Raw genomic sequence first — 975,175 nt, 5'->3', positions numbered from 1 at the left:
CTGTAATTTCAGTTTTAAAGTGATTCCTGGGCTTGAAATGTGGACATTCTTCATTGCTTTGGGATAACAGTTTCCCGCATGCCTGCTGTCTCAGACAGCTTAAGTGTGATTGAGTAACTAGAGCCAGTTGAAACATGTTGTCGCCTTCCAGCCTTGTTCTTAGTTTCTGAATTTCCTCTTTTTCCTTCTGAATCCCAGAAGGCTTTATTAAGACAGCTTTGTGTGAACCATTAACTCTAAGCTGCATAATTATGTTACTGTGAGCTTTGACTTAGTTTATAGTAGGAAAAAAAAAGCATGCATCTGTAGAATATGTTCCTCAATGACAGAATTTTAACTTAGTAAATTAAAAGGTTTGCTCAATTTACTTAGGAAGTTATAGTAATTAAGAGTTTACCAGCAGAACTATTGAATGCTTTAAAATAAGTTCTGTGAAAACATGACACACTAATGAGCTGCCATGTTATTATGCTTGTTCCTCACCTTCCAAATTGCACATAATACAGGGATACTGTTGTTTAGCTTGTTTTGTTTAGAAGTGGGGAACAATATTTAGCATATTTATCTTTATTTAGGGATGGATTTTATGCCATCCTTGAGCAGCTTAGAATTGCATTGCATTGATGCTAGAAATTGGGCCAGGGTATTTTTTTTACTCTCCAAATTTATTTTAAGGCATGTATACAAAGACTAGTACAGTTAAGATAATCCTCATGCCAGTATTAGTGTGGTGAAGGTGTGACTTCACTCCCACTGTTGCATTTTAGACCACCTAATGACAGGCTATCTCCCTCTCCCTCCATCCCCAGCACGTGCCGTTACTAAAGCAGGGCAGGCTGCCCGAGTGTTCTTGTCCTCTGTCATCCTTACAGTAGCAGCTGCAATATCCAGTATTGTAGCCTGTTACGAAGTGGCACAAGAAACAAACCTTTCCACTCTTTTCACCCTGATGGGCTTAAGACATATTTAGTGATCTGCAGCAAGTACTCTGCTTTCTGAGATGGATGAACCGCATATTCTTCACATTTTGGTGCTGGCATCCTTATTTACATTACTCTTAAAGTTGAAAAATGGGCTGGGGGAGCAGTGAGGCTCTATCTGTTATTAGTGTTTTGACTTCTTTTATAGGTATAGCCGAGATAGATACTCACAGAGTTAAATTTGCCTCATATGGTACAAAGCTAGAAACTTCAGAGGAAACATTGTAGTCTTAAGCTCTGTCCATCAGCATGAAAGCTATAGACCATGCATATCTTCGTTTCCTGGGGGAAAAAAGTAGCACCTAAACATCAATTAACTGGTTTTCATTTTGGCTTTTTTTTGGATCACTGAGCCCCAGCAACTTCTATGCAGTCAAAGATGAATTTATTTTTATAAGCACCTTATGTTTAGTTCTTAGCACTAATTGGCTATAGGTGGGAAGCTGATCAGTCTGGTTGGTTTGGATGTGGCTTTGCAGGTAGGGTTTTGATTTCACTGTGCCTGCGCTGTGTTCAGTTTATGCTGTACGGTGTGCTGCTATGGCTTATTTTTAATCCTGGCAGCTTCTAATATGTGTCAAATAAACAGCTTCTAATAAGCTGTTTAGAAGCTGTTTCTAATAAGTGTATTTGCTTTGTGTTTCCTATTGCCAAAGAATTACAACACTAGTCTCTTCCTCTTTTTCTTAAAGTTTCTCAAGCTGGCCCTGTGTATAGCAGTAGCTTGCCATTCTGGAGGTAGCAGTAAACCAAGGTATTAACACTTTTAGAAGATTTTTCTCTCTTTTTTTCTTTCCTAAAACTAGAATTCAAACATTGTGTTGTCTCAGATTCTCTGCGAATGCAGCCAATTCTCTCATAGACAATCTTTTTAAACTGTTATGTTACGTAGTGTGTTACTTTAAACGTGCCTCTGAAGAGTGGCAGTGGTAAGGGCATTTTTTTTTTTTCTTGTCAAATGCAAATCTCTCACCTCCCAAGTGTGAGCACAGAAAGCTCTCTTACTGTTTTGGTTTTTCTGTTGTTTTTTTTTTAATAACAAAATTAGGCCACAGTTAGCTAAGCAGAGTGACCCGATTCGTGCTGGATCAACATGTTATCAACTCCAGGTTGTCACTACAAAGTTAAGTGTGGTGAAGTCTGCCTGTTCCAACTAAAATCAAAGCAGTCTCTTGACATATAGCAGTGCTGAAGTCAGCGGTTTCTGCAAACTGGGTCTAAAAGCAGACAGAAAGATCTCTTCTGTGTATATACGTAACTACCAGTGCCAACCTAATTATTTATAATCAAATACTTTTTGTCATGTTTTTACTCAGGAGGACATTAGAGAAAAGAGTTCTAAGTGATTTTTTTGTTCTTCTGGCTTTTCCTTATCTATAAAGATTTGGCTTTGTGAGGTATATTTAATGTTTTCTTTAAAGTAGGCCACCTGAGAGATCCCATGGAGTAATTCACTTTGCTGAGTTAGCAGACAAGGCTGTTGGACAGAGTCAAAAAGATACTGCCAACTGTGAAGCAAATGAATCGATACCAGTGCAGCTGGATCAGTTTGCTTCTTCCGATGCAACAAGAAAAGCAACAGCAGAGATGCAATATCTGACATACAGATAAAAAACCAAATATAAACACACACACACGCACACACACATTGGGTTGGCTTTTATTGGAAAGCCTAGATGCAATCTATAGTTATCAATTTGTGGAAAATTCAGGACACATATAAAGTTAAGAAGGCAAATTAAAAGAACAATACAAATCAGATGAAATATACATCTCAAAATATCAGGATAGCATTTTGACTGGCATTGCCTAAAATACTTAGAATCTCCTTTCTTTTTCTTTTTGTAATATGCTTCTTTTAATTATACATATTTTTTTCTTTAAAAAGATCTTTTGTTTATATATTCCCCAAGGTCACTATTTCCTGCAGGAGCATGTCCAGATCACAAGTCTTTTTTAGCAAGAAATAGGCTCATTATACCTACTAACAAGGCCACTAATTGGCTTGATTTGACTTTATCTAGAATGATTACCAACAGATACTATAATTTGTTGTTTATTGGTGCCAGAACAAAGGAGAAGGAGCTGGTATGCGTCAAGTAGAAGATATATTTCATTGTTGACATGTTATACAAGCTTTTCATATTCAAACAGAACAGAAACATTTGACATAATTTAGAATATGAGCCTATTTCAACAGAGAGCACTTACAGCATGCTAAATACAGTGCTGTGGAAGAGCCACCCAACAGAACTGCAAACACCTAGCATTTTACATCTTTAAAAAGAAAACGTAGATCAATGACACGTCTCTGGGGTCTGACATATCCTCCTCTCTAAATTTAGGGCCCTCAAGACTTCAAGGGTAAAAATACTAAAACTAATCTGTGCTTTCATTCTAATAGATGATTAGCATTCATTATATGTGTAATTAGTTCTGTATGCTCTACCAAATACACACATACAGTACTAGCACTGATACTGTAGATTCGGTAGCGACTTGGCTGGGAGAAATTAAAATCTGTTTATCAAACAATCCTAATGTGCAATTTGGAGTATGTAATACCATAGACTCTCAGAATACAAAGCAGTTAGAAAACTATTTTTATTACATCCACTTGAACCATTCATAGTTAAGACACGTTCACTTACTATGTTTCGTCATTATAATACATGGATAGAAATACTGTGTATATTTCAATGAACATCAAAAACCCCCAATTTTGTCTCATCTTAAAAATATTTATTTTTGTGGCTGAATTTAGTGCTCATGACAGTAAAGCTCTAAGAATGACTTCAGCCAAGATGTAGAACAGATGCCATAGATGCCACTACAGGCTTCCTATAAGGAACCAGCTGCACACTTCAGTTCTGTCCTGCAGCAAATATACTGGGCCTTGGAGCAGAGCATGCCAAATATATGCAGTGGTGTGGAGATGCAGACTAGGCACTAGAATTGGACCTTCCTCTCCATCCCCAGGTTCAGTGCTCACAGTAATGGGATTTGATCTGCCAGCTCAAGGCCAGGAGATGAAGCTACTGAAGAGTCTGCCTGCCTAAAGAGCAATTCTGTAGCATCAGGTCAGAGATACGCTTCTTCTATCTGGAGTTCTAACATCTAAAAGAGCTGTATTATACAGAAGACAAAGTTGACATAACTGGATGAAACTACATCATTTCTTCTTCTTCTACATACAATTTGCCAAGCACCTGAGACACTATTCTCTCCATTGTGAAACAAAGCTTCTAAAAAAACAACAGAAACCCCACCTGGTACGAATAAATGTCCATTTATTACGTTAGGGCTTGAAAAAGACAAGGAAAACCCAACCTATTAAAGTCTTCCATCATAATAAATGAGACTTATTTGGTTACTGTGCCTTCTAACAATGACTGATGAAGTGGCACTGGCCTGGGTGACAGGAGAGGTACAGGAGGGGAAGGAGCTGCGGTCTGATTCAGCCAGCCACTTTGGAGTGTCCCATCCTATCAGCAGAGTGATAGATGCACAGCTTCAAACCTAATACAAAAATATTAACACTTTTGGACATTAGTCATCACTGTTATATCTCTACAATATAATCCTTTATACTGTACAGCTATAACATAAAAGGTGCAATTCCTTTTTTTTAAAAAAATCACACACAGCACATGTTTTTGTCATTTTATTTTTAAGTATAAACTTTTTTAAACACTTTACATAAATTAACTCCTCTGAGACTAATATTTGATGTACAGTAAATTGTAATTCATATAAAAATCCATAAACAACTTGTCTCACATAATTTACAAAAAAATCAGGGTTTCCTTTGCTTATCTGCAACAAGGATTCTACTTGCCGTTTTCCCCCCAAGGCAAACCATGTTAGCATTGTAAAATCCATTATTAAATTCCCATGGTAGCATAAGTCACTTGTGCCAATGTCCTTTTAGAAAGCAGCACAGTTTAAAGCAGTTGGGTTGTCTATAAACAGTAATTTTTGCCCCACGTTTTAAAATTAACAGATATATACCACATCCTATGTAGTGAGAAAGAGAGAGAGAGAGGGAGAGGGAGAGAAAAAGAGAGACTACTTCTCATAAGCAAAGGTCAACAATTCAGTAACATTTGGAAACACTGTATGGGTCTGTGTCTTAATTAAATACAGTGCCTCAAAGGAACAGCCAGCCTGTTGCAAAATCTGTAGGCCTTTTTCTTTTCTTTTTTTCTTCTTTTTTTTTTTTTCTTTTTAACTTCTCAGTCCAACTTGAGTGCAGCGATATGCATATGTAAACATATTCTTTAAAGCAGATCACCTTTAAGGTCATTGAGAAAAACAAAAAGTTTTGTCATTAGCAGTATCATTCTTCTGGAAGGCGCTCTTTTCATTACAGAGTCTGTTTGGATTGTGCTACAGAAAAATCTGAGCAAAGATGTAAGCTTAGGCTCAAGTAGTAATGCAGCAAAACAGTTTGGTCTCCTTTTTCTGAAGACATTGATACACAGTCTCTTTGGCAGCCTGAGCTAAGCCAGTGTGTTACCTCTTTCCTATTTCACTTTGTCTGAGGAACTGTATATTGTTAGCGCTGTCTGCTAATTCTGGATATTGCTCCACAGAGAGTACATAGTACCCATCATATCCTTGTACCTTTCCAGCACTTAGCAACTGCCTCTTTTCTCCTTCTGTCCACAACCTGGCACCTTCCTCTCCATCTCTTACTCTCTGTTGTTCTCTGGCCCAGGCACTGGAAAGAGCTCTTTGCCTGGCTTGCTCCAGTATTCGGGCTTTTTCCTCATCAAGCGTCATGCCATAGCGGACATGAAGTGCTAAAGCACCGTACTGCATTTCAACATCAGCAAACCTACGAGTCCTGCCGTTTACCACAGTGGTGGACTGGGAAACAGTGACATTGATGCCATTCTCCAGGGCCTTCCGCCCACTTGTCAGCCTCAGTGTCCCAAGGTCAGTCTCGGGGGAGGTGGTCTTGATAAAATAGTGTGTGTCCTTCCCCTCAACAGTGAAATGCAAGTTTTCTAGGTAGTAGGCGTTGTTCAGGACAGCTGCCACTTTTATGCAGTCCTCATTTGCAATGTTGAGCACATTAGTTTGCACTTTGCCTTGATTGACAGCGAGCATCACCCCTTTCCCAATCAGAGACTTCACTGTAGCAAACCACAGCCATGACTTCTCTCCACTGGATTTCCGTCTGCTGACCTGCACTTCTGCCATCTTTCCGAGGGAAAGGAAAGCCTTTGCTTGTCTCGCCACTTGTTGTTGCACTCCAGAAATTGGCTGTAAACAAGAACAGATAGAAGTTTTACCAGCCATCTGTAGACCTGTAGATGCCAAACAGCCACACTTTCTTGGTGTGCTGCCCATGGACAACAACAGGATATGCCACCACTGACAGTGCCAAGGAGTTAATTAAATCTACATACTGCTTGTTCTGCTGAGTTACAAGACTATTCTGTTTGATAATGTTCAGTGTTTTTTCTCTTTGTCTCCTTGAGAACCTGCACCAAAATAAGATTCAGACTCAGAGGCTACCTACAGGGCTGCACAGGGCACACCTTTGCACTACGAATACTTGATATGGGTAAGAGCTATTTTACTGCAGTGTCATCTCATCTCAGAGCTTGTTCAGCTATAATTCATGTCTACCATGGGTCCATCCAAAATGAGAAGATTTTTGTAGGTCATGATGCTGCACTTTAAAACAGGACTAAGCCTTTCTTTACTCTGAGTCTGGAGATAGTCTCTTGGGTATCTGCAGCCTGAGACCATACTGCAGGGAGGCTCTCATAACCCCACAAGTTGCTAAAGGAAGGTGGTGTGTGGGAATCTGTAATGATATTCTTTACAGTAAAAAAGAAGGAAGAAGACACAGAGCAGAGAGGTGGAATATTGAGGGCCGATGCCCTTTCTAGCAAACCACTGCAGAAAATGATAAAAGGGAATGTGTGAGAAAGCTGTGGCCAATTCAGTTGTATGAGCTTCCATGCTGCCTAAAAGAGATGAGTAACTTCTCCCTCCAGAACTTCAAAGAGGTGCAGTTCTGAATACAGCAGAGTGTTTTGTTGACAGGTAGCAAAGAGAAGGGCCAATGAATGAAAAGAACCAATAGGCAAGTCTAGAATATGCTTGCTTGGTATTTCATGTTTTACTGCATCTGGGATGTTCTTGTTCAACAGGTAGGTGTGCTATAAAGGGGAGTAAATAAAGAGGTGCAGTTGTAAGGTGCAAAAGCACAAGACAGAAAAGCTGACTGAGAGTAGCCTAGTATGCCTGATGGCCTCTTGATAAAGAGAGAGGATAGCCAGGGAATGGGACATGACAACATAACTGCTGTGGTTAGCCAAAGCAGAGAGAAGAACAGGAGTAGCTAGCAGGAATGGTTAGATAGTGCAGCTAAGTAGTGGGGCAGCTCGCATTCCAGGGTCAGCCGTGGTTGGGGTGAAGCCTTACAACTGCACAGCATAGACACATCTTATCTGTCTAACCCTGGGTCTTAACAGCTACAAGCTGTAAATGTGCTAGTATTGACAGGGGTGGAGAGCAGACAGCTGCCCTAGCAGTTGTCTCAGCAGGAAATAGAGAGAAAGATTTAAATAGCTTTGGCTGCACTTTTGAAAAGCAGTACTTAGTTTCTGTAGATGATCCAGTTTATCTTCCAAATGACCCTTTCTCCCTTCAGTAAAATACTGCTTAAACCATTTGATTCATTGCTGACAAGCGAGGCAAAAGCCTGTTTAGCTTTCCCAAATTTCTGGGTGGGAGACCAAGCAGGACTCATTTAATAGAGTCCTACAACCTTAATTCAGCCTTGCTGCTAATCAAAGCCTGGCAAAAGGCTTGCAAAGGCTTCTATGCTCTGTCATGAGGGCGGCTCTCGGGATGGGACAGTTCCTGATGGAATTATGAATTGACTTGGACTCTCAGCTCTTTAATGTTGCAGATTCCTGTCTGCACTTGCTAACAAGTACACATTTCAGCTGTTGTAAACCCTACATGAAAGCTCTTGAGCACAAAATATATTCTCGACAGCGCTCTCATCAGTGAGAACAGCAAGATGCTATAGCAGCTTCATAATGACAAAGTTTGTTTATTTTTAACATGCATCCTCAGAGGTCTGAAGCAAAACCTCAGAGGCTGGTAAAGCTCACTCAGTCCAGAATGTTTAAAAATACTAAGTGGTTTGTGTGTTTACTTCTGGCTCCTGGTGTCTTTGCTTGTTTGACAGTGAATATCATAGTCACGGCTTCTTCCTACATGAGAATTTTGAATCTTTGTGTTCCCCCCACTTCTCTCTTTCTCTCTATGTCGGGTACCCCTGGTACTCCTGAGGTGCTGAGGGGCATGGTTTAGTGGTTGATAGGAATGGTTGGACTCAATGATCCTGTGGGTCTTTTCCAACCTAGTGATTCTGTGATTCCTCACATTGTTGAGCCATTTTGTGAAGACTTTTGACCAGACCTGTTCTTTTCCTGATGCACCTTTACTGGTGTTAGTGGATAATTGCATTCTTTAGCCTTTGAGATCTAAATTAACTACTTCTGATAGTTCTTCACAGCCATGCCTGATGACAGGTCTCTTATGTCCTGATACAACCCCCTTGCCTGAAGTACTTGCAAGTACTCCTCCTTCATTGCTTCTGCTGTTCATGGGAGACGCTATTCACATGCTGTACTCTAAGGACTTTACCTATGACTCAAGCCCTAGCTATGAAAATATACACATAGCAAGTCATTTCATGCATGAAAAGTTAATTTTCATATACTCCCTTCTGCTGGGCCGGGCTTCTAATGATCTTTTTGTCTAAATTAAGTTGTAAGGTTCTTCAAGATCATATCCTCTTTTAATCTTGTAAAGTTCTCTTGTAAAAAGAGATCTGGTTTTGACTCCTCACAATGGGATTACCCATCTACTGTCTCTTAAAACTTACTTCTTAACTGAGGATTGTAGGATTTTTGAGGGCAAAGGTCTTTGAGTAAGTTTGATTTGTAAATATAATTTCTTCAATAGCAGATTTAGATTTTAACTTCCACGTTTACTTCTTCCATCATTTAAAACTGTAGCAGATTTTCAGGACTGAAGTTCATTTTTTTCCTCCCAAAGAACTTCATAAGCACCTGGAGTTTTGGTTTTACCTCCGGTAATTTAATTTTCAATATTTTATCTTTACATATAAAACATGGTTAATATTAAAGAGAAGTAAAATTGTAGTGGTGCCTGGTATGCATAATTCATATCACCTGTTCTTCTGTTTATTTCACAGTCTATTTTTTACTACAGTGTTCAGTTTCTGCCTTCAGGCAGAGTGTTAGTACAAATCTAATCTCTGTCATTTCTGCTACGGAACTTAAACAGCTTTAAGGGATCTTAGATGTCTTTTCATTGATTATTGTCTTTCTCAATTTTTATTATTGCTGATAGCAAAAGCTTATTTAAAATGGAACCTAACTTAGCAAATCTGTAAGAAAAAACACCATCTGTAATTTCTTCTTCTTTTCAAAGTAGATAGAAGTTGAAAAGCACTGTTTAGATTTAACTTAGCAAGTAACCCTGTCAGGATTATCCACACCTAATAAGATCTAAATAGAAGGGAACATTCTATGCTTGGTTTTGTTTCTTACTGGTATGTCCTCCCATTGCTGGCTCTTCACAAGTTCATAAGAAGGTTCTGTTAAATCAAATTTCGGAACAGGGAAACCAGGAATGGCATTGTGCAGATGGAAGCCAAACGTCACCAGCCAGCTGTTAACATCTGGAAGAGAATTATTTAAAAAAAGAGAAAAATCTTAGAATTTTTATATATTTTGCAATCATCCATTTTTACACAGAATAGTTTTTGGAATAGTCAATTTCCTTCTGTAACATGAAAATTATTCAACAGTATTCTTTTTGATATGGATGGATTTAGGTTTGTACTACAGCTAGAATAGCAAGCCTATGCAGTAATCTTGAAGTTCTACACTTAGAAGAAAACTTCTCTGTAAGAATTGCACTATGCCCGATTGAAAGGCATTGCAGGTTTCATCAATTGTGAAGGCCTCAGCAACTTTCAGAACAACTACAGGAGCACAATAGAAGTGAGATTTCCTTCTAGTATAGGTTAATCTAGTATAGGCTAAGCTACTTGGGATTTCATGGTCAGGCTGAACATGCTCTGTGTCACACCTTCATCATCACGAGTTTAAAACAAAATAAAAAAGGGAAAGTACTGCAGAGCACTTTCTGTACTTTTGTTATATCACAGAATCATAGAATAGTTTGAGTTGGAAGGGACCTTAGAGATCATTTAATTCCAGCCCCCCTGACATGGGCAGGGACATGTCCCACTAGATCAGGCTGCGCAAGGCCCCATCCAGTCTGACCTTGTGTTATTGTAACGTCTTCAAACTACCCCTGAAATAACACCTATATGGTCAATTACTTTTTAAATGATTTGGCCGATATTTTATGTTGACTCAAGTGAAATCTCCCCCTCTTCAAGATGAAGTTAGACCAATCAAATTAAAAGCTAACGAAATGTATTATAGTTGCATGAGTAAGCAGACAGGATACTAAACTAGCATTAGATAACATTATTTATGATACATTTTATGTTCTGTAAAAAATAAATCAGAGATGCCAGCAATTAATTAACAATTGTTGCGCAAGAATGGGTGCTCTGCCCCATTTCTGTCTTACTACCCTAGCTTTTACAATACTAAGCTTAGCAGAAATTGGCAGAGTGGTCCTTACCAAGTCTAGCAGTTTTAATTTAAGAAACCCCCAAGTAAGTGGAACAAGGAACCAAATTCTTCCAAATGTTGAAAGAATAAAAAATACTTACCTTAAAATAATTTCTAGCCTTTCCAGATAAATGATATGCCTCATGAGGCTCTGCATCTAAAACTGCCAGTCAGCCAGATTGCTCACTGTAATGATAACCTTACATGAGCAGCTGTGTGTCTACGTAGTCCGTATATTGCAGATGTTAAGAAAAAAACTGGAACTGTATTTTGAGGGCAATTTTTGATCTATGTGCATAACTTCCAGTGCCACGAAGAATATGATTGCAACCTCATCTCCAACAGCACATGCTGTTAGAAGAGGACAGATTCAAAAGATCTGTTATCATCGTTGCTCCTAGGCAGCCTATTATCAATCAACCCTGTTAATAGCTGCTGCTTGGTAAATTAATGCAAACCCACTTGATTTCCAGGATGCTTTTCTGAGGGGCAGTCTCACAGCCTCTAAGTAAGTAAGTGGGGCTGAGCCCTTGCTGTAGCCTGACACAGTCTGTGTAAACTATTGTGGATTAATTACTTCGGTTCAAATATGAAACTTCAAAGCTATTTGACCCATGAATTTTCAGAAACTTCCAGTGACATGCAATCAGATTTTTTGGTATGCAGAATAATGCAGAGCACTGCACATCGCTAACTCTAGACCCAGGAAAGGCATACAGATTCCCTGAGAATTCAGTTACACGAGAAGTGGCACATTAGCAGCTTTTTGTTGCCAAAATTGAAATTCACGCTCAATTTTCTATATCCCTAGTCCTTCCCTGCTCGTGGCTGCATACTCATTGGTTTGTGCTGGTCTTGGAGCTTATTGAACGTCTCTTTCTTAGCCAAATTATATTAGTAGCCTTGCAGAAAACCTACACTGGAAAATATCAACCAACTTCCAATGAATATTTGCTGCCATATTAATGGGTTGAATTGGTCACAGTTAGACTCTTACTGCCCTTGCTACCTTACAGTCTTACTCCCTCATCTTTGGTCTTTTTTGGCCCATGAATATGCACTTTTTTGCTCCTCAGTAGCCCAGAACCACAAAGAAGACTAACTCTAATCCACATGTAAGAAGATTCTCATGAACGGTCTTTGGGGGTTCTTATTCTTGTACTTGCACAAGGAATCTATTTTTTTCATTATAAGAGCAATGGCTAATGTGTTAACTGTATTGGAAGAAGAACCTATGGCTCCTCTTTCCTCTCCCAAAGCAGACATCTCTAGCTGAGGCACCTTGTGTTACAGTACACCCAGTGGGAGAGAAAGAGCTGTATTTCATTGCTTGTCTAAAAGGTACTTTAGAAAACTCAACCCCTTTACATGCTGAGATGCTCTGAATGATCTTTTTGGGTGAACAGTCCAACATTAAAGCACCATAAGGACTGTGTAGGGCATAAGGTTTAGACTGAGTTCCCTAAACCTGAAAGGTCTGTGGATCCGTGCCCTGGGGATCTTAATCTCTTATGCAGATACCTAAATGAATGTCTAAAGCTAGATAAGGTATTTTGAAGATCTCCTATTTGCTATTTCACTATTCCTGACAAGCATTTTTGCTGTAATTATTCTCATTGTTAAGTGCTTAATGCATCCTCATAAAGAACTTCTCCAAACAGGACATATTTAGGAACTTGACCAAAATTGTGAATTCCATTCTAAACTGGATGTCTGTAATTAAGTCCAGCACCACCAAACTAAAATCACTTTGGTGATCTGGTTCTAAATGCCATGTACTTTTCTGAAGAATTATCATCCCTCAGAGTTTCTTTACTAACCTTCCCCAGACAATATCCTCAGCCTATAACCCAGGTAATCAGATTACAGATTAAGAGAAAACAGAAATGTAAATTTTTGAGCGAGTGGGAGACAGTCTTGCAATTAAGTAACCGTCTTTTACCTGTGATATAATCCTTCACATCATGTATTTTACTGGCTGGGTTGTTATTTCTAAACATGTACAAATTAAAAGGAGCTGGATCTTTCCCAATTCTCTTCCAGATTTCAATATCAGGTGTTGTCCACCGGCCTGCCAGTATGTCATAATCTCTTTCTCCAAAGTGGACTAGCTTGGTCAGTGGGTCATATAAGCCTCCATGGAATCCAATTACCAGCTGGAAGTCAAGGTTAGAGTCAAAATATATCTCTCCATAAGCAGTGTATTGAATTTGTTTAAGCATGAGACCATTGCTACTGAAAACAGCCAGTGGTGTCCCTGTATTGTCTGACGCAATGTAAAACTCATCTCCGCTACTAATTTCCATGGCAAAAAGGTGTCCTTGCAGATCATAGTAAAGAGATGTGATTTCAGAACTTGAGTGGTTATATACGTGAGTTATCCTGGTTGGGTAAGTAAGGTCTGCGTAAAAAAACTGGAGATGCTGTCCAAGGCTTGTTTTACTGGAAACTCGTCGTCCAAGTCCATCATAACGGTAAATCACCGTCCACCCGCTGCCTTTGCTATAAACTCGAGTAAGAAGGCCCTTTGAACTGTATTCAAAGATTTCAGTACCCCTCTGACGCAGAAATCCATCTTCATCTAATCGGTACTGAACATCACCTAGTCGAGTTATTCTGTCTCTGAGGTCATAGCGAAGTGGAGTCAAACGGGCGCTGCTACTGGGGTTGAGCAAGTGGAGGTTGCCATTCAGGTCATAGTTGTATCGCCACATTATTTTTTCATTTAGATATACTGTCTGGAGCTGACCATCTACATCATATTCATAAGCATATTTTGTGGTGTTGGCAAATGGCCCGATCTTAATTTCTCTTTTTGTCACTCGTCCCATGTTATCGTACTGAATTGTAATCCAATACATTAATGACCGAAATATTTCATATTGAATTTCCTTGATGCGGCCATGTGCATCAAAGTGTTTTGTGTAGGTCATTACAGCTGTCGAAATGATCTGGTTAATATCATAATATATAACTCCAAATTTTCCAAACTGTTCAACTTTGCCAGAGATATCATCAAACTGGTAGAGATCAATAGGCAATGGGGTTTCATTGATGACACCTTGCATGCTAGTCACTCTGAAACTGTTGTCATAGCTGTAGTCAAATCGGGCATTTACCATTCCGTCTTCACTAAAGCGGAAAATCTGTCTGTCAACCAATGGGCCAATTTGCCTGTATCTAATGGTGCAGATAAAACCATCGCTTTGGAGGTTTACTGTTTTCAGCACTCCTGCTGTCTCATCATAAGTAAAACTAACTCTTGTACTATCATAGAGAATTTCTGAGAGCTTGGTCTGCCGTCTGTACTTGAATAATACTCTTCGGCTTGTCCCCAGGAAAGCAGTTTGAAGGAGCTGCCCTTCTTCATTGTAGTCCATTATAACAGAAGCATTACTTTCTGGGGGGTTGTATATATTCCGGTAGTAGCCAATGGAGCGGATAGTCTGCATGGTATGACGAGCAACACTGGGCATGGTGACAGCAGAAAGCCGATCCAACAAATCATATTCGAAGATATACTGCCGTTGGCTATGAAGCAGAAGAACCATTGACTGAAAATGAAGAACAGATTTTTACCACGTGACAAATGGTGGAGCATCCCCCCCATATACCAATGCTATTTCTTCACAAAAATGTGACATTCCCACTTGAGAAAATTATCTCCTCTTTAATTGAGTTATCCTTGACCTTACGTGTTGTTAACATCTCCCTGCCTAATTTACTTGGATGCTTAATTGTAAGGGGTTCTGTAATTAGTAGTTCCACATTCATAATTTGTTACTTGTTATGACTGTATCACTCTTTTATCAAGCACTTGCAGCTAAACAGCAAATTGTCAATGGATTCAGATAAGTCATGTTTAATATGGGAAGAAGTAAAACTGTATTAGAGCCATTAACTCACAAGGAGAACAACATATGGGAGATGCAATTTCTTCCCTACAAATAGAGATGATTTTGAAGAATTTGAATAGCCTGAGATCCCAGAATACTCTGTTCTTGTTCTGTAAGCTTTTAAGACATAGGCAAAAAACGTGGTTGGTTATTTACAGCAAAAGGAGCTACCCAGAATTATTCTGACATCTTTCTGATGCTTGGCTATTATGTATCATAGGTCTTGATTAAATTACGCCTGCAATGACTAGTAAACAGTATTTGCTGAGCAACAGCTTCAATAGAAATATATTAAAACCCCAGAAATAGATACTCTTTTTGCATAGCTGGCATGAGATCTCACAAGGGGCATTTTCACACATATTTCTAGAGGGAGAGCTTATCATTCAGCAATCATGATATATAACGAAGATTCCTGATTTTTTTGCCTATCATTTATTTTGAAGCCATAAGATATAGCAAGTACAAATTGACATTCTAACTATTTAGACATGAGAGCTTTTCTTGGTAGTGGAGAATTTACAAACAAATCATTTTCAAATGAATTACACTGCAGAGCTCTAGTCCCCATACCGTATTTTAAATGTTGCAATAAAAGGTAAATACAGATGCTTCTTGCTAGTCTGTGGCCTAAATAATTTAAAAAGACATCAATTCCTAGCAATTAGCTGCAGCCTGATTACATATCTATTGTATAAAACATTCCCACAGGAATCACATGTTGATACTTTGAATAATTGAAATATGCTTCTACTACCTGTTCTTGCTTTGTATGCAGCACTTGGATGCTGCAGAATTTCAGCACATTCAAAGCATATTTTAAAACCCGAGTGTTCTTTACCTTTTCCAAATAGGTGTAACTCCAAGTTTTCCCATCAGCAAACACTCTAGACACTATCCTTCCCTGTCCATCATACTCTACTTTTTCACTAGTCGTCCCTCGCTGTATGCTGCCTATTTGACCTGTGGATGAATAGGTAACATTGACAGCCATCAGCTTGCTGCTGGGTAGCCACAGGGTGGGGTGCCCTGACGAGTCGTAGGCAATCCTCAGCAGAAATTTACGGTGGTCATCGTAGATCTTTTCTGTCTTTGTGGTTCGATCAAAGTCAACTGAAAGGAGGTTTCTGCCATTAACCTTTTAAAAGCAAACAAAATGACACAATAAATCATGCTGTTTGGACCCTAGCCACTTATTATTTCCACAAAGCTAGCTATTCTTTAAATACCATTTACAGTGATTGATTTGCTGCGTGTGTAAATTATTTTAGCAACTTCTTGATATAAATGTAAGGCACTACATTAGCATCTACTTTAGAAGGTCTCATCATATGAAGAGATGGCCCAGAATTTGTTGCAATGTGGATGTGCACTGAAAACTTCTGTAATAAATGGAGCCATTTCAGTGAACAAACTACTTCTTTTGTAGGCAGTTGAAAGTATTTCTGCAAATTATTGTCAAAACATAATCCAGCAACCACTTGTCCAGTTCATAAAAATCACACTAAAAAAGAACTGAATCCTAATGCTCTATAGCAAGCATTTTTCAAAATGGTAAATACAAAATTAACATCTTCAAAAGCACATTCGATATTCAAATTAAGATTAAACAGTGTTTAAAACATAGGCTTTTCCCTTCTGCATCAAATGGAAGTTTAACTCAGTATACCACCACAGCTGTAATATGCTTATGAGGCTGAAATCCTTAGTAGAGGATTATGTCTTTTGCCTAGTTAACTGACCACTTAAAGCCATAAATGACTGGAAGACTACTGAACCACTGAAAAACAGTTATAAATGCTTTGAAGCTTATAACTGTTTTAATTTGAAATGAAAGCCTTAGCCTTGATATTTCTATGTTGAAAATTATAAGATTTATACATGTAAACTATAGTAGTGGATAGCGATTTCTATGTTCTACTTTTACACTGAAGTCCCTCATCCCTTCCTAGTGTTCTAAATATCCTAACTTTCAGTTTTGTTGAATCAGCTCTCATTTTTGTATTTATGAAAGAAAAATGTCTATTTTTCCTTTCCCACATTGGTATCGTTGCTATTCTCTGTTCCCCCTCCTCATTGAACTGCTTTTTACTGTTCTCAACAGGCCTCTAGGATTTCTTTGTTCATCTCTAAACCATTTCTGTATCTGCCGTGTCCTTTTAAAGTTATTCCAGGTGAGGGTGAAACACTGATAACTAAGATTTTTCAACATTCTATTTTGCTAACATGTGGGAAGTAGGGGACAAATGGGCATACAGCTATGTGTATTAAGGTGGTTTTTAAGTTCCTTTTCAAGTACTTGATGCATACATTACAAAGAGATGAAGAAAGATGGCTAAATAATATTCAGAAAATAACAAGAAAATAGATAATCCTGACCAAAGAAACGACTGGAGGATCTTTGCATTTTCCAGTGCTGCATGTTCAAAAATCCATATATCACGGATGTTGGTACTTATACCTAAGGCTGATAAGCTTCTCAAAGATCAATCTAAATTAGATACTTTATTATTGGCATAAAAGGTATTAAAGTGCTGGTGATGGATTATAAGCAAATATGAAAAAAAATCGAGAAATGCTCAGTTTTGCTTTTATCGGTTGGTCGGTCTCTGCCTATGTTATCTTTCTCTTTTTCAATATGAAATCACTGGCATGAGAACAATCTGCACTATCAGTTTCAGAACAAAAATAATGTCTTCATGTAAATCTTCTAAATAAGGCACACAAAGTCTATCAGATATAGAATATTTTATGTATTTAATGAGTCATTCAATGCTATTTAAAAATACTTTGAAAAATTAATGAGTGATTCTAGAGGCAGGTTAAACTTAGCTATGAAGCATTTCCATTCACTTCACTTCTGTCATTTTTTTGAGACGTTTTCATTTTCAGGTAGCTTGTGTTTAAATTTTCCAACATTTAATATTCAATCATTTGCCTAAAATCACCTTAAATCTTGTTTATCTCTGGCTGTTATTTCCCAGCCTCTCCCACATGTGCCTGCACTCATCTCTGAATCTCCCTGCCTGTTTTACTTCTCTGATTTTTTCCCCCCTCCTTTTCTCTCCATCTTCCCTTCCGTATTTTACATTGAATTATGATTTTTATTAATTTTCCTGTCTACCTCTCAGTCTTAGACACTCAAGTGAGGATGGGCACTTCTGATTTCTGAGTTGGCAAAGAGGGAAGGGTAGTTTTATGGTTAAGGCAGATGTCCAAGCAATGGTGGTTAATTTCTTGGCTAAGCACATCCTTCCGGTGTAAATTGCAGCAAAGCACTTAATCTGACTGTCTCACTGCCTTATCTGCTAAATGGGATAACATCCCTTGCCTTCTCACTTTCCATCTGTCTAGTCTGTGTAAGGGCAGGATAAAAGGGGAAAGAAAAGAAATACCTCTTTTTCCAGCCAGATACACACTTCCAGATTCTGCTGACAGAGCTCTTGCTTTCAGATGTGAGCTTTTGGTGACATTTTGGCTGTAATTTCATAATTTCATAATACAGATGGCAATTACAATAACAAGTTTTGGTGATACCTTCTTGCAGAATGGGGCTGGAATAACCTGTCAGCTAAAGTACTGCCTTCAACTGAAGTGTTTCTTAACTGTTAGGTAACTCTGCTGCCAAAATGCTTTTACAGCAACACCTGAACATTTTTATTGTGCCGAGGGCAGAAATGCTCCAAATACATTTGAGACCTCTAGGTTTTGTTATGATAAAAACGTGGGGTGGGTTGACCCTGGCTCTGGACACCAGGTGCCCACCAAAGCTGCTTTGTCACCCTGCCTCCTCAGCTGGATAGGAGAGATAAAATAGTAGTAAGAGGCTCATGGGTCAAGATAAGTACAGGGAGAGATCATTCACCAATTACCATCTTCACTCCTGATTTCTCTACCTCCTCCCTGCAGCAGCACAGGAGGATAGGGAATAGGGGTTGTGGTCTGTCCACCATGCGTTGTTTCTGCTGTTTCTTCCTCCGTAGATGGAAGAATCCTCACCCTCCTTCCCCTGCTCCAGTGTGAGGTTCCTCACATGGGAGACAGTCCTCCATGAACTTCTCCAGCATGAGTCCTTCCTGCAGGCTACATTTCTTCATGAACTGCTCCAGTGCAGGTTCTTTCTACGAGGTGCAGTCCTTCAGGAACAGATTGCTCCAGCATGGGCGTCCCACAGGGTCACAAGAGCTGCCAGCAAACCTGCTCCAGTGTGCCCCTGCACAGTTCCCCCCCCCCCTTCCTTAAATACGTTATTACAGAGGCACTGCCACCATCGCTGATGGGCTTGGCCTTGGCAGAAGCAGGTCCGTCTTGGAGCTGGTTGATATTTCCTCGATCAGACATAAGGGAAGCTTCTAGCAGCTTCTCACAGAAGCCACTCCTGTAGTACCCCCTACTACCAAAACCTTGCCATGCAAACCTAATAGAAAACAGTAATTCAGGGAATTTTCAATGAAGAAACACTTAATGACACAAAACTGAGTCTCTTGACAGTCCCTATGTACTGTCCTGCTACATTTCAGTAACTTAGGTGTCTATTTGTCCTGCTCTGCATTAACTCTGGTGTTTTTTTTCCAGTGAGAAGCATGAAATTTGATGGTGAATCCCCCATTAGGAGTATATTGCTGTGCCTTACAAGAGATTCAAGAGGTAATGTGAAAACTGGGGACCTCTGCAGAACTTGGAGCTTGTCTACATTACCTGTCTGCAGAGCTTGTCTTTGTTACCTGTTTACTCTGGGTGCACTCCTTGAGACACAGCTCATACCAGTTCCTTTATTTGAGAGCCTTGTGAGTGAGGCTCTGTGTGGCTTCAATACAAATGCCCTAAAAACGCTCTTGCAGAAGACTGTCAGGCCAGGCTACAGACCAAGCATACAGGGCCAGGGACAAAACTAGCCTATACAACAAATACAGAACAGGTCTTAACAAAAGTAAGGTTGACAGAGGATTGTTTAGTTAAGGGATGGTGATATAATTCCTAATTAATTTCTTTGAAAGACTACTAGTAGTGCGTAGAACTCATACAAGATGAAAACTAAGAGAGTACCTGAGAGTGTACTTGGTAACGTTAGGTAGTGCATATATATAATGCAGTAAAAGTGTCATATATATGAGTACATCTACTGGCAATACATTTTGTCACTTTTTTTTGTTTACATTCATCTTTGCAGCAAAATGTTACTGACATATCTGTAGATGGAAATGATGAGCTCCCTACGTTACTCCTGTTCTTCTTTCTGTTGTTTTCTTTCTCTACTTTCCTATATCACCACCACCCTCAAGTGGCATTTCTGTAATACCTTCCCATGAAAATAAATTTAAATGATGTTCCTTTTTATTCTTTGCGGACAAGTTTCTTCTTTTTTTTTTTTTTGGAGGCACTCCTCTCTTATAAGCCCATATTCTCCACCTGCCCTACTTCTCCCATACACTTCTAATTACTGCTCTTTTATCCTTATCTATAATATTTCACTTTCCCCTCCACCTTGTTAAATATTTCCCTCTTCTCTGCTATTCCTTTTTTCCTGTTAGTTTTTCCAAGTTGCCTGTGACATTTCTTATACCTCCTCTGCACCTGAACGCCAAAATGTTGTTTCACTTTTGAGAACTGGACTCATGGCAATTTATTTCACTGCCAAAACCAAATGTCATTGGCAGGGTTATTTCATTTTTCTTGGGCTTCTTTCACAAATGAACTGGCAGGTGTATTACCCCACTGTGCTATTTAATGATATACCTATGTGCCCGAACTACAAGGACGAGCTCCAGAAGCACAGCTTCCTTTTCCTCTTCCTTCTCCATGTAAGAGGCTGCCATAGCTAGGTACAAGTCTGTTGTTTTTAGGCAGCAGCTACTGTGCATAATGATTTTGTTCTTGGAAAAAATCCATTATTCTTGCAGAGCCAGTGGCAGAGAGGAATACGAGATGCATGACAGCATTCCCTCCCTTCTCTTTGTCCCAAAGGAATATATAAAATATTTTAAGATTTGAAAGAAGTCGAGTGATCTGAAGTTATTTACCTTCATTTGATATACTGCCTAGGCCTTGTTTTAAAAAACTGAGTTCAATTCTAATAGTAAGTTAGACCTCTGATACGGTCTTGAAATGGTCTCCTGGCAACCCAATTTTAAATGCTTAATCTGTGTTGTCTTTACCAAATGGCTGTCATAAATCATAGTTTGCTTCCTACTTATATTTCACTCACTATATAGAAAGAAGAAATGCCAGCAAAATGGTAAAGACATATGTTAGAGGAATATGTTATACACATGCAGACAGAGTTTAATCCTTTCTACCAGAAATAAGTATTAATACAATTTTTATTTAAAATAGAAAAGAAAGAAAACCCTAGAACTGTGCTACCTTATAGTAGAATAATTTAAAAGAAGATTCAAAATCAGGTGTGTGACTTTAGTATCAGAAACAAAAACAATGAAGGAAAGGAGAAAATTATATTTTTATCCCAATTAATTCCAATGCATTCTAGGCTAATACTCAACAGTCCATAGAAAAGAGCAATTAATAAGGAAAATCAGCCAATAAATGAAAGGAATACTTCCAGCTCTAGAGTAATCTTGTCTATGTTAAATATTCTGTGTTGTTGGATGTCAATACCTACAGCAATGTATTTGCATTTCCTCTCAATGAGAATGCAGTAGATACCATGCGTGCTTGTGTGCTCACCCGAAGCTTTCGGCCAAATACGTTGACTTTTCCCTGCGCTTGCTCTTTCCGGAATCGCCACTCCACCAGGTTCTGCCCATTCTCTCCAGGTAGGGTCATGTTTCTCTTTGCCACCGTTGGGTTGGCAGTGCCAGCCAGCACGTGTGGCTCTGTCTGATAGTGTGAGTCCAGACCACTGGCATACAGGATCCTCAGTGAGCCATCATAGCCAATCTGGTAGCTATTTCTTAACTGATCTGAAAAGGCAAAAAATAGAACCACAGGTTACCTACATGGGTTAAAAGTCTGCTTTTGTCCTGCACACTTTATGCAATATGTGCTTGTAATGTCTTGACTTCACGTAACTGAGCCAACGGTAACATGCAGGGTGAAATTGGTAAGAATATCTGTATGACAAGAGCACAAATGCCTTTGGGACCCATCTTCAAAGTTGCTTAAACACTTAAGAAAATCCCACCCTTGGAGGATATTCTTTGGACTGGCACAAAGCACATTTTCTACTGTTTCATTAGGCATTTTTGGCCTAATCCTGAGCATACTATGACTACTGACTTTTGCAAGGATGTGGCTGATGGGATGTCACACACTATTTTAAAGTTAAAAAATCTCACCTCACGCTATTTCTGCACCTGTTTCCATTTCAAGCCATTTCTCTCTCTTCTCTAAGATTCCCTTTTAACGCAAAGCAGGTATTCCGACTACTTCCCACAGCTGTTTACAAGAGCTATTTGGTTAGAAAACATTCACTGCAACTCTTTCTTTCCCCAACAGTTCCTTCTATTTATGTATAAAAAACATGTATGTTTCACCCCTTCCTCCAAACACTATGCCTCTGTAGTTCCCCTTTAACACATCCAGTTGGAGCTGTTTGTACTACAAGAAAACAGTTTCCAGGTCAGTATCTGCTGAGAAATCTTTTTTTTCACATTACCTTGAACCATGGTGTAGAAAGAATCAATTGATGATAAGTTGGAAGTGATGCTGACATCTTCCTCTCTGCTGGATGACTCTATGTCCACTGTAATGGCCCTTTCCATTTCCCCATGAAGGTTAGTGACAACACCAGTTGGGAACGTAACGTTTGTTAGACGGCCCTCGCTATCATAGCTAAAAAAAAGAGAAAAGAGAAAAAGAGTTTGGAAGTGATACATAGCAAGAACAAATTGTTTTCATTTACAAGTAAAATGAACAAAAATACCAGCTACTCATATTTTTAAGGCACGTTTGCTTTTTTGTGCATGGGGTAGGCACAGCGAAGACTTCAAACGTGCTTTGAAGTAGTCAAAAGACTGCTTAACATACAGGAGCCTCAATGGTGATAGCAAGAGCAAACAGATGGATCTTCAGCTCTGCATATTATTCTTTGAAGTGTGACCAGATCCTGCTGCACATCTAATTCACCATTTCACAGGGAGCGTATTTACTGGTGCTAAATTCCATAGCATTCTGTACTCACTCCCTATTATCTGACTAGATTTTGCTGTTGTAGCAATCCTCAACATTTTTCATAAAAAAGGTATTGTAATAAGGGCCTTTCCTATTCAATGGTTATGCAGACCACCTGCCCTCTTGTTCCTGTGTGTTCAACATCCCTTGTATTATTAGAAGAAAGAATCTGGGGTAATATTTAATCTACTTAAGCTGCTTGTAGCTGGAAATCAGAATAGCTAGCAAATATAACTCGTTAACTGCTTATGGATCGTAGTCTGAGAACTGTGGCGTAAGCCACTATTTATTCTGGCTTTTTTTTTTTCCCAGACTCTACCGACATTTCTTTAAACCAAGGGCTATAAACCCATTCTCTGGGAATAGGTAGATACAATTTCTGCAACTGAAGTAGACCTATGATGACTAAACCGTATCTTTTCCTGTGCTCTATTAGCTATACTCCATTGTTACAAGACCTAGGAGCATGCTCACATCTAAGCATGCATTGTGGTCACAGTATAGAGAAGTAAAGCATTATGTGAGCTTCAGGTCATAAAACTGCCTTTCAGATTAACTCTTCCAGTACAACAGCCTAGATTTATCAGCCTAGGTGTTCAGCAGAGGCTCCTCATTCCAAAGTACAGCCTGCCTGTACCCGCACTGGAGAGAAACAGGGTGATCCAGCCCACATCTGACCTGTTTGCTTTCAGGAGTTTTCCATCCTTCTTCTGTGACCATGTAGTAGGAAGCTGGAGGAAGTCTCTTTAAATTAACTAGAACGTGACCCTGCACATCCTCACAGTGCACTAGACATTTCATGCTTACAATTATTATGAAAATTGCTCCTTTGGGGAAAGAAAGGCAAAACCAAAAAAATAAAGCCCACCAAAAGCCCCAAGCATATCACTGAGGCTACAGGAACTCTTTTTCTTAAATTGAGAGAATTAATTTCAAACAGTTTTAACCCACAACATGCTACCTTTCTCTGAACAGCATGAATATTGCACAGCATTGCTGTAACTGAAAGGATTAGGTTAAGAAATGTTTTTGGTTTTTTTTCCAATTTGCTTACTCTGTAGATTTGACAGCTTTTTGCATACAGTCATTTCCATCCTTTTAACACAGTTGATTTCCTTTGTTTATATAAGACTTTCACTTAGCAACAGCAAAAAAAGAGAAAAGAACCCTTAAAAATCAGAACCTATACTGCAAGCCAGGGAAATCAAGTGGGGAAACTTATTTTCTGAAGTTAAGTACATTTCAAGATGATGGGGTTTTGTCCAGCAAGCTTCTAGCCCTAATTTTGCCTCTTTTTCCCCATACTGCATTTGGCAAGCCAAAACACTACATTTATGTGGGAAACTGAAACAGACATACCAACATTCCTTGGGCATGAATGTGACTGCTAGTTTATTCATGACCTTCAGTTTCATTCCTCAGTTCCACAAACTTATTTTCTTTTCATGCACAACTTCCCTTTTCAACTCCCAGGAGAATGTGTATTGTCCTTTTCTATTTTCCGCTTTGTGTTTGAGAATGGTATCAAATTATTTTGTTGGGAATTACTTGTGTCCTTTGATTACAGTAGCCAAGTGCTGCTCTTTATTTCAAACAATGCTTACTAAAGCCACAGAAGGTAAGATTTCTCTGTAAGAAGAACTTTTCAGCCTTTGAATCACAGTGTTTGTGGGGAGTTAATTATCATATTTCTGAGTATACCACTTGAGCTGGAAAATACTACACATCAGTAGTATTCAGTACAGTGTGTGGCTTCACTGCAGTATGCAGCTCTGAACATCGCCGTTCTTGTTTTATGCATTCTTGCTTCCACATTATTATTTTTTGACCCCATGCCTATAGTTCCTGAACCGGTGTCTTCTTTCACAAATACACATCATAAGCGCGAGATAAGCAGCTATTATTATTACAGTGGGGGAGAGTTCAAAGATCAGCAAAAAATCATGCTACACATTCATGTTCTTAAAAACATGACTTTAAAGCTGAAAGAATCTTAAAAGCCCTGATTGCTTGGTTCAGGCATCCTAGTGCAAAAAGAAAATGTGACTGAGATGTGAAAGGTAAGAACAGGATTTCTTATACTTCTGTAGCTGGGAACAAAAATTCACTACATATTCTATTTTATGACAGATTGTAATGCACGCCCTTCGTTTTGTTCACAGCACACTGAATACTAAACTTACTTTATGTTTGATATCGTTTTGCTCACAATGAAAGCCTTATCAATGCTCAGCATAGCAACATCACTCATACCTTTGGGCATTCCTCTCCTATTTTTCTTATTACATCCAAATATCCTTGCATTCTGCTGCCAAGGTGAATTTATTCATCCAAGATTGTCAGTTATAGACAGAGAGATTTCTTTTATCTGCCTAGTATTTTAATATTGAAATTTCCCTAAAAGGAGTGAGATCTAAAGTCCAGAGGGTGAGCACCTGGATTTGGCATTTCACAGCCTCTTTGATCTTTCAATCCAAACACAAACTCGGGCACATGTGTTACTGCAGAACCCTCTGATATTTCTCTTATGCCAGGCTCGACAGCAAAGCCATTCAACCAACCTCTTCAGTTCCTTAAGAGCAGGTAACATATAAGCTATTCAAGAATCTAAAATGTGTATTAATCCCAGCAACGAATTTCCACTTGCATTAATGTAGCAATCTTCATATTTGGGCAACTACTACAGAAGACAGCAGCAGGGGCAGCTGCTACTGCTGCTAGCTCAAGTTCCCCTTAGATCAAATTCTTTTTCTTCTTTAGGATGATCTGCCACTGCCAGATAGTTTTCCCCTTCTAAAGTAAGGATTTCTCAGAGATAATGATTATCAGCTTCCCAGACTCTTGACCTTTTGCTCTTCACCTGCTGGAAGTCTCTCTTCCATTGTTCATCACCTTTAGTTTTAATTACATTCCTTCCCAGACCATTTTCTGTTCTGGTCTATGTAGGACACTTCACTTTGCAGTGATAACTTCCTGGTAAGCCTTGCCGCAGATGGAAATGCCCCACTTTCTTTACTTCTGACTTGTTTCCCATGTGCATTGTATCTTACTTTGGAGCATATTTAGCTAAACCCCAACTTGCAGAGTGTTATTGCTGTTTTATATTAGAAGTTACTTCATCAGAAGAAAAAAGTAAAAATCAGCAAAAGTTACTACATCAGGAGCTGTAGAAATGAATGTACAGTAAAGGCTGCTGCTAAAGCCAATTGCTAAGCTATGACTGTTTTTCCACAGACCTCTGCAGCACACTCCCTTAACAAAATCAATTATGTAATTTTGGAGTTTTTTTGCTATTGTAAACATGTCAGGCTGAAAAGCAAGGCACGCTGGTTCCTGCACATTTCAGATAACAAGATATACAGTGCAAATGTGTGTTATATATTTCTTTAAAGAATGGTTGCAGATTATACTAATAGTTGAGATACTGTAATAGAGAAATGAGGCATGACTTCATTTCATAATATAGACATGTATAATTTTGACAGTAAAATGAAAAGTACTGTTACATTCTCACTCAACACACATCAGGCATTTCCTTTATGCATCTAAAATTATCAAGAGTGGCTAAAAAAAATATGGAACATTACCCTGGTTGTTTCAAAGTATTCATCAGAAGCCTTATATACCAAGGTGCTGCTTCTTGGCAGGTGAGAACAGGGGGTTCAAAGTTGGCTTTCAGAAGTGCAGCCTGCTGTTGTTTTAAGTGCCTACTCACCATGTTGACACAAAGTAAAAATTCTGTCTTAACCTGGCAATGAAAGGTCTCCTTCAGCTTGTCTCCTTATTTACATAGAAGACTGTTGTCTTTAACAACCTTAACAACCTTGATAGGATATAACTGCATTGCTAAACCAGTAACAAAATAATTATCTTGTTGATCAAAAGGAAACAAACTCATAGTTTATAAATCATCACTTTTATTATTCTTTTAACACCCACATGGAGTGCTCTTGTACTCTCCTGGTTTAAAATACGGCATGGCAACTTACTGGGAGCCTGAGTTCTGACTTTCTTTAACCATCATGCGGATTGTTGAAAGACATGAAAAGACTCTCAACTTCAACACCAGAAAATTTGTTATTTTTTCCCCTTTACTTCATTTCTGAGTTGCTTTCCTCATTTTGATATGCACTTTTGCTTTTTATTTGTCTGAAGAGTGACTAAATGAGCTTGCTAAGAATGAAACCAGTGAAAACAAGCTACAGATGCTTAGATGGACAAATGATATCTTTTTTTTTTGGGGCACTTCTTTAGTCTCATTGAAATACACACTTCAGTGGATCCACACCTACTCATTTATAACATGCTTTTTAAAAATAATAAGAATTGAAATAACATATGCACAGTGTATTTGACATCTTAAAAGGCTTCGCATCTTCCTTGTGAATTCACGGTACAAATATTTTAGGAAACCCAAAATATTAAATGATTACTTCTTTATGAGATAAACATTTATTTTTTAAAGTGGAACCATAAACACTAAGATAGCCATATGTCTTGCTAATATTCTTTTGTTTTGCTTAAGAAGAAAGAGGCAGATGAGTCATAAATGACAATGATGTAGGTTAGTAGGCTTGTAAATTATGACAAGAAGATTGATTTTTTTCTTTTTTTTTAAACTTGACTATTGTCTAAGAAAAGCTACATTTTCCCTTTGTTCTTATCTGGAACATTGTTAAGCATGAGAAGAAAATTCAATGTTATCTGTAGTCTTACTGACTTTTAAATATATGGAAAAAAACTTCCTTCCCTTTCTTTCTCTTTCCTTCCTGCTCTACTCCTTTTCCTTTTTCCTTTTCCTTTCTGCAGTGCCTAGGTCAAAGAAAATAGTGGAATTACAGAAAATCGGTCCAGGAAAGATTCCAGCAAGGACTTTAAGTAAACTGCAGCCCAAAGTACAGTTCTGGACAGGAATTTATCTACTTGTTTTCTAATGGATTTTGGGCAGAAGATGGAAACTCATGAAATCAGAGGCTGGGAGGGCACTGGAAGTGTTAGCATCAGCTAAATTTCTCGGTCCTGCTCAACCAACAACTCAAACTTAAACTTGAGCAGCTGATCTGCTTTTCCTGTCCTTTTGTCTGATGGCTGCCTTCCATAAGAAGAGGACCTTTATCTCATTTTCATCTGGTAACGTTGCATGCAACTCTTTGCACAAATAGTTAAACAATTCGAGTAATGGTCTTTTATCTTAGCATCACAGTCAGAATGAATTTTCAGTCCAGGTTGAACGAAGAAATTTCCTCAGCTTGAAAGTGATTGATAATTTCTCTTTTAACTTTCTCCTGTTACAACTGCAGCTTTTGAGGCTTTTTTAAATATGTATCTATTTTGTCATAATGTTAAAAGGATAGTTTTCAGCTGTTTTTTTATAAACTGGCATTCGGCACCCCAGACATAAACAATTCACCTAAACAGGCCATTCTTGACAGCTGTAACTCATCTGCAAAATAACAGGCACACTAAATGAAAATCACTGCAGAAAATATGCCTGTTGGAAAGGGAACTCAAAGAAATGGATCAACAACTTCCTTCATGATAGCTTGCTCACTTCCTTATGGAAAAGCTTATGATGCTCGTTTTTGACTCCATCACACAACCAAGCAAACAAGAGTTCAGTGCTTGTGCTGCATGAAGATTGACCAGCCTAATCCAAAATGACTCCCAGACACAAGTATTTATTTGCGGAGAGTGGTGCTTTGCAGTGAAATAAGCAATAAATGAATTTATTATGCTGGGGACTGCCAAACTTTTCACTCATTGCTGTACAGTTTTGCAGTCCTCCCACACTGTGCTGTTTGCTGCAATAAAGTACCTGCCATGTATATTCGCATAAGGATTCATAAACCCAAGAATTCTTCATACCTTGTGTTTCTGACACACAGCTAACATGCACAAGAACCTGCACAAATAACCGGCATTAATGATGATGGTGCTTTTTGAAGAACAGGAAGAACAACTCCAGCGTGAGCGCGAGGGTGACGGGGTGCACTGGGAGCCATACTACTGAGACAGTGTGGCTTAAATGAGAGGCGTTACTGGGGATGGAGCAGCTTCCCAGGGCTGGGGGTGCTCCTCAGAAGCGTATACCCTTCTGAACCAAGGGCAGACAATTCAGGGCTGTTTCCTTCAAAGGGGGTTTTTCCTTACAAAGATGAGACTAAATTACAGTAGTCAGGCTTTTATCTACAAGACCTCAACACTCATCCCCTGCTTTTCAACTTCCCTCTAATGGGAATTTGCTGCCCCCGAGCCCTGCAGGGTCTGCAGGGGCCAGACTTTGGTTTTCACCTGGGTGTTGAGAGCCAGCTCCTGCCCTGCAGCAGCTTCCTGCGCAGTGTCTTTAATCTCGGGGCTCCCTGAGGCTGCTGGTTTGTTTCTGTGTCGTTTCCCCTCCACCTTCTTAGCTCATCTATTACTGTATAAATAAACTGTGTGCCTTGTCGATATAAATACCAGAGTAAGACCTTTCAAATAGAAGAAATGTTGGTGTACATATACTTTGTATGACAGATGGTCCCTAGCTCTAAGGTCTGCTTACACTACCACAGCTGAGTGCATAGGCCTTCAGAGAAAAAAAGGAGAGAAGGCTGAGACATTCTGTCTGGACAGATATTCTGTTCACAAAACAAGCTGTATTGCTGCCTTTCCCCCCATAATTTTTTTTTTCCTTTTTTCATTTCAAAAGGTAAAAACTCTATAAGGATGTTTTTACAGGGTCAGAGAAAATGGACATATGGAACTTATTAAACTGCATTATGTTTGAAAAGAATTTAGCAATAGGAAAGCAAAATTATATGGGTGTATTTTTTTACACTGGAATACCAAGATGGTAAAAAAAAATATTGCTAGATTCAGGTTCTACGTTTCATTTAGAATAACATACTTATTCCTCACACACCTTTCTCCTTCCAAATACCCCTTGTCATGAAAACTGAAGCAACTTGATTACTATACTAAGTTGAAATTAGTTCAAGTTAATAAACGTTAAGTTCAGATTAATAATTCAGAACTGTTTCTGACTGTGGAAATACAGCCTCCTTTGGAAACCAGGCTAAAATCCCTCAATCAATTACTCTCTGTTCTAGCAGAACTGAGTGTTCTCAGAGGTTTTGTGGTAGTGGCTACTAAAGGTTTCTCGGTTCTGCTTTTAAAACGAATTTCTTCACCAGGAGAGTGGTGAGGCACTGGCACAGGTTGCCCAGGGAAGCTGTGGCTGCCCCATCCCTGGAGGTGTTCAAGGCCAGGCTGGATGGGGCCTTGGGCAGCCTGGTCTAGTGAGAGGTGTCCATACCCATGTCAGGGGGTTGGAACTCGATGATTTTTAAGGTCCCTTCCAACCCAAACTATTCTGTGATTCTAAGGACAAGGAACAGTAAGCATTCAACAATCAAGAAATAAGTAAATGCCTATTGATGAAATATACTATTGATATCAGAGCAATCGGGACATACTACACATGTCTAAAAAATATCACATTGATATCTAATGGTATCTAGTAACGGATTATTTTTAACATGTCTGCTTTGTTATTAAGCAGGGTGAGTCTGCAAATGCAAGTGTGTGTGCTCCACTGTCAGCACAGGTCTTACAAGACTAACTTGCATGGCAGCATGTTGTATTATAGTTATGAAATTTACTGTAAAGTTGAGTTACAGCTCCAGTATAGAAAATCGGGAGATCACAACCTCTATTCTTGGTACAAGAAAATCAGAAGAAAAAAAAAATCTTTAACAATTTGTCTAAAGAAGAAACATGCTAAGTACAGACAGCAAGTGTAAATGTCGCAAACATCTCTTTGGGCAGGGGCAATACTTAGCTTGTTTGAATAGATTTTAGAGTTCTGATTGCTTTTTGGCCAGCCTTGCCTCCACAGGTCTACATGAAATGGTGAGAGAGGAGAAGCACCAAATCTTGACTAACAGAGAATCATCTAGTCCCAGAAATGAACTTTAAGAGAGAAATACATGTATTGTGTGCTGCTTTGAGGCTGGTGATGTGGACAAACAGCCACTTATGAAAGGCCTGGATATCTCAAAAATATTCCCAAAAAGACTGTTCAGAGACAGCTGAGAATGAAAAGAACATGTCTTTTGTTGCTTGAGTAAATGTAATACGGGAAGATTAAAGACACTACATTTGTAGACGATTTGCAATGAAGGGCTCATGTGATGCCACAGAAGTCAATGCAAGACTATGAAAATCAGCTGAACAAAACCGTTCTAATGAGTATGGTTAATTACTTTATAGCCACTATATTTCAGACTGATGAAGCAAGGAGGAGCAGCAGAAAAAGTAGAAGGTATAAAGGCTGTTGATGCAAAAGAATAAAAATACCTAAAAAGCACTAAGATACCAAGGACATGCAGAGAATGCTGTTCAGAGGTAACAAAAGAGCCAGATTACAATTTTGTACAAAGTTCTGGTATTTTTAAGAGAACAGAATCAAATCAGAAAGAAAGCCCTAAAATTGCAAGAAAAAAGACAAGGCATTTTTTTTATATTTATACTACTGAAACATAAATGTGATAGAAAAATGAACACAAATACAAGCACAAATATTATAGGAAAATAAAGCCCCACACGTGTATACAGGGAATGGCATAGCCATACTAATTACGAAAAACACCAAATTGTGAACATGTTGATATATAGTAGAAGTGCAAGTGGATTTCTTGCCAAACTAACCTGATCTCCTTCTATGACCAAGTGACTAGACTCTTGGATGAGGGAAAGGCTGTGGATGTAGTCTTCTTGGACTTTAGTAAAGCCTTTGATACAGTTTCTCACAGCATTCTGCTTCGGAAACTGTCAGCCTCTGGCCTGGACAGGCGCACACTCTCCTGGGTGGAAAACTGGTTGGATGGCCGGGCCCAGAGAGTGGTGGGAAATGGTGTGAAATCCAGCTGGAGGCCAGTGACAAGTGGGGTTCCCCAGGGCTCAGTGCTGGGTCCAGCCCTGTTCAATGTCTTTATCAATGACCTGGATGAAGGCATTGAGTGCACCCTTAGCAAGTTTGCAGATGACACTAAGCTGGGTGGAAGTGTCGATCTGCTGGAGGGTAGGGAGGCTCTGCAAAGGGATCTGAACAGGCTGGACCGCTGGGCTGAGTCCAATGGCATGAGGTTTAACAAGGCCAAGTGCCGGGTCCTGCACTTGGGGCACAACAACCCTATGCAGAGCTACAGACTAGGAGAAGTCTGTCTAGAAAGCTGCCTGGAGGAGAGGGACCTGGGCGTGTTGGTTGGCAGCCGACTGAACATGAGCCAGCAGTGTGCCCAGGTGGCCAAGAAGGCCAATGGCATCTTGGCTTGGATCAGAAATGGCGTGACCAGCAGGTCCAGGGAGGTTATTCTCCCTCTGTACTCGGCACTGGTGAGACCACTCCTTGAATCCTGTGTTCAGTTCTGGGCTCCTCACCACAAGAAGGATGTTGAGGCTCTGGAAAGAGTCCAGAGAAGAGCAACAAAGCTGGTGAAGGGGCTGGAGAACAGGCCTTATGAGGAGTGGCTGAGAGAGCTGGGGTTGTTTAGCCTGGAGAAGAGGAGGCTGAGGGGAGACCTCATTGCTCTTTACAACTACCTGAAAGGAGGTTGTAGAGAGGAGGGAGCTGGCCTCTTCTCCCAAGTGACAGGGCACAGGACAAGAGGGAATGGCCTCAAGCTCTGCCAGGGGAGGTTCAGGCTCGACATAAGGAAAAAATTCTTGACTGGAAGGGTCATTAGGCAGTGGAACGGTCTGCCCAGGGAGGTGGTTGAGTCGCCTTCCCTGGAGGTGTTTAAGGTGCGGGTGGATGAGGCACTGAGGGGCATGGTTTAGAGATTGGTGGGAATGGTTGGACTCGATGATCCGGTGGGTCTCTTCCAACCTGGTGATTCTATGATTCTATGGATTAACATCTAGTATTGGGTGATAATTTTTATCTGATCAAAATTAAATATTTGCTTTTATATAAATGAAACCTTTCAGTAGAAGTTCCACAGACTTTTTTTAGAAGCCAAATCTCAGTATTTCCAAGTCAGACTCCAAAAGCAATGCATTAAGATGAAGTAAGAGGAAAACTGCAAAATATCATCTGTTCCCTGTTGCCAAATGCCGACAGTTATAGATGATGTGCCTGCTATGTGGGGAAACTAAACAAGTCTAAGCCAGAGGCAGTATCTTTCTTTGCATCACAGAGTTTTAAGAAAAACCATTGCACTGAATGCATTAATAAAAGCCTAATGTGTAAAGGGTGATACTCTCCAGCACACAGTGAAAATAGATTTTTACCTGTGATTCTTTTTAGTCTGTAAAATTATTATAAAGGTTTCACACTCTGCATGATTTCACCACCCTTCCAGAATGGCTGGAAAGCTTGTTAATTTAACTCTAGGAACAAAGTAAACTTGTAAGGGCTCTGCTTGCTAACGTCACTCTCTCTGATTCTGTTGCATCCCCTTGGAGACAAGAATTGAGTGGGAGAGGGAGAATGGGAAGGAAAAGACAAATGAGCTCAGGGCATGAACCGCTCAGGGAAACGTTGGATGGACTGTCAAGAGATACAAGAGGGGATTGAGTAGAAATGCACCACTGGGAAAGGAAAAGGCAGGGAAGCCAAACCCTCCTTAGGGAAATGATGGGAGATACAGCAAGGAGCAAGATAAAAGGTAAGATAGTAAGGAAACATAGTAGGAGGGCAAGGTCTGCAGAGGAAAAAAGAGACACAGAAAAAAGGCAGTGAATTTGAGGCAGCAGCATCTTAGTCTGGATCAGATCTCTGCCTGCTGATATTGCTCCTAAAAGGAGAGAAAGGCAAGAGGAAAGAAGGCAGGAAAGAGATAAGAAGTGGCTATAGGCATTAATTCGTGGCTAAGGGAGAAAAGTTATCTGAGTTTAACCAAAGGGGTTAGAGGAGGCCAAAGGACAGCGCGTGCAGCCTGCACCTTCCAGGGTGCTGTGAGATGAAGGAACAGTTGCCTTTTTACAGAGCAGCCTGCAGGAGCACCTGCGCTGGGACCACAGAGGGACAGATCCCAAACGCCCGACACTGGACTGACCACACTAACTCAAAGGACTATGTGGCTCAGATACTACCTGAGTGCCAAGTGGACCAGGCTGCAACCTTGGCAGCACAGCCCAGCGTCAGCAGGGGCTGCCCAGACATCTAAGGCTGTCATCTTGCCCTGAAGGGATCCTCCTTTGCAGAGCAGCCTCTACCAGTTCCTTGAGCAACCTGAAGAGCACAATGCAGCCAGAGGCTGGTGGGGCAGCATAACAAAAATTCAACCAAAAGGCTTCTCTGTGACATCCTGGCTGAGGTTACACAAAATAGTTGTGCAGCAAGGTAAATGAGAGTGGTGCAGTTGTGACAGCCTCTCAAGCATGTGCTCAGCTTCCAGCGACTCCCAGGGAGTGTCTGGGGATAGTAAAATGATTCAGAAGAAGTGGGGCTGAACAGTACGCTTGGGACCTTCTCAGAGGGCTGCCTTATGCTTCCGCTCAGATTAAGTCTCATGAGTAATTGCAGTTTTTTTCTCTGGGATAATTTGCCTTCTTGAGTATCATCAAACCTTCAATTAATAGGGAGCTATTTTTTACATTTTCAGCTGAATTTAAACCCTGGCCGGCAACTGTTAGCATGCCAGGGCTTTGATGGAGACCTGAGGTTGCAGACTAGGGGCAGGTCTGTACCTTCTACATGACTGAGTGATTGCACCGGGGCACTTCAAGGCTTTTTAGGAGTTCACTTCTGGTACTTCAGAAACCTAGGTCCAGGGAAAATACTCCTTCTATGCACCTGGCTTAGCTCCCTGTATGTAAAAGCTGAGTGGAAACTGCAGCATAAAAATAATGTCATGTAGGCAAGCTAGGAAGTGTCACTTCCAGAAGGTTAATAGGCATATAATTAGTTCAACTTTTAAGATTTATCTGTTTAAATGTTCATATTATGCATACATAATATGCAGTTACAGTTAACAGTTTGCAGCTCGGATATCTCCCAATTTTACGACAACAGAATTTGATGAGATTGATTACACTTACACCTTGTTTAATATTATAATTTCATTATAAGACCTAATTTGGAGGACCTTCAGCTTCATATAGCTCCACTGGTTTTTGAGTATACATGTATTTTCAGTCCTCTGAATGCTCTGTTAATCTTTTTTGTTCAGCAAGGTTTTAGACCTTTGATAACAGGTAACAGTTACTATGAATTCTATTAGCAGTACTATACAAAAGTACTCATTCTTGAAATATTAAGTGTCAATTTTCTAGCAGCAGACTATAACCTTTAACAAAATAGGAATTTAGAAATCCATTTTGCCTTAAAGATATAAGAAAAAAAACAAAGTGTAAAAAAAATAAATTCCTATCTGGCAGTCCCTCCCTTCTTCAGGCAAAAAAGAGACTAACTCTAGATTAATTAGTGTCCAGACTAAATGAAATTAAAAAGTAAACTTCTTTTGGATCTGATAATTGTGTGAATTAAGACTGTGGAAAAAAGCCATGAAAAGAAACAAGTCCAAATGCAGTGACTGCCAGTTTTTGGGATGCAGTGTTTTTTCAAAGATTTCCTCTTTTCACTGAAAAGTTGTTATGAAAAAAAGGAAAAAAAAAAGATTAAAATGTTTCCATAAATCTGTTCTCAAATCACTGAGAACTCAATGGAAATGATCTAAGTTCTTTGGATCCATTCTCCAGTTATACAGACAGATTTGAACAAGAGAATTGTTAACAAATCTATTATGGAATTTGCTCCAAAGACTGACCTTTTTATTACTAAACCCACAATATTTTTACTGCAGTATAACTTCTGCCATTTAAACAGATATGTGACAACCAAAGGGTGAAACAACCCAGCCACACACAAAGCAAGTTAAAAAATGACATTTCTTGTCCACTGCACTTTCTAACAGTTGAAAAGTTTTAACTCAGACTGGGAAAAAGTCTAAATTCGCCATGGAATATAAATTCTATCCTCTTCCCAAAATATTTTGAGACTCTGACTAATACAACAGAGTAAATAAAATATAGAAATAAGTCTAATATTAAAAGAAAGCACATATAGCAATGAAAGTGAAATATTTTGCTTTTTTAGTAAAACAGAAAAAGGAGGTCAGAATGATTTCTTCTAATTTCTTATTCCTCGCCTGACATTTGAGGGAAGCCTGTCCGTTTCAACGAGACTTTATCTTTTTCAACAGAAAACTCTTCAGCTGAAGATTTTTAGCCCACACTAGCTACAAACATGAATATACAAGAGCTGGAAAAGAGAGACACACACATATACTATGACACCCCCACCCAAGCCCTTAAATGATACACATGGTTTCCATCTATTTTGGCAATAGTAGTAGAAGCCTCTGGAAACCCAGCCTAGTTAGATTTAATGTTACAAATCATCAGCAATGAAAAGCAAAGTCACAATAATATTTGCTGATCTTAGAATAAAAAATGGCAAAACAGTTGTGTTTATATCTATTTTTTTCTTCAAAAGGGAAATATACAGACACAAATTTGGTGCATGGGGATTTTATGTTAGAAAGAAGTAAGCAGCTAAGATGCCCGATGGATGTTTTTAAGAATGCTGCTTTGGCAGGAAAAATAACGCACTGCTTTTTTTTTTTCTTCACTTATTCCCTGTAGCTTTACATAATCAGTGCAATTTTTTATTTTTGGTATTAACTTGTACAGAGCATCACAGAAAACATGACTGGAAGGGACTGTGAGAGGTCGTATGGTCCAACCCCTACCCCAAGGCAGGATCTGCTCTTCCTGAAAGATGTCTAAACTGTTCTTAAAGACAGTCTGTGAAGGGCAAGGGTTCACTATCATTGTACGTCTGCTCTAGGGCTCCAAAATCTTCACCGTGAAGTTATTCCAAATGTCTAATCTGAATCTTCCTTGTTGCAATTACACAGATTACTGCTTCACCATGGCTACAGGGAGGAGATTAATATCTGCTTCCGCAAAAGCCTCATACACTTGCAGATTTAGGGTGAGTGAAATTGCCTAGCTTTATCTGTAATTATTTCAGCTTGGGAATTCTAAGAGACATTGGTCTGAGGTAAATGTTTAGGAAGTGTATAAACAGCAGCTTGAAAATAATAGTAATACTTATTGAGGGGAAGAATCTGCCCTTTGGGTTCTCCGTAAGCCAGCTGGACATAACCTAACTCAGACCAGAAAGTGTGCATGAAAACAGATCAGGTATGAAAAGTGGCTATTTGCAGACTCAGTAAATAAGAATGTGCTTCATGACACACAGTACCCTAAATTCTCCTATGATGAAAAATATAGACCTATCAACCACTTAATAGTGAATATAATATTCAATTTTTTGTGAACAGGCAGACGTCATTAAGATGCGTTCCGGAGCCATCAGCTACTCCTGCCATACACCACAGTAGGCAAAAAATACAGGCAACATGGTGAGAAACTACTGCCCTGATTAAAACTCTAGATCTTCAATTAGCCACTATGAACAGCAGCATGACTGAAAGTGCCTGTTGTATCCAGCAGATGCCTTAATTTCAGTAAGGGACTTCACTATCCCCCAAATTGACTGCTTTGCCCAACTCGCCTGCTGGAAACAAGTAGTTGTATGTGTCACAGTTAAACACTGAATTTACTCTCGGTGGAAATGAATGACTGTTCCCAGCCCATCCAAAGCTGCGCTTTGGTCTCTCGGCACACAGGACACTAACTCAGGAGAAGGAGAACACATGCCCTCCTGATGGAACAGATTCTCGCTCCTCTGTGTATCCTCACTGTGTTTCTGTGTCCTCTTCACAGGACCTAAAAAGATACACAGCGGATGCACCAATGCACAATTAAATATTACAGACGTGCGCTAATGCTTTGGGAATGTGCCTGCTGCCAAAGCCTTGCCAATTGACAGATTACTGTAAGAATACCTTAAAACTGGCAGCAGCGCCATTCCACCTGCTGTCTTTGTTAGGGATCAGCATTTCTAGCCCTGTCTCCACTTCAGGACACAATATGCAGTGAAGCAGCACCTGCTGCTCTTGTGTCTCTGACGGGCATATGTAAAGGCTGGAGAGTAGATACAGGTGCTCAGAGTCCTCCGGCACGCTGCCTCAGCCAAATGTACACTGACAGAAATGTGAAGTTATCTCAAAACACAGATGTTTGGCTTTGCTGCCACTGCCTGACACTGGCACTTTATTTTCTTTATCATTTGTGTTGAATTGAAAGCTTTTTTTTAGGCCCTGACCTTGGCAGCAGTTGCTGCTGCATTTCATCATAAAGATAGGAGAAAAGAAGAGGCAAAAAAAAAGTAAAAGAAGGACTTACTAGATTTTCACGATGCCCTTTGTAATCCTGAATACTTAGCTGAGAGCCTTCTAACACTTTTACTTCTCATGCTAACTCTGCGTCTTCCACTCCTTCGTAGACACAGTTTTACCCAGCCTCAACAGGTCTTTCGTGTGACTTAAAAATACACATATTTTTCCAGTTGAAAGAGATGACTGGAAAAAAGTCTGTGGTAATGCTACACTGAACTTTTTTGAAATAAATAGTTTGTGGTTTAGGCTGCATTTTTTTTTTTAAGTTTTGTTTGGTGCACCAGTTTACAGTTCAGCTTGTTTGGGGATGAAGTTGCCTATAAATCTTGTATGTGATCTCTTAGGTTCTACTAGTTTATCTATGAATTGTCATGACCTTCCTTAGTCAATATAATTGAGGATTCTGTAAAATGGCTTGCTAATCTGTCTGTTATGAACAAGCATTGATGAATTAATGACTGCAACACAGGGTAATGCAATTCATTGAAAAGATTTTTCTTCTGAGGCTGGAAAAATGACAAGTCCTACTCTTCCACTAATACCTCTCGCTGTTATGCTTGTACCTGTAAAGCACACATTGCAGGTGGTCTCTGTGTTTTCCGTTTATTCCTACAGGAATGATGTTTCCCCTTACATCCCATATTTCGTTTCTCAGCTACTTCTGCCCAGGTCCACCTGTGTGAAAGCCTGCCCTGTCATCCAGGAGATTGTTCCTGCATATTCGCCACTCCATACAACACAAACTTTTACAACTTCAGCCTTTCTTTGGATGTAAAACACTATGCAGACATGCTTTTACTTAGAAAAAAAAAGGAAGAAAAAAATATTGAGGAGTGAAGACAAATTTCTTGTCAGCATTTGCTGCAGTACAATGTCAATCTGATGAGTAAATGGGATGAAAATCTGGGTTTGGATGCTAATCTACAGAACTGTGGTTGTCTGAGTTACAGCTTTCTTGACAAGAGTGAGATGTCTCACTATTACTTCAATATATAAGACAGAAATTCAAAATAATGAATTTAAAATTATTCAGATCCAATGTTTAGAAGAAGTCAATCAAAGGAAGACAGCATGGGAAGCAAAGTATCTGTTATCAAGGGCCACCTTTACAGTTACTTCATCAGTCTCCAGAAATACTTCAAACGGTACTGAGTAACTCAGTAAAACTATAAGGCATCGAATTTTATTTTATGTACTTACTCAAAAAAAGTGGTCCATCCAGTCTCATCGCTTTTAGTTGCCAGAAGTCCACTGTTGCCATGGTAGGTAAATAAAACAAGCTCCTGCCCTTGTGCAGTCATGCTTTTCAAACATCCATTAGTACCTATCGTCAACCAGATGACTTGGTTATCAGGAGAGACCACTCTTACTGGCATTCGGTTGGGATCCCGTCTGATGCGAAGAGTGTTCCCATTGCTGTCCGTTACTGCAGTAATATCATTATCGTTACTGTAGCTAAAATTGTACAGATAGTCTCCGGTGACTAGACTCACAGTGTACTGGTGAGTACCATTGACATCAAAGATATAAAGCTCTTGGTCAGTTGGAGAAGCAACTTCATAAAAGTTCATTGAATTCAATAAGGGTTTGTTCTTTGACACAGCCCGTATCCTAATATTTCCCAGATCAGCAATATACAGTGTGCCATCCGGAGACACAGCTAAGGAGGAAGGGGCATTAAGTTTGGCATCTTTAGCATAACCATCTCCATTTTGGTAACAGTCACAGTTGACATCATTTTTGCAATCACACTCTGAGGGTATTCCAGCTACTAATGAGATCTCTCCATCAGTTGTGACCTGTCTTATCCTATTAATCTTTTTTTCATCGGTTTCTGTAATGTAAAGTACCCCACTGTAGGACACTGCGATGGCAGTTGCTGACTCAAGCGTGGTCTGTACTGCGTGCTTCCCCACCGTGTACTCCACCCCAGGAACCTGGCAGTGCATTGGCCTCCCAGCAGCAATGCGAACCTGACGGTTTTCAGTGATTTGCAAAACTACGTTGTTATCCAAAACATAAATGGAGTTATCCATTGGGTTGATAGCCAAATCTGTAGGCCATTCCAGACGAACCTTAACAAAGAGAAGTGTTTGGTTAAACAGTTAACCAGTGCAGATTAAATGAATTAATTCATCTTCAGCTTTAGGCACAGCTGTAAGGATATTTTTTATCTGCTGTGAGTTATCATGGCAAAAAGACTTTTATGACAATACATGCAGCAAACTAAAGCTTTTCAGGAAGGCAAGAAGAACAATGTTCAAACATGCACTTTACTGAAAAAAAGCCAGTTGCATTGGAACTGTAACACAGGTTGAATTTCTCCTCCAATAAATGCAATACTTTTCTGTGTCACAAATACATAAAAATAGAGAGCCATATCAAAGTACAGAGTTTAAGGAGACTACTCATCCTTCATTCTTCTAGTAGCAAAAATAACTTACTCCCTTCCAGACTATGAAACATCGTACTGTAATCCACTTTTAAACATACCACTAATAATGTCCCATCTTACCTACACAAGCTTCTTGAGACAAACAGAAAAATATGTTTCTTTTGTACGTATACTCTCATTCACTGTAGTAGGCTGTTAGGGATTCAGAAAACATCAACATGCCTAGATAGTTCTAAGAGACCTGCCATTCTCCTAGTATTTACTACCAGACTTAATGTTTCCTGCTGATAGCTTTGCTGTTCTAAACTAAACTGAAATTTATGGGCAGAAAAATTGAATACAGCAGCATTTATAGCTAGGAGAACACACTGTTATTCATGCCCTTGGAAAAGGTTTCTGTCTCCCCAGAATCTGCTGTTAAATTCCTATTATGTGCTCCACCCAGTTTTACTTCAAGGGGCAAGAAAGCTGCATTTGCATTTCTAGCCCCAGTTTGGCTTCCAAATTGGCAGCAGCTAAAAGTACCTGGCTGATGTGCATGCTGGTATCACAGGTGAGAGGTCGTGCTGATGTCAGGTCGTTGGAGCCAAGCAAAGTGGATATTATTCCATTCTGATCCACTTTTCTGATCATGGTCCCATCAACAAAGTAGATTAACCCATTCTTGTCAATTGCTATTCCTTTAGTGAAGAGAATAAAAATGAGGTTTTTGTACTAGCAGTGAATAGATTATCCATTACTAAGGGCATAAGTAGATACAATATGGTCTTAAGGCAGTAGGTAGTAAACCAGCTTGTAAGCATATTTTGCAAAATAAACCAAAGTTCAGTATGAAATCTATTCCTGTTGATTGCATTTGCTGTTCATTGGACAGTATGCTGACAAAGGCCTAGATTTTAAGTTAACTTGGAAAAATAAGCGAGACCAAAAGCAACACTGTTTTTGAATCTTCACTGTTGCCTGCTGAACACATAATCTAAATGAGCATTTAAAAATGCTCAATAACAATGAAAGCCAAATATATCCTAAAAAATCAACCTTGTAGCTCTCTTACTTAATGGTCTTTCCAGTTGGAAACAATTACTCAAATCCATGTTTCTGAGACAGCTGCTGGGTTCAGTAATTAAAAACGATCGCGCGTCTGGGTCTGGACTTCCATATTATTTTGAAAATTACAGAGGGATAACACTTTTTACCTTTAGGGCTCATGAGAGTTGCCTCCACCGCCTTGCCTCCATCACCACACCTTGCCTCATCAAATGGGAGGCACTGCTCCCCTGTTCCTCCTATTACCTCAGCGTTTTTGGTCAGGTCTTTTGCACCCATGAGAGACTTGGGCCGATAAATCCTACGGGTGTTTGTGTCGGAAACATACAAATCTCCTGTCACAGGGTCAGTTGCGAGGTAGTATCTGTGAGCTGGGTTGTTGCTGTAGAATGGAACAGTACATTGCATACGCTGTAATTAATTGTGACTAGCATCGGATTCAGTTAATACGCGGCGTGCAGAAATTCATAAATAGTTAAAATCAACAGTGATGCCCTAGGTATAGGTAGCTTGGGTCATGGCCCCAGGACCTCTCTTGGTTCACGTCCAATGTAGACTACTCTTCTTTTTGGGACAGAAGACTCATTTTGTTCGTGATGCTTAGATGTGCTCTGTAATGCTCTGTAATGCTCTGTAATTAGAGCCAGCTCCTGTCTCTGTAATAGGCCAAATCAAAATACTGGAGTCTAAAACCTCCCAGGCTTTCTGGGAACCCTGAAACAGTCCCAAACTTTGCAGCAGGCCCCTAGCCCTCACTTACACTTTGTTGCTGTTATCATCCTATCTGTTCTATTATAGTTTATAAAAGGTTGCTGGAGTGCATGGTTTATATAACTCATAAACAGATAAGGCAGAGTCTGCATTACTAGTTCACAGGCAAGAGATAAGACATCCTTCATAAGTATTTGTTTAATTCACTGCTTTCAAAGACATGATACGCATGATTTAACACATTAGGAAATGTCATCTTTTCCACCAGAAGACTGAGCGGAGCTTTTCTGTTCTTCCTAACACAAAGTCATAGTTCAAGTAACTGTACACATTGGCACAAAACCGCTAACCATGCCAACACAGTCTTTATTACAGTGAAAATATATATTGCTAACCATTTTCCCAGAAACGTGCATTTTGCTTCTCCGCTGGTGCCACATAATTGAGAATTACTGTCTTTTCTCCCCTGCTGGTGAAAAAAACAGCCCTGGAGAATACCTTTTGGGTTGAAATATTATGAAGTAGAAACGTAACCCACTGCAGTTGGGATTCCTGACCTAATTTATGGCACAAAGAGCTGAAATAAGGTCATGTAAATACAGGAGGTAATTTCAGATGCTCCCCTAAAGGATTGAAGCAGAGTGTCAGAACAGTCAGTCCCACTTCTGATGTTTGCAAAAGCTCTGCTTAAACAAGATCTACCAGTCTTGGTGATAGCCAAACATCTGCTCGCAGAACACTATACTTCACGTTTTCTAAATACATAACTGTGCTAATGTAACACGTTTTTATGTACTGCCACTTGGAAAAAGCAACAAGAGACCAACAGGAACAAGTTGTGAAGAAATTACATCTTTTAGCAGGGACAGATTTTTATAGCTAGCCAATTACAAACCCACAGAATAAAAGTGTTGCATAAATAGGATTTTCTTTGGGTTTTAAGACTTTTAAAGTGTTGGTTCAGAATGAAGAAACCAAGTGAAGCAGACTAAAGAAATCAAATACACAGTGATTAGCACCTCTTAAAAAGCTCTGCTACAGAGCCGAGTGTTGTACAGCATGTCTAAAAACAATTAAATGTAGGCTTACTTTAAATTTCCATGTTAGAAATCTATTATCGCCAATGTGCTAAATAGTTGAAAGGTATTTTTGAAACCTTAATTTACGCAGAGATCACTTAATATGATGACTATGTAATGTACGAATTATTTATACCTCTATAAACTGCAAATTAAATTGTACCCATTTACATTATTACTTTGCTCTTTAAGCAACTTTGGAGACACTTCAAATATAAACATTGCAAAATGTGAACCTAAATTATATTTCATCTTCATTTAAAATAAAGTCCTTTCTTATACTACTAAATTCTAAATTAAAGTACTTCTCTTCAACTCATATAATATTGCTTCAATCATATTTTTCAATTGTTGGAATAAAAAGTCATCAAATCGATAACTAAATTATGCCTAACAGATTTATTTCTAAAAAGAACTTTTAAAGCTGTTTTCTTCATTTCTATGTTTTAATTAATTCCAACAAAAATGACAATGCTCTTTTTATTTGTTGTCACAGTGAGCAGTGTATTCTCACCAAAACAACAAAAAAAACCCAGCTGAAAATTTAAGTTAATTTTCTCATTTTATAAAAAACCCTCCCAAGTTTTGAAGCACTTAGGATATTATTATGGAATTAATATAAAGTCTCCACTTTGTCATACACAGACGTCTAACGGCTCCTTTCTAATGCAACAGGCTTAACTTCAACGTTTCTTTCCAAGTGAAGATTAAAAAGCTGAGGTAGCTTTAATTGTCAGAAAAAAACCCCATTAAATTTCACAAAACCAAGATGCAGTCTGAGGAACTGAATAACTGTCCAGTGAAAATCACTTATATTTTCTAGCCAGAAAATATATGCATACTATGAAGATCTTAAAAATAGCACAGGGGTAAGCAGCCAGAAGCTGGAAAGCTGCAGAGAGTTTATTCTATTTCATTGTAGCTTGAAATAATATTAAGCTTCTGCTTTCTACCAACAGCAACAAATGCAAAGAAGTAAAATCCACAGTCAGTGACTTCTTGACTCATTCAGTATGAATCACTGTCAGTAGCTCTGAAAACCATGCAGTTACATACCAACATAGGCTCCTACAGAGACAAATGACTACAAATAAGCTTGTTCTGTCTATGCCAAATAATAGTAACAGTGCTTCAGATCTGAAGCGCACACACACATGTGCAAATACACACGCTCAGAGCTGTATTTCCAATTGCATAATTTTATCTTGCTTACACCAATCTAATTCTTCAGCTGTCAGATTACTTCCATTACTTCCCACGCACAATATTTTTCAAAAAATACTCTTCCTGCCTCAGTCCCCCTCCTTCTCCCGTTCACTCTGTGCCTTCTAAACTATATACCCTCAAAGCTGGTTTTATGTGTTGCTGATTTTTTTTTCTGGCTCTCTACAAACCTGGGACATTGTCATAGCCTACAAATGACCTCCCTGTCTTCAAAGTCCTTCTAAAAATTCTTCCATGAATGCCTATCAGCATTAATCACCCATAGGCAGCAGTGTGTATAAAGACATCAATTCAGCTTTGAGACTGAAAAAATGTTAGGTCATTGGTACATGGGAGAATAAATTTCATCTGCATTGTCTCTCTAATTTAGAGTACAGACTCCTTGAAGTGGGAGGCACACCACTCTCTGTGCTGAAGCACTGCGTTTGCATGCAAGGAAAGTCGAATGTTTGAATAGATAATAGATCTGAACTAGTAAGTAGCCCACTCCATTAGTTTTACCTGCGGAATGCACATCTTAGTGCACTTTCTTAGTTTTGATATCTAGTAATCCCATCTACAAGAAGGGTCGCAGGAAGGATACAGGAAACTACAGGCCTGTCAGTCTGACCTCAGTGCCAGGGAAAGTCATGGAGCAGGTGATCTTGGGTGCTATCATGAAGCACATGCAAGAGAACCAGGTGACCAGGCCCAGTCAACATGGGTTCACAAAAGGCAGGTCTTGCCAGACTAACCTGATCCCCTTCTATGATAAAGTGACTCTGCTGCTGGATGAGGGAAAGGCTGTGGATGTGGTCTTCCTGGACTTCAGTAAAGCCTTTGACACAGTTTCTCACAACATTCTGCTTGGGAAACTGTCAGCCTCTGGCCTGGACAGGCGCACACTCTCCTGGGTGGAAAACTGGTTGGATGGCCGGGCCCAGAGAGTGGTGGGAAATGGTGTGAAATCCAACTGGAGGCCAGTGACAAGTGGGGTTCCCCAGGGCTCAGTGCTGGGTCCAGCCCTGTTCAATGTCTTCATCAATGACCTGGATGAAGGCATCGAGTGCACCCTTAGCAAGTTTGCGGACGACACTAAGCTGGGTGGAAGTGTCGATCTGATGGAGGGTAGAGAAGCTCTGCAAAGGGATCTGGACAGGCTGGACCACTGGGCTGAGTCAAATGGCATGAGGTTTAACAAGGCCAAGTGCCGGGTCCTGCACTTGGGGCACAACAACCCTATGCAGTGCTACAGACTGGGAGAAGCCTGGCTGGAAAGCTGCCAGGAGGAGAAGGACCTGGGAGTGTTGGTTGACAGCCGACTGAACATGAGCCAGCAGTGTGCCCAGGTGGCCAAGAAGGCCAATGGCATCTTGGCTTGTATCAGAAACGGCGTGACCAGCAGGTCCAGGGAGGTTATTCTCCCTCTGTACTCGGCACTGGTGAGACCGCTCCTTGAATCCTGTGTTCAGTTCTGGGCCTCTCACCACAAGAAGGATGTTGAGGCTCTGGAAAGAGTCCAGAGAAGAGCAACAAAGCTGGTGAAGGGGCTGGAGAACAGGCCTTATGAGGAGCGCCTGAGAGAGCTGGGGTTGTTTAGCCTGGAGAAGAGGAGGCTGAGGGGAGACCTCATTGCTCTCTACAACTACCTGAAAGGAGGTTGTAGAGAGGAGGGTGCTGGCCTCTTCTCCCAAGTGACAGGGTACAGGACAAGAGGGAATGGCCTCAAGCTCCACCAGGGGAGATTTAGGCTGGACATTAGGAAAAAATTCTTTACAGAAAGGGTCATTGGGCACTGGAACAGGCTGCCCAGGGAGGTGGTTGAGTCACCTTCCCTGGAGGTGTTTAAGGCACAGGTGGACGAGGTGCTGAGGTATATGGTTTAGTGTTTGATAGGAACGGTTGGACTCGATGATCCGGTGGGTCTCTTCCAGCCTGGTTATTCTGTGATTCTGTGATCATATATTGCAAAGGGGTCTGTTGAGGGCTGTTTTCCAAACTGCAGTTTAAACAAAAACCTCCTCAGCATTTCACACGGCTCTGCACGACTTCATGCAGGCAAAAGAAGCTGTTTGGTCTCACGTTATGTCCTTAAGCTGGGGAACCCACTGCCACAGGATTTGGTGGATCCTAGAAGTTTGTATGTTAAATAAAAATCTGCTAAATTAACAGAATAAAAAGTTGTCAGGGGATACTACACACAGAGATGCCCCTCTTGGCTTAGGAAGCCCCTGAGCAGCAAGGGCTAATTCCCCTAATTCCCAGTGGACATCGGGAAAATGCTGTATGCTGGTAGAGAAAATGCAACCTCACAGTGGACTGTGTTCAGGCTGCACAGAACACTCTGCACCTTCTTCCCTACTGGGGCACAACTGCTCCTGCAGAACCAGTTCTCCGTGGTCCTCTACGTCTCCTTCTGCCTGAGGAGAAACCCCACTTCACAGCTGCTACGTGGGCCCATGAAAATGCTGTTACACTAATTTGTTCAGCGTGATTGCAGTTTTGCTACCTGGAGCTTCTGCAGGTGCAGGCATGAATAAAGGAGAAAAGCTTCAATGTTCTCCTTCACCAACTTTTCTTTCATGCAGGGATCCAGTTTCTGGAACACCGCAGTTAAGCCTGCAACCACAGTTCTGTCAGAGGCAGAAGAGGGCACGGCTACTAATCACAGCAAAACAAACCGCATTACACATCCACCCTTTCATCCTGTTTGTCCATTCCGAATTCTCACTTTGAGCATTACTCTATATTCCATGCATTTACCAAGACAATGTCTGCAATCACTACTTTGTAATGCCACAGGAGAGAGAATTCTTTTAGAAGTAGTGGAACAAATGCAAATAAAATATAGTAGTGAAAAACTAAACTCACTAAATAGAAAAGACTGCTTCTGAGTCACACTTGGAAAATAACATAAAACCAGCTGAACTGTGCATCAACTCCCAAGTCTGATCATTATCACTGATGCAAATACCTTATTTAGTTGTGGAATTTTTAGCCTAAGACATTTGAAACATAACCCATCCTCACAAAGAAGTATGTCCAAAGAAAAGTGAATTTACACTGAGATATGACTCTCTGGGATTTGTTTGAAAACAAGGAAGGAAAACAGTTGGCAGCAAAAAGGGAGAGAAAGAGACCAGTGGAGCTGCTAAGCCTTCTACTTAGCAGTTTCGCCACAAAGCCTTGCAGGGTTTCATGTATCCAACAAGATTTTAGCATAACCTTTTCTGTCTCCTTATCAGCACCATGGCAAAGCAATCCCAAGCAAACCTTCTTCTCTGCTGTTCTTGTCACTACTGTAGCAATGCCAGGAAGGATGAATGTTGCACTGCAGTCCTTCTGATTGCTACTGTTTTTATGACCAGTCTCATGAATCTTGACATACTTTAAAATCTTAAGTCTTGGTATTGTGTTATTATGGGACAATTTCAACTTTCATTGTTAAGGCAAATTCACCTTCAAAGAAACAAATCTGTTAAATATAAGCCTGAGAAGATTCAACATCAAAAGGCCAATGAAATTAATTTGCTTGATACTTCTATAATTTTATTACTTATATGCCATTCCCATCGTATTTGGGGTATCTGATTTATGAGTGAGTTTTGACAGGATCAGCAAAAGTGCTGCCAGCAAGGAATAGGAGTGAGCAGAGACTAAAGAACAGCAAAGGAGGGCACACACAAGCATAAAAAGAAACCAGACAGTGGACAGAGAGTGATGAGAAAAGAGGAATTCGTATCCGAAAGGACGATACAGCCTGACAGCTGACATAACTAAAACATATGAACTCGTTATTTTTGAAAAATACTTCTCTTTTCTAATAATACATCTCAGAAATGACTTCTCCATTATGAGCATTCATTTGTTAAAAATGAAAAAAGAACAGTTAGAAAAATAAATCTTCTTTAAGGAATGCTTACCTATGTCTAAAATCTTTATTTCTTGGTGGGAGCAAGTAAAAAAGAACAGAAAACCATTATTAGAAAAACATTCAGACAGGATGTTAAAAGATGAAAAGAAGGTAACATTTACATCTGTCATTAGTGAAGTGGTGAATGATAGTCTTTTGTCTACTCATGTTGACTATATAGGTTAACTTTTAAAATCCACAGAATAATTACTTTGGGTAGATTAAATTCTCACAGTTTAGATTTGCATAGTTGAAATATTTTATCTGGGTAAATTTTTTTTCACTTAAATTTTAAATACTTTTATTAAAATGTATTAGTTTGAGGGTTTTTTTGTTGTTCTTAAAGGCATCTGGAAACTCTAACTTACAAAATATCAGAGGTCTATTTCATACTTTAGTTTGTAACAGTATTTCACAATTCCAAAAGTCCAAGATGAGAGGAAAACATACCTTAGCTCTAGAACACTAGTTACATTTCCAGATGGGAATATCCGCCGAACGTAGTTGAAATCCCCCACGTAAAGACTGCCATCTATCCCACAAGCTAAGGCAACTGGAGCCAATAATTTATTACCATCAGCTTGACCGTTACAGCTTGGACAGGAGATGCTTCGTCGTCTCCCATTGCCCATAATGCTACTAACAACTGGAGGTTGCTGAGATATAAATTGATTTTCTCCATTTCCTTTGTAGAGGATTCCTGTAGATAATATAAAAACCACAGAAAAAATCTGTCATAAAAACTTTGAATGTATGTACATAAAATGACTTATCATTTATTCTCTTTTAGTTCATTAATAGAATATAATGGTCTCTTAATTGTTTCTCCACCAAATTTTTCTCACTACAAGTAACAGAACTTTAATAAAGCATTTGTAGTTATATTTAAGTCACGGACACATTAAAGCATGCACAAAGCATTAAATTATCTAGTCCACAAGATATAGCAGAAGCACTAAATACACTAGCACTTAAAACCCAAACAAGTTTTCAGTTGTTCTTATATTTGATGTGTTAGTAATTTTAACGGTTGTAATTCAGAATAAAAATTGTCCTGTTGAAGGAAATGCAAGGCGTACTGAATGAAATCAAGGCCTGTGTTCCTAAATCCTTTCAGTTTTCTAACTATGAAATTCTAACTATGCATGAATGCCAAAAAAAGAAAAAAATCGTATTTGCAAGTTGTATTCCTGAAGTCCTACTATAACTAATTATGAATATGATGTCAAATGTAATCTAAAGTGGATTACTGCTGCAAATCGTAAATATTAAAGAGCTACTTCAAAAAGTTGGAAATTGCCTCAATTTTACATCATAAAAGACTCTTCACTCAGCTCAGAATAAAAATGTACCTCTGGCAACAAAGTCTGCCTCAATACCACGTCTGCAGTTATAGGCAGTTATTAAAAATGTCAAAACAACAAAAAAAATGTGGTGCCAGGCCAACCTGCCTCTTAAACTTAATTCTGCTTTGAGGCATGAAAGGAACAATAATTTTGTGAAGACAAAGCAATGTGCCAGCAGTATTTTTCTTCCTTATGGCCTCCATAGGAAATCCAAGAAGAAAAATGCATGCTTTATGTTAAGCCTTCAGTCTTAGGGAAAAAAAGTGTGACTTTACAGTGCATTAAAATTTTGCTGGGATCCTCATTATTTTATCCCTCAATGAATCCATGGAGGTGAACTCCACAAATGGTCAGCTATTATGGCTGGACTTATAAGTCACAATATGTCTTTCTGTGGTACAATCCATGTAAACCACATGACACTTTGTACTTTAAAGTGATAGATATTTTATTGATTGTGTGCCCAGAGTTTCAGAGGCAGTTTGGGGTCGAGGGATGCATTTCTCTTTTAAGATGCTTAGAAGAAATTTCAGATGTATTCCTCTTTCTCTCCTCAACCCCCAAATTCACACTTTATACTGAAAGACAGGAGAAAAAATACTTTGTTTTCATCTTTAAATTTTTTAGGTGTCTTCCCTATTTTAATGTTATAAAATTTAGGAGATTATAAACAGAAAATCAATATAGATGATAAAATCAGGAAGAACGAAAACCATTTATGGAAACCTAACGGCAAGTAATCTAAATAAGTAATCTAAATCAAAAGAGGGAGAACGTATTTTTCATGAATAGTTAAAGCCAGAATGCATTAACAGTATACAAAATCCCCTCTCCTATGATTACATCATTTATGACAATCATGGCACCATAATTTTGACTGAAATAGCTGAGTTCTATAATTTTCATCAGAGGAATTCTGTAAGTCAGCACAGTGCACTATTGCACCTGATTTATTCTGTCATTACCTTGAAAAATTGGTCCTTCACATTTCTCCTCTATTATCACAGACTAAAAGATGTACATTAGACTATTTACTGCAGTAGTTCAGGATGTCCGTACAAACACTGCCTGCATTCTCTTCTGAATATATTTCTCCAGCTCATCCACCTTGTCATTACAACTCTCCACTTCGTTTATTCAATTAGACACACGTCACTTTGAAAAGTCATTACTTGTGAAACGTACTCTTGAAAATAATTTAAAGCCATCATCAATTTTCCTTGTGAACAGAATCAATCTTACGTATATATTTATAATTATAGCTCCTTACATTTTTAGATGGATTACCTTACAATAATTTGCACAAGTTTTTTTTGACATTTTATATTGGGTACAATGACACCTTTTCGCTTGATTTGGTTACCTTGTTTTTCTATCAGCCAGAAGAAACGCTTTAGGTGATGCATATATATGCATATAACACAAAAGAAGCTTATGTATTAGTGGGAGACCTCCAAGGGACACCAAGTACTGACAAAGTGATGTTCTTCCCGGTGAAATAGTTTTTACTTTGCATAAAAATCCAGTGTGACCAACTCCCACCTTGAACAATGAGACATGCTTATTTAATCTTTCTCATACATTCCAGCCAAATTTTTCCAAATTCTCTCCTGTTTAGTGTTGGGCTGGGGTGTCCTTGGCATAGCTCCCTCCAGACAGTTGCTGAGTAGCGCACTGGATACGTTTACCTTGATGCCAAGGCACAGCCCTCAAACTTCTCCTCCTCTTTTCACTGAAATCAAGGAAAACTCTCTCACTAGTGACTGGTCTCTGTCTCAGGAAACAGAGGGGCACAAGTGGCCCGTGTTGACTGAAGGCAACATGATTTGTCATCTGCGGCGTGCAGAGCCGACCACAGCATCCCAGGGAGGATGCACCTCAGGGAAGGACTTAAATTGGAGGATTGAAGGCGAGTGCTTATCCTCCAGAAGAGATGGTAGCCATGTGCCAACTGCTCCCATGAGCAGCCCTGCTGCAGGTGGGGATGTCATGACATGAAGGGGAACAACTCTCCTGGATAAATGAAAGATTTAATATTGGGAGTGAAGAGCTCTCAGTTTGGAGGAACGTCCCTTATTGCTGTTTAGTTTTGACTCCCTGTGAAAAGTGGAAATGAAAACGTTGTTCAAGATACTGTTAACATGCAGTTAATCCCATAACATGCTGATGCCTGCAGTCGGTTCAGAAATAGCATCTCTTTAGCAGCACTCATTTTTTAAAAATAATTTCAACACGGTTTGTGCCTGACGGGAGGGGGCGGCCCCGGAAGCTACCGCGGGGGATTTAAACGCGGCTAAGCCATTAACTCCGCTTATACAGCTGCATCCAGCGCCAGCCCGGTGAGTTCTGTGCTGGGGTGGCCATTAAAGGCGGGGGGGCGCTTCCCTGAGCGGGGAAAAGCCTAAAACACTCGATCGGGGGGCCGGCCCTGGGCTCCGGGGCAGCAGCCGGCCCCGCGCGGGGCCTGACGGGAGGGGGCGGCCCCGGAAGCTACCGCGGGGGATTTAAACGGCCCTTAGGGAGCGCGGGCGAAGAGGTGCGGGGTGTGTTAACCGGGGCAGTTCGAGCAGGGGGGGCGCAGGGAGGGCGCAGGGAGGGGCTGGAGCACGGCCAGGAGGGACTGAGGACAACGGCGGCTACCCGTCAAAAGGTTAAGGCTGCACCACGCACGATGGAAGCTGCCACCCAGACGGAGCCCCAGCGGGCACATGCAGCTACCCAGCCCCTGGGCTGCAGGCAGCGCCCCCTCCCACAGCGGCTCACGCCTTCGGCACTGGCTCCGCCTGCGGCAGCTGTGCTCGGGTCGGGGAACTCCTTCACACGGTGGAAGAGCTGAGGAAAGAAGTGGAAAGGCTGAGGACCATCAGGGAATGTGAGAGGGAGATAGATCAGTGGAGCAGGGCCCTCTCACAGGCTGCCAGGGCTAGTGAGGCTGTGCACCACCCACCGGTAAGCTGCAAGGCTGGCAGAGAGAGATGGGGAATGGCAGCAGGTTCCTGTCTGGAGAAGGAAACCCGCTCCCCCCACCCAGACAACTAACCTCCAGATGCCCCTGGGGAACAAATATGAGGTGCTGCAGGTGCACCCCTAAGGATGAAGAGGACTGCACCCACAGCCTGGAAACATTTCCAAAGCTTTGCCATCCTGACACAGTCATAAAAACATCCTCTGTAAAAAAGAAGAGGAGGGTGATGGTCTTGGGGGATTCCCTTCTTAAAGGAACGGAGGGTCCCATCTTCAGACTGGACCCGCTCCAAAGGGAGGTCTGCTGCTTGCTGGGAGCATCAGTAAGGGATGTTACTAGAAAACTTCCGTCCCTGGTCAAGGACACAGATTACTACCAGCTCTTAGTATTTCAAGTTGGCAATGAGGACATGGAGCATAGGAAGCCTAAAGCTGTTACGAGGGACTTCAGGGCTCTAGGGAGAATGATCAAGGGCTCTGGGGCACAGGCAGTAGTTACCTCCATTCCAATACTAAGGAATGAGGAGCAAGAAGTGAGGAAGAAGAAATTGATTAATGACTGGCTCAGGGACTGGTGTGAAAAGAGAGGCTTCGGGTTCTTTGATCATGGGGAGGCCCACGCACCCCCAGGCTCTAACCCCAGAGGTTGGAGGAGCAGAATGAGTTTCCCACGATCCAAGAGGAGGCAGCTAGAGACTTGCTTGCCTGGCTAGACATCTACAAGTCTATGGGGCCAGATGGAGTCCACCCAAGAGTTTTGAGGGAACTGGCGGATGTGCTTGCCAAACCCCTTTCCATCATCTTCCAGCGGTCCTGGATTACTGGGGAGGTACCACTGGACTGGAGGCTGGCTGATGTCATGCCCATCTATAAGAAGGGGCACAAGGCAGATCCAGGGAACTACAGGCCTGTCAGTCTCACCTCAGTACCAGGGAGAGTCACGGAGCAGGTGATCTTGAGTGCTATCCCTAAGCACTTGCAAGAGAGATGGGTGATCAGGCCCAGTCAACACGGGCTCACGAAAGGCAGGTCTATGCCAAACTAACCTGATCTCCTTCTATGATCAAGTGACTAGACTCTTGGATGAGGGAAAGGCTATGGATGTAGTCTTCTTGGACTTTAGTAAAGCCTTTGATACAGTTTCTCAGAGCATTCTGCTTCGGAAACTGTCAGCCTCTGGCCTGGACAGGCGCACACTCTCCTGGGTGGAAAACTGGTTGGATGGCCGGGCCCAGAGAGTGGTGGGAAATGGTGTGAAATCCAGCTGGAGGCCAGTGACAAGTGGGGTTCCCCAGGGCTCAGTGCTGGGTCCAGCCCTGTTCAATGTCTTTATCAATGACCTGGATGAAGGCATTGAGTGCACCCTTAGCAAGTTTGCAGATGACACTAAGCTGGGTGGAAGCGTCAATCTGCTGGAGGGTAGGGAGGCTCTGCAAAGGGATCTGAACAGGCTGGACTGCTGGGCTGAGTCCAATGGCATGAGGTTTAACAAGGCCAAGTGCCGGGTCCTGCACTTGGGGCACAACAACCCTATGCAGTGCTACAGACTGGGAGAAGCCTGGCTGAAAAGCTGCCAGGAGGAGAAGGACCTGGGTGTGTTGGTTGACAGCTGACTGAACATGAGCCAGCAGTGTGCCCAGGTGGCCAAGAAGGCCAATGGTATCTTATCCTGTATCAGAAACGGCGTGACCAGCAGGTCCAGGGAGGTTATTCTCCCTCTGTACTCGGCACTGGTGAGACCGCTCCTCGAATCCTGTGTTCAGTTCTGGGCCCCTCACCACATGAAGGATGTTGAGGCTCTGGAGCGAGTCCAGAGAAGAGCAATGAAGCTGGTGAAGGGGCTGGAGAACAAGTCTTACGAGGAGTGACTGAGAGAGCTGGGGTTGTTTAGCCTGGAGAAGAGGAGGCTGAGGGAGACCTCATTGCTCTCTATAACTACCTGAAAGGAGGTTGTAGAGAGGAGGGAGCTGGCCTCTTCTCCCAAGTGACAGGGGACAGGACAAGAGGGAATGGCCTCAAGCTCCGCCAGGGGAGGTTCAGGTTCGACATAAGGAAAAAATTCTTGACTGGAAGGGTCATTAGGCAGTGGAACGGTCTGCCCAGGGAGGTGGTTGAGTCGCCTTCCCTGGAGGTGTTTAAGGTGCGGGTGGATGAGGTACTGAGGGGCATGGCTTAGAGATTGGTGGGAATGCTTGGACTCGATGATCCAGTGGGTCTCTTCCAACCTGGTGATTCTATGATCTTTGGCTTGGGCTTTTCTTTGATAAGCATATCCAACACAGGCTGACACTGATAGATGAAACTGTTAATACATATCTATTTATAGGATGAAGAAACATGACATACAGTGTAAAGCTCAAAGCATTTACTATATGCAAAACATTCCAGAATTTCCTTTTTTTAAAATAACAAAGCAAACACTTGAAAAGTTAGAATTAGATACCTGAAGTGCAGGGCAGTTGAGTATTAAAAGTATCAAGAAGAAAATAAACTTCTTACCATTCTGAACATCCAGTACATGATGTTTATCCAATGTCCAGCTCCCCATGTTGGAGGCATCCAGTTCATAGCCCTGCAAGATGGCAGTCCGCTTTTCCCAAAGAGTTAGATCCAAGCAAGACTCATATTCATAACCTACAGACACTGAAAAAACAGTACATTTTCTCATTAAGTACAGGATCTCGTTCAGAAGAAGAGTTTGAAGACTGTGATTTCCTTAATACACATATGTTCCTTAGCTCTCACAGGCTACCTGAAAATCCCTGACTTACTTAGATGTACTGAAAATACTAAACAGTATTCCAAAGTATTTAAAAAAATCAAGCTTGGGTTATTAAAATTATTTCAGTTATTAAAAGTGACTAAATTAGGATAGGTACAGAAGAAAGCCATTTTGTGAAGTATGTCAGAAAGCTGTTGTGCTCTGAAGCACAAGGAATGCACAGACTAAATATTGTACTGCATTACTAGGCTGAAAGCTACTTAATGGGGAAGAACCAGAAGTCAAAAATGACTGTGGTTTCTTTTTCCTTTGAAAGGATTTTTCTCCTTATAATTCAATGTTTATATTAGTATTTTCTAACATATTTTAATATCCATTCTTATTCTCATCTTATTTTGCTAAACATTTTCTACTTAATGGACACAGTTGTTCAAGATGTGCTTCCCTGTATTCAAGACATCAGTAAAAATGCAGTAAAACCCTGTAACACACATACCGACAGCTTCAGATAATCCGTAGACCCTCTGGTTGTATGCATCAGTTTTATCCCATATGAAAGTGTAAGCCAGATTTGGGGATGCAGGGAACCATTTTTGGAAAAGTCTTCCCACCACTGCCACCATAAGATGAACCTTCATTAAATTAAATGGTATCACAGATTGGGTCATAGTAATCTTCAGAACAGATTTATATCCTGCAGCCCTGGAGCTTAAGTATGATAACTTCAAATCGGTTCCTGGTATTGTTGTTTCTTCATGAAGTACCTGTGCATTGGTAAGAAAACAATGCAGTATTGGAATCATTTTGAAATTGAACAGAACAATGTAGCTAACATAAAAGGAGACCTGACATATTGGTACATGACAATCTATTAGGAAGTATCACAGAACCACAGAATCACTAGGTTGGAAAAGACCCACAGGATCATCATCTAATTCCAGTCTTCATTTACTTAATGTAAAAAATACATGAATAAATAACAACATTTCACCTTTTTTCCTGAAAAGCTAAGTCTAAATTCTTCATCGTAATGAAGCTGCTTAGTTGATACTTTCTGCTGGAGGATTTCAAAGATGTCTCCTTTATTTTTATGCGGGGAAAGGAAGATGCAGGAGAGGGAAAACCTTCCCAACTGCTTTTTCCAGAAGAGGTAAAAAAGCATCTTTCATCTAAGTGAAGACAGCTTCTTCTTATGCTGTCACCCATGTCTCAGCTATGGATACGTAATAAGGGCAGCAGAGCCTCTAAGCACCGCAAAGCTGCAGATTTGGGATGGTTTGTCTAATTGCTCCTGTAGGAGCAGGAAGGACTTTTAGGTGGTTTATTATTTGCATTACCTGTGGATTGTAAATACTTTGTACTAGAGCATTCTTCCATTTATTTTGAAGACAGATAAGTAGGATGCCTCAGGGAAAGCTCTTCCATATTTCCTGATCAATATTCAGTACTCAGACATCAGCTCACCACTTTCTCATTTTAGAGAGGTGCAATGATTCAATTTTATTTTTAAAAGGTTCCTTCCCTCCTCTACCTCGCCTTTTCCTCTGAGCTGAGGAGCTTTTGTGGGTGATGGATGAAAGTGAAAGGTTTCTGCCTAATGTGGATGAAGACTGCCTATTCTGTCCCATGCCTCAGCCAGGACATGAACACTAACTGCCAGTACTTCAAGTGAACAGCTACCAAGTACCTCAGCTTATTGGGAAAAAAGAAAAGAAAAAAGTCTCTAGACACATTTATAAAGATAATGTTTCTCTGGTGGGAAAAGAGGGCAAAGGATGCTGAAGCACAAGCCCAGGGAAGTAAATTTGGAAAGCTTTATTTTACTTCCTTGTCTCCTAGACCTAAAGTCTAAAGACCGAACACCAATTAATATTAGTGGAAAGCAGACTTCAGGGAGAGCACTGCCACAAACAGTAGGCTTGAGGCTTCAGCGGGATCAAAGGCTGGCTACTAAACAAGTGCTAAGCTAGCTCTCTATGCTACAGAAATCCTTGGACACGGCTTTAAAACAAGTGATTGTGTTGAATAGGGTCAAATAATACTGTTTATGCTCAAGGAGGGCAAAGGTGCTAGACCATCCCCTATGTTAGCACTTTTGCTGGGATACAAATTAAGATTCATATCATTTTAATTGTATCTACCTCCTTCCCAATAATGATAACAAAAAATCAGAAATAGTATTTTGACTCATTGTCTGGCATGAATGGTTATTTACATCTGCTATACATAGACATAAAGCTCATCTTCTCCAGTAAGACTATAATAGAGCTGTAGGAAATAAAGGAGGAAATGGAAGGCACTAGACAAAAGAAATTCAGATTTATAAATTCTTAATCTTTGAATGTTTCTGTTTTCCCCACCAGGAACCTGCCAGCACTTGGAGGGAGGTGAGAGCGGCATCATTTCTGTTTGTATATGTAGTCTGCTCACCCTCAGTCCAATATATGCACAGTATCTAAGTCAGAGAACAAGCAAATCTTTCCTACACAAACAAAACCTCCTCTCTCTAGAGAGATAAGTGATTGTGAACATATTCCTTTTCTAAGACTTAGAAGGAAAACCACAAACCACCCAGGAACAAAAGACAAATTCCTCCTCAAGAGATCAGCAGGACTCTCATATACTGCACATTAAAACTAGTCTAACAGATGGAGGTCTCTGTAAGCAAGAGGAGAAAAAGAAATAATACGCTTGTAATAGGACACAATTTAACGGACTTCACTGGTCTCCTGTTATGACCATTGCTTCTTTTACAACTGCAACTGGGGAAGAGCAATGTTAAACACTTAGGTGGTCTTCCAGTACTCTTGGCTGAGATAACAGGCAATAAAGAGGACACCTTGAAGTTTCAATTTCCAAGAAATTCCACTGTGTATTTGGATTACTATCAAATTAGAAACTAGGACACTCATGCAGTTCTCAGCAAGGTTTAAAACAAAACCTGAACCACTATTATTAGTTTCTGCAGAAGCCTCAAATATCTGCTGGAAATCTGGCTTATAACTTCCTTCTTTCCATAAAATATCACCTGCGGTAACTTATTTTCTTGAGAACTTTAGGAATGTAGAGGTAAGGTTATGCATCTCAATCTCTCTCCCAGAACTGAGCATTACAAAGAGAATTAAGCAGTTTAATGTTCATTCGAAAAGTTAAATCATCAGGCACAGCAGAGAGCATCCTATGGGAGTCATGACAACACATCAATTGTAAAGCAATTAGGAAAGTCACTGGGTATAAAAGTCACATCAGGAATCACCAACACAACCAAGCTGTCAGTACTTTACCTCTTCCAGATCGAGTATCAAACTGCCTTCAGAAAGGCTGATACCCTAAGGAGACTGAGTTATAGCCCAACGACCAAATTCTAAGGGTTGGCATTTTATTTATGGATAATCACGCTTCTCAGAAGGACAGCTAGGAAATATTTAACCTACAGGGCTGAGATAAGGGTCACCTCCATTTTCACAAAGAGTTTGTTGTCCTGAAAGTTCAAGCTGGCGACTGAGTCATATAAATTGTGCAAGGCTGCTCGTCTGTCGTGGCCAGCAGGACTAAAGCTGTCCAGGCTCTGGAATGCTTTCCTGCTCCAAAATATAATACGGATCAAGTGACGTATTAGGATCCTTGAATAAGGAATTTAATTCATTTAAGGGGAAAATTGTCTGGTGTATTGCCATGATTTTTTTGGCAAAACGAGCAACTTCAATAGAGGACTTGAGAACAAATTTCACAAGTGAGTGCAGATTTTAGTCCTAATGTCAGAAAAAGGTTCTTTGCCGAGAAGTAACAGCTGAGCTGCTCCATTGAAATGTAACATCATCTTGGTTTGAGAAGAGTAAAGATGGCATTTTTAGATACAGCTAGATATTGGCAATTACTGCTATTACTCAAAGGTTGAGAACAAGGATTACTAAAATTACACTTCTTTAAGTAGAAGCTGAAACCGCTCATTTCAAGATGGAAAAATCTTTTCCTTTTAAAAAAGACTTTTCCTAGAATTGAGGCTCTTAAAGGATCTTAAAAAGGAGTAACCTTGAGTTAAGAAATTAAAAGGGTAAAAATACTTGTCTTTTCCAGACTTAAAACATTTGAGATACCACAGAGAAAAAGGATAGAAACCGCCACACACAGGTAGAAATCTGAAAATGTGTCCCTAATAGAAAAAAATCAAGAGGTCTATATAAAATCTAAAATAGAAAGTGAAAAAAAAAGAAAACCATAAAACATGCTGAGAAACAAGAATGCATAAGTGGAGATATTTGGCTCTAAGTAATCTCATTTTTTTTTCACAGTACAAACTTGAAATTTTGGAGATTTTAGCTAAGTGAAACTAGATGCAGCATCTACGTAATACTGGAACATGTAGACATACACCCTATTGTACTGTCTGTTTAAATGATGAAACAGGTTAGTTTCTTTGCTAAAAATTCAGCCATCCTTAAGTTACAAATAATCATTTCTATTAAATCACTGAGGCCTGTATTTTACCCTGAATTCTTCTGGGTAAATCAATTTTTCCAACTTCTGCGGTTTAATATTTCCAATAATGAGAGAGAGTCAAGGGAGAAGGGGGGGAAAAGAAGCGGGCAACCTTGAACATATAATTTGAAGGAAAACTTTTCCGTCTTTGTTGTCCCACACACTTGAGGACATGGAAACAAGCTGCTCAGGACCTGAAGAAGGCGTCTCGCAGAAGACGTATGTAAGAGTGGGTAACAGGATTTTGGGGGGGGAAGGCCTCAAAAACTCAGTTTCAGAATTGCTAGTTGTGACTCACATGTGGGTTTCTGCCAGACCACAGTGTAATATGTAGCAAACAGACATTTATGATGCGAGGAGACAGACAGCAACAATATTACCTAACATATAGAGGCAGCTCCAGCTTAACCTGATCTCCCTCATCTGCATGCAGCTTACCATCTTGTTCCACACTGATTAATCTCAGCTAGTTAAGTCTAGGCAGAGCATGCTAGCTTGCAATTAAAAGTAGATAGTCATGCCTAAGTAGTCCAAATTTAGTTAACATGTTATTTATTATCATCTCTCTTGAGTAACGATCTGTTGGGTCTGGGATCACCCCTTTACACACTGAATTTGTTCTTTCCCCTTGCATGCCTTCTTTTTTCAGTTTTCTTTTGTGCTGCTGCTGTGGTACAGATTTTAATTCCCTCTCTGATCAGCCTGAGATTCATAAGCCACTAAGTATGCTCTTAGAAACATTATCTCCAAGGGATGATGAAGTACTTCAGGGCATGATGATTACAGCACCAACATCATTTTCTCCTGTAGCATGTGACAGTGAGTGCTGTCACACCACAAGAACAGGGTGACTAATACTGACTGAAGGTACATGGAGAACAGCTTCTTGCTCTGTGCCTTCATCCAGTCTCCCACACATTAAACTGGCATTGCCCCATTTATTATTAAAAGATCTACATCGGTTCCTCTGGAGCTGACAGATTTGAAGGGAATTTGGTTCTGCCCATCTTTTATCAGAGTAGTGAATTTTCTGGGTGACAGACTGTGGACCATTATGCATTTCCGAGGGGAATCTGACCCTAAGGGGTATGTCCCAGGTATGGTTGTGCAGCTCCCAGTTGCTGAAATAGGGGGTTATGTGTGCGATGAGTAAAAAATACAGAAGAAAATACTCCTTGATGGTTTTTTACACAGCATGAGAACCAGATTTTTGCACAGATAACGACAGTGCTGTTTTTATCTCGTCATAAATGATCCATCAACACCAACTGCCTAGGATCTGCTGAGAAGACTCTTTTCTTCTGGCTGGTTTTGTAAGGAAATCAACTTGACCCAACTGTCCTGTCCGCCAAACCTCCCACCTTACAACTTTTGAACCTGGCAGTCACTTTCAACCACACTTGAAATAACAGCAAAAATCTCTAAAGCTTCTTTAGGGTTTGTTTGGTTTTTTTTTTAAAAAAAGGATTCGGGGAAGAAGTGGCGACGTTGGTACTTCCACAAGAAAAAAAAAAAAAGGCTGAATGCAGTCTCTGGGGGAAGGACTGGCTGTGGCAGATAGCTGGAATTATAGCAAGAGGTGGGAATTAGGAATCCAGACTTCATTAGTCCCACTGCTCATGAAATGGCTTGTTTGCCTAGGCATTACAAGTGGTTTCTGAAAATATGCGTTTGATGACATTCTTCTATTATTACTTTTGTCTTGATTTATACTCATCTAACTAAGCCATTTTCCATCACTTCAGGAACTGAATCTATCATCTGTTGCCAAAACAAATAAATGAGAGCTCTTTTTCAGTGGACTGTGTTCTGCAAATACTTTCTTTTAATTGACTTGCAACTATCAAATGCATAGAAATGATAGTGAGGACAAAAGCAACAATTTTATAGCACAGTCCAGATTTGTATAAGTGTTTAGTTGTAATTTCCTTACATCTTTATTTTAAACCTGTTCCTACCATAAATTGCTTAATGATTTTGCTCTTTTCTGTGTGAAAACATTTGAATACATTTTCTCTTCCCCTTGAAGAGGCAAGGACATTTCTTAGTGTATGGGAAAAGGAATGCTCTATGTAATTATGACATTGTGAAAGTGGGAAGGAGAAAAAGAGAAGGAAAGGAGAGGGAGAGAAAGGCGAGGGAGAGAAGGGAAGTACTGTTTCACTAAGAAAAGTTTTATCAGAAATCAATACTGAGATAAATATTACTTCCTGAAATGCAACTCTGCTTTGAGAGCTGAGGAAGACTGCATTAGTGATTAGTTACTTGACATAGAGGAATATAATACACCTATGTCAGAGAAAAGAACATTCCAGCCACAACTTTTACCATTTAAAGCAACGTTTTGATACTGAATCTTACTCCCAGTATTACAAGTTCTGCAGAAGTAGATTAGCATACATGTTCATGGGCTTGTAAGCCTGTTTTCAGTGTTACAGAGTTCTTTTAGCTTATCAAAGTCTCAGTGTCGTGCTATTTATTAGTTTTAAAAAGAAAAATTGAACTGAATGGGTCCTTCAAATGTAGTGGAACAACATCATGAATTTTTATTTTCTGAGGTGCACTTCTAACAAGAGGGCTGTCAAAAAAGTCATATGTACTACACTGTGTCCATTTTGATACGCCAATGCCTGGTTGCTGAAAACATTCTGTAAATTAAATGATGCAAAAAATATAAAACCAGACAAGGTTTCTTACCTCTCTTTTCTTTCAGATGAAATTTTAAAAATAATTCCATAGAATGAATAAATTGGTCTGAAAATAATCACGTGTTGCTAATTCTTAGCACTTAGTCAGAATTATTTCTTTTTAAACAGCAGTTTTCACTCTTTTCATTACGGTTGCTTAATGCTAGCCTGTGATAAAATGGTAATTATTTGAAGCATTCTTTACCTGTGTCTCCGGGATGATAGGACTATCTTCAGGAGAAATTCTAAACAAGGTGGATAAAGGTGATGATACGATAACAGGGTTGGGCCTCACAAATCCGCTCAGATCACAACTAGGAATATCGTTCTCTTCTTTCTTCATGACCAGTGTATCCATGACATAAAAGACATTCCATGGAATCCATACTGTGTGATACTGTGTCAGGAATGGTGATCGCTCAAACACCAGTGTCAGAGAAGCACCACCATTTGCTACCAAGTCAAACCTAGGAAAAAACCCCAACAGAGCTAGTTAGTCAGTATTTCCAAAGCTATCCACAGTCTCCATTTTATAGACTGATTCTTCCTTCCATTGCACTGCTCAGAAGGAAGGATGACTCTACTGGGAATAATGGAGAAATCAATTAAATTACATCACGTAGCACTGCACTAAGTGAACAGAGAGTTTGGGATGCTGTGTTCAAATTAAGCAAGTATATAAAAAGTATACAAATAACATATTTTATATTAGAAGAATGAACAAAGTACAACTTTGGTCAATCATTTTCTCCATGTCCTTTGTTTCCATTATTTTATTATTTTTACAGGCAGCTTTTCAGTAACACCTTTGCTGTCTTTATGACTTAGGAGTACTTAAAAGGGAGCTTACATTCCATCTTGGCGAGTGATTGTATATCCGTAGTCTGGATAGTGTAGAAAGGAGACATTGACTCCAATGAGTGGTGTTCCATCAGCGGTTAATACTTGGCCCCTTATGACGGATGCAAGACTGTGAAAAATTTGCAGGATTATATTACAAAGTTGCTTTCTTTGTTCTCTTTCGAATGAAGAAAAACTAGTAGAGCAAACACACACATCTCTATGTGGCATCAACTACCATTAAAAAAAAACATTCCTGAGGCTCTAACCCTTTTACAAGTTCACATAATTTACACTGTATAAACAAATGCCTCGAAACCTACAGATAATAATTTTGCTTCAATATTGTTGATTTTGCGTCGGTTCATTTGTCTGTACTGAGTTACTAAGACCAGAAATTCAATGAAGAATTTTAAGAACTCATAAAGTCTAGATGTTCCTACTCTAAGTCACACCTTTGGCAGACTCTTAAAGAACAATGTACTTTTCAATTAGTATCAAAGCAATCTGTAAAACTGCAGGGACTATGAAGTACAAAATTTAAAGGAGCAATAAGGAACATTTGCGCAACAACTTTTAATCAACCGCTGTGCTCAAACACATTAATGCTGTTAAATTACTGCAAACGCAGTAGTTCTTGTGTAAATCATCTTCTTTCACTCAGTGAGATCCCAGACACCTGCTTCCTGTTACTGGTTTATTTTCAGGTCATTACGGCTTTGTAGAGCACCAGTCAAATAGTCTATGCAATTATACTGTCGTGCACTTAACAGTTCTATTACATTAATTCATAATTTATATTATTTAGTGAGCTCAGTTTAAAAAGTGCAGCTTTGCTTTTCCTCCTGAAGTGTTTTCATTGCTTTGATATATTTCCAACTGTGCTAGCCCAAATCAACTGGTTAAATAAAGATTTATTTAATCATTAATGAAGCACCCTGTTAGAACATAGGTACTAAGCATGGCAAGTACCTTCTGTAACCTACTGGCACTGGCAATTTGAATTTTGCAGCAAATGAGACAAAATAAGCAATTTTATATATTAACAGAAATGATCTTTGCTGAAAGTCCATGCCACAAAATTTGCAGTCACAGTGGATCTCCAGCTAATATGAATCTCACATACTCCTCAATTTCTTTCATATTCAAAAGTAAATGATGAGTCATGCTCACCTCTTATTAAAAGGACTTTCGCCGGGTATGACATGAGTGCTGTCTGCTCCGATGAGAAAACTGATGCGGTCATAAAATCCTTTGGCAGCTTGCTGAGATGGTGACTGTTGGCTTTGGCTGATAATATCTTGGGGATCGGGTAGTCCACGACAATAAGGCTGGTTTTGGCAAGAACTCTGCAAACAGCAGTCAGGATCCATACAGTCAACTAGCCCATCTGTTGGCAGAAAGTCACATAAATGAACAAAGTCTTCCTCCTGACCCACACATGAATCACCCAGCCAGATGAGAAATTAAAAAAGTTATGCAGCATGAAATAATACTAATAATTAAGATTTTAATGGATTCACTTTCAATTAAGGAAAAAGAGTTTGTTTCTATTGAATTCTTAAACTCCCATGGAAATCCACGCAAGGTAAACATACTGAGTAATTGTGTATAAATTACATGTATTTATTCAATACTTGTCTAAAAACATTTTGAGCAAACCAGAAAATGAAAGCACTCATGCTCTGCATACACAGTTAACTTATACATATTAAACATTTTAGGTGGGTCTAAGTAGCATTATCTGAGTTTATTTGGCTTGGTAGAGAAAAGACACAAGTAACTCCCACTCTGCTGTTTTCCTGAAGTTTTTTCACATATCTGTGCTGCAAGCAGCTTTAAATATTTCATAACATTTATCAAGGTGGATTCCTTTATACCTTGGCAGAAAGATTTTGTTGCTAGTGGCAAAGGCAATTTCCACAACTACTTTGCATGAAAATGTATGAGAGACCAAATCTGTATTTAATATTTAGATTTTATTCTGAATAAACTGATGAGGAATGCTGGCCAATATAAACAAGATTTAAACACGTGGGTGCTTTTATGCTCACGTGCTGAAATACTCACATACAAGGATCATTAGATCTATCACACCACTGGAAATTTTATTTGGTGAGAGATTTAAAATCAAGATCAAATTGATAACTACTAATTTGCTGTAAGTAAAGTCATAAGGAAAATGAGCCTGGAAATGTCAGCTACAGAGTTTGCAGATGAATGCAATATGGTATCACATAGCTGATAATTGCTTCCCCAAAAGAACAGCAAGACTGAAATCGCTCAAACATTTTATTATTCCATTTAGATTAGAGAGTGAACTTGCTCGCTGCATTAAACTGAAAAATATACCAATGCAGCACTCTGAAGAAGCCCATGGCTGCTCCTCTCACAAAAGAATCTAGCTTTAGAGTAAAACTTCCTTCTGAAGAGAAAAATACCATCCATTTTTGTTCAATCGCATGTTGAAAGAGTGTAAGTAAACAGAGATCTTCTAAAGGTATTCCTCTAAGGATTGCTGTGCTATGTGTATCAGAGGATTGGCAAAATAGTAAAGGACTGGGATTTTTATTCTTTTGCACATCTAAAATTCTTATTTAACTTGGCTGACATTGAAGACAGTTTGGGGAAAATAAAAGGGATGAAAAAGTCATCATTAAGTATATCAAAGTTTAAACATTTTTAAGAGAAAAGAAAACACTGATTTTTCCTGGGATGAGGATATGCTAGAGGGTTAGGCTGCCATTCAGACAGACCTCAACAAGCTGGAGAAATGGGCTGATACCAGCTTCATGCAGTCAAGTCCTGCACCTGGGGAGGAACAACCCCATGCACCAGTACATGCTGGTGGACAATTAGCTGCAAAGCAGCATTGTGGAGATCTTGGGAGTCCTGGTAGACACCAAGTTGAACATGAGCCAGCAACATGCCCTTGAGGTAACGAAGGTGCAATGACATCCTTGGCTTCATAAGGAGGCATTTTGCAGCAGTTCAGGGGAGGTGATCCTTCCCCTGTACTCAGCGCTGGTGAGGCCACACCAGGGTGCTGTGTGCAAGCTGGGCTTTCTAGCAGAAGAGAAATGGACGTACTAGAGAAAGCTCAGTGAAGGGCCATGAAGATGATTAGGGGCTTGAAACACCTCTCCTGTGAGGAAAGGCTGAGACTGTTTAGCCTGGAGAAGCAAAGGCTCTGGGGTGAAATCTCATTGATGTTTACAGATACCCACAAGACCACCTTTCAGTGGTGCCGAGCAAAAAGATAAGAGACAATGGGCACAGACTGAAACACAGGAAATTCTGTCTAAACATCAGAAAAAACTTCTTTTACTGTGAAAGCGGTTGGACGTAGCAACAGGTTGCCCAGGGAAGTTACGGAGTCTCCATCCTTGCAGAACCCAGCTGGACATGGCCCTGAGCGATCTGCTCTAGGTGACCCTGCTTTGAGCAGAATTCCTCAGGCCTTTCTACCCTCAAATAGTTTGTGACTTGTGATTTTCTAGTCTTATTCCTGTACAATATGAAAACCTTTTCTAGCTGAAGTACTAACCTCCCTTGCTGGTTTTAACTCCAGAAGCCTGGATCAGTGTCAGACATGGGAGTATGGATGGTTAAAAGCATAGTTTTGGGGGTTTATATCTCTGCATGGTCTCCCAGGCAATATCTGGTGCAGCTGCCAAAGAAATGCTCAAATTTCTTCATTCATCTTTGTTAGTTAGAAAAAGCAAATGTACATCTGGAGTATAGTCTGCAGGTCATAAAACTGCATGAGATTGACACCTTCTGAACTAATCAGCTGGAAATGCATTTTTACAAGCCTTTCTGCTAACATCAATCAGAGAAAGAATCTCATTTTCACCAGGCAAGATACAAGGATATGCTGTTTGTTATTTTTCTGTGGAGTTTATCAGCAACTTGCCCAGGCGAGTGACGGATGGTTATGAATCTGGCTTTTTATAAGTTGAGAAAACATTTTTCATTCTTTCTCAGTACTTACGTGGCTAGAGCTATCTAGTACCACTAAGTTGAGTGCTCTATTGCACTGTGTGAAGCAGAGGACAATTTCCCTTCTGAAAGGGCTGTGCAAAATTATTGATGAATTTTGTTTAGCCTGAAAAATATGAGACTTAGCTCAACTCTAGCTTACCCATTATGTCACTCCAATATGATAGTGAGATTATAAGGAAAATAGAAACTCCTAGAGGCAGCTGGACAGTCATTATTGCTCTCAGAAGGCTATTTGTATTTTTTTTGTTCTAGATGTAAGTGGTTCTTCTATATGCAAAAGACATAATGACTACATTACTGTTTTCCTTCTCAAAAGCTAAAGCCTAGCTGTAAAAATCTTGACTAATGTTATTTCTCCCTTTGCTGCAGAACGCACAGAATTGCAATAGAGTATGCTCGGTTCATAAGATTGTTTATTTGGAGAAACCACCAAAACATTAAATGAGAGGAGACAAGACAGAGAATTCCCACACTTACGGATGTCTAAAAAATAAGATGGATCAGTGGGCATGTTTACTTTTGAATGGAATTTAAAGGGTATATACAAAACTGCAGGAAGGAACTAAAACAGGGAGACAAAATTGGAGAGGGCCTATTTCTAAAAGCTTGTGGTGATAGGACAAGGGGGAACGGATATAAACTGGAGAGGGGCAGATTCAGACTAGACATTAGGAAGAATTTCTTCACCATGAGAATGATGAGGCACTGGCATAGGTTGCCCAGGGAAGCTGTGGCTGCCCCATCCCTGGAGGTGTTCAAGGCCAGGTTGGACGGGGCCTTGGGCAGCCTGGGTTGGTGGGACGTGTCCCTGCCCATCGCAGAGGGAGTGGAACTGGATGATCTTTAAGGTCCCTTTCAACCAAAACTATTCTATGATTCTAAAATAAGTCCTGGGCACAAGTGCTGCCAGTATCAAGGGGAGATCATGACCTAGGACCTAAACTAATCAGAGTCTTCGTAAATAAGTTGATTCTATATTTAGGAAACAAAAAGTCTCTATGAGGTACAATTCACTACCTACACAGGAGGAACACAGTTTTGGAGCTATGATGCTGGCTACCCCACCAGGATGGTTTTGGTGACTGTGGCACGCTAAGGCAAAAGGTTGTAAAGGACAGAAACCTGTATTAACAAACCTCAGTTATCCTCACACAGCTCAATTTCCCAACAGGCTACACTAGCTGGAACTGATTATAGACACCAAAAATTAATCTGTAGGAGCAGCTGGTCAGAAAAGCCATAAAACCAGAAACAGCCCTTGATTTATTCCTTAACAGTGCAGAAGGACCTAGTTCAATGTTACTATTACAGTATATCTATAAGAATACCTATAGCGTATTCAAATGAAACATTCCTATTGGAGTTAAGAAGCCGAAAATATAACGTGTTGGGATCTAAATGAACTGTTAGTCTAGAAAGAAATCTTGGAGTCACTGTAGGTAAGTGTCACAGACATATCAAGTCAGCACTCCCCAGCAACCACAGATGCAAACAAAAAAGCTGAATAATAATGGGATGTGTCGGAGAGAGAACCAGAGAACATACACGTGCCACTGCATCAGTCCTAATTCAAGTATAAACATGCTGAAATTTCCTGAGCTTGGGTTATCTTTTACTTTGTAACCCCTCTGACATTCAAAACATTGTGTCAGTAATTTCCTACTTTAATTAGCAGCCTGCTACTATATGAAAAAAAAAAAGTTTGCATTTGTCCTAGTATATTCTGTTGCTAAGCATTTGCTATTGGCCACTTTCAGAGAGAAGGTAATCCATAGGCTACATTTGTACTACCCTGCAGCAATGCTTAGCAGGAGCAGGCTATCCTAGCCTATGCAAGTAATTACAGGAATACGGTAGTGCTAAGTACACTTTGCTTTATTACAGTATTTTATTTTCATTTTACTGATAAAAGAATATTAATAATCACTTAAATCCTGCTGGTAGAAACCTGTAACTACTCCCTAACTGGATAGGAGCTGATAAAAAGTAAATTTAAGGAATCTGCTTAATAAAGACCCACCTAAACTAAAGAGTAAACAGCTTATTCTTCCTACAGCAATGACAAACCATGGCCCACTTTGTTGAAGTATAATAGTGACACATTTTTTTCCCAATAAAGTAGTTAGGCTTATTCCACCCATGGATGACTCTGACTTCCCCTCTCTCCCCAAAGTCATTAGGAGTCTAATTCAGCCTAAGGTCAGTTTGTTGTATACACATTCCTCGTGAGTTGCTAAAATATAAAGAAAATTCTGCATTTTATTATCCAAACCAAACACATCTAAAAATAAAAAGTGATTCTTAAAGAGAAAGGAACTAATCTGCAAGACTCGTAGAAATCTATATTAAAAGGAAGATGAGTAGTAATCATCCCATCATATGTCAATAGTATCTAGAAGGGAAAATGATCAAGTATGCCTTGATGTCATTAACATTCCCTGTGGCGAATACTCCCACTGAGGTTCTTGGGATGCTCATGTTCACAGAATTTGAACAATCAGTCCCAGAAAGAGCTAAGAATCAAAGGAACAGCAGACACTGTTATCAATGAATTATACTTACATTAATATATGAAATACAGTTTATCCAGTGTAGGATGAAATGTAAACGTTAACCACAGCATATCAATTCACTAACAACCAAGATAACACTAATTATATAACCACCGAGCCTAGTGTGATGTAAATTCAGCATAAGTGCTCAGATAACCTAATCTCCCATAATAAACAAATACAGCAGAGGCATCCTTGTGCCATTCCCTATAGCTGTCTGGAATTTGAATGACTTGCTCAAGAGATTAGTGGGTTGATTGCAGGTGCTCTTGGAAAGGGAAGAAACACTGCTTCTCTTTCCAGGTGAGTTTCTGGCAAAGATGACTTTCTTTTCCCAGTTTTGTTTGGCATGCTTCCAGTTTTTAATACAATTTGTTATATTTTAACCCTTTTCCTCAGTCACTAATCAAAGACTGAAGTGAATATGCTCCGTACTGAAGCATATAAATTAAAATAAAGTCCACTGAAGAGATATGCCTGTTACAAATACGCATTACATAGGTCAGTCACGGCAAAACTACTGTTTGGGCCATCCCTTCCTTGTACAAAACTGCATGTCTATAAAGGAAATAATGAAAAAAAATAAAGAGAAAAACCAGCATGAAACATTTTTTTCCAACATCGTTCTTTCTTCTCGAACTTTAAGTCATTCTGTTAGATCCTTCTGCTCCAATTCCTCATACCTTTGCCCCCATTCTTCACCAACAGCTATTGTTGTTTTTAATGTGAAGGAGCATCTTCTTTTCCTTTGTTCTGTTTATGCGCCTTCCTGTTCATCTTACTTGTCTCCTCCCCCCACCGCTCTGTTATCTGCTCTTAACTCTTCCTCTGACAGGCCACACCCTTCTACTACCTTTAATGTTTACTCAATCTGTTTTAGTCTATCACTGCGTTTTCAACTTTTTTCCCCTACACGACCTATTTATTTCCTCCAAGTTATTTATGCTGTAACCTAGTTTCTCCTCCTCCTTGCTTTGTCTCTTTTCAGGCTTGCAGGTTTCTTTTTCTTATGTTCATAATCCCCTGCCCCATTTGAACTTAATTCTCCAAACAGCGCACCTCTGCATGGAAAAGTTCTGGCCAACTGTTGTTCTTTCTCCCTTCGTATATGAAGAAATTCAGCTTCACCCTAGCTCAGATTGTGTATACCAGATTGTGTCAGATTCTTTAGGCTCCTAAATGTGCAAAACTGACTCAAAACATATAATATGTAACTGAGAAGGATGACAAATCAGATGATGTGTAAAGCAATAAACAGCTGCACTGTTTTAACTGTGTTATTGATTTTCCTGGGGAAGCAAATGCTGCTATTATTTATAGTCTGTGCTGTCTAAAATCCCAACTGCAGTTGGGATATGAGAGCAAACTAGCAACGCAAAGGCATACACAGTCTAAAGCTGATAAACAAAGTCACAGATGACTCTATTGTCATCCAGAGGCCTTAATGGAGTTTCTTATCTCTGCTCTGAATCTGGAGGCGTTTAAAAAAAGAAGAGTTGATGAGTGAAGGGGAAGACAGACAGACAGACAATAAAAGCATTATGCTGATCTAGTATTTGACTGCATTCACCTTTAATCTTGTTTTTGTGTGGCTTTTCTGTGTGATTCTGGAGTCATGCCAAAGTCACACCCCCTCTACTTTTCCTACCCTAAAACAATGACTGCAGGTTGATTCTTTAAGTCAATAGTCCTGCCTGCATCTTTCTGCAGATTGTTACCTGTCAAGTGAATGACAGACTGTGGAAAAGCAAGCCAAAAAAAAGACATCTGGGAGCATCCTGTCAGTTATCTGAGTGTTTACAGGCTACAGAGGGATAAGATCTCTGTAGGCTGGGCAACCAATTGTTTCCAGCAGTAATATCATAGGTCAAAATGTAAACTCCCGATTCGGCTTTTTCTCTTGGGATAATTTCCTTATGAGGTCACTGAAAACTTGAACTCCTTTCTTTCCTCCCTCTCCTCTACAATTCTCTGAGTTGAGACTATGTTTTATTCCAGTATAAAAGAACATTGCAGGGAAATTAAGGTGACACTCATTATTTTCTAAGTACATAGCTGACCTGTCACAAGCATCTTGTAAGGCTTCGCCGATACATCATATAAAAGCCCTGAATACTGTGGTGTAGTCTTACAGACATAAAAGCAAGTAAAATGCGTGTACGGTCCTCATGGCAGCATTTATTCATCTAATTGTAAAATCTCTGTTCCTCAACACATTCTCCCCAGCGCTGAAGACCCAGTTGGTATATCTTACCTCCTTCATTGTCCTTACTGTCCGTGCAGAGAGTTTCCATGGCTACATCACAGCCTGCTCCCCTCCATCCTGGCTGGCAGACACAGTGCCAGCCGTTTTGGTCCAGCGTGCACCTCCCATTGCTGTTGCACAAGCCAGGGCAGCCCTCTGTTGAAACAGACAAAGAAGAAAAATCACAAGTGATTTAAATATTGTAATTACATAACAAAAAAAAAAAATACAAACAAGTGACACTTACTGGGAACAGGCCTTAGGGACAGCACAAATACTGTAATTGCACATGGAGTGGAACAGCAACATTACCCGGGGAATGTAATTCTTAACAAAGTGGCATCTTTGATTGGCCTGACACTTGAGACACCACTTACCTGTACAGGCAGGAAATAAATGCACCAATCCTCTAAATACCTGCAGGCCAGACAAAATTAAGTTTGTTTTTTAATTTTTTGTTTTGGCAAAGTAACAAGAGATGAGGGCATAGTGCAAACACAGCTGTGTAAAATGATACATTTTTCTGTGCTCTAAGAATAGATTATTTGCTCTATGCAGTATTGGTTACTTACTGGCATAAATGTTTAAGCTCCCTGTTACTATGATCAAATCCCTCCAAATTCTGAAGTAGGAAAATGGGTATGATTTTAGGCACGCAATAAATGAGAATGTTAACTTTATCTGGTCTCACAGTTGCCGTATATTCATGTGAAATTACAGTGCGTTAAATAGTTGCACAAAGTATAGGCCAGTTTTAATGACTATACTTTATGCCAAAAATACATTCCTTTTCACAGAATAAGCAAAGCCCAGGAAATAGTGAAGCAGCTTAGCATCTATTCTAACAAACAGTAGGATTCAGGCTGCATACGGATGGGACAGGACCAACAGGATTTCCAACTAAATGTAATAGCTGTGCGTATTTGATTACTTAGGACGGACAAAATGAAATACCATAAGGACCACAATAAAACATTGATAGACTGAACAAAAACACGGTAGTGACGTGCTTCAAGACAGATAGCAGAGAGTGATTTTTTGTGACAATCTCCCTAAGGCTTTTGTGCTTTTACCTTTATATCCTATCTTGTCTGCTTTTATGGCCAAGGAGGGAAAATTTGGGAAACAATTAAAATAATTTAATATATCCAAAATCGATAATTGTTTTCAGTCTAACATTGCATTAAAAAAGAAACAGTATTTGTCACCTCCTAGTGATGAAATCTGGCATGCAGCCAACATGATCTGTATGAGGATGATAACACTATAAATATGTAGATTTTGGTGTTCCTTATCTATGACTGTGATAAGACACTGACAGAAGCAAGTACAGATATGGCACTAAGTATCTGATGAGAAGGTGGATACAAATCAGGTATTTTTGGACACAGCAATTTTCTGTAGATGTTTATCCAAAAATTTAAGTAACTGGCTAAACACTTCTTCAGTTTGTAGAACTACTGTCTTTGAGAACTAATTTACTGACCCATTTTAGTTAAGCTTAGTTAAGCTTAGAGCAGTTTTTCAGAAGTAATAGTATCTTTTTTTCTTCTGAAGACTTTTGATTTATTGACTCCTTTCAACCATGTACCTCCAAATTACAAACATTTCCAGAAAAAATTTATAAAGGGTTCTTAACTATCGTCAAATTACTCTTAGAAGGCAGAGAATCAGGAAAACCTCTTGTGAGGAAGGATAGTGTTGATGCCGTTAAGGATATTGTGCTGTCATGCCAGGCTGAGATTAGTCTTGGTACTCTTATTCTTTCAAATTGTAGCTGCTAACAGTATTTGTTGACAATTGAGGGCTATTTTTAAATTTATCTTTCTTCTGTTTAACTTACGGATGGCTTCCAAATTTAATTGTAAAACTGACAGAGTGTTTTAGGAGTCAACTGGGTACACTCAAGACTTATTGTGTAAAAGCCTGGATATTGCCATGAATATAGCCATATTCTAACGAAAAAAACCACAAATAAGGAATAGAGAAAGATACTCAGGGAAAGAGGGGTAGGAATATTTTAAACATTTTTCTAAATCAACTTTTCACCATAACTGAAGATACAAGAATCTTTGCTGTTTCATGATAAGCTTTTGCATCCTTGAACCTTTTAATTGAAAACGTTGCATACGGTATCCAAGCTTTTCCTAGCTTCATACAAAATACAATTATAACTTCCTATAGATTTTCTACATTCAGATAAACAAAAGCTTAAAAGCCCGGGGTATTCTATTGATCTGACTGTATATAAAAACACACATATCTATAATTAATCTGTTCTTCAGAACTAATGACACTTGTTCTGTGACAAGAGTATTTACAGTTTTGTACATAGCGGCCCAATGACAAAACTAACAAAGAAAAAGCACCAAACAGCAAATGAATACTATCTTCAGTTTTTGGTTCAAATGAAATCTAATACATGTATACAGTTTATATAAACGTATAATTGCTGATAAAATGTTATTATGTATCATAAACAAGATTTCATTTTTAGTTTGAGATGAGTTGAAAGTCATATGAGTTATATCTATAATCCATGGAATGTATGTAAGAGAGGGTTCTTTTGCCCAGACTGGTAGGTTTGTAACTACATATTCATAAAAAAAAGTACATGTAGGCATAGGCATGTCATCAAAGAGCAAATATACAGTACCTTTCACTATCTTATCCAAATAGTGAGCTTGAGAATTAGAAAGAAAAAAAAACAGACAGACATTTCAGAAGTGTAACATAAAACAAGAACTGTTCAGAATTCACATGCAAATCAAGCAGGTGCACCTGACATGAGAGGTCTTACATTACAAAATGAAAATGTATTTCAAAGCTTTCAAAAATGCAAGAAGTTCTCTTTTCAGCAAACATTGTCATGATTCAATGAAACTATTTGAGAAAGAAGGCCTGCAGAAGAAAGAGAAGCTACCTTTCTAAGACTGTTTTTCTTTTGACTTCTCTTCACATGCTTTGATTTTTACTTACAATAAAAATACAATCAAAGCTGGTTAAAAAATTCAACTTTCAAGACAATGTAAAAGTAATTACTAATAAACTTATGAGCTTTAAAACACTGACCATACTTGAAGATCTTTGATTTGTAGGCCACATACTGACAGCATAACCACCACACTATCTTAATTTCGATTGAATTAACAGGATTTTAAGGAAAAATAGTTCTCTGCTTCAACTCAGCCACAGTTACTCTCCTGAGCACACACACCAATTATGTAAAATAAGTTAGACTGTATATATGGGGTGGAAGAGGTAGTGTTATTAATGCAGTGATCCATTTCATTTGGAAAACCAGGTGAAAAACTTAGGCTTCAGATGTATTAAAATAAATACCATGGTATATCCAAGAAAAGCAAGACTTTTTTTTTCAAATGTTATGACACTTAAAATTTCACAAAAAACTTGAGGAGGCAGATGGATGAATGACAAACAGAGTACAAGACAGATTTAAAGAAGCAGGCCCTACTTTTAATATATGAAACTCAGCAGAGATGGGTTACGTGCTCCTTCCTTGCTTTCAGGAAAGAGACATCAACTAAAGTTGTGTTGAATGGGTAAATGTCATATACAAAAAAACATTTAGGATAGGTCCATCACAGGCTACCAAACCCAGGCACCTGCACATAAGGTGACAGGATATTACAGCCTACCGCAGCGCGGACACGCCAGGCTGAGTCAACAATGTTGGATTCAATCCCAGTTTTGTTGTGGACAAGGTCTCTCAACAGAGCCCTCATAGGGTCTCTTACTTTCAAAATCTGACCATTTCTAAATCTCTGCTGGATGATGACCCATGTCTGGCATGTACTCTGCCACTTGCTATTATCTCTCAACTTTGCCTATTGGATGGGTAAGAAAGCTATTTCCAACCATGGCCTTTCCTCTAGTTTGGATGAACTGGAAAAAGCTCTGCCTGAGACCAACGAGGGAGGTAATGAGATGTCTCAGAGGCCACGGTCACTGCTATGACTAAGAGGCAGAAATTTTCTAGTCCCTCTGTCTTGAAGAAAGTGTCAGGTGCCCGCCACACAGTTGTTTGGTTTTTTAAAAATCTTCTATAACTGTAAGGTTAAAGGAAAGCAAAGTAAGAAGATGAAAACATCAATTATAGAACATTTAGAACAGCAGCAACAATCTAAGTAGCTTTTCACATTAACCACAAACAAAAAGAAAAGTGATACAGCTGCATTTCAGAATGGATCTAATTCTTCTTTTACTCGTCCAATATTAATTCCCCCTGCTCCTGCACTGCTGCTCTTAGAACACAGTATAGTATGCGTGGAGGAAAAATCAAGCTTTATTCTATAAAATGGAAGCAATTAGGTCTGTCTGGGGAATGAATCTGTCCACCAGTGAAACATAAATGCCTATGCAAGTGTAGAGATAGGTAACAAAACATAAAGAAGTTCCTAAGCAACTGAAAATAATCCCTGCAGTCCCAGGCCCGCACATACTATTTCCTTTCATAAACACAAACTGCATTTTAAGAAAAGAAAAGATGAAGAAAATGCTCTTAAGATTTTTTGTATCCGGTAGTCTTAGAAGAAGTCAGTTGTAGACCGTAAAACTATAATGCTTGGAAAAAAAGTTCTAACCTCCAGCATCCTTTTACTCATGGTCAGTTGATACTAAGGACAACATTAGACGCTATTTTGGTTAACATGCAGTATCCTAAAAGAATAAAAAAAACAAAAATGAGGAAGAGCATAACTTTGCTGCCAAAATGAACTAGCCATGCTGTCTTTCTTATCTTCATGATGCTGCAACTGAAACAGGAATGAATCCAGCTCTGTGCTGAAGTACAAAATACAAGCCTCTCTCCCTCTGCATAGAGAATTCTAGGTGGGACTCGGAGCACTTCAGCAGGATGAAGCATCTCAGCACATGCTCTTTGGCAAGACACACATTTGGCACATGTGGGTTATGTTAAGTCCTTAAAAAATATAATTATAGACCAGACAGTATACCTACAAGGGTTTTCTTGCAGGTTTTAAGACTGTGAATTTTAAAATATTATTATTTCTAGGAGCAGAGAAACTTCATTTAGCTCCAAATGGAATGAAGAAAAACAAAAATGAAGATAAAAGATAGGATAGTCAAAATCCAAGATGATGTAAGTGGCATTCCAAATTCATACCATGTAAAACAGAAATGGTGTTATCAATATGTGTGGATATTTACATAAATATGTGGCCAATAATTGTATTTTACAAAGAACTCATAACAGTCAGGCAAAGTCACATTTACGATAGCATATTTCATAACCAGTCAGAATTTAGATCTTTTTTTTTCAAATGTAATGTCTCTCATTAGTCTCCTATCAGAGACGTCAGTGTCTTCCTTAGATTACTCATATGCTACTTCCTTCACATATGACAGAATAGCCACAGAATAAAAGTACATATTAAATTGATTTATCCCAATCAGCTCCTGTTTAAATCAGCATGAGTCACATACTCATTGATTTGATGTTCCTTAATTGGTACTTATAACACTGCTTTATTCTGATTATTCTGTCATAAAGGATTATAATGGTGACATGCTTCTAAATACTGCATAGCAAATTTACATTTCTATTCATTTACATTATTATCCTCCACCAGACATCTTCACCCATCACAATCTTCATAACCTGTACCCTTGAGTACAACGCACCACATATTTTTTGTAGTTTATCTGTAGTCCCATTAGAGCGTCAACTCACAACAGCTCCAATAGAATCATGAATTACTTTGCTGTAAGAGCAGAATTTGACCGCATAGCGCCACCAAAAGTGAAGCAAAAATAAAAAATAATGTGACCAAAGTCATGTTGATCAAGGTCTGCCTAAATTAAAAGATACTTTTTAGGGTGTTTTGCTTCCTCCACCTTGAAACCATGAATCAAACCCCTGCCTCTTCTCCTCTCCTTACTGCATTACACCCTCTCCCAATAAAAGAAAACAGAAAGAAGAAATTAGAAAGGGAGAAGAGGGCCAAAAGGGGAGGAGGAGGGGAGATAAATAAGAAATAATTTCAGTATATAGCAGCAATGAAGAATACTGCCCTTTTCTTCTCCTCATCTCCCACAATTCAGTAGAACTGTCTCCATTCATAAGGGAACGACTGCATGCATGTATCTGCGGCTAACACGCTCTCGGAGGCAGATCTACGGAGATGTGAACATCTTGCATGAGTCATGTTCACACTTCTGCATAACTTTGTACTAAGTGTCATATAAGAAGATAACAGGTCAAAATGCCATCTTAATTTCTTGGTAGAAAAACTGCCTGCAAGCAAACGATGGTATGTTGATGTTTAACTGTTTAACTGAAGCTTTCTATACATTTGTCTGTGTCTTTGTATTTAGGAAGTTTTAATATCTTCACTTAGTGTTCTGAATAATTTTTAATATTTGTATAAAACTTTGTCGACGAGCCATAGGACAACCCCCTCGCCCTCCACAAAACAAGAATATAGTGACAGTGGCCAAGTCAAACACCCAGAATTTAGGCAATGCTACATTTATGGCTACCTGTGCAATTTTTATATCCTTCTTCTTTTGTCGGTGTATGGAACAGACAGTCTTCATTCAGCACTTATTCTCTCATGAACAACAAACTGCTGATGCCCTAGTAGGGCAGGTAGGCCATGATAACCTAAATAAAGAAGTAACTTTTCTTATAGACTTTACTACCACCCTCCTCTTAAATAAAAATTATTTTGTATAGTATCTTAACACTACTAGTGTGAGCAGAGAACTTATTCTTATCTCATTTTACAGGTGGGTAACCAAGGCACAGAAAGAGTAAAGTAAAAAGTCTCCCTCCATTTGGCTGCAAACACCTGTGATGTGATTGTCGAGAATACTTAAAATTATACAGGATTTTATATACAAACCAGCATTTTAGCAATTCACACACAAGCAAGTCAGGTCCCCAAAAAGTGAATAATGATCAGAGAACAGTCTTATAAACTCTGCATTTGTGAATGACTAACAGAAAATATGTGGTAGAAGCAAGGGAGGAATTGAGGTTTTCAAAATCATTCTTAACCAGGAGTTCCCTCTATGCACCGGTCTCTGGCACAAATTAAGTGGAGTTTCCGCAAGAGACAGCCGTTGGCAGCCTTGCAACATTCTTACATCAGATCCATCAGGTGCAGAGGGAAAAGTACATGTTATTTTAACGTATTTTTTCATGCATTTAAAAGTTCCCAAGTCTTAGGCACATAAAGTAAACTGAAAAAAAAAGATTCCATTTTGTGAGATCACATTATTTTCAAGGTGAGCAACAAGGAAACTTAGATGAATGACCATTTCTGGTACCAAAGTAATAAGAACATTATTTCTTACTCCCTGCACAGCCAAGCAGTAGTGGGGGATGAGACACACTTTATGGGTGGTTTCACAAACACCTGCCAACAGAAGAGAAACCTGGAGAGTTTCATTGCAAGCTTTAGGGAGAATGCAGTTTATATAAACAGATCTGTGTGCTTGTTTTGGGGGAAGTGATAAAAAAGCCAGAACTGTCAGGTCTGGTCTGACTCCTCCAACCTACTCAAGATTCAGTCCATGGTGGTTTACTTCTCCCTACCTGTCTACCAGATCACCTTTAAGTTAATCTAATTTCTACCCAGCCAAAGTTTAACTATTCTAACAATTAAAACATCTTTTAAACATAAAAACCTGAATAGCCTTGTGATATTTAAGCCCAGTATTTCTTATAGCAGAGAGAGAACAGTGTATTGATTCCTTTAAGCAACTGCTTTCACTATCAAAGAGTGACTAAAAAAAGCCATGCACTCATATGCAATTTCTGAGGAGCTCCACACCTCTGCCAGAAAACTTAAGAGGCGTCTAGAATTCATAAACACCGTCCTAGCCTGCCTTCAGAGTGGTTCACTTGTGTCAAATTCATTACCCATTACAGCCTTGTCTTCGCCTCTTCTGTCTGGCGAGCTGCCTCCTAACTTGAATTTGTGCAGCTGATTATTCTTACACAGAACCCAGCATTTGTAGAATTGCACCTTATTTTTCTGCATAGCCTGTTCTATTTGTTGAAGTAAATTTAAATTCTTGTCCTGTCTCCCAAAGTGCTTGGGGGCAGTGGGCTTTGCTAACATTTGCAAATGTAATTCTCTCTATTCATCACTGAGCAGTACTGAGCACATGTTCTTCCACTGTAGGCAGCTCATGGTCAGCATCCTTTCTCTGAGTTTATAAGAACCTTGTCTTAGACACACCATATGTTCAGAGCATTGCTGCCAATAGAAGAGGATTACACACACTCTTCCCTTTCAATACGTTTTTCACTCCTAGATTCCCATCTTGCCCTTCTCATAAAGGGGAACACATGGACAGAATAATATACTAGTTTAGGGCAATTTTCTTTGTTTTCTTCCCTATCCAGGCCAAAACATAATCCTCATCCTGAAATCATACTTTCTTCATAATTTCTGCACTTTTCTCCAATGTCTACGTAGACCTGCAGCAGAGATATCTGCTGGAAATGTTTCTGCAGAGACCTGAAGTCACTGCAATTTAAGCCTTGTCGAAACTGCAACCATTCCTTGCAGCAACCATTTATGGGTTTTTACATACAAAGGCACATAAGCCCAATACCCTTTAGATATTTTGTTTTGGAGTCCATCCCAATTTTTCTATAAAGTAAGATTTCTCATCATTATTACTGGAAAGCCACATGCATCTTAGAATAAAAGGTTCAGTTTCTTTTAAGGATATAGCAGACAGGAAGTTTGGGACTGCCAATAGTTTCATGCGCAGGGTTGTTTCCTATTTATGATCTATTTAACTGGAAAAGGATTTAGAGCAAGGGTATATACTGTTAAGGTTTTAAAATGGTCCCACATGTACAGGTTGAAGAAGTTCAAATACCTATTTGAGACCTCTGACAAACTCACAAAGACCTGCCTGAGATACAGCTAAATCCTGATGCTTACATTAAGACTCGCATGAAAGAGAAATTTAGCTTGAAAACATAATAGGGGATGGAATGGGACAGGATGCATTATTGTTTCCATCCTTTTTCCTGACTGGAAATACTTTCAGAATGTGTCTGACGAGCATGCAAGTATACAATGTACAAAACCACTTACTTTCCAGCCACTTCAACTCAAGTAAGCTTTGCAAAATGCTTTGAAATTCTTCACATCTCAGAGGATTCTGCTGTTTCTGAAATGTGCCTAACTTGAACTTCACATGTGGTCCTCATTTAAATGCAAATCAACTAATTAGCAATTTAAAGTATGCTAACAGATAATTTGTATTTGAGATACTTGGTCTTGAAATGTGTTAAGGCCTAACCAATAATTCACCTTTTTTTCACAGCTTCAGATATGCACGCACGATCTTAAATTTACCTGGTAATTGAATATTTTTATAGTTACTGAACGTACAAATATTTTGCATATTCAAGGCTTAGGCTGGCAAATTAATAACATGCTCTTCAGGCACAGAAAAGATCAAAGACATAATTGTACTAAATTTCATGAAAACTTGTTAAACTGTGCTTATCAGTTCTCTGCGTGCCAAGAAAGCCATTTTTCATTTTCCATAAAGATTTTGCATTGAGGATTCAGGTATAAACATTGTAGTGAAATCCTGACTCCAATGTGGTTAAGTGTGTTGCAAGCAGGATTTCACTCACAGTACTGTGGTGAACTAACTGGTATTTGATGCAATTAGTTTTCGGTGTTTGGTTAATTTTATCTGAGAATAAACTCTTTGAACGGTAAAGGTTATACCTTCCTTCCTTCCTTCAGATACAATCTTACTTTTAAAATGAAATATGTACTGAGGTATAATTCCATCAACTCAAAAAATAAGGAAAACCATAAATTGAGGAATTTTGATAATTATACTACATATAAACAAAGCATAATTATCCTTATTTGAAGGACAACATTTCCTTCTAAATAAATTTCTAAAACTCAAAATAATCTTAAAATTTATGAGGAGTTCTTGGCATGAATGCTTCAAGGTACGTTAAACACCCAACTATTCACTATGAAATGTGAATATTCTCAGTAATTTAACTTTGGAGAAAAGTAATCCATCCTTGGCAACTTAACAGCAGTACTAAAATGATGGTGGTCATTGCAATACCAGTTATCAATGCTGCTCTCCCGCTAACCTGTAAATATGGAGAAGATCAAGCAAGCCCTCAAACTGGTCCACAACTTACTTTGTGAAGCCCATACTTCAAAAACATATAGTTTAATGATATAGAGTCTTATCAAGTTTTCTAGATGCACTTCCATTAATTAACAGGAATAACATATTTGTCTTGACGTGCTCTCTGATCTTATAAAATATAAAGTGTCATTTCCCTGTAGTCATATTTGACATTTGTAAAATAAGAAGCCCTAAGCTAAACATGTGTTGATGCGAGTAGGTGTGGACCATGTAACTTAGTGAAGGAGATTACTTCTCAGCATTCCTCAACACCAGCAGTACTTCTGAGGTTACAATGCTCATGGGCATGCAGAAAACCAACCCACAAATATTTCCATGTTTGTTCCTAGTCAAAAAACCGTTTTAACCAGCAATCAGGGACATCAGTGTCTATACTAATGGAAACACACTTATGGGAGCGTACTCTCAATGTTAGTTCATTTTTTCATAATTCTGAAAATCTAAACCAGACTACTCCTGTTTTTCTAGTTAGAATAGCTGAAATTAGAAATCTCTTTCTGAAGACAATTTACTTTTGGTATGATTGGTTTTAATGTCATGTTAATGTCATTTCATGCAAAAAAAAAGTTAAAACAAGTACTTTGCTGTCCCATTATTTCCCAAATAAATTTTAGGGGAAATTTTTAGAAGATAAACCAATTCTCACTGGAATGAAAACACATTACAAGCTGTACACTTCTACAGTGGATTTGAATTTCAGTTCTGTGTATCAGGTAAAGTAGCTTCGGATGACACTCAAAAGTACCATGAATGCCATGATGCTAACTTCAGCCCTCCTGAGGGATTAATATGAGTGCTTAATGACATTAATCCACCATCCAGATCCCTTATGTTTAACAACATGCTTTCCATGCACACATATATAACTATTAATTTTGGACTGAAAGATAATCATTCAACACAATAACAATTAAACAGCTGTAACCTGTCTTATGTGTTAAGTAATGGAGCTGCAGGCAAGCTACATAAACAGATGGTCTTACCCACCCATACTTAATGTTAAAGACTTTTTAAAAAAGAGGTGTTGACAAATCTGAACAAGAAGGAATAGTTTTAATGCCAATTGGCCAATTTGCAATTTAGATTTTCTAAAACTAATTTGGTCTATAGAAAAAATTAAGCTGCATTGTAAAACTGAGATATTACACACCACGAGGATATCACAGATTCCCCACCAACTTAGCTGTTTACTAATTTTATTCAGCAAACAGAGTTTAGTGCTAAAGCAGCTGGAAAAGTATTCATACTTATATGCTTCCTGTGACAGTTACTTAATTTGCTGATGTTACATACCAGTAATATCACAAAAAATAATAGACTTTCTGAAATAATATCTGTTCCAATCTCATGAAACAACTACTCATACAAAAAAGGGTCACTGAACTCATTGCAAGCCAGGACAGAAAGGAAACAAAAACATATTTTAGCACAACTGTGGCATGAAACCTTAATTACAGAGGAAATTTTCATCGAGGCTATCACCTGGGCTCCAGCTGTGCGTGTGTGGTCTCATATCACATTGAAATGCAGGTTGAGCTTTACAAAGTAATATGTGGACATTCACCTTAGACCCGAGTGTCACTTTCACAATAAATAAACAGTTGATAGGTGATTTTCTATAGCTTTGCAGTAAACTCTTGATTTAACCTGTTCTCACACAGATACAGGAAATGATAAAATATTTCAGTTCCATGAGGGAAAAGAGAGTAAGTAATTTAGATGCCTTCAATTGCCTAGTATTTGTATAATATTAGTATATGTATATGTATAATATAGTATATGTATAATATTTTACAATTTGTCTTCTGATCCAAAGCCTTAGGGCTTTTTAAGTTGATGACTGATAAAGGTATGCTAAGAAGCAGATGTCTAGATTTTGTCTGAATAAAAAAGGGAACATTTGCAATCGTCTCTGATCTTGCTTCTCAATGTCCCAAAGAATAAACAGAAGTATACAGCAATTTGAATTTCCTTTGGCCAAACTTCCATTTGAATATCTTGAAGCACACATAAAAATCAGCATAACTCAAGAAGCAATCAAGGGTTTAAAAGATATTAGAGGTGAATAAAACCAAGGACTATCTTGTTTTAATCAAAGACATTGGTTTGTTTTCTCCTTCTTTCTACTCTTTTAACACGTGCCAACTAACAATACAAGCAGTGGGCTAACTGAAAATGAGGCTGGATAGATAGTCAGCATTTAGAAATACATAAAAATCATTAGTTGAGTTGCTAAACATTTTTACCATTTTCAAAAGCATTTATGCTCCCTAAAAAAAGACATAATCACTTTGATCAAAAGACTTGTAGACTTAGATGATTCAGTACACATTCCAGGTACTGCCTCTTTGATCAATGCCTAGATATCTACTCTATTTTGTGCATCCAAGTAGAGATCTAGTGGGCTATCTGTTTCCCACAGTGATTAAATCCACTGCCCTTAAACATTTAGAACTTCTTTGGAATATTCCTTTCCCAAAGAAGCTCTAAATTTAGCCCACTGCACTTCATGCGACTTCCAGCTAATAGGTGCATCAAAGAAATAGATCTACATTTGTACAACACTTCATGTTACTGCAGCTAAATGGTTAATGATTTTTAGAATGAAGAATGATGCAACTGTTTATTTTTAGTCATACAAAGGGAAAGTGTGAGTCTTTCATATGCATAAGTTACGTAAATATTCTGCTACCAAGTTGAGAGCTGTAAGTAGCATAAAAATGCCCTGGTTACAAATAAAGGGTAACAATAAAAAAAATATGTTTTTCAGGGAGAAACATTCTGATGACCCTTGGGATTTGAAATGCATTGCTCAGAAAGAGCTACTCTCTACTCTAGAGCAGGTGAGAGAAAGGCAAACTGACTCTTCATTTACCAGGATAAGGAAGCAGTAATTTTTACTCCACTAAGTGGAAATACTCTTGGAAATGAGCAATAAAGTGACCTGGTTTCTCTCTAGCATCAGGCTCCTGAAGAAAACAGCTCTAAGAAAAATAAATATAACAGCAGGCTAGAGCCTGTACCTCATCACTTGTCTTGGAGGCTGTAAGGGCAATATAAACAAATCAAACTATCTTTACAGCAGCAGCCACAAGGTAAACACCCATTTAAAGAATAAACAGGTGGGAAGACAGACCTGCTCGCCCACTGCTGAGGAAAAACTTGTTTGTGCTTAATACGTTGGAAAAATTGTTCAAGAGCAGTTCATCCGTGTATAACTACAACCCTTGAAATGCTGCCAAGGTCGGTGAAACCAACAGCAGAGCGATCTGCTGAGTAATTGCTCGTTGGCAAGTTAAAGCGGTCAAGGGAAAGGCTTTATCCTACTTCTAAAGATTTACTTTATTTTATTGTTCAGAAAGCAGTTATCTCTCCACCTCTCTACTCTGTCAGCATGTTTTCTGGAAGCTCCTCAAAAATGTTAACCCTACCGATGCACCTTGGTTCCCTCTCCCTCAGATGTCTGAACAATCTCATTAGCAAAGAACAAAAACAATTGTGATTTCTGTGAAAAATAATTCAGAAATCAACATTACTGCTTCACACCTGACTCCCTTCAACAAAATAAAACTTTGCCTCATCTTCCTTGTGGGTACAATGATGTGGGTACTGATTAATACAGTTGCAACAGGCCATCATTTTCCCTGCCCTCAAAGCCCACACTATTTCCCATGACCACCAAGAATGGCACCTCCATCCCTCTCGCCCCTCAGTCAGGGCTGTAACCTGGGAATGCAGCTGAGGTTTTACTATTTTCTAAATACTCATGCCCCAGAGATGGCCTAGCTGTACTAACATATTTGGAGTTACAGCCTTTTCAAAAGATCCATGCAAGTTAAAATTCTCCAGCTTCTTCCTAGCTCGTGGCAAAGCGAATCATGCTATATTCACAACCACCAGCTCTACTGCTATTAGACTTTACTGTCCTATCCTGTTGCTTTGGCTATATAACCTCTTTTAACTGACTCTGCTGCATCTCTCCAAACATAAAACTTTGCATTTTTTTTTAGTTACTGGATTTTTTTTTTGACTACTCAGAGTATCTGTGAATTCCCCATCACTCAATGTTACTCTTGCCTTTACCTGACCTGTGGCTACCTCTTTTGTTGTCTATCCAAGTCACTTCAAAGTGCTTTTAGCCATGATGCTTCCAACTGGGAGATGTGCCCCATAAATACCTACAGAGCCACGCTGTTACTCCTGCCACAGCCTTTGCTGAGCTTTGTGCGATGCTCCCCGCAAGGCTACATACAATCTATCCATCTCTTACAGTTAAGACCACTGCTGATTCCTCTGTCTGTGCTTCCTTGCTGTTGTCATGCAATAGTTTCTCTGTGTGGTTATGCTGGGAAAAAAAGCATTTGGATAGTACCCTCCTCCTCTGCTACACACATGCAATGTCTTAAATAAAGGCAGAATGGTGTGAAAAGGAATTTCTTAGCGCTACAGCTGTATGAAAAATATTATAAACCTCTTGGGAACTCCTCCTGCACTTTTTCTCTAGTGCCCTTATTTACATGTGCAATTTCTCATGTTAGCCCACCTGTGTAGCAGAGAGGGATATCCCACTATATATAGGATATACAGAGACTATAAATAACTGAGTAAGAAAAGCTCAATTAATAAAGACATAGAAATTTCCAAAGGTTTCCAAGTGCTAGAAGTAACTTGATTACAGGCACATAAAAGATGTAATCGAGATGGCTTCTTCTCAATCAGCTGTATTAAACTGCTGTTACATTATTTACATGTAAAAAATATGAAATAATTGTAAAATAGAGCATTATGCTGACAACAAGATAGTTTTGGACAGCTAGATCACATTTATTACAAGTTGGAAGTGACATTTTTGTGTAGGCAAGTCACTTTTTAGAGCTTCTTCTCCATAAAAGAAAAAAATAAGAAAAAACAATAGGAAGCTTCATTTCCAAAAGACATAAAGCTATCACATAAAAACAGAAAAGCAGAAATCAAATAATATATCTACAGTGGAAAATAAAAATGACCGCCTCCTCAGTAAAGGGTAGTGAAAGGGAAAAGACCGAAAAGGAAATTCTTTCACCTCCTTTTCGTGGCAAACTCGGTATGAAGAACTGATGAGCCATTATATAACCATTTCCTTTCCTAAAATATCAACTCCTTTACACAGACTGACACATGCACAAATTCTGTTTGAAGAAACAAGCTTCAAAGCAATACACCACTTATTCAGATGCGGCCAGCAGCGCCCGCTGTTTGAATTTTACAACAAAGAGAGGGTAAAGCATAGTCAGCCTACCAATGGTACAGTGCTCTCCGTTCCATCCCTGGCTACATTCACACTTCCCGTCTTTGCAGGTGCCGTGCTCCGCGCAGCGGGGGTGGCAGGCTCTCTGGTTGCAGGCTGCGCCCGTCCAGCCTTCCTCGCAGCGACAGGTGCCACCCATGCACACACCATGTGCGCCGCAGTCCACCGAGCAGATTTCTGGATTTGAGAGGCGAGAGGGGGAGAAAAGAAGGCAGAGAGTGCACATGGGAGAGGGAAGGCAAGCATTAATTAGCAGCACTACATTTTAATCCAACACGTGAACGACGAAATATTAAATCAAAACAATTGACTGTGAAAGGCACTTTCAGGTAGGACCCAACACAATATAGAGCAGAAGAGTTTTATTCTATACTAATGCTCACTTAGTCATCCAGCAGACTTAGTGGTGCCTAAGTGTCCACAGCTCTGAATAATTTTCAGGCATATTTTTTAGAACCACTTTTGCCTTAAAAGTAACCTTTTGTAACTTAGACTAGATGGCACTTAGACCTACTAGAACTTACGGTGTACTCCTAGTGACTAAATATATCATATACATAAGTCATTGTGTGTCATGAATGAAAATCTAGTATTCAAGCAAATTTTAACAAGGTTTCCCCTCCCTACCCTACTCGCTGTTTTCTTTCAAAGTGAAAATGTGCCATTTCTGACACATTTTTACATTGTAAAGAATCAGCCGTAGTGAGACAAATTAGTACTATGCTGACATACTGACACATGTGTTAAATATAAAAGATGATTCTCTTTTCCTTTCAGTAAATTTGTATCAGTGACAGCTACGAACAGTCTGGTTTAAATAATAGATTGTTACAAAAAATAAATCAACATACAGCAATTTAACTTGTCATTTACATATTGTAACAGGATCTTGTAACTGATAGAATAATTGAAAAATACATTAACAGCCAAAGGTAGTTAGAGGCCAAACAACGCACGTTAAGTCTCGGCTAATACAAAATGATAATATACACTGCCAGATTTTGCATTTACAGTTTTGATTCATTTAGTCAGACTCCAGCAAACTTTAATTCTGCTAAGCAGACAACAGAAAAACAAGAGGAGACACAACGCAGCCCGAGGGACTTCTTTAGTTCCCTAGCATAGAGCTGGCAGTAACCACTGGTTCACAGAAATACTGTATTTAGTTTTTGTTTTGTTGTAAAAGACAACAATGGTTTAGTAATAAAAGACTGAAATTATTTTCAACAGCTAAAGAAAGAAGCATTCAGTACAAGAAAGGTTTTCAGCTTTCCACTCAACAGTGTTTTTCTTCCCCCATAGAGTATAATCCTCTGCCTCAATGTGCTTCAGAACATTAAACACAGTATCAAGGAGCTGTGACATTTCCCACAAGAAACACCACAAAACCTTTACTGAGAAGGACAGCAGTAATTTCCCCTTCCTTTTTTTTTCCCTATACAGCAATTTATATTTACTTTGAATTAAATTTTTGATTAAGAGATGCAAGATGGTTTGATTCATTTCAGAGTCACAAAATGTCAACGCAGCTCCAAGAAAGAAAGGTTTATTTCTCTTCAATATAATCAATTTTTCATTAGGGTGAAGGTGTTTATCAGCTTTTAACACACTAGCTTTGAGCAAGGTGCGTCAATCTTTGTAATGAACTTATTAATTAGAGTTAATTTAATTGAAGTGGAATTGAAGGGCTAATTAATGGACAAACTGCTGATGAAGATAGAGGAAAGGTCTGCTGATTTCAAACCTATAAACCCCTGTGATGGAAATAACTCATTCCTTTTTTCTTCTAGCAGCTTAACAAAATGTTTATGGGTGAGATTTACTTTTTTAGTCTACCAGCCTGAAGGTCATTTTGCATGACTTAAGCAAATAATCTGTTCATATTTTTACAAAGCTCTTTTTTAAGTTTGACACTTGTGAAATATTTGAGAAGATCAGCAATATTTTATGTTAGTTTAATGACCAATAATTCCTTAAAATATAAGTAAAAGACGGAACATAACTAAATCACTGAAAACAGCACAGAGGACACCCTGTCAAGAAAGAGAGGATCCATGTTTTGCCTGAGAACAAGAAAGGGTCTCTCACAAATAGCCATTTATAGTGCTAGAAACATTCAGAGATTTTTTTTTTTCTTCTAAACAAATATAACATAAGACAACATTTTCTTTTCTCTGCCACATTTTCTTGAACGTTTGGTACTCTGTTCCATCACTCTCATATGCATAAGGCATGGAGAATAACAGATCTTGGTCAGGAAGTACATTTGTTTTAAAAAGATGGTTCCTCAAGAAAAAGTTATGTTTATTCATAAGCTGGCATAAACCCAGCTAGCCCATGTGCTCATTTTCATTAAAAAAAAATCATCTGAGTTGTTGGATGAACTGTTTTAGACAAATATATGTCTCACAGTTAGGCAACTTCTCTTTTGATATGTGGCTACCAAATAATACTCTGAACGTTGTATTTGTCGAAAGGCTGCTGTCAAACTTCATAAATACATAAATATGTGACAGTACCTCCAGTCATTTTCTCTTGTCATTTCTAAACTAAGATTATGGGTTTAATAAGTTCAGTTTCAAACTTCAAGAAATCCCTCTGCCTCTGCACTCCTACAAACTCCTTCCACCCTGGCAGTCTGTGCCCTTTCTTGAAAGCTGTTTGGGATTCATTCTTGAATTTCTTTTGCCTTTGAACTGGAACACTGTCTACTTTTCAAGAAAAATACCTCCAGTTACCTGGAGGGATTCTTAGAATGGGACTGTCTCTAGTTTCACTAGTGTAGTCTTAAGTTTCCAAATAGATTATTACTTAAGATGATCATCAGATCCATAAATCGTACAAAGAACATCCTAAAGTCATCAGGTGAAGGCAGTTAAAAGATACTAAAAATAAATTTATTTCCAAATACTACAAATTCATCAATTGTTTTGAATCTGTTAATCAATTCACAATTCATACTGAAGTCAGCTCAAAAACTTCCATCAGCTCAGTAGCTCAGGTCCTAACAGAATAATATTATTAAAATGCTGCTGTTCAAGATGTCATCATTTTACAGAGAATCAGAGAATCACCAGGTTGGAAAAGACCTCTTGGTTCATCGAGTCCAACCATTCCTATCTGCCACTAAACCACGTCCTTGAGCACCTCATCTACATCATGTGAGTGCTTTCAACCCTTACCATTGGAGCAATCTGGACCCGTCCAGTTGGGGTCGCAGGTGCATGTCCCGCTCTCCTGAAGGTAGGTGCCATGGCCAGAGCACTGGTCAGGGCACATAGTCTTCAGGATTTCACAGTTGTTGCCTCCCCAGCCTGGGTTGCAGTGGCACTCCCCATGGATGCACATGCCATGGCCGGAGCACGCTGGGTCCAAGCAATCCGCTGCGGGAAGATGAGAAAGGTCAGTTTAAACTAGTCACTCCTAACAACAGCAACCAACTCTCTCACAGCACTTTTGGACTTAAGCTAAATTTTAAGACCTTGTGAAAAAGGCAGCATTGCACTCATCTTAAAAGTAAATGCAAGAAGGTTGAATTTAAGAAGTTGAGCTTTGTTTCATTGCAATGAGTGAGGAAAAGACAGAAAGGACAAGGTATCTTGGTCCCAGTCTCCTTGCTCTGGCTACAAGGCAAATCACTATTGTCAGTAATCGCATAGCAGCAATTTTCTTTGTAAAAACACCTCGCTTCCACATCACTTCCTTGTATTCTGGAATTTGTGTGTGCATGTATCTGATATGACGACATTTGCAGGCTACCACTGAGTTAATGGAGAACCTTTCAAGGTTTGCTAATTTTTCTGAATTACAAGAAGACTGGCTTTGGGTCTTGGGCAACTGATCTCTGTTCTGCCTAATTACCAGGTAATAAGAGTTGGATTCCCTGCAGCACTTGGTATCAACTGACCTGATCCACCACTACAGAATTTTGACAGCTGCACAGGACCCTCAACTTGTTTCAGAAATAAATGAGTTGCATACTGTCTATCTGTCTTAATTCACTTTAATGTGCTTTAGATGACGAGATTTAATTTAGCAATTTGACTCAATAAAATGTTACACTTGTAGGGTCAATGGTCTGAAAATTTAATTCCAGAGACTTAATTGCATTACTTTCTATGTGGAGATCAATAAAATCAATTTGATTGAGGAAGAAAATGGTGCTTTTTACTCCCTAAAAAAATAAAATGGAAAATGAGCTGGATTTGCAGCACACCAAAATGAATATTATTATGCACATCTCTGGAATACAAAAATGATGCATCATTTTCCACTCTGATGCATTTGAATCAGCACTTTCCACAGTGGGGCTGGTGGAAAAGATCACTAACAAATGCAATACTTTAATGATTTCTTCTACACTGTGAAAATTCAGTAAGTCTTCCTCTATTCCAACAATTATTTTTTGCACGCTTTCTTCTTAGATGGAAGAAAAATAATTCTGGCAATCAAAAAGATATCACACACTATTAAGAATTTTCCCACTGATTACATAAGAATTGAGTATAATAATTCTGTAGAATTCAGTGATGCTTGTGATTCCCAAACTTGACTTTTAGTATTCTAAAATGATTTGTGAAGAAACACCATTGGTGCATATGACATAGATCTAGCAAAATCAATAGAGCTGGATGTGCCAGCTGGAGAACTGACCAACAACAGCAGGTGCTGGGGTAAATATTTACTCATTTACCTTCTTCACAGTTTTCTCCTTTGTATCCAGAGTTGCAGGCACAAGAGCCCATGATGCAAATGCCCCGGCCCCCACATTGGGGATCGATGCACTGAGTTGTAGGCACATCACACTCGGTGCCCTTCCAGCCGCTGTAACACAGGCAGCGTCCTTTGGAATACTGCCCATTGCCACTACAGAGCACCGGGCAGGCTGCTGTGAAATAAAATATGGCAGAAAAATTAAAGCCAAGTTCTTTCATTATAAAACATGCCAGTTGCTGTCCTGATGTATTTGTCTTCACACTCACTTAAACTAACTCGAAAAAAGCACTGGGTTGATTTACCTCTCGAACAATCGGGGCCCAGAAACCCAGGAAAACAATGGCAGGATCCAGAAACACATTCACCGTTACCATGGCAATTTCGGGGGCATTCCACCACAGACTCTAAAGGGAAAAAGGGAGGATAATTCATAGATGCCTACCACATGAAGTACCTATCATCTGAACTGCTCCTGACTGACAGCGTGCTCTCACTCTGAGACAAGTGTTTACATTTGGTTTGTTTGAAGAGCACGAATATCTGTGATTTCCTATTGGCAATGCCTCTAGTATCTTAGGACACTGCATTTCAACAAATAGGTTCAAATTATAATGGTAAAACCATATAAGCTCCATACTTAAAACCCAGCTGTGTGCCATTTAACAAATACTCCTAAACAGTGCCCTCCTTCCAAGCACTGCTTTACAAGAAGGTACAGTCCTTATGCCTTAGACCAAGTAACTAAAATATACATTCTACATTTTATTCTGAGCAGCAGAAGAAACACTATGAATGGGAAACCTATGAAAAAGAGTCAGATCATTTAACTATGAAAACCTATCTCTGTATTCCTAAAAATACTGGCCAGAGCGTTGTGTTTGGTAAGAGCTTTGAAGATTATGCTTACCTATAACTATGGTATTAAAAGACACCTGCTCCACATTTTTCCCATCATTATAAAAGGCCAGGTGCCAGATGCCAGAATCCAAGTACTGGATAAAACCTGCCTCGTGGAGACTGACAGACCTCGCCTGCCGCCCTGCTCGCTCCGACTCCAGCAGGTTGCGTTGCTCCCTCGCAATCAGCCGGCTGCCATCCAGGAGCTCCACAAAGTCGTACTGCAGGGAGGAACAAACATGAGCTTGACAAGTCAAGGATGACCCATAGCACTGCCAGCTTACCCACCATATCCTGACAATATGCTTGGTTTTTGACCAAAAGTTTCCTTTTACAGCAGGGAAGCTGGAGCAGAAACCAATCCCTGCTTATTTCTTTGTCCCTTGCTCAGACCTCAAACAAAAATACCAACTAGTCCTTATGTTTATTAGAGTGGCTTCTTAGTGACAAGCAGCCAAAGAACTTATTACGCATATTGGGGGGAGAGAACATCACCTGAAATGAATCTACAGTCATGACTGCCACCTGAATCACAGGTGAAAGCTTAACTTTCATTGTGTTACATGCATATGGGTTGACAGCAATATCCAACACAAATAATCTACTTGGCTTTTCATTTAGTTTCAGATGAAGGATTAAATCACTTGTTTGTTCTTTTGGACAGCCTGGAGTTCTGAAGGAAGGAGAACAAGAGCTTTATTTCCTATCACAGAAGCCCAAAAGAGGAGATGGAAAGCATACAACTTCGCTGCTTTCAAAAATTACAAACTCACAAAAAATATACCACAGGTCAATGGACGGCACATACTGTTTCATTAACTACCATCAGTGGGGCTTGGAAAAATGTAGCAGCATGTCAGCTAGTGCAACAAGCAACCTCACAACACAAGGTTTCATGCATGTTAATCTTAACTAATGCTAATAGCACCTGTAGGGCTAAATTTGCTCCAGGCCCTGCACTGATTTACAATACCTGGGAGCCTGCTCGCACAGCTTGAAAGACGTCTTCTGCACATTTATCATGTAAAGATCAATGTGTATATAGGAAAATTAAACAGGCAGGAAAATTAAAGTGCATTCTTGCTTGTGGTACAGAGTTTCTGCTCTCCCTGCTGAGTCTGCTCACAGTTTCGCTTTTACTCTGACACATGTTCATTTTATGAGGTGAACTGTGACACATAAACCTTCAATCTTTCCACATGCTGGAGATCTCTCTCAAATGGAATTACCCACTGCCTGTTAAAGTAAAGGCCAGTACGTGAAACCGCTGATTCACCTCAGCTAGGATAACACTGGTTACTGGGACCAGAGAATCAGTGGTTTTACACCCTGACCTGTGACCTTCAGAACCTGCTCCCAGGGCAACAGAAAATGTGATAGCCTTTGTCCCAGAACAAGGGTTTAAGTACTAACATTCTTTTCTTGAAATTGCAGGCTAAAATTCATGACTATTTTAAGAATGTTCCTCCTCAGCAGCCAGAATTAACTTCCTACCATTAGGGATGTAAAAGAAATGCATAGTTAATATACCTCTATCAACACTTGAGACACTTTTCCAGCAGAATAGGACACAACATGATTAGGATGTGCAGAAGCCAGTACCTTGGAATGTTGTCACTCTGAATGTATGTGCAGCACCACACGAAAACAAATGTAACCGTTTTGGGAAAGCACCAATTATTCAAAACCATTCAACATTCTCATTTGTCAGAGAATTAAATATTTATGTTGTGCGAGAGAGAAAAACAATTTTAGTTGTGGGGTTTTTTTTTTGCCTCCTGTCTGCCTCAGGAATACTTCTTTCTGGTTGCATTTTGTACTAATATTGTAAAAAAGAGAAATCTCAGGGAGTTCTAAGTTTTAACAAGTCATCTATAGGCATTAGGAGTGACACTGTAACTTTTATATGGCAAAGGACCATTTTTTGTAGGACAACTTGAGATGAAAACTGTATTTTTGATACAGGAACAAGTGATTGCAGTACTTGATTGACCTCAAAGAGTATACTAATGGCTAACAAGCAAGGTATAATTAATGATTTTGTATTTGAAATGCAATAAAGATAGATGCCGTTATCAGAACACCATTTTAGACTATGTTTTAAAAGCCATATAGAGGAGAATTTACTGTTCAGCCTGTCCTCCAGCAAAAAACCAATAATTGATCTTAACCCTTTTAAAGGCTAGGTTTTTATATTAAGGACATGATAACAGAAACAGACTGGAAAACAACTATCTTCATAAGCAAAAACCATACTAATTTTATTTTCCTCCTATGAGGATAAACTAATTATCTTTATATTGAATCTAAATGTGCTGATTTGCCCTACAACTTTATTCAGTCTTGCTTTAAAACAAAGTCTTTTTTACTCTTAAAGTCTCTTTAAATAAACATATTGATTCTGTGGCTGCAATGGAACTGACATTTTTAGAAAGTGTCACAAAGACTTTCAAGCTCACATTGATTGGGTTTTGAGTGGACAGCCACCGTCAATTATTTCTGGTTGATTTATTTATGATTCCCCAGAAAAAGAGAACTATGCATCTCAGATCATTTTGTGACACACACATAGTGGCTGGTCTTGCGACTGATTCTGGTACCTAAAGAGCATACAGAAACACAAACAAAAATCTTGTCCCAATTACAACTCATCAAACCTTTTCCTACATGGTATACATGGTATATCCCTACTGTTTTGGATTATGGAGCAGAAGAAGAATTAAATTTGCTGCATTCTGTTATTTATGATGAAATGCTAAGCAACTAATTGGAGCAGTTTAGGTACAGTCCATCCTGTTACAAGACGTGGGCGTAAACCTAAAGATCTCTTGAGATCTACACCAAGCTCATTTCTATCATACTTTCATTATATACCTTGTAGAGGTAAGATAATTGGCATCAGCGGTTGTACCACTATGGAAAGAGAGACTCCAGTTTCCTCTTACTCACTGTCTGGTATTAACTGGATAGAAAAAGAGGTGGCTAAACAGGCAAATGATCTGAGAGAGAAGTGGAGGACAACCTGGTAAATGTAATATGCAAGTTTTGCATTATATCCAAAGGTGATATGGAGAGAAGGAAGACTTTCATAGAAACACCGCAGCTGTTAAGGAGAGAGCTAAAGAAGGTACTGATGTATGGTGTCATAGGCATATAAGCAAAGATATTGGAGGGGGACAGTTGGTAAGGAAACTTTACAAGTCCTAGCAGAGTGCAGGTAGTAATCAGTTCTCTATTACTTAACTTAAGATCTGAAAATTCAAGTACTACTGCTTGAGAAACAGGCAGCAGTTGCTCATTTGCATAAATTTTGTTATTAGCACTTGTCACTCTGTGACTAAGATAAGGGCAGATAGCATTCAGGAGATGCAGACATGAAGTGATATATATGGGTGAGATACTACTTTTCAAAGTCCTCATGAAGCAACCCCAGCTTTACACATCCAAAGATGGGCTCTGAGCCAACTTTTATCATTCTGGGACAAGATCTTAGAGCTATGGTAGACAGATCTATGGAAACAGCAGATCTACAATTTAAAAAGAACAAGCAGACACCATTAAGGCTTTGTATAAAACCATCATAGTTAAAAATCTGCTACATTCTGTGCTGTTCTGGTCTCCCCACCTTGAAAATGCTGCAGTAAAACTGGAAAGCATTCAGACAAGTACAAGGATGATCAAAGGACTGAAGCAGCTCTCATACAAAGAATGACGAAACAGACTGGAAAAAATACAACTCATTGAGGACATTAAGCGATCTATAAATCAGGGGTGGCACGGAGAAGAAAGCGGTGAGAAATTCTGCTCTGCCTCTTCCAAAACACTACCAACAGGGTGTTGCATTAAAGCTATTAGGAGGCTGCCTGAAAAGACACTGAAGAATATGGAGTGAGATATGTAGTTAAACCGTGAAACTCCTTCTGCAAATGTCACGGATGCTAAAAGCTTCCATAGGTTCAAAGGTGACTAGGCAAGTTCACAGGAAATAAGAATCTATCAAAGGCTGCAAAATACAACGGCAGCACCTTTGACTCAGGAAGTCCGTCAGCCTTAAAATGCTGGAGGCCGAGTGTATTTTAGGAAGAAATCTGTATGCTGTTATATTAATCTCTATATATCTGCAAACGGCCGCCATCACATATAGGCTAGACGGGCCTTTGATCAGACCCAGAGTGGATATTCATGTGTTCTTCTAATATGCTCCTATGACACGAGTAAGCTGCCTCATCTGAAGGAAGGATGCAGTGAAGCCCAGAACTAGCTGTTAGTCTGTCCCTGCCACCTATGTCTGGCTTGCAGTTAATAACTTTTGTCAGTGCAAGCCACAAGGGTTAGGGGAAGTGAGAAAACAACGAACTTATTTATGCTTCCAAACCCTCAGTATTCTATTTCATTAAATGTTTTTTTGCACAAATACCTTCTTTAGTTTACATAAGGTACTTTGGCAAAATAATGTTTTACTGGTACAGGTTTGTGTCTTCATCAAAATCCTGTGATTAGGACTTTGTTGCAGAAAGGCCTAAACTGTTGAGAACTACTTTATTTCATTTTTAACCCAAGTGCAGGAGCACAAGGCACACCCCGTGAACCTCCCACCCCCATCAACCACTGACTGCAACTGCCCTTTTAGGAGATTATATAGATGCCTTATCTCAGGCACCTAAACCAGCCGTTGCTGGGTTCAAGGCCAGATAAACATTCTGATGATCCCGCACTCTTGGGAATCTTCAGCAGCCCTAGAAGTTCACTAGGGCACTGATAACTAAGCGTGCCTAAGTTTTCAAGGTATCAAGTGCTAGTCAAATTGTTTGTAAAAAATACTCTAATTATATCCCAGGCAAAAATAGGACAAGAGAGCTTGACCTATATCATGGGAACAATATATCCAAAACGTTACAGAAACTACAGAAAATATAGTAGCAGGATTTGCATATGATTTTCTGTTTTATCATACTTAAACGTGAATATGCATTTGGATAGTAGAAATCCAAAGGGAAAGACATCTGTGTAACACAGATGACAGGAAACAGATTTAGTTATCTCCTTTTCCTGAGTATTCAGATAAAGGGCACCCCTATTTCTATCTTGTCAGGATGAGGATTCAAGGACGGATAATTTTTCATAGACATATCTACTTCCATAACTTCTCATATAAATGCACAGTCCAGATCAGCTCCTTTAGCTTTATTCATTCTTGCCATAGGTGTATTCCCCTAGCTCCTGTCATTATTGTTATCATTGAGATGGCATTTGTATTCCAAACCCCTATTTTCAATGGCTGATAACTTTCTGAATCAATTTTCTTTCATCTAGAATTTCTCATGCTTGTTGTCAGCCCTAAGGGTGGGTGTTCATATGTGGAGGTTTGAAGAAAATCCATTTAATCCGTTTTATGAGGATCAAATTTTTAAATAAACATAAGTGCATTTTCAGTGTTCAGAAAATTGTTTGTAGTTTAATGGAAACTAAACAGAAAAATAAACCTAATGTAACACTCTGATTTTGGCTGCATGAAACTCCTTTGCTGACCCCAATTCTTCCTCTGTGGTTTGCGATTGCTAAATATGTGATATAATTAGCAATATTTCTATGATCTAAGTATTTTAAAAGTTATGCCTGAAGAAAAAAATGAAATAAATTTAAATAGTGCAGTAGAACGCAAATAAAAAATGTGGGATTAAAAATAAGTTTGAATTTTGCAGTTATGGATTAGCTGTTGCAATTGTGTATCAAGCCTAATCATTCAAGCTTCATTCCAAGTATTCTATTATGCTGATATACTGAGAGTTGTGTCCAGAGGAAATCAATATATTTTAACAAAACCCATTAAGATGTTGCATAATTCTCTAAATGAGGCAGAAGAGCGTGAGCTCAACTCCCTTGTCAAGTGGAACAACAGTTCAGAGCCAGCACTTGAATAAATATTCACCTGCAAGAAATCTAAACTACGAGGGTCTTAAGTCTTAAAATCTGAATAGAATTGATTCTCAAATACCATCTCAGACAATGATTCTCCCTTTCTCCTGACAATCCAGAAGACTATTTATTGTTTTATACTTATTTTTTTCTATAACAATGGATAAAAAGTTCTTGTTTGTTACCAGGCAATGAACATATGTAATAAAAAGTCTCATTAAAATCACTCTGAAGGCTGGAGCAGAATAAAACCTCTGGGACGCTTAAGAACAAAGTTTCAAGACACTAAATTCCTTGTGAAGACTGATGCTTTTATAATCAAAGTTCACTGTATCTTCATAGACATGTATAACTTTTTTTTTCTTATGCATTTATTTAGCGATACTCTATGCTGTAAATACTGTAGCATTTGCCTGCAGAACAAACTGAAATTTCCTTAAAAACTGTCTTGCTTGGAAATTCAGCCAATTCTTTGTCAGGCACTCTTGACCACATGTGTGGCCTTATGATGCTCTATTAGTTTGCTTAGTTTTTTAAAGATATGTCTATAGACCACGAAAAAAAAAAGTACCTGTAGATTCTGCATGAAACAACTCCATATCTGAAGCATCATCATTGATCATGGCATTCAGAACAGTTCATAAATAAGAATCCCCTCCTCCTCATTTTAGATACCATCACTTACAGCATTATAAATGTTTTGGACATCACATGAGATCAATAAAGTACAAAAAGAAAAAGTAAAAATCAGCAAAATGGAAAAGGATGTAATCCTGAGAAAGAAAAAAGATACAAAAGATACAAGCTCACAATTTTGAATAACATATCCTACTCCTAATGCAAGCAGTTCTCACCTGAGTGTGTGAAGGTGGTAAGCCTTTTCGGCCATATACTCCAATCAACGCATCTTTCTGAAGGGATATATTGAATTTTAGAAATTGTGGCTGATCAATGAAGAGTTGTGATCTCCAAAAAATCCCAGGGGGAACTTCTTGTATTGCTCTTCGGCCTATGTCAAGTTCTCCAGAATCTATAGTGTTGTTCTCTTGTGCAAATCCTCCTAATTTTCCTGACAGGTTAGAGTAATAAGAGATCAAAAATTAGTAGTCTTCTCTTGCTTTCAGTCATCCTTCATTTAAACATCAAATATTTACAATCACCACAGAAAAAAATGTTACCTGACAATCTCTTGTAAGATCCCAGGGAATTCACTGATTTGGAAATAAAAAGGCAAAGATACCACAAATACCTACCAAGTAAAAATACTGTAACTTCCCTAAGCACTACTGTTATGAAAGCTGGTTTAGGATCTACAATAAGCTATTCATTTTTTTTCCCCAAGAGTTTTAATGTTTTTTTCCATCCCAAAGCCTCACAGCAAAAAAAAATCCAGATAAAAGGGAATGCAGCACACAGATTTTAAGAATAATAGCTACAAAAACATAAGTAGTCAAGAGAACAAATATACAGTCCTACCTACACTAAATATCACAGTGTTTATACAATACTAACAATGTCTACAGCTCTGGTTTCCTATTTTTGGGGGCTTCTTTTGTGCCTTCCCCAAACAGAAAGGCAATGTTTCTTGCTTTGCTGTGCCTATGTCCTTATGTCTTCATTTATGCCTTCACTCCCCGTAATGCCTACATCCTCTACACTCCCCTGTCTTAGCCCCAAGCTTATTATCACCTCCTTGTCCACACTGTCTTCTGAATAAAACACATAAAAGCATGTCAAAGTCTGGTACTTTAACTGTTTTCTATATCATGAATATGTATTTTCCTGCAGGGCAATTACTAGGAATAAGAACATATCACTGAAGGCCATTAATGATTTTTCTCTATAAAGCATTTGTACAACTATCAGTTAGCCTTACGAGGCCAGTGATAATGGCTTGGAAATGCCCAGAAGCATCAAAGAAGATGCTAAAATGTAAAAGACACGTGATGTCAAATGCTAACACCAAAAAAATGGACTACTGAGCACATGCAACTGAGATTGAATCTACACTGCAGCTGGAGTACAGAACAGTATCATCCAATCTACAAAGCTCTGTGCCATGCTGGTGAACCACCATCAAATAAATGAAGGAGGTAAAATTGTTCCAGCCCAAGCTGATGACCCTGCAAGGCACTGGGCTGGATGCTATGTTCAGCACAGGTCTGTGATAGCTCCAAGATCTCCACAGTGCACACTGGCGCAAGGGCACACACTAAATCAAGGAGATTACAAACCTTTCTCAAAGCTCATCAGCAAACATGTTGTGGTTTGGCTATGGTAGTGTCTTCTACCTGCCAGATTCATAGGAAACAGAATTTAGAGTGATGCACTGAAGTAGTGATTTGCATAAACTGTCAACACCCAGCTTTACAATGTGGGATGGTTTAGGTGAGTTTGATTCAAGTCTGTCTGAGCCCAAAAACTCAGGTGTGAAATTCAGTTACTCACTCCATGCTGTGTAGCTGGACATAAACAGTCTTGGAAATCAGTGCCATTGTCAAAGCCTACTTTGATCCAATGGATTCAGCACTATCAAATCTAGACTAAGATGGAAAGATGCGTGTAAGTACTTGCTTACCAACATGTCAGCTCTGGAGTAAGCAAGCAATGCAGCAATTTAAGCAGTTGACATATTAAAGTGAGCCTTGAGTGAAGCAATATAAAGGAAAATGGAACTGTAGTTACAATCTTACAGTCCACTGTGTTTTCACCAATTTATAATCTTTTTTGTTGCAGCAGCTAGTCTATTAGAAAGATTTAACTAAACCCATCTGAATGTTATAAGCATGTTCAAGTGATGCTGACTTGTTTATGTACAAGCATTCTGAAGAACTGACAACACTGTTGCTGCCCTGTCATTTATGATCAAACTCTACGTTATTCATCATTTGATGGAACAAAGTGACATAAACCTTTTTGCAAACATTTAGACTTTAAAAAACTAGATTAAAATCTGAAATGCCAGGTGAGGTCACAATTGATCCTCACCACTTTTAGTGCATCCAAGATGAACAGAGAGACTGCTACTGAATTAAACAGGGACCAAAGCACTACTGAGAGGCCTTGAGCAGGGGCTTGTACCATCATCAGAGCTGTGCCACAATGCTGTTGCAGTCACTGAAAATGTCTCACTTACGGGATCATCACATTGATCAGTTTTCTGCTGAGAAGAGACAGCGAAATATCTGATCTTGGAGAAAACATTTTTTTACACTTTTCAGGATGAGTTTTAAGTTTTTCTAACTTTGGATTTAACCTTTCACAATATTCATATGTTATTTTAGAAGATGGATCTGTATTCACTATTTCAGTTTATTTAAGCATTTGCTTCTTACTACTTCCTTCAAATTTAAGCATGTTGTGTTGTATAAATTCACACACTGATGACTGGTAATCACTAAACAATAAACATTTGTTTGCAGTATTGATTTGTAGCTTCTTGTATTTCTACATTTGAAATGAAAAACAACTACCTCTTACTACTGAAAAGATGAACTAGCTAGTTTGAGCAGGTGCACTTTATTAGATATTTTGACCAACTTGCCAGGAGTGCTCGTTATTGGGCTTCAGCACTTATCCTTAGGAGATAATGATCCCATGGACTCGTTTTCTTCACCAAAAAAAAAGGTAGTTTTACCCTGTCGCCACATGACCCTTTAATGCCACACTACCTCTCTCAAAATCATCACTAATTGTTTGCCCTCCTAAAAATAGGGCATTAATTATTCTTTGTTACCTGTTCTATCTCAATGGGCAAAAGAAAAATCTTAATAGTGTCGTAATTTCCTTTTCACTTCCTAAACAGTAACACTTCTTATACATAGCTTCAAATCAAAATATGAAATGTCACATTCATTCAAACAATTCCATAATGACCTAAAAGTCCAAAGAATCCAAATTTTAGAAATACCTCGCCTCCAGAATATATTCTCTTTCACTATACTTCTTTTCTACCCGAAAATTTGTTCTTTCACAGAACCTTCCCAGAAGACAATAACACAAACATATAAAAATATTTATAGGTGAAAAATATTTATATCATGATTTGTACTTACACAACTATACACACCATTATTTAACTCACAAAATACATTAATCTGCTATATCATACACTATTTAACATATACAATCATTATATGATGCATTGATGATACTGTTAATCCAATGCATTATGCCTAATTAATAAGTAAAATATTTGTTATATTTAACATTTGCAAATAGTATTTGGACTATGTGAAGTCAGGGTGGACAAAATCCTGAGCTAAACAAATATCTAGAGCAATAAACAATATTTAACTATTATACCAGAAAAATAAATCACAAGTATCACTAAAATGACATGAAGCCAGACTGTTTCCTTATTTGCAAACATTCTGTAGATTAAAACACAAGATACACTGTGAATAACTTGAGTATCTACAACATTGAATAAAAATGAATGCACAACCAAACCACAAAAATGCTCAACAGTAATTGCTGTACAGTGTCACACATAATATCATTTTCCATCCTTCAAAGGCAGTACTAGCTAGAATATTAGGTTGCAAGGCTGGATTTACAGATCGTCACTAGCACGTTCTCCCATTCCACTGAGTAACCTTGCATTCAGACCTTTTTGTGAGAGACATTTGCTATACGTTCTTCTACAACAATCATTTTACAAAATAGATTCAAAATATTCCTTAAAAACATAGCATCTTAGAAAAAACCCCAACATAACATCTAATTAAGAAGTTACTACACATTTAATTACATAAGATACAGTAAACAAGAAAAAAACCCCTCAATCCGTATCTGTTAAAGCAAATACAATGTATTTTAATGAGTAGAATTTCAAAAACTGCATTGACATAAGCCAAAAGAAAAGTCCCTTTTCTCATTCACTTATTTCTTCTCTTGCATTTTTTAAATATCTGCAATTAAGCATTTATTATTATAACGTATTTCTGAATTGCACATAGATTTTATATGACATAAAATAAAATCAGCAACATGTGAGATGTGACCAACTACTAGAACACAATGGTTAAACAAGCTCTGCTTTTTAACCCCTTTTTTCCCCACTATCGTGTACTTACAAAAACAGATAAAACACTGATGTACCTCAAGTAAATGTTTGTGTTTGGTTAAGCAGGGCTTATAAATTACTGCAATGTCTTATAAAATTCATCATATCCATAGGAAAACCACATTCTTATGCCTCCTTATGCAGCCTTGAATCATGCCTGTCTAGATAAGCAGGTAATATGTTATCAGCAGTTTACTGTTCATATAGAGAGAAGCACTGGGAGAGGGGAAGAAATCCACAGAAGACACAAACAAAAAGCCTCTGGAAAAGGCTTCTTCAAAGAGTCAACCTTCACCTAACAAACACTTTCCTTTTAAGTACTATTCCATATGCATTTAACGTCAATTTAGGACTGGCTATTTCTAGGTAAACCACGGCTGAATTTTCTTCAGAGGTCATAAGGATGCATTGTCAAGTTTAAGCTTTGCTAATTCATCGCACGAAGTATCTGTATCTCTGAATGGCAAATGAATACCTGAGATCTAGGACACAGTGGCTATTGACCAAAGCAGGCTCAGGATTATCCAGTTTAGAGGAGAGAGGGTGAAAGAAAATGCCTGGCCTATGTAATGCAGAATTTTCTCCCATCTGAATCAGACTACCAAGATATTACTGGGGGCTAAAGAGGGGCAGCACTGAATGTTGTTTAGCTACTGAAGTATCCAAACCAAGACTCTGCTGAAGCACTCAAATTAAGGCTTAAGGTTTTCATTAACTACTATGACAGTATAGGGTTCCCCTCCTTAAATTTCACATCTAGACATTACACTTTCCCTTCTGCTTAACCATCCTTTTGTGGCTTAAAATGTGTTTTCTCTGGTCTGCCTGTTTAGTATTGATGTATGCTGATGAATGACCACCTACATATTCTGCAGAGGACAGCATTTTAACAGAGGATAGAATTAACCCTGTTCTCCGGTACAGTACTTAGGGACATAAGGAAGCAGAACTGGCATTTGATATACTTGTTATTTCCTTTTATTTTTGAGGCAAAGTATAAGATTTTAATTTGTAAAACTAAAAAATTAAAAATGATCAAGGGAAAAAATAATTTATAAAGTATTTAAAAACATATGTATATATTTTATGCAAGAAAGTATAGTGGCTATTGAGGGCAGAAGAAAACAGGATGATGAGCTGTCACTGCAGCATCAATATTCATTAAACATACAGTAGTTTTGTTGCTATTCATTCAAAACAAGTAAGAACACAGAAAGAGATAATGAATATCTAATGCAAGAAAAAGGCAGTAAGGTAAAGGAAATGAAAAAAAGAAGTCCTATTGGAGAAGTTTCATACGCTTACAAAGATGACAAAAAGAACGAACCGAGCTGTATCTTTTCTATGACTGGGAGCTGTGATAACTTGAAAAATTTTCAAGATGTCAACTGCTGGCAGATGCTTCCACCTCCTCAGTGGTAAGGAGGTCAGCTCTACCTTGTGAAAGGGAAAATGGATTTTTGTGTAATGAAGCAAACACCGCATTCATCAACCATTTAAATCAAGTTTTCCATTCAAAACCTATTGATTTTAAAGCCTCTGTTAGCCAAAAGTGCACAGGCTCTTAAATGTTTTGAGAATTTTAAAGGGCAACATGAAAAAAGTCAATAAAAAACAACCCCTTTATGTGGTTTGTATTTTAAAAGCTCCTGCAATAAAATTGATACACTTTTTGTGATGGTTCCCCCCATATTGGTTAGATGATTCAAACACAATATGAAATACTAGACACTTAGAGAAAAGAAATTAACATATTATATATAACCTATTAAATTGCAGAGAGAAATTGAAAAAAGAAGAAGAAACCATTATTATCTGTAGAGAAAAACACAAGCCACTCCATAGCAAGACCATCATGCCATAGGAAGTTCCTTGGTCATGAGTTCCCTTCTACATACAGCTAGGAGAAGCTTTGAAAATATACAAAACCTCCCTACAATGCCTTTTCTGGGGCTGACTCTTCAGAACAGATTATGAACCCCCGTCACAGATAAGGTTCTCATCTGAAAACCATCCAGAGCTTGTTTGGACTCCCAAAGATTAAACCTTTGTATCAAGTCTCCCTTATGACATGGAATGCCCTCTCACTGCAGGCTCCCTGGCCTCACCTCAGCATTCCTGACTTTGTTGTGGCCATTTCTTCAACATGAGACCTCAGCCACTCAAGGCTCTCTGGCAGGACGGTCTGAGCCAGCCTCAGCACCATGTTGCTACCTCTGAAGAACCCACAACAATCATTACATTATCAAAGACTTTAGAGTAAATGGAAGTTCTGCTTCCTTGGATGTGATGAGAGCTTTTATATTCTTACCAAGCATTGATGTAAATTCCTGTGAGGAATTCTGGTTGACAGCCAGCATTCCCAGTAAGATCAACATTATCACCCAGGATTCATCTCTCCCTTCACATGCTCAGCAGGAGGAGTGGTGCACACTTCTCAGTCGAAATATAACTCCTCTTTAACATCTACATCTCTATTCATAATTACTATTATGTATAAATGCTTTGTACACCCATTAAAAATACAATGTTTTCGAGGACAACTGTTCAAGTCTGGTGATGTAAATAAGACATGAAGAAAGGAAATGCTCTGAAAGAAGAAGAGAAATTTGTGCATGTTTCACTTACCGTTTTCTCCAGCAGGTACTGTTACAGGATGTGTTGGCACAGTATCAGAATTCACTTTTCCATTCTCAAATGTATCATTTTCAGTTTGCTGCAACTGCCAGTTGAGGCCAAACAGATGCATTGCTGGTGGTAAAGGATATAGGTTATTTGATGCTCTTAACCACAATGACAAATCTCACAAATAATGGCTTTCCATGCTTCAAAGTGGAATAGGAACTCATACATTAAAAAATTAAATTACAGGAACAAGCATTCACAGACTAATAGTTCAACTTAGCAATGGCACTAAGCAATTACTACTACTGTCCTTTAATGATACAGTGCTTTTGGTGAACACAGTTGACAGAAAGCTCACCAGACTCATTTTGAGTCTTTTACCGGTCCCAAATCAATGTTCAAAAGGATAGGCAGTAATTATATCCCTTTCTCTTTTTTCATTTTTGATCCTTCTAAAGAGACAAATCATTTAACTGAGCTCCTCAATGACCTACTAAAATAAATTATTTCAGCAGCAGATGGATCCATCCTAGTTATCCAGAAAGTGAAAAGAAACAGTGCAAGAGGAGGGGAAGGAGGGTGCTCCGGGTGTTTCAGGGCCAAGCTAAGATATGAATGCTCCTTTTTATGCTGTCACCAACACCCTGTGCAACCTATCAGTCTTGTGTTCATTCCCTGCACTACTCTACAGAATGAGGCCAAAACCATTAGCAGAGATGAAGACATTTGGGTATTTTGCTCTGGTAATGATAATGTATAAGCTAGGTTTCCGAACTATTTAATTCTCCATAACCATGTTTATTAGAAAGGTAATAACGTTTCAAAATGTTTAGCTAAGCTAATTAGGAAAGACAGAGTCAACCTTTCATGGTGTTAGGGAGAACTACTTAAGAAACCTTGCTATCACCTGTACTAATGAATGAATCCCCTGTCTAAATTTTTAGAGCAAAAACATGGGGAAAAAAAAATCATCTTAATGCTATATCGTGATACACAAAATGCATGGAATTTCTTGCTATCTATCTATGGTATTTTTCTTTCTCTTCCAATTACTATATTATACTATCAAAATTAACTTCATCATAATTACTCTAATTTGCATTATGTATAACACAGGTTTGCTGATTCCAGTACAGCATTCTCTCCAAAGCTGAAACAGACTTTCAGCGCTACTTGGGAATAAAAATAAACAGGAAAAATATCTGCAATAATGTATTTTAATTATTAGTGCAAAACGCAAGGAAGATAATTCACTGTATCTCACTGCTTCTGCTCCTTCTGTTGCTGAAACAGATAGCTACTATAACCGATGTAAATTTATTCATTCCTTCTATCCTAATGACAAACAACCCTTTTGGTTTCAACTCTGATCTTTTCTTACTGTATTGACCACGGCAACCCTTACTTAAGATGAACAGGCATCAGTGGAAGTTTAGTCAGGGAGACTGTCTAGTGAACTCTGCAGAATTAAGACCCTCTATGCTAGGTCTTTGTCTTAAACCTCCCCCTCATTCATAACAAAACAAAACCCCAAAATGCAACCGAAGACCTATTACTGAACGCTTCAAAGACTGAAATCCTCACTATAGATGACATACTCTCATTGTTCCAAGTTTCTGAGTCTACTATTACACGTCTTTCTCAGACCTTAAACTGCCTGTCAAAGTCTGATAATGTAGAATGTTCCTTGACCCTAAAACCTTATTTCTTTTTTCCCCTCCTATCTCTTGCTAAACCATAAATCTGACAACAACCATTTTTGGCATATTGCTAGAATTAGCCATTATTATTTTGGCCCTGCTTCAGCTGAAATTCTTATTTATGTATTAATCATTTGATGATTGCATCTGTTTTAATATATTTCATCAATATCCCTAGGGTCAAACTCTACTATCTGTTATGCTACTTCCCTTCTCTGGCAGCAGTGATAGACTACAAATAGCTAAATATTTCACAATCCAAACCCAGTACATCTCTTGTCTTCAGCCTGGGGGTCTACACCACCTCTCCTAACTTTGCTAGCTTCTTATCACTTTTAATACTTCTCAGGAAAAAAAAAAGAAACATTCATTTTTGTAACTCTAGACATACATCCGCTCCAAACACATGAGCTTAGAACATCATTAGCAGCTCTGTCTGCTGGCATGCACGTGCCCTATGCCTCTTCAAGCCCCACTGGGAGGTCAGAAGGGGAAGCTCTCACAAGACCTTCTAGCCGTTCCCTCATAATTCAAAACAGCTGGAATTCGAAGTCTTCAAAGGCAAAGACTGTGGGATCTATATTGATTACGTCTCAAAGAACCATAGTTACTACAAGGTAAATGACAATTACCTTTTCCTTGTGTTTGTACTGATATGAGTCCCTCTGTAGTTCACTGTCAAAGATGGTGAGTAAGAGTAATAGTTGTATCCTCCCAAAATACCACTGCTCTCTCAACTTTGACACTGAGCTAGCACCAAGTTTAAAGCGACAACATGAAAATCTGGAATCTCCAACATAAGAAAGATATGGAACTGTTGGAACAGGTCCAGAGCACCTCTGCTATGAAGACAGGCTAAGAGAGTTGGGGCTGTTGAGCCTGGAGAATAGAAGGCTCTGGGAAGACCTTATAGATGCCTTCCAGTACCTGAAGGGGTTACAGGAAAGCTGGGGAGGGACCACTACAAAGGCATGGAGTGATACCACAAAGGGGAATGGCTTTAAATTGGAAGGGGGAAGATTTAGATCAGACATTATGAAGAAATTCTTCATGATGAGGATGGGGAGGTGCTGGCACAGGTTGCCCAGATAAGTTGTGGATGCCCCATCCCTGGAAGTGTTCAAGGCCAGGCTGGATGGGCCCTGAGTAGCCTGGTCTGGTGGGAGGTGTCCCTGCCCATGGCAGGGGGGCTGGAACTGGATGATCTTTAAGGTCCCTTCCAACCCAAACCACTCCATGATTCTATGATATATGCAGGTGTTTCACAGATTGTCAGTGTCAGAATATTTCTGAAGCAGACCAACATTTACAGTGTGTACTAATGCCCTAAATAATTCAACTATGTAATCTCTCTGAGACAGGACTATGACATTTAGAGAATTCTCCTTTCACTACAAACACATGAGAATAACATGATATCTTTTGATACAGAAGCAAAATGCAAGGTACAATTTCTTTAGAGATGGGGAACTTTAAGAATACGGTATTATGGTTTATCCCCAGCCAGGAACTAAGCACCAGCCAGCTCCTCACTCACCATCCCTGGTTGGACAGGGAAGAGAATCAGGAGAGTAAAAGTGAGAAAACTCATGGACTAAGATAAAGACAGTTTTACAGGTAAAGCAAAAGCCGTGCACGCAAGCAAAGCAGGACAAGGAATTTATTCCATACCTCCCATGGGCAGGCAGGTGTTCTGTGATCTCCAGGAATGCAGGTCTCCACCACACAAAATGGTTACTTGGGAAGACAAACACCATCACCCCAACCATTCTCCCCACTCCCCCTGCCCTTCCTTCCTCTTCCCCTGGCTTTATATACTGAGCCTGAAGTCATATGGTCTGGAATATCCACTTGATTGGTGGGGGCCAGCTGTCCCAGCTGTGTCCCCTCTCAACTTCTTGTGCACCCGCAGCTGCCCACTTATGGGGTGGTGTGAGAAGCAGAAAAGGCCTAGACTCTGTGTAAGTACTGCTCCACAATAACGCTCTTGTATTATCAAAACTGTTTTCAGCATAAATCCAAAATGTAACCCCATACGAGCTACTATGAAGAAAATTAACTTTACCCCAGCCAAAACCAGCATACATGAGTAAATTGACAAAGACAAATTCAGGCAATGTCAATTAAGACTGATTTCTTCTCAGTCAGCCATCTAAATACAGGCAAACTTTGAGGCATTTGTTAAAAATTCTTGATGCCCCCACTAAGTGTCATAAGGAGTACCTGGCACTGGTAATTGCATACTGAGAACACACCTCAGCTGGTGGTATGAGATCTTCAAGTCAAATCTTATGAACTAGTTCTGAATTTCCAGACAGGGAATGATGCAAACAGACTGCAGTGGTGTATATGTTTGTTTGATTTCTGTTTTCCTCAGGTCAAGAAAAGGATGAAGACTTTCTGGGATACGACTGTAAGAGTGCTCTTTCTACTATGTTTAGAGAATTTATAGGTTTAACTCTTTCTATAAATAATTTGATACATGAAGCAGAATTAAAGCAAAAACCATATAAATCAAAATATATTTGTCTATTCTCATCTGCTATTTTAGTCCCAAATCTAATGTTAAGCAGTTTCTTGATTTTTTGGACTGGATATTACCTGTCAGGTCAAGTCTACTGCCATTTAGCTCGGCCTTATACAATGAAAACGAAGACAAGAGATCCTTGCTAAGAGTAATTAATTAGTTCCAAGTCTGCCAAATCTGTGAGGGTAGGGTACTAGCATTGGAACAACTTTCAATACTAGCATATCTTTGATGGCAGCAAGGACTTATCTGAGAATTCCAGATGCCTCTAACCAGAAGGCACACGGCTTGTGATAGTTGTGGTCATGGACCACAACTCAACTCAAATAACCCATGGCTGCAAGCATAGATGAACCCTCAGGGGATGGGAGAAAGGACAGGTTGTCACAATTCCAAATGTGCCCACAACCCTAACAAAAGGCTCCTTTTACTTGTATCAAGACTGGGATGATTTGCTCCATTGGGGAACAGGATGGCATTTTAAGCAGAGAAACAGATGACGATATCCTCTGCCTATTCTGCTGTTTCAGTCCCCATCTCTATTCTGCAAAGTAATCTCTAGCTACCAACAGATCTTCTTCACTTGCTGAAGTTATGATAGCAATTTACCTTGGGACTGATAGAATTGTTTAAGTTGGTATTTGTACTGCAACTGGTTAAATTATCAGCACTCTGGCCAGCCTTCAGAGTGCGGAGATAGTTAAAATGGTGAGGACTCCATTCCCTCTATAACAGAATGGGAAGGAGAGGCATCAGAAAGGAGAAAGTCCTCTAGAATCTGTGCTGTTCTTGGCATGAATACAACATCAGTGTCTGCGTGGTGCTGGTGGATATGGCTGAATTCTCCAGAACAAATCTCCAACACACAAGAAGTAACCAAACTAACAGCTGGGCTTTTGCTCTCTCCCTTTATATTTCTGCAATGTGCTACATGCCAAAGGGACTGCGATATTCAAAAGATTCAGAGCTCAGATTAAAGGACTACATTTATACCTACAGTGGCATTGATGTTAACACAAAAATGCTATAATTTGTTACAGGCTATCAGGTAATCTTACCATCTGTCACCACACGGTTCACTGAAGGGTTTCTGAACCACCTTAAACTGCTTTTTCAAGCTTGGTTGATCCTACCTCTCACTCTGTAACTGAGGTCTAGTTATTTTTGTTTGTAATCAGTCTACAGGGCTTTCATTTCCACTCAATAATTAAAACAGCACTAAGAACATGTTTCACAGCAAAAACTTGAAAAAATATTATGACTACTTTACACTGCGTAAAACATATTACAATAGCCTGCTTCAGGAAGAAGCTGCTGCTATCAGGCCCCTTCATTCTTTTAATGTTGCCAGCCCATATGTCTTGCACGCTCCTTTCTCAAGCTAGTATCACTGTACTTTATGCATTCCCTTTCAAGGAATTTGTTCTTGAGTAAACACACTGTATTACCACTTCAAAACCCTCTTCGAGACTTTCTCCAGCAAGTCAAAAAGAGATCAGTCCCTGTTTTAGTAGGTGGTAAGAGAGACAGATAATTTATGTAACTATGTGGCAGAATTAGAACTGTGAGAGTTGACACTACCTGCTGCATTCGACTAGGGAGTGCTTTCACTTCACTGCCTTGCTCAGTGGCTCACAGCTCTCTTCTGCCAAAGTTATGAGAGGAACAAAAAAGAATGGTAACAGAAAACCAGTTTATGTAGCTGTTTCTCCATTCAGCAAAAAACAGGTTTGTCTGTATTTTTTTTTTCTCCTCATACACCTGAATGGTAACAGGACAGGGACAGCCAGCGGATAAAGAAATTACACAGATGTTAGTATCCTCCAGTATCCAGGATGTAGCTTTGAACAGAAACCAAAATTTGGACATGGATTTGAAAATACATACAATGACAGGGTTTATGTTAGCTGTTGGAAAGAAAGAAAGACTAATTTTCTTTTTTTCTTCTGTAGGAAAGAGTAGCAATATGCAGTAAAAACCCAGAGAATCTTATTTATTGTTCTGGTCAAAATTCAAGGGCATCTCTGTTGTAACACACCAGGATCAACCACATCTTTTTTCAAGTACTGTAAGTGGCTCATATGAAAAATAAAGGGCATAGCAAACACTCTGTGAGTTGTGCAAGCAAAAGCATTAAAGATGCAGGTGACAAGGATGGATAAGCAAAGCCATGTGGATATAAGCAGAGGCTTTTATCACAGAAATAGTCCTACAGTAACTGGAGAGGTAACTGCAGTTTGAGTCTGAAATCTCTGAAGTAACTGGTCAGAAGTCCCAGTAATTCAACAGCTTCCATTCTGAATTTGGTAAACAAAAGGTGACACAGTGCATTTCAGAGGAATAGGAGTACACAGAAGAATGCTTTTAAACAGAAAGAAGCAGAAACAGTTGCCTGAATTGGGAAATCATCTTTCAGTGTTCCTCCAGCTCTTCTTAGAATAAGTACAGATGAAAAATTAACATTAGATGGCAGAAAGAAAAAACACTGGCTATCTCTAAGCGGCAAGCATCTCCCCAAAACCTCTGGAGATAAGGCCTATGGCGTATGTTTTATAATCACAAAGAACTCGACACTGTGGGGAAACCTGGCAAGAGGAACTGAACGATGTTGGGGAGCCTCCTTCCTTTCTCCCCTGTGTGTTACAAGGTATGGTAATCAAGTCTTATTATCCATGAAGATGTGCTTGAAGATGAGCTCCTTGCTAAGATACTGAACTCATCTTCTAGGACTGCAACTGCTATGTATTTCTGGGTGCTGGTGCTTTCAAACTGTGATTTGCTAAATTGCTTCCCTAGAATTAATAGAATAATATATATGCACACTTGCACATAAGGAAAAGTGAATATAATTTATACTTAAAGCAATGCAAAAAGATTATAATTTAAACTAAGCAAATTGCAATTATTGCTCAATCTTGTTGAAGGATTATCTTCTAGTTCATCTCCCTGTTGGCAATACATTTTCGAATGAAATTATTTGAACATTGAAGTGGTTTTTTAAAATTATCTCCCATATATTTTTCTTGCAGCTATAATTAGAATCTAAACCCATTTTATTCTGAAGGACCTGGAGTGGACCAGAAGATGTGCAAATCAACTGTCAGTGATTTGCATTCATTTGCTTTTTTCAAAGATAATAGGATGCCTTGGATGTTGCTGCAGATCAAATAGTGAATTAAAAATAGTTAATTAAAATTTTGAATAAAGTGAATTAAAAGTTATAAAGACAAGTTCTTTATTTATTACTGCTCTTCTCAAGTCAACAAAAAGCCTGTTACGTCTAAATTTAAAATCATTTAGAAGCACATGCTTTGGAGCACCTTCAAATGGTTAGCCACCAGAAACATTATATAAAAGTTTCTGACCCTGTATTCTGAATATAGCGTAGCATCCTATGAAAAACTTAGTGATACCTATCAATACAGTAACTGAAAAAGTGTGGTCTTTTTTCTTTTATCCCAAGCTGTTGAATGGGTCCATTGATTTTACTATTCGGTCTGCAAAAAAATCCAACCTTTATTCTCTATCGCTCATTTTCTCTTGGAACCTTTTAACAACGAATTTGCAAAAAATCACAAAAAATTGCCTAGGAAAAAATACAGCAACAAAGATATATCAGCTAGCTACTGGATAAACTTACATTCTTTGACCACTAATCAAAAATTATATGCAATTTCGAAGTATTGTTGCATTTGAACTGTTAAGAAAGATGTGTGGTAGCCTGGGTGCAACTATTTTTACTATGTTCACCCAGAAAAGGAACGTTTATTCCTCTGAAAACGTGTATGGCTAGACGTCTCATTTTAGTTGTCATGCCAGGAACTTTTATGTAACAACGGTCTAATTCTGTCAACAGCATTAATGTGAGGCACATTCAAAGCTTAAGGGAGAATGCAGATTTCTTAAAACAGAAACAAAGATCATTATTCACTAGCCCTTTATTTAAATAAGAGGCATCTGCTATGTCTTGCTTCATATTTGTCCGTTTATTCTGATGATCATCCAATATTCCCCATTATGTAATACTCTTCAGTGTTGCCTAAATACTCTATAGTATTATCCTGGGCTTTCTCCTAAACATAGCTTCTTATTTCTTCAGATAATGTTGTTTACAGTTAACAAGATGTTGAAAAATCATTACAGGTACAGAAAAGATGGAGAAATGCATATTACACTGCTGACTCCTTTGAGACAAGGGTTGTTCTGTCTCTTTTAATTCACACGAAGGAATGAAAAATATTCCATACATTTTGGATTTCTATCTAATGAAGTCATAATCAATGATTCTGTTGTCAAGTATTGCAGGGGAGAAAAAAAAAATTCCCCCAATTTATGCTTTTCAAGACTGGGTTAAGACTGCAGGATAATTACTTCTCTGTATTCCTTCAGGCATTTATTTTCTCTCTTCCTTCACAATCTTTTAACTCCTTTTCTTTAACTTGCTTTCTGGAAAACAGCTGAGGCTCAGGCTTGTGCTTATTTCTGCTAGTTTTTTTTTCAATGACTCCAACAGAAGTCTTGCTCAGGGCAACATCCTTTAGATTGCAGCCCTCATAAAAAAAGAGGTGTTAAGGAAAGCAATGCTCATGTAACAACTCAAAACTCACTGGAAACATCTTTCCTAGGCAATAGCATCAATCAACGGGCCCAACCATTTTAATAGTTCAAAAGCCTTATTTATTACAAACCACACAACCCCAATGAAAAACCAAAAATCTCTTGAGGGATATAATAATGAAAGGGCACTCTATGATCATGCTTAACCTATTTGCATGGTGATGGCATGGAGAAGTGCAGTCTGATGAAAAGATTTAAGAACCAAAGGGAAAAGAAACAGCGGCCAATTAATCTGATGTTCAAAGGACACACTGAGCTGGGATTTTATAGTATATAGTAAAATACTTGTGTTGCATATTTCCATCTCATGAGTGGCTAAAAAAGATCAAAGATTTTTTATTCCATATATTAGAATGATAGAATATTACAGCAAACATGCAATAAGGAGAAATGTAATAAGCTTTAATAAAAGTTGATAATAAGGTTTGATAAGAACTTTTGGAATGCCACCAAATCTGGAATGTAAGATGAAAGCATCTGCATGTAGAGATTGTAGTGTTATTTGGAACCCCACGGTGCTAAACTGTGATTAGAACTACATATTTTTCCATAAATTAGCTTTTGTTTTGAATTTCCTGCTGAGATCATATGCAAGTTGACTGAATGTGCAAGTCAATATATAGGTTTTCTAATCCTTTGCTGTTTGTTAGGCTTCAGGACATCATGATTACAGTGGTCCACTTATAGATCAAAGGTATATGATTAAGGCCAAACCAAAACAACCCACAACCTCTCTACGGAACTTAGATCTGTCCATGACATTACCACTCACCAATCTGAACTGTGCAATTATGTAAGTGCATAAATCAACAACATCAATTTGCAAAACCACAGAATTTCCACTTAAATCCATATTTAAAAAGAGAGTTGACACATTGAATTCACCATCAAACAGGCCATTTTACACAACTCTACGTTACCTCCATGCCTCCAATATAAACTTGTGAGCCATTAGCTACCTGCGTAAGTGAACAACCTTGTACAAATCTTTGTTTCAAAAAAACCAAGGTTTAAGTCAGCTCAGTGACTGCAATCATCCCCCTACTGAAACCTCTCCACCACACTCTGTTTTAGCTCAGTTCCTCACGGGAACATAGCTCCCCACTACATCACCAGGAATCATGACTGCCTAAGCAGCTGTGTTTGGGCCACATAGGAGGGATTGGCTACTAGATGGAGCATCTTTATTATTTAGTCATTATTGCATTTTATGTGCATTGGAATAACACATGGTGTTCCTCCAGAGGCCTCACTAAAGTGAGACATGGCTTTTATGAAACTGTTCCTGTAAGCAAAGAAATACTGTAGGTACATGAAAAATACTACTAATAAAGAGCAAAGAGAAAAAAATAATTTATCCTATATGATTTATGAAAGGAATCTGTGACATCAAGACAACCTTACTGTTAACTGTTTGTAAGACCAGTGATTTGTTGCTTGCAAGCCAGTTTGTAAGCCATGCTGTATTTTTTAAGAATTATGTAAGCCTTGGGAAAAGCAAGTTAGGATTACAGTTTCACATTGATTTTTTTTATTCCCTTAAAATAAAATCGGACACTGAACTATAAAATCTTTCAGGTGATATCAAGACTAGGCAGTCACTTATAAATTTGATGGACAAAACTGACTACTCCTTTCAATGTGTGAAAAGACATTAGATCAGTAATAAGAATGTGTTTTAAAATGATCCTCTATTTCTAGCTTCAGCTGAATTGAAATAACAAGAAGGATTGCATCTCTCCTTTTCAGACTTGGATACCTGCATTACCATTACGTCTCCTTGGTATTACTAACAGGAAACAGACAGAAAAGAAGCTGCTGGGGACCAAAAGCCTGGCAAACAAGCTGAAAACATAAAAAACTACTCGGCAGTGTGAAAAGATTTGGAGCAAGACAAATGAGACCCACTGTCCATCAGAAATGCTTCAATAAAAACTGCTGTGCAACTTGGTATTTCAAAGATGAAAGTAAAGATGAAACAGTAGGTGAGTTTGGAGTGAAGATAGATTTCTTGTACTCAGTTACTGTGTCATACCTTGTGAAACTCATGTAAATCAGTGGTTAGCAAAGGGTGTTTATGCAGTCGGCCGTTTTAGAGTTTTCAATAAGTCTTCTTGAAATAAAAATAGTACTCTTCCTGTACCATAGTAATGATAACTTAAACGTATTTTTCATTAAAAAGATAGGAAACATCTGTTTTTTACTTAAAGGTTTGTCGAACTAGCTAATTTTCCAAATGGCTGATATTAATATACAATATCTAATGCCCTCCCATATTACTTCCTCTATATAGTTATTAAAAGAGATGCTTTTATGTGATCCTATTAATCATATGTTGGTCAAACCACTCTAGATTTTTTTACTTTGATTGGTTTTATTATTGAGGAAAAGTAAGCATTTCATATGCAAATGTCCACAGCATCTAAACAGTTGTAGCACATTGTGCTTCCTGTATTAAAAAACTATAATATTATAGGTGAGGATTCCCAAGAGACAGCTTTTTTTTTTTTTTCTTTTTTCTGTGAATGAAGTTGTCTGAAATGGCATCAATGGGAAAACGAAGGATCTCATATTTAAAGATGCCTGTGTACTTCAGAGGACACCTAACTTTCATCCATAATTAATCACTGCGGTGGGGTAATTACACCTATATAAAACCCATGTGTTCTTGTGATCTCAGTCATAAATGTAACATCAAATGATATTGCTCACAGCAAGTTTGGACACATGTACTTGACCTTTTTATTCTAAAGTGCTTGTGTATGGAGAGTTTTACCAAAATCTCATCTAAATCAAGACATTTATAAGAGAATGAATTTTTTAAAGCATTCAAAAAGAGCGCAAGTAGTTATCTTCATGGAAAAGATTCAAGAAAAGACAGCATTTTACAGAGAAGATGCAATTTCTAACAGATAGAATTTATACCCCAAATACTAGTTTTAACACATTTATTATAATTCACACATCACAGCAGATAGCGCATCTCTAAAAGCTACTTTTTTTCTTCACAGACACAAATTAGTAATTAATGGAAATTACCAGCAAAATGAGAAGACTGGAATACTATGTCCACAACAACTTGAGTAATCATCTGAGTAATTCCACCTCTGCTTTCCAATATTTTTTAAACACAAGCATACATTTGAAGTATTACACATGCTTACACACTACTAAAATACACTATGCAGTTATCTCCATTCATAGAACAGGAACTACATCTCTAAATTAATCGAAGCTTTCTACTCATGAAGAAAAAGTAGCGGGTATAATTTAACTTAATCTCTCATTTGACTGAAAAATTGCTACTATCTGGGGGTCTGCCAAAGATTATAGGAGTGTAGAAGCACCTACAGCTCTACATAATTGCTTGTGAGAGGTTTCACTATTCTTGAAAACATCCAGATTTTGAAAAATCAGCATATTGCATCACAGTATGATGGCAGAATTACACAGGGTGGGACCTATGGACAACGACATTATGTCATCTTCCAGTTTATTACTACATCCCTTCCATTGCCAGGATTACCGCGTTTCAATTTGCTCCACTGGGCAAAAGTGGAAGGGTGACAGGACTATTGCCAAAATCCTTGTGATAAATCTTAATTAGAATACAAGCCTTTTTCAGAGCAGAGGTGGGTATGTTCCTTGACAGATTAACTCTTTTAATCCCTTGAAATCTCGTCAAGTCTCTTTTAACCTCCTGACTACCAATTACATGTTCCTACATCCTTCTGTGGGAGGATTATCTTTCTCAATGAACGTTTCACTCTCAGTGCCACTAACAATAACAGCATGCGACACCCGCAACATCAATCAAATATTAATATCATGCACTCCTGAAATAGTAAATATTATATTATGCTTTGCACTTAGCCTAAACCACAGTAACAAAATCTTTGCAACTTAAAAAAAGTCAGCCAAGGGCATTGTCCATAACAGTATTCTTGTAAGAGACAAGAAAGTATATTTGATGTTTGTGCTTCAGGAAATACGTTTGACAAGTTCAGATTTCATACTATTTCAATGAAAGATGTTTAAAGCACTTTCAGCCTGATTCAGACCAATATGGTGGTGAGGTATAACAAATTCTTTCTATGACTAGTCATTCTTTGTCTCCCAGTTTTGAAAGAATGAATGTTGTAAGCATAAGAAACTATTGTCTGCAAAATATTTCCACACTAAGGAGGCACAATGAGCTCATCGGCAATACTGTAAACATTATATGAAACTCACACAGAAATCCAGAAGTCATAGATACGTGATACCAAAGAAAATAAATTTATCTTTTGTTAAACAGTAGCTGAAAATCTCTGCAATGCAGAAAGTCATGGAAGTACTAGTTGTAATATTAAGCTTCACTTCGAAGCATAAAACCAGAGTAGACAGTCACATGTGTATCTGAACACCACCATTTACAAAGCACACAACAGAAATGACTGAAAAGAATTGCCTGAAGCGATGTTAGTAACGCATGGCCTACAAATACAAATTATCTGGCTTTTATAGTTGTGTTTCTCAAGATTATGAAGACCTAAAATGGAACTAGGATACTGGTACTTCAGACTTTGGGGACTTTCCTAAGTTATACTTGGGACGATAAAACCCTTTAGAAATGTTAAGAGGTGATTTCTACCTGCTAAATAATGGAAATTAGAGTCATAGTTGTAGGAGACTCTCTACTGAGGGGGACAGAGGATCCAAAATGTTGAGCAGATCCCACTCACAGGAAGCCTGATGCCTCCCAGAAGCCCAGGTAAGGGATGTGGCCAGGAAACTTCCCAACCTAGTGAGGCCCTTAGACTATCACCCATTACTGCTGCTCCATACGGGAAGGGATGAAGCCACAGTACAAAACCCAAGGGGGATTAAAAGAGATTTTAGGGCCTTGGGACAGATACTGAGGGAAACTGGGGCCCAAGTGATTTTTCCTTCCCTCCTTCCAGTCAGATGGCTGAAAATGGTGACCTCATATCAACAGACATGGAGAAGTCTGAGACACTTAACAACTTTTTTATGTCAGTCTTCACTGACAACTGCTCTCTTCACCCCTCCTGGGTCATGGGACAGCAAGATGGGGAGGAGGGGGGTAAAACCCCTCCAACTGTGGAGGATCAGGTTCGTGATCACCTGAGGAACCTGAACATATATAAGTCTATGGGACCTGATGAGATCCATCCCAGATTCTTGAGGGAATTGGCTGATGTGGTTGCCAAGCCACCCTCCATGATATCTGAAAAGTCCTGGCAATCAGGAGAAGTCCCTGGTGACTGGAAAAAGGGTAACGTTGTGCCCATTTTTAAAAAGGGTAGAAAAGACGACCCGGAGAACTACCAATCCGTCAGCCTCACCTCTGTGCCTGGGAATATCATGGAACAGATCCTCCTAGAAGTTATGCTAAAGCAATGGGAGGACATGAAGGTGTTTAATGGCAGCCAGCATGGCTTCACCAGGGGCAAATCCTGTTTGACCAAATTAGCAGCTTTCTATGATAGGGTAACCGCAGCAGTGGACACGGGTAAACTGATGGATGTGATCTGTCTAGACTTCTGTAAAGCCTTTGACACAGTCCACCACAACATCCTTCTCTCTAAATTGGAAAGATGTAGATTTGATGAGTGGATGGTTTGGTGCATAAGAAACTGGTTGGAGGGTCGTATTCAGAGAGTAGTGGTCAATGGCTCAAAGTCCAGATGGAGATCCATGACAATTGGTGTCCCTTAGGGGTCTGTACTGGGACCAGTGCTGTTTAATATCTTTATCAATGATATTGACAGCTAGATTGAGTGCCTTCTCAGCAAGTTTGCAGATGACACCAAGCTGAGTAGTGCAGTTGCCACTTGGGAAGGATGGGATGTCATCCAGCGGGACCTGGACAGTCTGGAGAAGTGGGGCTGTGAGAACCTCATGAAGTTCAACAAGGCCAAGTGCAAGGCCCTACACCTGGGTCAGGGCAATCCCTCATTTCAATACAGGATGGGGGATGATGTGACTGGGAGCGGCCCTGCGGAGAAGGACTTGGGGATGCTGGTTGATGAGAAACTCGACAAGAGCTGGCAATGTGTGCTTGCAGCCCAGAAGGCCAACTGTATCCTGGGCTGCATCTCAAGAAGTGTGGCCAGCAGGGTGAGGGAGGTGATTCTGCCTCTCTACTCCCCTCTTGTGAGACCTCACCTGGCGTATTGTCTCCAGTTCTGGAATCTTCAACATAAGAAAGATATGGAACTGTTGGAACAGGTCCAGAGGAGGCTACAAGGAAGATCAGAGGGCTGGAGCACCTCCCATATGTGGACAGACTGAGAGCATTTGGATTGCTCAGCTTGGAGAAGAGAAGGCTCCAAGAACTTATAGTGACCTTCTAGTACCTGAAGGGGCTACAAGAAAGCTGGAGAGGGACTGTTCACAAAGGCTTGTAGTGATAAGACTAGGGGCAATGGGTATAAACTGAAGAGGGGCAGACTTAGACTAGATATAAGGAAGAATTTCTTCCCAATGAGAGTGGAGAGGCACTGGAACAGGTTGCCCAGGGAAGTTCTGTCTGCCCCATCCCTGGAGGTGTTCAAGGCCAGGTTGGATGGGGCCTGGGGCAGCCTGATCTAGTGAGATGTGTCCCTGCTCATGGCAGCGGGGTTGGAATTAGGCGATCTTTAAGGTCCTTTCCAACCCAAACTATTCCAGGATTCTACGACATTTGTTGCTAAGCAAGATGTGAAAACACCCATTCTGGTCAAAACAAGACATCGCTAGGTACCTAATCCATAGCTTCTCACTCTGAGAGGCAGCCACTTCCAGCTCCCACTGAGCCTGAACTGATATCAGAAACCTTTAATTTGGGAAAAGAAAGGATGACAGAAAATTATGGTTGGACTCGATGATCCGGTGGGTCTCTTCCAACCTGGTTATTCTATGATTCTATGAAATGCTGCTGCTGCCTACAAATCCAGTAGAGACACCCAGAGCTTTCCCTAATCCCCTCATATTTTTAAGATGAGAAGCTGCCTGTGACTTTGTGAAGCTCCAGTCATCACTACGGTCCCTGGACAATCTAGGGAAGCAGACAGAAACAGGGATATAATGCAGAAAACCAAAAGTTCTTGATGAAGCTCTCAGTGACAATGACATTACAATACTCAAAATTAAATGCAGGTCAAAGAGAAAAATAGTTTCTATAAACATATAATGAAAGTAAAGGAGATTAATGGCAACTAAACTATATTCTCCCTCATGCCTGTTAATTGCAATACCTATGCTGTGTACTGTAATAAAAATTCCATTTAAATGGCATTATTAATTAAGTTGTTTTCCTCATTCCTGCCAGTAACTGAGCTTTACAAGCAGCAGAATAATGTTACCTTGGCATTGCAGTCAAAAAGAAATATTATATTGTTTTTTATCAATAAAGTAAAATAGATTCCTTTTGATTACAGGTATATTTAGCCATTGCTTTAGCCACAAAATTCAGTTCTCTAATTGTCAAGTCCACTAGTTCTGGAGAGGGTGGTTCTGCCCTACTATGACTTCTGCTACCGAGCCCAACAGAAAAGGCATGTGGTCCTCCACAATCTTGGAAGATATGTGACTGCCAGTAGCAGTCACACTAAATCCTGAATTACATGGAAGAACCACAGACAACAAACTCTGAAACACCACTGGAGACAGGGGAAGTTAACCTCTGTCTGCAGAAACAGACAATTTTCTAATTTTTAAGGATTACTTAAAACCTACCCACAGGATAGTTAATCGATACTCAGCTGTAATTTCCACACCCTGAATCGTTCTCTTGTCAGCCCCCTCTAATGATGAAACTTATTTACAATTTTTCCTGGCCACCTCCTTCTTTTCTTTCTACCTTAAAACATCTTAAGTTGCTCTTTTATTATTCTCAGTAAATTTTACAGACAACTCTAAAGATAGGTGTCCACTATTAGAAATCTACTCTAAATATCATGAGATGATAATAAAACAGTAACATTTTCAGATGGACAAAAAGCATGAACATAGAACATCATAACCGCAGGGTAAGCACAATGTACCTATTTCTACATAAATGTGGAAAATACGAATTACCTGTAATTACCAAACATAGCTTTCAAGTCTGATGTCTCTTTTCCATACACATTTCAATTGCAGTTTGCGTTGTGACTGTATGGTCATCTCTGTCACAGCAGAACAGCAGTTCTTTTACTGTTTCTCATAGAATGAAATATAAAGTGCAATATATGTTTTCCCAGAAAATGTTTCAGTTGTTAAGTCTAAATGTCAGCTTTGCCTTCTGCACAAAATGGATTTGCTTAACTGTTCATAGCAAGCAGTAGTGATAAAAATAGTCCTGTGGCCTTTTTAATTAAAAAAAACTCCTTTTTTTCCCCATTTTTTTTTAACCCCCTGCAGAAAAGATGTCCTTCTGTTAGCACTGGTATTTAAATATTTGCTTTATCATGAAGAATAGCTGACTGGTGTATATTCTTGTCCTGACCATTTGCTGCAGAGTGAAGTCTAACAAAATGATCAATCCCAAGGTACACAGAGGGTAAAATGCTCAACAGACTTGGAAGTATGACAGATTGTTGTGAAGAAGTCGGGACAGCAGAGGCCTGACTAAATAGGTCAAGTCTCACTGTGTATTCAAAGAATGTCTTATGTTAACAAAAACCTATTAAGTAGACATAAGACAATATTCATGACAGATGCAGGCAGTCTTTCAGTGTTCAACTTTTCCAGCTTAGTTGACTGACTCTGATTTTGTGTAATTCTAGCACTGACCAAAGAAAACTGTTGCCTCTCTGGTTCTGTGCTCAGTGAAAATAGCACTAACTTCTACTACTGACATAAAATGTCTGTCAGTATAGTACCATTGGCAATGGAGAACCATTGCCATAGGAATTCCTGGGGAAGAAAGAGGGGTCCTTATGTCCCCAAATTCTCATTAATTTCATACAGCTGCTGTATCTACACTAAAGAAGACATAATTAGAACAGTACCAATCAGTCTGTTGATATACTTGGGTCAGAGTCTGTGCTATGCAAGAACATATTGCAAACAATTTCTCCTGACTGATGTAGTTCTCTGTAATCGCACAGTGGATTTTTCTGTTACAAAAAACCCACACTCAAGAACAACAAACTCCTCCCCTTAATAAAACCAAGAGTGGATAGAGAAGATCCCAAAAGGTACATATAGAACTTTGATTTGAAACCCATGTTTGACTCAGGAGTCGCTCTACAAAGCTTTCCCTTCATTCATTCACTGCAAATGATGGATGCTGAATGAGGGATCCCATGGGGAGGAGGAGGACAAGGTTGCATTTTGTCTTGCACGTGGTAAAGCTGGACTCTATTTCTGTCTCTCACACAGACCCCCTGTACATAGTATGAGTAAAACTATTAATGTGTATATAGAAAGAGGTCAAACTAAGGCAACTTAATATTTCTTATTCTTTCATGGCTTAAATTTAATACTGTGCTTCCTAATGTTACAAACAGACTAAAAGACTAAAATGTTCACATTGGAAAAAAAATTGTTTGTTTTCATCCTTAGTTGCAAGCTGATTATGGATAGCAGTTGAGCAACCTCAAGAAATTGCAGTGTAATCTTGATCCCAAAAGGAAGTAGTTAATATTCACAGAATCACAAGGTTGGTGAAGACCCACAGGATCATAGAGTCCAACCATTCCTATCAATCACTAAACCATGCCCCTCAGCACCTCATCCACCCATCTTTTAAACACCTCCAAGGATGGTGACCCAACCATCTCCCTGGGCAGCCTGTTCTAGTGCTCAATGACCCTTTCTGTGAAAACTTTTTTTCTGATGTCCAGCCTGAATCTCCCCTGGCAGAGCTTGAGGCCATTCCCTCTTGTCCTTTTCTTTACTCTTCATAATTTTTAACTAATTTCAGGGAGCTTTTCTTTGAATCTCTTACTCTAAGCAAGATCTGGTTTTTATTTCCACAATTCTGTGTGTTGCTGTACTATCTTTTGGTTCAACACTTGCATATTTCTGTTGCTTAATTCATTGTTTCTCAACCATGTAACAGCAGATGAAGCCTCCAAACGAAGGACCAGTATTTTCCACAACTCAATTCTGTTTTATCTAAAAATTTGCCAGTCTCATTGACAAGAATGGTAAACATAAGCATGTTGTACACTGCAAAATGGTTGTGACAGACCACAAGGGTTAGAAAAGCAAGAATATGTCAGGATGCTGGAAGCAAGACTTTATTTTAGACTGAAATAACATTTTCAATTCTTTGTGACTCCCAAGACTGCATTAAATGGTCTTACAATGAAGCTTTTTCTCAGGTTTCTCCCCATGCTGCCATCCTCTGCTCTCACCTCCTCTTTGTAGACTTTGTAAATGTAGGAGTCTTTCCTGTCAGAGTGATGGAAGAAGTGCAAGACAGACCAGACTCTCAATGCAGCTCCTTCCTCTGGCTAGGCTAATTGACGGAGCAGTAATTGACTGAGCAGTTCTGCAAAGGCAGACATGAAGTCTAGCAAACTGTCTCTTCTGCCTTATGTTGCCTGAACAGAGGCAGTGGGATCTGAAGTAACTTTTTCCACCCCACATCCAATTAAAAAAAGCCTGGGCATGACATGTTCATCTCTCTGTCTTTCTGAGAAGGGCCTGGTTACACCACCATTCAACAGGCAAGGAATCATATTAGTTCTTTAGTCTGCAGCTGACACAGCCACATTGTGGACGTTAACCACACAAGGGACATCAGCCACACTAAGTTTCTTATCAATGTGTACTGGCATATTTTGCAGCAAGAGTTGTACCATTTTCACGCTTGTGGCAATGTCTCTCTGTGAAGTTCAAAATGCGCCTCAAAATGGCTTTACGAATGTGACATGCCTCCTCAGCTGCTGTAAACCTCAGGGGAGAAGCTAGACCACTGTGTTAGAGGCACATCATGGGATGTTAGAGGTCACACAATACCTCAGTCCTTCCACTCCTTTCATGTTCTGACCAATTTTCTACTCAGTAATTTCCCTTTCACGCCTATGCTATGGAACAGCTAACCAATATGAAGGACCTTTTCCATCTTACATTAATGATTTCCACCAATTTATACTTGGATGGCCTATTAAATGGAGAGTATTTCTGATATTACATCTGTAGAGATGGCAAAACCACATACACAAATGAGTGTAATCCATTCATGGTTTTATGGACCTGAAGTTCTCTAGAGAGTGTCCCTGAGTGCTGGATTTTACATTTAGATTGCTGAGTTAGCTGAAATATGCGTAATATCACCAGCAGGCAAAGAGCTCCCTATTGACTACGGGCAGAGGAAGGCCCTTGTGCATTGTTTATTTCAGCAAGGATGTGAGCTGGCACGCGCCCATGAAATGCTGTACAGCTATATTTGTTTTTTTTTACAGGGTATGCGAATAAATGTGTGGAGCTGAAAGCTCTCACTCACTGGAAAGCTCGGCTCTTTTTCCTGAGGTGCATTAGGCATGCTTATATTTCTTAATGTGCCTGTGGGAGAAATAATCCAGCACAGCTATCTTCTCTTGCCCCTCAGATTCACAACTAATCTAGCTCTTTGGGGCCAGCAAAGTGTAGAGCTCAGGTGAGAATCAAGCCTTCAATATTTTACTATCTGTATGGCTGTTTTTCCCAGTTCTTGACAGTGATACTTCATACCGAATGCTTCCTTTTATATTTATGTATGTATTTAGTAGTAGACATTTTTTTCTGATGACTTAAGAGGCAGTATTACAGAGACTAAGCGCAATTAATGTGTTTTATAAACGGGATTATTTCAATCCCAGTTTAGAAAAAGATGTAGTGTCAAAGCTTAACTCTAAATGACACTTCTATACTCCTGGGCACACTCGCATAAAACAACCAAAAATCCAGTGACTGAAAGGGACTGGACTGGCAAGCCCTGCATTTGCATAGAAACCTTCTGCTCTCTGTGGCTGGTAGCTGAGGTGGAAAGGGAGTTTTGCTTTGCCAGGGCAGAAAAGAATTTCTCCAGCTACTCAGCAATCCAGTTTCTTGCATTGTTCACAGGAGTTTGAGCCCAGTAAGAACTACTTCAAAGGCTTTTCTGCTGTGCCTTGGATTGAAATGTAGCAAGCCTGTTTCAACAAAAGCAAAGAAGATTTAAGGATCAAAAGGCCTTCTAGGATTTATTATTAATTTACACTGATTTAAAAAAGAGGGAAGGAAGGGGAGATTGACTCTGCTCTATTTTCTTTCCTTGACTTCTTAAGACTCTGAATCTGAGTGCAGCCAATACCCAAACCCAGACGTTTACACATACATTTAAATAACTGTGGTGACTTCTAATTAACAAATCAGTTAAAAGGAAGTCTTTGAAGACCATTTGTGGACTCAGGTGAAAAAAATATGTAAGCTGGACAAAGCTACAGAAGAATTTCCAAGCATAAAAAGAGCCTGTTCTTTCTCTTATTAAAGCCAATAAACATTTTTCTCACAGACAAGCACTGCCCCCATTAACTGCCTACAACTAAAATTACAGAATATTTATAGCAAGCATTTATGAAATTAAATAATTAAAGAGATGAAGAAATAAAGGAAATCCCCTAAAACAAAAACTGGGGAATGGAATTTAACAAACAGATAGTGAAAAAAGGGAATAATTAAAAATAAACAACCCACAAGAGAGGAAGAAGTCTGCATCTTCTCTGCATGTTGTCATTTTGGACAATTATTTTCCCTATCTTGGAATCAAAAGTCTGTATCAGAATCTTCCTTTAGCTCTATATGCAAACATACGTGTATGTAATGGTGAAATAAGTGATAGTTATCATTCCTAAATGCTGTATTAGTTACAGCTCATGCAAAATGAGAGGAAAGGAGTTCCATGGATATGTTGCAAGTTATATTCATATAATGGAATTTTTACAGCCTATATTTTACACATACTGTCAAAATAACTAGACACCACATAGTTTAATTGCAGTACAAATACTTCTTTGAAGTTAATTCACCCACTAACATGCTGCAGAATGCTTACAAAATATTCAAATTTTCTATTTCCTCTAAACAATTGGGAGTTTTCATTAGATCACTGCTGTGGTTTTTACTGTTACCAAAACTTGGCTGGTTAAAAGTTAGTATGTCACAGACGATATAAAATGCATCAGACATCCCTACTCATGGTGACAATTATAAAAAAAGGGACTCACCTATGAAGTAGGACAGCAGTATTGCCAGCAGCACTGAGACCCCTACAGCACACAGTGCAGTACATTTCCAGCTACAGTACTTTGAAGACTTCTTGAATTTAAAAGCACTTCTGGATAGAGTGTTCCTAGGTAGTGGCCGAGTAGGAGGGGAATAAACAGAGCCGGATGCCATTGTGTACCCTGGAGTTGCAGTACTGAACAGCGGTGTGGTCCCTGTTCCTGTTTTGAATAGGAAATGCCTGTGGAAGAAAGAGCGTATGGTAAAGTATAAAAGTAAATAAAACTGGAGGACAGGCAGTCATACCTCTTATGTTTAATGTTGCCTATTTTTCAATTAGTAACAGCATCCAGTCTATAAAGGGGTCATAGCAACAATATGTGTGGCAATATAAAAAAAGACACTTTCCCTTTAAGAAAAGACTGAACTCCCCCAAACATTAGTAATACACTGGTATCCAGACAGGAAACAGAACTACCCAAAATATGGTATGGTAAGGAGGAGGTCTCTCAGAGTTTATCCAAGAAGTAGGGACAGGCATTCTGCTGCTGTTTATTTTTGTTGGCTTCTGCTACAGACTACAGGGAACTCCATTAAAAAGTCAATAATGAGCAATCTGACTAGAGCCCACACTACTTATCACAGCTTTCCTGGGTTAAGTACAAAGAAAACAGCAAACTCTCAGATACAAACTTCTGGAAACTTTGCCAAAATTAGTCAGTTAAAAGATCTTTTTTGTGTCCTAAATACTCAGTTCAGTAATTCGTATCTCCTTGGAACGTAATCTTCCCATAACAAGATCTGATTATGGATACGGCAGCTACTTACAGCCTGGGAAGTACTCTAAAGAAATATATTTAGTAAGTGTACAAAAAACTGCAGCCAGCAACAGAAATGAAAAGCAAATCCACAGTTAAGACACACACTATGAGTTACCAGCAAACTTATCTTTGTTTGATTACAATATCTAAGAGAAACACTACTCTTTAAGCCTGTCTACAGTAGAACTGTTTAATTTCAGTTCATGCAAGCGTAATTATTTTGGGAGAGCCTCTAAGCATGGCATATAATACCTGGAGTATTCCTCCTGATATACGTATACAACTTTATAAACAACAGAATCTCAGCCGCAGAAAGATCTTTGCACCAGCTTTTTTCCCACCAATTTGTTATGTTGGTAATTCTGTAGTATAAGGCTTGGCCCTACCCAGTTAGGCTTTGCAAAATGAATACACTATAGCTAAAAATGTTAAGAAAGCACACTGTGGAGAATTTTGAACTTACCAAGCTCAAGAACAGCCAAACAGAACTAGATAGGTGTTTGCATTTTTTAATAGGAAAGAGACACTCATGAATTGCTGATACCCACATCCTCCTGAAGCCAAGTGCATGCATACACTGTGTTTGCCTACTGCTTGCCACCTATACAGTACAAGTCAGAGGATCTAGCACCAAGTGAGCTAACTGTGGAGGGGAAAGCCCTCTAGTTACAACACGTGACACTCTGGACTGCTTCTCAGCTGATGGGACTTTCATCCTCTAGGCCCCATGATTGGATCCTTGCATAGTAATGGACCAACCCATACAGGTATAGTGGCTTCATCAGAAATGCCCTGTAGAGACGCTAGAAATTAATTTGCCCCACTGCAGCCTGAGAAAAATAACAGCAGATGATAAACAAGGTTTGTTATTTGAAGGTGATATTGATACAGGAGGTTAACAGATGAACTAGAATATCTTGGCATGACTTTCTCCTTAAAAATATTTGCATTCCAAACATGATCCCATGAAACATGCTACATAGGTTTCTACAACCTGACCAATATTAAACATGCTGGCAGTAGAAACAGAAGGATACACACCAGATCTACTGATGCACAACAGCACATCCCAATTTTTCTTGGCTTCTGAGCTCAGATGATTACCAATGATTTCAAACGACAAAGCCTTTGTGGTTTAAATCCCCTCCAAGAAGGTACCTCATTACAAGTTGTGACATTTTTTATGTAGCAAACACCAAAATAATACTAACTAGCTCTATGTAAAAAAATGTTTTACCCCTTTCAATACCAATACTTTGATTTGACAGACTCACAGAAGCATCCAGATTCATTAAGTCCTGATAAAGTGTCTTATCCATTTGACCTTTACTGCTTTTTCATTTCTGGCTACATATAGTAAATACCATGTCTAGGTATATTTCACAAACAATATCTACATCTACAAGATCTTAAAAAAATGCCAAGCACAAAGGTGGCTGTTTATCTCTGTATGTGCAATGTGTACTATCTTGGGGAACTGAAGGAAAGCCCTACAGTAGATATAATACTAATACTCCTCTTAAACATCAGCTTACACATTAAAAATAAGAAGTTGCCTGGCAAACTTGCAATTTTCACATCCCTCTTACTCTTAGACTCAACTGGCTAACAATGGAAACTGGCATTATATGAGCACTTGAATGGAATTCCACATGCTCTAAGCTTTAACAAAATAATGCAACAAAACAGTCAGCTTCTGACCTTTTCTTTTTTTTTTCCCCCTTTCTCTGAGAAAGTGAGAGCTGAGACATTGCCTTTGGTACAGAACAGCCTACTACGGACTGTAATCCATATTCTCAAAGCCTTCGAGGAGTTAATCCCATAGATAAACTCAGTAGATGCTTGCATATCAGTGGTGTGTGAGCTGTCACAGCTCTGACAGTCCACTTTGGGCGTGGAGACAGCAGAAGAAAATTGTAACTTTTATATGTGAATTCATCAGTGTGTAGTCTTAGGCAAGCAGACAGTGTGACTCCTCACTTTAAGCTATTCCTCCTTTGACTGGAATCCCATGAATACAACACCAGAGTGGTCACACTGGCTGGCTGGACAACGCAGAGGGAAAAATAATGACGGAAACCCCAGCCTGTCATCTTCCCCTGGGTTAAGAAAATTTGTTTGGATCTCTCTATTCCTAATGAGTGGAGCTACTAGCAAAGTTGTCAGAGACTCTCCTGCTACATTAACTCGGAGTGGTAAGTATTTAAAGTGTAACACTATCAGACTTGCACATCTTGTCTGCCTCACTGAGCCATGCCAAACAGTGTTCCTACGAGACACTCAGAAGGATATGGTATCTGACAACAAACCCAGGCTGTTTCCAGATAATGTCGAAATTCTTATGTTCCTGAAATGCAATCTATCCACAAATGATTTTAATTATCTATCTACCTTGTCTTTGCAAACCATGGAACTTGAATAGCTGACTAAATTGCTTGCAGTACTTGACCAGACACTGACTTACTGGCAATTACACTATGTTTCATCTCATAGAGAGCTCATAATATCCACAACAGTGTATTTCACATTCAAAATTGATCATCTAACAAGCATTTGCTAGCTCTTCATGTAAGCAGCACTTTAAATATTTTATTAAGCTTAGACTACAAAAATCCAGTGAATCATGCTAATATTTTAAAAGACAACTCTATTTTTATTAAATAATTCAATTCCTTTTTTAAAGCAAATAATCTTCTTTTTACATTTGCTCAATATATATTTCAATCAGCTTATTCAATATATGCTTCTATCTTAAGATTTTAGGAAGGAATAATTAAGTATGTAACAACCCTAAACCACAGACCAGTAGCAAAATATGTTATGTCATAAACTAATCTATGGATGCAAAGACAGCTGAGAACTCCCCTTATTTCACAAACATAGGCATTCTACTTAAGCTTTCACCCTTGAAAGGTAAGACAGAAATACAGCATCAAAAACCTCAAAGATGCCAGCTCAGAAAACAGCAGCATATGCATGAAAGTAAAATTATCATGCTTTCAATTTAACTCTGTACTCTCTGAGCATGAAGTGCTGGTGTGCACCTGCTGACATGCGCATGTTTTGATTCCTCCTCAAGCTTGAGGGGAGGACTCACACCAAATAAGATTTTCCCTGTGCTAGCACTTCCTCTGGGGAAAACAAAATTGAAGCACCCTTTACTAAATATAGTAAATGGGAAAGCAGGACGGGATAAAAAGTAATAAAACCCCCCATGCATTGGGCAGAAAGATTAAGTTAACTGAGAACTGCATCTTTAGAGAAATGGAGGTAGAGTATCAAAACGTTCAAGGACAGTAAGGCTCAGGCCATAAGCCCAAATGCTTCTGCTCTAAGACAGTCAAGTGCCCAGCAACAGAAATGTGATTTAGAATAACTTTCTTCATGAAAATATCTGTAACAAAAACTTTTGACCCCACTTCAGAAGAATGAATTCAATATTACATAAATTTGTACGGAAAACCCTAGAATACAGACTGCCAGAATTATGCACAGATATTACACAAATATACTTTCACTAAGCAAAAGGAATATTCTACATAACTTTTAAAGAGATGGGTACCAATTTGTATAGAATTATTCCATAATTCTGACATTCCTAATACAATTTTTACGTTAGGTACATGATTTTTTTTTTATAACATGCCGAGATTGATTCACTTTGCAAAAGATTCACTGTGATCTGTGGTTAGGATTTCTGTGGGTTTGGGCATTATATATAGAACGCTTTGCAGATACTTGGAAGACATGTGAAAGAGCCTACCTTATTTCTAGCAACTTTCTTGGCAGCATTTTAGTTCTGTATTGAAGTATTTCATACAGCACAATCACATCATTAGTGTGCTGAATGCCACGGCAAACATGTCATAATCTATTAACAGTCACACAGGACTCTCTCACAAAATCCGTACTAAATCAGGAATTGTGAATAAGGCCCAGCAAAATTCTGTCAAAACTCTTCAAGTATGTCAGAACATGCACTGTATTTTATCACCTTGCCAGAGAGATGCCTAGCCAGGTAGCTATTGTTATTTTGTACAACATTAGTATTTACATGATGACTGCTGTCACAGAATAAAGGTCAATATCACTAATCCTTATGCATACACAACAATAAAACAATCTTCACCTTTGGAGCTACAATACCATCGATTCAGAATAAAATTGCATTTGGAACATAAGTGCTTAAAAGCCCTAACTCCCTCCCTCAAAAGTCTTTGAATCTTATGTATTGTTGCATACAATGAGCATCTAAAGAATCTGGAGCAGAATGAATCTATTAGTTTGGTTGTGTTTCTGAATAGAGTTTCCACTGTGATCAGTTACAAACATCCTGATGCCACTGCAGTGTAGGTTTTCTTGCAGTACTCTCTCCTACACCATCCTGCATGTGGTCAGTTCCATGATGGTGTTACTGATATGTAGCTCTTCAGCTACATATACAGGCCACCACCAGAAGACCACTGAGCAAGAACCGCTATAACACACAGAAGACTACACTAAAACAGGCATGCAGTGTTAGAAATTATCTCTGACCTGGACTTCTGAAGGAGGTCACTGTCTAAAAAACAGTGTAAGGGGTAGGATTCCCATGAGTATATGCAGTACAATGAGCAAGTCACTTAATTCCAAAAACTGTGGAGAAGAAGGGTAATCTTAGTTGACAGAGAACAGTTACATATGCAAAATCTGCTTGTAGCTGTAACCAAATAAGCAGGAACAGAAACTGCCACAGAAGGGCAGATCACCAGAACAATACCCTGTCTGAAAGTACACAATGCAAAGGGAGGGCATGAACTAGATTACTTATTCACTAACAGCTCACTCTTTCTCTAAACAGCCCAAAATTCACACTCTCACTGATGTCTTCTGGCATTTTGTTCTGTAGGCTAAACACGCATTGTGTCAAAATGTATATTCTTCTATCAATTTCAATTTCAATTCAACTGATCATTCCCTTGCTCGTCTATAATGATATGTACTGTTTGCCCCCAGTACATAAAGACAAAGCTTTTATAATATTACTGTTTGATTCACTTTATTTTTAGGGTAAAACATACAGAAGCATTAAAACGTAATTGCCTAAAGCAAAAAAGCAAAATTTAGGCTCTCTATGGGTCAGGCAAAAGCAACAGTGGAGTTAAGGAAAGGTATTTGCAGATACCTGTTGTTTTGGTACAGACTATGACAAAACTGACATTTGGAAGATGACAGAACAGAAAGTAAGAGAAAGGGTAAGTAGCAGAGGAAAAAAAAATATTCCTAACATTTTTAAAATTTGTTTCTTTTACCCTTGCGTACCAAAAGACACTCAAACAATTAAGTATTTCCATGAGCCTCTAGAAATTTATTTCATGTAAGTAACAAGTCCATTAATATGTTATATTTGACTGCAGTTTGAGAAAACCCCTAGACATATTTGCTGTTACCAGTACAGGGCACCACTGTAGGCTCAAAAGATCATTGTACTTTACCTGACTCCTCCAGCCAAGGCAACACCATTCTGCCCTCTGTAATCACAGGCTGAGTACTTTATGAAATGAGTACACCAATTTTTATTTTGTGACATAGGTTAATATTGCCCCCCAAACCAATGCAAATCTAACATTATCAAACTTTATTAATAAATATCTATTTGCCTCTAAGGAGTGTTGAATCTCTGGACATTCTTATATGAACTAAGACTTTTTGTAGGCAAGCCTAAGTAAATGTTCTCATACATTTTGCTAAGGTCCTCAATTCATTACCGTAGATTCTGTCCAAGGCATGACGCTGTAAAAACCACATCTTAGATGTCTACAATTAGGAACAGATCAATCAGACTCATCAAGAGGCGGAAAAAATTCCCATAAAATTCATGCTAAGTGACTGCAAGTTGAGAGAAATGTAAATTTTATTGAATTAATGTTTTGATGACATATTTATCTCTCAGGACCAATACTTCAGGAGACGTGACTTTTCTGCTCGGAATTCGACAGTACCCCTAATGAATTGGTTTTGATGTTTAACAAAATGGTATTAATGAATTTCTGGGAATAAAACCCCTGCAATTATGTATTATGAATACAGTTGTGACGATTGCTCACCTGAACTAAAGTACCACATTTTGTTCAAAAATGGTCCCTACTCAAAATATAGCTATGTGGAGACAGCAACTATCAGTAATTCTACTTTTTAGAAGAGAAACAGCGCCTTCTACAACAGCTTGGCAGCACCACAAGGCCAATGTAAACAAGGAAGACATAAGGGTAGCTACAGCTTTATCTTCTTATTTTTCTGATGGTCCAAAGGGCCATAGGAAAGTCAGACAGTAGAGACATCCAACACCTGGGAGTTCTCATTCTCTACCTCAAGCACGTCCTTAGTGACATATACAGAGATAGCATGTGCCTGTCTCTGTGCGAAGGCCTAGCATTCTGTTTGCCATTTCCATACAAAGAAGTCAATTAATCTTAAAAAAGTACTTCAGGAGAGAAGGGATATACTCAGCTGCAGCTATTTTAGGTTGCTGCAACTTCTCTTCTACATTTTTGTATATATCTTTCCCTGACTTTCCTTAATGCAAACCAGCTGATTTTTTCCTCCTGGGAATGAGTTATCATGGCTTGTGTTTGTTTACAAAACCCCTACCAGATACATTAGCTGCCAGAATCAGAAGAAAACCATTAACTGTGGAAATAACAGTGGTTCAAGATCATTATCAACCATTGTACTGCATCTACCAACTGGTGTGCTTACTCTCTGATGATAGATCCTATTCATGCTGGATTGAACTGGGCTGTCTGAATGAGACCATGACCCTCACCTGCCACTTGACATTAGAGAGCTCTGCCTGGTTCACTAATGGATAGATCACATCAATAAATCTGATTCCTTGCACTGAGTTGAGGAAGCAGATGGAAAGAGAAGATTAATCTCTGCCAACTGACATTATAGGGAAGATGTAAAAGATAACAGAAATTACTAGCTAGGTCTCATATGAACTCTGGTTCACTGATGCATGAGATCAGCTTTCCCAGTAGGCTCCAGAAGGAATTGGATTTTTGTTTCTCCATGAGCACTTTATGCCTGTCTTCATCTCCTGTTAACATTCTTCTGAGATGAAACCTTGTAGCTGGTGGTGTTTGCCCTTAGCAGAGGCTTATGACTGACTTCCACAGAGCCATATGGCTGCCTTTAACATAAATCCAAGACAGCACAGAAACTACATTATGCTGCAAATTTGTCTCAGTTTATTTTCTGTACAGAATTGCAATCAGAAGGTTGCTTAGGAAGAGATGAAAGTGAATTTCCACTTCCTCAGAGTCAATATTAATCCTACCATAATCCTGGAAAAAGCTCCGAGATCACATCAGATCAAATGATGACCAAAGTTTGAGGGCAATCAAAGAAAGACAGAAGGAAAGAAGGAAGGAGAGGAGGAAAGAAAGACAGAAGGAAAGAAGGACAAAAGGAAAGAAGGAAAGAAAGTAAGTGAAAAAGAGAGAGCGAGGGAGAGAAGAGAGCTATTATCCATATGCAAAACCAGAGGAAACATCTGTGGGAACTGGAGGTAAGCCTCTTCTAACAGTTTATTCAAATGCTTCAGAAAAACACTTTACATATGGTAACACTTACTTGAATTTGGGTGGGTTTACACTGAGGATCTGCTTTCTTTACAAACTGAAGACTGAAAGCCAAGAAAGAAAAAAAATACTACTGGGGCTGCAAGAGCCTTCCTTACTGCTTGTGTGTTCTTTCACATCTGGCCCCTGGCAGGTTATCACTCCACTGCTGGATGCTGCTGGAGAAAGGCAAGAGACATCAGGCATGGCAACCTTCAGCTGAAGCTTCAAACAGCAATTCAGACAGAACAGCCACCAGGACACAGTAACTTGAAGGGCTGAATACTGACAACGGCCCCTAACTTCCTCTCTTTAGGTGTGCAAGAGTAAATCTCTTCCTCTGCAATGCACCTACCTTATTAGTAATGTAAGAAAGAATATAGTGCTACAGCATGCAGAGTATACCTGTAAATATCCTATTATTTGTTCCTCCAAATTCAGATTTGCGCTGCTACCTCTCTTCCCGAGAGATGGGGGCGTTCACTTCTGTGATACGTCTATGCATATCTAGGATCAAAAGAACTGGTATAATCAGCCAGCTCTGCTGAGCCTGCTCGTTCATGCTCTTCTCATCTATGCTGCACTATGAAGACAAGCAAGGGAAGCTAACACTGCAAAAGTGAGCAGCAGAGCTGGATGCAAAGAATGCCTTGTGGTGCTGGGTGGGCAAGCAAAGAAACCTGCCACAATTCTAGTTACTCATACTCTTCATTGCAGGATTGTCCTATAACCTACCTTCCAAAGCAGGGTGAAACTAGACCTATGTATTGCTGAAAAAAACACCAAATAGCTCTTGTTCTCCTTACAGGCTTCTTTTGGGTCTCTCAGAGGACAAGTACTTACACAGACTTCCATCTAGGTTACAGTAAGTGAGTTGGCTCTGGATACTGTTGGTGATACACTCTTCTGAAGAGGAGGCAGTTGGAGTAAGCCTGAGAGCCACTTGGTTCACTTTCTGAAACTGACAATGTTCACACTATTTCTGCTTTCCTCTCTCCAAAGGAAGAGGGAATAGAAGAAAGATTTAGAATTTTACAGCAAGAACTGGAAATTCTCACGTGAACACTAACAATTTATTAGAATTATTAAGCTTGTTCTCTGCTCTTCTGGAATCATCTCTCTGCCAAGGTACAGAAAAAGTGAAAGTTCTCTCTGCGATGAAGTATTCTAATCTCGGCCAGTTCCTGTCTTCAATATTGAATAAGCTAAGCTTTTCTGGGAGGAAATCAAAGAAGAAAGGTAGGGCAAAAGTACTCCTCCAATCTCTTTTACTGCCCTTGCAGTCTTCATAAAGCTGGAAGAGAACAATCACTTTAAATGTCTCAGAAGGCACATAGAGACAATTTCAAGAAGCAAATGTGGTTTCAGAGAGACTCAGAACTGCATTATTTACACAAAGATTAATTCAGAAGTTGGAACAAAGGTTGAAATTTTGTCTGAAGCTGAAAGGTCTGACTGAGCTACTGGACGTTTTAAAAGGAGATAAAACCAGAGGGAAGTTAAAGAAGTATTATTCTGCCAGTGATTGATAGGATCTGATTCTGCCTCAAGCTGCAAGCAGGCTAAAGTTTCCATCATAATGGGTCTGTGAACCTTAGCTCACTTGGTGTCCATAGCTGTGGTTCTCTTGCAATTCCAAGTTTGCAATAACTCGTGATGAACTCTGTGCTGCCATTGCCATGCTAACAGCAGTCACTCAAATAGCCAGATTAATGTCACTGCAGTGACAGCACTGTCACAACCTCTGAGCTACAGCCACTACCACCAACTTGGCAACTACTTACGTACACGTGATGCAACTGTCATTCCTGTTTTTCACTCCTTATCTCTCCTTGGTGGAAACTTGCGCACTACACTTGCATACTCTCTGATACGCAACTTGCCAAGATTTCCAGGTTTGAGAACTACCATTCAGGGATTCAACAAGGCAGAGGATTACCTTGTGTGCAGGGGAGGGTGACCTTTTATATCTAAAGGTACTAATTTCCACAAATGCTTTTCTAGAGCTTGCCTTCTCTTCGGGCAACCAGCATGATCAGAGATGCTGGATGCTAGCACCAGTCACCCGAGTCTTTGCTTCGCCATGATGTTTGGTACCATTTTCTCACCTGTTTGCATGTGATAGAAAGAAGCTCCAGAATCTGCTAAAATTCAATTCTGGTCCAACTCAAGCTTCGCTTATTGGGATGACAGGCTCAACTGCAGCCATGCAATCATAGAAAGAGGTTAGCTTTTAACTTGGTAAATTTTGTGGGCTTACCTTCATGATGTTGATGACATTGTTTTACTTTTGTTCGTTTGCTTAATACAATTTTTTTAAGCAAGTTTGAAGAAACCTCAGAGATTGCATTGAAAGGCTTATCAGTCATCACAGAGAAAATCTTTGGTTGGATTATTTCTGGCTTATGTCACTAGCAGAGCATATGCCAGCAGCCAAGGCTGACTTGGCATATGCTTGACTTGGTCCTAGAAGTTTTCTCATCCCCTCTAGGTGCTGTTGAGAAGGTTTCTCATTTTAACTCCTCCATCTACCCATTAGCATACGCACTTCTATGCCTTTTGCGGCTAGCCATTTCCAGTTTTCTCCTCTCCACTCTGCAATCTTGACAAACAGACCTCTTCTTCTAAACTAAACTCTCTTAACTTTTTTGCCTAGCAGAAAAAGAAAAGAAATCCCCAGCCATCCTCCTTGCAATGAATCCTTATTTCAATACAACAGGAAATTTTTAAACTCCAACTCTCCAAAAATATGAAATTTTCAAAAAATGAAGACATTCTATAGAAATAGAAAGCTCTAGCAAGCTTTATAAGAAATACAAATACAGTAATTCACTGAGAGTGATTTTTTGTTTTTTTCGGATTTTGACATCTAGATAACTTGGGGAGAGTACTATCAGGTTAGGTAAAAGAAAACTAGACTTTTTATTTCAAACTAAGCTCATTTCTCAACATGTATACAAACACGTTTACATATTAAAGAAAATAATGGTACCAAGTAAAGCCAACAATAAATACCATTAAAATACTTGGGAGATTTCCAGCTGTCTTGTGATAACTAATGCACTATGCACAGATATCTTGAAGCTATAAACGACTATTCTTTAGACCTAGGCAGATGAATTATTACAATTTCTATGCAAAATGTCTATTTCTATTACCATTAACACTAAATTTGTCAAACTCATTAGATTATTATTCTCTCTGTAAGCCATACAAACTAAGAAATAGTATATCATAATGTAGCACATGCATGACATGAAAACAAAGAAACAAATATATAATGATTCTAGCTGTGACACAGTATGTTAGTGAGGTTGATAAACTGAATCTTCATGCTGATAGCATGTTGCAGTCTCAAATCTATTATACTTTGGAACTGATGTGTTATTATCTCTGGACAACTTTCACACCAGGAGATGATCCCTGCTAGCATGGTTTTAAAAATGAAGGGATTACAAACAAGATAAATTTCATTGTATCGTTACTTGAATTAGTATAAACTAACTGGTATTTTATATAACATAGTCCATTTGCCAAAATGCTTGCATTTGGTGGTCCGGTTACAAACATATAAAGCATAAACCAGGCCTCGTTCTATTAACTCTGCCTCAGCAATTATGCATCTGAATCAGTACTGCATGGTAATTGTTCTACGAGGAACAAAACTATTTGGTTTTGTTGTTTTTTTAATACAGGAAGTTTACTTTTTCACTTTAAAGAAAATATACTAGGGTCTTTCAGGAAATATTTGCAGTTATCTTTGAGTTTGCTCATAGTGATTAACCAATTGAATTTAACATAGCATTCTCTTCCTCCTGTTTATTTTAAACTGTGGCTAAGTGAAAGTTCAAGAGTTTTTGGAAGATTAAGCAGATCAATGTACAGTGTCAATATATTCTACAGATTAATTAGTTATTAACAGGAAGATGCAGATGTAATTTAATTCAATAGCACCTTATTCCTTCCATGATGTTAAGAGTTACAATCAGCAAACAGAATTTGGACATAAAGCTCTGATTTTTACAGTAGTATATATAAAAATGTAAATCTATGTACAATAATTCTTCACCAAAATTTAGTATGCTGTGCTGATTAAGAGGCTGGGACAAACTAGAAATGGTATTGCTTTGTCAGAGCTTTTTTTGTGTGTATCAGAAATCAAGTATACTGATTTGGCGTGAGAATGACAAAACATAGTTAAAAATATAAGACAGATATTAATGACAAAGTTAAGTAGATATAGAATAATTATATAACAGAAATTTTATTTAAACGGATTGAAATATTCATTTATATGGAAGTTGCTATGTCCAGTTACCTATTTATCAGCAGTTATTATTTCAAACTAGCTAGTAACAAATATTACAATTAGACACATAATTCTTTTTATCTCCTATGATTGGTCATTTCTTATGCTACATTAATATGTCATAATATTTCCAAACCAAACATTTGTTAAGTAGTAAATATATTACAAACGAAGGATCAGATCTGGCAAATGTGTAGGCATGCAGATAGTTTGCAACAGCTTGCAGAATCAGGCCAAAGAGAATTAATACAACCTCAATTGAATACTTATTTTCTTAAGTGAAAGCAAACAAGATTTGGCAGTCAAAGTTTACCATTTTGTATTTACCATGAGTCAGTATGACAAATTATTTAAAGTAAAAATCAGATATAAAGATAAGGAAGTCTGCCCCAGATGTTTTTGACTACTGTGACCAAAATGGTTTTAAAATCACATTCAGTCTTCTGTGTCAACAGTTAGCATCATGCAAACACTTAGAGTCACATACCCATAACTGCTATCGTGATATGTTGGAGAAAACACATCCATCTCTATAAGGTTGTCATGACCGTTTGCAAGGACTGCTTGATTTCCTAATTCTCTATACACAAAGATACAAAAAGATGAAATTAGAGTGGCAATTCCAAATTAGAGAACGGGATGATCCCACAAAAAGAACACACTAATTCTGTCGTATAACTCTCTCTTTCCACACGTGCAAAACTGCAACTGTGTTTTGAATGCAAGAATTATCTGCCTCCCGTGCTGTCCTCTGAACTATGTGCTGGATTGTAACTTGAAGACACGGTATTAAACAAAACTTCCATTAGGTGGTCAGTACCCATTTGCGCTCCCTTATTATCTGCAAGTCCTTGAATAAAATCCATGGCTCCTGCCCATGGCAAGACAGGCTTAAGAACTGAACAGCACAGGGTGGAGGATGTTGCTTACTTGATAAGGCTGGACCAGAGATAAAGTTGTAAAAGTGAATTTAAGACTATTAAAAGATAGTCGCTAGCTAGCTACCTGGTACAACTAGTCAGCCAGAAAATATGCAGAGGGCTGACTACCAGAGTGAGTGGAGATCTCATGTTCTGCAAATGACACTGCACAGCAGCAGGGGAGGGAAAGGAAAGACCACAGACTCTGCCTCTCACAGAGAACAGCGAGAATACGAAGGGGGAGAAAAAAAACTCTAGGGCTACTACTTTATTTAGAACGGTATAACTCTTTTGTCCTATTTAAAACAGGAAAAGATTGGTTTTGGAAAAAAAATCAGATCCATGCCTGCTTCAATGATTGTATGTCTTTGAAGAGGGAATACTGTACAAATACTACTGAATTCTGGACTACCAGTGTTTGCCTAAGAGACAGGGGATGAAATACACAGCATGGTCAAATTCCAAGTATTCATGGTGACAGCAAGGGATTTTTGAGCAGGAAGGATGCCAGTGAGATCAAGCAAAAATGTAAAGCAAGACGTTATTCACACCAAGTGAAGCTTATAAGCATATGGGTCCAGTGTGCTCGGATTCAAACACAGACGCTTGGAGAGCAACTGACTGCATGAGAACTTCAAAAGGAAATGGAACGTTTCTATTCAACTTTAGTCTTTGAGAATAATACTGGTTGTTTGACTTAATTAACGTGTCAAATGTATATACTGACCCTACAATTATGGCATATCAATCTTCAAAAATGCATTCATGTTCTTAGCAATCTAAGTAGAGTCCTGTTCCTGCAACTTGCAGACCTGCAATGTGACATGCCCACAATGATACACAGGGTCTTCAGAAGTGCTGGACTTGAATTTCATCCCCAGTTTCTGCCTTTATTTTGCACCATGAGTTCTCAATATGAATAACATGTCTAATCCAGTCCATGTGTGAAAACCTGGAAGACTTACAGAATGGAACAATTTTGGATTTGATTAAATCAGGCACTGTTTTAGTGGGTGGAATGCGTAAAATAGCTGCTTTGAGCAGACTTTAACCTCCAGCAACACTGTGCTTTTGCAGACAATCAATCTGCCTCTACATAAATTGATTTAAGACTTCCCTGGAAACTATCAACACCCTTTCCACACCTTAATCAATACTAAAAGGCGCTAGCTTCATTGGCAATCCACCCCAATAAAGACACAAGGGTATGTTCATCACACTTTACAAGTTTCTAAAACCTTCACATTCTAAACTGATGCTTGAATCAAGCTTGCAGAATGGTTTTTAAGTAACGTAATCTAGGAATTGTTTTGTCTGTACCACTCCTGAGGTATTCTAGTACTTGAATTAAACCCTGCAAAATGGGGAAATATTTTCCAGCCACCATTTATGTCTTCAACTAGTTCCTTCTTTCTTCTCTGCAAAATTAGTAGATAAGTAACTGAATAATGTTCCTAACCATTCTATTTTTAGAACTATAAGTTCAGATTAAGATAAGATGAAGCAATATCAGTATAAACTATGAAAACCATGTTGAAAACCATTAGTTAGTTTCTATAAAAATTAAAATCAGTCCATGATATAAAATACAAGCCATCTTCCAAAAAACATTTTATACAGCAAATCAACTAAGAAAAATCAAAACTCTTTGTCACTGACACGTTAGCACAGATTTGGAATAAAGTTACAGAATATTCTCAGAGATTTATTCTTTGACTGGAATATGCAAATTTCCCCTTGCTCACAAATTTCTCTTAGACAGTGGCTAAAATTAAAGAACTATTGCCTGAGAAATGCACGAAGAGATGCTACCAGCTTCCTTTTATCAACAAATTTACGAGTTCTAACATATTTATCCTCTGCACATCTCTAACATACATAATTGATTGTGCATTAGAAAAATTCTGCACATTGAAATATTTAACAAAGAAAGCATTTAAAGAAGTGATCTACTAAGTATTCTTAAATATCAGTAGTTTAGATCAAACCAGAATGCAAAGCCGTGGGACTGTAACTAATGATCCTGGTGCCCAAGAACTCAAAACTGAAACTAGTAGGTGAATAAAAACTTAAAACACCCATGATAATAAAAAAGCTACTAATAATTAATTACTTAATCACCATTTATAACAGTCAGGCACATGACATGTAGTCAGATATTTGTATGATTTTGGCTGTCCAGTCACTAATTCAAAGAACAAAATGGAAAGTTTTGCAACATAGTCATGCTTTTTTATTTCTTCAAAAGTTTAGTGGTCTGTGGTGCTAGCTTCTTCAGCAGGTCTACTGCTTCTACAGCTGAGACTAACTTGCAGCAGATTTGGGAAGAGTCAAATAGTGAAGATCATTAAATGCCCAATGACAAGGTTCTGCATTCTGCAGGAAATCAGAGGAAACCTGCAGGAAATATTTTCTTACTGCCTTGCCTTTTTTTTTAAAAACGTAGGTTTTACTTAGTCCCAGTAAAATGAAGACAATTTCTGCCACTGCTCAGTAGCCTCATTGTAATTTAAAGACGGCACCAAAGATGAAAGAAGCACTCAAATAATCCAAGTGACTGTTTTAGGCCCTTATAAAATTTTAAGCAAAGAGTCTTTTTATATTTAAAAACCCATGAATTGGAATTTCTGGTGGACATTATTGATCTGTCACGTCACAGTTCATCCATTTAACCACTAACAGCAATGCTTTACACGAAAGTATTAACACTACACAGAGCCAAATTGCAGAATATTCTATTAAATATACAACTGAATTCAATATTATTAAATATATATTTCAAAGTCACCTCCGTTACTACTGCAAAACGACAGGGACTAAAACCTCCCTCAGGCTTTGCAAATACATCCCTCTCACCTACATGCACATACACAAAAAGAGCCTATTCACTATCCAGCTACACATGACAGCAAGTTGTATGTCATTTTTATGCCCCCCATCACCAATATGAGCCCATAGAGACAGAAAGATAGCTATATATATATGCTGACATTCACATTCTGTACCTCTAAATGGCCGTCATCTAAGTCAGATAAAAAAAAGGAGGAGGGGTGGGGAGAAGAGCTGACTATGGGCATAAGCTAAAATATTGCGAAAGATGAAATAAACTTTCTTTTAGGCTGAGAAAAGGATGAAGGAAGAGACCTATCACAAAGTTGTTAATGTAGTTGAAACTGAGTCTAAGAATCACACTCAGTAGGGAATCTTAACCAAAAAGAGAAAAATCAATGACAAATAAGATGGGTTCTTCACCTCCAGAGTTCCAACCAAGTGAGACTATTAGAGAAACTACAGTAGGGCTCTGTCAGTTTTTATGTGAAATTTTCACATTTCAGCTCATTCACATGTGTTCAAAACCAGAACACTCACAATACCCTTAGCTCTTAATCATGAACATTTAAAAGATGAAAAGACTCTACTGGGCAAAAAATATTTACTCCAGGTTGGAAGTGATATTCTCATTCAAATCCTTTGTCTTTATAAGCACAATAAAAAAATAAATGGCAATAGAAGCAAGCATCAAAGACCTTACCTGTCTGCTGATGCTTAAGCGGTGTCTGGAAAGCCTCTATATTCCCACTACAATCTTATTTGCTCTATCAGAAAATTCCTGCTTAATATACTAAATAGTATGAACACTATGATGAAATCCCTTCAGCGGAGTCCTATTCCAAAGTGTCTCATAAGCAATACAGGAGGGTCCAAGAAAGCTAAGAGAAAGAATAGCCATTTCCAGCAGCTTGATGTATGAGTTGCCTGCAACATCTACAAGGACAAAACTACCTAACACAGAATCTTAAGTTCACATACATTTTAAATTAGCCAAAATCACCTGGACTATCTTTACTTGGTTAGAAAACGTATTTTCAAGGGATTCAAAGAATGAACTGAAGGGATTTCATCAACATTTTCAAGAACTACTGTCAGCTTCAATATAGTTATAAATGCTCAGTTTGATGACTAAATTGGAATATTATGGCTTTTGTTAATAAAAAATTAGTGCTGATTGAGTATTACAGGAGTACTAATGAATCATAGTAGGTAAACTCAGCTCTGTGGCTGCAAGTCCTATAAAATTTTTTTATAGATCATTCTCCATCATATATAATTTGCATCTAAAGAAGCTAGTGTCACCTTTTATATTAGCTGCTTCTTCCCTAGAGCCAGTTATCAACAGTAAAAGACAAAAAGGATTGAGGACAAATTTATCATCATACCAAAACTATGTCCATTCTTTTGTCTCACCAAGTCCTAGGCAAGTTTAGTAAACACCTAGTCTCACATAGGTATGTCTTTAAAGGGACCAAGTGCAAGAGTTAAAAAGTATTACTGAAAGTTCCTTGACATTCAATCTGCATGGCAGTACATATTTGACACATAACATATCTGTCAAGCTAGGCAAGAAATTTCTTCAAACACTCAAAAGTCACAAATTATGAACAGGAAGGAAAATATTTGTCTGGAAATATCAATATACTCTCAGAGTCCAATTACTCTACAATAGGCCTTCTAAGGGAAAAAAGTGGCATTGTGGACTTCAGAGAAAGGATAGATTTTTTTAGTACTGAAAACTTTTCAGTTTTGTTTGCTGAATGAGAGGAAGCATTAGCTGCTGCTCATTTTTCATCACGTAAAACGTTTTCACTAGAAGTGACACAGTCTGTAGTAGTACCTAAGGAATTACCTGCTTTCCAGTGGCGCATTACTGCCAAGGACCCAGCTGTCCTGCAGCTGGACTGACTCAGGTGTGGTTTGCAGCTCGGCGGGCAAAGCAGCCGGCGGGGCCGGACTCTGATTCCTCCTATTTGTCAGTGAGTTTCTGTTAAGTGAGGTGATGGATGGGTGGTGCTGTGCTGAATGTTGCTTGTGAGAAGGTGGCAAAGGCTGCAGGGTCGACTGGCCTTGGTTATTTGGAGGTTGTTCTAAGAAGAAAGAAAATTAAAGTTCATTATACACCATCTCAGCATTTGCTACAACCAGAACAGAATGAGAAATTCTATATAATCCTATCATCTAATATATTTGCATATTATTCTATTAGCAGACATTCAGTGACATTCTCTAAGAGCAAGTTTACCCTTGATACACAAAGTTCTAATTAATATACAACAGATGGTAAAATTGCTTTTGGTTTTAATTTGTTTCAGTTTTTTTTTTTAATCTGGTTTTATTAACACCTACAGAAAATAGCATCTGACAGATCCCCTAATGTGCCTTTAGATTTCAGCTTTTTTTAACAAACCAACCCTGAAATTAAATGGGTAATTTCAGTAAAACACAAAGGTTTTCGAAATGCATATAATCCCTATAATTATTTAATGGAGTTTTTTAAGCTTTATTTAACTGCAATAAATTATTACAAGCTAGTTGCTAAACAGCAATAGACTACTCTAGTTTAGTGCATTTCAAATAAGGCAGATCTGCACTATGATCTGCTAATAGATGCTAAGTATTCTTTAGCAGAAGGTCACTCTGTGAAGCAGATGTTGCTTCATGGATATTTAACAGACTGAATCACATCTGATTACAACGTCAGAAGACTCATATACTTAATGACCGTCACATCCATTAGAACACACACAGAACAGATTTTCCAATTTCACACTATGCAATATAACTACAGTTAGGACTAAGTCACAGGTGAGTCAGGCCATGAAAACAAAAGGAAATATTTTTTGACTTAACCAAAGCACATAACGCCCATAAAGCTTAAACCCCAAACCTCAAAACAGCAAAACCCACAATCAAATACCTCAATCAATGTTAGGTTTTAACAATCTGCTCTATAAAATCAGTAGTAAGTCAGTCATAAACAGAAGACAAACCTTGCCATACAACACAATGAACACAGAATTAAAAGAATCTCAGGACATTTCATTTGTCATGATTCAGTAAAGACTGCTGACACTTAAAAAAGGAAGAGTTAACAATATGTAATTCAAAGTCCATTTTATTTCCTAAAATAATGTAGCAGAGCAAAATTAATAGTACAAATGCAAGTCTTAAGCAGAGCAGAAGTTACAGGACCTGCACTTTGTTCACAGTATAAATGCTTTCACATAGTTTTTAAATTAGTGGCTTGATATTCATAAGCAATTCCCTGTTTGAAACTGGCTACAACTGCCCATTGTTACAAACTCAATAACACCTTGGTACAGAGAACACTGGAAAATTATTTATGTTGAAACAGATGTTTCCAATAACTTACAGATGACTACTACAAAAAAAACTTAATAGCAAGTAATTTCTCATGTTGTGGACATAAGAAAAATTTGAGAATGTTAAGGTATACATGTGCTAAGCTTAAAGAGAAAATCCAGCCTTTTGAATAATTTCCTTTCCCAGAACCCCATTTCTCCTCTCCAGTTATCTTATATGGTCAATATGACTTGTCATAAACAACAGCGATGCCTGAATCTATCATTAAAATAATGACAGCATTTACATTGCTAATAAGGTTTTCAACACCAAATCTGTAAAGTATTAATGAAAATTTACCTTCCAGGAAGGACACAACTGATCAGCTTTGTCTTTACCAACACCAACACAAAGGGTATCACTGCATGCGATTACAACCCCTATCAAGGCTTCAAGTCACATTTGAACAAGAGAGCTAAAAGGAAAGCTAACAGACTAACACTAGCAAAGACTTTTTTTCCCACATCTACTTAAAATTGTACCTGATTTAGATCACAAGTTATTTATTGGCTGGTGCAGAACTGTGGCCCTAAATTTTATAACATGTAAGTCTATGTGTATATATAAATATATACATCCACACGCGCCTGCATAGTCATTTATACATGTACATGTGTAAACATATATACGTATATATGATTAATTACATGACAGAAAAAATAACAAGTCAAATGAAATTATTTTTATTACTTTAGTTTTAATGAGATAAATTACTTAATCAAAATTGTCCTAAGGACTTGACCTATTGTCTTTGTTATTCCCTTTTTGACTCTCCTACCTGCCTACCCTAGTTGAACAGTGTTGCCTTGATCAGTGCCACATCATTCTCCTCTACAGCTCCTATAAGCTGAAATGTTATTTTGACATTCCTCTGCACCAATTCTTCTTTTCATTTACAATCTCAGCTGAAAAATCAGTCTTTTAATGTATGATTTCTAGTGCTAAAGAGGTGGAACCATCCTCTGCTAAAGACAAAGAAGAGGACAAAATAATGTTTATGCATTCCTCAAATAGAATCATAGAATAGTTTGGGTTGGAAGGGACCTTAAAGATCATCTAGTTCCAACCCACCTGCCATGGGCAGGGACACCTCCCACCAGACCAGGCTGCCCAAGGCTCCATCCAACTTGGCCTTGAACACCTCCAGGCCATACAAATAAACAGATATAGTAAGTACAGCGATAACACGCTGGAGGAGTGAAACTGTATTCCTTACAGCTACTCAGGCCACTCTTTGGGATTTAGATTATTCCCCAGAAATTTACTATGAACCTAAAAAGCCCTTCTACTGTGTAACATATAAATGTTACACTGAAACTACAGAGTGACATATAAACAAAGAGCTGTGGGCTGAGCTTGTAACTACAAGGCACAGGCTAGATGGGTGCTAGAAGAGCAAAGCAAATGCAAATTCACAAAGATCACAGGTCCCTGAAGACCACTGTCTTTCTCCATAGGATGCTGCCATGTGACATTTTTTGTGTCTGAGGATGACTTCAACTGGTAAGGAATACACTGTCTCCGCAGAATCAGAAATGCCTGAAAAATCAAATATGATTTATTCCTCCTCTAATTGTGCAAGAGCCACAGGTAGAATTGAGCCTAACAAGATTAGATTTTCCATAAATCGATAGAGCTAAAAATCTATATTCCTCTAAATTTCCTCAGTCCTATACTGTTGTTCTAAATGAGAGATCACTGAGGACTGCTCTTTCGATCTTTTCTTCAACCTGTCAGATCTCCTGAATCTACAGCTCTTGTGATTACCACACATTTTCTAACAGAAACTTCAATCTTGCACCACTGATTTGTAAGGAAGATATACTCATCATAGCACTTAATTTTGAATGCTGTTCTTAAGCCAGCACCAGATTCCCCTTTTTACTCCTCTTTTAAGGAGTTAAAGGTAAAGAACAGCTTTCAGTATTATGACTTCCACACAAAGCTATCAGTCTTATATAGCAACCAAGCCTCTTGACATCCCAGTGACACAATGACAATAATCTCATTGCATATTGCAGGGAAACTGAGGCATACAGGTTGAGTGATTCACACAGGTCTCCTGAGAAATAAGACTCACAGCCAGAAAAGTACTGTGTGGTTGGTTTGTTTGTTTGTTTGTTTTTTCATAATTAAGGAATTGATAAAGACAGTGGGAGTTTCATGACACACATACATACTTCATGAGCGTTGCCACCCTGGAAACTGCTCCTGGTGAAGACACCCCTGTGCACACCACAATGGCCAGTATTGAGACTCTACAGCTTCTTCTTCCTAGAGGAATCCTTGCGAGAAACAGTCCTTCCCTCGGTCAGTGAAAAGATCAGTGCTCCTGGGACTTGACCAAGGCCCTCACAACAAAGAAATCATTAGAAATTTCCTTCTTACAAACTATCGGGAAGAAGATAGAGTATTTGAGTCTCAGAAAGCACAATTGTGTTGGAATACTTAAAAGTTGTTGCAGGAAGCTACAGTTGCTTTACTTTAGATTTTAAATGTTATTCTAATTGATTAAAATTAAATGGGAATGTCTGGTTTATACTAAAAATAAGCAGGTATGTGTACAGGTGGGCTTATGTCTAAACCCAGTATGTTTTAATTAAAACTTTCTTGCTTGGTCTAGATCTTGATGACTGTAAAGCAATCCCATTCATTTTAAAGAGAAGATTTCTGCAGCAAGAAGCAAATGTAAATTGGCCTAGCAACCAGTCTGCGCAGGTGCAATAAAAAAGCCCCACATTTTTGAGGCATTTGCTGCATAAGTCAGCATCAGATAATTATGCACGTGAACATATGTACAGAACTCAGAAAAGTCACAAGAAATTGGGTAGAAAACTGTCTTACTACAGTTATATGAATTTTTCAAAACATATTTAAATTGTTATTTACCCTAGGGAACTACAGTGAAGCAAAGCAGCCATTTCAATTGTAAAGGTAAATTATATGCACTCTGTAGTCTTTCACAAAATCTTTTTCTGTTTTCTTTTTTCAAAAAGTAATTTACATTTAATTAATGTTATCATTTAATTGTTACAGAATTTGAACAGCATATGCAGGAATACAGGAAAAATGCATATGCGAAACCATAAGGTAAGAAGACACATTTACAATAACTACTGCCATTTGGGGGAAAGGGGTTAACTCAGAAGGAGAAAAGCAGACTGAGTATTCATGAAAAAAGTAATTTGTTGCACATTTTGTGTGATAGCCTTTCTATAACAGACAGATCACAGGGATCTGTCAGCTAGCTACTCATCTAGGAAAAAGAGGTGATTTCCATTTGATAAGGATTAGGCTTTTTAATAGTGTATAATTAACGTTAACTTTGAGTTTCCATGACAAACACAAAAGCGATGACTTCCATTATGATATAAACATTTCAAATGTGAACATAATGTAATTCAGTATCTATGTCTGCGAGAGTCTTAACTCTTTCTAGTCAGGTTATTCCTTTTTTCCTCTCTCTTTAGAAGAATCTCTGCCATGGTCAAGCAACTATCCACAATATATAGGAGTAAGCAGCTGAGTAGACTGAATGTTTTAGAAAACTCGTAACAAAACATTTTATTTCCAGGTCACTGTTCCCTGGCTTGCTATCCCTTGATTGTTAGCAGTCAAAAGTAATTTCCATAAGAACTGGTTTGATTTCCTCAATAAACACTCGATGGACTTGAAAGTTTACCTAATTGACACATAGACATATATCCAAAAGTACTGTAAGCTGAAGTGGGATTTACCTTAGAAATCTCTGCAAAGTGAAGAAAGTGGGCATTATGGCTTAATTATTTCCAGTGCTCCCAAAGGAGCTCCTTTTTTATTTTAAGTCCCTGCTTATGGAGGGTTAAAATAGGCTATATCTGCACCACTACAGCCATGGCTTCAGTGATTGTGCAGGCGAGAAAAATCATTCAGTCCAGAAGTGTCTGGTTTGGGAGGATCTTTCATGAGAAGCTGTATTTAATTACTGAAAACAAAAAGAAGGTTATGGATTTAGAGGAAAATTGCATATTTAAGTGTTCTTTTGTAATCAGTCACATCTGTCTTTTGAGCGAACCACTGCTTCAGTGTACTTTTTCTGCCAAAGTGTGCAAGACTCAAAATTTCCTTTTTCATCATTTACTGCATGCTATAGCAGCAATCCAAGATAGCACGTTAATCCAAAATATTTGTTTAATCTTATCCATGTCCAAATTAGCTCTGCCCTGCCAACTGCTTTAAGGATCCAAGCCACACACTCAAGGGATGAGGTGACACGGTACCTACCACCACCGCTTTGATTTGTTGTCAGCCTGCACTAGCCTTTTCTGCTTGCTTTACAACTAATGGACATATAGGTGGAAACAGAACTAACCTGCAGCTGCTGCTGCAGCCTTCCTCTTGAAGCACTCTGCTTTTGTGCTAGCTACGTGGTGACATGCATGTGGAGGAGTGACAAGGACACTTTGATCAAGATATGCATCTTGGGTGTCTGTGTGTATACTATTATAATATAAAATGGGAAAAAGTCACACAAGTAGCTTGATCAAAGTGGGCCAGTGTTTGCCTCCTCATCAGTACGCTGCCTGTAGGGTCTGACAACCTGCCAAGCTACCAGGGAGTGAGAAACTACCAGTGAATTTAACTGCAGGATATGCTCTGCATTGCCTTGCTTATGCATCCTACGGTTGGAAGAAATTTTAAAGAAAACTTCAATTTTGTTATTCATATTCCACATTTTTCCTTAACTCTCAGCATTATTTCTCTTTAAGAAGGAAAATAAAAACTCCTGTGAAAGGGAAGAAAGACTGACTTTGTTGTGGAGAAACTCAAAATAGTCTCACAGTGCACACATGGTAAGTGTCTGTCTAAGATCTATGAGAAGGTAAGAAGAGAGGACTAGCAGGAGCTCTCTGAAGGGTAGTAGGATAGTCCCTAACACATAACATTGACATTCTAAACCCCGAAGTACACAATGCTAATTTCCTATAGCCTATAATACAGGGAAGCTGTTCTTTACCAGCTAAATATATACTGGAAGACAAAGAAACACGGAAACTGCAAACTTTAGGAACTGAAGAAAAATGATTTTCAACAATGTCTTTCAGTTGTGTTTTTCAGATGTGCTATCTACAGGAGTGTTACTTCAGGTTAAAGGTATAGCTGTAATGTTGTCTTTCCATTTAGCAAAGTACGTCCTCACAACAGCTTCACACTGATAATATCTGTGCAGGCTCAGCTATGTTTTATATTTCAGTTCTCCATAATGTTTTAGAAATATTACTGCAGCAAACAGAAACCATCAGTTACCAACAATCTATTCACAATAAAAATTCTGAAGTATATGAGCTGAACTTCAAACTTACTTGAAAGGCAGAATCTTTTGTTTCTGGTATTTTTAGCATAAACAAACTAAAAAACTATATGCCCTATATGATATGTGACCCTGTGAAGATAGATAAAATAACTTTCTATTTTATGGCATTTACTTGGAAAATCTGATTAAGATAGATGCCTCTAGTTCGTAATTCTTCAATGTCATGTTGTCATAGTTCCCATCAGCAAGATGCTTTAAAGGCTTCCGATTAATATTGCATGCCAGAACTGAAATTACATCCTTTGTCGTTTAGTTCTTAATGGTGCAAGTGATATCTATCAAGTAGTGTTTTATGAAGCATGTGTGATTTTTATTACAGGCTGTTTTCACAAATCTTCTTCAGGTTTCATAAAGACTGTTCATGGTTCTTAACAAATACGCCCTGCATTTAAAATCATGCCAATTCTCAAATGCAAAATAAAACTTGGATTTTGCAGTGATGTTTATCAATAGAACAAAAAAATCTTAATTTAAATCTGTATATAATCATCTTAATTAGCAATGCAAAAAAATTACTGTAAGCCCCTCAACTCCACATGAGAACTGTATAGTAAGAAAACTCCAAACAACAATAACAAACGTAATAATCATGTATTATCTTCACAAGAATCAGGTTTTGTTTGCCAATCTTGTAAGTGCCTCAATTTTTAAAATGGAAGAGCCACACAGATAAATCTGAAGATACAACATTCCTCTGTAATCCAAATACAAAAGGGTTTTCATTTGCAGCATCCATCTTGGTAAAGAAAGATGCATACAGTTAAAACTTCTTCAATTTACTGGAAACCAGATAGTCAGGGGAAGTTGAGAGGAATGTTAGGGATGGTTATTTTTGGTCAACCTCCTATTTAAACAAAAATGTCCAAAATCAATAAAACTTAAGTCTTAGAGGACGTATGAACAGAATATATTTATCAAATATTTTTTGACCAAAGACATAAAAAGTTTTCTCTTGATACCTAACAGAGTAAGGCTGCAGGAAGAAATACTGCCCATTGAGAAGAAAGTGGGCATTTCTTCTACAGATGGTGGTGAAAGGAAACATGGCAGGATTTACTTCTGAAATGTTTATTAAATGCTGTTTCCACTCTGTTGTTCACTGTGGGAACTGAACCAGCTCACTTTTAAAGCATTTTTTCCATTAGCTAGAATCGATTCTCAAAGCATTCCAACATATCCCTCCAGCCTGCACCCGCTCCATTAACCCCTTCAATGCGTATGTAACACCTGGTCAGTATTATGACAGGCAAAATCTGTTTAATTTAAATATCATATAATTATCCATGCCTTCTTGACCAGCGTACCATATAAGAGAATGGCGAATGAAAGGTAGGTACAAAAGCATATGGGGTGAAAGAGCTCAGGCTGGGAGAACAAATTCACCTGAATCAAGGAAAAGCACTGATGATGCGGCCATCCACAAGTCAGACATTTTAAGTTATGAAGTAACCTGAAACTGTGCAGGCTTTCAGCTGAGTTGAGGATGGCTTAATCACCTTATGAAAGCTGAAACAGAGACAAATATTTCAGCTTCAGTGAAAAAAACTATAGTGGAACTAGCTCAGCAATCAGTCTTCTTAATAGTGGCCTCTTTATCCCCAGAGGGATTTGAGAAAAAAGATGAAAAAAGAAAAGTACAGAAACACTGCTAAAGTAAATTGAAATTTAACCTGCTGGGGTAACATACTTATGATCTTGCTTTACAAGAAAAAGAAATAAAAAAGATAACATAAAATATGTGATGGCAACTAGGCACACTGAATGAATTAGAACCAACTGTGTACTTAGAATCCTGTTGTCATGCTATGTGAATGCTATCTCCTTCCACCCCAGGCTAACCCACAACAGTACTTAGCAGGGATACTAACAGACATTATTTCTATTCTCTTTTTAGGACCCAAGGTCTTTGAAACTAAACAAAACCCTCCAATGGTAAAACATCATTGACATTTCCAACAATTTACCTGAAGATCAAACTGGGAAAAGATGTTATCACACGGTGAGAAACGACAAAAGCTTGCTCACTTGAGACACAAAAATGACATTCAGCTTACATTATGCAGAGATTCAAAATATAATAATGCAACCTTTAGTGGTGTGCTCCTGGCCTGGCTTCCCTGCAGTGGGATTCAGTTGTTTCGCAGGATTGTGGGCTCAGAACTCTTTCCCCAGGGGACAGCAGTCTCCCAGCACCATATTCCCTAGGCCTGGGGATCACCAAGCCCGTAGGCTTCACTTAAAGTCAGAGTTGTTTCTACTTAAAACAGATTTCTCTGTATCTTCATAAATCAGATCATCCTTCTTCCTTGTTTAGAGTCAGAAGTGAGAAAGTTATGCTGTTACTGCTAGTTACATATATTCTTTGCCGAGAGCTCATGGAAATCATGAGCAGAAAAACATGTTTTGAGTTCACAAACCGAAGGCTAGATTTTAACCCAGAGAATTCAGGTTTTCATTGAAACAGAACAAAACATGGAACAAAAATGGAGAAGCCCAGTGAAAGACTTTGAAAGGGAATGAAAAACTCGGCTTTCCAAAATGCTGACAGAGGACTAGAACTAATCTTAAAAATCTGTGAGTACCACGTCAAAACCTGCCTGTAAAACACAGGTAAAACAATGAGGAGCATCCCATTTCCTGCTCTGCTCCTCCAGCGCCTTATGTTTATAGCAAATGCAAATAGCCACTTAATAGTGACTGCAAAATTTGTGATTTAAAAATAAATGTTATAGAAGATAAGTATCACGCTTCAGCTGTAAGCTAGATAAGTTCTATAATCACGACTTCAGGCAAAATGGCAGTGTGTTGATGTATGCACTCATTTCATACCACATGTTTAACTGGAGCGCAGTATAGATTGCTAAGTTTGATGTATGACTTCTTAATAGATTTCCTAGCATTTTCAAGTGTTAGATAATTTTGGTTCCTATCCAAAATCATTAATCCAAACTGAGCTATGACTGTATGTTTTTCTTCATCTTGATTTTATTTCTCAAGGCTTCCAACAAAAATAATTTGCCAAAGCTGTTTACTTTAGAAGCACAGTTACTACTGTACAGGTTAAAAACCTCCAAATTTTCAAAATCTTTAACCTGAAAAAATACATTCACACATCATGATTATGACTTGGAGTTCATACAACCACTGGTGCAAAAACCTGCCTTTCTACACAATAAAAAGTATAAAATAGCATCTAAAGGCTCTTTGACTACTTACTAAACTCGGCTTTTATTGACTTACAGCTGACATGCATCAAGAAGGAGCAAACCAAAAGATTACCTTAATTCCAACAGCCGGGGGAAAATTCTTCACTAATTAAATCAACTGAATTTTTGTCATGGACTTGTTAAGGTTAATGGTACCACTTGAACATTTCAAAAGTGTACAAATTCAAAAGTAGTTCGAAAGGCCCTCAAATTAATTCATTATAAATAATGAAATTCTTGACCAATTTCGGCATGTTTAGCCTTGTCTGGGAACACAAGGCCACACTAATAAAATCTGTGAAAGATAAGGTAGGAATGGGAAAATACAATATAAAACATCTAAGCACAAATAGGTGAGTTTGTTTCATCAGATTTGAAAGAGCTCAGATAAGAGGGATTCATATTTTGCTTTGGAGGAAATGAAAAAGGAACAGGGGCAGTAAGATGAAAAGAAAACCGTGGGGGAAAAATGGTAGAACTGCAGAGAAAAGAGGTTGAGTGAATAATACCCAGAGGAGGTGCAAAAGTGAACAGCTAAGAGAAAAATTCTAAGAAAAGCAAACAAGCATATACAATTTTATTAGAAAAACATAATAACCAAAATTTTACAGAAAACACAGAAGTGAGATGCTTACTCCACATCCTTGACTTTTAAAAAGGGAGTTCAATTCTGGCCTTTAGAGTTCAAGGTAAAAATTCTTAGAGACTGCACTTTGGACTTTAGAGCAAGAAAGAAATAAAGCAGTATGTCACCAGATAAATTTATTTTTTCCAGATCAATTAACTCATCTATCTCTTATCAAGCATAAGGAATACACTAATTATGAAAGACAGGAAAAGAATAGGGAACCAAGCTTCCAAAATAGCTTTTAAATACTTTTTTCTCCTAACAGTGGGAGGGAAGAGAAATGCATAAGAGGGGGAGGCCTCCACAAGAGCAAACTGAAGAACTATTGTTCTCTAATGACTTTAAATGAGCTTTTTAGGCTTACTTGTGAAGTAGAATTTTGCTCTTCCTCCTTATATTTTTTAAAAAGCCCAACCTCTTGATTTTAGTAAGATATTATTCTATTCTAATGACAATCAAGTCTAGTTAGGTATCAATCAAAAGAACAAATCCATTACGAAAGATTACTTAAACGATGTTTTGGGCTTCCAGTACAGCTGCTTCCATTTTCAGAAGACCGTCATTAACCCTCAAATCAAACATAAACTTCAAATTGCTAAGAGTTGAAACATAAAGTATTACGCTTTTCAGTTTGATTGTCTCAGCTTATCTAATTTATCAACAAACTCTCTCATATCTAGCATAGCATTTGAAGTAAATCTAAGATAATTTCAGGGGTATCAGTGGACATGGAGAGTGATTTACTTAGACATGCATGTATATTCACTATTCATTCTGCAATTTATTCACAACAGTATGCTGAGAAACTTAAGTAGACTGTATTACAACTAATAATAAACAATTATGTCTAATAATAAATAAAAAGTTAGGAGGGGAAATTCCAGAAATATTTTTTTAAATGTATGAAGCACAGCATCGTGAAAATCAGCCTTTCTTACATTTAAATTGCATGCATATTTTCATCAAATGACTGCAGGCTTTCCTTTTTCCTTGTATATACTTGCATTGTGTCCTAGTTGTGCTGCTGCTCCAAAGCTGCTTCTAGCAAGTGATCTTTCACATCACTCTCTAGCTAAATTTTACAGCTTCTCGCCTGAACCAAGCTCCTTAAAAAACATGGCTGATTCATGTCGTAGTAAGCTCTTCCTTTTAATAACACTGCTGTAGTTCTAAGGCAGACACTGACAGAACAGATAAAAGGTAAAGAAATCACAGCTCACAACTAGACTCTTTGATTTAAGTAGCCAACTAGATAGTGTACTCAAAGACCCAAAAGGAACAGAGCTAAAATAAATGTTTTTGAAACAATGGCAAAATACACAAATAAGCACAGAGTAAATCATCACCGTGGTGCAGTGAGAAGTGATGAAATCTCCCACGTACTGTTAGCAAATGCAAGCTGAATTCCACAATGCTCCTGCCTTCCAGGCAATTGTAGCAGCAACAGAGATGCTGCTGCTTCTTCAGGGGTAAGCAAAGGCTAAGAAAAGAAGATTCATTACAATTCTATGTCCTCCTGGCAGAATTACAAATTCTACATATTACTTAGTTCTAAAAAAACATTGATCTGAAATCTCCTAATAGTAATCTAATTTCTACATAAACAGAATTTGAGTTTCAAAAGATTTAATGTGCAGAAAGTGTGTAAATTCCCTTTATACCTAACAGCTGTCATTTCACCAGTAACAAACCTGGTGAAAGCGCTTTGTGGCACGCTGGGAGAGCACTTAGAAAGACAGCTTGCTCACTATGCAATGCTGCTGATTTATAAAGCAAGCTATGCCCCAGTCAAGGGGGACAAGATCTTGTACAGACACAGAGCCAAAGGAGATCTGAACGACTGGAGTCCCTGGAAGGCTTCTGCCTTCTACTCATGGGAAACACCCCTCTATTCCTGGTATAATCACGCCTCCTCCATCTGAATGCATTCCCCTGGTCCACATTCTGATTAAACCATCATATGGGAAAATACCTTTCTTTTTGCCTTCTGCTGTAACCCCAATGCTGGCGACAAGCAGCCCAGGGGGTGGGGGCGGTATGTGATTGTGAGGGAAGCAGATGGTCTCAGGCTGAGAAGTCTGATATTTAACACACGCTTTTATAACTACTACTGGGGGCTAAAAACAAACATTTCAGGAGGGAGAACTGTCTTGTATAGCAAGACTACAGCAAAGTAAGTCAGGAAAATTCTTTTTTTTTAATTCCTGGCACAGCCAGTGGCTTACGGTGTGATCACAAGCAAGCGAGAACCTTTGTATGTCCGGTGGTCTCGTCGCTGAAGCTGGTTAACAATACCTGCCAAGTCACAGGGGGCTGCAGGAATCAATTACGTGCCCAACAGCTCTCCGCTGCTCTTGAAATGAAAGATGTTCTACGAGTGAAACTTGAACAGATACAGCAGAGGTGAATAAAGGTCCTCTGCCCTAAGACTGAATTTATGAAGAAAAGCACACAGAGCAATGTGTTTGCAGAGGAGGCGGAAGGCTACGCTTTGTGTTCTGCTGAGGGCAGACTCCATGCTGCTGCCAAAGTAGGGAATGAAAGAAGATATTCAGAATATCAGATTTTGTCTGATATGGGTCAAGTTTTCCTAACTTTTCCACAGACACAGTGGGTGTGAAGGTGCATGCAACTCAACCCACCTGCCCCCTGCAGAGGTCCCTGCAGCCCAATTTCCCTGGCTCCATGTACGTGTAAGTGTGAAAATTTCACTTGTGCATCCTTCTGCAAGGTGCAAGGTTTCACAGTTTACATGCAGTCTTACAGGAGAACATTCTGTCTTCCATGAAGATAAACCAATGCCCCAAACAAGGTAGCATTTTCACCAAAAGCTACTGGGTCACTTTATAGTCTCTCGTGAGTTATATCTATGAAAGGGATTCACACTTTGGAAATACACATCTAAAGAAAATAAACACAAACAAACAGTGAAGACTTTGAGGTACATTTGCTGCAAAAATTACCTTACAAGTAAATGCTTTTGAAAGTCCCAAACATGGACAATTAGTGGCATTTCTGAAAGCTGAAAGTTTAAATAGCTGTCAGCAACTCCACCAGCAAGTGTAAGTCATTTACAGCAGCAAGCAGATAGATTATCAAGATAACAGAAGCACTGATTAATTGTGTAGCCTAAACTGGTAATAAAAACACTGTAAAGCCCTGTACGTGTGAATACTTATTTTTAAAAAGGTAAGGGTTTTTTCCAAGTTTTCCTCTTTTAGTTGTTACCACTTAATAATAATAATTGAATTAAATTGTTCTTTTAATTTTTTAGAACCTTAAAAAATAAAAACTTGGACTTTGTAGGTAGCCTCAAAAAGACTTTTCAAATTTCTAAATACCAATGAGATACTTAACAGAGCTTAAAAGCTATTTCAGAGTTTGCTGCAACAGCTACAAAACAACATGCTTGCATTGCAATATTCTTCCATAAGAGCACACATGTGAAGCCTAGATTCCAAAATATTTTATAGCTCTCTTTAAAGTTTGGGTGAGGTTCTTCTAATGAATTTTGGTAAGTATGGACTTCTTCATGGCATGTTACATGTATTATACACTCTTCAATAAAGACAACTGGAAATTTTGAAGAATTTTCACATTCAGAGATTTATGATCAGAACCTTTTCCAACTGCACAGGACTTCCTGAACGAGGAATAATTTATCTTCAAAATATCTACTGAGCTACCAGTCAGACCTCAAAATACTGGAAAACCAGACACAAGAAGAAACTTAAGCCCTCATCCCATGAAAGATGATGGATATACTTGATCTGGAACGCAGCTGGCTGTGGTTGCTGGCATGTAACGCGTCTGCCCTTGGCCAACAATTACATGGGTGAGTGTGTCCTGGTTTTGTCTAGCTCTGACAATAACCAGAGGGATTGGCCAGACTAGTAGGAAAGTACATAAAAGGAAGGCACTTGCAATGCCACTGGGACCCTTGTTTCATTCAAGCTCAGAAACCTGACCTAAATCTTCTTCATTGTTTCTTTCCAGCTTTTCTTTGCAGCTTCTTTAAGTAAAGGACAGTTGATTATTGTTTAGCATGTCTACAAAACAGGAAGCTGCAGAAAGAATATCACATCTGCCAGTGGCATGATTCCTGCTTTAAGACTGTTTATATCCAATCCTCACCCAAATGTAGGCCGTAGGGACACTACTGAAAATTCCTCATGCTGAAAATAAGATGAAAATCATTTGCTTGGGCATTAAAATAAGTGACTTGCATACTGAAGTGAATGATGATTGTAGCTCTTCTCTAGTAAATCCCAAGAAAGGAATTTGATAACTGATGTGCTGACTCTCATACCAGTGTGAGTATCTATAATAGTTAGATGTACAGCTAATCATAGAATGGTTTGGAAGGGACCTTAAATATCATCCATACAAATTCTCATCCCCCTGCCATGGGCAGGGACACCTTCCATGAGGTCTTGAAGGACTCCAGGGACGGGACATTCACACCTTCTCTGGGCAACCTGTTACAGTGCCTCACCACCTTTACAGTAAAAAATGTCTTCCTGATAGCTAATCTGAATCTCCTATCTTTCTGCTTAAAACTATTACTTTTCATTCTATCACTACACTCCCTGATAAAGAGAGTAGTGATCTCTTGCGTCAGTTTTCATAGTTCCAGCTGGCCAACTCACATAGTTTGTGTAAAACAGGATGTGTGAACTGCTCCCCCTCCACTACGCTCCAAATATCCCAAGTTGTGTTTGTACTTGACACAATAGGCTAAAATGACAGATTTACTTCCCCTAGAGTTAGTGCTCCTAGTTAATGGCCAGTAGTCTTAATAGTTTCCTCTTCCAGACAAAATCAGAGGTATTCTGGTTACTGGTACACATGCCATAAAAGCCAACTGTAGTTAGTGTGTTTCTCTTCTTGATCAGAAACAACTTACATCGAACACAGAAGTGCATTTTGAGTCTGCTTTTGATTTCTGCACACAAAACAAGAGGGAATGGCAGACTAGTTTCTATGCAGATGGGTTTCTCCCCACTAACAGAAACAGTGCAGTGTCTAGCAAATAGTTGCTTAAGGCCATTTCTTAGGGACTGAGCTTAACCATATCCACCATTTTTCTGCTGCATTTACTTATCTTTCTTGGCAGTGACAGGAAAACATGTGTACACAAAAATCATTACTGAGCCAATAAAAACTTATTTGAAAAGCAAAACTCAAGAAAGAATATTCAAGAAAGCTTCTAGAGTTAGTCTCACGGCTGTAACAGTAAGAAGGTCCCTCTTGAGCCATGACTTCTCTTGCCCTTATATAGGAACACATTGATGAACATGTGACTCCAGGAAAGGCATCTACTTTTATAGAATAAAAGAATAACTTATGTTGTCTGATATTTACAGCACTGTTACAGCTCTTACAATATGAATACTTTAGGTATTTGTGCATATGCATACAAAATTACTGTTATAAAATAAAAGTATGTTTCAGAAGCAGTACATTTTAATTTTACTCTATGAATATCTATTATACTTGTGACATGCCCTTGCTGTTTGCTAGAAATCAAGCGAGAAGTTACTGTGTGGTGTTGCCTGTAGTACTTTAAATCTCCTTAGGGATAAGTGTGCAAAGCTTTCTTCAAACAACTTTTTCTTGGCACCAAAACCTAGTAATTACAGCTATGTCTCATGCTTTTGTCTTTTAAGTATGTGGCGGTTTTGCTACTCACAAGAGGAAAACAAGTCCTGCAAGATGGTTTAAAATCACTGGGTTCAGACAAAACCCAGGGACAAACTTAAATTTGTATACAGCTTCTATCTCCACAGTACATAAGCACAAAAGCCCCAGGCAGGAGAGTATTCTTTTCTTGCTCATTCTCTTAGCAGGACAGAGATACTACGAAAATCACCAGTTTGGAAAAGTTACTACAAACTATTTCACTTCCGTACTAACAACTACTGGGTGTTGACCTAGAAGTCATTCTTTAATATTCAACTGCAGATATAAGGTGCAACAATAAGTTCCAATCTTCAGAACTACAAGAGTAGCTAAAGAGAGTTTGTTTTAGACTTGTAATTTTTAAAATTGCAGACTTAGTCCTGCATTGCACATGCCTAACACAACTGAAAAATTCACAGCAGCATGAAAGAAGACCTCAAAACACTAAGAACAAACCCAAAACCTCAATAACCAACTATGTGCATAAGCATAATAGGAAATTGGCCTTTGGCTGCAAAATGAAAATGTAACACTGAAAGCATAAAGCTGTCCAGTAAAATATATTCATTGCACCAAATGAAGGATATGATAATTACAAGTACTTTCCATAAATCTGAAAAGTAATGTAATAGAAAATAAACAGCTAATAAAATATGAACAATTTGAAAAAAAAAAAAAATAATTCAAGCTATTACTTCTGAAATACAAAATTATATTGGTCTCATTAATCAGTTCAGAGTGTCGTATTAATGAATGGAAATTACTTCCTTGTAAGGTGTTTCTGTTACAAGATAGTTTCTTCTACAGAGTCAATGTGTCTCCTTTCTACATACGAAGCAAGAAAACAATAACAGAAAATTAAAAACATATATAATTTAAAAATATACAGATTTGAGGAGTTATAATACCAAATGTGAAGCCCACTGTTTTGGCTTTTTTTCTTGTTTCCATTTACTTATGTGATTGACTATAAATTCTAATATACTCTGGGTAATTCTCACTGTTCTGTTACACAGTATCTTATTGCACCTTATATGTAATAATGGCACACAGAACATATGATTGAGAAATACAATTGAGAAATTCCTAGACTGATAAACTGATAATATAATCACAAAATTCTCACAAATTTCTAAAATATGACAGGAGATGAAAAAAATTATAAGTTATTTTCCTTGTGCTTTAAGGAAAGCAACTTAAATACTCTCCTATGCTTTTGAGAAATAAAAGCCTCTAGGCAACAAAATCTCTTAAAAATTCAAACACCTGCAAAAAGAATAAACAAAGCACAACAGCAAATGTATAGAGACAACCAGTCAGACATGTCAAAGTTGTTTCTACTATTCTACTAGCATAGAAGAGAATTAAAAGACACTGAGGAAAGAGTGTTGAAGGAAAAAGAAAAAAGAAAAAAGACTGACAAGGGAAGGACGAAGGCACCCAAGAGGAACTTCTGTCCTAGGACATAAAAGCATCAGCTACCCTGTTTTTGTGATTAGCTTCAAAGAACAGTTTTGTTCTGTTTTTTCAATTTTTTTTTCCTGACCACGTTTCTAGGATGCCTCAGAACTATACTGCCCATATTTTCTTTCCTTTAAAGTACACAGGTCCCAACCACATTACTGGAGCACGGGAAGAGATCCTGGGATTGGTTATATATGCCACAGACGTTCACCTGCTTTGTGTTACAATGCCAGCTAATTCCCTCTGGAAACCACCAGCACAACCAGAGGACTCACATACTCATGCTTGGATGGTACATGGCTGAGGCCTCTGTGCACCTTGGAGCAGACAGGAAGACTTATCAGGCCCATTCAGAAGCTGCTGGATGACTGGTTAGGGTACCGGAAGAAAAGCTATTGGATTAGATACTGGGCAAAACTACCAAGCTTTCTCTGAGGAGACGCATAGCTCCTCCACTCCAGAAGAATTTCGAGGTGTGATCTCACTTGCGTGCAATGTGGTAGCCACCAAGGCAGCAGTGTACATCTACACATGGTAACTTTTGTAAAAGCTTCCACGTACTAGATAAAATGCCGACTGTTTTTTATCCAGCACATCTAAACTCTTATAATCCACTGTCCATCAGTTAATCATCCATCTCACGTGTAGGCACAAACATGACAATGCCACTGCAATCATATCCTGATACCATCTACTGATGCAGAAAGCAGTCTTTCACACACAGCAATGCTGTTGAAGTCCTACTTGCTGACTGCCTGTCACCTCTTGAATAAAAATACTTTCTCTAATGAGAATATGTGAGCATGAAACACTACCAAGAACATAGTTGCTAAAACTGCTTTCAACAATTCCTTTCTATCATGAATCTCTTCAGAGAAATCTGCAATTCCAAACGTGACTTTCGTCTGTTAAAAATCAGACTTTTAAAATACCATCTAATAACATTAACAAAATTCTGGGGAGAAGAAGGCAAGATCTTTATTTCTAAAACATACTCATTTCCATACCAATTGTCAGGTTCAGCTGCTTAAACTCTAGCCTTTTGCAAAATAATGTGCATTACGAGCAGGAATACAAAACTATTTAAAGAGGAAATAAAAGGCACGAAGAAAATGGTTGGGGAAAAGCACAAATCCAGATGTTAACATTCACACAGTGAGCGTAAAGAGCCACTTGTTATCAAACTCACACATTAAAGACTGTGGCATTTCAGGTTAAGTGGGAGCATCTTACCGAGAAGTCTGAGATCAGCTACTCTCAATAGCAAAAGTGTTCACATTTCTGGAAATCAGCACCATTACCGGTACCAACATCTCCCTCATTTCTGCTTTTAATCCTCTTATATGGATATTAAGGTATCCAGCAACATCTCAGTTCCCTGGGGCAGGACAAGTAGCCCAGCACCCAAAAGGTTAAGATTATCCTGCACTCTTAAAACCACCCGAGATTGATACTTTTCAGTTACCTTTATCTCCCATTGTCCTCTCTACAACTGCAAATTCCCCCAATAACCAAAGCAGCCATCAAGAGAAAAGTCTGCTTTCATCCCTTCCAACAGCTTTCCTGCCACAAGAGTGTAAGTAGGATCAGAAGCAGGCAGGATGTTAGTTTTCATCCCCAATTATAAAGGAACTAGACTTCTTGTAAGCGTTCATGTTTGTGTTTTTTGCTGACTCTTCTACAAATGGCTAGAATATTCTCAGAACAGAAGAGTTAAAGAAAATTCTGGATAATGAGGGCTATAATATGGATTAGAAACATAATTTTTATTTTTTTGTTTCAGAAAACATACACGCTGCATAGCATTCCATTCCTTTAGTGTGAAGACACGAATATTAAAAAAGAAACACGACATGGTTATTTTAATTATGTAAAACTGTAATTGGCATTTATTGTGTAGGGCTTCAGAGGGATAGGAACATTGGATGGAAAGCTGATTTTTTCATTAAATAGCTGCCCCAAGGCAGATACATTCTGAACAAAGCAACTTTTCATGAGCTATACCTGTCCCATGGAGAGAACAACAAAGGGAATGAGGAAGGGAAGGTAGGAAACCTGAACAAGAAGAGAATGCAATGAAGAGAGTCCATTAGAAAACAGAAAAAAGAATAAAAGAGAAAGTGGGAAGTAGAATGGAGTGGCATGGTATGGTGTAATAAAGGTTAAATAACTTAAGAAAAAGAAGCCTTCAAAGGAGAAAGGGCAAAAAAAGGGAAAAGAAGGAAATTAAAAGAGCACACTTAAACAACGAGAAGGACTAAAACTAAGATGGAACAAGAGGAAAAAAAAACCACCTCTCCAAAGAATGGGAAGGAAAAGGCAAAAAAATCACATCCACGCATATGGATCACTCCAGGGAACAAAAGGCTTGTGCCCATTCACATCTGTTGAATCGTATGTTTGACTATATGGCATTTCTCCACACTTTTGACTGCTTAATGAGCATTAAAAAGATGAGTCATCAGAGGTGGCAGTAGGGGCACACAAACCCAGGACGATCCCTACCTTCGCATACACACTTCCCAGTCCCCTGCTTTGTCTCTAAGTGGCTACCAGCAGTTACGCTCAGAAAGAGTCTGCAAAGAATGTCTCCCTGCCTGTCTTTCCGAGATGAAGAGTGATATCAGAAAAAACTGTCCCCTATTCAGTTGCATATGCTTCTAGTGGAACAGAGGATTCGTACTTGCCTCTCATTAAAATATCTGAACATCTGACAACACCAGAAATTGATACAGGGTTGCTGATGAGCAGTCACCATTATCATTCATTCATGTTTCCACATGGGGGAATCCTGCTTATGATGCCTCCTGGGACTCCACAGCAGTAATGTAGCAATGGAGACCATCACTCATATTATGGTAAACAATGAATACACCCAGAAAAAAAAATCTAATTTTCTAGTACCTTCCATGGGTTCGAAATTAAAGGCTTTGATGCATCACCACCTGATTCTACTCATAACTCATAGTCACTATGAACAGACAGATATGGCAATTTTTTTCCCTTCACAGATTCAGCCAGTGTAATGGAAACAGCACACCATTTTAGATTATCAACCTACAAAGCAGCAGCAGAGTTTTGCTCTTGGAGGCAGAAATCATGGCAAAGTAGTAGGTTACTACTTGTGTCAGCAGAGAGAATGTTTTTGAGCAGTGGAAATACTAAACCTGTTAGTAAAGTTTTTCCCTTGCTACTCAACATCTCCCAATGAGCCAAACAGAACTACAGCAGCACTGAAGAGGTAGCAAAAGGCTTTCCAGATGCCACTGAACTGTTCAGTTCAAATTTTTTGCACTTTTAGTGAAAGCAGCACCCTATCAATCACTCAAAAATACATAGATAAATACCTGCTAGTTTAAAAGTCCAGGTTCAAAATCCATAGCTACTGTCTGCTCCTTTAAGATATGACAGAACAGATTAAACCTGGGGCAAAACACCATACAAGAACATTAAGATTGCTAAAGCATGCATGAAGGATATGGAAACTTCCCCAGCTTCCCTAGCATGGAACTAGTACTACAGGGTATTTTCTTCTAGAGATGTGTGGCTAAAATACGTAAGTTTAAGCATTTTATTCTTTACTAGGTTATATTTTAACTCTCTTAAGGAATATTCCACACATCAAGCGAAAAAGAAGATCTGGTCTGTTGTGGCCATGATCATAAAAAATATTACATGACAATTAAGTAAAGCCGCACCCAAAGTTCAAGACTGAATCAACAGAACTTCCAGATGCATTTATTTAACAAAAATTCCGATTTCAGTATTACTAATGCTAAAGCAACAGGATAAACCTGGGCAGTCTGTACTCTTTCACTCTGCTGTTATTCTGCTGGTCTTTCTCTACATCCCTAGCCATTTTAATACGTAGCCAAGAGTGTAAATAGCTGTAATAGGAGAGGGAAGAATTTCCCTTTCAAGCTCAAAACAATGCAAGTACACTGGCTGATTCTGCTGCCCTGCCCAGGAATGTCCCTCAGGGCCCCCTGTCCCAGAAGGCTCGCAAAGCAGTTAATTCTAAAGGGCTTTTAGGAAGCTAGAAAGGAATGTTAAAAATATCTAACTCATCCTCCCTTTCTGCCTTCGGGTTTACTGGCTTAGGCACAGAGTTGCCAGAATTCACTATAACTAGGAGAGACAACAAAGAGTTTTAAATGGGCAACTAGATTAACACAAGAAAAAAAAACCCTCAACTTGAGTGAGGAAGAGATCAATACAGGGTGCTGTGGAGCATTCTGATGCCAATTATTTTGAGTTACTCATACAAAACTGTAAACAAACATAAAAATATTCCATATTACAAGCCATTGATGAAAGGCCTTGAGGAAACAGATCCGGAGGGACATGTGAAGAAAAATACTACAGTGACTTTTGAGAACTGTACATTACAGGGCATAAGTAACAACTTTATATGGTATCTCTTGAAAAATGAATCATAAAGACTTGAGAAAGAACTATTATCTTTGAATTAACCAGGTAAATATGCCAAAAAAATGATGCATATTCAGAGACACAAAAGATCTAAAGGACTTGAAAATTGAAGCTTACAGGGAACCAATTATTGTTTTTATCAGTGGATACTTTTTATCTGAGCATTATTTTATATTCTGATGTCAAGAAGAAGAAAATGTTGGAAGCGCTTCTTTCTAATTTTTCAATACCAGTAAAAATTACTTTACTTACTTTTTTAAGTTTATTAATAAAAAACAGACCTTTGCACACATCACACATTCATAATCGCAACCAACTTCTTTACTAATATACCGCTGCCTTAAGAAAATACATCTTCCAGCTTTTCCATTTATACCATCCTCATCTAAGGTGCCTGCTGGCAAAACAGCAGCATGTCGGAAAGGGCTGAAGATCACGAAGATATACAAGTGCGAATTTCATGAAGTCTGTTGCTCCCGCTATGCTCCATACTTCTGGCCAGTAAAACAATGTAAGCACTTAGCTCCAAAACCCCACGTTGCGCATCTCATCCCAGCAGCAATTACAGCAAGAGTCCAGCTGTAAAAACCTGATGGAGTTGCTGTGCAGATTCAAAGAATCAGAAGTGCTATTTGTTAGAAGTGCTTCACTTGCTTTCTGAAGCATTTGCGATGCTGGCATACAGAGAGAGAGGGGCACAAGATCACTCATATCCTCACCTTTTCACAGCTCAGCAGAGGACAAGCTACCAGAAATTAAGCTAGAGACTCATGAAATACCATAGAGTGCATTTTAAACCTTTCCTGAACATACTGCAAGACATCACCGAGAAGAAAGAAGGGAGCATGCTACAAAAAGAACCTTGCAGTCTTTGGATTTAAGAATGAACAGAACAAGTTGCCTTACATCAACAACTAGCAACAAAATTCAGGAAAAGCATTGATCTTCTTCGAAGCCTTCTGAATGAACTAAAAAATACAAACAACAGCAACAGATATATTGTACTCAGTAACAGGCAAGTCAGCCTTCTGTACATTCAGCTACCGTATGTTTTTGTATAAATAAATGCTGTTATATGTGGTTTGAAAAGGTACTACAGTGTTAAATAGAAGCTTTAAGAAATGCACATGAACTAATATTTAGGAGAATATTTCATGTGGAATCTCCAGATTATGGCAATGATGAGACAAATTTACTGCCGATTACTGCAAAACAGAGTATGTATCAATGCAAAGATGTGTTGGCCTGATGGCAGAATTTACAGTAACTGACTGACTTTTAAATTGCAAGAATGCTGCACTTACAGTATTTCCAAACTGAGGTTTTTTTCATGACAACAAAGTATCCTGTTACACATACAGAACTATTCTTTTACACTGTAACTTGCTGTTAACTGTTATGGGATTTATCTTCAAGAGAAGGATAGCAACAAAGAGCAAATTAATTCAGTTTTCTGTAACCGTAATGTAAACATACAAAATTCCCATGGAGAGAATATTTTTAGTCCTTTGTAATAAATGATCAGCAACTTCACAGGCAGAAACGTCCTTACAAACATGGCTCAGAGAACGTATCTCATACCTATGAATCCTAATGATTAAAATAATTCTACCAATTACTTTGCTACATTCCAGTATGCATAGTCGAGTATGTAATGCAATAAACTATGCCTGAATGGTCTGTTTACCCCACAGCAAGTTACAAGGAAAACTCTTTCCCCTTAAAGGACTTGTCTCTTTGGAGCACGCAGGCTGGCAAAAGGCCAAGGGAAGCTGGTGCTTAAGCAACCAAGACTGAGCAGTGCCTGTGTGCATTGCAATCTCAGCCAACCGCAGTAAATGTTATTGGAGTTTTTGTGCTGTAAAATTGCTGCTTTCATGCCCACTGCATCTGACAATAGGAATCCTTGGCCTTGCATGAGAGCGGAAGGCTGATGTGCCTTCTAGTCAGATCTCTGCATCCTTAAAAAGTAGGGTTACTACTCTTGTGTACTCCTAATGGGCTAATGACAAAGAAATTCATGTCAATGTTACGTCAGATGCAAAAAGATACTAAATGGAGAAGCCTTTTGTTTATGAGATAGAAGTGCAGAGAAAGAAATTACATTTTAAGCACAGTCCTTAAGCTTTCAAAATAATTGGTAATACTTAAAATCTGAGGATGTTAAATTAAAAGTGACAAATGCTTAGCCTTTTATTTTTCAAAGCAACTTTGAGATAAACTATTTTCACAATCATCCAATCAATGTCCCTCTATTTAATTCTTGCTTAGTGACTCAAGCACAAATCTTCAGTATTTCTCCTACAAAAGACTGCAAAACAAGCATCTGCCAGCAGAATTTGTAAGTACTTTTTTCTTCCAGCAAGCAGCATATTTAAAACATTAAAACATTCCTGTTCACAACTGGCCAGAACAGAGTTCAAGTGGAAGCCAAACGCCAACAAAGAAACAAGTCAGATTTTTTACCTTTGTCAAATGCTCTAATTTTTTTTGCTACAGGGAGTCTTCCAACACTACATACCAAAACATGTGTTCCAGTCGCATTACAATGACTTGACTTCCACATTAACCTCCGCTGGCAACCTCCATTTAATCCAACAACAACCTGGCTTTCCCCAGAAGGGCAGAATCAGGCACTAGTAATCACCAGCATTCAGCAGAACTAAGGAATAAATTAGGTATTTAATGTATTTGCACAGCTTTTTTTCTTCAGTGGTAATCAAAGACTCAGTCCCAGCCGAAGAAAGAAACTTTTCCATAATGAGTAGGACAGTGCATGTTACCCTTCTGAAATGGGTGCTTTCCAAAGCACCAACTCCTTAAAACGAACACACCAAAGTAACTAATTTTAATTCAGCTAAAACAGGCAAGAAACGAAATGACTGACCACGGTTTTTTTACAGCCTGAAAACAACCACCAATGAGACAGTCTAAAGACTAAGAAACCAGAAGATTAAAAAAAAAATATAAAAAAAAATCATCAAGATTACCAAAACCTCAACTTATTCTGTGCATCTGCAAGAACTTTTGTATTCTGAAAGTTATGAAGGCTTGTGACAAACAAATGGGAGCACATGCAATACCCTTAGTCCTTTCTTCCTAAATAAGGCTTTTAAAAAACATTTTGTATTGTGGTACAGAGTTAAAAAATTAGACCTCTCCTTGAAAAAGAACAATGAGAAATGGTAAATAAGTTTAATGCGCTGATGTGAGACACTTGTGTCTGATCCCAAGCTCACACAAGTTATTTGCTGTATGCTTGCACACAGTTTGTACCCCTGGAAGTCAGCCTAAGCAGTGGCTGGGTGAAGTCCTCAGATTTTTTAATTCATAACGAAAATAAACTCTCTATATGACCATTTCCTTCTCCTTTAATCTTCTATGTTAATATATTAACTTCTACCACAAATTTGTTACAGCCTACTTTTCCCCACAAAAGCAGTACATCCTTGCTCCTGATTGTGACTTCAGGATTCTTCTACTGACATTTTAAATTCAAGTTCCTTATCTTGCTACTAGGAATGTCTGTAATCATGCTGGTAGAAAGAACTGACGCGTGTGCAAGCACTGGCAAGCAAGGAAGGGATGCCGTTTTGACTTTTGTGTTCATTTATACAGCCAGGTACACATTTGTTCAGTTTAAGTGACCTGATATTTAGATGCAGCTTTCTTTCATTGATGAACCTACATTCTGCCTTTATATTTCACTGGTTTTCAGAACTAATTTATCTTCACAGATTTTCTTAACTTGTGTGATTTTTTGTAATATGATTTCTGATGGGGAAGGGAGGAGGGGAGGAGATGTCTTTACATCAGATCGTATCCGCAGTACGATACACAGTTGGCAGGTTGTCCCATCTGGCATGCTTTCGAGTGTAAGACAGATAATTTGTCACTCTGAATCTTTTGATTTGTGAAGAGGCCGAAATCATCTTTGGAAAGATGTTTTGTAGCTAATGATACAGGAGGTGTGGGGGAGACTGTTCTTTGAAGGCTATGAAGGCCACAATCTGAGGAGAAATAATTGGTCTTGGCTCTTCTATTAAAAAACAGAGATTGAAAAACACAAAAATCTTAAAAAGAAAAACATGACTTACAAAAATCAGATAGAAGAACTAATTGCCCACCACTTTGCAAAATTTGATTTTGGAGGGGTAAGGGTGAAACTGGGGAACTGTAATTTGCTCTTGGCAAACAGACTGAATGCTTAATTAAACTGAACAAATGTACATTTTTGTGCATTAAGGGAACAATGTTGACAGAAGTTTGGCTTAAAAACCAACGAAAGAGGATAAAAAGACAGATTCATGAATTGAAATCAAATATCAAAAAGGATCAAAAATAAGCTGGCCAGCATTCAATACTCGATTTTTTTAGTTTTTAAAGCAACTATATTTGCCTTGAGCACGTGGAACAGATAAATTTGTTGATCTGTACCTAAAGGACACTGGCCTTCCTGCATTGTCTGATTTTTGACTGTAAGAGATTAAGTGCTTCTGTAGCTACTGAGCAAGCCTGCAAGCACTGTTACACAGTGGTTGAAGTGTACACTCTCCAGCCTCAGAAAAAAGTCAGCATGTATTTTCATAGCATGAAGTTATTCCACATTTACAGAAAGCTTGTCAAATGCCTCTATTCAGCATCAAGGGCATTCTGAATTTATGGGTATCAAGCATTTTTGCTTACGAAATATTTACATGAGCATACACGTGCCCAGAAGACATTGGCAGTTTTCACTGACAACAGGCAACCTTATTTTGTAATTTTGCAGGATACAAAATGATCCAGTAAGTGGGAAAGGAAAGCAACTCTTTTGCAAATGATTTATTGCGCAAGGTGTGAACAATTTCAGAGTGAAGTCTGGGCTACAGGACAAATTGTTTCTGCTACATTTAAACAGACAATGCTTTGCAACAAACACACTGCTAATGAAACACATCATGTATTAGTATGGTAATCTGTGTTATAAATTACAAACTCATGTATAGCTGATTGGAAATGCACACAGGTATTACTAGAAAAGCTCCAGGAAGTTACCCCAGCCCACCCTTTCCTAAGCAAACGTACGTTTGTTCTCAACACTAGGGCTGACATTTTGATTTATTTTAATTTCATGTACAAAGTGGCAGAGCTTCTGTCACTTCCCTTGGGATAGATTTAGATACCTGAACATAGTTCACCGTTAGATAGTTTTTCCTGATAATATGCTTTATCTTTCCTTTCCTTATTTTCATCCTACTGCTTTTATTTGTATCTCTACATGGTATACAACATGCTCCATTCCATCTTGGGTTATTGGTTCCCTTTGGTCAGCGCTTCTCTAGTGCTTCGGCTATGTACTGAGCCAAAGTTTCATTCTCTTTCCTATTCGCATATATTAATATCTCTAATCTCCTAATTATTTTCATCCAAATACATACAAACAGTAGAATAAATAATAAGATAATGTGACAGGAACTTAGAAACAGCAAGAGGCCCAAATTCAAAACTTACATTCCATTGATGATATGTTTGCGATTCCCTCTTTGCTGATGTATTTGTATACCCGGCTCAAACTGTACTTGTTAGTCAGACCATGTTGCAGATTTATGTCTGATTAAAATTCTCTATCACTGTTTCTCCTCAGATTTTTCCTGAATACCCTGCATCTCAGACCAGCTTGCATTTTTCAGTTCTCATTTCACTTTATTAGTTTCCGGCCATACAATTAATTATCTTTCCTTGTCCTTTTCTATTAACATTTTGTTCCCAGTCGGCACTCAGAACCCTCACTATTTAGTATCATTAAGAAATTTTATTAGTGCCATTTTTACTCCTTCATCTATATAACTAGTGACAATGTTAAATAAAACCAAGATTATAGCATATCCCCATGATGTTCTTCAGCACAACTCCTCTTAGTTTGATATATTATTCTTAATGTATTAGCACAGACTATCTGAAACCAAACAAGTTTGAACTCATTTTTCAAGCAACATGTCTTAGGACCAGTGTCAGACCAGAAGACAAATTGTGTGTACTGATACAACAATAAGAAAACCTAATTTATCATGAATTATGAGATCAGAGATAAAAAATCTCATTAGACAGTGTGTAAGACAATAATGAGAATAAGGCATGTGGATACCCACAGAGCTTCTAGGGAATTTGGATGAATTGTTAGTTCTCAGAATGATGGAGAAAAAAGATGCAAATTTATACTTCACCAAGAAGAGCCCACAGAGCTTTTAAGCACTCAACCTCACACCATCATGTTTGCATTTCCTTCTCCCCTAGCACCTTCCTCCCCCTCTCTTTCTTCCCCATTATTCAAAACTAAACTGCTGCTGATTACATGGCAGGTGATGGTCCTGCTGCCAAGCTCTAGTTCAGTAGCACACAGAGCTTCCCTTGTGGAATAACTATGGCAAATAAAAGGGTTGGGAATACTTTTGTAGGCAGTACTGCAATAAAGTTACTTGAGGTACTTCCAAGATGTTGGCTAGGAATGACCTTATTTGCCATGGGTCTTTTAAATATTCACAGGTTATTTCCAATCTTCTTACAAGCCAGTGAGGTATGAAGGGAGAAATCACATTGTCTGCTTCCTACCCACAAGTATGAGCAAGAATAAGAGTTGCATAGGAGGAAAAGATGCCTTAAAGTCACTTGCCTCTTCCACTAATTTTAAAACAAATCCCTGTGAGTACTGCCATTCACACTTCAATTTCATGCTTCTGTAGGGAAGGAAAAGGCAGAAGTGGGGAGAATAGTAAATGGAAGACCGCTTAGTTGTGGTTGTACATCAATTGATATATCTAGGCAGAAAAATAAAACAGGATAGTTGGAGGGAAAGCCTGAATTGTAACAAAAAAAGAAAACTTAATAAAATTCACATCTGTGTTTCGTATACCTGTTGCATCTGGTCATTACTCCTGTCACTGCTGAGCATTGGGTCTGTATTCTCTCAGGTGCTTCTGATAAAAACAGAACGTTCTGACTTTGCTTTCTTGACATTGTGGTATGATAAAAGAGTTAATAATTCCTGTATGACAGATACTTTCGTATAAACTCTCCCATCAAATTCTCATGAGACATTTTGAACTTAAGTCCTTAAATTATGTTTATAGAAGAATTTTGCCACAGAACATTTGGTGTCTATAGAGCAAGATGTCCTACAACGAGACACCCCTGAACACAAAGAGTTCTTCTACATTATCATTCAACCAATCTTATTAGATTATTTTTTTGCCTTTCACAAATTAAAATTCAGAGTTTAACTGTTTGGAACTGAAAAGCTCATCAATCTGCAACTCCCATGTGACTGGAGCAAAACCTTGTTTATTGTACATCACTGGGCCAGCACTTGACCAAGGGCAACTAAAAAAGCATTTTATTTTATGTTGAAATTTGTTTCAGATTGCCCCATCAGGTGAGCTATCATCACAATCTGTAATTAAAAAACATGAGAACCTTGTACAACTTAAATGTTCAAATATACTACACAAATGCTGCTGTGAAATACAACTTTCTCTATTTTATATTTGATGGTTCTGCCACAGTGTTTCCAACTTAGGGGGTAAAAATCCTCAAACCTCAATTTCTAATTCAGACTCTTAATCTCCACTATCAGCAGTAAGCATTAACATTTAACCCACATAATTTCTTCACAGTCTCTGCTTAACTTAAGAATTTAGCGCTCTACTTCTCATTATAATACCCGTATTGAAAGATAAACTCCTAATTTCAATAAATTCCCCTTCAAGTTTGTACTGATCCACAGTTTTCAGTGGAAAAAGATGAAGACGCTTATCAAGATGCTTAAATACAGACTTGTTATGACTTCTGTGGTTTATAAGCAGACTTTATTACACAAAGAAAGCCTCTCTATCTCAGCCACCTTCAAAAATTCTCTCCTTGCCATCTCTTAGTTCACTCTTCCTCTCACTTAAACAACTGCCCCTCTTCCCTGCAGACAAATTCAGATGCCTCTGTTTCTTATAAACCAGTTTGCTCTTTTTCCAAAACCAATAAATTTAGCAAATTGTTCTGAAATCAGCAGACACGTAGGCTGACTGCTGGAACAGAGTCAGTATGCAGAACTGCACCTTGGAGAAGAGGAACAACCAGTAGAATTAACTGGAGGTTCTACGTAAAGGAACACTATTACGACTGACGGTCCCAAAATCTACCTCCTTCTGAATTTTACAATTTATTAACACACTACTTCTAAGGAAATGAAATTATTCCTAGAAAATTGTCCACAACACTCCTTACTTGATCTGAAATTTTAGACCTACTAGCAATACCTCCACGAAGGCCTTTTCTTCTCATGTGGCAAGCATCTGATAGCTGGTAATTTTTATTTCTCTTTAAACAAATTCCTCAAATGAAAGCTAATTCCCATTGGTCAACAAAACAAACTAATCAAACCCAAAGGCTCAGTTTAATATCATTCTAAATACTTGATTAGATCCTTCACATTTTGAGGGAGCTAATAAAAAACCCCTACACTGATCAAATGAACTTAGACTAAAAGAAAACAGACAGATGTTTGCATAGACTAAAGAGAGGGTAATTTAACTTGCTATTCACATAAAACAAATACAACTGAAAACAGTTCAATATTATTTTCGGTCAGTAGCTTTTTATCCTAAATGCTTCCAGAGCCACCCCTGACTCCCTGCTAATATAAACATTGGACAAAGTAATCCAGAATATGGCACTGGAGTTATTTTGTACCCATTAACACTTGATACCATGGAAAATTTCTTTTGCATCTGGATAAATGAAAAGACAACTGGTGAAAAAAATCACTTCCTTCTGTGAAAGCACTACACATGCTGTATTAATTACCATTTTAGCTAAAGAAATGGAATACTTAGATGAGATTGCACCAAAGGCCACAATTAAATGATAATTACTTTCTAAGGTAGATTTGGAGAGATCTACATACTTATAAAAAGGCTACACAGCAATGCAAATCATCGAGTAGAAGAAAGTTGTAGCTAACTTAGAAATTATTAGCTTAATTATTAAATTCTGCTTTTGACCCTTTTTTCAAAGAACATATCTTTACCCCATCAGTAGGCCAGTAGTATAAGAAATGACAAATCAACCATAAGCAAAAGTAGATATTCCAAACAATAGTCATTTATGTGCTGGGCGAAAGCATCATCTCTTCAAGTAATGCAAACCCTGATTCTGGAGCTGAGTACAGGGATGGAAACCCACTACCAGTACACCTATGATCTTCTCTTTGTCCAGCAGAAAAGCAAACAAACCTCACTTAAATCACAGCAATCACAGATATAGTATCCATGGTTAGCATGTTGAAGCACTTCTAAAAACAAGTCTTATCTTGCAGAGAGAGAGAAAGATCATTAACTGTATTATCTGACTGCCAGCACGACTGGATTTTGAGTGCATATATATCAATGATTTAATTCTTTGACAGCAGGAAGCAGAAACTGCAAGCAGTTCTACTCCACATATACACTGAAGAGGCAAATCTGACATATGCAGATAGAAGAGACAGGGAAGCACAGCGGGAACAGAGAGGGGAGGGGAAAATGAACATGTACTTAGAGAGTATGCTGGGTTTTCCCTCTGCTTACTCCAAGTCTAACAAAGAACAACTCTCTCAACATTACCATTTATTGTCCTGCTTGTTATCAATCCCTCTTCATTTTGTCCTGCTAAAAGGCCAAGACCTAACTTGCCATGGGACCAGCTGATATTATTTGGGCTAGTCTGGGTTGAAAGAGGTTAAAGAATATTCCTAAATGTTGTCAAACTCAGACGGGCAATCAACTGTTGAAAACTGCAGAAGGGGCAAACTGCTAAAACCTACAGGAATGATGAACACTTACTAGCTTCCTAAGAGGTAGGGAGGTATAAGGAGTTCATCCCAACTATTAAAATTTTTAGCAGCTTTCCCTTGCTTTTGCATTTTTAATTTGCAGAGGAAGGGCTGGTGGATACAATAACCTAAATATATTGACTTATTGAACTAAACCAGGCTACCTTTTGGAGAATGCATATATTTTCTAACAGATTTCCTATTTCTAGACATAAATGGAAGGCGGCATCTTCATAACATAACCTGATTATGACAATGTATTACCATTCTTTTTTGAGTTCTTTACCAATTTAATATTGAGCAAATTAAACATGCAAAAATAAAGTCATCATTGTTAAAGATCTTAATCCAAGCCCCTAATAGGGAAAAAAACCCCCAATCCAAAAAGGTTGTCAAATTCAGATTTGCTCTTAGCACATCTGGCCTTTTAGACATACCACCAAAGTTGCACTCAAAGCTAGGAGAAGCTCAAGGATAGGGTTTTGCTCTGCAAAATAATTCTGTCCAACCAAATGATGCCACCTGTGAGAAAAATATTTCTCCAAACCCCCTCTAGTGGTTCATCTGTAGGAGAGTTCTTTACAATCAGAAGGGACAAATGGTTCTTGGAAAATGTAGAGGCTTCCTCCAAGCTTTGCTGATCTACTGAGGAAGGGCTGTGAATTAACAAATCATTCTTCTCGTGTGCCTACTCAGAGAAAATCTTTTCAATCATGGAACAAAAATGGAATCCTGTGGCTATTACTTTTTTATGTTAAAAAAAACAAAAGTAAAAATGTGGTTTCTTATGGCAGCACATATAAGCTGATGCTGGCATTTCAAGTACACGTCACTCATGTTGGCTACTCATATTTTTTGGGAGGATGAGAAACATGGGAACGTACCTCTCAGGATCCACTGCTGCCTTCTGTCATCACACTGTCTCTCTTTCTCTAGATTTCTTTCCTCAGTCTACAGTGCCCTATCCAGTAATATACAGATCCTGTTCTCCTGCCCCAGGGAAACTAACGGACTAGTTGGGACCTGCTGAACTCGATGAGGTCGTAAAAGATAACTTTTACATTAGTCTGAAGATAAACATCATGACAACTGAACCCACTTCAGCCTACCCTTCAAAAAAGTACAACTGAAGGCTAGTCAGTTGCTACAAGTTACCTAACATAATAAATCACTAATGGCCACTGCTTAATCTAGGTATTGCATTTTAAAACAACATTAAAGCTTTTATATATTAGGAGTTACTTTCTGCTCATTTATCCTACAGTAAAGTAGAAACAGCATTTGTAACATTTAAAGGAAAATCAGTTTAAAATACAGTCTTTAATTTTTATTAGGCAATTTTGTAAGAGAATGGAAAATAAAAGGGTATTCAAACTATGGACAAAGTGTTCTCTTCTTACCATGACCTGGGACAGACACAGAAACAGTACCGGTCTGCACTAGATATGAGCTGGCAGTATAGTCCTCATCTGTATCAGAATCCTGAACTGGCTGGCTGGCATTATTACTTAATAACCACCTCTGGTTTTCATGGAGGTTGGGTGATGGAGGAGGGGAGTGTAAATGTTCAGTAACTGATGGACTAGATGAGGAGGATGGCATGGGAGGACCTATGAAAAAAAATAAAAAAAATTTAAAATATGGGTCAAGATATTACACAAACAACAAAATTTTCTTTTTCAGCATTGAGAGGTAAATAGTCTACTTCAAATAATAAAACAAGAAAAAAGAGATGGAAAAAAAAAAGACAATTGCGTGTCAGAAACTGGCTTAAGTTCTTTAGGAAACATAACACAATGCCCTCTCTGACTTGCTGTTTTGATGGTTTGTCTATCACTACTGGAATTCCAGTATCTATGCAACACAGAATGACAGAGGAACAGTTGCCAACTGAAATGAAATATTTGTTGTACAACCATTTTGAAAATACAGTATTTTCTATTTTTCACGCCTTTAGGCAGAACAAAAGAGCTTAAATACATAGCCAAAGACAGAACTGCCATTTTCAGTGCGACACTGCTGTCTAAAATCTGCTTATGGAAGAAAATAATACAGATAAGCAAAGAAACAGGAACAGTTTTCGAAGCTCACACAGGCATGCTCACAGCCCTAAATTCCCACCATGAGTTATTCTGACGGGAATTCACGTTTTTAGCTGTGCTTCTCAGATACATACACTATTTAAAAACCTATTAAAATGTTTCACCTGTCAAACTTGAGTCCATCTGCACAACTTGTTTTAAAACATGCATATGCAATGACTGCATCCCATTTTTACATCTTGAAAGTATCATAAAGGTATCATGAAGGAAAACAGATTTAAATAAAAATTTAGGATGTCATAACAATACATTTAGTCCTTTAATGAGACAGTAATTAAACCCAGTAAGCAGCAGAGAAAAAGTTACCTCATTTATCCTGTGAATATACTGGTTCTTTATAGTATTTGGTCAGCACAGATCTCAAGCTGTGAGAAGATGATCGCTGGACTAATTTTGAATGAACTAGTATGTTGTACGTGGGGAATTGTATCAGAAAATGTAAAGATCTGCTTTTATGGTGCTTGGTAGTACAATTTTGCTTGAGACGTGCAGCACCTCTCAATGTCATATTTAAGTTCAACACAATAAATCATAATGGCACCAATAGCTTGAATTATGTTCCCTCTATCTTCCTTGTACACCGCTAGCACCATGCTGACTATTAATTTTTTTTGCTTTCATATTCAGTTTAATCCATTGCATGGTATCTTCAAGATCTCTAAACCACGTTGCTAAGTCCTAACCAACTGGTTTCCCTAGAAAGAAACCCGTGATAGCCTGACCACAAACTGTTTTCTTACCTTGTTCATGTCATTCACCTCATCTCAAACTTATACTGAACAGCACAATATTATCACCATTTTTAAGACTCAGCTTTAGTTCTGGAAGGAAAGTGAGCACTAACTAGTACTCAAGTAACTCCCACGTGAAACTCAAGGTTTATAGCCACGGAAACAACAAGGATGGGGGAATGACAGCTTACAGGGCTCAACCTGGGAATTTGGAAGTAGAGAGTGGGCACATTTTCAGCCTAAAATACCACCACATTTTCTTGCTCCACCTCGATTTTTTTATATTGCTTGCTTCAGTGGTGTGGATTAGTGGTTATTTTTTGATAAGAGTATTTAATGCATTATTTATGATGTACCAAAATCCATTTAGATAGCCATTATATTTCATTTTTGAATAATTCCAATAATAGTTAAGTGGGTGGTTTGTTTTTATTTTTTCAAATACAAATTAGTTCTATGTTTTTGTTTGGGTTTTTTGTTTGTTTGGTTTTGTTTGGGTTTTTTTTTTTAGCTTGGAGCAATCTCCTTTATTCACTTTGGACTTCTCTGACTACTAGAGAGGAGAGCTCTGGTAATACGTTCCAGACGTATAGTGTCTGAAGCAAATCAGCATCTCAGTGATACCTACGGAGCTTGTGCGTAACACTGTCTCATTATGCTTCCTCTCACCTTCTTTATGTACACTCATTAACTTTCATATACAACAGAGCTTTGATTACACAAACTGTAATCACACAAAATATTCTGCTGCCTGAAAATGTGTCATGTCCAAAGTCCCTTAATCCTTTTGTGAATTCCTTATCTATCCAAATGTATTAATTGTCTAAGTGCCGCATGGCTAGTTGACACTGCACTTCACTGATGAGTAGCCATTTGGAAAGAGCATTACTTGGCTGCTCCAGTTTACTGAGGTTCTCAGTTCAGAAAACACCGTGTGTCAAATGCAGGCTGGAAGCGTGGGGCTATTTGCAAAGCTCCCCCTACAATGCTCAGTGGGGACAGATCTCTAATTCTGCAAAAATCAGGAGACAGGGCTGTGATACCAACAAGAATTTATGAAGCTTTGGTGATTTGATTTTTATAAATAAATAAAAAATTCTGGCAGGCAGGTTTTTCTTATCACAAAGTTACATTGTCTGCAGAGAAAAAGGAACTGGTTATATTATCCAATCCTTCTCAAGAACCCTAGGCCAACCAGCTGGGGCACGTATTTCTGTACAACTTCATCCAGCACTGGTAGATCTCTGCAGTGACCTCCTCTTTGATTCCAAGTGAAAAGACAGATAGCTAACTACACTGCCATTTACAGAATAAGCTGCATGTTACGAAAAAACCCGACTTTAAATATGAGCAATAGGGATAGTAAATGACACGCATATTCCTCTACAATTATTTTTTTAATACGGAATGAAAGGCATTTATAAGTATTATATTTTGCAATATCCCTCATTGTAGTCTTAACAAACACATTTACAAATCACAAAAATCATTAAGTATGATAAAAGCCAATTATATTGATTATAATTTTTTTTCCATACAGCTTGGAGGCACACAATGACGCAAAGAGTATTTCATTCTAAAGAAAACCACAAAAACACAAATATCAATTTGCCATTCTACTTCTTTCAGTATACACCCATCAAAAATTTCTCTCATTCTGTGCCTTAACTTTCTTGAGCACACCTTAAAAAAACAAATTTCTTGTTTTATTATATGACTTCAATACACGATAGTAAGCTATTTTTCATGAGAAATATTGGGCTTAAGAGTACTTAAATCTCATCTTTTAGGTTAGTTATGAGGATGAACACACTTTAATTTGTTAACATTTTCATAATCAAAATGATCTTTATGTACTTCGGAAAAAATTATCTCACATGAAAATGCAAAAAAGATTTGCAGTAAATATAGGCCAACTCCATCAGGAACAGACTCAACATAGCAATGTGTGAAGATGTGAATAGGTTTGCTAAGGAAATAATGAGTCCCCAAAGAAAGTAAAACCTAAAGAAAACTAGTTGAAAGAAGAACATTAACAAAGAATTACATCTGAGCTAATAATGGATACATTAAATATATATGTACAAGGTAATTAGGTTTAAAAAATTGTACTGTTTTGTGCAAAGATCAGCACTGATCTAAAAGACAGTTAAATATAAGTTAGAAGTGGAACTGATGTCACATATGGAAAAGCTGAAAGGGACAAGTTGGTTAAATGCAACTCATAAAATGATAGTAAATGGGGAAGACTGTCATGAATGGACTGGTAGTAATGGAAGGCATAGAGATGCGTAGGACTTTGTATATTAAGGCTTAAGTCCAAGGCTGAGCCTCTGGCAATTGCTGCTGCTTAACACAGCAATTGCCAGCAATTATACCTGTGGGTATAAGAGCAGGGAAGTGCAGTGAGGGTATTACAGCGCACAGGAAGGATTGTGGGAAGCAGAGGGCAGAGCTGTGCCTTCAGCCCCAGAGCCTCTGGGATGCTTTCACCTGGCCACAACCCACAGCTGACAGTTGTGTACAGGTCGCCAACACCCCTTCCCTTAAACAAAATCCATTAGCAGCACTTAAGCTTATTTATATTGCATTATGAAGAACGAATCCAAGAACTGCTCGACTTTCATCTGTCATGACACACTAATGAAGCACTTTGCTTCATCACCAATGGGTGTGTAGATGAATTACAGGCTGCATCTTCACTGGATGTATTTTAAAGAAAATAGTACTGGACGCTTGGAACATGGCATTTAGGAGAAACGCAGGATGGAAGAGAAGGAGTAGTGATGATCTCCTGCTGTTGTAGGGTGAGCAGGCTGGAATAGATGACCCAGAAAGTCTCTGCAGAGCCCTAAAATACACGCACTTCTGAAAGCTTCCCAACAGATTCAAACTCTTAAAACAGAGCCATTTTGCTGGCAATATGGTCCCAGCAACAAAGAATAAATCTTGTTTATTTTCTTTTGTAATTATAAATCTGCACATTCTTAAGATCATGCTTTATGTCAGGAAAGTTTTTGTTGCTTCATGAATTTTTTTAATGCTGAGCTTTTGTTCATGTATCTAGAGCAGTTCTCAAAACCTAGCATTATCAGTTCACGTTGTATAAGATATATTGCGAGTTATACACTTTGCAAAAGTAATTTCACTATAAAAATTTGAAGGGCCATTATTTTTATCTCCATCAGGATGCATAAATCCGACACCTACATTTTACATACAACTTCTGATAGCTGTTTAAGGCAATACAAGAGTAGACAGCTCTGTTTAGGCTGTTTAACTATGGCAGAACAGTGCATTTTTCCTTTCACCGTCTTGGCAGCCCCTGTCACTGAGACTGAAGAAAAAAATTACTCTATCTGCATCTCAAAGACAGAGGGGGAGAACCTTATTTTGAAGTTACAGGTAAAGAGTACTTACCAACCTCAGTGTCAGTGAGAAAATGCTATTAAATTACAAATTGCAAGGTAGATATTTCATTTCTTTTCTTAAATTAATGGAATTTTTGCTGGTGACTTCATGGAAATGAAGATTTCATGTTATTTTAAATGGCATTATTATGTCAAATAAATCCAAAAACTTACTGGAAAGATACTTCATATGTATGGCTCACCAATAGTAGCTCTATATACCCATTTTGTACTTTGCTTCTCACAACTGGAAAAGGCAGATTTTGGGGTTTTTTTTGTTTTTGTTTTCTAATAAAACAGTTAATAGGCTCTTTCAAAACTGGGATCAGATAGGCAGTGGTTTGTGAAGGTCAGAAATAACGTGTCTTCTGGCTAAATTAATTAGAAATTGAAACACTTACAAACAGGCAGAAGGACACTTATAGTCCTTTTGAATCAAGCTGAGATGAATTTTTGCAATCTGTTCTAGGACTTCCTAGTGTGCTGAAAGCTGTAACACACTGTTGTTAAATAGGGCACCTACACTCCCTTAAGAAGTATACTGATCACATCCCAAAGTCTCAGTTTCCAATGTATCACATATAGATAAAAGAACCCTAAAAGAATCCAGGCCCCACATCTGGTATACACAACCCCGAGCAACCAGATTTTGGACCTCTTCAACACTGTATAACACAGTACGTTAGTAATAAGTGAATTTTAATTGTAAGCCCATTTTTTATTATGGACTCCCTGTATGCTCTCCAACCTGTACGACTTGGCATTGGCATTTATCTCTCTGCTGGATACTGCAGCCTTCTGCAGTCAACCTGCAGTGACAGTTATCTCTTAATTAAAACTCTACATGCAAATAGAACTGCTGAAAAGTGTTGTAGCACGGCACACAAAGTATGATTATTTATTACCAAAATGGTTCTCTTTATTTACTTATATCAGAGTTGACCATTGTAGCTACTATGAATATCTCCCCAAGGGAATACATGCATGGACAGTCTTTCAAATATATACACATGCACACATAAAAAAATAAGACTATAGAAATCCATCCATACTGAAAAACACTTCAATAAGAACTATATGTCAAGAATTATTTTAAAAACAAATGCTTTCAAATGCGTAAGAACAATGCTTGCAATCTGCTGTGGGTTTTCCATTTCAGTGTTATTGTTTTGCTTTGCTAGTACACATAACGAGTAATGACTACTTTACCCCTGAATTGGGAAGTGTATTTTCCAAGTTTCAAATCCCTCTGAGTGCTGATAAACTGCGACCACATCTTAAATTCAAATGACAGCTACCTCTTCTAGACTTCCTTGAAAAGTTATTACTTCTAAACAAAACAGGTGCATTATCTTGACATGTATTTTAAGCTCACAAAGTTGCAAATGCTTCTGTAGACTGTGAAAGCTGAAACTTTAGGAGACTATAATCAGAGGACAATGATTTGAAAACAAAAGTAATGCATTAGACAGCAAGTGAAATGCTGGCCTGAAATGTTGTAATTTGTTTGTTTGTTTTTCTTGGAAGTGTAGTGCAGTAATCACAGCCTGTAATATAAAGCTTGTAATTGTCTTCTGAAAAAAGAAAGAATTCTTAAGAAAAATGGTTTTGCATTAGAACTGACACTCATTTCTGAAGCAAACACTTTGTGTTTTGAGGCATCTTGGTGGTTTCAGAAATTTAACAGCTGCTGCTCAGCAGATTGCTAAATGAAAAGGAGTGCCCTGTTCTTTCAGGGGTCAGACTGCATGATCACAACAGCTTCTTCTTCAATCCTGAGTTCAGGCAGTGCTCGTCTTTGCTTTAAAGGGGAATTTTGCCTGTACGGAAACTGCAGAATCTGAGCCTTAAGAGACAGATTATCCTAACTCAAATGCATTGCTCTCACTACCTATTTTATTTGTTTATTATTATTTTCAAAAGGAATTACCTATAACATAAAAGCTGGGTGCTGACCAAAAGTCTACTCACTTAGGCAAAAAGCTCATGAGGTGAACTAAAGATGCAAGTATCTCTAGCATCCAGGTTTTATTTTTAGGAGCTATTCTGCTCAACTCAACTGAACTTTCCACTTTATTTCCCCTAACATTAATCAAAAGTGGGCATGTGTAGTGTTGGAAGGGGAACAAAGAGTTAGTTCCAGGAGAGTGAAAATCATTCCACTCAGGAAATAACTGATAGGTGTTTGTATTTTTACAAAAAGATGCCGATTTTTTTTAAAATTATTTTTCTTGAAGGAAGTGTGCTTTTGGACAGAAGCAAATAGAAGAAATCAATACCAGATTGCAAAATGTTTCGATTAACTCCTATCACACTTGAGACTTGGAAGTTCTCACACAAAAATGTCACCTCTCCATTCAGAGCATCTGCTGGGATTCCAGCTCCTCTGCCATGTGATGACAGCCTCACAGCCAGGCCAGGGAGACACCAGCTCAGCTGTACAAGTCACACACTCCCAGTTCTGGCCAAGCCACTACCACTTGCAACCAACTTGAAGTTCTGGCGGCAAGAACATAGGCAGCTGAAGCATCCCAGCCAGGGGCCTCCAAGGGCTAACAGCGTTTAGACTGTGCAGACAGGGGATCTCCAGGGGTCCCCAGCTGGACACAGACTTGGCCCTTCCTAGCACAGTTACTGAGCTGGCACCTACTCTAATCTGGCCAAATGACAAGGTATGTGCAGAGATGCACAGTCCATCTATGCAGGCACAGCTCTGCGCTGCTGCAATGCAAAAGGCACCTGTTCATGGCTACCAGCTGCCTCCGTCAGCCCTGTACGGCTCTGCTCGTCCACCTGGGCTTACTGCTTCACTGGCCAGTGTATGGGGGAGGGAGAGGGCAAGAGAGGTCTCCTGAGCAGTAGGGGATGTGCAGGCAGTCTCGCTACTCCCCATTCACCAATTCATGCGCAAAACAAACAACTGAGTTGGTGTCACACAGTGCTGTAGACAGAACCCAGTCCTTCTCAAAAACTTGTCAGGATTTTCATGTTGAAAAACCCAAACTACAAACCCACCAAAGACACAAGCAAAAACCAGGAAAAAAGCCTACTTTTTTTTTTTCCTCGCCCCTCGAAATAGAATCAAGCATCAAAAATGGAGCTGATTGGTGCATGGAGGATAGCTACTCTCATTCTCTGTGTGTCTTATACTCAACAATGAGGCTGAAGCATTTACTGTTTCCACTCTCAATCTTGACTTTTGTAAAAGGCTGTAATTTTTCTGGATGCTGATATTCTTTCAGCTGGCAGTTCATAAAGAGTAATTCCCTCAAAAAGTAATCTCTGAAGAAATGTTTCTTTATTCTTCCTATCTGTGACTTTTTTCTACTATTTTTTTACTATTAGCAGTGAAATAGATTGTGCCACGTCACATCTGGTTTATCATTCTTCCAGCATGACTTGTTCCTAGCCCATGTACTTTGTATTTTCAACATTGTTTTGGGCTAAATTGGTGGGGAGCAGATAAATCTTCTTATAATAGGAAAATGCATCTTGAAGAGCACAAGAATACTTGGGAGTTTTTTTGGAAGGGAGTGGGGGAGAGGCTTGTTAAAGAGAAAATAAATCTCTGAAAATGAGTCACAAATTAAGTTTTCCAAATCTGGTAATTTTCCACCTTCATTCCTCCCACCCCAGTAGGAAGTAGTCTAAAGAGGAATCAAAAGCAATACTAATTAACTAAACTTGGTTTTCTTACTGCTACCAGGCCTCAAATGAGAAAAGAATTCAAAGCAATGGCAGGGATGAGAGTTTTGCCTACTTTTGCTACCAATGCGGCCACTGCCTTGCAGTCCCTCTAAACAAAGCACCCAGAGAAGCTCTTAATGACATCAGATTGCCTATGCTTGCAGACCACAGAAGATCATTAGGCAATAATCATTATATCATAATATAATATATCACTAGGCAATGGTCTGCCCAGGGAGGTGGTTGACTCGCCTTCCCTGGAGGTGTTTAAGGTACGGGTGGATGAGGTGCTGAGGGCCATGGTTTAGAGATTGTTGGGAATGGTTGGACTCGATGATTCGGTGGGTCTCTTCCAACCTGGTGATTCTGTGATTCCATGACTTGTTGTCTTAGAAGGGAACATGACAATTTAAAAAGATTTTGATAGAAGCTAACAAAGAGCAACAAATTGCTGAAAAAAAACGTTCCATTAAGTTCACCTACAAAACCAGTATCTTAATTCTCAATATTCCAACTAGTAACTTGAATGTGATTATTTATATCCCTGTTAGCTGCATTTCTTGGACATTTAGCTATTCTAAAAGATCATACCAAAGGAGGAGGAGAAGAACAAGGAGGAATGCAACGACTGTCATCATCTTTATTCGATCCTCACGGGATGCTGCCCCAGGGACTGGCACATGCCCTGGCCTGAGCTCCTCCTGCCACCCAGCATGGCCCTGCAAGGACCAGTATGCTGTTAGGCAGTCACCAGAACGAGTAGCGCTACAGCCAAAGCCTTCCATATGTAATAAAACATCGTGCCACTATCCCTTTCATTTTCCCAACAGAATAAAGTAAAACCACAAAAACTTCCCATGGAACTAAAGAACCACACAATGCTTACAGAAGTATAAGTTTAGCAACAAGAAAGGAGAAAGCAATCCTGCTAATGAAACATCAAAGTTGTCAAACCAATGAAGAAGTTTTGAACTTCATAGGGTCCACATGCCTGAAGGTTACACCACTGAGCAGGTATTTTTGTTAGCTCTTCATTGCTTCATTTTCAAAAGCCCTTCCTCTCCTGCTGCACTTTCAAGTTTTGTCCCTTGTTGGGTCTTTTTTTTCTGCTACACTAAACGTAACTCCTTAACAAAGGATTTTTTTTTGGGGAGGAATTAGAGAATTACCAGCAAATTATCGACTGTTGTCTCACGCAGTACCACTCTCGCAAGCAACAGGACATTTACTGGACATTGATGTCTCATTACGTCTAGTATGTAATTTATTTCTCTGCTGGAACAGAACTTATCAGCTTTGCCCATGTGGAGAAAATATTTCTACCTTAGAAACAAATAGACCACCACAGGCAGGAAGCTGGAAAGCTTAAATGAAAACCCGCCGCATGACCACCAAAGTTAGCTCACTCCCAAAGCCGCTAAGGCAGCAGTGTTGAAATGGGCCAGAGGTGGCATTTTAGGGCGAGATTTTTGACAAAGCCTGCTCTTGTCGAGGGATGATTTAAAAAACTGAGAACAATAAAAATGGTTTGGTATTGAGAACTCAGAGAAAGCTGGACTTTCTATTTAGGTGTCTTGGGAAATTCAGCATTAAACAAAAAACCACACACCAACACAGTCCCTTATTTTTGCCTGAATAGATAAACAATAATGTTTTAACTGGTAAGAAAATTTACACAGTATTTGTAAAGCACTATAAAGTTACACATTTTTAGTCACTGCCTTTCACTGTAAGAAAGTGCTGTGATCTAAAATATAACTTATTTTGACTAGTTATATAAACACCCTATTGGATACCTTTTAATTTCGTAACATTTTATCTGTGTTTACATTGGTCAAAACTGCATTGTGCTCTAGATACATGTAGAATTTAAAGCCAATGAATTTCAAACACAGTCAGTAATCCCTTCAAGTTCAGAAGAATCCAAACCTAAACATTTCTTAAAAAAAAATATACAAACCACTCATATTAGTTTAGGTAGGTCAGAAAATGCTGAACAGAGGTAAAAATAATTCTTCTTGTCTCAGACTAAACATGGAAAATTTCAGTCCAAAAATGCTTTTCATAAAGTTATAAGCTAATGAACAAAAGGAGGTTCTAATAACATCTCATGAAGTGTTAGGTATAAAATCTAGCAGTAATAACGCAATCTTTATTTCTTTGCCAATTTGACCACTTCAGAATATTAAAAAATGAAATAAAATAAACCATGTCAGTTACTTCTAAGAGGTTTTATCTTAATGAAAATACAAAAAGTCCAAAAGATTGGGCCAAAACACATATAAGGAAAATTCCAAAATAGAGACAATACTTCTTTACTCCTGACTGAGGCCAAGGTTAACAAACCCTCTCTACCAAGCTGCTTCCAGAATCCTTGGGACTTTGTCCAAGGACAAGAGAAATGCCAACTTGACCATCCAAATCTGCCGACAGAGGTTATCCATCTCTTTGAAAAGAGATGAAAGGAGATTCTAGTCTGAGTGCTTTACAAACTCTGAAACAACTGCTCTTCATCAAAATGGTAGGATTACCAGCAGAAGCTGCATAAGCCTCTGACTTCTCCAGAAATTATTAACGTTGAAGCATTATACTTTCAAGACACACCTCTCAGTACCTGTGAAACATGCCAGATAAAAGCTAATTGCTACAAGGAAGCATTTAAAGGCATCAGTCTGGAAGCCCTGCCCTGTAAAACTGAAATTCCTCACATCCTTTGTTGCACATGCTTTCCACGATTATCCACTCATTCACATCAACCTTCATAAATCTCTACTGCCAAAACATCTACCAAAGCACTTACTGATAAGAAAAGACACGAACAAATTTCTTATTCGGTTGGTCTTTTTCCCTTTTGAAAGAGACACTTTTTAACAGGTCCTTGGCCAAGATTTCATCTGTATTCACACAATGTTCCTTTTATAAAAAGAAGTAATGTAACCAATTATGAGAGCAGCTCCTGAAAAAGCCAACTAATGGTTTGACTTTGTCCACATTCATATCGGCACAAAGTAACTAATCTCACATGATGCTTGATAACGCAGCACTATTTAACAAAAAGATTACGTGGGAACACTTTACAAGCTAAACATTCATTCTGAAAGGATCAGACCATAAGGAAATGCAATTTATAAGTGCAGAGAAAAAGAGAAACACAGAATTGAAACTGGGTTTACCCACGTTTCATTCCTTTTGTGCTTCAGCATGTTTATGCCTAACACGCATGCAGTTTTCTGATGCAGTTGCAGTTACTACATGGTACTTGATTTAGCCTCCTACACTTGAAATGCTACGGTATCTACACGAAGAGATAAAGACAAAGAAATAGTCTTAGCTTTCTTCCTCAGTTATCTTAGATGCTTTCTTTTCTTTGTGTTGTTTGTACTTGTTATCTATGAGGTATCCTAGTAGTCCAAATAATCATTCATTACATGTTTTCTGAAGCAGTTACCATTCACTATGTGCTTTCTGAAGCACTTAGAGCCTGCAAAGTCAATTATTGGTCAGAATTTTTACATCCAAAAGTAGAAAACAAATCACAGGATACTTTAAAGTCAGATTCTGTCAAACAGAGGAGGATGTTAATAAACACAGCTTAATACAAACCCCTCTATCACACTGCTGTTAAGTTTACATGTGCTGAGGTGAGCAGGCAGTGATATTATGAACCATACACAAATTTCTTTTGAATAAAAATGATGCATCAACCCATAAAATTCATCACCCCTTGTAAACTCTCAGGAATCCAACTTTCACTGCAAGTGTCTTTTTGGATCTGTTTATTTCAAAAGATGTGGTATGAATGATGGTATAATAAGTTTTACTATGTTTTAGACATAAATGACTCACACATCATTCCATTTGAAAGAAAAAATCCTAACATGCAAGTACAATATGTTACCACAGCTGCTCCATGGGAAAAACAATATATCCATTTGGAAGGAAAATACACTTATGAAAATGCCTGATTAGCAGAAAAAGCAGAAAACAATTCATTGTAAACAGTAATACACAATTGCTTTATTTGACATTTTTATGGTTACAGTCTGTTTTCATAGTATCTATTGGATTAGAATGCATCCAGCTTTCCCTCTCCCACCCCCAGTTCAGATTAGTCTTCATTGACGTTATCTATAAAAAAAAAACAACAAACCCCTCTAGATTTCTAGAAACAGATTTATAGCTTTGAAAGAGAGGTTCTCATGCTAGTTGAATGCAAAGTTGCTGGACAGAGTGCACCAAATTATCTTCTTGCTTCAGTCACCTTCTACCAGAATCCAAGTTTGGGGCAGAAATGCATGCTCCTTCTCCTTTTTGCTTTGCAAAAAACATGGTATTATCTTGCACACCTCCTATACACTGCAAAGGTTATGAATTGAATACTGCAAAGCCAGCAGGCAATGTACCTCTGAGAACCGCAAAACCTATAGGAAGTCAAGGCAGTGCCATCTACATCATGGCATTTATGACCTCCTAAAGAAAAGGCTTCCCTATGCCCCAGTCTTCTCTTTTACAGCCAAGGAAACCTCTGCCTCTTACCATCCTCCATCTTGCCTTTCTTTGTCCTTTTATTTCCACAAAACCTTCTTATTAATGGACACTTCTTTCATTTTCATTTACATTGCAATTCAAACGTTTCAGATGCTTCTTCTGTTACACATTAGTTAATTTATTGTATAAAAGGAAGGGAACTTGGACTAAAGAATTATCAAGACAAGAACATGTAGGAGTGTTGAATGTAGCACTAGTTAAATAATTATGCCATTTAACTTAAACCACTGGCATACTAAAATATACTTAAAATCTATTTCCAGCGTTTTGTGACATGTACATGGAATAACATAAATAAGAGGCAATTTAGGCAATGCCATTGTTTCTTCTGATGACAGCAAACTCAGATATGTTTGAAAAAAAATGCACAAAGTGGATACAGTTGGGCAGGTCTTTATAAAGTATGCCCCAACCACACACCAAAAGGAACTGTAGACTCTTCAACACAAGAAGAAACCTGGAACTACCTTTACTGCCATCTGCTACTGGAGAGGCATTTCAGATGGTTACCCCAACTTTTGGTCAATTTAAGATAGACAAATGGGCAGAAACAGCAGCTAACCAGAGATAAGACACTTGAATGTTTTGCTTGATTCAGGCCAGAGGATTAAGTATCATCCACCTTCCAAGTGAGTGCCCCAGCTAATAGCAGAGCAACTTGTTCTCCCTCTCTTTTTTTCATGAAAATCTCTGAAGAATTGTGTTTAGTTCCTCATCAAGACGAATGCCAAGCATGCTAAATTTTTCATGACACTGAATTCTTGTTCTCCTGCCAACCCTAGCTATGTGCGAACATTTTAGGCTCCCTCAGGCATTTATTTTACTACAGAGTCCTGAAATACTTAAGTCTATTAAGACCTAAAATAAACACGCAAAAAGGAGGAATCTGTTAGTTGTTCTCCTAGTCTACACTTTAAGGAGGTAGTGCCTACACCAGTGAAGTCTGGAAATTATTCTCTGTCTCAATGGTGAAATGATGGTACATTCAGCAACAAACCCATCAAGCTGTGTGAGCTACCACAGCAGGGTTCAGCTCCACACCGTGGCAGGAGCGGCACTGTCTGCAGGCTGGGAAGAAATGGCCAAATGTGCTGAGCCTGGGAGAATCAGCTGGACTGCAAGTGCACAGCTGAAGCGGAAGGCATAATGCTTTCCAGAAAAGCTGGATTTACTAAGTTCACACACAACAACAACTCCACATGAGCATCACCCCTGGGTTTGTGCCCAACTGAGTCCTTGCTTGCTCCCTTGCAGCCAGGAAAGGGGGTGGCTCGGAGCAAACCGTGACTGAAGAACAATTCACACAGCTTGGCCTCGGTTACCCTCCTTGTCAAAGCCCTTTCTGGAGCAGAAAGCGTGCTGGCTGCAAGCTAGGCTGGCCTGCCGTGCGTCAAAGAAGCGAGAGTTGAGAAAAGAAGGACAAACACCAAAAGATTTCAGCCAGGTCTTGAAAGGCAGCAGACAACGGACTGAATTAACCTCTGGGCTGCAAATCCAACACGTGGACTATGAGCTGTGCATTCCTGAACTACAGAAAGAGGCTGAAAGAACACCTGTAAGAAATTCACCCCACAAAATATCGAGGTTTTAGTCACCCACTGAAATAGTTTTAGGGTCATTCTCAGTTTATTTATGCATTCCATTAGCCTGGAAACAGACCAAGCTTCACTGTTTATCTTGAGGTCTTTTATTCCCTACAGCAACTCCATCAGCACTTCCATACACAATGCTCCGTTATTATTGTTATAATCATTGCTATTACGTACTTAAAAAGGAAGCACAAATGGCCAATTTGTGGCCAGAAAATACCATGCCCGATACCATATGTGAAGTTCACATAGTTGTCTTAGAGACACTCCAGGCTTGTGTGAAGAAGTATGTGTGGGTGTACAGTCTTATACTGGAAATGCAATGAACTGAGAAGGAAATGTGGCCATCTAACTTAGCTGTCATGACCTGCTGGCACCCACAAGCCCCGTCCCCAAAACATCTTCAGAAAGCTCCCAAAACCCACACCTCCTTCTACATAATGTTTCTTACCATCCTTTGCTGAACTCCCACTTTGCCTTTTATTTTCCCCTTTAAAAAAGTAGTTTGTCTTTCTTCCCTATTTATTTCATGTTTGAAACAAACCTTCAAAATCCTCTGATTAAACAGCTTCCCTCCTAGAGTTTTCAAACTACTGTTATGTATATGTTAGCAACCCAGTCCTCAGGAGATCAGTGCCCAAGGTCCTTGTTATGAACTGCATTTAACATGGGTGCAGTACACCTATATAAACCTAGCAGGTGATCCTCATAGAAAGGCCTTATGAGGAACGGCTGAGAGAGCTGGGGTTGTTTAGCCTGGAGAAGAGGAGGCTGAGGGGTGACCTCATTGCTCTCTACAACTACCTGAAAGGAGGTTGTAGAGAGGAGCGTGCTGGCCTCTTCTCCCAAGTGACAGGGGACAGGACAAGAGGGAATGGCCTCAAGCTCCACCAGGGGAGATTTAGGCTGGACATTAGGAAAAAAATTTTCACGGAAAGGGTCATTGGGCACTGGCAGAGGCTGCCCAGGGAGGTGGTTGAGTCACCTTCCCTGGAGGTGTTTAAGGCACAGGTGGACGAGGTGCTAAGGGGCATGGTTTAGTGTTTGATAGGAATGGTTGGACTCGATGATCCACTGGGTCTCTTCCAACCTGGTTATTCTATGATAGCACAACCTAAGACAAAAGCCTCAAAGTTTTTGCCATTCAGATCTGTAAGGGATGTTTTTCCTCAATACTAAATCTGACAGCTGAATCTTACCAGTGTCCAAGCCAATCAGAGTGCTGATATCCAACTTGTTTCTTGCCCTGTTTCTGATGCTTCCAAGATACTTTGTCAAAAAGACCTTTTTGAAGGCAAATCTCAGAAGATTTCTCTACAAATTATGAATATGGTGGGGAAGGATGCTGGGAAGCCTTCCTGAAGGAGTCTGCTGTTTTGTAAAGTGCATGTATTTATCATTTAAAAAGTTAGGTTTGAATACAACATGGCAATTTGTTTACATTATATTTTCTTGTGTTGGTGACGAATAATTAAGAAACTCCAATTTCCTAGTCTGTTCACAGTAACTGAAAAAAAATGAAAGACCAGAATGAAATGCCTATCAGAATTCCTACATAAGCAGTGCTCAGTACTATACTAAAATTTCCATTTAATCTTTGCCTGCCAAACAGATTAATTTAAATGCACAATCATGTTAGTTCCACATATAATTTGTAATTAACTTTAGCTCATTACCTGGTCATTTTTGTTGTGTTTTCCTCTCTCTCCATCTTTCCTGCCTTCATCTTCACAAACTAGAAAACTTATTGATACAGAATTTGTTTCTTCCTATAACTGGCAAAGTCCTTAAGCACAATTGGAAAAATGTAATCCCAATTACAACAGTTTGTTTTTCTCATGCCTCTGATACAAGCACGGTGGAGTATCAGACTGAGTGGCGTATGTGTGATGAATCACACCTCACAGCTCTGAACACTCATGGCAGTAGTAAAAACAGAATCAGTCATTTCTCCCACTGAGGGCTGACAGGATGTGAAACACAGCACAAATTGAAGCTGGAGATCAGAGCTGCCAGTTTTTACATCACGTGGGACCCTATAAAGGACCACAAAAGCCCCTTTCCTTAAGGTAAAAACACAGGAAGAGACAATCTCTTGCTCTGCCTCCACTCTGAGCGGGGGTAAGCTCCCTCAGCTGAGCTCTGCAGTAAAATTGTGGCTATGCTTCTGCAGACATCTGAGGAGACTCACAACGTTTTGCTCTCCAGCAGCAAAAGGACCTGCTGTCAAGCATTTCACCTGCAATGCTCTTCTGCCTTGTCATGTGGGAAGCCCACTTCAGGGTGTTAAAAGAGCTTAAAAGCCTGATGGATTCAAAATTTAAGCTCAGTGTGGCTAAAAATCAGTTCTGAATCTCTTAAAAAGCACAGAAGTGACACAGCTTTGACAAAGGAAATGGCAGATTGTGACCTTAAACAACTTCTTTGGTCATTTTTTTTTAAGTAGCTCGTAACTTTGCTCAGCCTTGAACAAGTCATGTAACGAGGAATGCCGAAAGAATATTCCCCAAAACTGAAACATTGCAAAAGCTTCGCTCAGAAACCATGCATGGTGCTGGTGCACATTTAGTATCCATGAGCTAAAATTTAACTAACGTAATTTAAGGTTGATAATTACTGATGGAGACCATATGTGGCCCTTTTTTTTTCCCAAAATGAAACTATCGAATTAAAAATACTGCTTCCATCTGAATTTTTCTAGAATAATACAGTTTCAAATGACATCTCAGATTTATAACTAATTACTCTATATTTTTTCACAACTTTTAAAGTCTCATTCTCTGTAAATGAAATCTTGCCCTTTCTTCAGCCATTTGCATTACTCTCACAAATATCGGTATGAGGAATGAAAATATATAAAATCAAACAAACCAAAAGAGAGTAGTACATTACCAAAACTTGCAAATAATAGCAGAAGCATGAGTCACATTAGTTTAACCCAGCTTTTAATATCTGATCTCACAGCGGTGGGTACTAAGAACTCTGTTGTACTGGGCATTACAGACGTGTGTAACAGAAAACCCTGGCCCTTTCTCTGGATGAAGTAACAAATGGCTGGCACCAGAGAGCATTCATCTGAGACGAAAATTCAAAGGAATAATAGCTGAATTACCAATGACAGTGTGTCATCCCTCTCCCCAGTGTCTTGCTGCTCGAGGTCTCCAATGTGGCTAATGTGCTGCTACCTTCTAATACAGGTTCCAGAAAAGCTCCAGGGAACGGCAATCTGCAAGCTGATGTCTATATGCTAGTTAATTTAATAGAAAGTATAATAACAAACAGACTAAGTGGGCACATGTCTGAGAAGCGTCAAATTTCAGTTTTCATAAAGTGAAGTCCTGTCTTATAAAATTAACCCAATTCCTTGAATAGCTCAAACACACGTTAAACCAGGGATCTAGTCAAAACACCCTACATGGATTTCCAAAAGGCTTTTAGCAAGTACTTCACCAGTTTTAAAGAAACTAAGCACGCATAGCAAAATAGAGGTCTCTGCATGGCAAAGTGACTGATCAAAAGACATAACTAGAAACTAAAGGTTAATGGTCAAGCCTGCACAGTGCAGGAAGCCTACCTCTGGAATACCACAGGGATCTGTGCTGAGACTGGCTCCTCTTTCCATACCTGTATTTGACCTGGAAAGGCAGCTGAGCACTGAAGCAACCAAGTTTGCAGACGATACAAACTTACTCAGGCCAGTAAGGATGAGGGCAAGCAGTGAAAAATCACAGGACCTTATGAAATTGAGTGACTAGACAATGAAATGGTAAATTAAATTCACTGTGGATAAGTGTAGAGTGATGCACATGGGAAAAAATAACCTTATCTTCACATGTACAGTGATGGGCTCTGAGCTGAACATTACCGCCCAGGAGCAAGACCTTGGGGTTACAATAAATAGTGCCATCAAAATGTCAGCTCAATGCCCAGCTGCTAAAAGAAAGCAGCCCAAATATTAGGTATTGTTAGGAACTGAACTGGAAGCAAAATAGAGAGTGCAATTATGTCACTTTGTAATGCCACTGTGCTCATATGCTGCCCCTTCTTCCAGCAGGGAGGAATTTAGGATATATGCTTTACCGCTGACTGGTATGTGTTTGCTGTTACAAAGGTGGGAGCACAACAGAAAGAAGCTTAATGCAGAAGAGTGACCTATAATTAGGAGGAGAAAGAGAGCAGTTCTAACATTGTCTGCATCTCAGTTTCATATGAGTTTTCTCTGAGACCGCATCCAAAATACAGGGAGACAGTGCCTTCTAGGTACTTGCTGATAAACATTCAAAAAAGAGGTTGACAAATAACACACATAAAATCAATAAGCTCTATTAAAAAGCATTACCACATGTCAAAGCTTACACATTGACAAACAGCTTTACTAGTATTTTAAATAGCTGGGAAAAGACAAATTTGAAGATTTGCCTTCACTCTCACAGTATTCAGCCAGATAAAAATCACATTGCTGGGACATTCTGAAGTGACTAAAGATTTTAAGCCTTAAGGGTAAGCACAAGTGCCCACAAAAGGGTAAGTAGAAACAAATGAATGTAAAGATCTATAAAGTCTTGCCTTTCCCACTGCTCTTTTTTTCCTGACTTGCTTTCCTATCAGCTACCCTGCTCAGGGTGCTGCTGGAATCGACTTTTTGGTGCCTGAACAACACACAAATGTTTTTGCCCACGGAGGTTCTGTAACACAGAACAACTAAATTAAGTCTAGGCCTTCAGATTTCTAGCTAATCTCTACATGTATCTACTAGAACATCTATGTCTTGCTTTTACAAAAAAGGATTTGCCTGTCTGCTAATGGACTGATATTACTGGTATCTTCATCTAATTGCATGAGTCATGAGACTGTTCTGGTTTTCATTTGGATTGTTAAATACAAGACACAAAATTTGTCTGTTTATAATGGCTACACGTAGCGTGCTCTCTTCTTACTTAGTTGCATAAAATTCTACTCACTTCACTTACGCACACGCATCTGTATAAGAGAAATACTCTACCACCACAACCTATAAACAACCCGTATGCCAGGTTTGCCTCTCATGTAGTAGAATGAATACAGAAAGGTAGAAAATAAGTTAAAAGAAAAATGAGAATTGTAATTAATAACTATTCTTTAACTGTAAACACATACATGTCTCAAATACGAACATGAGTATTTTTCAACAAGAAATAAAACTACGTAGGGTATTTCATTAGTTTAAACTGTCTAGCTAAAGAGTTGCTACAGGAGAATATGGATGGACTAATAACACGTTCTGAAATTGACCAAGCCACAAATTATTTTTTGCCTTTGTTCTAGCCTTACATTTCATTAAAAATCACTTAAGAGTTATTTCAATTCAAATATTACAGTATACCATTATGCAATAAGGATTTTTCCCCTATAGCTATAATACTCTACCACTGAACTGTAATTGAAATTTCTTTCTTTTTTGAAGGCACACTTCACACTTCTCAATTTGTCCTGTCCAAGCATGTTTTTATGCCAGGTCATGAAGGACACTCAGTAGGAAGCGCTCTGGGAAAATAAGTAGTCCAAACTAATAAAAAAGCTTCTATAGGGAATAAACAGCATGATTTTAATTAAAATAGAGTGAAGAAAGCAAAGTAAGTATTAGCTGGTAGCAATGTACTAAAATTTTCAGTCATTGCAAGTAAGTGGAAGTCAGTCAAACTTCTCAGAGAAATGCCTTGAGTGTTCTTAAAGCAATGCCCAGACACGTGCAATGTGACAGGCAGCAGACTGAACCCAAGGCAGGCACATCAACTCACTAACTACAGCTCTGCAGCCTTCTATTACACGAGACAACTTATATTTCAACACAACTACAGTTATTTTTTGTTAACTGGAGAAAACAAAAAAACCCCAACAAACCCAACAGGTGACCCCCTCTTCTCTCTCTTTATTCTGCAATTGACTACAAATTAAGTCATTATCTGTCTCCTGAAGTGAGAGAAGAAATGAAACATTAATTATCACAGAAAACCCTGGACCACTAGATATATCGTTCTCTTGACCCTGTGCTGTTTTCAAAGTGCAGGGCTGAGTCGCTGCAGCTACAGCAGCTGCCTTCGAGTGTTGGCACTAGTGCGGGGCAGCTACAAATCACTGGTGCAGAGCAGGTGAAGTGTGAAACAGCAGCCAGCCCCTTTAAAAGCCCTGACGCACCCTGAAACTTTAATTCTGTCGTGCAGTTAGAAAACGCTGAATAAATGAAGTTTTTCAGAAAGCCATTCTAACTGAGCTCCTCATTACAGATCTAATTACAAGCTATCTTTATAATGTACACCTGACGACACCATGTAAAGCACTTCGCTTTAAAGGTCAGCAGAACTAAAAGAACAATTTTGCTATTTATAGTAAAGGGTGAACTTTTCTTATTTGGCTGTTCGAGCAGCCAACCCTTGAGTTTAATGTAATTAGGGAGGGGATATTCAATTTACAGTATCCACAAGTAATGATAATTACACTGGTTCAAAAAAGCTTTTGGTAAGCATAAGAAACCTTTGTAATTACATTCCGTTTCCAAAATGACTTGAGCGCCATGAACTCAAAGCATTTCAGCAAATGAAGGCCAAAGCACATAAAAGGAGAGCTACAGTGCTTTAAAAGCTATACTGTTTAACATAATGAGCCGCCCAACCGGAGGGAGATCACAAAACATGCTCCATAACTCACCCCGACAGCCCATGCCATCTCCTTCCCGCTCACAAACATCCATTAAGAAAAACATAAGCCGGTTCCCTCATCGCCTCCTTCCCATGCTTCGCCAGCATCACTCAACTCCCCTTGCAGAGCAGAGCAGGGAGTCAGCCCACACAACTCTGCTGGGCTCCGGCAGCCTGTCTTAGGCTCCGGCTGCCGTTCCTGTCATGTTCAGGAGAGCGCTGGCACCGTGAGTAGGGAAACGTCGTCGTGTCCCCCCCGCTGCCAGCCCCGCGTGCGCAGCAGATTAGCTAGGTCAGCAATCCGCCAGGACCAAGGTGAAAAATAAACAAATAACCATGTTCACAGCAGCTGCGGCGATCGCTCTCCAGAAAATTATTCAGGCATTATGAGGGAGACAGTATTAAACGCTGCCACTTGCAGCTTCACGGCTCTCTGCGTATTCGCATCAGCCTAGGATGAGCACTTAAGGAGTATCATCGGAGAGCTCGCCCAGCTGAGCATCTTCCATTAAGTTTTTGTCTTAAAAGGAGATAGCGGGAACCTCTCTGCCTGATAGGCAAAAGGCTTGTCATAATTCATTAATAACACAGCCTTGCTCAGGTTTCCTTCAATGAAATCAGGCAGGCAGCCTATGCAGAAAACGCTGAGTGAACAACAGCTTCTCCCGAGACAATGGAATAAACTTGCCACTACTTGGCATCGTTTCATGTCCGAGACATGGATGACCAACACTATTCGACATGACCTGACAGGACCCCTTCAGGGTCCTAATGAGGAAACCCACAAAACAAAGTAATTTCTCAGCAGGATGCAATTCACTGTTTAGAAGCGAAAACTTCACGTTAGGTGCAGACAGAAACATACTGGTCTGCTTTTGCTACACCCTGGGCAAAGACAGCAACTTACTCTGATAAACCCTTTGCAGCCGAAGGGAAAAAGAAGAGGTGAGGTAAAAAGCAACAACTACAATATCAGAATACCACAAAAATTAACAGACTATCACAACTCTTCCATCAGATTTTAAAGACATTTGAAGCCTCATTTCCTTTTAAAACCAGAAAATATAACTGAAGTTGTCTGTTAGGTGAGGAAACAAGCTCAGACTAACTGTCAAGATAAAGTCATTAGGATGGCCTCAAAGTAGGAAGGGCAGAACATGACTTTTTTTTTTTATTTTCTAGTCTAGTGCACATCCATTCATACAGAGCTAAAATGCACTTGTTGGGTTTAATTGAGTCTTCTGTACTTCCTCCAAGAAGGTCTGTTCGTTATGAAGAAATGAACAAGAAAGGTACTGGCATTTGATCCACTAGCATTTCATACACACAACATCGCTTCAAATGACAAAAATAATCTAGCAAGAGGGTAAGTACTCACTAGTTCGAAGTACAGCATTTGCTAGAATCCAAGGTTTAAACAGTCTTCAGCACAAAAGCTAGTACTACAAATTTCATATTTATTCTGACAGCGTTTCCAAGTTTGCATTTGATTTTTAAAAGATGCTTTGTCATCATGTAACAGAAGCCGCCCAAACATAAATTAATTTTGCACAATTAGAAAAAGAAACAAATGCATCGAAGATGGCTGGTTATTGATTTTAGAACATCTGTATCACAAAATCATCTTTTGCAATAAAGGAGGTTCAGGTAATTTGCAAACAGCACAATATTCTTGCTTCCCTAAGCTCCTTTTGTGTTTCACTTAGGCATGATAATTTATCTTGAATGTAATACCTGTCTTTAAAACTACAGTCTACAAACATTATTAGAAACAGTACTATTAGCATGTCTAGAGATCACTGTATGCCAGCAGAATGCAACTGATTGAACAGAAATCAATAAGGGTATTTAATGACTTCATGAGAAAAATAAGTGACCCTCACACCCTTAATGGATTAATGTCGCTTATGCACGACACATTGCATAATGCTGACACAGAGCCACTCAAAGCAGTGTCACTTTTCATACGAGTGCCTTAAAATCTTATCAGAGGGAAATTGTGTTTTAATACTATTTCAGCTGTCATTTTTGAGAGGATTTTTACAATCCCATTTCATAAAGCAGAAAGCATGATCTGAATCGTTACAAGTAGCTTTTGTCATTGGCACATGTACTAGGTCACCCTCCGAAGCTAGCTGGTGAAATGAAATCCTGAACACAGAATGAAGATAGCATTTTGAAACATTACTCAAACAACTTGTTTACCAAAGCCTTTCATCTCTGAATACATCTTCATCTAGATATCTGAACCTTTAATTAATTACCAACAGCATGCTTTGCTAGGGAAGGGAAACTACTCCTCATAGTGAGTCCTGAGATAGGTGGGATGCACAACGTCCCCAATTCGCTACCTGAGAATCAAAATGGGAGAAGGTAGATAAGCTAAACATTAAATGAATGCTTGCCTCTCAGCCACAGACTATGACTAGATCTCTTAAGAATATAAGTATCTGTCTGTTCATCTTCAATAAACTGCCTTTGTATCCCCTTTTACATCTACTCACCAAAAAGCACCTATGGGTCACAGAAAACCTTTCCATGCTTTCATTCTTTTATTTTCACTTTCATAGATTAAATTCAGAAATATGCAGGATCTAGTAGATATCTCTTCAGTGACATCAAGACTCCATTTTGAAAAAGAAGGAAGTCTAATCCAAAACACTAACATGCATTGTCTAAGCAGGTTTTGACATCACTAAGCTGCATTTACAATTCCTTTGCAGTAAACCCTAACCTAACTGAGAGGAGTTCATGTTCACGTCTCTTGTTCTATTTGTCATATTATCTACCATAATTTTATGCTCAACACAAAGAAAAACGAAATGACTAAAAAACTTTTTCCTAAAGATAATCTGATCCCAGCTTTCATATGCAATTTTAACCTGAAGAAATATGAAAAAACTGCATTCAGATAAAGCAAGGAAGCACATACAAAAGCTTTTTTTGACTGACTTGAACATTTCCTTATTCCTCCCCAAAGGATATGAAAACTCCTCCAGTAAATGTAGCATCATAATTGGCTATAATTGACTCCATCCTTCAATTTTTAAGGCAATCTATAAAATATAGATTGTTTTGTCAACTGGGAGACCATTTTGTGACAGCACACTGTTTATCTCGTTACAGTGATCTCAGCTGCACTCGATATCATTTGTTACCCCTCTGCTGTAATCCTGAACCTCTCTACATTTAATACACTACACACTAGTAAGCTACAATACCAAACACTTTGAGCGCTACCAAAAGGAAATTACTTGCTGAAGAACTTTGTAATAGAGGATAATAGTAGCTATGATATGGTATTGGGTGAAGCACAGCCATCCTATTCAGTCCATCTCACAACTTACTGCATGTGAATCAGAAGGGTTGGACGACGACAAAAATTCAAGGTTTGACTGCTTTGCTGGTGTTTTTCTATTACAGCTGCTGTTCTATTGCATAATGCAAACTGACAACGCTCTGGCCCTGCAGACTGGTACCATGGCAGTATTGCAATAGATTATTAGGTACCAACAACATGATGACTTCTGCATGGGAATGATTGCCTCTGGCCATTTCTATTAGCTGTATAAATGCAAACACCTCACAAAGGTATCTGCTTCAAACAAAAAATCAGAAAGATGGAATTAGCTTTTTTTACATGCCTTCCAATAATTACTTTTATTTATACATGTCTCTATGTGCTGCAATGCTTCAATCAAAAACTAAGGCAAGTAGAAGGAAAATAGAAACTAAAACCTGAAAAAAATTCAAGTACTTCAGCAAATGATTGACATGAACGCTGATGTAATCCTGTCCATGGCAACAGTTTAATTATGAGCATCTTGGCAGTGAGCCTGCTCTATGTGTTGATTCTCCCCAGCAGAGAATGCCATACATCTTTGTGGCATAACACATGCCATCTTTGTGTTATGCTCTACATGACTACATGGAGAGACCAATCAAAGGTGAACAAGGAATCGAGAAGTTGCAGTAAATTACTGGGGTAATACAGGAGTGAGTATGTTGGCCATGAATAATTTCACTCCTGAGGATAAGCAAGCCAGAGAAAAAAAGGAGGGGTAGAAAAAAATACCAGGAGGGTGCTACCCACAGCAAAATAGTACTACAGTCCTTAATTACAATGTTTACAGCACACAACCTGAATACCCCCCTCTGATAAATGAATGGCATGAATTCCTGGTACCCATCTTACAGTATTCCCTCTCAGATTCCTGTTCCCTGCATCACGACTGCGTTGGCACCAGTGCTACGGGATCAGAGAAGGACTCCACAGTCCTGGGCAAGGTCTCGCACCAGGGACACAGGGCTCATGGGCTGTGGCTACCTAACACATTGTAAGGCAAAGCATGCTGACAGCAGTTGAGGTTGAGCCGAGAATGGGAAGAGCACTTCTGGACTGCATTTTCCAGCTTAGTGCCACCCAGCTGGCATCCGTGGGTGTGCTCTGATACCAGTCTGTGACACAAATCAAAGTATGGTGAGCCAGGAGATTTCCTCAAAGTCCATACTCCCAATCCACACTAGAACGCAAACACAGTAGGCATGCCATAGGGGAGGTATAACATCCTCCTGGAGATGCAGAGTCTGTTCCAGTAAACTAGAGGACAAAGAACTTTGTAATAAGAGTGTAAGGGCAAGGATCTTAAAAGGAAAAGGCAAAAGCACAGGCTTAGGAAGTTTTTAATAAATGGTAAAATCTAGCTGTGATCTTTTATTGAGATACTTGCAATTAATTTCCAGACAGAAACAAAAGAAAATATAATAGAATCCCATTTTATAATTCACCCTGCTTACAATTTCTTTGTTGGAAAGCATTAAAAAAAGCCAAAAAACCAACCAAATTAAGATGCAAACAATGAACTCGATGCAATCAAATAAATACAACAAACTATTCTATATGGAATTGCAATTTATAGTGTTTATTTACATACAAAAAAATCTCTTAGATTCCAGATCTGATTTTTGAAGCAAAATTTAAGAAAATCTCCCTGAAGTACTGAAGCAGCAGTTTAAGATTATACTATCTGCTCCTTAAGGAAACATTCTGGTAATTTTTAAGTGTGTGAACAAAGGTTTTGTGAAATCCTGGTAGGCTATTACATGTGGTAAGAAAACCATCAATCATTCCTGCAGCCTGGTGTCCACATTCACAACTTAACCCAATAAAGATTGGTTTTAGTTTCTATTAAGGTATGAATATTTTATGTATGTAACCACATAAATCAATGAGAATACTCATACATGTATATACATGGATCATAACATGTATATGCTTCTTTGAAGAATGCACTGAAAATGACTGAGAAATCTGAAATAATGGCACTCTAAAAAAATGAGCTTCCTGAAGTTTATAGAAATTACAAGAGACAAATTCAAATCAAACACATAATTTTTAACTTTTAAGAGTTAAACTTATGCCACACAACTGTTGCTCCACTCTGCATTTTTATTTGTACACATGTGACAATTTCCATCTCCCAGACACCCTGGCTGCATCACAATATAAAACCAACTTATTTTTTCTTCTTTTAAAATACGAAACATATGTGGACACACTGTCCTTACTGTGCATTACCTCTGAGAAATGGCCTTTAAGCACAAAGTGTTAGAATCTAGGGGACTCGGCTTTACATTCACTAGCTCTTTCTCATTAAAATCTACTTAAAGCACTGAAAAACACTGGAGAAAGGAAATTTTTTTTTTGTGTGTGTGTACAAGTCAATGTTCAGTCCATTACATTATAAAAATCTATTAAATCACAGAAGTACAATTGGATGAGTTATTTAAGCTTGGAAAGCCTGGGATACTCATCTGCTTTCTTCCAGACATGGCAATTTTTAGCTCTGAATTCAGTTCTCCTATTTCAGCTCAGGGTACTCAAGAGGTCCTCTGGTTTTCTAAGCATCAATATACTGAGAAATGCCTGTACTTTGTAAAAAGTCCTTTTGCGTATCAACTCTGTTTTTTTTTTCAGTGCCAGACATTCTAGTTTGCAAAAAAAAAAATTGTTTCATCATCTCTTTGCTGCAAAGATTCTTTCATAATAAACACAACATCTAAAACACCTATGTGACTCTACTGATCGAATGATTACCTGAATAAAACACCTAGATGATTACATTGAATATTCAGTTATCCTACTTACCCTTCAACAGCTAGAGAAAACAATGGAAGAGAAGCCCATAGGAACCCCTGCTAAAGATACTTTCTCAAGACATGAATCAAAGCCAGGGTAACATGAACAGTTACATCACTCTTCAGTAAGTTCACCTTGATATTGCCACAAAAAAAGTAATTTGCAAAATCTTCAGAAAAAAAGAAAAATGTCACATGACTGTGTCATAGCAGGGTTTGTGGGAGTGACAGAAAATGGGAGTTTGCCCTCAGGCACACAGAAATATATAGCACATACAATGGTTTTGATGAAGGTCTTTTAGTTGCACTTTTTATTTGTGATAAAGTACTTTTAAACACAAGACTAAATGTGCTTTGTAAAAAATGTATTTGAAAATACTTAATGGCAGCTATGACACAGAGGAGATAGAGAGATTTGGCAAGTAACAAAAAATTCTGAAGTGCCAATGCAATTGCAAATTAAGCAAATATATATTTAATGAACTAAGAAATGAATTAACAATTACAGAATACCTGAAAAATCTTAATGACTGCTAAATCTGATATTCAAGTTTGTGGCCATTTAATCTTTTATTACTTTTGGTGCATTACTTTAGATCAAAGCCCACAAATCTGGCTGGAAGCATTTCTTCCCTAAGATCTGTATCACAATACTATTTCCCTAATTGAAAACCTAAATAAAATACCCCCACACCTCCGTGACTATATATACAATCTCAAAGCGAAGAAGATGATTTGCCATTTAAGAATCCTTAGCTATTGGAAAACATAGCAAAAAACCTGTAGTTCAGAATAGTTGTTTTGACCATTCTTCCACTGAGAAAAGCAGTGAAAGTTGATGAGACAAAGCCTTGTGGGAATGTTCAACAATATTCAGCCTGGGCACGTCATCCTGATGATCATTGTGAAAGGTGGACACCCAACTGCCCAGTTATGAACTGCGTATCTACATAGAAACAGTGGCTCAAAGCACAAGGGCAGTCCCATGAGAAACAAGGTGCTACTCCGTGTAAAGAACTGCAGTGAAATTTGGCGATATTTTCTTTAAAAACAGCTGTCACAAAAATAACCTCTGTGCTAGGAACTGCGGCACTCAGGATTTGTTCGCTGCTGTATTTAGAGTCCAATAGCTTCTTTCTCCAAAGTCCCAAGAGACCAAAGGGAGTGTACATAACATGTTTCGCTTTTTACTGAAGCAGTGGAGAAGACTTAAAGCTTGTAACGGTTTCCCAAGCGACACTAACCCACTATATACTTCTGGTTACTCTCCCTGGGTTGGTTCTGATTGAAACACCGAGAGGGATCATAGCTCAAGAAAGCAGAAGACAACTGCAGTAGCTGACAGATTAACACTGACTCAAAACTAACCTTCAAGACACCTCTCAAATTAATGTTAATTAAGTTTGACAGTGAATATGGAGCTTGTTATTAGGAATTCACAATGAACACACCCAGCTATGGGATTCACTTATGTCACTCTGTCACCACTGGTGACACTATCCTGTGAAACTTTCAGTTGGCAAGATTAAACCTTCAGAAAATAAGTATTTTGGATAGATTTATATTTCCAGATGATTGGCTTACAACTCAACATTGCTATATAACAAAGTGGTTGCCTAATTTTAAAACTTTAAATACTAACATAGCATGCCCACTTATCATATAAATTATATTAAGTGCATTTTGGCATGGAGCATAGATAAGATTCTCAGTGAAAAAAGCAGTTATTTTGGATCACAATTGTAAAGAACGCTTTTGAAAGTTATTTACATGTAGAGAATTAAATATTAAAATGGAGGCAAATGTTCTCAACAGACTTAGTAGTCTGAATCATAAAATTTGGGTTGGAAGGGACGGTAAAGGTCTTCTAGTTCCAACTCCCCTGCCATGGCCAGGGACACAATAACCTCTGATCATTTCTACAGTACAAAGAACTGCAGCACAAAAAGAAAAAAGCTATTTGAGGGACCCAGCGTATTTCTACAATTCAATGCAATGCCAAATGTGCAAGACAGTAGCTTGCATCTTGGGATCAGTTTAAGCCTTGCATCTGATTACCTCAGGCACTCTAGTGAGCTCACATGGATGCATTACTTTTGATCTGGGCAGTAGCTTGGGTTACTCTACACCACATTCTTTGTGGATTAATTAAACACATATTTGGATCTTCTCAGAGTACCAGTACCTGGAGATGAAGCACCAAAACATATGTGTTCCAAGAATTATAAAATTAGTTTTAAAAAATCAAACCAGAATAATGGAATCATTCATTTTACTGCAACTATTACATTAAACAAGCAAGTAATTTCTTATGAGAATTGGTAACATTAGAGACTTGGACCTTATTTCAGCACTAGTCCCTAAATGAGAGGGCATCATAAAGCTCCATGTGAACTGAAACTATTCCAGTTGAACATAACTGAACATGAAAAGATCAGCTCATCTCCACCCTAAAACAAAATATTTAGTCTGAGGGTCTTACGCCACTTATGGAAGCTGGCTAAAAATATGTCTGATTAGATAACGAAAACTTTTCTTCCTCCTCTTCACAATCAGATATTTATAAAATAAGCCATTCCTACTTTCTTCAAGACATTCCATCTTACTACATGCTAATTCACATACAAATTTTAAACACAAACCGCCTGTTTGAAAAATACGCCTGGTATGTGTTGATGTGTAGGGCAGAAAAGACATTTAATAGGCTACAAACTATTTAATTGAGACTGTGCTCAGAAAAAAAAAAAAAAAAAAAAAATCTGTGTCTGGCTCTGTACATTCCTACACTACTTGACCTCACCATCAAATGGGAAAAAGCTAAAGGATAGTTATCCATTTGTAACAATAAAAGAAAACACACTTGAACAGTGTAGTACTTAAGAAATATGGTTGTTGCCAATTCTGAATTTTAATAATGCTTCTGGTCACAGGTATATTTGATGAAATTAGCCACTGATTTGTTTTGGCTCCACTAATATCAATGGAGCATTGTTTTTGGTTTTTTTTAAACAACATGCTTATTTGCAGGATACCTGTCCACTTAAGAAAGCAAAGGAAACATAAGCCTTTAGCAAACCTGATTTACCGTGACCAGACAAGAAGGCAAATCTTTAAAATCAGATTACTTTCTTTTTCCTCACCAGGCTATGAAACCTGCCTCCTCCTGCCCATTCATGTCCCTTAGACCAGCAAGCCAGAACACAACAGTTAGTCTTGAGGCCGTGTTAGTTTGGATTGACCATTTTAGGCAGAAAGTAGTCTGAAAATACTTTGTGTTTTAGACATTTACAGCCTATGCAACAGAAGCCAACATAAGTTCTTCCAAGGCTTAATAAATTATTCTTACAAAAATTTCAACTGAAAAAAATTTCCAAAGTATAAAACTCAGGCACAAAGCTAGTAAAAAGATGGGAAAGAAACACCCCTAAAGCAATAATGTCTCAGTCTCAAGCAAAATAATTCTATCTCTGTCCTGCAGACAGATTTGAGATCCCATTTGATATATAAACACAACCAATATTCCAGTCAGCAGTTCAGCTTCTAACAAAATTTCCTAACACAATAATTAATAGAAAAATATTGGATTATCAGAGTAAAACCCACATTGCTCTCAGAAATTATGAGTTTGATTTCTGTTTTCATATATAAGCCTACCTGCTTCACCTTAGCTTACCTGCTTAAAGATCTTGTTTGTGCTCACACAGACTATCTTCTTCTAACCAAGTAGTTGTAGCTAAGTTCACCAGACTAGACAAGAGTGGTTTTTTTCTCACAAAAAATCAACCAACCAAATAAAAAAACAAGTCTTGGGGGATGTGGGTGTGAAGCACAAAGGAAAAGAAAAAAAATACAGTGAACAAAAATGTAAAAGGAAAACCAAATAATTTTAACTTGGTTTGTTTCTATGTTGATTTTCACTAATATAACTAATGTTCTAAACCTCCTAACTGTGGCTCAATCCCACATTTTCTTCCATGTGGGCAGATCTGCGTGCCTGTAGGGAACTCCGCTTAATTCAGAGGGTTACGCAAGGCTGTAGCCATTTGCAGATGTGCTGCTGATATTTTTTCCCTTTCCATTTGTCAATGCATTTAAACAAAATAATAAAATTGCAACACATCGAAGAATAACCCTCATGTCCCCTCCCCTTTCCTAACCCCTGCCTGTTTTAAAGCTGGGCACTATGAACTCCCATTTATTTCCTCAAGCCATTTGCCAAAGATCTGGATTTGTGAGGACTAGCAAACCATTTGCACCACTAGGGAAAATTTTTGATCACTGCTCTTGTGAAAATGTACCACGAAATTTAAGAATTTTTTTTATTTTGAAAGCAGCGGTAATTATTCCAGATTGTATACAGTACTCTTGGTCTGTAATATTTCATTCAGATAGGAGTGGCTTTGCCGTGAAGCTCATTGCTTTCTTGACTTTCTCTGGTGAATAAGTACAGCCTATAGTCTGAAAAATATATTTTTTTAATTCAGAAGACTTACATATATGAGAAAAATGTTGTTAGACAGAATTACTTTGTTGTCATTACAATCCCAGATGCGAGAAGATGCACAGACAGGGGCTCTGTTCAATGAGAAAGGCACAGACACAGGCCCAGGCAGACCTGCTTCCCTTTTTTTTTTCCTTTTTAATGCAACATAGTTAATGCGCTAGCTTCTACCAACACAAACGTGATGACCTGTATGGCAAAAAGTTATCAAAACTGAAAACAAAGGCTCAGAATAGCTAAATTACCTGGGCTTGATCAGTTCTGCCTACAGCCTTGAGTGGAAAATGCAGAGACGAGTTGTGTTAAATTGAAAATCATCTTCCTCTTTAATACAGTCGACGAAAAAGCATACAATCTATCATTTCAGAAAAATAACACGCTTTACTTGTGATTTATTTATCTATCTACCTGTAGATCATTATTTTCCATAGTGAAAATACAGTAGAAAAAAAAAAGGCACTCAGTCTGGACCAATTTCAACCCTGCCTCAGTCTCATACCGGTTCCTGCGGCTCCACACAGTGGTTCAGGTGCATGGCGATTCAGGCTGATGCCGCGACGCAAGGACCATTCCCCAAAGCCACAATGAGCAAGCAGCCTGCAGCCACACCATAACGCTGTCAGACAATGCCAATATTGGATAAAATAGGGTGACTGTTAGTGCAGCCTCAGTGGATGGTAACAAACACTGGCGGGCACTGCTGAAAGCTTGAATATGAAATTGCACTTGTACTCTCTCTTCAGAGAGTACTTTGTAGAAAGAAATACCTTTTCCTCTTTTCCCCACTCTCTTCTTTTCCTTCAATAAAACACAATTTAAATAAATAGTTGGATGTGTTGTATATGAAAGTACGGAAAATGCTTTTGTTTTTTAACATGCACATTTTGGTACATGAAAGGAAATTACGCAATATTACCTTCCGATTTATAATTCCCCTCAAAATATCAAAATTATTCCCTACCTGGATACAAACACATGCCATGAGAAATTTTGCTTCAACCTTTGAAACTCAGTCTACCGCGACTTCTCTAAGCAGATTTACGTCTTATAAATGGAGATGCACTAACTGACAAGTATATGAAACAAACGGATCAGAATCCTTTTTTAGCCATCTCAGCATTTAGTTGTGGTTTCTGAAGGAAATATTCAAGTATACACCCCTCACAGTACACTGCCTTGTTAAAGGTAACCTGCAACATCCAGGTAAGAAGGGATTGCTTTTTACTTTGATGAAGTCCAAAGGAAAGATGAGAGAAGTGATGCTAAAACTATGCTGCATGCTTTAAGAATGGACATTTAACTTTAGCTTAGGTAATGTTATGTTATGTAACGTTATGCCACTACATTTGGTGCACTTTGATAACAGAATAAAAAAAAAAACGGGAGCAAAGTGAAGGGAGGGAGAAAACCCAGTTATCAAGTTTCAGTTATGCAACAACATTAAACATGCTTGCGTTTTTGTTGTTGTTGTTGATTTTTTTGGTTGTTTTCTGTGGTTTTTTTTTTGTTTGGTTGTTTTTTTACAGAGTATACATCCATTTCCATGTCGATCAACCCAAGACTACATATTGTGAACCAACATTTTGTAAATCTGTAGCAGTAGACAGTGTGTATTTTGAAACGTAATTATGCCAAAAAATGTCTGTGGTGTCGTAATACTGCTATCTCCTTTTTTTGCATTGAACTCCTCTTTCCAAAAGGGATTTTGTCCCAGATACTATACTTAAAGGCTTCTTAACTTTGGAGGAGATACTTCACTAGTAAGGCTTTCTGGAGGCACAACAAAGATATGTACTCCTCTGTGCTCAGTTTTAAATATTTCAGAAATACTCCTATTTTCCCATTTAAAATATTTTATTACAGATGCAATCTAACCAGCATTAAAATTTATTTAAATTTTATTTAGTTTAAAATCTAAACAAAGCATTCCAAAATTATCTTTGGGAAATGTTTCCAACAAATTACATTATTTCCTGTGGCGGATTTTTTTTGTTGGATTTGTTTTGTTGTTTGTTTTATTATTATTAACCATGAAAATTTTGAGGACTTCTATTTTGTCCTGAATTGGAATGGGAATGCTCTCTCCAAAACACTGAAGTTGTTTGTTTCTTAAGTTCTGTTCAGAATATTTATGTAGATTATTTCTGTTGCCTGATGAGCATGCCGCATACTTCAAATTGTGATGGAGAATGGGGAAAGCCATGACATAGTCTGCTTACAAGTATATATCTCAGACACAGTTAAATCACAGTTAAGTCATCTGCCTATAGATCTGGTAGGACTGGGACTCAAGCGAGAACCATAAAACCTTGTATATGCTTACAATGGGAGTTTCTGCACCTCAGTGCAGGAACAGTACTCCCAAAAGCCCCTACCTTATGTGCCCGAGAACTTGCATAAGTCCAAGTTTTCACCAGCAAAGCAGCAAGAGCTTCTTGAATTTTGCTATTGAATATCTTAGTGTTATCTTATCTTACTCTTTCTGAATATATTGCATATCAAGGCCATTCCCTACCCACAAATGAGACTGGCCAAAATCCCTTGATGCTCTCAAGTCGTAAGAAAGCTCTGACTGCCTAAGGCCATCGTCAGATGCGCTGCCCTGGATGCATCTGAGTGGGGTGAAAAGGTTATTGCTCCAGCTGCTCTTCACCAGAGGGGCGGGGGAACATCACCCCTCAGCATCACAACTACACACTCATTTCCTAACCCCTTCGTGTCAAAGTGACAGGCTAAAGAGCCTTTGTTATTGGAACTGCATGAGGGAATGGGGACTGGATGGACAGGCCAGGTTAGGGAGCAGCTACCTGGGCAGCTACCTGGCATGCAGGGCTGGAGGGCTGGGACGAGCAGCTGGCAGCAGAAACCCCTTACATGGCTCAGCTGCTGCCAGTGGGGCTTGTTTGACTGCAACCCACACTCACCAACGACACAGAGTTCAGCAAAATTCCCTGTTCATTCAAATCAGCACAAGCAGAGGAAACATGACCCTTTTTAATTATTAAGAGAAATCCTTTTCCTCCTAATAGAAGCTGTGGCACTTAAGAGAGTGCTAAATGCAAAATCTGTAGGACCTTAAAGCGACAATAAGGCAGACATGTCCCTGCCATCAACTACAGAGAGCGCTGCCCGTGACAGGAGAGAAGCTAAGGTTTTGAGGCTGTTTACCTAAGACTTTGGGAGGATGGAAGGCTAAACAGTATACCTAGAGTCAGAAATCACCTGCAGAAGAACGAGGAAAATAACCTAGAACTGAATTGTACCCCACCCCCAGAAATGAGAATTAAGGTCTTTTTATTTTTACCATTTCTGCAAGACTGTCAAAACTATTAAATAGTTAATCTTCATCAGATTCAGAAAATATTTATAAACTACTAAGCACCAAAGTAGATTTTAACAAGTATTAACAGTGTTAAAACATACAAAACAATTTTATGTGCACTATTATGTGACAATTTTGTATTTTATTTCTTATATATCAGATATAATCATTACAGACAGGCTACACTTATGACCAAGTATCTATCAAGATCAGAGATAACAATGTTACTACCTATTGCCTACAGTAATTTTAAATGCAACATTTCCCTAAAAATATCACCTGACTTTTTGTTACTGTGTTTATGGCATTGCATGCAACATGATGTAGAGATACTTCAAGATACAGTAAACTGTTTGTATAATCACTGTATACACATAGTATAGAAAAGAAGAAAAAAATAACAGAAAGGAAGAGGAAGGAAATAAAATATGGATATAACTGTGAAAACTCAAATATACATTCCAAAAGATTAAAAGCTCCCAAACTTTATCACAAATTGATGAGGCAGGTGAAATATTGACTCAAAGACTACTTTAGAACTTATCTAGACATTGTATAAGAGCAACAGATATCCATAAACATGAAGCATTCTCTAAACGTACTTGCACTTGGAAATTAGGCTACATTCAGTTACCATTTCCCATACAGTAAATTTTTTTTCCTCAGTAATTACCTGAAAATATGGCAGCTGGGATTTGAGCAACTGAAATCATACTTTTGTTCCCAAGAATTATCAGACCAGAAATTCAATGTATTGCTAGAAAACTCCCACACACTCTTTAGGCTGTGATCCTGCAGTGGCGAGGGAGTTTTGACAAAACAGGGCCATTATTATTTAATTCCCAGAAAATGCAATTTGGAAGATGAAAAGAGGACAAAGAGAGATGGGGGAAAAGACACAAAGGTTTGGTAAATATCTTGAGATTACTTCATAGCTGTTTTCCACCCAAGAAGCAGATATAGCTTCAAATATTTTCTGAAGCTAGTACGGAAATGGTTACTAAAATGCACTTTCTAATAAAAAACAAACTTTACAAAACAAACTGTTGTCCCCTCTAGGCATCAGCTCTTCTCACACCTCCGATAATCCTATAGCTCTTGCTCAATAGCCCTTCTCTCACCTCTGAGCAGGAAGCAAATTGTGAAGTTGAGCAGCATCGTTTTGGGACACTACTGGCTGTGCTATCAGTGGACTTTAACAAATAATTAGAGCTGCCTGCAGCCATCCGGGACCGTAAAGGCTGCTGACGCACCAAATCACGCCGGTGACATTTCCCAGCAGCAACTGCATTGCCGAGAAAGGGGCAGCTATGAGTGCTTTCCAGTCCTCTCACCTTGTTCAGAGCATGTTTCAGTTGCACTAGTTAAAAGAACAACAGTCCCTAAGGTCTCACTGACCCTGGTGATGCCACTGTGCTGCAGCAGTGCTGTTGAATGCAGCAACAGTGGGAGTGAAAATGTCTTTACACAGGAGGAGACAACTTTTTCTTTCATTACTCCTCATGAATTGCTCCAGCATCTAAGGCACTGCATTTATTTCCCACATCTGAAGCACAAATGCATACAGAATCTATTGCCATAAGTCAAGTTATGAGTCTTACTGTTAATGAGCATGAAGTTGCCCAACCCTCTAGGGCAGGATTCCTTCAAAGAAGCTGTTCAAGTCTGCTGTGCCCAGAACACAGGACCTAATTCACTCCTAGCCCAAAGTTTAAATGCATTTTAAAGTCCTGATAATTTAATTTAACCCATGTACCACCAGATTAGCGAATTTAATGAGTCAAGTGCTACAATGGATCTAGACAACAACTTTGGAAACAAATTTTCCACATTGGTAAAGGTTCTGGTAAAACTCCTGTAAAATTTCTGTGTTATGGCCAAAGTCAATGATCCATGAGAGGGGTGAAACAAAGCGGAATCACACACTAATATTCCTGATAACAACTGCTGATTCTAGTTTTCTTTATTTTCTGGCCTCAACTTTTTCTTCTTCAGAATAGCTAACAAAAGAAACTGCCTTTCATGATTTCAGATATACCACTTTCTCTGCACGGTTCTCCGACGAAGATTTTCCTCTATGAAATACATTTTGGTTTACTCAGAGAAATTGTCTCATCTGCTTGCATTTTAGTGTGAATTTCTCAGACAAGCTACTCACTGAATTTTCCACATAAAGCACAGTATCCATCATCAGACTAAAACAAATTAATTCAAAGATAAAGTAAAAAAAAAAAAGTCAAAGGATCAGTGTCATACACACAAAAATATCTTTTTCAGTACAGAAATAATCAGATTTTGACCAAACTTGAGAAAATACAATGAAAAGTATGTTCTAGTATCAATGTTACAGAGGTTAGAAATGCAGCAAATTACTTAGTAGTTGCACTGCATCATGACGGTAGTTTGAAATACAAAGATGCTAGATAAAAACATGATCAAATTTTTGTGCTTGCAGCTTTGCAGAAAGGTTCGATAGGAATATGGAGTAGAACACCAGAAAGTGAAATACAGTATTTCAATCATATGGGACAAAAAGTCAGAATCCTGGGAAAGTTGTGTAGCAGGCAATGAATTCCAGTCTTGGGACAAATGTTCCATATTGAAAGACAAACATTTACATCAACATATAGGAGTGAGAAGCCAGCAATCCTCCTGACAAAATAAAACATACAGAAGCAGGAGAAAATTTCACTGCTTTTGTGTCTGCATTGTAAGTAGCTGTGGTTACATACTGAGCCCTGCATACATGTCCTCTCACACATTTTATAAGCTCTCTAAAACAAGGCTAGAAAAACCCACAAATATATATAGGAATAATATAGGAAATAGAAAAGCCAGAAAAAACAAATGCATGGTAACAGAGGAAAAAAGGAGCACAGCTTCGCACTGACCCTCAAAAGCTAAAGAATACAGAAAATATAATATTAATATTTCACCCTGCGGGGACCGGTTAAAAAAACCCTTCAGTACATACAGATGTTGCTGGAAGACAAATTTAGCTCCTTTTTGTAGCAAAGTTCCAAGATCTACACCTTCACTTCTCCATTTGGGTCAGAAAGTACTCTTTGGGATTTAGTGAGCTTAGTACTTTTTGAATACGTAGCAACCCAGATGGCAGAAGAGCAACACACTCACTCCAAACACAATCTAGGCTGCAGTGATGCTCCGCACCAAGAACAACGTAAAGAGTACAGGACCTGCAAGTAGTAGATGCACAGAATTGTACAAAACCAAATACTAATTTCCCACAACTGAAATCCTTTATGCAGAAAAAAATAAGACTGTGAAGGGGAAATACCTCACTGTGTTAAGGTTAAATCATATTAATGATGCAAACTAGAAGGCTAACAACAAAAAAAAACCCTTAACAAAAAAACCCAAACCAAACCAAATCAAACAAAAGGTCAAATAAAAAAAACCCCAAACCACCAGAAACAACCCACCCAGAATTTAGATACTGCAAAGAATAACAAATTATGAAAGCCAGCTCATACTCAGGGAAACAGAATCTAAACAGCTCATACCCAGAATTTTTTCCTGCAAGACTGAAAAATGCTTAAACTAAAAGCAGTTCTACTATGTCTGACTCGCTAAAAATGATTGAGCTTCCCACTGCAGCTTCACGAGGAGGCATAAAGACAAGTGGATATGGTGATAAAGTACTGTGTCCCCTCTGAGAAATATGACAGCTGCAGGAAAAAAAAAAGCGTACATAAATACTTAATGAGATGACCAAGCCTTATATGCCATAAGAAGTTTAGTGATTTGTGCTGATCCTTTGTTGCTTTTCAGTAGTTGTAGGTCTCCAGACAAAATAGTCTTTATGTCTCTGATTAACTCTGAAAGGGGAAACAAAAGCTCCAAGAAGATACCCCTTAGGGCACTAGTGACTGAGCGAATGTCAAGAGCACAAAGTTCACTTGAATTGTTTTATAGCTCCCTGTTCCAGCTATTTAACAAATACACGAACATGAAGTTCACATATCGCCAGGAGTGTGGAAGGGGGTAGAGGAAGACTCCACCACAGAGAAAGCACAAGGGGCAGCACCACAAGATATAAACAATGTTTAGGGGTATCAACACCTTGCGTCTTAACCACTACAGCACAGTGATGAGCTTCCAGCTTCATACTTTTTAGAATTTTGTTGGTTTGCACAGAGATGAGAAAAACAAGCTGGAAACACATGAAGGGCACCGTAGAATTGTATAATATTATAGTAACAGAAGCAACAAAAAGAGCTAGAGAAGCTGGACCATGCACATTCTTAGAAATTATTATAAGACGATTATATTAGTCACGGTAACTGAAGTAAGAAGAGTAGAATAAGAGTGATGCCATAATGAGCTTGTGTGACCAGTACACTGCTCTGCTGGAGAGAGTAGCCATGCCCCTGTTTTGCTTTAAGACACCAACTTGAAAATACCACAGTTATTATTCATATTGATGTATTTCAAGGACTGGTGGCAGCAAAAAAAAAACCAACAAAAAAACCCCCAAAATAAACCCACAAAACTACAAGCTTTGCTATAACATATATAAGTCAGTCAATGCAAGATATTGTAAAAACACCCATGCTCTAATACAGCCATAAGCAAACTGATAAAAAATTGTAATAATTAGACACCCCAAATAAACAAAGCACTTAAAAATTAGCTAGTGTTTTCATAACAAGGCTTTCTTCACAAACACAAAATACAAAATGTTGACATCGCTTGTATTTTCATATAAAAAGAGATGTCACTGTGCTATTGCTATATATACGGCAAGATGACTGTTATAATCTTTCAAAGGTTAGATGTAAGGAAAAAAACAGTTCAAAAGAACAGACAACATTAGAAATACTAATATGTGGAAAATATATCATCAATAATTGTATTAAAACACAGTATTTAAATCATCACTTTTTCAAACCAGGGCTTCACAGAAAGTGGAAATATAAGAAATTATGAACTTTTGCAGGACTGTTATGACATGTTAAGGTTAGTGGAATAAATTGAATAGGAAAATTCCACAGAACAGTAAATAGAGCTTGCAGATGAGTCACAATATGGATGGATCGGGTCTCTTTCTGAGAAAAAGTAGAGACTGGAGTGCCATACAAAACAGACATGCCTGCCAGCAGGGCGGGGAGACCAGTCAGAAACTTGTCATTCTGTTTTAACAACCCAAAAGGAAACAAGCTCAATCGCAATATTACTGTTAATTTTATGGAGCAGATTGATTCACTTCGTAACAAGAGGGGAGAAGAAAGAAAGGTCTGTAGATAAGGAATCCTGAACAAGGAGACAAACCTTTAAAGCCACACACACAGAAATAGAGCAGCATATCTGAGCTAGAAAACAAAGTGAAATTAATAAAGGCTATGATACAGAAATGAATAATCTACCTGCTTCTAAGCAGGTAGAATGAACTGTGCAGTCCTTCTGTGAAGGAGATCCTCGGCCTTCACAGTGCATGCTGGGCCTTGCATATTAGACACGGGAAAAATCCTCACAAGTCATTACAAATTAAATAATTTGTCTTCTCTGAGCTGTTCCTGCTCAGCCAGTACTATAAAGAAGTCAGAAGAAAAACTGTCTGGCCTCAGCTAATCTTAACTAAAACACAGAGTAACCCCAGCTCACCAAAGCAAGCCAGTTTGCTGGACCATCCCATTGCAACATCCTCCTATTTGTGCTTTTGCCCCACTGCCTCTCCTGTGCAGCACGGCCACGTGTGGCGCAGGGCAGGCTCCCTTTGGAACAATTTACTCCACACTCTTAAGTCATCCAAATTAACACTTGACCACCAGACAATGGCATTTTATTAATAGTTGTTAAAAGCAGTAATTTGAATCAATATCCGTTTTCAAACAGTTATAATAAATCTGGATCCCAGAGCCGGAATAAATTTGTGCTGTTGTCAATTTGACTAAGGATGGTAAAATTCAGTTTTATAAGGCATTTTTTGAGTCCTGGGATGTTCTCTAGAGAGTAAAATGTAAGACAGGAACAGCCAGGAATTCAACCTATAAATTTCATTCTCTTTAATCTTTTTGAACATTGCATCTGAAATTATTTTTTAAATAGTAAGAAGAGAGGCTATAAGCTTTTGTGAATTACAGAAGTGAGCAAAAGTATGAAGGAAGGGCAAGTAAAACCAAACCCACGCATATTTATGGTTTCTCCTTCCAAATCAGCCACACAAAAGCTAGGCTGAAGAGAAAATAGGAACACTCGGTGTTTTGCTCATAAATTAAAATCAAAATATATAATACACATATGTGATTGAGTCATCCTTCCCCGTTTTTCATAATCCTTTTGTTTTATATTACAATTTCTTCAGGACAGGGGCTGCGCCTTTATTCTATTGGAAAGTGCTTAGTACAAAGAGGCTCTAACAACATGTGGAGACCTGTGAGACTACTAAAATATTAATATTTTATACTTAATTTTAATATTTAATATTAACAATATCAAGAGTAGCAACAAATATCTCTGTGGGGCTGTCACAGGTGTAATCATAGCAAGGGAGGGAAAGTTCAGAAAGATAAAAGACTGGATTTTCAGGCACTCATGCCTGCAGATCCATCCAAACTGCACAGTCCAAGCATACCTATCCACTACAAAATTATATCCCCAAGCACTTCATCTACTTGTCTTTTAAATACCTCCAGGGATGGTGACTCAACCACCTCTCTGGGCAGCCTGTTCCAGTGCTTGAAAACCCTTTTCGTGAAGAAATTTTTCCTAATGTCTAACCTGAACTTCCCCTGAGGGAAGTTGGCACAACTTGAGGCCATTCATTCTCATCCTATCACCCATCACTTGGGAGAAGAGATGAATACCCACCTCACTACAATCTCCTTTCAGGTGGTCATAAACAGTGATAAGGTCTTCCCCCAGCCTCCATTTCTCTAGGCTAAGCAACTCCAGTTCCCTCAGCTGCTCCTCATAGAGGAGGGCATGGAGAGGGCCCTCTTGGCATCCTACCCACTGTACGTGGTGCCATGACCCACCACAAATGTCCTGATTTGATCTACCCAGTGCAGAAAAGGGCCATCGTGCCCTGCTGTTTCCGATTCACTGTTCAGGAAACGGTGAAGCACATCCTGCACGTAAGTCTGCAGTGCAGGTTTCATGTTAACTGAATCTCACTTTCTGGGTACAGCTGTAAGTTAGAGATAGAAGAGATTTACTAAATTATCCCTCTCTTCTCTTTGCTTCTATATGTGTAATTTCTCAGTGGTGTGTGCAGTCTATTCTAAAAAAAAAAAAAAATTTAGGTCTTGGATAACTTCCTCCAGAGAAATGCTATGCTTATTTTATTCTCCAGCCTATGTATTTTTCTAACATATATTGTAATTTCCCCCCTTATTTCTATTTTCATTGATTATATATCACTTTTAAATAATTTTCTTTCCTTTTCTGCTAATTGCACTTCTCTGCATTTGCCAGTTTCTCCATACTAGCTGGTCCTCCTTCATGTATTGACTTCTTGCAAGAATTCCTCATAACCAAACAAACATCCTCATGTTTACACTGAAATGCAAGGCATCAAAATGTGGATGAAGTAAGTAATTATAATACTGAATTCATAAAGCCATCCTTAATCCCAAACACACTTAGGAATAATCATATTTACCATGAACACAAACAGCACTAAAATTGTTAGCCTGAGTTAGAATACATTTTACTAAATTCTTAATTTAATTCTATAGCAGAAGACCACTATTACTGCATGAAGAAAAGTGCGCTGGCTTTTACCTTACTAAATGCAGGATACAATTTTCTTGTAATCAAGAACAACGCACGGTAAAAGAACTAATCCTTCACACATCCTGTACTGGAGAGTAACATTTACAAATAAGATTTCCCAATGCTCCCTAAGCTTTCCCCAAATACAACTTCATAAGCATAATTAGAGAAACAGTACAAAATGCCTCAAGGTCAGACACTGGAAAACATACAAGAGAATTAAAATTTCTTGAGGCAAGAAGATGCATCAGCACATAAGCCAGGTCTAAAATTGTAAATTTCTGTTGCGTAATCTACACTTATTGTACATGACATCTAAAATCATACAAGCATGTCGGCTTTTGTAAATTTAAGCTGACCAATCAAAACCTTGATCTTCAATAGAAAGTGCAAGTTTCTTAAGACATAAAAGCTTACTTATACAAGGTTTGGTATTTGGAAAACAAGAGTAACCAAAAGGACAAGAGTGGAAATCATCACAGAAGATGGAAAGGTGTTCACTGAGCAAATGAAAAAAGAAGTCATGGCTGAATTCCAATCTTCATTGTCCTTGTCTTTTCCTTTGTTTGTGGTCAGCTAAAATAGTTAATTTTAAGTTTATTCTGCAGCTTTCTGCCTGAAAAACATCACTAACTTATTTTCTTTATTACTCACTAATTTATTACAGAATGAAGAGTTTTCAATGTATCAATATTTTGTAACCAACACATTGGCCTTCCCGTCACAAAGCAATGATGACAAATAGAAGAGAAAAGTAAATTCAATTCTGGTTTCAGTGTTACACAGAAAACCTCATGAAAGGGAAAATAATAATAAAAAAACCCAATTTACAACTAGGCATGGAAAATAAGCATATTTCTTTTAGGCATAGATTCTTATGTTTATTTATAAAGAATGTAACTATGCAAAAAATAATATTATTAAGATCACAAATGAGGAATACTACTTCCATTTCAAAAGAAATGCCTCCCCCAATGCTTTCTCCAAACATTCAAATCCCAGCTTAATAAAAACAAATGGCATCACTCATTTCTTCAGAATTGCATATTTGCTATCCAAAGGTTCACTGTTCTAACAAGATACAAGCACTTTGAAATCCCACAATTATGGACACATATGCCACAAGTCAGACACGTCCTTTTTTTATAGATGTTGGTGAATATAATAAACGTATTTATAACTAAAATTTCAAGACCTTTCTTTTAAAGCACGAAAAGAGCATAATGGCATTAAAGGAGACAGAAAACATCACAAAACCACTGTAAAGGCGAAATCTTATTCCCTTGGCAGGTAATCCCCACAGTCATTTGCAACCACTTTCAAGAACAACAAGATACTAACTAATTTGTCACTTATATTTGCAATCTTATTTACACAGGGAAGCTACAGGTGATTTCTTGCAAAGAAGAGTTTAAAGACCAGTTCCAAGAGCAACTTGGAACTTCAATCCAAATAACAAATGTCGTACACTTCAGATAGCTTAAGCACATGAAGTTAAATATATAGCTGAGGAAAACTTCACATATTCTGCTTCTAAGAAGTAGTAAATTGAGCACTACAACTTAATCTGCACATGGCTGTCATTCACATACAATTAACCAGCCAACTAATTAAAGAACGCTAAGAACTTGTGCCTTAAAGTCACTTTTCATTTCCAGAACAATGCAGCAAGAAAAAAATTAAGAGCGATTTATCATTAATAATTGATACTGTATTGAATTTACTAGACTACAAGGGCCAACTTATTTTTTTATGTATATTATAAAGTTTTACTAAGGCTGTCCCTGAGGCACTGTTTTGTTTTTCTTCATTTGACTGCTAGTTGCTAGGTGGTGCTCACATGCACCTAGATCTCGCAGAGCAACATTTAGAATGAAATGTCATTAGCTTTCAAATCATCAGTGAAGACACATTTGTAATTTCTTACTTAGCAGCATTTAGTGTCACAATTATTCAGAAGCAAGATCTTTCCAATCATGGATCTCTTAAAACAATACAATAGTAAGAGGTCTTCTGAAAAAAAAGTCGCAATTTGTTTCGTATGCCGCTTAGGAAAATTGTTAAGTGTATATTTGATAGCAGCTATTTAGCATAAGACGACTTCTAATATGCATATGTAGAGGGTCTGGCATAACATTTACATCAGATATTCTCAACAGCGTGTGTATATTTAGCATTATGAGATGAGATGATCACCATCAGCAGTCTGAATTTGACATTTAAGAAGACATTAATAGCAACACTAGAAACATGACAAACCTTGGGCAACAATAACGGAAAAGTAAAATGATGCTGTTATAATTAGGTTTCCAAAAATAAGCCCATCTTTCAGTCACATCCTTCTGCCACTGCACCTATAAGCCCTCCATGAAGCAAGACAAAAGATTTTGACTAATAAACACACCAGAAGTAGGGCAGTTGAAAACAATGAGACCAGAGTTCCCTAAATTACTCGGTTCACTTTGCCTGGGCACTAATGTATCCTTTTATTCCTGCACAACAGTGACAAGAGTTCTTCACCAAACACTACAGGATAAAACCTGCAGACACACAGTTCTCCCTGTGTGGATTTATGTCAGGGCATTTTAAAGATTAAACTTCATCCAGTACCAAATTCAACCAGAAGAATGTTGTCATGGTTAAAACACAAAATAATCTCAGAATACATGAAACAACAAAAGTTACTTATAAACTTCACAAGCCTAGAGAGCTGAGCATGTGAGGGACCACACATCTGCGCTCTTCCCCACCACTTGGGGCCCCAGCAGCAGCAACTGTATGGCAGCATGTGGCACACAACATAAAAAACAGGCCCTTCAAGGTATTAGCACTGTCCACTGCCACCACAAAAAAGTCCTACCAACAACAAACAGGCCCAGCACAGAGAATATTCAAAGCCTTTTGAGTGATCAGGGGGCCACAGACACCGCCCGTGGGATGCCAACCTCTGGCAGGAAAATGCAGGGAGATTTTGCTGATAAGGAAAGGCCTTGAAGAAAAGGTTGTCCAGATGAGGACTTTCACGTGGTCCATGCCACTTTGAGCCTTTAAAAATTTCTCATCCAGTTTTAAAAAGAAAACAATAATCTGGGTTTTCACACTATCCAGAGATCCCTTCCCCAACTGCCATTTTACGGAGACCGTGCACCCCCTCAAAACAGAGCAATCTCTGCTTCTGCAAAGCTGCTGAGAACCAGCAGTGAAACTACCTGCAGCACAGCAAGAGACTATCATGGTGAATCTAGAAGATTCCTTCTCAGATTGCATCAGGTTCAATTAGTAAAAAGCACAATAAAGTTCTCCCACAGAAATTTAAAGGGGCATTGGCACTTATGAAGCGCTTCCAGTAGGTGATTTGGGAGCATTTCTCACATACTGACTTGACAAAAACTCCCCATACACCAGTGAAAGGGCCTGGTAAGAATTCATGGATCAAGCAACCTGCACGCCATGAAATGGCAACCAGTATCTTCACACTTGACGTTAGCCCGGAACGAAGCCCCAGAAATGAAAGCACACTTGTTCAATTTAACTTGGTTTCCTAATCTGCTCTCAGCAAATACTAACTACAAGGAAGCAGCTAATCTGAATTTGCAATTTATCTGGGTTATCTACTCTCTTTACAAAGAATCTCTACTTTACTAAGAATTAAATTCTACACATGGAATTGTCTTATACTTCCTGCACTGAATTAAGAACAAAAGTTAATATCTCCTGACAGTTACTAGCTCTGTCAGCTAGTAAGAAACAGAGTAGATGATTCACCACACACAAGTAGTGCAGGACAAACTACCTAAACAAAAAATAAAATATTAAAAATAAATTAAAAATATATCTTCTTTTTTTTTTCTTTTCTCAATGTTTCCTCCCCTCAGGTGAATCAAATTACACTACAGTTTCAATTTTTGAAACCATTTTATATTAAAATTGGGAAGTGAAGAGTACTGTGGAAAATATGCAATTTTATCTGTTGATAGTAATCTTCGCTTTATCAACAGACAGGTACCTTTCGGAGCACTAAAGCTGGTGTTTATCTCCCATGTAATTCTGCAAAACACTTCAGCATAGTGTTAAATTTGCACTTTATATGAATCTCAGCAAAGGTGATGAGGTACAAATATTGCACCAAAGAGTGTATCTGAGTGCTTTGCAGAAAAGGGATCCACATCAGACATTTCAATGCTTTGCTCAATGATATTAGTATGTTCTCTAAATAAAAGCTACTTAGTTTGCTGCTATATCACACTCTTTCTTCCACCGTCAGAAAAATTAATTAAATAGTTGAAAGAAAACAGTTTCTGAAGAAATAAGCTTCTTAGACCATGGACCATTTTGGAACAAACTGAATTTTGAGACATTTGTGCACTTGTTCAAAATTCAAGTAAGCTTCAGAACAACCACCAGTACAGGTTCAGTGCCAAGAGGCAGTTTGCTGCCCTTTTGGTGCCCACACCAAGAGTTTATTCCTGTAACAATGGTAACAGGAGGTCATTTTGTGTGGATTCGCCGCCCGAAAAGGCTGTACAGCCTCACATCCCTTCTAACAGCACTTACTCTTAGCAAAACTGAAGAACAAACCAGACCTCTCCAGATGAGTGTTCAATCAATTAGCAAGAGCCTTGAGAAAAACAACTAAAATCATACAATCAGGGAACAGTTTAGGCTGAAAGGTACAGACCTTAAAGATCATCCAGTTCCAACTCCTCTGCCATGGGCAGGGACACCTTCCACTGGATCAGGTTGCTCAAAGCCCCATCCAACCTGTCCTTAAACATCTCCAGGGATGGAACTTCCATGACTTCTCCAGGCAACCTGTTCCAGTGCTTCACCACTCTCACTGTAAAAAATTTCTTCCTGCTATCTAATCTAAATCTACCCTCTTCCAGCTTAAAACTGCTGCCCCTCAGCCTATGCCTGCACTCCCTGATAAAGCGTCCCTAACCAGCTTTCCTGTAGGCCTCAGAATAGAAACAGAATAAAAACGCAGAATAACCTTTCAGAGATACTAGTTATCAGATGAGCCTTTTTTCAAACAGCCACGGTAGGTTTGAGCTGTTCAGTAGTGTTCTCTACTATTCACCTTCTATTTTAAATGTCCATTCAGTAGGAAAGTAGTAAAGCTGCACTACCATAAATGAAAATACCAGGAGCACATGCATTTCTTGCACCTAGCCTTTCCTCCCTGGCATGCTCCAGGATTAGACAATATCTCTTCCCTGAATTTTACCCTCTCTCCAGTTCCCTTGCAGACTTGCATGAAACGAAGTGCTAGGAGAGAGCAGGCATGACTCCACAAAAAACCTTATGTTTATTAAAAAAAAAAAATAAAAAAATTGAGCAATGAATTCTTTGTTGGTTCACTCTCTGGTTTTGCCCATCATTGCCAGTTTTGTGTAAGAGTAAGTTTGAAGGGTCAACAGCAAAAGTCTCATATATTGAGAGGAAAGATTTCTTTCAAGAGACTTCCTCATCACCTCTCACAGAAATAGGAAACTATCAGTTACTACAAACATGTACAATTATGAGCAGCAAATAAAAGTATAAAGTGATACCTGAAGCCAAGCAATAAAATTATTCTTTTTTCAAAGGTCAATAAGCAAATTGCAGTGCAGTTATAACAAAAAGCAGCCTCCTTATAACCTGTGAGAAACCAACTGTGGGTACAGTATGACACTTACATAGCATCTAGCTATGCCGAAGTAATTGCAGACTGTCATTTTTCCTTAGGGGTGTATGCTACAGAGGAACTGGGCAAACATTCAGCTCTGTGAAAATCAAGAAGCTTAGCTCATCTCGCTCTGCTCTAAAGACTAGCTATTAAAGGAGCCATGTTATTTAAAAGCGCTTGCCTGCATGTACCTTGTGCAGCTCTTTGAGAGGTGTTTTTAAGGAGTAAACAGTCCCTGAAAGCAGGAGGGGGGTGAGACTGAGCAGCAGGGTTTTGGGCAGAGGGCCAACTGCAGTTCAGATTGTGCTGCAGCATGCTTCTCGGGCAGGACGCTGCTCCTGTGCTGCCAGGGCACAGTAGCAAACAGCCACAGAGTGCAAACCCACAGGACGACTGGGACAGACTCCTTTTATTTTTCAGTGGAGAAAGCCCCTACAGCTGCTTAGGTTTCCAACTCTATTGTAGTGATTTTTTCTTCACAGCAATTGCACAAATGTGCACAGTAAGCACACTGAGGCTCAAATAAGAACAGGACAAGTTCACTCCCATATCCCAGTGGGTAGCCTGAAAAGTAAATAAATAGCAAATACACTGCAAGTCAGCACTGAAACCTCCGCTTTCACTGATACTGCAACCATCAACGTACATGTTTAACTGATACAACCATGCCCTACAGACATTTCAAGTACAAGGAAAAAGCCTTAAAGAACAAGACTTTAAGGTGAGGCACAAAAGCAGGTATGAAAACACAGTAACTTAAGCCGTTCTGTCACCACGAATGCCTTCAGGTGAACGCTAAAAAAAAAAGATGCAAAAAAGGATGAAGGCTTTTAAAAGCTCACAGATATAAGACACCAATGCTGCAAATGCTGAAATTACAGTTTAAGGCTGAGCTATTCTCATGCTCCACCACTGAAAACGGGACACTCCATTCTACCTTCCCCTGCTCCAGCCAGCCATTCCTGCCTTCACCATGGATCTACATGGGAAACCAATTTGACTTGCTAATCAAATAGATAACTATGCCTTTGCTCCCCCCGCCCCTCCTGCCCCCCCTTTTCTTCTGCATTATGTTTTTTGGCAGCAGTGAACTGTTAGCTCAAGATTGACACAAGCCTTAAGAATGCGACTCTACCCCAAGATTTGGGGTAGTAATGGCTGTAACAACTGCCCTTTCTTACCCTCCCCTGTCTCTGAGTACACACTCGAAAATCTTGTCTATTAAATAATATGAGCACCTTCTATATAATAAAAAGGATTTGCACCCTTGCACAAAATCTTGTTCCACGTGCAAAACTGAGCCCCTGCTAATTTAGGCTAGTGAAGAGCTTGTCTGCTCTAGTACCAGATCCTATGGGTTGCAGTTCTTACACTGCCAGTGTAGGTGGAGCCTCTGCCAAAATTTTATCAACGTAAGCAGGAACTGTACTTCATACCTAATATTATCAACTAACAGGACAAGAATAATAGGGCAATCCTTGATAAATGTAAAGCCTTGGGTTGACTGCAGTTCTGCCAAGCAGTTAAAATCAACAGCGTGAGCTGCTCTGAACCTGTGGGTGACAAGCTTGAGAAGCAGTTACAAGTAAACAGCAACCCAGAAGCTAAAAGAAAGCCACCTTAGAAGAGTATCCTCAAAGATACTGGGAGTTTTGAGTGTTTTTTCTGATCTATGCAGCATTGCAATTATTTGGGAAGCAAGCAAAATTCAGTTGGGTATCTTTATTTTCTAGCACACTACCCACCTTCAACTGCAAAGAAAGCCTGCTATTTCATTTTATGCTGTTCATTCTATGATCTTGGTTTGAAGTATAAAGGGATATAATAATAAAGTTGTTCTAGAACTGGGATATTAAAATTGTAACTGCTTAGATATACACCAATAATTAATACTTTCCCTTTAGGAGACATCTTACATAGAATTCGTGTAAGAAGCCTGCGTTTGTTTTTTCACTGTTTGAGGAAGGCAAAGCTGGCCAATTGCAACACTCATATGCAGTCCTCATAATTAGCCACAACCTCCACAGTATCTCTTCAGAGGTGCTCACAAGTAATCCAAAAGCATTTTGAAGCCAAAATGTATCACTAATTGAAATGTTTCAAGGCTCATAGCTTTCCTTTAAGAATGCAAATTTAATCTTAGAGTAAGTTACTTAGTAACTATCTGAAGTTTGAAGAGGATGTGATACCTCCTCCTGCATCAACTTGAAAGTGCAAAGCATAAACATGTAGGTTCCAGTGCAAAGTGCCAAGGTCCTGGTTCCTCAAGATAGCAAGTAAGCTACCTTTCATTTCCTAAATCAGTATTTTCCAACCGTGCTATCCACACCAATACTGACTTGGGATTAGGAAAGGCCAGAATTGAGCAGATAAGCAGTAACAGTAAAAGGAGAAGCACCAAACGCCACATGAGTAGCTGCTGTGGATTAAGTAGTAAGGAACTTAAAATTAATCCTGCAACTAGTCCTGCTTTTGCTGAAGAGCACAAGTCTCACAGGACAGCCGAAGTACAGCTTTTTTTCTGTCTGGTGACACTTACTTCACCTAAGAGAGGATCCATATGGAAATCTGCAGTCCCATAAGTCATTATGTTTTCTAGTAGAGCATTGAACTGAAAGACAGTTTGAGGGTTTTTTTCCTGAAAAGGAATGGAGCCGGTCTCACAATCTCAAGTTTTCAGTGAAACTAAACCAAACTAACAAAAATATAATTATCAAATGGGGAAAGGAGAGAAGGAGAGGAAGTATGGGGGAGGAGAGACATTGATGCTCACATCTCCCCGAAACTCCAGAGGTGCCCCAAGCCTTTCTCTGCTCTTCCCTTTAAATTGGCATACATTGCTTCAAAAATACATCCAGTTGTCAAGCCACTGGTCTGAACCAGAAGGAAGAGGTCCATTTCAGTCACAGATCAGCCCAAGCCAAAAGCACTGCTGGCTCCAGTGAGACAGTCCTTACCGTGCCTCTTACCGGAGGCACTTTGGTTCCTCCTTCGGCAACAAAAAGGAGCCTGAGTTGGGGTGAGAAACAAAACAACACAATTCACCAACAAACCAAGCAATCAAAGAAGCCCACAGGGTGAAAATATGGAATTAAAAAAATCAGAGCAGAGGCAAACAAGAAGAGATAGGAAAATTAGGAAGATTTCAGAACTAGACACGAGGTAAAAAAGCATGCAGCCTTCAGGCCATTTCAAGTGAGCCTCCAGCATGAAGAACATTGGGGTGCATCTCTCCTCTTGTAGGGTCACCCCCTCACCCCAGTAAGAACGGATAACACAGTTAACAGAATTCAGTCAGGGATTTAAGCTCAGAAACGCCAACCAGCTTCCCCTTACTGGAAATCCACCCTGCCAATTACCACACCAGTATGGAGAGACTATAAAGGAAAACTGTAGTCCCAGTGTTAGAGGTGGGGGAAAGAAGGGGATGGCGTTTGCTCTTCCTGCTGCATGCTATTTGGCAACTACTTTGTTCAATGTAAGAAAAAAAACAGCAGTCATTTCATCTGATCTTTTTTACACAGATGGTGTTTTTGCATTAAATTAATGAATGCGCAGCACATTAAGATATTAAATGTAAACCGCATGCATTGAAGAAGTTTACACTTGAGGACATATTGCTATTTTCTTCTCTTTTTAAACATATTTTCAGAACATTTCTGAAATAAAAACGGGCCAGCTCACTGTGCTACAAATAATGATACAAACTCCAAACCAGCACCTTGTTACAGCAACTTGGATTTGTCCTTTTTTAAAAAACGAAAAAACATGTTTTAAAGAAATCAAAGACAGACAGATCCTGCCAGAAAATGTTTTCATAACAGAGACAAGTTGTACATGCCTACACCATGTACAACTGAAACAAGAGCTTGTCATCAATTCCTCTCTCAGCTATGCTAGCCACCCTGAGAAACAGCATGCACTACACAAAGTAGTAGCAGTGTCCATGGATCATCATTAGATAAACTTGTAAATCAAAATGTTTCGCCCTTATTACAGCACAGCAACATAAACTTCAGCTTTCATCCTCCTCCATGTGCTACAACACTCCACCCTATCAGAGGCAGACAGCTGAATCAGAGTTATAACCAGGACTTAGTTCAGGGTGTGGGTTTGCACTGAAAAGCTTTAGGGACAAAACTTAGTCTGAACTAAAATGTAGATAGGGCTTTCAGGGCTGGAGAACTGTGACACCACATGCAGGAAAAAAATGTAACACACAAAAGGTTGGGTTCTCTCAGCAAGCACTCATTTTAAGTCACTGCATTACCCCTGAGGCAAACTCACTACAACTAAGGGCAGGGTGATACTTCTTTAATTGACAATGTTTATGTGCATGTGGTCACTGTCAGTATTTTCTTTGTGAAGCCAATTAGTTCTTTTCTTGTTTTAAAATACCAGCACAAAGTTCCCTTGGAAAATAATAATGTCAAATAGTGGACAAAATATTTACAACTTGGAGATTATTTGTTACAAAAACTGCGGCTAACGGTAGACTAGTTTTCCTAATAGAAATGGGGGGGGGATAAGCAAATAAACACATAAATGCCAGTAAACATTCTACCTGAGATACAATTCCATCAGCAGGAGAAACAGAACTGGGTTCAAACTAGGAAAGCTAACATTCTCTCCCTGAAATAACAGATGTTTCTCCCACTGCGAATGGCCAGCAGGGTTTGCCGATACACTTCTGCTGACAAACATTTTGGGAAAAGTACACCAATTATGTGTGTTCTTGTAAGAGTGATGGTCTACCAGATGTGAGAGCTTATGGGTTTTTTTCATTACATCCTCTGCATCTTCAATGCAGTAACTCTAAACTTACAACCTCTCATATGAAGAGACCCATAGTTTCATTCCAGGTATCTGCAGTAACTAGTTAGGATCTTTTACAGTTAAAAAAAAAAATTCTATGGTTTAAACATATTCTTGGTATTTATAAACTAAGTTTGTAATCAAAATGCTGTTGCTCCACATACTAAAACCAAATGCATTAACTTACAGTATTGATGTAAATTTACTGCCTACTTAAACCACAGATTCTTCAACAATTTTAAGATTGTTTTATGTTATATTCAAGAATCCAGTGTCTGTAATTCCTTTCACAGCTTTGCAGCCTGAAGAAATATACTGTCATCTCAAAATACTTCAGCTAACTAGTCTAACTTTCTGACTACTTGATTTTTTTTTATACTTATTCATGCAGGAATTTTGGCCTTACACAAAATGCCTTTTAGAAATGATGAAGGAAAACATTTTTATGGTCCTTAGAGACTTACACATTTAAATTATATTCATTACTAATGAATGTAATTTTGTTACCCATTTTCCACTCATATTATCAAAGATTATTTATTTTATTAGCTACAGATGTGAGTTTTAACATCTTAACACGTAACATGCAAGTTTTAGCATCAGTCACAGACAAGTATGAAAAGTACAACTCAGATTATGTTTAAATTTTACTAGGACGTAATAGGAGGAATGTGCCATATCAGGATAAGGCATACCCCATTACACTTGGTTTTCTAAGTCTATTGAGGTTAAATTGTGCAATATTCTCCAAGGGACATCAAGGACTACTGTTTTACTATAGTCATTGTCATAAATATTATACCTATATACCTACACATAGCCACATTTGTATCCTTTTGCTCTCCAATAAAATTACTTGTAGTCAGCTGCCTAATGGTGTTGGTCGCATTTTATTATTCATGCATTACAATGACAATAACAACTAGAAAATACCCTTTTCCTTTATGTGAACAAAGAAGTTTAAAATATTGCCATAATCTGCTTCTTGCAAAACTGCTTTTGAAATCCTTCTTTCGTGAGTGTTCATGACAGAAAAAAAAAAAAAAAATGCATGAGTGCTTGCAATCAATTATGAAGCACAAAAACCAGGAGAGAATGCCTCAGAACAACCATAACAAGTCACTCAGTAAACATCCTTTCCCCCTTTCTCAAGGTCTTCATAAAATGAAAACGGTAACAATTCTCAAATGCTGACCATCTGAATGGTACCCACAGTTAACATTTCTATAATATGTAAAGTAAATAAACATTTCATTACATTATGACTGTAAGAGTTCCTGACCTGAGAAGAACCAAGCAAGGTACTGAATGCATTAAATGAAAACAAGACATCTGTTTAAGGGAACTCTACTTCAGTAGACAGCACTTCAAAGTTTACAGATGTTTGTAATGAAGATATAAAAAAAGCAAAAAGCTGATTGCTAGTTTCAAATACACTACTTCTTTAAAAACTGATTTACTCTTGTAGGCATGTAAAGACCTGCTAGAGCTGTAGCTGTAACATAGCAGGGAATTACTTCTACAGAAGCAAAGCATCTCAGTCAAAATTTCCTTCTCAAACATGAAAATCTAGAGGTGCTTATTTCTGATTTTATTGCATTTTAAATATTAAGTTATTATAGCAGCTCCTGGCATTGCCGTGCTGGAGCTGTCATTTGCACTATGCACTCTGTCTCTCAAGCATTTGCAATCTAGCAGGTTTTATTCACATCTGGATGAAATTTTGTCAGGTAGCATACAAATTTCCTCTGAAAAGGTGGGGAAAAATGAAAAGCCTGGGATTTCTTCCAGTTTCTTAACCTTAAGAGTCTGAGCTATTTTAATAAATGTTAATAATACTTTAATTTATAATAATACTTTACTTTGATAATCAATGTCTTGGTCTAACTGTCTGAATTGGTGGTTTCCAAATTAAGCTGTACCAAAGCTCTGCTGGCTCTGTGCCTTCTTGGGTAGCTCTGTGGCACAGCCTGAACTGGGGACACTGGGGTTTATTTCTGCATAGATATCCGAATGCAATAGGGATGGATGCTTTCAACAAACTAGTTCATGCTATCTTGAAACAGTTCTGGAAGTCAATGATCCCTATTTTGTAATAGGAACTAGAAGCACCAAAGATTCAGACTTCAGATTCTATCTGTGACCTCAAACAGGTTTGTTACTTTAACTCAGGTTCCACAGGGAACTTGAGCTGTCACTTAATACAGAAGCATTATGACAAAGACTTATTAGACAACCCTCAAATAACTCTAGCGTACCCCAAAAGTTTGAACACATATATAATATGTTCTAATAATGTCTGTCACTTTTTTAATTTGAAAGTGAGTTCATAAAGCTCACTGGAATATGAGGCTGTATCTAAATCAGTTTTACGTTTTCTATAGTAGACACACAATAGCAGAGATTTTAAGTATGGCTACCTGAAGTTACAGGAAACTAACAGCAGTATCTTTCACAGTCTTCTCTTTAGTGTGACAGGAAATTACAAGAATAAAATAGCATAAAACCAAACATATGTAGTGAAGTCATACATAACATGTATGTGAATTGATTTGATACTGGCTCATTTATACCACAGATGTGTAATTACACTCGATTCCATACCAGCAAGTATTCCATACAAGCAAGTTCACTATGTAGAAAAGCACAGCAACTTAACATTTGCTTTACTAACTACATCAGAGATAACTTGCAGAACTCTGATATTTCAGAGAAAAGTGTACACTATCGTCGCCATTTTTTTCTATTGGTAGAATTTCCTTACTAATCAGACCAATAAGCTAACTCTCTTCCCACTAAGTCGGTATGACTTCTACCATGGAAGCCTCTTTCGAAAACACATTCAACTGCACAAGTGCACATCTGCATCACAGAAAAGACTTTGTGGCACCTCAAAGCATGACACATCTTAAAGACTGGCCACAGTGACAGTGTATTGCCTATTACCTGTTTGGCTGCTTGATATTTTTCTCTTTCTGCTTATTTTAATCCTACTGAGCTAACCAGAGTTACCAGTGGCAAAGGTAGAAGGTCTGTCTGCAGTACCATAAGCAGCATTTGAATGAAAGGGAGAGCTGTTAATGATTAATAGCTCAACTGGCAGAGTACACTATTTTACAAAAATCTGGTTTCTCTACTAATTTTCTTTAAACAGAGCAATGGTGAGTCTATAAAAGATGTATAGTTCCATCCCAAACAAAAACTAGCTAGGTCAATCCTCTGCCACAAAGAGATACTGAATCAATTTATTTAGTGGGAGTTACAACTGACTTAGAACATATTTGATTGCATTTCTTGAGATTCTTCAGATGGGTAGAAAAAAGGGAACATTTATACATTTTTTCAACAAACTTAAAATACAATTGCAGCAATAGGAATACGATGGTACAAAGGCTTACGACTTTTAGGATGGTCTGTGTTTGTAAGGGAAGCGATTCAGTGAACTAAAAAATCGTATCTCATACATCTACACCCAGCAGAAAACACATTAAAAAACTTTTTACTGCTTAATCATTTCACTTAAGATATTAAATGGGACCACCAACATGATCCATGATATTTTTAAGTGTTTAAAAAATGTGGAAATGTATATAAAAATGAGGAAGAGCTGAAATTTTTTCAAGCTGATTTCCTTGATAGAGGAGCAACAAACCTGGCAAGAACTGACACAGAGCATCATACAAGCATTTAGGTTGGAAAAGACTTTTAAGATCATTGAGCCCAAACCTTAACCTAGCACTTCCACCTCCATCACTAAACCATGCCCCTAAGCACCACATCTACAGGTCTCTTAAATACCTTCAGGGATGGTGACTCAACCACTTCCCTGGGCAGCCTGTTCCAGTTCTTGACAACCCTTTCAGTGAAGAAAATTTTCCCAACATCCAGTCTAAACCTCCTCTGGCGCAACCTGAGGCCATTTGCTCTCATCCTATCACTTGTTACTTGGGGAAATTACTGCCTCACTACAACCTCCTTTCAGGCTTTGGGGGGAGCGATAAGGTCTCCTCTCAGTCCCCTCTTCTCCAGACAAAACAGCCTCAGTTCCCTCAGCTGCTCTTCATAAGACTTGTGTTCTACACCCTTCAACCAGCTTTGTTGCTCTTCTTTAGACACGCTTCAACAACTCAAAGTATTCCTTTGAGTGAGGGGCCCAAAGTTGAACACAGTACTCAAGACGTGGCCTTATCAGTGATGAGTGGCAGGGGGACAATCACTTGCCTGCTCCTCCTAGCCACACCATTTCTGACACAAGCCAGGATGCTAACTGGCCTTTTTGGCCACACTGCTGGCTCATATTCAGCTGCTGTCAACTAACACCCCCAGGTCCTTTTCCACTAAGCAGCTTTCCAGCCACTCTTCCCCAGGCCTGTACCATTGCATGGGGCTGTTGTGGCTCAAGTGCAGAAATCAACACTTAGCCTTGTTGAACTTATATAGCTGGCCTCATGCCAACAATCCAGCCTATGCAGTTCCCTCTTCAGAGCCTTTCTACCCTCCAACAGATCAACATGTCCACCCGACTTGGTGTTGTCGGCAAACTGATAGCAGGTGCACTTGAACCCCTTGTCCAGCCCACTGATAAAGATATTAAACAGAACCAGTCCCAATACCAAGCCCTGGGAAACATCATTTGTAACCAGCTGCCAAATGGATTTAACTCCATTCACCACAACTCTTTGACCATCCAGCCAGTTTTTTTACCCAGTGTAGAGTATGCCCATCCAAGCCACAACCAGCCAGTTTCTCCAGGCGAATATGGAAGGAAAGGATGTCAAAAGCTTTACTGAAGTCTAAGTAGACAACATCCACAGCCCTTCCTTCATCCACTTAGTGGGTCTCCTTGTCATAGAAGGAGACCACGTTAGTCAAGCAGGACCTGCCTTTCGCAAACCCATGTTGACTAGGCCTGATCTTCTGGTTGTCCTGTACATGTCACATGATGGCATTTAGAATTATAAGCCTCATAACCTCCCCAGGCACCAAGGTCAGGCTTACAGTAGTTCCCCACACCCTCCTTCCAGCCCTTCTTGTAGATGGGTATGACATTTACTGACCCCTAGTAAACTGGGACCTCCCTGGATGATTAACCAGGACTACTGATAAATGACAGAAAGTGGTGAGGACTTCTGCCAGCTCCCTCAGTACCCTTGGGTGATCTAATCTGGACCCATAGAACTGTGAACATATAAGTGGTGTAGCAGGTCACTAACCCATTTCCTCTTGGATTATGGGGGATTCATTCTGCTTCCCGTTTCTGTCTTTCAGCTCAGGGGGCTTGGGTACCTGAAGAACAACTGGTCTTACAATTAAAGAGGTGAAGGAGGCATTAAGTACCTCAGACTTTTCCTCATCCTTTGCCACTATGTTTCCTTCTGCCTCCAGTAAAGGGTGGAGATTCTCCTTAGCCCTCCTCTTCCTGCTAATGTATTTATAGAACACTTTTTATCGTCATTTACCACAGTAGCCAGGTAAAGTTCTAGTTGAGCTCTGATCCTTCTAATTTTCTCCCCGCATAACCTCACAACATCTTCATAGTCCTCCTGAGAGGCCAGCCCCTTCATCCAAAAGTCATAAACTCTCTTTCTTTCTCTCCCCCGAGTTCCAGACAAAGCTTTCTGTTCAGCCAGGCTAGTCTTCCCCCCAACTCATCTTTTGGCACATGGGGATGGCCTGCTCCTGTGCCTTTGAGATTTCCTTCTTGAAGAATGCCATTCTTCCTGGAGTCACTTGCCCTTCAGGACTGACTTCCAAGAGACTCTGTCAACGAGGCTCCTAAACAGGCCAAAGTCTGCCCTCTGGAGGTCCAAGGGGGCAGTTTGGCTGTCCCTGCTCCTCACTTCTTCAAGAATCAACAACTCTATCGTTTTGGGATCACTATGCCCAAGGTGGCTTCCAACCACTACATCATCCACAAGTCCTTCTCTATTTGCAGACAACAGGTCCAGCAGGTTACCTTCACCAGCTGTGTCAGGAAGTTATCTGCCATACATTCCAGGAACCTCCTAGACTCTTCTCTGCTGTATTTTATTTCCAGCAGACATCCAGTAAGCTGAAGTTCCCCCATAAGAACAAGGGCTAGTAAATGTGAGATTTCTCCCAGCTGCTTATAGAATATTTAATCTGTTTCTTCATCCTGGTTAGGTGGTCTGCAGTAGACTCCCATAATCTCTGTCTTGCTGGCCTTCTCATTGATTATTACCCATAACTACTCAACCTTATCATCTCTGTCATTAAGCTCAACAGTCAAACACCCCCTAACACACAGGCTACCCCACCGCCACTCCTTCCTTGCCTATTCCTTCTAATGAATTTACAGCTATCCGTTGCAGCACTCCAGTTGGGTGAGTCAGCCAATCAAGTTTCTGTGATGGCAACTACACCATAGTTTTCCTGCTGCATGATGGATTCCGGGTCCTCCTGTTTGTTGCCCATGCCACGTGCATTACTGTATATGCACTTCAGCTGGGCTAATGATCCTCTCACCTTTTTAGGGGGAGAAGTCCTAATTCCTATGTGACCAAGGTAGTTACATACACAGCCATGCTGACTGGGAACTGACATTTCATATTCTTGTGTGATTTTCTCTTCTTGTTTTTTTTTAAAAGTAAAAAAAAATATAAATTCTCATTATCCTGAATTAAGAGCTATATGACAAAGAAACCTGGAAGCAAAAGCATAATTTGGATATCTGTGAAACTGGAAGTGAATGTGTTGAATCGAGAGTTACTAAAGTGGAGATATCTGCTATCTTAAGAAATGGGGGATGTGCTTAAGGTCTGTCAGGACCATACTGGAAAGCTTAGCCGCTCCAACCAGGGAGAGGAAAAAAAGAACAAAGAAATCCAGATCTAACAGAGATGGTAAAGTGAAAATTCTAAGATAGACATACTGGGCGAATTTGTTGTTAAGTTTGCACTGTGATGCTGAAAGTGCTAATGGCTTCTGTCAAACACAAATTAGTTTAGAGTAGACAGGTGTGTCCCTGCAAGGGCCTTTGTTTTACTTTTTCCTCTTATCCCTGCATTCAGCCTGAGGTTGAATGCTTATATCTGTACTAACTCAACAGGGCAGTTTAGTGCAAGCTTGAGTGCAAGCACTGACAAATAGGCCTCAGCAACTTAAAATTTATAGTAGTTTTCCTGCCTTAACTTTGAGCTCTGACTTCCAACGCTCTCCCAGAAAAAAACCCAACCAATTCAGGAAGGGGCATGGGCCAGGCACTGCTCCCCAAAGGTCATATGAATGAGGTCTCAGGACTGTTGGTGAAGGGCATGTGCACATCACTGATGCTTGTCCCACAACAGTCTGAAATTGGACCCTGTTTGCTCCCTTTGTTAGTGTAGACAAAGACTACAATTTGTCTCTCTTCCTCTACAATCAACTTTCCCTCTCTACAGTGGAAAAAGAAAGGCAACTGGCTAGTCTCTTCTATCCCTTTTTCACTTCCCTCTTCCACCATATTGCAGGATTTGAGAAACCTGAGAAAGGAGGGAACGCCTCACGGCTACAGCTGCTGGCCAGCAGCACACCACCCTACAGCTGCAAATAGCAGACAGCACTGATACTTCCTAAATACTCCTCAAGTATTCCTGCTTTTGCTAAGGCTTCTGGCTTTATCAACATCCACGGCCTTTTACCTACTGAATTCTAGGACACTTTTTAACAGTTTCTGGCAGCAATCAGCTATAACGTTACAGAGTCGGACCATCAGCAAGCTGAGTGTAGCGGACTCCTTCCCTTGGCTAAAAATGCAAACCTACATACATGCATGTACGCTTTTTCAGACTAAACACAGATCAGTGTATAAATTATGTTAATAAAAGTTATAATTTCCATACAGACTATACCTAGTAAATCTACTTCCATGGAACTAGGGTAGTTCACAGTCTGATAAAATAGGATCTACAGTACATTTTTGCATTTCTTGGTAAGGACCCCCATGTAGTTTATCGCATATAAGTTTAATACTGACCACATTAGGCACAAGAACACACATGGAAATTCCATCCACATAAAACCACACACAAAAAGACAGAAAAAAAATAATCACAGAACAGATTCTAGCACAAGCTCTGCTCTATGCTGCAGAGAGAAACCAAACACTCAGAAAGACTGATTTGCTACCTGTTATTTCATGGGGTACAGTTGCACTACAGGAAACAAATGCAGACAATACACAAGCGAGATGAAGAAAGCTCAGCTCTGCCCAGTTTCACTGAGATCACAGCAAGCAAAACCAATTACCTCAAAGGCAAACCCATAACTTTGTCAGATGTGGGGTTTTATTTTTATTCTTTTTTTTTCACCTCACATAACTGGTTCTGCTGCCATGGCTCTGATCAGTAGTAAATTAGGATTAGGTGGAAAAAACTAGGATGAGGGGGCAATGTAAAGCTGGAGGGCAGGAATAAGAAAAGAGAACTGATAAATAATACACAGGTCTCTTCTCTGAAAAGCTGGCATAGCTGCTGAGGAATAACTGGAAATACTATCCAAATTCCACCAACAGAAAAAAAATCAGCTGGGGAGAAAGGTTTACATCCAGAGAGAATCTGTCTGTCAGAGAAGTATGTTTGAGATTCCTTGATCTCGGGGGAATAAGAAAGTGGTAAATACTGGGACTGTGCACAAATGAGGGGTAGCAGGGCTTGCAAAATGAGATTATTTGAAATACTCTGAAGATGCCTATATAATGTCATGAACCTTATCGTATGTTTTGAAGAAAGGACAGCTGTTACAAAGAAACTCTCCTGGAAAACAAATACATACTGGACTCCCTAAAAAACCAACCAAACAAAAAAAAAAGAGGGGAGGAACTTCTAGACTATGAAAGTGACTCAAATATTGACAGATTGACAGTGCTTTTGGCACACTTGTCAAGAATAGTGAGATCCCCTTCAACGCAAGATCCATCAGCTCACTGCTTGTCTCTTGGTTGACGGGAGAGATCTTAAGATTCAGTATCATTACAAGACAATGGACAGGCATATCTGTGCAGTGACCTTCCTAGAGTTACCTGATGAAAAAGCAAGTTCAACAGCAGGAGGAGGCAGAATTACATTTTCAAACTCTAGCTCTGTGTATGTGCCTTCAAAAGGCTTGTCTTCCAAATAGGCACATGGAAACATACATACACTCAGATAATCCTCCTGCTTCATGGTAGAACATGAGTGAAAGTACCACAAGAGTGCTGAGGAGAAAGCAAAAATAATTAAATAATGACAACAACAACAACAACAAAAGGCACTTCCATCTAGATGAACAAAGCAAGTCTGTGAGGAACAAGAGGAACTTTGCATGAGTGAAAAAGATTTGTTCTCTATCTGGATGACGCTTTATACTGAGTACACACACTGACTCTACAACCCAAAAGGCAGAAGACTATACCAAAACATCGCTGACAGCTGGCAAGTTTAAAATCCCAGTGACTAAAGTAAAAGGTCTCAGAAAAGTACGTTATATCCTGGGGTAATGTTCTTTCTTACTGCTATAAAAGTTTTAAGGAGACACAACTACAAGATACTTTCCAGCTCCAAAGACAGAGGTGATGGCAGGAAGACCCTGTTCTCTTCTTGGGAGATCACCTATGTGTTGAAGAATAAAAGAACGCTGGTTGCAAAGTGGAAATTAAATATATCTACCTTCAAATTCACAAGATTTAGTCAAAACTTAGGAACAAAAGGTATAAAAGCCACATTCCACACTCTGCCATAAACCAAGTAATATCTGTATTTTCAAAAAACAGGACTTCTATCAACTATACTAAGATGTTTTACACAATGTCCAGGATGTAACCACTACAAAATGTGTCTTGATATGCAGCTGATATTTTTCTGGTCCTTAATTTCATTTTATTGCATCTAGATATACCACCTCAGTCCACATGGTCTTTAAAAATCTTGCAGATGGTTCTTCTATTGGTTTGTCACGTGACTATGCTACATATTTTTTTCTTTCTTTTCATATTTTCTTATAAATCATTCCCTCTAGTCTCTAATAATTTTTAATGCTCTGCTGTGAGTTTCAGCCAATTAACCTCCATCTTAAGGTGCTCAAATTTGGATCCCATTTTCCTGATATCATCTTCCCTTGCACTCTGTACATTTGTTTTAAAATTCCCTTCATAATTAAGCCAACGCCTGTACAGAGAGCACTATAAAACGTATAACTAGCACTGAGGTCTTTTCAAAGCCAGAAATTTAAAATGACACTGTTTGTTCCAAATCAGTGTAGTTTTACACCAAAGAAATGAACTCCTTTTAGTAAGAAAGGGCAATTAAAGAGGAAGGAGGGGAAGATGGGCAGTTGAGAGAACACTGACTAAATACTTAAATTAATGTGAAATAGCTGAAATTTTACTTTTGTAAGCTTTTATGGCATCAGTATTGACTGCCATTACAACGCTAACTGACACAAGAATTTAAGCATTGGTTATACATTTTCTAAACTATTTGCTTTCAGCTTAGCCACAGGCCTTCCATGGTTTGAGTATCTTTATAAAAATACAAATACACATACATTAAAACAAATAGTGTCCCTGCTGCTAAGGCTGGAATTTGGCTCACCTGCCCTCATGGTAACTTAAAAACAGTTTGAAAAGTAGTAGAATAAAAGCTTGAATGAATAGAAAACAATTATTGTGATTATGAGAACCTCTAAGGCAGGCAGTCAACATTAAGGTCACCTTAATATTCAATTTCCGTATCTCCCAAGCCAAAGGATAAACTCTTAAGTACTAAAATTTGCCATTATTAGAGAAGTTCATTTCAGTGTTCAGCCCCTATCTCTTTATCTGTAATTAAGAAAAATCAGATTTCAAAGCAACAAGAGGAGACTGTGATAGAGCTGTGTGAAGTACTCTCTGGCAGGGATAAAGCCAGCTGAGAGGTGGCTGTCATAAAAAAAGCCAAATGGCTTTTTCCACCTCCATCAAGGTCACTTTACTGATGATGTGCTCAATAAGATGATAATGCATTTAACCACTTTCCTTGCATCTGACTTCGACCTCACTGCAAATCCGAATGGCCTTGTTTAACTACCCTGGCCTTTCAACATTTCCCTGAACAAAGATAATTAAGGAGATATACTGCCCCCTACTATCACAGGAATTGAAAGACAAATAAACTTTTAAGAGCACAGCCAGGTGTCTACTGCATTAATGTACAATGTTTAAGCAGGGGGTAAAATGAAATAATGGTTAAATAATTATAAAAGGTTAACAAAGTTAACTTTGTTACATAAGGCAATTCTGTTTTATTTAAAAGAAAGAGCATAAAAGGCTTTCCAGACTACTTTTACAACTCCCTGGACAATAGTCTTTTCTTTAACGCAGTTTCTGACTAAGAGGAAAAACGTTCTGCAAAAATTAACAACTCAGAAGTTTCTGCAGATTTGGAACTGGCAATATTTCATACATGGGTACGATTATGTTTTATGAAAAAAGCAAGTCTATATAATTAAACCAAGAGCTGCTCAATAAAAGCATTTCCTTTCCTTCTTTCCCTTCATGTGTGGTCAGCAACTATACTAGAGATGCAAATTAAAGTGGCTTAAAATTTAGTTTGGCAGTTACAACAATTCACAAGCTTAAGGTAATGCTTTCTCATGATTTATACAATGATGAAAAATTACTAAATAATACCATTCTATAATAGCAGTTACTTTCTTCTTTAATTTTTATTCATATATATTCCTGACTCCTAAAACGTTCTCCAGGAAACTAACCCTTCTTCATACCAAGAAAAAAAACCCCAACACATCAATAGCACTTGGACTAATAACAACTGAAAGAGGATAAAAAGAATAAAAAAAAGCAGGGAAGCAGTTGGATGTTCTTTCTGCAGTTGCATGCAAGAGATCTTATTTTAGATTAATTTTTTTTTTAATCTGTTTTTTAAGCATCTTAGAAATACTGTTGTATGGGTCTGAATCCTCCACAAGAGCCAGAAAGAGGCAGAACATCAAGTTGTATCAGGGAGATAAAAACATGTAACTGACTGTTGATGTGTTATGAGATATGTGAGCACACTGTTACTGCAAAAATCACTGTTCCTTTGCCACAGAAGATACAGCAAGCAGAAAATCTGCTACACATATTTAAGCAGAGTTTTACCATAATGCAGATCTTCAAAAATGACAATATGTACCTTTGCCATTTTGTTAGGCCATCATTACTTTGAGTTGCAGCCATAGTTTGTCCAAATTTCAAAGCATCCAGGTATTTGACTAAATCTTTTGCTGTAACACTTCTTAATCCAGACTGAATTCAGAATATGAAGTAGAAAAATCAGTGCTTCTGCCATCAGTGATTACCACATCAAATACCTGAAGTTTGCTGTGATTTATATATTATCATGGTGCAAATCCTTTCTGCTGTATGTAACAATCATAGGCAAGCCCTTCACTCCGAGCTAGGTCTCAAACTTGCCAACTTGGGTTTTGTTTCCCATGTAGATCCCACTAGAATGACAAACCATCTCCAGGTATGAGAGCTTTACCACTTTCTTACACTTAAATGACTTGTTTAATAAATCATCTACTTGGATGCAGCTCACACAAAACAGTTATTTCCATTTCAACTTGGATAAATGGTTGCTCCAACTAGTCCTAAAAGATCACTACACACCTTGTTGTCACCCCCAGTGAATTCTGAAGTTTTCCTTCATAGCTGTACTTTTAATTCTTTCATTCTTAGGCAAAGAAGAGGGATAGCTATTCTCCATTCAGAATATTTCAGAGTTCAGAGTTCATCATGGCTGAAGCTTTCTAAAGGAATACAGGTAGCACTTTTTCCGTTTGTCCCCAGTGTTTAAAAAGCTTCATTTAAATTGGAAAACTACAGAACCATTTTATTAGTACAGTCACTTTATTTCATCCCAATGCCTTATTTTATATAAAAATCTTCAAGAGTTCAGACCTAAAAGATTTATACAACTTCAAACCATTAGTGAGGTCACCCGCTTACAGTATCCTCTCTCTGTGCATTCCTGAACATACAGATCTTGCTATTCTTAAATGCATAAATCTGTAACTACCTCTTAAGAAAGTCAAACCCACATGGAGTGAAGCCTATAGTCATATTTAGAATGAAATAATGAGCAATAAGGTCTTTGTAGATAGGCAGAAAAAAGCAGAAAGCTGATTTCTCATTTGGAAAACAATACAGTGCAGTATTATTTTCTGACACCACCACTCAAACGCCTGCATTGTACAAAGCGGTCGTATTGCGACCTTTTAGTTTTCCTTGTTTAGTTCAACAAGTGAATGTGGATGTAGAGCAAGTCAGAGAAAGAAAAGTTGTAAAGTCTGATCCTATAACTGCTTATCAGATCATTTCATTAATTTGATAAGTCATGCTAAATCTTCACAGATGCACATTAGAAATGCAAGAATACAGCTCAAAATGAATTCTTAAGCCAGGTCTGTTTACGTGATACACCGATCGGTTTTTAGCAGCATTCTTGTTGTGGACCTTTAAAAAGGACACATACTTGACGTGACATTTTACATTTTTTATACTATTAATTATCATTTTTTTAGACAACTACCATGTCACCTGCTTTTCTTCAAAAGGAAAGAAAAAAAAAAAAAAGTATCCCATACTGCACGGACTGTATGACTTCACATGTTCTCAATCCTACTCCAGAAAGGTTAGAAAGTAAAAATGACAAGTAAACAAAAACATCGAAGCATTAAATTCTTCTGTAAAGGTTCCGTTGTAATAGGTTTCTTGCTAAACTGTAACACGGCCTTTTCATAACTCCTTCAAACAAAAAACCCTACACTGTGACATATATGAGGTCATTCTCCACATAGAGTTGCAGAGCAATTAATCAAAAAATTTTGTAACACATCATTTATAGTACCTGAGCTGCCTGACAGTTTTGAACACCAATCTGATGGATGAAAAAAATGTTAGGCTACGTTTTCTGTTCTGGTTTGAACACTTTCTCTTTCCTAGGTTTTACTCAAACACTTTCACCGGAACTTACTGAGGATATATTAAAAGATTTATCTTTTGAAAGGGAAGAGGGAAAAGTGAACTACATCAGCTACATGCATAATACCAAGAAGTTCAGGGAAACAAACCTGGCCTATCTAGTATCATTATGCAAATGTACAAATTCTTATCTTAATGATAGCCTGTATTTAACACCAGGCAATCAGATTCTTCTGTCTATTAAGCAATTAAATTAAGCACTTTCTAAAGGATAGGGGACTCTTGCAGTCTTCAATAACTTTTCCACACATTTTTTAGTGAATTTATTCTGCAGATTAGAGAGCTTAGGAGAGAAGGTGCTCCCCTTCGTCTCTCTCCATTGTTCTCTACCTTCAAAGCTGGTAACAGATCGAGAGCGGCTCAAGTCTTTGTCTGAGGGTCTGGTAGTTCACATCCTAAGTTTTTCTCTGAAATATTGGAAGGCGAGGCTTCTAAAGAGCCTCCCACAGTAAGAGCCAGAAAATAGGCACAAAGTTAACAAAAGGGAGCTATTGCTGCAAAGTGTCAGGTTTGTTTACTCGAGCAGACCAGTATTCCCACAAATCTTCAAAGTTTAGATTTTCTCCTTAATGAACTGTTAAAAAAATATGCCAAATGGATTAGGTCAGGTGAACATAAGCTACGATGGTTTAAAACAAAGCAAAACACTCTTACAGACAGATAAGTGGTTCCGATTCACGTGAAAACTAAAAGGCAGCGAGCACAAAAGCTGCAACGGTATGTTCATGCACTGGAATACAGACATTATAATGTTAAGTAAATTTAATTGGTGACATACCTCTCAGTTTTTTTCCCCCAATCCTTCCTTAAGGTCTACTCTAGCAATTAAAAAAAGAGGCCTCCGGATGGTTGACTGAAACATCTAAAACTGGGGAACAAAAGGTTTATTTTAAAAACGAAAACCTTGGCTTGTACAACTCCAGACGTGAATCTGCTTTCAATTACTGGAAGTATTTCCACTTCAGTGAAAAAAGGATAAAATCTTCAACCGCTCCATCCTTAGGCAATGGATTTGATAATATTAAGCTTTAAGAACAGAGCATGAGTTGGTGGCACAGCTGTGTACTCCACACGTATCGTTTATTAGGTTCACACAAAAAGAAGGAGCTAGCACTTTAAAGGAGGAGCAGACAGCAATGTGGCTGCTCACAGCAGCCCCGGCTCCCACACCACAGCTCTGCCTCAGGCTTGCTTTCAGGTGCCCACATAAACGTCCAAAGATTACACCGAGCTTTAAACGAAGGCTTTCTCCTTCCTTTAAGGATGAACCTAGGTTTATTTCCCCCCCCCCACATACTTTTATTTGCATTGTTGTAAAGTTACATTTTTCTGCCTAGACTTTTCAGCTGGCGCAACCCCCTCTCCCCGCCATCCTCTCCCCCTCAACCCAGCAGGTATCGACCCTCTAGGAAGCACAGTTAGAAGCGCTTTACACTTTTCCCCATCGCACAAGCATTCGGAGCCCGGAGGCTCGCGCTCCCTGGCGAGGCGCAACAACCTCCAACGCAAATCACGCCCCGAACTTCTCATTTCTTCCACCTCCGACCTCTCCAACCGACCCTCCCGCATCCCAGCCGGAACGCCGGGCTCGGGCTCTTGGAGCAGCGCGGCACGAAAAGAGGAGGAAAAGCTGTTACCTCTCGGCTTAGCAACACTACAAACCGCCGCGCTCCCACAGCCCGCCGGCTCCCCCGAGCTGCGGAATCGCCCGGCGCCGCCCCCGGACCCCGACCCGCACGCCTGGGGAGGGAGGGAGGGAGGGAGGGAAGGAGGGAAAAGGGGCCGCGGCATCACCTCCCCGCCCCGCCCCACCTCGGCGGTCGCTCCCCCGGCGAGGAGCGAGCCCGGCGCCCCGTAACCCTTTCGGCGCCGCGGCCGCAGCAGTGCTTACGGCTGGAGGTCGGGATCTCCGCGGGGATGGTGCTGGTGGGGAGGGGGGGAAAGGCAGAAATTGATCCTTCCCGCAAGAGCGACGCCGTCGGGGATTTGTGGCAAAGCGGAGCTTTCCCCGCGACGCAAACTTTTATCTGCAGCGCCGCTTCCCACGCAAATTGTCACCAAAAGTCTGTAACGCGTTTACGGAAATGAGGTTAAAGCCGGTGCTCGCAGAAGGTGGGTTCACGTTGGGATACGCCCGCTTTACAGCTCCGTCAGAGCGGAGAGCGGCGTCCCCGGCAGGAGGAGGAGGAGGAGAACGGGGAGGAGGAGCAGGAGACCCCCCTGCCCCGGGCGCGGGTGCTGCCGCCGCCCCCGCCACCTGGGCTGGAACGGGAGCAGATGCCGCCGCCGCCACCATCCCCGTCTCCCACCGCAGGAGACAGGATTTCCTCACGTGCACCCGCGTGGGCATGAATATGTTCTGGAATCCTCAACATAAGAAGGGGATGGAGCTGTTGAAACGGGTCCAGAGGAGGCTCCAAGGATGATCAGAGGGCTGGAGCACCTCCCATACGAGGACAGAGTTGGGGTTGTTCAGCCTAGAGAAGAGAAGGCTTCGAGGAGACCTTACAGCGACCTTCCAGTACCTGAAAGGGGCTACAGGAAAGCTGGGAAGGGACTGTTCATGAAGGCTTGTAGTGATAGGACAAGGGGCAGTGGGTATAAACTGGAGAGGGGCAGATGTAGACGAGACATAAGGAGGAATTCCTTCACCATGCGAGGTGGCACAGGTTGCCCAGGGAAGCTGTGGCTGCCCCATCCCTGGAGCTGTTCAAGGCCAGGTTGGATGGGGCCTTGGGCAGCCTGGGCTGGTGGGATGTCCGTGCCCATGGCAGGGGGGTTTTATCTGGATGATCTTTAAGGTTCCTTCCAACCCAAAACTATTTTATGAGTCTGTGAATAAAATCATCTCAGCTTACTGCAAAACACCCCACTTGACAATTTATAGCCGAGTGGCCTTTGGAGCCGCAGCCCGGTGTGACCGGACACAGAATCATGTGCACTGCCTTCACATCACAGCTGTCAGAAAAAGCTATCAAATAACAGAAACAAAACGCAGCATTCGGAGCACTCATCACTCATTTCTGAAACACAGCAGAGTCAGAACAACCAGATGCCTACAATATATGCAGATATAAACACACCCATTCAAAACAGAACCCCCCTTCCCTTTTCAGCTGGCAATCAAACTCAAGTTAATGCCTCTATCTGCAGGAAGAGTCAGATTTTGTTTATATATTTATAGCCCCTTATAGGAATGATGTCCCCAACTTCATTCTTGACACCACTACATGAAAAATCTACTTCTGAGTCAGCTCAGAAAGTATGGTGATACCTACCAATTCCTGCAAAACTCCTATCACGTTGTTTTTTCACCTTGCATCTTCACTAACACTGACTAGCCTTATCTTTCCTCACCCTGTTACAAGATCCGTTGCTGACACAGGCCACGTTATCACAGCAGCTACTCGGAAGCTGCATTTTGCCAAAAATCAGATCGAGATATTGTTAATGACTACAGAATACTTCCAGGGAAGATAATACCATTCCAGAATATGATTCAACACTGTCATGTAGAAGGCTGCAATAAAAGCACGTTTTAGATGTATTATTCATAAGAAATTCAGTAATATTCAAAAAGCTCACACAATTAGTGCTCATTTGCAACTTCCTCGAGAAACAAAAACTATACAGACTGAAATGGTAGAATCCTGTGAAATGGGGGAAAATAATGAGCCAAGTAGGCAGGTCCTGATGAGGGCAGTCTTGGCTGGCAAAGGGGGAAACCAGTGAAAAAATCCCCCAATAACAGCACTAATACTGCATCTTGAACTGAAGCTCTGAGTCAGATATGCAACAGACTTTGACTTCACACCAAGGAGAAATCTGTAATAGAGTCACCACTGACTTACACTTTGTTCCATCTGCGCGGGTGGGGTGGTGTTGCTGAAAATTGGAGACTTTTTACTGTTCAAATTGTGGATCGACTCTCACATCTGTAGTAGCTACAAGACTGGCCAAGAAGAGGTATGAAATGAAATCATGAGCTAATAGTTAAGAAATCAAGTCTCTAGCAGTGCCACAGTAACACTTGTATTCTCTGCATCTCTTCCAACAGGTCTAGTTATAATAAATGGGGTATTAGATCATGTAACTACTATTTTCCAAACTGCTTGAATGGATAAGCACTTTCTGTCACTGAAGAATGTTCTAAGTAGGTAATTAATTTAGGCATATATCCTTACAGATTTTGAAGAGGAAAGGGGACTGGGTGCTTGGAGTCAGCTCATTCTGTGCTCTTGAGCCCTTAGAGGGCACCTATAATCACACCCCTTCTACAGAAGACTCCCATGGATTTGTGCAGGAAGCAGGACATTGGGTCCCCCAAAAGCCAGATGCTATGGAAGGCAAGAGGCAGTTAGACAGTTTCTCTTTCCAAAAGAAAGCTGCCTTGTTATTACCCACCTCTCTGTTGTGTACCATTTTTCTACAAATATGTACCACCAAACGTTCATTAGCTGAGGACTGCAGCCTATCAAAAAAGATTCTGCCTCTGTTAATTACGCCACTGCTGACGTTCCTTTATCCAGCTATCTCTGATCTCTCCATCCTGGAACAGACCTAGATGACACTGCAGTGGATCCTCTTCTCTCCGTTTTCAGTCAGCTGCAATGGAATTTTCCGTTGCTTTGATGCCTCCTGTGCTGAGATTCCACTGTCCCATTAATGCCAGCACAATGATTTATGAAATCTATTAGGTGCAACACTAAAGATGCCTGAAACATAGATGTTTGCTTAGGAAAATATTTACGTGGAGTAGACAAATGGGGGTGAAGCAAACTCCAGCACAGATACCACAGTCCATGCTAACATTGCTTATGACCAAACAGCAGAAAGATAAAACAAAAACTTGGGTGGGGAGTATGGGATTGGCAAGAACAGCATAAATGTTTCATACATTGGAAAAGACAGAAGCACTTTTTTTTTTTTATAATTATTTGGTCAGAAGGATTATTACAGTAAATTATGAGAGCATTAACCATTGAATTTGAACCCATTTTTAGTCTTTCTTTATTAATAACTCATTATAGTCCTTTTCTTAATGTGGAATAAATTAGAACTGTGTTAATTCATGCAGCTATCTGCAGGTACATTTATCACTATGGTAGCCACTTTTACTGTCCTTACTAGAAGCTACATTTCATGGGCAACAGAGACATGTCCCCTGCTGAACTCAAGTGACAGTGTCCTTTTTCAGGTCACTAGTGGGGTCATCTGAAAACTTAGCTTTTTTAAAAAAGACTGAAAGGTACTGCACAGCTGGCCTTGACATATGTGAAAGAATTTCTCTTCCTCACTCTGTCATATTGCCACAATCCAGATCAGAGAAAACAACTGATCTGGGGCCTTGCTGGTATAAAAGGGCGAGGAACTGCTAACAGGATGTTCTTTGTGGGAACTCAATGCTTTTGGAACTGATTCCTCTTCCCTGATCCAGAAGAGCTCAAATTTTATGGCCTTCATAGCATGTTGCATAGTTCATACTTTTCCAGAGTGTATGAAAACAGGGGAGTACTGCAAATGTGGTTGGTTTCAGGAGGCAGGGCTTTGTTTCAGCTTTCAAACTGGCTGCTTTTCATTTGGCTGAGGAGGGAGGGCTATTGCAGCTTAGTCACAATGATTATTTTTTATATCTGCATTTTCAGGGATTTAAAAGTAGTAGCTAACAGCCCTACTCACTCTCTGTTAAAGGTAAGTATTATCATGTGGAACTGACACATTGGTAATTCCATCACTTCACACTGATGCCTGGAAAGGACTTAAGAGGTTACACTGGAGGTGACTCTGGGTACTCATTAGACTAGGCAGTCACAGTTACAAGTAGCCATGCTCCTTGCAGCACGTAACAGTTCAGTCCTTACTATTACCTTCTCTGAAAGCCATCATGCCAAAGTAGAAAACTTTATTATGCCTGTTTTCAATATGGCAAATGGAGACTCAAAGCTGACTACAAAAGTAGTACCGTGGAAGAGAGAAAACGCCATACCTTGTATAGTCTTCTAAGGCCTGTCCTAAGCGCTGAAACTTTCTTCTCATCACCGATATAATAATTTCAGCTATTTATCAACATTAACGATGACCAGTGACTTTTATTAAAAGGGAACAAACATCTTTTTAGCCCAATACTAATTCACCTATTTGAATAGATGTAGCCTAAGTGCCCTATTAAGACATCCTATCATAAATAGTTAATTAACGTTACAACTACTTGTTCTGAAATGTTAGGTGTACTTTAAAGAAATAATGTTGTCTGCATCTGCATTACAAACATGCATGAATAGAGTATCTACCTAGAAGAACTGCATAGCATCAGTGCATCACTTTGGAACCTTCCTTATGACCGTACAAAAAAGCATGTTATAAGGTATAAAATTTAAACACGGCCTAAGAGAAACATTTTTGTTAGATAAGGTATAATTTATAACAGCAACCTATATTCTCATGTCTGCTTTACAAAACAGGCTTAATCAAGCAAAATATTTATATTTTAGCTTTCCAGTTCCTGCTGGAAGCATATTAAAAAAAAGGCAAATTCTTCTCTAGAAATAAAAGTCTCACGAATAGTATCTGATATCAACAGGACTAGTAGTACAATGTGTTCCCATGAGAAAGGACATATGCCCAAATGTATTTACATGTAGAACGTCTTGCAGTTCTTAAGCATTTAAACAGCGCGCTACATTGACTAGATTTTTTCTCACAAGTAAACATTAACATGAGCCATTTTTCATGCAGCAATGATGCTGATTTACATAAGAACAGACTAAGATCGTGATAAGCTCACTGATTCAGGGTTCAAATCTGAAAACAATAAACTTTTTTTCCCTTTTCATTCACATCGATAAAGCTTAACTATTTTTTATAACCCCTCTCAAAAGCGTATTAAGAATTTTGCAGTTTAAGATCAGCATTCCACTAAAAGTATAAGTAGAAATTTTAAGCAAGTAGATGAAATGGGTAGGGCAAGAATTATAGCAAAAAATATAGTCCTTTCAAAAAATGATGGAATTATGAAACTTCTCTTGAATGTAAGTGGAAATATTTGGGGGTTTTTCCTAATAAGCAAACCAAAACTAACCAGCATGTTTGTTCTATGATTTCTGAATGTTGTAGATTAATATATTGAAATAAATAACAATCCTCTGCTCTTTGACCAATTTCCCAATGAGCTCAATGCCATATCAGGCAAGGTAAAAAATGCAAAATAAATTTGCAAAATAACAATACCTAGAATTTTGCTGTTTAACAGGACAATCCCCTGCTTAGAATCATCCTATTCTGCACTAATTTCTGTCACAAATAAAACGCAAATTTACAGTTATTAAACAAATTGAGTATCCTAGTCTCCAAAATCAGGATTACTGAAGAATAAGTCTTGATCATGATGCTTTTTGTAGTACTTATATGGTTTAGTTACTAATAAATTCCTGCGTTCAATGCAGACAGTACTGTCAGCCAACAGAGAAAACATAGGCTTTGAATGATTAACACAATTCTTGTAAACACAAAGTGTACATGCTTTCCTTATCTTATAGTTCAGCAAAGTGATGGGGAGAAAGACATTTCCACAAAAGTTCTGAGAGATTAGATGATGTATCAATGAGCCCTCTGAAAGAAATAACCCCCTCTCAGGTTAATCCTATTTGTTTCAGGCCTGCTATATGAGTAACAGTAGTGAGATGAAGCAAAAAAAAAACCAAAACACCAAACCCCCAAAATAATGTTCTGATGTTTTAATGTAATTTTATCTAATTTTAGAGAAGGCAATAGCATTCTTGGAAAAAAGTTTAAACACTTCCAATTATGAAAGAAAAATTCTTCTATAATCTAAGCCTTATCTCTCTCTTTAAACTGAGCTCTGTATCCTGCAAGACTCGCTTCAGCCCATCATCATACTGTAGGACCCTAAAGAGAAAACTATTAAAGATCCTGAAACATACACAGTTGTGGCACCTTCTCCCCTTAATTTTTCATTTCACTTTCCCGTTTTTTTCAATAACCTCTATCAGCAGCTGCTACTCACTGGCTTTAATCTGGAGAAGGCGGCAAAGAAGCAGTTGCTTGCACAGCTAATGCTCTAAACTGGAGACTCAGTGTCTAATCTTCATAATAAGCAGCTTCCAACTGACTAAGTTTTGACTTACATTTAATACTTGAGTCCACAGCTCTAAATCCCTCTGGATTGCTGGATTTTTTTTTTCTTTTAATTAAAAATTTACACTTTTGTCAGAAAGAAAAAGAGGAAGATATTTACTGCAAATAAAAGTGACATAAAAAAGTAACTGGAAAGAAAAAGAGGTGAATTTGGTATGTAAACTCCTGAGATACAGAACATAACAAACAAGTCATAACAAACAAGTTACGAAGCATCTGTAGGCTATTTGAAACAATCCATTTAAAGTAAAATGGTTTTGTATAGAGGTCTGACAAAGAGAATTGGCTTTCATGAAAAACCTACTCTATTGTGAATGTCTTAGAATTAGTGAAGACCACCAGCAGAGCAATTCTATCAGTATAAGAGAACAAGCTCTAGGAAAAAAAACACACTATTCTCCTTAATGATAAAGTTGTAATCTTATACTGCTAGAAAAGTTTAACTCGTATTGTGGTTACCGTAAAAATAAATAAATAAATTCAAGGTACTTCTCTGAAGTGACATCTTTAAAAAGATACTTTAAAAACAGAGGCAGACACATAGAAAAAAATCAATATCCTTGTGATTCCAACAAAAAAAAATTCACATATTTCTTGGAATAAGCATTATCCTGATCATGACAGAGACTATGTGGCTGCGACTCCGGGTTCAGCTGCTGCTGTCCTTCATCTTCTATTTTGTCTTTTTTATTGTAGGGTAGGTGACTGAAAACTCGCTGTATCATTTTGGTCAGAGATTTCTCTTTTTTCTCACTAGAAAGAAACCCTTTCTTTTCTCCTAATTACATCTTCTCCTCCCTCCCTTTACATCATAACTCCTTGGGGAAAAAACCAACCACCAGAGCAAATTTTCTTTTTACAGAGTTGCTGCTTTAGCAAGATCAGAAAAAGTGTCATCCTTTGGGTAAGTCTGTCAAACAGATTTCTAACATACAGTTTGAAAATGTTCATCTAAAAGTACTGTATCTGCACTTGTATATGCTTATATGACATTTATTGCCTTGGAAAGGTGGCATAAAAATTATTTCACACTACTCTTGACACCTGGTGTAAGCCATATTCCTGCAAGTGGGCTACATACAAAATAGTTATAAAAATCATATGTTTAAAATAAAATAAATGCTTCCCAAAACATTAACTTGGGTTTATGTGTTAAAGAAGAAATGCATTGTGGGCTGCTGTTACGCAGACAACTTACCACCTTTTCTGGGGGCGAGAGGATGGAGAAGAGGTTTTTATAAACCACAATAATTGGATTTATGGATACTTTATCTACACTCAGAACTGCCTGCCTACATGAACAAACTTTCCTGTGGTATGCATTCAGGCAGATGATGAATGCCTGGTGATCGGTGGGTTGTTAGGCACAAGACTAAGTGCTGTAGTGCATCTAGAACTGCATTTATGGCACACCTTGAAGTGATTTGTTGGATATTAATTCTCTTAGAGAACAGGTGATAATTTTCTACATTCAACCCAGCACACTTAATATTTGCCAACATGACGAACTGCTAGTGAAATAATTTTACTCAATAGCAGCAGATGTGGCATATTCAGAAAAAAAAGTAGACATTATCCAAAATATAAAATTACCATTTACTTATGAGGGGAGGAAGGAGAAGAAAATATTTCTTCCTTTATTTTATCCATACTTATGGATTTTTTTTATGTGCTCACTACATTACACTAAGCCCATTTACCTTGTGCTCACACACAGAACCATAAGCCTGTACTGCAAGTCTTACAACCACCACTTGGACTCTACTTACTTCAAGAAAGGCGAACCATCGCACAAGTTTCCAGAACACAGTAGAAGTTATCATATGTAATAGTCCCTAAAGTCTTCCCACTACACTTCTCTGTACTCCATTTATCTGCTGGGCACGCCACTGCATAGATATCAGACTGCCATGGATCCACGTTGTTAAACAGCTTAAGAACTCGTGCGGCTCTGTCATTCAGTTGCTGTTTTCACAGCAGCCAACTTCATCACTATCATTTCCTAATTCCATCATCTAAATTATTTCACTAACAATGTATTTCACTAGAGACGTTCCCACAAGCACTGCCAGACTTGCAAGCTCTGGTGTTATCTGCCAAGAGAAGAAAATCAAAGGCCAGCTGAATTCTCTTGTACAAGAGCCCTTAAAATATGAGCAAGTGGTAGAGTATTAGTCAGAAAAGGTATTTCTCTAGAAATTAAATACAGTATATATATATATAGAGGGCACAAAAAACCCCAATGGTGTGACACAGGAGTTTTTAGACTGCTGATGAGTCAGTGCAAGTCACAGGAAATCATTCCTCCTTCCCCTTCTTCCTACCCACCGTGTGCTTCTACTTTAGAGCAAAGCATGCAAAGTGAAAGCCTAAATGAAAACCTGTGTGGAAAAGTGGAGCCACATTTAGTATTGAAAATGTCAGTGTGACTGCATGTTACGACCCAAATTAGGAGGTTGCAGCACTGGATCAATTCTGAGGCCAAAAACCTATGACTGTCAGAGCTGAGCTTTCTGGAGAAGGATTCAAAGAGTAGAGAAGCATTCAGTAAAAATGGAGCTTTTACTGCAAATGTGCTGAAGATAATCAAGTTATAGAAGTTGTCCTTAATATTGGTAAAAAGTCAGATTTATCATTACTAGTATCTCAAAAGAGTTCACTCTGCTTTCTGCAGCAGTGTTTTCTGAGGTATTTCTCCACATGCACACAACTTGCCTTAGCTTCCCCCTGCCATCTGTTATACTGCAAGAAGCATCGTTAGTCCTTTCTCAAGAATCTGGATGTTCCTCTACTTTGGAATTCCTTTTCCCTCCATCCCATTGTCTGGGGATGCTTGTCCTTCAGTAAAATTGAAATACTCATCTCACTGCATTTGCTCAGTACTTGGCTGAAGTAGGATCAAAATAATAGAAAAGTATGGAAAGCAGCTTGTTCTTCAAATTGCATGGATATGTATGCAAAAAATATTAATTTTATGTCAAGAAAGATCTCTTCCATGTTTAAAGTCTCTTAACAAGTTATTCTCACATCTCTGTGTCCACCACCTAGAGATCAAAATACTGTTTGCTACAATGAGGATGACCTATGCATACACAACTCAGTCATCTATCTAGGCAAAGACAGTGATTGCTGAAAGATGAACTTAAGTATTTGCTGCCATCAGTTCATCTTCCCATCTCCCCTTCTCTACTCCCCACCTTGAGTTGTCCTTTCTCGTCTTGATCCTTGTGATAACTTGGGGAAGTGGGGGATACAAAGTCTCCAGTAAGGCTTAGTTCTGAAGAGCAGAATACCAATACTGGCATCCATTTTGAGACAAATCCTCAAATGCAGTATACCAGAATCCTAGCTTTTAGGTGTTTGAAATCCTTGTTTTCTACTCACTTGGCCTCCCAGAAGTTCTGAAGTTTTCTAGAAGCCAGTGCTTCCTGCAGCTGGACCACAGACACTGAGGAAAGTAGTCCAAGGGCTGTGCAAGGGCACAGTGGCTCCTACTGTGATTCAAGGGAAAACACGCTATGGACTTATTCCACAGAGAATTCATCTGGGTGTGGTTCTCAGTTCCCTGTGTAAAGGAAAGGCATCTGTCACTAACCATGTTACATAGGAACCTAGCTAGATGGAGCGTGCTTAGGTATGCAAGTACATGACTTCAATACCTCATCTAAACGTATATACTCTAAAGTTTGGCAAAAGAATTTATCAGCTGAAGTCCATGAGTAATCTTTGCCTTTTGATAATACTCATGCTAAGATCCAGCACAAGGGTCACATTGCTATTTAAAACTCTCCCGCACCAAAGTAAACACACCGGACACTGATAGATTTCCTGAATCACCCTGAGGCAAAAGCAGTTTCACAGACAACAACAACAACAAAAAAAGATGGGCAAAGGAAAAACTTCTTCAGAGAGAGAATTTTCCTCAAGGTTTTCTATATTTTACCATCTGTATGCCATTCTGGAAAATCCTCCAATTAATAAAGATATTTTTACTATTATAATTTTTTTCTTCCTTAAGTATTCAGAAATTGATGAAGTTGGACCTTATTTGCTGCAAATTTCTGCATGCTGATTAAACAAGATGGAACAAGATACTACATGTAGTAAAAGAGTATTTTAGAAGTTAACAAAAACATTCAAGAGCAAATCTATCACAACGAACTGTCTGAAAATCTTAAGCACTTAGTGATGAATGTGTAACTCCCCCTAATGGAGGCATATTTGAATTTATCTTGGAAGCAAATGTCAACAACTTAAAATCCTAATGCCTAAAATAATACGACTACTGTCATATTGCTTTTCTCTTTCTGGCTGTTTAAGGAATCTTTTAAGGTATGTGTGTGCGATTTACAGTAAACATTAAAATATTGTAACACTTTTTTTTAAAATGTCCTTAGTGAGTTTTATTACATAAAGTAAAATCTTAAATATATCTGCAGTTCAGCACAGTTCTACACGACACACTCAGTAGCCATTAAAATTCCCTTAAATTATCTTCTGGCAGTCATTTAAACTTCTGTTTTAGCTAAATGTTTTCCTGTTCCTTAAAAAGTCAGCAAATTGCTATAAAATGACAGTGACAGGCCACAGTGGTTTTGGTTGTGTGGTATAAAGAAGCACTTCTTACATGCACAGCTGCTGGTAATGAATGCAGCATGTTTGAGGCCTAATCTTGGACAGTTTCCTACATTTCTGACTGCAGTTTCCCTGGCAAGTTTTCTGGGACCATATTATCTATATGTCCTGGTATTTCAGCCAAAATTTTTCAATACAAGATTTTGGCACTGTGCACTGGCTTTCAAAAGTCTGTCCTCTCAGAGCTAACAACTTTTTAGGAGTCCTTACCCAAAGTCTCTTCTAACAACAATTATTTTTTTTTTTAAGAAAAAAGTATCATTTTCTATATAACCCCCCTCTACGATATGGCAGACAGATTAAATTTTTGCATAATAAAATCACTACTTGTCAAAGATGCCAGATTGACAGCATTGGGGACTAAAATTACATCTCCTCGCAGCCCAGCTACAGGAACAGCAGCAGCAGTGCAGTAGTTTTCAGAGCTCTCAAATTTGAGCTACTGCAACTGCTACTGTAAGTGAATAGCTCTGGACTTCGTTCTGCCCAGACTTCTGATAAGCCTGGATGTTGCTATAATTGGTCTGGTGATACTGTAACTAAGTGGTATAAGTAGGACTGTGATTAAACACTGGATTTTACACAAGTCGTACTCCCTGAAGGAGGCAGATAACCTGTCTCTTCATAGTGGTGATAGACTTATACATCTCACTCCACTACCAAACCTAATATTTAAACTAAACACATGGGTACACACATTTTCTCCTAACACAGAGAAAATGCAAAAAAGAGCAGCAGTCTGGAATGATGCTATGGATGTCATCACAAACAACTCTTCCTATGTTCTGATTTTGTATTGGAAAGGAAGTTTAGGAAATTTGGCACTGAAGATTTGTTCTCTTTCAGGTCTTTTTTGTTTGAATGGACTTTATATATTTTCTGGTTTTCTTTGCAGGAAGTAGTACCTAGCAAAATATGCTCTTACCCAGCTGTCAAATTCTACTCTGTAATGCCAACAGAGTGAGATTCAGAACTATGGGTTTAATATGTTTAAAATACTTACACCATAAGGCAAAGATAGACATGTTCTCGTACAGCAAAATGGACAAAAATAAATTTACAAGCAAGGAGAAGGATCTATATGTCTACCGGTACCATTAGTCATCATACAGAAATATTTCTATATCATATATGCATGGCATTTAAAACATTAACTACTCAGAAGCAAAGATCTGTGTTACAAAACAAGAAATATGGAGAAGAAACTGGGGAGATCTAGTACTATAAATGACATAGGATAAGCCACAATTCATAAAATGGAGTCTGGCAAAGTAACAAGAAAGAAATAAGAGCAACAATTAAAAAAGTACTTAAGAGAGTTACAACTTCCCAAAATATTTAGCTTCCTGGGATTTCTACTGATTTTACTTTTTTAAGGGTGCTAAAACTAACCACCAGTAGCTGTATATACAAAAATATCAAATTTTTCACACACTTAGCCTTACTCTGGTTTATTTTATGTAATTTTAAAAAGTCTCTATCAATAATGTTGTGACAGAATAATCCCCCTCTTCTCCCTAAAAAAGCCACCCAAATCAACCACAAACACAACAAAACCACAATTGACCTTCTGAGCTGATGTATTTAACCAAGAATCAGTCTAACCATGGTTAAGGGTGTTGAAACAAGGATTTTAACGACTGTCTGATCTGGACAGCTGAACTGCAGGGCCAGCCATGATTGAGATTTCCTTTCCAAGTTCCTTTTCTCCCTTAACAAAAAACCTGAGATTTGGTTTATATGTTTGACAGAGAGTAATCTACATAGATATAGGACAACCTCTGAATATTTGTGATCCTTATGAGAGAGGTCAAGGAACATCAGAGTTTAGGATATTCCAGTACAAACACCATCAGACATTGTCTTAAGATAGCAGTTCAACTCCAGTACACAACTCTACCGATGCTGCGTTCATGCGTAAAAATATGCTCAATTATGTAGTTGATTATTTAAAACCATCCTCACTGTTCAGCACTAATTGGTACCACAGCAGTTCTGCATTTTGGGAAACATAAGAAAACAAATTAATAGTTTTTCCCTTTTTCTTTTCTTGAAATATAAGAAAGGAACATCTAGCTCTCCCACCCACATTATAGATATTTTTCTTTTCTCTTCAGCTATAGCAAATCTACTTGAAGCAATTCAGTACTAGCAGAAAAGTACATGAAAAGATGCATGACAGAGCTGTATAACCTCACAGCAAGGGCAGAAACACTTCTGCAGGTATAGTGGCTCAGGCCTGAGACAGAGGTGGAAAGGATCCAGAGAAGGTACAAGATGATACAGTTACACTGGACATGCTAAAGTAGTTGGTTGCCAAGCTCAGTGAGTGAGCTTGGATTTCTCTGTTTCCTCCTAAAAGGTCCATGGCAAGATAAGGAGGATCAAAGCTCAGTTCAAGACTTTGCATGGTGCCTGGACCAACTGGCAGAGTCTTACTGGTGTGAATCAATGGTATTAACAGTTGTATAAATAACACATCACTTTAATGCTTTTGAAGAAAATGAACTGTATAAAGTAATAATATCTAATTTTGAAATCATAAGACAAAATGTATTTGTAGCAGTGTCATTATTCATAGATTTGTTACTTATTATGGACTGGAGACAAAAAATACAGCACTAGCTGAATCATATTTTATATTACTCATTTAGAACTTACTGATTTTATATATATTAATTTTGAATTTAAGACTTAAAACAAATGGAAGCATTTAATTCTCAATAACACAGACCTAGACATTCAGTTTTCCAACTGTAAAATCTGTCATGGAGCCAAAACTTAGGGAAAAGGAAAGGATGCCTTCAGTTGAAATACAGGGAATTATGGCTTGACAAAACTAGCAAAGAAATAATTTTTAATATTTCTTCAGTAAGACTTGGGAAAGTAAGTGGCTCAATGTACATCCCAGCAAACCCCACAAACCCACCAGTAATATTGCTTGAATAGAGCTTACAGAAGAACAAGTTTTGTGTTTTTTGTTTGTTTAGTGTGATACGTTATTTGTTCTCAGTTATGAAGCAGCATTCTTATTTTAACGTAATATTGACTATTCATTTCTAAACCTGCACTTTCAGATACCTGAAAGTACTATTACCAACATTTACTCCCTCCTTACTCAAACTTGTGATGAACAATGAAGGAAACAAAGCAACTTTTTATCAATCTCACAAACCCCATGCTTGCTTTCAGATGATACAGCACTGACTCATAATTAATCAATGTATATGGGATGATTAAAGTACAGTTACCTCACTTCTAAAATGAGTATACCAGTATCTGCCTAAGGACAAGGAGGTGGTAATCTGTAAAGTTACAAACTCAATAAGTAAAAGCTAAGCATTAAAAGCTGCTTTAATAGGAAGTTAAAACTGTAGCTTCCAATAACACTATATTCTTTACCCTCCCTAATAAAAGATTCTTTTCTGGATAACCTGTTCATAAAGCTATATTACAGTAGATGAGGCTAATAAGCTAGACTAGGCTGACGTCAGTATCTCTTTCTATGGCTTGAAAATTACAATCGCACCCAGAATAAACAAGCTAACTGTCCTGGTAGCATCAGATTTACCTGAAGCAGATGCAAAGTCCCATGCGATGCTGACGCGCAGGACATCTGGATAGTCTGACAGCAAGCTCGCTCAGCTGGGAGCCTACGTGGATGTCAGCAATGCCAAGAAAGCTTGTGGAAACAAAGGTGTCGTTTTGAAATATCTAAACGATGGTTAAACAGACACAAAAAAGAATCAGTAAAGAAAAGAGGCGAGTGACATTCTGGAGCTTATGTTAGATATAACTGCCCTGCTCCCTCCTGTTTAATGGCCCTTCCCTGCTTGATCTAAGCACCAGATCTACGGCATCTCTCTAACTTGAGACCCAGTTTCTGAAGCCTGGGAAAATACAGGTAGAACAAACAAGTGAACAGACAGCGAATTTGTGTTCTGCCTTGTGCCTTCTTAGGAAAGGGAGGTCAAATAAGAAGGTACAACAGTACGACAAGCTATGCGCACTACAAGAGGGAGTACAGGGAGGTCCTAGAGACACATCAGGATCCAAAATAAATTTACATTTAGTTTTGAAGTAGATATTTTGACAAGTTAATTATTTATGGGAAGTCCTATTTGCATTTTAAAATTTTTGGTTTGAATTAATTTCTTCCTTTTTTTGCCTCACAAATAACTTCGTAATGTAAATACGAGTTGTAATGAGTGGTAAGAAAGTACATATGAAAACAAATTAGATGATTCAAAACTGAATCACTTATAGATTCTTCAGTAAACCTTAAGCAGTTTCATATTACAGCTTTACCAGTCTAAGACTGCCAAAAGGGGAGGTCCCACTTTCTTTGAAGCCACGGATTCCTGCCTTGCCTCCCTCCTCCCCCTTTTATTAGATCAGCCTGTGCAGCTGCAGGGTGAGTTGGTTCAGCTGGCTGGTGATGCAAGGTAATTTTTTTCAGGGTTAGGATACAGTTCCACAGAAGTTGACATTAAAACGTTTAGTGCTGCTGCAGTTATTTCTATCTTCTCCAAACCCTCCCTCCCAATGTTGTGTCAACTGTGCTGTTCATCTGACTCTGCAGGGAGCAAGTTCAAGCTACTAAATTTTTTGGGAAACTATCCAAAGACATTGGGGGTAGAGGGGGTGGGGAGAGGAGCAGGGAATAATAGTCTGCTGGTTCAGTGGCCTCAACTAGATCATTAAGAAACTGGATGAAAGCCTGACCCAATACAAAGAAGTAACAGTCCCCACATAGCAAGACTCAAGATCAAGGCAGTGCCAGCGTAGTGTATGCTAGCATCGACTATCACCCTTGGATAATCCAGTGAACTGACATGCTCTGTGTCTGTGTAATTAAGTGCTAAATCTGCAAAAGAAATGGTCACAGCATCTGGCTGGAGTTAAGTGGGATGGGATCATCCCTTTCTGATGCATATGGATTTTGGATTGGTTCAACTGCCGTATGAAGTAACATCCTTAAAAATAAATTGTATTTTCCATTTTAACAATGTAGATCAAGAAAACATCAATATGCTTTAACTCAGTTGGGTTTTTTTTAATCTTTTGAAGCAGGAATTTGGTATGCTTATGTTTTATTTGGAGAAGGGGTATAGAAAAGTAACGAACAGGTATTTGTTGGAAAAAACCCCAGTGGCCTTAAGAATTTTTTTTTTTCTAATAAGATCATATTCATTTATTCAACTGGAATAATTTCATAATTACTGAAGTAATGATTTACTAACACCTGTCTGGCACAGGCATTAAATCCCATATATACCACAACCCCACCCCCCAACAGTGAATCAAAAGATATATTAAACTGAACTAAACCAATCCTGAGACAGCTGGATCATGAAAAATTGTTCATCTCAGAGAACATTTAAAGGTTAGAGCTCTATTAGAGGTAAAAAAAAAATATCATAGACAGACAAAAAAAGATTAATACAGTGAGTACCTAGTCCTTATTTTATTCATTTCATTTTTACTGTAAGGCCACCATTTTGCAGATGGTCTGAAGTATCACATTCCTTACCACCTCAAATGGCTTTATATCAATTATGCTAACTAAGCCTCTGAAGAAGACAGCCTAAAGACGGCTGCTAGAAATAAACAACATCACAGAAGAAGTCTCCTAGTATCTTCCCTTCATGAAGATTTTTAAATAAAAAATGCAATTGTAACAAGGTGTAAACCTGCCAAGGTTTATGGTCTTGCATGTCTTGCACACTACAAATGGAAGTCAGACTCAAAGATATCACTGCAAGCACGCAGAACACTGGCCACAGAGCTACCACTAGTTACATTTCTGGTTTAACTTGAGGATAAAAACTTCAGGCAACTGAAAATCTTCCATAAAACTATAGAAATGGCTTCAGTGGTTAATTCCTCTTGATGTTAAAATGCCACTGAATGTTAATGTTATAATTCACACTAGTGATACAGGAATCGCTCATAGAATTATAGAATGGTTTGGGTTGGAAGAGACTTTAAAGATCATGTGGTTCCAAGCCCCCTGCCATGGGCAGGGACACCTCCCACCAGACCAGGCTGTTCAAAGCCTGGACAATCAGTCAGTTATTTTGCCAGAAAAACAGTCAGGCTTGTGAAATTATACATGGTCAGTATATATAAAGCATAGGGAACAGCACTGTCTGTCTTTTGTTTCTTTAACAGTTTCCCAATGTTAGACAACCTCATAGAAGTCAACATTAACAACTGCAGGAACTCTTCAGCCAGCTCTTTCAATATTCTTAACGGAACTTCACAATAAATTGGCATCAGTGTTTACAGTCTTAACTCATGTGCTTTATGTCTACCCGTTGTTTCACTACAAATTTTTGCACTTGTGAATGAAGCTATCTGGCCATAGTACTTGAAAACATCCAGTATTAACAACTACAATTTAATATTCCTATGGAAAAGGTAAATAATTTATCATTTGAGCTAACTGTCCTCTTTGTCTCCTCTCCCTCCATTCGAACAATGAAGGTAAATATTTTTGACTACTTCAGCACCTTCTTTCTTACTCTGGGGGATTCTTCTATTTTTACCTAGATTTGGTTAACATTGTTAGGATTCCTTTCATTCCTTTTAATTTCAACAAGAAACCATACACCTGCCCCATTAAAGGAAAGACATTCCTCCTCGTGTTTCCTATCTAAGGCAGTTTTCAGCACAAACTTGAAGGAATCATTTCAGGTTTTGGATTTGAATATTTTTTCAGTTCGTAAAATGGGTTTTGAATTTACTGAGAGAGATTTTACATTACAGTTTTCCATACTGAGAGTATTTCCTCATTTTCATTTTCCTCTGTTTAACAAAGTCATAAATTAAACTGTTCACTTACCTAACCAAACATTAACTGTGATTTTTTCTTCTTTTTTTAGCCACCAATATGACATTTAATAAAGATTTTATTGCACCAATATGTTAGTTATCTATGATTTTTTAAATGTCACAGTAATTTTAGTGCTGACAGCATAAGACACAATCTTTTCATTGAAGTCCACATGATAATATTTTTTTTTCAACTTAGATATTATAAGTAGGTTCTTAACAAGTCACATTGTCCCCAGGTGTGATTTTATGTCACAGATGCTTGAACAAGTTCAACATTGGGAAGGTTTTCAGAACCAACTCCGGAATACTTTAACTACTGCTAATGTGTTCCATTAGGTAGTGACTAAAAGGGGAAGAACCATCTTGACCACACAGTGCACTCTTTCAAGGGAAACATATTATTTGTTATTTAAACTGTGCAAACTGAAATAAAAATGACAAGAAAAAATTAATCTGGTTCAGTGCAGCAGTAATTTTGATCACTGTAATAAACAAATTGTCTTGCACCTTGCTGCAAATATTTGCACTCCTCACTGTTTGTTATTTGACATGTTTTATAATCAGATTTTAGTTCTCTAAGACACACACAAACTGAAAAGTATAAATGTTGTAATAATGTTGTTACTAAAATGCTATTTTTACTCTTAGCATCTCCATTTTTCTTCTTAATGCTTTATTATCTTTTTCTTCTGCCTTTATTTGATGTTACTAAGGTGTTCTTATTTATAGACATTCCCATCTGCAAATTTTGGAAATGTTTGTCATTTGTCTTTTAGCTTCTATATCCTATACTGTAACAGTATAATGCAATAAGTAACAATATAATAAGTAACATGCTTAAAATCAATTTTCTCTACATCTTCAGACACACTTGAATACCATTATAACTAGCAGCATATATGGGTTCACTTTTTGCCTTTGGAGGCCTAATTAATTGTCTTAAACTGTTAACAGTCCACATGCAAGACATGGCTTTCTTACGCACTCTTTCTGCAACTACTGTGTCAAAATATATTTATTTGTATTCACCTATTAGTGAAATAAAGAGAATTTTAAGAGAATAAATCAAACATAAAATACAAGATTGTACTGCCACTAAGTCTTAGCATTCCTTGCTGGCATCAAACAGACCACTGCCAAAATGATGAGACAACCATGCAGTCAAATGTGCCATCAGGCTTGAAAATCTCTGTGATCAGCAAACTTTGTTATACAAAAAAGGCTGACCTTTACTATTTTATTTTATTTTATTTTATTTTATTTTATTTTATTTTATTTTATTTTATTTTTAAAGCAAGGTTAATTTGGAGATCTGTTAACTCACATAAAAATAGATTTAATGAGATCTTTCATGCTTCTGGATGAGCTGTTGATTTATAGGTCGCCACCAGTAGGTGCTGAATAGAAGGGAGAAACTTCTTGGGCAGTGTCAAACAGGTTTAAACTGAATGAAATGACATGAAAGAAATCAGTTGAAAGCCTACAGATTGTTTTACAATGCTATTCCACAATGCATAATTCACTAGCAATGATTTCAATGACTTGAAAAACATTACATACACTATCTACATGGGTGCTAATATCAAAATATTTTATCACCTGATAAAAAGGGTAAGGGTGTTTTTCATTCTATCTTAGTAATTATAAACTGGCTTTTATTAAGTTTCTACATGGAAACCAAATCTCATTCCTCAGTAAAGCCAGTGAGACATTAATAATTATCATATAACCGATGTGCAGGTAACTATGGTAATGAAAAGAAAATAAGAATCTGCAACTCGCATCTCGATTCTTGTATTTCTTGATTACTCTTTGTTTTCAGAAAACAGAACATGTTTAAAAACCAATGTGCTTAATAAAAAACTTACTTCTTATCAAGTATTTGCTACTGATTCTGTAAAACAGGGTCATGCCTTCCTTCCATTTATTACAAAAACATTTTTCAAATTACACATCTAAGGATGGATGCCCATGTACAGCTGCTGAAATACCTGATCTGGCAAGTACGCAAGTACCTCTGAGCTGCAAAATATCAGGGAGTGTTAGCACTATGCTATCCCTCTTGACAAGGTCAGTTAGTCTGGGGGAAGCTCCTGGCTAACACAGACAGACTTCTGCACCCAAAACGGCAGGACTGCAGAGTGCTGCTTTTTAACATGCAGATCTATCAGCTGGTGTCAGTACAAAGTGAGATGTTTCTGCTCTTCGTTGCTCACTGTAAATAACGCCCGTCTTTTCACCTGTTTCTCTGAACCACTGCTACCTTTATTTTATTTACATATCACCAATATAGACTTAAGAAAATGTTTGATCTTAGACAAACATCTAATGAAATAACCCATGCTGGAATAGGTACGTTTCAGATATGCTGAAACAGGGCAAATGGGACCACAGTAAGCTGAGAACATGCAGGCTAACCTCATCCTCACTGCACAGATCTTAGAACAGGCAGTTGCTGTTTTCTCTTCTTCATCTCTTCCTTGCTTTTCTTTGTCTTTTCACATTAAGTCTGGCTTATGTAATTCCATTTCAGCAAGTCACCTTTAACCTTCTCATTAGTAACCTGCTTGCTCTGTCTCTGACATATTAACAGAGCAAACCCATGACCAAAGACAGATATAATGGGCTTAATAGAGAGGAAGGTACATAAATGCTTCCGCGTTGACTTGTAGCCTGAAAAATATGATGAGCTCTTGTAAGGGAAAATGGGCTTTGTAATTAAACTCAGGTTTTCTGTGGTTTGCTAAGCGTATGCCTAGAATCAACAGCCTAATAATACTTGGAAAGAAATAATAATGCTGGAGGGTAGGGAGGCTCTGCAAAGGGATCTGAACAGGCTGGACCACTGGGCAGAGTCCAATGGCATGAGGTTTAACAAGGCCAAATGCTGGGTCCTGCACTTGGGGCACAACAACCCTGTGCAGTGCTACAGACTAGGAGAAGTCTGTCTAGAAAGCTGCCTGGAGGAGAGGGACCTGGGAGTGTTGGTGACAGCTGACTGAACATGAGCCAGCAGTGTGCCCAGGTGGCCAAGAAGGCCAATGGCATCTTGGCTTGGATCAGAAACGGCGTGACCAGCAGGTCCAGGGAGGTTATTCTCCCTCTGTACTCGGCACTGGTGAGACCGCTCCTCGAATCCTGTGTTCAGTTCTGGGCCCCTCACCACAAGAAGGATGTTGAGGCTCTGGAACGAGTCCAGAGAAGAGCAACAAAGCTGGTGAAGGGGCTGGAGAACAGGCCTTATGAGGAGCGGCTGAGAGAGCTGGGGTTGTTTAGCCTGGAGAAGAGGAGGCTGAGGGAAGACCTCATTGCTTTCTACAACTACCTGAAAGGAGGTTGTAGAGAGGAGGGTGCTGGCCTCTTCTCCCAAGTGACAGGGGACAGGACAAGAGGGAATGGCCTCAAGCTCCACCAGGGGAGATTTAGGCTGGACATTAAGAGAAAAATTTTCACGGAAAGGGTCATTGGGCACTGGAACAGGCTGCCCAGGGAGGTGGTTGACTCGCCTTCCCTGGAGGTGTTTAAGGCACGGGTGGACGAGGTGCTAAGGGGCATGGTTTAGCGTTTGATATGAATGGTTGGACTCATGATCCGGTGGGTCTCTTCCAACCTGGTGATTCTATGATTCTATGAATATTTATAAGTTGTGAAATAGCAATCCTTCCCAATTTCAAAAGTAAGTTTTTCTGATTAAACCACTACACTAATTTGAAATCAAAACACTGAAATACATTTTCCTTGACTTCTCCTTCACATCTTTCAAACACACAAGCAAAATGAATCAAACGACACAGAAAGTTTTTTTTTTTTTGCTCTTCCTGGGGGTGAGAAAGTTGTAGTTGAAAAGGAAAAAGGAATACCACGCTGGCTCAAGTCTAAGGTACCCCCATTCTTCAAAAACACTTAAGATTTTAAAGGAAAGAAAAAAATTGCCACTGTACTTATTGTTCCTACTCCATATATGACCCTCATATCCTTACCCCATGTTGCAGTAGCCTGACCTCTTGTTTCCCAAGGCCATGCTGCTCCCAAGGCTTCCTGAAAGTCCCTGCGGTGCTGCCCACCCACATCCACACACCCTGCAGCCACCCTGCACCATGTTCCCTGCATTGACACAACCTGCCCTTCATGCCCAGAACTTCCCTTAGAGCACCAAGGAAAATCATTCCACTCTAAATATCATTTATTGACCCAACACCATACACATCCCCACTGCCTTTTTGCATCAGGGTCACACACAGCTCTCAGTGCTGCCAGTAAGAAGAAGCTTCTCTGAGCAAGGATCACCAGGTATCACAGTGCTTACATCCATCTAAGACAACCTTTGGTGTCCTGGTGTTAATGAGGGAAACGCGCCACCTTAATAAGTGATGATTCTGAGACCTGTACTCACCTTGGGTTCCTAATGTTTTTAGCAGACTGGACTCACTGTAGTTGATACTGTTTCTTACCCAGCACTACACAGAGTCCAAGTCTCCTGAGGCTCATTATAGGGTAACTTTGCAAATCTGCAGCTGTATCACAGTTGACAAATACACAAAACCTAGATTTTGGAGACAATAATTTCTAAAAGAGCAACAAAAATTCTTCACCTTATGCCTTGGTTCACAGGTCAGACCTAACAGACTAGAGGACTACAACACATAAAAATAAAATTGCCAGAATCATTAACCATAATGAGAATATCGATTTTCAGTGGAAACCTGTGCCTTTAAGGACTGCAAGTACTTCAGATATAGACAATTTGATTGGGTTCATAAGGGAAAAAGATTAACTAGGTGCAGATAGGTCTATAAAATTACATGATAAAAACGTGTAGCAGGATCTGGCCCTCTACTAATCGATTAGCATGTTAAGCAGTTTAAATATTAAACTTAGAGTAGAATATAATGAATGTATGGAAAGCCAATTAGTTAGAAAAAATAGCTGCAAATTAACTCAAGGAGGGGGGGAAGATATTATTTGATATAACCTATAAACATCTACCGTTCCTGACAGTGAACAGAACATCTTAAAAGATGACTTAGGAGTTCTTTTATATCAAATCAGATTTTACTTAACTTAATAAAGGTTTTGTTCACACAGCTTGGAAAACGCATTTTTAACATGATTTTGTACTATATTTAAACTTCTATGAATGGGTCTGGTGTTTGGATCATGCTTCAGAACTTCTCACTTGTCTCTCTTGGCGCTTTATACAGTATCACAATGACATTTGTGTTCAGATATTTCAGGAGTTTCAGGAGTGTCTGAGTGTATCTAAGTTCTATTTGTAACTACCTCAGTTAAATTCAGCCATAAATATAAATATAAATATAAATATAAATATAAATATAAATATAAATATAAATATAAATATAAATATAAATATAAATATAAATATAAATATAAGCAGCACGGCGGGCCAGAATCTTTGTTGACTAATGCTGGTGAGAACCATAGCATCAGCAGGCACAAAACCAGGTGTTACCAAACGGGAAGGCTTTCCAAGCACGGCAGATCAGACCTAAGAAACAAAGGAAGGGCTGAAGCCACAATGATTCAGGCTCACAGGCCACCAGATGTTGGAAAAAATAACTGCAGAGCTATCTGTAGGTGTGAAAATTGTATTCTGGCTACATTTACTGCTTTCTGGGAATATATTATAATTTTCTAGACTGTTAGAGCAAAATACTAAAACTCTGTCTGCTATAAGCTGCAAGCTGTGCTTCCTGCAGCCGTGCTGTCAAAAATATAAACTTACATTTTGTAAGAATAACTCACATGGGGAATGACTAGAAGAGACAAACTGGGAAAACAACTAATGAAAATCAATTCCAAGTAAGCCCTCTTCTGATGCAGGTCAGTACCACCTCAGCAGATTTGGTACGCATTTCCATTGCCGTGCAGAGTTGAATCTTAGCTGTAGCCACTAAACATCACAAGTGTTGTATTAACGCAAGCCGTACGCCACTTATATTACGCTCAATTGGCAATTGGAGTGCTCTCTCCCTCATGCTAAAGGGGAAAGCAGCAGTTCCTTATGGCCCAAATCTGATTTCTGGCCCTTCCCTGAATAGGAAATACCAATTAGCAAATACAAAAAAGAATTAGTATACAATATTACTACAGTAAGGATTATGTACTTACAAATATGAGTAACTAATGCTGTAAGTGCATATATGGGCCCTTACAGAGGTAAGAAATCCAGTCTGATTAATAGCATTATATAAACACCTTTGCACAGTGTCTGTCTCAGTTTATAGAAGAAACATTTCCACTACCCAAAATGTCACAACTTTCACTTCTAGTTTTCTGTATCTATAAAATCTGTTCATGTAACTAGTTTGGAAGCATCCAGAGCATATACTCCAGAGACATGATACTACAGACACAATAGTTGTACAAATATTTTGAGATAAAACAGCAGTTCTTATATTCATCGTTTTAAGAAAAAGAAATCCCTAACTTTGTAAAAGCAAGGGAGACAATGCATGTTTCAGACACACAGTCTCATTTTAAGCTCATTTTAAGCATCATCAGATGCACAAACACGTGCTACTCATTTTAGAACAAACTGATATCTAGCGAGTATCAATGCAGCCTGACATGAATTCATACAGGATGAAACAACCTATAAACTATGTATCTATGTAATAAACATAACTTGAATAACCTACCAAACATTCTTTTTTCGTCCACCTGCCAAGGTTAGTGCATTTTGGTGGCTAGAGGTCAGATGGTTTTTTTGAACTATCATGATATAAAAATTACTTTCAGAGGAGGAATTTGTAATTTTCAGCCTTTTTTGTAACTTTCTTTTTCTTCACAAAGCCTTCAGAATTTTCCTCTGAAGATGAAGAACCCGATACAGCAAATTTAATCTTGCCAAGCTCAATTTTTCTTGGTTACCTTTGCCAGGTCCCATAAAAGTCATCTGTGGCCTGCAACTGGAAACCACAGACTGTCAAGTGGACTCAGAAGTCCTGGGGGTTACATTCTAGGAGCAGCTGCACTATGGGAGAAGGCCTTGGCTGGTTTTTTACAACTTGACTTTCAGAAAAGAGTATTTTAAAAACAGAGCTAAACCAGACCTTACGAGTGCTGGGGAGTGTTAAGGAGGAACTGTGCTTAATTTTGCCTTCTTATAGCACACCAATGATCACAGAGAAGGCAGTAAACCAGCACTGGACAAAGCTTGCTTAGTCCCTACATGACTGAAGCTTCTTTCACATCCAGTCTGGCTCATATGGAAAGTTACGCTACAGAAAACTTCACTTGCCTAGCAAACTCCCCAGACAACAGATTTAAATTTCACTAGTAAGAGGGAAGGAAAAGAGAGAGGAAAGGAAGAGAAGAGATCTCACGGTAAGAAATGTGCAGACTATGCCATGACACACAATACCATTTCCCCTTTGCTCCTGTGTTCAGCTCCATGTACCACGTAGGAACAACTAATACCAAGATCATAAAGCTTACATATTTGTGATATCATAGCCTCCTGTATACTTGCCCAGATTGACAACTGCAGGCTTTAAGAAGACAGCAGATACAAACTGCAAGCAAGAGCAATCAGAGGTACCTTAAACCAGACACAAAATACACGCATGTATACATATATCTTATTATGCAACTACTCATGAATGACAATTGTCTTTATTTAAGAGGATATTAACATCATGTTATTTTTAGGGGAATATGGACAATTATCTGAACTCTAAAAAGGCTGGTTTATATCCTGTCTACTCAAGACACTTACTAGGAAAAACAGTAGGGGCATATGTCTATGTGTGCAAGGTGGAGTTCAGGCACTTGAAGGAAAACATGAACTTTCCTAGCCTATTGCTAGATGGCAAAAAAATATGGAAAATGCACAGGAGGAAGAGAAATGGTTTTCCCTATCAAATATTATCACTTTTGACACTTTCTTGAATAAGACTACTTTCTTCGCCAGCTGACACACTTGCCTCTTGATCTCATTATGTTCTCATTGTCAATACTCCCTACAAGCAAGGTCTCGAAATCTTTTCCCTTCAGAACGTCTTATCAAAATAATGTTTCATGAGAATGTTGCAAGAACCTGGTCTACCCCCCTGGTATTTACAGAACATCAATGCAAAAATTTGAGATGCCTCTCGGAGAAAAGAGCTAGTAGATTTCATATACAAAAAGCTGACATTTCTGAAGCTATTAAATATACTACAGGCCCATAATCCTCTCCCTTCAAGTCAATAAATAATCTTTTCCTAGAACACTAACAAATGAACAAGGAATCACACTGTACTACCCTGTGAAATAACAGGCCCCGCTATGAAACAGAAGACTCACTTCTCTTTGAACAATAGATGGTGATAAACCACATCTAAAAATAAGGTACTGTGCAGGCTAAAACCACTAGTATGGTACAATTTATAAACAGGCAAAACACCAATTAGATGCTTCTGACAATGTTAAGAATCCTACCTATGCACCACTTAAATACTAATACGATAGAGCTAACATCAGTGTCCAGCACTACACACTGAGCTGAATCTATAAATCTAAAGCCTCACGGGCCACTGAATACTTTACAGAGAAGTTCATACTTAACACAGCTGTGCACCACTGACAAACACATCTTTCAGTTTAAGAGAAACCACCTTTCCTAAACTTCTCAAGAGGAGATATTGTGAGGTTTGAACTGTCAGGTATTCGTTTTATTTTGTTTGTGTTTTTGAAAGACGTGAGACACAACGTTCTTCTGACTCCGAGTTTAATATTGCTGAGATGGGAGTACAGTCCTGTGCCATCTAGCCATTCTCTTTTATGTAAGATACTTAAAAACTGGCACTAGTCATGGACAGATCTGCAAGCTGGAGAATGTGTTTCACACAAACTTTTAAAAAGTTCTCAGGTATAATTGGGGTTCTCATTGCTTGCATGCTTTGGAATGTGGAAAAATTATCTTCTCTGACTTGGCTGAGCATAGGGGTTCTGGATATAGTGATAACACAAATACAGGGAACTACTTTGCTACCAAGCCTTACTAATAAAATCCAAGTTGCCTTTAGAGCTTTAAGCCATGGAAGAAATGCTTGACGAATGTCAGTGCCTGATGTTGAATCACTCTATCAAATCACAGAGCTATTTTTATTGCTTTAACTCTCGAATTTACTAATTGACTTTTTATGTTGCAATAATGAATGCAACTTACGGTTGCACACGTTCAAGTCCTGGACTTTCCCTGGGTGAAGATTTTTCTAGTTAATATTAATGCTTTTAAATGATAACAAACTAGATGTTACAGTGACTGAAAGATGTGTTATGCCCAAAGGAATAAGATTCAGGAACTAAGACCAGCAAATACAAATATGAAGTACAACTGAGTAACCAAACCAAGCATCAATATGACCCCACAGTTCAAACACAGCTCCACAAATAGTGTACTTCAAAGCCACTCCAATAAAGAAGAATCAGATTTGTCAGAGAAAACTGGAGGGTTTTAGCATTATAGGAAACAACATGCTAAACAAAGATTGGCTCTGCATCAGTAACCTAGAATTGGTGACTTCATAAAGTCCATGTTTTGGTTTAAAGATTGTAACATATAAATAAAAGAGGCCTCCATGAGCTGAAATCAAACATATCATATTTTTCATTACAGAGTCTTCAGTTATCTAAATCCAGTAATATGTTGAATGTTAAATCTGCGTGGTTGTAAAGTTTGATTGCAGCCACTTACAGAAAAGACAGCAATCTTGTCCTATGGGAAAAATAATAAAATACAATGATGTTGAACATTTATAAATGACCTTTCCATTCATAAAAAGCTAGGGGTTTCAGAGGAATCTTGCTATAAACTTGCATATGAGTTTATCTATAATCCATCATGGGAGGTGGGGAGGGAACCAAACTAAAACCCTTCAAGCTGGGAAAGAACTTCACTAATCTATTCCGAGTCCAGCGAAGCAGAAGCCTGCATGCTTTAGCTGTAATATTTTGCTCCATCAGAACAGCAAGCTGCCCGTCATGGGTCACATACATTGCTTATCAACAGAAGAGCATTGGTTCACGTTTATATATATCAGAAGTCAAATCTCCAGGCCAGCAATGCTTTTCACCTCTGAAGTTGCACTTTGAATTTTATGCCAATCTGACAGACAAAAATGAGGAACAAGGAAAAATAAGGCTAGGGAGTCTGTGATAATGGGGCTATTAATTTTACGGTGCTAAAAAAAAAACAAACCAGAGAAAGGAAATTAACAGATTAAATCACTTTCTAACTAGAAAAATCAACATTTAAGTGAAAGTGGTCTGTTGCTGAGGCTTTTGGGTTTTTTATTTTTATTTTTTTAAATAAGGAAACCCATTCCAGTCAACTTTTCATGTAATTGGTGATTTTATCATCCTGTAGACTTAAGAATGTAACATGCTGTTTTTCTCATTGTTGCTATTTCACCTTCAAGCCCAGGAGAAACATCTTCGCCGAAGAAAAGAGAGAATTTCTTGATAATTTGTGGTGTCTAAACCATCACACCTATGCAGCAATTTAACTGCAATCTGTGCTACAAGGAAGGATATATTTAAGGAACATGTGTAGCTGTCTAAGAATGTCCTCATGCAGGATCTAATTGTATCAGAAGATATCTGAAAAAAAATTACTTCAAACACCAAAGAGAAACTTTTGAATCTGCATTACTACGTATTTGACAGTTGATTCTTACATATAATCCTCCATGAGATCAAAATGAATCTTGCATGATAATAGGTGGATAATATAAATAACAAAGCTACAGCACAAATACTAGAACAGACACTCGATCCCCCCAAATGATCTTTTGCTCATATTTTATGTTGACTTTGATGGCTTTTTGATGTCAACAACAGCAAAATGAATTAAAATATTCTCTTGGTACAAGCAAGGATTTTGGCTAAAGGAAAAAAGTCCTAATTTTATATATATATACACACACACACATATATAAATTCTATGCTCAAGGCAATTTGGGATTCTAGGAACAAATCTTTGAATATAATCCCTCTACTTGTCAACAAATTCAAAGGAAGCAGGATGCCAATTTTTCATAACTAAGACAACTATTCACATCCACATAAAGTTACTTTTTCAAACAAACGTATGACCAGCCACAGAGCATTTCATACACGCTATTTTCCAGTTAAAAAAAAATGCCAAGTAAGCTTTCATTATAGTGGCACTAGAAATACATAAAGACATTAGCAATTTAAAGCTAACAGCAACTGCAACAGGTCTTGCATACAAGAAAAACATTTTACTGGCATTAAGAAAAAACGTTGAATATCAATAAGCTTCAACTCTCAATTCAACTCGTTCAATTCAGTAAATATTTAAAGTTCAAAATGATGGTCAGTTTAAAGAATCACTTACACAAAGAAACTGCAAAGAAAGCAATGGTCTTGTTAGCTAGCCTGAATACTTACAGACATCAGCACATATAAACAGTAGCTGTATATACACAGTAACCATATCCAAACGACATTTTGGCAGGCAGGCAACCAGACTTCACGCATCTTAATATTTATATACATTCAACACTATGAAAACCCACTAATTTAAGAACCTGACCTAGCATATATTTTTCATACTTAAGCTAACAGCCCAAATCAATGGTTGAGAATTAACCTTAGAATCAATTTTGTCCTGTTATCTCTAGTCAGCTAGTTTCACTAAGCTCACCTCTAACAAATCTGTAACTTCTGCTTTGAAAAGTGCATCCCGGTATAATTCCCTTATGGACACACACAGACCAAATCATGAACAAGCTGATGAGAGGATACTTCTTGTACCTTTTACATAGCACAAGAGTGATTCAGAATTAAATTCTCCAGAAGAAAGTGCTTGAAAAAGACCCTTGCCTTTCAAGAAATGTGCTCTGACTACCTCATAAGACTTATTCAGGCAGGTCTCCATCAGCCTTTCTTCTCTATTGAAACTGTTCTTCCTCAAATAAACTAATTCCAGTTGGATGTGAGACTTGTGTCTGACTTGTCCACATCCTGGATGACTGCCATTACTACTCCAGCAGTATCAAATGTTCCTTGTGAGACAAGATACTTGGGTTCAAATAATTTTGGAAAGAGAGAGGTTTAACACATACATGTATGTGTTATATGTGTATATATATGTCTGTATATGTATATGTATGTGTGTGTGGGTAACCTAATAATCTCTAGTCAGTTTTGGGGGATCGCAAAAGACTGCATCACAGAAGACATTTCCTTGTGTAGTGTAGACATGCTTGGAGCAGTCAAATACAAAGGAGAAATTCCTTTATTGTGAATTTGAATGTTTAGGTGTCATCTTACAGCTCAGAGCAAAAGTTCCTTCCTGGATATTATTTCTGCAACGCCTTCTTCTTTGGCGATTGCTTGGCTATATAAATGACACCATAAAATTGCTCAGCCTTTTGTGAATATCAGTAGAAGACATCTGTACAGGCAGCGTAATTAATACACTGTTAGGAAGTACAGGCATCGAACCCAAGGCTTTTAATTCCACCCACTGACAAAGCATCCACACATCTGATGCAGGACTAAGCCTGGATTTCACTTTTGCCCCAACTCATCTGGAACATATATTTAATTATTAGATACAATTTTAAAAATCAAGCCTACATTTTCACCTCTGGAGCTACTTCTCACTTGATGAAGTTAATCACATGCTCCTGAAATACAGAGGCTCTCTCATAATTTGCAGAAAGATTTAACAAAACCAAAATGCAACACCAATTGAGAAACTTTATATAAAGAGTATATAAAGAGCTAAGAATCAATAGCAACTCCTTTCCTTCCTTTGGCTGGTTTGTACTACAATCGCAGTGCTAGTTACAAAACCTGTAAATGCACATACGTACTTCAACAGCTGTGCTGCTTTTCACATTCTGTATATAATAGTCTTTGAAAACACAGAAGGTGTTTATACAGTATGCACAAGTGACAATCATTAGAAGCAAAATGCTTCTTGCTCCTTTCACCAGTGCAGAAAACCAGAAGCTTTGCAAAGCTTATATTTTCTTGCTAACTGTAAGAGAAGAGTGGTAAAGCAAAGGTCTACGAGGGATCTTGCTCCTACCTGGGGGCTCTGGAGCAGAGCTCTGCAGAGGTGCGGAGAGGAGCCTTTTGTGTGGGAAGCCAGAGGCACTGAAACACAAAGCATTTCTCTACTTGAAAAGTATAATAGCACAACTATTATTGTAAACAAAGGATGTGGTGAATCTGTAGACTATGATCTATTCTCTGGGGAAGAATCCTTCTTCTTACCCTGTTCTTGTTTCTTTTGGACCAGCTTTGCATGAGTGGCCACGAATTTCAGCCTAGAAGTGTAAAATTTTCCTCTCTAAGCTTTTGATGGGTTAATTTTAAATGTGGATCTTTTCTGTAGAGGGTTCAATTCCACATTCCTCCTCCAAGGATGCCGAGTATGTGCCAAGCATTTATGCATTTGTTTCAGAAGTGTCATATCAGGGATAAATCGATGTGTTAAGAATTGCCTGATAATGTTGTTGTGGGATTAATCTTACAGAATAGATCATCGGCACGACTACCTTTGGCATTCTGTGTGCACATCGTTCCATTTTAAGCATGAAAAGACTCCTAATGCCAAAGTAGAAGAGCCATATATTGAATGATCTGCCACCATTCAATATTTAATCCTGCAATTGAAGACACTAAAGGGATACAGCAAAGTAACAAGATGAATGAATTGTGACCTTAAACTTGGAAAAAGACAACCCAAACAATTTATCTTTCTGGCCCATAGTGCATCCTGTGGCCAATACTCCTATCACTTCTCCAGAGTTTGGGATCTGTAGATTGATCAATGCCACATTAGCAAACTACCTGAAATGACAGCTTAGGAATTCAGACAATCCACTGCATATGCTTTAAGAATATTCTGGGTCAATTTGGCTTATCTGTAGCCAAAAATAATTCCTTAATGAAAAATCAATTCCATTTTCACAAAAGCATTTCTAAACAACACTGGCAAGGTGACTAGAAATAAAGCTTTTACTAATCAGCAAAACACAAATAAAATACTCTGAAAATCAGATCAGTCCAAATAAACTATTGGATTGATGCAATTTTAAGACTTGCTAAGAGATTATTTTGCAATTTAATTTTCAAAGCAAATGTATTGCTACTTCCTCACAGAAGAAAAAAAAAAAAATCAATATAATAAGCACGTAGCGATACCAAGACTGATGGGGCTGAAAACCATTAAGACCTCAGAAGCCAACAACTAAATAGACCCAAACCTTTTCCTCACGTCCTCTGTCACAACCAAACAATTTTTCAAGGTATATGCTAGGGTTGATGGGGTAGTCCTAGCTAAACTCATATGCTAGCAAGTACTCCATGAGGCACTGCGGTGGGAGACTGACAGAAAATAATCAACAATTAATATCACCTATTTACCTGCTAAGAATATATCTCCCAAATCAGAAAGAAAACATATAGTCATGCTTGACTTCAAGTACAATTTTTTGTCAATTTATTCCATGGTACCTAATTGTGCTTTGGAAACTAGCATCCCTACTTTTCTTGACTGAGACTATTGCTATTTATTAATGAGGTGTCAGTAGTATTTATTAGCCAGATTAAGACAAATACTTCAACCAGTCTTACCAAGGAAGCATTCTGAGATCTCTTAATGGAAAAACTGGTCACAAAAAGCCTGTATTTGGACATTACCACAGGTACCCCATCCACCTTGTCTCAGTAGATTAACTACAAAAATTTTTGTAAAAGCCCAGCAAATACATCTTAGAGAGGGCTTCTAAATATGTGATTTTACAACTGTATTATTCCTCTCATAATAATACTTGTGCATTGAGCTAATTAAATGTTTTATCTGAAGCTGATGTCGTAGTAGTAAGAGCAGGTAAGCTGAGCAGCCCGGAGGTGGCTGCACTTGACTGATTAAGATGAAAATTTTATCTCTTTTTCATGAATGAATTTCATTTCTGCTTGGTTATAGATCAATAGGTCAGAAACGAAGAGAATTAAGCATGCCTAAAGCAAACCAGAATGTTATTAAAAATGACAAAACAACAACAACTTATTTGGTTTACATTATTGTGATGCTGCACCATAAATAAGAAGGGATCAAATTACGTTGTTCAGTGTATATTGATCACTCCTGCAAGAGACTGTGAGAATAGTATACATAGACGTATCCAGGTATTAGTTAATGCTTACAGTAGTAGGCTGGGTTTTTTTTAATGAGTGCAGAAATGCTTCGTTATTGATACTGTCTGGGGGTGATATAACAAACTGGGAAAAAATATGTTTCTTAAAGAAATGTATCATCTATTTCTATAAAATTGTCTCCATTATATTGCATCTCTAAGGAGCTCAGCTAAGCAACATCAAGGTAGGAACATGATCTAAAGTCTACTAAATTAATGAGAGTCTTCTTCTGAATAAGGTGAGACTAAATTATACCCCTGAAAAAAGCCAAGTGAGGAAGCCAGTTCTTATGACTAAGATTTGGAGCTTTTCTAAGCTAATCTTTCTGGGCGTAGGTAAATATATATCAAACATACTCAATAAGATAGTAATTTTAAAGTAGCAAAGCTACTGAGGCAAACACTATCTCCAGCAAGAAAAAAACACTACTTTTTTTTTACACATCTACATTTGAGAGTAATTGTTCACTATTTCCACCTTTTTTTCGTCTAACAATTACTCTGAGAAGCTAGCCCCTAATCAGCCAGCTTCCTCTTACAGCTCAGTCTCTACTGTACATTCACTTCTTTCCATTTTAATATCGCCTATTCAAATAAAAGAAATAAAGTAACTGCTGCTTTCCTTATAAGGAGCAAAATAAAATTTGCCCCAAGTTAAAAATTACTTCAAGTTCACAAAGGAATGAGCTTTTCAATTGTGTTTGCAAGTTTATTTTTGGCTTTGGGGATGTGTAGTAGTGAGACACATGCTTGTAGGTGGAGTCTCTTCTGAAGCAATGTTTGCTCCAACAGTGTTAGAAGCCTATTAGAAAACATGCTGCCTTGTAAACCTCATTCAGAAAGCAAAAGGAGGTCGTTAAGTTTTGAATACAAAGAACAAATACATTAATTTTGTATATTCATTTGGGTGTTTGTAAAGCCAATTGTCATTTTGGAAACCATAGGAACTCTCAGAGATACAATCTGAATTAAAAAAAATATTTTGTTTGAAGATGTATTGCAAAAATCTTTATTAATTGTGCTTCTACAATTTCTATGTTGGATTTACTGCCTTTACAAAGAATAAAGTCTCCTTAAAGCTGCCAGTGGTATAAACTCCTACTGGATCTAAACCAGATCTGTTCTCTCTGCTGAATTTCATCTCAGCTGCTTCAGTGAAACACCATTTTGAACAGCTTTGGGAAAGCAATGAAGGGGTCAGTTTGGAGATGTACTTAAAGTTACCTTATTTTATTAATTTACAAGTAAGACCAGGCAGAGCAGGACACAATTCACTAATTCAAAGGTATGTTAACTTTTCAAGACCAAGTGATATATAAATCATCATTTTTGTTACAAAACAGAACTAAATCACATCTTAAGGCTTCCACTAGTTCACTTAGAAATGGTCATTTCCATAAAGCCTCTTTTCATATTAGAGCTACACTTAAAAAACTCCCAAGCTTATTCAGGGAAATCTTGAATACCTCTCAACTGCAAGGCTTGTTTGCTTGCTTTATCTGAAGAAAACAATGTATCATTCCTTACATTTAGAACCAGATCTGTGGATATTGATACCTATCAGGTTTGGTTTACTCTTTTTCTGATATGGAAAGCTTTCACAATGCTCTCAGCCTCTAAGGAGACTAAATGCTGCTGAATAGATGGAAAATAATTCATGTTATCATATCCTGATACTCAAATCAGCATAAAGTCTGCAAGTGCTATATAATCACTATCTCAGCTTCTTAGTAATGAAGCGTTGGTGATTTGACAGGAGTTAAAGCAGAAATATAGCATCTAAAAATCTGCCTGGTATTGTCCCCAGATTTATAGGATGCAGACAGCCATAGACCAAACACTCTGCTAGCTGGAGTGAGAAAACTTCTGTCATATCAGGATTAACTTCTAACAATTTGTTCTGCCACGTTGTTTACCATATATTTGCAGGTATTCAGATTCGCTCAATCCTAAACCCCAATTTCTTTGGTTTATTCTCCAGCAGGAATTGTCCCCTTGCTTCCCCTTACCTATAGGTCCCTCCATGGAGTATAAATGGATTGCTGACAGAGAAAAAGAGGAGGCACTGAATATTATCAAAGTTTCTAGCTGGCAATCTTTTTTCCACAACTGGATAAAGAATGAAATTAAACTGTATTCAAACGGAGTCTCTGATGCTGCTATCTGAATTTGTATTTTACTGCTAAATTAAAGGAGTATCTAAATAGCAAAATTTTGATTTAAAATCAATAAAGTTTTTTCATTTAAAACTTAATAGCTTACTGTTCATTTTGATATTAATTTTTAGTAATAGAGGCAATTACTATTTTAAACATACAGTAACTTCTGCAAGCTTATATGTATTACATAAAACAAAAGAAACAGAGGAAGTCTGTTTTCTCTCAATTGTAGAGAAATCATCTATTTTATTCTATCAAAAAAACCCCTCATGACAACTATTATTCTGGGTCTTTAAGTTAAATACCTAACCAGCTTTAATTGTTTTTTTAAAAATGCAGCACTATATTCTTTTTTCATCTGAGCAAAAAATATTGCAAAGGTCCTAATTCATTACAGTACTACCCCAGCTTATGAAAGTAATTCTACCGAAAAAAGTGGTATGAAAGTTCTGTAATTCTGTGTCATTATACCTACTCATAAATATGTAACAGAAAATATAGACTGACATGGTTATCATAAATCCATATACACAGACAAGACTGCATTATGCTATGATTTTCCAGGAATGGACAGAAGACATTAAAGAAACAAATGTGCATATGATCCATTTTAGCCATTTTTCATTGCATTTATTCAGGGAACCAGAAAGCAGAATTTGATTTCTCTTAGCCTAGAAATGCTGAAGACTTACTACTGTTTCTTCATCATCTTTTTCTAGCGTTGTGGAACAGGTAGCCTTAGGGAGATTTAATGGCTTGGCAGAAGCCTACACTAACATATTACAAAGGCACAGGTGATGGACAACATGTTCCCTGAATAAAAAGCTGATGCATGTACACAGTGCTTGCTGAGACAGAAGTTAGAAAAGGCTGATACTGCTAACCAGTTGAAAAAATATCAGTAGTTAAGATGCATATAAACAGGAAAATACTGTTAATGATTTTGAGGAAGGCATGATACTAAACTCAAAACGTGTTTCAGCCGTGTTTTAAAAAACAGAACTTTTTTTCTTTCATAGCAAGGTAAACAATAAATTCTCAGAGGAGTCATTTTCAAAAAAAAAAAAAAGGAGAAAAAGAAAAAAAAAGAAAAAAAAGAAAAAGCTTTGGCTTTCTTCAAGACTGTGCTTCTATTAACTTCTGTGTATTTACACTTCTCAGTGACTCAACAGCATCACACAGATAAAGCCCAAAGGAAATGTAGCACTTAATAAATTATTAAGCCGTTCTCCTTTAAAACATCAGCACTGGGCAGTACAAAGGCTTGGCATGCCATGTCAGATGCAAAAGGATCTGCAAATCTAAAATAGTTATCGGAGCTGGGGAACAGCTGGCTCTGCAGCTCCCAAGGCCCACCTGGGATCCACTTACTGCAGCCTGTCATTCTCGCCGAGTTTAATGCTTATACAGTCAATGAAACATTAGATGAAGCTAAAGGATACATCCCCAAAGAATCTGACTTATGCTCTGGGAAATGACCTTTAAGCAGTCACCTTCCGACAGAAAATTAAACCACAGCTCCCTGCATCTGCAAAAATACCTTGATGTTTATGATTTGTTCCTAATGGAATACATGCTTTACATTGGTACTCTTTTTACTAAAATATCATATACTTATATATATTTGTTTGGGATTTCTTTGCATTTTGTATTTTCACACTTCAGCACACTAGGTATTAGTTACTGAACTGATTAATTTAAAATTATTACAGTCAATGGGTTTTCAGTGACAATTGAAAGCCAGAAATTAATTTGGCTTGTTTTATAAATCAAACTCGCATTGCTGTAGAAGTATTTTCGTAGCTCTTCGTTTTATCAGTATAACAAGAAGTATATGGGAAGAAGTACATGTTTGTGAAATGACATAGGAGAAGTGGCAAAAAGATGCAAACAAGTTGGAAGCATACTTTAAAGTGGAACGAGTGAAAATTAAATCTTAACACAGTGTTTCCAACAGACCTGACTCTTGCCTATTGCTTACCTAATGTTATTTACTTAAAAAACAAACAAAAAAAAGAAAAAAATTGTTTACAATATTGTCATTTCAGAGAGAACACTCTTGCAAAGCTAAATAGCTGAGAAGTCATTGGCCATACCACAGCCACAAAAAAACCCACAATACCCAATGAAGGTTAGCATTGCCCTCGGTCTGATGATTCTCAGCTTGGAGGCATACGCACAGGCTTCCAAATTTCAATTGCATCGCAATTACTACTACAGTAAAAAGAAGTGTGTCATGTCCTGATGATGCCAGCAGCAGCACCAGCACATGTACTCATGCAGAAGATCTCCTCAAACTGTCCTGCTGTAAGGAAATGATTGCAATAACGTTTTTAACAATGTTTAGTATTTCACACTTTTTAAGCAGTAGAAATGAAATCTATTAGAAATACTGTTCTAATAACTTTGTATGTAGTTGTTAAACCTCTAGTATGTTTATTGGTTTTCCAGTTTTTACTGAACACTACTACAATTCCATTCCATCACTTCTAAGATTGCATTTAATTCTATTTGAAAGAGGGCTGTCAACATTTCAAATAGCATACGGAACATAATGGACCACGATTTCAAATGACTACAAGCTTTGAGACTTCATATGAATGACTTTCTCTGAAGCAACCCCTGCTTGAATTACAGTACAGGCAAACACAACACAAACTTGAGACCATTTGATATCAAAGAGTAATTTAAATTTTCTGTGCATTTTTTCAGAGGTAAGACAGTTTTATGGAATTAAAACATCTGTCTGCAAAGCTAACCTTCTGCAGGAAAAGCAGGTAGGTTTGGCATAAATTTATGCATCTAAAATAGCTTAATTAGTATCAAATAATATTCCCAGTTTTAAAGCTAGATGCTACAAGTTGTGTAAGGAATATAAAAAAATACTATCAGTACACTAAATCCATTGCAAGGCCACATAAACATGTTTTAACTTTACATCCCCGAATGCTGAAGAATTCACCAAATTAATTTCTAAGCTTTAAAATGGCATGTGATATCATGATCTAGACTATTCTTTGAGGAATGAAAAACCACACACATATGACAAAACTACAGTGTCTGCTTCATTCCCATGTTCTCTGCTGTGCACAGCATCTGTGGCCACTATAATATGTAGGCTGAAGTGGGGGAAAAAAGCAAATACACACACTCTCTTCCCCCTCCTCAAAAAACCCAAACAAACAAACAAACAAGGAGAATTTAGGAAGTAACGAATTGTAAGAAGAGTCACATTGGATTAGATGATTTTCCTTCTTAATTCTTTGCTATTTTCAGTCTTTGGAACAATTACCCTCTAACAGTATTTTTGCCTCAAACTGTATGTGTTCTTTTCAGTATCAGTAACTATCTTTACCCTTTCTTTCCTCCACAGATTTCTCGGCTTTGTTGTCAGTGGTGGCTGCTGTAGGGAGGAGGGTTGTTGTTGTTTTGTTGCATCATGTTAACAATGGGTTTATTTAACTCCTCTAGTATAATTTCTGAAAATCACATTTTCCCAAGCAAATTGTTGAGGAACTTTTTGTCCATATAAGAAAATGAGGCCAGTTTGCACTAACAGGGGAAAAAAAATGGGCTATTTCTTTTAAATTGACTTAAGATCCTGGTAGTCCAGACATACAACTAACTCATCTGTAACACTTTTTAATGCTTCCTCTACAAGGACACTCACACTTATGAGCAAATCACCTGTCATAACCTTGGCAACTACTTATGCCCCAAAGTACTTGATCCACATTCCGGAGTTGCTCTCCTTTGATTACAAAGAGAATGCAGGCATACAATATACATTTCCATTCAGAGAAATAAAAAAAAAATAAATAAAAGAGGCTGACACAAAAAATGATAGTGTGCCTTTTGGTAAGGATGGAGCATATAAAGATCCCAGTTCACTGACTACTTACATTGAAAAAAAACCAAAAACCCGATGCTTTAAGTAAAAAAAAAACTTTACTCATCTGTTTCAATGTAGTTGGAAAGCATTAGTTAAATAGATTAACTAGAAACACCTATCAGAGGGACTGTGCTAATATAGACAAGATCTCAAGGAGCGAGCAGCAATAATGCAGAGATGCTGTGAGAGAATGAGATACCGTATTTAGAAAAAGTGAGAAAAAGCAGTGTAAAAAAACCAGAAGTGCTATCAAACACACATCACCTTTACTGACAACACTTTAAAGCTTAATAACAAAGAAAATGCAGACTACACTTACCCTAACATATTCCTCAAGAGAAAGAATAAAGGAGGACCAGAAAACAGTGCTGCTTTTATTTCCAAAGCAGCTTCACTAGCACCTTAATAACATTATTTCTTAAGGGAATCCAGAAACGTGCAAGATCTATTTGTATGTTTGTTCATAACAGTATATGAAAACATACATCAAGAAGACACAATATATGCATTTTCTCCATATACCTTTTCCAGCAGGAAAATGCCTACTGAAGAGCCACTTGTTTTTCCAATAGGCAGGATTATTTGTTATAGAAGTGTTTTTTACTCACTTTACTAACAATTTTTGAGAGATGCTTTCTTTTTCAGAAGCTGGATACCAAGTCCACATTGTGTGCTAAATCTGTAGCAGCTTTAAGTGACGTTAAAGAAAAAAAAAAAAAAAAAGGATTCACTTAACTGCTGAACTTGACATTTTGAGGTCTTAACTGGGGTTATGCCATGTCCCTTATGCACACTAGATCTAAATTATATAGCATGGGCCCTGAAGAGCCCAGCTTATTCCCATACCTGCTCCCCACTCCTATTTTGATCCTGTCTTCTCTGTGTTATATATCTTACGATTCTCACCCTATGGGCCAGAAGAGACTCATTATCTACCTGAAAAGCAAAAAAACCACAGAACACATCTAAATCTCAAACTGATATTTGCATGTTCTTGTTATTTCAACAGCAACTATGCAAATTTATTTCAAGGGTATAGTTATAGTTTGAGAATTTCCAGGAGCTCCCTGTAGATCTGACATTTCATCTTCCCCATTCCATGGAAGTGAACGAGGTTGGCAAAACGAAAGTATCTTTAAGCTTCTGACCACTTGTGAACTTTTTTTCTAATTTGCATCTGCTCCAAAAAACATAGTCCACACTCACCACCAAAGTAATAATTCTCGCTCTATGTGTTGTCATCGTAAATGATCTCACCATCCAATTTTCAGTCCAATTACTGTCCACCTACTGGCTACCAAAACCTTCCTGCTGCTGAGTTGTAGGAATATATCTCAAAACCTTGCAGTGATTTTCACTGATTTTTTTTTTTATTCTTATTGGTGATAAGTGGATAGATATCAGCTGAAATAAATCACTTCCCATTCCTCATAAAGCCAACACACTTCATCCAAGAACCAGATACTGAAATCTTCACATTCATCTTCACGTGTGCCTTCCAACTGTCCATGTACTACTTGACAAGCAATTCTTAACTCCTTAGCTTAAAAACACAGTACTTCCAACTACTTATGTGCTCCCTTTCCCTATAGAAAATGTTTCACTGACATCCTCAAGAAGAAAGTCTGTGTTAAGCCCCAATTAGTAAACCAGTCTATACATTTCTGCTGTGTATCTGAAGAAGGGCCATACCACCCCTTGCTTCACATAGATGTTGTTGAGTTGTGACACCTTAAAAATAAGAAGCACTTCAAATATCACAGATAGAAGGTATGAAACAGAAAAAGCTGTGTTTGTCTGGATGCACATTTGGGAAGGGAATTTCTAAAGTTAAATAATATAAAAGTTGCGACTCATGAAGCACATGCCAGGACTCATACAAGCCAGATTACAGGAACATAGAATGGGAAAGGAATGGTCACGCAAGGCCAAAGTAGGGGACCATACAATTTCAAGGGGTTTTCACTTGCTATAAGGCTCAGCTGTGGGATCCTATGCACCAAATTCATCAGCCAAAGAATTACAGTGCCGGGAGATGTTCTAGCACTATTGTCCTGTACAAGAGGAACATAAGCAATGGAAGAGAAACCTTAGTGAGGGAATCAGTTCCCACTGAAATCATGAGACCTGACAGGTCTGATAAAAGCAGAGTTCTAGTGCTCGTGCCAAAACAGACTAAGGGGAAATGAAGGGATTTCCTCACTTTGAACTTCTTGTAAGGTTTCCAGGAGGCATATGAATGCTACGGAGTTATTATAATGCCTTTTCAGTGCAAATATCCTTTGCATAGTAACAGGAAAGAATCAAAAGCATGCAGATTCTTTATGCTGGAGGAAAAGCTCAGGTACAATTAACATGTGGTACATAGCGTTTCAGGCACATGTTTTACAGAGAATTATATTGACTATATTGAGTAGCAAAGTGCAAGTGATTCTTAATAGATGACAAGGAGATAGATTGTGGCTCTGTACCTTAATTCTGACCTTCAAAATTACACTGAACAAAGTTTAAAGGCTATTAAAGCTACCAGCCAGCTACTGAGTCTGAGTTCATGTCTTACCTAAGTTAATTTTTTTTATATTCAACTAACATCGACAGCATCATAGAATATTGCCAAGAAATTGAATGCAAGGTTAATATTACAATTTCTTATTAAAAATAAAATTGTCAACTTCCTCATCTTAAAATCATGCCTGAGTTGCTTCTTCTGTTCAAAGACTGTACAGAATTAAAACTTCCTTTACTTCAGTTATGACTCCACGAGCACAAGCATCAGCCTCCATTTTGCTAATGCTTCAAAACACCCAGCAGCTATTCTAATTAATTCCCTCCTCCTGTTTTGTTTGCACCCTGGTTTCTCAGCACTCATCTCACTGCCCATGTCCCAGTATTGGATATTCTGAATGGTAGTTAGCAGGAGAAAGCACTAGAAAGATGTGCTGGGGTGAAGAGATTGTGGTACAGGTAGCAATTCCCACTCTTGTGCATTCTGTCTCCCTGTTTCTTCGTGTTTCCCCCTCCAAGGAAGGAAGAAGAGGTGAGTTACTGATTTAGATAACTGTAGACTGATACTCTTTTTGTTAGGTTGTAAATACACCTAACAGTATTTTCATATTTGCCAGTAGAATCCTGCAAAACATTTGCTGATCTAGGGTTATTTTTTTCTCATGCCAATATAGAAGTTTTGGCTGGAATTTAAAGTACAGCACTTAGATGTCAGGAAACCTGGCAGATTCTCAGACTGGCAGGTGTTATAGAAAATAAATAAATTGTCAAAACAATTCTCAACAGTGCAGCTTGCAAAACTGTTAAAACCAACAAAAATGCATTGTTATTACTATTTAAGGCCAGCTAAGCAACTGAGATAGGTAGATCACAGAACCATAGAATCGTTTGGGTTGGAAGGGACCTGAATGATCATCTATTTCCAGCTCCCTTGCCATGGGCAAGGACATCTCCCACTAGACCAGACTGCTCAAGGCCCCAGCCAACCTGGCCTTGAATGCTTCCAAGGAAGGGGCATCCACAGCTTCACTGGGCAACTTCTTCCAGTGCCTCACCACCCTCACCATGAAGAATATCCTATCCCCTCATCCTTTCACTCCATGCCCTTGTAATAAGTCCCTCTCCAGCTTTTTTGTAGTCCCCTTTAGGTACTGGAAGGTTGCTATAAGGTCTCCTCAGAGCCTTATCTTCACCAGGCTCAACAACCCCAACTCTCAGCCTGTCCTCATAGCAGAGATGTTCCAGCCCTCTGATCATCTTTGTGGCCCTCCTCTGAACCCATTCCAACAGTTCCATATCTTTCTTATGTTGGAGATTCCAGAACTAGACAAAACAATCCAGGTGGGGGTCTCACAAGAGTGGACTAGAAAGGGAGAATCACCTCCAATGACCTGCCATCCACACTTCTTTTGATGCAGCCCAGGATACAGTTGGCCTTCTGGGCTGCAAGAATGTATTGCCGGCTCATGTTGAGCTTCTTATCAACCAGCACCCCCCAGTCCTTTTCCACAGGGCTGCTCTCAATCACATCGTTCCCCATCCTGTATTGAAACCACAGATTGCCCCAACACAGGTGTAGGACGTTGCATTTGGCCCTGTTGAACCTCATGAGGTTCTCACAGCCCCACTTCTCTGGCTTGCCCAAGTTCCTCTGGATGACATCCCGTCCCTCCAATGTGGCAGCTGCACCACTCAGCTTGGTGTCATCAGCAAACTTGCTGAGGGTGTGCTCAATCTCCCTGTCTATATAATTGATAAAGATATTAAAAAAGCACTGATCCTAGTATGGACCCTTGAGGGACACCACTTGTCTCAGATCTCCATCTGAACATCAAGCCGTCGACCACTACTTTCTGAATGTGACCATCCAAACAATTTCTTATCCACTGAACAGTCCTCCCATCAAATCCATATCTCTCCAATTTAGAGAGAAGGATGTTGTGGGGGACCGTGTCAAAGCCTTTAAAAAAGTTCGGATTGATTACATCCATTGGTTTTCCCATGTCCACTGATGTGGTTACCCCATCATAGAAAGTCCCTATCACAGAAACCACAGATGACCCAAAACATTTTATTTCTGTCAGCTTTCAAAAAGAAGCTTTTCATACCAATTGTTTGTGGCAATCTGCAGGGACCACAGATTCACAGGAATGAAAAAGACAGTGAGAAGGATTATCCATTCTTAATAGAACACTAAATTGTTCTTAAAACCTCTGGGAAACAGCTTTCACAACCTTCCCAAAACATCTCAACTCTCTCAACAATTAGCACATTATTTTCTGACCTGCTTATAAATAGCAGTTGTTCCCTGCTCCTTACCATCAGCCTTTTATGTATCTAGAAGCATGCAAGGTGTTCTCACTATTTTTCCTTTTTTAGAGAAAGCCCTGTTCTGCCATTTTTTCTTGGAGGACACACACATTTTCCACTTCAGATTTCAGCTAATTCTGTTTTTTCCTATGGTCTTGGTTCCAAAAGTTAATATTGATTTGTGAATCTTTGTGGTAGACAGTACTATTGCCAAGGCCTTACTAGGGCTGAGAGATGCAGAAGGAATTACTTATGACTATTCCATGACACTCATGCTTACACATGCCCACAGGAATTTTTTCTTTCCCTTCACAAAATGATTGCTTGGTTGGTTGCTGTCTATGAACAGTCCTTTGCAGTACTTAGCTCCTTCCCTACAGAAACTCTGCCCAGCAAGTGGTTCTCCAGTACTGAAGGTCTGAATTAGTTATTCCTACTTCAGAATCACACCTGTACTTCTTACTGAAATGCAGCTTATTTACTACAGGTTTTTACCCACAAGTTGAATGTATGAAGATCGTAATCCCTTCCAGCAAAGTGTTTGGAGCTCCTCCCAGCCTCATACTTCTAGCAAAATGTAATAAAACTACTCAAAACATTCAAAACCTTAATGAAAATATTGACATGGAGTAGAACCACGATCTTCACAAAACTTCAGCCTGTGGTTATTTAGCAGGTAGATTAAGCAACCTTCTTCTGCACACACAGCAGTCTATAATTCTGTTCTTGGTATATCTGTGGGTTAGCACAACATGCAATGGAGGTAAAAGGCAATGGATTCTCCAAAATTTATGACTATATTTGCAAACAAACAAAAATATATACATTCGCTCATGGGTTGCATAAAATGCTCTTCTCACTAGTGTGTCTGACACTCTTAACGTTGTGGATGTTTCTGTGGAATACTCAAATTGATTGAAAACTTACACCAAGCCAAATTTATGAGGTTTGGTTTGTCTCCAAGGCTGTATTTTCAAAAAACCCCATGCTGTTAATGAAGGCGCAAGTGATAATGGCATACAACTCAAACCTGGTAAATAGGCAACGCTTGGAATTACACATACTTGCAAGCAATGGAAGCAGGTAGCTTCTGTTTTCACTTTTTAGTGACATTAATGCAGTAATACTGAGTAACTGCTGACAATTAGCCAGAAGATGGAGCAAAGGTCTTGTAAGAAAATTACTCCCTGGTGGCAAAATATTGAAAATTCAATTACACTCTGTTTATTACAGGCCTACATTAGGAACTGCATTCATAATAAAGACCTTGATAATACACAAATTAATCGCAGCACAAGGGAGTGCTTTAGTAACTTTTTTACTCCTTGATGTATTCTTTGATATTAAGTTTTTAATATATCCATAGGCATACTGAAATGCTTTCTATAGAGCTTTTAAACTAAAATACCTTAAATACAATAGCGTGATGTGTGAATATTGTTCTGAAAGACAATAAGAGAATTTCTATTACAGTTCATTAGAATAAAGCAAGGTGTAGATACCAATTTTTAAATATCCTTTAGGTATTCTCCATATCTTAAGATTCATATTTGTGCTTCTATGAAGTACGCCACCAGGCAAACATTGTTAAAGCCATATAGGTCATAGCCTTGCATAGTTTTTGCAAATACTCACATGTACATATGTGAATACTTTCTTTCAGTTTAAGAAAAGCCAGGGACTTGGAGGTAAGCGGATCCAATTTCTGTAGATATTGCCGAACTGTTTGAAATATTGAAAAATCTAGTTCTTAATATTCAGGTTATAGCAATTGCACAAAATGCTCCTAAAAAGAGTAGCTAGATATAAATTTATGCTATGACAATGTGCATTGGATACTGTTGAATAATTTAGTTTCTGACTGAATTTAGTCACCCGTTTGTTTAGCCTTTTTTTAATAGTCTATTCCCTACTTTAAAGCCTTTGTGCTGAAGAACTTGCAACCAGAATTCTTTAAACTGATGTATTTCAGATCTAGCTATAGGCTTATTGATTTTAATTGCACTTTACCAGTGAAAGCAGTCAGACCTGTGACACTTCACTGATGCTTATGTGGAATAAAAAAAGTCCATTATCCTAATTTTTAACTTAATCTTATATGTCACTTGAAAAATGTAAAACTCTAGAAATGTAGAATACTGAACACATGCGTGGTATTCTACAGGTTAGCTGTCTCTAATATTGTTTGCAAGAAATTCCTAAGGAATTCTGGAACCAGAGTTTCATTACCAAATACTGCAAACAAAGACTTGAAACTTTGCCCTGCCTGACTTAGGTTCTATGCTCCTAAAACTCTCTTTGCATCCAAGCAGCTTAAATCTCATTTGTAAAATCTTTCTACTTTAAGGAAGACATCTTCATGCTTTCTGCTTTGTAAAGGGATTTCCTGAATCTACAAGATAAAATAACTCTTAGTGGTGCTCAAGCCACTGGCATTCAAGAACAACCCCAGTGACTGGATCAGATGGGACTGTGGTCTGCAAGAATATGCCCTGTGTAGGACACAAAATTGTACAGGAGATAACTTTATATTTTAATCATCCTAAATTAAATGTTGTGGGTTTTTTTCCTGATTGCCAGAGGAATGTCCAAGCTTAGTTGGGACAAGGCTGCAGGGTTATTTTCCCAGCTAATTTCAAATACCAGAGCTATTATCAGTTATCTGGCAATAATTTCTACTTCATTCTGAATTGGGTTTAAGAATTTGGTATTATCTTCTGTGGCAAATTAATCGTTCAGGGGTAGGTCCCTCCCTCACATTGCCCACACAAACTCCTTCAGCAACCACTCCTAAGTCATCATTTGACTACTTTGAAAATGCCAGAACCCATGGAAACAGAAAGTTTATAAGATAAGATCTCCTTGTGAGACAGGCTGCCTCCTGGCATTGATGAGATGAATGAATGTCACATCCTTCTAGCTTTCAAATGAGCTGTTTTTCTCTCTGAATTCAGGCACAAAAATAAGATGCAAAGCAACACTGTGTGGGATAGTGTGACAAATTTCAATTCCAGAAAGACTAGGTAATTTAAGTTCCTTCCAACACCACATCCCTTGTATTTGCAAGTTGCTTGGTCTGTGTGGTGCATTTGATGCGAATAGTCACAACAAGGAAAAGAACAAAGAATCTCCACATGTTCACAGGTTCAGTCATCAAGCCAGCTCTTGCTCCATAAAATCAGCCTGATCTGTAAAATCAGCCTGTTCAGGTGGTACCTATAAGGGCACTACATAAACTCCAGCCAAACCTGTAGATGTTATTAGTGAAGTTGTGGAAGCAGCACTACACGTGCAAGTATAATTTAAGATTTCCAGCTATAGCCTTCACAAGAATAAAATTTTTTTTTTCATCACCTGGTAGGTGATGGCTCCAACCACCTCTATAATGCAGAATAATGTGAGCTGATGAACTACAGCTTTCACGATAGCCTAGTTGGTGCTACAGATTTCATGCAACTTCTGACAATGGCAGTCAATCTACATATGGATTTGGTCCCTCAAGTGTGCTTCCACCACCAATGGGTACACTGCAATACTTGTCTGTCTGGAAAATCCTTTTATCAATATGTCACAGGCCATACAGTGAAATTACAAATGGAATACTTCTTGCAGGCTCACTCAAAAGATGGCCAAATGACTTGAAAGTTAAAAAGTTGTGCATCAGAAGAGCTTGAAAAATGGGAGCACCAAAATGAGAAGGGCTATGGATGTCTTGAATCTCCTTTAAATGTAGATACCCAACAAGCTAAAGCCATCCTACATTGCAGAATGAGGAAGTAATTTGAACACAAGCATTTCCTCTTGAATTCTGCTGTGTCATATCTACAGCTCCTAAGCAAAGAAAAAAAGGCCACCTCAGGTTACAGTACACTCCAAGGAGGGACTGGGAAAGTATGGCATAGAAAATACAGCATGGCAGGCATCACATTTTAGCACTCAGAGAGCAGAGCAGAAGGCAGCAATGCTCTGACGAGACAGGTCTGCTACCTCCACTGTCTCTCTCTCATGCTTCGTGCATCCTACGGGAGAACAACAAACACACTGAGTGTGACAGTATGTGCAGCTCTCCAAAACAGAAGATAGAGACACTTCCATTCATTTCAAAAAAACCCAAAATTCATCTATTACTAAATGGACAGAATTTGAAGCTGCGAGTCGAAGAGCCCTGGAGAGGAGATAAGGGAAAATATAAAATGGTATTACAGAAGTGTTAAAAACATCAGTACTTGATCTAGGAGTACTGATAAAGTAAAAAAAAAATCAAAAGAATAAATTCAGGATGTTTGCAGGAATTTAACCAAAGCCTGGACAAGAACACTAGCTCAACTGTACCCTGCTAAAATGGGAGGTGGCATGTAACCAAAGAAAGTGCAGTAACTTCTCTGCTTCTTTATTATTGTACAAGTAGACAAAGAACACATGTCCAGTAATACCACTTTAACATGCACTTTAGAACATATAAAATGATTTTCATTTATTCAGAATATGCAAAAAGCAAGTACCTTCAAGCTGCTTATAATTTGTGTAAAAAGATACACAACCTTTTCAAATTCTTTAGTTTAAGGAGGTAACAAAGGCATAGGCAGGAAGTTTGATAGAAAATAAGCATTATGATGCCCATTTATAAGTAGCAAAACAAAATCCGGAAGCTGAAGCAATGGGCATATGCAGAGACGGCAAATTAGTGACCAAATCAGGACTTCACTGCAGAATCTCTGACTTCAAAGGAAATATGTCAAAGGCTTCCCACATGTAACAGTTCAAAAGAAACTGATAAACAGAATGAAAGTCCCTGGGACTGGAGTTCAGCCGAACTAACAGTTGCACTTTAGTAATTACAACTGATCAGGACACAGAGTCTAACCTTAACTCACAGCAGAATACTCAGCACTGATTCAGTACTAAATTTAATGGACATAATGAACCATTATCATCACATCCAGGAGTATGGTACATTTTCTTTGATTATTTCCACAGACTATCCAAAACTCAAGTCCACTTAGCTTGTGAAGTCTGATGAGAGCACAGCCTGAGGTAATACAGACACAAAAACAACTCATAGAAGATTAGGTCAGGCTTGATTTAACAAGGAAAAAATAAAGTAGGATCACAATGGAAGAAAAGGCTATGTTTTTTTTGTCTGTGGTTTTTTTTTTTTTTTAATTGTTTACCTGTTTCTTAAGGCAAAGCAAGATAATTGCACATTTTGCAAAAAAAATATTACCCTTTACAGCTGTTTTGTAGGATACAACTATTGCACCATAGAGGTAAAATTGTAGAGCATTCTGAAAGCATTTCTTTTTGGATATATGAAATTTGTTTTTCCATCTTTTAGTACAGAATATTCAAATTCTACTTTAAAATGTTTTAAATCAAGGGGAAAACTGGATTTTTGAAAAAACAATAGTACCAAGTAAATGGTTAGTTCTTATTCATATTTTGAATTCTGGGGTAACCAGAATCAACAGGGAATCATATAATCTAGTTCCCCAACAGCTCTACTTACCAAGCATAGATACCATCCTCATTGAAAACAAAACAGAAATCTTTGAGTGCAATTAACTCTCCACCCTCAACAAAAGTGCATTACAGTAGATTCATTTTTAAAGCAATGATTTATCAGAATTCCCTTTCATGCTTTTTTCATAACATTGAAATACCTTGTAAAAGAGGATAAAAAATTCAATTGTGTAGAGCTGATCAGAGGGGAAAAAAATCCACTCTGAACAAAGGTAAGCCGATTAACTTTTCCACAAAAATCAATATATTTGATACTGCAAAGAACATGTAAGAAAACAAGAAATGAATTTGTGTTTTGTCTAAAGCAATTTGCTAACTAAAAGTACATAGCCTGTGTTACTGTTTTTTTCAAAATCATTACAGTTGTTTAAGTGTGTTCTTTAAGTCCCAGAAGTGCAAAGATGACTTTCTGGATAAGGAGAATGTTATTAATTTAATGTATAAGGTCCTACATAAAAAAATCAAGACTAACCCTATAGCTTGGGAACTAAGAGTGGGAGAGGAGAGACAAGGAGATGGTTATAAAACATGTTCTAACCTGTCAAAGTGAGACATAGCTCAGCTCAGTTGCTTCACTCAGTATGAGTAGATGCGTGTTCAGATATAGATGTTTTCTTACCCTCAGTCAGAAAATGTTGGTGTGCACCAGCCCACAACGCTTTCCCTGGGAAGCATTTTTTGGCTAATAACAACGTCATGGTGCTTGAGCACTCACCCTATTTGCCAGAACAGGCTTCCTGTGATTTCTACTTCTTCCCAAAGATCAAATTGGTACCAGAACTCATTTTTTTGTCTGTAGAAGATGTGAAAGCAAGAACAACAGAGATCCTCAACAGCCTTTCAGAAAATGATCTGCAGAATGGCTTTATATGTTTGAAGTACCCTATACAGCCTTGTGTTAATTAAGAAGGGAACTATTTTGAAGGTGATCATAGTTGATTTTCTTAATTTGTTGAACAGAAAGAGTTACAGGCATGGTCTCTTTTTTATTTTTTTGGTTGTTTTGTGTATTGGATCTCATATGCAATTCAGCATTTTCTAAGTAAGTTCACTTAATAATTTCATATGATATGTTACATTGAGGAAAAAAACCCTAACTCTAAATAATACAAAAAAACCCTGACTCTAAATTGTCTTTTCAAAAAAGTAGCCAGGGATTTGTAACAACTAAAAGAGAATTTCAAAATTTATGTGCGTGTAGCAGAGCCATCTAAACCACACCTGACAAACAATGCCTCGTATCAGGGGGACTCCAACATTACTCTAGTTTAGGTAATGTTGAAAAATAATTTTCTTCCAAGTTATTAAACTTAATGAGCTCCTAATTGCAGGCAGCAGACAAAAGCCATGAAGTAAAAATACTTCTTACGAACTCAATTAAAAAGCTGTCGGATGCCTACACCTAGATTGTAGTGAAGCCCGCTTTTGAAAGATAACAGATTCTTGTCTGATTGAGACATGGCCTTACTGGAAATAAGAATTTTAACTGCTAGAATACAAGAAGAGTGCTTTTGCCCACGGACATTTAAAAGTATTTGAGCATTTTCCAGCCAGTAGTAACAGGGCTCAGTTGGCAAGTACAGCCATATTCTGGCAACATGAAAAACAACGGAGAGGTGACACAAGTCCATAAAACTGCCTTGGCAGCATCAAGATGGCAGAAGGATGTGGCATTGCAGTCAGCCTTGAAGGTATAAACCTCTGCAGCACTGGAAGTCAATAAGTATCCTCACTGTCCTGTGAATAAGAAATTTATGACTTGGTCAGAGAGTTAGGTGAACTTACAGAAAATATTGAGAAGAGTAATGAAACCCCGAATTTTAGAGTTTAACCTCTGACTGACAGGTCGGTAATGAGCAACACTTAGGTGAAGCAGTCACAAGTCATTCCTTCCACATTGACAAGACAGTCACTTTGACTCTGTTTGCTCCCTGTATGAAGTCAAACACTGCTGCATTTTTTATGTCACGGGAATTGTCAGACTGGAATAAAACCAGGCATATAAACTCCCTCCTTGCTTGTTTCTACTCATAGCCTAATGGCCAGTAGATCCCAAAGCATTCTAATAAATTGCATTTTGGGTAAGATAGGAATACTCTCAGACATTTGTGCTGGTTTTGGTTGGTATAGAATTAATTTTCTTCATAGTAGCTGGGGCTGTGTTTTGGATTTATGCTGAAAACTGTTTTGATCGCACAGGGATGTTTTAGTTACTGCTGAGCTGTGCTCACACAGAGTCAAGGCCATTTCTGCTTCCCACACCACATCACTAGCTAGTATGCTGGGGGTGCACAAGAAGCTGGGAGGCAACACAGCTGGGGCAGCTGGCCCCAAATGACCAAAGGGCTATTACAGACCATATGACATTATGTTCAGCATATAAAGCTGAGGGAAAAAGAAGAAGAAAGGGAGAGAACATTTAGAGTGATGGCATTTATCTTCCCAAGTCACCACTATGTATGATGGAGCCCTGCTTTCCAGGAGATGGCTGAGCACCTGCCTGTCAGAGGGAAGTAGTGAATGAATTCCTTGTTCTGCTTTTCTTGCATGCATGGCTTTTGCTTTACCTGTTAAACTGTCCAACCAGGGGGAGTGAACGAGCAGCTCAGCGGTGCTTAGCTGCTGGCTGGAGAACCATGAACACGTTGAAGAGATTTTTGTTTCAAAACCAATACTCTCACAAACTGCTTTCCAGAAAATTACTAGCACTGTACAAATTAAACCAAAGTCTACTGAGGAAATACCAGTTCCTGAAACCTTTAAAATCAGTTTTCACATATATGAGGAACTGATGTTAAATTTAAACAATCAGCATAGGTATTTGGCATCTTAAGAGATTTTCTTTTGGAACTAAAAATCTTGTGACTATAGGTTCTCTCTGCTCCACAGTATTTCCTGCTGTATTTTCACAGAGCCAACCACATTTTTTTTTTCTTAAATAGAGAAAGGAAATGAGGAGGAAGGGGGAAGTTACAACCACAAAAATGTGAACCAGTTTCCCCACCCGCCTATTTATGCTCTGAAACATCTACACACCATGGGACAGATATAAATTCAGCAAAAACACTGGCAGAACAATTCTAGAGCCAGGATTTCTGGTAAGATCCCCCATCATTTTGCAGCTGCAGATGGAATCAATGAAAGACAGCTGAGGCAAAACACAGCTAATCTAACAAGCAAATGTCAGTCTGAGAACAACGGAAAATTATACTCAATCCACTTCTATACCAAGTCTTTCTGTGAATTTAGTCAATGTTCTCTATATTAATTTGGTTTTCCTGGGAAATATTTTTAATAGCACTTTCATGATGTAGGAGCACAAGTCCTATTACAAGTCATAAGGATGCAAGCTCTAAATCTCCAGGGTGCTTTTAAAAAATCTCACTCTACCTGTAAAATGGAAAAACAATCATTAGTTTCTACCTTCTGACTATACTGATAAAAGAACTAAAATAAATACCCAGTACTGTCCCTGCATGAACTCCTCCCTTTTCCAAGGCTCAAGAGGCTAATATAACCTTATCATGACTTTGGGTCAAAAAAGATTGAGTCTAATGGACCAATGGAAGGAATTAATTTCAGAGCTCAGGACCTTTAATTGAGAGCAGATGGTGCCTAGTCCCTATAAATTTAAAGTCTGGGGCCTGTTAACAAAAGAATCTCATCTCATCTTAATTGTCATAAGCAGTCAGGACCCAGCAGTATTGAGTTAACAAAACAATATAACAATCTCCTAAAACTCCACTGAAAGCAAGCAAGCAGCAAGGATGGTTAATGAAAAAGATGTCTTATGTTCTCTGCAGCTAAAGTAGTTAAGAGAACGAGCACTGGAATCCCCCACTGAGTGCAGCTTTTAAGCATTTTTAAATAAATCTTAGGGAACATACAACAATCACACAACAAAGAACTTAGCAGCTTGAACAATTCTGGTTAACACTACATGGAAGGAGATTAAATATTATCCCTTTAACCCAACAGTGATGATAGAGGCCATTCTTTTCAAAGTAATTTTGACCTAGATATCTTGGCATTTTTGAATATTCAAAAGAACTTCAAAGACTACAGACTATCTTCATACATTCAACATCCATCTTCAACAGCAGGCAGAAAAGACAACTCTGAAACCTTCTCCAGGCACTAACTTTTGCCAAAAATGGATCTTAGACTTCTCATTTATGCTATTTTTCTACACACTGCACAAGTGGCTAATACACTTTGGTTCAGTAAAACCCACTACAAAAAGAAAGTCAAGTTTTGTACAGAGATGAAGCAACTCAAATTCTTTATAGACTGTCTGCACCAGGTGCAAACTGAGACTCCATAGCCTTAGTCATCAGCAATCATACAAGACATTTGATTTGTAACTATAAGGCAGTGTATAGAGGCATTACATTTACAAAATTTCAATGATGGGGGGGAGGAGGGTGGAAATCAGTATTTATTCAGCATATGGTAGGTCAGTGGCAGAGTGTGTAGCACCAGAATAACTTTCCTATGCTTATGCTCATGACTGCACATGGACTCACTATGGAAATGCTTTAAAGTTTCTAGGTCATTTGAAGAAGAAACTGGTCTTCCCTGTATGCTTAGTCTGTAAGAAAACCATGTGTACAAGCTGTGAAAATAGAACTGTTTAAGAAAAGGTCTTGTAAGGATAGCGACACATATGCATACGTAGCAAATACACACATTTATGCATCTATTCCACCACAAAGTACAAAAAGCAATCATAATGTAGTCAACCAGAGAAATCAGCCTGTTGTCAGATGTGACTCTGTCATGGCCTGACAATCCAGAACAAAGGTTTCCCAGGTCAGTTGCTTCTTTCTGTGCTGTGAATACTGCACCAGAGGTGGAAATGCTCACATTTTGTCTCAGATGTATCTAGTCAGCAAACCAAGGTACCTCAGGGAAGGATTCAGCAGCAGCAGCACAGACTTGGCACACCAGCTGCATAGAACTCTCAAATTCCAAGAAAACTGTTATCTATTATGCATCTCTTTATATGAGAGATACAAATACTAACCATGTGCATATTTGTAATTTAATCCATAATTAATTTATATTGTTCCCCCTCATTTTTCCTAACTTGATGCTGTGAAATTGTGAAATTAAAAAAAATACATATAAGTAAGATATCAGTAAGCATTTTGCAAATTTCCATGTAGCATACAGAAACTTAGATTAATCCACAATGATTGCCACAGGTGTCAAGGGCCCCTCCAGTGCAAGGTTTCCAATACAGAGTGAAGAAAAAAAATTTCTCCTTGATTTCAGTGTGCCAAAACCACACTTCTCTGCACCACAGAAATGAAGGCAACAGATAAATAAACACAAAACCTATATAATTTAAGAAGGAGATGGTATACTGAATGAGAGGTGGTTGAACAAAGATCTGAACATCAACTTCTTAACAAGCAATTATTTTCCTGAAATTTGATACCCCATCTTCTTCCCACCTTAAAATCAAGCAAAAGCAGCTTACATTTTGCCAACAGATCAGGCAGCATATTATATAGATCAAAACAAGTTCTGATCAGTTCAATCCAATATTATTTTATTAACTGTAAAAGGAATTAATTTTCAAATTTGACTTGAAACTTGATTTCAAACTGAATTCTTACCTAAATCAAAGAAATAGAACTTTTTATCTAGAAAACATCAAATAAGTCTTTAAATGGGTTTAATTAGTTTTGAAGAACTGTCTATTCTAAAAGCTTTTGCAGCATTTTTTTTTTAAATCAACCTGACAAATTTTCTCCAGCCGTTCAGTTGATCAGCATACAAAGGCCGTCACCTATAATTATTACTGATACTTTGACAAGAGCACAGCCTATATTTACTTTAAAGGACACATTTAATTATACAAGTAAACGCTGTTAAAATTCTATTTTAAATGAAAATTAGATGAAGCTTAAAAAACCTTTAACAACCAAATATGAATAAGCTTACTCTTTATATAGAGCTGGCAATATTTAGACTTCACCTCTACCATTACTTTGCTTTTGTATAATAGGTATATAAACGTATGCATATATTTATATTTGTATGTATACATGTCCCCCCTATATTCACATAACTATACAGGAAATGAGAGAAGTCATGTCTGAAAAACTTGCTTTCGAATAACAACAAACTATTCTCACAGCTCTAACAATTTTTTCTCCTTTTTATTCCTGTGATAACTACATCAATAAACCTGATTCAGCAGATCTGTTGCTCTCTAATTCATTAATTAAAACAATTTACTGCTACCACTGTGATTTTTCAAGGACATCAAAACCACATTACAAATCAAAACAGCGGAGATCATCAGTTTATGCATGTGCAAAGCACGCTTTGCTTTCATAGCAACCTCACAATTAAAACACAGCTGAAAGGAAAAAGAGCTCTTTCCTTTAAGATTCTCTTGCACAAGCGTGTCCAGAAGAGCACATTTTGTTTAGGGGGACTGAACAGCAATATTTTCATATCAAACTTAAAATTAGGAGTAAAGAATTCATGAAAAGTTAACTATTTCTAATTAGAAGAAAGAAACCTCAAATATTAATATTATAGTAAATTGCAAAGTAATAGTTTTATAGCCTTCATTTCCTCAACATGCTTCCTGCTCATTAATTTTTGGGTTGAATGATAACACAATTGACTCACAGAAAACAAAACCAGAAAGGAAGTGAAGAATTTCTTTTGCACATCCTCCTCCACAAGTCAGGCCTGGGAGGAACTACACTTACATTTTAGAATTGCTTTTGGAAACATGGTAAAATGAGGAAACGTTTGTGTAGTTCCTGGTAATCTCTTTTACTGAGTTATCTTTGGAGTGCCATTACCTGAGCTAACTTCTGCTTTTCACCATTTGCATTCTTTGCTTCTGGTCCTACTTGCCATATGTGGCCTTTATAACAGCAGCAACATCTAGACAGAACAGGCAAGGAACAACAGCCTGAATTCTCCCAGTCTCTTCTATTATCATGTGTTTAAAACTTATAATCGTTCTTATTAACCCTTCTCTAGGCCTCATCGGGCTGGCACTTTCCTCAATACATAGTCCCAAAACCAGTCACGGAGACACAAAATTTCTGACTTAGCACTGCTGAGTGCAGTAGTCGGATTATTTCAGTGGTGCTGTATATAAAAGATACGTTATAAGGTCATGGAAGAAACTGTCATGCACTATAGAAAACACTGCTGACAACTAAACACAATAACCATCAGCTGATGGCTGCTCAGGAGGAAAACTGAAACACTTCCTGGACATGCAGGATTGGGGATAGGGAAGCCAAAGCTCAACCACAGTTGAGAAGCTTTATCACTGCAGAGGACAAGTGAGCTGTTAGGTACCACCTACACAAGCTGGACATACACAAGTCCAGAGGACTACATAGGAGACGCCCACAGAGCTGATCAACGTCACTGAGAGGCCAACCTGTGATTCCTTGAAAGGTCTTGGCAATGAAGGAAGGCTCTGATGACTTTTTAGCAGATAAAGGTTATGTTATCCTCAAGAAGGGCAATGAGTATGTGGGCAAACAAAGGCTGTCAACCTCACCCCAATATCCCAGGAAAGATTATGGAACAAATACTACTAAAGTTATCCTTCATATGGCTGGACAGGGCTCCAGGAAGAGAACATGGCTGAGAAACAGCTAATGTATTACCAAAGGCAAATTGCACCCAAGCAATCTGATTGCTTTTTATGAAGAGATAATTACCTTAGCAGAAAAAGGGAGAGCAGCAGATGTTGTTTTCCTCAATATTAGCAAGATTTTCAACGAGGTGTCCCATAGATTCTTGGTAGCTAAGCTGGAGAGAGATGGACTGGATGGGTGAGCTACAAAGTGCAGTTTGTGGAAAACTGGTTGTATGAAAAGGCTGAAGGAATATTATTGCAAAGACCACTTGTTTGCCAATATGAATCATATTCCTCAAGCGCTAATATTGAGTCTGATGCTGTTTTATATCTGTACTACATTCAACTTATTGCAAATTAATAGAAAGGAATGTGCCTTCAGCAAGTTCATGGATGACACCAAGCTGGAGAGAATGATTACCACACTGCAGGGCAGGACCGACTTTCAGAGGAATCTCAACAGGCTGTAAGAATTGACTGAAAAAACCTCACGAATTCCAAAGGCAGAATAACCCCATCTAACAGTACTAGCTGGAGCTCACAGGAAAACAGCTTTGTAGTAAAAGACCTGGGGAGTCAAGGTGGACACCAAGTTCAGCAGTGTGCCCTTTCAACAATAAGGCCTAACCACATACTGGGTTGCATTCAGAAGAATGGAGACAGCATACCCTGGGAAGTGATTAGCCCCTTTTATTCAACATTTGAAGACCATATCTAGAGCATAATATTCAGTATGGAGCTTGCCAGTAGTCATACAACACTGACAAACTAGAATGAATTCAGCAGAGACTGACTATAATGATTGGGGTGTGAAGCATACAACTTGGAAAAGGCAAAAGGTAGAAAACTAACTTTGGTCTTCCACTACATAAGGCAGTGGTCACATTCACAGCAAGGGAAGCTCTGATTAGCTATAAAGAGGGAAAAAAAATCATAATGAAGTTAGTTAAGCACCAGAACAGTTGCCCAGAGGTTATGTGGAATCTCTCTTCTTGTAAATCTTCGAAACTCAACTGAACAAGGCCTTCAGCCACTTCATTTACATTAATAATAGTCCAGCTCTAAGCAAATGGTTGAACCACGTGACTTCAAAAGGTCCATTCTAAGCTGAATTATGATTATTCTATGATTTTCTAAAGGACTTGTCCTCATATTTGGGAAATTTGATTTTTCTCTCACTTAAATGTAGGTCTTTCCACTTGTATTTATTGAACTGCACTTTTTTTCACGTGGAATTATTTTTCCAGCTCTCATCCTGTCCTGCAAAGCGGATGTGATTCTTTCCAGGTTACAATGTTCTATTTGCACTATCCAAGTCATTAAGAAAATCTTGACACACTATGAGGAGCATTACCTGATTCAACTTGCCAGTTCATGAAATACAGATAAGCATTATTTATCTTTTTTCCAAGAAGTTGTACATTTCTCTTGCAATAACAAACCTAGACCCTGTTTTTATTTATGTCAGGAGTGAGGTAGTCTCAGAAGCCTTACTAATATCAAAATCCCTATTACTGTTAATCATCTGCTCCTTTTTCCTTAAGGAGTGGCTTACAGTATCACAGAAGGGAATCAGCATAGGTCGACAAGACTTAGTACAATACAAACACATGCTTATTTTTATAAAGCATAATCTTTTTACATTTTTTTTTCCTAAGATGTTTCCTGTCTAACTGATTAGGCAGGTTCTGCCTCCTTTTCTTTGTCCCATCTGAAGCTATCCTTTTTGTTTGTTTTTGCCTTTCAGAACCATATTAATCCTCAACGATTTCTCAGACATGAGTCATAAAAAGCTCAGAGGCTGCAGACATGCAGGATGAATTTCATTTATCTAAGTAACCTCCCATCCTTTATTTAGTAGCATAAATGTAACCTCTGTGATCAGTTACTCAGGTGGCAAATGATGAAACAAAAACAACCAGAAGAAAACTTATCAGCAATATACTACCAGTCTTCTTTCACTGTCAAGTAATAAATCACCTCCTTTTGCCTTTTCTTAGTAGTCACGTTTCTATACAACTCTTCCCTTTTTTTGCTGATTATGTCTCAAGTTGACTTGTACGCCTGGACCTCCCCAGTTGCATCTTCGTATGCTCCTCCTCAGAAACCGACCTTCCTTCCATTTTCTGCATGGTTCTTTCTTGAAATTCAGATCTTTGGAGAAATTCTGAGCTATGACAGTTGATCTTTAAACATCTCTTTGACCATTCTAAACATCAGAAGGATTTATAAGCTTAACGGCCAAGAGTGAAATATTCTTCTTAATTTTCTTTTTCCTTGCAGACCCCAATTCTAATTTTAGTGCCATCAGATTCAGTAAAGTGTTTCCAAAAAGCCTCATCCTCTGGCCTGATGTTCTGTACCAGAGTCTCCTGAAAACATCATTAAGATGGCCCCTTGGAATCCTCTGATCCTCCTTAAAAGCAAGTTAAGTGACACTCAAACCTCTGAAATCCAGGAGATCTCAAAATGTTACTGGGAAAAGGTTAGCCCAGTTGTTCCCAGGAATTACCAAAATGATTTTTCAACTGCATTAACTGTGAACGCTAGGAAGATTTACTGAAATATATCCACAGAACTATGATCATAATATAACAGAATCTGAGCATTTGCATTACTACAAAAAACACAGTAGAAAACCAGGGACTACTTTTGTGTATGTATTTCTGTTCTGTGTGTTTGCAACTAAAGAAGAGTTTGTATGTCTGTTTAGATATTAAATATTGTTTCAGAACTGACTTCTATCAACCATAAAACAGACCAATTTCCTAGTCATGAAACTTCACAGCAGATAAGCAGGATTTAAGAGTTATTGGCATGCATGAGGCATAGATAATTGCTAGATGGAATACTGTGGGCAAGAGCGAAGAAGGTGTAAATGGTGGTATGGTCTTAAGATGAATATTAATTCATCAGCCACGTGGCTGGCTTTGATCAGCAGTCTCAGCATATGGCTAGCAGGTACCAAGCAGATTCTACTCAGAAGAGTTCATCTTTTCAACTTAGCCAAAACAAGGATGTTAAACAGGTGGAAATGTGTAACACTACTTCCTGAATTATGTGCATTACTTAAGAATGCGGAGTTCAAGTACATGTTATAGATGTACCAGGTTAGAGAAAAAAGATTTATAATGTCTTGACAAGTATCTTACCAATGTATCGCTTGATTTTTCTGAGATCTGAATGCCAGTAAATTCACCATTCTGGAAGGACAAGAGAGCATTAGGTTCACAAAAATGTTACCTGCAGAAACTGGCTAAGTTGGAGAGGAGCAGGCAAGCTGGTGCCCGCACAGCTGATAAACTGACATTTTCTCATTACAGAAACGGTCAGCAATGAGCATTCTACCAGCAATATCTATTTCTCTATATCTGTGAAAAATGAGTCCAAGTTTTGAATCATTTATCTAACCAAATCAGAACAACTGCCTAAGGCCATGATCTCGTTCTCCTCTTTCCCTTCCTTCTTTTTACTTTGCTACATTCTGATCTCCTCTTGTCTTCTAACAAACTCCTATCAGGACAAAACTTTCACTAAGCAAGAAAATAAACACCCACATTCTAGTGCCATCAGAACTATTTGCTGTATGCCCAGCTAGTCTTTGTGGCTGTGGGCAGCGTCAACTATGTGGCACGCGTTCATCCTGAGTGCCCAACTCTTTCTCAGAAGCACTGTCAATTCTGCTTCCAAAGAGACAGAAGGCGACATGAACTTGCTTAAGTCTTGAATTAGTGATTTTTCCAGTCACAATCACTGCCACAGCCTGAGTTTTAGTTTGTAGCAAAAGGTGCATGCAAAAATGGTCATATAACTTTACAGTAAATAAAAACTTCCTAAGCAGCTGGACTTCAGCAATAACCTGCTCAATTAACTTCCATGTTTTGCTTATTAGGTTTCTAATGTCTCATGAAGTCAGTGTTTGCAATTTAATAGATAAAAAATAATGTACATGAGTAAGTGGTTTCTAAGCTACCTTAAAAATATAGTCCCTTTAACCAAAAGGACCATTTGAAGCCTAACCATAACTTCTAGCTCACGCTTTGCTAGAATATTAATCAAGTTTAAAAGATGAGCTTTAACAATCTTAGAACTGCTCAATAACAAAGATACTGGCAAGCCTGTAAAAGATGGACCGACTATATTTCAAAGCCACAGCTCCTAGAACAGTTAACAAATTTCTTCATGCAGCATTTATGAAATAACTTGCAAAAGGAAAGGAGATGAAAGCCTGAAGAAGCACATGCACGCACAGTGTGCTCCAATTGATACATCATACTGCAAGTGACACTGGTAGGTTGCCCAGATTAACAGATGCAGGTCCTCCTTCAGGGAGGCTGACATGACAAATCGCTCAGAATATGATGCCAAGAGTCATATATGGAACTTGAAAGAGCTCAAAGAAAAATATTTCTCCTCAGAATGATTTACTGAGCAGTAACCCAAAACTTTGATGTGAGAATACATCTATAATCCTTATGTTTGGATGACAGTTCAGACATTTTCTAAAAAAAGAAAAAATAAAAAAATCCTGCTGGTATACATGATATGTTATTAGTATATTTATAATTTTGCAACTTAATCTCATGCAATGTTATTTGTTTAAAGAATCTTCTAATCCTGTCAATATTGTTCACAAATTCAGGTTGCTTTTGTAGGAGCTTAGAAACATAATGTTGAGACCTCGGCAAATAAAAGTTAATATCTTCAACAAAATATTTGCACTTATTCATTATAATTACACAACAGAACCTCGAGTTTTGCCTTCTTGAGGGATACACAATCCACAGTATCTCAAAAGAGCGAATACAAACAATGGTTACAAGGAAGGATTATACTACTTGGTGTTGTGTTTTGCCCTCCATAACCTGTTGCTTCTTATCTACCTTATGGGTAAACATGCTGCACAGAAATATATTTACCTGTAAAACAGTTCCATCAAGATTCAGTTGGGAAGCTTTCATGTACAGCAAAGGGGGACAGAGTACAGAGGTCTCATAACTCTAACTTTTGTTTCAAAGTCTTACCAGGTTTGTCCGATTTTAACAGTACATTGGCACAGCTATTAACTTTAGGCCATAAATTAACAAAACTCACACCTGCAGTTTGGTCCTTTGATTGAGCACCTGCGCCTGCCAGGATGAAATGGCTTCTCTGGCTTTAAATTGTATCTTCTATTCTACTGTGAACATTGAACATACTGGGTTCCAACTACATGTATAAAATTGTTTCTCAGCCAAATCTCCCATGTTCAGCGGAAACAAAAATGCAGAGAAAAATACCAAAGAAGATTAAGCTTTTCACCACTTCTGTAACATCTCTGCTGAAATGGTGACCCATGACACAGTCCTAGTTATATACATTTCTTAACCCTAGGGGACTCTCAAGCCATCAAAATTTCATTAGCCTCACAGCAGTCCCAGTACCTTCTTAAGCTGGACTGCTGGCCTCCCTATCAATAAATAAATCAACTGTAATCCTTTTTAGTGACTAAACTGTTCTTTGAAGTTGTATCAAACATCAGACATTCCTTGCATAATTTTCACCAGTGCAGGATAATGTCTTTTCTGACATACTCACAGTCTTTTTACACGTAAAAAATGAAGTAAAAATCTAACGCTAAACTCACGGTAGAAGTTTCAGCGTATTATAATGTGTGCATGAATATAGATACATGTGTTTTCAAGAGCCTTAGCCTAGGTTTTTAGAAAAAGACTCAAGAGAGTCTGTTTCAGCATAGACTCTTCAAAAGGAAAATCACAGGACTGTTCAGTGCTTTATTCCGGAGTTCTTTGCAGCTGAAATATGAAGAGTCACCCAACAGAACTCTACTGCCAAAAGGAGGCAGGCAAGTATACCTGTCCTCCTTTTCCAAAACTTTCCTCCAACTCAAAACAAATTTTCCAAGCATGAGACAAGACACCTATGAACACCAAAAGCTGTTCCCTCAGGTACCGCACCGCACTAAGTCCAACACAAAAAAGCAGGATCCCATCTGAGACAGCCATCTCGCATCAGCAAGAAACAGAAGAAAGGCAGCAAGTGTAAATGGTATCAAAATGTAGGTTTGGTTTCCTCTTCTCAAGATGAAGTTAAAATAATAAATAAATAGGTCTAAACATTACTGCTTGTACTTTAAAATAAAACTGCATTTTTTTTTAAAAAAGGATTACCATAGATACACACCAACATTACTGTTTCCCACAATTTGTTACAGTTATTGACAGAGGATAGAAATAAAACTGCTCTGACTTCCGTGCATCTGAGAAGACAGGTTTAATAAATTAATAAAATGACCTGTGGACACACAGGCAATAGCTGTCACTCTAATTTTCATTTTTTAGTTATTTTTCTTTATTTGTTTTTGGAATTTGTCATATAGAAAGTTATGAAGTTAACAGAGCAACCATTTTAATTCTAGTAATGCTGAAAATCTTCTGCAAATAAAAAGAAGTTAAAGATAAAATGTTTTCTAAGACTTGTGCATTTAGCATTAAACACCACATTAGGTTCTGTTCATAGCCCCAAGTGGAGGTAAAAAAAATCTGAAAAGCTTTAACAATGAATCAGTCAATTGTGTTAACCTCTTTTCATTTAAACACTAAGCTTTAATATATGATGGTCATACTCCACATCCTACAAAGCTGCTGTGTAGATTTTTTTTTTCAGATTTTAATTGCACAGTAATCCAGTCCCCCAGGCACATCAAAGGCCACATGTCCCTCTTCACTACAATTCCAATTGCTCTCATCAACTAGGAAGCTTAAAGCACAATCAAATTTGTTTTCCAATCACATGAGCCCTGCTAATAAGCTATTCTTTGTGTTCATTCATCCATTCTAAGAATCTGCAACTTTTCCAAGATGTCTTGAAGAATAGTTTACAATGAAACCTTTGATTGCAAGCAGGCCTTAGGGATCAACTTTATCACCACTTACTTAGCGGCTGCCCAAAGGGCAACAGGTGACATGGCCTGAGATAAAATAGAGCTAATCTTTTTTGTGATTAAACTCTTTCAAACTTACAGCTAAAACATCACACCCAAAGCTTGCATTAGCTAGGACTGATACTGAATATTTACTTTTCTGGGATGAGAAGAAAAAAATAACTCGGTAAATAATTCAAGGCCATTCCTTCAATGATTTAAAATTATCCACTGTCAACCAAAACAGCAAATAAAACATTGACTTATATATGGGCATATGCGTAAGAACTTACCATTTTCACTGTCGGACTTGTTTTCGTGTTCGGTATCAGTCAGAGTGAGGGCTGAGTTGGAACGGCTTGACAGACAGGAACTGCGCCCTGATTTGACCCCCCTGCCCCAAAGTCTCATGGCATGCTCTGGAGACATCACTCCTTCATTTTCAGTATCAGCATCTGACCCTGCACTGATAGAGTAACCTCTGTGGGGGAGCCCCATTTCCGCACAAAATGCCAGTCCTCGACGAGTTGCTGGTTCACAAACTCCTAACTGTCTTAGGGTAAAATTCTCTCCTGATTAGGGGAAAAAAAAAATAACAAAAGGTGAGAATTTTTTTTTTTAAGCACCTAAAAGTAAAAACTCTTCATGTGTATAATTGTTTCAGATATCACACAAAGTGTTTTGTCAAAACTCTGCATGTTTTACAATCATGAGGATTCTTTTGTCTCCCGCTCTCTGCTGTGCCCCTTTCATTCTTACTACACCTTAGCACTGCTTTGTCAACTGCTTAAACACATCAAAAGTGCTCCTAGGTGAGAAAAAAATGTAACAGAACCTGCAAACTAAGAAAAGCCAAAGGATTAAAAAGGATTAAAAAGGACAAACTTCTAAAAACTTTTTCTTTCTTGCAGTTTTGCAGGTTTTTTTTTCCTTTTTCAAAGCATGAATGCTGTAACATGGCGTTTGTCAGGATTATCTTTTTTTTTCTTTTTTTTTTTTTTCTTTATTAGAGGCCATAGCAACAGGTTATTTTCCCCATACAGGTGTCACCCAAGATGGCAATAAAGAAACTAAATGGGAACCCAACTTACATGGTTTTTATGGGATCTCTCTGCCTTACTTTAATAGAAATATAAACAAACAGGAACACGGCCACCAATTATCTGCAAGGACTACGATAAAGTTGTTATTTTTCATGTCTCCACATTTGGAGAAACATTTCAGGCTTTTAATGCTGAAGCATAGTCTGTGCATTTTCAACAGACTTTTAGCCTCTGTTTTGGTGCAGAGCAAGAGACATAAGTGAATCCCAAATGATTGTATTAATAAATTAGGTGCAATAAACTCGTGACACTTCAATAACTTAAAGTGTCTAAATTATGTGACACTCAAAAATGACTGCCTTTTTAATGGCTGTGTCTTCATCCTACTTTTATGTCCATAGATTTAAGATATTTTATGGTACATAGACACTTGGCAAGCTCATTTGCATGTCTATACCCATAATCCTTTCCCACCCTAGCCCACAGTTATTTCATAGCTCTGGGAACAAACTAGAACACACATTCAATTATTGAACCTGACAGGCATCCTAATTTCTCCAAAATTAGTCATTTAACATAAAAATATATTAGTGAGATAATTAAAGCTTATACTACAACAAGAACAGAATCCTATCAATCAGAAAGTAATAGAATGTCAGAAGTGTGAATACGAAAGTGTAAATAATTCCTAAAATATTGAAAGTTAATGCTCTGGCCACTGACTTTTTTTAAGGGAGCTGGTTAATTATTTTATTGCTGTGGTTATATGAAGTTCTCACTGTAAGTTTCTTCAACATCACAACAATAAATGAATCCTGACAATGACTTTCATGAACAATGAAAATCACTTTCTACAATTAGGTACAAATCAAACTGTATTTATTATGCAGCTATGAATAAATATTTGAAAGAAAAGACAGCTGGGGAGGTAAATATAAAAGGAGTAAGCATATCTATGACTATGCAGAGGAGTGTGAAGGGTGTAAGAACAGAGAATTACCATGCACAGATAATATCTCGTCACTATATAAAGCTGTCATGCCATGTAGATTTTCAGATTTTGTGAGAACTGAAAGTAGTAAGAGAAGTAAACAGGCCAAACAAACCGCCCAGTGGTAGTAGGGTCACAGCTCAAAGTAGTAAAGTGTCAGAAACACTTATTATTTTGCATTTTGTTTAATATTTGCTAGAACACTCATTTTATGTCTATGGCACATTATTATGTGAATCTACATTTTCAGACAGTTGCCTGAAGTCAGAAGCAAGTACAGGATAAGCCCATGTGCATGTGTGTACCTATGCAGGTGTAACCTCTCCATGAAGTAGCTAAGTTGTATACACAGTTGCACGTTTTCTATAACCTCACGGTGCTGAGATCTGGAGGCACGGAGTGATGCAGACGGACATATATGCTGCCTCTTGAGCTACAAGTAGACCAGCTGCCGTGGGAGAACACTGCAAGATGCAGAGCTCCTCAGCCAGCATGCATCACGCAGCCCTGTGCTCCCCCCACCACAAAAAGGACCTCTCTGCACTCAGAGACTCACACAGAGCGATGCCTGTGCAGACACATCAATTTGAAGAGACTATTCTCCACACACACACACTTTTTTCCTCCTAAGCAAACTGTTATTGTTAAGAGCAACTACTTCAGGCATTATATAACAACATCCTCCATGATCACTTTCTAGGGGGACTTGGTCTCAGGCACAACATACCATCAACCATCTATTAATAGATTTTTTTTTTTTTTAAAGTTTACAACAGCCTACCTCCATATAAATTATTTTCTTCTTCCTTTCCCCTTGTGAGTGGTAAAAAACCCAAAATGCTTTGTCATAGGGCCAAAACAGTAAAGGGGGGCGGGTTTGTATATTGCACTCTCATTACTTCCAATACCTTAGAGCTTTTCACTATACTGATAAGTTTTACAGCATAGCCCAGAAATGTAGTAACAGCTTTAGAAACATCAGTCTAAATCATCTTCTGAATTAAAGCTTTCCTAAGAGCTTTACTAAGAGGATTGCGCTCTATGTAAGTTGTCTACACAAATGAAAAACAAAGAAAAAGAAAACAAACAAAAAACCCACAAAAACCCCCAAACCACAAAGTTGACATGGAAAAATACATATTTCTGTAGGATTTATACACCAAAGGAAATGATACGTGTGATTCAAAAATTTTATATCATCTTACAATTCCTAAACAATGAAAGCAGGAAGTCTACAAGGATGCAAGGGAAGCTGAACATAGCTGAGAAGTAGACGTAGTGGGCAGCAGAATAGTTGGGGGCTTCTACTTCATTATGAAGAATACCAAGAAATAAAAAAAAAAAACGGAAAAGAAGGTTGTAGGAGCTCAGTGGAAAAATAGAGTATAAAGACAGGATGTTCTTCTGCTTGTGTTCTTAAGAGTTTCTAATTAACCTTTCCACAATGCCTTCAATGTGAGGGATCTAATCATTAGTCTCTTACACTATACGCACATTTGCAATTTCTCCCACTGACAATAAGTGCCTCAGCAGTTCATAAAGACTTAAAAACAATTTGGAGATTTTAATGAACTAATTCCTGAGAAGAAAATGTAGATGCAGAATAAACAGATAGGTATAATGCTTGGTAGTTGTTTTTTTCCTCCTTTTCTTTCAAAAAAAATTTTGAAGTATAAAATAGGAAAAAAAAAATAGGCACAGAGGTCAAAGGAGACTTGTTTTGGAGTCACCTTTGGAAGTTTTGGACTACTTGGGATGATGTATCATCAAGCTGGTTTTAAAAACTTACAATAGTGCTGTTTACTACCACACTACAATTAAATACTGCAACTCTCTCGGCTAGGAACATCAATTTATGGGTAGTGTAAGGAATGCTGACACCCTCCATTTGTGCAGGCAAGAACAAAATTAATGTAATAACTCTAAAACAATTTTCAGGAGCTTGTGCAGCAATCACTGTTAAAAACACAGCATTTGCCAACAGTAACCATATACATCTACCTGCTATGTTGCAATCGCTTTCTGTGTAAGCTGTGATCCCTGCACAACTGGGGTACCTCCTTAGCTACATTAAATACATACAAAAATGATACCAACATCATCTTAATATGTAGTTTTATATATATATATATATTTTTTTTCCTAAAGAGAAAGAAAGTATGTGTAATTCTCTGCCAGAATTACACAGATTACATTGTCTAAAAATGTAAATGATTTCTTTTAGTTTGAACAACTACTGCATATAAGCAAGTTTGATGTATGCAGAAATTATGAAGTATTTTAGAAAGTCAGAAGATAACAGCTGGAATTAAATGGAAATCTGCTGCACATTTGTTTCCCTGGCCTAGATTGGGTAAGTTATCCGAAGACATCTATGATAACTTAAGCTTCCAGTAAGAAATGTTACCAGTAGAACTGGATTTTTGAAGAGGACTAGTAAACAAAAGAAAAGGTGCAATTTTTCTAAGTGGGATCTATACTATACTAAATATGTACACATAGATATTCTCTTAAAAAACATGAAAAGGGGAAAGAAATTAACAGCAGGAATGAACAAAAATTATTCAGCAGAGAATTTGTCAGCATCTCCAGACATCAGCACTGTCCTTAGAAATTGCTTAACCACTGCTAAGTAGATAAGTCAGGTTTTAGAAAAAATTTGGAAAAGAAGAAAAGAAAAAAAACAATTGAAAAGACTTCAAAGCATCTGCCAACTTAGCATGAAAATACACCCACACCCTTACTTTTTAAACCAGAGCAAATATAGTTTGAGTGCTTTTGCTGACTTCAGTTTTGTAAGAGGATAGACAACACCAAAAAGGCAGATGTCCTAATCCCATCGTAGCCCATACTAAAAATTTTGTTTAGCTTGGTTCTTGGTTATGGTTCTGATGAAGTGTCATGCCATGCCTATTGTTTCTGCATCTTTCATTACTTGCCAGTCTCCTGTCTAATCTATTCTTCCTTTATACCTTGATGCCTTCTGTCTGCCTATTAACACCTTTGTGCCATACAAGTCAAGCACTTTTTCCTTACAATCATTCTGTGGTAATGCATGACAAAAACGCTTACAGTAAGCTTGGAAAAACTGTGAAACAGCTAAAGCTATATAGATGCAAAATGATGATCATGGTCATTAGGAGAACAAATCTTCTCCCTCACATTTCCTCAATTCCTTACTTAACCCTGATTTTTTTTTTAATTAAAAGAAGTCTCATTTATTTAGAGAGCAAACAAGGAAAGTAAAATAAAAACCTAAGAAAAATTATTTCTAAGTAGCATTGATGCCAAAGTGTTCCTGCAAAACCCACAATGTTTTCTGATACTGTGTTATGGGAAAAGTACTCATTTCCTTTTGTATCTATGCTTAGACACGATATAGTGGGCATGGATGAGACAAAGGATGAGGACAAGGCTGAGGTATGTGATGCCTTCTTTGCTTCAGCCTTCAATAGGAAGAAAAGTCATTCCCTGTGAAAGTCATTCCCTGTGTGTACGTCCCCAGGAGCTAAAGAAACAGAACAAAGCTCCCATGATCCAAGAGGAAGTGGTTAGAGACTTGCTTGCCCAATTAGACACTCACAAGTCTACAGGGCCGGACAGGATCCACCTGAGAGCATTGAGGGAGCTGGCAGATGTGCTGGCCAAACCCCTTTCCATCATCTTCCAACAGTCCTGGAAGACTGGGGAAGTTCCACTGGACTGGAGGCTGGATGATGTTGTGCCCATCTACAAGAAGGGTCGCAGGGAGGATCCAGGGAACTACAGGCCTGTCAGTCTGACCTCAGTGCTGGGGAAAGTCATGGAGCAGGTGATCTTGAGTGCTATCATGAAGCACATTCAAGAGAACCAGGTGATAAGGCCCAGTCCACACGGGTTCACAAAAGGCAGGTCCTGCCAAACTAATCTGATCGCCTTCTATGACAAAGTGACACGCCTACTGGACAAGGGAAAGGCTGTAGATGTGGTCTTCCTGGACTTCAGTAAAGCCTTTGACACAGTTTCTCACAGCATTCTGCTTTGGAAACTGTCAGCCTCTGGCCTGGACAGGCACACGCTCTCCTGGGTGGAAAACTGGTTGGCTGGCCGGGCCAAGAGAGTGGTGGGAAATGGTGTGAAATCCAGCTGGAGGCCAGTGACAAGTGGGGTTCCCCAGGGCTCAGTGCTGGGTCCAGCCCTGTTCAATGTCTTTATCAATGACCTGGATGAAGGCATTGAGTGCACCCTTAGCAAGTTTGCAGACAATACTATGCTGAGTGGAAGTGTGGATCTGCTGGAGGGTAGGGAGGCTCTGCAAAGGGATCTGAACAGGCTGGACCGCTGGGCTGAGTCCAATGGCATGAGGTTTAACAAGGCCAAATGCCGGGTCCTGCACTTGGGGCACAACAACCCTATGCAGTGCTACAGACTGGGAGAAGTCTGGCTGGAAAGCTGCCTGGAGGAGAGGGACCTGGGGGTGTTGGTTGACAGCCGACTGAACATGAGCCAGCAGTGTGTCCAGGTGGCCAAGAAGGCCAATGGCATCTTGGCTTGGATCAGAAACGGCGTGACCAGCAGGGTCCAGGGAGGTTATTCTCCCCCCGTACTCGGCACTGGTGAGACCACTCCTCGAATCCTGTGTTCAGTTCTGCGCCCCTTGCTACAAGAAGGATGTTGAGGCTCTGGAGTGAGTCCAGAGAAGAGCAACAAAGCTGGGGAAGAGGCTGAAGAACAGGTCTCACAAGGAGCAACTGAGGGAGCTGGGGTTGTTTAGCCTTGAGAAGAAGAGGCTGAGGGGATACCTCATTGCTCTCTACAACTACCTGAAAGGAGGTTGTAGAGAGGAAGGAGCTGGCCTCTTCTCCCAAGTGACAGGGCACAGGACAAGGGGCAATGGCCTCAAGCTGCGCATGGGGAGGTTCAGACTGCATATCAGAAAAAAAAAATTTCACAGAAAGGGTCACTAGGCACTGGCAGAGGCTGCCCATAGAGGAGGTTGAGTCACCATCTCTAGAGGTATTTATAAGATGGGTAAATGAGGTGCTCAGGGACATAGTTTAGTGGCAGATACGAATGGTTGGACTCAGTGATCCAAGAGGTCTTTTCCAACCTGGTGATTCTATGTTTTTCCTACTTGGAACTCATTCTCAATACCTCTGAACACTTTTTATAGAGTGGAAGCCAGCCCACAGCTGCACCACATCTTTCAAATTCTTCATCATTTCTGTACAACCAAGAGCTCAAGGTTATTGACATGATCCAACAGTACCTTGCCTTCCTAACTCATCCACACGACAGCTGTGAAAGAATAGCTCTGTTAACTGCAAACTGGCTGTTCACTTTACTAATTCCTGAAAAGTAGAGTTCAATTATATGCTAGTTAAAGATGGAAAATTTAGCTTCTTTGTATATAACAACAGGCAGCAAAACTGTCTCTTCTGTTTCCCAAGCACTAGGCTAGTCGCTACAGGACCACTGAGAACATGAAGTAGATGTCATCTTCCTAGATCATCAAAGCAGAGCTGGACTGGTTTAGCAAGAATTCCATGGAATCCTGGGATCTTAAACATCATCGACTTTCAAATGTCAATTCTAGCTGTTTTATAAGGAAAAATATGTAACTGCTTCATAAATAAAATATTGGGTCTTTCCATTGCCTTAGATTTGTACACTTAGAAGTGTACAAATGCTGTCTTCAGAAGCTGGAATGTTAGGTGAGTAGATTATAATTACAGAAAAGAGAGAATGAGTAATAGATGTGATACCATCCATTCTGTCACACAAACTTCACAATATATTTAGTAAAAAGGAGATTTCAAAGCTGTACTTGCAAAGTTCTGTTTGCTAGGATGTAAGAAACCACAGTGAAGACGGACAAGTAATGAGCTTTGCCTATGTTAAGTTTTTTTCTTTCTGATTTAGCATAGTATTCTGTTGTTATTACTTAAGCCTGATTTTATCTATTGTTCTTTTTTTGTGAAAATTATCTGTGAAACTTAAACCATCCTAATCCACTGTGTCACATTTTCCTCTTGTTTAATTCCTGTGTTTTTCTTTTCACTCATCACAACTTTCTTCCTTGTCATCTCTTAATCTCTTTCTTGACCTTTCCGCTCTATTCACTTCTCCATCTTAACCTCCTTTTCTTGTCATCATCTGATTCAGAAAGGAGCTGATTCATCTGAAAGAAAGATTCATCTCCAATATATCCAATAAGTTACATAATAATAAACAGCACTGAATAAAATAAAAGCTGGATGTGAGCTGACAACATGCGCTTAAAGCCCATAAAGCCAACCATATCCTGAGCTGCATCAAAGCAAGCATGGCCAGCAGGTCAAGAGAGGTGGTTCTCCACCTCTACTCCACTTTCACAAAACCCCACCTAGGGTACTGCATCCAGATCTAGAGCCCTCTAACACAATGAAGACATGGACCTGTTGGAGCGGGTCCAGAGAAGGCCCACGAAAATTATCAGAGGCATGGGACACCTCTCCTATGAAGACAGGCTGAGAGAATTAAGGTTGTTTCAGCCTGGAGAAGAGTAGGTTCCAGAGGGACTTCACGGCAGCCTTCCAGTCCTTAAAGGGGCCTAAAAGACACCTGGAGAGGGACTTTTTACAAGGCATGGAGTGACAGGACAAAGGGTTATGGCTTTAAACTGACAGAAGGTAGATTTAGATTAGATATAAAGAAAAAATTCTTTACTGTGAGGGTGGTGAGGCACTGGGACAGGTTGCCCAGAGAAGTAATGGACACCCCGTCACTGGAGGTGTTCAAGGCCGGGTTGGATGGGGCTTTGAGCAACCTGGTCTAGTGGAAGGTGTTCCTGCACATGGCAGGGAGGTTGGAACTGGATAATCTTTAAGGTCTCTTGCGACCTAAACCATTCTCTGAAAGGCTCAAAACCTGAGACAATTCTACAAAAAAACCAAAACAAAAAAAACCAAAACCCAACCCTCTCCACACTTACTGTTTCTGGGGAAATAAAGTATTTCAAACTTCATGTTTAAACGAGCTATCTATTGTTACTAGCATTAAACTACAGAATCACAAGGAGACACTGATTGCAATGCTAGCCTGGGAAAGTTTTTACTTTAAGAAATAGAGCAGAATCAATGCAAAGGAAATGCAATACTTGTATATTCCACTGTTTTACCAAATTATAATTCAAACATGCAGACTCTTCTGTGCAGTATGAGAGACTGGTAATTCTGTTCCCTGTTAGCCTTGAGGGTGGCAGGGGATCCTCAGTATTAATCCACTGACTAGAACATAAGAAGCACTTCTTAATCCGGTATAAGGATAACGGACTGTTCATCAAGCCCTTCTGAAGTTACTGCAGAGTAAGATTAAAGTCAGCTGAAGATAATGTCACAAGCACACAATTCAAAGCTTCTAGATACAGCATTGTATTCCAGTATATGAATTAATAATTTACACATCACAGTTCAAAATTTGGATTTTGTAAAAAAAATCTGATTTTATGACTATGGGTACATAATATACAAACTAAATAAAGAGAAACTAACACAACTGTCCAGATGATGGGCTGCAAGAAAGGATTCCATGGCTTCAAAAAAAGAAATACACCTCCATGAATAAAAAGTCTTGATCATAACCAGAATGACAGTATAGACATTTTAGGCCTTTATCTTAATCTTTTGGTCTTGGGACCAAATCATCAACATCTCAGCCTCCATTTATTACAAAACACAAATATAGCCTAAATGTGATAGATGTGAAGAAAATATGACCCAAGGGTAAGCAGTGCAGAGATGATGGATTTCCAGTCTGCAGAAAGCCTACAACTGTAGATCTGACAGGTATGAACTGCCACATTAAGGTCAGCACGATGCTAATGACATGACATACAGCTTGGAGCAGGGAAAAGAGGTGAGGAGGAAGAAGGCATCAGGAACAGAAGCAGGCAAAATAGAGCTCACCGCTATTCCTCCAGATGGGAAGGAGAGAAAACTCTACAGTTGGAAGGCATGTCTGCCACTACAAGTGAGTGGATAGACCACAGGGGGATATGACTCACAGCATGGTAGAAAACTTGATAAGTTCAACAGGCTCTGAATTGGTATAAAGAAAAAAACCCAACAGACCTATTCAGAGTTGCCCATATATTTCTTTCTGTAGGGTTTCATAAACAAACACCCCACACACATGGGAATCTGTTCTATAATGCATGGGCAGAAGGAGGTGCTAAGACCATAGCTGTAAGGAAGTGGAAGAACAATAAGAACACAGATCCAAGGATTTCTGCAGGAATGAAACCTTTTATTCCCTCTCTCACTTGCACTTCCCACCACACTCCCCCAAAATGGGTTTCCATTCTGTAAACTCCCATAATAAATGTAGCGTAGCATTATCTTAATTTAGATTTTCGACCAAAATGTCCATTATGCTGAAGATAAGAAAGGATTTATGACTCTGACATATTTATGGCACAGCAAAGCAAAAAAGTAGAAACACAAAACTTGAGACAAATGTGGTCCTGTGACTGCCATTTCTTCTTTCAGCTTTAATCAGCTCAGGAACATGGTGTGCTGGCTCTCAAGCCAGTAAGTCGTGACATTTTACAAACTAATTTCAGAAAGTATCAAGGAACTTCCTGAGGAATTATTCCTATTTTACATCTCTGCTTCATTTTCTGCATTTATTTGCCAGTGACAGAATATCCTAATTGCTCACAGCTTGGACTACAGCCCTGACTCTCAGCCCTGAGCACTAAATCAATAGATGGGACAGACAGGACTCTTCAGCCCTTTCATTCCTCCCCTCACCCCATCTGTAACCACACACTTTTCTAGCTTTAATCTCTTCATAGATGTTAATCCTCTGAAGTCATTTTTCATAGCCATACATGTGATCTGTTTATCTTCCCAGTCCTCGCTTCAGTTTTTATTATGAACAGGAGCACATACATCTTAATATATGAGCTATGGAGATATAACAGCAATTACAAACCCTCTACAGTATCTTTCTTTCCATGAGGCTGAAAGTCCTTGTGAAGGCTCTGTGCTAACCTTATAAATGCTTAATCATTATGATCAAGAACTTAATTCTCTTATTTTGCAACTGGACTAGTCAAAGACAGGGCTTTTATTCTGTGGACCAAGGCTGTGTAGAAATGCCTGATCAAGCAGTCTACTGCCAATATCCAAGGTTGATATTTCCCTGGAGAATCACAATTGCCCTTTGTCTCCAGATCCATAGCACATCTACAGACCATGACCCACAAGGGGCCAATTTCAGCTAGATGAATACCTTAGAGCAAGTGCGCATATCACTGAGCATGAGCTAAATATACTCCTAATCAAATAAAAGTGAAATGTTTTTCTTAGTACCACTCTGTAGCTAACAGAATAACTTTAAAAGTCAACAGATCCTTATCACCTGGAACCTGAAAACCAATTAACTTCTTATTGTTGCTTTAAGAAGTAAATAGTTTAACAATGAGAGATGACAATATTACTTCACACTTACAGGGCTTTTCATCTTCAAAGTATTTCATGAACGTAAACTAATTAATCTTTCCAACACTCCTGTGAGGTGGGTAAGTGTTATTATTCCTGTAATACAGAGGGAGAAAACCCCAACTTTGGCAGAAGGTTATGTGCTTAGCTCAAGGCCACAAAATTATCCAGAACATACTGGCAATGCATGCTGCTTACAGAAGTTACTCAGTCAAATCAAGCAGATGCTGCAGGTGGCTGGGTTTTAGCATAACAAAAAAGTATCTGTTAGAATGACAATCAGGACACATCTTGCGCTGCAGCCAGGAACATAAAACACTAATTCTAATATCTGCCTCAGATTTTCAGAGACAGCATTTGCCATGTCACTGAATGGGGATTAATTTACTCATCAGGAAATCACAAAGTCACTTATTTATCATTTCATACCTTCTTGTAAATAAGGCATATGGAGTGGAAAGTCAAAGAATGATCTTAAATATCTATCCTTCCACTGCTACAGACAGGTAAGTTTAAAGTACTCAAGCTTTAGGTTTAAAACCATGAGCATTTAAATACTTTAACCCTACAGCTGACATTTATGGCAACTAAAAAGATAAATCATTTTGCTATCCAAAACCTCACTTTGAGCAGTTAGTATTTAAAAGCAATAGACTTTGGAGTCATACAACGTTAGGATAGAAGTTGCAATTAATATTTCTGGTTCCTGAAGTCTTAAAAATGTTTCCCTCACAGTGTTTAATATTTTAAATAACAAAATCAAATTGTTGAAGTGTATATATTCCTGGTTCATATCCCTTTTTCACTGAATGGTTAGATTTTTTCTAGCACCTACATCTAATTGTCACAGGAGTAGCAGCTGAACGATAGCTAAGATACAACTGCACCATTTAACATACTGTACATGGCTTTGCTTTTCAGCAAATTGGTATGAGTGATTCAGCACATCGTAAAGGAAAAAAAACTTTTTTCTTTGCTTGCTTGGTAAGTTCAGCCCCAAGTAGGTATTAGGGCATTCAATCTAACTTAGGCACTTTAAGTATACAAAACCACGATCACAAGTACTTTCTTCTTCAAAACTGAAAGGGGTAGCATAACAATAAATTGATGTTGAGGCTTGGCTCGCAATAAACTGTTCTTATGGATAAACACAGCCAACTCATTCTCATTGCCAGCTAGAAAGACCAAACAACTTTACCTGGAGGCTAAATCATAGCTGAATCAAGCTTTCAAGAAGTCAAAACTCAACAAAACCTGCACTATCTTATCTGGTCTTCTATTAGCAAAAGATCTCCTGCAGCTTAGGTTTTCAATTCACACCGTTCACAAACTGTGCCGTGATTTTTTTTTTTATGATAATAGGAACATGTGCAAATCTGCAGTGCATCCTGCTACCTGCACTCATAGGTCAGCCTCCCACATTTTTGCAAAAACTCACTGATATGATACATGGATCATCACAGGATCATTATGCTGTCCTATGACAATAAAATTCTTCGAAATGGAACAATGATTCCTTAAGAGGTATGGCATATTCCTCTTCTCTTCAACATATACCTGATGGTAAATAAAAGAAAGGTTTTGCATGCCTGTATTTTTCTTACTAACTTAAGGCACCTGCATAAAAAGCTTTTCATTTTGCATCCAGGTTTGAGTCACAATCTCCTTCAAATTGTTTTCATATTCTTATATTATTACTTCCAATTATTTTTTCCAGATGCTATTTTTAAAATACTGCTTACTTTCTGTATTTCTATAATCCTTCCCTCCTGCTCCACAATCATAGAATCATAGAAACATGAATAGTTTGGGTTGGAAGGGACCTTAAAGATCATTTAGTTCCAACCCCCCTGCCATGGGCATAATCATGTCACACCTTCAGATATTTCTGCATAGCACTGCCCTCCATATATCATACCACTTCACACAGCAGTGTAATGTAAACACAGGAATTTCTCTTTGTACAAGAGAGAAATTCAACTTTATAGAGTCAGCTTTAATCCAAAATTCAGCAAGATACTTGGGCATATTCCAAAATACAAGCAATAAGGTCGCTGATTTCACTTAGGGAGGCGGTACATATAAATCAGGTTGCTCATTATAGTTGGATACTACAAAGCATAAGAAAATAGGTGCCTTCTTCCTCCCTAAAAAAAAGACCAGTCATGTTGTTACACCTTGGAAAGTAAATATTCTTTCAGGATTTCTTTCCATTGTAAAGGATGAGATATTCTCAAACATGCAATACAAAATTTGAGTACCTAGCTTAAAAATACTTCTAAAGAAAAAAAAACCTCACAGTCCTCATTTACAGGCTAGGTGCCGAGTTTAATTATTCACAGGCTTACCAGTTCTTTTGAATCTTACGTGGGCTTTAACAACAAAGTGAAAATAAATAACTGAATTAGAAGCTTTAAAAATAGTAGGCTAACTAATCCTCATCTAAAGTGTTAAATAATAAAATCAGTGCTGTAATAGATGAAAGGGCTTGAGAAGAAGGGAGGAAGACCACAGTAGGTCTTATGTCCCATTGATGCTAAGTGAAAACATGTTGCTTAGATGAAGTCACGATTTCCTAAACAAGCACACCCACTCTTCAAGTTTTGTCAATTGGATTTCAAAATAAACAAGATAATCCAAGTTATATAATAATTTAAGTGCTGTTTTCAGAAAAACCCTGACCAACTTATGCATTTTTAAGCCCTTATTTCTATTCGTGCAAATAGTCTCAAGCAACAGAAATTCATCAGATAAGGAAAAACATTCTGTGACTGAAACTGACAGTTGGAGAACTTCCCCACAACAAGTAAAGACATCCTAGATAAAGCTACCACTGAGTAGGGCGCACCTATCTCCTATGGCAGCACCCCTTTCTGAATTCCTATCAAGGTATTTTGGGAAGCAGGAAGCATAAAGACGTATTCAAAGACAACTCAGGAAGAAGAGGTGGGAAAGTTTTGATCCATTAGCAGAAAGCTTTGAAGGGCTTCACCCCAAAATATCAGCCATGAAAACACACTGACATTTTAAAACAGTGCCACATTTGAGAGGCTCAAGAAACTCATTTAATAGCTCCAGTAGCTTTCCGGTGGACACTGGAAATTTGTTATTGTTATTTTACACAGTCTAGGAAAAAAAGAAGGAGACACCGTTCATGATTAATTTTAAAAACTAATTTACAATTAAAGGTTTTCATTAAAACTTGCCTTATTTGCTTATAGATTTATTTTCTGTTGATTTAGCAGGGTAGAATGTAATTAGACTGTCAAAGCCACACATCTGCACTCTATTTCTAGGCAGAGAGGAAAAAAAAATACAAGGAAGCATGTTCTATATATTATTTAAAATCCTTTGGAATGACCTTGAACATCTTTTCCACAAAATGCCTACAAAGCCAGAAGCAGTAAAATCTCTGAGTCAATGATGAATCAAAGGAACACACTACCTAAGACTGCAAAAACAGCCCTTTATAACCTGACCCTATCAAACCTGCAGGTAGTCCCCTAAGGTGCTAAACCAGCATGCATTACAGGAAGCCAATAAGCCATACAAAAAAGATTGAAAGGACAACGAAAAGAATCAAATGGGCACAGATGACAGTGCTGAGACCACAGAAAGGTGAAGATGACACCACACATCCCAGACTGCTATGTTAGGACTATAGGCACATTATTTATTGCATATTGGGCAATAAGCATTAGTTAAACATTAGGTGCTTTTCTGGAGAAAATAGAGAAAAATACCTCCAAGCCCTGGTGCACCATAATATGTGCTGTGTCAGGCTACATAACTTGTTCTATTTAATTACTGCTGTTTAAAAAGAATAGTATTCTATTCAGGCAATAGTTTATGAATTCATTAAATAAATGGTACCTATTTTGATATATTTTTGTCACTATTACCAAGAAATTGCTTAAATTGCAGGTCTAGGAAAACTTACTCTTGATTTTACCTCATTAAAGTATGAGATCAAGGTGATTAATGACTTTAAAAACTAGAAAGTAGTGATGACCTGAAGTTTCAACACATCACAGAAACCAAAAATACACAGCAGAAAGCAGACAGAGTACAGTAGCAGCAAGCCTCAGTTATGTGAGCCTAAGAGAAATATTTTTATTTCTCTTGCAAACATTTGTAGGAAAAAAAGTCAACACCATCTGCCCAGCTCTAATTCTAATGTAAAGTTATTCTACTTGGAACAAACAGAAACCACCAATAGGGAAAGTAATTTTAAATATTTCTAAAATTAAAAATAAGGGCTTCCTCACAAGGACGAAGCTTTCTTTTTCTACTCTTAAATCCATTCTTGTTTCCTCATAGAAGAGAATATAGCTTTATACAGAAGACTAAGGCATACGTTCACACAGCTCTTGGCCTAACTTTCTCCTTTTACACAGCTGGGCTCCAGTACTCCACTCATTTCATACCTTTTTTTCCTCTCCTTATATTAAGTAATTTAGTTGTGGAAATGTAGAAATGCCAGTTCCAGAGATTACAAATTTGAATCCAAAAGTGAGTCATAAGTACTTAACCCTAACTGGAGCCAAGTGCAAACTCCCAGAATCACTAAGGTCTAAAGGGATCTAATGAGATCATCTAGTCCAAATACTCTGCTGAGGTATGGTCAGCTACTGCAAGCTGCCCAGGACATACGCAGTCATGTTTTGAGCATTTCCATGACTATTTAGATCCGTCATGTCTCCCCAGTCCTGGACTCAGAAAATCAACAGTGAGCTCCAGCAACCTGTTAGCATCTGGTTCGACATCATAGATAGCCCCTAAAAAAATTCCCCAGCAAATCTAAATGCATTAATCATGAACTAATTTACCTTACTCACTTTACTCTGTTACTGCTTTTGCAAGCTGAAAGATAAAGGCACTGAGCTAGTGCATTATTAGTATGCTCAACCACACACACTATGTTTCCTCAAACCTGTTCACAGGGCTTAGCCTTCTTGGAACATATTTGTTAATTTTGATTCAATTTGAAGCTATTTACATTTTAGGTATATAGGAGTGGCAAATTTTGGGACAATCAACAGATTAATAAATTGAATTTATGCTGGGGGTCTAGTTTTTAAACTGTAAGGCCTGAATACTTCACACTTGAGTCTGTGATTTTGTCACTGACCTATAGTCCAACATGAGCCATTTACTCAACTTTCCTGTGCATCGGATCTTATTTATTTCAAAGATGGCACACATTGCTTTCCCATCTTTGTATCTCCCTAAATGTTTTGCAAGTGGAGGGTACTATGTGTGTAAAGTATTACTAAAACTGATGAAACTGGTATAATAACATATCCTGCAGCAAGAATGCTTTGTTACTTGGTTCTAATGAATTATACACTCTGAATTAAAGCAACTTGCCTACCTTGTCTGGTAAATTCATCTGCTTCTCTGTGGACCAAATCTTTTACCCGGTTTCCATACAGCAACCTAGAGGAATCATGATCAAAAGCTTTCAAGGTTTCACTGGAGCTGTAAGACTTCTGTGTAGGCACTCTGCACTCCTCATTTTCTGCCGAAGAATTTGTGTAGCGCCGTTCTTTGTCCCGTCTGCTCTTTGTCAGGGAGCAATAAGGCCTACGTTCCTTCACATCCATACTTCATTCCTTCTCTGTGCACATCAGTCCAGCTTATTTGGAAGTCTTCTCTACATTCAGCTTACATTCACCTATAACGAAATTAGAAAGACAACTGCTGATGTGTTAGTGTTCTCCGACTGCTGTGATTGCTTCCTAATTGTCTGGAATAGAAAGAAAGATCTCATCAGTGATGGGCGACATGTACTTGTGTTACATTTGCAAGACTTCCCAGAGCTGCATGCATGAGCTACTCTGATCAAAAAATTAGCAATGAAATTCTTGTAAACAACAATACAGTACTTCTCACTTTTATACCACAGATTAGAAAATCAAAAGCAGACTGAGAACTGAGTGGAAAAAACATAGCTTTTCAGCTTTATGAATGTGTTACTTGCCTTAAGTCTATCTGTAAGTTGTTTCTCCTTTTCTGAGAAGGAGGTATGCTTTAATGTCAAGTCTGACTTCCTCCTTCTTTTCAAAAACTGCTTTTAATATCCCTTTTTAGGTAGGCTTCTATATTTTTTTATTCTCATATCTATTCTAATAAAATTGTTCTTACCAAGAACATACACACATAATTTCACGGCAAGGTACAAAACCATAGGTGATATGCAAGAAGACTTCTCAAAGGCAGTGTATTCTACATAACTTGTGCTAGAAAGCTAGTAACTATTGATTAGTAAATTACAGTCAAAAATAGGTTGTCCTTCTCTTATGTTTTTAAGGAATAATACAGTAAGAATCTTATTTTTATTACCCTTTATTTTACTTCCGTGTTTCATTCCACCTAGCTTTCAAAATAAGGCTTCACAGTTTCATCTCTTTGTTCCTGCAAACTTGATGAAAATATCTACATATCTGACAGACTAAGAAACCATTTGGAAATTTTGTCTTTTTTTTTTTTTTTTCCAAAGAAGAGTGTTAAGATAAAATGAATAATACAATTTGTATCATTAAATAGCTAAGAAAACACCTAAATCAAGAAGTTTGGATGATTTTCATACATTGCGACTGTACCTGATAACTGAGGCCTTTATATTTTTGTTTAACACCCTACGTATTAGGGCTCTTTCCTTTTCTCCTCTGTGCTCCCCTCAATTTTAAGTACTTAAATACCACAGTTGATTATTTTATGAAGTATTATCAGTCAAGTCCTTTGTGATGTAGAATGAAAATGACAGTATACAGCACATATCAGAAAGCAAGAGCTAACTCCATTTGCACTCTGCTCAGCAAAACCAAGGTTGCTTTAGAACTCCTCACCTATTTAATTTTAAATATTTAATATCAAACAAACTAATTAGTTATCACTCCTTACAAGATTTTTTGAGAGTATTTAATTTACAACAGAACTGTAATTCAAGTTCAGGAATGGAAGTGGTCTTTCATCACTCTGTTTTGAAATTCTCCAAAAAGCCCTTGAATTTCTTGACCTCTCAATCTCATTTTAGACTAGAAGACAAAACTACAAAGCATTCCATTTAAGCAATCATGATCAGAAAAGGCAAAGTTTTACAACAGAATAGTTTATTTAATTTATGACTATTTGTCTGCATGCCCATGTAACACATCTTTTTAATTTATCTGAAACACTTATGTTGTGGTGTGAGGTTTAAAGCTATATAGATTTAACTTCTGCAAATTGACTTGATTCACCTTTTAACTCCCGTGTTCTCCCAACTTTATACTGAGTCTGATGTACATGGGATGGAATATTCTGTTGGTCAGTTTAGGGTCACCTGCCCTATTTGTACCTCCTCACAGGTGCAGCTCCTTTTCCACCAGCTTGAGGATGGCCTTGGTTAAGTATAAGCATTGGCCTTTCTGCATACAAATGCCCTGTGTTATCACTTTAGAGAAGAACACTGTCTCAAAAACATGCAGCTAGCTTTCAGAAAAATAAAGTTACTTGCAGCAGCTGAGTTAGTCACAAAATTGACTCTAATTTAGCTCAAACCACAACATCAACGTTTTATAAATTTTGTGTTTTATTAACACTAAACTGAATTGTGATTTTAAAAATCATTAATAACAGATACACACAAGTATTCTTTTACAGTGTAAAGACATCTTGTGGAAGCATAACTCCTCTTTAATCTCACATTTCAAGACTTTAAAAGGCCACTAATTCCTAATGTCTCCAAATTGTGCCACGGGAAAACTTACATCTGCTATTCATTATCAAATACGAAATTATTTTGATTTTTTTCCCCAAGTTTCCAAGCTTTTATAATGTAAAAAAAACAAACAACACCTAAACAAAGAACTCCAAACAAACTCTTCTTCGGACTATACTATGTGACTATACCAAGCTAAAATCCTCAAAGATTTAATCAGTGCTGCAGTATGAAGAAGTACCAATCTGCTTTCCATGGAAGTCAATGAATTCAATAAAATTTAAAATGCAGTTACCTGGGTTATCTATGGCCTCTCCAGGCAAAGAATGAAAAAGTTAAAAAAATACAAGCAATTTAATACCTCCACATCATGGAGACACTTCAACAAGAATTATACTGCCACAATAATTAAGACTAGTGGATTTTTCTGGGGCATTTTCAAAACTAACCAAACCAAACCTGAAAGATTTAAGAATCTGGTTTTTGAATCTAGCATTATACAAAACACTTGTTTACCTTCATTAAAAATTAATAGTACCTCTCAGCAAGTTTTAGGAAACACTTAAAATTCTCAAGCTCTTGCCTTTGAAATTATTTCAGCAGTGAATTAATACACATATCTAAAAGAAGAATACAGAATAAAAGCTATCTTAAAGACCTGCCTGCAAATAAATGTTCTCTACCATTATAAGAACACAAGCATATTTGCTGAATACAGAAATGTGTATCAGTGTTAATGTTTAAACAGTAAGCCAGCAATGAGAAGTCAAATAAAGGAAGACTTCCAGATGGCTTTAAAAGATCTAAACCACACGTCTTTTTACTGCAGTATGATGTTCTACAGTATCAGGGCTGTGCAGGACTGACTTGTCCCATCAAGAATTCCAGTACCTCAAAAACACCCCTCACCTCCAACTTTAGAGAAATAGTTTCAATAATTGGGAAAAACATTTTAAGAAAAAAACCTGAACTGTCAGTTACTGCATCTACTCAGCTCCTTTCTCATAAAAATCACTGTAGTTAAAATATTAGCAAGTTTTCCTACTCAAATCTTCAGACTTAAGTGAACCACTGTTGCACAAATTTGAATATATTTCATTTTCCTTCCTCCTCTGTTTCCTGTAACATAGGAGGTGCATCCCAAGGGGAGTTACCCAAATGCACTGACTCACTCTCTTTTACAATGCGGTAGAAGCAGCTCAGATGAAATATTGGTAATGAGTATAAAATAAATGGAAGAGAACACAGCAACTAATTTGATGCATGAGCAGGTTTTTTGACAAATCACATTAAAATTTTAAATCAAATAAAAGTAAATTTATTTTCTGACATGTTACAAAAACATTCGCCTTCATCTGCAAGAAGTTTTTGCCCATATGTCAATATTTATGGTCCATCGAATAGCTTCGTTTCAATTAAGTGAAAGAATTTTCACAGAGCAATATTTACAAAGCTATTGAACTACTAACTCACCCACTCACAAACCGATGTCAAAAGAGCCATTCTAAATACTGTTACATGCTGTATTACAATGCTAATGTAAAATGACCTGCATATACTGAAGAAAATAAAACCAGATTTTGCTGGCACATGCCACTGCTTTGAGTTTCTGTCTGTGGTTTTCTAAGCATAAAAACTGAGGATGCTCATCTGTGTCTCTGAGCACTAGGATCTCCCATGACCTTTTCACTGATCTATCCAATGTTACAGGCTCCTGGCTGGATTAAACAGGAGTGCGTATGCTAATCACCAGACTGACATGTCAGCTCCTATATAGTCATGCCCATCCCATTTGTGTACATAGCTCAGCTGATCACAGCCTCGGTCAAACTGCACTTCCCCAGTGTCACTCCAAGTTTTTCAAACAGTTCAAAACCATAACCGGAGGTCTGCAGTCTAAAATTAATACTTAAATATTTCTTTTAAACTTAGTTTAGAAGAAAAGCAGGAGAACCAGAGAAGCATCTCTTGAACATGACCAGGTCACTGGGACCACAGAGCTCATTCCCTTATGCACCAGGCTACTTTGAAGACCTCTGACATCATTATCACATTTAGCATAATATTTAATTACCAAGTCAGATAAGGTATGTACAAACAGTAATTAAAACAATTAAACTGTTACCTAAATCTTTTAGAAAGCCCAGGTGTAAATACAAAAACAGAGCACAAGGCACACTCACACAAAAATGTCAAAGTTGCTGCAGAAGCTTCGACGGCCAAAGTCTAAGAAACACACACAGCTGACTGATGCAGCAGTAGAAGTTTTATTTAAAATTCAAATACATTTAAAATTGTATTTAAAATTCCCCAGTACAGCTATTCACTAGTTTCTCTGTCACTTCATCCAATGTCAAATCAAGTTGTTGCAGTGAAAAGGATAAAAAGTTACTTACGTTTTCGACAATAAAAAGGCCTCAACACTAAATAAAAAAGCCCCTACGCTGCAATATGGGAGAAGTACAACAGACATAAAATGTAGTATATATTTTAATTGTCCAAGATGTAAATGAGGCTTTAAGGTTATCTAAAACACCTAGCTACAACTTCAGCATGCCTGCAGGTCTCTTAAACTGTTATAGAAAATTATTGCATTTAATTCAGCAGCTTCGGCTCTCTGTTCCCCAAAGGGTTATTACAGCTCGGCAACAGGATAGCAATCCTGCCTAACATACACAGTGCTCCCTCCCCACTTCCACCTGAAGAATCTTCTTCCAGCATTAAACTGGCCAAAAAAATGCTGAAGTAACTGAATAAGAAGTCTAGATATGCCTCAATATTTTACGCCCTTTGATACCTAAACAGCTACACAGGCACAAAGTAGTAAAAAGGTAAGAAATAAAATGTTTGTTACCAGAATAAAAGGATAATTGTATAGAAAAGATCATGTCACTGTTTAGGTCGATTTATGGATCTACTATAGTGTGTATTACACTGCCTTTCAATGTATAAAGCCATTTTAGACATCTCAAAATACACAGAGCAAATTCAGAATTAGTTCTGAGAACAAGAGCAATTATTTTCAGATATACAGTGCTGGAATTGAAAACATTTCAAAAAATGAGCAATAAAACTGGTAAATTTCTTTGTTACAGAAGAACAGTAATGGAGTAAGAAATACTGCACTAAGAAAGGTCAAACAGGACCTCTCGTACTTAGCATCACGAGAAGGCTCAGTAAGGAAACCAGCATGCTGCTAGAGGCCTTCTTCCTTCCCTGAGGCCAGCAGAACAGAGCTGGGGAAGGAACTTAGATACCACATCCTTCCCTCTCACACCTCAATCTAACAATTTAGGCATTCCTAAGAATGACAGCATTGCCAGTTGGATTCAAAAGCCTGCATTATAATTAATGAATAACTATTATTTTTCTTACTAATCACTATTATTATGTATTAAGAATCATTGATCCTTCCACATTCATCCCTGGATACAAGTACAGTCTGAACGATTGCTTAGATCAGGAACAAATTCCTTTCATGACACACTACTACGTAAGTACAGGCAGTAAAAGAATTGTGATACTTTTGGGAGAAGAAGCAGGCTCAAAGTTCTGTCTGAAAAAAGAGCAGAGGATTCTACAGGCTGCAAGTCAAGATGGTGCCTGTTGTCAGCATTGACAACAGTTGCTAAAATAACATCTAATATCTAATTAGAGCTGCTGAATAGATACATTAATGCAATTGCAATAATTTTCATTTAATCACAACTTCCTTTTAATCTGTAATTGTTTGTTACTGTAAACACGACATTAGTTACCATTTGCACTAGGTATGGTATTTGCATGCTTCCTTAATAGCAAAAGAACAAAGCAAATTTAGCTGGTATATATAACAACTAGATTAAAAGGCCAAGTGTGAAATGCAAAAATCAAACAGAAATTAAGAAAATCTACCCACAAAAAATACTCACAATTCACACAACTAATCACCCATAAAACCTATCACAAACAAATACTAAGAAAAACTCAAAAGGCATAAAAGAGTGATGAAATTTCCAGTTCAATGGTTGATAAAGTGAGATATGTCAGAAATCAACTGAGCTGGAAAAATGACACTTTGAAGAGGTGCTTAGGATGATCTGTAGCCATGGTGTGCCATTAGTCAAACTGATGACTCTTAATACATGGATATTTCAGGTCATCATATCTAGAAACTCACTTCTTAATATTAAAACTCTGTCTTCCAGCACAGAAACTAGAGAGGATGCATCTGAAGTCAGCATTCTTAAGAGGGACTGGGAAACATCGTCTACCAGACAAGTAGTCCATAAACTAAAATTTTTTTTAAAAAGCCTCCTTAAGTCACTAACTAACCCGATGTTTTAGAATTATACTACAAACAAAGAAACATTCAAAGGAAAAAAACAAAACACCCCATCTCACCACCCCAAAAGAAAAACAACCAAAAAAAAAAAGAAAAATAAAGACCGGTAAAACATATTGCATATTCTTCAAGCATTTTTCTCCATCACTTCAGGGAACAGATCAGCGACAGAATAAACAACACATAAACGTACCCTGTGTTCATGATTAAAGATTTTTGCTGTAAAACTCAGGAAAATTAGCAAGATAAAGAGTCCTGCAGGGTGTCCTGGTTAGTCACAGAGGTTGCCTTTTTGTGTAACAATTCTGCTGCCATTACTTTAAATTGAAATCCTTAGAGGGGGGTCAGGATAAAGCACCTTGTGCCTTCCCTCATATGGGCAGAAAGAGTAACAGGAGTGGAAGGAGTACTTCTCTGGATGGCATTTTCCTGTGAGGGTGCAAAGACTGTACAGCAGCATTTGAGATGGAGCTACAGCTGCTTACTGAAAAAGCCTTCACAGAGCAAGGCTGCAAACCTTCAGAAGAGAAAACTCAAAACAGGTGTATGCTGGCTATGCACAGATACAGCCCAGTGTTTAATAGCTCAGGGCTATTAAGGTACCAAGTGGGGCCTGCAGAAAAAAAAACCCAAAAACTTGCAAGGAGGGAGGACTAAGACACTGAGTAAATTGCTCTGTGTACAACAGCCGCTTCAGAGGAACCCAGTACAGTGTTACACAGACAATTTCTGTTCCTCCTTGGAAAGAACAGTTTGCAGGAACTGTTGTGAACTCTGATCCTGGGAGGAAAGGTCTGACTCTAATTTGGGGGATTTGAATAAGATGTGTTTGTTCTTGAAGGGCCAAGAAAGCTAAGTAAGAAAGAGATCACGAAGACCAAAATACTGAAATTATATGGTGTGCTCCTGTAGAGAGAATGAGGGTGAGAATGTGTCATGAAAAGATGGAGAGGAAAAGGAAAATAGGAGAGCAGAAATGCTGCGGTATAAAGACTAAAAGAATACTAAAATGAGCTCAGGACAGAAAGTGGAGTGAGACAGAATAATTAGCACCCAGCAAGAAAACATTAGGGAGGAGAAGTAATACAGCGAGTCTAGAAAGAGAGAAGAGTCAAAGAGGAAAAACTGAGTAGAGGAAGAGAACAAAGAACACTTCAGAAGGGAGAAACTTTCTGCCTCATTTACTTCTGAGCAAAGTAATAAACTCTGAGACAGAGTCAGCACTGGGTAATTCATTATTCAGCAGCAACTAAAAAGGCTTAAATACTTTCCTTCACTCTTTTAAACTTGAAGTTCATCCTTTATGCCATCAACTCTTTTCCTTCTCTATCTTTTTATAAGAATATTTTTCTCCCTGTCTTCTTACTCAGCCTGTCTCAATGATCTCCTGATTTATGCAAGTATAATTTCTTCTTGAACTGTGCCTCCCAAGTTTACATCTGCACCTGCTCAGAGCTCTTCTGCATAGTCCACTTTTGTTCAGGAACAAAGGCACAGAAATCTGGGGATTTTCACAACTAAAGCAAGTGGGATGGAGAACCTGACATAGGAACAACATGTAAGAAGCCACGAGCATCAGCAAAGGTGCAACAGTCCCCAAGTCCCAAAGCAAAGAGCACAGCAGAATGGCTTCTGCATTTCTTTTTGGAGAACAAAGCTATCAGTATGTCAGCTTCACCATCTGAACAGGCTCTCGATCATTCAACTCCCCCTTCAACAACTCAAAGTTAATTTCAAACAATTTGACAGCAGTGAGGTTTCAAAAATAATACATCTCTCAAGTCAGTATAAGGGAAGTGAAGTATATTACATGTGACATTCAAGAGCTGGGCATACAGTCACAGGACTAGCCGAAAATAACATTGTGAAGGTGTCTGGAAATGAAAGAAGGAACTGAGAAAACTGCAACAAGGATGACACACAGGAGAGGGAAGAAAGAAGAGCAAAGGGTACATCCTAGAGTTAACGCTGTGGCCATGTGACATGAGATACACATGTACCATCAGCCTCGGTTTCCACGTACAGCTCCTCATAGTGAAAGCTGAAATTCCACGTACTCTGGAGACATTCACAAGATTTTTCTTTTCACAGTGATCTGACGGGTAACCAGATTTTTCAGTGCCAGTCACATTATAATTAGGATACTGTTGCTGCGTGGAAACATGGAGAGTAGTTAGTGACTCACCTCAATCCAGTGTGACTGGCAAGATGTATGAGGCATCCTGCCAATTTTTTTAATGCTCTAGAACTCTATTTTGTTCAAACTTATCCCCTTGCCCCCTGTGACTTTCCTTCTTAAAACAGCAACAAATCAAAACCACACAGATATCAACAGGAAGAGTCCCAAACATGATGAAAAATGCCCATGGAAACATATGGAGTACCGTATACTTGTCTTGTCACAACATTAATTTACTGTTCTTAACACTGTAGAGTGAAAATTTATTAGCTAATGTCCACATAACATGTAGTAAAGCAGTGTTTAATATGATTAAGTATACATTAGCAACCCCCACTACTGTATTCAACTATCCCATCTATTCAGACTGTATCAGCTGTCACGTCTCCTTCTGTACTCCCCAGGTTCCTGCTTCTCTCTCTGCACAAGCTGCATTCTCTTGTCACAACCTTTAATTGTCCCTTCTTCAGCACTATCCAACATCAGCAGACAAAAAAAGGCGGGAGGTTGTTTGCCTGCTGGATCACTTCCTTTCTGTAATCCCTACTCTTTCAAACCACCCCTTTCATAGCATCAGATTTTTAGCCTTACCTTGAAGGTCATACAAAAACTTTCTGTCCTGTATCACCCCATTGCATTCTTACCTCCCAGGTTTTGTCTCCAATTTCAACACAACTAAGACTTTAATTAAACAAAATAATGATAGATTTTAAAACAAGTTCTTTGGCTAACTGTGTGAGACAAAAATTCCCACAGTACTTAGCAATGGATTACTTCTCCCTGAAAGCCTCCACACAGCCTCCAGCATGGCCCTACCTAACTACCAATCAAGATCCTTTCTGGTAACAGTACTTAAAGAACAATTAACCTTTAATAATGCAAAGCCTCCTTCAGGGAATTGGGGAAGTAAGACGAAGAACTGCCTTGTACTGACCTCTTTTGCTGGTCTGTGTTACCTGTAGGTGAGGCACCTAGCTGTACCTCCACGTTCCACCAAATTCCTACTGCAGGGATATAGCAGCAGAGTTGCTGCTGGGAGAGCCCAAGGACAGCACCCAGTCCACTGCAGTCACATCTGAGAGAAACAGTCTTGATTTGTGAAAAATACTTCATGGCCAAGAGATCTCAATTTTGCAAAAGAAGTCCAGGCTTCTACTGTAATTGTTGAACAGCTTCATATTATGTTTTCGGAAGGAAGGCAAGTTGCTTCTTTAAATTCCTTAAATTCCCACTTAAGATAATACTCAGAATTTCTCAGTACAATCATTGATTACAAATTCTAACTAAAGTAACAATTCACTTCAGCAACAGATCTGTAGATGACCTTTAAAGGACGGACAATTTCTAACCTTTTAAAAAAAAAATCTTAATAAAATAAATGGAAAGCTGGACTTCAACCACAAGGACAATTAGCCATAAACGAATAATGAAAATAGTTGAAAATTATCAACCAGTCTTTCTTGATTGGAGTTTGTAGATAAGCTCCACAGTTCAGTTCCACAAGAACTAAACTATACACAATTGTATTTTTGACGAAATAAGCAACCACAAGTGCAAGACTGAAAGCTAGGAACACTGGAGGCTCTAAGGTCTCCCTGGCGCGTTCTCTTCTCCAGGCTCAACAAGCCCACTGTCTCATCATGTCCTTGTATGGGAGATTCTCCAGGCCTCTGATTATCTTCATGGTCTTCCTTTGGACTCACTCTAGCAGATCCATGTCCTTCCTATGCTGAGGACTCCAGAACGGAACTCAAGGCTCCAGGTGATATCTCACGAGAGCAGAGGGGGAGAATCATAGAATAGTTTGGGTTGGAAAGGACCGTAATGATCATCTAGTTCTAACCCACCTGCCATGGGCAAGGACACCTCCCACTAGATGAGGCTGCCCAAGGCCCCATCCCATCTGGTCTTGAACACCTCCAGGGATGGGGAATCCACACTTCCCTTGGCAATCTGTTCCAGTGCCTCACCACTCTCATCGTGGAGAAATTCCTCCTTGTGTCTAGTCTAAGTCTGCCCCTCTCCAGTCTTGAGAAGGTCCTTCAACCGCACTAGCTACATTCAGAAGCATTTAAGCTTTTAGGAAAATTCTGATCTTTCTCTCCTACTCCTAAGGGGTGGGCCAGGACTGAATAAAGCATCAGAAAAGAAAGAAAACATCCAGCACTAGTACCTGAACTTGGTAGCACCAAAATCTTGTCTCTCTATTTGCATAGCCAAGAAGCACGTTTAAAAATACAAAGTATTGAGAGATCCATTTTGTACTGAAAAGTTCCACCAACATAGTTGAATTTACCTTAGCTTAGGCTAGCAAAATTTATTGTGCAGATGTAGCGATGCTGACGTAAGAGTGCACTTCTAAAACCACTGATGTAGATAAGCCCTGAGACTGGAGCCAGTCTGATGAATATCATAGGCTCTTAACGCATTCAGATGAGAGGATGAGCACACCAAGCAGGGCGAATGAAGAGGTTCACACTGCCTGGCTATTATCTTGGGACACACTTATCTTGGGGGGTGGAGAGGGCTCATTCAGCTGGGAACAACGAACGGGCTACTCTACATCTCCAGTTCATGCACAGACTGCCTTGTGTTGCATGGAGCTGTAGGGCAAGATTAGGGCTACAGTTTGTGTGTAAGTTAACTGGGGTTTTCCAAGACGCCAGTGTCAGAAAGGAAAAGATTTAACATAGGGTATACACTGGTATTTGGGGAGTTTATATTTCCTATTGCAGGGGGAACAGGAGAGATAAAGAAAACCTTAATATTCCTTTATATCAGTTCGGTTCTCCATATAACTATTTAAATGTAAACAAAGAATTCCCAGGCACAGGCAGCAAGTAGTGCTGACAACACAAAAAAACTCACAAACACCAAACAAGCAGAGCTGTAATAGAGAAAGACTTGCACAGAGAGTTTGAAACATAGTGCTGGAGACTAGAGCAAAGCAGGTAAAAGACTGGAAAGGTGAGGATTTTATAGCTCTGTGCCTGACCAGGCACATAACGATGAGATTTTAATTGATGTGCAGATCTTGCTCCCCTAATGCTTAAAAATGCTCCTGCTGAACATTACAAAGATAGTGAGAGGCGTATATGCGCATATAAATACATATACAAGAAAAAAAAGTTACATATGTATAAATAAAAAACATAAAGGACATGTTATAGGTTAAGTATCATTAGAAGTCATTTGTGCTTGAATCTAAAATAACAAAAAACACCATGCATCTAACTGAAGTCAAGCCAGCTTGAGAAATTTATGTCACTAATTTGGCTCTCTTACTCCTTCAGCAATGTATATTCCAAAATACTTTAATGCTTATAAATAAATACTACAATAATGAGTTCTTTATGGTAGAAGTGACCAAACCAAGATAACCAGGGAGCGCTGGATGAAGGGGCAAGGCAGGAATGTTCTGGTAACTATGTAAGCGGAGTTTTTAACTAGTCTGTCTCCCACCTCTCCTGAAAAACAAACAAGGAATTCTTCCCCATTCGAATAAACATTGGCGGAAATTTTTAATTTAAGTGACAAAGCAATTAGTCAAATGTGCAAAATGCCATTGGATATATGCTACACTGATACTGAAGAGAGAAAAACAAATACCTAATTGCCTTCAAATTCCTTTTATCTATTTATTAAATTAAAATGAAATTTATTATTGAAACAAAATCAGCATGACTAACAATAATGAAATATTGCTAATGATGTATTGTTCTGTATTGTCTTACCTGTTATACCCAAAGGGCTACGTTCCTGTGTACCTGAAGGAGACATTAGCAGATTTTGGCAGAGGTGCTGGATTTATCAGGAGCTGCTGCCTCAGATTAAAAATACTGTCTATCCGAAAGTCAAAAACACTGCTGTGAGGCTGTATCTTCCAGCTCCTATTTAAGCATTTAGTTACCTTTCACAACAACATGGCAACAAGAACTAAAACACTGCTGGCTGGTGCGTGACTCTGGTTTAAAGGGCACTGACTGTCCTGCAGAAGCTCGGAGACTGCGTTACAGTGAGTCAGTAACAGCCGCTATAAGGAGCTAATGAAGTAGTATCTTACCGTACTAGAATGTCAGTCCCAAAAGCTTAAGCCTAGCAGTTCATGCTTGTGATAGGACACAATACAGTTTTTTTAGAAAGCAATCTGTCAGTCTCAATTTCTGGGTGTCTTATCCATAAAATCATGAAGCAGGTTGGCTTCATCCAACCAGACAAACGTCATATTCGTAAAGTAACATTTGCCAGAGTTCCGGTGATAAAATTTTAGTCTGGGGTTTCATTCATGTAACAACAGAAAAAAAGATATGCAAGTCTCTTGAGGGAGTCTGTGCTCTCTCTAGGGACTGAAGAGGAAACCAACAGGAGTTGGCAGATGCTTACAAGAAATTTCATTTAAAATCTATTTAAAAAATTAATCAAACGGTACAGCTTTCCTTATTTTTTTAAAAAGGAAGATGAAGGGCAGTACCAACTCCTCTCCCATTTGCAGATGCCCTACTTTAACACTGATACAAGAGGAGCATACCTGTGCTCCAGCACTCTACAGATTCTACAAATGAGGTGGCCTGATTGCACACAGGATCATCCCACACTTCTGCTGAAGCTGCACGTGGCATGTTGGAGAGTCATGAAGCCAGAGGCGCAAAAAGGAGTGTGATAGGGTTTGGAGAAAATGTGAAGACTACCTTTCCTCCTTACGCAGCACAGCATTAGCTTATTGCTTGTATCTACTTTGTTTTATCATTAAATAAGTAAATAAATAAATAAATCTTTCTCGCCAGGCTGAAATAAGAAGTTTCTGACCTGCGGCTATTACTTCTGTCAGTCTGGTTTGAGTACATTTGGTAGTGTTGACTGACACAGTTCTCTCAGACAGGAAATACAAGCCAGATGCTCGTGATCTTAGAAAGCTTTAATCTAATTATATTTCCATATATGAAGAAGCCCAATAAATATGTTTCTTGCCAATGCTAGTTAAAGGCCAGAGGCTTTGCACTGACCTGGCAGCATAGGGTCTCAGGAGCTGCCTGGGGTTGTCTTGACCTGAGCTGTTTTAAAGGGTTTCCAGGTGGTCAAACAATTATTGCCTAGCCTGTCCCTGAAAATCCCAGGGAGAAAGTCAGGCCCTGTGGTAGTCACTGGTTAACAGAAAGAAAGCCTTTATGTCACCTGAGGCTGGGGGAGGCTTCAGGGCAACTTCCAAAACCTGAGCTGGGAATCGATAAGAATGAAACAGGCTACAATAAAGTATATAAAGCCAGCCCCGAGTGGACCAAGTTCAAGAAGAAAGGCAGCCCCCACCATGAACATCATGCTCCCTGCAGTCAAGGGCAGGGAATGCTGGAGTCTTCTTAGAAACACCCTCACATGCCTGCCATTTCATTTCCAACCTCACAACTCAGAGGAACACTCAAAAGGTAAGCATAACCTTTATAAAGGGGCAGGCACTTGGAAGTTTTGCTTAACAATTTTAAGTGCATTATTAAAGAGGCTTTTCTACATATGGACTATTAGACTGCTAAACATTGCACTACTAGGAAATTCCTAGTTATCTATGACATGTGCTCTTTTATCTTAAGAAGATTCAGAGTATATGAATAAAGCACACCTTCCCATCTACAAGGAATAGCTTTTAAAAGCAAACAGAGAACTGTAAAAACTTTGGAAGATTTTAAAAAACTTGGGTTCCTAGGAGCTATAGATCATTAGCTTTCCCACTGCTTTCTGCTGCTTTTTCCTTCCTCTCTCCATATGCAAAACCTTTGTCTTTAGTAATATGCAGTAGAGAGTAATGATAATAATGGATGCTGCCACACAACTCTCCTTTGGGCAAGTGTCTGGCTGATGAGTGTTTGTCACAGGACACAAATGACAAGCATGCTAAATCATAGCATAATTATTACACACTGCATCTAAAGTTTCCAAATTCATAATAAACAGCAATAACTTTCAGAGAAAAAAAAAGAAGAAACTTTAGATAACATAATATTAACTTTGACTTACTGAAATGAAGAAGTTTTAAACTCTACTGTTAAAAGCTAAGGACTTCTTGGAAACAAAGTCCATATTTTAAGTAGCCAAAACCTCAAGAAAAGCCCTAGCTTCCACCATTTATCAGTTAAAATCAAAACAACCTTACTGCCAATCTTTGTTGGAAGTACATTTTACTACTACGGGTATTAGTTTATTTGTTTACATATGTAATTTACTTATCTAGTAATTATATTTTGTGCTAAAAATGTGCTTTATTACTAACACTGCAGCTGAATCACAGAGATTACTTGCTGAAACAGCAAACCCTTTCCACGGAGCTTCTTTGTTGCATTACTGCATGAGATCTGTATTTCAACACAGATCCTTACAAAAGTACGAAGAAAATATTCTCGTTTGATTTTTTGAAAGAAACTGCCCTGGCTCCCACAAACCTTAAATACCCAAATTCCAAGAGACTGTTTCGTGAAATGAATCCTTTGATGAGGCTCAGAAACAGGCATTTTGACAAAAAAAAATGACCCCTGTCTCCATACTCTGCTGTTGCCACCACTGCTAACAATTATAAGCTTTCAGTTCTGTGAATAATTCAGAAACTCATCTGTTCATTTCAGTGTAAAGACAACGTTGAGAGAAAAAGGTCACTCTTTTCCCCCTTCCAACCACTGACTTTTCCATTCCAGCACCGGTCCAATCGTATGATACACCTCGTGTTTGACACGTGTCCCCTGACAGCTTCTTAGCAGCAGTTAGTCTGTTTAGCTTAGAATACAAAAATAATACGAGCACAAAGGAATGACAAGTTTCAGTGGTTATACGCAGAGTACTAGCACTCATGTTTGCTGTAGCTATTTCAGATACTTGATGTACAGTAGGCCTATGTTTAATTATAAAATAGACAGATGTCAGCATGCATATTGCAACTAGGCAATCTAGTACTGATGCACAGAAACAGTGGTACTTGAAAAACGTTTATTAAAAATAAATATGAGCAGTATAATCACCTGTTTTCCAAAGACTAACGCTTGAGAATACTCCCCTTCAGGCTTTTTCTGAAAAGACTAAATTCACTGCCACTTTCCCTTTAATCTTATGATTAAAAAGTACACTGGAAGGCTGTCAATATATACACACACAATACACAGTTTTATTTGAAAATGGTATCTGTCAGAGCAAGACAGATTTATGCAACACAGTATTTAAGGGATTAATCACTGTTTACTTGAATCTTCTCCTTCCTTCATTTAAATTTTAACCTTTTTTTTTAGACCAAGAAAACTTATTACTTATACACAGGATCTGTATTACAATGAATGCTTCATTTTCCAAATAAAGAAGACTGGTTAAAACTTTCCTGACTTGAAATTTTATTGAACTGTAACATGCACCAAATTGAAGGCTGTTGCACTGAACCATGAGTTTGTGTCTAACCATGAAGAAAGCTAAAGTATTTGATACTAAAAAAATCTGCCAGTTAGACGCTATGCTCTGCTGTATTAAGAATTCTTACCTATCTGTTTCATATTGTCCTTCCTCTGGCTGAAATCAACTTGATGGTCAAGGAAGATGACCACCTAAGGGAGAATGAAAGATTGCGATGCTTCCTCTCTCAAATAAGAAATAAAACAAAACTCCGAACCCCATCCCGCCCCCCCTTCCTCCGGGAACAAACTGCCCCCTCCCCAGTCCCTAGTGTTTAAATAAGGTCTAGCAGGTTGCGGTTTGTTTCCTGACATCTTTTCACCATTTCCTTGCTTCTCACCCAATAACTTTAGCTATATCACAAAATGTCAAATTTGGTCTCCGTAGTTTTGCTGAAGGACTTTTCAATGTCTTCGTTATTGAGATCAATGAACTACTCTCTCAGACTTCAACAGAAAAAAAAACAACAGCGCTATCCTGAGCAGGGTAACCTTTCTCCCCTGTGTCCTTCACTCAGATCTACCTCCCCATGCACACCCCCAAACGCAGATGAAAATAAACAATTTCACAAAAAAAAAATAAATTAAAAACCCAAACAAAATAAAACCCACAAACAACAATAACAACAAAAACCCAACCAAAACCCAGTGTGTACTTACTTAAGTACTATAAATTTTGTTCTAATACTTTCTTGAGAGAAAATACCACAAATAGATATTTATCATTCTGAGAACAGGAAAAAAGTCTCTGTTTCTAATTTAAAAGCTCTCTAAACATCTCAATTCTATACAGACTGTCAGAAGCATACTGCATGAGGAATCAAAAGTGGATATAAGCTTTTTGTCTTTACAATCTCCCATGCAAAAATCTTGTGTAAAAGTAAGCAATCCAGACAGTTACAGTGCATTCTGAGTTCGTGGTCATTTTGTATGACCGTCTCTGCATTTCTAAAAAATACCACGCGTGAGTCTAGATTATCTCAGGTACTAAAGGATTCTAATAAATGCTCCTATGCACAACTCCAGGATGACAGGATATTTTTAGGTGTCTGGTAAAGGGAACAATTCAAGCACCTGTTTTTGTGGCAGACTACGTATACTTGACAGAAAGGGAGAATACTGGGAACACTTCAGACGAGCAACTGTTAGGCTACTCTCCTACCAATTAACAGAGCAGCTACTGCACTCACAGATGGGAATAATATAAGCTGCAGTCCATGAAGGGCAGCTGCAGGCTCTCCTTAGCCACACAGAATCATAGAATCTTTTAGGCTGGAAAGACACTTAAAATCGTCAAATCCAACTGTTAAGCTAACACTATCAGGTTTACCACTAAGCCAAGTCCCTAAGCACGTCTTTTCAATACCTCCAGGGACGGTGACTCTACTTCCCTGAGCAGCCTGTTCCAATGCTCGATAAGCCCTTTGGTGAAGCAATATTTCTTAACACCCAATCTAAACCTTCCCTGGTGCAATTTGAGGCCATTTCCTCTTGTCCTAAATGAGCACTGAAGTCTTAGAAGCCAGCCTGCCTCTTTGGGGCAAATCATTGCCCAAAAGGCTGTAACAGAGTGAGATGGTCAGCATACAAGATGCATACGTAGAAATTCATACTATAAATTCAGCAATTTACTGCAACTATTTAGCTTTTATAAACAAGAGACAAAAAAACAATAAGGTAGCTCAATATAGACTATATTCAACAGATCAATAGACACAGCAACTCCTATTTAGACCAAGACTTTTAAACAAGAAATTGAAGTAATTAACTCCTTTATCCCAATGTTTTGTTTCAAGCCACTAACAACCAATAACACTGTAAAATTTTTGGTGATTTTCCTTGTTGGAAAGAGTCAAAGTCTGGGTTTCTCCCAGTTCTACTGGTAAAGCATGGAAGGTAACTAAGCAGCAGAGCAGAAAAGGCATTTCCTTCAATCTAAACAAATTTAAACAAATTTCTACCTGCAGGTTTTACTGTCCAGCTCAGAGCCCTGTCCTCTGGGCTGCTGCAATGAACACTGGTAACCAGTGCTCATGAACATGGTATTTTTTTGCCGGACTTGCTTACCACCATCATGCACTACACTGAAAACAGAAGGCAAACAAAAATGGAGAGTTAAGAATTTATCTCCAGCTGTAAACAAGAAAAGCCAGTTGGTATAATGAATGCCATGTACAATTAATTTGTTATGTAATATCCCTCCCACCAGCAAGCAAATGATACTAAAAGAAAAAAAAATCCATTACATATTTCTAATTTGTTGTTAAAACACAGTGAGCACATAGAACGGAAATACTAACGTAAGACACTGCCAATTGTGATACAGTTTAGTTTTTTACATCTGAATTGTTGCATTTTTGAAAGAAACCTCTATGAAGTATGCGCAACTGTCAGTAACAAATCAAATTAAGTAGAGCATCTCAGTTTAAGGTTGATTCCAAAGTTTTTTAGATAATTTGAAAACACTGATGGATGATGGAAAATATCTATGTGAAGGATTTACACTGTTATTTGTTTCAAAGCTTGTAAGTTGACTTGAACGCATTGTCAACATGAAATCTTAAAAAAAATATTGTATTTAAGTTGTTATTTGTCAGATTCCCATTGTTTCTCCCTAATACGTTCACACTTTAAATTATGTACTGAAAGTCAGAAGAATTTTGACAAATTAATTGCTTGTCTCTTTCCACCAAGATCATTAAAGCTTACCAGTAACAATAAAAAACTCCATTCATTACTTTTTACTGGAGTGAGGAGGATGGTGCAGGGAGAAAGAAGGCACTATGGTCCATGCTCAGAGGAAAACAGAGATTAAATAAAAAAAATGGTAATAAATGAATTTTTGGAATATGTACACAGCTATATGCTGCTAAGCCTGCTAATACTTACATATATGTTTAATCTTACTGCAGCAAAGGGTCTAATGTCTAGAAAAAAATTACACATACAATTTTCAAGGTCACATGGTTATGTATACGAGTTAGCCTGTTGCTGTGAAAAAAAATTGCTGAACGATTTACATTTCAGTATTCCAATTTTAAATAAACTTTAACAGCTCACCTTAGAGTGATTAGTCAGAATATCAGAATTTGTGATGAGTATGAAAGAAAACATAGTTTCCATACAGTATGTTACAAGCAATCTATAATTACTACTGCTGTTTCTTTCATGGTTATTTAATTGCCTTCCATAATCATTTACAATTCACATGCAAGTCTGCATTCCATACAAAAAAACTCTTGAACAGAATTGTATGAAAATGTCCAAAGCACTTCATACAAAGCCCCTAATATTTTCATATCTAGCTGTTCACGTTTGTATAGTCCCTCTCAAGAGTTTTCCAAATATGCTTTTTCACCAAAATAAAGCAAACCTAATAGACAACACAGATGAAGATTTATGACAAATCTCCCCTTTTTAGAAGTTATGTTATAAACAACTATAAAGAAACATAATAGCAGGCTTATTTAGAGTAAAAAAATACTTGTCAGTGAAGCATCACTAGCATGTAATGCTTCAAAACCTCTGCTTCAAACAGAGAAAACAATCACAAATCACAGCCTTCAGTAAAAGATACAATATGTAAAATACGGCTTGAAGCACTCTCTTGGGAAACAAACTATTTAAATATTTAAAAAAAAAAAATACCCTTATGTGCCAAAACAAGCTTGCCTTCCAGTCTTGGAATCTCTATCCATTTACACACCTTCTTCACTGATTTTTCTCCCAGCAGGAGCCAGCAGCAGTTGCTGGAAGAAGCAGTTTCCCTTCCATTCTCCATAGCAGGTCAGGGTTTGCTACAACCCAAAACCCCACAGCCAAGCTTACAGCAAAGAAGCTGCGAGAATCCTCTCTTCCTACAGTTCTTTCCACTCCATGTACTCTTCAGGTTTCACTGCTAACCATTGACCTTAACTTGGGCAAAGAGGAGAATTTTAGGCATACATTAGAGAGACAGAACCCAATGGACACCTTAAGGTGTCCTCTGTATAACGTTTTTTACACAGCTGCTGAATTCAATATCCCTCACTACTTCCCCTACAAATCTTGCTCAGTTTGCAAGAACACGTGCCTTCTCATCAGTGATCTCCAAACACTCCCTGCAAAGGACATGATCTGAATGATCCCATTTAGATCATCATCTGAAATGAGTAACACCATGCACAGCTACCATGTGTCACATTGGGAGTAAAATGTGACTTTTCAGGTTTTCTATCAGCTTGTTGAAAACAGAATTGAAGACAACATCAGCTACATGGCCCTGAGTATTCTGGGTAACTGTAAGAATATAAAACCTTTTCGTTCATTCAAAATGTTGTTAGCAGCAAAACAGCAAATATTTGACAAACTGAAAGCTACTTCAGTATATTAGGAAGTTGTAAGAATGTAAATACAATAAAAGTACAAGCATAAAGACCAAGTAATGGGAAAGTCCAAGTTAATCCTGTGGAAAGATATTTCTTTTTATTTTCCACAGACCAAACAATCTGATAGCATTTGAGAACAATGTCGTGGAAACATTTGTCAGGCAACTGCATCAGGGACAACAGGTGCAGTTCTTGGACTCCAAAGCAACTTGGCATCTTATTGACTTGCAATGATCAAATTCAGATTTTAAAAAAATAACAGTGGTTGTCAAGAAATGTTAAAGTCATGGTTTGCCTAGCTATTTACAGACATACATGATCTATACATATATATTATATATACACATACAATAGTCCATTGATGTAGGAATGAATACTGAAATGTCTGTGAAACTTCTCTTTTAGATCTTCCAAACTGCTAGAAGAATTTTTTTTTACCAAGTAAAACCAACATGATGAAGGATACATTTGATACTGTTCCTTGCAAGACAAGCTCTAAAAATGTAAGTTGCTATGGTGTAACAGGGAAAATACTCCCAGAGACAAACCGAGAGACAGATGATAGCAAAACAGGGTACGAGTAAATGTTTTCCCTATGGAGAAAGGTCCCACAGAGAGTTTAGCTAAAGACTAATGATATGAATAACACAGTAACAAAAATCATCAAGACTGAAGATATAACTATTCACTGTTTCTTACAACTCAAAAAGTAGGGATTTCCTCAAACATTTTAATATACACGCACAGGAGGAAACAGGACGTTAAACCAGCTGAATGTTTGGCCTAACCAATACAACTGTTCTTGTATTTCTAGAATATCCCAGCAGCACCACACTGTAGCATCTCTGAATTCAAGCTTCATTCCTCTTCTACCCAAGCTGTATACATGGAGCGCTGTATCTAGAAGCCATACATCAGGAGGAGCTAGAAAATTAACAACAGATTTTGCTGGGTTTGTTTTCATCAGTCCACAGAGGGACTGCATGAGGAAAAAACCCCACTGATTTCCAGAAGAGGAATTGCAGAAGCTCACATGTTCATTTAGAATTAGTTTCTTGCCTATGGGGAATTGCAAGATATTCAAGTAGCAAAAAAAGAGGTTGGATAAACCAGCTGAAAACTGGGCAACTTCATAATTTTAATCTCTTGCACAGCTTTTTTTAAGTTTTATTTTTCGTGGAAACTTACAGACAACTCTCCTTCTGCTCCTGCTCCTACTCCTACTCCCCCTCCCCTGTCCTGCAAAAGATACTCAACTCAAAGAGATACATTTGTACTGGGTCAGGGAGCTGAGGCACCTCACTATGCTGAATAGCAGAACTCGTGTGAGGAGCAAAAGAAGTGGCACAGCTCAAAGAGCAGCCTCCTTTGGTGGTGGTGAGTTAGTTTGGCCCTGCTTTCCTACACTCCAGTGTGTCTGCATGCTAGTTTATATAGGACAACGAGTGTCATCAAGCAAGTGATGCGAAATTAAGAGTATATAAAGCACATAAGACACCAGAGAACATATTTGGACTGGGCAGTCCAGGAGGAGTTTGCCTTACAGACTGAGTCCCAAGTTTTACATAGAATTTTCTGTAAGAGCTCAAAGCACACTGCAGGGAATTTGTTAATTCTCATGCCCCACCATTAAACAGAAAAAAAAAGGGGGAAAAATCTCCCCAGTTGAGCCTATTCCTTTCTGGTACCAAATGGTGTTTTAGCAATGGAAAAACATAAATTGTATTTTTAAAAAGACACAAATATGAAAAATAGGTATTCTTTTTAATTATATAACTGAAAAAGGCAGAATATAGGCCTATTATTTCAAGTACTGTATATTTATCAAATCTTATGATCACAACAATTCTCCTAAAGAAATCACTTCCATATTATACATTTTTATTTACAGCAACTTCTGGAAAGATGAGAATTTCACAAGTTATGTATTGATTCTGAGATACTAATGGATGGTAGGTGTGTGATCTTCTAAGCAGTTTTTCTTCAGAAGAAGGATCAAGTGATAAAGTAGTGTTGTGATTTGTAAAGGTCACATGCTGGCAGATCAAATCAATCTTAATTTTGAGAGAGATGTAAGAACAAACAAAATTCAGTTTCTAAGTGCTGGGTCTTATCAACACCTAGCTTTAAAGAGACAATCATAACCATAGCGCTAATTAAGATATTCTGATGAATTCACTGTATTATTTCCTACTTCTAAGGCAGAAAACACCCTGTTGAGAACTGTTTGCAGCAAGATTAACTTTCTGCTCAGATGTCTTCTATCTCCCCATGTACCTTAGCTGCAAATATTTTTTCCAATATTGTATTATTTTTACTACTAATAAAGAAAATGCACATATATAAAACAACCCAGAAAATTCAACAAAATATATTTGTGTTTATATCTAATCTATTTAATGATATTCTGCAAAGTGCATTTTGAACTTTGGAGAGAGCTTTTAAAAATAAGTCTATAACCTTAGAAGCAAATTTTAATACAAGTGAAGGAGAGAGTCCTGATCTATCTCATTATCCCAGCACAAGCATTTTTCAAGCTGAAATGCAGTAGAAATGGACAGAAGACTACAGTTTAAGGGAAACACATGTGTTCTGTCCCTTTGAAAACACTAAGTCTTCGATTTGGGGAGCTGAATAGAACTTTACCAGCATGAAAACTGTCAGTGCTTTCTTCTTTTCATGAATATTCAGAAGAACACACATCTGAAGCAACACTTTTTCAGATATGTCAATTTTGTATGAACAATCTAGCAAAATACTTAGATTACAGTAGCCTTATAGGCAAAGAATGCTTATAGACTGGCTGGGTGAAAGACTGCATAGAAGTCTTCCCAAGCTTATGGATTCCTCCATTAGTTCAATAAAAATATTCTGTTGTTCTTCATTTATAAATAAGCTTACATCACTAGAAATATTTACTCTGCTTATATTCTGTATGAAGCTTGCCAAAGAATCCCACATGAAGACTTACTTCAAGTATGGTAGCAAGGGAGCATAAAAAACCCCAAAAAACTGCTTACTGATGACTAATAGCATAACTATGAAAAATAATATCATCCAAGTTCCTTTCCTTTTATTAAAGCTTTATGCTTTCCATTAAAATACTACATTTTAAAAAAAAATCTACATATCAAAACAAAGTATTTGATAGTTATTGATCTTGGTCACGAGAAGGCATCAATAACACCAGAATTCTGGCATCATCTTGTAGTGCTGTCTTGTCCAGGCTGGAGGAGGCTTACCCCTCTCACTTACCTCCAGATCCCAAATGCCCAGGTGTGGATGCCAGCCCTTCAACTTGTATTAGTATTTCACAGCCATTTAGCACACTTAACTTTGTGAACATGAAGAATATTGAAGTGGTTTCAGCTAAGAGTGCTCCAAGTAACACCTGCCAAACCCTACAAACCATACATAGCTGCTAGCTACAGGAAAATGTCTCATCCGCATAGTAGAAAGTGAAGGACAACAGTGACTACTCTAGAGCAGGAGAAGACTGGTTACACTTCTGATGACAAAGCTTGGTACTTGCAGCCCTGCCACCTACAAATCATGAGAAGGAAGAATGTGCTCCCAGGAACAGATCAGGCACTGGATAAGAGTCACACAAGCAGCCAGGGGAGCTGAGCACACAGCACTGCATCTAAATCCCACAGTAAGAGGGGGTTATTGATGTGTATGATGTGTGTAGAATGTCAGAGCAGCTATCATGGGGAAAGTGCAAGAGTGAAGAATGAGGAGAGACGAGAATTTTCTTGGATTTGCTTCTTCATGTCTGCAGGTTAGAGCTAGGCATTACCTGTGTCAGCCTGCCTCTGCCCTGCATGTGACCTTTGCAGTTTATTTCCTGAAATACCAGCAGACAAGGCTCTGGATCATCATTACAAGATGAGAAATGGAAGCAAGTGATAAGCAGAAGAGGAGTAAAAGAGAGAGGGAAAAGGGAGTGAAAAAATGACAGACAAGTCTTCCTTCCAAAAATGTGCAGCTGTATTACTGACTTCCTGGTCTTTCAATCAGACCATCCTTCTGCAGGACAGTGACAATGGACCAAGGATATCCTTGACATTAGATAAAAACCCCATTCTGGAGATGAAAAGTATCATCAGTTTTACTTAGCAAAGGACTAATTGTTCCCACCAGAAATGGATGCATTTAAAAATATCAGTGAGCTCCTGTGCATGTAAACTCACATACACACACTGATGGTAGAAGTAAGCCCATTCTTTGTGTAAGTACCTGCGCACCTTCCAGCAGAAACAGATCAGAGTGCTTGAAATTTGTGGTTTCCATGGAAAAGCTCTCCCTACTGCTAATGGCCAAATCATGTCTGTTGTCCCTCGTCAGATGGGGCTGGCACAGACAGACTTGAAAATGGCTCTGTGCAGTCCTGAATGGACTGGTATGCATCAAATCTGAAACTGTACTTTTGAAGCCTACAGTAAACCAGAACAGTCAACTCAACACTCAAACGTCTTAATAAGATACCTCATGGCAGAGAAAAGCCTTCTGCCTAGTCCTGCCTCATGCTCTCATTTACAACCAAGAGCAGATTGCTCTGCAAGCAGGACAGTTGATACACATCTGTGACAGCAGTAGAAGCATCATAGTGCTCCAATGTCTGTGTTCAGTTTTGGGCTCCTCGCTACAGGAAGGATATTGAGGTGCTGGAGCACATCCAGAGAAGGGCAACAGAGCAGGTGAAGGGGCTGGAGAACAAGCCTTATTAGAGGCAGCTGAGGGAACTGGGACTGTTCTGCCTGGAGAAGAGGAGGCTAAAAGGGGGAGCTTATCACTCTCTACTACAAGGAGGTCCTAGTGAGGTGGGTGTTGGGTCTCTTCTGCTAAGTGACAGGCGATAGGACAAGAGAAAATGGCCTCAAGTTGCAACAGGGGAGGTTCAGATTAGACATTAGGAAAAGTTTCTTCACTGTAAGGGTTATTAGGCACTGGCACAGGTGGTTGAGTCACCATCGCTGGAGGTATTTAGAAGACAGGTAGAGGAAGTGCTTAGGGATATGATTTAGTAGTGGACAGGTATGGTTGGACCTGATGATCTCTAAGGTTTTCTTCAATCTTAATGATTCTCTGATGCCAATGTGGCTTGAACATAAAAACTTTAATTACAACACAAAATAGACATATTGAATCATCCCTGTTGCTATAATTGATATCCCGGAGACGACACTTTGCCTGGCATTTCTCAAATTTTCCTGAAGCTTTCCCCAGGTTTCAACAACTAAGGCACACACTGTAAAATTGGCCTGCAACATATGTAGTTTTGAACTACGCACTGCATCTTGTGACTGCCTCTGGTATCAGAAATGCATGCCTGGATTCAACAAATGTAGTGCCTTTCACATTGGTAGCTGAAAGGTTTGTGAACTGCCACCCCTGGTTACACACTTATAAGTTTCATACCTGATATGGTAACTGTCCACAGCAGACATACTTCAAAGACACAGTTACTAGAATAAAAGTATCTAACAGCAACCCCCTTTTCACAAGTCTACACAACTTGTTTTGAAGTAGTGAATATCAAATCAGAACTAATTTTTTCCTCAATTCCCTAGCATAATCCAGAACTTAAAACAAATGAACCAAAAAAACACTTCAAAGAAAATGGCACAACATATAGAATTCCCAAGATGTTCAAATAAGCTAGCATGCTTAGAAAACACTAAAAAAGGTAATAGTTACACCTTGCTTTTCATATTTTAAAGCCACTAAAGAAACTCTCAGTTTGAAATAGAGTGCATTTTAGAACTGTAGTGAAAATTGTTATCCCATTTATCAAATTAAACAAGTAAGTTGAACTGTAGATTCACAGCATTTAGTGAGTATTGTTGATAAAGGTCAGTGAAAAAAACAAGGCAAGCTCTAGAAGCAACATACTGTGTTTCTACAAGGGCAAACCAGATACTCAGCAGTAGGGGAAAAAATGTCGAGTTCCAACACAAAAAAGGGCTGTCACTGAGCAACAGAAATGCATCTCCACAAAAAAATAAGGAGGTGTTCAGCTAATCAATAGCTACTTCCTCTGGACCAATACTCACATGTATAATATCCCATTATAGCCAAATAATGAGAATGGAATCAAATTAATATTTTTCTCCCCTTTTACCCCAAAATGTACAGTCAACATACTTGAACCAATATTCCAGATAACAATGAGAAATTAATCTAATCTTAGTCGTAAATTAAAACCTAAAGTTTTATTTCTACTTGAAGTCACTGTTACAAGTAGCCTTAATGAAAAAGACTATATGCCTACATTGGCAGAGGTATCACATACTCATATTATGCCATTTATGTTTGATCCCCAACTCCTATTCCAAAACAACCAATTTGTAATTATTTCTAATTAATAGAGAAATTATCATTAGAGCTTTGTAGAATCTCTGTTAGAGACACTTAAACTACTTTTCTGCTTAAATGAAGAACATTCATTCTGCAAGCTGGAAGACTAATCCCAACAAGAACTTCTAATAATTACCTGACTGCACTGTGGCTACTAAGGACATGCTAAATTATGTCTGGAAAACTCCTCCAAACCTCTACATACTCCTGAAATATTAAAATACCTTATAAGGTAGACAAAAAAATAAGGAAAAATGTTTCAACAAAATTGGAAAATTTAAACTTTCAAATTAAGTAGACTCATAGAATAATTAAGGTTGGAAAAGATGTCTAAGATCATCAAGTGCAACTGTCAGCCCAACATCACCAGGCCTACTAAATCACGTCCCAAAGTGCCACATCTACGCAATTTTTGAAAGTCTTCAGGGACAAAGACTCCACCACCTTCCTGGGCAGCCTGTTCAATGCTTGACCACTCTTTCAGTAAAGAAATCTTTTCTAATATCCAGTCTAAACCTCCCCTGGAACAACTTGAGGCCATTTCCTCTGTCCTATCACTTGTTACTTGGAAAGAGACCAATACTCATCTTGCAACAACCTCCTTTCAGGTAGTCGTAGAGAGCAATAGTCTTCTCTCAGCCTTATTTCTCCAGACTAAACATTCCCAGTTCTCTCAGCTGCTACTCACAAGACTTGTTCTCCGGATCCTTCACCAGCTTTGTTGTCCTCCTCTAGACATGTTTCAGCAACTCCATGTCCTTCTTGCACTGAGGAGCACAATCTCTACAGCTTCAGAAGTGCTTATATGGAGTAGGATGATAAAGGACATCTGAAGCCTGCCCAAAATTGTTCCAAGCATCACAAAGAGGAATGTAGAAGCAATAAGAAATACCTGCTTAATCACTAGACCTCTAGAACAACCATCTTCTGAGAGACTGCCTAAACCATTAAACTAGCCAAGGAATTCAGTATTGGAATTGGTAATGCAGGAATACCATAAACAGTCATCACAGTAGAGGGAGTTTGGTTTTTGTTAATTCTCCAAAAACTGAAGGACCATATATGTATGCATCACAGGAACTGTACTTACACTTCAAAATCTAGCAAGTGAAAATAAACCAACCCCAAACAAATTCAGAATTAAGTTTTAAGGAAATTTGTACACCCAAGTAACATGATAAGAGTAGTTGGAAGAAAACAGACTAAAAATTACCTTGAAGCAATGTATATGACAAGAGTTCCTACTAAAATACACTTAACTCATGTAACTAAGATCTGTGCTAAAATGAAAGGAAAGCACTGAAAGCAAAATATATGAGACTGCATATTTAGATTTTGAGTAAGAGAGAATGGTTTCATATCGATGCCTGAAATTAACTGGAAGCCAGCCAAGTTATAGGACACCCAAGCAGAGAATGAATGCTGCTTTCACACACAGCAAATACGGAGACAAAGGAGGAACAGAAACAAATGACACTGTCAAGAGAGGAAGTTCAGACCACAAGGTACTAAAAAAATGCCAGTGTTACATACAGCAAATGAGATTTACAGGTAGAGGGAAGGTATCACTTGAGAAGTTCAGGATCAAATGTGATACCGAGGTTATTCACAGAAAATATCAATAGCAACTATACAAGCAGAACAGTTGATTTGTCCCCAGGAGAAACACATTCATGTGAAGTATTTAGAGGGAAAGTCAACACAAGCAGGCAAAGAGAACAGAGAAGAGTCATTAAAGGTGTCAAGAAATATGTACAGCTGAGAATCACGAGCACATAACTGTCAGTTTGCAGTGTAGTTTTGACATCATATATAGGAAAGAGCAGATGGTCAAGAAGTGACCCTTGTGAGAGGGTCTCAAGAGAGCAAGGGTCTTGTCACACAAGAAGTGAACAAATACACATCTTTTATTTTTTAAGAGATGTATAGAAAAATGTCCACAACGAAAGGATAGGGGAGGCAGTTGGATGAGAGATTTGTAGAAATGTAGTTGTTGTATAAGAAGGAGAAAATGAAAGAAATAATACCTGCGCACAGAGATTGCAGGGTTCCTCAGGGCACTCATCATTATCCAGAGTTAGGTCAATCTCAAATACAATTTCTTAACAAGTATTTTGGAAAAGACTATGAGTAAGGTCTAACACCAAGTACCTTCTCTTTTCACTACCAAACAATTCATGATAAAAATGTTCCTTAGCTGGAGGATTTTATATGAGGCCATTTATAGATATGACATTTAAAACTTTTATTAACTGAAAATCTAAGCCAACTCTTACAAAGCAAAGCAGCAGGTAGGCAAGCTCACTCCAGGTATTGGGTACGTTTACCCATTTATTTAAATTACCTAGCTAGGTAGAACAGTAAAGTGAAAATATCACTTGTCAGCACATATCAGCTATAATTGGTGCTGTACATGTCAAGAATAAACCAAAATTGAAGACTCTATAAGCATCTGACTAACTAGCAACTCAGTCTATGCCAAACTCTCTTCTTTCAGAGCCTAAACAGTTCCTGTATTATGCCCCTGCTTCTCTCAAACTAAAGATTTAAGCAATATGCTTATTACTTGAGGAAACAAAATTTTAACTATAGGAAACACTTATAAGAAGTTAGTAAATACATATTGGTATAACATATTATATCATTATACCAATGATACCATATAATAGTATAAAATGGTTAATGAGCAAACAGAAATACACCATCGTGCTCAAGTCTACTTAAAACAGTAAGAATACTGTCTATTTTATTAAGAAAGAAGTCTTAACTAAGAGCAAATTATTGTAACATTTCTTGGGGTTTGGCTTTTTTTTAGTATCTAGATATTGGTTCAACATTGAGGGACATTTAACTCTGCCTCCTGGAGAACAGATCTGCGTTCTAAGCTTCATATAACTCATATGACATCTATTTATGGCATATAGCATATGTTCATGTGGGCTTGAGGTGAAAATGGGAGAGTTCTCTCCAATCTTGCAGGTTTTGAATTAAGCAGAGGCCATATTAACCAACAGGCCTGTAAATCTGAACTCCTGCATCCTTTTGCCAAAACTTTGCCTTCCAAATGAATAAGAAAATGGTATATGAGAATCTACCTTTTTATTACTGAGATCAGAAAAATGGGAATAAGAAAGAAAACTAGGAAGATAAGGAAAAAAAGGAAGACTAAAATGTTTTAAATCACAATGATGCTATGCACATAATAACAGAGCACAAAACCGTAACACCCTAATATGATTACATTTAAGTGTTCTGTGAGGATATACGTATGATTTATTGATGTGGTTTAAAGCATTTCATTTCTATTGAGGCATTCTACACTACAGATTTAAAACCTGCTGCAATTTTGCATGTCTGCTGCCTTTTACATTCTTTAACATCAATTGACAGATTCTGCTGAATATTTACTCACTCTAAGAACCTTGGCAGAACTTGCAGACCTTGATTCTATTGTAGGATTGTAACTCTGTATGCAAATTACCAGACCTTCCACTTAGCATCGTGGCATCCAAAACTAGGGTAACCTCAAGAAAATTTTTTCTCTATTTATTTTTCTCACTGACGAATCTCCTCTGCTTACAATTCTTGATTATTTGAAGCATTCAAAAATTGCTAATGGTCAATACACGAAAGAGGTCTTTGCTGCACTATCACAGGAGTTTTTTGTCAAATAGTATTTCAAGTCATCTGATCTTCAGAAATCAAAAGAATAGCTCAATGATCCAATGATCTTAGTTTTCAGTCTCAAATCACAATGGAGAAAGATCACAAGTTGTAAGAAATACAGTAAGCGCATGGATCAGTTTATGCGTTGTTAGCAAGAACTCAGTAAACTTTCTTTATACATTGTAAGTGCATAATGTTAACAATCCTTTCTTATTCAGATTGAAAAGGTTACTGTAAAACAGAATTAAGAATATATCTAGCACCTTTCAGCTGATTTTATTTACAGTGATTCTTGGAGATGAAAATGTTCATGCAATGTATGCAGCTTTACTACTAAAATTTTGTAGAAACTGGAGAACGTCCTATTTTGTATCACAATCTCAACAGTTTCCGTAGTCACAAAGACATTGCAGAGTCTCCTCTTACCGGAAAAGGGCTTGAGGAAAAACTAGGGTCAGTAGACGCATCTCATTTCCATTTCCTCTTCATCTCTGCCAGTGATTTTTGTGAAGTACTACTACTAATTAAATGACCTGTCCTGATGGACATGCGTAACAGCACTTCCGAAAAACCAGCCAGTGCTAATCCATACCCTGCTTCCCCCAGATCAGGTCTAGTAGGGGTTGCACAGCGTCTATATGACAGGACTGGAGGTAAGCAGTGATCTGTTCAGCCTAGTTCTCCCAAACATGATGGCTTCACTTCCCTCTCACAACTGGCAAAGCGAATCAAGAGCTGGTAGCATCTAGCTACAAATGGATGGATTTCAACTGCTGATGTAAAGAATTCAGATTTAGGGAAAACTGAGGAGACCGAAGCCCATTAGCTTCCATCCATCCCAGTAAAAGCACATGTCACAATATGGAAAGGATGACCAAACTGAGTCATCTGAAACAACTAATTTTTCACTTTTCATCACTCCTTGCAGAAGAAAAGCAGCTGTACTGCAGTCCTAAAAGCTTTCATTGAGGGAATTCCTAGATATTTTTATTCTTTTAGTTTGTTTATTGTTTGTTTTTAATCAAAAACTTTCTGTAAAAACAAACAGTTAAGTCGATAGCTATGTGAGCCTGTTTTAGAAACACAACATAACTTCAGTCATAACTGGCAGTCTTCACAAGTTTCAGTTATTCAAAGAGAATTTAACTAGTTTGAAAAATAAATACATTGCTAAGAAACAATCACTCACAAAGAAATAAAACAAAGGCTAAGAAGAGGATGGCATTTTCAAGGGAGGTGAACAATCCACAGGAAGAAATCCTCTTTAATATCTACATTTGCCAGAAAGCGTGGAACTGATTATTGTTCACATATACATATTATTTATTCAAATAACGGACATTACTACCTGGCATTTCAGGCACAGTTGTTGAAGTATACTGACTATAAGCATAAATGTTCACATTATGAAACAGGCAGATGGTCGGCTTCACCAGAAACATTAGTGCCTGACATTTGTTATCAATTTTACTGATTTAATACTAATGAGAGTAAATGGAGACAGATTTGCAAAAATCTGTCTCTCACGAAGATGTATGCATGCCTTTAGAAATCTTCTACTTCAGATATATCATGCTATGGCACTGAAAGGAATAATGATATATTTTAATATACAGTGCCACTTGACATTTGCACAGAGCTTTCAGGCAAGTAACCAAAACCTACAACTACAGGAGAATAAATTTATTCAGGAAAAGAAGTAGAGGAGGTGCTTCAGGATCTCTGCCACGGCAGCAATCAAATAAATTAAGATTAAACTTACTTTTTATGATATTATAAAATACCATTATACCTATTACTAAGACTTTCTTTCACAACGAGAGCGATTATAAGATAAGCACAGTAAGGGTAAGCTAAATTTGTTTTCCAAATGCTGAAGGTCATATGAATGCTCATAGTCATAGAATCACAGAATCACCAGGTTGGAAAAGACCTCTTGGATCATTGAGTCCAACCATTCCTATCTGAATGTTGGCATGTTCCTGCTACCACCACCCTCACGGTGGGTGAGGCTGCACCAGGCTCCCCACACACAAGCCACCAGGAACCCGAGCGTGGTTATGCAGAGCAGCCTGCTCCATCCCTCTCCCTGGCTGTGTTAGGGACTGTGGTGTGAATCAGAGATCCTAACTCATGAACATTAAACCCAGGGCATAAATTTTCAGTACTTTCTCAAGCCTAATACTTTCCCTTAGACTTGTTCTGCTGTATGCAATTATTTTGGGTCATAAGTGGATGCTGCGGCAAGTGTTTCATTTGACACAGCTTCTCCAGAATTAAGGCTACATTTCTTATAATGATGAAGTGAAAGCGTTCCTTGTTAACTGAAGTGTCTGGCTGTCAGTATTTCTCTAAAGTGACCACATTCATATCACTGATATTTCTGTTGTTATGAATAATGATAAAGCACACCAAGACTTAAAAGCATCTTTTTCAAATACAAAATAACAAGAGACACCGCACTCTTGCAAAAACGTGCTAAAAGACAGTCAAGGCACTATTTTTAAATTCATTCTTAAATCTAAATGTAGTGCAGTCTAACAGCAGAGGACTGAGGCAGACCATTTAGTGATCTGTTCACCCTCAGCATATTAACTAGATATTTAAGGGTTCCCAAGAGCACTAGCACTCCTCTTCTAGTAGGACATGCCATGGCAGAGACACAGAACCCCTGCAAATGGCTACAACAAATCCACACCACAGAAGCTCCTTCCTTGTTTTGCTCCCTTCAAGTTATTTTCCTTTCTGTTACATTTCTCCTGGAACAACGAAATAAGTGTCATCAAATACACAGCAACCTTCTCATTAATCATGCAGCATCAATTCCATGGACATTCTGAGTTTATTCAAATCACTCTGAGCACAAGCATAATGTAAGAGTGAGGTGTAACAACACAGCATTAGTTTAAATTGAAATGAAATAACTGAATTTTATGTTAAACTAAAACCTGGGAACTGATTCAGAGAAACTAGCAGTGAAGACCTGGATTTCTTAATGCCTGGTTGTCTTCTGAGAACATAATAAAACCATAGTAATGAGAAGCACAAATATATATTTGTTTCTAATAATCCACCTACTATATCAAATTCATACATCAAACAAAGAGATAAAGAGGTGTTAAAAATGCAACTTTTAACGAACTCTGTCTATATACTATTGACAGAAAATAGATTTTATTGTATTTCTCATTCCATGGGAACAATAAAACAGCTAACATATTCCGACGTAAATACTCCAGGTCAGGCATTAAATATTGCATTTGTCCAATTTTGTAATATCTCATAGATGAGACGTGATTATTACCAGTAACTCCTAAATAAGATTAATAGAATTTTGGGTTAATTACACAGTTTGCTATATTATTTACTGCAGAAGTTACATAAAGTACTGTACTTCAAGCTGAGATTAATATGTCTCTGGTATAAATTCAATAAAATTTCAGATCAACCATACACACTGTAACATACTTTCTCTGAAGCTTCACTGGAACACAAACCACAAATTAACTGTCATGTTTAAGCAATTATCCTCTATCAAGACAATCAAAAAGTTAATTTACACAAGATACACTGTGCATGCATTTCCAGTTCCCCCTCTACTTCATAGAGTAACTGCCCTTAGAGGTGGGGAAAAGAAAGGTGTGGTTTTTTTTAATTATTAATTACTTTAAGGTAAATACTTCTATAAGGAACAGACTGGAAATACATAAGATAAGCCAAGGGGTGTCTTATGAGTCTTATTTGTACAATTCTAGTACTTTAAGTCATTTGTTGTAATAAATTAATAAACACATACACACAGATACTTTGTATACTCTGTCTCCTGCAAGCAGTATGCAAATTTCACTGCAAAATACCATAGACCTATTCTGAAAGGTGAATAAAAAGGCACAATATGCAAAAGAACAAAGTCTTTTCTCAAACTAAATATTTGTCTCCTGGAGATATGAGCTACTTTTCCTCTAGTATTTTTCTGTCCCCCACATCCCTTTGTATGTGCAATCTCAGAACCTTCTATCGGCAATGGCACAGGACTCATGTGGTTTTTGGTTTTGGTTTGTTTTTTTTTTTTTACTAAGGAACACAATACAATGGATACCTTCTATTCCAAAGGTCAGAAAACAGAACTATGCGTAAATTATTCCTTTTATCAAAAGAGCACTTAGACATTGTCATATGCAAAGCAGTAAATAATTATCTTTTTTTGCAGTTGCTAAAGAGAGACAACAGGCTTTTGCTTTTTTTTTTCCTTTAAAAAAAAAGGGCAATTACCCCCTTCCTCCACTGCTATGGCTGTCTTCACAAAGCAGGGATTTGATTTGCAGATTTTTAAAAGCAATCATCCTGGATTAGCAGAAGAGTCTGATTCACTGTTGTACGAAAATACTGATGGATCAGTGTAACATTTTATCTGCCTTCAGCTCTGGTTTTGGTTAGAACCTAAAACATACTCATTGATACAAAGACAGTAGTAAAATAGGTTGCCTTCTCTAGAAGCCAAAGCAAAACCAAAAATCCCTAAACACTAACAAATTTTACTTACACTAGTTAGTAAATGGTTAATGGGCAAAAATCATTAGTATGAAATCCATTTTGTTTCCCATACAGAGGTAAAAATCTATTACTAAGATCTGAATGGTAGTCAGTGCTTGTCAGAAAACCTGAATCCATTTGTTCTAATATTGAGATACACTTGAACCACCTTCCTTGGAGACACATACACTAGCAGCATACAAATTAGCAGCACGCAGGTACTTGAAGAAATGCTTGCAAAACTAGCAGTAAGCATGCACGGTATTTTTTGCTTTGGACAGACAACAGTGCGTCCTTCCTCAATTCCTAAGAGCTTGTCTTGGCCCATAAAGCTGTTCGAAGATGTACCTGGAAGGAGAATACTCTGAGAAAACAACAGTTAAAAGTTCTGAAAGATGAAACAAAAAGTTTCCATCGACTTCTTAAATTCCCTCACATTTCACTGACTAAATACACATCAAATCAGTTATGACAATCTGTGGTTGACTTTCACTACATTCTCAAAATATAAAGGTTCAATTCTGAAATTTGATCAATATTCATACCATCTTACATACCAAGTTAATTGGTAAAAATGCTGCGATGTATGCGTTGAGACATTTTTGAGGAACAATTTAAGTATTTATTACCCAACGTGAGTAAATCTCCAGTTTGCAAATATTGATGGCTCTTAATGTAAGTACTACATTGTTAAAAGGATTGCAAAGTGATTTACATGAGACACATAAACGGGAAAAAATAGAACTAAACATATCAGAATGAGACCATGAAGGCATAATTTAGACACACATACAAAATGCAAAGTCCTTTTTCCTCCCAACAAGAGAGCTATTAAAACCACAAAAGAGTCACAATAAAAAAAGCAGGCTTTAACAAAGGACTGACTTTGAATAGTTCTAAAAATCAGGACAATGTAGCTTTGCAGCAATAAGATCCATATTTCAAGCACACATTCTAAAAAGGCCTCTATTTAAAATTTTGCTACATAATTTTACAAAGGAGATCTAGCAGTCTTCAGACTATGTGTAGAATTAAAAATGAATGTTGCAAACAAAAAGCTAATAAAAATCTGGGTAAAGACTACTGAAGTCAATTGTACTTTTTATATATTCTTTAACTAAGACCAACTACCTAGTTTAGCATTTATAATCCTGACAAAACTCTGGGATTTGCACACTAACAGCACAAGCACATCAATCACTGTAATCTTCTAATCCAGAAATCTGCATATGTATTTCTATAATAGGATTAAGATTAGTTTTATCAAACTTTACACAAGCGTAAACCCACAGTAGTCCTGAAAGCAGTAATCCTGTGTTCAATCACTTTTACTCAGGTCTGTACATTTCTGCCCCTTGTCCCACCAGAAAGTTTGTGGTTTCCCTGCTACTAGAGCTCCCTTGAGTTAAATGGTCATTTTTGCCAAGTCAGTTTTAATTTAGGTCCCTTCCCCACCCTGTGCCTGCACAGTGGCAGTGCAAGTAAGTGAAGGCTACACAATGCAGGTAAGTGAAGGCTGCAATCCAGCAGGGATGCCTACAGCACACATGAAACTGTGACCTTCATCGCATAACCTGGCTTCATAACCTGAATCCAGCTAGTATTACACAATGAACCCATCCATACCCCAAATCTATTTCTGATGTGTCACTTTCTGCTAAGTACTGATCTTCCCCTAACAGGGGTACTGTGGAAATTTAAGGTGGCCAGCCCAGCATTGATCTTTCTCATCTCCTTCAGTGAAGGACTTGGTGGTGCTGGTCAATGAGAAGATCAACATGAGCCAGCAGTGTACACTCGCAGCCCAGAGGGCCAACTGTATGCTAGGCTGCATCAAAAGAAGTGTGGCCAGCAGGTAGAGGGAGGTGATTCCGCCCCTCTATTCCTCTCTTGTAAGACCTCACCTGGAGTACTGTGTCCAACTCTGGAATCCTCAACATAAGAAGGAGAAGGAGCTGTTGGAATGGGTCCAGAGGAGGGCTACAAAGATGACCAGAGGGCTGGAGCACCTCCCATAGAAGGACAGGCTGAGAGACTTGGGCTTGTTCAAACTGGACAAGAGAAGGCTCTGAGGAGACCTTACTGCAACCTTCCAGTGCCTGAAAGGGGCTACAAGAAAGGTGGAGAGGGACTACTCATAAAGGCCTGTGGTGATAGGACGAGGTGGAACAGGTATAAACTGGAAAGTGGCATATTTAGGCTTGATATAAGGAAGAAATTCTTCACCATGAGAGTGGTGAGGCACTGGAAAAGAGTGCCCAAGTAATTTGTGGCTGCCCCATCCCTGGAGGTGTTCAAGGCCAGGTTGGATGGGGCCTTGGGCCAACTGATCTAGTGGGATGTCCCTGCCCATGGCAGGGGGCCTGGAACTAAATGATCTTTAACATCCCTTGCAACCCGAACTATTCTATGATCTCCTTATTTTTTGTTTTCATACTGCCAGTCTCAAATATTTACCACTGACAATTCAGGTATAAAATTCATGTTTCTATATAAAAATCATAGGTTTTTTTAAGAATTTTGGCTCTTGGTAGCTATATTACTACTGCTTATTTCTCTTTCTGTTCTCTACAGCCAAAGGCAGGCATTGATACCAAAGTCATTTCATCTTAACACATATAAGCTGGAAAACATCATATTATCATACGGGTCTGAAGCTCGGGTCTCACAGAGAATGCTGAGGATTAAGTCAAAGGAAGGGAAGCTGAACAAGACAGTAATTGTCAGCATATATATTTGCCACCCAAATCTAAATGCAATGATGAAAAGCAGAAGATGGAGGAAATAAAAAAAATAAATCGATCACTGACCAGGAAAAAAATGTGCCTTGGGAATAGGTACCATGGAATACAGGCTCACTAAAGCTGCCAGCAGCTGTCTGAATATATTTTCTTCTTTTCACACTGCAAAAAGTGAGACATCATTGGCTTTCTCCCTGATGAAAGGCCACTAGCAGTTTGCGGTGATGAAAACACTTTGAAAGAAGAGTTGGAAGTTGATGGAATTAAATGGACTTAGTGGATCCATCTCTGATAGGTATAAAACTGAGCTCCCTAACACTAATGTACATTCAAGACTTATAATGTATATATTCATAAGGGGAATTTAAGGGATTTTTTTTCTATTAGAGATCAGATATATACACTATGGAGCACCCTCTGCCAGAAAGGCAAGAGTCCTATCTTAAAAAAAATCTCAAGTGATGTTTTATGCTGTCCAGTGACCATAATTATTGCAATTATTTCCCTTCTCCTTTTACTAGGGGAAAAAGGTAATAATCCATAATCTTATTGGGTTCTTTAAGGAGAAGAGACACCCTGGTGCCATCTCATCCTTTTAGCCTAACTTTTCCAGGAAACTAAATTTATTATGAGAAGACTAAACACAAAATCACAACATCTGAACCACGTTGTCCGAGTTCTATCAAATTTGGCAAAATGCTAGATGTCTCAGATATGAATTTCACAGAGGTTAGAGACCTTACAGAAAAATAAAGCCCAACACAGTGACTCTTGGGGGACAAGCGACCATAGTTTTGTCCTTTTCCCCTGAAGAGATGGCAATCTACCAGCTAATCAGAATTCAGGTACTGTCTGTTGAAACCACAAGTATGCTGTACCTAAGCTGGGTAAAAAACATTGAGACAGGCTGAAAGTAATGGCAGACGCTGGAGACATAGAATGGAGCTGGGCATCCAGCACGGGAGACTAAAACATGTAGGGAATGAACCTACAAGAAATCAAGTTTTTACATCTACTACTCATTGAACAACCTGACTCATGTTTATAAAGTATTCTCAAGCCATAGTACTTAAGGAAAAAAAAAACCCCACAAAGCAACACTTGAATAGCCAATACATATAACACACACACGCAGCTAATTTAAGTAAGTCAATACCAATTAAGTAAAAGGGATGAAAACCACTGCAATTATTATTGTGACTGGATAGCTTTAACTATCTCAGTAGCATGCAGTATAACAATGTAGATTTGTGCTGAGGTGTCTAAACAAAAGACAGAACACATCTCTTTTCATCAAAATGCCCGAGTAATACGATAAACATTGAAACAGAACAGTGAAAAACCTCCCAACATTTAGTCTTCATATAAATAGATACTATGTGTATATGTAGACTGTCAGGCACACAAGCACCCTTTTAAAGACCTGGTTTTCCAAATAGATTTTGTGTATAGTTCCCTCCAGCCCTGCTTCCCCCAAGCAGCAAATATCATTGAAAGAAGACAAAAAACTCCAATAAAATAAGAAATAGAATAAATGATGGCCCCCAAAAAATCTAGAGCAGGTACAAATTATTGTTGACTCATACTGTAAATTGCCTGTCCACTACAAGCCTTCAGAGTAATATAACAAGGAAAAAAAACTGTTTTTCAATCACTGCCATCCATCATCTTGCTAAACAAGTAAAATGTATACTCTGCCATCTGCTAGCTATTAGTCTGTGTAATCATAAAATATCATGTAATGTAATCATAAAAAACACTATTATTACCTACTCTTTCAATTTATAAGCAAATATTTCTACCTGTCATATGATTTCATGCTAGCATGGGGCTTGAACCTTCTGCACTGTTTACCATCAATCTAGTCGTCAATCTAAGATAAGTCTGTCTCCTGTTCGGTCCTCCTATGTTTGGAAAATGCTCAGCATGGTAGTACTCTATTCGATCCCAGAAGAAATCATATGAAGAGAATGATCCAGCTGTCAAGGACCTGAACAGTTCAACAATAAGGGCTACTAGACAGTCACTCTTCTTGTTCACACTTAGATGGTGCCAAGGAGAAAATTATAATTTCTGAGCTGTTTTTTTTTCCTGCACCAATTTCTGTTTAGTTTTGATGCTTAGTGTTAAACATACTTGTATGAGACAAAGCCCTAGAAAAGTTACATATTTCTGAAATGACAACTTTAAAGGTATGGTAGAAAAAGCTTTATGCTAAAAAGGTTAAGTCAGAGATACAACTTTTTCTTTTTCAACAGAATGACAACCTTAATTATCAATTAGATAACAAACACGTTAATGAGCAACTCTGTACAGGTAAACTGATAACATTTTTTCTAGTAAAACGTTTTTAAACAATGGTACTGATCTTATTCCTAGTAATTTCTCAACAAACTGAAAAGTGAAGGTCACATCAAATTATATTTGCTCTTTTCAACAGCTCACAGAACTTGCCAGAGTTATTACACCATCAGACCAAGCGCAACCAAGAGTACAGTTATCTAGGGTGCCAACAATTATATCTTGTTACATATCTTTAATTTATGGCAGAAAAAATAGGGAAGATGCTGCTTAAGCGATGTCTTTCCCCCCCAGCTAAATACTCAAGACAACATTTAATGGTGTAGCTAATACACAAGCCACTATTTCAGCTGCATGTGACTCCTGTTTGTTGACACACATAGGTGATTCTTCCCTGACTTTAGGGTTAGAATCTGTTCCTGCAGTGATGGAACAAAGTTGAGCAGCATACCATGGGAACACCTGGGGTTTTGGTGGCCTATCAGGTGTTTCTGTGAACTGAAATGGTAACTTTTTAAAGATTTAAGAGATCCACTGTACATAGGTGGACTTTGAAAGTCTGAATGAACATGCCTTTTAAACTACAGAAGTACCTTCTCTTAGTTCAGCTCAGCAGTTTCAGCACTAGCTTGGTTATAACCTGTTAGAATCCTCAATCTTTTTTTGTGTCTTTGTCAGTAGCATTCTGACATATTCCAAGAATATTCAGCATACCTTAAGGGCACAGTCCAGGGCCCAAAGCAATTAATAGTGTAAAAACACAGCTAAAAGGACAGGAGAAATTCCACACTAAGAATACAAGCACGGGATCCACGCTACTTAAAACAGCAACCCCATGCCACTGCATTGCTTTTTGGGGTCAACATCTGAATCCCTGCAGCAATCACAATTTTATTTGAGAAAACCACCATTCAGTCTGGCATATGGTGCTGCCAGTTCAGTTTGGGAGCCCTTTAAGGAACAGAAGTCATTCAAAGTCCTGAAATAAGGAGCAAACTCTACCAGCTCACTCAAACAGACCCATCTATTAAACCTAAGGTAACGAGCTTCTCCAGCTATTTGTTACATAGTTCTGCTGTTTGTACCGCAGACATTGTTGCAATAGTGAAAATTAAGAGTTCAAAAACTGCACCTAAAAACTACACTATTCACACTGCAAAACCTATCATTTAGCAATTAGGGAATGAAATGCATACAATTGCAAGCTTCCTGTCTGAAACTATATACTAACACATAAAATGAAAAATCTTCTTTTACTTTTATGCATTCTGATGAAAGCTTTAATTATATAATGAACGATTTGCTAGAGAGCCCATGACTTCTCACATTTTGTTAACTTTCTACACCTTGTGTGTCTATTGTACGTGACTTGGAAATCTAAATTAAATTTATTATACACATACTGCACTTAAGAAATGTAGCAGTTACTACTATCATAAAACATGTACCTGAACAACAGAAATGTGATAGAGATATTAAAGTGGTTTTCTGTCTGGAAGAGGTTTTGCTTCCTAGGATGCATCCTATAAGTCTAGCCAAATTAACAATTAGTGCCACTCCCTTTATGTCACTAACAGCGAAAAATTAAAGGAAGTCCCAAAAAACAAAAGTCAATTTTCTGGTAAATTTTGTAATTACGCTATAAAGTATATGACGCGAACAAATGAATGAAGTGCTCCAAAGAAACTTAAGAGAACTTCAGTATACAATTGTGCCTTTTTTTTCAGCTGGGCATAGGCACAAGGAAAGAAATCAGTCAGGAAAAAAAAAAAAGTTGTCTTCTGGACAACTTTCTCAATTTCTCTCTGACATTTTAAAACACAGACCCTTCTCCAACACATTACAACAACATGCATCCTTCATCCTTGTAGTAATACAGGAAGATGAGGGAATGCCTCACAAGGGAGGCATATGATGGATATGTTTTTTATTTCAACCAAAAGTAACATTAAAAAATTGGTACAAGAATTAAAGAATATTTCATCTAGTTTTTAGGATTCTTTACATTAAGAAATTGAGTTGAAAATTTTGCTCATCCAGAAAAGTTTGACTTTGTTTTATCAACCATGTAGTTAACTTGCAGCAAAACAATAAAAATGGTTTGCTAACACCAATTCTACATTTCTGCAGAATAAGATTCATATAGTTCTTTACAATATCTTTCTTTTAGTGTCTCTAGGTATTTGTTTTCAGAATTCTTAACATCTGACCATTTCAGAACTTCTAACAGCAGCTCCATAGAATCTGACCCAAATGTTTAATTCTGTTTGCGGCCGTTACTGACAGTTATGATGGGAACACAGAAAAACATTTGCTTGACAATTTTCCCTCTGTACTAACAGCCAACTCTGTCAATCGTTGACATGACAAAACCATCAGCACTCTAAAAATATTTACCAGGCTAATAAAGCAGTGATTCCAAAACTACGGCAGCAGAGATGAGCACTGCTCTGACACTTAATGGTGCTAATTTTACCTGGAGCACTGGGTCTCAACATTCAACTAGGCCATCTGCCAAACTAGACAAAGTGTTACATACCCAAGTTCAAGCAAGACAACATCCAGGTCTGCATCAAGTCAGAACAGTATGGATAGAGGCAGCATGTGACTAAACATTAAATCTGCTTATAGAAAGTGAATCCAGGGGGAAAAAAAAAAATGGAACAAAACAAATCAGCAGAGGTAATTAATATGAGTGAGATCTGGCACTGTATGGGCATTTTGATCTCATACTGGAGTACTGGATACTCCAGGAACTGATTTGTTGCACTCTTAAACCAAAGTGTATTTTTAAGATGAAGTAATGAGATAATGAAGGAAAGCAGGGCACAGACCACAGAGCCCAAGCACTATGCAGGACTGGAGATGGGGAGAAGCCACAGCAACAAAACGGGGAGGCAAAGCCACCAACGCCACAGCAGAAGAGCAGGCAGCAAGGAGGTAGGGTTGAGATGGGCTAAAGGTAGCTACAACTCCACTTTCTCTGTCTCACACTGCCCAGTGAATTGGCAAGAAATTTATGACTTGCTATGCACAAGAAGAACAACAGAACTTGATTGCCACTTGGCAACGTGTCTGTGCAATAAATAACAAAGCACTACTTTCTAAAAGAAAAGGCAGCATAACCAGAAAGCAAATTATACCTATTAATTCCCCACCTAAGTTTTCTGTGTTATCCATTATATATCTTTGTAATTCTATTATGGCTCTGAGTTCATGACAATCAAATATCGTTAGAGCAGCCTGAAACTTTAAAATGACAGCGCTCTCACTTCAGGTATCAATTAGGGGGAGAAAAGTTAATAATCCACGTAGAGTTCAATTTCTTGCAATCACAGTCAACATTTTAACTCTCCATAACAAACAGCCATACAACTCTATAACAAATGGCCATGCAGCATTTTAACAACCCATAACAAATGACTTTGCAACACAACAATAAAGTATCTTCTCTAATTTTCAATGAGTAAATAAGGAAGATAAATATGAAAAAGACTACACTTAGATGCAAGATCAGCACACCTATTCATATCTTCAGGAAACATCTGATTGTGAGACCAAAATTGTGCATAAATTGAGGATTTGCTTGCATTTCTAATGCAGACCTTTTAAGATCCAAACAATACTAAATTATCGGGGGAAAAAAATTGTTGGTATTCAGCATTTCAGATTCAATTATGTATACAGCAAAAGTTGAAGTCATAGTAAGTACACTATTACCAACTAAAGGAAACCTTTTCATACAGCTAGGTGTTAAAATCATTAGCTGTTTTTGCTAATACACACTTCAGCTTTCTCAGCCTGTACTCAAACAGCTGGCTGGAGGCCTTCATGTGCTAAATTTATCTTAACACCATACATTCCTGTGACAAGTGCAACCACTCTGACAAGGACCCAATAAAGATCATGGCCTACCAAGGACCTGACAAATATCAGACTGGCCAAAGACAAAGACCAAGGCTTTTAACCTGTTGAATCCTGACTGATTTTTTTTCAGGTTTGAAGCGGGGAGTGGGGGGGAAGATGCTCTCCCACTGTACAGAACACTAAGATCAAGGATGGACTGATTGAAATGCCCATTCCCTTCATCCTGGCACTGCTAGGTGTTGAAGAGGTGGAGAACTGTTGCCAGGCACTCAGTCCCTCAAAGATGTGGGTCCTCAGCCAGTCAGAATGACCACAGATCAGACTTGACTATGGTATAAAACAAAGTCCGCTGGAAAACCCCTTAGAGCTGGATGCCACCCAAAGTAACTTCCCTGGGATTAAATGCCCTCGCCCTCCTTTTTCAGTGAGTGATTATTTCTTCTGGATATACCTTTGAGTGACCCCTCATCCTTCTGGGTGAGTGATTCTATTTTCTGTCTGCCCTTGAGCAAGAGATTTCCTTTCACGAGTGAGCAATTGTGCACGTTTTGGTCATCCTTCTAAAGGACTCTTTGCGAAACAAAGGAAATCTTAAGGCAGTTGTGTAGCAATGCTCCCAACTTGTGGTTTACTTTGCCTGCTGGAGCACTAAGTAATTTTGGTTGGGAGCGAATCTTCACTTTGGTCCACTAACTGTCTGCTTCATGGGTGTCCTGACAATTCCTAAGGCAAGGACTACCTGCTTCATCTCTGTGCGCTAGGCAGTGCAGTAGAGCTCCTTCCCACAAGGGTCTATAGGCAAATAAACATGCAGAGTAAAAATTCTAAAGCTTTAAGGTCAAGTGTGTCAGCCAAGATCACTGGGGAAGATAACAGTGCTATTAATTAGACAATAGATCCCCTAGGACACCAAGTCAGTCCAACAAGTTCTCTATCAGTCTTCAAAATATATTTTATTATTTTATTTCTTGTATAATATTCAGTCTCAAAGAACAGATACACACTTACACGACAAAAAAAAAAATCAAAAGGAGCCTCGCAGCTGGATTATTAAAAATACTCAGGACCCTTCAGATATTAAAAAGGTGTCTCCAGAGATTCTCAAAGTGCAAATGCTTAATTCCTACCTAATTCCATACGTACAAATATGGTCTTAACCTGTTTCTTAAAAAGGGATTCTTACTGAAACTCAGAATATGTGCTGTGAAAATTAAGATTTCAACCATTTCCAAGGTTGGCTCCATGTCTGGCAATTCACTTCAAGTGCTTTGATTTCAAGTGGCTTTTACCAGGATTAAAGACTGAAATAAAAATGTAAGCAAACCAGGTACATGGATGTTATTTGCCTTGACCCTTGCAGTAATGATCCAGTGACCTACCAAGTTAACCATAGGTGAACAAAAGTGCTGCAATACTACAATAAATTAGAACGCATTCCAGCTTCTAGGCTTATATTATAGCAAAAGATCACCTTTCCAAGCAGACTTGAATTTCTGACTCTATTATCAAGCAGGTATTAAGGGATCTCAACAGAAAAAAGGAAGTCTTAGAAAATTACACCATGAATTATTTTTTCTCAAAAGCTTTAAAATTAGTCATATTAAAGAAAACAGCTTAATTTTATTTGCAGTGTGAAATTTCTAAGTTATAATACTTCTTAAAGTATTTTTATAACAGTTTCTCAGTCAATTGTTTAAAATTGCCACAACATGGTACATGGATGAGTTTTTCTGGCATGCATTTGGAATGATCAGCATAATTCACCCGTAGCAAGTTCCTTTAATTCAGGCAACACAAGTGCCAGAGCTGTACCAAACACACTGTTTTTGCTTTAAAAGAAATTATGTTTCCAAAATATGTACTCAATTATATATTTTGGAAAATGTATACAAGACAGACTACATAAACACCTCCTCTCTCTGTGTTTTCATTGTAATTCACAAACACAGCACCTTAAACTTTCAAAAGACACTTGCTACAAGTTATCTGGTAAACTAAGGTCTCATTCCTGAAAGCATCATTTAGAACAGTGACAGCTTCAGTTCCTTGCACTTCATTAACACTGCAGTTGATTCTCTTTCTTGCAGAGACAGAAGTATGTATACTTTACAAAAAAAGAAATAATAAATTCCAGACATGAGAAGTGATAAAACCTTATGGATATCTTGATCTTCAACTGCCAGTTTTTATAAACTCAATTGCTAGAGTTACATGAGAAAAATCCTACACTTCCCTCCTTTTATTGGTCCTCCAAGAACTTGCATAACAGTAGCTTCATATTTTAACTAGGTTATCTCTTAGTTTCAGACCCTTTATCTCTTAGGAATATTAGCGTTCTTGAGGTATGCAACCTGATGCACACAGCACAATACCATTTTTTCTGAAGCCAGCTGAAAATAACGGTACTCTAGACAGAGATAGGTGCAAGCTCACCATCTCGCCATTACCACGGAATGAGGACTCATATTACACATTTGGGAAAGAGAAAATAGATGTAAGTAAACAATCACAGAATCACAGAATAACCAGGTTGGAAGAGACCCACCGGATCATCGAGTCCAACCGTTCCTATCAAACACTAAACCATATCCCTCAGCACCTCGTCCACCCGTGCCTTAAACACCTCCGGCGAAGGGTGAGGGGCCCAGAACTGAACACAGGATTCAAGGAGCGGTCTCACCAGTGCCGAGTACAGAGGGAGAATAACCTCCCTGGACCTGCTGGTCACGCCGTTTCTGATCCAAGCCAAGATGCCATCGGCCTTCTTGGCCAACTGGGCACACTGCTGGCTCATATTCAGTCAGGTGTCAACCAACACACCCAGGTCCCTCTCCTCCAGGCAGCTTTCTAGACAGACTTCTCCTAGTCTGTAGCACTGCATAGGGTTGTTGTGCCCCAAGTGCAGGACCCAGCATTTGGCCTTGTTAAACCTCACGCCATTGGACTCAGCCCAGCGGTCCAGCCTGTTCAGATCCCTTTGCAGAGCTTCTCTACCCTCCAGCAGATCGACACTTCCACCCAGCTTAGTGTTGTCCGCAAACTTGCTAAGGGAGCACTCGATGCCTTCATCCAGGTCATTGATGAAGACATTGAACAGGGCTGGACCCAGCACTGAGCCCTGGGGAACCCCACTTGTCACTGGCCTCCAGCTGGATTTCACACCATTTACCACCACTCTCTGGGCCCGGCCATCCAACCAGTTCTCCACCCAGGAGAGTGTGTGCTTGTCCAGGCCAGAGGCTGACAGTTTCTCAAGCAGAATGCTGTGAGAAACTGTGTCAAAGGCTTTACTGAAGTCCAGGAAGACCACATCCACAGCCTTTCCCTCATCCAGCAGCCGAGTCACTTTGTCATAGAAGGCGATCAGGTTAGTTTGGCAGGACCTGCCTTTTGTGAACCCATGTTGACTGGGCCTGATCACCCGGTTCTCTTGCATGTGCTTCATGATAGCACTCAAGATCACCTGCTCCATGACTTTCCCTGGCACTGAGGTCAGACTGACAGGCCTGTAGTTTCCTGGATCCTCCCTGCGACCCTTCTTGTAGATGGGCATGACATCAGCCAGCCTCCAGTCCAGTGGGACTTCCCCAGTCTTCCAGGACTGTTGGAAGATGATGGAAAGGGGTTTGGCCAGCACATCCGCCAGCTCCTTCAGTACCCTAGGGTGAATCCCATCCGGCCCCATAGACTTGTAGCTGTCTAGGTGGGCTAGCAAGGCTCTGACCACCTCCTCTTGGATCACGGGAGCCTCATTTTGCTCCTCTAGCTCCTGGGTTTGTACACAGACGGAACGACCCTCCTTACGACTAAAGACTGAGGCAAAGAAGGCACTAAGTACCTCAGCCTTTTCCTCATCCCCTGTTACTGTTGTTCCTTCTGTGTCCAATAGGGACTGTATGGTCTCCCTAGTCCTCCTTTTATTATTTATATATTTGTAGAAAGATTTTTTGTTATCTTTCACAGACTTGGCCAATCCAATTTCTAGCTGAGCCTTAGCCCTCCTGATTTTTTCCCTACACAATCTCACTTCCCTCCTGTAGTCCACCCAAGAGGCCTGTCCCCTCTTCCAGAGCCCATAAACACTTCTCTTCCTCTTGATATCCCTCAAGATCTTTCTATTCAACCAAGCTGGCTTTCTCCCCTGCCGGCTTTTTTTCCGGAACACGGGGATGGCATTCTCCTGAGCTGCTAGGACCACCCTTTTGAAAAGCTCCCAGCCCTCCTGGGCTCCCTTGCCCTTGAGCACTGTCTCCCATGAGACTTCGCCAACCAGCCTTCTGAAGAGATCAAAGTCTGTTACAAGGTAACAGAACTAAACAATTCAGGAGTTACAAGACACTCCATAGTGGCTCAAGAACATCAAAACAGACATCAGCAATTAAACATTGACTCAAAAGCAATGAAGGTCTACTGCCTAGGTATTCTTAGAGGGCATCAGTTAAAAGCCCCAGATCACAACAAACAGGCTTGGCATGTTAAATTAATCGGCATCTTACCCAGAAGCAAAAGTTAGGACACCCAAGTCAGAAGCAAGATCCAAAATCTGCAAAATACACTGCAAACTCCTTTCTACAGCTTCATAATGAGAGTGGTTAAGCACTGGACCTGCCTGCCAGAAAAGGCTGTGAAATCTCCACACTGGAGGATTTTCTGAGCTTGACTTAAGCCCTGAGCCACCTGACTCCACTTTGAAGGTAGCCCTGCTTTGAGCAAAAGGCTGGACTAGATGACCTGAAAAATACCCTTATGACTAACGTTATTCCCCAACTTACCTTACTGTACACTGGAGAACCTCTTAATAAGACAATAATAAGAGCTGTTAGAACTGCAAAATAAGCATTCAGGACTTGAATAATGCGTTTCCCAAATAAAAAAAAAAAGTATGTATCAGTATACTGCCATGAAAAGGTGGTTTCTGGTCAGAAATCAGCTGGAATGTCTTCACGTAAACTAATGGAGATGTACTATTTTGACAGCCTTGGTAAAAACGGACTGCAGGTCCCAGGAGCTTAAGGCTGTGTTTGAAGAGGCTTTGACATAGTCCCTTCTCCTTAGCCTCACTCGCAAACCTCCTCACCCTTTCCATAAATTAGACATCACAGTGGAGATGATTAAGCCTCCTAGTAAAAGTCTGATACCATGAAATTCTGTTCACTGTGTGTGCAGCACTTTACAGGGCTCTAAAACTTAAGGACACTCTAGATTTACAGGACATACCTCCAGGAAAATGAGTGAAAACAATGGCATCAAAAGAGTGATGCCAAAAAGTGTTTTTTAACTTCACCTAATTTTGAAACAAACACATGCACATGCAAACAAAACACTGTAACAGTGCACTCTTATCCCTCTCTATTTCCTCACCAACTCAAGCCAATATTATTCTGCATATCCAAGCTCCTCCTAACATAGCTTTTTCTTTCCATCAGGGAATTTCTCAGCTGCCTTCAAACCAGATTGCACAAATTCCTCTTTTCCCCAGGGTGTTCTCCAAATGCTTGGGGAAATACTACTCCCCCTACAACTTTCAGTTCTCTTTGCATGATGACCTGTAGATCAGCCTCACAAATGTCTTCAAAACTCACAAATGTCCTCAAAACTGCCAAAGACATGATTAACTGCTTCCGAGTTCATATGTAAAAAGTCAGTTTGCCTACCCAGGAGCCATTCCTTTCCCAAGGATGCTCCCTTTAAAAATAATGTAAAATATTAACATCATTACTAGGCCTGTGCCAGGTGAAAAAGTTTTGAACAATGACCTCTGGGGTTTACTTCTGGTGGTGTTTTCAGCCTAACATCTACATGCCACAGCCAGGTATCAAACAACCACTATACAGAAGACATTAGATAACACGACACATCACAGCATCCTTTCAGACACAAACTGATCCCAAGCACACCAGAATAATGAAGTTAATGACATTTTCTAAGAATTTAAATCAATCCAAGTCACTATTTTTGTTGTCCTGTTCACAGAGTTCCTTTGCTCTGACATTTTAATGTTTGCAAGGTGCACTCTTTCAGAAAGCAGCCACAATGCTGGAGGAAGTTAAGAGAAGCTTAAGGTCAGTATTTGCTCTGAGCAGCTTTCCGAACCAGGCTTGATTGGTTTTATATAAGCACCAATAATACAAAAGAACAATGCAACCTTGCCTTACTTTTGCTTAAACAGGAACAGAACACCAACCTCACAAATGTGAGTTAAAGTTACAAAAAACAAAACTCAAATATCTCTTGCTAATTTTTATAGTCTAAAATATCTATATCAGCATCCCCTTCCTGAAATATAAAACCATAGGATATCCTAGGTCTTCCTGATTTTCAGTTTTTCTGGAAGTATTTATTTACTGCTTAAATGCAATTCTTTGTTTCCTTGAAATTCAAGGGAGCTTCTCTTTCCAGTATTAAATGAAAGTTTAATCCCTTGATTTACATCAGCAAGTGGAATTCAGGAAAAAATAAAATATAAATTTTTTTGTCTATTAGACAGAGCCAAATTGAATGTTTGCCTAAAGTCTAACACGCAAGAATGGAATTTTTCCTGAAATCTCAAATAATCCTATTGAAATTTGTTTTTATAATATTTTCAAATTTTTTTTTAAAACAATTTTTTTTTTAAAAGGAAACATAAAAGCTTAATGCCAATTCTATTATATCAAATAGCCTTTACATAACTTAAGAATCTAAGTCATTCAGTGTTGCCCAGGAATTTAATTACTCTCCAAATCAGAATATCCAAATTACAGAAGCATCATAAAACCCACTGTGCTGCTAAAAGCAAGCTAGACAATCAAGTTTGTTATGCATTTCAGGAAATGTTAATTCTCATCTAGTTTATATTGTACTATAGTCAGATTCCCCTCCCCTGCCCAGAACTTAATGTGCTCAAAAATCCTTCTTTCCAATGGTACAACTGTGAAACTCCAATTAGACTGAGCAAATCTGCATGTGATATTTTAACACATTTAAGATATTAAAGTCCTTCTTTAAAATACTCTGCAGCATCATACAACATTTTATCTGGTTTCATCATTTGTATGAAGTCACTTGCAGTGATTTGTTACATGATATTCTGAAATACTCTGCAGATCTAGCCTGCAGGACTAAAAGCTCTCTACTTTTTTTCAATTGGTTATTAGGATCTCAAATTCAGAAAACAAAATATTAAATATGAACATCTATAAAAGTAATTTTATTGTTTCTCTTTAGGTATCTGTAGCTCTTGGAATTCTTATAAATACATGGGAATCACCTAGAGATATTACTGTGCTAGGGATTATGTGCAAATTGTTTACTTCATTTCATTAAAGGGAACGCCTGTCACACTTCAAGACCAACATTACCACTTGCTTCATTAAGAAGTGCAGCAAACAATTTGTATTTGTTTTATCATTCAATGCACATTTAATACATATGTTCGGCTGCCCTTATTTTTAAAAAAATATTAGCCTAACAGAAGCTTAATGTGAAATACCAGCAACAACGCATTCAGTAACAATCTTCATTATAAAAGTACTTCTTATGTCCTCAGACGCAACACTGGGAGTTGTTTCTGCTGCATCTCATTCACTTATCCAGTCTATCACTGCCTTTGCAAACAGAAGCCTGAAATTCCTTCCAGGATTCCTAAGGAGCAGGAAGCGTTCTGTATGGCTATAACCAGGCATTTCTGCATGTTGCTGCATGCCACCTCCAAAATGCTACGCACTTTTTTTCCTTAAATACAAACCTAAAAGTGGAAAAACACTGACATGTCCTTAATCCATCTTTTTAAAGTTTCAGGTTTATTCTGTCTGTACTGTCAGAGTTTGCAGTCAATGTGATTTGCAAGACAAAAGGACATGGTGGTTTACGTGGCAGACAAACCTGGCAGGTTAGCAACTGCAGTTTAAAGCAGTTCTACTGCCTGATCTCCACACCTCTTCTCTGTGCTCTGTTACAAGAGCGACAGAGGCAGCAAAGTTACCACAGTTCACAGCCCAAGATACTAGTTCAGATTTTAGAAATCTTCCAAAACGCCGCTCAATCAAACGGCCTCAAGTTGTGTCTGAGGAGGCTTAGACTGGATATTAGGAAAAAATTCCTTTACTGAAAGAGTAGTGAAGCACTGGAACAAGCTGCTCAGGGAAGTGGTGGAGTCACCATCCCTGGAGGTGCTAAAAAAATGTGTAGACATGTCACTTTGGGACGTGGTTTAGTATGCACAGTCATGTCAGGCTGATGGTTGGACATGATGATCTTAGAGGTCTTTTCCTACCTTTATTATTCTACAACAATGCAGTCAGTGAGATCCTGTACCGCATCACCACATGCTGTAATACTACACAAGCTAAAACACCTATGAATTTTGCTTTCTTCCAAATCGGAAATACTGTTCATCATCTTAAGTCAGTTTAATGCCAATAGCTTTATAGTCTCACAATATGAACTAGTTTGAATTTGTTTGAGGTAATATTGATATCAGCCTCTACGTGCATACAGTGTTCTGTAGCCATAGATAAAACTAGTTTTGGTTACCTTCCTTCATACTACAAACAAGATACAGAGATGAAAATGTGAAGGAAAGTGAATACTCATGAATATTCCTGGTTAGAATATAGGTTACAGAGAAGCCAGCTAAGGACTGGCTACACAAGCTGCAGATACAAATAAACTGGCAAGGGTGGCGAGAAAACCCTATTTAAAACCAGAGGGTCCCAGAATATTATATGTATTTATACCTAATAAGTAAAAAACCCCCAAGTTTATAAGCCTTACCAAAGGAATATGAGGTAAAAGGATCAAATATTACCTCAGGTATTTTTAAGATTTTCTTCAAACTTTTCAGCGTTCCATAAATTAAAACAAAACTCACTCTATTACTATGCTATACTAGTATTTTCATATGCTTATTCTAAAACTAACCTAACTGTGTACATAACTATGTATGTAAGGTAAACATGGTTACATTTTCCAGTGGTATAAGTCCTGTGTGGCTAAGAAGCAAACAATGAATTTTTTTACTACAGTGATAAAGTTCATGTATGAATCTTACAAAAGATGGATGAGTTCTTTTTTCCTCAAAGGGGAGTTCTACTGTTATAATAATTGTCACTGGTAAAATAATGATGCTGCCAAAAGCCTGATTCAGCTGGAACTCAAGACCTGTCAGTAAAGCTACTCACAGAAGTTACTGAAAACACGATACTGGCAAAAAAGGCATTCAACCATTATGATAGCTTTTCAGATAATTAATATAACTTCAGATAAAGTTAAGTGAAGTTAGGGAGCAAAAAATAGTGAAGAAAGTGATTCACCTGTTCCATACATAGTGAAGTTCAAATTTTATTTAGAAGTATACACATGTATACTCACATTAGAAATTTATATATCTTTAAAGATGTACATCTACAGAAATATCTATCAAGCAGTAAAACCATCAGCAATACTTCTTTTAAATGGACTGCACATTCAAGTCTTGAAACGGAACAGTTAAAATCAGCCAAAAATAGCATGCATTTGTTCTTCTATGATAGGATTTATTATAATGGCAAATAGTACCATGCACAGTGGTTTTGTGTACTTGGAATAGTACACATTAAAGTTCCACCCACTGCATCTGAACACTCATATATTGAGGAAATACTTGCAATGGTGTTTCAAATAAATAAGAAACTGCGCAGCAGCTACTTACAATGAAACGTAAATTAGGGGGGATATTTTATAAGTATAAAAAGACTCGGTTATAAATAAAAAATACCTCATACAACTAAGCAGAATGCTAAAAAGCTACTTTACGTGTGTTAATAGCAATATTCAGCTACTTAGCATTAAAGAACAATAACACTAAACCCTCCCTTGGAGGTGATTATTTTCATTGTTGATAGGTCAGTAACTGAGATTTCAGAAGTTAACCTCTGACTAAAAGATAGCAAGTCTTTCTAGGTCATGAGGTCCTATGTGAAATCTTTCAGAAGACAAGCATAAACGTCCTAAAATAACAAGCACACACAGAGGTTTCTCTTAATTTGCCCTGTTGGATTCCTATAATAAGTGCTTAACAACTCCATCCCCAGAGCAACTCTGCAGTCATCAACAAGACCATTTACCACATGATTTAGCAAACATATTTCCAAGATTTTCACTTACATGTGCTACACAGAATTGGAACAGGAATTAATGTAAGGCAATTTATGGGCAATAATGTTCTTGCCTTCACAGTTCTTTTTGTATTAGTTTCAAGAGGAGTAAGAAGCTGAATTTCCAGAAGGTATACATTAGTTGCAGTGCTATGAGACCAGGCTACTCTCTCCTATTTACCGTGTGGCAGACAATCAGGAATTGTGCCCTTTCTCTCTTCCAGCCCAGGATCTGGGTTTGAAGGATGATGATGAAAAAAGATTATTTAAAATGTAGTAACACTGACATAAACCAGTAGAGGAATCCACACTACTTGTAACATTCACAATTAATTATACAGCCATCTTTAACAAAGTCATGTTTTCTTCACCCTGCATTAAAGCCCCTAACTGGGAATTTAAGAGCCATGCAAACTGAGAGGTGACAGCAGGAACCCAAGGGAGGAGGATCCTCGGCTTTCTAGGAACAGAATTCAGATCTACTTTGGCATTGGCTCAACACATCCACTACTCACTTTGTTCTTTGACTGATGTTCTCACCAGGAAATGTGGTGTTCTCTTTAACAGATTTGAGGCAAGACTGAGGGAAAAATGACATTAAATGAAGTAAATAAGCCCAATTTGCAGCGACCTTACTAGATTTGATTGCTATTTTAATGGCTTCTCTCTCCACTATCTTCACCACACTTTACAATCTCTATTAATTGAGCCTATCCACATAGCTCCTGGGTGATCATGCTATTTCTTGCAGAACTATGCCCAACAGAGGACATACAAAAAGCAGTACTGATTTGTTTACAGATTATGCAACAAGCTTCAGCTCAGATTTCAAATTTTGGGGGGTTTGTTTGGTTGGTTTTTTTTTAACAGCCCCCCCACCCCGCCAGCTGTAAGGCGATGGGATCTACTCTAACCTTACATATTTTTCTCAACAGAAATGGTAGTATTGGTCAGTATCTGCTCACCATCCTGTATTTAGTCTTTTACTCCTCCTGCCCATCAGCAGTCCACACAGGATGGTCCACCACTCTAAGTAAGTGTTTTCTGCATAGCAAAATCTTCTCTTTTATCAGGCAATGTCAATTCATTTTAAGATTATCTGATCCTAACCTTGTACTAAGACACAATGGCAACATTCAGAAAAGCTTACAGTCTTTTCCACCATCTCATGAAAACAAACAAAAATTCAGTAGCACTGGAGGTCACCATACAAAACATAACTGGATAGAACCTTCTGTGTAGACTGTGAACTCCTGAGAGTCATTTTGTAGGTGGGGTTCTCCAAGCAGTGTCAAATCTACCTGAAGAATTTTTTGCTGCAGAGGAAAGTCATTGTTATTTCACATGGCAAATCATCAAAAGTCTTTAAAAATCCACACTGATCGGAAAGATTCAATGTGGAAGGAAGACAGATTGGACTGGTGTCATCTCTTCCCTCTCCCCTGTGCACTTCCCCCCCCCCAAAACTTCAAATCCTAGTTTATTTTTTAGGCATACTCTTATCTTTACACGTGTGCTTCTAGAAACTGAATAAACTGACTTACGTATTTTAATTTTTAGTCTTTGGTACCTCACCCTCCATTAATTCTCAAAGACCACTCATTACAGCTCTGAAATATTCATGAGTAGGAGAAAGGAGAAAAAGAACCCCAACAAAACAAACATGGTTTCTATCTTCTCTTAAAAGAAAAAAAAAGAGGAAAGAGAAGAAAAAAAGGAAAAAAAGAAGAGAGCAGGAGGTACGAAGTTACAGCTTAACATCAATTAACTTCAGTTTCCAGAGAAATAAAGAAATAAATAGTGCAGGATGGATAAATGACTGAGCTACCATCTGCTTCTGTTCTCAGCAGCTCTTTGGAACCACAGCTACCTCAGTGAACTGCTTGCCAAATACTGGAGTAAAGAGGGCAGCATGTAACCCGAGGGGAACGAAGCAATGAAGTAAAGCTTTGATACCCACTCTTCCGTAGGAGTTACCTACATTCATAAATTTTTATAATCCCAAATTAGAGAATCTCTTCAGATAATGTAAGCACCATGTGTGTTCTGGATCTGCATCTTCCTGTTTGATGCTCCTATACCTGCCGGTAAGAAGAACTATTCAAACAGAATATTTATTTGTCCAGAAACATTCCTACAACCCCAGTAAAATAAAATCAACCTGCATCGAGAAACTTATATACTTTTGGTCTCTTCCAAACCCCCTAAAATGCAACTAAAGAGATTAAAACCACACTTTATAACAGATTAATTATAGACCAGAGAAGTTTAAACTCTAAGTTTCTTTTTTGCAAAAGTATTTTTCAGCTACTTCTGCAGCAGACATTACTAGCAAGTCTACTACACACCATCTAGAGATGTCACTGCAAAAATCTATTATTCTACTCAACTTGTCGCTACCTTAATGACCAATAGATAAGAGAACTAGTGATATTTTATTCACCCATCAGTTTCTTGCAAATGCCAATTGCCCAGGGAGCAACCTGAATCACTGCTGTAAGTTTAGGCATTTCACATGTGTGCATATTGGCTAGTATTTCTAGCGTTTTCTGCTTCCCCACACAAGGTATGACACCAAGAAATCCTAACACTTCAGAAGTTACGAAACACTGTTGAACCAGCACCACCAGAACGCAACAAACATGTGCGCACGCACACAGACAAAAAACCAATAAAATTTGAATTTTTCCCAAGGTTCTATAAAAAAGTGTAAAAATTTATGCAAGGCATACCAAGCTAAGAAAAAAAAGAAAGATAAAAAGCAGACAAGAGTTAGGAAAAAATACTAACACATACAGGCACAGACAGCAGAATTATGGCAGAACAAGCTTGATTTCTTTTCTCTGTTTTTAAGTGGTCAAGTGCATCAGAGCCTCCACATCTCTTGCTCAGAGCTCATTTTGCTTTCTTACCACTTCTCAGATTACAGTAAAATGCAACTCTTCTGTGTGTCATGTTTGCTTTGGTATAAAATATTTGAATACTGTATTTTAAGCCAAACATGCAAATTACTTTTGCAATTTAAATCAACTTAATGATACAGAGTATCTTAAATTTTGATGACCATAAGAATTATAGTTGCTGAATACTGCTTATTCATTATTTGCGAGGGAGTGGTTACTGGACATTCCCCGTAATTTTTCTCAGTAAATTATACAGAAGAATACTACTCAAATACCTAGTTCAGAAACAACAGAATTTCTAGACAGAAAAAATGCTACATTTTATTTTTTGATCAAAAAATTGTAATACAAGAATTACTTTTCAATTACAATATTGTCTCCCAAGAAGTATTAAAATTAAAATTAGAATTAAAAAGTGTCTCTGTCAGAAATCTTAGTCATTGCTGATTTAGTAACACATTTACAATGTATACAATGCCCTAAAGCAAAATCCACAGAGAAATCCGTCCAAACAATTCAATAACTTAATACTAACTTGTTATTCAAAAATCCACCAAATAAGTTGCTACCTCAAAGTCTTTCAGTTTAGTTGCAGTTAACCCTACAGGAATATAGTTGTCTTGAACTATGCCCACCAAAGCTTCTAAAAATATGCTTGAAATTATCCTTTTAGACAAAGTTTTCAAGATAAAATATATTAGAACGAAGCACGCACCAGCAATTTTCTTCAGCTACTCCCATTTTTTAGATAAGAGGTAGACATATTGGAAAACAAAATGAAACAGGCAACTACAGTGAAATATGCAGAGGGGAAAGAGACAAACGGGCAGAATAACCATCAAACCACCAGCTGGATGCAGCTATCCAGGAGCAGAGATCGAGCCCAGGAAACACTGATACAATCAAAAGAAAATCTCATCTGATCAGCACCTATCATTCTCTTCTTGCCTCCCACTATTGCAACTTAGTCTAAAATACCAAAATTTTGGGCTTGTTTTGTAAAACTGGCAGATTACGATACCCTGGATGACAGTAAGCTCTGAGAGCACCCATCTTGAGTGTCTTCCCCAATATAATTTCAAATACACCAAATTGTGTATTTCAGCATGTTAGCCCCAAAAGAAAGCTTGACTGCCTCCAAAGGTGGGTGTCCTCCTTTCAGAACTTAACACAGAACATAGTGTTCAATGTTTCATACCTGACACAGCTGCGTGGAACAGCCTCTGTAAAATAGATGTCATAAGTGTCGCTAAAGACAATTATTATCCACCTATTTGCATATTTCCTATTTGTTACCTTCTACAGTAACAAAAAAGATAAGGAATTCAGGGTTCAAGAACTGGAACAAGAAAGCATTAGTCCTTAAAGAGAAAAAAAGGTATTTCTCAGGGCATGTCAACCCTGGGAAAGCTAAATGCCGAGAGGTATGCTCAAGGTCAATATATACCTAGTTCTTCACACTGCAACACAGCTGAAACAAAGCTCCTGGGCTCTTCAATGAGAGACAGCTAGGGCTATCAAAGAGACATCTGCACACCTCTTAAAGAAAATGATCTAAATCAAACTTTCCTGGATGCAAATGGAGCGTTAAGTCAGATGACTTATGGAAAAGTTGATAGCAGTAGCTTAATTAAGGCTGTTATCAGCTTCACTCTGAATATTTGCTTTCATCTCTTCAGTTCTCACCTCAACACATCTGACTTGATTTAGCAACTAATACACATTAAAGACAAGAGGTCAATACTTGTAGGAAAGTTATATACAAATACATGTTTGTCAAATTCCAATATTCATTTATTTTACCATGAACTACTTGTATCTTCCAGTAGATTTCCACTAAAAAGAAAAGGTTGTTTTAATTAAAGCACACTGCCTTCAATACTTTGAGTAACTGGTGCTTCTGCTGGTCCTAAAAAGGTACATTTAGTTCACTAAAGCATTCACTGAAAGCTACACTAGTTTCTTGTATTAATTGAACTCCAAAGATTTCAATACAAAGAACCTAGCATTACATTCATGAATATCTTCCCTTTTATGAAGTGGTCATGAAGTTTACTGCTATGATCATTCTGTACTGACAGTTACTGAAGATCTTTCTTTGTTCTGTAAATAATCAAGGTTTGTGTGAACTGTAGCCTAAACACTGGCAATGTATGGATAATAACTAACCTGATTCCTTTAGCTGGGGTTATTTTATCCTTCCTGAAGGTGGATAGCCTAAACTGTAGCCTAAACACTGGCAATGTATGGATAATAACTAACCTGATTCCTTTAGCTGGGGTTATTTTATCCTTCCTGAAGGTGGCCTTTTCTCCATTTTTTCTGTTCCACATTCCTTGCCAAGAAATTCAAGTGTTTTAAAAAACAGATTACAGCCGAATACAAATTTACACATTTCTGAAGCTTTCAAAATATCCAACTAGAAAAAGACTTGAAAATTATTCAGATTTTTTTTTTCCTCTTTAGCATTATTGTGTCCACTTTGTGAAACACACAACCTCAGCCTCTGAAGAACTGATAGGCTGCACAAGAGAACAAAAAAGTACTAAAAACCCATTAGTAAATTATCATTACCTGGAAACTAGATATGATGCCCCAAGGTGACACAAAGTAAAAAGTCGGGGGGGGGAGGAATGTGGCTCATTCTGTCATAGTCATACTGTCAGTAGATTCTCTCTAGGACCAAAGAAAGATTCAAAGGTGATGTATTGTTGCAAACAGGGAGCTGTAGCTGACAAATACTTTCCATGTTCCTTGCAAAAAGCAAGCCCCAATCCTTCAAGTTGATCTATGAAAGCCAACAATGCTTTAGGCGAGTATACAGGTTCTTCTTGCACTGAAAAATTAACATGCACAAGGTCACACTGTAGTCATGCATTGCTTGCAATGTTTTTGTGGATATCCTTTTAAGAATTTTAAAGCTTCCCAAAGAACATGGGTGTTCATCTGCAAACGTCATTAACTTTACAAACTGCCATCACTGTTTTTACAATATAGCAGTTAAAAATAGACAAAATGAGCACAGCAGAAAGCCATGGGGAGGAAAGGAAAAGAGCTTTTAGAACAAGATCAAGCTAAAGTATGTTTTAAGAAGCAGCTAAAGCTATGGACTGAAGATTGAATACTTGCTCATTACATCATTTATAGATCCCTAAAGGAAAGAATTTGCCACTGTCCAACAATACTGAACAGTTGATGTATTTAGACATCTTTATTTAGGCTAACATTTTCAACTTTAAAAGACGGTAGCTTTTTCTTTTTCTGAAATGTTCTAACAAATTTTATTTTTTTTTTTTGAAAAAGGTTATTACTACTTAACAGGGATAAAGCACTAACATACCTTTGACAAATGAAATTATCAACATATTTGTTTAAGTTAGAAACTTCCTAAAACATTCCTCTTCTGTCACCTGCCACACCAGAAAAACTAGTGAGCCAATGAAGATACCAGCTTAATGTGGTCTTGCCAACAGGAGTCAGGACCCATAGTTATTTCAGGGGAAACAGTGGTACACAAAAAATTTTGAGAGAAGACAACCTCCAGAAAGCAAAAATAAAATAGCTGTCCTCGCTATTCTTGGTAACTTTCACATCTAGCTCATGATATCTATAAATCACCTTTATGCATAAAGCCTCACAAAACAGCCTACACCTCAGACCCAGAGGATCCCATACCATAAAATAACTGCCGCCTCCTGTTAGTGCCTAATATATCCAGCCCTGCATTGAAGACGTCCTTTAAAGCCTCACTGTGGTGCCTCACTGTAATTATAGCTGCACAAAGCAGTGCTTATTTATATCTCCTGCTCCCTGTCCCACCTTGTGTCAGAAACAAAGCAAAAACCTAGGGCTTTACATATGCAAAACTACACAGCAAGACAAGTACTGTGGGTTGTAGCCACACAGAGAGAAGCTAGAAAGGCCAAAGAGTCCTAGGCAGTCCTGTTGCCGTGAGCCCAGGTACATCATGCACCTGCATTTATATGCATACAATGTTGGTTTGGTTTGTTTTTTTTTTTAAAAAAAAAAAGTAACAGAGGAATTGCCAGAAACATTAAAGTTGTACCAGAGCTCCTCACCCAGCTTGGGAAAACTACGTGAGGTTTTATGCTGCATTGGTTTTTGCAGCCAAAATGAGAATGGATTCAAACCACTTAGCTCTGTCCTGATCTCACTCTTTCTGAAGGCTGGCACAAAGATCTTCCAAACCAGTACCTGGAAGTAACAGAATTACACAGAATTTTATAAATCTCTGATTTTTTTTTTTTTTTGCTTTATTTAAGTTTTAGATAAGCCAATACAAGTGAAAACTGAGAATATATTATTGGAATATTTTTTATAAGACCACATAAATAAAAGTGATCCTGAAGAGCCTGCATGACCTGGAAAAAAAAAAAAGAAATCTCTTCAGTGCTTAAAAGTCTCTCCAAAGTATTTGGTTTCTCCATGTACACAAGGGAAAACAAAGGAGTCAGAATGTATGCTACAGATCACTTCATTAAAGGCCAAAACCATGTATTTGTTTTTGTACTCTGGCATCTTTTTTTCATTCCTGGCAAACACAACATGTCTCAGCAAGATATTTAACCAGGCTAAGAGACACTCTGAAGTTTTGAGAACAAAAGTAAGCTGAAAACATGTTCCATTTTGTATTAAAAATACTTACTTTCATCATTAACTTAGGCAATTCATAACCAATGAAATAAATCTGAAATATTTAAAATATAGAAAAAAATTATTACATATTTCAAATAATTTTTTAAAAAATAAAAATATCCAATTTAATTTTCAGTCTGTTTAATGAATCATCCTATTGGTTATTCATTTACATTCTCAATCATTCAGCTTGGCCACCAATCAAAGTTCTGCTTGAAAACAAGGACAAAAAGCAAGCAGGATCAGGAGTATGGTTTGATTTCCTTACACTAACAACTACCATAAATCATCTAGTAAACTTCAAAGCTTCAAAAGTGATGATAAATATGGTGAGAAAAATAAGATGTGTTTATTATCAATAATATATAACATACGTTTTACAGTACAAGATATGCACAAAATAATAAAAATATATTAATTTCATTAAAATTTACTGCTCTTTCTATCCATTCAGAGATTATTACTGGCATATATGGTAACTTTTCAATAAAAAGAAGTAAAAAACCTGACATCCTGAGGAAAAATAGAACTTTTCAGTAAGAAACATACATCTATATATGCAAAATACTCAAGACTAGACAAAATGAATTCTTGAATCAAAACAAACTACTTACATAAGACAACTCAAGTAATAAAACATTTAGAGCCTAGAATACGAGCGCTGAACTAAATTTGTATCCAAAGCAGTCAGATCAAAGAATTAACATGTCAGTCGTTCTAAGCAAAGAAGGACATCAAACCAGTCAAGCAGTTACAGATCCAAATTTTCTTCTGATTAAAAGTAAGTCTGGGATGCACAATTATATGCCAAATAGCTATTGTTTTTAACGTGCCTTAGGTCAAACGTGGTAAACTTCACACTTCTAACCGGTGCTGTTTGTAACAGATTGGATGAAACACGTTTACAAAAGAATCAATAAATGTAAAGACTGGAAAGAATTAGAGAAGCTTGCAGGCTTGTACCCATTGTCTGGGGGAATTAGATGTCAGTTTGAGTATTATAACTCCAACAAAGGTTTCCTAGCTTTAATTTACTAGAACACATAATGGGCGATGTAGAAGCTGGGAAACACCAGTCAGTCTGAATACATTACTTAACAAACAGTTTAATGAATGTTACCAACATTATTATAGTCCTGGCATACCCTCTGCTCATTCATTTTCACTTTGCAATGTTATAGTGAAAGGACATTTGTGAAGCAGTTCTACTTTAAGTCTCAGAAGCAACTATAACATGTCCAAAATGTGGATCTAAAGACATTGCGATAAACAGCAATAACACAGATATATCAATAACTATTGATACACAGCCTTCTAGTCTATCTCACACAGAGAGCATATGTATTTGCATTGCTTATGTTCTTTTACAGGTTAGCAATACTACATCCTAAGTACACATCTTAAGAAAATCTTCCATTTGTTAACTACTGTAGAAAACAAAACGTTTAAAAGGAGACAAATGCAGGCCGTGGTGGAAAGGAAGCAAAAGCCACCAGCACACTTATTAAATCTGGACAGGCTGATATCAGAAAATAGCCCAAGTCCTGTTCATTAAGAAAAGCAATCATTTCTTTCCTGAGGATGCTAAATTGTTCAAGCAGATCTTGTTAAACAGAACATCCATACCCTTTCCTAATTAAATATTACAGTCATCTGATTTTTAGTCCTCAGTTCAATCCGACTGTAATTCAAACATACAACCTAAATCAAAAAGGCCCAACTTTTGCATTCCAGTAAAATAATTAAGACAATGTGTAATGCTGAACCTTAAGGTTTACCTTTGATTATCACAATATATTTCCTCACATTATCTGATTTATAATGTAGAAAATAAGCAAACTGTGATGAAGAAACTATCCATAAGCTTTTCCAGATAAACCATATGGTCTAGTGTTCCAACAGACAAGATAAAATTTTAAACTCACAATAGGGTGGTTTAATGCCATATTCCACTGGGTAAAATTGGATACAGAAGGTTGGATTTCTCCATCCCAGGTTCCCTCTTCAAACCACAAACTGTTCATGTGCAGCTGATAAGTACAGTATCTCTGAAACTCCCTTTATAACCCAATGCATACATTGAAACAATCACTGGAGTGCATTTTTTTTCCCAGGGAAATGAGTAAAGAACCCAATTTCGGAAGACAGACATGCATTCTACCACAGAGTTTTGAGCAACAAGTTATTGAGTTCTTATTCTACTGTGACAAGAAAGCTTCGCTTAGGACTTTTTGGTTCATATGACAAGAAGTTGCTATGACCATAAAGGAAAAGGCATACATATATCCGAATTACAGATTTTATTAAGAATTTGTTGGTATTGTGTTATATATGTAAATATAACCTATGTTCATTTTTACATACTAAATGCTTGCATGTTCAGATATGAGGATGTTGGTATTTGTCCCACTTGTGTTGCTGCAGGACACCAGTTTTGCTTTCTATCCCGTCAGCAACAACCAAATTTTGTGCTTAATATATTCACACGTGCTTCAAGTAGTGTTATGTATTGCTAGTCACTACACAACATCTACAGCAACAAATATGCATATTTGACACTCTGCATTCTTCTCATTTAAATCCACTTCAACAACTTGAGAGCCTCGTTGCTTGGACAGCCGAGGTCATGATTTTTGAAGAAGGTTCAGTGCAGGCAATTCCCAAAGGTCTATGTGAGTCTCTTTATCTGGTCACATCAAAAGGAAGTTTTTAAAAGGGTTAATCATTGCTTTAAAGTAAAAAGGAAGTGCACTCCACAACAGAAGCTGCTGTTTATGCTCTTTTGGGCTGCTCATTGTGAAAGTGCGGTTGACAGAAATTGGGATGAAAAGCTTAGAAACAGGTACGCAGCTGCCTCAGAAAAAAAGAGGACACACGATTAACCTTTTGGTATATCATTAGCCTCGTAAATTGTAGCATTCCACAATGCAGAAATACATTATGCAGTTCTTTCTCTCAAAAGAAATCTTACTCAAATTTATATTCCAGCATATTTTCTATATTTGTGTTATTGGAGAAATTAAGTATTTTAGATGTTAAAACAATAGATATTTCATTCTGCTGGTAGCCCACACAAAAAACCAAGAGTTACTACAACCCTCATAGAACTGATGAGTTCCCAGCTGTTAAAGCTGGGGCACAGGGGCTGGGTACCATGGGATTTTGGAAGCAGGTAAAACACATCTTCTGTCAATAAAGTTCTTCCCAGTGTGAGAAACTTATGGGAAATACTTTCCTGGCAAGTAGTATGATTCACCTGGCCTCAGACAAAAACTATACCCTCAGCTACACATTCTTAAAATCCATCCTGGTTAAATAACTGAACAAATAGCTGAAGTACTATTTTTTTTTTTTTACTGGCAGTGAGACAGGGAAGAAGCACACCTGTTTAAAAACATATGTTTGCCAACTAGAGGTGGGGGAAGTAGGAAGTAGGGTATCATTAAATACCATCCCAGAAAAAAATTCACGGAATCATTTAGGCTGGAAAATATCTTTTAAGATCATTGAGTCTAACCATAAATGTAACACTGCCAAGTCCACCACTAAATCACATCCCCCACTGCCACATCTATACTTCTTTGCAATACCTTCAGGGATGGAGACTTAACCATTTTCCTGAGCAGCTTGCTCCAACTCTTGACAACCCTTTTAGAGAAGTAATGTTTCCTAATATTAAGAGACCAACACCTGCCTCACTACAACCTCCTTTGAGGTAGTTGTATAAAGCAATAAGGTTTCTCCTGAGCCTTCTTTCTCCAGACTAAACAACCACAGTTCCCTCAGCCGCTCCTCATAGGATTTGTGCTCCAGACTCTTCACCAGTTTTGTTGCCCTCCTTTGCACACACTCCAGCATCTCAAAGTCCTTCTTGTAGCGAGGGGCCAAAAACTGAATACAGTATTTGAGGTGTGGCCTCACCAGTGCCAAGTACGTGTGTAATATTCAATAACAGTTCCAAATCTCAAAAATTTCAATATTTTGGGTAACCCCATTTAAATTCTGCTGCTGCCCCCCCCAACCCCGGCCCAGCTTATGAGTCTGTACATAGGACTTAGTTCTGCAGCAAATTTTATTCCAACGCAGATTTTCTATGAACCTATTTCCACTGTTAATCTAGACTACAAAGGCAGAGCAGAAGGATCATGCTAATAGCTAATACCTTAATTTTAGCACTAATGTGCCAAATTTTTCCTTCCACAAAATTAAATCTGTCAGTCCAGATGTGCTCATGAAGAGGAAAACAACTCAGCATTCCAACAACTTCTATCTACCTTTCAAAACAAAAGGCTAGGCATACTACATTCATCTCCAAAACACCAATCATTAACACATTTTGATTCATGAACATCACAACAGGCAAGACATTTCTTTCTTCCATTCTAAATTTGCAGTTGGTTTTCCCATGTTTATGCTATTCAGATAGACATGAAGTATTGCATATTCACCTGCAGACGCTTTCAGAAGCATTCCTGACAATCCTTTAGATTAAATACTTATTGCAAATATTCATCTGTGTGGGATACTTCATCTGCTACACACAGATCCATAAGAACATACTGCTATTAAGACATTAATACAGTCTGGGCTATTTGAGCTCTCTTTGAATGCTTATGCCCAAGTCATTTATCATACTACATATGGTACCAGTACAAGTAATCAATAGTATTTGCAATTTAGCAAGCCTACAATTCAGTACAACAAACATGTGGCATGCACAGGCACTCTCAGTTATGAGAAATGAAAAGAAAGAATTTTTTTGCTAATGATGCATTAGCAAAGCTATTCTGTTTGTTAAATGCTATGTAGTCCACGTAACATTGATTAGCATATTCCTCATCTGAATTGTTGACATTTTTTGCATAAGTACCATGCTTCATAAAGGCGTAACTAAAATTTTAATGCATTTTCTTGAGCAAAACAGCATGTTCTGGTTTTTTTTGTCAATCATACATATAAAAAAAATATAAGCAAATTAAGCCAGACTAAGAGGAAAAAAAAAAAAATCACCTTATTGCCTTTAGAATTTGCAGGTAGCTTCTGTACCATAGAAACCACAAATACAAATGTTCCATTTTCTTTAATTCTTTTTCTTCTTTATATATAAAAAAAGCTAACTAAAAATGCATTGGTAACTGTCCTAAGGAATCCATTTCAACCTCTTGACACAAAATACTAAGCACTAGATTGTTTAGCAAAAATGTAATTATATTAAAAGATATTTCAGCTAACAAAGATGTTAGCCTTTTGCATTTATGTTCCCGTTTCTTAGCTTTAGCAACATATTAAGGATTCAATGGGATGAATTCTTATTTCACTAGTTTTTAAATAAAAAAAAATTTTTTAGACAAGCCAAAAAACTTGCTTGTAACTTTTTCAGGGTGTTCCCCACATGCCAAGAACCCTTCAGCTAAAGTAGTTCTGTCAGAAGCATGAAAGTAACTTCTTTTAGTGATTATAATTTCTGATTTACAACTTACCACTGTTTATTATCCCTCTACCAACAAGCACCCAGACTGGAGTCTTACCCATGAGTCCTACTGTATAAATTACAGTGACAAAGACTGAAAGATAAAACCGTGTAGTTGATCTACTCATATCCTTCACTGTCTTAAAACTACAGTTCCTTATCACACAGCTCTATACAGCTGAAAGACTCCATGTGGACAAGAGCAGCACTCCAAATCAGTTATTAACTAGGATATCAAGTACAGGATTTATTTACTCAAGAATTCCAAACCCCACTCCTAAATGAGAATACACTTATAAATACTAAACTAAGCAATAGATACAACAATATTCCTTATCTTTCCTGCTATATCTTTTCAATAACTGACTTCTAGGATGTCATGCAAGAGCATGGGAGGTGGTGGTTGTTTAGGGGTGGTGCTGTTTGGTTTTTGTTTGTTTTGTTTGTAGTTTTGGGGTTTTTTAATTAAACAAGTCAAAATACTTTACCGTGAAAAATAGTTGTTTAAGCATGGTTATACTTTTTCCATCCCATGTTAACATCTTTTAATCTCTTCCACTATTATTTGTAATTCTCTTGGTCTTATGCAGGGAAAAAGAAATTTGAGAGGACTTCCATTTTTCAGAAGTTTCTCATTTTTCTCCACAAATGCTTATCTTTCCTCTCTTACATGTCAGTGAATATTTCTTTCCCCACCAATACACCTGTTTTCACAATGCATGAAAAAGACAAAATGCAAGCTACTTAAAACATACACACACACTTACTGGAAGTTGTTTTAAGCTTAGTGTGTTTGACTGGAGTCAAACTGGAAAGTTATATGTATTCCTACTTGCTAAAACAAAGCATCAATAAGAAACAATTGAAAGATATCAAATTTCTTAATGCAAGAACTAAGGTGTTAAAAATACATAAATTAAGTTCAAGAGAGGAAGCAGTTGATTAGGTTTCTGATTTATGGCACTGCACTATATACTTTGCAGTATTATTCAGCAGAGGGACATCCCGCTGATCAGATACTAAGATGAAACATGAGCCCCATTTTAGCCTTAAATTTGTATACAAAAAAAAGCAAAATAAAGAGCTTTTAACTAAAATGGAAAAACATCTGTCCTGAACAAATTCGTAATACTGGAGTGATAATGCTACTTGTAACACAGAAAGCACACATAGCAGATGTCTTCCACGTGCATCAAAGCACTTGACCAGGTCTGGGACTACAAATGGGAAAACCAGGGTGAGAACTTAATTTTATAAATTTAATGGCAGGCATAAAAGGAATCCAAGTCCATAATTACATCTTTACTGTATTCTATAGATCAAATTTAATATGTTTAAATACTAATTAACTATTTGTAATATTAATACTGGTTTCAGGGGAAACATGTTAAACTTTACCCAAATACCTAGAACAGTTATTTCTGCACTTGCAAGCTGAAATTGAATATTCTCTTCTGTGTACCTCGAAACCAAGAATGTACTACATGCAAGGAATATAATATCTTGAAATTGCACACTACTTCTGGAAATACAGAAGAAACATAACTGATATTATATAAATATAATTCTGACCACGTCTACCTGAAAGGGCTAACATCTGTTAATAGTTTAATGAAAGTACAGAATAAACAAGCTGCCCAGTACATCTTCAGGTATGTTTATACCATAGTGAAAACTATTTAACTTAAAATAATGTTTATTTACATCATCATTAGAATAATAATTTCGGTTTTGCCATTTTTTCTTTTAAAGCATCTTGGAAACAGTTGCTTCATTCCCCCTGCCCCCTCCGAAACCTGTACATTTGGATTTTCATCCCCCATTCTTACAGTATCCCTACTTAATTAAAATAACACATATTTGTATATCATCTACTTAAAGAAATACAAACTTTATTTCCTACCTCATGTTAGCTAACTACATAGTAGCTGCATTTTAGGCTACAGACTAACTATTCTAGTGTTTACAGTTCCTATGGATTCGAACTCATGATGAAGCCTCCAGTTTTCTTGCAGCAGCATACATTAAAAGCACTGCAAGTTTTTATAAATAAGCCAAATAGAATGTTTTTGTGCCATAGATAAATAATATTTTCTTCTAACAATTTGATCTTACACTGTAAATTGTACACTCACTTAAAGGTGCATATTTCACTCACAGGTGCATTTTTCACTCGCAGATCAATTCAGTAAATGGAAGCAAGAAGGTCCCTGAAAGAAATTTTTTCACTTACTTGGTCAGGAAAGATAACTGGATACATACAGCATGTGGTATAACGCAGTGTTCTCCTTTTGAAGGGTCCAGGCTCGTCAGACCACGTGGAAGAGCAATAATGGAATTGTAACTGACAAGCACTTTGTCTTTGGGAGACCACTCAGAAAATATTAACTACCCAGCTTTGGCTAAGAGGTCTTTGTTGTCTCAGTAAAACCAAAAGTATTTTTGCTATTTGAGAACTTCACTCAAACTGACCTTACGTTCTAAAGGTCAGAAGAACCTGGCTGACTCAGTACCTTTAGTCAGGTTCGCGATAAGGTCTCCACAATGGATCATTGTAAGGATGTAAAACACTTTCTGGTAAAAGCTCAAGTATTCGTGAAGACTATGCTGTTTATTCTGCTGCACCATCAATTTAAATCCTATTAAACTCCAATTAACAGCAGAAAATTACTACATATCTCTCTCTATATGAACATGCTGCATGGCTCATGCAAACAGCTACAGAGAAGTCAATGAACAAACCAAATCATCGTAGCACGAACTAGTTAGATTTTTAAACCTTTTCAATTTTTCATTTTCATAAAAAAAAAAAAGCTTTTGCAGAATACATACCAAGGACTATCTGAACAACAACAACAAAAAAGTCCAGTCTCCTTTATTTCACATGACTGACTCATCTTAGGTACAAAAGTATAATGAAGGTGCCACCTAATTTAGACATACATATGTCTAAAACTTTCTAATACATATACATTAGAAAACATAGTGAAAGAAAGGGTTTAAGAAATGGAAACTGATAAAAAGCTCCTAAGGCCAGATATTCTCGAAGCACTTAGTTACATATAACCATTGGCACTGCAAAACTGTAAAGAAAACCTCATAACAAGTGTCTAACGTATGGCAGTGCTAAATCCAGCAAAATTAAGTGGTTTTGACAAAAAATCCTGAGATGGTGTCTTTTTTTTTTTTTGTAGAAAAAAAATACCATGAAATATAAAGCATGTTTTATATAAAGAATCATACTGATAATGATAATAAATGCAGTTTATGTCTTCAGGGTTGTCTGGAACATCACAAATGTGCCCCTTTGGCCTAGGAAATACACCAGTGTACACATATATACAAAACCCCAACCAAACACTACACAACGTATCACGAAGGATTTTAGTCTCTTTAAAAAGCTCTTAAAAATTATCTAGCAAAGGTAAATAGTTAATAATTTTACTTGTAGTATTGCTCTATATTCCCTGTTACAAATTAAGGAGCACACATTAATTTTTGTTCATTTAATACTTCATCTGGTCTCTTCTTGCTTCCTTCCACCTGCTCCTGCACAACTTTTGCTTAATATCTGAACTCTGTTGTCACAGCACAGTTAAGATTCTAAAGGACCAAAGGCTAAAGAAGGGGAATAATGTATATTCCTACTACAAATTATTAAAATACTTTAAACTGTGTTTTATATCCAATGTGTACTTTCACTATAACTAAAGAAATATTTTAACTTACTGCAGGCTTGTGCAGCAGAGCTAAAATTCCACCCATTTTTTTGTGACACAAGTCACGTATTAGATTCAGTTTTTAACTCCAAGAGAGATTATTGCTCCTAACCTTAGCCCATGCAAAGCAAGTCACACCAAACAATGGAATTGTTTCCACAGAAAGCTGAACAACTTGCACTTGTTCAAAAGCTAACTCATTTTGAGTTTTAGAAGTCTACCTCTTGAAGGCAGTTTTCCACTCTCTTGTAACACTGTATCAATATTTACTTAATATTTAGAATTTTCAGTCTGTTGTCAGCCTGATTTTTTTTTTCCAAGGTCATCGTCACACATTATGCCTTGAAGTATCGGCTATCTCTCTAACGCAAGCGTTCTTATATTTCTCCTTCAAGAATCACGACTGAAGTTTCTACTTGGATGCCATGACTTCCAGCTTCACTCAATCCTAAGTAATTGCTACATAGCATCAACACCAGCCAAGAAAAACAGTAACGACCCAAGCCTCTTGATTTAGCTACTTCTAGAATTACTCCATAGCAAGTTCCATATGTTTTCTTCATTGCAAAATACCTATTGAAAGGGCAAGCCAAGCTCAATTTTCTTACACTATTGCATTGTTGAGCCTGCTGTTGAACTGAAAAGGTGTCAGACTATTTCCAGGACAGACCATTAAGTCTTCCCGTCTTATTCAAAACACATTACAAATCCCTTCCATACGTAAGCTAAAAAAAAGTCAAAACTGACAGTATGACTCAAAGATCAAAATAAGAAGGGGTGTAGGGAGCAAGTTTACATGCCTTATTAATACGTATTAAAAAAACCCCTCATTATTGCTGGGTTTTGCATAGTACAAAGGAAAAAAAACAAAGGCATTGTCACACAGTCTGCTAAGCAATTTTTACACCACCAAACCTGCAACATGCAGTTAAAAAGACAATTTTTGACAGATAAGAAGTCAATACAGATGTCTTCTGCTCACTGTTAATTTAAATCCACTACTCTTATCACAAAACCTACCTTTTAACAAGAAGATCTGTTATGCAAGTGTCATTTGCTTTGCACACTATAGCACAACTGCTTACAATATTTAAATTTAACACTTCATTTGAGTGTATTTCAGCCTTTAAAAATACATCATTTTTATAGGATACTCACAATTGGCCAGCATCAGCTCTGTATATAAGCTTTCTACTTATAATATATTATACGTCTTTTGAAGTGGTTACATCAAGGATCTGACTTACCATACCAAAAGTTGATCCACAATTCCCAATAATAATGCTCTGTAACCTCTAAAAAAAAATAACACAAACCAGGAGACTTATATCTAGCTCTTCCATTACTACTTCTGCATTGTTCATAAATGACAAGAAATCAAACTGTGCAGTTGTCTTTCAAAGTTTAAATGCCAGATAATCAAGCAACAAGAAATGCAAGTAATTACTGTCTGAACCTTGAGATAGTTCTGTTAAATTCCAGATATTTAGAAAGCAAATCTGATTTCCATTAAATAGTATTCTTTCAGCTAATCTCATCCCACAATACATTACTCAAACACATTTATCTATTGAAGTCACAATTGTCTTTATTTACAGTTCTGATTGAAGAGTTCATTGAGTGATAAAACAGCACTTCTCTCCCTAAAATAGGGCTAACGGCATCAAGGAATCTACCCAGATTAGCAAAAAAAGAAAAATCTGCCCGCTCCCCAAACAGCTACAACCCACTTATTACTAGCTATTTCCGTCCTTTTCATCCTAACCTTCCCCTCTTTAGTCACAATAGTTTATCTTTTTCTTTTTGATGAACACAGTTATACTGATCAAATTTTGTATGAGCCCATTCCCTCAGGCTGTCTTCACAAACTCAACCTTTCCTCACCAACCTATAGCATTTTTTTTCCAACTAGTTAAACTCAGAAATTCTTTCTTTAATTAAAATGTATTTTTTTTAAATTAACACACAGGCACCCCATGGCATGGGGGTGGAACTAGATGATCTTCAAGGTCCCTTCCAACCCAAACCATTCTATGATTCATTCTATGACAAAATATACATTACAGAAATACACTAAAAAAACAAGCATACCTCTTAAAATTTCATTTTGAAACCAGGATTATGATGTGTATCATCAACAGCAAAATATGGTCATAAAACCATATTTCTGGAAGTATAAAAATGGTGAAAAGTTTTAATTTTTAAATAAGTCATTCACTAAGCTTTCAGAAACAGCACTGAACATATTCTCGGTGCTCACCTTCAGTTGACACACCATCAACTACTTTTATTTTATTTTTTTTTTACAGAGAAGGTTTGCATACTAAGATGTGTCAAATAAGACTTCAACCACTGTACACAGGAAAGAAAAAGGTAGCAGAAATTATAGGAGGAGTAAAGAGCCTCCATATTATGTAAAACACAGCAGGTCATATACCAATTCTTACAACAGTTGGTGACCTCATGATTCACAGGTGGTAGTGAAAATGGAATCTCAGTATTTACAGAAGCTATTGAAAAGCACCCTGGACCATTTGTGCTGGAGATGCTGGTCAAAGCTTGTGTAAAGCACATCATGCACTAGAAATCTTCCATCACATCCCCACATCAATTGCTCTAGACAATTCTTCACAGAAGCCACGGCACATGGGCATTATTTGCACACCTTAGGTCCCCAAGTACTTGAAAGCATCGTGATACCAACAGACACTAAAATGTGGGCCAAGAGGTATGCTACAAAAGGCAAAGTATCCCTCCTGCCTTGGACACAAGAGGTGCACCACCACCAAGCCTCGACCTCCATAAGTTCAGTACTTGCTCTTAAATGGATCATTGTTTTCTCCCAGTCTACTATTTACAGTGACAACATTAAGATCCCTAAGGTTTGTTTTTTCATGCAGTCATTTTTGGCGTTGAGAGGACAAGATTTTAGATGGGAGGTAGTTCCTTCTTGAAAGGCTCCGTTTCAATAACATTTAAAGCAAGCAAAGAGCACAGCAATTTCTTTAGTGTTTATATTTCAGATCAACCATGGTATGGTAAAACAAGGGAAAAAAATCTATAGAGAATACCACCAGGTACCATAATATCCTCTCTTTTCCTCTTTACACCATGGTAAGCCAGTGAGCAATGCGATGTCCTGTCATAATTATACCAAAAGATTATGAAACTTTCACATAAGAAATATTTCACAAAAGACAATGAATTTTTATTCCAATCCACAATTTACTATTTTTATTTGTTATTTCCTTGTCACTGTTACCCAACCTTTTAAGCATAGCTTTTAATATTTACAATCTTCACATTTCTGTATTTATGAATACTTACTCCCTATTTATATTTGCTTTTATAACCCATGTTAAGACTTGTATTTTTTTTCTTAGCCTAACCATTTGCTGTAATACAGGACCAAGACCCACCTGGCACCAATTTCATACAATTATTTTCCCCATATGAGATACCATCAGCTATTAAATCTAATCATTTATATGGTCTCCTCTTAAATTCTGTTATAACTTCATTGCTTATGTTTCAGGGTTTTATAATAAAGCATAGATAACTGATTTGTAGAATACATAGCATGTTCTCATATTATTTCTCATGAATCTTTCCTTTATTCATAGGTGCAGGGCACAAACAAATCTAGAAATTCTTGAAAAAAACAAGTCCCCGATTTTTAGGTAAGAAAAAAACCCTTTAGCGGTAATAAAGATAATTCAGAGTCAAGAGAGAGCAACAAAATTGAGATTTTTGCATAATTATTATTGCAATGCCTTTTAAAAAATGTAAGTTTTCAAGCCAGATAAGATTCATCACCAGGATTATTTAGAAATTGTAATAAAATGCAGTCACTACAATTTTGAAGTCACTTAAGGACTATAGCATGGCACACTAAAAGCAAGAACGATCTCACGTCAATAATTTACTAATTCACTAATCCAGTCTAAAGAAATACATCCATAAAGATGTAAAGTACATCCATAACAAAGTACAGGAAATAATTATTTGCTTAATAGGGACATGAAGCAGTGCCATATTGTTTAAGTATGAACAATATTATATCTCAGACCTGGAATCAACTGATGATACAGGAACTATTTTCATGTTAAAAAAAAAGAAGTAGCAGAGACAAAAGGGCATTATTTTTGCAACACTTCTAATACATTCATACTGAATTGTATTGTTCAAAGCAACTTGTGACAAGAAAGCCTATACCTAGGTAACAGGTATTCTAAAATTTGGCTCTTTTGCCTGATCATTTTTATTTTCACAAAAGTCTGTATTGTGTTTTCTCACTGCTCAAGCACTAACCAGGCAGAAGAACTTGGATATCACCTCTAATCAAAACAATCACTACTAACGTTTGCAAATTCAGCAGTGTGAACATTTTAAACACTCATTCAAAGCTGGCCTCACTATTCTCTGTGGTTGTTCCTTTCATTCCTGACTGAACCAAGTCCCTGTGACCCACTTTCAACAATATTGAGGAGGACCATAAGAAAAAGGAATGCCAAGGCATAAAAGATCATCACAACAGGCTAAAGCAAAACCAAGCAAAAAAAAAACAAAAACAAAAACAAGAAATTTGGATTTGTTGAGAGATCAGAAATTTAAAACAGTATTTAAAAAAATTATAACTTTTTTTATTAAAGTATTTCTTCTCAATGCTTTTGGAGTGAGAAATTTATATGAAAGAATAACACTCATGCAGTCTAGGTAGATCCATTCCATGTATTATGGAAAGTATTTTTCATACTATTAATGCACTGTCATGCCACATATACATGATGAAATTTTACCCTGAGATTCGACCTACACTCATGCCCTTCAATAAGGAGAAAGTTTTTACATACTGTTTTAGTTCAGCTCTACCACACACACACAAAAAAAAAAAATCAGCAAAGGTCTCCAAAAAACCCTACGTGAATCAGAAATCCCATTCACCTTTGCAGTATTCTTCAGCTTTCATTGCAAAACAGTGCAACATTTTAGGGTTAATTCAGTAAAAAAAGAAGAAAACCATGTGTTACTGACCTGCTAAGGTTTTGGTTCACCTTGGCTGTACATTGCAAGTGGGTTTGATTGAGCAGAAATTATATGGACTTAAATAAAAGGCAGCTCTCGTGTATTAATCCAAGGCCTGGGGTGCTTTCAGAGAAGGCTGGAGACAATCCCAGACACCTGGCTTTTGAAAGACCACTGAGGGAATATGCAATGGGAGAGGGGGAGGGAAGGTTGGTAAAAGCAGCCTGCAACAAAATTTAACTAAATTCAAGCCTGTTTTAAGAGTCTGAATCAGCAGCCTTGAAATTGTTTATAGTTGTCAGATGCTGAAATATACTTCTCTATCTTAAAGATGGAAAATGTTCTTCAAAGCAACACTTATTAGATACTTGAGGATTCAGCAACAAGTACTACCTGGAAACAAGACATGTTTTTAACTATAAGTTCAGAATTCATTTTGCCTTGGCAGCTTCAATATTTACAGTCTCCACCGCAGTGTGGTTAGACATCTCCGGAAAAGAGTCAAAGCAACTGTTGTTTGAATTATCGAGATCCAAATCGGAAGAGCATCAACTTGCCTATTAAGTGGGAAAAAACCCCTACTGCTATACAACCATGGGCAATCAGGGGTTTAAACTATACTAGACAGATGATACAACATTGACATAATTGGGTATCCAATACTCCTTTTCCATCCTTTCTGTCTTCCCACACCAGAGCCTAAGCTAGGTTCTCCATAAAAAAAAAAATATTAAATTGATTTTCTCTTGGATTCTTCCCACTCTTACAGCTATTCGTTCTCTCTGTAATGGTTTTTAAGGTGTTTCTCTTGAAACTCCTGAAGTAGGAGCAGACAGAACATTTTCTATGTCTTCTTTCCATGATTTTCTTTTCCTCAAGCTTATGATACAGTCTCCTTATCTATATGATTCTCGATGTTATTTCCCTTCCATAGAATTGTTAAATATACCTTAGTATAATAAAATTATTTATCCCTTTTTAATAAATTCCTGAGTCGTCCTCCCTCCCATCCATTTTGCCGTTACAGAATCACAGAATCACAGAATAACCAGGTTGGAAGAGACCCACCGGATCATCGAGTCCAACCGTTCCTACCAAACACTAAACCATATCCCTCAGCACCTCGTCCACCCGTGCCTTAAACACCTCCAGGGAAGGTGAATCAACCACCTCCCTGGGCAGCCTGTTCCAGTGCCCAATGACCCTTTCTGTAAAGAATTTTTTCCTAACGTCTAGCCTAAACCTCCCCTGGCGGAGCTTGAAGCCATTCCCTCTTGTCCTGTCCCCTGTCACTTGGGAGAAGAGGCCAGCACCCTCCTCTCTACAACGTCCTTTCAAGTAGTTGTAGAGAGCAATGAGGTCACCCCTCAGCCTCCTCTTCTCCAGGCTAAACAACCCCAGCTCTCTCAGCCGCTCCTCATAAGGCCTGTTCTCCAGCCCTTTCACCAGCTTTGTTGCTCTTCTCTGGACTCTCTCCAGAGCCTCAACATCCTTCTTGTGGTGAGGGGCCCAGAACTGAACACAGTATTCGAGGAGCGGTCTCACCAGTGCCGAGTACAGAGGGAGGATAACCTCCCTGGACCTGCTGGTCACGCCGTTTCTGATACAAGCCAAGATGCCATTGGCCTTCTTGGCCACCTGGGCACACTGCTGGCTCATATTCAGTCGGCTGTCAACCAACACACCCAGGTCCCTCTCCTCCAGGCAGCTTTCTAGACAGACTTCTCCCAGTCTGTAGCACTGCATAGGGTTGTTGTGCCCCAAGTGCAGGACCCGGCATTTGGCCTTGTTAAACCTCATGCCGTTGGACTCTGCCCAGCGGTCCAGCCTGTTCAGATCCCTTTGCAGAGCCTCCCGACCCTCCAGCAGATCGACACTTCCACCCAGCCTAGTGTCGTCCGCAAACTTGCTCAGGGTGCACTCGATGCCTTCATCCAGATCATTGATGAAGACATTGAACAGGGCTGGACCCAGCACTGAGCCCTGGGGAACCCCACTTGTCACTGGCCTCCAGCTGGATTTCACACCATTTACCACCGCTCTCTGGGCCCGGCCATCCAACCAGTTTTCCACCCAGGAGAGTGTGTGCCTGTCCAGCCCAGAGGCTGACAGTTTCTCAAGCAGAACGCTGTGAGAAACTGTGTCAAAGGCTTTGCTGAAGTCCAGGAAGACCACATCCACAGCCTTTCCCTCATCCAGTAGCCGGGTCACTTTGTCATAGAAGGCGATCAGGTTAGTCTGGCAAGACCTGCCTTTTGTGAACCCATGTTGACTGGGCCTGATCACCCGGTTCTCTTGCATGTGCTTCATGATAGCACTCAAGATCACCTGTTCCATGACTTTCCCTGGCACTGAGGTCAGACTGACAGGCCTGTAGTTTCCTGGGTCCTCCCTGCGGCCCTTTTTGTAGATGGGCACAACATCAGCCAGCCTCCAGTCCAGTGGGACTTCCCCAGTCTTCCAGGACTGTTGGAAGATGATGGAAAGGGGTTTGGCCAGCACATCCGCCAGCTCCTTCAGTACCCTAGGGTGAATCCCGTCCGGCCCCATAGACTTGTGACTGTCCAGTCGGGCTAGCAAGGCTCTGACCACCTCCTCTTGGATCACGGGAGCCTCATTATGCTCCTCTAGCTCCTGGGTTTGTACACAGACGGAACGACCCTCCTTACGACTAAAGACTGAGGCAAAGAAGGCATTAAGTACCTCGGCCTTTTCCTCATCCCCTGTTACTGTTGTCCCTTCTGTGTCCAATAGGGACTGTATGGTCTCCCTAGTCCGCCTTTTATTATTTATATATTTGTAGAAAGATTTTTTGTTATCTTTCACTGACTTGGCCAATCCAATTTCTAGCTGAGCCTTAGCCCTTCTGATTTTTTCCCTACACAATCTCACTTCCCTCCTGTAGTCCACCCAAGAGGCCTGTCCCTTCTTCCAGAGGCCATAAACATTTCTTTTCTTCTTGATATCCCTCAAGATCTCTCTATTCAACCAAGCTGGCTTTCTTCCCTGCCGGCTTTTTTTCCGGACCACAGGGATGGCTTTCTCCTGAGCTGCTAGGACCACCCCTTTGAAGAGCTCCCAGCCCTCCTGGGCTCCCTTGCCCTTGAGTACTGTCTCCCATGAGACTTCACCAACCAGCCTGCTGAAGAGATCAAAGTCTGCCCTCTGGAAATTTAATGTTACGGTCTTGCTAACCACCCTCTTCACTTCACCTAGAACAGAAAATTTTATAATCTCATGATCGCTTAGTCCTAGGCGTCCACCTACCGCCACATCCCCTACAAGGCCTTCTCTGTTCACCAACAGGAGGTCCAGGAGGGCACCTTCCCTGGTTGGTTCATTCACCAACTGTGCAAGGAAGTTATCTCCCACGCACTCCAGGAACCTCCTAGACTGCTTCCTTTCTGCTGTGTTGTACACCCAGCAGATATCAGGCAGATTGAAGTCTCCCACCAGAACGAGAGGCATCGATCTAGAGATCGACCGCAGCTGTTTATAGAAGATCTCATCAGCTGCTTCTCCTTGGTTGGGTGGTCTGTAACAGACTCCCATCACAAAATCTCCCTTCTGGTGGGCTCCTCTGATTTTGACCCACAGGCACTCAACCTCCTCATCTCCACAATCCATCTCAGTGATGTCCAAGTCCTCCCTTACAAAGAGGGCTACCCCACCTCCTCTCCTACCCTTCCTGTCCCGTCTGAAAAGCTTATACCCCACCATAGCCGTACTCCAGTTATATGAGTCGTCCCACCACGTTTCCGTGATGGCAACGACATCATAGGCCCCTTGCCCTATGACAGCTTCCAGCTCTTCCTTCTTATTTCCCATGCTGCGTGCATTGGTGTAAATGCACTTCAGCTGAGCTGCCGAGCCTTCAGCCCTCCTCCGAGCCTGGTGCGAGGAGAGGGGCTTTGGCTTTTTTGATCATGGGGGGGCTCACGCACCCCCAGGCTTTCTCGCTAAGGGCGGGACACATGGGTCTCCTGGGGGGGCTAAAGCCCTTGCCAGAAACCTAGCCAAGCTCATAAATCGAGCTTTAAACTAGATGTGAAGGGGGAGGGGGTTGAGCCCAGGCTAGACAGGAACGAGCCTGGATGTGGGGAATTGGTGATTGGGAGAGGGTGCGCGGGCGAGGACCACCAGTACCTCACCGCACAAAAAGTGGGGGAGAACACACCTCGGGGTGTCAAGGGAGATGCAGGCACTCTGGTGTCAACTGATCCAGTTACCAGGCAGTTGGGAACGAACCCTGTTCCCGTTATCTCACTTAGCCTCCTGTGCCTCCCATATGTTCTTCATCTGATACAGACATTTGGTTGCCTGTTTGGTTCTCACATCCAGCAGCCCTGGGGAAGTGGCCAGTGGACATGCGTTAGCTCCTCCTGACCAACAGGACAACCAGCACCCTGGCAGCTCAGCAACAAACATGGCATCTGCTGCCTCCCAAATAAATGACCCAAAGCCAGCAACTCCAAAACCAAAGAAAGGGCAAGTGAGAAGCTACTGTGGGGAGACAATGTTGATGCCAGTGAAATAAAACTTCTCGAATCCTATCAGAACTACCTGATACATTTGCCATCTCAACTTTTAGCCTGTTATGGGAAAAGGGTGCCACCTGGTGCCCAATCCATCTTTCTTTAGCCAGTCACCCAGCCTGCTCTTTTGGCTGTTCCGTTCTTTGTCCTCCAGACGTTTGCCTACTTCTCTACCACGAGTCCCTAAAACTTAACATACTCCTATAATCTCTTAATCCCATGCAAGTTTCCAGACGTTGAAACATTTTCCAACTTATTATACTCTGAAAGGAAAAACAAAAATGCAAGTAATGTCACAAACCAAACCCATACATTTAAATAACATACCAAGCAGCTAATTGGATCTTTTCTCTAGAAAAGCTTCCATAAAATGACACATTTTCCTCTGTTATTTTGCTCTTGAGCTCTGCTACACTACATCCAGCAAAACACTGCTTTTATATCCTATAGTGCTGCTCACTGCTACCCCAATACAAATAACTGTGAAGGTACTTATATTTTTACTCCTTGAGATAGATATTTAATAATTTCTTGTCTGTACAGAATGCTCTACCTTTGTCACTACATAAAATATAAGGATCATATAGAGTCCAAAGTGGAATTTTTGCCTCTGTCACAAGAGAAAAATCCCAGATGATTTTCTTTGTGGAGACCTGCAATGAATAATATTCCATTGGAAGTGCCCTAATTGGCTGCAAGGCTCCTTGAGACTGTTTCTGAGTCTTGGACGAGATACTTCTAATATTTCCCCTTTTCTAATTCCAAGCACCTTAAGCCTCAAATTCAGCTGGATGCGAATGCTTTCTATTATTCTAGATTTTTACATCTCTCTGCTTCCCTGTCGGTGCATCGTCTGCGGCCTAGAAAATGCACACAGGGTCCAACGACTGGCAACTTTGATCTTCTGAAACGGTTTAGTACTAAAATCAATATTCATATGTTTGGGTGAAACATGGTTCAAGGAATAAAAATAAACCCCTTCCTTTTATCTGTTTCTAAATGGAATTCATACTTCATTTGTCACACTGAAATGATTCCTTTCAATTTAAAGACAAAACATTTCCAAGTTTTTATTCATACTTAGACTAGTCTTTGTTGTAAAGCAGCTGGATATTTTTGTGCCACTTCTACATCCATTTCCTAACTGCAGCACCTTGAGTGATAACAGCAACATATTTGACTTGTGGGTTTATCATTACATCAATGAAAAGTTCCACCTTCCCTATTGGTATTCCAGAGGTCAACACTAAGTTAACAGTCGTTTTATTAGAGCTTTCAGTAGTCTTTCACTGAGACTTTAGTATAGTGGTATTTAACAAATGCGCATGTATGAATAATTTTTTTTTGTTTCTACACAATTATGGTCTATATTTTAAGCTTTCAATTCTGTATTATGCATATATTTACATATAGCATTGAATTCTACATTATATGTAATACCTGCATATGCAAATATTTATACACGTGCAATTATGCATGTAATAAACACTAAATATACTGTTCTTATATTATATTTTAAAAGAATGCCAGGTAATATCGATGCAATGGCTCTGAAAAAAAAAAACCAAACCAGAATTAAGAGCCATACCCTACTCACTTTCCTAAAATAGGAAGTCTAGAAAGGTGAATGACAAGTTAATTTACAGGATGTGCCTGATAAATTTAAAAGAAATATCTAAATTTGAGTGTTGTAGGGCAGGTAATTGCAAAAGCAGAGAAGGAACGGAAAATGCCATTCCCTGAAAATGAGGGAATCCCTGCCTAGTGTAAACTCCATCTTTCTTTTTAAATGTCAATATCTGATTATCTCTTTCCTATTTGTGAAATCAGTTATCCCTCCCAAATAGACCAAAAAGGCTGTTTACTGTTGATTTATTCAGTACCTTAAAAACTGCTATTCTCTATGCTCTGATTAGTTGTAATTACCTGACCTATAGGCTGATGAAATGATCAGCAGAGAACACAATGATACCTTTTATGAAGCAAGTATATAGAAACCGTGATAACGTACACAAACTTCAAATTAGAACAACATTACTAGCAAGCAGTATCTTAAACCACTGCTAGTTAAGATATCTACAAAAAAATAAGTTGAGTTGGACTGCAAGGGAGAAGAGAAGCTCTGCTCTCCATTAATAACACTTCAGACTCCCTGCATCTACCTCTTGCTGTAACGCTGTTCTCATAAGGAAATCCACAGGCAGAGCAGACCGAAGATTCCTTGGCAGGGCAGCTCCTTTAGAAATGCCAGCCAGCACCAACCAAAAGACAAAAGACATTCAGGGAGATGTACCCATGAACTGTTAGAATACCTTTTTAACAGGCAATAATGCTTGTGTGTAAATCGTGACATTTACTATATATCCATTGATGAAAATGGATTACTATTTCCACACGCATAGTTCCCCAGTTATATTTTATGGAAGCTAGAGCCTGAAAAATATTTCTGAAATAAAAAAATAAAATAACGAGAATCAAACACTGCATATTAAGTTCACCAAGAAAATACAAACCACTGATTTCTTTTCCTAATCATCTAAAAAACTTAAAGTCTGATACAAAACATTTTTGTATATCTTCCTAATGTAACACAAAAAGCATCTGTGAAAGCACTGCTTCAGTTGCTTAAAAATTTAAACAGCCTCTAATACAGTTGACGAATAAGATTCTATTACAGTTACTGATTGAATACACTGAAGAGGGATTTCTTTAAAAATTTAGAATAAGATCAAAATGCTTACAGTTTTCAGATTGCTACTAGACACAATAATTATATGCTAAACTAATTACTAAAGCAAAACCTGACTTACAACTAATTAAATTTTATTGCATGAAAATAAAGCATAGTCCTTATTTAACACAGGGCACAGCTATAAATGTTTATGAACTCACCAGTCTGTGTATTTATTTCAAGCAAAATGTCTAGGTCACACTGACAAAGGTGGAATGCGGCATGACTTGGACACCAACTAGCTAGCTTTATGAAGTCATTCATATTCAATACTATAAAAATCATATCACCATTCCTAAAATTGTTGCTTATACTGCCAAGAAGCAAATCTGAATGAGAAATTCTCCATTAACATCCTATTTCATTTTCATGCAGAACTTCATTGCAGTTTTACAACAAGGATCAGGTTTAAATTTCAGAAGCAGATAAGCAACTTAGGAGCTTAAGTTCAATTATCAAGGCTTAGAGCTGGATCTTTTTTAAAAGCCTATTCAAAGCTATAAAGATGCTGACAGGCAGCTTCCACTGAATATGAAGTTTAAAATCCAACTACTTGACCAGCCCCTATATTACCACCGTATTTTTAATTTTAGCAGAACACTAGCATGCTTGTACAAGCCTAAGTAAATAAATCAATGATTCTAGCAGAAGAGAGCAAAGCAAGAAGATTTAGACAGCAAGAGGGACGGGTTGGTATGATCTCATATATAGAAAACCTCTGAGAAAACAGAGGGTGAAAGAACCAGCTGAAATCACCAGCCACTGAAGTTAAGCAGGAATAGCCTATAGCTTTCTTCTGGTTTTACAAACCCTTCACAGAATACTGAAAAGTGGTGTTCTCATTTTACTAGTACCAAGCTATTTCTGCTGAGTTCATACCTCTGCTAATTTTTTTCCTGCCCTTCCTCCATTAGGAACCATGAGCACCACTACCACATCATTTGCTCGTGTGCTTGTCAATCATCACAAAATCCTACATTTCTTAATAAATGCTACATAATTTAGAGATTTTTTTTAATGTAACTTACATGGGAATTTAAGATTTAGTTAAACAATAAGAGTACAGTAAATATCCTTCACAAAGATAATGATGATCTTAAAGGCTCAAAACCTAAACGCAAACTAAACATTCACGTGCTCCACTTCAATTCTGTACCAGCCACTCCTATCAATTATAGTCTCCATGAGTAGAACAGATGACACTGTCCATCCCTTCAATCACGTACCTCTTAAATCAGCTTCCTAACAGAACTGTCTTTAAGTATATAAATGTTTTAGGCCATGACAATTACAAAAAGTATGTTGCCTCCCTCCCATTATGTAAAACTTCTCATCAGAAGGCACAAAAAGAAAATGACAGAATGAAATAATGAGGGGGAGAGGTGAGAATTTAAGCTGTTTTATGAGCAGCATAGTTAATTAACCCTGGTTCGCTACAGGTATTTCTAGTCTTTTCTTCTCTTTCCATATAAATAATTCTGTAGGGAACTGCTAAGGTGCCTCCCCCTCTGCCCAGATACTTGGACTCATAAACATTATGGGAACTCTATGCCTGTGGCATCTTTTTCTGACTCATGTTTGTTTGAAATAGGTTAACAGGTTCAAAATTATTACAGTGAGACTGATGAACACATCGTAGGATAATGCAAAGTGTTTCTTTAGAAAAATCAAGATAAAAACACAAAGAAATAAATGAGCTCAGGGAATAATAAAGCAGATTAATAAAGAAAAAAAGAGTAGACATTTGAGAAGTAAAATTTCATACAGACTGACAAAAACAAGCTGGACGGGGGAAAAAAAAAGAATGGAAAAATATCAGAAAAGCAGTCACTTAAATGCTTCAGTCACACCTATGCATTCCGCATGCATATGCTTCCTAGGTTTTATCACATTTCAACGAAAAATATGCTGGTTTTGTCCTAGCAGAAGAAAGGCATCTAACTATAGAATAAGTAGGGAAGTTAATAAAGCAGATATTCTGAAACAATTTTCTGCATCAGTGCACTTGTATAACAATCTTTTAAATATAACCATGATCCCCTCCCTATTGAGGGTTTTCATCAACTTGGTTCAACTTAAGTTATTTGCAGCCGCCAGGAACCACAAGGGGCTTGCTACCTTAACTTTAATTTCCTAAAAAAATGTTTACTTTCTTCCAGATGGCAAGATTAAATTACATAAACACTGTCAGCAAGTTGAATCCTCAAATGCATTCATTTCCACCACAGAAGCTTCAAAATAGTCTATAATTTTGTTACTGATGTTTGGAAACAGCTGTAGCTGACATGGCTACACGTTGTATATGCCAGCGTTAAAGGATTAAATATTCTTAACCTGCAATGGAACAAACCTGCTCTGTTAGCACGACAGACTAAGGTACATCACAGACAATTACTACGGTAGAGAAGTCTTATTAGTTTATTGATAAACAAAAAGGACAAAGACTGAGTCATGCCATTAGTTGCATTTGGTTTTCCTCTGGAGTAAAGCTGGGAGAAGGTTGAAATTTTAGCCCTACTGGTATTTTTAAATATCACATGGTTTGAGCGACACATTAAGCTTACTTTGTGGCCTTTTTTTAGGTAATTTTATTGCATGTTAAAATGACATCATGCAGATCTACAACATGAACTTCAGAAAAAAACCCACCTCTCTATATTTCATTTTCTGGATGTGCTTATATAAACACATAATTTAAACATATGATGTATCATATGAATAAAACAAAGTGCATACTTATGAACAGTCTTCTTGAGGAAAGGTCCCTTGATGCAACTGAACACCCCAGGTACATTAATGAAACCAAGAACCATGCTGATAGTTGCAACTTCTGATAATTCCAAAGTCAAAAGGGTCAAAGGCCAGGAATTGGATGCAAAGCCATTTACTTCAGTCTTCTGATTAGAGGACTGGTGGATGGAGCAATAACTTATCATTAGGAGAAAAACATGCAGTCCAATACTGCCAGGAAGCAAGGTGGCCTTTTTACTTCCCTGCAATGGGCACCTACTCACTTACTTGTGATGCCTGTGGATTTGTGGAAGCGACAGGAGCTCCAGCTTTGATTGTGAATGGAATGAAATACAGCATCTTCATAAAATTATCTTATATGGGCTAAAGAAATTAATAAAGCTGTGGCTTTTTACAGCCACACTCTACACATACACACTTTATGCACACTGAGCACATATACAAGTCTCAAAGCCCTATTCTAGACACATTCCTGAGCCTACTTTTACATGGCATTTTCACTTTTAAGTGAGTATAAGATATTTATAAGTCATGTTGCAATTTCCTTGTCTACATTTGCTGGCAAGAATCTCCATTATAAGAAGTGGTTGATCCTCAATTGTCTACATCAACAGAGCACTGAATGGGAGCAGAGGGAGTTCCCACTGCCGTGGAAAAATAGGAAGCTGATGAAAAAAACTGCATATGAGCAACATGATTCCTGGTGCCTTCTTGGGAATTCTGTAAACTCTTGCAAAAGTTAGATGATAAATTAGGGCTGCTCTAGAGAGTTCACTATTTCAGCAGATCACATGGAAAGTTCATTGGTCTTAGTAATACAAGAGAAATTTTCTCCTTGCAGATGGCACAACATTTCTTCTTCTTAAGTATTTCCCGAGGTACAGTTTAAATTCAACCTTTTTTTCATTAGACTCATGCCTTCCTTTTTTTCTTTTACTTTTCAATTCAGTTTTGGCTATTGCAAGAAAAGCTCTCCTGTTTGTCTGCTTCTACCCTGTGCTGAACACTTCAAACCCTTTCCAGAGGGTTGCATGAGAAAGAGGAATAAGAGACTCAACTTTTCCCCCTTTCAAGCTCCACAAGCATTGCCAATTCACTTAATTCAAAGACTGAATAAGAGTTAAGATTTCATTTCCTCACTGTAAAACACGAGGATCCAGGCTGTTCCTTTTGTTCCATCAATTTAGGGTACGCTCTGGCAGCAGAGACACTGAAAGCCACATTTCAAGGCATGAAAATGAACATCAGCAGGAACAGACTGTTCTATCAATTTTGCCACCACTTTCCCACAGATGCAAGCTGTTCAGTGCCCTGCCATTGGGAGAAAGTTGTCCTGTGGCAAAATGCTATATAAACACTAAGATATATAAAAAAAATCTACCTTAACTTATTTGAAATCTGGGGGGAGAGGGGGGTGTGCACATCTGACACATCACACCTCAACTGTAATGCACAGTAAAAATTTGGAGGAAGAAACAGGATAGCAGAGTAGTGGAACAGGTATCTATAAAATTACTAGTCAGCTTTTTACATGTTATATGCTTATATACTTGCTTGCATGCTATATGAATGAGTAGAAATATTTTCTTAGAGACACAATAATCTAAAAAGAATAAGCCGGTGATTTAAAAATACTAGCTTTGTTTCTTTTTACATCCAATACAACCATATATCTCATATTTCTGCAATCTAAGGTAAAAAAAAAATACGTTTACACAAAGTACTTTGAAACAGAAAAATGTAGACTCTGCAGAAGGCACAGACAACCTGATTTACAGAGAAAACACATACAAAATGACCCCTAGATCAAAGTTAGAGCAGATGCACACTTGCAAGGTCACTCTACCATCGCTGTTCAGACTAGGTCAGCTTTTGAAGACACATTACTCCAAGTACGCTCGTTACCCTGACACAGACCTCACAGGCATACGTCTACCTTCACACTAGACAGCTTAACTAAAATGTCCTCACTGCTCTAAGAAGGACACAGTATCCTACAGTGACAGCCCAATACTTACACGCATGCACAATATCAATTTCAGTTGGCAGATACTCTCACAGTCAGATTTTTGAGTTACTAGAACAATCAACTGGCCAAACACCTCAACTCCTTACCTCGAGTGGAAATCCTTCCATTTCACTAAATAACATGGGGATGGGGACTGAGCTGCATCATCATGATTGACATGGACATCAGCACATACAACCATCTGATCATCAAATCTGGCAAACTATGAAAAAACATCTAATATAATTACTTGGCATCAGTACCAGAACTGCACGAATTCTCCTGTGACCCACTGCATTTGTTAACCCTGTGGCAAGTGAGCAAGCTTTTACCTCCTTCCCGAACATACTCACTACTTGTGCAACAGCAGTAAGAAACTCCAGTTCCAGAAGTTCATTGCATGGAGCGCAAAGCCCCTCTAGGCACTTTAAAGGCTAAAATGAGAAATAACAATTTCAATAGCTAAACATGATCACTAGGTATCATGTGTTTTCCAGAAAAAATAATATTTAATATTTCAGCAATGCTAAACACTAAAAAAGTTACAGCCAGAGAGATGTCCTGTACATCACTTCAAAATAAGAAATGCACATGGAAATGAAAAAGCAATAAAAAAATGACACTAACAAAAGAAAAGAATAAAGATTTAAACGAAACTCACGTTCAGCCTGAGTAGTCTACAAAAAGCTAAGCTGAAAGAACCACAAAATAGTCTGGCCAGCATGGGCAAATCAAACCAATCAACTCAGACATGTGTAACAAGTCATTCATGATCAGCTGACAGTAGAAGCAGGAGGATGAATATTTCTTAGAACTGAAAATAAATTTTCTGACTTTTCTGGGACCACGAGAAAACATCAAAATTCTCTTAAGTTGTAACTATAAATATAAAAGTAAGCTTGAGATGCAGAAAGGGAATTTAGGAAAGTATTTGAAGAATTAGTATTTTAATTAAAGTTAATTATTTCTTAACTTTAGTAGATCAAAGCACATCTTCATGCTTTTGAAGGAATGGTGGGAGATAAAGATTAATTTTATACACATTTTAACTGTGATCTACACAAATCTGTGAAGTCAACTACCTAATAAAAGCTCTATAGCACCAAAACAACAGACTTCTACCCAAATTGAAGGATGTTCTCAGTTAGTGACTAGATATGAAACATGTCACCTGAATGACATTTTCACCTTTGGTTCATAGCTTTATAGGGTAAGATGCAACTAAGAAAAAGTAACAAATCTACATTCAGAAGGTACACTGTGCACCTTTATGGGAACATTTTTGAGACTACTTAATTTAAGGTCATGTCTGTGCTACCACACGCACTTGAATAATTCACTGTTTTCACCAACGGCAGCAGCAAGAAACCCATAGTATAGAATGTGTGAGCTGCTGAGACTGTCACCTAAAAACATTAGCTACATGGTTAGTAAGCACCTCTTTTCTTCAAATACAGCCAGCAAAGCTTTGCAAGGAAATGTAATCATACTGGAATTAGGAAGAAGCAGTGGTGGGCAATTTTCAAACAAAGAATTGAATGAAAATGTCTTCGGCTTTTAAGCACGGCCATATTTGAGCATGAGTAACTCAAACCCACAACTTGACACATTATCTTAATTCTATACAGAAGTACACGTGACTGCTTCCAGAAAACTGTAAGACAAACTAATGTAGCAAGTAAAAATTACGGGCAGACTAAAATCAAGCCAATAAGGAATATGAATTTTCTTCCACCTAATTAGTAGTCAGGTTATACAAGGGCTCTACTCCAAGTTCTTGCGGCCCTACAAACAAACCATCTTTTATTGCCTTAATGTCCAGCTCTGTGATATGAGGGCAAACTTCATAGGTTTTAATCACATGTAATAAACTCCACTGGTAACTTTCACTCATGAACTACTAGAAAAGGCTTACAGTGACAGTTGTGTTTCAACCAGTAATGACAGTAGTCATTCTGCTCTTACTGGGGGAGACAAGCACACGCATGTTTAGAGGATGAGCCCAGGCTACCCGCGCATACAAGAAGAATCTGCTGAATTACATAAGAAACACTGTGCCACTGCCAATATAATAAATAAGGACTTCAATATAGTAAATTAAAGAAATTTGTAAATTTGAGGTTGTTCACTCTGCCACGTTGTTTTCATTTTATATTTCTTCCCTCTACACATACAAAACCAGTCCTGTGTGATGCAGGATCACACACTGACCCAAAGCTCAAACTGGCAACTGTTCCTCCAAAGAGAAAGCCAAAAGTCAGATCCAATAAAAAGCATGTGCACTCTTAAACTCAGATTTGGGATAGAAAGTGGGTAACATCCCTTACAAGCAGAAAGTGCCCGCATTTGGCCCATCCCAGCTTTTTGATATATATGCATTAATGTTGTAGTTATAGGCTTACTTTAATCCCATATAATCCCTTTAAAAAGTGCATTCCCAGCTTTAGCAATTTCTTAGTCTCAGCTTCAGCTACTGATTCCTTCCTCTTGCATGCCAGCACTATCAACTGCACTGTGGCACCAAGAGCAAGTCTGCAAATTGAGCTAGCAAAGACTAACTCAAAAAAAAAAAAAAAAGGAAAAGGAAAATTAACTTGGCAGGGGGAGAGGAAGAATAAAAAAGAAATCTTTCAGACAGATAAATTCTGGCTCAGCCCAAAGGCGTACCGGTATATGTGTCAACACCAGAGCTATGGCAGAAACGAAGGAAAAGGACACTTCTGGCAGATTAAAGGAAGCTTCACGCTTTCCCCTTCTCAGATGCATGCCCTAAGCACCAGGCTGCAATGACACATCCCCCCTTCTTTGCCCTGTTCTAATCCAATGAATCTTAAGGTTCTTCATGGGAAGCATAACAACCTCAACAGGAAAAATAAAAACATCAGCATCATAACCTACAGCTAAGCAATGATGACCTTCTCCAGGAAAAAACAGGAACTGAAGCATGCTGCCTCGAAACAGCAAGGCTGCACAAGGCATAACCGTAAGTCCATCACAAGATGCAGAATTACCTGCTGTCACGTCAGCTGGTACTGAAAGGTAAGGTTACAGTGTGAAAATCCCCGTGATCCCCTTATATATCCATGTCTGGAAGGAGCAATAGGTGGGCAGAGGAAAAAGCTACATTAATAGCTGCATCTCCTGTCTTTGCAACCCTCAAGCCCAGCTCTAAACTATCAGCAAAGAGTCTGAGAAAAGCCGCATTATGAAATACAGTTCCCTTTCAGATTTGTTTGTCAGACAAAACAATCAGTTCTTGGTTAGTTTTTCCTTGAAAATGTTTGAGAGGTGCACCCACGTGAGTATTTATAGTATTGACACTATACTGACATCTGTATTTAAAAAAAACCCTTGAATATAGAAATGCATGATCTAGAGAAGCCAGCCCTCATCTTGTCTGTAAACAAGCGTTGATTGCTGTGACAATCTTGTGCTGCTGGTTGAAGTCCTCAAGAATGACTGCAATTCAATTACAGAGCAAGGGAATATCAATATCATTGCTTTTCCTTCTATAACTGGAGAGTATGAAGAACAGAGTATAAAAGAACAGTATATGTGGGAAAGAAAAAACCACGATGTGGCCCTACTGTATGCATGCACACACAGAGTTACTGGAAGAAAGAAAGGCAGTCTTGTATTTCAATTTCCTCTCTTTTATTTATGGTTTCTCTTGGTTAGCATAGTCCCAAAAGTTTTCTGCTGCGATGCTGAGTAGGAAACAAAGCAATTCAGAGAGGGAAAACATAAGTTGCAAACCCATTTCTAGGAACTCCTTTTCTCCTGCAGGTGTTTCTAATTTAATAAGTCAGGAAAATGGAGGTGGTGTGCTACTCCCTTTTTTAAAAATAATAAACTGAAAACACAGTCCTGTCCCTCCTCATATTCCTGCCCTGTACCTACTGCTACACTCCGGCTGCCTGCTGAACTGAGTCAGTGAGATGACTACCAATCTGGCAAAAACTAAATAAAATTTTTTTAAAAAAATTAAAAAAGGATTCTGAATGGTTATTTTACACAGTACTGCTGCTCTGAATTCAGTATATGGCCAAGCAAAGCTGAGCTTATACAAGGGAGAGGGCAACAAAGCAGCGGACAGGCTGTGAAGGGTGCAGTATAGCAATTTTTTATTTTTAAAAGAAGTACTGGCAGCTTATAAAAGCTTAAAATGTTAATCAAACCAAAGCCTTACTGTTTTTTTAAGACAGTTATGAACCACCACAGAGAAGAAAGAACACGCAGTTCCTGTGCTCGTCACACAAAAATCGTATAACCCATCTTCTGGAAGCAGAAATTGGTATCTAACAGTCCTTTTCAGCCATCAGGGAGAAATACAACAGGGCTGAATGAAGCAGTCATGCGAATGGCACAGTAAAGGAGGAAGAAATATTAAGACCAAGCTTTCAGAACTCCTAGTACTTTTGATTTGCAAGATATGAAATTAAACTAAATATGTTAGTAATGTAACGAGGAAAAAAAAATCTACAGCCATTTTCTACTTACATTTTTTAAAATATTAATGAGCTAGAAGAGTTTTAATAGTTCAAGGTACTTAATCCAATTTCTGCATGTTTTCTAATTTAAAATTATTTTAATTATATGTAGCAAAAATACTCAACATAACAGTACAGCGTTTATCTGTTAACCTGTTTGTAATGACATAATGTATAAACATTATTTCCCTGAAACAATACCAATCTAAGCCAGAGCTTACAAAATATATATGAAAACTTCTACATATCTGCAGCCACACCCACATCTAACTTGCAGTTCAGGCCCGTTAACGTAGAAGTCAAGATCTTATTTAGACCTGGGGTAAAATTCAGCCTACAAACATGATGAAATGATGAAACAACAGCTTGGAAATATCTAGAATGTGAATTCAGTTATGATGTTAAAAAAATAAAGCAAAATTGAAAATAATTATTTTAGTTCTAGTTAAAGAAACTCTTAACACCCGCAGTATTTTTACAATGCTCTCGTAGCTGTTGATGCAGTTTGGGTTGAGGCAGCAGGTATGAAATCCAGTCTGTTTGGCTTAGATCACTAAACTGAGCCTACGCTTTAGGCATCTCACAAATCAGCACTACTGCAGTTAAGTGTCCAGCTTTCAAAGTAATGGAGAGAAGGTCGTGACATCCCTTAAAGACCTTCACAAAGATCGCCCATTTGGGTGCCTAACCTCAGGCAGACAAGATCCCTTGCAGGCCGTTTCATTTATTTTCCTCCATTGAGTGGGTATGGAACTGAAGCACTGCAGAAGAAGTGCTTCACAAGGCACCTGCCTTTAGGTTTCAGCTTACTGCTGGTGCACAGTGGACTACAGCCCACACCATTCCCAGTTCAGGTACCTAACTGCTGTTCAGTTCCATGTTAAGTAAATGCTTTAAAACATAATCTACAGATTTTAAGTGTTTTTACACGAATGTGAAACCTGGTGAAGTAGCTTCATTTTAGGCATTGTGTTACATGCAAGCAGAGTCTCTTCTCAACCAAAAAGCTGGGAGCTAGTAAGCATTTTCAAAATTATTTATTTCATTAGCGTTAATAAAACAGCATTGTTCCTCTTGTTTATTCTGTAACAAACTACATAAAAAGGCTAACTTCAGAAAAAAAAACTACAGATGAGAGATTCTCATATTAAGTCAGTCAATATAATCTTTAATCCAGTTAAATAAAAACCTCAACAAAAAGCCGTCCGTCCGGGTTGTATACATGATGTCACCCATAAACAGTACTACTAGCTATAACGCACTTACTATAAGCCAGGAAACTTAAATGCAGTCAAGTTAGCATTGTGGAATAATTAGCAGGTGTGTGTACTAAAACTAAACTAGTTTTTTTTCTTTCTTAAAATTTGATTTAATTTTATGAAGGTTCTAGTGGAGCTAGAAGCTAACTTACTGCGCCTAACAATGCTTCTAGAGTTTTAAACACATGCTGAAAAAGAGACTTCAACACAGCTCTTTGTGATTAATGCATTAAAAAAGGAACCTACTTCCCAAGGTAAATAGCTCTTTTCAAGAAATTCCTTGAAGTTTCTAACACATAGGGCCTTTATTGTGATTGCACACTCCCACAAAATCCTCTTGATGATTTAGCAGGAAATATACAAATGGGATGGATAAAAACTTATTCCTACAACAGGTTATAAACCAATAACATCAATTCATTAAGACTGATTAAAACCCAAATACTATGATTGTAATTCTGAGCCCATTAAACCAAACTATTCTTGCAAATGTGGTCAATGGAATTAGGTTCTGAAACACTGAACTCGGATGCGATGCTCAACTACTAAATTCAACATCCCCAAAAAGGATAGCAAGAAGTGCAGCCAGCAGGCATGGAATCACAGAATACTTCAGGTTGGAAAGGAATTCTGGGGGTCATCTTGTCCAAAACCCTGCATAAAGCATGTCTAATCAAATCAGGTCTGTGCTAGCAAAAATTCTTACCCTCTATATCAGAAAGCTGGAAGCAAAGCACTTGTTGGGAATGGTCCCAAGAACATGTCCCCAGTCTTAACTGTAGAACCATACGCAAGAATTGTCTAGGGGAACACTAATCACTACAGATCAAAATGCTGTAAGGACCCTCCTTAAAAGTTAACCGATACAAATGATTGTGCCTCAGCATGTTGGAAAGCTACAACATGGTGTTTAGTATAGTAGTACAGGCATAACCTCATCGTGTCACCATTTGGAGAAGTGTGCTCTTTTGTATGGTCCAGCAAATAAACAGTCATGGGACTTGGGTTTTGGAAATGCTGGGGGTAGAGGTGAAGAGTGGAAATTACCTTAAATACATTTAACAAAACGATTTAACTGAGAAATAGAGTGCAGTCAGACTGCTCAGTACTTTATGGTCTCTCCGTAAAAGCTGAATGGTTCATCAATTCATTTCCAGTCAAGCATTTACTAAAAAACTGCAACACAAACAATATTAAAGGTGATGGGAGAAGCGTGTAATCCTGTATCAAGAAAAAAAAAACCAAACAAAAAACATGCTGATTATTCTCAAACTCTCCTCTTCTTAAACAGACTGTCCTCTGAAAGTAATGAATCTAAGCCTGTATTTCACTGATCACGGGCTCAATCTCTATTCACCATACAATCTCATTGAAGTCTCTGGAACTACCAACTGAATGGACTAGAGATTTGCAGAATTAGACTCAACAACAAACATGTCAACCCCACCCAATTTCCTATTTCCATCCTAAACTTGCACTTAATTCAGAATCAGAGTTTAAAAAATATCTGTATGCCCTATAACTCATGTGGTAAGAGCAATACTTGTAACTTCCAAAGAAAAACTGAGGTACTCACAAGTAAACATATTTAAATAAAGTACTATTGTATTTTCTAATTTCTTTGAAAAATAAGGTTTTCAAATGAAAAATCAAGCTGATTCTACTGGCATTTTTAACTCTCCCTGGATAACTAAAATCTGATACAATATTACCACAGCAAAGCAATCAACACAAAATTCAGTAAATACAAAACATTCTGCCCTAGATTGTTGGATTAATTTGAATTGACCTCAGGAATTCTAACTCCTGATGAAAAAAACATGTTATGGGGAGAGCAGAGGGGAACATCACCGCTCACATCCCTTTTTAATGGCAGTGTTTGAAGTCTAATCTCTAAAAGAGGTAAAACATTTGTTTCAACAAAAAAAAAACACAAAACCCAAACCTTTTATATAAAACACTAGAAGATACTCTACTTCTGCTACTAATTCTGCACTGAATAAGTGAGTGTTGACTTATGCAGCTAATATTAAATTTGGAAATTAAATACATGTCCATATTGTATTCAGCCTAGCTGGAATTCACTAGATTAAACATACTAATTAATTTGGTCATGGTGTGTTTTGTATTTTAATTCAGAATTTATTTATGGTGCCCTCATATTCAGTTTACTGAACTTAATGACTGCACTGTTCTTAAACATAACATTAGAAATGCTAACATTTTTTATCATTAACCCTGTATCATTCCACAATTAACATAAAATTATCAAAAGAATAAGTGACTGAATTTTTAAGCAACTTAAAACCCTTCTAAATGTAATCATAATTATTTAGTGCAACGTAAGAGTTGATATTCCATTTTCATTCTAAGATTTCTTCACTCAAGAGAGATAATAAAACCCCAGCTTTTCTGATCACATATTACTTTTAAGTTTCCTGTAGAGCACAGTCATTCATAGACGTATTTCTGGGTTATTATACATTTAGATAGATTGCTACCTCTTATTGACTGCAAGAACTACATGAAAGATGAACAGGCCTCAAACAAATATTTCATTACAAGGTGAATCTTGTTTCATAGCCTAATAATACACAAATGACTTTAAAAATTCCTGAAAAGTGATAAGCCTTTCCACTCCCAGCATTCACTAAGTCATCATTACGGACCTCAGAACCTAAGTGTTTCAGGGGTTTGTCGACACCTCCCAACATACTGGCCTCTGCTGAAATCACATACTTCTGCAATTCCCAGCCAAACCAACGGGGTGAAAAAAATCCTCCTATAATTTTGTACTGCAGTGCTTATTGAGTCAAACTGTATTGAATGATCAATGTACACACCCACATACACATATATATATTTAAAAGCTGACAGGAAAGCTTTTCATTCCTCTGGCAGCAATTTATACCAAAATCAAATTATTACTTCTGAAGATTAGACAATTAAAAATGGGGTAGGGTGGGTGTATCGCCATTGCAAGCAGCAAAGCAAGGTATGAAAAAGAATCCTTCCTACCGCCTATACAATCTCAAAGTCATCTCTTAAATCAGGCCCAAAACAAAAATGAGAAACTAAAATACTGCTGCACAGTCTTACTTTTCGAACTAATTATGGATGAAGGAAAACCAAATACGAAGACGTAACACCTCTCAGTCTGACCTACCAAACGCAAGCAAGAACTGCCCAGCATCCCCAGCTATGTTTTTACTTGTTTGGTCTAAGCTCAATCATCTGTGGAGACCTGGTACTTCTGAAGTTCCACCATTACTTTAAAAATACATTTCTGCCTTCTGACAGTGAACAAACAGCAGTTTAGTAACTGCTATCTGAACATTAAGACTTCCAGTTACTTTGCCTTCTCTGCTAAAGCAAAACACAAGCATTCACAACTTGTAACCAAAATTTCAACCAGCTGATTTGTTGGAATATCAAATCTTTCCTCTGCCCCAGCTGCACAGGTTCGGAAAATGCCACTGAACTTTTTGACACTGAAATTAAGAATATTTCTTAAGGGTGGTAGGGAAACACAAAGTACTTTATATATTCAGCGGCATGAATAAAGAATGTCTTTCTAAGAAAAAAAATGATTCAATAACATGAATTATTTTCTGCTTTCCCAATTTCACTAACAGAATGAGGGTTTTTTTTCTCTTAACAGAAAGAAAATGTCTGAGCCGTGGCGCTTTTCAGGGGCACCAAAGCCTATTCAAATTAGCAATGTATTTTACAGTAGGGAAGATGAAAACTGTTCACAAGAGAAGATGAGTTAAAGTGAAATGTAAATTGAGACCATTTCATGAGCATAAGCCCTACACTTCTTCATCTGCGAGGTAAATGATAATGTCTTCATTGAGGTGAGCAGAGCTGTGCTAGTTTGCTTTAGCTGGGCATGTCCTAGCTTCACAAACATTTACGCTCTCATTCATAAAAACAAAACTACACCTACCCAAGCTTTCTGAACGTATAGACAATAACACAGCTGAAAGGAAAAACATTAGCAATACAATTTAGATTTTTCCTAGACAACTGTGACACTACTCACTTTTGTAAAGCTGCTCAGTGCTCATTAGTCTCATTAGCATTACATCATTAGGAAAACAGATTTTTAAATAAATGAACAATTTGCTATGACAAGTAATGTGATATTTTTGTGTTAAAAGATTTATTATTGCTCCTGTCATTAGATTACAAACTTCTTGAGACAAGTGCTGGTCAGTTTATTTATGTGGCACTCCCAGTATAAAGTTTCGGTATTATTTCTTTAAAAAGGTCAGATAAATGTTCAAGGAATTATAATGAGAATGAATGAGGCTTTTGAAGGATGATGTAATCTTTCATTTGCTAATTTAAAGTAACACTTATTACCAATGATGATTTCTTCAGCCACTACACAGTCACCTACTCCATGACCGAGACAAAGTGTATCGGGGGCTTCTATGATTTCGGTAACTATTATATTAGTTTAGATCACATGCTGATTACATTTTTTCCCTTCTAAAAATTCTAACATGCAGCTTTCTATTACAATTTCTGCCAAGAAATTATATTTTAATCTTCATTTCACCGATTTTACCATTGATGGAAGTCTTCTTAAGACACTAAGAACTGTCAAGACTCAAATAAGGAAATAAAATACATTAGTTCCTTTGTATGTTGGTTTAACTGATGTCAAAAAAAATACTATTATAAAATATAATACGTTGGAAAATAACACCAATAGCACTACTGATTTCAATACAACACATTCCAAATTCCACACCAACAGAGCTTTTACAATATTATTTATTTGTTTGTTTTCTGACCCTGTTTCTGTGCTGTCACAAGAAAAATTAAGGACGCAGTATCTAGAGATTTTTGTAAACTGTTCTTTTACACTTCTGTAATTTAGGTGCAAAAATACAAATGTAAAGGTTAAATTTTGAATTTAAAAGATATATAAAACATAGATTATAGAAATTCTTCTTTTAAAATTAATTACTTGAAAGAGTAAGCAAAGTAGGCAAACATATTTTGCACTAAAAATTCCTGCAACTATTTCAGTGTTAAGATTCTTATTTTAAACATTTACTAGAAGCACGTTAAAAAACAAAACCCAGGAACGTAATAAAAAATAATTTAACATGTATTTTCTCATGCTGAAAACTGGTTTTGTTTTCTTTTGTACCTGAAGATTGCATTTGTATTCATTAAAGCCTACTGCAAAACCAAACCAAAGTTGCTACTATAACATATAGCGCGTGGTCAATATATGAAAAAAGATTTTAACACAAAGAACTAGTACAGACTCCCAGTTCAGCAGTATATAGCAATCCAAGTAATTTGCTGATTTCTGTAGATTTGCAGGGTATGTTAATCAGTGCTGAATTTAGAAAAACACTTTCCAATTTTAGTTTGCTGGTTTGATTTCGGTATTTCTAGGCTCTAATGTTTACAATTAACTTTTTTTGCAGACACAAACGCAGACATCATGTATTAACAACCTCAATCTGTTAAACAGACACAAGTTGCAAAACTTAAAATAATTAGGTCAGCTAGGCTTGTACTTGTATGTCCGATTTCAGTCTAAATTAGAAAAGCACGCCCACTTCTCCGCAAGACCCACGGCTTGTATCACGGCATGTATTAGCACAAAACAGCTCCAGGCTTAACCTGCTTTTCTATCTTGTGTCATGCAAGCATCGCCTTTGTGCAAGTATTTTACAACAAAAGTAAATACACTGTAGGATGAAACTATGTCTCATGCTCATGCGGACAGATCTCCATCTAAGAATGTAATTGGAGATACAGGTTGTGTTGTATTCTCTATTTCATAACATGTTTAAGATTATTCTCTTTGTATTAATTCAGTAGCAGCTATTTCTGTTACAGTATCAAAATCGAACCTGTACTGAAAGTGTTTCTTCCACAGCAAAAGGCTGAGCTAAGTGCTGTGGAGCACTTACAGCCTGGTATTCATAAACATTTTATAATTTTATTAGTGTCTGATCTGCATATAACAGGAACTACTTTTATGCAATGCTTCAGCTGACACATTCTGTACATTGTTTATGTGCACAAGTAAAGACTCATGTAATTAGTTCAATATGCAAACTTAAAACTACTGAATGTAATTAGCATGTCTTGCATGAAATACATAAATAACTACAACTTAGATTGAAGTCACTACCCTGATAACAGATGCGCACACCTAAATCATCTTAGAATTGTACTTACTATTTTCAAGGTGGGGTTGTTTTTTTAAAAAGTTTGACCTTTTTTACCTATTTTCCTCTAACTATTAAGAAATCAGTTTTTCTTAACTTTCAATACGCATGCATCACACGCAGCAGTCGTGTATGACCATATATACTATTGGTTAAGAAGAAACAGTGGTGAAGCTGATATCAGAAGGGGCACAGATGGAACGTGCAAATATTTCAAAAGATATTGAAAGAAGCAACATCCTTGCTACTTTTAAAAGAGGAAAAAAAAAAGTATTAGCATGTCTTTCATTACCCATGCAGGCAATATGCAGTAGACGTTCACCTTGCCATCTGAACCTAGCCTTGTGAGTTTTAATTTCAAACACTGAAGCTATTCGTCAAAATAATCTTGCTATTCTTCAAAATAATCTTGCAGATATGCATTGTTACAGTACATAGTGATGCACAAAGACACTACCTGTCACCCCAGACAGTCCATGAAGACCAATACCATAGTTTAAGGAACACTTTGCAATACAGGTGTAGGCTTGTTGGGTTTGATTGTTTGTTTTTGTTTCATTTTTCACAAAAGCACACTTTTTTTTTTAAACTACTCTGTCGAGCTTCAGTTAGGCCACAGAAAGGGCACCTGAGCCACCTGACCCTGTACTCAAACTCTTGGAATCCGTAACACTTGTTTTGAAATACAATCACCTCTGGAGATGGAACAGGCTTGCTATCAATCACTAACAAGTTAATTCCACATAATAAGGCAGGTTTGGATGCAGACTGATACATTGTGAAATGCTGTATCTAAAATTGATTAGAACAGCACTCAAAATGAATGCAGCCCTCCAAACCACTTCTTTGCTCAGAAACATTAATCTCAATTATAAGGAGAGCTTCATAATGGTAATGCTTGGTATGAAAAAAGTATGAAATAAATCAGGTTTTATAAGACACAGCAATTAATCAGTTTTAGAACTAAGAAAAGGAAAAGGCTGTTAAAGCAGCACATTTTTACAACAGTACTCTTTTAAAGCCCCTGTAACCTCAAAAGAAAGTAAATGCTTAGGGGTTTGTTTCATTTCAGTTGCTCAGCTGACAGGATGGATACTTGCCTTAACTTTATATTTCTGATACATTTCAGCACAAGCTAAAACTCTTTGCAAATAATACTAAACTATTACAAAGCTAAAGCATTTGCTTTAACATGAGGAGATACTTTTCAGCCTACGGAGAAGAAATACATGCAAGCATCCTGAAAGAACTTTTTTATTTAACCAGTTAGCCAGGGAAGAAAAATTTATTCCACCAAACCAAAGCCTTTATTATAACATACTAAAATTATTTTCAGATTTTTTTTTTTGTGCAGTTGATACCGCACAAACTTGCGGGAACTAAAGTCACACTATCGCTACATTTGCTAAAATAGTAAGCCTAATGAGTTTACATGCATCCATTTAACAGAACAGATTAGATAGTAAAGCTACTCTTAAAAGACGATCATAATACTATATACATATGTTAATCCATTCAACAGTCTCTAATGTGTAGTACCACAGTTCAGATCTGACTCTAAAACTTAGACAAGTGCAACAGACTTGCCTAAGATTTGAAAAAATATTTTAAGATTTCTCCCCAAAAACTTTGTATTTTCTTTTGAACACTGCCAGAGAGGAGCCTTCTGTAAGACAAATGCAGTATTTGGTACAGTAAATGCAGTATGGTTATAAAATTAAAAGTAGTTCTGACCTGAAGCCTCAGCATAAGTCTCTGGTATTTTCTTTTAAGTCTATATAGGACAATGTCCCTTCACAAACAGCACCTGATCCTCCAAGTCGCTGAGCACCCTTGGTTTGTACTGGGCCTAATCCAAAACTGGTGCAAGTCAGTGCGAGTTTCTGCACCAGCCTACACGGGCACCGGTCTGCAGAAGGCTCACTGATTTTAACCGGAGATAGGTATACTCAGGATCTCACTAACGCAAGCCTACAATCTGTTAGTTGCTGGGGCTAGGAGATGACAAAAACATGTTTTAAGTTTAATTATTATTTTATTTTCTGATATTTTATGGGGTTCGTACCAAATAGCTGCCTATTTAAAGCAGCTATGGCGTATTGATTTGTAACTTTAAATCTAGTTTCTACTACTAAATCCTTTTTCCGTTTTCCATTTGAGGAGAGAATAATTACTCCTGGCTCAGAGATTTGACTGAAGTACCAGTCTTAACTCGCTAAACGGATTATGAATGTTATTCTGGGTTTTTTTTCCTCCAATAAATATCAAACAAAAGAATCTTCTTAGCATGGTCAAGTATCTCTTCTACTGAAGAATATCTTCCATCTCAGTGTTCACTCGTGTAAACTCATTTCACTTTTTAGTCTGATGCATGTACCTAATACTTCAGTACTGTTGGCTGCCTCTTCTCCCTTAACTTACCAGACCACTGAAAATAACCCCGCAAGCTCACAATGGCAAAGGTAGGAATTGTAAAATAATGTTATTTTTCTCAATCTATTGTACTTCCTCAAAGTTCAAGCAACATATTTTTCATCTATATTCATACCAATATAGTGCCTATTCTTCCTAACCACTCTTACATTACATGAAATACACTTTATGAAAATCTTTGCTTACGTAAAATATTAACCAGTTGCCTAGATATGAACGTATTAATAATTCTGAATAGCACTTGGATTATTTTAGAAGGGAACAGCAGTTATGGTTTTCATTAGAGAGCGTCTCTAAGTGCTTTACAATTCACTCTTCTGCAAGATAACTGACCATAGACAAGCAATGCTTATACATCAATATGCTCTTTCCTAGACTGAATTTTAGGATACAAGCATCCACAGAATTTTACTGTAGCTCTTCAGCAAAACGATGCAAAATATTTTGCATTAAAAAGTACACATAAAACGCATCAGGTAGCAGCCAAATAAAACCAAACAAGCATCCAATTAAGAAGGCTTGAGGTAAGGGACACGTGGTATTTAGAACGTACAAAAATAAAACCGCTAAAGTTTCTTTTTTAAAAAAAAAAAAGTATTTTAAAGCTACAACTTTAGATGAGCCTAGAACTACGTGATGTCCTATAGAAAGGGCTCCTATTAACAAAAACTTTCAAGAGCGTGGGCACAGAGAGGTGCCTTTCCGCGTATTTTAGCTTATTATTTTTTCTTTAAGTCAGCTTCACAAGGTAAAACTTTTAAGCCCACGGAACAACGGACCCGCTTCCCATATCCACGCGAAGAAAAAAAACCCCAGAAATATCTGCAATTTCACGAGGGAGACCCCCCCCTTCCCCTCCCACCACCACACCGACACGCAGCTGCTTTTGGGCACCGAGTGTTTTCGCTACGGAGCCGCTTCCCCTCCAATTTCTCGAGCAAATCACTAAAGATGCCGTCCCCGGCGGTCACCAACCCTCCTCCTCCCGCGGCGAGCCCCGGCAGCGCCTCCGGAGCCGCGGGCCCCCGTCAGGGTCCGTCCCCGCCCGCTCCCGCTCCGCAAACGCCGCCCGAGGACGCGACCCCGGAGGGAAGCGCCGCGCCGACCCGGGGTAACGCCAACCAACTTCCAACCCCCCCCGCCCGCCCCTAAAACTTACAGGGGACGCGCTTATTCGCGCCTCCTCCCCGGCCGCTAGCGCTCACCAGACCGAGAGCTACGGGCGCTTCCATTCATCCTCCCCGAGAGCGACGGAGCCCGGCGCGGGGGAAGCGCCGGCAGCGAGACCCGGGGCGAGCGGAGCGCCCCCCTCCATCTATCCAGCCCTCCAGCCCTCCCTCCCCGGGGACGCGCGGCGCAAGCCCCGCGCGCAATTTTCCGCCCCGCCCCGCGCAGCCCCCAGCTCGAGCGGCGCCCGCGGCTTCCCCCGCAGGTCCCCTACCTGGCGCCGGGGCTGGGGAAGCGGGGAGCGGAGCGGGGGGCGCGCAGCCGAGAGGAGGGAGGGAGAGGAGGGAGAGAGGGAAGGCAGCGGCTCCCGCGGGCGCGACGTGCGGAGCGCGGCGCTTCCCGCCGGCCTCGCCGCCTCCGCGGCAGCGCGGGGGAGAGCGGCGCTCGCCCGCACTTTGTGAGGCCGGGCGGGCGGGAGCGGAGGGCGGGCGGGAGGGCCGGGCGGGGGGAAGGGCCACGGCTCGCCGCCCGCGCCGCCCCCCCCCGCCGCGGAAGCCTTACGCGTCCCGCGGAGTTTGGCTTTCCCCGCCTCCTTCCCGCCGGGGCGGGCGGGGAGTTTGGCCCCTCTTCTTGCGGGAGGGGAGGGCGAGGGGCCGCCGCGCGGGGGAGGAGCGCGGGGAGGAGCCGCCGCCGGCACCGGGCGCCGAGGACGCGGCCGCCCCGGGACGGGACCCGCCGGGACGCGCGTCCCCTGCCTCCCGCCCTCCCCGCGATCCCCGCCGCTCCGCTCCCTCGCTGCGCCCGGTCGGGGCACCCGCGGCGGTGATTTGGGGGCCATCCGCGAGCAGCGCTTGAGGCTGATGAATGGCTCTTCGCAGCTTTTCTGCCCCGGTGAAGGTGCCCGTGCGCTCCTGATTGCAAACGCTAATGAACTTAACGCGGCTTCGCTACGCGCTCGCTCTCCCCGGCGCGGGCACAAAGCTTTCGTCCGCCCTATTTTGTTTGTTGTTTTTTTTTTTCCACGGGGACCCGCTTATTTTTAGGAGAGGAGGGCGATGCTGCGCGCCTCCCGCAGCGCCGCGGCCCCTCGCCCGCAGCCGGAGCCCCCGGCGCCGCCGCCCCCCGCCCGGACCCCCCCGGCCGCAGCGCCCCCGGGGGCTCCCCCGCACCCGGCGCTTTTCGGAGTTCGGCGGGAGCCGGTGCCGAGTTGACCTGATTACGGCTCGAGCAGCCGCTTTTCGAGCCGGTTCCCCTCGCGTACAAAGGCGCTTCGGCTTATTTCTCTCCCTGACTCCTCAGCATCTTCTCGGCTCAAAGTAGTAGCTGTAACTTTTCACACGCTGAGATGTTACCTATCTATCTATCTAGGGCTGCTTTCTTTTTTCCTTTTTTTTTTCCTTTATCCTTTCCTTTAAAACTCAAAGGCGTTTCGCACACGAGATGCGAAACACTCGGGGAAGTTGGCTAGAGGAGCAGTTTTGAGCGTTTAGCCAGCTACCCGCTGGGCCACTTTGATTTTACAAACTTAAATTTATCTGCCGCACCTCCGACTCTGCAATGAAAGAGGCGCGACTATGCGACCTTAAACACTCCCGAGGAAAATTCCTATATTCCCCTGACCCGAAATGACTGGAAATGCCTCCGAACCACAGAAACGTTACGGCAGATGTTCCCGACGAGCATCGCTCGGGGTGTATCTGTGGTCAGTCCAGCGGTTTTAACTCATGTGCGAGCGTTTTACCGCTGTGTTTTCCATTGTATTCGTACTTTGCTGGGCTCGACCTGCGAGGCGAGGCACCTGGGTATTTAAACTGATTCGAGAGTGCTGAGATCAGCACTTAAGAATTGCAGAAGATGCTGCGCGCACGCAGACACAGACACACACACATCGCCAGCATCACAAAGCACGGTTGTGCAGCGAGTGTAACACAGAACCACAGAGGTTTCAGGCATTCTGAGTGGGCAGCCAATGTGTAATTCACGCTACTGAACATACAGAAAACAAACCAGGTATTTTATAACGGAAATAATTTGTTTTCAACCTTAGGAGAGATGTAATGTTACTAATCATCTACTTTTAATTATAGGTTTGGGGAAGTTCTTTTGAAGATACCAAAACTAAACCAATGGGATGGAAATGGATGATCTACTCTGACTTTTAGGGTGACTCTGAAGTGGTGGGATTTAATTTTAAAAGGCAGGAGTCACAGAGACCTCACTAAACAGAGATCTGTGCAGGTAAGTGCCCAGGTGGCACAGGTAGAACTGGAATCGTCACGACCTTGTCTTTCAACTGGAATATCCCGCAGAGGATTTAGTCCTTATAAGAAAGCACTCGAAGTGTGTAAATGTGAATTGCACAAAATTCTTTGTTACAAAACATATATAGCTAGACAAACTTGAATAATCTTAACCCTGAACTTACGCCACATGCTGATATTGTTGTGTAGTATGTAAAATAGCATTTCTGCTACACCAAAAGGAAATCTTGAAGAGTCAGGGCTTTACACATGGCTTCCTTCTTTTTGTCTTACAGTCCTCTAACACAAAATTAAAAACTGTATTTTGCAAACATATGAAGCAGTATATTTTTTGCACAACTACTTCAAAGGATTTGCATTACCATAACTAATTCCAGTCGTCTAGTACTAACCTGAACTTTTTATCACCTCCAAATGTGAATTAAGATGCTCCTTTATCATAAATAGAAAGATTATATAATTTCTTCCTTATGCAAAGCCCACCGGATAAACAACAAACGTCAACTACTTATTAATACATATTTGAAGTTCAGTGTAAGTTATTTTGGTGCTCTTAACTTAAACATAACTGAAGCAGCATTACTGGGCTTACCGAAGTTTAATTAAATTTCAGCCTTCAGAGTTTAAACTAATTTGAAAAGTGTGCAGTCACATTTGTGTTAGAGCTTTGTAGGAAAGTATCTTCCCAATGTCAACTTTTAAATGTGACTAAACTCTCTAAAATCACGGTCCACCCCTTTCTTACCGCTTTGGATTGCCAAAGAGAGAAATAACAAAAGGATACGCATTCCTTATTGACTTAAAGAGTCTTCCTTTTCTTATGTGATTATCAGTAAATCTTTTTGGACGGTGGGTGTTAGTGAAAGGAGAAAGCAGGACGTCCTCTCCTGCAAGACATACCGGCTCCTGCACTAATCTACCAGTAACAGCAAAAGATGAGACGAATTCAAGACTTCATCACGTTCTTTCCAAACTTCTTAAACTGCCCTTAATGTGTCCTTTCTACCTGAACGCTAACTCGAGCTTCTCCAAGTTTATCAGCGCTCTCTGCTCACAGAACTCCACAATCTTTAGGACAGTGGTTAGTCTGAAACTAACAGGTCTCCAAATCTCTGCGTTGTCAGCGGTCTGTGATTTACAGGTCATGGAGGAAGAAATTGTTTCTAACCACCCATTGTCTTTCGGGGCAAGCGGCAAGATGCGGTTCAGCGCAGCTAGGTAGGCATCGCCTCTGCGTGATGGAAACAATTAGCAACATCGCCCTGCATCGGGATATCTCATAATCACGATCCTAATTAAGAAAAAAAAATTAAAAAAAAAAAAAGAAGCGCTCCTTTTGACTCTTTCATCAATCTTGCTGGTTGAGGCTAACATGGCAGCAAGTGCTCCCATTTGTTCTCCATTCGATCAGCTCCTGTCCCCGCGCAGGGACCGAGCTGGCAGGTCCCTTTGGAGAAGGCGGCGGAGCTGCTCGAGCTCCCCGCGGGCCCCGGGGAGCGGCGGAGCCCGCAGCCCCCGCAGCGCCGGCGGCCAGGAGGTGCCCGCACCGGGCGAGTCGGCCCTGACCCCCGGCCGGGAGAAGCACCATCCCGCCCCGATGCTCTGGGGAAGGTTTTGGGGAGAAAGGGCCCCGCAGCGCCTCTCCGCCGTGCGGGGGGAGCCCCGGCCGAGCCCGGGGGGCGGGGAGCTGCGGGGTGTCCCCGGTCCCCTCGGGGCCGCCAGGGGAGCGAGAAAGGTTCTTCCCCCCGGTGCCGGATCGTGGTAAAATTGTAAAACAGATCTTATAATCTGATCACTGACAAAGCCATAAAATTAAATAGCTGTCTGCAGAGGGAAATATGTCTTAATTACCTTAATTAAAGCAAGATAGGGCCTTACGCACATTCATTTGGAAGCCACTAAATGTACTGATTATCATACAAATCAACCTTTAAATGGGGGTCATGCTTTTCCACTACATTAGTTTGTGTTCCACTGCATAAACCAAAGCTATATGGGAAGCTGACCTCTGGTGAAAATGATGCACTTCAGCCGCACACGACCGCCGACCCTCTTCCTTGGGTTCTTAGGAAAGAATCTGAAGGAGTTTGCATACGATTTGGCATACAAAAATACCTTTCGTAGGGTGTTAATACTACACGAGGAACTACTGGCTGAGCTAAACTTTATGGCCTTAAAATCAAGCATAGAATCATTTTAATCACCTTGTATTCATAAGTAGGAGCCATCAGAAAACACTGCTATTGCCATCACTGGGAATTGGTACATGAGGCCATGAAAAAGTTAAGATTTATGCTTGCTGCTGTAACACTTTCCCAGCAAACTATAGCTGGGGATAACTATCCATACTCCCCATTAACAGGAGGAATGCAGAAAATTTCAGTGATTCAGAAGTCAATATACAGATCCTATATGTGCATGTGCATGTAAGATATTCACATTTAATTCAGAATTTATTATTTTTACAAGAAGAAAAAGGCCTTGTTCTAAATAAGCTTCAAACCCATAATTAACTTTTTTTTTTCCTTTCATAGGTTTCTGGCTGAAAGGTGTATGGAAGAAAAATCATTATAAGAAATGTCACCAATTATCTGTTCAAATGAAGGAAATCTACAGAAAATATTGTTTGAAAAAAATAAAAGATAAGCACATGGAATGAGGAAAAAAGAAAACAACTGTGTTTTTCTGTTGTTTGTTGCTTTCCTTTTTCCTTCTCCACTGCCACATACTCCTCTTAGCAGAAGACATCACTAATAAATGCAGTCTGGGAAACATACATCTCTAACTAAAAGCCTTAATGAAGGACAATGATCTGCTCTTTTATTTTGATAATTTGGATGTTAATTGTTCTGTCTGACATGCCTAAGCAGAGATTTTATTAAAATATTACTAGTTTAAAATTTTTCTTAGACTGATGGTAGTAAAATATGTCGTATTCAAGATGACTGCTTTCATTCCTGGAAGACAAGAGTTCAGGCTGTAGAGTGGTAACAATCTGTGTTTGTTCCTGTCTGCTCAGGAGAACTGTTTCTAATTGATCTGGCATGGAATTTAGTTGGAAATGTGTATGTTGCAACCTAAGCACAGTCCCTGTATGCTTTGTAAAGTGATCACCATATGGGCCTTATTTGAAACATTTGAAGGTTTTAGACATTAACCTTGTTTAAATTGAGCTGTAAATTCAGCTCTCTGAGCTGAAAAATATATATATGTGGGTGTGGATGTATATGTCCACCTATCACTATGTGAACATATATGTGTGTACATGTATGTCAATATAGATACCCATACACACATATGCATGAACACACTTCTACAGACATGAATGCACACCGATCATTGTCAGGTATCATGAACAAATATTTGCATGTTATTACCAACTAATAAAAGTACTAGTTAAATTTTTAGAAAATCTGCTGGGTGAAAATAAATGTGGATCTAAAGAGGAACTTACTGGTACTACAAAGACATTTTCAATAGATGCCATTTTAATATTTTAGGGTACTTTTATATTTTTCACAGAGAAAATACACTTATGTCTATTTCCACATATCAGAATATTTTTTAAGCACTCTCCTGATGTCATGGAGATTTAATTAAGAAAGCCCAGATAAACTAACAGCAAAGCTGTCTGAAGTTTCTCCACAGAAAACTTTTTAGGAGATAATGGTTAACTGTGATTCTTTCAATTGTGGGGCCAATTATCAATTTTTAACCCTCAAAACTCTTAAAAGCAATTTCTTGTTCTGAGTGTAAAAAGAACGGCTAGGCTTTGTTACAGGTAATAGTGCTAAGTTATGAATGCTGATGGTTTTCTTGTATAGCCTTAAATTACATTGAAAAAGATACAGTTTCTTTAATTAAAAAAGCTGCACTGAACTAATCCCTCTAGCTGAAAAAAGAAAAGTTTTAAGCAATCTCTTTCTGCTCTGGGAGAGAAAAGCAGACAATACCATAACAGATCAGAAACATAAGCTATAGTGTGCAGCCAGGAGCACAGCAGGGAACTGAATACTGCTCCGACTGTGTCATTTTTTAATCCCCCATCCCAGTTTTCCCCGTCTGACCTCATGCTGAGATGAAGTTATCACAGAAGACAGCTTTACTCTCACCAATGAATCCAACCCTGGATCTGTATTATCCTCAGCAGATCAAAACACCGCTTTCATCAAATAGCATTATCTGCATAAAAGGCATGCAATTGCCCGATAATTTCACCCAAACTATGCTATTCATTTAAAGGACAAGAAGAGAAATGTAATTCATTCCTTTTTTTCCCCCTGGAAAAGCTAACTTACACTTCACTCATGGGAACTTTTCTTTTTTTAACACAAGATCTCAAGAAGAGGTCCATTAAAAGTTTCCCCCTGGTTTACAATTAATTGTTAGAGTACCTCTATGCCACTTGAGTGACATAAGTGTAGTTATGCAGAAAACTGGCAGGGAGAATTCACAAAGCTTGCTGTAGCCATGATACTGATTCCATTAGCCATGGTTCTGCTAACCCTAATAATCAAATAATATATGGCATAATTGTAGCAGCCTAGAAATAAATAGTAGCTGAAGATATTTACAGAAAAAATGGGTGATGTGGTCTTTCTTACAGACAGAAATTTTAGGTCTAATTGCTTTGCCCCAGAAAAGCTGCACCACAAGAACCTGAAAAAGCTCATTAATATATATATTGTTTATTAAAAACACACGCGTATATTTAAAAACTCATGTTGGTGCCTTGTCTTCCAGAAAAGGAAAGCGCATGATGCTGTGGCTCATTGGTTTTATTGACATACGCTACAAACAGTAGTATAAGTCATGACGGAGGTGGGCAGATTGCTCCGAACGAGTGCCATTACAACAGCTATTGTATTTGGACTATTCCACACACTATAAAGAAAATTGTTGAACTATTCTTGGTATTCCTTTGCTTGCAAAGAGTTTATGCATATCTCACATTTCTTTCACAGGAAAATTATAAATAGTGTTTTAAAACTTGCTTTGTTAATGCTTGTATGAGAATAAGGATTATTTTGTGCTGGGGTCTTGTACTTCCTAGGTCACTGGTAAGAGGTGTTCTTTGTTTTCTGACTGGCAGTGTAGATGTTCAGCACCAGAAGCAAGCACTGATTTGTATCTGGCAGAAGGAATTCACCCTTTCTTTTTCTAATAATACAAAGGCTTTGGTGTGTTTTGGGGCTGCAGATGCTAAACCAAGTGCTTGTCCTCGCCTAAATACAGCCTGTGCTATGCTATGCTATGCTATGCTATGCTATGCTATGCTATGCTATGCTATGCTATACTATAATATGCCTGTTACTTTTTTTTAGGACCTATGGACAGGTACTATTTTCTATTCAGAGTATAAAATGTTTTTTTTCCCCAGCGTGTCTTTGACACTTCTTAAAACATTAGTTCTTTGGAGTAGCTCAGAGGTTTGGAATCACAGGATTTGCCTCAGAAGAGCTGGATTAGTGAGCCTAATAGAGGCACACGATACATTTACAGCCTCTCTGTGTACATGGAAACATTATGCAACTTCAGATTATAAAGAAAAAAGTATCAGTTTACAGAATCACACAGAATCACTAGGTTGGAAAAGACCCCCAGGATCATCGAGTCCAACCATTCCTATCAACCACTAAAACACGCTCCTCAGCACCTCGTCCACTCTTCTTTTAAATACCTCCAAGGATGGTGACTCAACCACCTCCCTGGGCAGCCTGTGACAGTGCCCAATGACCCTTTCTGTGAAAATTCTTTTCCTAATGTTCAGCCTAAACCTCCCCTGGCCATTCCCCCTTGTCCTGTTCCCTGTCACTTGGGAGAAGAGGCCAGCTCCCCTCTCTCTACAACCTCCTTTCAGGTAGGTGTAGAGGGCAATAAGGTCTCCCCTCAGCCTCCTCTTCTCTAGGCTAAACAACCCCAGTTCCCTCAGCTGCTCCTCATAAGACTTGTTCTCTAGCTCCTTCACCAACTTCGTTGCTCTTCTCTGGACTCATTCCAGAGCCTCAACATCCTTCTTGTGGTGAGGGGCCTAGAACTGAACACAGGATTCGAGGAGCGGTCCCAGCAGTGCCGAGTACAGGGGGAGAATAACCTCCCTGGACCTGCTGGTCACGCCATTTCTGGTACAAGCCAAGATGCCATTGGCCTTCTTGGCCACCTGGGCACACTGCTGGCTCATGTTCAGTCAGGTGTCAACCAACACACCCAGGTCCTTCTTCTCTGGGCAGCTTTCTAGACAGACTTCTCCTAGTCTGTAGCACTGCATAGGGTTGTTGTGCCCCAAGTGCAGGACCCGACATTTGGCCTTGTTAAACCTCATCCCATTGCTCTCAGCCCAGTGGTCCAGCCTGTTCATTCCCCTTTGCAGAGCCTCAATATCTGGTTTAGTCTACAACTTTCTTGGGTCTTTCCAGCCTCAAGATAGAGTTCTTTTTCCCCCTGATTTTACAAAAGCTTTGGATGTTCCAGTGCTTCCTTATACAATTTAAATATATAAATATGTTTATGTACTTTCCTTGTAGAGTGATATCTTAATTTTTAATGGAAACACTTTCCTATCAAAACAGATAGAGGATCCTGATGGAGGAACCCTGTATCTGAAAGCTTGGGTCCTCTTTCCAACTATATCAACTAATTAGAAAAAGTAACTGTTTTTTGCAATTCTTGCTTCTCATATATTCTCAGAACATCTCACTTATAGCAATATAAATAGTGTAGTAGTTTTGAGAAACAACATATGTAAGTCCAATTGAGTTTGGACTTGTGCTCCTAAACATTATTTCAAATTTGAACTGTTTGTAGGATTTATCATGTGTTTCTGTGGCGAAGGAATGTAACTTCTTAGTGGTTTTTTTAAATTATTTTTTTCTGTTACTGTTGAAACTGGATATACTGCTAGGCATTCAAACCACAATTCTTGTGTGAAAGAAACAGCATGAGCTGAAAACACTAATTTCCCATATTGGTATGGTATGGTGGTATGTGTGTTGGTATAATCACACGTGGAGCCCCACATGCTGCTAACAACCTAGGAGTCCTCTTCCTGTTTATGAAAAGCAGGGCAATCTGATGATGAAGGAACCTAGGAAGAATAAAGGTGCTAGTTGGAAAGTATGGAGCTGCATGCTCCCCTTTTTACAGACTTCAGGGCTACTTCTTAGCTACTATTTCGTGGAGCAATGAGACAGACAAAGAGTAGGCCAGCTCTACAACCACATCATTGTCCAGGTATCAGGTATGAAGATGAAAGAACATGGTAACTCTGGTAGTTTACTAGGTAGAGATTTTTTTTCAATTCTCCCATCTGCTGCCAGACTGGTCATACTATGGCAACTATAATCAAGAGTTCTGTTATTATGCAGGCATGTTAACTGCATCGCAACCTATCTGTGTTACCTTTTAAAAAGTTACGAGACATATAATGCAGAAAGCCAACCCTCTCTAGAGAGACTTCCATTTAGGAAAACCAAGGAAGTGATACAAAACCCCAGGTATTCATATATACTGACAAAGCAATCAGAAACTTTACCACAGCTGCTAATATTGATGCCCTTGCATCAACTTTGCTAGACTAGAATTCAATATTTTAACTTAACTTTAATTCTATTTCAGGATATACAAATAATCCTCATTCTGGATTTCAAAATCTTTTCTGTTCAGGGGTTTTTATTTTTCTGGTTTGACAAAAGTTCACAATATATTACAGATACAGATTTTTTTTACACATAAATGAATTGAATATATAGAGTTTTTAAATCAGTAGAAACTAAATATGGAAAACTTCAAATGTCTTCAGTGAAAATTATACACAAAAAGAATTGTCTACCAGATAATTCTGCCCTCCAATAGCTGTTCTGGACAGAATTGATTTCAGTCACTTAGTGTGGATTCTATGATATTCATCTTGCATTCAGAACAATGTGACTTCCGTATGTGCATGCAGAGAAACAGCAGCTTGAGTGGGACTCTGTACTCCTTTACACATCTCACCTCAGCGCTGGAGAACCACCAACAGTTGTGACTGCTTTGGCACTGAGACTGCTGTAGTCCCATCATATGCTTTCAACCTTTCTGTTTGTGTTTTCTTTCAATCATCTTTTAAACACTATATCAGTATATTAGTTAAGGGGATGTTGAAACACCCATAGCTTCTGGATGCATGAGTTCTTTCTATTCTTTTTTTTCCAGGAATATAAATATAGAAAAATGAAATAGAATGGCAGATCAAAACCAAAATGAAATCACTTTTGCTTTCATTATATTCACATTTTAATTCTCAGCTACTGCCATATCAGTGCAACATTTGCCTTGATGATTTCATGGCAGTGTAATTGCACACAGCATGTCCGATTCTGCATTACTTCTCCTGAATTGCATTTGATCAAGACTAGATCAGAAAAAGTGTATTCATCAAAGTTTTCAACAGAAGACGAATAATGGTTGGGTTTTCTAAATGCTAAATTTGTCATCAAACCACTGAATACTTGTGATGTGTTGATGATATCATAGCGAGTCCCTGGATTCAGACAGAAGGGTGGAATCCTAAAAATCCTAAATCCCAGTTCCCCACTAATGCCAGTTGTAATATCTGCTGACTCAGAGAAAAGCTGTCTCATTATTTTCGGAGCAGGACTCGGAACAAGGCAAAATGGAAAAGGAAATAATTCTAACCAGCTTCAGTTTACAACATAAATGTTTTTAGAAGCTTTCTAAAGCACAGAGCTATAGTTCCCATTTCTGAAAGGTTTGGCATTAGAAGAAAACTAGTGAAACCCTTTGTATATGTATACTGTAAAAATACAGCTTTTGTGTTTTTACTCTCATCATAAAGAAATGGAAAACCATAAAGAAACAGCAGCAGAAATCTATAGTTCATGTGCTGGCAAAACTAGAACTCTGCATTTGTATTTTTCCATTATAAAAAAAGGTAGTTCTCAAAATAATCTCAGAACAATAAACTCTTAATGTCTGTGAGAAAGAATTCTATCACAGAAAGTAGAAGAATAGCCAAAGAAATCTATCGATCCGGTTTTACGTGGCTTATAAACTTCCTGAGTGTTCCTGCAGAGCCTGTATTTGTACAGCCTGACACTTTGGCTGTTTCAGGCACTGTGGCAATAGCACTTTCTTCCTCTGGCAGCCTCCTCTCTAAAATCGAACTTAATCTACCCATCTTCATTTTAAGGATTCTCCCATTGCCCTTTCCCATCCTGCCAGTCATTGCTTTATTACTGTCAAGAGCTCAACACCCATGTCAGCTTGGCATATGATACCAGTTGCTGTTGCCAACTCTTAAATTTTGAAATGCATCTCTGATTTTTTTTTTCCATGATTCCTCTCACATTTGGGAGAAACTCTTTGTAAAATCCACAAAGCTAGCTATCTCATTTGTTTTCTAACTGCTTCTTAGAGATTTTCTTTCCTGTGATACCTTTGAAAAGCTTGGACAGTATTTGCAATTGTGCTGACCTGTACTTTTGGTGCTGCTGTGCACTGCCATTAGTTGCATGGCCTTGTTGCTTTCGTTTTATGCTTAGATAGTAAGTTCTCTGAAAGCAGGAAAAGTCTTTCCGTTTATGCTGTGTCTAATGCAGCATGTCTGAGAGCTCTCTGGCAGCCTGAGTGCTCATTGAAGCCATAGCAATACAAATAACTAACAACATCGGCAATAATCAAATTCACACACCACTTCCTTCAGTAATTTGATAATAGGTTCCATGCGTATGCTGATAATATTTGTCATTTTTCTATGTATTCTATATGTGTAAGTACAACTTTGGCTTAAAGAGATGCATCTGCATGTATTAAACCTCATGCAAATATCAAACTGTTTTAACATGTATATGTATTATTATACATTAAAATAAGAAGTGATATGCAAAGAGCAATGAGGTTGCTATATCCAACAATAAAAAATCAGTCAATGCCACCAATACTCAAGGCTGCCTGTGTAACTGTAACTGTATTGTGATTTTAGACAAGAGGACATCTGGTTCAATGATCAAATACTTAATTTTTGTAGAGGCCAGTCTTATTTAAAGGAAGGGTAGGTTGTTCTGTGGTATGACTTTCTGGTACTTTATACTGCAAAGAAACCTATTGGGGACCAGAATTAAAGTTCTAGAATTGCCTGACTAGTCAAGAAATTTTGGCTGCCTAGTCTGGAATACACAAGGAGGCCGAAGACAAAGAGCATTGCACTATGTAGCATTGTACACATATTTAAAGAACAACTCACTTCAGAAGTAGAGCCAACTGTGAACATTAAGGCTTGAGTTGCCCAAGATCATATAAAAAATACTGTAGCAAAGGCAAATTGATTGCTTGGTTCCTCAGGTGAAATGTAATGTTCCCTAACCAGAAATAACCTTCTGCCTTGCAATCTATCACAAACATATTCATATTTTTCAACTAAAGAAGAAAACGATTCAAGGAAAGGCCATTCAGATGATTCATTTCTACAGGAGAGGCAGTCTGTGCATGAAGCAATCATTTAATTAAAACAGGTAACACCACCACAGAAATTGTATTTCACAGTCACCACATCTTTTGATACTTCCTTACTTGTAGAATACAGTTTTGCAAATGTTGATATTAATTTAGTTACTTCTGTTAGCTTCTAAGCAAACCCCCATGAAAACAAAAAATGTATTCTATGGGTAAACAATAGCTTTCATGATAAGTACTCAGAAATTTTACCCTTTGCTTTAGCTGATAAATCTTTATCACCTAATAAAATTGTATAATTGGTAGCTAGTTTCTGTGTAGACTAAGTGAAGAGAAAATCTTAGAATCATAGAAACACAAGGTTGGAAAAGACCTCTTGGATCATTGAGTCCAACCATTCTTATCTGCCACTGAACCATGTCCCTGAGCACCTTGTCTGCTCATCTTTTAAACACCTCCAGGGATGGTGACTCAGCCACCTCCCTGAGTAGCCTCTGCCAGTGCCCGATAAACCTTTCTGTGAAAAATTTCTTCCTGATGTCCAGCCTGAACCTCCCCTGGTGGAGCTTGAGGCCACTCCTCCTGTGTCCTGTCCCCTGACACTCGGGAGAAGAGGGCCCCTCAGCCTCCTCTTCTCAAGGCTAACATATAAATATCTCTATTGTCTATTCAGTTTCAGCTATCGGTTTATTTTAAGTGAAAATTACATAAAATAGTGGATTTTTTTGAAATATCCTTCTTGGGTGTTGGGAGGGGACACCAACCTGAAAGCAAAATATCAAACAAAATTAAATAAATGTATGTGAAGAAAGACTTTTCATTTTTCACTTGGAAAAAAAAAAAGTGTGCATTAGCAAAGTGATTCCCATTCCCTTTTCGAAGTCACTTCAAACCTGTCCTTTCTTCTGTTTTAGTTCTACTTGAAACAGTTCTGTCCTCCTCTTTAATTTTTCTGTTTGGACATTAGACTAAACCAGCCAGCCAGCTTCCTTGGGGGCATTCACTAGCTATTCCCACATACATCCCCTCCAGTTCACCCACATCACACCCAAATCCACCTTACTTAAGCTCCAGACTTTTTCCCACAGCTTTGTCCACCTAACATTTTTCTCAACACTCCCTCGTACTGGCAATACTTTCTGTACAGTTTTATACTTTAATTGACCGCAGGAGACGGATGGGCATCAACTTGCCAAAATTTACTGGGACTAGCAGATAGATTATACTGGGAAAAAGAAAACCCTTTTGTTTTAAATTCCATTGCTCATTATCAAGTGCCCTTTCAGAAACCAGACAGAATGGCTGGGATTAAATTGTGTGATTTTTAAGCAGGGAATATTTAGTTCAGACAGTATCTTCAGAAACCTCACATTCCAAAGAGGACATTTCCTTCCCAGCAGGGAACATTATCCTGAACTTAGCTCCAAAATACATCTTCACTGCTACCAGTTGTGGGCTGATAAGGTTTGCATTAAAAGATGTTTCTACATTGTACCAGTATCACTGAAGTGATTTATTTTAAGCTTGTCTCATTGAGTCACCCTTGTGGCATCACTCTAGGCCATTTAATCCAGAATAACCAGAAAATGAGGGGAAGATTTCCTAGGACCATTTTAGCCTTCACTTAACTACATAGAAGTGCCTTAAAATCTTTCTCTTCTACACTTATCCTTAACATTGCAAGAATGGAGGAGCTGGTTGAGCAGGTTTCATTTTTAAATTTAAACCTGGGTGGAAGGAAAAGAAACAGTTTTAGAATAAGAGTCCAATTCTTTGAATATTATATTAAAAAATAGTGGGTTTCAAATCTCCTTTTTACACTGTTTTCTCATTCAGCTGTGCCAAACATTTAGTACTAAGCTGATAAGATTCCAGACTGGTTAATTTGCCTAATATAATCTCACATTTTTTCTAGAAGATGCTTTGTAACTTAGCTCACCAAGTGATAAAATAAACTACTCCTTTGAAGCCCTGGTGTAATTGTGGATTTACAAACTCTCACAACCGTGATATAAACTTTCAGGAGAATACATTTTATGTTCACATGGCTGGCAGGTGCAATATTCCCAGCTCTGTTTCTACAACTAGTAAAAATTAGTAGAAAATAGAAGAATACATTTTCTGTATCATTGAGAAAATGTCTGCAGGTAGACCTGAATGAACAAGAGGAAAAATAGCAACAGTGCTTACAAGCTTGTAAGCCCATAATGAATGTATCTAACAATTGTTCAAAATGCTACCTGTTGATTGTAGAAAATACCTATCATTGACCTCCTTCTATCTCCTATTACCTTTTATTCTCCTGATCCTCCTGCCTTGTTTGGATTAAACATGGGAAATAGTTTCAAATGGCCAAATTGTTGCTTTGCTTTTACAGTTACAGCCTAGTGCTTACAATGGAAGAGAAATGGGAGGTTTGCAGTTTCATTACAAGGCTTCCTTTGATTAGCTGTGGTAACTTGTGATGCCGCGCACTTGTCATAACAATCTATGCACAAGTAATTGAAGAGATTAGAGGAAGAATTCCTTGTCCTAACCAACACACTGGCTAATTTTCACACCATATTGAAGGCTGTTAAAATTCTGCCTCCCCCTACTTATGGCTGAATTTCCCCATTATATGTGGAATAACTTAAGAGTAAAACAAGTAGATGTCAGGATAAAAAGCAAGGATCTGAATAACATTAATTATTTGTTAAGAAAAATTTTTCCCTAAACAAAAACAAAGACAAGATTTAGATTTTTTTTTAAAATAAAAACAGATTATGAGAAAAATGATATAAGCTTGTTGAGAATTTTGAACACTTATGTTAAAGTGAAATAGCATGGCTTTACTGATTTCACTTTGTACTGTATACTGATATGGATCCAATTTCCTGCAGCAGCTTTTAGAAGTTATTTAATAAAACTCCGTCAAAAAGGTAAGCAATGGAAAGAATCAGTTTTTTAATTTACCTGGAAAAAGCTCCATTAAATGTTTTTTTCTACTTCAAATTTTTTTTGCTAAGTTGATGGGAAAGAATTAGTCACCTTTCTTTATTGCTGTTGGATAGAAATATCATTTCCAGCTGGAAGCCTTTCCATCAATGCATTAATAACTTGTTCTCGTGTATTTTTATAGTATATATTACCATTTTATAATGAAATGTTAAATATTTTACTTGTATTTGTATTTTACTTTGATTTGTACTGAGTACTGAGCATTTGCAGTATTTCTATTTACTAGAATATTTTATTAAAATGAATATTTAAAATCATCCATTGCTATCTTTTATAATAATTGTCTTCATCTCAGTACTGTGACCAACATTTTGTTTGTTGTGGTATAGTATCATGGATTGTGTAGGACTTTAAAACACCTTTTATTTCATAAATTGAGGACAGGTTCCAGACTACACCTGTTTTGGAAGGCATCTCCATTCTGTCTGTATTGTCAACTAGTGAACTTCTTTCTGACAGACTAACCATTTTAACAGCATCTTCTTGACAACTGTTTCTATTGCTTTCTTTTCTCCAGCATGTTCTGCCACATCTACTCTTACCTGGATGCCTCATATTCTACATACTGCCCAGTAACACAACAGAAAAGAAAAAATAGATATGCACATGGAAGAATCACTGAATCACTGCTCTTGACATGTATGAATTTTTAAAATCTGAAATTAACTGTTAAGTACAATTATCCTTCTTTACTTCAAGCTACATCTAGCATAGGATGCTTCCTTCTGCGCTCTCTCATAGCTAGAACACAGAGGGTATACCTTCTTGGCTCCCCTTACTGCCAATGCACAGGTCACTCCTGAGGCAAGCTTTCAGCACTTAGAAGCTTAAAAGGCTACAAACTATACAAACACATATTGAAAGTGACTTCCTTTGGTATTAATAATACTCAAGATTTACTTAGGTTTTTTCTCCTTCCAATTATTCAATGTACTTGTCATTATATACGATATTTGTTTACTGTTTTAATTTCTCACAACTTGGGTAATGAAAATTAAGTGTCGCTCTTGCATGTTCTTTCTAGCACAACATTAAAATTCAAGGGAAAACAACATTTTACTGGTTAAAAAAACCACAATGGGAATATTTTTGTTGATTTTGTAGTACACTTGCATTTTGTGAGAAAGGCACTCCTAATAATTCTAACAGCATACACTGGGCCTAGCATAGATCTATTTTTTAAATGCTGCATAAAATCCATCTCCACATTAAAAATTATCAATTTTATTATAGGATTTTCATTAGATAATGGGTTTTATATTTTGTACAAATTTGTCATTTCTTCTCACTGTCAGCATCTGCCGCCCATACAGCTACAGCCCACAGAGAAGACCAACTAATGACCACTGTTGTATTGTATGGCTACTTAATCATGTTCCAACCTAGAGATTCTATGAAATTTTATCCTCCCCTTCCACAGTAGTTAACTCTGATGAAATGTTAATTCGGTACTGAAAACTGAAAAGAGGACTTAAGAAGCGGTAGCCTAAATCCATGTATACTTCCTTCTCCAGGACTCTGACTTGCAGCAGATTGTTTGTAAGATAGGTTCTTATGGAAGAAGACTAGATTATCTACTACATTATCTATTCTGGTTCTGGGTCAACGTGCTGCCAGGTTTTTATTTCATTTTAAAAAATTATAAATTTAGTTGACCAAATCTAATCACAAATTCATCAACGTATTATTCCTGAAAGCAAAAGTCTGTGTAATAGTGCAGTTGTGTTTTTGAAAATGTGCTTGTATTTCATAGGACAAATGGAGTATTTTAAAATCAAATGCTCCAAAATAAAGAGATACTGTTCAGTCACTTCTATGATTTACATTGAAATCCAATCAGCTGACTTGAAAACTCAAAAGACTTTTCAGTAACAAAGATGGGTGTTCAGGTAATTGCTATTCAGAATATAGAGATTCTAGAGACTCAGAGCAAAGTAAGGATGTACCATTCGAGTGCTTTTAAAAACATGCATTGGCTCCTTGTTGTTAAAATTGATAACAACCCTTTCCTTTGACATTACTTGTAAAATAGTTTCCAGGGAATTTCCACAGATAATATATTTAAATAATTAAATCTGGATGTCATAAAGGCATGTTTTTTTTATTTAAAAAGTGCATACCCAAATAAACCTTTACAATTTTTTTGCTAGGCAAATGGTCCTGTAGGCTGCTTTTACAGGCTGTACTTTGGTCAGTTGCTGACCACAAGATATTAAACGTTATTTTTAATTCCAAGCCTGAAACAACTTCCCAACTGCTAGAAGATAACAGGCAACTAAAATGATCAGTGCTGTTTGTGTTAAAACCCCTACTTTTTAGATGTAAGAGGTTTATAGCATTTTATCTATAAAGGAAAATTGTAGGTCACAATAATTTCTCCATAAACTAATTCATCCATCATATCCCCTTTCTGAAAGATTCAGATTTGTAATTTATTAGTTCTGAAATGATACTTGATTTATATTTTTCCTGATGCTTTACCTTGACTTGAAAGTGGCCTGGTGACAGATACTGAGAATCAAATTCCTTGCTCAGGAAACCTGTCAGTAGGATTGGGATGAGAGATGGTGGTTTTGTACAGAAAGCTTGGGATTGTTGTATCTCAGAGGAATGTTTTGGTCTCCTAAACTGACAGAGCTAAAAGGTTCTTCACATATCCTGACTTCCAGGATATTATCACAAAAAATATTTTCATATTCCCGTTGGAATCTTTCTTAACCTTATCTTTTTGTCCCACCTTACATTTTGTCTCTTCAAGGGCTGGTATAGCATACAGGTACCTGTCATTTTAAATTATTAATGGAATGCACAAATATTGTTATATTTACCTTTTAGTAATTTATATGTAGTATGTAGTTCTGAGCAAATTTTTAAATGAATGCAATGTGTCAGAAAAATAAAAAAAATTATTTCTCATTTTTTTTCAATATCTGAAAATAATGGTCCTATACATTTTTATTACCTAACTTCCACTCAAGGAATGGAAAGAAATGAGCAATACATCCCAGCATTGTTAGCCACTTAAGAAGGGATCAGCCGCTTTCTATGAGTACTGCCTCTGTAATGGCTATAGAAAAAATTCTCATAACTAGTCCAAACCATGTCTAGTGAGCAGGGACGTCTTCAACTAGATCCGGTTGCTCAGAGCCCCATCCAATGTGACCTTGGCTATTTCCAGGGATGGGGCATCTACCACCTCTCTGAGCAACCCGTTCCAGTGTTCCACCACCTGCCTTGTAAAAAATTTATTCCTTATATCTACTCTAAACTTCTTTTCTTCTAGTTTTAAAGCATTACATTTTGTCCTATTGCTACAGGCCCTGCTAAAAAGATTTTCCTGATCTTTCTTATAAGCCTGCTTTAAGTATTGAAAGGACACAATAAGGTCTTCTTGGAGTCTTCTATTTTCCAGGCTGAACAATGCCAACTCTCCCAGCCTCCCTTCGCAGGGTAGGTGTTTCAAGTCTTTGATCATTTTAGTGCCCATCCTCTGGACCTGTTCCATCAGGTCCATCTCTTTCCTGTGCTGAGGGCTCAAGAGCAGTATTCCAGATGTGGTGTCACCAGAGCAGAGTAGAGGGGCAGAATCATCTCCCTTGACCTATGGCAACACTACTTTGATACAGCTCAGGATATGATTGGCCTTCTGGGCTGCAAGCACACATTACTGGCTCACGTCCAGCTTCTCATTCACAAGGAATCCCAGGTCCTTCTCTGCAGGGCTGCTCTCAATCTCTTCATCCTCCAGCCTGTATTGATACTGAAGGTTGCCCCAACCTAGGTGCATGACCTTTTACTTCGCCTTGTTGAACCTCATGAGGTTTTCACTAGCCCACTTCTCCAGCTTGTCAAGGGCCCTCTGGATGGCATCCCATCTCTCAGGAGTGTCAAGCTCATTACTCAGCTTGGCATCACCCATAAACTTCCTGAGGGTGCTCTTGATCCCATTATCTATGTCACCGATTAAACAACACCAGTCCCAGAATAGACCTCTGAGGGACGCGGCTCATCATTGATCTCCATCTGGACATTGAGCCATTGACCACAACCCTCTGGGTAAGGCCATCTGACCTATTTCTTATCCACTGAATAGTCCATCTAAGAAATCTGTGTATCTCCAGATAAAAAACATCTGATATCCTGGTATACAAATTATATCATTTTGCAAAATATCCTATAAAATTTTTAAAAAAATGTGAAGTGTTACAAACAATTCAAATTAAACTACACCTGTCAAATAAACAGAACTACATTTTCAGATATGCTATCCTTGCACTGCACATACTTGCATATGCGGTAATTCAAAAACTCAGTGATTTGCAATTGCTCTTCCAGTTTCTTGTAAGAAAAAGTGATGTTGAATGGCATAATTACTTACATCTCTGCCACTTCTCATTTAATAGTTACTGTTTTAGACAGAGATAAAATTCATGTTTCTGTATGATTGGATTTATAGTAAGATATCTTCCTCTCTCATCAAAGGGTATACACATTTAAATATACACATAATTAGTAATTCTTCATTAATTACTTGGAAAGTTGACACAGTATTTCCCCCAAAATTTCTATGAAATGATCATGAAAGTAATTATTAATTTTCCCCAATATAACAAAAAGGCCTTGGAATATAGGTCAAACCAAGGAGCATAGGGCTATTTCCCTGCCCCCATTATTTAGGGACACCCCCTCCCAAGTTAATATTACTATTGTGTTTTTACAGTGTTTTTTCCTTTATGTTTTATTTAAAATGTTAATGGAGTGTATCTGCAATTCAGATAATTTATCTTTAAATCTCTGTCCTCCAGAATAATGCACTGTGAGCACTGTAATACACGGTTAAGTCCTCTCAAAGAATGTGCATCAATTCCCTTCCCTTCTGAAGCACACTCCAAATGCCCTCTAACAGGGCACAGCAGCATTACATAAATCATCTTATATGAAAAATTAACATGACATCAAATATTTATAAATATTAATGTGTATGTTAATATAACCAAAGCTGTAACAAACAATCATAACCTTGCCAAGTTTCTTAGGACAGGCGCCGCTGATAATGATATCCATTATCTCTGGAGGAACGCGCAATTATGAAAGTATACATGGGATGCTATATTGTTATCTGCTTTTAAGTTCATCCATTAAACACTCCACCTCACACTGGATGTTAACCCTCCTCTTAGCTCTTTGTCAGGTACTATTATTCTGTATATTTACACATTCATGTCAATAAAAAGACAACAACTCTTAAATGTATGTCATTTCCCTACTTCATTAACACATGTATTTAATTTGATATCATACATTCCTTTGCTTTATGGCAATTATATATATATGTCTGATATCTACCTAGCCACCTATCTGTCTGTCCATGCATCTTTCTATCCTGTACATAGCTCAGCTCAAGTAAGAATTTGTGAACTCTTTTTTCACAAGTTCTTCATTTAAGCTATTATGATTAAAGCTGTGTCATTACTCACAGTAGAAACTTTAATTTTTGTGGCTTAACATTTATTCTCTAAAAATTAATTTCACACTTAAATATAAAATATAGTAGAATGCCGTTCATCATGATCAAATTAGATCATGCAGTTTTTCTTATCATCACTTATCTAACATTATAGTGATGGAGAATAAAATGTTGAGCTAGTACCACAAAAGTAGCTATATTTCTCAGACAAATGTGGCTAGGGGTTTTACAACTGCGCTTAGTACATATGCCAAAGAGATTATGTCCCTGGAAATTCCCTTAAGATTTAAGATGCACGTCCAAGGCTAAGTGATTACAACTAAGCCTTCACCTGAGCTGAACAATTAGTTGTCCCTCTGTTGTAATACATAGATTCAAATATGTACAAATATTTACCCCCATTACTTATTTTTCAAAAAGGATCATCATAAATACAGATTCACTATTTTGGTGAAAAAAATTGCTGAATACTGTGCACTATCAACACCCTTTATCATTCAAGACAAATAAGATCAAAATTAGAAGCTTCATGTTACAACATTCTCTACTTGAGTTTTATTACCAATTATATTACTAGGTATGAATATAGTGAAGCCCATTTTAGAAGTTCTTTGTCAAAATATTGCGTAGAATGAATTCTACGCAAAATATTGCGTAGAATTTTTTTGAGGACAGAAAAAAAATCCAGCCTCAAAATAAAATAAATCCCCATAGATTTTAATGAACTCTTGGCCTGACTGATTCTTCCACTTTGAGTAGGAACGTAGACTTTTAATCCTTATGTTGTATACCCTTTTTAATTTGGTTGCCCGTTGTAAAATAGGGAAATTAATGCTTCGTAATATGTGTGAAACAGGAAAAACCCAAAACCTGAGTCTGCATTTAAAAAATATTAAAAAAAAAAGGTTACAAAGGATACTTTCTTCCAAGCGATTTTCACCTTTAAGTTTGTCTGCCAAGTCCTAAGGGACAAATTATTAAAATCCCTAAGCCAATGCTAGGAAGTTTATATAACTTCTTTCCCTCTCCCTCTCCCTCTCCATCTGTTTATTTTAAAGGAATGGACATTTATAATGTAAGTTTTAGGATTTAGGAGACCTTGATTCAGTTACCGATGATATTCCATACCCTGGACCATTTAGGAATCTTTACTTTGCCTGAGTTTGTCACAATAAACAGGATTGCTATCACTTTTGCCAATGCAGAAATTCACTTACTTCATGTTAACAGAGATATTTCCACAAGTCATCCAAATTTCAAGCATTTAGTAACTAGTGGAATTGACTGTATAATTATGTAAATATAAACAAACTATTTTTTCAATAAGATAATTATTCATACACTTCATGATACTAAGATTGCAGATAAGAACATTAATTCAATGCACATACTTGAGATTAATTGTACTATACTGGTCAAGATCCTTTTAGTACATTATGAATAAATGCAATTTTTTAATAAAAAAGAAGACTGAATAACTAGTCATTATTTGTTTATGCCTCATATGTAAATCATGATGTAAATCAAAGCATGCAGAAGTGTGGGCACCAAAACTAAATACTCATTGTTTTTGTCTTCTGTTAAAATTTGAGGATGTCTATGCATTGTCTTTCTGGTACTACTACTATTTTTTTTTTGTTATAACTTTTCAGTAATTTACTTATTGTTGCTCTTGGTTTTGACAAAAAAGGGTGCCTTTAGGCTGTTTGTAGGTTATATGCAAGAGATTCAAATTTGAGAGCCTGTGTTATGTCTCACAATCTGAAAACAATATGTATGGAGTGTGAAATACAAGCCGTTTTCTCACACAAAGATGCCGATCTGAACAGGGCCTTTTGGCATATGCAGTTTTAATCTTGATTTATGAAAAAATGATAGTTGTCAAGTAAAAATGTTACTTTCAGCTGAGGTTAGAAATAAGCATTGGATTTTCCCTATTACATGAAATTATCAGAGTGGGGTTTTTCAGCAATTTGTATTTTCTACCCTTTCCTTCAGAATACTTAAAATGGAGAGTCAAAACTTTTTGGTGATACATTTACAATAATGTCTAATGTTTGCACTTAAAGAAAAGAACATGGATTTAGTAGCTCCCACATGTTTCTGTAGCTTCATGGAAGTGCTACAGTCTAGTTGAAGTGATTTGGTATCTACTCTGTATCATTACACAATAAGAAAAATTCCATGATATTCTTTCTTCTAATCAAGACTCTTTCACTGCCATCATCCTCCTTATTATTTTCCAAATGAATAAATACCATATTATTGTACTTTAGATACATGTTCTTTAAAGAAGACATCTAACTTTTTACATACATAAACCCTAGTCATACCCAAACAGTGTTTTGGTCTTATATATTCTTGTACTAGTAATAATCAAGTATAAATGCTTTCACTACTTTTAACAATAAAATTAAAAGTTCTTACATAAAAAGACTGATTGGGAAGTATTTATTTAAAGATCGGAGGTTAGATTAAAAATTGCATATTTACTATTAAAAAAGTTTCGATGCCTTTCTAACTGATGCAGAGATGACTTTTAAACTTCTGATTAATGTGCAGCTCTCTCTGGACAAAACTGTGATATTTTAGAAGTATATTCTATATACAATTTGTTCATTTTTTAATGTACAAATGTACATGTACAAATGTGCAAAGCAACAAAAGTAAGAAATATACTTTTCTGATTCCTCTGCAATGCCTTTCCTTGTAGTATTGAAAAGACTGAAGCAATTTGTAGACAAGTATGCATTATGATGAAAATACCAGAAGTTCTGACTGAACTAAACCAGCCCCTATTAGACTTCACAGATCCTTCAGAAAACACTGTTGAAAGTATGGGCTTGAAAAAGAGAAGAATTCTGGAAGCACATATCCTTTTCAAATATGATCACTATGGTACCTGCCTGATTTAATTTAGGTATGACAAAAAAAAAATATTTCAGGCACGAGGAGAAATACTGATTTTACTTAAATGAGTGGAGAAACAGCTGGTCTTGTGCCACAGTGGATTGTATTAAAAAAATAGCTGAAACTGGGTTCAGGAGTGGATAAAGGGTCTAAGGTTGATGGAAACTAAGCATGTTACCAAGGTGACATACTTCATCTTGGTGGAACAGCTGTACTATTATTGAAACACCCTAATTCAAATAACCTATGGTGTGCTATTGCTCAAAAGAAAACTTGGTTTCTCTGCTTGAAAGACACTGAATTGCTGTAATTACTAACAGAAATAATGCAAGGAGCAGAAAAAGATGTGTGTTTTGCAGAATAAGGAATTAGGATAGGGACAAACAAAAAAAAGTTATAAAACCTAATAACATTTTTGATGTTTTCCTCTTAATGATGATTATAAACTAGTCAGCTAACACTCTACTTCTATATAATTATATTGCTAATTGTAAAATAATGCTTATGAAGACTGTAACACCAAGGAATCAGCTTCAAGAGGGAGAGTGTTTTCAGAGTGAGATGCTGGTGTTAGTAATATGGATTACTCAAAGAAAGAGAGATCAGCAGTCATTATCTCGAAGGAAGAGGCTTTCCTCCAAAGGTGTTGGGAGGCTGGACATAGATAGTGAGAGACTTCTGTTCAGCTAACAGAGCCAGGGGCTCTCTTCCAGCTGATTAACACATACGATAGCAATCTCCACTCTCTTCTTTATAATTGTATTTTTAAATTTTAGCTGTTGAATTCCATTAGCACAAGAACTTTGTTAGGCATAAGTATATGGTTAAGCAGGGGCTCTATCAGTTGTATAGTCAAGGAAGCAATCAGACAAATTATATGAGATCAGAATTCATGTATGTTCCTCTCTTGACTGTTTTCAGTTTCCTTCCTTTTCTCTCTTTGTCAGTATTTATTTAAAAATTTTCAGGCCTCAAACTTACTAAGGTAACTTAGAATCATAGAATCATAGACTCATAGAATAGTTAGGGTTGGAAGGGGCCTTAAAGATCATCTAGTTCCAACACCCCTGTCATGGGCAGGGACACTTCCCACCAGATCAGGCTGCCCAAGGCCCCATCAAACCTGGCCTTGAACACCTCCAAGGATGGGGCAGCCACAGCTTCCCTGGGCAACCTGGGCCAGTGCCTCACCACTCTCAGAGTGGAGAAATTCCTCCTTTTGTCTAGTTTAAATCTGCCCCTCTCCAGTTTATACCCATTGCCTCTAGTCCTATCACTGCAAACCTTTGTAAACCGTCCCTGCCCAGATTTCTTATAAACCCTGATTAAGTACTGAAAGGCTGCTGTAAGGTCTCCTTGGAGCCTTCTCTTCTCCAGGCTGAACAACCCCAACTCTCTGAGCTGTCCTCATATGGCAGGGGCTCCAGCCCTCTGATCATCTTTGTGGTCCTCCTCTGGACCCGTTCCAAGAGCTCCATAACCTTCTTACATAGAGGATTCCAGAGCTGGACACTATACTCCAGATGAGGTCTCACAAGAGAGGAATAGAGAGGCAGAATCACCTCCCTCGACCTGCTGGCCACACTTCTTTTGATGCAGCCCAGGATACGGTTGGCCTTCTGGGCTGCGAGTGCAGACTGCTGGCTCGTGTTGAGCTTCTCATCAAACCCTCAAGTGCTTCTCTGCAGGGCAGCTCTCAATCACATCACCCCCCATCCTGTACTGAAATCAGGGATTGCCCCAACCGAGGTGCAGGACCTTGCACTTGGCCTTGTTGAATCTCATGAGGTTCATACAAGCCCACTTCTCCAGCCTGTCCAAGTCCCTCTGGATGAAATCCCATCCTTCCCATATGGCAACTGCACCACTCAGCTTGGTGTCATCTGCAAAGTTGCTGAGGGTTCACTCAATCTCACTGCCTATATCATTGATGAAGATATTAAACAGCACTGGTCCCAGTATGGACCCCTGAGGGACACCACTTATCATGGATCTCCATCTGGACTTCAAGCCACTGACCACTACTCTCAGAATATAACCATCCAATCATTTTTTTATCCACGGTATCATCCACCCATCAAATCCATTCCTCTCCAATTTAGAGAGAAGTATGTTGTGGTGGACTGTGTCAAAGGCTTTACAGAAGTCTAGATAGATCACATCCATTAGTTCACACGTGTACACTGCTGCGGTTACCCAATTATAGATAGCCACTAAATTGGTCATACAGGACTTGCCCCTGGTGAAGCCGTGCTGGCTGCCATTAATCACCTCCCCATCCTCCATGTGCTTTAGTATCGCTTCTAGGACAATTTATTCCATGTTCTCCCCAGGCACAGAGGTGAGTCTGACAGGTCAGTAGTTCCCAGGGTCGTCTTTTCTACCTTTTTTGAAAATGGGCGCTGTACTACACTTCTTACCGTAACTTCTAATGCTGTCAGTCAGAACATGACAACGTTTGGGCTAAGTATACATTACAGGACGTTTTGTGCATGATGGCCTTTCTCAAGGCATCCCGATGGATGGATCTTCATTTTCACATCCCTGCCATATGAACTACAAAATGCTATCTAGATGCAATCAACTGGTTTGCCAATTACTTTTTGTTGGTCATAAAAACAAACAGATTGCAGATAGAAGAAACAGTCCAGAGAGAAATATTGTGAAGTTCTCTTGATGTAGCATTTCTGAAGTTAACATGGGTTTCATTTGAAATGCCTTAAAATTAACAAAGTGAGGTTTTTTGTGTTTTGAGTTATATATTTAGCCCCAGAGCACACCTGAGTTTTTCAGCAGGCTGGAACGGAATGAAAAGGGATACGGAATACACAAATTAAATCAGAGTTTCACTTTATAAATGTTAATGACATTTCACTTCTTTCCTTTAGATCTGTATGTCTTTTGTAATCTAGATACATTTTAGCCCTTAAAGAAATAGAAAAAGATATATTTTCAGTTGAAAATTTTTTACAGCTCTTGCTGATTCAACCCAAGAAAGGGCAATGCCCTTCCTCCTACAGTAGAGGTGGTCCTTCAGGAACAGTCAAGTATCATGGTGAGATAAGTTTCCAAACAGCAGTATTTATCAGCCAGCCAAAGCAGGTAGCTAGAATCCAGATACTAAAAGTAACAGAAGTAGTTGCAACCAAAAAAAAAAAAAAAAGGAGAGGAAACTAGATTGGATCTAAAGAGCAGCATTAATAATGAATAAGAGGGAAAATACACTCAGGGAAATTTCTTCGGAGCCCAGCTATATTGCATAGTAGCAGATTCATAGTTGCAAATATGACAGGATTTTCCCCATGCTCTAGAAGGTCATAGTTTTTGTTTCTCTGCAACTTGGAGTAAGGCTATGTCCATGCTTCCCCACATCTACCATGACTATTCACGCTAGGAACAGAGAAGGATTCTGGCAGTTAAAAAATACAAAGACTTGTTCAGCTGTTGTGGAAAAAAATAAATCGCAAGCTAGGACTAGGAAGAAACTGGAAATGCAGTTTCTGGAAAACTTGGGAATCTTATGAAGTGCAAGGTTTTCAAAGACTGGTCAACCATAAACCAATACTATTTTGAGTTACTGTGTTGAATAAAGACACAAGTATCTTTCTCAGGCTGTTCAAATGCAATGTTATTGATGATTGCACACAGAAAGCACATACTCAAAAGAGCATTGCTAGGAATGTATGCATTTAAAATTGCTAGAGTAGCTGTATACATGAAACAATTTTGGGAAAGAAGTGAGACTAGCATTCTAAATCCTGGTTCAGCATATCATGCTAAGCCCTGCTTTTATGCTCGCTGTACTGTGCCTGCAGCTTTGCACAAAGATTACTTAAACATCACTTAAAAATCAGCATTCGCCTCTTTCACAGTGTTCTTTTACAACAGTTAATTGCTTTGTGAGTTACAAGTACCAATTATGATTTGAAGTATTAATGTACTGTAAGTGTGGTCATTCCTACTGCAATATACACACTAAAATGCAAGCACGTTTTGTCACTTTTCTGGTACACTCATAATTATTCACAACTGCTCTGTCTGGACATGCAGTATCCAGGCAGAAGCTTTATAAAATGGGAGATGTGGAAGGTACATCTAAAGCTTCATTTGTGTCATCTTAGAACTGAGTTAAACCAATAATACTTCATATGCTTTTTTTTTCCCCAAACATAGACTGAAAAAAATATATTTTGAAAGTTTCGCAGCTCTCAAAACTCATGAGAACAGTGTTCTTGGCAGACCCATAATGCATCAAGAGTCTAGTGGTTTTAGTGTTTTTAATCTCCAAGGAATTTCTCAGTGTCTAGAAGTAGAAACTTGATCAGGAGATGAGCAAGTCTGTTGACTGAAACCTGTTAGGACTATGTTGAGCCTTAACAATTAAAAAAAGTTCTTCTGGTGGATATCCAGAAACAAGCTGGATCCTGAGTCTGTACTGCCTTTATGTATAGCACAGTGTATTAGAAGTTCTCATTTTTAATACAAAGCAATAAATTACATCTTTTCTCTAATGACCCTGACAACTAATTTTCTATAGATTTACTCTCGAGATCTCTGGATGAAACCCTTCTGTAATCAATACAATGATATGCGAACACTAAAGCTCAACACTTCATTCCCCTGAAGCTCTGCAGCTCAAAACACTGAAGTTGCACATGAAGGACCAGTGATATTTCTCTATGTTTACACCAGATTTAACGTTGCTGCAAAGGTCAACTCAGAGCACCACAATGACCAAGTACAAGCTTATTGTACTAAACGTCATGCAAAACTGTCCCTGCATTTACAGCTATTTTCTCCTTCTTGTTTATTAATGCTGATCTATCTATACTAATGGATTTAGCTCGTAGGGGCTAGAGAAAGAAAGAGAGTCACTATATTTCAGCTTCCATTCTTCATTAATATTAACATCATCTTCAGCTACAGCACACTGGTACGGTACACACTTGGAACTAACAGGACAAAGAGATCCAGTGGTAAACAGGCTGAGAAAAGAGTTTATTTAAAAAACCACTGGTATATTTGAAACAAAAAGAAAGTTTGTTTAGATATCAGTAATGTAGTTGCTATGCTTAAAACACTTGTGGTTTGTTTACTATGAGTTTAGTTACATAAATGCAGAATCAATCCCAAATCCCACAAGGACTCCCATTAAAAGCAGCAGAAGTATATATATCTGCCAGGAAAATTGCATCTCAGACTAAATTCTTACTTTTGTAAATCACAGGGATCTTCGCATTTGCAATGCCCTGCATTCCTGTCACTACAGCTAGGTAATTGAATTTACTAGCCAAACCCCTTGAATGTTCTCACAGATATCTCAAAGCAGGAATGGTAGTTCATCATATAATTCCCAGTGCAAATCCATATAAATCATGCATTTAATTATTACATGTATTTTTGGAACATGAAAATAAAACCAAACCTAAAAATCCAAATCATACTATTCCATAAATGTGTATTGACTGAAAAAAAAAGTGATACTCAGGGGTCTCATACATGTGAGTAACTTTACATTAGAAAAGAATAAACTTCAAAATATACCCCTTAACCCTAGTAACTGAATATAGGCAGTTTTAGAGGAGACAAGCACTCCAGGAATGAGAAAAGTTTTGAAGAAAAAAAAAGGAGAAAAAATAAAACTCTTAAAAAAAGAAGCCATTTGCTGAGATACTGAATGGTGATTGTGAAAATAACACGATCTCTGAATGGAAACCTGCCCAAAGCAATCTGACATTGCATGCAGAATGTGTTCTATTAAAAGAGAAAAGTAATATAATATAATATAATACATAAAAAGGAAATTGTCATATCAAACTCACTGCACTGCTTCACTCTATAGCAGTGGTCCTGGATAGTATTTTCTAAATAGGAAAGTTCCGTTACTGAGAAAAATTAAGAGAATTTTAATTGTTGATTTTCAATAACAGTAATGTGCTGAGAAGGCAATTAGAAAATTAATAAACATAATCATTTGCTATAACTGATTTTTTGAAGTAATGGTGAAACACTTTTCCTCTGTTATAATAAAGTAATTTAAAAGGATTTCCATCTCTGTTTTGTTCTAGTTATGCCAAAATTTTCTGTTTACTTACTAATATCTGGGGCCCAACTCTAGCTTGTCATGTAATTTTCACACTTTAATTCCATCATTTAACTGAACAGATATAGATCTCGCATATTTAAATTGCAGCTTGTTTCACTGTTGCTTGTTAACCACAAATATTCATATTTAACTTATGTCTAATGTATTCAATATTCTTATACCAGAAAGCCTAAGTAATATCTAGAAACTTTGGTAAAATTTTAACAAGTTCATGCGCTTTAGAAATTCCTTTTGCAAAACAGATAAAAAAGGAAGAACTGAAAATGTAAAAAGAGGAACAGCTTTTAATACTACATACAACAGTGCAATACACGTGTAGAAAAGAAACACTTCATATGAATTAGCATTTCAATGTTTTGTAAACTAAAGTAATATATGCTTTTCATTATTTTAGTAAAATTAAAGAATGGGTTTACAGTATGTTTAAAATTTCATACTGTTTGAACTCATTTAGGCATGGCAAATCATTTCAGCATGATGAATGTCTATGCAGCAATCAGAGATACTTATAGATAGTGCAATACTTCTAAAATTTGAAGCTAAGAGAAATAGATATTCTCATTTTTATGTAAGCCATTATTAGAATTTAGTCCTAAAATGTCTGACATACTATATCCTATTGCTTTAATATAAGCTATATATTTGAAAATATTTTCTTTTGTACTATGTGGAGGATTCACAGGAGCAAATGCAATTGTATATTATGGTGAAAAACACAACAATTTATAGCATATATGCCAGTGAGCGTAAAGGGAAAGGTATTTTGACCTGCACTTGGCGAATCTAATAAAAAGAGTAGTAAGTTAAAAGACCTTGGGAAATCCCATTAAAGTATCTACAAACACCTTTTGCAAAATGTTTTTAAAAGCAGTAACTATTTTTACTTGACAGCCATGTGAAGAATGTTGAGCTTTAGAACTTGTTCCCTCATTCATTAGTCCAGCATATCAGTAAAACTGCATTGATTTCACTGGAATTTTCACCAGAGCTGAACTTAGCAGAGTGCAGATCAGGGCTGTAAGATAGGTGGAATTCATCACATAAGGGTGAGCAGCTTGCAGCTAAAGAGAAGAGAATTTGATTACCTATTATAGATGCTGGAATTTCAGAAAGTACTTCAGAGCCGTAACATATAATTCTTTCCATCTTCTCACTCATTAAAAACAATGCCTTGCATTAAGATTGAAAGAAAAAAGCCCTCAAAAAATGATCATTCTCTGGGATGATTCTTCATGCTTTTATACTACACTAGCGATTTGAAAGATACTCTAGGCTTGGTCATCTTAGACTGTAATCGTCTTTCTAAGCTGGTCTGTGCTCCCAGAGAGTTTTATCTTCCATTCATTTTTGATTGAGAAATGAATGAGATTTATCTGTCTAAAGAGGGAAAATACGTACAAATGTCTCAATTTAAATGAAGGTGTTTCTGCATATAGTAGAAGTAAACCTATGCTTATTTTCATAGGCTTCCCTGAAGCTGGTTTCAAGCTACGCACAAATGCCAAGATATGCTATAGATAGTGTAGATTATTTATTTTTTGCATGCTTGTTAGTGTGGTGGTCTCTGTGTGTGTGAACACCAATGTCAAAACTAGCAGTTCTTTGCTACACAGAAAAATTATTATTATTTATTTCAAATACAGTATATTGCCATTTACAGAATTTGAACATAAGAAACTGAAATGGAGAAATATTAAAGTACCAAGTATTTCAGGGAAAGAAAAGATAAAGTTTTAGGTTTTTTTTTTAGTAAGTGCTAATGCTAAACTAATCATCAGGGAAGAAACTTAAGAATGATTGCTATGAATTTTAGAAACTGTCCTTTTACAGAAGCCAAACTGACATAATTTCTTGACTCTAATCTTGATGTCAGCAATACCGTCTTTTTTTAATATCTTTTTATAATATCTTTTTACATTTTTATGTCTTTTATATAAGAACGATGTCTTCTTTTGGTAGGTAAGCACTTAGAAGTATTAAATAGGAGTGGGGATGTCCTCTGATTTCATAAAATAGTTATTTCTCTGAGGGTAGGAAAAATGTATTTTGTAGATTTGCTTTTATATTTCAGCAAGCAGTTAGAAACAAATGTGTGACACCATATTGTTCTCTGAAAAGAAAGTATTTTCCTAAGTCATGACTGAGAAGAAGAATGCATTCTCAAGGTTAAATAGAAGATGAAACTTCTTATGGGATATAACCAATTTTGAAAGTTTCTGGAATGCCATCTTGATATGTTATTATAGTCATAACATCACTTTCTTCTACCATCACCAATATCTTCCCTTACACATTTGTGTGTTAGGTGACACAAATGACTCCTTTATGGTGCTTGACTTTTCACTAGAAAAGTATTCAGATGATGGTTCTGTCCTCTGTGGTTAGTCAAAGGATTGAGTATTATCCTACGTGGTTTTCTTAATTTCAAGGAAGCAGAGTCAGCAAATATATAAACCCCTAAACCCTCCAAATTGCAAATTTTTGCTGTACACTCTTTAGTTCTTCTCTTGAAACTGTCCCAAGTCTTGCTAGAAATGAGAATGCTATTGCATGTACATGAGGTGATCTAACCAATGGTTGCGATCTATATGAACCTCTGTAAAGCCTTTGACACAGTGCCAAACACATCCTTCTTTCTAAATTGGACAGGTATAGATTTAATGAGTGGACAGCACGATGGATAAGAAACTGGTTGGATGGTTGTATTCAGAGAGTAGTGGTCAATGACTCAATGTACAGATGGAGATCTATGACAAGTGGTGTCCCTTAGGGGTCTGTACCTGGGCTGGTGCTGTTTAGTATCTTCATCAATGACATAGACAGTGAGATTGAGTGAACCCTCAGCAACTTCGCAGATGACACCAAGCTGAGTGGTGCAGTTGCCACATGGGAAGGATGGGATGTCACCAACTGATTGGATGGTTATATTCTGAGAGTAGCGGTCAGTGGCTTGAAGTCCAGATGGAGATCCATGATAAGTGGTGTCCCTCAGGGGTCCATACTGGGACTGGTGCTGTTTAACATCTTCATCAATGATGACATAGACAGTGAGATTGAGTGAACCCTCAGCAACTTTGCAGATGACACCAAGCTGAGTGGTGCAGTTGCCATATGAGAAGGACGGGATGTCATCCAGAGGGACTCGGACGGGCTGGAGAAGTGGGCCTGTATGAACCTCACGAGGTTCAACAAGGCCAAGTGCAAGGTCCTGCACCTGATTTCAGTACAGGATGGGGGGGAGATGTGATTGAGAACTGCCCTGCAGAGAAGGACTTGGGAATGCTGGTTGATGAGAAGCTTGACATGAGCCAGCAGTCTGCACTCGCAGCCCAGAAGGCCAACCGTATCCTGGGCTGCATCAAAAGAAGTGTGGCCAGCAGGTCGAGGGAGGTAATTCTGCCTCTCTATTCCTCTCTTGTGAGACCTCATCTGGAGTATAGTGTCCAGCTCTGGAATCCTCTATGTAAGAAGGTTATGGAGCTCTTGGAACGGGTCCAGAGGAGGACCACAAAGATGATCAGAGGGCTGGAGCCCCTGCCATATGAGGACAGCTCAGAGAGTTGGGGTTGTTCAGCCTGGAGAAGAGAAGGCTCCAAGGAGACCTTACAGCAGCCTTTCAGTACTTAATCAGGGTTTATAAGAAATCTGGGCAGGGACGGTTTACAAAGGTTTGCAGTGATAGGACTAGAGGCAATGGGTATAAACTGGAGAGGGGCAGATTTAAACTAGACAAAAGGAGGAATTTCTCCACTCTGAGAGTGGTGAGGCACTGGCCCAGGTTGCCCAGGGAAGCTGTGGCTGCCCCATCCTTGGAGGTGTTCAAGGCCAGGTTTGATGGGGCCTTGGGCAGCCTGATCTGGTGGGAAGTGTCCCTGCCCATGACAGGGGTGTTGGAACTAGATGATCTTTAAGGCCCCTTCCAACCCTAACTATTCTATGAGTCTATGATTCTGTGATTCTACGATTCTATGATGCTGACTACCGAATCAAATTTCTCATAGATACTCAGAGATCTGCCTGTTGTTTTCAAATACAAGTTATTGTGCCGTAAGCTAAAACCACACAAAGTTTCTTTAACCATTGCATTTTCAATAAACCTTGAATCTGTAGGATGGATCGTAGGAAATTTGCCAGTTATATTAGAGATGTATTTTTATCCCTTTATTTTAAATTCAAATGAAAATAATAGAAAGGTTATTCCAGTAAGATAACACAGGAACTCAGAAAACATGATCTTAAATGTTATATCTTAATATAAAACCTAGGTATGAAAAAGGATCTTCGTGAAATAGCATAATGGTACACAAACCACTAATACATCTTTTGCAGTTTTATCAGCATTACTTGTCATACAAGGCTACAGATATATACATATTGTGTGCTACTTTATCCTCTCTAGCCTTTCCCCCCAAAAAAATCTGTAAAGGAGGAGAAATGGATACATTTTATTCATGTATTCTAGTTGGGACAATATTGATTTTTAAAGTTACAAGTATGAAAGATATAAACAAGAACCAATGCAAAGCATTGAGGATAACTACTCAGAGTACTATACATTGGTAAATAATTCATCCTTTGATCTTGTTAATTGCCTTTTTATCTGACTCATGCCAAACTTGTCAACTGCTATGCATCCAAGAAAACACCATCATATGCATTCACTTGTATAACAGGACAGACTGAAATGAGCAGTTTTAGATAATTTAATTAGATTGTAGTTTTTTTAATATAATTCAGTAAGTACGTGAACTTTTAACTTGTGTTAACTCAATTTCCTCATGCTTTCATTTACCATTTGTTGGGGACATTACAGTGATTAGCCAAAGCCTTTCCAGATCTTAATGCTCTCAATAAATTCTGGTTTAAATTGACTGTCACTTTCTCACTGTAATAAAGTAGGTATTTGACATCTCGGAAGACATCAGACTACTGTCTATTACATTTGCCTGACGAAAACTTTTCTAGCTCCACAAAATCAAGAGAAATTCAGTTGTACTAAAGATTGCAATTAGTGGCCACAGCAGGCGAGTGGGATGGAGAAGTAGATGCTCAGTTTCAGAATTCCGATTATTTTGGGAGTGATACTGTGTGTCTTTTGTCTGACACATTAAATAACACTATGCTCATACTTAAATTTTTTCTTATCAAGTTATTGGCAGTGGCTGAGCTTCCTCAGAAAAAACAAAACATCCACCTCGTCAGCAATATATATCCACTGTGCTGAGATACAAATGCAACAGCAGAGTTCTTTTTCTGTTAGGTTCAAAGATTAGTGTGGGTCAAGTGCCTTGAAACCCAGTCTGCTAGACTGCAAAATGGCACAATAAAAATTCTACAAATTTATGTATTAAAAAATCTCTGCAGGCTTTCCTTTTTTTTTTTTTTTTACAGATTCAAGCAATTCTAAGATGTATTCATAACTTATTTGGTCAAGTAAAGATCAGGAACGACATATGGGATAGAAAACCAGGACATTCATAGCCCTAAGTTTCTCTGTTACTTAGAATACTATATAGCCACATTGCAGACATGTATCTTGCAAATATCTGTATTTTGCAATCATAGCCTACGCAGTTCTCAAAATGTGTATGCAAATAACAGCGTGCTAGACTAGCATTTCTCGGAGAATAAATTCTGCCTTCATATTAACTCTACATACAGGATGGTTTTTTTCCCACTATAGCAATTTTTACTGTGTTTTAGTTCTCTTGACTTCCTTGAGCTCCAGCTCACCTTGATCAGGTCTTCCCCCACATTTCATCAGTTGTGGCCCTCTAAATTAAATTTCTGACTTATTTTCCAAGAAAACACATTTTGAAAAGTGAGTCCATCCTTCCTGATAACGAGATGTGCTTGGTAGCAACAACTTAAAAAAAGTCTCTAGCTATGGGCTTTCCATCAATTCAGATGAAAAACACAGGTCTCCCCTGCAACAAATCCTGTCTTTACATTTTTGTATATTACCTTATTTATTTAGATATTATCCAAGAGTCACAAAAATAGGAGCCTCCAGTTAAATGTCTATATTCATGATCACGTTAGTATCCTAGTACTCTAAAATATGGATCTCAAGGGGAAATCTTGAGTGTTAAGCAATTTTCAAATACCAACTCAACTATAAAGGGTTTGAATATGGATCTAGATCCTAACTTCAGGTTGCAAATTATTATTTTTTTTATTTAAATTTGCCCTGCCCTAGTTTTGCCTCTTATTATTTTTCCTTGAAACAGTAATTTGAATTTGGCAATTTCTGAATCATTCTTATACTATTACATAATCTCCATTAAAATAAAATCCTGCTGTCCCACAAAAAATGTTTTTATATTCAGTATTTTTATAGTTCCAGGCTTATTTGTTTTTACGTGAGCTATTTTTCTTTCACACTCGTACAAAAGGAGCTGCCTTCTGACATATATCTTCTTTCATTCTTAGCTTCATCAATAATGAAACTCATAATATTCTGTATGAATAAAATGCAACAAAAACAAATGGTATTGTCTCTTTTTTCCTTTTTTTTTCTACATTTCATTGCATCATAAAGCTCTAAACCAAACCCAGCATTTATCCAAAGATTTTGATATTTAGTAGCTGAAATCTCACATAATAATTATACAAAGAAGGGAAGCACTGTACCATTAGACTTGTGAAATAAATTCACAACATTGACTTAATTTGCACATCTATTTTCATAATAGTAGACTTTTCTTTGGGAACACGCAAGTCTTCTAATTATCTCTCTGCTGTATTATTGTAATATAGCAAAGAAGAGTTTGACTCTATAAATGCTTCAGAAAGTTGTATTTATGTATTGAAGCATTTAGCACAAGAAGGAAGTAGAGAACAGAGATGTACCTGCAAATGTTAAGAAGCAATTGCATTAATGTGAAACTGGCTGGGATATTTTATTTATATTGGAACTTTCATTTTGGCAGGATTCTCAGGCTCAGCACATACATAAAAATATAACTATTTTTTTTTACATTAGGTCAAATATTGAATGTGTTAAAGTTTTATGGTGTCCATTAAGCTTTTCCATTGACCTTATTTATTTATTTATTTGTTAACTTATTTATTTATTTTATTTAAATCCTTCTCTGATTAGGCAGAAAGCAGAGGTTTTACTTACTATGCATTTTTAAGCAAATTCTGGAATATCACTTCTAAAATTCCTTGGAAACAGAAAACACGTATCACATTTAAAAGCTACTCCTTATTCTGCTTTACCATTTTCGCTTATGGTTAGTCCTGTCATTTGTATTGTAGGCAGATATAAATTGGCCTATCAATAAATCTCATATTTTCATTCTCAAAATATGCACCACAATAAAGAGGACGCAGAACTGGTTTTTGGCCATTAGTATGTCATTTGTTTACCTGGGTGGTCCATTTTATCTTTATGTAATTTTCCATAAGCTGATATACTTTTAAAGGATGAAAATTACCTTTCCTGTAAATCAAGAAAGCAATAAAGTATGTAACATCTGTAAAATGGTTCAAAAGAATTTAGTTCCCTAGAGGTATACCTCCTGCAATTTTCTAACAATAAGTGACAAAAGGATAATAAAAAAAGGATGGAAGACTTTTTGTTGCCGGTGACTCCGAAGTGTGGAGTCTGCCCAAGGAGGCCTTAATAGTTTTAAGGATTCAGACTGATTTCCAAGGACAGAATTCTGACGTGAAGACACCAGCACTGATCAGTGTGGAGAACACAGGACTTATTGTACAGGGGGAACTAAGTGTGGGAATAAACAACATATATTCCTATACTGGGAATAAACAACATCCAGAAAAAAAAAACCAACCCAACAAACCTCTCCATAATCTGTAAGTGAAAAAAGCATATGCCAGCTTGGATGACATGATATCTGTGGGTACGATGTTTATTAAAGAGGAAAGTGCTATGACAACGACAATTATTTAATCCTAAGATCCAAGTTTTGCACCAATAATGACCAGCAGTTCTCCTGGTTATGTGCAAGTAGAAACATATAATTAGAGTTATTAGGAACAGTAGAGGGAATTAGAACTATGTATGACATGAAGGATAAGCTTGAAATACTGCTACAGGCAAATCTGACCCATGCCTCACTGTGAAAATATTGTATACCTGGCAAGTCTACAGCTACTCCTGTATCAGACAAGTTGATAACAGCACTGAAGAGCACCTTGACCTAGAGAACAATGCTGTCAAAGAACTGCCCTTCCCTTTACAACTTCCACTGGGGTTTCAGTGTGTATTTACATATATGTATAAAGATATTAAAAAAAATATATAAATACATACATATAAGATAAAGTATATACCTCCTCAGTTATTTTAATCATAGAATCATAGAATCATAGAACAACCAGGTTGGAAGAGACCCACCAGATCATTGAGTCCAACCATTCCTATCAAACATTAAACCATGTCCCTCAGCACTTCGTCCACCCGTGCCTTAAACACCTCCAGGGAAGGGGACTCAACCACCTCCCTGAGCAGCCTGTGCCAGTGCCCAATGACCCTTTCTGTGAAGAATTTTTTCCTAATGTCCAGCCTGAACCTCCCCTGGTGGAGCTTGAGGCCATTTCCTCTTGTCCTGTCCTCTGTCACTTGGGAGAAGAGGCCAGCACCCTCCTCTTTACAACCTCCTTTCAGGTAGTTGTAGAGAGCAATGAGGTCTCCCCTCAGCCTCCTCTTCTCCAGGCTAAACAACCCCAGCTCTCTCAGCCGTTCCTCATAAGGCCTGTTCTCCAGCCCCCTCACCAGCTTTGTTGCTCTTCTCTGGACTCGCTCCAGAGCCTCAACATCCTTCTTGTGGTGAGGGGCCCAGAACTGAACACAGGATTCGAGGAGCGGTCTCACCAGTGCCGAGTACAGAGGGAGAATAACCTCCCTGGACCTGCTGGTCACGTCGTTTCTGATACAAGCCAAGATGCCATTGGCCTTCTTGGCCACCTGGGCACACTGCTGGCTCATGTTCAGTCAGGTGTGAACCAACACCCCCAGGTCCCTCTCCTCCAGGCAGCTTTCTAGACAGACTTCTCCTAGTCTGTAGCACTGCATAGGGTTGTTGTGCCCCAAGTGCAGGGACCCGACATTTGGCCTTGTTAAACCTTATACCACTGGACTCTGCCCAGCGGTCCAGCCTGTTCACATCCCTTTGCAGAGCCTCCCTACCCTCCAGCAGATCCACACTTCCACCCAGCTTAGTGTTGTCTGCAAACTTGCTAAGGGTGCACTCGATGCCTTCACCCAGGTCATTGATAAAGACATTGAACAGGGCTGGACCCAGCACTGAGCCCTGGGGAACCCCACTTGTCACTGGCCTCCAGCTGGAGTTCACACCATTTCCCACCACTCTCTGGGCCCGGCCAGCCAACCAGTTTTCCACCCAGGAGAGTGTGCGCCTGTCCAGGCCAGAGGCTGACAGTTTCTCAAGCAGAATGCTGTGAGAAACTGTGTCAAAGACTTACTGAAGTCCAGGAAAGGTAAGGTTTTTGAGGTAAATTATCATGATAAATCTACCTGAACGCAATTATATAAGTGTAACATACATTTCTTAAAAGTAGAGTGCACTATACAATTTAACAATACCAATCAGTCTGTGAGAGGGAAGGGGAGAACAAAATCAAAAAATGCAAGCAGTTTTGTCATGTCTGCACAATATCTATGACATGGGAAGGGAACTATGATCTAACAGGTTGGTTTCAAGACAGCTCCATCTTGTTTATCAAAAAATTATGGACTTAATATTAGAATCCTCTAACACATTTGTTTACGTGTCTGGTTTGTGCTTTGCTTCTTCTTACCCTCCTGACATTTTAAGAGTTGTCTGCCAGATCTTATAAAGGCTCTCCACTAAAAATAACTGCTGACATTTGCAAGTGGCATGCACTAAGCACATTCAGATTATTTTTTTTTTTGCACACGTTTATTTTTGTTTTAGATTTTTTGTAAACTTTGGCTGTGGCTGTTAAAAAAATCACAGTGTCAAATACATTCCACAGCTGCGTTAAAACAAACAAGCTAAGCTATTATAACTGAGATATTTTGACACTAATATATTACATGGTGTTTGGCGCAGCTTTTTTTTTTTTTTTCAATAATTGCCTATCCAATTTTCAGTGAGAGAAAGCAATGGCAGTCAGCCTCATTACACGAACAACTCAATTTTTAAAGGAGAGAATCATGCACACTGAATAACTCCAAACTGGCTCCTCCTGAATGATGACCTCACCTCTTTGTCAAAGGGGAATAGAGGCTTATAAATTAACATACTTCATTCATCATTTAAACTTCACCCAAGGGCTTCAGAAGCCACACACTTCTTAATAGTTTTTTTCACCTATTCTGACTAGGATGTTGCTGTAGGAGCTCTGTAGCCTCTTGTGGACCTAATCAATTGTCACACCCTGGAACTGGGAAGAGTGTTCTTCCATTTAACCTAAATTAGTTTCATTTTGGCTTGGACCTTTTTGTCTTACAACATCATAGAAGTGTAGAAACTTTTTTTTTTAATGGCTTTTAAAGAGTATCACTGTTAAATATTCAGTAGAAGACTGAGGCCCATGCTCACTATGAATAAAATCCTAGCTGCTTTGCCCTGAGAAGTAGGAATCTTCATGCATGCTTCTGGTGGAGAATGGCTTTTCAAATTAGAGATTTCTTCCACAGCACTCAGCTTGTATTTTTAGGTGCCATGGAGGAGAAAGAGGGAGTGGCCAAATCACTGGTAGCTTGACTGAAGACACCATGCATTTCCTGTGAGATTTTATGGTGGGAGGCCTGCAACTCCCTGCACAGACCTCACATAATATTTGGTACGTTAAGTTAATAAACTTCTGACTTGCTGTTCAAATCCACCTCTGTGTTCACCTGTCTTCCGTGTATCTTAATGTTTCTGTCACAAATATTATAAACAGCATAAAAAATATTGTATATAAGAACTTAAACACTGAAATTAAAAATTCATGAAGACATTTCTATAAAGATTTGAACAAATCTGTATATAATTTGTAAGAGAAAAGCAACATTTTTTTCCTTGCAAAGAACTTTTAACTCTCCTTTAATCACACACAACTCAGAAATCTGAGATCATATAAGTGCACCATGCCTAAGGTGACAGGGAAGACATCCCGTGTACCTGAAAGGAGGTTGTGGAGAGGAGGGTGCTGACCTCTTCTCCCAAGTGACAGGGGACAGGACAACAGGGAATGGCCTCAAGCTCCGCCAGGGGAGGTTTAGGCTGGACATTAGGAAAAAATTCTTCACGGAAATGGTCATTAGGCACTGGAACAGGCTGCCCAGGGAGGTGGTTGAGTCCCCTTCCCTGGAGGTGTTTAAGGCACGGGTGGACGAGGTGCTAAGGGGCAGGGTTTAGTGTTTGATAGGAATGGTTGGACTCGATGATCCAGTGGGTCTCTTCCAACCTGGTTATTTTATGATTCTATGATCTGACAGGAAAATTCCTGCTCCACATAATACAAGGAGGCCACAAGCTGTCAGACTCCAGTGGGGTGCATTTGGTCAACGATACAATGACTAGTCAGTTTAAGTAATAACTGATTGTCTTTCTTTGCCCAGAGGGAGCAGCACTTCTAACTACAGGTTACTTATAAGCAAGATACAAATACCAGCCCTTTATGCTGATTTTCGCATGGCTTCACCACTGCTGTGACATGTGACTGTCTAATATTCTACTGAAATTATACAATTTCCAGTACACATTCAGAAGAGCCAAAACTTGATTGATAATAATGTTTATTTAATAATTCTTTTTTTTTTAAACTGGATTACTATAGAACACATTAAAAATGAATGTCTACATTTGTTTCATTCTTCTAATAAACATTTTCTCTCTACCACATTAAATAAAAAAGAAACCTTATTGTATTACCTTTTTCTTAAGCTACAGTTCTTGAACCATAACACCTCATTCACTGTAGAACATATATTAGAAGTTGAGCATTTGAAAAGTGAACTAATTAGCACATTCTCAAATGGAGATATTTTCCCAGGTGATTAATTCACCTTAACTAACTTCCTCTTCCATAAATTTAGGATACAGACCTCCCTTCTATGCTATGCTTCTTTAAGAGAAAAGACACATGCTGCTCAGTCATGTAAATAAGATGTCTCATTGCTCCCTGTTTTTGAAATGTTTTAAGAACTGCCATAAAAAAAAGTCACAAAGAGTTAAACTGGAGGTGAAATTTTTTATGTAGTTTGGAATATAAGACACACCATTTGATTTTTATATCAGATATCGTCTGTTCCATATGAACAAAGTTTCATATAAAACAGCTAAAATGCAAAGCACTTTCAGCTGAGTTCAAACTGGAAGAATATTCTTGATGGAGCTTATCTCAAAATCATTTGAAGTCCAAAGTGTCCATGTAAAACCATTAATCTCAGAATGTGTCTAAACACTATCCTGGAGACAGGCTACAATTTACAGTTCTCCATGACAGGCAAATCACTGGTAGAGACCCGTCATTTAACCCCAATGATTTCTTCAGTAGGCATGGAAAGAAAGGTTTTCTTACTGCCCTGTCATAGAATGGCTATGGAATATGTCAACACTGTATAACCTTACATAAAAATTAAAGCAATGTGCAGGTATTTCAGTCATGAAAAAGGTCAGCAAGGTGGGCTTTCAGATCAGCGTCATTGATAAAAACTTGGTACATGAAGTATAAAGACAGCTTTTGCTTTTTTAGGGAAAAATATATGGCAAAAATATTTTCTTTGTGCATCAGGTTTTTGCTGTAGATACCTTAAATGTAAGATGGAGCTCTTCCATTTTATTTAGGCCCACAGTACAGCTTCAATCTCCACTTACCTAATGGTGCATGTTAGAAGTAGAGAACACAAGAGCAATGACCATGCTTATCTGCCCAACACACAAAAATATTGTCAACATTCTGAAGAGCCCAGCTGGCTAAAATTTGTACCATGCTTACTTAAAGAGGATGCTCTCATTGGATTTACAGCTTAACTGCCTCTATGTTTAATATGTGTTTCAACGTCACAAATCAAACTCTATGTAACCTAGAGCTTATCTTAAAAGCGTACAGGTATTTGCAACACGTTTTCTATACAGTTTCTTCAATAGCCTTAATGTACACCTATTTGGAAAATGTTTAGTAAAATACAGTATGCCAAACTGATATTTGTTCAACAATTTTGCACCTGGTACATTACATTTTCATTTGAAAAATTTGTTTCAGGATACATAAATGAGAAGTCATACTCAGCAACTGCCACGGTTGCAAACTTTTTTGTGCAGCGTCCGAAATATTTATGTTCAAATTATGTACAATTCATTGTAAAACTGCGCTCTTGGAACGTTATCTAACAGATATCATTGCTGGAAGGTGATAAAAATGAATGCCAGAGACACACATGGATTTGCCTGTGGCAGGTACATCTGTCCCTGAGAGGGAGTGTGTCTGAGGCATGGTGCAGGTGATATGTGACTTGAGTCAAATACCCCACCCTGATGCTACCTTGGAGACTATTCCTGCCAATGAGTGTCACTGTGGCCATATATGACCATGAGCCTTGATCTGACATAGGTATAAATGGATTCCCCCTGTCAGGGGGCATTTTGAGTCCTCCTGAAGCACTGGGCTTGCAACATGAGGTCCTCCCCATGGCAGGGACACCTAGCATAGCCATCTCCTTGAACCTGAGTGCCCTCATTTTAAAGAGTGAGTAAACTTGCTATAGGATCCTACCCCTCCTCCCCCCTGAAACCCTAAAAGCTTTTGTGTAATCCTTGTAGTAGTACTATCACCACTTAGTGATTTTTACCATTCTGCAACAAAGCGTAGGCCAATGCCTGAGATGTACAAACATTTGAACTGTATGGATACTGTGATTTTGAGGGATATTTAGGAAAGTTATGGCATTGCACTTTCCTTGCATGCCAGAAGAACTGGCAGTGACTTAATAATAAAGGGAATTCAGGGAAATACAAGAAAGCATTCCTGTATGCTTGGGAAACTGGGCAGCCTGGCCTCAAGAGTGGCTGTAGTTACAGCCAACCCAAAAAGACAAACTGATTGTGTCCTAAAAAACCATGTGCTCCTTACTCAAGCAGAAACTCGTAAAAGGATCAAGGAATAACCCAATGTAATGGAGGGAAGGAAGAGACCTTTAGTTATATTCCCAAATGCCTGTGGCTTTAAAGTGTATACTTTGATTTTTCTTCTTTACTACCCACAAACATTCAAAATCACAGACCCAGTCATCAACTGCATTTGCTGCTTAAACACATTGGAAAATCCTATTGGACTATAAGATCCACCATCTTCTACTCAAGCCTTGCCAGATGCTAGCAAAAAATAAAATTCTAAGACTTCTTCAGATTTAAATAAATGAAGTATTGTTCACATGCTCACAAATGTCGGTATGGTTTGATTCAAATGATTCCATATTTCTGTCATATGTCAGGGGGACACGTATGGTAATGGACCTCTTATTAGTAATGATCTTTTAGAACCCTCTAGTACTGATGAACTTTGCTGCATTTATAAGTATAAAACGAGACAAAAGTCTTCATCCAAACCCCATGAAAGCAGCAATGGCTTGTACCAGCAGGGATACTGGAATCAATATGTTTGAATGCCATATCTGGCTTTGATAAAGTAAACTATTTGAAGGCAGACTAGATAAGGAATGACATGCATTTTGTAGGTACATTTTTAAATTGCAGTGGCAGTGATAAGCACATAAACCCCTCTGATTATGAATTCATTTGCACCTGCTCATTTAAAATCACTTAGTCTTGGGGATTGATAGTACTGTAGTTTATGCTGGTTTTGAGGTGCATTAATCCATCAATTACTAACTTAGATAATCATAAAGATATCTAACTACTAACTTAAAAAATTATCATTAGCATTGTGCAGCAGGCAGGGTGTAAATATCCTTAAATCAGAAAAATACTATTATCTTTGTGAACAGTTTTCATAATACACTGCACAGGACTGCACCCTGTTGAGTGCACTTTGCACAACGTACACAAGTCATGTGAAATGCAACTTGTCACATTGTGCCAAAAGTCAATCTTTTCTTCAAAAATTGAGACCCGAAGCTTGTGCATTAGAGGGACTGATAGCACTTGTTAAATGACATAGCTCACAGAAGGTAGCTATTAGCATTTCTGTGCACTGGTTTAATCCAGACACCTCAACTTCTGTTATCAACACCTCGACGTATTCCAGTTCTGAGCCTTCCCTAGGAAAAAGCACTTGATTTTCTGCACTCTGTCAGCATGTGTACTGATTCAGTAATCTGGACAAATACCCATAAGGGCCAGGGCCTCTAAGTTCTTTTAATTTTGATTTTGTAGCCTGTAACTCCTGTGTTCTATCTTTCTATTTTCCACAGCTTAAGGTTTTCTGTGTGCATGAAATTCCTCACCTTAACCTTAAATTATTCTGTCCTTCTGGTGTTCACTGACAGTCTCTGAGGCTTGGGCTTTATTCTCCTTCAGGGTTCATTCTTCTCCTAAATAGTCATCATCTATTGCATTCTATAAAGAGAGTTCCCAGCAGTAGTTTTTAAAATAAAAGATAAAATGTTCAGTATCTGAACATTTAAGGCTCTAGTGTCAGTACCTGGAATGCCTCCTGTTGACAATGATGGTTATCACTGGGGGCAACTGAAATCTGTTCATTCTGAACTGTCTTCAGAAATCAGCCTTATCTGATTGTTCTTTCAGATCAAAAGAAATAGGAAGACAAAGTAAGCTGTGCATATTCTTTCACTCAGCACTTTGTTGTTAAAAAAGGAGGAATCCCACTAGGACCCATAAACCACTTTTAGATATCACTAATCTTTGCTATGGATTTCTACTTTTTCCATTTATTGCCAGCTGACTTACTATATTTTGATATTTTAATGACATAGAACAGCGCTGTTAGGAATTATTGTAAAAAACATATAACAAAATCTAGATAGACAAAAGAGCATTTATTGCTTGAAGGGACATGATATGTAATTCTCAGAATTTGCAGCTGAGATTAGACCTTTTTTTCCACATGACAGGTATGTACTCAGAAATGGGAATACTGCAAAGGCTCCAAAATCACACCTGGTGCTTCTGGACTCAGGCACAGCTAACATATCTTTTATATATTTGTGGAAGGTAGCTTGCATTGCCTCTTACATTGGGGTCAGTCTCAGTGACTAAATATATATAACCTTTGTCAACTGTAGTGAGCAGACTAGAGGAATACAATCTTTCACTTTTTAATTTAATTTTATTTAAAAAAAACCCCCCGAGCGTAGTTAACATTGTTACTGGCAAAAGTGATGTGAAATACTACATATCAAAGTTTCACTGAAACAAAACAACTGGAATTGGACTGGGTATGGTACACTTCAGGACCCACAGTCAGCTTCACAAGTTGCAACTTTTAGAGACTTCCCCAAAACTCAGTAGTTAAGCAGTTAAGTAGTTAAGGATCCCTACTTTTATATAAACAGCATTACCCATCTGATTGACAACAAATAAATAAATGAAGCATGTATTTTACGCTATCTCATAGTCTCTGACACAGCTATTGTCAAGTGAACAAAAATTTTAACATGAAGCCTGTATCTTAACATCTATTTTCTTCATATGGATTTTGGGACTTACTGTTAGTTTCTATACTGCTGATTGATTCTTGGACAGTCCACGTATAACGAACCAGTTCCCGTTTTCTAATGAATTCCACCTGGTTCATTAACTTGTGTCATTCAATTGATCTGTCCTTGTTTTGTATTTTCCCATTAAAAGACAATCAGGTCAATGACCATCCTACTGACACCCATAAAGCTTCTGTTCACCTTTCTGCCTGTCTTACTATAATGTTAAAATGAGATTTGTGAACAACATAATTTGTACAATAGCCTCAAGCCTACTGAGGCAGTGCACAGCCTCTTCTTGGTATCTGTCAGATGCCGGTGAAAAAAATATGGATCAACTGAACCTGTTTGCCATCAACTCAGAAGTATAGCATGCACGAAAATGTCCCTTTCAGTTGCTATTAATGGAAGGAAATGTCTCAAACCTCTTAAAAAACCCATCAGAGTAGTCTGGAGGCCAAATCTCAGTTTCAGGAAACCCCATCCCTTCCTACACAGATTGTTAAACTCTACCTCAAATGAACAAAAATTCAAATGCTGGTTCTTATTTTACACTAAATATATAGCAATCACAGTTTTTAAACACAAAGGAAGAATGCTGGCAAAAAAGAAAAGTTATTTGTTCTTTCAGCAAAAATTCTCACTGACAAATTGAGCTATACTAGCTTCTAGTTCAGCTTGAAGTACTGGCTTCAAGTTCTCTTGATTTTGATCAAGAGCTATTCAGGTTAGATGGATTCAGTAAACTAAATAAAAAAATTACAGTACAAAATCTATCACAAACTAGCCTTTAAAAATAGTTCAGAGAACCATAACAAACCACAAGAAAGGTTTTTTAGCCTTGTGAAGGAAAATAAGGAAATGCTTTTTGAAACAATAGTTCAGTGGCTCAAGAATAACTGAGCATCTTAAAATAACAGGGTGGCAATACTTGTGGTAACTCAAAGCGTCAGCTGGACTACTTTTAGACACGTTATCGCCATGCTGCAAAAGTGAAGCTGACTGTCAACATTATTTAACATTTGGTTAGGAAAGCAACAAAATCTTCAGTTTTTTTCCCCTTCATTTTTTTCCTTTCTTTCTTTTTTTGGCATGCAAGTGATAAATAGTATAAACATAAAAGGAAGGAAAAAAAAAGAATAAAAAGGGAGATTATTAAAGGAAAAGCCCCTGCTCTTTTTTATCAAACGCACTTCTCAAAACACTCACACCCTAGTTAGTTCAGCTGTATTCATAATATCTAACAAAACCCAGCTTCCAGTTCTTTGTAAACATTTTTCCTGGAAAAAGAACTTGCTTTTCTACAGAGAAAGTAAAACATTACTATTCTACTACCCAGTTAGCATAAAATTATACAGATTGGCAATGACAGTATCATCTAGACTTTATTACCTGTGATATTTACTCTCTGATCTTGGATTAAGCATCATTTCTGTTAATATCAACTGGTTGTAGAAGTAAAAGAAAGTTTTGCGAAAGAGTAAGGGATGCTAAAAGACAGTACTGAAACTCCTCTATTGTATCAATGTAGCACCTCTCTAGGCACAACGTTTTCCCCATTGCTCTGTTCTCTAAAATGGATTCCATGATTTTGTCTGTTATCTTTGCAAACCCTCCAAAGGATCACCCTAAGAAAAAAGACAGAAATAGTTTCTAGGAACAAAGGCAAATTTTCATGTTTACAGAATCACAGAATCATGGAATGGTTGGGGTTGGAAGACACCTCTGAATATCATCTAGTCCAACCTCTGCCCCCCCACTAAAGCAGGTTCACCTACAGCAAAAATGTGTCCAGATGGGCTTTGAATATCGTGGAGAAGGCGACTCCACAACCTCTCTGGGCAGCTTGTTCCAGTGCTCTGACACCCTCATAGTAAAGAGATTTTTTGTCATGTTCAAGTGGTACTTCCTGTGTTCCAGTTTGTGCCTGTTGCCCCCTGTCCTTTTGCTGGGCACCACTGAAAAGGATTTGGTCACATCGTCCAGGCAGCTGCCCCATAGATATTTATAAGCACTTATAAGATCACCTCTCAGTCTTCTCCAGCCTAAGCAGACTTAGGTCTCTCAGTCTTTTCTCATAAGAGAGATGCTCCAAGACCCTAAAAGTCTTAGGCTGGAGAAGACCCTTAAGATCATTGAGTCCACCAAGTCCACCACTAAACCATGTCCTTAAGTGCCATGTCTGCAATGTATATATATCCCAGAAAACTTCATATTGAGTCACTGGATGACTTGTACGCATTGGGTCAGCCCTAACTAGATGAACCAAAGCACAAAATTTACACTACTCTCTATTGTTTGTGGCTATGCCAGTAGATTGCACTGAGGCTCAGGAGTAAGGGCTAACTTCCACTTTCTGCTGGAATTCCAAGAAGTTCAGGATCTTGCTTATGTGGCAAAATATGCATGTGTTTTAGCAGTCACTTTTCACCTTTACAGAGGAGGTATCTCTTCACTTTATTCTGCTATTGAACAGGTTCAGTTAGATAAGCTCAGGAATTGCTTTAGAGCCTAACAAAATTGAGTTCATTACTGATCAAACACCTCTGGCCACCTCCAGAAGTATGATGTTGATTGTGGCAATAACAGACTGAAATCTAACAGCTTCAATATCTTCATTGTCTTTAGAAGTTGAATTCATAAATTAATATATCTCAAGGAGAGGTTTTAAATAGGGGCCATACACCGGGAATACACTGAATTTCTGATGACCAAGCATGTTAGAGACAGAAAAATCTTCTTTGGTAAGTGTAATAGAAAATTCTGGAATTTTAAGAGGAGAGAAGACTCCTGGCCCTAATTCATCCTTCTAGAACTATTTACACAAAGCACTGGGCTCAGTAGTGATCCTTCCTTCTGATGACATTCTGTGGCTGGAGTAAGATATGTGATTTTGAAAAGGACCTAGAAACAGAATTTTTTCCACTTTCAAGGAAACCTTTTTCTAAAGACGGGAACTAGCACCATCACTAACCCTCAGTGGATTCTGAATGGAAAGAGTAAAAACTAGTCTGTACAGAAAAGCAATTAAACAAGGAATTCAGGCCTGTGACTCCCAGGCTAATTTGATTTGCAGCTCAGGACTTCAGATAGGGACCTCAGCTTTGGTGGCAGAGAAGATTTCAAACTCATCTTCCCCATTGCCTGCTGGTGGCTAAGGTACACTTTTGAGAAAGAATTTCTCAGGTTTACAACTATATGTGCCGAATGGTGCAATTTTGTGTAAAATTGCTAGGAGCGTGCAACCATAAAAACACCCACCCAACAATGCAGGTCTCCAAAATTGACTGACTGATTGCTACAAGAAGACGATAGTTTAATAATCAAGTACAATCCTTTTTTATTCTGTTTAGGATAACTTGAAAAAACATTTCCACTGGCATGTTTTTTCACAGCACATAAACATATGTAGCCTGACAAAGATTTGATAGTAATTTGGAGGAATCATATCATTATTTAAACAGTAATCACAGAGATGCATGACTGTTAACAAAAAAAAACCCCAAAATAAAAGGTGTACAATCAGGGAAGTGGATCTACTGTGAGCTGGGAATTCAGCTCTAACTCCTATATAAACAATGCACGAACTCAGGATACTGTGACACCTAGTGCACAGACACAGTGAAGTTACAACAGGAGAGACTAAGTCACTGTAATCCCTGCCTACTCAATGAAAATTTCCATGGACGAACAAAAATACACACAACGCAATAAAGCCATAAGCTCTTTGTATTGGTGAGAACATTGCAGCCTTACTGAGACTTAACACTTTACATCCATTATCATGAAAGGAAAAGAGCAAAAACAAAACCAAAAAAGTTGTGACAATAATAACTTCTGCCACAAAATTTTGTCATCAGGACATCTACTAAATTTAGAAACTTCTACTGAGAACAATGCTACAGGGCTTGCTTAGTAAATGAAACAGGCCTGGAAGTCATTAGGGAGAATACCAAAAAACCCCAAGAAGATCCAGATGCATTGTCACTGGACTCCTACTGCACCACAAGCAGGAATACTGATCAGTGGGTCGCATCTTTTGGGACACACAATGTTTGAATAGCATAAGAAACTTGGAAGTAATTTGAAAACACAGCCTATTCATTGTTCCAGGTAGACTGATGTAGAACAGAGGACCTCAATTAACTGATTGCATGAAAAAAAGAGAACAAACCAAAACACAGAATAACTCTATGTATCTGATGCTAGTTTTGTTTAAGAAAAGTACAATCCATCTTCCATATGAATATTTGTGAGATCACATATGTGAGCATTTACTTAGCACAACATGCCAGTCAGATAGAAGATATAAAGGTCCATTCTTTTCCAGAGATCATGAAGATTTAAAAAAATTTTCTTTCAGAACTAAAATTCTGAGTGTACTTTAATATTAAGCTATATGTCTGTATGAACATTAATAAGAACTGGAAAAAATTCTTCCTGTGTTCATTGATCATGATTATCTCTGTCTCCATGTGCTCTGAACTGTTCTCTTTAATGAGAAGGATTTGAGTACAGTAAGGTACAAGTGAATTAGTGGAAGATGCTGTAGTAGACATTTAAATTTGTAAAATTAAACTAGTGGCATTACTAGCATCCTGTAATGACTAAATTGGCAACAGAAGACAACATCTTACGTTGCTTAGTTTTACAAGCACATGCTAGCTTCAGCTTGTCAGTCTTTTTCAGGGATACACTTGTGTTTCTAAACAGAAGTACATTCCAACAGCAGCAGGTACAGGTATTACTAAAACAGCCTTTCAGTTTCTCTCTCACAGGGAGTCTACAAAACACACATTCATTTTGGCTATTTTAGCCTAAATGTTTAGTGCAGGGTAAAGGAGGAGCACCTTTCAAATAGCTGAAAAGCTTTTGAAGAGCTGTCTCCCTGCCCCAAGCTTGACACGTTTTATTAGAGTAGCATTCATTCATCCTTTCTAAAGTGGAAAACAGACTAAATTAAATACTAAAAAAGTTAAGCAGTAGCAACAGTGTATTTCAGTAGCACCACTGTCTTTCAGTAGCACAGACATTGTCTTCCTATGTGAGTTGCAAGTGATAGGCAATAAATAAATACGGTTAGGTACTCAGCTGAATACCAAAATTATACATGCAACATTGAATAAATGATATGAATGAATAAATGATACCTACAATTCCCTACAGTTACTTTTTTATTTTAAAATTAGCTTACTATAATCTAATAGTTCTCAGTCACAAACTGCATTTAATTTAAACCAAAATAAATACAAGAACATGTCTGTAAATATATTGAAAAATATCTTTAAAAATGGTATTCTGGACATTTTTATTGCTTATTTCCCTTATGCCCATAATGAGCACAAGGTAAGATTAACTTTTTTGATTTTGCTAGGAAAATCACATCCAGAACTTACAAAGCTTTGTCATTAAGACCTCCTGCTCCCATCAATGCAAGCCCTAGAAATTTTCCATTGCTTCCAGACATTTATTTCAGTATTAATCAATTACACCTCATAAAAAAAAAAAGAGAGAGAGAGAAAAATGAAATATAGAGATTTATCATCCCCTGAAGGAGACAAATTAAAGTGCTAGAGAGCACTGACGAAGAAGGCCATGGTCAGTTAGGTTGTATGCAACATTCAAACTGCAAATACCTATTTTGGGCAATATCTCTTATATTCACAGTTCCATGAGTGAGATACCTTACCCCTCCTTACACTACTCCTTTGTTAGATAAAAGAAAAAATATGGATTACTCAGCAATTACAGAATACATTTAAATTTCACAACACAGCTAGGAAAAAAGAAAGGGATAAAAGCAGATAAAAAAATCTGATAAAGAAGACTCTAGTTCTGGTGACTAAGTGATACAATATCTAAAGCCTTTTCTAGGTTATTGAGATTTTTATTCTTTTACATGGAGAGAGATCAAGTGAGAAGGAAAGAGAGTGGGGAAAAAAAAGAAAAAAAGAAGAATCTGTGGTCTGTAAATGATCAGCACAAAAAATAAATTATGGTCAAGTAACTGAACTTTTCTGATGTGTAAATTGAATCATTCCCACACGCTGGTGTTTTATAATTAAAAGACCCTTTTCACTGTGGGAAATTTTACTGAATTTTGTATTAAAAGAAGAAACAAACCATCAATCAGGAGGAGGTAGGGGAACTCAAAGAGCTCAACCCATTAAACTTGAAGAGTGTAGTCGAATGCTGAATGACTTGCTCTAGGAAACTGTAGCTCTTTCAAGGCAGGATACTGTACAAACATTAATGAGCAGAACGTGTATCTGATCACTGTTCTAAAACCTTTTGTAGTCATATAGAAGAACACACTTTCCATTTGGTGTCACAAGATGCAGAATATGGTTTTAAATGAAGCCTTTTTGTGAGGTTCACGAGCTTTAAATTACTTGACTTCGGTTACCATTGAGAAAAATCACTGAACTAAAACCAAAGTGAAAAAAAAAACAGGTACTTGTGCAATTCAGTCCAGTTGCTATGTAAGTACCAATCAGACATAGTAAGATTGGTCGCAGCCAGATCACTGTCAAATACAAACACTTCTGTGTGGGCACCAAGAGCTGCCATTTCAGAGCTCTGGTACCTTATCTGCTTTCAGCTGAGTTGTGGTCATGGCTACAAATGATGTTTGCAAATTATTACTCTAAAGACGGGCATAATTAAAACCTATCACAATACGGCATATGTAGGCAGCAGTAGTTTCTTGTGGAAATGTGAGAACTCTCACAAGAGATTTAGTAGTTCATTTTGAGAATTTAATTATTTATTCAGTTATGTTCTACTCTTGATAAGTCTGGAAACAGGGTACAGGATTTATCACTGTGGATCTTCCTTCTTGGATAAAATATATCTTTTAAAGTTAGGGCTGCACGAATTTATTCCATTTTACATTTTGACCTATGCAGTTCCTGCAACAACAATAAATCAGATACAGTAGCATAAATTATTGAGAATGGGTAAATCAGTAGAACATTATATACCGACCACATACAGATCTACTGAAATTTTGTAGCTTACTCTGTTCTGTCAGCTTGGCAACTGTGTATCATTTTAAAAGCACCAACACAATATACAGGTCCCAAAAGAGCTTGGGGCTCTAGGATGTTTCATCTTACCTTCAGCTTTCTATGTAGTGTTATGCTGGTGGGCCTCTGATGGTCCAGGAATCTGCAATGGGAATAGATTATGAAGAATTTAGGCATCAAACATATTTTTATTTCTTAAAAAATGTTTAATTATTATTACAAAATACAAGAGTAACTTCAAAAAGCAAAACATTAAATGATTTTTTTCTCTACCACAGTTTTCCTTTTTTCATTGTGATATACAATGTTTTCATAAACTGTGTATCTTTTCTAAAGTCTTAATGAGATGCAGATTATCTGTAATAAAATATTTATCCTAGCTGCTGCTGGACTGACATGTTACTACACAGTAAAATGCAATTTTATTTGTTTGAACCATATGGAAATGTTGATTATATGTTGAATACTAAATGTAAAAATGACATTTTGGAGATCTGTGTTCATTGCACCTCATTTACTTTCACATTTGGTTTCTTCTGGTCACACATGAAAAGGTTCTTTTCCTTCTGCTATTGTGTAAAACTGATCTCGTGTCCTGAGAATTTAATATGAATTTGAAGAGAAAGGCCTCCCTAGCTTTAGCACAGATGATCTGAATTTTCAGTTGCAACTTAGCAATTTTTTTGATGTATGCACCAGCAAATATCTTATATATCCCCCTGCCATAGCATTGCAAAGCCAACGTATTCAACAGTAATAAACATAAAGCATATGGAAAAGATAATGATTATTTTTTAAAGAAAAACAAACGTAATAGCACTTAGATTATATACAAAGAGCTGTTTTCAGATAGTTTTTTTCCATAAGTATTGCAAGCTCAGAGTGTTCTAACGATAACTATAAAATGATTTTTTGTTTTAATAATCAGGAATTTGGGAGTATCTCACTTATGAAGACAGCATTAATAAATTAAATGCATACAAGGAAGAAAGCCCTTGCCAATAACAATAGTATCTGAAAATCATGTCTCATACTTATGTTCCTTATATTCCAATTATGTTCTCGTTGTACTGTTTGCCAAAAAGGGAAAAAAAGTACAATGTCTTGAACTACACAACAACTTTTTGTTTTGAGAATTCCTCCTCAGACAAGAATCCAGACAGTCTACACAATTTTTCTCAGAGCCTTTAATAATGCTGTGATTTTTCAAATGATAGTAATAACTTCTGGTGATGGATCAAATGTGAAAAACCCCATACATTTCCTATATTTGTATAAATAGTTCTTCCCACAACAGAATGTTTGTTTTGTTGTGCTTACAGCATTTAAAAAATTTAGTGTGAAGGAGCACTTCATCCATGGTTTTTTTTTTTTATTTAAAACAAAATAGGTATAATGTTAAAGCTCAGCATTTTCTGTGACTTTTTTTCTTTTTAAAAAGTAGGTGTTGGACTGACTAATCAAACAATCAGAAAGGCTATCAATATGATCCAAATAATAGTAGTGTACTTATTTTGACTGTGATAAGAGTTAATTTTCATCATTGTAGCCAATATGGTGTTATGTTTTGGATTTGTGACCAGTGTTGATAACAGGCATATTTTAGCTGTGGCTGAGCAGTGCTTACACAGAGTCAAGGCTTTTTCTGCTTCCCTCAACACTCCATTAGCGAGTAACTGGGAGGTGCATAAGAAACTCATTTCAGCTGGCCCTCATCAATTAATAGCTGGGGGAGGAGAAGGAAAGAGGGGATGTTTAGAATTATGGTGTCTGTCTTCCCAGGTAACCGTTACACATGATGAATGCCTTCATTCCTAGATACGGTTAAATATCTACCTAAATATCTACACCTGATTTATGTATAAACCCAAATACTACAGTATTTGCATTCTTTCTTTAAGTTTTAAACAAGCATAAACCAAACACAAAATAAACAGACTTGTGCCTAATTTCCCAACTGAGTATCTAGGAATTCGTATTTGTGCCATCAGAGTATCTGCACCACAGATCTTAATACAGCCTGCTTCAGGAATTCTGAAGCCCTGCAAGCAAAGGAGATTGCAGCAAACCCGGAATGTTAATGAGCAAAGACCTGAGGCAACAATCTTAAATTTCATCCTTGCATTTTCTAGATGCATTATAGTTGCAGAAATTTAATCTTCCACTTCTGGAGCTTCAGTTCTAAGCACTGCCTTCACAATTGTGAAGAATATATATTTAAATTCAAGAAAGAGCAGAAATTCTTATAACTCTGCTTTCTTCAAAATTTCCTATTCCCAGGTTTAGGTAACCCTGTGCTCAAAATTCCTCCCTTCATGATTCCATTTCTTAGGTGCCTAACTGTCCTGATTCACTTGACTCATGTTTCTGAATGTATTCCTAGCACTGCAAACTTGAAAGTCAAGCTTGGTGACAGTGCCAACATATTTAACTCCCTTTGATGCTCTAATCTTCATTTACTGGAGCATGATCAAAGTGCTGCCCTCAGAAACTTGGGAATGAAAACTGAAAATAGCAGCCAGTTTAAAGTCCAACAAATCGCAATGAAGGCTGATCAGCTCCCTCTGAGGTGCTCAGATGTGGAATTCTTCAGTTTCACTGGAATCAGTCTGATTAATCAGTTTTCTGGTTTTAACAGGAAAGGTATTATTCAGCAGAGGGGTTGTGATCAGGAATTTTAAAATTCAGCAATTGAAATGTTAATCTACAACAGTTCATTTCATGCACAAACTCTCACAACAGACCAGAGACAAGAATCCAAGCATTGTGGAAGGGACTGCTGTGTAAGAAAAGGAAGAGAAAATTATTGTTTTCAGAATGTGTAAAATGTCAGTCTTCAACAGGAAAATGAAAGTTCATCTAATTGTTCCTAACTAGCTTCTGGAAGAAGATAACAGGAAGTCATATACAAAATCACACAGAATCACTAGGTTGGAAAACAAACACAGGATCATTGAGTCCAACCATTCCTATCAATCACTAAACCATACCCCTCGGCATCTCATCCACCTGTCTTTTAAAAACCATCAGGGAAGGTGACTCAACCACCTCACTGGGCAGTGTGTTCCAGTGTCCAATGATCCTTTCCATGAAAATTTTTTTTCTAATGTCCAGCCTGAACCTCCCCTGGTGGAGCTTGAGGCCATTCCCTCTTGTCTTGTCACCTGTCACTTGGAAGAAGAGGCCAGCTCCCTCCTCTCTACAGCCTCCTTTCATTCAGTTGTAGAGAGCAATGAGGTCTCCCCTCAGCCTCCTCTTCTCCAGGCTAAACAACCCCAGCTCTCTAAGCTGCTCCTCGTAAGACTTGTTCTCCAGCCCCTTTACCAGCTTTGTCACTCTTCTCTGGACTCGCTCCAGAGCCTCAACATCCTTCTTGTGGTGAGGGGCCCAGAACTGAACACAGGATTCCAGGAGCGGTCTCACCAGTGCTGAGTACAGAGGGAGAATAACCTCTCTGGACCTGCTGGTCACGTCGTTTCTGATACAAGCCAAGATGCCATTGGCCTTCTTGGCCACCTGGGCACACTGCTGGCTCATGTTCAGTTGGCTGTCAACCAACACCCCCAGGTCCTCTGGGCAGCTTTCTAGACAGATTTCTCCTAGTCTGTAGCACTGCATAGGGTTGTTGTGCCCCAAGAGCAGGACCCGGCATTTGGCCTTGTTAAACCTCATGCCATTGGACTCAGCCCAGCGGTCCAGCCTGTTCAGATCCCTTTGCAGAGCCTCTCTACTCTCCAGCAGATCCACACTTCCACCCAGCTTAGTGTCATCTGCAAACTTGCTAAGGGAGCACTCAATGCCTTCATCCAAGTCATTGATAAAGACATTGAACAGGGCTGGACCCAGCACTGAGCCCTGGGGAACCCCACTTGTCACTGGCCTCCAGCTGGATTTCACACCATTTCCCACCACTCTCTGGGCCCGGCCATCCAACCAGTTTTCCACCCAGGAGAGTGTGCGCCTGTCCAGGCCAGAGGATGACAGTTTCCTAAGCAGAATGCTGTGAGAAACTGTGTCAAAGGCTTTACTGAAGTCCAGGAAGACACATCCACAGCCTTTCCCCTGTCCAGGAGGTGAGTTACTTTGTCATAGAAGGCAATCAGGTTAGTTTGGCAAGACCTGCCTTTTGTGAACCCATGTTGACTGGGCCTGATCACCTGGTTCTCCTGCATGTGCTGTATGACAGCACTCAAGATCACCAGTTCCATGACTTTCCCTGGCACTGAGATCAGACTGACAGGCCTGTAGTTTGCCGGGTCCTCCCTCTGACCCTTCCTGTAGATGGGGAACAATGACTTATTCCAGACAACAATGCAGCAATACGGCTGCTTGGCCTCAGCTGCCTCTCCAGAGGCAGCTGGTCTCCCATAGGTCCTAACCTCTGCAGGACAAGATACATATGGTCAGACAACGGCATCAGTTTCTTGCAATGTCTTGCTTACCACCCACACAGTGAGTGGGGTATTTATTACATGTACTGAGATTGAGTCTTTCATCCCATGAAGAAAATGTTCATCCCATGAACAAGAGATGGTAAAATATAAATGATACTTTATGTAAAAGTGACTCAAAAAAGGTTCTATAGCTTTACTGCTGCCTGCCAGATAAAACACTGCACACCCTATTTCTTTGACTATCAACTTTAAAGGTCTATTAACTTGAAACTTGAGTGATTATATTGCTATGTTAATATCTCTGAGAAACCATATGTTTATTTGAATTGGAGAAGAATATCTTGCACATCAGAAAAATAGTTTTCAGTTTCAGAATATTGAACTGGAACTTCACCTCCTGCTCAGTTACATACTGAGATGGTAAAAACGGATAGTGAGTTTTTCCGTACCAACATTCTCTTTCTACCTTTGTTGCTAAGGACTCTTGAAAACCCTAAGTAAAAGTGACTAAAGTGTTTATAAATCAAGAAGGATCTAGTGTAAAGTAGAGTTGATGTTGTTATCTAACGAACAACAATTTATGGTACAGCAACTAAGCAGGTAAGAACCTTCTCACAAACTGCAACCATCTACAAAGATTTTCAGTAAAAGTTATGTGGAACAAAATGGATAGGACCAGACATTTGCAGTCAACTTAAAGAAGAATCCTAGACACTTATGTGAATAATGCTCCTTGGTAAATTGTACTTGAGTTATTTCCTTAGACGCAGCTGGAAAGAGTCCTGAGCCAAATATCATACAGGGCATTTTTATTTACTAGATTATTGTGGTGGATCATTGGCACAGCTGATCCAAAGTTCTTGGTAACAAAAGAACCAAAAAGAGCCAAGAGTTGCAGTTCTATGGAAAATAAATAATGCTAGATTCTCAGAACCAGATTCCCTCAGTATAAATGAATGACTGTTACAGCCTCCTGTGGTAAACAATAGTCTACTATCTAAAGCTGCAAGGGAAAGTGAGAACAGATTTCCTGGGTCCAGGTAAATTCACTTGAGTTCAATTCATGTAAAACATAAAAAAAAAAAAATAAAAAAATTTAAAGAACAGAGTTATTTGTATAGAGATACATATGCATGTATTGCTATCTACAGTTTTATATATGTATAACAATATAATCAGACATGGCTTGTATAGGACAAGTTTGCACAGAAAAAATACGTATAAAATACTACAGTTATGTATAACTAGTGTATATATTTGTATAGAACTATATTTTTACTATTTTTTATAGCTTTTAAACTATATAACTACGTATATAATTGTTCTGTACACACTTGTTACATTGTTGCTTGTGTGACAAACCCAGCACACTCTATACACATATATAATTTTACAACCTTGTGAGAGTAAAACTCAATGACATAGCCGCATGCTAGCAGTAAAGATTTACCTCCTTTTACACGAGCACATATTTTTTAAATTGCAACAGGAATATAGGTATACTAACTCTACAGAACCTCAACATGCTGTTAATTGATTTGGTTATTAATAGTTATGTGCATCCACTAGAGCTCCTGACAGTAAATTTGAAAAACAGTTTCAAAAGAAAGCCTTGGAATATGCAATGTTTTAATCTTAAAATATCATTACCTAGAAACTATGTACTTCAGCTCAGGAGTGATTGACTTTTTTGTTGTTGTTTAGCGCATTTTCTTTGTCTATGATATCCTTTACCATAGAACAGATTCTTAGCATATTATTTTCATGTTCACAGTACTACTGGTAAAACCTGCTGAGACGTAACCTCACAGCTAAGGACGCCAGTTACCTGTCACACATGCTTAAAATAACTAGTATCATAGGAAAAGTAACATATCAAAAGACAACATCAGAGAGTAGGTCTCTCTGGGACATAACGCAGAATGAAAGTTAAAAAGGAACTTTATTTATTCACTGATTAATCAAATAGTTACTATCTTAATCAGTTTTGAGATTGAATTCTGTCCCATCAAAAGCAGTACTAAGAAGAGCCAACAAGATACTGAAAATTAGTGTTTCACAATACTAATACCTTCATGACTTTAATCCAAGCCCAAGCGTGCAGCATTTTTAAGTGGATTGTCCCCTTATTCCAGTTGTCAACATCACTGAAGGTGGTACATAGATTTCACAGTTCTCAACTTTAAATCAGACATGTGAACACACAGTAGTAAATTCAGACTCCTTAATGCTAAGTCTTATGAGGAGCAGCTGAGAGAACTGTGGTTGTTCAGCCTTGAGAAGAGAAGGCTGAGGGGAGACCTCATTGCTCTCTACAACTACCCAAAAGGAGGTTGTAGAGAGGAGGGAGCTGACCTCTTCTCCCAAGTGACACGGGACAGGACAAGGGGCAACAGCCTCAAGCTGTGCATGGGGAGGTTCAGACTAGATATCAGAAATAACTTTTCACAGAAAGGCTCATTGGGCACTGGCAGAGGCTGCCCAGGGAGGTGGTTGAGTCACCATCCATGGAGGCATTTAAAAGACAGGTAGATGAGGTGCTCAGGGACATAGTTTAGGGGCAGATAGGAATGGTTGGACTTGATGAACCAAGAGGTCTTCTCCAATCTGGTGATTGTATGATTCTATTCTAAAACATCAAAATCTCTCCTTCCCATCCAAACCCCAAGTTGTCTCATTTCTCTATTATGTTTTTATCTATGTATTATCTACTTATCTATTTCTATTGTACTGATAAAATTCATAGTTCACTAAATTTGTATTGCCATATATTTCCACCAACTCTGCAAGTTATGCAGAAAAATAATCACGGTTGGGTAGGTGATCAGGTTAGTATTAGGTAAGTTGTAATTAGAGCAGAAAACTCTGTGAAAACTGCTGTGTCATATATTTTAGAGGCAAAATAAAAGCCTCAAATAAATAAAAATGAATTGAATAGAATGTAATTTATTGTTTTTAAACATTTCTTGGAATGGATGCCACAAAACTAATATCCAAGCCTATGATAGTTTTCAAATATGCAAAGTCAAATGAGACCTCGTTCACTAAAACTAAAGATAATTACCCTAGGCTAAACCTGAGTGTGGTTTTAGATGCAATGTTCTTTGCAGTTCTTTTAATTTTTGAAGCCTTTTAAGAAAGGTTTAAAACAGTAAGGGTGATAAAAGATGGGCTAAGCTTTTAAAGGCTTTGCCAGTTTGCTCTTCAACACTTATGACTGGAATCACTGAAAGAAATCAAGTGATCTATTTACAAAGCTTATGCTGATCTGCAAACATTTGCCTCAAGCACGCATTTTTTTTTTACCAAACTCTTTAAGTACTTTGAAAGGATGTAAATTTTATCTCCAGCCTATTGTGGAAGTGTTGAATAAAACACGTTAAAGAAGGTAGTCCTTAAAATCCAAGTGTTCTAGGGAAAACCAGTGCCCTAGAAAAATATGTTTATTGATAGACACTGGTGGGATATAATTGCCCTTGTCAACCTTGAACACACAGTGACTAAATATCAGGGAAAAAAACAGTCAATATTACACCAACTGTGCACTCAACTAGTGTTCTGTGCTCGCATGCAAAATACAAATATCAGCTTATGGTGTAGAACTATGGTCCTTTCAGAATTCAGTCAATCCACTGATTTATTAATGCTATTGATTATACTGAAATAAACATGTAATATGGAGACCTGACACATCAAAACATAGCTTAGTTTAAAGACCTGATTTTCCTCTTTGGGACGTGGACTGTCCTTGAGACCAACTCTGCTAATATAAATGGGAATTCTGTGAAAAGATCTATGCCAGTTATATTTCTCCAAGTCTGCAGAAAAGTGCTTGCTATTGCCTTTTACTTTTATACTTAAATATTTATACACAGAAACCCCTTTTCTAAGATCTGAGACAAGATGGACACAAAATATAATTGCAATTAGAGATATGCTGAGGTTCTGAAAAAAATATTTCTGGAGAATAAGTCATGAAGAATACCTGCTGATTCCTGGGTAGTGAAGGTACTTAACTCACCTGCATGCTGTGCATCTAGTTACTGTTTGTATTTCACAGGAGAGATCCATTACCCATATCAATAGTGGGCAACCAATTATAATCAGAACATATGACTTCAACTATCATAATATATTAGTTTGCAAGTGGCAAATCATGAAGGTGATCTACGATAATTAGAGCAAACCGACAGCAAGTTATGCACATGTGTGATTCATCTGAAGAGAACAACATTATGTGCAAAAATCAACAGTAACTGCCATATTAGGTAGACTGAATTCTTCACTTTCCTCCTGCAGTTTGCAGTGACAGGAACACCAAAGACCAGCTTTCATGATTTACACCAAAAGTACTAATGCTTCTGCTTTTGAATTACAATTTTTACTGGCAGAACTTCTATGCCCCTAATGGGAAATATATACATATATATATATATATTTTTTTTACCATGGAGTCGTACACGTTATTATGAGTAAAATGCCACTAAGAAGCCCAAAATGTAGTGTCTGTCTTAGTGGAAAACTTATGTCCGTTCTGAAAAAGTTTGCTTACAGACCATATCTAATTTATGTCTTTTTATTGGTCTGAAGTTGCTTAAGAAATCCATGTGTTTCCTGTTAAAGGAAATAAAATCTGATTAACTTCTTTCAATATAGACTCAAGTAATACAGGTAAGAACCAACAAGTTCATCTGGAATGGGGAGAAAAAGCCAAATCTTGTTTCAAAGGATTTTTAGATAAGGTCTCTTATTGTTATGTGCATATTACAGAATGAGAAACCTGATACAGGTGTCTGTACACTAAGGTATACAGAACATACATTGCTAACAAAGCAATTACAGTCAATGAGGCAGTGTCTGTGCTAAATTAAAGTTAACTCTTCCACCACCTCTGAACTACTTATAGTGGATACAGTGAAATCCTATCAAAAATTCTTCTATATCTTACATTTCTCTTCCTACAGATAAGGTAAAGATTCTCACAACTAAAGGTAGATAATTTAATAAGGTGACACTAGGAAGTAAAGTGAATAGAAACTGAAGTATGTAAATGAAGACAATATAGTCTTAATACTATTTGGGGTTTATTTTACATACAAGTTTTCATTCAGCTACATAGTAATCTGGAAAAATTATATGTAACTATCCAGGATCCAAGTCTATTTGTCCTTCCTTATCATGATGACTTTGATGATATTCTCTCTGTTTTCCTCTCAGAAAGAGCAAGCAAATAAAGACTACTTATTCCACATCAATTGCATAGCATTGCAGTGCCAGGGCTGTAATTTTACATCACTGTAGTTTGCTGTGTCTTGACTCAACATTGCTAATTAAAGGTACTTTCCAATGTGCTTTACTACTGCATTGTAACCTCCATTATTACAAAAATTTTTGGGGATTTCTCCAGGAATGCATAATTCAACAGTCATCTCTGAAGATTTACTTCACTGGGCAGAGCTATTTGTTTGAACAAGAGCAGTGGATGGTACACAGAAGCAGAATAAATGAAATGGTGCCAACAAATACAACACAGTCTGTGTGGGAATAAAAGCCTTTCTCTATACATTCAAAATGGTGGATTCTAAATACTGCTTAGAAAGAGAACCTAGGAGTTATTATGACTAGTTCTTTAAAAGCACCAGCATCCAACCTCAGCCAAAAAAGCAGCACTAGAACGTCAGAAAGTTTTAGGGAAAAAAACACAGCTGCAATTTTTTTTTAATGCCATAAAGCCGTCCACTATATAATCCTATTGAACACATAATCACAGCATCTCAAAAAAGTGCATCAAACCTAGGAAAGAAGCAGAAAATGCAGGAAGAATATAGAGACATTTTGAACTCATTCCATATTGGGAGACAGTGGGATGGACAAGAGTTCTTCAGCATGAAAAGAGATGAAGAAGGATGCAGTAGAGGCCTATACGATGATACACAGGGAATTCTCATTACTATGACATTACAACAGCAATTTATCAATTCAACTATCACGAAAGAAGCTCTAGCAAAGGAATACAAATATTTCCTACATGAAAAACATGATTAAATTGTGGCAGTCACTGCTGTAAGATGATGCAGCCCAAAAGCATGAATTCAAAAGGCCTAGTGGATGTACTGATACCTATTAAACATAACAACCTAAATCTGACCTCTGACAGAACAAGATTTTAAGCCAGTGACTCCCAACTGGTGGGAGGGTATACATGGGGAAGAATTGTCCAAAAATGGTTCTTTTCTTGTATATTTTCTTTACATGCCTCCTACGTGTTTAACAAAATGTGTTTGTGTCTTACGCATCAAAAGCATATCCTGCTAGACTAACCTGGTTCCTCTCTTTAATAAAATATCTACTTTCTTTCTGGATATAGGAAATAGAGTAGCTCTCATCCATCATCATCAGTAAACTTGGAGTGCCACATTAACTGAGCTCAAGATAATAGAGGCTAGATAGGTAAGGAACTGTCTGAAGGTGAAGTACCTGCTGGAAGTGGTGAAAGGCAGACATAAAGGAGTTCCTCAGAGCATGATTTTTCAGTTATGTGATTTAATGTTTTCATTAGCAGTCTTGGCAGGAAAAATAGTAGGAGCGTGCTGATGAAATTTATTGATGACACAATATAAGCAGAGCTGCCCCAATACAGCTGAGGACTGTTACACAGGAAACAATGGATGACCTTGAAGACTAGTGTAAGGGAAATGGGATGCAATTTAAACATAGATAATGCAAGATTATATAAAAAAATCATTGCTGTTATGAAGTGGTAGCTAAATACCTGGAAACAACTCAAAAGAACCTGTAGTATTAGTGGATTTCAAGATGACCATGCACCCTGACAGAACACTATAAAAGCTAATAAAACAGTTTCCTGTATTATCTTTCTTATAGAGCATGAATTATCCGAATTTCCTAGTATTAAAGTGCAAAATAACCATCTCTGATGTCATCAGTACTTCTTTCCTTATATAGTAAGCATACTTGTTTCAGAAATATTTGTTAGGTTCTGCCTGACTTCAGTCACTACTATAGAAAAAGTGTGTGTGTGTGCACGTGTGCGCATCAAACTGGAGAAATACTCAACTAATTTATAAGAATAGAGTGATAGTATACTTACTGGAGGCTTTTTCTGTTTTCCAGAGTTATACTGATCTTTCTGAAACCTCTTGTGATTAACTTCCATACCATAAGAAAATAAGTTCTTGTTATCTTTCCATTACTGAAAGAAAATATTTTACAATAATAAAGAGCTAAAGACAAGAAAGATCTTATAAATGTATAAAAAAGCTGATCATTTAGAGACAGATCTGAATGTCATATGAAAACTACTTCACCATCTGGAATACTTATGGCTCTTTATGCCACTTTCCTTCGTATACTTGTGATTTCATTAAGGAAATCCATAGATAAATTTTCTAATGCTAATTTATTTTCAGTATCATTACTTTCAATTGTCAATTCCATTATGAGAGGTGATTTTATTAGATAAATATCAGATGCAGAAGAAGTCTAGATGAATTACAAATCACATCACAGAGAGGCAGGCAATATAAAATTGGTATGTAAATTGCATAAGTTATAGACAAAACTTTTTTTGGTGAGAACTCCTACAGGGGGCTTGAGTGCTGCTTTCTAGCAGTCTCATTTGATTTATTTCATAGAACTGACTGTACACACTTGCTCTATTCTTATGCTCTTAGTTGTGCAGCTTCTACCGATCATAGATTTAGAGAGACGTTCTTGCAAAATCAGATACCAAATTCAGCATATCAAAAGTCTGAACTGAATATCTGAATTTACTCAGCTCCTTACTCTGACAGTATCATGTCTAGAGTTTAGTATTTGGACCAGAAAATTATTCCACCTCGGATGTTAGCACAAAATAAGAACAAGATATAAACTTCCAGATCTCAGGGATGTAATGCATTACATTTTTTAAGGAAGTGTGTTAAAAATAACACTGAGTGTTCCTACAAGAAAATTCTCCTTTAAAAATTACTTACAAGTAAAGATTCAATAAGGTTCAAAAATATTTGTCAAAATAATTCAAACATCTACTTTGTTTCTCTTATAACAAGAATAGAAAAATTCAGGCCTCCACCTTACATTCTACAGGAAAGAACCGTACATTTGTTCACAATGCCCTGGCACTATCTCAAACTTTAACTGAATTTTTCAAGTAGAACTGTGTTATTGTTACATGTAAGTGGCTTTTTTCCTACTATTTTTTTCTTCTTGCCCCTTGTTACCAAGAAACAGTCATACTGAAAAATATCCTATGACCAGATTTTCAAAAGTTTACTTATTATACAGGCTAATTTAAGAATTTTATAGTGCAAAGAAAACATATTTACGCACACATACACAGAAACATGTGTGCACGTGCACAATACATAGGACCATTTTATTGTGTCTGACCCCAATTTTATTTATAAGCTTTTTTCAGCTTCAATTTAATAATGTTTCAACGTCAATTTCAGTTGGAAGATGGGACTTCAGCCATGAAAACTATCAGTTAAAGTTCTGTTGATTTTTGTTAGGAATATGATAGCACGAATTGTGTCTCTGATTTGACATTTATATTTTGTTATGTCATTCAAAATGTTATTGGATATTCACAATATAAATGATTTTTTTCTCCAAGAAAAGGAAAAAATTGCCTAGTAATGCTCAAGTAATGGGCTAGTAAAGCAAAAACATCTGAAAAATCCCCTGTAGGTATATTTGTAATTCAGTAGTCTGGAAACCTACAGCTAGTCAACTTCTTTCCTCTAGCAGGTGGCAGAGATACGATGAAAGAAAATATTCTGGATGAATTATGAACAATTAAGTCACTGTGATGTAACATCAAGTCACCAATACACTACTATAAGAATTAAAGAAAAAGGTGCATTAAATATTTTACATTTGCTTCATACAAATACTTCAGTTACCAAGAATTCTTTCTAATCACTGTGAACATAATTTCATTCAATGCATGTAAAATAATGTCATAGTTTATATGTTACCTATTTTTAAAGATATCCACCAGTTAGGCATCAAGATATTAGCCTCAGGCATTCTTTAAATCATGGAAATGCTTAAGAACAGGAAGTGAGTTCAAGTTATCTTAATGGTGTCCAATAGGTAGTTGGGGTTTCTTATTATTAAATGAATCAGCTGAATCAGGGGCTGATATTGCAGTATTTAGTATTTATTCATTATTAAATTCTGTGCTTTTCTGAGGGATTACTCTGTAAAAAAAAAGTTTTCATTCCTGAAGAAACCTACATACTTCTAAAACTCTGTATCTGTATGGCTTTAAAAGACATGCATGGCTATTTCTTAGTTTCAAACCAGTATCCACTCTCATAAATTTGTATGTAATCCTATTCTGACCATTCTGCATCTTTATGGGTTATTGATTTTTAGACTGTGCACTGATGTTGCTTTAAAATTGAACGATACATCAAATAATATAAATTAGATATCAATTTATCTTCTGTGTATTGCAAAACATTTATACTGAACTTCAAATGTATTTGGAAAGGTAAGGAGTAAAACAGTGGAGTCTGATAAAACTACACTAATGGTTTGGCATCTCACAGTTTGTATAAGGGAAAGTTACAGAATGTAAACGTTGAGCCAATATAAAAATACACTCGTAGAAATGCTGGCAAAATATTGGATGTATCTTTGCAAGCTTTATTCAATTAATAGAATACATTTCAGAAGACAAGATAGAGATGAAGACCTTCTGTTAAAATTCACACATCTAGACTTCAGGTAGCTCAGTGATGAAAGAGCAGAAACTCAATTACACAGTCAATAGAATGACACATCTCCAAAGGCAAATCCAAACACTTAGATTAGAAGTTTGCCTCTCACTATCAATTACACAGGGAGGTGTAAGCACCTAACTTTAGGTAGTTAAGAGGCTAAGCCTAGTTCTTAAAGTGAGATACTAACCTGTTGATTACATCCTTACATTTTGTTCTTAATACTGCTTGAAAACTCTGGCACTTTTTAATGGATATTTTATCATATGGATACTAGAGACGTAAGTTACTATTCTAGAAACTAGTTGATTAATTTATGTCTAGAGCAATCTTCCTTTATACAGCACAACCAAAAATGTTGTTCTTTCTTATTTAATTTCTAGTTAATTAACCGAGGTGTAGTTGCTTTACACTTCTAAAAAGTACTAATGGTCCTATCATTCATTGTAACTGACAACTGGACAAAAAAGGGAATATGAACAGGGAAAATCCAAGTGTGGTATTCCAGATAGTAGTCTCTTAAAAGATATTTATTGAGTAAAGTTTAACATCTGTACTCAGGAAAAAATAAATACAACCAACATCCTCCCTTCCCCCTCCCCAATAAAACCTTATCAACATGCCTATTAAGACAATGAGGAAAAAACTAATTAAAGTAAATTAGCTTAATGTGCACAGGCTGGTTAAAGACAGATCACTTTTAAAAATCCAAGAAGTTAATGGTACCCATTTGGGATATGTTTTTGGCATTTTTCATATAAATTGGACAGTTTTAGAGGATAAATATGGTAGAGAAGTCCTTACAGGCAATTAAGTCTTTACAGTGCTGGTCTCTGACATCATAAAAGTATAATTTTAATTGCTATTAATTGTGTTAAGTCTACTTTTATTGAATACTTAATGCCATCTTTGACAGTTGTAGCAATTTATGTACTTTAATGAAGCCTCTTTGTAGAAGTTTGGACTTACAGGGTCATTTACACTATGTTCAAAATAAGGCATTTTATGAGCTAAGAAGTACAGGTTATAAAGACACTGATTTTTGCTTTCTCAAATGTTGTTAATTTTCATTAGCCATATATGGATGACTATAAAACCAATTTCTGTGTCACGTTTTAAATGTATCAGAATTTACTAAATATTTTTATTTTCCAGTATGAAGCAACCTCTCTGTTTAATATGAAAACTAAATATAGAGAAGTTGATGAATGACTAAATGACACCAATTCACATTAATATTATGCCATTAGGGAATACAGAATGGGCAAAATTAGACCCTGAAATCTCTTTGGCATTCAACTATAAAACCACTCATGACTCTAATTGAATAGGGTTGTCTTCTCAAGAACTTTGCGTGAAGATTTAAGAACTGATAAAAAAGTGGAAGAAATGCTAAATAATAAAGGTAAACCAAAGAAATATTTAAGAACATAATTTTTTGTAATGCAGAGAAAAATAATGTTACTAACTTTACATTTCTGTATAAAATTCACATTGGCTTACTGCCAACAGTTGTTGGTCTTCACTGCTAGTCTGATTTGCATTATTAAATAATGAGAAATTCATTTATCTCAATCAGTGCTAGGTTCAATATTTGTGAATTAGTAATCACCCCAGTCGCACTAATGGGACAATGCATCCGTTATTGCTTTTCTGTCTGTTTTCTTGCCTATTTAAATTAGTAGCAGCATTATGTACAAAATAAATTATTGAATGGGTTTCCTGCCGAGGGTCTTTGGAAGTCCTAGCCCATTGCCAGAACTGTGCGAGGCATACTTAAAAGAACATGCTACTAATAAAAAAACTAATTAGACAAAATATACCACTATTTTTGGCTCAGCTATCAACGGACATTACAATTAAGGAGATGTACCCTAATGGATCTTATAGCAGAGGATTTTAAGCAAATGTAGACTGATATTTAGATGTGTTAATTCCAAAGACATAGTAGAGTTAATACAGCTCCTGACTATTCATCATCATTTTCATTTTGCCATATCGGAATCATGTAAATTAAGTTAGAAATCTTACAACTAGAACTTTGCACTCCTGATGGTGAAGTTATTGTCATTGTAATTTGGTCCTTATTGCAAAAGTAGGTGGAATTCTCATGGATAATTTTTAGACAACCGAGGAATGGCAATCTACTGCTTTTGTTAAAAAAAGACACCAAAAAACAATAAACCAAAAAACTTTAGAATATTTGATACTCAAAAATATCTAAAGGTTGTGATGTATTAATCTGAAAACGAGATAAAATTAAAACTATTTTAAAATTAGAAACAAAAAATATTTTTAATCTATTACTAATAGGCATCTTGAAAATTGTATTTTGCATATATGCCAAATTTTCTACATTTTTAATGAAATGTGGTTGATTGGTTTATAGATATTTCTCAATATACAATATGTGCACCTTATGATAGCTATAGTATCTCTTGGAGCAGAGTGGGCTCTAAGATTGCATGATAACAGAATGCTTGATACTTGTTCTAGGAACACTCAATTTTAAGATGACTCTAAAAGAAAAGGGGTATTCTTTTTAGTAAGATTTTTTTTTATTTCTTTATTTATGAGTTGTTTAATTATTCAGTAGTTCTATTTGCATTTAAAGTGTTTCATTCACAATTTATCCAGGACACCTGTTAGTTTTGGTTTTGCCATCTCCAAACACATTTTTACCTGAAAACATTCTATATGAAGAAAGATGCCCACAGATAATTATAGATCTTTCTGTTCATGAACTGCTTTATTAGTATTAGTTATGGTATATTATAGTGTGTGCATATATATATATGCATAATTAATACACCATAACTAATATATATATGGTATGTTATGGTGTATATATACAGTACATTAGCAAAGTGAATATTAATCATATAATCATAGAATCATAGAATAACCAGGTTGGAAGAGACCCACCGGATCATCGAGTCCAACCATTCCTATCAAACACTAAACCATGTCCCTCAGCACCTCACACACCCGTGCCTTAAACACCTCCAGGGAAGGTGAATCAACCACCTCCCTGGGCAGCCTGTGCCAGTGCCCAATGACTCTTTCCGTGAAAAATTTTTTCCTAATGTCCAGCCTAAATCTCCCCTGGCAGAGCTTGAGGCCATTCCCTCTTGTCCTGTCCCCTGTCACTTGGGAGAAGAGGCCAGCTCCCTCCTCTCTACAACCTCCCTTCAGGTAGTTGTAGAGAGCAATGAGGTCTCCCCTCAGCCTCCTCTTCTCCAGGCTGAACAACCCCAGCTCTCCCAGCCGCTCCTCGTAAGGCCTGTTCTCCAGCCCCTTCACCAGCTTCGTTGCTCTTCTCTGGACTCGCTCCAGAGCCTCAACATCCTCCTTGTGGTGAGGGGCCCAGAACTGAACACAGGATTCGAGGAGCGGTCTCACCAGTGCCGAGTACAGAGGGAGAATAACCTCCCTGGACCTGCTGGTCACACCGTTTCTGATACAAGCCAAGATGCCATTGGCCTTCTTGGCCACCTGGGCACACTGCTGGCTCATGTTCAGTCGGCTGTCAACCAACACTCCCAGGTCCTTCTCCTCCTGGCAGCTTTCTAGACAGACTTCTCCTAGTCTGTAGCACTGCATAGGGTTGTTGTGACCCAAGTGCAGGACCCGGCACTTGGCCTTGTTAAACCTCATGCCACTGGACTCTGCCCAGCGGTCCAGCCTGTCCAGATCCCTTTGCAGAGCTTCTCTACCTTCCAGCAGATCCACACTTCCACCCAGCTTAGTGTCGTCTGCAAACTTGCTAAGGGAGCACTCAATGCCTTCATCCAGGACATTGATAAAGACATTGAACAGGGCTGGACCCAGCACTGAGCCCTGGGGAACCCCACTTGTCACTGGCCTCCAGCTGGATTTCACACCATTTCCCACCACTCTCTGGGCCCGGCCAGCCAACCAGTTTTCCACCCAGGAGAGCGTGTGCCTGTCCAGGCCAGAGGCTGACAGTTTCCTAAGCAGAGTGCTGTGAGAAACTGTGGCAAAGGCTTTACTGAAGTCCAGGAAGACACATCCACAGCCTTTCCTCTGTCCAGTAGGTGAGTTACTTTGTCATAGAAGGCGATCAGGTTAGTTTGGCAAGAGTAGTCTTATACATTAATGTAATATAAGACTGTGGTTTTGCAGCATGCAAGGAAGAGACTTTTAATAACTGCTTTCATTTTGCTTAAAGTGTTTTTACCTTATTGGAGCAGAAGTTTTACTTGAACAAAGTCTGATTTCTCAAAACAACATCAATCAAATTTGCCAGAAATAGAGCAGGCTGCCTGTTATTAGGCCTCCTCTCTTTTCTTTCCTGCTTTATCTTTCCTTTTTATAATAACCATGGAAAAGAAGCCTTTTTCTAAAGGGACTGTAATTTTTAGCCAGCCAAAAAAATAACACATGACAGTGAGTGAACTCACATAATGAAGAACAAATATGAGGGACTGCTACTGAACACCCACATTCTACTATAACAAAAATGAAATGCGTCTGAAAGGCCAAAGAATAACTAGTGTTAAAGTGCATGAGACTCTTGGTTTTCCTATTTTTTTCCTCACTATTTATGGTTTGTTAAATTGGGCATATGAAGTAGCATATATACACTTTGTTTTATATCTCCCAAAGTGCCATTTTGCAGCACACAGGGAAAACGGTGACAAAGCTGATATAATAGTTACAAAAATATCTTTAAATCTGTAAATTAGGTAAGTATTTGGAATGCTTTTCCTCAGTGCATGCAGAGTTACCTGCTCATAATTTGAAGAACTCAGAAAAAATCTCATTTGATAGTTTTTTAAAGCTGACTTGTGTTTGAGGTCTTTAGAAAATAAGAATACACAAAAATTAAAGGTCAAAAGTATGATCAGAGTGATCTTTATCTGAAGCATTCAGTCTCATAGTTCTCTTTAGCACTAGAAAGAAAACTTCTGCCTCTTGAATTTTCCTTAAAACACAGATCTGCAAAATAGGGAGATAACATGCAGTATAGGTAAAGCATGTGATTGTTAGCATATGCATTAATGTTTTTTCCATACTGCATCTGGAAGATGATGAACTTTTCAGGATTTATGTTAAGAGAAGGCACAAAAGTAAGAGATGAGAGAAAGGTGTACATAGCCAACAGACCTGTAAACAATTTTTAGAAAAAGGTATTTACAAAAAGCCATTCTCAGGCTGTAACATTTCTTCTATTTAACTTCTCTCTGGGAATACCCATCTTTTATTACAAAGGACTGGGCTGAGATAGATCCAAATTTTTGACCACCTAGTTCAATTAACCTCTCAGTTACATTGTTGCAATTAAGAATAACTTCACTAAATCAAAAGAAACTATATTAAAGTAGCTGTAAATGAAAGGAGAATCAAATCCTTTATCTGTAACCTCCATAGAAAAAGTCAATAACTTTATTTCGAGGCTGCAAATATTGCTACTAAAAATCACAAAAGCTAAATTATCTTCCTCATTTATGGAGTTTCATGCATGTGGAGGTGTTTATTTGAAAAAAAATGCAGGTGGACAATCAGGTATGCTTTATGTGCAAGAGAAGGACAAGAGCAAAGAGGTAGAGCATGAGAGCAAGAGAGAAAAACGTTCTCTAAGGGAGCTGGCAGAATGGGGATGGCAAAAGAGATCTGGTGGCAGATCAGAATAGAATTCAGGAAAGTGAGAAAGGATTAAAGGGGGAGCTCAAGACACTTTGTGAGGATCACAGAAACACAAAAGGGGTGAGAGTGAGGAGATGCAGAGTGGCCACAATGAGTATTCCACTGGCAGTCAAAGCGTCCCAGTGATAAAACCACAAAACATGAGAGAAAAGGAACTAAATAAAAAATGTGGGCCAGTTGATCTTAGATGTCTGTCTGAAACACTTTAACAGGGAAGAAAGAGATGTTCAGGAATGACTAAGTCTATATCTGAGGTGCTTTAAAGCAGTGGGGGAGTACTCCATTCTTAACACACTTCATTGAGTTTTTCCCAGGATCTACAGGGTGAGACAGTGGAATGCAGAGAAAAGTTCCTTATATAGAGATATTCACTGTAATACAGTTATGTCTTTATTTGCAGGTAGAGAAGAAACTAGAGCAATTTTTCAAGAAGTTATCTTGATCCTCATGGATGTTGATCAATGGACACAAAGAGGTATGTTGATAACACACAACCTAAATCTACCCAAAAGTCTAACCTAAAGTATAATTTCCGCTTTTACACCTTTCTTGCCCCTCCCTTTTTTTTTTTATTTAATCCAGTGACAAGAAATGTTGATTATGACTTGAACTACAGTTTATTACATTAAACTAGTGACTGTGCTGTTTTGAAAACTGACTAGTTACAACTCTGTGGTAAAATAATCAGCCCTTCTTCCATCCCTGTTATCTCAAGTTACCTACCACAGACCTTAAAGTTCCCAGACCCACTGGCAGCCTCCCACATTTATCTGTATTTGAAGACAGAGTGTAAAGAACAGCATAGATGGTGCAGCTTCTGCTTATTGTGCAATGAGAGAGACTGAGATTGAGCAGCACTGCTGCCTCCCCCTTCCTGACCGTTCTGTAGTGTTAGAATATATTGCCAGTGTGGAGGACATATGAATCACAAGAAAAATCCTGAAGATGTACTGATGAGCAGTCTTTCAGTAAGTAAGCCCAAATCTCGATAACTCTCAAAACAGGTGATTTACTTTACTGTGCCTATTCTTAGCTAAAGAATAATTTGGTCACTCGGTCTCCATATGACAAAATTTGCAAAGAAAGAATTATTCAATATTAAGTAATAAAAATAAAAGCATGCGAAACATTACAAATCATTATATTTAATTTTTCCAGTTTTTAAACTCTTTGAGAAGCAGAAAAAAACCCTCAGCTTTGCTCATCGCCTGTTCCTGAAAAGCCCATCAAAGAATAGAGCTGAATCTTCAAGAACATTAATAATAAAATAATACTAACAGTAATAAAGAACAAGATATTGTGTATCCTTTATGAAGCATAGAATATTACTACATTAGTTACATGCTTGTTTATTGCTTTACAGACGTCATTTCTTGATTTCACAATATTCAAAGCATTTCAATATTTACAATTTTTTATTTGTAAAGTTTTTCTCCTGTAATCCTTTAACTTTCAAGACTCTTGAGTGTAACCACTAATTGCCACATTTACAGGGCAAATTGTGGCTAACAGGAATTACTAAGAGAAGAAAAAGAAGCCGTGTTCATGATTCTAGGGCTGACACTGGGAACAGAAGTGATCCCCATGGTAGAAATGTGCCTTCAAAATTGCTAAAACTCCAGCAAAGCCTCAGAGCAGAATCAAGACGGTCAAATGTCAAAGGCCAAAATCCCAGCTGGTGCCTGTTACTTGGTAGCCCTGATCCCAGTGCCGAAGTTCTGTTGCTCTAGTTCTGGAAGCTGCCAGAGGACTGCAGCACCCTGGCTCTTCCCTCCTCGCTTGTTCAGGAACCTGACGGATACACAGATGTTGCCATCAAAATAGAAATTCATCCTGGGCAGTGTACAAAAATAAGGACTGTGGCACTATTTAAGCCCCACTAAAACGTTCAAAGGCTTGCTTAAGTCTTCTAAGTGTTTAGCACTTAGAACTTTGAGGCATTTGGCAGGGACTTCTACCAATGTCAGGGAAGGAGCACTAGGCTAAAAGTTCAGCACTGGAACCAAATTATTTAATTTAAAACTAGTAAATGTCACCAGTGAAGAATTTTCCAAAGTACTTTATTCCTCCCCACACCCCTCAAGATCTGGAAAACTTGAAGAACTTATGTTTGTGCTCCAAGAACATAAGAAGTATAGCTTGGAACTTCATTTTCTTATAAACTTTCTTTAATTTTTTTGTTTAATTTTTTTGTTTAAATGTGAGGATTTTTAAATGGTTTTATTTAACCAAAATCACATGTTTCAGGATGCCTACACAACTACCTTCCACTTTTTTTTGATAAAAAAAGACCTTTCAATCTTTTAAATTCAGTGTCATGAATACAGTGTCAGTGTATTTGTTTTGTTTCTGAATTTTAACAGACAATGAAAGAGTATTTGGAAGTTCACCTACTTTCCATCCAAAAATGGAACAATCCACAAATAAGACCTTGGTTGTGTCCGTATGAAAGAGAGAACAGTTGGAAAACAATAGGACAGAAAAATCTATATTTCCACCTTGAAGTGATAAATTATCAACTGTATGTGCCAGGTCAGCCTTTTATACTATAATTATCACCCGAAAATCTGGTGGAAGTCAAGTAGAATGCTCTGCTAACAAGTATCCACACAGAACAGCTGTGTCCTGCCAGCAAATCTTTTAATAACTTATATGTTACATGTTTCAGTTTTCTGATTTGTAAAATGGGAGCAGTAGTGTCAATGCATCTTTAATAAAGGGCTCACTATGTACAGATAAAAAGCAATCTGCATGCTGAGTATTTGTAGGCATCTGGGAAGTAACAGATATATGGCCTTCATAACTTCCATGGGCCATAAAATCAAAAATCCATTCACAATACTGTTAGAAGAAGAGTTAATACTGATAACTGCCAATCATGAGGTAGTCTGCTTTGTGGTTTGGACAAAATTCTGTGTCAACATTGCACGAAGGTGTAAGAGTAGAAGAATGCTGAATCCATTCAGCTGATTTCTCTGAAACTGTGTGAAAGACAAAGGACGTTTGGCCTGTTTTTAAATGCAATCTGGCAGTTAAGAACTTAAATCCCATTGTTTTTCAGCAGTTTTTATATGATACTATTGTCTTACTGCTAGTTACTACACTTACCATTTCACTTTTATGATGCGTATTTTTTTTATTCATTAAAAATGATTGCCTATTGTAAAAAAATAAAATGTGAAGGAATTTCTTTTTCTCTTTTTCCTCATGCACCTTTTTCCGTGCTATAAATGTGCCTATTCTTTGGAGGTATTGTGTGCTCATAAATCAATACTTTCATGCAGTAATAAAAATATCTTATTGTAATGGTAACAGCTCCAAAGGACTCCTGACTATGAGTGGCATTTTATTTAATTCAGATATACGTTCCATTCCACAACTAATGACACACTGTGGGTTATAAAGTGATTAAAATTGTTGTTAAACTGGCCTCCTGGAAAGAGGGAGCCAAACTTATTTCCCTGCTGCTGGTAGATCTGCAGAATCTATATCCAACTTCTACAACTGGAAAGAATAGAAAAGCTAGTGCAGGAATAACAAGCCAGGAAATAATGGAAAAATGTCTACTTTTCCTTCAATGCCTTTAGTAAGAATGCTTAAGTAAACAACAAAAACAAAGGAGTAATCTGTATTGCTATTTTTTGAAGGTTCATAGAAATACAGACAAAGAGATTTTCCTACAGCTACACAGGAAAACACTAGAAGAGGTAGGAATATACCTCTAGTAAAGCCTTTGACACAGTTTCTCACAGCACTCTGCTTAGGAAACTGTCAGCCTCTGGCCTGGACAGGCGCACACTCCCCTGGGTGGAAAACTGGTTGAATGACCGGGCCCAGAGAGTGGTGGGAAATGGAGTTTACTCCAGCTGGAGGCCAGTGACAAGTGGGGTTCCCCAGGGCTCAGTGCTGGGTCCAGCCCTGTTCAATGTCTTTATCAATGACCTGGATGAAGGCATTGAGTGCTCCCTTAGCAAGTTTGCAGATGACACTAAGCTGGGTGGAAGTGTTGATCTGCTGGAGGGTAGGGAGGCTCTGCAAAGGGATCTGAACAGGCTGGACCGCTGGGCTGAGTCCAGTGGCATGAGGTTTAACAAGGCCAAATGTCAGGTCCTGCACTTGGGTCACAACAACCCTGTGCAGTGCTACAGACTAGGAGAAGTCTGTCTAGAAAGCTGCCTGGAGGAGAGGGACCTGGGAGTGTTGGTTGACAGCCGACTGAACATGAGCCAGCAGTGTGCCCAGGTGGCCAAGAAGGCCAATGGCATCTTGGCTTGGATCAGAAACAGCGTGACCAGCAGGTCCAGGGAAGTTATTCTCCCTCTGTACTCGGCACTGGTGAGACCGCTCCTCGAATCCTGTGTTCAGTTCTGGGCCCCTCACCACAAGAAGGATGTTGAGGCTCTGGAGCGAGTCCAGAGAAGAGCAACGAAGCTGGTGAAGGGGCTGGAGAACAAGTCTTATGAGGAGCAGCTTAGAGAGCTGGGGTTGTTTAGCCTGGAGAAGAGGAGGCTGAGGGGAGACCTCATTGCTCTCTACAACTACCTGAAGGGAGGTTGTAGAGAGGAGGGAGCTGGCCTCTTCTCCCAAGTGACAGGGTACAGGACGAGAGGGAATGGCCTCAAGCTCCGCCAGGGGAGGTTCAGGCTCGACATAAGGAAAAAATTCTTCACTGAAAGGGTCATTAGGCAATGGAACGGTCTGCCCAGGGAGGTCGTTGACTCACCTTCCCTGGAGGTGTATAAGGTGCGGGTGGATGAAATACTGAGGGGCATGGTTTAGAGATTGGTGGGAATGGTTGGACTCGATGATCCAGTGGTCTCTTCCAACCTGGTGATTCTATGATTCTATGATAACAGAACTTCTGAATCAAGTCTCTAGTGTTGTCATTACTGTATTTCTGTCTTTAGTCCTTTACAGGTCACTGGATGTCTTTCTTATTTTTTAATATTTATGTTTACTCTCTTCAATATTGCGGAATACAACAGCTATTTTTTTTGAACTTCAGTACTTCCACTCCACTTCATGAACATGAAGTGTATTTCCCCAATAATGAAGGGAAACAATTAGGAACACTCTAATGAGAATTCAAAAAAAGCAAAGTTGATTACTCCTTTGCTAAGGCTAAAAATGCATAAATAAATGATAGTTTGGAATCACCTTTGCAGCTGATTTTCAGTTTGCCGCACCAGTGTATAAAAGAGCTGCCACACAGAAATGCTTGTTAATTCTAGATATTATTACTGAAATATTATCAGAAATTTGTAAAACTCCAGAGATATTTTTCAGAGAAACAGTAATCTATGCAAATGGTTATAAAAGGGAAATGCAGTCAGCCTGCTGTCCGTTATAGCTTTCTGGCTTTTACTGTAAGAGAAAGAGATCTACTATCTGTGGTCAATTAGAAGAAAAAACTACTTCTGAGAGAAGCAATACACATGGGTCCTACAACACAGTCAACTATTTGGATAAGAGCTGCTGTGACCCAGTATATGTTTATGCTTCAGCACCACAATTCCTCTTTCATCTTCCTAAGAGGCTGGATTAAGGTATAACTTTAAGCCATCGAATTTAATTTTATCCACCTGTAACCTCAGCATTTTCTATACAGAAAAACATTCTATATACACTCAATAGTCATGATAAAAGGAAAACAAGACACCTGGATACCGACTTAAAACCTAAGCTCCCTAAGGCTTAACCTAAAATAAGGTAGATCTGTTTAATATCAAGCGGTTTTAAAACTCTCCTCGAGATTCTCCCCTTCCCCTCACAGCTTTCTCTATGATTCATGATATATGCCATAACTGCTCACGCTATGAATCTTTTGAAGTTCAGATTTGTAATTCACTTTTCCAATAGACCAAAACTTGCACTACTAAATGAAATAAAAATAAAAATGTAGAAAGGATAGGTATCTACTTCAGACTGTACAACTTTAGCCATGTTTTTTATGAACCCTAAGCAAAACAAGTTCTACAAAAAGAAGTTTTCAGCCCACCTTCTAATGAGGACGAAACCAAGAATATTCACAGAGAAATGCTGGACATTTTAGAAGTAAAACAATTCTTTTTTTTGCAACAGTTCTTTTAAATATGATAGGATTTAACACTGAGTTTTTGTACAAAATAGATCTCTGCTGCTCCTTTGCTCTTTCATTATGCTCCAAGAAAATCTGCAAATTTGGTTGAGCTAAATTTCTTTCCTAACTAGTTACCTGATCTTCAGATGAGGCAGTACTAGCATAAGAGCATTAACAATTGCTGTGGGTAGACAGAACTCAGGAATCTAACTCAGGCACAGGATGGTCTGGATTTAGTTTCAGCTTTTGATACAGGTTTCCTTGTGACCCAGGTAAATGTTACCACCTCTGCATCTCAGGATATCAACTATAAATGACACACAAGCAGGTCCGTTGAGTATAATCATGTCATTCTTACAGTCCTATTAGCTTAATGTTCTTCCCAGGGTAGCACGTATTGATGAGATGTATCATGCATAGGCATTCTGTAAGGGTTAATGTATTCCATCAGTGCTTTATATTCCCTTTTCTTGCTGTAACTTCTCTATATCTAATACTAGATTTAGGACACTGCCCATCACTGCAGAACCCTAACATACAAAAGCACTGTCATGTAGAAGTTATGTTGTAAAGATCACTTAGGACTTAAAACTGCCCCAGGCCCTTCTGTCACTCATCAGTAAATACTATAAGGTGACACCAAGAGACCTAATATGTGCTTTATAAATCTTTTCTTTTGCTTGTATATGTTAATTTTCCTGTTTGCCTTCTGAATATTTTCTCTATGTTTGTTCTGTGTCCAGTGGTTTATGCATGTTTTCTAGCTGAAAGCCACCTAAGCCTCTGCTGGTACTTGTCATGTGCTGACAATATTCAACAGCGCATATAGTATTCTAACAACTTCATACAGAGAAGGGAAGAAAAATGCATTAGCATTCATAGTTTTATCTCAGATTCTTTGCCCAGATTTCAGTGGTAAAAAAACTTGGAGAAAAGAGAAGGAATGAAATTTGCCTCATGGACACATTAGTGACAAAAGAGAATACACCAACAAGCAATTTCCTCAGACTGAATAGGTGTCAAACGAGAATTCTAGACAGAACCACTGAGTTCAAAACAAGCAGATGTGAAGGGGTGAGGCTCAGAACTGAATATAAGTCATGGCTGACCACCTGATGAAATAGGGATAGCAAAATCAGCCTTCAGCCTTCAATTCTCTCAAAAATCCTGATACGAATATCTAAAATAGAAGCTTGTGACCTGAAATCCTCGTGTCCTGCTCAGTACAAGCCTTACTAACATGAAGCTCTCTGATCATGAACACAATGACAGAGACAGTTTCTTTATATTTTCCTTGAGAATATTATATATTTTTTTCTTTTAAGGCCTCAACTTCCTAACAATATGATTTATCAAATTGAAGTTCCATTAACTTTTAATTAGTTTTTCCTGTTGAATCCTTTACACTTATTATAATTTGCTAGAGGCTATTCAAGGCACATGGGAACTTTGCTGCCTCATATTTCCTCATAGAGCTTCCATTGGTTTTGCATTACTTAAAAATAATTATTGCAGCATAAAATAATTTTGCTGTTAAGGTTACCAGACTTAATTCTCCTCTGTGCTGTACATTGTTTAATTACATCTGTGCAAAACAATACAAAAATCTAGCAACTCTAAGGCACTTGCAATATTATCAGCATTTTATGCTCTGCTTGAAATGACAGAACGTGAGACAGCTAGGAACCTGTTCTGCCGGCTCCACTCCTCAGAAAAGGATTTATACCAAAATCTTAGTGCAGCGCTTTGCCTATTCACCTTCATTTCCACTAAGATCACAAATGAGCAAATCTACAAATAAGTTATTATTTAACCATCTAAAAATATTGAACCTGCCACCAAGAAAAAGCTAAACATTCACCCATATTGATACTGAAGAAACTGGTACTTTTAAAAGTAATGTACACATGTTATGGATAAATACTAGTGCTTTTCATGTTTTTAAAGCTTTAATAAGTCATAATTCACGTGCAATTCTTAAAATAGTATAGAAAAGAAAAATGAATCATTTGAGTCACAGAGTGAGATTCTTAAAGCCAAAAAAATAATTAGATTCCTTGTTGTATTTTTACCTTATTATGGTAATACCATGCTGTAACTTGAAAAATGAATTTTCAAAAAGCACCTAATTAAAAAAAAAAACGAACAATGAATACATCATAAGCACCCTGTGAACAGATAGATTCTGCTGGTTGAAGATTTCATCAGAAAGAGATTTGGCTGATTAGAACTTAACTCTTAAGAAAAAGGAATGACCACAAAAGCACAAGAAGAATATTCAGAAGATTTCTCACAGGGCACACCTGAAGTATTTGGATTTTCAGGGTGTCACTTCACACACTGTGCTCTTTCTCAGATCTGTGCAGCAGGAAGGTGTCTGGAATTAGAGGACCGACATTTGAATGACAGATGAGATATACTTGGCAAAAAGTCAGCGCTGCACAGTTCATGATCAGCAGTGGTATTTTGTGTACTCTCAGCTGTGTTTTGAATTTATTTTGGAAGAGATAATTCTTCTTTTAAGACAAAAGAGAAGCAGAAACCAAGTAATGTACACTCAAACATTACAGTTAGACTAACTTTGGCATAAATTGTATGGCTATGTTGCACAACCAAGTTCTTACTCTCAATCCCTCTGAAGCTCGGAGTCAAAGTCTTTGGGAAATGCCAGTTCCTGGCAAAACACCACTGAGACCAACCAGTAATAATACCACGCCAAATTACCAAATGGATAATGCAGACCGCATTAGCTTTCATTCTCACTGCTGCAGATTTAAAAAAACAGAGATAGAAATATGCATTATTCTAACATATCACTAGATATAAGTAGAATTATTTAATCTCTTTTTTAAAATACATAATCTCTGTAGTTCTCACTATATATAGAAGGAACAGGTGGCATTATTACCTGCTATATCGTATTAAAAAGAAGGCAAAGGAAAAGAGGAATCAAACAAGTCTTTTTAAAATGAGTAATATTGCATGAACTCAAAGAAAAAAAGAATTCAGTGCTTTTAGATCCAAGATAATCTCTAGGTTTCTCCTGATAAAATAATGCAGTGGCAAAGAGAACAGTATAGCATATAATTGTCATACACTGGGCTGCAAACTATTCTCTAAACCCATGAATGCTTACTATTTTTAATGCTTATTAATGTTGTCATAAAAAAACAGTTGACAATAATCCTAATAAACATACGTTTAGTTCTTACCTAAAAAGGATAAATAATGACCTCTCTAAACAGATACACAGTCTCTAAAGCTCTTATGATAAGAGCATTAAGTCCAATTCATACGTTAAAAAAAAAGTATTAAATATAACTCAATGTTCTTCCTATCTCAGTTAACTGAAGGCATTCAGCACGTAATCAGAAATTTCCTGCAGCTATTAAATTTTTTATTTAACTCTATTTGCAAGTCAGCTTTAAATTTGGAGGGAGAATTCAGAACCCTTATGCATTAAAATGGAAGCATTCAGGTTTTTGCCTAGAAATCAGTTACCTCCAAGCTGTATAAGCCTACTCCACTGCTGAAGAAGAAATTTTAAATTTAATTGTATTTCTTAAGATCCAGCATATAAAAAAAAATAATAAGATAGAGTAAAGTATTCATTTGAAGTACTTTGTAGAAAGAGCAGATATCATAGTAGATAAACAAATACTTCCTATTCTAGCTTGCTCTTAACTTTCATTATGTATGAGACTTGTGCCTTGTTTATAACAGGAACCAATGTGTGGCCGAAAACTAGCAGTAAGAATTATTCTGTTCGTAAAGAAAATACACCATTGATCCAATTATTTTGAAATAGTGAGTAGCTACAGATAATTGCTTATATATACATAGACGGATAATTGCTTATATGTATATAGCTAGAACTTAGTGCTCTGTCATGTCTTCCTCCTGGTGAGACCTCTGTATCCTTTTGGCTGGATTACTCTGTTGGAACGATATTCACAGGAAAGATGTTACAACTAACAAGAAGCTTGAAAACCTTTCACAGAACTGGGAACAACAGGTGGTATTCTACACAACCATCCTCACTAGAAAAAGAAATAGGAGTATAATGCACCAGTGGAAAAAAAGGTCTAATAAGACAACATATTTTTAAAAAGCTATCAACAGGAGTTCATGGGTTCTCATACAAGCTGTTTGTGAACAATAATCATATAGAGAAATCCTGATAGTTTGGAATCTGGTATCTCCTGTTAAAGTGAGAAATTACAGGCATTGGGAAACTTCCTCTATGCTTAAGCAAACATCAGCCTTCTTCACTTAGACATAACTATTTCCCCTAACTATGCCAAGATGTGCAGTAATTCTGCAATGTGCATACTGTTTTATAACAGTAAGTTGAATCAATTAATTTGCAACTTGACTTAGATTTAAAGTGCATACACAAAAAACAGTTGGTAGTCATAAAATGTGCTAAATTGCTTTGGAATCTGCTCTGGTCTCTCTTACTCTTGACCTTCTGGTCATACAACGTTAAAATCTTCTGCATGATTGTGAAAACATATTCTATTGTTAGACACTTTCAGTAAGTTATTACAAAGGCACAAAAGACTGCTCAGAAGTGGCAGACTCATTTTAAGCAATTTGTTCTATTTGTTGTAAAACCTTCTCCCACAATGTTAACGTTAAATACACAAAAGGAGCAGGAATGAAGTGCATTTAACTTTCCATTCCTAAGATGCTATCAAGTATACATCAAACAACAGCTACAGGCTTTGCTGCGCATATTTAGAAATGTGATATTTCCCCAATAACAGAACAAAGAGTCAACCCTTAGCACAACTGCTACAGCAAATGATGCTCTTCTGGAGACCCAAACATGTAGACACTGAAAATACATCTACAGATGTGTAGATATTTCCTGCTACATGGCTTTTTATGGCATCACAAGAGTCATAGCTAAGAAATAGTTTAAGACTGCTAAAACTGACAGTGACAGAGGAAACAGCTGTGATAGGATTACCCACATCTTTCTTCAGTTTGCTTGTCTAAGACTATCAGATTAAAAATGTTTTGTTTTCCAAAACAAAATTTTAGCTTACTAGGTGGAAGTCCAGTAGCCATTGTTGTCAAATCAATCCAGCTACTATACAGGCAAATTAACAGATTTTGATTTCTTTTTCATAGAATCATAGAATAACCAGGTTGGAAGAGACCCACCACATCATCGAGTCCAACCATTGCTATCAAACACTAAACCATGCCCCTTAGCACCTCGTCCACCTGTCCCTTAAACACCTCCAGGGAAGGTGACTCATCACCTCCCTGGGCAGCCTCTGCCAGTGCCCAATGACCCTTTCTGTGAAAAATTTTTTCCTAATGTTCAGATGAGCCGTGGGTCAGCCAAGTGTCTCTAGTACTACAGAAAGACAGAGGGTCACAATTCTGCATTTGTAATGAGTAATACAACCAGTATACTATGCTTTATAGATTAAAAGCTGCTCTGAAAAATCTAACGAGGAGATTCTGGAAGCTGAATTGTTAAGAAATCGAAGGCCTAGGCTGGGCAATACATTCCTAGTTTCGCTTAAAAAAATAATGCACATTGAACTCCCTTATAGAATCAAAGAACTTTCTCCTGTAAGTTGTACAAAGTGGCATATCTCTTATTCTAACTGGATCTCCTGAGATGGTTCTTTAGAAAGGGACAAAATAGGAGTTTAGAAAGAGGTTCAAGTAGCTTCTGTTCTCCAGTGTCCATCCCTGACACACTTTCAGTCTAATCATCCTTAAATGAAAGAGCAGTTGCTAAGAGGAAGATGTGGGCAGAACTAGAAGACAGAGAGTCTCAAATGATTTACTTTCAGCATTTTCACTAAACCAGTTTCCTCAGTGTGTGATTAACTCCAGTATAGCAGAGGAAGAGCCAGTAGGCTATTTTCAGTGGTACCACTTTACACTCCTCAGTGACTCTTAAATTTCTTTTAAGTCAAGCAGCCAAAAAACTGGTCTCTAAATGACTTTACTAGCACAAGCACTTCTAAACCAAACCCACAGGGTTCCAAGGAACAAAAAATCTTACTTCCTTTCCATAATGTGTCGTGATAGGTTCAGAGCAACATGTTTGGTTTTCTCCAGCTAGAATCCCTGGATCCCAGCTGTATAACAGACCAGTGGTGTCCTGGGGAATCCTAAATCTGACTGGGGTGCCTGAAGCTATGAATGTCATCCAACATACCAGAATTGGTGTCTACTCCAGAACTAGGGTATAGCCTAATCAAATAAACTTCTCTCCAAAAGAAGTTACAGACAGCACTGGTCAGTCAGAGTTAGCTTTAAATTAATAATTATTTGTAATAATGAAATGGTAATGAAGAGTAAGCTTACCCTATTTTTTTCACAGCAAGAATTAAGTAGATTTACCATTCTAAAAACTGCTGCAGAACAAAACCACAATCTTAACTCCTCCACCAGGACCTGCCTTCAGTGTTTCAGTTTCTCAGCAAACTTGTGAGACAGGACAGTTAGCTTCCTAATGACTTCAAGGCCCCTATTTCTAACCATCACAATAAAGACGGCTGTCTTCAATCTTTTAGGGAAGAAGGCAGGATGGACAAGAACTAATGGCTCAAACTAGTGTGTTTCTTCTCCTGTTTATCCTACCAATAAAAAACCTTGCCCCCTCATTCCTAACACTGGTGAATGGTACATTATTCAATAATAAAGTGGATTACTTTGCTCTCCTCTATAGGTTATTGATTTACATTGTGTTGCAGGTTTTTATTGACCTTAACAACATAAGCATTGCAAAACCATATGCAATAATTACAAATTTTCTGCTTTTTTTTGTATTATTTTCAGTAGCATAGCTGTTCACTTCCTCATATCCCAAATACTTAGAATTCATCCTTGCAGAAGCAATGTCAAAAGTTTCACTACCTCATCTGTAGAGAGTGGCAGGAAGATTTTCTCTTTCTTTAGCAGATGTTAGCAGATGACATTTTTCCCGTTATCTTCTTTCTGCCTCCCAAGCATTTATAATCACACTGACCGTGTTGCTTGTCTTGGCTTCTTTACACCTTTAAGCTTCCCACCACAAATCCTTCAGGTTTTCTGGAAAAGGGCTGTACGCCTCAGGATATGCAGTAGGGCTGGGGAGGACCACCAAAGTACAGCAAATATATATGGATGTGCTAGAAACATAAAAGACACAAACCATCCTGTACTGTCTTTCACAGGTTTCTTCATTAAATCTCCTTCTAAAAGGGTAAGGCTACACCTACCTTGTGGAATAGTGAGAGAAAGTGAAAAGCAAGAGTTTCTATGTCTGGTAAAAGGCAGACAAAATAAACTTCCCTCAAGAGAAAAAGATGCTAAAAAAAAGCCAGTTGTGGGCTAACACATTTGCCTGGCACCACAAAATCTCTAGAACAGAAATGAGAGGTGACGGAAGCACTAGACTCGATAATTACTTGGTGATAATGTGTCAAGCTTGGTTCAGTTAGACCTATGTTCTTCATGTTCCATGGCTGACACAGCTCTCCTTTCAGTTTGACTGTGACATCAGCTTTCTATCCCCAAATCTTCTCCCACATTATTCACACCTCCAGACCATGATTCCTACCTTATACTGTGAACACTGGGCTATACTGGGCAAAGCCCTAGTCCCGTACCTTTCATTTTTTCTGCTTATAAAATTTATTTAAGCCAGAAAACCAAAGCAGTATTTAACACAAATGCTGACAAATAAATACATTTAAAACTTATTTTTGGTCATTGTAAGACTACAGTATTCAATTTTATCACATAGGAGAAATGGAATTTCTCGTCCCACCCCCGCCACCTGATCAACTGACTTGGAAATACTTGCACGTGATTTAAAGAATCCAACACAAGGACACAAATGTAAAAGCTCACTGGAAATGCAAAGTAAAAACAAAATGTAAAAATCTACTTTAATTTAACTATAACCACTAATTTGTATAATTTAAAATATATGGTAAATATATGAAGCTCACCTACAATAAGCCATCTTCAATTTACCTTTTTACCTTTGAATTACTTGATTTTCACTTCTTATATTTATTTCCCTTGGAGTGAACAAAACCCAGAATTACAGCTCATGCTAGTTAGGTAGAACTGGAACAATCACAACACTGGTAAGTCACGAAAGTCTGTGTGACCGTATTTCACTGAGGAATGACCTGGTTTTCATTTTGCTTTCCCCACAGTAATAAACACTGCCTTCCTTTACGTGAAGTGTGTCACCTACAGCAGTAGAATGATATCCAGAAAAATGCAGTGGATCAAAGTTCAATGGCCTGAAGAAAAACGTTAATTTTTTACTTTCCTTGAAAAATGTCAAGCGTCAGCGAAAAACCTCATAATTATATATACTGTTATTATAATCCCTTCCCAAAACAATACACTTAATAAGAAATTAAAGAAAAAATCAACACAAGCTTACCACAAGTTAGAATTTCAGTTGGGATCTGAATCCACAAAGGACATAATAAAAGAAAAGATTAACATATAGAGTTATAACAAGTTTCATCTATTACTTTTCATCAAAATCCATCAAAAGCACCACTGGACTCAGTGACTTTAAAGAGTTCAGTTTTTCCAGCGTAAAGTTTCATGGCAACACAGCAGTATGAACTAGATGTGCTTGAATTGTTTGGATGTCAAAAGTTGTCCATCATCATCTTAATTTACATCATTTCACTCTAATAGTAAATGTTCTAAGCCTGGTGATATATTAGGACATTTAATTCAATGCATTAACATTTTTCTGCCTATATGAACAAAAAAGAAAAGAGGAGTTTTATTAAGCATTCAGATATAAGTAAGGTCAGGGATGCTCTGCTCCAGGCACAGATGGTTCCTGCCACCTCTGCTATGGACAAAACCTACCTACCACATACCGAAGCTGGATCCCATCATGGAAGCACATGGCACTTCCATGAAAACATGTTTAAGAAAGTGTGGCAACTTCTAGGAGCAGGAGACACTCGAGCAGGGAAAGACACATGAAAGATGACCCAGGATAAGGTGCACCTCTAAGGGGAGTAGATTGTCCCCAAAGGTCTGCAGTTGGTGAGAGAATTTGTGCCAAAGCAGATGAAAGGAGCAAGGAACAGAGCGGCAAAAGAAACTGCTGCACACTGACCCCAGTCTTCAGGAGTACTCATTGCCTCAATAAAGAGTGCAATGTGTGGCATGAGGCTTTGGAGATGAGGAAGGGGAAGGAGAGGTGCCTGGAGTGAAGGTGAGGCATTTTCTCTAATTTTTTGTTTGCTTTCCTTCTTTCTCAATACTGGACACAGTAATTAAAAGCTTATGATTAATTGGCAATAAATTCAATGAATTTCACTTACTCGAGACTGCTTTACCCTGCGATAAATGCCCACCATAAGAAAATAAAATTCATTTTGAGTATGCAAAGGATTCAGAATCATACATTTCTTTAACTTTCCATCATTTTCAGATCACACAAAATCAAAGCTGATAGAACATTCATCTATTTGTATTAAATCATTCAGGAAAACAGCCATAACTGGTGAGATAATAGAGATATGTAAGCATACAAATACTTGCACTTTTGTCAAATCTATGGTTTGCGATTAAGGAAAATTGCACTTTTTTCCCACACTTTCTATTGTGGGAGTGATGCCAAGTGTGAAGATTAACTGGGACTAAGATAAAGCATGAAGTTGGTCCCAAGCATATTAGAATAAACATTATTAAACAGACCAGGTGTTCTGAACTAAACACACAGGATAACGAATCTTGAATGTGTGAGAAGGCCAGGGTTGAAAAAAACTCCTGGGAATAAGCGGATTTGAGACATGACTGAAAACCGCCACGAGAGTATGGAATAAACAAAACAAAATATCCTTTTGTCCTCTTAGTTCAGGAACCAAAGAACTGTATAAAATCTGCTTGAAAGAGAGAAGCCAGTGTACTTTCTTAATTTGGCTTCTATATGCTGTGCTGATTAGAAAGAATACACCTACAGAAACTGCAAGGTCTGTGACTCCTTCATCACCACATCCTATGGTGATTTTTGTGAAATGGATGACTTGTTTGTAATTTCTGAAATAAAAATTTAATTGTTATCCATTTTATAATAAATTATATATTATTTTTTAAAAAAATGATGGTGAAATGAATTAGCCTACCTGTTAACTTCCACTGAGTCATTTATAAGGCCTTCAGTAAAACTGAAGCAAATGTCACTGTGCAGAAATAATATTATTAGGTCTGCTGCTTAAACTTGATTTGTCTGTGAGATACATTCAGCGCCTGAATGTGTTTTGGATGATTAAGGAAGATTGTGCATATGGCCAAATGTCTAAGTCAGCATCCGAGAGCTGGAACAGTGGAGTTTTAGCAGCTACTCTGAGACAGAGATATGGATAAGACCATGAAGGGAAAGTCCTGAAGAGGAAAGGTTAAGAAAGCAAAATGTTAATTTGAGATGAGGGATTGCTGAGAGGAGATATCCAGATGATGCTCATGCTCAGCAAGGCATCGAATCCTCAGTCTTGGGGAAGAATTTATCACTAGAGGATAGAAACAGAAAAAGATACAGATCTGGGCACCCCTCATTTAATTTTCATCCTTTCAGGAGGCCTGCTTCCATTGCTTAGCTTCAATAGCTAAGGAATCAATATAGGACTGTATTAAGAGACGGAACAAGATAACGCATGCTATTACCTTAGCAATTACAAGAGACAACTGTTGGGCAGAATTACCCAGCTTCCCTTAATTATACTAAAAGGAAATCAGATAACCAAGAAAAGTTAGAGATTTAAAAGGCTATCAGAAATTATCTTATATTTTAAAAAAGAAAAGGCAAAAAGCCAGCTGTGGCAAACCAGCCAACAAATGAATTTTATTTTTGACTTGGACAACTTTATATTACCTTTGGGATACATTCATTACTTTCAACTAATTTAATTTAATAATGGATTAGGTTAATTTTATATTAGTGATACGGTTTCTGAACTGAGACTCTTCATCCAGCATTTAACCTGTTTTCATGAGAAAATTTCTGACTGCAGATGTCCAGTAACCTTCCTTGAAATTTACTTTCTGAATTTAGTTAAACAAAGTAGTGTGTAGGCATCATTTTCTGCTATCGCTCTTGGAAGTAAATTTTTTGTTTTAAACATGAACACTTACTTCACCCTTATTTTTTGTTTGTTTTTCATATTAAACTCCTAATCCTCAAATGCATTAATTCCATGAATCTTCCATATTGTACTGCATTAATTTGGTCTTTATCTGTGCATCGCATTGTATGTTTAAAGTAAAAAATTATTTTTGAAAAATCAGTTACTGAGTCTACTTTCTTTGCATTTTCTTGATTCTCATGTGCCATCTGAAAGGGCAAAGAGAGACTTAAAAGGTACAACATTTCATGATTCTTAAGATAGCATCTACTAAAAGAGAATTTTCATCATCTTAATGTAAATAACATGTATTTTCATTGAAAGTTAAAAAGAGGTATCAGTAAACCAAACAGTAGAATGAACAGCAGAGCAATGTGTTATGTTGTCAGTGCAGAAATATAAGCTGTACCTGCAAAACTGTTTTAGCAAGAAAAATTGCTTGGTTAGGCACAAGCCTAAGGACAAGATGATGGCTTGAAACACTCAAGAGATCAACAAAGAGGTGCTCCTTTTGACTTGTAGATACATAGCACAATAAATACATTGTTCAAATCTTATTTATTTAATAATTTACCTTCATGGTACAGTTCTGATATAAATTTTTAAGCAGATTATTGAATTTCACAGGAAAGGTAACATCCTTCCACACACAGCTTAAAATAAAATTAATAAACTCAAGCCAGCATACAAGGTGTATAAGCTTGTTGAAAGATTAACTTAAAGGCTTGTCTAAACTTTCAGACAGGATACTTCTCTGAGAAGTATGAGAGGTGCAACCTAGAAAAGATTGTGACTAAACATTCAAAGAAATGACTGAAAGACAAAGGGATACCTGGCTCCTCCTGGAAATTCCTTCCTATGATATATTTGACTTTTCACTCAAATTCTCAGATACAAAAAAACTACGGTCACATCCTTCTGTCTCCTACTCATTCAAGAAGCCTAGCATTTAAGCAGGAAGAGCTGGAAGCAAAGGAGTTTTCTGATCTCAGTTAAAACACAAACTGCCTTGCTTAGCAATTTTCATTCCTGAACGATTAGACTGCAACAAACGTATGGTGATCAGTAAAAGAAAGCTGCATGTGGTGATGAAGTGTTTTCACGCTTTCCAGATATCATTACCTTATAACACATGAGACTTTAAATTCATCTTAGGGTTTCTGGAACAAATAACCCTACAAAGAAATTTTTATTAATTTGCAATACTTAAATTTTTTTATGTCTAAAATAATAAATAACATAACACTACAAATCCCTCTACTACATTTTAAGATATCACCAAACTCTCCTCTCTTACGTTCTAATCTTTACACAGAGTGGCAACTAGAAATACGATTTGGTTAGAAGCCTGAGAGATTGTAAGAATCTTCTAGGGGAAGAGTATAAGAATTACTATCAGATAACTAAACCTGGAAATTAAGTTTGAATCTACTTTCCTCCTCCTTTTTTTTTAAGTGATATCAGAGGAATCTATCAGTTAAGATAGACTGCATCATTCGATCATGTAGTCACCCAGGACTTAATCCTAACAGAGTAATTTTACAGTCCAGGTTTTGGCTGAGATAGCAATTCCACTCACACTCAGATGGCCAGCACACTAAAAATCAGCTTGAAAGGTGAATTTCAGAGTTTAGGAAGTGAGGAACAATGTAAACTCTAACGCATACTGGCTTGAAAGAATACTTTGTTCATGCAAGCCATTTGTAGTATGGAACCTGCTAAATTCTCTGGCCAATGCATCTTTTTTTCTGCACATGTACACGCCCATGTGAGCCAATACACATAATGGGTTATTTGTTTATTAAAGCAGAGATACATGTTAATATGTACCACAGAAGAAGTGACGATAAATAAAATCAAAATGCCACTGGTCTAATTTTTAAAAGCAAAATACAGAGAATCATTTAAGAATGTTTCTAAACTGGAGATTACAAATCCTGTAATTCAGTGTAAGTGATATAAGTGCCGATTAGCTAGCCAGGAAAAAAAAAGCCCTATCTAGAAAATGCACTATATTTTACCTGACTTTGAGCTGGAGAGTAAACCGGCATGGAGTACTGCATGTAAAAGCCATCTAGGTACAATCAAAAGTCATTTTAATCAGCACAGATGTTCCAAATTGACCACCATAATGTGGTAGATTAAATGGGTCCTGGAATTAATCACATATGAAAGAAGTTCTCTTGAATGGTGGAATCATATGGGACATCCACCTGCTGAGATGTTATTGATGCACTGTCTGAACAGCTTTCTAAAATGCTGAAAGTAAGTCTTTCTCTAGTAACATATTTTTTTGCTGGGAATTTGATGAATGGCATCAGGCAAATATGGCAAAGAATATTAACCGTATACCATTGACTACTTTGAAACACAAATAATTCTAGCTTAGCAGACTCTGTTCAGTCAAAATGAAGTTTTTGCATAATTTCTAATCTCAGTGATGAAAGGCTTGATTCTACAACATAAGGCAAACAAAGAAAAAAAGCAAAAAAGAGCCATCAAAAAGAAGTGGTAAGGGGCACTGTTAAGTTCTCCTCTCTGCTCTTCTTAAACTGCAAAATCTATTCCAGCTGGGGGACTGGAAAGCAAATGTCATGTTGGAAAAACAAAAAGGGAGAACATCACCAGATTCATAGGGCATATGAATAAATTTAAATCTATTTGATCTGTGCAAAATCTATAGTGAACTAATGTAACTTCCAAGGTGGGTTGAAGAAGCATATCAGTATGGTAAAGTGTCATCACTTGAGTCAATACAGAATCCATGAGCACCAGTCATCAGGACAATGGAATGGAGGACAGACTTAAAAATATGATCTTGGGTACACAGAACTTCTTTTAAAAATATGAAGGGGAACAATGCAATCATAATTTTAAAAAATGTCCCTGTCTAGATGACACTCAATATGTATTAGATATAAGTACATAGGGAGACAGAAGGATATTACAAATGTAATAACTGTTAGTTTTGTGTTGTCCTGCTTACTTTACATACATTTAGGCTTTTTCTAGAAATAACCCTAAGTGGCATAAATGAGTCACCTGCAAATTCTTTACCACATCTCTTTTTTTTCAGAAGGCTGCTAGCATTCCTCCCTAGAAACATCTGCAGTGGCACCTCTCTACAATACATTCCCACTAGGTTTAAATTTCAGATTTCATCTTCTTTAAGGATGTCTGGAATATACCTCTTTAGAGTTACTCAGAAAGCAGAATGAAAAAGAGAAAAACTTTGAGATACAGACCATGAAACATAATATAAAAGCAAGTGCAATGTATTAGACCAAAACTCAACCTAGCCCAGCATTCTGCCTCCAGCAGCAGCCATTAACAGAAACTTCTGGAGGAGCATAAAAATAGGGCAGATGTATTGCAACACTTTTCCAGAAGAATGGGTTAGCCTCCAGCGATTTATTGGCCAGGGACTCCCTGAGCAGGAAGTGATGCTTTCTGTGGGCCATGCCTTTCATATTTCATACCTTTCTTTAAAGTTGGAAAGTTTTTTCTTTCACTATAATGGAGAAAAATTCTGGGGTCTAAAGGAAGAAGAAGTTTCTAAAATCAGGTTTAAGGAGAGTTGAGGCTTTCTGTTTTAAATGTATCTGGCAAATAAACTTAAAGCTCAATTTAAGAAGCATATACAATGTCCTAGTCTTCCATGAATATTTATTTGCAGGAGCAAAGCTGAGCTCTTCCAACCATTGTCATCAGAATCCTGTCTGAATTTTCCTCTTCACTGTAAGGAAAATTTTTTCTCTTTATAGAGGAAGAGGACACAATCTAATAATTTCAGTAATAGTGCCTTTTTATTAATCTTTTCTGTGAGAAAGAATAACAAGCCCTAAATATCTAAAACTACATTATTTAACCTTCTGACAGCACTTCTTTTAACATCAGACAATTCCCTGCTGCAGTCAACTGCCAGCAAGAAAACCAAGATTATTCATATGCACAAAGGCAAACCCTTCCTGTACAATCAAAAATCTGCCATTTTATTAGGGGAAATTAAAGCAAAATAGGCTTGATTAAATTAATTTTATAGTCTACTAGTAACTTGGAAATCTCCATAAGGCCTTGAAAAACTGTAGATCAGATAAGAAAAGATTATCTGAACCACAGAGGGAAATCAAATATTTTAAGAGACTCAGCCTTAATCAACTCATTCAAAGTTCAATTTTATTAAACCTTGTTAATTTTTTCAGATCAAATAAGCCTAACAAGGAGAAAAGAGCTATTCCATTTAATGTCTAAGTACACAGTGTAACTGCAACAGAAACAGAATAATTCTACATATCGTAAAAATTATATATCTCAAAGAATGCTTTCAATATCATCAGTGAATACCTTAGAATTAGTGATTTTTTAAAATGAATTCAAAGTTATTCTTCTCCTCTAAATGTCCATAACATACTAACTTCGAAGTACCCAAAAAAACTCGAACTGTTTTCCATTGTGACTGCAACTTATGGTGGATTTAGCTGTTTAAGAAGGTGGAAATCCATGGTTCTCCTGCAGTTAGGAGGTTTCCAATGGTTTTTTCCCCTTATATGGATTCTCCAGTGTCTTACCAGGATCTCCTGTTGCCTATTTTCTCTCTAACAGGGCACTCACAGGTTTTATATGTTCTCTTTTCCTGAAGCTTCTAAGAATATAATTAATTTTGAGTCCTCTAGCCCCTGTTGAATTTAGTTGAAGCACTCGTGTTTCAAAGACATTGAGGAGGTGGGAGGGAAGCAGACGGAGTGCATAATGTAACTGCAAGACTTCATGTCCACAGAAAATCAGTTGAAAACATTAAACAGTACCACTAACCATTTTCAGATTGATAGAAATAAGTTATATCAAAAAGGGCATAAAATCGTATTTTAAAAAGGCAAATAGAAATCTGCTGATGACTCCCTTTACAGAAGAATTCTGCTGATCTGGAGCTGGCACAGCCTGCCCACTCACCCTCATCTTCCCAGGATTACACACAGCACGTCAGGCATTTTTTGGCAGGGTATTCTGATAATCCTCAACAGCCCAACCTTTTGGAGCACTGCCAGGAAAACATGTACTGAAATAGCCCCTTTCTGACCTGTTTCCAGAAATCACAAGAACACTGCAAAGCCAACCAGGGAATTTGTCTTCACGTGTTTAAGTAACCAGATTTTGGTTGCAGTATTACATTGAACAGCAGAACTCTACCCTGAATGCCTAGGGATATATAACATCAATATAATCCAGACTGATTTTCATTTTGGATTCATTACTTTTTAGTTAAAAAACAGAGACCTTTTTCTACTTTTCAACATTCAACTGCACTCTAAAATACTTGATTTAAAAATATTTTGATAGCTTATTCTTTAAAAGTGATCTCATTAATTATCACATAATATTCAGTCTAAGATAATTAGTTTTCAGTCACTCCTTATACAATATCTAGATAGGTCTAGCTAAAGAAGAATTTAAAACTACCATTTTATTCTACTATATATGTTGCATCATGTCTCTCTATTGATGTGAATGGTTCATTGCAAAAAAAAAATTCTAGTTATCTAAGAACTCATCTCCTTACTTGTATGGTGTTTATGCAAGATAACAGAACAGATGCTTTGGTAATAACTTTGTACCTGATCCTTTCAATACTATATAATAGCCAAGAGTAATTTCAGTTGCTGCTGAAAATCTACTTTACAAGGTAAGATTTCAGAGTGTACTGTCAATAGTGCTTAAAAGAGTGTCAGTATTGTTGTGATTGATGCAAAATAAAGTTAGAAGAAAAATAACATTCCAAAGTTTTGATCCAAACAAGCAAACATGTAAAATTACGAAGAATCTGTATAAGAAATGAGAAATGGAAGCCACCCTCTTCATTTTTTTCAATTTTTTTTTCATTCTGTATGGGTTTCTGATATAAAAATCAAATGATACAATATATAGTTTTTCTTTTCTGTGTCAGTCCATCTTTTATTTACCAGGCACTATGGTAGACAAATCATCACTTATTTTCTCACTGAGCTACCATTCATAACAATAATTTTAAACCAGCTAATAAACCTTATGGTTTGTTAGAACTACCACCGATTAAATCTTAAGTGTCTAAAACATACAAATATAAACAGAATGTAATTAGAGCTATTTAAAGAATCCATTTTTAACTTAGATTAACCATACTTTCCATTTGCTAGGGATAAACACTCATAAATGAAACCCATTGCTGAACAAGAAGCAATTACTTCGGTTTAAAATATTAATACATATTGCCTTTTAAAAAGCCGAGGAAAATCATTTATGCACTGTACAATACAATCTCAATTCATACTAAGAATGAAAACGGGATGGCATTCTGAATCCTAAGCAACTGCAATCACCTTTCAGGTACAGTTTGTTCTTATCCATTTAGATGTCCATTAAACTATTTTCTCCAATTAGTATTGTTCTTAAAATAATTGTTATAAATACATATACATATCTTTTTGTATTTTTAAGCTAATAACCTCCCCCAACTTTGCCGATTAGCTTTCTTGCGACCGTCCTTCTTAGTCATACCTGAGATACATTAGTAATGCAAACTAATGACTGATACACAACATATTAAATATAGACCAGATAGACTTCAATAATTATCCCAGATTTCAGGTATCGAAATGTACACATAGAAACAGATATACACACACATATGCGCCAGGGATAACAGTATATGTTGGATAATAGCTACCTGGTTATGAAACACTTTTCACTTTTCAGTTCTAGAAAGACCTGATTTCAGGAAAATTATCTTTTTTTTGATGCTATGATTTTCTACTGCTTAGACTATTACTTGGTGCTTTCTAAGCATGGTGTTATAAATCACATTTAAATTTTGAGCTAAACCATACAAAGTCTTGTGTCCTCACACTGATGCACAGAGAAATATTGAGAAAGTATTAAGTGTTTTGCTTTCTCTACAGCTGCACAACACCCCTTCACCAGGAAGGGCAAAATCATGGATCTGACACTGCTGTAAAGCAGTCTTTTATTAGCACGCATTGCAGTGTCAAGGTTGGGGCCTTCGCTTCTTCAGCCTCAGGACAATAAAGAATTTATTTTCAAAGGAGTAAGAGTAAGATTATTGGCATTTGAGTCCAGATTTTTTGTTTATTCCTCCTTATAACCTGTCACCTCGTACTCTACAATTTACCTGATTATATAGCTCTTAAGGACACTTAAGTGTACAGAAATGGAGCACAGGAATTCGTCCCTCATAATTTATAAAGCCACAATCCACTGTTTTAATACTTTTACCAATCCCTGACTCTAAGGAGCCACAATTATAACTGACAGAAGAAGTTCAACAAATTATTTTGCTATTATCTTTGAAGTGGTATTTTTATGTTTATATTTAAGTGTATGTTAAAAGCAATTAGCAGTCGAGCAAAGTGAATTAACTAATTACGTGCAATTAGAGTGGAGCAGTAGACAAATAGTACCATATTAGTGGCAAATTTTAACAATGTGATAAATGATGGCAATTACAGGCAAAGTAATAATGATTTTCAATCAAACGATATAAATGAGAATGCGTTCTGTATTCACAACAACCTAAGTTCAATCTGTTCATCCATGTTTAAACCGGCTGCGATTTATACACATGCAAATTATTGTTATGACTTATTATTTTCAGTTCTACTTCATAGTATGTATATATAGTGTACCTATAAGCATTTCCCTCTGGAAATGCTCGAAAGGCTTTGAGGACTGTCCTCTGCTGGGTCTTCCAGAGGCATTTCAGGACATGACCTCCTGTAAGTGACCACCCCCAACCTGCAAGCCTATCTCTACAACTACCTGAAAGGAGGTTGTAGAGAGGAGGGTGCTGGCCTCTTCTTCCAAGTGACAGGGGACAGGACAAGAGGGAACGGCCTCAAGCTCCGCCAGGGGAGATTTAGGCTGGACATTAGGAAAAAAATTTCATGGAAAGGGTCATTGGGCACTGGAACAGGCTGCCCAGGGAGGTGGTTGAGTCACCTTCCCTGGAGGCATTTAAGGCACGGGTGGACGAGGTGCTAAGGGGCATGGTTTAGTGTTTGATAGGAATGGTTGGACTCCATGATCCGATGGGTCTCTTCCAACCTGGTGATTCTATGATTCTATGAAAATCCACCAGCTATGCGACTTTTAAGTAGGAAAAGGTAACCTGCTATTTGAAAGCGCAGCCTACGGTTTTGCAAGAGCAACACGAGGAGGTAAACAGGTTCCAGCTTTAAAGTAACGCTTTATAAACCTCTGGACGCGGGGATCCCAGCTGCGCGCACACCTCGCTCCCTCCTTGGTTTACTAGCAAAACATCTGGATTCTAACAGCCAGTGGGGTGTCTGCAACCAGGACCCCGAGGCTGCAGCCTCCCCTCCCTCCTCGGGCGGCGGGACGCACCGGGAAAGCCAGGAAAAAGCCCCTCCCCGCCCTGCGGTTCCCACGCCGCTCCCCGCGGCACTGGGGCTGCGGCGCGGAGGCAGCGCCCGCGGGGACGCCGTCCGTCCCGCGGCAAACAGCCTTTCCCATGGATTTCCTTCCTGGTCGAGCTGCGGAGTCAGTTAAAATAACCTTTCAAAGCACTCTTCCAGCGGCCTGGCGTTATAAAATAATAAATACCAACAACACGCTTCTCCTAGTTCGAGAGGGAACTGCGTGTTATATGGTACGGGCATTCAATCTGATGATTTCACCAGTAAAAACAGTTTATTAAAATGACTTTTCTACATATGTGTCGTTTCCTTCCTTTTATTCAGATTGTATAAAGGATATATATAACCCGTACTCCAGATAGTTCCTGAAACATGTAGGACTGTATGTGGTGCTATATCATTTCAGCTATGCGACGCCTGTGGAGCTAGAAAACTGAAATCATGTTGTATTTTCTTTTTAAAATTGAACGCAAGACTTTTGAGTTAAATCTGACTGTAAACACATCATAGAATCATTAGGTTGGAAAAGATCTTTCAGATCATCAACTCCAGCTGTACCTGTCTACTACTAAATCATGTCTCAAGCTCCTCATCTACCTGCTTTTTAAACTCCTCCAGGGTTGGTGATTCAACAACCTCCCTGGGCAGCCTGGGAGTGCTTGATAACCCTTTCTGTGAAGAAATTTTTCCTAATGTCTAATCAAAACTTCCCCTGACACAACTTGAGGCTGTTACCGCTTGTCCTATTGCCTGTCACTTGGAAGAAGAGACCAACACTCACCTCTCTGCAACCTCCTTTCAGGTAGTTGTAGAGAGCAATAAGGTCTTTCCTTAGTCTTCTCTTCTCCAGGGTAAACAACCCCAGCTTCCTCAGCTGCTCCTTGTAAGACTTGTTCTCCAGCCTCTTTACCAGCTTTTTATCTCCCAGTGAGAAGACTTTTAGAGATTGAAAGCACTCAACTATTTACCAGCCAATTTATGCTGAATTAACAAAAATAGCAAGTATAATGTATTGAAAGGGTTTTTAATGTTTTGTAATACAGTTCTACTTTTTAGAATATTCTGAGAAAGACTGTTCTTGCAACTGCCTTCTAGATCTGAACAGAAATTATTTTTATAAGCTTTGAGGCACGAGTGGTTTTAACTGAGGTCTATAGTAATGCCTACTTAAATACTAGCCCTGACTTAAATTTGCTAAAAATACACATATGCGGAACTCGCCTATCTGAACATACTGGATACATATTGAGCTGTGTACATACATGAAACAAAAATCGTTGTAAAACTCCATTTATCAATTTCCTTAGTGTCAAATTATAATTATATAGTGCCAGAAAACCAGGCAACTTTTCTGAGCTTTGGGATCAGGATTCTGAAGTTTATTCTCTTACCTGTCTCCACACTTCTAAACCATTTTCTCCCTTTTATTAGCTCATTAGTATGTTATCTGATGATTTCTAAGAAATTCTTCTGCATGCTTTTGTGTCCATTGAGTAAAGTCAAGGCATTGTTGAAGAGTTTGCACACTGTCCTCTGCAGGGCCTTGATTTTACCTGATCTCTCTCTCTTTTACAGTCTTTTCTGTTCAGTGAGGTGAATATATTTGTCAAGAATGCTACAGTTCTAACTTGCCAGCTCCCTATCTGAAATATTCTCTGAATTAATCTGAATTATTTAATTTTATTCTTATTTCTTCTATGATCTGTGATTTCTTAACTAACACTTTCTTATCTTTTTGTTATCTGACGAACTTTTCCCGTTAGAAAAGGAAGTCTTACCTCTCCCCGCTTACTTCATTAATCATTTTAGTTGCTTTTAAAGCTATCTAAGCTTTTAATTTCTGATGCATTTCCTGATAACATACTCTCACTTTCTTTCTTCTATGAAATCAGCCTCATAGGAAAATTGTATATCTCTTGTTAGATAAGTCAACAGCCAGTACTATGTTATTTTTATCTCAGGCATCTCAGCACTGTCTTTGCTTGGCTGTTGTGCCTGCCATCCATTGCCAGTGACAGCACTTCCCTGCTTTCTTTTGTGGCTCTTTCTCATACTCTCTCACAACTTCTTGGCTGCATCACAGACTTCTACTTCTGCCCTCTTCAGATCAATTGTGTCACCGTCCACTCCCCTTTTCTTTCCCAGTAACTTTCTTTGTACCTATCTCCTGGTAGGAGCTGCATATCTCATTTATTTGCAGCACAGGCTACTCTCAGATGCCACATATTTGAGAAGCAAAAATATTAAATATTTTTAATATATTTTCTGCTTTGTATATTAAATGCCAGTTTGATTTACCAAGACATACCAAATTCTGATGTTCCACTCCAATAAATAATCTCTATTCTTAAAAGTACCTGAATCAGCAAATTTACATTGTGCGCATTTCTGTACATCATTCTAAAATAAAAAAAATTATTAATCTTTTATTTTTAACCATAGCACCAATTGCATCTCTTCTTAGACTTCTTTTCAGAGCCTAGCTATAGACCGCCAGCTGTTTCACATCCATCAGGCTTCCACAGCCTGAGAACGGGCTTTATGTTTCATCATTTCAGCCAGGAGGCACATCTTTTTTATATAACCTGGCAAATATCTCAAGAGGAAAGCTCAGCTACAACAGTGGAGGTCAGCTAAAGAAAATAGAATAAACACAGTGGGTGTTTATTTATGTTTACCTCTGCATGGGGATCAAGGCTGCCTTCCACCCTACATTTAATACATTTACTTCCACAAGGTACAGTCTCCACTGACACAGGCCATTGTTTCCTGACATTGTCGGTGAACTCTGCTGAGAAAGGGCTAACATCTGAAAAGCTGTTTTTGTAAACCTAACAGTATTAAATAGAACAATTTTATTGGACAACTGGTTTTAAGACACTTCTTTGTACTGCAGGAGCTTCATCTCACTCAGTTAAAATTGGACAGACACAAAGGCCTGGATGAGTATGTGGGGACAGTGCCTTGCTCCACCTCACAGCACAGAGATTCTCCACCTCAGTTAAGGACTAACACAAAAGGGCAAAAAGAAGCACCACTTCTCCAGCACCAGAAATGGGGGTCAATAGAGAAAGGTGTAAACCAAATCCAAAAGGATACATTTGGATTCTGTGTATGAAGGGCAGCACCACTGTCACCTATCAAAGTTGTTGGAGTTTAAGAAAAGTGGTGTGTATGTAGGGGTTAGTTTCAGTCTTTCAGTGCATATTATTTTTGTTATTGAGTTTCATGAAATTGTACCATTAATAATGGTGTATGTGTTACCTTCCTCCTAGCTATCACTGCAGTCAATAGCAAATATTATTTTATTAATTCAACGCATTTTACAATTTTAACTGGAATATAGCCTTGAAAGTGCAAGTGCTATTCATAAATTCAAAGTAGAGATTATTAAAGCTAGAGATACGCGAACATAGTAGAAGATGAGAAAAATGTATTTCGGTTAATTTGTGGGCCTGTGTTCTGTAAACATTTACTTTGCAAGTGTCTTGAAAACCTCTTGTGTATTCTCAGAAACATCCTTAACTCATTATAAGCTGAACTGTCACTTTTATTATTATGTGTATTAGACATTGCTTAAAATTAAAAACATTAATCAGAAAACTGCTGTCCTAACCAAAGTAAATATTGCCCAGTCTAAAATTCAAATATTAAACTATGGAGTTCACAAGATCTAGATATGGTGTGCAATATCCTTATCCGACTGCATGCATGTGTGTATCACAAGCTTTATACTGGAAATTGCAGAATACTAAAATAGAAATGATGCCAAAACTATGACATGTACTATTAAAAAGTATCTTCAGCACCTCCATGAACAGAGAATATCTCTGGCCAGAATCCAAAAGCTGTGGGATAAATCTGGCCATGTGGGTATAGAAATCCATTCACATACAAAGGACTTCAGGGCCAGGGGCTTCATTCACATATATAAATAATGCAAAATTATTTTTCTCTGAGAAGGCAGAAAATCCTTATGGGGATGAAGTTGGTTACAAGACTTAATAAAAATTGTTATTTAAATAAAAACAATGGTATTTCCTTGGGATTACTGCCTGGCTTCTGTGAGTATCTGTGAAACAGATAAAAACATTCACACAATAATCAGTGACGCGTACCTTCACACATGAATATTCCTTGCTGAATGTAAAAAGGTATCAACAAACAAAGTCACACGTCTGTAGACTTTCTAAAACCTGTTATTGTTTCAACAAAACTTACCATTGCTATAAATTGCATGGTGCTGCAAGAAGGGATTCTCGGTCTCTTCAGCTTATTAATCTTCAGATGACTGACAGAATTGGGTGCAGGGTTATTTTCACCTCTTCACTTTTAATATCAAATAGATAGGCAGTGTCTCCTGTTGTCAGACTTTATCCAGACAGCAAAAGAATTTAAGGATATGACCTTTTTAAAATCTGACATTTTTTTCTCTTTTGTAAAAAGATGGTATGTGGCTATGTGTGTATTTGTCTGGGTCTGTTAATTACTCAGTTATGCAAAAAAGAAATCCCATCCATCTTGAAGTCCTCCTGCCTTCTTGATAAGAAGGGCACACAAAAAGAGTGAAATTAGTCAAGTTATTCCTGATGGAAAAATTAGTGGTTTTGCCTAAACTAATTTAGAAGGTATTAATTAGAAAATAGGACTCAAATCTACTTTGATATGTATTGTTCTTGTTGAATAGATATAGATAACAGAAAAAACAGAACAAATACAATGATGACATTTATATATATTTGTTTATATTTTCCCCCACTTTTCTTTCTGTCCATAAAGTAAAATACTGTTTGAAATTTCAAGTATATAGGGAATCATCAGAAGTCCATGTGGTGGACACTGCAGCGAAGAGTGGAGTAAAACAAGGATCACTGAGAGATGCAAAGACTACAGAAAGATGGGAGACAGAGGAGAAAAAGGATCTTAAAAGGATTGTGTAAGGACTCCAATTACTCTTTTAAGCTTTCGATTTTCAGGCATGTCATTAAACACTTCATGTTGCTTTCCAGGCTATTCTATATAAGCAACTTGAAAGAAAGTTTCCAGTTTTGCACGAAAGTTCGTTATCAGATCAGATGTTATATAGTATTATAGATAGTAACATTATAGGTACTACATAAACATATATATAATATGTAAGTGTTACATAGAATAGTGTAATCTACTGTCTTTTGGAAGCTAGTGAAGAATACATTTTTATTTGAATGAGGTGATTTACTAATTCAATCTCTTCAATTCTTTGATGCATTGCATCATACTACCTTAGTTGCTTTTGTAAGGCAACTGCATTGCTTCTAACCAAGTACTAGGGAAATGGGGAATAGAGTGGAGGCAGCAAATGCAGGCCCTTTCCAATAAATAGCACTCAATTTTCCTAAGCAACACTGCTGTGGGTATATTCAACTTATAAAATATATTTCTTATGAACATGTGAAGGATCCAGCAATTATAATTTTATTACATTTAAATTCTCACAGAATGTTTCAAAATATGAACACTGAAAATTTGATCATTTTGTGAATGAACCAAAGAGACAAAGGGAGAGAAGAAAGAGCATTGTTAGTAGCTGAAACTATCATCCTTCTTCACTTGTTCCAATGGACCACATTAGCAATTACAGCTCAGTGATGTTGATATTGAACCACCTACTCCATCCAGAAGGAGTATGTGGTCAGAACTTACTATTATCCTATTATAGATACTGATAGTATATTCATGCAGAAAATTATCATCAGTTGAGAACTGAGAATTCCAGACAGAGCAACTGTTTAGTGTTCATATTATTTGTAGTTTTCCACAAGCTGTGGAATTCTTTGTTTCAGTGCAGTGATCAATGTTCAGCAAGGCTATATCTTCTCAAACTGACATCCAACACGTAGCACCTCCCAGCACAAACTGTACACAGCTTTCACCAAACCCACAACCTGAACCTCTAGCATAGGCTGACCCACATTTTTCTCTCTTGCTAGTGATTCCTCAAATATAATGTACTCTTAACTTAAACTCCAAGAGCAGAAACTTTTTAGTTCTAGTAGAAACCTTTGAGCTTCTACAAATGTAACATTGATTATAGAGATCCCTTCTGTACCAAGTTTTTCACAGATACTGGTGGGGAAGCACCATACACGGTTTCCACTTTTCTGGTTACTGTTTTGACTTTGCCTACCTCAGCTGGCAGATCTTAGAAGGACCTATAAATTTTACTTTATAAAAATACAGCTTTATGTATATACTCCCTTTCTCCCAGGATGGTAAAGTCTGTACAAACAGAAGGAGATTGTGGGACTTGGTGATTAACAACAATGATCAAATTTCTGCAAAGGATATATAGCAGAAGCAGATATGCTTTGTACTGTAAAAGCTGAAAGCCATTCATTTATATATCTTGCCTACAAAGAATTACTTGAGTGTCAAAGACTACCACAACACCACTAATTCTGCCATTTGAAGAGAAGAACTACATGTATGCTACAAAAACGTGGGAGTATTTTAAAGCGCCAAATCCCAGGATTGCTCTGTTTCTCCCTTTTTCCTGTATATAAGCAAAAATGTTTTGAAGACATAATGAAACTCACATTGGAAAAAATAATAGAAAGTAAATAGTTTGTCTAATGTACATGCATGCTTAATATATGGCTTTATACACAAGCTTATAAACATCTTGCATGGGGTGGGAAAGAAAAATGAAGCCACCATTTATTTGTGATTGCAAATAGTGACATGTGTTATTGGAACTAGAGAGGAAAAGAATTTCCAGTCTTCTAGTTTTGTGTCACTGATGTGAGGAAGATAACTTGGTAAAATGCTTCACCGTATTCCTGATAAAACCTACAGTTTATAAAATATCAAATCCACTGCTGCAGCTCTGGATTAAAAAGACAACATTAAAAGAGAAGAGAAAAAAATCTACCTCCAAACTGTCTTCGTCTTCATAAATACGATAAACTCTTGGCTATTTGCTCACACTTCCTGACAGAAATAGGATAATGCCACTCTTCAAATAAGTTCTTATTTGTTCGTTACACCTTTTGATGGGTTTATCTCCTGCCATCCAATAATGGATAACTTTTCTGGTGAAATCAGTCATGTCAGGCCTGTAAACGAGAGCGTGATTGTGGGGAGTCTAAGCAACACATCCAGGAAAGCCATGGTGTTAAAAAGAACTTTCAGAACTTTGCAATATTGTCTCCTAAGCCAGAGGTGGAATGGATGGGATTGATTTTTATTTTCCTTTTGATTTCTAAGAAATGCGTTTAGTTCACAGATATTTTATTGCACTGGAGCTTTCCTATAGGTAACTCTTCCTTCCCCACCGCCCAGTTATCTGTCTATCATACATATAGTGAAGCTAAGTCCCAACATAATTAGTATTTTATTTCAACTGATTTGATAATCTTAGAATATATATATCTCTATACATATATAATAGCACACTAGGAAAAGAAAACAAACTTTTACAGAAGAAGCTGTTATGAAACAGCTGAGCAGGCTTAAAATGAGTATTCAGGATTAAGGAATTTCTACATTAAAGTATGCAATATGCTCTTTCAAAGATCCCACCGAATGTAACTGGGCTGTATCTGCAACAAAAATTCCAGAAAGAATTCCACAAAGAATTTCTAATTCTGCAAAGAGAACCTCCCTGAGCACAGTTCTCCTCTTAGTGATGCTTGTCCTTAGCTGCATATCCTCTCTCACTGATGGAGACAATGTCTGGGCAATCAGCAAGCGTGATGAGCCATCACTAAGTGAGGAACCCAGCAGCAGCTGGGAAATGGAAAGAGCTGCCTTAGCAAATCTTGTTTGCAATATTTTTGATGGGTTTATCACCTGCCAGTTGGTAATGTGTAACTCTTGCTTATTTATCATCTGTCCATTAACATAAGAATTTGTCTTTGAAAGACTGGAATCTGTTCAGGACCCTCATCTCCAAGTGAAGCCAGAGTAATGGCCGAGAGCCAGATTACAAACCTGAGTGAGTGGGAAGTATATTAGAGTAGTGGTTGCATGTTTGGAGGAAGCGAATGAATGACTGGATTGAAGAAGAAGAGTCCAGCCTTTGGGAAGTTAAGGATGATAGAAAAATAGGGCAGGAAAATGCAGAATTAGCCAAGGTTGCATCAACGGAAGAGTAAGGTTTGTGGACCTCTGGCATTAAAAAAGAGTGGAGCAAATAGCGAGTGGGGGAAAGAGGTAAAATCTTTGGCTCCTGTGAAAGAATGTTAGAGACTAGACTATCGAATGAGGCACTGGCAAAAGGAAAGAGTGTAAAGGGAAAAGTCAAAAGGGCATTATGTGAGACAGACAGAAGACCCTGGCAAAAGTAGCCGAGTTTTTACTTTACTTTTTCCACCATTATTATAATGTATGGAAAAGAAAGAAAGAAACTGAAGAGGGAGGAAAAGGTACAGCTGGTTCTAAGTAATGTTATGATGGCAGTGGTACATGAAATTACTGGGACAGTGGTGTCTTTAAAGGAGAAAAGAAAGCCTCTGATATAGGTGAAAGAATGAAGAAGAGAGCTAGAGGAGAAAGTATTAGGGCCACAAGGGTATGTTGGTTTGATCTCTTTGAAATAGTTGGCAGAGAGGGAAGTGAGAGAAATTAAAAGTAGTAAATAGACATCAAGAATATGATGTTTTATTTTAAGAAAATTTCACTAATATATCCTGCAGATTAATAAAATGGGATTGAAAAAAATCTATTTCCTATTCTTTTTTATGAGAGTGTAATATGTTAGCCTGCACAGCTTTTCGCAGCAATTCAATAGATATACTTTGAAATTCTCTTATGTATATTATAGTTGTAGACTTACATATGAAAAAATAGAAGGAAAACACACATGGAAAAGTGGTTACAATTTTGTTCAGACTGTAACTTTGAAAGTGGTATTTCTTACTGTGAATATTTCAGAATGCATTTATGGAGGATGCCACTTGGCATATTACTCATTTTTTTTTATTCCCTGCTGTGCTAGATATGATACAAAGAGGAAACTAACATTATGACGATGCTGGAAACAAGTTCACTGTTTTGCATTCATTTTACAGAAAGTAATTTACAAAGCTTCATAGACTTTAAAATACAAAGTTACAGTGAAACCAGTATAAAGTTGTGGATAATTATTTTTATCAGGTATCTGATTTAAACCATGGAATAAGGAAATAGATAAACATGAACAAACAAGTGGACTGCCTGCAACAGCAACATGTTTACAGAACAAAGTTTGATTTCCCTCACCCTAGTCCTGATGGACAAAAGCTGATTCTGATTTGCAGCCCCCAAACTATTGCTGAAATCGCCATACTGACGCATTTATGTGGTATCCTGACTCTAGCTGGCTTACCTCCCATTAGTTTAAAGACAGACAGAGTGAGCTTATAACCATGTAGGAGGTTTCCCAGTCTTGTTATTACTGCACACCTTTAATATAGGCTATGTCATGTTACATTATACCTACAACATGAAATTCATGCACTGCTCTTGGTAGGTAGCAGAAAAGCTACAGACAAAACATAAACCATTCAAGCCTGGTTTATTGCAGTAGGCTGTAAGAGAATGTGCAGTAAGGTATTCAAAGAATATTCAGTATGCTGACTAGTCAAAGTACTTTTGGGTAGTTCTTCCATATATTTCTAGTTTTCAGATTTCATTTGTGTCGGCTCAAGGGAGCAATCTCTCTATCATTGAAAAACACATTCAGCATAAGTCAGTTCCTGAGAGGAATGTCAAGTATGAAACAAAAAAACCCAAAACAAAACAAAAAGACCTCTGCAATACAATAGAACAGAATTGTCTTGGTGAATGAAGCAAGAATTGAAAATAATAAACTTACTAGAGCAATGTGAATGCTAATATGGCTTGCCATGTATTTTTTTAACATAGAGGCTGAATATGGATTGTCACAGTAGACTCTACACATTAAAACACACTGTGTAGAACATATGTTAATTTAAAACCTGTGAAACTCAGTTTAAGAACTGGCCTGTAAAACACACGAACCTTAGTCGGGTTAATTAATCTGCTATAAATATTCCTGATTTAACAAAAGACACCTGCTATGAAAAATATGTAATTGAATAAAGAAGGAATCAGAGAGCATTTTGGACTACTTACTATTTCCTTTTCATTTTTATTTACCAATCGAAAACAGGGAAATAATTTTTCTTTTTATTTGAAACCACCACTCTCAGAATTTTATGGGAAGGGTCAGCCTAAAGCAATAACCATGGGAAGGAAATGCTGTAGGGAACTCCTGCAGCACATTGTAGCAGGCAATGGGGCTGCACTTCAATTCCATATTTTATAGTAACAATTTTTTTTCCCCCAGTTATGTTGATACCCTCAGCATTTTAAAAGCACCACAATTTCCCTGGCATTTTAAATCTTGTACTTAATAATTAATAATATTTTGTGCTTACATTCAACCGTGAGTACTTGGTGAATAAACTATGGTAATCATTACAGTTTGAAAAACATACTGGCTTTAACTCCTTAGAGTAAATCTGAATAAAACCAACTTCTTCAAATAGTAAATACTTCTTATTTTAATATAAATATTAACATATCTAATGGCCAGAATTTCTAGTAATACTAGTAATACTAGTAGCAATAGCAATAGTCAGGGGCAACTATATTAAATTAATTAATTCCCGGTCAAATTGTAAAGGAACAATTACATGATGAGTTCATACCTGGAATTTAAAATATACTTTAGGTGTATAAACTAAACTGAACAGATGCCCATCACTAAAGGTTTTCCTAATGTTGCAGTACCACAACCTAGGGAGTCAGAATACACCAGCTTATCTTGCTAGGGAAACAGCATGACTGAGGAAGTCCTTGAAAACATATGTTCTTGCAGCTAAAGTTTTCATGCTGATGGTTTGTCTTTCTTTTTTTTTGTTGTTTTTGGTTTTAATTCAGAAATTGTCCAAGGACATTGCTTCTAGTAATAGCTCCCTATTGGGGTTACAGGAATCAGATCCTTCCTGATGAGGCCTTCAGTTCTTGTATTAACAGTATTAAAAATGAGAAGCCACGAACTCAAGAATAAAAGGATGGAGATAGATAGCTAAAACTGTGGTGAAACACTTAGCACCTCCCTGAAGACACATCTACTCCTGCAGCTCATGTTCTGCCATGCTTAGGCCTTGGCATTTTGCTGACTAATCTCTAACTGACCAGATTGCTCTTCAACCAGTCACTACACATACTAAACTAGATGCGTTCTCCTCAGCAATGCCTTGCAGCCATACACTAGAAATGAATGCTGTTTAGATCTTGTTCCACTTAAAAGCAGGATTTATTTAATTAATAAAAAGGAATAATTTTATTTATTAATTTACAAATATCTTTTATATTTCTAGTCAATTTAATTGTTTGACTAATATTCAGAATTGAGACGTATTTTTTAGCCTATTTGTCTAATGACAAAATGAAGTAATTAAAAAAATTAGATGGCACCTTGTTAAAACTGCAGCTTAGGAATGAAACACTTTCACACAAAGGGAAATTTTAAACAGTCATTTGCAATTACTGTTATTGGATAGATCAAATTGGAGGCAGCCCATTTGTTATAAATATTAAAATTAGTTAATTGTCACATTTGCTTTTTTTGTCATTACAGTCTATTTTCAGACTAAGGTGAGAAGCATATTGCACTCAAGCTTTGAACCTCTGTCTTTCTTTGTAACCCTGTTTACTTGAGGCAACTATTTCCTCAAAACTCAGGAAAAACCCAAGAGATTGCTAGATGTTAAAAATTCCGCCTATGTCCTACCTTTTAAAGTGAATTGAAGGGAGTTGCAACATTTATGTTTGTGATGGATTTGAACAACTGATTTTCTAAATTTTTCTGTCAAAGACAAGTTCTTTAGGAAATTCAGAACATCTGTGACAAAACACAAATTTTTTTTGGTTGTCAGAAGTGGATTGTCTTATTCACCTGGAATATTTTAAGAACACGGAACTGAAGACAGAAACTTTGGGTTGATCTTTGGGTAGTTCTAGATTTTCACCCAGAAAGAGTAAAAAATAATTTAAAAAAATCCATAGTTTTGTGCCTAAGTTAGAAGAGTTCTTGACTTTCTGTGTTGCAAATCTGTTTTGAGTTGGCTGAGTTACCACAGTTTTATAAACACTGTTCATTCATGCACAGTATTTCTTTTATAGCAAGTGGCTTTTACAAATCATCACTTGAAGTTTTATTGGCACTGTGCACAGGCACTGAACTGAAGCTGAATGGAACTCTAGACCATCTCATTTAAAAAATGAGAAGTGGAAGCAGTCTTTCTATTTTCAAATTCATCCTTTAATTTTGCTTTTGTCTGGAATTACTTCAGTTAGATTTATGGTTCCACTTGCAGATATAATGACCTGAAATATAGTAAAGGAGGCTTTCTCACATTCTTAAGAGTCAGCTGCAATTTCATTTCTTTTGCTTTTCTGCTGCCTAAACAGAAAAGTCCTGCTGTCCTCAAAAGGCAACATAACTTGCCAGCTCTGGAACAGGAAAAAAATGTTGCTGAAGGCTGGTCCCAGAGCTCCCCAGGGCCTCTTACAACCCTGTCTGCAAGCTGTGTGCCATCCCCAGAGCAGGAATCCGTCACCAGCTCAAGGCAGTGTTCTATCCCTCCACTGCAGACTAGTGTACTTGAATAGAGCTGGGGAAGGAGGTTGGAGGGCTGCCTTCCTAAGGCACAGCAGAGTCACAGGGTAGAAAGACGCAAGAACATGGAAGTGAATGAACATTTAGTATGTGTGTAATTGCCCAGTTCTCATAATATCTCACAAAAAAAGGTCCTTTGAGCAGATTGTTATTTCTACACTTGCATGTGTTACTGCATTCCAATTTGTAGCAACCCATATCCTGGGAAAGAATACTATTTTGCAAATTACTTCTTAGCTGTTTAAAGAAAATATTAGAGCAAATAGTGCTGTTTCATCCCAGCAGCCAACAAATTGGTAATGCAGGTCAATTTAATTTTACTGCAGATAATAGTATCATTTAGAAATTTCTTTGCTATGAAACAGTATGAGGCTTTAAACCCTGCATGGCAGCTCGGACCTTATTTTCTATGAATGAAGCATACTTTTTGAAATGTTTCTCAAAAAGTGCTCTTTTCTGTTCTTTACTGAAGTGTCCAAGTCTACTAATTTGTGAAACTGTGAAGCTCTTGATACAATTGCAATGTACTCTGTTAGGAGTAATGGGCTTCTTTTCAGTGCTCACCTTGATCTCTAGTATCTGGCAAGAGTATGAACTCCTATGTTAATAAACTAGGTCTGAACATCCTATGTTAGAAATAATTGTATTTTTTGGCCAATGCACTCTTAGGTTTAGATGAAAAATTAGTATAAATAATCATTTTAAGAGGCATACCACTAGTGAAAGTCAGCAAAGAATTTTGCCCGCAAAAGACTGCATAAATGGGTTCTGTATTTCTGAAATCCACATGAAAAAAAAATCAAGTTAGTTCAAAATGTTATGGTATTTCATTCGTTAATAATTGATCTACTGTTTAAAGTTAAACTTTTAATACAATGGCTGTTGAATTGTCACTTTTACTACTGCAGAGGAGAGTGCCTTTAAAACAAAAGTCCTGGGCTAAATTTACTTGGGAGGTAGCACAAAATTTCTGCTATAATCTGGCAGCTCAAAAAGGAAATTCTGAATGAATAAATCGAGAACAAGGCAGTTTTGAGCCACCAGTAAGGTGCAGTCAAGAGCAAATTTTGACTGAAACTTAGAAGAAAGTTCTGATTATCAGAGTCATCAGGCTTTGAAACGAGCTTTCAACAAGAAGAGTGGGAGCAAGTAATGTAATGACTTTCAGATACCACTTGGATGACTACATGAACTGGCTAAAAGATGCCAATTGCCTGTAGTTGCCTGGAATCGGTAACTCAGATCTCTTCTGGTTCTGTGTTTTTGTGTAGACGGACAGGTCTTGCTTAGCCTGGCAAATTGCTTATTAGGATTTTACACTGAAAATGTTGGTTTTCTGCTCGACAAAGAGGGTAATCTATAGACTCATAGCATAGTAAACAATTGAATACCTCTTCTCCATCAGCCTTCATAAAAAGATCAGCTGCAAGCAGACACAATTAATAACAGCGAAAAGGGATAAAATCTCACTCTGTAATAGGAACAGGAAAAGTTACACAGTGCTTAAATAACAGATATTCTCAGATCATCTGTGCTGATAAACTTCATTCATCTTAGGGGACTTAGCTGATTAAAATAGACTCAGAAGGCTTAGTGGTCTTTGAAAAATTCTGGAGGACAGCTGAGATGCTGGAGAACTGAAAAAAGAGCAAATGGATTGCTATTTTTAAAAGGGAAAAAAAGAATAGTCTAGTCTACTTAGGTTCAATCTCTCTATCCTAAGTCCAACACTGTTCAATAATGGAAAAGAAGGTGCACTTATTAAATTTTCAGACACCACAAAGCTAGAGAGATTGTAAATATCTTAGAGAGCAGGATTAAAATTCAGTTATGTGTCTTACAGTTTGAAGAGCGGTCTGGAAGAGAGAGGATGACTTTGTAATAGGGACAGGTTAAAAGTATTACAGATGGGCAGGTATGCCCAATTATACAAGTATGGAAGGGGATCAATTAATTAGGTAGTAATTATTCAGAAAAGTATCTCAAGGCTAAAGTGGAAAGTGATGAGTTAGCAAAGTACATGCCAATAATCTTACACTGTGAAAAACAGAAATGACAGAACTGGGATAGATGAACAACACTGCAACTGACAAGATACTGGGCATTTTCTTTGTGTTCTTTTCATAATCACTGATGCTCAGTTTTTGAGTGCCGTACACCAAGCAAAGGGATCTGATTGGAAATAATTTGGAGTACAAAGACTGATCTAGAAAATATGATCTATGAGAAAAGATTTAAAAGGTTTGGATTGTTTAGCCAAAAAAACCCAAACAATGGGGGAGGGACTGAAGAGGGGTCGAAGTGGGGATTTATAAATAGAAAAGACTTGCAATCAGGAGAAAAGAAACTCTCTTCTTCATATCATATGAAAAATACAACCAGAGATAATGCAGTTAAATTGCAGTAAGAAAGATTTTGTTCAGGCATCAGGAAAAAAGAAATTCTATTAGAAAGGATTAGGAACTGACTGCAGAGGAAGATTATGGAGTTTGCAGTACTTGGAGGTCAACTATGAAGATATTCATCAAGAATGACAAGGATGTGGCTGTTTCTGTTATGGACAACAGCAATGGACTGGGTGACTTTCTGAGGCCCCTTTCAACTGTGCCTTTCTGTGATTAATAACAAAAGGTGCTGAATATGGTTTGCATAATTTACAGAGAAACACTGAGAATCATTAAGAATTAGAAAACTGGAAAAGCACTTTGTTAAGTTTTCCATTCACAGAACCCAACCAAATGTAGATGGTTTTATTCTTCCAGCTGACACACAAAGAAAATATTTCACAATGTATTTCCGCGTAATTGCACTAGATACATAAAATATGGGCCTATGGTAGCTGAAGAAAACATGATTTTACTCAGACAGTATAACTAGGTCTAATTTAGTGTGGACAGAAAAACTGACATGAGTATGCATTTGGAAGAAGAAAAATTCAGGCTGTATAGACCTAACAGTACACCTTTCTGTTGGCTTGCCTAAAGAAATGATATTTTTTTTCTAAATAAGTAAACTGGCACATTAAGTGAAATGGCTAAAATAGTATTTTATGCTGCCTGCACTGTTTCTTACTTTTTTTCATCAGAATATTTAATTTCCAAAAAAATAAAATGGACTAGTTCATAATATCCTGAAATCAAAATGCTTATATAGTCTTACAGGAGATATATGACCTTACTTCTGTAGAAGTCTGCCAGTTCTATGTATGGGAAAGCCTTCAGTGATCTGGAGTCTCCAAGAGGCAAAACAAATAGCTGGGTTGCTCACATAGGGAAGTTAGCATTAGTAAGGTAAAGTGTGAATTTACAGTGCCTTAGGTTCACTGAAGTACTCCCATGTGTGGACACTTATAAATGCAAGGGACCATTTTCTACTTTGAGGCTAGACTGACGGATGGACAGACAGAGTGTGTACAGGTGAATCGCATTATATTAGGCAGGCAGGCTAAAAATAACTAGAAGAAAAGTGCAGTGACTAGATTCCTAGTTGCTAAAAATCAAGGGCAGTATGTGGTGATGAGGAACCCCTTTCCTCAAATCAAAATAGAAAAAAAAATATTTTTTCTGGTGTTAAAAGATTTAATGAACTGCTGATTGGTGTCACCCTTGTTAAATCAGTGAGGAAAATACTGAATTACTGTTGCTCAGTTGTATGAGTAAATTGTGCACTCAGGCGTTCATGGACTAGTGATAGAACACTGAAGGGATCATCTGAGACTGTTTTATAAGCACAAAATTTAATGCATCTATAGTTAGCAATGTTCAGTTATATTTTAAATGTCTTTCCTATTTCACATAAAGCAAAAGAGCCTCACAAGTGGTGCTTTTTGCTTCCTAACAAATAAACTAATCTCGTATTCACTAGGTTCAACAGCAGTGTTTAAAAAGAGTTTTACATATTAGAGGATCAGATATTAGCGAAGTTATTAACTTCATTTAAATTATTTAAATTCTACATGGATATCAATGCATTTTGAATAAATGAGTTACACCATGTAGCTTCAGTTAACTGAGCAGTTTTTTTTGTTTGATGGCATATTAGGGTTACAGTCACAAATGGCTGTTACAGGTTTTCAGATATCATGAAGGAAAATTATCATAGCAGGAAAGCAGTAAACCCATAAATTGCTAGAAGTTAGCATAGAGCGTTGCTCTGCCAGGTTGGGCATTATGCCCAATGAGACTGAGTGGCACAGAAATCTGCTGCCTCTGATACATGCTGACAGCTGAGGGATTTAAGAAAGGCTTTTGAAGGTAGCTAGGGGGAAGAAGTGCTGGAAGAGGGGATGGATTGCATGGACCAACTGAGGTCATTGGCAAAGGGTGTATAATGAGTTACAGATACACTTCAGCTCTTTCTCTCAGGATGACTTTTACTCTCCACTTTCTCACTATCCTGCCCCTTCACTTTCTTCTGCCACAACAGGAATTCACACTTGCCCCGAAAGAAAATCTTCTTCTCTCAGAGTCCTGGCAGAAAATTGCTCCTGTCACACATGCCTTCTTCCAGAGTAAGTCTCTTCATGTTCTAGTTAAAATTCATAAATTCTGTCATCAGCAAAATTGCCTTCAAACCAACATCTTCCCTAGATCCTTCATTCTCTATACTTGGATTTTGTCTGCTTGATACATACAACCTAGATATTTAGTAGAACTTTTGGTATCTTTCTGATCAGGCTGAGACTCCTGATAACTAGCCTCTGCATCTGACCTTTTCTGTATCACACCTTCCCAGGCGATTATTTCTCCTTGCTATTTCTCAAGTCCCTTCTTTCCCCATTGACAAAGTTCATGTCTTTCATGAAGAAAATATCTTTTTTCCTCCCATCTGCATCACTGAGTAGTCCTTTGTAATCAAATATTTCAGATCTTGCAGTTCTCAATGAAATGAAAAATAATTGCTAGTGCTAAGAATGCTCCTAGAAAGTTTAGAAACTATCAGACACAGTATTTGCAGGTTCTCATGTTACCTGCAGACAAGCAGATATGCCATGAAAGAACCTTAAGACTTTTCTTTGCCACACTCATGAAATGCTTTTGTACCTCTGTGGTTTCTTGCTTTTATGTGCTGGAAAAATGTAACAAGTTTACTGACTTCAGCTAATAAATCTGCATTTAGGAAAATGTAGATTTAGAAATTTGAATGTGTAACATTTTCCACATGTACATAATTTTTGCATGTCCATGCAATTCATTTTTCAGGGGTAGTTTTCATTAAATAAACACGGTTCAGCTTTCTACATTTATTTCCATTTTCCATGTTTTTATATCATCGTATTAGTAATTATGAATCACTAATATCATGAAATGAACAATGTTTCTGTTAAAAATGCATTGCTTTCTCCTGTGTGAAGAAATTTCATATTCTAAAGAATGTGAATAGACCAAAAAAAAGATAACAAAAATACCATTTAAAGTGTAGAACTTGGATTACAGAAAGAGAATCCAACCTTTCTTTGCTTTTTGAAAATCTAATGCATTTAATCAAAAGGCTTAATTCTTTCTAAAACTTCAATTTTCCCAACTTTTCAGAGCACAGTGTTAAAGCCAAAATGCTGTGAGCTAGTGCTTTACAGAATTGCACTGACACAGCAGCCAGTTAAAATAATGTCCTTTCACTTAACCACATTTAACTCGGAGAAAGCAACGGACGCTTTAATAGCTTCCAGCAGTGCTCAGTGATGGAATGGCTAGCCTAGAATGCAACAGAAGGTCACAGGTTCATTTAAAGGGCATGGTGTACATATACCCTCTCACATGGTAACAGGCCAAAAGTAGATTTGATTTGACTAGATGCAACTACACTGGAGTTACTGTTGGTTGTATCACCCTTGGATTTAGTGGAGAGCTAGAAGAGCAGGAAGAGATCATGTATGATCTACTCTAAAAAAGTTTGCAGCAGTCCTACTTTAGCCCATGAACAAAGGCCAGAATAAAGTAGACATCAGCAATATTCTTCTCCCAGAGAAGAATACTGTAAGCAGTTATTTAACAAAAACTAAGAGTGGAAATAACTTTAAAAGCTTGTAATTAGAAAATTCCATAGGTATGATTTGCCTCAGAGGTATCTCAATATCATGTTCAAAGTGAAGAAAGCAGTGAGATAAAAGGTATAAGTTCACAATATTAAATAACATCACTGATTGTCAATATATATTTTGTAACGAAAATATTCCCACTCTTCACTATTTTAAGACCAATGATGAAGAGGTAGGAACAAACGGGTAAGTTGTGATTACAGGGCTCAGCAGTTTCTTACAATGCTCAGATTTTTACCTATGTGATGAATATTTCAGATACATCCTGCAATCTTTATGTTCTTCACTGACAAGGAGACAAGATGCATTTTGCATCTGCTAAAGACTTCTGATTGGCACATATGTTGAAAGACTGGCCAAAGATTGAAAGACAGAGTGTTCTTCAAAAGCTGTAGCTATGAAATATTTATTCTTTTCTCTTTCATAGAAATGCATTTGATGACTGTTTGACATAAAGTGCCACTAATAGCTCTGGACAAAATTATATGGCTCTAAAGACGATTAAACTATTATTCTTGGAGGGTAGAAAAGGTTTTATTTGACACATATGATCACAATGGTATTAGGAAGGTTTTGTTTACAACCTCCCCTGAAAAAATGCAGTACATTATCAAGTGCTATTTGCACTGGCAAATTCAAATCTGACAATAACAAATGGCAACAATGATATTTGTGATATATTTAGTAGGTACTTTATCTCTCAATCCTTTGAATGGGTTGTTTATTAATTTTTAAAAACTTTAAGTATTTGACTAAGGGCAAGTGAATACTAAAAGACACTGTTCAAAATGTTTTGTTTGTGTCTAAGTATATATATTTTATAGAGTATGTTATAGGCATGTGGATCCCCAAACGTTATTTAAATCTTTGAAGTTAGCTGAAAAGCAAAGACACTCATACGTATGTAATGTCTAGCATGACAACCTGAAAATTATGTGAAAACAAAAAGGCTCCTTTGTAAAGTCTAAAAATTTCTGATAAAAAGACCTAGAAGTCATTGCTGCATCATAGACATCATAATGAATTTTACATGAAAATTTGTAGGACATTTGTATCTGCAAACATTATAAAATACTAAAAACTTTTAAAAAATGTAGAAACTTGATAAAATAGTAACAAGCTAAATGAATAGCTATCATCCTGTAAAGCACATTATCTCAATATCCATTTACAATCATGCATTTCATAAACCTCCTGCTACTGCAAATCCCTCAGTTGCATTTGCCGTTGAATTGTCTGTTTCTCATTATCAGTGGCTGAAGAAATGCAGCATAGCCACGTAACACTTTCTAAAGTGGACTAAAAATGTATTGCTGAGAATTCAGTTTATTTTTCCCTTCCAGAGGGGTAATTGCCATGCTAAGTGTTTTATTTTGCCAGAGCAGCCAGAAGGGTGAAAAAAAGTCAAGCTGAAGTAAATTAAGCAGTCGCGTCGTGCCCAAATCAATCACAGACATTATCTTTTAAATAGTGGATTGAAACAGGTAGATTGTAGTTTAATAGTCACATGAAAAATCTTTGTTTTGAAAACTCACTTTGCTCAAAAGACCTTTTAATATACTATAGGTGGTCATTCATAACATGCTGTTGAGTGAAGTATACTGCTAATTACGCATATATGCACCCCCTTGAAAACAGAGGGCTGCATGAGTCTGCAACTTTAAAATGGTATGCAACCAGGAAAGGCTATGCTACAACATGAAGAGATAACAGATATTGCTTCCTCTTGATTCAGATGTCCTTGAATAGGCTGCTAAATTTGCTATGAATATTCTGTGAAAGAGGCAACAGTCACTAATGGATTTTTTCATGTACTTTCCTCCTTTCAAAATACCAGGCATCTGTTTTAGGTTAAGATTTCAGCCTAATGATTCTTTCATGGTTTAATATTCATATTTAAGCAGTAAATTTGGTTCTATAGAATGGAAATAGGTTTTGATGAGCAGTATATCTCTTAAGTTACTTTACTATTCTAATGTAAACTGGATAGTGTATTTCAATCACCGTATATTTTTAGGTGAAACAATAAACCCAGCTATTTTCATCTTGCAAGGGTCTTGTAACAGAGCGGAAATGTCTTGGATGACCAAGTCTTAGTGTGCCTGTGAGTAGTTGTTTGCAACCTTGGAAGGCAAAATGCATAGTGAAAAGGATGGACAGGAGAATCTGTTCAGGGTGTTCTCTGCGAGTGAGTGGTAGGGAATGTGTGTTGATCCTTCTGCCTATTTTATTTTATTTTATTTTATTTTATTTTATTTTATTTTATTTTATTTTATTTTATTTTATTTTATTTTATTTTATTTTATTTTATTTTATTTTATTTTATTTTATTTTATTTTATTTTTAAGTGCTGAAAGGTATTAACAGAATCTGTTAACAAGCTAGAACAGTAGAGCTAGCAGGATCATCAGCATCTTGGAAAAGGTGCTGCTACCAAGCTAGGTAGAGGACCTAACCATGAAACTTCAGAATTACAAACTGGGAGTGAGGTTTTACTGCATGGGGTAGGAAGTGGCCAGTAGGCCTAGCGCTTGCTTCACCAAGAAGCCAAACAGGAGTAAACAGTTATTGTTCCACAGTAGGGATAGAGTAATTAGATATTGTATGTTGCAGTGTTTCCCTGCTGTTCGTTTTGTTTCTCCTTTCAATGAAGTACTCTTGGCTAAGGCATCTGATTCATATTTGCAAGGAGAGAAATTTAGCTGACCAAGCAACAGAAAGACTATTTTAAGTTTCCCAGTTTTTGGTGTGTGAGTTTGATTTGCTGTTTATTATTCCTGAAATTTGAGACTGGCTGTTGTTGCTGCTGCTAATCATGCAGCTAAGTGGGTGACAGGGCTGGTCTACATGCAGGTTGTGGGTGATTGCTCATAAACAACTGCATGAAATTCAGGTAGCTGTATCAGCTGCAAACCCACGCAAGTGCCTGAAAATACCTTTGTAATAAGTAATGTCCACTGAGGACAGTATTGGTACAGCATGGCTTCTGGAGGCTGTTTCATTTTATATGCGTAAACACACTATAGTGAGAATTATCTTATGGAGTTTAGATGTTTATACTGTACTACCTTTTCAACTGCATCGATTCTTTATTTTTTACTAAATGGAGTTCTGTGGCAAGTTTGTAAACTTCTATAATATTCTTAAACCCACTTTTATCTCTAGCTACCTGTCATTTATTTAGTTGGTCACTGGTTTGGAATGTTATAGTATTTGCACGAGGAAAACATAGTACGTCTATATATTCTAAAAATCTAAATATATGCACTACTAATAAATGGTTATCATGTAACACGTAATATACTTAAACATATCTAATCTATTGATGTTGGCAATTACTATGATATGAAGTATATATTATAACTTGTACACACTACTTTCTTGATTTCTGGGTGCACGTTCAGCACTTCAGCTATTCTTTTTTTTATTTAACTTCTTATATTGCTTCAGTTCTGTTTTTATTGGCAGAGAAGCAATGTAAGTGACATTGCGAAGACTCCAAAGTCAATGGAAGATTTTTACTCCCATTGTGATAACTGATTAGACATTGCTACATTTCTGAGATGACTTCAGGATTAACAGGTGGCAGCACAGCCACAGCACTAGTGAAAGCATCTGGATTAAACAAAGAAGAAAACAAAGGAATTCTACTTCACAGTGGAATGCTTTAGGCTTATGGCAAATGGGATCAAACATTTTACCCAAGTTTTACTCAAGTTTACAAAATTATGCTTTATCTTGTATAGGGAACACGATGCTTCATACTCATGTTTAATATTCTGCGCCTTGCTTGACTCACAGACTTTTGTTTTCTAGACATCTCTCCTGATGTTTGTTTTGGACTATATGTGATGGATGAAAGCATGCAGCAGAAACTTGATCCAGGGAAGCAGACATCGTGCTCACTGATGTAGGATGTGCTGCATAACAGCCAAAGAAATCTACTAATGTATGTATTAAAGGGGCGTTGCTTCAGCAGTTCTCAAAGGATTTGTGTATCATCAGCAATTAAAGCAGCTCAACAGAAGGAAAACTGCAAAGTCAAACTGTTGGTGTTCAGGTCCTAACTTCCATGTCAGGCATTTCAAGCAAGAGGCAGTTCTCAGGACTGGCTGTAGACTGGTTCCACGGTCTGAACGTCCATTACAGTACAGTTGCCTCAGGTGCACTTTAGTGCATCTTCTAGCTTAGTTTTAATCCATTTCAGGCATTCTGAATAGCTATTAAGTAGGAACCAAAGCTGAACAGAGGGCAGGACAGATCAGGAGATTTAATTCCAAAGCAGACAACCTGACCTCAACAAAATCATTAATATAGAGTCCCTCAAAGAAGACTATAATTGTCTGGTCTCCTTTAATTTTCATAGCTTTTGCACATTTTGTTTGCAAGAATAAAAATAATGCTTTTCTTCTTTATATAACAACGATATTATGCCTAAAATTCTCAGTACAATCTTTGATTGAACCATCTACCTATGATTACCACTGGACTGTACAACTAAAAAGTTTAGCTTAATGGAAACTGGCCAGAATGCAGGAAACCACTGGTTACTTCCAGGTGAAATTCATTTTTCAAATCTGATTCACATTTCATTCAGGTCAACAAAAGGTGTCTAGCAAGACTTAAAGGTGTATTTAATTTTTAAAAATGTTCATTTTTCACCCATTTCACCTCTTTGGCTCACCTAAAACATACTGGAACACACTCTGTAGGAGAGGAGTGCCTGTGCTATTGTCTGCCTACTCCATTGACATTCCAGAACAGTCTGGTCCACAACCCATTCTTGGGCATCCATTCTTGAGGTTTTCTAACCACAGGCAATGAGAGGGACATGTGTTTTTCACAACCAAATCTGACTGGCATCACTTTTCTCTTCCTGAGTTCAACTTATGCTAGTGACTCCTTATGCAACAGTTTTTTTCCGACGTATACTGGCATTCTGGATTTCTCCATAGAAAACGAGACACAGAATTGAGTTTCAGACAAAAAATCTCCAGACCAAACAGAAATTTTTACTTTGTGGTCTGTTCTCAGATTTGTTTTCACATTTTCTCAGAAACCTTCAAAGAGGCAAAACTTGGGATTGAATATATATAATTTTTGATGATTATAGATTTTCTGCACCCAGTGTAATGCACCAGATACCTTATGACTGTTTATATTGCTGAACACTATAATGAACTCTTTCACTGCCTTTCTTCCCCACTGTCAGATAGCAGGTTAGCCATAAAGCCAAAGGAGGGTTCAAAAAAGGGTGAGAGCATACAAGGAAAATAGAATCTACCTTTTCTCCTTGATTTATTCTTATACTCCAACCTTCCAGCTACACAGAAAGATTATACCGAGCTTTTTAGAGCAGAACTACACACCCAGAAGATTTCCAAACAAGATAATTAATATCTGTATTTCCTTTATAATTAAGAAATTTTTAAGACAAATGAATTTAAATGACGCAGTCATAATTCCAAATATTTAGAAGAATCTGTGTAAAAATGTTAGCTATCCAGAATGAAACTGGAGCTATATATGAAAAGAAAATACATTACTTAAGTCAAAATATCACTATTTTGTGGGGAAAGAGGATGGATAAGCTCCTTATACCTCTTTGGTCTAAGAAAATTGTATATGCTTTATTAGAGTTCTTCTTTCTTTGTATTTACAAATTGTAAAAAAGAAAATTTTATTTTCTTTATTTGTAATAAGTTTGAAGTAGCTAGTATTATTAAGCAAGATTAAAATAAATTATTGAAATTATTTTTCATTTAACATAAAGACAAAGCATATGAAAGTGCTTTAAATTGATTGGGGAATCATTTAAAACTAAGATTGACATTCAGGAAAATACCTATTCATATTTCCACTAATGGATTTATGACAATTTTTTTATAGTTCTTTGCTGATTAATTCTATTGTATGTATATTACTCTTAATTAGTTCTTTCTTTTACCCATCTGTCTGCCGTATGGTAAATATATAGGAAAGATGTCATGCCTTGCTGTGCAGCTGGAGAAGTTACTAGCAGAGTAGCAACCTATTTCTTATGTATTTCCTAGACAATTTTTGTACCTTTTTGTTATTACAAGCTGCTGAAGTGCAAGGAATTTGATACCTACTGAAGTGAGATATTATCTTATTTCTTACAATAAAAAATTGTTTCTTTCCAAAGCTAATTCTGATGATCAGCTGGAAAGAGTCCATAGCAGCTGAATTCAAGTGACAAATAAGAAAAAGACGCCTTAAGTCCCCTCCATTTAAAAGAAAATCTTTGCATGGGGTATTTATTCATTGTTTCATATGTAGATAATCCTTTGCAAATGGTAAAGAACTAGAAATTAGAAAAATAGTAAGCAATAACACCACTGGGAGTCATTTACTTGGGCTTCACTTACCTAAAATTACTACAATTATTAAATGTGTTAGAAAGAAATAATGAAACACTACATCGTCTCTGCAGAAATATACAAATTATATTTTCTGCTACAGAAATTGTTTTAGAGATATAAAAGACCATTATGTCATGATTCAGCAACAATTTACTTGCAATTTAATAGAGAATTAGATTCACACACTATCATTTATTGCCAATTGGATTGGAAAAAAATAAAAAGAGATTCTCTTGTTCAGAGAGAGATTTTGCATTTGGCACATTTGTTGGTTCTTAAATTAATGAGTTTTGCCAATAGTTTTCCTCTGAGTGTGTAGTGGCCCAGTGAGCTTCTAACTGCTCTGGACTGCCTGAGGCCGTGTGGTCTTTCAATGCTTCCATTCATGCACAGCAGATGATGCTGAACAAGGCTGTAATGCTCTTTGGAAGAAGTTTTCTAGGAAGAGCTGTGCCATACCAAAGAGCTTTTGATAAAACTTTGACTCATGCTGCAAACTGTGGACACTGATTTGAAATAAATTGTGACTGATGATTAGTCAATGACCATTTCCATAATCATCATGCCATCAGTAATTTATCAAAGTAGTGTCCCTGATGTCACGCAGCCTGCATAGCTGAGGGACAGAAGCACAAGCTGTGATTTTAAAATGTATTTTTAAGAATAATTAAGAATATTTACAACAGTAAAATAATCTATACAATGCTCTAAGCAAATAATGATCAGCCAGGACTGTAATACAGTACTTTTGACAAAAAAAAATCCCTAGGAAAAGGTGATGATTTTATCCTTGGAACATTTAAATGAAAATTTTCTTATCAGATGGTTCAGCATAATTTGCCAGTATGCTCTGGAACAAAATAACTTGCTGGGTAAAGCAATCTGTCAAAGAAACTCATATTAACTCTACTAGACCCTTTAAAAATATGTGTATTTCCTCTTTCTGTGTTATTAAATATCAACTGCAGCTCAGTGATTTCTTGTTTCCTTCTTATTTTGTTAGCACAGTAGAAAGACACCATATTAAAAAGTATCTAGTATTTGCAAACTGCTCTACAATGACACACTTTTTTCTATATGCAAAACATTAATGACAAAATGAACTCTAAGTTGCCACCGTTACTTTTATGTCAAGTATAAATAAAAGGCTAAAACATATACATGTACAACATGGATATGAACTAAGTCACAAAGTACTCTTTGGTATTCACAACATCTAATTTATGCATTTATCTTCAGGTTTCTAAATCTGGAGCCAAGTTCTGCAGGAAGCCAGTGGAAAGAGACAGGCTGTGCCACCGTGCAGTGTACGTATGAGCACTTGAATCAGCTCCTAGAGCAGCCTCCCTCTCTCCGCTGACTAGGGAGAGAGCTTAGTGAGACTAACTTACACATAAGCCTTAAATTAGATACCTAAAGCAGATGGACTGAACACCTGTCTTTGTTTTGTACAGAAATTTTGACATTTTCTTTGAGGAAGGTATTTTGCAATAGGAGAGGATTCTACTGACCTGCATGAAGTATTGCAAATATTTAACAATAACCTGATACAGCTAAGCTCATCCTCAGAGTTCTTTCCCTCTTTCTCATTTTCCGTTTCCAAATGGCAGGTTCATTTTTAAGATAAAGAAGAACTCCTTTTGATCTGTAGTTTCTGATCCATCCCATTTCCACAAAATATATACCATTCTGTGGGCTCAATTCCAATGCAGTATTCCAAAAATTTTGGCATAAAATCTAAATTACAGAGAGTCAAACCATTCTTCTGTCCTTAAAGCTATGGAAAATTAGACAGACTTTACAAAGCAACTTTCTTGAATGTTTTCTGTCTAAAGCAAGACCAAAACTTTTCTACTATTTTATTTAAGTGCTCTAAGGTTTTAAATCAATATTTAAATTTACAACTATAAGTTAATTTTTAAAGTTCCTTGCAGTAATAGATAATAAAACCACAACAACTGTATATAAACAAACTTGCAATACATCCCATCCTGTTGTCAGGTCTTTTTCCTACTGTATAAACTCAACTACATTTTGCTAGCTCACTCATACAAGTGCCACAAGTAACCTGGTTGATAAGAAAAGGGAACTGGTCATTTGGAAGTGAGAGGACATAGTAAATATAAACATTACGGCTTAAAGATAAAAACTTCTCCCCTCTCCCTCTCCCTCTCCCTCTCCCTCTCCCTCTCCCTCTGCCTTTCCTTCTCTCTCCCTCTGCCTTTCTCTCTCCTCTACACTGGTGAAGTGTTTTTCACTGAACATCCTGCAGTATATTAGTTCCAGGAGTTTTAGTGTAACTTATTTTGTTAAGATCTTAGAGAGCCTTCATAAAGCTCCATTTAAATTGCTTGAGCATATACCAGAGCTCCAGGTAATGACCTGCATAATCAAAAGGTCCCAAACATCCACAGCAACTTGCCTCTCCTCCTCCGGGGACTGTTTGTTTCATATGAATATTCCTTCTGATCTTTTACTTACTTGTTTCAGGTGGCCTTTAGATTACTCACCCCCCTTTGAGATGAGGTTATCAATAATCAAATTTAGCAGCGCTCTTTTTAAAAAAGGGAATGTGTTTTTCTATTAATGATTAAAGTTTCTCAGTCTACAATTTTGAACTGCTTGGAAACGAACCAGGCATTTACTGCTGACTATTAAAGTAAACAAGCTTATGATTTAATAAAGCATAATAAATGTCTTTCTATTCTTTATAACAGAAAAAAAATCTTGTTTAACATCTTGTGATCTAGGCTGGAAACAAATTTCTGTGACAAATGCACACTCATTATCTGCAGAGATTAGGGACCTACTTAAAACAAATCAAAAACACTCAATGTCTATGCACTGGTTTTACATACCAGTGTGTTGACCTTTCTAAGAGATTGAAAGGTTTTGAACTTCAGCACTGTCACTTGGACAATAATTCAAGATTCCAATAATGTCAGGCATATCAGATGAACAGGAAAAGCTTGATGCAAGCAGACATGAAAATGTTGAAGAAGAATAGCTTCAAGCCGCAACAAGAACAGATAAATAAAGGAGTGTTTGTTGAGAATGGTGAGTATTCTGGGATAAATACTCTAATACATAGATCAGCCAGAACTGGTGCAGAAGTTTGAAAAAGATTAGATTAAGATACAGGTGCTAAGCCAGTCTTGTAAACTCTGAGTGCCTTCTCCAGTGATAAATAGAACTGAGCCTCCGCACCAGTGCAATCACAATGCTGTATTACTCAATTAGAATAGCCAGCTTTTCTTTAAGATAATCACAAAAAAATTTGTTTGACATGTGGTTTTACTTAAGAGAAGACACAAGAATGTATTTCAAACACTTATGTTTTGAAAAAGAAATATACAGATAAACTGAAGCATCATCATAAAACCCCGCTCTGTATCTTTCCTTTAATGTCACAGAATTATATCGTACTAACAAATGATATATACTTGAAATGCCTAGAAGTCTAATTTTCTCCTGAGAAAAAGACTGAAATGTCAGATGGTTGTGAGAATATGCAAATGCTAATAAAATGTTGAGACAAAAAAGAACTTTTATATATAAAACCAAAAATAATTGAGGGCGCTTTCCTAATATTTCAGGTTTGGAAGTTTTTTTTCGTTTTTAAAAGCCATGCAAGCTGCAGAAATAATTCTCTACATCTATAAACCAGTTTGATTATCTACTAGAAAACTTTCAACAAGGATTCATAGAATATTCAGACAATATCTGTGTAGTGTCATGCTGTAAGGCCTGGAAGAATAGAGAATACATCATTTTCACAGATGACACTGCGTTCCATTAGCCTGAGTTTGGCTTGACTTTTTAAGTGGCTTTTAAAAATATTTTTGAATTTTTAAACACATTAGAGAAACACCACAATGCTTTTCAGATTGTAAGTATGTAAAGTACATTTTTGTGTAGCATAATTGAAACCTAATTAATCTTTTCCCCTGGAGATCTTTTATAGATGAGGGTAGTGACTATCATAGGAAGAGGACTCAGTAACAAGAGGCATTCCATTTACAAATATTTCCTCTGGAGTATCAAAAGAATGTTTGGAAATACATTGCAACAATTTGACTTACATGTTTTGACTATGCATTACACATGCCATTTAACCTTATTACACCTCAATTTTCACATATGAGAAAAAGAAAATAATATTTACTAAATATGCTCACATGGTGTTTGCAGAAACATATTAATTAGCATTTCAGCTGTACGTTAGAAATATTACATAGTATCTCAATAGAAATTTTCATGAAATCCTGAACGCTATCTTGGGAAATAATGGCAGATTTTTTTTTCCATTGGCCTTTAATATTATAAAATGGCACATTCATATGAAAACAATATGTGAGGATATTTTACAGGGGAGAGGGGAATTAATCCAGCCTTTTATTTTTCTCTAGCTCTTAATATTACAGATTTATATGAGAACAACATGAAGAAATTTTATTGGACAGCAGAAAATAAAGCATAAAAGTATCTTGCAGAGAATGAATGAAAGGCTACATTTATCTGACAGCAAAAACTGTAGTATGCACATAGAACAAGAAGTAAATTTAAATGCTACTAATGCATTTAGTCTGCTATCAGTTCATTTGGGTTACATGTTATTTGTTAAAATAACAACAGAGCTTAAACTCTCTATCTTTCCTACCTAATTCCTTCCGACACTGTTTCAGTGTGTGCTGTGCTGCATTTCAGTTTTATAGGTACATAAAAAAAACTTGATTTTTTTTATGTTACACAAAGATCCAGTACTGGTGCCCTGAACATCCTTCCTTCGGTTCCAAAAAGGCACCGCTTTTAGATTTGGATTGACTCTAAAAGTACATTTGTATCAGAAGAAGGGGAAAGGAGGTTTTCCTACACAAATGAAGACCAGTATGTGGAACAAGGAACAAGGACAGAATTTTATCCCCAGAATATAAATATGGAAGGTTGTATCTGCCAAGCATTCTGTCACAATATCACTTAAACTTTTGTAAATAAGTCAACAAAACTGAAGGTGGAATAATAAAATACATCCTAACTTTAATAATCCTTTTCTGATAACATGCAAACTGCATAATAATAATGAAGGTTGGCTCAGTGCTGAGAAAATAGAAAAAAAATTTGATCCAAGATAGAAAATAAAATCTCTCAGAAATCTGAAAAGAAATTGTTTTCTACATGTTAGCAAGTTTTTCACATTCATCTTTCAAAATTTTCAGTTTGCCTGACAACAGGATGTGATGTGAAGTTTAGAAATTAATTTTGTACTGTTAAATGATTCCTTTTGTTATTGCAGCAATAGTTGTTTAAATTCTTATTTTATTTGTTTGTTTATTTGGTTTAGTTCAGGTTTTTCTTTTGAATGGGAGGTATTTTGGTTTTCTCTTTTTCTGTTTTTCAATGTTAAATAATTACAGCAAGCAACCATTTGGATGTTTCTAGCTTTTTTAAAAAAGCGGTTTAAATTGTTTTTTTTAATTTTCAGTTTAGTTTTAGGCACAAGAAAGGATTTGGATCACTCAGATGTTTTTCTTTAAACACAAATGAAACCCAGAAAAAATGTCACATCCCCTTGTGTACCCCAATTAGTTGAAGGGCAGTGTTCAATAACACTGGTCCATACAAGTATTTGTGTGCATTTTAAACAACAATAGAAACAAATAAACTGTGTTATGCATATATGGCATATAGTCTCATTAAAACACACATATATTTCTTTTAGCATGGTGAATAACAATTTCACACTTGTTAAGTCACAGCTACTTAATTTTTACATCTCTCTAGGTACTCAAGAACACCAAATTATCAAGATGACTCTTCTCACGTCACATACAACAGTTCCTGCCTCAGTGCTTCCACCTGGTAGGCATCTGCTCTTGGGTAACACTCAAGTAGTAAAGTCTGTTTGGCAGAGCAATGCTGCACGTCTCAGAGGCTTTCCCCAGTTATTCCAATGGGTTTTACTAATTTCTGTCTTTAATAGTCTTCTGAACTTGCTTTACAAACCAGCAATTATTGGTGACTCAATTACTTATCTTAATCACTGCAGTTTTAAATATCTATTCAATTCAAAATATTACTTCAATAATTAAAAGAGAAATTATTATAGAACTGTTTCCAAAGATGAAATCACTCCATGGAAGAAAGAAAAATTAAGGTCTTTTAAATTCATAGGTCAACTCATTATAGATCCTATTCAATTCACAATGAAGTCAATAGAAGTATTCTGAATAAATGCTCAAAGAAATGAATGGCCTTTAATATGGACATTTTCTTCCAAAAGTATTCAAATATCCATGTATTTCTCTCTAAACAAGGTATTTAGATGAGAACACTTTTACAGGGCACTGCTCTTTCATTTATGTCTTATGTAACTTGCTGTTTTGCATAACATAATAAAGATTTTCTGTGTAGTCTTGTATTTAATGTGTTGTTAAAGGTACAAGTAGAACTAATGAGACTGCGTAGAACTAATGAGACTGCCTGGCACAAACAACCAGTGTTCTAGGAAGACTGATTTAGTCTTTTATCTACCTGAGATGGCTAACCAGAAATATAAGGCACTTTACTGCATGATGGGGTGGGGTTTTTTCTTCCTTTTTTTTCAGATGCCAGCCTGAAATAAACATGCCAAAACTCTGCTTTGCAGACTGCATCATCAGAGCTTGCAAATGCTAGCACTTCGCTGACAGGCATTGTGAATCACAGTTATTTTTTCTTCCAGTGTCTACGAGGTCTGCCACCTGAACTGGCATACTTCGTAAGTGCCATCAACTTCTCCTCAGGGCTTACAAGCTATACTTGCTCTTTGAGAAGAATCTGAAAATGTTGTGAACCATAACTATGTTTCTGAGAGAACTTACAAGTTCTGCCATCTGTGCATGCAGTGCTTTAGAGTATCATAATATGGATTTGGAGATATTTTCATCATGGGGTTTACAATCTCTACCAGCTGCATCAGCAGAGATTGTTAGTGCTGTGAACCACAGCCATTTATCTCTCAGCACAGACGCCTGCTTTACTTTTTCATTCTTAATAGTCTATATCTGCTTGACCCACTGTTATACGTATGCGTATATTTTTCAGCAAAATAGAAAACAAAAAACCAAAATAATCTTTAAAGCAGATCTTTAATCACTGCAGATCTGTACATATCTCCAAATATTTACATTAAGTTTAACTATGACCTGCCTAGACTGAGAATTTACTGTAAATACACTTATTGTGATAGCTATACCAGTTGTAACCCTTTTCTACAACCTGACAAAGCTGCAGCTTTTGCTTTTATTCACAGATTTTGAGAAAGTATTTCCTTTTGGAAATAGAAACTTAACTCTCTTTATGGTGTTTTTGCATCTTCAGACTATCTCTAGTTCAAACAATGCCATGGAAAAGCTGCCCTTATGAAGGAATCTTTTCTCTCATTGGATATCTTGAGGGAGTTTTTGCACTTGGCAATACTTCACTACTCTCCCTACGTTGGCCCTGCAAAGGAAATGTACTGGGTGTTTATGAGGAATCACTGCAAATCCAGATGGGTAAAATGAGGATCTGCATGTGTCAGAGAGGGGAATGTAGAAAGGAGCTCTATCTTTTCCATATGCTGACAGAGAAAGAAGCCACTGGCATGCCAAAAAGCTCTGAGTGGTTGTATAAATGGGGAAGACAGGAGAAAAATGGAAAGTAGTCTGAGGTTTTACTATTGATGTCATCATATCCGTATACAGGTACAGGAGACATATGGAATTGCAAGGTCTACTAGTAAAACGCCTATAAATGAACTAATGAACTTTCAAATTACAGCTTGGGAGCTACTGGGCTTATATATCTATAACTCTGTGTCTGTGTACATACATGTGTCTGACCTGAGACAGCCAGATGCAACTTAACTTTACTGTGATGAAGTGCTAAACCAGGTGGATACATGCAGGTTTTGGTCAATTTGTTAAGTGAACCATGAAGAAAAGGCCTTATTTCCTACCAGCGACATGGAGATTTATTTGGTACTTATGATTTTGTATATATTGCTCCTGGTGCTATCTGGCTCTGTCGGTTGCTCACAGCAGGGGACATGAAGGACCCCAAAGCCTCTAGACAGGAGAAATCAGGTACCTAGTGATTCCAAAAAGTAACTAAACATGCTCCCTGCAAATCCTGGGCCTTCAGGACAACTGAAGTTTTCCCTTATAACATGGCTTTTGGAAGTCAATGAACAGAACTGGTTTTGGAAAAAGAATTGCTTAAGTTGAAGGTAAGTAGTTTTGATTTCCAGTATAAATGTAAAGATTTTAAACATGAAAATACTAAAATCAGTTTTCATAATTTTAAAAATTTTTCCAAAAATCACATATAGATTATGCTGATAATGAAATTATGGGTCAGATGCAAAGATTCTAGTTTAATATAGGTCTCTATTTTTTACTTTGCAGAATATGAACAAAAATTCTCTAGGTTTTAGCAGTTGAGATCTAAATCATGAAAAACAGTGGAACCTTGTGAGGTTATCTAGTGCTTATCAGCCAATAACTATCTTTTTCAAAAATTTATGTTCTGTGTTGAAAACTTATATATGCTAAATTTTATATGGAAGACAAATGTTCAAAAAGAAAACATGAGTTTCAACGCTCTATAGCTCTCTTAAATGCTAATTCTTCTATAGTCTTTACTGAGCAGTCATTAGTGCCTCTCTCCACATCCTCAGGAGCATTCAAAATATCAGTCCTACTCCCTGTTTGCAACGTGCCAGTAAGATACCTGACATTTTGTTTTTGCTTACATAAATATATTAGCAATTATGACATATTTTTACATACATACTTTCCATCAGCACTTCAAACCACTTTATTAATACTCTCTAAAATCTATTTTCATAGCACTGCTGCTTTCTAAACCTCTATATTTTAAGAAAAGAATCTCCAAAAGGAGTGAAGTAATTTAATTTGAAATTTTGAATTGGTGCTTATTGATTTTTTTGTGCTTTTCTACTGGATACAGCAACTGTGCATATGATAGTTTATACAGCCAGGGAGAAGGATTAAATTTTCCTTAGACTAAAACTAAATATTTCCATTCCTGAAACACTGCACTGGGAAAGACAAAATCAAAACTAAGATAAACAGGGAATTGCACCTGCTTCTAGGAAGTAGGTGGTATTTAAGCTGAATTTAATCTTGGTATTTATATACAGAGAGATAGCACACTGGCAAAGAATCCACATGAACCTAGTCCAGGTATCTACAATTACGGGATCATTACTAAAACAAATTATTTTCATGAATAAGTGCATCTGGCCATTATGTCATTGACTGGAAACCTGCAGTCAAATCTGTAGACGAACTAGAGAGAAAACAGAAAATTGCTAAAAAATTTAACTTGGTCCTAATTGACTATGCCTTGGGCTGCCTGCATGATTTCCTTCTTTTTCCTAATATGAATATGAAAACATTTAGAGGTCTTATTGATCCCCAATACTTAACTGTTAGGTCATATGAATAGCAAATGAAATATGATATAAAATATGCAAAATAATAGTACATTAGCCTAAACAACACTAATAAATTGTAAAGCTTAGCATGAAATTGAAAATCACTAATGGAGCACTGTGCAGTTTGTTGAAGCAATGAGCAGTCAAAGAATCATACATAATGTAACAGTACAATTGCTAACAGCAGGCTCATAGAAGACAATTTAAACTTATTTTTTATGGACAAGAGGAATTGATCTTTGAAGCGGTTCCTAAGGAGATTCCACTTAGCCCGAACAGCATCTTGGGAGTGAGTTCTGGTCTATCCCTCGCATCAAATACATATTTATGAACTTCCAGAAAAGACTGATTTAAATTACACATGAGGTTATGGTTTGCGAACTTAAACCAGACGAGGTAAAAATACTAGACATGTGGAACTAACACCTGAAACCAGTACTGAATTCAGTGGTTATGACAGTCTTGCAGGTCCCACTGAAAGACAGGTCATATGCAATGAGTTCTACTTCTCAAAATTTTTATGTGTTACAAATATGTAAAGCCACAAACACAAAATACAAATAGCTTTCAAAATCAGAATATGCTATACAATATTCTATTTTCTCAAGGCCATATACATGAGAAAAACAGCTTATGTTTAATGTACTTCATCTTAAATGCATTGATATGAAATGCTCTCACATTTGTAAACATTCACAGGGAAATTTATAATCAATATAATATTAATATTTTCTTTTAGCACAATTTTCCCAATGAAATGTTAAATTTTATGTTCACATTCAATATAATTCCACAAGGAATTATATGATCTAGTGGTAGCATGAGTTCTGATGTATTTTAAGTACACTAAAATTAAGAACTGAAAAGATGAGTGAAATACTTACAATATGAGATTGCATGCAAAAAGTATTTTTCTCTCCTAAAAGGTATCATAATGGTAACACGGCAACTTCCACTTTCCTTTTATGTTTTAAGCAGCCAACATTTTCCTTGATGAGCATGACAGGGTTTTTTATCCAAATGATTTCAACTTAGTATATGAAGATATGACTATTTTATGCTGTTACTTTGTGCTTGCTGGTTGTGCAGGCTCAAACTCTGGCCTCACTAGCATAAATTTCTGACTTATTGAATCTCTGAAACAATCTGAAAAAAATTATGTATGTGTAAAATAGGAAGATGGCACAGATGGGTCTTTTGTCTGTTAAAAAGAAAAGCATTGAATGGTGTGGACTTTTTGTATTACTGAAGTTTTGTGGATAGATTGCTACTACTTAGGCATAGTCATATAGTTAATAAACCTAAAGTCACAATTAATTCAATAGCAAGTAGGTTGCCAAAGGGCAATGACTCATGTGTTCACTATGTGAACAATATTGTAAGTTGCATATGCTGAGATCTTAGGTATCATTTAAACACGTGGCAAAGACAAAACTGTATGATAGAAACTCCATCATCCCAGGGTGACAACTCATGTAAAGGTGAGCTGACTGAAGGAACGTAGAGCGATTGCCACGGGATATTGTTTGATAGCTCTTAAAGCTGAAAAAGCCATATCCAAAGTATTACCTGGAGGTAACAGTCACAAATATATATCAATACTCTTTCTTCTGAACATTCTAGAGGTGCCTCACTGGAGATTTAGTGTATTAAAGTTTTATAGCACAACTCAGCAAGTAACTTGTAACTTGAGGGAAGCAAATGGAGAATGACAACATGATAGCCATTTCCCTGTTAGAAGACATAGGCTGCAACTCAAACCAAATTTCTCATCACAATAATTCAGGTAAAGGTGTTTCTCTATATTGTTGGTATTGCCAAAATTGCATGTAGGATGCGCAACTAACACTTCTGGACATGAAATAGAGACAAAACACCTAAACCACCACATAAAAAAGTATGCTAATAATATGACATAGATATACAAGTTCAGGGTTTGCTTTGTTCGGCTCTCATCTCTCTACTAGTCAAAATAAACTGATTTTTATAGTCTTAACTGTATGCGGCATTCATGCTCCTCAAACTGTATAATATCACAACTTTACTGTCAGATAGCTATCAATCTACACAGGAATAAAAAGACTTCTTTTTCAAGTCTGTCTGATTCTTAATTTTAGCTGATCCAGTTCTTTTCATGAACAAAGCTGTCTTTTTCTTTCAATTTTTTCCCCCTTTTAAAAATTAACATTATTATTAAAAGGTCCACTTTCTACAAGGTAGTCAGCTAAGCACAATTTCCTTGTCTCCTAGCCTTTGCATCAGATAACTATGAATTGATAAAAAGTATCCCTTTTCTTTAGGTTTCTTTTTCTTCTCTGATGCTAGTGTTTAGATACTCATCTTCTGGGATGAACTTCCTATCATTCTGTGTAATTATACAAGTGTAACAAGGATGCTAACATTTTCAGAAGCAGCTACATCAGAAGTTAGCGTCTTAGTTAATGATATTTGAAAGAAAATACCGTCCCACTAGATCCGTGAAAAATAACATATTCTGAATTATTTTCATAAACAAACAAACAAACAAATAAATAAAGAGAGATCTGATACTAGAATGTAGAAGTTGGAAAGTGGAAGTACATTGGATGATGCTGGCTTGAGGGGAATCATATACTAGAATTAGAAATCAAAGAGCTGAAGTGATATGGGGGATCCAGAATGATGCATGGTGTTTTGCATGGGATGAGACTAGAGGACACAAATCCACAGTAGTCCTGGCATAAAAGTATTAATTGCTTTACCCTGGGCAGTCCTACTTGCCCCCACTAAGCAGAGGAGAATAGCAAGAGAAAAAGAGTGAGTTAACTATAACGTTATGTTGTTGCTGTCATCTGTTTCTTCCCTCATCATCCGTTGGAAGGAAAAGCAAAGTGATATCCAGGAGGGTTGAGAATGTGAATTGACTGAGCTGCTTTACTCAGAAAGAGCAGGGACTCTCCAGAAGCAACATTGAACCCATGACCACCGGGAAGGGTGTGTGTGTGTATCTTAAATCTTCAGGTAGTATTCAAAATCTGTGCTCAGACTGGACTGTGCTGCAAGTCTTGGTATTTAGGAAAGCTGATGTATATGTATGTTCTGAATATCTCGATATGATTCTGACTTACTTAAAATACAATTGAGGCAGGTTAAGCTAGAGATAATCCAGATTTTCCTACTCATTTCTGCTCCCTCCCACAAACTTTGCAGGTGGTAAACAACAGGTATATCACTATTAGGCCAACTTTAAGGCAAAAAAATGTTGGAAATAGTTTTTCATAAATTGCAAATGAAAGTATGCCTAGACAAGGTTCTAGGCCTGATTTCAAAAGAAGTGCATGGGTTTCACCCACTTTATTAACAGCATTCAAAAATCATCAGGCACTCACTTCTGAGAGCTGAGCAAAACTAATACTCTGATCCAACAATTTCTGTAGTCTTCCATAAAACTCTGCAGTCTCAGTAGCTCAGTTGTGAGACATGAATGATTTCATGCAAAGAGCAAGCTTACTAGACCTTGCACTGTAACCCTGCAAAAATATCTGCAATAGCAAAGGAATGGAAAACTGGAAGACCTGTATCTCCAGTTCCTGTTAGCCTTATGAGAAGAGGTAAACGCCAAAAGGCACAGTAAAGTCTTATACACATTACTTTATATCATCTGTACATTTTAGTACAATTTCATGATCCTTTGAAAATATCGAAACCCAGTGACTAAGTAACAAATTTTGCTATTTAGTCATCTCCAATTAATATTTTTCTTTGTTCTTTTCTCAGCATCTTTTTATTGTAAAGACATGAGTCATCAATAGTTACTGGTTTGGGATATATCTGAATATCTGGCAATGGAATAAATCTGGCAAGTAAAGCAGTAAAAGAACTAGTGAAAAAAACGTAACTCTAAGTATAGAATTCAATTTATTGCTTAGAGAGGACAGGAATCCTTACGCTATTTTAAATGTGGAAGTGTTTAATCCTTCTTTCCTTCTGTTCTTTCTGTCTTTCTCTGTCCTTCCCCCTCTCTGTTTTTGATTGAAATTGTAAGATTCCACCAATGAAAAGAATTGCTAGCATATGAAAAATCTCATTCCTGTTTATATGCTTTGTTTATTCTTTCAGTAATTGTGCTATATAAGTCTGCTGATATGGTGATAAAATTCCCTGCTTAATAAAAGAAAGATCCCTAAATTGACATCACATTTTAGTGTGCAAAATGTTCTGTTGCAGCTATAGTGTATGGAGATAGAGTAGTACAAGTAGTAAGTCTTTTATTTCACAAATTAATGTGTAACTACAATAAATATGTTATATTACTATATACTCATAAGCCCTTTTGACCATTGGCAAAGCTCTGAAAATCATACATACAGGTAAAAATATTATCCTTTTAAGAATTCTGAGCATATTTACATGATACATCCAAACATGTGGTGATTAAGTATGACAAATCATGCTTCTAATAGATTTTTTTTTCTTTTTTTTCAGTCTATTTAGTTCCTGTGAAAGGCACCAAATGGACAAACCTCAAACCTGGATCCTTGCATTGTTCATGTTAGAAAAAAGCTAGCCCAATTTCCCACCAGCATATATAATTGCAGCCATTGAACTACTATTTGTGATGTAAGATGACAGCATAGTTTGTATACCCCATTCAGTGCTCACTGTTTCTACCAATAGTGCAAACTAGAGTGCCAATTGTGGCATTAGCTTTTGTGGATATAACAACCTGTCAATTAGGAAGTGAATTAACCAGTTCACTACACAATAATCATGACATAGTAACTCTCAATCCCTGCTAAGCTGAGCTATTTTCAAACTGGCAAATCAGAGGCAATCTGCCTTGTTTCGAGAGCTGTGTGCCATACATATGCCCCAAACTTGTTCATTTGATCATGCCTTTGTATGCTACTGCAGCATTAAAATAGAACATACTTAGATCTTGTTATTCCTTTTACCATTTCACTAGTGTGACTCTGATTTTTTACTCTTGCAGGTAATAAACAAACACAATATGCTTTAGGGGCAATGATCAATACATCACTTTTCTTCATTAAATAACCTTGGCAATGGATTATTAAACTTGCCAGTTTCAGCCAGTTATAAAATATATAGAACATATATGGAGATAACATCTTTAAACTTGAAACAAGCAATCTGGAACTGATTGTTTCAGCTATTAGAAGCAGCTGACTTTGTCCATCCTTAGAGTAGTTTTTCAATGGTATGCTGAAGTCACATTATTACCATAACTATGTAATCATCATGATGGTAATGATTATGCTGAAACCTAAATGTGTGAAATTAAGCCACTAACAACTGTAAATATGTCCAGCAAGGAAGTCAATGTAAGGTCATTACACTAAGTACAACTCACTTCATAGAAACCTAGTGAGGACATTGTATTCAGATAATACATGGTTGGAATATTTGTATTGTGTTTGTATTCTGGCCTCTGGTGATTTCATGAAGAATGAATGATCGCCATGAAGTGTCATATGAAATGTCCTCTAGATCTCGAGTAATTATATTGTATGACAAACATTGCACCACTTTTTAAGTGCGGTCAAACTACTGAGCTTATTCACTCTGTTAAGGAAAGGTGGACCCAGAGACAGTTATGTACGTCAATCCAGTATGACAAGTGCATGTATGTTTATATGAAAATTTAATCAACTTGTATCCTCATACACAATCAGAACAGGATATTTCATTATAATGTCAGCACTTTTGGACTGAAAAAAAGTAAACTTTGAAGGTAGTGGGCAGAGTTTCAGTTTGAAAGCGTTGATCTGCATTGAATGCAATTTTGCATTTGGCTCCAAATAAAGCCAAAGAGTGCAAAGAATAAAATGCAATACAAGAGAAGAAGAAATAGTTTTCTGAGCACAGTGTAACTTCCAGGAGTAGGTATAAATCTACAAAGAGTACCTGATCTGTTTTTGTTTCACTGTTACAGCCTGTCCTTCCTTCAGGAGAGATAGGGCAATAGATACAGAATATGTTTTATTTACTGTAAAATACTGGATGTCATAATGTACTTTATAAGTATAAATGACTAGGATCTCCTAACCACAACCCTTGCAATCCTGTTATTTTAAGACATCATACTGAGGAGCTTAAATGTGACTTAAGGAGATATTGGTGAGACCATCCTGACAAAGTTTGAAAAAAGAGAAAGTTGTACAGGAAAAACCCTGACAGAATACAAATGCAATATGAACACAGGTAAATGTAAAGCTCATCTGTAAAGAGAATATGAAAAAGAACAGCAAGGAATAAGATGTGAAAGGAAAGCAGTTTTCAGTAATGAGGGCTGAACCACCCTGAATAACAGAAAAACGTTGAAAATAACGGGAATGACAGAGACAAGGCAAACAAAGGTTATTGAAGCTGCTCGAACTTCTGCATGAACAGCACTGTTTTGGGTCTTAAAAACATGGCAAGACCCAAGATTATTCCTGCAGTATTTGGAAGTCTGTACCTTGCTCTCAGAACCAAACATACCTGTGCTGGTCTTGGGAGCAATGTATTTACATCCCCATGATGTTGTGTCTGCACAGAGTAAGCTTTGCTGATCCTGAACCGGCTGTGCAAGAAAACAACTTTGTGTCTCTACTTTGCTCAATCTGGCACTCAGATAAATAAATGAGGTTTGCAGAACTTCAGCATCAAAGATAAACGTAGATATGGAGAAGTTAGAAGCTACTGATGCCTACAAAGGAGAAAGGTGATAGAAAGGGAAATGCAAGAGGAACTACTGACAGAAGCAACATTATAGGCAGATCGGAGGAGGTGATCTTATGGAATTTTTAAATCCTTAAGTACCACCCAGAACATTACTAAGCTTATAAAGAATGAGGGCTGAATTAATACTTTCATATAAAACATATATATACCAGAAAAAGTGTATGAACACTGCAGTTCTGTTTGAAACTCCTTTTTGCAATGATTTACTATTGAGCAAATAATGAATTTGAGGATATACTAATAGTCCTGCAGTGCACTGTTCAATGGCAATGGCCTAATCATTCAGCAGGTTGAACTGAAAGAAAGTATGTCTCCTATATTGAAATAGAATGCAATGTGGATCGGTCTACTGAAGGCAATGACCACCTCTTAGACTGGAAGATTTCAAATCAGATAACAAAAATATTGTAAAAGTGTACAATGAAAAATATACTGTAAAAGCAATCACTCTATCATCCAGAATTCAACAGTAAATAAAAAATAAAAAGAATGTTTAATTTATTTTCCTAGTAAGCTAAGCCTTCTTCACTGCTGAAAAAATTCAAACATGTATTAAGATGCATTACTTCCATTCTATAGAAAAGATATTATAGAAGCTTGAATGTATTTCTTCTTCACCCATGAAATAGCAACTGACTTTCTCTTGTGGTTGCATTTCTCTTTCATATTCTGTTCCTTTGATTCCTCACAGTGAGAGTTCTGAAAATATAAGTGATGACTATCCCAAATACCAGGGAAATATAACTAGTTTCAGACAGAGGTACTGAAAGCTTGTGCCTAGGACCTTTGCTCCCAGTATCATCTGATGACACAGAAATATCAGGGCTTATTGTTAAAAGAAAAAAAAAAGAAAAAAGAAAAGGAAAAAAAAATTATCAGTCCTCACTGTGGCAATTGATGAAAAAACACAAGAGAAAAAAACCCTTAAAGAAAAAATTCAAGACATGTAACAGATGCAAATGAAGGTAATGCTGGAAGGCTGGATACAACCCTTACTATAACTCCCACTTGCATGCTCTTACTGTATTACCCTTACTATAATTTACAGAATGGACTATCTCCCTTGTCTTAAAGAATAGAATTTGATACTGCAGTAGGTGACACTCCTGTTTCTGGTTGGGCCTTGCTTTTGTCACAGCACTACAAATCCCACTACAGATACAAACCCTGCACTTAAGTAGATTTGTGCAGAATTCTCGTCCTGGAGGGTTTCCAGTTCACTTGATTATGCATGAACATGCCTTTAAAGCTAAGTCTCAATGGTGACAAAGAGGGCTGTGATGATCATCTCCAGTCTACAATATGGAAGACTGTTTCTGCTTGCATTTCAGACGTGAGGAAGACAGAGCACAGGGTCCTTCAATGGTCTCAGCAGATTGTAAAAAGGATTCACTGGGAGCTAAAAAATTTACAGGAAGGTGAAAGGGGAGGCAAAACAAATCAAATCTTTAGAGAGTGGAGAGGAAGAAAGTAATTACCATCTCTGAACCCTTAAACACTTTCCCTGGTTTCTCCATTACCTTTCATATAATGGATGCTGCAACCAAAGAATAATTGCCATTGACAGTTGCTCACTACGTATTCTGTCTTGCTCTTTTTCTGTCTGGCAGTTCAATTTTTACCATTGTCAGCTCTGATACTGAGCAGTAATTAGCAAAAGTCACTTTGCTTTGACCTCCAGTGAGGGAGAATGTAACCAATTCTCCTCTGTATGAGGGAAGATGGACTCTCAAATAAAGTGGTAGAGTGGTTGGAACATTGGAACAGGCACTGCATTTTGGTTTATCTTTAGACATTTGGAATTATTCTAATGACATGGGCAGAGAAATTAGGTCAGTTGTAGATTAAGTTTTTTTTACAAATTACAGAATCACAGAATCACAGAATAACCAGGTTGGAAGAGACCCACCGGATCATCGAGTCCAACCGTTCCCATCAAACGCTAAACCATATCCCTCAGCACCTCATCCACCCGTGCCTTAAACACCTCCAGGGAAGGTGACTCAACCACCTCCCTGGGCAGCCTGTTCCAGTGCCCAATGACCCTTTCTGTAAAGAATTTTTTCCTCATGTCCAGCCTAAATCTCCCCTGGCGGAGCTTGAGGCCATTCCCTCTTGTCCTGTGCCCTGTCACTTGGGAGAAGAGGCCAGCACCCTCCTCTCTACAACGTCCTTTCAGGTAGTTGTAGAGAGCAATGAGGTCACCCCTCAGCCTCCTCTTCTCCAGGCTAAACAACCCCAGCTCTCTCAGCCGCTCCTCATAAGGCCTGTTCTCCAGCCCTTTCACCAGCTTTGTTGCTCTTCTCTGGACTCTCTCCAGACCCTCAACATCCTTCTTATGGTGAGGGGCCCAGAACTGAACACAGGATTCGAGGAGTGGTCTCACCAGTGCCGAGTACAGAGGGAGGATAACCTCCCTGGACCTGCTGGTCGCGCCGTTTCTGATCCAAGCCAAGATGCCATTGGCCTTCTTGGCCACCTGGGCACACTGCTGGCTCATATTCAGTCGGCTGTCAACCAACACCCCCAGGTCCCTCTCCTCCAGGCAGCTTTCTAGACAGACTTCTCCCAGTCTGTAGCACTGCATAGGGTTGTTGTGCCCCAAGTGCAGGACCCGGCATTTGGTCTTGTTAAACCTCATGCCATTGGACTCAGCCCAGCGGTCCAGCCTGTTCAGATCCCTTTACAGAGCCTCCCTACCCTCCAGCAGATCCACACTTCCACCCAGCTTAGTGTCGTCCGCAAACTTGCTCAGGGTGCACTCGATGCCTTCATCCAGATCATTGATGAAGACATTGAACAGGGCTGGACCCAGCACTGAGCCCTGGGGAACCCCACTTGTCACTGGCTTCCAGCTGGATTTCACACCATTTCCCACCACTCTCTGGGCCCGGCCATCCAACCAGTTTTCCACCCAGGAGAGTGTGCGCCTGTCCAGGCCAGAGGCTGACAGTTTCCGAAGCAGAATGCTGTGAGAAACTGAGTCAAAGGCTTTGCTGATGTCCAGGAAGACACATCCACAGCCTTTCCCTCATCCAGCAGCCGAGTCACTTTGTCATAGAAGGCGATCAGGTTAGTTTGGCAAGACCTGCCTTTTGTGAACCCATGTTGACTGGGCCTGATCACCCAGTTCTCTTGCATGTGCTTCATGATAGCACTCAAGATCACCTGCTCCATGACTTTCCCTGGCACTGAGGTCAGACGGACAGGCCTGTAGTTTCCTGGGTCCTCCCTGCGGCCCTTTTTGTAGATGGGAGATTAGAGAGATTTCAGAAAAGGAAAAACAATAATTCAAGCATCAGATCAAAATCTAATTGCATATTCTATAAAATTGCATATTTAAATTTTAGCTAACAGTTAATTGTAACTTACACTAATGCAGCCACGCAGAGGAGTGTTAGCACAGTCTTACAGGGTATATGTATATCTTCAACAAATATTCTAACAGTTAAGGATATAAAAGTAAAAGAATGGGGAACACTACAGCCTCAATATCTCTTTTTGAACTGAGGAGTGTCTGAAGAAGGGGTGAACAAGCCTGTGACTTCCTTCACCACTTGTGCACTAATTAGTAGCTGGGGACTAGTATGAGAGGAGCATTTGTAAGTGAGTTGCATGTTGTATAGGCCATAATACCTGAGGGACTCTAGAAAGAAGGGAAGTTTAGGAAAAATAAGTGAGGCACCTCTCATGATCATTCAATATTTTATTACGCGTTACATAAAATTTCTCAAAAAAACCCAAACCTGTTTAAATGGAAGTTGTTTAGAGGGGATACAGCAAAAGGCTATGAAACATAACTGAAATCCTATAGACAAAGAAAAGGAAAATTATGTTAAGGACATTCTGTAACTGTTGCTTGGTCAGCCAGTAGTCCTCTACCTATAGGGATCTGAACAGGCTGGACCATTGGGCTGAGTCCAATGGCATGAGGTTTAACAAGGCCAAGTGCCGGGTCCTGCACTTGGGGCACAACAACCCTATGCAGAGCTACAGACTAGGAGAAGTCTGTCTAGAAAGCTGCCTGGAGGAGAGGGACCTGGGGGTGTTGGTTGACAGCCGACTGAACATGAGCCAGCAGTGTGCCCAGGTGGCCAAGAAGGCCAATGGCACCTTGGCTTGTATCAGAAACGGTGTGACCAGCAGGTCCAGGGAGGTTATTCTCCCTCTGTACTCGGCACTGGTGAGACCGCTCCTCGAATCCTGTGTTCAGTTCTGGGCCTCTCACCACAAGAAGGATGTTGAGGCTCTGGAGCGAGTCCAGAGAAGAGGGACATAGCTGGTGAGGGGGCTGGAGAACAGGCCTTACGAGGAGCGGCTGGGAGAGCTGGGGTTGTTTAGCCTGGAGAAGAGGAGGCTGAGGGGAGACCTCATTGCTCTCTACAACTACCTGAAAGGAGGTTGTAGAGAGGAGGGTGCTGGCCTCTTCTCCCAAGTGACAGGGGACAGGACAAGAGGGAATGGCCTCAAGCTCCACCAGGGGAGATTTAGGCTGGACATGAGGAAAAAATTTTTCACGGAAAGGGTCATTGGGCACTGGAACAGGCTGCCCAGGGAGGTGGTTGACTCGCCTTCCCTGGAAGTGTTTAAGGCACGGGTGTATGAGGTGCTAAGGGGCATGGTTTAGTGTTTGATAGGAATGGTTGGACTCGATGATCCGGTGGGTCTCTTCCAACCTGGTTATTCTATGATTCTATGATTCTATACTAGAATCAAGGAGGCTTGTCATACAACAAGTTATTACACTATATTGAAGGAGAGGAGGCTTTTCTCAATGATATTATGTTACATCACCTGAGACATTAAATAACTAGACTAGAATAAACATGCAAGGCACATTACAGAATGTTGCTATAGCAGAAAGAAGACAATATAATACAAATTTTCCGTCGTGATTTACTATGCATAATGCAAAGCTTCACATACTAAGTGCATTAGATGCAAGTATTAGCAACTCAAGTTTATAGATCTACAGAGAAAAAAATAATGTAAATGATGGCAAATCATATTGCTCTTGTTTTGTTAGGGACTACATATGTAACCCACCAGGCAATGAAAAAGGATATTTAAAAAAATTAACTCAAGAGAATTAGCTGAAAGGAACCCCTTTTCTTAGATGCTTTATGCTGTAGGTATCAAAGGGTGTGCATTGCCTACATTCTGGTTATCTGTCTTCTTTCTATTAGGCTATAAGCAGAAGCTTTGATCAAAACAAAGCAAAGAACAAATATTTTATTAAATCCTTTAACATTAAACTTCTTTTATAATATGGATTCTCCCTGTATCATTTGTGAGCTGTTAAATATAGTCCCAGTCTCTAAGTAACTGTTATCTAAGCCCATTTTATTTTAGTCACTAAAACAGACTTTTGTGCTGAGGATTTCCAAATCTGCCTGAGAATTAATTTAGTTAGAATAAGATGGTAATTTAAAGCAATCTATACACTTTTTCAGAACAGCAAAGACTCACACTGTCATAACAAAGAACTAACCTTATCTTTGCCCCTGTATTACTGAAGAGAGAAGTAGATAGTTCCCAGAAGGATTTCATTGAGGCAATACAGGTCTTGTTGCAACACCTTTATTTTAAAATGTCTTGATATATCACTTTTTAAAATGCATCCTTCCTCAAAACCACAGAAAAGCCATCACTTCAAAAGCCTCTGATTAATCTGAACACAATCAAGGACATGTGAGATAGCTGCCATTTAGTTCAGCCAAAGCAATCCATGCCAACTGCAATAAACCCATCAAACTGTCATAGAATCAAGCTGTGAGAAAAAGACTAGAGTGATTACATGCAATAGTTTCCTTCAGTGGTTTTATAATTTCAATTTTTGTAACATTTCAAGATTTTCAATACTTATAGTAGTAATCCTTTAGTACAGAATATTTTCCCTGGGAGTTACTATCAACAACTTAGCCTATTGGTTTTTTTCCCCATCATTGAGTCAAGCATGTAAGCTCATCAGACAAGAAATATTGTGACTACAGTCGTATATAAATTATTTAAAGGTATTCAGCCAATCAAAACAGATATTTAAGTACCTATTCCCTTTGATATGTGCATATAACTCCCATTAAAAGGACACAGTCATGGTTGAGAAGCCTGAAATTGAACCAATACCTAAAATTGCAATTACATTTTTTCCCTCACCCTGAAAGCCTTCTGTCCTTCAGCTATGACTCTCTGGACAATAGAAAAAAAGGGGACCTAGTGTGCCAGTCCCCAGATGCAAGATGTAAAGTGAAAACTATGATGTGCTTATTTTGACGTTCAAGAAGTGTAGACAAGAATGACACCCAAGATTGAGAAAATTTAAGATCAACTATTTAATTCTCTTCTCAAAATCCCTGCATTATTTATGAGAATCATTCAGTCAGATGGAATGTTTGAACCTCAAAGTGTGTTTTCCTCTCCACAGATGTATTTTATGCAGCAGAAATGCTGTTGGGAACTTCATCAGTACACTGCAAAGAGTATACCACGTAGCAATGGATGGAGGAGCACAACTTCGTGATTCTCTGCTCTTGGAATACCAGTATGTTTGAACAAAAGCCACGTTTCATAGCAATAAGAAGACAGTAAGTATGAGAGTCTGAGCTTTGCCCAGACTGCATCTTGCTGGGTTTACTATTCAGCTGACTAAACTACTTGCTGTCTCAACCTTCAGTATTAGTGGATATGGCAGACTATTGATCTATGTTCCTGGTATCAGCACATCTATGTAGACTGAAAAAGGTCAGATTCCCTTCCCACCAGGCACCACTCTCTTCTCTAATTTTAATATGGTTTACTAGGATGATAATTGCATGCTTTAGTAAGGTCTATGAACAGACACAAGAAACAAAAAGTAATTTTTTTTCCTGATTCTTTTTTCACAGAAAAAAATGTTTTGTGATGAGTTTGAGGAGGGGAAAAAAAAATTCTAAAAAGTAGGGCTGTGTGGCCCTAAGATAGTTGGACAATGGCCTGCGAGGATGCAACAAGACACTGAGCTGCAGCTGAGCTTTTCATTCATTGAAAGGGCTCCAGAGCAGATGAATCAGACCAGAAGACTTTCCTTAGAGCATCCACACGATGGAAAGAGTGTGGTAGCAAAAAGTGAAGGGGAGAGAGGGTTCTCCAGCCCCGTCCCCAGACTGGGAAGAGATGGGCTCCAGAAAGCCAATCGTAACCTGGGATGCATCAAAAGCAGTGTGACCAGCAGGTCAAGGAAGGTGATTCTCCCCCTTTATTCTGCTCTCATGACATCTCACTTGGAGTACGGTGTTCAGTTGTGGAGTCCTCAGCACTGGAAGGACATGGGTTTGTTACAAAGAGTCCAAAGAAAGGCCACAAAGATGATCAGAGGGCTGGAGCAAATCCCATACAGGATGAGAGAACTGGCCTTAATTTAACCTAGAGAGAGAAGGCTTTGGGGAGACCTTATAGCAGCCTTCCAGAACTTAAAGGAGGCCTACAGGAAATCTGTGGAGGAGCTCTTTATCAGGGAGTACAGTGATAGGATGAGGGGTAATGGTTTTAAGCTGAAAAAGGGTAGATTTAGAGTAGATATTAGGAAAAGTTTTGGGGTTTTTTTTCTGTGAGGGTGGTGAAGCACTGGAACAGGTTGTCCAGAGAAGTTGTGGATGCCCCATCCCTGGAGGTGTTCAAGGCCAGGTTGGATGAGGCTTTGGGCAAACTGAACTAGTGGAAGGTGTCCCTGCCCGTGGCGGAGAGGGTGGAACTGGATAATCTTTAAGGTCCCTTCAAACTCAAATCATTCTATCATTCAGTGATACTATGATTTTGTTCAGCACTATTGTGCTGGTAAGGGTTACAGAAGGACATCTTCTGAAACGGGAAGAGCAGATAAAAAGTTCCGGACAGTATTCCTGAAGGTAGGGATAGTTATACTCATTAGGCACTTCAGTACCAATTTAATTTTATTGGCTTCAATCACATTGCTGAACAGTAGTTAAGGAGGGAAAAACTGTTGTTCCAAACATAATTCTGGGTGGGCCAGATACGGATGGTGAGAGAACTTGCTGTGTCTCAAATGGTCAGATATTTATGGCTGCAGAAAAGAGAAAGCACAAACCAAACACACCACTTTCAGATATTTCATAATGAGAAGTAACTGAAAAATGAAAGCAGTGACTTCTCAGTAATGTCTAAAATTAACATGTGACCAACAATTAGCCAAAAACATAGCAAGTGCCATATAGATGTCAGTAACATTGTGGAAAAGGTGAGGGGACAGCATAATACACATTTCCAAGTCCTTCCCTTTAAGAAGGATTAATAATTTCCATATCTGAATTATCTGCCTGGATCTTGTTAAATACCACACTAGAGCTTTCTTTCTGTTATAACATGTCTTTCTTATTCTTTTTTTTCCCCCTTGCTATTATTTGCTTGCATAAAAAAGCATAACCAGGCTATGACATTGCACCCAGGGTCCAGGAATATATGTGAAGCATTAGAAAAAGAACCTGTAAATTAATTCTTTTTTTGTGTGGGATGAGGAATGTGGTAAAGGGCTCCTTAAAAATATTCTTTAGATTGACCTGTGAATCTTGTTCAAGTTTCTGTCTTGTATTTTTAATTTCTGATAACTGTTTTATCTTTTTCTATTTATCAGCTTTCCTAAGGGTTTCACACATTCAGAACATTATCTCTGATTCTGTTATTGTTATGATCATTTTGCAGAGTGTCATACAATATTGTTTAACATTTACATCAACTAAAGAAAACCAGATTCTGTAATAATTTCAAGATGACTATTTAGAATTTGCTTATTTTTTCTCTTCCCTTTTCCACTTTCCATTATATTCTACTTAGTGACAATTTACAATCAACTCCATCTTTGGGAACATTGCCTTCTACTAATTAATGTGAAATATGGAAATATTTACTTTACTTGCCAAAAGATTAATAAAATAACAAAGAGCTGATGTCTGGGTACTTTTATTATTTGGCAAATAAGCTCTGACCAGAAGAATTCTGTATAATGAAGATATAACTTTTTCTAGTTTCTTAATACATTTAAGTGTCATTTAACATTTCTTGAAAATATGTAGCTCTAGATACCCTTCACAGATAAGTGTTCTTATTAACTATTTTTTAAAAATTGACCAATCTAAAATGTTACCAGTTTTTCAGTTCTTAATGCAGAAATTCTGGAATCTTTAAGTACGTCAAAGAAAGAACAAAGAGTAACTAGTTGTTACTATATGTAACTATATGTAACACATAATACTAATATACAATACTTTTTATATTAAGTTCTATAGAATTGGCTTAGGTAAGGTTATTATGTCTCTTCTAATAGTTGGAGTTTTCATTTCACTGTGAAACCTTATTCCATTTCATGCACCGAAGTTGCAAAGATAAACGAAAACTCTAAGATTTGAAAAGACTAAAATATAGGAAAGAACATACATGTCCTTAGAACTTTAGCTAGCCTTTCAGTCTAGCTAAAACCCATATTTTTCTGTTCCTGGCTCTCTCAAAAATGCACAGTGGCACAAGTTTAACACAGCTGAAGGATATAATGCATTTGTTCTGTCTGTTCAATGTCTTTTTGTGTGTGTATATGTATTATATAATAAAAGTACCATTTTGCATGTGGCTATTTGTATAAAATAGGTATTATGTTAGTGTCTCATGTAAATTATTTTTTAAATGCCACTTTTTCAGGAACATTGAGTACAAGAGATTTTCAAACAGTCATTCAAAACAATCTGCCAGACGAAAATATGCTAAATTCTATTTACGGAGTATATGCTGATGTGAAGAAATCTCTTGAAGTTTAGTACTGCCACTTCATAGATTTATACAGTTCTCACACTTGTTTGTTTCAGTGAGTTTCTACACAACCTGCCCAGAAATTTCCAACAGAAATTCATGTTGGGAAATTTGAAGTGCAAGTCTCCAATGTCTCTGATGTTCCTTAGTCATTCAAATTTACACTAAGCAAATAAAAACAGGGTGCATTTTACCAAATTGTATCTGTCAAATTCTTAAATGCTGTGCTCTCAGCTCTCCACACTGGATGTGTGGTTGACCACCAGCAGTGAAAGGCAGTGAAGGGGAAGACCCCTGCTCACAGATAAATGGAGGCTGGCAGCACACAGACAGTTTTAATTCTGTCTGAAAAAAAAGAAATTTCATATAATAGTTGTATGTCATAAATTTTTAAAAATCATCACGGAAAAAAATCATTGCAGGGAACACATAATTATGCAGTAAAACCAAATTACTCCCTCCAGATGATTTTCAGGTGATTGTAACACCTTCCAAACACATTTGGAGGTCTACTTGCTTCAGATTTGCTTTAGATATGCTGGAAATGAAATGCATGAGTGTTTCTAAAGTATCTTCTTTTCCCTTCACAACAATCACAGTTTGTCTTTTACGACAAAACTGTGGAATTAGTAAGAGCATAGAGGAAATTGGTTTTGAAGCGCATTTTAATACACGTTACAGTGTGTTGGGTTGCTAGAAGTGCTTCTGCAGGGGGTGACCACAGTGGGCTGCACTGGCTAACCTCTCCTGAGCCTGGATAAGAAGGTACAAATTAGAGCACTTCTACCCCTGGCTGTTCTAATCGAGGATGGTGCTGGAGCAGAACTGACCTCAGAATTAGGGATCTGTGACTAGCTTTCTGTCCTGATGAAAGGGATTATGTGACATGGATGCTCATGATAGCAGGGGACTGGGCTTAATAGCAGGAAGCTAAAAATCTGACCACCCAATGGGGCCTGCGCCTGTCCATCTTTAGACTGCAAGAGAGGCTAGCTAAAGAAAACCTGTGAAAATACTTCGTATAAGCACAGTATGATTATACAATTTAAAAATCATTATAGCTGCTGTTCTACAATATTATGCAGAGACAGGTCTCTGAGCAATTTTTGCCCATTAACAGCTGTCTTTATTGATGTCATTTCAGAATCCAAGCCTAAGTTTGCAAGATTCTGACAATCCTGTCCTAAGGTCTTTTAAAAATTATTTATTTTAAAGTAAAACATCTTAATATTTATTTTCACTATAATGACCATGCTGTGTTTACCTTTGTTAAAGATGATTTATGCTCCTTTAATATGCTCCTTTCCTTACTGTGAAAACCTGTGGTCTAATTTATCTCTGGATACAACTGCTCTGACTGCAGATAGGATTGTGTTTGCTACCACGTACACATGCAACACATCAGGAGGGATAGCCATTGTAAGAAATCAAAAAATTCACAGAAAAGATAGGTCATCTGTTTAAAGTTGTTCATAATGCCACTGGAACCGAAGCACAACAAACTCAATTACTTTTGATAAAATATTTCAACCTGGAACACTTCATATAGAAAGGAAGCAAGTGCAAAACACTATTTGTATTAATAAACAGATGCACATCTTATTTACTTCTTTCTTGCATTGTTGTATTTTCTTTAACAAAAAAGGTGCCTCCAGAACAATAGAAAGAAAATTACCTATAGAAGAAGATTCTGCTGAGAGGGGAGCACCTGGTCCCATGCCTGAGAGGAAATACTCCTGCCTCAGGAATAGATCCAGCCCCACATCTCACTTCTCGCTGCCTCCTCGACTGTCCTGGTGTTGAAGGGCCTGCCCAAGTGGCCCCCACCAGCTGCACATGGTCAGTGTCCACCATCAGCAGCCCCATTCTGCTCACTCTGGCTGGGCCCATTATTTCTACTAATGTTGAAAGAATGTGGAAGACGTGAAAAAGTTGTATATTGCAACCAGCTTATACTGGTGTCAGCCCAGCAACATTAGAAAAACCTGCACTGAGGTTCAAGCACATCCTCTCCAGTAAAACATTGAAGCATGGTGATGAAAACATGTTCCTTCTTTGTACAAGCTTAATTTACCTTCAGGTACAGCAGGATCACTATTATTAGGACTACTACTAGCAAAAGCAGACAGATGCTGTGAACAGGGAGTCAAAATAAAATAGATCTAAGAGATCTACTACTCCTTCTCAATATGAAGTGATAATAAGGAAATGTTGTGCCTGCCCCTTCACTAGCTTCTGTGAAGAAAGTGGTTTGAATATACAAGTAGAGTTGGGCTTGTTTAGCCTAGAGAAGAGAAGGCTTTGGGGAAACTTTACAGCAGCCCTCCAGTACTCAAAGGGGACTTACAGGAAAGCTGGGGATGGACTTTTTATCAGGGAGTGCAGTGATAGTATGAGGGGTAATGGGATTAAGCTGAAAGACAGTAGATTTAGAGCATATATTATGAAGAATTTTTTTCCTGTAAGGGTAGTGAGGTACTGGAACAAGTTGTCCAGAGAAGCTGTGCATGCCTCCTCCCTGGAGATGTTCAAAGCCAGGCTGGATGAGGTTTTGAACAACCTGACCCAGTGGAAGGTGTCCCTGCCCACGGCAGGGGGTTGGAACTGATGATCTTTAAGGTCCCTTCCAACCTAAACCACTCCATGGTTCTATGAATATATTATCCTCCAAAGGCCTAGCAAGAACTGGACTGCCACAATGCTCAGCAAAACACGAAATATAGTTCGGAAGTTTCAGTGTCTCTGAAAGCTTATCCTGGAACATTAAATTTTTTATTTCCCATCTCTTCCACCTCTGCATTAAAGTGCAAACCAATATTTCAGGTTTTCCTCTATGGCATTATTTTCCAGGAATATTTCTGGCTGCTAATAAGAGGGTAGAATATAGATCACAGTCCCAGTCCTTCCTGTTAACCTATATCTGAATGTATCTTTCACTGCCTAAAATTTTAATCCAGCACAAAAATAACCCAAAATAATGCAACCCCCATATAACTTTATGCAAAAAGCCAAAAAAGTATTTTTTCTAGCTAAGAAGTTAATCACAGAATAATAAATAAAAATTATTGAAATGTAAAAATAAATTTTCAGTGAGTTTTTGTTTTAGGAATTCATTTACTACAGCTTAAGCAACAGTGGCTTTCCAAAGTCAGTTGTATTGCTAAAAAATTTAATGAAATTTCATAGAATCATAGAATCATAGAACGACCAGGTTGGAAGAGACCCACCGGATCATCAAGTCCAACCATTCCTATCAATCACTAAACCATGTCCCTCAGCACCTCGTCCACCCGTGCCTTAAACACCTCCAGGGAAGGTGACTCAACCACCTCCCTGGGCAGCCTGTGCCAGTGCCCAATGACCCTTTCTGTGAAGAATTTTTTCCTTATGTCCAGCCTAAATCTCCCCTGGCAGAGCTTGAGGCCATTCCCTCTTGTCCTGTCCCCTGTCACTTGGGAGAAGAGGCCAGCACCCTCCTCTCCACAACCTCCTTTCAGGTAGTTGTAGAGAGCAATGAGGTCTCCCCTCAGCCTCCTCTTCTCCAGGCTAAACAACCCCAGCTCTCTCAGCTGCTCCTCATAAGACCTGATCTCCAGCTCCTTCACCAGCTTTGTTGCTCTTCTCTGGACTCGCTCCAGAGCCTCAACATCCTTCTTGTGGTGAGGGGCCCAGAACTGAACACAGGATTCGAGGAGCGGTCTCACCAGTGCCGAGTACAGAGGGAGAATAACCTCCCTGGACCTGCTGGTCACGCCGTTTCTGATCCAAGCCAAGATGCCATTGGCCTTCTTGGCCACCTGGGCACACTGCTGGCTCATGTTCAGTCGGCTGTCAACCAACACCCCCAGGTCCCTCTCCTCCAGGCAGCATTCTCGACAGACTTCTCCCAGTCTGTAGCACTGCATAGGGTTGTTGTGCCCCAAGTGCAGGACCCGGCACTTGGCCTTGTTAAACCTCATGCCATTGGGCTCAGCCCAGCGGTCCAGCCTGTTCAGATCCCTTTGCAGAGCCTCCCTACCCTCCAGCAGATCCACACTTCCACCCAGCTTAGTGTCGTCCGCAAACTTGCTAAGGGTGCACTCAATGCCTTCATCCAGGTCATTGATAAAGACATTGAACAGGGCTGGACCCAGCACTGAGCCCTGGGGAACCCCACTTGTCACTGGCTTCCAGCTGGATTTCACACCATTTACCACCACTCTCTGGGCCCGGCCATCCAACCAGTTTTCCACCCAGGAGAGTGTGCGCCTGTCCAGGCCAGAGGCTGACAGTTTCCAAAGCAGAATGCTGTGAGAAACTGTGTCAAAGGCTTTGCTGATGTCCAGGAAGACACATCCACAGCCTTTCCCTCATCCAGCAGCCAAGTCACTTTGTCATAGAAGGCAATCAGGTTAGTTTGGCAAGACCTGCCTTTTGTGAACCCATATTGACTGGGCCTGATCACCCGGTTCTCTTGCATGTGCTTCATGATAGCACTCAAGATCACCTGCTCCATGACTTTCCCTGGCACTGAGGTCAGACTGACAGGCCTGTAGTTTCCTGGATCCTCCCTGCGACCCTTCTTGTAGATGGGCACAACATCAGCCAGCCTCCAGTCCAGTGGGACTTCCCCAGTCTTCCAGGACTGTTGGAAGATGATGGAAAGGGGTTTGGCCAGCACATCCACCATCCCCTTCAATACCCTTGGATGAATCCCATCCGGCCCCATAGACTTGTGGGTGTCTAGTCGGGCTAGCAAGGCTCTGACCACCTCCTCTTGGATCATGGGAGCCTCATTTTGCTCCTCTAGCTCCTGGGTTTGTACACAGATGGAACGACTTTCTTTACAATTAAAGACTGAGGCAAAGAAGGCATTAAGTACCTCATCCCCTGTCACTGTTGTTCCTTCTGTGTCCAATAGGGACTGTATGGTCCCCTAGTCCTCCTTTTATTATTTATATATTTATAAAAGGATTTTTTATTATCTTTCACAGACTTTGCCAGTGTGATTTCTAGTTGAGCCTTAGCCCTTCTGATTTTTTCTCTACACAGTCTCACTTCCCTCCTGTAGTCCACCCAAGAGGCCTGTCCCGTCTTCCAGAGCCCATAAACATTCCTCTTCTTCTTGATATCACTCAAGATCTCTCTGTTCAACCAAGCTGGTTTTCTCCCCTGCCGGCTTTTTTTCCGGAACATGGGGATGGCTTTCTCCTGAGCTGCTAGGATTTCCTTTTTGAAGAGCTTCCAGCCCTCATGGGCTCCCTTGCCCTTAAGTACTGTCTCCCATGAGACTTTGCCAACCAGCCTTCTGAAGAGTTCAAAGTCTGCCCTCTGGAAATTTAATGCTACTGTCCTACTAACCACCCTCTTCACTTCACCTAGAACAGAAAACCCTATCATCTCATGATCACTTTGTCCTAGGCGTCCACCTACTGCCACATCCCCCACAAGGCCTTCTCTGTTCACAAACAGCAGGTCCAGGAGGGCACCCTCCCTTGTTGGTTCATTCACCAGCTGTGCAAGGAAGTTGTCTTCCACGCACCCCAGGAACCTCCTAGACTGCTTCCTTTCTGCTCTATTGTACTTCCAGCAGATATCAGGAAGATTGAAGTCTCCCACAAGAACAAGAGGCATTGATCTAGAGATTAACCCCAGCTGTTTATAGAAGGGCTCATCAGCTGCTTCTCCTTGGCTGGGTGCTCTGTAACAGACTCCCATCACAAAATCTACCTTCTGGTGGGCTCCTCTGATTTTAACCCACAGGCACTCAATCTCCTCATCACCACAATCCATCTCAACGGTGTCCAAGTCCTCCCTTACAAAGAGGGCTACCCCGCCTCCTCTCCTACCCTTCCTATCCCGCCTGAAGAGTTTGTACCCCACCACAGCCATACTCCAGTTATATGAGTCGTCCCACCATGTTTCTGTGATGGCAACGACATCATAGGCCCCTTGCCCTATGACAGCTTCCAGCTCTTCCTTCTTATTCCCCATGCTGCGTGCATTGGTGTAAATGCACTTCAGTTGAGCTGCTGAGCCTTCAGCCCTCTTAGAGGGAACAGAGTTCATTCCCAATTGCCTGGTAACTGGAGTAGCTAGCACCAGAGTGCCTGTATCTCCCTTAGCACCCCCAGGTGTGTTCTCCCCCACTTTCTGTGTGGTGAGGCACTGGTGGTCCACACTAGCACACCCTCTCTGAATCACCAGTGCCCCACATCCAGGCTCATTCCTGTCCAGCCTGGGCTCAACCCCCTCCCCCTTCACATCTAGTTTAAAGCTCAATTTATGAGCTTAGCTAGGTTTCTAGCAAGGGCTTTAGTCCCCCTCGGAGACACACGTGTCCCATCCTTAGCAAGAAAGCCTGGGGGTGCGTGAGCCACCCCATGATCAAAGAAGCCAAAGCCCCTCTCCTTACACTAGGCTCAGAGCCAGGCATTAATTGAATTCTTCTTCCCGACTTCCTGCTCCTCTCTATTTAGCCTTGGGATGGAGCACAATACTATTTGTGCCCCAGAGCCCTCCATCATTCTCCCAATGGCCCTGAAGTCTTTCTTGATGGTTTTGGCCTTTTTGTTTACTAGATCATCGTTACCAGTTTGGATTACTATCAGAGGATAGTAGTCTGTCTCGTGGACCAGGGAAGGAAGTTTTCTAGCTACCTCCTTCACTGATGCCCCCGGTAAGCAGCAGACCTCTCTGTGGAGCGGGTCCGGTCTGCAAATGGGTCCCTCCGTTCCTTTTAGGAGGGAGTCCCCTACAACAATCACCCTCCTCTTCTTCTTAATGGAGGATGATTTTATCTTTTTCTGAGGATGGTGCGGCCTAGGGAAAGATTCTAGGCTGTGGGAACCATTATCCTCATCCTCAGGGTTGGATTCCACCTGCAGCACCTGGTACTTGTTCACCAGGGGGATCTGGGGTTTTGCTGTCTGGGTGAGGGGAGCAGGTTTCTTTCGTCTGGCAGGAACTTGCTGCCATTCCCCATCTCTTGTTTCCCCAACCTTGCAGTTTGCAGGTGGATTGTGTTTGGACACACCAGCTCCAGCAGGCTGCTGAGTTAGTGAGAGTTTGTGTTTGTTCAGATCAGGATTGAGATTTGCTTTTTTTTTTTTTAAATATCCTTTATATTTCAATGAAAATCATTCTAATTGTAGTCTAATAAGATCTACTTGAATAAAACCCAGTACATTTTTTTTTAAAAAAGCCACTGTATAAAAGAATTTACTCTGTCATCATTCTCACATTGCGTGCAGAGGTGCAGTTCTAGAACAAGTCTCCTGCAGTCAAAAGATTCAGAGTGTTAGAGTTCAATATGCCTTCTATTCTGCTGACTGTTTCAAGGAACTGTGTTAATCATGGTTATCTAATATGTAGGCTTTGCCAGTATACGGATATTTTAGATAACATATACAGCTGTCTTCCACTTCCATAGAGACTGTGTACCGCTATAATGACATAGTGTACTAAGTGACCACAATAAAATTTTGGTCCAACCAAGGAATTTTCAACTTCTTATTGTTACCTCTAGAAAAGATCTTTAGAAGATATGATGAATTATTAGAAGATAAACATAAACCAGATGATTATGTATATATTCTCTTGTAGGAGAAAAGGTTTCACAGCATTTAATAGATAACAGTGAACACTAAAATCCCTGAAATACTAAAATCCCTATGCAGGTATTTTTATGTTATTTCTAATAAAGAAATGAAAGATAACTGACTTCCTAAAACTACATTGTGAACTAATTAAAATTAGATTAGAGGTCTTCTGTCTTCTCTAGAAGTAGTAAAACTGGTCTTCTATATTTGTTTTATATTTAGAGAAGTATATAATATTTTCTTAATATTGCTACAAATATCTTTTAAGGTATTTTGATTTTGGAGCATAGTTTTCTTTGACCAGTACTTTTGCAAGACCTGTTTTGAAAACAGCAACATTTTTTTTGGGAAAGAACATAGATAAAAATACGTGCCATCTCCAGATGGTAGATACCAAAGGTCCATTCACAATATTAAGAAGTTTAAGAAACATGTTTAAAACATCATATGGTGTGTGTTTGAATTGCCAAATTGAAGAGCAAGTTGTCCTTGTATGACTATGGAGAGTGGAAAAACACTTTACATCCCCCCTTACATCCACACTGGAACAAAAGGAACCATTTCTGTGTATACTGTCAACCTTTGAAACTCATGGCTGCAAAAAAAATCATTGACTTAAGCCTTGAATTGATTGGGGTTTTAGAGGTAGGTCTAAAACCTACCTCTAGGTTTTAGATTTATCTATCTATCTATCTATTTTTTTGGCAAAAATGACACTCCTACTACAGGTGGCTTCTTTCAGTTATTTGCTAGAAACGTGCAAAATAACATCTTCATGTTGTATCTCCAAATCCACACAGTTCAGTGTTTCCTTTGCACCATATCTGATATGGTGTGCAGGTCCTTCAAGCACCCTCATTGTTAGATTCTACAGAGAAAGTAATCATTTGAGCCACTCATGTGATAAACCAGCACTCGAAAGACTCAAATGTCAAGTTGTTTTCATCACGTCAACAGCAGGTCTTAGACTTAATCTTTCCTTGGTTTATGCCACTACTTTGCCTTTACTTTGCTGCAAAATGTGGAATTGCCTTGTATATGCTAATGGGAACTGCCTTGCCCATTAGTTCTCCAATTTCATCTATATTACCCTTCACCTGTTAGCGAACAAGGCAATGGTGCATATTATTCTCCCCTCGATGCACATCCCATTAGACTTCAGTGGAGAATACACTCCCCTTGTGTGTAACCAAGATGAGATTCATAGAGATTTCCATTTGTGTTTACAAAAGCATTGTTTCTTTACTATACAATCTGTGCTTTTTATATTCATATAAGACTTGCAGACACGGAGCTTGGAAATGATCCCAGCTTCTCCAAAGGTCAAAGACGTGCATACAGAGTTATAGCTACATTCCACCTTCTCCAGAATATCCAGCTTTCCTTCCAATGACATAGATCACTTTGCAAGTTACACTACAAATCGACATGAGGTGATCACAAGCTTTTAACAGTCAATATATTTCCAAACACAAGCTTCTATAAAAGAATTCCTGAAACATGGAAATTCCTTTGTCCATATTTGGAACTTAAATATTATCTATAAAAATAATTTAATATATATTTTCATACATCTAATTGTATGTGAACTTTTGAATTAAGTTAGCATTTTGATGAATTCAATTACTGTTGATGATACTGCACAATACTTTAAATACCTCTGTGATTTAGCACTGTATGATTTCCAAAACACCGTCATGTTATACAATCATAAAAACAATTATGCATTAAAATGGATAGAGAACAACTGGCAACAACATACTTCAGTTCTGTTCCTCAGTGATAGGAGGCAGTATAAATAAATATAATCAGTTCTGCATCTGGGTGTATGAAAGTCAGTTCTACGAAGAGATACAACCTTAACTCTACTATGAACTGCTTCTATTGCAACAGCTTACATTTTCAATGTCATGCTGACACTAGAAATAAAAATTGTTATCTACAGACCTCTGAAACCAATAGAACTGTAATCAATTTTTTACTTGTGGTTGGACACTAGAAGTCATGTGGATTTTTCTGTCCTCTTTCTATAACTCTCTTGTTAAAATATTTAGGTGGCTCCCAGGGGAGATGCTATACTATGTCTAATTTGAACCTGTTTACATTAGAAAGTGTAAGAATGCTCTTTGTATCCTGTTAGTCACAAACATTTCCTAGTCTTATCCCGTCACTTCCCCATGGGGGTTCCTGGTGCCATTCTTGAACGTACAATACCCAGTTCTATTGAATGGCTACAGAGACCGCTTGTTTCATTCTTTTTATCTTTGATTAAAGTCTGCATACTGATTTCTTCTTTTTTACATCGTGTAGTTTCAAGTCTATAGGGACTATATAAACCCAGAAGAAAATCTGAATTCTCAATTTAATGTACAACAGATGCAGTGACAGAGGAAATCTCCCCATAAATTATAGCGCATTCATAACAGTATATTTTTGGTGACCAGAGAACTATAAAATTGCTATGTATTCTGAAATGTGTTTATGACTTGGATTTATAATCTAATGTGTTTGACTGAAAGCTAACTTACAAATGTGCGCTCAGTATTAATGCAATTTACTGAAACTAACCTTAGAGAGGGTATTATAAATTAATAAAACAACTCAAAGGAAAAATTTAATATACAATGTGAGACTATACTCACTTTGAATTGGGGTAGTCTGGTCTGAATCCTTCTAAATATGTCATAATCTGAGGATTTTATTTTTTATCAAAGGCATAAACATAGTGGTTAAACTTTTTTTCCAGATAAATTGACATGTAATCAAAAATGACAACAAACTACATGCCATTTGAATGAAGCTTAAAGACTATTTCTCAGCATTTGGATAGAGTACTTTCTTCAGGCTTGTAAGTATTAGGAATCCACAAACACAGCTCTGAAATATGTATTGAGGTCTCAGTGACCTAGAAAATGCAGTGTAGGGAAAGCAGCTTGAAACAGAGAGGTCAGCTCAGACAGTAGCAAATAACTCTTTGCAGAAAGATAAGTATGGATGTATTTGTCCATGAAAGAATGGAATAACTGCTCGTTCAATTAACATTAAAAGAGTTGATAGGGATTAGGAAAGCAAAGTGAAAAAAATGAGTCTCACAACTGTTTTTTTTTTTATTTGTAAATTCCCAGTACCTCTTTTTGAGTGATTAAATGAGAATGTCATGGTTCACTAAAAAAAGCATATAGCCTGATCTTCAAAGACAGGGAATGAAGTGTAGTAGAAGATGGAGGAAAGAGACAAGCTGAGGGCATATCTGCAAACATGCCTGCAGATAGATCTTGGATATATGTGGCCTAAAGATCAAGGTGGCTGGATGCGAGAAGACTCTGAGAAACTTGTAATGTAGTGCAAAGCTCACAAGACCGAGATTCCTTTTTAAAGGTTGTAAAAGTTCTTTTCATCTACACTTATTTTTGTCTTAATGCAGTTTGAATAGAAAACTGTTCAGCATCCCCAAATGAGGAATCACATGAAGTTTTTTCATTTGTTTTTCTGGATTAAGATCAGCAAGTTTTTCAGAACTACTCATCTAGATCATGTAATTTAGCTAATGTAAATAGTGAATTGGTTAGGAAGAAAACTGTGGATGAACCGCCTAACAGTTGGAAAAAAATACCTGTATTCAGAGTGCAGATGGAGGACCATTATCCTTTAATGTCTGACTTTGAAAACTTAATTATTAACTACTGGATTTTCTTGACTTTTGAGGTTGGCGAAATTATTTTTAGTAAAGTAATTTTGGAGAAAAGAAATTCATAAAATAACCCAGAAACACACACACTGTTTCATTAAATCAGTCATCATGCATGAATAGACTGAGTTAAAAGATAGATTAAATATTTCCTTGATGGAGAATGAGAACACAACATTCAGATCTTAAAGGAATGAGTAAAAGGCAGATTTTGTAACCCGTGAGACGCTAGTTAGGCCAGGAAAGCAATGTTATCAGATTGCTCAGAATGAAGTAAGTATATAAAAAAAAGTCAACACCTCGGACATTTTACTGTTTCTAGCTAACAGAACAGGTAACCTATCAAAAGCAATTCTTTTGGGAGTTTATGTAGAATAATTATAATTCAGAGTATTCATTTCTCCACCTGCTCTTATAGATGCAGATGAGTTTAATTTGGAGAATAAAGGAGAATTTGGAGATAACAAGCTTTATTACATTGTCTAGAAAAGAAGTGGAAGATGCCTTGCTAGAATTAGGAAAGCAAATGAAAAATCCCAACAAGCTCAAAACTGGAACTTTAAGCAGGATTTTAGCTCCGTTCAGTTCACTGAAGAAACACAAAAAGTAACAACTAGCTTCATCCCCAACAGGAATATGTCTTCTAGAAGTTAACTATTTCCTATTTGTGCCAGAATTAAATTCTGCTCTTTCCAGACAGGATTAAACAAAGCTAAAATAGGCACAATACATAATCTGCTCTGGCAGAAAGGAATTGAGAGCATTTATGACTGCATGTGATTATGTTCTACTACATAGGAAAGGAGTATTAAAATTCATATAGGCAGCACAACAAAAACTACTTTCAAAAAAACATCAGGCTTGTGTAACAAAGATTTCCTTCTTGTCCCAGAAGAAATTTGTGCCTGAAGTGCTTGAGAACATAAAAATCCTAAGCATTCAGCTGTTAGAATTTTGTATCCATAAATTTTACGTTTTGTCCTAAAGTTTCATGAGCAAGGCCACACCACAAGTTTTTCCAGCCAATTATTTTGTGTTTGGCTGTGGCCAAAAGCACATGCAGATGTAAATGTATAAGAATACCCCTATTAGTGACCTATTTTTTTAATTACATTGTGAATGTCTATCAAGGGTAGCACTTTTCATAACAAACCACTCTTCATTTTCCATGGGTTATATATTGAATTCTGTTAGTACAAATGACTGTGTGGTATACCTCTAAGCAGATAACAACTGACGACAAAAGTGAAAAAGCCAGGAAAAAAACTGCCTGTAGTTTGTAAAATCATACTGAAAGAGATACTAGAAAATATGATTTTTACGCTGTTGTCCCAATACTGCCTGGAGCAGCAGAACCAGAAATGGTTGAGGTGAAACAGGTTTCTGAACTTTCAATATCCAATAATTCTTTTTATCAATATACAATTTGAGTATGTAAGATATGTTAAATACATAAAATGATAATTCACACAAAACAGCTATCCCGTAGCCACAAAAGTACACACCATGAATTTCAGTTTTTCAGAATCATACGTAAGAAACTAGCAGTCAAAAAATACACTTAGCTCTTGATTTCAAATAATCAGAAGATGATTACTTAATGAAATAAACCCAAGTAGTCAGATGCAAGGCCTTTGTTTACATGGCCTGCTTCCTGAAATTAAGTTATAACCACACAGTAGTGCTGCAAATAGGCAATGTTTTTTAAAAAATTGTATGTTTTCATAGCCTGCATGGAACAGGGAAAACAGCACATTCTTTACATCTTGGGAATGCACAGAAATTCATCAGCAGTAGTCAGAGGACTGCAGACATTTCTGTATCTTGTCCACCTTCAGCAGACTTAGGTCCACCTCACAGGAACACAATGACCATAATAGTACCCATCACACAAACTATTCTCCTCAATTGTACCGGCACAGTGAAACCATGGGGCCAAAGCTGAGCTTTGAAATGGCTGTAAAATTGCAATCGATGAGAAATGTTTGTGCCATAATTTAAAAACCAAGGAAGGAATGGCTGCCCTGTTGTCAAGACAGCATGTATACACTATTAAAACTAAAACACCTCACCTGGAAAACTGAAATGCTTTCTTTGTTAGACAACAGGCTGCACTAACATCTCCCATATTTTCCTGTTATTTGGGATCTTTTACTGAAGTATCAGATCAAACTTTACAACTTCCTAAGAAAAGTCAGAAAATAGGAAATTTTTTTTGGTAGGAAATGTGAAGTAATTTCCTTCTGGTATAAGCTAATGTATTTCTCTAGTTAGACAACTGGAAAAAATAAAAATAGCATTGACATTATGACCAAAGTCAGCATAAATTATGGAAAATGGTGCTGCAGTAAGTCAAATATATGCTTCCCACTGTGAAACAGTATCCTTAATCTTGAAGATCTCAGGAACCACGTTTGCCAGGCTTTGCAAGAATAAATACGAGGACACTTATTGAAAAGAAGCAACAGAGGGCAACTAAGAGAAAGAATTATTTACAGACAATAGAGAAATCATAGTATGGAAATAATTTAAAGATCACAGAACCATAAAATGGTTTGGCTTGGAAGGGACCTTAAAGATCATCTAGTTCCAATCCCCCTGCCATAGGCAGGGACACATCCCACTATATCAGGTTGCTGGGAGCCTCATCCAACCTGGCCTTGAACATCTCCAGGGATGGGGCATTCATGGTTTTTGTGTGCAACCCATTCCAGTGCCTAACTACCATCCCAGTAAAAAAACTTCTTTGAAATATATACTCTAAATCTACCCTCTTTTAGCTTAAAACCTCTAGCTCCCATCCTATCACTGCACTCCCTGATAATGAACCCCTCCCCAGCTTTCCTGTAAGCCCCCTTTCAGTTCTGGAAGGCTGCTATAGGGTCTTCCAAGAGCCTTTTGTTTTCTAGGCTAAACAAGCCCAGCTCTCTTAGCCTATCCTCCTATGGGAGGTGCTTCAGCCCTCTGATCATCTTCCCCGCCCTCCTCTGGACTTGCTGTAACAGATCCATGTCCTTCCTGTGCTGAGAACTCCACTGAACATGGTACTCTGGGTGAGGTCTCACAAGAGCAGAACAGAGGGGGAGAATCACCTCCCTCAACCTTCTGGTTACACTACTGGTGCATCCCAGGATACGACTGGCTTTCTGGGCTGCAAGCACACATTGCCAGCTCACGTTTAGCTTCTCATCTACCAACATCCCCAAATTGTTCTCTTCAGGGCTAGTCTCAATCCATTCTCTGCCCAGCCCATGACTGTGCTTGGGATTGCCCAGAACCAGATACAGGACCTCACACTTGGCCTTGTTGAACTTAATGAGGTCCAAAGAAAAGGAGAGGATACTTATGGAAGTCCTTGCTAGGGAAGGCTATACATATGCAAAGCCAACATGGGCTGAAGGGTAGAATGGAAAAGAGAGATAGAAGAAAGACTCATGAATAATTAAATGCATACAACCATATCTGTTTCTGTGTGATGCTAAGCTTAAAACAGTTGGTAATTGGGAAAATATTAGGGAATATATTATTAATATATTCTTAAAACTTAAAGCACTTCTGGAAATGTGCCATGCTGGAAAGGAATCTACCCATTTTATTTCTCCCATGCAATTTCAGTGACTACCAGCTTCATTGTTTCTTGTAAGCTAATTCTTACGTTTAAGATATCAAATATCAATCTCTGCTTTCTTTAATATGCAGGTAGTTCCATTTAACAGTAAGTGGTTTATTTAGTTAGCTACTGTATTGAAATGATTTTATATGCCAAATTCTTCTAGGCTTTTTACTCCCTTGGACATCTGCATAAGCCTTCCAATTGCTTGCATAGGTCAGCTATTACAATTGTACAAATATTATCTATTTGATTTTAGGGAAGTTTTTGAAACTAATTGTCAAACCATGATCATGCTTTGATTAAATAAATATTGCTATTGTGGCACTAGTTAGGACATAATTTAAATCTACCATGAATAATTTAACGTATCTGTCATCCTAACTCTGATTTAAACTGTGGATATATTTGTTGGAAAGCCATCCTGTTTTGCAAATTGGACATCAATAGCTGTTTCATGATTGTATTTGACATTGTTTCATGACTGTATTTGACATTATTTCTAACATTATTTTATGCCAATTGCATTTATTCTAAACTACTTATTACTTTATTGCTGAAAATGGCAACATGTATTTATTCAGGTTTTTACTTTAGAATCAGCAGGCTATCACTTGCTTTACTAATCAGATCCAACCTTAAGGATTATAGCCACCAGTTTCAAGTTTATTTAATTGCTGCTACTCAGGAATTGTGAACTTAGTAATGCGGTTACATTTACATCTTTGATGAGCTGATTTTTACAGGTTTCATTGTATTTAGACAGAAAAGCTATTTTTTTTGATTCTTTCTCACTGCGTAGAATATATCTTATGCTATTCCAAATAATTTTGAAATGTTAGTTGTTACATACTAAGTGCAAAACCAAAATATCAGTTTCAGGAATTAAAGACAAAACATTCATTGGCTAAAAAAGTTCAGTAAGATTGCTAAAGCACCTGTGACTTAAAAATCAGAGCTACAATAATTTCTTCTCATCTAGGAAGAGTGTTTACCCATTCAAAAGGATAAAAAAAACCCACCCCTTTTCTTCCCAATACATTTGGGTGCTGAGAGACCCATCAAGAGCACTTCTACTTTCTCCCAGATTCCCTGCAACTCATAATTGTAACAATAGCTACCAAGTTACCAACATAGGGAAATAAAATTACACAAACCAGAAGAAATTATGGATATGTCTTCATACTAGTGTGATCCCATAACAGTAGATTTGTAAAGCTCAGCTGTGGGTTCTGAGACTCCATCATCCACGCAATGTATTTTACATTGTGCTATGGAGTATGTAGTTTTGGTCCCACAGACTAAATGTCTAGGGACTAGATGAGAGTAGGTATACTGCTAGATAAGCACTTCAAATTTTGGTTTAACCAAAAGATATCCAGTTCATCCCTGTGAGATTGCTCTGCAATGAGAAGTAAAGTATTTTATGAATGGTGAGAACGAGATAATTTTGGAGTTCTAAGCAGAATCAGATGGAGACATCTCATGCACGTGGTAAAAGAAAAAAAATTATCCTCTTACTATAATTGATTCTTCAGAGCTAGCTATGTATTTTGCAAGAAAGCAGGATATACTGCAAAGAGCTGCTGCACCCTCTGATCCTCCAGTTCTACAAAGAATACTATACTTAGGACTTGCATGTATCATGGAGATCTCTTAACATCTCCTTTGATACCTCCCAATTAGCCTTAAGGTATATAGTCTAATGTGAGTTTTCTATGACTGACCAGTAGTCAAATGAATGCTTCATGGTTGTTTTTTGTTTTCCCAAGTTTTCTTATACAATGCTTATATCGCTTTTCTACAGTCATCCATGAATTTTGCTGTCTATCTCATTAAAATCAGATTATAGAAGAAATTAACAGCTCTTTGCCAGAACCTTCACCAGAAAGAGGGTATTACTCTTAAAAACATAATTCTAGGAAGAAAGTTGTAATGAAAAATTACAAAATTTCTGGATTCTCATCCTCTCCCCTGACCTATAGTAAACCAAAAAAAATCCTTAAGCTAAGCTGCTATTTCTTCACATTATGCATGGAAAAATCTCTCCCACTGATCTATTAGTTCAGCAAAGAGGAAGAGAGAGATGGCTAGAAACTGTTTTTACATTCACTAATAGCAGTGATCATGTGAGAATGCTGCAAGCTGCAAGTCTCAAATATATGCTTGAATATGGAGTACCACAGATCTTAATTTTCCCAGATCTCAGCACTACAAAGGAAATGAAAAGTAAAGTGAAAAGCATTAGGCAGGACTTTATAATGGAAGGAATTGAGGCAGCAGTACTATTCATTGCTAAGCTCCTGGTTATTTTTAAAGGATAGGCTTATATCTTCTGAGACCTGAAAGCAGCCTGCAGCCTGCTGGAAAGAATGAAGGGAGATAACAGAGTCCAAACAGGATACTTTGATTGACAGCAAGCAGACTAGTCTATGAGTACTGAAATCATAACCATACAAGTTTTAAAAGTCTGTACACATTAAGAAGAAAAGCGATTTGTAATTATTGTGGGGTTTTGCAGGTTTGCTCTTTTTGACTGAGGATGAAGAACTTCTCTGTGAAGTTTTCATGGAATAATTCGCCCAACCCTTAAGTATCGCTGCTGAAATATTTTATGTCATTCATTAAGGAATTGACCATGTTAACTCCTAACCCAAATCAGAAAATATTTACAGTGATGGAAAGCATCTGTGTAAGTAGAAAAGATGATTCATGTTTTAGGATAACGGAGAAGGGAAAAATATGTTGGAGTCAAGTTTACAATCTGTTAGGCCTGAAGGTTAAGCTGAAAGTTAACAAACCACTTTAGCAGATCTGATGTAACACAGTTCTTCATTGGTAGCTGTATGCCACAGCAATGGAAGTGAATCCATAGCTTGTTGCTGTCTTTTCACTCCCCCAAATTATCTCATTTTATATTCTTTCTAAATGTTCTTGTTCCATTTGGGTAATTTTGGTATCTACCCATACCTTTATTATTTTTAAGTCCACATAGCCTGCTATTTTTCCTGCTGTGATTCAACATTGTAACTTACACAGCTTTTGTCCCATCCTGTACTCAGTTTTCTCTCAAGTTTTTATATGATGTTTACAAAGATGCCCAGACTTATTATAGAAAAAGAGGATGGAAGATAAGGAGAATGGAAGTTCTGCCTTTACGGTTAAATTTAATATTTAGAGAAACATGTAACTTTTGTGAGATGTAACCCCGACACATCACAAACATGTCTGTATCTTCCTTTTTTTTTGTCCTATGCAGTCACAAACAAAGGTTTTCCACAGTTTCTTGGTTACAGCAGAAAATCTACACTTCAAAAATGAAAAAAAATACACATTAGCCAAAGCACAATTATCATGTATATTGGAAATGCCCTCTTCCTATAAATCCTTTGAGAATTTATAAGGGGGAAGAAGTTTTCCAATAGCATGTTACACATGAAAGCACAATCACTAAAGGTAACACAAGCTACAAAATGCTAGATTTTTCTACAACAAAATGGGCTTCTTTGTTATCTCCACAAGTAAGCTCACAGATAGGCATGGCTGCCAGTTTGCCAACTTACAAAGAGCTGAAAAAAGACTCCAGTGTCATTATTATAGGTCAATGGAATATAAGCCAAAAGCAACATAGTATTTAGGAAATGGATGTTGATAATAAAAGAGCCACTCTAATTTCCTGTGGAGTTCTTAAATTAGCTCATCCCATATGCCTACTGATTCGAACTGATAGTTCTGCAAGATAAGCACTTTTATATACCTCATTGGTAAGTAACTGATTTTGTTCTTAGAGAACAAAAACTGTGTTAAGTTAATATTATAATTGTGGATTAATGCTACAGGAAAGGCCAGCTATTTGTTTTTCTGTCGTTCTTTGCTAATTCTTAGATGAACTAAGCTGTAGTGTTTTGATGCAGTCAGGTTTAAATACAGTCTCAAATACAATTATTAACACAAAATGGAAAACACACTTTAACTTTAATACTTGTTTATAATTCCCATTAATTCTGATGACAAAGTGCCCGTGTAGTCAGACAAAAATTAGCCCTGTTTCTATCTAGGAAAAATAACAGTTTGCAGATCAGAGAGGCAGTTAAATATAGAGAGCTGCATTAGTATACTTTTGTGAAATTCTCATTTCCTGCAAGTGAGAGATATTCATTGCCTTCTATTGCCAAAGCTTGGGTCAGCCAAAACATTACAAAGAAATATATACAGCAGTAAAGAATATGTAGCACTTATTTTAAAAAAAACAAATAAACTGTGCAAGACTTATCAGACTGCAGTATACATAGCGCTATTAGTAACCTCACATCCAGTGGAATCACATACGTCGCACAAAATTATTCAGAGAAAAATTTTCTACAACATCTTTAGGCAACAAAGGACATTTCTAGTCATCGTGTGAATTGTGTGCGACTCAAACTCTGATACAAACCCAGGATTTTCTTCTTTGTACCAAGTATGGGAAAGCCTGCTCCTTTGAGAGTTAGAATAGCTTTCGAATACTTCTGATTTAAATTTCAAACTCTTGATCATAGTCAGGGAGTAAATGTTTTTACCCTGGAATTGAAAATTGGGTTCTTTAGCTCTATACCAAGTGAAAATATTAAGCATTTTGTTGTATCCACTATGTGAGCCAAGTTCCCCACTGTGCCTTCAAATCCACAGTGAATGAACCATATTTGGATCTGCTTATCAGAAGGAGACATTTAGAAAGACAATGAGCCTGTCCTGCTAGACGGAGACTCCTGATGCTTTTAGATAGGCCTGCGGTGAACTGCAAAATGGGCCCTAAAATCAGGCTGACATGGTCGCTTAACAAGCTGTGGTATTAGCTGTTGGCTCAGAGAATTTCTAGTGTCACCCACAGGGCTGATGATGGCAGCCATCATAATTAGAATGCATGAATCAAAAACACCAGGTGAAGATTTTGCCTTGGAAGAAAGAAAAGACAGAAGGAGGGAATTACCATGCCCTTTGACTATTAAGCTGCTGCATGCAGCTGGATCAGTGACCAACAGTGACTGGGCGGATTATGCTATGGAGATACTTGCAATAGCCTTATACTTCCCACACCCAGTGGCTGTCAAAGCAAATGCTGTGAACGACTTCAAAGAAAGTGATACAAGAGGCTACATGGGGGAGAAAGGTAACCCCATTAGAGATGGGGAAAAAAAAGAGCGTAGGCGTTCCTTTGAGTTTAGCAAACAATTTCATTTAGGAATGGGTTTATTTTATTAATTCTATTACTCCAAATTTGTCCATAAAAATGCTAACCTCTAATGTTTGTTGAAGTGGAAAATCTATGTAATCTTAACTGATATGACCTTGGAAGAGATTTGCTGAACTTTTGTACGATTGGATTTTTCCCAACCTTTGTAGACTCTTGATTTTAAGATCTGCCTAACAAAAGCTCTGCCAGGAAAGCTGTTATTACAAAGATGCTTCTCAATAGGGAGAAGTGGGCTAATTGCAAGCTCTTCAGTGAAATAAAGGAAGGTTTTGCAAACAACTACAGAATTGACAAAATGTACCACATTGCTGTTAGCAGAAACTATGGGGGAGAAACATCAGAAATGGCAAAGATGTCTAATATAAATAGATGCTATAAGACTAGCTAGAAGAGGCTATACAAGATTTCAGATAATTCATAAACAGTAATTGCTCGTCTGACCTTGATGTGACTACAGAAATTCCATTAACTCACAAATCTTGACATTTAATTACATACTAAAAAATATTCCCCCATTTATTTTGACAGGGTCTACAATAATCCTACATTTGACTTTTATCCATGTTTTCAGCTGCTTTTCCCACACTGCAATTTATTGCCAAAGTCACAAATAAAAAACCAAATATCAGACCGTACCGGTACCTAGAATGTTCTTTATTTCTCTCTGAAACTTGAACTGAAACACTGTGAAAAGGTGGGGTTCACAATGACATGATGCCCTTCACCTGTTGTATTACACAGCTGAACTGAACCTCCCTGCAGATCATTCATCTAAGACAGCAAAAATTCACTGAGGAAGACTGCAGTAAATTAGTTTATACAGCAGTTTAAAACTAGCCACACAATTGTAAACATTATAATAATAGACAGTAAATAGGAAGGAAAAAATATTACTATATTTGGAAATGCTATAGTAGTGTTTGTATGTCAATATTAATCTATAACACTTAATTAAAAAAAAAAGGAAAATATAATCCAGGTATTGCAGCCAAGCTGACAATTGGTGTGATGAAATGTGCTGTTTTAAGTGCTAATGAAGAAGGCTTATTTTTTTGTTCATGTGGTCTAAATGAAGTAGACTCTAGGGAAGTAAAAAAATCAGAATACTGCATATTAACTGTATAAATATACTCTAGGATTACTGGATTCCAGCAACATTTAGTGTGTTTTTTGGCTTGCTTTCATGACATTACCAAACAGAGTACAGTTTTCTTTTCTCTTTCTACTTTAAACTGAATTTTGAGGCACTTAAGTTTCACTGTCTGTGCCCACCTACTGTAAGCCTCAGTGATTCAAAATCACCATATAAAACTTTTTAATTCAAATACCATACATTTCTTTTCCCACCTTAGAACAAAAGCTAACCTTATTGTTGACATTTTTTTGACTTCATGTAAAGATTTCACATCACCATTTCATTTGAAAAAATAATAATTAAGAAAGGAAAGAAATATTTTATTATCTCATACGAACCAGGAAATATAATGGTTTTCAAAAGCATTTGATTAGCAAAATTTATTGTTCTACCCAAACTATTATGTGCATATGAAATACATGAAACAAATTCCACCTAGCTTTTTTCTTTGGTGCACCCAGCAGTCTAGCAGGAGAAAAATTATTTCTGATAGTTCCTTATTACAAAAAAGCATACACCAAATCCTCTAGGATTCCTACAAATGGTATCACTCAATAGCCTAGAACTAGGTCATAAGCTATATTTTCAACATACATTGGGAATATAATATTCTACTTAAAATATCCATAATAGTATATATATTTATATACACACACTGTAACAGGCCAGTCTGCAAAAGTAATATTTTATGGCTTAGAAATTTTTTTATGCTTCATCATTATTCCTCAAAAGAAACAAAACATTTACATTGAAAGCATCAATACTGCACCTGCACATGTATATATATTGCATATATATACACACAGTGACAGTAACAGGTATTTCTTTTTGTTAAACACGTGCCTAAATATTAAAAAAAAAAAAGACATTTCTAAAACTGAAATCCTTCCCTTTCTTAGTTTTCCTTATTACATTACTCTCTTTATCTTCTACTCTCTGGTAGGAGCTACATCTAAAAATTGTTTTTTTCCTCAGTTCTCTTTTCTCATAACAGCCCTAAGACACTCCTCCTTTCTGAATCAGTCAGAAAGGAATCTTTGACTTCTTCATTGGCTTCTTATGATCCTTTCCTTCCAGTCCATCCGAGATCATTCTCGGCTCACATCTCTTTAATGTGTGTCTACATTCTGACTTCTTTTTTCTTCCACAATAACAAGTTAGGGTTTCTCATTTGTGCAGCACCTCTCTCAAGCTATAGACTCCTGTAATGCTCTCCTAGTCTTGGTGCTTGCTTTTCCCTATTTCTGCAGCACAACTAATAAATGAAAAACGCATCCTTGCCTGCATGCAAAAGTTACCTCTCCTTAGCTTATTAAAACCCTGCTATTCATGTCATCAGCGATATTTTATCTTCCTTTTGACCAGTTCAAATCATTATATACTATGACAGCTCTATTAACTCCAATATACTTATTTATGCCAGACAAGATATTCCCAGGCTTTTAATAGGAAACATTATAGCTAAGACAAAGAACACAGTGCAAATAAAAATGCCCCTCCACCCCCATGGTCCTGTTCTTATGAGCAGTTTCCATTTATACTCACCTAACACCCTGTTTCTTTCATTCCAGGTTTACTGTTATTTCGGACTCTGACCCCAGTAAATACTGAACATACCTTGAAATTGAGATCAAGCCCTTTAATTGTGCACTTTGGGAGGAAACAATTATGCTTTCTTATTTACTTGTTGTTTCCTAAACACTTCAGCACCCCAGCATATAAAATAAGTATTTCCTGTATGGTATTTTGTGTGTGTAATTATTTTGGCTTTTTCTGAAATAATTTGACAGCCTGTTCTTTAGAATTTGATTCCTTAAATTTCACTTGCTCTTGGAACTCATCTGCCAGGGATGGCTCACATTAAACCTTTCCTTTTTTCTCCTACACTGGTCTTGGCACCTCTTGAGGAGAAGAGAATATTCAAGGATTCCTTCCATCCTCTTTTCAACATATTGGTAGTTACTGAGTTTATAGTTTCTGGTCTGTCTCCTAGGGTATGACTGTCCTCCTGAAATCAAGTTCTCTACTGACTTTTGCAATCAGCACATCCTCAGGAATATATCGACATCCCTCCTACTTCCCTCTTCAGAAGAAAAAATTAGCAAGGAAATACTGCCCTGCAGATCCTTTTCTCCGTGTCTCAGATGGTGAGGAAGAGAGAAAGAGATGAACGCAGTTCAGCAGATTTCCTTGATTTTCTCAGCAGGGAGGCTTGCACGTGGTTGGGCATAGCAAGAAACATGATTTCCACAGGGCCTCAGGCAGCAGCCAAATTTCACAGCAGGGGATGGATCCATGGCCGCTTCTGAGGCTACAGAACTGTGCATAACACAGGCCTCTCATTATAAGGTTGGACAATCCTCGGGAGACTTTCTGCTGTTGCCATATTAACAAGAAATGAGTGGTTTGTGTATGTCACAGGAGCACTGTGTCAAATATTACTGCCTTGTATTATGCAGACTTGTATGTGTGCATTTCTTTCTGATAACGCATGGAGGAACCAAAGGAGGAACAAGGATTCGTCTTATGAGGCTTCCAGCCCCGTGTGCAAGGCAACACAGGTTGTGACAGGCACGGTGATATCATCGAGCTGGAAAATAAATGGGAGCTTGAGGTTCAGCTTATTTTTCAGCTTTACTAGATGTTTCAGAACTTTCTCCTACCACTTTTATGTAATTCTTTAGTAGATTTCTATCACATAGAGTTACTTCTAATACATTTGAATTTTTTTGATCTTCAATAAACACTACTCCACTCCTTTGAGAAAAATCTTGATTACTTTAAAGATATTTCTCTACTTGTCTGCACTCTGTAAAATTCTTTCTAAAATAATAAAAGTTAAGTATAAATTAGTGTGCTCAAAACAACCTTGTAGGTAGATAGATAATCATTCACTGTGCCATATGAGTTATAAGGCCCAGACTGCATGACTACAGATTGCCAGACTATTTTATTTTCATGTGCTAAATGTCAAGCCCCAAAGAGAAGTATACATATCTTGGCCATTTAAGAACAGAAACTTCATGAAATCAGAACCAGTTGCAAGAAGAACATGTTAGGGAATTGAAATAAAACTGAAACTGTTAATGATAATTAGGAAAAATTACTAATTAAATTAAAATAAACATGGGCTACAAAAAAGATAAGAGCAAAACATAGAAAGAAAATATGGCTATCAGAGTTAAACATGACAAACACAAATGTACAAATATAAATTCAATAAATAGTTTCATTCTATATTTAGGCAGAAAGCATGATAAACATGATGACAGGGATGAAATCTCTTCCCTGTCAAAAGTAACTAGAGATAATGTTTAACACAGTTCTTAAACCCATCATTTTAAAATCAGAATGTCAGACAAGTAGAAGAGTTTTAAAAGAATTAAATGTTGAGTTCTCTAGATGAAAATAACTTTTTTTTTCAGTATATGTTGGAGTTGATTGGGATGACCTTCAAAATTGAGTCCACAGTAAAACAAATATCATATCAATATGTGAAAGAATCAGTTGGACAGTCCCTGCTACTATGGACCTGCAACTCATCAGCAGTGCCAAGTGCAACGTGGAAGTTTTACATAAATTATCAAAGAAGAGAAGGAAAACAATGAAGCTGGTTTTAGTCAAAATAGGTTTATAAAAAATTGATAAGAATTTTAGTGTGAACATAAGAGTTTTTGACTTTAGTGAGGTATCTAACTTGATTATCACAGAATCACAGAATCACAGAATAACCAGGTTGGAAGAGACCCACCGGATCACCGAGTCCAACCGTTCCTACCAAACACTAAACCATATCCCTCAGCACCTCGTCCACCCGTGCCTTAAACACCTCCAGGGAAGGTGACTCAACCACCTCCCTGGGCAGCCTGTTCCAGTGCCCAATGACCCTTTCTGTAAAGAATTTTTTCCTAACGTCTAGCCTAAACCTCCCCTGTCGGAGCTTGAGGCCATTCCCTCTTGTCCTGTCCCCTGTCACTTGGGAGAAGAGGCCAGCTCCCTCCTCTCTACAACGTCCTTTCAGGTAGTTGTAGAGAGCAATGAGGTCACCCCTCAGCCTCCTCTTCTCCAGGCTAAACAACCCCAGCTCTCTCAGCCGCTCCTCATAAGGCCTGTTCTCCAGCCCTTTCACCAGCTTTGTTGCTCTTCTCTGTACTCTCTCCAGAGCCTCAACATCCTTCTTGTGGTGAGGGGCCCAGAACTGAACACAGTATTCGAGGAGCGGTCTCACCAGTGCCGAGTACAGAGGGAGGATAACCTCCCTGGACCTGCTGGTCACGCCGTTTCTGATACAAGCCAAGATGCCATTGGCCTTCTTGGCCACCTGGGCACACTGCTGGCTCATATTCAGTCGGCTGTCAACCAACACCCCCAGGTCCCTCTCCTCCAGGCAGCTTTCTAGACAGACTTCTCCCAGTCTGTAGCACTGCATAGGGTTGTTGTGCCCCAAGTGCAGGACCCGGCATTTGGCCTTGTTAAACCTCATGCCATTGGACTCTGCCCAGCGGTCCAGCCTGTTCAGATCCCTTTGCAGAGCCTCCCGACCCTCCAGCAGATCGACACTTCCACCCAGCTTAGTGTCATCCGCAAACTTGCTAAGGGTGCATTCGATGCCCTCATCCAGGTCATTGATGAAGACATTGAACAGGGCTGGACCCAGCACTGAGCCCTGGGGGGCACCACTTGTCACTGGCCTCCAGCTGGATTTCACACCATTTCCCACCACTCTCTGGGCCCGGCCATCCAACCAGTTTTCCACCCAGGAGAGCGTGCGCCTGTCCAGCCCAGAGGCTGACAGTTTCTCAAGCAGAACGCTGTGAGAAACTGTGTCAAAGGCTTTGCTGAAGTCCAGGAAGACCACATCCACAGCCTTTCCCTCATCCAGTAGCCGGGTCACTTTGTCATAGAAGGCGATCAGGTTAGTCTGGCAAGACCTGCCTTTTGTGAACCCATGTTGACTGGGCCTGATCACCCGGTTCTCTTGCATGTGCTTCATGATAGCACTCAAGATCACCTGTTCCATGACTTTCCCTGGCACTGAGGTCAGACTGACAGGCCTGTAGTTTCCTGGGTCCTCCCTGCGGCCCTTTTTGTAGATGGGCACAACATCAGCCAGCCTCCAGTCCAGTGGGACTTCCCCAGTCTTCCAGGACTGTTGGAAGATGATGGAAAGGGGTTTGGCCAGCACATCCGCCAGCTCCTTCAGTACCCTAGGGTGAATCCCGTCCGGCCCCATAGACTTGTGACTGTCCAGTCGGGCTAGCAAGGCTCTGACCACCTCCTCTTGGATCATGGGAGCCTCATTTTGCTCCTCTAGCTCCTGGGTTTGTACACAGGCGGAACGACCCTCCTTACGACTAAAGACTGAGGCAAAGAAGGCATTAAGTACCTCAGCCTTTTCCTCATCCCCTGTTACTGTTGTCCCTTCTGTGTCCAATAGGGACTGTATGGTCTCCCTAGTCCGCCTTTTATTATTTATATATTTGTAGAAAGATTTTTTGTTATCTTTCACTGACTTGGCCAATCCAATTTCTAGCTGAGCCTTAGCCCTTCTGATTTTTTCCCTACACAATCTCACTTCCCTCCTGTAGTCCACCCAAGAGGCCTGTCCCTTCTTCCAGAGGCCATAAACATTTCTTTTCTTCTTGATATCCCTCAAGATCTCTCTATTCAACCAAGCTGGCTTTCTCCCCTGCCGGCTTTTTTTCCGGACCACGGGGATGGCTTTCTCCTGAGCTGCTAGGACCACCCCTTTGAAGAGCTCCCAGCCCTCCTGGGCTCCCTTGCCCTTGAGTACTGTCTCCCATGAGACTTCACCAACCAGCCTTCTGTTATGCAGTGAATCTTGCTTACTTAAATTAATACCAAAAGCAGTCATTTTCACATATATTTAATGGCAAAAGTACTGGTTAAATAAGTGATCTTACAATAAGAAAAAGGGACTCATTACCATGCAGATACCTAAACTTCTACTTTCCACCTTATTTACATTTATTATTTTGTAGCAGTGTACAATGGAAAAAGAGACATTTAAATATCAATGAAGTCATGTAACCGGACCTAATAATTCCTCACCAATTTTTATAGAATAGCCATAACAGACTTTAGAAATGTGACTGCAATGGTTTAATCTTTTGCTCTCAATGGAATTGTTGCACTACTTGTACTTTCTGATATTTAAGACCTACTAAAAGTGTAGTAATCGGAGACTATCAACCTATGACATTTTAATGTAATTCATTCTCTATCAGGTAAAAGCTGGCCACACAGTTGAGAGCACACCTTAGTTCTCTAATATTTTTCTAATACTCCTCATTCTCAGGAATATCTAACTGCCTGTTTTCTACCCATGTTTCAGCACAGAGCTCATTCCTTCACTTCTTATGTTCAACATTTTTTTCAAGTGCAGTAACACTTAGCTAACTCAGAGCACAGTGATACTTTAAGGAAGAAGTCTGGCAAAATGTTTTAATTTTATATTGTTAAAATGGATAGAGTTCAGGACTATCCACCTTTGATTATACTTCTTATCAGCATTTATGTGTGATAATGACTATTTTTGTTAGAAATTTAGAAGGTAGAGATTATAAATTCCATACTTAGATTTTATTCTTTTTTTAACATTGCTTTAAGTTTGAGCTGTTCCATTTTTCCCAGGGTGAAGATGAAGACTAGAAGTAACTCTATTAAACTCTTCAGGAATAAAGAACAACAAAATAAGAAAAAAACTAATAAAAAATAATCATTGTATGTAGACATACTGAATTAACAGCATAAAAACTGGAGTGAATCTAGAAGTTTTCATCTTTGTAAAATAACAATATTTTTAACTCAAGAAAACAGAAGGAAGAAAGATGGAAGGAGAAAATGGAAAAAAGGAAATAAAGAAAATATAGAAAGGTGGAAAGACGAGTCCTGCACCTTTTCATCTTTTTACACCTTCGTGCTCTGATATCCAGATAATTTTGACTGTATCTCCCACGGTAAATACCTTCTCTCCTTCTATCACATCATTATAAACCACCTGATAATTGTATTTTGTTCAAACAGACATTCTGATAACTAAACTGCATTTCTAGCCATCTTAAAGTCTTCATTCTACACAAACGAGATGTGTGCACTGTCATAAACAGCTCGAATTACTGTCAGCTAATGGTATTACAGTGTTTTGAAATTATATTTGGGAGAGTGCTCTACTGGAGCATTTGACTGCTGGGTTTTCTTTTAGTCCATTCTGAACTAAGGAGGCTCTGTCATAATAATCAGAAAAGTATTCCCTCACAGTATACAGACGGAGGTCTAGGTAATTATCCTCAAGGGTTAATCTCCTCTACCATTCAGTTCTTAGAAGCTTTTGTTGCAAATAGGAAAAGCATATCTAAGCTTTACTTGAGCAAAGGTTTTCCACTATCTTGGTAGCTACTTATCAAAATATAGTGGCATATTTAATAACTGCCTTTTTAAAATTTTTCTTCTTCAATGAAAGCTGAATGATGTCATGAATTTGGAAACAGAGGAAAAAACAGACAAGACATCTGAGTATAAAAGCCGAAAATAACAGTGATTATTTAGGAAAAATACCTAAATCTCCTCTCTGACTAAAACCACATGGGAATGATGCAATCCTCCGAAAATATGTGATGATATAATGTTTTATAACATGAAGTTTCTCTGTTTTATCTGTATTTTTATGCCAGTATTAAATGCTCAATTCTCATTCCCAGACATGTAGCATTTAATTAAACACTCTATAACAAATCTTGAAAGAAATAAAAGGTGCTAAGAACTAAAGACCAACTGTACATTTCATAAAAGTACGTCTCTAGCTGATTTCTTTATTAAGATTGCACAAAGGGAAACATCCAGTTGAGATTTTGATTACTATTGAAAATTTTATATTTCTTTTTACTTTGCTCCCTTCTAAGCCACAGGAAAATATATATGACCTACTGTAACCTTCACTTTTCCTCTGCATATCATTTTCACAAAAGAGTTGACCAAAATGGAATTTAACAGTCAAGGTAGGGATGTACATCAATTTATGTAACATTGTAGTATTTTCCATAATATTCCCTACACAGCCTAAATATTATTCATTTTTTTGACCTCTGATACATTTTAAGCAGATGTCTTCATTGAGCTGTCTACAGTGATGTCTAGATCTTTGTCCTGAGAGGCTACATCTAATTCAGAGTCCCTCAGTACATGAAGGATACTATAATTCGCTCACTGCAGTCTGTGCTGTTTCCCACTCAGAGAGAATGAATTTCATCAGCTAATGTTGAACTTATTTCTCTGGATGTGTCAGGTTCTTTTGGTGTTCCTCACAATTCTTCTTAGTCTTCAATAATCCATATGAACTTTTATCATGGGGAAGTATTTCCTCTTTAGTGAACTGCTCCCTCCTCTAGGATTTTAGCAGCACCAGTTGCAGTGCATATTCTGGAGAAACACAATTGTTAGCTTTCTCCCAGACTTTTCTTTCTTTTGTCATTTTCAGTAAGCTTCTGTCAGATAACATGGGCAAATGAAAAGATGTCCTTTGCATATTTATGTAATTATTCCAAAAAGATTTTTCAAATCCTCTGCAAAGTCTGAGAGATCCATGCTGTAACTCCATAGTCGAGGCTACATATTAATAAGGATTTCATTATATATTCTACAAAAATGGCATATATTTTAGTTCTAATCTTCTTATCTCTCATTTTTTATCTGTAAATCTCTCTGCATTGGGAATTCTACAACTGCTTCAGTGCTTGGAGAACACCCTAGCATTCTGAAGACAGTACTGGAATGCAAAACTGTGTTTTACATACTTTGTGGCTTCTTATGCTGACAAAGAACTAATCAAAGAAAAAACATCTGTAGCTAACCCTTTTTTTAGTTTTTATTACATTTCCTTAAATTGTGTTTTCTGAGGTTCATTTTCTAATGACCACACATGGACCTACGTTTTGTAATTTTCCATACTAGTGAAGGCTCAGAAAGCATTGACTTGACAACATGGAGAAATTATTTGCAGATCTTTGAGAGTAGGTGACTAATTTCCACTGACATAATAGATTTTAGATAACTAGCTGTAAGACATCCTTTTGAAGAAAATAAACTATAGCATCTCTATTAAAGTCAAAGATACTGTAAATTACATGTTCAAAGTGTCAGCAAATCATACAATAAATTTAATTAGAAGGATGGATAACTTTATAATGTTCCGTATGCCAAAAATAACTAGTAATAAGAAATTTCTGGCAAACTTTATAACGTTTCTGAAGTTTTACTTTAATTTTGCTTTTCAAGTTATAAAACAACAGCTTCTCTGAGGTTTCTGTTTTGCTGTGTCAGTTTGGACTTGATGTAGTAACTTCTTTACGAAATATGATCAGGAATTAAACTGACTCTGGAAATGGTCTAAGAAACACTTCTTTTTAAGCCATTTTGTTGACTGGATTTATCAGAGTCACATTCATCTCTGAAGGTGTTTCCTATACTGCTTTGTGAGCTCTTGATGAATTACCCAAGGCAGCTTTGCAGCAAAATTAGACTGACTGTTAGTCACAAGCCAAATCCTATGTCTGGATATCTTCTGCTGTTGTTGGTTGTTGATTTGAATGCTAAGATGTCAGTAAAAGCTATGAATGCCAGGCATAGAGTAGCACTCAGAATACTCAAGGTAGCAGACAAAAAAAAGAAAAAATGAGTACAAAGTATTCTGTAGAATTCGTAGTGAATACCCATGTAGTCTACCTGTACAGATGCTTCAAATGACTAGCTTAGGAAAATGCTTTTATGGTTAGTGGCCTGTTACCACAAGGGGTCTGAATTCATGGCCTCTTTTTCGGTCACCTACACACTTTCCTTACTACTGCTCCTAGTTTAAACCTCTAGTGACCCCAGGGCCCAGGGAAGCTGAAGCAATAGGAATACATTTATAACTGAAAACCTGCTTTATACATTCAGACTGAAGCATAAACAGCATACTCATATGATCAGCATAGTACTATTCTCACAGAAGGAGATTGTTTAGACTGCTAAGAGGCAATGTAAGTGCATGAAAGCTTTTCTATTAGATTAGAATACCAAATCTAGATTGCCACAATGGCCATATATTCCTATTTTTAAATTAATGCATTGCCACTTGAAATAGGATTCATTCATTGACTGCATGCAGTCCAGTTCTGCAACGTATTTATCTAGAGAGGGGAAAGGGGAAACTGAGGAGGGCGGAATACAATTAGTTTTAGCTTTTGCAGCTAGAATGATTGGGCAAGGGTACTGGGGAAGAGACATGGCTCTTTTACAGTGAAGGGACTTCAACCCTTCTGCATTGGAAGAAAGATCCTCTTGGACTGTTATTCTGCAAGTGACTACATCTATCCTGAATAAACAGTTTCACAAGATTCCTGTTGAATAGCAGCTATTCCATGCATGTAAAACTGCATCTTCTCTATAGGTTTGAGAAACAGCAAAGGTAATCAGATCACTGTAACTCAAGGAAATTATGTTAATGTGAATCAATCATATATACATAGATTATAACATGTAAAACCACATTAGGACCTGATAATTAGATTTCACTCCTACACTTCTGAAGAAAGCTTATATTTAGGCAGGTTATATTGCAGGCCAAACTATTTGTTTTCTGGAGTTTTTGTAACTGAAACAGAAGTTCCAAGCAAGCAAGAAGCCTCACCTCTATGTTAAATCAGTAAAGCACTCGTTACATATCCTTTACTGACTTTTTTAATAGTATTTATCAATTTCTCTGCAGTAACACTTTTAATTTTGAACATGTGTTTGTTAGATTTCCATCTTAAATATCACAGACAGTGGTTGCTACATGCTTTCTATTAAGGTTTTGAGAGATAATCCATTGTTCTTGTGTAAATTGTTTTCTGTTGCATTTGACTATCACAAACTGTTTCAGTTATAACATACAGGAAATGATTAATGAGAATTTATTAAATCATCTCAGTAAAATTCATAGTGAAAGTAAAAAATAAATAAATCAATACAGAGCTGTGAATAACTGACATGAAAGCTTAACTAATCTCCAGATTTGAAAGGCATTCATTAATGTTTGTATAGCTCAACTGATGGCAAGTAGCTTGTTAAAGCTAGATAATGGCCATAACCTAGATATTATCTAAAATACCTAAACCACACTTTATGTCTTTAGGAAGGATGCTTAAGCAATATGATTGGAAACAGTGCTGTTTGTTCAAATAGGAATGTGTTTGGCAGGCAGGAGGCAATGCAAAAGGATGAAGTACACTCCATTGGATTAGAATACCTAGCCAAGAATGTCAAAATGACTTTCTTTACTGAATGTATATGTCTGTTCTTGATTTCATATATTGTTATGCTGTGTGCTTCACTTATTAATTTCATACTATTCAACACCATAAAACCCTCTAGAAAGACTGGAATTAGAAGAGTTATTCTTTTCAGTTTAGTGTGGACTGAACCTTTGAGAAGGGAACCTAAATGCAACTCTGGCTTCTTGCACACACAAAACACATACAAGGACCTCTTCCTGACAGTTAAAAACACAGGCAGGACTTCCAAACATAAAAGAACATTATTTCTCTTTACTGGACCCATAGATGAACTGAGTATCATTTTATATTATCTATTAATCAGTATACAACGATATACAAGAGGCTATACTACTTCATGGATTTTCTTCAAGGGTTTTCTATGAGTATTAGTATAAAAATTGAAAACCTGGAGGAAGGACTCTGTTGCAAGGACAAGAATCTGTTCACTCTGAAGCTACCCTGCTCCCTACTTGGCTTTTATTTGTGTATATACTCATATATAAAAATCCCACCGTTTAACAGACAGAAAATTATATTGAGAATATATCCAGGTGTTTTTGCAAGGAAGAAGATAGTCTAAGAAATAAAGCAGGTAGAGGAGAATTCAAAGGGAAAAATCAAAGGAGAAAAAAAGACAAATAGAAAGGAGATATAGATAACTGAAGACCAGAAGGCAAATTATTCATCTGAGATATGCATTAAAAAATTAACTGCAGATTTTAATGTATGAAATTATGGTAACTTCCAAGCAAGACTATAGATTGCACCTTTTTAATTAGAAATATATTTTCTACAAGCTGGCAGTGCCAATGCAGATTTCATTGTTTGTATACTCTCCATTATCTTTGATTTGAGAAATGAAAAAGGAAAAAGAAATTTAAAACACCACAAATAAACTGAGGAATCTAAAAAGAACTGTGCTGGTCAGTATACTACATGTAACTCAGGAAAAAAAATCCTATTTGGTCATATACTGGATATTGAGCACAGTTAGCATTATGTGCTGAATAAAGATTTAAGTTAAACACTAGACCTTACTTTTCCATTATTTGGAGTAGCACAACATTCTATAACAATAAAGAAAATGCCAGAAAATACTTTCTAATGTTGTGTTTGGGTAATTAAGTAAAAAAAACCCAAACAAACACTGCAATACTCATTTATGTCTGAAAACATGCATAAATACATTAAAAAGGGATTATGAACTAGCATTATTGTATTCTTGCATATGTGTGTTTGAGCACATGCACACATATGCACAAGGTGTGTGTAAGGGAAGGAAGAGGCATAAGCAAAAGATAATATATAGTTTCAAGAAGAAATGCTACATCATGTGCAAACTCAGATTTAAATAAAAGGATATCAAATAAATATCTGGGCATATTAACAAGTCTGCATTAAGACAGAAGCCAAGGTCTGGTCAAAATATAACTTATTTGCTTACTAACTGCACTCTTCTAGGTACAATTAGAAATTAATCAGGTCATTTTAACATTTCTTAAAAACTGACTAGCTGCAGGTCAGAAGACTTTCACAAAATTCATACAGTCATTCCATGCTGCCTTAGCTCCGTTGAAGAGCTCAGAGTGAATAGAAATGTTCTTAGATTTCACAAATAATTAAAAGTGCCCCCTTTATTTCTCCTCCCTCACTTCATTCCAGTCAGAAGGCAATTCTCTATATGAATATCAAAATGCTTAATACTAAAAAGCATTAATACATTAATTTTGATAGGATCACAGTTGTATAAATCTCAATAAAATGCAGAGAACTAAAAACCTAGCATGCTTATGTAATTTATTCTTGTTTACTCAGTGTATTGGACAACAGTATCACGGCATGCTAAACAAATGCAATGCGTTTTCTTTTATTTTATTCCAGACTGTCTGTGGTTGTGTTCCGAAGAACACTCAAGCTCTGAGCTCGAGAGCAGTAGTTAAAAACAGCAACTGGCTGTCAGTGGTGTAGTTAGTCATTGTTCCACAGACAAAAGGCAGACTGTCACAATAAACAGCGTTTATTCATTTCAGATTTGTGGCTTAGGGCTGAGGAAGGGGAGGTGTCAGCCGTAGTAATTGTAAAACACATAAATAATAATAGTCGTCTGCAAATCATATATCAAAGAAAACAGTGGGAGTTGGCAGTGATGGAGGCAAGAAAATGGATGCTTCGAGCACAACCTAATTTACAGTTCTTTTTAAAAAATATATTTTTTCTTTCAGAACAGTAAAATGGAATGTTTTGTATTAACTGCTTGTGTGGTGGCTAAGCAAGATAGAACACCTAAATCATGACTATAATGACTTATCTTAAACTGCTGTGTAGCTTTCTAAATGTGATTACTCTGTACTCAACTACTGCAATTTTATTAACTTAATTTCACTAATTAAAAAACATTTAATATTGATATCACCTCCTCTAGCCTTTTTACTTAAAAACTGCAGCTTTTTAAAGAAATTACATTGCTCTGTGAAAATACTCTGTATTGGTATTTGAGAAGAAGAGGCTTCTTACATTCTATCAGAATGCTTATGCCTGTTTTTTCCAGAATGGCTCTCAAATGCCTAATCTTACATTTTAGGTATTAATTTCATGGACAGAAGTTATAAATCAGACAGATTAATCTTGCCAAGGTTTGTATTAATATTTTTTTAATTTGAGTGCAATTTTTCAGGCAACCATTATCTCCTTTTGGTCTTGTAAGTACCTGTTCTGGTTTATGAGGCTGAAGTCCTAGCTCAGTGACATGTATTAACTGGATTATGACATCCACTGGCCAACCCTTTGAGGGTCTGCAAAATTCTGGGAAAAGAAACGAGAAGAAAAGACGCTAGCAGCTAAAGAGGTGTTCTGACAGGAGACTTCTAATTTACTGCTGCTTGGTGAAAGTCGTGCTTCAGCTCATAACCATTCCCAATGTTGTCCAGAACACTGATAGTATTTATTAGACAGTAACCTCTTCTGATATACCCAGAAAAGACAGATGGATCTGAGTTTTTCTCTGGCGAACCACACAATGCTCACCAGATGGAAACAATGCTCCCTATATAGATTCTCCGGCAGGTTTTGCCTACAAATCCTTCCCTCCCAGCATGTCTCAGTTCCTATCAGGAACAAGGGCACTAAAGGGCTGAGGAAAGGAAAGGTATGTCCAAGAAACTGAACTCATGTTTTAGTATGGATGCCTTCCGTGAAAAATCTTACGTAATTTGCTGGAGAGAGAATAGAGTGAAAAATATGTCCTGTATTGAAAGACTAGAGTGTCCTATCAGTATTTCAACCAGTAAATGTTATCGCAGGTGTTACTGCTTCGGGTATAATGGCGAAGCGCAATTCAGGAGTTGCCAGAAGGCAATATGCCCGGCAATGCAAGGGAAGCACACTAAAGAATGGACACACATGACCAGATCTAGGATAAGCTTTGGTGATTCTTGCCTTAATAAGACAGGATTTTTCGTAATTGATTTTAATATTGAAAGGGAGGGCCCTGTCACGTCGCTGAACAGTCATGACATGAATATATGTGAAAATGGGATAACACATGTAAAGCTTTACACATTTAATATCTACAGCTACCAGAAATAAAAAAATAAAGTGTGCTGAAAAATAAATATTTATAAACTAATTGCTAATCATCTTTTAAGGAAAGACTAGAAAAATGCATCTTCCAAGATGAAAATATCCTCTGAACAGAAATGGTGAAATTTGGGATTAATTTTAAATAAAGAAGCACAAAAGGAGGGGTTTGTCCTTCTAGAAGGGGCATTTTCAGTACAAGCTCAACTACACTGCTGTAACCTTCAGTTCCTTAACCATCCATCCAAGTGAGACAATTTTATCTAATCTTATTGCTAATAGCAACAAACAGCAACTTGAAAATTTCAAGCCACAATTTATTCAGAATTTCTTAATTCATTTGAGAACAGTAAGAAGTCCAAGCATAAATCTTTAGTTAGAAGAGATGTCTTTAGTTAGAAAAGATGTATAATGACATAATGAAAATATTCATATTTATATTGACTTGCTATTGACTTCATAGAGGTTCTCTTGAACTTTTTCCAAATCCCTTCTACCCATCTTCATAGATTTAAATACATACATATGTAGGCTCACAGTACTGCTATTCTTCTGGGTTCAGAACACTGTCTAAATTCAGCTTAAAATGAGAAAAAAATATTCATAGTATGCCACTCCCTTATGCAGACTACTAAGAAGCTCATTTTCCTTCTTCTGTAAAATCTGTCTCTCCTGTTGTGTTAAAAAATTCTGGAATGATGTACTTGAAAAGACTGAGTTTAGAGGTGCATTTTCTTGGCTAGCTTTTGCCTTTTAAGGAATCTGTTAAAAATTCAAAGTTCACTTTTCTGTAGTTTTCATAAAGCTAGTCCCTTTTACTCAGGGATGAAAGCTTGTATGATATATCTGAATAGATGTGATTTTTATCTTGGGCTCAGTCAGGTGCTTGATTTTTGTAGCATCCTGTACGCAATTATTCAGAGTGACAAACACATGCAGTCGTTAAAGAGCGATGATAGCTTTCCGTCTAATTACATTAGTACACCAGCTCTCTCAAATGAAGGCAAATTTCCCATAACAGAAACAGCTAAGCACAAATGTAAATGTATCAACAGTTCACTCAAAATATGATCATGGCCAGTGTCAGACAGTGTACAATCACTCACGTTAACAACACAATCACTCTGCAGTTAATGCATGTCACTATTTATTTGCAGGGAAATTTTTGAAAACAGAATTTGCATGGTCTACTTGAAACTTCCCTGAGCTGAATACCTAGCATTTAGCTTTCTAGTGGGAGTTGTGACAGTAGCACTGCTTGCAGCAAACTGCCACTGTCGTTTGTTCTGCTTCAGTGCTGTTTGACTGTCACAGCCTGTCATGTGGGAAGAAAGCACCACATCTAACCCCCTGTGACAAGGTTTAATCACTCCTATTACTCCTATTGGCTGTTCAAGACACCTTGGGGTGTACAGCACACAGTTACGGATCTTAAGAAATCCTTGCTTTATAAATGAAAAGGCTAAAATCTGTCCAGTCAATCATCTAATACACAGTTGAAAGGAACTAGAAAGATTAGATAAACAATATTAATGCAATGCCTGAGATAATTTGTTAATTGTAGTAACTTTTGCATCATTAGGAAAGTGAAATTATCTATTGTTCTTCAAGATTACCTTTTTATGGATTTCAGGTATGAATAGGTATTAAAACTATGAATTTCTTGCTATTTCTTTCTAGCAATTGTTGTTATAATGTGGATACATATGCAAAAGAGTCATGTTTGGGGTCCATTTGTTTATACCAACATAATGTGACAAAGGTAAATATTGTATTACATGGTGTAACTGTCCAAATATTAGTGCTGGGTCAAAGGCAAGAGGAGGAATGCTTAGACTAAGCTTTGTACAAAGGAAAGATTAAACTTAAGCCTTCCACTTACAAATCAGCACCAATTAATTCAAACTTGATATGTGCCTGATCTATATACTGAAACCGTATGAACTTATGAACTTTACTGTTCCATAAGGAAAACTTTTTCTTCATGCCAGTTTTAACAATGCATTTTTTGAGACTGCAGTTCATAGTCTACTTGAAGTCTGCAAGGCACATAGGTCAACACTTTCAGTCCTCTTGCTAACAGCTACTTACACATCCTTCCCCAGAAGCCCAGATAACATAGACAAATCATATATTGCACATTAAAAAAAATCTGCATGCTTGAGCTGGTCTTATTAAATCCAAGGTCTATTCACTGGGACAAAAAGAATGATATCAATATGAAAACATATTAACGCGGTCTAAATTTAGCTTTAGCACAGTAATCTAGTATTATTAGTTTTAATTACTCCAGAAGGCTAATCTTAAGCCTGATAAAAGATGTTAGCATGAAAATTACAATGAGATATTTTCTTATGCATGTGAAAATCATCCACACTTGATCTATATTTGTAAATATCACACCTGTTTTGCACAGACTCGGCAGGAAACAAGTATATCCTGATAGAGCAGATAGCTTGGTGGACCAATAATGCAACACAAGGATACATACCCTTATATTTCTGCTCTAGCCTGACTCTGAAAATATGTAAGCAAATGCCCTTCCTATAGAAGAGCACTTAATATGACAATAACTCGTACAGGGATCAGAACTTAATGAATAATCATGCTGCTTCAATCACATACCTAAGAAGGTTTCTGCAAAATAGGGATGAAACTTTTTAAAAGACGAATATAAAACTCCCACAGCCACAACTGTCAGTACTTCTTTGTATTATGATTAAAATGCACTTTTTCATTTTCTTTTCTAACAAGTGATTTCAGGTGAAATAAAACATAATCGTGAACCAGAGCATTTCAGAACTTGCAAAAAGCATGTGAATGTGTGAATGGGCAGAAAGTGCATTACATAAGGTTTTCAAATTTTCATAAAAACTTTATCTAACAGGAAGGTAGATTATTTTTACATTTTCAGATACAAAAACACTTAACTGTGTTTCTTCTGACCAACTTAAAAAGAGAAAAAAAGGACAAGTTCCTAGTGCAGTTTCTGTGCTCCTTCTAAATTCTCTTCCTGAACAATCAAATGCAAAATATCCTTTTCTGTGTAAAAATTGTTTGTAGTGCTTACAGCAGCTTGTATCACTCACCCATGTCCAATCTAATTTACACAGAATTATAGAATGGTTTGGGCTGGAAGGGACCATGAAGGCCATCTAGTCCAATTCCCCTGCAGTGGGAAGGGACATCTTCAACTAGATGAGGTTGCTCAGAGCCCCTTCCAACCTGACCTTGAATGTTTCCAGAGATGAGGCATCTACCGCCTCTCTGGGCATCCTATTCCAGTTTTTCACTATCATCAGCATAAAAATGTCTTCTTAACAACTAGTCTAAACTTCTCTTCTTTTAGTTTAAAACTATTACCCCTTGTCCTTTTGCTACAGGCCCTGCTAAAACGTTTTTCCCCATCTTTCTTATAAGCCCCTTTTAAGTACTGAAAGGCCTCAATAAGGTCTCCTTGGAGTTTTCTTTTCTCCAAGCTGAACAACCTCAACTCTTTCAGCCTCTCTTCATGGGTGAGGTGTTCCAGATCTTTGATCATTTTAGCGGCCCTCCTCTGGACCTGGTCCAACAGGTCCATGCCTTTCCTGTGCTGAGGGCTCCAGAACTGGACATGGTATTCCAGGTGTGGTCTCATCAGAGCAGAGTAGAGGGGCAGAATCACCTCATCCACATTTTTACTCCCCTGTGAAGAGAAGCTGTGCTGCCTCAGACTGTCAATTAGATTAACAGTTACAGGAGTATTACAAAATTTCTGGTATTAAAGACAAAATGTAATTTTGTTTTCTTTTATCTATCAAACAGCTGTGAAGTATCATCTGTGAAATAATCATCTAGAAATAACCAGCTCTATACAGCTAATGCATCTCCAGGACACAGTGCATGCTAGCACTTTTGAAGGACAGTTCATCAGCTACAGGTTTACACTATACATGTTCTTCTTCATACCTTCCGTCCACATAATTTGACTTAAAGTTCTCTTTCCCCAGCTTGCTTATCAATTCTGGATGGCAATAAAGGACAGACAAATACAACACTGTACTGTCATCCTGAGAGCAAGCTCACAAAATTTGAATACTGGACCACCTAGTTGAGATATCTGGTTTCCCGAGTTGTCCAGTCACATAGAATAGCTTCAACAATTTTTGTAAACTGAAAAGGATGAATGTTTTTGATCTTTTTCTGTCCAAAGGTGTGGTATTAACAATGAGAAAAATAATAATTCTAAACTTTTGGATTAACTATGTTTTTTTTAAAAAAAATCTACACGATATTCTAGGCAAGGATATTGATATGAATCTTTGGATATAAATCATAATAGCAGATTTTCACATCAGGTATTTGATTCAATCTCTGAACTCTGAAGCTTCTGCAGTGTGAGTGGCAGCAGGAAATGGCTTTCAAACTCTTCTAACAGATGGAATAAAATCTGCCAGGTTATTAAATTACCACACAACTATTTTTAGTTTCCATTTCTAAATCCGTTTTCTTCTTTTGTCATATAATGTCATTGCTAATCAAATCTCAAAAGCATTACTATTTTGAGAAAGAGAAGCTTCAACTGGCAGTTTATTATGTTTTTTCTTATGTTGGGTTTCTTTTTGGTTGGGTTTGTGTGTGTTTTTGGAGAAAGTAAGAAGAATATCAGTTTATAGGAGCTTCAGGCATAAAAATGTTGTAGTTTTAGTGATGAATAATCACTGTTAGCAATAACCTGAGACTGTAGTCTAGATAAAAGATAACTGTTTGCTGAAAGCTAACAAGTAGAAGTGCCCTCCTAATCACTATGCCACAAAAAGTGAATCCTCAACTGGCTGTGGTAAACCATATCAGAACAGCAATATATTATATTTTCGATGGATTGTGCTTAGAAAGAAGAGGAGGCTGCTCAACTGAAAATTAAACCAATTCTTTTCTCCTTCCTGTGAACTCTATCATAGTGACAGATTTTCTTAGTGTACAAAGAAACCTTTGAAGGCAAATTTGCTTGTAATTAAGTGTTACAGAAAAAAAAATCATCTTTTTGTTTATCTACCAGCCTAAACACTCTCTTCAAACATGAGGTCTATTATTAGTACTACAGCTACACTACAGTATGGAAGCAATGATATAAGAAAAAAGCATCAAACATTATTTGCTAGTATTACCATAGTAAATATTGCAACACTAAGAAGAAGCATATTAATTGTAATGTGATTAAGTCAACTGTTAAATTATGGTTTTACTTAAGGATGACAAATTTCAGTCAACTAAGGAGTTAAACAGCAACTTCCAAATTGATCCCATATCTGATTTTCAGTAGTGCATTACACAATAGTCAGCCTCAGACTGAACACAAAAACGCAAGTGAGAAAAACCCCACAGAATGCAGACAGAGACTGAGATTGGACTGATCCTATACAGTGGATTTGTGACTTCTGGAAGCTGTATTGATTTATATCACTGCCACAAAAGCAACGCAAAATAATGAGAAACCCCCATATTTTAGTCCAGTTGTATTGAATCTCATAGCTGAGAAGAAATAGGGGGTTTTTTTTGAGACCACTAACCTGACTGATGTTGCCCAGCTTCAAACAAATAAATGTATCAATGGATAAGGCTTCCAATTTCTCTCAAGAAGAAAACTGCACACACATCTCAATTAAGGCATGGAACCTGCTGAACCTTTTCTAGTCAGACATGTAAAATGTGAAATAACTTTGCAAAATAGACAATAAGGTATGATTTTTTAATTAGAACACAGAACTAGATAAGTTTTGCTACTTAAGTCATATAACCACTGAAAACTCAGAAAAATATCAGAGCTTATAATTTTTTTCAATGTTTCCCACTGTTAATAATATCTTTGATTTTATGCTTTGTACCAGAGAACTATAATAGCAGCTCTCACAATCCTGTGTTTTTAATTCTTACTATTGACTTCTCCTCTGATGATCAGGAAAAAAAAGTCACAGAAAATACAATTTGTTTAAAAAAAACAATTAGTCTGAGAGATGAATTTGAAGGGCTATATAAATAAGACATCTTCAGAGAAGGTGTCAATAAGGAAGAATGGGAAGAAGAAAAACTGTGCTTTCAAAGGGCAAAGGTAATAATAAAGGCTCCACTAAATGCACGTCTCCTAGGTCAGAGCATTTTCACAAAATTCTTTAGGAGTTGTACACTAGTTCACTAGTTGTACAGTGTCCAATTAAAAGAAGGAATTTAAGTAACTTTAACTCCTCAGAGCTGTATGCATTCTATTTATTTTAGGAAAAATATTATCAAAATAGCATCCTTCAGATCTTCCAGAAACAATTGTCATCAGTGTTTAATTGTCATTTAAATCTAAATATGATATGAAATAGAAAATCTCTCTTTTCTGTGATAGCCTTGGCAACAAAATAGTTTACTAAGGGAGTAATAAGGTATAAAAAAATTAGAATATGTAATTCTTTCATTTAAAATGTAATATCTTACAGTTATTGCAATGTGATATGGTGTTGTTTAAATTACAGCATAATAATTCATTTCTGTAGCATTCAGTGTCACTAGGCCTTTGGCCTCTTGCCTAACAATACACTAGACAAGAATTATTACATTGTAATTCACACGCTGTCATGCCTTATTGCTTAATTAAAGCATAACCCTTCATGACATGACAAGCAATTTGATTGTTACTGTAGTGGATTATTATTCCACCTAACATATTTTAGTTTTACAACCTATTATTTTTTCTATCTCCACTGAAAATTATCAGAAAAAACACACAGATGTATCTTTTTGTGTAAAGCTTGAGGAACAGGTTTAGGAAGAGTAGCTGAGAACACAAGGTTTGGTTTGGTTTGTTTTGGTTTGGTTTTGTTAGAGACGTTCCTTAAGTAAAATTTGTGGGTTTTAGCTTCATTTTGCTTCAGCAATTAATTCCTGCAAAAATTTTCAAAATATTAAGATTCAAATATCGATTAGCTAGCTACCTGTTTAATGTGGTACTGCTCAACTACCTAAATGGTAAAGTTATAGTATTTTGTTGAATTCTAATGTGGAACTAAATGAAAAATGAGGCTGAGATTATAGTGTCTTTAAAATTCCACACAACAAAGTTGCCAGTTTAATTTTGTTGCAGTACAGCAGCAAGCTCTTCTGTGGTCAACATTAAGTAATTCTTTAAACATGTTTTTTGGGAACAGCTCCAATGTTTCTCATACTTAATAATATAGAAAAAGCAATCAGTTGCAATTAAAACACATCTGATTATTATTAAAAATTGACTGTGTGAAATTCTACTCTTGTAAAAGTCCATGGCAAAACTCACTGACTTAAGTAAAACATTTGTCCATGAGCTGAAATGAAAAATGTGTCAACAGCTTTGAATACACACTTTAATATTCCATCTTACATTGTGATTATTTTAATTCATTTACCTATTTATTTCATGCCTTCACATGTGCCTGAAAGCGTGTAATATAACACAGGCATTTGGCTATTAATTTTTTGGTAACAACCAAATCCAACACAAAATATGCAAACATGGATCTCTGAAGTTATGTGTGAACAAAAGCCTGGATTTCTTGAGAAGATATACAGACAATGCATACAAAATGCATGCAAAACAATTTTAACATGAAAATGATATATATCATACCTAATAGATGTACTACCAGTTTCGTATAATATCAAGGTGCAATTTAATGAGGATCCACTGAACTCTGTATGTCTGCAAGGTGACTGGGTTGTCCCTGAAACTCTATCTCTTCTATAACTATAAAATGGCTATGATGTGTCTGTGATATAAATGAAACAGCTGCAGTGTTTGATCATATGCTGGCAGTTTGTGTACAGATGCAGAATGTGTAATAAGGGCACACTTTACTAACTTGACTGATGTTCTGCTATTTTACTGGTTCCAAAAGCCAAAGTAGATTAGGCTCCACCATGTTATCCTGAGAATAATTTATTGTTGCAGCTATTAAAAAAGAAATACCTATCATTAATGTTTAATTGATTAACATAAGCAAGATATTCATTGGCCTCAGCAGATCTGACATCTGCAATGATCTCTAAAGCTGGTGCTATAGCTAGGATTATTCTTTTGAGTTAGCCAAAACCACATTTTAACTACAGTTTAAAACAGCTGCCAACACTCTGTGTGTATGCATATGTTTCCTGTTAATAAATATTTCCACAGATATAAAGTCTAGTGAAACTTACGGTGAGCTGTTACTATTTCAAAAGTATGAAAATACACAAATTCAGAAGGCTTGATAATACAGTTAGATCCTGACAGACTAGTGGCCATATTATGTTGAACAGAAGCATGTATGTTCTCTTTAAAGCATTAAACCATTTTGGTTCTACCAAACTGTTCATGTTTTAAACAATTCAGATTTCTCAAAGTATCCTGATTACATTAAATGTTATTTCCACAGGCCCAGAAATAAACAAAAAAATTTTATTAATACCTAGATGTTATGCCCTCATACACATAATATGGAAATCACAATAACATTACAAATTATAGGTAAGTATAGACATTTACAATGGATTACTTTGGACAAAGATTTATATCACAAACAAGATGAAATCACAAAAACTTTTCTTTCCTCAGGTGTTAACTTATTTTTAATGATGTTCTGTGGATTAGGAATTACACATTAACTACAGACAGTGTTAGTATCCTCATAAAAGATCTACTAGTATGTGCACACTAATCCTAGAAGTGTGAAGTTAATTTAGAAAAGGGCATTTAAAACAGCTACCTTTTATTTATTATTTATTTCCCATTTTTGCTTCTAGTCTCCACTTCTATCTCTGTAGCCTGAATTTAAGTTTTGTTTCCCTTTGCCCTCATATTATTGGAAGAAGTACAAAGATCTGGATTCTAAGTCACTCAGCTCCCAGTTTGCTTTCTTCTGTAGTCTTGCGTAGGAAATATACATTTTCATAACCTTGCTGGACACCTTGTGTAATGATGCTCTGTTTTTACTAGAAGACCAAACAATTTTTCTTGTTCAACTACAGCACGTGGATTTTTGAGAAACCCAGCAATACACAATTTTATCCCAAAGCTCCCTTTTGCAGGGAAGAAGAGAAGCAGAGATTCAACAGTCATTACTGTGCTCCAGTATACACTGGCGTTCCAAGGTGGACAAGTGTAAAGAGGTATCCCAGTTTCGTTTGTTTTGCAGGGTATATCATTGTAGACTGTCTTCTTTTTAAAAAGGGAAATATTTTGCCTGTTCTTTACCACTGCATTTTAAATCACATCAGATCCTCTAGAAGATGACTTGCTTCCCTGAAATCAATTATGTATGCTCATGGGGAAAAGTAACTGAATCCCAACAGCTGGGAAAACAGAAAATAGAAAATAAGACAGACATAGTAAGCAGAGAGGTGTTGATAAACAGGGACTCTTGAGATGAACTGGTGGCAAACTCACAGCCAAGCCTCTGAGGAATGGGAAGAACTCAGACGTGCCTGTATCCTTTATCCTACTTGAAAAATTTACTGAGAACAACTGGAAAAAGACAAAAGAATTGACCTATAAGGGCACAGTATAATTTTCAGAGATTTATTTATAAGCCTCTCTTTAATTCTCTTCTGAATTTTCTGCATTCAAAAATAACCCTGCTAATTTGTATTCAGATAAAACATTTTAACCTGGACAATCCAGGGTCTCATTAGACCTTAATCCGAGGATGAAATGCATTCAAAGATAAATACATTAGCCAGGAGTTTCTACTATGACAGCATACAATGGTGTCAGTTAGGTTTCTTGTATAAACACTGGATTGGGCAAAAAGTTACATTTATTTTTCTGGCAGTCTTTTTTTTTCTCAGGAATGTTAGGTATCATTGCACCCAGTCACATTACGTGATTCCCCTCCTCCAACTCCCCACTCTCACTCCCCTTCTGAAGTCTTGCTCTTTTGTTATTAAAACACAAAGTTAAGCACCAGTTCTATGTTCACCACGTTCAAACTATCGAGTTCAAACATTTTGAGGGTTTGGCATATTACTGTTTGGTATTTCTGCTGTGGTAAGCAGAGATTTGAATTACACCACCTAAATTGCTCAGCAGCCCAAAAAGTGTTTAAAATATCTTGGAAGCTAAACAGTTCCTAGTCCACACACACGCACAGACATATAATTTTTCCCATACATCTGTGTACTTTTCAGATAGATCTGTTTGTATTCCAGATTTAAGGATATATCGATAAGCATTTACACTTTAATCGACTCCAGCACAGATATCCCTCAAGGAAATGTAACTCCTCTAGCTGAAAAGCTTAGCACCATCAAATAAACCATTGGCTTCTTTTTAGAATTCTAAAATATCATCTCTGAAACATGTTTAAATCTTTTTAGATACCTTGAATACTTTCCATTTCTAGCAAAGAGTAAAATAACAGGTAAATGAAAAATATAAAGATTGAAACTAAACAGATTTCTTTCATGAAAATCTGATGCCTATCTCAAGAGGTCCATTTTCACTGAAAGTTGTTAGAAGTCACCAGAAATTAAAATTATTAATACAAAATAAATAAGGTCATTTTAAAGTGTTCTAAGTTGCCTAGACTGTCAGACAAAGGCTGGTTTCTGAGACCAAATAAGTTACTGTTATATCCTGGATTACTCTTTAATCCACAGAGAAATCTTTATGTAGATATATGTTTGATCTCATTTCCAGCTTTTTTTCTTGACTGCTTCTGGTACTTCCTATACAATATGCAATGTAACTCATCTGACAAATATTTCTCTGACAATGTTCCAGTGCTTTTTGTTCTTGTCCACCCATCATGTTCTTATCAGTGTCTTTTGGTTTCATTACACTTCAGCTCAGATGAGAATACTGGACTTGATTCAACAACTTCAGTGACTTCATCCTAACTGTCTTCAGAATGCAAAGTAAAGTTCACTATTGAGGTACGAAACTGAATCCCAGAAATAAATAGTTGCTTAATAAATATAAAATCTGTAGTTCTGACTTGGGTCAAAATTAAGAGAACATTTACAGATAAAACACTGCTTACACAGTGAAATATCTCACTTTAATACCAAACAAATTCTGTCCACAAAGTCTATATTGCTTTGTAACACTACTTGTGATCTACAGAGTCATCCACTGACTCGTACGATTTTCTTGTTTTTGACTAGTAAATATTGTGTCATTATTCAACCATACATCACTGAATTAAAAATGCTGATTTTCAAAGTAAAGCAAATGTTGTGCCTAAAACCTGAGAAGAGTTGACACCCATGGTAATAAATGTTCAATAGTTCTGCAAGATTTTTTCTCTCTTGAAAAAAACAGATGATAGCAAAATAATTTTTCTGAGGCTGGTCTGTTCTCCTACCTTTTCTGATGAGTTGGCTGCAGAAAAATGTAGAAATGGAAAGCTCAATTAATGTAATTTTGGTATCTTTGGATGTCAATCATACTGTTGAGAGGTGGGACTTTTGGGATCTCGGTGCGACTTTTGGGATGTCGGTGCTTTAATTAAGAGTCTATCTCAGAAGAGCAGTCATTACACCTAAGGACCAAAAATAAGTTTTAATTAGATTCTGGAAGACAGTATGTCATATACATATGATCCAGTTCTTTAGGTGACAAATGAACAGGTATGAGGCATTATTAGTAAAAAGGCAAAGGGCACAAATCTGTTGCTTTACTTAACTTCAGAATATAAAAGCATTTTCATGTATATGTCTGTCTGGAAAAACTGGACAAGTTCTGTAATACTATGTGGACACAATTCAAAATTTCAGCAATGTTGTATGAATGGTAATGTGATTATTAGACTCCCATTGAATTGCTGACACTGAGTTGACGCTGAGGGAAGGTTATTAAACAGGTGAAGAATTTCTCACTCATAGCCAGATTTTTTTTTTGTCTAGGCTATCTTCTGACTCCTCATGCAATAGGCACAACAATGCAAGTTTGGCAAAAGGGGGCAAATGGGCTTGTACAATGCATCAGTTTCATTCATGGAGTCATACAATATGTAGGCAGTTGCTGGCTGCCCTTAGACATGTCAAGGCTCAGGAGATGTTACAAAATAGCTGTGCTAACTGGTGTCAGCTGCCCAAGAGTGCTTTGCTCGTGGCGTGGCTTATCTAAAGACAATCAAATATTCTGCCTAGGACTCATTAGGGAAATAATGTATAAATAATTAATTATACCATTTATAAATTAAATGAAAGAAAATAAATTTTAAAAGCTGGTCTGGAGAAATAAACATGTCAGCTAATAACTCAAGCATGAAAATGGGTGAAATTTAGAGAAGTTTACATTCTAGAGAACAAGAAACATCTTGTTTGTTGATGGCTGAAATAAGAAATATAATGAACTACTGAAAAAAAAACCCCAAACAACAGACTGCTTTAGGAGGGATGAGACAAGGAAAAAAAAAAAAGACAATCTCCAACACGTAAATAGGGAAGAAAAAATTACTCATAAATATGGGATTTTAGTGTTACAAATATTGTGCTAACATATTTCATGGTGTTTTACTAAGGTATTTATATTTGTAAATACCTTAAAGAGACAGAATTATTTCTCAAACACCTGTTTGAGAAATATATCAAAAATGTCCTACCTAATCAATATACCTGAGTGGTAATGAAAAACAGCACCAAATACAACAACAAAAAGCTGCAGCTATTACCGGTGGATTGCTTAAACAGTTTTCTTCTAGATGATAGTGTGGGATGAAACTAATACTACAGTGAGGGAATGATCAGTCTTTTAAAGACATTCAGAAAAATGTGGACAACAAACTATGTTAATGTCACTAATAAATATTTCTAATAATTCTTGTTGAAATTCTTTCCCACACTTTTTTTCCAGCCAGGAATTGTTTGCTGTACAACAGACAAAGGCACTTTCCCAGATTTAGTGACTAGGAATATTACTGTCTTTACCAGAAGATTTCAGTGAGTAGATTCATACCATCAAATATGATGTCAGTACACACCAATATGCCATTGAGAATGACAGTACTGAAACTTGCTTTTTAAAAGCTCAATTTTTATTCTGTGAATTTGAGGAATTGCAGTGGGAAACAGAGTATATCCTACTGCTATGGCAATGTGCATATTACTAATTCTGATACCTACTTATCTGTAGACCTAATTTTTTTTTCACATGATGATAAATTTCAGTAAAGGATATGTTTCATACTGGCTGGTACCATATGCAGGTATTTTTAAATGGAAAGGGACATGAATTTATCCAGGGTTTGTCACTTATACTCTCTGAAATAAAGCAAAGTAGACTCTTGTTATCTGCAGTCTCCTGCCAGTCATATTTAGCACTTTTCTTGTCAACTGCTTGTCCTGATTAAGAAGATGGCAGAGATAACAGACACACTAAACTCCAGAACAGACAGATAATCTTTGTTCCTCTAAACAATGATATGAATTTAACAATGCTTTAATTTGCTGTTATTCACAAGGGACAATGCCAAGAAGTGAACCAGAGGACTGCTAGCAAAGTATGGATTGCATGTTAGCAGCATGGTGCCTTCTCAGGCCTTTACTTCTGTTTCCTAGTTTGTTTCTTCTCCACTATGTTGCTTTGGAAGGCAGCCATGAAAGAGTCTAGCAGACAATAAAATCTGGATGATCTACTGAACTGTGACTGAGATTTGTGACCTGCCTTAAAATGAATCAGATTCAACAACAAGACTTCTTACAAGCAGCTCTCACCAAGAGCCTGGCAGAGTGTCAATACTGTTGAACTAAATATTTGACAAAAAACTTGCTGAGAACTGCGTGGTATTATGTATTATCATTAAAATAACTTTTGAAGCCAGATGAATTCACATGAAAAGGATAATAAAAGTAGCAATTCCAAAATGTTTCTTAACAATGGAGAGCACGATATAGCAATTAAATTACATTGCACAGACAATCAGAAAGAGGAACAAGACTAAAGTTACTTCAGGCACTCTCCTGGATGACTTTGAAACCTTTACTGGAGGTTGAAAGTTTGACATCTTGTCCAAAATCTAAAATCAAAGCTGGATATCAATATGCTCACACAAGTGGTGGAGATGAGCCAGGAAACATAATACCTAACTTTTAACTCCTATTAACACTTGGAATCTTAAGCAGTTCCTGCTGAAATGGCAGTGATGTCAGGTAAATGTTTATGCAAGAACTATAAAGAAGTGTATAATAAGACACTGAAAAATATAAAAGTATAAAGAAAAATGAATGTAAATTTAAGTTCAATTTGGTAATAGCAAAACAGAGCACAGAGCAATTTCTTCATAGCCAGCACTGTCTATGGATCAAGCCGTCTTCCTGAAACCCACCCATTTATCATACAGCATTGGAGTCACTTTGAAAATGATTCCATTGTAGTCAGCAACACCTAGATTGTGAATGGAAGTTATTAATCAGGCAGCAGTAGCACAGTGTTTTCTACTGTCAAGACAACAACCAGTGCTGACTTCAATGAATAACAGAAGAGGTTGTTTTAAATTAGGATGCACCTGTATGTGATAAATTTGGTTTCAGCATTTTGCTGCCTCATTTTGCTACCCAATTAGCCTTTCTGTTTGACAACTTTTTCTCAACTTTCCTAATCTCAGTTTCTGCATTGGTGTGTAGGATCACAGCAGAAACATGACAAAAGAAATTATATTAAAATTTAATTTTCCTTGATTATTGATTGGGAATTTTTTTGATTACATAATTACATTGTTAAGAATTGAAGAAGTTAAAAAAATTGTGGTATTATTCTTATATCATTACATCATTATAATATGAATATGTTTATAAATTATGGGGGACAAAAGACATATCCATAACATTTTGTAAATATTTTGTGTTCTTCCACTGGCTGACTTCTATCATTCTGGCTTTTGTTAGCAAAACCAATTATCACAGATAAGAAATAATATAGAAGTACTAAGACTTATTAAGAGAGAATTAGAAAAACCACCAAATGAGAAACTTTCATCTGTCAGATTTCAGGTGCATTAACAGCCTTTTATTTTTGGAATTTTATGATCTAAAAGGTGTTAAAATGGTAACAAATATCATGTAGAAAGGAAGAGATCAAGCCAGCACTGGAAAAGCAATGTGAGAGAGACTGAAAATCCAACAGGGTTCTGTAGAAACACTTAAGGTTATATATGAATCAGCTGGGATTGCCTAAATGTGAGAGAATAATATACTTTAACCAACCTGTCATGCTTACTTGTACACAGTCATGCTGCCGTGTTCCATTGACCTGGCCAAGAGAACCTATTATGATCTTCAACCTTTTCTGTATTTGTATTTTTGTAGGGAATGGATAACATTTCATAGGGAGACACTCTTTGTAAATTTGATCTTTGTTATAAAACCTTACAGAAATGTGTCATTGAGACAACATGAAAATTTACAGTTGGGCCTGCAAGGTTCACCCTATATAAAAAGGGAGTAGTGTACTGTTTAAGACTATGAAGAGCACCATAAAAGAGGAAATAGTGACATATTCTATCTGATGAAATACTTGTAAAATATGCATGATGGATGCATAAGGCACCAACTGGCATGAAACTGGTGAAAGAATTTGAGAACAGCGATGCGGACTAAAGTTAGGTCAACTGCTGGATGCAATTCTGCAAAAGTGTTGGTAAGGTCTGTGTCTTGAAAGGCAGCCTGCAAGAGAGACTGGGAAGGGACCACAGGTGCAGCTGCCCCTGTGCTGTCGTAACAATAAATAAGGTTATCTGTCATGATCAAGCCATCTGGAGAAGTACTTCATACTGTCCTGAATAGATGCTACTTATTTATTTAAGATTACAAAGAACGCTTAAAATAACATTGATTTGACAAGAAATGGTTTGTGTCCTATAATTAAAGTCAGTATCACAGTAAAAGTGCAGGCAAAAACTGTAGGGAGAATAATAAGGGTATTTTGGTATTATTGATTCGTAAGTGATGATACACAACATTAAAAAAGAAAAACAAATTATAGTTCAAAATGCTAGATACAGCAGCTTTGGCAGAGGCTTTCAGTCAAGCACAGTGATCCAGCCATCACTGCCTGGATGTTTTATTCCTTTTCATAGAAGTTATCTAAAGCAGAGGCCAGTTCCTTCACTATACATCAACAAGTCATAATGTAAGAAAAATAATAAACTTCCCTGCAAATAGCAAGTTCACAAAAGTAATGCCACATCTATCCTCTTCTTTTTCTTGCTGGCAAGGTATATTCTTGTGATTAAGGGCATATATATATGAATCCACCTGATCATGGGATGATCTGTGGGATAAAAACTAAATTGCAACTAAACAACAGGATCTGAATTGAGACCCCTTCTGCTGTAGAACACAAAAGATATGTTAAGGACAATTTTTTTTCAGAAAATTGAATAATCACAACATGTAATTTTCAACTTCTATCTCTTTGAACAGTCTTTAGTATACTGCACCCTTGGTATGCTCCCTAAATGTCACAATGGGAAAATAAATGACAAGTATAATTTTTTTTCTGAGAAGCAGACAGGTAGATTAAGATATATTATCTACTAACTACACTGATAGTCTACAGTGTGTGCAAGTGAAATCAGCACTGGAATTAATTCCCATTCTCTTGTTTTTTCCCTCATGGCCTCTCTACTAGCAGACTCAAAACCTCCTTTATTTTGTGTATGTAAAATATGAGTGATGAGGACATATTTGGTATTCTGAGAAAGACCTGCCTGTTACCTCTTCTCCACATTAAATCCACTTGACCGCAAAAAGCTTCTGTTGCAACGTTTTTGTCTACAAGCATAAGGTTGCTGCAGGCTCAAATATAAGCTCAATGAAGTAGCTCTTTCTATGGCTATGTGTTCTTTCCCTGATAAACTTAGCATAATGAACACATTTCTCCCTAACACAATCTCTCTAACACCCAGACTCTGCAATAAGAATGAGCAGTCATATGAGCAGAAATTATTCTCTAGAAAGTCAACATTTATTTACCATGTGCTGCTTCTGTATATTTCGCTATGTCTAGACTATGTAGTAAAACATCTAGTTCACACTACAGATCTAAAACAAAGTGATCTGAACGATGATGGTGAAATTGCCCTTTTAGCCCAGCAATGACCTGGAAAAGTATCTAATCCTTCTGATCAATGGTGTAAAATTTGTAACTGTCTTCTTAGAGAATCAAAATGAAAATAGGCTAATGGGGTGTTCAGTCTGACTAAAATAAAGCAACAGCAGCATCCTTGTGCACCAGAAGGGTAAAATAAAAAAATAAACTACATGCATGTGTCTTTCAGCTTCTCATGGGCACCAGTTGAAAGTGTAAAGTAATAACAAAATTAAGACAATTTATCTTTCATTGCCTTTACCCTGTGGCTCACATTAAGTGTGATAATGTCTTTCTGTGTGCATAACACTGCTTCTGTTCACTGTACATAACTAATGGGAGTGATGCCCATACCAAACTTTCTAATTCTAACAGGATGGCTTAATTTCCACTTAAAATATCTATGCACATATTTGTTATTACAGTTATTCAACCACTATCTAAGTCAACAGAGTGATCTTTATCAAGACAGCTTGTATTTATCACACTTCATGTGCTTAAATCGTATGTCTCCCAATTAAGTAAAGTCCAAGTAAAATTTTGATTGATTCTGAAGTTAACCATATGGTTAGCTAGCAAGTCAGCGGAAACTAAATTAATTACCAAATTAATTTTTACATAACTATTCTTAAATACTGTTGTTTTAATGTTGGTTTGTTCTATAGTCTTTGGTTGGCTTAAAATGGCAATGGTAGTGTATTGGTCATTGCTTGTAATCTAATCAAAGTGCACCAAGATGTCTAAAAAGGGCATAAATCCCAAAATAATTCAGAGACATTCTTTTCTGACAGATAGAGTGAAATAAAGCATGACTATGACATTACGTCATCCTGTATCTTTTAATGAAACTCAAAGAAGTGAAACCAAACTGTTCCTTACTTGCTGTCCCTTTCCACCAGAAAGGAAAAAAAGAAAAAAAACAAACCCTAAGATTTTTCCCAACAACCCCTAACCAATTCCACTTGCTTCTCTTTCTTCTGTGAACAGGAAAAGCTCAAGCCAAACTAAAAAGAAATTCAAAGAGAATTATCATAGAATCATGGAATCATAAAATGACCTGAGTTGGAAGGGGCTGGCCCTCAGGAATCTCAGATCCTGGAGGGAAGAAAGAAAGTTTGGAGAAAGGAAGACTTTCCCTCAGTCAAGGAGGATCAGTTTAGAAAGCATTTAGACATATTGGACACCCACAAATCACAGAATATTAGAATGATCTGAGTTGGAAGGGACTAACAGGGATCATCTAGTCCAGCTCCTATCCCTGCACAAGACAACCCCAAAAATCACACCATGTGTCCGAGGGCATTGTGCAAATGTTTCTGAAAGACTGTCAGGCTTGGTGCCATGACTACTTCGCTAGTGCTCCACCACCTTCTGAGTGAAGAACCTTTTCCTAATATTCCACGTAAACCTCCCCTGGCACATCTTCCTGCCATTTTCTCAGGTCTTTTTATTGGGCATCAGGCAGAAGAGATTAGTAGCTGCTCCTCCTCCTTCCCTTCTGAGGAAGCAGTAAACTGCCATGAGGGCCTCCCCAGCCTCCCCTTTTCCAGGCTGAACAGACCAAGTGACTTTAACTGGTCCTCATACAACTTTCCCTTTAGACTCTTCACCAACTTTGTGGCCCTCCTCTAGACATTCTTCAGTACCTTGATATCCTTTTCGTACTGTGGCACCCAAAACTGCACACAGTACTCAAGTTGGGGCTGCACTAGTGTGGAGTAGAGCAGGACAATCACCTCCCTCATCTGACTAGCAATGCTCTGCTTGATACACCCCAGGACACATTTGGCCCTCTTTGTTGCCAGGGGACATTGTTGTCTCATGTTCAACTTGCCGTCAACCAGAGCCCCCACATCCCTTTCCTCAGTGCTGCTCTCTAGCCTCTTGCTCCCCAGTCTGTATGTATATCCAGGGTTACTGTGTCCCAGGTGTAAAATCCACCACTTGCCTTTGTTAAACTTCATGTAGTTGGCAATTGCCAAGCTCTCCGGTTTGTCTAGATCCCTCTGCAGGGCCTCTCCACCCTCAAGAGTGCCAACAGCTTCTCCCAGTTTTCTGTAATCCACAAACTTAGTAAACATTAATGTCCTTTATCCAGGTAATTTGTGAAGACATTGGAAAGTACTGTACCAAAGATGGATCCCTGTGGAACTCCACTAGTGACTAGTTGCCAGTGCAATGTAACCACATTTATTATGACCCTTTGAGCCTGACAGCTCAGCCAATTATTTACTCACTGCATTATGTGTTCATCCAGCTGGATACTGGACATTTTGTTTAGGAGGATACTGGGAAAGACAGTATTGAAGGCATTACTGAAATCCAGAAAAATTACATCAAATTGGGTTTCTCAGTCAGCAAGGTGGGTGAGCTTTTCAAAGAAAGAAATCAATTTTGTTAAGCAGGCCCTTCCCATTGTGAGCCCATGCTGGCTGGGACCAATGACTGTGCTGTCTTTGAGGTGTTTTTCAATAGCTCCCAGAATAATTTCATAATCTTTCAGGCAATGAAGTGAGACTAAGAGGCCTGTAGTTACCCAGGTCTTCCCTGCTGCCCTTCTTGAAGACTGGGACAACATTTGCCAGCTTCCAGTCAACTGGTACTTCTCCAGATTACCAAGAGCATTGAAAAATAACTGAGAGAGGTCTCTCTGTGACATCAGCCAGCTCTTTAATTACCTTTGGATGAATTCCATCAGGCCCAATTGACTTCTAGGGATCTAGCTTGAGCAGCAAATCCCCCACAAATTTGGGGTTGTATGGGAGTTTATAATTTGCACTGTCTTGGTCTTCTAGCCCTGGGTGCTGGGAGTGTCCAAGCCCATCATCAGTGTAGAGGACCGAGGCAAAGAAAGCTTTAAATGTTTCTGCTTTGTCTACATCCCTGTTTATGCGGTGTCCATACTTGTCAAGTAACAGTCCAATGTTACTTCTGGCCTACCTTTTGCTGTTAACGTATTTTAAAAAGCCCTTTTTTACTGTCCTTCACAGTGCTGGCCAGCTTCAACTCTAAATGAGCTCTGGTCACAGAAATTTTTGCCCTACAGTAGCGAATAACATCCCTGTAGTCCTCCATGCCACCTGTCCTTGTTTCCACTGGCCACACACCATTCTTTTATGCCTCAATTCGAGCAGATAATCAAGCCAGCACTGGAAAAACAATGCTTCCAGCATTTCAGAATTGTCTGGTCCTGTGCTTTTAAGAGGTGGTACTTAGAAAGTGCCCAGCATTTATGGACCACAGCACCTTTAAAATTTTTCCCAGGGGACCTTATTAAGTGGTTCCCCGAGCAACCTGAAATCTGCTTTCCTCATATCAAGAGTTGTAAAAACAAACTCTCAGAAATGAGATTTTTCTTTTATGGGTATCTCTGTTTGTTATAGTCTATATTTGCATTATGATATACTGTTTTTCCACAGCTCTTCTTCCTCACTGAGTGAGGAATGTGTTCTGGGTGGGAACAAAGATCACATAGTGAAGGGTGCTGTCACTATTTCATATTTCTGACAGAAGTTGCAAGATGTGTAATAAGGAAAGCAGATGTTATCAGAAGGGCTTTTTTAATTAAACTATTAAATTATTAAATAATTAAGCTATTTTAATTTCACTATTAATTAAACTAGTGCTATGTATAAATGGATTCTAGAACCTGTTATACTGCACGTTTCCTAAAATGTCTACCTTACAGCTGGTACCAAGTGGTGTATTCCTGTTTCTGGGGCCATAGGGCTGACTTGAGACTTCTTCTGTTTGAAGAATGATGAACACTTGCAACTTCAAATATTAACGTGGCTGTAATATTAAGCTGTGTCACGAACATACAAAGACCTATATGATGCTAATTTTCCCCCAAAATAGCAGTCACCATCTTACTGTACTCAGATTAGTGGATTTTTTTACTTTCGTCCCTAGGCTTCAGTGACACTGAGGATTTTAGGCTTAGCCTTGTAATACTAGAACTTCCTGGATTTCTGACTCGCTGAAGTTTTTAAGCCCCAAGATAGATGCTTAAAATTCTCAGATGAATATTTTTATCTGTGAGGTAGGTAAAAGCAAAGCATAGGGATAGACAGACTCTCAACACTGATCTACAGAGCTAGGTATGTGTGGTGCTAGCACATGAGCTAGATACTGAAATATCAAGGTCTTTTGGGGCCAGTTACCTGTGTAGTACCACTAGAATCAAAGTAGCAGAACACATCCTTGGACAATTGGGCACAGAGGCTTGATTTATAAAACCTTAGGGGACTTGAGAACTTTTAGGCACTGCAGTTTGTGGAGTAAGTGTGAAGAATCTATACTAGGATTCCTTGTGAACCCTTCTCTTTGCTCCCTGAGTCTTTCATTTAGCCTTATCCACCTATGCCAGCTCCTATAAAAAAATATGGATAATAACCTCCTACTCCACAGGTGAGTTTTGAAATTAATTTAAAAATAATATGTGAAATGCATACAATAATGAGTACCAAACACAAGCTCTCTTGGAAAGTAATAGCTATATTGAATACAGACTTGAAACTGTGTGCAGTCAACAATGCCTTAGGCTACTCGTTGTGCCAGGATGATTCAACAAAATATCTAAAAGCTGTTTAGTCATCCCAGCCTGCTCCGGCAGTCTAAACAAGGAAAGATCTGGAAAAATTAGTAAAGAATCATGTAGCTAAAGCCTATGGTATACAATAAGTAGAAAGCATCTATCTAAAATTTACAAGGACATACTTAATTTTAGTCTTTGTAACTCCTAATTACTGGATTTTGGAACTTTAAAGTTCTTTTGTTGAATATATATAATAGATAGATTATTTTTATTGTTTTAAATACAGAGGACTTTACTAGATGGTGTACAGGAGTATTACAGGAAAGGGTAGAGTAAAAAAGAAAAAAAAAACCCACCTTAAAATATCTTTAAGCACATGAACAACAACTTTTTTCATGGGACATCTCAATACCACTACTTCAATTTATGCATCAATATAATAAATAACTGAAGCCTGAAGAGGAGATGTTCCATACTGTACTGTTTTTTTCTAGTGCTGCTCATACCGAGAGAAGGCAAGAGATAAGAAGAAGAAGGAAATGGAGAGAGTTTATTCATATTTTGCTGTGCACTTAACCAAACAAAGCAACCTCTTGTATCAAAAAATAAACTTTGGAACATGGGAAAGATCTTTTGGAGTGCAAGAAATGGAACACAAGGTGACAAGCAAAATACCATGGTTTAAAAAACAATTTATAATCAAATATATGGTTTCAGCAGAATAAGTAGTACTACATCTGTATTTCAGCAGTTGGATCTAAACGGAAGTATATTTACTTTCAAAATTATCCCAAATAAGAATAAAAATTACAAAAAAAATTGCAGAATGCTTGTGCAATACTATTCCCATTTCATGTCAACTAGGGACCTACAGCAAATTCAAATTTCATTTCTGGCTCTGAATTCCCTTACTCCTGGGGACACATATTTGGATACACGTTCTTCATTATTATATAAAAATTAAACTATACAAAGAAATGTTTTATTTCTGGTTGCTCCACTCCTTAACAAATTAATTTCTTAGAATATTATGAGAAAAAGGGAAAGGGCATATGATATGGAAACATAGCAGTTAGATAAACAGTAGTGACATTCCTCTTTGCTCTGAGTAATTTGAACTAAGGTTTTATGATTTTGTTTCTTTGTTTTTTTAAAAAAATAAATTAAAATAGCAGCAACATCAGGGAAAGCGTGAGATTTTTCAGGGGTGGAGGGTGGGAATCTCTTGATTTACCTGACATTTACTTTTTTGTACTTGCTTGTAAAAACAGAATTTTACACAACTATGTTGTTTGCCTGTCATAGCACCCAACATTCTGCTGTGACTACGAGGCAGCTAGGGAATATCTGGATCTTGCATAGCTTACTTTGGTACGTCATCTATGCTGTTGAGAAAGATTAGGTTTTGTAGGTGTTGAAAATTCCATGTGAATTTTTGACGTTACATGTTAAATGTTAACAGACTGATATTACATTTTGTTTTAAAGAAAAACAAAAGGTGACACCTGGGATGCACCTACAAGAATAAAGGCAAATGTGCAGTAAAACCACTGGTGTAAAGCATGCATAAAAGAGGAACGTATATGCATAAAAGAGTCAATTGTGTTAATTGGTGTGTGCTATCCTAAATCAAGCCTGTCCTTGAGCTCCCAAGATGTTATCTATAGAAGGCAACAGGGGGACATGCTAATTCAGATGCAGTAGTGGACATTGCTGTGGTGTTGTTTTACAAACAGCACTTACACATGCTCCCCAATTGCCATGTACATTGTTTAGCATACTCCTTAGTCTACAATGAACTAGCAGAAGGTGCAAGTGGAATAATAACTGCTTTTTAGCTGTTTTCGTTCACTTTGGGCACAACACTGTACATTGTCCTGCAGGTTCCAGCTTTCCATTTACAGCTACACCAAAAGAAAAAGAAAACCCTGACCTTTCCTGTTCTCCTGAGAAGTTGCAAAAGAGTAAATAAGTAAATAATAATAATAAAAAAATGTCTTTGAGAACTGGCAGTGGTGTTGCATCAGTCAAACACATAGAGGCTTTACTCACTAGTCAGTGTATTTCAAAGCCATTACATGTCAGATCCCAATTGAGTCAATCCGTGCTTATTGAGTTGTACAACATCTGGCTAGCATCACTGAATAAAACTGGATATCACACAGACTTGAGAGTTATTTGATGGTCTAAATTCTGACATCTTACTTTTAAAAGGGACTTAATAATTAGAGTACTTTTGAATTAACCTGGTAAGATGGCTAAAAATTAATGAAGAAATCAGAGTTCTGTCATGGTTCCTTTCTTGGTCTGCACACAAGCAGGATATCAGGGTATGATGAATACATGTAATCTTGCCCTTGCAAATAAGAATTGTTCAAAGCACATTGGGCAGTGCTGCTCATTCAAAATTCACCCTGCAGACTGTTTTTTTTTTATTGGCTGTTCTGGCCATATTGGCTGAGATAAAATCAGAAGGCCATTTACTGCCATTTGATTACAGATAATTAAGTACTCAAAGTTTAACTTTGATAATATCTAATTTGTAAATTTATCTATCTACTTAATTTATCAAGGGCAAATCTATTTATCAAACCGCCATTTTGCTAGCCATTATAAATTCTGTCCTTTAAGTATGTTCAGTTAATTCTACAAGAGTAACTATTTTAATATTGTCCGTCTAATTTTTTAGCTTATTTTAAGTGATTTCCACAGTAATAGGATCTGTCCTACAATGGTAGCTAAGGTGATGCTCTTCTTGTCTTTTTTAATTATTAGAGGTCTTTTAAGCTGTGCTGAAAAAGACTACAAGGATATTCAGTGCAGAATATTACAAGATGGAAAGGTACAGAATCAAAGACTTGCCTGCAGGCACCTAGGCCCCTTGTTACAGCAGTTCTTTTTACTTGTACAATTAGAATACTTGTTTGAGCCTGATAAGATTTCAGCACATATTGCATTTATTTCTATTTTATATTTATACCCTGTGACAGTACTATTGATATGGAATGCACAGGGCTAATTTACTCATGTCCTAATATGAATAAGTTGGTTGATGTCTCTTGTGATAAACTGTTGTGCATTAAAAGTCTTCCCTTTGTATAAGCTTATAATTATACCAATGAAAGAGGACATTGCTAGGATCTTTTGACACAGCAAGCATTTTCTTTCAGAGTCATCCAAGAAAAAAAAAAAATCATTTTAAGGTGGAAAGGGATGAGAGAGATAAACAAAGAAAAAGAACACGTCACATTAAGTTTAGATTTTTCATCTTCTACAAAGCATTATAACTGCATATAACAAAATAAGGCTTTGTTCTTCATATAGTAGTTTTGAGTTATCTGAAAACACATGCTGTAGTATCATGTTAAAAAAAGAATATAATAGTAAGCTTCTGTTAAAACTGAAAGAATTCTATAAAGGTAAAGAAGAAAGGAAACAAAAGGAGAGGTACATTGTATGTGGTGTTATGCAGTGGCACATCCCTAACTGTCATAGACAAGATGACAGAAGTTACTTCTATTGATTTTGTGGACTATTTATATACCAAAGTTATTAACACACTTGAGCTCATTTAAAAAAATAAATCTCATTAATGAATTCTCAAGTTTTAGGCAGGAAGCATAGCCTAAAGCAATTTTGACCTAAGTCTGTGATTCAAACCTGAAAAGCTGGGAAATCCTTTTAGGAAAGGAAACACCAGGATAGCGTAGAACAAGCTATGATGGACATACCTGGGTTTTGCTTCTCTGCGTGCAGGAGCTGTCATAGAAGTAGGTGGCATTTCCACTGTTTTGATGACAGAGTGGTTCAAAAAGCAATTGCAAGTGAAATATATTTCAGCAACTTGGTATTCTTACAGTCTGGTGGCTACATAAAATTCTTGTGTTTCCAGGTTTATGCAACATTCTAGCAAGTGCAGTATCATGAGATAATGAATTTACACAGGTGGGCCTGAAATTTTTGGAAATATGTGGTAGAAGCTGCACATGAACATTAGAGGATGTGTAGTAAATATTCCTGAAGATGGCTATAAAGCTTTTTTTTTTTTTCTGCTCAGGTAACTCATATACGTAACGTATTTTTCTGTTAAAAGACAGCCAGAATGCACAGAAGAGACGAGCTAATGTAAAAAAAAAAACCACAAGGATTTTTCTTTGAACTTCAGAGACTGAGATGCACAATGTGATATTATCAGGGAGAACAGAATGATAGCTTGGAGGGAAGGGAGCATCCAGATTCCACTGTCCTTTTTTGGGGCAAAGTTCTACACAGCCTCAGGGGGAAACAAAACTAAAGAAATAGATTCTACTATGGAAGACAGCAGAGGCGTGAACACAGGTGAACTGAAAAGAACTGTGAAAAGGAAGGAACCAGAAACCATGATGTAACCCCTGCAGATTCTGAAAGCAATGCCACACACACAGTCAATGTTCCAGAATCTTCTGAGCTGCCTTTAGACACTTTTACAAAGAAGCCCTGATAGGCTCTTGGTGCCTTGGGACCAAGGCTGCTATCACAACCACTGAAATAATGAAACCCCTTCCATAATCCATCATTTACAGAGACAAAGGCAAAACAGTTTTTTACGGTAACATATTTGCATATATACTTACTTCTTACATTATTCTGATGCCTCTGATATGCGATCCAGCAAGATACCCAAAAAACAATTATAAGAATGGTGTTGCCTGCGTAAAATCCTATTTGCTTAGAAGTCAGCAGGCAACCTCCAGATTCAAATTTACACATCCCTGAACACATGATGTGTGCTGAGGGATCAGAATCAAATCAAAGCTCTAAGTCTCAGTATCAGAAATGGCTAAACAAGCCAAGTCTGTTTATCCACCAAAGTTAGGAAGAATGTTTGTTAATAATCTGAAACTGAAAGAAACACTATAAAAAATAGATTTTTGTTTGGGAGAAAAGGGAAGTTTTACATAATGTTGTATTGTTCACTGATGGAAAGGTACTTATTGTATAATTCTTTATACAGTGTGGCTTTATACTTCTGCAGTTGTCTTTTTAATAGGCTTTAAAGGAATAAAATATACTTTGCCACTACAGTACAGTGAAAGCTTCCTAAATCATTATAGCCCATGGAGAACACTGAAAGAAAAACTGAATATACAAGTTCTATTGTATTTACAGTACAATTAAAGCAATTATTGTAGTTGCTACAGTAGTATACCTTTTATAAGCCCATTGCTGAAGTGACACCTTGGATAAATAATAGCTATCCAGTGAATTGACTGGAGAATTTATTTATTTTTAAAAGCTACTGATAGTCTTATAATTTAAAAGAAAAAAACCCAATAAATTAATTTGCAAATAATATCAATAAATATTCTAAATATATAATATTCCAAGGTGCAGGCTCAGTGGATACTTGATTTATATAATAATACTAATGCATGTTTCCAAATGTGTATGCAAAAATACATCATTTTAAAAATATTACTCTTGTATAAATACGTCTTTGTTTTTCATTTTTAAATTGAATTGATAACTTTTCCCTTGATACACCTTTTTGTGTGTGTTTTTAATCACAAAAATTAATTTCATATGTGCTTGTGTCACAGAAATAATTTTCAACTTTTATTTCCCTCTTTTGAAATGACTATCTGTCCAACTAACACAAACTTTGATTTTTTCAAGTATGTCCTTAGTGTGAAACGTATCTGCATATGATTGCAATGAAATGACTCATAATTTTAGAGATACACAAGGTGTAGAGGTTTTCAGTGTCTGACAATAACTTGCAGATCACTTGCTATTAAAAGCTCATGATCCTAATAGTTATCAACTTAGAATAAAAGAAAGGTTGCAGTATTTCCCTAGCCCAGGTGAACTGCTGCAACAACAAAGGTGATAGGGTCCTGGGCTGCCAGTGTATGTTGCTTTTTAATTGAGGGCCACTATACTCCAAAAAACTTAAAATTCCACCTGGCAAATGAAAAAGCGAGATGATTTTATAGAGGAACTTCTATATTATTCAACTGCATTTTCCTAAGAATGAAGACACCAGCTGTTCTTTGGGTTGCAGAGGGGGCAACAAAAATCTAGATAAAAAAATATAATCAGTCTTTTTTCACTGTCCTTGTGAAAAAGCTTATTTTTTTTATTAGTTCTTAGATTAAAACTGAAATGCTTCTATGAATAATTGTTAAAATCTTTGACTGTAGTATCTAATGAGAATAGAAAATTTCACATATTGTTCCTCGTTAGAACAATAATAGCTATAAAAATTTCATAGAAAAAGATTGGTTTAGGAAGTATTTTAGAAAATTTAAGAGATGAACATAACTGCTTTTATTTTGAACAGGTATTATTTAAAAATTAAAAAAGATATTTCAGCCTTTGAATTGTTGAATCAAAACCACAAGAACTTATTCACCTTAAAATATCATTTTCCATCCACCATTTTTATCAGCACTGAAATAATTGTTTTCTTCTTTGGGATATATCTTTAAAATTCCTCAAGTGGAGAAAAGCAAAGGAAATTTCTATTCAAAATGTGTTTAAACACAGAAGTCTTGATAGAAATTGCCTTGACTTCAGTTCTTTACTTTCAGCTTAATCAAAACAGGACTGTAGTCCAAGGATTAGTTTTCCGGGCACTTGACAATTCAGTGCAAATTTGTGTTATCTTTTTATCAAGGAATGTCAATGAGCCTTTTGTGTTTAAAACTGTGTTTTAATTTGATTCTGTTACTTATAAATCTTTACTAATTTTCAGTCTTTTTATGATTTTTCTGCATTTACTAATTAGTGTAAGTACAATGGACAAGATTATATCACTGTATTTATAGCCTACCTCTCTTCTTCAGGGCCATCCACCTAGATAGGGTTACAGCGTTCAAATCAGTAAAACCAAATCTAGGATTTCAGTTGTGTATCACAGGTATACCTGAATGGTATCTCTGACACTGCCATATCACTGAGTACATTCAGCCACTTTGTTTCAGCTTGTGCAAATGTCAAGCTGTCTCTGTTGAAGACTACTTTTTTCTCTCTGGTGTTATAGTTCTCCCTCCTTATCCACAATCTCATGTCCATTTTCACTTTCCCAAAATCTTAGTTTTACTTGCGTTTTAAAAATATTCCTTCTTCACTCTCCTCAGATAAAAATTGCTTTTGTGGTCAAGGAACAACACAGAATCTATGCAGTCTGTAAAGCCCGGTATAAGGTGTCACTTGTGTTCCCCAGTAATGTTTTCACGTACTACCCATTCCTGCATTCCCATCTAAAATGTCATCCGTATCATTATAAGCTTTAAATGTCTTTAAAGTTTACCTGCTACATATCCTCAAATGTCACTTTATCACAGGGCTATCAATATGCAAGATTACTTACTAACAAGTAGCACTGTCTGGTTATTCAATCAGGGGAAACATAAAATAAAATAAAATAAAATAAAATTTCCTTACCAACAACTGTAGCTTTGTAGAAGACAATTCAGCACTGCAAATATGAATTCCAATCATAAGTCATATTACTACGTGTTATCTAAGAGCATGATCATGCATCCTGCTTCCAAGAGCAGAAGAAGAGCTACAAAGTGAGCATCTTCCAACAGTATCCCATCATTTGCTCCGACCTTCTGCAGATTACAGCTCAGTGACTTTCCGTAATTGTTGATACTTTACTTCTTCAAATTGATGCAGCTGATTTTTGAACTATATAAAATTTGATCATTGAAAACAATCCATAGCAAGAAGTTCCATATAATATAGAGTCTATCTTCTGTATTATGTTAGTGAAAGGTATTATACTTCTGTAATTTGTATTTGGGACGTGTATCTGGGAAAAAGTTCAGCTCTGTAGAACTATACACATGTATACAGATATATAGAAACTGCACTCAGTACTTACTCATCATATGTACATTTCAATTTAGATTAAGATGCCTTAAATTAGCTTTATGAAATCCAGGCCATAAACCATTTACAAAAGAAAGCACCTTCTAGTTCGCCTCTGACCTTCATTCTTCCACATACCAAAAAGTCAGAAGCAATGAATGAATGACAGAACAACTCAGTCAGCTATTGCCTACTTGTCAATTCAGTTGGATTTTTTTAACCTCAACTACTTCTGAATAATAATGGGTAAGAATTGCCAGATATCTTCAAAATGTAACATGAAAAAAGCAACTAAAATCCAAAACTCTCCAAACTCTCTTCTTGCCCTTTCCTTCTATGCTATATATGATTGTTGTGGATTTAATTCCTCTTAGAAATATGGCATTCTGTTTAAAGCCACTTGTGCTGCTGTAAATAGTTGAAAACTGGAACAGTTAATAAACAACATAAAAAAAGGTCTATGCTGCAAAAGATAAATCTTTAACCCCCCACCCCTCCAAATAAAAGGAAAGAATAACATGGAATTTACCAATTGCTGGAGAAGATGAGACTACTACAGACTATCTGAGAACCCATTCTTGGTTTTTAGATAGTTCGTCTTTCTTATTAAGTGGTGGAGAGAAATGTTGGCAGAGACTATTCTACTAGCAGATGGTACTTAAGCTGGAATTAAATACTGCAACACTATCACATTTGGACACCATTCAAGACTGAATGCTTCCATACAAGAAATGACTAAGTAAGCCAGGATTTTTCAGGCTGGAAAAGAGATGACTGAGTGGGAATGTGATAGAAGTTCATAGGCATGGATAGAGATTAATTGCCCAATATCTTTGCTAATAAAAAAAAATAAAAGGGCATCAAATGGAGCTAGCAGGCATTGTGTTCAACATTTAAAATTAGCGTGTAGGTGAGGGTGACTAAATGCAGAACAGACATACCTGGCTCCAGAAGTCTGGAAAGATGTAAATTTTGTTATGGTCCCATGTTAGAGTAAGGGTAGAGTTCTCAGAAAATAAGGGGAACATCAACAAAGTCACCTTGAATTAAAATACTGTCATTGCACTTAGAAATACCATATTGAGTAAACAGCATTCTGTGCAGTTCTAAAAAGCTATTTTATTTTTGAATTATTAATGTCAAGCACTATTTTTGTGTTACAGCTTTATGACTTTAGATTTGTTTAATTCGATTGCTGATTCTTATTGCTCAGATTAAATTAGATTCAAATAAAAAGGGTATGTACCTGCAGAATGTTGAATCTGATACCTTTATTCATCATTTGCGATGCAAATTATCATGCTGTACATAGTGACCCTATTTATCATTTAAATACTTTTCATAATCATTTATCGCGGAACTTCTTCATAGATGTTAAATATTTTTCTTTTCTCTCATTACATGTTCTTCAAGTTTAGATTCCATATTTTTGAGTTGTCAACTGTTTTAACTGAATTATGCTGTACCCTGAATAACCAAGAATAGACTAAACCCTACTGCAATTTATATGTAAACATCAGAAGCCTGAGAATAACAATGATGCTCTACTATCTTATTTCGAAAGAAATATTGGTGCTCCCCGTCACCTTTGAAAACCATATTTTGAAGAAATTGTTCTGCTGTAAATTCTTATTTGCTACAGATTTGAGATGTTATGCATAGTCTTGAGTAATGAATTTTGTTTAATTATTAATTAATACACTATAAAGTACTTTATTTTCTGTAAATCACAAGTTAAACCTTTCATAAGAACCCAAGAACAAAATCACTTTCACTGCTCTGTGACATAAGTGATGGAGTTAAAACATTCGTATCTAATCTATAGCTTACTTTGCTGTTGTCTTTAATGCTCTGGACAGTCAGATCAGTAAGATTAAGTTTTTTTCACAAATGCAGGAATGCAATTCCATTTTGTTGGTAGCAATCAAGTTCTGCTTTTTGCCAAGGAACACCAGAGCAAATTCTAAAACTTCTACCAGCTGTGTTTTTGTAACAAACAGAATTTGGCCACATATTGAATACAACGGCATCTTTGGGCCATGTGGCAAATGTGTCTACAGAATTCCACTGGTGTGTTTTTGATACTGTTCATCTTTCACTAAAGTCTACAAGGTGTTGATGGAAATGAAAATAAAACTGTCCTAGAAATTTCATAGCATAGAGAAGACTCATACAAATAAGTTCTGAGATAAAGGAAAACAAGTAAATTCTTTGTTAACTATGTTCTTAATGAAATATTTATTCAATATCATCATATGCAAACTTACACAAGAACACATTTCCTACCACATGTGCAAATGTTTCACTTAGTGTACTCTGTTGTGACCTATGGCAATACTGAAGCAGTTTAACATTATGAAAACTGATTTATTTCAAGATCAGACAATTTATATAGAATCTAACCTTGCTACACAGGTAAAAGTACTTGCCCTTGGCTATTACTTAGCCTGACCACAGGGCTTTCTGGAAACAGCAAAACCTTTATAAGTGTCAGCTCATGGCTAAATCAATGTTTATGCATGATGTACCTTTGAATAGCAAACACTTGCTGCCTGCAAGCTAAACAATGTTTTTAACTGTTTGCCTATTTCTGGTTCTTCAACCACAGCACAGGGTGTTGCAAATCGCATTTAGTAACAATTATCTGCTGGAATTTCATGAAGAGGAAAGTAGCATGATTAATGAAAAGTGACACACAGAGATTACTTTGCTATGCTAGTCTCCTTGGTGAACAGGCGACTCTGTTGAACTGAAGCCTGACCTTTGTTACTTTTAACGAGGTCCTCGTGAATGCTAAATGCTTGAAAGATTAACCACTACAAATGTTCTAGTACTATTTAATGATGCTGCCACTAATGAACTGCAGGTAGCCAATTAAATATAATGATACAGTTTTCACCTCTGAAACAAAGGTTGAATAAAACCCCAAAACCTGCCATGTTTTCTGTCAAGGTGTTTAAAATACAACCTCAGAACTCTTATTAGAGCACGTTTACCTTGCATGTAGGTAATTAAGAGTCTAAATATGGAAAAGCTAAAGGGTCCAGATTTGAAGGAACTGTGTACTCAACTCACCACTGGATCACTGCTCGGTAATTAATGTTTACATCTCATTTTCATCCCCAAACAGCAAACTGGCTCAACATCCTGCACTTTGCTGTAAAGGTGTGTGGTGTTATTATAAGTCCTGAAGTTTTCAAAGTAACTTTATTGTCACTGAATTATCATCAGATAGCTTGTAGCAAAGCAGTGTAAATGTGAGGTAAGACTCGAGGTAAATAGCGGTAAAATGAAACTACTAACAGGGTTAAACATAGTCGCTGTTACAGTATTGACTCACATTAACTAGCCCTTAGTGTAGGTAAATGTGGCCAAATGAAACTAAGAATGGAAGGTTGAAATCAGATCTTGAAGTTACAGCTGTCTGAAAAAGAATCAACACAAACATGAGGGAAAAAAAATCGGTTTCAAAATGATTCAGAATTGCTTTCATGCCTGTTAATGCATCTTTTTTCCCTATGGGAAGTATATTTGACCATATTATCAGGCAGAGACTCCATCACCTTTCTTAAGCTGACAAAATAACTCTCCTGCCACAAATTTTTATGAAATATAGAACTGTGAAGACTTACCACCACAAATGGAATAATACAAAATATGTGAATGGCCATTTCCAACAGACAGCTGTTTGCTGTAAAAGTGCATATAAACTTACGGGTTTCTTATACCAGAACCCATATAAATGTACGCAGCATACTGCAAGTTCATTGAAATTCATCACATGTGCTTAAAATTCAGGACAAAACTGAGTCAAACAAGTATGTTCAATAAAACTCCCTCCGATATAGAAAACCCCACAATCCTCTCATAATTCCTCTCTACTTTGCAAAGAGGAACAACCCTGTTGTCTGTAATGTCTCCACAAATTACCAGGATAGGAGTAGGGGTGGCAGAGATTCCAAGCCAGTAATATTTACAGCAGTATTAATTACATAGCATACGTGAAAGTCACAGATCTGAGGTTGTAGTACTGGTCCTATCCCACACAGAGCTAAAGAGTTTGTTTCCATTGATCTCAAGGATACGAGATAGGCCCATTCAGAAGAACAAATACTGTATTTCTATCACAATCCTGTGCCATAAAGACTGGCTCCTCTCTGCTTTTATTGGCACAGACAGGAACTAAAAGTAGATACTATTGTAATTGTCTTCCATACCAGAAAACCAAGTAAGACTTTGAATGTGTTACACCTGGAGTTTGTTTTGCATTTGCGCAGTATTTACTGTCGTATGGCAGAAATATAAATATTACAAAAACCTAAACAAAGCAAGAAAGCAAATGCAGAGTTATAAATATTACACACACACAGAATCACACACACAGAATAACCAGGTTGGAAGAGACCCACCGGATCATCGAGTCCAACCGTCCCCATCAAACACTAAACCATATCCCTCAGCACCTCATCCACCCGTGCCTTAAACACCTCCAGGGAAGGTGACTCAACCACCTCCCTGGGCAGCCTGTTCCAGTGCCCAATGACCCTTTCTGTAAAGAATTTTTTCCTAACGTCTAGCCTAAACCTCCCCTGGTGGAGCTTGAGGCCATTCCCTCTTGTCCTGTCGCCTGTCACTTGGGAGAAGAGGCCAGCACCCTCCTCTCTACAACGTCCTTTCAGGTAGTTGTAGAGAGCAATGAGGTCTACCCTCAGCCTCCTCTTCTCCAGGCTAAAACATAATTACATATGGCAAGAGGGCAAAAGTAGGATTAGCAATCAAATTAGCATCAAAGCTAGGATATTAAATAACAAAATTCTGCTTTTACTTTTGCACACAAAATTTTATATCACTTTATTATGACTAGATTTATTGCAAATGACAACAATTTCTTTATTAATCTGTCAAAAGCCAAATGGTTGTATGGGACTCCTATTCAACAAAATGATTAAAATATAAAATAGAAGACTTCTTACGAATGCTTGTAAAATGTCTGGAGAAAATCACTAGCAAACATTGCACATTAGAATTCTGAAGTTTTTGCTGTTTAACTAGATTAAAAGTAGATTTACTCTATAAAATTTCAGCTACAGTTATTTGGCTCAAGTTAAAAAGCAAGGAGGCCGCAAATTTTGCATGATTTACCCAAACTTTGATGTTGGCACAGGGTTCAGAAAAGCAAAAAAGCATGTAACTCTTGCACTTGCCACCTTAGGGCAGATAGGAACCTAGGTAATCAGAAGAACAGGCAAAGCCTGATTCTCTGTTTTCCTGCACCAGCGCAGAGAAACCACTACATAGGGTTCTCATAATTTGCCTTTCTGGAGGCCTGTAGCAATTCATTCAAGTTTCAGGGAAAGTTTTGGTCTTTGAATTGCAATTCAGAGAAACAGCTCTTGGGGCTCTTATCTCTGGAAGTCCTTTATGTTCAGACTGTGCCTAAAATTAAAATAAAAGATAAGCAGCTACAAAGCTGTGGAGTTCAAGCTCTCTGACTTTTAAACTTTAGTTTCTGAATGTGCATCTAGGTTACCTCTTCCTTTCATAATAATTAAACACAAATCCTTACAGAATTGGAAATAAAAGCACAACATATCTGTGGTTTTGGTTCATGCTTGCATGTGTATTAATGCTTTTTACTACACAGGTAAAATTGTTGAACCTTGTTTCCTTTCAAACCTGGTAAAAAAACCCCAAAACTAAGCCTACTAGAAATATCAATGACCAGATACTAAGGGCACATATTATCACAGTTTACTGTTACCTTTAGCTAATAACCATTACAAACTTTAAGTAACAACTGACAAATGGGCTATTTAATCCTAAATATGCCTCTTCTAAGGAACATGAATATTTGAAAGCAAATTATAATGTTAACAGCCTTGGAACTTAACATTACTGACTGCAACTGGAAGTCTATTAAAATACCTTTTTGCATACTGAAATGTTGGAGTGGAGAAGCATGATCTATAATAAAAACTAACTGTATATAATAAACATTTATTCAACAATTACCCTTTTTGGAGGACTGCTTTAATACTTTTATTTGAGAAAATTTTACATTGCTGATTATAACTGTGATATCTTACCTCTTAATACATTTTACAATTTGCACATAATGGTTCCAAAGGAACTTGTAAATGACAGTAAATCATAAAATTCATTTTGCTTTGCATCAGTTCATTCATCCATGTTCCAACTAATCACCTCATTTCAAAATTCAATAAGACTAAATACCTGGATTTATGATGCTTTGTCAAAATTAACTAGGGAATATCAGCAATGTAGAATTAGAAGTCTATTGCATCTTAAAGACAAGCACCTAGTTGAAAACAATTAAAAAGATTCTGCAGCAATAATTATATCAACAGTGTTAGCAAATAAAATAAATTAAAACTGATTTTATTTCTGCTTTGGGAGATTGCAGGAAACACTACAAAGCTTTAATTTCATCACTTAAAACAATGAAGTTATTTTGAAGTAAAATTTTAAAGAGAATGAATTGAGCTTGGAATACCATGTACATTAAATAGCATATAAAATGTGCATGCAGATATATTTTTAGAATTACACTATTCCTATTTCTTATTCCTTAGCTACAATGTATTAGAAGGTTTTTATTTTGATAGACAACATTTTGATTAAAAATAATCTCCTGTAATGTTATGACTAAGAGAACACAGTCATCCTATTTAAAAAAAAAGCGCTACTAATACTTCTAAATGACAGTAACATTAGTATTTATGAAACACATTGTCTTAAGATTGAAGAGATTAGAATCCATTGTTTCTACGTAAACTACCTGGCACATACATATCGGTATTGTTTTACACATGACTGTAAGCACACTATAGCTTGCTTACAACCTCTACGACTTCTAGAGACTTCAATTTACGTTCAGTCTTAAAAAAGCAGCTTTAGTTTTATTTGTGGAAATAATTGTAACAAACACAAGTATTTTCTTGAATAATTTGGCATCTGTTTTTCAGCTTCTGTATTGCAGTGATTGCATTTAGGATGTTAACTAATCTATCATCAAAACTGCAAGCAAAGGAAAGAATCATGCTATCAGGAGTATACGGTTTTTATGCAAGAAGTAGAATTAAAAAGAATTAGCAGTTGATTTAATTTCTTTTGAAAGGATTTTAAAAGAACAAAGTTGTTGGACTTTAAAAAAAAGGTCTACTGTTCTCTGTTTCCTCTTTAATTAAGTTCTTAGCAGTAATCAGGTGCAAAACAGCTAATGGTAAAAAGACACTATGCCATGCTGAATATTTTCTCACACTGTCTTTCAACTGTCCACAGAAGGCTGGGTTTTATACAGGAAATGAATCCCGAGGTATAGTATCTTTTTGGTGATTCATGTTAGCATTATTCTACGATTTACTGATGAATTATTTCTTTTGTCTTTCACAGATATTTTGTTTTCCTTTTCTGGATACATTTCTCTGAATCTGAATGAGAAATATTCTTTAAATGATTATGTATATAACCAAATATACTCACACTTGTTATCAAAGGATCCTCAGAAATACAATTCATAGTTTAAAACCTTGCATACAGTTCAATTACATCTTTCTGCTTTCATAATGTGATTTTTTCTAACTAGCCATAAACAATAATTTTTTCCCCTAATATCCCATTTTATCTCCATCTAATCAACTGTATCCTAACTTGAGCCTTTTACTTTCTGAATATGAAGAATGGAAACATCAAAGTGCTCTAATGAGATCTGTCAAACACTTCAATACTGCTTTTGAGAATATCTGTGAAAATGTCTCAGAATCACAGAATCACAGAATCACCTGAGTTGGAAGGGACCCATAAGGATCATTGAGTCCAACATTGATATCCCTGCACAGGACAATCCCAAAATTTATACCATATGCCAGAGTACATTGTCCAAATGCTTCTTGAGTATCATTAGGCTTGGTGCCACGACTACCTGCCTGGGGAGCCTGTTCCAGTGCTCCACCACCCCAGCTCCCGCAGTGCTGAAACAGACATTTCTGAGGTATTTACGATAAAATATATGATGTGAGACAGGCTATAAAATACGGTGTGAAGCGTGCTATAGGGTTGCATGGGCTAGTCAATCTGATTAGTGTAGAAATGCCAGGAGCCAGATGTACCAGGCTCGCTGAGTGAGCGGGACCCTGACTAAGCAGGACCCTTGACCCAGCGGGATCCCCAGCTTGGAGGAACCCTTGACTGGACAGGACCCCCTGACCAAGTGGGACCCCTGACCTGGTGGGACCCTTAACCAAGCAGGACCCTTTGAGCAGGTGGGACTCCTGACTGGACATGACCCCCGACCCGGTAGGACCCTTGACCAGGTGGGATCCCTGACCTGGATGGATCCTTGACCGGGCAGTAACCTTGCTCAAGTGGGACCTCCAACAAGGCAGGGACCCATTGACCAAGTGGGACCCTTGACTGGATGCAACTCCTGACCTGGTGGGGGTCCCAGCCTGGAGGGACCCCTGACTGGAGAGGATCCCTTAACCAGGTAGGACTCTCAACCAGGCAGAGAGCTCTTGATGAAGTGGGACCTTTGACTGGACATGATCCCCAAACCAGTGGGACCTTTGACCTGATGGGATCCCCAACCTGGAGGGACCCTTGACTATGCAGGACCCCTGACCTGGAGGGATCCTTGACCAGGTGGGACCCTTTACTGGGTGGGACCCCTTGACTGGGTGGGATCCTTGACTGAGCAGGACCCCTGACTGGATGAGAGTTCAGATTCTGATAAGACATTACATTTATATCAGGGCTTCTATCCAGTTCTCATACATCACATCAAGGTTTTAGTCTTGCTTTCCCAATACAGACATTTGTGAAAACACCAGACATTGCATTTACGATGCATATTTTAATAATAAGTTTTTTCTGTCTTACTGAAACCCTCTTTAGTCAATTATATTGATCATTGTGAAAAGATCACTCGAAATAACTTCAACAAATATTTTCGTGCAAGAAAGGATATGCCAGCATTCAGGTTGGTATCTATACATGTGCAGACATATGCAAAAGTTGGAGACATCTTATCATATTTAAAAATAGAACTGTCTATCCTATGTTTGGAAGTAACCCTCCAATATTTTGATCTTCTTGATCTTTCTTTATGATAAAAAATATAATCCATGTTTGATGCAATGGGGGGAAATTGGTATGTGACTGTTAAATAATGCTAAATAATCTTGAAAAGACAATATTTGCACAATTTTATTCAAATCAGAGCCAAACGTAGTTCCTAAAAGCATACTCATGACTGTTTTTTGAACAAGTGTATTCTGCCTGTGTCTTCCAGAATGTGTACAAATGCTGTTATAAACCTTTAATATTTTAAAAATTCTGAAGTCCTAAATTACAAGTAGATGTGCAAGTAGTTTATCTTCTACAATAACAGAATTAAGACAGTTTGGCTTTAAACTGAATGGCTGAATTTGGCAATCTGATTGAAGTCTGCCTATTTCTGGTGATGAAGCAATGTTCTAAAGAATATAACTGGACTTGGAAATGCCCTCTGGAACAGAAAATGCAACGGATCCAATGTAAAGATTCTTAAAAAATACTGCAGCTGTTACACAATCATTAAGAGATGCTAAAGCTGGAACTCCTTTTATTCTACAGAAACCTTTTAATGCATTCACAGTGCAAATTTTAGTTTCTGAGCATAATGTTAAGATGTTTTATTCTAGAACATGCATGTAATTAAGAAATGGCTAGCATCATAAACAATGTGTGCACAGGAACGGCAGTGCTCTTATTTCATTGTTCAAAAGCAGCTTGCTCTACCACACAGCTGGATGTATTCTACTATGGGCCACATCATTAAGCCATTGATGGAGAGAAGCCAAGAAGGATTCAGGGCTGTGAAAAGGAGAAGTGGCTTGGAAACAGAAATGATAATCCCTGTGTTTTTCAAAAACTGTCCAGCAACTTCGTTCTCCTGTGATCTCCCGCTCAGTGGCTGATGACATGCTTTTAAATCCCAAGTGCTGCAGTTTCTTCTGACTGCACACATGCACACATTGTCACAGGTCCCTCCTTCAGAAAAAGAAGTGTTATCCCATTGTCCATTTTACAACAGGAAATGTTGAAGTCAAGATGCTCAGTGGACCAGGGTGACATTTATGGGTCAAGATGCACATTCAAATGCAAGCTGATTTTCACAGCAGGGATGTGTGACACAATGACACCTATAAGCAAACCCCTAAGCACTGGTTCTGAACAAGCTTTTTTTTTTTTTTTCTTTTCCACTGGATACAGCATATCAGTTGGTTTCTCTCAGGAGAAAATAACTTCACTTCAGGGGATTTCAGTAACATGAAAAGAGAAAAGAAGGTTTTGGATTTCTATCATCCACTTGAAAAAAAAGTCCTGAAATTTTACTTGTATTATTTACACTGTTAAGACAAGTTGCACAGAAGAGTCAGACACTTTGTGACCCAGCTTGTGAGATCTCTGCCATTTGGCTGTTAATCTGTGTCTTGCTGCTTGGTTCTTGCCACAGGATGAATTTATCTGATCACCTCATGTTCATACGACAGACAGACTACTGCTGAGCACTCTTGGTGAAAGTCTTGGTCCTTACCTAATACAGTTTTTTATTTAAATAGGAGGATTAGAAAACAGGGAAAATATCTTGGAAGAAATCTTTTAATTATTTCCTATTCAAAAGAACTCTATGGGAATTTCAGGAAAAGAAAATAAAGGACTGAAAGGATCAAAATCTTGGTAGTGAAGGAGAAACAGAGATCTGCCTTCACCTTTTGATAGATTGTTTTGATTGGGTGTTTTCTCTATTTAAAAGAAGGTAAGCGTTCAATGTGTATTACTTTTTAATCATATAAAATAAATTTTTGACATGTGAAACTGATAAATTTTATTATCATGGAAAAGTGATTTAGAAAATACTTCTATCTTTACCCTATCAGGAACATAACTTATGCTTAACTCACCTTATGAATAGTCTCCCTAGAACTGATTTTGGAATCAAGGTCTTTAGTGTGCCTGACCAACTGAGAAGCTTATGTGTTACTTTTCAGAAGTCTTGTAGGAAAAGAGGACTGTCATTTTCTTATAGTCTTTCTATGAATCCTAGGCATTTTCAATAAGTGTTAGATGCTTGAAGTTTTCCTAAAATTTATATTTTTTTAAACTTTAAATGGCATAAATTCAAGCTATATTAATAGATAAAAAACCTTATGAATTTTACTTTTATGTTAAATTACTATCTTCTTTTTCTCCTGCTACATATTGTTCTTAAAAGCACATTTATTTGCTTTATGAGTGCAATGTTTTCACTTCTGTTTTTCTGCTGATGCAGAAGCAGAAGTCAGAGCAGCTTATTTTTTACTCATTTTATAGCTTTTGATAATCTTACAAGGTTTTATATTATCTTTTCTTATACGATTCTGTTAAGTCACATTTTTTCACGGAAAATATTAAAATCTATGAAGATAATAATTCTGTGAGCATTACATATTTTGTCATAACTACTGAAACCATGTTTGATTTTTAGACTATTAATCAAGGAGCATGGAGAGAAATAAACCTCATTTTTTATGAGTGTCTGAATATGGAACATGGTTGCATAATTCTAAAAAGCATGGATGTGATCTTTACTATGTTCAGGAAAACCAATGCAGTAAAGAAAAAAATTACAAACTTAACACTTTAAAAACTCAAAACTCACAGAAAACATAATTTATATCATTGTTACAAAAATATTACTCAAGAATAGTTCCACTTGCTGAATTAGAGTACTTTTCCTCCTGACATAGAGATGCTAATTAATAAGAAACTCAAATGAGAATCTCATTTAAAGTGAATGATATCATTATCTACAGAAATCTCATAGAGTATGTAATTTCTTTTTTTACAAATACTGCCACAGGAAATAAGGGATAATTATATTGGCAGCATGCTTCTTTTTCTTTTAGGTCAACTAAGATGACATGTGGGAGGTATTGCCAAACAAATTCCATACTGAATTAGATAATGTATTGTGCATAAAATCTAAAGAATCTTCCACATTCTAAGAAGTCCAAACATCTCTACTTCAATTATACGTAAACTGGAAAGAGGTGGGGAGGGCTAAGTTCTTTGTATAGACATTTATTTCAGTAAAAACAAACCCAGTGTGGCACTGGCAAGTCCACAGACGTCATGGGAACATATTTAGCAGAACAATGCTGGTCATTTGGAGCTAGGCTGCCAACATTCCTGCATAGTGCTTATGGGTATTTGAGTCATTACACCACTTGGCATCAACTAAGTTCAAATGACTGGTTCTAACAGTAATCTTTATTGTACTGAGGCTGCACAGAAGAGCAGAAGTAACTCACCCTCACAGAAGAAAGGACAGAGTGACTCAGAAGAATATGCAAAGTGATTCTACTTGGTTGACTTTCATTTGTCTCCAAAACAAAAACTCTCAGTCACTAAAATGTCATGACAAGTCAGACAAATGGTATCAACTCCCTTGAAACTATATTTTAAAAGTTAAACCTCATCTGAGAAAAGCCCACTACAGATGGGGAAACATTTATAGGATTTGGATTGGGCTTTGTATGACATGCCTAAGTTATTTAAAAAAAAAAAAAAAAAAGGAGAAATTAAAACATTCTGTAGAAAATGATTGAATTTATAGAAAAACTCTTTTTAGCTGGTATGATAACCAAATGCTGATACATCCTCATCTTGTTTCTCATGCACTGATTTTGGATTGGTCACCTTCCACATATTTTGTGAACTCCAACGCTTGTTTCATTCACTGTTGGGTTTTTTCAGTCGTGAACGTGTTTAAATACAAAATATTAATCTTTTTCATAGAGATTAAAAAAAATTCCACTGTCAGGGTAATGAAAATATGATATGATTTCCATAAACATATATGGATCTTCCTCTAAATCTGCAAAGCATCCAGAAGAGTTAAATAAATGAAGGATAAGAGCCCTCCTTGCACTACATTAGTATAATATTTGCAAGTGTATATGATACAGCGAAATAGGCCCCGACGCCTAACAGGTCCTCCTCAAAATATGGAACATAATTCATATATTAAGAAATCTGTTAGTAATATCTTATACCGTCATTTAAACTCCTGGGCACTTACAGTGGCAAAGCTGGGGTCAGATTCTCATCACAGATGCACTCTTTTCAGCCAAGCCAACTGAGTTACTCTTTGGTAATATGTTGGAGACCAGCACTGGAGCAAAGCAAATGTAGCGAAGGAGTATTTCCTTGTTTTATCACAAGACCTTTTAGTACCATTTTAACACAGATAAATGTATTTTCAAGCAGACAAATAAACTTAGAGCTCTGCTATAGAAATAGGGCATTTTTGGTCTTACAAACTAATGCTGATAATCTTTAAGTACAAGAGCACCATCTTGCATCACCTGTAAGCATGCTACACTTATGGCCTGTCTCTGATCCATTCCATTAGGTATTTCTCAATTTTTAAGTACTATAGGAAGTGAACAGGGTTTTCTGGTATACTTTCTGACAAAGTAAGTGATTTTCCAAAGTGGTTGTTATTTGTTGTAGTCGTGTTGCTTGTAACTGATCTCGTGGGATATTCTTTAACAGGAACCATGTCTATGAGGAATAATAATTGGAACAGGTTTTGTTTGTAATAAACACATTCATGTTATATGTTTCAGTAGTCTGAAATCTCTGAAGAATAGCTTTTGGTTGTGTCTTTACATGCACAGAATGACAGATGGGACAGGGGTATACTGAGGGACAAGTCTACAAGTTCACACCATTATAGAACAGGCTGCATTGAAGTAGCTCATCAACCTAACTTTGTGTGCTTTCTTCAAGACAAATTTCTTCAAATAGTAGCTATGATAAATATCTAAGCTCAGCAGAGGATGCTTATACACAGCCTTTATTGTCTAGCTTACAAGACAGATTCAACAAGCTCAATACTGAGGGAATATTAAAAACTTCAGCTATCACCCTCTTGAGCAAAGGAAGGAGCCAACCAGCTGGGTGTGCTGGAAATCAAGACAGGCTTTGATGCTTAATTTGGACCCTGACCAGTATGTTTGTCCTACAGATCAGAATTCAAAGCTCCAGCAGGAGAACTGACAAAGAATCCAGTAGGATGGAAAGCAACAGGGGGCATCAGAAGCGGGGCTGCATTCCCAAGGTGTGTGGCTGCAAGGAATCTGGACCATCATCTCACCCATTGTCATGTCCCAGAACATCTCACCACGTCCAAAACTGGTGCAGGAAATCAAAGTACCTGGGAATGGGATGAGGGGTAGGCAGGCTTGTGGCACCACTGGGGCAGTGACAAGGGCTCCCTGGGCCTATGGACAGGGTGAGGGAGGCTAGGCAGGGATGGTAAGGCTGGTTAGTGCACACGGGGCTCTGGCTGAAATTTGCGTTTAAAAGTACAAAATAGAGGTTAACATGCCATCTAATACAACTTATTCAATACATCGCTGACTCAGGAGATTGGGGTATTAATTCAACACTTTCCTTATGCTCAGATTAGCAGATCAACAAAAGAAATGCCTCTTCCTCCTGGCAAGGTAAGGCCTACAAGTATGCTTCTGAGCCATCAGTGTCAACAAGTAGGAATCAGCCGTTTTCCAGTTCTATATGTTTCACAAATCTGGTTTTGGGTCAGTTTTCTGGTGGTTTTTTTGTTCTATTTTTTTTCCTCTTCTTTTAGTTTAAAACCCTTGTCTTGTTGCTACAAACCCTCTCAAAAAGCTTTTCCCCATCTTTCTTATAAGTCCACTTTAAGTATTGAAAGGACACAACAAGGTCTCCTTGGAGTTGTCTCTTCTCCAGGCTAAGTAACCTCAACTCTCTCAGCCTCTCTTCACAGGGGAGGTATTCCAGGCCACTGATCATTTTAGTGCCCCTCCTCTGGATCCATTCCAACAAGTCTGTGTCTTTCCTGTGCTCAGGGCTGGACACAGTATTCCAGGTGTAGTCTCACCAGAGCAGAGGATAGGGGCAGGCTCCCCTCCCTTGACCTACTGGCAACACTTCTTTAGATTCAGTCCAAGATACAGTTGGCCTTCTGGGCTGTAAGTGCACATTGCAGGCTCATGTCCAGCTTCTAACCCACCAGAATCCCCAGGTCCCTCTCAGCAGGACTGCTCTCAATCATGTCATCCCCCAGCCTGTATTGTTACTGAAAGTTGCCCTGACCCAGGTGCAGGACCTTGCAGTTTGGCTTGTTAAACCTCATGAGGTTTTCACAAGCCCACTTCTCCAGCTTGTCAAGGTCCCATTGGATGGCATCCCATCCATCAGCAGGGTCAACATGACCACTCAGCTTGGTGTCATCTGCAAACTCGCTGAGTTTATGTCATCGTCTATGTCATTGATGAAGATATTAAACAACACTAGTCCCAGAACAGACCTCTGAGGGACACCGCTCATCCCTGAAAGCTAACGCTCAGCGGCAGGGATCAGCAGCAAGCTCAGCAGTTAAGTTAAGAAGCAAACACAGAATCAAGCCCCAAAGCTGCAAATAGAGAGGAATGAAAAGTAGAGAAAATAACACCACCATTAGTACAAGAAGAACTAAAGAATTTCAGAAGCAAGAGGTGGAAGATATAGCTGGGGTGACCAGTGGGTTCCTATTCTATGCCTTCCCTGTGATAGCTCCCTCCCTCAAGTCCCAAATAGGGCAGTAATATCCCAAAAGAAAGCAAATGGACATGCAGAGGGCCAACTTTGTGCTGCCACCCACCATGTTAATATCTTGTGGGCATTGCTGACAAACAATCTGCTTGCACCTGCTGAATTGCTGTTATCACCAAATCACTGCATAGAAATTGTGATGGACAAATTCACATCAAATCATGATGTGAGTGACATGTGATAGCCTAGTCCCATTGTGATGGACTAATTCTGTGACAGAATTGGTATGCCTTAAACCAATTGTTTTTGGCCATTGGACTGCAGGAAGAAGCAAGTCATGTATGGACAGTGTAAGAGACTGGAAGAGTTAATGTGAGTGTCTCAAACATTTTTGCGGCATAGCAGTGGATGAGGCAGACACTGTTAAATCATAATAAGCAGGATGTATCTAGAAGAGAGAACTCTGAGGAAGCACAGCATCCTTGCTCGACTCATTCTCCTCTCCACCTTTGTTTCATTATTGGCCAAATGCAGGTGACACCCATGTATATGCAAATGAAAACTGAGCACATGCTAATTGCAACATCTCATGTAGAGACATACTCCTCCTCTGTATCATTGATTGACTGGGAGATGGGAAGCACAGAGGCATAAAAAACGCCTCCCTAATTATTCAAGTACATGGCCAACAACCTGGGACACTAGAAGGGATAAGACAATGCTGAACAACACCGGAACCAGGGTTGTTGATCTCTTACTCTCCTTTCTCTCCCTCTCACTTCTCTTCTTTATTTCTCTTTTCCTTTCTACAAATACAGATTTAACAAGCCAATGCCTATCTTATTCCTAAGACCTCATCAGTGTAAATAAATGTCTAATTTCTTTTGCTTTAAGTCAATCATCTGGCATTGTTTCACCTTAATTTAGCCAGAGGGAATCTACGAATTTTAGGGCTGCAGGGTCCCTGTGACCCCCTGGACACTCTGGTTTGGGTTGCAACATCCATTAGTGCAAGAAAGTATTTCTTTTCTAGGAACAGCATCTGGGTTACATTTAGAGAAAAACAGGTTGTGTATTGCTATTAGTAGACTTAGTGATTTGGAACTACAAACTACAAAACTAGTGTGAGAAAATGTACATGTGTGTGTGTAAGCACATTTGAAAAGTAAGTGGGTTTAAAGATAGGAATGAAAATGTGCTTGATTTGAAGATTCACCAGGGTGTCAGTTTCTACCTAACTTGTACATAAACAATATTGTCTTGTATTTAAGAGTATCTTTGTGGCAGAAATCTAAACAAACCTATAAACACTGGCTAATTGGTAATTCTGTTTGTAAACAACTCATTCAGCAAGATTAATACATTTATCTACTAAAGAAAGTTTTTACTAATCTATCAGGTATATTTTATTTGTGGTTATTTTATTTTACACCTCATTGTGTATGTCTGGTTTAGGCTGTAAATACCTAGAAGAAATTCCAAGCTCTTTTTATCTCCCCCTTTCTCCTTTGCAAAGTGCTGTGTGAATTGAAAATGCTTGGAAATATAAGCAAATAAACTTCTGATCTGGATAGAAAGCATAGTAGCTGGGAAACTTAATGGCTTGTAGAACTCTACACCAAGCAAAGACAATGTGTTACTTCAGAAAGAGTAAGGTGAACATCCTTCATAACTGCAGTGAAAATACGATTACTTACAGAAGTTTCCACAATATTTCATTTATTACCTATTCCAGTTATCCCTTTATGGACCATTTATTATCAATTTATACACAACTAGTATTAAAAAAACTAGATGTTCTGTTTTTCTACCAGTTTTGCACAAACCTTTCCTAGTTCCAACCTCAGCACTTTCTGTAGACAGTCAGGGCCCTGTAAAATCTGTATTAATTTTTTTTTGCCACACACTTCAGACAAAAATGTGCCTATCATCTGGCACGATCTCCTGGCATCTTCCTAATCAGACAAAGAACAGAAAGACAACAGCTCTGGGATACATTTCTTTCTGAATGTTCCACTTTCCAAGAACTGTTAAAGAAGAACACAGGAGAGCTCAGAAAGTTGTGCCAGCACACAGAAGTATTTGAACTCTCCCAGAACTGTGGCTCCTTAATCTAAGGCTTATAGGGAATTTACAAAGGGCACATTCCCTTCTGGACATGCCTATAATTCTCATTATCATCAATGGGGGTTATAAGTGAGTCGTAAAAAAGAATAAACCCTTGTGTGTTAGCACTGCCCCTGTTTAACAGTGTCTAAATCAATACCAATGATTTGACAGTTTTCCTTGCAATAAATTCTGCCTCATTAGAAATTCAGTTTGCATTTAACTAATGAAAGAGTACATTTTAATCCTTCTAACGAAAGGCTATAGCACAGCCTTTGGAACCTGAGCCAAAACTGTCAAAGTCAATGGGAAATTCTCACTCAACTTTAGAGAACTTTGGATTGGTTTCTTAATGAATAACGCACAGTTCAGCCCCACTAAAGCGATAAAGACTGGACACAGAATGCAATGCTATTCTGATGCTTAACATGGTAAAGCACAGTTGCAGCTTTAAGAGGAAATTTTTCATATACCCTGTTCCAGATTTCAGAAAACATAGCTATCAATATACAGTAAACTGGAGTTTAAATAACCAGCATATGTTTGGGTGAGGGAAAAAGTACTAAAGGAAGTAAAAAATGTTGTTTTTCCTTTCTGATGTTGTGTGCCCAACATGTTTCTCCCAATAAAACCCTATTATACCTCTAAATAAATACAGTAAACATCAGACTGGAACAGACAAAAAAGACCATGGAGCAGACAACTATGGCTAGAAACATTTGTACAGGGAATGCGGAATTTTGGAATTTAGTCCTGATACAAGTAATTTTCCAAACTGTCCCGGAAAAGATGAGACACAGAGAAATGCGTCCACACATGAGAACAGAAGGTTAGAACAGATTTACAATATAAAGTCTCTTCTGCTGTCTCAAGTTACTGCTATTACAGGCAGCGCAGTGGCTAAAATATACTTAATAGTATTCTCCCCTAAGGAAATATGAATGCAGAACTCCCAAACAATTTCTTATCTGATGATCTTACAATTTCAGCATACTGTAGAGTAGGATTCCATTCAAATTGCACAAAAATGTACACAACTCCTGTACAGACTTATTTTTGACTATATACCTTGACATCATCTGGAACACACATATTATCCCTGAAGTTTCAGAGGTAATCATAGTTCATTTCAAGCATTTATGTTTTCTGTTGTTATTTGGTGCTTCACACCAATTTTAAAAAGACAATTATTGTAACACTAAATTTCACTGGTTGAAAAAAGTTAATACTGTTCTTTAAAGAAGCAGTTATCAATCCGTGCCTTCAAAATGCAGCCCTGTATTCAATTCAGTTTAAGTAACTGCTTGATTCCTTTAAAATTATTTTATTCTGAACATTTCACTTCACAGAGAACATTACCTACACATGTTAGGAGATCACTGTCTATAAATTATGTAGAACAGAAACAGTAGTGTACAACAGCTCTACTTAAATAAATATGTATTATTTATAGTGTCACAGGTGAAGTACTAAAAGAAATTATACAGTCTGCCAAGAATCTTATTGCAAAAATAACTTGTCATTAATGCTGAACATGTGTAATATTAGCTTTTTTCCCCTGTTATTTGGATATTTTTAGTAAAATGTAATAAAATATTTCAAAATAAACACTGCATTATTAATGTACTTCTTCGCCCTAGGGTATCTCTGGCATAAATCTGTTTAAATTCTTTACTCTTCTTAGATCACATACAATGGAGTTAGTCCTTACCTCATTTATATGTTATGTTTTAAACTGTTAGAATTTCATAAACATTACAGAAATTATTCCTGATCTTCACTAGATGACACAACAGACAAATGAGGTGTAGCACTTCCGTATCAGCCTCTCTTTTGTGTTTCTATTTCTACATCAGTGCTGAAAGCTGAAGTAGTATATACAGTATTTAGTGTTCTAAAATGAACTCCAATCAATATCTTTGCCGTATATTTTTGCTGAAAACTGTAACAAAGCAAGGCACTTCCTCTAGCATCCCTAGTATTTCACAGAATTAATATGTATCCTGATTAATTTATCTCTAATCACACAAATTCTTTATACTTTCAACACCTTCCACTGCTTGTGATAACAACAGGAGCAATCAATTAAAAATTAGACTAATGTTTATGGTTCTTAAATGACATTATAGATTTCTTCTCTGTTCAGAAAGTATTAATGTATCAGTATCACACTGTAATCACACTAATGGTCTTCAAACAGAAGGAAGGAAAACATGGCAACAATTTGGTTGCTTTCTTCAGTTGTTGCCACCATGCTGAAATTAAAAGATAAAACTTAGGAACATGGCCCCCAATGCACGTATTGTGTGCTCATTAAAGATGCTCGCGCATTAATGTGTACAATGCTTCATTCATACAGATAGTACAAATCCTTATATTCAGTCGATGTACTTAGAACACTCATATATCAGCTCTTTGTAAAAAAGCTTTCAGCTTTCCACATATTTTACAGCAAAAAGAAAAAAAACAGTTTTTTTTTAAATAAGCTATATTTCTTGTTCCTAATGCTCTTGAAAATTAAAGGGCTCAGGATCTGTTATGGCATTCTGCAGGTACCTCTCCAAGTTTCTGGCATGTCTCTGCAAGCAACCAAAGCAATGGAAATCAACCCATGCAGAACCTGATGTGCACATCTGGAGGTTTCCAGATCTGCCATCTTCAGTGTTCAGCCAATCACTTACCCAGTATCTAAATTAAAAAATGTGCTATTGGTTCAAGGTGCCTTATTCTGGATGCCAACTGCATAGCAAGATTTCTGGTAGTTTTCCAGCTCGATTTTCAGAGTCTGTCCTAAATAATTGAGAACAGCATTTTCTGAAGTACATTTGTAATTATAATGTTAGAAGACATCATAACAAATAATATCAAAGACTGTAATGCATTTGTCACTTCTTCAAAGTTGGTTACATAGGTAAGATCATTAAGTTCTATTGCAGTGTCCTCTGACAAGTGTAGGGAGATAACATTTTTCTGCATTCATGTCAGTGAAATGAGAGTTTTGCCATATACTTGCTTTCTGATTATTGCACACAACACAGCATTTTAATATCACTCCAACTAATCCATGTTATGCACAATCTAGGAAGCCAATGAATGCAGAATGCCCAGCTAACATCTGTTACAGCAAGAGTTTAAAAAATAAATAAAACAATTGGTGTCCCCCAGGGGTCTTTACTGGAACCAGTGCTGTTTAATATCTTTATCAATTATATTGACAGCAAGATTGAGTGCACCCTCAGCAAGTTTGCAGATGACACCAAGCTGAGTAGTGCAGTTGCCACACAGGAAGGATGGGATGTCATCCAGAGGGACCTGAATAGGCTGGAGAAGTGGGCCTGTGAGAAACTCATGAGCTTCAACAAGGCCAAGTGCAAGGTCCTACACCTGGGTCAGGGCAATCCCCATTTTCAGTACACAATGGGGGACAACATGATCAAAAGCTGCCCTGCAGAGAAGGACTTAGGGGTGCTGGTTGAGGAGAAGCTCGAAATGAGCCGGCAGTGTGCACTTGCAGCCCAGAAGGCCAACCATACCCTGCGCTGCATCAAAAGAAGCATGGCCAGCAGGTCAAGGGAAATGATTCTGCCCCTCTATTCCTCTCTTATGAGACCTCATCTGGAGCATTGTGTCCGGTTTTGGAATCCTCAGCGAAAGAAGGATAAGGAACTGTTGGAACGAGTCCAGAGGAGGGCTACGAAGATGATCAGAGGGCTGGAGCGCCTCCTGTATGGGGACAGGCTGAGAGAGTTGGGCTTATTCAGCCTAGAGAAGAGAAGGGTCTGTGGAGATCTTCTAGCGACCTTCCAGTATCTGAAAGTGGCCTCCAGGAAAGCTGGAGAGGAACTATTCATGAAGGCTTGTGGTGTTAGGACAAGGGGAAACGGGTATAAACTGGAGAGGGGCAGATTGGGCTAGATGTTAGGAAGAATTTCTTCTCCATGAGAGAGGTGAGGCACTAGAACATGTTGCCAAGGGAAGTTGTGGCTGCCCCATCCCTGGATGTGTTCAAGGCCAGGTTGGATGGGGTCTTGGGCAGCCTAGTCTAGTGGAATGTCTTTGCCCACGGTAGGGGAGTTGGAACTAGATGATTTTGAAAGTCCCTTCCAAGCCTAATTACTCTATGATTCTATGATTCTAAAATGATAATCCAGTTTTCTTGTTCTGGAATGTTCATCATTTTTGTAAAATGGTTACATATGCAACATTTAATTTATTGTTGCTGAAAAGTGCCACCTCTCTTGCAAAATCTTATCTAGTTGGTATGAAAAAACTCAGCATATCTTAATCTTTGAACAGTATGAGGCATGTGGCCTAGGAGAATAATTTCATTTGCACTCTTGCTGGAAGTGTTTCATGTAAAATATTTTAAAGATTGGTCTAGATCCATATGGCATTCCTCTGAATAAAATATTTATGATAGGAGACCATAGGTTGAAAATTTCTGTGGGCAAGAAAGAAGAGTAAAACTAACCCTTCCATCTTGGAGAACACTTGTTGTGCTGCAGGGTTTTGCCATTTCTAGTAGAGCTTTCACACAAACTGGTGAGACAACAGGACCAAATCACATTGTAGATAAGCAATCAAGACAACTAGCCACACTCTCTTTCAGAAACTCATTTTTCTAAACCAAAACCTTGAGCAGATGTGCAAGCATATCATTAAACGAGGCAGCAGTATGCACTGCATATGTGAGAAGACCTTTGCTTGGATCTGTCCTCTGTAGGTTATCTGAAAGCCATGTGTTTAGCTAACCCTATCAGAGATGTTAGTCTACACAGCTTGAGGGATCCTGTACTGCCAAACCCCTAGTGGGTTCCAGAGTTTCTTATTTACTCATCCCCACAATGGCCAATTCACAGCCCCTTGTCTGACATCCGTGTACATTCCTATGACCTCCTCCCTGTAACACCAGGGCTCTCTGTCCCTCAATCTCTCACCAACATCCATTCCTCCTTTACACAAGGCTGTTTGCTCTCTCTGTCTAGCTAGGAAGCAAAATGTCCTGTGGTCTTCTCCTCCACATCCCACCGCACTCCCATCCTCACTCAGCTTTTGATCTGACTGTATCTCACTACCAATACTTTATTTTTCTTTCCAGTGTGACAAAAATCTATTTGGAAGATGGGCAAAACTCCTGGCTGCTATGCTGCAAAGCCTTGAAGAGTGCTACTGAGGACAAACAACACCAAAATTACTTAGGGATACAGCTCTGCTATACAAGTAGCAGAGACCCACATCTGTGGCCTGTTTTCCTTCTGGTTTTATTTATTTATTGAACCAGTAGGTTTTTGTTCACTGACAACTAGTATCCTGAAACCTGGAACAGATTTGATTCAGAAATACCCTTATAAAATACACACAGAGGTGTACAGTTGACATGAGTATAAATTCAGCAAATGCTTGAGATCAGGAAAGATACACCCCAAAATAATCATAATCCTAGACTTACAATAATGAAAAAAAAAAAAGCTGCATGAGTAAACAAACACATTTCTTCGCTTCATACTTCCAACAGCTAAATCTACAGGTTATATAAGATATTTCCCTATGTTTGCTTATTGTTCATGTGATTTCCAAGCCTGTAAGCATATCGGCAAATTATTTTATTGAACCTAATGTGAATATTAAAAAATCATATTTGGAAATTTGCAACACCTTTTACAAGGAAGGATTCGATAAAACCTAGAGGATTTAAGCAGTGTTAGTTACACCGTGTCGTGCTTGCATCCTCTTCTGAGGAGAACCTGATTTCCCCGTCTTCATAATTCTCTCCTACTGCTTTCCAAACAATAATTTTTAAAAGCAGCAGGATCTCTGTTAACACAGTAGTGTTAATGTGTTTCCACATAAGCTTCTGTAAGATTGAGAAATTACCTCTTCTTTTTATTTGCCATTCTAGTATTGTAGCAAAGTCTCAGACGGTGCAAACTCTCCCCAAAACCATACTGAACAAAGATGATATGAATCTGCCAAGTCAGGTTAGGTACTGGCTACACATTACTATGAATAATCTAAGAACTTTTTTTTGCATGGGTACAGCATTTCAACAGGAGTATTTTAGAACTCAGGCTATTTCCAGTGTCAGCAATTGTTACAAATGTATAGTTAAATTTGTAGATTTCCTTAAATCCCTAAAATGTGGAATTCATGAGACAGTTTCAGCCTTACAGGCCTTTCCTTCTACTCCCTTTCTCCTCAGAAAACCTAGAAAAAATTCAAACAGGTTAATGTTTTCTGGCAGACCTGGTTCAGGATTAGGGGTTGAAAATATAACAATAGAGACTCAAAAGCTGGAAAATTCAACAAATCTCAATAAAGAATATCAGAATCACAGTTTGGGTGGGGTTGGAATAGACCTCTGGATATCATCTAGTCCAATCCCCCTGCTAAAGCAGGTTCACCTGGAGAAGGTTGCACGGGAAAGTGTACAGGCGGGTTTTGAATATCTTCAGAGAAGAAGACTCTACAAACTCCCTGGGCAGCCTGTTCCAGTGCTCTGACAACCTCAAAGTAAACAATTTTTTCTTCATGTTTGGGTGCAATTTCCTGTGCTCCAGTCTGCCTGTTCTCCCAGTGATCATGGATGTATCCAATCAGGGCCCATGGAGGGAGGTGATTGTCCCACTCTAGTCCACACCGGTGAGGGCCCCATCTTGAGTACTGTGTGCAGTTTGGGGTGCTGCAGTATAAAAAGGATATCAATCTACTGGATAATGCCCAGAGAAGGGCCACAAAGTCGGTGACGGGTCTAGAGGGGAAATCATATGAGAAGCAGCTGAAGTCACTTAGTCTGTTTAGCCTGGAGGAGACTGAAGGGGACCTCATTGCAGTTTACTCCTTCTTCACAAAGGAAGGAGGAGCAGGAGGAGCAGCTCCTAATCTCTTCTGCCTGGCGCCCAATGATAAGACCTGAGAAAATGGCAGGAAGATGTGCCAGGGGAGGTGTGATATTAGGAAAAGGTTCTTCACTCAGAGGGTGGTGGAGCACTGGAACAGGCTCCCTAGCAAAGTAGTCATGGCACCAAGCCTGACAATATTCCAGAAACATTTGCACGGTGCCCTCGGACACGTGATGTGATTTTTGGGGTTGTCCTGTGCAGGGATAGGAGCTGGACTAGATGATCCCTGTTAGTCCCTTCCAGCTCAGATCATTCTAATATTCTGTGATTTGTGGGTGTCCAATATGCCTAAATGCTTTCTAAACTGATCCTCCATGACAGAGGGAAAGTCTTCCTTTCTCCAAACTTTCTTCCCTCCAGGATCTGGGATTCCTGAGGGCCAGCCTTGAATATTATTGTACAAAAATTTCAGTATGTTAATAAGTAATCTCATTATTTCTTTTTTAAACCAAATGAAATCTAACATTAGCAATTACTTTCTTTACCTGTTAAGTCATCTTTGCTACTAAAACGTAGACTGATAGGCAATAATAGTATATTGGTGGTTGTAGTTGTTTTTCTTTTACTATCTCTGAGGAATGCATACAAAATACTATGCTCCCTTCTGTTTGGTAAGAAGAAGAAGATGGATAATTCTATTTAAAAAAAGGAAATTGAAATGGTGTAATTGGAATTACTGTGTACCACTGCCTTTGCTGAAATAAAGCTGCTAATTGTTTACTGTTCTACAGACTGTGCATTCTTTCAGTTAATAGCAAAACGTGCCCTTTATGAAAGATTATCTGTATTAATGAAAATGCAGTCTGGAAATTATGACATAATCACCCATTACCATAAAAGATATGCATTAAAATCCTGAATCAGGGTTTGTTGAGCTAAAAAGATTCTTGATCTACAAAAAAAATGAAAGCTACAGCACACAACTAGACTTTTGGTCTCTGTGTCCATTAAGCAAGGCTTAATGTATTATGCATATAAAACAAATGGGAAACTATGCAAAACAGGAATAAAAATATTTGAAACTTATATGCCAAAATCAACCAAACAAAAGGTTTTTTTCTAGTGAAAATGTTTTGTGGTGCTTAAATTCTGATGTATGCAGAGATATCTCAATAAAAATCTAAGAAGTCAACCATGGAATTAATTCCCAAGTTTCTTAACAGTAGGAAGCTGGCAACTGAAAATATTTATTAGTATTAGCAATAAATATTATTATATTATAAATATTATAATCTTCCGAACAGAATATTATTAAAACTTTTCTCAGCTATAAATAAAAGTCACAGCAGCAACAGGAGCGACATAGATGAGTTTAGTCTGCCTACCCATTTTTGAAAATTTATTAGACAATTGGTGGTGCTTTACTCTTACTGTAAAAGCTCCTTTAGAACTAATCAGAAATTATAATATGAATGAAAAGTTTAAGAATTAAGCTATTAAATGTCCTCTGAACAATCTTTTATCAGTTTGATAGCTGTACAGTATACTGAAGTAGTTAATAGGGAGTTGAGAGAGAGCTTTACAACATAAAAAAAGGATTTATCTGCCTGATAAAGCACTGCTGCAGAAGTCCTTGTTGCTGTTCCGAATGTGGATTGGCATGAAAAGAAAAGATTTCCTCCCTTGTTCTTAATATTTCATTAATTGAAAAACACCAATCTTTCTTTGCTTTCATTACGTGTGGAAAAGCTTTATTAATACAAAAACCACTGTAAGTTTTTGGCCCTTATAACAGTTCTCCCATGACAGCAATAGTGACATATCAACAATCAGTATTCTGCATCCTAATGGTGGTTTTCAAGCAAGCCTCATAGTTCAGACGGGGGCAGTAAAAGCTTACACTATCCCTTTAAAGCTTTCTTGATGTCTTTTGGCATTCTTTGATAATTACAGCTTTCACTGTAAGCACTGTACTGAAGGCATTGTGCTGCAATTGAATCTTGTGAAATGATTTGTGATCAGTGTAAATGTCACCTTTTAAACAACTAAACTGGAGAACATTTAACTTTCCTTTTAGAATACAAACACAACTAGAACAAATATGCAATTAACTATCAAAATAAAATACTGGTCTGGGAGATTTGTACAATTTTCACACAATTGCATAGCAATAACTCTGTCCCTCTCCATTTCCAAATTCCCTATAAAGACTCCACGTCAACAACAGATTACATTCACATATTTTTTGCTGCTGTAAAAGGTATGCGTAACAGAGGAAAAATATTAAGTATGGCTTTTAAGAGCTGAAGATACAAGATCTGTAAGAGACAACTATCTAAAATACTGGTGCTGTATGCACGAATGTAATGCCTCAACAGGTATGAAACATACTGAATGAGGATTTGCCAGTAAGATGGAAAGGACTGAGCAGATGTGCTTTGTACCAAATGATTTTCATATTTCAATGTGACAAAATAGATGAGCCACATAGAGCTTAATTTCAGTTGCAAATTGCAAGTTGGAATAAGTTCCAGAATAGTAAACAATTAGCTGCTTTATTTTCTTTTTAATAAGACTAAATTACCAGATAATATCTACTGGCATCTACTTGGCTAATAAAAATCTGTTTAATAGGATTTGCCATTTTTCTAGTTGCTATCATGATCAGCTTTGCATTTTGATTATCTTTAAACTTTGCCTCAATTTTCTCATAGAAAAGCTCTCAGTAGTAATTGCTTTAACATTTATTCCAGGTCAAGTGGTTAAGTATGAATAATGATGTGTCAAAAATGTACAGTAGTGCTGTCAATAGAGCAATTACCATTTAGCTAGAGATTATTATGGCACAAGAGCACATTAACTGGGCACAGTAAACAGAACAACAAAGAAGGAAAGGGCAACAGGACCAAACGGTTTTCAAAACCTGCCAGTGTTATACAGTGTGTGTTACATAAGAGCAATTAACTCCTCAATCAGCTTCACTCAGCAGCATTGGATTAGAATTTTTCCAAGTAGAACAAGAAGTTATAAGCTTATTTCTAGATCATTGACTTAAATTTTTAAAATAATCTCACAATGCCTTTATTTTCCCTTGCACGTTTTGAATTGCAGTGATCACCAACTGGCATTATGCTTAAAGCTTCCCAAAATCTCTAGAAAGCACACTAATGAAATGACAGCACCTGTCTGCCTCTGATCATTGGTGGTGGTGTATAAGCTAAGATTTTTTTATTCATATGATTTTTATAAGAGGAGTGTTCTGATTTGATGTCAATTTGTAATGTAATACATTACTGACTATTCTGAATAAAAAATTATAACAGCAAGTAGCAGGTTGAGATGTGTTTTTATACAGCCTCCAATAGCTAGCAATCATTTTGGCATTATTCCTTTAATTACAGCAGCATAAAGACTATAAAGTTCTGCCTACAAAACTATTTGTTCAGGTATATCTTTAAATAGACCTCTAACACCGTTAAACATATGAAAATTGCAGCCTGGCAGAGCACAGAAGTGTGACCTCTCAAGAATTGTCTCCTGCAAGAGCAAAAGCCATCTGTACTATCCAGTCTGCTCATGTTGGCTCAAGAACTAAGTCATCTCTAGAAACTCTCAAGTTAAAAAGATATGTGCCATATAGCCTCCAACTTGAAATATTCAAAATGAATCTTGCAAAAAAATATATATGTAAATTCTTGCTTTCTGCATATGTTATTATTCTAACTCCTCCTGTGCTCGACATGGGACGGTTACGAGATAATCCTAATTACTGAGCATTGCTTCATTTGCCTCTGAGTGGTAATTAGAAAACTTTATGAAGTTCCACTACAGTTCGGTCTACATAGAAGTAAGAAGGCACTCCTTTCTCTGAGAAATTTGTGTTTCACAGTCAGATGATACTAAACTTCGACATGGAGATGGCGACACAATTCTAGTAGCTCATCTCTCCACACCCATTATTTCCATAGCTAAACAGAACTTAAGAGCTATGTTATATTCTTGCAAAAAGAGCTGACAGTGGACATCACTTCCAGATGCAGTCTTTATTGAATATGTAATGCCTGAGAAATATTCTGTCTTTCAGCTCCATGTTCTGAAAGTATGAATTTTTCTCCCTCTATTCAATCACAAAGTATTTTAGTCAGCCTCCACTGCCAAAAAAAACCCCACAAACCCTGAAAAAAGTAAATATTACAATTTCAGGCCTTGACAATGCCATTCACTCAGTTCTTCAAGGAATGTTTATAGTGATTTGAAAGCAAACTTTTCACTGCAAATAAACTTAAAATTTGAGTTTCCCCTGCTCCCATGCCCTTATAGTCTCCTGTGAAACATTTTCTGAATGTGTCTCAAAGAATATGAAGCCTTCCTTTGGCCCTCATGAACTACCCATACACTTACTGTGTTTTTCACACAATGTCTGTAATAAGCACCCTGATCTAATAACAAGAATTTTCAAAAATCAAGCAGCCCCACACGCTGTCTTTTGAAAAGTAATTATTACTGAAGCCCACTAAGCTTGAAAAGATTGCTAATACATCCAACACAATGAAAACTGAGGCAATCAGATGCAAAATGTATGAAAAGTTAAAACTAATTTTTATGTGCCTGTATACTGTAAATCAACCAGTGTCAATAAACAGAAATTTGTTTCCTCTTGTTTTACAGTATTCTCTGATTACAACTTTTCCTCTACTAAGAAAGACAGTCAAGCAGTCTACTATAACCTTCAGAATTGTTAAAGGATGGAATGTATTTGTCCACAGTCTTTACAAATAATTTGAAAGACTAGGTAGCTTCTAATAGCTAAAACACTAGAGAATATGACCACTGATTCACATTCAGGACTGAAATGCTCATAAGCCTGTGCAAAACATGAGAAGGCACAAGCTGTCATTTAAAGAGCAGCTACAAAACACTATTCTACCCCATATATCCTGTACCTAACATAAGCCCATGTAGATAGGTTATATAAGTGATAACAGAAATTAATTTGGAGCTCTTTGGAATTTACTCAAGAATTTCTTTTGTGGCTTGCCTCACTAAAGGTAGAATGACAGATTTAGTTCTATTGATTGAAAATCAATTGAAGTTATTTTGATTGAGTTTAATTATTGTGATCTGCATGATTAAAAGAAAAATATAAAAAAATGTCCCAAGCCTTGCAGAGTCTACTACGAAGAAACAAAACGGGAACAGTACTGGCAGAGATAGGGGCAGCTTTAAGGAGACCTGAAGAGTTCTGAAGGAATATCCATAGAGATGGTCAGGGTAGCCAAAAGATAAAGAAGAAAACAGTTCTCTAGAAACAGAAAAAATAGATAAATTGCAAGTTTTAAACTGTGGCAATAACAGGAAATAATTATGCAGTAATAGGAGAAAATACAGTCTTAGAAACAGACTTCCATATTAATAATCCTACACAAATCAATGGGAAAATTTTTGCACTGGATGTTTCTACAGATACTCATCCACTTGCCTATACCTTACAACCATCCTTGTTTTTATTGGAGGGATTCCTATAAGGTCCCTTCCGACTCAAATTATTCTATGATTCTATGATTCAGTGCCTTATTGCAGACATCTGATGTTTCACATCAACAGTGATAGGTTATAACCCAAGAGATCAAAAGAATATCGAACTACTAACTTACTGTCCTAATAAACTGTCCGATTTAATTACAAACAACAATCATATGACAAAACCAAAAAAATGTATGGCCATGGTTAATTAGAGCAACAGAAGTAAAATATTATGCTATATAAAGTAGCTGCTTGCCCCACTTTAGGATTTGGAACAAATACATGCTCTCTGTGTGGTGACAAAAGCATCCTATCAATTTGTTAACAGTTTTCCACTCAAAATACACAGGATATGCTTAAAATACTTAAAGTTGCACACATTTGCCTCTGGATAGTTTAATTCATGTTCAGTGGGGAGAAAAATGAGAAGCAAGAATAGACTAGAAGCTAAAATAAAAGATGAAAAGTTCATTAAGTTTGTGTAACACTATAAAGCAAAGCAGTCTGGTACAACAATTAATTGGCTTAGAGTTATTTTTTTTTCGGTACTAATTCAAAATAGCATGGATGATATCACAGAAAATATTTAGAAACTCATAAGAAAAAAAGTTATTTGAAGACATTATGTTGATTTGTATTTTTATTTTGAACAAACTAATTTTTTTTTTTTTTCTGAAACAACATATTTATTTGCATGTATTTACTTGTAAAGATTTTTCCTCCTGGGAATTTGTTTTGCATCTTTGTGAAATAGGATTCACTTGGAAGCAGTGAACAAACAGGATGTCAGAAAAATTCAATTATTTGCATTTTATTAAACCTCTGATAGTTATTTCAATATTAACCCTTACCTTTCCCCCTCCCAATCTCAAAATCCAATACAATAAGAGCCTGTATTTATGTTACTCAAAATGAATCAGGACTAAGTATAAATTAAAGGAACACTGATGGCAATTAGAACAAGAAAAATGTACTGGAATACATAAAAGAATTCTGCTAATCAATTTTAATTAAGAATAGCATGTTAGATTCTACTGTATGTTTCACATTTTGCTAAACAGAAAATGTTTTACAGTAAAACCTTTGCTAGTATTTTAGTATAAGGTCAGAAATATCAAGCCTGAAGACCAAACTTTTATCCTTAACAAAACACCTTACACGTATTACTTTATTTTTACTCTCAAATACATTAATAAAGAAGTATATGAAAAATTCAGTAAATGAAAAAATTGAAAGCAAACATATGCCACTGTGAAAAGGTTGCAGAAAGTGATATAAGGTTTCCAGATGTTATTCTTTTATGTTGCCTGCCAGTATTTTGCTGTGTGCTAAGTACTTTGCAAATATACAAGAAAAATCAGGCCTTGTATCATACAGGAATCAGAATTAATAATGTAGGTAACATAAAAACTGAAGCAGAAAGGACATATTAAAGTGTTTGGTGTATGTTCATGTAGATGCAGTGGTGATGGAGAAGGCTCAGGAAGCCAAATAAAGCTGAAAAAGGTCTTGAAAGTTCTTAGAGGTCATGAGAATAAAAGATGAGAAACTCCAGCGGAGATAATAATTTAGACTTCTATGAATCTTTAACTCACATTGCAATCTGGGATAGCCACATAAAGAATTAGAAAAATGAGGTAATTTCAGGTGTTCTTATAGCACAATAGAGACCAAGAAATGTTTAAAATATTGACTTTGAGATACTTCATGCTGGGACATCTACTCCAGATTTCTCTCTAGTATTCATTGAAAAAAACCCCACAAACCCCAATATCCCTAAATAGCTACAAGTAGAAAATTAATTAAAAAATCTACCAGAAAACTCTCCGTCATTATTCTGAAACCTAAAGAGTGAAAAGCACTGTAAAGTTATCCCATTTTATCCTATCAGTGTAATTACAGGTGCCATTCTTCCAGAAAGCCCTAATCCTTAAAAGAAATAAAGAATGGATTAAGTTTTTTATTAAGCCATTTGCTTTTTACACTTCAATTGAAGTCAATTTCAGAGATTTTAAATGCTGATTTTGATTGTTGACCTAGGCTAAATCTAACAAGCTGTCATTGTCTTTTAGGTCAATCATCATATTGAAGGAAATTACAGCGATGGATCACATTTAAATAAATACTTTATATCACACAAAACCAAATATTTGTCTTGTGTTCAAAAGTTAAAAATTCAGTACCAATATCCTTTATTTTTTGGATTTCTCCCAGATTAGGCAGTAGGATTGGATGTGCTGTTCTTTCATTAAAACTAATTTCTCATCACTCCCAGATTCATATGTTTACAAAACAGTAATGCCCACCCACAGGTTGCCTCTAAATGTCTAGACTATTGCACTTTTTCTTGCTTCTATCTTCTCTGCACACTTTTGTATACCATAGGATAACAAAATCCTTCAGGTGATAAAGGACCTCAGTAGGTCTCCAGCCCAGCTCAAAGAAGGGCCTACACTGATTAAACACTAGATTGCTCAAGGCTTTGTCTAGTCAGGCCAGAGCTCCCACAGGCCACCTGGGTCAATACTTAATTATTTTTCTAGAGGAAACTTTTCTTTTTTTCTGGTCAAAGCCTGCCCTACTTCAGTTTATGGCTGTTTCTTATCATCCTGCCTTGCACTGCTGTGAAGAGCTTGGCTCAGTTTCTGACTAACAATCTTGTAGGTATGGACAGGCTACTACTAGGTCCCCCCAAAGCCACTTCTTCACCAGGCTCAAACAGGCCTAGTTCTCAGCCTTTTCTCATAGTATCTTTAAAACCAAACCTTTATTTTCTTTAAATCTGCATACAGCCTGTTCTTGTGTTCATATCCACGAATAACTAATGGCATAAAATCTAAAATATATAAATAAAATTGAAAAATAGCATATTAAAGTATTTCTCTATGGAAGACGGAGAGCGCTACTTCAAAATTCTAAATTCTGTTTGTAAAATCAGTGGTTATACATAGTTCATGACTGCTTCCTAATTTTCTCATTTAGGTTATCGAATCACTGACAAACTAATATCTATTCATCAGCCAGACATACATGTGTTTGAATCACCCTCCCTTTTGATGACTAGTGGAAGAATAATTTAAGGCCACTTGTGATTAGAAACATTTCTCAAATTATTTTCCAACTGTCATTAAGATACTAGATCATTAGGGAGAAAGATAGAGAAAGCACTATTTGTGCCAATGTTTTCAGGATACAACAGAATCTGATAACCTCACAGGAAGTCTCCTCAAACACAGGAATTGTTTATAGAATATATGCATCATTTTGGCACTAAAGCTGAAACCTAATATCACTACTCATACAAAAAATAAATTCTAAACACATTATTTCTGAAAAAAAATTAAAACAATTCATTAGATCAGGAACAAAGAAATGAATCGAGTAGCAGGTCAAGATGCAAACCATTGCGCATAAGGTCAGAATGTGTGTTCAGCCTTGGTGCATTTTTCTGATAGACTAACAAGATCTCACAATGTATACATTAAATGCATTGTGTTAAGTACCTTGAATTTGGAAAACTTTCCAGATTATGCATCTGCCCTTTTAGCTTGTGCTACACAGTATGAATCTATAAAGAACGCAATAAAAGGATGAAGCTAGAGGGCCAGGACTATGTTATCTTCTGACTAACATTTTCAAGAAGAATAAAAACATACCAGCTTGCAGCTTGTAATAAAGCAAGAATAGAGAAAAGCTTTGAACATAATATTAAAACTCTATTTAAAATTCAACGCATCCAACCTTGGCAGGTGAAGAATCAAGTCATTTCACCTTCTGTTTTTGACAGGTTTTTTCACATTTCACTTTTAAACAGCAATTTAGAAATTGTTTGACCCTTTTCAGTCAGGCATGCCATTCAGTAATATGAACTGGAATGCATATTCTGATCGGAAAAGACTTTTGTTGTGATAAAAGCTAAATCAAATAAGGAATTAAACATTTTAGTTTTTGCTAAGTGATAGCAGCAGATGATAATCAGGAAATGTTCCTTAAATCTTCCTCAAATGTAAATGGAAAGCTCATTTTATGTAGTCTAAGTCCACTTTCGTGATTATTAAGTGCTGCATTAGCTTTAGAATATTACAAAAAGTTCCTTACCTTGCTAACAGATTACTTTGCAAACTATACTTTTATGCTTTCCATAATCAATGTGGTTTATTTTTATTTTTGAGAATCAAAACTCGCAAGATTGGTATTTTCCTAGGAAGAGCAACATGATTTCTGTTCACATGAAAAATAATAGTTTTAACAACTCAGCTTATTTTTTAATTTTAATTGAGATTCAGACATTAGTCATACTACTGTTTCAGCTTGCTAGGTCTAGATAGCTACAACTCTGTTTTAGGTTTACAATTGCTAATAATGATTTCAAATGATCATGCACAGGCTTCAAAATGTTCCTTCAGGAAAATAAGAAATGTCTATTTGTTCATATTTGTAGTCTGGGAATGGTATCTCTCATTCACATATTTATTATATGTAACTTTTCAGAATAAGAATGCAGTTTGGAAATTGCATACAAGTAAAACCTTTTGTATCTGCTTATAATTCCACTGCCTCTACTGGTAGCTAAGGATAAGAAGAGTATCTAGATGCTATGAAGAGAAAAGCTACATGAATAGAAATACGCAGTACTAACTGAAGGGCAAACACAGGACTGGTAGCAGGCTTTTGTCTGTGTTGTGCAAAGTATTGAATACAGAGTTAGCATCTATTGCAAATGCAGCAGCTACTAATGTTTCTTAAGTCATGATTCAACACTTCCTGGATATGGTCCTGGAAATGACTTTGTGGAGACATATTCTTGTAGTCATATAAATTTACTTGCAGTATTGGGACCTTGCATCTAAGTAGATGATTGCAACTCAACAGATTTAAACAAGGGCATTAGCACAATCAAAGAATTTCTACATATCTGTTGGATTATTCAATGCAGGTAAGCAAAAATATTTAAAACAATTGTTGGAGAAGCAGAATAGCAGAACAAAGCAGCATTTCATAATTGTACTGAAGTACCTTGTTACCATGAGACAATCCTTGTATTAATCAAAATTAATAAAGCTAGTTGCCAAGATAAATATAATTTTATACCTGGCACTATTATCGTGGTAGTTAATTTCTCTGTTTCCTTACAAATCTACGGCCTCTTCTTCAGAAAAAGCTCTTAAAACACTGATTAGAAATTGTAACCTTGTAGATTTTATGAAACATGAATTAGGCCCATATTGTGCTTCTAAAGAATGAATAGACTATACAATAAATCTAAACCACTGAAGTTAGAACTTAAGGAGAGAGCAACATTAAAGCATCCACTTAAAAGGTTGTATTTTCACGCCAATTTTACTAAAGCAGAGTTATTTTCTGAAGTGGGTTTTGCAGTATTTTTCTTAGAATCTCTGCTAGGTCCGGACATTGTGAAGTAGAATGAGATTACTTAAAATAGTGCATTGCTTTTATCAGCACCTATGAAACTTGGCAGTCGCCATCTCTCTACTGTAAATACAATGCAGCAGATATGTGTGAGTCATTTACTGTAGCAATATTGCTTCTGCTAATGTACAGTGTAAATGATTTAACAATTACTATGAACACTAGAGCCTTAGGGAGCAGTTGTCTAACATGTTTCCCTCCAATCACAGGCATCTATTTTCCTCTTGATGTGTTGGGAGCTTTAAGCAGATGCATCATGACCCAGAACTGATCCTGTGGCTCACCTGTGGAAAATCCTACAAATATCAACCGGAAAATAAACCCCCTAAATTACAGGGATAACTCTTATGTAGTTATGAAGCTTCAATTATCAGCAGAAGTCTGCAAGGGGGGAGAAAAGCTTCCTGCATCTGTGGATCCCTTTCTCTTCCTCTGCTCTCAAATGTATTTAACTCCTTAAAGTTTTTTCAGATACCACTAATGGAGAAGAGAAGGCACAAGACACTGGCTGGTTTGTATGCCTATAACATAACAAGTATTTCTGCGATGTTTTGAAATAGAACATTGTCCTGCTTTCCTCTTACCTACTGTTTTGCTCATAATGTTCTAGTTTTCCTTCCACGGAGACAAGGCTAAATGCAGTTCATATATAATTATGAATGCTTACTTTTAAGCAGCTTTGTAATGTAAGAAAAATTTACCCATATGCAAAAAATCAAAATAGTTATACTAAGCAAAATACTGGAATGTATTGTTCTATGACTATCAATGACAGTATATTAATAAAATTAACTAGGTAAGCATACAAATTAAAATATTACTGCAATATTAATGTAAGAGATGTCTTTTACTACAAGTGAACAGTTTCTTTGTAAATTAACCTAAGACTGAAAGAAAAGTTTTTCATATTTTTCCATGGAATAAAATTAAAATCTGTGTTTCTTCAGATTTAGGACAACAAAAAGATTCATATATAATGTCAAAGAAAATTTATTATATACTATTTCCTTCTATGGGGTATATTGTTTACTTCAATATACTGCATTTTAAAGTTTAAACATAAAATCTCTTGAATTATGATGTTCATATAGAAAAAAGGAAAGGTGAGACCTGTTGACTTATCTGCAGAAAGAATCATCAGATCTTGAAGGCCATGAGATTCTTGAGGCCATATTGAAGGCTGGTTTTCACTAAAATATGCAGCTAATTGCTTCCAGTTTGCTGAGCTTTAAATTGAATCCAGGTACCTATGGCATAAGTAAATCTCAAACAGCTTGTCAAAGATTTGATTTATTAAAGAAGGTAATTTTTAACTTGGAAATACGTATTCCGGAAATTTAGAAAGAGTGAATAATATGTATGATAGTCTCTAAACCTCCTGAAGTACAGGAACTTCAGTTCATCGTGAGTGAAAGAAACAGTGCCAACATGGATCACCCAAGTCAGTGAGCCTAGTTCTCAAAGTTGCAAGCAACAAGATAAAATTCTCATATTTCCAAGTAAACCCATTTTTTCTACATGTTTTCAGAGTCCATAAATCTTTCTCAACATCCTCTACTGAATGCAAGACCTGTAGGAAAGATTAAAAGCTACAAACATCCTATTACACAAAAAGAGAGCAGGAGGGATTCAGGACATTGTCAATGTATAAATTTAATGCAACAGTTAAAAATCTGTGAAATTAATCTCCTGGATGACTCCAGGGAATATTGCATATTTTACATTTTAGAAAAGATTATGATTTTAAAACAAAAGGTGCTTGAAAGAAAAAATAACCCTTGAAAGTCAAATCCAGTAATTGCTTTAAAACTGAACAGACCATATAAGCCAAACATTCTACTAAATTTGAAATTCAACAGGAGCAACAGGACCGCTTACATATGTTTCTTAGTTGTCGACTATTCTGTGCTTGCAAGGCAACAAAACATCGTCCCAGTTCTTTTCTTACACTAAAAAATGCATGAAGGAAAAAAAAAAAACTTTGCCCTGCCCACGTAAATACAAATAAATAACAATACAGTCTCTATTCAATCCCCTTTGGATGTATTAGTACCTTAAAAATCTAAAACTTCATAATGCAGGTGCAAATCTACATCTCTGAGAATTTTCCTACTTACTTCCTTAATCCCTTCTAGATCCTCATCAGACACCATCTAAAAACTATTTGGTCTCTTGCACCTATTGCTTTATTTTAAGATTACAGGAACTTCTTAGATTCACTCCTTAGATGGCTTGGAACCTTTTAACTTCTGATCTAAACCTACTCACTGCAAATTTTACTTCCTTTGATGTTTTGACAATTTTGTCTTACTAATTTTTATCCTGTCTTGGTACTTACTTGCCCCCAGCATATCTCAGTGAAGAAATACTCTATCCCCTTTGCATTTCCATTTACGTATGTTAAACAAATAGAGCTTTTAAAAACTCTTGCTTTTCTCTGGATCTCTTTCACATGCATGAGTCTCTGTACCTGCACACAACATCAGAAATTTGAAACATGCAATGATAGTTCCTTATCTTTATTGAAAAATACCTTCCTGAGGGTTCTGAGAATTGTTTGGGTTTTTTACAGCTGCATCATGCTGAAATTCAGAGTTACCCTCTAATTGGGTCCTAGTCTTTTTCCGTCATTCAGCTACTGACCTTACAGCAGAAAAACATAGATCAATTAAATGTTTTGGGTCAGAAGGGACTTTAAAGGTCATCTAGTTCCAACCTCCCTGCCAGGAGGAGGGACGCCTTCCACTAGATTAGGTTGGTCAAAGCCACATCCTACCTGGCCTTGAACAATTCAAAAGATGGGTCTTACACGACTTCTCTGGGCAACCTGTTCCAGTGCCTTACTATCTTCACAGTAAAAGATTTCTTCCTGATATCTAATCTAAATCTGCCCTCTTTCAGCTTAAAACCATTACTCCTCATCCTATCACTGCACTCCCTGATAAAAAGCCCCTCCACAGCTTTCCTGTACAAACCCTTTAAGTAGTGGAAGGTGGCTATAAGGTCTTCCTGGAGCCTTCTTTCATCGAGGCTGAACAAGCCCAACTCTCTCAGCCTGTCCTCCTACAGAAGGTGCTCCAGCACTCTGATCATCTTCATGGCCCTCCTCTGGTCTCCATGTCCTTCCTGTGCTGAGGATTCCAAAACTGAACATAGCACTCTGATACAGAATGTCTATATATACATTCCGCTTCTGTAGTGTATCCATACAAGATTAAAATATTTTCATTTGCAGCATCTGTCTGTTGATCCTGCTTAGTGTTGACTTAAGACATTATCCTGCACCAAAACACATATGTACAGAAGATTAACTGATCCTTGGCTTCTTGAACCTTTCAATTTACTTTAATGAAAAACAAACAGCTGCATTGAAGGGAAGAGGCTACAGGGTAAACACAGAAAACGCCCCATAAAACTGAGTTACAAGGGGTATCTTGCCTCCTTTATTAATGTGAATTTTAAAGTCCCCTGCTGCTGTCAAAAAAATTGTCAGAAATATAGGTAACTAGGGTGAGTATACTAAAAGGCAGTCCAACTCATATGTACCAAACCAGAATAAGATGCCTTCAGCAGGTAGCAGTGGTTGAAATGGGAATATCTTATGTGACAGTTTTATAGATGTTACACAAAGGGAAATCTTTGATGGAGATTTCTTAGTCTGACCTATGAATGTCATCTGATAATTTTAGGAAATTCCCGTTAAACTATATCATACGCTAACTTGCTACAAAATTATTCCCTTATGAGATTTTTACAACATATAATAGCAGCAGGCTTCTTTTATCAGCCTGCAATGTAAATAAAAAATCTAGAGGAAAATCAGTGTGGGATTATTTGTAAGCAGAAAGACAGTTAATAATATCTTTTTAAGGCTTCCATACCTGAAATTAATATGACTTTAGGAATAATTCTGGGACAGGTGAACTGACTCAAATGGTAGTATGAAGCTGTGTTTGGAAGAAATGTAGAATGTAATTTAAAAGTAATTTAATCCTTATAAAAGACAGTGAACAGTGACAAATTATAAGGACAGGGTAATTCATCAGCTCTGTGTGCTGAAGTAACTGTCATGAGAAAAGCTGTCTTTATGCAAAAATTAAAATGATGCTATTGGTTTTACTGGAAATTCTTAAAACTGGTGAATATCAGACTAGGATCTCATAAGGATGGCAGTGCCCAAAAGAGGAAAAGGAAAATGAAATAGGTTGAATCTCCACTAAGTTAGTGTGAAAAGGAGATGGAAAAAATTTGAGTGATGCTGAGTGTGAAAGACTAAAAAAAAGATCAGCAGAAATCCAGGCAGAAGCAGCCTATGTGTCCTTCAGGTACAAGAGAAGTGTTTGTGAATAAAGCCTGGGAAAGGAAGATGGAGAAATTCTCTGAAAGGCAAATGATTAATCTGCTTGCATTTTTTCTTAATTTGGCTTATCATTTGTCTATAGTGTTCCAAGATTTGTGGAATGCTATATAAAAGTTATTGCTAATATAACAACAATAATAACATTATTATTATTATTCCCTAGTAGAAATAAGCTACAGATTTGCAAGCTAGGAACCTTCAGGTATGCTACTCTGAGGCCACCACTTTTTCACTTCAGAACTCAAATCCCTATGTATGTAAGAGCAAATATAAACCTGTGAAGAGCTGTTAATCTTCTAACAAAACAAAATTAAAAAAATACTTCCCACAGAAAGTTCTTCAAGCATGATTTGGACCTTTTAGGTAAGGTTGAGGATCATAGGCAGCATGCGGCAGCTGTTTACATAGAGTAGTTACTATGCCTGGAGGCAGTCGCCCAGACCTTAAGGTGGTGACTATTGCAATTGCTGTGCTAGCATCTTGTAAAGATGTCCTTACTTCAGGTAATGTTTTCCAGCAACCATCCTAACAACATCCCTATGGAAAGAAGAAACCTAACCTAACAATACAAGGACTTTAGTCTAGTCAAAATGATCATACTAAGAAAGAAAATTGCATACTGCTACAAGATATTTCTCTGTACTGATAAAGTTAACATTTTTGATTTAGATTAAAAATGTCAACAGAGCTTTTTCTTGAATTATCTTAACAAATAAACACTTGAGACAGAATCAAAAGTCTACTCAAAATCTCCTTGTCACTATCATTGAAGTAGGTATCAAAATCAGAAAAATTAGAACCAAGCACTCAAAGGTGGTATAAATATGGCAATACAAATATAGAACACACTGCCCACCTTTGATATGTAAAAATATATATCTTAACAAATGCATGAGCTGGTTACTCAGGAACAGCAATCCATACTGTGGAATGCAATGAATAATCTTAACATGAATAACTACAACCTTTGAAACACATGAAGGAAAATCCAGACTAGAATCAGAAGTACATGTCCTGCATTGACAGATGTTGTTGATAAACAAAACCAGTTTTACAGCATCTTTTTAAGCTACAATCTCTTGATCCTACCTTTTTTTTTCAAAAGCTATTTCAAAAAATACCTTTTTAAGCAAACAAATTTCAAGTCATTGTGATATGACAGTTTTTCTATTTGCACTGCCTAATTTTCAATGTGTTCATTGAACAGCTTTGACCCTGAATGTATTTAGTGAAGCTCTATTTTTTTTAATTCTCTGGAGAAAAAGTTCATTTGTATCACAGCCAAAATCTTCAAGTCTTAGAACCTTGTATCACAACTGTTAGGGGCCATGATGTAGGACAGTGAATAGCTGATTGTAAGAAAGATACATCTCTATGAGGTAGTTGTATTATTTGGAATTAGATATGACCAACAGCAGAAACTATTCCAATAAATTTAAGTACTTCATAGTATGTGTGAAGACAAAATAGGATTTGAGGCAGCAACTTCTAGGAATTAGAAATGTTTTAAAAAATTAATATCATCATAAAAACTTCTGAATTACAAAAAGACCCTGAGGTAAAGAATCAGTGTGCCGCTGATAGGCTTTCAGTATCTGTTGTGTAAACTTCACAGGTCTAAATGAGGTTTGTAAGAACTCTTAAAAAAATTAAACACCTCAGAAAGGTTTCAGCCAGACAACTAGAAAACCTCGCTGGGAGGTTTAAGTGTTTGCACATGTAGCAGAGCAAGATTTGCAATCCAGGATGCTCTCCTCAAATTAGAGGTATGAATCACTCCTTTCAGGAGCAGAACAGGAATCGCTTCTTTCATTTAAAATACTCCCCGAAGAGGAGCAAGTTATAGGATTAATATTCCCTTTCTCCCTCTCATATCTCCCTAAATAACCAACTGACTAACAACCACCAAAATATGGTGAGCCTATATTTTCGCCTGAACTCCAACTCGTGTTTTCTCCTTGAAGGAGAGTAGCCAAATCATTACAGGGCATGCCTTTTCTCTCTGTATAGAAAACAGCAAAACAAAAGATGAAGAAAAAGAAGGGTATGATTTTGTAGGTCATTCATTCAAGTAATTCCTTGTTTGTTTTTCTGTGTTCTCAGAACAACTTATTCATTTTACATTAAATAATCACTGGATGATATACAAAGACTGGAAACCCAAGACTACTTCTTTTTCATCTCCCAGTTACTCTCTTACATAACTCCTAACTCGTGCTTCTTCTCTCTGACAGAGTAGCCATGAATTATTTTCTGCACAGTAACACAGCAGATAAAGAAAGACCAGTACACCAGTACATCTATCAGCCTGCCAGTCTAAGACCTCAGAACCTTGTGGTCCTCCCATCTAAAGAAACAATTATGATTAATTACTTAATCATTTTCTGCCAGAAAGAAAAAAGGAGGAAGCACTCGTTTGACTCGTATATCCTAGTGTCTTTTACACTCGAAGCGGTCATGACTGGCTGTGAGTCCAATCATGCCAGTATGAGTTAGGCTTGCAGTAGCTATCATTAATTTATCATTTACTAAGCTCTGACAACTCCAGATTCCATACTTCCTACTTATTCCAATCTATCCTGGCCTATGTGCAACTATGTGATTATAGCTGCTAGTAACTGGAAGCAGAGGGCCAGAGGAAGCTAAAGGAGGAAAGAAATGTTTTGTTCTGAGTCCAAAACAGCTCTTGGATGCTTAGCTCATCACAAAGAGGATATACCATACTAAAAATGGTACCAAAATCAAAGGTAAAAATAAAATTAAAAAAAATAAATAAACAAAATATGCTTTCTATGAAAAGATAAAATCATGTATTTATGTACATGTTCTCTCATACATGAAGTAAAAAGCATAATGCCATAGAAGTGACCTAGAGCAATATGAACAAAGAGAAGTGACACATAAGAGGCATTTTTACAACATGATGGCATAGCAAAAATTAGTAGTAGTATAACGTAATACCTAGTTATGAACTATGCAGGAAGGACAGATTAAGCTGAAGAATAAAAACTTCCACACAGTGTCATTAATCTTAAAAAAATACATTAGTAATCTCACTGCAAGCTCATTGTTCTGTTGTACAGGACAAACAACAGTTTTCTTTAACCAACTCTTCAGCACCTTATTGTTTTTGTACTGATCCCCATCGTCTCCACGTTAATTAACAGTTTCTGATGAGGCAATACATCAAATGTTGTGCTGAAGTCCCTACAGATCATATCTATCAAATTTTCCTTACTACTCCCTAGGGGCTCAACAGTTCTCTTGGGGTGGGAGGTGGGGGTGGTGAAAATCTGGGAAAGACTCTTTATATAAAAACTATAACACATTTTATCCCATCCTTAGTTGATGCTCATGTATGGTTGAGCTGTTCTTCCCTATTCTTTAAAGCTTTCCAGGTTAAGCACTTTCTTCTTTTCCTTGACTTTCTGAGATTTATTTGTAAGTATTTCTCCTTCTTATATTTATATTTCTAAGTTTACGAACTACCCAGTTTGTGGAGCCAAGGACAGCTGAGCAAACCTATGCAAACACAGGCATACTTTATGCAGCTAGCTGGGGCATAGTTAAAATGATATATGTACTAGGCACAAACCGATGATCTCTGCTGGACTTCATTGGCTTTGTGCAGAGTCCACTCAGTAACATCTGCATTGTGTTCCCAATATTGCTGTGGACTGCCCCTGCATATTTTTCCATGCTAAATTGATTGAGGAAAAAAGAATACAACAATATCATATTTGACTCTGCATTAGCTCCATGCTACTCTCAAACCAGGAAGCTTAATGCCATTCCTAAAATAATAAACTTTAATAAGCAGGGGTGCTATGTATGGAATGTGCTGGGAGGAAACTTCCAAGCTGGTGGCCAGAAAAATATTCTTTGATTATCTGAGCCATTCCAGCCCAGCAGTAATTCAGATAATGGAAGCTGTGACTGAAATATTTACTCTTCTCCAGTCATACTGTATGAGATCAAATATAATAAATTAATTAAAAACCCTTGTAATGGAGCTGCTATTTCCCCTCCATATTTTTCCTGTTCTTTTAGTATTGTGCATGAGGGATTTTCTCCCCAAACAATATTTATTAAACTTTTGTTTGCTGTTACTTCAAATTTAGCATCATTAATGCCACATGAAAGTACTGGGGTAGAGTTTTCCTTACCTTGAAAGTGATTTTCCTAATTAAAATTTTAAAATAATTTAAATAATCTTTCTATAATGTCCCTTTATAGAGTTTAAGGTAGTGGACTTTGACTTATTAATTGTTTCATATATTTGCATACATAACAATAAAGGGGGATGAGAAGACACCTCAAATACATTAATGAATGTGGAATACAATGGAAACAACCAGTAAGAGTTGTTTATAATTGCTAAATTAGTGCATGTTTGTCATTCTGTAAGGCCTCTGAGGCTTTTCAATAGTGGGGAGAGAATACCAGATGACACGTACATCAGTGTAAGATTTCATTAATTCTTAATGACAAATGCATTAAAAAAAGTTAGGATGATTTAGTGATGTACAGCCCATAAAAACATATAAGTCTGAAGTACTCTGTTGATGATGATCAACTGTTTGCCAACAGGTCGCAACACATTCTTCAGTCTAAATGCATAGGTGAACTGTTAACCATAACAAGTGGACTCTAACAACCAAATGATAACCATACTAAAAAGCATCCTAGGAAGGAAACTAGCTGTGTCAAGGTTGTCTGGAAAGAAAGGAGTTTCTTGAGATGCAGAACATTTGAAGTAAGAGAAAGGGCAATACATAAACTAGGGTAGGGCTTCTGGGGAGAAGATTAAGTAAAAAGTCCCATGATTTTATAAAAGATATCTTCTTTAGTTGGAGGAAAATTCATGGAAGAGAAAACCAAATACCAACTGGGATGTTTAGGAAAGAAAATCCAGGGATAGTCCAGACATTCTCATAAGTCAACAGAAAAAACAGGGGCCAGAAAATTTAACTACAATTTACATGAATATAGGAGAAGACATCAGAAAAACAGTGAATAATTTTTGTAAGCCTGTTCTATATTCCAGTACTATTAACAGTTAATAAAGGAATTCTAGGTCTATTGAGTTATTAAACTTGGAATATGAACTATTCTATGGTTCCCTGGCCAGCTGGAATATTCCAAGTTAGTGTTTCTACACAGATGACTAATTCTACTTTGTGGGTCCCAGATGGACTTAGATGAATACACGTATATTTAAAAGTCAAGTTGTGTAAAAAAGGGGCAACTTTGTCCAAAACAGAACTGTTTATTGTCAGGCTTGTTCAGACCCACAAATCAAACCATTAAGTCTGCAAATGTTGATGACTGACCTCTGTAGGGAGCACTTTCCTCACAAACATTCTATAGCACAAGAAGCCATGTGTTTTGGGGAACAGAGAGGAGGCAAGTAACCTCTTGCATCTCACAGGTAGAAAGACTTCATGTGAAAGGAAGCACAGTTTAGTCCCTGTAACTCAGCTGGACACAAGAAATGTTAGCAGGGCTTCAGGTAAGCACGCCTATGGAGCAATCTAGTTCCCAGTGTGGCACCTGGCACCTTTAAGAGGCAAGACACAGAAATGTAGGTCTGTAATAGCAATATCGCCACAAATACACCCATGCTTCAAGAGAAGAAAGTGATTTCACATTACATCTTTGAGATGTAACAGCAGAAATTGCCCTGAGAGTTACAAACTTCACAGAATTTAGCATTCTAACTTGGGATAAACAACTAATAAATAACTATTAATATTAACAGTGTATCTATTACTTCTTTTTATCCTTCAAGCTTTCCATAGTACAACAGCTTTCCTTTTCATGTAAATCTATACATTACGTGAGCTGTGTTTTAGGTAGATTTCGGGGTTTTATCTGTTTACTAAATCTTAATATTTAAATAATATTAAATGTAGACATAGTGGAAAGATGTACTATTTATATTAATTCTCTGAAAATCTTGGTATATTCTAGCACTTCACCCATTCTGTCACTGCAAAATACAAAAATACTCAACAACAGAAAATAATTCAAGAACTCAGTCATACACTTGGGCACAGCCTGGAAAGGATAAGGAAGTGAAGATGTTAAATGTTCTCTGATCTCTCTCTCACATCTTACCTAAAGGATCATTGAGATCCATAAGCTGTTTCTAATTAGTTGCTAATGACCTGAGAGTTGTGCAAGTTAGGTATCTTCTGTATCTCATTTGATTTCCCCTTTGGGCTAAAACAGTATCAAGAGGACTGAAATGAAGATACAATACACCTCTATGATCCCTGTGGTCATTGGACCAGAGACATAAATACAGAAAGGGCTAAGGGGAAAGACCGTCATTAGCAGTAGTTTTATATCAGTATTAACGAAAAATACAGAAGTGATTGCAGAAATATAGAGCCTATTCCTTTACTCTTTACAAAACTCAGAGTTAAGCCCATGAATGAGAAGGTTTTGGAGTTTAGGCCTTCACATCTAGAAGGTGGTTCCTAAAACTGTTGAAAAGGAATAAAGCTACATGTTCCCTGGAAGATTCAGCGAGTATTAATCAGCTACATTATAAAGAAGAAAAATATATCAGAAACAACATGTCTCAGGTGCATTAAAAAAGAAAATCATAGAGGATCAGATTCATATTTTTTGTTCATTAATTGCTATTTTGTATCCTGAACTACTTAGTTCAGGAAATTGGCACTGACTTTAGAAAATGCATAAAAACCTCCAAGGTTTCGAAGTTAATTAGCAAAAGTATTAAAGTAATCAAATTGCTGAATTTTTTAATTTAATGACAGTAATATTTGTGAGTACTATGGTTACATACCTGTTTCCTATTTGCACATAAATGAAGAGGGGGTAATATTAGTCTTTAGTAATCCTTAGTGCAACATTTTTTATTTGCTTTTTAAAATTTCAACTCGTTATAGCTATATAATTGGTTATATATCATACTAAGAACTCATTCAGTTGTAAAATATCTCCACATATTTTAACTAAGAACTGCCTCAAGGTGATGAAATAGCATCAATACAAAATTTCAGAGTTGTAAAGCAAGACAGAAAGTCTCTTTGAAGACCTTTTGAATCTATAAATCTTGCAAACACTATAAAATATACCTTGAAATAAAGTGACCAAACTTGTCATTTAAAAGATAAAAATACTGACAATATACCATTACAGCATATTGACTGAAAGGTTAAAGTCACCATGATTAAAATGGAGCAATTCACTTTGAACTAACTCTAGTTGACTCCTCTAATGTGCCTGAGGATTGTCTGTGGCAAGCCCAGAGGAAATCTTTTGTGCTTCAGTTAGCAATAAGACTTGGAAATCATTATTCTTTCAAAGACTAACTACTGAGGGTACCAGTAATTTTGGGGATTTTGGGTGTACCTGAGCCCCTAGGAGTCAAATAAATAATACTATTTAAATACAGAAACTTTAAAAGATTTCTATTACATGAATTTACACTATTTGCCCCTCTTAAGCCATAACTAGCTGTGTCTCAATGGAAAAAAAACCCCAGAAGCAGCACTGTCGAATAATCAGCCAACTGGAAGAAATAAGAATTTCTCAAGCAATTCACAGTCTGCAATCCACTAAAAACAGTGTTATCAATAAAATCTCCAGCTAAAGTGTTCTTTTTGTTATTTCAAAGAGATTGGTCACACATTATTACATATTGTTTTCTTTCATTTTCTGGATATACTACAAGCTTTTTTTTTTTTTTTGTAATCCTTAGATGGCAGAAGAGGAGTGGGATTAAGAAACCGATTCTTGTACTTAGTGCTCTGCACTGATAAACATGCAGCTTCCATCACAAGTATACAGACTGATGCCTGCATATCTTGCCATACACATTGTGAAAGCAGCTAGATAGTCTATTACTCCTTCTAGGGGAATCAATCCTTTTACTTATGAAGTAATCTTGCATCATATTTTTACAGGTTAGCTACCATCTCATCTTTTATTTCTATACTTTCAAAAAATGAATTTTTAACCTTTTGTGTGGGATGAATTTCAGCATTCATGTTATAAAGAGTGATCTACGGAGGTAAAACTTACTTTAAAAACTTCGCATAGCTTAGACTTTGAGTATATTAGATTGCCAAAGCCCAGTACTAAATCTAGTCCTATATGTAGAAGTATAACAAAGAAATGAAAATACATATTATGGATGAATATAGCTGCAATAGTGCCTTTGTTCTATGGAATCCAAGTAGCAACATAGTTGTATACATTTTGTGAGCGAAATAACGTTAGATTTCCAGGAGTCTATCTAGATACAACAAACACTGAGTGAACCCCATACTTACAGATTTATCCCATTCGAACATACTGGGCTTGTAGAAGCCACTTATCAGTCAAAGACAGTTCCCCATTTAAAGGTGCTGCAACATTAATGTTGTAGCTTGTCTTCATTTTTCAGCTAAACAGAGATTTTCTTTTTCACATCACAAAGTCTTCAACCAGCTCAAGCCTTCTAATAAATTGCAAACTCTGTTACAGTGTATCTTCTATTATGCCGCTTGTTACTTTAGTAAGACAGGAAATTAAAGCAATAAAACACTTTCAAAATGATAGGGCACACTCAGGCAGTCATTTTTCTTATGTTCCAGTATTATTCTTCAAAAGACCTTTTATGATACTAATATTAAATTCTTTGAAGTCTCAAGAATCTGTTGAAAGTGTTGAACTTCTAAGATGTAAAGCTCAAATATTGCATCTACTCATGCATTTATTAAAACTGGGAACGTGGGATGGAATTAAAAAAAGCACAAAATGCAATGCAGCTAAATAATATATGACCTGATACATTTGAGATCCACATTACAGAGTACATTGTGTGGAAATTTGATTTAATGCTAAGGAAAATCTATTTTGCTTTTGTCTCACCTTACGTGGCCAAATGCACACCAGATGTGGTCATTCATATAAAAGGTTGGTAACTGCACACTGAAGCACAGAAAACCAGACAAATACTATAATGATTACTTATTCAGCGTGCTCACATAAAGGAAATTGAATCAAGCTTATGAAACTGTGCATTCTTTATTAACCCCACAGAAAAGGGTCACATTCATTGCTCTTCTAATGGTATTCATACTAAAAAGATTGAAAGAGATCGTGTGAAACAAAAGCATGGAAAATGCTAAGTGCCCTGATGAAACATTTCCAAAATGAAATTAATAAAAATGTCAAAGATTTATCTCATTTTTAAGAACTAAATCCATGTAGTTACATGGATTTAGAGAACAAAAAGAAAAAAGTAAAGGGAAAACAGGAAAAAGAAAAATGAAAGGAAGAAAATCAAAGACGAAAGAGGGAAAGGAAAAAGAATGAAGACAAAGAAAATAAAACTAACCTAAGCTACCAAAGATGATCAATGTTTGTTAAGTATTCATCATGATGTCAAATATAAGGTAGAAGTAGATTCCTTGTTTATCAAGTGAGCTGAGTGTATGTGGTCAACTGTAAAGCCCCAGAGAAGACTGCACGTTCACCATGTAACTCCCAATTTCTCCGCGATTTTAAGTTTTATATTGACTTTTAGTTTCATTGCAGATATCAATTACTTTTCCAGTTCCATTTGATCTATTTTGTAGAGATTTTAAACAATCTCTGTCAAGAGTTCCAATTTAGCACATGGACATTTTCATTTAGTAATACATAACAATATACGGCTAGCAGCTACACCATTGCCATTCTGATTAAAATTTACAGGTTCATATTAAAAATAAGCCTTCTACTTCTTCTATACATCAATGCATCATGAAAATAAAGTGTAAATACATGAAACACTGAAGGTAAACAGGCTATTTTGACAATTCCCCCTAGTTCTGCAGTGACTCGCTTTTCCTTCACTAGCAGAATTTTCCTTTTTTCTATGTACATTTGGCTAGAAAGCAAGTGGTCCAAGTCTAAGATATAATCACTCAGTATCTTACGTTTCCTTTCTCATTTTTGACACATTTCTTCTCTGTTGGAATTCCGAAGCAATCAACTACCTGGGGATATATACTTCTCCAGAGAGCTCCCCTCCACTATCAATTAACTCAAAAGCAGTTTTGGATATCTTCCAATGCACTACCACCATCTGGTCTCCCTTAAGCCTGACAAGCTGGAGTAGACTTGAATTGGTTAGAATAATGCTAATTTTCTAAATTATTTACAAATTAGGCATGTTCTTAACTCTATCTCCTTTCTTCAGTTTGGTAAGAAATTTCTTAGTGACCTAAACAATCCTTGGGAAGCTTTTTAACATTAAAATAAGTCTTGGAGACTGTATGGGGATCAACCTGACTCATTATAGCATGATGTTCTTCAAGAGAACGCCCCTTACGATTCCAGTGGAGGGAACTGTGAAAGTACATTTCAGCTTCCAACCTAGACTGTGAATCTGGCTGTCATTTTTATGTAAAAGAAGCTCATGGAGAAAAAAAGTCAGCCCATTGGTCTTATTTGATGGAAATGAGATATGGTTGCACAACATGGTGGGCCCAAAGAGATGAAAGGCACTTCTGCATTTAGTAACGTGGTGACACCTAGGAAAGTCACTTTTAAAGGTTACAGAGAGGTCTATCTCCAAAATCAGTAACCATATAGTTTCATTCTCTTTTTCCCTATCAAGAGATCACAGATCTCCTCTGTTTAGGTTCTATAGCATGTTTATCACACTGTGCATAAGCAAATGTGACTAAAATATGTCATATGATACATAAATTTCTTTCTCTTCCCAGGAGAACAAGTCTTCTCCACATAGAAACTCTTCTACATTTATGGGAGGGAGGAAAGAAGAAAAGTAGAAATAGTCTTTTTACTTTATTCTACGTACTATTTAAGGTATTTTTGTTTGAGATACCAAGGAAATTTTGTAAACCACAGACTGACCTTGTGTACTTCCCTGTCTGTTCCCAGATGATTCTAGGTTGATGTCCTTTAGCTTTTGCTCCTTATTTTTGCCTCTTTCTAGTGTCATGTATAATAGATGAGGATTCTCTTCATAATTACGAATCCCTCAAGGCCAGTGTGTCTTCTACCACCAGATCTGAAAACTGCACTTTAATTATGCATTCAGAATTGGAAAAACAAGTGTGACTATAACATCACCAGTAAAAATATGGCATAAAAGATCTATGAGAAAGATTTGCTCTTCCACAGCTTTGGCTCTAAATTCTAACAGCTACAACCTATAACATTTCACAAATACACTCCCAGCACTGAGGATTTTGTTAGTAAGGGGGAAGACTCTGCTATAGGGAATTGTTGGAAACCCTACAACTCCTTGACTCATTCCTAGAAAACCTAGAACTTCTAGGGATCCTCCCATTGGCTGTAAGACTCTGCCTTAGTACTGGGGAAACAAAAACATTGTATTGGAGCATTTTCTCCTAAAATATAACATAATTATTGGCTATTACCTACAACTTAGTCTCAAAAAGCAGCAGATAAATATGTGCATTTCATTGTATGTACATGTGTGTGTACATGCAGATGGTCATACTGTCTACTCAGCACCACAAGTTATGAAAATTCACATTTCTTAGTTGTTGGGGCTTGTTTTCATTTTCCACAGATCTACTTGGTAATTTCTTCTAGAAGCTGAGCTCTGAAGAAATTATCCATGGCTAAATACGAAGCTATACTCAAAAGAAGACTGATTTGTTAATGTCATTATGCATCACATTCCCTGAAAAGATGAATCCTAACCGAGATATGAACCTAAGGCAGGATTTGTGTTCTATGTCCAAAAAAATGCTAGACTAGGAAAAAATATCTCTGAAAATCTGAAAGAAAAAAAGAGAATGAAAACTAATAAATATAACTCATAAGAAACTAAATGTGAGCTACAACTCTCTGGTTTGCTGGGGCAATATAAAGGTGGGGAGGTTTCCTTTTCAGAACAAACGGCTGTGGGCAAGAAGAGTCTTGGTTCTAATCCCCACTGAGCCAACGTCAGGCAAGCCATTCAGCTTCCCTTCTCTTCCGTCAATCCATCTTAAAAACACAAAAAGCAGGACCTCAGTGAAGCCAGATGCTGCATCTATGCCAAGCTATCTCTTGGGTAAAAAGACTGGGAAAAAAATAAGTGTAAGAAGCAGACTGTATAAAGGAGGGGGGGGGGAAAGGGTTCTTAATGGTTTGCAAGAAGCTGAACAGAGGCCAAATACACCACCGTGCTGACAGAGAATGTTTCCTAACATTATCTGAGATGTTATATTCAAGTAGGTTCATGTGCTACTGAGATTTCTCAATTTAATGGTATTGTGCCCTGCATAAAATATTTGCTGGTTTTTGATAATAATTTACTAATTTACAGTCAGGAATTAGTACTCTTCCAGTGTGACAAATAGCCAAAAAACCCATAAATAAATTCAGACATTACCCTTTTTAAAATACAGAGATATCTTCTCACATAAAATGAATCAATAACTCAGTTGTTCAGTGAATTCCCCTCTGCCTCCAAACATTTTACTAAAAAGATGAATATGAGAATAGAATTGACAGCTTTAGGGTGTGATACACAAATAAAAGCTAATGAAAACTAGAATTAAATTCATGGGCTGCATTTGTTTTCTCTGCATGCTTAATAGAGTCTCCCATTGTTAAGGACTCTGTAAGTAATCATAGATTTCTTATTTAGTCAACTGGAACAAAAAGTGAGGTACTATGAGGATTAAAATGCTGCAAATTAAAAAGTAGATCAAATATACATACATGGGCTACTTGGCTGGTATTTTTTCTGCCAGCATGTAAAAAATAATAGATGCACTAAATATTTCAGAAATCATTCTCTTTACAGCATTATACATGGAGTTGTCAGTTTTTGCCACTAAGCTTTGTTGATTTATATCAAATACCTAATTTAAATATAAAAGGGATAGTTACATTTATTGCTCACTTGAGTATTTAGGAATAAGTATTGACATTTCAGCACTGTTCTTTTTTAAGTCATATAAAATAAATCCATATAAAGAAATAGGAGTAATGCTGATCAGCTGAAGGAACTATGGACATTTTTTTCTTTCCAGACACATTTCATTATAGGCTGAAAATAAACAGAGTAGTCAGTGTAATGCATAATATTAATTCTAAACATATACGTGACTTCATTACAATACTGACTGGACACGCTTGCAGTAAGATTCCTCATGCTTTGGGTTCTTTTTTCTCCTATTTGTTGGAAGATCACTGTAGATAAGTTATGTAAACTGTCTCTTTTTAAACCCCAAGAAAAGCAGTGAAGAAAAACTATAATAGCTGTGTTATGACACCGCACTGGGGGCAATGGGTTTTAAAAGAAAGGATGTGAAACTGGAGTGTATGTGTGGACCAAACAGTTATTCTTCTACGAACGTGGTTCTATGGCAATCCTTACTAAGTTGATGGTTGACACATGCATTTATCACTGACTTGAGAGAAGTACATGAAACCTAAACAGAAAAAAAAGCTGCTATCTAAAAGAATAATAAATATACTAAAAAAATATGCATTATTCTCTTTACTTAGAAGTTTTCCAGTAAAAGCTAAATGAACCTGAATAATTATTTCTAACTAAGGAAAGAAACCTTGTTTGGACCCATTAACAGGTCTCATACGAAATTTCTGCCTGTGCTCCTTAATCTGTAAACAGATACAAAGAGTCCACATTTCATATCAAGTCATCATGGGATTTTGAAGAAAGGTGTGGAACCAAATATCCCAAGGTCATGGTACCAAAACTGCTTAGTTACAAGACACAAGAAAAAATCCCAGCTCCACCACTGGGAATCTGGAAATGTTACGCCTGCCAGACATTCTCTTGGACTTCAGCAAGTCCCAAACTAGAGAACTGGGCCCCTCACCACAAGAAGGATGTTGAGGCTCTGGAGTGTGTCCAGAGAAGAGCGACAAAGCTGGTGAAGGGGCTGGAGAACAAGTCTTACGAGGAGCGACTGAGAGAGCTGGGGTTGTTTAGCCTGGAGAAGAGGAGGCTGAGGGGAGACCTCATTGCTCTCTACAACTACCCGAAGGGAGGTTGTGGAGAGGAGGGAGCTGGCCTCTTCTCCCAAGTGACAGGGCACAGGACAAGAGGGAATGGCCTCAAGCTCCGCCAGGGGTGGTTCAGGTTAGACATAAGGAAAAAATTCTTCACTGAAAGGGTCATTAGGCAATGGAACGGGCTGCCCAGGGAGGTGGTTGATTCACCTTCCCTGGAGGCGTTTAAGGCACAGATGGACAAGGTGCTGAGGGGCATGGTTTAGAGATTGGTGGGAATGGTTGGACTCAATGATCTGGTGGGTCTCTTCCAATCTGGTGATTCTATGATAACTTCTAAAAAGAAATTTTAATGGTCCTAAGCCTTTAGGTTTAATCCTTGGGTTTAATCTCTCACAGCAAAAACCCCTCATGCTAGGAAGTTGAAAATATTATAGGTTTAATTAATTCTGAATAAATAACTCCATCACTTCTCCAAGATTCAATATTGGACATAATTTAAAATTAAATTTTCAACTTTTTTTTTTTTAAATACAAGGCTATTCTAAATGAGAGTCACATGAAACAAGAAGCACTTTTGAAGAACTGTCCTAACACTTGTGGCTCCAGTGGATCCAAAATCCTACTCCAAGTTCAAAGACTAACCAATTCCCTCACAGAGTTCGATGTCAAAGCAGGGGTTTGGGAATCATACCTTAAGGTATGCTTTCACAAGGCACAAAACAATACTGTGATTTGTTGTAGTCCTACTTCTGCCCCAAAAACATAACAAAAAGTAAATGTGCATTATATTTAGAATCTATTTCAATAATCAAATGTATAAAATATGACTAAATTATTTTGTAAGCGACACAATACAAAGGAAACAAGGAACAAAGCCTTCTTTCCATTCCCTTCTCATTTTAAACTCAGAGGAAGACAGAACAGAATTACTGTTGAGGATGACAAAATATGCTTGTGCCTGCTAAAGATGCCACATGCAGGCATCTGTAAGTGCTCGATTATCTTCCATTCTGGACTGGTGAAGATGAAAGGGTTAACAAATTAGGACTAAAAGTAACTTTTTTTTCTACATCAGATCTGGTCAGACATGCCACATGCACTTGTTCTCATCAAGGATTAACTGCATGACAAGCTTGAACTTTTAACACCAAACTCTTCTGAGATACGGGAGAGCAAAACAAGGTCACAACACTTCCACGAAATGGAAACATGTAAATTTTTCACAACATCATCACTCAAAAATGACTCCCCTTATTCTATTCGACCTTTCCAAAATAACTCACCATTGATCTAAGACTAAGAATGAGACATAACAACTCAAATGTTCATTTCCTCCTGCCTGGAAGTCTAAATAGGGAAAAATAGGCCTTGGAATACCATAGTCTGTGTTATCTTCCCTTGGGAGTTGCCACCCAAACTATACTGCAATACTTTCTAATGGGAATTCAGAGGCAACAGCCAAACATAAACAGAGAATAAAGTGTGTGTTTCAGAAAAGAGAAATGCTAGCTACCTGCTTTTCTGGCTTCTTTCAGAACCTGGATGCATTACTGCTTGCAGACAGGGAGTGTTGTCAAATGAATGATGGTAAGCGAGAGATAAAAAACAGGAGAGAGTTTGTTGCTGCATCACTGTCCTGAACTACAAATAGGACACTGTTAATAGTAGATGTTTCTGTTGTAAATTAGTAAAGTTTTCCATTTGTTCAACTTTGAATGATGCTTTTTCTTTCAGGTGAGACGCTAACTGTTAAATAGTAAGTATTCAAACGACTGGATAAATATTTGAAAATAAATAAATTAATATTTACAAAATACAGAAATAATAAAAGGTTAAATTTAAAAAACATCGCTGATTGGAGGTTTTTTGCTTGATCCACAGCACTATTTTTCTCCCAATAGCTAGCCATTAATTACAATAGAGTGACTGGTCATTATGGTTCTCACTTTCAAATCAACCGTCTGTTCACTTTCCTTTTGTAAGTTTTCCATGCCCATGGAAAACAAAGGGGGAATACAGGTTTGCCTGTGGCTTCCTGTTAAAAAATATGATAGCTGCTGAGTTTTAGGCCATGATCATGAATGAAATAAAATGGTCACCTAAAGACAAGCTAGATGTAATATTTCAATCTTTGAACTTTTCCAAATAGCTCTAATTTACACTACCAAAACAGGCTTTAACTAACTATATGAAAATTCCTATTATTTTGTAGTAGAGTAATTTACAGCTAGCTTAAAAGGGTGATTGATGCATTTTCTTCATTAGAACAAAAATAGAAATGAAAAGGTAAGTTTGCAGGATCATAAATGACTTAGTAGAACACAGAACCAAATCTGTGATTTAAATGTGGCGGTGCTAGAGATCTAAAGGTTGCTGGAAGCTGGACTGAAACACGCCATGATTCTGATAAAATTTTTACTGAATTCATTTCACTAAAGCTGACAAACTCGCTACTAGAAATCAGCTACCTATATTCTAATAACTTTTTCTCAGACACATGCTTCCAACCCCCGTCTTCTTTGAAGGGGGGAAGATTTTCTTCTCCAGACTTGCAGCACTTTAACGTGAATCCCCTACTGCCTGCACTCATAATAAACTTTTACTTTCATAGAGTCACGGAATCATAGAATCACCAGGTTGGAAGAGACCCACCAGATCATTGAGTCCAACCATTCATATCAAACACTAAACCATGTCCCTCAGCACCTTGTACACCCGTGCCTTAAACACCTCCAGGGAAGGTGAATCAACCACCTCCCTGGGCAGCCTGTTCCAGTGCCCAATGACCCTTTCTGTGAATTTTTTTTCCTAATGTTCAGCCTAAACCTCCCCTGGCGGAGCTTGAGGCCATTCCCTCTTGTCCTGTCCCCTGTCACTTGGGAGAAGAGGCCAGCACCCTCCTCTCTACAACCTCCTTTCAGGTAGTTGTAGAGAGCAATGAGGTCTCCCCTCCAGACTGAACAACCCCAGCTCTCTCAGCTGCTCCTCATAAGGCCTTTTCTCCAGCCCCTTCACCAACTTCATTGCTCTTCTCTGAACTCACTCAATGGACTCTGTTCAATATTAGTAAGCATTTTTTCTGACTCCAATTAAGATCATCTATAAGCAGTGTAGCTGGAGCAACACCTGCTCCTCCAGTGCTGCCCCATGGCTGCTCTGCGCTGGGAAGACCCAGGCCAAGGCTTTGCTGCTGGGTTTTTGCAGAGAATCTATTGCTATTGGCAGCATTCTCCATAAACCTCCTCTCCTTACCTCTTTGCAGGTTCATGTGGGGAAAGAGGTGGGTGGCTGTCGCTGAGATAGGGCACTCCTGGGGTCACCCCCTTGTTCTTGGGAGGAGGAGGCTCCTGCAGAGACCCCCCCGCTCCCAGCCCTGAGGGAGCAGTTGCCCAGAGAGCCACTGCCTGCTGCCAGCCTGGAAAGGGCCCAGCCCACACAGAGCTTGCTTTTGTATTGATTTTCTGTTCAGGTGTTCTAATCAAACACAGCTTGAGAATCTTTCTGGATGCCCTGTTTTTGGTGCCCACTGTAAAAAAGAAAAAGCAGGAACACGCCCATTTCACAGCTGTTGCTGTTTCAATCTGGCCTATGCCTATTTCACAATTTGGGTTTTGTTTTTTTTTAAAACATCTTATTTATGGACACATCACTGAATATCTGTCTCTGACTATTGTTTCTTAATTTGCTGAAACTCAGGGTATCACTGATCATCTTACTGCTGCTCTCTGTTTGGATTCAAGTAGCACATGGCTGACATGTTTGTATCATGAATGACAGACAAAAATTATTGCTTCCTTCTTCCTGCTGTTTTTTATCCTTGTCTTGCCATAGCAAGTATGTGATAGGGAATTAGCCATGAGCATAACATCAAGAAAATATTATAGTACCAATTCATCACAGTACAAAACTAACATATAATCAAACTTCCAGCTTTTCTCAAACTTGTTTACGTAGCCAGATTAACTTCAAGAAAATCTGTTCTCCAGAAAGCTTTGCTTCAAGCGTCAGCAGTCATCAACTCCTTTTTCTAGTTGACATGATCCTTATATAGAAATAGATACCAGGCTTTCTCAGGTCTGGATATGTTCATGGCTTATATGAAAGGTACTCTTACTTCATAGCAAATGGACAGATGAGTAAATTAACTTTTTAAAAAAATGTATCGACAACTCAGATTTGAAGGATACTTGGCAACATTCCCTAAACTGACTCTTAAAATGATATGAAAATGTCAAGGAGAACATACTTTTAAAGTATATTCATAAAGTCAGTGCACAGAAGTTTTTCTTTATGCTCCCTTCCCTTTTCTAGCATCCCTTAATTCCAATACAAAAATATAGCAGGCAGCACTGGCTGAGCTCTACCTTTCATGCACTAGGAGTTTTAAATCAAAGGGCAAATCTCTGACTGTTTCAAAGGGAATATTTTCTACAAAACTTTTGGTAATTGTGTTCATTTTCATGAGCTTTTATGGCTGTCAACATACTGATTGTTCACATTCTGACACAACGTTTTTACAAGAAGCAAGGAAGAGCCACCAGACTATTAAGAAAAATATAACTAAGTTATAGAATCAAAATATTGTGAAATCAGCTTATCTTTTGGTAAATGTTACAATAACTTCCAACTATCCATTTTTTAAAAGAGAAAGTGGTCTAAAAATATAACTACCTAGAAGTTTAAAAAAGTTCTAGTCAAGATACAAGATGGTAGAATCTATCATCAAAAAGTTATTGCTTACTACTAATTAATAGATATTAATTTTGTTTTACTTTGAAGTTAAGATAAAAGAGTATTTTGTAATGAAAAAAACCTACATCATGTTCATTTTTGTTGTCCACCACTGCAAAGATGTAAAAATCTTACACTTCTGATAGAGTTGGCATCTTTACCTGTGTATGCAGCTTCTCATTTCAATAAATAGCTTCACTCTCTTTTGGCAATGTAAATTTAGAAATTTATAATACTCCTACTTGAATGATATATATAGTAATCTAATAAATTTTGTATTTTTGGTTACAGAGGAAACCAACTTCAAGATGTGAAATTTCTCATACTAGACATACTAAAATACAGGCTAAGAAATCCTTGGATGCCCTGGTGTATTTTCTGTCAGATAGCACTAGGTATATTGCTTGGCACACAAGCTACTTACTTGTGCCACAGAAGAGTGTACTGTTTTCCATTCACTGTGTGAGTAGCTGAGACACCTCATTTGGTTGGTGACAAGTTTAACTGTGCCATTGCCTTAATTTGGCACCTAAAGTTATTGGTTTTGATCTTGGTCAAAAGCTTTGGCTAATTTTCTTTTTGAGATAAATTGGGTAGCTTTGGCTAATTTTCTTTTTGAGATAAATTGGGTGATCCACCTGTTTGCTATGTTCACCCATGAAGAAAAGTGGCAAGTAATACTGAAGAGAGTATAAAAGACTTCAAAGATAATAATTAAAAGAAATTATTGTGATGATTTGACATTAACAAAAATTCTCCACAAAGGCAATTTCACACATGAGTAATGCCCGGTGAATCCTCTGTGTTCATGTGAAAATCCCTTAAGTCTTTCTTTTATGGCAGCAGTTACCTGTGATAATCAAGAAAGCTTCCTTTCTTTTTAAGAAAAAAGCCATCACTGTGAACGTGCCTTATGGAATCATGACGATCCTCCTTAAAATCCCACATTTAGTCCTATACTTGATAACCTAAGGCAACAAATAGAGAACTTAGGGGGCAACTGAAATAATTCCTTCCATGGTGGGGAATGCTGTGGTGGATTTACTACAGGATCACAGAACTAATAGTTTAAAAAGTTGATGGAAAAGGCCCAAACTACAATTCTTGATCCCCATACTCCCTTTTACACCTATATACATTGGATAAATTTGAACCAAACCTTTACTTGATGATAGCATATCTAAAAAGCACAAAAATAACTTGTTCATCATATTTGGCAACAGAGGCAATACTGGCTGCAAGACAGCACCTCATTGGTTCTGAATAAAACTTGAAGTTTAGAATTAAAATAGAGCTGATATTTTCTTTATTCACTTTTTTATTTTTTTCTTTTAATTTCTGTGTTTAACAAAATGATGCTTATGAGAACAGTCCAGGCTACAGCTTGAAAGAAAGGTGATTTGTGTAAAAATGTTGTAAATGTCTTGGTTCCATTTGTTTTAAAATTTGTAATATAGTGATCAGTTTGTTGACAGAACAGCTGCTCATTTCATCTTTTGCAAGCTCAAATCTATATTCCACTTCTGCTCTGTTTTCAAGATAGAGTAAGTTGACATATTTTTGGCTCTACAGTCATATTCAGTGTCAAGAGAAAGATTTTCATATTTGTCTGTTGCTCCTATGAAGCACTCATGGAACTGATCTTTCATACGCATTTTCCCCAGATGTTAATTCAAAACCTGAACCATCCTAAATGTGTACAGAACATAAAAATTAACTCCAAGAAGTCACTGAAGACTTACACTTTTCAACAGCAGGACATCTTTGGAAATCATTGCCACTTTGGAATAAGTTCTAAGGCTGTATCTAAGCAAGTCTTTGAAATATCAGAGACTGCCTCCACTGATAAATTAAACAGGGCCAGTGAGCGCTCCTAGGCTCTGAGGCTCATTAACACAGTCTACCTACATCTAAAGAGCCTGTGCTCCTGGATCACTTTGGAGTCCCACATTGTGTTCATATAGTATTCTATGATTCTATGATAAAACATAATTGTGCTTACTTTTTCAGCTCTGAGGATCTGTGAAGGCTGTATTGCTGCCTCTTGGTGCGCCTCTGCTATTATGAAACAGGGTGCATGCTGTTGGCACACAGCAGTGTTCAAAGATTCCAAGCATGTTGGGGTAATACTGCAGCACTGTGTAAAGTAGGAGGAGCCAGATGTAGTGCAGTCTGTCCTTATGGCTCACTGGGCCTGATCCCTGGTCTACCCTATCACTGGACTGTGCACACGAACTGTCCCAGATGGTGTTAGTGGGTTGAGTTGTCAAAGTTGTCATATTAAAGATAATAAAATAAAACTGTAGGAATGAATATAAATGCATTGTTTGAGGCTGCTCTTTGTTTTAATTGTCAATGAAGCACCATTTTATTGATTTGTTAACTTCTATGGGACTTATTAAAACAAAATAATATTTTTTGTAATTGCTTTCCTCTTGAAGTTATCTTAACCCTGTCATTCACATTTTTCCATTACGTCATTTGTTGCCTTTAACAACAAAGTAGTTCAATAATTCCCATACACAAGATGTTGACAAAATGAAATTTTTGTTGCCTTTTCATTTAAATCCCCATTTTCCTTATATTCTTCCTGGTCACCTCAGATTTTTCTTTACAATCTTTTTTTTTGTTTTCATCTCCAAATTCTGATCTGTTATGTTCTCTGCATGTATTCTTTATTAAGACACACTTTTTGATTGATTCTTTACATATTTACTTTTTATTACTAATACCTAAACAAGGCAAAAAGGCCCTAAAAATATTAGTTAGCATACTGTTCTCCATCTTTTTTTTAAAAAAACCCACACTAGTATGGAGAAAGTTTAACATTTATTGACAGTACCAGCTCATCATGACAAATTATAGAAAAAATATGGGGAGGAAGAGAGATGTCTATATAAATCTTAAAAATATAATAATTCAGCTAAGTGTAGCATCATAAATTCTAATGGGTCTTTTTAAAGCCATGTGCAAAGATTTAGGAATCATACTCAGGGTCTGAAAATATTTTTTGTTTAAAAGTTACATTATCTAGTACAGTTTCATTGGCATATGTAAAATATTACAGCAGAAAGTATTATTGCAGAGACAGTTAACATCTCTTAAGACGCATAATCTACTTTTAGCCCTGTTCTTGATGTTGGGTAAAGGATGCTGGCACCTGATTCTCATTCTGATACGTATGTAGATACAAGTAAGTCATGTGAGCCCAAAAATTACAATTTTAAAAGCTTTGTTACCAAAATAGACAACTGGCTAACTTCTCTGAAATCTCATATTTTATATTTTGGCATCTCAACTTATTTTTCTGTTTATATTCAAAACACCTATACTTGAACCATCAGCATTCAAAACAGAAAAAAAAAATGTTCTAACCACACACCCAGACTATGCTTGCAGGATCAGGTTCTTCAATGGATATATTGAGTTTATAAACCTCTTCTAAATGTAAATGGATTATCCCCTCACATTGCTTTTTGTTTAATAGCTCACACTGCAAGAAGATATGGGACAAGAATTCTATTTGCCCCACGCCACAGAGTTATCATACCCACATCTCACAAGCTATCAGCATCAAGCTACTATGCTTTTTTAATACAAGCATTCTTAATTCTTCCTGTTGTAGCAAGTCCACTCTATACAGGATGATGAAAAAAACATAGTGACAGAGAGAAGTTAGAATGAGGAAATGTTTCTAGCTTATTGGCTCAGCTACTCAAATCCTTTCCACTATGATGACTGGTTAAGAAAGTTTCATCAGACACTTAATAATCAGTTAGTAAAATGCATAAACATTTTTTGTAACAAAAATTGCAACTAGAAACTTCCTTCACTGTACAGAAACTTTAGCCATTAGGATAGACTTCTTTCACCAACACTTTTGCATTCTCTCTGAGTTAATTAATATTAAAGTATTTCATGCAAAGTAGAGTGTCTGAGACAAGACCATGGGGCATTCCTGTCTTAGGATATTTCATAGGCTGGTATTTAGAGCATTGCACAGTGACTGGGACACTCACACCTATGTCTCTCATCTCCTCAGGACATTTTCTAATCATTGAATTTGCTTATACAAGGTTACGCCAGGCTTTAGCAGAAACTTGGAGTTATTTCCAACTCCAGCCCTCCCACTCCATTACAGGAAACTCAGAATACATTTCAGAAAATTAATACTATAAAATCTGACAATTTTTTAATTTCATCTCTGTTGAGGCCTTCAGACTTCAGAGAAGACTAGAAATCTGCTAGTTCATCTTGAAATAGTGACCCAAAGACACAGAGTGTTTGGCATGAACCAATTTACTCAGATTCAATTTCAGCGCTATAAAAGATTTAAGAATGCAGGAATATGCTTATCTTAATGTAATGGGAAGAATGCTATTGACTTAAAATAACAGCATGCATAATAAACAGTAGCCTCAGGAATAAAGATATACCTTGACTGCTCATGCATCTCAGCTGGATTTTAGATCTTGTGACCACATAATTAGTCTCTGAAAATTCCTCCAAATCTATAAACCTTGAAGTGTTATTAAAGTCACATTTTTGTTCTCCTGTTGTTAAAAATGGCAACCAGAGTCACCAAAATAGCCTCTTTGAGCCAGCTCCACTTTTTCTAGCTAGAGAGACAGTGATGTAATCTTGAACATGCTCCTCTGCAAAACTTTACTTCCAAGTCCATTGCTTGTAATAGAGCACTGAAATATCACAGGTTACTGTGGAGGATTAAGACATTATTCTTCTCTTCTTCCTTGAAGCTGCTTAATTAACATTTCAACCAAACTGCTTAATTTATCCTACCTAAGGCTGGCTTCCCTTATTACAGCATGCTAAAGATGGTGATAAAACTTCATACATCATTTAATGAGAAATATTACATTTGGTGTCTCTTAACTGATTTGAAACTATCCCCTGCCGAACAGCACTTTTTTAAGATAAGTGAGAGTTGTTTATTTTTTAAAAGAATGGTCACAGACACTAACTTGCAAAGACAAACTTCAGGGCTACGAATGCTGAACAGTCTCATACCTCCAAATACAATGTCTAGAGTCTGTATCATGTCAAATTTTGCATGATAAGAATTTTGAGACATTTTCAAATGACATCTACAAACATGAGCATTTATCAATTATTTCCAAATATAGATCACCGTTGTGCATGATGACTTCTGTTGGCTCTCCATTAAGTGTTTGTGAATTCTCTTTGAGGACATTTAACTCTGCATGGCTGTGCACAGGGAATATACAATACAATCAAAGGTAACAGAGGAGAAACCAAGCTTGAACAGGTGCTGAAAAGATGATCAGAGTTATAGAGTGCCTGTTATACAAAGGATGAGTAAAAGTGCTTATCCTCTTTACATTAGGAAAATAATGGCTAAGAAGACATATAGTGGTTAAGAAGACATATAACCACTTTTCTATAAATAATTATGTTTGGACAAAAATTATATGCCATGAAAGGAGAAGGACTACTTAAACTAAAGGGCATTGTTGGCAGAAGAAAAATGTTATAAATTGTCCATGAATGAAATTAGGCTGGAGATTAAAAGTATGCTTAATGATCAGACAGCAGTGAAGATCTGTAACAGTCTCCCAGTAGCAACAGTAGGGTGAAGAAAAATAAAGCACTCAGAACCCAGTTCCCATTAAGATGGAGTCTGATCTGTTTATGAAAGTTATACAATTATATTGAGGAACAGAAATTGGCTCCAGTGAACAAAGAGCTACATTTGCTGTCCTATTTTTCTGTTTCATCTAATTGCTCTGTTCAGGACTAAAAGTTCAGCATAGCAAAGCTCATAATTTTAGTTCTGTGGTTCTTTTCTTGATTCGTCTCTTAGTGCCTAAACAAGAATCTGTTTTGCTAACAGTATTAGTTCCACAATTTTTCTCCCTCTAGACATAAAGATATTACATAAGATAAGACTTTTCAACCTCATTTATTTACCCAGTATGGGAAAATCCCCCAAACTCTAAGCATATTACTTATGAATATGTCTACTACCCCTTAATATGTAGGTTATTTCTATTATTGTTTCTCTTTTGGGAAAAAAAAAGCAGCAGTTAGTTAAATGTCACAACTTAAAACAAAAAGTCAAAATAAAATAAAAGCTGGCAGTTTTAAACATGAAGTGCTATTATATTAATTTTTGATGAGAACAGAAATATTGAAAAAGTGAGACTTGAAGTTGTGGCCTGTGTGGCAGAAAATTAGCTGTTTGGAGCTGGAGAAAAAAATGGGGAGAGGATGTAGAGTGAGATTTTATCTGTTTTCTACAAAGATCACTGACAAGAATATCTACTAACTGCCTAATTTGCATAAACCTTCTGCATCTGAAACTCTACTAAGCCGCAAGCATTTAATTCTGAATCATCTTATTCAGTATTTTTCAGCACATTTATTTTTTCATTCTCTCCCATTTTTCCAGGCATACTGGTGCAGCAATTTCCCTATAACACTGGCTATGATTATACCTCGTGAAGTTTTCTGGAGTGATTGAGGTAAAAATAAAAATGTTCTGATATTTTCCCCTGGGAGAGTGAGAGCAGTTTCTTTGGCTTAAATAGGCTTTAACTGCATCCCACAGAGTGATACTTCATAGTGTATTATTAGTATGATCAAAAGGAATGTTACTAGGAAGACCTGAGCGCTAGCCAATGTTAAGCACTGCATGTATATTTCTCATCTATATTTTACAAATTCAGAAATTTCAAAGTGGAGTCTTTTTTTTCAAAACACTTACTTTGTTCAGAATTTTTGCTGGTGTTTTCACCTTGCTTATCTACATTCTTTAATTACACATTTTCAACACTAATGTGTAAGGCTCAGATATTACATTTGCAAGTTCACAAGCACCAACAGAACTGGCTGCATGAATTTGCAGATTTTGTGGTGAAAAGGTGAGAGATCTTCTGCAACCCCAGCAGTGGATCAACTGCAAAGGATTTTGGTGTGATTTCTAGGTCTGCTAAGTTCCATAGGTTCTGAAAGTATATTTAAAATCTGCTAGAACAACTAAGCATTATCTCTTAAAGTGAAAATAACTTCCTAAAAAAAAATTCTAGTGAATATTTTGAAAGCATTCTAATTACTTCATATAGAGAACAATAAGAAGAAAGCTCTGGGGATTTTTGGTAAACAAAAAAGTGTCCATAAGGTTTGTATTTTGGGACTACAGAGATGAAAAATGTGCATATTTCATTGCAATTCCTAGGCAATTCACCTGTCATTTGGTTTTCCATAGAGGCTTATTGCCACACAGTAATCCTTCTTCTGGTAGTCATACAAAGTCTGATAATCTCTTTTTTCTCATTTTCAAGCTTGATTTCTTGTGGGATTAATTCTTCTACACATTGTTTAGAGGATTGAATTATAGGGATAGTATTTATGTGTTAAATTCTCTGGAATACCTGGAATCAAAACACAGTGAGCCAAATCCACCCCCAGAGTAGCTTCAATAGTATCACTGTAGTGAGGCCAAAAAGATACTTGACACTTTAACTTCAGGAGTAAGACAAGCAATGCCATTACAAGTACTTGATTATTATTTGAAATAACAGTATAACCAGTTAGTCATCTTTTATTTAACTTTTATACTTGTAGTAAAATTGTTGAAGACAATTTGATTGTACTAACCTCATGTCTTCCACCAGAAGACAGTGGAAGGCATGAAGAGTAGTTGTCAGATCTCTCTTAAATACCTTGTATGCGTTCATGTCTTATAAAGAGATGTTACTCTTCTTGGTTAATCAAGAAGATGCTGCTCTGTGATGAATGCACTTGAGTTCTTAAGGAAATGCATTAAAAATATTGTAAATCTAAAAGTTAGTGTTGTTACAAGGGAATGTCTGTTTTAAAATAATTAAAGTTTTACGGCATGATAGTAAGCTTCAATGTAATTTGAATTGGCCAGGAATATAAGGATATAAAATGTGATTATTTTGTAATAATTGCAATAGCAAAACTTAGCAAACAGATTTTTTTTTGTGGATGCAATGGATTTTTTGGATTCCAGAGCTGTTGAATATGTTCTTCCATATTTCTAAATTAGAAATTAATGTATCACTTTGTGATCTAATTTTCATCTAACCACAATATACAGTACAAATTCATTAATTTTATTTTCTTCCTTCCATTACCATTCTTCCAGTTATGTTTCAGAATTTTCCAGTCAACTGATTCAATACTGCATCCAGGATTTTAGAAGAGAAAGACCTTCAGCTTTTCATTAGCTTGTACTTCTCTGAAGCTCTGATGTGTCCCAGTCACTGTATTTGATTTGCTTTCAACTACTGAAGAAAACTAGACATACTAGATAAATGGAGTCAATTTCAGTGCTATTTTTTGGATTTACATTGGTGTAGTTGTAAGAAGATTCAATCTGCCAGACAGTATTAGCATACTGAGCCTAACAATCCCACAAATACCTTATTAAACTTCTTGTTAAAGCTTTTTCTTTTATCTTTTTAGCTATTTAAAAGTTAAGTTTATTTGTGATATTTCATTCCAGGTATTATTAACTTTTTCTAGAGTCATCTATTGCATGGGCATTCTCAAGTCCAAGCATTCCACATAGGAAACCTTGTTAAGGTGATAACGTGTAGTTAGAGCAGACATTCCTGAATTAAAGTTCTATGCATTTGTTTTCTAGCAAAATAAGATGAGATAAACAGAACATACAGTGATGAACTGAGATTAAAAGAAAATAAAATTCAGTCTCTTCTGTGGCAAACCCAATAACTGGCTCCAAAAGCTCTCATAAATTATTAGCTCTGAAATCACTCAAAGTGTCTGAAACATTGTATGTATCACTGACGTACTTGAAGTTCACCTAAGAAACTGTATCATCAAAATGTATGTCAAAAAATGCCAGCAGCTACACCACCTTGCAATCAATCACATATCTGTTTCAGAGTTATAATGTGTCAGAGAATGTAATTTCATCTGCATCTGCTGCATACATTTAAATGTTCGTATTTTTTACTAAGGAAGAAAGAAAACTAAAAACATTTGTCATGTCTGCTTCCTTCCATCTGACTGACTGTATTTTTTTTTCCATACAGTTTATGCTTTCTTGTAAATTAATACAATATGTATAGTGATAAATATTTTATATTTTCATTTGAATGTATGAATTGTGAGAATTTAGTGTCTTACATGAAAGTTACATCATCTTTATAGTCAATGAAGAAATACAGAATAGTCAAAGCCTGGAAATTTGGGTTCAGTGCTGGAAGCGAAGAAATACAGTTGGCTGTGTAGTGGAAATAAAAGTGAATGAGTCAAGTTAAAGCTGCTGCTGCAGTCAAAGGAAGGTTGCCATGCCATTCCAATGAACAACTGTTTGATCTAAATTTTACATGTGTCATCAAACGCATACAAAGAAAAAGCTATTTTGTATTTGGAATGTGACATTGTATTAACTGTTACCTAGGTAATTTATCCAGAGTAATGCCAATAGTACAAAAATAAGTAACCAGTTGTGAATGAAATAGATCCACCCCATCTAACACCAAGTAAAACGCTTCATTTCTGTGCTCAGCTTAATACAGAACAGCTATTAGTAACCTAAGCATTAGAATTCTTTCTTTCTGTCTTTTTCCCATGGACTTTCTCCCTCCTCCCATTTCTCCCTGTGAATGCAGAGTACCAAAGTGCTTCCTGTTCTGAACTAGAGAACACATGCTGGGTGCAGCTCTTGAAGTTTGCTCAGCAAGGGCTAGAAGTAGGCAGCACAGTGAGTTAATGGAAAAATAATTTAAAGTGAGCTTGGGTGGTTGAAAAAAGGACCCACACATAGTGGTAATAAGGTTTGCCTTCTTTGTTTCTGTTAGTAGCTGCTGATATTTTCAGATCTTTCCTTTCAAAATCTATTTCAAATCATGTCTGGAATAGTAAAGTGTGTTTAGCTCTTATCTGTTAACTTTTCGATCAGTCCTGTTAAACTCACTCTACATGTGTTGATGATAACTATACGAAGAATAATTTAGAACAGTTAAGAACAGTAATTTAAAATAAATACATTTATTATAGGAGTGATTTGCATAAATTGTTTGAATTTTTCTTCTACAATAAAGAATACTGCTTTCATTACAGTTCCTGAATAAATCCAAGGACTAATGATATTTATTTTCTTTTTCTTTTAAAGAGACTTTCACCATTAGCATGCTCTTTCATTGTGCACTGATGTTCTGATACAATAGTGAACATGGCATATTTGTCATTTCTGTGGGCAGGAGCTCCACCAATTCTCTTTATTTAGATTATTTTTTTTTTCTGCATATAAACGGACAAAGTTTTACTGCTTGTTTGTCTTTGTATGTTGCTGAAGGAAAAAAATACAGAAGTACAGGCAAACAAGAGCACAACACAGTTAATACAACTTTAAGTAAAAGTCTAAAATCCTCTCCTTCACTGTGACAGCGTGCTGATGAGCGATTACTTCCCAAGATCATTACTGGAAATTAGTTCGCTAGTAAAAAATAATCTACATGTAGTACAAGATTTCAATTATTCATCTGTCTTATTTATTGTCTAATATGTGTAGGGTCATTTAGTCACTTTGCTGTCCTTCCTTAAAGAAGTATATTTCTCTGTGCGCACAGAAAGAAATAACAGTTTTATATACTTTAGCTTCATATTTAGCATGCAGAATTAAAAAGAAAAGGAATCATTATTCATTCCCTATTCACTGGACAAACTAAGGAAACAATTGTGTACAATGTTTTCTAAAACTTTCCCAGGTTTGTGAACTACAAAAGAGAACAATCTTTAATGTACCAGGAAGCCTCTTGGAACAAAGCTCCCATGATCCAAGAGAAAATGGTTAGAGACCAGTTCAGCCAATCAGACATTCACAAGTCTATGGGGCTGGATGGGATTCACCTGAGGGTATTAAGGTTGCTGGTGGAGGTGCTCACCAAGCCCCTTTCCATCATTTACCAGCAGTCCCGGCTGACTGAGAAAGTTCCACTTGCTGGAGGTTGACAAATGTTACACCCATTTACGAGAAGGGTAAGAGGGAAGATCCAGGGACCTACAGGCCTATCAGTCTGACCTCGTTTGCAGGGAAGGTCATGGAGCAGGTCATCCTGAGTACTATCACACAGCAGACACAAGACAACTGGGTGATCAGGCCCAGTCCACATGGGTTTATGAAAGGCAGGTCCTGCCAAACTAATCTGATCTCCTTCTATGGCAAGGTGACCTGCTTAGTGGATGAGGTGAAGGCTGTGGATATAGTGTACTTGGACTTCAGTAAAGACTTTGACACTGTTTGACACTGTTGCTAGCTGCCACTGGCCTGGACAGGCACACCCTCTGCTGGGTAAAAAACTGCCTGAATGGCCAGGCACAAAGAGTGGTGGTAAATGTAGTTAAATCCAGCTGGAGGCCGGTCACAAGCAATGTTCTCCAGGGCTCAGTACTGGGTCCAGCCCTGTTCAACAGTTTTATCAATGATCTGGATAAGGGGATTGAATGTACCTTTAGTAAGCTTTCAGATGACACTAAGTTGTGAGAAAGTGTCGATCTGCTTGAGGGTAGGGAGGCTCTACAGATGGATCTGAACAGGCTGGACCAATGGGCTGAGACCAGTGGGTTGAGGTTTAACAAGGCCAATTGCTGAGTCCTGAACTTGGCACTCAACAACCAAATGCAGCGCTACAGGCCTGGGGAAGAGTGGTTTGAAACCTGTCTGGCAGAGAAGGACCTGGGAGTGTTGCTTGTGAGCCAGCTGAATATCAGTCAGCAGTGTGCCCAGGTGGCCAAGAATGCCAGTAGCATCTTGGTGTGTTTCAGAAACAGTGTGAACAGCAGGACCAGGGAAGTGATTGTCTCCCTGTCTTCAGCACCGGTGAGGCTGCTCCTCAAATAGTTTTCAGTTTTGGGCCCCTCATTACAAGATGGACATTGAGGTCCTGGAGTGTGTCCAGAGAAGGACAACAAAGCTGGTGAAGGGGCTTGAGAAGAAGTCTTATAAGGAGCAGCTGAGGAAACTGGGGTTGTTTAGCTTGGAGAAGAGGAGGCTTAGGGGAGACCTTATCACTGTTATAACTATCTGAAAGGAGGTTGCAGTGAGGTGGGTGTTGGTCTCTTCTCCCAAGTGAGAGGTGAGAGGGAACCGTCTTGAGTTGCACCAGGGGAGATTCAGATTGGACATTAGGAAAAAATTCTTCACTGAAAGGGTTATCAGGAACTGGCAGAGGCTGCCCAGGGAGGTGGGTGAGTCACCATCCCTGGAGGTATTTAAAAGATGGGTAGATGAAGTGCTTAGGGATATGATTACTAGTGGACACGTACAATTCGACTTGATGATCTCTATGGTCTTTTCCAACCTAGCAATTCTACGATTCTATGACTAAATGAATGTAGGTCTTTCAGTTACAGTACAGTAAACTCTTAAAAGTTTGCTCTTCAATCCTTTATGCTATTTGCCAAATTTTCATAGCTGTTGGGTTTTCCCCTAGATTTGTTTGCCATCAGGAAATGAAGAACGTCAAGGTCCTTAAAGAATTATTGCATGAACAAAATATACTAATTTTGCTGCTTTAACTTCAAGATAAGTAGAATGTCGTTTTGGCCCTGGCTTATACCCCAGGGAGAAGATTAATATTATACACACCCATGTTCTCATCCTTGTCCTTGTCATTCTAAACCAGCATTAGACTAGAAAGAAATAGTTTTTTAAATATCATTTTTAAAGAAATTTGACTACGACCCTACCCTGTCAAGTAACACAGGTTCTTAGTCTGCATCTCTAACCTTAGTAGGATGGTCTCTAACCAGTCAAATACTAGTCTGGACTTTATCTGTAAGATTTGAAGTCACAGCAAGGATGATACAGATAAAATATTTTTTCCCACCAGTCTGCAATGGGATTAAAAGATTTAGAGTAAAAAGTCCTCTGCTGTTGGCATGTCTATTGGTCCTAAATCCTCACATAGTTTGATACCACCAGCACTGTGAGTTATAATTTACATTTACTTAAAAAAAGAAAGGCTGGGAATTTTTTTCAGTATATCAGTATGGATAAATTTCACATTCACATCTGCTAAGATTAGAAGAGTGGAAAAAGCTTACTGCCTCAGAAAATATTTCTATTTAAAAAGCAGTATAAATGTGGCCCTTTCCACAGACAGACACACAGTTATCTTTTTCTGTATTTGCCCCAGTTTTTTTTTTAAGTCCTTACTCACTTTACTGTATTCTTTCTGAATATAACATGGTTTGCATACTTTTGAGCTGCACAATTTACCTACAAGATGGAACAGCAGCTCAAAAATGCCTACTGCTTTTTGAGGTTTTTTTTTAGTTCTATATCAAGCCATTTCCATCTATACTAAAGGATGTTCTAGTTGTCCTTTTTACCAAGAATCTTTTTTTTTTTTTCAACCTTGTTTGAGGCGAAAAATTATGGTTTGATCAGAAGACAGCAGTTATGCACTAGAGACTGCTTTATGCTAAATTTGAAGGTTTCTCATGCTCGCATTCCTGCCTCTTGATTGGTAGGATGTGCATTTTGATTTATTATTTAGAATCACTTTCTTATTGTATATGAAATTTAAAGTTTTCAAAAAAGGAATTAAATTTAATGTTATTTCAACAATAAAAATCACAGATTCACAGAATCACAGAACTGTTTAGGTTGGAAAAGACCTTTAAGATCATCGAGTCCAACTATAAAACTAATACTGCCAAGTCCACTACTAAACAAACCATGCCCCCAGATGCCACATCTACAGCTTTTAAATACCTCCAGGGATGGTGACTCAACCACCTCTCTAGGCAGGCTGTTCCAATGCTTGACAACCCTTTCAGTGAAGTAATATTTCTTAGTCTCCAGTTTAAGTCTCCTCTGTTGCAACTTGAGGCCATTTCATCTCATACTATCACTTGTTACTTGGGAGAAGAAACCAACACTCACTTTGCTGCAACCTCCTTTCAGGTAGTTGTAAAGAGTGATAAAGTAAAAATTCTGTGTACTTATTCATCCAAAAAGATGAATTAAATTCACTATGTCCAAGGTACCATTTTGCTATGTTGAAAACAACTAGTACAGAATTTATACTAAAGTCAGAGTTACTGTTACCTGGAATTTAGGCATTAGTGTTTCAATAAGCAAGCATAAAAGTTGATGTGAAGTAATTCCAAATTCAGCTGGAGAATTTTAACCTCCCTTTTCACATATGTACAATTAAAACAACATTAGATAAAATCCTATACATAAACAACAATGTTAGGCTGACAAAAAAATAGTAAGTCAGAAGTTGAGATTGTACACCAATAATGAAACTTCTTTACATAATATTTTAGCTGTTTTAACCTCAGTCAGCAGAGGCTGGTAATTACACTCTAGTTTTACCAACTTCATGGTTTTATGTAGAGTTTGATAGTAGCAGTAATCCACTCAAACATCAACAAAGCTCCATTCAGACATACGTGTCCTGCTTCTCTTGTCTCTATACATTTTTTATTAAGGATAACAAAGCATTGGATTCTATGAATTTTGCTTTCAGTTCTCCTCAAACGTTTTATAACTTTCCAATTTTCTAAACAATTTTAATTTTAACAGCAGTCATCTGTACTCTGATCTCATTTGCTATGTTTTTGCAGTTTAGCTCCAATAGGTCTAAGTTTTGCTCTGAAACATCTCCTTATTTCACTTAGGCCAAGTTAATTTTGTTTGTACACAATTTGTACACAAAGCCCCTTTACATGAAAAGAATGAGAGAGAGCTGTAGTGCAAATAAGAATCACATACTTCTGTAGGGATTGCTCCTAATTAGGCTTATTTCATACAGATATAAAAGTAATATCAAGCCAGTATCAGGTAACTCAGTATCAGATGCTTCAGAATAGTGATGGAAACTTGCATTAGAATGAAAATTTTGGAAACATTTTTTAAAAAGAAAAAACAGGAAAGGTGACACAGAAAGAAGATAAACATTTTTTAACAAACAGGCAATGAATTTTAACTGAGCAGATGGCCTTGCTTGACATGAATGTTGGAGATCCATGTTTAAACATTTTAAGAGGCAGCCTTGCAACTTTGATAACAATAGGGGTCTGCCAAACTGAGTCATGGCAATTATCCATACACAATCAGTTACTTTTCAACTCTGCTACAAGTCACGGGCATACATCTTTAAACACTTTGCTTTCTGCTTTCTTCTCTCCTCTAAACCATCCTTTAATTAACAGTTCCAATCTCTTATATGTGATGTGCTACACAGAAATAGGCTTTATAAAATGTCATCCACTATGTAACTTTGATTACAAGGACTGTATAATTTTAAAAATTAAAACACCTACTTTGGGGATATACTCCCTAACATATAAACTAGAGCTTTCTGAGCCACTGGGAATTATACACACCTCTTAGACCCAAGGCTCCCCCAGTCTGAACAAATGGATTGATTGGTACAATTTAAGTGTTTTGAGGGGGGGGGGGTTGTTTGTTTGTTTGTTTGTTTTAAACAGCATACTCCCTACCTTGTAAACAAGCCTCTGAGCATAGAAAATAACAAAAAAAAATATATTTAATGGCCCCCTGTTCTGTTCCATTATTTACACCCCTCACATGTACTTTCCCAGCTAAGTAATGCTCTTTGATGATTATATCTCCAAAGAACATTGCTGTGATCATGTAATATGCTGTGGAACCATAGATAATCAATCAAAAGGAGAGAAACAGAGAAAGCAACTTTCTGACTTTTAAAAAACTGATCTAGTTCTTACAAAAATGCCAAACCTACTGCTTTGAGATTGAACTAATCTTTTCGAAAGATGAACAGAAATAGTGCAAATTATACAATATTAAACCAGTGTGTTTTCCTTATGAAGGGACCACTTTTATATGCTGAAGATGTCTGTCTCTGTAGTCCAGTTAGTCAAGGTCCTGATATGTTTCTTGATATCTAGCATGGGAACATCTCCAGTAGTGGTTTTGTGATACTGACATTAGCAAAATAGGAATCCTGGGAATACAGACTTCACTGATTTATTTGATGTACTGCAAATAAATCGGTTTCTTTTTGTTACCTTGAAGCTAGTGAGATCAAAGCTACTGCCTGCAAGAGGTGAAAATATTTTTAGCATAAAACCATAATTTTGTTAAACAAGTAGGTTGGCAATGTGGTTTATAGTTTAGCTTTGTGTGAAAAAGTATTTACATGAAGAATCTATATTACTACTATCAAAACTGACACAGGACTGTGAAAACACATACCTTGTGGACTTACTGGATGAATGATATATGAATCATGATGATGATTCATCTTTATAACAATATAAGTGTGAGAATAAAAATAAGCATCAGAAGAAACTTATAGTGATGCTTCACTCTTTAGAATAGAGTAACTTAGTCATTACTGTTGTCATTAAGACAACTTACTGAGTTTCATTTAATAAGCATACTTCTGAATATTTGTTCTGCTATCAATGCTGAAATTATATTTTTTGTCCTTTGTTTCTTTCCTCTACTCCAACCCTTTAGTTGTATTTTTGTCTTCATCTTGTCATGAAGATCTAGGGCTGAACAGCCACAGCTGCAGCTGTTCCACAATCCAAAATCAAAGGGGTATATTACTAAAGATGGACTTCTTCCAAAGTTTGGCTTGGTTTTAATTTTTCTCCAGTTATTAACAAGCGTGTGAGCATAAACTAGTATTTTGCATAAATGTCGCACTTTTAAAATTCTGGTAACGACACTAAATGTTTTGGAGGAACAGTTCAGTATATTTTTCAGAAATTAAGGAATATAGAATTTCTAAGTACATTAATTGAATTCAATCTTTTGGAATCGCATGGCCAGATGCAGCTTTGGGGCAGTGTAACTTGTCAAGCAGGCTGCTCTTTGAAGCCAAAGATCACTAAGAGCCTAGCTGTGTCAAAATATGTTAGGGAATTCATGCTCATCCAGAGGAAGAGTCTGAAATAATTTGGGATTCACAGAATCATCCCACAGACCTCATCTGTCTTTTAAGAGGAATATCAGATACTTGTTGTCCTATGATTACCCAGTGATTACTGCACATTTGAACCAAAGAGGCTGAATGAGTACGGTGTCATAGTTTGTTAATGTCTGCAGGCTAGAAATGTGCTCATCTTTATTACTGAAGGTTTTACAGGACATATATTGATGTGAAGTTGCAATCAATGCTCAAGTTCTAAAAGCAATCTCCTCACCTCTCCCTTATTTCTTTGATGCATTAAAGAGTGAACAGTATCCTGAAGGGAAGAAAACTGAAATAGAGCTATGCTGCATGAAGAATCTGACAGACCTCCATTTCCACTTTTATGAAGCAATGTTTGTGACTCAATTTGCCTACTTAATCTTGTAAAGTTGTCATCTATGGGTTTAACTACTTTCCAGAGCCTTTTTAAAAATAGTAATCATAGCAACATCATGTTGTTTCAAAGTTTTTACATCACCAACAAAACAGATACCATGCAGAGCATGGGCAAAGCAATTAAACTTCTTCACTTGGGTGGACCTATCAATGGATTTTAAATGAGTGGGATAAGCAAAAGCATTGATTACCTAGTTAATCTGATTAGGGAATCACTAGACAAAGAAAATTTAAAATTATAAATTCAGATAGGGCTTATATTTGGAGAAGTCAAGTGGAAGAAAGGAAAAATACTGAGTTCGTTAAAGGAATATTATTTTAAATGCAAAATTCTCAAGAAAAGAAAGAAGCTCGAGTAGAAAAGTGTTACTGTTAGGTATCCATTATTTTCATTATATGTCTTCACTGGCTATATGAACTAAAGTGAGGTTTTTTTTTTTTGATAGGTTTTCTGGTACTTATCCAAAACTCAAATCTCTCTCTCTTTCCACTAACATCTCTAAAGAAGTGAGCTATAAAATCAGAGTAATTACAAAAATTGTTAGCTCTGTAAAGTCTCTGTTAAGTTATCTGGGAAGTGTTAGAGAAATCTGGATTGCACTCAGACGTCATGAGAAAACACAGCTTTGTGGGATCTTGTATCTCAGCAGATGAGTACATATATGCAAGTCAGTGTGCCAGAGAAGTAAAAGCTCAAACTTGGGAGCTGGAGTCTGCAGAGTTCCAGTGTACCTTAAAACACACTGGTTAAATATGATGAAATCTGAACAGAAAACATTATACTTTTGTCTAGGCTGTTCAGTCTGTATGACATTCTGAGTGGGCCTACTATAGATCTTTCCATACCGGTTATCCAGAAGAAAAAATATAATTAAGACTCAACAGAGTAGCGCGGCTACTTCAGTTTTCAAAATCTGTTTTTACAGTACAGCTTATGAATATCAAGAATTTTGTACTGTTGTTTATGTGCCAGATTTTTTCATGAGAAAAAAAAGGTTCTATGCACCCTTTATTTCCTTTCATTAATGTCTTGTCATACAGGTTTCCTTGTTTTTAAATCAAGTATTAGAAGAAAACAATTTCAAACTACTGTTACAAACAATCAAGCAACACCTATGACGCTTAGGTGATGTGCGGCAAGTAAATACTAAAACTATATATAATATTTTAAAGAGAGACTGTTGTCGAAAGTAGGAAGTGATAAGCTGTCATAATTTTCATTTAAAAGAATAATAAAAACCCAAACAAAAATCACTTGGCATTAGAAAAGCTGGTGTGATACAACAGGCACACATGGATGTAATTCACAGTAAATCCTACAGGACGTAGCTTGAGTTTTTAGAGGTACTCCAGCACTATATCCCAGGGTCAGAGATGTAAACAGGTGAATCTTGCTTTGGCCCGTGGCTGCTCAGTTTGTGCGTTTCAATTGAATCCGAGGCATTCAAATAAAAGGCCCCAGTGGCATGTGCTGCCCATTGAAGAAGCCTATTTTTTGAACTGTTAAGAAATCCAGAGAGACATGACTAAAACATGGAAACACATGCAGCATATCCTTTGGGATATTTTCTTTCCTGCATATTAATGAAGATTAAAGTATAAGAATGTGCAGACATCACTTTAACAGATAATTAATGATGATTGATTTTTTTTATATCAATTTACAGTGTAACAAACTTGGGTTTAAAAAAAAAAAATCTTGAAAACTTTCTGAGATGTCCAGGGCTTTGGTGTTTAAAATGCACTGACGTAAGTTCAGTATACATACAGCCCTTGGTATGCCAAAATTTTCAATGTGACAAAACGAAGGAAAGCTATTAATAGTACGTCATTTTTGCAACATGTTGCTTTTGAGAAATAGTCTTCTATCAATGCAATTTTGCTTTACTTTTGGCTTTGTTTTTTTTGAACTAACTGATCCTATCACTTCTTCAAATGGGTAAATTCTACTGTAGCCAGCTTCTTATCTGCTTTGAACTCAGTATGTACACATTTAGTTGTGACTAGTTTTTTATTCAAGCCTTTTGAGCAATCTGCTCCATCATTCCACCAAATATTTGATCTTCACATTTCGCCTTATTACTAGGAGCTGTAATGGAGCTGTTGTGGAGTAGCAGTTTCTAACTGGTACAAACATTGCAAAAATACAGTTCATAAAGCCACAGAAGAAAATGGATGAGCATCTTCTCCTTTTTGCTACCACTGCATAACATCAGACTCTGTAGGTTGCTGTATGCACATCATGCCTAGGCAGAGGCAGTATTAAGCAAAACATCCAAACTTACAGTTATTTAAAACTGTCAGATTCTGGGGGTTCAGTTGCTTGGCTGAATGACTCTTCCTAGAGATGTAAACTGAATCAAGTAACCAAATAATTATATTTTAAATATTCTTGGGGGAAAACTGTTTGTCTGCCAAGTGGTAGCCAGTTGTAAGAACAAACTTAACCAGCTCCTGTCCTCAACAGACTCCTGTTCTAGGTGTTATCTTCGAGTCAATATCTGGGCTTACGTGTACTTACATCTGCTCCATTTATTATTTGAATTGGTAATGCCTGATTGAAGTTTCCACTAAGTTATCCCACAACCCTCCCAACCCACATTCTTGGCCATAATCACAAGAACTGTGCTCTCCTTGACTCATTATCTGGTTTTGTTGTTTCATTATCATTTTATCCTCTGAGAGTGGAAAAGGTTAATGCAAGGCCACCTCTCCTGATTATATGCATCCTGCTACTCTAAAGATGATGTGCTGAAGACGTTGAATAGCACCTGTGCATCCTTTGGTGTCAGACCTTTTTGGTCTGGTCTGACATAGCCCCTTAAATAGGGATCAAGAATAGATGTGGGAAAGAAAAAGCCATGAAATATGTTTGCAAATAGGTTAAAAATTCAACAGGAAGTTACACTCTTCATAGTTTTGTATGACCCATTTACATATGATTAAGATATTCCAGCTTGCCATAGAACTCTACAGTTTGTAATAAATTGAACTAAAGGGGGTCCTTGTCTGTATTAAATGTTAACAGTTGTTAGAATAAATGCCATCTAGTCTTGTGCTTTTAGTTTCTATTGAATAGTTCAGGATTTTTTTCAGAAGAATATCCTGTGTTAGCTAAGCTCAAGGCCTATAAGGAAGAGAGATGCAACAGCTATGTCAAAAAGTGACTGTACTGCAAATTCCATTTTGCACTTAGATTTGAAGAAGTGAACATTTGCTCATGTCTACTCTCTTACCCTTTAATAATTAAAGTAGTGACAAAGGTGTTGAAGCAAATGCCTTATTTCAAAAGAAAAATCTTAGAATTGCTATTTTTCACCTATCCAATGTGCATATCATCCCAAATTTGTCATAGATACATTATGTGATCTTGATTTGATATTGTGTTGTCTCCATGACTAAAATCAGTAAAACAGTGAAATAGGGACAGTCATGTTCATCTACCACTCTGGATTACAGTGGGAAATAAATTAATATTGTGTGAAAATAGTTACATTCTATAAAAAAAAGGTTGTAGGAAGTTGAAAAAAAAGTAATGGTTATTTAAAAATGAATGTTTATAAAACTCTATGAGATACTCTTATGGAAGTAAACTAGAGATTTTAAGATATGGTAACTAGAACCACTTTGCAAAAAACCTCAGTCATAACAACTTGCCTAGTGCAAAAAGCTTCCTTCTAATGGACAAGGGTTTTTCCAAAACATCACTTAAACATGATTCACATTACATAAAAAGCATTTGAGGTTGTGTGGTTGTTTAGGGTTTTTTTACATTTATTGGTGTTACTTAAGCACAAAGAAGTTGTTGCTGTTGAGGGAGAATGGGAGATTTAAAGATTAAATCAGTGCACTGCACAAGATTGTCACAATAAAATGATTCATGATAGCCAAATGGGGAAAAAAACCCCTTTTCTTCTTAAACTTTGTAATTACATATATAGTGAGGAGTGTTAATATTTTTTAACGTCTTTGCTCCTTCAGGCTAATGACTTAAGAATCTGATGCTTGTAACCACAGACACAGCTATGATCAATTATTTAAAATGCCTTTCTCTCCTCTCCCCCTCCTCCCATTTTTTTTGGTAGAATTCACTCTAGCACTCACTCAGACCCTGCTGGCACAAATCAGTTTTCACAGGGAGGAGGTGGTTTACCACTGGATATGCTTGTCCATCTGAAGTTTTCCAGTCTAAATATGTTCTGCAATTCTCCTTGGGCACTTCTAGCAAATATTTTACTTCCTTCTATGCTAAATGCATTTGTGGTGTTGCCAGTTTTGTCCACCACTCCATATTCCACAAACTGTTTTACTGACCTGATGTCACACTTACTTGTGAGGAAATTTTCCTCTCTACCTGTTTAAATGATTACATTTGTAGCAGCAGCAAATTTTCTGCATTAAAAAGAAGCTATTGCTGAATTCTGGGCTCCTAGAGACAGAATAAGCCCCACAGTTCTAAATTTCCTAGGGTTAAAGAGTGAAAAAGGGAACTTTCTCTGACAATCCTCAGCTCCAGGGGCTTGCTGCTGCTGGGAAGGGTTAGCAGAAAGATTTCAGGGGAAATGGATATGGGAGAGCGCAATAGCCTGCAGGTAGGTATGTGGGAAAAGGTGTGGAAATGTGGGTGGACTAGCAACTTGTCAGAGTTGAAGAAAGGGAGCAATATTTTTACTACCATATGCAAGGATAATTGAATAAAAGACTTCAGTATTGTGCAAGAAGTGAAATGAGAGGATGTAGGAATTGAATTTGCTGCATTCTCCTTTTCAAATTCAATCAGCAATTATCCCTTTATGTAGCCACAGAATCAAGAGAAAGTAGAGATAAGAAGATCATCCATCAACCAAATGAGGAAATGTAAGTTGTTTTTGTGTGTTTGTTTTTTTTTTTTTAAAGTTCTTCTACTCCTACATAGAGATCTAAGGGTTAAACAGAGCTATAGCTTTTGTTCTAAAGGTAACTAGTTAATATGTTCTATATTATACAGAACATACATCATCTTTAATGTTACTGTGTGTTATTGACTAAACAGCTTTGTGCTAATTGTCTCTCAAGCAATGCACAAGACCAAAACAACAGATTCCCTAATGTTAATAAAATAATGCCCAGGCTATGGAAAACATTGTTTCTTAGTAGGATATGTAACTTTTGTATTAAAGTTCCATGTCTAATTATATTTTAGAAGACTTATAAACATTGACATTTATATTCCTTAGTGAGGAATACCCAGTTTGAAATTTTACCACAAAAGCTAATGACCCTATTAACTCTAATTTGTTTACTCACCAGTCTGGAACAGTTTCTTCCACAGGTACCTCTTTGATGTTCAAAATTAAGCTTCCTAGAGGCTTGAGAAATTAAATGCTAAAGGAGGTCAATTATCCAACAGTTGCCTTAAAGATAAGGGCTGCCCCTCCTACATTGTTTTAAAATGATTTTTTTCTGATGAACATGAAATCGTGATTGCTAAACGCATGTCAGGATCTCCCACAGGTTTGCTAGGACTTAATAAGCAGTTCTACATTTGGCCATTTAGGAGAGTACCTAATTATATCAGGCAATATAAATACATGGTTTTTTCTAAAAAAAAGTGAGATTTAATCTTTAATCAAAGTACAAATGTAATTAATTATTATTTCATAGTCAGTATTTTTAAGTAAGAATTTGCATAATATCTCAAATACGACCTCCAGCAGCTCCTGGTTAGCATGAACCACTTGCTATGGCAAGTGTAATTTCTGTGTTTATACAAAACCTACTTAGGCTTACATTTGTTCTTTGTTTTACTCTGTATTGTCCATAACTACAGTACATACACTGTTTGTCCAGTCTTAAAGATGTAATAATGTTCTTTGCATTAAAACATGACATTAAAAAGGACCTGTTCTTCAGCTGAAGTGTGAATAAAAAAAAAAGTGTCTTATAGTCAGCTCAGCTTGCTTTACAGTTCTGACTCTTAAACTCTGCAACAGTGCACCAAAAGGGATGGAGGCCTATAGACAGCAGTGTCTTTTAGCTTCCTAAGCCGTTCCCCTGAATGAAGCACCAGCTCCTGCTTAATTCTTAACTACAAAACTAAGCATGAACCCACAGATTACCACTAATCAGTTCTTGGTAGGTACAAGAGGTGAAAGCTGGTGCCTCATTCAGAAAGAGCAACCGCTCTCAGCACGGGGCAGATGCTGAGGGATCCCAGCATTTCTCTAGTTCCATACATGTCTCAGCTAAAATTGAGGAGGCAATAATGAGTGCAACTGAGCCCTCGCTAAATGCCTCTCTGCAATATGGAGTAGGTTCCTTAACAGGACATCACAGATCTTCTAGAGTAAAAACCTCCAGGAAGTTTCAGCTGGCATTCAGAATAAGGCTGCTAATCTAAAATGCAGCGATATGGTATAAAGCCCTTCAAAAAAAAAATCAAAACAAAGTAACCCCTGCCCCTCAACAAAAAAAATCCCTAAGAGATCCTTAGAAGACTTCAGAAGATAGCTATGCTTTCTCCAGTAAAAATTCTGAGTGTTTAAGGAGCCTCAAGAGGTGCCAGATGGCTAGTCCCATTTTTTAATCTTTGTGAAAGATAAAAAAATGTCCAGAATGTTCATCCTTAATTTGGTTCAGGGTTTTCTGGTGGATGGGAGGACTCAGTTCTTCCATCATAATTGGTTGAGAAGAATATTTATCATGCAACAATATCATGCGTTGGCGGATATGGAGATTTATATCACTTTCTCTTTTCAGAAGAGTCATGAATCCAAATCCGGCTACAGATAGTGGGTGAATGACGTCCTACTGAAAATGTTAAGCAAATTCTGGGAAATCAGGCATGAAACTGAGCTGCAGACAAGGAAACATAAGGTTAAGGGATTCTGAGAAGCTCTTCAGCTCTCATACAGCAGCTGGTGGTTGTGAGAATGAAATCAGTTCTCCGTAATATCACAGTGCTGTGAGGAATGCTGTGGGTTGTATTTGTTCCATCCTAAACACCGCCGAAACTAGTGGGACAGAAGTGTATTCTATATTAGGTATTCTTTCTTATCAAGAAATCATTTGTGATAGAATACATAGTTGAAGAAAAAAAGGGCTATATAAAATATTAATAACAAATGGGAGATCCCTAGGCAATTTTTTTGGATTTGAGAGGCAATGTTTGTTCCCAAGAAAATGGAACTTTGGATTGACTTCAAAATTTGTTTTCAAACCCTACATACACTGGAACTTAGTGAAGTTTTTAATACCAAGATTTCAAGGCCTATGAAACTTGTTAGTCTTGTGACAACATTGACAACAGGTTAAAGGTTTTATTTTGCTGCATGGATGGTACAGTGAAGAAACTACTTCCTTATTTGGTTGTCTTAATAAAGATAATTAATTTAGTTAGAACACAGTTTTATGGCTCTCTAATACAGATTTATCTCACTTTTTACTGAGCATTACTTGTGTAATGAGAGTGAGAATTAAAAAAAAATTTGCTTAATTCCACACCAGGCAGAGATCAAGTACAACAGTGTGTTAGAATGTTGACAATAGAACCAAAATATCAGGGTAATGTAGGGTAAACATCTACAGCATTTATTTGGAATTCAGTGAGAAGTAATTTTCATTCCAGATTGGGTACCTTCTGCTTCTTTTAAAAAACCCTTAACTGGGAGCACTTCGAAGTGTGACTATCAGAAGTACAAAATCTCTAGAAACTTCAATATGGTACATTTCCTCTTGCTTAGATTTGGCTAAACAACATCTTTAAATCTTGGTGGCTCTGGAGACATACTTTTACATGCCTATCTGTATGACAACCTGGAAAATGCCAAAGCCTAGGATGTAAATGGGACAACAACCTTAACGAAGAATATACAGACAATTTGACTTTGTTTTCTCTCCATTTTCAATACAATTCTTTTATCTTTCAGTACAAAAGGAACGCTTTGTAGAAGTCTATCTTGAACTGGAAACCTTATAACTAAATATGTCCTGATTTGTTTATCTAATATATAAATACAGACTTATAAACTTTGGAATAATATTGACATGTCTGTAATACAATATTCAGAGAATGGGAAAATAAATGGATAATTTGCTGGAGCTGTAAAGAAAACCCTGCTGTATTCCTTTGCAGTTCTTTTACAGTTACCAGACAAAAGACACTTTAAAAGACCACAGTTTCTTCAATATTCACTTGATTTCAAGGAAGCTGTGACAATCATAAATATGTCAGGTTGTTGCTAAGACACTAAGATCATAGCCGTCTCTGCCCCCCTCCCATTTTTGAAAGCACCGACATATGTTTCACAACCTTGGTTATGTTTCATTGTTTACTCTTCACTCAGGTAGATAAAATTAGTTCCTGTATGCCATTCTGTAAGATTTCCAAGCATGTATAGACTTAGTAGTATATAGGAATTTCAAATGGAATTTAATCAGGCCAAGGATGTCAAAGGCAAAAAGAAGGGCTTTAAGTACATAGGTTAAAAAAGGAAACCTAAGGAAAACGTGGGCCCACTACTCAAGGTTACACAGTGCAAGGAAAAGGCTGATGTACATAATGCCTTCTTTGCCTCAGTCATTACAATCAAGACCATCCTTCAGGAATCTCAAGCCCAGGAAGGAAGAGGGGGAAAATCTGAAGCAAGGACAATGTGATGGAGGAGAATCAGGTCAGGCAACACTTAGACTGGATGGAGGTCCTGATAGGATGCATCCGTGAGTGCCAAGGGATGCAGCTTTCAACAATTTCTCCCATAAAGTCCTCATAAAAAGCTGTTGAAGTGTGGGCTGGATGAACAGAGAGTGAGGTGGCACCGCTGGGGTCATCATGCTTGGTATACAGTATCCAGTTCTGGGCTCCTCAGTACAAGAGAGATATGGACACACTGGACAGAGCCCAATCAAGGGCCACGAAGCTGATCATGGGACTGGAAGATCTCTCATATGATGAATGGCTGAGACAGTTGGGCTGAGAAAAGACAAGGCTCAGGGGGGGATCTCATCAATGTATGTAAATCTGAAGTGAAGGTACAAAGATGGAGCCTGGCTCTTTTCAGTGGTGCCCAGTGACAGGACAAGAGGCAATGAGGACAGGCTGAAACACAGAATGCTCCATTTGAACATAAGGAAACACTTTTTTTCTGGGAGAAGGACTACCTACTGGAACAGGGTACTCAGAGGGTCTGTGGGATTTCCATCCTTGGAGTTATTCAAAAGCCGTCTGGACATAGTCCTGGGCATATGGCCGCAGGTGGCCCTTCTGGAGCAGTGATGTTGGACAAGATGACCTCCAGAGGACCCTTCCAATCTCAACCATTTTGTAATTCTGTGAAACACAGGTGGAAGGACAAATACCAATTTAGATATTCCAGATCTAAAAAATAGCAGGTGTTCATAGAGAAGTGAGCATGTCTGTGTTTATCTCAATCTGGAAACTTCAAAATCATGACTATTGAATAATTTCAAAGATGAGGTACCAGCCAGCCAATAACATTCTCAGAAAAAAACTGAAATGGAAGACAAAACCTCACCCGTTCAGCATACTTCATTACAGGAATTCACAGCTCCAAGCCTTTGCAGAAGACAGGTTAATAGAAGTATACCTCTATAATGCATTTTCTTTTTACAGACCTCTGGAAGTGTAGAGAGGGGTGACTCAGAACAAAGACAATGCTTCTCCTAATGCTGACAAGATCAGCAGCGATTTAGCTCCTCAGGCTACTTCAAAAGGCTCTTAGAGAAGGACTGAACTGCTTCAGTTTTCAATATGGTATATAAAGAAACTATACTAATGTTACCAATACTGAAGTGCATTACGGGATTCTCATGCATTCATGTGCCTGCACAATAGCCCTACATGGGGATATTTCTGTCTATCCCCAATCTCTCAGAGACAGTCATGTAACAATTTGCACCTAGCACAAATAAGAGGTGTGTAGAAGAAAGTTACAAGGTTCTTTACATGGTAATGGCCAGTTTTCCAGCATGTAATGGCTAAATACTGCAGCTTCTGCTTTGTCCATTATTTTCAATATTTTCTTTCATAAACTTCCATTGTCCTACACAAGTGCACATATGTACATAGAAACAATCCTATAAAAATCTTCTGAGATTCTCAACAGCTTAGAAGCAATAGAGGCACTTCTATCACTTTGCGACATGCTTTAGTAGGCATGGTGACGTTGGCCTGGTGGTTGTACTGGATGATCTTAAAGGTCTTTTCCAACCTTAATGATTCTCTAATCCTATGATTCTCTCTAATCACAAACAGAGGAAGAACAGTTTTACTTTGAATTGTCTCATTTTCAAATTTTGGTCAGACTCACATTCTGATTGAGGGCATACACAAATATTTTCATTTTTTTCTTCACTTGCTATGCTTGGAAACAGAAGCTGACAATGAGAGCACTTCCTCAACAAAACTTATATCGCCACTGCTCTTCACTTGAACAAGAAGAAAAAGATACTGAGATCAAAAGAATAAAATAAAAGGTTAAAAGGAAATCAAACTTAAAAGAAGTAAAGAGAACAGTTAATTGGAGGGTCTGATTCAGATGTGTTCTTGCAGCGCTCGTTCCTAATTTACTATCTGCTCCTCATATCTGCACAGCAGTTTAACAAGAATTCAGCTGCCTCTTCATTTCCCCCCTGGCTGTGCCCCCTAGCTTAGACCTGCGCTCCAGTGTTACAGCATTCCCCTCGGCTTTTCTTCTACTATATTGAGCTTTAGGACCTTTATACATTCATCATCATCCCTGTAATTCTAGGGCATCAGACTTGGATGTCGGCGCTGATGGCCTAAGGATTAGAATATTGTATAAAGTGTTTTTTTTACTTCAGCTCTGTGAACTCAGTACTAACACTAGGGAGATACTTACAGAGGTGTAAACAAAGAAGACAAATCTACACAAAGAAACTGTGAAATGGAGCAGTCGGGAGGAGAGTAGAAAGAACAAATCAAGGTATTTTAGACTAAGAGAAGTGCCAGATACCTTAAAGGTCTCCCAACAAATAACAATAAATACATAGCAAGACTTCAGCTTGCGAATAACCTGTTTAAACACAAAATTTTAGATTAGCAGGAGATAAAGCTGTGTTTATAAGAAGAACTGTAATACAGAGATTTGTTTCACACAGACAAAAATCCATATTATCACTTTGTTGAATTACTCAGAATCAGTATCATTTGTTTTCACCAATTTCAGACTTTGTAAATGCTGTATATCTACCTATAAAAAGACTTCCCAGAATGTTTGCTTTGAAAGATAGAATTGTTTTTTGTTTTCAGATGCCCCCTTTCCTTAAATAAACAAATCAACAGGGAATACATTCCCATTTATCCCATATCCTTCTATTCCTGCATGTTTCTAGTTGACTGCTAAGCTCCTCAGTTCCACAGACTAGTACACAATTAAAGCAATACATTCTGAACACCACAGGATATGCTAACAGAAAGAATAAAAGATTAGATTGCTGATGGTGATTTAACTTTGTCTTCAATTACTTCTTCCCTGTTTTTACTGCTATCCTGTCCAGAAAGGTGTGGAGATAATCTCCTTGACTGCCCTTGATGTCAAAGGTGCTTTATGACTCATAAAAAGAATATGCTGGCTGTAAGTGATATGAATAAGTAGTGGCCTGACCTTCTTGATATCAGGTGGACTACACAGAGACAGAGTAAGCTGCATGCAACATGGTAAAAATAGATTAGAAATGTTGTAAAATCTGGGATAGTGCATTATTTGTCATAATTTAGATTTCTCCCTGGGGACCATCAGCAGTCTAACACTATCCTGGAATGTCACCTTTCCTCACTGGGTAGACACTACGGCATTGCAAAAAAGAAGTGCATAGCAGATGAAGTGTTATGCACAAAGGTTGTTGACAGCATAAATAGTGAATTAACTAAATGGCAAAATAAATAAATGCGATTTCCGACTCTTTAACAGCCTTTACCTCATAGTCAATTTTAAAACCCCTCACAAAAGGCAAAATGCCCACTTCAGTCATGTCTGCTGGTGATCATTAATTGCTTCAGAAAAAGACAATATTTTATCCATCCTCTTTGGAGTTCGAGTATGAATGGTAAAGCAAAAGAGAGTGAAACTGAGTGAAACATGAAAAGCTTGATTTGTTAGGACCCCTGCTGTCTGAAAAGAGATCAAAGCTCAGGAGGAGGCTGTAAAACAGCCGAATGCACTGCACAGAAACATGGCCTGTGGCAGCTGCTCTGGGCACGCTCTCACAACACAGGTGTACCTCCAAGCCTGCTCTGCCAGCTGAATCATGGGAGCAGGTTACCTCTTCTCCTTCTTCATTATTTCAACTACAGTCACTGAGGAGATGTGGGCTCCATCCATCACAATGCACAAATTCACAGTGCGCAGATTCAGCACAGGCCTAATTAAAGCTTTTCCTTTCATTTGTGGAGATAATTAGACTTTCATCTCACCAGGAAGCTTCAGAAAGATCTATTTCTTTCTTCAATAAAAGCTACATCAAACAAAAGCAGATTTTAATCGCCTTTTCTTTGGGGCATGAGTCAATAATGAAAGATGTCATGGGTAACAAAAATTGTGTGCAAGGGGGAAAAACAGAAGGAAAAAAAGCCCAAGCTATGTTCTTTAATTAACATCATGTTTGCAAACACCATTAATTTCTCTCATTAAAATGATTTTTATCTACAACTGATTGTTGATAAAACAATCGATTTGAGCATCTAATCTGTTTCACCACTATGCAGGAACCCATCTGTTATGCTGTAAAGCAGGAATCATGCAGACTGTTAAGCAACATGTGAGAACAATAAAAAATGCATATGTGTGTGTCAGGGATTTGTGAGACTCACTGCAGGGCAAGAGCCACCTTTTCTCAGAACATGTATAAAAAATGACTTGGTAGCAGGCCAAAATAAAAAGTGTCACAAAGATCAGAAGTGCATAAATAACAAATGAATTAATATGTGCAGGAAGAAAGGGTTCCATCTGTGTTGGGAAGCATCAGTAAACAGGCTCGGAAAAATAAAATTTCAGACATATTTAACACCACATCATGAGCTGCTGTGATGTAATATTAGATGACAAACATACCAAGCTTACTGCCTTTGCCTTTTCATTAGTAGTAGTAGCGTCAGAGCAGAAGCTTCCTTTCCTATTACCTTTCTCACTGGTGCAAGGGGAGAGCACTTTTGGCTTCAGGCCCACTGCATATTACTTATTTATTTAACCATTTGACACAGTGCTTCTGTATGGATTGCCTGGTGCGCAGGCTCACAAAGAGGGCATAGCTGATGTCTGTGGGAATTGAAGTCTGGAAGCCTAGGGGCTGAATAAAGCATTCTTCCACCCTACAGCTTAAAGTAATCCCAAAGAACTGTTAGGCATCTATTGTTAAGATATTTAGCAAAGACAGAGAGAGGGAGGCAGCTTATTTAAGTACCTTTGTAATGATGACAGTTGCTTTGCAGCAGGCAGGCAACTGTTTTTTAATACTGGACTCCACACTGGCAGTAAGGATGCATTGTGGTAGTGTGGAGGCCTGTGTCAGTTTGCTTAATGCCTTCCTGGACAGGATAAAGTGTTGTGATTCACCAGAATCTAACCTAAACTTCCTCTGCTGGTAAAATGTCATCAAAGCTAATGACCACAAAATTAAATTTGCATTACTAGGCAGAGCGCAGAAGTTGTCACTTGCCTGGGAAACTGAGGAAATTAAAAGTTTTAATGGCAACTTTTTTTCTAAAAAAAACTACAGTCTTTAAATTTCACAGTGTTGGGGTTTGATTCATAGTGTCTTTATGCCACTAGTTCTGGCATATGGCAGTTGTTTGGGAAAGCAAAGTTTCTAGGAGCTTGACAGACATTTCTTCTTGATGCACTGAGCCAGTAAGATCCCTGGTGAGTATCCAGATTCTAACAGAGTTGCACATGTCTGTTCTTGTGACTCTAAGAGATGGAATTTTTCCTGTTTGGGTTCCTCTTTCTCCAGTTCATTCAGTCACTTAAAAATAAAATCTGCAGTCATCTTCTGTGCATCCTGCTTTTTTAAGCAGAAGATTTTACGCTAATCCTGTCCCTCCCCCAAATAACTGAATATGGTGTTTATTTTAAATTAAGACAAAAAATTTTGCACATTACACCGAGTTTATTCGTTCTGCCAGGATCTAGTAGTTCAACGTGCTGAAAAATCTTGCATAGCTCAAGCCAGAAGATTTACAGAGGATTCTCTTAAGTCTTCTTCAAATTTATTTTTTTTTAAAACTTGGTTATGTTTCAGATAATTTTATCACCATTTCCCAGTACCCTGGGCCAAGATTTGCTCCTATTTCTGTCTTTTTTTGCCATTTACCTCAATGAAAGTCTTATCTGTTCCAAGTAAAGGAGCAGGGAGGGGAAAACTCAAACAGTAAACATTGACTGAAGATTTTACTAGGAAAAAGAAAATGAAAATAAGCAAGGTAAGAAAAAAGTAACCCAACCTTCTCACTTAATATTTTGTGGGTGATATTCTTGGCTGCAAGAAAAGAGAAGCCTTTTTTTGAATAAGCATGTTGTACAAAGAAGGAACAATGACTCAAGGTCAGAACTCTGAAAGACTACAGCACTGTAATGCTCTCCCCCACTGCCCCTGCCCCCGCCCCCCCCCCCCCGCATCAAAACACTCACAGATAAAACTTTGCCTAAAACTAAACTCCCTTCTAAACACATACTTCTGATCCCGTATTTTTTTTTGTTGGAAACCCTTCCTCCTATATCCACAGGGAAATTAGATCATTAAACATTAAATATATTGCTTTAACCTATATAAAGAGGGTGCAGCTGACCTTCAAAAGTGAAAAAGCCCATGAACAGGTGAACTCAAACTGAGATCTTTGCTGATTAGAATACCTAGATAATACTGATAAACTACTAATTGCTAACATCAGAGTAAACTCTTTAATCAGACAGTAGGTCTGCTCATTATTTATATTTCCAATACTTTACTTGGTAGGTCCTCATTTTGTGAAAAAGGTCAGGTAACCTGAGGTAGCTGACCTGCCAGAGGAGATGGAACATCAGACAAATAGAAAAGCCTGCTCAGTTTTAAAGGCAAAACTGGGACGGTACTCCTACACTGCTCCTCTTAAACTTGGGTAGGCTGAACTCTCCCACTGCTGTCAGCTGCAAAGGAAAAGATGTCTGCTACTGCTTCTAATATTACCAGCAAGTATATAGCAACATTTAGTTTCAAAGAACCTGTCACCCTGTCAGTGGTCCAGGGACTGTGTGGACACACAACTGTTGTTAATGAACAGGGAGGCTGGAGGTGGATGGTATCCAAATGTTAAAAAAAACCAAACCAAACAAAACAAAAAACCCAACATGAAATGATAGAACAGGTGAAAAGCTCATTTCCCCAACCACTTCCCATCAAAACATTATCCTGTATCTCTGTGGCAAGGGGAAACCCATTTCTATTTAACAGTTACATGAAATACCATAGAGATAGCCTAAAGACTGGGCTTTCATATTCCTCTACCAAGAGGAAAGAGCTTTCCCAAGTGGAGTAAAATCCATCAGTCAACTACAACAAAATAAGGCTGGAGGCACTATGAATAGATTTGTAATTCATCAAGAAAACTCTCTTAGAATATACCATATTTAATAATAAGACAGTAAAGGCTTTTATTGCTTCCACTCAAGTTTTGAGAGAACTGTTGACACCAGCTTATGAATGTAGAGTTCTGGAGCAGTGTCAGAGATGTTAAAAAAGATGGCTTTTCAATAGAGTCCTATAATGATCGAGTCGTATAAACAAAAGCCCTACCTGAGGTTCTCAGTATCTATTTTACATGCCTAGATTACCTGAAACAACTGCCAAATGTCAGCACTTTCCCTTTGGTTGCACTATGATAGTCTTTTTGAGGAAAAGTTTTCAGGCCTGTTTCATATGTCACAGCTGTTACATTTCGCAGAATCACTAGGTTGGAAAGGACCCACATGATCATCAAGTCCAACCATTCCCATCAGTCACTAAACCCTCAGCACCCTCATCTACCCATCTTTTAAACACCTCCAGTGAAGGTGCCTCAACCACCTCCCCGGGCAGCCTGTTCCAGTGCCCAATGACCCTTTCTGTGAAAAATTTTTTCCTGATGTCAAGCCGGACCCACCCCGGTGGAGCTTATTTCTAATAAGAGCGGCATATAGTATTTTGTTAACTCCCTGTGTTGACTATTTAATTACTGAGTCTAAAAAAAAACCCCAGTCAGTTTATCACAGCCTACAGATCTTGCCTAATATACTTCTTTCCGTAAGAAGACAGTTCAAGTAGTGCTGCTGAGGTAGATGGAGATAAGGACAGGTTCCCTTAAGATGAGCAAGGGAACAGAAGATCTGGCTTATGAAGAACATAACGTCTCTCCTTGTGGCTAAGCTGGGATGTGGGCGGTCCTGCTGACAGTAATGCTGCTTCTGAGGAGTGTCATGAGCATCACCAACAGGCTATATATCAAACCACAGGGCTGGGGATTCGGCATTGCTCCTGTCTGGCCTGAGATCTCCCATCTCATTCTTTGTCCTGAGCTCCCACACGTTTCCCTATTTGTGACTGCTGCTATTCCTTTGTTAAAAGTATACAGATATGTTCATAACATATGCATGAATTCTAAATTTACTTTGAATATCTGAATTCTTGCATTTTATACGTGTATATATATACTCACACAGAGGAAAACATGGAAATGGAAATGTATTTTTTGTTATTGGCTTTTTCTGGGATAAACAATGGAGAAGTGACAATCTCCATTCGTTAAATCAAGCACAAATGTAAATACATAGAAGCACAAAAGGTATCAGTAGGGAATTTGTGAATCTATATATTCGATTTCAGGAAGAGCAAAATATGACTCTATGTTTTATCCTGCAATCTACCAGTGTTATGTGATAAATATTTGATTTATACAATGGAAATCACAACAATGTATAGGTCATAAATATCTCAAACGTAAAAAGTCTCAATTGATGATCTGGCCTCACCTTTCTACACCCACATGCGCATTCTCAGAACATGCAGTACAAACTCTGCATGTGTATCTATGCCTGTGTGTATGTCTGTATTCTGTGTGATAAAGTCACAAACCAGAAGAAGCTGCCTACCCTAATACGTAACATACCAGGAATATTTCTGAGTAAACCAGGGTGTTTAACAGGAGGAACATTTATAGAATTAGAAAGAGCTTTCACATTACAATATTAACTCTAATTTTAAACTCAACACACTCTTAAGTTATTTCATATCTCTTCTTTAAGTATGTAAGTGTCATGGGAGGCTTGATGTGAAGAGAATGTTTAAGGGATGAAATAAAAATATGCGATTGATGTGCCATTTATCAACTCCAGTTAAGACAAACAGTATAGCTCAATATTTATATGTGCATGTATTCTGACCTTGAGCCTCATTCTATAAAACTGAGTAGAAAGACATGCAATACCTAGATAATTACTAAATATGAGTAATGGCTTATATTATAATAATGAATTTTATGAATGGCTTATTGGCAGTTTAAGGAGTTATGATAGATTTTCATGAAGACTGCAGTAATACTACTGTTTTATTTAAACCCCTTGTAGCACACACTGGCTTGTTTACACATGCACAAATTAAGTGGGAATGTGCTATTCTAGTTTTTACACCTGAATTATTGTCTGATTAAGTTTCTTTTTTACGAGAGCATCCAAAATAGTTTTTAGACATCTGTACAATGGTCATATCTGATAGTATGAGTTTTCATATGCATGTATCAGACTCATCAGTAGGTCTGACGTCAAGTAACTTTCTATTCATTTGAAAAACATGTAAGCAAGCAATCAAATAAAAACATCCCTAAAAAATAAGGGGTAAGATTACCTTGGTTTTAGATTTTTTTCCTTCTTCATATGACAATCAGATTGTCTATATGTTTATGCGCACATCTCCCTGAGAAAGAGAGATCTGTCAGGTAAGTAACAACATTTGCCTATGTAACTAATTTTGGAAACTCTGTCCAGGTTCAAATGACATAGTATTGAGGTCTTTTGCAGGAACAATGATCTAAAACTTTAAAATAGGCAAGCTTTGTAAAGAAATATAATATCCTATAGTGGAAGAAAAGTGGAACAAGTAGAAAAATAAGGCAAAATATTGGTCAAGCACACATTTCTTAATAACTCCTGGAGGTAACATTTTAACTTTCTGTCTCTCTTTCCAAAGCTTGACTTACACTATTAAATGTTTAATTTCTTTAAATCGTCACATTGCTCCTGGAGTCTACTTGCTTACAACAGATCACAGTATTAATGTGTCATTTAAAAAAACAAATAGACAAAATAATTTATTAAATAAAGTTTTCTTTCAAAATGTAAAGGCCTAATGGCAACAAAATCAGTTCCCATACAGTGAGAACTCATGTATGTGTGTGCATGTGTTAGATGACATTTTTAACTAAAGAGAGATACTCGAGAATAAAAACATGCAACTTAATAGTCTGTGAAAAAAAAAGATTTATCCTTTTCAGCTCTTACTTAAATTGAGCTCTATTCCTCTCAAGGCAGGGCATATAAAAGTATTGGGTAAATAAACTGGTATGCGCTTTCTGAGCTTTGAATGAAAGCATACATTTGTAACAATGGTAGCCTCCTAAAGTTAGCAGATCTTAATACCATAACAAAAAGTATTAATAAAAAAGGAAAACTGAAGTATTCAGACCTGCAGAGATAATTTCTTAATTACTAGGCAGCAAAATAAATCCCCTGAACAGACAAGGATGTCTACTAGTGAGCAGAAATCACTGGTGTATTTCCCTGAGAGAGTGCTATATACAGGAAAAAAACCAAAGAAGGGTTTTAATTCTTTAATCAAGCTTAAGTTTGAATTTGGACGTAAAAGACAAACTTAACACTGTTTTCAGAACTCTAATCAAATACAGAAGAAATGGTGTGAGCCTATTATAAAGCTGAAATTACTTTCCTGACTGAAAACTGGAAATGAAGATGATCTTTAGTAACCAAGTGTCAATGAAGTGTTAGTGCCCACCAGATTGCTGGCCCACCCATAGGTTATTAATGCACAATTAATCTACTAGGGCAACTGTAGAGTGTCATTTAGCTTCAGAGCCCATAAGTATAAAACAGCAACACACTGTGAAATTAATGGTAACACTTAAAGGTCCCATTGTTATTAATTCATTCGACATTCACTGTAATCACACTGGTCTTTAACGAATTCATTCAGCATGTGAATATTGCATGTACATTCAAATGCACTCCACTGCAAATCAGTGTTAATTGATGTCCTGAATTGAAATTGTTTCTTTCTCTCTCTCTCTCTCTCACACACTTTTTTATTTTTAACCTACCATACTTTTTCTTAAGGGTCTTTTCCCCAGCGTGTTTATGCATAGCATTTGCAACACAAACTCTTACAATAATTACTGTCACTACTGGTGTCAATATAACATACAAAAATGACCTAATGATCATATTGCTACTGAAGCTCCGCAGCAACTGTTCTAAAGCAATAAACTCTGAGCACTATAGACTTCAGTAGTGCCACACATCCTATGAATATCTTCACTTTATTGTTGTCCACAAATTGCCCATGAAGGTCTTTGGCTTATATAAAAAAGATTGCAGTCACTGGTTGCCACCTTACAGAGTTCAGCTTTATACCAGGAACTGGCTATACCCATCCTTGCTCTTACTTCACTCAGTGACTCCAGCTGTGTGTATGGAAAATATCTGTATTTGTGCCAATTGTCTCCTCCACTTCTATAGAAGCACTGCTCCCAAGAACTGTTGGGTGTTGAGAAATTCTTCTTTATGACACATGCAAACAGCTAATCTGAAAAGATTTAATACACGTGTGGTGTAACAATTCCAACTCAGAAGCTTACCCAGGATAAAATATTCCAAACTGAAAAAAACCTCCATGCTAACAAAATGGTATTATTATTTATAAACTTCCTGAGCTAGCTCTCTAGCAACACTCTTCAGATGTTCCTGTTGTACAGGAAATTCAGGGAGTCTCATGTGGACCAAAAGAGTCTCTGATGTGAAACCCTTTACTAAGATGAACTTCAAACAATTTTATGGCCTGTGCACAGTATATCCAGGGATCTTACTAGTCGTGTCTTTAAATTAAAGGAATATAGGACTATGGTGCCTGGCATCACAGCTAAGGGAAATTTGATAGCTTTTCTTAAAAACAAGTCTTTCAATAGCCTTTCTTAAAAACAGCACACAAACCAATAAAAATATATATTTTTAAATGCCCCAGATGTGCTATTCTTAAAGGCAACATCAACAGCAATATGTAAACAGTATTCTTGTACTAAAGTACAGATAAATTAAATTAAAGCACATAGAATAGGCGTGTATTTACTGAAAAATCCCTAAAAATTTATGGTGCCACTAAGTTTTAGTTGTCCCAGAGGGCTTGCATTGATGTTTCCTCCAGTTCCAGATCTTATTGTGTTTCAAGAATTAAAATCACGATACCCAAAATTAGTCAGTTTTGTGAACTGTAACATAAAAAAACATTTTCGGCATCTCCGAGTGGGGCGATAAAGAATTAAATAGGGAAGATGTTTAATCTTCCCTGATCTTAATCTGATTTAATCTGTTATCTCAGTATCCCTATCTGCTGGGTGAAATACTTAAAACACATTCCTTACATTTTCAACACGTTTCCCATAATAAGACACTATTTTTTATTTTCTATTTTGGGTGGAAGCTAGAAAACATTACTTAAACATATACAAGACAGTTCACCATTTTTGTGGTACTGAGTAACTCACAGGATGCAGAATATCATAAAAAAAACGTAAAAATCTTGTAATTACTTCACAGAAATAGTGTCTACCAGACTCTTGCTGCTGACATGCAAGACTTTTCTGAGATTTGATTGCCAAGGAAGGCCCAATGAATTAAACTATTTTAAGAATGGAGATAGACACATCAATCAGAACCACAAATCAAGTGTGTCTGGCCATACAGTACCGATTAAAGTTAATAAGTATTTGCCTTCTGTCACTTTCTTTAATATATTCAGAATGATGAACATACTGTAAATGGAAATGCATGATTGCTGAATCTTCATCGCTTCTCATTAATATCCTGGAGGTAAAGAAAATGTCTTGAGGTCTAACTATATGTTATTCTACTTGGCATGACCTTATTTGAACAATGACTGAGTTCTGATCCTCTTTAGTTCAAAACTCTCAGTTATTTTCTTAATGACGCTTGAGGAAGAACTTAACATTTTAACAAGCTAGCACTTTCCAATTGTTAAAGATCCTTCCCCCAAAAACTACTAAATAGACAGCCTTGTTTCACATCACCATTAAGCAGTGATATATGTAATTAGGTTTGTCGGACACCTTCCATTCTTTGAAGTAGGCAACTAAAATCCTAGGGCTTGTAACACTGAATTTTTGTTACTGACCCTTTGAAAACCGCACAAATTTTGACATGTTACTATGTCTGGGAATTTCAATTTTCATAAGTTCAATAGAATCTTGCTAAGAATTTAGCAGCTGAATCATCTGAATACTGCATAGACCACGAACATTTTAGCCCAACACTGCAAGAGCTGGACAAGGTGTTCTGTGTGGTTGATTGTTTTCTAACTAGTTACAGTTGTTCTAGGATGAGGTATGATGAAAAAAATTGTCTCATTATTTCTTGGAAGGGAGTAAAAAAGCTAAGGAAACAGTCTGACATACAGAAGAATCAGAAGGACTCATCTCTGCATAAACTACACTGTGGCAAGTGGGCTGGATCGAGGACTAAAATCCCTAATCCTTCAAGTAATTTCCTACTGGTTCCCAAACAGCTTCTATTTTGCCAGAATACAGGATATACATAGACTTGTTTGATGTGCTTTCACCATTACTAAAATCCACATTTCATATCAGTGTCCTTTCTCATATATTTGGAGCTGGCTTTGCAATCTCACTGCCAGGTTAGGTGGGACATCATTGTTAGAGTGTGCACATGGCTTGGACTTGCCTACGTTGCAAACAGAAGAATGTTGGTGAAGGCCTAAATTTAGTGTGCTAATGAGATGCTTAAAGTTCTTGTCCAAGTGACAGGATAATATTCCTGTGTAGATGTGAAAAGGGGTTGGGATGGAGCAGAAGCACTCTCCATGCATAACATATGCTACAGATGTATATCTTCAAGACACAGGCTTTACAGCACTCTGAAAATAAGTAAGAGTCATGCAATAAATAAAGTTGTGATTTATAGGACATTTTGTGCAAAGTATAGGTAATATTTACTGAAAGGATTTCTACAAAATTTTCTACTCTTAATTAACAAAAGAACACACAAGAAAATATATTCCAAGTCCTGAAAATTTTGACTCATCAAAATAAGAAATTCCTTATAATGAAATCTGTACAAAATACAAAACCTCACAGATATTGACAGTTATTCACATCAAGAAATCAAGCAAACATGATAGTAACATTTAAGCAATGCAGCATGGTGATACTCTCAGCCATTCTCCAAACTGAAATGGAGAGATGGTCATACACTAATGAGATTATAAAATGAATTTAGCAAGCTTATTGTTATCTGAATGTTTATCAAAAACCTCTGAGGTTTTAAGAATTGCATACCTCTGGGAGTGCACAAAGTATTCTACACGAAAATGATACTGGCTTTGATATCTGTGGAGAAACGTGAATGAAGAAATTGGATTCTTCAATGGCAGAAATATTCCTGGCTCAGCTTTTAAGAGAAAACTGCCATGCATAGGTAACATGAAATTTTTGCTGCACCTTAACCTGAACCACAAAATAACCATTTCAGGTGTACAGACAGCACATCATGCAGAGATTCAAATCAGCACAGATGCAAGGAAAACACAAGGTATTTTCAACATTAGGTTCACTGTTTTCTTCTCATCTCTGTTTAATTAAATGCAGAAAGCAACATATATTTAGAAATTGTTGAAAGACTGTTTATATAATCAGAAATGACCTAAGAATTATTAGGTATTTGCAGTGTGTTAACATCCAGCTGTATCAACAATACAAAGGGCTCTATTATACGTGCATTTCTGTTTTCTGTATTTAGCTGCTGTTCCTATCCTAAAGAGCAAAAAATCCAAACTTGGACATAGAAAATAAGAAGGACAAACAGCACAAAGAAGCACGTAGAGATATTCCCATTTAACAGGTGAAAGACCAAGGCACTATGACATAAAAATTACTTGCTTAGAGCTACGCTGTATGTTTGCAGCAGTACTTCAGTATTTAACAGTTTTCAGAGACAGAGCATAAAACTAGTATAAATAGTAAAAAGAAGCCAGATTTCATATAATTAAGTACAACATACAGGGCTGTCAAGGTTTCTTTCTACTTGAGACCAAATGAATAGTTCCAGATTTCTTCACAAATTGATGCCGATTTGAACAGTTCAGCAACTTGGCAGTACAAACAACTACTAGATGCAATTAGAGCACAAACGGAGAGGGAACATTTCCAAATTAATGATGAAAACCTATCCCCTTTTCAAAAATGAGTTTCCATGATGACAGAGTTTCAATATTGTCAAATGGGACAATTTTCACAAAATAATTGACACTAGTCTATAATCATAGAGTCACTAGGTAAGAAAAGACCTCTTGGATCATCAAGTCCAACCACTCCAACCTGCTGCTAAACCATGCCCCTCAGCACCTCGTCTACCTGTCTCTTAAACACCTTCAGAGATGGTGACTCAAGCACCTCCCTGGACAGCCTGTTCCAGTGCCCAATGACCCTTTCTATGAAAACTTTATTCATGCTTTCTCAGATACTCATACTAGTCATTCACCTCCTGTCTTATCATTGCAATACCCTTGGTTCACTCGTTTACTGTAATATTATATTGATTTCTACATCTTCCTTCTTACCTTCCTCCTTACAAGCAACTTGTTCTCCTTCTTCTCTACAAACCCCAGCGTACATTGCAATCCCTCTTCTGAATTAACAGAAAAAGGTACAGAAATTGCTTTGCCAGCAGACTGGGAAAGCAGACAAACAAAGCCTATGAGTAAAATAAAAGCTTTTCTCTTGTGCACAGGTAATCCTATAGTACTTACAAAGAGAGGAAAGCCAGCTAGTCAGTGTGGAAGACAATGTGTTTCTACTCTTAATTAGCACTCATGGATGTCTTTCCCGGCTAACTGTCTGGCCAGGCAGGTTGCATATAACTTGTTGACAAAAATGTCTATAGCTGCACCTACAGTTTTCTGGCAGTGTGGGCCAAAAGCCCTGTGCATTGTGGATAGGCAGGCAGGCAGGCGCCCGTTGCAGCTCCTTGGCCTTCAAAGAGCCAGAGTATGTGAATATTTCCTCAGCATATAAAAACTGGTTTTCAGACTAAAGCTGACCTCAAGTCTGAACAGTTTTTCTTATGGAAACAAATGTTTGAGATATGTATCAGATAAGCTTAGGATCTGCAAATTATCTGTGATTTAGTGACCTACTTATTCAGCTCTGCAAAGCACACTTCCCTTTCAACAGGTGAAGTTGTTTTTGTTGGCCCTTTAGTAAAGTAATGATTTCAGGAGAGATCATGTTAAGATGGTAGACCTGTTATTAACTCCTTAAAGTTTTTTAGTTGGGTAATATTTTTTTCTCTTAATAATGCAGGAGGAATATTTCCATTTTTTAATATTATATCATGCTGGTTTCAATAATTTGCAAATAGAAAGAGTACAATCTTGAACAGGAAACTAGTGACTATTCTGACTTTTAGCTTAAAGCAAAGTTTAGAAATTCAAGTGAAATACATCTTCCATGATTACTGAAGAGATTCTATTGTTATTTTCAAAAGTTTAACCAGCTTCATCTTAGGGAAAGAAAGTGAGATAAAGTTGAGAAATGGGAAAATGTTCTGCAGAGTTTGTAAAAATTATTACACATTGTTTCCACTCCCACTCCTCTGTATTATGTTAATAAGAAGGTATTGTACAACTGAAGAAAAGGTGATGAAAAACCAAGAAATAAAACCCTTTGCATGGAGATTAGATGTTTGACATGAAGACAGCAGATAATAAATTAGTAATTGTTTTTACATCATGTGCATTAAAAGTACATCTGGAATGCATTTTAGCATTGTCTTGAGAGGAATGATTTCAGCAATTTTTTATTGTAAAATTAAGTACTTCGAATTTCACGGTGTGAACCAAAATTCTTCATTAAATTTTAAATACTACAATGTCTTTTCAATCATCATGCCACTACAAGAGTTTGGAAACGCATGGGCATATCTAAATATCTGTACATATATGTGTGTGTATATATATATATATGGTGGAAATTTATGGCAAATGTAAAAGTTGTTCAAAAGCAGGTGACTTTTAGCATAAACTGTACAGTGAGCTGCTCTGCAATAGATCTGCCTTTTTTGCTATTCAGTGAATTGAACTTCCAAGCATGCCAATTCTGCCTTGGGCAGAAGTGACACAATTTAAAGCTGGAGGGTAAAGCACTCATCACTTGATCACATTAATTTCTGGTGCCACTGAAGCAGAAGTCCCATGATCTTGTGGAAGGCTTTACACTATTTAACTTAATGTACAGTTGGGAAAGCATCTATTATGTTTTAGGATAGAGAAACTGTTACACTTTCCTTGTCTTGGACTTACTGCATGCAAATACAAGTGAAAAATTCTCATATTAGAAAAGAAAGAGAATTGCCCAATTATAGATGAAAACTATCACAAGCCAGGAATTACATATTCATATTCTCGTAACCTATCGTATCACATTTGCTTTCATTCTCCTATCACACTGATGTGCATGTTTGTAGGAAAGACTGGCAGTAGCAGCAGGGCATGTTATTTTTATTATAACATTTGTAACTTAATGATACTTCATGACAACAAAATGATCCATTTATAAAGGAAAAAATTCTTTCTCCAGTCATAGAGCATTGTTCTTGAGAACACCAACAATATTATGACATCAAGGGCACTTTGCTTCACAGACAGTAGTAAGATTCTAAGTCACAACAAATAAATAAAATTCCCCAAACCTTGTATAATAAGGCTATGTATTTTTGAAGGCTAGAGCATGAAGGTTATGGGAGGACACCCCCTTAGAAAACTGCAAAATGACAGAACACAAAAAATATTTTTTTAAAAAAAGAAGAAAAACCAAATGATATATTTACATACTTCCATTCCATGAAGACTTTCAAATAAAATTGAACTGAAACGTATTAAAACGTAGCTCAAATCCAAGCTGAAATGAATGACACTGACATCTCAGATTCCTGACAATATAAAAGCTTTGAAAATTGTAACACAGCAGTGTGTAAAAGGGCCATTTTTTCCATATTCTTTCCACTGTGTTCCATTCCTAGAGGATCTAGGGTTTGTAAATAAGCTGGACGGATTATATCAAGGAAATTCTCCTGGTACACAATAATATAGGAATAACGTAAATCACACCATCTTACCTATCAGAAGTCAGTATAGCTTTGTTGCCTGCTCCTACCAAGCTTGAAACTACAATAGGTTTAGGATGAGCTCCTTTGGGTCTGCTTATTTAGTTATATTACTTAATTAATTTTAGGTCTATATGGAACAGCTGCATACATTCAGTGACACAAAGTTGAGCCAGCTGCTAGAACGCTCATCTGCAGTCAGTTGGCATTTACTTAGCAGCAGGAAGAAAAGCTACAGGTGAAGGTCAAGAGCAACTGATGCCAGCAAAGTCTGGAGTAAGAGTATTCATCTGGAGCAAGTAGATATCTACTCTGATCTTTCCTGAGCCGGAAAAGAAGAAATTGAATTGGATTTCCAAAATGTGAGTGAGCTATCTGATGACCAGGCCAGAGAAGGAAAAAATGCACTACAGTGCTTTCCTTTTCCTTGCTGTTTAGGCAGGGAGTTTGTTTTGTTTTGCTTTTGTTCACTTTTTTGGTTTTATTTTTTTGCATGTGTGTTCTACATTCATGTAGAACATGTTCTACAAGTTCGTTTACTAGTTTCAGAGCAATTTTAAATTTCTGTTAAAAAGTACTTCTTTTTCAGTACAGATTGCTTTTATATGAAAAAAATTAGTAGTCCTGAGTCCTAAAGTCTGAGAGAAAGCAGGATAACATAGCCCTTAAATGTCACAGAATATAATTTTTCCCTTCCTTTCAACCTGTATTGTGCTGCAATTAACTTTTCAAACCCACAGAGTGTATTGTCATGGCATGTATTTTGGAAAGTCATGGAGAGTCCTTGCATGAATCAGGGTTTCTCTGAGGTGGGAAATCACAAACATTTTTTATGCTGGTTCAAATAATCCTTTCCTTTTTTTTTTTTTTTTGTTTTTTTGGTTTTTTTTTTCTCTGCTATATATAGACAAAAACTTGAAATAAATAAACAACTTGAGAAGCATATATTTAATTTTTTACTCTGTTTCTCTATTTATGCAATTTGTAATGATAGAATGATATTTTGTTCCCAAAAGAATTTACTGTGTACCCTGAGAAAAGAGGCGGTATTGTCCATTCCAGCAAACCTGGAGACTGAAGAAACAAAAGAAACAAAAGATGCTTCTAAAAGATGTCCCCCTCACCACAAGAAGGATGTTGAGGCTCTGGAGAGAGTCCAGAGAAAAGCAATGAAGCTGGTGAAGGGGCTGGAGAACAGGCCTTATGAGGAGCGGCTGAGAGAGCTGGGGTTGTTTAGCCTGGAGAAGAGGAGGCTGAGGGGAGACCTCATTGCTCTCTACAACTACCTGAAAGAAGGTTGTGGAGAGGAGGGTGCTGGCCTCTTCTCCCAAGTGACAGGGGACAGGACAAGAGGAAATGGCCTCAAGCTCTGCCAGGGGAGGTTTAGGCTGAACGCTAGGAAAAAAATTTTCACAGAAAGGGTCATTGGGCACTGGCACAGGCTGCCCAGGGAGGTGGTTGATTCACCTTCCCTGGAGGTGTTTAAGGCACATGTGGACGAGGTGCTAAGGGGATAGTTTAGTGTTTGATAGGAATGGTTGGACTCAATGATTCAGTCCAACCTGGTTATTCTATGATTCTAAGCAACCCCTGCACTCTCTTGTCCTGAAAGCCAGACCAACACTTTGACCATCTGCTGAAATGAATAAATATTTTGAGCACTTTGTTGTTAAGGAAAGTCATCTTCAACTGTCAATGTTTCCTAAAATGGTATATTCCAGAAGTTAAGGATCATTAGGACACAGACATTCTCCAGTTAACTTATTTTTCTTGTGAATAGTAATTGGATCAGCCCATGGAGGTGTTGGTAATGTGGCTTCTAATTTGGCACTTCTATATAGGAAAACCAAAAAAGCTTGAATGCTGCATACTGCTAGGCATTACCCACAGTATTATACAATATTTTCATTATGTTTTAACACACTAAACCAATAATAAAATAACAAATATGGAAAGTTCCCACACTGAAATCAAGAAATTCATTGTACTGACTAATGAAGCTGCTTTTGAGGATAAGCTGTGTTGACTCATCAAAACCAGTTACTGTTGGCAAAATCAGTGTAGGTGGAGTGGTAGTTCTAGGACTCCTGAAATACCTTCTTCCTAAGTTTTGCTTTTCTAGTAAAAGATAGAATACATTAACAGATGGAAACGGTGAGTCTTCTGATATTAATCCCTATGTGTATAACTCTAAGTTTCTTTACTTTATTTGGGCTTTTCCAGTGCTGCTTCATCTTCTTCTATGCTTTTATTTTGCAGTTTTTTGTAGCTGATTAGAAACATTCAGATCTCCTTTCCTTTTCTTGCCTTTACTTCGTTCATATGTAGCATAGTACTCTACTTCAGATGGATTAATATTCTTCAGATGCTGTATTCCTTTTCTTTTTTTTAAAAAAAACCTGAAACCTTTTACCTTTTCCTTAAAATAGCAAGACTTGTAAATAATCTGCTTGTTAGAACTGTGATTTTGACCTGCCCAATAAGATGCACACTGACTTCTAGTTTTGAGAACTGGTTTTGATGGCTTTCTGTGTCACTTTTGGAATGTTGCTTGAGGCACAAGCCATTTCTGAATATAGAATATAGAAAGTGTTTGGTGTGACACCATGCAGGCTTATTCATAAAATGATGAAGATCAAGAGAAGCAAAGTAGCTAAGCCTATAAGATCTAATACCAGGACTGAAACATCTACTTTCTATCCTTGCTTTACTCAGTGACTACTGGACTACTACCACTTTTCAGAAATATATTGAAATGGAATTTCATACCAGGCCTTTTTCCACACAATGGCAGCTCAGCAGAGATGTTGTCGAAACAGACTCATTAAAACGTCTTGTCATGGAGAAGTGTAGTTCCTGGAACAGAACAAAAATCAGGGATTTTGCATTTGTGATTGCTAGCTCAGTGCTTAATCTTCTATTAAGATACATTCTATGAAATCAGTTAGAGAAGCTATATGTTTCAGATTGCTACAGACTGCCCGTGAAACTGTAAAAAAAAAAAAAAAATTATCTCCCTGTGACTTGGTATCATACCTGTAGACAACTTCCTGGCTGCACTTTGGGTATTAAGATATTTCTGTATTTATCTTGCTTCATTTTATTATTATAAAGCATATTTCAGACCATTACATTGGAAAAAATTCATTGTTTTATTTGATTATTATCTTGTTACCACATGTTAGAAAAATAGTGTAATTTGCTGTAGGGATAAATCTCATAGAATCATAGAATGACCTGAATTGGAAGGGACCCACAAATATCATTGAGTCCGACTCCTATCCCTGCATAGGACAACCCCAAAATTCACACCAAGTGTCTGAGGGCACTGTCCAAATGCTCCTTGAATCCTGTCTGGTTCGGCACCATGACTACTTTCCTAGGGAGCCTGTTGCAGCACTTCCCTGTTCTCTGTGTGATGAACCCTTTCAAAATATTCAATCTAACCCTCCCCTGGCACATTTTCCTGCCATTCCTTTGGGTCCTATCATTGGTTACCAGAGAGAAGAGATTATGCCTGCTCCTTCCCTTATGAGGAAGCAGTAAACTGCGATGAGGTCTCCCCTCAGTCTTCTCTTCTCTAGGTTGATCTTTAGCCACTCCACACATAACTTCCCCTCTAAACCCTTCACCAACTTTGTGGCCCTCCTTTAGACATTCTCCTGTAGCATTGTATCCTTTTTTATACTGTGTTGCCCAAAACTGCATGCAGTACTGGAGGAGGGGCTGCACCAGCATGGGGTAAAGCAGGACAATCGCTTCTCTTGACCAGCTAGCAACACTTTGCTTGATGCACCCCAGGACACGTTTGGCCCTCTTGGCTGCCAAGGCACACTGGCTTGTGTTCAACTTGCCATCAACCAGAACCCCCTTATCCTTTTCTGCAGGGCTGCCCTTCAGTCTCTTGCTCCCTAGCCTGCACTGCACGCACAGAAAACAGGAAGGAAGGAAGGGAGTCAGGCTAGCTTCTGCTCTTCAGTTACCTTCACCTTATGTTATCTCTTTTTACCTACACCTTCATATCCCCTGAATGCACAGTTGCTGAATAGAGCATGCAATACCAGCAGACATATCCCTCCTATTGTTATAGAAACTGAGAAAAGGGGAAATGAATGAGTTAGCAGGATTACTGGATCAGTTCCTCAGGTGCAGAAATTCTCCAGTCCCCTAAGAAAAGGCCTTTAAAGGCCTGGGAATGCCAAATTTATGGGCTCTTCTTTAACCCTAGTTTTATGTCTATGTAAATGCAATATAACATCATAGTGCCTGGTTGAGTGGTCTCTTCTGCTTTCCCTGCAAAATCAAGCTTAGGGTGCAAACGGGTGATAAATTCAGGTTGATTAGGCAAATACATAATAATAATTACTGAAAACTATGATGACCTTCTAGATGACCCCTTAGTGACATGACATTTATGTCACTAAAGATTTGCATATTAGCAGTACCTCCTACAAAATACTTGAGGTTTATCAGGGGGCAGCATGGGTAGCAAGGCAAAAAGCTATAATGCCACTGCTGCTCCAGGACAGTTTACTTACCAGTGATAGAGGGATAAAAGCAAGGGCTTTTAGATAAGTGTATACTGACATGTTGCTGATGAATTGTAATTAGTTCCAATGACTATATATCATGCCAAAATATTAATAGCAGACTGTGAGGATAACAGAGTCACTTCCAGCTTATGACTTCATGTCCATACTATACCAAGCCTTGATAACAAAAGGGGAGAAACAGGAAGAAACAAATACCTGCTGCTACTGGTGATTCATATTTTCTAAATCTGCAAACTTATGGCATTGATCTAGACTGAGATATTTTATAGAACTGGAGAAATATTGTATTTGCTTACTACGTTTCATTTGTAAATGAAAACACCATTTTCTATGCAGAAAATGGATTTTTATGCTCATTTTCTGTCATATATAGCTGTTCATTTATGAATACAAACATATTGGATTTTATAGTTAGATTTTCTCTCTATTTTAGCTTCAAGAAGACATCTTCAATATATAGTCATATATGTAATTTCAAATTTTATCCCCCGGCAAAAAATTCCATGAAACAAATCTCACTTACTTCTTTTTTAACTCTTTAAAGCAATATTTTATCTAGGTAGGTAGTCATTTACAGGATACCTGGTATGACTTTATCTGAATTCAGGTGGAGGAGGCAATTGCTTTCATTACCGCCTTTTTCTGTTATCATTTTCAAAGACTGAGAAATTAACTCATCTGTAGGACTACATGCTCTTTTAAAAAATAGTTCTGATCTTTATATAGGAATGTAATTTAAATTAGTTCCTAATTCTCTAAAGTCCACAATTTAGGACAGCATAGAATCTACTGCAGCAACTAATTAAACACTTACTGTAAGGTTAAGTTTTTCATTAAATCAATAGGCCCCTAGTGTCAGTTACAAAGCCCTAATTACTATGCTGTAAATTTAGATTGAATTTGAATTAAGGACTGATTTCAATCTAACCACAGCATGTAAATATTGTAAATTACCAGAATTACAGTTCAATAAAATTGAATGGATTTCACTTTAGATAAACTAAATGCAAATGAGTCTACGAAAAAAACCTGCAGAAATTTCCCAAACATCTGCACAAGTCTTAACATGTGCAGTACATACTATGTGGCTTTGGCAACGAGCATATCAGAACTTCAAAATGCTGCCACCGTTTACTCTAGCATGTTTTAAATATTTCATTATCTGTTCTGAAAATGAATAAATTTAATCTCTCCCAAGTGATCAAGTAAAATGATGGCTAATGTGCCCACTTACTGTGATGCTTTAGTTTGATGACTGTATTGTTGTGCTAAAGCACAGTGTGAAATCAGGTTATCGGGTTATAACTGGCAGGGATAAAAAAAAAGCAGTGCTGAGAAACACAAAACAACTCGTTTTCAAGGCATGAATCATGCACTTTGAAGATTCAAAAAAAGTGCAAAAATTACAGACAATAGCACTCTAATCAAACAAGTGCAAAATTGAAAATAATTGGGAGTTTGTGGACTTACATTCAGCTTCAAACAAGCAATGTATCCACAGGATATTAATAAAATTGAGGTAACGGGCAATATGCTAGGTTACACAGAACAGGAAAAATGAAAAAATAGCAATATTGAGGGTCACACATACAATTATTATGAGCTTTCTACTCACCTACATACATTATTTCAATATACAGCACTAAATATTATATTAGTGGCTTAAGATGTCCTTAAAAAGAACATGAAAACAATGTCTACTTTTACACTTTATTCTTCATTAAAACAGTTAACAGAATAATAGAAGTTGATTAAAAACAATAATAAAAAATATTTAATATTTAATATTGTGATGAAGGCTCAGGAAAGGTGTAGATTAAGGAAATTAATAATAATTTTTGTTATTTTGTGCTTGGAAGATGTGTAACAGAAACTCAAAACTGTAATGATGGGGTAAATAATAATCCTTCGATATTAATATCCATTACTTTCGTTTCTATCAGAAATACAATTACGCCACTTGATTCTTTACTATAGTTATGGTTTGTTTCTTTTTTCAGAACTCATTTTATGGAGTCTTCGATCTGTTCATGCCTCACAAACTTAAACAATACTGCTGTAGTTTGCAGGCACATGCTGTGTGTCTGATAATATACAAGCTGACAGCACCAGTCTTTCTAGAACTCTCATTTCCTGCAAGTGTTAAAATATATCTCAGACCACAGAGAAGTGTTTTAATGACTTCATGTCATCAAGAAAGGTAATAATACTTCAGCTCAGCTTCATCCACTGAGCATGGTAGCCAAGGGTAGTAAGTAATTTAGTACATTCGCCCTATGTAGACATCTCATATTAGGAAAATAAAACCATTCTCCGAAGTGCTTGTCTTACCGCTGGAATGTTAAATTACTGACTGCAAAGGAAAGGAAATGATGTTTCACTCAAGTCTGCAGTTTTGCACAAGTGGCGTGCGTGGGACAAGCTACAAAAAGTCACAAAGTAGATAAGAAGAAAATGACTCACGACACTTCCCAGATTAGAAAATATGGTATGTTTATACCACCTACAGCATATATAGTGTACTGCTAAATGTAGGAAATACAGCAGAATGGATGACGAGTAGTTTTATAATCATCCTTCACATTTCTTAAGGAGCCCTTTTCATAACAGCCTTCCACTTTCATATTGATGCTAGTGGACAGGAGAAGATATTCCCTGCTAGGATTTTTCTGCTCTTGTTCCCATGTTTACTCCCTAAGGCTAGGAGAACCACCTCTTCTCACAAGACTCTGCTTGAGCAAGGGTAAATAGGAAATATTAATGACTAATGAAATAAATGGCTACCTGTTCAAATTCACAGAAGTAGTAGATGTCATGACTTGGATTTTACTCACTTAAATGCAAATGACTTCACATTGCCAGCTCTGGAATTTAGGTGAAGTTAGGAAGTTACAGAAATTTCTGGGGCCCAGTTGTTCTGTTTGAGGTAATTTATGTTCTGTAAAATTTGTTTTCCAAAGTATGTTTAAACAGTCTGATTAGATAACAACTAATTAAATGGTCATCCTACAGGCTCATACTTTGACTAGTGACCAGTGCTTTAATGTAAAAGATTTTGAAAACAGTCTTATGGAAAAATTGATTAAATTGAATGTTTTATTTTGTTATTCTTCCTAAGGTTGTAACTATTTGGAATTCCAGACTTCAGATCTGTAATTCAATCAGTTAAATGGTAGGTTGGCTATCCCACACACAAGTTTCAGCTCTCATCTGAGTCATATGGGAAACATCTAGTTGTAGTAATTTTAGCAGTCAGTGGTTTGGGCCTATATTTGCACAGTCATAAGGTCACATAGGGCATAGGCAAACATTAGTTCTCCTGAAGTTATGCCTATAATTAATACCTGGAAAAATTACTGCCTTACAAAATGTTTGAAGTTTGGCTATGTGTTACTTTGTGACATCAATGATACCATTAGTACTGTACAGCCTAAACACCATGCAGATAAATTATTTACAGTGTGTAGACTGCAGAACGGAAGCATGGAGTTCAAAAAGAGAATCAGTAGCTGATTGTTCTTAATTGTGTGAATCCTGAAGTGAAAATTTTGGCTTTCCCGGGCTTTTCTTAGCAATTTATTTGTGGGATCAATCACAAAGAATTTCAGAATAGTTTGGGTTGGAAGTGATTTCTGGAAGTCATCTAGCCCAAGCCTGTAATCCAAAGTTATAACATGTTTCCCAGGGCTTTTTCCAGTCCAGTTTTGACTATCTGAGGCACCCTTTCCCACAGCTTAGCCCCTTTTACCAGGCAAAAAAGAATTCTTTACATTAGTTGGAACTTGGTGCTGTCAGCTTGTATATTATCAGACACACAGCATGTTTGAATACTGCTGACCATTACCTCTTGTCCTTTTACTATGCATCTCTCAGATGCATGTCCATGTCCTCCACCACGATACAGCTGAAAACAGTAATTAGATCTTCTCTTAGCGGTCTTTTCTGGAAGCTGAAGAAACCCAGTTTCCTCAGCTTGCATTCGTACATCATACCCAAGATTGTTATTCTCTCTTACGGCTGGGTGACAGAACTAGACCAAAGTCCTGAATACAGAGGAATAATCACTTCCCTCAAACTGCTGGTTATGCTGCTCCCCAGTACAAAGTAAGCCTTCACTGCTACTAGAGTGATAACAAAACTAAAACCTCTGATTTCTGAGAATTAATCATCTGTAATTAATAGTCATTTATATAGATGTAGGAAAAAAATGGCAAGGTAAGTGACAACAGCTTGACCCTGCTCTGTTTCATTTGTCAAGCACATGATTTTAGTGAGAAGTGTGAATTAATAGCATAATTTTTTTACTGCAGAAGTTCAGAATTTTTTAGTATCCCATCATTAAATACAGAAACACCTATTGCTAACAGGTAGTCCATAACATTGCTTTATTATTATAAAGCGAAGTGCTCACATTCTATGAAAAAATCCAGCTCCAAATATGAATCTTCCATGAACAGTCAACATATAAAACCCCAACTATCGTTACTGAAAATACTAGACAACATGCCTGTAATAGCTTTGGAATGTTATTTGAAAATACCACTGTTTAAAAAAAAAAAGGAAACAAGAACCCAGCAGTTGGAGACAAAGGTAGAACTAGAAATACTATTTTTGCAGTATATTTTGTTTTACCAGTTACTATGGATTTGAATTAAAATGTACTCTAGGACAGAGCATATAGGCAACATACACTAACATTCTCTTCTGTCAGCTTTGGGTTTTCTATGCATTTTAACATTTAACTTCACTGCATGCAAAATCCAGCACAGAAAAGTGTGCATAAAAATATACAGGGCATTACTTATTTATATGTAAAACCTTTATTCTATTTTGTTATTTTAGATTAAATCCCGTTTCAATTCTATTCTCTCAGGGAAGCACTAACAGTTTGAGCTCAGCGTGAAAGCCATCAAACACTTGAGCTGAAATTTAGATTGGGCAATTTTGCCTGGTGAAGTAGAAAAGGACATGTGGAATGGCAGAGAACAGAATGGCTTATGGAAAGGCAGATGTTTTAATAACTTGTTGTCTAGTGGGAGCCTCAAATATCTAAATTTAAACACTGCAGTATATTTAAGGGCATTGCTGACAGGGAGGATATACGCTTTTAGACATGCATATTTAATATGTGTGTAGATTTTAATACAACATCTATTTTGTAACTGAAATTAGAATTAATTGGAAGGTATTAAAAGAAATTATCTCAGACTGCAAAATGTGGCTTAGGTCTGCATTACAAAATACAGTGGGCCCAAGCCTAGGGAATTTTCAGTCTAGAGTTTTCACTTGGACCTGTCTCCTTGTATGAGTGAGCTGATTAGATATTTGAGATCTCCTGCCTATTGTTTCAACATATCAGTCTCCTGTTAATTCACACTGGGTTTTAAAGTATATTTATCCTTGAGCACATTGCTGGAATTATGCAATGAATTTACCTAAGAAAATATCTGGAGAGAAACTAGAAATTAGAAACTAGAAACCTCTTAGATTAATTTCTTAACAGAAAAAAAAAACCCAGACCAACATCAAAATGTCTGGAAATAAAGAGTTAACTCTAACTCACTCTGGCTGCATAATTTACAATCTGGCAGAATTAAGATGACTAGAGAAGAAAATTTTTATTAATAAGTGAGCTTCCCACATGTTCATGAACAACTGAGTCCTATTAAAGAACAATGAAGGCCTTGTCACTTGACTTTTGGAGATGACACTAGTATTTATATACTGTTTGGTGACACAGAACTCCTAATTGATGTCACCTTTCACATTTTTCATCCCATATGCTGTCCTTCTTTTCTAGAAATATGAGATAATATTTTACTTATGGATACGAAAATATGTTAGGTATACCAAGCAAAAAGAGGAAATAAAAGCTATTTTGAAAAGATAACTAATATTGAGGGCTTCATTTATGGTTGGCTTATTAGATACGTGTATGCATTAAATAAAAAGACAGCTGGAAATATTTCTACAGATAAGGTGACAAGTGAAAATGGGGGTAATATTTTATGATAGTTAATGACTATACTAAAGTGTATACTAGAATGATTTTAAAGGTCATTAGTTTAACTACAGATTTGACTGTAATAGTATTTACTTGATTGCAATAAAAATCTGTGTAAATTAAACCCAAATACAGTCTTGCAAGCATTGTGTCTCTGCACAGTTTCAGTGGCATTTTCAATTCTGTTAAAGGGAGTGAATTGCCAGCTAGGGATAGAAGGTCCTGTTGATTAAAGAAGGAATGACTGACTGTAAACTTAGTGGAATACTTTTAGACAGTGGTATCACTTCTGCACCAGGAAGTCCTTGAGCTAGTTATTATGGCAGACTAAAAAGAAATTAATGGAGAATTTTTTTCATTTTTTCCTTCTAATTTTTCATGGTTTTTTTAAAATTTATTTCAACTCTTATCTAGGTGTCTGCTAGATGTATTTCAGGTCTGGCCAGTCATATTCTTATAACCTGGTGGTAACAGACACACTGTAAGAACTTACACAGGAATCAAACGAGAAGGGCAAAAAAGAAACATTGAGGTGGAGCAAAGAAAAGAGGGCAAGACCATTGGAGCAGAAAACGTTGGAAAGGGAACTTGTGACCATGTTGTACAGGCCTTATATAATCTATTAGAGATAACCCTCGAGGATTTATCTTTCTCTACTACTAAGAAATCTGTAGAAACTCTTATTATAAACAGGCCTTTCTTATACTTTTGTTCAAAAGCACAAAGCAAAGAAGTTGTACAATGTTTCTGTAAAATCTTTCTATAAACAGATCACAATCACTGCTTGCTGCATTGGCCACAATAGAGAAAGCAGCCTAGAATTGCTGCTTGCTGCTGAACAGCACACAGACTGCCACTGAAAAAAAATATTCTGCATCTCAAAGCTTCACTCCTTTTTCACACCCTCTTTTGTTGGATGGAGTCTAGGTGGCAAGATAATTTTGAATCCTCCTCTTTCAGGAAAAATACAACTAATAAAAATCGAAGGAAGTAAATCTATGACAGATATTCTGCAATAAAAACAATTATAATTACAAGCACCTTAGTTAAAGTAGCTCTGAAATTGAAATTTGGGAGCTGCTTGAATAAGATCTGCCCCACTTATCCTCCATTTCAATTTAATATTCGTAGTGCTAGTGTTGCCTATATCATCAATGTCAAAAACTAAAAAGTCTTATCTTCAACTTTCATTCCAATGCTTCAAAAGAGCTTTGAATTTGCATCTTACTCTAGGGAAGATGTAGTTTAAAAACATTTTTGCCCAGCTTGCTCCATTAATTTCTGAGGAAAATGCACCTACTGCTGTGAATATGACAGTTCTCAACCTTGGTGTTTTTACAGGATGTCCCTCCCCAGGGAAGGACCAACACCATTCTGACTTACCCTGCTGGAACTGCACCTCCTGCTGGGTAATCAGCTACTGCAGCACTAAGGGAGAGACCTCAGTATGATTAACTGAACGCCCCTTGTGAATGCTAAGGAAAAGGGGAACAGCAAGTTTTCTAGGGGGGAAAAAGTGCTTTCAGTAATCATCTGTTTTCAATTCAAGCAGCTAATTTACAGCTGCATAGAGTTGCTCAATTACCAGCAGCACTTAGTATTTTATGTATCTCAGTAAGCTTTAACGTAAAATAATATTCATCACACCAATCAAATATATTTTTCTCCCAATTATTTCTGTGAGTCAAGAACAAAATTCGTTTTGTAATGATTATCTGACTCAGGTAAAGATGATTTTCTATTACTCTAGGCCAAAGCCACAGACAAGGGCACAAAAAGGATTATTTTTCAGCAGTTTTCAGCTGACTAAATCAGCAGATAATGCCATCTATGATGCAGAGTGATCCTGACCTAAAGCCCTCCTCATTGTTAATGTTTCTCACATCTCAAATATGCCTCAGTGGCAAAAAAATATTCTATAGCTATCTTCTGAGCATCAAGAAAAAATATTCTTTTAGAATTTATGCTTTCTTCAGATTTTATGCTTTTAGTTGTTGGTCCCTGGATCATCTCCCATCCCAAACTGCATCACATGAAGGATAAACATTTTATCTAGTCAGTGAAATTATTCTTTGATTTAAGAGATTTTCAATCATTAGTTAAAAGAAAAACTAATTTTCCTTTTATAAGTGTTATTCAATCAGACAGTGTTTACATTCTGTCTTTTTTTTATACCTAAATGGTCATTTTAGTAGTAGGATACCAGTGTCCTGTATCAGGGACATTCTTCATTCTGTCAAGTATTCTCTTCAACCAATCTGCATACTTTTAAACTTTCACGCTGCATTATGGTGATTGGCTGCAAAACTGTCTCCCAGTCAGTGAAGAACTATTATTCTGTTTGAAACACAGGGAAGCTGAGATATATAGAAATGTAAATAGGTTTACAAGATACCCTGAGACTCAGCTAAGACCAGAAAACAAACCTTTTTTGTAATTCTGCTGGATGATTACCCTGATAAACTGGATATAAACAGAAATTTTTAGCATTGCAGCATTTTAAAGCCATCTGATTACTCATTGCATGTAGTTCTTTATTGCAAGCAAGGCTTTAGATCTCAGTAGGGGGCTTAGCTGAAAAGGCCCCTTTCTCTTTGGTTGGTTATTTGTGGAAGGAAGAGTAAGTTTTTAAAATATCCTGAGCTTCTGTCACACCTTTCTTTTTTTCACTGGCAAAACAATCTACTCATGAATATGTTCCCATTCACTTACTGAATCTACCTGCTAATGTGATGAGACCTTTAAAATCATCATCTATGAAGCTGGGAAACTCAGGCCTGTATGAATGTGCAACTCATTGCTATGGTTCTACCAATAAACAGAATTAAGCTTCAACTGAAGGGTTTTAAGAGCTATTTCTACAAGGAACAATGAAAATCTGTACTAAGATTGCTTTAAAGAGCTGGTGAGGATTTTTTTTACAAAATAATTTTCCTCAAGAAAGAAAGTGGTGCACCAGTCCTCCAATTACAGAGGCACTGTTTTTTTATTTCTTATCTTATTACTTATATAACATTCCAGCAGGATAGACAGAGTGGTTGGCTCTGCACATGTGATATACTTTTCAAAAAACAAATATGGAAGGATTCTATCAAACAGTCATGATAATGGATGCTATAAAAGTATGATGTATTTCTTAGACTAAAGAACTGCAGAAATATCCTCAAAGATGTGTAAGTCCTATCTCACACAATGAAAACTAACTAAATAACATCCAAGGAATTGACCAATGGAAAGAATTTCACCAGACCAAACCAGATGTTGTGTTATAAACAATGAGTGACTTTGCTGGAGTCAGGAAGAGATATCTTTTTAATACACCAGGTGTTCTATGAAGTGTGGCAAAGACAGCCACTGAAAGTTTGCTATGTTTGATGTGGCAGGGTTCAGTGGAAGGGTTCAGTACAAAGAGACTAAGAGTTTTAGTTATGTGGATGAATGAGTCCCTTGCAGAGATCTTTCTGCAAGATCAGTAAAACTTTGATACAGCCTCTTCCCACCCTGTTGTCTGCCATGTACTATGAATACACCATTTTGCCCTTCAAAAACCCTGTTTAAAGTTTTTGGGTATTTTTTCACATTTTAGGGTATACACAAAAAAACTTGATGATAGGTTGCAACTGTCTGAGGCCAATTCCTGCCACGCCTACCAGTATCACTTCATTGTTCCCTTGAACTTTGCCACCTATCTGACTCTGTCTTGATTTGACTAGCATGCCTCATTTGTTCCTTGAACTTCCTCATATTTCCATCTTTTTCTCTCCATCTAGCTTGCTATTCAGTTTAACATATTTTAAGTAATTTAGCATTAAGTAGTTACAGAAGGCAGGCAACAGGATATGACATGCCATTTCCCAGCTCAGCTGATGAACCTGATAGATAAAATAAAGTCAGACTCTGATGCCTTGTTGAATCTCTTTTAGAGCTCAAGAATCTTGCATACTTTGATATACAACAATCCATTCTGAATTAGAGTTGCTTGTGAGATCCTGTATCATTTATACAAGAAAATTTAATAATGAAATGAGCAACGTAATGTCTGATAGCTGTTACATGCAGGCTAATCCAGAGCAGCACAAAATATACAGTGATATATATTCTATAAACTGTGATAGGAGTGGTACTATTCTCATCTTCTGATGTCAGATTATTATAAACTATTTTATAATTTTAAAAAAATTATTAAAATAATAATAATCTGAAATAATAATTGGCCCAGCTTTAATCTGGAGGTTGGACTACAGTGTTCTAAGGCCCCTTTCTACCTGAATTATCTTATAATCTTAACAAAACTGTATTTTTCATTTCTGAACTAGACAGATACCAAAGCAGAGAGTCACTCTTTTATTTCACACTGTTTGGATTTCCTTAGAGCAGTATTTCATTTTACTCTACACACTTTGTATGTTTGCTTTCCCCCAGATGAATAAAATTGTTATTTTTCTCTTCTTTTCTCCTTCCTTCATTACCCATCTTGCCTTACTTTACATTTGATATTTCTTAACTGTCTGATCTAAATCCTTAGCTCTTTTTGAGTTGCAAACTCCATTTCACTGAGTAACTTCAATCAAAACCACATCACTGAGACCTGTTTCATCGTTCAGTCCAAGTCACAATTCCTTATTTCTGCTGACCACTAAAATTCTCTTTTTGTTTTAATTTTTGTCTTATTTACACTTATACTTTTCATCATCTGACTGCTCATTTTGATTTAATCCTTTGTATCTTTATTTCCACCGAGCCCCTTATATAAAAGACATCCTCACAGAAACAGCCTATGCAGTCATTGCTGTGCAATAAATAAAATTCCTGCTCAGAATTCACTTACTGTAATGTTCATGGAAAATTGCCAGAAGATAAAGGGCAAGCTGGTAACTGATCACATTCTATTTGAATAATAAAATAAGGCGGTATTTTCACTAGGTTTTCTCTCTGCTGTGATCATTGCCTCTCCCTGTCAGATGTAGTTTTAGCATGCCTTTAAGCTTTCTGGTATTTTACTTAGATTTTGGAGAATTTGCCCCACAAAAGAACCCTGAAACTTACATTGATCACTAAACACCACTGCATTACAAAAACTGACAATATCAGCATGGTTTGCGATGTGACAAAAAGATGTTAAGATAGATGCAGACTTCACAGTCACACAGCAATTATTAGTGCTTGGATTCAAGAATGATATTTGTAGATACAAGTAACTAACAATTATTTTATGTTGGTCATTATAAATAACTCAATAATAATAAGAAATATTTCCACCAAAAGAAAGAAATGAACTATAGAGAAGTTGATGGCTCAATTCAATCAATAAATTTCTTAGTTACAGGTAAATTTATACCACCAAAGGGATATATCAGAAGAGGCACTGTCATATTACATGTATCATAAATTAATTTAAAGATAAATCTGTAAAGCTCATATATTTGACATTTTCTGTCAACAAAATGCCTGAAAAATCTGGTCCCTACAAATCGCGATGGAAATTCAGTGTTTTCTTTCTTCTCCTGCTAGATCTAAAATCATAATATATGCTGCCACTTTTCAGTCATCTCAGGGTCAGCCAAAAGCCAGCTGACTTGCTCCGAGATCACCATTAATTTTTAAAAGATGTTTACTGATTTTCATAAAATGAATTAAAATAAGCAGCAGTGAGCACATGAGGATAAATGTTTGCAATTAAATTTTTGAGTTGAAATGAAAATATTCTGATAAGGTTGGATACAGTAGCCTCTCTGGCCACCTATCATTATATCATTTTGCCGTTAAGGTGATTATCCATCTGTGAAAACAGTGAGTACCTTAAATTAGAAATACATTTAGTATTTACATGAACTTGTTCATAACTGCTTTTACCTCATAGCAACTGCTGGATGGGACTACAGGTTTGGGTTTTGGCTCACTGATTAAGTTGTTTCATAGCAGAACCCTATGACATAGCATTTAGTATTCAAAGCAAGACTGTAAACAGGTTACTGAAAGTCAGCTCCCATCAAAAGGGACTGCACTTCTAATCTCCATGCAGGTCTCTACAGTAGGTCTCTACACTGTAGCTCTCAAGCCGCTTGTTGATCATAGGCATAGTGGTATCTGGTGACATAATTCCGTCATGTTCACATATACTGCTTTGCACTCAAGGCTAAGTAGTAAGGGCTCTGTAAATAAAAGCAGGTATTGGCATCTGTCTGTTCTCTGGAAATAGGTCTGAAGTTGCAGCACAAATGTTGGATCAAAGCAAGATCAGTGACCAAGAGGGAAGAGCAGTTGAGCTAATGTAACTACTTCAGGAAAATAATAGTAAGGCAAGAGGGAGAAAATGTTCTGAAACTGTAGAATAAATTCTCAGGATTTCTGAAATGCTGTGGACTACATTATTAAAAAAACCCAAACACATACTTGCAGCAGGCGTAACAATGACAGGCAATTAGATAATTCTATAGTCACACTTTATCTTATGTAGCCTGTAAAAGTTGAGGCGAATTCAACATGTTCATGTTGAATTCCATATCACATACATTCATAAACTGCTGATAAAGAAATGGAAATGAAGTTCAATAAGGTACTAGAAATGGTGCAGATGGTGCCCCACATCAGATAGGATCTCTTATGGCTTAAGCTGATTTTAATGCCAAGTTGGAAATAAGCTTTGATGTGTAAGAAAAGTTCATGAGCTAATTCTGATATGAAATAGCTAGGATCTTACTTGATTGCACTGCAGAAGGAAAAGCATTTTCCCTGGTTTGGAGAGAGAGAGGAAAAACACCAAGTATGAATCCTAAGCTAAGTGTCACTTCTGAACCAACTATTTTAATTTTAATAAGTTCATAAAAATAAGATTTTAATAATTTAATGGAGAGAAATGCAATAGCCCATCTCTGCCGAAGTAATGCATTTGACTATACAACAATTTGGAAAAATTATAGGCTTGTCTGGAACACCTGTTTATGGAGTTTATGTAAATGATTTAAAGAAGGGGAAAAAAATATTTCCAGTGACACATTTTAAGCAAAACCAATGTAAATTATGAAAGTCTTTAAAAAATTTACATACAAAGGAAAAAAACCCCATATCCTAAGGTCATTAAAATATCTTACTATTATCTTCTTGTAATTTCCTAAATAAATGGTAGATGGTTTGGTGAAAACAAAACAAAACAAATATAAAAATGTAGGCTGTTAATCTGTTTAATTATAGATAATGTTAACAATTTTTTTTCTATTTTATTGCGTCTCTCTGTAGTTTATAGCTTCTTGAACTTTTCTAATAGTTCTGAAAAAGGTGACAACGTTGCTGCTTATATGTGCTCTGCGCAAAGGAAAAATCCTTCATATGAAATCAGACTCTGTTGAGAAATACGACATACCTACAAGTAATTTTCTGAACTTTCTCTTAAGTTAGACAATAATGATTCAAATTCCCTATATTCTGTCAGAAGATCAAAAGCTATCACTACACCTATATTTTTCTCTAACAGTTAAATTTATGTGTTTTTTCCAGTTTGCTGTATTTCATGTTTAAATTTCATACATACACTCAGAGACTGAAAATAGACTATTCAATATTTTTTTTCCAAAAGAAAAAATAAACTTGGGGAAGAGGGGAGGGAGGAACCAGACTCTCAGAGATAAACAAAGGACCAAATAAATGAGAGGATGAAAATACTATTTTGCCCTTAGATTTTCTAGTTGGTCAGTCCCTTGATGTCTGTATCTGTTCTTCTGAAGAGATCCTTACTGAGTTGGTGAAAATGCTTTAATATTTAAGGGATTTGTTTCCTTCAGGTTCTATCAGCGAAAATTAAATTATTTTTGGTGCTAGCAGTTACTCCTTCCTATATGCCCCATTGCTGTGTACAATTTTATTGGAAACAATCCAGAAAAAAAAAAATCTCAGAACCAGTATCCTAATAAACATGCATTTATCTTCCATACTGAGATTTGGTTACAATAGAATTTTCTGTGGTACATCATTCTTTTGTGTATCCAGTTTTTTTACCATTTGCTAAGAAAACATGAATATTTCTATAACTTGACATGGTAGGTAGAGGATAAGGAAGCAAATGTACATTGGCTGCTAAATATCCCCAAGAAAAGTGTAAGCATATGGTAGCAAAGCAATATGTGGTTTCAAAAAGACAGTATTTCAGGCAGAAGAAATTACTTATGCTGGGAGGTTAAGGAAGTGACTATACTTATGTTAGAACTGTGGAAACATTAAATATGAATGAAATGCAGAAATAGCTTAAGGAAAGGTAGTAACAGGCTAGAAGCAAAGGATGTGACAGAAAAGAGCTCTGGGAATGAAGAACAACGGTAATAGAAGAGACAAAGAGGTAAACTGACAGAGAAGAACATTTAGGATTTGTAAATGAGCTCTGCCGAAAGAGAAAAGAAATGTTCATTGGAGTGGAATCAGTGAGTGACAGACAGGAAAGAAAACTTTGGGAAACAGGTGGTATTGAAATCTACAACAGAAAAGTTTAAGGGATTTTAGAACATAAACATTTTTGTCAGCTATACTCTAGATGAAGTATTTAAGAAAATTAAGAAAGACACTGAAAATGGAGAGGGGAAAGAACTAGCTGAGTCAGAAGAAACAGAGAAGAACAAGAAATGAAAACAGAACCTTACACCAATATTTAAAGTAGCTTCTTCATGTCAAAGGAAGTTTCTGGATACCTGATGAAGAAGTGTGGAGTTATAAATGATTGGTTTTACCCCACAGAAGATAAAACAACAATAATATTGACAAAAATCGTTCTCTATTCTGCAGAACAGTACAAACACAGGAGCAAGCTGTGTGCTGAAAGAAGTAGGATAAAAATTCCAGAGGATAAAAATTATGGGCCATGTCCTGTGCTTAAATTGAGACTGAAAAGGTGATATCAAGCCACCAGCTGGAAGTCCCAGTTCAGTCTGTTGAGGGCTTCTTAGCAGCCTCGGGGCATTTCTTTCTCATATTAGCCCCCTGGTGATCACTACACCAATGAAATGGCTGAGCTTAAAAAACACCCCCATCCTGGCTACATTCCTCTCGCTTAATGAGGGAGAAGTCCACAATGGTCATATATTAAATGTCATTGTTTTTAAAAAGACTAACAAAATGAATTTTATGTTTGATGTACAGAGATATTTCAGCATATATTTATCATACATTGTGAAGTACTTATATGAGAATAATACCATTTTTTATGCACGAAATAGCATATCTGTAATGATTTTTCTTCAAAGTGGAAATTTTTGCTTTTACCATTTTATATTTAGGCCTTGTTTTGCATTTTTGAGCAGTTACATTCATGAACTATCTTAAAATGTGTAATGGTGTATTTAATCTCAACCACAGAGAGACCAGAAAGCCAAATAAAATGCATAAAAAAGGTAATTGAAAAGAACTTGTTCTACAAATGTAAAACAAGCTGAGTGAGTTTAAATAGTCTAAATAGTCATCACAGTCTGACTGTGATGTGTTCTTTCCTTTACACTTGCTTCAGCATTTCTTGGATTATTATAATGGTTTCTAGAGCAATAAATTACAGACACAGAACCAAGCGCTGAAAAGTGTAGGCGGCTCACGCAGCATGATGCAAATCACACTGTTGGATACTGTTTCTTTGTAACAACAATTCCATTAGGGTCCATGTGATTCTGCCCACCATTAGACAATTTCACTACACAGCACAGTGTCTGTTGGAGCAATGGAAGACAGAAATTTCCATTGCTAAGGCCTTAATTCTGCAAAAAGTTATTTTCGTGCTTGAACCTTGCATGCATATGCAGTATTCTAGTAACTGTACACACACATAAAGTAGGCAAACACACAAACTCAGTTACCAAAAGACATGGGCATCGGTAGCACATTATGATCAAGAAATTGGTGATTTCTCAGTCTAATTCCTTGTGAAGTGATCGAAGTATCATAAACCCCCTTTTAATAAGCACCAGCTAGCAAGCAGAAGATGCAGTCTGGGTCACTGAATGTAGTAAAGGATAATGGTAAATGGTTTTATCCTCTAAAGCAAATTTCATTAAATTAGGGGAAATCATTGATTCCAAAATGCTACTCTGTCTATTCAAGCAACCCGGACCTTAATGTATGTTAGTTACTCTGTATTAAGTAAATTTACATGTTCATTTAATAGAGCCAAATGTAATAGAATAAAAAAGGTAAAGATATCCTTTTTTGAATGCCATTCGACTTTAACGAAAAACGTACTATAAAAATGGAAATCAGAATTCCTTTTTCTGCAGCTCAAAGTTAGTATCGTTAGTTTTCATACAAAGTAGAATTAGAGATGTGACAAAAACGAATGATGAATTCCATGCAGATTTGGCAGCTACATACTAATTTTGAAAAAAAAGCCAAACTGACTTCATAAGTTCATCTGGAAAAGATTTCTCTTTGAGAACATATGGTTTGCAACTGTCCGTAAAACTTTTATTTTGCACTATGGAAAATGATATTTATAACATGCATCATGTGTACATTTAAATAGAAGAGCCAGACGTAACAACCTACGTGTCAGGATGTGGGAGAAGTCACAGCAATCCCAGCATCAGGACCAGCAGGTAGAAATGGAAGTGGAATATTGATTGTCTGTGTTCTAATGCTATTTAACACCCAGTTACACCTAGTGTAGAGGTACTTTTCAGAGAAGATAACTAGAATTCTGGAAAACAATACTCACTCTACTTTCTAAGGAACCAAATTCTTTTCTCCTTCCATCTTCCAGAAACCACTTGAATTTATATACTGAGTCTGGCTTCAGGTTTGTGGTCATATATTAAGTCTTGGGCATTCTACATAAAGGCCTTAATTAACTATGTTCACAAAGATTGCTGGGCTTTTTTTGATATCATCTTTTTCATCCAGCAGTGATTTATCGATTTAGTTTTAATTCAAGGAAAACGTAGGTGAAAAACATGGCTTTGTGGCATAAATATTTCTTGTTCTTTTCTTTCTGTTTTACTGACATAATTTATATGATTTTACAATAATAACATTTCTGTTTGCTACTAAAATGAATTATCATAGCAACTCCATAATATCTTCCTTGCACTTACAAACTGTTCATCAGTGTGCTGGGGGAAGGGAAGGGCAGGGGAAGGGAAGGAAAAAGAAAAGGTGGTGGTATTTTAAAAAAGGACGAAAGATATAGAAATGGATATTCTGAGAAAGATTATGGCCTGAACCTTCTATATGTTATTTTCAGTCATTCATACTCCCATCCCTCACTTTTTCTTAGTCCTAATACTACCAAGTATAACATCCTCTTAGGTTGTCATATTTCCTAATCTTGTCATAACTGGCATGATTTTTTTTAGTGGCAACACCTGAAAGATACAAACTTCTTATAACAACGTTTGGTGCATCTTCACTTTGGTCCTGCTTTCTGAAATGCCTGTATTATCTTCAGAGATTATGCTTTACTAGAGTGGAGATACTTGCTAGAACTGGGAAAAATGAAAATGTCAGGATTATTTTCTTTATCGTAATGATTACACATTATGAAGTATTAGACACTCTTTTGATTTTTGCCACTTGTTTGGCGTTGTTATCACTTAATATTCAGTTCACCTTCCCTTAAATACTTAGTGCAAAGCCATAAATATACCTAGAAGAGTTTATTTTTCATAAGGAAATGATAAATTTCTAAACAGAGTTCTTAGTAACCCTGAGCAATAGCTAGATGTGCTGTAACTTGATATGGAGTACACAATAGCTTGATGTATTTCAATTAAGGCCAGATTATTTTTGTAATATTATGCACAATACACGTTTGACATCCAGGAAAAAATCCATAGAAACAGCTTGCAAAACACTTCAAAGTGTACATTTGAGAAAATATGTCCTTAGAATTGGTAACTCACAAAGGATATTCATTTATTCATTATCTATAACTCATTTGTGTTATCAGAATATTTTAAAAATAATCCTCAGAATCACAGGGTTTAATAAGGGTTATGAGAACAAGTATGAAAAAATCTTCATCTGTGGCTAGGGAACGTGGCTATGAGTAACTCTGATCTTCACATTTCCCTTGTACTGATCCTGCTGTGGATTTCCTGGTAAAATTTATGGCAGGATGGAAATCATTTAGTTTATGATGGTTGCTAACAGATTTAAAGTGTTGGTATATATCATCCATAGATCAGAAGGATATAAGAAATCTTTCTTTTAACTTCAGCCTTTAGCAGGTTAAAATATCTTAAAAATATCTTAAGACTTTCAAGCAGGCATTGATATATCAGAGGTGGAAGAGGAGGGTGGGATGAGGAGAGGGAATAGAAGCACTTTCCAATGCAGTGCGAGCAGTGTACATGCTTTGTCACACAATGGGATACCTAATGTACAGTCTACCATAAACTGTAGCTGCTTATAACAAGATACTTCCTGTTGGCAAAAGAAGCAAAGTAGACACTCTTTTGGGTTAGCTATTCTGGTTTCACAGCCATAACTGACAAGTGACATGACATGAGGTGTTAGTTCTGCTCCTGAGAATTTATCACCATACTATTTCTATGTCTTACAATGTTAGCAGTTTCAAAACTAAAAAAGAAATACAAACTAAACATTTATGTAAACACTTCTTATTAATTTTAAAATTATAAAAGCAAAACACAATTAGAGACAGATGTCTGTCTCTTATTACAGATAATTTCCTCAGATATTTTTCTTATGATTTATGGATTTGGATAAGACAAAAAAGTCAGATCCTGTATATAAAAGTTAATCTTTTATAAAAAAGAAAAAGAAAGGTAATTAAAAAAATTAAAATGAGAATACCTATTAAAATTTTAAAGTGCCTTGCCTAATGCATCTCATTGTCACAAAGACCTCTAACAAAATTTACTTACACACTAAAATAAAAAAAAATCTTTAAGGATTCTTCAAGTATTAATGCTTAAGTTGATAGTCAATTTATTGTAAAAATTTGGGTTCATCAAATACATTTTGCTAAAAGAAGAAGAAAGAATAAAAAAGAGAAACTTTAAAGTGTCTCAGAATCCTTGTAAAGAGCACAACTGTGATCTTGAAATGATGGATTCTGTCAGAATTTTTTTAAGGACGAAAGTGGAACAGATTGCTTATGTGCATCACAAAGTAAAATACAGTTAAGATACTGCAATATTACAAATAATTATTTTGTTTAAATGAGAAAATTATGAATTTATTACTGCCAAAAGCAATGGAGGCTGAACTGTCAAGACCATATAGTATTTATAGTTGAGAAATGTTTATAATTGATAAAAATAACTATATACAGGTTTTTCCTCTTTCAATAATCCAACCCTTAGGAATAATAAAAATATTTTTTGAAGGAAAATACAGCTGCAGGCCTATTTTTTTTCATTTGAAATATTACCATTTCTACTTAACACATACAATTCAAACAAAATTAAATGTCTGGGATAATAATGCTGAAGAAAAGAGGCAAAGCAAAAGAACAGAATTTAAAAAGGGCAATTTTGATTTTCTTTGTGCTCTGAGGAATCTATGAAATTGCTATGAGAAGATATTAGAAAGACAGGAGGTGAGATGTTGACTTCCAGATGGAAATGCACAAGAAAATATTTGAGAGTGCTCAGCACTCACGTACAACAATCTAGAAATGGTATTAACTCACCAAGACCATATGGACAGAAAATAACATGAGTTCTGTATTCTAACATAAATGTAATCGGGTGAGGAAAGAAACAGAAGGAGTAAGAACCACTGAAAATAACTATGACAGAGAGGTTTCTAAAGCGTGAGAACAGCAAAAGGTTATTATTACAGAAGTGAAGACAGCAAGACTTTGAAATTGCTGCAGAGCGTGTGTTTACACTCCATAAGATCTTAGAAAACTTCCTGCAGTGGTCAGGGTCCTTACTACTAGTGATGAAAAATTCTTTCTTATTTTTCACAATGATAATTAATCAATGAAATGACTTGAAGGGGTTAAGAAGGCTGAAAGTGAAATACAGTACCAGTTAATGTTTAGGCAACTAAACATAAGTGTGCAGTACTGAATTCATATTCCCTTATTATAAATGAAGGCTCCTAATGCAGGATGTGGGAAATTTGATTCTTCATAACAAATCATAAGACAATTCAAAGACTGAGCTTGAGGTCACTTAGGGGAAACCCAGTCTACATAAAGGTATCTACACCTAGAAAATGGGGAACTGTTAAGACAGGCTGTTTGAAGCTTCTCCTAAAATGCCTAAAATCGAAAAGCTTAGGAGTATAATGAGGTACTTCCTTCAATTTCAGATCTCAATGCTGAGAACAGCTTTAAAAGTCGAAGCTTTTTTTTAAAAAAAAAGAAAAAAAGAGAGAAGAGAAAGAGGACAGACAGTGGTTTTTTTCCCTGCAGTGCTATTTCAGGAGGATGCACTCCCCTTCTTTTTAATGTACATTCTAGAGGGAAAAAAAGTGTCTGTTTATTCAGGGGAATTGCTGTGGGGAGAAGAAGGAAACAGGGAATATAAAGGTGCTCACGTTTAATACTTTTATGTAGTCACTTCACAGAAAAAACGTGCTGAAAGCCAAGCCTTTTTGTTCTTACACTGTTTTTGTTATCAAGCTACAAATTTAAACTTGTAATTTGCCATTTTGATGGCCCAAGGAACCTTGAATTCTTTTCTGCACAGTGCATAATTTTAGGAGGAGATGAAGAGTTTTTAACTGCCTACCTCAATCCAGAAATAGAATCTAGCATCTATGGCATTCTTTAAGAAGGCAGATGTAACCCTAAAAGCTTTGCTGTACTCATTGCCTTCTTGGACTTGAACAAAACCACAGGCTCCCTTAAAATGCATAGGCATGAGCCAAATACAGTTACTCAGTTTCTCTGACCAAGGTACTTTTTTTGAGCAAAGGAACGTGAGTTTTAGTTACTTTAAACTTTAGGTCAAAGACCAGTATATTTGAAGTTAAGGTGCCTCCAGAGTCAGGTAGTAACCAAAAAAGGATTTTCAGAAATGCATATTGGACACAGGAGCTTAATTTTTTCTAAGGAACATTTTGGGTCCCTTTTTCTGGCCTTAGGTCTAATGCTTTAGCAAGCTATAGGTCAAGACATATGCCTCAGGAAAGGGTTAGACAAAATTGCCTACTCAACTATTTATACCGCTAACACCTAGCACAACAGTTACATATATCAGAGGGCTTAGTTAAGTTTGTAAAGGTTTTTGAGATCCTGACATTGCAGTACTATGCTGCAAACATCTAAAAAATTCTAGTATAATCTCATTTGTTTAGGAAACAGATGCTTCCATAAGGAGCACATTCCTAAAAAGCAACATTTTCAATGACTTTCATTCTGTCCCATATCTAAGGAATTTCAATAATATAGTTAAACTCAGTTTACTCTATCTATATAACTGGGACGTTACTTTGGATCTCTGCCTCTGCTCAAACGTCTATATTCAGGGACCTTTCAGAAATACTCCTTCACATTACCATTCTTCTGCTTTCTTTGTCTAAAACCAGTCAACAAGGTCAACAATTTTAATGTATTGAAAGCATGATGTAAATACTAACATAAAAGCAAAAGTTACTTATTATTAATTATTAGAGGAAGTTTTGTGGGTTTTTAGTCCATAAAGTGGCAGCATTTTGTCCAAAATTTTGCTTTATGCAGTGTATCCCATGCATATCAATTAACAGTTCACTGTTAACAAAAGTGTGAAAACACACAAAGCATAAGATAATTTCAGGTGATGGATTTCTCGCTTCAGGGCTGTGCATGAAAAATTTAACAGTTTTTAGGTACAGATTTATCCTAAAAAGCACCTTCCTCTGTGAAAGTTATGTCTTGACAGGAATTTTAGGTCCATACCATGCTCTCATTTTATAGCTTTCACAGTTCTGTAACACTTCATAGAATCATAGAACTGTTTAAGTTGGAAGGGACCTCAAAGGGACCTCATCCAGTTCCAATCCCCCTGCCATGGGCAGGGACATCTTCAACCAGATCAGGCTGCTCAAAACCTCACCCAACCTGGGCAATCTTTTGCCCTGCCCATGCCAAAACAATGCAAGTAAATAATGCAAATACAGTCTCTCTTCAATCTCCTTTGTATGTATTAATATTTTAGAAATCTAAAACCTCATAATGCAGGTGCAAATCTATATATTTGAGAATTTTCCTACTTACTTCCTTAATCCCTTCTAAATCCTCATCAGACACCATCTAAAAAAGATTTGGTCTCTCTTGCACCTATTGCTCTATTTTAAGAATACAGGAACTTCTGAGATTCACTCCTTAGATGGGTTGGAACCTTCTAATTTCTGATCTAAACCTACTCACTGCAAATTTTACTTCGTTGATGTTTTGACAATTTTGTCTTACTAATTTTTATCCTGTCTTGGTACTTACTTGCCCCCAACATATGTCAGTGAAGAAATACTCTATCCCCTTTGCGTCTTCATTTACATAGTTTAAACAAACCGAGCTTTTAAAAACTTTATTTAAAAATAGATTTCTTTTTTCTGGATCTGTTTCAACATTCGTGAGTCTCTGTACCTGCACGCAATATCAGAAATTTGAAACATGTAATGATAATTCCTTATCTTTACTGAAAAAATACCTTCCTGAGGGACCTTAGAATTGTTTTAGCTTTTTTTTCAGCTGTGTCATGCTGAAATTCAGAGTTGCTCTCTAATTGGGTCCTAGTCCTTTTCCGTCATTCAGCTACTGACCTTTCAGCAGAAAATCATAGACCAATTAAATGTTTTGGGTGGGAAGGGACGTTAAAGGTCATCTGGTTCCAATCCCTCTGACAGAAGGAGGGACACATTCCACTAGATTAGGTTGCTCAAAGCCACATCCAACCTGGCCTTGAACAATTCAAAGGATGGGGCTTACACGACTTCTCTGGGCAACCTGTTCCTCTCAGTAAAAGAATTTCTTCCTGATATCTAATCTAAATCTACCCTCTTTCAGCTAAAAATCATTATCCCCCCCCAACTCCAGATCACTGCATTCCCTGATAAAGAGTCCCTCCATAGCTTTCCTCTAGGCCCCCTTTAAGTAGTGGAAGGCGGCTATAAGGTCTTCCTGGAGCCTTCTTTCCTTGAGGCTAAACAAGCCAAGCTTGTGTTAAGTATCTCCTTTACTCACTTCAGACTCAAATGCCTAATAAGAAATATTATAAACTTTTAATCACATTAAAAATATATATGCATTTAAGGAAATAAACTGATATTCATTTGCCTCCTGTTATTTTAACAGTAGTATTTATTCCACTTCTGAAAATACCACATAACTGTTTTCACAGGGGATGCCTTTCTTTTTCAAGTTTCAATCCAAAGTCAAACTGCAATTGCAAAATGAAAATATAAACAGAACTAGACCCATCCTTTAACCATATAGTTGCAAGGACATACACAGGCCATAGGATGGTTATCTTCTGGTGAAGGGAGCCTTAGATTTTCAACTTGCTTTAATGATTACAGGAAGCATATGCCTGGCATGTTTCTTCTCACCAATTAGTTCTCCATGCAAGCGCCTTCCATATGTCCAGGCTGCTTAATTTCCTTAAAAGCTTTTGACAAGGGGTTTTGTTGAAAGCTTTTTGGAAATCCATACATGCACTACCAACCACATGAGGCTTACCCAATCAAAAGATACTTGGATTTTTAAATTCACAGTTAATTAAAAAAATAGACTTGGCTAGCAAAAAAAGTCTATTTAGTGATAAAATTACAATGTTTTGTAGTAATGATCCATAAAACCTCTGTTTTAAATTTACAAGCATCATATTTCAAGAAAAAAGTATTTGTTTGCACTATCAGCTCTAATTGAGGTGTGAATTTAAGAATGATACACTAGTCATCTTATAAAAGTGACTATAAATAGCTTTTAAAGTAATGCTAAGCAGTATAGTTGGGGAAATCTCATCATCATTTTGGTTAGGGAAGAATAAGCTTTTAGTATGCAAATTAGTTAGAAAAAACGTTTTGAAGAAATGCATCAGGTTAGAGATGTAAATGAGGCCTAAAATGTCTCATTAGGTTTTGAATTGCCCTTTTCTTTTGTTGCATTTTTTTCTTTTTGTTTTCTAAGCATTATAAATCTTGTTGCTTTGGGGGTAATTTTCTTGCTTGACTAAACCAGTAAGGGCTTTTCCAATAATAAATTAGTAAATGCTTCTCCGAACTCAATCCTGCATGAAAATATATAGTGAGTGGAATAGAAGTATTTAGTTTCATTTACAGAATATCTCTTGGGTTTGTCCCGTAACATTTTTTGATATTATTTCCAATGACTCCAACAAATTCTGTGATACATTTGGTATGATTAATAACTTATATTTAAATTGAAACCAAGTATCTGAAGCTTAAGACAACAAAATATTATATAATTTATCTCTATTTTGAAAGAGACATTTGAAAATTTTTAATGTGAGACTTCTTTATTATAAAATGGTTCTTCAGGAAGAAAACCATTTAGGGTACTATTTTTAACAGAAAACCTCACAAAGGTGGGTAAATATATCTCTTCTAGTTCATCAAGAAGTGATTTACTGTACATAGCCCTTTTCTCTGTTAAATTTTCCCAAAATAAAGGTGTTCAGGTGCAGTATCCTATTGTTGGTGTGAACGTACTCTGGTGTATCCAAAACTGTTATTAAGTTGACTTCTGCTTTAAAAACTTCTAATTCTGAGCAGGTTAAATTATTCAAATGATAACCTGAGGTATACCTTATTTATTCTCATTACACAAAATAACTATTTTTAGGATAATTGATAAAAAGGCACATGCACTTGTTTCCATAATTAATATGCATCTACACAAATTAAACTGCTTTGAACTAAACACAAACTGACACCATAATAGAAAAGGGCTTATTATGTTACTTATATTTTGTGTTTCCGGGTACTATGAAATACAATAGTGTTTAGAAAATGGATCCAGATGCATTTCTTTGCAGGGATAAGAGATTACCCGTATTATTGCAGCTTGCAGTATTAGAGCTAAAGGCATTTTGGCTAGGTGAAGACTAATTTTTTCTTAAAATGAGAGCTTTAAGAGCCAATTGTACCAACAATTCATTATTGAGCAAAAGAGTTCTAATGATTTTAACTGCTTGTAGCATTGTCTTTTATTGATATGTATAGATATGTATGTGCATTTGCACTCACAAAGACACATATATGTAACACATGACAGTAAATTTATCTTTCCCTAAATATTTAACTGAGGTCCATCACTTCCTTAAATAAGATCAGTCTCAGATGTTCAGTGTAAATATTACTTTTTAGCCATGGTCCTCTCTTTAGCAGACAGGTTGGATTTCGGTGTAATTTTTTTTCTCTGAAGGTACTGGTTTTTTCAGGAAGCAGAAGCTTTCTCTTTGACATGGTACCCAGTGGATTTAAGTTTCTTCCCTTTTTAATTCTTCTCTTCATGCTTAGCAAATAACTTGGAGCCTTACATGAAAAATAGATATGAGAGATTGCAATAATTTCTATGACTCTGGCCAAATAATAAGAAATGGGTTCCTTTTTCTTTAGCTAATTGCCCACTTCCTACGAAAATTTTTTCTTCCATAAAATTTTTGCCTGGGGACCATGGTATAGTAGCAATCTAAGAAACATGTATACTTCTAAATCAACTATATTGAGAATGTTTGAGTGATTCTTGAAGGGTAAAATCCTACGATAATTTAAAATTTTGGAGTTTATTGACTGAAATCTGCTTTATCTCCCTTAGTTAGTCTGTCTAGAGGGCCTGTCTTGTTGCTTGGATATAATGGAATATGAACTTCTAAGAATACAAATTAATCCTTTAATGGTCTTGGAGTTAGAATTGCTAATAGGGAAACAATCAATACATACTCTCCAAGCTAGGAGAGAAGATGTAATAAGATTATGACCCCTCAGTCTGTAGCATTTACTTTTGTTCATAACCACATTCTAGTGCAGAGATATGAAAACAATATGGGAAATCTTATATTTTAAAATGTTTCTTTGAAATCTTTCAAAAACTAATCATACGCATTTTAGCTGTGAACCAACAAAAAGACTTAGATGAATGAAAGTTTTCACCAGTGTAAAATCTTGTCCAAAAGTTAAATGACATCGCTCCTATACAAACATCAGCATAAATCCATTATGTTAGGAAACAGAAATAAATATATGTAATTAATATGGCTCCTAACCACAAAAGTCTTCTTCTTAACATAAATTTATAATTATTCTTTTGAAGTATTCGGCATAGACAGTATCTTCCATCTTCTTTCTGTCTCCTCTGTAAAATCAATTACTGCTGTTCAAAAACTGCTGAATGTATTAATTTTTGCCACATCACTGTGTATTCGAAGTTACCTTACCAGAATTTTGTAGTAGCCTTTCATTAGGTATTGTTGATAATTATTTTCAGATTTTTTTCTCTTTTTAATTGATCTTAGGTCCTGCTACCTACTGAGAGATGTTCAGTGGGTTGAAATCTCACTGGCTACAATGGGAATTTATTATTTGCGGTATGCCTGAGTAAGCATCTTGCAAGATAAAAGCTGAAAAAGAATATTCCTTGCAGTGCATATGCTTCCTATGCTTGCCTCCAGTGCCTCCTTTTATAAATTAAAATTGAATTATGTTTTATGATTTTAACTAGAGGTTAGGAGCATAGTAGACTATTCTGGGATCTGAAAAAAAACCCAATGAACATTCATTAATTGGGCAGAGAGAGTATTGGTGGAGATGATGATTATTATTATCATGTATTTTTACAAATTGAAATAATAACAGGAAGCTTTCACAATGCATCTTGATAACTATAACAATGGTTTAGCTTGATACATGGAAACAGCATAGAAATTAGGAAATAACTGGGAGAAAAAATTCCATTTTGCCAGTTTGACTACTATAAGTATAATTATATTTTTCCAGAATAGTACTCACACCTTTCCCAAAGAGGACAGAGACTTAAGACCTAGGATTCCAGAGCCACAAACCACAATATGCTATAGGACCAAAGTGTATAGATGAAGGTCTGGAGGCTGTATAGGTAAACGTGACAATCTGAAGGAGATAAGCATTATTCTGCCAAACACCAACTGCATGGTGAGTGGTAGCTGTTCCTCCTGTACAGAATGCTTTCCTCTGTCTTTTCCCATATTTCCCCTTAACTGCCTATGCTTATTATGTGCTGGAAAGAAAAAGACACCCACTACTGTAACCAAAGGAAAATATTCTTTACTGTCATTAAATTTTGCATACCTCAGAAAAAGAAATAGGACAGGATACAACAGGGCAGAAAGTGGAGTGATCATGTTTACTGGGTCAAGGTTAATGATGACAACTTGAATTTTGGTGTTAGTGATAAATCACTCTCAGTTGTTGATTCTCAGCCCTAGAATTTATGCTGCCTGTACTTTCACCAAAGCCCAGATACTGGGAACTTCAGATTGTACTAGGCATTTTCTTGTTCCATTGTTTTTTTTCAGATGAATAAAAATGTATCAGGTGCTCATTTCATATTAGGCAAAGACTTCAGGGATCTTGTAATTTTTGACCAAAAGCATTGTTTTTGTAGAGACAACACACATATGTATAGATAAACTAATTAATTCAGTGGAGCCACTCTGTGAATCTGTAGGAAATTAATCACTTAGAGTAATCAGAGAAAATATAGTGAGGATGCTCTATTTTGGATAATAAGAAGCACAGATACATATGAAGGATCCTTCAGGTTGATACATTAATTATACTGAACATTCCTTGATGCCTGCTGTTTCAAAATTGCTACAGAAGTATGTGAAACTGTTCACAACAATCACACTTCATAGTCTTTGTTCTTGATACTGTCAAGGTCTGCCATGTTCACTCATGTTTTTAACTTGTCATGAGAAATCAACTTGTAGGAAACCTAAGACTCACATGGTTATTAGCCTTGTTTTCTGATTGGGTTTCAGGCCATCAATTAGAAAAGGCAGAATGCACTTCTCTCTTACTTAGAAATTCATCACACCTCACTCTTTTAATAATACCAAATAATACTGAACACTTTCACTACCCTCATCTGCACATCTTTCAAATTATTTTCACATGAAAATCCTGGGCACATTGATAGCGTCCATCATTATGCCTCAACTGTCAAAAGCTCTATAATTTTCCTTATTTTTAAAAGTCAAATCTTGGAAATGTAATGCGTTGGTTTATGTTTAAACCAATGCAATTATATTAAAGTATGTTAAAAATTAATGCAGATATTAACCAGTATTTGCAGTCAAGTGATTATTTTTACAAGCTGTTATGATTTGATGTGGACTGAACATATGCAAGTTATTGAAGGGATTTAGTTCCAATGCCACAATAAGAAAGTTTTCACAGAATCACAGAATAACCAGGTTGGAAGAGACCCACCAGATCATCGAGTCCAACCGTTCCTATCAAACACTAAACCATATCCCTTAGCACCTCGTCCACCCATGCCTTAAACACCTCTAGGGAAGGTGAATCAACCACCTCCCTGGGCAGCCTGTGCCAGTGCCCAATGACCCTTTCTGTAAAGAATTTTTTCCTAATGTCCAGCCTAAATCTCCCCTGGCGGAGCTTGAGGCCATTCCCTCTTGTCCTGTCCCCTGTCACTAGGGAGAAGAGGCCAGCACCCTCCTCTCTACAACGTCCTTTCAGGTAGTTGTAGAGAGCAATGAGGTCACCCCTCAGCCTCCTCTTCTCCAGGCTAAACAACCCCAGCTCTCTCAGCCGCTCCTCACAAGGCCTGTTCTCCAGCCCCTTCACCAGCTTTGTTGCTCTTCTCTGGACTCACTCCAGAGCCTCAACATCCTTCTTGTGGTGAGGGGCCCAGAACTGAACACAGGATTCGAGGAGCGGTCTCACCAGTGCCGAGTACAGAGGGAGGATAACCTCCTTGGACCTGCTGGTCACACCATTTCTGATACAAGCCAAGATGCCATTGGCCTTCTTGGCCACCTGGGCACACTGCTGGCTCATATTCAGTCGGCTGTCAACCAACACACCCAGGTCCCTCTCCTCCAGGCAGCTTTCTAGCCAGACTTCTCCTAGTCTATAGCACTGCATAGGGTTGTTGTGCCCCAAGTGCAGGACCCGGCATTTGGCCTTGTTAAACCTCATGCCATTGGACTCAGCCCAGCGGTCCAGCCTGTTCAGATCCCTTTGCAGAGCTTCTCTACCCTCCAGCAGATCGACACTTCCACCCAGCTTAGTGTCGTCCGCAAACTTGCTAAGGGTGCACTCGATGCCTTCATCCAGGTCATTGATGAAGACATTGAACAGGGCTGGACCCAGCACTGAGCCCTGGGGAACCCCACTTGTCACTGGCCTCCAGCTGGATTTCACACCATTTCCCACCACTCTCTGGGCCCGGCCATCCAACCAGTTCTCCACCCAGGAGAGTGTGTGCTTGTCCAGGCCAGAGGCTGACAGCTTCTCAAGCAGAACTCTGTGAGAAACTGTGTCAAAGGCTTTACTGAAGTCCAGGAAGACCACATCCACAGCCTTTCCCTCATCCAGCAGCTGAGTCACTTTGTCATAGAAGGGGATCAGGTTAGTCTGGCAAGACCTGCCTTTTGTGAACCCATGTTGACTGGGCCTGATCACCCGGTTCTCTTGCATGTGCTTCATGATAGCACCCAAGATCACCTGCTCCATGATTTTCCCTGGCACTGAGGTCAGACTGACAGGCCTGTAGTTTCCTGGATCCTCCCTGCGACCCTTCTTGTAGATGGGCACGACATCAGCCAACCTCCAGTCCTGTGGAATTTCCCCAGTCTTCCAGGACTGTTGGAAGATGATGGAAAGGGGTTTGGCCAGCACATCCGCCAGCTCCTTCAGTACCCTAGGGTGAATCCCATCTGGCCCCATAGACTTGTGGGTGTCTAGTCGGGCTAGCAAGGCTCTGACCACCTCCTCTTGGATCACGGGAGCCTCATTATGCTCCTCTAGCTCCTGGGTTTGTACACAGATGGAACGACCCCCCTTACAACTAAAGACTGAGGCAAAGAAGGCATTAAGTACCTCAGCCTTTTCCTCATCTCCTGTCACTGTTGTTCCTTCTGTGTCCAATAGGGACTGTATGGTCTCCCTAGTCCTCCTTTTATTATTTATATATTTGTAGAAAGATTTTTTGTTATCTTTCACAGACTTGGCCAATCCAATTTCTAGCTGAGCCTTAGCCCTCCTGATTTTTTCCCTACACAATATCACTTCCCTCCTGTAGTCCACCCAAGAGGCCTGTCCCTTCTTCCAGAGCCCATAAACATTTCTCTTCCTCTTGATATCCCTCAAGATCTCTCTATTCAACCAAGCTGGCTTTCTCCTCTGCCGGCTTTTTTCTGGAACATGGGGATGGCTTTCTCCTGAGCTGCTAGGAGCAGCTCAGTAAATTTTATGCAATTTACAATAACATTCACATTTGAATTTAACTAACAGCTACAGAAAAATACTTCATTCTAATGAAGTGAAAAAATATTTACCATTGTCAATGAAGTTTCTGCATAAATTTAGATATTCAAGATCCTGTTCTTGTTGTTCCACACTGATCATATTTACCCAAATTGCTGTCTTAAGTCTATCAAACTCAACACAGCTGGACTGCCACAGAAATACATATATCTGTGCATACTGGTAGATTAGAATTAAGAGTACAGCTGAACAAATTTCACTTACTTATTTAAACATTTTGACAAATGTGTATTATCACTTATATCACAAGGAAACACTGTTCTTGTTATCTTTATATTATACCAGCCAATAATTCTGGTTCTTATATAGTCTCAGTATAAGTATTGGGATCACTAAATAGATCTTTTAAAATGCCCCACGTAAATGTACAAGTGTCTTTTGAGATAAGCACTCAGGCTCAAATCACTGATATCATTAGGGGTGTGCTGTTTAGTAGCTTAAAGAAGGCAGACAGATTCTCAGAGATAGCTACTGGATGAAGTAGGTGATCAGATATGAGGTAATTGTTATGGAGGATTATGGTGAACAAGTGTTAATTTGGTAATATACTCGTGAATAAGCATGGATTTTTTCTATGCACTCTGTCGATTTTATTTTTTGAACTATTAGCTTCAATTATTTTAAGGGCAAACACTAGTCAAAAAAGATGCCAGTTAAAAGGAGGAAAAAAAAACCCAGTGAATTTTCCTAAATGAAAATATTCTTGTAAAAAATGAGAAAACTCCATTTATTTGAAAAAAATCCAATAAATCTACATGCTTTAAACACCTAGTGGCCATAAGCAGTGGGATTTATTCCCATTCGTCTTCACCTCTACCTTTTTCTCAGTAGCACTACAGTACCTATGCTCCAAAACCGGCAGGAGTTCTAAGTTCAACTAGAATTTTGCCACTCACAACATGAAAAAAATGCTACCTGAACCACATCCATAGTATCTCACATAAGGTCAAAGATATTCATACATAACAAGCTTTCTTGGAGGGGCTAGTGTGATGTTGTCTAATGTACCTGCTCGAAACAGCGAGTTTGAAACAAGTTATCAAATTGATCACTAAGACAGCAGAAGCTGCACCTTGTAAAGGAAAAGCATTGTCTCTCAGGAAAAGCGTTTGACTGTTGCATTCATAAGCACCCCTTGCTAGCTACAGTCAGTCAAGAACTTGTCACTAGCTGTAAATATAGCATGCTTTTACTGACACCATCTCCAACCAGGGGAAAAAAAAGATACTGATGGCCACTCTCAAAGGATGAGATGTTTTAAAAAGATTTATAAAAATAAATAAACAGTGATACTAGATTTCTAATGTAAAGAGCCAAGTATTTCAAAAGGGAACATAGTTTTAGAGCATTACTCCTGTTTCTTTTCCTTACATTTTAAGAGACTCTTCAAAACCCGGAGATCTAACTGATGCTAAGGTTCATCACAAACAATAGCATCCGAACCCACAACAGAGGAAGTAATAACATAGGCTGGAGAACAGGCCTTATGAGGAATGGCTGAGAGAGCTGGGGTTGTTTAGCCTGGAGAAGAGGAGGCTGAGGGGAGACCTCATTGCTCTCTACAACTACCTGAAAGGAGGTTGTAGAGAGGAGGGAGCTGGCCTCTTCTCCCAAGTGACGGGACAGGACAAGAGGGAATGGCCTCAAGCTCCGCCAGGGGAGGTTTAGGCTGAACACTAGGAAAAAATTCTTCACAGAAAGGGTCATTGGGCACTGGAACAGGCTGCCCAGGGAGGTGGTTGATTCACCTTCCCTGGAGGTGTTTAAGGCACAGGTGGACGAGGTGCTGAGGGGCATGGTTTAGTGTTTGATAGGAACGGTTGGACTCGACGGTCTGATGAGTCCTTTCCAACCTGGTGATTCTATTCTATGATTCTATGATAGTGCATTGCAGATCTTAGGGAAATAAATGAGATTATGGTCTCATTAACTGAATAGACAAGAGATTGAGACAACTATTTGGGAAAATGAGTGTTTTTCAGGTAGAATTTAGATATTCAGAGACAAGACAGCTATTCATAAGAACCATGCCTTATTCCTTTGACAGTTCAGAGACAGCAAGCACCTACAGTTCTGCTATGCTGTGTGTCCTTAGGTACTACTAGTTTACCAGAGTTAAACACCTCAGTTCACATTTCTAAGGATGCTACTGTCAAGTGAGGATCTTATTTCCATGGAAAGGAACCTGATTACCTCAGCTTCCTCCACAAAATGATTATACTTTTTGCATATAAAAGCAAGGAGAATAGAGAAAGTTTTTAATGATTACTGATTGACTGAATAGTGATGGTTACACTGAAATCCAAACAGAGCTGCCTCAGAGGCAAGAAAACAACACAACCTCTATAGTGTTATCAGGACTTTAAGAAGTTTTACTGTCTAACAGTCTAACAGACTCAGTAATAGGTGTTGATTTTTATGAAAACAGTGATCTTAATGCAGCCCTAGTTTGACCCTTGTTTTACCAGTATAACAATTAATTACAGTGATTTAAGTATAAACAAAAGAGTCAATCTAAGCAAAACTTTACTGTAACTTCCTCACAGCATCCCAAATGGAACTCAAAAATCAATACCGTGGCTATAGCTAAGTGCTATAACACTCCACTGTACAGAAGCTTGAAGGATAGATTGAAGAACAAGAGATTTGAGTCATCTTCAATGACAACTGTTTTCTTAGCCTCTGATCAAACTCTACACATCCATAGAAAAGGTACAATTGCCAAGTAAGATTTAAGAATATATGTTCGTACATGTATGAACATATGCAAACATTGTGCATATCATTGCACCTATATGTATGTATATGCATGCTTATCTGTATGTGGAGAGGAACAGAGATAAACAGCAAGCAGTAAGAATGTAAGCATCAGTCATTAGGGCGCTTACCAAAAAAAATGAGTTAATTCACCATCTTACAGGTCTTAAACGTAACTTAAGTGTTTATAGTGGTACTGCTGAGATGGGCAAGATCTTTTTGTGGCTATTTATCTGCATTAAGTCATGCGATATCCACTTAACACTATTTGTTATATACAGTACAGGCACAAGATATACACATACAGTAAATCATAGAATCATAGAATCACTAGGTTGGAAAAGACCCAATTCAAAGTAACACAAAATTAAACCCAGGACATAGCAGTATGGTATAACCACTGATATAACTAAATGTTGAGGGTCACTACAGCACTTATCAATAAATTTTTCCAAAACTGTCTCTATAGATTACAACCATTATGAACATTTTTTGTTTGTTTTAGTGGAAATGGGAGTCCAGTTGCTAACTCTGATAAACTAGTTTAAATCTGCATATCACTAGTAAATTTTGCTCTTCATTTGACTTTATAGACAATTATTTAAACTACAATTAAGTTAGTTTTGATCAAGGTTTGGAAGCTGACTGCAAGATGTCTGACAAAAGACTGAATCTCACTGAAATACAATTTTCTTTGGACTGTCTATCTTATCAGCTGGCCACTAATAAAAGAAGAATTTTGTATATTATGCTATCAGTGTCTTCATTACAGAAGCCTTTTAATTTAAAAACAGAACTATAAGGTTTAAAAATCAGATAAATCTCATGAATTTTCACCATGATGAGCCTTCATCTGAATCACTGGGATTTGCAAATTAGTTTTTAACTTTGTAATAAAAAGAAAAAACAAGGATAAAGAATTACTAAATGTGAATTTATTTTTAACTATATTTAAATTTATGATTTATGATGTACTCTTTTAAAAATATGAGGAAATTTTCAGTAGCATATCTTATAAAATTTGAGATTGCACTCAAACTCAGTTTAACAAAGAAAATATATTTTTAATGGGGTTCATAATGTACAGTACTGTACCAAAAGGAATCCTTTTGAATTGACTGTTATGATAGCAAGCGCTGGTATCTTTAGTATTTTGCTAGTGAGACAGTGGAGAAGATATTAAAAACCACACCATCCATAGGTAATTAGAAAAATTACAATGGAATTTCTTTGTAGAATTCTCAAACTGACAAGCTTGGGACTGTTACTTAAATGAAGGGTTGAAACAAATTGTAAAGCAATGCAATGTTTGTTATCAACATCAACTAAATCTTCAAAGTCTGTAATGTATGACTGAAAATTTATCCTAAACAAACATGGATGAACATCTACTACCTACATTAGTTTGGAAAATTAAAGTACTTATTTTCTTCCTCAGGTAGTAATTTTTACCACAATGTGCAATTTGAAAAAAAAATGCAAACTTAAACATACCATTCATAAACTTTCAATAAATCTCCTGAGTTATGCTACACCATGGAATATGTAACAGAAATACTGTGACTGAAATTAGGTTTTCGCATATGAGGTAGAAATATGCTTTCAAACTACAATAATTGAACTACAGCTTAGCTCATTGGACGTAGCACTTAAACATCATTTTGGAGGTTTAAGAATTGCAGGAGTGACAACGCTGGGTATTTTGATCACTAGCACACAAAGATGTAACACACTTTGTGTTCAAGGGGAACCTTTATCCACTATGCAAAGCTGGTGCTGAATTATAATCACTTTCAAAAAGATTGCAAGCCTGTGGGTATTAAGCTTTGCACTCACCAAGCTCAACCAAAAAGATTTATGCAATCTACTCTGGGACCTGACACTTATTCATACAGCAGATCTGATAAGTGCATTCTGAGACCTTGAAGTTTATTCTCATCAGAAGTTTTGCATTTAAGGACTCAACTAGTTGACCTTTTTCAGGCTGATCAAAAGCACTTCATTATGAGCTTAAGCACAAACACCATACAAGCACATAAGAAAGGCACACAGAAAAGGGAAAAGGAAAAGGGGACAGGGAAAAGGAAAAAAGGAAAGGGGAAAAAAAACCCCTTATACTTCTAAAAATAAATGTGAATCTTGAAAGCCTAAAAATAATCTCTGATGTTTTAGGTAGCAGTCAAGATTTTCTTTGCGTTTGCTTGTCTGGAAACAGTCTGTCAGATATGCTTGCTTTCCAGTCTCAAGCTATAAAAATGACAGAAGACACATGAATCAAAAGACAATAAACTATATTTTTCTTAACTTTATGGCATTCATTGAATCAGAAAGCTAATTTAGCACAAAACAATGCTGTCCAAACAAAATCAAGATCAACAGTATAATGAATAAACTAAAAGAAAGAATTTTAACCAATCATCTATATCATTAATGAAGATGTTTAAAAGGATTGCAGCCAGTATTTACCCCTAAGGTACATGACCAATTATTGACCCCTAATTAGATTTTGTGCCACTGATCATAGCCTTCTGGGCCAAGCCAGTCAGCTATTTTTATGTCTGCTCATCCAGTCCACACTTCAAACCTTCCTTATGAAAACATTATGGGATACGGTGTTAAAAGCTTTACTGAAGTCAAAGTAGACAGTATCTACTGTTCTCCCCTCACCTACCCAGCACATCACTTCATCATAGAAAGTTATCAAATTGGTAATGCCTGACTTCCCCTTGTAAATTAACTCTGACTCACAATGACATCAGCCACCTCCATCAGTTTTAATGGATGCCTCCTGTTGGGGTCTATGGACTTATGTCCAGTTTGCTGAAGTACCCCCTGACTTTATCCTCTTCCACCAAGGGTATGTCTTCCTTGCTCCACACTTACTCCCTGGTTTCCGGCACAGATTTCTAATGGCTGGTTTTACAAGTAAAGACTAAGGCAAAGGAGGCATTCAGTATCTCAGCCTTTTCCATGTTCTATATCACTATCAGTCAGCAGCAGGCTCATGTTTTCTCTAGTCTTCTTTTTGCTACTTATGTACCTATAGAAACTCTTCTCATTGCATTTGACGTCTCTCACCAGATTCAACTGTAGTGTGAATAACATATGATGTTTCAGGTTTCATAAATTGAAATATCATAAATCTATCTATCTAGTCCAGAATTATTGGGGTTTTTTTCCTAGTGGTCAATAAACAAGAATAATTCTGTAGAAATGTGGACTGTTCTGATTCAACTAACTTGCATAGCTGATCATATGTGTAAGTTCCACTGTGAGCACTTTTTAGACAGATCTGAAAAATCTGCTTAAAAAGCAAAATAAATCTGTTACTAAGGTATGAAATGTATACTGGCAAGTTTTCACCGTTCTGAGCCATAAACTCAGGATGACGATTTATTTTAAGTGAACTCTTGATTTTTTTTCACTGCCTCTTAAACTGCAATTTTTCCCAGAGCAAAAGTAATTTCTCACCCCTATCTTCATGAATTCATGTTGCTTTTTATGAGAGAAGAAAATCTGTGAGTAATATCAGCTAATTTTTAGAGATGGAGAATACCATTTTTATGGTAACTCTAGCAGAGTCTTCTAAGAATGCAGGAATTCAAAACAACTACAAGATCTCAATCTCATTTAACAGTACAAGACAGCAGCCTCCAAGTTAGCTCAATACTCTAATTCAGTCTTCAAGTTCAAATATTCATTATTTCTGTCAAGTGCTTATTTTGAAAGATACTTTTCCCCCTCTTTGATCTACAGTGCGTGTATTCTGTGCTTTATTGCTTTGATGTTTGGTTAAGAATGATAATTGTTATTGCAGGGTGGAGGATGGCCATTTGAAAGAAATATATTTTGATGAATAACCTCTTAAATTAGTCCTATATAGTAATATCTTATTATATTACATATTTGCATTTCTTCTTAAAAAAGCTTTCATCTTTAAAAAAAGTTGCTATAAGTTAATAAAATAACCTAGCGGATGGTCTCTAATACCTTATGTTACATTTAAGTCAGGCAGTCTGGCTGGTTTTGAGCTTTAGCTGGAGTTGTTTGGGGAAGAAAAACAAATATGTTTTTCAGTGGTAGGCCAAAATTACTGGTTTGTCACCATGGTAATTTGTTATATACCAATATCAGTTACAAATGCTATTTAGACACAACTCCTGTTTTGCTGAAAGTTGAATGATTACAATGATAATGAACTATCATCTTTACCATTATTCTTGACATGTGTCAGATGTAGGATCGCTTGACAATTGCTTACTATGTAACAATTCCTTGAGAGTGACTTTACAGAGTAGAAATCAACAGTTCTTTGCCAATAAATTAAAAAGAATGTCTAAGTTTTGAAAAGTGATGTCAAAATTTTACATAGATCAGAAAGCATTGGAAGCAATTAAAAGTAGAAATTTAGATTAATGTAAAAAAAAAGTATCAGAAGAAATACTAAACCGGAGCAAGAACAAAAGCTCCATAAAAGGCAGAAAATGTGAACCCGAGCCCTGCCAATCTCCCCTATAAAATAATAAAAAAAAATCTTCTTTACCAAAATGTGCAAACCCATGCTATAATGCAAGCTTTTCAAAACATGTAAAGTGAAAAAAATCACCTGTCTAACTGCTGAAGTCTCACCTTGGAGTGTGATTGGAGTGTATTCCTGCTTAGCAACTAAATACATAATCTCTTTTTACATTAATTTTAATTATACCTTGTGAGTGAAATGCAAATTTGAGCTGTGTGCGCTCTGTTATTGGATGCTGCATGTTTGTGCAAACACGTTCAAGGACCACATCTCCTTTAATTTCCAGAAAAATACCTGTATTGCACAAAGAGAAATGACATGCATTTTCTACTGCTACATCTTTATTTGCAGCTGATGACTTCTTCTGTTTTGATTAAATTGTCTTGTTTGTGACAACAACAAAGTACATCTTGATTAGTATATGAGTTCCAGAACAAAAAAACCCCTGAGACTGTGCCTGTAACTCTTTATTTAACAAATTAAGAAAATCATCTATGATCACCTTCAAAATAATTTCCTTCTGAGCTGACACAGAGCTGCATCTGATGCTACTAATGTTCAAAGCAATTGCACAGATCATTTTCTGAAAGGCTGTTAAGGACCTCTGTCATTTCTGCTTTCACATCTACTACTGACAAAAAATAGGTTCCTTTGAGCACTGACTTGATCTTTGTGATCTCCCCACCATAAACCTCAGTGAATAACTGAAAAGTTTCAGTTGCAGATTTCTTCAGTTTCACAAGAAACTTGATATTAACTTGCTGTTGGCCCTTGTCCTCTGACATTTTCTGACCGAGGCTAAGAAAATTTGAATGCACATCCACTTGTACTGAGTGAAGCAATCAGGTTGAGCCTTGTCTCATCATGTTAATTCAGAACATGTTCTGTAATTGTATATTTCTCTCTCCCTTACCAAGAGTGCACAAGCTATAGGGTTAGTCTCATTTGGTTTTTGTGTTGAACCTCATGTATTAGTGACAAGTGATTTACAAGTTAGATAACAGTTGCCTTTTTGCCAATCATAATTTTGAACATGAAATCATTTATGGAGATAAGGAAAACAAAATTTGTAGGGACAAGTAGTTTTTTTTAATGGAGCTTAGCAGGACTATGGCTTCAAATGAGCCATGGAACCAACTGAACAACTCACAGTCATTTAATCAGACATCTTGTTCCTCTATTCCACCCTACGCATTACCATGTTACCACCCCTCTGAAAGCAAATGGAACTCACTAAAACACTAGTAAAACTCAACCTGGATAATATTCTGCCTTTTTAAACTGTTCAGTGTCTTAGAGAAGGATTATAGAAACACTAGAGCTAATGCAAGTTGCAGTCTGGAAGCTAGGAAAGAAAGAAAAAGTGAGGTAGAGCAGGAGGAAAAGAGAGAATGATCCCTCCTCTCTTCAGTGAATGAAAGAAACTGCCAGGCACCTTCATCACATGCACCCTTCTTAAGTTCTGGCAAGTACCTATTTAATTAACTTCTGTAATAAAGACTTAATTATATTTAAACAAAATTAGGTTTTCAAAGAAATACATTATTGGAATAACAATATTTTATTATTTGCAGGCTACTAAGCAAGTCTGCAGGATAACATCTGTGGAATTTAAAGAGATACGTGCAAGATCCACCCCCAAAAGTCATATTCTGAATCTGGAATCTAATGTTGATAGGGCCAAAGTAAATGGTTTAGAATCAGTGACACCTTTGTGTGGTTGAATACAGCCTGAAGTACTTTAACAGTTGTTCATATGAACATAAGCTCCTTAGCTTATTTTTTTCTAAAAGTAACCTTATTTTTATTGCCTGACTGGTTTATGCTGGACTGGAAGAGCTCGCATTTGGGAAAAGCAAGGAATTACTTTAAATAGAGAACAGATCATAGCCATGAATGTAACAACTTGTCTTGAATTACAACTTTAGATCCTCATAAGCAAACATATGGCACCATTATTTAAAAGGTCAAAGAGTACTAAAATACAATGTAATACCCTTAAAGCATCCAGGACATGTCATTCTTTCTCTTTCCTAATGAAAATGAAAAAAAAATCCTCTAACTGAGATCTTTGTAGGGAACTGAAATTCATGAAGACAGGGAAAGAGAAGAAATACCTTATATCTATTCATTCACCTCCCCAGCATATGACAGCTCTTAAAAGACACTTTGATCAAAAGTAAAATATAACTTTACCATTGAAAAGCCACGTTTCTCTGTTCCTGTGATTACTGTTTCTACATAATCATATAGATCTGTGTGGTTTTTTTGTTTTTGCACGTTACATGTCTAATTCTTCTTGTAATTAATTTATAGCAATACAAAGAAATTTTATCTTTTTATGAAATGTGCAGAAGTTACTAGCTGCATTTCAAAGAGTAAATTAACAAATTTTCAAAGAAACAAGCAGAGCTGCAATGAAAAGATTAAGCTGATGCTGGATATTCAGAGTCCTTTAAGAAATCTGACAACATGGTGATAGTATCATTTTTTCTGTTTCCTTTTAAAGTGGATTCTGTGGGATAAAGATCTAACAAACAATAATAGTGTGTGTATATATATAAGGATATACATATACATACACAACTCTGAATGAAACTTTTAATCTCTGAAAATCAACAGAAATTATTTGCAAGTGTTACAGAGTTTCCAAAGCAATCTGTAAAATTACAGAAATCACAATGGTTGGTAATTTGATATGTTTAGACTTTTGCAGAATTCCTAAGGTGAAAGATTAAGTTGAGCATGTGTCATTTCATGATTAAAGTTATTTCTGCATCTGAGTTTAGAGCTGATGAGATCAAGAAGTAGATCAAATCCTTTGATTGAATTACACTTAGGCAAGAGCAACCAACTCCATGACAGGGATTATCTTTATGACAGTTCTATAGAAGGGAATCTGGGATCACACACTCAACATGAGACAACAAGTGTTTTACTGCTATGAAAAAGGCAATCAGATCGGGAGCAACAACAGAAAGGTGGCTTGGAAGACGCATGAAATCAGTCTTCCATTCTGTCTGGCACTGGTAACACACTCAATACTTACTGGGTCCAGTTTTAGGAACCCAGCTAGAGAAAGTTACAACTCAGAGAGAAAGCATGGACTTAAAAAAACAAAACCAAAGCCGCAGACCAAAATTCAGGGTCAATACATAACCAAAGGGCAAAGAAGTTTCTTTGTGTTCCTGTTGGACAGGGTAAGCTTTATTGAATACAAACAGCAACAAGACTCAAGTTCGACATTAGGAGAAATTTTTCAAACTGTAATTACAGCAAGGCTTCAAAGTATTATAATTTACCTGAAGAGGTTAGAGGTCTTTAAAGGTAGGTTAGGAAACTGACAGAAATGACATAAACACAGCAGATTCTGCCTTTGGCAGAAGATTAAAAAATCTCTTGACATATCTTTAGGCCCTATTCTTCTAAGATTTATAAAGCATCTATAAAGCAAATAGAAAGTTTTCAAGATCACCTTACACAAAGTAATTTGTAAGAAACTGTGTGGATTCTGAATCTTTGATAATAAGTAAAAAAAGGCAAAAAACCTCATAGTAATATAAAGGTCATATCAATAATTGTTTGATCATGCTTTCTGTGATGAGAACACGAGCGACACTGCATTACAACAGACTTTGAGCAGGAGAAATATAACATTAACATGTGGAATGCAAAATTAGTTAAACAGTGACAAAAAAGTGAAGTACTTGGGAAGAGGTGCTTACTAGAATTGCAACCCCCAACTACAGCTCTTACACCTTATGAAAAGGTTAGACTTTTTAAATAAATCATATTTTGTTGAAACTTCAAAAATGAAATTACAAGATTGAAGCAGACTTTGAACTCTGTCTTGTAGAGAAGGAGACAGAGAGAGAAAGAAGTGGAAACAGCTTAATTAATCTGGTTTAAGGGAAGACAGAACAAAGACAAGGGAAAAAAACACATGCTTATACTTTGGCACAGCCACTGTATAGAAAACATGGGTTTCTGTTTTGCACTGCAACAGTGAATTGTGTTACAATTGTCTCTTGAGATAAAAGTTCCATAGGGAGTTGAGGAGAATGTAGTCTAATTTATTTTAATGATCAGAGCAGCCAATTAAGTGCCTATACTTACAAGAGAAGGACTTTTCATGTCTGGTCATTTTCTTAAAAAAGATTTCTCTAAACATTCAACGGCTCCATTTGGGAAATGTGAGTAGCCATTATTCTCTTAATGCCTAGGAAATTCAATACAGGTATTGTTATCATATGTCTTTCAAAATGCCTCTCTTTCTTCTAGGATCTTATGATTTTTACAAAATCCCAGTGTTTTGTCCCAGATTTTGTAAATTAGACAGTCTAAATGTGTTCATCTTAAGTAACTCCTAGCTATACACTATTGAAACAGGAAAATCTATTTCTGAAGAGAGAGAAAAAAAACCCCAAATGTCATTTTTCATCCAAAATGCCCGAATTGAATTAATCAATTTTTAAAGTTTTGTTTATGTTTTCTCCAGGCTTTAATTGAAAGATACCTTTGAGAATAGGAATGAGTTTTAAACGGTGTTCGATATAATGCTGAAGGGAAAAAAAGTGCAGCATCTTTTGAGAAAATAATGAAAAATGGCATTGTGGAGAATTTTATACTGGATTTGTAAAACTGAGAAAGAGCTACATGTTTATGTTGTGCTTTAAGGACCAAACACTTAAAGATTAATTTTTTTATCAATAAGATGCTGGCACTGAAATTGACAGGCAGTTGACCTATCACCTAGCATGGCAACTGAGCAGATTCACCCAAATAAAATCAGAAACTCCTTACAGTATACATCTTGCAGGCATATGAGCTGAAGGATTTAAAGCAGGAGATCAAAAAACCTGTGAGTCCTCAACAGCAACGGACTTCACCAGCATTAAACAGCTAAGAGCAACTTTCAGCTAGCAGAAATCACATCGAGTCAAACCTATTTTTAGAAATTCTAAATATTACTGATTGAGAGCTTAAAATTTACAGACTCTCTTTCGGACATTTTCAAGACTACTTTCCTGAACACTTTTCCTATTAGCTCCTAATCTTGTTACTGTGCTGCTGCAAGAGGAACTTGTGCTTTAGTACAGATTCTTCTGCCTCATCAGTCTCATAAAATGGATGATGACAGGCAGAGACTAAGTAGGTGTTACAGAGCAGTATTCCCCTCACCCTCTTTCCCATGCCACTTGCTCTCCCACTTTTTTTGGTGATGCCTTGTCATATCATGTAATATTTTTCTTCTGCCTGTAGCTCTCAACATAAGGTGTGCATCCCTGATGTTGCTCCTGCTTCTCTTTTTCTTCTTGTTCCTATTATTGCACCCCACTATTTGTATCTATTTCATATGTATCTTTATAGTGTGAGTAAAATTAGTAGATGGGTACATAATTAAAATATGTTGGGGAAAACCAGACTAGAATTAGCATTGTATGTTTCAATTCTCTTATTACCTCCTTTTATTTTCCTGCATAGAAGCACCTCGTTTTTTCACCTTTGTATATAGTATGTATTGTCCAATACCCTAGGGTGTTATGATGTCAGTATAATACATTACATCAGTAAAATAGAAACCAAATGCAAGATTTAACTAGGATTAACACATTAATGTCAAAGTACTCACAACTGCAAATGTAAAAAGTCAAGGCTAACTTATAAATACTTTTTCACACATTTAATCTAATGATAAAGTGATATACCTTCTAAATTATATTATTATTTGCAATTTGGATATCTACCTCATCCAGAGAATAAACATCCAGCCAACAGACCATTTTCTCTTTCTCAAGCACTTATTACCTGTTCCACGATAAACTGGTTGGAATAGACAGTTGCTGCCTGAACAATATACAATTGTCATAAATTACAAGGAAATGAAACAAAAGAAACTGGAGGCAACTTACTATAATGCTGCATGCCCTACCTATACTTAAAAAACTCAGTAGTAACACAGATGTGAATCTTTACAACAGCTCTTCACCATGTTTCTTTTCTGTATGAATCTTAAAACCAGTCCCCCTTACAAATGAAAACATAAAAGTGGGAAATTAACTGACTTAGGCTGCAGAATTGGATATTCCTCTTTTCTAAATGTTTCACAAAACTTTCCTTTGCACAACTCCTTGTTTTCTATTGCAGAATACATTGCTCCAATGGCAGGGGTATAATTCCATCAAATGAAAGATATGTATATATTTCTGTTTGTAGAAAAAAAAAGGGGTGAAAGCTCATGTTAAGACTAAACCTCAAACTACATATCCAAATGCCTTGGGTCAGTATAGAAAAAGTCTTGATGTTTACATTTGTTTTAGTATCTTGTCAAGTCCAAATAACTGCAATTTTCTGTTGATGTAAATATATAAATGTAGATTATTTCACTAAAATATACAGTACAGAAAAAAACTACATATTTCTGGAAGATAGCCGTCTGACCTTATAAAAGCACTTCAAATATATAACATAATTAGCATATTTAAAATAAAATATAATTCTTTTAAATTCCATGAAAATATTTTTCTTATATGCACTAAATAGTAGCAATGAAGAAGCAATAATCATTTTAAACCTAAACATGCCTATTACAAATGCACTCAGGCTCCATAAAAGAAAAATTATTCTTTGGAAAATGAATTTTACTCATTAGTGAAATTTCACTCATTAAAATTTACTCCGTAAAGCAATGATAAATCAGCAAGTTGATTTGTCTTAATGAGACATTTAACTGAACTAAAATATTGCAGAGCAACACCATTACATACACCACCATCGAAGTAGTAAGGAATTTAATTTTTTTAAACACAATATAATGACTCATTTTTTTTTATTTCAGCATTCCTTACATGCAACATTATTCAACTATATTAACAGTAATCTAGTTCATTTTTAATTGGCCAGATTCTAGGTTGTCACACAATTTTAACTCTCTGAAGTCCATGGGATGCTCAGGGTATTATTATGCAGAAATAAATTTGTTACATATTTGGTCACAATTATTGTAGTTGTTTACATGCTAATCTACTAATAATAAATAAAGATATCGAAAGATTACTTCTTTAATTGCCATTTAAATATGTTAATGAAAAATTTAATTTTTTTAAATGAAAAAGTTAACAGAACAGAAATTCGTGGTTATAATTTTGTCAGGTATCTTGGATATGGCTTAAAAATATTTTTTATTCCATATGCACAAAGGAAACAAGAAAAGAAATCAGATATGGTAGCACTGGTGATGTACTTCCCAGTCACAAATCAGGCAAAATCTCATTTTAAGGACCTTATCCTGTGGTCTCACTTCTCTGGCTTACCCTGTGCTAGCCTACCAGCTTGAAATGTCAAAGACATTAAAGCTAGGAAAGAAACACAGATAAACAAGAAGTATTTACATAAGACCACATTCTTTAAGGAAGGCCAACTATTGTATTGATTCAGGTACAAAAGGATGTATTCTAAAAGATATGAAAGGGGACCAGGCTGCATTCAGGCACTTAAAGAGCAATGGGACGACAGTGAAAGCTAGGAAGAAATAAAGAAAGTCACTCACTGAACAGAAGAAAGTTTTGCGAAAGAGAGCTTTTATTTCACTATGGACTGAACACTGTAATGGAAAATAATTCTAACAGTGGTAGCAAATGTGGGAAAGACAGTAAATTAAAGACTATTTAGACAATTTAAATGTATTAAAAATAGCAGACCAAATAAATTCAGCCTATTGTGCTGTAAAGATTCAGTACCAGCAGTATCCAAATGTTTAGCAGTTACATGAAGTATCAGAAGAGTAAATGGTAGATAAAGGTAAGCACTGCTGGGAAAAGAGTAAAACCAGTTTAGGAATAGTGGATATGCTTCTAATGCTCTGGAAATTGCTGGAATAATTAAATGTTTTTAAGATTAACCTTGAAAAAATGAAAATATTAAGTGATGTTGGTTTATATAATACAGGTTATGAAAAACCAACTCAATTTCTTTCACAAGAAAATTTTCAGAAAAATAAACTTAGAAAGAGTTCAACTTTGCTGATGTATGTAAGACAGTCTTCCCCATGGAGCTGCAGAAGATCAAAATCAGAATCACTGGGCATACTGTCATAGTTCTGTTACAGAAATACACTTGTAAAAAAGGATGATCTGAACACACAGTAGGCTAAAATACACACAGATTAGTTATTAAACACTGGGTTTCTACCTAAAAAATCAGAAGCTCATGAAGCTCCTGTTGCCCAGCCCTGTGTTCACAAACAGATTACTCTTTGCTAGGAGACTGTTTGGTTTCTTCCCAGTAAAAGGTACACACACTACACGAGTTAAATTCCTGTATGATTCCAAGCTGACATTGATCACAGTTTCTTAGAAGAAAATAAAGACCAGTGCTGAGGGAAGGTCTGAAAAGAAACTTCTGTGAGTAAGTACACATCTGTCACAATCATAATTGACAGTTATATGGGTCATTTAACATGTACATTTTTTATCACTAACACACATCCAAAAGAATTTGAGTCAAAATGCTGGTTGGATCCCGCTACTAGCTTACACCAGATCTGACTGTCTATTTTTATACAATGTACAGTGTAGGTGCTATCTTTTTTACCATACAACATGCTCTTTTGAGCATTTTTTTAATCTCTGTAATGACAATATATTAAGATTGGGCAAAGTAAAGCAGCTTAGGCACCTCAAGCAGAATGAGGGTTTAAATTTGTGCATGTCAATACAGAACTAGAGTAGTTAAAATGTCCTCAGAGACGTGTACACACAAAAGTACCCAAATTCTGTGCAGACCTCCGATGTGTGTTTATTTATACACTTTCTTAGAGACCTCAGTACTTAATTTGTGACGTATCCTGACTAACTGCAGAATATAGGTCGGTCTTTAGAGATCTGAAACCAATGGACTGGTTGCCACAGAGAATATGAAAAAAATCTGATGATCACTCTTGAAGTGTGTCACAAAGGGGATAAACAACGCTTTCACATGTCCACCCCCACACTCCTCCTTCACGTCATTTACAGACAGCCTAGTGTACTAATCAAGATGTGATACTCCTGACATTTAATTTAGAGCCTCAAAGTTAAATCTCAAATCTGTTTTTCCCTACTTCTGGCCCGCTATCAAAGCTATCTACAGGTTGATGATATCCAGTTGATGATAAACAGATATTAAATTTACTGTATACATCAGTAAGAAGCTGTTGCAAGTTTTTGATTGATTAGCAGCATCAGATAACCATGTAAGTTATTTTTGCTTATTTCTTTCAACACTCAGCATATCAATTTTGACAGAAACCCCTTGTTCCCAAGTCACAAGAGTTCAATTATAATCCAAAAAGTAGGCCATGGAAGGTCAGTATGTGGACTAAGCCATACTTAGCACAGGGGTAAGTCCCTGCTATAAAGAAAGAAACATTGCATTTTGGAATAATTTGTATATTTAGAAGTTAAGTGCTTCAGAAAAGTGACAAAGCGCTTAGGGAGGCATAATGTCACAAATCTACAAAATGTGCTCTCTTCAGGACTAGAGAAGTCCTCTCTGGATGATGCTACTTTCTCTCCCTTGTAAATTAACAAGGAATATTACTACAGACAAACTCAGCAGAGGTAGTAAACGAAAGCAAGGAGAGTTCATGTACTCTACACACTAGCCTCTGAGCAGAACTTCTGGTCGTTAGTCTCAGTTTATTTATTCATCTGCAACACCTAAGTTTTCCCAGCAGTAAGTAGTCCAATTTAGAGCAAATATCCATGCCTTTCTATTCCTTTCATGTTTTCTCAGCAAGACTCCTAAAAATTTTATATATCAGGAAATTTAATGTTAAACTTAATATGTAGTCTGTCGTGCATCAAATGTCATCCCAACTTACATAAAGTGGAGGCAAACAGATGAATAGTATTTGAATCCTATTACCTAAAGTTATTCAAAAAATGTTTTAGGTTGAATTTTGATTTGATGAAATATTCTTAGAGATTTTCAATCCTTAAAATATTATTTTCCCAGAATGTGACATTAGGTGAAGCTGGATCTATGGACTAGAATCTGCCAATTTTAATACACTGAAGAGCACTTAATTCTTGCTCCTCTCCTTTAATTTTACTAGTCATGCATCTATTCAAAGTTAGGATGATACAGGCTGTCCCACTGCAGTTTCTATCATCTATTGCGTTCTGGCTAAAACCTCATTTTTTCTTATCAGCTGTTATGGATTCTAGGAAAAAGCTGAGTTGAGATCTTCCAAATGGCTGAAGCAAAAGCAATACTGAGACATGAAATTAAAGAAAACCACTGGAAGACTGGCAAGAGCTTTAAATGTTGACCTTTTCGGTAGTAAAGCCAGATCTCAAGAAAAGGTGAGGTGCCAGAATTTTGACAGTACCAAGTACTCTGGCTTTGTTCAACAGCAGAAAAGAAAAAAAATAGACATTTACAAATGACCACAAATAGTTTTACCCTTTCCTGTGTTTCATAGTTTTATATATGCAGCTATTTTTGTGGTTTTGCAAGGGAAATATTTTGATGCTTATTGTATATAAACAACTAATACCAGATACATCTAAGTATAACAAACCAATAACTAAGTGAAAATAGGAGGTACAAAAAAGTGGAAAGGAATCATATTGCATTTGCGTACAGGAAAGCTCAAATGGTTCAATAAAACCTAGTAATCTTCCTTTAACATCACCATGTTTTATAATCTTCCTATTTTGTTAGTCTCCAGTTGTAGAGGGTAACAGACACCTCCATCTGCTTCTTTTATTGTGAATTTTTAACTTAAAGTGAGTATGAAGCATTGCTCCATACCAATTAATGCAACACAAAAACACTTGAGAAGCCTTCGTTTCCCTTCTGAGGCTGCTCTTACTCTTCCTCTGCACTTCTTGGTGTATAAATTCTGCCACACGGAATCTTGCAGTTGAAATGAGGACCTGAAATAAGTGTCCTTCATCATCCCTCTCCTCAGACTCTTCCACACATTTTTGTAATGTTACCTCATAATGGGTATTTCATATTCAAACCCCCATTCAGTCAGTTTCAGTGACAAAAATACCACAAACTAATGCAAAGATTTGTTTTTATTTTCAGAAAGTGCAAATGTGATCATTAACTTAGTATATAAAATAAACAGGGAAAGGAGACAGGGAAAGGAGAAAACATCACTGTCCTGCAGTTTGCCAGAGTGCATAATAAAAGCTAAGATTCCTTTTCTTATGCTTCCACTTAAAGAGAATAGACAAAAGATTATAATTCTTGGAGAACTGTGTTGGGGTTTTCCCCTCTCTCTTTCCTGGAAAAATGAAACTGTCTGTTTAGTATCCAATGGCTAAAAAGCACACCTTACAAAATGACCAACTGTAAACCCTAAAGAGAAGACACCTGGCAAAATTGTGATTGATCTTGCTTGAACTAGGAGAGAGGTTGCTTGTTGTTTTCGGCTTATTGCTGAAACAACCTAAACATAACTTCCTATGTTAGTACTCATTCCATCACTGTACAGTCATGAACACGTTTCCTGCTTTATTTGAGACAGGGATCTGAATGAAACTGATACAAATAAAATTGCAAGATTTTTCTTATAATCTTCTCTTCCAAAGAAAAGTATATACAATGTATTGCAATAGACAGAAAAACCAGGAATTTTAAATACCATTTTTTGAAGAACAGGTGTGTTACGAAAATAAAAAAGGCACAGCAAATTGTGTCCTTTTGTCTTTCAGAAAAAAAATAAATAAATACTGCACAGACCAGAAAATATTTTTTTTCCTCAAATGAAAATCTGTTATTTTAGGCCCTGTTTATGACTGAAATCACCAGGAGATAATCCCAGTGATATCAAAGAAGCAAGAGAACTAGTGCAAAAGGGAGCAGTGTGCATATATTACTTTGTGTGTAATGTTCTTAAATTGCATATGAATTCTTGCTAGTACATTCACTCCTTCTATTATGTTTTTAGCCTCATATAGAACAATTATTTAAAACTACATAGGGAAAATAAGCTCTTGATAGCTTTTTTTGGAGCAATTTTCCCATGGCTTATCAAAATAGAATAAAACTCCTAGTATAAACAACTTTTATAAATGTCATTGAAATGTCTTAGATAAATATAGTGATACTCTAGACTTCAGTGATTTCAAAAGGATCCAGTTATTCCAAGGCCATCTTCTCACTACGACATGATGCATGATATTTCTGAAGCAGCAGAAAAAAAGGAAAGTATTGCCTGAGGAAGTAAAACTGAGTCACTTTTCACACAGGTATGCTATTTCATGACTGTCAGGTGGAAACTCTTCAGTATTAATGCTTTATAATTCTCATATGGCTGATGCTTTGGAACTTCAAAGTGTAGTAGAACATTTCAAATTTTCTTCAGCCCATGAGGAAAAATCTTTTCATTGAAAAGTTGCTGTCAACTGGAATCTTGAATTTAATACCATAAAACTGCTACACATTTTATGAAGATTAAAATTATGCACAACCTGTGCAGTTGTCCTCGTAATGCAAGTTCATTTGGGTTTAGAAATAAAAGACTTGTCTCAGTGCTTATAATTACAGAGAGTTACTCCTTATATGTTTTAGTATTTCATTAGAAAACTTTTCTAAACCATTCTTAGTTTAAAACGGCATTTACTCAAGTACAATTACATCTTCTTCCACCAATAAACAGAAATAGATAATTGATTGAAAAGATAAGTAATCAGAGAGTATTATGAAGAAAATTACATGAAAATCAATATATGGTTCCTGAGGAAGAGACTTAAGCAGTTTAAATTTGAATTCTAATAGTGGCAAGTCATGAATACAGAATTTGCTTCTGTGAAAAATAATCTGTTTGCTATAAAACCATTTCTAGTTATCTAATACTTCAAGATACAGTGTATTAGCACCCTCTCTGAATCTGCGCGAAGCTGGCCCCCTTTGGCAACTAAAAGAGCTCTTTGAACCATAGAACAGATGTAATGAAAATTGGTTCCATTAAATGCAGCTGGCAAATTACAAACTGAAAAATTAATGCACCATACCAAGACTCTGGGGGCTAGAATGAATCAAGGTGTGGTTACCAGATGCTAAGAGTTCTTTTTGCTCCCCTTTTACTTCAAAATAAAAAGTACAGTAGCTCATAATTGTGCACTAAACCAGGAATTATAACTGTAATTATGATATAAATACTAAAAGTAAACTAAAAAAAACAATGAGAATGAAAGTAACCTCCATTGCTACACTCTAAACGTGCACATCACAGCATGGAAAATACTAATGACATATGATCTGACATGGACAAATTAGTGGAAGAAATACTGATGAAGGGCTAGCAAGTTCAAACACACAACTTCTAGCTCACAAAATTCCCCAAGCTGTAGATTTCTGGAAGCTGAGGTAAGTAGTTCTGTTCATTTACTCTTTTTTAAACCATCCATGGATGATCATAATTAGAACAAGATGCTTGCTTGGTAGATTCCATGAAAAGATTGTCCTGTCTTTGTTCAAAAAATGAATGAGCATAAAGGAAGGGTGAGTGTTCTCATTTGCTGCTTCTTTTTCTAAACACTTAAAAGAAATACTGCTTTTATAAACAGAAAAACACGTAGGCACCCTAATCACATTTTTGTTTATGTGTGAATATGTTCAAGCAGATCTATGAAGCATCCTGAAGCCAGTGGTACACAGATAGTAACGGAGTTACTACAAAAGGAAAAAAAATAACATAAGGTATGTACATGTCATACACATATGGCGGTATAAAGCCCACAGAGTCAGTTCTGCCATAACCTGAAGCATCTGTCAATCTACAAGCACTGACATTTCTTTATGTTTCTAGCCTTCTCCAGGATTACTGCAGAATTTCGAGGCTTTTTTTAAATGAAGTGAAGTTTGAATATTTCTAAATGGTACCTTCTTGTAGTCAGCACATCTGGATGTCCGTATTTGTCAAAAATACTGTATTTTTGTATGAACATAATAAGGAGTTAAAATGTCTCCAGAAATAGAGGGTAGTAAAAATGAAGGCTGATGGAACCAAACTGCTAGTCAACTTTTAAAAAATTAGCACATGCAAGCTCATGGGTAATGACAGTTAAGCTAGGTGTAATCAGACTGAAACATGCCTTGCCCAGAAGAGCACTAAGAGTGTACACAGTTTGCGGACTTATGCATTGTGCTTGATTTCCATGATTTCTTGGTGAGTTTTGTTCTTCAGTGTGCCTGTGAACATAACTACTTGTTTGCAAGTGTGTATAAACTGGCATTTCTGTTTCAATGCATTTTCACTCTATCATAAGCTCTGCTATTGGTTTGGTTGGGGTTTTTTATCTTTTCAAATGCTAGCATGAAGTATGCTGCATCTCATACCACTCAGATATTGTATCTGTCATGCTTACTGGGAATAATCAGCTAGTATCAGTCAAAAGTACGGCAAAGAAAATAATATTTGTGAATCATTCAACTGTGGTGTCTGGCATTTTTTTAATTCCCTTTCTTGACATTCCTAATACATTTCTTTATGTTTGAATTTATTACTTGGAATTCACATTTTTTTCAGGCTGCCTCATGTTTCCAGAGGTGACAAAGCCTTTCAAATACCAATATATATCTGCTGTTGCCATTGGCCATCTGTCTGAACAGTCTGAATTCACTGCCTTGCTAAATGGTGAAGCCAGCATCTTTAAATGATGGGTTTTTGGAATATAATACCTCATAATATTGTAACCATTTTCCCCCAGAGGCCATCATCTCTAGTTTCAGTCATAATGAATTACAAGTATTAACTAGATACTTCATCAGGTATGTCTGCTGATGTACAGCTAGATAAGAAATACATGGGTCAGTAGGTGGAGACAAAAGCTACATACTGAGTCAGTTTAGTGTGGAGTTTAACCTGTTAAGTCAAATAATTACATGAAGTACAAGAGTTTAAACTAGTTTGGCAAACTAACTTTTGTATCTTTGAAAGCAGACTATTCTGATTTCTTTCTTAATTAATTAGAAAAGAACATACACTTTAGCAGGTGAAAAGGGCAACAAGCAACGTGAATTTGAGCTGATTGTAAACCTGAAGGATTCCTCAAGTAGTCCTATTCCAAGAAAGAGAGCCCCTACCTCTCAGGTCTGTAACCTGAGATAAAAAGTGTGCACAAAAACTAAATTCCTGGCAAATGAATTAGGAAAACATATGCAGTAAGTTTCTCCATGGACGTGAGGACAGAGGTTTCTTGGATTTATTCTTCAGGCAAAAAGATTAGTTGTGGGGTAATTTTTAACTTGTTTATTTATTTATTTATTTATCACAAGCATTTTAATTGCACCATCCATTTGGATCACTGCAAATTAATATAGTACCCTCTTTGACTGAAAATTAATTTGAAGATAATGGCACTTATCCAAGGGTACTATAAATCTAGACTCCAAAGTTATGGCACTGTTTAACAACATCCCAGCTTTCAAGCTATTCAGGGGACATAGAAGCAGCATAAAGTTGTTTGTGATACATGGTCAGGCAGGATGTACCTATAATTCGCAATTTGACATGGTCCCCCATAACATCCTCCTCTCTAAATTGGAGAGATATGGATTTGATGAGTGGATGGTACGGTTGATAAGAAACTGGTTGGATAGTCATATTCAAAGAGTAGTGGTCAATGGCTCGAAGTCCAGATAGAGATCCATGACAAGTGGTGTCACTCACGGGTCCATGCTGGGACCAATGCTGTTCAATATCTTCATTAATTATATTGACAGTGAGATTGAGTGCACCCTCAGCAAGTTTGCAGACGACACCAAGCTGAGTGGTGTAGTTGCCACATCAGAAGGACGGGATGTCATCCAGGGGGACCTGTGCAGGCTGGAGAAGTGGGCCTGTGAGAACCTCATGAGCTTCAACAGGGCCAAGTGCAAAGTCCTGCACCTGGGTGTCTGTTTTCAGTACACGATGGGGGATGACGTGATTGAAGGCTGACCTGCAGAGATGGACTTGGGGGTGCTATTCAATGAGAAGCTTGACATGAGCCAGCAACATGCGCTCATAGCCAAGGCGGCCAGCTGTATACTGGGCTGCATCAAAAGAAGAGTGGCCAGCAGGTTGAGGGAAGTGATTCTGCCCCTCTATTCCTCTCTTGTAAGACCTCATCTGGAGTACTGTGTCCAGGTCTGGAATCCTCAACATAAGGAGATGGAGCTGTTGGGATGGGTCCAGAGGAGGGGCTACAAAGATGATCAGAGGGCTGGAGCACCTTCCATACAAGGACAGGCTGAGAGAGTTGGGCTTGTTCAGCTTGGAGAAAATAAGGCTCTGCGGAGCTCTTATAGTGAACTTGCAGTACCTGAAAGGAGCCTACAAGAAAGCTGGAGAGGGACTGTTCATAAAGGCTTGTGGTGATAGGACAAGGGGGAACAGGTATAAACTAGAGAAGGGCAGATTTAGACTAGACATAAGGAAGAATTTCTTCACCATGAGAGTGATGAGACACTGGAACATGTTGCCCAGGGAAGCTGTGGCTGCCCCATCCCTGGAGGTGTTTAAAGCCAGGTTGGATGGGGCCTTGGATCTAGTGGGAAGTGTCCCTACCCACGGCAGGGGGGTTGGAAGATGATCTTTAAGATCCCTTCCAACCCAAACTATTCCATGATTCCATAACCTAACCCAACAATACTAAGAAAAGAGTATTGAGTAAAGAGGCTGACGGGAGACCTTATTGCTCTTTGCAGCCATCTGAAAGGATGTTGTAGTGAGGTGGATGTTGGTCTCTTCTCCCAAGCAACAAGTGACAGGGCAAGAGGAAATGGCCTCAAGTTGTGGCAGCAGAGGTTTAGACTGGCTAATAGGAAACATTGCTTCATCAAAAGTTTTTTTAAGCATTGGAACAGGCTGTCCAGGGAAGAGTTGAAGTCAGCATCCCTGGAGGTATTTAAAAGATAGGTAGATGTGATGCTGAGGGATATGCTTTAGTGCTGGACTTGTCAGTGTTAGGTTTACAGCTGGGCTTGAAGATCTTAAAGATCTTTTCCAACATAAACAATCCTGTGACTCTATGATTCTATAACCTCTCCCTTACTGCTTTACACTGACTGTCAAGATGACAGAATCACAGAATGGTTGAAGTTAGAAGGGATCTCCGGACGTCATCTTGTTCAAGTGCCCTGCTCAAGCAGGGTTGATCACAGAAGGAAAACAGGGTAGGATAGCCTAGTGCACACAGAGACCATAGAGATAATTGAAATAAACTATGATTTGAGAAGGCAGATGCACAATACAGGATGGGGTTTATACATAGTATTGAAATAGTGTTTTGGCAGACATGGTCAAAAGAACAGCTTCCATTATATGAAAATTTAGGTTATATTAAGTAATGAAATCCAAATTGCATTCCCTGCCTTTTATTCAGTCTGAGTGGGATTGATAAAAGGGTGTATGTAGTATATGAAATTTCCTGACTGTGCTCCCTGGAGTTTCTTGTTTGGAAAACGTAAGGAAATTAAAATTTACTTAATTAATTACAAGTGAATGAGTGTTCAAAAGTGCCCAAGACAAAGCTGCAGCATTTGTTGGAAAGCATAAAGTCACTCTATTTTGGCAGTGTAGCAGCGCTAGCTTTTCAGACTTTATAGCAAATCCCTCAAAACATTAATTTCCCTTCATACTGCATAATAAGAAAAGAGCTATGAATCTGAAGAAAAGCTATAAATCTAACATTATATATATAGGTTTTGATACACTCAGTTGAGTTCTCTTAAACTCTGTGACTGACTACAGAAAACTAATTAATTTCAACAAAGCAGCACAGATATTTCTAGAGACTGACCTTATTCTTTCCTCTCAAACTGCTCAAAATTAGCTTCATTAATAAGAACGAAAGGTTTAAATAAATAAAAGTCTTCTAAAGGAATGCATGTAAATTTGAGTGTTTTCCCAACAGTCTAAAATAATGTATGGCTCCCTCAATCCTCATGATTTTAAAAATGTTCACCTGACAATTGACTAACTTCTCCATAATTTGCAAAAAGTATTAAAATCATAGAGCCAATTAGTATGCTTACAAAAATCCAGCCCATAGCAGATCCTGTTTCCTAAGTGAGAATACTGTGGAGAGTGGATTCAACAAGTCAACAAGTCTTCTATAAAAAAAACCCCAAACAACAACAACTTACATACAATTAAAATGTTTTCTGCAAGAAAACAAATTTATACAAACCAGTAAGCCTGTTTATGTTTTGACAGGATAGCAATTAAAAGTTACGTACCAGCAGGGACAAGAATATAAGATACCACATTAGAAGCCACACACAATTGCTCCAGAAAATTGTAGATAGCAGGGACAGAAAAACAAAAGAAAAGAAAACAAAGTAAGAAAATAACCCCTGCTTTTCACAACAGCAAATGTATTCCTTGTTTCAGAAGCACAGCATTCCTTTTCAGCTGTTTCAGCCACTAATTAGTTTGGAACAAGAATAATCCAGTAATACTGAGATAAAACTTTCTAAGAATATGTCATAGTGAAAAGGAACTTGTAAATGCTTTTTGGTTGTTCTATATATGGTCTATAAATCAGTATCTCATTCTCAAAAAGCAAGACCACAGTAAGTACTGAATTCTAAAATATATGTGCTGTCACTAAATCTGTATGGATTTTTGAGTAAATAACATTGACACTCCCTGTACAAAATCACTAGGCCCACTAATAACTGTTTTCTGCGGAATTAATGATCTCATAATAAAATATCTAGAATCAGGGATTATTTACAGTTAGTGTAATCAAGTATTCTGCTTTTTCCTTAGGAATTTCTTCCCTAAATTCATGTTCTTTAATGCTATTACTATATATTTATGCATAATTTGAAGGGATGATGGAATAGACTCAATGCAGTATGGCAATTGCTACATCATACCAAAAAGAAAGAAAGAAAGATAAAGTCCAGCTTCATTTTCTTTCTTCCTATTAAACTCATAATTCCATTCTTCATTTTCATGTATCCCTTTAATCCTGGGCAATAAACCAAAGAGGAAGAAAGGTATAACAAAGTGATAATAGCAGTGTTGTATAATAAGTAGCGACTAGACATTACATAAGGTAATAAATATATCCTTCAAGGCCATTCTTGACATTTCTTAAAGGATTTGTCTTCAAAGAATAGATTATGAAGTTCTCCAAAGCCAAAATAAAAAGTTTCATCAAATTGCTATGATTTGCACTATCTTTCTGTCATGAACTATGAAAACTGAGACTTGTTATGGAGCTGAAGCTGAAGACTGAAATCAATCTGTCTGGGTGTTGGGAATTTCAGTGCAGGTACAATGCACGTGCAAATTCTGGAAACAAAATCAAAGTGTACTGCTTGCGCAGATACAGAAGAGACATTCATTATCTCACATTATGGATCATATGTAAAGCTGCCTTAGATGTGTCTCAGCAGAAAAAAGGCAGTCCTCTTAGTGGCACAGTGAGAACATATGCATAGCAGTGGATAATGTGCTTTCTTTGTAGCCAGTCCCTTGACTTTTCTCCTGTTCGAATTCTAAGTGAAAAGTATTCACATATCTGTAGAAAACTGGACAGATTTACATTTAGCAGTTTTATTTTGCACTGCTCAATTTCCTTTTTTTTCAGTCTAGAGGGTAATTTGAGAAATCGGATTTTTCTAGTAAGGTTTAAGAACTCAAATGATACAAATAAAAAAGCAACTGATTAATGGGTTACTATGATTTTTCTTTACTTCAGATAATATTACCCTGGGTCAGAGCACATTACTGAAAATAATGGTGGCCCATTAATTCCAGTTGTCACCTTACTTCAGGCAATAACCTCTAACTGGTATCTCCTAAGAAGACAGATAAGTCCACCGTGTACTTAGACTACTGTAACATAAGAGTGAGACAGAATTCCTCTTAAGTCTCTAGAAGCAATTATTTTGTATCGTGAAGCAAGACAATCAATATGTCCCACATAACTTAGGCAAAACCAATCTCCCATCTCACACAAGTCAAAATATTTATTTTTAATTCCTGCTGAACTACTTCTGCTTCCACCTCACAGAGGGGGGCAGAACCCTATTACTCTATGCTTAGCAATAAAATGTTCCTTGGATATTTAATTTATCAGCATTTTTTCTTTTGTGTATCACAGATCAGTTAGAAAAATTTTTCAAAGTATTCAAATTCTGTTGAGATGTCCATTATTTTTACTCTTTCTGTAATTGTTCTTGCATTGGTAAACAGCAAAATGTTATTTTCTGATTATACAATTTTGGGGGAAAACATCATAAAGTGAGTAGAAAAGAGAGTTCAGACTGTTGGTTGAAAAGAAAAGCAAATACAAAGTAATCTAACTTTTTTCCTTGTTTTGAAGTTGTATATTTTCTAATGGAAAGACCTCTACATTTTGGAAAAGTTTTAGTGAAAAGAGTGAAAAAAATCTAAGTTTGATGCTTTAATGTCAAAATTAGTTTTAAGAAACATAGATCTTGTAATGAGTCTCTGCTTCATATTCTATTCAGTTTTAACTCTAGCATGTTTTTATGTATACTTTGGTAATGATTCTACTTTGTATACTTTAGCATGGTGCACCAACTTCCTAACATATTTTTGCACAGTATGTGCAAGTAGAAATTCTACTGATAAAGTTTCATATGTGCAATCTAAAAGTATTGCATTCACCTTCCACCTGTTGTGTAAAATTCCTTGTCCACAAAGAAATAAAAAATTTAGAAGTCAGTCAACACCAAAGCTACTTATAAAGGAACCCTTATCAAAACAGCTAAATTGTCCATTTTATAGAGGTGTGCATGTTACAGTTCTGTATATGTTACAGAAGAACCCTTGAGAGTCCTCTGTGTGTCAATATGCACATGTATAAAAATAAAAAAAATATTTCAAGCATGTGATTTAAATACCACTTGTACTATAGTTAACATGAATAAGATAACTCACTGCAAGAGCCAGGAGCCAAGCAAACTGACCTTTCTTCTTTTCTTAATGAGTAAAGCTATAATAGCTTTCTTAAGATAAGTAATCAAATATTACTTGACAGGAACTCTCTCCACAAAACCAGACAGTGCTTTTGAAGACTTTCTTCTTTTCTTTCCCTTTATTTAAAAAAAAAATAAATTTCTTAGTATTCATATAAGAAGTATAATTTTTACCAACAGTAAACATGTACTTTTTAAAAAAGTTCTATGCTTTTTTTTTTAAGCTACCATTCTGAATAGTAGAATTGCATCATAATTTAGACTGATTGCATTTTAATCCTTGGTGGTCTTCTCAAATACATAAACAGTAGGATAGCGATAAGGAAGCTTTCATTTCATGAACAATAATGTAATTAGTAATGAATTGACCTAATTTACAGAAATGTGATACATTAACAAACACACATGAAAGCTACTGTGGAAAAGATAAGCTTTTTAAAATGCATATGGAATAGCAGAAGAGAAGTTGCACAGATAACGACCACAGGAAATGACCTTGAATCAAATGATGTAAAATTAAGGTAGAGTGAGTGATTTAGATTTTAGGGGAAAGCTTTATCACTATGCTGCAGAATAGTGTCTGAAAAGAGAACAGCAAAATCAAGAATGCAGACAGGGGATGAAAACTTTCATTAGACACTACATTTCTACCTTCCTCATTTGTGAAGACATATTTTGTCTTTAAATGATGCTTATAGAATAAGATTTTATATTAATCTAGTATGAAGACTTCACATTCAGAAGCCTCTAGAGGGACAAGTAGCCTCAGTGTGAGGAGGAAGGGGAGGAATTTAGACATTTAGATGAAATATTGATTACTGTATCTTAAAAAGAAGGATAGAAGTGGGTAAAATAATAATATTCATCTCCACAAAGTTGTTTTCAGGTACCAAAACATGGACAATCCTTCAGAAAAGGGAGCGATAAAGTAGTAAAGGCAGGGAAGTAAGTGAAAAAAATAATATAGGCCAAGAATTCAAGCTTAAGTTAATGGGACATTTTAGTTTAATTAAGGGTAAGGAACAATGTTTTTCTTAAGCACAATCACAGCAATTATTTGTTTTAACCTTTTTGTGTTTCTCTCTTACAGAACAAACGTCTGAATCCAAAACACACTCCTGTGGCAATTAGAAGTAACCAGAGCAGCCTCATGTGCTCCTTTAGAGTTAAGATCACAGGATGTGGAGAGAAGAAAAGTTTTCCAGCAACCCTTGACAGACTGGAAAATCCCTTGGCAGGAGGTACATACCTAAATCCCTAAGGTTCAAAGAAAATATATAGCATGCCTATAATTATTAAGGAAATCTAGTATTCACATATATAAAAAAAAAGATAGTCCAAGTTCTTTTGTCAGAGTCTTTATTGAATGTGAAAATAAAAAAAAACCCAAATTTATAAGCTACAAACATTCCTAGGGGAAATAGATATATTTTAATCTGAATTTTATGACATTGATCCTAATTAAAATAAATCCTTAAAATAAGTTGCTTGTATATTAAAGCTTCTGCTTTATTACATCTTATGCCAGGAAAAAAAATGTTTTCCTTCATCAAACAAAGCAGAAATTTAGAAAGCAAAACAGGAAAAAAAGACACCCCCCCCAAGAAAACAGTCACAGGGAGCAACTGCAGACCACTGGCAGCATCATACTTCTGCTCCCAAAAGGCAAACAATGTTTACTTGGTTAGTCTAATGGATGGAATCACTAACTATGCACAAGTGCATAAAGGGAGAGAGAGGAAGTCAGTCACACAGAACATAACAATCCAGTGGGACACATCTAGTAGCGTAACAAAAGAAATCATTCCAATCAGGTTGCTTTGAAGTGAAATAGCTTGTGCCCTAGTGGAGCCTAGTCAGTTCCACAACAATGGCAAAGTCACTAATTCAACAAAAAGTCATAAAAAATTTGATTTCCAAGTTTTTTTCCCTTGCTGACTGTTACTGCTTACTGATTCTTCTCTGCTGCTGAACAAACATGGCAATGGACCAAAATCAATTACTAGAACTACCCCTTACTGCTGCCCTTGCTTTTTGTATACATTAACATGGAACTATAACTGGAAGAGCTGTATGACAAAATATTTCTTGATTTTCCTTTGTCTCTAAAACTTGTCCTATCATTTATTCCTGCACTGATTTCAGAGTATGTAATACTATTGTATTAATACTTACACATTCATTTTCCATGTAGTCACAGAAAGATGAAATGCAAGACAAAAAGGTAAACTTGACAGAAATATAGGTACAGTCTTGTAAGAATAAAGAAAGAAAACAATAAAATACCCATCTCCTAGCACAAAAGATATAAAGCATAACATTTTGGCACAGGATATGTGTGTGAAATAGAGTATTTGTCACATTGACTCACAGAACATTGGAATGACTTATAATCTTTTATATTCTACAAAGATTTGTTGAGTTTGCTATAGAAAAAGTACAGAAATTGACAATTATTAGTTTAAAAAGCACCTTTATTTTTGTTTCTTCTCTTTGTTTGAAAACATCCACCGATCCACTTGTTACATTGCTACATAGAAAACCAGATATTCTTCTGAATATCCTTTATACTTACTTATAATGTGTATACTTATGTGTATGTATACATGTATGGGTGTGCGTGCATGCACAGAGGGTTGTGTCATAACCTACAGGACAATGAGGGGAGATTAAGGTATTGAAAGTGGTGGATTTGATGGAAAAAGTAGGAATTCTGCTATGGTCCTTTAACAGTCACAGAATGAGACAGATACACACACAAACCAGAATGAGACAGTTAAAACTCTGTCCTGGTAATTTAGTGGAAGACAGAACAACAGGAGAACATTATAATGAGCAGTGCATTACCATGGTCTAAACAAAGCCATGCCAAAAAGGGACTAAAAATAAATTAAGGGATTCAAATTCTAGTAAGTATAAATAATGGGATGCTTAAGTCGAATATAAATGAGACACAGAAAAAAATAAAGTGATAGTTATCTTCTTAAAGGCCTTTAAATAAGAAAATATGCTGAAACTTCTTGGTAAAGGAGCAATCAGTGACAATCATTAGCACATTTCACTGTAACTGCAAGTTAAGGTAGCTAAGGAATCACTGTTTCTTATAGTGAGGGTTGGCTGTTTTTTTTTATGGAAAGTATACTACTACTCCATGCACTTGATTTCTGGATTTATCTCCTCCCTACTGCATGTATGATACAAGAATAGAAAAATGCTAATACTATAATGAAACTGGGTTGCTTTTAGCACCTGAAAGAAATAATGGAAATCTTGACTCAGCAGACAGATTTAGCAACTTTGCACCACTTCTTCCTCTCTTTCTTTACCTGTGTGTCTGGGAGGTCCATATTGTTTCTGACTGCCAGAGCATAACCTACATGAGACCTGTTACAATAGAACAGTGTTTCAGGATTTAATCAAAGATTATAGAAAAGCAGGTATAACTGATATAAGAACAATATGATATTAGTTGCGTATCAGTTTGTTAAGGTCTATCTGTTTTATGGATACTACTTTAGGAAGCATATCACCTAACAAATTTTGGATGCAGGTCAAAATGCTGCAAGGAACAGTCAATTCCGCTCCAGATCAAAAGAATTCTTTTCTAATTGCATTAGAGCCAAAATTCTTGATGCAGATACACTTTTTTGAATGAGAAAACACTATTCTGCTGGATTTTTCAAGGTCCCTTCCATTTTACTATATAGAATTTGTAGGTATCAAAAGGCTTTGCAAGGAAACAGTGTTACTAAATACCTTGATAAACAGCTATGAATATGTCTGATGGCGATCAGATAAATCTTGACAGAAAGTTCTTTCTACAGATAAGAACATCCCTTCAGTTCACTTTCAACTGGAGAGAATGAGCTGACTGATTAGGGAAAACCAAATTTTCATGTATGTCAGAACACTCCTGATATCATGATCTCTGTGATCATATACCTGAAGTTAAAAACTAGATGACACACAGGGTGGTGAACCTGTTTTAAATTTAACTTTCAAAACAGTTACAGGAACTGTGTTGTCATAACAGTGTAAAAATTCAGATCGGTATTTAAAACAGAATAAACTGCAGGGTACAGCTTGTATGGTAACCAACAAAGTACGGCCTTAATGAGATGAAAGATTTGAAAGGGTTATTTGCAAACTGTCTAATAATAAGTAATTTTAGGTGTCTCAAGGCCAGTCATAGGGAGAATGCTGTTGTTTATAGTTTTATAATCTTTGTGACATGGTGCCCTCCAGCAAGCACAGAATGGGTCCTATTTCAGTTGTTTTAAAAGACCTGAATGCATCAGAATAAAGTTGGTCTCAGCATGTTAAAACAGCATGAAATACATTCCCTTGCAAATTGTTTACAGAAAAAATGTGTTTATGGAAATGTATCACTGATTAAAATTACTAAAGGTAAAAGACTCTCTCTGAGTCTTTTAATTGTATTTCTTCCTAGAGTGCGGCTAGTAAGGATGCTGTTCTAAACTCCCACTATGAAAAATAATAATAAAGTGTTTTTTCTCTTTAACCTACTATTTTGAACTATTTTGAAAATTCTAGTTTTTAAAAAGCTCATGGCTCCCTTGATGAACACAATCAAACTCCTAGAATTTTGGTCTTGTGAACAGGCACAGATCTTTCATGCCTTGAAAACAGAGCCTGTCAAAATTCTATCTTAGAAAGACCTTACTGAAGATGATGTTTTCATTCTGAAAATGATTGTTTATGCTTGCCCACAATTGAGACTGAACATGGAAATCTGAGTAGTGTGAAATCAACAGACTAGAATTTAATGAAAAGTGTAAAAAAGCTTCTTTCTTTGAAACAAGAACTTTTCACAGTAAGTGAAACAACTTTCTTAATTTGTAAATTTCTTCTACTTGTGCAGTCATAAGTGACAGCTAGATGATCAACACAATTACTCAGAAATGCAAGGGTTCAGATCAGAATGGTTTGACTGGTGACACTGCTTTTCTGTTAAGCCAAGAGACAACAAATTTCTGGATTGCATCTAAGATAACTGAAATACAGGGTTATTCATTGTATGTTACTCATCACAGGTGTTTTTTATTCTACTGTGTGATCAAAACAATAGCAGGAGTAGGATTTGCCCCAGGTTCTCTTTGGAGGTTGGCTGGAAAAAGTCACTGTAGGAAAAGAGGATTTGTGTCCTGTTTTATAAAGCAATAATGCTGCAAAATTCTTGTCTGTTTACAGTCATTCTACAATTCAGTCATAACACAGAAGGAATGTATGAAATAGCTTTCTGCAAAAACATTCTGAGTGAAAAAAGTATAAAAATAGTAATAAAAGTATTCACATTGAACTAACTGAAATGTGATATTTTTTCCAGTAAAAACATTTGACTTGAAAAATCTAATTGCCTTGACCTAAATATTTTTGACAGCTTTGGATTTCACCCAGTGATTAAAACTTGAAAAAGATCTGTTTCAAATAATTTTCAGTTATTATTTATTCTAAAAAAAATATAGCCACAATCATCAGTTTTTTTTCATAACTGTACACATAGATTCTCTTTAAAAGCTGTTTGTATTCCTCACACTTAGGTTTCCTTAACTGTTTCAATATTCTGTGGAGAACAAGACTGGGTATGAGGAGGCTGTGCAATATGACTGTTAAAAGGAATACAAGTTCTGCTATGATATAAAAAAAATAATAAAATAAAATGCTACCAGTTAGCATTTAGCATTCCTTAATCTTCAGACACAGACAAAATCTGCCACCTGAGTTTGGAAGAGCAGCTTTATTGCAAACTGAAGCTAATTTACATATCTTGCATTCTTGGTACTAAGACATTTACAAGTAAACTACTAAATACAAAAGATTACAAGTTCGCTGAATCAGAAGAACCTTGGGTTTTGGTATGATTAGGTTTTGATTGTATTTTTCCTTAGGGATCACTAGCAGCCAATAAGCTCATGAAAATAGGACTTTAAATAGCAGGAGTAGTAAAAGTCACTCCATGCACCATATTTTGATACACTTGGCTGACTAAGGCATCCTAATGCCTGCAGTTTCAAGAGTTCAGTTTTCATCAATGAAAAATCTATTAAAAAAAGGTAAGAAATCCTATTTTTGAAATGTCACCTTCTGCAGTACATCATATGCCTTTTGTTAATCTTGAAGAGGCTGCTACCACATCTTCTTACTTTTACTGCTGTGTGTTCTTCTCCGTGAGTCACAAATTCTGAATCACACACTTCTCAAATTTAATGATATGCATATCACTGTTTGATAACAGTAATTGCATTGATAGCAGTGAGTAGAGACTGCAACTATAAGCATTCAGAGTAACTTCTAACCCTACAGAAAGTCTTTTTCTTCATTTTTTGAGACTGTTGACCAAAGATGGAGGCATTGTTTTGCAAGCAAAGGAACATAATCATAAACCACACCTGTGCTATGCATCAGCATGAATCAAACAAAGTTGACTTCTTTCTCCCAGGAATTTACATTTCTTTTTCCTTTCTCTGTGTGCTCCAGAATGCAGCTGGTTAAAAACCTAACATGGAGGGAGCCTATACTGTACTGGTTAATGGTTGTATTAAATTACAAGCTGTCATTAAAATCAACTTGAGAGTCTTAATTCATTCCCTCTTACATATTGTAACCAGTGTCTAATTTGCAAATTAAAGTAAGGCACTCATTCATTTATAATGTTTAATTTGGATAGTGACATGAAACTATTACTGCATAATTTGAGTTAATACAGTTGTATTTTTGTAACTAAGCTTATGCAGCTGAAAATAGATGGAACTCTTGCACACACAAACACATAGAAAGAATATTTTTTCAATAAAACAATAAAACCATTAATATCTATGATAGCATATTAATTACATTGAATATCATGGCATTAATATATGAGGGACATCTTCAAAATCATCAAAGACCTGAGTAACAAAATTATAGCCTTACTCTAATTAATTTATTAATTAATGACTACAGACTTCTTCACGCCCATAACAATTCAGTTAGTTTTATCAGAAAATTGATACTGGCATATGACAACAGCAGTGTAGAGGAATGACATCAAGGCTAAGAATTTATTAAACACAGATAAAAATAAAACACTAATAGACTGAGCTTCAGAGCAAATTAAGTCCCATGGACTTGCAGGGCCCCAAGACACTGTAGTAGGTCCAATAATTATTTATGGGACAATGTTAGGGACATGCTAGCCAATCATCTGGGAGCTCTGCAGTTTTGATGAAAGCATGAACTGTTAATTAACAAATATTATGATCTCAAGTTGGCAAGTAAAATTAAACTCAAGGGAGGAAGCGTGGCTGCCCATGAGAAGCTAAGCTATCAAAACCAAATCAGGTCAAAACCAGTGAATGTCTATTGGAAACCGTGAAAGGAATATTTCTGCTACCTCATAATTGCTCTGTTAATCTTTTTTACGAAGTGTCTGAGAAATACAAGGTTCCCAAACATGCTCTTTTGCGAAAAACCAGGGACCATATGAGGTGGGCTTCTTTCCCTTCTACCTAGACTTCATTCCATTTAACATCCTAGGTGTTGCTCTCTAACAGTGAAAAGATTTGAAGGACTGTCCTACTGCTTGAGAAAATTACCCTTTCTGAGGACAAGTACCTTATACTTTTTAACTATACAACCTGCATATCACAACTGCTGCCTGGTACAAATGCCACGAAAACACATTTCCTTAGTCTGAAGATAGAAAGATGATTTCACAAAGGTGGCAGAAATTTACCTACCACCTGCATGGATGGTAGTTCCCTCACTGTGCAGATCTGAGTATAATAAAACAGCATATGACAATGCACACAAATTGTGCACAACGGCACAAAACCACATACTCCTGTACGATGTCCTTGCATGGTACGAGGCTGAAGCTGAAACTTGTAAATGAGAAAGCAAAGTTGGTCGGCTGGTCTCCACATATACTACTCCTTGCAAAGGAACGTGTTTTTTCAGCTTTCATTTCTAGATTCAGGGATATAACAGTTTAATTATTCACCCAAAAGAAAATCCTGGCACCTGAAAAGTCTAGGATCTTTGCTAGTGTTCTCAGTGAAGCAATTATTTAATCTTTTCCTTTTGAATGAATACTGAAATCAAAGTAAGTCCAGTAGACATTTTGTTCTACTTGATCTAGCCTGGATATTCTATTAGTCAGTAGTTAGATGGTTTTTCCACCTCCAAGCTGGATATCAGAGGATGCCGTTTTGATTTTTAAAAGGCAGTCTGCATGAAGCAGCCCTGCAAAAAAAAAAAATATTTCTATTAAAACACATGATGTAAGGTTATGTCCATTGGCTAATATTTTTATTATTGCCACTGGTAGTGACGTATTAGTCATCTCATGATGAGGACAAAGCCTTAGCACTGGTCAGCCAATCAGCTGAAAAACACTGATGATTTGTATTTGTTTCCATAATGAATTTAATTACGTCTGATCTGCTTCTCTGAAGTGTTTTCTTTCAAACAAAATAATTGAGAAGACTGAAAATGTGCAGAATTGTGAAAAAAATCTTTCTGAAAAACATTGTTTTCTGCTTTTCCTTTTTTTATCAGTAAGCAGGCAAATTCCATTTAATATTTCCAAAATTATCATAAATGTGAAACATTGCTTCTGCTGAACTAAGCGTGCATGATGATTTTTTGAAGTGTTGGTGAACAGTCCAATCACTGCATTGGATTCTTTTGTGGGTACTTCTCAATAGGTTTATGTAACCATGTACAACTACTCTGCTTTAAGTTGCATTTGGGTGTATTAAATCAAATTTAATATTTGTTTTTTACTAGATACCTGGATCATCGGTAGTCAGCAATTCAATAAGAAGAGTAATACTTGACATTTGCAAGAAAAACTGAAATTAACAGAAGAAAAAACATAAAAATGCGGCTCAGCCTTGTCTCTCAAATATCTGACCTGAATTACCACAGCTAGAAGAAAGTGCTTTTAAGAATGTGAAGAGACAAAAAGATTTTAATATAAATTGATACTGGTAAATACACCCATGGCCGGATACTGAAGACCCCCACTTGCTCCCACATGAAGGCAACACAGAAAATTCATGGGAATTCTGAGATCGTATCTAACAAGTCAAAAATCCAGGCTTACACACACACATGATTTCTGCTATTAAAAGCCAAATTCTGTTACATCACAACTGACATTTTAAAATGTATTGAACTGTAGTAAAGGCTGGAGAATTGACATTCCATTAACTCACAACCTATGTCTGATATAAAAAGCTACAAAGGAGCTTCCCCATAACACACTGCAAATTATGTCGCTAAAAGCAAAGCTTCTTTTTAATTTGGAGAGCCAATTCAGACCTTCCGCTACCTCAGATCTAAATCTCTCCACAGTAGGGAAGGGCAATTGTGCCAAACTGCATTGAATTAAATGTGATTATTTGGCTGCATCTCTTGCTACTTAATAAGGTAGAAACGCATATAGCAAAATCACTGGTTTTCTGTCTTTTCATGTCCTGTGTACCATACCACCTGTACAATCAAAAAAATCCTTAAATTCACTTTTCATCTATGTGACGGGGACAGGGGGGTGAAAGGGAAGAAGTGTTAGGAAGTGATTTACTGAGCTACAGAAATCTTCTTATTCAAATGACAAGAAACTTTTAGTGTCATGGGTTTTTTTGGTCAAGAAAAGCCTCAAACACTTCATCCAAATCGCATCAGACCAGAGCTTTAGGTTTTAGTCAGAAGTAAGGATTGCCAACCTGTTGAAAATTCTCTTTGATTTCAACTTCACTGTCTCAAAATGATCACATGTTGCCTTTTATCTCAATGTTTATGTCTGAAAGCAGCAACAGCAAAACCTCTACTGTGTTCTTTGAAGGAAATATTTTTAATCAAAATAGCAATAGAAGAAGACATATGAGTACATTTCAGTTCTTTACTTTTTTAAAGGCTACCTACACAGCTCAGTCTTTGGAACAAGTTTCTACTGTATGTGTGTAAGTGTTCTGTATTTCAGGACAGAAAATTTAAACCTTGTCAGTTCTTCTGAAGGTTCTCAAAGAAGTTCATCAAATATGCTGATAAAAATTCACTTATTTCTGCTTCCGTGAGTGCCCTCAGACAAAGAACTTAAGGTAAACATAATGCAAAAACAGGGTTAGTTTTTGCAGGGGAAAAAAAAAAAAGAGGGATAGTGAGTGAAAAAAAAAAAAAAAAAGAGGGATAGTGAGTGAAATAGGAAACAGAATAACAGCCTTAACAAGTTATCAGAAGCTACTGAAAAAACCCCACTTTATTTTGACGTCTCCCTCCCCAGACACACAGTGATGACAGAATTTGGAATAAATAAATAGATTTTTGTAAAATAACATAAAAAATTTACTATGAGTTATCTCTTCATATTATCCCAAGCAGTGTCTGTCATCACAGCTTTTGGATGTGTGACATCCAAAGGACAAACTCTTCTTTGTCCTGTTTTCTTTGAACCCCACACAAGGTTCAGTGTGAAAGACAAGGAGATAGGCTGTTTCTACTGAAAAAAAATACACTCATGCAATCTGTCTGTTCACTGAAAATGTAGAGATTTCCTGCTGCTGAGGATGATGTCACCAATTCATAGGGGAAAAAAATTGTACAGCAGCTTTTTCATTTGCACTAGACGAACAGTCAGAAACTTAGCACAGAACCGATTAGTTTCCAGGTACCACTGAAGTGGGTATGGTATCATAGAATCATAGAATCATAGAATAGCCAGGTTGGAAGAGACCCACTGGATCATCGAGTCCAACCATAACACATATAAAGTATAACACATATAAAGTATAACACATATAAAGTAAAAGTAGCAGTTCCTAGCCCTCTAGCTCAAAGTATATTATATATATAAAATAAGAATACAGTAAGACAGTTTAAAACCACACACTGATTATGTGGATTTAAAGTTTTACTTAGAGGTAGGTGTTGGTGAATTTATATGAGAAAATCTCATTTGCTTATGGCTTTCTTCTTACCCTTCCTGACCCTTCTTCTCTCTCTCATTGGCAGGCTGGTATTTCACAAAACTGCTCACCTGATCTAGACCACCCTCCTCTCTTTTTAAAATTTTAGTTTCTTTAGTGGTGTAGTTACTTTTACTCTTTATTTTTTTTACCAGGCAGCTTCTAGTATCAAAGTGCAATCTAGTATCCAGCACGTTATTAATGGAGTCAGAGAGTGCTGCAGCTATACATATAGGAATGTTGTCTCAGCTGATACATTCATAATCATAAATCCATACAGGGAAAGGACATTTATTATTTTTGCTATTCAGATATATAACATTAGGAATGAAGAGCATTATGTAAATTATTTTCTATTCCTGTCAGAATAAAAATGCAAGGATTTGGTGCAAGCACTTACATTTTTTTCACAAATTTGTATTTAAATGTCTACATTTTTATTTTAATTGGGAAACGATATTTGATGTGGACACAACTATCAAATTCTAGAAGATCATTTGCAGCTGAAAATACATTTACTTTCTATTAAAATCCTTTTGCAGTTGTTTCAACACACATTCATTCTTTGAGACAGTTCAGAAAAGGATTACTCTTACAGACTGTTTGAGATGAGGGCTTTATATTTTGTTAGAAAATAAATTTCTGAAGCTATGGGCAATAACAGAAGCATGTACAATTTTGTATTAGCAAGTTGTAATGTAGTGTAGGCTTATGCTTTTTAATATTGCATGTTTAAATGCGTGCCATAAAAGTACAGTATTATTTTTTTCAAATATATAAATCTACATAAAATTTAAAATATTTATACAGAAATATTTTAAAATGCAAGTCTGCTTGGACAGCTTTTATATTATACCATATCTAAAAATAACTGTAGGACTAGACTAATACTCTTTTATTTTTGTGGGGGAAAATGGGCTTTTGTCAACAAAGGAATAATTCTTGAAGAGTAACTATTGTGCTCTTAGAACTTTTCCAGGCTTGCCAGTGTGGGCATCTGTCACATGAGTTTCCCCTTGCTACCCAACAAATGACCTGAACTTAATTCAGGAGAGAACATCCAAGTTGTGAAGTCATACAGAAGCTATTTAGGATCCCCAAGAAAATGAGTAGATATATGCAGAAAGAAAGCTTTACATGTTTTCCCAGTGAAATCACAGTAATGTCAAAAGTTTAATTGTTAAAGGATTTTTTGCTCTTTGCATGTAAACCATGAGAAAGAACATTTATTAACCATCTTTGAATGAAAACAGTGACATGATGAGGAAAAAAAAATTAGCACTTCCTCAGGTTTATGATAATCCATGGAATGACTTCTGACAGTAGCAGAGGTGTTTTTCTTGACTAGATTTGAGTCAGCAGCAAATAATTTGTAAGGATATTTAGCAAGGAACATATTAAAGCAAGGTCATCACTTTTGGCAATTCAGAGGGAAGTCTGTAATTCAGTTTGTATGTGTCAGAAGAATAGCATAATAAAAAATAATATAATACAATTTTCCAGATTTATCAGAGTGCTTCAAACACACATATTGTAGAGAAATTACACAAAAATATGCATGCCTGTAAGCAAAAATAGAAAAAGGAAAAGGAAAAAAGGAGACAATCATTACAAGTAAATACAAGGTTAAAAATTTCCATTTAGTAAGTGGGAATCCAAATTTGTGAAGCCTACACAAACTAGGATAGAGATTTATTTAAAGCTTTAACTTATGAAACAAAAATTTGACCCCATACTAATGAGCACCTCTAAAAACAAACGGTTCTGTGTCTATATTACGTAATCATAGGTTATTTCGCCTTTGGAAGATGTGCTTGAAAAATGTTTTGAAGTAATGACTTAAATACCCTTATAATTCTTGTAATAATGGATAATAATTTCTATCCTTAAAATTTTCTCCTGCAGTTTCACCATTTGACTCACTGTGATGAACGCTGAAGTGGTAACCACTTAAAACCCAGCATTTTTCTAGATTCCAATGTTCTATATATATCTGTTATAATAGTTCGTGTAAATAAAATATCACATCAATTAATGGTAGCTATGTGCTTTACTAAGTATTCATAAGAGATGCCATTTAATTGAAATCTAATCAATTTATAGTTTAACATACAACATTTTGGGAACATAATTTCTCTAAGAGTTAAAAATATTAATCAGCCATATGACAGGGAAAGACACTACCGAGGTTAAGGGCATCCTGTTGAATGTAGCACAAATCATAATTCTGCAGATCAGACTAAAGGAAGCATGGCAAGAAGCCAAACAATAATGATACATGGGCATTTACAACTAGAAGCATAACACTGGTCAAGATAGATAAATGCTTTGAAGTAATATAGCAAATCTGCTTTCATAGGATGTGTTTCTCACCTCCTTAGATTGCCCAGCTTGGGACTGAGAAGAAATTTTCCTATGCTGAGTAGAGAATTATATAAACCCTAGAATCACCCGGGTAGAATTTGTCTTGAAGTAATGATTTAAATACCCTTATAATTCTTGAAATAATGGATAATAACTTCTATTCTTAAAAGCATTTGATTTGAAAAAGCATTAGGCCCCATTTTGTCATGCAGTACAAGGAAATCTGGTTGAAATAGATGAAAATGAATTTCAGTTTTGAAACCACATTCAAGACCCTCACTTCCAGATTAAATGTAATTGGAACAAAGAACAGGAATTAATCACTCAGTGCTCTATTTAAAACCAACTGTAACTTCTCAAAAATAAAAATGCCAATAAAAATGTCTTCCTTCAAGCAGTGACTCTCAAACCAACAAATCAAACAAGGAAATAAGAAGAAGCACTCAAAAAAAATTGTGTATTGCTATTTTTATTTGTGTTCTATAATGAATATCTGAGCTTGGAAAAACATTTTAGACACGTGTGACAAACCTGGAGAGACAAAACACACTGAAATAAAAGCAGTACTGATTCTCAGCAAATTTGGTAGTCTTACGCGTTACTCTGAATGTGTAACACACCATACTCTGAAGCATCTGATACTAGAAGCCTGGGTAAGAAGCAGACTCTTGGATTATGAACCGTGGAGATAATTCAGTATTTCATTTGATGTTTAAACCTGATCTATTGATCGGTATTAAAATACAGTAAGTAAAATATATTTCCCTGCTTTGAGGTCTGTTGATGGGGAGAGAGCTTTGGTCTGGGATGTAAACAGTCTTACTGAAAATGACAGGCCTTAAACATCTACTTAATGGGAGAAGATCCAGACCTTCTGAAAAGCTTTTTTTTTCAATCCTCGGGGACAGTAAACTGATCTATGCTGTGGAAAGATGGAGGGCTAAGCAAATTCTGCTAATGTAAGGGAAGCACCTATACCTGTTTTCTCTACAAAGAGGTAATATGACTTTCTCAATGCCCTTATTAGAAGTTGATTAAGAGTTCTTTATCCTTGCTTGTTAAAGACGACACATAACCTTATTAACAACTACATAACACTCGCACAAATGAATAATCAATAGGATATAAAGACAGATCAAGCTGCAGTCTTTTCTTAAGAGGTATTATCTATAAATCAGTCCACACTGCAGTTATCAATACAATAGCACTGGTAGTCCAACAGTTTTTGCTTTAGCAGTTTCCATTAAGACACTTCTTATGCCCTATTCTTTGTGCTATCCCCAATGTAATAAAAAAGGCAAACTGTGTTCCTTATTTTCTGTTTGTCTGATATAGCAAAGAAGTTACATAAGATTTTAAGATGGCCAGACATGTGGGGGAACTTTGAATATGCATACAAATATCTTGAACAGTAACAGTTTCAGGTGAGTGGGATTTTTTGGATGTATTATAACTGTCCCTTTGTAAACTTGCATGGTAGTGATTCCCAGTACTAGTCCTTCGAATGAACTGGAGTTCTTCAGACTCTGTTTACATAAAGACTCAGAGTTGGACTTCTCAAAGACAGTAATTTTCCTAGACACTTCAGGAAGTGCATAAAATGCAGCAGAAGCGTGAAAGGAGCTCCATGTGGCTGTATGGCAAATGTCAAATATGAGGAATATTATGGGAAAGCCACTGCTTCTTCTTGAATTGCACCCAAGTCGACCTTTCATAAGAAGAACAGAATTAATGATTTTGACAGTGTTCTTTTACACAACAGACATCTTTGAGAGGGCGTGGTAGTTCCTTGGGTTTTTCAGCATCTGATGAAAAAAGATTTTTCTTGTAAGGTCATGTTCTCATTGTAACATCTAATATTTGGAGATTTTTTTCCAGAGAAGAAAAGTGAATTTTAAGAATGAAGACAGACAAGTTAACTTCCTTCAGTACACAAAATTCAGAATTCTCTTTAAGTTAAAGTTTCAGATGGATCATACCGCTTATACTTATGGAAAACAGTGTAAAGGAAATAACTGTAAGAGCTTGAATCTCAGCTATAGGTGTTGCAGAGGAAAGATCATAAAGACTGTTTTCACAGATAAATGCAGAAGACAGCGCTGAAAAGATTTAAAAGGCTGCCACATAAGAAGATAAAGGATATGAATTGTTTCTTTCTGACAACAGGCCAACTATTAGCAGCCTAGCATGATTTGCAGGGATTTCTACTGTGAAAACTGAGCTGTAAAAGATTGCAGACTAAGAGCTGCAAAGCAACCTCCCTTGGGAAAACAAGGGGGTTACTGAACTTCAGTCTAAACATTTACAGTTTTATAATTTTAAAATAAGTATTCAGCATGATAGGCTTTTTGTAAATAAGTTTTTTGTAAACAGTGTTGTTTTCATAAAACTCATCTTAAAGGACTTGGTTCTATAATCTCTAAATACAGTCAAGATTGTATCTGTACAGGCTTGTATATTGTAAGAAAAGTCTCTGTGAGACTGAGGTAGATGGTGTATCCAGAAATTGGACAATATAGCTGTGGGTATGGTACACAAAGCCTGTTTGTGAGATACAGGCTTTTACAGGCAGTGTGATTTGTACTGGCAAATTGAAACCTGAACACTTGAAAAAGAGAATATAATGGTGGTTGCTTTAAGACAGGTGAAGGTAGAGTTCTCCAATGTACTTTTACACATTTTTTTAATTGAAGCCAGAGTTTGCAGCACTGATAGTGTAGGTGCTAGGGGATACTTGCCACTAACATTAGTTACTTAACATAGGGATTCTGATTGCTTTGCCTGGGCAGAATTTACGCCAGAAAAACCCAGTCTAAGCAGAAATGATTATTCTTGGTGGACACATAACAGAAGATCTTCAGGTAGAGACTGTTGAAGAACACAGACCTGTTGGGTGCTAAATGGTCGTTTAAAATGAAAGAAGAGACTTTTTACATAGTAAAGTATGTTCTGAGGAAGTGACTTCTCAGGGCAACTACTGCCACTATTGACCACACTGTGGTGTTAAAGGCATCAACTGTACCCTGATGCAGTGTCCTAGAGACAAGTTTACTTTAAAGTAGGAAAAAATCGAGGTGTCTCCTAAAAACTGGTAGGATGAGATCTAAAAAGAACTTATTTGAAATATTAACTTTTCTGCCTCTAACTAGCAATCCCATTTCCAATGCAGAATTGAAATGTATCAAATTGAATTGAAATGCAAAATAACATTAGGAAAACATCCATTTGTTTTTATCCCCTAAAAGAAAATGCATGCATTTTCTCCTGGCTTAGTCTATCTATTCTTTTAGATGTATCCCCACATGAAGCTGGGCTTTACAAAATTACCCATTCAGGGTCCAGAAGAGTATCAACATTTCTGCCTTTAGAGTAATGGTCTTACCTGTAAAGGAAAAAGAATTCATAGACAGTATCCATTAATGAGTTATATGATTCTAAGCAAAGCTTAAGGAAGAAACAACTCTTTCCTGTTCCTGTAAGGTCTTGTAGTTTTTGAGACCTATGTTCCTCAAGGTTGTCAGGACTGACAGCCTGATCTTCTCCAAGATATACAGTTATAGGAGGGAAAAAGCATAGGGGATGAGTCCCTCAATTCCATGTCTACATCAGATGTGGTCAAATGATTTAGTGGCTGATGAGCAAGCATCCTCCTCTAAGCAATTAAGGAGTATGAAAGAGGATGCCAGGATGTTCAGTGAATCAGCACTGCTGAATTTTTAGACTGTGCACCCTGATATAAAAATGATACATGTGTGTATGCATGCAGAGGGAATATAACTTGCACCCAGTGGGGTTTTCCTATGAAATTTCCTTTAGAGGTATTTCGTGGTCTCAGAAGAACTACAAGGTTGTACTGCTACTAAAGGAAGCTGAGTTTAATACCTGATACTATGTTTCCTCTTTCCACATACCAGTAACTTAACTGAGGAATTTTTTTGTGGCCTTTGAAGTGGCTCAGATGCCAACATCTCTTCATGTCCTGTTCTAAAGATGGCATGACAGAGCTAAGAGAATGGGTCAAGAGACACCATTAGTTTCCCTGATTCCTTCAAAGAAACTGGAGCAGGTTTGGGGAGAGGCTTCAAAGAGTCAAACAGCATCAAAGGCATGTGTATGAAGTTAGGAATTCATTTTGGTTTGAAAGCAAAGATAGGAAAAGAAATGTTCAAGACTCAGAAGGAAAAGCAGGTACCTAACACGAATGAATGTGCAACAAAGAAACAGTGGACTACAGCAGACTTCAAGAACATCAAGAAGAAAATCTCTGATCTGGCCAAACAATGAGAGATGAAACTGGAATTCTGTTCACTATGTGGACATGGCTTCTAAGTGTTCCGTAATGGACAAAGCTTACATGAAAATTCCATGACATGACTAGGATATTGCTACCCAGAGTCCAGTACAATTACATTGTAAAATTTTATGCAATTTGTCATCACAGTTGCTTCCTTCAAGATAGCCACCCCCCACTTTTTCTTAACTAAGCAAATTTTTAAAAATATGCTGTTTCTAAAAACATTCTGTTCAAGATTTCCTTTCTTTCCTACACATACTACATCATCAACTTGTCATAATAACACTTAGAAAATCATAATTCTAAGTTAAATTATAAAGAATGAATAAGTTTTCTTCACAACATTATGCCTATCTGTGTGTTTCTTGAAGTAACAAATTAATACCACATTCCAAAACAAATAAACATTGGCAAGAAATCAGTTAACCTTTTCAAAACAAGTTAAATCAATGCTCCCATTGAGTAGCCTGTAAAAAGAGAAAGGAAAACTAAGACTAAATACAGCTGGTATCAAAATGCCATGTCTGGTTTATGGTGTGTATAAAAATGGAATGTAGGAAGGCAAGTGTTCATAATGCCTAGTATGCTATTAATTACACTTTTCAAAAGCTAAGTGAAAGCAATCTCTATACTGCATTCAGAAGCACTAATACAGCTCATTTAGATAAATCAGAGATCATTTTAAATGGAAGGTACACAGGGGACTGGGCTGAACCAGATCTGTGGATCTGTGTTGCAGTGTACGTCTGGCATTTTGGAGCACATTTTGACAAATGGAGCTACGAAAAGTGTGATGAAGTTGAGATGACACCAAAGATCTACAACAATGGTGAGACAAGGAATTCACTACATCCTCTCTTTTACCTCAGGATGAGTTCTGAAGGCACCAATTACAATATGGAATATCAACCAATGCATATATTTGTAAGAAAAATGAATGTATTTTATTTATATTTTTTCATTAATAATGTGTGTTGTTTTAATAAAAATTATACTTGCTCACACACAGTGAGAGCACAGTGAAGCTAAGTGACTTTCTCAAGGTCAAAAGTAATTTCTTTACGGGAAAAAATGTAACTAAGAAAATTACTTTTAAGTAAAGTGGTAAACAACATGATACAGACAACTGCAGAGCCTCTTTTTAGTGTCAAATACTCTAATTTATTACTGCTAAACTATGAATTCATATAGTAAGTGATTAAAAGAGGTAGCTTACTTTTATTTGAAATGGTAGCTAAGTCACAAGTTTAAAGAGATTGCAGTAATTTGAAAGGTATAAATTCAGAGCTGTGCTTTGATTAGAGGAGAGTTATTTAGAAATTATTAGGGAAAAGCAGAAAAAGAAATGCAAGATCTTGGCAATTGGTACTACAATACATGGAATATCTCTGAAAAATATATGTGACACTGAAATTGTGCCTACAGTTGCCTAAAACCCAAATATTTTTGGTCTGGTGAATGTTAATATCTCCTGAAGGTAATTTTCCTATTATAGTTGGATTTAATATCTGTTCAGACACGATATTATTAAAAAATGCAAAGTTTTTAGCAGAGTGAGTCCTTTTTAGGTTCTATCTTGTATTGAATATATGAATTGCAGTAATGGGGAAACCAATTTCTGATGCTCTTGCTATTTGAAAAACTCATTTACTGCAGGGTAATACAGCAAAAAGGCATATATATACTTACCGACCTTCAGTTAATGGAGTTCAGTTTGGTGCATCTATATTAATCCCTATACCACTTGAAATTACCGAAGCAAAATCTGTCCTTTTGGTTGTTCAAACAATGTTCATTCTACCTCTGTAGCAGCTCCATTAAAAGTGTGGTTTCAAGCTTCTGCCATGTCAGTCAGTATATGATCTTACATCCTACCATCCTAATCTAAAATCCTAACAGCAGTAATTGTAGAAACACTCCTCGTCATTGACACCATAGACTTTCTCTACTTAATGGTTGTATCTTGAAAGAAACTGAGTGCCCTGAAGTCAGGAGACAAGGGAACCGCTTAGTGTTCAGACCATTTCTGTCTCATGTAAATAACTACAAGCTTTTGGGGACATAGCATTTTTTCAGACCTAAGACAGAAAAGAAAACTGTAACTAGGTGTAGATGTAAATTGTCAGGTTTAACTTAAATATGATAATGAATTAGAAGATTGGAGATTAGTTGGTATTGGTGCTACAGAGAGAAACACTGGCAAGGGATAGACATGGTGCCTCTAGGACAGCAACAAACAGACTGGCAGCTTTGCTGTGGAATACTGTAAGGAATGGGAAATATATACTTTGTCATAGGATCAACAAGATATCCACATCTATGATTTTTAGTATGTGGCAAAGTAATGAATTACAGTTTCTTGTGTTGTAATATGAAAATTCTGTGTAGGTCCATCAAGACAAACGAACTGAAAAATCAGAGAAGTGCTTGTTTTGAGAAAGAATGTTTTTCCATTGGTAACAGCTAAATAAATTGCACCTCTCTATGCAAGTTTAATATGGTTAATATTGTTTGTTGCTTTCACTTATACATTTTCCAAGGGAAGTCAGACTAAACTGTGACTTACAGTCCATTGGTAAAAGACAACATGTACACTCTGGAAATAGCTTTAAATGAAAATCTCAATTGTAATTTTATTTTTTCCTTGCATCGAGACTCATATAAAAAGGACTATTTCCTCTCTATAACATCACAGAAACATTTAGATGAAAAATGAGTTTCTCTTCCATTCTCTTCAGTCAGTGAAATTTCTGTTCACTTGTGCGGGTCGACTAAGTAAAAGAAAGAAATGAAATAATTCAAAAACATGCAGCTGTGGACAATAACTGAAATACCCAATTTCTTCTCTGGTAGACTTTTAATTTATTTGCTATTTCTTTTAAAACTCAAATATTCATCAGGATTGCAGTAGTAAAACATCAAACCTTTTCTTTCTAATTAGGTGATTGTATTTTCTCTGTTGTCTTTACCACAGGGCACAATGGATAAATTTCATTTTCACTGAAAAAAACAGTTGCATAAAGAACTGATCTTCTAAGGGCTGAAAGGACTCCTGTCTGTAACGTGTATTATTAGTAATTCTATTGATATTTGAAGGTGTTACATGTCCACGATAAAAAAAAACTTGACCTCAAAGGCTCACAAACTAGAAACACAATAAAGATATGTGAGAACATCTCATTTGAGAGAGTTTCTCATTGATCCCTCTGGTAAATCAAGAACAGTTCACTGCTATCTCAAGAAAATGAGAGTGCCTTCTTGTAATATTCCAGGACCCCTTTTGGGGAAGGTATTGAACTGAAGAATGAACAATCTATGTGTCCCTAGAGAAACTGGACAAAAGAATTATCTTCATTTCACTACATGAAGAAACTGTATTTGATCACGTATATTCTGATGTCCAGACATTGGAGAGGCCTCATGTAGCCTCTTCACATTTCTGCTGGCCAGGCAACAAGAACAATAAAACACAGTATAAAATGAAATTATATTTTGTTGAAACTGAATGATTCAAGTACTTATATTTAGGTACTACAGCTTATAGCACAGTATTCCTAAAAACACTTCAGAAACATAAATCACATATAGCAAAAAGGAAACTGAGTCTTGCAAACATTATATAATTTACAAAGGAAATTGCTGATAGAGAAAGCATGAACTACTTTTCATTCATAAGGACAGAGCACAATCTAGTCTTTCTTTTTTGATTTGAAGGTCAGTTGAGATTCTGATCAGTATGAAATCATACTTCGGATGCAGATTCTGTAGATTTTATATGCTAGAACCTTTAATATCACTCAATATGATTTAAATACACTTTAAATCATATTGTTTTTTTTCTTAATAATACGCAAAATCTCTGATTGCATCCACAAGATTATAGCCAAACCATACATGCGACAACAATATAGTTACTGTCTGCCTCACCTCTCCCTCCCTCTTCTTTATCCAGTAATACAGTGCAAAATCAAAGATGATCATTATGTATCTGAAAGCAGCAGCAATATCCAGCTGAGTCAAAAGAAGGCTCCATTGGGCTGGTTGGCGAGTAGAGAAAGGCTGCGTGTAGGTTGTCTCCACAATAAGCCAAATTTTATTCTGACAGAAAAGAGTTGAAAAATCCAAAGACATTTTATCTTTCTTTTGTTCACCCCGAGAGCCTACAGTTCTCTGCTAAATACATTACTGTCTGTTCCTTGCTATAAATAATATAAATGCTTTAAAAAAATAATTAAATTAGGCTAGTAGACCACAAAAGGCTAGAAGAAAGAGAATTAATTATAGTATTTGGAAAAGTTTGAAAATAACTTAAACATACCAGTGCTTACACCTTATTGCCAAAGAAGTAATTTACAGATGCATATAGGGAAAGATGCATCATTTAGTTTTCAGTCATGAAAAAATGTCGTTTTAAAGGCAAGTAAAAGACATTTTCTTGTAACTAGCTAAAAGCAGGACAAATGACCAAATATATAAGAAAAAATCATTATAGAGCTGACTTGATACAGATCTCAAATGATTTCTGCTGAAAGTAAATTAATGCACCTAGTCACATTAAATGGACTGATTATTTTATTGTTAGTTTGAAAGTGCACATGTTCCCTGAAAAGTAAATTCATAAATCTGTATGGTGTACTGGGATATATCACTGTTTCACAAAATCAGGTCCATCACAAACACAGAATTTCCCTTTTTTCTGTTTCTGTAGGGGTCAGTGCTTTTAAAACAAAGTAATTAAAACCAAAATTAAAAAAGAAGTGAAGAAAGATGAATAAGAACCAGGGAAGACTGAGAAAACAAGAAGTATTTTCTAAACAGCATGACAAGATACCTTCTGCGTTATAAGATACATTAAATTTTTCCAACGGAAATTTCTATGCACTTATATACTCTGAATTTTTATCCTTTTTTTCTAACCAAGCTGTACAAATATCAGATCTAAGATCTGCAGGAAAGCTTCTGCAATTTGATCCATTTGCTGAATATAGTCACACCTGCAAATCTAAATGTCAGGGAAAGCATTATTAGTTTTCAGTGTTCGGCCTAATTTTAACCTGTTTTGAAGTCTATCAGACACTTCAAAATCTGCAGTGACTTCTGAAAATTTAAAAAATATTATTTTATGAAACACGTGAATTCACATTTTCTAATTTTACTACTATACAAATAACGTATGAGAATTTTCCAGCTATGCTTTAGATAATATTTTCTGCCTATTCATGGTATTGTTAAGAATACTGAGCAACTGTAATTCTGTCATCAATGAAAGTTCATGCATTTTAAAAGGTGATTATTGTATAAATTATGCGTCACAAGCACCAGCGACTGCTGTGAATCTTAGAAGTAACTGAACATGTGTCCCAAAGGGTATAAATATAATGTATAAGTTCTTAAGCATAGTGAATACCATGAGGTCTGTTTGCCAGGTCTAAGTGATGTTTCAGTGTGTTCTGAGATCAGAGGAAAATGGAGCACCTGTAATCCCAGCTAACAGCAACTGAAGCTCCCTTCTGGCCCATGACTGCTAAGGATATATTAAGTCCCACTATTTTTGACTGGTATTTCCTGAGAGGCTACAGCACCATGGTACACAGTTCGAGACACCTTAAGAAACACTCTAGCCTATGTTAGATAACCAGTAAAGGTATGTAGCATACATTGAAGAAGGATGTACCCAATATGTACCTCATTGCTTTGAAAATTACTCCTGTAAAAGAAAGTCATGGCTTATTAACCACACTGTAAAACAGTAGAATTGGTTGAAAGTATGATCTCTAATGTTTAATGAACATTTCTAAATAGAATTTCTCTGACCTCCCTTCCATAAGAAATGGCAACTCAGCAGAAAAGCCTGCTGGAAAACTGGGAAATAAATATGTCAGTAGACAAGGAAAGACTTCAAAAATATGATAGTGCTGCTACTATTATAATTATTAACCATAAATTTTATTTAATATAATAGAAGTTAGGATTAATAAACTTTTCAAAATCAAAGATCAATCAAGCAAAAACATTCTTGATCTTGCTTGTGAATTGAAATTGCTTCATAAGGAATTGCTGTAGGAAGCAGCGATGTTCCACTGGAGATCTAAGCTCAATACGTCCTGTGCTGCTTGCAAAACATTCAGTATGTTCCCTTCCAGGGAAAAGAAAATGGCTTAATTTTAGAGGTATTTTTGTCAGTTTCATAATTCCATAAATAATATGAAATATTTATAGATAGGAAACAAGAGAATCCAACCTAAGGGCTTTCATGAGGTTAAAGCAGCAAAAGCACCATAATACTTGAAAATAACCTTTTATAGCTTCTGGGAACAGAAGTTCCATCTAGTTTCTGAAAGAATATCTTAGCTGAAGATTCCATAGTCGAAGGAAGGGCATGATGGGAATGTGACTGGGTAATCAATGTTCCAACATGAGGAGTTTTAATCTTCTACTTAATTTTATTTAAAACAATGTGTTCATAATTATAAAATGGCCTTCTCTAAATTAGATATCCGAAAATCTAAATTAAATGTATAATGAAAATTTGTTCAAAACCCAAATAAAACAGAATTAATGCAATTTCATTACACAAAATGGTTGGGTTTTTTTTACACTAATTATGTCAGTTATGTAAACCACTCAAAATGCTCTTAATCTATTTCTCGAATATATTTGTTAATGCATGTGCATATTTATTTGTTTGAGCTGAGATTAATTTATAGTAATAGAGTTTAATCCATGATGGTATGTAAGTATTCATATTGATACGTTTCCTGGCTACACTCATTCCCAAAGATGCTATTAAAATCATTAGAAAGCACTGAAGAAGACTTCACAACAGCTAACAGATTAGTCTGATGTAGCTAAAATGCAAAAACCATTTAGTTAGGTTACTGCAAAACTAAAAGAAAAATCTTTCACATCCATCAACCACAAGAGAAGGCAATTTAATTGCCAGCATGTGAGAGCAGGCACTTTAATACAGGTGTTGGACTGTCCCATCTTGCTGTTGAGACTACTCCACACAGAACCGCTCTATTACTTATTACCTTTTACTTGTTTCCTTTTGCAGTCACAAATTAATAAGCAGAAGCAAATGAAAGTCCAAATATGAATTGAAAATAACGGATTGATTGCACCAAAATAAAAAGCAACAGATAACCATGCAAAGAGTAGATGCCTCGCAGCAGTACGTATGCCAATGAGAGACAGCAGCAGCTCAAGTTGCTGCTCAGAGAGACTTTCCACAAGTGACACTGGCCCACCTGCTGTATGTCATTTTACAGCAATTCCACAAGCATTTGAATACAATGGAATGCTCATCGTCTTCATGTAAAATGCATGACAAAAGTCCCTGTACTTAAATTGCATATTACCATGAGTAGGAATAAGGTAGGTGTCTTTTTTACACAGTTTGTATAGAAATAAAACAGCTAGAAATCCTAATACTTACATTGTTTACTTTGCGAGATTTCTGAATATTGGAGCAGAAAATGGAAATATGGCAATATTATGTTCCCAAGACTAAGAGTAGCCTTTTTCAGACCATGAAAACTTATTCAGATTTGAGATAATCAGGTTATTGGATTCAATATAATGACACAACAAAACAGGACAAAGGAAGTCTAAGTAACACATTTTAAATGCATAACAAAAAATAATCTGTGCTTTACCCTGTGCATATTAGGGCACATCCTATCAGGGGACTGTGGGCTTGTAGGACTAAAAGATACTGAAGCATTTCTAGTGGGAACTAGAAAAAACATCTTTCTCTAAACAAACATCACTGCCTTATGAAAACAACTTGAGAGAAAAGCTTCCAATGCTTGAGGAAGGTGTATGTATCCTAAAGGAAGAACATAAAAAGGACTCAATGTCCCTCTCTGCCTCTCTCTAAGCCACATTGAGGGACTTCTGTCATTTCCGATCACAAAGCACAAACAGCATACAAAGAAGGGTGTACAACCCTGTGCCATACAGAACCACTACCACTGCAAACTATCAGAAGTCAATATTGTTGCTCTATTTTACACTGTAGAAGAAATCAAACAATAATTATCTTCACAACATTAAAATTATTATTTCTCCCTTACTGTATTCCTACTGTACTCTGTCTGCATATCACACAATGATTGCCCCATGGGTGGGAATATTTTCAAACCACTCCAGACAGAGGAGGGAACTCCTCTCATTTTTGAAGTGTGGAGGTATCAATGTTGAACAGGCTGTCCGGGAAGTGGCAGAGATCCTAGACAGCTCTTTCCACACTGCATCTTATGAGGAAAACTTTACTATTGAACATTGCTGTTACATTCTATGTTATATTTTCTCCTATATTTTTAAGTAACTGAAATGCAAAAATCCAGATCTCTGATCTCTGTGAAAAACTGACATTAATCTTTCTTTCAGATGGTTTAGACTCATTCATTCAATTTTTGCTATTCTTATATAAGATTTTACTTTACAGTAAAGACTTAACCATTTTGGTATTTAAAAACAACAGAATATAATCGGATTACTGAGAATTTGGAAATGTTTTCACATGCCATACTTTACATGCATTTTTAATAACCATTTGTTATTACTGTTCTGTAATATGGAAATCCATATTATTGTTAATATTGCACAAATTCACAGCTAATCACATTATAGTACCAAAGGAACAATTATAGAATGTGAATGTGTATAAAGATTAATATACATATCCTAATAAATCTCAGCTGACCCATTAATGTATAATGGGCCCAAAGGAGGCCTCATATGCTTAGTATATAAATGGCACACTTTGTTCTCCCTCCACTCCTTTCCTCATTTTGTTTTATATGTACAAACTGCCATAAAAAGGAAATTAAGCCATACAAAAACACTTGCAAACATCAAGAGGCTAATCAAAAGCACAAACCACTTTCTTTTCTTATTATACTACAAGAATCATGCTAATATTTGACATGCATGTGCAATGAGCTTTTTTTCCACACTTCCTTTTGAGAATAAGGTTTCTGAAGTGGTGGACAGACATCAGTACCACATGTGCTCTTCAGTAATAGCTATTACAGGTGGGTAAAGGGAGGAACTCTCAGTTTTAATTGTAAATAATGCCTTTTTCTTGGTTTATGGCACGCCTTCAGCTGTTTCAATTATATCTCTTGTAGTTTAAAAGAAAAGAAAAAAGAGACAAATGATCCTTTTTGTTATGTAAGATATGCTTTACAATAATGCCATATAGTGACAATTCCTTGTCCTCCTGTCACATCCTGTCCCTTAGACTATGCTGCAGAAAAGCAATTTTCTGCCTCAAAAGCACTCTATTTTTTAAAGTTTGTCTCTGGGCAATTTTCAGGTCTACTAGAGCTGCACAACTGTATACAGATGAGAAAGACCCAAAATAGGGCAATTTATTTGATTCCTCCTCTTCAAAACATTTAGCTGAGATTGCATATCCAACAGAGAAACCCCGACAAGAATATTCAGAGATGACCTGCAGTGACACACATCTCTTTTTCACAAAAATTTGCATTAAACACCTTATCCAGACTTCTCAGTCTAGATTTGACTTTTGTTTAATATGACCTTTAACACAAATATTTCCCAGGATATTAACAGCTAATTTCTTTTTTAAAGGAGGTTGTAAGAAGCAGACGGTTAAATAAAACACTTATGCAGTTTTTCAGAGAAAAATTAGTTTTTTTGAGGTGTTTAAAAAAAAAAAAAAAGAAAGGATGTGCATTCATTTGAATCAAGATTCTTTCTTGTTAGAAAGTAAAGAACCATTTTAGATAGGAAAATACATCCTCCTAGTGTTCAGCTCCTGGAAACTTAGCATTTCTCAATGCCTGAAGCTAGTTTGACCTCAGTATTCTCCTGGTACAGATCTGCTCTAACACCGTAAGGGCATCTCACAATATAGCAAAGGCCTTGCCTTTATAACCATCCACATCTTGAAAATCAAACTTTACTTGCATGAAAGTCTTTAAGGAATTAGGATATCTTCAGGATTTGGACGTCAGTTTGCTATGAATATTCACTGATGTACTGTTTGAGTTAAAAATAAACCTTGATAATTTTTTTGAAAATTTTCAAGCAGCTAGGTGAAGTTTCAAAGCTTAAAAATAATAAAATGTAAGCTCCTTAGTGTCTAAAATAATGTTTAAATTGGGTACGTACACTTCTGAAAATTTTAAACCAGACTGATAGCTCATTTACCCCTAGAGACATAAATTTCTCAATTTTACTTTTCTAATGTAGCATTTTTCAATTGAAGGCTAAGCACATTCGGTTTCATGCTGGAATAGAAATTAGTCATGTGTTAAAAATCACTATTGATATTGGAACCAGAAAATAATAAGGCATAAAGAATTTCTATAAACATACATGGTTCCTATTAGTAGATCAGACCTCACCATGTGAAGCATGGATTTTCTTTGCTAAAACAATAAATTCCTTTAGTATGAATGCATTTTGCACTTTTCTGTGCCTTCATGTGAGCATATTTAAAAACTAGCTGAAAAGGAAATGTCAATTTAATATCTTTTTTCTAAGGTTTAGAAATACATTATTCTCCCAGACATAAGTATATTCACTTAATTAGCATAATTCACTCCATTAAAATTTGTGCCAGAAATACTAACATGCTGCCAGGGCAGCACCTATAAGATCATGCACTTGGCCTTGAAGGCAGAATTTGGATCCTGTTGTGTCTGTCTGAATTTTCCTTTTATGCTGGACCACAAAATCTGCGTGCTTATACAGAATCAGGATTGTAGTGGACATAAGAGAAGAATGGACATTTTGACTTGAAGGCAAATCAGATTTTCAGATATGTTTAAATTCATGCTTTAAATTAGTGGAAAAACAATTTGTTGGCATATATTGCTGTGGACACAGAAGGGAAGATGATATTTATGATTTAACCCATTACATCTGCAAGTGCTCCTGTTGCCTTAGCACATATTACAGTCAGATCCTAGCTCGAACTGGGAAATGTGGTAAGGAATAGTGTAGCAGACACAAAAGATGAATAAAACTGTAAACCACGAAAACCTTGCAAGTGGCTGAAGTGGGACACTAAAGGAAGGATGTACTATTTTAAATAATCTTCATCTCTACTGTCTGCGCTTTAATATTTAGTTGTGCAAGAAACTAATTAATGTACCGCTCTGTACATCTTGCTGGCTGGCAAACTTTCAATTTGGTTGCTGGTTGCTGTCAGCTGGTTGCAGCTCACTGATGATTCAAAAGCGTATGTGCAGACTGATGCTCTATTCGTTTAACAGTAATGCGATAACTATGGCAATCAGAATTTACCAGGAATAAAAACAACAAACTGGTAATGAAAAGAAGAAAAAAACTCCTTGGTCTTAAATTCCTCATTTTTAGCTGATTAATGGTATTCTATTTGTTTGTATGTTTGCACTGTTCATGTATGGCTTAGTAACAGAGATTCAAAATCAGTATATCATTCAAGCCAAGGAGTCACAGAAGCTACTTCACAGCAAACGTGTCTATGGCCAATGCACCTTGACAAAATGCATGTTAAGATTCTTTAACCAAGTCTTACACAGTCAAGGTTCTAGAAAGCCTTTTAACGATACTTTCGCAAAGCAATCAGAAAAGAAAAACCAGGAAAGTAGATGGAGACAGAAAGAGATGGAATACTGAAGAAGAAATGTTGTCCCTGGTTTCCTACTGGATTTGTGTGAAACAAAATATAATGCAGGATAGATAAGATTCTGTTTACCCTAACAGTTGAATTTTTTTTAAAGAATTTCAAAAGGTGTATCTGCTTCCAAAGGCTTGTATCTGATGACCATATAAGACTTCTGTAAGGATGATGCCTAAAACTGTGCGTCTAGATGGAGCTCATTCAGAAGCTTGCTTCCCTTACAATCCTCATGATGAGAATGTCTATGCCTGCAGCCAGAGATGCAGAGTGACATAGCGAGGACCAGAAACCTAAAACTGTGAATAGTTAGTGAGCTACAGTTTAAGATTAGCTATGAACATGGGCGCCCTTAACCTTGTAAATGTTCTCACAGCTACTCTATTTCTAGTTAGCTACAACTCCTGCTCTGAAAAAGATGCCTCTTTGTAGTCCAAGAACATGAGAGAAGTGGCATAACCCCACACTTTCTATCGAGTAGTAGGCTTGACCTCTAAGTGCATCTTATGCTGAAACTCGTCAGTTCACGACCCATAACATGGAGTTGGATGCCAGTCCAAGTACTGCATACTTGAAAACTAATTGATGTAATTCTCCAAGGTGCTCTTAGAGGGGTTCCTTTATACAGTCCTGAGAAAACTGTAAAATTCACAGTTCAAAAAGTCTAAAACTTTAGTTGAAAATTAGTCTAACCTGATCCAAATCGAAAAGAAAAATTAAATTTGTTACACACATAGAAGTAAAAATAGAATGAAAAAAACCCCCTACAAAATAGAAACCAAAATATATTTCTGAAAATTGTTTTCCCGCACCTCTTGCAAGAACATATCTTAACAATAATAACAATAACAACAACAACTTATTTCAACTTTGCTGCATAACTGTAACCAGATAACAAGAATATATGCATAATAACTTTGATGAAGATGTTGGAATAGTAGACACACAACTACTTAGTTAGCTGAAAGTCCTGCCACATGAATAGCTAGGGCTTCCTGAGTGATGTCACTCAAAAGTCGTCTTGTACCCCTTCAGAGGCCCCTCATTCACATCCTATACACAGCATTTTCCATGCTTATTTCACCCCATAGTTTAATAGAGGAAGCAGTATCACCATTCATATTTTAAAGTTTTCCTTGTACCCAAACAAATCACATTATCAAAATGAGATATCCTTTTGAAATGGAATAACTTACCTTCATTATTTCTGTGTGTATACATAATTTTATTTTTATTTTCCATTTTTTTGTTGGTAATGTGTCAAATCTAATTTTAATGACAAACTTTTCAGATGAATTGCAGATATGTGTTACTCAAATATCTACCAGCATTTTTGTGATTGTATATGAATATTTTGATTACTCAGAATGATCTATGAATTTCTTTGAGCTCTGAACATTTTATGTAAACAATCAGTGACTAGTATTCTCTATTCTTATTCATTAACTAGACATGTGTGAGCAGATGGGATGATTCAGCTAAACAACTGTAAAATTTCAAGCTAACATCAGTAATTCACTCATATATTTTCTAAACCTTGGGTGGAGGGGAATTGTTTTGTTTTATGTATTTGAACAAACAAAAGTTCAAATAAGGAATTGAATCATAGGTACGGTTCATGAAAATTTGTTTTCTAATTGACAAAAACAACTGTGGATTTTTTTTTTAAACTGAGTGGTCTCTCACTCCCAATGGCAGCATATGGATTGCATTTACTTCTTACATCTTATTGAATGTTTGCAAATTTTAGCCTTACCTGCCTATCACCGCTTCATAATTTTTCATCTGTGTGATTATCAAATGTTAACCAAACCAGAAAAAAAAACAAGTGCTCAAGAAAATTAAGACCAACAAATTCCAGGGATGGAGATCCAAATCAATAACCCCTGAGAGATGAATGTGGGTAGAATTCAGTCATTGTGAAAGAAGCTGGTTGGGTTATTCAGCATTAATGGAGCCACAGGCTAGGCACAGCTCTTCTGTTTCTCAGCCAAAGAGTGTAATAGGAAACAAGAGGAATAGGGAAATTGGGGTTGCAGTTGAAATTGGTGTCCTTAGAGTACAAACAAAACAAGATTTCCAAAGGAAAGCTGATTTTATTAGTTCTAGCTCCTGAAGCTTCATATTTCTGCTAGTTGGTAGTTTGTGTAACTTTTTTACTTAAAACCCAAGAGCGTTACAATTCCAGTTTCATTGGATTCCTAAGAGTTGAGGCAGAAGAAAATGAAACAAAAATGAAGAAACAACTTACAAAGAAAAATGCATATTCTTTCACAGTTAAGTCTTTTACTTAGGGGAGAGCAACACTGTCTAACAATAATGATAGCTTATACTTCTGGAAGTTAATGCAGTGTGCACAATCATTTTGTATCTGAACCACGCTGCAAGGAAGTATCCTCATTAAGCCTTTGTATGTAGTTCACAGCTACAGTTTTCTAAGGGGTAAACGTGCCTTTAAAGCCTTCTGTGTTAGAGCATACACTCGATTTTTCACCAAATTCCTGGAAAAATAGTTGAGGCTTTCAAAAAAAAATCTGAAGTTGATTAATCCCACTCTGATAAAATAGGTTAAAGCCAAGAATGCGTTCAGTCCCATCTTATTCATACAGAGGGAAGATTTATACGTAACTACATGACAATATTTAACATATTTATTTACCAGTTTACTCCTCTCAATTTTCTTGAATTAAGTTCCCTTACTCTTTGTAAAATGTCAAACTTGAACAAAATATCAAAAACATGCAAAATGAAATGGAAGTAGTGTGTTATGGAATCTAGACCATCTGGCAGATCACACTGGAGTAGATTGTTGTATCAAAGAGAAATTAAAACAGGAAAACATAAGATCACAAGTTACTGGCATATTTTGTCACTTCTTTCTAAAACTGGATGTAGCCAAAACTAAAAAAGCCACCATCTTTTGAGCTACTAGAAATGCAATGAGAAATGGTAGCAATTATATTTGATCCTCTGTGATCACATCCTAATTTCTAGAAAGCTGCTACACTGTTAGTGAAGATGGTGCAGTTGTTGTGCTCCCAACAGAGCTTGTGATCAACAAATTACCTATTATTACAAATTACCAATTTCTTTTGCAAGATTTAAAAAAGTCATAACTTAAAATGATGAGTTCAGACCTGTAAGTCTATACTTGGAATCTTGCATGAAAAAAAAACGAAAAAATCTGACTCTCTAACTCTTGGACTGTCAATAGTTCTGTCCTATCTATTTTAAAGGAAAGCAGCTACATGCACAAAATATCATAATATGATCAAACATCAGGCTATTCCATACAGCTACTGTAAAGCTTTGCAACATCCTCTAAAGATAAAAAAAAAATGACTTGACAGAGAACTTTAGAATGGAAACACAGTTAAAGAAGGCCTTTGTCAAAAGATGAATGCTTTGAAACTCTACTCTGCCCTCATATTTTAAATGGTGTGCAACCCTACCATTATATGTTACTGAACTAAGTGTTGTAGTTTGTGGTTATGACTAGCATAATGTTACTAAATGAAAAGCTGTAAAAATTGTATTAATCTAATACACTTATTTATCCTTTCATTTTCTGAAATCATTATTATAATGAAGCCAAACCAGGATGAAGACTTCATTCAGTTCCAAGTGAGCCACACAAATCCTCAAAACCAAGCGTGATACTGACTTATCTGTATACCCAAACACTAACCCCCAAATTAGCTAGACTCCATCATATAGCTGATACAGAAAGAAGGAAATAATATTGATAGAGCACAACCAGTTATGCATAACCATTTATGTAATTCTGTAAAATTTTTGCTCTCTTCTCTGTTCTGTTGCGATTTCTAGTAGCCAAGGAAATCAGTGACAATCCTAAAACATAGCTGAGGAACTTCTAAATAGCATCACTATTCATCCTTCATGTGAGAGAGACATAAACTACATATACCAGCTTTTCTTTTTGCTGGAAGTGTTCCTTTGATGAAAAGGCATTGTTTTGTTAGGCTGGTGCCATGATAATGGTGCTACTAATATTTCTTTTGAAGCTTCTCTGGTCTTTTAAATTGAAATACTTCAAGCATACATATGATTAAGAAAAATAAAAAAATCAAACATTACTTATCATATAGTCATAAATGATACATCACAGTTGTCTGACCGTAGTCTGAATAGGAGATAATTGCAATAATGTAGTTAATACTGAATGGTAGCTGCCTAAGTGATCCTTTTACGGCTATGTCTTTAGATTAAATAGGTATAATCCTTAAATAGCTTCTAGTCTTAGATCCTGCACATGTTTACAGTTTCCAAACCATTCCAAGATAGGTTAAATATTTTCTGTATCTATGTACTTTGTAGTGTTCTGTGTCATGGTACTGTAAATATTCCTAAGCCATGGGTGGCTATTTCACTATCTACACATCTGTTTCCAACACTGAAAATCTCTCTTGGCATACTGGATGTCTCCAGGAGAATAAATCAGCTGAGATAGCCTCAAATGACCTGAAAACTTTTCCAGTACCGAACTATGCAATTTAGACAGCCTTATGGAACTATTACAGTTACTACACCATTCCTGGACTGCCCTGTGGGTATCAGAATTTCTACAGGGCTGTGATTTCACTCTAGGCAGACTTCCCAAACCAAAAGAGTCTCTCAGAACTCAGCCTCTAGCTATCTTCCTTAATTCCTACACTTGGGAAAGATTCACCTTGCTGTATTTGGGGTGTTATGATAAATTTATGCCATTCCAGACTGTTTAGCCAACACAAAGCCACAGGAAGAGGGGAGAAATTCGTGTTTGCTGTCAGGAAGTATTTCTCTCTCTAAAAGACTATTTTGAAAGATTGTTTCCTATAGCTGTAATAGATAGCACATGCTAGTGTTCTATAAATGCTTGTAAGTCTAGAGAAATAAATGTTTTAAAATACTTCAAGTTATTAAAAAACCCAAACAAACTGAACACCTGCATATGGGATATTTTATATACTTAGAAAGAAATGGAAACCCCTCAGGTCAACAAAGGTTTTTGAAACAGGTTTCTTTGCACCAAGAAATTGCTTTCCCTGTGTGGTCACTCACCAATATTAATAAGGGAAGGTCACTTTGAATGCCACCAGCAGATGAATAAACAGGAGGGAAGGAGGGTTTTTCCTGTCTTCACTGAGCTGGCTGATTCTGCCAAAGTGATAGCCGACATTGACATTACACAAGGGAAAGGTTGTCATAGTCTCACAGTCACAGCTCTGCTGCAGAAACAAAACAACAAAAAAACCCCCATATGTGTATATTTTTCAAATAAAAGTAATGCCAAAACATTAAAATTCTGATCTCTGGACTACAAATAAGGCTTTAATCTTGGTTTTGAAACAGCTATCTTAAATCTACTTTAAAAATAAGATTTAAAAAGACCCCTAAGAAACTGAATATCTTTCTGTAAAATTAATCAATTACTTTGAGGGTTTAGTGGAAGGAAATGGCCATAAACATCTTATGTACTCAGCTGGTGGTAGAAGGCAGACAGAAATGACAATTCTGTTAAAGCCAGGGAAAAGCTGAGATTTGAAGTGAAGATTGTATGCAGAATATATGGCAGGGAATGTCAGGAAATTTTATAGGTGAACATGGCCTACAGAAAACTTAAGGGAAAGGTGAAGGATTAATGAGGGATACCTCTTACTTTCTTTCTTTATTTCATTTTTCTAGCATCTATGTGAATTATTACCTATATGCCTGATACGTCCTAAAAGAAAAAACTGTGATGAATAAATAAACAGCTCTAGAAATCTTCAATAGGGTCCTTTACCTTGCAGGGAATATTATCATTGGCTTTTGATACAATTTCTGCTGCAGGGAAAGACTTTCAAAGCTCAGAATGCTGAAGTATTGCCAGGCACTCAAAGACCCCCTGCTGTGCGCGTCAAACTAAGAAATCTCTCTGAACTTGTCGAATTAAAAGTCATCTCTCTCTCTCTGCAACCCCTGCATGAGCTGGGAAGCTCTGTCCTCATTTTTTTTAGGCCTTCCATGATAAACAAATGGAGCCTGAAGCATCTTTATTCTTTTCAGGCACATAATTAAAATTCTTTAAAAAATGTAATGGAAGGCAATGAATTTCAAAAGGAGGTTCTAGTTAATAAAGAGGCTAGAACAGTTTCAGTAGGCCATATTGCTTCACCATTCAATTTTGTTTCAAAGGTAAAAGCAAAACAGCTTGTTAAGTGCCTAGGTAAGTGATTTGTTAAAAAATTTATTTTGTTTATACATCAAGAGGTTGCTCCAAACTTAAACATCTCAGCAGGATTTATGCTTTCTGGAATGTCATAAGAATTAATTACTGAAACAGCAAAAAAGAGTATACTATTAAAATATGAACAATGAAGAAAGCATTCTTGGTTTCTCAAAACCATTATTTACATATCCTCTAAAAAAAGAATATATTTGTTGAAAAATTTGTATTTTCTTGGCAAGACTCTTTCTTTCATCCAAATCATTGTAAACCTTCACAACCTTACAAAAAATTTTTAATCTAATACATTGAACACATATTTTCTGTTATTACTATTGCTGTAAACCATTGTAATGATTACTTCTAACAGGTATTTTTGATGTTGACAAGAAAAGAGCAAGTCTTGATATAATGAATAATTTCAATTTCATATGAAAGGAATGCAAAACTCTCTCTTTGGATTTGAATACCAGGAATTATTACACAACATAAACTAAAAGTCAGTGGAACATAAGACAGTGTTTCAGAAAGCCACCACTAAGGTGACTTCCAAGAGAGCTCAAAATCTAAACCTAATGTTTTCTAATGTCTCTTTTAGGGTGACTTTCAGCATCCTTCTCTATCGAAAGAAAAAAGCTTGTTTTCACTTTTTTTTTTTGTTTGTTTTTCCCTTTTATTCCTCATACTTTGTTTTTTAACTGTTACTTCTGCTATAAATGACCACACGAATTTGTTTTTTTTTATTTTTTTCCTGTAGAGAGACTGGAGTTCGAGATGTTTTAAGGAAAGTTATTTACAATTCTTGTAGCATTACAAAACTGGAGGTGTGGCAAAGCAGCACTACTGCCACAACTTCTGGGTTGCACTGTGCTTCTGATAGTTGTGATGCATCCTGGAGACCTGAGACAACACAGCTAACGTAGCTGCTTTTCATTCTTGCCCGGGGAAAAGCACAGTATGTATTCTGCATGGGTCAACAATAGTTCTAACTGGTAGAGAGGTAGAAAGAGGATTCACTTAGCTCCACTAGAAAAAGCAGTGTCAAAGCACATCTAGCAAGAGCAAACTAAGGCCTCGACTACACTATCAGTTAGAGAGTCAGATGTTATTGCCTCAGCAGGCTTTAAACACTGAGACTCCCACATGACTTCATCTCACACTCAGAACATGGAGTGTACAGACTCACTTTTACTTTGTGCACATACAACTTTGACAGACTGCACAGAGCCCACCCATTATTCTCTAATCTGGGCAAAAGTCATAACAAGTAATGAACATATACTAGAACCAGCAAGACACCACAGATCAACAAAACCTAGAAAATAAAACAAATGTAGGCAGATTAGTATTTTTGGACTTGATTTCTGCTATAAAACTGAATTAATGAAAGCACTGTGATTATAAAAAGTAATTCAACTTTCACAATAATTTGCTCTGTAGAATGTGAAGGACATAGGACAAAAAAAATAAAAAGTAACAAAGAGATTGTGTCTGATATTTTAAGAAAAGTATGGCCCAGCATGGGAATTTAATGTCTGTTTGCAGAATGAGTAAAGGTTTCTTTAAGTTCACTGAGCATGCACTGTAAAGTTTAGGGAACATTAGTTGCTTAGAAAAAGTGACTACTGAAATATGAGTAACATCTATGAACAAAAGTGACCAAAGTCTAGTTGGCTGCCAGTGTGTCTTCAGCTTATTCCACTGCAGTAGACATATTACTTGACTGAAAGGTGTGTGTGCTTATAAGGCACCCAAGTCACTGTCTACTGTCACTGGGCCTGAAATTCTCATTGTTTGACTTCCCTTTTTTTTTTCCTAAGAAGCAGAAGTTGAAGTCATTTTTGAAACATTTAGGAGCACGTTTACAACAGAATACATTCATATTAATATCCCCCTCTCCTCCAAGCGAAAATTGTTTTAAGAGCTGTGATAAATTAAAAATTCTCCAAAGTTTGTTTCTACTTGTATGCTGATAGTATGACAGTGATGTTATAAATCATATTATACATTCTTACATACACACAGCATCTCAGACACCTTTCTTTAGTGGAGAAAAAAAAAAATCTCTTCCATACCATTTTCACGTAAAAGGTTATTGCAAGTAATTTATTCCTTCAAAAGACACTTGCTGCTTATAAACACATATAATGCCATAAAGCTAATATTTAATATGGGTAGAAAATCAGGATACTTACAGCAAAACTCTCCAAGACAGAGTTTTGATCCAGTAGTTCAATATATTATAGTAAAAACTGTTGTCAGATGTTATTTTGATAATATAATATGAGGTACTGCTATTTCAGAAGATGGCAGAAGAGGGAGTAAGTGAATGCAAACCCAAATTATGAGTTCAATGAGAAGTATAAGAGCAAGGCAGAACATTTCAGCCACTCTATTTTCCAAAATAGCTTATTTTCCATTTCCTAGGATAGAATTTACCACATAGTATACAAAGTTAGTGTACATCAGAACTTTAAATTTTTGAGACTGGAATGCTCCTCCACATTGTTCCTGTGCCTTGATTAGTTAGATTAATACAGATTCATGGCTTTTTCAATGTGCTGTTAGATCATAGTTCCTGAAATTACCACAAAACCTATTTTTATATGATAGATATAAAGCAGAGAATAAAACAGAATCACGGAGTGACAGAGGGAGGATCTCCTTAGTGAAGTTTGATATCAAACAACACGGTGCATAGATTCAACTAAAAATATTAAAAATATAAGCTTAACATTATAAACAAGTCTGATCCCCTACATCAGTACTGATTTTTGTATTGCATATTACGTAGTAACCACAAAATAACTAAAAAAAAAAGTTTAAGTACTATTTCACATCCATTTTTCTTTCCCCCATGGATGTAGGCAATATGACCCTCTCCATCAAAATATTAAATATTAGAAATTTTCTGAAGTACTCAAAAATTGTACTTATCATATGTTTTGAATGATATATTAGCAGATGGCAATGAGGAATATAATCAATAAAATAGGACCCAGTTAACTTATCGTGCACTTAATCCAGCTATTAGGCCCAATGTTTTAGAAACATTTGGAGTAGGAAAGGAAAAAAAAAAATTCGTTTCTGACAATCCCATCTGTACATAACATTACAATATGGAAGGTAATTACAAATGATGTGGCTTAGAATTTTGAGTGAAGTCTTTCTGATGATTTTTAGAGAATCCATTAAGCAAGGATACCATTGTAAGCAGTTGCATATTATAGAATGCAGAAAGTCTGGTGCCCTTTTTGCCACAACAGTGAAGAAAGAACTTGCCAGACACACATAAGCCTGCATCAAAGCAACTCATTCCCATATCTTGATGTATTTGATGTTTTCTTTGGGTTGCTACTCTCTCATGAGTCTTCTCACCCTAGCACTTGTGTAGGAGCTTTGTGGCTACTAATACCTCCTATTCCTAAATTTCTTTATTCCATATTTTGCTAAAATCCATGTATTCTACATCATTAAGTCTCATTCTGTGCTGTTCCTGAAAGCTAACAGCTGTCACACCCTTAAAGAGCTTTGACAATAACTATCACCCCTGTTCAAGCAAACATCACTTCAGTGATGTGAATGGAACTCTTTGGATATGAAAGCAGAGTAGTTTGACAGATAAGTCTGTGCTTCATTTGTCAGGGAAAAGGGAAGAAAATCTGCTTTGCTAAAAATAATTTTCACATTTTCAACTCTTAATTGTGTTTGATAATAGAATTATTTATTATATTTAAAGTGTTGCCAGTCTGGTGGGACAGAAAACCTTCAAAAATGGTGAAGAAAAGCAGAGTACAGAGGAGCTTTACTGTTCTAAGAGGCTGAGTACGGTGTGAAAATGGACCCACTTCATTTTACCTGCAGAATTTTCAAGGGTTTGTCTGTATAAGGCTCTATTAACTCAGTCAGGCATCTTACAGGGAGGCTGAAATCCACCTTTTTAATATATAAACTTTCTTTAAATGGTAAAATCAATTGCAAAAGATTCTCACACACTGATTCTCTGCTCTGCTATTCATTCTCATCTTTACAATACAGTGTTAGAGACCAATTTTGGGTCACAACATACAGCAAACAGGAAAACAACTGGGAAGGAATATACAGATACATCAAATATATTTTTTATATTTGTTCTCTTTAAAATATATTAATTACCAGTGCTGTTCTTAAAGTAAGATCATGATTGTAGTACCTTTTTCCCTGGATAAATTCTGCTGGTTTTGCAGTCAACTTAGAAATTCTTTGAAACATATTGCACTGGCAGCTTCCCTTTCATACAGTTCACAGTAAACAACTGACAGCACAGTGTATCTGTCAAATTCAGTGTCGAAGAACAGAACAGGATACTGACACAGTTATGACAAGCAAACACTTTATACCAGGAAAGAACTTAATGCTGTTGATTATTGCATACTGTTGGAATGCTGTGTTACATGTTCATGTGAATAGGACCACAATAAAAATGTTCAATTCTGAAATATCTTTGCAGACTGGAAGAATTTTAGAGAAAACGACACACCTTTTAAAATGATCACTTTTTATATTGCAATGTGAAAAATTATTTTCAAAGATACATTAAGGAACTGCTATATGTGGCAAATTAAAGCATGTAATATTTTACATTTGAATTCAAAATTATGTGCAGTTTTTATTTTCAATTAATAAATAAAATGGATAGGTCATACAGCGCTTTTAATGGTGTCATTTGGTTAAAGGGGGTAAGTGTAATTTATAATTTTACAGAAGTTCATAAACCTCAGTATTTTGACATATTGCATAGTTACTACACTGTAACTACTCTTATTTATTGAAATCCAAGGTTCATAAACTTAAACAAATACCAGAGGTTTATAAAATTCCTCATAAATAAACATATTAGCCCCACAAAATCAACAAGAAAAAGTTTTGTATGTTCCAGTTTTGAAGTTGCTGTGTAGTGTAACAATGGCACTTAGACACTACCTTGTTTTTTTTTAAGGATGGGAAGTTGACTACTTTAGACCTTTTAAATGCATCTACTAGACACACAGGATATGGATGTATATTGATAATAGTCTCCTGTACAATTAGGCTTCTTAATTTTTTTTTCTTTTACCTCTCAGAATACTTTTTTAGTCTCAAACCAACACCTTGAAAAAAGTTCCTGACCTTTTAATGCACAATTTTTGAGTGGAAGAGGACATCTGATTTTTTTAAAAATGAATTTTAAGTTTTACCTATGAATTAAAGCAGTGCAGAACTATGGCTTTGTATTTGGTCATCTGTCATATTAATAGGTACAGTTCTGGTTCATGGCTGAAGGACGCCCTCCCACTGAGTTACGAGATTCAGGATGGACCCTCTTGTTTTCTAAGCTCCTCCTCAGAGAAGAAGCCTAGGCGTAGCTGGACCTGACCTCAGTCCCAGACTTGGTCAACATTTCACAAACTAAAGGACTATATGGAACTATGTATAAGTGTTAGCCGCCAGTCAGAGCTACTGTTACCTGTAAGTGGCTACCAGAGAGACAAATGGGCTGGAGCAGTTTAGATAGTTTCATAATGCCTGTCAGAGCCCCTCATAGGACTGTTACTGAGAATATTTCACAATACTGAAACAGTAGGCAATTTATTTAAAGTAACAGATAAAAACAAGTCCTAAAGTCTGCTGACGAATGCACTTGTGTTAGTTCTAGATGACTACAACTGGTGAACAATGATCATACATATATATGTAAGATGTTGGAACTTGAGTTAGTAGTTAACATCCAACAAAGTCAGAGGCATGACTCCTACCAAATAAGGCATCCCTTTCTGTGGCGGGGTGGGGGGGAGGAGAGAGGTGCAGGTCCATCAACCTGTCCATTTGGTAAGGTGGTCCTTTGGTTCCCCCTCCCCAACAAAAGAGTTTTTTTCAGGTGCTGATTTTTATACTTTTGTGATGCCTCTTGGTAGGGTGGGACCAAGTCAATTATTATGTGTTAATTGGTTCTTGGCAAGACTTGTTGTGTCATCAGAAATAGGACTCTCACCCTCAGTGTGATTTGTCACACCCTCAGGGCAGGGAGCTTAGTACGAGCTTTTAGGTGGTGAGGGGTGTCTTTCTGTTCTTAACTGAAGTAACACGAGTCTGTGAGGCCTCTGCCTCCCCCCAGGTATCACTTAGCTGATTTGAGTGTTAGATCACCACCCAGTCCATGTGTCTTACCAGATAATGTTGTTTTAATCGAACTGCTTTGCAAAGTCACAGGGAGTTTTTTGTTTGCCCTCTCTTGCAAGATTAGCCTTGGCAAATTGGGTAAGTCTGTTGTACCACATCATCAAAACTCTGTCATTTCATTATATTGTTTAGGGGCTTGAGATGATAGAACAGATTTTACTCTAAATAAGCTGATTATACTCTATGAATGCTAGACTGGCTGCAATGGGGGTGGATTAGTTACAAGTGCAAGTTGAAAATGATCACAGCAATTGGTAAATACAGCTTGCCCTCCAGCTTTTACTGTTCACACATGAAGCTTGCCTGTATCTAAACACACTAAATGGGTTAGCATGACTTTATGTTTCACTAAGAATGCTCTTGCCATTTCATCAAACCATTTATTTACTATATTCATATACTGATGAAGAATCCACTCACATTTTAAATTTCTTTCAATGTACCAGTTAAGGGGGTTTGTTTCCATGTATTTTTTAATTCAATGTCATCTCTGAGGCATGAAAAAACATTCAAGACGACATTATTAAACTGTTCTTCACATAATGAGATTTGCTTGTCAGTATTTTCAACAATTATTTTATTTTTTAATATTTCCATAAAATAACTTTCTTAGGTTCACATACGGTAGAGATGCTCACTGGCATTATTTTGGCATTAATTTTGTTTACATTTCAGCTTGCCATTCTGTTTTAGGTATGCATATGCTTAATTTTGTGGAAGCAAGTACAATTTATTGACATGTTATAACTGTAATATGCTTGTCATAACTTTATGTTGTACTCTATGTAATAACTGGAAAACAAACATCATGCAGAGAGGCTTTTAGTACAAACTTCCCTTGTAAGGGATGGAAAGAGTTCTCTGACCTATCATAAATGGAAGCATTCAGAGTGGATGTTCTATAGAGCCTTTTGGACTCAGTGATTTCATGGGTAGCCACGTGTGTGGACTAGCCTCAGAACGCCAGCTCATCTTCCTACCCCATGTTTCTGTATTTTGTATTTTGTTTTGTTTGGATTTTTTTTTTCAAATTCCACTCATTCAAAATACTTTTCATTCCAGAAATTGTACAAAATGTGAAAGAACTTTCAAAATAAAGCCTACCAAATACAAGTAAAATTTATCAGATCTTCACTATTACAAACTACAGTGCTTGTTTATGCTTTTCTAAACTCAACAGATGTAGCAGGAATCATGAAACAATAACATTTAAAAGCTACCTGTGTCAATAATAATGCACTAGTATGTATCTCCATGCCAGTAACATATTAAGAATTATGCTATAATTCTATTTATGGTATTAGGGTAAAACTATGGAATAAACAAATCCCTGCAAGCAAAGAAGATTTAAAGACATGGTAAAAGGAAAAAATAATTAAAAAAAGAGATTTTCATAGATTATGTGACAGTGATTTGATACCTTTTAAGTAAGCTAAATAGTTGTTTTAAAAAAACAGAAATGTGGCAGATTTACCTGGATCTTGCTAAAGCATTTCATATTGGCTTCACAGGATGTTAAAGTGAAGAACAGAGTGCAGAGAAGAATTACAATATAGAAAAGAACATGGCTAGAGTCTGAAGGTAAATTTCTGGTACAATTCTTCAAATGAGATTAATCATATGTAGTACCTTAGCGTATCAGGTAAAATGCAGTTAATGAGTGAAAGTTACTGACACAATTTCATTATTTTCAATGCAGAAGAGGAGTGGAAGATCTTATGGGAAGAGCTTTATGATTTTGTCAACTGCACTAAGAACATAATGAAATGAAAGTTAAAAATACAAAATTCAGAGTCATGCACTTATGAACTAAACAACTAGAATGCATGCATTAAGTACTGGGTTTATGAACAGAAAAAGTATGAAATGTTTGATTAGTTTAGCCTTCCCAGATGAAATCTGAGAAGGAATATGATTACTATTCATAGAGATAAACAAAAGCTGTGAAAGAAAGTTTAAACTTAAGACATGGGAATAACTGCCTATAACTGGCAACAGCAGCAAAGGTAGAGACCTAGAGGAAAAGTTCTAACCGTCAAAACTGGGTTGTTCTAGGATGTTAATTCATCCTGAATACTGAAAACAAATCCTAACTGGTGAGATAAATTTATATAACGTCATTTTCTGAGATAGCAGAAGCTGATTGTTTTGTGCTCCTGTCCAGATCTATGCTATTTTGCTTTCTTAGGAAAGGAGAAGATAGCAGGAAAGAATATATTTAAAGGTACTCCGAAAAGACCGGTTTTCAAAGGCACCAGACATACATTTTTTGGGCATGATTCCTACTTACAGTATTAGGCATGATGGACGCTTCTACATCAGGCTTAAATTCCTTCAAGAGTTTGATTTAGACTGGGATATCAATTGCTCTTTTTCTGACTATTAGACTCTGCTCATTACAGCTAACAGCATATTTCTTTTTACATTTGTTCTCGTCATTTAGCCCTACCCTTTTTCATTACTACTTCCTGAATGTTGCCTAAATACTGAAATTTGCAAATTATTTTCACGAAGTTGATTGTGTAATGTGTGCCATTCTACCCCAAAAGCAGACCCAAGACAAGGTAATTTTTAATCCAACTAGTACATAGTTTTTGCCTTGTTCCAGTGATTAAATACTTCGCACTAGCAGGTCATATTTCCATTTTTTCAACTTCATAAATCATGGAGAGGTTATTAGGAGAAAATGGCATCAAAGAGGAGAAACTAGCATCCTAAGGAACCTCCTGTAGGCTGTCTATAGTTTCTGATTTTATTTTACCCAAGTTACTTCAGGGGGGAAAAAATTGTATAATATAAAGGACAGAAAACTTTGTTAGTATTTAATCTATGAAATACATGAATCTGGAGTATCTTGCTTATTCCAAAATGACATCTTTAAACTGTTGTCAAACTCTACTCTTTGCTTATTATCCCCCTTCATCTCATCATATAAGCATCTAAACCAAGTGAAGTCAGAAAAACTCTTCCTTACTCTGAAGTACTGGAATCAGAGCCTATGATTACAAATGTCCATTCTAGCACTTACGATGGGATCTAGAATCAAACCAAAAATTTCAAGTTTTCTTAGGAGGAGTAATTTAAAATCAAATTTACCATCTCAATAAAATATTTGGTCTTTTTTCAGCAGGAATTAATTATCTCTCCAGTTTATATGCCAGCTGGGTGTAGCGGTTGGGACAGTTGTGGTCTCCCATAGTTCATTATCCTGTTTCGCTCTATTAACTATTCATAGACTCATGACATGGCCTTTGTGTATTCCAGGATACTAAAATGTATCTGTGATCCAATCACTACTGGCCTGTTGTTTTGCTTTACTATATTACTTTGTTGCTGGTCAAAAAAAAATATGTGCTCAACTCTATTTTACAAAAACATTAAAAAATAAGGGTTATAAAACCATGCCTATTCATTAGTTTAGCAATACTCTCAGCTGTACCAGAAAGGCTATTGGAAACAAAAGGCAACAGCGTGCCAAACACTGCCAGTCACCTCTTCTCTTACATTCACAGCATTCTGTGCAAGTAGGAATGCACATTATCTTAGAAGGGAAAAGTGTGTTTTAATTCTTTGTTACATTTATTTTAAACCAATTTAACAGAGGTAAATCCATCTTTCAGCTAAATGCTCCACTTTCATTTAAAAGCCTCGCCAAATACTCATAGGTTTATATAACTTAGCAGAAAACAGAGAGCAGTTCTAAAGAACATTAGGAAATCAATTTGACATGAGAGGACCAAAATTCTATACTTAACCAATTTTTATGCACTGTACAAGACGATACAATAAACTCTTGAGGAAAATAAATAACATAACATAAAAACTAGTGTTTGGCTTAGAAACACAGAGAAGGACTTCAGGACTATCCCATTTGGTCATTTCTTCTACAGAAATTAAATCTCATCTTTAAACTTCCATTTTAAAATAAATTAAGGGGTTGGGGTTTGGTTTGACTGATTAGTTTGGCCCCTGCTTCACAAAGACAGATGCTTTCCATTGTCATACAGGCAGTATGCTAATTTTGAAAAGTGCTGAGACATATTTGCCTATGAAAGCATACTTGGGTAAATTCAGACCATTACTCTTATCTGGTGATCAAATAACAGTCAGGACTATACTCAATTACTGATTATAAAATCTATTACCTGTACTCGAATATTTCCTCTTAGTACATGTACATAAAATGTGAGGTGAAATTTCAGAGTCTTCAGTCTGCTACATCTCTGCTAGCTCACCTTTAGCTTTTTTTTCTGGACTTCAGATTGCATAGACACAAAGGAATTAATTCTTCAAATAATGTTCAGAGATAAATGACAGTGTTACTTTTAATTGTTAGGTCTAATAATCTGAAGCGTTTATAAGATTATGGAAGTCCCAACAGATACATCAAGAGTTACTTTAAAATTTCTTATGGCTTTTCTTGAAAACAGAAACCTAAAGGCAGCGAGGGTTCTCGCTGAGAGTTAAGTGTTGTAATTTCTCATGCTCCACAATTGCATGGGACTAAAATGCGCCAAGCTAAGGAATCAATATGCTGGTGATACTAATTTAGATAAATAGATGTTTTTTCCAATGGCAAAATATCAGTAAAGTGTCCTAACATGCATTAATCTCCAGCTGGGAAAATATTCATTGGTTTCAGATAGGAAGAGTGTTTAGATAGTGTCATCTCTGTGGGAGTAATTACATGTAGACTATGAAAGAAACAATAATTAAAAGTACACCTGAAATATCCTATTGAGCCATTTCTAGAGAACAGGTCATTTTATATAAAACTCCTAATGACTACTTGGAATTGTACATGTAGAATCATTCCTCCTCCATAGTCTCTGGCACTTTCTGAAAAGCAAGACAAACCCCATATGAACAAACAACTGCAAATATATTCTGTATTTATATTTCTGCTACTGTGAATTGTACAAAAAATTATAGTATTATTTATTTTTGCCTTAAATGAAATAACAATTAGGTATGTACAGCTCAGAAGACTAGCAAATATCTGATACCTCTGTCTCCATTTTATAGCTGATGTTGAAATGTCTTTCTACTCAGTGGTGTGACAAGGAAATCCTTCCTAAAGCAGTAACAAATATTTGTCTCTTACAGAGAAAGAAAGAAAATTGGAAGACAAGACACCAAAATGAGACTGCTAAGTAACTATATATGTAAGTAAACTGAAAAGTATAACTGCAGCTAATAACTACAGCTCTGATTTTGAAGGTAGAAAAGTTTCATGTATACACTGAGACACAAATCTGTATTAGAAAAGGGGCTTTTTTTGCTGCAAGTTTTGCAATAAAAAAATCACTTGCAAGTAGAAATCCTTTTCCTCTAGAAAAAAATCCTTTTCCTCTGTGATGTATGTGCACTTAGACAACTAGATTTATCAAAATATTTCAGTTAAGCAAATGTGGAACTGAATCCAAAGCTAATTAAAACTAAGATTTTTAATGATAGCTTTACAGACTTGTATATTTTATCTCTGCTTAGACAGTTGAGGCCAAAAACATTGCAATGTCTCAGTCTGTTGAATATATTTTTTTTCAATTTTTGCTTTTCCTGGGAACTTCATTATAGATCATACGTCTCAATCAAAGATGAAATTGGTACAGTGTACTATTTAAACCTAATGAGTAGGTTACACATTATCAAAGTAAAGTGTTAAGAACAAATTATAGAACAAAATTTTGAAAATACAAAAAAAAAGTCTCTATGAACTATTCCACAGAGACTACTAAGTTGAATTCCATACCATACATGCAGCTGATTCATATGTACATTTGTATAATTGGGCAAATAATACAAAATTTATATTAATGTGCTTAATTTTATACAGATGCTTGAACTACATATTTTTTTTTAGATTTTACGTAATAGCCATGAAACTTGATTCCTTATTGTAATAAAATAAGTAATATATGCACAGAAGCTTGATAATATTCTATGTACTTCTTAAATTCAATAAAGAGTTAGAAACTGTTTACATATGTTGAATCAGGATAACTGCAATCCATTCTGGAATGAAAGTTTAGTATTTCTGAGAAAAATATAAACGAGACACAAGTCAAGAATTATTTGCACAAAGACTTAAAAAATTATTTTGAATAATTAGTGCACGTAAGATAATTCAGTTCCTCTTAATCATGCTGTGGACATTCATGGTAAAATTAAGACAGATCTCTGTAAGTTAATCATCTAGCTACAAGTATAGCTTGATCACTATTTCTTGCATAAGAAAAAGCAAAAACTTATTTTCTAGTATTTCCAGAAGATAAGAATTTTCAAACTATTACTTGGGATTTATTTTGTAAATAGGGTGTAGGATCACACACATTTTTAATGTGCAATAGATGCATACAGAATCACTTATTATGGCATCATAGGGTGTACAAGGAATGGAACTCACAGTTTATTCAGTGACTGAGATCTGTTGTACGTTCTTCTAGCCAAGTACATAATAATTTGTAACCATGCGTTACCACAGAGTACTTGGATTTTTTCCCTTTTGTTGATTAAATCAGATTTAAAAAATACACCAATCAACATTTCCCATAAGTGGGAACTTACTTAAGAATGTGATCCATGAGATTTAAGAGGACCTTCATAGTTTTATATTATGAAATTATAAAAATTATCCGACAATCATCCAAAAATACTCTATGCATCTATCACATAACATAATCCCTAAGGGCAAAAAACACAGGCATGTATTTCAAACAAGATATTATTTTCTTATAAAATCTTCAGACTGTAGTAATTTCAGTGAATCTATCACATCTGTCACAGTTTCGTCTGGATTTCTAACCTCTCTTCTTACTTACTCTTTTTACTACAGACTGTGATTTATGAGTACTGATAACTAGAGAGAGAGCTGTGAGATTAGGAATGTAACCTATTCCACAACACCTCAGGAGCTCTTTCTTCTGAAATATACAGCTGCACTGAAGTGGAATCGAAATACATTCCAATTTGTATTTTTAAACTAATTTGCTTATTTACTAGATAAACGCAGACAGAAATGAAACATCTGTAATAAACTTTTACTAATATTGAGATGTATATAATATAAAAATGATTAAATTTATTATTTCAGTATTGTAATTTACTCTTAAAGAAATTTATTATATAAATTATATATAAATTCCTAAATATTATCATATTATATTATATTATCATATAATATTTTAAATTTGAAATACAAGTTTATTTAATTTAATTGTTGGATACATTATTATATTTAAAATAATTACCATGTATAGGATTTGTAAAATATTGTTCTGAAAAGCTCTATGAGAGCCAGGGAAGTGGTATATTTCAAAAAGTGATGAAGCATGATATTATGTGTGTTCTCCTGAGACAAAACCAAGTTTCAGAGCCAGGGTATGATAAAACAATGTAGAAAAAAGCATTATTTATAAGCAGGTGAGAAATGGTAATTTTTTTAAGTAAAATGTGAATTTCTAAGGGTAATCACAAAATAGATTTAATACTGGACTTGTATTTTTATACCTATTTTGTCTATGGATACAAATACACACAGATTTATTTATATGTGTATGTACAATTCCAATAATTCTTTTTAATATAATTTCTTACACAAAATTCAGCATAGGGCTTGAGTCATTCTGTCATAGGTTTTTAAGATAGATACTGCCGTGCCTGTGCATCTGGATTGCAGTAATGCTGTACAGTTAAGGAGCAGAGATATGCCTCTCAGTTCTATGTTTTTTTCTTTCTGTCTAGGACCAGTTGGAAACTTCCAAATCTCTTTTTTTCAGTCAGGGTATGGTTTCCGAAGTAAAATATTTCACAGAAAATCATTGTTTTGAGCAATTTCCTTTAATCCTTATTAGATGTGAATACAATCAATGTGAAATATTTTAGGAAGGAACTGATTGAAATCAGAATGACTGGTTGGGTCATTGCCTAGAGACCCAGGCAATAACAAGAACCATGTGGTCCACGTCTACTACCGACTGTCTCATCAAGGGACTCTGTTGATGAAGCCTTCTTACTCTGACTTGCAGAAGAATAGTGCTCGCAGGCTCTCATACTCTGGGGGATTCAACCACCACGACATCTGCTGGACAACAGCACAGCAAGCTGTATGCAATTTAGGAGACTCCCAGAGTGCACTAAGGGTAACTTCTCAAGCGAGGTAATAGACAGCCCTACCAGAGTGGTCATGATACCTGACCTGTTGATCACGAACACGAGTGAGCTAATTGATGATGTCAATCTCAAAGGTAGCCTGGGCTGCAGTCATCATGCACTGGCGTAGTTTGCATTCTAATGGATATTGGGTCAGGTGGAGAATAAAGTCAGGACTCTGAATTTTAGGAAAGCAAAGTTCCCACTGTTCAGTTAGTTAGTCATTAGGACTCCCAGGGACAAGGGAGCGGAAGAGAGCCAGCAAATCTTTAAGGATGCTTCCCACAGAACGCAAGACCTTTCAATCCCCAGGTGTAGGAAATAAGAAAATGAAGGCAAGCATTTAGCATGGCTGAGTTGAGGCCTGCTGATCAAACTAAAAAGTAGGAAGGAAATGCACGGGCAGTGGAAGCAGAAACAGGTATCCCGCGAAGAGTATGGAGATGGAGTCAGGAAGGCAAGGGATTCAAAGAATAATCACAAGGTTGGAAAAGATCCACAGGATCATTGAGTCCAACCATAAGAAGGGCTTCCACATGTATGTCAGCCAGAAATGGAAGGTCAAAAAAAATGTAGCTCCCTGATGAACATGAGGGGCAAACTGGTAACAATGGATAAAGAGAAGGCTGTCTTAACAACCTTTTTCCCTCAGCCTTTACTGGCAACTTCTCTTCCCACACTTCTTGGATGGATAGACTGCAAGAGGGGAACTAGTGTAGCAACGTCTCTCCCACCCTAAAAGAAGATCAGGTTCGTGACCACCTGAGGAACCTGCGCCTATGGCACCTGACATGATGCAACCCAGAGTTCTGAGGGAATTGGCTGATTGCCAAGCCACTCCCTTTGACATTTGAACAGTCATGGTAGTCAGGTGAAGTCCTTGGTGACTGGAAAAAGTCAATGTGACTGGAAAAATCGCATCCATTTTTAGAAAGGGTAGAAAGGAGACTCTGAAAACTACAGACCTATCAGCCCCACCTCTGTGTCAGGGAATATCATGGAACAGGTCCTCCTAGAAGCCATGTCTAACACACACGGAGGACAGGGAGGTGGTTGGAGACAACCAGCATGGTTTCACCAAGGGCAAGTGCTGTCTGAACAACCTAGTGGCCTTTTATGATGGAGTGACCATACCAGTAGACAAGGAAAGATGTTGTCTCTCTGGACTTCTGTAAGGCCTTGGACACGGTTCCCCACAACTTCCTTCTCTCTGAATTGGAGACGTATGGATTTTATGGGTGGACTGATGGATAAGGAATTGGTTGGATGGTCACATCCAGAGGGCAGTGGTCAATCGCTCTATGTCTGAATGGAGTTTTAGTGACAAATGGTATCCCTCAGGGGTCCATTTTGGGACCAGTACTGTTTAATATCTTCTTCAATGACATATAGACAGTGGGATTGAATGCATCCTCAGCAAGTTTACAGGTGACAAAAAGATGAGTGGTGCCGCTGACATGCCTGAGGGGTGAGAGGCCATCTAGAGGGACTTGGACAAGCTTGGGAAGTGAGCCTGTGTGAACTTAATGAGGTTCAGCCAGGCCAAGCGCAATGTCCTACACCTGGACTGGAGCAATTCCTGATATAAACATAGGCTGGGAGATGAAGGGATTGAGAGCAGCCCTGCAGAGAAGGAGTTGGGAGTGCTGGTGGATGAAAAGCTGACATGAGCCATTAAAGTGCGCTTGCAGCCCAGAAAGTCAACCATACCCTGGGCTGCATCAAAAGAAGTGTGGCCAGCAGGTTGAGCGAGATGATTCTGCCCCTCTACTCCACTCTGGTGAGACCCCACCTGATCTAGTTGAAGATGTCCCTGATAACTGTAAGAGGGTTGTTCTAGATCACCTTTAAAGGTCCCTTCTAACCCAAACCATTCTATGATTATATGATTTATTGAACATTTTGATTTTAGTCTTTATAGCCTCAGCCACTATTGTATGATGTTTGCAATTCACATGCCATATTTTCTCTGTAACTGAAATGCATCAGACAGACTAGGTTTATCAGAACTTGTCAGCCTGAGAAATCTAAGTCTGGAGTCTGCTTTACAGGTAACTAGAAATTCACATGTGGTATAGAAAAAGTCATCTGGCAATAATTAGTTCATTAGCTCTTCTAATACAAAGATTAGGGGATATTAAATGAAGCTAGCGGGTAACAGGCTCAAAACAAAGAGGGCCTATCTTCTCACACAAATAATTAGACTGTGAATGAATTAGACCCATTCAGGGAAAAATGGATGACAGTGGATTTGGAAGTGGATTCAGACACCTATGTGGAAGTAGCCTGGGAGCTATCAATATATACTTGCCCTGTTTTCATACTATTCCCTAGGTATTCATAATTGATCAAACACAATATTGTGAAAGACAGAGCTTTGATCTGATCTCAGTACTCTAAGTTTTTCATGTGTTTATGCTGTACCTCATTTTTTCCTATAGCTAAACTGAAAAGATAGATCAGGGGAGACATAGTCCTACTGATACTCTGACAGAATGCAAGAACATTTTTTACTAAACCACTCCATAGCTCTATTGTATTTATATATTCAGGTGGAGCATTTAAACAGGGTTAAACATCAGATTTGGTTTAAAGTGTAAGGTTTCCAGTTTGCATGTCTGGGTTCTTAGGTATATAACTTTATCCAATAGTTCACAAAATGTCCGAATTATGTTATTGTGGTTATATTGTTCTATTTCCTTCATTTGCACTTGCTCCATGAAGAAAGGAACAAGATAATTCTGAAATGGACTACCATTACAGTAATACATATATTTTCAAAATTTTATTTTTCAATTATTGCACAAACAGTTTCAGACCAGAGAGGACAGGGACATGGTAAAAATTATACACTAACATATAAAATCTCATTATATTGTCTCAGGCATTTAATTGTAAACCAACTACCTCAACATACATTTAACAACATAAGACTTCATAAAGCATTATGTCTAAATGTGATGAATAATTAGCTATTACTTTGTTGATAATTGAACTTATGATTGACTCATCCTTGTAAGTTCCTCCTGTACATTCATTTAAAAGGAAAGATCACTGTTGAATTTGAATTACTGGACTAAGCTCAGTCTAAAGTTGATATGTCAAGTAAGGATACACAGAATTAAAGACTAATTAAAAGAAGCAAAAACCTATATTTGAATGTTCTATACCCATTGCATTTAATTCAGAAGATTTTGTGACAAGTAAGCCCCAGTAATGGCAAGAGAATTTCACAGAAATTAAAAATAACTATGGGGAATATGCAGAGTGACAATAAACAATATATATCTCATATAATCAGCTTTAGTACTATCAATATAGCATGTTCTCATTTCAAGTGCTGTAAAACATTAAACATGTTTATTGCTTTTCATAAATATTACTATTTTCCTCAGTTCTGAAAATTGTCACTTACACTTACTACTTCAAACATATTATCTTGAAGTTTCCTAAAAATACTTGTTAGCTCTGAAGATTGTAGAATATCTAAATATTTAATTAATGAAATTATTTATTCAGTAATCATAAATGAATCAGAAAAAAACACAGCACCTCATTAAGAATTTGCTTTTGTTAATCAGTATTTTTTTATTTGGTATTATTATCGAACTTTCTCTTCCTGGAAAATGGTATCATGAAGCACTAACTCTTCACTTAATTTTTTTTTCCTCTTATAAGTCTTTTAAGTTTGCTTCTGATGTAAAGCTATTGAAGTCCATCATAAAATCCTGTTGATAACCTATGTAGCACCTCATTAGGCCATACTATTCCTTGACTCCCAAGAAGAGCAACATAAAGAGGATAGGCTGTTTTACGGTGCCTCTCCGAATGAGACCTTTAGTGTGAAATAAAACAGAGATATATATTTTTCAAACTTGGCAAGTATTTGAAGGCATTGGTATGAATGAAAACACAAATGTACAGCACCTTAAGGGATTGTGGATCAAAACCCTCTTGGGGTTTGCCCTGAAGTTCTATGACCAGCGATCTCTTTTAGTTGATCTTTTCAAATATTGGAAGAATTTTTTTAACCATCTAAAAAAGTCCTAACTTCAAAGATCTGTAAAGACAATGTTATGTCTTCAAGTAATGAAAGAAGCTTGAAATGGTTTCATCTAAAAAAATGGGTACTTTTTTGTAATATTTTTATAAAAAATCTATAACACATTCCTGCTGAGAACTCTCTTATAATCCTTGCTATGTACAAGATTCATAAATATCACTGGTTACATTTATAGGAACAATTCCAACACAATATGTTTAGATGAAACTTTTTTTTAGATAAAAATGCTTTAAGGCTAAAATATAATGAAAAATAATCCACTGTACCTATAAATGTATATGTGGCTCTGGACAGCCTGAGTAGCAGAGATCTAAGTATAAGGAGTGAAAGAGAATTAAATAAAATTCAGAATAAGTTAATTTCAGAAGAAAAGAGGTGCCAGGGTGATTAATTTGCTTTGTTCATACAGCATTGAGAATTTCTACAATAAAAACCTTATTTGCAACTGTTTACTCCATCAAAAACATCATTAGACTATACTTCCTAGGCAGCATGCAGAGTGAAATAATGCATACACATTCCGCAGGTATTGATTGGACATCTCAGTTCAAAATAAAAATAACACAAGCATTGCTACATCTAAATTATCCCCTTTATACTCTTGAACTAGAGCTAATGAATTCCAGAGGGATAAAGAAGTACAGAAAATTTAAGATCCATTGAAAAATACAGGCAGAAAAGCAAAGAAATGGAAAAAAATAGACACTGCCTGAGCTTACATAAATTTTGGGGTTTTGTCTCAGTCTCTAACAATGAAGTTTCCCAAGGTATTTGCTGTAAGTACAAACTTAAACTAGCTTTCATAGAGCACTACATGCAAACAAACCCTCAGATTTACTTCCCCTGCTACAAGCTCAATATTCCTTAAACCTGGACAAGTTCACCTACATGGCTTGCAGAAACTTTCCATAATATTAATAAAGAGACAGCAAAACCATATTTTGTTTGGTGAATTAAAAAAGATATTATTGATGGTTAAAAACTTTTAGTTCTTATTAAAATATAAAGCTGATAACAGAATATTTTTTTCTATCTTTAACAAGATAGCCTCCTCTGCATAGAGGTGGCTTCCTTCTTATCTTGTTATTATGTAGCTGTTTGGAGACTATTTCATACTATTTTGATCTGCCATTTTGCTCTTGTTTTAAAGCACACGTGCATAATTCCTGGAAGAATTACGTGCACTGACATTTTTCCATCACTGAAAATTTAGGCATGTGTCTGTAAAACATCAAATATAGTTGTACTACATTTACAGTTCCATTTGCTAATATGTTAAGTAGATTACTATGTTTCTTAGTTTAACAACCACTAGTTCAATGCTGTCAGAAAGTCAGGGAAAAAAGTCCTATTGCCTTCTTTTTTCTTACAGATTTCAAACAGCAACCACTCTGAACATTGGATACGATTACTGTTAACATGCTTTACAGACACACGTTGAAGCACATAAAAATGACAGTAAACCTTCTAAATACCTTAAAATCTCAAAAATCTAAAAGAAATTCCTAGTGTTGAAAACGTGTGAATGTGATTATTGTTAGCTCACAAAACTAATAGAGGACTGTGTGCCAGGAAAACTGTAGCTAATTTCACCCTTTTTTAGGATGCAGAAAAAAGTCAAATCCTAGCTTTGTGGGTAGAATAGCAATACCTTTCTACTACTGAATGAAGTATAATAGCTTAAAGTCAAATATGTTTTGTATTAAGTAGTTTTTAGCCACAGTCAGGGTATTTCCTGTGAAAGGCAATGCCCTCAGGTTTTTTACATTTTAACTGGATTCCTTTTCTTTCTTAACCTTTATGCTTTGGCATTTTCATCTCTAATAACTCAAAGAAATGTGTGTGTTTGTCTGACACTTCTATTCCAAACAGGAGATACATCCAGCATTTTCGGTACCAATTTATGTATCATGAACATTTGACTGTTTTTTTGCTTTTATTTTTAATATTAACATAATATCTGTAAAATATCTGTAGCTACTGGACAGTTTTGCAATTTTCTTCTCTGTATATCATAGAATTTTCAAATGCAGGCTGCAGCATGAGTAACAATGTCTTTTAGCATTCTACCGTTACAGTATTAGCATTATTGTAAAGAATACTTAAGAAATGAAGATTTCTTCTCTTTACTATCATTTTTAGTTGTGATTGGATGGAGTGTTCACGCTGAAATAATCTGAAGGGTAGGGCTATGCTTTTTTAGACATTTCACGTCCACTTCTAGGTCCATATTACTGTGTCAGACATCACAGTGGCATCTGAAAAGTTTCTAGGAAAGAAACTGTGCAAGTCAAGTTCTATAATTCTTATATGGGCAGAAGAAAGTCTGAATTGAGTCTCAGTTTGCTCAGTTTTCTACCTCTGACAGTGGATATTAAATGATGCATATAGAAATATTTGTACAGTAATTCTTCTCTGATATGCCTTTCTAGCTTCTGCCAACTCCTAGCACATAAATTCCTGAGCTGGAAATTAGACTAATCCCTTTTTGAGCTCATCTACGGTTTTGGCCTCCATAATATCATCTGGTAATGGGTACTGCAATTTAATTATGTCATAATATTTTAAACACAGATGCTATTCCTTCGGTTTAAAATTTCATTAGTTTCATCATCTGTCTGTACCCTTTGAAAAGATGCAAACAAAACATTTCAGAATGTGTGGACCTGTTTAAAAAGAAAGGTACACTCATGTTGTGCCTGACATAATTTACACCGACCTCAGACATCACTCTGCCCCTTTCCTTTTTGAACTTTACTGTTGAATGATTATGGTTATGGATGATCTATGATATGGAATATTTCAAAAAATATTTTAACAGAATTAAAATCATTAGAAGTGATCTCACGGCTGCACTAGAAATAGGAAAGAACAGAGATGAGGAAGTGACTCAGTCTTGTCTACACTGAAGATGAAAAACCATTGCCACCACTCTGAATTGGACAGAGTGTATTCCTGAATGGGATAAAAAGCAATAACGCTGTCCCTAATGTGCAATACAAGGTTATTCCCATTGCTATGCTGGCTACAAAGGTGGATGTGGCTACACAACTAACATTCATTTCTTCAATACAATGCCAGTAAACTCTGTTATTTAATATACAATGATATGATGACTGAGTAGGCTCCCAAAAGACTCGTAGTACAAGCATCATTATACAGTGTATGCAGTGTATGAAACCATATTTCCTTGTGTTAAATGCTATATAACGAAAACAAAAACTGTTAATCTTAAGACTCAATGACCATAGCAAACTGGTATAAAATCACTTCCTGGACTTAAAAAGAAGTCTAGAACTAAATTCAGTAGCCTAAGAAAACCGGAATTGAATTTCTCAGGAAAAGAGCATTTTAATGAAGTCCAAAATGTGCACGCATAGAAAGTACTGTCTGTTTATAGCTTCCTGCAGGTCTCTACAAAACCTTTACTTAGGAGGCAGGCTCTAATATGTCTCATGCAGCAGTTTCTTATCTTTTGCTTTCATTTGGGTACTTAATGCATAAAAAGCAGAGAAATTAGAAATTACAGTAAGCTGTGTGTATATATAGAGAGGTTTGAACCAAATAAATCCGCCAACCATTCTGCTCAGTGAAATCTGGTTTACATGTAAACAGTAACACTGGAATTTGTTCAATATGAATTAATATTAAAATCCAAAATATAGTAACACTTCTAAAATAAAGTGAAAAATATTTTGACACAAGGAAACTAAGACAATTTTTATCCGTAGTCAAGAAACTGGGAGAAAGCAGTAAAGTCCCTTCAAACCAATATGAAGATAAAGAGAAAAATGTCAAATAAGCAACCTGAGCTTTTCCTTCCACAGCAGAATTTTTTTTTCAAAATAAGAATATGAATTTTTAATTCCTTCCCACTGAAAACATGCACAGTTGATCATTGCAATTTAATTATTATTACTCATGAATGAATTTCAATGTCTAAACATAAAACAAATAATATTTTGATATGACTGAAAATTGCAAAGGAGTAAAACTTCTGCAGAGCGTAACAACGTTGTTTTGTAATATAAGGGATTCTAATGTGAGTTAAAAAAGCAGAAGCATAACATTATAGAATATTCTGAGTTGGAAGGGACCCACAAGGATCATCAAGTATCACTCCTGACCCTGCACAGGGTAACCCCAACATTCACACCATGTGTCTGAGGGCATGGTCCAAATACTTCTTGAATACTGTGAGGCTTGGTGGTATGACTGCTTCCCTGGGGAGCCTGTTTCAGTGCTCCAGCACTCTCTGCATGAAGAACCTTTTCCTAATATCCCTTCTAAACCCTCCTTGGCATATCTTCCCACCATTTCCTCAGGTCCTACCTGAGGTCACCAGAGAGAAGAGATCAGCACCTCCTCCTTCCCTTGTGAGGAAGCAGTAAACTGCAATGATGTTTCCCCTCAGTCTCCTCTTCTCCAAGCTGAACAGAGCCTTCCTACCCTCAAGCAGATTGACACTCCTGCCCAATTTGGTGTCATCTGCAAACCTGCTGAAGGTGCACTCAATTCCCTCATCCAGATAATTGATAAAGATATTAAACATGGCTGGACGCAATAGTGAGCCCTGGGGATCACTGCTTGTGACCGGCCGCCACCTGGATTTAACTCCATTAACCATAATTCTCTGGGCTTGGCCATCCAGCCAGTTTTTTACTCAGCAAAGAGTACAACTGTCTAACCCATGAGCCACCAGCTCCTCTAGGATAATGTTGTGGGAGATAGTGTCAAAAGCTTTACTAAAATCGAGGTAAACAATGTCCATGGCCTTTCCCTCATCCACTAGGCAGGTCATCTAGTTATAGAAGGAGATGAGGTTGGTCAAGCAGGATATGCCTTTCATGAACCTGTGCTGGCTGGGCCTGATCCCCTGCTTGTCCTGCGTATGCCTGGTGAGCACACTAAAGATTATTTTGACATCTCTTAATATGTAAAACTGTATTTTAAAATAAATTAGCTTGAAGGACTGGACATTTTGTTCACTTATAGACTGATTTAGCATTCCACTTTTAACATAATTTACCATAATAGTCAGAACATGAACAAGTCAGCTTTAATCTCACTAACCTTTAGGACTACGACAGCTTTTGTAATGATGTTGAGAATGCAGGTATATTTTTTCGAAAATAAAACTAGCAATTCTTTTTTAATGAACCTACAGAGACAAGAACAGTTAGTCATGACATAGTAGGGGCTTTTCCTCAGTTCAGGAAAATGTTTTAATTATTACCTAGCACTTCTTCTTACAGAGAAACAAAGGCAAAAGAAAAGGAGTAAAAGAGTAACAACAGGAACATACAAAAACTATGCATAATTTTATTAAACTTCTTATAGTTTGAAGTTTCAATCAGATTAAACAAACAAAGAAGCAAACAAGCAAATAACTATGTATTCTTTTCCACTTAGTTTCATCAGCAATATTGCTCTCAGGAACATCCTTTTCAATCAAGAGTATAAGAGAGGGCAGACTGTTCAGACTGATTAACAATTCTGTGCTTTATTTTGTCTTTAGCAGAAACTGTGGTTTTGGGACAGATTTTATAATGATTCTGCTCACAATTTTTTCACTCTCACACACACTTTGTTTTTCATTGTCTCCTTGCAGGGTGATTTCAAGTCTCATCCAACAGATATTGTTTTCATACACTTATGTTCTTATCCATGGTGAATGTGCTGAACTTACAGTGGACGAGAAATGCAGATTGCACTATTGTATATGTTCTTTCTCTTGTTCCATCAAAGACAGCCTAATCCTGAAATCTGCACTTGCACCTTTCTTTCTTGTGTGTCCAGTGGAGGAGCTCCCAGCGTCATGTCTACCAAAATGCTCAGGATGCAACACTAGAAAATTTCTACCATTTCCATTTCCCACAGGAACTAAAAGGCTGCTGAAGACCAGCATGTCACACTAAGCATATGCTAGCTGTTCTGTAAAAGAGAGCACTAAGATTTTATCAGGCTTCCAGGCTTCACTCTGGCCAATCATGAACAAACTGTTTGATCACATACTTGAGCTGCTGTCATACCCTAGCTCATCATAGTCAACCATGAATCAGGATCAGATCAGGATCAATTCAATCAATCAGAACCATCAGGATCAATTTGTGAACTGTGTCCTGAAAATAAATGCTGTGATATGAAAAATAAATTCCATTACTAGAGACAGAAAAGCTGAGCAACTTCTATAACATTTAGAGGTGTCACAGAGCATGTGAAACTGTGAAGCTCTACAGACCACTGAAATGTCTTCATCTCCTAAACCATTACAATCTCTTCCTTCTGTAATATAAAAAACTTTCTACTTTATATTTTACTGGTGTTTGGGTACTTGCATATTGTTTTATCACAATAACATCTGTTAGCCTTTCTCATTTAATAGTAGCTTCAGGATATTGCTGCTTGTCCCTGCATTGTTTTTTCATCAACCTTTGTTTCCTTTAGCCCGTATTTCCATGCCTTTCTTACTTAAATAAGTTTTAAATGTATGTGCCCAGTGCAACCAAGACACATGTCTCCTAGAGTGCTGAACTTCCACGACAGTAAATACGGCCTCTCAGTGCAGGGCTGTTGACTGCCCCTGAGAGAAAAGCTGCTCTGCTTCTTCAGATGCTGATTCAGCACATCTGGGAGAGACAGGCAGGAAGCAGCAGGAACAAACAACTTGCGATAAACATAAGAAGTGGAAGATTACAGACCACTAAGGGAGATCAAACCCCATGATGTTATACTGTTCATGATGCTTGTACAGCCTTCCCATTAATATCATTCTTTCATGATGATCTTTGTCCTGTTAGAGTCAGAACAGTGTTTCCAGAATATTATAGGATAAGCCAGGATGAAAATAAAAAGAAAATTAGGCATAAGCAAAAAGTGATTCTGAACTCTATCTAATTTTAGATTTACAGCTACAGTTTTTAAAGTTTGTTTCTATATAACAACACAGCACAACAAAACACATACTATAAGCCAAGGAAGGGAAAAAATTGCTTTAAAAAATATCCAGCATAAGACAGCAGCAGGTATCAGTCTACTGAATGCCTTGGATTAATTACCTAGGAAAGGACAAAGGCGACATCTCCACTTAACCACTCAAGAAGTCTACAGAGTGCCTACTGCTGAAAGAACTGGTATATATTACTGCCGTTTTAGTAAAAATCTATAATTTAAACATGTTCGGAAAAATACCCTCAGCTATTGGAAAATACTCATGGAAAGGTAAGAAATACTGTACTTCATCAATATGCATTTAGAATATATTTCGCTAGACAGTAAGACAGAATACAGTTACAAGCAAACTTTACAACTAATAAGATGCAATGAGGCTTAAGGACCTGTAAAAATTCTAGTAAAGTGGAGTAGGGGACAGTGTGAAGTATAAGTACTTTCTAATACTATACAAAAATTGAAAAGGACACCATGTATTCCTTTAAATTCTCATCCAGTGCTTTTAACAGTATTTCAGTATTATGATTGGCAAATTGCCTATGTAAAAAAATTAAATAAAAAAACCCATCATAAACTGGGGCAAGGGAGAAGGCAAAACATGTCATCACTTCCTCTACTATTTTGAATGCATTTACTTTTAATTTAATATTTCCTATTTGTAGTCTTATGCTTTCTTTGAGAATTAAATATTATTAAAGTCCTATAATTTCAGCCTGTTTCCTGGTAGCACACCTGCCTTTGCAGAAGACGAAGAGAAACTTCTGCCACGGAATAGTCTCCATTCATTTTCTTTAAAAAAAAATACCCTTTTTCTCTTCAAAGAAATTTAGAAAACTGTTCCTATTGCTACTAGAATTTCTGAAGTCTGATTTCCACATTCAGAAATCTCATTTTACCAATAAAACCAGTAAAAATAAATTTAAAATAAAAAATAATCATTTCTAATATTGCATTAAAAAAGTATTCTTTCACAGAAAGGAAATGCATCATGATAGAAGCACTTACAAACAATGTAATGACACAAATTGTAGCAGAAATTAAACCAGAAACAAGACTTAGTTACTGAAATCTTTGACAATGGGAAGCAACTAAATATTTTAACACATAAACCATTATTAAATTTTTTTGTGAAGAAAAGGTACTAATGTACTTTATCAACATGTCTGGCAAAAATGAAGAACTTACTACAAATGACTCACTTAAAGGGAGAATTAATGTATTGTTCAACTTCATTTCTAGTTATTTTCATAAACTATGAAACCCCAAATAACATTTCTTTTACAAGAGTAATACAGTAGAAATAGTAGACAATCTTTGCTATGCTTCTCCTTTTTGTTCAAGCAGTTCACATGCATTCAGAGATTGTAGAAATAGTTGTATACTTGTGTTCCTCAGTAAGGCTACTTATTTTCATTTTTTTTCCCTATAAACTTTTATTGGAGCTATTATCTTAAAGGCAGATTTTCATTTTTTTACAGACTACATACTTCTTATTTCATTCAAGAATTTCAATGGAAAGGATTTAGCCCATTCCTACTAACCTCAAAAATTCAGATTATTTGTCCAAATTCAAATCACTAATTAAAAATCAATATTTTCAACATCAAAATAAACAATATCTTTCTTGATTTATAATAATGAAGCCTCTGCAGAATTTTCTCACTTTTACCAGCAACAGTTATGCAGTTTTGCAGTTTCCAAACCATCAAGGAAGATTTTTGGCTCCTGCTGTAAGAAACAATCTTTCAGAAATACGTAATCTTAAAAACCAAAGATAGTAGCATTTAGAGATGAAAAACATTTTTAAAGAACATGGCAAAACTGCACCGTTACACTTCATCTGAAAATTTTCAAGGGCATATATCTGAGATCTCTCAAAATCACTGCCTACTTGATAGCAATCAAAACCTAATTTCACATTGTGATTCTACACTTTCTTAAATTCCTGGATTTGTTATATTAAATTCAAGTATACCGAGTAATATGTGGCAAGAGATTCTGTCCCTCAGGGAAATATTTTAAGAATTAAGTCGTCAACATACTTCCAACTCCAAAAATCCAGGGATAATTAGAAAGCTTTCCTAACCCCTGGACTGTGTTGTTTGCTCTTCATCTGCATAGCACACAAATGTAATTGTTTAAATATTTCTTCCATCCACAAAGTCCAAGACCTTTCTGGTTTTGAAAATGAAAGATTAAACTCCTCTAAACTCCCTTACCTTCAGGATCTTTATTATATGTAACAAGAATATTCACCACATAATGCTATACACCAACACATTGTTGCAAGGCTTTTGGAAATACAACTTTTCTTAATCCCTGTGTCAAATTATTATCTCCTTTTAAAAAACTTTTATGATAGGACTACAGCTTTTAAAATCTGTTGAAAATGACCCTTGTAATGGATACTAATAGACAGTAGCTGTGCAGTTCAAAATTACTTTTAAGATTTACAAGACGTTACATACCTTAAATAGAAATAAAGTAGAAAAAAATACAGGATCATCGAAAGATCACTGAGCAGATAATTCAACTTCTGCAAGAGAGCCAAAGTTTAGGACCCTTCTGCCTATAAGAATGGTAACTCAGATGGAGTATAATAGATCTCTGGGAAATCAATACTGGCATTCACTGCTTTTTCAGATAAAATTATCAAATAAAAGCTAAAAACAAAAAAAAGGATGGAAACAGGTGTAAACAGCTCACAGTTAAACCGAGTAAATCACTGTAGCTATGTGTTCTGGAAGTCAAAACTTTAGTGATAGGTTTTCAAACCCATCAGAAATTCATGGAATGAAGCCTTCAAAATATAACTTTCAGCTTGGAAAATCCCTGAGCTGTGGACCGCCACAAGCCAGAAAGTTTCATTTTATGCTTGATCTGTTCTTATTTTTCCTATGCTTTTTTGACTGGCCACTATTAAAGACAGGGCATCAGACCAGGGGGTGCTTTAATCAAACTGAATATAGCCATTCTTGTCTTCCTGTGTAAAAAATTAAGATTTGGAGAAGACTGAGATTTGAAGAGGTTTTTTTTTCAATCTTCATTTTGCAGGTACTATGCAAAATACCCATTTACATTAAAAATAACTTACATAAAAGATATACTCTCATTTCCTACTAACTGTTGCTTTGGTAAACACCAGTATACACTGTGTGGCTTATTGTTGCATTTACTGTGCCAACAGAAATGTGATCTGTTACCAGGAACAAGGAGCAGGAGGCACCAGTCACACTGTAACATGGAAGTTAATTGTTGATATTTTACTGTTAGGAATAAATTAATTAAAGCCAACAGTACTGCCTTATTATGACTGATGATAGATTGCGCTTCAAAAAATCAACTAGTCAAGTTTTTAAAGAAAAAAATTGAAATTATCAGTATCTTAAAGAGCTAGTTTTTCTTCCAGAGCTGTACTTTGCCTTGTGGTCTTCAAAGTATTAGATTATTTATCACATAGGATGTCTCATATCCCTAGCAGAACACCTTTGCTTTTTGGTGGACAAAAAAGAGGGATTAAGAGAAGATACTGTTAATGATGAGAGGAATAAAATGATCACTTCATACTTTCCTCAAAGTTCCTTTACATACACTCAATACAATTACTGCATCTAAAATAAAATGATTGACAGAAAAAAATGTTATTTGAACTTAAGCAAATGTAATGTTTTGGAGAAAACTGACCTTATGAAAGACACCACCTAAACAAAATGGTAACTCCAATACCATATTTTGACTGTTAACAAGATTCATACAACAGTGACACTTTGAAAGTGAATTTTAAGCAGGAGCTTTACTGGTAACTCTCTTAACCCCTTTCCCTAGTACTGAAAACATATACATTTGTAATGGCAGAGTTAATTCCTCACAACTTTTCAAGCATTTAGTGTGTGGTTTCAACTGTGTAAAATGGCTTCACTGGAAGAAGAAACTTAATGTGTGTACATTTTAAAAGCTATACTGACTGATAATAGTAATTAAATGCAGTTGTCTTTTCCTAATAGGAGAACATTCACTGCACTTCCATTCTATTTATTTGATGTGTTTCAGCTATATTTCTCAATTTTTAAAGTACTGTCTAAAATCTAAGGAAACATCATTGTAAAATTAGACAGAGTATCTACACTGACCTATCATCTAAGTTTGCTGTTTCCACATCTGCTACTACTGTAATGTGTTAGTAGATGGGAAAAAGAAAGAAAAAATGCAATCATTTTTGTTCTTCCTTGCTATTTTTAAGTGATTTTAAAAAGCTGAGTCTAAGTTAGCTTAACTGCGAGGAAAAGCAGCTATATTCTTCCTTTGAACACCTACTGGTTAATCTTCCAGTCCAGAAGTGTTTCCCAAGCAAACCAATGACTTCTCTCCAGTTTAACTATAAGTGTTAACAACATCTGAGAAATAAGCTGTTTTTTTTTCCTTCATAGTTATTTAAAAATCATATTAATTATGAACCAATAGTCAATAATTTTACTTCTTGTGAAGGGGACAGAAGAGAAGTCTGGAAGCTCAGAGAACAGAATGAAAAACAAAGCAGTCTTTAAACTGCCCAGCTGCTCTATTCACTATTAGCAATTTTCTCACACTGGCTACTTTCACCTTACTTCAAGAAAACTGTGCAGTTGTCCTACTTAATCCTACTGACCTAGTATTGTGAAATATGGGAAAACAATAAACTGTATTCACCAATGCCACATTTCAGGGATGACCTCATCTCTAGTGTTCTTCCATTCTCCCACTGGCAGGAAATTGTGCAGAATAATACTCCATTCCCTCACTGTAGGAGAGGAAAAATGGTGTGCATCACATACTCCTCATGATTCCTAACCAAATATAGTCATGTCAGCAGAATTTCCTCATACTGTTTCAGTTACATTTGCCATATAGCTTGCTTTGCGAAGACTAAGTTTATGAAACTATTCCAAATACCTGGTTGCTGAGTTAGTTTGTTATAGTATCACCAGCACCGCCACTAGCAGTACAGTTGCTCTTACACGGGCAAAGGACCCACAGTGAGCTAGTTAGCACTATAGGATATGACGCTCATTTTTCTCCAAAAATCAGCAACGAAGTTTTCATGAAGTTACCTACCAAGGGTAACATTTAAATTCTGAATGTCTCGCACAAGAAATTAGAGCAAGAGAGTATTCCAATAGAAAGTTCTTTTGTTTAGCTTCAACATGGTAGTAAAATGCGGTGTCTACTTTCTTAATAAGATAACAAAGGGCTTAATAAAACCATGCTATCAGCCATTAAATAATGCAAAACAGACCCAGCTTGATGCTGCAATTTTTAACTTTTATCCCTCTCACCCTCGTACTGTTTTTTGAAATCTAATTTTTAAATTGGAAGCCTTGCTAACACAAACCTTCTAATAAAGTGGAATATAGCCATAAATCTACTCCCAGCATGAGGATCTTCAGCTTGCTTTTTGGCAGGAAAATAGAATTAACAAAGGAGAAAGATCCAGATTTTGAAGTTGTTAAAGATATTTTCACTACTGGTTTTGCCTTACAACAAAAATTCATGCTAATTTCTGGAAGTCACACCTGTACAGCATTTTCTCCATAGAGCTATGCAATATTTCAATTATTTACAGCATAAAATTTTAAAGAATTGCTGTTGATCATGTGACATGAACAGTATGAAAAGGCCTCTAAGATATATTATCATATTTAGGGTTTTCATAAAGCCAAGAAAGAATTCACATATGGGGAGAATAAGAGTGATACCACGGAAAGATAAAAGTTATACAGGAGTATAAATCAAATGTTCAGAATAGTAATATTTAGAGCAGATATAAGAAAAACTGGTAATGATCACAAAATAAAGGTAGGTGAAAAGAGCAAAATTAGTCTTAAAATGGCAATAATATTTAACAATGAAAGTGCAGAGTTACCATGTAATCTTGAAAAATCCCCAAGAAGTCTATCCTCCACAATACTAATGTAAACAAAAATTGGATTGATAAGTTTTGTAATGCCTAATATTACCTTACTACAATGATAGTCATTATGCTATAACAAATACAGTATTACTATAATATGATCACATAACTACATAATTACAAAGAAAAAGATCTTGCAAATATCTGTACAGATTTTTGTTTCATTAGCTACTAAAAAGAGTAGGCAAGCCTGTAATTTTCATTTGTATCAATATTATAATAGTAGAAAAATAAATTCGGCAACATACTGTGGGCTGCTGGTATCTCATAGCACAGTATGTGTCAGACTTGCATACATGCTGCAACAGTATGAATACTTCCACGCTAAGTATGATGTGCTTTGCATGCGTAAAACTCACAGCAAATATATCGAGGAAAGCCGCTGTGAATGTGAAGAGTTCTGCCATGCTGAGAATACATTAAAACCACTGTACTATCAAACAGAGCTCACTTGTAATACACGTATAAGTGTTGTGAACATCAACTAATACGCATAATTTGGACTTATTACTACTTTAAACCAATTGTGAATATTCTGCATACTAAGTATGCATTATTTGGGACACTTAGACACTTTGACAAGGGGCAATGAGTATAAACTGGAGAGAGGCAGATTTAGAGTAGACATAAGGAAGAATTTCTTAACTGTGAGAGTGGTGAGGCACTAGCACAGGTTGCCCAGGGAAGATGTGGATGCCCCATTCCTGGAGGTGTTCAAGGCCAGGTTGGATGGGGCCTTGGGCAGCCTGGTCTAGGGGGAGGTGTCTCTGCCCATGGCAGGGGGGTTGGAATTAGATAATCTTTAAGGTCCCTTCCAACCCAAACTATTCTATGATTCTATGACACCATATTGTCAGCAACTTGTGTCTTCTACACGGCAAAGCACTTTGCTAGATGCTTGATTTTTCATACGTGAGTAGTTCTGCTAAGTTCCACTGAATGCTATTAGGAATTCTGCTTAAATATATAAAAACAATATATACACCTATGTGATCTGTTGAATCAGTTATGATGCTTAAAGACAAGTTTGATACTGTTTGCCTGTGTTCTTCTCACTTCCACAGTCAAGCATACCTATGTATCTGCTGGTAGAAACTGGTTTTCTTAAAATCCCACAGTTATTATCAAAATTTATATTGTATCAGTTCACATTACTCTATCTGAAAATTCAATCTAGAAATCCAATAATGTTCCAAGAGCCTTCCTTAAAAAAACTATTTATTCAGGTATCATTTAAAGAATCAAATGACTCTTTTAACTTAGCAAGAGATTAACAATGACGTTTTTAATGCATTCTAAGAGATAAAGATTTGAATCAATTCTTGCACTCCACAGCAGGACCAGTAAAAAACCCCCAACAGATCAACCAAAAAAACAGCACCTCACCTTCAATCCCCAGAACCCACTACAATAAAATCAAACAGATATGCCCTAGAAGAGTAAAATATGAAATCAGAGGAAAGTAGAAAAATGTCTAGAGATTTTGTTATTATAATACACGGTGATTTAGGCTTGCATAGAGTGTGTTTTGAGACTCCTTGTTTTAGTAAATCAGCCTTTAACTGAGATGATCTGAAGTAGCTGAGTGCGAGCAAGGTGTTCAAATCAAAAGGCATTGCTTTTCCAATCTTAATACTCAGTTTTGGTGACTAGTGGCTAACCAACTTCACTGCAGTTAAAAGAAAAGAAAATAATCTATTTTTAGGTTCAGAAATGATTTTATGATTTCTAAATACTGAAATGTCTATTTAATGGTAGTCAATACTTCGCACTGGTCAGAATACTGTGAATAGATTTATCCATGTTAAAATGTAAGGAATATGTTATTGCCTACTTTGTGCAAAGATTTAAATAAATATATTTCCAATTGGAATTCATAGGACTGCTCACATCCTACAATTCTGCATGCATTTAAATAGAATCATAGAATCACCAGGTTGGAAGAGACCCACCAGATCATTGAGTCCAACCATTCCCACCAATCTCTAAACCATGTCCCTCAGTACCTCATCCACCCGTGCCTTAAACACCTCCAGGGAAGGCGAGTCAACCACCTCCCTGGGCAGACCGTTCCATTGCCTAATGACCCTTTCAGTGAAGAATTTTTTCCTTATGTCGAACCTGAACCTCTCCTGGCAGACCTTGAGGCCATTCCCTCTTGTCCTGTCCCCTGTCACTTGGGAGAAGAGGCCAGCTCCCTCCTCTCCACAACCTCCTTTCAGGTAGTTATAGAGAGCAATGAGGTCACCCCTCAGCCTCCTCTTCTCCAGGCTAAACACCCCCAGCTCTCTCAGCCGCTCCTCACAAGGCCTGTTCTCCAGCCCCTTCACCAGCTTTGTTGCTCTTCTCTGGACTCGCTCCAGAGCCTCAACATCCTTCTTGTGGTGAGGGGCCCAGAACTGAACACAGGATTCGAGGAGCGGTCTCACCAGTGCAGAGTACAGAGGGAGAATAATCTCCCTGGACCTGCTGGTCACGCAATTTCTGATCCAAGCCAAGATGCCATTGGCCTTCTTGGCCACCTGGGCACACTGCTGGCTCATGTTCAGTCGGCTGTCAACCAACACCCCCAGGTCCCTCTCCTCCAGGCAGCTTTCCAGCCAGGCTTCTCCCAGTCTGTAGCACTTCATAGGGTTGCTGTGCCCCAAGTGCAGGACCTGGCATTTGGCCTTGTTAAACCTCATGCCATTGGACTCAGCCCAGCGGTCCAGCCTGTTCAGATCCCTTTGCAGAGCCTCCTTACCCTCCAGCAGATCAACACTTCCACCCAGCTTAGTGTCGTCTGCAAACTTGCTAAGGGAGCACTCAATGCCTTCATCCAGGTCATTAATAAAGACATTGAACGGGGCTGGACCCAGCACTGAGCCCTGGGGAACCCCACTTGTCACTGGCCTCCAGCTGGAGTAAACTCCATTTCCCACCACTCTCTGGGCCCGGTCATCCAACCAGTTTTCCACCCAGGAGAGTGTGCGTCTGCCCAGGCCAGAGGCTGACAGTTTCTGAAGCAGAATGCTGTGAGAAACTGTGTCAAAGGCTTTACTAAAGTCCAAGAAGACCACATCCATAGCCTTTCCCTCATCCAAGAGTCTAGTCACTTTGTCATAGAAGGAGATCAGGTTAGTTTGGCAAGACCTGCCTTTCGAGAACCCATGTTGACTGGGCCTGATCACCCATCTCTCTTGCAAGTGCTTAGGGATAGCACTCAAGATCACCTGCTTCATGACTTTCCCTGGTACTGAGGTCAGACTGACAGGCCTGTAGTTCCCTGGATCTGCCTTGTGCCCCTTCTTATAGATGGGCATGACATCAGCCAGCCTCCAGTCCAGTGGTACCTCCCCAGTAATCCAGGACCGCTGGAAGATGATGGAAAGGGGTTTGGCAAGCACATCCGCCAGCTCTCTCAAAACTCTTGGGTGGACTCCATCTGGCCCCATAGAGTTGTAGACGTCTAGCCAGGCAACCAAGTCTCTAACCACTTCCTCTTGGATCGTGGGAAGCTCATTCTGCTCCTCCAACCCCTGGGGTTGTGCGCAGAGGGAACAACTTTCTTTACTATTAAAGACTGAAGCAAAGTAGGCATTGAGTACTTCAGCCTTGTCTTCATCCCCTGTTACTGTTGTTCCCTCTGCATCTAGTAGGGACTGGAGATTCTCCCTAGTCCTCCTATTACTGTTGATATATTTGTAGAAAGATTTTTTATTGTCTTTCACAGACTTGGCCAAGCTGATTTCTAGTTGTTAGAAGAGTGGTTTGCACTTCCAAATCAGTCATTTCCCCAATGTAAATTCCACTTTAGGAAGAAAAGTATGCAAATTGAACTGCTTTTACATTAATCTTAGGAAAAAAAATTAACAACTATAACTGGCAAAAAAAAGCTGCATAAGACTTGAACTTTAAAAAAAAATGAAACAAGTCAATAACCAACCCTAAAATCTAAAGAAAGTAAAGAAATAAAGCACTGGCAGTTATAAAAAACCCCAAGTACTTAGCAACCAAATCTTGCTTTCCAGCAAAACCTCACAGTCTGGCATACGTTTGTTGTTCAAATACTGATGTTTGATAGAAGGACCATTTATGTAATTTTTGTTTCACTAACCTTTTCTCACATTAAACTTTATTTCTGACAATACATTTGAAAGTAGCACAGTGATGCAATTGAAAGTGACCACACAGTATAAACTTTGATATCAAGTGAAAAAGCATAAAAGCATTAGAGTTGGGGTTTTTTGGCAAAAGATATCTAATTGGTGGCACCATTTCAGTGCTTACATGTAATTTATTTCCTTTTCCCCAAAATATCTGTTTCAAATTTTACAATGCAATTGCAATCTTTTACTTGGGACTCATTCAAAGACTGAAACACTTACCTAGGTGTGTGTTTTGGTTAACAAAATGTGTTTACTATATTCTAGTAAAATAACATAGATGTAAAATTAAACTATGAAATCTGAAAGTTTAATACTGCAAATTTTACTTGCTGGTTCATCATTCTATTAACACAGCTAATCTAGATTTTTGTCTGCAAAGGAAAAATATAACAAGTAATTTATCACTAAAAACATAACTCTTACTGAAAAATCCAGTTTGACAAGGCACATACACAAATAGATAATTATTTATCTGAAAATAACACTTTCAATTTCGAGTCTAAAGTATAAAAAACTAAAAGAAACTTTGTTTGAAATATCAGTTGCAGGGAAGTCTGTGATGAAAAATACTGACACAGATTAAAGTAACACTGTTTTGTGACAAAGCTGTTCCAATTTACTATGGATTACTGGCATACTGTGATGGGAGTGTTTCATGAAGGAAGGATAGAACTTATATTTCACTCTACTATTTAGGTATGAAAGTATAGACAGAGTCAGGTTTTTTAAAGAATTAAATATGTAAACTTGTAAAGCTCCTAAAGGAAGACTGCAATGTGTACAAGTTAGGTGTAAGAAGGTAGGCAGAAATAAATGGTATGTTTTTTTGCAAACAGAATACAGTGAGTTATACTTCATGTCTTCTCAGTTTTGACATACTTCCGTCACTAATAATACAGCAGAGAATAAAAACTAATTGCATGGATATTCTAAGTGATCTGAATTTTAAGACACAAGAACAAGACATTTTGAAATTATTTACCTCACAGAAGTGAGTAACGGAATTTTATTCTAGACCAACACTAAACTAGTTTTAGATTAGTTCAATTGGCTACCTCAGGGAATGTCTGAGAGATAACAGCCAAAGGTACCACATTCAAAGGAGGGAATGTGCAAGAAATTCCTGCTGTTGTTTTATCTTGGTCTGAGATGTAGATGATAGTCTTCCCTTCCATTTTAAAAGATTTTCTGCCTGGTGAAAGGAATAGTCTACGTATGCTTTCACAGGAAAACGCAAAGTTAAAAATCTGTTATCATAAAACACCACTGTATTTAAAAACTGAGTACTTCTAATACACATAAGGTTAAAAGTTAATACCGCAGATCAAATTGTCTAAGCTGATCCTTGTAAGCACTCAGTACATGTTCCTGAAAAAATCTAGTAAGAGAATTTCATTGGGCCTGATAAAACTCTCTAACTCCATACATCAAGAGACATCCCTGTAGCATCAACTCTGCCTTCAGATGTAAAATGTTTCTGGGATATCTATGGACAGATTTAGAAAAAAAAGTGAAAAGTGATTAACTCAAGTAGTAAACAGATGCACTTTCATCAACTCCATTTAGTAATATTTTTAACTGTTGTTTAGCTGGCAAAACTTCCAACTCTGATTCTTAGGAGAACTTTAGGGTAAGAAAGTTCCTGACTACACTGCTGCATAGGAATTTTGCTATCAAGGAGCTGCCAAAAGAATGCAAAAGAGGATGGTGTGCCTAAGCAGCCATAAGATTTTGGGTTGTAGGTCTATCATATATGTTTCAGCTTTTATGGTTTCTTACTTTTAAAAATACATTAAATATTAATAAAAGATATACATAGGAAAAAATATTACAAAATGAGAATGTTTTTCACCATACAACTGTCCTTAGAGAGTGGGTTAAATGCTTGTAAGTTTATACTCCAAAAGTATTTAAAGTTCTGAAATAAATTTAAGTTTGCCACTGATCCTGCAGACTTCTTTACCTGTTCACCCTCATACAAGTGAGCAATTCCTTACACTCATGTTCTCAAAAATTAAATGCATATTCATCTTGGTTATGCATTTGTACACAGTGATATAAACGAAGCTGTTCAAATGAGCAGTAATTTGTGCAATATTTACTGTTGGCAAGATAGGTCTTGAACCTCCAACTCCAGCACTACGGACAAACCAAAATCCTCCCTTGGGGAACCCATAAAATCTTGTGGAATGTTATAAAACTCTTAGTATATCACGGGGAACAATATTCTACAGGCAGGAGGATTGGCAAGGTGACCTTGTAAGATTTTGCCATTTAGAATTCCTGTGATTTTTTTTGAAGTCATATGCAAGCAGCTACTTCATTTTCTGCTCAGTTGTTTTATAGTTAGCTCACTTGAAACAGAGGAATTACGTTGTCATAACCAAGAGCTCTTCTGAAGTTCTACAGTGAGTATCTTTTTTTTGCAGGTCATGTGGATTACAGCTTATTATCTGTACTCCATACCACAAACATGCACACACACAACCTGAAATACCTTTAATCTTTGACTTGTCAACAGGAAAGGATGACTTGGTTATTAGGAGACAGGAATTGTGTTATTTTGTATCCTCAAGATAGTTCTAATTTTATTGAGCCAAGGAAGATCTGCATTTCTTCAACTCTCTCTTATTTTGCTTAGCAACATTGACATATTCCATCATTAAAAAAAAATAAAGATGAAAGTTTACATCTTCAGTAAAGAATTAATCTTTACTGAAAAAATAAACAATGAAAGAAGGAAGTAAAAAAACCAGCTTTCAAAAAAGTTGATTTTCTGAAGGAAGAAAGAAAATTATCAAGTAGGTTACTGTGCATGCTAATAGCAGGTTTCTTTCAGTATACACAGGAAAACTATTTCTCTAATTAAGCCTGAATATTAGCAGGAAATATTTAATTTACATTTCATTAATAGGTGTTTTGGAACCAGATGTGTGTATCTGTAAACACCTGTATACACTATGAATATGTAATATACTGTATATATTCCAGAATTTAAAGAAAAAATTGTGAAGACTCAGAGGTTAAATTGTCCAAAAATCAATGAACAAAAATTAAAGCTATCTTGTCATTTTACTACACTTCAGATAACCGTAAGGAAAAAGTATAAGAAACACTGGATATAAAGAAGGCAATAATGATTATAACCCAATCATTAAAATGCTGATGCTAGAAAACTTCTGAACAGCCAGTTAAAACATTCTTGTTATAACTCTCTAGTCATAGTGCAGAGATAACCATAATTAGCTTTAGTGTGGGAATGTGGCTGGTTTCTGCCAGAAATTATAACACATTACATGGTTTGAATGGATTGCTACCAGTGGATGGCTACCGTTTTAACAAAACGTTCCACCAGATCTTTATGCCTATGCACTTAAAAGAACGCAATGCTTGAACTTGCTTGAGCCCAAAAATTAAACATCACCTGCCTCAAAACAGAAAGCACTGTGTGAAGAAAAAAAGTATTTGTTACTTGTGTAGTTTCTGGAAGATAATCATCTTACTGACCCTTTTTTTCTCACATCACGTGTCCAAGCTCAGTAACCTATCTTTTCTCTCACAAGATACTCAAAATCATTTTTTTTTGTTTCTAGCTCAGGCTGAAAGAAATACATGACTGATGGGGAATGACCCCTCTCTTGCAAATATTGGAGTGCACAATTAAAAAAAATAGGCTTCAGTCATCATTTCTGGTTTGGTTCATTTCAACATCTTTCAATAACTGATTCCTCTTGAGTGTATTAATACATATGTTCTGACTAAGAATCAAGACAGGGAAATACCAGGTCATGCTTTCTGATATAACTACAGTCAGAATAACCATCTGGGTTCTTTTCCTACAAGCAAAGTGTGTCACAGAAAAAGGCTTGGACAGGACAGTCTTCAAACAAATGAAATATAAACAACTGAAAATGACTCAAAATTAAGTGAAACTGGACTGCTACAGAAGTAATGTATTGTGATGGAAAACTATAAAATGCCTTGATATCAGAGAGACTGTTAAGGTCAAACTGCACAAACTATAACATATTATTTAAAAAGACGATGATTCTCTATCACACCTTGGATAGTAAATAGAAAGGTACGTTTTTTAAAGACCAAATTTGAAATTGAGTTTTGGGGAATTTTTAACTGTAAAATAACAGAGCAAACGAACCCAAGATATATCTGATATAGGTAACTTATAGCTTAGATAATACAAATTTGCCAGTACTTTAGATAAAACCTTATCTACTGGGGATTAGAGAGTTCTACTTAGTTGGCTGCTAAAGTGGACTCATTGTAAAAATGAACAATGATTCCAAAGAAAGAAATGCGTGATGAACAGTGAAGAAAAAGCAGATCAAAAGATGAAAGAAAAATTCAGAAAAAAGAAAATAAAATGTCAGTGTAGAGAATTAGCTTTTGAAAATTATTTGCTAGCATAGTTTTTGGGCTTTGTTTATTTTTCTTAATCCACAATTGCCCTTTAATGAACATGTGTAACGAACAATACTTTTAATGGAAGATGCACGTTTATTAAAAAATATCATTAATTTGTATAAAACTTCTTTCTTACAGGCTCTGAAAAAACTCTACTACAATATGGTTTCTACAAAAACTATATTTGAATACCGGTTTAAATTTAGTTAATGCACCATTGAGCAATTCTCACATGATATGGAATAGTGATATGTAAACTGGATATTCAATATGCAACAGCATAGGCCAAAATACACCCATGTGCAAAAAAGGCTTATGGTGTGTGGCCATGTGAAAGAGAGACTGGCCATGGACGTGGGCCATTCAGAGAGCTCTGACATGTAGAATCAATAGGATCTGTGACAAATGAGGGGAAACACTTCTTTAACTATGTATGATAGCAAAATAGTCACGCAATCAACTAGGCATTTATCAGCCAGTAGCATTAACCCCTTAAAAATGTTTTACGAAAACATTCCAACTCAACCAAATACTTTGGAAAGTTGAGTTCAAAACAATGAAACAACATTTACAATGGAAGTGTTCTCACCAAGTTTTAAAAAAGATCACCAAAAGCTAGAATGTAAAATTGAATACTGCACATTATTCCAGGACACAGAGAAACCCAAAGGACAAGTACCACAGCTGTAGGAGCTGTCTGAATTATTTAGATCTGAATTTTGTCAAGCAACTGAATTTACATTTCAGAATTCTATGAAATATAAAGGTGGTTGTAACACATCAAGGTTTATGTAGCCAGTATCTTGCCTCCAGCAGTGGCCAGTGATGTGCCCAGAGAGTAACATAAAAACAAGGCTCGCATAAAACAAAACTTCATGGTCCTACTCTTCACAGGGAATGGAGATATGCATATTAGGAATTTCCTCTGAGTCAGGCATAATATATTTATATTTAATTTGCACAGATATAGTCTTCTATGGTATTCTGCAGCACTAAAGATGCAACAAAAAGATGGCATGTTTTGACATTGCCCTGAATGATCACTTACAAAACAGTAAGCTTTTCTTTAACAAAGCTTCCATGTAATTCATTCTGGTATTCCAAAACCGGTAGGAAAAAGAAAAACGTAAGACAAAGACAGTAAGAATATTCTTTAAAAATACGACTTGAAAAGACATTTAACTTCAGTAAAGGACATAGAGAACTAACCAAAAATCAACACTGAAAGGACCATACTCAGGTAATTTTATGAGCATTTTCTGTACATTCACACACACAAAAAAAATAATTTGAAAATTCCCAGCCATGCAGCTGAACAAAACTATCCTGCTATTCTTAATTGCTACTTTATCTCACCACATTTCAGCACGGTAGAAGGTATTTTTCAAGTAGCAGCGTGTGGTTCCATGACAGACTCCACAGGCAGTTATGCAGTGAGTTTTGGAGATGGCTTTATATTGGGATGCTGATGTTGCTGCTGTGTTGGATTCTCGTAACTGTTCAAATAGCATTTTCTTCTCTTTTCAGACACTGCATTTGGAAGATGTTCTCTTGTTTGTATCGATATTTATATGCACACATACATATATAGAAAAAAATCGGAGCTGTATATTGTTCAAATGCTAATGTACTATATGTGATTAAATGTTGGGTTTTTTCCAAATATCACCTAATATGCCGGGAGGGGAAATTAATGGTATTACTTATCATATTCTTAATCCTGTAAAATAAGTAACTTAATCTGAATCTCCTGCTGCACTTCTGTTTACCAAAAAAATGGAAACAAAAAGCAAGAAATGCAATCTAAACCAGAATTTTTAAACTAAACAATGACTCCATAAGCATACACGTTTGTATCTTCTCAAGCTGAGGCACGGAAGAAATCGAAAGCACAGAAGATCACTAGCAACTTTTGATATGTAATTTAAAATAGTATGCAATAGACAGGTCATTTCCCTGAATACAGAATCAGAGAGCCAGCATAAGTATTTGTAGAGCTACCTGCAGTACACATCTGCTATAGTTCTCAAACGGCTGTAGTGTAAAAAAAAAAAACCATATTCTATGAACTACAATATTAGATTAATTAATGAAATAAAGAAATCAAATCCTACAAAGACTAAAACAGAATTAGCCTAAATTTCACTTAGTAATAAATATGCAATCCTGCTAATTTACATAAAAGACCAAATGTCTGCAAAACCAGTCCTACAATTCAGTGAACAAGGAAAGCACCAAAACTGAAGAATTGTATACTCTAATTATTATCTACAGCTTAAAAAATACAAGCAACATTTTCCCTTGTCTGATAAATACAAATAATATCAAATCAACCAAACAGAAACAGAAAATAAATATGAAAAATTACACCACTCTGGGTCAGACTAAGACCTCAGAACCTCCCTAAAGATACTGTTTCTTAATGGAAATGCCAACACCATTTATAGCACCACTAGCAGACACTGTTTTAATATACAATGTCATACTAATATCTGCTCTTCTTTTCCATTTCCAAATACAGCCCAAGAGGCCTAAGATGAGTTCTTGTCAACTAGCATTTTCAATTCGGTGTGAATTTTCAGACTGACAGTATACTTTTGTAGCTCCTGTGTTTTTCTGCTTCTGTTTTTATTTATCACTTGAAGTAAGTGCGCTGGTTGGATATTTATCAAGTCTCCACTTCCCTGGAGGACTACAAAATACAGTTTCTGTGTTCACTGTTGATGGCCTAAATACAGCACAAATGAAATGACAAGAATGGGCTTCTTAATATAGTGAGCAAAATGTCCATAAAACAGTGGCTCTAGGGACTGGATTAGAGGAATAAACAAAATAGATTTTACCTCATCAGATTTAGATAATTTCTTGAAGATTTAGTGCAGCGAACTTGAGCTGCCTAAGAACAGAATTTGTAGAAATACTCAGCTCCTGAATGTCAGCAAATGCTACATGCTACTGCCTACTTTAACATATTCCATAGTTGTATACCTTTCTAAAACACATAATTTGGGTGAAGATTTTTTTAAAAACATACAAACATACAAAAAATAAAAAAGTTCAACTTAACATTACAAATGTTATTCCCATAGGATTTTTCTGTGAAACTTATAAATACTGAAAATACGAAACACATTTTTGTAGTGTTTGCAAAAGTATTTGACACAAAGTACTGTTCAACCTAAATTTAGGATAAGCTTCTGTCTTTTGCTAAATAAGTTTTTAGTCATTTTGATGCTCCAGTTTGGATCAAGTTAAAAGAACATATAAAGATATTTAAGCTTGAATTATTGGAACACAGCTAAATTGTATTATTTTTTCAAATTGTGATTACTGATATAGGAATGTAACTATTTCTCTTTCATTCCATTCCACCCTTATTTTTCAGTGAGTCAAAACTTCTGGCAGTTGTGGCCAGACATGAAATGACTTCTCACAGAACAGGGAAACATTCTGTAAAGATTACATTGTTTCTGTGTGTGCCTTCACCTCAAGGTTGAAAATCAAATAATCAATACAAAGTCCTTAGACATTATCTCAGATCTGTCTTCAGCAACATTGCGATCCAAAGTCATGGGTACAGAACTAGTTCAATATTGACCCAGATGGAAAAATTACATTTGCTGAATCGCGAATATTGAATTTGCACCAGTAAATTCTTTGGGAAACTCCCGTCAGTGTTCTATCATACATGAAGTAATTTAGTCTTTTAGAATTACTCTGTCAGATATTACAGTTATGGACAGCAATCGTGAGACAGATCACCAACAACATAAGCTAATTTGCAAAATATAAAAAGATTGCCCCTCAGGATCTTTTCATATTCTGTTCTGCACTGCATCTGGCATAGGAGGATTAGTGAGTACATAACACCTTGGTCTGTGTACAGGTGAAGAAACGAAAACATCAAAAGTGCTGGGACCAGAATATCTTCCAAAGGGTAGAAAAATAACCTGTATCTTCCCCACTGCCAGCAGTTATACTACATGTAAGAAACTATTGTTTTCTACAGTTAGCAGAAATCTAGACATTCCTAAATATAATTATGAAAACTATGAAGGGTATTGCCAGTAGCCGTTCTGTAATATTTTTTCTTAAGTCTCCTAAGAGTTGTTTCATACTCAATATTTTTCAGGACATATGTTTTCTTATTGTTATATCCATTGAATATAATTTTTAACTACACTATTAATAAAAATTACCACGGAAACTTTGACTGTACCGCCCAGTGCAAAAAACTGTGTAACAGTGACAAGGCTTTCATTCTAAATTACCTCTTTCAACTAAAGAATTACACATCAGTTCTGAAGGTAGAAAGATTTAATCATTCTACTCAAACCCTGTTAATGCTGTGAATTTTAGGTGTTGCACTCTTATTAGACCCTAAACCAAAAATGTCCATTTTATTCCAGGAACCTGATTTGCTTAAACTGTAATATAACAGACTCTCAGGCACAATCACCAATCTCTCATTGTGCTTTCTTTGCCATTTTTCACTACATTTCTAGCTTATTTACTTTGAGTCACTAACATAAGTAGTATCCCAGTTTGTCATAATCTCAATTCTTCTTTGCATATCAATTCTAAATTAGTAATGAACTCAGTTTTTTGTATTCTCTAAATAGGTAAAAGAACTACTGGAGATGAAAATTGCTTGTAAATGTGGGACAAAGATTTGAGTCTGGTACCAGCATTGAAAATCTTGACCCTCAAACACAAATCACTAATCTTCTCTGAGTTTTCTCATGAGAAAATGTTTGTGATGCAATTTTATCATTCTGACAACTTGCAGATTTCTATTACACTTCCAGATTTCTGCTAGATGGCTTAGAAAAATCTTGTTACAACATAATTTAAACTAGAACTGGGCATACTTGTGGGCAAATTGTGCTCTACCTGTTCCTTTTTCTGATTCTGATTAAATACCGCTTCTTCAGCTGTTGAAATTTAAAAAATACCTTAAAAATTTCTTCTACTTCTCATGATGGCAACTCAGCATATGTCCTTAAAAGCTCTCACAAAATCTGTCACCTCAAATATAATGAATTATAAATAAATACTTAATCATGTTATGCCCTTAAACCAAAATTATTAGGTTGGTGCAAAAACAATTGCTGTTTTTATCATCATAAACTGCGAAGCTTATTTTGGATTAAACTTTAACGGTGTTTGCATAGCATACCATTTTAAAGCATGAAATTCACTCTACTTATTTATGTTAATGTGTGGGGTTTTTTCACTGTTTATTCTTTTTTTATATTACCCCGTCAAATTAAAGTGGAAAAAAGCAGATTCAAGGGGTTTTGTTGTATGAGTTCAAAAGGGGAAACAAAGCAGCAGAAACTGCTAGTACTATCAACTGAGCATTTGGCCAGGGTACAATCAACAAACATACGTCTCAACATTGGTTCCAAAAATTTTCTAAGAGAAACAACAGCCTTGAGGACGAGGAGGGTCATGGAGATCCTTCTGCAATAGATGACAACCAGTGAGGGCCATTATTGAAGCAGACCCATGCAAAAGAACTCGAGAGGCTGCACTTTAAACATTAATCTTTCAACTTTTTTTTGTATTTGCACAAAACAGGAAAATCAAAACAGCTTGACAAATGAGTGCTGCATGAGGTGAACAAAACTTTAAAAAATTTTTGCTACAAAGCCTGCTCTGCTGCTTTTGTGCAACAGAACTGATACATTTCTTGATCCCATTGTGACATATAATAAAAAAATGGATTCTATACGACAACCGATGGTGTTCTGCAGAGTGGCTAGATTGAGGTGAAGCACCAAAGCACCTCCCCAAACTTATGTTGCATCCAAAGAAGGTTATGGTCAATATTTGGTGGTCACAAGTGGAATCATCCACTATAACTTCTTGAATCCTGGCAAAACCATCACAGCAGCGTATTGTTAGGAAATCATAAAATGCACGAAGAATTGCAACATTTTTGCCCAACACTGGTCAATTGAAAAGGACCAGTTCTCCTCCATAACAACACCCAGAAGCACGTCTTACAAATGACTCTGAAGAAGCTGATCAAACTGGGCTCCTCTACCTCAGCCAGCATACTCACCAGACCTCTATCCCACCAATTATCACATTTTCAAGAATCTTAACAACTTCCTGCAAGAGAAGGTTTTCTGCAACCAAGCAGCAGCTCAAAACACCTTTGATGAATTCATCAGTTCCACAACTCCAGAACTGTATGCTACCCTAATAAACAGACACGCTTCTTATTGGCAAAAATGCCTATATTCTAATGGTTCTTATTTCAATTAATAAATTTTACTCTAAGGTGAGATATACTGCTTTGAAGTTGATGGTTAAAAATGGCAATTATTTTTGCACCAACATAATACTGCAGAAAAGACAAAATATTCTAGTCTTCTTTGCTTGCCAGTTTGTTCTTTGGGATTTTTTTTGTGTGTGTGTGTATGCTATGTTTACATTTATAATTGCTTTCTGGGGAATCTAGTTCTATTGTATTAGGATGTGATACACGGAAGAGAAACATTATTAAAAACAACAGTTTGGGTGTAGGTATCATTAATTTACTTTGGAAGGTACATTAATTGTTATCATTTTATTTAATAAATAAAATAATTGTATTTTACAAACTTACTTCCAGCCATAGTAATTTCCTGTGTAATTCTTAATAAAAAATACTTTTTTTCACATCTTTAGAAAGAGGGTACTTTCCTACATTATCTTCATACTTGTGCAGTAGCAGTAAGAGACTGCAAAAATAACCAATAAGCTTGATTGAAATACCCCTAAATGTAGAAAACCAGGCAAAGTTGCATTGTGTACTTGCCATTTAAAAGCATATAAAATGAAACAAATTACCTCCGAAGGCTTTGATGCCCATCCAAAATACTATTTTTTACAGATTCTGTGTAGAAATTAAAACATATTCTTTTGCCTTCCTTTCTTCCTTCTTTCACTAACTGACAAAATGTTCTCAGCGTAAGACCCATCCTCTAATCAGAAAAAAGACTGTGATACCTCTGCAGGTTCCCTACAGCACAGTCTAACCAAAGCCCATAAATGATCCAACAGCATTTGTCATCTCTGCAGTATACTTGCTGTAATTCCCCTCCTCTGGCTTTTCTTCCAAACCAGATCTGAAACTATCTTTGAACAAAATAAGAAAAACAAACTATTTTAACTGAAGAAAAATTACACATGGGTATTGAGTGCTATGTATAATTAACTTAATTGCTTTCCTCGAGTCATTTAAAATATTAGCTATTCTGCATAAGTGGACTGTGACTTTTGTTATTAATTTTTATTTAATGTGATTCTTCAACAATCAGCTTTTACCTCTCAAAAACAACAACAAAAATATTTCTGAGAGGTATTTTTGAGATAGTTTTGTTAGTTTTCTAGATGGCTTTCACTTTTGAACATTTATTGATTTTACACAATTAAACTGGGTAGAAAATTCGCTGTAACATAGAATGTTTTATCTGTGGATCTATATTTTATTGTAAAAGCCAACAGTAATTTTACCACTATCACAGAATCTAGTCCACATTCAGTATAGTATTTACTCTTGATTTGGGAAAGTCATAGAAATATAAGGAAAAGATTTAAATCTGGGCCAAGCAAACCATCATATGCCCCTAATTTTGAGATTTTAAATAGATTGAACTTGCATCATGAGTCCTCCCAGACCCATCTCTAACTCACACTGTTTTGCACTTGTTTATTCATTTCAAAATTTAAAATACTTTATATAGCTCCTTTTCTCAAACTTCATATCAGAAATTATTGGTGGGATCAGCAGAATTTATTGAAGTAGTCATCTTCCATGGCAAGAGAAGAAAATTTTCAAAAGAAAGAAGAAATTCAGGACACATTATAATTTATCTAGTAATAAATTCCTAACATAAATGATGGCAAAACTTTGAAAGTAAAAGTCCTAAAATGGAACTTATAAAATGATCTGACTTAATTTATGTAGCTCCTTTGGCTTACAATGATATTACATTACATTGTAAAAGCTATTATATATTGCATCATAACCTGTGTATGTATGTATGTGTATGTTTATCTATGAATGATATAAAAACAATGCATAAATATGCATATTATAGTCACCTCTTTCTCATTAAAAAATTGTCAAAACTCAGAAAGCATAGAAAAAAATCTTTTTATCATAAGTGGAAAACCCGATTTATCTATCTTTCTTTCTTTATGTATTTACTATTACCAATACTGTTGTAAAAAGGTGAAGAAAGAAAACTGAAGAAATGCAGCTAACTCACAAATTCATTTCTAGTGTCCATACAAGAGAGAGAAAATCTGACTTGATTCAGCTTATTTTTCTCAATTATTAGCTGTCTGTTATCATTCTACTTAAATATTTCCTGTCTCTTTAAGTTGGCATTTCATTAGACATTCTTAATGTTTCTGAGAAGAAAGTACAACCCTGTGTTGCCTTTTCTTGGTGGTGGTCTGTGACTGTTTGATAAAACAGTTATTTTTGTTCTATAGCAATAAGGATTACACTAGAGGGCAGGATGCATGTAATGTAATACCAGCAGCACTCATGAAATACCCGAGGGGATATAACAGTTCTGCATAAAATCCAGGTCCAAAACTTTCAGAAATATAGTTCCATGGTTTTTCTGTTATTGGTTAAATTTAAGCCTCTCTTAAAAGCAATGACATAATTCTAGGGGTCAAAAAGTTAAATGTTTCTCTACAAAGAAGATAAAAGACTGCTTGAAATTACACTTAGATTAACATGTCTATGCTGTACAAGATCATTGCACAATAATAATTCAAATATGCTGTTGCAGAATTGGCCACTAGACCTTTCAGAAAGAGAGAAGTCTAGAAAAATCTTATCTTTGGAAAAAGATATATGCACATAAGCTTATTTCTTGAAAAAGAGCCTTTCATTGATTATTACTGTAAGTATGCACTTCAGCTATACAAGGAATAAAAATATGAAATAGTAATCTGACTACCAAAATTATTCACTTGAGTTTTGTTTATTACAAATAAAATACATGCAATATAGTTATTTTCAGGGGAAGATAGTGGAATTAATAATCAATATATCTATATTAAAAATGTGTACCACTTAAAATCTAAATCCTTAAGTTACATCACAGTCATGTTAATGTGTAAGTAGAGCATTCTTCCAACTAGTTACTGTTAAAATATAAATCTCCCTTTAAGAATGGTAATCAGTATGTTCTGCATCACTTATTTGAGTTGTTGTTCCAGCCTTGGTTTTACCTGCATGGGAAATAAACAGCTTACCCATGAAGTGCCTGTTAAGATAATTCTTCAATATATACCTTTAGTTGTCCATACAATTAAAAGAAAACCTGGAAACAGAAAGTCTAATGCAGACCAGCTGTGGTAAGCAGAAACAAGTGTTTCCAAGAAATTGAAAAGAAATACTGCATTATTTTTGACCCTCCTTCCAGACAACAACTTAGCTTTATACTACTATTTAAATCCAACAAAGTTATTTCACTTCAATTTTGATGTTACTTCACTTCAGCTGAAAAAAATGAAAGCAAAACAAACCAAGAAATATGTCAAATTATAGTAATTACTGAAATTTTTCCACTGTGTTAGAATTTCTATCTTCATTTCACTTCGCAAAAAATATGCTTAGGTGACTACTCATTATCTATATTTCATAAACTCAATAATAATGGAAGCTGAAATTATTTTAAAATATAATTCTGCTTTATAATTACATATTTTATTTTAGAATATCTTTTGAAACCAAGATAGGTGGTCAGACAAATTTGTAACAGACTGTAAAGGTGATTTTAATGTAGTCTAGAAAGCAGAAAAGTAATATCAATACTTACTGAGATAATCTATATATTTACATCAATTGCTTCACCTAACTTTCCTATGGTACATTGGTAAATAATCCCCAGTGCAATTAAAGAAACGAACTTTAGGTTTACCTCCCAGACAAGTAACAGTAGCTTAGCTAACCAGAAAAAGCACTAACTTTTTTCAAAGTCTTAAAATATGTTTCAGCTTAAAAAGAGCCCCCAAACGTTTAAAAGCAAAGAAACTTAAAACACTGAATTAGAATTTATGAAGGAGAAATAGGAACAGGAAAGATACTGCTTCTGCCTGAGGTGCAAAGACCACATCAGATGCAAAGGACTAAGAAAGAAAACTGCTGGGTTTTGGATACCTATAAAGATAGAATTTTAACAAAGCAGAGCCTTTGCTCTGTTTCCCATAGGTTGTAGGTTTTTTAAAAAAAAGTGGTAAAAGGGGGAAGAATCATTGTTCCTTATGACAGGCAACAAGGATTTAATATGGCTTCTCATTATGCCATATCCCACTATGATATCCAAATTTCTTCTCTTCAACTGTTATAGGAAATCAAATTGAGGAATTTCTGCCAATTCCAAATCTATTCACTCAAAATATATCCTTTCATCCAAATTTTGACTTTATAAAGATTTTAAGAGACATTGTTCTGTCCCATCCTGATGTAGTCTGCAGATTGAAGCAAATACTTCAAATCTTAGAGTCTTTCATTTCATTTTACAGTTCCTTACTTAATAAGACATGGTAAATGTGTGTGGATGTGCATACAATACTATCAACTCTATATAAACTGTATACAAACAGAGACAAAGCGTGCCTACTTGTGTGTCTGTGTCTCCAGGATTTAATATTGCTTAATTAGCTTAGAAAACAGTCTATACAATTGTAACAATAGCACATATTCCAGTGGTTGATTTAAATTCGGTGGTTTTAGAAGACAAAAAACCTTGTATAGGTCACTCATTTTGCAATGAAAATTTCAACTACCAGTTATTATACTTAAGGCTTGTCTCTTGCTATGTAAGCAATACAGTCACAACAGTTTGCTTGCAACTTGTGTTATTATGGTGTATGTAAAACTACTTCTCCTTAAGTTATAAACCAAATTGGAAGGGAACGAGAAGAAGCCTCAAATTTGAGATGGATCAATTGACAGGAGGATAGTGTAAACTCTGCAAGAGAAAAAGCATCTAAAATTCCAGTTAGGAAAAAAACAACCCACAACCAAAAAATACATTTATGGAATGAATGACCTAAACTCCCGAATTCTTCTCATTCTGACATTCTTTTACTGAGGGAAAGCAGCATATTTCTGCCTCTCAGCTGCAATGACAAATGATGGTATGTGTCCAGAGAAGAGCAACAAACACGGTGAGGGGGCTGGAGAACAAGTCTTATGAGGAGCAGCTGAGAGAGCTGGGGTTGTTTAGCCTGGAGAAGAGAAGGCTGAGGGGAGACCTCATTGCTCACTACAACTACCTGAAAGGAGGTTGTGGAGAGGAGGGAGCCAGCCCCTTCTCCCAAGTGACAGAGGACAGGACAAGAGGGAATGGCCTCAAGCTCCGCCAGGGGAGGTTCAGGCTGGACATTAGGAAAAAATTCTTCACAGAAAGGGTCATTGGGCACTGGAACGGTCTGCCCAGGGAGGGGGTTGAGTCACCTTCCCTGGAGGTGTTTAAAGGATGAGTGGACGAGGTGCTGCGGGGCATGGTTTAGTGATTGATAGGAATGGTTGGACTTGATGATCCTGTGGGTCCTTTCCAACCTGGTGATTCTATGATTCTATGAAAATAGACAATGGAGCCCATATGAGCATTCCATCTTCCTGTGGTCCACTATCTTTGCTACTTGATAAGGTGATAACTGCAATTGCAACACTAGGCTAAAAAGGCCTTTAATGAAGTCACTGAATGCCAAAGAGGAAGAAAAAGTAGCTGAACAGCAAAATACAACAGAAGTAGAAGGATTCTATATCAGTCAGATAGGCAAACAGTAAGATAGGAGCTGAAGTGGAGTTCTATTCTGCATGCCAAACCCTGACCAAATATAAAGAGCAGGCTAGAGAAAGTCCTGTATTGATACTAAAAAGAGAAATATTCCTTGTTTCAAGCTGTCAGGCATGAGCATACACGTCTAAATTGTAGGTGATACAGGGTGTCTTACATGTATGTATTTCAGCAGAAACATCGGAACTGACAAGCCTCCTTGAAGTATTTAATTTCTGAGGACCGAGCACATGCATACCAAAGAATGGCACTTCACTAGAAGTTGACAATGCCATATGGAAACAGAAAGAGAAAAGTATCTGTGAGGCAGCAACACATATATGAAGCACATTAAAAGGACAGAAGTCTTAGCAGACAAAGTGAAAAAGAAAGAAAAGAATTGACCTCAGAAAGTCAAGAGACAATCCACTTTCTGACTATTATTCTTCCATTAAAACATCTCATTCAGGCGTTTCCCTCCCCTACCTCTTGTTTTGTTTGACAGAAACACCAAAGAGCTATTCCTGGAAAGTCTAAGTCAGTGTCAGTTTTGTTTTGTTTTGTTTTTTTTCTTGAAAGACAAGAAGGGAAAGAATACAAGGACAAAAGCTGATTGACGTTTAAATTGTATTTGTAATACTGTCTCACAAGAAACAGAGAACAAAAAGGTGAGCAAAAGCAATAAATTTGGGTTTTTTTTAAAGAAGTTCAGAAAATTTAGCAGCATATATGCCCTAATTGCTATTATATAGTAATTGACATGAAGTAGGACAAATCAAGAAAAAAAATTATCATTGATGAAAAATGGACTGATCAGTCAAGGAAAATAAATCACACCTCTGAAAATTTGTTTTTCTGTTTTGTTCCAAATACATGGTGAAATCTGAGCTCTAAAAACGAGCAGGAGCATAAGATGAAATCTTATACATTTCTATACTCCTTTGGTTTTCTGTATCTCAGAATGCCACATTTTTGAACACTTACATTTTCAGTAAGCTGACTGTGCTAGATACATGCATGACCACTAAAAAATTGACAGAATTCATTTAATTCTCATTTCTAAATATAAGCATTTCTAAATAGATTCTAAATAGAAACATTTCTTAAAAAAATCTAGTTGGGAATGCCCAAGCAAATCCAATAATCTAAGCTAAGGAAAATAGAGAAACAATGCACAATGAAGTTGAGATTGTATCAGTGAGTATCAGTGACAGACCATTTCGGAGAATATCTGTATTGCCATCATAAGAATACAATTATTCTTTCTCTGAATATTTTATAAAAATATGTGAATTAAAAAAAATATATTATTTAAATAGGTCATTCCCTTTATAGCTCACTGTACTGAAAATCAGGCAAATTTTAAGACAGAATGAGTAACCAAATCAGCATCTCTTTTAGCCTTAGTTCTAATATCATGACAGAAAGACAACAGCAGAATGTATTTTTTTAACTAATCAAACAAAGCCTGCCTCAGGTTTTCATGTACAGGAGATTTACTTGATGTGAAACAAACGCTCTTACATATTAATGAATACATAATACTTATGCAGAACTATTATGACTATGCACACTGAACTACACTGACACACCCATCAGATGGATTGCTCAACAAAAACATAGTATTCTCAGTTCAATATTCTATAACAAAATGGTATTGATCATCAGATATCTTTTGAGAGATATGACTCCTTAATGTATCTTTGACATGATTGATTTCTAGACAACATAATATCTCTAAATGTTTGTAAATAATTTGGGCAAGGACAAATTTTAAATAATAGCAATTTTAAATAAAATGCGTTTCTGACATTATATGCTCAATATCTCAAAAAAGTAAAAGAAAATGAAGGAAAAGGGTGCTTTTTCTCCTGTGCCACAAAGCTTTCTTTTTAGTTTCTTACTTTTTTTCCAGCCTGTAATCTTTACACATTAGTCATACAATACATTAGATGGAAGACATCACCTCTTTTATATGTAGGGGTTTTTACTTCTAAATAATGATTGCACAGCTATATAGATACTGTTGCTACCCATTATTTCTTTTTTTACAAATGTTTAGTTAACATCCAAATTTACCCCACGTTGCACAAAAGCCTGCAAATTCTTTAAGATCAAAGAGAATACAAAAAAAAAAAAAAAAAGTGTCCAGAGACAGGAAACCTTGTCAATAATTTATTCCTCAGACAGGACAAGAAATTGCTTATAAGTTGTAAACAAAACTGAAAACAAATTCTATAATCATTATTTCTTTGAGTTTTGGAAAAGGCATTCTTTTAGCCAATAATATATTCCTACTAATAAGGATAGTATACCCTTAATGATCTGAAACCCATTTTTCTGGGAAATATAAGACTCAGTCACATAAATGAATTGTGGATAAACTAGGGTCACTGAGCAAAAGATCCTGCAGAGCCCAGAAGCTCTACAGGACAGAAACTCTCTCCTGCAGAGCCTTTCTTCTGAGAAACAAGTAAACTCTGCATGCTCAAACATTTCTGTACACAGTATTTTAAACATAAAAATACAGATATGGACACACCAAACTTTGAAATAACTATGTTTTCATTATCATGATTGTATAGTTACGTGTATGTGGTGTTTGGTTTATTTGATTTTTGTTTTACTTTAGTTGTTTTTGGTTTTTTTTTTTTAATAAGATTGCTGCTAGTTCATTTCTAGATTTTATTTTACAATACTTTAAGGATTCCTCTTTGCTTCTTCCCATTTGGAAGGTTCTTGGTTATACTAGACTGTAAAGATGTAAAGCAAACTTTATTATGCAATGCTTTACTCCAATGGGTAAAAAGAGGCAATGATGAGTTACAGATACAGACTTTTCTTGTATTCCCTACTGGTTTTGCTATATGTTCACTGCTTTTTACAAGGGCAGCAAAAAACAGTTAAGTTCACCTGTGACAACAAGCACAATATAGAAGTAGCATCTGTAAATGAATGAAAACACTCTAGCAAAATAAGCACTATATCACACTACGTTATAACAAAAATTTGCTCTACCTTAATAAGAATTATTTTCCTATAATTTCAAATTATTTAGTTTTTAGTAGAACTAGGAGAATTTTCCTGCAGGGGATATCTGAAGGCAGAACCATCTACTATTCTAATACCCTATAATAACCAAGATAAGTGAGATTTAACAACTCTGCAGGAATGGAGTTTATATCCTGCTTGGAAATTATAAAGCAGAGTAGCAGTCAGCCCTCTTCTTTTCCTGTGGCTCCTATCAAAGAGTTGTGATGTTTATTACATACTGAGCCTTTTTACCCCAACACAATACATTTCTGATATTGGTGATGATACATTTTAAAAATTTATGTCTACAGAAAATCTAAAGAACATTTTTTGATAGATTTTAATCAGAAAGTACACAATGGTAAGCATAAAGAAATAACTGAGAATGTTTTGTATCTGTAGATTAATTAAAACTGGCTTTAAGTAGCAAATAGTTCAATTAAAATGGAAATCCAATGACTTTTTTTAGTGTTTCATGGCAAAATCTCTTCTCCTCACAGCTGACCTATTAATTCATAGCAGTAGAAAAATAATTCCCTTAAAGACATGATTTCTAATACGCTTTTTAAAATGAAAATAAAAAAAATAATATAAGATTTCAGTATGCCACGAAGGAAGGTAATCTAATGAATTTTAGCCCTGCCTGAGAAAAAGCTGTCTCCCTAGCTATCAAGCCGTGGTGATCTTAGCCAGCACTGGAAACAGGCATGGCTTTGTCCCTACTCCTTCAGACTACTCTGATTCCACACAAGAGCTGTGGAGTCTGTTACTTTAGTATAGCTCATCCTCTTTCTTGACTCCTGGTGAGCAAAGCACTGGTACGTCACTTTCCCCCAGGGCCATCTGCACAGGAGGGGACAAGAAATGGAAAAGGAAGGGTGACAACTCAGCTGGCAAGCTGGTGTGGCACTGCAGCCAAGAACAACGCTGGTAGTGACAGAAAGGAGGGGAAAGATGGGCTTTACAGTATAAAGGTGAGATGTGGCATTCAGATGTACGCAAAGCAGACAGACACTGTTGCTAGGTCTAGGGTTTAGTTGGGTAAGGGCAAAATTCATGTAGATGTGGGGTGGACTTGACTGATTTGGAATTTAGGAATGGTAATAAATATCCGGTGAGCAAAGCACTGGAGGATGAGGAAGATCAGAGCGCTTTTGTAACAAAGCAAAACTGACAGTTTTAAATGCATTTAAACAAGTCAGCAGCACTGATTGTCACACAGACTTACATATGTACCTGCACATACACACAGCTCTACATTGCAACGCCATTTTTCAGTGCTGGTGACTTTTTCCCATTGGATTTGAAACACAACACTAAGGCTGTTCCTCTGTTGAGGAAGAGCTCAATCTGGTGCATTTTATCTGAAGATCCATAACTGTGTATAGGAGGTACTGGTATAAAAGTGGCCTTAGTTTTACAACAGTTCTTAATAAAATGTTAATTTTGTCATTCTAGTGTTACATGTAATTTTTTAGTAAGGATAAAAGTGAAAAAACAAAAAAATCCCTCAGATTGAGTTAAATAACTCAGTTTGAATCCTTAAAGAATACAGGAATCGAGTGTAATGGTTTCAGTAATTCTTTTTTTTTTCATTTATTTGAAAGTATCTATAAATATAGAAAATATACTACCTACTTTTCAGGATATTTAAGTGTAAACACTTCAAGATGTATGAAAACCTACTATGAAGTAAATCTTCATCTGTTCTAAATATGACAGCAAAACAATAAGCTAGAAAAAACCTGCATCTTGAGGCAGTATAAACCACTGCTGCTCAGCATCAGCATCAGCTGACTCTTTGGGCTGAAGTCAGTAGGAGTTACACTGTTTAATGGATCTACAATTTTACTCCTTTTGTTCTTAGTAGTTGTTTTCAAAATTGCTACTTGCATTCACTTATCAATTTTCTTTAAGTAGCACACTATTTACGACAGCAGCATGTAGTAGCATGAATCGGGTTACCCACACTCTGCTGCTCAAGACTGCATTTACAGTTAATACACTAGTGACACATAATCATATTGTGGTAGAGTAGAGCTAACAATTTCACCAGCATAACATCCCACTGAAAAGCAGTCCTCTAATGCCCTATAGACATATGGCTCTATCACTGGCCTAGAATCACTAGTAGAAGAAAATGATAAATTTCTACCTCAGCTACACCCAAATCCAATGAAAAGCAAGAGCATTTGGACAGAAAGTCATTATAGACTTGTAACAGCTCTAGAAAGATATGCTGTTAACAGAACTTGGGTTGTAAGGCTAGATTGGTTTTTAGAAGAAGGGAACATAGGCACTATGCCTTAAGAGCTCTAACCCCTGACTAGAATATAGGTTATCACTATTTGGAAAAGTTGTTTACTTGAAGACTGTGTCGCTGTCTTGAAGCATATTTATAATCTTTCCATTTTCCATCAGAACTGGTAAATTATATTTTCATTTCATATCTTACGGTTTACAGGAAATGACTTTGGTTGGTGGGTTTTCTCTGTACTTGTGGCTGAAAAGTGGTGTGTGCTATGCTAACAACAGTGCTGAGCAATTATAATAAGATGCAATATTCGAAAAGTTTTGTGACTAAACATCTGAACCAGGAACTGCTTGGGATCAAATTACAAATGTCTATATATATGCAGATGACTAAGTTTTGCTTTGAATTGAAGTTTAAATAGATGGATCAAAATGAAAAGAATGAGTATTACATTCTTCAGTCTTAGACAAAAGAGCTGAGCATAAGGAATAATGTAAGATACTAACTAGGAAAAAACATTGTATAGAGTTTCAGATTATGATATCCAGAAATGATTAACTATTAGAATCCCTGCAAAGCTTAGTACTGGCAGAGATTTGCAGTGGAGCTGACAATGTTTTAGAAAATTAATTTGGTACTGCTTTCAAGAATGATTTGTTGTAAATGACCTTTACTGCTAAAGATAAAGACAAAGAAAGAACAGGAGATAAAGACGTGGAATTCAAAACTAGGGTCAAGTAAAACTTGCTGAGCATTACACTTTCAAGCCAGTGATAGGCAGGGAGTCGCTTTGTAGAGATCAGTATATAACCACAGGACTCTATGTATGGGATTAGACAGGCCTAGTAATCATTCTAGCATTTGGCCTGCAAGTTTGTTAAAGCAAACACTCAAGCAGATTTACTCATATGGAAAACTACATGTAAAAAATCCATCATACCTGTACATTGTTTCTATTAAAACATAAATATATATGAGATTATATGAGGTATTGAAACTTTCCCTCTCACCTCCATGGCTCATTCATGTAAATTCAATGAATGTAAGAACAATGGCACTCATTTCCAAACAGTATTTCAGTCATCTGCAGTAAGAGGAATACAATATAGATTGTATGATCATTTTTCCACATCATATCTAAGAAGCTATAGCATAATTTTTAGTCACAGCTCACTGGACTTAATTAAAAAGCATAATATTGAAGTCAAAGATTCTTCACAATTAATTAGGTATTAAAACCAAATATGGACTGGCATGTATTGACTTAAATATATGCAAATAAACCCTTCTCTCTGTGAAGGTGTACTCTGAACAACACACATTATGATATCTAACAAATCGGCTATCTTTGGGTATGGATTACAGCAATTTGTGGTATACTAATTTATCTTCAGGAACACGAGGGAAAATAATTTCAGAAAATACTTGAACATTTTCTGAAAATAAAAGAATACTATATGGAAAGTCACCTTTCTAGATACTATTATGTTTCTCTCAGATTCTTTCACCACTGATAGCTTTTTCTCATTAAGAGTGAAATGCAGCAGGTCAGTTGCTTAGTATGGCTAAACTAACTTAAACCTAAAGTCTGTTACATGTGTATTTAACTTTGTAAGAAATAATTTTCAGATTGTATGTCTTTTCTTTTACCATTATACAGTGGAAGTGTGAACAGAATCTAGAATCCCTCTCTACCCAAAAAAAAAAATAGAAAAAAAATGGAAAAAAAATAGAAAAAATGGAAAAAAATCCCTCTCTACCCAAAAAAAAAAAATAGAAATGCCACACATTTGGCATAAGCTTTAATGCAACCCTATTTAAAACAAACAAACAAAAAATCTTAAATTGCCAAAATTATACAAAACAGAGTATTTTACTTTTATTATGTAATCAATTATTGCTTTTATAGTTGCACACTTTAGTGAGAAAATAAAATACTATTAATAAGATATAAAAGAAACTCACCCACCTTTAAATTTAGTTGCTTATTTCCTGCCTTTCAGAAAAAAAGGAAGTACTTCAGTGATGGTCATGGAATGTAATCCTTTTTGTTCTTATCCTCTGACATCTGGCTTAGAGGGCAAACCAGAAAATGGTATAGGCTATTGCACTGAACTAACTGTATACACTCTTAAGTGACCTTAAGGTTTTCTTAAGGATATTTAATTCAAAAAGAAAGATATTTGAACTCCAATAAAAACAAAGTTATCTGGTAAGCGCTTATTTGTTCCAGAAGAAATTTTTTTGCAAAGCCAGTAATCTTTCTTTGAAATGTTTTACTTTTCCTCTGATATTTCTTAATTTAGCTTGGCCAGTGAACTTCTGGGTCTAATTGAATTATGGTGTGAATTTGTGTGGAAGTTTGCTAGAGTATAAATGAAAACTCAGTCCCAACAGAGAAACATGAAAGAATGATGTACATCAGAAATAAAGTTGCTGCAAGGTTCACAAAGCTGGCTACAAGAAGACTTTTCTATGTTATTCTTTCTTCTGCAAAACCTGACAAATGCCTCTGCTTAGCCCACGGAAGAAAATAAAAGCACGAACTTAGGCTGAGAATTCAAGGGAAAACAATATGGTAGCTCCAATCACTTGTTTTGTGTCCTAGTCTTAGGCAAAGAGAGGCTGTTTGTAAACTAAAGAATACTACAAGCTTGGAATCTCCAGGTAGCTTTACTTTTTTCCAGTCTTCCCACCAGGTAGATGCAACTCCACAGTACTTTTAAATGAAAGCAACGGCTAAAACCACAACAATGCACTAAGAAAGAGTTACTGGCAGAGAAACCTCTAGTGTGTTAGAGGCAACTGAAATATGTGTTTCAGATGATTCTAATAAAAAATGGTTTCAGACGCATTACTTGAAAACCAAAACAGTAAGCAAGTACGGATACTGCTAACCTGAGGAAGCTGGTAGTATATTCTAGTTCAAATATGCAATTTTATTTCAAAAACATAATACTAGTTTAGCTAAACATAGTATAAGAAAATGCCTTTCAGATAATGGAAGCACGCTGTAAAACCAGTATGAATTCTACAACATCCATAGTTCAGGATACTTCATCACATAAAATAACTGTAATACTTGATAATGACCTGTGGATTGAATTAGTACTGTTATAATGTTTTAGTAATCTGAATGAGGGAATTTGATACCAAGTAAAATATTTGCTCTCCTAGTCTTTCCTGGTGAGAAACATAAATTAAAACCCAGGAACCACAGAAGTACCACAGCCATTTCCAGATCAATGGATCGTTTCCATCATTACCTCTATTGAAAATGTCTATCTGAATGAACTACAAAAAACCCCAGTTCTTAGAATTTCAAAATAGGAAAACAGGCATGGTGGTAAAACACACAGAAAACACGTTTCTTTCAATTCAGTATAATCACAGATAAGAGTGCTTTATTGACGTTTCCAAGATAAATGGCTTCAGACACCAAGTTCAGGAATTAAAATGTCATTTGGGATGATATTGGTGACAATAGCAAGAATAATCCATCTACCCTGACCAAAATAGTGAACAAAGAAATGATTTACTGATTCTGAGAAACATAATGCCACATTGCAAAGTCATACTAGAGTAACAGCCTCATGCACAAGTCGCTAAGACTTCTTTTTAATTGAAATACAACTGGTGTTCCAAACCTCAGTTTTCATTCAAAAAGGGAAAAATAATCTGTAGCTCTTATAGTAATAAGACCTTTCAAAATATAAATAGATTGCAACCCATGATAATCAATTGTTCTACCTGTAAATTTCTAGAGATATTTAACTATAACGCTCCATCATTTCTGTGGGTCTGTAACTGAATCGTTTGACATCTAAATATCAGAATGAACTGATCAATTTTAGTAGAAACATGTTAATAAGATTTACGGTTGTATTAGCATACAATAAAAAAAACCCTGAAGTTTATTTTACTCAGTCAAGGATTTAAAGGTCAGCGTGAAACATAGTGAATTTTGTCCCCAAATTCCAGAAATTATTGCTAGTAATATCAGCTTCTGCCCAAATATAGCACCTTTAAAACACACAGACCAAGAAGCAAATTCAAGCTTCTTATTCACAAAAGGTGGAAAGATAGATTTCCTCCATTCAGATTCCACATCAAAGTTTCCCCTAAAGTGTAATTATCATTATGTAAGACTCCTGCAACAAAGGTTAAAAAATTGGCAAAGACATAAAATAAGTTCAGTTATGAATTTTATAAATACAAAATTACACCCAAATGAGAAAAATTGAGGTGGCACAGAGATTTGAAAATATGCATTAGCATACACCATATGTAAAATACAGACCTAGTGTAATATATAATATTTTCTGAGTGACCACAGGAAATATTGTATAATATAGTTTTCATTTTGAAGAGATTTATAAATGGATCTTGCTAAAATAAATGAAAATTTAAACAATTCTCATCCAGATTGACAGCTAAAATATGATGGAGCTTAATTTATGTATCAGAACCTTTTGTCTAATGTTATAAATGTTACCAAGATTATAATATTGTCTTTTAACTTTTTTCTTCAGGGAAGAATACTACAAATTGTAAATTTATTTTGTAAGAAATACAATTTGATTTGCTAGAACGCAAGCTCATCTTAAATTGATGTCTTGTATTATAAATGCCTAGCAGTTTGGGGGGGATGACATTAGGTAGCCACTTATTAACAACAATAAAGTCTGTTTTCATCTCTTTAAAAATATAACATTAAAATATGACTTTATTCTTTAAAAATTCAGAGAAATGTCAGCAATGAAGATAAACATTACTATAGAAGATAGACGTGCTAACCTGTGAAAGACAATTTAAGTAGTCAGGAAATGGCATAAATGTGAGGAAGGGCTGGCCAGAAACATCTCTCTGTTTTTCAGAATGTGTAGCACTTCCATTATCAGGGAAATAGAAGTGTCTCTCACTAAAATTTCAGCTGTCACATTAGCATTAAGCTAGTACCTGCTAACAAGCACGGTAAAAGATTGTTAAAGGTTTTCATTGTAAATACTATTTTTCTGAGAGCTTAAACAACACTGTTAAAAGTGGCTCTGAGCAAAAACATGATGTATTACATGCCAGCAAGACAGAATGTCTTTAGGCATTTATTAATCAATTCCTCTACTGATATAGGTCCAGATCCTAATCTTGAAAAGCAAAGCTAAAGTGAAAGCAATAAGACAGAATCTCTAAGAATGCTCAAGCACTGGACACACAATATGAGACTTGCAATCTGTTCATCTGTTCTGGGATCCCAGTCAGAAACAAAAATATCTCTTGGTTCCTTGAAATTCCTTTGACTTGAATTGATTCAAGACAATCACAGTTTAAAAACAATTTTTATTTGGATTAATATCTGATTTCATATATTTAAGTGAGGAAAATCTTCATGACAATTCCCACATAGTAATTTCTCCATTCTTCCTTCATGCTGTTGTAAAAGAACTAGTTGTACCACTGAGAGACTGACCTAACTGAAATATTCCCATTTCCAAATAATACTTCCAGAATAGTCATCATGTGGTTACTTAAAAAGGTAAATATCAGCATCAGTCAGGAAAGGAAAAACTAGGAATAAGAACATAAAAAGTCACAAAGAAGGAATAAAAAGGCACCAATAGAACAAATGTTACTGGAGTGAGATCCAAAATGAAGTTGTATGGCAACAAAACAAGAAAGAATATGGACTATCTTTTAAAAAGAAAAGAGACTGTATAATTGCCTGGAAAATATGGATTAACATACCACATTAAAAAGGAAGAATAATCTACTCTCTATCCAAACCAGCCCAAGCCATAAAGGAAAGGAATGAGCCTAAGCTGCACTTCTGTTGGTGCTGCCAAATACACAGTTACTAAGAATCACAAAAGTGTACGCAAAATACAATTAATTACATTGTTCCTAAAGACTGGTATTTTTTTCACAAGAAATTAAAATGCCGTTAGTTGCAAAACTGATCCCTTTAAAAACATTTTTGCCACCTCTGTAGACAGTAAAAACTATATAATTCATCTTTCACAAGAAAGGGCAAATGGTAATCATATCTTTAAAAAGGTTTAAAACAAGGATGAAAGATATAAAAACTTTAGAAAGTGTTAACTAGCTCTATGTGTTAGTAAATTTATTTAATGTGTATTTTGAATCAATACGTTGCTTTCATTTCAACCACAGCTGTTGTACTTCATGATCACAAGTCATTAATGGTAAAACCAAGGTAGACACGACTGTTCTTAACTATCACTAGCCTATAGGAAAGAATTAGTAGATGACCTCCTTAGAGCCTAAGATCAGATCTAAACAGAAAAGTGCTTGCAATGCTGAAAGCTGGGATGCATACGATAGGAAACAGTACTGAGAACACGCTTATCTGGTGCATTATGGAAAACCAAGCCTTCCACAAGTAAGCTTAAACATTATGGTTTTGAGCGTAACTAGATTTGATTTTGATCTATTTAAAATTTAAAGTCACAGTCTCCTCCGTGAAACAGGAAGCTAACTTCTGGATGAACAACTTTTGACTGAGAAAGGGAGAAGTACACTTGAACACTGGAAAGACAGAAAAGATTCTAATAAAAGAAGACAAAAATGTCATTAACAATTCAAAAATGGCAAATGCTGAGTTCAATAAAAAGTAACACTTGCAGTGAGTGTGCTAGTCTAATTCACCATATCAACAAACACTTTCAATATTTCCAAGTAATTAATACAGAATAAATCTTAAATTTCTACACATAGATTTACATGACATAAAACCACACTAAGATTAAGAAGGAGGATAACGAATTTCTTATTTATACATCAATCAAAAAAACCACATTTACAAAAGAAAGTAGGGAAATTCAGTGTGTAGTGTACAAAAACATTTGTTTTCATAGTTTACTTTTCTGAAGTGACCATAGAACTTTTCTAAAATCTAGGGCAGTTCTTGTTAGTTTCTGATTCTCACTCTCATAAGGGTATGCCATAACTGTTAATATTTATTCTATTTTATCCACCACTCTATTCCAAAACCTAATGAACTTTAGTGTGAAAAATTAATAAGGAGACCTAGCATACGTATAATATGTAAAGCTCAACAGTTTTAAAGGGAACACTAATTCCACTATTTCCATTTTAGGATGGGAAACAATAAAGAGATGCAAAGGTTAAGTGATTTGCCCAAAGTCAGGTATACCAGCAGAAGAGAAGCCAGAAGTTCATAGGTTACTTGACTTCTTATTAATTAGAATTACATTTACATATTTTGTAAAACTACAGGTAAAGATTGCTTGCTGTGTATTAATGCATCCTAATAACTCGCAGTGGGAATAGCCACTTGAAGGAGAATGGAAGTGATGAAAAAACGAATAGTAACAAATCATTATGATAAGATATTATCCACTCAAGAGTTAGATGAAACTGCTTATTTACCAGTGATGGTGCATTATCTCTCACCTAAAATTGTAAAGGTAGTTAAAGCTAGAAAATGTAAAATTGAGTGAAAACACTTTTGAATAAAAAGATAAATAGCAGATATAAAACCCCATAATCTGTGAGACTGATTTTCATATTGGGCAAGTTAGTCTAAAATATAGTAAAAACTCAGGAGAGGACCTTAGATAAATATCCTATGCTGACTTTTATACAGTAAATTCACGCTTTGCAGACCCAATGAAGAACTTCGAATTGTTGAAGACACATGAATGCAAACTATTTGGTTGCCTGGAGTTGTTTAGTTGGGAGTCTACCTTGGATTTACAAAAGGCTTTTGCTAAAGTTTCTCAACAAAGGCTTTTTAAAAAAAAAGGCTATTAAAAATAAGGAGATAAGAAAGAAGGCACGGACAGGTATAACTGATACTATTAAGTTCAAATAGTAGCGTGTTAGGAGTAAACATCCAGTTCTTGGAATTAAGGGACATTGCTGCTGGACTTCTGCAAAGAAATTTTCTAGGGCCTGTGTTGTTCAACACTCACACACGATCTGGGAAAACAGATGTAAGTTGGTGAGAAAAGTTCCTGATCAGAGTTATTTGGGATAGTCAGGAGAAGGACAAATAGTGTGGAGTTCCAGAAACAACTTACAAGGCTGAGTGGCTAGGCAATACAAAGGCAGATTAAATGCCTTGTAAATAAATGTGAAGTGATGCACAAGCGTGGGAGGGGAAGTAAGGAATTTAGCTTTGCATTTAACATAGTGGGCTTGAAGCTGAGAACTACCATGGACAAATGAGCCAGTAGTCCCCTAACTGTTCAGTGTTAGTATTCAGTAACAAAAGGAGAAGAAAAGCTGGGGCAATAATTTTTAAATATTATAAGCCTAAGAACCTCTCATACTTTGAAAACCAAATATGGCATACAAAACCCAAAAAGGAGGTGCAAAGATGATGGATAGCAGAGTAGGATATTTTCACTGAAAAGATCATCTCCAAAGAAAGATATAGATGAGGCTTTGCTCTTTGGCAAAGAGAGAATAGATAGTATTAACTGTTCAAAGTTTTTCCTGCTCGATTTAATCCAATGCAATGTAGATTCACAAGAAGCTAGACGAAATCACATTCAAAACAAATAAAAGACTAGTTCTTTATGCACAAAATGAACAGGGCAGTACACTCATGCAACTCACTGTCAAATGACATTATTCTAAGGCTTAAATAGGCTTATAGGAATAGATTCATTGAAGAGAAACCCAATAAGATCTTAATATTTAGAAACCATAGACATCTGATGAAATTTCTTCAACTAAAACTGTTGGAGACTGGGGAACATGTAGAAAAGCATAATGTAATTATTATCTACTCTCAGATGGAAGAAGGGAAGAACAATTCTAAAATGTAGATGCTGTAGTACTTCACCTAAACACACACACCTCCGTTATTGGATAAGATCCAAAATGTCAGATTTTTTCATGGTTTTAGGGTAGTTAGAGATGTTTGCATTATCATGGCCATGAAGCATCTTGACTCTAATGCTAAGTTATAAGTGGATCAGTAGACAAGTGCAAACATTGAACCTCTCTGAAAAGTTAGTAAGTCTACTAATGTGAATTGCCCTTTGCCACCGCAAAATACCTCTTGGCAACAATCAACACCAGTCAGATTGAACACAACTTGCTCTAAAGGTTTTCAAATTAAACAACATGGCTTTATAATACCATTGAGGAGTAACACTTCATTTAATATGTACATTAATTATTGCTGAATTATAATGGAGTTCCTAAAAAGATGTGTAATGTTCACATTAATACTAAATGAATTCATTATGATCAGTGTAATCACAATGAATACTAACTAAATTAATGGCAGTTAGACATGTTAGAAAAAGTGTCACCTATTTATTTGACATGTTTCAAACAGAATAAACTTTGGTAATGCATTTGTAAGAGCACTGTGAATAGCAGTGTGAAGCAGTGTGTTTAGCAGAGGTTTTTTTGAGTATCATTGAGTAATTAATAATTTTTTCGTATGTTGGTTTCGTATACATATATAAACACAAAATACATATATTATCTGTATTACATAAAAATAATTAAGCTTCAGCCCACTCTAATGCTTCTGTTTTTACTTAGTTTCACTGAATGTACATGTAAGTATAAAGCCCTAAATGCACAGTCAGAAAAATAGTAAGTCAAGAAATAGACTATATATGGTCCTGTTCCCCAGTTCTGCTCTCCACTATTCATTCTGGTATGCACTGTATGGATCGGCCAGAGACTGTCAGACACTTGGAGTACAGCACTTCCAGGCAGAGCCTGATGTCAAGTGGTATGTTTAGCATGCCTCCGCATTTATATTTCTTGACCTGTTGGCCTAAGCCTTTAAATTATTCTTGCCTATGGCAAAATAAATCTGTCTGGGGGATTGTATCTGTAGCCACATGCCAGATGTCTCAGGATCTATTCTAGAGTATTAATTGTGCACTAGTTTTCAAAAAAAGAACTCAGTTTTATCCATGAAACAAAATTTTAGCAGATTCAGAAAAATAAAATGTGAAGCCTAATTCAACATGAGAAACAGAGTTACTTACAATGCACTTTTCAATAAACGAAATGCAATTTTTCTGCCATCTGCGAGAGCAAACAAAGCAAAAGAAATATAATTTCATATAACTCAAAGAACTATGGAAATTTTATGTACAACTTAACAGAGTATAATTAGATGTTACATTACTAATAGGCAACTAAATTATTATCATACTTTTTCCTCCACTACTTTGATTCAGAGATAATATCATCAACTGGATATCTTCTTTTGCATTGATATCTCTAAACCAGCATGAACTGTAACAATCGTTCATTGTTTTGTCCAAAGAAGAGAAAATCAGTGGATCAGTAGGGCAAACAAGGATTGAAAATGCTGCCAAGCACTTAACAAACCATCAAAACACAGCATGATTCTTTGTTCACACAAGAGAAGATACAAAGAAAAAAAGTATCATCCTTTAACTTTTCTTGTACTTTCTTGTATTGTGTGTCAGAGGAAGAGGAACTGTAGCCTTCCGGCAATCACTAATGCAGTGTTTGTATTCTGTGTTGAGATTATTCACTTGGGTGCTGCACTGAATCTGCCTGGGCTATTTTGACACTGCATCCAGATGCTCCAATTTTGCTTCAGTGACTCAGAGCAGAACCAAAATGCCTTCAAGCAATGTTCAAAGGGTTAGGTCTTGATGAACAATTAAAGTACTCAGAAGACATGTTTCTAAACATTTCTGACTAGTGCTGAAGTGACTTAAGTGCTCTTGGTATGACATTAAGGCAGGGAAAACGTAACAGATTTAGTTCTACCATACACGGCTATGCTTCAGGTGAATGTGGATTTTGCCCCATTTTTACAGGAAAAGTTAAAATAAAGTATAAGTACAAAAGAAAAAACTGCACCATTTTAATTGTGGTATATCAGTTCTACAAAGAATGACCACATCTGCTTTATCTAAACCAAACTAAAAGGAGTAGTTAGAAATATTTTATTAATAGTTGCACTTGTCAAATATTCCCACTTTCTCATTTGAAACTTAAATACATTTATTGTTCCAGCAAAAACATAAAAACAGTCTTTCCAATTATTATTTGTGAATGAAGTGATATCTTGGACAATCTAAGCATAACTTCACACAAAATATATATCAATGCCCTCCAGTAGCCCATATCTGAAAATTTATATCTTAACTCAAGCACTGAGAATTGTTATGCTGATTGGTAACAATTTATGGGATTGGAAAACCATTTTACAAAGCAACATTCATTTAATTGGGAATTAACTACAGTTTCTAAGCAATATAAAGACAGAGAAATACATATCATTTCAGCATAGGCTTTACTCAACAAGGCAGAGAGGTCCTGAAGCAGGAAGCTAGAGGCACCTGATCAACTAATGCCAACTAAACCTAACAATATATTTTAAAAAAACTTTCTTATTAATGAAGAATATTGAGAATTGCAATCTCATATGTTCTCAACATGTATTTACTGAGGGAAAAAACCCAGGCTCTTTAAAATATATCACAGTTCTCGTTCTTATATTTAACTTCACTTTGAGAAAAACAAGTTAGGAAAAATTCCCATGTTTCAGTTTGGGTTTCGGGTTTTTTTTGTTTGTTTGGAACTTCCTGAACATCAATTTTAGCCTTCTGATGCCAGATGAAGACAGAAAACAATTTCAACTGGCAAGTGACGTTGAAGAAAATTATTTCTGAATAATGATAGCTTTAAGTTGCAGGAGACAGAGTTGATACAGAATACATACTATGAAGCAGGAGAGAGTTAACGATGGGAAATTCTGGAAGAGACACTGAGATAAGCAAGTGATGTCCTGAAAGAAATTTTAAAAGAAAAAATCACTGAAAAAAACTACTTTATGATCCCTCCAGCACCTTTGTCTACTCTGTTTCTGTTAACTTTGTATCTGTTTGCAGCTGTCAGTTAGCTCCCTGAATGGGTACTACAGAAGAAACACACTCCTTTTTGTATGCCCTGCTGATTTTGGAGACAGGTTACCGGTTTTTTCAAACCTGACATTCAGTGCAGAAGTTGTCCATGTACTAATGCTTCATGTTTGTATTAGCTTTTTAAGAACGAATAGTCACTTTAACAATTTATGTCTTGGATGCTCATGTTGTATATTACTAAACATGTTTTTTTTTCTTATTTTGTGAAATCCATAAAGAGAATATTCTTAGATAAGAAACAACACGCAGAACATGAATAAGAAATATTATTAAAGTTTTAAATACCATTTTTCTGTGTGATGTTTAAGCCTAAGTGAGTGGGAGTGGGAAGGAAGAAACAGAGACTGATTATTTGATTTTAAAATTGTATTCAACTCTGTAGTTGAGAAAACATTTGTGGTTTTGAAAATAAACCACTGGCTGAAATATCTTAATTTCTCAAGAACAGAAATCAGTTCTAGTTTTGTGGACTAAAATGGTCCAGAATCATTGAGAATAACAGATGCTTAGTTAAAAATAGAATCCAGGATGTTTTACTAGCAATGGGTTTTGCTTGAACAGTGAACTATTATATGAACTCAATGTACGATACCCTGTTGCAGGAAAGTCAACAAACAACAAATGAAAAATTAGTAAATACAACTGGCTCTTCTAGTAAGACTGTGAGTTTCTTTGGAGATTTTTATTAGATGAAGTTCAAAAAAATGCATTATTTCAGGAGAACTGACACAAAAGAACAACTTAGAGTTTGTTTCCCATAGCATTTAATAAAAAAGCACCAAAGACACAACAGATCTGTTAGATATTTCACAAAAATCTTCAGATTTGAAGTGGGAACATCACAGCTGCCTAAATACATATTATGACATAACCACCTTCCACAGCAGATCTGGATATCTAGGATATTAAATGTGCAAAGAGTATTCCCTCCCTCCATGAAATGCACAGCAGATCTCTGAATATGTGTAATCAGAAAAGGAAAGGATACCTTCATTCTCCCAAGTAAACATCCAAAAGGGAGAGCTCTAGAAACCCATTAATGAAAGTTTAGCAAGCTTGACATGGATAACATGCCCAGTTTTAAAAAGGGCAGAAAAGACAACCCTGCAAACCACTGACCTGTCAGCCTCATCTCTGTGCCTGGGAAGATCATGGAACAGATCATCCTAGAAGCTATGCTAAAGCACATGGAGGACATGGAGGTGATTAATGGCAGCCAGCATGGCTTCACCAGGGGCAAATCCTGTATGACCAACATAGTGGCTTTCTGTGATGGGGTGACCACAGTAGTGGATACGGGTAAACCAGTGGAAGTGATCTATCTAGACTTCTGTAAAGCCTTTGACACGGTCCTCCACAACGGCCTCCTCTCTAGATTTGAGAGATATGGATCTGATGGGTGGACAGTTCGGTGGATAAGAAACTGGTTGGAGGGTCATATTCAAAGAGTAGTGGTCAATGGCTTAAAGTCCAGATGGAGATCTGTGACTAGTGGTGCTACTCAGGGGTCCATACTGGGACCGGTGCTGTTTAATATCTTCATCAATGATACAGACAGTGAGATTGAGTGCACTCTCAGTGAGTTTGCAGATGACACCAAGCTGAGTGGTGTAGCTGCCACATCAGAAGGACGGGATGCCATCCAGAGGGACCTGGACAGTCTGGAGAAGTGGGCCTGTGGACACCTCATGAGGTTCAACAAGGGCAAGTGCAAGGTCCTACACATGGGTCAGGGCAGTCCCCGTTTTCAGTACACAATAGGGGATGAGGCGATTGAGACCTGACCTGCAGAAACGGACTTGTGGGTGCTCGCTGATGAGAAGCTTGACATGAGCTGTCAGTGTGCGTTTGCAGCCCAGAAGACCAATCGTATCCTGGGCTGCATCAAAAGAAGCGTGGCCAGCAGGCTGATGGAAGTGATTCTGCCCCTCTATTCCTCTCTTGTGAGGTCTCATCTGGAGCATTGTGTCCAGTTCTGGAATCCTCAACCTAAGAAGGATATGGAACAGATGGAACAGGTCCAGAGGAGGGCTACAAAGATGATCAGAGTGTTGGAGCATCTTCCATATGAGGACAGGCTGAGAGAGTTGGGCTTCTTCAGCCTGGAGAAAAGAAGGCTCTGATGAGATCTTATAGCGACCTTCCAGTACCTGAAAAGAGCCTACAAGAAAGCTGGAGAGGGACTATTCATAAAAGCTTGGGGTGACAGGACAAGGGGGAATGGATATAAGCTGGAGAAGGGCAGATTCAGACTAGACATTAGGAAGAATGTCTTCACCATGAGAATGGTGAGACACTGGAACAGGTTGCCAAGGGAAGTTTTGGCTGCCCTACCCCTGGAAGTGTTCAAGGCTAGGTTGGATGGGGCCTTGCGTAACCTGATCCAGTGGGATGTCCCTGCCCATGGCAGAGGGGATGGAACTAGATGATTTTAAGGTCCCTTCCAACCCTTACTATTCTATGATTAAAAACAAGCCCTATTTCTAGTTATAGGATGGCACACTACCATTCTTATCTGTTAGTACATCCCTAAAGGAAGGGGTATTCATTCACTGAATTAAGACATTTGCCAGAGACATTGGCAATTCTGCAGAAGCTATTTAAACACAAAAGAAAAGAACTGGAAATGAAAGATTAGATTTACACACTCTTTGTAAATCATTCATGGAAGTAAAGAGAATTCACCCTTTCTTCATTCGTTCAATAGCTCTGCAGTTGCCACCTCATCAGATATACAATGTGGGACAATCAGGTTCAAGATCCTTTTTGTCTGCATGTTCTTGAACCCACATTTTCACTTCCTCAGAAGAGTTCTAAAACCAGTGAGAAAACTATAATTGACTTCTCCTGATTCCCATGGAAAAAAAACTGTTCTGCATGGATTATTTAAATACTGGGTTAAAGGGAGAAAATAAGTCTTTGGTCTCATAGTTGAAGTGTTCACTTGGGAGCTGCATAGCTAGGTCAAAATAGCAGTTCAAATAGCTTAGGTGAAAGTATACTACTTCAGAACATCCAGTCACTAGGTGATACCCCTGGAAGTTAGAAAATAAGAGTTTAAATCTCATTTGGGTTAAGAGTTGAAACCTAGTCTCTTATATACAGGAGTTACTATATTTAAAACATATGATGAGTTCTTCAGCTTTGTGGGGGTAAGAAGTTAATGGGTGGAGAGGGGAAGAAAAAGAGAAACGGTTGTCTCCCTGCTGCTGCGAATTTAGTCGTCTTCTAAAAAGAAAAAAAGACAGTATTTCCAAATTCACTCAGAGTCTGGAAAAAAAAAATAGACTGCCAGTGTTTTTAAGTCTTCGCAATCAATTTATTCACTAGAAATGTATTTAGATATTTGATACAAAATATATTGTCCTCCATGCAGGCTCAGATTAGAACGGCTATTGAAGATTGGATTAAAATTTTTTTGTAAGTATAAAGTTGCCCGGACCTCCTTTTTTTTGGCTCTTGAATTTGACCTTTCTTTCAATACACGTATGTAATACACACTAATATGCCTTGTGGAGCTAGGCTCGACTGCCATTTAAGAACTATTTTAGAAATTATACCATCAGAACTCATGAAGTAAGATGGAGATATTACAATAGAAACTTTATTAAGGTAATGTTTCGGTTTTTGCAGGGTATATTCATCATGCTTTTTGGCACATGAGAAAGATATGGTCATGCTTTTTTCCTATTTCTTGGAGGTTGTATCTGAACACAAAGGAGTTAGTATAGTTCATCCGGCAAGATCAACTTCAAACCTCTAGGATATAGTGGCTGTAAGCATCTATTTTACTGCAGTATTTTATATTTTATTTATTATATACTGCCTCCAAACACATCTGAGTTTTTTTATGATAAAACAAATCTGAATAACACTAAAGTGTACCTGAATTCCTGACTACTTGCTATGAGCACTTGCCGAAGAATTCATTTGTTTTCCTGAAGACTAAACACAGACTTTTTGTTGTTGTTTAAATGTGAACAAAGCATAATTCACTCATGATATTTAAATCTTGTTTTTCTTTCCTTGTCACTATTTCAATCCTAAAACTTTCTTTTCCTGACAGCATTCAGAAGCTCCAGGGATATCAACAACAAGTTAACTGGATGTAAATCTTTCAAAGAGAAAGTGCGTTTCAACAGCAAAAAGCTGGTAAAGCTGACATGTTAAGCTAGAAATAAAGCATGACGGTTGATAAAAGAAACACTTTGAGCAATAATTTAATTTGCTGGTTATGTAATTGCTACATATTCAGAAATATTCATTCTTAGGCCACTGCTATACAATATTACTGTCTGCTTGTCTGTATCTCTATGTAGCATACACAGTCACTATTTAATCCTTAGCAAAAAGGAAGAATAGGCTGCTTTCATATAGCACCTACTTTGCCTTATTTTTTCAAATTCTGACTACATACAGATTTTCTCACTGTAGCTTTTTGCCAATGAATATGCTTATTTGTAAGAATTGTGCTTCTCATGGGAAATCTAACTTTCTAGGTTTCCTATGTTCCATTCTCCACCCAAAAATCTCCAAAAAAGTAAAACAACTATTCCTACTAAGACAGTTCATGCATTTTTCAATTAAAATTTCTCAGGGGAAAGGGGAGAAAACTTTAGTGTAGGAAATGCCTAATTTTTCAGCTGATTCTAATAAAGATACTATAAAATCATCTATAAATTTAATCATAAAATAATTCTATTTTGATTCTATTTAAGATTTGTGCCTGAAAATAAAGAATTATTGAGAAATGGTGTATAGTAATATAATTTAAATTGTTAAATTGGAGCAGGTGTCAGTATTGGTAATAGTGGAATTTGTTCTTCAGGTTGTATTGGTTGTTGCAACAGGTCATTGACTACTGATAAACACAAGGTGGTCTAGAGGTGCTTTAAGATAAACAATAACCAGATACATCTAAAGAATCATGCTATCCAAGTATATAGCAAATATTTAACAAAAGAAAAACATGGACAGATGGGCCTCAACTATTTTTTGAACATATTATGGATTAAAGCTTAGAAAAAACACCCCAAAAAAGCATTTCCTATGATATTATTCAGAAATACTCATAAAATGAAACATGACAATGTATTCAACAGATCAACAAACTGGAAAAAGACGCAGGTTTCACTAATTATTTTTGCAAAAATACAAAATCAGTTCAGGATTGTATAAGTTCAGCTTAAAGGTGTAACTTTTCACTGCTCACTACTGAATAACAGCTCATCTTAACTTGTTTTCATTTCAGCATCATTGAGAAGAAAGCATTAATAGAAAACTCATTACAGGACAATGCAGCTTCCATTACGGAAGTGAAAGTTTATCACTGAATCCTCTATGATCAGGACTGGGCAAATGAATTAACTAGAAATAAAAAAAAAAAAGCAACAACAAAAATCACACCTACAACACTTATGCAGACTCTTTTCATCACATAACACAATAAGATATTGTATTGGTTTTGTTGGATTTTAACTTTGAAATAGAAAAAGACAGAGTAAAAATTTATGGCCCAGTATGACAATATGCAACCATTTTTTCATAAGAATTAGCTCACAAACAATACAGCAATCCTCAGTGACTAAAAATAATTAAAAAAAAAATAACCAAGAAGTCAAAGCTAATATAAGAAGTAGCTTGGTGCTACGCTGTACCATAACCCTGTCCAAAATTGTTTAGTAATTTATAAAAAAACAGAAAAGTAACTAAATAGTTTCTGTGTTATCGGTCTCCTAATCTTGTATATTAAATCAGGTAATGTACCACTACAACTAGTTTCCATTTAATTATTTTTATTTATGTACCATTAAACTCAATTTTCCTTACTTCTGTTGCTGAGAAAACAGAGGAAGGATCCATTGTATTTGCATTGTCACCTCTTTTCCATTCCTCGTAAGACCCTTTTTTCTTACTGGAGAGGGAGAATCTTTCACAATCTTTGTCAGTTTTTATTTCTTTAATTAGGAATTTTTATCTGGACCTTTTCAGTGAACTCTTCACATTATAATATACTTCTGCTTCACTATTCTAGCTGATTGTTTCAGAGTTTGTGCAGAAAACAGATCTGCAAGAAAGCTGCTTTCAAGGTCTTTCATATTCTGCCATAATCCCCTGATAATTATGAAGGTTCTCTTTGCAACAATGAGCAAGTCCAAGAGGAGTTCTACGGCTCTGCATCACACATTAAAGTGTACTTGGACATTTCAGCTAAATTTGGTTCCCTTGAGCCTCAAACTTGCATACAAAATCTGTGAAATGCCAAAACACAGGAACTGAAAGGTTATGATGATGGTAACTGTGTCTATACAAAGCATTGATTAAATGAAATACAAAACACAGCTTGGATAAAGGCTTTACTTTAGGAGCAGTTAAGTCCTCATTAGAAAAGCAAAGTTGACAGAGCTTAAAAGCACTTATTTTATGGCTGATAACCATTAATCATCTTTCCTGATTTTTTTCTCCCCTAGGATTTTAACAGTGCTTTTGAATGTTCCTCTGTAATTACTCATTTTAATTTAATTTCTTTTTTAGAGAAAAACATGTCTTGCTGCCAAAAAGAAAGATCTTGGCAGATTTGTGACTTAGCTGCAGCTATTACTTCAGGTATATGACCCATGAGCTATCAGAAGTCACCTTTACAACTATTGTACATATACAAAGGAAAAAAAGTATAATACATATCTTCAGAAATACAAAATCCTCTTTTTTTCCTATTACGTTTTTCCTTCTTCGAGTTTCTTCTGTCTACTGCTTGTTGATCAAGAACATACTTGTGTGTGTTTTTTAAATCTTCAAAGGGCTACATGAGATCCCATTTATAATTCAAAGGAAAAAATTTAAGGGTCCAGAATCCAGGAAACCACTTCCACATCCCTTAGCTTGCCTTGGTCTAAAAATCTTTAAAAAAGAGAAACTCCTTTATGCTGCTTGCTGCCAGTATAATTGCTCTAACTATGTTAAATAACGTTGTGGGATATGTATAACCAAGAGTAAATACGGTCTGATAATAATTTCTGATCGTGTGGGAGTATATAAGATGCCTTCCATTAAGTGTTACATTAAGTTTTCCAGCTTAATATACTCTATGTTTTTCACTGTGTAGAGGAATATTCCCTACAAAAAACAGGAGAAGTCAATATGTATTGGGAAAAGAAAAAATTAGAGAACTGTGCAAATTACTTTACACGTATATCATCAGTGAGATACAGATGAAAGAAAGTAATTATTTTTTCCTCATTTCTTTCATTGACATGGTAAACTATAGTATAGATACCATTCACAGAAACAAGGAAAAAAAGATACCACTAACGTGCTACACGCTTTTTGCATAATAAAATAGTTCTTCAAGCAATCGCCAATTATGTGGAGAAACATCCTTTATATTTCAGCTCTACCTGGAAGTTATTTACCCCCTATTTCCCTGAAACACTCTTAACTGTAACACTATAGGGAGTTTGTTGATAAGCGTTTCTGTTTCACCTGATGAAACTTTTTACTACTTTTAATAAATATTCGCATACTCAGTAAGTAAAAATTATTCTATTCCCTGTTTGTTGAAGCAATTTACATGAGAAACCCAAGGTTTAATTACTATACCAATGAATATTTATATATTGCATATAAAGTGGAAATATATCAACAAATAAAATGTCTGAAAGTGTTATGATTAAGGTAATTGCAGGAAAGAAGAGGAGATGGAGGTTCAAGTGAGATTTTCCATCCCCTTCAACATGTGAGCTGATTATTTTAATAGCTTTTTCATTGAATGAAATAGGCCTGATTGACTTCTGTGAATTCAGACCATTAAACCGTTTTTAATTTAACTATTTTGTTATTTTAATCAAAATTTACTTTTCAAAATTAACTGTAATCGCATATTTATGGCCAGTATATTCAGCTACACACCCCCTTCAAACTGCTAGCAAGTGCACATGGTACAGTTTGAAAGAAATACTTTAAGTTTCTGATAACAACTGTAGTTAAAGGCTATTAAGAGACATGCACATTTTAATTTGATAATGTTACATTTGCACAGGTGCAACCTTCAGGTTCTTCACGCAGAGGCACTATAAATTTGTTGTGAACAAAGAAAGGTCTCAACAGACAAATACTATTATACATTACTTGATGCTCTGTTGATCATGAGCAATCTCCTGTTCTCTAGCACCCTGTGAGCCAGTGCATCCTGAAGTGTAATGGTACAAGGCACTTTGTAAAAGGCTACTTGATAAACAAAAGAAACATAACACGATAATGTATGGCTGCTTCCATACAGCTTCTGCAAAATGCACTATAATACTTCAGAAAGCTTACATGATCAATCAGGGGTGACAATAATTAGGCCAATATCAGAAAGACAACTCCCCCTTCCTCATAAAGCATGAATGGAAAACATTAAGAGTTCAGAAGTACTCCAAATATCTAGAAATAAGGAATGAATATGATTCCTATATGAATAATTAAATGATTGTCCACAGACTGTATATACTATAATAAATTTAATAAAGCACCTGTTAGGGACTTTTTTTTTAATCTTCCTCTATTCCATCTGCTAACAAACTATCATTTAAAGCCTTGATAAAATTCCTAGTAATGACTGCAAACATACATTTTATACATGTGCATTTTATGTCTAAATGTTACGATAGTATTTCCCTCTGGATTTTCCTCCATTGTCCTCACTCAGAACTTCAAGATAATCACCAGAAGACTGAAAACAAATGAAAAAACAACCCACCTCAATTCATGAAGATCTGATTGCAATCAAAATACAGAAACTCGGTGTTCAGAGAAATCTTTATCAGCAACTAAGCACTTTTTTCTTAACTTAGAACAGAAAAAGGGATGGAAAATAGCCTCACAAAAGCCAATAGAAATGGTAAAACTAAATTAGGGCAGAAAGAGCCCACAGAATGAATTCCTGTAACTGATGAAAAGTGACACTTATAGTGCTGGAAAAAAAAACAAAGGCCCCAAAGGAACTCAAATACTTTATAATGATTTTGCAGTAGAATATTCCAGGTTTCTTTATTACAGTAGTATCCTGTGTTGTGTCTATTGCATAAAGGCAAGGGAACAACAATCCCTACAAGTAGCTTATTGAGGAATGTAGGAATTTGGGAACTCAAAGGCTAGGAGTTGTGTACCGAAATATGCCAATTTGTGCCTGTTTTCTACACATACATTGCTTAACTGACAAAAGTTGGTACCACATCCAGTGTTGAAAGTACTATATCAAAGATTACCCTATTAAATCCATAAGATTTTTAAATAAAATATCTGTGGTAGGCTAACTGTAACAATTCACATTAGTTTAAATGTGAGCCATGCAGCTGGGTTTTCTGAAGTAGCAATAACCTATAGCAACAGCAAAAGCCTGCGACAGAACACAGGTTTTCCCACTGCAAGTCCTCATTCTAGAAAGCCGATCCTACTTGTGAAGATATAATCAATCATTCTTTTTGGAAAAAAGAAAAAAAAATGTTGTATTACAGGTTTATTTATTTTTTAATTTGAGTCATAGAGTGCCCTACACAGAGGTGCACAAACATTATAGTCCAGCTTAGGGAACACTTTTCTTTGTGTTGATTGGATTCATATACTTAACTGGTTTGTTAGTAGAGGTTAGGTAATACTTCATATTATGAACATTTTAATTATTAGATTAGAGATCATGATTATTAGGCGGGTTTTTGAAGCATGGCATTCCAAGGGAGATTTAACAAGGAGAAACTTAGTCTCTTAGAAGAGACTCACTACACAAACTTCCAATTATTGCAATAGAAATAAGCACTTTTACACACTTCAATTGCATAGAAATCACATAATAGGATGGGGAAAAATCAGATAGTTCCCTAAATGGCTGCTCTTGTACCTCACTGGCAGAATATTTTGACTAAAATAAATTACATGCGATAATTAGTACGGGGACACAGTATATACTTAAAAAGCTTGTTCAGTTTTACATTGTATATATTTTTATCATAATTAATCACAGCACATAACTTTCCAACCTAACATTCATTTAAGATTAAAAAAAAAAAAAAAACAAACCAAACAGCGTAATTCCTTGCAATAGTATTTTGTGAACTTGCTTTAAATTTTCTCTGGTTTTAAACAGATATAACTTTCAAAGAGTGTGTGCACTAAAGGGGAAAAAAATGGAAATTATGGGACAAAAAAAGCACAAAACCCCACTACATATAGCATTGTAGCAGCTCTTCATCTGCAGCATGAAGATAAAATTCTCTCCCGCAGACATCCACAGATTTCAGACTGAATATGAAGTCAGATATAATCATTAGTTATTCCTTGGACACTCGCTTTATATTTCACAGAAAGAAATCCTCTAGCCATTAAAAATGATGCTGAACCTTTCAGTATGTCCAATTTTACCAGGATTTCAGACATAGCTTATTAGTAAGAACAGAAATTAATAATTCTATTGAAAATAATTAATTAATGAATTATATATTTTTCTATGGGGCATTTAATCAACATTGTGTCTCAGTAAAAAGTCAGAAAAAGTAACTGATGCTACATGGGATAGGGGAACCTCACACACAGTTCCTGTGAAAGATATATAGAAGATATATCTCTATATAGATCTAGTGTAAGATATATATATAGTTTTCATACTAGAATACAGTGGGTTAACTTTCTAAGAAATTTTCTGTATCCCTTCCCATCTTTCATCCTCACCCCCACGCCTCTAGTTAGTTTCTATTCTTCTATACTGGTTAAATCGTTGTACACTCTCTATATTTATTTTCTGTAAGTTCCCATATCCTAGAAAACTGTATTACCTGTATGCCACACTACAAAGCAAACCAACAATCATGTAGGTTTTGTCCATTTTTGTCCTATTAAAATTCAGCAGATTATCTGTTACAAAATAAATACAGAATTTTAGTCTCTTAAAAAGGGGGGGAGGAAATCCCTTCTAAAATTTAAAGATATTTTATATTTAAATATTGTACTCAGTGGTGTCTCTTGTGGTCTAGTTATTGGTAACAGAGAAAAAGGTCAGGTTCTTAACAATTTAAACAGTTATGTGTAAAATAAAATAACTGTGTTTGTACACACGAGATACATACATAATCCCTACTTAAATTACATTCATATTATACCTATAACATACAGTTTCCTGCATTCATATGCAAAGACGTGCCTGGAAGAGTTTACAAATTGCTACTTTATGTATTTCTATCACATTGCCTGTTATGTTATTTCTAATTATCTCCGCTCCTGTGAAGCAGCGTACTGAACTCTTAAGGGAAAAGAAAACATACAAATGCTATTACGGTATATATTTCCAAGCGGCAGGAAGTCTGTACTAAGTGTCAGAGATTGATCAGGATTTTATTGCACATCTAAACAGCCACCATCAGCTGTATTGTGACATAGGGTTGCGTATGGATGATCCATGCTCTAAGTTTCACCACCTCGACTTTTCAGAAAGGTAACAGCAAGCTTAAATTAGTGAAAACAAACTGAAATTATTGAAATCTTTTCAACACAGGTTAACCTTGAAAACCAGATTAAACCAGAAATTGTTATTTCTTTCCAAAAGGAATGGAATGCTGAAGTGAATATATGAAAACATACGTGAACTGTTAAAACTAAGTGTATTTATACGAACTTTAAAGCCAGACACATATGTATTCCTACCTAGATTCGTAAAAGAAATGCATATATACAGTAGATTTCAGGCATGCACTGTGGAGTTCAAGGGCATGTTTTTAACAACTAAAATGTATGAGCAGGTTGCTAGCAAGGCACAATAGCATTTCATAGAATCATAGAATAACCAGGTTGGAAGAGACCCACCGGATCATCGAGTCCAACCATTCCTATCAAACACTAAACCATTCCCCTTAGCACCTCGTCCACCTGTGCCTTAAACACTTCCAGGGAAGTTGACTCAACCACCTCCCTGGGCAGTTTGTTTCATTTACAGACTGCCAAAATTGCAAGAAAATTTCTGGAAAATTTCAGAATTTACAGGTAATTATTGCATATATCTTGATTCTTTTGTATTCAGTACAGAGATCAATTGGTTAATAACTACTTTAAGTACGAAAGCACTGAATTCATAGGAATGAGGTACACTTCTAAGTATAATAATAAACTCCTTAGCCTAGAGTACCACCATTTAACCATTTCTCAGACCTGCTAGGGATCTTGAACTAAAAAAAACAATGCACTGCATGGCACCAGGCTTGCGTGAAGTCACTTCTTCGTACAGAAGAACTTCACTGCAGAAAATAAGGAATTTAGAGTAATCAGAGAATCCTATTAAGAAACAGGATATAGCAATTCAGCTACATTTTCAACAAAACAAAGTCCTTTGAGTCATGGTATTCTTTTCCCTCAACTCATTTAAACATGTTACTGCATCTGAAAGCAGTATCATACATTCACTGGTTGTTACCAAGATATACTTTTGAGATTGTCTCACAAATGATGTGAGAATTCATGTTTCTGATAAAGTGTTTGTCACCGACAGTTACCTTGATGCCTATCCAATATTCAGGATAACACTAAGACGTCAACATACATAGCCCGAAATATATATTTTAAGGGAAAAATCATAAGATGTGAATCATACAATTACAGATGTCTTTCAACCAAAAGTAAACCCCAAAGGATTTGGTGAAATTGATCTCAATTAAACAGGGAAACAATAAACAAGCATGTACAGTCTGATGTTCAGTAACACAGAAAATGCCTCAATGCTTAATAAAATTGTAACAAGTTTGTTTTAAAAGCAATTATGGACATCATTCATAATGATGCTTGGGCTAAACAGCTTTTTAAGCATAACAACTATTTTTATAAGAGTGTCATTAAATACTAGGCTTGTCATCAAGGATATAATTAGGCAATGTAGAAATGACATAGATTTTTGCCAAACTGTCACATTTTTTTTTTACTACATATAAGCAATCTCAAGTTATGACTTAAATCTCAAATTATATCAGTCTTTACAATCTTTATTCACTGTTGACTAGGTTTGGGTTTTAAATTTTTTTTCTTAAAAGCCCTGCTGTATAACAAACCATAGAAATATTATTAATTGGTGTTGATACCATCTGTTAAAGCTATTGGGGATCAGTATACCTGTTTTACCATTTTAGATTTGCATAACATTTGCTTGTTCTTTTTGGAGAAAATAACTTGCCTGACTAGAAGAAAGAAAGGAAAAAAGAAAGAAAAATAAAAAGACCAAAAAATAGAAAAAGCAAAAAATGTCAGATAGTGGAGTTCTGCTGTATAAAAAGATTTTAACTATTAAAATGCCACAAAGTTTTCTTTCCTAAAGTATCCTCATAACTCTAAAATCTTTCTCAAAGTACTCCCGAGTGAATACAGAGATAAGGACATTCATTAACAGTTAAACTCAAAAGAAGCATTACCTACCAACAACTATTTTCCCTACTGCAGTAAACAGTCAAAATAAATTTAACCAACTCAAATATACAGTAGACAAGTTTTAAAAACAATAGCCTTCTCTGCTTGAGGCATGTTCATAACCCCATTAATATGAATGAAAGTTAACTGTGCACAGGAGGAAAAGAATAGATTTACTGTATGTATGCTTACTCTTTGGAATCTTTGAATATTTAATTTTAATAAATATATTTTAGGAAGATGTCTAGTTTATCAGAACAAAGGCTTTAGTTTCTGTTTCAAAATTACTGAGGCGCAAGATAAGACCAGAAACGTTCACCCGGCCATGTATATTTTACTGCAAACATGTCATTTTAGACATCTTTCAAAGATGTATCTGGATCTGAAAAGCAATCCTACTGAGGTATTGTTTGCCACTGCTCATTGACATATTCATGTAATGTAAAATCAATCAAAACCAAAGCACACTTAAATATAAACCCAAAACTGAACTAAAAAATCTACCTTCTTGATATGAAAATATGAAGTTACATCGCTTTCTTTTTTTTCTAGAAATTCTGTTTAGAAATTTAAGTAACCAAATTTATATAAAGATTTAAACTACTCCAGCACTTTATAGATTTAACACATTCATTAGTGAACTCTTTTGCTTCAAAAGAAAAGTAAATGAATTTACTAATTAAGTGTAAACACAGGTAACAGCAAGAAAGCAGTGTGAACTTGAGAATTAAGGCTAAACATTGGGAAGGGGGACATGGAAGAGATTTTCTCTTTCACAAAAGGGATAACTTTCAGATTCCTAAATATCTTTCATAATGTGAGGATTACAAAAGCCTTTAAGTATTTTCAAAATTATACTCGTACATGATACTTGTTAAAATTTTATATCAATTGCAAACAACTGGTTAATCAAAAAGGAAATGGCAGAACCAACTGGAGGTTAGAACAGAAGTTTGGACATCATCTAGTCAAGTCTACCCACACAAAGCAGAGACAACTTAGATCAGGTTCCTCAGGTCACCTTATAAGCAACCATTCATTTGCATTCTAACTCCAAAGATAAAAATTTAAGAGCCTATCTGTACAGTCTGCTACCACACTGTTAAGTTATTTGTAATCATCTCCACCCACTGTGAAGCTGTTTCCCTAATAGTTAGCAGTGATATACCTGAAAGTTAGGTCACTGCTTCTTTTCCTTTTATGATTCAGAAGATACTCTGAGAACCACCTGGGTCTATCTTGTCTATAAGCGCTAGATAGAGATAGTGGTAAGAGTCCTCACTTGGCATAACCATACAATATAAACAAAAAGTGTGAGTGTGGGAACATAATTAAAGATTGAGTGAAGAAGAACTATAAACATGCTCAAGTAACCTTGCAGGTGGGATGTAGAAAACCATAAATCATGATAATCATTGCCTAGTCTTGGGTGCTCAACAAGCAGTACCTTTTCTGTTTAGGTAACGTAGGCATGTGAAACTCAGGACCACCATAGAAAACATGCTTGGGACTACAGCCCCGCTGTGAGAAAAAACAAAGCACAGTGGAAAACTACTTTGCTTTCCCCTGAAATATACAGGCCAAGTGCCAGGCTACACACACACCTTTTCTTTATCAAGGAATAAGCTCCACGGTGCCCGAATTCTTGCTTGCATTTCCTCTGCCTGGGTGCTGTTTCAGACTTGCCCCAGATAGTAAGGTAACAAAAATAAATTTACTCTTCTAATTTTATCCGTGGCTTTGTTGTTGTACCTGAGTTCTGCCCACATTCAGCTCTCCCAGTGAATAAATACAAATCTATCTTTTATTATAAATGCCAATTTCATGTCTAAATGAAGCTTCCAGATATTTTTGCATCCAAATATTTTCATTTCCAAATCTTTGCTATAATTGTAACCAATATTTTGAACACAGTGTTACCCACATCAACACTTAAAATAATGAAGAATTTGTGAAATATGTATAACAGTTGTAATCTTGACGTTAGGCAAGGAGGATGATATATTTAAAGCAAATACCAGAATTAGAAAAAATACATACAGAAGTGTCAATCAAATCAGTAAATGACTCAGAACATTTACAGTGAGGGAGCACTTGAAACTTTTTAGCTATCATATCAAAGTTGCATAAACATTTTCATTTTGTTACTTTCTTTTTAAACATTGCTAGCAGATCAAATCCAACGATATTTTGTCAGGCTAAAATTACACTCTTCTGACCTTGACATTAGTATTCAGCAGCACTGATGAAAGAATGACAGCTTCTCCATCCTACTGGGTGATCTTGCAAGCTTTTACCTTCATGACTATGGAGTTTCTGTCAAATATCCTTCCAGCTGAATGATCACATTCTTTTGAATTATGAAGTGATTGGAAACTGTGCTAATTGGGTCCATATTGATGTCACTCATAAAGATTAAGTAGCCTTAATACTCTTCAAAGTTAGATAAATACTTGAAATTTTAATTCCTGTTAGCTGTAGCATGTATTTAGCTTGAATGAATCATTTGTAATATCTAGAGAACCCAGATAAACAATTACTTGACATTTTTAGTAGTTTTAATGTACTAAGATTGAAAGAACAGAATTTCTAAAAGTAAGAAAACAATGGTTAAATACAAATTTTTAAAGAAAGCAGTTATTAGAAAAAGCATTCATAAGGTCTCACGTGTAGTGGTATGTAATTAGTAGAATTAGAAATCAGAAAGATGGACTGAAAAAATGAACTGCTAAATGACCTATTCACTTAAAGGGAAACTGGGTTCTGGACAAGAATTATACTGTTCTGGAGTACGCTGAACTACCCTATGATAGTCATATTTAAGCCATTACTCCTAACTGTAGTGAGTTGCATTATCAGCTCATAGATTTAAGAACAATAAACCTTCATAGAGGAACATCCAGTTGTGCCACGGACACTTAGCCTTTCAAAGCTCAGCAACTGAACTACTCAGAACCTGAGCTGTAAGTACTGCCAAATCCGTAAGTACAGTTATACAATGAATTATTCTGTCATATCCATGCATAAATATACTCTGATAATGAAGCAAAATTTCAAAAGGAATAAACGACCAAATGTGTAATTTTTGAGATTATACTTTGCTGTAAGAATTAGAAACTCAGCCATTCTCCAGTTTGCCCCCCATAGTTTAATCAACTTCTGACACAGCCTGTAAAATTCTTAAGACATAAGATTCCTTCTTCAGCAGCTTCAATTACATTTAGCTACTTATACCAAGCATTTTCAATACCTTATTCCTTTCATACCTCCTTATTTCTTCTTCCTCTGCCATGTACACAGTCATGAGCTAAGAACTGGAATATCCCACTATATAGATGATGTCCATGTAATTTCCTTTTCTTTTTATCCATAAAGCTACATATGACTGCTATTACATAGGGTTTTTTTATTTTAATTTTTTTAAAATGACATGACATACATATCTTGGGATATAACAGAAAGCATGACACATACGCGATTTATTTTTCTATAATGTATCTGAAAACAGTTTAATCTCCATGGCTGATAAGAGATTGAAGATCCTACGGTGCTCATTAAAGTGTATGAATTTGTAGAACAAATACACACAAGCAGTTTTAGTTAATTCTGTTCAAGTGGCTTACTTGTACCAAATATCTCACTCCAAAACAGACAAGTTAATATTGCCCTTCTGTTGTACTTTCATATGCTTATACATATGTCTCTCTCTACAACTTTCGCCTTATCAAAGTACAAAAATTTTGCAATTATTGATCACTTTGGTTTGTGTGCAGGAAGTTATTAGGACCCACACTCATCCTATGCTCATTTTAGATTACTGGTTGGACATTCAAAAGTCAATCTCAAGAATGTGACGTTACATGATATCACTTTGAACTGAAGAAGGATAAGTAACTTTTTCCCTTTTCTTCCAATGTTTTTGCATAACTTGCTGAATATTTTTACATAACTTTGCAACTTATATGCTAGAAGGTGAAGAAAAATTGTGTTTTCTTATATGAAAATATGTAGCCTGTTTTCAGTCAAAATAGTATTGCTTGTCTGTTAAATCCTTAAGGGCATAACCGATCCGCTTGCCAAAAAGTTAGGGCAGAATACTTCTCATATTACTGAAAGAGAAGAGAACAGACTAGTTAGATAGATCAAATATTAAATATTCTTGTATCCTGCAGGGAGATTCTCTTACATCTAAATAGTTATCAGCATCTCAATAGCATCTCAAGAGTTATCAGGATCTAAAGGATAGAACAAGATGGAAGTGTTGTGTTTTTTAAAATATTTAAAAACTGTGGGAAAGAAGGCAGAAATGAACAAGCTGAAAAGTCAGCTTGGCTCTTCTAGCTTATTATTAGGACAGTAGAGACAATGGTGATTCCATTTTTTCACTTTCTTAAAAAAAAATCACCATTTAATAAACACACTGAGAAACACATCCAACGGTACACTTAGGGGTCGATTAACTCCTGCATCCCTGGTCTTGTAGACACCTCACTACAGATGCAATACAAAAGCTTAGCAAGTGGGAAAGCTGGACACTTTTGGACAGAATACAACAGAACGGCGTGCAGAGTGAAGAGGGGAAGAGCTGCCAAGAGCTGTAGTCCAGAGGACAGTTCTGGGGACAGAGGCCATCTGTGAATCCTGCCTCTTAATATTGTTATTCAGGATTTTACGGAGACACATTCAACTGCTTAGGATCTAATCTCTCAATTGTTTGCATACCTAGACTCTATTCTTCTTTAAGAACTGAACAGGGCTTATTTTCCTTTCAGTTAAGGTGCTGACCGTTAGAATACATGCTGGAGCATTACTCAAAGTGAAAAGGAAAATTAAAATCCTTGCTCTAATTAAAAGGCTTAAACCAACAGATTCTGTATTCTTGGAGGGCACCACATCCAGGTTTTCAGATGATTATGGACAGATTTATGGTTAACCAAGAAACAGAACAGGAAAATAACCCTACTAAGATTCCAGTCAAAAAGTGCCATAGAGTCACACTCCTCCTCCAAGACAACTACCCTTCCCAAATCCTTCAAGAGTCACTATACCAGCAAGAATTAAAAAAGGCTTAAGACATCTCATGCTCTATTGGATGTGCAGAATCCAAGCACAGAGTCTATCTGAACACTAATTAATGTAACACAGAGAGGTAGCCCATAGCTCAGAATCTATGACTTTCATTGAATCATAGAATGGTTTGAGTTGGAAGGGACCTTAAAGATCATCCAGTTCCAACCCCTCTGCCACGGGCAGGGACACGTCCCACTAGACCAGGAAGCCCAAGGCCCCATCCAACCTGGCCTTGAACACCTCCAGGGATGGGGCAGCCATAGCTTCCCTTGGCAACCTATTTCAATGTTGCACCACTCTCATGGTGAAGAAATCCCTCCTTATGTCCAGTCTAAATCTGCCCCTCTCCAGTTTATACCCATTGTCCCTAGCCCTATCACCACAAGCTTTTGTAAACAGTCCCTCCCCAGCTCTCTTGTAGATCCCCTTCAGGTATCGGAAGGTTGCTATAAGATCTCCTTGGAGTCTTCTCTTCTCCAGGCTGAATAAGCTGAACTCTCAGCCTGTCCTCATAGCAGAGGTGCTCCAGCCCTCTGATCATCTTTCTAACCCTCTTCTGGACCCATTCCAACTGTTCTATATCCTTCTTATGTTGAGGATTCCAGAACTGGACACAATGCTCCAGATGAGACCTCACAAGAGAGGAACAGAGGGGCAGGATCACCTCCCTCACCCTGCTGGGCACACTTCTTTTGATGTAGCCCAGGATACGGTTGGCCTTCTGGGCTGCAAGCACACATTGCTGGCTCAAATCGAGCTTCTCATCAATGAGCATCCCCTAGTCCTTCTCTGCAGGGCCACTCTCAATTACATCATCTCCCATCCTCTATTGAAATCAGGGATTGCCCCAACTCAGGTGTAGGACCTTGCACTTGGCCTTGTTGAACCTAATGAGATTGGTACAGGCCCACTTCTCTAGCCTGTGCTGGAGAAGTTCTTTCCACAGAACGTACCTGATTCTATACCAGAGAAGCTTGTAAATTAAAATTGTGAGGCAATAATGACCTAGGGGTTTCCAATATATAAATGCTAGATCTAGATTCTTGTAGTCCATCTAAACTCTTTGGTTTTTTAACAAAGTACGATCTGCATGTCTTGCCTTTATAAACCATTACTACATATAGCACCTGGCTCCCAGCATCACTAAAGGTTTAAAGGTTTACTCTGTAAAGCTCACTTAACAACATGCTCTTCCTATCATAGACACATCTTTTTCTTTAGAATCAGCAGGTTTCAGCTTTTCCCGTATTATTTCTATAAGACAGCTTGATAACTTGTTAATTTGTTAACAACATAATTGCTTCTTATAAAATCTATCAAGTCTACTAACCTCTAATCGTTACTCTTTGCAGCTGATTTTGAAACTGAACTCAAAAGATTATATTGGTTATGGGAAAAGGGCCAGATGTTTTTCCCATTGAAACTGTGGGTGGAAAAAACACTGATGAAAACCTAACTCAGTTAATAAAATATGCCAACAGCTTATTTTATAAAGTAAAATAATAAATTCAAACAAAATTTAAAAGGAAATTTTCATTCGAATGTAAACAATCAACCATTCCAAAATATTTGCATATTTGTCATAAGCCTGAGTTTAATTACTTTTGTGGATTTATTTTGACTTTTTTTAAAAAAAAGCTAAAAGTATAATTAAGAAGAAAACAGAAAAATATTGACTAAAATTGTACAATTCACTTAGAACTGGTTTGACATGTCAAAATAAATCTCAGCGTTATCTTGCCTATGCTTATAGAGAGGAAGCTGGTTACTTATTCTAACAGAAGCTAGTTCATATTTCTCATTTTGCTGATAGGCTATAGTATCTAAATGCCTCACTCCAGTTAACATATCATATACTACTGTGCTATATTCAGCTAATGTCCAGCCACAGTAGGACTTGACATTATGAACTACATTTTTCATTTCTACAGTTAATGATGAGCTCCCTTACAATCCTTTCTGCTTTTAAGTAGTATAAATTATAAGATTATTATTTCAAAATCTTATTATTGGTAGCTTTTAGAATAAAATCACATGATAATTACTGCTGCATTCAAAGGCTTGCACATTTTTTAATCCTTTTCTTTATCAAAAAAAGAGAAACAAAAAACCCAACTTGGCAAGCTTTTATGAGTAGCAGTAATTATATTTTGAAGTAAAATAACAGACACTGCCAAAGTTTCACAGTACAAAGTTGAATCATGATACATCTTCAATAATATCCTAGCAAGAGTCTGCTAGAGTGAATATAACCAGAATTCATGTAACCAGGAAAAAAAATCTATGGAATTTTTTGTTATAAAGTATTTGAACTCAAATTACTGTAGTTCAAAATCAACTGTATTATTAAAATAAAAGGAGACTATAAATCTTGTTCGCAATGTAGCTTTGTTTCAACATAATGTATTTATAAACTATTCACAAATATATAAATTAATCTGATTCTGAAACATATTTTGGCAGATAAAATAATACTGAGATTTCTAGTACCTGCAGATCTACTGACCTGTAGGTATACTTTTAGGGACGGGTGGACGAGGTGCTGAGGGGCATGGTTTAGAGATTGATAGGAATAGTTGGACTTGATGATCCGGTGGGTCTTTTCCAACCTGGTGATTCTGTGATTCTCAGTCTGGGTTTGCTATTGACACTCAGTTGCTTTAAATGCACCACTGTGGAGCAAAATGGTCCATAATGAACTTAATACATCATGATTCTCCTTTGTACTTTTTAAGTTTCCAAATAAGAAACTTTTATTTTTAAATACATTTTTGTCTGTTATTGGAATGTATATTTGTAAGACTGCATTAATTTTTGACTATGAACATAATCTGGACAAAAATCAAGTGGCAAAATGAAGGAGAGGAATATGGATCTAGGATCCATTCATGTCAAAGCTAACTTTGAACCTCTGATACAGTCCACAAGTTAAAAGATTTCCTGCTCATTAGCTCTTGAAGGCTCTTTACTCAATCTGGAGATTTTTCACCCTCTTAACTTCTAATCATGCTATAGAACAAATCTGGATCCTTAATTCTGCACTTTGATAGTTAGTACCAGATGTCAGCTACTGCAGTACCTACTTAAACATTTATTGGATGTGTTCTGACATTCTTTAAATAACAGTGTTTGTGTCTACATATTGCAAAGCTTCTTTCAAAGTCTGAACTACAAAAACATCCAGAACTTGATTACACTTACAGAAAAGTGAAGAAAAATAAAAAACTTAGCGTGTTAAGACAAAAAGTGCTATTTTAAGTGTCTCATCTGACTTTACTCAGTGCTTCCTGCATTAATACCACGCCTTCCAGGAAAATCTTTCAAAATAACAACTAGTATTGGTCACAAGACTTAGCATTGGTTTTACCGCATTCCTTCATAATCTTCTAAAGTAGCTCCACCTTTAAATCAATGTTACAATGTTCCCATTCTGCTCCTACTCCCTGTCTACTGGCTGGTGAGATTGAGTTCCCAGGGAACATCTTACATTACTATGAAAGATTGAGGCAAAGAAGGCATCAAGTTCCTCATCCTTATCATCATCCTTTGTCACTATTGTTCCCCCTGCATCCCACAACAGATGAATATTCTCCTTGGCCCTTCTTTTGTTGTTGATATATTTGTAGAAGGATTTTTTATTATCTTTCACAAAATGGGCCAATCTAAGTTCTAATTGATCTTTAGCCCTTCTGATTTTATCTCTACGTGATCTCACTTCAGCTCTGTAGTCCTCTAGACTCTGGAGATGCCTGCACATTCTTCTGAGGTTCATATATTTTCCTCTTTTTCCTGATTTCCACCCAGATGTCTCTGCTCAGCAAGGCCGTTTTTTTTCCCCTGACTGCTCATTTTCCAGCACATGGGGATGCCTTAGTTTTGTGTCACCAGGAATTCCTTCATAAAAAGCATCCAGCCCTTGCAGGCTCCTTTGCTCTTAAGTCTCCCATGCAACTTCATAGACCAGCCTTCTGAGCAGAGCAAAGTCTGCCCTCCAGAAGTCCAAGGTGGCCATTCTACTGACCCCCTCCCTCCCTTATTTCTCTTAGAACTGAGAATTCTATCTGTGTGAATGAAGATCTCATGAGTACCAGCACAGTGTCTTAATCACAGGGTAGTGATAAAATTGAATGTTGAAGAGGAAAAAGAGTTTCTTCCATAAGCAAACAATCCTTCCTCTGCACATTTAGACCTTGAAATTCCATCCTACAACTTATTTTTCTCTAAAGAAAGGAAAAAAGGCCCAAATCAAACTAGAAGAAATTCAGGCAACAGAAAAAATAGGGGGCCCCCTGAAGTAATGAAAAGAAACAAGGTTCACATTTCTCACGTTACTTAAGCTGCTCTTCATTTCAGTCATTTCTTCCTGACTTATTGTTACCTTCAGAATCTACAAGACTCTCCTCAACCTAATAAGCATTCTAAGTCCAGCTAATATTTGCAAAACATAGATCATTTCACACTGTCCCAGCAAAAGGGCTACAAAAATTAACCATGTTTTTCCCAGCTATTTCTGATTTCATTTAAATGCTTAAAATATCTTGGTTCCATCACAATATTATTAGTTGTATAAGGTCTTCATAAGCAAAAAGTTGTCATTGATATGAAATGAGGTGAGTAGTGATTAAAGCAAAGTGGATCTGTTAATTTAGAATGACTGAATATGAATGAAATAGTGAATTGCAACTACATTCCTAACACAGTACATACGAAACCCATCCTAACACCACATTAGTACATCATGAATAACACTATCATAGCTAATACTAAATGATAATATAGTGACAACCTACTGATAGAACTATTATTTCTAATTTTTCTCCTAGAACAAATATAATTATGCTTCACGGGATAGAATATAAGTTGTTTTGGTTTTTTTTTAAAGTGATTATCAAGGCACAAAATATAGTTTTCAGTTGACTCTACCTGCACAGCCTCGTGTATGATTTTCTAAAGGTAAACAGCACAGATAAGCAGGAGATTTATTTATTGAAACTTTGAGGAAATAATTTTATTTTAGTTTTAATTTAGAAACATGTATTTACTTTCTATTCTAGCATTTAAGAAATAAACATGAAGATGAGCAAAAATAACTACACAGATATGACTTATCTTAAGTAGGATATATACAGCATTTTTCATAGTCTTAATTTCTCCCACACAATACAGTGTAGAACAATAATGTTTGTATTATTTCAGTGCCTAAAGTTCTAACAAACCCCAAACAAACAAAAAAACTGATGAAGAGTTAAGACAGCAAATGAATATATGAACAACAGTCTGTCAAACTGCATCTGAGGACATTGGCCTCAGATTTTAGGTTTGGCTTCAAAAACCAAACAGAACCTAAAATTTTAGGTTTGGTTTCAAAATTATACCTTCAAAAGGATGAAAGTGAATGCAGAATTGTTTGGACCCAAAGGACTGTGTCTTATTCATTGAATTGGATTTCTCTAATGTTTATATGTTTTACATCACAGAATTGAGAATCTCCTGTGAGCTTTAGCAAAGAGATTTTTTGTAGCAATAACCCATGACCAAAATGAAACTATGTGTAAAAGAGAAGGGGAAACATAGAAAAGCTGCATGACATTCCATTAAGTGGGGTGCTGCAGTAAAGCTCTGAGTGCTTTTGAAAGGCCTGACTCAGAGGTGGCTTTCATAGAAGCACTTAGGAGACTATAATTTTGTGTAATTTCTGAGGGACTTAGAGTGATTAAGAAGAAGAAAGAAAAAATGAAAGTAAAAGGTAAATTTAAAACAAGGCACAACTTTTGACTGCAAAAATTGTTAATCTACAAATTAAAAATGACAGCAATGTAACAATCAATCTGTCACTATGACAACCAGCAGTTTCAGCTAGTTTATTTTTCCTACTGAAGTAGAAATGACTTTAAATTGTTAAAAGGAAAAATTACTTGAGCCTCACACAATAGTTAATGATTGTGATTTGCTATGTCTTTATATGATATATTTGTTATCATGACATATTTGGGTCAGGAACACTGGAGAACACGGGCTGATGTTTGGCAAACAATTTAAACTAATCCAGTTTTCAAAGTTCCACAGGGTTCACAGTATTTGAGAGAGGAATTAACAGCACAGTTGACCCATTCTTGAACCTGCATGCCCTTTCAGTGGTTCAGAACCACAGCTGTCAATGTACAAATAAGTTAGGTATGAGGCTTCTGTTACCAGGCTGTAGGACTTGTTTTTCTCTGTGCAGTGTCAGGAGAAAAGCGACAGTCAGCATATGATTTTTTCACTCTCCACCTGAAGCCAAGGAAACTTCAAACTCAAACTTCAGAACTTCAAAAGAGGCTTGTATCTTACATGGGCTTCAATTTGAAGGGCAAAATAGTTCTTAATTAATTTTGAACACTGCAAAACAAATTAGTATTAAGATTTCTACTAAATCTGCTGGGAAGAGACCCATGTAAAAAGCAGTTACACTAAAATTAGCAGAGATTTTATATATATCTACATAGGCATTTTGAAATATGACAGGATACGACCATTAGTCAAAGCCAGTTCTTGTTAGAACAGCATAGGGAATCAAATGAATGCTAAAACAGAGAAAAAAGTATTTTAATAAATAATTCTGCAATTCTTCTTGCAAAAATTTAAAACAGTGGAAAAAAGGACTAACAATGAAAGGACGTTTATATTTGCAAAAAGAAATGCTCTCAAGGCAATGTGTCATTTAAAGTGCTTGACACATTTTCACTCTTGTGAACAGTGAAAAACTACCAGATGGAGAAAACATGGGAATTTTTTCTTCAGGTTGCCTCAATTCTGCTAGTTCTCCTGCATCACCATGCAGATTAAAGATTTTAGCAACTGATCTGCTTTTGCAGAAAGTAAACAATAATAACTGCTGTAAAGCATTTCAGGAGATATGCCAGGAACTGGAATAAGCCTTCCTACCCTTAAATCCATAAATTCACATTCACCTGTTAATTAGAAGGTGAAGACATAAAGGTGTCACTCTGCTTCCTCCAGAAGAATTAATACCAGCTCACTAGGAGGCAAATACCAAAAACGTAACCCACTCCAATGCTCTGCCATGCTGCCACGTTTCTGCTGGGAAATCAAAAGACTTAGAGCCTAACTGGCCTTATTAGTTATCCTTTAGAGCATCCTCTCTTTCAAGAGCTGTAGTGTTAATACCGCTGATTTTAGCCAGGCTTTTCTAAGACAGTCAAGTGGTCTTGGAAACTGTTGCTTTCTCAGATCACTGATAAATACTCACAGCATGTTCTTTATTTATGTCAGCATTCACTTCACAAATTTTCCATTTATCTGTTATAAAGACATATCCTCTAAGAATCTCTACTACACAAAATATTTTCTTAGTACTGCCATTGTGTTTTGATACCAGAAAAAAAAGACCTAAATAAAGTAATGAAAATGCATATGATGCTTCAGTAGCTGAATTACAGGCACTAAACTGATTTTAGAAAACAAATACTTATATTGAGACTATTGTTTTCCACTCCATCCACTTTCACTATGCAACTCCTGTGAAGTAAAAAGAATTACAGACCACAGTGTAACATCCAAAAAGTTTCTGTATTCATTGTTGTTAGGGTATCTTTTCCATCTTAAGTCCCTGATCCTGCAACCTCCTTTAAGCTGTTCTCACCTACATTTAAATTAAAAGTTTTATTGATCCTGAGTAGGCTATTCAGTTATTCAATGTTACAGTTAAATGCTCAACAGAGCACTGGCTTTTTATTACAGCTGAGATTTTAGAACGAGGGCCTGAAGTTCTCGCTATGTTGTGCACAAAGCCTATATACACGTACAGATTTTGTGAGGTAAACTTTGCATATACTGCAACTAGGTATTTTATTTAGGTTTCAACTGGCTTGATAGTGAAGGCAGATGCCCACAAGAATTAGAAATGGATGAAAGAAAATACAAATACACAAAGTTGAAATAGTCAAAAGTAAATGTGAAGACAGTTTATGCAGAGCGAGGGATAATAAGTGAAAGAAACCATTTTTTGTGAAGTTAAAATGTTGAAAAATGCAAAGGAGCCTATAATGAAGCAATTTAACAGTACCAGTGGGAAAACTGTAATTCTACCTTTGTACAGTACTGTGGAATTAGAAGACAGAATGAGCCAGTACTAAAGAGATGAGTTCTGATGAAATTAATTTACTCACAGACATTCCATATTGCTCTTTTATCCACAAGAGTGCCCATGTACAGCCTCATTAAAATTAAAAAAAATCCAAATAGAGAAGGCCTTCAAACTTACATTAATTATAATCAAAGTGCATTTAGAAAACCCTTTCCTCCCACTATCATGTCTCAAAGACAAAAGGAATCCAAGGCTGTAAAATGACAAATATTAACCAGACTTTAACGGGACTCTTAACAGTAAAGAACAAGCACTAGCTATTCTCAGATACTATGAACAAGTCATGTAGCACTACTCATATAACGGATGTTTATAGTTTATTCACAATGGATTATAAAGATATTAAAGCACAACTTCTGCTCTGTTCCTTCGTGCATTTATTGATCAGTAGCTAAACAGTTAATCAATTCAGTTTGACAGTAGTTACGTGCTGCAAATAAATGGTATAAAATAAAGAAAAGAAAGCAAAAGGAATTAGCATTTCAGTTTAGTCACTAGCACAAGTAATTTTTCCAGCCGAAACAAATTCCTCATTAAATGGACCTGCACAAAGATACATTGAATAAACAGATATAATTTGGTAACAAAGGTAAAATGTACATATGAGATGCAAATTGTTTCCAATAATGAAACTGCTCAGCATCTGAATGTAGACAGAATTCTTGCAAATGACTGTACATTTTCCTGAACAACTGGCTGAACGAAATATCTATAAAACAGACCATCAATGAACTCTGACTTAGATCCTCAAACCTACGTGGGTTAGAGTTTGGTGACTAAATGCCTTGCAGAAGCAGGCATTCTCCATGTGCAATGTCTAAATAAAAGTAGAACAGGAAGGTTGATTTGTTTTTCACATATCTGTCATCACTTTACTCCCAACTGACTGCATAACGAAGTATATGAGAGTTTCTTATTCACAGACCCTTCAAGTTTATTCAAATAGGATGATTACTTCTCTATCACCTGTCAAAAAGTAAAATAACTAGGAGAGACCTGTTTGCTCTTTAAGAATAGTTTTCATTCCAGAATAGTGTACAAATTGCATTTTATATTCCTGAGATTAGATGTGATGAACAAAAAAAGAAAGCATACTGTATTTTAAATGTGTTACTATTGTTAAAAGGAACAGAAAATCTACTGGCACTGTTGTTATTGTGTTAACTTCAGTACAACAGCTGGTCAAGAGCAACATTTGCAGTAGAGGTAAGGCTATTTTTGCTTTCGGTAGAAATCGTCTTGATCTTTTAAGTTGAAAAAAAAAAGGAAGATAAAAGGTCTCAAGTTAAAAAGAAAAGAAAAAAAAACTCCAAAACAAACCAAGAAACAATCCAGGAAAAAAAAAAAGTTAGGGAGAGGAACAAACAAGCTTTAATTGCAGATATGTTTCTTGCCATTTTGATGGTTAAGAATGAAACAACAACAAAGCTTGCAGTGTTAATTATTGACTCTTCTTCAGAGGTAGAGAAAGTGAACTTTAAATTATAAATGGTCTATATAATTTGAAAGAGGAGATGAATAAGGATTTTGCAGATGATTTAAAAAAAAAACCCAAATGCAGCACTTTGGCAAGCAAAATAGCTAAGGATGCTCTATTTGATCGAAGTGGGAAAAACACTTATGCCAAACTGTCTGCTTTGTTTATAATCATTGCCATTCTTTCACATCATCTGCCTCTTTGCATTATCATCCTGTCTACATTTTTTATTTACTGTTGAATGATCAGTGAATCAGCATCCAGTGTACTTTTCCTGTGACAGATTTATTTAAATGTATTGAACTCACTAGCTTTTTGCTTAGAGCAACTACTACAATCTCTTTATGAATGCTAATTCCTTTACTCATAACCAGAAGTGGACAGCATGTAAAGAATAAAAAAAAAAACAAACAAAAACCAACTATGAGCTATGAAAATGATTATGAGAATTCCATGTCAAAATGGTCACAAACCTCTGTTATCATGTTTTAAAAGAAATAACAATATTTCTGTCTTTTGGGCAAGAAGAAATAACTTTTCCGCCACATAATAAATTCATTTGCATTCCTGAACTCATTCCCACCTTAAGTTAGATATGATATCAAAAAGAACAGCTGTCTGACGGCCATATTTTCAAATTCAGCTTGTTAAACGTCATAGTTATTGCATTCTCGCTTCGAAATTTACTGCTTGAGCACCACCTCGTGGAAATTGCTATAATTGCAAAATCGTCTTGAAATTCATCCATATGCACATACACGCCTCAAATAAGGTAACGGTGATAAGTAAGCAATAGAAATTTAGTTATATTTTGAGTATAATTTAGATAATAAATATGAATATAAATATATATTTGCAAACAGCACTGTTTCTCTTAATATATCTGTTTTTTAAAAACAGAATTATACATCTCTTACCATTTTTTTTTTGTGAGAAATTTTATGCTCTAAATAGCCAGGGTATATTTTACTCACTCATTTTCCTAGGTAGTTATAATTACTATAATCAAATATGTTTTACAGAATTATTTAGTATTGCCATGTTGATTGTTCATATTAATATGCCTTTTATTTTTTTTTACAGACAACTAGCCATCCTCTTCTCTACTTATTTTGACAATATTCCCTGCACATTTACAATAAGGGCAACTGACAAACTATAAGTTATTCTGGATTTTTTTTTTTGAGCTTTTACTTGTTCCTTTTGTCAACTGTTTAAAATAATTGGACCTCTAAAAGTTGGCAACTTACTATTGAAAAAGATGGCAATCATCAGGGGTCCATAGTGGGACTGGTGTTGTTTAACAACTTTGTCACAGACACGTATAGTGGGACTGAGGGCACCTTCAGCAAGTTTGCTGATGACAATAAGCTGAGTGGTGCAGTTTGCATACTGGAGGGAAGGGATGCCAGCCAGAGGGAACTTGTTATATCCTCTTTCAGGATATATTTAGAAAATAGAAAATAAATATTTCCTATTTCAACCAATACAAAATAACCACTTTATATTCAAAAGAAGCCAATTTTAATGAAAGAATGAAGAGTAACACATTAATGCCTTACATTACTGCCCTTCCAATGCAGATGGTTTCTTAGACACTACTAGATTCAGTGGTTATGCATTTTCTAAGAAATGTCAAAACTAATTTATCTTCTCAAGTATAAAGGCACCTAATAAATTTAAGATTAAGCTTTTTCAATTTACTTTCAAACCACTGTTTGAATCTCACTTAAACTCAAAATCTGATTAATTGAAGTCAAGCCTTAGGAGTGTTGCAGTCAGTCCTTCCAAAAGGAATGATCATAGGTAGCATAAGCAGCTAGATCCTGTGTGGTTTTTTTTTTTTTTTTTTGATCATAGGCCTTAAGATAGCTTTTGATAGATACCTGTACTGGTTTTGGCTAGGATACAGTTAATTTCCTTCATAATAGCTAGAATGTGGCTGTGTTTTGGATTTGTGCTGAAAAATGTTCATAAATAAGGGACATTTTAGTTATCTCTAAGCAGTGCTTACACAGAGTCAAGGCCCTTTCTGCTTCTCACACCACACCACTAGCAAGGAGTCTGGAAGTACACAAGACACTGGGAGGTGACATAGCAGGAACAGCTGGCCCTAACTGACCAAAAAGATATCCCGTACTATAGCACATCATGCTTAGCAATAAAACTAGGGGGCAGCTGGCAGGGTGGCCGCTGCTCAGGAACTGGGTGGGCATCGGTCGGTGGGTGATGGGCAGCTGTTTTCATTTGCATCACATGTCTTTTCTTGTGCTTTATTTCTCTCTGTGTTTTTTGTTTTGTTTTGGTTTTTTTTTCCCCCTCTTTTCCTTACAATTTGTTACTATTATGTCTTCTTAACTGTTAAACTGATTTTATCTCAACCCATGAATTTTTTCACCTTTACTTTGCAGTTCCTATGAAGGACTAAGCAAGCCGCTGTGTGTTGCTTAGTTGCCAGCTAGGGTTAAATATCTCTAAGATGTGTCCTACATTTGTAATAATGTAAGCACTAAAAGAATTAAGTGCTTTATGCACATTAAATATGGAATATATATGTTGGTAAAGAATATGTATAAAGAGTTAAGCATTTGTAATATAACAGATTTTCTTTGCTAATTGTCCATGATAAATTCTTACATATCAGTTCAGTTAGGCTTCTGCAAAACCAGTTTGTTTTGTCCCCAGGTATACTACTGAAAATGTACAAGAAATACAACAGTCTTTTTATCAATACAAATCAACATAAATATCAAGCATTTACTAAAAGTCCATGCAACTTTTCAATGTAATTAAATTAAACAACTGTCCATTAAAATGATTTAAAAATACTGATATTCAATTTTACAAAAGAAAATAATGTAGACTAAGAGCCCAACTAAATATTCAAGGAAAACAATCAAAGGGACAATATCTCAATTGGTTCAGGTTTTGTAATTTCTACCACGTGCTATGCCACCATATTTTGCCTGTCTTTCAATGAAAGATGTCTCTAGGGATCTGACCACCCTCACTTCTCTTCCTGTATCTTGATAATTTACTAATAAACATCCTAGCCGCCTTTAAAATCAAGTAAGTTCCAAAGAAAAACATCTAGTTCATGTTGACATGAACAGATGCAAATAACTTTAATTCTGCTCTCATGTAAGTTACCACTTCTCCCTACTTAATATTTCCCCCAGCGTCATTCCAACACTAATCATATCAGTATATAGAAAGCGAAGAAAATATACATATACATACATGAACATGTATAACTCAAAGGATGCAGCTTGTAAATATGCATTATCAATGTAAAAACAACACTGCCTTTGTTCAGATTTAGGAGCTCCAAGTCCACAAAAATGTTGTATGGACAACTGCTTTATTACTAGGTTTCTATTTTAAAATACAAACAGAAGTATTTGTGAATAGCAAAAGGTTAGAAAGCACTCCGAAGTACATGAAGCACCATTGCCTAGATGCATATAGGTTTCTGTGACAGAGGTCAAAAAGGCAAAGGCATTATTAATATGATTTGGAATCAATTTATAAAAAAGAGGAATCAACAGGACAGATAAATACAATTTTTACAGCACTGCTTGCAAGTCATTACACAAGAAAACACAGTAGCACTATTACTGGCTTTGCAGTTATTCTACATGCTGATGAAAGTCATTTGTCAGACAGACGTTCTAACAACCAGATCAAAGACATTATTAATAAAGGTTTTTGAATAAAGCACTTCTAAAACATCTTCCAACTTCCACAAAGTGTAATTATAGGCAATAAACAATGCATAGCCACTGTTAAATTAGTACAGTAAGCAACAGATTAAGTGTGAATTCAGGAGAATGTATTTTGTGTTTTAGGTTTATGCCACCTAATTTTCCAGGGTTTATTCCATGCGGATGGATTATATCTTCTGTAAAACATTTCCCTAAGCCATTTAGGCTTTAAAACAAATCAAGTCATAAAACTGCTGTTCAGTAACTTCCTTTAAAGTTAGTTTCAAATACTTTTGAAGCATTAACTGTGTTTGGGGAAAAAAAAGGAAAAATATTAGAAGCTCGTTCATCTCTGTCCACAACCACACAGTGTTAAAATTTGAAGCTTCTTCCAATTTTACTTGTTTTCTTTCTCAACAATTGACAGAAATACTGACTCTCCTTAAAAGCTAGATATTGCCATTTGAGGGTACTGGATGAAGTGCCAAGTGACCTGGGAACACTGGTATCGGTGACCTTCCTTGAACATACAGTAAATACTTCTGTCCTTTGTTCTGAAAGGACAAACATGCTTCCAGGCACTTTCGGCACTTTCAGTTCTTCTAGGTGAGTAGTCACATCTTTTATTCCACACTGCACCTAGCACAAGTAGACTGCCCTATATGATGAGAGGCAAGCTCAGAGTTATGTTGAGGACTGAGTGAATTGATTTCATAACTTTTTTCTGAATTTCAACAGATGGCCACTATTTTTTGATCCACCCATGAATGGGCATTTGAGCTGAATATTCAAAGCTAGCTTCATATGACACCTGTCATAGCACTTTGTTTAGTAACACTGGTGAGAGAAATTGTTCCTGATCAACCAAACTGTTCTATGATTTTGCAGGTCATACATGACCACCTCAGGACAAGGCTACACTATTTTTAAAGCACAGATGCTGCTTCATGGTATGACCTTACCTGAGAATTTTGGGTGTTATTTATTGAGCTTTGGTTTTAACTGCACTTCTGGCTTTGTCTGGGATAAGATCAACATTCAGTTCAGCTACCAACCTGAGAAACTAAACTGGGGAAATTATACCTTCTCTTATTTTACTGAGCTGATTCCACTAGATTTTAAGAAAATAGCTTTATGTCAGTAATAATGCTTCTGAGTTATTACTGAATATTTATATGATCACTATTTATGCTTCCAACAAGTTTTCTGCTTTGATAAAAGGCCCTGTAAAACACAAATCTAAGACAGCTGCTACCATACCTCAGAAAGTGAGAAGCATAGCCATGCAGACACCACATCTTTTAATGAATACCGCAACTATGCAGAGACCATCTACCTTAAGGAGTACTGCAGCTACACAGACAACAACAGCCTTCTCAGGTACAGTAGCCTCGCAAACAGCTGCTTAATCTAAACCTGCGTCAGTGGCCACAAACACTATAGTCATGCTGAAGGTTATCAGAGAATCAGCCACTCACCATAAACTAGATCTATTTCAACCAAGTACTTGGATACCTACTATGGATTTTCTTACTGACTCCACACCAGTGTCAGTTCCTCCTACGAAGAAGAGAAAGTACAAACAAATCTCAGGAGAGGAGGAGAAACAACCTGAACAGTTGCAAGGATGAGGATGGTGATGAGGGTGAAGAAGAAACAGCTTCTGTTTGGGGATGGACTGTTCACAAAGGCTTGCAGTGATAGGACTAGGGGTAATAGGTATAAACTGGAGAAAGACAGATATATACTAGACATAAGGAGGAATTTCTTCACCGTGAGGGTGGTGAGGCACTGGCACAGGTTGCCCAGGGAAGCTGTGGCTCCCCCATCCCTGGAGGTGTTCAAGGTCAGGCTGGATGGGGCCTTGGACAGCCTGGTCTGGTGGGATACCCGTGCCTATGGCAGGAGGGTTGGAACTGGATGATCTTTAAGGTCCCTTCCAACTCAAACTATTTTATGATTCTATGATCCTACTCCACAGCAAGAGGAAGACCCAGGAGAGGGTCCTTAACAGTGATCATGCTTATACTTAACTAATGCCATTCTCAAGCTAGCGGAAAAGGAGCTGCACCTGTGAGGAGGGGCAAATAGGGCAGGTGACCCTAAACTGACTAATACTCTATTCCATCCTATATATGTCACACTCAGTATAAATTTGAGAGATCACAAGGGTCTTGCTCCCTTCTGCGATAACTGACATTCAGTGAGGACCTCATCTGTCTGGTTGCTCCTGAGTCCAACTCCGTCCTAGCCATGAACCCACTTCCTCATGTCTGCATTTGTGGTGACATACAGTCATCGAAGGGTGGGGTCATGATCTTATATATTTGTTTATATTTTATTACTTTCTAATTATTTCCATTGTTACTATAATTTCATTAAAGCCATAGTCCTAGTTTCCAGCCCATAAGTCTTTTTCCTCTCGTTTTCCTCTCCCCTTTCCCTACAGGATGTTGGGGGGAAAGGGATTTTGAAGGCTCAACTTCATGGCTTTAGCTGTTGAATTTGGCTGGGTGGGGCTAAACTGTGACAAACCCACAGACAAATTTTACTTGCTTATATATTTAAGCTGAGAGAAAAGGGTTTTTTTAATCTTGTCACCCTCAACAAGAAGTGGATCCTTGCATGTAGAAACACACTGCATGGCTGCCAAGTTATTTGCTACACACTGCATAGGCATCACACAAATTTCTGGAAAAAATATTTTATCCATCACCATCTAATCACTATCCATCAGTATTTCAATAAACTTGCTATGCACTGCCTGTTTATCAGAACATACACACTCTTTTAACTGCCAGATATAGATAATTAATTTACTTACCATCATCTCCAAAGATACCTGTCATAATTTCTGTTTTCTAATGGAGAAGAGTTTTCTTAATCAATAGAAATTATGTTTTGATGAAGTATGGTCAGCTTCAAATATTGTATTTCCAGGCTAATATATTTTTTTTTTCTTTTACTCCATTTCTCTACTTCATGCATGGATTTGGAGACATATCCCTAAACAAGTGCCAGTTCTGGGTGTTCACCTAGCTGTAGGGAACCTTAGTACTGCTTTTGTAGCAAATGCTTGAAACTGAATAATGCTTATTGTTATTAAAGACAAACCTTTATAAATGCAGTAAGGGTTGGTTATAGCAGATACAGCACTGATTTCTGATGGACTGAACTATCATGAAATGTTTTACCAACCACGCTGTTTTGAATTAATCATAGAATTATTTGGATTGGAAAGGACCATGAAGTTCATCTAGACAAATACCCCTGCAGTGAGCAGGGACATCTTCAACTAGATCAAGTTGCTCAGAGTCCCACCCAACCTAACCTTGAATGTTTCCAGGGATGGGGCTCCACCTCCTCTCTGTGTTTCACCACCGTTAGCATAGAAAATTTCTTCCTAGTATCTAGTCTAAACCTCTCCTCTTTTATTTTAAAACCATTAATCCTTGTCCTATTACTACAGCCCTGCTAAAAAGTTTTTCCCCATCCTTCTTTTAAGCTCCCTTTAAGTACTGAAAGGCTGCAATAAGGTCTCCTTGGAGTCTTCTCCAAGCTGAATAACCACAACTCCCTCAGTCTTTTTTCACAGGGGAGGTGTTCCAAGCCTTTTTGACCATTTCAGTGGCCCTCCTCTGGACCTGCTCCAACAGGTCCATGTCTTTCCTGTGCTGAGGGCTCCACAGCTAGACGCCATATGGGAGGTGTGGTCTCACCAAAGAAGAGTAGAGGGGTAGAATCATCTCCCTTGACCTGCGCTAGCAACACTTCTTTTGGTGCAACAGTTGGCCTTCTGGGCTGCAAGTGCACATTGCAGGCTCATGTCCAGTTTCTTATCCACCAGAACCTGCGGGTCCTTCCCTGGAGGGCTGCTCTCAGTCTCTTCATTCCCCAGCCTGTGCTGATACTGAGTGTTGCTGTAACACAGATGCAGTACATTGTACTTCGCCTTTTTGAACCTCATAAGGTTTTCACAAGCCCACTTCTCCAGCTTCTCAATATCCCTCTGGGTGACACTCATCCCTCAGGGATGTCAACCTCACCACTCAGCTTGGTGTCATTGGTAAACTTGCTGAGGATGCTCTCAATCCCATCATCTATATCATTGATGACGATATTAAAAAACACCAGTCCCAGAATAGACCCCCTGAGGGACACCGCTTCTCACTGATCTCCATCTGGACAGTGAGCTGTTGACCACTACACTCTGGGTGCGACCATCTAACCAATTTCTTATCCACCAGATAGTCCACCTACCAAATCCATAGCTTTCCAACTTAGAGAGAAAGAAGTCATCAGGGGACTGTGTCAAAGGCCTTAGAGAAGTCCAGATAGATGATATCCATGTGTCTTTCCTTGTCCACTGATATAGTCACTCCCTTGTAGAAGGCCACTAGGTTGGTGAGGCAGGACTTGCCCCCAGTGAAGTCATGCTGGCTGCCACTAATCACCTCCCTGTCCTCTATGTGCCTTAGCATAGCTTCCAGGAGGATCTGTTCCACGATCTTCCCAGGTACAAAAAGCTGACAGGTCCGCAGTTTCCAGTATACTCCTTTTTGCCCTTTTTAGAAATGGGTGCAACTTTACCCTTTTTCCAGGCACCAGGGACTTCTCCTGACTGCCACAATTTTTCAGATGTCATGGAGAGTGGCTTGGAGACTGTATCAGCCACTGAGAGTATATGAATCCAGATCAGTGCTACAGAGATCATTAGCAATCCTGTAATTATGTACAGCTTCTGTATGGTAACTCAAAGTTACTAGGAACTGAATTTTATTATTTCCAATCAGATAGTGCTTAGATTGCATAAGAAAGTTATAAAGTACCAATGTTGTGCTATCTATCTGACCTTTAGTAAAAGGTTCTGTTTCCCAGATTTAAAAGCAGTGAATTCACTCAAAAAGGTATGTAGAGTAACACCTTAAGATTTTTACATTTTACACCTCAGCTGAGAAAAGCATGTGGTACCAGTGCAAAAAAAATTTTTACAAAATCCAGACAGTTCAAGTTGAAGAGAAGGCTGCCGAGTCTTATTTCAATGCCTGATGAATTTAAAAACAAACCCCACAATCTGTTTGCAGTAGACTTTCAACATGTTATTCTCTCCAGGACTTAAATTTGAAATCAAGTAGTTATGTTACATGCCTTTATGTGCTTATTGTTGCAGATATTTTAATAAGCTTGCTCACTTTCTTTTTTCCTTGGTCCAATACAAATTTTCCCAAAGAAACGATTAGATGTATATTTCCCATCATGCTAAAAAAATCATTTAGCCCAGAGTGTTAGACATTAAGGAAGTTTTATTGCTGTAATGTCTTCATGCAGCTCATATCCTCCTGCTCACATTTGAATGAGCTTGCAATTTTAACCGTCTGGGAATGCCACTCCAAATAAACTACATATTTCTGAGATCTTCTTCTGTCTTTGATTAAGCCTATGCATTTCAGAAAAAGCTTAGGATTCCCACTGCCTACAAAAAGAAGGGGAAAGACTGTCTATGTGTTGTGTTCACTGCCCCAGGTTTGTTTTCACACTTTGTTCAGGACTATGTAAAAGCATTTCCAACTAGATTTTGCTGGGAAATATGTTTTTTATCTTAATGTGTGTAAATGGCTAAATAGTAGTATTTTGAATACTATCTCCGTATCGTGTCTAACAAGAATTCTTTGCAAGAAATAGTAAAGAAATTGTGTTATTATCACCAAGTTCAGAAAAAGTTCACATTACCTTCCATTTGTGATATAAAAATACATCATACTCTTTTTTTTTTTAAACAGGGCTAATAAATAGCAAGAGGACGTAGCCAGAGGAAATCAGCCACTTTCACAGTAACACTATTATATTTTATATTTTTTTCCTATGAACTACTCTGTAGCTTAGAAAAGGAAGAGCATGACTCAAAGGCTCCCTGATACATTTCACTTTCCTTAGTGAGATGAAGCCTGTGTATGCACAAATACAAGTAATTCAGTAAGCTGAAACTTAAGATAATCCTGAGCATAGCTGTCATCCACTCTAAAGTTGCAAGATCATCTTATTTTAAAGCAGCATATTCTAGCTACGAACACATTATGTTTTACCCCAAATTGTATTGAACTGATGCAACCTGACATCTTCACAGCCTATCAACAGTGAGTGCCCTAATGACAGGATTTAGACAGATGAGCGAGAAATATCAGTAACCTTATTAAGGGGTGCTAGGGTGCAGAGAGTTCTATGTTTCAGTGTATAGCACTTACAAATATTTGCAACCTTATGATGATAATAAGAAATAAAAGTACTGGGATGATACTATGATAAGAAAAACGTACTTTCCAGTTTAGCTAAAAATAAATAAAAGAAGCTAGGGAACAAGTGTTAATGTGAATCAAAAATGTGTTTCACTGTGTCTACAAACAGCTCGCACTCATAAGAATTCTTTCAAAAACAACCACAGATTTAAAGATGAGATGCCAATCAATTATTTACTAGACTTAAATCAGTATACACTGCAGCAATATGAGTATCAGAATGAAGTCTGTACTTCACAATATGGTGCTAGAGGTAAACTGAACAGAATTACATCTTTTATGAAATAAGGTACCTGCATTTTGTTTGTAAGATACATATATAAACTTCTCCAAAAACCAACTTAACAATTGAAATTAATTTCATTCTCTTTAAGAAGAAGTGCTGCCTTTTAAGATAATCCATCTTCCTATGAACAATAATTGAATTTTATTGTTCTTGGTTACAAGCTACCTGCATTTTAAGTTTGCGGCTGCCTGAGTTTCTTGCTCAAGGAATGCATAGTCCATATCATGACAAAATATACAAAATATTTAGACACAAGAGGATGACAGAATTCATCAAATGCAATTCCTAGAGTGTGTTTCAAGAATGCTCCACATATGCCTAAGAAATTAATTAGCAGCGTACCAGCAAACAGTGCTTATGAGTATGTATATATACCATGTTTATTGTAGTAATATTATGTATCAAGGGAAATTACACAGTGATGAACACCTGTTTTACATAGGGAGCCACTAAGATCTGCATTTATCTGTCCCAAGTTTCTTCTCAGAAGAAAAGAACTGGTTGAAGAAAAAATGCCTTAAGCCTTTTTAGTTAGCTTCATGTGAAAAGAGCTTCTTTAAATGTTTTTAGGAGACCCACAGAAGTTCCCTGCATGTTGCACCCATAGGAAGAAGCCAAAGAACCAAACCAGAGAACTTTACTGATACTCAGTTGCATTCCTAGCAGTAAGTAAAGTTTGGGAGCAAACATGTTTGAACGCAAGTGTGTGGGTTTGTTTCTTAATGTCACCTTTTTCTATTTTAGAAAAGCTTTCTGAAATGAAGCCCCAGCAAAGCCTTAATGTTAGACAGAATTATTTTATTTGTCTTTATTAGGAAAGAACTAGTAAAAGATTAGCATATTCTCTGTTTCAAATGGTTTTCTCTTCTCCTTCTATTTTTCAAGAAAAGTTGGTAGAGAAGATTAGAATAATTTTAAATACAATAATTTTAAAACTGGGTCCACATCATTGCCACCTTTAGGCTAACAATGTGTAATACAACTGGAATATCTAAAAACTACTGTGGTAATAGAATAGTAATAGAAAATGAACAATGATCTTTTACCGCAGCAGGTTAAATTTTAATAACTTTTCATACAAAAAGATGCATTTCTGAGCTTTATATATTTTCACTTTAGCTACAAATGGACCGTAGCTTTGAGAAAAAATCAGGTGTGAAATAGAATATAGGAAATACTTTTTACATAAAGAATTCAAAGACAAGTCATAACAAGTTAAGGCATAACTGGACACTTTCTTGGTTATATTTAATTACTTATAAAGTATCCCAAGTACACATTTCCTTCCTCTCCCCAGTAGTTGCTCTGCTCATAGCTAGACAGTAAGTATTCTTAGAAATCACCCCATCAAACAATCCAAAAGTACATGCTGAATTTATGCTCTATAAACTAATAATAAATGAAATCTACTACTTTGCCTAGCCATTCTGACAAAGTACATTCTTTTGCCAAGTATTTATGTTAGTAGTATAAGAAAACATACTTTAGCTATTTCAAATTATTAGAAAAGTTTATGTTGCTGTGGTTTATTTTTATTTTTATTTTTTGAGTCTCTCTCCTTGTTCACTGGTTTATAAAAATGCAATAAAGAGCTATCATTCTTTTTCTTCCAAACATCAAAGAGTGAAATTTGCATGATATCTTGCATTATTGCTTTTCCTCTTCAATACATACTTATAAATTGTCTGGGTTTTACATCTTACATACATTTAGAAGCTGTAGGGCTGACAGAGTTTATCAGCTGATAAATCATGTATCTATATATTGTCAGTAGTTTCCTTTAATTTGTTAGTTCTTTCATTTAGTACATTACAAAAAGAGAAAGAAAACACTTCCAAAGTGTGGAAATTTTCCAGAAGCATGAGTTTAACACAAAGTTTTGTAAGATAAGGAGCCAGGGCATCTCACCTAAGTTGAAATCAACACAGCATCCATCACCTACCCTGTACTCCTCACAAGATATGGTCAGGTCTATGGGCGTTGCAATTAGAAGTTTGCTCTCAGCTTCTGTAATCCTTAAAAAAATACTCCCAGTTCTAATTTATTAAAACTATTATACGCTTGGTGGTGTTTCTTCACATTGCAACTTCTCCAGTCACTATAATATATATGCAAAACTCATTAAAAGGAGAGGTGTACTATGCTGACAATCAAAGAAAATAACCATGTCAGAAGTAAGAGGAAATGCCCATATGTTAGAGTAATTACGTCTCTGGTAGCAAAACAAATCTGGAATGGAGACTCACAAAAAACCCACAATCAGCCCGCCACATATCAAAGCTGGTGCATGATGCTCTTTTGAAAAAATGCAATGATATTTAAAAGCAGTCTAGCTGATTAAGAAGGATGTAGAGTTTTTTATAACAAATAAGTAGGAATCTGACTGAAGATTTTAGTACCATTTTAAGTAGGTAGATATTCAATTAAGTCATACTTTTTTTAAGTGCTTACAGGATACTTAAGATAATAAGACTATATAACTGATTATTGCCTTACCAAAATATGAAGTGAATAAAAAGAGAAAAATGAGAGGAGGTGATAAAGACTCCCTAGCACTATGGAAATTGAATTAAAAAAAAATAGTTAAGAAACTAATGAGAAAGTGAATATTGCATTCCGGTGTGTGTTTGACGCAAAGAACACAACGAATACAAATGGAGTTGCACTTATTTCTAAGAGTGAGAAAAATTTTGAAAAGAACCTTGCTACCAAAATTAAAATGTATATATTAATTAACGTTTTATTTTTGTTTGCACAAAAGTCCTCTTCAGGCATCTATGTCAAATTAATGAAATAATCTTGAAGCTTGATAAAATCATAATTCTATCTTTTTGTAGATACAGTAAGGATAGAAACAATTCAGATTTTGGGGTTTTTTTATAATACTTTCTGGTGCAGACATTAAGATCCCAGTAGAAGATCTGACATTATTATCCTAAAGGTTAAAGAAAACCTGAATCTTTGACATATTTTCATGGCTTCTGCTTGCCACATATAATTTAGAAACTGTCCAGTCAAACTAATTGTAACTAGTAACTGGGTGGATCAGTGGTGGTATGCAATCGATTTATAACATAATGGCCAAGACTGTCCTGGCACCTGATGCATTTACACAAAATATGATACTTAAGGAAACAGCAGAGCTGTCTTTTAGGGAAAAAAAAAGGCTGGTTATGATGAAAATAGAGAACACTACTGTGTTCTCAAGAGCTTAGAGTGCACATATTCGTGAAACTAAAACAAGTATTTCTATAAGATGTAACAAAACTTCAATCTCTGCCATAGCCAACAGGTATTAATACCTCCACACACACTTTAGAGGACACAGACCCTACTCTTGATGTTTCATGAAGACAGTACATAAATTTGAATCCTGTCTAAATTTTTTTTTAAACTATCACGCTTGGTATTTTAACTGTCTCTCTTTTTTCTAAACCCTAAAAGATGCTTACAATTCCTTTCCTGGTAGAAGCACTGCATAGCTGCATCTTCTAAATTAGTGATCTCTGTAGGAACAGCAGCTGGAGTTAAGGCAGTTTTTCAATAGCGGTAATGCCTCCTACATATTGAAACAGTAATACCAAATATTAATCACTGTTAACATATAACTAGAAGGCTCATAATTTTCCCAGCAATACCACATGCTGTTAGCAGGTGCTTCTCCTGCTGAGAAGAGGTTAAGTGGATACTGCTGATTCACTGAGGCAGGTGGATTGTTACCTCTGTTGCATGAAAGGAAGTAGGAGTGGTTCCCTAGGGAACAACAAGATTTTAAGATTAGAACAACCATTCCTACTAGAGAAGCGTAGGTACGATGTGGCCAGGGTAAAGTCTTCAGATGCATTTTTCTGATTATCTGTTAATAGTGACTAATCTCTAAGACAAGATTTTACACTACAGACTTTGCTGGTTTTGCTCTTAAGTCTGTTCATACAGACTATTAGGTAACAGCCATTGGAAAAATAAATGCAGTTCACTAAAAATACAATTGCAAAAATACAGTTACAGGAGGAACAATTAACCTCTAGACCTTCTGACTTCACAGTTTAATATATTTGCAGCTGCTCTGTATTTGAAAAATAACTAGACCCGTGAATGCTATGATTGATGTAATGACTTACAGTCCCTGAGCTCTAATGATATATTATGGCAGCATAGAAAACAAAAGATGGACAAGGATGAACAACAATATGAGGAAGAGCCTCAAGCTTTTCTAGCCTCTAGTAGAGTTAGCACATAGGACTTCATGCAGGTAGGTATAAAATCTGGCCATTTTCTAGCCAGCTTGGTAGCAAAGACTGAAGAAAAGTGTCAGCACAGGATTTGGCATACTGTCTTAGTAAGGATACTCAGGATTGAGACATATGAAGTCCTGTGCTGTAGCCTACATGGTGTGAATTAACTGGAATAATGTTAGCTTGATTATACCTTGTCATGCTACAATAGCATATTAACTGTATATAGACAGGTCTTCAGCTGCAAACCTTTCAGAAAAAGCAGAAAAGGTAAGTAGCAAGTCCCATAACATCCACTAAAACTCTGAAAAGACAAATATAATCATCATACTTTATCAACTATTGCAAATATTATCTCTGCCACACTTACATAATAAGTAACATAAGAAGTACCTAAAAATGAAAATAGCCTTCTTAAAATGGCATGAAGTTATCAATAGCAATACTCCAAATAAAGGTATTATAACCACTACATTTACATATTTTTGTTGATTCAGAAAGGCCAGTGTACATATTTAGGAAAAGACAACCAGATTATGAATGGCCTCTCTCAAAAGGCCAATAAATCATATGCTTTATAAAACATGCATACATTAATCATTTGTCCTACAGTTAAATAGGTCAGTGGTACAGTAATAAAGTGTAGGCATGTACACAACTATGGGGGAACTATTATATTCATTTTTTTACAATTCAAGCCCTCACGTCTGCTTAGTTTCTTTTAAACTTTGCGTAGTGTAATTTTTGCCACTCACCTGTTTTGCATAAACAGTATACAAGCAAGCACTCTACAATAAACGCTCAATAGCTCCTGGCCTTGAACAGCTTATTCACCTAATTGTGCATCTCTTGTGGATTTTTCATAATATTTTACAGATCTGATTTAAATACTTTTACAGATTCATCAAATACATTCTCTAAGGCACATTTATCCAGCTTACTTTTTAGAACTTCTCATGAATTCTCTCAATATGTAATTCTCTATTCAGTATCATGATTTGAATTAAATATTATTGAACAAGGTGTTCCTTAATGGATATGAATTATAATTAGAGCAATAGTAACCTTTACTATGATAACAGTTTTATTCCCTTTTCTTGGAATCTTTATTTCCTATCTGCGTAAAGACCTTCATCTGAAAATCTACCTTAAACGTAAGAGAGAAATTAAGTTTTATCAGTCCCAAGTGTACTGAGCTTTCTTTGAAAAGTTTAACATATCCTCCCGCTACTGTGCCACCAATCATCAGCACAAAGGTGGCTATTTTACTACAAGAAATAAAATATATGTTAATAATATAATGGGACTAAATTTTCAAGGTGCCACACACTAATTTGGAGAATGATTGCTCTATGATGTATTTATCATCAGCTTTGAACAGAGAAATCAGTCCTTGGAAAGATTATGAAGCTCACCCTCTTGGAATCCATTTCTAAATGCATGACAGAAAAAAAAGATAATTGGTAACAATCAACATGTAAGTAACTAAAGGCATGTCACACATCATCAGTTTGACTGCCTTCTATGGTGAAATGATTTGCTGTATGGTTGGTAGGAGAGCCACATAACTATGACTTGACTGTAGTAAAACTTTTGATGATGTGGCAGTAGTCTTCTCATTTGGTAGTGGAGGAAATATGAAAAGAAATTCATAAAGGAAGTTGGAAAGCTTTCTTCTATGTGTCACAGTGCTGGAGGTTTTGGAATCTCCAGCCTTAATGATTTTATAGACTTGATTAGACAAAATCATAGCTTATGTGGCCTAGTGTTGTCAATAGTCCTACTCCCAGTATGAGGCTGGACAGAATGAGCTACATTCTGAGATCCCTTACAACCAATGTTTCTAAGATCACAGAATCACAAGGTTGGAAAAGACCCAAAGGATCATCGAGTCCAACCATTCCTACCAACCACTAAGCTATGCCCCTCAGCAGCTCATCCACTCATCTTTTAAACACCTCCAGGGAAGGTGAATCAACCACCTCCCTGGGCAGCCTGTTCCAGTACCCAGTGACCCCTTCCATGAAAAATTTTTTTCTGATGTCCAGCCTGAACCTCCCCTGGCAGAGCTTGAGGCCATTCCCTCTTGTCCTGTCCCCTGTCACTTGGGAGAAAAGGTCAGCTTCCTCTTCTCTTCAACCTCTTTTCAGGTAGTTGTAGAGAGCAATGAGGTCTCCCCTCAGCCTCCTCTTCTCAAGGCTAAACAACCCCTGTTCCCACAGCCATTCCTCAGCTGAAGACTTGTTCTCCAGCCCCTTCACCAGCTTCATCGCTTTTCTCTGGACACACTCCAGAGCCTCAACTTCCTTCTTGTGGCGACGGGCCCAGAACTGAACACAGGATTCAAGGAGCGGTCTCACCAGTGACAAGTACAGAGGGAAAATAACCTCCCTGGACCTGCTGGTCATGCCATTTCTGATACAAGCCATGATGCCATTGGCCTTCTTGGCCACCTGGGCACACTGCTGGCTCGTGTTCAGTCGGCTGTCAACCAACACCCCCAGGTCCTTCTCCTCCTGGCAGCTTTCTAGACAGACCTCCCGTAGTCTATAGCACTTCACAGGGTTGTTGTGCCCCAAGTGCAGGACCCGGCACTTGGCCTTGTTAAACCTCATGCCATTGGACTCTGCCCAGCAGTCCAGCCTGTTCAGATCCCTTTGCAGAGCCTCCCGACTCTCCAGCTGATTGACACTTCCACCCGGCTTAGTGTCATCCCCAAACTTGCTAAGGGTGCACTTGATGTCTTCATCCAGGTCATTGATGAAGACATTGAACAGGGCTGAACCCAGCACTGAGCCCTGGGGAACCCCACTTGTAACTGGCCTCCAGGTGGAGTTAACGCCATTTACCACCACTCTCTGGGCCTGGCCAGCCAACCAGTTTTCCACCCAGGAGAGTTTGCGCCTGGCTTCGAAATATGCTGCAACTAACAAAACCCCAAACCCAAATCAACAATATCTCCCTCCAAAATATAAAATTCCAGAAATACATACTGAGACAATAGAAAAGCAATCTATATGAATACACAGAGCCTTCAGGCTTTCATTATTTTGGATAGGTTGATAACTCAAACACTATCAAAATTATGTCATAGATCAGAACCAGCAGCACATCTCTGCCACTTGTTTTATTTCTGTTCAGTTACTCAGAATAGGGTAATGCTCCCAATCGCTTTCAGGTAACCTGACTCATGCAAACCTTAACTGATAAACTATACTATGTTCACTGCAAGATCTAGAAACTTTTGTACTACAATCTTGTGCCTTGAAGTTACTCGCCTTTAAGACACTTCAAATGCTGCTATACCTGTTAAAGGAGCATTACACAGAAACTGTGCCATCTGGTTAACTTCTAGATGGCAGAAACGACACTTCTATTTCAGATAAACAAAAATATAACAATTTGTGGCCTGTTTTGAGCTTTATGAGGCTGACACCACTCCCTTACTTCCCCTAAAACTACCCAGAATAAATACCCTCACCAGAACAGAACACTACTTACATTGGAAATACCAGAGAAATAAAAAAAAAAAAGTAGCCCATCACTTAGTTCCAAGGGCAAGCAAGTTACATATCAAAACTTGATTTTTGCAAACAATTTATTATTAGTAAAGCACTTTATCTTTTAAAATTAAATCAGAGCTCAAAAAGAAACAGACCGGGAGCTATAGAGAATAATATCCTGTCTATCCTCCAAATCTGAGTAACACAGACTACACTAACATTCAATTACTATGCTGATAAGAGGAATAACAGCTCCTTGCAAATGTAAAATACACTGCAGTACCCTGCTGGTATACATCAGCCATATTTTGAAGGTTGAATGTTTTGAAGCAATGTGACTGGCTTGTACCACTTCTATTTAGATAATTTGGTATAAGCATTTATAGCAACATGCAGATTTGTAAAGAGCTAATTTTTAAATTATTTAATTTGAATGATTATTAGTTCTTAATGTACCTGAAGACAGTACTTGCAACTACATAGAAAAAACTTTTTTTTTTCCTTTAAAACAAAGAAAAACTACTTTGGAAAGCTACACCAGGTTTGTCTTGGAAAATAAAGACAAAACAAGCACAAGCAAAAGGGTTTTGCAACACAATTTCTGAGGTAAAATGTCCTTGCATTGCCCACAAACATGTACAATCCACATTACTTTTAAATAAACTTTTTATCTAATACATATTTTGCAAACAAGAAAGGTTTGATTTTAGACACCTGATTCCACGACTTGATTCTAGACACCTGATTCCACAACTTGATTCTTAGTTTATTCACTGAAACTTTGGACCACACAAATTCAGAAACAGGCACATGAACACCCATTTCAAATTCTTCAAAGTTTTATTTAATTTCATTTTAATATTGACATGTATGAAAAGGAAATAAAAGTCTTGTTCCAGTTTTGAGTTATGTATGATCTTATAACATAAGTCAATTCCAAAAGCTTGTTTACTTAAATGCAAAGAATTACTCCTTTCCTAAGATATATTTTGGTACATAACCAAAACCTACATTTTATGCTTTTAATATGCATAAGATTAATGGGGGGAAAAGTATAGCCAACAAGATATAGTTATTTTCCATAGTCTGTACACTGCAAAACTAAACAGTCATAGCTAGTTGGCCTCTGAAGCTATTACAGAAACCACAGGTCTGTGTGTGCTGTACTGCCAAAAAACCTTATCATACACAAAAACTATACTGAATCTTAAGGAAACCTGATGTATATGTTTCAATCAAACAGAGAATGGGAATATGGAATCTATGGATAAGGTTAATCTAATTCCAGGAAATAGTTTTTCATTTGTATGTTTGTTTTTGACAGATTAACAACGAAAACAAAGACTATGTTCACCTCAGTATCAGTCAGATTACATCCCAAAAGAGCATCCTACCCCTGGGTTATTAAGAAGTAGCTGAGACTGCATGTTTAGTACTCTAGTTTGTCCCAAAGCAGGAAGCTTCTTTTCCTTCTTGCTTTCTTTAGTAGAAATGGAAGGAGAGAAGCGTGTTTCAGATTAGAGAAAGTATTTCCTTTTCAAGTCTGTCTCAGAAACAGTACAAAAACTTACATTCTTTGTATAAAAGTCCGAAAGCTTAGTTGAAACTGTGCACTGCTGTTCTGAATAGTCATGTCAGGAAAGAATAGAATAAAATGGTATTTATAAATGCTTGTTACTATAACTTCTGTTATAAAACAATTAGTAAATGCTCTTAGTTTCAGTTTGGAATAAACTTCTATTTATTTATTTTTTTAATGATAAATCCATAGCATTAGGAAGAATAATCATATGACTAATAAGGTCATAATTAAATTTTCTTTCTATACGTACAAAAGGTAGAATTACAGTGACAGCTCTACAGAACCCTTTTTTCATCTTAGCAACACTGTTATACTGTTTTGTTACCATAATGTTAGTGGTCTGTGTAATCAGAAAATTGAATGAACTGAATTGAAAATTTTTAGTGAAAAATAATATTTTTATAATCATTCTGATTCTTCGTTTGTATTTGACAGCTGATAATTCTTCCTTTACTCTCCTCTGCACAATAAGTCCAGAACATTTTAAACAGTAGACTCAAGAAATAATATGCAAAAGTATTAACCACTATTACTCATGGTTGAGTAACAGTAACATGAGCTGCAACATGCTGTTTTATATTAATACCCTCTGCTCTTAAGGTCGAAAGAATTATAAGCTTCACTTTAAACCATGACTATGTAATATCACACACAGCGAAATTCTGTCTAAACCAGAGCTCCATGAATGACAATACCTTGATAAAAACTAATATGTTCTGTGTTCTTAAACATCTATCAAGCAAAGCTTAGAATCGGGAACTACCGTTCACAAACACTCATTTACTTCAGCTATTTCCCACTTATAACAAAGTTTGAAAATGAGTCAAACAGAAATGGAAAGCTGAACAATTAAGATTTTCCCCATAAGCCCATCCGTACCATTTTATTAAAGGCAACTGGGAAAACCCACACTGAATAACTAATTCAAAATTATATTTGTAGAAAACAAATTAATGTAATAATTTTCTTTCTGAAATTAATTTAAATCTCTGTGGATGCTCCAGCAAATTTACTCCTTACTATGCATACAAAAAGTTATGAAAAGCCTTACTACAATGCTTTAGGCACAGATTCATTGCCTCATTGTTGAGTGTAATGGCTATTCCCATCCAGCAGACTTGCTTTAAAGCAAATACTTGTTTGCTCCTACATTTATATCAGAAATTCTCCATATTTCTCTGCTGTCTTGCTAGACTATAAAATGAGATCATTTCTAACCCTAATTAATGAGCATGAATAAATCATTTATGAAGTTCCAGTTTTGTGTCTTTTGCAATCTTTTTCCACTTTTCTCTAACCAAATGTCTGGTTCTTACATTTTCTACTTTATCCTCTGCTTTCCAGGACTAAATTTTTTCAACTGCTTCTAAGATGTGGAAGAAGATATAATAGTTTCAGCAATAAATAAAGCAAACTGGGAAAGATATTAGCCATTACAAAATCCACATATAGAATATATCCTTTAGAATAAATATTTAATCACAAAGCAGTCTTCAGTTCTTTATTGTTTTTCTTTTTTTTTTAATAAAGTTCTGATTTAACATTTTTTGGCATAAGAATTAATGGTTTACATAGTTGCAGACATGAGGCTAATGACGTTATTTCTTATTTCTGTTTTTCAAAAAAATTCTTTTTGAAAAGCCTCTGTATTTCTATATAAATTGCATTGAAAGAACTTAAACCCTTTTCTGTTAGCAAAAAGATATTAATTCAGACTATTGCAATTGAGTGAAATTACTTGTTTTATACAACCCTATCTCCAAAGCAAGATATAGAACTTAATTTTTTTTTTTTGATCGTGCTTAAGCAAGGAGAAGAAATAATTTTTTTCCCTCTAGTTACTCTTCTGAGTTCTGCATGGTTTATTATAATGGAACCTGGGAGCACTCCATGCTTTTCAGGAACAATGATTATTCTATAGACATTACTCTATATGCAGCCATATATCACTAATACAGAGTTGAATTATTTAATCAAGGCAACACAGACAGCAGTTTAACTTCAAACCTGATGTTTACTTAAAACATTTGTAACCCAGTGTGCCTTGAACCTATATCTCTAGATCCTTCAAACAAACCTTCTAAGCATTATGTTGCAAAATTCACTCTTCCACATGACTTACTATGTGTTTCATACTTGTGTTACTACTTGTTTCAAAGGCTACCATCTACCTATCTAAAGAAAACAGCTATTAAAACAAATATTCTACAGATTTAAAATGCTACATAGGATGCAAAAGGAAGAATCACCAAATATGGCACACGAAGGAAAAGTATATACTTCAAGGGAACAAAGCGATGAAAACTTATAGATTTACTATCTGCCAATATTCAAGTTCATATTAGCAAATACTATTTGTTAGTGGAAAAAAAAATCCATCAGTTCCTCTAGAACTATGAGATAATGTACACTACCCCTCTGAACAGAAACATACATCTATCTTTGCAAGACAGGGAACTTATCTTGAGCAGTTAAAAAACAACTATATGAATGGTTAAAATATTAAAATTACCACAAAGTAATTATGTATTAATCTGATATTAAACAGTCAGTGTGGATGACAGGTGCTGATAATCTGTCATTAAATGGAACCTTCTAAAGACACCAGATTTTAAAATGGGTCTAAATCTAAAGCACTGTCTTCAAGTTATAGGCTCAATTTGAGTAGTCAAATGCAGCACGGAAAGAAATCAGTGGCTATATGGTTAATTTGAACACTAACAATTCTATGAGTATTTCAGTTAACCTATAAAGTTTGTTTCAAGTTAGCTTAAAAGTGATAAAGCCTTCTTTTGTTAATATTAACAGTAGCTGTTTTTTTAAATTATTCAAATCAAGCCTACATGCTGATCTTCATTCAGATGGAAAGTCTGATAATATAAAAATAGAGGGCTCAAATAAGAAATAATCACCCTTTAAAGGTGGAGAGCTGTCTCTTTGAGGTGTGTGAGGCTTACTTCAGCTTGTAAGCAGTGGGATGTTGATAAAGGTGAAAAACAATAATGAGACCCAAACTGTCCCCTCTGAGATACTTCTATTCATTAGACTCCTGTGGGTATCTAAGAAGAAATAATATTTCTGATAGTAATCACTTTTTAAATTATGAAATACACCAGTTTGCAATGCTGCTATTAGGTGCTTATTAATATCAGATTAAAAAGTATATGAATAAAAAGGCAGAAGAATATTAAACTTCACAAACTTGCAGATGAAGCCAAATTGCAATGCATTTTGATTCAGTTCAATATCAGTTTTGTCTACAAGCTTATGTGTGGGTTTTTTGATCCTCTCTCAGTGGAAAATACTAAGCCTACAGCACAAATCAGAACTAGACATATTAATTTTTACTGCCATTAAACTGATTACTTTGTGTCACGTTATTAGGCAATAATCCAGAAAACTATTCTATTTCCTCTTCTCGCCTCCATTCTTAGGACTCAATAAATGGAATAATTTGACTAAAATATCTTGAGTATTCTTGGACAGGCACTCATTAGTACAATTACGTGGATTAATCTACACAAAGATTAAAAAGTGAAAGTAATTTTAAGAGAAAAAATAGTGAAAGTATCAAAGTAGTGAAAAAACCACTTTTACTAGCACTGTTTTTCACACTTGATTTAGACACAGGAAGAATCAAAAGTGTAGATACAGACTTCAACTTATTCATACTAACTCATGATTTGTAGAAGCTCTGCATTTGAAAAATGTCATGGATTATTTCAGTGCAAAAGTGTTAAGTAACAACATAATGAATAACCACAAATTTCCCTCATTGTATCTTCTATATGTGAAGCTAGTACTGTATGATCCCTCCTTGCTGTACTGCACTATATGTTACTCCTTGCGCATATCTCAGAGCCACTGCAAATGATGAGACAAACAGAAAATGAGGATGTCCTTTTAACCATGAGTAAGACAAACCGCTTTACATACCTTTATAATTGACTTTATTTAAACAGTCCATTACAACCTGAAGTTTGAAAAATGGATTAATTCTGTACATGAAAAATTGATTAATTATTGAGAAGATTAAAATATAATATTTAGCCAGTTTGTAAGAGATTTTCCTGAGATAATCATAATTCACATCTATTTGTATTTATAAGATTCTGTAGAAAATGCATTCAGGCATTCAGCAGGTAATTATAATTGCCCCAATGTGCAGCTTTAAGAGGTTCTTATTGAGTTAGTCTGTTTCCTATTTTTCTTCTTTCAAATGGGAGTAGCCTCTGGTTTTCTGCTTGCTTTCTATAAGTCCAGCAGAGAGCCACCAAGATGATTAGGTAGCTGAAGGGCAAGCTACAAGGAGAGGTTGAGAGAACTGGGTTGTTTAGCCTTGGGGGAAAAATGACTAAGGGGGAATCTTATTTGTTCTTGAACTACCAAACAGGATGGTGTACAAAAAGACAAAACTCACAGTGAAACGGAGTGCACTGTGGAAAAGGCATACAGCCGTCAGGTACAGAATCTAATTTTTTTGCCAGGGATACAGCTATAAATTACTCATTTTAACTTGCTATGGAGTATTATGCACTGTGATTGGGTTTTGTGTCTGTAAGAGTACACTTTTGATTCCTTAGCCTACAACAGAGAAAAGGCATGTATAGTGCTCTCACTTTATATGTTATTTTGTTTTGCTATGAAATTTCACTAGTAACTGTGCAAAGAGAGAAGAACGGAGAATTTAATTTCTTATCTACCTTAAAATCAAGGAATGGTAAATAACAGGCATTAGCTTTTTAACCAGAAAAGTAGCTACCAGACACTCCTACTATATCAGCTGTTATGCTGAGGCTTTTCTTTGTTATACCTGTTCAGACATTTCTACATACCTCCTCAGACACTGGATTTATATAGTTATAGTGCACACAGGCTTCACAATATGAAATAAATTCCGTAAGTAATAGGAGAAGAATAAAAATTTTGGTTCAGAGACCTTAAAGCCTAAACAGAGGACAGCAAAAAGAATTGCATTTGCCTTTCTATCACTAATCTCATCTATTCTGGAAACAAAATCCAGTGTACTATAAGGTCAACCCCTAAACAGACAACTGTGGCTGCTAGGAACAGAGAAAAACATACCTTATTTACCTCTTCCCCAGCACGCACTAGGAAAAGAGAGAGCTTGATGCCCTGCCCTAGAAATCAAAAGACTTTAATATGGCTCCCCACACATAATTGGGCTATTATGAAGTTGTATATATGAGCTTAATTTTTGCACATGACAATCCACAGCAAGGTCAAAAAAAACTTCTCTAAATGGCAGACCAATGCTTTGCCAGGACAGCTGGGTATCACAACCTGCTCCTTCCTTTTGCATTCACCAGCTCTAAGACTCATTAAACTCAAATTTCTTGAAAATGCCACAGCAGAAAGCAAAACCAGCTATGTCACATTAAAAAGATCTTTATAAGAATATTGCCTTCTGAAATCTGTTCCAGTAAGATCATGCTCACTCAACATCTAGATTTACTGTTACCTATCACAGACTTCAGTGTTCAAGAGGAAAACAAGTGATTAACTGAGTTTCAGAGCTCTAATATTACAGGAACTACCAGAAAACCAAATCTTTGCTACTTAGCCATAATAACAAAATTATTAGACACTGGACATTGTTAGAAAAGAAAGCAAGCATATTCATTATGTTGTTAAAATATTTTAGTAAGAATGCAATGTTCTTCATGTTAGACTGGGCTCTATACGTATCTTTGCAGAATGTTTTTCACTCATATAATAGTTTTCACAACAGCAGAACAGACAGACAATTATTTAACTGCATTCAGAAAGCATTCAGAATATTTTATCAGAGGAAAGGTGAGATTTTTCAATATTATTTTACGCATGACGAATTTTTCAGGGTGGAAGCTCTGTACTAATCAGAGCTATCTTTCTTATCTGTTATGTATGAACAGAGTACAAAAAAAAAAATTTTAATCTTCGAGATTAGACGCTCAAAAAAATGTTCTCTTGCCTTACAGTGCACTTCACAGGGAAAAAGCCAGACAGTTAACCAACTGGAATTTGTAATTCAGCAAGACACAGATTCAGTTCATATGAAATCTTATTTTCCATTTTTGCATGACAGTTTTAAAACAGTTTCCTAGATCCTGGATTGATGCCTGAAACCCTTTTTCTTGAACAGCAAACTCTATTACATGCATATGAACAGATGAAGCCATCAGAATAGGTGTTTTATATTGTTTATTAGAACTGTGTACAGTGAACTTCCTCATCTCACAAAAACATCCCTATATACCTATTACTGACAGCCTAAATAGCTCACAAAGGCTTTGTAAATTTTTAATTAAGGTAAATGAACAGACTTACAATAACAGTTTATTTTACCATGTCAGAATTCTGCACTTAAAGCAGTTTGAGTTGTACAATTTATGCACATTTAGCCCAGCCTACAAAATATTATCTAGTTGGTGGACACACTACTGGAAGGTGAAAAAGCTTGCTGCCCAACAATGGTAACAACAAAATTAGAATACCAGAGTACAAATTTCAAAATGAGAAATGATGAAAAAAGCTATAAGAATTCTTCATACATAACTTAGAAACCAAAGAGGTGAAAATGTTAAGCAATAGATGAGGAAAGTGATTACTAAGGATAAAAGTCTACAGCTTATGCTGTAGTAGACTTTGATGAAGTTTAAATGAAATTCCTAAGTACACTGTCCTTTTAGAAACAGCTTGCAGGACTTTGTTTTTAGAGTCCAAAATGTGAGTCATCAAAGAGCTGATAACTCTATGCAGCAAATTCCACCTCCTTACATGAAGGAAGGGATACTCAACTATAACTCCACAAATTTCTTTGAAATAAAATGGATTTGGAAAACAATCCCATGTCTAGCACTTACTCTGTAGAAAGACTGAAAATAAACTCCAAACGTAGTGAAAAGTGCATTTCAGCCACGAGGGAGAGCTTGAACACCTTTTGTGTGAGGAAGGTTCAGAAGGGTCACTAAACGGAATCCTGGGCCTCTGGTGTTTGGAACAGACAATCAAAAAGCTAATATTCTCTTC

At 37.1% G+C, this 975,175-nt stretch overlaps 2 protein-coding genes across 22 annotated transcripts; both read right to left on the bottom strand.

The window, feature by feature from the left end:
* Positions 1-2,640: 2,640 nt before the first annotated feature.
* On the bottom strand, positions 2,641-488,455 carry TENM3 (teneurin transmembrane protein 3). 21 transcript variants are annotated; one of them, XM_069855859.1, is made up of 33 exons: positions 488,413-488,455; positions 330,926-331,228; positions 314,347-314,625; positions 180,778-180,987; positions 147,259-147,496; positions 142,142-142,234; positions 128,923-129,161; positions 106,916-107,038; positions 100,074-100,288; positions 93,314-93,524; positions 92,709-92,810; positions 92,384-92,578; positions 90,873-91,073; positions 87,682-87,867; positions 74,857-74,883; positions 73,274-73,294; positions 72,210-72,356; positions 64,572-64,788; positions 63,409-63,528; positions 62,764-63,025; positions 55,889-56,156; positions 55,170-55,313; positions 48,811-49,060; positions 48,371-48,391; positions 41,604-41,836; positions 40,933-41,087; positions 39,213-40,087; positions 22,205-22,380; positions 21,274-21,509; positions 15,431-15,727; positions 12,636-14,247; positions 9,593-9,723; positions 2,641-6,251 (listed from the first exon to the last, which is right to left on the bottom strand). In XM_069855859.1, the coding sequence occupies exons 2-33, from the start codon at positions 331,155-331,157 to the stop codon at positions 5,496-5,498; spliced, it is 8,472 nt and encodes a 2,823-aa protein (XP_069711960.1). In that variant the 5' UTR covers positions 331,158-331,228; positions 488,413-488,455; the 3' UTR covers positions 2,641-5,495. The 21 variants fall into 21 exon arrangements, with proteins under 21 accessions (XP_069711960.1, XP_069711962.1, XP_069711964.1 ...); XM_069855861.1 differs by having other exon boundaries at positions 73,274-73,291; XM_069855863.1 differs by lacking the exon at positions 48,371-48,391.
* Positions 434,626-435,315, bottom strand: LOC138720373 (proline-rich protein 2-like). The gene has a single exon (XM_069856561.1). It carries the CDS (start codon positions 435,313-435,315, stop codon positions 434,626-434,628), a length of 690 nt encoding a protein of 229 aa, XP_069712662.1.
* Positions 488,456-975,175: the final 486,720 nt, after the last annotated feature.

Source organism: Phaenicophaeus curvirostris, chromosome 4 (assembly GCF_032191515.1).
Source record: "Phaenicophaeus curvirostris isolate KB17595 chromosome 4, BPBGC_Pcur_1.0, whole genome shotgun sequence".
Taxonomy (NCBI): Eukaryota; Metazoa; Chordata; class Aves; order Cuculiformes; family Cuculidae; genus Phaenicophaeus; species Phaenicophaeus curvirostris.
This window is presented reverse-complemented; position numbering and strand designations above follow the sequence as displayed.

Excerpts from the sequence above, each read along its gene's own strand:
- TENM3 (XM_069855859.1), bottom strand. The coding sequence starts at position 331,157 with ATGGATGTGAAGGAACGTAGGCCTTATTGCTCCCTGACAAAGAGCAGA. Across the intron at positions 142,235-147,258 it reads AATGCGCCACTGGAAAGCAG|AGAATTAGGAAATCAAGCAG; the intron begins GTAATTCCTTAG and ends CTTTGTGTATAG. Across the intron at positions 64,789-72,209 it reads CAGTAAGGACAATGAAGGAG|ATGGGCTAGTTGACTGTATG; the intron begins GTAAGATATACC and ends TTCTGCCAACAG.
- LOC138720373 (XM_069856561.1), bottom strand. The coding sequence starts at position 435,315 with ATGGCCCCCAAATCACCGCCGCGGGTGCCCCGACCGGGCGCAGCGAGG.